The sequence below is a fragment of the Quercus robur genome, chromosome 11 (assembly GCF_932294415.1).
Source record: "Quercus robur chromosome 11, dhQueRobu3.1, whole genome shotgun sequence".
NCBI lineage: Eukaryota > Viridiplantae > Streptophyta > Magnoliopsida > Fagales > Fagaceae > Quercus > Quercus robur.
Window position 1 is genome coordinate 24,315,786 of NC_065544.1, and position 1,130,930 is coordinate 25,446,715.

General features: G+C 35.3%; 19 protein-coding genes, 5 long non-coding RNA genes and 2 pseudogenes across 93 annotated transcripts; 22 read left to right on the forward strand and 4 right to left on the reverse strand.

The window, feature by feature from the left end:
* The first annotated feature begins 254 nt into the window (after window positions 1-254).
* On the forward strand, window positions 255-1,143 carry LOC126704871 (uncharacterized). The gene is made up of 2 exons (XM_050403864.1): window positions 255-320; window positions 445-1,143. The coding sequence occupies exons 1-2, from the start codon at window positions 255-257 to the stop codon at window positions 1,141-1,143; spliced, it is 765 nt and encodes a 254-aa protein (XP_050259821.1).
* A 25,727-nt stretch (window positions 1,144-26,870) lies between these two features.
* On the reverse strand, window positions 26,871-28,635 carry LOC126705886 (uncharacterized). Its single transcript, XR_007648448.1, has 2 exons — window positions 28,471-28,635; window positions 26,871-27,274 (listed from the first exon to the last, which is right to left on the reverse strand). It is a non-coding gene; the product is annotated as an uncharacterized LOC126705886 (long non-coding RNA).
* Window positions 28,636-37,395: 8,760 nt separating this feature from the next.
* LOC126704872 (uncharacterized) lies at window positions 37,396-38,538 on the forward strand. The gene has a single exon (XM_050403865.1). The coding sequence runs from the start codon at window positions 37,396-37,398 to the stop codon at window positions 38,536-38,538; it is 1,143 nt and encodes a 380-aa protein (XP_050259822.1).
* Window positions 38,539-57,400: 18,862 nt separating this feature from the next.
* On the reverse strand, window positions 57,401-101,921 carry LOC126707346 (transcription initiation factor TFIID subunit 1). Of its 2 annotated transcripts, none has more exons than XM_050406953.1 (22): window positions 101,754-101,921; window positions 101,042-101,103; window positions 100,490-100,596; window positions 93,324-93,386; window positions 93,090-93,135; window positions 90,023-90,271; window positions 86,478-86,593; window positions 84,343-84,511; window positions 82,444-83,545; window positions 80,004-80,206; window positions 79,600-79,837; window positions 78,884-79,220; window positions 77,819-78,028; window positions 77,544-77,636; window positions 71,540-71,743; window positions 71,107-71,313; window positions 66,838-67,318; window positions 66,249-66,433; window positions 65,964-66,086; window positions 60,062-60,118; window positions 58,984-59,967; window positions 57,401-58,137 (listed from the first exon to the last, which is right to left on the reverse strand). In XM_050406953.1, exons 2-22 carry the CDS (start codon window positions 101,085-101,087, stop codon window positions 57,775-57,777), a joined length of 5,583 nt encoding a protein of 1,860 aa, XP_050262910.1. In that variant the 5' UTR covers window positions 101,088-101,103; window positions 101,754-101,921; the 3' UTR covers window positions 57,401-57,774. The 2 variants fall into 2 exon arrangements, with proteins under 2 accessions (XP_050262910.1, XP_050262909.1); XM_050406952.1 differs by having other exon boundaries at window positions 84,343-84,514.
* An 18,809-nt stretch (window positions 101,922-120,730) lies between these two features.
* On the reverse strand, window positions 120,731-135,614 carry LOC126707347 (5-oxoprolinase 1). Of its 7 annotated transcripts, none has more exons than XR_007648912.1 (7): window positions 134,926-135,611; window positions 130,608-134,479; window positions 129,322-129,384; window positions 129,088-129,133; window positions 127,446-127,693; window positions 124,510-124,625; window positions 120,731-121,582 (listed from the first exon to the last, which is right to left on the reverse strand). XR_007648912.1 is itself a non-coding variant. In XM_050406954.1 (2 exons), the coding sequence occupies exon 2, from the start codon at window positions 134,475-134,477 to the stop codon at window positions 130,671-130,673; it is 3,807 nt and encodes a 1,268-aa protein (XP_050262911.1). In that variant the 5' UTR covers window positions 134,478-134,479; window positions 134,926-135,611; the 3' UTR covers window positions 130,047-130,670. The 7 variants fall into 7 exon arrangements, 1 of the variants encoding a protein (XP_050262911.1); XR_007648913.1 differs by lacking the exon at window positions 120,731-121,582 and adding an exon at window positions 122,389-122,552 and having other exon boundaries at window positions 131,213-134,479; window positions 134,926-135,614; XR_007648911.1 differs by lacking the exon at window positions 120,731-121,582 and adding an exon at window positions 122,389-122,552 and having other exon boundaries at window positions 124,510-124,617.
* A 1,965-nt stretch (window positions 135,615-137,579) lies between these two features.
* On the reverse strand, window positions 137,580-145,099 carry LOC126706560 (uncharacterized). Its single transcript, XR_007648652.1, has 2 exons — window positions 144,811-145,099; window positions 137,580-137,823 (listed from the first exon to the last, which is right to left on the reverse strand). It is a non-coding gene; the product is annotated as an uncharacterized LOC126706560 (long non-coding RNA).
* Window positions 137,947-145,132, forward strand: LOC126706562 (uncharacterized). The gene is made up of 2 exons (XR_007648653.1): window positions 137,947-138,109; window positions 145,099-145,132. It is a non-coding gene; the product is annotated as an uncharacterized LOC126706562 (long non-coding RNA).
* Window positions 145,133-224,219: 79,087 nt separating this feature from the next.
* On the forward strand, window positions 224,220-226,314 carry LOC126705362 (uncharacterized). Its single transcript, XM_050404317.1, has one exon. It carries the CDS (start codon window positions 224,530-224,532, stop codon window positions 226,159-226,161), a length of 1,632 nt encoding a protein of 543 aa, XP_050260274.1. The 5' UTR covers window positions 224,220-224,529; the 3' UTR covers window positions 226,162-226,314.
* Window positions 226,315-249,110: 22,796 nt separating this feature from the next.
* On the forward strand, window positions 249,111-315,960 carry LOC126705328 (beta carbonic anhydrase 5, chloroplastic). Of its 4 annotated transcripts, XR_007648240.1 has the most exons (11): window positions 249,112-249,380; window positions 249,455-249,513; window positions 249,989-250,056; window positions 250,148-250,316; window positions 250,401-250,449; window positions 250,791-250,904; window positions 251,008-251,061; window positions 251,644-251,726; window positions 251,885-251,990; window positions 252,918-253,230; window positions 315,865-315,960. XR_007648240.1 is itself a non-coding variant. In XM_050404237.1 (10 exons), exons 1-10 carry the CDS (start codon window positions 249,297-249,299, stop codon window positions 253,116-253,118), a joined length of 984 nt encoding a protein of 327 aa, XP_050260194.1. In that variant the 5' UTR covers window positions 249,111-249,296; the 3' UTR covers window positions 253,119-253,326. The 4 variants fall into 4 exon arrangements, 3 of the variants coding, with proteins under 3 accessions (XP_050260194.1, XP_050260193.1, XP_050260195.1); XM_050404237.1 differs by lacking the exon at window positions 315,865-315,960 and having other exon boundaries at window positions 249,111-249,380; window positions 251,888-251,990; window positions 252,918-253,326; XM_050404236.1 differs by lacking the exon at window positions 315,865-315,960 and having other exon boundaries at window positions 252,918-253,326.
* Window positions 284,344-435,866, forward strand: LOC126705329 (MADS-box protein SVP-like). Of its 28 annotated transcripts, none has more exons than XR_007648243.1 (14): window positions 284,346-284,596; window positions 285,375-285,605; window positions 292,521-292,599; window positions 293,780-293,844; window positions 293,934-294,033; window positions 294,129-294,170; window positions 295,069-295,107; window positions 295,197-295,327; window positions 302,877-302,944; window positions 303,090-303,156; window positions 303,422-303,489; window positions 378,202-378,255; window positions 378,814-378,936; window positions 380,204-381,141. XR_007648243.1 is itself a non-coding variant. In XM_050404247.1 (13 exons), the coding sequence occupies exons 2-12, from the start codon at window positions 285,424-285,426 to the stop codon at window positions 378,252-378,254; spliced, it is 894 nt and encodes a 297-aa protein (XP_050260204.1). In that variant the 5' UTR covers window positions 284,344-284,884; window positions 285,412-285,423; the 3' UTR covers window position 378,255; window positions 378,814-379,421. The 28 variants fall into 28 exon arrangements, 14 of the variants coding, with proteins under 14 accessions (XP_050260204.1, XP_050260205.1, XP_050260198.1 ...); XR_007648241.1 differs by lacking the exons at window positions 378,202-378,255; window positions 378,814-378,936; window positions 380,204-381,141 and adding exons at window positions 303,635-303,688; window positions 304,249-304,347; window positions 378,937-379,421; XR_007648245.1 differs by lacking the exons at window positions 378,202-378,255; window positions 380,204-381,141 and adding exons at window positions 303,635-303,688; window positions 379,238-379,421.
* Window positions 355,859-451,074, forward strand: LOC126705325 (MADS-box protein SVP-like). 3 transcript variants are annotated; one of them, XM_050404234.1, is made up of 12 exons: window positions 355,859-356,145; window positions 356,628-356,834; window positions 363,995-364,073; window positions 369,107-369,171; window positions 369,261-369,360; window positions 369,454-369,495; window positions 370,421-370,459; window positions 370,547-370,677; window positions 434,804-434,871; window positions 435,017-435,070; window positions 435,628-435,750; window positions 450,830-451,074. In XM_050404234.1, the coding sequence occupies exons 2-10, from the start codon at window positions 356,653-356,655 to the stop codon at window positions 435,067-435,069; spliced, it is 759 nt and encodes a 252-aa protein (XP_050260191.1). In that variant the 5' UTR covers window positions 355,859-356,145; window positions 356,628-356,652; the 3' UTR covers window position 435,070; window positions 435,628-435,750; window positions 450,830-451,074. The 3 variants fall into 3 exon arrangements, with proteins under 3 accessions (XP_050260191.1, XP_050260189.1, XP_050260190.1); XM_050404233.1 differs by lacking the exons at window positions 355,859-356,145; window positions 356,628-356,834; window positions 363,995-364,073; ... (6 more) ...; window positions 435,017-435,070; window positions 450,830-451,074 and adding exons at window positions 436,665-436,807; window positions 444,979-446,326; XM_050404232.1 differs by lacking the exons at window positions 355,859-356,145; window positions 356,628-356,834; window positions 363,995-364,073; ... (6 more) ...; window positions 435,017-435,070; window positions 450,830-451,074 and adding an exon at window positions 444,979-446,326 and having other exon boundaries at window positions 435,626-435,750.
* LOC126705331 (MADS-box protein SVP-like) lies at window positions 409,974-422,732 on the forward strand. 4 transcript variants are annotated; one of them, XM_050404255.1, is made up of 10 exons: window positions 409,978-410,112; window positions 410,304-410,382; window positions 410,961-411,154; window positions 418,255-418,333; window positions 419,554-419,618; window positions 419,713-419,812; window positions 419,908-419,949; window positions 420,868-420,906; window positions 421,002-421,126; window positions 422,049-422,731. In XM_050404255.1, exons 3-10 carry the CDS (start codon window positions 410,973-410,975, stop codon window positions 422,242-422,244), a joined length of 828 nt encoding a protein of 275 aa, XP_050260212.1. In that variant the 5' UTR covers window positions 409,978-410,112; window positions 410,304-410,382; window positions 410,961-410,972; the 3' UTR covers window positions 422,245-422,731. The 4 variants fall into 4 exon arrangements, with proteins under 4 accessions (XP_050260214.1, XP_050260212.1, XP_050260213.1 ...); XM_050404257.1 differs by lacking the exon at window positions 410,304-410,382 and having other exon boundaries at window positions 409,974-410,112; window positions 422,049-422,732; XM_050404256.1 differs by lacking the exon at window positions 410,304-410,382 and having other exon boundaries at window positions 410,003-410,195; window positions 422,049-422,732.
* Window positions 446,772-448,372, forward strand: LOC126705327 (uncharacterized). The gene is made up of 3 exons (XM_050404235.1): window positions 446,772-447,160; window positions 447,255-447,884; window positions 447,971-448,372. Exons 1-3 carry the CDS (start codon window positions 446,774-446,776, stop codon window positions 448,178-448,180), a joined length of 1,227 nt encoding a protein of 408 aa, XP_050260192.1. The 5' UTR covers window positions 446,772-446,773; the 3' UTR covers window positions 448,181-448,372.
* A 6,326-nt stretch (window positions 451,075-457,400) lies between the features above and the next one.
* LOC126705335 (MADS-box protein JOINTLESS-like) lies at window positions 457,401-480,002 on the forward strand (annotated as a pseudogene).
* A 6,394-nt stretch (window positions 480,003-486,396) lies between these two features.
* LOC126705336 (MADS-box protein JOINTLESS-like) lies at window positions 486,397-561,828 on the forward strand. Of its 4 annotated transcripts, XR_007648255.1 has the most exons (10): window positions 486,397-486,698; window positions 487,460-487,665; window positions 532,308-532,386; window positions 535,777-535,841; window positions 535,933-536,032; window positions 536,131-536,172; window positions 536,988-537,029; window positions 537,110-537,239; window positions 537,675-537,906; window positions 561,717-561,828. XR_007648255.1 is itself a non-coding variant. In XM_050404277.1 (9 exons), the coding sequence occupies exons 1-9, from the start codon at window positions 486,681-486,683 to the stop codon at window positions 537,704-537,706; spliced, it is 714 nt and encodes a 237-aa protein (XP_050260234.1). In that variant the 5' UTR covers window positions 486,397-486,680; the 3' UTR covers window positions 537,707-538,040. The 4 variants fall into 4 exon arrangements, 3 of the variants coding, with proteins under 3 accessions (XP_050260234.1, XP_050260236.1, XP_050260235.1); XM_050404277.1 differs by lacking the exon at window positions 561,717-561,828 and having other exon boundaries at window positions 537,675-538,040; XM_050404278.1 differs by lacking the exon at window positions 561,717-561,828 and having other exon boundaries at window positions 486,404-486,698; window positions 536,988-537,026; window positions 537,112-537,239; window positions 537,675-538,040.
* On the forward strand, window positions 543,605-596,091 carry LOC126705339 (MADS-box protein JOINTLESS-like). 3 transcript variants are annotated; one of them, XM_050404284.1, is made up of 8 exons: window positions 543,605-543,975; window positions 550,021-550,099; window positions 559,620-559,684; window positions 559,777-559,876; window positions 559,972-560,013; window positions 560,813-560,851; window positions 560,936-561,063; window positions 595,750-596,091. In XM_050404284.1, the coding sequence occupies exons 1-8, from the start codon at window positions 543,794-543,796 to the stop codon at window positions 595,766-595,768; spliced, it is 654 nt and encodes a 217-aa protein (XP_050260241.1). In that variant the 5' UTR covers window positions 543,605-543,793; the 3' UTR covers window positions 595,769-596,091. The 3 variants fall into 3 exon arrangements, with proteins under 3 accessions (XP_050260241.1, XP_050260239.1, XP_050260240.1); XM_050404282.1 differs by lacking the exon at window positions 595,750-596,091 and adding an exon at window positions 562,117-562,246; XM_050404283.1 differs by lacking the exon at window positions 595,750-596,091 and adding an exon at window positions 561,499-561,828 and having other exon boundaries at window positions 543,609-543,975.
* Window positions 596,092-604,694: 8,603 nt separating this feature from the next.
* Window positions 604,695-876,819, forward strand: LOC126705333 (MADS-box protein JOINTLESS-like). Of its 19 annotated transcripts, none has more exons than XM_050404258.1 (13): window positions 802,577-802,640; window positions 802,736-802,777; window positions 803,575-803,613; window positions 803,692-803,734; window positions 804,887-804,942; window positions 858,675-858,887; window positions 870,328-870,406; window positions 874,579-874,643; window positions 874,736-874,835; window positions 874,931-874,972; window positions 875,770-875,808; window positions 875,888-876,015; window positions 876,308-876,819. In XM_050404258.1, exons 4-13 carry the CDS (start codon window positions 803,720-803,722, stop codon window positions 876,354-876,356), a joined length of 786 nt encoding a protein of 261 aa, XP_050260215.1. In that variant the 5' UTR covers window positions 802,577-802,640; window positions 802,736-802,777; window positions 803,575-803,613; window positions 803,692-803,719; the 3' UTR covers window positions 876,357-876,819. The 19 variants fall into 19 exon arrangements, with proteins under 19 accessions (XP_050260230.1, XP_050260226.1, XP_050260224.1 ...); XM_050404259.1 differs by having other exon boundaries at window positions 876,452-876,819; XM_050404275.1 differs by lacking the exons at window positions 874,579-874,643; window positions 874,736-874,835.
* LOC126705344 (uncharacterized) lies at window positions 618,449-632,216 on the forward strand. Its single transcript, XR_007648256.1, has 4 exons — window positions 618,449-619,309; window positions 630,997-631,051; window positions 631,339-631,380; window positions 632,178-632,216. It is a non-coding gene; the product is annotated as an uncharacterized LOC126705344 (long non-coding RNA).
* On the forward strand, window positions 636,683-676,846 carry LOC126705341 (MADS-box protein JOINTLESS-like). The gene is made up of 9 exons (XM_050404285.1): window positions 636,683-637,086; window positions 657,942-658,020; window positions 664,404-664,468; window positions 664,559-664,658; window positions 664,754-664,795; window positions 665,593-665,631; window positions 665,718-665,845; window positions 666,929-666,984; window positions 676,729-676,846. The coding sequence occupies exons 1-8, from the start codon at window positions 636,905-636,907 to the stop codon at window positions 666,948-666,950; spliced, it is 657 nt and encodes a 218-aa protein (XP_050260242.1). The 5' UTR covers window positions 636,683-636,904; the 3' UTR covers window positions 666,951-666,984; window positions 676,729-676,846.
* Window positions 691,754-695,201, forward strand: LOC126705345 (uncharacterized). Its single transcript, XR_007648257.1, has 5 exons — window positions 691,754-691,781; window positions 691,862-691,904; window positions 693,038-693,093; window positions 694,822-694,879; window positions 695,018-695,201. It is a non-coding gene; the product is annotated as an uncharacterized LOC126705345 (long non-coding RNA).
* Window positions 705,742-716,511, forward strand: LOC126705337 (MADS-box protein JOINTLESS-like). The gene is made up of 8 exons (XM_050404280.1): window positions 705,742-706,067; window positions 713,847-713,925; window positions 714,645-714,709; window positions 714,802-714,901; window positions 714,997-715,038; window positions 715,823-715,861; window positions 715,949-716,073; window positions 716,365-716,511. Exons 1-8 carry the CDS (start codon window positions 705,886-705,888, stop codon window positions 716,411-716,413), a joined length of 681 nt encoding a protein of 226 aa, XP_050260237.1. The 5' UTR covers window positions 705,742-705,885; the 3' UTR covers window positions 716,414-716,511.
* Window positions 876,820-949,096: 72,277 nt separating the features above from the next.
* Window positions 949,097-967,774, forward strand: LOC126705343 (MADS-box protein SVP-like; annotated as a pseudogene).
* Window positions 967,775-973,781: 6,007 nt separating this feature from the next.
* On the forward strand, window positions 973,782-991,136 carry LOC126705342 (MADS-box protein JOINTLESS-like). The gene is made up of 8 exons (XM_050404287.1): window positions 973,782-974,171; window positions 987,974-988,052; window positions 988,909-988,973; window positions 989,066-989,165; window positions 989,261-989,302; window positions 990,070-990,108; window positions 990,195-990,322; window positions 990,757-991,136. The coding sequence occupies exons 1-8, from the start codon at window positions 973,990-973,992 to the stop codon at window positions 990,773-990,775; spliced, it is 654 nt and encodes a 217-aa protein (XP_050260244.1). The 5' UTR covers window positions 973,782-973,989; the 3' UTR covers window positions 990,776-991,136.
* Window positions 991,137-997,535: 6,399 nt separating this feature from the next.
* Window positions 997,536-1,059,289, forward strand: LOC126705338 (MADS-box protein JOINTLESS-like). The gene is made up of 9 exons (XM_050404281.1): window positions 997,536-997,855; window positions 1,053,351-1,053,429; window positions 1,054,131-1,054,192; window positions 1,054,274-1,054,373; window positions 1,054,473-1,054,514; window positions 1,056,355-1,056,393; window positions 1,056,476-1,056,606; window positions 1,057,079-1,057,172; window positions 1,058,968-1,059,289. Exons 1-8 carry the CDS (start codon window positions 997,674-997,676, stop codon window positions 1,057,101-1,057,103), a joined length of 660 nt encoding a protein of 219 aa, XP_050260238.1. The 5' UTR covers window positions 997,536-997,673; the 3' UTR covers window positions 1,057,104-1,057,172; window positions 1,058,968-1,059,289.
* A 5,022-nt stretch (window positions 1,059,290-1,064,311) lies between these two features.
* Window positions 1,064,312-1,073,650, forward strand: LOC126705833 (guanosine nucleotide diphosphate dissociation inhibitor At5g09550). Its single transcript, XM_050405050.1, has 13 exons — window positions 1,064,312-1,064,590; window positions 1,066,013-1,066,075; window positions 1,066,217-1,066,300; window positions 1,066,754-1,066,861; window positions 1,067,036-1,067,208; window positions 1,068,064-1,068,175; window positions 1,069,556-1,069,636; window positions 1,069,718-1,069,780; window positions 1,070,580-1,070,681; window positions 1,070,835-1,070,959; window positions 1,071,676-1,071,886; window positions 1,072,569-1,072,643; window positions 1,073,473-1,073,650. Exons 1-13 carry the CDS (start codon window positions 1,064,504-1,064,506, stop codon window positions 1,073,524-1,073,526), a joined length of 1,338 nt encoding a protein of 445 aa, XP_050261007.1. The 5' UTR covers window positions 1,064,312-1,064,503; the 3' UTR covers window positions 1,073,527-1,073,650.
* A 14,554-nt stretch (window positions 1,073,651-1,088,204) lies between these two features.
* Window positions 1,088,205-1,108,631, forward strand: LOC126705640 (probable ubiquitin-like-specific protease 2A). 5 transcript variants are annotated; one of them, XM_050404745.1, is made up of 18 exons: window positions 1,088,205-1,088,538; window positions 1,089,864-1,089,929; window positions 1,090,036-1,090,101; window positions 1,090,202-1,090,407; window positions 1,090,626-1,090,781; window positions 1,092,144-1,092,341; window positions 1,092,409-1,092,484; window positions 1,096,786-1,096,894; window positions 1,097,568-1,097,642; window positions 1,098,621-1,098,752; window positions 1,101,197-1,101,397; window positions 1,101,498-1,101,553; window positions 1,101,630-1,101,723; window positions 1,102,410-1,102,500; window positions 1,104,764-1,104,883; window positions 1,106,912-1,107,174; window positions 1,107,274-1,107,343; window positions 1,107,855-1,108,631. In XM_050404745.1, the coding sequence occupies exons 1-18, from the start codon at window positions 1,088,373-1,088,375 to the stop codon at window positions 1,108,428-1,108,430; spliced, it is 2,721 nt and encodes a 906-aa protein (XP_050260702.1). In that variant the 5' UTR covers window positions 1,088,205-1,088,372; the 3' UTR covers window positions 1,108,431-1,108,631. The 5 variants fall into 5 exon arrangements, with proteins under 5 accessions (XP_050260702.1, XP_050260701.1, XP_050260699.1 ...); XM_050404742.1 differs by having other exon boundaries at window positions 1,088,207-1,088,538; window positions 1,106,912-1,107,343; XM_050404743.1 differs by having other exon boundaries at window positions 1,088,209-1,088,538; window positions 1,106,927-1,107,343.
* The last annotated feature ends 22,299 nt before the right edge of the window (window positions 1,108,632-1,130,930 follow it).

Sequence of the window (1,130,930 nt, forward strand, 5' to 3'; positions counted from 1 at the left end):
AATTGGAGGAGGGTGAGGTTGGCCCTGAAAAGGCTAAGCACCAGAAAAAGGGCAAAGAGCCCAACGAGAAAAGGACTAGATCCGTTGACAGCCGAGACGAGACAGCTATTTAGAGGGAGCAGCGGATCTGGTCCCCACGCCTCGAGTTGGATGGCGCCCCGATTTCATGGGACGCGACTTTGTGGGAGTCCCAACAAGGACAGGCTTCCTACTTGGCTGAGGCCCTGCAGCAGCCCCTTCTCTTGCCTCGCGATATGGAGGGTCTCCGGGCTACTCGGCAACTGGATCTTTTCATGTCACTGAAGAGAGACATGGTTATGGTAAGCGAAGACTTCCCTTATTTAGTTTTCTTATTCCGTATCTGTTTATTCGTTATTTTCTTTTAGTTAGACCTCCATTATTCCGGCGCAGGTCACTCAGCAAATTTTTGTTGCTGAGGAGTAGGCGAAGAAGGCTCGCGAAGATCTGAACAGTGAGGCTCAGTCCCGCCTCGCTACTGAGAAGGCTACCGACACCCTTAGGCTGGAAAAGGATCGCCTGGGTAGTGAAGTGAAGGAGGCACAAAAGGCTCGCGCTAGCGCCGAAGCCGGATTTAAGACCACTACCAAGCAAGCTGAGGATCTGCGCCAACAGCTCCATCTGTCCGAGATAAACCTCGCGACAGAGAAGCAGATGGTCTCAGATCTTAAGGCCGAGCTATCAAAGGCCAAGGAGGCGGCTCGCGTGGCCAGGGAGGCGGCCGAGGCAGCGGTGGCAACCTCATATGAACGTGGAGTTAGGGATACCGAGGTTAGGCTGATCGAGGAGGTGGCTACCGTATGTAGGGATTACATCACTATGTCTTGGGGGGTAGCCTTGGATCGAGCGGCAGTTCCAGCAGACTCCGATCTCAGGAAAGTTGAGAATATCTTCTTTCCAGAAGATATTCGTGAGATTCCGGACTTGGTTCCTCCTGAGGAGCCCCTCCCTGGGAAAGCCACAACCTCGGATTCCCATATACTTGAAGCTGAGGAGACGCAACCGGCTGCAAAGGACAAATCGCCCGAGGACAGTCTCACAATCAGGGATGTTGTCGCACAAGCAAAGGAGGCCGTTCTGGAACCCCAGGCAGGAAATGATCAACTTGAGCCTACTCAGGGCTAAGCCTTAGGACAATAGCGTAGGACTTTATTTGCAGCTACCTTCTTTACCTTTTACATTTTGTTCTACTAAAGTTTGTAAAAGAACGCTTTTGGATTTCAATGAATGATGTTATTTTCCTTTGAATTCTGTTGCATTGCTTCCTTTTTTGCTTTTACTATGAATGAATTTCTGTTATGCTACTAACTGTTGAGAACCAAGCGTTATTCGAGATTTACACAATGTGGTCAAGCATGAATGAATGTGTAAAAAATGATAGTCAATAATTAGATAAGACTGCTTCGAGGTTAATTTCCCCCAAGCCTGTGGTCCGAGGGGCCAGGCAGGACTTGGGTTCTGTTTAACACTTAGAGAAAATTATACAGTTGTTAATTTCCCCCAAGCTCGTGGTCCGAGAAGCCAGGCAGAACTTGAGTTCTGTTTAACACTTAGAGAAAATTGTACAATTGTTAATTTCCCCCAAGCCTGTGGTCTGAGGAGTCAGGCAGGACTTGGGTTCTGTTTAACACTTAGAGAAAATTGTACAGTTGTTAATTTCCCCCAAGCCTGTGGTCTGAGGAGCCAGGCAGGACTTGGGTTCTGTTTAACACTTAGAGAAAATTGTACAGTTGTTAATTTCCCCCAAGCCTGTGGTCTGAAGAGCCAGGCAGGACTTGGGTTCTGTTTAACACTTAGAGAAAATTGTACAGTTGTTAATTTCCCACAAGCTTGTGGTCCGAGGAGCCAGGCAGGACTTGGGTTCTGTTTAACACTTAGAGAAAATTGTACAGTTGTTAATTTCCCCCAAGCCTATGGTTCGAGGAGCCAGGCAGGATTTGGGTTCTGTTTAACACTTAGTTGCACAGTAGTGTAGCGTCAAGAATTACGTCTTTCATTAATAATAGTACATTTTCAGGTTATTTACATTCCAAGGACGGGGTACTACACGCTCATCCAAATCTTCTAAAAAGTAGGCCCCTATGCCGGCTATGGAGGTGATACGATATGGGCCTTCCTAATTTGGTCCGCGTTTTCCCCGCGCAGGATTTCTCGCAGTGCCTAGGACCTTCCTCAATACCAGATCCCCGGGTGTCAGGGGCCTTAGCTTCACCTTGGCATCGTAACCCTGCTTGAGCTTTTGCTGATAGTAGGCAAGCTGGACCATTACGCTCTCCCTTCTTTCCTCGAGGAGGTCCAAGCTCTTTTCCAGAAGTCCGTTGTTGGCACTGGGGCAGAATGCGATGGTCCTTTGTGTTGGGAAGTTTATCTCCAGAGGAATAACAACCTCGGCTCCATAGGTCATCGAAAAGAGGGTTTCTCCTATGGACCTGCGAGGTGTGGTGCGGTACGTCCACAAGACATGGGGCAACTCTTTTACCTACCTTCCCTTCGCGTTGTCTAACCTCTTTTTCAACCCATTCACTATGGTTTTGTTGATGGTTTCAGCCTGCCCATTACCTTGCGGGTAAGCCGGTGTGGAGTATCTATTGGCAATTCCCCACTTGCTACAATATCTTCTAAAAGCTTTACTATCAAATTGGAGTCCGTTGTCCGAGATTAGGGCGTGAGGAATTCCAAATCTAGTGACGATATTTTTCCAAACAAATTTCTTGGCATCAACGTCTTTAATGTTTGCTAGCGGCTCAGATTTGACCCATTTTGTGAAATAATCCGTGCCGACAAGAAGAAATCTTTTGTTCCCTGCTGCTTTAGGGAATGGTCCTAGGATGTCTAGGCCCCACTGTGCGAATGGCCAAGGGTTGGACAGAGGGTTAAGGGTTCCGCCTGGCTGATGTATATTCGGGGCGAACCTTTGGCACTGGTCGCACTTCTTTACAAATTCCTGCGCCTCTTTCTGCATGCTTGGCCACCAATAACCTTGCATTATGGTCCTATGGGACAAGGACCTACCCCCTGTATGACTTCCGCAAATCCCTTCGTGTAATTCCTCCAGGATGAGTTCAATGGCATCTGGGTGCACACACAGCAAGTACGGCCCTAAGAATGGGTGCCTGTACAGTTTGGAGTCCTCGGACAACCAGAATCGAGAAGCCTTTCTTCTAATCTTGTCGGCCTCGTTCTTATCTTCTGGTAAGGTGTCGTGCTTTAAGAACAGTACTAGAGGATCCATCCAGCTAGGTCCAGCCCTGACGTTGTGAACCCGAACTGGGTTGGTCCCTGCCGTCGTTGGGCGATAGAGATCTTCTATGAGAATAACCCGAGGAAGTGGCTGAGCTGAGGAGGTGGCGAGCGTTGCAAGAGAATCAGCATGGGTGTTCCCGCTCCTAGACACGTGCACCAGATTGAAGTGATAGAAATGGGTCTGCAGGCGCTTGACTTGGACTAGGTACTTTTGCATTCTTTCATCCCTCGCCTCTAATTCCCCATTTACTTGTCCCACAACGAGTCTTGAGTCCGAGAACATGTTCACGGATTTTCCACCCAGTTTTTGGATCATTGACATTCCTTGCAACAATGCCTCATACTCTGCTTCATTATTCGTGGCCAAGAAACCAAGCCTCAACGATTTTTCGATGGTGATCCCCTCGGGGGAGACCAAAACGAGCCCCACCCCTGAGCCCCTTTGGTTGGCGCGCCGTCGATGTGTGCTTTCTACTAATTGGGCTCTTGTTGAGAGATTGCGCTTATTAGTTTCCCGTCAGGGTTTAGTGTCCCTCCCCCTCCTTCTGGTGTGGGCTCTGCAAATTCAGCTACTAGATCCGCGAGAACCTGACCCTTCACAGCAGTGTGAGGCATGTACCTAATGTCGAAGGTGCCCAGAATCGTTCCCCATTTTGCTATTCTACCCGTCTAGTCGGCGCTTCGAAGTATGGATCTCAGCGGAAGTTGGGTTAGTACAACAACAGTATATGCCTGGAAATAGTGGGGGAGCTTTTGCGTGGCTTGTACGATTGCCAAGACGGCCTTTTCGAGGGGGAGGTAACGGATCTCTGCCTTGTGCAGCAATTTGCTTACGTAGTAGACAGGCCGTTGTGTGCCATTGTCTTCTCGGATTAGCACTAAGCTCACTGCATGAGAGGCTACAGCAATGTAGGCGAATAGCATCTCGTCGACCTCAGGACTGGACATAATTGGTGGCCGGGTGAGGTATTCCTTAAGCTGCTGGAAAGCTAAAACGCATTCTTCAGTCCATTCGAAGCCTTTCCACTTGTTTAATAGAAGGAAGAAAGGCCTGCATCTGTCCGTTGAGCTGGAAATGAAACGGTTTAAAGCGGCAATCATGCCAATGAGCTTTTGGACCTTTTTGGGATTCCAAGGAGGCTGCAGGCTATGGATAGCTCTAATTTAGTCAGGGCTAACTTCGATGCCTCTGTGGGTCACCATGTAACCTAAGAATTTCCCTGATCCCACCCCAAATGAACACTTGGACGTGTTTAGGCGCAACCTTTACTTTCTCAGAATTCGAAAGATATCGCCGAGGTCTCTAACATGGTTGGGCACTAATTTTCTTTTTACCACCATGTCGTCTATATAAACTTCGATGCTTTTACCCATTTGCTGCTCAAACATCCTGGTCATCATCCTTTGGTAGGTTGACCCAACATTCTTTAAGCCAAAGGGCATCACTTTATAGTGATAATTTCCAACGGGGGTGACAAAAGCCGTTTTTTCTTGGTCCTTAGCGGCCAGGGGTATCTGATGGTAGCCTTGGAAGGCAACCAAAAAACTCATTCGAGGGTGTCCGATGGTCGAATCCACCAATCGGTCTATCCACGGCATGGGGAAGGGATCCTTCGGGCAGGCCTTATTTAGGTCCGTGAAGTCTACGCAAATCCGCCATTTCTCACTCTTCTTTTTTACCACGACTGTGTTGGCCAACCATTCGGGGTAGAATACCTCCTTGATAGCCCCTGCTTTCTTCAATTTTGTGACCTCCTTTCTCACGGCGTCTGCATGCTCTTTCGACGGTCTCCGAGGAGGCTACTTCTTAGGCGTTATGGCCGGGCTAACATTAAGGTGATGGCAGATGAAATCTGGGTCAACCCCAGGGGCCTCGTAGGCGTCCCAAGCAAACATGTCCACATTCTGTCTAAGAAAATCAATTAGTATCACCTTCTCTTGGGGAGGTAATTCTAAGCCGACCTGAAAAAACCTCTCTGGGTCTCATCCGACAAGTACTTTCTCCAGATCCTCGCAACTCGCCTCCATGGGTGGTCCCCCACTACCCGAGGCTGGGGCTGGGGTCGTTAATTGCTATAAGCCGCTCTCGGCTGAGGTGGAGGGCACACTATTCGGTCGTCGTGAGATTGCTGACACTATGCATTGCCGGGCTATCGCCTGGTTCCCTATTACTTCTTTCACTCGACCTTCTGACGGATACTTCACCTTTTGGTATAAGGTTGATGACACAGCCCCTAGTGCATGAAGCCACGGTCGGGCCACGATGGCAGTGTAGGGGGAGTATGCATCTACCACAATGAAGTCCACCTCCACCACGTCCGAGTCTGTTTGTATAGGCAGCCTAATCATGCCTTTCGGGGTGACGGTTTTCCTTCAAAACTGACCAAAGGGGAGTCGTATGCCAACAGGTCCTCTGGCTTCAGGTTCAATCCCTTATACAAGTCGGGATACATTACCTCCATGGCGCTGCCCTGGTCAACTAGCACCCTCTTCACATCGTAACCCCCAATTCTGAGCGTGACGACTTGGGCATCGTCGTGGGGTTGAAGGGTTCCCAGTTTGTCCTCATCCGAGAATCCGATTAAGGGCGTGGCCAGCCCTCTAGCCCTCTTGGATTTCCTGTCGTTAGTTTCAGTAGGGAGCCTGCCCACTGACATTACTCTGAAAGGATTGGAACCGGTCCTTCCTGGTGCGGCGAGAATGACATTTATTGTGCCAATGGGTGGCCTCAATGCGCTTTTCCTAGTTTTGATGTTTAACTGCTCCTGCCATCCCATAGGGTGATGTAATAAATGCCTCAACTTCCCCTCTCGGACAAGCCGGTCCAAGTGGTTTTTCAGATTCCTGCAATCATCGGTGGTGTGACCCGGCTCTTGGTGATACGTGCAATACAGGTTCTGGTTACGTTTCGAGGGGTCATCTGCCATCTTGCTTGGCCATTGAAAGAACAGTTCGTTCTTCACCTTCTCTAGGATCTTATGTAATGGTTCTCGGAACACAGCATGAACTGCCTGTGCCCCAGTGGATCCAGACTGTTCCGAGTAATCTCTTCTCAGCCTATTACTGTTGTTAAAGTCCGACCTGAAGTCCCTCCTCTCCTAAGGGACAACCTTCGCTTTGCCCTTCCCCGTCTGCTGGTCTTCCTCGACCCTTTTGTACTTGTCAATTCTGTCCATGAGTTGGCGCACACTAGTGACCGGCTTCCTAGTCAGGGACTTTCTTAAACCATGCTCTGTCGGCAGGCCCCTCTTGAATGTGCTAATGGTGACGTCATCGTAATTTCCCTCTATCTTATTATACATTTCCCAGTACCTGTCTGAATAGGCCGTCAGTGTCTCTCCTTCTCGCATGGACAAAGATAGGAAGGAATCTAGGGGCTGAGGGACTCTGTTACTGGTAATGAAGCTGGAACCAAAAGCCTGTGTCAGCTGCTTAAAGGAATTTATAGAATTTGGCTTAAGGCCATCAAACCATCTCATTGCCATAGGTCCCAAGCTGGACGGAAACACTTTGCACATCAGCGCCTCGTCCCTGGAATGGATGGCCATCCTCTGGTTAAACTGGCTTACATGCTCCACTGGGTCCGTCTGACCATTATATATGGCAAAGGTTGGTTGGTGGAACTGCCAGGGAAGCTCAGCCCCCTCTATCCTACGCGTGAAAGGCGATTGGGAGATGCGGTCCAGGGCCTTACTCATGGCGTCGTTTGCCAGGCCTTGGTAAGATGGGCTTTTGTGGCCACGTTTACAAGGTTGCTCTTCCTCATAGGAAAAAGTTTCGCTTTGAGGGGTTCTTGATCTCCGCCTGTATTCATTGTCCTCCTCACCGCTAGTGTCCGAGCCGGGTGAAGGACGTTTTTATTGCGCTCGGCGTAACCTCTTCTTCAAGTCATCGATTTCTTGCTGTAAATCCCTGCGATCGTTTCGCTTATGGGATGCGTGACCTTTCCCTTTCAAGCGACTTCTACTCGTGTGGGAGGTGTTCACACTACCCTCTCGTTGCTTGTCTTGATCTTTCTCCCGTTCGAGATTCAAAAAGTTGTCTTGCCGTTGGGAGTATGCGTGTCCGGTTTAGCACGGACCTGATCCTTCCATTTCTAACGGCTTCACTTGTCGAGACACAGGTTCTCCCCACAGACGGCACTAATTGTAGGGTCAATTTTGGGGCTCAGGCCTAGTAGGTAGGTGATTATGGCCCAAAGAGCCCTAGACAATGAATTTGTAGAGAGCGGGTTACAGAACTAGGCCCTAACGAAGTGAGGGTTAGTTAATTTTGGGCCATACAACGATTGAACGTAAGAATATCTCCTTCATGTCCATTGGATGTTCGGTCCGAGGAGACGTGCGGGTGCACTTCTGTTCCTGATCAAAGGCTATGGTCTTTCTCTCTCTCTTCTGTTCTTCCTTTGCTCTTTTTTCCGATCCCCTCTTCATGGGGATGCCCTTCTCTTATATAGCCTCCTTAAAGTCATCAGAGCCTTACACTTGTTGATCATCTGGGCCTTCACTTGAGTGCCCTTCCCATCGGACATCTCCCCTATCTTTCTTTGAGTTGTTATGGCCAAGGTAACACTGTTCTCCTGTCTTCTCCACATTAATGCGGCCAGAAAAGTAACAGCCCTGCATTTAATGTGGTAGTTGTGGAGCGATTCTTTATTGTTGGTAGAATGCATGTCTGAGCCATATCTGGCATGTTCGAGGAGACACCCCTCCTCGAATTGTCTTTAAAACAAGCTTAGGCCCATAAGGATTGGGCCGGGGGCCCTTTCTGGCACCCACACTTTCTCCTCGGACTGGGTTGAACTCTATAGAGGGCTCGAGGCCCATTGTTTGATCTGGGGACTTTACCCCTACAATTATTATTTGAATTTGGGCTATTGCACCATGCAATTACCATCCCTATGTGATATTTAAGAGTTAATAGGGTAAAAAAATAAGGTTAAGAAAGATTTTTCCCTATCAATTTTAACATCTCACATGAGGTGATAATTAAATGGTGCATAGTTCTAGCTATTGTACCAGATTTCAATCCTTTTCTTTTTCTTCATTTAATAAACTACTTATTAAAAAAAAATCAAGTATCAATGAATTATAAAGAATATTTTGGCTACACAGCTTTGGTAGGCTCATAATTTTTTTTCTACAATGATAACCCAAGCAATGCACAGGAATTTTCAACAAAATATGATTTCTTTTGCCTTTTTATTTTTTTAATAAATATAAAATATGATAATTGTCAATAGACATTTATCATGATTGTGTTTATATATGGAACCATATATTCTATATATTCTTCCATAGTACCATTTAAAGAAAACATGATGTGTCAAAATTTTAATAGAGAGTTTAAATATAGAATAAAATTTAAATTCAATTATTTTTTAAAAATAACTCAATTAAAAATACATTAAAATAATGATATGTAGCCTATAGTCTCGTAACTCAATTGACAACTTTTAATATTTTCAATAAAGGCATCTAGGATTCCATTCCCCCAACACAAACTATTAATATATTAGAAACAAATACGTGTAAAATTGTGAGAATTCAAAAGTTTATGTGACATAACAATATGAAGCCAACCAAAATTCAAATTGCTTTGGTTTTATGTATATTTGTATTATATAAGATTATAAATTATAGATTTGTTGAATTGACAGGTTGTGAGTAATGGCACTTGTCGATGCCAGATTTCGGACAGTTACCCCCTCCAACACTTTGAGAGTTCCTTGAATGGTTATTTGGCGAGACATGTCGTGAATGTGTGTGATAAGTGGACGCTTGAGTGTACAGATGTGTATTTAGTGAGTCCATTTTATCTTTCCATTTTATTAGAGTTGCCATCAACCATTAGTTTTTTAGGTGTGATTAGACATTTATGTCTAATCCATTTATTACCTAATTAACTAAGAATTTCCCCAAGGGTTCTTAAGTTAAAGGGTACGGTAAATGTCTTGAACCAAAGATATGGACTAAGAAGTTTGATTATATGTGAGGAAGGTGTTAGACATTCCACAACGCCTATCTTAAGATAATAACTTGTTTTGATTGTATTATTAATTTTAATCATTTGAAATATAACTCTTATATTTGACTATTTGGCTTTTGGGAAAAAGGTGTGAATTCTAACAATTAATTTTATATTATATTTGGCTTTTGGGAAAAAAGATGTGAATTCAATTTTATATTATATACATGACATGTGAATCAAGATATATACACAACTAACATATAAGATAATATATACATAATTAGCACGTGAGATAGGTATCACAAATATGTACCTGGCATGTAAGAATGATATATAAGATCTAAGTACTAACATGTGGAATGAAAAGTACTAATATGTGATATGAAATGTACTAACATGTAATAATATATATATATATATATATATATATATTTTGGTTTCCCATAGTGTTTTCTCAAGGCTTTCAACTTGTAATAATATTTAACATGAGAGAATGCACGACATGACATGAGAGCAATATTTAAAACATGCATTTTTCAATTGAAGTACATGTACTATACCATGGAATCCAAGAGAAAAAGAGTTTCAAGAAGTTTACCTCATCATCCTTTTAGAGCAATTTATTTATTTTTCTTGTAAATTACATGTAAACAAGATAAAGGTAAAAAATGTAAGATAGTTTCAAGGGGAGGGGGAGTGTTGGCTTGATGTGACTCATGTACCCACTAACTCAATTGATTTAAGTTAAGGATAATTTCTCTTTTTAAGAAAACATTTTTGTAAATGATTTTGGAAAAGAGGGAATATTCCTTGAATATTTTGGAAGACATTTAGAAAAGTCTTTATTATATATTTCTGTAAAAAGAGATTTTTGACAAAGGAATATTCTCCTCAAATGTTTTTGAGAGATATTTTATTTGCAAACTAACATGAAAATCTCATGAGATTATGTAGAGAATGAAATGAAAATGGTGCAACTTCTCATGAGTTTTTAAGAAAAATAGATTTTGTGGAAAATGGCACAACCTTTCATGAATTTTTGAGGAAAAAAAAGATATTTTAGTAAAAAGAGTGCAACCTATAATGAGTTTTTAAGAAAAAAAAAAAGATTATACGGAAAATGGTGAAATCTCTTATGAGCTTTTGACGAAAGGACAAAGTTTAGTTACAAAATTGGTTGTAATCTTAAATTACAACCTTATTTAATTTCTTTTTATTAGAGGTAAATTTTGACAAATCTACAATTAGATTACATCTTCTTCTTATATCGTCTATACTTGCAAAATTTTAAGAAAATTAAAGATCACTAGCTATGTTATCAATAAATTTTTTAAATTGCAAGTTTTTGAAATTTAAAATTATGCATAAAATATAAACTTATAGATCATATAGTAAATAATATCTGATTGACACAAAATTTGACATGTGTATTAAGAGCGTAAAGAACATGCAATTCAACCGTTAGATTTTCAAAATATGTAAAGCGTAAAGAACATGCAATTCAACCGTTAGATTTTCAAAATATGTAATAATATTTATTTTATTGAGTGAATTTGTAGTTTTAAACTACAACTAATTTTGTAACTAAACTTTGTCCTTGGCGAAAATAGATATTATGGAAAATTTTGTAATTTCTCATGAGTTTTTATAGAGGATGAGATTTTATAAGGAAAAAAACCCCTTTAGGAAAAATATTTTTTATGGGAAAATAAAGTTCATGTGTCTTGAAAATCCATTTTGTTAAGAGTAATGCTATAGTCACAAACTATTTTACAATATTTTTACAAATTGTTGATGTGACCATTTTCTTATTGGTTTTCATTTAGACCTACCATTAACATCACTTTTTCATTTATTAATAATCACTCACCATATCAGCAGTTTGTAAAACTTTTTGTAAAAAAGTTTGTATTTCTAGCATTACTCTTTTTTCAATTCTTAAGAAAAACACTTTCCATGAAAAGCTTTTGAGAAAATGACTTCTTCATTAAAATGTCCAATGGCTTTTATGGAAAAATTGTTTTGAATGTAAATCTATGAGTTTTTCATTTATAACTCTTTGGAAAATATTTTCAAGTAACTTCATGGTTTTTTTTTTTTTTTTGTGTGTGTGTGAAAAAGCAGTGTTTGTACATGTAAAAATCTCATGATTTGAAAAAAGAAAAAGTTTCTATGCAAAATCTATTTTGAAGACACATAATTTGGATAAATTAATTGGTGAGAAAACAAGTTTCAAAGTTCATGGAAAGTAACTTTTAACAAATTTGTTCATTTAGAAAACCCACATTAAAGGGGAGACATGGTACTCCTGTATCCAATTCTCCTATTTTGTGGTGTGAAAATATTGGGGCTACTTATCTATCTTCAAATTCTGTTTTTCATGCTCGTACAAATTAATTCATTTAGAAAAATCACATTAAGGGTATGTTTGGCATCCGCTTCAGCTTTTAACTTTTAATTTTTATTTTTTATGTACATCTTTTTAAAACCTCACTTTTCCCCACTTTTTCTCACATTTTTTTTTCCACTTTTTTTAAGGTACAAGTATATTTTAGCACACTTTCAGCAAAAAAATTTCAGCAAAAGCTAAATAAGCTGTTTCCAAACGGATACTAAAAGAGAGATTTTTATATTTATTTTTTATAATTCAATAATTACAAAATGGAAGAAGGAGGATTTTCACAATGGATGACTTAAAATTACCAAAAAGTTCCAATTAGTTGAGCTAGAAGGTTTTTGGCAACTATATAAATTATTAAAAAAGAAAAGAAAAGGAAATAACGTATTTTAACCTCTTTCATGGTTAACTACTAGAGATATTAGTTATCATACCCCCAAAAAAAGGGGGAGGGGAGGGGGGGGGGGGGGTGTTGAGATTGGATATTATAGGGTTTTACCCCAAGTTTATAATTAGTGGAGGGGTTCAAATTTTACTCTAAACTGCCACCAATTCTATAAGAATCACGTTGAAGTTTTAATCTGTAGTTGGTAGTTGTAAACGGGAGAAAAACAAATGGTGGGTTCACAATTTCACAACTCACAAGCTACCATATTAGCAAGTTGTGGTAAAGTTATAGAAATAATTGTGGTAAAAACTTAATTGTAGTTGGTAATATGGGTGAGCTCATTTTTCAGGTGAATTAATTGAGTCTATTAGGAGAAATCCAAATTGACTCAATGTGTTTCAATATGTATTGATGTAAAGGGATTAATGGTTTGTCACGAGTATAGAAGAAAATTTACATATATTTTAAGAGATGAATAGATAAATGCACAAAATTTGGCTACAAACTTGGTTCTAGCCAATTACTACAAATTCCACTAAAACAATTATCATGATTACATATTTTAAAAATCTAACTATTGGATTGTATGTTCTTTATGTTCTTAACATATATATCAAATTTCATGCCAATCGGATTTACTATTCAATTTATAAACTTATTTTTTATGCATAATTTTAAATTACAAGAACTTGAAATTTAAATATTTGATTGATGACATAGCTATTAATATTTGATTTTCTAGAAATTTTGCAAGTATGAAGGATATAAGAAGAAAATGTAATCCAATGATGGATTTTTCAAAATTTAAATCTAATAAAAAAATATTGAGTGAAGTTGTAGTCATTAGCTACAACCAAATTTTTTTGCTAAATTTTATCCTAAATAAATACAAACTAACATTAGATTATGCCAAAGATGATGATAATTGATGTAAGTAGATACCCAGCTAGTTTCAACCCAGCTGGGTATCACGGTGTCACACAAGCTTGTTTAATAATAAAATTTAAAAATATCTTTTAGAATGTTTAGAAATGGTCCATGAGAGATCATCTTTATATTTCAATTGAAAAATGGTCATTTTTCCGGTTAGAAATTAGAAAGAAGTCATACAACTACAAGTGATTTAAAAAAAAAAAAAAAAAAGACTTCAAAAAGCTATACATAAGTAAATAAACTAAAAAATTAAAAGAAAAATCACTCACTAAACAGATACAAATTATTTAAATGTTTTTGTGAATGAACAAAATGGTTTTTATTGGACAGTCAAATTTTCATATTTTAAGAGATTCAAGCAATGGTGAGAGTAGTAGAGACTTTTTATTTTAGCTAATGTTCATGTGAATAAACAAGATTTGGAATTATGTTTAGTGTATTAGTGCACTAGACATGTTCCATATTTTAATGTGTCCAGTGCATTAATGCATTGAAGACAACTTGTGTCCAATGAACAAATAGGTTGAGTGGACAATCAAATTTTTTATAGTCAAAGAGATTGAAGTCATGGCGGTTGCGTTTTCCAAAATGCATTTTTTTTAACTGGAGATTAGGTAAAGAGGGGTTATAATGGGACCATTATCATTGCAAAAGCTATTTGATTTATAAGTTAAAGACTTCGAATTCCAAACTTCGCCTAAGTTTTAAGGAAGCAAGACATGTGTAATCATGTTGCAGAATATACTATACAAAAGTTTATAAAGTAGTTGTGGACGTTCATGCCAGGGGAATTGGATTCTATTGGGTCTTGTAAGAACGATCAAGAAGATCATAATTCACAACAAAATGTTCTCCAAAGATATAATAAAAATAAATAAATAAACAAATTTTGGCCAAAAGTCCACAGACACAAAAAGTTTAGCCAACCAACCGCGGAGTTAGATTTGAAAGTTGGAACATGTAAATATGAAAGGTAGGCATCTGCCGCCAGAGCCTAACTTGTCATCCCACATGCGTAGATCTTTTGAGGATTTGGTCTTTTTCTTCATTGAGAAAACATACGGTCAGGAGGTGGCGTAAAAGTGTTGATTTACGCCACCAATCAGTGTTTGCCATGTCACACATTTAAAGAAAAACCAATAGACTCTGATACACACAATTTAACTTACTCCGCACACACGTATTAGAGAGCAAAGCAAAGCAGGAGAAACAGCACCAACGCCTAACCCATTCCACCTCACCGTAGCGCCATTGTTAAACCCACCATCCATTTCCGTATACACCACTGAAAGCTCTCGCTCCCCAATTCTCCCTCTCGGCCCAGAAAACTCCCCACCGCAAACCCACTTCTGAAAAGCCTCCAAATCGTCAACGCAATATTCTCAGACCCATTCTGAACCGCCACCGCCGCCGCCGCAGTCGTAGACTCCACCGGAGCAGCCGCTATGGTTTCGGTATCAGTGGGAAGCTTGTGGCGACAAACTGGGCAAGAATTCCGAATCAAAAGCCAAGGGAGTATACAATCAGAGTGGCTTACACGACATTTCTCGAGCTTCGGATCCGAATTCGAATTGCTCTTTGATCCTTTTTTATTCTTTGTTTGATCAGTGGGTTTTGGGAATTTTGTGTGGCTTGTTTGGGTTTTGGGATTGTTTGATCAGTGGCGTTGATCTTCTGTGGTTTTGATCAGTAGGCTTCATTGATGGTGGCTGGGTTGTTTTGTGGTTGGGTTGGTTGTGTTGGGTCTGTGAGGGAGAGATGATAGTGTTAAAGAATGAATATTTGATTGAATAAAAAAGGAGCAGAACAAACCTTGAACTTTGGTGCGGTGGCGCCGCGGCGGGGTGGAGCTCCGGTGGTCAGATGAGAGCAGGAGGTGGAATGGGTTAGGCGTTGGTGCTGTTTCTCCAGCTTTGCTCTCTAATACGTGTGTGGAGTAAGTTAAAATTGTGTGTGATAGGGTGTATTGGTTTTTCTTTAAATATGTGGCGTGGCAAACACTGATTGGTGGCTTAAATCAACACTTTTACGCCACCACCTGACCGTATGTTTTCTCTTCTTCATAATAGGTGAAGTAGAGAGAAACTCAAATTGCAATTCCAAATTAGAACTCTAATTTTGTGCCATGTGTCTATATCTATGTGGCAATCAGTTCATAATTATCCTTCCAATTGTTCAATTAGAATCTGAAATTGAAGTTGAATTTTGCTCCATGTGGCTAGATGTTTGTGGGCTCATTCTCATTAAAACCACTTCTATGTATCGGGTCAAGTGAGTTATTGTGCTAATTAAGTTTTTTCTTGATTTTGTAGCCAAACGTGAAAACCAAAGAGGCTATTGGTTTGAGTTTGAATTGTGCTCTTGGTATATGTGTTTGTGGATTTGAAGCTATGGGCAATCCCACGTCCCAGAGGGTGGAGAAGGAGGTAATGGTCTTGGTGTTACCATGCGGAAACTAAAAAAGACTGACGCCTTAACCTATCTCAAGGCGGTGAAGGACACGTGAAGGTTTTGGAGTGAATGCAAATTTGGCTTCTTATGATGACAAAGATACCTTAAAGAGTGAGTCAACAGTTGAATTTCTAGGTCCTCCACAAAATAAGGTTGAATTTCAAGAAGCTATCAGCTTTGTGAACAAGATAAAGGTGAAGATATTGTTTTGCCTTGTTGAATTTCAACTGCAAATGTTGGTTCCTTGCAGTTTAATGTTGAATTTTTTTTTGGTACAGAAACGCTTTCAAAATGATGAACATGTTTATAAAGCATTCCAAGACATTATGAATGTGTGCCAGAAGGAGCACAAGGGCATAACAATTAAGGCCTACAATGAGGTTAGCGTGTTATGGCTCCTTTTTTATTTATTTATTTATTTTTTATTTTTTAAATTCTAAAGTTTTCTTATTCATGTAACTTTCAGTAGTCTTAGTGGGCTGGATTTTAATATTCTTAGTGGTTTTTGTTTTACAATTTTCAGGTTGCAACTCTTTTTGATGATCATCCAGATTTGCTTGATGATTTTTCAAGATTTTGGGTTGATTTTTATTAATTTAGGTATTTGGGTTATTGGTTTAGATTAAGCTTGAATGACGAAGAAATAAAGGGCATGATGAAAGACGTTTGAAACCCATTTAGCTTAGGGTTGACAGCCATTGAAGGTATTGCTGAGAAACAAGGAATTTTCTTTGCTTAAATGTGGTTTGGTTGTCATCCTATGTGATGTTTTTTTCGTCTTCTTCTTCTTCTTCTTATTTCAATTCATTCTTTGAATTTTATTTAGTTTTTTTTTTAATCATTTGTTTTTTAATTCCTTTTGATTTTGGTGTCTTTTTTTTTTTTTTTCCTTTTAATTTTCATATCTACTGGTTTGGGTGTCAATGTTAACTTTCTAATTTAATGAATACTCCAAACTGGATTGAGTATTGCATGCCAACTATTTGATTTGTATTACCCTTTTCTTATTATAATTATGATTGTTGTTTGGAATGTAAAATTTTATTATTTTATTTTTCTATTTGTCTACAAGGGACAAGAACGAGGCACTCCATACATATAGCAGAACTCTTGCAAATGTCTATTTCTACCCTCTTTTGTGAAACTTTATTTCTTTTGCCGTCGCACCGCCAGAGCCATTATTAGTTAGGTTCCTTTGACTCTCTGTTGATTCAATTTTAATATCATTTATCATTGATTTATTTCAAGTATAGATTCCCTATGAGATCTCGACTGCTATCTTTATTAATGTTTCTTTATTTATTTCTGGGTTTGTATGTGGAAAGGCCAAGCCTTTGTGGCAACCCAAAGTCCAAGAAGAATGGGTACGGTTAGGTCTATTTTTTCCTTTATTGAAATCCCTTTCAATTTGTGTTTCAAAGTTTGTAGTTTTAATGGATTGGTACTTTGGGTATCTATCTACGGATTACAATAACTTCATTTCTTTTGCATATAAAGTTTTCGGCTTTATTTAATATTTCAACTCTATCATATTATGTATCAATTATTTACACTTTCACAGAATCCTCATACATACGGTTAATACTTTAATATATTTTTTTCATTGTACTTTTTATTTTTGCATCTATATTCTACCACAATTGGTTCTCTCTTTTATGTAGAAAGATGTGGCGGGTGATGTTGAGGGCAAAGGCAAAGAAAATGAAGACCTAGACAATTCATTGCAAAATAGGTATGTTCCTAAATTCTTGGTAGTGTATTATAATGAAACTTGAGTTCTTTTAGCAAAAATAGTATCAACAGATTGGTAATTGACTTAAAAATTTGCATTCACGATTTATGTTAGAAAAGCATTAGATTTAATAGATGACTTGCTCAATTAGGAATCACACCAAAGCTCAAAGTGTTGCTACTCACACTAGGTGAATATTGAACATTATTCAAATTATTTATTTATCTTTGTGTGTGTGTGTGTTACATTGGTGTTTCAACATTTGTTAGCAGTACCATATGCTTACAACAAAGTTATTTTTTGTGTTTGATTTACTTAAAAGATATGTAACTATAAACCTCTATTATTATTATTATTTTTGATGAACTATAAACCTCTATCATAAAAGTTTAGTGGTTTGTCATGCACATTAAAATGTATAATTATCAAGAATTAGGTAGAGTGGGAAGAGTTAATCACCATGCAGTTTGCATTGCTCTATACTAGAAGAAGGATTTCAATTTGGTTATATACATGTTGCTTTAAAGAATATAAGTTGCATTTAAATTTTTGTTGAATGGTTATGTTATGATATGCATGATCACTTACTTTAATAATGATATCTTGATTGTGGATGCAAGCTAATGATAATCTGGTATTGCATGCTTTCTTGACATTTGGTTTTGATCGATACTAATTTCTATGTTCATTAATTCTTGAGCATATGGTGATTGTTTTAGTGAGGAATAATGGTTAATTATGCATTGAACTTAATTCACAACGATCTATACTAACAGAGATTAAGTACATTTCTATTGTGAATTGATGTGGACTTGTCGATCAGTTATGCATGGCATCATAATTCAGCTTCCAAATCGATTTGTAACAAAATTGCAATAGAACTTATAATACCTAGAGCAATTTTCACGTGAATTGGAATTACAGGAGAAGACATATTATATGAGTTTGTAATAATACTATTAATACTGAATAGAGATGAGTCGAAAGGGACAATTCTTTATAAAGGTTGCCTTTTAATATATTTTCTTGATGGTTTATATATTATCTAAATTACAGACCTATTATCTTGTCATTATGTAATCATTATGTTCATTTTTTGTGTTAGGTTTCATCAAACTCTTGACAAATTCGGAGCTATAACTATTTTTTATAGTGATATTTTGGATTCACTATATTTCAGATGGCTTATTAGAAATAGGCCCTCAAATATTAAGAACAAATGTCCCATCATAATTGTTGAGGGCCATTTGTGAGAAAGAAAGCCCAATAACAAGGGCAACAAAGAATTGACAAAGTAGACAGCAAAACCATTAGGCCCAAGCGGCAGGAATAATGGATCACAGGCCCAAGAAATAAACAAATGGGTCTTGAAGAGGCAAGTGGGCTCAAAGAAGCCTGGAAAGAAAGAAATAGCATCCCATGGACAGTGTATGAGGTAGAAAAACGAGAAAGGGCCACCGCAGGCCCAAGGTAATGCAAACTAAGAAAGTAAGGGGTTTATGGTAGGCCCATAAACCCCAAGGATGAGAATAAGGTTATTGGGTCAGGGAAGCCCAATGAAGTTAGTAAAAAGCCCATGAGAGTGTGGAATTAGCAAAAGGGTCGAGGAAGCCCAAAGAAAGCAAACGGGCCAAGGATGCCCAAAGGAAAGCCCAAAGGGACATAGGAGCCCATAAGTAAAAGCAAAACAGTGGTCATGCCAAGCCACTGAGAGAAGGAATAAACGGCTGGCCTAAAAGAGGTCCAGCAGGATTAAGTTGTTACGGTAGGAATAACAGAACGACATTACAAGAAATAAAGGAAACCAAGGAGTGGGCCAAAGAAATGTAAGACCCATCATCAAATAAAGCCCAGCTCGTGAGTGGAGCGCGGAAACAAAGAACGGCCCACGTAAAAGAACGAAGAAGTAAGGTAGACTATGCAAACAAAGCTCCAGACTGCGGCAAACGCATAAGCAGCAGGTAGATTTTTGGACATATCTGAAAGGAAAGCACGCGCACGGCCCAGGCACCACCAGCCTGTACCCAGCCAATATGGGACGTGGTGGGGTCATGGGTTAGAGGTAAGAGGTAAGGGGGGTATGGTTTGGCGGTGGGGAGAGGGGAAAAGACCTATTTTGCGGCTCCTGCCCAAGCCCTTTTTGGGAGGTACGTCCTGCTGGGATGATAGACCACCCAAAAGAGGCAAGGTTGAGGGGGGAACCGTTAGGTGCATGCCTTGAGGGAAAGAGAGAGAAAGCATTTACGCCGTGATAGGTAAGAGTTCTACGGTGGACTAACGAATGAAACAAACCTACCTTTGTCTGGCAAGGGTGAGTGGCACACAGACGAACCCTTTGGTGGTCGGCAAGTATGCCTAGACCAGACAAAGGCAATTAAAGGGCAAAGTGGTAAAATCTAGTCATGGCAGGCACTATAAAAGGACCCTTGCCGTGCCCTGAACTAGGGATCGAAAAACAGAGAGTGTTGCGGAGTAAAAGAAAAGAATAAAAAGAAAACAAGAGAAAGAAAAAAGATAAGAGAGAAAACAGAAGAAAAAAGAGGGATAATACAATGGGCATGCATCAGTAGGTCAATTTCCCTCTCTCCCCCTTTAAATCCTGCTCTCTTCCAAAACATAACAAGGATTCATTTTGGGCATTAACCATTCAAGTCCGACTCCCTTCAAAGCCATTAATCCCCACGGCAGGATCTTTTCCTAGGAGATTATTTGCATTGAGAGGAGGCGTTCTCCCCTCTTTAGTTTTGCTTCTGCGGACCAAACTTAAACTTGACTTTATGCTCATTTTTGATTAGTTCATATTACCTTCTTTCTCATTTACTTTCTTTGTAAATGACATTGTTATGACTGTAATTATGTCTTATAAGTAGGGATTACTTGGCCATTTTCCATTAAATAGTCAGAGTACTCTGTTTTGTTATTATTATTATATTTGTCTGCCGTAACTCATCTAAAACAGTTCTGTTTGCCGTAAGCACACTCCTGGCAAACGAGGCATAGTTTGTGTGCAAACCGGCCCAAGTTGAGTTACAGTTGGACCGGTCTCAACTCCCTTACTTAGAAACATTCGGGCCCATTACCGCGGGAGGCAGCCTAGCCCAACGCACAATACACAAAAAAAGCCCCTACAATAATATTATTTACAACAAACCCTTGATGAATATCCTCGTCAATGTACTGACTTGACTTTGAAGATTAGTCCCAAATGTTTAGACAATGATGTTATACCAACTCATTGGGATATATTTGCACTATTTCCTAAATGATTTCCACTGTAATAAATTGTTATTATTTGTTTTCCCTTATTTCTAAGTAAGTTATGATGTCAAAGTAAGTCAAGTTTTAATTGCTTTGAAGATATTGCATTTTTGCATGCAAAATAGAGAAGCATCCTAGAGAATTCCCTTCATTCAAACTCATTTGAACACAATGCAAGTAATAAAAGTGGTGGTTGCTCATTTCATATGTTCCTCCAAATGGTCCATTGGAGAATGGAAGTACATACGTGATGTGAAAACCGAATTAAGGTACAAGCCATTTCATATAAGGTTTGCTGGCCTGCTCGACTGAAATTGTGCTTAATTATCATCTCCTCTTCCCCTCCTCCTTTCATCTGCTCTATCTTACCCCGCCGCTCATTCTCATCAACAACTTCCATCTGCACATAAATATCATTTTCAAACCACAAAAATGTAACAAATAATATATATATATATATACTGCTAAGTTTTGTTAATGAAATTTTCTGGTTAATAATATGAATTTAGACTTAACTGAGCCTTTTAAACATGAATAAACTCATGATTAATAATATATCTATTCCTGTGCGGTAGCACAGGTTACATACTAGTTCTATTATATTACCAACAAAATTTGTGTATAGTTGTATTTTGACACGGTAGAATTCAAACCTATAACACGCACTTTATGATTATTGCTTTTATTATTTAGTTAAGACATTAATTGGTTATTAGTGTAAATAGGGTTTAATCCAAAATCTCTGATGCGACGATAAATTTTTTTACAAGTTGAGTTAACTGGAACCTATTTCTTATAGTTTTCTAATTTTTGTAACTTAACTTTTAATTAAACGTAACAACCTACGATATAAAATTTTTGTGAAAATATTGTGGATGTAACATTTTTCAAGGTGAAATTATTCTCTCAAAAGTATCGAGATTGGATGTAACAATTATAATACATGTCCATTCCATCTAGATTTGAAAGCATTAACACATATAATAACAAAATCCTGTTGTAAATTTGTCCATCTCTATAGCTAGTGTAAATCTTAATCCTGTTAGGCATGGCTTTGCGCAGCCACGTCAATTACTACTCCTTGTTCTTTTCTGGTATTTTAATTGATTGGGCTGATGAAATCACCTCCTCATAGGAGAGACGGCCCAACAATTGGGAAGGCTTTCGTTTTGATTATTGCTTGTTAATTGTCATGGAGATACTAATTAGTCATTTTCTTCTCTCTTTTTTCAAAACATTCCTTCTTTTCACACCCTGCACTTCAAATTATGTTTATCTGTACATCCTTTACACGATATTATTTTTCAATGTTCCAAAAAGCTTAAGGACAGCAAATGGAAAGAACCAACCAAATTTGGTTGGTTGTGATCATCAAATAAAAGAACTGAGCAGAGCCTGATTTGCGAAAGAAAGCACCTGAGTAAGATGGTTCAATTCGCTTGGTTAAGGCAAATTTATTAACTAACAACACCGAAATGAATTTTGTATTGGTAAGAAATATTGTATGATCTGACTTGTATTAAAATGCAGGAGTAGGTTATAAATTATGCATGCAACATGCATTTATAAGGAAATGGTCAAATCTTTGGGAAAAAAATTGGCAAATGCCCTTTTTGAGCAAAAATTGTAGCATTTTGCCTCATTTTCCAAACTAATTAGAGAAATGCCCCTCTTTTATAACTCGATTTGAGATAAATCGAGTTTTTTTTTTTAAAAAAAATTGGAGCCCTATAGTGGCGATTTAAGGAGCCTATAGTGACGTTTTAAGGACCTATAGTGGCGTTTTGTAACTCAACCTCCATGAACTCAAGTTATAGGCAAATTTTTTTATTTTTTTTATTTTTACCTATAACTCGAGTTCATGGAGGTCGAGTTACAAAACGCCACTATAAGTCCTTAAAACGTCACTATAAGCTCCTTAAAAACGCCACTATAGGGCCTAACTCGATTTATCTCAAATTGAGTTTCAAAAGAATGACATTTCCCTAATTAGTTTGGGAAAGATGGCAAAACGCTACATAATTTGCGCAAAAAGGGCATTTGCCATTTTCTCCCAAATCTTTGATTGCAATTTACATAAAATCACTTCTCAGAAATTAAGGCCTACTGTTTATCTCCAAGTTGCCTCTTAAAAAATATTGATTATGCCCACTCTTGCCATAGACAAAACAAGATCTATTAAATTGATATTGTGAAGGGGTCCTTAGTTCCTATTGTTATTTTTATTCGAGTTTCCCTTTCCTTGAGGTCTATTATTATTTTTGAAAACTCTCTTTTTAGACTTCAATTGACCATTTCTAGGAAAATGATTTTTGGGCATATTATTATTGGCTGAAATAAGGTCTACCTTTGGGGTGAAATTACCATTGCTCTCCTGTGTCATGAGTGCATCTTATCCTCTAACCTCCTCCTCCACACGGATGTGTGTGATCAATGTCTCTAAAGATGTCTACTCTTTTTGTTTGTACTGCAAAGTCTTTTGAAACTCACTCCAAGATTGTGGGAGTTTATCAATTATGCCAGCTACCACCATATTATCTCCAATCTTTATGCCTTCGGATTTCAATTCTACCATGAGCATCTAGAAGTCTTGTGTCTGATCTACCACCAATTTCTCATCTACCATTTGGTAACAAAAACATCTATTAGCAGCATAAGGGCTTGTTGAGATCTCCAACAGTCTCATTTAGTTTCTCGTGTAGGCTCCATGTGTGGAATCTCCTTAAAATTGTTGGTGTAAACATAATAATAATGGAAATAACACAAAGATGAACTGAATAATACTTCCGAATATTTTTTATTTATTGGCACTCGCTCTCTTTAAGGAGATTTAATCCCTTGGTTGGCTAAAATTTATAAAACAAAACACGTCCTCCCTTCACCTTCATTTGCGCACGTATCTAGCCCAATATCCGAATCAATACATATTAGCCCATTAATCACCATAATTAAAAAGAATAAAAGAGTCTCTCTCCTTTTCAATGTGGGATTAAACGTTCCACTAATTCCTTATCTTCCATATTAACTCCCATATCTTTATATTTATATTGTCATATAAATCCATTTTAATTAATTAATATTAAAATGCTCCAACATATAGTTTTATAGAAGGATCTTTTCTGCTTAGATTTCAGTCACTACTTATATTGATTTTTGTTACTTTTAATTAACAAACTTATTAAGGACAACAATTGAAATAATTTAAAGAATTTATAATTTTAATTTTTTAAAAAATTAATATATAACACCTTGAAAATTATAGGCATTATATAAATTACTCAAATCTTTAATTAATAATATTTGTGTGTAACACTTGCCACGTAGAGAAAATAATCATTTAGTTTAACTATAATTATGTGGGTGTTAATTAGCTCAACTAGTAAAGTATACTCTCATCAATAAAAATTTAAGGTTCAAACCCCACTTACACCCAAAAAGTGATTGGTGTCTTAACCTGATGATTAGAATAGTAATCTTATATTCACAATGGATTAAATCATTTACATTGGTAAATCATAAAATAAAACAATAATTTATGCATCATGTTTTGAAGTTCAAACCCAATAAACCACTGAGTAGTTATTCAGTATTCTAAGAATACAATAACATGATGTTCTCCTATAAATAAAAGAATAAAATAAAATATAAATAAAAAATACGGTGTTCTATTATTTGATATAATAGTAAATTTCATTACTTAAATTCATGATAGATCAGTCATTCATATGAGAGAAGAGAGTCACATCATTTCTGACAGACCTAATAATTTTTATAATCGAAGAGTTTTATAACTCGATAGTATTATATTATCTCCTTTACAATGAGATTCAAAGTTTAAATCCCTCTCTCACTAGTAATATCAATTATAAAAAATAAAAAATAAAAGATAGATAACAAACCCCAAAAGGCCGACAAACCCCCCACCGAGTTCCATTCCTAAAACGCAAGCAATGCCATGCGATACTTCATACTTGAATGGCAAGTACTTTCTCTATTACGTTTGTGTATTAAACTTCTAGAAGTGACAAAAAAAGTACATGAATATTGGCTAGAAAGTCAGCCATGTCTGCAATTATTCACGTAAAGAATCCAACTATTGGTTTATCACGTCTTTTTTTTACTTTTTTTTTTTTTTTTTCCTTTCCCTGGAAGATTGCTTGCTTGATGGCAGAAGGTGGAAATCACAATTCACGACATGCATAAACAAGTACAATAACACCAGAATAATGCTTCATCTTCACATATATAATAATTAGTTTCGTTATTTAAATTGAACTTAGTTTAGGTCCAATGCTTTAGTACATTGGACTCGTGTCTAATTTTGGTCTTACATATCCTATGTATTGGAGTAAGTGGACTCAAGTTTTGTCCAATTAAATTTAAATTAGCGGTGGAATCCATTATTTCTAATTGAAAATTTTTCGTGCATGAACTTTTGACAAATAATTGCGTACATGAAACACGTGGTACCAGATACCATTTGAAGAGTTTCCACCACACCATTAAGAAAGTCATCTATACTCTCCAGGTCAAGGCAAGGGCCAAGGGAGCCCTTCACATAAGTTTGTTGATTAGTGTCCCTCTAGTAGAAGTAGAATTAATAATTAAAGAAGCACAATATAAATCTAAGGCTTTTCAATTGTTTTAATAAGTAGTAAGTAGTACTATAGTATTTCAATATGCCAAGAAAAGGGATGGCCTGCATTAGTGTGTCTCCCACCTTATTGGTGTCTATCAATTATAAAATTATGAATGATTGTTTTCACTAAAACTAGTTCAAATTTAGTTAATTAATTGATTCTACAGTTTTCATAATAATACTTAATTTATTGATAAGTTTCTGCAACAACTATCACATAATTCTTCTTAAAAAAAACTAGTAGATAGTTTAAACAATTATGTGCTAGTTACTGATTTTCAATTAAAAAGGTAAGGGAGGCAAATAAAGTGAGATAAAGAGTACTCACTACGCTATCCCTTTTAGTTAATATAAAGGGTTAAATGGGCTCAAATCTTGGTTGACGAGTATGCAAAATCCCATCTTTTGTTTGTACTCAACAGTCATTACATAGTGACATATATTTTTTCTCTATTTATGTTGTAGAGTTTAGGCTTCCATCTATGCATCCTCAGAAGCGCAATATTCACAAAATGACTACATGGAGCTGCTTTCTCTTCCTTGCTCTTGCGTGGTCTTTCATTATTATTGCAATAGCATTTGAGAAGCATGACAATCATTTGGCCATCATTCATGTCATCAGCGCTTTGCCTAACAACTTTGAACTGATAATGATTCAATGCACCTCACCACGTATAGATACAAACCTCGGAGAGTACACGCTCTACGTCGGTGATGATTACCAAAATGTTACACATAAGTCATTACATTACAGTGAAGCTCTATGGGAAAGATGGTTTGCTTCCTAGCATGTATTTCAGCCCCGTAGAGATGTGAGCCATGGGACAGTCTATTGGCTAGTAAAGCACAATGGATTCTTTCTTAGCTAGGATAATTCTAGTTGGGTGAGAAAAGAATCATGGCAAACTAAGACCGATTCTTGTATTGTTTTTTTATTTTATTTTATTTTATTTTATTTTTTTATACAGATTCTTGTATTGTTTTAAGATCATTGACAATGCACCAATTTGATTTTTTTTTTTTTTTCTTTTTGTTTGCAAATGTTTAGGTGGTTATTATGTATCAAGGTTTTTTTTTTATATACAATATTTGGGATGGGAAGATTTGACTCATGGATATTCCGTTAGAAACACTTGGAGGTACCAATTAAGCTACATGTAATGTAATTGACATTATAATCAAGTTTTAATAACACTTGGAATGAATTTGGTTGTTTTACCAGTCTTCTTTATTTTTGGTCTAATATTTTCTCATACTATCTCATACCACAACTTGCTATTTGTATGACTATTTTCTTAAATTTGTAGAAAGATAGCATTGCTCTAAATTCAGTGACTTAGGCTCGTTCTTGGTCTCAAACTTCTCTAGGGTAACCTTCTCCCTTGTCATACTGTCTTGGAAACTGCACCTTTGTGAGGGAATCCAGGATCTTGTTTAGGCTTTCTGGTCTCATGCCAAAACTAATTGAAATAATGAATTACATTCTTTCATGTTGATTAGGCATGGAGGCTTCCATTTGCGGAATGATAAACTCATGCAATTCCCATCACATTTCATGCTACTATAGATCTCTTGATCACTTAATCTCAATTCTCATGCTACCCATGGAAGTACTTCAGTCAATAGCATTGCTTACCCGTTGTTCAGTTGGTAATGATAGCTGGAAATGGTGCGCATGTTTATGCGCATATTTGCCTGAGTAACTTGGAAGGACAGCTAAGAAAATTGATTTGGAAGGAAAGCTAAGATAACATCTAGTCAAGGCATGGATTCTAGAACTCTCGAGAGTCAAGCGTGATTTTAAGTAAACCATCCAAAAAATTAAAAATTTAGACGGGGATCCAGAGAACCCGTTGTAATAAGATATTAGCACTAAAATGAGAACATGTTCGGCTGCAATAACATTACTCTTGCTATATAATAAGAGCAATTCAACATATACAGCTGGTACAACTACGCCCAAAAATTCTATAAAAAAAGCGTCACTGATGCGGAAAAATGGGATCAGTGAGTAATCTTTGACATATCATATAGTTTGATGTTTATCAAAAAACATAAGCTGTTCACATAGCAGCAATGCAAGGCACATCATCCAGCATGCATTTCTAGGGGTGTAAACTTGACAAAGATATCAAGTGAACATGGATTCTCATTCGTAAACCATTCAAGACAGACCCCCCAGGCTGGCACCTCCTAAGTAGTACCAGCTACCAATTGCTGCACATCCCGTGAAGTGGCAAGCTCCTGCAACATAATACAATAATGCAGCAAGCTATTGCAGATAGCCAGAAGATAAGCAAAGCACCATCTTGCAGATAGCCAGAAGATAAGCAAAGCCCTAAATAGAAACCAAAACCCAATCTTTACATATTAAACTAACCAATCCTTAAACCTCCAAAATAAGGTTTCCTCAGCTTAGGTTAATTTTTCAAAATTATTTTACCTATGCTGGCCTGAACCCTGGAGGGCCTGGACTTTAAACAGGAAAGCCTGATTTAAGGTACCCAGAAATATATATTTCTAAAAAAACCAAACTCCTCACTTAATAACATTAAAAAAGTATTTCAAAATGCCCAAGCTTTACCACAACAAGGCTATTTTTTGGTCTCTTAAAGGCCCATTTTATGCATTGTTGGATAGCTTTAAAAGGGAATAAAAAAAACCATGTTTGTGTACCATAATGACAACCCTGATGACACTAAAAAACACTATAAAAAGGACCATAGGCCTCCTAACATCCAATAGTTAAAAGTGCAAGTGTGCAACTCACATCCAATTAAGAGTTACAGCTCAAACATGTATCTTACTATGGACTTTGTCCTCAACCAGCCCATGAAAAGTTAAAATCCTAATATTTCCAAAGACATTACAGCACCATAACTCAAGGGATCTGTCCACTTCCCTCTCTAGTTTGCTCAATAAACCCAAAGACAATACACATCCTCAAGGCAATTTCCCTATATTCACTCTCAAACTCAAAACAGGTTGTAGCTCAACTGGCAGCTGCTGGTGTTTCCTACAGAGCGATCCAAGGTTCAAATCCCCCTCCCCCAACAATCGAATTATCGAAAACAAAAACGAAAACTCAAAACAGTCCAATTAATGAATTGGACCCAACCCTCTTGCCCATTCGCTATGTTGTTCACATGCACATGCTCACCCATCCATTTATCAACACAACCATAACCTTCAATTTCACATTCCATAAACCCAAATTAACAAAACCCAGTTCCGTTAACAATTAAACGACCACAAAAATAATAATAATAAAATAAAAAAAATAAAAGTGAGATTTCCTTAACCCCGCAGTGGGGTTTTGGAAGAAACAAATTTTCCTCCTAATCGTACTCTTTATTTTATATATTCCTGATTTAAACTTATAACCTCAGCCCTTACATAAACCCCACCTTAGATTTGTACTAAAATTTGTTGGCAATTACCTCTAAATCCCTAGCTTCGCCGAAAGGGCGCGGTGGCGGTGAGGAGCTTCTCCAAAAATTTGATGCTAACCACGGAAACCGCTTGATTAGGGAGGGAAGACGAGAGCGGAGGAGTGGGCGAGTGTGGGAAGAAAAGCAGCAAAGTTACATGATGACATGGACAAAATTAGGCTGCAAATATTAAATAGTTGCTAACCCGATGCCCATGATAGTTCAACAAAAGTTATATATTTTCACTTTCCTTAGGTAAAATCACTTCAAAATAAATTAAAATTTAGAAATAATTACAGTAAATCCACCTAGTAAACCCATCTGTGGTATGACCCATTTTCACTTTGCCTACTTGTGATTTAAAACTTTATACTTTGCCCACCTAAGGTTAATTCCATTAGCCTTCCGTAACCCGTATCTCTGTTTGCCATTAGAAAAACACATTTTTAGGCAAAAACAAATATAACAAGAATCAAAAAGCTAGGGTTTGAATTTTTTTGAAAGAGCTTGGATTATGGGGTTTGAATGTTGGCATGTTCATGGACTCAACTTGATATATGTGGCCAACACCTTAATTGCCGATACAATATTTCCATGTGCAAAATGTTTGGAAACCATTGTAATCAAGAAAAGATACGATTCCCTAGAGAGGACGAAAATAACTTGGTACAAAATTATCTTGTAGATACATTGCATCCAAAGAGAAGAAGAACTCTTGAGTTCAAAGGCATGGGAAGTTGAATCAAAACAAGAAGAACATTCTCTTTCACTTTCCCAGCATTCATCTCCCTCACAATCTAATCAAGAATAAACCCCACTTAAGAAATCTGCTGATTCCATCTCAGGCTCAGATATTTTACATTCTATACAATCTCAAATATTTTACTATCTCTCTATGCAAACTCACTACTCTTTCATGATCACTCTCCCTCTCTTTGCTCAAATATTTTACATTTCTTCACGAAAATAAGATCAAAGCGACTACTCAAGCCTTTCCTGATGGGTCGATCTCTTTGCTCCAGACGAACCCAATGACGATCAAGCATGGCTCTGCAATCCAAGTCAAACTCACTTACTCCATGTTCGTTTCCCAAGAAAGCCAAATGGAAAACGAAAATTATGAATCTAAAATAGGTTGTGGGAAGAAGGGATGAGTGAGACAGAGAGAGAAATCAAAGATTGACAGAGAGATGCGAGTGAGATAGAGAAATGATGAACGAAATGTGTTGGCCTGTCCATTTGACCTTGTTTTGATACACATCTTGTTTCTCTACAAAATCCCCCTCTTTCATCTTGTTTTTTTGAGTTTTTTTTGTTTTTAGAGGAGAGAGACAAAAAGGTGAAGATAAAATACATTTTTACCCCTGATTTTAACAGAGGTGGGTAACAGATTGGAGTTTAGGTGGGCAAAGTGTAAAGTTTTAAACCACGGATAGGCAAAGTGAAAAAGGGTCATACCACAGGTGGATTTACTGTAATTATCCCTAAAATTAAAATTCAAAACTGTTAGAAATGGACCCAACTCATAAACTATGACCCATGGATCATTTACATAGGTGATAAGTGAGTTTAAACTTTAAATTTTCTCATTTAAATTTTAAATGGATAGTGGAGTAATTTAGACGTTTGTTTAGATACTATTTATTTTGTTGAAACTGAAAACTTATTGTTAAAAGTACTGTAAATAAATGTAAATGTTAGTTGAAACAGTATAGTGGGCCCATGAATAATACCAAAAAGTGCAGTAGGGCCCGTGAATAGTAGCAAAAATAAGTTGAAATCCTAGATTTAAGTTTTTTATTTAATATTTTGATATTATTTCTAGATTTTCTACAAGATTTCTTCCTTTAATAACTCTTTTTTTTTTCTTTGAAAAAATCCCTCCTATAACAATTCAGTATGTGTGTAATAAGGGGAAAATTATTAGGTACTCTCAGAGTACCATAAATACGTAGTCCTCCCTCTCACATGAATGGTGGGTTTCACCATAAATTTAATTAGTGGGACCCAGCATTCATATGTGTGGTAGGCATTTTGTGATTTTGGGTTGGACTGCCTCTTACTATGTTGGGCCCAAGTCTTCTGGATAAGGGAGTTGGGACCAGTCCAATTGCAGCTCACTTTGATCCGACTTGCGCACAAACTATGCCCTGTTTGCAGAAATTTTAGTCACATGCCTATGGCAAGCGGAGTTGCTACAGGAGAGTTATGGCAGATGAATGAAGTAAAACAATGATAAAAGAAACACAAAACTGTTAGGCAAAATAAGTAAGAGATCCTTAATTAAAACAGGGAAAAAGAACACATTAAAGGTGAAATTGCAAAGATGAAAGAAGAAACAATAGCAATAAGTGGTAAAATCAAAGAAGGAAAAGATCAGTTTACCGTGTTTAGTTGTGTTATGGGACCAAGGCCAAGGAGGAAACCACTTCCCGAATGTGGGTAACCTCATAGGAGGATTCTACCGTAGAAATTATCCACATTGAGGGAACGGACCTGAATGGCTTGTGCCCAGGCAAGTTCTTTATACTCAATAGAGGGTAGGCTTTTAGAGGGAGAGAAGGGATTAGCCTATTGGTGCATGTCTGCCATTCTACACTCCCTATTTCTTTTCTTTCTCTTTTCTCTCCGTTTTGTTACTTTGATTCTTTCCCACTCTTTTCTTTCTTTCTTAATGCTTGCTCATGTGGTGTTATGGTGATGGTGGTGCTGTGATTCTCTTTTAGAGGTTGCTCTTATTGTAGTCCTCTCACTGTGCACAGCAAGGACCCTTTATATATTGTCTGTCGTGACTGGTTTTTACCATTTTAGCCTTTAACTATTTTTGTCTAGTTTAGGGTGTTCTTCCTGACCACCCACTAATTTGTCAGCTGTCCAGCCACCACCACTTACTTGTATTGACTGTGCCACTCCTCATTACCAAACAAAGACTATTTTGTTTGCTTGCACACCAGGCATTCTCTCTTGCTATCCCTCATAGCATGCACTTAGTGATTCCAACTCATCCTTCCTTTTTTTGGGTGGCATGTCATCCCAATAGAACATCACCCCCAAAAGAATACGAGCGGGAACCCCAGAATAGGCTTTCCCTTCTCCCCACTGCTAACCATAACCTCTCTTACCCCTGACCCATGACCCAACACTCCTGTATCAGTTGGGTAAAAGTTGATAGTGCTTGGGCCTTACGCGTGCTCCACTTCCTGTGTACGCCAAAAGCTTGTCCGCTGCTCATGTATTTGCCATGGTTTAGAGGCTCATCTGTGCATTCTACTGCTCATCCTTGACCTCTTATGGCGTGAACTATTTTCTGATTTTCCATTCTTTATTGGCTTGCTCCTTTCAAGGGCTAAGCCTTACTTGATTGTGGGTTATCCCCCTTTCAGTCCATTCTTTATTCCTTTCGTAATCTTGTTGTCATTCTTACCATACCACTCTGTTGTTTCTACTGTGATATTATTTGACTCATGCTTGCTAGGCTTCTTTTGGGCCCGCTGCCTGTTCTTCTCTCAATGACCCAATATGGTCATTGGATTTATACTCATGCTACTTTGGGCTTTTCTTGATCCATTACATTGCTTGTGGGCTCCTTTGTCCCATTTCTTTCTTCTTAGGCATCCTTGACCCATTTGCTTTCCTTGGGCATCCTTGGCCCATTTTCTAATTTTGCATTCTCATGGGTTTTTACTAACTCTTTTGGGCTTCATTGGCCCAATTACATTATCTTTCATCCTTGGGACTCATGAGCTTTCCATCAACCCCTTACTTTCTTACTTCATTACTTCGGGCTTGCTATGGCCCATTCAAACTTTTCTACATCACATAATGTCCATGGGTTTACTACTTCTCTCTCTGGGCTCCTTTAGGCCCATTTGCTCCCATTTATTTACTTTATGGCTTATAATTCATTGTTGCTGTCATTCAGGCTTAATGTTTTTCTGTCAATCTACTAACTCTTCTCTACTCATATTGTTGGGCTTCTTCCTGCTACTGGGCTTCCAAAATGAGCATCAGGAATGTGAGATGAGAGAGTACTCATTTATGATACTCCGGGAGTACACAATAATTTCCCGTAATAAGGAAATCACACTCACCTAAAAGATCAAAATCTCTAATAACATTAACTACTTACTAGAACAAGTCTAGTTATATGCCCTTATAAAGCCATAGAAACATATGCAATCTATCTAACATGATCTTATATTGCTTAAACCTTTGCTCAATATTATATATATATATATATATATATATATATATAAAAGTAGGAGCTTTAGTTAAATATTCTACTGTAAACTTTTTTGATGTGAGGCATTCTTGGAAAAAGAAATAGAATTCTATTTATTTAGCCTTCCACCTCATCAAGACCTTGATAAAGTGTTAATCAAGTTCGAGTGTCATGTGTTAATGGTCTAAATACATTTATTTTCTTGTATTAAGTATGTGTGGGGGGCAAGGGTCAGGGTTCAAGTTTCCAGAAGGGAGTTTCACACACATATACACTTAAATTAGGTTAGAGTAGAAATTCTATCTTGTATATAAATAAATAAAAAATGTATCTATAGATAGTGCACTAATTATTATTTATATAAAATTGTTATTTTTATAAATTTTATATAATAAAATATTTATTTAGAATAATTATTATAAAGAAAAAGAATTTATTTGAAATATAAATATCTTTCTCATACTTTGGCAACAATTGAAATAAAAACCATCAAAATGAAATAACAAATGCAATCCAGAATACAAACATTAATTATTCACTTAAATTTGAAAATTTTGTGAACTTTCTAAAGTAATATGTTCATATTTTTATATATTAATGTTAAAAATTTACATTTTTGAACTCCTTTTAATATTATACATAGGGAAAAACTTAGATACAGTTACTTAGGTTCCTCTCTTATATTTTAAACACCAGTCTAATTAATAAATTCAGCAAACGGACGTTACCTTTCTCTATTTTCTTTCTTTTCTTTATGTTTTTCCTTCCTTACCTATGAGAAAACCAAATCCATTCAACTCTCCGACTAACCCATCAAAAGTATAAATCTCAATAGATGAAATTTAACTTTATTTAAAACTACAATCCCTCAACAATCTCAACTTCTCTTTGTTTCTTTCTTTTTTATTTTCCTCCATTCTCACGGGAACCAACCAAAATTCCAAACTAAATTTTCATTTGGAGATAAACTGGCCTGAGATGCAAGAAACTCAAAAGGAAAATCCCAAATTCATAAAAATCCAGAGAGATTGAAAGAGGTTAAGAGACCTTCAATGGTAACCAAATGACAAATATTTAAGGAGTGAGGAGCCAAACTTGCACTCAAAATTACCTATGCATGTATGATTTTTCTCGGAGAAAAAAGAAAAAGAAAGAAACAACAACTACAAGGAAAAAATTTTGAGAGAGAAAGTTGTAGAGGGAAAAAGTATGGATTGCTAGTAAGCCATAAAAAATGAGAGGATTTTGAAGAAAAAGAGAAGGCGAAAAAGGCTTAAGAATTATTAAACTGAAGCCTTCTCAGATTTAGTGTCAAATAGGTCTGAATTGAAGAAGCTTTCTTAGATCTGTAACTTGAAGAATTTGTTTCCTTTCTCGCGGGCTAGAAAAAGAAGGAGAAAAAAAAACAAAAGGAGATGGGTCTTGTAAGTTGTAACATCTGTTTGCTGAGTTAACTAATTAGATAGGTGTCTAAAACATAAGAGGGGAACCTAAGTAATTGTAGCTAAGGAAATGTACCTAAGTTTTTCCCTTATATATATATGTGTGTGTGTGTGTAATCAACACTTTTGTAACCTAAATTTATTCTATGTGTTCATTATTTAAAGGTGGTGCACCAGTTATTTATGAAAAATGAAAATTTATGGTCATTTTGATAAGAATTATATTAAAATACAACTAATTTGCAATATAACATTCTACAAAAGCAAAATTAATAACACTCAATAAAAAAAAGGCGAAAACCACATTTTCATCCCTACATTTTCACGCAATTCTCGCTTTGGTCCCTATCTTTTACTCCCTATCCTTAAAAACATGTCTCGTTTTAGTCCTTTCCGTTAGTGCCCTAATGGCAAAGTCCTAGTTGGCAGACAAAAGTATTAAAATAATAATAATAATTTTATTTTGGCATTAAAAAATGCCACGTCAGCATCTAAATTAAAATTTTTAATTTATTAATTTTAACTAAATAAAAAAATAAAAAACAAAATGATCTAAAGAACACAAACCCGAAATTTAAAAAAAAAATAAAAAAAATAAAAAAAACACTTAGATCTGAAAATGCGGAGGCACCAAATCCATGGATAAGAACAATGGGAAACCCTTCTCCTTGCACCACATAATGTAAAGCCCACAGTTTTCATGACCAAAAGATAATAGAAACATGAACAGGATTGAAAAACAAAAAATGGGTATGCAACAAAACAACCATTCTGACAAAGAAGTCTTAGAGACAATAAATCAAACACCTAAAATGCATAACAAAAAAAACAAAAAAAACAATCTCATAGATCAAAACCCAGAAACCAAAAACGAATAAAAAGCATGTAGAAAAGTGATGTGGGGTGAAAGGATAATTCTCGTCCATCCAATACTGGAGGTCTCTGATCTAGAGAGTGCAAACCTTGTCAGCACTAGTGGGCTGGGCTTGGGCTTGAGTCTGGTGGTGGAGGTGGTGCTATACCAGTGCCTGAAGGGCGCACATTTAAGGTGGGGCTTGAACCACCGCACAGGGCTGGGCTTGTGGTGGCATCATCATGTAGGGTTGTTGTGGGTATGGGTGTGGGTGTGGGTATTGTGGATTCCGGAGTGTTTTGTGGTGTGGGTTGTTGCTAGGTTGTGGGGGTGGTTTGGTGATGGTGGTGTGGTGGTGGGTCTGCCTCTCTCCAACTCTCTCAACTCTCACTGTGTCTCACCCTTTCTTTTGCTTTGATTTCTGAATCTCAGCTCTATTGGGGTTTGATATTTTGTTGATTTTGTTAGGGTGTTCATGTGTTGTTCTATAGGCTTAGATTCCTGTTAATAGTTCAGGAAAGATTGTTTTGAGCTTGGAATATTGATCTTGTTCTTATTTAATTCCTTGTTCATGTTTATTCTGATGTGGATTTTATGTTTAATTTTGTGATCTTATTTTTTGAGTTAATTGTGATTTTTGGTTTTCAATTTTGAGATCTTAAGTTTGGGTTGGTGTTCTTGTTCAAGATACTTTTGGATCTTACTTCATGTGAATTTTGATTTTGATTTTTTTTTTTTTGTTAAGTTAAAATTAATAAATTAATTTTTTAAATTTAGATGCTGATGTGGCATTTTTTTAATGCCAAATAACATTTTTTTTATTTTAATGGCCACGTCAGCTTTTAGTGTACCAACAGTGCACTTCGTTTGCCACGTGTGCATTTTTCATCTCTAATGTAACAACAAGAACAAAAACGAGACACGTTTTTCAAGATATGGAGTAAAAGCGGTGAAATTAAAAAATAGGGACCAAAGTGGGAATCACGTGGAAATGTAGGGACGAAAATGTGGTTTTTGCCTAAAAAATATACAACAAGATAATAATAATTGTACAATTTTTTTAAATAATTCGATAATAGGAGTGTGCATGACTCGGGTTAGGTTGGGTTGAGTTGAAGGGTTTTTTTTTTTTTTAATCCAACCCAAGTATGTCGGGTTGAAAATTTCCCAACTTGTCACATATTTAAAAATCCATCACATATATCGAGTTGGGTTAGTAGGTTGTGCTTAAAGGTTTCTTTCATTTTCTTTTAAATAATTGGACTTTCATCAACTATATAATTAATGTTTTAAATAATTTATTACAATTCATATACAAATTTCTACATTCTCAAAACACCAAAGTAAATCAAACCAAAAAAATATAATAATTAACATCAAAATATATATATATATATATATATAATAATTATATATGTGTGTGTGGGGTGAGTGGTGTCAAGTTAGGTTAAATGAGTTAAAAAACTATTAACTCAAATTTAATTTAACCCGAAACTTAAATAAAATTTCAACCCAACATAACCCACTAAAACCAAGCCGAGGGATCAATTTTGCCAAGTTGGTGGATTTTTATCAAAACCCCTAGTAAGGAGTAAGTGCCAACCATTTTAGTGGAAATGATTAAAAATCTTTCAACTCAAAAAATAATAAATGATGCAAATTTTTGATAAAACTAAATAGCTTATGACGTGCATTATACTTTTGAGTTGATTTCTCAAGTATTAAACTATCATACTTTCACCCAAAAAAAAAAAAAAAAAAAAAAAAAAGCCTCTTATCATACAAAAACATTATTGCATCACTTTATTCTCTAGCCAGGTGCCTCATCCTCATCCCCTCATCAATTTCTATGAACTGAAACACTGGTCCCACACGGCATTTCATACTATCTCAACAATTAGCGAACTCCCAAATAAGGAAAAGATACTAACAATTCCGACCCATTCCGATCATATATATCACTCTTAGATCTCCTTTTCTCTCAACCCCATCAAAATAGTAACACACACACACATATATCTTCCTCTCTTTCCATGAATCTCTTTCTCAATTCTCATTAATATCTCTCTCTTTCATATTGATGATTTATGCATAAGATGTAATTTGAGATGAGATGATCCGTTAGAACCAAAGCTTATGAAAGAGGCCATGGAGTTTGAGAGGATGAGGCAATTATTGCTCCTATGGTGTAGAATTCAAAGCATCCGTGTGGCCCTCGTGGGAGGCAACCACACTGCCGCCAGGTTTTGCACACGCTAGAATCCATTTCCCTCTTAACCGTTTTGTCTATCTCTCTCTCTTTGTTCTTTCTTTGCCCAATTAGCAAATCAAGTTGTTTTTTGTTCACAAAGATCCGATCTTGTGGTTTTATAAGAACACCCTTTTGTTTGTTTTTGGAGAATTCGAGCGCAAAAAAGATGAAGCATTTGCATGGTGGAAGAATGGGTTTGAATTCCAATACCCTTTGGGTCATTAGGCTTCCTCCTTCAATGGTTTTGTGCATTCTATCAAGGTCACTGTTTTTGGCTTTGGTTATTATTCTCACATTGCCTTGTATTTTCAGAGGTCCTGAATCTAACAATGGTTCAGAGGACTTGAATTTGCTTTTCCGAGATCTGGCTAGTGAAGACCTTTTAAGAAAGGGAGATAAAGCTCTCATTTTGAGCTCCGGAATTGTGAGAATGGTTCATCATTACAATGCGAGTTATGTGATGGATTCTGATTTGGAGGGACAAAGGTCCATCCCAGATGAGACATTTGATTTTGTGTTCACATTCACATCATCAAGTTTTGGGGACACTCTTAAAGTTGTGAATCGTGTTATGAAGATTGGAGGCATTTTGGCCATTCTATTGAACAATAAACCCCCCAGTCCAAATGGGTTTCGAAAACAATCTAATTATAGGATTTTGCACTCTTGGCGCTATAATAATTCAACCATCATGGTATTCAGGAAAGTTATTCCTTTCAATGAACAGCGGCAACTTTGCAAGTCAAATGCAATGAACTTCATACAAGGGGGGCTTGAAGGTGTGTTGCTAGAGCCACCTAGAAGGACTCGATGGAGATCAACTCGGTACAAGAAGAAAATCAAGTTCCTTCCTGACTTGTTGGGTGATAATTTGGAAAGTTATAAGCGGAGAGTTTTCATTGTTGTGGGTTTGCCTGAGAAGAATGTGGCTTTTATTGAATGGTTTCAGCAGAATTATCCTAAGAGGAACCAAGATTTTGAGGTTTACAATTTTGTGCTGGTGCCTAATAAAGAAGATCCTCGTCGGCTGCGTGTTGATTTTCCGGATTGGTTAATGAATAATGTGACGGAAGAAGTGTTTGTTGTGATGAAGGCAGACGCAGAAGTGGTGGAGAAGATGATAAAGAGAAGGACAATCTGTTTGGTGGATGAATTGTTTTTGGAGTGTAAGAACCACTGGTGGCGGCAGAATAGGGAGAGATATGAAAGCAAGAGGCCTTATTGGGAGTGTGTGGCTTTGTATGGAAGGCTTTTGGATGAGGGGGTTGCTGTACACCAATGGTGGGGGGTTAGAGACTTAAGAATTTAAGCGTGGGAGATGAGATTGATAGGCCTTAATAGCAAGGTCTGACAATGGTTTATTAGATAATATAAGAATAAGAGTTCATGGGTTATTGGGTTATTGTTCTTTATTGTGTTTGATATATCATATACGTATTAGTATATTTTATTCAGTGTCAAGTGTGAGTGAATCTGTGAGTTCGCATGAGGTTTCTATGGAGTGTTTTGACTCTTGTTGAGTTCTCTTTACTTTCTGGAATAACTTTCAGATATGTTATTTTTATGGCAGATTTGTCTTCTGTCCTTTGTTTAATCCGACAAGATATTTTAGGCCCACTGTGTCTTTTTTCCTGGCTTTCTCACTCTCTCCTTTCAAATCTATAAGAAAATGGGCTCATTGACATTGCCAGCAGACACGAAGAAAGTTATCTTGATCTTCATATATTTCATTTTTCCTTTACCTTCCTTTTGGAAAGTACTAAATTGGACGCTTTCTTAGCTTGTAAATTGATGAAAAATGCTTGCATGCCACAGCCATTAGAAATGATGATGATAATTTTGTCGTACTAAAACACAGTGAATTGAAGTTGCATGATACAATTAGAAACTTGGCATCCCTCCACTAAATCATGATGATTGACGATCTTTAGGCCAGCAAGAAGAGTCTTTGTTGCACTAGTAAATGTACCTAGTTTGTCATTGCCTCATTAGACTGGAGCTGGTACCATTTCTACTTTCTAGAAAGGGAAAAAAAGATCTCCCCAAAAATAATAATAATAAATCTATAAACTTCTCAAAAAATAATTAAGGAATTAAAGTTTTTTTTTTTTGGTGCATAAGCATTCGCCCATTAACAAGTAGTCCCCAACCAAGCCGCTTCCGCCATATTTTCAACTACTGCAGGATTTCAACTACCTTAATGCAGGGTGACTCAAAATGAATGGTCTAAGACCCCAAATACAAGAAAGCCCAAATATAATATATTATACTTATTTGTTTTATTGTATTGCAAAAAAATAATACTATAATAAAAAATAAAAGTCTCTCACTTAGAAATTTTTTTTTAAAAGACATTTTTTATTAGTTGATAGAATGTCTTATACATCTGTTTTGTGATGTAAAAATTTTAATTAAGACCTGACATGGCAAAATGGGCGGGGCAGGGCGGGGTCAGGTTGGGTCAAACGGGTCACAATTTAAAAACGGGTCATTTTGAGCTGGTTAAAAATAGGTTCGAGTCAATCGGGTTGCGGGTTGGGTCAAGTTGACCCATATTTTTCACATGAATTTTTTTTTTTTTTTTGAAAACAACATGTATTTGCCATTTAGAAAGTTATGTAATAAATTACTTGATGTAAAATGCATTACTTTGAATTCACCTCTTATATCAAGAATGAATTCAGTTAAACTTATTAATACTTATTCAATAATTTTAAAATTATACAAATCCTAACATTGCTATCTAAAACAAAATAACACAAAGATAAGTAAAACAAATATACAAGTTTTATTTCTACACAATATCAACATCCCAAAACATAAAACAAAATTACAAATGACCTATTGGATAACTCATTTGATAAAGAATAAAAACATATAAGAAATTTACCATCTTGAAAATTAATTTTATAATCTATTATCAATTGTGGTTGAAACTCTATTTCAATTTGAGATATACATTAAAGTTTGATTGCTTACTTATTTATACATGATCTTTTTTATGAATATCATATCAGTATTAAGTAACACATACTTTAGAAAATATCAAAATTTATTTTGAAAAGCCGTTTATTTTGGACATAAATTGTTAAAAAAATAGGTCTAAGCATTCATAATTTATGCTAATTTGATACTTTGACTTCACTATTTTCACACTTGTGAATGTTTCTCACACATGTCTACAATTTTAAATCTATGTTTTTAACTCTATAGATTATCTTGGTATGTACTTTGTTATTTGATATCTAAAAATCTTTACTCATTACAAAATGCTCAACCACATGCATTTATCTTTTAATTAATTTGCATGCAGTTATGTAAATATATCAACTGTTTCCTTAAAGCTCACAATAAACAATTAAGCCAATATTTTCTTAATTTTACTATTTTTTTACCCAAAAAAAAAAGTTTTTAAAAAATGGTTCGGGTTCGGTTCGGGTCAGGTCGACCCACAAAAAAACACAGTTTGGGTCACGGATCAACCCGTTTTTGCTTCGAATCAAAAAAATCGGGTTCAGGTCAAGTATTTTTTAGGTCAGGTCGGGTCGAGCCAGAAAATTCTGACCCGTTTTGCCATGTCTTAAGACCCAAAAATTTGATAAATAAAAATTATTTTTAAAATGCTATACTCTTTTTGAATTTTAATATGTTTATGGTAGTAGTAATTTTTTTAATTTTTCATAATTTTTACTATTTTTATCTCTCTCTATGAAAATTAAAATTAGAATTAATAATTTTTGAGACAAATTCTTATTAAAATTTATTGTTCAATAACTGAAGTCCAACATTGACAAGACAAATAGTGACCATCTACAATACGATATTTATTCAGATACTAATTGTTTCGAAATTTTTATAATTAAAAATTGTAAAATATATTTTATAAATATATGAAAATAATTCAATTAATGTATTAAATCATATAAAAAGGTGATTCTAAATACACACACACACACATATATATATATATATATATATAAAGGTTGATTCTTTTTTTTTTTCCTGATTCATGTATCATTTATAAAATATTAAGTAATAATGTATTTTACATTTGCATTTGACCCCAAAATGTGTTGAGATGGCCCTAGACTAGACACTTTTTTTCTTTTTTTTTGGCAGATTGTGAATTTGTGCAAGTTTTGAAAAGAATTTATTTGAAGTTGAATTGGGGTATTCAATAGAAATGACACATTTTAGAATTTTCAATTTTTAAAACTTTTTATTTTATATTTAAAATGCTTTACGCACATAAAAAGTCTTCATAGCGGTGTGACCATATTTTGCATGAAATGCATTTAGCATGTCAATATCATAGTTAGATCATGATCATAGTGATATTAATATAAAGAAACCAATTTAATCGATGCTAAAGTTGTTAAAAAAATAAATATCAAAATTAATAGTTTTGCAAAGAAGTGTTCAACAAGTACTACCATTGGGATATTGGAAAAAATTAATAACTTTTCATAAAATGCCTCAATTTAAATTTTTGTCTTAGATTTCAAAATGTGTTAAATGCTGGTAAGGTGCCAGATGTTTACTTTTTCATTGACTGTAATTTAGGACAATCCGAGGGACTTGGTTATATTAAGTTCTTTGATGATATGCCAGAAAAGAATTTGATCTAGTCATTTATAGTGGCTGGTACATCTATAAGCCCTTACTAAGCAAACAAAAGGATGATGGTGCTTGGGAATCTGCATAAAGACATAACCAAAGATGATCTTCATGAGGTTTTTTAAGTATTTGGTAAAATAGAGCTGGTACAATTGCGCAAAGATGAAAATGAAAGGCACATGATTTTTTCAGCTTTGAATCACCCGCCAGATCTAACGTGATTTTTAAATCAAAGAGGGCCTGGGTCTACTTCAAATGGTTTGCACGGACATATCTGTCAGCTGTTAACAATGTAATGATATTTGACTTCTTAACAAGTTTTAATCCCCCAATTTCTCAGTCTGATTAAGAGGATGAGATAAATTTGGAAACTGATTCTTATAATGTAAATCACTACTTGATACTACTAAATTATATGTTAAGAGGAGAATTTCTATCCGATTGTCCTTCAATTTTAATTTTTTATCATTAATTCCAACTTCAAATTTTACTTTTTATCATTTCGACTTTTTTTTTTTCTTTTTTTTTGCTCCTCTCAAGTAATCTCAGTCAGATTGCTAAGCCTATTTCATTTGTTTCTAGCTTATATCAATATTAAAGAAATTACGAAGCATACCAACTGACTGTTTGATTAATTGAAAATGAAAGTTTGAAAAGTGAGAAATAGTTCAATTAAATTACTAACTTTTTGCCCATTATTCCATTTTTACAAACTTATTTCTTACAAGGCCGCCTCAAACGAAACATATTAATTATGTTATTTATGTAGCCTTATTTGAAACCCAAGCCTTCGAGAGTCGAGTTTTAATGTAAAGAATTCAACTCTTTGAAAATTAAGTTCCACTAGGAACTTAAATAATAATAATAATAATCATCATCTTAACTTAGGTTTTTCTCCGAGGAAGTTGAGTCTCTGAAACTCGAGTTGCCTTTTGAAACTTTGAGAGTCAGAGTTCCAAATGAGGCTACATAATTAATATGCTTCATTTGAGGCCATATAAATAATTCTAAAAAAAAATTATCATTAAATATTAATCACAAAGAAATATCAATTGAATTCAACCAAACTCACTTAATTCCATCCATCCATTTGTCCAATAAGCATGCTAGGGAACTAGCTCCTTCCATCCCTTCGTCTCGCCACAACACAAGATGTGATATAAGCTGTCAATACCTCACTTGAATTAATCAAATTATTTATTTGATATTTAAAGCCTCACTTCACTAATTGAGGCCAGTTCCTCATGAACTTCGTTAGTTAGGCAAAGGTCCTTCCCCCTCCTAGTAGTCAATCTGTTTTCTTGGGGAGAAAGATTTAAAGCTTGTTTGGATTACATGGAAACTGAGTGATATCACTCAATTTCCATCATCCATCATCCAAATTTCGTGGGACCCACAACTAAGTGAGTGTTTGGCTTGATTTTCTAATCTTGTTTCCATCACTCAAAACTCAAATTTTGAGTTTTGAGTGATGGAAATTGAAAACAGGTTTGCGGTGTTTTCAAAATATGGAATATGAGTTACAGGGGCAAAGTTGTAAAAAAACCAATTTGGTGGGACCCATTCTCTTGAGTTGTCTCTATCAAGTCAGACCCACTCCACCAACGGCTTTTTTTTCTCTCTCTTCTTCTTCTTCTTTCTTTCTTCACATCTCTTTCTCTGAACTAGTGCTTCTTTCTTTTTTTGGGAACCTGAACATAACACACACTTAACTCAAATCTAAAGCCAATTGCACATATAGTATACAAAATTTACATCGGTACCAATGTCTCAAACCCATAAACACACGGGTACCAATCAAACACAGATCACAAACCCATAATCATGTTCATCATAAATCTACCCATAAACACAAACCCACAACCATGTTCATCATAAATCTACCCAGAAACACATCGATACTGATCAAACACAAAAGCACAGACCCATAAACATAAACCCACAAATTAAACACAAACCCACAACCATGTTCATCATAAATCTACCCAGAAACACATTAGTACCGATCAAACACAGAAACACAGACCCATAAACATAAACCCACAAATTAAACACAAACACAGACGCATAAGTCTACAAAAAATTTCCCCCAACACAAACAAAACCCAGAAGTAAGAAGTTTACCAAACCCTTAAACGAGAGAGCGCGAGGCCGCCGGTCTAGGGAGAGAGAAAGACTGAAAACAGGTCTTCAGTTCTTGTGGGTTGTTGCGGGTTTGTTTGCTATTTGTAGCCTATGGGTTTGATTGCTGTGGTGAGGAGAACTTAAGGAAAAATCAAGTTTCTTTCTCATTTCTTTGTTCATTCTGATTTAAGGAATGTGAGAGAGAGAAGTGGTGGATTTAGTGAGTGAAAGAGAGGAGAGGAGTAGAGAAGAGGGGCGAAATTTTTTGGTCTCAAGGGAGAGTAAAGGCAGAGAAGTGAAGAGAGGAAAAAAGAAAAAGAAGAGGAGAAGGAACTTATGCGGGTAGGTAACTATCCGTGACCTAGTACAGTAAATGGGTCCCACCATTATTGCAAAATTTTGAGTTACATAGAACAAGAAATGAAACCAAACAAGTTTTATTTTGAGTGAGTGAAAAAATAGAGTTTGAGTGATGAGTGATGAGTGATGGGTGATGAAAACTAAGTGATAAGTGATAAGTGATCATTTTTTTTAACCAAACAAGCCCTTACTCTTGTTTACTTCAAACGTAGCCCATAGGTGTCAAGGGGTTGTAGAGGCTACTTCCAGAGAGAATTATGGCGAGGAGACCTTATGAACAAAAAATGAGCATTCTAGTGGCTTTTGCCACTAATGATCAATGTTTACAAGAGCTACATATTTCAATGTCTTACAATGTTCAAGAAACATTCTTGTCAAAAGGATTTTGTAGGAGGCTCAGACACCTAAAAAACATCCCTGAAAGACAAATAAAAATTGGGGCAAAAGCAATTGTGCACGTGCACATTTTAAGCTAATTACTCATACTTCTTAAGGAGAAGTAAACTTTGTATACACTTCATATATTAATTTCTTAGAAAAATGGTTTATGATTATACATTAGTTAGCTCAAGTTTGTTGGGAATTACCATGTTTATAGTTATTAATTGAGTTATGGTTTAGTGAGAGTAGGCAACTGTTGGTATATGAATTGCATTTGGATGGTATTAGGGTTGTCCAAGACCTAACTAGAAATTGCCAAAGTAACAAAACTAAACTATCTGTCGCCCAATCCAAAGCTCTACTAGCTGACAATGGGTCTTTGCCTCCAAGAACCAATGCTAGCAAGTCTAGTTGTGGGTTTCCTTCTCCAAAACCAGAGCCACTCAACTCGACCAACGAGATACATAAATTTTGGCCATATCACAATCAAATCTAGTGAGTTCTAGCTAGATCCAGCAAGATCCCAACCAAATTTGGTGAGATCTTGATTAGATTCGGCAAGATCTAGCCAAATCCTAGCTAGATATGAGGAAATCTCACCCAGTTCTGACAAGATCTAGCCAAATTTGGCGACTCTCCACCACCGCATCTCTTTGTCAATTTCAATCGAACCGAAAAATGTCTCATCCGAGCCCGACCTAACTCGACTTATTGATGTTGGCGATCAGTAGCGAGTCTCTCCACTTGCTACCTAATGTGAGTGGGTTAGGTCCGGTTTGAGTCCAAAACCAACCCAACTTGTGGACACCCCTAGATTGTATCATGTTTGTATGGAGGAAGATGGACTTTCTCCATCCAAACTAGGGCTATCCAGAGACCTGGCCAACCTGACCCACCCGCCGTCGCTGATTGATCCGACTTCTCCGGCGGTCAGAGCTAGGTTTGTTCCTCCAAAACCCAAGTTTGGCGGGTCGGATGTCGGTTTTCCTTCTCAAGAATCCAATCAAACCGATCCAACCAACCCACAAGATTTCCGACGATATTTGGTAGATCTGGTGAGATCTAGACCATTTTCGTCAAGATCTCGGCGAGATTTCGCTAGATCTAGCCAAAATCTTTGGACGGATTTTCATTGTTTTCAAGCCGGATTTTCACCATTTTCACGCCAATTTTTGCCATTTTCTAGATTTTTGACCCCGACCGACCCGCTTGCTGCCTGTCGATGGTTTGATCCACCCGATTTGATTACTCCGACGGTCAACGGTAGGTGCATTTTTTGCCACCCAATTCTAGTGGGTCGGTTCTGGGTTAGGCACAAACCCAACCCATGGACAGCCCCTAATCCAAACATACAATAAATCTTTCTTTTTTTCTCTTAAAATATCTAGCACTTATCACTTCACTCGATATGTATTGATAAAAGATAAATTATGCACAAATGGTCTTCTACAAAATAGTAAAATGATCATTTTTCTCCCAGAAGTTAAAAGTTTGTGTTTGTCCAAGTTTCTAAACGTGAATTTTGTAGTAGTTTATTCAAATTATAGACACGCCCTTTCTTCAATAAAGCCAAGCATTCGTAAGAGGAAATAATCCTCTCAAGTCATTAACTCTATATTATCTAGAAGCCAATAGAGCATTACTTCCCACTTCTGGATTGCTTAATAAAAACATATTTAACAAAAATATTTTTCCTTCAGAAAAAGAAAAAAAAAAAAAAGAAAGAAAAAAGGATCTCAAGTTCTCAACACCACATCGCTAACCCAACATTGAGCTCGTAATTAGCCCAACCAAGGTTTATTGGAGGATAAAGAAACTAATAGAGAATATTTTGTTCTTGCTTCCTTAATTAATTCTAAGGAGCAGCAAATTATATTTATATTAAATCATATACAAAGAAGATCTGTTTTACAAGATGACACAACAAATAGCTATATTATAGTGACTGGATAACATAAGAACGCTTAAACATTATTATTTGATTCTTGGACTTTAGCTGGAGATACGTTAGCTAAAGTTTCACAATCTCAAGGGCAAGTCTTTGACATTGAAATTGTCTCACAGAAGTATAAATCGAGATGTTGGAAGAGGTTTGGTAAGGGTGTTTGCTAGTTGGTATTTGGATGAGAGAAACCGAACAGAGACAGACATGGAGGAAACAAGATCACGTACAAAATGTAAATCAATTTCAATATTTTTTGTTCGTGCATGAAAGAGTGGATTTGCATTAAAATACGTAGCTCCTATGTTGTCACACCACAAAATAGGAGGAGGATGGTGAGTAAGGCAAAGTTCAGGCAGTAGATATTGGAGCCAAACAATTTCAACAGTAGCATGGGCAATTGCTCCATATTCAGATTCGTTACTGAAACGAGAAACCATTCTTTACTTGCGAGAACCCCAAAAGATCAAGTTACGACCAAGGTAGAGACAGAATCCAGATATGGAGCTGCGATCATCTGGACAGCTATAGCCCAATCTGCGTCTAAGAATGCCTGTAAGCGGAAGCTTGTATCATGGTAGAGAAAAAGGCAGTGATTCAAAGTGTGCTTTAAATAGCCAAGGATCCGTTTAACAGCACTCCAATGTAAGTCCGTGGGATTATGCATAAATTGACAAAATTTATTTAATATGAAAGAGATGTCTGGACAGGTTAAGGCCAAGTATTGTAAGGAACCAACAACACTCCTGTAAGAGCTTGGGTTGGAGAGAGAGTGTCCACCAAATTTACTCAAGACCGTGTTGGATGCCATGGGAGAAAAGACCGGTTTGGCTTCATGCATGTTGTTTTTCTTGAGAAGACCAGCAATATATTTCTGTCGTGAAAGTTAGAGACCAATATCTGAGGAGATAACTTCAACACCCAAAAATTAATGGAGTGGTCCAAGATCTTTCAAGGCATAGTCAGATTGTAGCTTACTGATTAATCGAGATATGGAAGTAGGATTCAAACCAGTGACAAGAATATCATCAACAAAGATTAGAAACAAAATCAAATCAGAGCCGGACCAGTAAATAAAAAGAGATGTGTCAGACTTGCTGCCTCAGAAGCCAAGTTGAAGGAGACGAGAACTAAGACAAGAATACCATGCTCGAGGGGCATAGCAACCCGCCAATGAGAATCCTTGGAGGTAGCTGTAAAAGATGTTGGCTTCGGAGTATGTGAATCTAAGACAGCCAAGAGGGCTTTTGGTAAAGGATACCGAACCATACCTGGGAAAAACGATGTGGTCTTGACAATATTGTTATTTCCTCGGGTTTGCATTGAATGTGTCATAGGTTAAACATGAGCAAACAGTTCCTGCAATGATATATTAGTAAAAGAAGGAGAAGAAGACATTAGGGTAGATGTCGATGAGGAGGTGTGGTGAGACACAAACATGACAGGTTGCTGAATAGGTGTAGTTTGAGATTGAGGAGGAAAGTTATCTGGAAAGACGTGGAGTATGAGTGAGAATAGGATCACAATGCTTGAGATTAAAATTAGGTAGAGGCAGATTTGGAGAGACTTTTGAATGTTGAGATACGGATATGGATAGGTAAAAATGGTTTCATCAATACCACATTTCGAGCTATATAGATTCAGTTTCTTAAGGGATTAAGACACTTATAGCCTTAATGATTGAGACTGCATCCCAAGAAAACACAACGAGTAGATTGAAAATCAAATTTGTGAGTGTTCTAAGGACGAAGGTTAAGGCTAAAATGCACAACCAAAAAATTTTAGGAAATTATAATATGGTTTTCGATGACAAATTATTTCAAGGGATGATTTATTATTAGTGAGAGGAGAGGGGAGGAGATTATTTAAATAAATGGCAGTGAGAAAGGCTTCATCCCAATATTTCTTAGGTATGGAGGCAGAAGCAAGTAGAGTGAGACCAGTTTCAATAGATCCATTTTGTTGATGCGTATGTGGATAAGAGAGACGATGAGAAATACCAAGAGATTGAAAACGAGTATGAAGCTTGCGATATTCACACCCCCCCCCCCCCCCAATCAAATTGAATGCTTCTTATTTTTCGATCAAAGTAACGATCAACAAAAGATTGAAATTTAAGAAAAATATTATAAACATCAGATTTAGAGGCAATGGGAAACAACCAAACAAACTTGGAAAAATCATCCACAAAACAAACATAAAACGATTTCCATTATATTTCTGTAAAAATAAGTTCCAAGGGAAATTGAGATCTAAAGGGAGACAAATGAAAAGGAAGATGGTGAATTTTTCCAAGTTAACAAGCATGACAAACCGGTGGAGCCTTATTGTTGGGGTCAGTATGCTGATGAGAAGAGATAACTTGACAAACAATACGAAGTACAGGATGATCAAGTCTCGAGTGCCATTGATCAATGGAGACATGTTCACCCAAGAAGACAGAAGGTTTGGTAAGCTAACGGAGAGAATTGGGAAGATAGAGTTCATTTTTATTCTTGCCGCTGAGAGGTTGACTCTCGAGGATTGATCCTTAACACAGAAAAATGAAGGTGAACTCAAAGAAAACATTACTATCTTTTGCAAATTGATAAATAGAAAGGAGATTTTTGCTAATATGGGGAACATGAAGAACATTATCAAGTAAGAATTGCTTAGTATATTAACAAAGAATGGAGGAACCAATGTGGTGGATGTGCAAACCTTGACCATTACCAATGCAAAGCTGGTCCAGACCAGGATAGTCTTCAGTGTAAAGGTTTAAGTTGTCGAGGTCAGGCGTAAGCTGATTATTTGCACTAGCGTCAGGTTACCAGACTGGATCCACTTGAGTATTAGTAGTAGCAATAAATGATTGCAGTGGCGAGGGGGTGGTGATTTGAAAATTATGATCAAAACAATGCCAGTAGTTCTGTGCAGAATGATCAACCTTGAAACAAATTTGACCGAATGTCCTTAAGGATCCAAAGTTGTTGGTAGAGAAGGAGGGCATTGGGGGATGTCGACCTCTAGAGGAATTTTTTAGCCCATGACCTCGATGACCAGAATATGAGCCACGGTTTTGGGAGGGAGAAGATTGGCGGCCTCAAGATCCAGAAAGAGGGGGTCGTGCTGCAAAATTGGCTATGCGATGGCCCATATCTAGAGGAGAGGAAGCTTGCTTTATAACACGAGACTTATGGGTGAAAAGATTATCAAAAAGCTCGTCATCTGGTATTGACAGAGGCGATAAGGGAGTCATAATCAAAAGGAAGGCCAGTAAGGATATATGAAATAATTTTTGGATCACCAATTTGTTGACCAATGGAGGCGACAAGATTAGCAAATGATTTGGTATGCTGAAATAATCAGAGATGGCAAGGTTGCCTTCGTTTAAGGTAGAGAGCTGGTAACGAGTTTGCATGACTCGTGCTTAAGATTGAGAAGAGAAAAGTTTCTCTAGTGTTACCCAAACTGCATGTGCAGATGTTTGGCCAACTAGATGAGATATAAGATTTTCAGAAATTGTAGACATGAGAACACCCAGTATCAATTGATCATTTTCAAACCAAGATGCATTGGCAGAGTTTGGAACTAGAATGGTAGTAGAAGAAGATGAAGCAATAAATTGTGGAGAAGGGGTTACAATACCATTAATATGATGAGATATTTTATTGCCATTGATGTAGGGAATACCGGCAGTTTTCCAGAAAAGATAATTGGTGAGTTTGATCTGGAGATGATTTGAAGGAGCGAGTACAGTAGAATGTTGGGACATAGTAATTTGATCAGTTGTAGCGGATGAATTTGAAGAAGAAGAAGACATGGAAAGATGTGAGTCTAGAGCTTTGATACCATGTTAAATTACCAATTGTCCCAAAAATTTAAACTATTAGGATATAATAAATTTAATCATTTAACCAATACTTCTAACATTCCTCCTCACATGTAAGCTCAAACTTCCATTTAATAGGTGAAGTCCAACACATGAGATTTTAAATGAGAAGTAGAATGGAAGAATTAGGGATCGAACTCAGAACCTCCTACTTTAATACCATAAAGAAACTAATAGATAATATTTTGTTCTTGCTTCCTTAATTAATTCTAAGGAGCAGCAAATTATATTTATATTAAATCATATACAAAGAAGATCTATTTTACCAGATGACACAACAGATAGCTATACTGTAGTGATTTGTTAACATAAGAACTCTTAAACATTATTAGTTTGTAGTGATTGGATAACATATGAACTCTTAAACATTATTATCTAATTCCTGGACTTTAGTTGGAGAAACGTTAGCTGAAGTTGGTGTTGTCTCAATAGTGGAACAAGTGAAGTTTAATATGATACTGTATGGTTTGTACGAGTAAAGAACAGGAAACAGGTTCCAAAGCAAAGGCGTGCAGTTTTTACGCATAATACCTTATAAATAAAAGTAATACTCGCATACGAAAGGTAGACAACCAAGGGCATGCTTAGTTATTTAGAATTACCAATAGCTTTTGTATAAATGTGTCAACTTTTCCCTGTTTTGAGGAGGTTTAACTTTTTTTTTTTTTTTTTTTGGGTAAACTAAAGATTTATTAAATTAAAGAAACTGAGTTTGGACAAATCCTCTCAAAATACATGCTTGAAGCATAAAAATATAAAAGCATTAAAATTTCCGAAGGTAGATAATCAAAAACGGTAAAGTCTTCCTCTTGAGTAGCCCCATTCTTAGCTAACTTATTTGCACACTAATTAGCTTCCCAGAAACAATGACTAACCTTCACCCTTGGAATTAAATCCTAAAGGTACCTGCTATCAAATATAAGAAGAGAGTGTGCAGTGTTCATTACATGTTGCCCAGTCATTCATCCGACAACTACTTTAGCATCCAACTCTACCTCTACAACTTGGATATTATCCGCGATGCAAAGCTTCAAACCATCTCTCAATGCCCATAATTCTACCTCCACATTAGTTGTTATTCCTATAGATCTTAAAAAACTTGTAACCCACTTACCATTTTGATCCCATATGATGCCTCCACATCTTGCTTTGCCCGAATTGCCTAGTGCTGACTAGGGGTGTCAAATAGGTGGGTTTGAGTGGGTTTGGGGTGGGCATAATTGGGTTGGGTACATAAAACTCGTTTACCCATTTATTGCCTATTGAACTAATTACTTCTAACCCAAACTCAACCCAATCTAATTATTATGAGTAAAGCCCAATCCACCCAATTACCCAATAATCATAATCACCAAAATGCCCCTAAAACTTGAAAATGACCAAAGCACTCTTAAAATCCTTTAAAATTACCAAAATACCCCCTAAACCTAAAAAAAAACAAAATATGATATATAAAAAACACTAAAAATTACTAAAATACCCCCCATAAACCTAAAAAATGACCAAAATACCCCTCGAAACTTATAAAATGACTGAAATACCCCCAAAACCTAAAAAATGACCAAAATACTCTAAAAATTTAAAAATTACTAATGATGCAGAAAAAATCAATAGGCTGAATGCTCCAGGCTTCAATGGGCTAGTAGTTGCTTGGAATGCTTGAAAGGAAAAATGACAAAAGATCAAAGGAGACCGGGGTGAATCGGCCAAGAACCCTCCGATGCTTAAGTTAGTTTCTCTCTTAAACTCAAGAATTCCAACTTTTGGGGAATAGTGGGAACTTACCTTCATTTGATGAGGATGAGTGCTTATGTAGTGTGCTTTGAAGTGGTTACTTGTCTCGTAACTTCCCCAATATTTGTGAAAGCCCGAAGGTTCAGACTTAACTTCCATAACTGCTATAAAAGTTAGAATGTTTAATCTCATCTTCTACAACTGACATTGGAAGTTAAGTACTTTGTAGGAAGTTATAGTGATGAACCAAGATCTTGCTCATGTATCAAAATAATTACACGTGGTCCGACTCATAAGCTCTTGTAGATAAATCTTTCTTTATAATTTTTGCCAGTGTTGAGGATCGTCCAGGAGCTTTCCACATGGACGACCTTCATGCTTATGGACGACCGTCCTACAAGGGACATCTTTTTTACACTAGGATAATCTTTCTGATCTAGATGACTCTTATGGATGAATTGAAGTTGATTCAATTTTTAGTTCACCATCAATGACCAAAATACCCTCTAAACCTAAAAAATGACCAAAAAACCCCAAAACCTAAAAAATGACCAAAATACCCTCGAAACCTAAAAATTACCAAAATACCCCCTAAACCTAAAAAATGACAAAAATACCTTTGAAACCTAAAAATGACCAAAATAACCCCGAAACCTAAAAAATGACTGAAATACCCTCGAAACCTAAAAATAACCAAAATACCCAAAAACCTTAAAATTGACCAAAATACCCTGTAAAACCAAAAAATAACAAAAATACCCCCCTAAACCTAAAAAATGACCAAAATATATCCCCCAAACTTAAAAAATGAACAAAATACGCCCAAAACCTAAAAAATAACCAAAATACACGAAATTACCGAAATTACCCCAAAACCTAAAATGACCAAAATACCCCTAAAACCTAAAAATTAACTAAAATATCACCTAAACCAAAAAAAAAGACCAAAATACCCCTAAAACCTTAAAATGACCCAAATACCCCTTAAAACTTTAAAATGACCAAAATACCCTATAAACCTAAAAAATGACAAAAATACCCTTGAAACCTAAAAAAATGACCAAAATATCCTCAAACCTATAAAATGACAAAAATACCCCAAAGCCTTTAAAATGACCCAAATACACCCAAAACCTCTAAAATGACCACAAATAACCCAAAACCTCTAAAATTACAATAAATACCCTAAAACCTTTAAAACGGCCAAAATACCCCTCAAAATATCTAAAATGACGAAAATACTATCAATCCTATAAGATGAACAAAATACACCCGAAGCCTCTAAAATTACCAAAATGGAGTTTTCAGGTATTTTGGATGCTTCAAGGGTATTTTCTTCAAATTAAAGGTTCTAAGAGTATTTTAATCATTTTGTAGGTTTTGAGGGAATGTCACTAATTTTTTAGGTTTTAGGGGTGTTTTGTTAATTTTTATATTTTGGGGTTATTTCGGTAATTTTCTAGGTTTCAGAGGTCTTTCAGTCATTTTTAGGTTTTGGGGATATTTTGTTCATTTTAGGTTTTGAGGGTATTTTAGTCATTTTTTAGGTTTAGGGGGTATTTTGGTCATTTTTTTATGTTTAGGGGGGGTATTTTGTTCATTTTTTAGTTTTAGGGGGTTTTTTGGTAATTTTTAGTTTTAGTAGGGATTTTGGTCATCTTTTAGGTTTAAGGTGTATTTTTTATCATCTTATAGGTTTAAGGGGCATTTTTGTCATTTTATAGGTTTCGGGGTTTTTTGGTCATTTTTTAGGTTTTGCAGTTATTTTGGTCATTTTTTTAGTTTTAGGGGTTATTTTGGTTATTTTTAGGTTTCAGGGGTATTTCGGTCATTTTTTAGATTTCAAAGGTATTTTGGTTAATTTTTAGGTTTTGAGGATATTTCGATCATTTAAAAAAAAAAAAAAAAGTTTAGTGGGTATTTTGGTCATTTTTTAGGTTTAGGGGGGGTAATTTGGTCATTTTTTAGGATTAGGAGGGTATTTCAGTCATTTTTTAGGTTTAGGGGGGGTATTTTGGTTGTTTTTAGGTTTTAAGGGTATTTTGGTCATTTTTTAGGTTTAAGAGGTATTTTGGTCAATTTTTAGGTTTCGGGGTTATTTTGGTCATTTTTAGGTTTCGAGGGTATTTCGGTCAATTTTTAGATTTCAGAGGTATTTTGATCATTTTAAGGTTTAGGGGGTATTTTGGTCTTTTTTAGGTTTAGGGAAATTTGGGTCATTTTTTAGGTTTAGGGCGGTATTTTGGTAATTTTTAATTTTTGATGATATTTTGGTCAATTTTTAGGTTTCAGAGTTATTTTGATTATTTTTAGGTTTAGAGGGTATTTTGGTCATTTTTTAGGTTTAAAGGGGGTATTTTGGTAATTTTTAGGTTTCGAGGATATTTTGGTCATTTTTTAGGTTTAGGGGGTATTTTGGTCAACTTTTAGATTACCCAACAAAACAACTTCTCCTTAGGAGTTCCCCTACTCCCACTATTGTTATTCTCCTGTTGCTCTCTTGCTCCTATTCTCAGTTTTCTTTGGAACCTTTCAACAACCCCCTCTTCTCCTTTATCTTCTCATATTTATAGCCCAATAGTTAGTGGGGAGTTATGATTACTCTTGCGATTAGTGGTAGGAGAGATCCAATGTCGTTATTGCTTAATGGATGTTTAGTTGGGAGTGGGGTGTGATGAGAGTGGCATTGGAACTGGCTCCCCACTTCAGAAGGGATGTTCGGTAGAGGTTTTTCCCAGGGCTATACCGGTGTAACCGAGGTATAGTGTCCCCGAGCAATCATGCTCCGATCCGAGGTGTACCTTGCCGGGCAGATCCTAAGTTACGAGCTACTATGAACATGCATTATAGCAGTTCGCTCAACGGGTTTTGGGTCGAGCGTAATGTCATAAGGCCCGGGCCCATGGCCTTGGCAAGCCTAGGGTCCAGTTTTGGGCAAGAGGGTTGGGCCCGTGGGCCGTACCGTAAAGTTGGAGTTCAAGGCCCAAGGCCCAAATGGGTCTAGGGTCCCGTGCCATACAAATGATATTTTGGTCATTTTTTAGATTTATGGGGTATTTCAATTTTTTTTTTCTTTTTTTCTTTTTTCTTTTTTAGGTTTAGGGAGTATTTTGGTAATTTTAGGTTTCAAGGGTATTTTGGTCAATTTTTAGGTTTAGGAGATATTTTGGTATTTTTTAGGTTTAAGGGGTATTTGGGTCATTTTTTCGGTGTAAGGGGCATTTTCGTAATTTTAGTAGTTTTGGGATATTTTAGAGTTTGATGATTTATAGAAATGATACTTGAGCCATAATTGGGTCTAATTGGGTACCCAGTTAAAACCCAATAAATATTAATGTTAATTAGGTTTAATTGAGTTAATACTCATTTAACCCAATTAATAATTGGGTAAGTTTGAGTCTTATTTAAGTAGGTGGGTTTGGGTGGGCAAATAGATTTGGGTTAATTTTACCACCCCTAGTGCTAACCCATCGCTATTAAGCTTGTACCAATTCTAGTAAGGCTTTGTGCCACCTGACATTTACTATACTTTGGTTAGAGACTGTCTTGATACACCCAGCACAATGAAAATAGTTAAGAGTAAGATGTCTCACTTCTCTAACTAGCCTGTGATTTGGTTCCTCCTCTTTGAAAATTCTCTTATTGCGGTGAATCCGTACACTCAAAATTCCAAATGCAAAGAACCGGTTCCATGGCAAACACACTTCACTAGTACTCTATTTTGAACACAGGTTTCTCTTCAACCAGCTGCAAATATCAGAATTAAAAAACACACTATCACAACTAGTGTAACCCGAGTGTAACCAAAAATCTTTGGCAAAACTAAAATCACGCAAAACATGAATTGTGGTCTCACTCTCTCTACCACAAATTTCACAGATGCAATCTTCAGAAATACCTCTACTCATAAGCATATCTTTGACAGGGAGACTGTAAATAGCGCATTGCCACACAGATTTTAATTTTTGGAACTGTATCAAGTTTTCATATCCATTGCCCAAAAAAATTGATAGGACATTCCAACCCACCTTTTGCTAGTTTATAGGCCGACTTTCCATCAAAATCTCCTGATGGGGAATAAGCCCAGGTCAGAGCATTAGGGCACAAACAAGATAAAGGTATAGGGACAGCCTTAAAGATAAATCAAGACGAAGATCAAAGGAGAGACTGCTAGTGTTCCACGAAGCCTCACTAACCATAAGAGAATCTTCATCACAATTTAGAGGACCACAAATTAAAGATCTGAAAGCCCCATTAGAGAGCCATTTATCATGCCACAGACTAGAATTACCGTTTGAACCCATTTTCCATTTGGAACCTTGTAAGAAAATGTCATAACCTTTCTTCATACCTGCCTAAGTTGTAGAACAATTTTTATTAGGATTCTTATACTTACAACTCAATACTTTTGCCTATAGTTGTTCTCTCTCCGTGTGTGGCCTCCAATTTAATTTAGCTAACAGTGCCAAATTCTTTGGTTTAGCTGCAGAAATTCCCAATCCTCCCTCTCTCTTAGGAGTTAGGCCTCGGTAATCTTTTCCCAACTGATGGTGTGAAGCTTCCTCTTCTCCTCAGTTGTATCCCATATAAAATTCCTGCTGACTGTCTATCGCATTCAGTGTCTTCCCAAGGAGCATTGGTCCCTTGCATAACATATACTGGAATTGCAGACAGTAATGACTGGGTTAGAACAACTCGTCCTGCGAAGGACAATAGATGAGCCTTCCAACCAGCAAGCTTACTTTGGATTCTTTTGAAGACAAAATTAAAATCCTAATTGGTAGAACCTGGGAGCTTTAAAGGAAAGCCCAAATATTTCCCAAGGTTTGGGGTAGAGTGAAGATTTAGACAGGACCCAAGCTCACCTCTTCTATCTGCAGAGACGTTTGGAGAAAAATAAACCCAAGATTTTCCATGATTCACTTTTTGTCCAGATAGATCACAAAAGACATCCAATGCATCCTTTATGCTTTGACAATTTTTTTTCATTTGCCTTGCCAAAAAGAACAAGATCATCGGCGAAGAAAAGAAGAGAGAACTCTGGACCACCTCTAGAAGCTCTAACAGGATTCCAAAGTTTAGATTCACATTTATCTTTGATTAAGAAAACAAGCACTTCCATACACATAATATGTATAGAGATTTTGCAAAATTTATAATATTATTACTTGGCCAAAGATATGTAACCACAAACTAATTACCTTGGGTAGTTTGATGAATACCGCATACATTTCCTATTGCTATTATACAGGTTCGAAGTTCGTGTCGCTGATTAACTTATATACAAATATGTAGAAGGGAAGCAAATAAATTCCCCCCCCACCCTGACCTTCCCTCTCTCTCTCTCTCTCCAAATGATTTACCAAGGACGCAGTTGACATATAATGCGTTGCAGTGCAAACTTATCTCTTAATGTACAAGCCATGAAAAAACCCCTTAAACTTAAAAATTTGCTCCACCAAAGAGGGGCATTCAGGCAGAATTTTTCTAAGTTAACATCAATATATATCTAATTATTACTGTTCCCTATTCTCGATACCAGATTCAGCTTCAGTCAAATGTTCATCGTTCTCCACTAACAAATAATCACAAATCTCCAAAAGCTGATCTGCAAGAGGAGGAATTCCTGGATTGCGGCCATCGTTGTATCTGTGGGCATTAAAGGTGATCTGCCACACGTCATGCCTGAAATCTTCCCGGCTCTTGTATTCCATCTTCCTCACCTTCTCCTTGATTCTTGATAGATCCATAGGGCGCTTTATGATGTCATAGTAGTCAGGAGCTTCCTTTTTTGAGACTGGTTTTAAGAAAAGATAGGATACCTCATACCGGTCTTTAAGCGTCTCCACTATGCGCTCCAAGATGTTTGCCAAACCAACCTGTGGGGCAATTAATCAAGAATTTGATATAAATGGGAATTCATGCAGAAATTACAAAGTGAGTTGATATATGTGAACAGAAACTACAAATGTTAGCATCCCCGCTAACAGCCAATCTATAAAAGTAGACACTTCAACAAAAGTAAAAAAGAAAGAAAGAAAATTAAAGGCAAAGAAACAAGATGAATCTCTTCCCTAGATTTTGTTTTTAATAAAAAAATAAAAAAAATTGTATTACCAATAGGGGTGTATTTAAAGCAGCTTCACAAAAGAACAGGTTGGATAAAATAATCCAACCTCCCCTAGATTTTATTAAAAATGCATTAACCTCTCTTGTTTTTTTAAAAATTACTCAATTACTGCCCAAGTTTCATATTTATTATGCACTTTAGTCCAATCTATTACTGATACAAACAGAAACCTTTAACGCCAAAATTAATATTATGTGAAATAATAAAAGTAACCTCACCTAGTTAATCAAACTTTTGAATACATATGATAAGGGCTGTTAAACCCATTCTTCATCAATAATAAGAGAAACCTCTCTCTCTCTCTCTCTCTCTCTAACATATGATAGTTTAGGTATACTGCAACTCTTACTCCTTTCATTTTAAGTCCAACGGATAGGTAGATGTTCTTTGCAAGGCAAGATCGACGAAAAATTCATCTACAATCAATTGAATAGAGTTGTCTCTTGCAATTGATCTTTACCTAAAGTTTATCTATGAGGTGAGATATCATACCATACAAGATAAGACCACCATCAATGATAATAATGGAGCAGCACATGAGGAAGAAACCTACACAGAAGAAATTAAGATAACAAGGTAAGACTAAGCACAGTACCTCTCCCCCCTTACGACGCTTTGTTGGTGGGCCATAATCTGCACCAAACTTTCCAAGCTCAGCAACAGGCCTCCTTTTTGCACTTCGTTCTCTCTCTGGCACCCTTTTGTCATTTCTTCTTGTTCTGGGGTCCTCTACATACTCCTCTCTTATTTCAGGCCTCTTCTTCTTTTTCTTCTTCTTTGCCTTCTGTCTTTCTTCTTCCTCCCTCTCACTTCTGATTGCTGCTGCATATTTTTTTATCTCTACTAACTTTTCTTGCCCTTCAAACCATCTTCCATCCTCTCTAGGTTTCTTTTTTGCAGACTCCTCAGCCAAAGTCCTCCTCTCCTGCTTCCTGTGCTTTGCAATATTTGATAATTCAACTATTCTTTTAGTCTTCTGGAACTCAAAACTAGGACTTCCATCCTGACTGACCTGGTCCAGGTCAATAATTTCTTTGGGCCGTTTGATTATGATTTTCTTCTGAGGCTGTTCTCTATCTGTTTCTGTAGGTGGCCGTATCACGATAGAGCGTTTATGAGATTCCAGCTGATCTCTTACTGTATTTGCTGGTGGTCGTATTTTGATAGAGGGTTTAGGGGTCTCTGCATCTTCAGGTTTCATCTTGTTGGGAATTATTATTTTATTAACCTTAACAGCTGACTTCCCAGTTTCAGGATTGGGAGTGACTGGTTGGTCTGAACTTAGTGCTGCTTCAACAGCAAGATTATCAGAAAACTTATCGATGGAACCACACTTGAACTTCACTGGAAGAACTTTTGCCTTCAAACTAGATTTTTCAGCCTCAGGAGTTTCGACCACGGCAATTTTTGTAGCACTTTTTGGAATGGCCTTCTTTGTCTGAGTTTTCTGCTGGGTCTGACTAGAAGGATCCAGAGGTTTTATTTTTACAGGTGCCTTTTCTGGATCAGCAGTTTCAACGTGTGCTTCTAGATCTTCTCCATACTTAGGGCAGTTCTTGTTTGTCCTCATATGTCCAAGCTGGTCATCAAAAGGTGAACAGTCAATACTTAATCTCTCTCTCTTTTGTTAAAACATCATAGCATCTCTAAAGTAACAAGGTAATATTACACACCTGACCACATGCCCCACAAACAAAACTCTCTCTTGCAGATTTCTTCTCCTTAAAAACCTGGTTTCAGTCAGGAGAGTTAATTAATGCAGTCTTGGGCAGCAGATGTAAACACTATATGTTATGACAACCATTCACAAAAAAAGCATGTACTTTCAGATTACAACCATACAGCAGATTGGCTCTAGAACAGAAATGAACTCAAAATAAGTACAATTCAATACTCCCCTGTAAAATGAAGCAGTTTTCCAGACATTTGAAATTACATCCACCCAGAAAAATAAACATTTTTAGAGGGAACCACTGCATATAACACAGTTTAAAACCAGATCAAGGGAAAATCACTAGAGCCAAAATTTGTCTCCATTCTCAAAATTTTTTTTAAAAAGTAAAATTTCATTAAAAAAAGGTTAGAAGGGCGCCAACCATTTGTCTCTGCTCTCATGATAAGCTAATGGACAATAATATGTGCGCATTCAATAAAAATTCATGTTTTCCCAGTAAATACACTAAATTCTTCACGTGCTTTCTAATAATTCTTGTAAAATTGTCATTTTGGGGATGATTCCTGGTAGATCAAACAATTTCATCGAATTGAGTATTATTGTATATTATTGTATGTGCAATAAGAACACCATACCAGCAACATCAATGAACCTGACTACTTAAGTTGTTCATAATACATTTTTAGCTTTTAGAATCTATTTCTTGGTTCAAGATCCCCCTTCCTTGACTGAATAAAAAATAAATACATCTATTCCAGCCATATGGGAATGGGAATATGAACTTATATTCTATAGCATGACAATTGAGTCGATTTCATGAATATATGTTTACTCCATACTGGGAAAGACCACAATAGGGTTAGTCTATATACATTCTAATTATGAAAAGGGATTACCCAAGCATATTTAAATGAGCACTACATTTACATATGGATCCCTATCTTGTTACATTCCGCTTAGGCATTATAAAAAAAAGTATAGTAATTCTCAAACAATGAATGAACCAAAGATGCATTGGTATCAATAAGGCACTCCAACATTTGGCATTTAAGGGCCTCTGATAGTTACTGCTAGAGGAAAGTGTGGTTTCAGGCCATATCAGGTTTAAAGATAAATTTGGGGAAATCAGAATTGGTACTAGTAGGTCATGTGCCAAATGTTGAAGTACTAGCAGACATCTTGGGATGTAAAGTGTTTGTGCCACCACTTGGGCCTTCCTCCTTTAGGGGCAACTTTCAAACAAAGGCTGTATGGAATTCTGTTCTGAAAAATATAGATAAATGCCTAGCTGGGTAGAAAAGGATGTATCTTTCCAAGGGTTGTAGATTCATACTGACTAAATTCACTTTTTCTAACCTATCAACCTACTACCTATCTCTATTTCCCATTCTCATGGGGGTAGCTCATTCTATAGAGCAACGTTATGAATACCGTTTCGGTGCCAATTCCAGTTTGTTCATTGGAATGTAATATCTCGGTACCGGCCTATTTCAGCATACAATTTCCGGATTACCATATATAATAATAATAATAATAATAATAATAATAACAACAAATTTTATAAAAAAAAATTATTATTATTATTAAGCTAAATATTCAAATTGCAAAGAAAATACAAGTTTTGTAGAAAAAAAAAAAAAAAAAACCATTACATAAATGATACACCTTCCAATAAACTTCCCATTTACTTGCAAAAGTCTTCCCCCCCCCCCCCCCAAAAGCCCACATGAATATCATCTTTCCCTAGGAGCATTGATTAGTTTTACCACTCCTTAATTACCGTGAGTTCTCTTCCCAAAAAAGTTACTATCATCTTCATCTTCTATCTATTTTTCTCTCACGGACCATACACCCTCTCTGACTCCATTCTCATCTTTCTTTCTTTTTCCCCACCACACCAGCAGATCTGATCCACTGTTTTCCTTCTACAAACATCAACAAAGTAAGGATGTAAGGGACTTGTCTAGTCATCTTTTCCTTATACTCTGAAATCATATTTTGTTTTTGGTTTAAGGAGAAGAATACCCAACACTCCTTTACTTGCAAAAGTCTCCCCCCAGCCCACGTGAATATCATCTTTCCCTAGGAGCATTGATTAGTTTTACCACTCCTTAATTACTGTGAGTCCTCTTCTCAAAAAGTCACTATTATCTTCATCTTCTTTCTATTTTTCTCTCACAGACCATACACCCTCTGTGACTCTCCATTCTCATCTCTCTTCTTTTCTTTTCTTTTTCCTTTTCCCCCACCACACCAGCAGATCTGATCCACTGTTTTCCTTCTACAAACATCAACAAAGTAAGCATGTAAGGTGCTCGTCCAGTCATCTTTTCCTTATACTCTGAAATAATATTTTGTTTTTGGTTTAAGGAGAAGAATACCCAAATCTCATTCCGGCCGGCCAAATCTTCTGTTTCAGCCAGTATTGACCGAAACTCACCGGAACAGCCCAAAACTTTGTCCGAGATGGAACAGGGGGTTATCATTCTGCTTTGCATATCAGTACAATATTTTCCGGCCATTCCGGCCGGAACAAAACAAAATTCAAAACATTGGTATAGAGAAGTTGCAAAGGGATTTCTTGTGGGGTGGAATTGGAGATAAGTTTAAGTACCCTCAGGAGCTTTGGGCAAAATTCTAACTGTTGATAACTCACGAAGCGGCGAATAATCATTATAGATTGGTGTTGTATGTGTAAGATGGCTGGGGAAACAATGGATCTCCTAGCTTGAGAGCTTTGGAGTATGGTTTTTTCTCCTTTTCACTGGGCGGGTGATTCCAGAGCTTTTAGCTTGTTGGCAAGGCAAGTTTGCCAGATGTAGTAATATAGTAATTTGGAATGTGATACCGCATTTCTTACATGGTGCATTTGGAGAGAGAAATGCCAAAAATTTTGAGGGTTGGGAAAATTTTGTTCTGAATCTGAAACTTTTATTCCTCAAATCTATATTTGAGTGGGTGAATGCTTCTGGTCTCTTTTCTTTTGCCAGTATGCTTAAGATGCTTGATAGCTGTACTTTTAGTACTTACTGTTGGTGTATGTCTTGTATACATCCTAAGTACATGGGTTTTGCCCCTTTGCAGTTTTATTATTTATTTTTTTAAGATATATTTTTTCAGTAATAACAAATTTGGATTGCTTTAAGAACTCAAATAGATATGGAGTATATGAGAGATTCTCTTAAAGAACTAAAGTCTAAGATTTTAAAGATCCACAAAATCTACAATAAAGCATTTTTGATCTAGATAGTGGATAGATGAATCTTGCCAATAATTATAGAACATTCAAACAAAAAACGTATAAAAGCATATTTGATCTGGATAGATGAATCCTAAGGGTATGTTTGGATGGAGGGAAAGTAAGTGGCTGGAAATTCCAGCCACCTTCTAGCCACCTCTCCTCTACTCTCCCTCCATCAAATCATAGGGTAAATCCTTCAAAGTTCACAATAATTTCTCTATCTCCAAATTGTTCAAAAAGGCATTGAGGAGTCACATTCCAAATGAGGCTATATGTGTCTACCAAACAACCCTTGCCAATAGGAGTAGACATCTATCACCTTCTTTGAAATCATCCAATGAATTGCAAAAAGATGTAAGAGCACAAAGCAAAGCAATAGCAAACAATCGATGAAGTAGTAGTTGATACAATATAATATATATATATATATATATATATATCTTCTAGTGTTTGGAAGGGAACCCCAAACTATGGAGCCGGGGATTTTGAAGAAACTAAATGGGAACACACACTCTTCTCAGGCATTCTTTCCTATCCAAAATCATACTCTCTATCACCTCCATTTTTTTTTTATAAGCAAAAATAATTTATATAAAAAGAAAGAACGCTCAAAAGCAAGCATCTGCAAAGAATTACAACAGGCACTCATGATGTCCAAAAAATCAATAATAGAACTTCAGGATACCCCCTAATCAATGTACAATATTCAAACATAGTTCTCAAAAAGCTTTTTTGAATATCTTGCATGGATCTTCATTCTAAAAAGTCCAATGATTCCTCTCTCTCCATATGGTCTAAATAATGCAACATGTAGCTTGCCACACTACCCTATTACAGTGGCTTCCAAACACCCCTCTCTAAATAGTTAACAAATCAATTACTTGGCATGGCATTACCCAACGTACCCCAAAAACCACAAGTGCAAAAGACTAAAGCTCCCTAGTAATAGTACAGTGCAACAACAAATGCTCAAAACTGTTTCAACACTGCCCTTACACATGATACATCTATTAAAAATCACTAGCTTCCGTATAACAAGGTTATCTATCATCAATACAGAATTCAAAGATGCAGTCCATACAAAAAAAAAAAAAGCTAACTTACTTGGAACCTTACTGGCCCAAACACCTTTCCAAGGGAATACAGAATTGAGTGCACACTGCAAACATGCTTAAAAGGACTAACACTGAATTTCCCCTTCCCATCTGGCTTCCAAAATAAACAATCCTCATTACTTTCTACAACCTCTTTAGAGTGAACTACATCCATGAACTAATTCACCCCTTCTATTTCCCAACCCATGAGCTCATTCCTCTGTCACTGCCTTAATTCACATGTCATTTTTTACTTTTTTATTTTTTTACTATTTCTACTAGTATTTATTTTAGGCCTTCTGTTACCTCTTTTCATTCCCTTAACTTTTCTCACTGATGAATGTATTATTTTAGGCCTTCTGCTACCACTTTTCATTCACTTACCTTGAATCAAATCACTCTCCTTTAATGCTAGCTTGACGTATTCTCATTAGCTAATCAGGGTTGCCCACATCTACTTTCCACCATTCTACTTTATCATAAATCATATTCTCTGCTTCCTCCCAATTTGTAAAAATGGTCTAACAAAACCTATTTGTAATAGTCATACACTCTTCCTTACATTATTGATTCTCTTAGCATCACTATACTAGACCTAATGATCATATCAATTATAAAGACATTAGTATAGATGGGAAAATACATAGTTGGGGGACAGGGACGGACCCAGGTAGGGGCCCGGGCCCCCTGGCCCAATTTTTTTTTTTACTTATTTCATATATCATTTCTATAGTTGGTCCCCCTTCCAAAACCTTAGGGCCCCCCTCCAACTAGAAACTATCTAACACAAAAATTGAACAAAAACAATAAAAACATTCACAATGGTGATTGTATTTTAGCAAAAAAACTATTTTACCACCAAAGAACCATGTGTAATTGGAAAAGCTAAAGCTAAATTTTTTGCAACTACAGTAAACTGGTACAAATACCAATTGACTGTAGCAAGTTGTTAAAAATAAAATACAATATTTTATTAATATTATCTCTACCTTCAATTAAAAAACTCAAATTCTCTCTTCCTTTATTATTTTAATGAGTTGTTCATATTATTCTAAAATGATGTGGTAAAAAAATAGAAAATTTGATGTTGGGTGTATTGTAAAATGAGATGGTAAAATAGATAAAATAATTTTTTGAGGTGCTAAAAGTTAAATTTTTTAGCACCACTACTATGAATGCTCTAACTTCAACCAAAAAAAAAAAAAAAATCCTAGCCAACCTAGTATTAAAAATAAACATTATTATTTATTTTTTTGTCTTTGTTGGTAGATGATTGCATCTTAATGTATTAAGAAACAATAATTTTGTGTATTTATAATTTGTTAATACTATAAAGATGCCTATTTGGAGTTTTTTTTTTTTTTTTTTTTTTACTCCGGCCCCTCTAGTTTGAAATCTTAGGTCTGTCCCTGGCCGGGGATATGGGTATCCTCATGCGGCTTTTCTAGTGGTTGATGCATCTTTTAAAAAATTTCTAATGTAGTGAATTTCCAATAAGTACTGAAAGAATTTTAACGTGTGATGCCACCCAAGACAAAGAAACAAAGATGAATGAGGTCACTTGCCTTGACTTTATCTCCCGATATTTTGATTTTCTTACTGACTAGACCAACACTTGTGATATCATTCTTTTTCGTTAAAGCTTTCACCTTTCCATACTTGCCTTTTTTCGCAATAACATTTTCTACCTGCCACCAAAACACAGAGCGCATTCTATTATCCTCAATTCTACCAACTACCATCATTAGAGAGGAAGGGGGTACATGAAAGACAGAAACTCCATATGTATTTGAAACAGGTAAATAAAACCAATAAGCACGAGTGGAATATATAATGTAAATCATTCTTACCTCCTTCATGTCTTTATTAAATATCTCTTTGGAAGAATAGGACCCATCAGGTTGGGCAGTACTGACAATTTGCTTGATCCGATTTGTGTTCTCAAAACCAAAACTTGGTTGCAAGCCCAAAGCCAGCCCTGTTTCCTCCCTCACAACTTTAGTCTTTTTCTTCTTCCTCCTCTCAGCCTCATCATCTGCAGAAAAGTTTCAAGGTGAGATTTGATGACGTTACAACAATTACTACATGCCAAAAAGTTACAGATTTAGAATGGATTCTGCCCAAATATTAATATCCGTTTCATGCATTGACAAAAAAAAAGTATCCAACTATCTATAGAGACAATAATTTTATTTTTTGGCTGATAGTTACAATCACATGCAAAAAAGTGGCCTAATCAATTCCATGAGTTTTCCAAAACTTTTTGGCAAATTAGAAAAAAAAAAAAAAAGATATTCCCTCCATCTAATAGCATCTGTGTAGCAGAAATATAATTATCGCAAAGGCCCATAAATGTGAACAGATAGAAGTTTATAAAGCTCCCCCATATATAATACCACTGTGTTTGAAACTCCTTTAGTGAGACTAAAATATCAATACCTTCCATGAGTAACCTGCATAATTCGGCAGCTTCAGCGGCTTCATCTTCATTTTCCTCTTCCGCCTGAGCTATGGATGGGCGCCTTCTCATTTTGAGCCCCTTAACACCATCTGCTTTGTCATGCTTTGACTCATAGTTACCTACTTCTTCTTCACATTCCTCTGCATCAAGAAGATTCTCTAAATCCCCAGCAAATGAATCAAGATCACTATTTCCTTCAGAGTCACTCTCATTTTCACGATCTAAGGCAGAAAGACTCTGAACTTGTCGTTCCCAAATCTCCTGACACTTCTCTCTTGTCTGCTGTTGCAGTTGAAGAAATGACATCCGCTGGCCACGCGCATACTTGCTGATAGTTGTGGGATCAATCTGTATCCCCGATGCAGCTTGCTCGCTTGAAAGTTTGCGTATCATAGCAATACGGTGCCACCTAGTCAGTTTCGCAATCTCCTCCTCACAAACATCAAACTTCAGAAGAACCTGTAAATTCATATACAGTTAAGAGATTAAAAACATGAATTACAATAAATATAAAACAAATTTTAAAATGCAAAAAAGAAAAAAAAAAAAAAAAGTCATAAAATTTGGATATACTAGTAGGTTCCAATATCAATAGAAGAGCAAGAACTATTTTTCTCCACTGCTTAAAATGGTCGTACCCAGTGCGCAAAGCTCCCAGTTTTGTGGGGTAAGAGAGGTCATGGTAGGCAACCTTACTCTCAATTTTTCTCCTCTACTACTAAAGAAAAAATAAAAAATACAAAAAGTCATTCAAAGTACTGTGCCTTCCCCAAGGATGAGAAATGCTATAGTGATAGGAAACTATGACATGATTTTGCGAGAGAACAAGCAATACAAGTAGGATAGTAGAGATTCAAAGAAAAACCAGCAGTAAGGAAATAGAAATCAATTATTAGCTTCCAGTCAAATCTCCACATGCATATATATTGCAATCCATACATCAAACAAAATTAGTTTCTAGATTATTCTTGTTAAACCTGAATAACAAAAGGCTAGAAGCAAAACTCATGCATCAACTAATACATAAGGCTAGAAATAAAATAACTCCTGCAAAAGTAAGTTAACCCAGACACCTCTATAAACCATTAAAATGAATCTAATAAACCCCCTATGCATTGTTATCAACAATCACCTCTGGTGTTGCAAAAAATTGAGCTTTGAGCAGTTATAAGGTTTTTCTTTCTACTCACAGGGAAGTAAAAAGGTGAAGGCACTATGTGACCAAATTTTTGTTAAAGCATCCAATTGAAAAGCTAAAGTTCTTCTCTTAACACAAACTCTCACCTCCAAAACCAACAGAGAACACAATGGAAATAGAGAAAGGCCAATTTGACCCAACCCAAACAGAGACAAATGACCCACCCTGTGGACTCCAAGAAAAAACTCATAAACAAACAAAAGAAAACCAAAACCATAAGCTATCAGTTAGCAATTTTATCCAGCTTTCTAACACCAACTCTGTTACATAGACTCAGAACTTCACCCCAAAGTATCCATGTCAACAAAACTAATATGGATACACATATTGAAACTCACATCCCAGATTCTATTGGATTTACAGATACAGGTTCATCTCCCAACCCAGAGAGAGAAAACAAAAAAGCTTAAATTCCACACATTAGCACCGGGCATGCCTAGGTGTGAAGGAATGTACAGAATCTGACTGCATCAAGAATTAGCTTATAGCAGAACTTCAGCAATCAAAGGCAACCTTGCAAGAGCCCACTTAGTGTCCAAATAAGTTCTGATGATCAAGGTTAAGACTAAGAGAAAGCACGAAGAAATTTAAATAGGAAGGCAATTTGCCTTTTCTTTAGTTATTGGTAATTACCCATGCACCCATTAAATCTTGAAACTACTACCTCACCCTCCGCATCGCTCTTAAAAACAGATGTGCCAATTGAGTTAGACCTCATTTGTAATTTGCAAGTTTAGTTTGCAATTGTCATGTTCCTTTCTGCCTTCACAACTAACATTCTTATAAGTAATTGGGACATTTTAATCAAAAGAAGAGAAAAACAACTCAACCGCTTACACGAGTAGTGTACATGGGTTTTTAAAAAGTCAAATAAAAGTACACAAGTAGAAATGATCCAGCAAAAATAGAGATTGAATAAATACTTATAGCAGCCATCTAATCATATAGAGTATGAAATAATAATAGTTTTTAATTCAGAGGGCAAGCACTCTATGCCTTTCTTTCCAAATAAGCCACAACACAATGAGGTATAGCACCGCAAATATCTACATTGCGATACTAACCATGGACCATATATCATGAGCAAAGGGTAAATAGAGAAACAAATGATCAAGACTCACCACTTCGCTTACACATACAACACCAATTGACCACACACAACCTCCATTTACGAAGATTATCCATTGTTAGGATTCTCCCCATAGCAGCTGTCCATACAAAAAAGCTACCTTAGTAGGGACCTTTACATTCCAAATACTCTTCCATGAAAACTGTTGGGATAACTTAGGGGAAAGAACTTTATAAAAAGACTTTACCTCAAAATTGTAGTAAGGATCTATGATAAATAGAAAGTACATCCCAAAAAAATTATTTCCATTGTGAGTGTACCTATAATCTGCCACAGAACTACAGAAACTTCTTCATCTCAACCTGATTAGAAGAGATCAGGAAAGGTATCCTTAAGCATCACACCCCCGCACTAGCAATCATGTCAGAAGTGAACTGCAGACCCACTACCAACCTCAAAATTAATAAACCTTGCAAAGTTATTTCTCCCATTTCTAATATGTTTCCATAAGCTAACACCATGTGAATCCACCACCACCCTGAGTTCCATGCACACCAAACACTTCCATATTTCAGGTCAATCATTGTACACCACAGAACATCTTTTTCAGTTGCATAGCGCCAAAGCCAGTTTCTTAACAAAGTTTAAATAAAGTGAGCAAGCCATTCCCTTGTTGGACCAGTTTGCAAATCGTCTTCCAACTAACCAAATGGAATTTAAAAGCATCATGGAAACCACCCCCAGAGAAAGTCCCTAGGAAATTTTTTACGACAATGAGTGATACTAGCAAGAAGGGGAAACAAAGAAAGGAAATATGCTGTTAAGCTAGAAAGAGTACTCTTAATCAAAGTGATTTGTCCTCCCTTGGAAAAATAAACCTTCTTCCACCCTGCTAATATTCTTTCCCTCTTTTCTAGAATCGGGTCCCAGATCACCTTAGACTTAAATCTTGTGAACTTCCCCAACAAGAACCATATCAGAATTTCCTAGATTTATTTTGAAACCCAAGACAGCTTAAAAACAAAGCAAGACACATTTTAAATGGCCAAGCCGTTCCAGATCATTGCCACAGAGAATTAAAATGTCATCGCCAAACAAGAGGTTGGACACCATCATCAGAGAGTCATTCTTAGGCTGAGTGCAAATGTAGTAAGATTGGCAGGAGGCTCGAGATAAGATAATTCTTAGGCTCAGGGCAAAATTACATGTCCTTGTCAGATTACATTAGTGCTTTGCAAGAGGTTTAACACCCTAATATATTGAAGGGAGACTCAAGGAATGATGATTCTTAGGCTTAATGCAAATTTACATGTCCTTAAAGATAGCTATCTTTACTACAAGAAAAATATCTAGAAGTGCCTCTCCAAGCCTCACCAGGTCCCAAAAACAATCACTTGGTGGAAAAGAAGCGATGCCTCTGTAGGAGGCTCGAGAAAACAAATCAGGAGACCAGACAAATTTGAAACTTATATTCTTACCTGCATTAAGTATGTTACATGTTTTGTTTTACATGTTTTTTCTTTAACCGTACTTTTATAACATTAATCTGTAAAATGTTATTCAAAGATATTTTTGTAATTTCCAGATTGTCTAAATGTTGGCTTCATTCACTCTAGTGGTACACATGTCTTTGCCCAGACCTCTTTGTGCTATTGGACCAAGAGAATCTAAGGTTTCAGAATCCATAATAAAAGGATTGTGTAATTCCTACATTAGGAGTCCAAAGTCCTATGAGAATTAAGAGTACTCAAAAGTCTATATGTATGCATCATGTTACACAATAAACTTAATGGAGATCACTGTTCATGGATTGTGGTACAGTTCCAACCATGGGTATGACCTATAAAAATAAAGATGGATAATGGAATAGACACGTGATCAAAATATGTCTTAGCAATAAAATGTGAGCTGAGAGACTAATTGAACTTGATTTAAACTAATAAAGAAACAATTTTAATTTGCTCAGAAAAATTTACATACCTCCCGTGCTGCCTCCATGCTCAATCTACGAAGATCAGCATCTGTTCCAGTAACAGTGGCTCCTCCTCGACCAGTAACTGTTTTCTTCTTCATCATTGCACTTGACATTGGCGCCTTTGGAACAGTGCGGACATAGCTGAAACCTAGGCCCCGACCAGATGGATCACCAACACCAGTAATTTCCATACGCTCAATATTTTCTTTTCCCTACAAGAAAAAGGAAAATGCCTATCAGTAGCATGTTGGACATCATGTCAGCTTCAACTAAACAAATCTTAATATAGTTAGTCATGAAGATAAAGTGGCTTGAGACTAAAAAGCCAATATTCATGTACTATCAACGAATAATCATAAAAAGTAGCACTGCCAGCCTCCAACACATGATCAGCAGTACGCCATACAAATTTCTCAAAAGCAGGTTAACATATTTTACCTGAACTACACATGCAAAAAAATTGCTACTCAAGCTCCACGGAGTTATCTGCAGCTCCCTCTCGATGTGTGATGCAGCAGCCAGAACTATAGCTTCATCGGGTAGCCGACTCATTGCAGATGAAATGGAAGAAGGTAATACCCCAGAAATTCCCAAATGTTTGAGCCGGTAGATACCAGCTTGCATGCTTTCATAGGAACAAACCTAAGCCCAAAACAAGTAAAAAACAATCAGGAGCTTTATATGAAAAGAATAAGCAATTATCAACCAAAAGCTGTTCCTGTGTAAAATGTAGTGGATAAAACAAATGTAGCAACATGGATGAATATTTTAGGAATGCATAAGACCAATGTTGCACTTATCATCAACAAACTCTTCGACATATGTGACTATATGGTTTATTTAAAACTCATTAGATCCCAATATACCAGAACAATCGCATGACATGCTCACAGATGAACACGTTGGCCTACAAGCAACATACCACAACGGTTTTTCCCTATGTTCATCTTCCATTTATTTTAAAACTCAGGATTTATTATAAAAGAGTAGAGGAGCATAAACCAAATTCAAAGAAATTACAAAAGGTGGCCTCATAACAGGAGGCACACAAAAAAGAGGTGAAGAAGATGAAAGAAACAGCAGGCTTCAATCATCTTCGGACTCTTAGTTTACCTCAATCCTATATCAGCATCAACCATGCCTCAGACCTTGTGCAGCTCACAAAAGATGGTGCCCCAAAAACTTCAACTCTAAATATGCACTACAGTGTTCAAGTAAATAAACACTAATAGCATTGAACTATATGCCCATGGTTCTAGAACTTGGTTCTACAATCTTGATTGGTTTTCCATCTTTTCACTGTATGCTTTAGTGTTGATTTAGGAGCACTCTAAACACAAATCCAAGGGTAACGGGACTTCTTTTAAAGCATTTTACGAAATAGGTTTTTTTTTTTTTTTTTGTGGCTATTTGACATACTGAATAATATTTTCTTATATTTTATTGGAGGAGACCTGAATGGTAATGTTGAAAAAGATAGTGGGGGCTTTAAAAGAGTTCATGGAGTCCAGAGATATGGAGTAAAAAATGAATAAGGAGAGATACTATTCTAGACTTTTCAATAGAGTATGATTCGATATTAACTTAGTTCAAGAAGAGGGACTCAGCACCAAATTTCCCCCAAAAGTGGGACAAATGATAGTCAAATAGATTTCTTCCTAGCTCAAAAAGTTGATAGTAGATGCTGTAAAGAATGTAAGGTGATACTAGTAGTAAGTGTAACCACTCAACATAGGATGGTGGTACTAGATATTTGTCTTAGAAGATGGAAAGAAGAGATATTAGACAAAGTAACCCTAGAATCAGATGGTAGGGTTTAAAGGGAAATAAACAAGGTATGTTTAAAGATAAAATGGTTAAAGAAGAAAAGTGGAGATGAAGATGTTGATAAGATTTGGAATGAAATGGCTAGTTGTATTAAAAGAATGGCTAAAGAAGTATTTTGGAGAATCTAAAGGATGTGAGAGACCAACTAAGGGGACTTTGTAGGTGAATATGGGAATTAAAGCAACAATTAGATTAAAAAGAGAGAGCTACAAAAACCTGAAAAGATGTAAAGGCATTGCTTCTTATGAAAATTATGAAGCTATGAAGAGGGAAGCAAAAAAGGATGTCCAAGGACTAAATGCAAGGCTTATGAGGAATTTTATAGCAAGATGGGGGATGAAGGACGAAGAAAAGTATATTTATAAATTATAACCTTATCAAGACAAGGGAAATAAAACAAGACACTTGAATGGTGTTAAGTACATTAAAGATGAAGGTCAAAGAGTGCCAGTAACAGAAAAGGAGATTAAAGAGAGATCAAACGTTTATTTTGATATATTTTTTAATGGAAGTGATACAAAAAATTGGAGCAAATTAAGTAACCAAATTGAGGATAGCAATCATAGGCTTGTCCAAAGAATTATGACGACCAAAGTAAAGGACAAATTGAGGAGGATGAAAACAAGAAAAGCTGTGGGACCTGATGAAATTCTCATTGAAGTTTGTAAGTGCTTGAGCAATGTGGTTGTATGCTAGTAGACAAATCTATTCAGTAAGATCTTAAGAGTTAACAAAATGCCTAGTGAGTGGAGAAGTCCTCTAATACCTATTTACAAGAACAATAGGGATATTAAAAACACTACAAATTACCATGAAATTAAGCGTGTGAGTCACACTAGAGAAAAGCGAATATGAAGAATATGAATTTTCAAAGCAGAATATGAAACTGCAGGAGAGAGTGATTGAACATAGAACACAAAACAACAATATTGAAAAATAAATTTGGTTTTATGTCATAGCAATCTACCATTGAAGCTATTTCTTACTTAGACGTCAAATTGGGAAATATAGAGAAGACCATAAAAATCTCCATATGGTTTTTATTGACCAAGAAAAAGCTTGTGATAATGTCTCTAGAGAGGTTATGGGGTGGGTTTTAGAGAAGAAAGGAGTTCATATAAAGTATACTAAGTTAATTAAAGATATATATATCATGGAGTTTTAACTAGTGTAAAAATAAGTGAAGGCATCAAAAGTGAGTTTCCTATCACTATAGGTTTGCATCAAGGTTCAACATTAAGCCCAATCTCCTTGCACTAGAGATGGATGAGCTCACTAAATTGATTCAAGATGAAGTCCTTTGGGTGCAAGCTTTTTCGTGGATGATATATTTTTAGTGGATGAGCTTGAAAAGACTACACTTTTGGAGGAGAGTCGGAGGCAAAAGTCTATTACCAATCTTGTGGTGGATGCAGAGTTAACTACAGATTCAGCTTCCATCAGTGTTTGTATTACTCAGCTTTATAAACCTCATTACACTGAGGATGGCGTATGAAGACCTTGGTTGAATGGACTAGAGTTTTCAAGGATTTCAGAGGAGAATGCTGGTTGGCTATATAGACCCTTAAAGGAAGATGAAGTTCTTGGCATGACTAAAAATTTTAATAGCGGCAATCCCCCGGGCCGTACAGTTCTCCTATGTCTTTCTTTCAAATTTGTTGAAGTATTCACAAATATGATTTAATGCTAGTATTTCAGAATTTTTATATTCAAGGTAAGTTTGAGAAAAGCCTAAATGCGACATTCATTGCTCTAATCCCAAAAAACCAAATGTGGATGTGAGAGATTTTCGACCTATCAGCTTAGTGGGTGAGTTATATAAAATCATTGCCAAAGTTTTGGCTAATAGACTTTGGGTAGTGTTGCATGAAATTATTTTTGAGTCCCAGAATGCCTTTGTCATGGGAAAACAAATTTGAGACCTTTTCCTTATTACGAATGAGTGTCTGGATAGCATATCAAATTTTGGAAAGCTAGGGGCACTGTGCAATTAAATGTGGAAAAAGCAAATGATCACTTTTTTGATGAGTAAAAAAAGTATGCGCTCATGTTAAATGGGATTTCCTTCTTTATGTGCTTGGGAGAGGTGGGATTTCCAAAAGATGGAGGAGGTGGATTTTCTATTGTGTTTCCACTGTTAGTTCTATTTTCATTAATAGCAGCCCAAGTGGTTTTTTCGAAAGCTCAAGGTGCTTAAGGCAAGGGTATCCATTGTCACCGATGCTTTTTGTTATTGTTATGGAGGCCATAAGCTGAATGATTGATTGTGTCAATGGAGGTTGTATTTTAGGATTCTCACTAGGCACCTCTCAACACAATCCATTGATTGTGTCACATCTTCTCTTTGCAGATGACACAATATTGTGCGATGCCAATTTTGATCAGATTGTTCACCTATGTCATGTGTTGAAATGGTTTGAGGTTAGTTTTGGTTTGAATGTGAACTTAGGTAAGTCAGAGTTGGTCCCAGTGGGGATGTTCCTAATTTAGAAGAGTTGGTGAATATTTTGGGTTGTAAAGAGGCGAGGTTACCGATGAAATACTTGTGTCTTCCATTGGGTGCAAAATTCAAAGAGAAGACAACCTAAACCCAATTCTTGAGATGATGGAGAGGAGATTGGCAAAATGGAAGAGAATGTACCCATCTAAGGGTGGTCAAGTGACATTAATTAACAGCACTCTTTCCCATTTGCCAACCCTGGTTCTTCCTTTATTCAAAGAGAGGCGAGGTACCCATCTAAGGGTGGTCAAGTGACATTAATTAACTCATATTCCATCTGGTTGTTAGCTTTTGGGTCTCTCTCTATGTTCTTAATGGATATGCTTGATTCTTATACATTGAGATGATTTTTTTTTTTTTTTTTTTTTTTTAGAATAATTTTACCGAAAGAATACTACTTCATGCAAAAGGGGAAAAAAGTACATAAAAAAAATTACAAAAATTACAAAAGAATTATGTAAAAAAAGATAGACTCTATAAACACTGGAATGGAAACTCCAGTTGTAAATCCCAAAGCACAAGACCAATTAAACAAAATTCCTACAAATGAAGCTAGGAGCTAATCCCCTATACTCTCCATATCCTCAAATGTACGCCTATTACGCTCCCATAAAATAATCCACATCAAATATAATGAAACCAAATATCAAATATATGACAAATGTTTTCCCATCCAGTTCCTCCACCCAAACACAAGATCAATCACTCTCTCTAGTAAGACCTAGGAGACTCCAAAAGATCCCAAAAAAAAAAAAAAAAAAAAAAGCTCTACAACTGATGGGCTCCCTTGCAATGAAGCAAAAGGCGATCCACAACATCGGCACAAGCAACACCAATCCACTAGAGTATAGCCTCTTCTCCTAAGATTATCAAAAGTAGGTACCTTCCCCCACGTCACCGTCCAAACAAAAAATGACACTCTCCGTGGGGTCATCAAAAAATTGGGTCAAAAGATCCACTGTGTGTAGGTAATATGTAACTTCGAAGACTGTTTCTATCCCTGTTGAGAGATGCCAACCATCTCTCCCTTTGCAATGAGAATGTTTTTGGTCATGTGTACACTGCCTGTTTACTTGGGATCTTTTTTATCAATAAAGATTGTTATTTATCCACACACACAAAAAAAAAAAAAAAAACATTGATAGGGCCATAAGACTTGATGGTCAAGAGGTTCCAAAGAGCAAGAGGATTTGATATCTTCGATTAATATTTTATAAATATAGTTTATAAAGATAGAGAGATTGAAGAGGATGTGAATCATAAAATATGAGGATAGTGGATGAAGTAGAAAGCACATCAGAAAAATTGTGTGATTGTAGAATACCTATTAAGTCAAAGGGAAAATTTTTAATAAAAATGCTATAAGACCATGCACCATGGTATTGAATGTTGAGTTGTTAAGAAGCAATGTGTTCATAAAATGATTGTAGTTGAAATGAGAATCTTAAGATGAATAAGTGGCAATACAAAGAAAGATAGGATTCCCTTTTCCTTAACTAGCAACCTCTTCTCTCTATAATAAATTGGAAGGTCAAACCAATAACTGTAGCTGAAAGATTGGCAATTTAGGAAGGACTGAATTTAACATATGAACTCCAATACTGTCTGGATCAATAAAATATGTGGAAGATAAGATTTGAGTTAATAATGGCAGAGGGCTATCGAGGACTGTAAATGATGCATGGATGCTAGAGCTACTGTCAACATGAATAAGAAGAGCTCACCATCTTGGGAAGATGGTGAGGTCAGCTCATCTAAGAAAAAAAGCATTTACTACTACTATTACAAAAGCAACAAATAATTGAACTCTAGCAACATGAACTTTTTATTTTTTGGGACTCAAACAACTTTGATTGGCATATCCCTGTCATTTATGTTTCAGTATTGATGTTAAACTACAAAAACTCACCAGTCATAACATCAAATATCCACCAACAAGGAATATTTTTCAATATCATGCAAGGTCTGAGATTATCTTTTCACATAGTTCTAAAAAACCTCTTCAATCAATTCTTGCGAAGTTTTCATAGAGATAACAAACAAGATTCCAATAATCAGAAAGGTTTTAGTTCATTAACAAAGAAAAGAAGGCAAATGAGATAACAAATAACTCACATCTTCAGGTTTCACTTTCTCTCTCAACTCATCCTCTGACCAAATGCGGAAATTGCGCTTCTTAACCCAAATCCACTGACCATTTGGCCTCTTCTGGAATGGTGCATATGCATTTGAAGCATTTAGGTGAGTATAGAATACAATAGAACTATCATTGAGAACATAAGCCAAAAAACCAGAGCACTACAATTTATCTAATACCAAAGCAGCACAAAGATGTTAGTGTCAGAGCCTATTAAAGACTTAAATAACAAATCTATAAAATGCATGATGACCTGCAAATTAGCATGCTCCTTTAATTTCTTCCTAATAATGGCTTCAGAGAGGTAAGGAAACTGTCCAGGCAACTCATCTGCACGAATGCAAGGGAGCAAATGACGCTTTTCGAAAGCTCGGAACTCACGCGCCATGTACACCAATAGCCTGTTTGTCATATAAGTCTGAAGGGCCTTTGATCCAGGAGATATCACCTCCATGAGAGGCTCCTGCAAAGAAAAATCAACCAAACCAGATTGGCGCCACACCACAAAAGCTTTCCTTGACACAAATAAACCTCCAATAAAATGAAAGTGGTGTGCAGTCATAGTTCAAACAAAACATCAACTAACAACAGTTTATCCTGACCATGAATTTCCAACAGGACAAGTTCAGGGGTATATTCCACTCCCCCTCTCCAGGCCCTGCCCCTGCTCCACACCCAGGTGCAACAAAAACAGTCCCACCATCCATCAGTGATATAAAATCCCCAACCCACCCTGCCCCACATTGAGAAACAATTTTTTTTTTTTTTTGGAAGGGCTTGGGAAAAATGAGGTCATGTCAACCCATAACTAAATTTCACACAAAGGATTAAAGAAAATAAAAAAACCATGATCATCCATATACCCAAAAAATTTCCAAATTGCGCCAAGTATATCTAAGAATCTAAGATATTCCTCTTCCATTTGTTTAGCTACTCTCTCTCTCTCTCAATACTTCTGTTCTCACTTCTCCATCTCTCTCTGTTTTTCATTCACATCTCATTTCAGGATATTTCCCTGGTTTGCATATCATTTTTTCTTTTGCACATCACTTACAATTTCCTTAACAAAATAATATTTACTGTTAAGAATTTGTTAATATTATTTTCTTTATGTCATGCATAGGTAAGTCCAGCTGGTAATAATGATTTCCGTAGGAACTAGCTAGGAGCCAGAAGTGACACGACCAGTATCATTAGTAGAAATAATCACTTCAAGCACCAGCAAAGGGTAAAACAACATTATCAACAGATATTAAGAGAAATAGAGAAAAAGTATAACATAAAGGACATATCCAGGAAGACTACTACTACGGCAAACCTGTTGTCCAACAACATTAACCCTGTCAATGCGTCTAATGGAAAGTTTTCCCTTTGCCGAACGAACCAAGAGATAGTCAGTCAAGGGCACCTTATGGGGAAATACGGGTGCTCTATACATGTTTGTTTCAAGAGATGACTGACTGCATCCTGGTTTTATATCTCCAAGATAAGGGGATTTATCAGCAGGGTCCAGAACAATGACTTGCCCCAAGCTGCTGTTTCCATTTCGCAACTGGGAGCCAGTTTGATCATCTGGGGCAGATTTTTGATAATAAGTGCAAAGTCTTGCACCCATCCCAGCATTGCCCAACAGCAATGGTCTTTCCTCACAATACCTAAAGAGGAATTAAGACTTATTATGTGGGAATTGCCATAATACTGAACTTAAAAAATGAAAGTAATCTTGGCATCAAAAGAAAAACTAAGCAACAACAACATGCACACAATAGAGGTTCTTTGTGCTAAGATTATGAAATGTATACCAGTGAAATCCAAAAATTAATTGCTGCCAATAGCAGAATAGGAAACAGTTGTCACCCAATTTATGTTTCTCCTATGACTCACAAACTAAGAAGATTCGCAAGAAAGTATGAAGAACACTAAAAGAATAAAAGATAACACACAACAACCCAGAAAGCCCTCCTCATATGGTAGTGTTTAGGAGATAAGGTGACCTAAATTAAAGCTGTGAAACAAAACTTTTAACTCACTTACTCCATTAGGAAGACATGACCATCTTTCACTGAAAGTTCAGATTTCTTCTTGAATGCCCCAGGGGGACGCAGAGACTTTTTCTCTCCAGGCATCTTTTGTGCCCTTGGTGACAAGTGTATTTTTGAACGAACAAGATGAAGCAAGGAGTTTGGTTGAACATTTTGGGAAGCAAGAGATCCATGGTCTTCAAGTTCCTTCCCTAAGTAAAATAACTTTACCACTTCGGGCAGCTTGAAGTCTACCAAAAAAAAGTGCCATGTAAGCGCTCTGTCTTCAGAAAAGATTTAGATATAGGAGATGACGTCCTAAGACATGAAATAGTAAAATTATAAAGACAGTAAGCACAAGCAATTAATGAACTAAATAAATAGAGTGCATAACCACTCCATATGAGAAATGACAACCTAGCTTTTTAGAAGCTTTTACTTTGACAGAAGAGATGGTTTCCTCAGGATCCACTTGAATTTTGCTTCCTTTACCACCCAAGCTTTTCACAATAAGTTTCATGGGCCCTTGGGTAGGCAACTTCCCTTGTTCTTTGACAGCCACCGCATTGTCATGGGGATACCACAAAGCTTTTGGCCGATGAAAATTGGCTAGTTCTTTGCTGCAAAACAAAAGGTAAGACTCCAAAGGATGAGTGGAAGATATAGAGCAGAATATAGTAGAATTAACTGTAAGTCTACATGAAAAATACCATTGTGGATCACATGCAAGTACAAAAAAAAAACCTTTAGGTAAACCAGGAATACCCAATATATACACAATCATAACAAACTGCAGGAAAGTAATCATGATTAAGTATTATCATCACGACTATGACAATGACAACATACGTGAAGGGGCATGTCACATTCTGCCGCCAATAACAAAAAAAGCTCCTGGGCTTTGGGCAGTTTGGCTCATTAAAGCATAAAGTTATATTTATTCTAACATATAACATTTTCCTCTGTTTGTGCAGAATAAAATCCTACTCAAAGGAAACCTTTTCTACAGTCAATGGAAAATAACCCAAAAGTGGCATAAAATATTAAAATGTTTTATACTTCTAAGAAGTGTAAAACATTTACCACATTACACAAGTTACCTTCCCTGCGAGACAGGGAAAAAAAAAAAACCCTCAAGTCTCAACAGTATCTCTCTCTCTCTCTCTCTCTCTCACACACACACACACACACACAGAAACAATGGCATATCAATCATATGATCAACACAAACCACCACATCGCCATTGAGGAAAATCTACTCCAATAATTTCATCACCAACAGATTTGGTTCCAAATCCACACTCTCTGACCTTGCTGCGCTAGGCCCAGTGCATACGCAACACTCTTACACCATGCTCTTCCACACTCAATCCACTCTCATTTTCCCTGGCATGCCCAAAAAAAGAAACAGCCTAAGGGATTAGCCCATTGAGTGAGAATTCTTCCCATACAAGTTCCAAATTCTGTGGTCCTTGCACTCACTTCGTTTCAGGTTCAACAACGCTATTTGAGTTTAGTTTGGTGACTGCAGTTTGATTGGAATATTGTTTTTAAATATTGGTTAAATTTGACGATTTGGGTTGGTTTGGATTTGGATTTTTTGAATTGGATTTTCATTTATTTTCTACTTGCTCTACACTATATTCATTTTGTGAATGAAACTTGTTGATTATAAAATTATATTGAATTATTTAATACAATTCCGTTATTTATCAACAAAAAAAATTTATATTGAATTACATGATATATTAATGTTTCCATGCAAGCAAAATAGTGGAAATTTTTTTTGGAATAATTTTCTGAGTTGTAACCAAACAAAGGAGAACAAGTCGCTTCCACAGGAAAAAATGGGGCGTAAAAGTTGTGTTGGGCCATCATAACTGGGATGCATCCCAGGTTTGTTGAGGCACATCATCACCATCTACTGCCTACTTTTTGTTTTATGATGGGCCCAAGCTCAACAAACCCCAAACTTTCCATTAAATTCTTACCCCATTATCCATCAACAAACCCCAAACTTTCCATTAAATTCTTACCCCATTATCCATGAATGACCATTCCCCGAGTCTAGTTTATGAATCTTAATTATTCTGTCAAGATCAGACTAGAATTTGAAGAACGTATCTGCTGGATCCAACAAACAGTAAGTTATTTTTTATTTTTTTATTTTTTTTATAAGAACAGTAAGTTATTTCACGTCAACTCTTTTTATAGGCAGCTCTCTAATGGGGGCAGTATTTTCCCTTGGAAGTCTATTTGGAAGGTCAAAGCTGCTTCTTTTGCTTGGACTGCAGTCTGGGGCAAACTCTTACTCTAGATAATCTTCAAAGGCATGGGATTGTTGTGGTTGATTGGTGCTTCCTGTGCAAGCAGAGTGGAGAGAGTGTTGATCATATTTTGCTGCAGTGCGAGTATACTAGAGACTAGAGAGTAATGGTCTTTGGTTCTGTGCTTACTTGGAGAATATTGGGATATGCCCCGGTGTGTGGTGGATTTGTTGGTGTGTTGGATAGGGCGGTTTGGAAATTTAGGGGCAGCAAAAGTTGGAAGGCCATCCCTTTGTGTCTTATGTGAGCCATTTGGTGAGAATAGAACAGCCACGCTTTTGAAGGTTTGGAGCGATCGACAATGGAGCTAAATTGCTTGTTCTGTAGTCCTTGTTTGAATGGATGACTAAAACCCCAGGACACTTAAGTTCCCATTTTTTAGACTTTTTAGACTATTGCAATTTGTAACCTTTCTGCATCCCCAGTAGGCTTCTTGTGTATTGGAGGTGTAGTTTTCTTTAATAAAGTTTCTTATTTACTTCTCAAACCAAAAAGCACACAACAAGATGGAAATAATAGCTATAACTTACTTGCTCAACTTTAGCTTCATTGTCTGCAGCATAAGTGCAGGTTGTGAATGAAAAACTTTGACACCATGAACTGTACGTTTTTCGGAATTTGATTTAATTTTCTGAGAAGATTTTCTGTTTGAATAGTGTTTGTCATTAGCAACAGATCGCCAACCAGCTTGGCCTCCATGACCAGGTTGCTCAAAAGACTCCCCAGTCCTTGACTTCATGGAACGAGTTATAATCATAGCCCTTGCATGAAGCCCAAGATGTTTAGCATCCTTGCTATCCAAAATTTCAAAAAGCATTTGCTCATCTTGAAGATCAAGGATTAACTTTGGCTTTTCAATGGGCCTATTTGTCTCCCATATTATTTTGTCAAACCAAGACCCTTCCAGCAAGTCTTTATATTGTGATGTGAGTTTGTTATAATGCTTTAAACCATCACTTTGGTGAAAATCCTCACTAGCATTCTCCTTTCCACCATCTCCATGATCAGAAATATCCACTTCTAAGCAGGATTCTAACCTCAAAAGTTGCGGATGATATTGTCTTAATGAGAATGGAGGGGAAGAGTTTCTTGAGCCAAAGGGCTCCAGCAAATCAGGATAGCGGCGAAGAAAACTATTATGATCATTCTCATCTGGTTCTGTTTGGGGCTCTGACCCAGGATTTTGTCGCCCTGTCTCGAGTTCTGCTTCACTAACAACTGAAGTGTCCAAGTCAGGTCCAGAAATTTCACAACTTTCAACAGAATTTTCACTCGCTACAGGAGAATTGTCCCAAAGAATTCCCTTTTCCCAGTCTTGCTGATCAAGAGGATAAAACCCAGGACATCGTGGTGCCTGCAATCCAACAGAAAAATTTCCTATTACCCCATCTTTCATTGGTTCTGCACTGAGACAGGAGTCCTTTCTTTGCCCATCATCTTCTGAAGGCAATGAGGTAGCCTCTTGCAGAACACCATATGTTGTGACCTCTGGTTTGTCATCATCAAAAACTGAGCCTTCAAGTTCAATTGAATGTGCCTGCTTCATAAATGAATAACCTTGACCAGCATCCTTTAAAAATTCCTCCTCATCCTCTTCAACAATATCAGACATGTCCAAAGATTTATACCCATCTGAAAGAATGAAACAGAGGGGAATAGAAAATTAAACTAGAACCAGGCTAGCAAATAAAAGAACAGTTTTTCTTTACAGTCAAAATTTCAACTCTGACAAAGTAGTGAGGTTAACCTACTCAATTTTTTTATGAAGAGCAGTGATACAAATTTGCAAAAATGAACAAGTTCCAAATAAAATTCCCATCATGCTATTTCTAGACAAAATCAATGGATTATGCTGGTTTGAAACACTAAGTATGGACGAATAAATCAGATAGACAATTAGCAGAAGTGTTGAATAATAGATGTGGATTGGTATTGCATGTGTAAGAAAAGTGGAGAATATATGAATCACTTGCTTCTTAGTTGTGATGTTGCTAGAGACTTGTGGGCTATGATTTTGTGTCTTTTTAGGGTTCAATAGGTCATGCCTAGAAGAGTGGTTGATTTGTTGGCTTGTTGGAAACGACAATTTAGACAAAATCATAATGTACATTTTTGGCTTGCAATTCCTCTGTCTCATGAGGTGTATTTGGAGGGAAACACCACCTGAAGTTTCAAAGGGTGTGAGAATTCGGTTTTGGAAATGAAGTTTTCGCTCTTGAGATCATTATATGATGGAATAGCTTCCACCACATATTATTCTTTTTCAATTTTATTTGAGCTTATTGATCTTTCTAGTTTAACTGTTACTTTTTGTTTATCTCTGGTGTCCATCTCGTATAAATGGGTTGTGCCTCGTTTGTACTTTTTCAATAATTATTTCCTTATTTTTAAAAAACTGGAGGAAGATATCATATTATACGTCCAAATACCTTTGGGAATGGAGAACCTACGGTCTCTTTTCTCCCCCTTCTTCAAGGGCTCGTGAATACCAAAAATTTCAGAGAATCGTAAGATTACCATCCCATCCTCAATACACAAAACAGGCAGTGGTGTAGAGCCTTTCCCATCCAATGACTCTTCCTGACTTTGAGGTACTTCCTGCTGGAACTCATGAATTTTAAAAAATAAAAACAAAAAGTAAACATCAACATATTTATTAAAGAGTAAAATAGAATATACTGACCAGCAATGTAGACAATTCAGAGAGTAGTGCAAATGATATGTTACTTTTTTCTATGGTTGCCATTGAAAGCATATGGTGATTAAGATAATAATTAATACGCTGAAAATGATGATCATAACTAAGTCCATAATATTACATATACACTACATGACAATTAGTTTTAGCTTAAATGGCACTTCCCCTATATGAATGAGACAGAAGGTCAGGTCAAGAATTCAAGACCCAGTAATTGCATGTGTAACTTACCAATCAAAAATTACATGTACAAAAGTAGCATATATAATGCCAAAAGTACATCCAAAAAAATTTAGGGAAAAAAGAGTAAAAGAGCATAAAATTCATTGCGTTGTGTGTATTTAATGAGGTCGGTATGTCAAACCGAGTTCGTTTTTGGCAAGATTGTTGGTGTGGTGACCAATCCTTGAAAAGAGGCTTTCCTGCTTTGTATGAGAACTCCACAGATCAGGAAGCTTCCATGGAATCCTTGATGGTCAGGTAGGTCGAGGGAGAGAGGTGAAGTTGGGATGCATGGTTCTCTCGGGATTTTAATGATTTGGAGGTGGATTTGGTGGCTGCCTTTCTTCATCTTCTAGACTCTCATATTCCTTCGACTACGGGTGGAGATTGGGTGCGATGGAGGTTCGAGAAAAATGGGGAGTTTTGCATGTGCCGGTGTAGTGGGGGTGGATCACCTTCTAATACACTATAAGGAAGCTTATCAATTGTGGTGTCTTGTATTTAGATCATTTGGTATTTCTTGAGTCTTACTAGAGTGTGAAAGATCTTTTGTAAAACACTTGTTGAATATTTGGAATATGGTTTCGTTTGCTTGATGTGGATTATTTGACGAGAGCAAAATAAGCATATGTTTGGAGATATGGAGAGTACAAGGGACCAGCTTCCAGCTTATTTTGTTGGCACTTTGTTTGACTAGTCTTGTGCTTTGGGGATCATGAATAGAGATTCCATTCCAATGTTTATTAAGTCTCTATCTTTTTGTACAAATTTTTGTATTTTTTGTAATTCAAGCTACTTCATGCCTTTCTTTTAATGAAGTATTCTCTTTTCAATAACATATCCATACTGGTGCTTCGAAACTCAGGCCTTATAATCCTCGTTTTCAAATATCCCAATCCATACTTGGCCCTACATTAAATTCATTAAAGAAAAATAAAATTACCCGAAACATGGAAAGATTTATTTAAACAGTACACCAATTGCCTCTCGCAAGACATGGGCAAGCACGAATACAGAGACAAAACCATTTATTATTCCTTGGCTCAGCCATGAAGTATATACCTAGAATCAACTTCATAAATGTCACACAAAGTAAACTCATGAGCACGTCAACCATTCTATACACTCAATCTCATTGATGCTGATTCCATTTGCAATGTATATTGGGGAATGCCCAGTGACTTTCATTTTTTTAGTTAATATTTACAAACTATTTACTTACTAGAAAGAAAATAAAATATTAAAAGGAAAAACTTTACCTCCAAAGGAAAACTCCTCCAACCCACTACCATGGAAATTGATAAAACCATTGGTCTACTTTTTATCACTTGACCTATTTAATAAGTCATGTGACTTGTATAAATTATACATGTGGATGGTTTTATGAGTTGCCACCTAAAGGATTGGAGGAGGTTTTTCCAAACCAATTTGGAGAAAACTTTATCCAAATTAAAATTTGTGGTACACCACTTTCAATCATGCCACTCAAACTTAAAAAAGCTTTCAGCTTCATAATACCCATCAAAAAATTTGTCTTTCTAAAAATAAACATCTTAGAGGTAAAAGCAAAAATACTCTGGAACAGAAAATAAACACAAGAAAAAACAAATAACAACAAAAAAGGTAAAAAGATCACAAACTGACCTGGAATTCTTCTAAATCGACAGCCAACTTTTCAGCTTCTAGGGAGGCATGTTGTAAATCATCATCAAAAGACTTCTCACTTTCAGAAACCACACCAAGAATTTCACCCTGGTCACCTGAAATAAGCACGCTTAAAGAAGTCGAACATCAAAACAAAAGGCTAGGAAAGTAAAAGTTTTAAAAGTGAGAAACTACCAAATATTTGACAGCCACCATAATGATGGTAGTAGACATAATGATCTCAACCAAACCAATGATTCCACACAATTGGACCTAAACATCCCTTTCAATTAAATGACCTCTAATGAGCCCACTAATTGGACACTTTTTTGTCATACATACAAGACTTTAGAACATTATGCTTTGTGTTGAGAGACTCAAATACAAGAGAAAATGCATAGCTGTAATACAGTTTATGAAACAAGATGTTGTGAATTGCAAATTATTTTATCTTAGACTAAGCTTCAATTCAAGCCCTCCAACTTTAGGTTTGCAGACAATTAGGCCCCTATAGCTCTGATTTTAGCAATCCCAACCCTGAAGTTTCAGCTTGGTGCCAATTTGGTCCCTCCATCCATCTCCTTTAATATGATGCTGTTAGATATCATGAGTTTCATGTTACCATTGCCAAGAGCCTTGTAGCTCAACTAGTTGGCACCTCCTAGTGTTTCTAAAAAGATATCCAGGGTTTAAATCCCCCCATCCCCAACTATTGAATTATAAAAATAAATAAATAAATAAGGTTTCATGTGACCACTAATGACATCGTCTTGGGAGAAATATTCAAGAAAAAAAAATAGATGGAAATTAAATACAACCACCATTGAGGACTAGCAACTAGGATTGTTAAGATTCTGACCAAAACCAACAAAACCAGCCCAAGCCAAGCCAAACCAACTGACTCTAGATGCTTCCGATGGTAAAAAATTTGAATTTCAGTTTCTTTCTTTCTTTCTTCCTTTTTTTTTTTTTTTTTTTTTTACAATTACTGACTCGGGCTGATGCGGTCATCAGTTTCGATTTTAAGGTTATGACAAAACCACACTAAACCATATATATATATATATATAAAGCATATATTTTATTAAATACATATATATAAATATATATATATATTTTTTTTTTAATTTTACTAGTACAAAACACCACCCCACGCTAACCCCCACAACCCCCATGATTTTTCCTCACCCCCTTCATCTCTTTTCCTCAACAACTCAGATCTTGCCTGCCTTGGTCACCACCTTCACCTCCTCGAACTCCAGTCAACACCTACTCAGCCCAGACCACCGCACTCAAACTCAAAGAGAGCAAAGCTTTCAAAGTCCAAATCAAACACAGCAAAGCCAATCCATCAAAGCAAGAACAGAAAAGAAGAAAATGGGTTGTGTTATTCAAGAACAGAGAGGGAAGACTGGAAGAGCTTGTGAATGGATTGAAGAGCTCCTTAGCCCAACCCATCCCTCCATGCTCTAGATCAATGGTCAACGTTTTTCTTTTCTAGAAAACGAGATTATAAATGCTGTGATTATTTATTTTCTGTGGGGATAACTCTTTTGATTTGTTGTAGGTAAACTTGTTGGAACCGTGTTGTTTTCTCTTGCAACACCGACCAAACTGATCACATTGTACCCAAAAACTGAGACCAACGAAGTCCGGCTTCCTCCCTCCTAGCAATGTGGTTGGTGCAGTTCAAAATGGCCTCTAAAGGCCAACCACACCAGCAAGCAGAATTGAGAAATTGAAAAGAAATTTCCTTTGGGGTGACATGGGGGATGGGCTTAAGCATCATTTGGGGGGCTGGAATACAGTGTGTACTCCTATTGCTAATGGCAGATTGGATGCTAGAAGGTTAGTAACCTTTAACCAGGCCTTCCTGGGTAAATGGAAATGGTGTTTTGAAACAGAGGCATTGCAGTTGTGGAGGCGTATAGTAGCTGTGAAATATGGAGAGGGGCAGGGAGGTTTGTGCATGAAGAATGTTCATGGAACTCATGGCTGTCACTAATGGAAAGTTATTAGCTTAGGGTGGGACAAGTTCCTGCAGTGTATACACATTGAGGCAGGTTTGCGCGGTTAAGTTCAGATTTGGCGTGACAGTTGGTGTGGTGACCTACCATTGAGGATAGCCTTTTCTACTTATCAAAAAAAATAGAGGATAGCCTTTTCTGACTTGTACAGTTGTTCATTAGACCGAGATGCTTTGGTTGGCTCCTTGTCAAGAAAGGCTCCTTTACATACCTTTCTTTTCCTTAAATTGTCAATTGTCAAACATTTCCCCAAAAGGCTGCAGTCCATACAAAGAAAGCCACTCTAGAAGAAATCTTCTGCTTCCAAATGCTCTACCAAAGGAAACTTGATCACAATGGCCAGCAAGAAGATGGTAATGTACACTAACCATAAACCCCTTACTCTTATTAGGCAGCCAGCACCTCTTATCTTCCCCAATCCCCCTTACAGGTGTGCCATAAATGGTATCCATGGAACTCCAAAAACCTTCCAATTCCCAATCATGCACATCCTTGAAGAAATGCATATCCCAACGAAGGACTCCATTGGTGTACCTCAATAGATCAGCCACACTTGCCTCCTTGTTTCGAAAAATCCTAAATAATTCAAGATAGCAGTCAGCAAGAATAGTTGTTATACACCACCAGTCTAGCCAGAACTGCACTTTTGATCCATCTCCAATTTCAAACAAGATAAATTGAGACAAAGAGGGCCACCCCCATCTAATACTTTTCCACAAACTGACTCCATAGGGACCAGAGATTGAGCTAGAACACCAACCACCCCATTCACATCCATACTTTACCTCTATCACTTGACGTCACAAGGCATCCCTTTCTTGCCCAAATCTCCACAACCATTTCCCTAATAAAGCTACATTAAAAAGTCTCAGATTCCTAATCCCCAAGCCACCTGAAGAAAGTGGAGCACAAACAATAGCCCATTTAACAAGATGAAATTTGGGTTCTTTTTGTTCACTTTCATGAACCTTTTGTAATTCTTTAGACTTCTTTGTGTTCACTTTCATGTACCTTTTGTAATCAAGACTTCTTCGTTTTGACTTTCATGTACATGTAGTCTTGTTCAATAAAATATGCATTTACTTATTAAAAAAATAACAATAAAATTAGGTTTATCTTGAGACAAAATTATAGATCCACGAACTTGCAAATCATACACAAGTGATTCAATAGTATAAATTGATTGACAATAATAAGCCATTGCATGCAAGAGTGATTTATTTGCATGGAAAAATTAATCACAATTACAATGATAATATATATATGACACAAGACCAAAAGAAAGATAAATTTTTTACATCATGCCAATTTAACCCTAACTATATTAGATTGCCCATTTGCAATAAAAGATAACGTCTTATAAGGTTACTATTGAAGATTCAAAAGATGATACCAAGTGAAGTTATTCCCTCTACATAGTAGAGTGCACGTCTGCGTGTGAGTGTGAATGTGTATATGAATGCATCTATAAAGTGAATGAAGAGGAAATTGGGAAGTAAAAGATAATAGATACCACACCTGTTAAAGAGGTAGTTTGAACTTCCAAATTGTTATCCACCACCTCCTGTTCTTGTTCAAGTTCCTCATCATAATTTTCATCATCAAACACAGATGTAGGCTTCAATGAAGCAAGAGAAACTTCAGTAGAGAAGTACTCCTTTTTGGGTAACAAATGGTCCTCCTCACTAGCAGCTTGAATCTCTGGACCCTCATACTGCTCATCAAAATCTTCATAATCAACTGCATCTTCAGCCTTCTCATCATAATCTGACAGCAGAAGAAATCAAAAAAAGAAAAGAAAAAGAATCAGAAGATTGAAAAGAGTGAGGGACCAAATCTACAACAGCCACCCCTACCGCAACACCTTTATAGCTGCCTATGGTTAAAAACACTAATCTGACATTAATGATATAATCTCAAGCTCAAAATCACATTTGCAACCACAGTATGAATGACTGGCAGATTCAAATCCCATATATGATATATCACACTTCTTTCTATTTCTTATCTTTATGATAGAGAGAGGGAGAGAGGAGAAGATAAAAGCAAAATGTAAATCTAAGGTATCTGCATTATCTACATGGAAAGCCACTATGCAATCATTTCCAAGACAAACTACAGCTTGAAGTGCAAACCAGCACAAGGGTGCCTCCTGCACCAGTTCACATTCTAGTTGAAGTAAATTTAATGATTAGTTTCTAATTTGTCATTTACAATACCAAGTTCTTCAAACCTCAATAGTAGAAAACATTAGAGAAGCTGAATCTGGAAGAAGAAAATGACTTTAAGAGATAGAGAGAGATTAGGACTAGCGTCCAAGGTCACTCCAATAGAGATACCATGGCACCTACATCTTTATCTCTGTGATTGGTAAAGGGGATTTCATCACAGACAGACATTAAATGGTTTGGAACCTTTGGAACTACAGCTTTTGGGCCTTTCATAATGAACTTCACTTGGTATCTCCTAAGTTCACCCTTACATTTTGTTACCACAATTTAATTTCCCTACTAATGATTTTATTTTATCAAAATCAAATGCCTACACATTATTCATTCCTAACGCTCTGTTGGTTTCATTGGAAAACTTTCTATAAAGATAGTTTTCCACATTTTCCAGTGTTTGGTAGCACAAAAAAAACCTGGTCAATGGAAAACTATCTTTGGTCAACAAAAAACTCTAATAAAAATAAGGCTTATTTTCTATAGGTTGTTTTCCAAAAATTTCTTTTGGAAAACAATCTCTCTCATGTGTTGCATCTCCTATAAATATTATCTTCGTCTATAGCTATGGGAAACATAATTTTTTGGCGCCTTCTCTCTCTCATGGTAAGTTTTCTCACTTTTTCTCTCTTCCCTTTGCTTTTTCTCTCCTCACACCCTCACTGTCACCAACTCTGGTCTCTCCTCTTCCCATAGATCTCTCTCTCTGTCTCTCTTCTCTCTTTTCTCCATGTTTCTCTTCCCCTCTATAACGCAATTCTCTGATTAGATTTTTGTTTTTTCCTTCACTGATCAGTCAATTGCTCCAACTTGCAAAGGAGAACAAATTTGCAGTGGTAATTATTTCATTCCTCTCTACCAAAATCCCAATTCTTTGCTTTGAATTTCAAGCTCAATTTTCTTTTTTCTCTAAGAAATTTTCGGTTTGATAGATTCCAGGCAAAAGTTAATTCTTTTTCGTACATAAAGTGCAAAAAAATAAAAAATAAAAAATAGAAGAAGAAGAAGAAAGAAATAATGAAGTAAAAGATGAAAATTTTAAACATAGTACCTATATTGCTCTAAATTGCTTTTACATGGGACAATCTTTACTGTGGACTAATAATATTGTTATATAATGAATGATAATTGTTTAGGAGAATTGGATTTGTTGGCAAATACTTTTTTTGTTGGCAGATACTATGCAATGATGATATATTATACAGTACATTATGTAAATACATAATTTATAATAATATTAGAAACTTGTGGTTGACCATAGTAGACAATTAGAATACCAACAAAAAGAGTAGACAATTAAAAGTTATTGTTATTTATACTTATTAAAAATGTATTCCCCTGTCAAATTTATATATATATATATATAGATAAATGGTTGATATATGTGTGTGTACGTACGTTACTGTCTATATATATGAGCAAGATGAGTGGTAGAGATCATGAAAATTTGACAATTAATTAATTTTGATTATATCTATTGTCAAAATTTTAGTATGAAAACCAAATTCATTCTTGGTTTTTTATTTATAATGATTACATTAGTTAGATTACATAATATACATGTTTTAAATTATAAAAGAAATATTTTTTGAAAAATTGCATACCAAACACTAAAAAACATTCTCAAGCTCATTTTCAAGATTATTACCAAACACTGGAAAATGAGACAGTTTTCTAGAAAATGCTCTTTGGAAAATGAGCAATTGTCCAGAAAATGTTAATGTTGAAACAAACAGAACATAAGTGCATATAAAGCACAATGGCTCTTGAAAGAAACCCCCATCGAACTCTTTACACTTTCGAGGGAACCCAACTCCTAAGTCAACTTTTGAACTGTGCAACTCCAGATCTTACTGTATGTAATAAATTTTATTGAAAAAAATAATAATGATCTAATGCTCTTGCGTTTGCTTTTCACCCCAACACATGCATAAATACATTCTGTGCTGTAAAATTCTATCTTTTCAGGAGAAAATTTACAAAGGAACACAAATTATGATACAAAAATGATCTAGTTAATCGAGCTCTAAAATTCCAAAAGTAATCCACAGAGAATGTGCTCATATGGAATCTTTAAAACCCACATCCAACTTGTTGAAATTAGCCAGTTAAACATACAGAAGCCCAGAAACCACACTACTGCCGTTATAAATCACGACTATTAGAAAAATCCAACCAGATAAATGCCATATGCATTCACCAAAACTCAAAGAATTTCAACATACAAGTACTTGACCCACAACAGACTAGTCATGTCACTTAAAATAAATTAAAAGTTCAAATTTTACTTGATTGAAGAAAAAGAAATACTAACAGAACATCAAAAACTGCATGAGAAAGTTTTTCCGGGCATACAACATCACCTTGTTCAGTAGTATCAGCAGGTGTCCGTGGTGATCTTTCTGACAGCTGAAAATAAATTAAATAAATAAAACAATGATCAGTGTCAGAAATAAGGAAAAGAAGAAACTACAATTATACTTCCCCCAAATAATAAAGATGCAAAAGTGATAACCATAGGACACAAATAACCTAAATAAGAACCTATATTGCCATTTTTCCCTACAACCAAAAACACAGGATTGAGATTTCCATACATCTATATCTGTCAGAGAGGGACCCAGCTTGTCAGCCAGCGCAGCAAGATGCTCCTTTGCATCCTGAAAAGCATAGTGGTATAATTACTGTCAATGTCACAATAATATCGCAGAAAGATAATTATCCTAATCAAATCAACCTGCAAAACATGATAAATAAAAAAACCTCATTCCACACAGTAAAAGTAAAGGTTTTTGAGAAAGTGAAAAAGTAAACTAGTTGAGCGTAGACATTACTTGAAAGCTAGAATAGTATGGTCATAAACTCAGCAACAGTCAATAACTTTTTATTTGGGATAAGTAGCAAAATTCATCACAAGAAAAGGAGCAAAAGAGGCATGACCTAGTACACAGGGAGTATAGAATGGAAAGTCCAAACAATGAAATAAAAGGAGGAAAAATAAAGAAAAGAGGCACAAAAAAAAAAAAAAAAAAAAACTAAGTACAAATAACAATTAAAAGAAGTTCAGAATGTTGAAGAAATTTAGAAAGTACGTAGTAGAAAAAGTATGAGCGATCAAAGTCCAATCATATAAAGTCTTCAGAAATAAGAACTTCAGCTTTGCCCCAAGTTCAGCACTTTCCCCTCAAAAAAATGAGCTTTTCTTTCCCCAAATACAGCACATTAAACATATAGAAACAGCTTTCCATATCTCCCATTACTTAATTTTTCCAACACAACAACATTTCCAAGATGGGGTGAAGCATTGGGATCTTCATTTTTCCAGGTTGGTACAAGATTGGGAGCTGGAGTCCTTGGATAGGTTTATGGATTTAATTTATTCATCCTCTGTTTCTGGAAGAGGAGATGACAAGATGTGTTGGAAGCCTAATAATAGTAGGGGTTTTAAAGTGGGAGGATATTACCGGCTTTTATGTCCTTCTAATTCAGTTCATTTTCCATGGAAAATTATTTGGAGATCTAAGATCCTTCCTATAGTTGCTTTTTTTTCTTGGGAGTACTGCGTTAGGGAGAACCTTGACCACAGATAAACTATGGAAGAGAGGTATCAATGTGATTGATTGGTGCATCATGTGTAAATGGAATGGGGAAAATGTGGATCATCTGCTTTTACATTGTCCTTTAGCTTCTGAGATGTGGTCCTTGGTTTTTTGTTTGTTTGGTATCCATTGGATTATGCCACGGTGGGCTAAGTTGCACAGGTGCAATACGGGTATGGGTACGAAGGTACAACATTTCTTGAAAAAGTAGGGTAGGGCTATTATTAATTAATTAATATTATTTTTAGGTATATTTTGAATATTTTTAGATATAATTTAAGTTTATTTAAAATTTTAAAATATATCTAAAATTAATATAAAAGAAATTATAAAATATTTGAAAGCAATAATTGATAATTAACTACCAATTCAAGCAAATATATTATCAAGCAAATATATTAGGGGGAAAGATTCTAATGTCTGCTACTTTTTAAATTTTAATGCACAAACCTCTATAATAATAATAATAATAAAAGTAAAAAACCCACTAACCCACAGTAAAAGAAAGAGAACACATAAGCCAAGCCACTACCCCTTTGTACTAACAAAACATTAATCTTCTCCCACCCGCCCAGCCTGTTGTGAAAAAAAAAAAAAAAACAGCTGAGAAATTGATATCACGCTATGCAACCAGTGAAGAAGATCAGCAAGTGAAAGGAACAGGGGAAAAAAATACGAAGCAAACAAATTAAATAAGAAGAGAGCAAGCAACAGATGAGAGACGACGGAGAGAGGGAGATCAGAGATTTGACGAAAAGAAACCCTCAGATCTGAAGAAATCTGAAGATCTGAGAGTAACTTGAGAGTAAAACTTGTGTTGCCGGTTGCCAATCTATGATTTTTTCTTCTTCTTTTTTTCAAATTTTTTGCTCTTCCATGTCTGGGGTATGTCAAAACTGTGTCTAGGCCGTACCTAGATTAAAAGGAAAAAAAAAAAAAATTCTTTTGGGTACAATTCTGACACTTTTGTACCCGTGTCGGAGCAGTAACCATGTCCAACACTGGTACTATGCCAAAAATGGCATGTCCATGCAACATAGATTGTGGGTTATGGATCTGCTAGCCTCAAGGCAAGGCAATTTTGGTCAGTACCGTAATAATGCAATTTGGAAGATTATGCCACATTGTCTAATTTGGTGCATTTCACGGGAGAGAAACGCTAGAAGTTTTTGAGGGCTGTGAGTGGTCTATCATTGAGCTTAAATCTTTTTTCTTATTTTCATTGTTGGACCGAGCGCTTCAAGCCCTTTCTTGTGGTTCTTTTCAGATTTGTTAGAGCTTTGTTCAAAGTTTTGCTGATTCAATAAAGTTTGTTATTTATAAAAAAAATATAAAATTTATAAAATAAATAAAAATTAAATTTAATATAAAATAATAAAATAATAACAAAAAAAACCCATTTCCAAGATGAAAGAAGGGTATGGCTATGAGTGGGGAGGCTGGTGCACCAATTCAGTAACCAGTCCTCATGGATATGGAGTGAGTTTGTGGAACACTATAAGACAGGGATGGCCCACCTTTTCGCACTACATTCAGTATGAGGTTGGGGATGGGTCTAGAGTGAAGTGTTGCCAAAATTTGTGGTGTGGGGGAGAGCACTCCAAAAATGCGTTTTCCAAAGTTATTCAAGATCAGCCGGGATAAGGAGGCACATGGGGTAGATCTAAGGTTCTCCACCGGGGTCCTCCATTGGGATTTGAATTTCATGAGAGCTGTGCAAGATTGGGAATTGGAGTCATTGTCGAATTTTATGGACATTATTTATGGCGTTTTTGTGAGGTGAGGTGAGGAGGAAAAGATGTGTTGGAAGCCAACTAGGAGAAGCAGTTTTGAGGATAGTGGCTATTACCAGGTTTGTATTGTGCTAAGGATCATTCATTCCCTTCGAAAGCATATGGAAGCCAAAGATCCCTTTTAGAGTTGCTTTTTTTTGTCTGGACTACAGACTTAGGAAAAATTTTGATGATTAATAATTTACAGAAAGGGAAAGTTAGGATTTTGGATTGGTGTTATCTGTGCAAAAGTAACAGGGAAACAATAGACCATCTTAGGATCCATAGTCCTATTGCTACTAAGTTGTGGTCTATGGTGTTTGGTTTGTTTGGAGTTCATTGGGTGATGCCAAAGACTGTTGTTGATCTACTACCTTTTTATTTTTTCTTTTTTTTTTTCTTTTTTTTGAGAAGAAACTAACTTGCAGGCAAGGGAGATTTGCGCATTATCGCAATGGTGTTATTTGGATGGTTGTCCCCCATTATTTGATGTGGAATGTTTGGAGGGAGGGGTATAACCAAAGCTTTGAGGATTCTTAGAGGACTTTACCAGATCTTAAACTATTTTTCATTAAACTTTGTTGGCTTGGATGCAGTAGTCGGAAGTTATTCCCTGTTTAGTTTCTGATTTGATGGACCTTTGTGATTTGCAATTGATTGTATTGGTCCCCAAATGTATACATCTTGTATTCTTGTGTGACTCATTTTTTGGGTTCAATAAAAATCATTATTTATCAAAAAAGATGAAAGAAGGCATTATCCACATGACAAAACGCAAATAGAAAACCACATGGAACACCAAACTGACAAAAACCAAAGACCACAACTCCCAAGCCACCACACAATGTAAAAAAAACTGAGCCACATTCTCTCCTTGATTCTTGCACATAAAGTACCAATCCATTCCAAATGCTCTACCAAGGAAAAGTCTTCCTTTCTCCACTCAATACCTTGTAGTAGCACTACACTTGAATCCTTTAGATTTGAAACTTGCAGGGATCCAAACCAGATTATTTGTCAACCATTACATAACTACAAAGCATATCTGTCATCCAACAATCAATCCACTAAAAGCTAATGATCATGTGAATTGGAATTTTCTTATGTATCTGCTTAGGAGGTTAGGCTTCTCAGAAAAATGGAGGGTGGATTATGCGGTATATATCAACTGTCAAATTTTCTATTTTGATCAATGGTACTCCGGTTTGGAAGCACTAGGGGTGTTCGTCAAGGCGACCCATTATCTCTACTCCTTTTTTATATTGTCATGGAGGCTTTGAATCGTATGTTGGATGTGGCTGCTATTTTGGGACAGTTTTCGGGCTTCTTAGTAGGTAGTTCAGCTGGTACGCTGCTAACGGTATCTCATCTCTTATTTGCAAATGATACACTTATTTTTTGTGATGCTAACTCACATCATTTAGCTGCTTTGCATGGGATTCTTGCCAAATTTGAAGTGGTGTCAAGGTTAAAAATTAACTTGTTAAAGTCAAAATTGGTACCAATTGGTAACGTGCCTAATATGGAGGAATTAGTGGAGATTTTGGGTTGTAAGTAGTCTTCACTTCCTTTGAAATACTTGGGCCTTCTATTGGGTGCTACCCATAAAGAGGAGACAATTTGGAACCCAGTTTTGGAGAAGATTGAGCAGCGTCTAGCTGGGTGGAAGAGTTGTATTTATCTAAGGGGCGCAAAGTAACTATTATTAAGAGTACTCTCTCCAGTTTACCTACTTATTTCCTGTCTCCCCTTCCTGTTCTAGTAAAAGTGGCTAATAGTATGGAGAAAATACAAAGATACTTTCTTTGGAGTGGTACTAATGCTCCTAAGATACCTCTAGTGGAATAGTCTAAGGTTTGTATGCCAATGCAGAATGGAGATTTAGGGATTCGGTGGCTGAGAAGATTTAATTCTACTTTATTAGGCAAAGGATTGTAGAGATATGGAACAGAGAGAGATGCCCTTTGGAGGAAGGTCATTGAGGCGAAATATGGGATGAAGGGGGTGGTTGGTGTACCAAACTGGTGTCGGGGACCTGTGGTGTTAGTGTGTGGAAATCCATTAGAAGTGGTTGGTTGGACTTTTCTAAATTTCTTCGGTTTGATGTGGGTGATGGTACTAGGGTAAAGTTCTGGGAGGATGTATGGTGTAGGAATTGTTCTCTTAAGGAAGCATTTCCTAATTTGAATAGTATTAGTTGGACAAGGGAGTCTTCTGTATCGAAGGTTATGCACTTCTCTAATGGGAGACTACATTGGGACATTCAGTTCTATCATCCACCATAGGATTGGGAGTCAAAATCGTTGGATCTATTTTGGGATGTGATTTATTCCACGAAGGTGCGGGGTGCTAACAAACTTTGCTAGAAGCCAGCAATGAGTAGAGGTTTTGAGGTTCGAGTTTCTATCACTCTTTATGTCCTCCTTTTGTCATTGATTTTCCTTGGAAAATGGTGTGGCAATCAAAGGTTCCTCCTAGAGTAGTGTTTTTTTCTTGGAATGTTGCCTTAAGTAAGATCTTAACTTCGGATAATCTTTGGAAGAGGCATATTGCAGTACTAGGGTAGTGCTTTATGTGTAAAAGGTGTGGGGAATCAGTGGATCACCTTCTTCTTCATTGTCCTATAACATATGAGTTTGTGGTCTATGGTATTTTGTTTGTTTAGTATACATTAGGTTATGCCGTATAAAGTTAGTGAGTTGTTAGCTTCTAGGCAGGGCAAGTTTGGTAGACATCAAAATATAGAGTTATGGAGGTTTGTGCCGCATTGTTTGTTTTGGTGCTTATGGCGGAAGCGGAATGCTAGATGCTTTAAGGATTGTGAATGGTTTATTCTTAACATTAAGTCTTTCTTTTTCCGTATTGGAGTTTAGTTTTGCCTTCTTATTCTTGTTTTTCTCTCTCCGATCTTATTGATCGTTGTAATTTGCGTTCTTGATCGTTGTAATCTGGGTTCTTGAGTTGTGCCACTATAGTACACTTCCAATGTACTTGGTTTTATTAATAAAATTCTTACGTTACTTTTGGAGACTTCCTACCCTTCTATGTGGTTATGTGGGATAGAAGGGACACCCTAGTAGACAGGAAGTGTACAAGGGTCAAAGAAATCAAGTACAAAAATTGCAAAAATCTAGAAAATCAAGAAAGGAAGAGTAAGATTGGTTTCGCAAAGCAGATAGCCAATCGACTAAGGTTTTAAAGAAAAATAACTTGAGGTCTAAAATGGATCTCTCATTATCTTCAAAGAACCTACTATTTCTTTCCCTCCAAAGACACCACATGCGACAATGGAGAACGATTATCCATATATGATCGTTCCGATAAAGACCAAACCACCCTTGCCAACAAGCTAGGAGCCCAAAAAACAAGAATGTCAATGTTCGAGTACAATGAAACACACATATAAAGTCAATGAAACGCACATATAAAGTCAATCTAGAATGTTTCAAACAGGACCAAGACTTAAAAAACTAAGCCCTGATCTGACTAGTAAAAAAAACCAAAGCCCATACGTAAAAGCCCAATAACCAAATAAGACTAGCATGCTATGAAAATAAAGCCCATAGCAGACAATTATAGCCCATGTCTAGCAACCAGGGAAATTACTAAAATACCCTTCGCTCACAAACTAAGTAAAACTGAAATTAGAATATCATACAAATTACAATATTAACATTTTGAGAATCTACATAAACAGCTCTCTCCAGGCCAAAAGGGGCTTCTTAGATGTCATGCCACCCACGGTTTTAGTGTTTAGCTTCCAAAGAGAGTATTTCTTCCCTATCCATGCAACTACTGTGGTATGACCAAAAATGATACTGGAATATTGAAAGCTTTTTTTTTTTTTTTCTTTTTTGATAGGTAATAGAAGATTTATTGAAAAAGTACATCACGTTCACAGTGATGAATGCAATGTACTTGAAGCAAATACATATAACTCAAGAAGTAAAGCTAACAGATTGTAGAAAATCATAAATGGAAATACACTGCATAAAAACCCAGATAGGAGCCCACTGAAACAAAGTACCAAATAGTAGAGACTTTAAGAGATCTAAAGGTCTCTCATTATCTTCAAAGGTACAGTTTTTTTTTTATGAAAGGCAAGAGTGTTGCTTCTTCTTCTTATCTTGTCTAACCCGCGATCAACCTACAAATCCCAACTCTTTCGTCTAGAATTCTATGCCCTAAAACCACAAGTTTCAAACCCCAAAGCCCTTAACATGGTTAATTCTAGGCAGGTTTACAAATGTGTTCTACATCATAGGTATATTCATCATCCATATGTGTATATCCAAAGTAATTCAGCATGGATATACACATCATTTTTGTTTGTTTGTTTTTTATAGTAATAACTATAAACTATATATTACATCATGGGAAGAATAAGAATACCTCATCAAGGTAATCAACATCAAGATCGCCAGAATTATCAACGTTTCCAAACATGAACCCCAAAAACCGATTACCCCCACCACCCTCCTCGTATTCTTCCTCATCATCTGCCAAATTGTAATTCAAAACAATATTATATGAGAAGTACATAAAACTAAAATTCTTATTTACATGACAAGTGAACACAAAAACAATACTAAGTAAAAATTATAAACGCAATGCATGCATTATATCTATAGGCATCATATACATTAGGCAGACTTCAAATGCCATGATAAAAATTCTAGCACCTCTTGACAACAACAAGAAATATAATAAAACTGATGCACAGAGGAAAGATACGGAAAAATAACTATAATTGGCAATGGCAAGCCACTTTTGCACATAAGTATGCCTGTTCTAATTTCTTAGGCACTTTTTCTTCGCCTCCAAGCCTTATAATTTATATCACCGACAATAGCATAGTGTTATACTGTTATTTGTCATAATATAATGAAGTTACAACTAATGACTAAAATTGTAGTTTATTTGTGAGTTAAGCAACAAACTAACCTTCATCCCTTCCTTCTTGGGAAGGGCTACCCGACTCATAACCCATCGTGTATTGTACAGCCCTGCATTAGAGTCAGTGACAAGAATTCGGACATATAAGTATACTTGAAAAAAAGAAAATTCAACGAAGAAACACAAAGAAAAGTTGCATAGTATAGAGTAGCAAAAACATAGAATTCAAAATTATGATTCCAGCATTTTGAGAAACTAACCAAGCAAGAAGAATTTCGCCGGCCCAGATTTTCAGTCAAAATTCAGAATTTATTAAATAAAAATTAACCCTTAACCCTTAAAATCAGCATGTAAGAGATAAAGAGACAGAGAGAGATATATATTTTTCATGTTAGAATCCCCAATTAAAGTAGCACATGATGAAAAGATTGAAAAGAAGATCCCAAATCGGTTGAATACGAACCCTAGTCGATGAAAATAGTAAGAATCGTATGAATTAAAAAAAAAAAAACCAAAAAAAAAAAAAAAAGAGAAAGAAAACCAACTAAATTGTTGAAGCAGAAGAAATAGAATAATCGAAAACACACACAAAACTTAGCTTGGTTTTGAAAGCAGTCCACCATGAATTAAGAATTTCAAACTTGGTTATTCTACTTGTTGTTTTAGCAGAACAGAAAAGAGAGATTTTAGAGAGAGAGAGAGAGAGAGAGAAGGGCGGTTGTGATTGGTGAGGAATAGGATAATAGAGTGAGGTACTTACTTGAGGGTTGGAGGTTGTGATATGGCGGAATACGGTGGCCTCACGCGGCGGAGAAGCAGTCGCGGCGTCGATAGCAGACGAGAGAGAGAGAGAGAGCGAGAGCGAGCGAGCGAGCTAGAGAGAGAGAGGAGAAATGAAGAGAAGAAAGGGAGTCGGGTTAAGCTATGGGTATTTTAGTCATTATAGAAAGTTGGTGGGGGTATTTTGGTAGCTAGGTATTATCGGGATTCGGGTTATAGGAAAAACTGCCGTCCCAAAACCTCAGTTTTTAGTCCAAACTCCTCTTATTCTTCTTTTTCGGTTTTACCTTCTTTTTTTTTTTCCTTCTTTTTTTTCTTAAGAAGGAAAATAAAAAATAAAAACTTTAGAGTTTTTTATCTCAAGTTTAACCTTTTTCAATTTGAAAGTCTCTAAAAACATTTTATTTAAACCTTCTATTACAGTTTTGGGTTAAATCATTCAACTGATCTTCTAAAAAAAATCACATGATTGATTGATTGATTTAAATTAAAATTTTCGAATACTAAGGTTTAAATGAAACTTACACGAAACTTTCAGGTTGACTGAATGTGAGGGGTCCAATTTGCTAAAATGAATAATAGATATATCCAATACTAAGGTAATTCACCTTTTTAAAAATTATTAATGATAAAATTGAGTGTGAATGCCAAGAAAATCTTACTCTTTTACTTTAAATATTAATAATTTAATAAATTTTACTACATAATCTTTACAAACTCTATCCTATTTTCACTATAAAAAATAAAGTGAAATGCTGTTGAATTTTCATTGCAAAAGTTTGGCAATGATCATGTTATGTGTTGTGAAACTCCTGGTACAAAACTTTGCTAAATTTCTATTATGAAAATAATGTGAAATACTATCAAATTTTCATCATAGAAATCTAATAGGGCTTCGAGTCAATTAGCGAAGAATATGTAAAGGCCACAAGTCATTTTCAAAACAATTTCAAAAACCCTAAAAACATTTTGTCCCAAATTTCATGACTCATAGACATAATTTTTTACTCTAGTTTAGATTAGGGACACGGGACTTTCTTTTTTGACAAATAACATAAAAACTTCATTAAAACTCCGCCCAGTACATAGGGAATGTACGAAAAAGGCAAAAACATCAAGAAACCAAAGTACAATGATCAATCAACATAGGAAGGGAAAAAAAAAAAAAAAAAAAAAAGGTAAAACAAAACACCATTCGAGAAGAGTAAAAAAGAAAAAAGACTTAAACTCAAGAATGGACCGTTCGCGACCCTCAAAGCTTCTAGTGTTCCATTCCCGCTAGATACACCACATCAAGCAGTGCGGCACAAACCTCCAAATAACTATATTACGATGCCGCCTAAAATTGCATGACCAACAATCCAACAAATCCACTACCGTTTGTAGCATCACCCAACAAACACCAAACAAGCAAAAGATCATACTCCACATCTCAAATGCTATAGGGCAGTGAAGGAGGAGATGATCTACAGATTCCCCACACCTTTTGCACTTAAAACACCACTCAAGAACAACAAGATGCCTCTTCCGAAGATTATCTATAGTTAGAATCTTGCCTAAAGCCGCTGTCCAAGAGAAGAATGCTACCCAAGGAGGAACCTTCGATTGCCATACCATTTTCCAAGGGAAAGAAATGACTCTAGAAGGGGATAGAGACTGATAATACCCACTCACCTTGAGCCCTCAACTGCTAGCTGGCTTCCAACAAAATTTGTCAAAACCAACACCCCACACCTTAGTGGAATAGATCAAAACCAAAAACGAATCCAAAGAATGAGACTCTTGATCATTCACTAAACGACGAAACTGCAAGTCCTAAGAAATTCTCCCATTTGCACAACTCATAACCTTAGAGACCGAAGCATCCCTTGACCTACTAATATTATATAAATTTGGAAACGCCTCCTTAAGTGGACGATCCCTACACCACACATCATCCCAAAACTTCACACGAGTACCATCACCCACATCATACCGAAAGAACTTGGAAAAATTCAACCAGCCACTTCTAATGAACTTCCACAGACAAACACCATATGCCCCAGACACATATTTTGTGCACCAACCACCCCACTCATTCCTATACTTCGCCCCAATGACCCTTCTCCAAAGGGCATTGTAGGGGCAATTTTTGGGGCCCAGGCCCAACAAGTAAGTGGTTCTGGCCCAAAAAACTCTAGACAATGAATTTGTAGAGAGCGGGTTACAGAACTAGGGCTGGATGAAGTGAACGTTAATTAGTTGTATGCCATGCAACAATCTGAACGTAAGAATATTTCATTTATGTCCACAGGATACCGGTCCGAGGAGACGTATGAGTGCACCTCTTGCTCTGATTAAAGACTACAGAATTCTTTAATCTCTCTCTCTCTTTTTTCCCTCTAAATTTTCCGATCCTTTTTTCATGGGGATTTCCTTCTCTTATATAGCCTCCTTAGATTGATAAGAACCTTACACTTGTTAACCATCTGGACCCTCACTTGAGTGTCTGTCCCATCGGACATCCACCTTATCTTTCTATGAGTTGCATTGGCCAATGTAACACTGTTCACCTGTCTTCCCTACATTAATGCGGCTAGGAAAGTAGCTTCCTTGCATTTAATGCAGCAGTTGTGGCTGCCCCCTGGATGCCTTATCTTTTCTTCCTCCTTCCTGCTTTTTGGGACTTATCCTTATTACCAATATTTGTTTGGAATGACTCCTTATTATGGATAGGGTGCACGTTGGGCTTGTATTTGGCGCATCCGAGGAGACACTCCTCCTCGGACGTCTCCTTTAAATAAGTTTGGACTTATTAGGGTTGGGCTAACATTTGTTTTGGCGGCTCATTTCTCCCTTTGGTCGTAGTTGGACTTTGTATAGGGCCCAAGGCCCATTGTTTGACTTGGGAATTTTACCCTTACAGGCATCATTCTCCAAACCATAACGCCACAACCATTTAGCTAATAAGGCAAAATTAAACCTTCTCAAACACCTAATGCCTAACCCTCCATTCTTCACTAGGCTACAAATCTTAGACCAATTTATTAAATGAATTTTACAATCGTCTCCAATACTAGTCCAAAGAAAATCTCTTTGTAAATCCTCCATCCTCTTGGCCACCTTAACTGGAAAAGGGAAAAGCAAAAGAAAATATGTAGCTAAGCTAGAAAGAGTACTCTTAATAAAGGTAACCTTACCCCCCTTAGATAAATATAACCTCTTCCATCCAGCTAGCCTTTGCTCCATCTTCTCCAAAATAGGATTCCAAATTGTCTTATCTTTAAAAGTAGCACCCAACGGAAGACCTAAATATTTCAGCAGAAGAGCAAACTCCCTATAGCCTAAAATCTCCATTAACTCATGTAGATCAGGCACATCCCCAACTGGAACCAATTCAGACTTTCCTATTGAATGTTGTCAGCATCATAGAAAACAAGAGTATCATCCACAAACAGTAAATGGGGCATCGTCATCAAGGAACTAGTTGTGTTCCAAACTGTAAAGCCCAAAAACTGTCCTGCTACATTAGCTGCAACCAACATACGGCTCAAGGCCTCCATGACAATATCAAGGAGAAAATGGGATAAAGGATCACATTGCCGAAGACCTCTAGAACTCCCAGAAAAGTCAGAAGGGTAACCATTGATCAAAATGAAGAATTTAACAGATGATATACAACACCTAATCCACCTTCTCCGCTTATCGAAAAAACCACACTGTTGTAACAGAAACAAGAGAAACTCCCAATTCACATGGTTGTACGTTTTCTCAATATCTAGTTTGCAAAACACCCCCGGAACCCCTGCCTTCAATCGACTGTCTATACACTCAGAAGCAATAAGGACAGAATCTAGAATCTGTCTACCTTTCACAAAGGCATTCTAAGATTCAGAAATAAGACCATGAACCACCCTTCGCATACGATTGGCTAACACCTTAGCAATAATCTTGTACAACCCTCCTACCAAACTAATAGGCCGAAAGTCTTTGACATCCACTGCATCAATTTTCATAAGCATGAGAGTAAGAAATGTAGCATTAAAGCTCTTTTCAAACACAGCGCGGGCATGAAAAACATGAAACACATTCATAATATCTGTTTTCTCCATGCTCCAACAGGACTGAAAAAAAGCCATTGTAAAACCATCCGAACCTGACGCTTTATCACCATTGAAATCATGTACCACACCAAATACTTCATCCTCATCAAAAGGTTTGTCCAACCAAAAGGCATCTTCCTTAGAAATTCTAGAGAAAGCAACGTCATCCAAAAGAGGTCTGTAGGCCTCAATCTTCGAGTATGACTGCCTATAGAACTGAGTAATGCACCCCTCAATGAGCCCCTAATCCGTAGATATCTCTCCATCCACCATAAGCCTATCGATAGTATTGCATCTTCTATGAGAATTTGCAATACGATGAAAAAATTTTGTGTTCCTATCTCCCTGTTTAAGAAAAAAAGCCCTAGATTTCTGCCTCTAGCAGATTTCTTCCAACAAAGTTGTTTTCTCTAACTCTCCACGAATTCGATCCTTTTCCCTACTTTCCTCCACTGTAAGAACATGATCATCCTCGATAACTTCCAATTCATTAAAATCCTTCCACAAATTCTGCACCCTAAGACCTATATCACCGAACTCCTCCACATTCCATCTCTTCAAATCCAATTTCAACATCTTTAGTTTGTTAGCCAAAGAAAAACTTGGAGTTCCTTGGAAAAGATAGGACTCCCACCATGAACTTACCCTTTTCCAAAAAGCCCTCATCCTTTAACCACATGTTCTCAAACCTAAAATGTTTTTTTCCTCTATGTAAATTTCCACCCTCAAGAAGGATTGGGAAATGATCCGAAAGCAACCTAGAAAGAAGCTGTTGATAGACAGATAGAAAATTCTCCTCCCAATCTGCTGACAAAAGAAACTTATCCAATCTAGATCTAGAAGCAACCTCTCTAGAATTAGACCAAGTGAAATTCCCCCCAACCAAAGGCAGATCAACAAGGCTTTGCTTGGAAATAAAAGCTGAAAACCGACGCATAACTGTAGTGAAATACTTAGAACAAGAGCGTTTAGAAGGAAACTGCACCACATTAAAATCACCTCCATTCCTAACGTCTTAAAACATGAAATCTAAATAGGCTCTCTCGCGTGAAAATGCTCTCTCACGTGAAACCTCGCTCTTTCTCCCCGGAAGAAGAAGCCGAACTTGCCAGAAGTAACAAGAAGGTAAAGGAATCACACTCAACTCGCTCCGTGGAGGATGAACCTCCTGGTTTCGAGAAAATCTCCAAACACCCAAAGCTCTCCTTCAAGGAGAAACTTGTTGGGGAAATTCCTGGGGCTTTCACCCAGGCTTTCAATTTCACTGGGCAAATGGAATACGATTCAGAGTCAGACGATGATGTCTCGGAGTTAAGCGAGGGTATTGCGGCTGTTAAGTTATCTCGTGAAGACAAGATTCGCATCAGGGAGCCCTGGGCGAAAGCCCTGATTGTGAAAGTCTATGGAAAATATGTAGGATATCACTACATTCAAGCCAAGCTCCAATCCATGTGGAAACCAGTGGGAAGATTAGACTGCATCGATCTTGGTAAAGAATTTTTCCTTACTAGATTTTATGCTAAGGAAGACTATGACTTGGTGCTGCAGAAGGGCCCTTGGTTCGTCGGCGAAAACTTCCTGTCTATCAGACCGTGGGAACCAAATTTTAGACCCTCTTCAGCGAATGTTTCATCCATAGCGGTGTGGGTTCGTTTAAATGAACTCCCCATAGAATACTATGAATCGCATATCCTGAAGCATATTGGTTCATCCATCGGAAATGTACTCCGGGTTGACACTTATACTACGGTGGAAGCAAGGGGGAGATACGCGAGACTTTGTGTGCAAATAGACATTAACAAGCCACTGGTCTCTACAGTCCTGATTAGACTTAGAGCAACCCGTCCTCTACGAAGGCATTAGCAGGCTGTGCTTCTCGTGTGGGCGTGTCGGACACCGGAAAGAATCATGTCCGTACACAATTTGATCCCCCTCTTCTCCGGCAAAGGAAGACACCAATCCTAGTCCGATTATAGAGGACGATACATGCAATGTGCATGCCACTAGGCCCACTAGGCAGAAACAAGCAGACGTTGGTATAGTACAGGAGGACAATTACGGACCTTGGCTAGTAGTGACACGCAGGAAAAACAGTAAAAACATGCATAAGGCTGGCCCCACAAAACGTTCCCACTCTCCTGAGGAAGTTAGTAGTGGAGCAGGACCTTCAGGACACTTACCACCTAATGTAACGTCAGCAAAAGAAAATTCCTCAGTGCATTTTAATGCACCACGCGCTCCAGCGGGTGACTCTAATCCTTTCCAATTCGAATTGGGCCATCAGTTGGAAAACAAGCTAGGTAACATCAAGAACGGGCCATTGACAAATCCCATAACTTCGGGTAGCAAAAAGCTAGGCCCAAAGAAAGGCCCAGCAGGAACTAACTCAGGAAAGCATGTATCCAAGTCAGCGAGCATGAAACATCCTTCAAAGGGTAAACCTGACATTTCACGAGCTAGGGCCAACTCCAAGTCCAAACCTTGCGTCGTGGGAGATTGCTCCAATTCTTCTTATGGCTCCTTCAGCTCAACTTCTCCTTGGCAGAATCCTTCGTTTGGTTCTGTCACTCTTTTGAGGAATGATTCCAAGACGCTTCCTCATGGTCAATTCCATTTTTCAAGCCAATCTCTAGCCACGATGGGTTGTGAATCAGGATGGGATGACAATGGAGATGCCAGAGCTAGCCATGGCGGAAATTAGGGTCAACCCGACTCAAACCACGGGAGGAGCAAGGACGAAGTTGATGTCCCTGGCATATCCAACAACAGTCTTCCTCCTCCGTGTGATAAGGAGAGCAAAGGAGATGGGCCTGGTGACAATGTCGAGAAAGGGTTAATTCCGGGAGATGTTGAAGATGATGGAATGGAGTTTGATGGAGGAGGCAAAGCTCCTACCTCAGTATGATGAGTTTTCTGCTCCTTTCCAAAAATTAATAATGAACATTATTATCTGGAACTGCAGGGGCGCTCTGAAGCCCAATTTTCAAGATCATGTGAGGGAATTAGTTCAGTATCACAATCCGGTAATCTTTGTGGTAATGGAGACACGTATTGGTGGGGACCGTGCGAAGGAGATTATAGATAGGCTTCCATTTGACAGAGCTATCTGCACTGACACCATTGGCTATTCTGGGGGGCTCTGGTTGCTGTGGCATTCAGATAGAGTGGAGGTGTCTTTCTTATCTAAAACGGAGCAAGAAATCCATGTCTCAGTTAAGGTGCGTTCTCTTAACCTTACCTGGTTATTTTCTGCAATTTATGCTAGCCCCAGACTGGTTGAAAGGCGTATATTGTGGAATAATCTCTCTATTGTGGCCGAGCTTCAGAACCTACCATGGGTTATGGCCAGGGATTTTAACGAACCCCTTGAGGATAGTGATAAACTTGGGGGAAGGGCAGTAAGTATTAACCGCTCTTTGGAGTTTAAGGAGTATCTTGATAGGTGTAATATGATCGATTTGGGTTTTTCGGGGCCCCGATATACTTGGACAAATAAGAGAGATTTGACGGCCTTAATCCAGGAAAGGATTGATAGGCTCTTTGTAAATCCAGACTGGTGTTCTATTTTCCCGGATGTGAGAGTTTCACATTTAACTCTGTGCCATTCCGACCATTGTCCAGTGCTGCTTTGTCCAAAGCCTATATCTTTCACTCATCTTCCTTGCCCTTTCAGATTCCAAACTTACTGGCTCTCAGACCCTTCTTTTCCTAGGGTAGTTTCCCAAGCTTGGAACCAAGCTCAATGTCTTCCCGAAGCCATTGACAAATTCGGGAAAGATGTTCAAGTTTGGAAAAAAATCATTTTGGGAACGTCTTTGGAAAAAAGAGAAGACTACTGGCTAGACTTAATGGGATTCAAAAAGCCATGTCGGTAAGGCCATCTACATCTCTTTTAGAGCTGGAAAAGACACTGCTTAAGAGCCTTGACACAATCCTAGAGCAGGAACATGAGATTTAGGCGCTCAAATCTAGAGTGAACTGGATGATCCAGGGGGATAGGAATACTTCATTCTACCACATTTCTACATTGGTTCGAAGGAAAAGGAATTGTATTGAAGCAATAAAAAACCAGCACGGGGATTGGGTGCATGAAGAGAGGGCAGTTATGAATATCATCAGAGAGGGTTTTGCGGGGTTGTTTAGCACCTCTAAGAGCAACTCTCGATGGATCCCTGAGCCTCCCACCCAATGGCAAGCCACTATCCAAGACCCAGAAAGCCACAACCTGAATCTTCCTATCTCGGAGGATGAAGTAAAAGGGGCCCTTTGGTCTATGAAGGCTTTCAAAGCCCCGGGCCCTGATGGCCTACACGCCAGATTCTTTCAACGTTTTTGGCATACTATTAGCAATTCATTGATTGAAGAAGTGAGGAAATGTTTTGCCGAGAAGAACATCCCGGAATATTTGAATCGGACCCTGATGGTTTTGATCCCAAAAATCCATGGGCCGAAAACCCTTGGTAATTACCGCCCAATCAGCCTTTGTAACACAGCTTATAAGGTCATCACAAAAATTATTGTCAACTGGATCAAACCTGTGTTGAGTAGCATTATTTCCCCTTTACAGACTACTTTCGTCCCGGGTAGAAGAGGAACTGATAATGCTATCATTGTCCAAGAGCTCGTTCATACTATTGGCAAGGCCAAGGGTAAAGAGGGGTATATGGCCATCAAAATCGATCTTGAAAAAGCCTATGACAAGTTGGAGTGGGATTTCATTCGAGAAAGGCTCATTTGTGCAAACTTCCCAATGGACCTCATTCAAACCATTATGTGTTGTGTCATAACAGCCACAACCTCCATTTTGTTTAATGGGGGAACTTTAGACCCTCTTACTCCCACTAGAGGAATAAGACAAAGAGACCCACTGTCTCCTTACCTTTTTATTCTTTGCATTGACTTCCTTGGCCAGCTCATTGAAGGAAAGTGTGCAGAGAAGGCTTGGGACCCAGTTAAGTCTTCTAAGAGCGAACCATTCTTTTCTCACCTCTTTTTCGCGGATGACTTGGTGTTATTTGCCAAAGTCAATTCCAAAAATTGCTCTGCCATCAGAAGTGTTTTAGACATTTTCTACTCAAAATCGGGTGAAACTATTAGTGAAGCCAAATCAAAAGTTTATTTCTCCCTTAATGTGGACAGTGATATGAGGGATTCTCTTTGTGAAATTCTAGGCTTCCGCTCTACCAACTCCTTAGGGAAGTATTTGGGCATCCCCATAAGACAACAAGGGTCTTCTCCTCATGATTTCAATTTTATTTTGGATAAAATGAAACAAAAATTGGCTGGTTGGAAATCAAACTTGTTGTCCATGGCTGGTAGGGCAGTGCTGATTCAATCGTCACTCTCAACTATTCCGGCTTATGTCATGCAATGTGTCTCTCTTCCTAGCAAAATCCATAATGGGATTGACAGAATAAGCCGGAACTTCCTTTGGGGATCCACTGAGTCAGTAAGAAAGATGCATTGGGTTGGTTGGAGTAAGATTACCAAACCAAAAGAAGAGGGTGGTTTAGGCTTTCAAACAGCTAAGGGCAGGAACACAGCTCTTCTTGCAAAGCTGAACTGGAGATTCAATTCTAAGAAGGATAGCCTGTGGGCTCAGGTGCTTAGAAAGAAGTACTGCACTCATCAAAGACTGAATTCCAACAATTCCCACAAGCTTCCTTGCTCCCAAGTGTGGAAGGGAATAAAGGTTGGCCAGGAAACGTTCCGAAAAGGAGTAAGGTGGACTCTAGGCCATAACAGTAATCTCAGCCTGTGGTATGACAAATGGTCTTCTTCTTGTCCATTGAGGCTTGCTGTTCAAGGACCACTCTCAGGTGAAGGATGTTTTAAGCCTAACGGGTTGGAATTGGGAGAAGGTGTCTCTAGACATCCCTACTGAAATAAAACTAGAAATCCAAGCTACCCCATCGGCTCTATCTGTTGGAAGTATGGATAAAATGTGTTGGTCTGGAGATCCAAAAGGGAGTTTTGATCTTAAGAGTGCTTATCACCTAGCAGTGGGAAATGAGATCAATAATTTTGATGGGGGTTGGATTTGGCAAGCCAAAACTCTTCCTAGAAGTCAAAACCTGCCTTGATGCTAGAGGTCTATCTATAGACCCCCTTTGTCCGCTCTGCCAAAAACATCCTGAGACTATCATCCACAGCCTTCGCGATTGTGATCTTGTTAAGGAAATCTGGGCTAACTTGGGAGTGCAAGGTACAAGCTCGGGGTTCTATGGTTCTACCCTTAACCTTTGGTTGTCGGAGAATGCCAAAGCAGCTCACACAGTCAGCCAACACAACCTGCCTTGGAAATCAGTTTTTCTCTTTGCCATTTGGACTATATGGAAGAGAAGAAACCTGTTGGTTTTCCAAAGCAAACCTTTAAACTCCAACCTCCATTTAGAGATCCTTCACAAGGTGTTGGAATTCATTCATTGTGTCGTAAATATCCGAGAGGCAACCCACCATATATTGAAACCTGTCAAATGGGAAAAGTCAGCCATAGGGTGGAGAAAGCTTAATTCAGATGGATCCTCACTTGGAAATCCAGGCAGAGCTGGAGGGGGTGGTCTAATTCGGGATGAGGAAGGGAATTGGGTTCTTGGATACTCAAGGCAGATTGGCATTACCTCAAGCTTTATAGCTGAGCTATGGGCTTTGAGGGACGGTCTTATGATGTGTGTTGATAGAAACTTCCCTGCTGTTGTGGTTGAAATGGATGCCAAAGTTATTATTGAAGTTTTGAATAACCCCAACAACACTAATTTAATTATCTCCTCCATTGTGGATGACTGCAGGAAGCTGGCTTCCAAAATTCCTAGGATTCAATTTGAGCATTGTTATAGAGAAGCTAATAGGAGTGCAGACATGCTAGCAAGGATGGGCGCTAATCAATCCTCTTCTTTTAGTCTTCATTCTAGTCCCCTAGAGGATGTGAAACCTCTGTTAGAATTTGACAATTCTGAGTTGTATTTAAACAGGCGCTGTCCTGTATCTCTGGTAAATTTCTAGTTCAATGCAATTTTCCTGATTACCAAAAAAAAAAAAAAAAATCACCTCCCACACACCAAGGCACATCCCACCAACTACATACTCCAGATAACTCCTCCCAAAAGAAACTTTTGTCTTTATCACCATTGGGTCCATAAAACACCAGTGAAAGCCCAAACAAAATGGTCCACCACATTTTTGAATTTACAAGAGACAGAGAAACGACCCACCGCTTCCTCCACCTTATCCACAACCCTGTTGTCCCACATCAATAAAACCCCACCTGAAGTACCCACAGAGCCTAAGTAGAGCCAATCCACATGCTGACCTCCCCACAAACTACAAATGACCCCTTTATTAATTAACTCCATCTTAGTTTCTTGCAGGCAAACAATATCTGCTTTCCAATTTCGAATCAAATTTCTAACCCGAAGCTACTTATCTTGCTCATTTAGCCCTCTCACATTCCATGAAACAATTCTCAAATTCATTTATGCACTACAACAGCCCATTCCCTACTAGCACACATGTTCCTTTCTGACTCATTCTTGTCACCCCACAAACTCAATAAACTCTTTAATTCATGATGCCCTTTGTGCTAAGCCTTACCCATCTTTCTCTTAAAAGCTACATCAAGCATCCGCTTTTTCCTTCGCGCTTCTAAAGTTAAGAGCAAACATGTAACTTGTTCTTTGAATCCCTCAAGCGAGATCCCAACAGATTTCTGGAAAGCTTTAATTCTATTAGTTACCCACTGTGACAACTTGATGTTATCTACATCTACCTTAGCCCCTATCTCCTCAATTGTAGGAATCTCCATAACCACTGAATTATCCATCGCCAAAGGTGCCACTTCCAGTGGTTCACCTATGTGATCCCAATCTAACAACCCTTCATCAGAGTCCCAAGCCACACCTTCTGACCCAAAATCAGAGACAATAGAACCCCCAACACCATCACACTCAGAATCCCAACTAATAATTTGTCCCTCGTTAAAAGGAGAAACCAAACCTGGATTAGCTACCTCCTCCGATTCAGGCTGACCAGACACAGCTTTAGGAAACCGATAAGCGGAAAGCGGAATGACTATTTTCCTCCCATTCTGAAGTTCGAGCATCCAATCTTTAGAATTACCCCAAGTTTTGCTCAAATCTCCAACAAAATCATTGATTTTAGGACCAAACTCATGTGGCATTTTGGTGAAGATCGATTCTGTATTCTCCGATCCAACTGCATGCTGAGATGACACTACCAACTTGATATACCCCTCTTCCGACTCCACTCCTACCACATCACTCGTTAGATTGCAATTACCCATCTTTTGTGTGCAGAGAGGCGGCTGATTTGATAGCTTGCTTGAGAGCAATAGAGGAAGCCTAAAAGCTGTGTCGCATGCAATGGAAGGAGGAGACAGCAAAGACCCATACCCAAGAACCACTAGATTAGGCACTGAAAGAGAAGTGCCAGCTATTGCCGTGTTCTCACGACCGAGAATCGAAGACCCACATGGCAGAGAAGAAGCCACACACACCTGTACAGTATTGTTGCAAGTGAGGGAGGAGAGCACTTTCGAAGATGCAATCCCAGGAGCCTTAAGGGTGGATTTGGTACTGAAACACTGTGGACCAGACTTAAAAAGCAAAGCTTTATTAGGCCCAGCTTGGGCTTTGGGCTTCCATGCAGCCTGGGGCCTTAGCCCACTTCCTTTAGTCAACACAGTTTTAAAACTATGTGGCTTATCCTCTCCACTAGGCTTAACAGCCACCAAGCCCACCTCATTAACCTTAGAAGATAGCACAATCCAACTCCCTTCTTTCCCACGTTCCACACGCAAGGCAATATCCAAGGTCAGTGTTGTGTTCAAGCTTTTATCCATAGCTCCATTGAAGACCGACGTGACATTCGCCCCAACTTGCTCCTTGTCAGTCCCGGAATTATCTCCCCAAGAAATACACAATTTCAAATTTTGAAAACCTAAAGTAAACTCCTTTCCTTTGTTTCCAAAACCTCCAGGCATCTGCAGGATTTTCTCCGTCATCATCACCGGTTTTATGATGGCACTCTTGTGCTTAACACTGAAATTCTGATTAATCGAATGGATAGTCTTCCTCAAATGCATTCCAAAACCTCTCCAGCCACTCCCCGATTTCCCTTCCGGTATGACAATGGAACCCCTACGATGGCCATTTACGAGCTCAGAGAACAACAGAGTGACCAATCAAATAGACATAAGTTTGGTAATAAAATCAAATAGACATAAGTGACCAATCACACTTTAGAAATCCCAATAATTGTTGTCAACTCTTAAAAATTATGTAAACTACTCACAATTCTCACACACAATGCTTGCATAGGGTTCATAAAACCTTGCACTCATATTTCGAGAAAAGGATGTCATATTGTTCCTTTTCTCGCTCATCGCAATACAAGAGGTCGAACACTGATGGCAGGGTATCAACAATATGTATAGTGTATTTCAAAAAAAAATCTTTATGTTAAAAATAAAAAAATAATTTTTTTTAAAAAAGAGGGGGAAATTTGAAATGATAAAGGGTAACTTACTAATTTCCAATACTTCAGAGGGATATTACCAATATCACTAAAACCGAAACCTCATTTTTCTCTTAATTTCCCAAAAAACAAAATGGATAACTTCTTTGTGATCTAAAAACCCAATTAATTCAAACACCCCAATTGGGGTGTTTTAATAGTCACATACCCTAACATTACTTTAATTGTGGTTGTGGATCCCAAATCCCAAGATCTATATGATTTGAATTAATTGTATTTGGTTTATTGTAAAAGTTTGTCAAAATCTTACTAGAATAAATTGAAGAATAGATTTTCATCCAAACTAACTATAGTTTGCTCTAGCAAAATAACATCACATGTGCAAAACTAATATATTCAATTATTCTTGAGCAAAACAATAATTAAGACATAACATTCACAAGTATTTTGCCTAACATTCGCTAAAGCAAAATTGTCAAGATTTGCAAAATGAGTTTTGATATAAGAATGATTTGTGATCAACCTTTAACCTACTTATCAACCAACATAAACCACTTAAAACTCCATTTTTTTTTTAATATAGAGAAAGGTTACCATACAAACAGCAATATAGAGAGTAGTTTATTTAAGACCTTTTCTCCCCTCCTCGTGTGTGTGGTAAAAACCCCATTTATCCTGATCTGGCTTTTCAGACTTTCCTTTCTTATCTATGTCTAATAGAGGCAGGCAGTGTGGAGTCTCGCTTGCTTTCTGGGTTCCCCTTTAGTATTCTTAAAAAAAAAAAAAAAAAAAAAAAAAAAAAGCAATCCACAGAAATCCCTATGCCTTTTCTTTCTTGAGCCAAACTGAAAATACATAAATTGCATCCACTCATCTTCTGATTCCAAAGATAGTGTTTGTGATATTATTTTAAACCACATGGATTCTTTTCAGTAAATCACTACAACAAATCTTCAAGGAAATTCTTGTAGTGCCAAAGGTTTTGGTTCATGCAAACATGTTGTTTGTAGGGAGATACTGTAAAAGGATTGCAATGAATCTAGGACTATTTTGGTAGGAAGGTAAGCAAGCTAGGTATTTACATATGCTATATAGAGAGTCTAGAACTACAAAGGTTTTGTGAGTATAGACTATTGTATATGTTCATTTATATTGGATTTTCTAACAAGATTGGACTCCTAAAGTGCATTTCCTATTGAAAAGGGTTTTTTTTTAGTGGTTTTCCACTTTATAATCAAATCTTTGTGTTGAATGTTTACGATTTTATTATTATTGCTTTTGTTATTTGGTATTATTTGTGTGGCTGATATATATTACTTGAGATATTTATATGAATTTCATAATAAACTTGTGCCCTATGTCCATTAATTCTGCAACATAAATTGTTTAAGGGTCTAAACACTATGTTTGGCCAGAAAAAAAGGGGGAGGGAAGACAAAAGAAAGATAAGAGAAGTGATTGGAACATATTTTCAATAAGAATCTTTTTTTTTTGTTCCTTGAGTAATAAATTTTTTGTTTTAGATTCATAAAATAAATTAAAATACGATAAAAAGTAAATTCTTAAAAACCAAAAATGAAAAAAGAACGATGAATTGGGTTAAAAACTATTTTAAAACTATCTAGTTACAAAAACTCCACGTTAGGAGAGTATAAATTAGAAGAAGTCGAGTGTTAATGTAATGTTAAGTTAAAACCAAAATTTAGTGTATTTGGTTTTCAAGGGAGGAAAAAAAAAAAGGAAATTATGATGTGTGCCCCATGTACAACTCCCTCATCAATCTCTTTCATTAATTTCCTTTTAATTTGGAAGGAAAGAAAAATGATTGGTCTAAGGGAAAACCATTCTCCCATCAATTTCTCTCCAACCAAACAAAGCATTTGTCTTCACCTCCCTCCTTTTTCCTTCCCCTACTTTCCTTTCCATCCAATTTCCCTTCAAATAAACACAATATAGAAATTTCACTTTCAGTTGCTTAAGCTAGAATCCAACATTGGTTAACTAAAGCCTCATTCTTTAAACCCATTAATAATTTTTTATTCAAGTAAATATGGAACACCGCGAAATGTTACTTACAATCTCAAGAACGAGCTTCAATAATGTTAGGTTCTAAGGAATTAGGAACTAATGTATTAGAACTTCATTTTGTAATGTTGGCAAACCATAATTAAAACATTTTAGTCTTGTTTAGACTTGCTCAAAATATGTGTTTTTATGTAAAGTTGGTATTGAGTTACTGCAGGAATTACTGTGTAAATCTGCCTGGCTCGATCGATCAAGAATTAGACTCGATCGATCGAAAGTTGTGCAGACCGTAGGTTTTATGTTTTGCCTTAAGTATAAAAAAGAAAACCCTAGCCACATTTTAAAGTGGCTCTTTATGCTGTGTGTGCGAATCTATTGTGAGATCTATAGGTGTTTGCCTTCGCATATACTTAGGGTTTCCAATCTCAAGATTGATGTCAAGAGTTTGGTGATTGATTCAGTTGTTGATTCAAGAGCTTAAAGATACACAAGCGGGAGTGCTTGTACTTGCTAGGAATCCAAGAAAGAAGAAGTCTGTGGACTCAAAGCTGTCACGTGGTTGTGGTACTAAGTTTCCTACTCGAGGTAGCAATAGGATGTTAATGATCTAAGTCGCTATTGTGTAAACTTTAATTCTTTCATAGTGGATTCGTTTTACCTTGAGGATAGTTAGGTTAAATCCTCCCCAGGTTTTTTACTGATTTGGTTTTCCTAGGTTATCATATTGTTGTGTTCTTTATTTTTCACACTTTACAATGATATGATATATTTGTGTTAACCTAGATTTGATAACTTGACTAAGTAATCACTTGGCTAATTAACTAGATTAATTAGGTTGTGTTTTAAGGAGTCTAAAAACAAACAAATAAAATTTTCAACAATCATCAAAACCGTAGTTTCCTTAAAATTAACCGAAATTGTGAGCACAATGAAGCCATGAATAAAACAAAAAATAACAAGACACGCTTCAATAGTTTCAATATTAAAACTACAGAAAGAAACTTAATAAGGTCATGACACAAGGCCTAGAGAAACAAAAGATTCAATATCAGAATCCCTTTCCATGACAAGTTTTGATAACAGCATTGCCCCAGTCTTGGGATCCAGTCTCATGCGAACCATTCTTCATCCCAAAGACATCATTGAACACAAAAGATGAGTCATCCTTGAAAGTGAAACGACCATGCATCCTGTTACATGCAACTCTAGATAACTGTGGTAGTGCCATGAACTAGGAATATAACATTAAAGTTATTTAAGAATGCCTTGTGGTTGACTTTGGTGGGGAGTGGAAGTGGGAAATAGGTGATCCAACAGGAGGGATAATAGATGGCAATGGAGGTAACTTGGGCAATACGGGCTTAGTCAAAGGTGGTAACTCTAAGTGAGGCAATGGAGGCAATATGAGCTTTGGAAATGTTGGGTGAGGTGGTGCCACTGGTGATATTGTGGGTGTCAATGAAGTCGAAGTACTAGGCGGTACTTGTGGTGGCGATGTGGGTGTAGTTGAACTTGGGGCTGGAGCCAATTGTGATGTTGGAGGTGATGACAAGGCTTTTTTAGGCTTAGGCTTTTCTGGTGATGTGGGTGGAGTTGAACTTGGGGCTGGTGCCAATTGTGATGGTGGAGGTGATGACAAAGCTTTTTTAGGCTTAGGCAATTCCGGTGATGTGGGTGTATTTGAACTTGGAGCTGGTGGCAATTGTGATGGAGGTGATGACAAAGCCTTTTTGGGCTCTCGAGATTCTGGTGATGCGTGTGGTGGTGATGTAAGGATTGAAGGCAATGGAGGCAAAGGGGGCAATTTAGGCTTAGGCACAGGAGGCACGACCTGCAAGGTTGGTGCTTTAGATGAAGCCTTGGCAGTGTCCAAAAGATGACGAGCTCCTAGGGCCACATTGATGCTTGAAAACAACAAAGCAATGAAGAAAGCTAACATCAAACAATGAAAGTGAGCCATCATGAAGTGAAGATATGGCTTTACAATATCAGGCTGAAGCATTGTTTGAGCATAAATAAGCAACAAAAAGCAAGGGACTTTAGTAGGGAAATAAAGGCCTATTGAAGGGGATTTAATGTTATCCTTTTCTTGCATTCACTCATCTGGGACCTCGCCAATATGTTTGGTGAGATAGTCAGCATGGTTCAGATTCTGGAATGCACCAAATGCAAGCTATTGAATGAAGTGGTTTATCTGCATATGTCCTATATTTTAGTAGTGTCAAATGTTGTTGTAAATCAAAGAGTGTAATTGAACATCTCTTCGAGGAATGAATGGATCATTAGGCAAAAGAGGAAACACAAAATACACAGCTCAAGCCAAGTTCTTTTAGTTCTGCCAAGTGCAGAAATTGTACTCAAAATGGAAAAAATCCCGTGTCCAAGAAAAACCTATATTTTTTGTCTACAAGTTGCAGCCATAGAACAAGAACTAATTAAACAACTACTTTTTGTTGCCCATCAAGACGTTTCCAGCCGTAAAATTACTCAATATTATACTATCATTTATTAATTTACAGAACTACCAAGAAGGGTGGTTTCAATTAGCACTTTTGTCATCCACTCTTCCGGCTTTTATGTGTTTTAGAAAATTTATAATGAGAATTTTGTTGTAGTTTTTGTTTAGCCCCCCCGCCCCTTATCTTATAAATCCTCAAAAAACAAAAACTTAAAGTTGAACATGAAATTTTCCTTTTCGAAAAAGAGAAATATCACTAGCCTAAAAAATCATTGGTGGATTATTGATTTATTTGTAGAACCTATTGTAGATTTAACCATGAATAATTGAATATCATAGGCTTATTTGAAAAAGGTTTTCTGTCATTAAATTTAAAAAAAACCGACTTTAGTTTGTGGGTAAATGCTTGTCCGTTTAGCGGGGTCAGCTCAATAAAATTTTTAAGCATAAGGCAATTTAAGTTTTCATATTTAAATATCACTTAAATAATTGAGAAACAAACACATGCACATACAAGAGAGAGGGAAAGAGATTCTAATACAAAGACACACCACAACACCACCCAAAAGTCGTGGTAACTTTTAACGGAGGGTGTAGCAAATTATACTACATACAACACATTCTTTTAAATAATGTGGAACAATTACCCATTCTCAAAAAAAGAAAAATATCACTTGAATAATAAAAACAGTTAGTTAATGTTCTATATTATTATTTTTGTATAAAATAAATTATTTTTACTTTTTAATATGACTAATTCACCTAATTGTAAATGGATTGGATTCTTATTAATCCATATTTTTTGGGGCCTTGTTAGAAGTAGAAGAAAAATGCACAATTCACAAATTTTTTGTTAAAAAAAAAAAAAAAAAATCACTTATTACCCTACATTAGGAGGCATTTTTCTACTCTAGTAGGAGGCTCTAAGCCTAGGCCCACGACCAAACTTGCTATTTAGTTTCTTGAAGAATATAACTCAATATATATTGTGATTTTGACCAAGAGTTGTTGCTGACATTAGAGCAAGTGTTCTCAAGTGTTGTGATGTGAGTTTGTTAAAATGCTTTAAACCATCACTTTGGTGAACCCCTCACTAGCATTCTCCTTTCCACCATCTGCATGATCAGAATTATCCACTTCTAAGCAGGATTCTAACCTCAAAAGTTGCGGATGATATTGTCTTAATGAGAATGGAGGGGAGGAGTTTCTTGAGCCAAAGGGCTCCAGCAAATCAGGATAACTGCGAAGAAAACTGTAATGATCATTCTCATCTGGTTCTGTTTGGGGCTCTGATCCAGGATTTTGTCGCCCTGTCTAGAGTTCTGCTTCACTAACAACTGAAGCATCCAAGTCAGGTCCAGAAATTTCACAACTGTCAACAGAATTGTCACTCGCTACAGGAGAATTGTCCCAAAGAATTCCCTTTTCCCAGTGTTGCTGATCAAGAGGATAAAATCCAGGACATTGTGGTGCCTGCAATCTAACAGAAAAATTTCCTATTACCCCATTTTTTCATTGGTTCTGCACTGAGACAGGAGTCCTTTCTTTGCCCATCATCTTCTGAAGGCAATGAGGTAGCCTCTTGCAGATCACCAAATGCTGTGACCTCTGGTTTGTCATCATCAAAAACTGAGCCTTCAAGTTCAAGTGAATGTGCCTGTTTCATAAATGAAAAACCTTGACCAGCATCCTTTAAAAATTCCTCCTCATCCTCTTCAACAATATCAGACATGTCCATAGATTTATATCCATCTGAAAGAATGAAACAGAGAGGGAATAGAAAATCAAACTAGAACCAGGCTAGCAAATAAAAGAACAGTTTTTTTTTTACAGTCAAAATTTCAACTCTGACAAAGTAGTGAGGTTGACCTACTCAATTTTTTTATGAAGAGCAGTGATACAAATTTGCAAAAATGAACGAGCTCCAAATATAATTCCTATCATGCTATTTCTAGAAAAATCAATGGATTATGCTGGTTTGAAACACTAAGTGTGGATGAATAAATCAGATCAACAATTAGCAGAAGTGTTGAATAATAGTTGTAGAATGGTATTGCATGTGTAAGAAAAGTGGAGAATATATGAATCACTTGCTTCTTAGTTGTGATGTTGCTAGAGACTTGTGGGCTATGATTTTGTGTCTTTTCAGAGTTCAATAGGTCATGCCTAGAAGAGTGGTTGATTTGTTGGCTTGTTGGAAGGGACAATTTAGACAACATCCTAATGTACATATTTGGATTGCAATTCCTCTGTCTCATGAGGTGAATTTGGAGGGAAACACCACCTGAAGTTTCAAAGGGTGTGAGAATTTGGTTTTGGAAATGAAGCTTTCGCTCTTGAGATCCTTATATGATGGAATAGCTTCCACCACATATTATTCTTTTTCTATTTTATTTGAGCTTATTGATCTTTCTAGTTTTAATTGTTACATTTGTTTATCTCTTGTGTACATCTCGTATAAATGGGTTGTGCCTCTTCTGTGCTTTTTCAATAATTATTTCCTTATTTTTAAAAAACTGGAGGAAGATATCATATTATACATCCAAATACCTTTGGGAATGGAGAACCTACAGTCTCTCTTCTCCCCCTTCTTCAAGGGCTCGTGAATACCAAAAATTTCAGAGAATCGTAAGATTACCATCCCATCCTCAATACACAAAACAGGCAGTGGTGTAGAGCCTTTCCCATCCAATGACTCTTCCTGACTTTAAGGTTCTTGCTGCTGGAACTCATGAATTTTAAAAAATAAAAATAAAAAGCAAACATCAACATATTTATTAAAGAGTAAAATAGAATATACTGACCAGCAATGTAGACACAATTCAGAGAGTAGTGCAAATTATATGTTTCTTTTTTCTTTGGTTGCCATTGAAAGCATATGGTGATTAGGATAATAATTAATACACTGAAATGATGATCATAACTAAGTCTATAATATTACATACACACAACATGACAAATAGTTTTAGCTTAAATGGCACTTCCCCTATATGAATGAGACAGAAGGTCAGGTCAAGAATTCAAGACCCAGTAATTGTATGTGTAACTTACCAATCAAAAATTACATGTACTAAAGTAGCATATATAATGCCAAAGTACATCCAAAAAAATTTAGAGAAAAAAGAGAGTAAAAGAGCATAAAATTCATTGCATTGTGTCTTTTTAATGAGGTCGGTATGTCAAACTGAGTTCGTTTTTGGCATGATTGTTGGTGTGGTGACCAACCCTTGAAAAGAGGCTTTCCTGCTTTTGTATGAGAACTCTACAGATCAGGAAGCTTCTATGGAGGCCTTGATGGTCAGGTAGGTCGAGGGGGAGAGGTGAAGTTGGGATGTGTAGTTCTCTCGGGATTTCAATGATTTGGAGGTGGATTTGGTGGCTGCCTTTCTTCATCTTCTAGACTCTCATATTCCTTTGACTACGGGTGGAGATTGGGTGCGATGGAGGTTCGAGAAAAATGGGGAGTTTGCATGTGCCGGTGTAGTGGGGGTGGATCACCTTCTAATACACTATAAGGAAGCTTATCAATTGTGGTGTCTTGTATTTAGATCTTTTGGTATTTCTTGAGTCTTACTAGAGTGTGAAAGATCTTTTATTTGGTTGGAGGAATTGGCTGGGAAAACACTTGATGAATATTTGGAATTTGGTTTCGTATGCTTAATGTGGATTATTTGATGAGAGAAAAATAAGCGTATCGTATGTTTGAGGATATGGAGAGTACAAGGGACCAGCTTCCAGCTTATTTTGTTGGCACTTTGTTTGACTAGTCTTGTGCTTTGGGGATCATGAATGGAGATTCCATTCCAATGTTTATTGAGTCTCTATCTTTTTGTACATAATTGTTTGTATTTTTTGTAATTCAGGCTACTTTGTGCCTTTCTTTGCATGAAGTATTCTCTTTTCTATAACATATCCATACTGGTGCTTCAAAACTCAGGCCTTATAATCCTTGTTTTCAAATATCCCAATCCATACTTGGCCCTACATTAAATTCATTAAAGAAAAATAAAATTACCCGAAGCATGGAAAGATTTATTTAAACAGTACACCAATTGCCTCTCAAAAGACATGGGCGAGCACAAATACAAAGAAAAAACCATTTATTATTCTTTGGCTCAGCCATGAAGTATATACCTAGAATCAACTTCATAAATGTCACACAAAGTAAACTCATGAGTACCTCAACCATTCTATTCACTCAATCTCATTGATGCTGATTCCATTTTGCAATGTATATTGGGGAATGCCCAGTGACTTTCATTATTTTAGTTAATATTTACAAACTATTTACTTACTGGAAAGAAAATAAAATATTAAAAGGAAAAACTTTACCTCCATGGGAAAACTCCTCTAACTCACTACCATGGCGATTGATAAAACCATCAGTGACTTGTATAAATTATACATGTGGATGGTTCTATGAGTTGCCACCTAAAGGATTGGAGGAGGTTTTTCCAAACCAATTTGGAGGAAAACTTTTTCCAAATTAAAATGTGTGGTACACCACTTTCAATCATGCCACTCTAAAACTTAAAACAGCTTTCAGCTTCATAATACCCATCAAAATTTTTCTTCCTAAAAATAAACATCTTAGAGGTAAAAGCAAAAGTACTCTGGAACAGAAAATACACAACAAAAAACAAATAACAACAAAAAAGGTAAAAAGATCACAAACTGACCTGGAATTCTTCTATATCGACAGCCAACTTTTCAGCTTCTAGGGAGGCATGTTGTAAATCATCATCAAAAGATTTCTCACTTTCAGAAACCACACCAAGAATTTCACCCTGGTCACCTGAAATAAGCTCACTTAAATAAGTCGAACATCAAAACAAAAAGCTAGGAAAGTAAAAGTTTTTAAAGTGAGAAACTACTAAATATTTGACAGCCACCATAATGATGGTAGTAGACATAATGATCTCAACCAAACCAATGATTCCAATTGGACCTACACATCCCTTTTAACTAAATGACCTCTACTGAGCCCACTAATTGGACAAGTTTTTTGTCATACATACAAGACTTTAGAGCATTATGCTTTGTGTTGAGAAACTCAAATACAAGAGAAAATGCATAGCTGTAATACAATTTATGAAACAAGATGTTATGAATTGCAAATTATTTTATCTTAGACTAAGCTTCAATTCAAGCCCTCCAACTTTAGATTTGCGGACAATTAGGCCCCTAGAGCTCCGATTTTAGCAATCCCAACCCTGAAGTTTCAGTTTGGTGCCAATTTGGTCCCTCCATCCATATCTTTTAATATGGGAGCTGTTAGATATCATATGAGTTTCATGTTACCATTGCCAAGAGTCTTGTAGCTCAACTGGTTGGCACCTCCTAGTGTTTCTAAAAAAACATCTAGGGTTTAAATCCCCCTACCCCCAACTATTGAATTATTAAAAATAAATAAATAAAAAATAAAAAAGGTTTCATGTGACCATTAAATGACATCATCTTGGGAGAAACATTCAAGAAAAAAAAAAATAGAAGGAAATTAAATACAACCACCACTGAGGACTAGCAACTAGGATTGTTAAGATTCTGACCAGAACCAACAAAACCAGCCCAAGCCAAGCCAAACTGACTGACTCTAGATGCTTCCGATGGTAAAAAATTTGGATTTCAGTTTCTTTTTTTTATTTTCTTTTACAATTACTGATGTAGGCTGATGCGGTCATCGGTTTCAATTTTAATGTAACGACAAAACCACACTAAACCATATATACGATCAATTATATATATATAAGCATATATTTTATTAAATACATTTTTTAAAAAATTGTACTAGTACAAAACACCACCCCACACTAACCCCCAAGATTTTTCCTCACCCCCTTCATCTCTTTTCCTCAACAACTCAGATCTTGCCTGCCTTGGTCACCACCTTCGCCTTCCTCAAACTCCAGTCAACACCTACTCAGCCCAGACCACTGCACTCAAACTCAAAGAGAGCAAAGCTTTTAAAGTCCAAATCAAACACAGCAAAGCCAATCGATCAAAGCAAGAACATAAAAGAAGAAAATGGGTTGTGTTATTCAAGAACAGAGAAGGAAGACTGGAAGAGCTTGTGAATGGATTGAAGAGCTCCTTAGCCCAACCCATCCCTCCCTGCTCTAGATCAATGGTCAACATTTTTCTTTTCTTGAATATAAGATTCTAAATGCTGTGATTATTTATTTTCTGTGGGGATAACTCTTTTGATTTGTTGTAGGTAAACTTGTTGGAACCGTGTTGTTTTCTCTTGCAACACCGACCAAACTGATCACATTGTACCGAAAAACTGAGACCAATGCAGTCTGGCTTCCTCCCTCCTAGCAGTGTGGTTGGTACAGTTCAAAATGGCCTCCAAAGGCCAACCACACCAGCAAGCAGAATTGAGAAATTGAAAAGAAATTTCCTTTGGGGTGACATGGGGGATGAGCTTAAGCATCATTTGGGGGGTGGAATACAGTGTGTACTCCTATTGCTAATGGCAGATTGGATGCTAGAAGGTTAGTAACCTTTAACCAGGCCTTCCTGGGTAAATGGAAATGGTGTTCTGAAACAGAGGCATTGCGGTTGTGGAGGCATATAGTAGCTGTGAAATATGGAGAGGGGCGGGGAGGTTTGTGCGTGAAGAATGTTAATGGAACTCATGATTGTAGCTAATGGAAAGGTATTAGCTTAGGGTGGGACAAGTTCCTGCAATATATACGCATGGAGCCAAAATTGTACTTTTGATCCATCTCCAATTTCAAACAAGATAAACTGAGACAAAGAGGGCCACCCCCGTCTAATATTTTTCCACAAACTAACTCCATACAGACCAGAGATTGCTAGAACACCAACCACCCCATTCACATCCATACTTTATCACTTGACGCCACAAGGCATCCCTTTCTTGCCCAAATCTCCACAACCACTTCCCTAATAAAGCTATATTAAAAAGTCTCAAATTCCTAATCCCCAAGACACCTGAAGAAAGTGGAGCACAAACAATAGCCCATTTAACAAGATGAAATTTGGGTTCTTTGTGTTCACTTTCATGAACCTTTTGTAATTCTTTAGATTTCTTTGTGTTCACTTTCATGTAACTTTTGTAATCATTTAGACTTCTTCGTTTTGACTTTCATGTACATGAAGTAGTCTTGTTCAATAAAATATGCATTTACTTATTAAAAAAAATAACAATAACTGTAGGTTTAATCTTGAGACAAAATTATAGATCCAAACTTACAAATCATACGCAAGTGATTCAATAGTATAAATTGATTGACAATAATAGGCCATTGCATACAAGAGTGATTTATTTGCATGGAAAAATTAATCACAATTACAATCATAATATATATACACACACACATATATATATATGACACAAGACCAAAAGAAAGATAAATTTTTTACAGCATGCCAATTTAACCCTAACTATATTAGATTGCCGATTTGCAATAGAAGATAACGTCATATAAGGTTACTATTGAAGATTCAAAAGATGATACCAAGTAAAGTTATTCCCTCTACATAGCAGTGTGAATGTCTGTGTGTGAGTGTGAATGTGAATGTGTATATGAATGCATCTATAAAGTGAATGAAGAGGAAATTGGGCAGTAAAAGATAATAGATACCACACCTGTTAAAGAGGTAGTTTGAACTTCCAAATTGTTATCCACCACCTCGTGTTCTTGTTCAAGTTCCTCATCATAATTTTCATCATCAAACACTGATGTAGGCTTCAACGAAGCAAGAGAAACATCAGTAGAGAAGTACTCCTTTTTGGGTAACAATGGTCCTCCTCACTAGTAGCTTGAATCTCTGGACCCTCATACTGCTCATCAAAATCTTCATAATCAACTGCATCTCCAGCCTTCTCATCATAATCTGACAGCAGAAGAAATCCAAAAAAAAAAAAAAAATCAAAAGATTGAAACGAGTTAGAGGCCAAATCTACAACAGCCACCCCTACTGCAACACCTTTATAGCTGCCTATGGTTAAAAACACTAATCCGACATTAATGATATGATCTCAAGCTCAAAATCACATTTGCCACCACAGTATGAATGACTGGCAGATTCAAATCCCATATATGATATAGCACACTTCTTTCTATTTCTTATCTTTTTGATAGAGAGAGGGAGAGAGGAGAAGATAAAAGCAAAATGTAAATCTAAGGTACTGCATTATCTACAAGGAAAGCCACTATGCCAAGACAAACTACAGCTTGAAGTGCAAACCAGCACAAGGGAGGCTCCTGCACCAGTTCAGATTCTAGATGAAGTAAATTTACTGATTAGTTTCTAATTTGTCATTTACAATACCAAGTTCTTCAAACCTCAATAGTAGAAAACATTAGAAAAGCTGAATCTGGAAGAAGAAAATGACTTTAAGAGATAGAGAGCGATTAGGACTAACGTCCAAGGTCACTCCAATAGTGATACCATGGCACCTACATCTTTATTTCTGTAATTGGTGGGATTTCATCACAGACAGACATTAAATGGTTTAAAACCTTTGGGACTACAGGTTTTGGGACTTTCATAATGAACTTCACTAGGTATCTCCTATGTTCACCCTTATATTATTTTACCACAATTAAATTGCCCTAATAATGATTTTATTTTATCAAAATAAAATGCCTACACATTATTCATTCCTAAGTGCATATAAAGCACAATGGCTCTTGAAAGAAACCCCCATCAAACTCTTTACACTTTCGAGGGAACCCAACTCTTAAGTCAACTTTTGAACTGTGTGGCTCCAGATCTTATGGTATGTAATAAATTTTATTGAAAAAAAAATAATGCTCTTGCGTTTGCTTTTCACTCCCAACACAAGCATAAATACATTCTTTGCTGTAAAATTCTATCTTTTCAAGAGAAAATTTACAAAGGAACACAAATTATAATACAAAGATGATCTAGTTAATTGAGCTCTAAAATTCCAAAAGTAATCCATAGAGAATGTGCTCATATGGAATCTTTAAAACCCACATCCACCTTGTTGAAATTAGCCAGTAAAACATACAGAAGCCCAGAAACCACACTACTGCTGTAATAAATCACAACTATTAGAAAAATCCAACCAGATAAATGCCATATGCATTCACCAAAACTCAAAGAATTTCAACATACAAGTACTTGACCCACAACAGAATAATCATCAAATGTCACTTAAAATAAATTAAAAGTTTGAATTTTACTTGGTTGAAGAAAAAGAAATACTAACAGAACATCAAAAACAGCATAAAAAAGTTTTCCCAGGCATACAACATCACCTTGTTCAGTAGTATCAGCAGGTGTCCGTGGTGATCTTTCTGACAGCTGAAAATAAATTAAATAAATAAAACAATGATCAGTGGCAGAAATAAGGAAAAGAAGAAACTACAATTATACTTCCCCCAAATAATAAAGATGCAAAAGTGATAACCATAGGACACAAATAACCTAAATAAGAACCCACATTGCTATTTTTCCCTACAACCAAAAACACAGGATTGAGATTTCCATACATCTATATCTGTCAGAGAGGGACCCAGCTTATCAGCCAGTGCAGCAAGATGCTCCTTTGCATCCTGAAAAGCATAATGGTATAATTACCATCAATGTCACAATAATATCGCAGAAAGATAATTATCCTAGTCAAATCAACCTGCAAAACATGATTAAAAAAAAAAAAAAACCTCATTCCACACAGTAAAAGTAAAGGTTTTCGAGAAAGTGAAAAAGTAAACCAGTTGTGTGTAGACATTACTTGAAAGCTAGAATAGTATGTTCGTGAACTCAGCAATGGTCAATACCTTTTTATTTGGGATAAGTAGCAAAATTCATCACAAGAAAAGGAGAAAAAGAGGCATAACCTAGTACACAGGGAGTATACAATGGAAAGTCTAAACAAAGAAATAAAAGGAGGACATACCGCTCCTTATCCTCGTCGGTCCTCGGACTCTCCACATATATATTACATATTTTATATTACATGGAAGACATGTTAAAAGCTTTTTGAGATGTGTTGAAAATTCCTAAGTTACAATGTATTGAATTGTGACAGGTTTTATATTCCACTTTTTTGTAAACTAAATTGTTATGAGTTAAAATGGGTTTTATATTGAATCTTAACTGGTGCAAATAAGTAGAAAAAATAAGGACATCATTCTTGTCCTCAACATATAATTTTTATTTCTAGAACACATAACCAACTTATAATTATACATAATAACAGGGAGCTTACACAACATTAGCAACAAAAAAGATATAATTCTTTCATTAATTTTTTTTAGCAACATAATTTTTCATTGCTAATGCATGGAAGCAATATAAATTCAAACATACAAGGAGGTCACACAAGATTTGTAATAGACATGGATCCAGAAGTATATCACACGGAAATCACTATTGACCCTGCCTTTAATAGTATCGAGATTCTCATTCAAAGGGTTGTCCTTAATTGCATTCTTTTTCTTGGAAGTTCAGATTCATTCCATGAACATACAACAAAGGCAGGGTTCATTTTAACACCCTGCTCAACCACTCAAAAAATCTTTATTGTTTTGTCTTAATCTAAGAAGTGATCATGCTTGTAGTCTCTCCCTTGTTTGGTCTTGTCTCCTTTGAATCTTGTTCATTAGATTGGCTGGTGAGTTGTAGCAAAGTATAGAAGCCTATTTATTTATCTTAAAAACTAGAAACCCATTTATTTATCTTGCAAGTCTAGAAGCCTATTTACTTTTAAGACGCAAGTAAATTTCTATTTCATAATAGAATCCTTTGATTTTCAGTAATGAATAGATCAAAATACCATTTGCAGCAAATCCAGTACAAAAGTTGAACTCAACCAGAAGCAATTTGCTTCAGAGAAGAATCAAAGAGGAGAACCCCATCCCCCACCACCAGGAGTTAAAATTTGAAGAATTTCCCCTGCCTGCACCTCAACTGTATTTTTACCCCCAAGATAAACTCTCCGATTATCTTTTGTGACAAGGAAGTTAGCCCCACGAGCCCCATCTTTGCCACCTTTTAGGCCTCTTGGTGCATGAACACGCCTCTCCGATAGAATGCTCACCACAACAGGGCGCTTGAACTCTATCTCCCTGACAAGACCATCACCTCCTCTATGAAGTCCGGTTCCCCCGCTGTTCTCCCTAAGCCCAAATTTATGCAAAAGAACCGGATATCTCTGCTCAAAAATCTCCGGATCAGTCATTCTCGTGTTGGTCATGTGGCATTGGACTCCACTGGTTCCATGCCAGGTTGGACCAGCCCCACTCCCACCTCCAATTGTTTCATAATAACCAAAAGAATCATCCCCAAATGTGAGGTTATTCATACAACCCTGTGAACATGCACAAGCTTGAAATGCAGTTAGTACAACATCAGTTATTCTCTGTGATGTCAGAACGTTACCTCCCACCACCGCAGCTTTATCACTTGGAGAGAGGAATGACCCTGCTGGAATATGGATCTTAACAGGAGCCAAACAACCTTGATTGAGAGGAATATCGACATCCACCAAACAGCGAAGGCAGTAAATGACTGCTGCAGCTGTTACTGCTTCTGGTGCATTCCAATTCCCATAAACTTCAGGACTAGTCCCGTTAAAGTCAAAAATTGCTTCACCTTTATCAGAATCAATTGTCAGTTTCAAATGAATAATGGACCCGTCATCCATGTAATCCTCTTCCTCAATGGTTACTGAATTTCCATCTCCAAGCTCAGATGACTGAGATGAAACTGTAGTAGCAACTGACTTAAGCATTTCTCTCACTGCTTCTTCTGCATTTAACTGCACATACGTCATGTAAGCCTGAACAGTGTCCAAACCATACTGCTCAATAAGCTCTTTTATGAGGGAAATTCCTCTCTGATTTGCAGCTACTTGTGCTCGAAGATCTGATAGATTATCTTGAATCCTGCGTGTTCCAGGGATCTTATGCTCCACTTCACCAGAGCTGGGGAATTGGAGAAGTTTCATGATTCCTTCTTCCTGAAAAATCCCCTTTTCCACGAGCTTAAATGCTTTTATGGCAGCCCCTTCTTCCCATATGGACTTTGAAAAAGGTGGCATGCTTCCAGGAGTTATTCCACCAATCTCTGCATGATGCCCTCGGCTTGCCACAAAAAATACTAGCCTCCCCTTATCAAAAACAGGTGTAACAACAGTTATATCAGGAAGATGGCTACCACCAGCACAAGGATGATTGGCAACCAAAACATCACCTTCATTCAAATTATCACCCCAGTAGTTGAACTGCCACCGAACTGTGCTAGACATGGCTCCTAGGTGAACAGGAACGTGAGGGGCATTTGCAACTAGTCCCCCATCAGGACCAAAGAGAGCACAAGAGAAATCCAGCCGTTCCTTGATATTTGTTGATATAGAAGTCCTCTGTAGGGTCCTTCCCATCTGTTCAGCAATTCCCATAAACCTGTGATTAAAGATTGAAAGCTGCACAACATCTGCAACTTTTTCTGCTACTTTCATGGTGTTTATAGTAGACTCAACTTCAATTTTAATGTTGCCATATTTGGTTATAATAGCTCTACAGTTGGGCTCCACTATCACAGTACTATTCCCATTCATGATGATTGAAGGACCTGGTAAGACATGCCCATACCCCAAATTCTCAAGCTTGAACAGAGGTGTATCTTGCCACCCATTCCCAAAGTAAACCTTGTAGTTGTCTTCAACTTTAGGAGTACCAGAAACAAGTTCAAGGACCTGAGGCTTCAATATATTTGTGACTCCTATACCACGAACTCTTACATCACATATTAAGATGTTCCTGTTTTGTAGTTTAAATCCATACTCTTGCTGAAAGAGATTCACAAATTCCACTGCATAGTCACAAGCTGATCCATCTTCAGTTGTTTGCCTCTTAACCATGATGGCAGTGTCTGTACCTTCATATCTTAAATTTAAATATGTTTCTGCAGTAATGTTTTCCTCTCTAAAACCTTGCTCTTGCAACTTCTGTATTACTTGCTTCAGCAAAATAGTTTCTCTGTGAAAGGCCTCGAGGACAGATTCGGGACCATAAACAGCAGAATATGGCTCCTGTGCCTCTTCAATAACATCGGCTAATCCCATCCCATAAGCACTTAAGATCCCACAGAACCTGTGAACAAGTACTTCTTTCATACCCAAAGACCTAGCAATGGAGCACGCATGCTGAGGTCCAGCACCTCCAAAGCAAGCAAGAGCATGGTTCCTTGTTTCATGGCCCTTCATCTCAGTTAACTGCCGTATTGGACGACACATTGTCTCATTAGCAACATTCACAAATCCCAGAGCAATCTCCTCCACTGTCATGTCCTTGGCAGATGGATCCTGACTCTTTCTGTAGGAGTTTATTTCCCTTGCAAGCTTCTCAAATTCTTCTCTAGTTGCCTTGATATCTAGAGGCTGATCTTCCTTAGGGCCAAAGATGGATGGGAAATAATCAGGAATAACAAATCCTAGAATCAGGTTTGCATCTGTTACTGCCAATTCCCCACCTTTCCGGTAACACACAGGACCAGGGTGTGCACCCACTGATTCTGGTCCAACTCGGAAAGCTCCAAATTGGAATTTCAACTTTGATCCACCACCGGCAGCAACAGTGTTGATGTCAAGCTGAGGTGCTTGAATTATAGAACCAGCAATTTGAGTTTCGAGAACTTGTTCATAACTTCCAGCATAACGGCTCACATCAGTAGATGTACCACCCATGTCAAACCCAATAAGGGGCTTCTGTGTTTCAAGATTAAAAAGAGTCTGTGAGTAGCCTACAACCCCACCGGCCGGACCAGACAACACTGCCTTGTGCCCTGAAAATCTACTTTCTGGTGCAAGTCCTCCATCTGATTGCATAAACAGAACATTCAACTTCCCCAACCCTTCATCAAATTTGGATATGAATCCTGATAAGTACTCTTTAATAACTGGGGTCAAGTATGCATCAACACTAGCTGTTAGACCCCTCGGAACAGCTCTAACCATGGGAGTCAAAGCTGAAGATAAAGAAACATGTCTGAAACCCAAACTCACAGCTAACCTCTCTACAGCTGTTTCATGCTGTGGATAAGTGTAAGAATGCATCAACACGACAGCCAAACAGCTAATTCCCTTCTCCAACAACCCTTTCAGTAAAGGCTTGAGAGCTTCTTCATTGAGAGGCTTCACAACCCTGACAATCTCGCCTGAAATGCCCTTAATTAATGGTGCAGAAGAACCTTGATTCTCCTCCTTATCATGAACAAGCTCAATTCTCTCATCAACCTCTATAACCTCCTCGTAAAGATTAGATGGTTTTGATACAGTGAGGTCGAATATGCTGGGGCGAGCCTGGTTACCAATTTGGAGCAAATCCCGGAAGCCTCGAGTCACACACAAAGCAATCCTTTCTCCTTTTCTTTCCAAAAGTGCATTTGTCGCCACGGTTGTACCCATCCTAATCCACTCAATCTTATCCGTGGGAATTTTCAAAGTACGTGGGATTTTCTCCCCTGTAAACTCTTCGAGAATCCTCCGAATACCCTCAACTGGAGCATCATCATAGTTTGATGGGTCAACAGACAAAAGTTTCAAAACTTGACCATCAGTCCGACCCGGGATTTCAGCATAAACATCAGTGAAGGTCCCCCCTCTGTCAATGCAAAACCTGAGTTTCTCTTCATTGAAACTCCCCATTCCTACAATTTTAATTTCAAATTTAAAAACATAAAAAAAAAAAATAATTATATCATTCAATATAACTCCACATTGCTAATGAGACAGCATTCTATATCAAAACAATGGATAGAGTGAGAAATCAATCCAATCTCAACAGAAAAAAAAAAACGACTCAGTTTCTGGAAAATCAAAACCTACTGCCCAGAAATATAATAAAAAACCTGAGCCTCAACTTTCACGATCTCTAAAATTAAATGCAAGTCCTTGATCTCTAGCATATGATGAAAACATTGAAAAGAATAATCGAACACACACACACACAAAACTCAGCGTCGCTATTGAAATCAAACCACCATGGATTATGAATTATGAATTTCACACTTGGTTTTCTCTACTCTTGTTGTTTTAGCAGAACAGAAAAAGAGAGATTTTTTAGAGAGTTAGGAAAAGAGAGTGAGGTACTTACTTTGAGGCGTTTGGTAGTTGTGATACGGCGGAATACGTTGGGCCTCAGAGAGAGAGAGATAGAGAGAGAGAGAGAGAGAAATCAGCTCAGCTATCTCTTTTTTTGTATCGAACTTCCAGTTGCAGGTAATGAAATAGTAAAACGACTATAAACTGGACACAGGTTTTCCTTGGATGATTGATGATTCATTCACGCCTCTAAACTCTTACGTCTTACCACTTGTGTTATTTTTTGTCCTGCCTTTTGTGTTTGTGTAAGTGTAACTACTGACGGGACCAGCTCCCCCTCCCGTTTTAATTTAGATGACTGACACGTAGCACACATAATATCCAAGGGTTAAAAAACGTTCACCTCATATTAAGCTTTTTCTCTCACTAGTTTTTTCTCTTCGTTGCCTCTTTCTCTGACCAAGTTCATCATCCTCAACATCTCTTATGAGACTCTAACTTACAATCTCAACACAGCCATTAATCACACACAGCGCCCAACCCATATTCATTCAATCAGTGTCTGCAAATGCGAAAGAAACCAACTCATACCCATCTACCCAGCTGGAGGACCTCCCTGTTTAGTTTTGCACCGCCACCAAACCGAGTCTTGATGCTCTCAGCCATTAATCTCACCACCGTTTCAGTCCAAACTGCCACCGTCCACCAAAGGATGAGGGCGATGTTGCCGATCGGCGAAAGACGCAGATAAGAGAGAGTAAAAAAAAAAAAACCAGGAGAGAGAGAAATCTTAATATGTCATGAACGTTTTTTAACCCTTGGATTTTATGTGTGCTTCGTGTCAATCATCTAAATTGAAACGGGATAAAACGGGAGGGGAGCCTGTCCCACTATTGATTGAGAAAAATAAAAACTGCAAATCTCTATAAAAAAAAAAAAATAAATAAAATTTTCACTTTCATATCGTTCAAATAATATATATATATATATATATATTTTTAAATTAAGATATTTAAGGTTCATATCTTTTGTTACTCTTTATATTATTAATTTTAATTTTAATTATTTTATTTCTTTAAGTTAATATTTGCTGTTGACTCTTAAAAACAAAAGGTTTCATATTTGTTGTTAAAGATGATCCTTCTATTCTTCATGTGTTAAAAAAAAAATTAATGATGAACTCTTTAAAACAACACAATTTTAGAGGATTAGGACACATTATCTTATCTGCAAAATATTAGGACACATTATCCCTGGAAATTATAAAAAAATTTCAAAGAAAAATTAGAAACTCTTTTTATGGAATAAACAGTAAATTAGGTTGTTTTTGTATCTTTGTGGTATCTCAATCAAATTAGAACTAATTTTTACCCATAATTAAACATATCCAAGGGAATTTTTGCTCTTTAAGGTAGAAACACATTTACTTCTATTAAACGATTGGATTTTCAATCGAAGCTTAATGAAACTCGGTAAAACCATGTCAAACTTGTGGTTTGTACATAAATTTGGGAAATTTGTCACTTCGATGTCCACTTATGATAAATGGGCTAGGCTGAGAGCTTTGGTTTGTGAGGCCCATGTTGCATTAATAATAATTTGAAGCATGTGCAATCTTATGGAGGCACGAGCCCCAAAACTAAATCAGATGCTACATTTTAATAGAATATGTATCATCTTTTGGTGGGTGTTATGGGGTGGCTAGGCTAACATGTTGCACACATGTAATCGAATTTCTAGGTCTATGTTTCTAATTCAAGACATGTATTTCACTAAAAGGTTAGACGAGTTAGGATTCTTACAGCAAATACCTTGGATGTAAACCATTTTAAATAGATAACTTATCACACCATAATTACATTAATCAGTAAAAACTCATTTTTATACACTTATTATTCCCCCCACGTCATCACATGCTTTTGGGCACACATGCATGTCTCATTTTGGATGAAGTGAGATCCAAGGTCCCGTATTGATAGTTATTACTTTCCATTCTTCTTTAATTTTTTTTATTCATAAGATATATCTCTTACAACAAGTATGAGTCCCATGTGTTGTGAGAGAGGTTTTATGAGACTGTTTCATTAGATACCTCCTCATCTAATGCATAAGCCCTCACCTTAGTTTTCTATCTATCTCATTGGAAGGATGTAGCTCTGGCCTATGACACTGTAGCAGATTAATTTCCCATGCAACAGCTTCACCCAAGCCCCAACTGCCTCAACAACTCAATCTCTAGCACACCACAGCTCCTTCCTCCTCCGCCTTGGAGATTTGGAGCTTTGAAGTGTACGTAATGAATATTGAGGGAGAGAGAATACCTATGGTTTTGTTTTGTTTTTTTGGTTTAATATGATCTAGATCTGAGGTTTTTTGGTTGGGTTTGTTGTGAATGTCTGTTGTTGTTGTAAACCAAATTGGGTGTTTTATTATTGTTCATTTAAGCTGTATCATGGTCAACCATGAGATTTTCCATGTAAAATTTGCAGATTTTGAGTTGTTACGAGATATTTTGTAGATGAGAAAATGATGGAAAATTGAATAAAGGAGACTAATTCAAATATGTGAATGCATGAGATGCCAACTGATTTTTCCGTGTGCTTGTGTTCAAAGAAAATTTAAATTTAATGGAGCTTTGTTAATTATCGTGCCAATGATGCCCCAATTGCAAGATAGATCAAACACTTAAAATGATGAGACAAATGCTAGCTAAGAACAACCTCATAGCATTAAATCAATATATCACCAATTACATCAGAATTCTCAATCATATACATAGTTCCTACCAGTACAAATCTATACACGAAACAGAGAAAATTATTTTATAGTAATATATGGCACATTAAGTCCACAAACAACATAAGTCTCCAACAAGGAGTACATACAACGAGAGTGTTTATGATTATGAATGGACCTTTTTATTTAGGATAAAAGCTATTGCACAAAAGCACTTTTTTTTTTAATTGAAATCATGAGTTGAACACAGGTGTGTGTAACAAATACTACCCTTTTATTTAAGGGCATAGTAGTGCCACATATATAAACCAATAAAGGGAGGATAATCATCCTAAGGGGTGGTGGTTGTAACTGGTGGAGAGAAGATTGGCACTGTGGGAAAGTAAGGGACAATTGGAATTGTAGTAATTGGTGGTTGCAATCTGTACTCAGGGTATAGCGGTGTCCCTGGGGGCAAAGGAGGCAATGGCACGTAAGGAAAATTGGGCAAACTAGGAAAGGTTGGTGCCAAAAGTTTTCGAGTAGCTAGGGCTACATCAACACTAGAAATAGAGAAAGCAATGAAGAAAGCTAAGACCAAGATAGCAGGAGAAGATGCCATCACTATATGGAATCAAGCTAAGTCGGTAGAGGAATTAGTAGAGTGACTTTATATTGTAATGTGATAAAAGGGTTTTAGTGGGGGAGATGAGGACTTGCTCCTTATGTTTTATAGTTGTAAATGGGAGGTTGTATACTAATACCATACATCAGATACATGTAAGTAGGGGTGGCAAATGAGTGGGTTTGGGGTGGGCATAATTGGATTGGACATATAAAACCCATTTACCCATTTAAAAATCATTTTAACTAATTGCTTTTAACCCAAATCCAACTCAACCCAATTATTATGGGTAAACCCCAACCCACCTAATTACCCAATTATCAAAATTACCAAAATGCCACTAAGTGAAAATGACCAAAGTACTCTAAAATCTTCAAAAATGACCAAAATACCCCCAAAACCCAAAAATTACCAAAATCATTATTTGAAGTAATTTTTGGTTTATAGCTAATCAAGAAAAACATGGAACATGAATTAAAAAAATTCATGAATTAGTTTGACAATGGTAAAACACATTCATCAACTTAAAGGTTATGATGAATATATAACAACTTTAAATCAGCAAAGCGAAACTTTGCAAAAGTTTGGGATTTAGTCCTCTCGTGGTGAAAAATGACAAAAGATAAATACTTGTTTATTTAAAAGGAAAACAAGTAGGTAAACCACCATTTATACATACAGATTCTGTTATTTTTGTTGTCTTTTCACTTGAACACAATCTGTATCCAATAACACAAATTCCACATTATTTTTTTCCCAAGTACAACAGGGAATTCAATTTCTTTATCAAAAGAAAACGAAATCCTAAAACAATACTAAAAATTAAAAAATCTTTTTTTTTTTTTGTTGAGAAAATTAAAAGAAGGAAAAATCAAAGAGAGAGAGACAGAGGAACTTTACCGGAACCACGACCGGAATTGGTGGAGCGAAACACGATGGCTGCTAGCAGTAGCCATGGAGATTGAGCATCAACTTCTCTCTTTCCCAATTTTCTCCAAACTCAAACCCTAACCTTCTCTGATTTGGGTCTAAACCAAATCGGCAAGGCTGGCTCACCGCAACCACCACCTCCGATGGTGGCTTCTTCTCTCCTTCGACCAAAATCTCTTTCTCTGTCTCTCAATCTCATTTCCCTCCATAGATCAAACCTGAAAGATCATCAACTTCTCTCTTTCCCGATTTTCTCCAAACCCAAACCCTAACCTTCTCTGATTTGGGTCTGAAAAGCATCAATGTCTCTCTCTACACCCGATTCTCTCCAAACCCCAACCTTTACTCTCTCTCTGATCTGGGTCTAAAAAGGATGCGTGTATGGGTGTCGGGATCTCTGGTGAGCTAAGGTTTTTTCTTTGTTTTTGCTGATGGGTTTGAGTTGAGTATGCTAGAAGTGGAGGTTGAGAGAGTTTGAACTTTGAAATTTGAGAGAGAGAGTTTGAATGGCTGGTGAGAGTTAAGAGTTTAACTTGAGTTTTTTTTGTTCGGTTGAGTTAAACCCCAGTTAAGTGCTTTGAACTCCAGTTAAGTGTGGCGTTAACATTTTAAATGACGTGTCCAGTTTTTGAGCGTGGATCATTTTGGATGAAATCCCCACCGTGTACTGGAGCCTCTCCATTTCAAAGGGAAATGGAGAGGATCTGTATCCATGAGGAGAGATGCGTATTGATGTTGCCGAAATACAAGTAAAGGAAGAAAGAGAAACTGACAAATCTGACATATTTTTAATATTTCGGTATTCATGTTGCCGAAATTCAAGAAAAAGGTGGAGAGAGAAACTGACATCAATTTCGTTAGTTGGATTGCCGAAATTCAATTTCTGTTATATTCTTTTTTCGTTAGTTTTCAGTTTGGTTAGTTTCTTCGTAGTTTATTTTTATTTTTAAAAAAGGACAAGCCGCCCAGGAGGATTGAACCCTTGAGCAAGGATTGTTCCACATAAGAAGCAACCAGTAGACTACCACACAACACGTTTAATCTACATGGGAACTAAATTAATTTATTCTAAATCTGGTAGGGATTTCAAGTTTTCAAAAACACAATAAAACACACATTTTTTTTATATACTTTCCAAAAATTGATAGTTATGATAACAAGAATGGTAAATTCAAATTATAGTTCATCCACGATGATGTCAAAATTAATTAATATTAACTAAATAAAAATAACAATTGAAATTGATTTTTTTTTCTAAAGGTTAATGATCTACATTCATCATAATTCAGAATTTCTACAATTTTCAATTACAAAAATACCCAAGGTGTGATGAGATTTAGGCATTTATGGGTGAAATAATTTTTTTCGCATAATTCTCATCACACCTTAGTTATTTTTGTAATTGAAAAATGTAGAAATTCCAAATTATAATGAATGTAAATCATTAGCCTTTAGGAAAAATAAAATAAAAGGGTTTCTAAGTACATGCGTGATAAGTATTAATAATCCCAACTGTAGGGATAAGGATCCAAAAATTGATAGTTATGATAACAAGAATGGTAAATTCAAATTATAGTTCATCCATGATGATGTCAGAATTAATTAAATAAAAATAACAATTTTGTAGAAATTCTGAATTATGATGAATGTAAATCATTAACCTTCAAAAAAAAAAAAAAATCAATTTCAATTGTTATTTTTATTTAGTTAATATTAATTAATTTTGACATCATCGTGGATGAACTATAATTTGAATTTACCATTCTTGTTATCATAACTATCAATTTTTGGAAAGTATATAAAAAAATGTGTGTTTTATTGTGTTTTTGAAAACTTGAAATCCCATGTAGATTAACGTGTTGTGTGGTAGTTTACTGGTTGCTTCTTATGTGGAACAATCCTTGCTCAAGGGTTCAATCCTCCTAGGCGGCTTATCCATTTGTAAAAATAAAAATAAACTATGAAGAAACTAACCAAACAGAAAACTAACGAAAAAAAGAATCTAACAGGTTCCTCAAAAAAAAAAAAAAAAAAAAATCTAACAGAAATTGAATTTCGGCAATCCAATTGATGAAATTGATGTCAGTTTCTCTCTTCACCTTTTTCTTGAATTTCGGCAAACTTTGCACAGTATACATAAATCCAATAAACTCTAATTTTTACAATATTGAGCCAAAAGACTCGGAGGGGAGCCTGTCCCACTATTGACTATTATTGATTGAGAAAAATAAAAACTGCAAATCTTCTAACTTTTTTGTGAACCAAAAAAAAAATAAATAAATAAAATTTTCACTTTCATATCGTTCAAATAATATATATATATATATATATATAAATTAAGATATTTAGGGTTCATATCTTTTGTTGCTCTTTATATTATTAATTTTAATTTTAATTATTTTATTTCTTTAAGTTAATATTTGCTGTTGACTCTTAAAAACAAAAGGTTTCACATTTGTTGTTAAAGATGATCTTTCTATTCTTCATGTGTTAAAAAAATTAATGATAAACCCTTTAAAACAACACAATTTTAGAGGATTAGGGCACATCACTTATGAAAATTCAAAAACTAACTCTTATCTACAAAATATTAGGACACATTATCCCTGGAAATTATAAAAAAATTTCAAAGAAAAATTAGAAACTTTTTTAATGGAATAAACCGTAAATTAGGTTGTTTTTGTATCTTTGGGGTATCTCAATCAAATTAGAACTGATTTTTACCCATAATTAAACATATCCAAGGGAATTTTTGCTCTTTAAGGTAGAAACACATTTACTTCTATCAAACGATTGGATTTTCAAGCGAAACTTAATGAAACTCGGTAAAACCATGTCAAACTTGGGGTTTGTACATAAATTTGGGAAATTTGTCATTTTGATGTCCAGTTATGGTAAATGGGCTAGGCCGAGCCTTGGTTTGTGAGGTCCATGTTGCATCAATGATAATTTGAAGCATGTGCAATCTTATGGAGGCACGAGCCCCGAAACTAAATCAGATGCTACATTTTAATAGAATATGTATCATCTTTTGGTGGGTGTCATGGGGTGGCTAGGCTAACATGTTGCACACATGTAATCGAATTTCTAGATCTATGTTTCTAATTCAAGACATGTATTTCACTAAATTAGGTTAGACGAGTTAGGATTCTTTCAACAAATACCTTGGATGTAAATCATTTTAAATAGATAACTAATCACACCATACAGTCACATTATTCAGTAAAAACTCATTTTTATACACTTATTATTCCTCCCACGTCATCACACACTTTTGGGCACACATGCATGTCTCATTTTGGATGAAGTGAGATCCAAGGTCCCGTATTGATAGTTATTACTTTCCATTCTTCTTTAATATTTTTAATACTTTATGAGAAATGCTAACGAGTACCCTTAGGGCACTGGTTAATAATTCATTTAAAGAAAGTTTTTATAAGAAATGAAAAAAATTAATTAATATTTTAACAGCTTTTTTCATTTTCCATAAAAGTGGTATCAAAACTTTCCTAAAATGGTTTATTAATGAGTGCCCTAAGGGCACTCGTTAGCATGACCCATACTTTATTCAATGTCTAGATTGTGTGACTAGAATAGGGAACCACCTTATTTAGATCTTTCATTGATCATGGCCTCAAAATGTTAGCCAAGATTGATCCATTTGATTGCACGAGATTTAGTGCCTAACACATTCCAATACCATACCATAACCCCAAAACTATTCTTTGGTAATAATGTGTTAGACAACTAATTGAGGGTCATTGGTCAAGTAGTTAGTGGACCAAAACTAAGAGAACCAAAAAAAAAAAAAAAAAAACCAAAAATCTCTAGTCCCCTCTATTTTGTGTATGTGTTTGTTTTTCAAAAAACAAAAAAAAACAAAAATCTTTGATAATTTCTTACCATTTTTTTTTTCGGTTATACTCTATGCTCATGCACAAATTATTGTCTCAACCTTTTTTTAAATGCATGGATGTCTCCTCAAATCTCCCTACCAACACTATTAGCTAATTCTTAATAGATTTGGGATTCAATCCCCGCCTACACCAAAAATCGATTGATGTTTTGGTCGGATGATAAAAAGCTATCATCAGGAGTGGATACCATATGTTGAAACTCTCTCTAAAAAATAAGAAGAAGAAGAAGAAGAAGAAGAAGAAGAAGCAATTTCCACAATAATTTCTTACCATTTCTTCAGTTACGCTCTACCCATGTTGCCCAAATGTCTTCACCAAAATAACTTAAAGTATCCACTATTAGCTATTCTAAATTCTAATTCTGAATGCTTTACTCTTTTTTTTTTCTTCTTCTTTTTTTTTTTCGGTTGATTTTCTTTACATGTTGATTCTGTTTTACTAATTTTAAATTTTTTTTTTTAAAATCTATCCATTTTATGCCAATCATTTATAATAAATGTCTAGTGTTTGCTCCTTTAAATCTGTAAATGCTTACAAATGTTTTAAAATTTATTTTGGTGAATTTGCTTTACTAGTTGATTTTTTTTACTCATTTATAAATATATATATATATATATATATATATTCAAGTGTTATGGAAATTAACTATAAATAAGGATTGATTCTCAAAAAAAAAAAAAAAAAAAAAAGGATTGAAATGGTCCATTCACTTTTTACCTTTTTGTTTAGATACACTAGTTTACACTTGAAATTGTTTTCCTTATTTCAATCTTTTAATTTTTTTATTATTTGGTGGGCATTAAATTATATTTATTCATAAGATGTATCTCTCACAACAAGTATGAGGCCCATGTGTTGTGAATGAGAGGTCTTATGAGACTGTTTCATAAGATACCTCCTTGTCTAATGCACAAGCCTTCACCTCAGTTTTCTATCTATCTCATTGGAAGGATGCATCTCTAGCCTATGACATTGTAGCAGATTAATTTCCCATGCAATAGCTTCACCCAAGCCCCAACTACCTCAACAGCTCAATCTCTAGCACACCACAGCTCCTTCCTCCTCTGCCTTTAAGATTTGGAGCTTTGAAGTGTAATGAAGATTGAGGGAGAGAGAATACCTATGGTTTTGTTTTGTTTTTTTGGTTTAATATGATCTAGATCTGAAGTTTTTTGGTTGGGTTTGTTGTGAACGTCAGTTGTTGTTGTAAACCAAATTGGGTGTTTGATTATTGTTCATTTAAGCTGTATCATGGTCAACCATGAGATCTTCCATGTAAAATTTGCAAATTTTGAGTTGTTACAAGATATTTTTTAGATGGGAAAATGATGGAAAATTGAATGAAGGAGACTAACTCAAATATGTGAATGCGTGATATGCCAATTGAGTTTTCGGTGTGCTTGTGTTCAAAGAAAATTTCAATTTAATGGAGCTTTGTTAATTATCGTGCCAATGATGCCCCAATTGCAAGATAGATCAAACACTTAAAATGACGAGACAAATGCTAGCTAAGAACAACCTCATAGCATTAAATCAATATATCACCAATTACATTAGAATTCTCAATCATATACATGGTTTCTACTAGTACAAATCTATACATGCAACAGAGAAAATTATTTTATTGTAATATATGGCACATTAAGTCCACAAACAACATAAGTCTCCAACAAGGAGTACATACAAAGAGAGTGTTTACAATTATGAATGGACCTTTTTATTTAGGATAAAAGCTGTTGCACAAAAGCACAATTTTTTTAATTGAAATCATGAGTTGAACACACGTGGGTGTAACAAATACTACCCTTTTATTTAAGGGCATGGTAGTGCCACATATATAAACCAATAAAGGGAGGATAATCATCCTTAAGGGGTGGTGGTGGTCGTAACTGGTGGAGAGAAGATTGGCACTGAGGGAAAGTAAGGAACAATTGGAATTGTAGTAATTGGTGGTGGCAATCTGTACTCAGGGTATAGCGGTGTCCCTAGGGGCAAAGGAGGCAATGGCACGTAAGGAAAGTTGGGCAAACTAGGAAAGGTTGGTGGTGCCAAAAGTTTTCGAGTAGCTAGGGCTACATCAACACTAGAAATAGAGAAAGCAATGAAGAAAGCTAAGACCAAGATAGCAGGAGAAGATGCCATCACTATATGGAATCAAGCACGGTCTGTAGAGGAATTAGTAGAGTGACTTTATATTGTAATGCGATGAAAGGGTTTTAGTGGGGGAGACGAGGACTTGCTCCTTATGTTTTATAGTTGTAAATGGGAGGTTGTATACTAATACCATACATTAGATACATGTAAGAGATATATAATTGATAGGACGCATGGGGTCACATGCCTTACAGGTTTGGTGGGTTTTGGATGGCTGGGAATTCCCATTGAAAGGATGGTCGTTCATGAAGAGTGTACACTTCATTTATGTCTGGTTTTAAATGGCGTAAAAATTTGTTGTAGGTTGGTGACTGAGTGTAACAAATATGTCAGATTTGGTATTATGTCAATATCTCTATTTGGAACAATGACATGTTCTCCCAGTCAATACCACAAGAGTAATACTACATATTTAAACTATTTTATAATATTTTTATAAATTATTGATGTGATAAATTTTTACTAATTTTAATATGGGTCCATTATTAACATCATATTTTTACTTGTAATAATTATTTAGAAAATACTAAAATCATATCAATAATTTGTAAAAATATTATAAAATAATTTATATATGTAATATTACTAGTACAACAATTACACTTTACACATGTTTGGTACACTGTCAAATCTGTAATAGAACTTGTAGAAAAGTCATTACATAGGAGTTTTTATTACGTGAAATATTTATTCCTTATCAAAAGGTTATAGTAGTTCATGAAGAGTGTACACTTCATTTATGTTTGGTTTTAAATGGCGTAAAAATTTGTTGTAGGATGGTGACTGAGTGTAATAAATGTGTCAGATTTTGTTTTATGTCAAAATCTCTATTTAGAACAATGACATATTCTGCCGGTCAATATGACAATTACACTTTACACATGTTTGGTACACTGTCAAGTCTGTAATAGAACTTGTAGAAAAGTCATTACATTGGAGTTGTTATTACGAGAAATATTTATTCCTCATCAAAAAGGTTATATTAGAGAAATGCTTTGTGTGCGATATTTTTTTCATAATATTTTCACAATAAATTTTAAATTGTAAATTATTATTTGTTATTATAAGTGAGTAAAAATATAATTTAAATTGTAAATTTAAATTTAAACTAATAACAACTTACTATTTATAATTTATTGTAAAAATATTGTGAAAATATTATGAACATTGCACTTCTACCTTCCTTAACCTCTAAATAGTAAGAAATAAAAGAAAAATCCCAAAATGCCCAAAACTATTGTAACTCTCTTCTTCCCAGTTACTACTTACCAGCTAGGTACTCTCTCCTGTCGCTTCTCTAAATATTCTCTTTCTCCCCAAAGGAATTATTTTTTTTCCGTTTGATTTTGTAGTTCAGCCGACAAGTTTTTTTTTTTTGGTTGATAATCAGTTCTGCCGACAGAAGTAATCAAGTAAATGGATGAGTTTGTGTTTCTTTTAATTCTCTTTTTAAAAATATAAATAAAAAACAACAAGAAGAATAGCAAAGCACAATTCCTAGTAATTTTACTCTCTTATCTCTCTCTCTGGTGTGACATGGGCGTGAATGCCATGTTATTATTTTTTTACTATTTTAGTTTAAATATTTTTAAAATGAAAAGTGTCACTGCATTAGAAAATTCATATCAATTATATGATTTTTTTTTTAAGTTATACTTAATTTAATTGAATGTTAAGCAATACTCAGTAGTCAGTACTCACAAAAAGTGAAAACATGGAATACTTTTCTAAAAAATGGTTATTTTAGGAATGAGCAGTTTTTATTACACAAACTTTACATTGTTTGGCTGAAATATGATGTCATTCCACAATCCACACCTTATTATATGGTACAATCAGATGAATGAGAATAATTATTCCATTCTAATTTCTTGTATTCTTATGAGTTCTAGTTAGTTTAATTGGTAAAGTTTCTAATAGTTGTATAAGAGATCTGAGATTCTATCCCCGCCTACATAAAAAAACTAATTTGTGTCTTGATCTAATGATATAAAAAACTATTATTAGAAATAGACGTCATAGGTTGAAACTCTCTATTAAAAAAAAAATTATTGTATACTATTCTTTGTAATGCTTATTTCTATTACACTAAGTGTTCATTTAACATGATTAATTTTACCAACTTAATTTACTATTCAGCTTATTTTTACTACTATTCATGGGTCTTATTGTACTTTTTGGTACTATTCATGAGTTTCACTGTACTATTTCAGCTAATTTTTACCTTTATTTATAGTACTTTTAGCAAAAAAAATTTCAGTTTCAGTAAAATAAACGGATCCCCAATTGACCCTAAAATGACCATTATTTTCTCCAAAAAAAAAAAAAAAAAAAAAAAAGACCATTACAATGTATCAAACGTGACTTTAGCCCTCTAGTGCATATTGGTTGCTTGCAAGATTTTGTTTCCCAACGTTAATTCATTCAATCTTATTGTCATGATATAACTATTAAGAGGACCTCCAAATTTCAAAATCATGATTAATTAGATCTATGTACTAGAAAGGACTTGGAAACAACATCATGAAGACGAGTAAATCATATCAATTATCAAGCCATATGGCAATTGACAGCATAACCACTAGGATTAATTTATTTTCCCCTTTTTTTGAGACCTACTGTATGTGCACCGATTATTCCACCCATAAAAATCACACTCTCAGTCCTCGCACATTCATCTTATTGAGTCACTACAACACGAAAATAAAAGATATGCTATAGACTCCGAATATTTCATAGAAAAATTCACATATTTTCTCACAAACTCACCATACTAAGATCAATTCCTTTCAAAAAATATATATATATATATATATATTCCTTTTTTTTTTCTTCTTATCAATTTATTTTGGTTAAAATTCAAAATCAACCCTCTAAATTTTATCATAATTAATTTCAGCCCTCTAACTTTAACTTTGCTTTATTCATTTCAATCCTCTAAATTTCAAGTTAGTTCAATTAAGGTATTTTCATTAATTTCCATTAATTTTTTTAAAATCCAAAAAATTTGAACAACTAACAACAAAATTGAACAGAGATGGATATACCTTTAATTGAATATAAACTTGAAACTTTTAGAAGACTGCAATGAATTTTTGTGAAATTTAGATGGTGGTTTTTTTTTTTTTTTTTTTTTATAATTTTTTAATTTTTTTTTAATTTTAAATAACCAGGGTTATTCAAATGGCATTTAATAACTTTCTGGCACAGCCTGCAGACTTCATCACTAGTCACTACCTTGTTATAACTTCTGGTTGTGATTTTAATCGGAGGGAATTGTTATTTAAAGTTGAAACAAGTGAATTGCTATCCAAGATTTGGTGCATTGAGTGTTATAACTTATATGCATCTATGATGTATGGATGTTATTGACAAAGATTTTTGGACCATAGCCTTTGAAAGAGTTGGTTAATATGGAAAACCATTAGGAACCAAGGATGTTCTACACCAAATAAGATCATTGTCCCAAGTAACGTTTTCATATGCTAACAGCCTTGTGGTAAGTAATAATGAAATATCAAAATTACCTTTTTAGATTTCTAATTATCTTCATCAATTCTTTTCTTTTTAAGGGACTAACACTTAATATTTTATGGAAAAAAAAAAGAGGCTAGCTTTTTTTTTTGGAAAAAAGTGTTGTTTGATCTATTTGTAAACATATGTGGTGTTTGATCTATTTGTAAACATACATGGAACAATTATATTTGTAGGGTCACAATTCAGGGCTCAGGCCCAACAGGTATGGGGTTCTAGCCCAGAGAGTCTGAAACAATGAATTTATAGAGAGTGGGTTACAGAACTAGGCCTTAACGAAGTGTATACTAGCTAAAATTGGGCCATGCAACAATTGAAAGTAAGAAAATCCCCTTCATGTCCATTAGATATTCAGTCCGAGGAGACGTGTAGGATGTATATCGGTCCCTACTTAAAGGCTATGGTTCTAACACTGTTCTTCTGTTCTAAGTTCCCTTTTTCTCCGTCCCTCTTCATGGGGACTCTCCTCTCTTATATAGCCCTCTTGAAGTCATTAGAGCCTTACATTTGTTGATCATCTGGACCTTCACTTGAGTGCCTGTCCCATCGGACATCCCTCCCATCTTTCTATGAGTTGTGGTAGCCAAGGCAACACTGTTCACAAGTCCTCTCCACATTAATGCAGCCAAAAAAGTAGCTGACATGCATTTAATGTGGCAGCTACAGCCTCACCCTTGGCATCCTATGCTTTCTTCCTTCTTACGGGCTTGTGGGACTCATCCTTGTTACTAATGCTCGTTGGGGTGGATCCTTCTAGCGGGCAGAGTGCATGTTTGAGCCATATTTGGTACGTCCGAGGAGACATTTCTCCTCGGACCGCCTTTTAAACATCTTCAGGCCCAAAAGAATTGGGCCGGGAGCCCTTTTGGCACCCACGCCTTCTCCTCGGACGTGGTTGAATTTTCCATACGAGACCCAAGACCCATTGTATGATCTTGGGCCTTTGCCTCTACAATATTGGTACATAAATATTTAAAAATAAATAACCATATAAGATTTTGACTTATTAGCCAGACAAATGTGCTGTTGGGATAAACATAAATCTGCTTGGTTATCACATTTCTGACATGGATGAAAGAACGAAAAATTTCAAGCTTTTGAATTAGGTTTGATCCCTTCCAAAGTTTTTTAAGCCTCCTTACACTGCTATTTGATCCACCTTCCACGTGTTTCCGGGCTTATCATGCCTTTTATAGTTTTAATAAACCCTGTTTCTGGGCCTCTCACACCTTTTAAAGTTTCAATAAACCCTGGCTATTGTAAAGCTATGTGTAGGGGTGTGTAGCAAACCCACCGACCCACCAAAACCGACCCGACCCAACCCAACCCGTCAGTTTGGGTCGGTTTTTAGGGCTTGGTGGGTTGGGTTGGGTTACAAAAATTTTTTTTATAGCGGGTCAGGTTGGGTTTGGGTCATAAAATTCCAAACCCGACCCGACCCGCCAATATATTTAAAATATATTATATAATTAATATGTTTTTTAAATAACTAGCTCTTCCTCTTATCCTATATAAAAGCCAATATTAATGTATATTAGTTCATATATTAATGTATAACTGAGTTGGAATATTAGTTCATATATTACAGAAGTGCTGCCCCCTTCGGCTCGGCAATATGGAACCTCTCAACAGCTCCCATTCCTTTATGAGGTCCTATCGGGATGGGTAGGTCCAAGCCTTCCCCCTCCCTCCATAAGACCTTCTTTCTCTTTCTCGAGGGGGAAAGAGAAAGAAAGAATCAATCCTTTCTTCTCTTCTTTCATGACCGCTAATCTAAAGGAATCCTTTACCAAGTAAGCTAACCCTACAGGAGAAAGAGAAAAGTAAAAAGCAGTGAACAACCCAACCTAACCCGACCCATGTAGGTTGGCTTGGGTTGGGTTGGACTTATGTGATGAGTTGGGTTGGGTTGAATTTTTTTTAACCCACCATAGTGGGTTGGGTCAAAAAATTCCCTTAACCTCGACCCAACCCGACCCATGCACACCTTTAGCTATGTGTGCCATCCATTATATTTAAGACCAAGATATTGGGATAATTTGTTCTGGATTCACGGAAGAAAAAATGGTAGTATCAAGGTGTCAGTTATAAGAAATTTTAAAATCAAGGATTACATGGAAAGGATGAAGAAGCGATAGAGTGGTAAGCACATATAAAATATATCAAATCAAACTAGAATCGGGGTCATGTAGCTAGTCTAGCGAACAATTTGAGAATTAGATGTTTTATACTGTAAAGATGAGATGAAGCGTAACAATATGAGAATGTATAATTTATAGTAACTAGTTGCAAACCCACGTGATGCGTGTTCGAGGGAATATTAATTATTTTGAAATGTGGTATAATGTATAATTTATTTACTAAAAATTTAAAAATATCTCAAAGTAATTTTTATTTTTATATTTTTACAAATATATAATTTTATCATTTTGGTTTTTTTTTATTGATTCTTTTTGAAGTGGTCCCTATTCTTATAATTATTGTTATTATGCATAATATTCTCCTAATTTCTTTTGGTACAACTAAAATTTTTAAGTTCCAAATTTATTATTCAAATTTCTCATTCTTTTAAGGAGATTATCATGATAATCAAAACTTATTACGTAATTACAATTGATATTGATGAAGCACAAGTTCACCTCGTCAGTATGTTCCTCGTCGATACGATGGATGACCTGATATCTTGTGTAAGAGAAAGCACCAAATAGATAATGGCACCAGTTAGGGGCCTGCCAAGGACCCTTTGATGCTCAAGTTAGCTTCAACTATTTAGGAATCTCAATTTTGAAATGTGTAAATATTGTCCCTTTTACTTGTCCTTCTTGGCTTTATATAGCCTTATGTTGAATTAATGCTCGGTCTAACGTTACACTGTAGCTAGTGGATTTAATGCTCAATGATGGCCATTTAATCCCCACGTTTGCTGTCTGTAACCGACCTTTAACTGCACATTATTAGATAGAGATAACGGTTCCGTGCTCATTTATCACTCAATCATTGAATGTTGTCTAGAATTGATTCACTTACGCTCGTTCGCACTTTTATTCGTCATTGTTATAGATGGTTTGCGAGTTACAGACGACCATTCATGCGCTACTCGTCAGATATTACTCAAATAATTGATAGACACATTCTAATACATAGTCATGTACCTTGTGTTTTGATATAAACACAAATTCTTACTTTCAAACTAACTAAGGATTAGCTTAAACAAATATCAAACCAAAATAATAAGAGGGAGTAAGAGGACTAGTGATGGGGAACTTAAAAACAAAACACCAAAATGTTGGTACACAAATTATAATATTAAAAAACATAAAAATTCATCAACCTAAAGTTATGTTTACATCTATGATAACCAATCATGGGCCTTTTAGTGATATCTTCATTGGTGAAAATGGACTTAAGTCATAAGGAGTACAAAATGAAGTGTCTACATCGATGATCACCAAAACACATTTATCCAATCACAACAACTCCAATGTATATAAAACAACATGAAAGATCTTTATGACTTAATTTGGTATCCTCCACCATAAGTATCCATTTCCTCCTCGATTGCAACAATGAGATGGAGTCTAGGAGATTCATTGACATCAAAGGTCATTTTCTTCATCATCTTCTCCAATCATCTTTCTTGAGCACAATTTGACAAATTGGATGTTGGTTGCGACACTGGTTGCAAGTGTAGGGCGGTTTTGGGGTTGGAAGTGGGGAACCCATTGTAGACACGACATTTTGTACCCCTTATGACTCGGGCCCCTATTCCCTGTAAGGTTGAATTTATTCAACCATCTAATTGGCTTTATTCCGTGCCAAATTTGCTTGTAATTCAGCATTTAGTAACCCTGTATTTAGGTGGGATTGTTGTAAGGGTAGTGAGTGAGATAGTGTGAAGATTGCTCAAGAGTGTGCAAGAAAACAGAGAGTCGCGGCTGGGACTCGCGACTGGACTCGCGGCTTCAACCCGCCAGAATCTGCACACGTGTCAAGCATGCTAGAAGATGAACAGTCATGCTAGCTGGAGCACTACAGGACAAAACAGGACAACTGGCCATACGGTTAACTCGCGACTGGAACTCGCGACTTAGTCAAGCCGCGAGGTCAAGCCGCGAGCCACCCCTGTTTTGGAAAAACCTGACGTTTCGCATTCCACTCCTCTTCAGTATAAATACCCTTTTAACCCACGATTGAAAGAGAGCTTCCAGAGAGAATTTTGAGAGAGAAACCCTAAAGAAAAACCAGATTGTTTTACCCACAATCTCTACCTTAGAGTCTCATCAAAATCCCTCACTCTCTTCCTCTCCATTGTCAAATCCTTGAGAGGCCTTTATACCAAACCTGGTTCTCACCATTATCATCTCTGTGAGACAGTCGTTTGGAGTTCTGGGAAGCAGTTAGGAAGGAGCCAATCTTTATTGGTTGATGCTACGGTGAAGTAGCGGAATCCGGAAAGCTAGAAAAGAAAAAGGTTCGGCGCAACCTCGTTGGAGTAAGAAGCTTGGAGGGCTTAGGTGCATTGGGTAGATTAGGCTTGGAGGGTCTATTGCTGTCCTTGTATCCCAACTGTATTTTCTAGTGGATTGATTACCGCTTGGAGGGCGGCGGAGAGGTTTTTCGCCGAGGTCTTCGGTTTCCTCTTCGATAACATATCTGGTGTTATCGCTGTGTTTGCATCTTCCTTCCTCTCTATCTCTGCCTTTACATTATCTGTTGTGATTTATTTTGTTGTGGCTTAGATAGTTGTTTAATCAATACCATATTATAGCATATGTTAAGTTTCCGCACACTATTGTTTAACATATTGCGTGTGTTGATTAAATTGATTTTTGGGGGTCTAAACGTTCAAAAGTGTTTTTGTACACGTTTTTGAACTTTCAATTGGTATCAGAGCAGGTACACATCTGTTTGGTTTTATTACCATTGTGTGATCCTTGACTCCCTTTCTTTTTGAGATGGATAGGTCTCAATCCCTTAATGCACCTCCATATTTTGATGGAAGTAACTATGCATTTTGGAAGGTTCGTATGAGAGCCTTTTTATGCTCTATTGATGAATCCGTGTGGGATGCTGTTGAGATAGGTTGGACCAAACCTGAAGCAGCCAAATCCACATGGGATAAGGCAGCACTTACTGCATCTAATGCTAACAATAAAGCACTAAATGCTATTTTCTGTGGTATGTCTCCAGATGAATTTCACAGGATTTCTCACATTATTATTGCCAAAGATGCATGGGAGATTCTGGAAACAACTTATGAAGGCACGAAGAAGGTGAAAGATACCAAGTTACAAATGCTGACCACTCGGTTTGAGGAGCTCAAGATGAGTGAGGATGAGTCTTTCGACTCGTTCTATGGGAAGTTAAATGAAGTAGTTGTCAGCAAGTTTAACTTGGGGGAGAAGATGGAGGATTCCAAGATTGTAAGGAAGATCCTTCGATCATTGCCGGAAAGCTTCCGTGCCAAAGTGACAGCCATTGAAGAGAGCAAGGATCTTGACGACATCAAGGTGCAGGAGCTGGTTGGTTCTTTACAGACCTATGAAATGTCGCTGCCAAATCAACGGAAGGGTAAATCCATTGCTCTAAAGACCGTTAATGAGAAGGTGGAAGATCAAGGCTCGTCAGGAGAAGATATGGTTGACAAGGATGTAGCCTATCTTGTTAAAAATTTCAAGAAGTTTTTGAAATTCAAAAACAATGGAAAATTTGATGATAAGAGAAATTTCCAAAATTCTGGAAGGGAGAAGAGGGATTTCAAGAGGAAAGATGGAAAAGAATCCCAATCCACACAAGGTGTTACTTGTTTTGAATGCAACGGGCATGGACACTTCAAGAGGGAATGTCCTAACTATTTGAAATCAAAAGGCAAGGTGTACGCCACGACTTTGAGTGATTCAGATTCGTCCGACTCAGAATCTGAGGAGAGCTGTGATGGAGAAGGGAACTACTCAGCTTTCATGACTATTGCTCATGTTGAGTCTTCGGATGAATTGAATTTGCTTGTTCAAGACCTTGGAGAACATAGTGAGGATGACTCACTAGGAATTGTTGAAGAATCAGAAGCTGAAGAAGAAGAAAGCACAGCTACTCTTCAAGAAAATTACAATTCACTGTTGGAGAAATCTGGTGAATACACAAGGGTGGCCAAGGCTGCAGTGAGAAAGATGAAGAAGGCTGAGGAGGACTACAAAAGTCTCCTAATCCGGTATAGGGAGGCCAAATGCGAGATTGAAACCCTTAATGGTGAGCTGTCCGAAGCCTACACTAAAGTGAGATTCCTTGAGAATGAGGTTGTTCAAGCAAATGCAAAAATAGAGAGGGTCACCACCAAGAAGCTTGATGATGTTATATCATCTCAAAAGAGCTTCTCAGACAAATCCGGACTGGGATATACCGGAGGAAGTAGCTCAACTGGAAATGTCACTAAAGAAGTGAAGTTTGTGAAGTCCAAAGATCCAGTTGTAGCTGACTCTACTAGTGTGAACCTCGAGGTGGAGGAGAAGAAGAATGTGGTGGACCATCGGATGCTGAATCATCATAATCAGTATGTGGGCAGGTCTGAGTCTCGTGCCAAGTCACGTCCTCGACCACAAAGAGGTCCTAGAGGAATGTATGTGTGCCATTACTGTGGACTTCAAGGGCACACTCGACCAAATTGCCAAAAGCTGAGAGCAAAGAACAGTGCTACTCCTCAAAGGTCAGGAGGACCAAGAGTTGATAGGAGAACGTGGGCAGGGGATCAACCTAGAGAGCAAAACGGAGATCCCGGAATGATGAACGTGATGAAGATGATTGGTGCATTCACCAACTGCTTGGAAAGCTTCTCACGAAGGTTTGAAAGCCCTAACTCCCGTACCCAATCCTCTTCTAAGGAAATCACCCCAAACGCAAGTGTCGTGTGGGTGAAAAGGGGTACTCATGCATAAGCATTACAACATATCCATGCATTAATACTTCCTATGCTTTGTGACTATGTTTGTTTGGTATGCTTGTTGTTTTTGATTTTGGTTGTTTGTTTGTGAATATCTCTTAATTGTGTTTTATCATTCTTTTTGTTTCTTATGTCAAAAATCCAAAAATTACATAAGCATTTGAAAATCAAAAGGGCTTGATTGACTTTGTTGAGTTTTTGTCTTAAAACTCGTTTTGCCGTGTACCTTTGTGCTAATGGCTTTGTGCATTTTCGAACATTACTTGTTTTCATGCACTCATATCACTATGGGAAAAATCTTGAAATCTATGTGATTGTTGTAAATAGATCTTCAAACTTGTCATGAATGATTGGTGAATGGTTATGTTGATCTTGAAACATGCATAGACTTGTGTCTATATCTCTTCCCATTTTTTATTTTTTTTGCTAAAAAGAGCTCACTAAATGTAAATCTCCAAATGAAAAGAGATATTGAGCTGCAAAAGCCTGTCGCACATTCTAGTATTTGACTAGGAAAAAGGGTAAGCGACCTTATATCAAAAGTGAAATTTCTTTCAAAAAGGCCAAAGGCCTGTTCTTCAAAGAAAAATGTTGTCTATACCTCTCACAATGAGAGATGATTGCCTCAAAAGATCAAATGTTATGGCTGAAAGTGGAGTCAAATGAAAGGCTCCAAGTTATGTTATCAAGTTGTGTGGGAAGTCATATATTCATATTTCTATAATTGAGATTGGTCACATGATCTAGTGCTAATTGTGTATGCCTTGGTTGAATTGATCATTGAAGTTTCACATTAGAAAAAGGACTATTTCATTGTTGATATCCACACACAACACACAAGTTTATGTTTGATAAATGCCATATTCATTTGTATGATTGTACTTGATAAAATGTGTTTTCACATACTCAATCTTTGTTAATTCAAGCACAAAAAGATTTCTGAGTGTTTTAGGTGTTTTTGGAAAGTGTTTTTGCTGAAAAATCTGAAAATTTCAAAAATACAGTTTTGCCCTGTTTTGGCGGCTCAGTCGCGGGTGTGTCAAGTCGCGTGCCTCAGTCGCATCTTCGCTGGTCAGTTTTGGCGACTTGTTCGCGAGTGGAAGGTCCAGTCGCGAGATTCACTCAGAGATTTTCGCGGCTCAGCTCGCGACTCACTCGCGGGTAGACCTTCCAGTCGCGAAAAACACTTAGAAAAATTTTTCAAAATTTTCCTCTTGAGTACTTTGGCGGCTTGAGCTGGCGACTGTGTGGCGACTTGAACCAGTCGCGAAAATCGCGTGTTTTGCAGAAACAGGAGCAGTTTTTAAACTTTTTCAGTGTTTCCCTCGAATTTTTGTGACTGTTCATCTTCTCTCTAAACACTCTCCCTCCCAAACTCTCCGTGCTCCCTTTTCCAATTTCTTGTGTTGCATCCTTACAGCCCAAAATCGTCGAGTTCCAGGTATGGGTTTTCTGATTTTCACTCTTTTCTACTTGATTTTGTGCTTTTACCCTTGATTTTTCACATTTGATTGTGTTTTTGAAATGGGTTTGTGTTTCGGTCTCTGCTTTTTGTTCTTGCTTAGCTTGTGGTTTCTGTTGTTATAGTTTGTGTTAATGATAGTCTTTGTCCTATTGCTCTTGTGCTTAGCTAAGTATTCCTTTCATTTCATTCTGAATTATGAGCTGTTGAGATGTTACTTTTGGTTCTGTTGAAATTGTGTGTTTTTTCCTTTTGCAAGATGTGCATGTGTGTTAATCTGTGGGACGATTCTGTTAGGCTCAATGTTTTGTGTGTATGTCATATCATTTTCCATAATCTGCCTCAATGTCATTTATTTGCCTTCAGGATAGCTTCACCATGTTGTACATGTGTTTCCTATCCTAGGATTAGTTTACCTATATGGTTGAACTAAATTGCTTGCTGGTTAAGTGTTTAAAGTTCACTTGTTTGATTGATATCTTTCTCTGTTAAATACATGGTACTGACTGATTGTGCACATATATTGTTATATGTTGTTGTGGCCTTTTCTGATTGTTCACAGATGGCTCCTTCACCTCAGAAGAAGAAATCTACTGCGAAGAAGGCTGACAAAAGACTTAAGATGGATCCTAGATTGTTTAGGTCAGTTCATCATTTTGAGAGATACAAGGATAACTTCTTGAATGCAGGAATCATTCAAGAGAGATTTGTGGATTTGGATGATTTAAGACAAACTTTTATTCCCAGTTGTTTTGAAGGAAGAGGATGGGACAAACTTTTAAGTGATTTCCCTTTGGTGTGTGAACCTCTGATTAGAGAATTTTATTCAAATGCTGTGATAAAGGAGAATGAGTTAAATTGCTGGGTTAGAGGGAAAGAATTCATCTTGGATGCACATGTCATAGATGATGTACTAGGGCTTGAGGGTTTGGAGGATGAGGAGTTTGTCAATTTCAAGGATAGGAGTGTCTCTATTGAAACAGTTCAACAGAGAATAGGTGGGCAGAGAGAAGGGAAGTGTTTGAATACCACTGCCTTTCCAGTGGACATGAGGGTTCTAACCATAATAATGATGTTTAACCTTTATCCTATTAGGAAGTTGACCACAATCAATTGTGCTAGAGCAATTTTTCTGATGGATCTCAAAGAGAAGAACTTCATAGATATCAGTTCCCACATCTTTGACATCATTGTGGATGAGACAAGAACAACATCTAGACCAAAACTGATCTTTCCCAGCCTCCTAATGAGGATATTTCGAAGGAAGGGTGTTCAAATTCCTCAAGACATCAGTCACATTTCCACACCCTCTGCAATCAACAAACTTACCTGCAAAAGGATCAGTGTTAGGCTTCCAGGAGAAGAAGATGAAGGTGATGAAGGAGAGGAAGTCCCAATGGAGACTGATGCAGAGGCAGCAGGGCATGCATCCACCTCAACACCAAGGAGGAGTGGGAAGAGGTCCAGAGCTTCAACTTCTGCAGCTGCACCTCCAGATGCTTTCCAGATCATTCTGGAAAGGCTTGATGGGATCAGGGCAGTACAGACTGAGCATTCTGACAGAATGAGAGCCATGCAAGACCAGATTGATGTTTTGGCTGCTACACTTGACAGCTTCACAACTCAGCATGACCAGTGACCCTTTGGCCATTCCATGTCAAAAAGGGGGAGAAAGTTCATTGATAATTGAAGCAGAAAAGCAGCTCTTGAGGGGGAGTAATTTGTTGAGGGGGAGTAATTAGTGTTTTTATGGTTTTTATGTTTTTAATACACTGGGTTTTGGTGTATAACTGTTTCTAACTCTCCTCATATACTCTTGGATAAACTTTTATATATGTTTGATGATGTTATTCAGGTATTTGTTGGTTTGTACCCATATGCTTTTGTAAGCTTTGAGGGTTTATGTTTTATGCATAGTTTGTAGGCCTTGTGGTATGTACCATGCTTAAGTGCAGCCTTTATGCTATGTGAAATCAGTATTTTAAATCTAAATGTTTCAGCATTGTGGTTTATGTACTGTCACTCTTGTGCCCTTGTAGGATTGTTCCTAGATGCATATGCCTTGTGTGCTATGCATTGGTTGAGTGTTGAGCATACAAGTGTCTTGCCTCGTGCTTGTTAACTTGTATGTCTTTGTGTTCATTCCAAGTGTGAATGAACACTGTGATCACTACCTTGTGGTGTTCACTTGGTTGATCAAGCCATGGTTTGTTCTTTAACTCCATCTTATGCTTGATCTCTTTTTGCCTGTTTCATATGCATTAATAATTTTCTGCTTACAATGATCATGGTGTATTGTTGTGTTTCAGGAGTTTATGTTCATATGTTTCAAGTGCTTCACAGCTTCTAGAATTAGGTGTGAGTGAGTTTTGATCAACTGTTCCCAACTCACATGTTAAGTCTAGAGTCTGTTTTAGGGTTTTGTCACGGAATAGCCAAAGGGGGAGATTGTAAGGTTGAATTTATTCAACCATCTAATTGGCTTTATTCCGTGCCAAATTTGCTTGTAATTCAGCATTTAGTAACCCTGTATTTAGGTGGGATTGTTGTAAGGGTAGTGAGTGAGATAGTGTGAAGATTGCTCAAGAGTGTGCAAGAAAACAGAGAGTCGCGGCTGGGACTCGCGACTGGACTCGCGGCTTCAACCCGCCAGAATCTGCACACGTGCCAAGCATGCTGGAAGATGAACAGTCATGCTAGCTGGAGCACTACAGGACAAAACAGGACAACTGGCCATACGGTTAACTCGCGACTGGATCTCGCGACTTGGTCAAGCCGCGAGGTCAAGCCGCGAGCCACCCCTGTTTTGGAAAAACCTGACGTTTCGCATTCCACTCCTCTTCAGTATAAATACCCTTTTAACCCACGATTGAAAGAGAGCTTCCAGAGAGAATTTTGAGAGAGAAACCCTAAAGAAAAACCAGATTGTTTTACCCACAATCTCTACCTTAGAGTCTCATCAAAATCCCTCACTCTCTTCCTCTCCATTGTCAAATCCTTGAGAGGCCTTTATACCAAACCTGGTTCTCACCATTATCATCTCTGTGAGACAGTCGTTTGGAGTTCTGGGAAGCAGTTAGGAAGGAGCCAATCTTTATTGGTTGATGCTACGGTGAAGTAGCGGAATCCGGAAAGCTAGAAAAGAAAAAGGTTCGGCGCAACCTCGTTGGAGTAAGAAGCTTGGAGGGCTTAGGTGCATTGGGTAGATTAGACTTGGAGGGTCTATTGCTGTCCTTGTATCCCAACTGTATTTTCTAGTGGATTGATTACCGCTTGGAGGGCGGCGGAGAGGTTTTTCGCCGAGGTCTTCGGTTTCCTCTTCGATAACATATCTGGTGTTATCGCTGTGTTTGCATCTTCCTTCCTCTCTATCTCTGCCTTTACATTATCTGTTGTGATTTATTTTGTTGTGGCTTAGATAGTTGTTTAATCAATACCATGTTATAGCATATGTTAAGTTTCCGCACACTATTGTTTAACATATTGCGTGTGTTGATTAAATTGATTTTTGGGGGTCTAAACGTTCAAAAGTGTTTTTGTACACGTTTTTGAACTTTCATTCCCCAATGATGCTAAAATTCTAAGACCCAAGGTTGGTTTAAGGCCCAATCAAATGTTAAATTGACTTGAGAAATGTTAAAATTAAAAATATAACTTTCAATAAGCAAATAAATCAATTTTTGGAAAAGTAAAGCTAAGGAAGCCCTCGGTATACGCACGCAGGAATTAACCTGTGTGCGTAGCCCTTATGCATGCACACACAGGCCTGATCCTGCGAGCACATGTAGAGTTCCAGAAACATAAATAAGACAATTTTTCTGCATTAATGCTGAGGTTTGGAACAAGTCCCATATCGTCTAGCAGCCGTTCCAAAGCCCTATTTTCACAATATAAATAGCCACACATGGTACCTTTCCAAAATAGACAGAAATCCTAAGGGAAAACACTAAGATTCACTAGAAATAGTGAATCAAAGAGGGAGTTTTTCACAAAACATCTTTAAATAAATTTTCTTTTGATTGGGGCCTTGATCTTTGAGTTTAATATTACTAATCACTCTTTTTATTGATTGTGAATATATTTAACTAAGGGGAACGGTAAAAAATGAAGCCTAGGAGCTTTTGTTTTGAGGTATAGAGTTCTAAACTCTTTTATCTCTTTCTTTTTTTAATCTTGCTTTTAATCTTGTTTCTTGGCTTGTTTTATATTTTAATATGTTTATGTAGTTTAGGTTTATGTAGTTTTTATGTTTTAAAGCATGTTAGGATGTTAGATTTACTGTTTTGAAGTCTTGCCCTATTTTCTGTGTTGCTGTGTTCTTGGCTAGGGTTTCTGTGGCCAAACCCACGTGCGCATAATTCTGCATGCGTACACAGGCTAGATTATGCGCACGCAGGCTTGTTCATGCGTACGCGTGATCCTACCCAGAAACCCTTACCCCAGTTTTTCTAATTTTGTTTCTTATTTCCTTGCATAAATATGCTTTTATTTTGATCCCCCTTTGTATGTATGAGTCTCTGTTTCATTGTTCGTTTGTTTGTTTGCTTTTCTCATGTTAAATTAGGGTTTATCTTGTGTTTTCTTGTTTTGATGCCATGAACACGCATTCACATGTTCATGCATTAATACCATGGGTGCTAAGATGTAGCAAGGTAAGTAAGGTAAGTCATGCATTTATATGTACATGCATTTTGTTTGTAATCTTGTTTAGGATTGATGAACATGATATGGTGGTTTGAATAAGCATGATTGTGTTCTTAATATTTTCCAATAATCTCTTGATGATACCATGATTATTTTCCAATACCTTGATTTATTATTTATATGCTTCTGCCTTGGATATGATATGTTTACATGATGTTAGATGAATGCTAGGTTGATATGGGATGCCATGCTAGATGAATGTTAGGTGGATGATATAGTAACATGTTAGGGTTTATGTCATGAGATGCCATGATAGATGCATGCTAGACTTGGGTTGTGATATGCCATGATAGATGTATGATTAGGTTTTTGGGATGATTGATGCTACGTTGTATGCTTAGATGTATGCTAGTGTGTGTGAGTTAGAATGCAACATTGAGTATGTCTTTAATAGGGTTAAGACATAAGACACAATGAGAGGAAGCCAACCCTAGGGTTGGGAGGTTTTGGGTGCCTAACACCTTCCCAAAACTGTACCAAAACTCTGACCCATATCTCTAGTAGTAGCATAAAAAAGGTTCTTCCTTGAGAGGATGCTATATATATGATTCTTAGACTATCGCAAAAACTAGGTGGCAACTCCCCGTTGTGTCCACAGTGGTGACTCCCCTAGGGATTGTGAGTTCAATTCTTATTTGTCCTATGTCTTAACCTTAATAAAGGCTTATTCAATACTTGTTTGCACACACATCACTTGGTTCTATTGTCCCTTTTACCTCGGTTGGGGATGAGTGGGAAGATGGAAGACTCCATTGGGCCCAAGTCTTTTGAAGTTCATCCCACCAACTCACAATGTGTGCCATTGCCTATGATGGGCTTTGAGTACGTTGACAGTTTGCCATCAATCCCAAAGGTCCACTTAGGTCCTCTATTGGAATCATGGCCCACCTAGTTGTGAGTGACCTACTTATCTATTCTTTTAGCTTTAAGGAGCCTACCCACATTTAGAAAGATCCTAGATCCTATCAAAAGAGGGTATCTTTTTATATCTCTTGTTTGTTCAACCATATATCTTGTGATCACTTAATTCTAAAGGACAAATAAATGATGTAAAAAATGGAAGCATGACCCTAAAATTATGGCATACCCTAAGACAATTGGGATAAAACAAAAGAAGTTCTCACATATAAGAGGCTTATCCCTAAATCCAAAGGTATATGTTAGCTTGAAAGGTTCATAAGATCATAGCCTAATTGCTATCATAAGCCCAAATTAAAAAGCCCTTTTGAAAAAGAGGACTTTGGGTCTAAGATAACAAGTATGCTATGGACTTAGTATCCAAAATCCTACAAAGTCAATATGAATTTCCCTAATCTTGGGTCTCTTTGTTGTATGCCTAGGCCCAAAATGATGAGAACTTCATGGACTTTGAGAGGAATGCTACAATATATTCTAACTAAAGGGCTACTTCAAAAAAAAAAAAAAAAAAAAGATGATAATGAAATGAAAAAAGAGAAAAGCCCAAAGGTAATGAATACATTGTAAGCCTATTTTTGGGACAAAGGGTTGAAAATATCTATGTACATCCTAATAAAATCCCATGAGAGTAAGATGAGAGCTTCATTGTAAATGAACCAAAGCCCAATAAAACAAGGGGCAAAGTTCATGAGAGGAAAATGAGTGATTTTGTAATTGGGCCTTCATTAAAATGGACTTAACATCTAAAAGGAACCTTTTAAATGGGACATGGACTTAATAAAAATGGGACTCTTTTTCTAGCATCATTGTACCACCAAGGTCAAGAAAACACATCCCCACTCCAATTTGGGTTTGAGAAAAGCATGGAAGGTGTTTTGGTCAAGGTTGAGGACACACATCAAGAGGAAGTATTATTTCAAGAAGGGGGACCATCTCAAGTAACCATGGCCGCTCCAATGAGCGATGAAATCGCATAAAAAATATTCAAGGCAATGGAAGAACAAAGCGACGTTCTCAAGAAGATGGGGAGTCGCCTCACCAAACTAGAAGAAGCCAAGTTGAAAAAGGTTGCACGTGTAGAGAAGGTGCCCATAAAAGCTACACCACACAAAGTACTATCTCTCATGGGAGTTGAAGCCCTATCTCATCCTCTTCTTGCTTTTTCTGACAAGGAGCTACCTCCTGAGGGAGCAACTCACACTAGGCCTTTATAAATCACCATTAAATGCATGGTCCCCAAGGTTCCTGTGGTGTTAATTGATAATAGATCCACACTGAATGTATGCCCTTTTAGGACTGCCCTTACCATTGGCCTAGATGTGGAGACAATCATACTCTCTCCTTTGACCATTGGGGCATATTGCAATACTTCAAGGAAGATTATGAGAACTTTCAAAGCTCCTCACAAGATTGGTCCAATGGATACAATTATGGAATTCCATGTCATGGACATCACTCCTAACTACAACCTTCTCTTAGGAGGGGCATGGCTTCATCCTATTGGGATTATTCCCTCTTCTCTACACCAAAAGATGAAGATCCTATGGAAAGGGGGGATTGCCGTAGTACTTGGTGATGGTGAAATCCTAGCAACGGTTTGTGGACTTAAGGAAGGAGGAAGTGAGCTCCAAATGAGTGGCTTCAAGTTTGTGAACATGACTGATTATGGATTGAAGGATGAAAGGTATACTATGGATTTGCTCCCATATTGTAGCCATGAGGTGATTGCAATGATGAAGAACATGGGGTATATGCCTGGTATGGGTTTTGGGAGAGAAGGAAAAGGGGTGGCTGAATTCTCCAATTTCAAGACTCAACTGACTAAGGAAGATTTGGGATTCTTTAAAGGTTGCGATAGAATGAAGAAGAACCTTGGTACTCTTAATAAAAACTTTGTGAAAGAAGGGGGAGACTTCCCTTTTTGTGGCTTTCCTGACCTTTGGGTAGGTAAGGATGGAAAGGTGTATCCTGGTTAGGAGATATTCTTCAACGTGAAGCTCACTTTCTAGGAGAAGCTTGTTGTGGTGATCAAGGAAGTTCAAGAGGAAGTCGACTAGGTGGACTACATGGATGTTGAAGTAATGGAGACTATGCTAAAGATGGAGGGGGACATGTTCGCCATCACCAATGAGGAACTAAATGATCCTTCTACCTTTATCGTGCCTACTGTGAGGGAACTTAATAATTGGACTTGGGTTGAATTTTCTGAGAATGTGGGAAAGAAAGTTTGTAATGCAAGTCCCAATGTATTTTTCAAAATTTTTAATAAGGTGAATTATGATTTGGTTTATTTTAATGTGTCCCATAATATTGAAATTCTGAACTTAAATTATTCTAATGAATTTGAAAATGAAATTAATAAACAATTGGAAAAGAAAATTGAACCTATGGAACTAACTTTTGAAACTCTTAATTTGGGCAATGATGAGAATCCACGATTAATTAAAATTGGCTCAACCCTAAATGAAAAAAAAAAAAGAGAAGATCTCAAAGAGCTGCTCATAGAATTTCAAGTAGGGATGGCAATTTCTGCCTAACCTGCGGGTACTCAGCCTGGCCCAACCCTAATGGGTCGGGTTTTACCCGACCTGGTAAAGAATAGGGTCGGGTTTGGGTTTAAAAAAAAAAACCAGAAGCGGGTTCGGGTTTTGCAAAAACCCGGCCTGAACCCAGACTCGACCCGACCTGGTTATATCCTAATTACTAAAACACCCTTATATATATATATATATATATATAGTTATAAACCCTAAAATCCAGTCCTAATTCCTTTCATTTCAACTCAGTCTCACACCTTACACTCATAGCCGCATGCTCATTTCAACTCACCACTCTCACTTACTCTTAATCTCATTGCTGGCCCAACTGCCTAACCTCTCACCGCCGGCCCAATCATTCTCTGCCGGTCCAAGTTCTCGTCGCCAACTAGTCTAAGGTCTGTCACTCGCTGCCCAAGCTCTGTCAATGTCACCGCCGGTCTCGGTCTGTTCTGTTCTGTTCTCTACTTCTCTTCAATTTTTTTTTTTTTTTATATTGATATATTCGGTTTGTTCTGTTATGTTCTTGATAAATCAAACATCTTTGATTTCTCTTTGCATTTTCCAAAGTCTTTGAGAGGGTTTTGTGAGTTAACTGGCAAGTTTTGTATTTGGTAGGGGTTTTGTTGATTTCATGAATTTGCCGAGTCCCATTTGCCGAGCAAAGGTATGTTTTCTTTTTCTTTTTTTCCAAAACTCATCAATTTCTATTTTGTTGATTCATATTACTTTTGTGCCCAAACCGAGGCCCTATATTAATCAAAAAGGGGTTTTTTTGATTCATATTATTGATTTATATTATTTAAAAAAAAAGATTAAATTCCCTATATTTTATTTTGTTGATTCATATTATTTAAATTTTGGGTGTATGGTTTGGTTTGTCAATATATGTTAAAGCCTTGTTATGTTAGCTATAAAAAAGTGAGTGAGACATTTCATTTTTGATGAGTGAATAATTGAGTGTAGTTTAATGGAAAAATAAATTCTATGGGAAAATATTTTTAAAAGAAAGTGTAATTTTTTAATGAAAGAAATTGTGTTTGTTGTGAATGCAATGCCTAAAACAGAGATGGGAGACTTCTGGTTCTCCCTCGCCAAGCGGCTCTCCCTTGAGAACCGGACGTTGTCCCTTGCTAGCTATGCGGTCTCCTTCGCCATTTTCACAATCACTCTCGCCATTGTCACCTTCTGGCAGCTCACCCTCAAGATCACCTTCACCTTCAAGCCCATTAAACAATGGGTAAGTGTTTGAATTTGTAGTTAATCGTGTTTAATTATTATTGGATTGATAGAATTTGTGAATATTTGTGAATCGGTATAATTATGAATTTGTGCCCATTAATCAATGAGTATGTGTAATAATGAATTTGTAAATATTTGTTTTGATTGATAGAATTTTTAACTCCCAAACTTCTGAACCAATTAGGAGTTCGAAATCCCCAATGGTGGACTTAGTGGGAGAGGACTTAGAGGTAGAGGAACAAGAAGGGACAAATAAAGAGGGAGAGCAAGAGGGTACAAATGAGGACGTTGATGCAAGTAGAAAAAGAAAGACTACCTTAGATGTTTGGGAGCATTTTACAAGGAAGAAAGCTTATGGGAAATTTAAAGTCCAATGCCATCATTGTGGCAAGCTTTACTTGGGTGAGTCTAGCCAAGGTACATCCTATTTGCGTAATCATTTAGCAAGATGTCCACGGTTAAAGTTTAAAGATATAAGGGATATGCGACAACAAGTGTTAATTAGATAACAAAATAAGGTGCATGGAACGATGGGTTTAAATGTTACCAATTTGATCAAGTCAAAGTAAGGAATAATCTTGCTCGTATGGTCATCCTACATGAATACCCACTTTCAATGGTTGACCACATTGGATTTAGAGAATTTGTGAGTTCTCTTCAACCTTAGTTTAAGCTTATCTCAAGAAACACTTTGAAGAATGACATTCTTAAAATTTATGATAATGAAAGGGAGAAAGCTTTGAAAATGACAGACAAGAATGGAAGTAAGATGACAATTACAACTGATATGTGGACTTTGAGTAACAAAAAAAGAGGATTCATGGTCATTACCGCTCACTTTATCGATCAAATTTGGACATTGCAAAGCCTAGTTCTAAGGTAATTTTTTGATCTATAAATGTTAAATCTATTAAACCATATGAATTGAATTTATGATATTGGGTTAAATTGAATGTTAAAAACTTTATATTTAGAATGCTTATTAAGTTATGCTAAATTGAATGTTTATTGATTTATGTTATAATTATTCCTATTGTTCTTCTAGGTTTCTTTATGTTCCTTCTCCACACACGAAAGATGTCCTTGCTGAAGTCCTTGTTGATTTTTTTTAGATTGGAACATTGATAGGAAGTTGTCCACAATAACTGTTGATAATTGTAGTACTAATGATGTCATGATAAGACTTCTCTTGAACAAATTTGATACTAGTTCTCTTATATTAAGTGGGTCTATATTGCATATGAGATGTGCTGCACATATTTTGAATTTGATTATTCAAGATGGGTTGTCTCTTATTGGTGATGGTATTGAAAGGATTCGTGATAGTATGATTTATTGGACTGGATCACCAAAAAGGAGGCAGAAATATGATGAAAATGCATGTCAATTGCGTGTTCAATGCACCAAAGAGTTGGTCTTAGATTGCAAGACATGTTGGAATTCAACTTACTTAATGCTTTCTACTGCATTGATTTATAAAGATGTTTTCTCTCGTTTGGCTAAATGTGAAGCATCTTATACTTGTTTGCCACATGACTGTGATTGGGAGGTAGCCAAAGATATTTGTGGAAGGTTGAAGTTGTTTCATAATGTGACTGAGTTTTTCTCTAGTCATAAGTACCCCACAACTAATATGTATTTTACTTTGGTGTGTGAGTTGAAAATTGCATTGAATGAATGAAGTTTGTCTTCAAATGAGATGATAAGTACGATGACGGAAAGCATGCTAGCTAAATTTAATTCTTATCGGGCTAATGTTAATGCTGTTATGGCTGTTGTTGCTATCTTGGATCCAAGATATAAGATGGAGTTATAGGAGTTTTATTATCCTAACATTTATGGTGATAATTCTGATTTGGAGATTGAAAATATTAAGAATCTTTATTAATAGGCCACAAACTGAATGACCCCTTGTGATAGTAATTTATTAATTAATTAGCCAAGTTATTAATTAATCAATTTATCATGCAAACGCGTGGTAGCACAAACAAATCACCAAAAAACTAAATATGCAGTGAAAATAAATAACACGGTGATTTGTTTACGAATGGGGAAAACCTAACGACAAAAACCCCACCGGGTGATTTTCAAGTCACCACTCCCAAAACTCCACTATTATCACAACAAGCGGTTACAAGTAAAGGAATTCAAGTACCTTACCAACCTACAGTTGAACCCTTACCCCAATACCCAATTGGACTTATTTTGTAGTGACAGTTCCCCTTTCTGATGCACGACTCCCAGTACGTGACTAACCAATTACGCGGATCCCAGTACGCGACTTCAATCACCAACTAAGAAGGTTGTTGGTTGCAAAGTTCTTCAGTTCATCCAAACGATGAAGATCAAGAAGATGCTCGGTCATAAAACCCTACGGTGCACATACACAGCAACTTCTTCAAGAGAAGGAGATGAACTAGGGCAAGAACTTCGTCTCCGGTCACAATTTGCTTGAACAGAGTTTGCTCAATACTTGTGCAACTTGTGAACCCCTTGACGGCCCTTAAACTGATCCTTTTATATGTCTAGGGTTAGGAGAAAAGAAGGCCCAAAGACACATTCATGGATCCCAAGAAAATCATATTGAAATTCTGAAAATCTTAAACCTCGACAGATAGCAGGTGTCGAAAAGCTATCGAGCAGGTGTCGAGCACACCGAATGAAGAACAACTTCCTTAAGCTCGATAGATGCAGCTGTCGACCAGCTGTCGAGCTTTAATGATTTTGCACTTTGAACTTGTTTTCTTGAACAGACTTGAAAGCTTCAATATGTGATCTTGAAACAAGGTTTCTTGAAGTATTTAAAACATCCTAAATCTACCCAAATACAAGTAAAGTGCATTTTGTCAAAGGATAAACCAATTACATAAAATCAAGACATATGTTCTTAACATGTGAAACACATATGTCCTAACAATCTCCCCCTTTGGCAATCCATGACAAAACCACAACAAACAAATGAACATATGAGAGAAGTCATAAATCACTCAACTCATATTCACTTGTTGAATACAATAAAATATATCCTAACATAAACTCTTGAAAAACTTTGCAAGAAGAGAGTTTATGGCAAGTAGACTTTGACAAACTGTACTTCTGAAACATTTTAAACAAAACTCATTAAGGCATCTTTGTGTGAAATAGAAATAATAGATTACATACAAGTATAAGAAACATGTGTATAAAGAGCTAAAAGAAACAACACATGAAGGGGTAGGTGAAAGAAAAACATACATCAATATAAATAAGGAAATAAGTACAATGTATGTCTAGAAATGGTCACAAGACCTCATGTACAAGAGTAATGTATCTAAAAAGAAAGAAAAGAAAAAATACATACAATCCTTACTACATCCCTCAAAAATGTATCAACACTCCCCTTAACAAAATGATCCTGTACTAACTCTCCCCCTAAGATAGACTACACTTATACCAAAACTACTCCCCCTTTTTGTCATGAATGACAAAGGGTAAGAGTGTCAAGTAGACATCTCATCGGTAAAGCTAGCATCTCCATCATCATCATCTAAAGCATCATCGTCATCACCATCATCATCATCCTCATCCTCAGAAGCAGAAGCCACAGGAGAAGGCGGTGAAGGAGTAGCCTCAGGAGCAAAGCTACCCATAGACACCTGTCGTCGAGCAATACGACCAACACGAACGTTCACCTAATACAACTCCGTAGAGAGTGTATCAAGGCGAGCATCCATGTGTTGCAGCTGCGCCATAATATCTCCTAGAGACACATCGCTCGAAGAGGAAGGAGGAGTCGATGTGGATGGAGCCGAACGGGATGGAGCGGAATGAGAGGAAGGAGCCGCTAAATCCGACTGTTGCGACTGAAGCTGGGCCTTGCTACGTTTAACGGTAACGTAATCTATGGCACACATGATGGTGAAGTGGTCGAATGAGGGAAAAGGAACAGAAAAGTGGTGTAGAATCCTCATGATAGCAGAAGGAAAGATGAGCTTATTACGGGTCGCCGAATCTAGATGAACATCTATGATAGACAGAATGAAATGAGAAGGGAAGTCTATGGTGAGATGCTCAAGAAGAGACAACAAAAACCGAGCACGAGGCTCTGTGATAGAGTTATAGTGAGAGAGGAGATGCAAAACAAAAGTCATCACCATGTTCATGAATCTAGGACCTTTAGCAAAAGGTTGACATGGTGTAAAAAGACGCTCACCCCAAGAGGTACTGACCGATCAATCTCGCGCATGTTGGACTAGAACTCCTGAATCAACACGAGAGGACAGGTCACCGAGGCATCATACAGTGACTCCCATCCCCTACTGTGAATGACAGAAGGAGGGTCGGTGTCAGCAAAATCTGACAAGATGACTTGGCGTTCCGAATGAATGCCTCGTCGAGAAAAGTTCTTCGAAAATGCCTTAAAGGCATCATCATCACGGAACTGGATATGAGATAAAGTAGGATCAGACGAAGAAGAAGCACCGGAACGAAGAGGGTTCCAGGATGGAGTGGATTTATGCTTAGGTGCCATAGTCACGACAAACGTAAACAACAGAGAGGAAGGAAAAAAAAAACAATCAGAAAAGACCCAAACATTTTCAAATATATCAAATATATTGAAAAGAAATACGTATACATGGGAAATGCATGAACATGTGACATGCAAAAGAAATTTCACCATGGGCACAGCCCAATCCAAACCTACCAGCACACATCTAAATGCATGGCAAGACCATTATAATGCTAATGTGATGCAATGTATGAGGTTTTAAACACATTTAAGTGAAAACCCAACCCAAAATTTCAATGAAATCTTATCAATTTTGAAAAACCCCAAAAATTTCCAAAAACCCCAAATCCTAGGTTTCAAAACATGAAATGCATGAATGAGAAAGGATTAGAATCTTACCAAGTGAGGAAAAACGTGAAAAACCTTGGAAAATCCTTGAGAACCAAGATAGTAGTGAGATTGGAGAGTTTTTGGGAGAGAAACAGAGAAGTGTCGAGAGAGAGATCGATGGAAATGAAGACCGGATCGCGTATGGGCTTTATATTGGAAAGCCTATAATTCTCGACAGATGAGGGTATCGATAGGTATCGAGATATCTGTCGAGGAGGTGTCGAGAAAATACGTGTCGACAGCTGAGGAATCGAGAAGGTATTGAGGATCAACTTATTAGATTTAAGAACAGAAGCTCAATTAATCCACCCGGTATCGAGAAGCTATCGAGCATACAGATCCAATCTCGATAGATCCACCAGGTATCGAGGTGCAAGCGAGATTACGATAAGAAAAAGCTTAAGGAAGCTCGACAGATAGCCAGCTATCAAGGAGGTGTCGAGGAGGTGTCGAGCCAGCTTTTAAAAGCAGTTTTTCGAGATGTGAAAAACACAAACATGAATGCAATCCAACATGCAACTCAACCAACGATCCAATCAATATATTAAGCTATTAAAATCATCTCTCAAATGAAAATTTAAGCACATGGATCTCCACAAACACACACACTAAACAAGTCTAACCAATTTTATATTTCAAAAACGAGTTTAGACAGTTTAGTGAGCATACATTAATACATGTAAAATATCGTGACGGCCAAATCACATTGTATCTGAACATGTATCAAGAATAGCAAAGAATATTGCGTGTTGTGTGTGAAAAACATTGCAAGCTTGCATAAGTGTATGCGTGTTATGACGATTTGAGATATGAGGAAATCACTTAACTCACACACAATCGTAACTACTTGATGGGGACTATCACCTTTGAGGTATATCCTATAACTCCCACATCTCCTAGAATACACGCTTGCAATCATATTTAAAGCATTTTTGATCTTTTTACTTTTAATTTTCTTTGCATATTTTTCTTTTAAACATATCATGCATGGGCTTATTAGAGAGAGAAAAGAATTTCCCAATGATAATTGACATTCAAATTTTGCTATACCTAAGCACATAAATGTCATTGACGCTGCACTTTTGCTATGCCGAAGCATACAGGTGTCTTATTATGATTGGCGGGTAACAGTGGTGAGATGGTTATTTATGCCTTTCTCTCAGGATTTTTTAGTCCTTCCTGTCAAAAAAAGTGATATGCATGTTAAGTTTAAGAGACAACTTAATCGTACTCATCACAAACACGAGCCACAAAGCTCACTTGCTTAGTTGTGCATAGAGATGCTTATCTAAGCTACAAATGATACAAAGTTTAGAAGACTTTGTTTCAATGGCCATCCAAGGTACACAAGTACCAATATACAAAACACACACTGTTTTTGTATTTTTCTGATTTTTTAATTTTTTTTTAAATTTTTATAAAGAAAAACAAAATAAAGCAAAAACTAAAAAATAACCAAACAAAAACATGTTAAACAAACAAAGCATAAAAACTAGACTGACTCAAAACATGAAAGCAAAACACAAGTAATGCACACAAAAAAAAAAAAAACATGAACAGAGAGAGAAAAGTGATAGAATCACTTGGAGCCCTTTTCCTTCCACACCTTGGAAGAATCTTTCCATCTAGTAAACCCTTGAACCGGAGGTGAAGGGGAAGAATTAAACTCATTCAAGTTCAAAAGGAACATGAGGGTTTTGAGAAGATCTCCAAAAGGAGCAAGAGAGGATTGAAGCTGATTCTAGTTCCCAGATGCTATCATGTCGTTGCTCTGTTGAGTGGCAAGCCACTTGTAGCAATTTGGTCGAGTATGACCGGCAGCTCCACAATGATGACAGAGTTGCTGCTTCTTTTGTTTAGGCTTTTGAGAGTTAGCCTTCTTAGCCCTAGGGTTTTTAACATCTTTCTTCTCAAACTTAGGGGGTGCTCCTAAGATAGATATTCCCTTGTCTAAGTTCTCACTAGCTAATTCAATTTTAATCTCATTGTTCTCAGTTTTAACAGTATTAGCAGGAGGAACAAAAACAGTGGTACTAGAAGAAGCAGTATTAGAGGAAGAAAGACAATACCCTAAACCTGTTCGATCTGAAGCAGATTTCTGAATACTCAGTATCTCATCCAGCTTTGCGCTTGAAGTCCTCTCTAATTGAGCTCTGACTTGAAACAGCTCCGCTTCAAGCTTCTTGGTCTTCTCAGCCAAGAAATTATTCTCGAATCTCAGTGCTCCAATAGTCTGATTGGCTTCATCAAATTTTGTGGAAAGCTCCTCACAATCAAGTTCCACATCACTGAGCTTCTTGGTGGTTAGCCTATATAATTTCTCATGTTTCTCGGAAAGCTTATACAGCTTCTCATAGGTTGTATGGATATCATCTTGGTCATCCATCTTCTCAAACTTAGATTCCACCAGTTCCTCTTCTTCAACCACATCTTCAACAATCCCATCAGTAGGATTGACTGTGGCTGTGAAGGCATTTAAGATTTCGTCATCCTCATTGTCAGAATCATCCTCAGGCTCAGTGTCGCTCAAGGTAACAGCAAGTGCCTTACTCTTCCCAATGCTCTTGAGGTATATGGGACACTCATGCTTCATGTGACCGAAGCCTTGACACCCAAAGCACTTAGGTCCTGAGGGAATAGTGTACTGACCACCTTCCTTAGCATCTTTCTTCCCTTTGTTTTGGCCTTTAAATTGAGAAGAACTGGATTGCCTGCGGTCCTTGTCGAAACCCTTTCCATTGACGTTTTTCATGAACTTCTTGAACTGCCTGGTGATGTAGGACTTCATCTTGGAATCTTCATCATCAGAAGATTCATCTGTTTCATTGCTCTTGGCCTTCAATGCCATACTCTTGCTTTTACTCGACTTGCCTATTCTTGTCAACCCTAGCTCGTAGGTCTGCAAGTTTTCAATCAGCTCCGTCAGAGGAATCTTGTCAATATCCTTTGATTCCTCTATTGCCGTAATCTTGGCGTGAAATTTCTCGGGCAGAGATCTGAGCACTTTCCTCACAATCTTGGGTTCAGGAATGGTTTCCCCAAGATTGAAGGCTGAGTTCACTATGTCCTTTAGCTTGGCATAGAACTCATCAAAAGACTCATCCTCCTCCATCTTTATCTCTTCAAAGCTTGTAGTGAGCCTCTGAAGCTTTGAATCTTTGACAGCCTTAGTACCCTCATAGGTTGTCTGGAGAATGGTCCAAGCCTTCTTGGCAGTTTCAGTGGAGGATATCTTCTTGAACTCCTCATTGGTGACAGCACTGAACAATGCATTCAAAGCTCTGTTGTTGAAGTTTGCCGCCTTAATCTTGGCATCATCCCAGTCTGCTGGCGCTTCTGTAGGCTTAGTCCAGCCTAACTCCACAGCTTGCCACACTTTCTCATCTAAAGACTGCAAAAAAGCTCTCATGCGTACTTTCCAGTATGCATAGTTAGTGTCATCAAATAAAGGAGGTATGATTAATGACTGTCCTCTATCCATGACAAACAGGGGTCAATGGATCAACACAGCAAAGATTAAACCCTAATCAGAGTGTGCCTACTCTGATACCACTTGATAGGCCACAAACTGAATGACCCCTTGTGATAGTAATTAATTAATTAATTAGCCAAATTATTAATTAATCAATTTATCATGCAAATGCGTGGTAGCACAAACAAATCACCAAAAAACTAAATATGCAACGGAAAATAAATAACACGATGATTTGTTTACGAATGGGGAAAACCTAACGGCAAAAACCCCACCGGGTGATTTTCAGGTCACCACTCCCGAAACTCCACTATTATCACAACAAGCAGTTACAAGTAAATGAATCCAAGTACCTTACCAACCTACAGTTGAACCCTTACCCCAATACCCAATTGGACTTGTTCTGTAGTGACAGTTCCCCTTTCTGATGCATGACTCCCAGTACATGACTAACCAATTGCGCGGATCCCAGTACGCGACTTCAATCACCAACTAAGAAGGTTGTTGGTTGCAAAGTTCTTCAGTTCATCCAAACGATGAAGATCAAGAAGATGCTTGGTCACAAAACCCTACGGTGCACATACACAGCAACTTCTTCAAGAGAAGGAGATGAACTAGGGTAAGAACTTCATCTCCGGTCACAATTTGCTTGAACAGAGTTTGCTCAATGCTCGTGCAACTTGTGAACCCTTTGACAGCCCTTAAACTGATCCTTTTATATGTCTAAGGTTAGGAGAAAAGAAGGCCCAAAGACACATTCACGGATCCCAAGAAAATCATATTGAAATTCTGAAAATCTTAAACCTCAATAGATAGCAAGTGTCGAGCACACCGAATGAAAAACAGCTTCCTTAAGCTCGATAGATGCAGCTGTCGAGCTTTAATGATTTTGCACTTTGAACTTGTTTTCTTGAATAGACTTGAAAGCTTCAATACGTGATCTTGAAACAAGGTTTCTTGAAATATTTAAAATATCCTAAATCTACCCAAATACAAGTAAAGTGTGTTTTGTCAAAGGATAAGCCAATTACATAAAATCAAGACATATGTTCTTAACATGTAAAACACATATGTCCTAACATTTATTATGATTTGCTTGATGAGTATGGAGATGTAGATGAGTCCCCTATAGATAATGAATGAAGTTTTCATATGCCTGCAACTACTTCAAATTATGTGGCACAAATGAAATTTAGGTTGAGTGGGGCAATGTCAACTTTTGATTTGTTTGTGAACAATAGTTCAAGTAGTTCAAAGTAACATGGGAGTGCTAGAATGAAATTTGATTATTTCATTGATGAAGGAGTGTTGAAGAGGAATGAAGAATTTGATATTTTGACATGGTGGAAAGGTAATGGTCTCAAGTATCTTACTTTACAAAAGATTGTAAGAGATATTTTAGCCATTCTTGTCACAATTGTTGCTTCAGAATCTGCCTTTAGTACTAGTGGGAGATTGTTAAGCCCACACCATAGTAGACTTCATCCCAAGACTATAGAAGTAATGATGTGTGATCAAAATTGGTTATGAAGTAAAATCAACGGTTAGCAATTGACTAATTTGTATTTATAAAATAAAAATTGTATTTTTATATTTGCTAGTCATAATTTGATGAAGTTTATTCCATTTTTTAATTCATTGTTGTTGTAGGTTCTTCAACTATGTCTGGAGATTGTATACTTCAATCAATTCTTGATGATGGGGAGCCTAATGAAGAGGATGCAAGTTGTGTCACAGCTGTGGAGGATTAGACTTTTTGTATTAATTTAGTAGCATTTTTAATTTCATAGACTTGTTGAATTAATTTGTTGGTTTGTAATTATTCTAAACTTGTCACTTGTGGGATTTATTTTGTTGCTTTTTAATTTCTTGGACTTGTTGGACTTGTGATACTTATTTCTTGGACTCGTTGGATTTATTTTATTTTTATGTTTAGCAAGTGATTTTAGCTATGATTTATTGATTTATGATTAATTGGTTATCTTAGTTAGGTGATTTATTGATTTATAATCTTAGCTATGATATAATGATTTATAGATTTATAATTAACAGGTGATTTATATTGATTTATAATATTAGCTATGGTTTATTGATTTATAATTAACAAGTGATTTATTGATTTGTGATTAATAGCCTATGATTTGGACTGATTTGGCATTTGGGCCACGTTATATGGGCTTGAATCTGCACCTTATAGGGCTTGAATCTAAGCAAAAATGAATTTGGGCTTCAATTCTTTTTTTTTTTTCTTCTTGGTTGGGCCACGATTTGGGCCGCGGATTAGGCCCTAATTTGGTAGGGCTAAACAAGGCCCACGGGGCGAGTTTAGGTCCCACATAAAAAACCCGTTTATTAAATGGGCTGCGTTCGGGTAACGAGTCTGGGCTCGCGGGATGAGTCCGGTTATGAAAAAACCCGGCCCGAACCCGTCCCATTGCCATTCCTAATTTCAAGAAGTGTTTGCACGGTCCTATGAAAATATGATTGGTATTGATCCCGAGATAGCTCAACACCACATTGATACTTATGCTCACATGGTACCCGTCAAGCAAAAGTTGAGACATGTGAGAATCGAATAGCTTCTAAATATCAAAGAAGAGGTCACCAAGCAATTGAAAGTAGGGTTTATTAAACCCGTACACTAAGCCGAATGGATAGCCAATGTTGTGCCCATACCCAAGAAAGACGAGAAGGTAAGAATATGCGTGGATTTTAGGGACTTGAACAAAGCTTGACCTAAAGATGACTTCCCTCTTCCACACATAGATGTTTTAGTGGATAACATAGCTGGTAGTGCCTCGATGTCTTTCATGGATGGTTTCTCGAGATATAACCAAATCAAGGTGGCCCCTAGGGATATGACCAAGATTACTTTCACCACAGAATGGGAAATTTATTGTTACACCGTGATACCGTTTGGGCTCAAGAATGCAACTGAAACTTATCAAAGAATGGCCACAACCCTGTTACATGATATGATGCACAATGCGGTAAAGGTGTATGTTGATGATATGATTGTGAAATCCAAGGAGAGAGAGGGTCACATCATTAACTTGAGGAAGTTCTTCAAGAGGATCAAGGAGTATAGACTGAGATTGAATCCACAAAAATGCACATTTGGGGTAACCGCAGGGAAGTTGTTGGGCATCCTGGTAAGTGATAGAGGGATAGAGATTGACCCATCAAAGATCAAAGTTATATTAGAAATGCCTCCACCCAAGAGTGAGAAAGAGATAAGGTGATTCCTAGGTCGATTACAATACATCAGTTGGTTCGTTGCCATTCACTTCCACTTATGAGCCCATCTTCAAGCTCCTATAAAAGAATGAACCTCATGAATGGAATGATGAATGTCAGAAAGCTTTTGAGCTCATTAAGGAATATCTTGATACCCCTGATGCACGGAAAGCCATTACTCTTATATCTCTCTATCATAGAAGATGAGGTTGGAAGTATGCTTGCACAAGAAGACGATGATAAGAATGAGAGAGCCGTGTACTATTTGAGCAAAATATTCCATGATTATGAGACTAGTTACACCCATAGAAAAATCATGTTTTGCTCTTGTATGGGCCGTATAGAAGTTAAGACACATTATCCTACCTTTCCAAATATAAGTAGTAGACCGAATGGATCTATTGAAGTACTTGTTTGAGAGACCCACATTGAGTGGAAGACTATCAAGATGGTTGATCCTATTAGCGAAATTCGATTTGAAGTACGTAACAAGGAAAACCATCAAAGGAAGCATCGTGTCAGATTTTTGTGCCAAGAACCCAGTGGAAAGAGAAGATGGTAGAGAATATTTTCTGGATGAGGACATAAACCATTCAGGCCCGTTCCCTCAAAGTGGATAATTTCTACAGTAGGATTCTCCTACGAGGTTGTCCACGTTGAGGAAGTGTTTCCCTTCTTGGTCTTAGTCTTGTAGCACAACTGAACGCGACAGACTAATCTTTTTTCTTTGATCTCATTATTATTTCTTTTCTTGTCCATGCAATTTTACTTATGATGTAGATCTTGTTGTTGTGTTGTCCTTTTCATTAAGGATCCTTTATTTGTCTTTCTTGGTAGTAAGCACATCTCTTTTATTATTGTTTTATTATATTTATCTGCTGTAACTCTTTTGCAATAGTTTCATATTGTCTAACAGTAAGTGTGTCGCCTTTATTATTGCCCCATTGTATCTGCCTGCCATAACTCTGTTGTAACAGCTACGCCTGCCATGGGCATGTGAGCAAAGTTTCAACAAAAAAAGGGCATAGTTTGTGCATAAGTCGGACTAAGATAAGTTGCAATTGGACCGGTCCTGACTCTCCTACCTAGAACACTTGGGCCTCAGTGTAGCAGGAGGCAGCCTAACCCAACATCTCAGAAAGGCCCACCACATTTAAATTGGCACCACATTTAAATTGGTGACTTCGCTGGGGAGTTGGGAAACAGATAGGGACAGAAGACAGAAGCCCTTGCAAGCAAATGCCCCCAAAATCTAGAAAAACACAAAACATGAGTGTCGTGCCCTCGCAGGCAAAGTCGAGGCTAACAACGCCTCACCAACAGCAGCCTAACCAGGCAAAAGGTATCAACAAAGTGGGGGCTGAACCCCAATTGCAACCAAGGTTCCCCGCTGACAATGCCAACATTTTTATTAAGGTGTTGCAATCATTGCAACACTCACAGCAGCAAATGATGGAAGAAATCTGTCAGCTAAAAATAGACAAGACGAAGGAGAAAGGGAGCTAGTATGACTCGGAGCATGCGGCAAACAAAGAGGAAACACCAGTTGGAGGTGCTTCACAGAATGCAGAATAACATTTCATCACTATGGCTGAAGTAGCAGCTCTCCTAGAGTAAGAGAGAGCCAGAGCACAGAAGGAGAGATTCTATGCATGAAGACCTCCTTACCCATTGAGGATACTCAGCAAACCATACCCTGAAAGGTATGAACCACGAGTTTTTTTAAACGATGGCAGGAAAGGAAATGCTGTCGAGCACGTAAGCAAGTTTATTGACACTCTTAGCCCTTATACGATAAACGAGGACTTATGTCTTCGGGAATTTTCTAAATCACTATGTGACCGTGCGTATACTTGGTACATCGGTCTAAAGTCAGGATCAATCCCAACTTAGGATGACATGGTGGATGCATTTTCCACTAAATACTTCCATGGAAAGGAAACAGTAATGTTTACGACCTTGCAAGCAACCAAGCAAAGAAATGGTGAGGATTTAATGGAATACATCAAAAGGTTCAAGGACATAGCACTTGACTACTATGATCATTGTGAAGAAAAGACATTGGTGGAAATGTGTATGACAAATATGATCAGGAAGTATAGAGCCGCCTTGGAAAGCTTGGAAATCTCCCAGTTTGCATAGTTGTTGCAAAAGGCCAAGAAGACTGCTCAGTCAGTGAGGCTAAGTTCTAACAAAAGAAATGCTCCACAAGCTATGGCAGTATCCACTAGTGAAAGAAAGAGGAAGACTGACAGAAGGGAGTACGATACCCATCCACCACTAACATGCACCCTAAAGGAGCTAGATGTGATCCTAGACAAATGGATAGCAGACAGAGTCTTTCAGCCTAATCAAGTTTCTAGAGAGCCCATAGAGAAAGAGCGGAGGGACCCACGCTTCTGCCGCCTACACAACTACGTGCAACATCTTACCGTAGAATGTTGGGCGCTCCGCAGATTGGTACATTGCAAAATCAAGGAAGGGACTTTGGAACTGTCCAAACCGGAAGTTCAAAGAAACCCACTCCCAAACCAAAAAGGGAAGGGTGTAGTAGCAGTTTTGATTTGTGCAGATCTAGGGGAGGACGAAGAAGAGAGTCCAACCCTGCTTGCCGTAGTAATTACCACCTTATAGAAGAGTTCCAAGTTCAAGAATTCGTTCAAACTATTGGGGCTCATAGTGAAAGAGCGAAGGATAGCAATAGAGGCCCTGGTAAGCATCGCCTCCGGAGCAGGAATAGAATGTTTAACAGTAGAAGTCACAGATGATAGAGCCCTCTTGCAGGAATCAAGTGAGATCACTTTTAGTGATGAGGATATGGAAGTGGGGTACTCAGATCACAAGAGACCCCTTTACTTAGCAGCATCTATAAATCAAATCCCCATCAAGAGAGCCTTGGTGGATACGGGCGCTTCTGTAAACCTCATCCCACTAAGCACTTTACAAGCAGCGGGAATCTCATAAAGGAAGATTCAGGGATGCCCAATGGAAGTGACAGGGTTTGGGAGAAGAGGCGAATACACCGCAAGCCACATCCAGTTGTGGTTGAAGGTGGGCCCCATAGCCTCTCTAGCTCGCTTCCATATGGTGAAAACATAAGTTTTATATCATGTGCTTCTAGGAAGGCCATGGTTGCACAAGCACCGATTAGTCCCATCCATCTATCATCAGTGCGTGAAAGGAATGTTAAATGGCATAATGATACGCATAGCAGCAAATCCATCACCATTTGAGCAAGCAGAGGCTCATTTAGTAGAAACTATGTTCTACAACTAATGGGCGTCGTTTGGGGAAAGCTTGATATCGAAACCACAAGATACCTTCATGCCTAGGTGGGAGGATATCCAAAATGACTCAGAGCCCGATCTAAGGAAGCTGTTATCATAGAAGAAGAAGAGGAAAGAAGCGCCCACTTCAAAATCAGATGACACACCGCAATGTGTCAGGGTTCAAGGCCTTGATAGCAGGATTGTCTACAAATTATAAAGGTGCACGGGGCCCACCCGTGGTATGCTGCATGGAAGGTTCGAAGGAAGAAATTAATAAAGAGGAAGAGGAGAAAATTGCGATAGAAAAGGATGTATAGGTTATGGTAGAAGAAAAGTTAGAGGAAATTAACCTAGGGTCAAACCCATAGGAACAAAGACCCATCTCAATTAGTTCAAGACTGTCAGAAAAGGAGAAATCAGAATTAATATTGTTGCTGAAAGAGTTCAAAGATGTTTTTGCATGGGATTACAGTGAAATGCCAGGATTGGATCCTGGGCTAGTGATGCATTCATTGAACGTGGACCCCGAGGCCAAGCTAGTGGCTCAGCCTGCCAAGATTTTTGACACTGAGATAGAGGAATAGATAGTCAAGGAGGTGCAGAAATTTCTAGCCGCAGGATTCATTAAGTCCATCCAACTCCCGCGCTGTTATCTAACATAGTGCCAGTAAAGAAGAAGAACGGGTAGATAAGGTGTTGCGTAAACTTCAGAAATCTCAACAAAGTCTGTCCAAAGGACGAGTTCCCATTGCCAAACATGGATTTGCTGATAGATTCTGTAGTAAGGAATGCCATGTTTTCATTCATGGACGGATTTAGTGGGTACAATCATATCAGAATGGCGCCAAAAGTTGCGGAGAAAACTGCCTTCAGAACACCCATAGGCAACCTCTACTATATTGTAATGCCTTTTGGGTTGAAAAACGCAAGCCCAACTTACCAACGGACTATGACAGCTATATTCCATGACATGATACACCGAGAATTTGAGGACTACGTAGATGACATAGTCGTGAAGTCAAAGAAGTGAGAAAAGTATGTCCAAGTATTGAGAAGAGTATTTGAAAGATGTAGAGCTTTTAAACTGAGGATGAATCCCCTCAAGTGTGCATTTGAGGTATCCTCTAAGAAATTTCTGGGTTTATTGGTTCACAGTAGAGGGATAGATGTGGACCCGATCAAAGCTATGGCCATAGTAACCATGAAACCGCCGGCCACGGTGAAAGAATTGAAGAGTTTCTTGGGAAAAGTCTCATACATTCAGAGATTCATCCCTGGTTTAGCATCAATTACTTCAGCCTTTGCCAGATTACTCAAGAAGGGGCAAAACTTTGAGTGGGGAAAAGCACAGCAGACGACCTTCAAAAGGCTATAACAGATTATGATGAACCTCCCTACTATGTAAGCCCCAATCCGCAAAAAGCCATTACTACTTTACGTAGCCACCAACTCGTATGCTATAGGTGCGTTAATTGCCCAAGAGGATGGAGGTGGTGTGGAGCAACCAGTTTATTACATCAGTCGTGCCCTGAAGGACGTAGAGACTCGCTACCCAAGAGCAGAAAGAGTATGCTTGGCCATAGTATATGCTTCACAAAGGCTATGCCATTATTTCTTGGCCTAAAAGGTGTGGCTGATAACTAAGTCTTACACAATCAAGGCTTTGTTGCGGCAGCCAATTCTTTCAGGCAGAATATCCCAGTGGTTACTACAATTGTCACAATATGACTTGAAAGAGGGAACGCACAAAGCAATGAAAATCCAAGCTATAGTAGACTAGTTGGCGCAATTCCTAGGAGAAGAAGAATTCCCGCTGGATGATGAGGTCCCAAAAGAGGTAGCCATGGCAGAAGAAGTCAGAGAGCAGTGGGTGATAAAGTTTGATGGGTCTTCTACCACACAATCAGGAGGCGTAGGAATAGTCTTGTACCATGAAGAAGACAAGGCTGTGGCACTCTTATTCAAATTAGAGTTCCCCTATTCAAACAATACGGCAGAATATGAGGCCTATCTCACTGGGCTAGCTACGACCCTTGAAATGGGGGTCAAGCATTTAAAAGTGACGGGTGATTCAAACTTGGTGGTCTGCTAAACCAAGGGGAGCTTCTCCTTGAAGGAACCCAGCCTAGCCCCGTACAGAACGATGGCCCAAAAGATTGAAGAAAAATTTTCAACATTTAAGACAGAGCATGCTCCAAGGAACAAAAATCAGTATGCGGACGCATTGGCTGCATTAGGCTTGCAAATAATTTTTAAAGGAGATAGCACCAAGATAGAAGTTAGCAAGAGGAAGGAGTCTATTGTCGAGCTGTTGAAGGAAAGGTTCCAAGAGGAACAATGTGAAGAAGATTTGAGGATTCTTATAAAGGAATCTTTGACGAGGGAAGAAGACATGGCAGAATTGAAGGCGCTAAAAGACTATGCCCTAATAGAAGGAGAGTTGTATCGCAAGATGTCAGGTGGAGTCCTATCCAAATGTGTGGGGTAGGAGGAGGCCCAAAGAAAGTTGAAAGAAGTGCATGATAAGACCTGCGGATTTTGAGGAGAGGTCAATCGTTACCACAGACTCCAAAGGGCTGGTTTTTATTGGCCAAGAATGGGTAAGGATGTAGATCAAGTCCAAACCCAATGCGAGGCCTGCCAACTTGCAGCAGATAGAGGAAAGTTACACTGTATTCGTCAGCGAATACTAGAGGAGTCCATTCAAGCAGTATTTGATAGAGGATATCCTACCATAAAAACATAATGAAAGATACAAGCTTAAGAGATTGGTGACACATTACTTTTTGCATAACAAAGTTCTTTTCAAGAAAGGGTATGATGGAGACCATTACGATGTTTGGGTCCCGAGGAAGCAAGTGAGATAATAAAAGAAGTACATGCAAGAGAATGTGGGGAACACTAGGGGAAGAAAAAGTTGTACAGATGCCTGCTACAAATGAGTTACTACTGGCCCACCATGAAAAGAGATGCAGTAGAATTTATGAAGAAATGCCATAGTTGCCAAGTACAAGCCAACCTAATTCACACTCATCCGTAGAACTTGCACAGCATGGTCACCTCATGGCCCTTCTACACTTGGGGGCTTGATTTGGTAGGATCAATTAATCCACCATCACGCGGATACATATGGATCCTAGTGGCTATGGAGTATTTTATCAAATAGGCAGAGGCAGTGCCACTCCGTAAAGCCACGAGAGGAGCAAGTAGCAAATTTCATCAAGGAGAACATAATTGTCAGGTTTCGAGTAGCTCATAGGATTATTAGTGATAATGGCACACCCTTTATCAATAATGACGTAAGGAAGATGCTAGAGTTCTACCAAGTTAAGCACCATCAGTCATCGCCCTATTACCCTCAAGGGAATAGGCAGACAGAGGCGACAAACAACACCCTCATAAAGATCATTAGTAAAATGAGCCAAGAATATACGGGAGGATGAGAGACGCATCTGCCAAGCGCTCTTTGGTCTTACAAAAATTCACCAAAGTCAGCCATAGGGTTTTCACTCTTTTCTTTAGTCTACAGAATAAAGGTAATGAGCCTGGCAGAAGTGATGACTCCCTCTTTAAGAGTTATGCAAATGCGTAAGAAAGAAAAGGAGAAGGAAGCCTTTACAACAAAAAGATGGGAGGACCTAGAAGGGCTTGACGAAAAAAGAGAGGAAGCTCAAGAGCGCAGCCACATATATAGACAAAGGATGACTGAAGCCTATGGCAGAATGACTAAAGAAAGAGTGTTTGCAAAACGATAGCTCGTGTTAAAGGAAGCAAACCACGTCAGGCAAGTATGGCAGACCATCTAAGTTTTCACCAAAATGGGAGGGACCCCTTATGATAAGAGAAGCACATGCAAGTGGGTATTATCGTTTGACCCAGATGGATGGCAAAGATCTTATGGATCCCATCAATGGCAAGTGGCTAAAACATTATTATGCTTAAAAGAAAAAGTTATGTAGTTATCCCTTTTGTTTAATGTGTTCTATGTTTCCTTTTCCTTCAAGTAACTATGTCACAAGACAAAATTGTAACATGCTTTTATCAGTATGTAATAAATAAATAAATAAAGTATGAAGTATTATAAAAGCATATCATAGTCATAGTCATAGCAAAAGCAGTAACAAAGTGTAGCATCATAGTTACAAACCCAAACTAGGGCAGTCATATTAGACTTGCCAGATAAGTACTATAGAAAACAAAAAGTGTACTAGGTAAGGGAATAAGGGAAGAAAAATAAAGGGGAAACTACATAATCAATGAAGCTCGGAAATAAAAGGATAATCTCCAAAGCGACTGGATCCACCAATGCTAGAAAGAAGGCACTCACGACAACCCTCCAACTCTGCCGCCTCTTTCCTCAAAGCCTCAATGTGTGTATCAATGGCATCAACAGCAGGCTAAACTTTCTTCATGAAGAAGGCTCGGGCAATCTCACGAAGATGGTCAAAAATGAACTCCACAGCAAAGCTCATGCTAACAAGCTCCTGTACAGTAGCCCTCAACTGCAGGATCCTTTCGGTAGAAATAGTGTCAACGAAGTTGTGCTCGATGTCGTTCATCACACTCCCCAACAACTTCAAAAAGTGCTCCCTAGCAGAACGACCAAGACAGAATCCCTACATGAAGTCACCACGGCTACTATAGATTGCCTCCAAGAGAGAAACACAATCCTTAAGAACTCTGATGCCATGGAAGTTAACATAGGGAGGCCCAAAACCCCAAAACTCCATAGGATTGAGGCCATTAACCTCAAGCTGATCGAAACGAGTAAAGAAGGCCGCAGCCTCACTCACATGGTCTAGAACTGTGGCAGAACTGCTGCCCACCTCAAACTGAGAAGGGGCAGCGAGAATTGGACTTGAAAGGAACATGAAACGCGGTATGAGAAACCATGAAGTGAAAAGGATGAACTCATAATGAAGAAATGAAGAAGGGGATGAGAGGAAGAAAACATACCAGGACCTGTGAGAATAGGGGTTGAGGATGGCAGGAACTGGTGCTGGTACTATAGGAATGGTAGAAACTGGTGTTGAAGGTGTGGTAGAAACGGGTGCTGTAGGTGTGGCAAGAGGCGTGGCTGTAGGCATTAGTGTGTCTGTTGCAACCTCTGGCTCCTCAAAAGTCTCTACAATCAGAAGAACAGACATACAAAATGAATGGAGATTGCATCAGAAGGTTATACATATATATATATAAAAGGGTGAAGGGAAAACTTAACAAATATGAGAGATACGTACCCATGGCCTCGGCCTCATGGTCATCACCCTCCTCCTCGTTAGAATCAGAAATTTTCTTCTTTATGGTAGGTTCGTCATCAAAATTCTCAAGAACCTCCTCAAATCCCTTAGAAGACAAGTCTGCATCAGGCCCACGTGTGGCAGAGCTAGGGATGGAAGAAGGGGTAACCGACAAAGAGGAGCCGTCCTTTACAGCCTGAGATAAAGCTGCAAAAGGATCGCTGGTAGAGATAACAAAAGATATGGCAGGAGAGGCAACCTCAGTCTAGGAAGTAGCCGGAGGAGTAGCTCCTTTTTGGGGAGTAAAAGCCTCGGTAGGAATGAGAGCAGGCTCACTAACCCTCTCAATATAAATACCTTAATCTACAGGTACTGGCTCGGCGGAAGGGATAGGAGTCTGAGAAAGAATTCCCTGTGCAGCAGCAGGAGAAGTAGTAGCCATGGCCTCAGCCACCACATCAGTCCTATCAAAGAAACCTTCCATGGGTGTGCCCATGGCGGAAGAAATCTCCTCGATCGTGGGGTGATATATGGAGATAGGCTTGGTCTTGGCCTAAGGAACACGAAAAAGAAAATGAAAAAGAGAGGAATGCATAATCATTGATGATGTGAAAAGAAGAGGAGAGGGAGAGATGGGGCAACCAGTGACACGTGGCAAGGGAAATATATGCAAAAGAGAAAAAGAGGAAAAAAGGGAAGGAGGGAGACATACCACAAACTCGGGCTCATCAAGCAATATAGGACGAGTGACAGATGCGTCCTCCTTGTGCTTAGATTGCAAAAGAAAAGAAAAGACAGGAAGAAGGAAATGAGTCAACAAGTATATGAAGTTAGCTGCACACAAAAAAAAAAAAAAAAAAAAAAACTGTACAAAAAATAATGAAGATGAAGAAAAATTAGAGATAACATACTCTCCTCTCAGTAGTGGTGGAAGCAGGAGGAGGGGATGTCTTCCTCTTGCTGTCTTGGGTCCTGCTAGAAGGAGAAGCATCAGTAGATGGTTGCAGAGCAGTAGGCTTAGATTTGCCTGCAATAGGGCACCTACTGGAACAAGTACGAGCAAAAGGAGGAGGAGAGCTCTCTAAAACTATGTTACATACGGGAAAGTCTGGGGTAAACGATAGAAACAAAGGCTAAACAGCAAGTCTGAGTAGAAACTACAAGTAGTTTAGCATTAGTATTTATGTACACACTTAACATGCACATGCCTTATGTTCACACGTACTGTAACTGTTTTGGTAGAGTTAGTTTATTTGTTTCTCAGGGATTAGTGTCTGATAGGCCAAGAATGTATTGACCCATTGTGATAAATTAATCAATTAATTAGCCAAGTTAATTAATTAATTCAATTAACATGCAATACGTGTGATAGTACAAACAAATCACCAACTAATTTAATATGCAGTGGAAAATAAAGTTGACACAGTGATTTTTTTACGAATGGGAAAAACCTCCAAGGAAAAAACTTCACCAGGTGATTTTAAGGTCACTACTCTCAAGAATCCACTATTATCACAACAAGCGGTTACAAGTAAAGGAATCTGATTACCTTATACCAACCTATAGTTGAACCCTTACCCCAATATCCAATTGGACTTGTTCTGTAGTGACAATCTCTCATTTTCAATGCATGGCTCCTAGTACGTGACTAACCAATCGATGCATGGATCCAAGTACGTGACTAACCACCAACTTAAGAAGGATGTTGGCTACAAAGTTCTTCAGGTCATCAACATGATGAAGATCATGAAACTCCTTGGTTATAAAACCCTACGGTGTACAAACGCACCAGCTTCTTCAAGAGAAAGATGAACTAGGGCATATGTCTCTGGTCACAATATGCTTGTGAAAAACTTTTACATTAAGTAGCATCAGCTGTGACGGCTCTTAAAATAATCCTTATATAAGTTTAGGGTTGTGAGAAAAGAAATCCTAAACAAATATACATGGATTGGTGTGAAATCAGATCTGAAAAACTGATTTTCGTAAATCTCGATAGATAGGTTATCTATTAAGTAGCTATCGAGCATCGAGCTAAACAAGCCTTTTAAACCTCAATAAATGCTATCTGTCGAGCTTTAAAATCTAGCACTTCTTCACTTATTTCTTGGACAGATTTGCATGGCTTTAACACTTGGACTTGAGCTCTTGTTCCTTGAAGTATTAAGCACATTCTAGATCTACCCAATTACAAGTAAAGTGCGTTTTGTCATAGGATTAGCCAATTCTAAATGACATATGTTCCTAACATGATTCACATATGTCCTAACAGTGTATATAAACGAGCAATTCATTCTAAAGATTAATTAATGAGAATTCGAGATATTTTCCAAAACTCCTTCTATATTTTTCTCTCATTTCTTGTTAATATTCTGTTATCGTATCAGAGCAAGAGCTATAGAGCTCTAGTGGTGTCGAATTCAAATTCGGTTGCAAACGGAAATGTAGTTCTTCTCATCGTGTTCTCACACTAATGAAGGATCCTAGCAATCCTTTCTTCCTTCATCACGGTGAAACTCCTGGAGCAATACTCGTTTCACAACCTCTGACTAAAGACAATTATCCTACTTGAGCAAGAGCCATGAAAATGGTGTTGGATGCTAAAAGTAAGCTTGGATTTATTGATAGTAGCATCACTGCTTCAATGGTTGCCACTCCAATTCATAAACAAGCTTGGTCAAGAAACAACAATATGATTTCTTCTTGGATCTTGAACTCTGTCTCACCTCACATCACAGCTAGTGTTATCTATAGGGACACAACTTTTGAGGTTAGGAGAACACACAAGAATAGCTTTTCTCAAGCAAATGGACCATGGATTTCACAATTGTAGAAGTAGATCTCTAATGTTGTTCAAGGTGACCTATTTGTTACAAATTACTTCACTAATTTGCAAGCATTGTGGGATCAATTGTTGAATTTTAGGCCATTACCTTATTGTTCTTGTGGTAAAGGTTCCTATGGAGTGAATGATAAGATCATTGATTTTCATCATCAACACTATTATGTAGTTTCTGAATGGCGTCAATGAGTCTTACTTCCAAGTACGAACTCATATTCTAATGATGGAACCTATTCCATCAATCGACAATTCTTTAATTATACAAGAAGAAAGGAAAAGGGCTTTAGGTTTAAATTCTAATCCATCTATGGAGACTACTACCTTATCTGTCAAGACTCAAAATTGAAGCTATGAGGAATGTTATAGGTTGGTTGGATTTCCACCTAGTTACAAGCAGAGAGGAAGGCCTACAATGGCAAATCAGGTCTCAACTAATCAAGTTGCTTCTATTGAAGGTGATCAATACTATCCATCTAAAGCTTCCAGTTATTCCTTCCCTTACAACAACAATACAAGTGCTTTCCCTTTTACTTAAAAGCAATGTCATTAACTATTGTCTTTGTTGAGCTCTATTTGCCTCTACAAATGGCAAATTCTACTATGAATGCTTTTGCACTTTCAAGTACATCTTATGATTCTCTTCAAGATTCACATTGCCTAAACATGCAACATTTCATATTTGCTAATCCTATTAAGAGGACCACCTGTGGTAATGAAACTTGGGTTTCAGACACTGGAGCTACATGTCACATTGTACATTCCATCACTTTGTTTACCTTAATTACTAGTTCAACTTCTACTTTTATTCAATTGCCAAATGGAAAAAGACCCACAATTACCCATATAGGCACTATTCAAGTCACAACCACTTTAAAACTTGAAAATGTGCTCTATGTACCTTCCTTTTCTTTCAATCTTATTTCTGTTACCAAATTGACCAAGACACTCTCTTGATGTTTTGTCTTGCTTTCCACTTGCTGCTTTATCAGGGACCTCACTTGTTGGAAAACGATTGGAGTGGGTAAATTGCGCAATGATCTCTACTTGATGCAAGCTTCAACTAGTTGTAATTCCATTTTATACGCTTCTTCTATTCTGAAGTCTGTTTTTACTTCATTTGTCAATTCTGTATCAAGTACTCCTGTTGTCTCTAAGCCATTTCTATGGCATCTTAGGCTAGGACGTGTCTGACAACAAGCTTTAAGCTTTACAATCTATCATTTCAGATGTACATGATTTCCATAGTAATAAAGATTGTGTTGTTTTTCCTATATCTAAAAAGAGAAGGCTTCCTTTTCCTTCCTTTAATCACTTGTCTCAACATGCTTTTGACTTTATCCATTGTGATGTATGGGGACCTTTTACTTAGTCCACTCAAGAAGGTTTTAGATACATTATTACTATTGTTGATGATGCCACTAGATCCACATGGCTATATCTTATGAAATCTAAAACTGAATCTAAACCATTCCTTCAATCTTTTCATAACATGATTTACACTCAGTTTGATACAAAAATAAAGGCTATTAGGACTGATAATGCTCAAGAATTTTTTATGAAAGACTTCAATTCTGCTTATGGTATTACTTATCAGCACTCATGTGTTGCCACTCCATAACAAAATTCTATTATGGAGAGAAAACATTAGCATATTTTGAGTATAGCAAGAGCTCTTAAATTTCAATCTAATATTCCTTTATATTTGTGGGGTGACAGTGTTCTCACTACTGTGTATATTATAAATAGACTACCTACTTCAGTTTTACAAAGCCAAACTCCTTTTGAAATGCTTAATCATGTTCCTTCTTATTCTCACCTCAAAGAGTTTGACTGTCTTTGTTTTGCATCCACTTTGAGTCATGCCAGGTCCAAATTTGCTCCTAGATCCACTCCTTGTGTTTTTATTGGTTACCCTTTTAGAGTGAAGGGCTATAAACTTTTGGATCTTGTTGCTAAAAGAACTTTCATTTCCAGTGGTTTTTCATGAAATCACATTTCCTTTCATCTCATCCAATTATACTAATCCTCATTCCACCCTTACTTTTCCTAAACTTTTCCCTTCTATTACTTCTAACACTAATCCATTTAATTCCCTCTTTCCTTCCTCATTGTAAACACCACATTTTGTACCCCTTACGACTTGAGTCCCCGTTCCCCAATGATACTGAAATTCTAAGACTCAAAGTTGGTTTAGGCCTAATCAGATGTTAAATTGACTTGAGAAATATTAAAATGAAAAATATAACTTTTAATGAGCAAATAAATCTATTTTTGGAAAAGTAAAGCCAAGGAAGCTCTCGGCCTTTCCTTTCATCTCATCCAATTATACTGATCCTCATTCCACCCTTACTTTTCCTCATCTTTTCCCTCCTGTTACTTCTAACACTGATTCATTTGATTCCCTTTTACCTTCCCCATTGTAGACTTCGCATTTGGTACCCTTTACAACTCAGGCCCCCATTCCCCAATGATACTGAAATTCTAAGACCCAAAGTTGGTTTAGGGCCCAATCAAATGTTAAATTGACTTGAGAATTGTTAAAATGAAAAACATAACTTTTAATGAGCAAATAAATCTATTTTTGGAAAAGTAAAGCCAAAGAAGCCCTTGACCTGCGCATGCAAGAATCAACCTGCATGCATAGCCATGATGTATGCGCATACATGCCCAATCCTGAGCATGCATGTAGGGTTCCAGAAACATAAAAAAATGCAAGTTTTCTACATTAATGCTGAGGTTTGGAACGAATCCCATATCATTTAGGAGTCGTTCCAAACCCCCATTTTCACAACATAAATACCTATACGTGATACCTTTTCAAAACACACAGAAATCCTAAGGGAAAACTCTAAGAGTCACTAGAAATAGTGAATCAAAGAGGGAGTTTTTCATAAAATATCCTCAAGTCAATTTTCTTTTGATTTAGGCCTTTTCTGGCCTTGATCTCTGAGTTTAAGATTACTAATCACTATTGTTTTCAATTGTGAATAGATTTGACTTAGGGGAATGTTCAAAATCAAGCCTAGCAGCTTTTGTTTTGAGGTATTGAAGTCAAAATTAAGTCTAGGGGAACAGTCAAAATCAAGCCTAGGAGCTTTTGTTTTGATGTCATGCTCTGTTTTCTGTGTTGCTAGGGTTTCTGTGGCCAAACCCACATGCGCATAATTCAGTTCAATATGTCATAACTCTTAAAATATATCAACATATCAATTAGAAGTCTCTACTTCCATGATCAAGACAAATCATCTTAATTGATATGTTATAGTTTTCGCATATGAAATGCCCAATTCCATCACTGATTACGAACTAAAATTTTGAGTTTACAAAGAACTTATGATTTATATCTTCTGTGACTAAATCACATAAATCACATACTATACATTTCATAGACTAAGATAATGTCTCATTAGTTCATTTATAAATAGTCTCATATAATCAAGCAATTTAATTATTTATGACATGCTAATAAATTGGATTTTAGGGCATAAACCCCAACAATCTCCCACTTGCTCTCAGAGACAATTTACCATATATCTGACACTTATCTCCCTTAAAAGTAATTCATAGTCACTCTAAGGCAAAGTTTGGAAGCAAGTTTCAGCCAGATTTATTGCATAAATTATCCTTTCTACTACTACTTCTCACGTACTCATATCTCTCTAATGAGATAATACTTACGCTTAATGCGTATCTTCACCACCTAGGATGAACGCATATCTTGAAGTCCAACTTCGTGAATCACAATCAAACTACAAGTCAGTATTTGTACATCCAGTAACCATCAAAGCCCCACTTTGGTGAACAAGCATATAATCCCTCATTCTCCTAAGATATTTGAGTATATGCTTTACTCCCACTAAATTAAGTGATCTTTGATTCAATTGATATTTGCTTACCATGCCCACCACAAAATAGATATTTAGCCTAGTATTTAGCATAGTATAAAGACTTCCTATTGATTTGGTATAAGGAACCATCTTAATATGCTCTTCCTTTTATATGTCTTAGGACTATAGTCTTTTATAAAGGAACTTCAAACTTAAAAGGAAAGAATCCTTTCTTGAAGTATTACATGCTATACTTAGCTAAAATCTAATCTATTTAAGACGTTTGAGATAGACCCAACATTCTAATTTTTGAATTTTAACAAAGTTTAATTCTTAGGATGTAACCAGTCTTTCCAAGTACTTTATATCAAGCTGGACTAGACAACAAAAACTCTATTGATGACAATAACGCTACATCATTCTAAATGATTAGAATGTCATCAACATACATTAAGAAATTTATTATTCTTTATAGCTTTTACACACATAAGGCCTTTTAATGCTTGATCAAAATCAAACAATTTGATTGCTTGATCAAAGATGATATTTTATGATTCAAATACTTGCTTTAGTCCATAAATAGAATTTAAGCAACTTGCATACTAAATGCTACTAATTCTTTGCTATGTACAAGTCTAGTTACATCATATAGATGTCTTCCTCAAGATTGCTACTAAAAGAAACTTTCTTGATATCCATTGCCATATTTCATCCAAATGAAATATAATGGATAAGAGAATCTAGATAGAGTCAAACTTGACTATTGGTGAAAAAATCTTTTCATAGTCGAACCATTTCTTTTTGAATACATCTTTTCGCCACTAGTCTTGACTTTGAAGGTTTGCACCTTTAAATCTATCAATCTCATTTTCTTGTAGACCTATTTGAGAACAATAGGCATAATGCCACTAGGCGTCTCTACAAGTTCTAGACTTTAAATAGAATTTAATTCTATTCACATAACCTTGATCCAGTAATCCATATTCATATCATCTATTACCTCTACATAGGACCGAGGATCAAATTCATATCCTTGTGGAATGACTTCAAAAGTTTATCCCAAAAGTATGAATTTATTTGGTAATTGATAATCCTCCCACTACGATATCGTACCGATGTACTAGCTATATATATATAGAATAATGCCTTGTGTGGTATTTAATACGACTATCTCATTTCTAAATGTATTTTATAGTTGTCTTACAAAAAATTCCGACATTTTTCTTCTAGAACAATTCTATGTTTCGCTTTAAGATTATTCACATAGTCATTATCTAAAAACTTTGTATTTGTATTTTACAAACACCTTGTCCACTTTATGACTACTAAAATAATCTTCCACAATTCCTTTTGGATACCCAGCATAAATACACATTTTTCTACCTTTTGATTCCAATTTGTCAGACTTCCTTTCTAGCACAAGTGTTGGACATCTCCAAAATGGAAGTATCATATACTAGGTTTTCACCCAATCCACAAATTGACAAATGTCCTAGGAACAAACTTTTGAAATCAATTTTAGAAAATATATAGTAATAATTAGAGTATATCTCCAAAATAAATAAGCAAATGGAAATACTTATCATGTACTTTACTATTTCTAAAAGAGTCTTATTCCTCCTTCATTTATACACTGACTTAAAGAAGTCATTGAAACTACATTCCTTTACAATAAAGGAGCCTTAGATCATATTATCCTCTAAAGAGAATTCATAGGCTAGGAATATAACAAAATAATGGTTCTAAAAGCCCATCTTTCACCAATCTTGAATATCATTTAGATTAATAAGATCTAGACATAAGTGTCAAAACATACAATATTAAAGGACGGAAACTTTCTCTTTAAAAAGTAAAACATGTAAATTCCCATTTAGAAAATAATCATGGACAATGCTTAGCTTTACCAAAATGGAAACACTTTCCTTTTGGTCATACTTTTGAGTCTAATTTCCTTTTGGCAACTACTAGGGCAACTAGCTTGTCCAATTGTTTGGTATTATAATTCCTTTTCTTACCACCCTTACCTTTTGGTTCAAGCTAAGAATTCGAATTAAATCATATTGATCTTAACCATAGCTTTTAGGATGTATTCCATTGCGTAGAACTCACTCATCGATTCAAATAATATAAAATAAAAAAAAATTACTTATTTTCAAAACAATCTGAATTGATCAAATGATTCTAACAAGAACTTATGGATCATATCCATATGAGATTAACATTTAATCTCTACATCCAAGAATTCCAATTCATTTAAAAATAAAATATTTTCATAAAATGAAATAGAATTGGAACTCCTTAAACCTTTCTTAGCACTCAATATGATTCATACCAAACATCTCATTTGGACTTAATATAAAGTCTAAGTCTAGTACTAACTCTTGCATTTCATGTTGTAGCACAATTGAGATAGAAGCTAATGAAACATTTTAGCATTTCAATGGAGACTATGATCATATCATAAGCTATCTTCCATCAATGCATCATGCATAGGAAATTATGACAATGCTGAATTGAAACATATTTATGTACTTCAACTCCTTTATGTACCATGTCCAAAATTATTTCTTAGTTAATGTGATTCAATTAAAATAGTAGCTAGAGAAAAAAAATTATGACAACTTTATTTTAAGACTAAGAACATAATTACAGGGACATTATATTTTGCATCGATAACCATATAATATGGAACCCGAAAACCATACTATACTAGGTGCAACGACAACCTAATCCCGCAATTAATATTCCTTGGTAGCAAGGTCATACCAATCACTATGATCAAGCGGAATTATTCTTATTAAATGCTATCATGGTAACTCTTACCAACCAAAAATAATTTGCCACTCTTCCTTTAGCCTCTAAGTAATAATGACATAGCTCCTTTGGGAGGTTAACATTACACTTAGTCTAGTGTACACCATTATCTAGACCCATGTGTAGCCACACAACTCTACCCTTGTAAGGTTTAATCTTGCAGTACCATGATGCAAAACACCCTCCACATGGAATGCAAGGCTCGAGGCCAAGACAAGGTGCTTGCCCACACCACTATAAACCGGGAAGTTCAATCTTGTAGTACCATGAAATAAACACCCTCCGCATGGAACGCAAGGCTTGAGGCCAAGACGAGATGTTTACCCCATACCACTATGAACCGACAATGGAAGCCGTGAGATCCAACCCTTATATCTCTCTCCCACTAGAAATTTTAAAACAAGTGGATTGTCTTGAAATCATTATGATCTCATCACAATTTTAACCCTACACATCAGATGTGTTTAATTGTTTAAATTTGATGTGATCTAACTAAGTCATGTCACAATAACGTAACAAACATTCGCGTAATCACAAAGAAGTTTAACCTTGTAATCTGTGAAGTAAATACCCTCCGCATGGAATGCAGGGCTCGAGGCCAAGATGAGGTACCTATTCACATTATAATAAACTTAACAAAAGGGTTATTTCAACACTCTCACTCGTTATTTGGGTTTTTTCTTTAAATAATTGTGATCCCATCACAACCAATAACCTTGCACTTGTTGAAGACTCTAATGAGACTCTAATCTTATTAGAGTCACTAACTAAAATGGAAGTCCTAAACTATTTAGGATTCCTTAAACTCTAATGGATCAAAAATTCGTTATAAAGAACTCTATCCTTAATTTACTAAATAAAATATTCTAATCTCATTAGAAACTATATACCTTTTAATTAAAGCTTTAATCTCATTAAAACTTCTAATTAAAATAGATAAAGGACTTTTAATCATACAAAAATTCTAATCTCATTAGAATGTTTCTTAAAAGACAAGTCTCAAACTATTTAGGACTAAGAGTTCTATTTAACTAATATCTTTGATCTCATTAGGTCTTTTAGTTAGATAATGATTAATAAATGTCCTTAAATTTTAAGGACCATAAAATTAATCATTTAATATAGAACAAAGTGTAATCCTATCACACATAACCTTACACTTCATCTATGTTTTAATAATTAGTGAAATTTCAAAAACAGTTCATTTCGATCAGTCAAATCTATTGCTCGATCTATCGAAATCTTCATCAAAAAATTTCCAAGTTTTTCGATGACTCAATTGGTACCCGATTCCTATTCGATCGATCGAAAGGAATTCTCGATCGATCGAAAAATTGAAAAATTCCTCACAAAGTCTCGGGTTGACTTGATCGATTCTCGATCGCTACTCGATCGATCGAAAGTGATTCTCGATCGATCGAAACTCGTGAAAACTGAATTTTTCAAAGTTTCTGTCAACCATTTTTTACGTTTCACTTGAACAAAACATAGTTTCTTGATCACATCAGAAAGAGATTGAGATCAAAACTAAGTTCCATTGATGCTATAGCCTTAAAGTTCAATATAACATACTTAAAATCAAACTTAAACAACATCATAACATCAATATCAATTTTCATCAAACAATAATTTCAATAACCATGCAAAAAATTGATTGTAGAATCTTCTAACATCATGAAATTACCATCTTTAATTCCAAAACTCACAAAACATGTTATACAAATTCAAAATTGAAGACCACTCTAATACCAATTGTTGGAAAAATACATGTTTGTATCACATACAAAACATACACAACAGAAAATTAACGAATACTTCATTCGCAATTAATAACATGCACTATATAAATTTTAGAATATAAGAACAAGAGAGTGTATCTTGGTGTGGTGAAATTCAAAATCAAAGATTAGAAGTACTTGGGAACACTTTTAATCTTCACTCCAATTCCACTTGTGCCCAAGAAATGTGGTCTCTCAATCAGTTTCCAATGGAAGAATATGAGAGTGGCTTACACTCACATACACACCATTTCATTCCTTATGAAAACTCTTATGAAATTCTGTATGTTTCTCTCCTTATATTTAACTGGCTATCTAATTGGACTAACCTTTTGGGTCATTCCAATTGGACTTTAGTATGTGGCTTGGAGTGGGACCAAAATGGAACAAATAAAACTCTAGGTCCAATGGGCCTTGGACTTTTCTGTCAACTTTTAACAAGTCCAAAGTTACCATTAATTATATTTAATTCCATTATATAAATATAATTGCACTCTAGGTCTTATTAATAAATTATATCCCAAGATTTTACTATATATGCAACCCCTTCATTAAAATATTCGAAATAATACAAAGTCATAAATGTTGACTGCCACTTTGAAAATTACTACATCTTAATCCTTGAGTACTCAGTTTAATCCTTTAAATTATTCATCATATATTTATGAAATCCAATTTCATAAATATATACTTTAGTAACTCCTTACTAAAGTAGTTGGGACCAGCACTCTGAATAACCAAACTCATTAAACTTATTTCAAGAGAATATTTTATATCTCCGTTAAGAGATTATGAATTCCATCTTGAGAATATATATTCCATCAACATTAAATGTGGCTGCCCAACATACTGAGGTTTTGATCATGACTTTAGATCTCACTCCTGATATATCAAAGCAATCTACACCTCATGATCAAATTCATTATTCTCTCAGGATTTAGAGTTGATGTAAATAGAAGTCGTGAGATTTATTATTCATTTGACAGTCATTAGGAGAATAATAAATTTCATAGCAGGAGAATAATAAATTTCATAGCAGTCCAGTTCGATATATCTTAACTCTTAAAACATATTAACATATCAACATATCAACTAGAAGTCTCCACTTCCATGATCAAGACAAATTATCTTAGTTGATATGTTATAATCTTCACAGATGAAATGCTCAATTTCATCACCGACTACGAACTAAAATTCTAAGTTTACAAAGAATTTGTGATTTATATCTTCAGTGACTAAATCACATAAATCACATACTATGCATCTCATGGAGTAAGATAATGTTCCATTAGTTCATTTACAAATAGTATCATATAATTAAACAATTTAATTATTTATGGCATGCCAATAAATTGGATTTTAGGGCATAAACCCCAACAAAAGGAATCCTAGGTCATCCTCTTCTGGTTCAGCCTTAGTAGATAGAGTCAGTTTCCTATCTGCCAAATGTGAGGAGATTTATGAAACCTTGACTAAATATAGGTCCATATGAGTGAAAGGGAGATTGTCTTGAGTGAGTTAGATCCCTCCATCTGTAGAAACTTTGTATCTAGGAACTGGGTGTCTCTGTGTGAGGTGTCTGATCCTCCTCCTGCAGCTTTGATTAGAGAGTTTTACCTTAACCTCTCTGTTTATTTGAGGTTATAGGTGGTCATTACTTCACTTCCTGGATTCTAGGTCAAGCGTTTACGATCACTAAACAAACTATTTTTGAAGCTTTAGGACTGCCTTTAGTTCGTAAACCCACATACCCATACACTGAGTATCCTTCTGTTGATGACATTATGTCACTTCTTTGTTGTAGACCTGTTTCTTGGGATATTGAACCAAGAATTAATCCTTGTGAATTTACTGAGCTTAATTCTTTATATTTGAGGATTTCCTGTCATAACATCTATCCTATATCTCATGTTCATACCATTCCCATAGATAGATGTGCTTTTCTTTATGCTCTAGTTATTGATGGTTTTATCTGTTTTCCATCTTTATTTATCCAAACCATTGTTGATATTTGTAAGAGTAAGAGTAAAGGTTAGAGATTGTTCTTTCCCATGTACATTTATAGAATTTTGAGGTTTTTAGGATTGTTGAGTTTCCACCCTTAGAGTTAGTTCACATCACTACTCCCATAGAAGCCACCTTTCTTAGATAGCGATAGGAATAAATGAAGAGGGTTGAACCAAGCACTGGGATGTCAAAGAGATCACGAGGAGAAGCTTCTACTATAGCTCCTGCCTCTGGTATTATGCCTACTGCTGAGGAGACTTTTGTGGATTCAACTGCAGCTATGGATCCTTCAGGTGGTGCTGATGATGTAGACCCTACTATTACCCCTCCTTTCTCACTCTGTGTCATGATGGAGTCTTTCATGACTACTCAGGCAGCTCATGGACAGCTTATGGATGAGTTGTTGACGAAGGTTACTTCCTTAAGAGCTTATTTTGCCGAGTATATGAGTGCTTTTCCACCTCCTTCACCCTCTGATGCCACCTCCTTCACCCTCTGATGACTGATCACCAAATTGTTTAACCTAATATATTAATCAAGTGATTACTTAGATTAATTATTCAAATCTAGGTTAAACACAAATAAATCATATCATGCAAAGTAGTGGAAGATAAAGAACACCACGATATGATGATCTAGGAAAACCGATGAAATGAATCGTTTCAAGGTAAAAACCTGGGGAAGATTTGACCTAACTATCGTCAAGATAAAGTAAATCCACTATAAGAGAATTGAAGTTTTTACAATCAGATTTAACCCTAAATCTATTGCTACCTCATGTAGTAACTTACGGACACGACCACATGCAAGCTCCAAATCTACGGACTCTTTCTCTTCTCAGATTTACACCAACATAAGCACCCTTGCTTGTGACTTTGAGATCTCACTCAAAGGTTTCAGATCGCCATCAGTACCAACGCTTAATTGTAGATCTTGCTCTGGCAGATTCTTGTGTAGTTAGAAGATACAAAACCTCTCAGATCTCACAAAAAGTAACACATAAGTCTTCCAAAATTTTGAAAAACGTAGCTAGGGTTTCCCTTTTATATGTGAAGAAGTTGGAATGAAACCCTAAACATTTTCGCAGGCTTGGGCTTGATTTAAAAATCTGCAGAATTACTGTTCCTGTGATTTTCGATCAGTCAAGCCTATTTTCTCGATCGGTCAAGCAAGGTAGAAATTGTCTTCTTTTTTTTGTAGTCAGCTAGACTTGAACCTTGAAACCAACACTTTTAAGCATTGCCTAACACCTAGACTAGACATGTTTTGTTCTCAGTTTGCCAACACAATAAAAATATGATTCTAAACATTTAAACCTAAATCTTTAGAACCTAACATGTTCACATGGGCTAAAACCGTTTTGGTAGAGTTAGTTAGTTTGTTTCTCAGGCATTAGTGTATATAACAAAGCAATTCATTGTAAAGATTAATTAATGAGAATTCCAAGTATTTTCCAAACTCCTTCTAGATTTTTCTCTCATTTCTTGTTAAGATTTTGTTAACGTGTCTCATCTAATCTAGGTTTTAAATTTCTTGTTAAGAAGTCTAATATAAATTGTTAAGGACATATTTTGTGTAATTGACTAATCCTTTGACAAAACACACTTTACTTATAATTGGGTAGATCTTGGATGTATTTAATACTTCAAGGAACAAGAGTTCAAGTCTAGTATTGAAGCCATGCAAATCTGTCCAAGAAACAAGTGAAGAAGTGCTGATTTTTTAAAGCTCGATAGCTGCTTGACACCTCTCGACAGCTAGGTTATCTGTCGAGCTCTTCAGTTGATTGTTATCGCAATCTCGACACCTTTAGATAGCTGGTAGATTGATCGAGAAAGCTCCTGTCTCCTCGACAGCTCCTCAATAGCTTCTCGATAGCTGTATTTGTCGAAGTTTAAAGCTCGACACCTCCCGATCGATTGAGGTTACGGGAATTCAGATTTTCAGATCTGATTTTCGGCCCATGCTGACATGTATGTGTAGGGTTTCTTTCTCACAACCCTAGACCTATACAAGGCTTATTTTAGAGGCTGTCACATAAGAGAATACAAGGAGAACATATGCAAAAGGTGACTGATGCCTTATTCTCTCTGAAAAAAGCTACTGCGTCTTTGCGCCTTAGGGTTTTGTAACCAAGTGCTTCTTGATCTTCATTGTTGATGAAGTGAAGAACATTGCAACCAACATCTTCTTCTAACTGGTGTGTTAGTCACATACTAGGAGCCGTGCATCTTTGGTTAGTCACGTACTAGGATCCGTGCAACAAAAAGGGTGGCGTTCATATATTGAAGAGTTCAGAGGTTCTGAAGCGGTAGAAAATTTCTACTGTGAGTTCATCTATAGGGATTGTAGAGTCTAGGGACAAAGATTTTGTACTAGATCTGAAACTTCTCTTTACTATAGTGGATTGCTTTTCGGGAAGGTTTCCCCCCCAGGTTTTTTACTATGAAACTAGTTTGTTTCATTGGTTTTCCTGGGTCATCATATCTTGTCTTATTTATTTTTCCGCTACATGATTTTGACATGATATTGATGTTTGTTTGTTTTAACAAGTTTTATTCATAATAAATCTAATTAACAACTTGGGTTTAAAACTTGTTAATTCTATCAACCAGGGTCTAAATTTCCCAACATAAATAAACCATAAAAAACCTAATCATATATCTAACTCTATATATAAAATTTGAGGAAGAGAGATTTTGAATGATTTTATATTTATGAGCTTTTTTTTTTCTATAACTAAAAAAAATTCAAATTTATTAGTCATTTATGTAATATATCATAACTACGTACAGTCCATTACTAATGTAATATATATATATATATATATATATATGCTTTTTTAAACCAAAGTTTAGAAAATTCAATTAGAATCAAAACTGGATTTTGCTTTTGTTAGCTTTCCAATTAAATTAAACTGTTTAGATTTTTGCTGTTGTTTTTTTATTTTTTTTTGAACTAATGAGCATATTTTTTATATTGTTTCTATTAAGATATTTTGTACCCAAAGATATTGAACATAATAAACTGTAATTGAGTTGAACAATCTCATGCACGAACTATCATCATTCAATTTAGAAGATACTATTTGACCAATTTATTATTTTATTTTATGTTGTATTTAGTAGACTTTCACATAAAATAATTGTGAATTGATATTGTATATATAATATCTAATAGTGATTTTCAAGATTATATACATAATAACAATGTGATGAGAAACTTGACGTAACCAATATCATGAAAATTGCAAGAAAAAATTATTTTAATACCTCCATGTATCTTGGTCGAACTATGTCCTAATGTTTAATAACCCAAACTAATATCAATAGCACCACTACAATTTATCATTTTCGTGAGTAAGCACAAGTTACATACTAGTTACTTTCAAAGAGTAATGCATCATATCCATTAATTTAAATCAATGTAGATTTTTTTAGTTTCTTTTTAAATTATTTTACTCAGTTCTAGTTGTAATGTCTATACATGTATATGTAAAAACTTATTGGATAGTCTATATAAGTCTCACAAAGTGTATGAAATATGGGAGAAAGAAGAGTTGGATCAATTGTGATGCTTTGTTTGATCTTAGCGATGCTTGTAGAGCAATCCACTGCAATTGGTTTCAACTCTCAAGCTATGCTATTTAGGTTGCATGCCTTTTTTGTGTCGATCCAGAAAATGTCACAGAATGTGATTTTAAATTTTAATTGCTTTAACGAATGCTAGCCCCCTTCTACAGACTTCCAATACTTCTATAAGCTTCGTTGTGATATGATTTCATGCATCAATATTAGCAATAAAGAAAATCTCCATCACAATATCTTTTATTTCCAATAAATTAATTCTATTACAATTTTTTTTTCAATAATAAAATTATCATTCCTAATGTAATCTCTATTCAGTATACTAAACATACTCTAAATTCAACAAACATTTAATGAACTAGTACCATTTATATTTTAAGAACAATAGCTCATTGATTTAATTATTAAAGTCTTTAAGCAAGAAAAGAAACATAGCTTAAAAATTTAATTAGTAAGCTCTATTTATGAAGGAATAAACTTAAATAGAGCTCAAAACTTTTAACCTCTTTTTACATTTCCTTACTATCAAAACATTAGATTACATTATGGGAATTTTTGAAGCCAAAGTTGGTAAGTCATGCGAACTATTTAATTTAGCTTTTTACGAAAATAAATCAAATTATACAGTGCCAAAATTTAGAAATTGACCTCAATTATTGAGGTCCTCTATTATTCTGATTTCTGACAAGAATTCTACCGGAGTTTGGAAGTCCTTAGTCCTTACCGTTCATGGTTATAAGAATGGTTCAATTTTTTTTTAGTCATCTGTCATCAATTTTTAAACCAATATCGTCTAGCATTTTTCCTTTTTATTTTTTTGATTGTCTAAAACTATTGTAGACAAAGTAAAATTTGAACAATTTATTAAAATGAATTTTTAGGATTTTAACATTTCTATGGCCAAGTTACCGTAGGAACGCTGGAGGCCTAAACCTAATACTAGGCATCTTCTAAAAATTCAATACAAATACCTTAAGAACATCTGTTAATCGAATTCTATAAATAAATAGTCTGCAATATGTGCAATACACAAGAAAGTATAATAGAATATAATTATTTTCTTAAAAAAAATGATTTTCTTACTCTTTTATTTTGTATCTAAATATGAAATTTGATATTATGATAGTTATTAATAGATATTTATTATATTTTTGTTCATATATGAAATTTGATCATTATGATAGTTATTAATGAGTATTTATTATGCTTGTGCTATTAATAAACATTTATGATATTTATTAATAATTATTTATTAAGGTTTTGTTTGTATATGAAACTATCTATTCTAATATGAGAAATGTTATATCCATATCATTTTCACAACACTTTCAAAATAAATCATAGGTAAAAAAATGATTGTCTCACTCTTTTATTTTGTATCTAAATATGAAATTTGATCATTATGATAGTTATTAATAGATATTTATTATATTTTTGTTCATATATGAAATATTATTAAATATGAAATTTGATCATTATGATAGTTATTAATGAGTATTTATTATGCTTGTGCTATTAATGAACATTTATGATATTTATTAATAATTATTTATTAAGGTTTTGTTTGTATTGAAACTATCTATTCTAGTATAAGAAATGTTACGTCCATAACATTTTCACAACACTTTCAAAATAAATCATAGGTAGTAAGTTATTATTAGTTTTAATTTGACTCTACAACTTAAATTATTTTTTTGCCTACCAATAACAACCTGTCACTTAAGGTTAATTTATTGTGAAAATATTATGGACATAACATTTCTCATTCTAACGGGACATAACATTTCTCATTCTAATGGGACCCAACTTATTATATGTTCTTCTATGAATTAAGTCGTTAATGAAGTCTACAAATACTAAGGGTATGTTTGGTAACTATTTTTTCTCTTAATTTTCTGTTTCCAAAAACAATTTTTTATTTTTGAAACTGAAAAACTTGCTTAGCATCCCAAAATGAACAAAAACAAAAACTGTTCTCAAAACTCAATCTGTAAAGGAAACTGAAAACATGCAAAAAGCTGTTTTCAATTCCTAATTTTCAAAAGTCAATGAAAGTATGCATTTAATTTAATGAATTTGTCTCATTTAATGAGTTAGTATTAGAATCAAATCCTTAGTAACAACATATTTTAGTATTTTATATTTTTTCTTCAAAAAACTATCTCTTTAATTTCAACTAACCAAACATATTTTTTATTTCAAAAATAAAAGAATTTTTTTTTTCTTTATATTCCCAAAAACATGTTTTTTAAAATAGAAAACAAAAACAGCTATCAAACATAACCTAATCTTTTCTTTTCTTTTTTGGACAGATGGGGAGAAAGTAGATAAATCTGTTGATTTATGCTCAAAGGCTCAAAGCCATGTACCAAGAATTTAGTCCAATAAATAGCTTTATTTGCATGTAATTAACGCAAATATAATTTTAAGTAATGGCTGAATAAGTAATGCAGATATTTTTACAAATGAATGAGTTGAGATATTGGTCGTGACTCGTGATTGATAATGTCAATATTTCAGTTTACAGATTAACCCTAAGCATTCTCAAAAAATAAAAATAAAAATAAAAATAAAAGAGAGAGAATTAACCCTAAGCAATGTATGTCCCTTTCACATGCTCTCATGACATTAGTAGGAACGTGGGGAATTGGATAATGTAAATCCTTTGTACCACTTTTTATGTACCACTCTATGTTCTACCAATTATTACTTATTATGTGTATGATTGTTTTCCATTTCAAACTTCAGTTATTTTATAAGGAAAGTAAAATCAAAACATAGCATGTAGTGATTGGTGAAACATAGGATGGTACATAAAAAATAGTACAAAGAATTTGTATTTGTATAATATTGGGTCAAATTATTATTGCATTAATCACCTATATCTATTTTGAATAACGTCTACTCAAAAACAAAAACAAAATTTGAATAACCTTTACTTCCCCCGAAGTATCTCTTATATAACAAACCTACTCTTCATCCCATTTATCCCAAAACTTATCACCAAATTCATATTTGAATGACGAATAGCACTCAATAGGTAAATTTCAATGATCAATAGTGTAGTTTGCCGGAAAAATACTATTACACACATAGTACATATTAGGAGTGTGCACGGGTTGGGTTAGGCAGATGGAGGGCAATATTTTTAACCAACCCGCCAATGATGGGTTGGGAAATTTTCAATCTGCCATTGACCTACCGAATCTATAAATCTAGCGAGTCGGTTGAAAATCTTAATTGTTTCAACTCGGCAGCTTGAGCAAGTGGGGTGGGTAGGTAAATTCAATTGACTTGAATTTTTTTTGAGAGAGACTAAATGTAATATTTCAATTAAATTGGATAATTGTTTGCTCCCTCAAATAAAAAAGTAAAGAAAAAATTGTAATTTTTATAAAAAATAATTGCAAATACTACATTATTTTTTATTTGAATGACTGAAATTTAATTACACTAAAAAGAAAAACAACTCGGAAATTGAAATTAGACATGTGCATAGAGAAGAATAATAACAAAATTTTAAAGAGAGTGGCTAGAGTTTATTAGAGAAGAGAAATGTGAAAATGGAAAAAGAAAGAGAAAGAGAAAGAGAAAGAGAAAGAGATGAGAGAAATAAAGTGGAAGCGTATGTGAGGAAATATATATATATATATAGGTGGGCGGGTCGGTTGTTGCGAGTTAGAAATCTCTCAACCTATTATTCAACCCAACCCACTAAATTATATATCTAACCTACCCAACCCAATCCACCTCACTTAATGGACCCGCATGGATTAACAAGTTAGGTGATTTTTTTTGCTCAGCTCTGGTACACATACTCAAAAAAAAAAAAAAAAAAAAAAAAAGGGAGGTGATTACCCTAATTTTTCACTTTCTCTTTGTCATAGTTTTGTTTATTGTATACAACTGCACCTGACAATAAAACTTTTTTTTTTTTTTTTTTCCAAAAAATCGTCCTTCAGTTTTCTCCTACGTACTGTACTGAGTTCAAAATTGCCAACTCATTCACCAGTCCCAACGTCGCCAACTATTGGATGTTTCATGAGCATATTTTTACAAATAAATTGAATGTAAAGGTTTACAAAAATATGTGTATATATATATATATATATATATATATAGAAAACTAAAAAGAGGTACGTTTAGTAGGGCATAGTGGCAAAGCAGATTAGTCTAAGTTGTCTAAGCTAAGCATAACAATAGCTTAAAACCTCAGTGACAAGTGACAACCACCCTTAATTTCAGCAACTGGCTTAGAGAGATACAAATGAACCAACATTAATTAAATCTCGTTGAATATTTATTGGAAGCCAAGATTATTTGTGTTGATTCAGCAGGTTTTTTATGCTCTCCATGAGTGAATGATTTTGCACAGGTTAATTTTTTATGTTCTAGTTGAATCTTGTCTTACTTATAGACAAACAAGATAGTGGGTGCTTAGCTAGGCCGAAACATTTGTAGGCTCTCGTTATGGCCATCTTGTGAACTGACTTGATCAATCGAATGGGCTTGAATTTGGTGGCATTTTCATTCAATTCCATGAGCTAATTTACATGGGCCTTTGTCCATGATCTGGGATCGTCTATATGGGACTTGGGGCATTTCCTCAGCAATGATATACAAATGCCTCTGACAGATAATTTTGTTTTTCTTTCAAGTTAATAAGGAAGTTAAATATAGTGAAACTCAAAACAATGTCTTTTAGCTTTCTGATTCCCAACCCAATTCACCAAGCCCCACGTCACAGCGACACCAATTATATTTTGTTATAGTGAGCATATTTTTACAAATAAACTGAATTTAACGGTATACAAAAATATGCGTAGAAAACTAAAATAAATAAACAAACTACTAAGGAGTACCTTTAGTAAGGGACTTGGTTTAATAAGATACACTAAGTTTACACGAGTTTAAAAAGTGTAATAAATATGAAACAAAATCTAAAAAGTTGTAACTCACAAAGATTTACAAGTTTACAACACAAAATAGTGCAAATCAACATTTATGTAACTAAGTACATATTAAAGCATTTGTCACTTTCCTTCCATGTTCATATTCAATAAATGAGTAGAGATTATAAGTTACATATTTTTTATTACAATACCCCCAATACATAAGTCATTCCGTTAACCCACTTGAACAATAACCTCCTTTCATACTATAAGATGTACCATCTTGTTCTAATCTTGTAACACTAGCAAGGACAACTTTCAAATGCTTCATCGTAGCTTTATTCATTGCAATGTTCATTTCGAACATTGATGCCAGCTTAGCAGCTAATCATCTTTTAACATCTGCTTAACCCACTATACCAATATTGCTGGTCATATCTACATTGCCAACCCGAAATTGTCATCCCTGCCTTCTTTACCACCATTGCCAAAGCCCACAATTCCACCTATTCCCAGTATCCCAACTCTACCAAAGTTACCATCTTTTTTGTCATGGCCAACATTGCCAAAACCCACAATTCCACCTATTCCTACTATCCCAAATCTCCCAAAGCCCACACTGATCATAACCATTTTGCCAAAGCCAACACTGTGCCACCTTTGCCATCATCGCTAATATTGTGAAAGCCCACAATTAAACCTATTCTCACTATCCCAACACTTCCAAAACCAACAAGTTTGATTACACCCACTCTACCAAAGCCAACACTACCACCTTTAGCATTATTGCCAAAGCCCATAATTCCATCTATTCCCCTTATTCCAACTTTGCCGAAGCCTATTCCCTTAGTTAATCCCCAAAATCCCCGCTACAATTCCCTCAATCCCAAATCCGTCAGCCAATTGCTAATCCTTGATTATTTTAGTGTATACTCCACAATAATTTGGTTGAATTACAAGGTTTGCAATACTAAAAATAAAAAGAAATGACTATCATGTTGTGTTTCAAATTGAGGGCCTTCTATTTTTCTAGGATCTTAGTTATGTGAGGATTTACATTTGGGTTTGATTTGTTGTTTATTATATATCATGTTCCTTGGAGTTTCATGTTCATGTTATCATCCTTAGAAATCTATTGTTGCAATAAACTTTAAAATGTTATGATCACAAATCACTATTTCTTCTAATTTGTTGTTATTATTCTTATTATCATTGTTAAGAAATGAGAAAGATGGCTATTTATCAAGGATGGCTTCAAAATGAGAGCTAGGTATTTTCAATCCAAAACCCCATAAATCTCACAAGATCCTAGAAACCACTAGAACAATCCCCAAATTATAAGAAACCTTGTATATAAAGTAACAAATTTAGAGAACAAAATAAGAGCCTTCATGAGAAAAAAAGAAATGGCTCAAAGGGGATATTCTTATATTCATAAGCTAATTAAAAACAATAATAATAGTCAAGAGTTTTATAGTTCAATTGGTTGACACCTCTTAGTATTTTAAATGAAGAAATTCAGAATTCAAATCTTCATTTTCCAACTATCGAAGAAAAGAAATGGGTCAAAGGGGACAATATTCTTATATTCATAAGCCAATTAAAAACAATAATAATTGTCAAAAGTCTTGTAGTTCAATTGGTTGACACCTCCTAGTATTTTAAATTGAGAATTTCAGAATACAAATCTTCCCTTTCCAACTATCGAACAAAAGAAATGGGTCAAAGGGCACAATATTCTTATATTCATAAGCCAATTAAAAACAATAATAATAATCAAGAGTCTTGTAGTTCAATTGGTTGACACCTCCTAGTATTTTAATTAGAGAAATTCAGAATTCAAATCTTCTCTTCCCAACTATCAAATAATAAGAAGAAGAAGAAGAACATATGGTATGCATCCTATTATGATTGTTATAAAGAATAGAGAAAGAAAGAAAATAAAGACGAGAAAGGAATGACAACCCGTATAGTTGTTAGAGGATAGTTCTCAGAACCGGACCGGACTGGGAGGTCGGACCGTGAAAACCGAAAACCGGGATGAAAACCGGTTTTTTAAGCATAAAGAACCGGGCATATGTGGCAATTCCGTGAACCCCTAAAACCGGGGTTGGACCGTACGAATTGGTGGCAAGAATCGTGCGGTCCAACCCCTTAGCAATTTTTTTTTTTTTTAATAAAAACAACTTAACACAATTTTATTCTACTTAATTAAATTATCCATCTCTTACAAGGAATAAAAAAAATGTAATTAAAATCTTTCAAAGATATTCAACTTTACTTCAAAAATTAATTATAAATTTTAATGTTTTCATGGTTATTATTTTATTTTATTAACTTTCTTATTTAATTATTAAATATATGCTTCAAATCATTAAATTTCCCTCACATATATAGATATATTAGTCAATTTTGCTAGTTTTATAAATTTAATATCTATATTTAGGCTTTAATTAATTATTAAATTAATTATGACGTCATCACGGTTCGACCCCGGTTCGACCTCAGTTCGACTTCAAAAACCTTGAACCTCTCTCTTGTACGGTTCAATGAACGGTCCTGGTCTGAAAACCTACTTAGAGCAAAAAATATTTTAGAAAGAAAATTAAAATAAACTTAAACATGTTAAGCAGTGTCTCTTCCCAAATGACAAAGTAAACAATTAAAGAAATCAAATTTTTCTTACCATTGATAGAGACCTTCTGACCAATTCATTGAGGGTTACTTTGATAACTTTTGTAATTCATGCCTTCTAATTTATCTCATAAACCACACCATATATAGAGTTGGCTACAATTTATATTTTTGTGATTCGGACCTATCACAATTTAATTCACCACTCCCAATGGTTATATTTGAATTTCTTAAGGTTTGGTCTAAAACGAATTCGTTAAGATTTGTCAAGAGGTCCTTTAACAATTTCCTTTTAATTCATTTTTAGGGGGTAAAAACGTAGCAATTGAAAGCTCATGGTATTAAATTGTGATAAAAACAAATAACACCAAAATAAGTTGGGATTGAAACATTTTTCACAAAATGAAAAATCTATTATTTTGGATAAATTGTTGCAATTTCATTTTAGTCCAAACCCTAGGTTTGTGCTTGTTGAGTTTTGCGTCATGGATATGTGCTTGTTTTGTTTGTCTGTTTATCTTGGGTGTGTGCTTGAAGATTCAACTTTGTTCTTTTGAGAAAACATTTTTGTAAGGTTGAATTTAATCAACCATCTTGTTGGCTTTATTCCGTGCCAAATTTGCTTATAATTCAGCAACTAGTAACCCTGTATTTAGGTGGGATTGTTGTAAGGGTAGTGAGTGAGATAGTGTGATGAAATGCTCAAGAGTGTGCAAAAAAACAGAGACTCGCAACTGGATCTCGCGGGTGGCTCGCGGCTGCAAGCCGTCAGAAGATGCACACGTACCAGGCATGCCAGAAGTTGAAGCGTCATGCTAGCTGAAGCGTCATGCTAGCTGAAGCACTACAGGACAAAATAGAACAACTGGCCGTTCTGTTATCTCGCGACTCAGTCAAGCCGCGAGCCAGCCCTGTTTTGAAAAACCTGATTCTTCACATTCCATTCTCACCCCAGTATAAATACCCCTTATACCCACGAAAGAAAGAGAGCTTCCAGAGAGAATTTTGAGAGAGAAACCCTAGTGTTATACAAGATTGATTCATCCACAATCTTCACATAAGAGACTCTTCAAATTCCTCAACTCTCTTCCTCTCCATTGTTAAACCCTTGAGAGGTCTTTTTACCAAAACATTTTCTCACCATATCCATTAATGTGAGAGGGCTGTTTGGTATTCTGGGAAACAATTAGGAAGGAACCAATCTACATTGGTTGATACTATGGTCAAGTAGATCCGGGAAGCTATAAAAGAAATAGGTTCGGCGCAACCTCGTTGGAGCAAGAAGCTTGGAGGACTTAGGTACACTGGGTAGATTAGGCTTGGAGGTCTATTGTTGTTCATGTATCCCAATTACATTTTCTAGTAGATTACTTACTGCTTGGAGGGCGGCGGAGAGGTTTTACGCCGAGGGCTTCGGTTTCCTCTTCAATAACACATCGTGTGTTGTCCCTATGTTTGCATCTTCCTTCTCTTAATCTTTGTCTTTTATTTTCTACTGTGGATGTGTTTTTAATTGGTTTAGATTGTTTACCAATTCTGTTTATAGCTTGTGTTTATTTTCAGCACACTAGTTGCTTGTCATAAAGCTTGAATTGGTTATTTTGTTCTTGGGGGTCTAAACGTTCAAGGGTGTTTTATACACTATTTGAACTTTCAATTGGTATCAAAGCAGGTGCACTTGTTGTGGTTTAATTACCTAAGTACGATCCTAGACCCCTTTGTTATGGATGTTGTTATGGAAAAGGCCATACTGAATTGTGGTTTAAGTGTTTGTGATAATGACTCTATGAGTATGTTTGAAAGGTGTCCTAACAATGAACTCTTAGAGTTGTTAAAAACAAAGAAACATGCTAGGATATTTGTTCACATGCTGAAATATTTTGAAAATAAGAATCACATCTTACACAATAGCATATCTGAATCTAAATCTTTAATTAAGAAGTACAAAAGAAAAAATAGAATGTTGTATGAGAAGATTGATAATCTGAAAATGAAATATCAGTCTAACAAAAGCATGAAAACTAAAGATAAAATTATGTTTGAAGGTCAAGAATGTTTGTCTCATGTGAGCTTATTTGTGCATACCTCATTGAAGGTATTTAATTCATGCTTATGGTATCTTGACAGCGGGTGTTCTCGTCACATGACAGGAGATAAATCACTGTTTAAGATACTCAAAGAGAAGGTTGGTGACTATGTGACTTTTGGTGATGGAAGTCATGCTCAAGTTCTCGGTAAAGGGACTATCGAGATACCTGGATTACCTCTATTGAAAGATGTATTATACATCAAAGGGCTGATGTGATGAGCATCACTCAAATATGTGATGAGGATTTCCTTGTCCAATTCTCTAAGAATGGATGCTTAATCATCAATGAAGAAGGGATTCAAGTCTTGGAGGGAAATCGGACTACAAACAACTGCTATGGAGTAGTTCCTATGGCACCCATTTCGTGTAGAAGTGCTCGTGTTGACATGTTGGAACTTTGGCATCACAGATTTGGGCATGCGAATTTCAAACAAGTAGCTAAAGTATCTAAACTTGAAGCAGTTGAGGGACTTCCAAAGTTTGGAAAGGTGAAGAAGACTATTTGTGGTGCATGTCAAATGGGAAAGCAAACAAAGGTAAGCCATCACAAGGTGAATGTGATTGCTACTTCACGGTGTTTAGAGTTACTTCATGTTGATCTAATGGGGCCTACAAGAACTGAAAGTCTAGGAGGAAAGAGGTACATTATGGTCATTGTGGATGATTATTCAAGATACACTTGGGTTGAATTTCTTAGAGAAAAATTAGAAGTATGTGAAAGGTTGGAAATTCTTTGCAAGAAACTACAAAACGAGAAAGGGGTTCCTATTGCCAAGATAAGAAGTGATCATGGGAAGGAATTTGAGAATGCAAGATTTGAGTCTTTCTATGAAAAGAATGGAATCAAAAGGGAATTTTCAGCCCCCAAAACTCCTCAACAAAATGGAGTGGTAGAGAGAAAGAATCGGGTGATTCAGGAAATGGCAAGAGTCATGCTACTAAACAAGCAAATACCTCAAAAGCTTTGGGGAGAAGTCGTGAGCATCTCGTGTCACATTGGTAATAGAATATTCTTCCGAGTGGGAAGAAAGAAGACCGTTTATGAGATTTGGAATGAAAAGAAGCCCATAGTAAAGTATTTCCAAGTGTTTGGAAGCAAGTGTTATATCCTAAATGATCGGGAGAATCTTGGGAAATTTGATGCAAAAAGTGATGAAGGTATTTTCCTTGGGTACTTTACTACTAGCCGGGCGTATAGAGTTTTTAACAAGAGAACTAAGACAGTGATGGAGTCCATCAATGTCAAGATTGATGATGCCTTAACAAAGGTAGAGATGATTGATGATGGTAAAAGGCCGAGCACCAAAGAACCCGATGTTGAGGTCGAAGCTCTTGATATAGAAGTTGAAGGATCTACACCGGAAGAAGAATCAACTCCCATGATCCCAAGAATGGAAACAAGATCGATGTCTAAAACATCAAGTCGTCTCACTCCTCCGGAAGTTTATCCTCCCATCTCACGGAATGATGAAGTCTCCACATCAAAGAAGTCATCATCAAGAGTGATTAAGAACCATCCGGAAAGCAACATTATAGGGTCTCTAGATGAAGGTCTTCACCTCAAAAAAGGAAACATCCTTTTGGCTAATCATGTAACATATCATTGCTACCTTGCTCAATTTAAGCCAAAAAGGGTAGAAGAAGCTCTTCAAGATGAGAATTAGGTTGAGTCAATGCATGAAGAACTGAATCAATTTGTGAGGAATGATGTGTGGGAACTTGCTCCAAGGCCTGAAAATGTTCATGCCATAGGCACCAAATGGATATTCAAAAACAAAACCGATGAAGATGGAGAGATAATACGGAATAAATCTCGGTTAGTGGCTCAAGGATACACTCAAGTAGAAGGAGTAGACTTTGATGAATCCTTTGCTCCTGTGGCAAGACTTAAGTCTATTCGAATTCTCATGTCCATTGCATGCACTATGAACTTCAAACTCTATCAAATGGATGTAAAATGTGCATTTCTAAATGGATACCTGAATGAAGAAGTGTCTGTTGAGCAACCAAAAAGCTTTGAGGATCCTCACTTTCCTGATCATGTGTTGAGATTGAAGAAAGCCCTTTATAGCTTAAAACAAGCTCCTAGAGCTTGGTATGATCAGCTTACACATTACCTCCTGGATAAAGGATTCAAAAGGGGATATGCCGACCGGACTTTGTTTGTAAAAAATTATGAAGATTATCTCCTTGTGGCACAAGTATATGTTGATGACATAGTGTTTAGGGCTACCATTGAAGATCGGGCTATTGAATTCTCTAAGGAGATGAAGAAAGAATTTGAGATGAGTATGGTGGGGGAACTCACATTTTTCTTGGGCCTTCAAGTCAAACAACAAAAGGAAGTTATATTCGTTTCACAGGAAAAGTATGCTAGAAACATTGTCAAGAAGTCTGGACTAGACTCCAAAAAACATGCCTCCACTCCCATGAGCTCGTCTACTAAACTGAATGTTGATTCTTCTGGAGTGGAAGTAAGTCCTACCTTGTATAGGAGTATCATTAGGAGTTTACTCTATCTTACAGCTAGTAGACCGGACATTGCATTCAGCGTTGGTGTTTGTGCCAGATATCAAGCTGCTCCAAAGGAATCACACTTGACTGCAGTTAAGTGAATTATTCGATATATCAATGGAACTTCAGACTATGGTCTGTGGTATTCAAAAGACTCAAATGCTTACCTTACCGGATATTCAGATGCTGACTGGGCTGGTAGTGTGGACGATCAGAAGAGTACTTCAAGAGGCTACTTCTACCTTGGTAACAATCTTGTTTCGTGGATGAGCAAGAAACAAAATTTTTGTCTCTCTCTACTGCTGAAGCAAAGTACATAGCCACAAGAAGTTGCTGCACCCAGCTTCTTTGGATGAAGAAATTACTCCATGACTATGGAATTCCTCAAGAGACGATGTGTGTCTTCTGTGACAACACCAGTGCTGTCAATCTTTCTAAGAACCCTGTCCAGCATTCAAAATCTAAACACATAGAGATACGTTACCATTTCATCGAGATTTGGTAGAAGAAAGAGTTGTGTGTCTTGAATTCATACACACCGACAATCAAAAGGCGGACATCTTTACCAAGTCTCTTGATGGTCCACAGTTTGAATCCCTCCATAAGACCAATGGTGTTGGTACAATTCCTTGAATCTCTTATGTGATGTGTGCTTCACATATTTACATTGTGTTATTTTTGTTTGTTGGGGCACACACTACTTTGTTGGCTATTTATATAGCATGATTCTGTTGGTTGTTAATTGTTTTGTCTGTTTTTGTTGTTTTTACATTGTTGCTTTTGATCAAACTTTTCCTTCTTATGTGTCAAAAATCCAAAAACCACATAAAAAGTAGAAAATCAAAAATTTGATCGACATTGTTGAGTTTTGTCTTAAAACTTGTTTTGTCTTGTACCTTTGTGTTAATGGCTTTGTGCATTTACGAGCGTAGCTTGTTCCTTTGCACTCTTATCACTGTGGAATAAATCTTGAAATCTGTGTGACTGTTGTAAATAGATCTTCAAACTTGTCATGAATGATTGGTGAATGGTTATGTTGATCTTGAGACATGCATAGACTTGTGCCTATATATCTTCCCACTCTTTATTTTTGTTTTTGCTAAAAAGAGCTCACCAAATGTAAATCTCCAAATGAAAAGAGATATTGAGCTGCAAAAGCCTGTCGCACATACTAGTATTCGACTAGGAAAAAGAGAAAGCGACCAAAAATTATAGTGAATGATTATTCAAAAAGCCAAAGGCTATCTCATCAAGGTGAAATATCAAATATCACTCTCACAATGAGAGGTGATTGTCTCAAAAGGATCAAAAAGAACATATATTATGATTGAAAGTGGAGCCAAATGTAAAGTTCCAAAGTATGTAATCAAGTCTTGTGGGAGGTCATATATGCATACTTCTATAATTGAGATGGGTCACATGATCTAGTGCTAATTGTGTATGACTTGATTGAATTGATCATTGAAGCTTCACATTAGACTAAGGACTATCTCATTGTTGATACCCACACACAACACACAAGTTTATGTTCAATGAATGCCATATTCATTTGTGTGATTGTACTTGTTAAAATGTGTTTTCACATGCTCAATCTTTGTTGATTCAAACACAAAAAGATTTTTGAGTGTTTTAGTTGTTTTTGGAAAGTATTTTGATCTTCAAAAACTAAAAAATTTCAAAAACAGTGTTGCCCTGTTTTGGCAACTTAGTCGCGGGTAAGTCAAGTCGCTTGCCACAGTCGCAAGCTCACAGGTCAGTTTTGGCGACTTGTTCGCAAGTGGAAGGTCCAGTCGCGAGGGGTACATAGAGATTTTCACGGCTCAGCTCGCGACTCCCTCGCGAGTGAGACTTCCAGTCGCAAAAAACACTTAGCAATTTTTCAAAACTTTTGGCTTAATGTGTTTTGGTGGGTGAAACTGGCGACTTACCTCAGTCGCAAAAATCGCGTGGTTTGCAAAAGGTAGCTCATTTTCAACACTATTCTCAAAAAGGGTCTTAATTTGCTTTTCTTGCATCCTGTGACTGTTCATTTTCTGATCTCACTTACAATATTTCAACACCACCGTGGTAAACTCCAAAATCTTCCACTATCTTGTCACCATTTTCTCAATCTTTAAGGAAAGGTATGGGTTTTGTTCTCTACTCTTCTTTTTTCACAGTTATTGTATTTTTCCTCATGGATTTTGTGTTTTCTATGATATTTGTTTATCTCTTGACTGTGTTTGGATATTTGATTGTCTGGTGTCTTCATTGTATGTTTTTTCGGAGATTATTCTCTGATCTACTCTATGACAACATTGGGTAATTATTGTCTCTCATTGTCATTTTCTGGACATTTCCATCTAGTTCTTAGGGTTTTCTTCATTATCCATATTTTGAAACTAACCCACTGCTAATAATGTCTCTTGGATTGTGTTCCTTCTTTTCCTATATTACATGATGAAGACTAGAAATGTCTCCATTCAAGAAAGCAACTGTGAAAGGAGGTAGTTCCAACAGAAAGGAGCATGTCATTGATGTCGATAACTACTCACCTCAAACAAAAAGGACTCGTTCTTCATTAGGAGTGTTCGATTCCAACAAGTTCAGATCCTATGTTGCCTTTCAGACTCATGAGAATTATTTCCGTAATGCTACACCATTACTGGAAAGACCTGTTGACCAATCATCACTTCATGACACTGACATTCCAAAATGGTTTGCTCACAAAGATTGGAATTACCTTTTCTCCGATCTGGATGAAGCTTATGAGAATTTGGTAAAGGAATTTTATGCCAATGCAATTGTGGAAGGAGAAGAACTCAAGTGCTGGGTTAGGAGAAAGAGTTTTTCAGTCTCTCCTGCATATTTGGCAGAGATCCTTCACATCAACCGACCAATGCTTAAACACTCACCGGTTTATGATGATCTTTGTCCAGATGAGGAACTTCTTAAGGATGGTCTTGGACAAGACTTGGAATTCTCATCCAATGGAAACTCAGTCAGCGTTTCCTCTCTTCCTCCGAAACTGAGAGTGCTTACAATAGTGATGTTTCACAACTTGTACCCCCTATCCAGCACTGGGTATATGAACCTCAGACGTGCCTTGTTTCTTCATGACCTAATCTCTGATGTAGAGATTGACATCTATGCTTATATCTTTCATGTTCTGCGCAAAATAGTTTTACGAACTAAGTCCTAAATATGTGTTCCTTTTTGCTGTCTTATTTCAAGGATCTTGAAGCTTAAAGGAATTTACCCAATAGCAGATGAATCTCCTTGCCCAAAATCGAGTCCAATCAACATGCATACATTCAACGCAAGCATTGGTCATACTCGGAAGAGAGTCAAACCGGAAACTTCCACATCTCACAGTGGTTCGCATTTCAGCACTTTCTCCCTTGACAAAAAACTCGACCACATTGTGACATCTGTCCACGAGTTGAGTACCAAGATGTCTGGACTCACATCTACTCTACACCATCACAACACTCGATGGGATATGAATTTTACCTCCCTACAAACTCAGTTGGATCAGATTCAGAGGAAGCTAGAAGAGGATATGTAGCTATTCCATGACAAAAAAATGGAGATAATGTCATAAGAGGAATACAATGAAAGAGGGAGTGATAGCTTGATCAGAGGGGGAGAAAATTACCTAAGGGGGAGTGTTTCTGCAAGCAATTTCAATACTTTACTTTAAGTTGTTTTTCAGTATATAATGTGTTTTGTACCCATGTTGCTTTTATAAGCTTTTAGGGTTTTTTTCTTTATCTGTAGGCTTTATGGTTTGTACCATGTTTTATGAAGCCTTTATACTTTGTTTAAATCAGTACTTCTAACTAAATGTCATGCATTTTCTTGTTAAGTACTGTTACTCTTATGCCCTTGTAGGATTGTTCCTAGATTCATATACTTAGTGTATTGTGCATTGGTTGAGTGTTGGACATGCAAGTGACTTGCATTGAGCTTGTTAGCTTGTTTGTTCAAGTGTTCATTCCAAGTGTGAATGAGCATTGTGGTCACTACCTTGTAGTGTTTGCTTGGTTGATCAAGTCATGGTTTGTTTATTAACTTCATTTTTGTTTAATCACATATTGCTTACTTCATATGAATTTCATGCTTTTCTGCATACAATGATCATGATGTATTGTTGTGTTTTAGGAGTTTCATGTTCATATGATTCAAGAGCTTCACAGTTTCTAGAGTTAAATGTGAGTGAGTTTTGTTCAACTGTTTCCAACTCACATGTTAAGTCTAGAGTCTGTTTTAGGGTTTTGTCACGGAATAGCCAAAGGGGGAGATTGTAAGGTTGAATTTAATCAACCATCTTGTTGACTTTATTCCGTACCAAATTTCCTTGTAATTCAGCAACTAGTAACCCTGTATTTAGGTGAGATTGTTGTAAGGGTAGTGAGTGAGATAGTGTGATGAAATGCTCAAGAGTGTACAAGAAAATAGAGACTCGCGACTGGATCTCGCGGGTGACTCACGGCTGCAAGCCGCTAGAAGATGCACACGTGCCAGGTATGCTAGAAGTTAAAGCGTCATGCTAACTGGAGCACAATATGACAAAATAGGACAACTGGCCGTTCTGTTATCTCATGGCTAGATCTCGCGACTCAGTCAAGCCGCGAGCCAGCCCTGTTTTGAAAAACCTGACTCTTCACATTCCATTCTCACCCTAGTATAAATACCCATTATACCCCTAGTGTTATACAAGATTGATTCATCCACAATCTTCACATAAGAGACTCTTCAAATTCCTCAACTCTCTTCCTCTCCATTGTTAAACCCTTGAGAGGTCTTTTTACCAAAATCTTTTCTCACCATATCCATTACTGTGAGAGGGCTGTTTGGTGTTCTGGAAAGCAGTTAGGAAGGAACCAATCTACATTGGTTGATGCTATGGTCAAGTAGCGGAATCCAGGAAGTTAGAAAAGAAATAGGTTCGGCGCAACCTCGTTGGAACAAAAAGCTTAGAGGGCTTAGGTACACTTGATAGATTAGGCTTAGAGGGTCTATTGCTGTTCATGTATCCCAACTACATTTTCTAGTGAATTACTTACCGCTTGGAGGGCGGCGAAGAGGTTTTACGCTGAAAGCTTCGGTTTCCTCTTCGATAACACATCGTGTGTTGTCCCTGTGTTTGCATCTTCCTTCCCTTAATCTTTGCCTTTTATTTTCTGCTGTGGATGTGTTTTTAATTGGCTTAGATTGTTTACCAATTCTGTTTATAGCTTGTGTTCATTTTCCGCACACTAGTTGTTTGTCATAAAGCTTGAATTGGTTATTTTGTTCTTGGGGGTCTAAACGTTCAAGGGTGTTTTATACACTATTTGAACTTTCAATTTTTGTTTTTGATTTTTATAAAACCCAAACTTTTGAATATTCATTTTTTTAACGAACTAATTACAAGAAGATAAATTGTAACTAACACTTTTTTATTATAAAGGTAAATTATTTTTTGAATAAAATTAAAAAGCAAATTAAGGAAATATAAAATTACATCATTTTGATTGGACTAAATGATGTGGACTATTGCATCCTTTTTCATGAAATGGATGGACATATTAAATTGACAAAAAAAATGTGAAGTTACAAAATGAAAATAACATTGACCAAATTTAAATGGTGTAATTTGTATTTTTCCTTATTTTATATACCAAATATTGTATATATAAAAATCCAATCCAAAGGTTGTATGTATGTATATATGAGCACATATATTAAGATCAACTTCAATCGCAATGGTCTATTTAAAGTCATTATTCATACCTATTTAAGATAAGGTTATGTAGAGTTAGGAAAATTAGACTCAGGCTCAATAACTCGCCCTAAATCCAAACGTAATAAGGTATGGGTAATAGGAATAACACCCAATTTTATCCCAATAAGCTTTTTACTTGTACCCAGTTTTGACCCGACATAGTAGGATCAAACTCGTACCCGACCCAATCCACACATCAAGCCTTTATTATTAAAATTTTAATTTAATTTTTTATCAACTCATTTTCAATATACATATGAATGATAAAGTTATATTAAATTTTCTAAATTGTAGATGAAAATAGTAATGACATTACTTGTCAACAAAACAAGCAATTCTAAATATAAAATGTTTTCAATGTCCAATTTACTACCAACATTAACTAATTTTTTCTTGAATTCATTATAGATTTTCTTCCCAATTATTTACATTTTTCTTTACATAACATATTATATTATTTTTTACTATCAAACAACTCAAAATTATAGAGCACCTTGGCCCAAACACCATCCAAACCTGATGAACATTTCCTAACTAAAGGATTCCTGAACATAGCCATGAAAAATCATAGTATCTACACCTAAGTTTGACCTTGATACTTGGGAAATCTTTCAATCTGTTAAGAATTTAGTGTTTCCTAAAAGAATTTATTGGAAATTAACTTGATTTGAGGTAGTCACCTTTCAAAGAATTAATAAATAGAAAATACATTGACTTTTTTTAAGGTAGTCATCTTTCAAGAGAAATATTAAGAGAGAAAAAAGAAAAAAGAAAAAAAAGCCAAATGCAACAAATTGCTTTATTATTCAAGATATCCCAAATGGTGGTTACATGTCACTATGTATTCAATTCAAGCTCTAATCTAATTGGCCACACACCTATGCCAAGATCTCTAACTAACACTATCCAAATCCCACCATAAGAATAACAATGACACTAGAATTACACATTTATTATAAGATTACAAAGAGGTTCCTACCATGGTTCCATTAAACAATGGGTAGTGTACCCATCATCCAGAAAAAATTCAAAAATACAAAGGAAAGGATACATCTCCCCTCATGGGAATCTCAAATAATAAGGAAGTTTCCTAAGTAGGTTGTGGACTTAAATTCACAGCCTAAGAATTAGTGTAAGTAGATCAAACGTAATAATTTCACATGAATTACAGAGATATCAAATCCCTAAAATGCATAAACAAGGACGGATAACACTAGAGCAGGCATGAAACAATAACCCCTAAATACTACTTTTATAGGCCTCAATTTCTAAAATCGATTCATTGATTTTAGCATCGAAAAGTCCACTGTTTGTCAAATCCCGAAGAGTATCTATTATCCTTACTCCATTTTGCAATTGTTTGCGAACCAAATTAGAGCATTGATTGCATTATCAAATTTATTTGGAGAATTTAGTTTTAACTTTTTTTTTTTGGGGGAAAATACATGAAAAGTCACAAAGTTTATACCATATTTCACATTACGTATCAAGTTTTTTATTTTGTCAATTAGAGCCCTATGTTTATTAAATCATTTCAGTTTAAATCTTCTATCCTTCTTTGTTTCTCATTTTCGTTATTTTAGATAATAATAGAGCAGAGAAAAAGGAAACCCATAAATTAAACTCTACATTCCACTTAGTGCTTATTTAGAAATCAATTTGACAACTATTAAATAGAGAGATTAGAGAAAGAAAGTTGTGTTTATGGTTCGTTTGGATACTGCTTATTTTGCTGAAAACTGAAAATTGAAAACAATAAAATAATAATGAAAAGTTGCTGTTCATACTACAGTTACTGTTCATTAGCCTAAATACACTGTTCATGGACATGAATAGTGTGATAGACGCTGGTTTAAAAAAAAAAAAAAAAAAAAAAAAAAACAGAACAAAAAATGGAGAGAGACACGCAAACCAAACACTCACTTAAAGTTATTATGTGATTGTTAGAAAAACAAAACAAGTTACCAAGGTAGAACAAAAATATTTATAAATGATTTTTTTTTGTTTTTCTTTACTCCATTATTGCTCAAAACAATGGAAATGAATAACAAAAATTGACAACAATTTCAAATTAAATTGATTTTATAAGTATAAGACTTTTTTTTTATTTGTTTGTTATAAGTATAAGACTTAAATTGACAAATTAAAACCTTAAAACCTCTAATTTGAAACAAAGTATAAATCATGGACATTTTAATGTAAGTTCCCTCTCTCCCTCTCCTTTTTTGTTACCATCATTGTGGAATACTCTCTCCGTCTCACTTTTTTGTTCTCTATTCCATTTTGAAATGTCTTAAAATATTGTCCTGTTTCTAAAAATGAAAGTCATTAATTTACTAATATTCCTATTATATCCCTATTAATTTACTAATTCAATTTTTCGATAAATTTTTTTAAGGGTAATTTTGGAAATTTATACTTCTTTAAAAAAATAAACAAGACAATAAATAATGTTTCCTTAAAAAGTTTGACTTTTTAAACATGATAAAAAAATGTGAGGAAGGAGTATAATTTTGGCAAAACTTAAATATAATTCCTTATCCAGAACCCTTAGACTTCCCAACTAAGCACATGATTGAATTTATTAGAAAATCCAAAAAATTTCACTTCCCAACTAAGCACATGATTGAATTTATTAGAAAATCTAAAAAATTTCAGAAAAATTTATCATAGTACTACGTTTGTTTAGCAAAAGTCAAAGCTCAAGAAGACCGACCTCTGTCCCTCTCTCTCTCTCTCTCTTACTTTCCAATCTTTTTTTTTTTTTTTTTTTTTGATAAGTCTCTCTTACTTTCCAATCACCAATAAAAGTACTCAAAACTTCTATAAAGCCTTAAAGGCCCTTCCAATTTCTAACACAGACTACACACTTATTGCAGCAGCAATTCTACAACTACGAAGTTACGTTTACCCATATCAGTTCTACAAAATGACCAAAACACCCTCCTATCTAATATGCAAATCCACTCATTCCCTACCAAACTTAAGCCCATTTCCGTCCATCTAAAAGTTCACCTCACACTCCCCAATTCCTCTCTCACTCATTTCCACTCACTGTCCAAAACCAAACCAAAAAAACAAAGAGAGAGTTTCGAATTTTAGAGAGAGAGAAAGAGAGAGTGAGAGAAAGAGAGAACGTTTGGTTTAGAGAGAGAGAATGGACGGTAGTCCTTATAGAGCAGAGGCGGAGCGGTGGCTAAGCATAGCAGAGAGGCTCTTAACGGCGCGTGATCTACACGCGGCTAAAAGCTTTGCGATCAGAGCGCGTGACACTGAGCCCAGGTTCAGGATCGAGTTGGCTGAGCAAATTATTGCCGTGGCCGACACGGTCTTAGCCGGCGAGTCACGGATCGCTAATGGTCTGTACGATTGCTACGGGATACTTCAACTCGCTCGCTTGACTCAGAACCTCGAGCTCATCGCCGCTCGGTATCGGCAGCTCGCTTTGCTGCTCAACCCTGACCGGAACCGCCTTGCCTTCGCCGATCATGCTTTTAGGCTCGTCTCCGAGGCTTGGTCTGTGCTTTCGAACTCGTCGAAGAAAGCTGAGTACGATCACGCGCTCATTATCATCTCTCACTCCGCCGCGTCGGCCTCCGGCTCGACTCAGCAACTCCATTTCCACCCTCAGCCGCAACAACCGCCGCCTCCGCCGCCGCTTCAGCCGCAAGCGGTGAGGAGAAGCCCTAGAACGAAAGACGGAAGGTTGATAGTTGACGAAGAAAGACCGATTTTCCACAATGTCCCCGAGTCAACTCGGCATAGTGAACCGACTCGGGCGCAACCTCCTCCGCCTCAGCCGCCACGTCAGCCTTCTCCTTCCCCACCTCCGCCTCCGCCTCAGCCTCAGGCTCCGGCTCGGGCCGAGTCGGAAACGGAATCGGAATCGGGGAGTTTCTGGACGGCGTGTCCGTACTGTTACTTGCTCTTCGAGTACCCTAGGGTTTACGAAGAGTGTAGCCTTCGGTGCCAGAACTGTAAGAGAGCTTTCCAAGCGGTGGTGATACCGTCACCGCCTGTGACGAGTGACATTGATAAAGACAAAGAGAATTACTACTACTGTTGGGGTTTTTTCCCATTGGGTTTCTCTGATAAAGGCACAGGCGGGTCAGGTAAGTGGTCACCGATTACTCCTATGTTCACTTGTTCTTTAGAAGAAGCAACTGGTATTAAGACCCCAGCGAAACGGAAGCAGCCTACTAAGACTGGGCCATGGGTTTATTACGACGACCAGGAAGGTTTCGTTGCGATATCTGATTCGAGTGATGATAATCAGGATGATGATGATGATGATGATGATGATGAGTGGCAGACTAGTAGGAGGAAGAGGAGATCAAAAAGAAGAGCCTCGGCTGCGGCCGCGAGGGCCATTAGAACTTCGAAAAAAGTGCAGCATGAGAGAGTAAAGAAGGCGAGTGGTGGTGGGGAGGTTTCGAATAATGTGAGTGTCACAGCGGATGGTGGTAGTGGAGGTAGTGGAGGTGGAGGTGGTGGTGGTGGTGTTGGTGGTGGTGGTGGTGGCGGGGGCGGCGGTGGGTTGAAGGGGGAGTCGAGTAAAGGGAAGAAGACAGCCGTAGTGGGTAGTGGTACGAGGAGGAGGGCGGGGGCCACAGAGTTGGGAAAGTTGGATTTGAATGTGGAGTTTAGTAATGAGGTGGAGGAGCCGGCTGCAGCCGGGGTTAGTGAAGGGAATGGGGCAGGGCATGGAGTGGAGGATAACATTGAAGGGATTGGATTTTTCGAGGGTCTCGATGAGTTTTTGAGTAGCTTGCCTATTCTTAAAGGTTAAGGCGTACTAGGTACTCGGTGAAGTAAGACTCGATCCTTTCCTTGTTGTGGTTGTTAATGTTAATGTTGCTGCTGTTGTAGCTTCTTGTTGTTGTTGTGCTTTATTATGCTATGTAAAAGTATATTATGTAGATGTTCTCTGCATTTTGTTCAATGCTCCTCGCTTAAGTTAGTATTTTATATAATCTGCACCAATTTGCTGGTAGTTTAGTCTTTTAACTGATGAAAAGAGGATTGATTTCTCCTATGGAAGACTAAATGATTTAGTTTTTAGTTTAAATTTGGCTGCATGCTTAATCATATAAGGATCTGGTTTCGATTGCTTTCTCCAAAAGTTATACATGCTCCCAAAGTTGTTGCCATTTAATATGAGTGATACTAGGATACTATAAATTTTTTATTTTTTTAAATTTTTTTTTTTTATGTTAGCCTTACAAATTGATGTGTCAAGTTTCAAACACAAGACAAAAAGAAATTAAGAAATTTATTTATCATGTTGTTGATATGGCACCAATCGCAATCATTGCTATTGTCCTATCAATTTGTGAGCATTTTGTAGTAACTAATAGCACTTTTTGCATTTTCTTATATAAAGATGGGTTTTCCTAATGGGATGTCCATATGTTGAGTTGAATTTAATGCTTTTGTTGTTTGATAAAAGAGTACACTTGTGGATATGCATCTATTGGTTTTCTTTTGTGTTCTGTATCACTTTCTTAATATGTACTGGGATAGGTAGAGAGGATTGAATGCTCCTTAATGGCTGTTCTTAGCATACCCATTAGGAAAACCTTATGTGGTTCATTTTGATGGAAATATTTGATAGGAAGATTTGGATTTCAGTTTTTAGTTTAAATGATTTGAATAAAGTATAGAGCTAAAAAAAATTCTATTAATGAAATTCTTGAATAGATTTAACCATGGAATTGAAATGATTAGTTATAATAATTTATTCCAAATTCATAACATAAGTATGGAGTAAAATTGTCAATGCTCAAAGTCATCAACCATTATGTGTTATTAAATTTCCTTTTAGGAAATTTACATTGGAATTGTCTTTTAAATCCTTAAATTTAAATGCTTTGCATAAGGAAATATAATTTATTACGAACCCTAATGTCCAGACAAATTTAATAAAGTACACAGTCAATGAACTCTAGCTCAAATGGTATTTCCCTGTTTCTCCACAAAAAAAAAAAAAAAAAAAAAAAATGGTATTTCCTTCTTCCATAAGAATATGGGCAGAGGGTGAGCTTGTCAGTCAAAACTCACTAAGTGCATGTCTAACTTAACAAATAAAAGGAAAGGTTGTCACAGGAAGACAAAAGGCACAGTTTTTCAATTATGGGGTTGATATTAATATCAATTCCACATGAATTTTGCTATTATTAGTTGTTCTTTACTACGAAATGATTGAAGACATGAAGCCAGAAGCAAGGTGGGTATTCCCTAGAACTTGGTCCTGATTATTGATGCTTTTGTGTAGAAGAGTAGCTTGGGCCTGGTACAACTAATTTCTTAAGTTCAGTAAACAGGATTGTTTTGTGTGCTTGAGGCTGTGAGAGAGATTGTAGAGTTTACAACAAAGTAATATCTGTTGGACAATGACATTGAAGCAGAGGTCACTGGTTCGCATCTCCCACTCCCACCCTCCCTGCCCTCCCACGCCTCCTAGGGCCGAAACTCACTCGTCAAAACAAAAACAAAAAAACCCTAAACTCCAGAGTACTCTGTTTTGTTATGTACAATTGCAAGAATTGGAATAGGCGGTACAAAATTGTGACTCAAAAGGTATCATATCTTAAGCTAGTGGGAACAGAAGCTATTCTTTCTTGGAGGAATTTCTAATGACATGCAAAGCCGTCATGAATTAGACTGCTAATTAAACCTTATGCTTCGAGTTTATTTCAATTTTGCAGTTCACTTGCCATTCTCCAGAGCCTGTATACCATCATCCTGAAGAAAAATTTCATTTAATCCTGATTCGGGCATATTTCAAAAATCTGACTCATCATCCCATTTGCTTGTGTTCTGATTTGGTTATCTTGCAGGCTTTATGTTCTTGAAAAGTGAAATGTTCAGCAAGCAGAGAAGCAAATATTAGTCATCAAAGGATCTTGTGAATCCTATTCTCCCCCAGATTAGGTGACAATTGGAGTTCTTATATTCTTTATCTTGAGGCATTTTTCATTTGATTTTTCTTATCAATAATAAAATTTAGAGCTGGTGTTGGTCATATATATAATGGTTTATTTATTTTTATATTTATTTTAAGTTCCCTGTTTTGATGGTATATCCTTATGTTTCAAGCTGGAATTATGTGTAGAAGCCATTTGATCATTCTTTAAGTTTTGGTTCTATTGGCTTTTGATATCTTGAGAAACAGTGTAAAAATGTAAAGGTGCATTGGTGGGATTGAGGTCACTAAAAGTTGATTGTTAGAAGGGTCTTCCCCTTGCTTCAAAGTTGGCTTCTTATTATGTGCACTATGCGGAACAAAACAAGCAGTCATAACTCCTCCTATATCCAACTTTTCTTTTTTCCCCCCTATTTGAGTCTTCCTCTCTCAAAGGGGGGGGGGGGGGGGGGGGGGGGGGGGGTGGTGTTGGTTTCTTCATTGTACTGGTTATTCTGCTTGATCAACCTAATTGTAAAAAGGGTGAAACTCTTATAATATGTTTGATTGTTTAGATCATCCTCTTTGATATATTTTAAGATGAGGGAAAATTTTGGAAAATCAGTTTAAAAGAGGGGATGGCAGGCTGGGGATAGAATCACGCTCAAAACAGAAAACAAATGAAATGAAAGGTGACTCTCTTGGTTTGTTTGTTAAGCTGTTTCTCATTATTTGTCACCTCATACAGGGTAGTCATTTTAGAATGGATATCTGTATAGAACTTACCAAAGGTGCTTTCTGTCTTTTGAATGTTATGGATCAGCTCTGTCATATAGAATGCATTTTTGGTTTGGACGGCAGGGATATGAATTCTGCATGCCACATTCTTTGTACTGTGGTATGAGAGGCATTGGTTTGTATTATTACTCTATTGTAAAATGTTATGAGCTTGTTTTGGAATGTGAGTTGACTGTATAATTTAGAGCAATAAATTTATTTGATGAAAATTTTCATCAAAATGCTCTGGTTTGTTATTTAATTTTGAAAACATGGTTGTAAGAGTTAATGGTGTAAAATAATACAATTTATTAAACCAGTTTTCTATTTTGTGTGTAATTTTTTGTAATTCTTTTAGTTACAGAGTGCTCATCATCGTGAGGATGAAGTAATCTATTCTATTACTTGTCAAAAAAAAAAAAAAAAAGGATTTCTTTTGACAAACTTAATATTTGTAGGACCAAATTGAATGTTACCCAATAGTTGGAGGACTAAATTCGTACTTTTTACAAAAAATATCTGTGTGCTGAAGTATACCATGGTTTTTTTGCGCATATCTTAGTGTCAATTAAAGCTGTATGAGTGCTCTCAGGCGAATACAGGCCAAATGCATTGAGGTTGATATCTTTAAGGGCATGAAGTAGGTCGGGCAATGGTGTTGTTATCAATAATACATGTTTAAGTTGTGTTCAACAATCACCTCAATGGGTTTGACCCAGTAAATTGATGTAATTTTCTAATTTTCTGGATTCATCATTGGTACTGGCAACACTGCCAAATATTTCTCTTCCCTTGGTCGGCTCAAATGTACTTAATTTTGTGATGGCTTCTGTATGTTATTTTACTCTAATCGGTGGTTCCATTTTCTGTTTCATGTAGAAGCAGACTAGCTGTATATAAATTTTCTCTCTGATTAGAAGCCCAAAAGTTGTTAACCAGTTCTAAGCCAACTGAGGAACTAGTTGTGCAATAAGATACTACTCTAGGGTTGTCCACGGGTCGATTCGGGTCGGGTTTGTGCCCAACCCAAAACCGACCCGCCGGAATCGGGTGACAAAGAAATGCACCCGTCGCCGACCGCCGGAGTAATCGGATCGGGCGAATTAGACCATCAACGGGCAGCGGGCGAGTAGATCGGGGTCGAAAATCCAAAAAACAGCGAAAACCGGTGTGAAAACAGTGAAAATAAACACGTGAAAACAGTGAAAATAAACAGTGAAAACGGCGAAAATCCGGCCAAAATCTTCGAGGTTTCTCCAGATCCGACCTAATCTAGGCCATTTTCGACAAGATCTTGGCTAGATTCGGCGAAATCTCGCCGAGATCTTGACGAAAATGGTCTAAATCTCATCGGATCTACCAAATAGCGCCGGAAATCTTGTGGGTCGGTCGGGTCGGTTTGATAGGATTCTGGAGAGGGAAAACCGACCTCCGACCCGCCAAACTCGGGTTTTGGAGAAACAAACCCGTCGCCGACCGTTGGAGAAGTTAGATCGGTCGGCGGCGGGTCGGGTTCGGTCGGCGGCGGTGGGTGGGTCGGGTTGGCCGGGTCTCTGAACAGCCCTAAGATACTGACAAAATACTTGGACCTTTAATTTTGAACTCTTCATGTCCATGATTCTTTTTTACTAAGACTAATGATTGGATTCAAGAATATAATTGGAGAACTTTTTGTTTTGCAACTCGTATTTAACATCACATAGAGGGTAAATGGTAATTTTACTTTGGAAATAGGCATATTAATTCTAATCATTAGATCTTTAATCTCATTTCATCAAAATGATTTTGATGTTGTGATTAAATTGGCTGGTCATAAGTCTTAATTGGACTATCAGATTGAAAGTTATCATCAAATCAAGTTTTAATGGTCAAGATGCACTATCACAAATTAAGTCTGACTATATGTGATTATGAGCAATTAATTCTAATTGGTTATAATTATAATCAATTTGAGATTAATGATATGTCATAATTTGATTAGCTAAGATTACATCTTATGGTAAGATAGCACACACTTAATTAATTAAATAGTCAAACATTAATTATTTAACGAGTAATTTGTGTAATTGGCTTTTTAATTAGGGTAAATTTTGAACTAATTAAGTTTGAAATGGAAGTAATTGGAACTTATTAATGTTAATTAGAAACTAATTTGGAACCTTTTAATGTTAATTGTGCCAAAATTATTTTCTAACAAATAACATCTGCTCACCATTTCGTTGATATCCCTCAGAATATTTTGAATCTATGAGTGAGGTTATTTTTTCCAAAAACTAGACATTCAAGGCTTCAATTTAAGCACAAGAATGAGACAATTCCAATTAGAATTGAGTAAGATATGATTTTTTAAACTTGGCTCTGCAGGCTGTTACAATAGTCTATATATATATATATAAAACCGAAGCCTTTGCTGGCACCACAATTTTCCACGTCAGCACAATATTTAAAAAATAAAAAATTTTCCACGTCAACACAATATTTAAAAAATAAATAATAAAAATAAAAACATTATAACTCCTCAAAACTCTAGCAACCTTATCCCTCTCTCAAGTTAAGAAATATAAAACCACGGTTTCTACAAACTCTCAAAATAAAAATATTATAACTCCTCAAAACCCTAATAACCTTACCCCTCTCTCAAGTTAAGAAATATAATGACTATTCTATTTTCTCTCATGCTCTCTAACGATCTTGACATATATCAGTAAACTTTTGTTGATTCTTATGTAGAAAGTATAGTTTTACCAGACAAAGCCAACAATGCAGGTACTAAGGAACAACCGAACAAGCAAGTGATAAGCAGGTAAGATGCATTTGGCTCTTTATTTTTTATTTTTTTTATTTTATATATATATATATATATATATATAATTCGTTCTTCTTATGTATTTGGCATTCATTATAAGTTGGATATGAGTATGAATATTTATCATTCTTTATAATCTTATTATTGACTGATTTACCATAACGGAGTGGTTTTATATTATAGCATTCAAGATCTACAACGCACGGTATAGATTTTAGCTTATAAAGTTTAGCTTTTGTAAGGTTAGTTTTGTTTATATATTAATTAATACATAGTACTTTGTTCACCATTGAATACTCATATAATCAATTTCCAATTCAGTGTTCAAGAATTAAACCAAAATTCTAACTGCACTATCATAAAATATTATTATTAGTATGAATTTTATGGAGTTGTGGTGTTTAGGAATTAAATTTTAAGACTCAGTTGCACAATATGTGTAAATTCTTCAGAAGACTACTTTAAATAGTAAGTCAATGTGTCTCTTACATTTGGTTATTAGTTAGAATTGTTTTCAAATGATTGTACCAATAAAGGTGAATGTGTATAAATTTTGTTTAACTATCCCGTGCATCGCATGGGTTAACGACTATTATAAGAAAAACCGAATTTTGCTTACTCATCACTCCCACCAATCTCTACATTTAATGCACCAGCTTTCTCCAAAGTCTGAAATAGGATCTAGGTTCATGATTCATTTTGATCATTTGTCAACCCTCATTAAATGACATTCTATTCATATTTTTTTTACTACAACTATATAACCCACCCTCTCCTTCATTTCAAAGCACACAAAACCCCCATTCTCTTCTCCTTTCTTGAGTTCTAGTGAAGTAGAGTAATTTTGTCATATCTTGATCTTCCTAAGACTCAAGATATTGAGTGAGACTCACTCTCTCTCTCCTAGTTCTTCTTTCTACTTCACCCTTAGAACCTCCATCAAAAGTCTCCTCATCCACCATGTAGATCTTGCATGCAGGTATAATCCATTTCTCTAACTTGTTTTTTATATTATTATTATGAGATTAAAAAAATATTATTAGAGCACGCTAGTGTTTATTTAAATTCCTTGAATATGTTTTACTGTTCTTAAATGTTCATATGAGTTCTTCACATGTTCTTGGTTTTTCATCACATGTTCATGCATAACACTAGTTTTGATATTAAATCCCCATAAAAAAATATGAAAAACATGTTTGTTTCATAATTTTCTCAAATCTTTGAATCTAGGATATCACCATCCACACACATTTACTAGAATTTATTTTTCAATCCAAATGCAATACTTAATAATTGAATTAGAGTTTATCACATGCACACACATTAAATTCAATATGCAAATTGATTGATAACATATTCGGTAAAATGATATGAATGTTGGCCATCATAGTCTAGAATATCGGTTTTACTGAGCAAAATGAATGTCTAACACCTTCCTATTTTGTAACATAGCCTTCAAACTTAGATCAAGGGTTGATAGATCAATGTTTATCCATGTAATTTTCAATTTCTAAATTGTAACTAAGAAACAAAGTCATGTACTTTATCTTAGATTGTATCTAGGACCAAAGTCATGTAATTTCATATGATTAATGTAAATTCATTTGCAAATCAATAAAATGAGGAATTTTTCAATTTTGGTTTTCTTATTTATTTCAATAATTAAATAAGTAGTGACTCATTGTAAACCCTTAATTTAAAGAGAAAAATATAATCAGTCGAACCTCCATTTTGAGAGACAATAACATGACTCCACTCATTCACATAGGTTTAACCCAACACCAAAAAAGGGCCAGGGGCGCGGTCTCTCACAGTTTTGAGCTTGAAACTGTTAATTATCAAATTTTATGTTACTTGATACATAAGTAATAAGCACTACAAGTTTCATTTCCCTTTATTGACTCAACCTTTGTATCCGCTTCACATTGTTGTAGATGTGAAAGAAAGCAATTTCTATAGAAAGCTCTAGAGAGAATATATGAGAAACTAATAGAATTGTTGTGTATTGATTAACTGAATAGATTACAAGAAGATTAGGATATTTATACAAGAGATTTACAATTAACTATCTCTAACAGATAGCACCAATTACTCCAACTTCTAACAAAATTCCTAATGACCAATAGATTAGGAACACATGTCCCATTATGTAACTAATTGAGTCACTAACATAATCTTATTAGCTACATATAGTTTTGTGTCTTGATACCTAAACTACTAGTCGTTTTGGTCTTCTTTTTAACAGATTGAACTTTCTCTTCTGCAGCTATTTTTACATCCCCCTCAAATGAAAGGGAGGAAGTCCCATGAGTTTGAATGAAAGATCATGAAACCGAGGAGAAGGAAGACACTTAGTGAAAATGTATGCTAATTGATATGTAGTACAAATGTATTTAATAACCATGTCTCTGTTAAGAACCTTCTCTCTAACAAAGTGGAAATCAACCTCTATGTGCTTACTTCTGGCATGGAAAATCGAATTAGAAGCTAAAGCAAGTGCTGAAACATTATCACACCACAATATAGGAGGATGATACAAATAAACCCCCAAATCCTTAAGTAACATCCTCAACCAATACAACTCAACAATAGTGATAGCCGGAGACCTTTATTCAGCTTCTATAAAGGATCTATAAACAATTGGTTTGCTTCTTTGTAGACCAGGTGACAGGAGAACCACCCAAGAAAACCACCATGCTAGTAATGGACCTTCTATGAATTGGATCCCTAGCCCAATCTGCATCACAGTAGGTTGAGAAAGCAAGAGGACCACGTTAGAAATGTATACCCAGGTGTAAGGAACCCCTCAAATATCTCAAGATTCGACTGGCAACAACAAGATGATGTTGAGTAAGTTTACTCATGAACTGACATGCTTGTTGAACAGCATAAGACAAGCCTGGTCTGGTGAAGGTCAAATACTACAATGCCCCAACAAGACTCCTATAGGCAATGGGATTAGACAACAAAGGACTGGTAGGTGGCACATGGATTGGAACAAGGCTTACAATCTAGCATATGAAACTTAGATAACAAGTCCTTGGCATACTTGAACTGATGCACAAAAATACAATTAGTAGTGTACTTAATCTGAAGGCCCAAAAAATAATTCAAGGTACCAAGATCTTTAAGAGCAAAAGAATTACCAAGCTGCTTAATGATCTCAACAACAAAGGCAGGATGGTTGCCAGTGATGATAATATCATCCACATAGAGAAGCAAGTAAACTATATGAGCAGAGTGTATGAGAATTAAAAAGGTACTGTCAACACAAGAAGCATGAAATTCCAAATGGAACAATTGAGTAGTAAAACTATCAAACCATGCTCTAGGGCCTGATTAAGTCCATAGATAGCTTTGTGTAACAAACACACATGATTTGGTCTGGCATGATCCCTATACCCAGGTGGCTAACTCATATACACCTCTTCTTGCAAAATGCCATGAAGAAAAGTATTTGAGACATTCAATTGCCTCAAAGACCAACCATGATGAACTGCCAAAGCCAAGATAATCCTCACAGTAGTTGGTTTAACAACAAGGTTGAAGGTTTCGGCATAATCTAAGCCATACTACTACAAATAGCCTATGGCTACCAACCTAGCTTTGTACCTAGCAATGCTGCCATCACTATGCCATTTAATCTTGAACACCCACTTGCAGCCCACTACATTTTTATTAGGAGGTAAGGGAACAAGAGACCAAGTGTGCTGTTGTTGTAAACTAAAGAACTCTGAGTCCATTGCTTCAATCCATTGAGGAAACTTAGATGTCACGGAGTAAGATGGGGGCTTAGTACAAGTGTAATCAAACTGAACAACATAGGCCTTAGGCTTGAAAATACCATTCTTGGATCTGGTAAGCATAGTGTGTGTATTTGTGGGAGGACAAGTGGACACAAGAACAATAGCAATAGAAAAATTAGTTAGGACATCAGGAGAAATAGTTTGGTCAGAAGCAGTAGAAGGAACAACAGTGACCAAAGCAGGCGTATCAATTGAGGAAAAAGAAGTAAAGAGAGAAGGAGGAGAGGGCATAAGGGAAGTAGGCAACAAAGTTGACAAGCAGATATTAAAAAAATGAGAAGATGAAAGTGAAGATGAAGAAGATGACATAGAAACAGGTTCAGGAATAGGATAGGTAGGAAAAACAGATTCATTGAATAAACAATAACAAGAAATATAAATTTTCCCTGTTTGAACATCTAAGCAGATATATCCCTTAGATTGAGAGGGATAACCAAGAAAAGCACATTGTCTAGACTTAGGTTCAAGCTTATGAGAATTGTAAGGCTTTAAAAGAGGAAAGCAAGCACAGCCAAAAGTTCTCAAAGTCTGAAGAGGGGGCTTTTGATGATACAACTTTTGCCATGGAGAAAGAAAGTTCAAAATAGAAGATGAGATTCTATTAATAAGAAACACAACAATATTAAATGCATAAAACCAATAAGAAAGAGGGAGATTAGACTGATGAAGCATAGCCAAACCACTCTCCACAATCTATCTATGCTTCCTTTTAGCAATGCCATTTTGTTGAGGAGTATGAGGACAAGAAACTTGATATTGAATCCCATTTTCCAAACAAAAATATTTGAAATGATGACTCACAAATTCACCACCCCCATCAGACCTTAAGGTCTTAATTTTGGCAGTAAATTGATTCTCAACCAAAGACTTAAAATGCACAAACACTTTTGAACACGTCAGATTTATGTTTCAACAAAAATAACCAAGTAAAACGAGTAAAATCATCAACAAAAATCACATAACACTTGTGTTCAAGTATAGATACAATAGGAGCGGGGCCCCATACATCAGAATGTATCAATTGCAATGGATATTCAAATTTTGATAATTGTTTTGGAAAAGGAAGTTTGTGCATTTTAGCACTTATACAAGAAGTACACTGTGAAGAAATGTCACTAGCAGTTGAAAAATGAACAGAAAATATATCAGAAACAACAAAATGCAAAACCTTGGAACAAGGGTGACCAAGTCTGTTATGCCAAAGTAAAGCCTAAGCAGACACAGCAGCAACACAATTGGAACTGACATTAGAGGTGTACGAAGAAGAAAGAGAAGCAAGGGGAGGAATGAGATAAACACCATCTTTACTCAACCTTTTGTAAAGGACCTTCCTCATAGGCAAATCCTTAATTGAGAACTGATGAGCATCAAAATAACAAAATACAATATTTTGAAGACACAATTTATGCACAGAGAGCAAATTAGAAGCAATTTGAGGGACTTTAAGTATATTATTTAGGTTAAAATTGTGGAAAGGAGTGACTAACTTACCATTACCAATTTGAGTGACAGGTAATTCTTGCCCATTGCCCACTGTTATAGTCTTACCAGCTACGGGTTGTTGATGAAGAGAAAGCTGAGATAGATTTGGTGTAATATGATCAGAAGCACTAGTATCTATTAGCTAATTTGGATTCTGATTAGCACCAGTAGCAGTAGCCATGGAAGCAAGCTTGGCTAGAGCATGCCTCCCTTGATAAGCAAAATTCATACAGTGGTAACAATCCAAAGTAGTCTAGCCATTCTTACCACAAATCTGACAAGCAACTCTCTGTCCTTGAGAATGTGGAGAATTAGTCCTAGACTATGATGGAGATGAAAATTGACCATTACCATTAAATTGACCATTAGTCCATTACCATTGTAAAATTGGCCACCACTAGGAAATTGACCATTGTGACCACCAGAAAATTGACCACCACCACCATTGTTACCTCCTCTACCTTTACCGCAACCTCAATGATTACCATTTCTACTTCTACCTTTATTGAAGCTTTGAGTGAAATGGTTGACTACCATGGCTAGTAAGGAAGAATCCCTAAGATCAAATCTTTTCTATTTGATCGTTCTTCAGCATTCAACAATATATTCAACTCTTCAAGAGTAAGTATATCATTTCTAGTTCTGATTTCAGAGCAGAAAGCATCATATTCAGATGCTAAAGCTTCAAGAGCCAAGTGAATAAGCTCCTCTTCATCAACACAAACAGCTACAGCTCCAAGCTTATCTCTGATTTCCTTGATCCTTTGGAAGAAAGAATCCATAGACTCTGAGCTCTTCTTGAGACTCATCAACTCATTTCTCAAGCTGAGAATATGAGATCGAGAAATGGAAGCAAAACGCTTCTCAAGTACTTTCCAAACTCCTTTACCAGACTTCTGACCTATAGTGAGAGCCAAGATCAATGGAGAGAGAGTTGAAGTGATGAAAGTAAACAATGCTTGTTCATGGTTCCTCCATTGAAGAAACTCAAGATTAGCTTTAGTTGTAAAATTCCCTGAGCTATCCTTTAGAAAAGGATTTGGAGCATGATCATTATCTTCAATGAAATTGATCATTGAATAAGTTTCCAAGATCGCCTCTATTTGGTGCCTCTATACCAAATAGTTGCTATAGTCCAGTTTGATAGTCATCAAGCTCGCCATGTTTGACAAGAGCAGTAAAGGAGGATTAACACCATGAGTAACCACAACATTTGTGGTAGAGCTTATTGTTGCAAAGGATGATGAACTCGCAGAAAATGCCATTAATAAAGCTCTGATAACATGTAAAGAAAGCGATTTCTAAAGAAAGTTCTAGAGATTTACAACTAACTACCTCTAACAGATTAGCACCAATTACTCCAGCTTCTAACAAAATTCCTAATGACCAATTGATTAGGAACATGTGTCCCATTATGTAACTAACTGAGTCACTAACAGAATCTTATAAGCTACATATAGTTTTGTCTTGATACCTAAACTACAAGTCGTTTTGGTCTTCTTTTTAACAAATTGAACTTTCTCTTCTGTAGCTATCTTTACAGTGGGAAGTAGAGGTTTAATTGAAGAGTTTTAGTAAAAGCTCTTTTAATATAGAGCTCTAATTGAAAAGTTCTTTATTCTTTCGAAATGATTACAAAAGAGCTTTAAGAGGCTTCCAATCTCTGAGGCTATCATGGTTTTTTTTTTTTCCTCCCAAAATGAGCTTTTAGAACTCTTAAAGCTACTCTTCTTTTCGATTTCGTATATACCAAATCATTTAGTACAATGATGAAGACCATTTTTTTTTTTTGGTAATTGTCAATATATTATATGTTACTAGTCGCAAACCCACATGTTGCGCGTGATAATTTTTTAGATAAAATATTATTTTAGTCCCTAGACTTTATAGAGTTTTTTTTAATAAAAAATAGTTTTATCGTATTTTTCATAATCTTGTCTATTCGTTAAATTTTTGAAGTCATGGTATATGAAGATTACGATTATATATATATATATATATATAATTTCCCTAGTTAGAGTTTGATTAGTTTTAAGTTTAAATTTTGTATTATTATATTTAATTGTTGATTTTATTGTACTATAAAGTTTTCAATGTCCTCTGTATAGCTATCTTTATTTTATTTCTTACTCCTCTTGACCACTATTTTATTTTTCCAAATACGGTTATTAATTGACGTTTGATTCCATTTATTTTTTATTACTTTGTATGTTCCCTTGCTAGTTGTAAATTTTATGGTTATCAATAAGAAATAGATATTATGGATGGCTTAAATAGTTATAGATGTAGTTACGTTAGTGGTATGTTAAAAGGGTTTTTTTTTTTTTTTTTTTCTTCTGAATTTTCAAGAAAATATGAAAGACATTTCTCTAGTTTGGTCTCAATCAATTAAGATCCATAATATATTAAAGGAAGTAATAATGAGCCTTAAATTTTTTTTAATGTATGAAGTGGTTAGGTTAGCAGTATGCTAAAGGTTTTATACAAAAATTTTAAAAAATAATTCCTAGGAAATGTAAATGGCCTTTTTTTGAAAAAAGAAATTGTGACATTTTGAATTGTAGAAATATGATTGTTTTAATTACCTTATGTAGGGACACGATTCTCAAACGGCCCAACAGTGACGTTGGGCTCGCACGTGAAGGATCCCTCACAATAAGATTTGTAGAGAGTGGGCTTGAAAGGCTAGCGTTTGGTCACAGGGCGTTGGTCCAAACCGGACTTTAGGGAAACTCAGATAGGAAAAAGGCTTCAGCCTGGATATCCAAGCCCTACAGCTTTGTAACTTGAGGGATTGGACTCCTCGGATCATGTCCGAGGAGCACTAATGTCTTTCTCCGATTACCTGGCGATGGGTTTTTCGTGGTGGTGTACATATATTGTCCGGGCATTCTCATCCCTGGAGTTTTTTCCAGGAAGTGAGATGGGGATCCCCTTCTGATTAGTTTATCTTCTCTTTTATACTAGCCTACGTTCGCTGTCCCTCGTCCACGTGTAGGGTCAACTTTTTTTAGGACTGCTATTTGTCCCGTCAGTCTAATCCCAGAATTGTTGGGGATGGTTTGATAAAGCCTAAGAATCTGGTTCTGTTAGGTACAGAGTCTTATCTGGGGAGGGTAATAAGGGTAACTTACCTAAGATATTTTAGATATTCTTACCAATTTTCCTTTACCTCTTTTTTACCCCTCTTCTTAAGGGAGCTTTGGGTCGGCCGAGGATTAAACCGTCCTCGGCTGCGTCTCTGGGCCATCTTTGGCCTTATATTTTTTAAGCTTTGGGCCATAACTTTTTTTCGGCTTGGGCCTGTGGACTCTCCATGAGCAAGTGGGCATGGCCCATAAATTATTGGGCCCCACAGTAATATTAATTAATTAATTAATAATAGTATGGAGGATGTGATTGGATTTAAATGTTGAATAAAATAAGATGAGAGGAAAAAAGAGTATATATATATATAACAATAAACATCAAATTATCAAAGTCATTCTATGTAATATAATAATATTATTTTGTTATATACTATATGTATAATGCTGTAGGATAATATTTGATTAAAGAGAATATAAAAGATAACAACATAAAATACAAAACTAAATTGCATCAACCCAAAGTAGAATTCTAATTAACAAAAAAATTCATCAACCTAAAGAACTGATGCAATAAAAATAAAAAAATCAAAAACAAATTGAGAGAGAGAGAGAGAGAGAGAGAGAGAGAGAGAGAGAAATAACATTTTTGTGTGAGAAAACTATGCATAGAATGAAAAAGAAAATGTCAAATTAATAGTAAGATGTTGAAAATAAGAAGAGTCAAAATAAAGAAAGATAAAAAGATAGAGAAAAAATGATATTAAGGTAGAAAGTAGTGGGGAGATGAATAGGAAAAAGGGAGGGGAGTTTTGGGAAATTAATAATAAAAATAATGGTTAAAAGATATTTTAATTTTTAAATAGTAGAGCTTTTAAGTCACCTTAAATGAGAAAATTTTAAAATATATATATAAGAAAAATTAGAAATAAAAAATGATGTTATGACTGCTGATGTGACTCAACATGAATGTAGAAAAATTAAATGCTATGCTTCAATTTTTAGTAATATATAGATATAGATATAGATTTGGGTAAGTTATTTAAGGAATTATTTACCTAATTATTTCTGAAATATTGCTTTTCTCTTTCTAGGCCATGTGCTGAGTACATAGTATTTTGATTCGATTGTCTTGTTCCACTATAGTGTGATGGTATTTCTCAATCTTTGTCTTTTCTCTCTGAAGATAAGACTCATTCGACGAACACATTGACATGAGACAAGATAATCATAATTAATGGACTACACAAGGGGGACGTCATCTGGTGCGAGGGTAAAGGTATCGGCCAAACTTTAAGTCTTGTGAGCGGTCAATTCTTCCAAAAGATTGTGGAAAATTGTTTTGGCCAATGTATGATCAAACTGGTTTCTTGGATTCTTGTGGAATTTAAGAATGTCCAGGAATTGCTTCAAGAAAGAAAAGAAAAGAAAAAAGATAGAAGGAGAAGAAGAAAAGAAAGAGATAAAAAAGAGTGTCCAGGAATTGACTAATTTGAAAATGAGACAATGAGACATGAGAGTGAAGGATGCCTGTGATTGATTTTCTTATGCATGTCCCATCGTGTATTATCAATTTACAAATATTAATACGACCCTTTCTCTTAAGTCAATAAGCTCTCTAACTCATTCTATAAAATAAAATAAAATAAAAAAGCTCTCTAACTGATTATATCAAACTAAATTCACTTACTAAGAGCATCCGTAGTAGCTGTCTTATAAAAAATGCTATTTTGACACGCTAAAAACCTACTTTATTATTTTATCACATCATTTTACAATAATTGTTGCGGCCACAATCACCAGAAAAACCAGAAAAATTGTTGCAGCCACAACCACTAGAAAAACAAAAAAAAAACAAAAAAAAAAACCAATTTGCCCACCACCGATTCGCCATCACTGATTCGCCCACCACCAATTCGCCCACCACCAACTGATCCACCCACTACTACTAATCCGCCCATCACTATCTCAACCCACCCACCACCGATCTACCCATCCGAACCCACCCATTGCCCAACCCACCCATTAAACCACAGCCAAAAAACGTGAACGGAAAAAAAGAAAAAAGGGGAAAAAAAAAAAAAGAACCCGAAGCAGAATAGAGAAGATAGATGATCGGCAGCGTCGAGTGGTGATCTTTGGTGAGATCGGTGACGTCGAGTGGTGGCCTTTGGTGATCGGCATGTTGTGGAAGATGAATAGAGAAGACAGAGATGAGAAGACGGAGAGAGAGAGATATCTATGATGAGGAGAGAGAAAACGAGAATAAAATAACAATATATATTTTGCAATTGTTGTCCATACCGTCTCAAATTTGAGACGGTACTGTAGCATATTGCAAACATTTGACACATTTAACACATCTGATAATGCTCTGTTTTTGGTGTTTGATGTGCCAAATGTGCCAAATATTTAACATTTGACACATTTGCTGTAGATGCTCTGAGGGTCCTTTTGGATACCACTTATTTTGCTAAAAACTGAAATTGAAAACTGAAAACACTGTAACAAAATAATTTTTAAATGTGTGAGTTGTGTTGTGGAACCCATTTTTAATGTTTTTTTTTTCTGAATAAAGTACTTGTGAGTCCTATGAACAGTGCACGGGACCCACTGAACAGTGCATAGTGTCTCCTAAAACAAGTACATAAAAAAAAAAAATAATAAATAAATAAAAAAGCCCAAATGCAAGTGCAATCCAAACGCACAATAAGAGTCTAAGACTGCGTTTGGTAACTCTACTTGAGAAATGCATTTTGAATATATTTGACAATAGGTTTTTTATTTTATACTTTTTTATTTTTAAATTGTGTTTGATATTATGGTGTAACTTTTATTAAAAAGTAATATTATTTAATAAAATTGTGATTGGTTTAAGTGTAGAATCCATTTTTTTTTATATTTAAACCAAATTTTAATAGGATGGTTATAGTAATCTATTTTCGTAAATTTTACACCAAAAAATTTAAATTTATTTAAATTCACATGCATTACATAACACAACATCAATGTTATTTTGGATTTTAGGGATATTTTAATTATATTAAAAGTTTTGAAGGTATTTTGCTCCTTGGAGAGGCTTCAAGAATATCTAGTCATTTTGTAGGTTTTGGAAAATGAATAAATAAACAAATAACATACAAACTAATAAGGGTAAAAATATAGCTTGACGGACCTCCTTTAAATGGGCCTGACGGATCCATGTCTGTGGGCCGATAGAAGGCAAACCCAACTTGTGCAAAGGCCCATTATGGATAGATACAGCAGAAACCCCAGATGGAAAATACTTGCGACACACGCCTAATCACTATAGAATCCCTAGGTAGATGGAATCCTAGCGTGTAAAGGATTCCAGAAGATACGCGCGTAAATAAAGATCTTCTCTACAAGGAAATGTCTTGTCCATCACGTTTGGGACTATTCAAGAGGATTCCTATAAGGAAAAGACTTCTACGCCAAGGAAGAGAAGCCAACCTTCTACTACTATAAAAGCCTCAATACTCTCACAAATTAAGGTACGCATAATTTACCCTTCTTTAGCACTCTAGAGTTGTGAGAATAGTTCTAACTTGACATTCAGAGGGTATTTGGCCGGCACCACACCAGTGCTCTCTGTTAGGTCTTCTCTCTTTTCTGTGCAGATATCGTTACGAGCGTGCAAGAATTGTGTAGCTCACTGATGATATTTACGGCATCATCACAAACAAATATACTGGTGCTCCATCGATCTAGCCAACCAACTCACCCACCTTCTTCTCCCTATGAATCTTCCCAAACCATTCACTGCTCCCTTCATTCCACACTCTCACGATCCCCAGTCCCAACCCTTCCTAACTCTCCAATGGAAACTCCTTCAACACTCTCACGATCCCCAGTCCCAACCCTTCCTAACTCTCCAATGGAAACTCCTTCAACAACCTCTTTTACAGAGAACTTTTATTCCTTAATGGATTTTCCCAAAACTTCATTCATGACCTTTACAGTAAGTACTCTTGCTTGCTCTCTCTTTCACTCTCTTTTCTCTTAAAATTTGGATTTTTAGTTTAAGATCAAAATTTCTTTCCTTATTTCGCATCATTTCCAGGCAAATTGTACTTTCGCAAGACAATTTGTTTCAATCATGTTGTAGAAAATATTCCCTAGTTTCCTAAAGTGGGTGCCTTTTGGGTCACCCGTATACAATTTGCGGCATATTTGTGTGCAAAGAATGCATTCCACATTGATTTTTGCATTACCAACTTAATTTTGTGTTTTCTTCCCATTTTTCGTGTGACATTTATGGCAATGTAAAGTTATGTAGGAAAAATTAGCTTTACCAAGTTGTAAAGAATTCTCTCTAATTTAAGAAAGTATGTGTTTTTGTTTGAGACCGTGTCTCTTGCCCAACCTTTTAGATGGTTTGGCATAATCCACGTGAATGGCTGGAGTTGCATTGGTGCCTCTCAAGAGTGGAGATTTTACTAATTTTATTCCCCCTAAATTAAGGGTTTTACATGGAGTCGTCACTTATTTAATTGAAAAAAAAAAACCAAAATAAAAAAGTGCATCTTTATTGATAAATTGAAATTGTACATCTCTTTAAAATAATTATGAAAAAACATAGCTTTGGTCCTAGATACAATTTAAGAAAAAAAGTATATACCTTTGGTTCCTAGTTACAATCTAGAATTTGAAAATTATAAGGAAAAACATAGTTTACTAACCCTTGATCTAAATTTGAATGCTAAGTTACAAGATGGGAAGGTGTTAAGCTCCTATCTTGCCTAGTGAAACCGATCTTCTATACTTTGGTAACCAATGATTATATCACATAATTAAAAAAAATTATATGATCCAATAACATGTGATTAAAAATTAAAATAAACATTTATAAAGCTTGATGAAAACCCTATGCTAGGCATGGAAAACATCAAAGCTATGAGGGATTTCACAATTTGCTCCAATACCAATAGGCTTGGTCTGCGATCGAATGCTATAAAAGATTTATGCCCCCTCATCCTTCACCAATTGGTCGTTGGATGGATCAGTAAGGCACACGGTCTGACAAGTGGTATCAGAGCTCGGTCATAGGTTCGAGTCGTTGGAGCCGCATTGTGAGGGAGGGATTGTGAGGGATTTCACAATTTGCTCCAATACCAATAGACTTGGTCTGCGATCGAATGCTATAAAAGATTTGTGTCCCTTCATCCTTCACCAATTGGTTGTTGGATGGATCGATAAGGCACACGATCCGACAAAAGCAATTGTGAATATTTGTGTGCTATGTGATAAATCCTAATCTAAGAGCATATAATCATGTTATTTGAATTGAAACTCTAGAAACATGTTTGATATGAAAAGTTAATGACAACTTAGATCTAACATGCTAATAATCAAGAACATGTGAAGAACTCGAAATAAAACATGCTTGAATCTAAAAGAACTAGGGTATAATTAAAGAGAGGTTTAGAAACTTTACCTACATGCACTAGCACTCCCAAATACTCCAAGCAAGAAAGGTTCTCTAGAATGTGATTCGCTAATAGGAAGTTAATAACTTGAGACCAAGAGGACCGTCCAGGCTACCCCTTCGAGTGAGTTGGGACCAAGAGGACTAGAACACCAAAGAAGCCTTCCAACTACTAACTCTAGAGAATAAGAACAAAGAGAGAAGTGAAGAAATTTTCGAGTGCTTTGAACTAATGCTAGAGGAAGGTATTTATACTGAATGCTGGGGGGTGGGGGTCAAAGACGAGTCTCTAGGCAATGTGAGACTCAAGGAAATTCATATTTTCTAAGTAAAAATGTAGGGCACTAGATTAAATTGGGTGGAAAACAAGCCAGAACAAAAAATGAATGAAATCTAGAGTTTCTTGTCCAAGTGTCGATCGACACTAGCTCTAGGAACCCTCCAAATTTTTTCTTCCCCATTTCAATAGTGGTCTGATTTTTTCTAAATTTTGACATCTTTTTCAATCTTCCTTGGTCCTTAAACATAGCAAATCAATTCCATATATCAAATTAATTAATTATTTATTTAATCAATTAATTTTTTACCAATTTTGCTTGAAATCAATTAATGCTTTGTCTCCGAATTGAATTAGGTGCATGCAATCTTATTAGAAACCATATCCTTAGCATTTTATTTTGTTTTTTTTTTTTATTATTTTTTTTATGGTTGTGTTTATGCAAATAGTAATTTATTCTACATTTTGTGTTTTTTTGCTAAAATTTCCCAGATATTGTTAGGATTAGTGCCCTTAAATCCTATTGTGTGATGCTATGTAAGACATTATGTATGACTTAATATTGTGATTAATAATTCTTTTTTATTATTATCTAAAATAATGGCAACATGAATATTTGGACATTATCATATAGTCCATGAGATGCATAGTATGTGATTTATGTGAAAAGTCACAAAGGATATAAATCACAAGTTCTTTGTAAACTCAGAATTTTAGTTCGTAGTCGATGAGGAAATTGGGCATTTCATCTGCGAAGACTATAACTCATCTGCGAAGACTATAACATATCAACTAAGATAATTTGTCTTAATCATAGAAGTGGAGACTTCTAGTTGATATGTTGATATGTTTTAAGAGTTAAGACATATTGAACTGGACCGCTGTAAAATTTATTATTCTCCTAACAACAGTCAAATGAATAATAAATCTCACAACTTTTATTTACATTAACTCTTAATCCTGAGAGAATAACAGACATGATCATGAAGTGTAGGTTTCTTTGATATATCAGGAGTGAGATCTAAAGTCACGGTCAAAATCTCAGTATGTTGGGCAGCCATATTTAGTGTTGATGAAACATATATTCTCAAAATGGAATTCATAATCTCATAACAGAGATATAAAATATTTCATTGAAATAAGTTTAATGGCTTTAATTATTCAGAATGTTAGGCCTAACTACTTTAGTAAAGAGTTACTAAAGTATATATATTTATGAAATTGGATTTCATAAATATATGATGAATAACTTAAAGGATTAAATCGGGTACTCAAGGATTAAGATGTAGTAATCTTCAAAGTGGCAATCTACATTCATGACTTTATATTACTACGAATATTTTATGAAGTGGTTGCATATATAATAAGGTCTTGGGATATAATTTATTAATAAGGCCTAGAGTGCAATTATATTTATATAGTAGTATTAAGTATAATTAATGGTAACTTTGGATTTGTCAAGAGTTGACAGAAAAGTTCAAGGCCCATTGAAGCTAGAGTCTTATTTGTTCTCTTTTGGTCCCACTCCAAACTACATACTAAAACCCAATTAGAAAGACCCAAAAGGTTAGCCCCATTAGATAATCAGTTATAAGGAGAGAAACATACAAAATTGTGAAATAGAATGAAATGGTTTTGTATGTGAGTGTTGGACACTCTCTAATTCTCCCTTGAACAACATTCATAAAAACTGATTGAGAGACCACATTTCTTGGGCATTAGTGGAATTGGAGTGAAGATTAAAAGTGTTCCCAAGTACTTCTAATCTTTGTTTTGAAATTCACCACACCAATATACACTCTCTTATTCTTATATTTTGAAATTTACACAGTATATGTTATCGATTGCGAATGAAGTGGATTCGTTAATTTTCCACTGCGTATATTTTGTATGCAATACAAACATGTATTATTCCATAACGTATAGCATAGATTTGTGACTAATTTATTATGGGATGGCAATTTGTAATCACGTGTCAGGTCCATGTTGTGTCAACTCATGAGTATTAAACTATATTGGTCAACAGTAATCCGACATATTTATTAAATGAGTCAAAATTTCTCAACCCTAACATGACTTATTTATTAAATGAACTAGTCATGTTGACCCATTTATCAGATTTTATCAACAATATATATATATATTTTTATTTATTTATACAAATTTTAGTAATGTTGACCCATTTATCAGATTTTATCAACAAAAAAAAAAAAAAAATACAAATTTTAGTATTAATTCAAATGATGTGAATTATGAAAAACCAAACAAATATTTTTTTTTAATATAAAATTCAAAACTAACAGAGTAACTGCATCACAAATAATCATTCAAAATTAAAGTATATCTCAATATTATAAATAATCAATCACAATATGCCAACACAAAATAAACTGCAATAGCTAATGTCAAATCCCAACAATCAATTTAAGGAAAATAGAAAAAGGTAAAGATAAAAGTAAAGGACGACAACGATGATGTGATGGTGGCAAAGAGTTCAAAGATAAAGTAAAGGACGATGCCAACTAGGGTTTCGAGTGATAGAGAGAAGTGAAGGGTGAAGGTGACGGTGGCTTGGCACCGCAATGACAAAAGGGTGAAAATGACTAAGAAAATAAGGTGAGATTGGGGTTTAAGAGTGAGAGGCGACCATGAGGCTTTGGAGAATGCAACTAGAAAAGAAAATAAGTTTATATACCTAAGTTTTAAAGGGTAAATTGGTAAAATAACATTTAGTTAAACATGTCTAACAAGTTTTTTGAGTTGGATACGAACACGATTCATTTATTAAACAGATCTGTTGTATCAACTCGAATATGATATAAACTCGTTAAGCCTCCACAAATTAATTTTTGTAATGTAATTTCATTAAAATAAATAAATGAACAAACAACTTCCAAATAAAATCTATATACTAATATGCCAAGTTACCAACTCAAGAAAAATCAATACAAAAATAAAAAGACAAAAAAAGAGACAAGAAGCACAAAAATTAGAACCCGGTTAAAGAGGCACGTACTGTAGTGCCTTACACCACAGATTCACAGCTCAAAGTGGAAAGTCCAAACATCGTGCTACAACTTTCTTTTTTTCATTTTTCTTTTTTTTTATGGACCACAACAACTTTTTAGCTGTCCATTAACTTTAAATGAAATCAAATGTCTTTTGAACTTTGGTTTCTCCGTCTTTCTTGGAGACCAACATTAAAAATAACAAACGTCTCTTGATCCATCCAACCAACTCACCCAACTTCTTCTTCCTATGTATACTCCCAAACCACTCACTGCTCCATTCATTTCACACTCTCACGATCCAAGCCCCTCACCTTGACACCTCTCCAATGGCAACTCTTTCTCCAACCTCTTTTACAAAGAACTTCAATTCCTCAGTTGATTTCCCAATAACTTCATTCCAGACATTTGCAGTAAGTCCTATTGCTTGCTCTCTCTTTTCTGAGTTTTATCTGGTTTTGATAATTTATTGTCATTTTCTTTGCAGATCTTTGGTCCTAAGCTGAAAACTGAGCAGACCCATTTCAGATTATCGACTTCTTTCAAGTAACTAGCCCTTTTGACCAGCATTTCTTTTGTCAAACTTGTTTAATTTCCATGTTGTTACGCAGTTTTTGTAATAGGCTTATGAGCACCAGTTATGTTCTTTCTAATTGTAGTTTGAAATTGATTCCAATACCAGTTCTGATAGAATTGAGAATGTTTGAAATTTCTTTATTTTTTTCAATGCCTTTTTGTTTTAATGTCGAAGTTTACCTCTTTATACACCAATAAAAGTTTTAGAAATTTGTTCTTTCCCATAGTTATTCATTTTGAACTAAAAATTAGGATCTGGGTATGAAATTTTCACCTAGAAGGGTGATGATTTCATTGCTTTTTGTACAAATAAACTTTCTTTTGTTTGAGCCTGGGTATAGAACTATAGATCCATGGACTGTTTCTCTTGTAATAATACTGATGTTATGGGTTACCGTGTGGTGTCATAAGCTTTTAATTCTTATTGTTTGTGATTTTCTTATAGGGGAAACAGGAGAGTTGTAGATTTTGAGAATACAACTACTGTGCAAACTTCACTATTTACCCTGACAGATAAAAATACTTCTCTATTTTAATTAAAAAGCAACAGCTTTATAATTCATTGAACTCAAATTTACACAAACCTCTTTATATTCTGCTACAAGTGTCAGGACCGGTTCACATTTAGAATTGAAGGCTATGAAGGAGCCTCCAGGACTGACTCAGAAACTTGACAAGAACAGGCTGGATAGATTAACTGAATCTGAAAATGGATGTGATTTGTTTCAAGATCTGAAACATCGATTTCTAAGATTCAAAAAGCATAAATTCGAGTAAGCAGCAGATAACTCTGGCCTAAGGTTGTTGGGCTCTATAGCAGTTAGTTTCTTCTAGATTGACTTATATTATTTGCACAGGGAGAACTTGGGACATTTTCAAAATCTTGCTGAGGGTCAAGCACCAAAGGTGATACTTTTTTTCTGCTTTGGTCTTTACCAATTAGGGATAAGATCCCCTCCCATTAAATCCTCCAATTCCCTCCGATCTTTAGACATATGGAATTTATTTGAATTTGTATAGTTTACATGTGTTTTTTTAAGATCATTGGATTTTTTAAATGCCATGTGTTTTACATTTGGATTAAAATTGGAGAAATTGGATGATTTAAATGGGTCCCAATTATGTATTCCTTGTGTTATACAAATGTTGAGAACATCTTGGATGGATAAGCTATGGCTCTTTTGCTCTTTTTTTTTTTCTGAAAGTCAGAATAAATAGCCTATTAAAACTGACAAGTTCCAGAACAGTTCATGATTATTGCCTGTGCAGACTCAAGGGTTTGCCCCTCAGTCATCCTGGGGTTTCAACCAGGAGAAGCATTCATGGTCCGAAATGTAGCTAATTTGGTTCCCCCATTTGAGGTGCACATAACACTGCATTTCATTTATTTTGAATGTCTACTTCTCGGCAGATAAAATTGAGGCCACAGTCTTTCTTCCCTTCCTTTTTCTTTTGTTTTTGCAGAGTGGACCCTCAGAAACAAATGCGGCATTAGAATTTGCTGTAAATTCTCTTAAGGTAATTGTTTTGTGCCCAGAATTCTAGTTCATAGGCTTCTTTGTTTCAGGACATATGCATCCTAGATGCCATTTTATGTATGATATTATATTGATGGTGGTCAAGGTGACAATAATTTACCAAGCACTTGGAGATATGCCATATGGCCAGTATGGGATTGATCAATAAAATGCTTTGATAAAAATAGGGTGCTAGAGTCACATAATGATTATGGAGAAGTACAGTCCAAAGTCCTACAAAAACTATTTATGTATAAATCCAAGTAAGATAATGAACTTGTGTTTGGGAAAAAAAGTCCTGAAATCAAAGTGTATCTTTCCTTCGCAAAGTTAATAGAAATAATTTAGGAATTAGAATATAGACATAAAATATTTATCAAATCATGACTATAACCTTATGTCAATTTCCTGCATGTAAAGTTTCTTTAAATTTAAAGAATATTAATTCAATGACTTAATACCTCTATGTATAGCATCTTAAATATAAAGCAAAATGGGCAGCTATTCAGCAACAAATCTAGAGGTTTGTTATTTATTTATCTATTTATTTATTTTAATGGTGAAATGATAATTTCTTTTGCAGGTTGAGAACATTTTAGTCATTGGCCACAGTCGCTGTGGAGGCATTCGTGCCCTTATGAGCATGCAAGATGAAGTAGATTCAAGGTTTAGTTAAGACAACACCACTCCTTTTTTTCCTAGTCTTTTGCTTGTATCATTTAATACATGTCTAAAGGAGCATATTAGCCATTTGCATGTGTCATATCTTTGGGGTAAATAACAATGCAAAAATGCTTCTCACTTGGCTAAACTCTTCTATACAGTAGCTTCATTAGAAGTTGGGTAATTGTTGGAAAGAATGCAAGGTTAAACACAAAGTCTGCAGCTTCCCACCTAGGCTTTGACCAGCAGTGCAAGCACTGTGAGAAGGTAATCACTTTCATCCTTAATTCAGAATATCAAATCCCTTCCTAGGAAAATGTCTGATCCAACATAAATATTCATGTCTTTATTTGGGTGACAACATAAATATGTTATCCAATATTGGATCCAGAAAATGATTACTAGGTTTGGTGCCCACTATATCTGATGAAATGGACACCCTTCTGGTGGAAATATTATTCTCTCTATGAAGTCAAATCAGCACTTGGATATTGGGTTCATGTTTGAATCTTGTGGGTGGAGGTGTCAGAAGCACAATAGAGAAAAGTTTCTTAAAATAAGGGCAAATTATTACACCCTTTGGATATTGGGTTTAGTTAGATGTCTCCTTTCTGCCTTCCTGATTATACATAACCAAAGTGCAATTTATGATTCACAAATTTAAGATTATTGACTATAACCAATATTCTTTTATAAACAGGACTGCCACTCTTCTAAAACTTGTCTTCCTTTAATTTCTCTGTTTCTACCCAATAAACAGAAGTATAGGGCTTTTATGACTTGTTATAAAATTTCCCTTTTAGACTGGGTTAGAATGCCTGCTATTTCCTTAAATCAACTTTGCACAAAATTTACATATGCTGGGGGTTAGAAATACAAGGCAGTTCCTCAAAAGTGAGGCTAATTCTGCTTGAATGAAGGATGTGGACAGAAGTATGCAGATCTTACTAGGTGTGAGTCTCCATTTGTCAGAGGTTTGTGCAAATCGAACAGCTCATTCAACTAATGAAAGTTTCTCTGAAAATACGACAATATGTCAGATTTATGGCTCAAAAAAAAAAAAAAAAACTGTTAGATTTATAAAAAGTTCTTGCAACTAATGAAAGTTGCTCTGAAAATATAAGAATATGTCAGATTTATAAGAAGTTCTTGTATGTTTGAATGTCTTAAGACTCTTACACGTTACTATTACAGGAATCAGTCGACCATTCCTTGTTGAACCTGCTCACTTACCCATGGATAGAACAAAAAGTGGCTAAAGGAGAACTCTCTGTGCATGGTGGGTACTATGACTTCGTTGACTGTACATTTGAGAAGTGGACACTGGATTACAAGGGTAGCAATTTGGGGAAAAATAGCAGACTTCCAGTCAAAAACAGATTTTATTGGTGCTGAATTTTGCTACAAGTGTTGTTTTTGTTGATATTATTTTTTTTTTAATTTCTGAAACTTACATTGAGTGTGACAGCGTATAGTCTTAATTTATAGAATTCAACACAACCATAACCTACTGTTGATCGGTATCATTTTACTGAACAGTAATATGATATAATATATACACCCTGTTGTATTTGTGTTTTAATGAAATGTTCTTCTTATACAATTGTTTAGAGTGTGCTGTGCTTTGCAACTCAATTCTGTTTCTGATTGGAAATTGAAACCATAAATATGGCAAATTCGGCTACCCTCAGTATGTGTGGGTAGCTATCAAAATGACCTTTATGCCTGCTTGACTGAAGGGTTAAGCTGCTATTCTTCTTTTTGGGTTGTGGGAATTTTATTTATTTATTTAAAATTTTATTATTATTTTTTTTTGTTAAAATGCAAAACTTACCTTCTAAGTTTCTTTATAATTCATTTCAATCATCTAATTTTGCTTTCGTTCATTTTATTTCTTTAAGTTTCAAATTTATTCAATTAAGGCATTTCTGTCAACTTTTGTTAATTTTTTTTGAAAAAAAAAATTGGAAAATATTTTTCAATCATTAATTGAATTTTTTTAATTTAAAAAATTGGAAAATTAACCACAATATATAACAAAAGTTGATGGAAAAACCCTCATTGAATAAATCTGAAATTTAGAGGAATGAAATGATGAAAGCAAAATTAGAAGACTGAAATGAATTTTGGTAAAACATAAAGGATGAGTTTTGAATTTTAGCCTCTTTTTTTTATTTATTTATTTTTTTTATAAAAGAAACCTACAATTCAATCAAGAAACAAAAAGTGAAAATAGAACTCAGAAGAAAGAACATCACTAATATTGGAGGTGTAAAAAACCCCCAGTTCCTATTTTAGCAAACCACCCGCTCAAATTGAGCTTTATCCAGGTGTGGGTGAGTTGTAAAGAAAAAATATATATTTTAATCTCTCTTCCTCTCACACTCTCTTTCTCTTTATAATTAGTTTTTTATATTATTTGATGGTGTAGTTTATATTATTTTAATAACTTGTATGTAAAAATGGCAACTGTTGTGATGTTGAGTGAGTTATAAAATAAAATGTTAAAATAGATAAAGTAAATTTTAAGAGTATAAAATAGATGTTTTTTTACATACTCAGATGCTAGTGCTTAATGCCTCTTGCAAACCTAAAATTTTTTTTTTTGAGAAACAAACACACACGAACAAAAAAATAAAAAATAAATAAATAAAAAAACGGGTTCTAAAATTTAAAAGCTCAGCAAGTCCTTGCTATTCCCCGAATCTAGGAGCACGATGCTCTAGGTGGATTGTCTCATGTAAATATGATCTGCCTTGCCTTCTGAACTAGTTTCAGGTAAAAGTTGCAACTATTATAGTAACACAAACAAAATAGCCCATGTTTTTTCCAGGCCAAGGCCCAAGTTAATCCTCAAGTAAGACTGGCAGATGCCTTTCCAGCTTCCAATAGTATCCTTGAAAAACATCTCTTTCCAAATCCAAAGCTAGTAACATCACAGACTCAGTGTAGCTTTACCCACTTTGAATTCTTTGAAAGATTGCTGACAAGTAGCTTGAGCTTAATGGCAATGAGATTGGCTGTAGTGGGGAGTTACCAGCACGTATAGTGTCACTGTCATCTTAACTCACCGGCAACAGGCATAGTAGTTGCACATTAAACACCATTGAAGCAGTTACACAATTATGTGTGGAGCTTAATTAGTCAAACATGTTTTTTTTTTTTTTGCTACAAAATTAGTCAAACATGTTAAAAGCTTGGGAAGTGTCACACTTTCGTTCTTAAGATTTTTGTAAGGTATTCATGCAAGCACGTAGATTATTTGTACTTGTTACTCTATGATATTTTATGAAATTAATTCCTTTAGATTCATAAGCAAGTTCTTAGTTATTGTCATGATAGGTTTTTAATGTTTTGTTAACGATGTTAATTGATTTCTACTGTTTTCATCGATCTGTTGTGTTGGGTTATTTGTGTTTTAATCTTAAACTCTCCTCCAAATTGAAAATCTCATAGACTTTTAGGAATGAGTATTTGCTTTCTATTGATAGCGGTTGCAAGTATGCTCTTTATAGGGCCAGCCCTAGGCCTAGACCATTTAGGCCATGGCCGAAGGCCCCCTAGCATGGAAAGGCCCCTAAATATGGGGCAAGTTTTTTTTTATTTTTTTTATTTTTTTTAATTAATTTATTTATTTATAATTAAAGAAAAATGTGAGTTAGGTGTTCATTTTTTTTTCCAAGTCTGAAATATTAGAGTTATGCTAGTATGTTACAAATTTTATTACATAAGTCCTATAAATTGACATGTCATCAATCATAAGAAATAATTCAATACTCATTTATTCTTTTGTTGAAGTGCCACCTCATTGTCATATCAATTTGTAAGCTTTTTGTAATAAAATTTATAATAAATTTAGCATTTTCTTCACAAAAAAAAATTAATAGAATGCAACCTAATCTCCATTAAATGAATGAAAAATGATAAAGCTAATATAAATATTACAACAAAAAACTTACAAATTGATGTGACAGTAATAAAATCAATATTACTTAAACGATATAATAAATGAATGTTTGAATAACTTTTTATTTATTGGTGATATGCTTGTTTGTAAAACCTATATAATAAGTATCATTAACTCACTCTGGGTGAATTAGTCATATTAATAAATATGAATTAATAACATATTTGAAATAAAAAAATATAATAAAAAATAAACTAAATATTATTTAAGTGATATTTAGATATAAAAAGTCACTTTAAAATTTTATTCTTAGGCCTCAAATTATCTTGGGTCGGCCCTATTCTTTAATATTCAACATAGTATAATTCTCATCAATGGATAAAAAGTCATCTTGTTAAGGCAGCACAAAACAAAGAAATCAATGCCTGAGATTTCTCATCAACACAGCGTTCATATCGATAATGCAAAATAAAAATCATATCAAACACTTTTTTTAATAAGTTTCTTTTACCCCTGGGTCTACTTTCAGGGTGGTACATTCATTATCAACCATGACCAAAATAATTTAAGGTTGTCTAACCTATAAGAGCACCAAACAAAAAGAGATCATGATGACCATTAATTTTTTTTTTTTTTTTTGGCTATGTAAATTTGAATAATTTAAGAACATGAAAAAGTAAATTACAGAAAAAACAAATGAAACCCTTCTTTTTCCAAGTTCCCAAGGTAAAAATATCAGATGAAAGAGATGGGAAATATTTCCACAAGATCACACAAAAGAGCCCATTTAGTTACATTAATAGCCCCAAAATTAGTCTTCTTATAGGTATGATTTACAATATATATATATATATTCTGAGAAGTTGTTTCTAGGGAACTCATACCTTTAATTATTAATTTTTTTTTTTTTTGAGATAAACTGATAGAATTTTATTTGATATTATAAGACACGTATACAATAAAGATCCTGGGCCATTACATAACTTCCCCCACAAAAATATCAACAGCAAAAGGACTACAAAAAAGAAATCTCCCTAGTGACTCCCCTGTTTCCCACTACTACAAACAGAGGGTGACATACATACATTCATGCCGAATCTGTGTGTCCCACCACACCTTGAGTAGTAGACATATTTTGGTAAGTCTCTAATGTCGCTAATGCTCCATCCATGATTACCTTGGGGTGTGTCTGAGTTTTCTCAAAATATACCTTGTTTCTTGCATTCCAAATTGCCCACGACAGGGTCGCCCATATCTCCATCTCTTCCTTTGACAGTTTCGTCCCCAACATCCGAAACAAGTGGAAAAAATCCTGGACCTCATTGCTGCACTTTTGCACCCTTCCTCTCACCATTGCCCATACATTTCTAGCAAAGGGGCATTCCCACAACAAGTGGGCACATGTTTCTGTTTGTTGACAACACAGCTCACACCTCGAATCCACCTGTACCTTCCTTCGCCTAAGATTTTCCCGTGTAGGTAATATGTTTGAGCACGCCCTCCACATGAAGGATTTCACCTTTGGTGGAACGTTCATTGCCCAAATCATCTTCCACCACTTTCTATCTTCTTGTGCCCGTGAGTGCTCTATTTCTGTTTGTTGGCGAAGTCGCATAGCCACCTTGTACGCTGATTTCACCGTGAATTCATGCTTGCTATTTTCCTTCCAAATGAGGCTGTCCCTGGACCGGTTACGACATAGAGGGATTGCCAGGATATTTAGTCTAGTCATTGGTGCAAACTTTTCCTCAATCTTCCTTCTATCCCACTGCCAGGTATCTCTGTTAATAAGGTCAGCCACTCTTAGCGTGTGGTCCACCTCCCCATCGAAGACAGGTCTGTGTGGTAGCCAGTTTGATGATGCAACCCGAATCTAGCTTCCATCCCCCACTCTCCACCTTGAACCCCTTACAATAACTTCTCTAGCACCCATTAGGCTCCTCCAAACAAAGGATGGTTTATGACCCAATTTAGCGTCCATGAATGAGCAGTTCGGAAAATACCTTGCCTTATAGACACGGTAAAATAGGGAGTGTGTGTGGTGCAGCAAACGCCATGCTTGCTTAGCAAGCATAGCTAAATTAAAAGCATGTATATCACGGAACCCCATACCTCCCTTTTCTTTTTGTGTACATAGCTTCTTTCAATTTACCCAGTGTATTTTCCTTTCATCCTTTGTTTGTCCCCAATAATATTTTGCCAAAATTGAATTTATTGAGTCCCCCACTGCCTTTGGAATCTTGAACATGCTCATTGAGTAGGTTGGAATGGCTTGAGCAATTGTCTTGATCAAAACCTCCCTTCCGGCTTTTGAGATGAATTTTTCCTTCCACCTCATAACCTTCTTGGTTATTCGTTCCTGCAACTCTTTGAATGTAGCTACCTTTGATTGTCCCCCCACCATTGGTAGCCCAAGATACTTCTCACAATCATTCATAATCCTTGCACCCAACATATTCTTTATAGCATCCTTCACCTTCGGTTTAGTATTTTTGCTAAAAAATAAGGATGTCTTCTGCCTATTAATTGCTTGACCTGAGGCTGCCTCATATCTCCCCAATATGTCTAGGAGGCGCTGACACTCCTCCATTGATGCTTCACAGAATAGCAAGCAGTCATTTGCAAAGAGAAGATGAGATACACAGACCCCACCTGTACAAGATAGCACTCCATGTATATGTCTGGTTTCTGATGCCTTCCTCATCATTCCTGATAACCCTTCTGCACACAATAGGAATAAGTATGGTGAGAGCGGATCTCCTTGCTTTATACCCCTTGATGGTTGAACAAAACCCTTCGGCTCCCCATTAATCAAAATTGAGTACGTGGCTGTCCTCACTGTTTCCATGGCCAGTTCAACCCACCTTTCATCAAATCCCAACCTAACCATCATTTGACGAAGAAAGTTCCACTCCACCCTGTCATATGCTTTACTGATGTCTAGCTTGACCGCCATCTGTCCCTTTTTTCCAGTTCTTTTATTTCGCATCATGTGTAAGATCTCAAAAGCTACAGATGTATTATCAGTAATTTGCCTTCCAGGCACAAAGGCACTTTGATTGTCAGATATTACATTAGGCAAAATAAATTTTAGCCTATTTGCCATGACCTTTGAGACAATCCTAGATATTACATTTTCCAAACTTATAGGACGAAAATCAGCCATATACATGGGTTCATTCTTTTTTGGGATAAGAACAATGTGGGTATAATTCATTTTACGCAACAAGTGACCCGAATGTAAAACAGACAACACTGCATTTGAAACATCACCCCCCACCACATGCCAAAATTTTTGGAAAAAGAAAGGGGACATACTATCAGGTCCTGGGGACTTTGACGGGTGCATCTAAAATAGTGCTTTCTTTACCTCTTCTGCTGTATAAGGTTGAAGCAATTGCTGGTTCATCAATGGTGTGACCACCCTATCCACATTTTCCACCACGGGTTCAATTGTGGTTGGGTTTGATGTTGTGAATAGTTCCTGGAAATAGTCCTCAGCCACTCTTGCTATACCCTCTTCAGTTTCATGCCACTGCCCCCCTCCATCAAAAACTCCAACAATATTATTTTTTCGTCTTCTTTGGTTAGCTCTTTGATGAAAGAACTTAGTGTTTTTGTCCCCCGCCTTCAACCATATGGATCTTGATCTTTGGCGCCAATGCAATTCCTCATTGTATAGTATGGAATTTATCTCCTCCTTCACTCTTTGAATCTCATGCCAATTTTCGGTCCCATTGCTCCTTGTAAGCTCTTGTAATAATTGATGTTTCTCCCTTATTAAGCTTGTGGAGTAGCCAAATGTACTTTTGCTCCAATCCACCAATACCCTTCGGCAATGCTTTATTTTCTCAAACAAGATATACATGGGGCTACCCGTGACTTGCATATTTGTCCAAGCTTGTTGTACTATCTCCTCACACTGTGGATGGGTCACCCACTTCTCTTCAAAGCGCTTCGGGATCCTCCTCTTCCTCCCTGTGTGTCTCTCTACCTGGGTATTGAGCAAGATTGGTACATGGTCTGAGTATGAGGAGGTGAGGTGTGTTACCTTGCTATGAGGAAACAATTCACGCCACTCCAATGTTGCACATGCTCGGTCTAGCCTTTCTTGGACAAATGCTTCTCCCTGGCGTCCATTTTCCCATGTGAACATATTTCCTGTAAAACCCATATCAATTAAACCACAATGCAACAATGTACTTCTAAAATTCTGCATAAGATGCTCCGATCTAGGTAGGCGGCCTTCTTTTTCCTCCGATGACAAAATCTCATTATAATCTCCAATGCACACCCATGGTGATGAAATTTGTGTACTTAGATGTTTCAATAAATTCCACGATTCATGCCTTAGGTGTTCTTCTGGTTTCCCATAAAACCCCGTGATACGCCATGGAGATGTTGCATTATTAAGGATTAGTGCATCAATGTGATTCTGGGTATATGTTTGTATATGCAAGTCCACCTCCGCCTTCCATAACATCGCCAATCCACCCCTTCTACCCAGACATGGAACAGCCAACATAGAATCAAAGTGTAAGTCATTCTGAAAACGTCTCATTTCATCAACGGTTTGTATTGTCTCCATAAGGAACAAAACTTTGGGAGCTTTTTCCTTTACTAGGTAAGTGAAGGCATTCACTACACGTTGGTTCCCAAGCCCCCGGCAGTTCCAGCTTATGATAATCATTGTCCTCGGCGGGGCTGGGAAGCAGCCTCCGCCGTTGTAAACGTGTTTTGAATTGCATCCCGAATTTTTTTTCTTCTTATTTTCCTTCTTCCCCGTGGCTTCTGTGTCTTGGTTCAAGTTTGAATATTCCCTTTTCCCTCCCACTTTTGCTACACTCCTTTCCTCCCTTTTTCCCGTATCTGCCTCCTTCCTCTCCACTCTTTTCCACGTTGCTGTATTAGGTTTAGTTTCAGCCCTTTTCTTTTCCTTTGTTCCCGTTACTGCATCACGTGCCTGGTTAATGGGCTGCATGTCACGTGGTTTTGGGCATTGACTGTTCCCCACTTCAATAATCGGTACACAAAATAAATGCTCCCCCAAAATCTTGGTTTTTTTTATCATTATGTCCTCTTTGAATTTCCGCCCCTTCCTTATTTGTCTCCTTAATTAATGCCTCATGCGTTTGCAGCTGTGTAATGTGCCCCTCTGTAACGTCTCTCCCCCATTCAAGTGGCTGAATTAATTCCATATCCGTCCCTTGATTTTCGGGCTCTCCCGACCTGCTACCCGAGTTCCTTTGTTGCTGCATTGATTGCGGCGTTTCCCTACTCTCACGGCCTTCTTTGTGCGCCTCCTCCCTCCTTGGTTGCTGGTTGTTTCTGGTTCTCTGAGTCTCTTCCGGCTTCCGAAAATCGGCCTTCAACCACTCCCCATATTGATACTCCTGCCCCTCTTCGTCCCATGGCATCTCAAAAAGTTTTGCTTCATGCTCGATCCTTCCACACTTGAAGCAAAAACTGACCATTCGTTCATACTTGAAAGCCACCCACACTACGTCTCCCTCGGGGTTCATAATCTGACTACCACGTCGGAGCGGCTTATCCAGTGCGATTTCGACGCGAATTCGAAGGAACCGAGCTTGATCGAAGTTTGAACCTTTCCAATCTACTTCCACTACCCTTCCCAGCCCCCTCCCAATCTCTTGCCCTACCTCCTCACTGAAAAGATCAAAAGGCAATCCCCATACCTGCACCCACAGAGGGCAGTGAGTGAAAGTAACCTTGTTCACCGTCATTCCACACTCCCATCGCCTCAGTAATAGAAGCGAGTTATCGAAGCTCCATGGCCCATTGTTTAACACCCACTGCACTTGACTTTCCATAGTAAACTTGAATTGGACAAGGTCGTTGCCAACATCAACAATCCTTAGGTCCGAACCAAACTTCCAAGTATTCCGTAGTAGATTTTTTGCCGCTCTCCAGTTGATCGGTTTTGTAGTTAGGAATCTCCCAAAGAGACTAAGTGAGCATTCCTCAATGATTTTTTCCCTTTGGCTGGGCCTAACCTTGATGATTTCACCTTCCTCTGTTGTTAGTTTAATCCGTTGCAGTTTTTCAATGAATTCAGAATCCATATTAATTATGTTTTAATTCATTTGCTCAAAAAAAAGTTATGTTTTAATTCAGATTAAAGTATATCGAATAAAACGAGTAAACTAGCTAGTAGGCCAAACAGACCTCTCTTTTCTATTTCGATCAAAATTCCAATATATTTGGCTCTACCTCTATTCCACCCAATTTAGCCTTTTTATGAATTTAATTTTATTATTATTATTTTTTTAATTAAGTTTTGTCAAAGTAAGACCTTGGCCATTTGATTTGTGATTAACCAGAAAATAATAATATATTACGCAAGTCCCCTATAATTTGGAAGTGGTTTCAGCGTAACCTATTAAGACATGAAAAATGTTTCCATGTGAATCACATTTAGCATTTTAAGACCAAAAAAAAAAAAGGCTATAATAAGATAACTTTAAAAGTAAAAATCTAGGAACAAATATTGTTTTCATCCCTAAAATTTGTATGAGTCTTGATTTTTGTCCCTAAACTATTTTAAAAGTTACACTTTTTGTCCTTAGATTTTAAAATTTATATTTTTTATCCCTAAATTCTTTTTTTTCTTTTTAAATTCTTTTTTGTCCTTATTTTCTCCCCTAAATATTGAAAAAGATTCTTAAAAAAGTTTAAAAATGAAATTTTTTTATATTTTATATTTAAATTTAGGAATGAAAATTGAAATTCATGCAAATAGTAAGAATAGAAACAATATTATAGTAAGAAACCTAAATAGATAAATTAATGCGGGTTTAAAGATGATGCAATCATATATATATAAGACAAAATTTAGTTACAAAATTGATTGTAGCCTTAGGTTACAAACTTACTCATTATCTTTTTATTGAAGATGAATTTTGACAAATCCACCATTGGATTATATATTCTTTTTATATTTTCCATACTTGCAAAATTTCTAGAAAGTTAAAATTTAATAGTTATGCTATCAATTAATTGTTTAAATTACAAGTTTTTATAGTTTAAAATTATGCATAAAATATAAGTTTACAGATCATATAGTAAATAATATTCGATTGACACAAAACTTTACGTGTGTACTAAGAGCGTAAAAAAGATACAATTCAACGGTTAGATTTTCAAAATATGTAGTAATATTTATTTTATTGAGTAAGGTTATAACCTTAAACTACAACCAATTTTGTAATTAAACTTTGTCTATATATATATATATATATATATATATTCCTAATGAAATATCTCTTGATGTTCATGCGAGTTATTTTAGTGACCAAATGAGTCTCATATGCAATTAACTTAGTTTCTCATCACTTTTAGTTAACGATTATTCTTTGGTTGTATTGAAATCTTTTAGAATCTAATATTTAATTGAAATTTTTTAAGATTTGGGGTATAGTTAGAACTTAGAAACAACCTCCAAACTATAGAGAAAATAATATAATTTGTATAAAATAAAATTTTAGTGAAAAAAGGGGATTCTAAGAAGTATAAACTTATTGTATTGTGTGTATAAAGGAGTTAAATGAATTTGTTTTGTATTACTCTGTGTATATATATATATCAGAAGAATGTATATGCTTATATTGGTAAACTTAAAAAGGTTTATTGTATTGCATATATTGAGGCCAATATTTTCTGTTTCAATAGCTGATCCAAAGTGGCAATAACAAAAAATAAAATAAATGAAACTCTTCAACAAATTGATAACTTTTTTTCTAAGTAACAAATTGATAACTATGCTCATACCCCTTCACACGTATTTGATATTTACTCGATTTATCATCAATCGCCTCTGAGATGTTGTGGGGAACCTTTTTCCTTTTTCTTGCTCTCGAGTTGAATTGGTCAGGCAAAATGTACGGTGAGAATGGGTTAGAGTGTATCTGGGCTTGGCTCATGGAGCATTATATGTACTTGTACACTTTGTACAGTATCTGAATCAGCTAGATAGTAGAACATTGGAGCATTTGCATAATACAACACAAATTAGAAAAAGACACCATTAACAAAATCCTTCTTAAAATTAGCCCCGCCTATACGGAGCACATATATAGAGAGAGAGAGAGAGAGAGAGGGTTCAAATTACTTGTTGTATAAGATAATGCTAGTATTACAACAAAATCTAGAACTTTGCCACAATTTGCTCATGTGACTAGTTGTAAGTGGTGAAGTTATGAACTCATGTGAATCCACCACTTTTACTTTACTATTCACAACTTGCCCACGTAAGTAAGTTATAGCAAAAATTGTGAGTTTTGTTGTACTCATAGCATTTTTGTTTGTATAATTTCTAATAGGGTAAAATTTATATATAGTTCTTGAGGTGCAGTATTTTAGATTTTTCAATTAAATTGACCCACATGGTTGGCCAATACAACAAAAACAATATTATTTTTAAAGGAAAATTAGATCCAACTACATTGGTCAATTTAATCACATAGTTAAATTTAATTGGGGTATCTAAAATATTGTACTTAAGGAATTGTACCTAACTTTAACTCTTTTTGTTTATTCCCTCATTGTTTGTAAAACTTCATCACAAAACTTGTGGAATGAGAGTCAATTCTTATCATCATGGTTGAGACACTTAATGGCTTGGATGTTGTGTATTGAGAGACTTCTTAAAATTTATGTGGCATCCCTCCTCTTCTTTAGGTAATTATCCATAACTTTTGCATAAATTGTCCTTTCAGGTTTTCAATTCATCAAATCACCTTATTATGTCTTCTCTCTCTCTTAGTTCCAATTTTTTTCATTTCTTTCTCTCCTTGCAGATATGGCTGTTTTGAGAAATTGATGTTGATTAAGCCAAATAGTCCTTTCTGAAAGCTTAATTAATATGAAACGCTAATACTTGTGTAGACCCCCAATTTTAAAAATTACGGCTTAATTGCTTTTACTCTAACTTATCTAAATGCGGAACAAAAGTAAATGAAACGCAATAAACCATAATTACTCTAGTGCATAAACATGAACAATAAATAATAAATGTAAAGCACAAGAGTAAGAGAAGAGAGATGCAAACACAAGATAACACCAAAATGTGTTATCGAAGAGGAAATTGAAAAAAACTCAGCAAAAAACCTCTTTGCAATCCTCCAAGTCGAAATCGATCCACTAGTGAATAAGTTGGAGTACACGAATAACAAAAGATCCTCCAAGCGTAGTCTACCCAATGTACTTGAGCCCTCCAAGCTCTTGCTACCAACGAACTTCTCAGAATCTTGTCTTCACTGACTTTCCGGATCTCGCAATACCTCCTGATTGCATCTGCCAAGCCTCATCGACTTCTTTTGACAAATCCCAAATGCTTCCTAAGCTCCAAAACACTCTCTACACTTTGAATAGGTGTGAGTTATGTTTGGGTATAAATCTCCTTTCGAGGTATGACTATGGGAGAGCAAAAGGAGAATAGACTACAGAGATTTCTCACTAAAGGATGGGTAGTTCTCTTTCTATCTAAAAATTGGGTGTGTTGTAGAAACTTCTCTAGAGTTTTCTCTCAATAGCCTCCTTTACTTTTGTGGGTAATGAGGGTATATATAGTATGGGTGAAGGGTAAGAAAGTCACACTTAAAATCCTCCAAGTAGAGAGTTTCGCGGGTACCTCGCGAGATGGCCTGTCTTGCAAAGTACTCACGAAATGCAGCCTAGCACTTGACTTTTCAGCTTCCAGTATGTGCTTCTCATGTGACCTTTTCGCGGAAACCTTTACTCGCGAACTTCTTGCAAGCTAGTCACGAAATTGCACCGATCTTCATTGCATGCTTGATTTTTCACAAACTTAATACTAAACCCAATACAATAAAATCCCAAAAAATACAAGGAAATAAATTAATGCAATTACAACAGTTTTTGTCATGGAATAAAACCAACATAAAACATAGTTGTAAATCACAACTTTACACTTTCTATTGGATCAATAAGACACTAATGATCACTATAAGTGTGAGTTGGTAGATTCGGGTTTGGAGCCAAGATTCATGAGAAAGCTCTTTTGGAATTGGGAGCTAAGGATGTCTGGTAGATAGTGTGTTGGTGTGGTATCACCACCATGGTGGAATGGAACTTTAAGAGGATGTGTCATTTTGGTTGATATTCATCATTACAACTGAAAACTCGAAAATGTGTGAAAACACAAAAGCTTGTTTAGACTCCCAATTAAAAATTATGGCTCGGTTGTTTTTACTCTAATTTTAAGTGCGAAAACAAGAGTAAATGAAGCGCAACCAACCGATTCTACTCTAGTGCATAAACATGAACAACAAACAATAAAAGTAAAGCATAAAAGTAAGGGAAGAGAGATGCAAATACAAGTTAACACAGCGATGTGTTATCAAAGAGGAAATCGAAGAATTCAGCGAAAAATCTCTTCGCCGCCCTCCAAGTGGTAAATTGATTCACTAGACAACAAGTTGGGATACACAAATAGCAAGAGACCCTCCAAGCCTAATCTACCCAATGTACCTAAACCCTCTAAACTCCTACTCCAACAAGACTTCTCAGAATCGTGTCCTGTCTAGCTTTCTGAATCTCGCAATACACCTGATTGCATTTGCCAAGCCTCATCGGCTTCTTTTGGCAAATCCCCAAAACTTCCCAAGTTCCAAAACACTCTTTACACTCTGAAAAGGTGTAGGTTGTGTTTGGATACAAATCTCCTCTCAAGGTATGTCAATGGGAGAGAGAAGGAGAAGATGCTACAATAATTTTTCACTAAGGATAAGTAACTCTCTCTCTAAAAGATGGGTGTATATGTTGTAGAAAATCTATCTAAGGGTTTTCTCTCTAAATGGCCTCCTTACAATTTATGTGTGTGATAAGGATATATATAGTAGGAGTGAAGGGTAAAAAAGTCACACTTAAAAATCCTCCAGGCAGAATGTTTCGCGACTACCTCGCGGGAAGGCCTTACCCGCGAGATACTCGTGAAATTAACAATCTGGCACGACTCTTCAGTTTCTAGTTATGTGCTTCTCACATGCCTTTTTCGCCGGAACCCTTCTCGCGAGCTAGTCGCCAAATCCACTGATTCTTCAATTAAGCCTAAGTCTTCACCAACTTAATACTAAACCCAATACAATAAAATCTCACAAAATACAAGAAAATAAATTAAAACAATTACAACACTTTTTGTCATGGAATAAAGCCAACATAAAATATAATTGTAAATCACAATTTTACAACAACATTAATGGATTGACTTGCCAACTAAGGAACTCAAACCTTGAGTGGAGCTAGAGTCTGTAACCTAACACCATCAGGAGTTTCAATATGCAAGTGTATGTGCGCAAAAGGAAAAAAGTTGCACTTTTTAAGAAGGACCTTATTAATTAGATTATGACTATAGAATAATAGAGTCTCACTCTCTATCTTCAACGAAGTTGTCACTATGAGCGGCCTCATTGTTGCCAATGACTGTAACTTGGTATGGAGCAACTTAGATATGGGTTGGGAGTATGCCACCAAGCAAGTGGATCAAGCAAAGAAAATGGCAGTCGCCACCTAGTTTAAGTCCAAGAACCAATCATGACCCCTATATAGAGGCCCAATGAATCAAGCATTGAGTTTGAAGTTAGAGAATAAGCCTAAGAATGTGCCAGGCACCTAAGCCCGACCATCGAGGTAGTTAAGCTCCACTTACATATTCAATGACTTCATTTTAAGAAGGACCCCTCTAATGGATCTATCCTAATCATACAACAACTCTCTCTCTCTCTCTCTCTCTCTCTCTCTCACACACACACACACACAAAGCAATTAGAATTTTGAAAACCAAGCAAGCATGTTCTTCAACTAATCCTAATCACGTCTCTATTCAGTTCAATCTTCCCAACGTGTTTCTAATTAATCATGTTGGGTTATAGATTGACCCTAGTTAATTAATTCAATTACCCAAGTTGATTAATTAGGTCAAATTACATGTAAATCCTGAAGGCATGAACAAATCACCAAATAATCTAGAGTATAACAGAAATTAAATTGACACAGTGATTTATTGACTAATAGAGAAAACCTCTCACAAGACAAAAACTCCACCGAGTGATTTTCAAGTCACCACTCCCAAGAATCACTAATCAAAATCAAGAAATTACAAGTACAAGGAATCTTACCCTAAACCTGGTCTATCCCAAAATACTAATCTACGATTGAATCATTACGCCAATCCTCAATTGGTCTTGATTTTGTAGAGACTTCTTCTTTTTGCATGAATCTCAGTACATGACTAACTCTTTTGCATGGATCCTAGTATATGACTAACTTCATAATAACCCTTTTGAATGTTGTAGTTGATTTGCCGCAGCTTCACATAAAAACACCAATAAGATCTTCAATTGTTGGTGCTAGAGACTTTGCTTGGTATAGAACCCAAAGACACACAAAAATTGCAACAAGATCTCTTTCTTTTGTTGGAAGATCTAGGATTTCAAAAAGGAAAACCTTATGAAGCTCTCTAGGGTTAGGGTTTTCTTTCTCTACCACCTTACTTATATAGGAGCTTAATGGACCTTTTGAATTGGCTCTCTTATTCCTATTAGGTCTATATAAGCTCTCCTATTCCAATTAGGTTTGCTCTCTTATTCCTATTAGGTTTACACAAACCCATAAACAATAGCCAATTAGAATCCAAATGTTGTAGGCTATATTTCAAAATCAGTCAGCTTGATAGATCGAGGTATCAAGCTTCATTAAATCTTGATAGATCAACAAGTATCGAGGAGGTATTGAGATCTACAGATTCATCTTTCTTGACTTAGGTATCTCCAATTACAAGTAAAGTGCGTTTTGTCATAAGATATGTCAATTACATAAAAATATATCCTTAACAAATCAAACATCCTAATCATGTTAATAAAGAATGATTGAACCCTAGGCATGTTACTAGCATTTTATTAAAAGTTAACAATCAAACAAATAGCAAACATGGCAAACAAATAAGGAAATATAGGTTCCTGGTTGAGGCTATGTGCATATGACCAAGGTTGATTATGCAAGCTCCTCATGATTCATATGTATGATTGAGCCTATGTGCATACCCTAAGGTAGAAACCATTCTCTATATTTAATATCACCTAAGGAATTTAAACCTAGAAAGCAAATAAATAAAACTACTAAATAAATAATATACTTAAATTAATAGCAAAATTAAAAAAAGAAAAGAAAAGAAAGGACCTACATACTAGGTAAGAAGTCAAAGCTTGATTTTGACCTTTCCTATCGTCGATGGTAGGTTAGTAAACCTTATAATTGAAGCACCAAATACCTAGGAGAAGCCTTGGCTAAGCAAAAATGAAATGAACTTAAAGAATTTTGAGAAGAACTCCCTCTAGAATCATTTTTTTAGCGATTCTAGTTCATATTTCTTGGGAATACTTGCTTGTGTTTTGAAAAGTGTGTTTGTGGGGGCTATTTATAACTGAAATTTGGGGTGCATAACCATTTCCTACCAATGTGGGATTAGTTTTGCGTCCTATTTTGCAAGAAATTGTTTTCATAAGTAGTTCCACGAACTTAGGCCTACATATGTAGGCTTCATACCATATTCACACAGTCTTGAGGTTGCACATGAAGATTGAAGATATCAATACCTATGACGCAAAGCTAGGGTTTTTGCTAGTTTGTTTTTTTTTTAATAAATAATTTGAGTTCTCTTGCTTCTTACTTGACTACAGCCTCTTGGCAATAAATCCCTAAAATTTTGTAATTGGGGAATGAGGCCTTAAGTTTCATGGGGTACAAAATGGGGTGGATACTCTCCCAATGGAACATCCAAAAATATAGTGAGAGAAGACACAAAGGAAAGATATCCCGCTAAAGAAGAGTGTGCTATTTAATTATTAAGTTGGGTGAATGATTATCAAAAGAAGGAGGAAAAATTTTTTCTTAGTAATTAGGAAAATATTCCTATTTAGTTAATCCAAGGATATTAAATTAGAGATATAATTGTCATTTAAAAAAAATATTTTCCCAAATTTTGGGAACATGGATACCCATATTTTAAAAAAGGTAATCCAAATTCCCATAAAATTGAGGTAGGTATCGAAATACCTTTGTTATTTGGATTCCTTTAAGTATTTGAAGTTAAACATGGAACTGCTCATTAATCCTCTAATCAAACGATAAATAAGTGTTTTCACCTTGCAAGGTTTTTATATGTATTTTTCTTTAATACTTGAAGTTTATAAGACATTTTTTAAGAAAGATTGTGAAACATTTACTAGTGAAATTATTCAGTGTACCTAGTGAGCTGGTATCTTATGTGTCTGGCGCATGAGAGATTTTTCCATTCCTTGTATACTATATTTCTCTCTAACATAAAAGTGAGGCGTAGTGCAATGAGTATATGAAATAATTTCTCCATCCACTTGTTGGTTCTGGCCCTTTTAATTATTCACTTCATTTTACAAAGACGGATTCTTATGCTTAATTTGTTGTTGGTTTTGCTTACAACAAGTGGAGGAAGGAGAGTTTGAATCCAAGTGCCCTTTATAAGAGAGTTGGATAATACAACTAAGCACAAGGCTCGCGTGTATACTGAAATGGTTAAACCTTCTTAGTGTGCGTTTGGTTTTAGCTTAAAAAAACAAGTTTATTTTACTATATAGCTTATTTTTGTTACTATTCATGGGTTCCATTGCACTTTTTGGTACTATTCATAGATCTCACTGTACTATTTCAGCTAACATTTATCTTTATGTACAGTACTTTCAGCAAAAAGTTTTCAATTTCAGCAAAATAAACGGATCCCAAATAGACCTTTACTAAGGAAAAAAAAGGTAAATAAGTAAAATTAAATTTAATTTTTGGAGGAGTTTTAGAAAGACTAGGGCCCCGTTTGGGAGTGTTGTTAAACAACTCATTTTTAGTTTTTAAACAACATTACACACATTTCCACATACTTTTTCACCCACACATATTTCAAAAAACTACAAACAATATTACTCAAACTCCTCTACCAAACTGGCCTTAGATCAATAATAGCTAGGTTTATCAAACTAACGTACTTTTACTAAGACTTTTAACACTATATTTGAGAATTTGTCAAAGAACGAAATAGGGAATGAATGAATATATAAATAAAACTTTTTTTTTTTTTAAAGAAGAAGGATGAAATGAAATTGAAAGATTTATTTATTTTTGATAATTTAATAGTTACAATAAGGGAAGGAAAATTTGAACTCATGATTTCTTGGAGATGCTCTTAATTGGCTTAGACCATCCCAAATTGGCAAACCCACCATATTTTCAAAACCCTAAATTATGTCTTGAAAGATTAGAAAATTTAATTTGGGAGGAAATCTTATCTTAAGGGATAAGATATTGATTAATTTTAGCAGAAATCGATCTTCAATCTTCTCCCCTTTGAAATTCTTTAAAAAATCTCCCTCTAGAATCCTTTACGATAGTACATGTAGGCTGAGGGTCTAAACCTTAGGCCCTGTTTGGTAGAGTTGTTTAACAACTTATTTTCAGTTTTTAAACAATATTACACACATTTTCACACATTTTTTCACCTACACGTATTTCAAAAAAATACAAACAACATTACTCAAACTCCTCTACCAAACGGGCCCTTAATCGCTACAAGTTATACTTTCTACAATAATTTATGTTTTCTCTTAGCTCCACATTAATGCATATGTCCACAAGGACCATGCTTGATTTACCATTTGTGAATTTCTAATTCTTTTGTTTTTTTCATTGGCCAAAAAGGAAAATTTATACTTTTCATCTAACATCAAGGTTGGGAAAAGATTCATTCTTGAAACATACTTAATTTTTTTTTGTGGAGAAGATCATTTTAAAGAATTTGAATTACTTGGATTTCATATGTAATTTAATATAAGTTGTTTTTATTTTTTATTTTTACAAGATAGGTAGATAATGAAGGATGGGGAGGTGGGGATCAAATTACAAACATGAACATCACAAAGAATATCATTAGGATTGAATTATTATAATCAAATCCCATGATTTTTAATATATTTATTGTGATTTATCGTTTGTAAATTTTAGCACCTAATTAAAAGAAGAAAAAAGAAATCAATTATGGATTAAAGAGTAATGAGTTGACAAGAATACGTGGCTTACCTCGTAAAATTGGTATAACCTCCTGTTTAATTGTTGAATTATGGGTAGTTTGTGATGGTTTATCATTGGCTTGGAAGTTGGGGTATGGAACTTTAGAAATAGATTCTTTACAATTACGAGTTTGTTTACTAAATGGGACTTTTCATGTTCTTCCCTCTCTCAATGCTCTAATTTTTTATTTTTGTTGTTGTTGTTGATAAACTGCAATAAAAATTGGAAGACCATTCAAATACAATAGTACATGCATGTATGAAGAAGTAAGCCTATCTCACTGCTCTAATTTCTAATTGCAGGACCATTCCAGTACATATGTGTATAAGAAGCAAATAAATGTGCTAACATTTTGGCAAATTAGGGAACCACACTTTTCTAAGAGTTGTGCTAGGACCACCGAAAATGGCACAACTTTCCCTTTTCCAAACTTTTTGTTTGCACCAAACTTATTGCCCTCCTCTATGTAATTTGTATATTTATGGGAAGTCCTGGTTACCTTTTAGGCAAGTAGACTTCACCTAGAATTGTTTAATGGGGTGTTTGGTAGAAGAGTTTGAGTAATGTTGTTTGAGTGTTTTTGATATACGTGTAGGTGAAAAAGTATGTAATGTTGTTTAAAATGTTAAAATGTGCTCAAAATGAGCTACCAAACGGGCTATTAAAGGAGTATTAATGTATTCTTACGATACTTCTCTTTGTATGCTCGTGATTCATTTACTCTTTTGTTGATTCAGTTGTTGCCAGTTGCCACTAGTCTACAAAGTGGTCCTGTTGGCATGTGTCTTTAATTGGTTGATTGCAATTTTAGTGTGCTTTTCTTGACTATATCCCACCCCAAACCCAAAGCCCGTATGGTAATCAACTAGAAGAGATTTAACGAACAATTAGAGTTTGATGGATATTTTATTCCTAGAAAAGATGTATTGATTAGTCAAAATAAAGATCAAAAATATTCTTTAGTAATTACGAGAAACTCCTTGTCGAGTGCCTATGCACCCACATGATTAGTTGGTGCTTTGCTCTGGACACCTAGTGCCAATCAATATATATTCTTTAGTAAATTTGATTGTAAGTCAGGATTTTGGCAAATATAGTAACAAGTGCCAACATATTTTTTGTAGTGCCAGAACATGTAAACAAAGATGTTGTTTTTATTCTAATCCTAATTGTGTTTTCTAAATTAGGATCATTAATTGAAATAAAGTAATTTGGCTTGATGTTAAACCAAACTAATCCATTAACAAGACTAGATTGAATTCCTCCTATCATAGCTTTAAGAGGATCAGTATACCTTTTATCAAGTACCATTGCTAGGATGGGGAGTACCACTGTTAGTGAACTTCAACTCTACAAGTCTACATGGGCGAAAGCCATTGGCAATAATCGCATTCTAAACTAGTATCCTTATTAAGAGCCATCAAGCTTATATCTAAGAGCAACCTTTTTTTTTTTGAGAAACAAACACACACAGGGGAGAGGGAAATAGAATTCTAACACAAAAGCACACCACAACTCCACTAAAAAGCCATGGTAACTTTTAAGGGAGGGTGGGATAAGTTATATTTCACACTACACACTCTCTTGAGTAATGTGGAACAATTACTCATTCTTTTTTTTCTAAGAGCAACCTTACTAAATAGAAAAGGGATATATTTCGTACCAATTTTTCTAATAGATCCTTATATAATAATTTTTTTTGATGAACGATCCTTATATAATAATTATACATGAAGAACATGGATTATAAATCTCATGCATGACTACTAGAAAAATTAACCTAATAAGTGACTTTCCTTTTTCCTTAAAAAAAATAAAAATAATGGTGTAAATTAAGGGCAAAAATGGCCCATTACCATCAATTTTGGAAATAATTTGCCCAGAAACACTGTTTCTGAACTATATAGCAATGTACCACTTTTTCTGGTACTTGAGCTTGGTGAGCTCGAGTACCATGTTTTTTTAATCCACTGTCGCCCCATATTCAATGAGCCCTATAATGGCGTTTTTAAGCCCTATAGTGACGTTTTCGGACCCTATAGCGGCGTTTTTAAGCCCCCATACCGGGTAAGGGGCCCTATAGTGACGTTTTCGGGCCCTACAGCGGCGTTTTCCTGCAAAAATTTTTTTATAAGTCCCCATAACAGGTTCAAGGGGCCCTATAGTGGCGTTTTTAAGCCCTATAGTGACGTTTTTGGGCCCTATAGCGGCGTTTTCCTGCAAAATTTTTTATAAGTCCCCATAACAGGTTCAAGGGGCCCTATAATGGCGTTTTTAAGCCCTACAGTGACGTTTTTGGGCCCTATAGCGGCGTTTTTTTTTTTTTTTTTTAGAAGATGTTTGACCAATGAAAAGATGGTACTCAAGCTCACCAAGCTCGAGTACCAGAAAAAGTGGTACATTGCTATATAGTTCAGAAACAGTGTTTCTGGGCAAATTATTTCCAAAATTGATGGTAATGGGCCATTTTTGCCGTAAATTAAGAATCAGCAATTTTATTATTCTAGTTTTTTTTTTTAATTTTTTTATTGATAATCTATATATATATAGGTAAAGTTGAAAGAAAATCCAATTAGATTTTAAAAAATTGGATTCCAATTGTTGTCTAATTTTGCACCACGTGTCCTATTTAAGTTTTTAAAATTTTTGTTCTAAGTGAGTTAATGAGGTGCAAAAGACGAAGGGTTTAATATAAATAAATCATCAAAAACTCAATAAACAATAAAGAAAAAAAAAAGATTAAACTCGTGTATATCCAAAATAAATTTTTAAAAAAAAAACTAAAAGAAAGAGAGAGAGAGTATAATTTGAATCTATATATGTGTGTAATTGAAAATTTTTTTAATTGTACTGTGCATATACACGGGTTATACGCTAGTTTCAAGTAAAAGAAAAATAAAAGATCTAGTGTGTGTCATACTAATAATGGTTCTATAGGAGCATTCTCATTAGCCGTTTTATAAGAAATGTCATTTTGACACACCAAAAATCTATTTTATTATTTTACCACATCATTTTACAATATCCCATTTATCAGATATTTTATCCTTCAATTATATACATTAAAATAATATTTACTACACATTAAAATTATATATTAACTCCTCCCTATCATCATCATCGTCAACAACAACAACAATGTCATAACCACCACTACAGCAACAACAGCCACCAACAACCACTGCCGCAACAACACCGACAGCCACCACGGGCACAAACCCACATCCACCAAATCAAACAAACCCAAAAGCAAAAACCACCACAGTAGGCCGATTGAGAGAGATCCGATGGTGGGAGGTTCTGATGACGTGGTGGACGGTATGAAACTTGACGGTGTGGCGTGGCATGGTGACGGTACAAAGCTCGGTGGCGTGGCATGGCATGGTGATGGTACGAAGCTCGGCAACATGGCATGGTGGGATCAGCGTGGTGAGATCGATGATGGCAAGATCGGCGTGGCGAGAGGGCGATGAGAGAACCAGAGAGAGAGAGAGAGATGTGTTGCAGACGGAGAGAGAGATATGTGATGGGAGGAGAGAGAAAAGTAAATAAAATAAGCCAAAATATTTTTGGCATTGATGTCCATACCGTCTCATATTTGAGACGGTACTGTAGCGGTGTGGCAAAATTTTTGAGATTTGGAATACCTAATGAGAATTGGTTTGTGTTTGGTGTGCCAAATGCCAAATATTTGGCATTTGGTACACTTGATGGTAGTGCTTTAAGAAAAGTAAATTTTCAAATAGCTTTTGTAACTCTGTTTTTGGGTACTCCAAAAGAAAGTAACAAAGGAGAGAAGAATATTTAAAACAGTACAAGGTTATGTTTTCGAATCATGAATTTGTATTTGAATTTGATTTCAAATCCACCACTGCGCACCCTTGGCGCGATAGCTACTTTACAAGTATTAAGTGTTCATGGGGTGTAGAGGGTAAGGGTCAGGGTTCGAGTCTCCAAGATAGAGTTTCACACACATATACACTTAGATTATGTTAGAGTATAATTTATATCTTTTATATATATATATATATATATATAAATTTGTTTCAAATCCAATCTTTAGTGGAGTTTTCAAATCCAATTTATTGATCTTTTAAAACCATTCAAATAAGGTATTCAAATTTTAATCACTTAAAACCAAATCTACATGCTCAAGTCTTGTCATTTAAAACACACCACAAAAGAAATTCATTTGAACCAAAAAAACTCATGAATGAACCAAGCTTCAGAGAATTTATATCAAATGTGCTAAAATAACTACATCAATGGTGTCAAAAGTCAAATTTTTTAGTGCCTAACTACAGTAAAGTGCCAAAGTATTAATGAGAGAGAGAGAGAGAGAGAGAGAGAGGTAAAAGAAAGAATTAAAAAATAAAGAAAGAATATTTCAATAAAGTGGTAAAAAATAGGGTATTTAATGTTGGGTATATTGTAAAATGTAGTGTTAAAATAGATAAAGTAAAATTTGTCATATTTACACTTTTTTCTTCAAAAACTGTCTATATCAGTCTATTTAAAACATTGTAGATTTTAATTTTTGCTATAGTAATTGTGTAAATATACACGGTTATTGCAACTTTGTATTTTATTTTTTTAATAATTTATTCTCTCACTTCTCACATCAGATTCTCTCTCTTCTCCCCTAGCTCTCTACCTTATCTATCTTCTCTTAAATCCTAGCAAAATGCTCTGCAAATTCATCAAATCCACTAAACAAATCCTAGATCTAGATCTCAAACTCATCAAACCCATATGGTTTTCCTAAATCTAGATCTCAAATTCACTAAACTCATATACAAAACCATATCATCAAATCCATATACAAATCCATGTGAATCATCAAAGAAGAAGAAGAAGAAGAAGATGATGATGAGAGGTCTAGCCATTGAGGTTTTGTGGGGTCAAGAGAGAAGAGAGCTAAGAGATGAGGGAGAACATGATGGTCAAGAGAGATGAGAGAGAATGTGAGAACAAATAAAGGTAAAAATAGTAATAATAAATGAATAAAATGATTATTTAAATAAAATGGGGTGTATAATAGATAATCAAATGTTGGTATTTGTAAAAGTGATTGTACGAAATAGAAAATATAGGTTCTTATACTAAAATAAACAAAAATATTTAGACAAATCGATGTGAATGCTCTTAATCATCGAAATACTAATGCTTTAACAACAACTACTAAATAAAATTCCAAGACCAGAATTTTGTAGTTTTCTCCTCCCCCATTCTACCTTGGGGTGTTTTGTAATAGATAATTCCACGACTACTATTTCTTACCTTGTTTCGCTTTCTTAGTTTTATTATAATTCCATGTTTTGTAATGGCACTACAAAAAGTTTCTTAATTTATTTTACCACATCACTTTACACTCAATATCAATTGTTTTTTTTTAGCATTCAACACATTAAAATAATATAAACAATACAATAAAATAATATATCCACTACAATAAACAATCATAATCACAACCAAGAGGACAAATAAAAAATATTTTTTTTAGTATAACAATTGGCTGTGCATTATAACTCAAGAGCCAAAAATTATCCCTTTAGCTCCACTAATGCAGCCCTATTTTTATTTTTTATTTTTTTTATATTAGTTGTTAAATTTGGCAATATGACAATTTGACACCACCAATATTAATGCTATAAATAAAATTGCAATCCTCAAAATAGAGCAATAATTATTAGCAGTAATTAATCGAGTTATGTTTGTGTTATACAAAGTGGCACAACTTGTGACACTACATAACGAGTTGTGAATGGTAAAAAAGTATTATGTATGAGGGAGTTATGAGTGATAAATGGATGTGCAGTACAACTTGGGCCACAGTGTAAGTTGTGCCACAAATTGTGCAACTTTAGGGGGTGTTTGGATTTTTGATTTTCATAACTCATAATTCTGTTTTCATAACTCATAACTCAAAAATGGTGGGACCCATGACTCAAAGCTTGTTTGGATTTTGTTTTCAGTTTTTGTTTCCATCACTCAATTTTTTGATTTTTAAGTGATGAGTTATGGAAACTGAAAACACATTTTAGCTGTTTTCAATTTTCATAACTCTGTTTTCAATGGCATTTCCATAAATAAACACACATGAGTGGGACCTACAATCAGAGTAAAGTCACACCAGCGCGTCTTTTGAGGCTCTCTTCAACGGACACCCTTCACACTTCACACACTTCACACTACCAGATCACAACTCCATTTTCATACCACCACAAGTCCGAGCTTGCCTCTGCCCTGCCCTCACCTCCTCACACACGCAGTCACTAATCGTAGCTCAACCAACCCACACCGCCTTGACCTTGGAAACACCCTTCTCGCGCCGCTGCACCGATCTTCCTCCCCGACCTCTTTCTTAGCTTTTTCACCACTTTGAAGGTATTTTATACATTTGAGCTTGATTTATACATCTGATTTGTTGGTAATATGGTGCTATTTCGCATGGTTTAGATCTATTTCAACCCATAATGGGTGATTGATGGTCGGGTGTTTGCTTCTTTGTTTAATTTTTTTTTCTTTTTTTGATGTTTGGGTTTTCGTTTCTTCAGGTTGGGGGTTTTCGTTTCATCAACGACATCTAGGATCGGAGTCCATCTTTGATGGCGAGTCGTTTCGGCGAGACAATCGTAGGTCCATGCGGTTAAGGAGCATCCGGAGAGTCTTGTGTCGACGGAGATGGATGACTAGACTCGCCGATGGGCTTCGAGTGGGACTTCCAGCGACTACCGCGCATTGAGTTGCAAGGAAGAAAAAACAGTGAATGAGAATTGCTGGGTCTTGCTGGAAAATAAAAAAGACATAAATTTGATAATATATTCACATGGGTCTTGCTAGGTTTGTGTTTTGATTATAATAGTAAATGAGAATTGCTGGTGTGGGGTCATGGGCCCAGATCATACAATTGGGCTTTGGGCCAAGGGTTCTAGCCGAGGATAAGGGGCCGTCCGAGGATGGGTAAGTATAGTCAAGGAAACCCATGCTAGTGGATAAGGAAGACAATATTGAATATAATGGCCTAGGAGTTTGTGCCGAGGATGAATTTGTCCTCGGCTAGTCAAGGCCGAGGTCCGTAAATGATGCCTGCCATCTAGAGGTGCGATCCATGAAATTCTAGAAATATGGATAAGTCTTGTAGGAACAAAAGACAGAGAAGAATCCCAAAATATCTTGGGAAAAGCTGCTGTCACCGCATTGAATGCACCCCAGCTAGCTCCTTGGCCGCATTAATGAGGAAGTGACCACTACACAGTATTATTGCAGCCTTACAACCACCCCAGAAGACTTCTAGAGGGGGCTGATGGGACAAGTATCGGGAGAAACTATCATCTATCCATGTGTAGGGTAGAGATGAAGGAAAATATGTAGTATAAATAAGAGTAGAGACCCTAGAGATGAAGGGGGAGAAAGGAGAAGAGAAAGCACTGTAGCAATCTCAAGAACTCCTGGAACCATTCTCATTCAATATTTACTAAAACAAAACTCCTCGGATTGGGCCAAGAACAAACTTTCTTTGGTAAACTCAGTTCATCTCTGTTTGATTGTCATGAACACCATATTAACTGTTATCCATGCACTAAAACCTAGCTCTTTGACCCACTCTCTACAAATTTATTGTACTGGGCTCACTGATCCAAGATCCCATACACCTTGGGCTTAGGTTGCTCGACGTGTCCCTACAATTGGCGCCGTCTGTGGGGAGAGCTTGTGTGATAGTGAGTGCAACAGTCAACTATGGTGGGTTCAGGTCCTCACTAGGCAGAGTCCACGGTGTCCCAACGTGAAAATCCTTTCGCCAACCTTGAGCGTATGAGGAATCGAAAGGGCAGCGTGCATACTACGCATACAAGCAAAAGCCACTCTCGAGTTGGGAGTCACATCTCTCAGGAGTGACGTAGAGTCTGGGACCCGTGGCGGTGAGATGGTTCGACAGCCTAAGAGCAAATTCCATAGACTCCTTCAAGGGGCTCCCCTCGGGGCTGAGCCTTATAAGGCACCCGGGGAAAGTGGTTAAACAGAACCTTAGTCATGCCTGTAGTCCTCGGACCAGATGCTAAGGGGAAATTAACACGCACTGATATCTTTAGAAGCAGTTAAGAAGAACCTTAGCTATGTCGGATCCCCTCGGATCTCCTGCTAAGCGTTATACAGAGCCTTAGCTATGTCGGGTCCCTCAGACCTCCTGCTAAGAAGAGCCTTAGCTATGTCGGATCCCCTCAGATCTCCTGCTAAGTGTTATACAGAGCCTTAGCTATGTCGGGTCCCTCAGACCTCCTGCTAAGAAGAACCTTAGCTATGTCGGATCCTCTCGGATCTCCTGCTAAGCGTTATACAGAGCCTTAGCTATGTCGGGTCCCTCAGACCTCCTGCTAAGAAGAACCTTAGCTATGTCGGATCCCCTCAGATCTCCTGCTAAGCGTTATACAGAGCCTTAGCTATGTCGGGTTCCTCAAACCTCCTGCTAAGAAGAACCTTAGCTATGTCGGATCCCCTCGGATCTCCTGCTAAGCGTTATACAGAGCCTTAGCTATGTCGGGTCCCCCAGACCTCCTGCTAAGAAGAGCCTTAGCTATGTCGGGTCCCTCAGACCTCCTGCTAAGAAGAACCTTAGCTATGTCGGATCCCCTCGGATCTCCTGCTAAGCGTTATACAGAACCTTAGCTATGTCGGGTCCCTCAGACCTCCTGCTAAGAAGAGCCTTAGCTATGTCGGATCCCCTCGGATCTCCTGCTAAGCGTTATACAGAGCCTTAGCTATGTCGGGTCCCTCAGACCTCCTGCTAAGAAGAACCTTAGCTATGTCGGATCCCCTCAGATCTCCTGCTAAGCGTTATACAGAGCCTTAGCTATGTCGGGTTCCTCAAACCTCCTGCTAAGAAGAACCTTAGCTATGTCGGATCCCCTCGGATCTCCTGCTAAGCATTATATAGAGCCTTAGCTATGTCGGGTCCCCCAGACCTCCTGCTAAGAAGAGCCTTAGCTATGTCGGGTCCCTCAGACCTCCTGCTAAGAAGAGCCTTAGCTATGTCGGATCCCCTCAGATCTCCTGCTAAGCGTTATACAGAGCCTTAGCTATGTCGGGTCCCTCAAACCTCCTGCTAAGAAGAGCCTTAGCTATGTCGGATCCCCTCGGATCTCCTGCTAAGCGTTATACAGAGCCTTAACTATGTCGGGTCCCCCAGACCTCCTGCTAAGAAGAGCCTTAGCTATGTCGGATCCCCTTAGATCTCCTGCTAAGCGTTATACAGAGCCTTAGCTATGTCGGGTTCCTCAAACCTCCTGCTAAGAAGAACCTTAGCTATGTCGGATCCCCTCGGATCTCCTGCTAAGCGTTATACAGAGCCTTAACTATGTCGGGTCCCCCAGACCTCCTGCTAAGAAGAGCCTTAGCTATGTCGGATCCCCTCAGATCTCCTGCTAAGCGTTATACAGAGCCTTAGCTATGTCGGGTCCCTCAGACCTCCTGCTAAGAAGAACCTTAGCTATGTCGGATCTCCTCGGATCTCCTGCTAAGCGTTATACAGAGCCTTAGCTATGTCGGGTCCCTCAGACCTCCTGCTAAGAAGAACCTTAGCTATGTCGGATCCCCTCGGATCTCCTGCTAAGCGTTATACAGAGCCTTAACTATGTCGGGTCCCCCAGACCTCCTGCTAAGAAGAGCCTTAGCTATGTCGGATCCCCTCAGATCTCCTGCTAAGCGTTATATAGAGCCTTAGCTATGTCGGGTCCCTCAGACCTCCTGCTAAGAAGAACCTTAGCTATGTCGGATCTCCTCGGATCTCCTGCTAAGCGTTATACAGAGCCTTAGCTATGTCGGGTCCCTCAGACCTCCTGCTAAGAAGAACCTTAGCTATGTCGGATCTCCTCGGATCTCCTGCTAAGCGTTATACAGAGCCTTAGCTATGTCGGGTCCCTCAGACCTCCTGCTAAGAAGAACCTTAGCTATGTCGGATCCCCTCGGATCTCCTGCTAAGCGTTATACAGAGCCTTAGCTATGTCGGGTCCCTCAGACCTCCTGCTAAGAAGAGCCTTAGCTATGTCGGATTCCCTCAGACCTCCTGCTAAGAAGAGCCTTAGCTATGTCGGATCCCTTCAGATCTCCTGCTAAGCGTTATACAGAGTCTTAGCTATGTCGGATCCCCTCAGATCTCCTGCTAAGCGTTATACAGAGCCTTATCTATGTCGGGTCCCTCAGACCTCTTGCCAAGAAGAACCTTAGCTATGTCGGATCCTCTCGGATCTCCTGCTAAATGTTGTACAGAGCCTTAGCTATGTCGGGTCTCTCAGACCTCCTGCTAAGAAGAACCTTAGCTATGTCGGGTCCTTCAGACCTCCTGCTAAGAAGAGCCCTAGCTACGTCGGGTCCTTCAGACCTCCTGCTAAGAAGAGCCTTAGCTATGTCGGATCCCCTCAGATCTCCTGCTAAGCGTTATACAGAGCCTTAGCTATGTTGGGTTTCTCAGACCTCCTGCTAAGAAGAACCTTAGCTATGTCGGGTCCTTCAGACCTCCTGCTAAGAAGAACCTTAGCTATGTCGGATCCCCTCGGATTTCCTGCTAAGCGTTATACAGAGCCTTAACTATGTCGGGTCCCTCAGACCTCCTGCTAAGAAGAGCCTCAGCTATATCGGGTCCTTCAGACCTCCTGCTAAGTGTTAAGCAGAACCTTAGCCATGCATGAGTCCTCGGACCACATGCTTTGGGAAAATTAACACACATAGCATCTTTCTATAAGTGTCAAGACAGACCCAAATTTATAACCAACTCCTCAGATTGGTAGCTCTGATAGGAGCAATTTACAGTACAAATATGGGGCGCGTGAAACGGCACTCCCCCGGGTGTAAATCAAAGGATCAAAGCAGAATTAACTATTAAGAATTCAAAACCCCACCTTTTTCCTCAGATGAGAGGAAAAAACCGGAGTTTTGAGGGGCTATTGTGGGGTCATGGGCCCAGATCATACAATTGGGCTTTGGGCCAAGGGTTTTAGCCTAGGATAAGGGGCCATCCGAGGATGGGTAAGTATAGTCAAGGAAACTCATGCTAGTGGATAAGGAAGACAATATTGAATATAATGGCCTAGGAGTTTGTGCCGAGGATGAATTTGTCCTCGGCTAGTCAAGGCCGAGGTCCGTAAATGATGCCTGCCATCTAGAGGTGCGATCCATGAAATTCTAGAAATATGGATAAGTCTTGTAGGAACAAAAGACAGAGAAGAATTCCAAAATATCTTGGGAAAAGCTGCTGTCACCGCATTGAATGCACCCCAGCTAGCTCCTTGGCCGCATTAATGAGGAAGTGACCACTACACAGTATTATTGCAGCCTTACAACCACCCCAGAAGACTTCTAGAGGGGGCTGATGGGACAAGTATCGGGAGAAACCATCATCTATCCATGTGTAGGGTAGAGATGAAGGAAAATATGTAGTATAAATAAGAGTAGAGACCCTAGAGATGAAGGGGGAGAAAGGAGAAGAGAAAGCACTGTAGCAATCTCAAGAACTCCTGGAACCATTCTCATTCAATATTTACTAAAACAAAACTCCTCGGATTGGGCCAAGAACAAACTTTCTTTGGTAAACTCAGTTCATCTCTGTTTGATTGTCATGAACACCATATTAACTGTTATTCATGCACTAAAACCTAGCTCTTTGACCCACTCTCTACAAATTTATTGTACTGGGCTCACTGATCCAAGATCCCATACACCTTGGGCTTAGGTTGCTCGACGTGTCCCTACAGCTGGGTTTGTGTTTCTTCACACTTCGTCGGTGTCACTGGGCTTTGACGGAGGAGATCGCGTTGCCGGACCAACGTCGAAGAGCTTAAGAAATTTTTATGGGTTTGGGTTTATGCTTTGGGAGAGTGACAGGGCTGAAGGGGGAAGGGGAAATGAGAAAAGGGAAAAAGATGGGGATAAAAACCTTCCGCAGGTAACAAAACAGACTTGCTTTGAGCGAGTGACAGGAATGAGGCTCACAAATAATGTGAAAAATATTGAGTGATGACAAGTAAGTAATAGTACCAAACAAGGTGGGGTATTTTAAGTGATAAATGATGAGTGACGGAAATTAAGCAGGAAGTGATGAGTAGTAAAAAAAAAAATCCAAACAAGGCCTTATGTGTCACAAGTTGTACCGCTTTTACGTGATCCAGCATAGCTCTAATAAATCAGGTAAGAATTGGAGGGGGTGGGAGACATGACAAGTGCGAGCGTACAAATATGTCATAATTTCTTTCCAGTGAAGCGGCATGGCAATTTGTACGGAAAGCAATCCTCACCATATAAAATAATATATATCCACTTTAATTTATTTTTTATCAGAAAATATCCACTTGATTATTTATTGATAAGTTATTTTTGTGTATGTACTATGTAAGCCACTCATCCACAAATACTCATTAAATTCCCTTTACCATTTTTCTCCAAACTTTGAACGGCCAATTTCTGAAATTGCAGACAACTCCTTTATTTGGCCATAAAAGGAATCTAAATTTTCTTGAACTAGAATAAAAGTCAATAATGGTCCCCCATAAAAAATACCCTTAAAAAAAAAAAAAAAAAAACCAAAAAACTAGATCATACTGTATCTCTCTAAAAAGCATTGGTCTCACTCTTTCTCTCTCTTAAAAGCATTGGTGGCTTCGTATCTGGTTTTGTGAGACATGTCAATAGCAGCACTAAAAACGACAACAACCTTGAAACAAAGAAAGGGGGTATTACTACATGAAAATAGGAAATCTGGCCAATTCCTTTATCTCCCACCATCCGTTAAAATTTGCAAATTCAATGAGCTATAGCAGCTAGCTTGGATATACTAGGAATACTTTTATAGGTAGGGTTCACTGTTGTTGTTGTTATTCTTCTTCTTCTTCTTCCTCTTCTTTTACCTCATAGTGCTTCTACAGTTCTGCTTACTTTCCTTCTTTGAGGTGGGTTGGTTTCAGATTCTTGGCTAAATTTGGCAAAGTTCCGCTTTTTTTATTCTTCTATACAAAACCCATCTTTCCCTTCTTTTCCTTTGTCTTTTCTCTACACAGTACAAACCTTCTCTCTCTCTCTCCCCATTATCACTGCAAGACTTGTTGAAGATCTGCTAAATTAATCGACATTTTGTGGGAAGGTTTGCTTCGATTTTTTTTTTTTTTTCCTTCGTTTTTTGGATGAGCAAGTGCAATTTGATTTCTCATATTTTTATAAGATCTTTTTATTTATTTATTTCTAGTTTAATCTGATACATTGAGTTCGAGTTTGCGTTTGTGTACAGGGCCTACAGGCTAATTGTTGTTTTCTGTCTTTTTTTTTTTTTTTGATGAATGCTTTCTGTCTTTTTTTGTTTTTTGTTATTGTTATTTTGTTCATGATTTACATTCCAGCTTAATTCCCCATTCTCTATCTTCGATCTGATACTTAATTATTCCGTACAAGTATAAATAGATTTTATTTTGATCTTTTACCATCTGAAACCCATAACATTGAGTCATTTATTTTCGTACTATATATTCTCGATCTACATATCACATTTGGTACCTCTCTGCATGAATTTTATTCTTTAAAGAGAGTTTCTATTTCTATAATACTAGTTTAGACTGATAATTTGGTTTGATGTAAAGGGTGTGTGATCAGTTATCAGGGAAAATGTGTGATCAGTTATCAGGGAAAATGACGAGGAAGAAAATTCAGATTAAGAAGATCGACAACACGACGGCAAGGCAGGTGACTTTCTCAAAGAGGAGGAGGGGGCTTTTTAAGAAAGCTTTTGAGCTCTCTACTCTCTGCGATGCTGATATTGCTCTCATAGTCTTTTCTGCAACTGGAAAGCTCTTTGAGTACGCCAGCTCAAGGTTTCAATCTCTTGTCTCATACATATTTCTACTTATAGAAAAACCCTTTTCCTATTTATAGAATAATATGTCATTGTCCATTCCTTGATCGATTTTTTTCATGCATTCACTATGATTTTATCATTTCTAAGGTGAGAGAGAGAGAAGATGAGAGACCCAGCTGCTCAAAATAATGAGATTCTAAGAAAAAGGCTGAACAAATCAGAAGTGATTGAAAAATTGTACCATGTAACATCAAATAAAGAAAAAAAAAGTACTATAAAATCTTATGGTTACTGCCGAAGAAGAAAAAATATGAATTCTTTTGGAAAAAAGAAAGAGAAGTGATTGAAAATTGTACTATGTAGCATCAAATAAAGAAAAAAAAAAACTATAAAATCTTATGTTACTGCCAAAAGAAAAAAAATATGAATTCTTTTGGCAAAAAAAAAAAAAAGAGACTTTAATATCACCTAGAAGGGTTTAACGTATTTGCTGCTACCTATTTTGAAGGTTTTTTTTTTTTTTTTTTTTTGGGGGGTGGAACTTGTTTTGAAGTTCTACTAGCCAGTTATTGTGTCTTGTAATATTGCTAATCTAACATTTTATTTTTCTTGAGTTTTAGAGTTGCATCTACTTAGTGTAAATCCTCAATTAGCTGCCTCAACTCTTCCTTTAATGCCTAATGGTCTTTGTGCTTTTGCACTTCCACCTCATTGAATCCTCTTTTGTTATCCTGACTAATCTATTCACAGCATTTCTGTAATGATTTCTTCATAAAATATCAAGCAAACTTATATGACTCAAACTTAGGAGCAAAGTTTGGGATTATAATTTTTTATGTAGAGTAACATATGCCAATTTGAACACTTTTTTTTTATGTTGTCTTATCAATATACTTAATTTATGCAATTTCTTTATTATTGGCCTCTTCAATAGGTCTGATCTCGTTAAATAACCCTTCTCACTATCTTCTATAGTCATATGTACATATTAATATCAACTTAGTTGTATTGTTATTCTACTTACAAACAACATCATTAGCCTTGCATTTTGAGTGTACGACGAAAGTTCAAAGGGTGTGCAATTTATTATATTGAGATTGTCAAGTTTTCTTTTTTGAGAAGAACGAAACAAATTATTCTACTCTATGTGAAATATATAAGCAATACTATGACGACAACAACAACAATAGCTAAGCCTTACACTCAAATTTTTAGGATCAGACAACAACAACAACATTAGCTAAGCCTTACTCTCAAAATTTTAGGGTCAGTTAATAAACTAGTTAAGGCTAACAACATATATTCTTTTCCATAATACTATTTATTTGAAGTCATAATCTTCATTACTTCTTTAAGTGACATGTTCTGTTTTTACTACTTTTATTAATGTTATTTTTGTTTCCTTTATCTTTTTTTATCTCCTAAACTTGTATCATACTCTTTCTTACCAATTCATTAATCGTTTTTCTTTGAATATGATAAAACTATCTCAAGTGACTCTCTCTTATCTTTTCAACAATAGGGGCTATCGTTATCTTAAAGAAAATTTTCTCATTTCGAATCCTATGTTTCCTTGTATTTTCATATATCCTTATTAATATTCTCATTTCAATTATACTCATTTTTTGAATATATATTTTTTTAGCAGCCTAATTTTAGAACTATAGAGTATAGTTAGTCTTATAGGTGAAGTAAATTATTATAATAAATTTGCAATATTAAAATTTGGAAATGTGTCCAATAGTCGTAAATGCAAAATAGAGACCTTCCAAATTATGTTTTAGAATCTGATTGTCCAAAAGAGACATTATTTTAGCTGTTTGCATATTTCTTTGTCCACGTGGCATACATATTACATGTCTCCTAAATCAAAAACACTGATTACCCTCCCAATGAGCCTCCTAGAGCAGAAACATTAATCTCCCTCAAAATAAGCGTCTAGTGCTACCCTTAGTAATGCGATTTCTAATATGTACTGCATCATTACCATAGGAAAACTCCTTATACTCTAATAGACCACATCATCACTATATCTAAAGGGGATAAGGGAAAAAAATAATCTTTATAAACCCTAGCACACTCGATTACACTAGAATCAAGTTGAGTTTGTCACCCACATTGAAGGAAATTAGAAGGCACTCCGAGAGAGGATGTTCCATGCACATGAATTTTGCCATAACTATTTGTAAAACTTGCTTAGCAACTAATGAGTGATAAGCTTTTTTTTTGGTGGCTAACGAGGATGTCTAGAGATCTACGAGCAGCTGATTGTTCCTTGAGTGTGTATAGTTTCTATATCCCATACATACCAAGTTATTATAGGGAAGAATTTCTTGTGGGTAACCCAAAAATGCTGGTTAGGAGTCTTTAACTCAAAACCTCATGGATCTCAAGACATCGTAAGAATCACTAGACCAATCCCATGAAGTGACACATGTAAGTTATAAGTTGAAACATTTAACCCAAAGATTCTGGGTAGGAGTTTTAAACTCAGAATCTCACGGATCTCATGACATCCTAGGAATCACTAGACCAACCCCTTGTACTTACATTTAAGTTATAAGCTATAACATTTAATTGTATATAATGCATGAACTATGGAGAATTGTATTTTTTGTTAAAAGTAGTGACTTAGTCTTTCTCTCCCATTTTTAATTTCCTCAAATTTGAATAAATTCATTCTTTCTCATAGGTGAATTAATCACTCTCTTTTGAACATGATCAAACTATCTCAAGTGATTCTTCTCATCATTTTTCATCAATAGGGGCCACCACTACCTTAAATCGAATTTCCTCATTTCTAATACTATTTTTTTTTTTTTTTGGGTATTTTCACTTATCCATCTTAACATCTCATTTAAGCTGCACTCATTTTATGAATATGTTGCTTCTTAACAGCTTCACATTTAGTATCATACAGCATGGTTGGTCTTATAGCAGTCTTATAAAATTCTCTCTTTAACTTGATATATATTATATGATCACACAATATTCTTGATGCACTTCTCCTTTTCATCAACTTTTCTCTTATCTTATAATTCACATTCTCTTCAATCTATCTATCTTTATGAATTACTGATTCAAATATCAAAAGCTTCTTCTATTTAATATCACTTGACTATTGAATTTACCACCCCTTCATCCTTATTTCTACTTTTGCTAAAATTATATTCCATGTACTCTATTTTAGTCCTATTTAATCTTAAAGCCTTTGGATTCTAGAGTGTCTTGCTAAATTTCTTACTTGGCATTACTCCCCTTCTAATTTCATCTATTAAAATTATGTAATAAAGTAGAAATCAAGGGACTCCCTCATTATTCCATTTAGTTAACTCATCCATCACTAGTCTAAAAAGATATGGATTTAATATTGATTCTTGACTTAAACCTATAGTGATAATAAACTCACTTGTGATGCTTTAACTTGTTTACACACTAGTATTAAATTAGTTCTCCAATCACTAGTCATTTTGTTAACAATTAACACTCAAGATCTTATGGAAAAGTTTTGTCTACCAGCATACATCCACACCGCCCGTGCATTCCCAAACTTCAATGGAAATTTCATCCAGTCCCACTGTTTTTCCTATTTTCATCCTCCTTAATGTGTCCTTTACCTAGGTCATCCTAATTCTTTGAAAAAATCTACAGTATCTATCCTTCATTGGGTTATTTAATTTGCTCCAATCTGTTAGAGATATATATTAAATATATATCTCTAACACAATCTTTTATATGGTTAACATTAGAAAGTTTATCAAAATAACTTTTACGTCTTTCTTTTAGGGTACTTTTTTTTACCAACACTCTTTGATCTTCATCTTTAATGCATCAAATATCATTCTAGTCATGTTTTCATTTCTCATTGTCTTAGTTTATAAATATTCTTCTCCCTCCTTTGTCCCCAACTTGCTATAAAATTTTACATTTAGCCTCTTGAACAGCCCTTTTTGCTTCCCTCTTCGCCACTTTTAATTTTCATTAGCATCATCGACTCAACATCTAGGTAGGTTTCTATATTTCTCTCTCTTTTATTGCTTGAGCCTCCTTATTCCCCCGCCAAGTCTCCTTGTTCGGTCACCCATGTCCTATAGATTTTCCAAGTCAGTCTTTAGCCACTCTATTAATAACATTAGTCTTTTCATTCTACATCTTATCAACATTTTCATCTAAATTCCATGTGCTATCTATGATTATTTTTAAACAAATCTTGTTTCTTCCCCTTCAAACCCTACCACCTATTACTTGTATTTTTATTTTTTGGGTCTAATTCCTCTTCTTTTCTAGTTTCTCATACAAATATCTAGTACCACCGCCTTACACTGAGTTGTTATACTCTTTCCCGGCATAACATTACAATTTTTACAGCATGTCATCAATTCTTAAAATATAGCACTAATATTTGATAATAATTTGGTTACTGGTGCGGTTATCAACACACACCCATGAAGTGCCATCCTCCTTTGGCATGAGTAAGGTTGATACTACGTAAGGAATCATGTTTTCTCTAAAATGTTCATTCTTCAAAATCTCCATGACTTCTGTATTCAATTCTTCATGCTCATTCAGATTCATTAAATAGTGCACTTTGTTAGATAGGTTATCAATACACTAATAAGCTTCCTTTTTCCTTTAGCCACCAATATGTACACCACCCTAGTATTTTTACCTTATATTACAATTGGACAAAGTTAGAAAATCACTACTCTCCTCTTTGGAAGATGTTGGAGTTATTTATTTATTTAATTTTTTTTAACTTTCTAATTTTAAAGGTATATGTATTTCTATGGCTGTCATATGGATATCATATAGCCAAAGCCGCACCCAAAAAGGGAATGACTAACATCCATGGGGATGGTTTCACACCAAACTTCATCTTTATAATTCTTTCCCATTTCAACATAAACAGGATATCTTCTAGTTACCTTTACCTCTTTACCTTTCTTCAACCATGCTTTTCATTAAGGCTTTAAGATAGGGTTCCATATTTAACTTAAATGATGTCCACCATTTCTTGTGCAACAATGTTCTCACAAAATTTTCCATAAATGATAATGGAACACACCTTTCCATGGGAGTTGCATTTGCATTTGAAGATGCTATGACTAAGTCAATCCTTGTTTGAGTCATTTTAGGAATTACAAATGTCCAATGGATCATCTAATATTCACCTTATTCAATTCAATCTCCTCACATTGCATCACCCCCATTATCTTCGTCCAAAAGTCACATACACATATACCATTTTCTTTGGACATTGGTTTGCAAGATAACCAATTTGCCCACACCTAAAAACAAGAAGATTGTCAACCATCTCGACTCGTTTGTTCACCAGCACAACCTTTTAGAGCTATCTTAGGTTGCTATTTAGAATAAATTTTAGGTTTTGAGCTACCTTCTCCATTCTTAGAGCTTTCACCTTTGAACATTACCAATTGTCGACCAACGCAACCTTTTTGTTGATCACTTTGAGCAAGCTTAGCATCAGCCTTCAAAGCTAATAGCTAAGCATTGTGCAATTTCCAAATTTGATTCATCTCTAATTCATCTCAAATTGGCATATCCAATCAGTCAATGTATCTTGATGCAAAACTCATCCAATCCAAATCACATAGTCTAGGGTATCAAAATTTCTCCCATCCAAATTCTTAATGTCCTTATTAGAGTCTTGTTGCAATGTACGTAGTATCCTTAAGCTACATGGCATTACTAGGTTGGCTCTGATATCATTTGTTACAACTCGAAGAGACCTCTAGTAACATATGTTCTATACTAAAAAAAAACCCTAGCCAAGTTATAATTAATGTTTCTTGTAATTGATTATATAACTAAGATAGAGCTAAACCACCGTGCATTCTTAGCGCGATGGTCACTCCACAAGTATAAGTGCTTGTGGGGTGTGGGGAGAAAGGGCCAGGGTTCAAGTCTGTAGAAGGGAGCTTCACATGCATATGCACTTAAATTAAGCTCGCATATAATTTCTATCTTGTATATAAAAAAAAGGAAAGAAGAAGAAGAAAAAGAAGAAGATAGAACTAATAAATGTCCAATATTAAATTCAACCTGCGTCCGTACAAAACACACTAACCCAATCCAATCTGGATAATCCGGGGTATTAGTATCACACTAATTCTATTACATTACTCCTTGCACAACTAATACTACCCTTTTTTTCAAATATAATATTTTTGAAATTATTTTGACACACTATCTTCATTATATTTTTAGTAATTCTTGTAGAGAATTTTTATTCAACGTATTATACTTACCTTTGTTAAAACACTCAAATAGATAGTAGTCAATGTCTTCATTATATAATATTAAAATGCTACAATATGTTATTTATTATCATTCATATCGATTCTGTAACCATATCAAACAAAATGGAGATTGTACAAACTAACACTTTCTGCATACCTTTTTCATTCCTGTAATAGTGCAAAGCTCTTCCTTATGGACGTAGATTTTATTCTTCTATGAGATTTTACCTGCAAGCTGTAATTTTTAATTGTTGTAACATTTAAATGCAATAGCTAGAACCAAATCAAAAATGTTTTAAGTCATTTTATTTGATGTTTGTAAATAAGTAAGAAATTAATGTACCCCTTGTGTCAATCAATATAAATAGTTTGTGGGTTCATATAAATGTTCACCTTTTATGGTTTGCAATTAGAAGTTTGCGTATAGTTTGTGTCAATATCATTTGTGGTTCACATTTTAATTGAGAACGCAGTTAGCCTAGATACAACGGCAGATATGCAAACATGAGATAAATAATTCTTCAGTCACCAGCTCAAATTTCCTTTTCTTAGATTTGAGTAAGAAATAGTAGTATATTATAGTAGTTTATAAGTTCATCCTCATATTCATTTTATTAAAATTAGAGAGAGAGAGAGAATAATTGAATGGGCTATCCTTTTGTTGTATGAAGTATGCAGCAGGTAATTGAAAGACATAATCTACACTCAGATAATCTTGGAAAAATGGACCAACCGTCTCTTGAGTTGCAGGTATGATGTTTTGAACTTTTTTAGTTGGTGAATAAGTCATGTAGGTAAAAGGTCATAAGAAACAGAACAATATTTCAATATAATCTTTTTTGAATCTACAAGAAGTTCCTTTAATTCTCGAGGATAAATTTGAAGTCCACTAGAAAAAAAAAATTGAAAAAAACCATAGAAATTTTATTAATGAAATTTTGAATTACCTTGATGGTGGCATATAAATAGGCAAGTAGACCCTAAAATACCCTAATTGGTTTCAAGCAAAAAACTAGGCTAGAAATATTAAAAATTTCCAAAAAAAGTCAAAATTATAAATAAAATCCTACAAACTCTAGGAAATGTCCCAAAATAGAGGAGATCTTATTCTGAATATTAAATTACAAGTTATATAAAAAAGAAATAATTATCATAAACAACAAAAATTAATGACTAACGAATGCCTAAATGAAATAATTTAACCAAAAAGTGGCATAGGCCATAGCCATATCTTAAAACTACCATCCAACAACAACAAATCTTTAGTCCCAAATTTTTTGCAGTCAATTATGGATCCTTAACAATATATTAGGGTTTACCACGTGTTTTTCCTTCATTCTATTCCATCTGGATATGTAGTGTCTATTACTTACTTACATTACTAGTCCTTTTTAACTAATTCTACCAATGTTATTCTTGGTTTTCATCTACTATTTTTCCATTACCTTAACTTAAATTAACTTCTTCTTTTATGCTGGTGCATTAATCACTCTCCCTCGTCTTTTCCTCCACTCCTAACTTTAAGTGGATTATCTCATTTTGAAGCTTATCTTTACGTGTATTTCCATTTATCCATCTTTGTATTCCAGTTGTTTCATTTAAAATTGATGCATTTAAATTTTAACATTATCATAAGCAAAAATTATCTAGATTATTTTTTAATCCATTCTCATTAAAATTTCATAACAATTTTGAAACTTACATTTTATTGAAATTTTACCACCATAAGAAAAGATAGGAACATTTTTTTGAAACACGTAGACTACTTGTGGCACTCCCAAAATGATGACCCTAACATTTAGGGCAGCATTAAATTTTCTTATTGAAAGCTGGATTGGAATTGTGTACATATTTTAGAACAATTGATATATTAAAAGCGCTCACATCACATGACAAAAAAGTGTTCATGAACGGAAATTCTTTATGTTAGCTTGAGAACAGTACCTCCTACACCATGTTGAGCAAGGAAATTGAGGAGAAAACACGTGAACTGAGGTATGCAACTACCTTGCTATCAACTTGTTACTGTAAAGACATGCACATACCACACTAAATTAATGTTGAGAAATGTGTACACCTAACAGGAAAATTAAGGGAGAAGAGCTCCATGGAATGGATATAGAAGAATTACGGAAACTAGAGAAAGTGCTTGAAGTAGGCTTGAGCCGTGTCGTAGAAACAAAGGCTTGTCTCTGTGTTATCTCTGTTTGCTGTAATTCCTGTGGAGTGTTGAAATTTATGTATATTCTCTTAATATCAGAAACCTTTTTGTCTTTCAGGGTGAAAGATTTCTGGAAGAGATCACTGTCCTTCAGCGAAAGGTGATGTTCCAAACTTTAAATTTGTGCAAGACATTTTATAGAATTATTATAATTTTGGGAATGGGTTTACGGAATAGATCAGTGCCCTTAAGCAAAAGATCATATAGTTTCGACGAAAAATATCTTTGCTTTAGTGATGAGCTGCTCCATAATCAATGTTATCATGGTAAAATATTGAAATAGTAGGTGGAAAGAAAGAGACAAAGAGAAGGTAAGAGAGAAAGAACACAAGGATTTTATTTTATTATTATTATTATTATTATTATTATTATTATTTTTTTGCAGAGGAACACAAGAAATTAAAGTGGTTTGATCTTAGAGGCCTACATTAGCAGTAGAAAGTCTTAACCACATCTTTACCATTGAATTATGTGTATTACAATGTATTTATTGAAGGGAATTAGTAGTAGACTAACTCTATGTTAACCCTAGGAATACATTAATATAGTTAGGACTGTGTTAGGACTACAATAATATAATATAAGCTTCTGCACTAAATCCATATTGTTAGTAAATGTGAGTAAATAGTTTTAAATTATGATGCAAGTTGGTACATTTCATAAAAAATATAGCTGAGAAGTCTTGGATTTGTAAAACTTTTTCAGCCTTTTGCCAAGGTCTTTGTATGTGCATTGCGTAGAGAAAGGAATTCACATGGCAAGCAACCACCATTGAACCTTTATTTGAAACTATTGTCCTAATAATTTCAGAACTGAATGTTAAATTGTTTAGCCTATAACCTGACTTAAAACAATTTTGATTGCCCCATAAAAGGGTATCAATTTCTTATGATGGACCTTTATAAGAAGTTTGTTACATATAGCATACTATATTGTATTTTGTGTTTAAGGCTAAGATGTTTTAATAATTTTCTGTGCATCTTATTCTTTTAATGCAGGGAGCCCAACTGATGGCAGAAAACCAACGATTTAAACAGGTAATAGGTCTCTCTCTTTCTTTTTTCGTTATTTTGTTTTCTATTTTTTCCCCTTTCTATTTCAGTCATAAAAAATGTCTCTTCCACAGATGGAGAATATGTTTAGCACTCAAACACATGTACTTGAACAAGGTCGGTCATCTGAGTCAATCAGCAATATTTGCAACTCATCTGATCCTCCTCAAGACAATGACAGTTCAGACACTTCTCTCAAGTTGGGGTAAGTTTGTAAAATTCCATTGATTTCAATTGTTTTCTCTTCTTCCCTCTCTTTTTTTTTTTTTTTTTTTTTTTTGGGGGGGGGGGGTGGTGTTGGGGTTTTGGATGAAGTATGAAATAAGATTTAGGATTCAATCCAAGCATATTTACATCAAACCTCAATATTTAGGGGCCTTATATTTACTAAAGCATGTAGTTGTGGTTCAATAGAGGAACTTGACCAAACTGAGAAATCTGTCCTGAGGTTTAATTATTTCTCTGGATTTAGCATTGCATTAAGTTCTAACATACTATATGTTGGAAATAAAACAAAAATATTGATGGGCCATTCCTCTCTTACTCTCACAAATACTCAACACACTACTTAGTGTATAGAAGAGAGACTCACACTCACAAATTAAATAAAGGGAGAGAAAGTGGAGTGGGAAGAGTTATAACACTTTAATATTTTGTATTTCTCTTCAACTCTTGCATAGAACTTGATGGATGAATAGGTTTATATAGTACACCATCCAACCTCTAACTCCCACAACATTTATTTTTTTGACTCTTACTTTCGTAAATCCCACACATAACTTCAATAAACCTCCCACTACATTTCAATTATGAAACTTCCACTTATTTATGAAAGGTTAATTAAAAAGAAGTTTAACTTCTAACATTCCCTCTTAAATTTATTTTCTTGATTACTCCAAGTAAGGCTCGTAGCTTGTTGAATGTGTCATACTTGAGTGGTTTAGTGAGTATATCTGCAACCTGATCATGTGACTTCACAAACTCAAGATGAACTTCCTTTCTTGCAATACATTCTTGAATAAAATGATACCTTGTGTCAATTTGTTTGCTTCGGTCATGAAAGACTGGATTCTTTGCAAGAGTTAGTGTTGACTTATTGTCCACAAATATCTTCGTAGCTTCATCTTGCAACATCTGCAACTCCTTTAACAAATTTCTAAGCCAAATTGCATGACAAACACTGGAGGTAGCAACAACGTACTCAGCTTCACAAGTGGAAAGTGTCACGATTGGCTGCTTCTTAGACGTCCATGTAAATGTAGTATCACCCATATAGAATACAAAACCAGTAATACTCTTTCTGTCATTAGTGTCTCCAGCCCAATCACTATCACTATAGCCAACAAATTTAAAATCTTTAGAGGGTGAATACAATAGTCCATAATCCAGTGTACCTTTTAATTAGCAAAGAATTCTCTTGGCAGTCTTCAAATGAGTCATCGTCGGTGCTTCCATGCAACGATTAACTAGTACAACGCCAAAAAGAATGTTTGCTCTTGTGCATGTTAGATACCTGAGACTTCCAACCAAACTCTTGAAGAATGTTGGATTAACCTTCTTTTCATCGTCATGCTTTGATAACTTCACTCCACATTTTACAGGGTTGCTAACTAGATTGGAATTTAACATCTCAAACTTCTTGACAATATCCTCTGCATAACCTTCTTGGGAAATAAAAATCCCATCCTCCATCTGCTTTACTTCAATGCCTAGATAATAGGCCATAAGTCCAATATCTGTCATTTCAAACTCCTTTGTCATTGCTTTCGTGAAGTCTTCAAACATACTTGGATTGTTGCTTGTAAAAATCAAATCACCTACATACAAACAAAAAATTAAGATATCTCCATTTTTATGCATCTTACAATAAAACGCATGTTCACGTTGGCATTTAGAAAACCCATTAACTTGGAAATATTTTTCAATTCTACTATTCCAAGCTCTTGGTGCATGTTTTAGGCCAAATAGAGCTTTCTTCAACTTCAAAACTTTATCTTCCTGCCCCTCTACAACATTGCCAATAGGCTGCTCAACATAAATTTCTTCCTCAAGGTAGCCATTTAGAAATGCGGATTTTACATCCATTTGGAAAATTCTCCATTGATTTTGAGCTACGAAAGAAATTAGCAATCGTATAGTTTCCAAACGAGCAACTGGGGCAAATACCTCATCATAATCAATACCTTGTCGTTGACTACAACCTTTCACCACCGATCTTGCTTCTTATCTCTCCACCTCTCCTTTTGCATTCTTCTTCAACTTGTACACCCATTTTACAATAGTTGTCTTCTTTCTAGTTGGAAGAGTTGCAAGCTCCCATGTATCATTCTTCTTTATTGCCTTGATCTCTTCGTCCATAGCATCTCTCCATTTTTTGTCTGGCACCGCTTCTTCAAATCTTGTAGGTTCACAATCAGCAAATAGACAAAAAAGTGTTAAACCATCTATAATCTCTGTTGAATCATAAAGATCCTGGAGACTTCTCATTTTTCTTGGTCTTTCACTAGAACTTCCTTCTAGTAATGACGATGATGGACTTTCATGAATGGGAGATGATGCTGCAGGTGATGGAGGTGGAGTGATAGGCTCTTCTTGAACTTCATTCCCTTGATCTTCCTCTTCAAATAGAGGAAAGAAATCATACTTCTCTTCTTCTTGGGTGCTCCATTCTCATGTGTCTTCTTCATTGAATTCCACATCTCGACTAACAATGACTTTTCCAGTGCTCAAGCTTATAGCCCTTAGAGCTTGGATCATAGCCAATGAACGCATACTTCTTCCTTTTATCATCTAGCTTGGATCTCTCTTAATCTGGTACATGTGCATACGCAATGCTCCCAAATACACAAAGATGGGAAACTGTAGGCTTCTTCCTACTCCAAGCTTGTTGTGAGGTTTTTTCTTGTACACTTCTTGTGGGGCAACGACTGGACAAATAGATTGCACAATCTATAGCTTCAGCCCAAAATTCTTTAGGCATTTTCTTGCTCTTCTACATGCTTTTGGCCATATTAAGAATTGAATGATTCTTTCTTTCTGCTACACCATTCTGTTGTGGTGACCTTGGAATTGTTAGAGGGTAGCGAATCCCATTTGCTTCACAAAATTCTTTGAATTCATTTGATGTGAATTTACCTCCTCTATCAGATCTTAAGGCCTTAATTTCATGGCCACTACTTTTCTACAAATGCCTTAAATTTCTTAAATGCACCAAATGCTTCAGATTTTTTATTCAAAAATTAAACCCACGTTTTTCTACTAAAATCATCAATAAAGAGAAGAAAGTAGTTACTTTTACCAAGTGATGATGGCTTGATAGGTCCACACACATCAGTATGAACAAGTTGCAATGACTTGGTTGCTCTTGTACTAGCTTCTTTTGGAAAGCTCTTCCTTGATTGCTTGCCATGGAGACATCCTTTACAAAGCTGGTTAGGATGCTCAATGTAAGGCAATCCTCTCACCATCATCGTCTTTGCCAACAACTGTAGTCCTCCAAAGTTTAAGTGCCCAAATCTTAGATGTCAAAGCCAAGAAGAATCTTTAAAACAAGCCTTCAAACATCTAATAACATCATGTTGAATATTTAACAAGAACATTCTATTTCTTGTCATAGGCACATTAGCCATCACATTATTTTTATGATCCCTTATTAAGCAATTGCGATCTTTCAACTGGATATCATAGTTTTTCTCAAGGAGTTGTCCCATAATCAAAATATTAGTTTTCATGCTTGGCACACAATATACATCAAAAACAAATTGATGATCTTCATTCTTTAAACGGATAAGAATTTTACTGATCCTCTTCACTGAAACTTTGGATGAGTCACCAAAGGTAACATTCCTGACCACCGATTCATCAATCTCCATAAACATCCTTTTATTCCCACACATATGGTTGCTAGCACCAGAGTCAAGATACCACGCACCATTTTCTTCTCTGTCTTCTTCTTTGTATGCCAACTATAAAGTCGGCTCCACTTCTTCATTCTTATCTTCAATATAGTTAGCTTTCTCCTCAACAGTGTCAGCGGCATTTTTACATTTAGAAGCATAATGTCCATATTTTTGACAATTATAACATTTAATGTTAGACTTATCATACCTTCTTTTGTATGTTCTTGAGAAACCTCATCTTCCATGATCTCTTGTGGATTGTGAACTTTGACCCCTCTCTTCATAATTGGGAGAGTTTTGACCATTCCTTCCCCCAGATCCTTTCCCTCTACCACGTCCACGTCCTCGGCCTCTTTGGCTACTTCCACGCCACCCTCTCTCATTCAAGGCGAGCTTTGCTTGTAGGACTTGCTCCAAAAGTTCTTGCTTCTTCTTATTAAGCCTTTCTTCATGGGCTTGTAATGATCCCATGAGCTGGTTAATGGTCACTGACTCCAAGTCTTTTGATTCCTTAATCACCACAACGATATAGTCAAACTTAGAAGTTAATGACCGTAGGAATTTTTCTACCACACGGACATCATCCAAGTTTTCACCATATCTCTTCAATTGATTTATAATTGCCAACACCCTTGAAAAATAATCTTAGATAGATTCAGGACCCGTTTGTTAGTGTTGTTTAAACAACAGTTTTTAGTATTTAAACAATATTATACGTATTTTCACACTTTTTCACCCACACGTATTTCCAAAAAATACAAACAACGGTACTAAAAATCTCTTACCAAACGGGCCCTTGGATTCTTTCATGGGCAAACCTTCAAACTCGCCTCTCAATGTTTGAAGGAAAACTTTCTTCACTTTATCAACTCCTGTTAGAGAGTTTTTAAGAAACTCCCATGCTTGCTTAGATGAAGTTGCATTTGCAACTTTCTCGAACATGATTTCATCCAAACCTTGATAAATCAACGTAAGAGCTTGTTGATCTTTCTTTCGAGCCTTTTGCAAGGCTTCCTTTTAGTTTAGAGTCAAAGATTCTTCATCTTGTGACTCCGCATAACCTTTCTCCACAATCTCCCACGCATCTTGGGATCCGAGCAACGCCTTCATTCGGATACTCTAATTTTCAAAGTTTTGTTTGGTAAGTTGAGCAAATTGGAACGACACCATCCCATTGGCAATAACCATTCTCACCATGAACCGATTGGCTCTGATACCACTTTGTTGGAAATAAAACAAAAAATATTGATGGGCCTTTCCTCTCTTACTCTCACAAACACTCACACACTACTTAGTGTATAGAAGTGACTCACACTCACAAATTCAATTGAGGAAGCGAGTGGAGAGGGAAGAGTTAGAACACTTTAATGTTTTGTATTTCTCTTCAAGTCTTGCATAGAACCTGACGGATGAATAGGTTTATATAGTATACCATCCAATCTCTAACTCCCACTACATTTATTTTTCTAACTCTTACATTTATAAATCCCACACATAACGTCAATAAACCTCCCCGCTACATTTAACTTATGAAACTCCCACTTATTTATGAAAGGTTAATTAAAAACAAGTTAAACTTCTAACAATATATTCTTAAATCCATTTTAAAGTAAATCTGGTATTGAAAGATAAATTTAGTGGCGAAATTAATGGTTGCAACCACAAGGTGATGTCACTTTCAACTCATCATTGAACAATTTGTTTGTTTGTGTAGCAACTTAACTATCATCATTGGCACTACCGCGTACCCTTGGTGCGATGGTCACTTCATAAGTATAAGTGCTTGTAAGGTGTAGGGGGGTAAGGACCGGGGTTCAGGACCGGGGTTCAAATCTTCAAGAGGGAGCTTCATACATATATACATTTAGATTAGGCTAGAGTAGAATTTCTATCTTGTATAAAATTTAAAAAAAAAAAAAAAAAAATCTCATCATTGACTGCATGCCAAGAAATGCATGCTGCTACTATAGAGAAACCGTTTGCCTTAGTGCATGTTTCTATGTCTTGCAGGCTACCTTTCCCTAAATGAATTTGAAGTATAGTGAAGATGAAGAAGCATACACGGATTCCCTTTTCTCAAATACAAAAGAAAAAAAAAAAGCCATGTCGAAGTAAATATAAATCCTAGCTCAGAGTTGTAATTAAGTTTCTGTAAGACCAATTTATTTCCATCAGTTGATTCAAAGAGAGTATGTATGTGGTAAATTTTGGATGCTAAATCATGTTTATGGATAAATCAAATTTGTTTCAATGGAAAATAAAGTAGAAGGTGATGGGAAAGTTTGCTTGTACAGTAGAGACTGATCTTGGCAAGACATACTATTGATAATTTGCATAAGATGAACTGGAACTCAGATGCTTGAAGAGCAGCAAAAGTATTAGTAATTCCAGTAATTTCTTCCAATATCGATGACATGGTAATCCTTAAACAACATATATATTTATACTTTGACAATTATGCTTATGTTTGTAGGGTTTGCTCCGTTCCTTAAGTTGCATAGTTCGAGTTCTTGATGACAATTCAGGGCATGAAATTGAATCACAATTCTGCAATAGGTTTGTTTATCTATGTGTGATTGCCTTTGAAGTATTACATGTCCGCCTTCACATTTCTTTATCAAGAATGGGGCTTTTGAGTACACTTGGTTTAAGGTCTAAATTTGTTAGTGTATACTTTCAAGTAAATCTTGCTCCATCAAATAACACTTGTGTGCTTCCTATAATTTTGGAATACAGATTCTTGCTACAAATTGGGAAAAATGATATCATAATTCATAATATAATATGATCCCACTGTGCTTTTATTATTTCTTTTTATTGAATTTTTCTAGGGTAAATTGTTCTTCTATTTCATAGTCTTCCTTGACCTATAAAATGCATGTATTATCTTAACCATCGCCGCCAAAGAAAATTCAAGACATGTACTTCCAAATTTCAGCCATTTTCACCAGTAGTTGTCTTGGCTCTCTCTCTCTCTCTCTCTCTATATATATATATATATATGTATGAAAAAAATGAAAGTAAATTAATATAGCTACATTTTAAATTATATGCTTACATATCAAACCTGCATCATATGTATGTAGTTTGGTATTCACTCTCAAATAACTCATCAAAATTTTCGTTTAACATGTTAGGGCTAGCTAAGACCTATAAATCAAACGTCAATGACTTTTTTAAGTCCCTTTTTTTAAAGTTCTTCGTGAAATAGAGAAAAATGGGTTTTTTTTTTTTTTTTTTCCCCTCACTTTTGGGACATAGAAAATTGAATTCAAATCACTAAAAATAGAAACACAAACTTGATCCATGAAGGGTTTACACTAGTTCCTAGTACTTTGGAATGAGAAAGGCTATTAACACCTCTTGGAAATGATGACATTACATAAAGATTAGGGCACAATTGCAACATCTCTGATTCTTCGAATTCTGCATGTGAACTATGAAATTTTTAGACTCTTGGGGGGGGGGGGGGGGGGGTGGTGGTGTTCTGTGGCTTTGGAGTTTTACTATTTGACACAAACACAAAAACACATTGTGGATCAGCTTCAGTTATATTAAAGTTAGAACCAGCTCAGCTAGAAGCCTAGAACAGTTGAGTCAGATGTGAGACTAATAGCATGCTTATTAATTTCCATGAATTTCTAGTGAAGTGATATTCTGTTTAGAGAAATTGGACGATTTAAATGGGAGGGAATCCTTTCCCAAATAATTTATTCCACTTGTTACACAAATGTTGAGAACATCTTGGATGGATAAGCTATGGCTTTTTTGCTCAATTTATTTCTGAAAATCAGAATAGATATTCAGCCTATTAAAACTGAGTTCCAGTACAGTTCGTGATAATTGCTTGTGCAGACTCAAGGGTTTGCCCCTGATCAGTCATCCTGGGGTTTCAACCAGGAGAAGCATTCATGGTCCGAAAGGTAGCTAATTTGGTTCCCCCATTTGAGGTGCATATCACATTGCATTTCATTTATTTTGAATGTCTACTTCTCAGTAGACAAAATTGAGGCCACGAAGTATTTCTAGTTTTCCACCCTTCCTTTTTTTCCTTCTTTGCTTTTGCAGGGTGGACCCTCAGAAATAAATGTGGCATTAAAGTTAGAACCAGCTCAGCTAGAAGCCTAGAACAGTTGTAAGAGTCAGATGTGAGACTAATAGCATGCTTATTAATTTCCATGAATTTCTAGTGAAGTGATATTCTGTTTAGAGAAATTGGACGATTTAAATGGGAGGGAATCCTTTCCCAAATAATTTATTCCACTTGTTACACAAATGTTGAGAACATCTTGGATGGATAAACTATGGCTTTTTTGCTCAATTTATTTCTGAAAATCAGAAAAGATATACAGCCTATTAAAACTGAGTTCCAGTACAGTTCATGATAATTGCTTGTGCAGACTCAAGGGTTTGCCCCTGATCATTCATCCTGGGGTTTCAACCAGGAGAAGCATTCATGGTCCGGAAGGTAGCTAATTTGGTTCCCCCATTTGAGGTGCATGTCACATTGCATTTCATTTATTTTGAATGTCTACTTCTCAGTAGAAAAAATTGAGGCCACGAAGTATTTCTAGTTTTCTACCCTTCCTTTTTTTCCTTCTTTGCTTTTGCAGGGTGGACCCTCAGAAATAAATGTGGCATTAGAATTTGCTGTAAATTCTCTTGAGGTATGTATTTTGTGCCTAGAATTCTAGTACATAGGCTTCTTAATTTGTTTCATAACTTATGTATCCTAGATGCCGTTTCATGTATGTTGTTTTATTGATGGTGGCCAAGGTGACATAATAATTCGCTAAGCACTTGGAAATAAAATGTCATCATAAAAATAGGGTGCCAGGGCCAAATAATGATTATGGAGAAGTACAGTCCAAAGTCCTACAAAAACTATAAAGTATAAATTCGAGTAAGAGAATGAAATTGTGTTTTGGAAAACAAGTTTCAGAAATGAAAGTATATCTCTCCTTCAAAAATTTATTAGAAATAGTTTAAGAATCTGAATTTAAACATAAAGTATTTATCAAATCATAACCATACCGATTTTTCAATTTCCTGAACGATAAGTTTCTTGAAAAGTTAAAGAATATAAATTCAATGACTTGATAATTCTACGTTTAGCATCTAAAATATAAAACAAAATGGGCAGCTATTCGGCAACAAATCTTGAGGAGGGTTTGCTTCTTCTTCTTTTTTTTTTTTTTTTTTTGTGAAAGGATAATTTCTTTTGCAGGTTGTGAACATTTAAGTCATCGGCCACAGTCGTTGTGGAGGCATTCGTGCCCCTATGAGCATGCAAGATGAAGTACATGCCTACAGGAGCATATTTGAGGTAATTAAATAACAATATTAATGCAGAAATGTTTATCGCTTGGCTAACACAGTGCATTTTTTGCTTCACACGTTGAATGGATTATTGAAGATGCCCAGCATTCTTTTATAAACAGGACTGCCACTCTTCTGAAACTTTTTTTCCTTTAAATTTCTCTTTTCCTTACCCAATAAACAAAAGTTGAGGGCTTTTATGACTATTATTAAAATTTCCCTTTAGACATGGTTAGAATGCCTGCTAATTCCTTAGAAATGAGGCTAAATCAGCTTTGCACAAAGGTTATGCACGAGATTCACATATGCAGGGGGTTAGAAATACCAGGCAGTTTCTACTTGAATGAAGGTCGTAGACAGAATGGTGCTGATCTTGGTAAGGGTGGGTCTTCATTTGTGAGAAGTTTGTGTAAACCAAACAGCTCGTGCAGCTAATGAATGTTGCTCTGGAAAAGACAATACGCAGATTTATAAAAAGTTCTTGCATGTCGTGTCTAAGTCTCTTACACGATCCTATTACAGGAATCAGTTAACCATTCCCTGTTGAAACTGCTCACATACCCATAAATAGAACAAAATCTGGCTAAAGGAGAACTCTGTGCATGGTGGCTGCTATGACTTTGTTGACTTCATTTGAGAAGTGGACACTGGATTACTCTGGAATAATTAGTGGCCCTTTTCTCACTTGCACTCCCAAACACTCACGCTACTCAAAGAAAGTAACTCAATCACAAAGCACACACAAGGCCACAAGGGGAGGGAGTGTGGAGAGGGAAGTGTAAGAGAGCTCTTTAACACTTGTATTTCTCTTCTTTCACTCTTGCTTTGAAATTTTCTGATGCATCGGTTATATATACTATTCCATCTATCCTCTCAATTCCAACTACATTTATTTTCTAAACTTTTATATTTATAAAATCCCAGACATAACTTCAAGAAACCCCCCACATGCATTTGTTGCAATATATTTAACTTATTAAACTCACAGTTATTAATGAAATTTTAATTAAAAACAAGTTTAATTTCTAACGTCCCTCCTTAAACTTATTTTCATTATCACTCCAAGTAAGGCTTGTAGCTTGTAGTTTGTAGAAGGTGTCATACTTTAGTGGCTTAGTGAAGATATTTGCAATATGATCATGTGATTTCATGAACTCAAGTTGAACTTCATTTCTAGCAATACATTCTCGAATAAAATGACACCCTTGTATTGATTTGCTTGCTTTGGTAGTGAAAGACTAGATTCTTGGCAAGAGTTAGTGTTGATTTATTGTTTACAAATATCTTTGTAGCTTCTTCTTGTAGCTTTTGCAACTCCTTCAACAAACTTCTAAGCCAAGTTGCATGACAAACACTAGAGGTAGCAGCGACGTACTTAGGTTTACTTCTTAGAAGTCGATGTAAACACAGTATCACCCAAATAGAATACAAAACCACTAGTACTCTTTTTTTATCGTCCATGTCTCTAGCTCAATCACTATCATTATCGCCAATAAGGTGAATTCTCTTCTCTATCTTCTCCTTAGGAATGGAATTGCAATGAATCTCTTGTTGTGCGCTTGTTAGAGATTTCTCATTCTTCATGTAATTTGAATGTTCTTCGTCTTTGAAGATTTGTGGTGGAATTTTCTGGAGGCATTAAAGCTTAAATCCAATAAAACTTTGATGGAATAGAGTACTTGAAGTCTCTAGGGCTTTGAGTTGACTCCAGTAGAACTTTGATAGTTGGAAGGATGATTTGGATGAATGTCTATCAAATTCAAATATCTAGATGTAGAAGTTCTTTAGGGCTTTGGAGCTTGATTTGATAGAGCTTCGAAACTTGAAATTATTGAAATTCTTGGAGGCTTCAGAACTCGATTTTAGTAGAACTTTAAGGCTTGGAGGGATTAATGTTCTTCGTATTTGAAGATTTTGATGTAGAAATTGTTCGTGGCATTGGAGCTGGAATTTGACAGACCTTCAATAGTTGAAATTCTTGAAGTTCTTACAAGCTTTAGAGCTTGATTCTAGCAGAGTTTTGAGACTTACGAATGTCATCCTACAAGATCAATGGGAGTCTCTATTTATAAGAATTTTGAGAAGGTTTAATGGCATATGATTGACTCTGATTGATGACATGTTTCATAATTTAAATGGAGGGAGTTCTCAAAGAGACACATGTACATCGCCATTTGATTAGGCAAATTGTCTTAATTTAAAATAACACATGGTAGCATTTAATTAGACTACTTATGACACTTTAAATTAAAATATTAACATGCGTTGGCATGTGATTGGCTTTCAGGTATTCTTTGTAATTTTTATTCAATGACATTTGGAATATTTCATTGGTTTTGAATAATGATAGTGAGACCCATTAAGTAGTATGTGACACATTGTAATTCACCATTTTGAACATATTATAGTGTACATTTGACAATAGATTAAAAACTAGTTTTATTATTATTATTAAATTATGTATTTTTTTGCCGATTTTACACTACTTTTTATTTTAACTTTATTTCAAATAATCTTATTTTTAGTTTTTTGAAAATTAAGCTAGTTCTTAGCTTTTTACCCCACACTAAGTAAATAAGTTACATAAATAAGCAATTCTCGAACATGCGTGATGGTACACGGGAATTTGCAATTGATTGAAAATTTCCCAATCTACAATGATGTAATATATACACCACTTTTTATTTGTGTCTCGATGGAATATTCTTGTTATCTAAATGTTTTGAGTGTGCTGTGCCCTGCACTCAACTGAATTATGTTTCTGATTGGAAATTGAAACCATAAATATGTAAATGTCGGCTACCCTCCGTGTGTGATGGACTGATGTCTGATGGGTAGCTATCAAAATGACCTATACCTGCTTGGCTAAAGAGCTAGATGCATTGCTCTTTTTTTTTTTTTCTTTTTTCTGTTTTTGGGGGTAAGGGAATGATTTTTAATTTATTTTTTAATTCTTTTCTAAAGTGGCGTTTGACTTTGACCGAAAAATGCAGGTTTTTTTTTTTTTTTTTTTAATACAGTTTGGCTTACTTTTCTTACTATTCGTTTTATTCTAGCTACTATTCGTGGGTCTCATTATACTATTTTAACTAGTTTTTTGTTTTATCAACATTAATTTCAATAAAAAATTTTCAATTTCAACTAAATAAGCTATTTTTGTATTCTGAAAAGGGTTTTACTAACGTATGCCTTAAGTGTATATGTTAGTTAATTATTTTAGGAAATTTTTTATGAAAAAATGAAAAAGTAACTAACTGATTGAAAATTTTTTAAATTTTTTATAAAAAGTTTCTTATTATGAATGGTTAATACAGGCGCTAAGGCATACATTAATCAGATACTATTTAAAAAAACTATAATTTGATAAAGAAGCAGTAAGTGCAAAAAGTGAGATTGCATTGGGAAATAATTAATTGAAGCTGACCGTGCTACCCCTTAACCTTTAAAACGCAGAAAGTCCAGGTAGTTCTCCCAATCTAGGAGCACGATGCTCTAGGTGGATTGTGGTAATGGCGGGCAAATAGCATCGTATAAGTTATAACAATTAGTCAAACGTCTCCAAAATTTGCACAAAATATTTTATAAATTATAACCGTGAAGATGACTAGTTAATAGTAATTATAAAATGAAATTTTTTTAGATTTTCTTATAATACGAAAAAATTGTGCTCGTTCTTTTCATATTCATGATGGATTTCATTATAAATTTAATGATTAGGTCTTACTAAGAGTACGAAAGGAGAAAGCATCATTTTTTTTTTTTTTTTTTTTTGAGAATATCTAAGAATTACTCTAATAAAATGATGCTAATGATAAATTTAGATTAGAATCATTTAAAATTTGTCAACTACTTAACTTTTATAAAAAATGTTATGAATCTATCCGGAGCATTACTCATCTTATAGTAGTTAACAAACACTAACATAATATCCCATAAAAAAAATTAAAAAAAAAAAAAAAAAACCCTAACATAATAGCCCATGTTTTCTGGACTCTTTCCCAAGCCAAGGCCACGTTAACCCTACTAAGACTGGCAAACGCCTTAATAGTTTTCAACAATTACCTTACAAACTCTCTGTCCAAAGCTTGTAATATCACAGATAAGCATGTCTGTCACAATCGGTGGCATTTTTAGCCCAAGCGCCAAGACATGGACTAACACTTGGGCTTTATGGCAATGCCGTTGCCTATAATGGGGAGCTCTCAATACACATGCAGTGCCATCTAATTAACTCACTGCGAGCAACAGACATAGTTGCTCCAAACACCATTACAGCCATTACACAATCATGTTTGGAATTGCAGATCTTAAAAAGTATGATGAAATTTGAATACTCCCAACAAAGGCCTTAGTTACATGGTTAAAAACCACGCGGAATGGAGCTAACCCGTTCCTGGGGCTTATAAATTATCCTTTTCATTTCCCGGAGCTTAGATGTGGCTAAGATTCTTGGCCTCCCTGCAGCTATGCTTTGGGTCCTTTATCTTGCCCATACACTTCGAGCTTACTACTACTGAGTACTAATATGGGCTTAGTTCCTACACCATCCGAAGCTGAGCGTAAGAATGAATATATGTGGTTAAAAGAAAGTATATTTGATCATATGAATCTCATGAAGCAAGACATGAGCACAGAAATTTATACATGAATTAGTGGTTGAACTGTATTAACTTTCTCACTATCTCATGCAAATAAGGTAACAGGGCTTCCTTTCAAAAAAGAAAGAAAGAAGGAGATGGTAACAAGACTTATAGCTGAGCAGTAGGAGAGTAGCATGGGGATGTTCGATCTCATCTACAAAGCATGGCTTCTGTGTTGGAAGTGGTAAACCAAAAGGTGCCTTTTGATGTTCCATAACAATTTGTGTCTCTTGTTTTTCCATAACTGTTTGTGTCTATTGTCATTGCATAACATTTGTGTCTTTGAGTTTTCTACATTTCTAAAATTTTCTATTATGAAATGGAGTGTCATTACATTAATGACAGCTCTTGTAACTTCACCCCCTAAAATAAGGAAGTGGTGTGGTGTGAAAGTGTTCAAGAGAAAAAGTTGTAGAGAGTGCTCAAGGTAGTATCTTGATCTCTTTATTTGTGAGTTTGAAATTTTGTCTAATAAAATTTTCATTTCCTCTCTTTTTTATGAATATTTTGTTAAACTTTCTGACAAGGCTTTGTAAAGCCAACATTCCGCACAACCTCATAAACCAACTAGTAAATGAGACGAATTCTCCTCTTGATTCAATTTAGGTTTGCCTAGAGAAAACGAAAACAAGGGATGCTATAGATTAAAACACTCATAGATCTCAGAGTTGGTGTTTTGTTGACAATTGAGCATTTGTGCTTATAAGGCCTAACAACTAGACATGCCTAGAAAATTCTCATCTAGACTCTTATATGAGTTGCGACCCATGCTCGCCAACTTTTCCCACTTATTTGAGGGCTTCAGTTAGTAGCAATCATGTTTGGTTTTATTTAAAGCAAAAGTATTATTTTAAAGTCACTGTCAATTTGATCACTATAATTTGATAGTAGTAAATTTAATATACGTTATATTCAACTTGCTGTTAATTTATATGATAAGACTATTATGAATCTCATGCATAAAACTAACCTAACAAGACTATTAGAAAAATCTAGTTTTTTTTTCTATGATAATATCAAACAAAAGAAAGAAGAAATAAGAAATTAACCTATTTTTCTTACCTGCCATATTATAGTGGGGTTCAAAAATAGAAGTTAAATTTCAAATAACCCTTTTGTGTTTTTTTGTGCTCCCGAAAAAAAAGAGGGAAGAATATTGAAAGTAATATTTGGACCAGAAAAATCATTAAGAGTCTATTTGAGATCTATTTATTTTGTTGAAACTTAATTTTTTTTTTTTTTGGCTGAAAATACTGTAAATAAAGCTAAAAGTTAGCTGAAAGAGTACAATGAGACTCATGAATAGTAGCAAAAATAAGCTGACAACTTTTATCAATGCCAAATGCAAACTGAAAGAAACTTAGTGTGCGTTTGGGTTATGATTAAAAATTAAAATTATTTCACTATTCAGCTTATTTTTACTACTATTTATGGGCCTCACAACATTTTTTTGGTACTATTCATGAGTCTCACTGTACTATTTCAACTAACTTTTACCTTTATCTACAGTACTTTCAGTAATAATTTTTCAATTTCAGCAAAATAAACGGTATCCAAATACACCCTTAGGGTCTGTTTAGGATTCGCTTATTTTGTTGAAACTGAAAACTTTTTACTGAAAATACTGTAAATAAATGTAAATGTTAATTGAAATAATACAGTGAAACCCATGAATATAATCAAAAAGTACAGTGGGACCTATAAATAGTAGCAAAAATAAGCTGAATAGTAAAATAAGTTGACAAAAAATAAACTAGTCCAACAAACACTTAGCATGTGTTTGGATCCGCATCACGTCTACTGCGTTTGCGTTTTCTACTTCTCCTTTTTTTTTTTTACTCATTTTGCTTTAGGCTAGGGGACAATTATCATTATTCACATACTGTAGCAGCACTGTTCACACACTGTAGCGGCACTGTTCATGAGACTCACAACCACTTTATTCAGAAAAAAATATTAAAAATGGGTCACACGGTACTATTTACACATTTAAAAATTATTTTGCTACAATGTTTTCAGTTTTCAGTTTCAGCAAAAATAAGTTGTATTCAAACGGACCCTTAGTGTGGGTTTGGATCCACGTTTCCAAACCCAAGTTTGCGTTTTCTGCCATTTTTTTTTTCTAGCGCATGAACAATAACATCACATGTGAGCACTGTGCAAGGGATAAAAGACACTGTTCACGGGTCCTACGGTACTATTCACCCATTTAAAAATTATTTTACTACAATATTTTCAGTTTTCAGTTTGAACAAAAATAAGTTATATCTAAACAACCCCTTAAAAGAACATTGATAAGAGAGAGAGAAAAAATCAAAAGACAAATTGAAATGAAATTGAATCGTACAGTCTTTTTAATTTTTTGGTAATAAGAATCGTACAGTCAGTGCATACGTATAGTATTTAACTATTTATCTTTAAAAAAGCAACAGAGTAACTACAAAATTAAAATCATGAAATGGGAAATCCTAAAAAAAGCAATAAACGAGTGGTAAATAAGGCGAGAATTAGAGGGGTGGGAGACATGATGCGTACTCGTACAAGCATGTCATGATTTCTGTCGGCATGGCATTTGTACGGAAAGCAATCCTCAACATAGAAAATAAAACTTTTAACGTTTCACTGTTATACATATAAGTTAAAATATTATTTTCATCTTTAAACTATATTAAAAATTTATTTTTTATTTTTCATTTTTAAATTATTAAAATGTTCTTTTTGTCCTAAAATTATTAAAAATACTTCGGTTCTTGTCATTAAACTTTAAAAAGTTTTTTTTTATTTTATTCTAAACTATTGAAAATTTTTTTCCTCTATTTTTTATTCTAAACTATTGAAAAATATTTTTTTATAAAGTTTAGAAAATTTGAATTAATGGTGCAAAAATTTCTATTATTTTAACGTAAGAACCTATATTTTCTATTTTATTTGTTTACTTTTCAAAATACTTATATCAAATTATCTATTTTATAATATTTTAAATTAAAATATCAATTATTCTTGATTTTTTAAATTGTTTTTTTTTTCTTCACATACAATGACTACCATCCACTCTTTTTCTTCATCCTCAAAATACATATAAAAAAAAATGTAAAATAAATAGTGATAGTGTAAATTTATATGGTTACTATAGTAATTATGTATTTTTACATAACGTTACATGAACTGATATTGGTGAATTTTGATGACGAAAAATAAATTTTTAGTAAAGTTTGAGGAATGAAAAACAAAAATTTGATAAAATTTGCAGATCAAAATAATATTTCACCTTTATTTATATTAATATATATATATATATATATATATATTGGATCTGAAATAGAAATTCAACTCTAATATAATCTAAGTGTATGGTTATGAATCTCCTTTTTGAAAACTTGAATTCCAGTCCTTATCTTCCATCGCACAAAAGCTTGTATGTATAGATTGACTATCACACACTAAAGTGTCCATTTAGAAACAACCTATTTAATTTTTTATTAAAAATTTTTGCTAAAAATGTGCTAATATTATAAGCTGGTGCCAAAAACAGGTAATATTTAAATTAATAATTGAGTATAGTTTTTTTTTTTTTTTTTTTGCGAAGCAATTGAGTATAGGTTATATAAGGGCAGGCATTAGTAAAATCCTTGTAGGGGCCTTTTTTGTGTGTTGTGTGTTGGACTGGGTTGCCTCCTGCGGTGATGGGCCCTAATGTTTTCTGAGTAAAGGAGTTGGGGCCGGTCCAATTGTAACTCAATTTGGGCCGGTTTGTGCACAAACTTATGCCTTGTCTGCTAGGAGTAGGCTTACGGCATGCAGAACTATTTCAGACGAGTTACGGCAGACAGATATAATAATAATAACCAAAACAGAGTATTCTGACTATTTAAATAAATGATTATGTAATCCCTACTTATAAAGCATGATTACAGTCATGATAATGTCAATCACAGAGAAAGTGAAGAAAATAATACGAACTAATCAAATGGGCATAAATCAAGTTTTTAATTTAGTCTGCCAAAACAAAACCAAAGAAGCGAGAACGCCTCTTCTCAATGCAAATAATCTCCCAAGAAAGGATCTTGCCGTGGGAATTAATGACTTTGAGGGAGTCGGACCTGAATGGTTATTGCCTAAAAAAAAAAGAGTCATTGTTTACGTTTTGGAAGAGAGCAAGATTTGAAGGGGGAGAAAGGGAAACCGATCTATCGGTGCATGCCCACTGTATTACCTCTCATTCTTCCTTAATTTTCTCTCTTTTATTCTTTGTTTTCTTTCTTATTTTTTTTCTCTTCTTTTTACTCTGTTTTTCTTTCTACTCTGTAAAAATGCTATGTTTTTCGATCCTCTTTTTCAGGGTACGGCAAGGGCCCTTTTATAGTGCCTGCCGTGACCAATCTTTTACCATTTTGCCCCTTAACCGCCTCTGTCTGGTCTGAGCGTACTTGCCGACCACCAAGTCTGTGCGACATTCACCCTTGCCAGACAGAGGCAGGTTTGTTTCGTTCCCCAATTTACCGTAACACTTCTTTCCTGCCACGATATAAATGCTTTCTCTCTCTACTCTCAAAGCATGCACCCAACGGTTTCCCCTCAAACTTGTCTCTTTTGGGTGGTCTGCCATCTCAGCAGGACGTACCTCCCAAAAGGGCTTGGGCAGGAGCCGCAAAATAGATCTTTTCCCCTCTCCCCACCACTAAACCATACCCCCTTTACCTCTTACGTTTGGCCCATGGCCCCACCACGTCCTATATTGGCTGGGTACAGGCTGGTAGTGCCTGGGTTTTGCGCGTACTTTCCTTTCAGATATGTCCAAGAGTCTGCCTGCTGCTCATGCGTTTGCCGTGATCTGGAGACTCTTCGTCTGTGTTTTCTGACCTTTCATGTGGGCTTTTCTTTGGTTTCTCACTCCATTCAGGAGCTAGGCTTTGTATGATGATGGACCTTACATTTCTTTAGTCCACTCTTGATTTTCTTTATTTCCTGCAATATTGAATTGTTATTCCTACCGTAATAACTTAATCATGCTGTACCTCTTTTTGGGCCAGCCGTTTATCCATTTTCTCAATGGCCTGTCATAGGCACTGTTTTGCTTTTACTCATGAGCTCCTATGTCCCTTTGGGCATCCACGGTCTGATTGCTTTCTTTGGGCTTCCTCAGTCCGTTTGCTAATTCCACACTCCCATAGACTTTTTACTAACTTCATTAGGCTTTCCCGGCCCAATAACCTTATTCTTATATTTGGGGTTCATGGGCCTGCCAGAAACCCCTTACTCTCTTAGTTTGTATTGTCTTGGGCCTGCGGTGGCCCTTTCTCACTTTTCTATCTCATACACTGCCCATGGGATGCTATTTATTTCTTTCTTTCCTGGCTTCTTTGAGTCCGCTTGCCTCTTCAAGATCCATTTATTTATTTGTTGAGCCTATGATCCATTATTCCTACCACTTGGGCCTAATGGGTTTTTGCTATCTATTTTGTCAATTCTTTGTTGCCCTCATTATTAGGCTTTCTTTCTGTTTGCCTGGGCTTCCACAAATGGCCCTCAACAATCCTATATATATATATATATATATATATATATATATATATATATATGCCTAGAATGCTCCACAAATGTTCCTTAGATTCCCTTTACCAAAATTTCACCATATATGACCAAATTCTGAAATTGCACCACAAATGTTCATTAGATTCCCTTTACCAAAATTTCACCATTTATGACCAAATTCTGAAATTGCAGACAGTCCCTTTGCTCGGCCATAAATGGAATCTTAATTTTCTTGAACTTATAGTAATGGTCCCCCCCAAAATATAAACCTAGTTCATTCTGTCTCAGTCACTTTCTCTCTCTCTCTCTCTCTAAAAGCTATTGGTCTCAGTCATTCCCTCTTTCTCTCTCTTCAAACCATTGGTGGATTCGTTTCTGGTTTTGTGGGAGATGACAACAGCAGCGTTACAAACGACAATAACTTTGAAACAAAGAAAGGCAAAAGATGAAAATAGGAAATCTGGCCAATCCCTTTATTTCCTACCATCCGTTGCAATTAATTTGCTAACTCAATGAGCTTGGATGTACTATATAGCTAAGGTAGGGTTCACTGTTCTTCTTCTTCCTAAAATCTTCTTTACCGTACCCATTCACAGTGCTTTTAACACTTCTTCTTTTCTTCTTCGTGGGTTGGTTTCACTCTTTTAGATTCTTGGCTAAATTTGGCAAAGTGCCACTCTTTTTGCACAAAATTTACATATGCTGGGGGTTAGAAATACAAGGCAGTTCCTCAAAAGTGAGGCTAATTCTGCTTGAATGAAGGTTGTGGACAGAAGTATGCAGATCTTACTTGGGGTGGGTCTCCATTTGTCAGAGGTTTGTGCAAATCGAACAGCTCATTCAACTAATGAAAGTTGCTCTGAAAATATGACAATATGTCAGATTTATGGCTTCAAAAAAAAAAAAAAAAAAAACTGTAAGATTTATAAAAAGTTTTTGCAACTAATGAAAGTTGCTCTGAAAATATAAGAATATGTCAGATTTATAAGAAGTTCTTGCATGTTTGAATGTCTTAAGACTCTTACACGTTACTATTACAGGAATCAGTCGACCATTCCTTGTTGAACCTGCTCACTTACCCATGGATAGAACAAAAAGTGGCTAAAGGAGAACTCTCTCTGCATGGTGGGTACTATGACTTTGTTGACTGTACATTTGAGAAGTGGACACTGGATTACAAGGGTAGCAATTTGGGGAAAAATAGCAGACTTCCAGTCAAAAACAGATTTTATTGGTGCTGAATTTTGCTACAAGTGTTGTTTTTGTTGATATTATTATTTTCTTATTTCTGAAACTTACATTGAGTGTGACAGCGTATAGGCTTAATTTATAGAATTCAACACAACCATAACCTACTGTTGATCTGTATCATTTTACTGAACAATAATATGATATAATATATACACCCTGTTGTATTTGTGTCTCAATGAAATGTTCTTGTTATACAATTGTTTAGAGTGTGCTGTGCTTTGCAACTCAATTCTGTTTCTGATTGGAAATTGAAACCATAAATATGGCAAATTCGGCTACCCTCAGTATGTGTGGGTAGCTATCAAAATGACCTTTATGCCTGCTTGGCTGAAGGGTTAAGCTGCTATTCTTCTTTTTGGGTTATGGGAATTTTATTTATTTATTTAAAATTTCATTATTATTATTTTTTTTTTGTTAAAATGCAAAACATACCCTCTAAGATTCTTTAGAATTCATTTCAGTCATCTGTCTAACTTTGCTTTCGTTCATTTCACTTCTTTAAGTTTCAGATTTATTCAATTAAGGCATTTCTGTCAACTTTTGTTAATTTTTTTTGAAAAAAAAAATTGGAAAATATTTTTCAATCATTAATTAATTTTTTTTTAATTTAAAAAATTGGAAAATTAATTACAATATATAACAAAAGTTTATGGAAAAATCTTCACTGAATAAATCTGAAATTTAGAGGAATGAAATGGATGAAAGCAAAGTTAGAGGACTGAAATGAATTTTGGTAAAACATAAAGGATAGGTTTTAAATTTTAGCCCTTTTTTTTTTTATATAGAAGAAACATACAATTCAATCAAGAAACAAAAAGTGAGATTAGAACTCAGAATAAAAAACATCACTAGTATTGGGGTTGTAAAAAACCCCTAGTTCTTATTTTAGCAAACCACCCGCTCAAATTGAGCTTTATCCAAGTGTGGGTGAGTTGTAAAGAAAAAATATATATTTTAATCTCTCATACTCTCTCTTCCTCTCACTCTCTCTCTTTCTCTTTATAATTAGTTTTTTATATTACTTGATGGTGTAATTTATATTATTTTAATAACTTGTATGTAAAAATAGCAACTATGATGTTGAGTGAGTTATAAAATAAAATGTTAAAAATAGATAAAGTAAATTTTAAGAATATAAAATAGATTTTTTTCACATACTCAGATGCTAGTGCTTAATGCCTCTTGCAGACCCAAATTTTTTTTTTTTTTTTGAAGAAACCAACACATAGGTAAAAAAAAAAAAAAAAAAAAAAAAAAAAAAAAAAAAAAAAGAGGAAAACGGGTTCTAAAATTTAAAAGCTCAGCAAGTCCTTGCTATTCCCCGAATCTAGGAGCACGATGCTCTAGGTGGATTGTCTCATGTAAATATGATCTACCTTGCCTTTTGAACTAGTTTCAGGTAAAAGTTGCAACTATTATAGTAACACAAACAAAATAGCCCATGTTTTTTCCAGGCCAAGGCCCAAGTTAATCCTCAACTAAGACTGGCAGATGCCTTTCCAGCTTCCAATAGCATCCTTGAAAAACATCTCTTTCCAAATCCAAAGCTAGTAACATCACAGACTCGGTGTAGCTTTACCCACTTTGAATTCTTTGAAAGATTGCTGACAAGTAGCTTGAGCTTAATGGCAATGAGATTGGCTGTAGTGGGAAGTTACCGGTACGTATAGTGTCACTGTCATCTGTAAAGTTGTGATTTACAACTATGTTTTATGATGATTTTATTTCATGATAAAAAGTGTTGTAATTGCTTTAATTTTGTTTATTGTATTTTGTGGGATTTTATTGTATTGGGTTTAGTATTAAGTTGGTGAAGACTCAAGCTTAACTGAAGATCAGTGCATTTCGCGACTAGCTCACGAGAAGTTCGCGAGAAGAGTTCCCGCGAAGAGGCATGTGAGAAGCACATGACTAGAAGCTGAAGAGTCGTGCCAGACTGTTGTTTTCACAAGTGTCTCGCAGGTAAGGCTTTCTCACGAGATAGTCGCAAAACTTTCTACCTGAAGTTTTTTTTTTTTTTTTTTGGTGACTTGCTTACCCTTCACCCATGCTATATATACCCTCATTACTCACAAATGTAAAATAGACCATTCAGAGAGAAAAACCCTAGATAGGTTTTCTACAACACACACCTATATTTTTTAGAGAGAGTTACTCATTCTTAGTGAGAAATCATTATAGCCTCTTCTCCATCCCTCTCCCATTGTCATACCTTGAGAGGAGATTTGTACCCAAATACAACCCACACCTATTCAAAGTGTAAAAAGTGTTTTAGAGTTTTGGAAGCTTTGGGGAATTGCCAAAAGAAGCCTTGAGGCTTGGCGGATGCAATCGAGTGGATTGCGGGATCTGGAGAGCTAGACAAGACACGGTTCCGAGAAGCCTTATTGGAGTAGGAGCTTTGAGGGCTTAGGTACATCGGATAGATTAGGCTTGGAGGGTCTCTTGCTAACCCATGTATCCTAACTGATTGTCTAGTGAATCGATTACCGTTTGGAGGGCGGCGGAGAAGTTTTTCGTCAAGTTCTTTGGTTTCCTCTTCGATAACACATTGGCGTGTTATCTTGTGTTTGCATCTCTCTTCCCTTACTCTTGTGCTTCACTTTTAATGTTTGTTGTTCATGTTTATGCACTTGAGTAGTATCGGTTTATTGCGCTTTATTTACTCTTGTTTCCGCACTTAGATAAGTTAGAGTAAAAGCAATCTAGCCGTAATTTTAATTGGGGGTCTTAACAACTCTTGTGTTATTAACACATTTTTGAGCTTTCAATTGGTATCAGAACGGATACACTTGTTTTGGTTTCATTATCTAAGTGTGATCCTTGACCCCGTGTGTGTTTTGCCATGGATAATGTTTTGTATGCTTCTATGGATATTGTTGATTGTAACATGCCATGTATTTGTGAAAATGCTTCTATGAGTATTAATCCTCATAATTGTGATGACGTGTTACTTGAATCTATGGGTGTTGTTGACAAACTCTTGAAGAAATGAGCTAAGAAGTTTCATAAGAATTTGAGCAAGTTTCGTTGTGAAAATGATGATTTGATTGCTAAGCTCAATGAATCCAATAAATTGGTTGAAAAATATAAGAAGCTTGCTGAAAATTCTCTTGAAAAGCTGAAAGAGTTTGAATGTCTGAATATGAACTTGGATGCTAAACTTGTTTTGTTTAACAAACTAGTTGATAATCTTAAATGTGAAAATGAATCTCTTAAGATGCATGCCAAGTGTTTGATTGCTGAACCTGTTGATAAAAATGATGAAAATATCTGTTGCAATCATGTTGTGGTACCTGATTTTGTGCCTATTGTGTGTTCTACCTCAAAGGACAAATTCGTATACATTCCTCCACACAAAAGAAATCAAAAAGTGAAGAGAAAGGCTCTTAAGCCTAAACTTCTGTCTAGGTCCCATCCTAGGGAATTGAATGGATCTAAGTTTGTTCCTACTTACCACCATTGCGGTGTGATTGGTCACATAAGACCTTAATGTCCCATGTTGAAGAAAGAACAAAACCATGGTGCTAGATCCCTTCCTAAAAAGCCTAGTGAATCTAAACCCATTGTTTGTCACCATTGTGGTGCCTTTGGTCATCTAAGACCTCATTGCTTTAAGTTTCAAGCTCTTAAAAGAATAAAAAGAAAAGAGAAACTTGAGTTGTTTGGAAAGTGTGCTATGAAAGCTAAACCGGTTTTGGGGGAAAATGGTAAGTTTCTGGAAAAAGTCTTTGATGTTCTTACATCCTTGTTGATGTGCATCTCCGGTTCTTATTCTTCCAGCTTTCGTCTCACTTCTCATGAGACACTCATTCCAAACAATCGTTCCGTTTGGATGAAGAAGGGTTCCTATGGTTGAGCTTTTGCTCTTTTGGTCATTGATCTAATTCTTTCGATCTCTGTAGGACTCTTCATGCATTAGATGCTTCATTATCATGCATTTTTTGCATTTATTTTATGCATTGCTTTTGTTTTAATCTTACTTTTTCTGTTTTAGTTTTGTGTGAGTAAAAAATCAAAAACCACATAAAAAGTGAAAAATTGAAAAAGTTTGATCGTATATGTTTAAGCACATATATCATGTGAGTTTGGCCTAGTACCTTCGTACTAATGGTGTAGTGCATTTATGAACTTAACTTGTTATGTATGCACATATATCTTTGTGGGAGAAATCTTGAAAACTATGTGTGATTGTTGTAAATAGATCTTCAAGCTTATTATGAATAATTGGTCAATAGTCTTGATGGTCTTGATACTTGCATAGACTTGTGCCTATATATCTTCCCATCTTTATTTTTATGTTTTTTGCAATAGAGCTCACCAAATGTAAATCTCAAAATGAAAAAGAGATTATGAGCTGCAAAAGCCTGTCGCACATACTAGTATTTGACTAGGAAAAAGGGAAAGCGACTTTTGTATTGAAATGTATGGTGCTCAAAAAGCCAAAGGCTAACTCTCAATGTTGAAATATAAAAAATTTCAAGCACCGATCTCAAAAATGAGATGTATTGTTCAAAAAATGATCAAATATTATGATTTGCAAAGAAGGCAAATGAAAAGTTTCAAAGATTTTGTAATCATTTTTGTGGGAGGTCATATATGTTCATTTCTATAATTGAGATAGACCACTTGACTTAATACTAGTTAACTTGATTGAATTGATCATTGAAGCTTCACTCTAGTCTAAGGAATATTCCACACTTGATTCACACACACAACACGCAAGTTTAATGTTCAATGAATATCTATTTCATTTATGTAATTGTACATGTTCAAATGTGATGTGTGTGTGCTCAACCATATGTGGATCAAACCAAAAAGATTTTTTGTTTGCTTTTGGAAGTGATTTGTATCACCCATGTTTTTCAAAGTTTTTTCAAGTTGTTTTTGTGTGAAAAACATGTTTTCTGGGTGTTTTCATGACCCATTTCATGTGTAAACTCAATTGGGAGTTTAAAGGTCAAAATCTCAAGTTTTTCAACTTTGAATAGAGAGTTTCATGACTGTTTCGCAAGTAGCTCGCGAGTAAGGCTTACCCGCGAAAACTTTTGCGAGTACTTTCGCAAGTACTTTCGCGAGTAAGCTTCCCACGAAAATTTCTAGATCAGCTTTTTAAAGGGCATTTTATGGGTCATTTGTTTTAAACGTCTGCCATCATTTTCCAAACCCCTGTTTTAATGTTTCTACATCAAAACCCAACTAAATTCAAGTGTTTTTCATTCCATTAACATCTATAAAAATCTTTAACTCTTTTCATTGATTTTGATCCTTAGATTATGTTTTTGGGGGTTTTATGTTCATGGTTGAGATTTTCTCAAATGGGAGTTGGAAAACTTATTTTTTTGTCAATCTTTTTAATTGGACTTTGTTTTAAATGATGATTTACTTTTGATGTTGGCCCCTTGTGACAAAAATAACATGTATTTAGGCAAGATTTTCATATATTCATGCATTGTTGACATACATGTGTAGTGTGTGCATTCTAAGTGTTCGATAAAATACCCAAATGGCATTTTCTCGTTGTTTTGGACTCCAATGAGTACCAAATTTTGGGGATCACCATAATTATTCATGTTTATCATGTTTTAATCATTGGTGGTGTGTTTTATACACCTTGCCCCGTGAGTGCTTATTCATACATTGGTCATGTATCTCATATGCATACTAGATGCACCTTTGCTGCACACACTCTAACACTTAACATGTTTTGCACTTCTCTCATGCTAGTTAAGTCTTTTTAGACCTTTTAGCACTTAACATGTTCTTGTGTCTATGTCATACCTAGGTTTACATCATGTTCCATCATCCTTAGCATGTCATGTTCTTTATGCTTTATAGCATTTTTTTAGATGTTTTTATCTTTCATTTGAGCTTCATTTTCTCATTCATCTTGCACCCCTCATGCATCATCTTTCACCCTTGCTCATATCTTCTTTTCTTTCCCTCCTTCCTCTTATCTTATTTGTCTATTTGTGACAAAAAAGGGGAGAGTATACCGGAGAGTATACAGGTTTGTATCATCATTTCTATATGACTCATGTGCACACTCTTAAGGAGAGTAATTCTACCTCATGCACATTCGTAGGGGGAGAAAGTCATAGGGGAGATGCATATACCAAGGGGGAGAAGACATTCTTTTATGAGAAAACCTTGTTTTACTTTATGCTTGTTTTCCTGTTTTACTTTATGCTTGTTTTCTCGTTGCTTTATGGTGTTTTGAGTTATGTTTAGTATCATTTATGCTTTACTGCTCTCATCGCATCATGCTTCTGTGTTGGACATGCTTTTATCCTTATGCTATTGTGCTTTATTGGTTGCATGTTCGGATGATCATTTGCTTTGCTACATAATCATTGTAGTCATTTCTATATGACCGTTTTAGTGTATGGTCAAGATACTCATATGTTTCACATGATATTTACTTGATCGCAATTTACTTGTTACGTTATACCTGTCCTTTTATCACTTGATTTACCTTGAGGGTCTAATGTGTTTTGGGCAAATATTTCAACTTACAGGTATACATATTTCAAGTTCATCACAGTTTTTAGATTTAGGTGTGAGTGAGTTTTGCCATTGTTTCCAAACTCACGTTTAAGTCTAGAGTCTATTATAGGGTGTTTTGTCACGGAATAGCCAAAAGGGGAGATTGTAAATTGTGATTTACAACTATGTTTTATGTTGGCTTTATTCCATGACAAAAATTTTTGTAATTGCTTTAATTTTGTTCCTTGTATTTTGTGAGATTTTATTGTATTGAGTTTAATATTAAGTTGGTGAAGACTCAAGCTTAACTGAAGATCAGTGCATTTCGCGAGAAGCTCGTGAGAAGTTCACGAGAAGGGTTCCCGCGAAAAGGCATGTGAGAAGCACATGATTGGAAGCTAAAGAGTCGTGCCAAGCTGTCGTTTTCGTGAGTATCTCACGAGTAAGGCCTTTCCGCGAGATAGTCGCGAAACTTTCTGCCTAGAGTTTTTTTTTTTTTGTGTGACTTGCTTACCCTTCACCCATGTTATATATACCCTTATTACCCACAAATGTAAAAGAGACCATTCAGAGAGAAAAACCCTAAATAGGTTTTCTACAACACACACCCATCTTTTTGAGAGAAAGTTACTCATTCTTAGTGAGAAATCATTGTAGCCTTTTCTCCATCCCTCTCTCATTGACATACCTTGAGAGGAGATTTGTACCCAAACACAACCCACACCTATTCAGAGTGTAGAGAGTGTTTTGGAGCTTGGGAAACTTTGGGGAATTGCCAAAAGAAGCCGGTGAGGCTTGGCAGATGCAATCGAGTGGATTGCGAGATCCGGAGAGCTAGACAAGACACAGTTCCGAGAAGCCTTGTTGAAGTAGGAGCTTGGAGGGTTTAGGTACATCGGGTAAATTAGGCTTGGAAGGTCTCTTGCTAACCCATGTATCCCAAGTGATTGTCTAGTGGATCGATTACCGCTTGGAGGGCGGCAGAGAGGTTTTTCGCCGAGTTCTTCGGTTTCCTCTTCGATAACACATCGGCATGTTATCTTGTGTTTGCATTTCTCTTCCCTTACTCTTGTGCTTTACTTTTAATATTTGTTGTTAATGTTTATGCACTAGAGTAGTATCGGTTTATTGCGCTTCATTTACTCTTGTTTCCGCACTTAGATAAGTTAGTAAAAGCAATCTAGCAGTAATTTTAATTAGGGATCTAAACAGCTCTTGTGTTATTAACACATTTTCAAGCTTTCATCATCTTAACTCACTAGCAACAGGCATAGTAGTTGCACATTAAACACCATTGAAGCAGTTACACAATTATGTGTGGAGCTTAATTAGTCAAACATGTTAAAAGCTTGGGAAGTGTCACACTTTCGTTCTTAGGAATTTTGTAAGGTATTCATGCAAGCACGTAGATTATTTGTACTTGTTACTCTATGATATTTTATGAAATTAATTCCTTTAGATTCATAAGGAAGTTCTTAGTTATTGTCATGATAGGTTTTTAATGTTTTGTTATCGATGTTAATTAATTTCTACTGTTTTCATCGATCTGCTGTATTGGGTTATTTGTGTTTTAATCTTAAACTCTCCTGCAAATTGAAAATCTCATAGACTTTTAGGAATGATCATTTGCTTTCTATTGATAGCTGTTGCAAGTATGCTCTTTATAGGGCCGGCCCTAGGCCTAGGCCATGGCCTTAAGCCAAGCATCTCCAATAGAGTATGTATAGCCAAAAGATAGAGAATGAAACTAGAAAAAAAAGGAAAAGAGTGCTCCAACAATCTCTCTAAAACTCAAAATTTTTTTTGCTCATGAACAATAGCTCATCAAGTCTGATGGGCTACTGTAGATTAGCAATTGATTTTTTTGTTCATTAAAAAATTCCAGCACTTAATATTTTATCACATCTTTCTCTTTCTTCTTTGATTTGTTTTTGGGTCTTACACTCTCTCTCTTTGTTTCTTCTCACAAAACAATTCTTGCTCTCACAAAACAAGGCGGACCACTGCCGTCCCATTCTTGAGTGAGCTGGAGCGCAGCCATCTTATCCACTGAACTAGCTAGAAGCTATTGCTTCGGGTCGAAGCACTAAAAGAAAAGGACCGGGAAACGCGGCGGCATAGGAACCACGGGACCCCCTACTAGTAAAGGGAAAACGGAAGTGCGCTCCTGCGGACCAGCTGAAAAAGCCCTTTCCCTTTTTCAAAATAATAAGGTTCATAGCTCATTCTTGCTCTCATAAAACTGATTTAATTTAAACAAAAAATCTAAAATCAAAACAATAACAACAACAACAGATCAAGAACAGAAAAAAAAAATTAGAACAACAATAAAAAATCAAGAAAAAAAATAGAGACGTATGTGTGTGGTGGAGCAGCAGCGGTGGCGGTGTGGTGGAGCAAGGGCGATTTCTCCTTTCACTCCATCCGTGTCTGTGTGTGTTTGAAGATAATGACACTAAAAGGCAAGCAAGATTATGTGAGACGTACCATAGAGAAAGCTAGATTATGGTAGAAAAAGAAAAGAAAAAGAGTAGAAAATGAGAGAGCTGGAGAAAGAAATAGAGAAGGAGGTTTTGGAATCAAGTGGAAAGTAGAGAAAAAAAAAAAAGGAGAGGATGAGATATATGGGTATACGTGTGTGGTGCAGAAAAAACAAGAGAAAATAAAAAGGAAACATATGGATGAAAGAATGGAAATACTACTATAATATTTTTATAATATTTTCACAATAAATCTTAAGTAAAATATTGTTATTAGCTAATATTGGTGAGTAAAAATATAATTTCAATGGTGGGTTCAAATTAGAATTAGTAACAACTTTTCATATAAGATTTTATTATAATTCTGGTGAAAGTATTGCGAAAAATGTTGTAAATATAACACTTTTCATTAAAAAAATATAATTGTTGAGAATAAATATAGAAAGAATAAATGATGATAAAAAAAGAATAAAGAATTGATAAAAAAAATAATATTAAATGAGATAGAGAATGGGATAGAGAATCTGTTGGAAAGTGTATTTGAAAAAGTGGGTAGTTAAAAGGTAAAAATCACTGTTCATTCTTGAAACAGTACAAAAATTTGGAGAATCTGCAGGAGATGCTCTAACATGGAAAGGCCCCCAAATATGGGGCAAGTAAGTTTCTTTTTTTAATTAAAGAAAAATGTGAGTTAGGTGTTCATTTTTTTTCCAAGTCTAAAATATTAGAGTTATGCTAGTATATTACAAATTTTATTACATAAGTCCTATAAATTGACATGTCACCAATCGTAAGAAATAATTCAATACTCATTTATTCTTTTGTTGAAGTGTCACCTCATTGTTACGTCAATTTGTAAGTTTTTTGTAATAAAATTTATAATAAATTTAGCATTTTCTCAAAAAAAAAAAAAATATATATATATATATATATATATATATGAATTAATAGAAATGCAACCTAATCTCCATTAAATGAATGAAAATGATAAAGCTAGCATAAATTTTTACAATAAAAAACTAACAAATAGATGTGATAGTAATATAATCAGTATCACTTAAACAGTATAATAAATGAATGTTTGAATAATTTTTTTTTATTGGTGATATGCTAGTTTGTAAAACTTATATAGTAAGTATCATTAACTCACTTTGGGTGAATTAGTCATATTAATAAGTATGAATAAATAATAGATTTGAAATAAAAAAAATATATAATAAAAAATAAATTAAATATTATTTAAGTGATATTTAGATGTAAAAGGTCCCGTTAAGGCCTCAAATTATCTTGGGCCCACCCTGCTCTTTAATGGTCAACTTAGTATAATTCTCATCCATGGATAAAAAATCATCTTGTCAAGGCATCACAAAACAAAGAAATCAATGCCTGAGATTTCTCATCAATACAGCATTCATATCGATAATGCAAAATAAAAATCATATCAAACACTTTTTTGTAATAAGTTTCTTTTACCCCGGGGTCTACTTTCAGGGTGGTACATTCATTATCAACCATGACCAAAATAATTTAAGGTTGTCTAACCTATAAGAGCATCAAACAAAAAGAGATCATGATGACCATTAAATTTTTTTTTTTATTAATTTTTTTTTGCTGTGTAAATTTGAATAATTTAAGAACATGAAAAAGTAAATTACAGAAAAAAGGGATGAAACCCTTCTTTTTCCAAGTTCCCAAGGCAAAAATATCAGATGAAAGAGATGGGAAATATTTCCACAAGATCACACAAAAGAGCCCATTTAGTTACATTATGAGCCCCAAAATTAGTCTTCTTATAGGTATGATTTACAAAATATATATTCTGAGAAGTTGTTTCTAGGGAACTCATACCTTTAATTATTAATTATGTTTTAATTCATTTGCTCAAAAAAAAGTTATGTTTTAATTCAGATTAAAGTATTTCGAATAAAACGAGTAAACTAGCTAGTAGGCCAAACTGACCTCTCTTTTCTATTTCGATCAAAATTCCAATATATTTGGCTCTACCTCTATTCCACCCAATTTAGCCTTTTTATGAATTTAATTTAATTATTTTTTAATTAAGTTTTGTCAAAGTAAGACCTTGGCCATTTGATTTGTGATTAACCAGAAAATAATAACATATTACGCAAGTCCCCTATAATTTGTAAGTGGTTTCAGCGTAACCTATTAAGACATGAAAAATGTTTTCATGTGAATCACATTTAGCATTTTTAGACAAAAAAAAAAGGCTATAATAAGATAACTTTAAAAGTAAAAATCTAGGAACAAATATTGTTTTCATCCCTAAAATTTGTATGAGTCATGATTTTTGTCCCTAAACTATTTTAAAAGTTACACTTTTTGTCCTTAGATTTTAAATTTTATATTTTTTTTTTATCCCTAAATTATTATTTTTTTAAAAATTCTTTTTTGTCCTTATTTTCTCCCCTAAATATTGAAAAAGATTCTTAAAAAAGTTTAAGAATGAAAATTTTTTATATTTTATATTTAAATTTAGGAATGAAAATTGAAATTCATGCAAATAGTAAGAATAGAAACAATATTATAGTAAAAAACCTAAATAGATAAATTAATTCGGGTTTAATGATGATGTAATCATATATATATATATATAAGACAAAATTTAGTTACAAAATTGGTTGTAACCTTACTGTAGGGACTGAGTTTGAGCACTATACCTAGGGGATAAGTGAATTCAAGTCCAGCAAGCCCAATATAATAAATTTGTAGAGAGTACATAGAAGAGCTGGGCTTAAATGAGTGTAGCAACAATTGAAGATGATTTAGAGAATGAATAAGCAAAACAAATATGGACTTGAGCAAGCAATTCAATCCTCGGCACTAGTCCGAGGAGCTTCAACTTATTATTTCTTGAGTGACAGTGATAATGGTTACAAAGTTAGTTCATATTGCTACAGTGTTTTCTCTAGTAAAATCTCCGATCCCTTTTCTCATAGTTCCTTCTTCCTTATATACTACTTTCCTCATTCATCTCCACCATACATGTGCAGGTCAGATCTGCTGTTGTTGGTCTTTGTCAGATCAACCTTCTCCCAAAGCTCTTAGGTAGTAGCTGTGAGTCTGAAAAGCCACTGCTCAGGTATCATTTCCACATTAATGAGGCCAGAGTGTTAGTTGTGGAGCATTTAATGTGGAGGCAGCAACTTTTCCTGGAATTGCTCTACCGCCATGCTTTAGTGTGCTTACTTGCTGTACTTATCTTTTTCCTTGGAGTGCTTTGGAAGATTGTCTTTGTTGGAAAATCACTTTTCTTCTACCTCGACTTTGGCTAGTTGAGGACAGAGTTGTCCTCAACATGGTTTCCTGGGTTGCCATGATCACCACTGTTTTCTTCATATGCAATTATGGGCCTCAGCATGGGCCTCAGGCCCAGTACAAAAGGTGGATGTATATCACTGGGCTCTATGACCCCACAATAGCTCCTCAAAATTCTGCTGTCTGGCACCTCGAACAGAAAGGAGGATTTTGATGTCCTCGGGCGTACCTTAGGCTTATCACGTCTTGTCTTCTGCCGGCGTTAGTGCCTTTTTAACTGCCCAAGGCATGTTCCTGACACTTCAATATCTAGAGCGTACCCTTATTAAATTCCTGCGGCTGGTTGCCCCCCACGTTCTACGTCGCGATGGCAATCCAACGATGGAGATTTTTTCCAACTCATGAGCAGGAAAACTCCCGCTGCTACTTCGATTTGGGTATAAATACCCATTTAAATCAATTTGCCCAAATTACCTTTGCATTCAAGAGCTCCTGCATGCATACGTTGAATCTGCCAACCTTTCTTACTCACTCGTGTCTCTTCAAAAGCCTGTCCGAGGACACTTTCCTCATCCTTGTAAGTTTTTTCCAAACTTTTTAAATTTTCTTTACTTTCCTTTCTCTATGTCTTTCTTCCTTTGCCTCTTTTTCCCAACTTTCTTTAGCTTCTCTAAACCTAAGGATGGGTAGATTTAAGAGTTTGGTAGAGTCTGAGGAAGGGATGGAAAAATTTAAGGCTGACTACAGGATTTCACCCAACGTGGGCCTGAGATATTGTGAGGAGGGCGAATGGCATTTTCTAAGGCGAGAGGGTGAGGTGGTGATTCCCATGATCGCCTTTATAAAAGGTGGCGTGAGAATCCCTATGGGGCCGGTGATGAGGGATTACCTTAGGTTTGTTAGACTAGCCCCCACTTAGTGCGTCCCAAATGTCTTTAGAATATTAGGGTGTGTAGACGCCTTAAACGAGAAAATGGGGCTATGGTTGACCCATTATGATGTGAATTGGGTCTACAATCTTCACCACCTGAAGGGGAAGGGGTACTACCTGAAAACAAGGTAGCCTGAAATCAGGCTCATACAGTGCCTTCCTGAATCTTGCAAGGGGCTAAACAAAGATTTTCTGATCATGTCCGGGGAGTGGCATGATGGCGTCCCTTGCCCGACGGAAGAGGGGCAACCAAGTGGGGCTCTAGAGATAGGAGTAGGACTTGTTCACTGCCTTATCGTGATTTGTGTTGTTTAGCTTCTAACCCTTTGCTTTTCATGGTTCTATAGACAGATGCGCCATTGAACCAAACTTCAGTTTGGTTAACAGGGAGAGCTTGGACAAATTCCTCAAGGCTAAGGTGTTTATGAACGAGGATGAAAATTAGCTCAAGGCGGCTCACCTGATACTGGGATATATGCCACTCTCTCGTGCTTTCCAAGTGCCAAAGTGTGTCATCAAGACCCGCGATCCACGTCTCCATAGGATCAGCGTCGTAGTTGAGGGTTTCCTGCTCCCTAAGACGAATTTGAGGTGTTCAACCGAGCTTAGTCTTTTGAGGACCCTTTTGGTGATCTCGACGACCCAAACTATACTGAAGCAAACTTCCCCTCAACAGAAACTCCTTTTGAAGAAGATATGGGTATACAAAGGAGACAAAAAAAAAAAAAAAAAAAAAAAAAAAAACTTGCTGGATTTGATAGAGTCCCAGCCAGGGAGGGAGACACAAGGGAAAGCAGCTCAAAACAAACCACTTTCCCCTTCTCAGAGCAAGCTCCCTCCTGCTCCATCCAAAATTCCTCCTCCTCCTCCTAAGCCAACCCTACCACCGAGACTCGAGCTTTTTGACCCCAAACGAAAAAGGGAGTCAAAGGGCAAGGAGGTGATGGAGGTTAAGAAGTCTCGCCCCACACCGAAAGAGGAGGTTCAACGAGCCACCAAGCAACAAAAAGTTAGGCACAGGGGATCTGAGAAGAGGGTCGATCCTCTACCTGAGCCCCAAGCCTGGCTCCTGGCTCCAATGCTGAATGGGGCCTCCCTGATGGACAATGCTTCCATCAGGGACTTCTAGGGAGCACCAACAGTCATGTGGCCGATGCTTTAGAGAGGGCATTGTTGCTACCCTTGGACATGGCCGAGCTACAATCCTTTAGGAGGCAGGAGGTCTTCCTCAGCCTCAAGAGGTACTTGGGCATGTTAAGGTTTCCAACTTACTTAGTTTAGTTAGTTAGCACCTTTTATTTTTTTATTTTTTTTTTAGCCTTTGTTCTCTGTTTACCTTACATTTGTTCTCTTTTTTAGGCTGTTCAGGCCATGTTTAGGGCAGAGGAGATGGCCAACAGGTGCAGCAGACAACTAGAAGATGAGAGGAATAGGTGTGTTGCGGTTGTAGAAGCCTTTAACATTGCCGACCAGTCTACCTAGGACCTGAGAAACAAGCTAAAGGACGAGGAGAAGGCGAGGAGGAGTGCAGATTTGGCTTTAGAAGGCGCTCAAAAGCAAGCTAAAGACCAAAGGCTACTCCTTCGCAAGGCCGATGACCAATTGGCTGCTGCCAAAGGGCAGATTGAGTCCTTGAAGAAAAAATTAGAAGGTGCAGTGAAAGCCAAGGACACTATGGAGAAGGCCAGGGACGAGGCAGTGAAAGCTCGAGTTGAGGCAGAAAAAGCTAGGGAGCAGGTGGAGGAGACTAAAGAGCGGACTGAGCAGGAAACTTATGAGATAGGGGCGACTGAGACTGAGACCAATCTTAAAGCCTAAGTTCCAGGGGTATGCAGGCTTTACTGCTCCCAAGTTTGGGTCGAAGCCCTCAACCAAGCTGGGGTTGAGGCTTCATCTGAACTTAGGAGAGCAGAGAACGTGTATTACCCCCTGCTCTCCGAGAGTCTGCTCTTGCTAGTTCTAAAGCCGATACTGCCCCCGAAGTGGCAGAGGCAGGTCAAGACAGTGCCACCAACGCTCCTACTCCTCTTGACAAGCTTGCCGAGGAGACTGAGCATCCTTGGGTGTCAGAAAAAGAAAAAATCATTAACCAGGAAGTACCCCAGGATGTGATGAAGCCTCCAGCTGACCCTCAAGCTCCTCCTGCCGAGAAGGAGGCCCCTGAGAAAATGGAGTTAGTCTTGGCCTCCCTTGCTGTGCCCCTCAAAGTCGTTCCTCCAAGCCAGGATTAGGAAACCTCTGACACAGCCTCTCAGCAGCCTTCCAAGGACAAGTTAACTATAAAGTTGAAGAAATAGGCTGTTTCTGTTTATTTGTGTTACTATTGTTGTTTTTTCTTCTTTTTTTATTTTATTTATTTTTTAAGTGTACTTGAATTTTTTGTAATGAAACTGCCTTTTTTGGTAATGAAATGTGTGCACTTCTTTCAATGATAAGGCCCTTTGCTTATATGATTCGTGTTTTTACTAACATTTGAGTAATCCTAGTAGTGTGACTCATCTTTCATTGAACGGACAATCAAAAAATACTAAGTCCGCAATGTAAATTTCAACTTAGGCTTTAATTGATAATTGAGTAATCTCAATAATGCAATTTGCCTTCTATTGGGTGGACCACAAAAGAATTTAAGTTTATAATGTAGATCCCATACCTTCTGAATTGGTTACCGCAATGGGCTAAAGATGCTAAGTTCACAGTACTTATAAAAATAAACCTCCAAATTCTAGGTTCATACATTATGGCAGGACGTGCAAAGGTACATTTTTTATAAACTTACTGACCTCAAGGAGACACTATAGTATTGACTATAAAGGAAAGATAAGCCCGGTGTACCTTGAAATGCTTTAAGTGATTCTCATGGACGGACATTTGTTTACATCTTTGTTGAATAAGGACAGGGCAGGTGATTCGAGGAGCCAGGCTCCATTTAGGGCCCTGTTTATCACTTAGATAAATGTCTAAAGTAGTTAATTTCCTCAAGGCTTGTGGTCTGAGGATCCATGCAATACCTTGGTTCTGTTTAACACTTAGATAGTTGCCAGAAGTTATTAGTTTCCCTAAGATTTGTGGTCCGAGGAGCCATGCAAGACCTTGGTTCTGTCTAAGACTTAGATAGTTGCCAGAAGTTATTAGTTTCCCCAAGGTTTGTGGTCCGAGGATCCATGCAAGACCTTGGTTCTGTCTAATACTTAGATAGTTGCCAGAAGTTATTAGTTTCCCCAAGGTTTGTGGTCCGAGGAGCCATGCAAGACCTTGGTTCTGTCTAATACTTAGATAGTTTCCAGAAGTTATTAGTTTCCCCAAGGTTTGTGGTCCGAGGATCCATGCAAGATCTTATTTCTGTCTAATACTTAGATTGTTGCCAGAAGTTATTAGTTTCCCCAAAGTTTATGGTCCGAGGATCTATGCAAGACCTTGGTTCTGTCTAATACTTAGATAGTTGCTAGAAGTTATTAATTTCCCCAAGGTTTGTGGTCTAAGGATCCATGCAAGACCTTGGTTCTGTCTAATACTTAGATTGTTGCCATAAGTTATTAGTTTCCCCAAGGTTTGTAGTCCGAGGATCCATGCAAGACCTTGGTTCTGTCTAATACTTAGATAGTTTCCAGAAGTTATTAGTTTCCCCAAGGTTTGTGGTCTGAGAATACATGCAAGACCTTGGTTCTGTCTAATACTTAGATAGTTGCCATAAGTTATTAGTTTCCCCAAGGTTTGTGATCCGAGGATCCATGTAAGACCTTGGTTCTGTCTAATATTTAGATAGTTGACAGAAGTTATTAGTTTCCCCAAGGTTTGTGGTCCGAGGATCCATGCAAGACCTTGGTTCTGTCTAATACTTAGATAGTAGTGAACCGCATGACATGCAATTAAAAAAAATTAAAGTGCAAACAAAACTGCTTTCATTAATAATAATACCTTCTTAGGTTATTTACATTCCATGGGCGGAGTACAGCTTTCTCATCTAAGTCTTCTAAATAATATGCATCTATTCCTGTCACGAAAGTGATGCGATATGGTCCTTTCCAGTTGGGCCCCAGCTTTCCCCAAGACGGGTTCTTGGCACTACCCAAAACTTTTCTCAGCACCAAGTCTCTTGGTGCTAGTGGCCGTAGCTTCACATTGGCATCATACCCTTACTTGAGTTTCTGGTGGTAATAGGCTAGTTGGATCATTGCCTTTTCTCTTCTCTTTTCAATTAAATCCAAACTCTTTCCTAGCAGTTCATCGTTGTTGCTCGGAGTGAAGGTACTCGTTCTCAGCGTTGGGAAGCTAGTCTTTAGGGGGATGACAGTTTTGGCCCTATAAGTCATGGAAAAGGGAGTTTCTCCTGTTGACCGACGTGGTGTAGTCCGATATGTCCATAGGACGTGTGGCAGTTCTTCCATCCATCTTCCTTTTGCATCATCCAATCTTTTTTTCAGCCCATTAACTATGACCTTATTAACAGCCTCGGCTTGTCCATTTCCTTGGGGGTAGGCCAGAGTGGAATACCTATTTGTAATTCCCAGGTCACAACAGTATCTCCTGAAGGCTTTGCTATCAAATTGAAGGTCGTCATCTGAGATGAGGGACCCCAAATTGAGTAACGATGTTCTTCCAAATAAACTTCTTAGCATCCACATCCCTGATGTTGGCTAGGGGCTCGGCTTCGACCTATTTGGTGAAATAGTCTGTGCCAACCAATAGGTATCTCTTATTTCTTGCCGCTTTAGGAAAGGGCCTATAATATCCAAGCCCCACTGAGTAAACGGCCAAGGACTGGAGAGAGGATTGAGGACCCCTCCCGGTTGATGGATGTTTGGAGCAAACCTCTGGCATTGATCACACTTCTTGACGTATTTTTGGGCTTCCTTCTACATACCCGGCCACTAATATCCTTTAGTGATGGCTTTGTGGGACAGAGATCTTCCTCCTATGTGACTCCCACAAATTCCTTCATGCAACTCCTCGAGTAGTAACTCTGATGCTTCAGGATGTATACATAGCAAATACGGCCCAGAATAGGAGCGCTTGTACAACTTGTGATCCTCGGACAGCCAAAACCGAGGAGCTTTTCTTCATATTTTCTCAGCTTTTGATTTCTCTTCAGGTAGTGTATTATCTTTAAGAAAGCTCACTATAGGATCCATCCAGCTCGGACCCACTCTGACTTGATGGATCCGAACCATGTCCTTCTTGACTTTATCTGCTCTGCATAAGTCCTCAACAAGGATGACTCGAGGTAGACCCTGCGCCGAGGAGGTGGCAAGAGTGGCCAATGAATCTGCGCGCGTGTTTCCATTCCTAGAGGCGTGTGACAAGTCGAAGAATTCAAAATCCGATTGCAAGCGCCTGACCTAACTCAAGTACTCCTGCATTCTCACATCTTTAGCCTCTAGCTCACCCTTCACTTGGCCCACAACCAATCTCGAGTCCGAGAACACTTCCACTGCCTTTCCCCCCATTTTCTGTACCATGGCCATTCCTTGCAATAAAGCCTCATATTTGGCTTCATTGTTTGTGGTCGAGAACCCTAGTCTCAATGATTTCTCTATGGTAATCTTCTTAGGGGATATTAGAACTAGCCCTACCCCAGACCCCCTTTAGTTTGTTGTGCGATCAACGTATACTTTCCAGCGTGAGGGTCCTTGCACGGAGATTGTGCCAACCGATTTTCCATCCATGTTTTGCTCCTCTACTATTATTTCTATCGGGGGTTCAGCAAATTCGGCTATTAAATCAGCGAGGACCTGGTCCTTGACAGAGGTTCGAGGCATGTATTTGATATCGAAAGCCCCTAGAACTGTGCTCCACATGGCAATTCTTCCTGTGTAATTGGCATTTCAGAGTACAGACTTAAGTGGAAGCTGAGTTAGAACAACAACTGTGTGCACTTGAAAGTAATGAGGGAGCTTTCGTGTGGCATGCACTACTGCCAAAATTGCCTTCTCCAATGGTAAATAACACACCTCGATCTCATGTAATGATTTACTCACATAATAGATTAGCCGTTGTATGCCACCGTCAATTCGTATCAACACCAAGCTTACAGCATGAGTGGCCACCGCAATGTAGGCAAACAAAACCTCGTCGGCCTCAGGGCTGGACATAATAGGTAGCTGGGATAGGTATTCCTTAAGTTGTTGGAAGGCCAAAGCGCAGTCCTCAGACCACTCAAATCCTTTCCATTTGTTTTTCAGGAGGTAAAAAGGGCGGCACCTATCCGTAGATCTGGAAATAAACTGATTCAAGACTGCGATCATTCTAGTGAGTTTCTGGACTTCTTTGGGGTTCTGAGGAGGTTGCAGATTGTGAATTGCTTTGATCTAATCTGGGCTCACCTCAATTCCCCTATGAGTTACCATATAGCCCAAAAATTTTCCCGACCCGACACCAAATGAGCACTTAAAGGCATTGAAACGCAGTTTGTGTTTCCTTAAGATGTCAAAAATGACTCCAAGGTCTCCCACGTGCTCGAACACCACTTTACTATTTACCACCATGTTGTCTATGTAGACTTCAATACTCTTGCCCAACTGTGGCTTAAACATTCTAGTCATCATCCTTTGGTAGGTAGACCCCGCATTCTTCAAACCAAAATGCATCACTTTGTAGTAGTAATTTCCAATAGGAATCACGAATGTAGTTTTTTCTTAATCACCCAGGGCTAGTGGTATTTGATGATAGCTTTGAAAGGCATCCAAAAAGCTCATCCGAGGCTGGCCTACAATTGCATCCACTAACTGGTCTATCCGAGGCATGGGGAACGGGTCTTTTGGACACGCCTTGTTTAAGTCCGTGAAGTCCACACAAACTCATCATTTCCCACTCTTCTTCTTTACCGCTACAGTATTGGCCAACCACTCGGGATAGAAAACTTCCTTGATAGCTCCTGCTTTTTTGAGCTTCATCACTTCGTCCCTAACAGCGTTGGCATGCTCTTTCGACGGGCGCCAGGGTGGTTGCTTCTTGGGAGTAACGGATGGGTTAACATTTAGGTGGTGGCAGATGAAGCTCGGATCAACCCCTGGGGCCTCATAGGCATCCCATGCAAACACGTCCACGTTTTCTCTAAGAAACCCAATCAGTTTTTCTTTCTCTTGGGGAGGTAGTTTCGAGCTGACTTGAAAGAACTTTTCTAGATCAACGCCAATGGCTACCTTTTCTAGATCTTCGCATTTTACCTCCTTGGCTGACTTATTATCGGGCAATGCCGGGGTGGCTGCTTTCTATAAGCCTTTTCTAGTAGAGGCCGAGGGCTCAGCACTAGGTTGGCGTGAGATGGCAGCCACCATGCACTATCTGGCCATGGTCTGATTCCCCACAATCTCTTTGACCTAGCCCTCCGACAGGTATTTCATCTTTTGGTGTAGTGTAGAAGAGACAGCCCCTAAGGCATGAAGCCAAGGTCTAGCCACTATAGCTGTGTAGGGTGAATAATTGTCAACTACAATGAAATCCATCTCTACCACATTCGTATCGGTCTGTATGGGCAGTTTGATCTAGCCCCTTGGAGTAACAGTCTTCCTCTCGAAACTTACCAAAGGGGAATCATACGCCGTTAGGTCTTCGTGTTTTAAGTTTAGCCCTCTGTACAGGTCGAGATACATTATTTTCACAGCACTGCCCTGATCTACCAGCACTCTCTTCACATCAAATCCCCCAATCCTGAGTGTGACTACTAGAGCATCGTCGTGGGATTTGATGGTTTCAATCTTATCTTCGTCCAAGAATCCCAACATAGGTGAGGCTCCCTTCTTGGCCTTTTTGGACTCTCGATCGTTATCCTTGGTGGAGAGCCGAGCCACAGACATTACTCTAGAAGGACAAGAGCCGGTCCTTCCTGGAGCAGTAAGGATGACATTTATCATGCCTATGGGAGGTCTTAAGGATGTGTCTCTCCGGGGCTCCTGGTTTGCCTGGCCTTGATGACCACTGGAAGGATGTAAAAAGTGCCTCAATTTCCCTTCTTAGACCAGCTGATCCAGGTGGTTCCAAAGGTTCCTATAGTCTTCTGTAGTATGTCCGTGGTCTTGCTGGTACTGACAATACAGACTTTGATTGCACTTCATGGAGTCTCTAGCCATCTTAATCGGCCACTTGAAGAATGACTCATTCTTGATTTTCTCCAAAACCTGATGTACCAATTCTCTGAATACGGCGTTAACCATCTGCATGTTGGTTGATCCGGATTGCCCTGTGAAATCTCTCCTTGGATGGTTATTGTTGTATCGATCCGACCTGAAATCACTCCTCTTTTGAGAGATAACCTTCTCCTTTCCTTTCCCTTGCATCTGGTCCTCTTCCACTCTTTTGTATTTGTCAATTCGGTCTATAAGTTGACGTACACTGGTGACAGGCTTGCCAATCAAGGATTTCCTCAAGCCGTGCTCGGTTGGGAGACCGCTTTTAAAAGTGCTGATGGTGACGTCATCAAAGTTACCGTCCGTCTCATTATACATTTCCTAATATTTGTCTGAGTATGCTTTTAGAGTTTCTCCCTCACACATGGATAATGACAACAACGAACTCAGAGGCCGAGGAACCTTGCTATTCGTAATGAAGCGAGAGCCAAAGGCTTGGATGAGCTGCTTATAGGAATCTATGGAGTTCGTCTTCAAGCCGTTGAACCACCTCATCACTACAGGTCCTAGGCTGGACAGGAAAACCTTGCACATCAAAGCTTCGTTCTGGGAGTGGATGGCCATTCTTTGATTAAACTGGCTCACATGCTCTACGGGGTCTGTTCGACCATTATAAACGGTGAACGTAGGCTGATGGAACCGCCGAGGTAGCCTAGCCCTTTCTATCTTGCGCGTGAAGGGTGATTTAGAGATCTGATCCAGAGCTTTACTCATGGCATCATTACCCAGGCCCCTACTAGATGAGCTCTGGTGTTTTCGTCTATGACGGTGCTCGTCTTCATAAGAGAAGGTCTCACTTGGAGGAGTTCTAGGTCTCGCTTGGAGGAGTTCTTGATCTCTGCCTGTAATTATCGTCCTCTTCATCATTAAAGGATATGTCAGAACTGGAAGGAGACTGCCTCCGTTGTGCATAGCGCAGTTTCTTTTTCAAGTCATCTATCTTCCTGCTGCATGGCTTAGTTGTTGTTTTGTCTTTGGGATATGTGACTGCCCACTTGGGAGTGGCTTTTGCTCGTCTGGGTGGTATGTACACTCCCCTCTCGATTCCTTTTATTCTCTTGATTTTGTTCATGTTCAGGGCCAGGAAAATTACCCTATCGCTGGCATGGGTTTTCTTGGTGTGGACTTGATCCTACCATGTCTAACTGTTGCACTCACTAACACACAAGTTTTTCCCACAAACGGCGCCAATTGTAGGGACTGAGCACTATACCTAAGGGATAAGTGAATTCAAGCCCAGCAAGCCTAATACAATAAATTTGTATAGAGTACATAGAAGAATTGGGCTTTAATGAGTGTAGCAACAGTTGAAGATGATTTAGAGAATGAATAAGCAAAACAAATATGGACTTGAGCAAGCAATTCAATCCTCGACACTAGTCCGAGGAGCTTAAACTTATTATTTCTTGAGTGACAGTGACAATGGTTACAAAGTTAGTTCAGATTGCTACAGTGTTTTCTCTGGTAAAATCTTCGATCCCTTTTCTCAGAGCTCCTTCTCCCTTATATACTACTTTCCTTATTCATCTCCACTATACACGTGCAGGTCAGATCTGCTATTGTTGGTCTTTGTCACATCAACCTTCTCCCAAAACTCTTAGGTAGTAGCTGTGAGTCTGAAAAGCCACTGCTCAGGTATCATTTCCACATTAATGCGGCCAGAGTGTTAGTTGTGGAGCATTTAATGTGGAGGCAGCAGCTTTTCCTGGAATTGCTCTACTGCCATGCTCTAGTGTGCTTACTTGCTGTACTTATCTTTTTCCTTGGAGTGCTTTGGAAGATTGTCTTTTCCGGTAAATCACTTTTCTTCTACCTCAGCTTTGGCTAGCCGAGGATAGAGTTGTTCTCGGCGTGGTTTCCTGAGTTGCCATGATCACCACTGTCTGCTTCATATGCGATTATGGGCCTCAGCATGGGCCTCAGGCCCAGTACAAAAGGTGGATGTATATCACTGGGCTCTATGACCCCACACTTAGGTTACAAACTTACTTATTATCTTTTTATTGGAGATGAATTTTGACAAATCCACCATTGGATTGCATATTTTTCTTATATTTTCCATACTTGCAAAATTTCTAGAAAATTAAAAGTTAATAGCTATGCTATCAATAAATTGTTAAATTACAAGTTTTTATAGTTTAAAATTATGCATAAAATATAACTTTACAGATCATATAGTAGATAATATTCGATTGACACAAAATTTTACGTGTGTACTAAGAGCATAAAGAATATGCAATTCAACGGTTAGATTTTCAAAATATATAGTAATATTTATTTTATTGAGAAATGTTATAACTTTAAACTACAACCAATTTTGTAGTTAAATTTTGTCCATATATATATATATATATATATTCCTAATAAAACATCTCTTGATGTTCATGCGAGTCTTTTTAGTGACCAAATGAGTCTCATATGCAATTAACTTAGTTTCTCATCACTTTTAGTTAACGATTATTCTTTGGTTGTATTGAAATCTTTTAGAATCTAATATTTAATTGAATTTTTTTAAGATTTAGGGCATAGTTAGAACTTAGAAACAACCTCCAAACTATAGAGAAAATAATATAATTTGTCTAAAATAAAATTTTAGTGAAAAAAGGGGATTCTAAGAAGTATAAACTTATTGTATTGTGTGTATAAAGGAGTTAAATGAATTTGTTTTGTATTACTATGTGTATATATATTAGAAGAATGTATATGCTTATATTGGTAAACTTAAAAAGGTTTATTGTATTGCATATATTGAGGCCAATATTTTCTGCTTCAATAGCTGATCCAAAGAGGGAATAACAAAAAATAAATAAATAAATAAAACTGTTCAACAAATTGATAATTTTTTTTTCTAAGTAACAAATTGATAACTATGCCCATACCCCTTCACACGTATTTGATATTTACTCGATTTATCATCAATCGCCTCTGAGATGTTGTGGGGAACCATTTTCCTTTTTCTTGCTTTCAGGTTGAATTGGTCAGGCAAAATTTACGGTGAGAATGGGTTAGAGTGTATCTGAGCTTGGCTCATGGAGCATTATATGTACTTGTACACTTTGTACAGTATCTGAATCAGCTAGATAGTAGAACATTGGAGCATTTGCATAATACAATACAAATTAGAAAAAGACACCATTAACAAAATCCTTCCTAAAATTAGCCCCGCCTATACGGAGCACACACACACACATATATATATATAAAGAGAGAGAGAGAGAGGATTCAAATTACATGTTGTATAAGATAATGCTAGTATTACAACAAAATCTATAACTTTGCCACAAGTTGTTCATGTGACGAGTTGTAAGTGGTAGAGTTATGAACTCACATGAATCCACCACTTTTACTTCACTATTCACAACTTGGCCAAGTAAGTAAGTTATAGCAAAAATTGTGAGTTTTGTTGTACTCATAGCATTTTTGTTTGCATAATTTCTAATAGGGTAAAATTTATATATGGTTCTTGAGGTGAAGTATTTTAGATTCTTCAATTAAATTTACCCACATGGTTAGCCAATACAGCAAAAACAATATTATTTTTAAAGGAAAATTAGATCCAACTACATTGGTCAATTTAATCACATAGTTAAATTTAATTGGGGTATCTAAAATATTGTACTTAAGGAATTGTACCTAACTTTTACTCTTTTTGTTTATTCCCTCATTGTTTGTAAAACTTCATCACAAAACTTGTGGAATGAGAGTCAGTTCTTATCATCATGGTTGAGACACTTAATGGCTTGGATGTTGTGTATTAAGAGACTTCTTAAAATTTATGTGGCATCCCTCCTCTTCTTTAGGTAATTATCCATAACTTTTGCATAAATTGTCCTTTCTGGTTTTCAATTCATCAAATCACCTTATTATGTCTTCTCTCTCTCTCTTAGTTCCATTTTTTTTCATTTCTTTCTCTCCTTGCAGATATGGCTGTTTTGAGAAATTGATGTTGATTAAGCCAAATAGTCCTTTCTGAAAGCTCAATTAGTATGAAACACTAATACTTGTGTAGACCCCCAATTTTAAAAATTACGGCTTAATTGCTTTTACTCTAACTTATTTAAGTGCAAAACAAGAGTAAATGAAACGCAATAAACCGGAATTACTCTAGTGTATAAACATGAACAATAAACAATAAATGTAAAACACAAGAATAAAAGAAGAGAGATGCAAATACAAGATAACACCAAGATGTGTTATCAAAGAGGAAATCGAAGAACTTGGCAAAAAACCTCTTTGCGATCCTCCAAGTCGAAATCGATCCACTAGTGAATAAGTTGGAGTACATGAATAACAAAAGATCCTCCAAGCCTAGTCTACCCAATGTACTTGAGCACTCTAAGCTCCTGCTACCAACGGACTTCTCGGAGTCTTATTTTCACTGACTTTTCAGATCTCACAATACTGCCCAATTGCATCCGCCAAGCCTCATCAGTCTTTTTTGACAAATCCCAAATGCTTCCTAAACTCCAAAACACTCTCTACACTTTGAATAGGTGTAGATTGTGTTTGGGTACAAATCTCCTCTCAAGGTATGACAATGGGAGAGCAGAAGAAGAAGAGACTACAGGGATTTCTCACTAAAGAATGAGTAGTTCTCTCTCTATCTAAAAAGTGGGTGTGTTGTAGAAACCTTTCTAGGGTTTTCTTTCAATAGTCTCTTTTACTTTTGTGGGTAATGAGGGTATATATAGTATGGGTGAAGGGTAAGAAAGTCACACTTAAAATCCTCTAGGTAGAGAGTTTCACAGGTACCTTGCAAGATGGCCTGTCTTGCGAAGTACTCGCAAAACGTAGCCTAGCACTTGACTCTTCAGCTTCCAGTATGTGCTTCTCTCGTAGCCTTTTCACGGAAACCTTTACTCGCGAACTTCTTGCAAGCTAGTCGTGAAATTGCACTAATCTTCATTGCATGCTTGATTCTTCACCAACTTAATACTAAACCCAATACAATAAAATCCCACAAAATACAAGGAAATAAATTAATGCAATTACAACATTTTTTGTCATGAAATAAAACTAACATAAAATAGAGTTGTAAATCACAACTTTACACTTTCTATTGGATCAATAAGGCACTAATGATCACTGTAAGTGTGACTTGGTGGATCTGGGTTTGGAGCCAAGATTCATGAGAGGGTTCTTTTGGAATTGGGAGCTAAGGATGTCTGGTAGATAGTGTGTTGGTGTGGTATCACCACCATGGTGGAATGGAACTTTAAGAGGATGTGTCATTTTGGTTGATCTTCATCATTATATCATTAATGGATTGACCTGCCAACTAAGGAACTCAAAGCTTGAGTGGAGCTAGAGTCTGTAACCTAACACCATCAAGAGTTTCAATATGCAAGTATGTGTGCGCAAAAGGAAAAAAGTTGCGCTTCTTAAGGAGGGCCTTATTAATTAGATTATGACTATAGAATAATAGAGTCTCACTCTCTATCTTCAATGAAGTTGTCACTATGAGTGGCCTCATTGTTGCCAATGATTGCAACTTGGTATGGAGCACCTTAGATATGGGTTGGGAGTACACCACCAAGCAAGTGGATCAGGCAGAGAAAATGGTAGTCGCCACCTAGTTTAAGTCCAAGAACCAATCATAACCCCTATATAGAGGCCCAATGAATCAAGCATAGAGTTTGAAGTTAGAGAATGGGCCTAAGAATGTGCCAGGCACCTAAGCCCGACCATTGAGGTAGTTGAGCTCCTCTTACATATTCAATGACTTCATTTTAAGAAGGACCCCTCTAATGGATCTATCCTAATCATACAACAACTCTCTCTCTCTCTCTCTCTCTCTCTCTCTCTCTCTCACACACACACACACACACACACACACACACACACAAACACACACGGAAAGCAATTAGAATTTTGAAAACCAAGCAAGCATATTCTTCAAATAATCCTAATCACGTCTCTATTCAATTCAATCTTCCCAACGTGTTTCTAATTAATCATGTTGGGTTATAGATTGACCCTAGTTAATTAATTCAATTATCGAAGTTGATTAATTAGGTCAAATTATATGCAAATCCTGAAGGCATGAACAAATCACCAAATAATCTAGAGTATACCGGAAATTAAATTGACACAGTGATTTGTTGACTAATGGGGAAAACCTCTCACAAGACAAAAACTCCACTGGGTGATTTTCAAGTCATCACTCCCAAGAATCACTAATCAAAATCAAGAAATTACAAGTACAAGGAATCTTACCCCAAAATATTAATCTACAGTTGAATCATTACGCCAATCCTAAATTGGTCTTGATTTTGTAGAGACTTCTTCTCTTTGCATGAATCTCAATACATAACTAACTCTTTTGTGTGGATCCTAGTATGTGACTAATTTCATAGTAACCCTTTTGAATGTTGTAGTTGATTTGCAGCAGCTTCATATAAAAAACACCAATAAGATCTTCAATTGTTGGTGCTAGAGACTTTGCTTGGTATTGAACCCAAAGACACACAAGAATTGCAACAAGATCTCTTTCTTTTGTTGGAAGATCTAGGATTTCAAAAAGAAAACCTTATGAAGCTCTCTAGGGTTAGGGTTTTCTTTCTCTACCACCTTACTTATAAAGGAGCTTAATGGACCTTTTAAATTGGCTATCTTATTCCTATTAGGTTTATATAAGCTCTCCTATTCCAATTAGGTTTGCTCTCTTATTCCTATTAGGTTTACACAAACCCATAAACAATAGCCAATTAGAATCCAAACGTTGTAGGCTATATTTCGAAATCCGTCAGCTTGATAGATCGAGGTATCGAGCTTCATTAAATCTCGATAGATCAACAAGTATTGAGGAGGTATTGAGATCTGCAGATTCATCTTTCTTGACTTAGGTATCTTCAATTACAAGTAAATTATGTTTTGTCATAGGATATGCCAATTACATAAAAATATATCCTTAACAAATCAAACATCCTAATCATATTACTAAAGAATTATTAAACCCTAGGCATGTTACTAGCATTTTATTAAAAGTTAACAATCAAACAAATAGCAAACATGGCAAACAAATAAGGAAATATAGGTTTCTGGTTGAGGTTATGTGCATATGACCAAGGTTGATTATGCAGGCTCTGTTGGAAAATCACATGTTTGTATCGCATACAAAACATACGCAGCGGAAAATTAACGGATCTACTTCATTTAGAATTGATAACATGCACTATGTAAGTTTCAGAATATAGAACAAGAGAGTATACCTTGGTGCAGTGAATTTCAAAACCAAAGATTAGAAGTTCTCAGGAACACTTTCAATCTTCACTCCAATTCCACTAACGCCCAAGATGTGTGATCTCTCAATCAGTTATATGTGTATGTTCTAGAGAGCATGGGAAAGTGTCCAACACTCACATACATACCATTTCATGAACTTGTTGTTTCATATAAAATTCTGTATGTTTCTCTCCTAATAACTGATTATCTAATTAGGTTAGCCTTTTGGGCCTTTCCAATTGGGCTCTAGTATGTGGCTTGGAGTGGGACCAAAAGGGAATAAATAAGACACTAGCTCCAATGGGCCTTGGGCTTTTCTGTCAACTCTTGACAAGTCCAAAATTACCATTAATTATATTTAATACTACTATATAAATATAATTGCACTCTAGACCTTACTAATAAATTATATCCCAAGACTTTATTGTACATGCAACCCCTTTATAAAATATTTGTAGTAATACAAAATTATGAATGTAGACTGCCACTTTTTGAATTACTACATCTTAATCCTTGAGTACCCGGTTTAATCCTTTTAAGTTATTCACCATATATTTATGAAATTCAATTTCATAAATATATATTTTACTAAAGTGAATAAGCCTAACTCTCTGAATAACTGAACCCATTAAACTTATCTCAAGAGAATATTTTATATCTCCGTTAAGAGACTATGAATTCCATTTTGAGAATATATGTTCCATCAACACTAAATGTGGCTGTCCAACATATTGAGATTTTGACCGTAACTTTAGATCTCACTTCTGATATATCAAAGCAACCTACACTTCATGATCAGGTTCATTATTCTCTCAGGATTAAGAGTTCATGCAAATATAAGTCGTGAGATTTATTATTCAATTGACAGTCGTTAGGAGAATAATAAATCTCACAGCGGTTCAGTCAATATATTTTAACTTTTAAAACATATCAACATATCAACTAGAAGTCACCACTTCCATGATCAAGAAAAATCATCTTAGTTAATATGTTATAGTCTTCACAGATGAAATGCCAAATTTCATCACCGACTACGAACTAAAATTCTGAGTTTACAAAGAACCTGTAATTTATATCTTTTGTGACTTTTCACATAAATCACATACTATGCATCTCATGGACTATATGATAATGTCCGAATATTCATGTTACCAATATTTCAGATAATAATAAAACAACTTTATTAATCAGAATATTAAGTCATACATCATGTCATACATAATATCATATATAACATCATCCAATAGGATTTAAGGGCACTAATCCTAACAGGCTCCTCATGATTCATATGTATGATTAAGCCTATGTGCACACCCTGAGGTAGAAACCATTCTCTATATTTAATCTCACCTAAGGAATTTAAACCTAGAAAGCAAATAAATAATATACTTAAATTAATAGCAAAATTAAAAAAAGAAAAGAAAAGAGAGGACCTACGTACTAGGTAAGAAGTCAAAGCTTGATTTTGACATTTCCTATCGTCGATGGTAGGTTAGTAAACCTTATAATTGAAGCACCAAATACCTAGGAGAAGCCTTGGCCAAGCAAGAATTAAATGAACTTAAAGAATTTTGAGAAGAACTCCCTCTAGAATAATTTTTTAGCAATTCTAGTTCATATTTCTTGGGAATACTTGCTTGTGTTTTAAAAAGTGTGTTCATGGGGGCTATTTATAACTGAAATTTGGGGTGCATAACCATTTCCTACCAATGTGGGATCAGTTTTGCGTCCTATTTTTCAAGAAATTGATTTCATAAGTAGTTCCACAAACTTAGGCCTGCATATGTAGGCTTCATACCTTGTTCACACAGCCTTGAGGTTACAAATGAAGATATCAATACCTATGGCGCAAAGCTAGGGTTTTTGCTATTTTTTTTTTAATAAATAATTTGAGTTCTCTTGCTTCTTACTTGACTGCAACCTCTTGGCAATAGATCCCTAAAATTTTGTAATTGTGGAATGAGGCCTTAAGTTTTATTGGGTACAAAATGGGGTGGATACTCTCTCAATGGAACATCTAAAAATATAGTGAGAGAAGACACAGAGGAAAGATATCCTGTTAAAGGAGAGTGTGCTACTTAATTATTAAGTTGGGTGAATGATTATCAAAAGAAGGAGGAAAAATTTCTTAGTGATTAGGAAAATATTCCTATTTAGTTAATCCAAGGATATTAAATTAGAGATATAATTGTCATTTAAAAAGAAAAATTCCCAAATTTTGGGAACATGGATACCCATATTTTAAAAAAAGGGAATCCAAATTCCCATAAAATTGAGGTAGGCATCAAAATACCTTTGTTATTTGGATTCCTTTAAGTATTTGAAGTTAAACATGGAAATGCTTATTAATCCTCTAATCAAACGATAAATAAGTGTTTTCACCTTGCAAGGTTTTTTATATGTATTTTTCTTTAATACTTGAAGTTTATAAGACATTTTTTAAGAAAGATTGTGAAAGATTTACTAGTAAAATTATTTAGTGTACCTAGTGAGCTGGTATCTTATGTGCCTGGCGCATGAGAGATTTTTCCATACCTAGTATACTATATTTCTCTCTAACATAAATGTGAATCCTATTTATAGATCCTACTTTTATGTAAAAGTGAGGCGTAGTGCAATGAGTATACAGAATAATTTCTTCATCCACTTGTTGGTTCTGGCCCTTTTAATTATTCTCTTCATTTTACAAAGACGGATTCTTATGCTTAATTTGTTGTTTGGTTTTGCTTACAACAAGTGGAGGAAAGGGAGTTTGAATCCAAGTGCCCTTTATAAGAGAGTTGGATAATACAACTAAGCACAAGGCTTGGGTGTATACCGAAATGGTTAAACATTTTTAGTGTGCGTTTGGCTCCAACTTAAAAAATCAGTTTATTTTACTATTTATTTTATTTTTGTTACTATTCATGGGTCTCATTGCACTTTTTGGTACTATTTATGGATCTTACTATACTATTTCAGCAAACTTTTACCTTTATGTACAATACTTTCAATAAAAAGTTTTCGGTTTCAGCAAAATAAGCGGATCCCAAACAGATCCTTACTAAGAAAAAAAAGGTAAATAAGTAAAATTAAATTACCTTGGTTTAATAATTAATTTTTTTTAAAAAAATTTTGGAGGAGTTTTAGAAAGACAGCCCCGTTTGGTAGAGTTGTTAAACAATTTATTTTCAGTTTTTAAACAACATTACATACATTTTCACATATTTTCATTTACACGTATTTCAAAAAATTACAAACAACATTACTCAAACTCTTCTACCAAACTGACCCTAGATCAATAATATCTAGGTTTATCAAACTAATGTACTTTTACTAAGACTTTTAACACTATATTTGAGAATTTGTCAAAGAATGCAATAGGGAATGAATGAATATATAAATAAAACTTCTTCTTTTTTTAAGAAGAAGGATGAAATGAAATTGAAAGATTTATTTATTTTTGATAATTTAATAGTTACAATAAGGGAAGGAAAATTTGAACTCTTGATTTCTTGGAGATGCTCTCAATTGGCTTAGACCATCCCAAATTGGCAAAACCCCCCATCTTTTTAAAACCCTAAATTATGTCTTGAAAGATTAGAAAATTTAATTTGGGAGGAAATCTTATCTTAAGGGATAAGATATTGATTAATTTTAGCAGAAATCGATCTTCAATCTTCTCCCCTTTGAAATCCTTTAAAAAATCTCCCTCTAGAATCCTCTACGATAGTACATGTAGGCTGAGGGCCTAAACCTTAGGCCCTGTTTGGTAGAACTGTTTAACAACTCATTTTCAGTTTTTAAAACAATATTACACGTATTTCTACACATTTTTTTACTCACACATTTTTCCAAAAAATACAAACAATATTATTCAAACTCCTCTACCAAACAGGCCCTTAATGGCTGTGGGTTATACTTTCTGCAATAATTTATGTTTTCACTGAGCTCCACATTAATGCATATGTCCACAAGGACCATGCTTGATTTACCATTTGTGAATTTCTAATTCTTTTGTTTTTTTCATTGGCCAAAAAGGAATTTATACTTTTCATCTGACATCGAGGTTGGGAAAAGATTCATTCTTGAAACATACTTATTTTTTTTATTTTTTTTTGGAGAAGATCATTTTAAAGAATTTGAATTACTTGGATTTCACTCTAATTCTGCTATAATATGGTGGAAAGGGGAGTTTATCATGGGACAAATTCATATGTAATTTAATATAAGTTGTTTTTATTTTTTATTTTTACAAGATAGGTAGATAATGAAGGATGGGGAGGTGGGGATCAAATTACAAACATGAACATCACAAAGAATATCATTAGGATTGAATTATTATATTTAAATCCCATGATTTTTAATATATTTATTGTGATTTATCGTTTGTAAGTTTTAGGACCTAATTAAAAGAAGAAAAAAGAAATCAATTATGGATTAAAGAGTAATGAGTTGACAAGAATACTTGGCTTACCTCGTAAAATTGGTATAACCTCCAGTTTAATTGTTGAATTATGGGTAGTTTGTGATGGTTTATCATTGGCTTGGAAATTGGGGTATGGAACTTTAGAAATAGATTCTTTACAATTACAAGTTTGTTTACTAAATGGGTCTTTTCATGTTCTTCCCTCTCTCAATGCTCTAATTTTTAATTTTTCTTGTTGTTGTTGTTGATAAACTGCAATAAAAATTGGAAGACCATTCAAGTACAATAGTACATGCATGTATATGAAGAAGCAAGCCTATCTCATTGCTCTAATTTATAATTGCAGGACCATTCCAGTACATATATGTATAAGAAGCAAATAAATGTAACGTTTTGGCAAATTAGGGAGCCACACTTTTCTAAGAGTTGTGCTAGGACCACCAAAAATGGCACAACTTTTCCTTTTCCAAACTTTATGTTTGCACCAAACTTATTGCCCTCCTCTATGTAATTTGTGTATTTATGGGAAGTTTACCTTCTAGGCGAGTGGACTTCACCTAGAGTTGTTTAATATGTATTAAAGGAGTTGTGGTAAAGTCTCTGATGGTTATATAAGAGATCTGAGGTTTAATCTCTGCCTAGTTTTTGGTGTCTTGGTCTGATGATAAAGAGCTATCATCAGGAGTGGATGTCATAGGTTAGAACTCTTTCCAAAAAAAAAAAAGAAAAAAAGAAAGAAAGAAAGAAGTAGTATTAATGTACTCTTACGATACTTCGCTTTGTATGCTCGTGATTCATTTACTCTTTTGTTGTTTCAGTTGTTGCCAGTTGCCACTAGTCTTCAGAGTGGTCCTGTTGGGATGTGTCTTTAATTGGTTGATTGCAATTTTAGTGTGCTTTTCTTGACTATATCCCACCCCAAACCCAAAGCCCGTATGGTAATCAACTAGAAGAGATTTAACGAACAATTAGAGTGATGGATATTTTATTCCTAGAAAAGATGTATTGATTAGTCAAAATAAAGATCAAAATTATTCTTTAGTAATTGTGGAAAACTCCTTACCGAGGGCCTATGCATCCCCACGATTAGTTGGTGCTTTGCTCTGGCCACCTGGTGCCAATCAATATATATTCTTTAGTAAATTTGATTGTAAGTCAGGATTTTGGCAAATACAGTAACAAGTGCCAACATATTTTTTTGTAGTGCCAGAACATGTAAACAAAGATGTTGTTTTTATTCTAATCCTAATTGTGTTTTCTAAATTAGGATCATTAATTGAAATAAAGTAATTTGGCTTAATGTCAAACCAAACTAATCCATTAACAAGATTAGATTGAATTCCTCCTATCATAGCTTTAAGAGGGTCAATATACCTTTTATCCAGTACCATTGCTAGGATGGGAAGTACCACTGTTAGTGAACTTCAACTCTACAAGTCTACATGGGCGAAAGTCATTGGCAATAATCGCATTCTAAACTGGTATCCTTATTAAGAGCCATCAAGCCTATATCTAAGAGCAACCTTTTTTTTTTTTGAGAAACAAACACACACAGGGGAGAGGGAAAGGGGTTCTAACACAAAAATACATCATAACTCCACTAAAAAACCATGGTAACTTTTAAGGGAGAGTAAAACAAGTTATATTACACACTACACACTCTCTTAAGTAATGTGAGACAATTACCCATTCTTTTTTTTTTCCTAAGAGCAACCTAGCTAAATAGAAAAGGAATATATTTCGTACCAATTTTTCTAATAGATCCTTATATACTAATTTTTTTTGATGAACGATCCTTATATAATAATTATACATGAAGAACATGGATTACAAATCTCATGCATGACTACTAGAAAAATTAACCTAATAAGCGACTTTCCTTTTTCCTTAAAAAAAAATAAAAAAAATAATGGTGTAAATTAAGAATCAGCAATTTTATTATTCTAGTTTTTTTTTTAATTGATAATCTATATATATATATATATATATATATATATATATATATATATATTTATATTAATAGGTTGTAGGGACACAAAATCTTTAACGGCCCAGCAACGATGTCGGGCTCGCACACGGAAAGTCCCTCACAATAATATTTGTAGAGAGTGGGCTTGAAAGGCCAGCGTTGGGTCACAGGGCGACACTTCGGGCCGGACTATAGTTGAACCAGTATGAGAACGAGCTTTGGGCTGGATATTCAGGCCCATCAATCTTGTATCCAGGAGGATTTGGCTCCTCGGATCATGTACGAGGAGCGATGGTGCTGTCCCCGGTTACCCGTCGGAGGGTTTTTATGTGGTGTCCGGCGTGTATTATCCAGATATTCTCTTTCATCAAGTCTTTCTCCAGAAGCTAGATGGGAGCCCCCTTTTTTTTGGTCACATAACATTCTCTTTTATACTAGCCTACGTTCGTCGTCCTTCGTCCACGTGTAGGGTTGATCTTTCCAGGGCAGATATCTGTCCCATCAGTCTAATCCCTGAATTGTGGGAGATGGTCCATAAAGCCTAAAAATCCGGCTTTGTTTGGGGCGGTGTCATGTCAATGAAGGGTATTAAGGACTATTTCCGTGGGATATTTTCTGATCTTTCAAGTTTGCCTGTATCCCATTCTCGTCAATGGGGTTCTGGGCTTTCCGAGGACTGAGCGGTCCTCGGACGTATCTTTGAACCACATTGGGCTCACTATTTTTGGGCTTGGGCCCTGGCCTCCTTTAGTTTGGGGGCCTGTGGACTCCCTATTAGCGAGCGAGCCGGGCCCATAGACTATTGGGCCCCACATAGGTAAAGTTGAGAGAAAATCCAATTAGATTTAAAAAAATTGGATTCCAATTGTTGTCTAATTTTGTACCACATGTCCTATTTAAGTTTTTAAAATTTTTGTTCTAGGTGAGTTAATGAGGTGCAAAAGACGTAGGGTTTAATATAAATAAATCATCAAAAACTCAATAAACAATAAAGAAAAAAAGAAAGAAAGAGTAAACTCATGTGTATATCCAAAATAAATTAAAATAAAAACTAAGAGAGGGAGAGAGAGAGAGAGAATATAATTTGAATCCATATATGTGTGTAATTGTAATTTTTTTTAATTGTACCGTGCATATACACGGGTTATACACTAGTTTCAAGTAAAAGATAAATAAAAGATCTAGTATGTGTCATACTAATAGTGGTTCTATAAAAGCATTCTCATCAGCTGTTTTATAAAAAATGTCATTTTGACACACCAAGAGTTTACTTTATTATTTTACCGCATCATTTTACAATATTCCTTCAATTCTATACATTAAAATAATATTTACTACACATTAAAATAATATATTAACTCTTCCCTATCATCATCATCATCATCATCATCAACAACAACAACAACAACAATGGCACAACCACCACTGCAGCAACAACGGCCACCAACAACCATTGCTGCAACAACACTGACAACCATTGCTGCAACAACACCGACAACCACCACCAGCACAAACCCACATCCACCAACGCCACCTTAAAAAAAAAAAACACACACACACACACACGCGCACACACACACAAACAAAAAAAAAAAAATCCACAACAACCTGCCACATTCACAAACCTCAAAACCCATTCCAAATCAAACATACCCACAACCACCATTGCCGCAACAACGGCCACCAACAACTACTGTTGCAACAACACTGACAGCCACCACCGACACAAATCCACATTCACCAAATCAAACAAACCCACATCCCCAGCACAAACCCACATCCTAAATCCAATAAACTCAAAAGCAAAACCCACGACTGTAGGCCAATTGAGAGAGATCCGATGGTGGGAGGTTCCGATGACGTGGTGGACGGTACGAAACTCGGCGGTGTGGCGTGGCATGGTGACGGTATGAAGCTCGGTGGAGTGGTGTGGCGTGGTATGAAGCTCAGCAGCATGGTGTGGCGAGAGGGCGATGAGAGAACCAGACAGAGAGAGAGATGTGTTGCAGACGGAGAGAGAGATATGTGATGGGAGGAGAGAGAAAAGTAAATAAAATAAGCCAAAATATTTTTGGCATTGATGTCCATATCGTCTCATATTTGAGACGGTATTGTAGCAATGTGGCAAATTTTTTGAGATTTGGAATACCTAATGAGGATTAGTTTTTGGTGTTTGGTGTGCCAAATGCCAAATATTTGGCATTTGGTACACCTGATAGTGCTCTAAGAAAAGTAAATTTTCAAATAGCTTCAGTAACTCTGTTTTTGGGTACTCCAAAAGAAAGTAACAAAGGAGAGAAGAATATTTAAAGCAGTACAAGGTTATGTTTTTGAATCATGAATTTGTATTTGAATTTGATTTCAAATCAATTGATTTTAAATATCATTTCAAATCCACCACTGCGCACCCTTGGCGCGATCGTTACTTTACAAGTATTAAGTGTTGTGGGGTGTGGATGGTAAGGGCCAAAGTTCAAATCTCTAAGAGGGAGTTTCACACACATATACACTTAGATCATGCCAGAGTAGAATTTCTATCTTATATATATATATATATATATATATATATATAGAATATTGTTTCAAATCCAATCTTTAGTGGAGTTTTCAAATCCAATTTATTGATCTTTTAAAACTATTCAAATAAGGTATTCAAATTTTAATCACTTAAAACCAAATCTACATGCTCAAGTCCTGTCATTTTTTGCTCTGAAGTCCTGTCATTTAAAACACACTACGAAAGAAATTCATTTGAACCAGAAAAACTCATGAATGAACCAAGCTTCAGAGAATTTATATCAAATGTGCTAAAATAACTACATCAATGGTGTCAAAAGTAAAAAATTTTAATGCCTAGCTATAGTAAAGTGCCAAAGTATTAATGAGAGAGAGAGAGAGAGAGAGAGAGAGAGAGAGAGAGAGAGAGAGAGAGAGAGAGAGAGAGAGAGAGAGAGAGAGAGAGAGAGAGAGTGGTAAAAGAGAGAATTAAAAAATAAAGAAAGAATATTTCAATATAGTGGTAAAAAATAGGGTATTTAATATTGGGTATATTGTAAAATGTGATGTTAAAATAGATAAAGTAAAATTTGTCATATTTACACTTTTTTCTTCAAAAACTGTCTACATCAGTCTATTTAAAACACTGTAGATTTAATTTTTGCTACAGTAATTGTGTAAATATACACCGTTACTGCAACTTTGTATTTTATTTTTTTAATAATTTTTTCTCTCACTTCTCACATCATATTCTCTCTCTTCTCCCCTAGCTCTCTTCCTTATCTATCTTCTCTTAAATACTAGCAAAATGCTCTGCAAATTCATCAAATCCATTAAACAAATCCTAGATCTAGATCTTAAACTCATCAAACCCATATGGTTTTCCTAAATCTAGATCTCAAACTCACTAAACTCATATACAAAACCATATCATCAAATCCATATACAAATCCATGTGAATCATCAAAGAAGAAGAAGAAGATGATGATGATGAGAGGTCTAGCCATTGAGGTTTTGTGGGGTCAAGAGAGAAGAGAGCTAAGAGATGAGGGAGAACATGATGGTCAAGAGAGATTAAAGAGAATGTGAGAACAAATAAAGGTAAAAATAGTAATAATAAATGAATAAAATGATTATTTAAATAAAATGGGGCGTATAATAGATAATCAAATGTTGGTATTTGTAAAAGTGATTGTATAAAATAAAAAATGTAGGTTCTTATACTAAAATAAACAAAAATATTTAGACAAATCGATGTGAATGCTCTTAACCATCAAATACTAATGCTTTAACAGTAACTATTAAATGAAATTTCAAGACTAGAATTTTGTAGTTTTCTCCTCCCCCATTCTACCTTGGGGTGTTTTGTAATGGATAATTCCACGATGACTAGTTCTTGCCTTGTTTCGCTTTCTTATTTTTATTATAATTCTGTGTTTTGTAATGGCACTACAAAAAGTTACTTAATTTATTTTACCACATCACTTTACAAAACACTTAATATCAATGATTTTTTTTTTTTAGCATTCAACACATTAATATAATATAAATAATACAATAAAATAATATATTCATTACAATAAATAACAACCATAATCACAACCAAAAGGAAATAATCATTATAATAATAAAAGGACAAATAAAAAATATTTTTTTAGTATAACAATTAGTTTTGCGTTGTAACTCAAGAGCCAAAAATTATACCTTTAGCTCCACTAATGCAGCCCTATTTATTTATTTATTTATATTAGTTGTTAAATTTGGCAATATGACAATTTGACACCACCAATATTAATGCTATAAATAAAATTGCAATCCTCAAAATAGAGCAATAATTATTAGTAGTAATTAATGGAGTCATACTTGTGTTATACAAAGTGGTACAACTTGTGACACAACTCATCATGTGACGAGTTATGAGTGATAAAAAAGTGTTATCTGTGAATAAATTGTGAATGATAAAAGGGTGTTATGTAACATAGCTTGTGTCATATCGAATTGCGACACAAATTGTGAAACTTTATGCGGCACAAGTTGTGCTTTTACGTGATCTAGCATAGCTCTAATAAATCAGGCAAGAATTGGAGGGGGTGGGAGACATGACGAGTGCGAGCGTACAAATAGGTCATAATTTCTTTCCAGTGAAGCGGCATGGCAATTTGTACGGAAAGCAATCCACACCATATAAAATAATATATATCCACTTTAATTTATTTTTTATCAGAAAATATCCACTTGATTATTTATTGATATGTTATTTTTGTGTATGTATTATGTAAGCCACTCATCCACAAATACTCATTAATGACCAATTTCTGAAATTGCAGACAACTCCTTTATTTGGCCATAAAAGGAATCTTAAATTTTCTTGAACTAGAATAAAAGTCAATAATGGTCCCCATAAAAAGACCCTTAGAAAAAAAAAAAAAAAAAAAACCAAAAAACTAGTTTATACTGTATCTCTCTAAATAGTATTGGTCTCACTCTTTCTCTCTCTTAAAAGCATTGGTGGCTTCGTATCTGGTTTTGTGAGACACGTCAATAGCAGCACTAAAAACGACAACAACCTTGAAACAAAGAAAGGAGGTATTGCTACATGAAAATAGGAAATCTGGCCAATCCCTTTATCTCCCACCATCCGTTAAAATTTGCAAATTCAATGAGCTACAGCAGCTAGTTTGGAATATACTAGGAGTGCTTTTATAGGTAGGGTTCACTGTTGTTGTTATTCTTCTTCTTCTTCCTCTTCTCTTACCTCATAGTGCTTCTACAGTTCTGTTTACTTTTCCTTCTATGAGGTGGGTTGGTTTCAGATTCTTGGCTAAATTTGGCAAAGTTCCGCTTTTTTTATTCTTCTATACAAAACCCATCTTTCCCTTCTTTTCCTTTGTCTTTTCTCTACACAGTACAAACCTTCTCTCTCTCTCTCTCCATTATCACTGCAAGACTTGTTGAAGATCTGCTAAATTAATCGACATTTTGTGGGAAGGTTTGCTTCGATTTCATTTTATTTTTCCTTCGTTTTTTGGATGAGCAAGCGCAATTTGATTTCTCATATTTTTATAAGATCTTTTTATTTATTTATAATCTGATACATTGAGTTCGAGTTTGCGTTTGTGTACAGGGCCTACAGGCTAATTGTTGTTTTCTGTCTTTTTTCTTTTTTTTTTGATGAATGCTTTCTGTCTTTTTTTGTTTTTTGTTATTGTTATTTTGTTCATGATTTACATTCCAGCTTAATTCCCCATTCTCTATCTTCGATCTGATACTTAATTATTCCGTACAAGTATAAATAGATTTTATTTTGATCTTTACCATCTGAAACCAATAACATTGAGTCATTTATTTTCGTACTATATATTCTCGATCTACATATCACATTTGGTACCTCTCTGCATGAAGTTTTCTATTTAAAGAGAGTTTCTATTTCTATAATACTAGTTTAGACTGATAATTTGGTTTGATGTAAAGGGTGTGTGATCAGTTATCAGGGAAAATGACAAGGAAGAAAATTCAGATTAAGAAGATCGACAACACGACGGCAAGGCAGGTGACTTTCTCAAAGAGGAGGAGGGGGCTTTTTAAGAAAGCTTTTGAGCTCTCTACTCTCTGCGATGCTGATATTGCTCTCATAGTCTTTTCTGCAACTGGAAAGCTCTTTGAGTACGCCAGCTCAAGGTTTCAATCTCTTGTCTCATACATATTTCTACTTATAGAAAAACCCTTTTCCTATTTATAGAATAATATGTCATTGTCCATTCCTTGATCGATTTTTTTCATGCATTCCCTATGATTTTATCATTTCTAAGGTGAGAGAGAGAGAAGATGAGAGACCCAGCTGCTCAAAATAATGAGATTCTAAGAAAAAGGCTGAACAAATCAGAAGTGATTGAAAAATTGTACCATGTAACATCAAATAAAGAAAAAAAAAAGTACTATAAAATCTTATGGTTACTGCCGAAGAAGAAAAAATATGAATTCTTTTGGCAAAAAAAAAAGAGAGACTTTAATATCACCTAGAAGGGTTTAACGAATGTTGCTGCTACCTATTTTGAAGGTTTTTTTTTTTTTTTTTTTTTTTTTGGGGGGGGAGGGGGTGGGGGGGGTGTTGTGGGACTTGTTTTGAAGTTCTACTAGCCAGTTATTGTGTCTTGTAATATTGCTAATCTAACATTTTATTTTTCTTAAGTTTTAGAGTTGCATCTACTTAGTGTAAAGCCTCAATTAGCTGCCTCAACTCTTCCTGTAATGCCTAATCGTCTTTGTGCTTTTGCACTTCCACCTCTTTGAATCCTCTTTTGTTATCCTGACTAATCTATTCACAGCATTTCTGTAATGATTTCTTCATAAAATATCAAGCAAAGTTATATGACTCAAACTTAGGAGCAAAGTTTGGGATTATAATTTTTTATGTAGAGTAACATATGCCAATTTGAACACTTTTTTTAATGTATATATAAAACCTAATGCTAGAGATTCCAACACAAAAATGAGGGATGTTATTATATATTAATTTAAACTAGGTACGTAACAAGCCCCAACCTCACCATCCAATCTCTTTTGATAAACAATTTTCAGTAAACAAACTTCAGAAGAAGTAGATAAAGAGCTTTGAGCAACTTTATGAGGATGGAAATGCGAAGTGGACTGTACATGCTTTAAAAGACAAATCTTTATCGTGAAACACCAAAAAAAAATGTTGTCTTATCAATATCCTTAATTTATGCAATTTCTTTATTATTGGCCTCTTCAATAGGTCTGATCTCGTTAAATAACCCTTCTCACTATCTTCTATAGTCATATGTACATATTAATATCAACTTAGTTGTATTGTTATTCTTACAAGCAACATCATTAGCCTTGCATTTTGAGTGTACGACGAAAGTTCAAAGGGTGTGCAATTTATTATATTGAGATTGTATAGTTTTCCTTTTTGAGAAGAAAGAAACAAATTATTCTACTCTATGTGAAATATATAAGCAATACTATGACGACAACAACAGTAGCTAAGCCTTACGCTCAAATTTTTAGGATCAGACAACAACAACAACATTAGCTAAGCCTTACTCTCAAAATTTTAGGGTCAGTTAATAAACTAGTTAAGGCTAACAACATATGTTCTATTCCGTAATACTATTTATTTGAAGTCATAATCTTCATTACTTCTTTAAGTGACATGTTCTGTTTTTACTACTTTTATTAATGTTATTTTTGTTTCCTATATCTTTTTTTATCTCCTAAACTTGTATCATACTCTTTCTTACCAATTCATTAATCGTTTTTCTTTGAATATGATAAAACTATCTCAAGTGACTCTCTCTTATCTTTTCAACAATAGGGGCCATCGTTATCTTAAAGAAAATTTTCTCATTTCGAATCCTATGTTTCCTTGTATTTTCATATATCCTTATTAATATTCTCATTTCAATTGTACTCATTTTTTGAATATATATATATTTTTAGCAGCCTAATTTTAGAACCATAGAGTATGGTTAGTCTTATAGGTGAAGTAAATTATTATAATAAATTTGCAATATTAAAATTTGGAAATGTGTCCAATAGTCGTAAATGCAAAATAGAGACCTTCCAAATTATGTTTTAAAATCTGATTGTCCAAAAGAGACATTATTTTAGCTGTTTGCATATTTCTTTGTCCACGTGGCATACATATTACATGTCTCCTAAATCAAAAACACTGATTTCCCTCCCAATGAGCCTCCTAGAGCAGAAACATTAATCTCCCTCAAAATAAGCGTCTAGTGCTACCCTTAGTAATGCGATTTCTAATATGTACTGCATCATTACCATAGGAAAACTCCTTATACTCTAATAGACCACATCATCACTATATCTAAAGGGGATAAGGGAAAAAAATAATCTTTATAAACCCTAGCACACTCGATTACACTAGAATCAAGTTGAGTTTGTCACCCACATTGAAGGAAATTAGAAGGCACTCCGAGAGAGGATGTTCCATGCACATGAATTTTTCCATAAGTATTTGTAAAACTTGCTTAGCAACTAATGAGTGATAAGCTTTTTTTATTTTTTATTTTATTTATATTTTGGGTGGCTAACGAGGATGTCTAGAGATCTACGAGCAGCTGATTGTTCCTTGAGTGTGTATAGTTTCTATATCCCATACATACCAAGTTATTATAGGGAAGAATTTCTTGTGGGTAACCCAAAAATGCTGGTTAGGAGTCTATAACTCAAAACCTCATGGATCTCAAGACATTGTAAGAATCACTAGACCAATCCCATGAATTGACACATGTAAGTTATAAGTTGAAACATTTAACCCAAAGATTTTGGGTAGGAGTTTTAAACTCAGAATCTCACGGATCTCATGACATCCTAGGAATCACTAGACCAACCCCTTGTACTTACATTTAATTTGTAAGCTATAACATTTAATTGTATATAATGCATGATCTATGGAGAACTGTATTTTTTGTTAAAAGTAGTGACTCAGTTTTTCTCTCCCATTTTTAATTTCCTCAAATTTGAATAAATTCATTCTTTCTCTTAGGTGAATTAATCACTCTCTTTTGAACATGATCAAACTATCTCAAGTGATTCTTCTCATCATTTTTCATCAATAGGGGCCACCACTACCTTAAATCGAATTTCCTCATTTCTAATACTATTTTTTTTTTTTTGGTATTTTCACTTATCCATCCTAACATCTCATTTAAGTGCACTCATTTTATGAATATGTTGCTTCTTAACAGCTTCACATTCAGTATCATAGAGCATGGTTGGTCTTATAGCAGTCTTATAAAATTCTCTCTTTAACTTGATATATATTATATGATCACACAATATTCTTGATGCACTTCTCCTTTTCATCAACTTTTCTCTTATCTTATAATTCACATTCTCTTAAATCTATCTATCTTTATGAATTACTGATTCAAATATCAAAAGGTTCTTCTATTTAATATCACTTGACTATTGAATTTACCACCCCTTCATCCTTATTTCTACTTTTGCTAAAATTATATTCCACGTACTCTATTTTAGTTTTATGAATTACTGATTCAAATATCAAAAGGTTCTTCTATTTAATATCACTTGACTATTGAATTTACCACCCCTTCATCCTTATTTCTACTTTTGCTAAAATTATATTCCACGTACTCTATTTTAGTCCTATTTAATCTTAAAGCCTTTGGATTCTAGAGTGTCTTGCTAAATTTCTTACTTGGCATTACTCCCCTTCTAATTTCATCTATTAAAATTATGTAATAAATTAAGTAGAAATATCCATCACTAGTCTAAAGAGATATGGATTTAATATTGATTCTTGACTTAAACCTATAGTGATAATAAACTCACTTGTGATGCTTTAACTTGTTTACACACTAGTATTAAATTAGTTCTTTAATCACTAGTCATTTTGTTAACAATTAACACTCAAGATCTTATGGAAAAGTTTTGTCTACCAGCAAACATCCACACCGCCCAAGCATTCCCAAACTTCAATGGAAATTTCATCCAGTCCCACGGTTTTTCCTATTTTCATCCTCCTTAATGTGTCCTTTACCTAGGTCATCCTAATTCTTTGAAAAAATCTACAGTATCTATCCTTCGTTGGGTTATTTAATTTGCTCCAATCTTTTATATTGTTAACGTTAGAAAGTTTATCAAAATAACTTTTACATCTTTCTTTTAAGGTACTTTTTTTTACCAACACTCTTTGATCTTCATCTTTAATGCATCAAATATCATTCAAGTCATGTTTTCATTTCTCATTGTCTTAGTAAGTTTATAAATATTCTTCTCCCTCCTTTGTCCCCAACTTGCTATAAAATTTTACATTTAGCCTCTCGAACAGCCCTTTTTGCTTCCCTCTTCGCCACTTTTAATTTTCATTAGCATCATTGACTCAACATCTAGGTAGGTTTCTATATTTCTCTCTCTTTTATTGCTTGAGCCTCCTTATTCCCCCACCAAGTCTCCTTGTTCGGTCGCCCATGTCCTATAGATTTTCCAAGTCAGTCTTTAGCCACTCTATTAATAACATTAGTCTTTTCATTCTACATCTTATCAACATTTTCATCTAAATTCCATGTGCTATCTATGATTATTTTTAAACAAATCTTGTTTCTTCCCCTTCAAACCCTACCACCTATTACTTGTATTTTTATTTTTTGGGTCTAATTCCTCTTCTTTTCTAGTTTCTCATACAAATATCTAGTACCACCGCCTTACACTGAGTTGTTACACTCTCTCCCGGCATAACCTTACAATTTTTACAACATGTCATCAATTCTTAAAATATAGCACTAATATTTGATAATAATTTGGTTACTGGTGCGGTTATCAACACACATCCATGAAGTGCCATCCTCCTTTGGCATGAGTAAGATTGATACTACGTAAGGAATCATGTTTTCTCTAAAATGTTCATTCTTCAAAATCTCCATGACTTCTGTATTCAATTCTTCATGCTCCTTCAGATTCATTAAATAGTGCACTTTGTTAGATAGGTTATCAGTACACTAATAAGCTTCCTTTTTCCTTTAGCCACCAATATGTACACCACCCTAGTATTTTTTACCTTATATTACAATTGGACAAAGTTAGAAAATCACTACTCTCCTCTTTGGAAGATGTAGGAGCTTTTTATTTATTTGTTTTTTTTAAATTATTTTTTAAACTTTCTAATTTTAAAGGTATATGTATTTCTATGGCTGTCATATGGATATCATATTGCCAAAGCCACACCCAAAAAGGGAATGACTAACATCCATGGGGATGGTTTCACACCAAACTTCATCTTTATAATTCTTTCCCATTTCAACATAAACAAGATATCTTCTAGTTACCTTTACCTCTGTACCTTTCTTCAACCATGCTTTTCATTAAGGCTTTAAGATAGGGTTCCATATTCAACTTAAATCATGTCCACCATTTCTTGTGCAACAATGTTCTCACAAAATTTTCCATAAATGATAATGGAACACACCTTTCCATGGGAGTTGCATGTGCATTTGAAGATGCTATGACTAAGTCAATCCTTGTTTGAGTCATTTTAGGAATTACAAATGTCCGATGGATCACCTAATATTCACCTTATTCAATTCAATCTCCTCACATTGCATCACCCCCACTATCTTCGTCCAAAAGTCTCATACACATATACCATTTTCTTTGGACATTGGTTTGCAAGATAACCAATTTGCCCACACCTAAAAACAAGAAGATTGTCAACCATCTCGACTCGTTTGTTCACCAGCACAACCTTTTAGAGCTATCTTAGGTTGATATTTAGAATAAATTTTAGGTTTTGAGCTACCTTCTCCATTCTTAGAGCTTTCACCTTTGAACATTACCAATTGTCGACCAACGCAACCTTTTTGTTGATCACTTTGAGCAAGCTTAGCATCAGCCTTCAAAAATAGCTAAGCATCGTGCAATTTCCAAATTTGATTCATCTCTATTTCATCTCAAATTGGCATATCCAATCAGTCAATGTATCTTGATGCAAAACTCATCCAATCCAAATCACATAATCTGGGGTATCACAATTTCTCCCATCCAAATTCTTAATGTCCTTATTAGAGTCTTGTTGCAATGTACGTAGTGTCCTTAAGCTACATGGCATTACTAGGTTGGCTTTGATATCATTTGTTACAACTCGAAGAGACCTCTAGTAACATATGTTCTATACTAAAAAAAAACCCTAGTTAAGTTATAATTAATGTTTCTTGTAATTGATTATATAACTAAGATAGAGTTAAACCGTCGTGCATCCTTGGTGTGATAGTCACTTCACAAGTATAAGTGCTTGTAGGTGTAGGGAGTAAGAGCCGGAGTTCAAGTCTGTAGAGGGGAGCTTCACATGCATATGCACTTAGATTAAGCTAGCATATAATTTCTATCTTGTATATAAAAAAAAGGAAAAAGAAGAAGAAGAAGAAGAAGAAGAAGATAGAACTAATAAATGTCCAGTATTAAATTCAACATGCATCCGTACAAAACACACTAACCCAATCCAATCTGGATAATCCGGGGTATTAGTATCACACTAATTCTATTACATTACTCCTTGCACAACTAATACTACCCTTTTTTTCAAATATAATATTTTTGAAATTATTTTGACACACTATCTTCATTATATTTTTAGTAATTCTTGTAGAGAATTTTTATTCAACGTATTATACTTACCTTTGTTAAAACACTCAAATAGATAGTAGTCAATGTCTTCATTATATAATATTAAAATGCTACAATATGTTATTTATTATCATTCATATCGATTCTGTAACCATATCAAACAAAATGGAGATTGTACAAACTAACACTTTCTGCATACCTTTTTCATTGCTGTAATAGTGCAAAGCTCTTCCTTATGGATGTAGATTTTATTCTTCTATGAGATTTTACCTGCAAGCTGTAATTTTTAATTGTTGTAACATTTAAATGCAATAGCTAGAACCAAATCAAAAAAGTTTTTAAGTCATTTTATTTGATGTTTGTAAATAAGTAAGAAATTAATGTAACCCTTGTGTCAATCAATATAAATAGTTTGTGCGTTCATATAAATGTTCACCTTTTATGGTTTGCAATTAGAAGTTTGCGTATAGTTTGTGTCAATATCATTTGTGGTTCACATTTTAATTGAGAACGCAGTTAGCCTGGATACAACAGCAGATATGCAAACGTAAGATAAATAATTCTTCAGTCACCAGCTCAAATTTCCTTTTCTTAGATTTTAGTCAGAAATAGTAGTATATTATAGTAGTTTATAAGTTCATCCTCATATTCATTTTATTTAAATTAGAGAGAGAGAATAATTGAATGGGCTATCCTTTTGTTGTATAAAGTATGCAGCAGGTAATTGAAAGACATAATCTACACTCAGATAATCTTGGAAAAATGGACCAACCGTCTCTTGAGTTGCAGGTATGATGTTTTGAACTTTTTTAGTTGGTGAATAAGTAATGCAAGTAAAAGGTCGTAAGAAACAGAACAGTATTTCAATATAATCTTTTTTGAATCTACAAGATGTTCCTTTAATTCCCGAGGATAAATTTGAAGTCCGTTAGAAAAAAAAAATTTTTGAAAAAAACCATAGAAATTTTATTAATGAAATTTTGAATTACCTTGATGGTGGCATATAAATAGGCAAGTAGACCCTAAAATACCCTAATGGTTTCAAGCAAAAAACTAGGCTAGAAATATTAAAAATTTCCAAAAAAGTCAAAATTATAAATAAAGTCCTACAAACTCTAGGAAACGTCCCAAAATAGAGGAGATCTTATTCTGAATTTTAAATTACAAGTTATATAAAAAGAAATAATTATCATAAACAACAAAAATTAATGACTAACGAATGCCTAAATGAAATAATTTAACCAAAAAGTGGCATAGGCCATAGCCATATCTTAAAACTACCATCTAACAACAACAAATCTTTAGTCCCAAATTTTTTGCGGTCAATTATGGATCCTTAACAATATATTAGGGTTTGCCACGTGTTTTTCCTTCATTCTATTCCATCCGGATATGTGGTTGGCTGCTGAGCTTCTTTTCAGCCGGGGACTTCATGTTTTTATGCATTTAAAAATTCTCTCTTGGAATGTTAGGGGGCTGAATGACTGTCAGAAATGTTTGATAGTGAAGAATTGTTTGCATGAGTGGAAGTGTGATGTTATATGCCTTCAAGAAACTAAACTTACTGGTATGGACAGACAGATGGTAGGTAATTTGTGGAGCTGTCCTTATGTGGATTGGGTGGCTTTGGATGCTGTCCAGACGGCCGGAGGGGTTGTGATGATATGGGATAGAAGGGTTTTAGAGAGGACGGAGGTTTTGGTGGGCTCTTTCTCTGTGTCTATTCGGTGGCAAGGGGTGGGGGACGGCTTCAGTTGGGCGTGTTCGGGGGTTTATGGCCCAATTGATAACAATGCGAGGGGGTTAATGTGGGACGAGTTGGTTGGTGTTCAGCATTACTGGAATGTCCCTTGGTGTTGCATTGGGGATTTCAATATTGTCCGCTTCCCTAGTGAACGGTTGGGTAATTCTCGTCTTACTCCGGCTATGGAACTTTTTTCGGAGTTCATTGAGGATCTTAATTTGATAGATTTGCCTTTGGAGGGAGGGAGCTTTACTTGGTCTAGCGGGTCAGAGAGGCCTTCGATGTCCAGGATAGACAGAGTTTTGGTGTTTCATGATTGGGAGGAGCAATATCCGGATGTGACCCAACGGATTCTCCCTCGTCCTGTTTCAGACCATTTTCCAATTCTAGTGGAGGTAGGGGGAATGGCGAGGGGGAAAAGTCCGTTTAGGTTTGAGAATATGTGTCTTAAGACGGATGGGTTTACTGATAGAGTTCAGTCTTGGTGAAGTCGGCATTCTTTCTCTGGCACTCCTAGTTTTTGTTTGCCAAAAAGTTGAAGGCTTTGAAAGAGGACATCGTTCAGTGGAACCGTTTGGAGTTTGGTCATGTTGGTCGCAAAAAGACTCATTTATTAGAGACTTTGAAATTGTTAGATGTCAAGGAAGGGGAGATTGGCCTCTCAGAGGCAGAGATTTGTGAGAGAGCTGGGGTGAGATCTGAAGTGGAAAATCTTCTCTCTCTGGAAGAAATCTCTTGGAGACAGAAATCAAGGATGCTATGGATTAAGGAAAGAGATAATAATACTAAATTCTTCCATAAGGTGGCTAATTCCCGTAGAAGGTTTAATCATCTGAGTTTTTTGGAGGTGGACGGGGTGATTTATGAGGAGGATTCCGAGGTGGCTGCTCAGGTAGTAAATTTTTATAAAAATTTGTACCAGGAGTCAGAGGAGTGGAGGCCTTTTGTGGAAGGTTTGGAGTTTGATTAGCTAGATGGGTTGGAGAGGGGTTGGCTTGAAAGGAGGTTTGAGCAGGAGGAGATTCTTCTAGCTGTTAATGAGCTGGCTGGAGATAAAGCTCCAGGTCCTGATGGTTTCTCTATGGCTTTTTTCCACCATTGCTGGAGAGTGGTGGAAAGGGATGTTCTAGCAGTTTTTGAGGAATTTTATCAGCACAGTTAGTTTGAGAGATCTTTGAACGCTACCTTTATAGCTCTTATTCCCAAGAAAAACGATGCTTCTAATATTCGAGATTTCCGGCCTATCAGCCTGGTGGGGAGCTTGTACAAGATCTTGTCTAAGGTTTTGGCAAATCGAATGAAACGGGTCCTAGATCAATTAATTTCTGAGTCTCAGAATAGTTTTGTGGGAGGCAGATAGATTCTTGACTCAGTTCTTATTGCTAATGAGTGTGTTGATAGTCGTGTGAAGAGTAAGATCCCGGGGGTTATTTGTAAGCTAGACATTGAGAAATCTTACGATCATGTGAATTGGGAGGCTCTTCTAGATCTTTTAAAGAGAATGGGCTTTGGGGAGAAGTGGTGTAGTTGGATTCGCACTTGTATTTCAACTGTCCAGTTTTCTATTTTGATTAATGGGGCTCCAACTGACTTTTTTGGGAGCACGAGGGGCCTAAGACAAGGGGATCCGCTATCTCCTATGTTGTTTTTAGTTATGATGGAGGTCTTAAGTAGGATGATGAAAAGAGTTGAAGGTGCTGGCTTGATCAGGGGTTTTCAGGCTATAGGCAGACGAGGTGTAGGGGAGTGTGTCTCGCATCTTTTGTTTGCGGATGATACTATTCTTTTCTATGATGCGGATGTGGAGCAGATCCTTCATGTACGAATGCTTCTCCTTTGTTTCCAGGCTGTCACAGGTTTGAAGGTTAATGTCTTGAAGAGCGAGTTGGTTCCTATAGGAGAGGTTAACAATATTCATGCCTTGGCAGAGATTCTAGGCTGCCGGATTGGGTCTTTGCCTATGACCTATCTTGGTATGCCGTTGGGGGCTTCCCATAAGTCCCCTTCTATTTGGAATCCTATATTGGAAAAAATTAGTCGGAAGTTGGCTGGGTGGAAGAAGTTGTATTTGTCAAAAGGTGGTAGACTGACGCTGATTAAGAGTACGCTTTCCAACCTTCCTACTTACTATTTATCCCTTTTTACCATCCCTTCGCATGTGGCTAATAAGATTGAGAAGATTCAGAGGGACTTCTTGTGGGGGGATTCCAAGCTTCATTTGGTGGGGTGGGATAAGGTGTGTGCTCCTAAGGCTAATGGTGGTTTGGGAATAAGGAAGTTAACTACGTTTAACAAAGCTTTACTAGGAAAATGGCTATGGCGGTTTGGGGTTGAGGAGACTCGTCTTTGGAGGAGGGTGGTGGCTCTGAAGTTTGGGGAAGAGTGGGGGGGGTTGGTCTTCCAAACTGGGCAGGGGTGTTCATGGGTGTGGTTTATGGAGAAGTATCCGAAAAGGTTGGGCGGTGTTTAGCAAACACATCCGGTTTGAGGTAGGGGTGGGGGATAGAGTGAAGCTTTGGATGGACCAGTGGTGTGGGGACTCACCACTCCATCTATCTTTCCCGGTAGTGTACGGGATTGCTTCTAATAGAGAGGCATCGGTGGCCTCGTCTCTTGAACGTTTGGGGACCGAGGCTCGGAGAAGTTGGAAGGTTCTTTTACTTAGAAATCCAAATGATTGGGAGACGGGTGTGGTGGATGATTTCCTTCAAACCCTAGGTTCTAACTTACCTCAATTTGAGCAAGGAGACCGCATGATTTGGAAATTGTCGAAGAAAGGGGTTTTTGGCATCCGCTCGTTCTACAATAAGCTCCGAAGCTCCCTGCCTATTACCTTTCCTTGGAAAGGTATTTGGAAGGCTAAGGCTCCTACTCATGCCTCCTTCTTTGTTTGGACTGTGGCGTGGGAGAAGATTCTTACAGGGGATATTTTGCGGTGTAGAGGATTTGATTTTGTTGATTGGTGCATTTTGTGCCGTTGTAATGGGAGTCGGCGAATCATTTGCTTCTCCATTGTGACAAAGCTTATCTGTTGTGGAGCTTGGTTTTTAGATCCTTTGGGATTTCTTGGGTCTTGCCAAGATCGGTTGCAGATATGCTTTTCGGTTGGTGGAATTGGTTTGGAAAGCACTCTTCTAGCGTTTGGAATCTAGCTCCATTGTGCCTAATGTGGTGTATTTGGAGGGAGTGTAATTGGCATACTTTTGAGGATAGGGACAAGTCTGATGACCAGTTGCTCGCATACTTTAGTGGCTCTCTTTTTGATTGGTCTAGGGCTTGGGGACTCACCTCTAGTGATTCTATCCCTATGTTCCTTAGTTCTCTTCTCTGTAATTAATTTGCTCTTTGTTGTCTCCGTTTGTTTTCTTCTTTTTTTTCTTTTTCTTCACTCTTTTTGTTTGTTTCCTTCTCTGTATTCTCTGTTCTGCCTTGTGTTTTCATGAGGTAGCTTTTAATATATATCTTTCTTACTTATCAAAAAAAAATTACTAGTCCTTTTTAACTAATTGTACCAATGTTATTCTTGGTTTTCATCTACCGTTTTTCCATTACCTTAACTTAAATTAACTTCTTCTTTTATGCTGGTGCATTAATCACTCTCATTTGAACATGACCAAATCTCAAGTCACTATCCCTCGTCTTTTCATCAATAGGGCCACTCCTAACTTTAAGTGGATTATCTCATTTTGAAGCTTATCTTTACGTGTATTTCCATTTATCCATCTTTGTATTCCAGTTGTTTCAATTTAATATTGATGCAGTTAAATTTTAACATTGTCATAAGCAAAAATTATCTAGATTATTTTTTAATCCATTCTCATTAAAATTTGATAACAATTTTGAAACTTACATTTTATTGAAATTTTACCACCATAAGAAAAGATAGGAACATTTTTTTGAAACACGTAGACTACTTGTGGCACTCCCAAAATAATGACCCTAACATTTAGGGCAGCATTAAATTTTCTTATTGAAAGCTGGATTGGAAATGTGTACATATTTTAGAACAATTGATATATTAAAAGTGCTCACATCACATGACAAAAAAGTGTTCATGAATGGAAATTCTTTATGTTAGCTTGAGAACAGTACCTCCTACACCATGTTGAGCAAGGAAATTGAGGAGAAAACACGTGAACTGAGGTATGCAACTACCTTGCTATCAACTTGTTACTGTAAAGACATGCACATACCACACTAAATTAATGTTGAGAAATGTGTACACCTAACAGGAAAATTAAGGGAGAAGAGCTCCATGGAATGGATATAGAAGAATTACGGAAACTAGAGAAAATGCTTGAAGTAGGCCTGAGCCGTGTTCTAGAAACAAAGGCTTGTCTCTGTGTTATCTCTGTTTGCTGTAATTCTTGTGGACTGTTGAAATTTATGTATATTCTCTTAATATCAGAAACCTTTGTCTTTTAGGGTGAAAGATTTCTGGAAGAGATCACTGTCCTTCAGCGAAGGGTGATGTTCCAAACTTTAAATTTGTGCAAGACATTTTATAGAATTATTATAATTTTGGGAATGGGTTTACGGAATAGATCAGTGCCCTTAAGCAAAAGATCATAGAGTTTCAACGAAAAATATCTTTGCTTTAGTGATGAGCCGCTCCATAATCAATGTTATCATGGTAAAATATTGAAATAGTAGGTGGAAAGAAAGAGACAAAGAGAAGGTAAGAGAGAAAGAACAGAAGGATTTTATTTTATTATTATTTTTTTTTTGCAGAGGAACACAAGAAATTAAAGTGGTTTGATCTTAGAGGCCTAAATTAGTAGTAGAAAGTCTTAACCACATCTTTACCATTGAATTATGTGTATTACAATGTATTTATTGAAGGGAATTAGTAGTAGACTAACTCTATGTTAACCCTAGGAATACATTAATATAGTTAGAACTGTGTTAGGACTACAATAATATAATATAAGCTTCTGCACTAAATCCATATTGTTAGTAAATATGAGTAAATAGTTTTAAATTATGAGTCAGTTGTAGAACAAACTATTTTATCATCCAAAATGAATAGTGTTGATGCAAGTTGGTACATTTCATAAAAAATATAGCTGAGGAGTCTTGGATTTGTAAAACTTTTTCAGCCTTTTGCCAAGGTCTTTGTATGTGCATTGCGTAGAGAAAGGAATTCACATGGCAAGCAACCACCATTGAACCTTTAGTTGAAACTATTGTCCTAATAATTTCAGAACTGGATGTTAAATTGTTTAGCCTATAACCTGACTTAAAACAATTGTGACTGCCCCATAAAAGGGTATCAATTTCTTATGATGGACCTTTATAAGAAGTTTGTTACATATAGCATACTATATTGTATTTTGTGTTTAAGGTTAAGATGTCTTAATAATTTTCTGTGCATCATATTCTTTTAATGCAGGAAGCCCAACTGATGGCAGAAAACCAACGATTTAAACAGGTAATAGGTCTCTCTCTTTCTTTTTTCGTTATTTTGTTTTCTATTTTTTCCTTTCTATTTCAGTCATAAAAAATGTCTCTTCCACAGATGGAGAATATGTTTAGCACTCAAACACATATACTTGAACAAGGTCTGTCATCTGAGTCAATCAGCAATATTTGCAACTCATCTGATCCTCCTCAAGACAATGACAGTTCAGACACTTCTCTCAAGTTGGGGTAAGTTTGTAAAATTCCATTGATTTCAATTGTTTTCTCTTTTTCTCTTTTTTTTTTTTTTTTTTTTTGGGGGGGGGGGGGGTGTTTTTGGATGAAGTATGAAATAAGATTTAGGATTCAATCCAAGCATATTTACATCAAACCTCAATATTTATGGGCCTTATATTTACTAAAGCATGTAGTTGTGGTTCAATAGAGGAACTTGACCAAACTAAGAAATCTGTCCAGAGGTTTAATTATTTCTCTGGATTTAGCATTACATTAAGTACTAACATACTATATGTTAAAAATAAAACAAAAATATTGATGGGCCATTCCTCTCTTACTCTCACAAACACTCACACACTACTTAGTGTATAGAAGAGACTCACACTCACAAATTAAATAAAGGGAGAGAGAGTGGAGTGGGAAGAGTTATAACACTTTAATATTTTGTATTCCTCTTCAACTCTTGCATAGAACTTGACGGATGAATAGGTTTATATAATACACCATCCAACCTCGAACTCCCACTACATTTATTTTTTTAACTCTTACTTTCGTAAATCCCACACATAACTTCAATAAACCTCCCACTACATTTCACTTATGAAACTTCCACTTATTTATAAAAGGTTAATTAAAAAGAAGTTTAACTTCTAACATTCCCTCTTAAATTTGTTTTCTTGATTACTCGAAGTAAGGCTCGTAGCTTGTTGAATGTGTCATACTTGAGTGATTTAGTGAGTATATCTGCAACTTGATCATGTGACTTCACAAACTCAAGATGAACTTCCTTTCTTGCAATACATTCTTGAATAAAATGATACCTTGTGTCGATGTGTTTGCTTCAGTCATGAAAGACTAGATTCTTTGCAAGAGCTAGTGTTGACTTATTGTCCACAAATATCTTCGTAGCTTCATCTTGCAACATCTGCAACTCCTTTAGCAAATTTCTTAGCCAAATTGCATGACAAACACTGGAGGTAGCAACAATGTACTCAACTTCACAAGTGGAAAGTGTCACGATTGGCTGCTTCTTAGACATCCATGTAAATGTAGTATCACCCATATAGAATACAAAACCAGTAATACTCTTTCTATCATTAGTGTCTCCAGCCCAATCACTATCACTATAGCCAACAAGTTTAAAATCTTTAGAGGGTTAATACAATAGTCCATAATCCAGTGTACCTTTTAATTAGTAAAGAATTCTCTTGGCAGTCTTCAAATGAGTCATCGTCAGTGCTTCCATGCAACGATTAACTAGTACAACGCCAAAAAGAATGTTTGGTCTTGTGCATGTTAGATACCTGAGACTTCCAACCAAACTCTTGAAGAATGTTGGATTAACCTTCTTTTCATCGTCATGCTTTGATAACTTCACTCCACATTCTACAAGGGTGCTAACTAGATTGGAATTTAACATCTCAAACTTCTTGAGAATATCCTCTGCATAACCTCTTGGGAAATAAAAATCCCATCCTCCATTTGCTTTACTTCAATGCCTAGATAATAGGCCATATGTCCAATATCTGTCATTTCAAACTCCTTAGTCATTGTTTTCTTGAAGTCTTCAAACATACTTGGATTGTTGCTTGTAAAAATCAAATCATCTACATACAAACAAAAAATTAAGATATCTCCATTTTTATGTACTTTACAATAAAGCGCATGTTCATGTGGGCATTTAGAAAACCCATTAACTTGGAAATATTTTTCAATTCTACTATTCCAAGCTCTTGGTGCATGTTTTAGGCCAAATAGAGCTTTCTTCAACTTCAAAACTTTATCTTCCTGCCCCTCTACAACATTGCCAATAGGCTGCTCAACATAAAGTTCTTCCGCAAGTTAGCCATTCAGAAATGTGGATCTTACATCCATTTGGAAAATTCTCCATTGATTCTGAGCTACTAAAGAAATTAGCAATCGTATAGTTTCCAAACGAGCAACTGGGGCAAATACCTCATCATAATCAATACCTTGTCGTTGACTACAGCCTTTCACCACCAATCTTGCTTTTTATCTCTCTACCTCTCCTTTTGCATTCTTCAACTTGTACACCCATTTTACACCAGTTGTCTTCTTTCTAGTTGGAAGAGTTGCAAGCTCCCATGTATCATTCTTCTTTATTGCCTTGATCTCTTCGTCCATAGCATCTCTCCATTTTTTGTCTTGCACCGCTTCTTCAAATCCTGTAGGTTCACAATCAGCAAATAGACAAAAAAGTGTTAAACCATCTATAATCTCTGTTGAATCATAAAGATCGTGGAGACTTCTCATTTTTCTTGGTCTTTCACTAGAACTTCCTTCTAGTAATGACGATGATGGACTTTCATGAGTGGGAGATGATGCTGCTGGTGATGGAGGTGGAGTGATAGGCTCTTCTTGAACTTCATTCCCTTGATCTTCCTCTTCAAATAGAGGAAAGAAATCATACTTCTCTTCTTCTTGGCTGCTCCATTCTCATGTGTCTTCTTTATTGAATTCCACATCTCGACTAACAATGACTTTTCTAGTGCTCAAGCTTATAGCCCTTAGAGCTTGGATCATAGCCAATGAACACATACTTCTTCCTTTTATTATCTAGCTTGGATCTCTCTTAATCTGGTACATGTGCATATGCAATGCTCCCAAATACACAAAGATGGGAAACTGTAGGCTTCTTCCTACTCCAAGCTTGTTGTGGGGTTTTTTCTTGTACACTTCTTGTGGGGCAACGACTAGACAAATAGATTGCACAATCTATAGCTTTAGCCCAAAATTCTTTAGGCATTTTCTTGCTCTTCTACATGCTTTTGGCCATATTAAGAATTGAATGATTCTTTCTTTCTGCTACACCATTCTGTTGTGGTGACCTTGGAACTGTTAAGAGGGCAGCGAATCCCATTTGCTTCACAAAATTCTTTGAATTCATTTGATGTGAATCTGCCTCCTCTATCAGATCTTAAGGCCTTAATTTCATGGCCACTACTTTTCTACAAATGCCTTAAATTTCTTAAATGCACCAAATGCTTCAAATTTCTGATTCAAAAATTAAACCCACGTTTTTCTACTAAAATCATCAATAAAGAGAAGAAAGTATTTACTTTTACCAAGTGATGAAGGCTTGATAGGTCCACACACATCAGTATGAACAAGTTGCAATGACTTGGTTGCTCTTGTACTAGCTTCTTTTGGAAAGCTCTTCCTTGATTGCTTGCCATGGAGACATCCTTTACGAAGCTGGTTAGGATGCTCAATGTCAGGCAATCCTCTCACCATCATCGTCTTTGCCAACAATTGTAGTCCTCCAAAGTTTAAGTGCCCAAATCTTAGATGCCAAAGCCAAGAAGAATCTTTAAAACAAGCCTTCAAACATCTAATAACATCATGTTGAATATTTAACAAGAACATTCTATTTCTTGTCATAGGCACATTAGCCATCACATTATTTTTATGATCCCTTATTAAGCAACTGCGATCTTTCAATTGGATATCATAGTCTTTCTCAAGGAGTTGTCCCATAATCAAAATATTAGTTTTCATGCTTGGCACACAATATACACCAAAAACAATTGATGATCTTCATTCTTTAAACGGATAAGAATTTTACCGATCCTCTTCACTGAAACTTTGGATGAGTCACCAAAGGTAACATTCCTGACCACCGATTCATCAATCTCCATAAACATCCTTTTATTCCCACACATATGGTTGCTAGCACCAGAGTCAAGATACCACGCACCATTTTCTTCTCTGTCTTCTTCTTTGTATGCCAACAATAAAGTCGGCTCCACTTCTTCATTCTTATCTTCAATATAGTTAGCTTTCTCCTCAACAGTGTCAGCGGCATTTTTACATTTAGAAGCATAATGTCCATATTTTTGACAATTATAACATTTAATGTTAGACTTATCATACCTTCTTCTGTATGTTCTTGAGAAACTTCATCTTCCATGATCTCTTGTGGATTGTGAACTTTGACCCCTCTCTTCATAATTGGGAGAGTTTTGACCATTCCTTTCTCCAGATCCTCTCCCTCTACCATGTCCACGTCCTCGGCCTCTTTGGCTACTTCCACGCAACCCTTTCTCATTCAAGGTGAGCTTTGCTTGTAGGACTTGCTCCAAAGGTTCTTGCTTCTTCTTATTAAGCCTTTCTTCATGGGCTTGTAATGATCCCATGAGCTGGTTAATGGCCACTGACTCCAAGTCTTTTGATTCCTTAATCACCACAATGATATAGTCAAACTTAGAAGTTAATGACCGTAGGAATTTTTCTACCACACGGACATCATCCAAGTTCTCACCGTATCTCTTCAATTGATTTATAATTGCCAACACCCTTGAAAAATAATCTTAGATAGATTTAGGACCCGTTTGTTATTGTTGTTTAAACAACAGTTTTTAGTGTTTAAACAATATTATACGTATATTCACACTTTTTCACCCACACGTATTTCCAAAAAATACAAACAACGGTACTAGAAATCTCTTACCAAACGGGCCCTTAGATTCTTTCATGGGCAAACCTTCAAACTCGCCTCTCAATGTTTGAAGGCGAACTTTCTTCACTTTATCAACTCCAGTTAGAGATTTTTTAAGAATCTCCCATGCTTGCTTAGATGAAGTTGCATTTGCAACTTTCTCGAACATGATTTCATCCAAACCTTGATAAATCAACGTAAGAGCTTGTTGATCTTTCTTTCGAGCCTTTTGCAAGGCTTCCTTTTAGTTTAGAGTCAAAGATTCTTCATCTTGTGACTCCACATAACCTTTCTCCACAATCTCCCACGCATCTTGGGATCCGAGCAACGCCTTCATTCGGATACTCTAATTTTCAAAGTTTTGTTTGGTAAGTCGAGCAAATTGGAATGACACCATCCTATTGGCAATAGCCATTCTCACCATGAACTGATTGGCTCTGATACCCACTTTGTTGGAAATAAAACAAAAAATATTGATGGGCCTTTCCTCTCTTACTCTCACAAACACTCACACGCTACTTAGTGTATAGAAGAGACTCACACTCACAAATTCAATTGAGGAAGCGAGTGGAGAGGGAAGAGTTAGAACACTTTAATGTTTTGTATTTCTCTTCAAGTCTTGCATAGAACTTGACGGGTGAATAGGTTTATATAGTATACCATCCAACCTCTAACTCCCACTACATTATTTTTCTAACTCTTACATTTATAAATCCCACACATAACATCAATAAACCTCCCACTACATTTAACTTATGAAACTCCCACTTATTTATGAAAGGTTAATTAAAAACAAGTTAAACTTCTAACAATATATTCTTAAATCCATTTTAAAGTAAATCTGGTATTGAAAGATAAATTTAGTGCCGAAATTAATGGTTGCAACCACAAGGTGATGTCACTTTCAACTCATCATTGAACAATTTGTTTGTTTGTGTAACAACTTAACTATCATCATTAACACCACCGCATACCCTTGTTGCGATGGTTACTCCACAAGTATAAGTGCTTGTGAGGTGTAGGGGGATAAGGACCGGGGTTCAAGTTTCCAAGAGGGAGCTTCATATACATATACACTTAGATTAGACTAGAGTAGAATTTCTATCTTGTATAAAAAAATAAAAAATAAAAAAAATCTCATCATTGACTGCATGCCAAGAAATGCATGCTGCTACTATAGAGAAACCGTTTGCCTTAGTGCATGTTTCTATGTCTTGCAGGCTACCTTTCCGTAAATGAATTTGAAGTATAGTGAAGATGAAGAAGCATACATGGATTCCCTTTTCTCAAATATAAAAGAAAAAAAAAGTCATGTCGAAGTAAATATAAATCCTAGCTCAGAGTTGTAATTAAGTTTCTGTAAGACCAATTTATTTCCATCAGTTGATTCAAAGAAAGTATGTATGTGGTAAATTTTGGATGCTAAATCATGTTTATGGATAAATCAAATTTGTTTCAATGGAAAGTAAAGTAGAAGGTGATGGGAAAGGTTGCTTGTACAGTAGAGACTGATCTTGGCAAGACATACTATTGATAATTTGCATAAGATGAACTGGAACTCAGATGCTTGAAGAGCAGCAAAAGTATTAGTAATTCCAGTAATTTCTTCCAATATCGATGACATGGTAATCCTTAAACAACATATATATTTATACTTTGACAAGTGTGCTTATGTTTGTAGGGTTTGCTCCGTTCCTTAAGTTGCATAGTTCTAGTTCTTGATGACAATTCAGGGCATGAAATTGAATCACAATTCTGCAATAGGTTTGTTTATCTATGTGTGATTGCCTTTGAAGTATTACATGTCCGCCTTCACATTTCTTTATCAAGAATGGGGCTTTTGAGTACACTTGGTTTAAGGTCTAAATTTGTTAATGTATACTTTCAAGTAAATCTTGCTCCATCATATAACACTCGTGTGCTTCCTATAATTTTGGAATACAGATTCTTGCTATAAATTGGGAAAAATAATATCATAATTCATAATATAATATGGTCCCACTGTGTTTTTATTATTTCTTTTTATTGAATTTTTCTAGGGTAAATTGTTCTTCTATTTCATAGTCTTCCTTGACCTATAAAATGCATGTATTATCTTAACCATCGCCGCTAAAGAAAATTCAAGACCTGTACTTCACAAATTTCAGCCATTTTCACCAGTAGTTGTCTGGGCTCTCTCTCTCTCTCTCTCTCTATATATATATATATATATATATATATATGTATGAAAAAAATGAAAGTAAATTAATATAGCTACATTTTAAATTATATGCTTACATATCAAAACTGCGTCATATGTATGTAGTTTGGTATTCACTCTCAAGTAACTCATCAAAATTTTCGTTTAACATGTTAGGGCTAGCTATAAGACTTATAAATCAAATGTCAATGACTTTTTTAAGTCCCTTTTTTTTAAAGTTCTTCGTGAAATAGAGAAAAATGGGTTTTTTTTTTTTTTTCCCCCTCACTTTTGGGACATAGAAAATTGAATTCAAATCACTAAAAATAGAAACAAAAACTTGATCCATGAAGGGTTTTCACTAGTTCTTAGTACTTTGGAATGAGAAAGGCTATTAACACCTCTTGGAAATGATGACATTACATAAAGATTAGGGCACAATTGCAACATCTCTGATTCTTCGAATTCTGCATGTGAACTATGAAATTTTTAGACTCTTGGGGGATGGGGGGGGGGGGGGTGGTTCTGTGGCTTTGGAGTTTTATTATTTGACACAAACACAAAAACACAATGTGGATCAGCTTCAGTTATATTAAAGTTAGAACCAGCTCAGCTAGAAGCCTAGAACAGTTGTAAGAGTCAGATGTGAGACTAATAGCATGCTTATTAATTTCCATGAATTTCTAGAGAAGTGATATTCTGTTTAGAGAAATTGGACGATTTAAACCAGGAGAAGCATTCATGGTCCGAAAGGTAGCTAATTTGGTTCTCCCATTTGAGGTGCATATCACATTGCATTTCATTTATTTTGAATGTCTGCTTCTCAGTAGAAAAAATTGAGGCCACGAAGTATTTCAAGTTTTCTACCCTTCCTTTTATTCCTTCTTTGCTTTTGCAGGGTGGACCCTCAGAAATAAATGTGGCATTAGAATTTGCTGTAAATTCTCTTGAGGTATGTATTTTGTGCCTAGAATTCTAGTACATAGGCTTCTTAATTTGTTTCATAACTTATGTATCCTAGATGCCGTTTCATGTATGTTGTTTTATTGATGGTGGCCAAGGTGACATAATAATTCGCTAAGCACTTGGAAATAAAATGTCATCATAAAAATAGGGTGCCAGGGCCAAATAATGATTATGGAGAAGTACAGTCCAAAGTCCTACAAAAACTATAAAGTATAAATTCGAGTAAGAGAATGAAATTGTGTTTTGGAAAACAAGTTTCAGAAATGAAAGTATATCTCTCCTTCAAAAATTCATTAGAAATCGTTTAAGAATCTGAATTTAAACATAAAGTATTTATCAAATCATAACCATACCAATTTTTCAATTTCCTGAACGATAAGTTTCTTGAAAAGTTAAAGAATATAAATTCAATGACTTGATAATTCTACGTTTAGCATCTAAAATATAAAACAAAATGGGCAGCTATTCGGCAACAAATCTTGAGGAGGGTTTGCTTCTTTTTTTCTTTTTCTTTTTTTTTGTGAAAGGATAATTTCTTTTGCAGGTTGTGAACATTTAAGTCATCGGCCACAGTCGTTGTGGAGGCATTCGTGCCCCTATGAGCATGCAAGATGAAGTACATGCCTACAGGAGCATATTAGCCTTTTGCATGTGTCATATATTTGAGGTAAATAACAATATTAATGCAGAAATGTTTATCGCTTGGCTAACACAAAGTGCATTTTATGCTTCACACGTTGAATGGATTATTGAAGATGCCCAGCATTCTTTTATAAACAGGACTGCCACTCTTCTGAAACTTTTTTTCCTTTAAATTTCTCTTTTCCTTACCCAATAAACAAAAGTTGAGGGCTTTATGGCTATTATTAAAATTTCCCTTTAGACATGGTTAGAATGCCTGCTAATTCCTTAGAAATGAGGCTAAATCAACTTTGCACAAGGGTTATGCACGAGATTCACATATGCAGGGGGTTAGAAATACCAGGCAGTTTCTACTTGAATGAAGGTCGTGGACATAATGGTGCTGATCTTGGTAAGGGTGGGTCTCCATTTGTGAGAAGTTTGTGTAAACTAAACAGCTCATGCAGCTAATGAATGTTGCTCTGGAAATAAGACAATACGTCAGATTTATAAAAAGTTCTTGCATGTCGAGTGTCTAAGTCTCTTACACGATCCTATTACAGGAATCAGTTAACTCTATTCCTTGTTGAAACTGCTCACATACCCATAAATAGAACAAAATCTGGCTAAAGGAGAACTCTGTGCATGGTGGCTGCTATGACTTTATTGACTACATTTGAGAAGTGGACACTGGATTACTCTGGAATAATCAGTGGCCCTTTTCTCACTTGCACTCCCAAATACTCACGCTACTCAATCACAAAGCACACACAAGGCCACAAGGGGTGAGAGTGTGGAGAGGGAAGTGTAAGAGAACTCTTTAACACTTGTATTTCTCTTCTTTCACTCTTGCTTTGAAATTTTCTGATGCATCGGTTATATATACTATACCATCTATCCTCTTAATTCCAACTACATTTATTTTCTAAACTTTTATATTTATAAAATCCCAGACATAACTTCTAGAAACCCCCCACATGCATTTGTTGCAATTTATTTAACTTATTAAACTCACAGTTAGTAATGAAATTTTAATTAAAAACGAGTTTAATTTCTAACGTCCCTCCTTAAACTTGTTTTCATTATCACTCCAAGTAAGGCTTGTAGCTTGTAGAAGGTGTCATACTTTAGTGGTTTAGTGAAGATATTTGCAACATGATCATGTGATTTCACGAACTCAAGTTGAACTTCCTTTCTAGCAATACATTCTCGAATAAAATGATACCTTGTATTGATGTGCTTGCTTTGTTAGTGAAAGACCAGATTCTTTGCAAGAGTTAGTGTTGATTTATTGTTTACAAATATCTTTGTAGCTTCTTCTTGTAGCTTTTGCAACTCCTTCAACAAACTTCTAAGCCAAATTGCATTTGAAACACTAGAGGTAGCAGCAACATACTCAGCTTTACTTTTTAGAAGTCGATGTAAATATAGTATCACCCAAATAGAATACAAAACCACTGGTACTCTTTTTTTTATCATCCATGTCTCTAGCTCGATCACTGTCATTATAGCCAATAAGGTGAATTCTCTTCTCTATCTTCTCCTTTGGGATGGAATTGCAATAAATATCTTGTTGTGCGCTTGTTAGAGATTTCTCATTCTTCATGTAATTTGAATGTTCTTTGTCTTTGAAGATTTGTGGTGGAATTTTCTAGAGGCATTAAAGCTTAAATCCAATAAAACTTTGATGGAATAGAGTACTTGAAGTCTCTAGAGGCTTTGAGTTGACTCCAGTAGAACTTTGATAGTTGGAAGGATGATTTGGATGAATGTCCATCAAATTTGAATATCTAGATGTAGAAGTTCTTTAGGGCTTTGGAGCTTGATCTGATAGAGCTTCGAAACTTGAAATTATTGAAATTCTTGGAGGCTTCAAAACTCAATTTTAGTAGAACTTTAAGGCTTGGAGGGATTAATGTTCTTCGTATTCGAAGATTTTGATGTAGAAATTCTTTGTGGCATTGGAGTTGGAATTTGATGGACCTTCAGCAATTGAAATTCTTGAAGTTCTTACAAGCTTTAGAGATTGATTCTAGCAGAGTTTTGAGACTTATGAATGTCATCCTACAAGATCAATGGGAGTCTCTATTTATAAGAATTTTGAGAAGGTTTAATGGCATATGATTGACTCTGATTGATGACATGTTTCATAATTTAAATGGAGGGAGTTCTCAAAGAGACACATGGACATCGCCATTTGATTAGGCAAATTGTCTTAATTTAAAATAACACATGGTAGCATTTAATTAGACCACTCATGACACTTTAAGTGAAAATATTAACATGTGATCGGCATGTGATTGGCTTTCAGGTATACTTTGTAATTTTTATTCGATGACATTTGGAATATTTTATTGGTTTTGAATAATGATAGTGGGATCCACTAAGTAGTACGTGACACATTATAATTAACCATTTTGAACATATTATAGTGTATGTTTGACAATCGATTAAAAACTAGTTTTTTTTTTTATATTAAATTATGTATTTTTTTGCTGATTTTACACTACTTTTTATTTTAATTTTATTTCAAATAATCTTATTTTTAGTTTTTTGAAAATTAAGCTAGCTTTTAATTTTTTACCTCACTAAGTAAATAAGCTACATAAATAAGCAATTCTCAAGTATACATAAGATGGTACATGGGAATTTGCAATTGATTGAAAATTTCCCAATCCACAATGATGTAATATATACACCACTTTTTATTTGTCTCAATGGAATATTCTTGTTATCTAAATGTTTAGAGAGTGCTGTGGCCTGCGCTCAACTGAATTATGTTTCTGATTGGAAATTGAAACCATAAATATGTAAATGTCGGCTACCGTCAGTGTGTGATAGACTGATGTCTGATGGGTAGCTATCAAAAAAAACGACCTATACCTGCTTGGCTAAAGAGCTAGCTGCATTGCTCTTTTTTTTCTTTTTCTGTTTTTGGTGGTAAGGGAATGATTTTTAATTTTGTTTTAAAATTCTTTTCTAAAGTTGCGTTTGACTTTGATTAAAAATAGTTTTTTTTTTTTTTTTACAAGTTTAGCTTATTATTAGTTTATTACTACTATTTATGGTTTCATTGTACTGTTTCAACTAATTTTTTGTTTTATATATAATAGTTTCATTAAAAAGTTTTCAATTTTAGTTAAATAAATTATTTTTGTATTCTAAAAAAGGTTTTACTAACATATGTTTAAAGTGCATATGTTAACACTAACAAACCATTTTAGGAAATTTTTTATGAAAAAATAAAAAAAGTAACTAATTGATTGACAGCTTTTTATCTAATATTTCATAAAAAATTTGATATTACATGCGCTTAAGGGCATAAATTAACCGAAAACTTTAAAAAAAATCTATAATTTGATAAAGAAACAGAACGTGCAAAAAGTGAGATTGCATTGAGAAATAATTAATTAAAGCTGAGGAGGACCGTGCTGCCCCTTAACCTTTAAAACGCAAAAAGTTCATGTAGTTCTCCGAATCTAGGAGCACGATGCTCTAGGTGGATTGCGGTAATGGCGGGCAAATAGCATCGTATAAGTTATAACAATTAGTCAAACGTCTCCAAGATTTGTACAAAATATTTTATAAATTATAACCGTTAAGATGACAAGTAGTTAATAGTAATAATAAAATGAAAAAAAATTATATTTTTTCAAAATACAGAAAAATTATGCTTATTTTTCACATATTTATGGTGAATCTCATTATAAATTTAATGAGTGGATTTTACTATGAATATGAAAAGAGAAATCATTATTTTTTTGTGTTTCGAGAGTACCTAAGAATTACTTTAATAAAATGATGCCAATGATAAATTTAGATTAGAATCATTAAAAATTTATCAACTACTCAACTTTTATAAAAAAAAAATGTTATGAATCTATCCGGAGCAGTACTCGTCTTATAATAGTTAACAAACGCTAACATAATATCCCATAAAAAAAATTAAATAAAAAAACCCTAACGTAATAGCCATGTTTTCTGGACTCTTTCCCAAGCCAAGGCCACGTTAACCCTACTAAGACTCGCAAACGCGGTAATAGTTTTCAACAATTTCCTTATAAACTGTCAAAAGCTTGTAATATCACAGATGAGCATGTCTGTCACAATCGGTGGCATTTATAGCCCAAGCGCCAAGACATGGACTAACACTTGGGCTTTATGGCAATGCCGTTGCCTATAATGGGGAGCTCTCAATACACATGCAGTGCCATCTAATTAACTCACTGCAAGCAACAGACATGATTGCTCCAAACACCATTACAGCCATTACACAATCATGTTTGGAATTGCAGATCTTAAAAAGTATGATGAAATTTGAATATTAGATATCTCTATTATAAACATTAAAAAATAAATATCAATTAAGGTTGCGTTTGGTTGAATGTAAAATATTTTCTAAGTGTAAAATATTTTCAGGTGAAAATATTTTCCGAAAAGAAAAATATTTTTTTAGTGTTTGGTTGCATTTTGAAAATTGTATTAGAAAATATTTTCAGGTGTTTGGTAACATCCTGAAAAATACAAATTTTCTATTGGTTTCTCACATTTTCTCAACCATTTTCTCAGCTTCCAAATAAATTTATAATAGAAATTTGCAAGGTGTAAACTTTTTAAAGAAACAAAAATCAAAATAAAACTATTAAACTTTCAAACTCGGTCAAATAGAGAGGGGGAGGAGGAAAGAGTGAGAGATTGAGGGAAAGAGCGTGGTAGATCGAGAGAGGTTGAAATCGGGTCAAGGCTCTGATCTGTGTTTGGCGTTGACAACGAGCTTCAGTGGTGACGAGAACGAGATGACAAGGTTCCGATCTGTGTTTGGCGATGACTTTTCAATCTGTAAAACTTGATTTGAAGGTATGGGTTGGTTCGAACGAGGGATGGGTCGATGGAGGTAGGTCGGTGAAGACGAGGATGAGGGATGGGTCGGCGGAGGACAAGGACAAGGGATGGGTCAGCGGAGTGGCTTGCATGCGACAGCGGGGCCGTGTGTCGAGGGGTGGTTCTGGGCATCACCAGCAAGGATGGGTTTGAACAAGGACGGCGATCTTACCAACGAGGATGTGCTTAGGTTCTTCAGGTGGAGTGTGCTTGAGCTCTCTCTCTTCGGGTGTGTATTTTCCGAAAATTCGTTGAAGGTAAAATAAGAATGGAAATGGTTTTACAGGTGAGAGGGGTTATTTTACGGTCAACATGTATTTGAATTTCCGATTGATTGAATTTTCTGTAGCTACTAAACACACAAAAGGTTGTAAAACCATTTCCTAAAAGTGTTTTCACCTGAAACAAACACAGCGTAAAGTACAAGCCTTTTAGTTATAAATGTTATAAAGTGCAACGATTAAAAACCTTGGGAAGAGTCACACTTTGTGACAATTTAATATAATCCTATATGAGACCATCATCATATTTAAAAACTGTGAGCAATTTTATATTAACTTGTCGTTTTTGTCACTGCTACCATTAATCACACCACTTACACATAAATACTCCCAACAAAGGCCTTAGTTACATGGTTAAAAACCAAGCGGAATGGAGCTAACTCGTTCCGAGGCTTATAAATTTTCCTTTTCATTTCCTGGAGCTTGTTCCCATCCTTCGCTTCAGGGCCTGTCCCTCGGTGTGGTCAGTACTTCGTACTGTTGGGTAGCGAAGCTTACACTTGTTCACTAATTATGACGGTTCGCCAGGGCCTCTTTCCTCCTCCCTTTTCTGCTCACTCGTAGGGGTCCGGACCCCCACAAAGGGGGAGGGAGTCTACTGAACATCTCAGCCATTGGCGGGAATTTCGCCCGCATCCGATCCCTGGCTAAGATTCTTGGCCTCCCTGCAGCTATGCTTTGGGTCCATTATCTTGCCCATACACTTCGCACTTACTACTACTGAGTACTAATATGTGAATCTCATGAAGCAAGACGTACGTGAGCATATAAATTTATACATGAATTAGTGGTTGAAGTGTATTAACTTTCTCACTATCTCATGCAAATAAGGTAACAAGGCTTCCTTTCAAAAAAAGAGAGAAGGAGACGGTAACAATACTTATAGCTGAGCAGTAGGAGAGTAGCATGGGGATGTTCGATCTCATCTACAAAGCATGGCTTCCGTGTTGGAAGTGGTAAACCAAAAGGTGCCTTTTGATGTTCCATAACAATTTGTGTCTCTTGTTTTTCCATAACTGTTTGTGTCTATTGTCATTGCATAACATTTGTGTCTTTGAGTTTTCTACATTTCTAAAATTTTCTATTATGAAATGGAGAGTCATTACATTAATGACAGCTCTTGTAACTTCACCCCCTAAAATGAGGTAGCAGTGTGGTGTGAAAGTGTTCAAGAGAAAAAGTTGTAGAGAGTGCTCAAGGTAGTATCTTGATCTCTTTATTTGTGAGTTTGAAATTTTGTCTATAAAATTTTCATTTCCTTTCTTTCTTATGAATATTTTGTTAAACTTTTTGTCGAGGCTTTGTAAAGCCAACATTCCGCACGACCTCATAACCAACTAGTAAATGAGACAAAATCTCCTCTTGATTCAATTTAGGTTTGCTTAGAGAAAACAAAAACAAGGGATGCTATAGATTAAAACACTCAGAGATCTCAAAGTTGGTGTTTTGTTGACAATTGAGCATTTGTGCTTATAAGGCCTAACAACTAGACATGCCTAGAAAATACTCATCTAGACTCTTATATGAGTTGCGACCCATGCTCGCCAACTTTTCCCACTTATTTGAGGGCTTCAGTTAGTACCAATCATGTTTGGTTTTATTTAAAGTAAAAGTATTATTTTAAGGTCATTGTCAATTTGATCATTATAATTTAGTAGTAGTAAATTTGATATACGTTATACTCAACTTGCTATTAATTTATATAATAAGACTATTATGAATCTCATGCATAAAACTAACCTAACAAGACTATTAGAAAAATCTAGTTTTTTTCTATGATAATATCAAACAAAAGAAGAAGAAATTAGAAATTAACCTAATTTTTCTTACCTGCCATATTATAGTGGGGTTTAAAAACAGAAGTTAAATTTCAAATAACCCTTTTTTTTTGGTGCTCCTGAAAAAAAGAGGGAAGAATATTGAAAGTAGTATTTGGACCAAAAAAATCACTGAGGGTCTATTTGAGACCCACTTATTTTGCTGAAACTGAAAATTTTTTGTTGAAAGTACTGTAAATAAAAGTAAAAATTAGCTAAAAAAGTATAGTGGGACCCATGAATAGTATCAAAAAGTGCAATGGGGTCCATGAATAGTAGCAAAAATAAGCTAAATAGTAAAATAAATTGGCAACTTTAATCAATGCCAAATGCAAACTAAAAGAAACTTAGTATGCGTTTGGGTTAGGATTAAAAATTAAAATTATTTAACTATTTAGTTCATTTTTGCTATTATTCATGAGTCCTATTGCACTTTTTTGCACTATTCATGAGTCTCACTATACTATTCGCTTATTTTGCAGGAACTGAAAAATTATTACTGAAAGTACTGTAGATAAATGTAAAAGTTAGTTGAAATAGTATAGTAGGGCCTATGAATAATGCCAAAAAGTACAGTAGGGTCATGAATAGTAGTAAAAATAAGTTAAATAGTAAAATAAGTTGACAAAAAATAAACTAGTCAAACAAACACTTAAAAAAAACATTGATGAGAGAGAGAATGAGAGAAGAATCAAAAGACAAAATGAAATGAGTTGAGTCGTACGGTCTTTTTATTTTTTTGGTAATAAGAATCGTACCGTCAGTGCATACGTATAGTATTTAACTATTTATCTTAAAAAAAAAAAAAAAAAAAAAAAAACAGAAGAAGAAGTAACAGAGTAACTACAAAATTAAAATCATGAAATGGGAAATCCTAAAAAAAGCAATAAACGAGTAGTAAATAAGGCAAGTATTAGAGGGGTGGGAGACATGACGCGTACGAGGGTACAAACATGTCACGATTTCTCATTTCTGTCGGCATGGCAATCCTCAACATATAATTTTTTTTTTTTTTCCTGAATATCCTCAACATATAAAATAATGCTTAGAAATAAAACTTTTTAACGTTTCCCTGTTATATATATAAGTTAAAATATTATTTTAATCTTTAAACTATATTAAAAAGTTGTTTTTTATTTTTAAATTTAAAAAGATTTTATTTTTCATTCTGAAATTATTAAAATGTTCTTTTTGTCCTAAAATTATTAAAAATACTTCAGTTTTTGTCATTAAACTTCAAAAAGTTTTTCTTTTTTTATTCTAAACTATTGAAAATTTTTTTCCTCTATTTTTGATTCTAAACTATTGAAAAATATTCTTTATAAAGTTTAGAAAATTTGCATTAATTGTGCAAAAATTTATGTTATTTTAACATAAGAACCTACATTTTCTATTTTATTTGTTCACTTTTCAAAATACCTATATCAGATTATTTATTTTACAATATTTTTAATTAAAATATCAATTATTCTTGATTTTTAATATCAATTATTCTTGATTTTTTACAATATTTTTAATTAAAATATCTATTTGTTCACTTTTCAAAATAGCATCAACTCTTTTTCTTCATCCTTGAAATATGTAAAAAAAATGCAAAATAAATAGTGATAGTATAAATTTACATAGTTTCTATAGTAATCATGTATTTTTACATAACGTTGCATGAACCGATATTGGTGAATTTTGGGGACGAAAAATAAATTTTTAGTAAAGTTTGAGGAATGAAAAACAAAAATTTGATAAAATTTGCGGATCAAAATAATATTTTACCTTTATATATATATATATTGAGATAAAAATTCAACTCTAATATAATCTAAGTGTATGGTTATGAATCTCCTTTTTGAAAACTTGAATTCCAGTCTTTATCCTCTACCGCACAAAAACTTGTACGTATAGATTGACTATCACACACTAAAGTGTCCATTTAGGAACAACCTATTTAATTTTTTATTAAATTTTTTTGCTAAAAATGTGCTAATATTATAAGCTAGTGCCAAACATAGGTAATATTTAAATTAATGATTGAGTATAGTTTTTTTTTTTTTTGCTAAGCAATTGAGTATAGGTTATATATATATATATATATATATATATATATATATGCCTAGAATGCCCCACAAATGTTCATTAGATTCCCTTTACCAAAATTTCACCATATATGACCAAATTCTGAAATTGCAGACAGCCCCTTTGCTCGGCCATAAATGGAATCTTAATTTTCTTGAACTTATGGTAATGGTCCCCCCCAAAATATAAACCTAGTTCATTCTGTCTCAGTCACTTTCTCTCTCTCTCTCTCTCTCTAAAAGCTATTGGTCTCTGTCATTCCCTCTTTCTCTCTCTTCAAACCATTGGTGGCTTCATTTCTGGTTTTGTGGGAGATGACAACAGCAGCATTAAAAACGACAATAACTTTGAAACAAAGAAAGGCAAAAGATGAAAATAGGAAATCTGGCCAATCCCTTTATCTCCCACCATCCGTTGCAATTAATTTGCGAACTCAATGAGCTTGGATGTACTATATGGCTAAGGTAGGGTTCACTGTTCTTCTTCTTCCTAAAATCTTCTTTACCGTACACATTCACAGTGCTTTTAACACTTCTTCTTACTTTCTTCTTCGTGGGTTGGTTTTACTCTTTTAGATTCTTGGCTAAATTTGTAGTGTTATTCTACTAACAAATAACATCATTAATTAGACTTGCATTGTGAGTGCATGATGAAAGTTCAAACAGTGCAATTTGTAAATTGAGATTGTCAAGTAGTCCTGATTAAGAAGAAAGAAACAAATTATTCTGCTCTATATAAAATATATAACAATACAATGATAACAACAATAACAATAACCAAGCCTTACTCTCAAAATTTTAAGGTCGATTATGGATTCTCAATAGACTAGTTAGCGTCAACAACATGTATTCTTTTTTATTATTCTATTCTATTTGAAGTCATACTATCTATTACTTCCTTAATTGACATATTCATTTTTACCACTCTTATTAACGATTTTTTTTTTTGTTTTCTATATCTTTTTTCATCCACTCAACTTATATCAACTTACTTCTTCTCACTGGAGCATTAATCATTTTTCTTTGAATATGACCAAATCATCTATACTCTCTCTCATCTTTTCAACAATAGGGGCCACACTTATTTTTAATAAAATTTCCTCATTTCAAATTCTATATTTCCTTGTATTTGGACATATCCATCCTAATATTCTTATTTCAATTACACCCATTTTATAAATATATTACTTTTTAACAACCCAACATGCAATACTATAGAGTATAGCTAGTGTCATAGTTGAATAAATTATTATAGCAAATGAGCAATATTACAGTTTTGAAATGTGTCCAATAGTACATAAAGAATAGAAAACTTTTAAATTATGTGTTTAGAATTTGATTGCCCTTTTTGGGAGAGACTTGTTTTGGAATTTGTTGTTGTTTGTTGTAGGTTTCTTGTTTTTGTTTGGGAGAGACATCGGTAAGCATACCAGGTTCGATGACTTTAGGAGGAAGAGATGTGGGTCCTCGGCACAGTGATGTGGAATTTAATTTGGGAGAGACAAATCCGGTTGGAATTAAAAGGAATTTTTAGTTGAATTTCAAATCAAAGGTGAATGATTCTGTTTATGGAAAAGAATTTGAACTAAGGAATTCTCACTAGATAGGAGAAGGCTTGACCATAGAGGTGAATGAGGAAGGTAAAAGGCATGTAACATGGAATTCTTATAAAGGTGGACTGGGGACTTCTGAATGGGTCACAAGGAGTCAGAGGGAGCACGTGGTGGGTCCTCCTAATGGGTCACGGGTGCATAAAATTCCTGTGATAGGCTTAGCCTAATTTAGGGGTGTTGCAAGGATTTCTAATAAAGGAGGTTGGAGGAATTCTAAATGGGTCATTAGGAGTCAGAGGAAGTTTGTGGGGGGTCCCTCCAATGGGTCACGGGGTCAAAGTTTGTGTCCCACGTTGGCCCAAACTAGTTTGGGCTTTTTTCAGTCAAATGAAGCTTGCTTCTCGAGCCCAAGTATTCATGAAATGGGCGAGCCCTCTTCTTTGACTAGCCCAACACCCCTGGCCTACTCGGTGATACCTTTAATATCTCCTTCAGACAAGCCCGAGTCATTGAGGCTCGTTAGTTGTAGCGGGTCTGATGGTATCAACTCTAATAGCCTCATGGTGGCTGGGATTGAAGCTGGGTTCAACTTAAATGGTCTCACGATGAGGCCAATGGTGGGTATTAGCAGCTGTCTTGATAGGATAAACTCTGACAGCATCGCGGTGGATGGGTTGGAGTTTGGAACAAGCTCTGACGGTCTGGAGGTGGCTCCAATGGAGATTAATAGCTTTTTCTCTACTAGGTTTAACTCTAACGGTCACGAGGTGGCTCAGATGGATTTATATGGTACCTCTCCTGATGGGTTCAACTTCGATGACTTCACGATGGTTCTGGGAAAGACCGACATGGTAATTTCGCAACTCTCGAAGGGTATTTTTTTGGCAGATATCCTTAAGAGACTATCGGTTATGGGTTTTGTGAATTTTGGTGTCAATAGAGTGGATAATGTTGGAAGTGAGTGTAGTGTGCTATTGTTTCAAGGGGCGAACAACAAGGGCACCAGGTTGTTAGATATGGGTGAGATTAGCCAACCCAATTTAGCGTTGATGGAACCAAAGTCAGATTGTGGCCTAACTATTTTGGGTGAGGAGGAGAGTTTGGCAAATTGTAATCCGCTGTTGACTGTTATCCCTCCGGGGATGGCTTTGTCAATGGAAGTGCACAACAATTCTGAGGTGTTAGATATTGGTGGCACGCTGGATGTCTCTAAATGAGTGAAGAACAGAATCCCAGGTTTTAGTAGAGTGATTGTGCTTTCTGTTAATCATCATGAAAAGTTATGTATTGCTTATCTTCAAAGGCTAGAAAGGGAGATGGTGGTCATTAACCAGCAGCGGAAGAAAGCAGCTGCTAACTAAAAAGTAGCATCCTCCATGGGTAAAGGGAAAAGAGAGTTGAGGGATTTAATCACAATGGTTAACTATAATGGGAGATAGTGTGTTGGAAGTGTGGTAGTGACATTGCGGGGCCATAAAAGTCTTTATGAAGCTGAAAATGGTTTCATGGAATGTTAGAGGTTTGAATGACTCCCAGAAACGTCTGCTAGTGAGAAACTTGTTATGGGAGTGGCAGTGTGATGTTGTATGCCTGCAAAAAACAAAACTTGCCAGTATAAATAGACAACTGGTTTACAGCATTTGGGGCTGTCTGTATGTGGATTGGGTGGCTCTTGATGCTAATCAGACGGCTGGTGGGGTCTTGATTATGTGGGATAAGAGGGTTTTAGAATAGTTGGAGGTTTTGGTGGGCTTATTTTCGGTGTCGGTTTAGTAGAAAGGTGTGGAGGACAGTTTTATTTGGGCATGCTCAGGGGTGTATGGCCTGAACAATAATAATTTGAGGGGTGATTTGTGGGATGAGTTGGTTGCTATTCAGCATTATTGGAATATTTCATGGTGTTGTTTTGGGGATTTTAACGTTGTTTGTTTTCCTAGTGAACGAAGGGGTGGGTCTAGGCTTACTCCAACTATGGAAAAGTTTTCTGAATTTATTGAAGATTTAAACTTGATAGATTTGTCGTTGGAGGAAGGGAATTTTACATGGTCTAGTGGTACTGAACAGTCATCCATGTCTAGGATCGATAGGGTTCTAGTGTCATAGGATTGGGAGCAACACTTTCTAGATGTGATCCAACGGATTCTACCATGACCTGTTTCAGATCATTTCCCAATTCTTTTGGATGCAGGGGGTATGGCGAGGGGGAAAAACCCCTTCCGGTTTGAGAATATGTGGCTGAAATTGGATGGGTTTGTGGATAGTGTAGATTCATGGTGGAATCACCATTCTTTTTCGGGTACTCCTAGTTATGTGTTTGCTAAAAAATTGAAAGCTTTGAAAGAAAACATTATTCAGTGGAATCGCCAAGAGTTTGGCAATGTTGGGCGCAGGAAGAAAGAATTATTAGGGGCTTTATAGTTACCAGACGCTAAGGAAAGGGTTCTTGGACTCACTAAGACGGAGAGAAATGAGAAGTTTGAAGTGAGATCGCAAGTAGAGCATCTTCTTTCTCTAAAGGAGATTTCATTGAGACAAAAATCAAGGATGCTATGCATTAAGGAGGGAGATAATAATACAAAGTTCTTCCACAAGATGGCCAATTATCATAGAAGGTATAACCATCTAAGTGTCTTAGAAGTGGATGGGGTGATTTATGAGGATGAAGCGGAAGTTGCTGCTCAGGTAGTTCAATTTTATAAATCCCTTTATCAAGAGTTTGAGGAGTGGAGAAATTTTGTGGAAGGATTGGAGTTTGATCAAATAGGGAAGGTGGAGAGGGGCTGGTTAGAGAGGAGTTTTGAGAAGGATGAGATTCTATTAGTGGTCAGAGATATGGAAAGGGATAAAGCTCCAAGTCCAAATGGCTTTTCTATGGCCTTTTTCCATCATCGATGGAGAGTTGTAGAAAGAGATGTTTTAGCGATCTTTGAAGAGTTCTATCAACACTGTAAGTTCGAGAAATTTCTTAATGCTACCTTTATAGCTTTGATTCCTAAGAAGAATGATGCCTCAAACATTCGTGATTTCAGACCTATCACTTTAGTGGGGAGTTTATATAAAATCTTGGCCAAGGTTCTGGCAAATAGATTGAAAGTGGTATTAGATCAACTAATATCTGAATCTCAGAATAGTTTCGTGGGAGGTAGGCAGATCCTCAATTCAGTTCTCATTGCCAATGAGTGTGTTGATAGCAGAACGAAGAGTAAGATTGCGGGGGTGATTTGTAAATTAGATATTGAGAAAGTTTATGACAATGTGAATTGGGAGGCACTTTTGAAGTTGTTGAAGAAAATAGGCTTTGGGGAGAAATGGCGTAGCTAGATTCGAACCTGTATCTCTACAGTGCAGTTTTCTGTGTTGGTCAATGGGTCCCCAGCTGACTTCTTTGGTAGCTCTAGAGGTTTGAGACAAGGGATCCATTGTCTCCCTTACTATTTTAAGTTATGATGGAGGTGTTTAGTAGGATAATGAAGAGTATGGAGGGGCCAGGTTTACTTAGTGGCTTTAGGGCGGATGGTAGGAGGGGTAGAGGGGAATGTGTTTTACATCTGCTATTTGCGGATGATACTATCTTGTTTTGTGATGCAGAGGTGGAGCAAGTCCTTCATGTTCAACTACTATTGCTTTGTTTTCAGGCTGTGACTGGCCTGAAGGTTAACGCAGCTAAAAGCGAAATGGTGCCTATAAGGGAGGTAAATAAAGCGCATGCTTTGGCAGAGATTTTGGGTTGTAGAGTTGGGGCCTTGCCAATGACTTATCTTGGTATGCCGTTGGGGGCGTCCCATAAGTCCCTTTATTTGGAATCCTATTCTAGAAAAAATTGAATGGAAGCTAGCAGGGTGGAAGAAATTGTATTTATCGAAAGGTGGTAGGCTGACATTGCTTAAAAGCACATTATCTAGCCTCCCCACTTATTTTTTTTTATCTCTTTTCACCATCCCTACACATGTGGCAAACAAAATTAAGAAGTTGCAAAGGGACTTCCTGTGGGGAGACCCTAAGACACATTTACTGGTTTGGGATAAAGTGTGCATGTCTATGGCTAAAGGAGGCTTGGGTATTAGGAAATTGACCATTTTCAATAAAGCATTACTAGAAAAGTGGCTTTGGCATTTTGGGGTTGAGGAGAATAGGTTTTGGGTATTAGGAAATTGTTTATTCCCTCAATGTTTGTAAAACTTCATCACAAAACTTGTGGAATGAGAGTCAGTTCTTATCATCATGGTTAAAACACTTAATGGCTTGGATGTTGTGTATTAAGAGACTTCTTAAAATTTTTGTGGCATCCCTCCGCTTCTTTAGGTAATTATTCATAACTTTTGCTTAAATTGTCCTTTCTGGTTTTCAATTCATCAAATCACCTTATTATGTCTTCTCTCTCTCTTAGTTCCAATTTTTTTCATTTTTTTCTCTCCTTGCAGATATGGCTATTTTGAGAAATTGATGTTGATTAAGCCAATAGTCCTTTCTGAAAGCTCAATTAGTGTGAAACACTAATGCTTGTTTAGACCCCCAATTTTAAAAATTACAATTTAATTGTTTTTACTCTAACTTATCTAAGTGCGGAACAAGAGTAAATGAAACGCAATAAACCGGAATTACCCTAGTGCATAAACATAAACAATAAACAATAAATGTAAAGCAGAAGAATAAAGAAAGAGAGATGCAAACAAAAAATAACACCAAGATGTGTTATTGAAGAAGAAATCGAAGAACTCAGCGAAAAATCTCTCTGCGACCCTCCAAGTCGAAATCGATCCACTAGTGAATAAGTTAGAGTACACGAATAACAAAAGACCCTCCAAACCTAGTCTACCCAATGTACTTGAGCCCTTCAAGCTCCTGTTACCAACGGACTTCTCGAAGTCTTGTCTTCACTAGCTTTCCGGATCCCGCAATACCGCCCGATTGCATCTGCCAAACCTCACTGGCTTCTTTTGGCAAATCTCAAAGGCTTCCCTAGCTCCAAAACACTCTCTACACTCTGAATAGGTGTGGGTTGTGTTTGGGTACAGATCTCCTCTCAAGGTATGACAATGGGAGAAGGAAAGGAGAAGAGACTACAGGGATTTCTCATAAAGGATGAGTAGTTCTCTCTCTCTAAAAGGTGGGTGTGTTGTAGAAACCTCTCTAGGATTTTATCTCAATAGCCTTCTTTATTTTTGTGGGTAATAAGGGTATATAGAGTATGGGTGAAGGGTAAGAAAGTCACACTTAAAATCCTCTAGGTAGAGAGTTTCGCGAGTATCTTGCGAGATGGACTGTCTCGCAAAGTACTCGCGAAATGCAGCCTAGAACTTGACTCTTCAACTTCCAGTATGTGCTTCTCTCGTGACCTTTTCGCGGAAACCTTTACTTGCAAACTTCTTGTAAGCTAGTCGCGAAATTTCACTGATCTTCATTGCATGTTTGATTCTTCACCAACTTAATACTTAACCCAATACAATAAAATCCCACAAAATACAAGGAAATAAATTAATGCAATTACAACCTTTTTTGTCATGGAATAAAGCCAACATAAAACATAGTTGTAAATCACAACTTTACACTTTCTATTGGATCAATAAGGCACTAATGATCATTGTAAGTGTGACTTGGTGGATCCGGGTTTGGAGCCAAGATTCATGAGAGGGTTCTTTTGGAATTGGGAGTTAAGGATGTATGGTAGATAGTGTGTTGGTGTGGTATCACCACCATGGTGGAATGGAACTTTAAGAGGATGTGTCATTTTGGTTGATCTTCATCATTGCAAAATTAATGGATTGACCTGCCAACTAAGGAACTCAAAGCTTGAGTGGAGCTAGAGTCTGTAACCTAACACCATCAAGAGTTTCAATATGCAAGTGTGTGTGTGCAAAAGGAAGAAAGTCGCTTAAGGAGGGCCTTATTAATTAGATTATGACCATAGAATAATAGAGTCTCACTCTCTATCTTCAACAAAGTTGTCACTATGAGCGGCCTCAATGTTGCAAATGATTGCAACTTGGTATGGAGCACCTTAGATATGGGTTGGGAGTACGACACCAAGCAAGTGGATCATGCAAAGAAAATGGTAGTCGCCACCTAGTTTAAGTCCAAGAACCAATCATGACCCCTATATAGGCTCCCAATGAATCAAGCATTGAGTTTGAAGTTAGAGAATGGGCTTAAGAATGTGCCAGGCACCTAAGCTTGACCATCGAGGTAGTTGAGCTCCACTTACATATTCAATGACTTCATTTTAAGAAGGACCCCTCTAATGGACCTATCCTAATCATACAACAACTCTCTCTCTCTCTCTCTCTCTCTCACACACACACACACACACACACACACACACACACACACACACATATCAATTAGAATTATGAAAACCAATTAAGCATGTTCTTCAACTAATCCTAATGACATCTCTATTCAATTCAATCTTCCCAACGTGTTTCTAATTAATCATGTTGGGTTATAGATTAACCTTTGTTAATTAATTCAATTACCCTGGTTGATTAATTATGTCAAATTACATGCAAATCGTGAAGGCATGAACAAATCACCAAATAATCTAGAGTATAGCGGAAATTAAATTGACACAGTGATTTGTTGACTAATGGGGAAAACCTCTCACAAGACAAAAACTCCATCGGGTGATTTTCAAGTCACCACTCCCAAGAATCACTAATGAAAATCAAGAAATTACAAGTACAAGGAATCTTACCCCAAACCTGGTCTATCCCAAAATACTAACCTACAGTTGAATCATTACGCCAATCCTCAATTGGTCTTGAATTTGTAGAGACTTCTTCTCTTTGCACGAATCTCAGTACATGACTAACTCTTTTGCATAGGTCCTAGTATGTGACTAACTTCATAGCAACCCTTTTGAATGTTGCAGTTGATTTGCAGCAACTTCACATAAAAACACCAATAAGATCTTCAATTGTTGGTGCTAGAGACTTTGCTTGGTATAGAACCTAAAGACACATAAGAATTGCAACAAGATCTCTTTCTTTTGTTGGAAGATCTAGGATTTCAAAAAGAAAACCTTATGAAACTCTTTAGGGTTAGGGTTTTCTTTCTCTACCACCTTACTTATATAGGAGCTTAATGGGCCTTTTAAATGGGCTCTCTTATTCCTATTAGGTTTAGATAATCTCTCCTATTCCAATTAGGTTTGCTCTCTTATTCCTATTAGGTTTACACAAACCCATAAACAATAGCCAATTAGAATCCAAACATATAGGCTATATTTTGAAATTCGTCAGCTTGATAGATCGAGGTATTGAGCTTCATTAAATCTCGATAGATCAACAAGTATCAAGAAGGTATTAAGATCTGCAGATTCATCTTTCTTGACTTAGGTATCTCCAATTACACGCAAAGTGTGTTTTGTCATAGGATATGCCAATTACATAAAAATATAACCCTAACAAATCAAACATCCTAATCATGTTACTAAAGAATTATTGAACCCTAGGCATATTACTAGCATTTTATTGAAAGTTAACAATCAAACAAATAGCAAACATGGAAAACAAATATGGAAATATAGGTTTCTCGTTGAGGCTATGTGCATATGACCAATGTTGATTATGCAGGTTCCTCATGATTCATATTGTTAGGACATATGTGTTTCACATATTAAGAACATATGTCATTATTTTATGTAATTAGCTTATTCTTTAACAAAACGCACTTTACTTGTATTTGGGTAGATTTATGATGTGTTTAAATACTTCAAGAAACAATGTTTCAAGATCAAGTTTAAAGCCTTCAAGTCTATCCAAGGAAACAAGCTGAAAGTGCAGAACTAAAGCTCGACAGCTAGCATGTGTTGAGGTTTAAGGAAGCTGTTCAGCCCGTGTGCTCGACAGCTGCTCGACACCTCCTATTTGTCGAGGTTTAAGAATTTCAGAATTCTAATATGATTTTCTTGAAATCCGTGAATGTGTCTTTGCGCCATCTTTTCTCCTAACCCTAGACATATAAAAGGATTGTTTTAAGGGTTGTCAAACAGTTCATAAGTTGCACAAGCATTGAGCAAACTCTGTTCAAGCAAATTGTGACCGAAGACGAAGTTCATGCCCTAGTTCATCTCTTTCTCTTGAAGAAGTTGCTGTGTATGTACACCGTAGGGTTTTGTGACCAAGTATCTTCTTGATCTTCATCGTGTGGATGAACTGAAGAACTTTATAGCCAACAACCTTCTTAGTTGGTAATTGAAATCGCGTACTAAGATCCGCGCAATTGGTTAGTCACGTACTTGGGAGCCGTGCATCAAAAGGAGGAACTGTCACTATAGAACAAGTCCAATTGGGTATAGGGGTAAGGGTTCAACTGTAAGTTGGTAAGGTACTTGAGATTCCTTTACTTGTAACCGCTTGTTGTGATAATACTGGAGTTTCGGGAGTGGTAATCTGAAAATCACCCGGTGGGGTTTTTGCCGTTAGGTTTTCCCCATTCGTAAACAAATCACCGTGTTATTTATTTTTCGCTGCATAATTAGTTTATTGGTGATTTGTTTGTACTATCACGCATTCGCATGTTAATTTGATTAATTAATAAACTTGACTAATTAATCAATTAATTCATCACAAGGGGTCAATTCGTTTTTAGCCTATCACATATGTATGATTAAGTCTGTGTGCACACCCTGAGGTAGAAACCATTCTCTATACTTAGTATCCGTTTGGATACTGAGTTTCATGTTTGTGTTTTGCATTTCACGCTTTTATTTTTTTTAATATTATTGAGAAGCGCGTTTCAGTGCTTCCTAGTGGGTTCTGTGAACTGTTCACAGGACCCACAAACCTCTTTTTTCAACAAAACTTTCATTAAAAATGGGTCTCACGGTACTATTCACACATTTAAAAATTATTTTACTACAGTGTTTTCAGTTTCCAGTTTTCAGCAAAATAAGCGGTATCCAAACACACCCATAATCTCACCTACCTAGAAAGCAAATAAATTAAACTACTAAATAAATAATATACTTAAATTAATAGAAAAATTAAAAAAAGAAAAGAAAAGAGAGCACCTACGTACTAGGTAAGAAGTCAAAGCTTGGTTTTGACATTTCCTATCATCGATGGTGTACCAATTTGGCCAAACATAAAAAGAGATTAGTAAACCTTATAATTGAACCACCAAATACCTAGGAGAAGCCTTGGCCAAGCAAAAATGAAATGAACTTAAAGAATTTTGAGAAGAACTCCCTCTAGAATCATTTTTTAGCGATTCTAGTTCATATTTCTTGGGAATACTTTCATGTGTTTTGAAAATTGTGTTCGTGGGGGCTATTTATAACTGAAATTTGTTGTGTATAACCATTTCCTACCAATGTGGGATCAGTTTTGGGTCCTATTTTTCAAGAAATTGTTTTCATAAGTAGTTCCACGAACTTAGGCCTGCTTATGTAGGCTTCATACCCTGTTCACACAGCCTTGAGGTTGCACATGGATATATCAATACCTACGGCGCAAAGCTAGGGTTTTTGCTAGTTTTTTTTTTTTTAATAAATAATTTGAGTTCTCTTGCTTCTTACTTGACTGTAGCCTCTTGGCAATAGATCCCTAAAATTTTGTAATTGGGAAATGAGGCCTTAAGTTTTATGAGGTACAAAATGGGGTGGATAATCTCCCAATGGAACATCCAAAAATATAGTGAGAGAAGACATAGAGGAAAGATATCCCGTTAAAGAAGAGTGTGCTATTTAATTATTAAGTTGGGTGAATGATTATCAAAAGAAGGAGGAAATTTTTTTTCTTAGTGATTAGGAAAATATTACTATTTAGTTAATCCAAGGATATTAAATTAGAGATATAATTGTCATTTAAAAAATATATATATTTTCCCAAATTTTGGGAACATGGATACCCATATTTTAAAAAAGGGAATCCAAATTCCCTTAAAATTGAGGTAGGCATCGAAATACCTTTGTTATTTGGACTCCTTTAAGTATTTGAACTCAAACATGGAAATGCTCATTAATCCTCTAATCAAACGATAAATAAGTGTTTTCACCTTGCAAGGTTTTTTATATGTATTTTTCTTTAATACTTGAAGTTTATAAGACATTTTTTAAGAAAGATTGTGAAACATTTACTAGTGAAATTATTCAGTGTACCTAGTGCACCGGTATCTTATGCGCCTAGCGTATAAGAGATCTTTCCATACCTAGTATACTATATTTCTCTCTCACATTAATGTGGATCCTATTTATGGATCCTACATTTATGTAAAAGTGAGGCGTAGTGCAATGAGTATATAGAATAATTTCTCCATCCACATGTTGGTTCCAACCCTTTTAATTATTCTCTTCATTTCACAAAGACGGATTATTATGCTTAATTTGTTGTTTGGTTTTGCTTACAACAAGTGGAGGAAGGGGAGTTTGAATCCAAGTGCCCTTTATAAGAGAGTTGGATAATACAACTAAGCACAAGGCTCGGGTGTATATCGAAATGGTTAAACCTTCTTAGTGTGCGTTTGGCTCCAGCTTAAAAAAACCAACTTATTTTACTATTAAGCTTATTTTTGCTACTATTCATGGGCCCTATTGCACTTTTTAGTACTATTTATAGGTCACATTGTACTATTTTAGCTAACTTTTACCTTTATGTACAGTACTTTCAGTAAAAAGTTTTCAGTTTCAGCAAAATAAACGAATCTCAAATAGACTCTTAATAAGAAAAAAAAAAAGGTAAATAAGTAAAATTAAATTACCTTGGTTTAATTATTAAATTTTTTTTTTTTTAAATTTTTGGAGGAGTTTTAGAAAGACTAGATCAATAATATCTAGGTTTATCAAACTAACGTACTTTTACTAAGACTTGTAACACTATATTTTAGAATTTGTCAAAGAACGAAATAGGGAATTAATGAATATATAAATAAAACTTATTTTTTTTCTTATATCTAAAAGCGCCAATGTCCTTATAGTGTTTTCGTACTGTTCATACAACGTTTTTCACTGTTCATCTACAGTGCCCTTTTGGTGAGGCACTTTGTCTTTTTCTTTTTTTTTTTGAACATTAGCTACAGTACCAAGCGGCACTATAGCTACAATTTTTTTTTTTTTAATTCTTCCGTTTGTACTTTTTTTCTTTATATATATATATATATATATATATATATATATTGTTATAATAACACAATAAATTTCACAATATTTTCACAATTATTGAGGTGTCAATTTCTTATAAGTCAAAATAAAATAATAAAATATGAAATTGTGATCAACCACAATTGAAGGAGATTTGGAAGTAGTGATTAACTCCCTTCGAAGCAAAGAAGCCTCGTTCTCTTCGTTTGGCCACTCTCTGGTGTCAGCAAAATCCATGCTTGGTTCAAGAACTTGCATTAATTTCTCCCATGTGCGTAGAAGTGGTAATAAAATAGCTCATAACCTAGCTAGACATGCAAAAAATGTCAGAGGTTTGTCAGTGTGGGTGGAGGATGTTCCACCACACTTAGTTGATGTACTCTTTGCCGAACCTGGCTGATTTTATAATAGCAGTGGTATTCATTCTCAAAATAAATAAATAAATAAATGAAAATTAATGTTTTGTGAAAATGTTGTGACACTTGTTAGGCGAATGTGTAAAAGTTACAGTTTGTTCAATATGTACCTTTTTTTTTTTTTTTTTTTTTTTTTTCAATCATCGATTTGTGCTCTTTTTTCTACTAACTATATAAGAAGAGGCAATGCCTCTACAGTACCCCTTTTGGTGTAATGAACCATTTTTTTTCCCCAAGTTTTGAACAGTTGCTATAGTGCCACTTTGGTTTGTTCAAGTGGCACTGTAGCTACAACTTTTTTTTTTTTTTAGTCTTCCGTTTGTACTTTTATTTTCCTTTTAAATATTTATAAGAACTCGCATATATATATTGTTATACGGACACAAAAAATTTCTCAATATTTTCACAATTATTGAGGTGTCAATTTCTTATAAATCAAAATAAAATAATAAAATATAAAACTGTGACCAACTACAATTGAAAATAATTTTTTTGTGAAAATGTTGTGACACTTGTTGGGTGAATGTGTAAAAGTTACAGTACTTTTGGTTTGTTCAATATGTATGTTCATCACTTCTTTTTTTTTACTTTTTCCCAGTCATCGATTTGTGCTAATTTTTTTTTTCTATATATAAAAAGAGCGAATAAGCTCATGAATAGTGTTATGAATAGTATTTTTGGTTTAGTGACTTGCCTTTTTCCTCCTTTTTTTTCCTTCAAGTTCACCAACTCGGTTTGAGCTTGTTTTTTTTCTTTTAGAAGATTTTTATATGTTTACTTTCTACTTGTGATGTAAGTTTACATTGTATACACACAAAAAGTAGCAAAAATTATATTCATTTGCAAAAAAAAAAAAAAAAAAAAAAAATTGTAAAATTTTTGCAAATGTGTACAACATTTGTCAATTTGTATGTGTTTACAATATAAATTTACATTGTAAGTGTAATGTATATTTCTATATATATATATATATATATATATATATATAAAAAGAGTGAATGGGAAAAGTTACAGTAATTTTGCTAAAGTAGTTATGGTTTGTTTAACTTTTTGACTTTTTTTTTTTTTTTTTTTTTTTTTTAAATGCATAAAGTTGTAGTATATTTGCTATATTATTTTTGGTTTATCCACAATAATTTTCATAACACTTTCATAACAAATCAAATACAGTAAATTGTTATTGATTCTAATTTAAACTTACCAATGAAACTATTTTTTTGCCCACCAATAACAACTTGTATTAACCTACTACTTATGATTTGTTGTGAAAATGTTATAGACATAATGTTTTTTTTTGTGTGAAAAATGTTAAGATATCTTGATGTTGTCACAATATTTTCAAAACTACTGAACTGTCAATTCTTTACAAGTTAAAATAAAATATAACAAAGTTATAAAGGTATTATGAAAATGTTGCATCATTCTGTTGTGTTTTTAGAAATTTTTTGTTGGTTTAATCAACTTTGTTAAGCCAAAATTCACTATTCCACATACAATTTTTTTAAGTTGATTTTTTGTATTTTTTTTCTTTACACATTATTTTAAGTAAAAACACATAATTTTGTACGCAAAAACAAAAACAAAAATTTAGGAAAAAAACATTTTTCATCCTTTATGTTTGGGGTAGTTTACAATTCTTCCTTAAACTTTAAAATCATGCAATTTTTCCCTTAATATTTTGAAAAACAACAAATATGTCATATTGTTATTCTCTCAGTTAAACCCTAATGAAAGCTTATGATTCTTAAAATATTTTATTGTGTAATGTCTAAATTACTCTTGCTAAATTTTAACATCCTAGAAATTTTCTTTACATATTTTGAGTTTTAAATGATAAAAATTCTTAGAAAGTTAGAATGATAATATTCAATGACACAAGTCTTTTGTTATCTTTTTTATTTATTTTTTATTTTAAAATTCCTAGCAAAACTCAATTGTTTATTGTTGGAAGATGATGATATTCGTTATCATTCTTAGAAGTTTTTAGAGAATAGATATATTGTCTTTAGCAAGTAGGTACTAAAAAACTATTATAGTTAAATAAATATTTATATGTTAAATAGCTACCCTAACTTTGTGGTTGATCAAAATTCTTAAACGAATGAGATTGACTTTTTTCGATATAATTATCAAAATTCTTAAAATTAAAGTCTCTTTTGATTAATGTAAATCTCTATATACTTTAAAAATCAAATGATTTATATCTTTGTTTTATAATACAAATAAAATCTAGAATTGACCTTAATTACTACAGTACTTTTTTTCCACAGCAAGCACGTACCTTGCACGTGCTGCCCTGACTAGTATAAAGAAGAAGGATGAAATGAAAATGAAAGATTTATTTATTTTTGATAATTTAATAGTTATATAATAAGGGAAGGAAAATTTGAACTCTTGATTTCTTGGAGATGCTCTCAATTGGCTTAGACCATCCCAAATTGGCAAACCCTCCATATTTTCAAAACCCTAAATTATGTCTTGAAAGATTAGAAAATTTAATTTGGGAGGAAATCTTATCTTGAGGGATAAGATATTGATTAATTTTAGCAGAAATCGATCTTCAATCTTCTCCCCTTTGAAATCCTTTAAAAAGTCTCCCTCTAGAATCCTCTACGATAGTACATGTAGGCTGAGGGACTAAACCTTAATGGCTGCGGGTTATACTTTCTACAATAATTTATGTTTTCTCTGAGCTCCACATTAATGCATATGTCCACAAGGACCATGCTTGATTTACCAACTGTGAATTTCTAATTCTTTTGTATTTTTCATTGGCCAAAAAGGAATTTATACTTTTCATCTGACATCGAGGTTGGGAAAAGATTCATTCTTGAAACATACTTAATTTTTTTTTTTTTTTTTGAGAAGATCATTTTGAAGAATTTGTTACTTGGATTTCACTTTAATTCTACTATAATATGGTGGAAAGGGGTGTTTATCATGGGACAAATTCATATGTAATTTAATGTAAGTTGTTCTATTTTTTATTTTTACAAGATAGGTAGATAATGAAAGATGGGGAGGTGGGGATCAAATTACAAACATGAACATCACAAAGAATATCATTAGGATTGAATTATTATAATTAAATCCCATGATTTTTAATATATTTATTGTGATTTATCGTTTGTAAATTTTAGCACCTAATTAAAAGAAGAAGAAAAAAATCAGTTATGGATTAAAGAGTGTTAAGGACTCTTTTTTTGGCCCATATGGCATTACTTCATTGGCAACCCATGCCACATCAACATATTATTGATTTTTTGGGTAAATCTCTTTAAAGCCCAAAATAAGCTCATATCTCATTCAACTATATGAATTGGGCTCATATGACCCGTGAGATCCTTACTTCAAGAGGTGGATTCATGATCCAATTTCCTTTTTGTCAATTGGGATCATAACCTATGATATCATCAACATCAACATATGGATTTGTCTTAAGCAATGAATCAAAACTCATGGCCTATATTACCTCTCTTACACTCATGGCAAGCGGCTTCTTCAACAAGAACTCATATTTACACAAAATGACAACAAAACCCAAGGTACATTATATCATCTTTGGCTTATGATCCAAGCTCATAAGTCTCTTTGAGGAAACTTTGGGAGTCGTGGTTTGGAGGGCCAAGAGGTATGTTCAGTAAAGCTCCAGCGGTTTAAAATTGATAAAAGAGACATGTTGCTTGGCATGTCTTCTCCAACTCCCTGAACTCTCACGAGTCCGTGTGTAGCGGGTAACATATGGTAAGCATCTCTTATCACATAACACTTAAAATGATAAAATTTCCCATTGCCCTTTTCCTAAAACTTAATATTCATCATGTGACAAATACTCAATATCTTTAACCATCTAACTACTGAGAAAATAATTGTTCATTCAATCCCTAGCTGTTGCTATACAAATTTAGAAACTTCATTATTTTATTCTACATAAACTACATTACTTCTTTTAGCTAAAATCCAACTCAACACATGGCCTAATCTGATTGGCAATCTTTAATATCCAACTATATACAAAATATACATGATATCATTGATACCCAGCTGTTGTTTGCCACAATCAGACCATATATTTCTCTATACCAGTTGCCAGAGCAGAGCATTAAATACTCTACTTGCTTACCAAGATTATGTCACAACACAATGAGACCTTAACTAGATCTCTAAAGTTTCATTAACTTTCAACCAACCATTCTATTACTTACTAAAAATGTGTTGTAATGGAACCTTGCACAAAAAACACAAACACCTGAAAAAGGAAACATTTCCAACAGAACCCTAGCAGTGTATTCAGTACTTGACACCTGGCTGGGAGTGATATCATCAGCCATTTAATGCTGAAATCCCAGTAGTCAACTGCTATACCCAAAATAGCAAGATACCCATGAAAGAGATCTTACCATTTTCAGCCAAATCCATGAAATGACCTCTCCAGCAGTCTGAAATCACCCAATTGACTTCATCTGCTTCTGCCCAAAGCAACAGCTGTCTTATGATAGCTGTCACAGCTTTTTCTAACAGCTGGGACAGCTTTTTCAGAACAGATATAACAGCTAACCCAACAACCTGAGCATAACTGATTTTTTCACATTTGGCTAAAACCAAAACCAACTAAAGAAACTACATTTTTCTTGCTAAAATACCTTCCTTTTCTGCTACTCTTTCCCCAACAACTCTTACCTAAAATAACAAGAACACCTTAAAGCTAAACATACCATTTTTGGCCAAATCTTAAGATGGATTTTCTGAAAATTCATTGCTATTTGGGACAGATTTTGGCTGATATTTTTTACTAAGTACCCCTTTAAACTCTCTAAAGGGGACCCTTCATCAACACCTAAAAGGGGGGACATGGATGGAGAAGAAGAACTCCCTCATAAACTTCTCTCTCCCTCTAATGATCTTAAAAAGGTCTTAATCAAGTTCTAAGCTTCTGAGTTTTTTTAGTTTCTAAATTAGAAACTAAACTCTCCAGCCCTTAACCCATAAATGCCCTTCATAAGCCCTCATACATCCTCCAGCAGAAAATTCCAGCAACTTTGCTAAACACACTACAACACTATTACTCTCTTATTCTCATTATCTCACTCTCCATATTCTGAAAATACGTATATCTTGCTGCCCATATCTCTAAACATCTCTTTCTTCATTTCTATTACACAATCTCATATACACTTACTACACCATTACATTTAACACACCACAACTCTTCTAAACTCCACTCTTATACTCTCTCACTCTGAAATCCTACTGTTTCGCTGCCCATAAACACATCTCTATACTTTTTTCTTACAAAATATTTCCTCTTGGAAAGCGATCTCTACTACTTCTCCAGCAAAAGATCCTAGAAGTAAATCCCAGCAACATGGCTAAACACACTACAACACTATTACCGCTCTTATACTCATTCTTTCACTCTCCATATTCAAAAAATACACCTATCTTGTTGCTCTTATCTCCAAATACCTAAACACATCTCCATACTCTTCTCTTACAAGATCTTTCCTCTTTACAACTTCTCCAGCGGTTGTAATCTCACATTTTTACTATCTTTAATCTCCATATCTCTCATACTTCCATATATCATATATATCACAAATACTATATCTCACAAAGCATCTATATCTTTTACCATCTACACACTTCTCAAGAGATATCAAACACTCATACTAAAAGCCTTTCTCATAGAAGACATGAACTTCTATTACTAAAACCCTTCTCCTAGAAGACACCAAGATCTTATATCAAAGCCCTTCTCTTAGAAGGCACAACTACTTATTACAAAAGCCCTTCTCTTAGAAGGCACAAATTACATCTTACAAAAACTCTTCCCATGGAAGGCAACACTATTCATAACTTCACAACAATTAAAAAAGCATTGTCAAAGGGGAAACTCATTCAAGTGTATGATAAGAGGGACAAGCTTAACCAGCTCCTACACACAGCTGGATATACTCTCTCTCCCTCCAGTTGCACCCATTTTTTCTCTTCAATCACGAAGTTATCATTGCAAATTGTCTCTCTACTGTTGGAGTCATTCTGCTGGAATTCTATTAGCTCACTGATGCTGCACAGCTGAGGTTGCAAACCATCAGAAATAAGTGATTATGCTTTCATATCTTTAAATTTGCTTCATTGAGTACATAATTACTTCACGTTTAAATACATATTACTTTATTTCCACTACTATTACAATTATTAACCAAGGCTTAAACTCATTTAAATGCATGATAAGAGGGGCAAGCTTAACTAGCCTCTACTGTTGGCATTCTGTTGGAATCCTATCAGCTCACTGATGCTACACAGCTGGAGCTATAAACCATACAAAGATAAGTGACTTTGCTTCCGTATCTTTAAATTTACATCATTGAATACATGATTACTTTACCTCTAAATAAATACTACTTTGTTTTAACTGTTGTTACAACTACTAATCAAAACTATCATATCAAACGCATATTGTATATTTATTCGACTATTATCATGATTCTTAGACTTTGGATTTAATGGTTTTGTAGGTTTAAAAATACACCGGTAACCATTGGACCATGTGGCCCAATGTTGAGTTCCGAATGCAACTCCCCGAGCAGAACCCGGGCCTAGTAAGGTCATCCCTCCAATGGACCACAAGTGGCTAGGCAACCGAAAAAGCCCCCAAACAAAGAGTAATGAGTTGACAAGAATACTGGGCTTATCTCGTAAAATTGGTATAACTTCCAGTTTAATTGTTGAATTATGGGTAGTTTGTGATGGTTTATCATTGGCTTGGAAATTGGGGTATGGAACTTTAGAAATAGATTCTTTACAATTACGAGTTTGTTTACTAAATGGGACTTTTCATGTGCTTCCCTCTCTCAATGCCCTAATTTTTAATTTTTTTTGTTGTTGTTGTTGATAAACTGCAATAAAAATTGGAAGACCATTCAAGTACAATAGTACGTGTATGTATGAAGAAGCAAGCCTATCTCACTGCTCTAATTTCTAATTGCAGGACCATTCCAGTACATATATGTATAAGAAGCAAATAAATGTGCTAACGTTTTGGCAAATTAGGGAACCACACTTTTCCAAGAGTTGTGCTAGGACTACCGAAAATGGCACAACTTTGTGCCATAACTCATCATGTGGCGAGTTGTGGCACAAAGTTGTGCCATTTTCGGTGATCCCAGTATTTTCCCTTTTCCAAACTTTTTGTTTGCACCAAACTTAGGCAAGTTGTGGCACAAAGTTGTGCAATTTTCGGTGGTCTCAGTATTTTTCCCTTTTCCAAACTTTTTGTTTGCACCAAACTTATTGCCCTCCCCTATGTAATTTGTGTATATATGGGAAGTCCTGGTTACCTTCTAGGCTAGTAGACTTCACCTAGAGTTGTTTAATATGTATTAAAGGAGTATTAATGTACTCTTACGAGAGAGAGTGGTAAAAGAAAGAATTAAAAAATAAAGAAAGAATATTTCAATAAAGTGGTAAAAAATAGGGTATTTAATGTTGGGTATATTGTAAAATGTGGTGTTAAAATAGATAAAGTAAATTTTGTCATATTTACACTTTTTTCTTCAAAAACTGTCTACATCAGTCTATTTAAAACACTGTAGATTTTAATTTTTGCTACAGTAACTGTGTAAATATACACGGTTATTGCAACTTTGTATTTTATTTTTTTAATAATTTTTTCTCTCACTTCTCACATCAGATTCTCTCTCTTCTCCTGGAGCTCTCTTCCTTATCTATCTTCTCTTAAATCCCAGCAAAATGCTCTACAAATTCATCAAATCCATTAAACAAATCCTAGATCTAGATCTCAAACTCATTAAACCCATATGGCTTTCCTAAATCTAGATCTCAAGCTCACTAAACTCATATACAAAACCATATCATCAAATCCATATACAAATCCATGTGCATCATCAAAGAAGAAGAAGAAGAAGAAGATGATGATGATGAGAGGTCAAGCCATTGAGGTTTTGTGGGGTCAAGAGAGAAGAGAGCTAAGAGATGAGGGAGAACATGATGGTCAAGAGAGATGAGAGAGAATGTGAGAACAAATAAAGGTAAAAATAGTAATAATAAATGAATAAAATGATTATTTAAATAAAATGGGGTGTATAATAGATAATCAAACGTTGGTATTTATAAAAGTGATTGTATAAAATAGAAAATGTAGGTTTTTATACTAAAATAAACAAAAGTATTTAGACAAATCGATGTGAATACTCTTAACCATCGAAATACTAATGCTTTAACAGTAACTACTAAATGAAATTCCAAGACCAGAATTTTGTAGTTTTCTCCTCCCCCATTCTACCTTTGGGTGTTTTGTAATGGATAATTCCACGATGACTGGTTCTTGCCTTGTTTCGCTTTCTTAGTTTTATTATAATTCCTTGTTTTGTAGTGGTATTACAAAAAGTTAATTTATTTTACCACATCACTTTACAAAACACTCAATATCAATGATTTTTTTTTTTTTAGCATTCAACACATTAAAATTATATAAATAATATAATAAAATAATATATCCACTACAATAAACAACAACCATAATCACAACCAAAAGGAAATAATCATTATAATAATAAGAGGACAAATAAAAAATATTTTTTTAGTATAACAATTGGCTGTGCATTGTAACTCGAGCAAAAATTATACCTTTAGCTCCACTAATGCAGCCCTATTACTTATATTTTTTTTATATTAGTTGTTAAATCTGGCAATATGACAATTTGACACCACCAATATTAATGCTATAATTAAAATTGCAATTAATCCTCAAAATAGAGTAATAATTAGAAATTACAATCCTCAAAATAGAGCAATAATTATTAGTAGTAATTAACCAAGTTATGCTTGTGCTATACAAAATGGCACAACTTGTGACATCACGTGACCAATTGTGAATGATAAAAGAGTATTATGTAAAAGCGAGATGGGAGATAAATGGATGCTACGCCGTACAACTTGTGCCACAGTGTAAGTTGTGCCACAAATTGTGCAACTTTTTACGTGGCACAATGCTACATGAAAATAGGAAATCTGGCCAATCCCTTTATCTCCCACCATCCGTTAAAATTTGCAAATTCAATGAGCTACAGCAGCTAGTTTGGAATATACTAGGAGTGCTTTTATAGGTAGGGTTCACTGTTGTTGTTATTCTTCCTCTTCTCTTACCTCATAGTGCTTCTACAGTTCTGCTTACTTTTCCTTCTATGAGGTGGGTTGGTTTCAGATTCCTGGCTAAATTTGGCGATGTTCCGCTTTTTTTATTCTTCTATACAAAACCCATCTTTCCCTTCTTTTCCTTTGTCTTTTCTCTTCACAGTACAAACCTTCTCTCTCTCTCCATTATCACTGCAAGACTTGTTGAAGATCTGCTAAATTAATCGAAATTTTGTGTGAAGGTTTGCTTCGATTTTATTTTATTTTTCCTTCGTTTTTTAGATGAGCAAGTGCAGTTTGATTTCTCATATTTTTATAAGATCTTTTTTTTTTATGAAGTTTTTATAAAATCTTTTTATTTATTTATTTATTTCTAGTTTAATCTGATACATTGAGTTCGAGTTTGCGTTTGTGTACAGGGCCTACAGGCTAATTGTTATTTTGTTATTTATTTATTTTTTTGATGAATGCTTTCTTCTTCTTCTTTTTTTTTTTTTTTTTTTTTGTTTTTTTTTGTTTTTGTTTTTGTTTTTGTTATTTTGTTCATGATTTACATTCCAGCTTAATTAATTCCCCATTCTCTATCTTTGATCTGATACTTAATTATTCCCTACAAGTATAAATAGATTTCATTTTTATTTTTACCATCTGAAACCCATAACATTGAGTCATTTATTTTCGTACTATATATTCTCGATCTACATATATATATCACATTTGGTACCTCTCTGCATGAAGTTTTCTATTTAAAGAGAGTTTCTATTTCTATAATACTAGTTTAGACTGATAATTTGGTTCGATGTAACGGGTGTGTGATCAGTTATCAGGGAAAATGACGAGGAGGAAAATTCAGATTAAGAAGATCGACAACGCGACGGCAAGGCTGGTGACTTTCTCAAAGAGGAGGAGGGGGCTTTTTAAGAAAGCTTTTGAGCTCTCAACTCTCTGCGATGCTGATATTGCTCTCATGGTCTTTTCTGCAACTGGAAAGCTCTTTGAGTACGCCAGCTCAAGGTTTCAATCTCTTGTCTCATACATATTTCTACTTATAGAAAAACCCTTTTCCTATTTATAGAATAATATGTCATTGTCCATTCCTTGATCGATTTTTTTCATGCATTCACTATGATTTTATCATTTCTAAGGCGAGAGAGAGAGAAGATGAGAGACCCAGCTGCTCAAAATAATGAGATTCTAAGAAAAAGGCTGAACAAATCAGAAGTGATTGAAAAATTGTACCATGTAACATCAAATAAAGAAAAAAAAAGTACTATAAAATCTTATGGTTACTGCCGAAGAAGAAAAAATATGAATTCTTTTGGAAAAAAGAAAGTGAAGTGATTGAAAAATTGTACTATGTAGCATCAAATAAAGAAAAAAAAAGAACTATAAAATCTTATGTTACTGCCAAAAGAAAAAAAAAAAAAAAGAAGAGAGAGAGACTTTAATATCACCTAGAAGGGTTTAACGTATGTTGCTGCTACTTATTTATTTATTTTTTTTTTTGGGGGGGGGTGGGAGACTTGTTTTGAAGTTCTACTAGCCGGTTATTGTGTCTTGTAATATTGCTAATCTAACATTTTATTTTTCTTAAGTTTTAGAGTTGCATCTACTTAGTGTAAAGCCTCAATTAGCTGCCTCAACTCTTCCTTTAATGCCTAATGGTCTTTGTGCTTTTGCACTTCCACCTCTTTGAATCCTCTTTTGTTATCCTGACTAATCTATTCACAGCATTTCTGTAATGATTTCTTCATAAAATATCAAGCAAAATTATATGACTCAAACTTAGGAGCAAAGTTTGGGATTATAATTTTTTATGTAGAGTAACATATGCCAATTTGAACACTTTTTTTTTTATGTATATATAAAACCTAATGCTAGAGATTCCAACACAAAAATGAGGGATGTTATTATATATTAATTTAAACTAGGTACGTAACAAGCCCAACCTCACCATCCAATCTCTTTTGATAAACAATTTTCAGTAAACAAACTTCAAAAGAAGTAGACAAAGAGCTTCGAGCAACTTTATAAGGATGGAAATGCGAAGTGGACTGTACATGCTTTAAAAGACAAATCTTTATCGTGAAACACCAAAAAAAAATGTTGTCTTATCAATATCCTTAATTTATGCAATTTCTTTATTATTGACCTCTTCAATAGGTCTGATCTCGTTAAATAACCCTTCTCACTATCTTCTATAGTCATATGTACATATTAATATCAACTTAGTTGTATTGTTATTCTACTTACAAACAACATCATTAGCCTTGCATTTTGAGTGTACGACGAAAGTTCAAAGGGTGTGCAATTTATTATATTGAGATTGTCAAGTTTTCTTGATTGAGAAGAAAGAAACAAATTATTCTACTCTATGTGAAATATATAAGCAATACTGTGATGACAACAACAACAATAGCTAAGCCTTACTCTCAAAATTTTAGGGTCAGTTAATAAACTAGTTAGGGCTAACAACATATATTCTCTTCTGTAATACTATTTATTTGAAGCCATGATCTTCATTACTTCTTTAAGTGACATGTTCTGTTTTTACTACTTTTATTAATGTTATTTTTGTTTCCTATATCTTTTTTTATCTCCTAAACTTGTATCATACTCTTTCTTATCAGTTCATTAATCGTTTTTCTTTGAATATGATGAAACTATCTCAAGTGACTCTCTCTTATCTTTTCAACAACAAGGGCCACCCTTATCTTTAAGAAGATATTCTCATTTCGAATCCTATGTTTCCTTGTATTGTCATATATCCTTATTAATATTCTCATATCAATTATACTCATTTTTTGAATATATTTTTTTTTAGCAGCCTAATTTTAGAACTATAGAGTATAGTTAGTCTTATAGGTGAAGTAAATTATTATAATAAATTTGCAATATTAAAATTTGGAAATGTGTCCAATAGTCGTAAATGCAAAATAGAGACCTTCCAAATTATGTTTTAGAATCTGATTGTCCAAAAGAGACATTATTTTAGCTGTTTGCATATTTCTTTGTCCACGTGGCATACATATTACATGTCTCCTAAATCAAAAACACTGATCTCCCTCCCAATGAGCCTCCTAGAGCGGAAACATTAATCTCCAATAAGCGTCTAGTGCTGTCACGCCCCAAACCCAAAATGGTCCAAAGCGTGAGGGAAGAACCATTAAAGGCGAGAACGTAGGAGAATTTTTTATTCTTTTTTTCCTTCTATTCCTCTCCTCAACACATGATAAGAATAAATAACCATACTAAATTCTTCATATTACAAGTCAAAGCTCTATAATACAATGACAAACAATAACTCAAGTCAGTGCCTCCAAAATGCATGAATATATTTCAAAGCTCCAAATGGATAACATAAAACCACAATCCCTTTTAGAATACACAACCTCAACATTGAAATTAGGCCTACAAAGCCTAAGGCTAACAGATCTCAAGTATCTAACCTCCAATAGAATTGATTATGATCTCGTTGAAATTTGCAAGATTGAGTCATTAACCATTAATGGCCCAAGTCTCCCAATTTAATATAGCACGCCAATCACCACCAATAAATTAAGCTCCATGCTCGACGTGTAGCTAATTTATCTGAAAAACTGTTGGAGATTGGAATGAGCTAAAGCCTAGTAAGTAGCATAATTAATGGGGGTGGGGGAAATGCAAGTTTCATGATTATAAACAGTTTGCAAAACATGTTTTAGTTTGGGAAATTGCTAACTGAATACTGCAAGATCATTTTTTAGTAATAATGTAACAAGAATGATTAAATGGTGAAACACAATTTCTCAAAGTAAATACCATGAAACCATATATTATAATCTGTGAGCACTAACAATACAATTTCCAAAGCCATAAAATTTAACATACGGTAATTTTATCACAAATATACCATACTACCACATAGACCGGTCAGGGGATCTACCTATTTACAACTGGCATGATATTGTCCTCTCTGGTATGCAAACTCTTGGTTCTATGGACAGCAACCTCACCCATACCCTCAAGGTTTTTCTCTCCCCCCATGGGCAGCAGAGAGAGCGCGTCAAATAGGGCCTCTCTTGCATGTGGTCTCTTGGCCCCATGGGCAGCAGCTTCACCGACACACAATTAAGAAACCTCTTCCCCCCATGGGCAACAGGGAAGAACACGTCATCCAAAGTAAAAGGGCACTGACTTGGATTTGATTCCATTCTCACAAAAAATACGGAGACCAAATTGGGTGATCACCGGGAAATCACACATGGCATGGTGTTAAAACCACATAAACTCACAGGTTACATTACTTTGAAATACATAGTTCATATCCAAGTAGTTTCAGAAAACCTTAAATAATCTAACTTCTACAAAGTTTGTAAGGTTTTTAACTTTATTCTTGTCAAAATATTTTCTAACAATTTCCCACATAACAAGACAAGATAAGCATCTTTAAATTTTCTAATATACCATAACATCCAAGATTTCCTTATCAAAGATTAAATAAAATATGCTCATTTTTCTATATCAACAACTCATGTATTTCTCCAAATGCAATACCAAATATGATGTACTTTTCATATATAATAATATATAATAGGGTCACGACACAATAATTTTAAGAAAACATATATCCATATATAATTTTCCAAAATGTGTTTGACCCAAAAACAACATTTATAAAACATGGTTATTTTCCAAAAATCCCATTAAAAGCTACTTACCTCGGAAGGCCAACCAATTTTACCTCAATCGGGCACCACAAAATCAACTAATCCAGTCACTAGGTCCACCACCAAGAATATCGGAACCTAGAAACACAATGATCAAACCTATCAATAACAAGGCCTTTCACAAAGTACCATCACACTTACCTCCATAAATCGTAACAATACCCTAAAATCAAACCAAAGGCCCTAAAGTCTAGCTTGCCCATCCTAAGACAAGTACCCTTCCCAAGTAAGAACCAAACAAGCATCCAAGAAACTCATAGTGCTGATACAACCAAAACATTTTAAATTCATTTCCGCAATAACGTGCATCATAAGATAATATGGCATACTCATGAATCTCTTTGGGTACTAAGTAATACATATAAGCTAAAGATAAGATCAACCAAGGTTTGGGATTAATTCCACAATTTCTCAGCGTTTTAGTCTTACTTTCAGATTCAGTACATAACAAGGCAGCCATTTGTAAAAATTGTTTGGTCAATGAAAAGTTATCCGATTAATTCAAAACTTTAAGGGAACATTCCCCTATATGTATACAATGTACCACAAAAATTCAGCCCAAAACGATTTTTTTGTAATTTATAAAAAATAATGCATTGCGGCTGACTCAAATCTGTCATGACAGCTTTAGAAAATTGCTATAGTTGTAAGACTAGCCCAAATTATTTGAGAATTCACTCACATTAAAACCACCAGATTTAAAGCATATTAAGAACAAGGAATCAAACCCAAAATCTCATATAAACAACTTATCAAACAATAGTTATGCAAAAAAAAGAAAGCACATGCTCACACTCCAATTTCAGAAATCCAAAGTTAACACTCTTCCAAAAATAAACCTCAAACTTCCACAAAATCAACTCATACGGTTTGCTCAAGGAAACCCAAGTTTTTAACCATGGAGAAACCCCAATTGATCATCATTTGTAAGAGCCCTTAACCATTTAACAAATAAATCCACCAAATCAAAAACCCACGTACTCAATCACATGTATACCACTCATGTAGTTTAGATTAGAAAGAAATCTCAGAAAAACTTGAAAAGCTACCAAACAATTAAGAGTTTTACCTTTAAAGCTTTGAGAGAATGGAGCGTATGGGGTTTCTAATGGGGTTCTCCGGTGAAATGCGCCAAAAGTGGTGGTGGATGGCTGGTTTACCAGTGAGGGAGTGAGAGAACTAGAGGGTGTATGTGTGTGGGCTTCGGTGGCTGAGTGAGATAGGAAAATAGAGAAATGAAAGAAGGGGCATACGTATGGTGATAAGAGAAGGGTCATGCTAACGAGTGCTTTTAGGACACTGGTTAAGAATCCAGTTAAAGAAAGTTTTGACATCACTTTTATGGGAAATGAAAAAAGCTGTCAAAACATTAATTACTTTTTTTTCTTTTCCCATAAAAACTTTCTTTAATTGAATTATTAACCAGTGTCCTAAGGGCACTCATTAGCATTTCCCATAAGAGAAAGGGGCTGTGTTGATGGGAGCATTGTGGACCACTTGTTCCAAAATATCTTGGGATCAAAATTACAACTTTACCCTTAAAGTTTCTCCCATATTTAAATTGGCCCATTCCAAACTTAACTAAATACTATCACATGCCCAAATATTCAAAACTCCTCCATAAAATAGTTAACCACACTGATTAAAAAAAAGACCAATTTAGATATTATTCTCATTGGAAAAATTTCTTTAAAAAAATATTTGGGGTGTTACAAGTGCTACCCTTAGTAATGCGATTTCTAATATGTACTGCATCATTACCATAGGAAAACTCCTTATACACTAATAGACCTCATCATCACTATATCTAAAGGGGATCAGGGAAAAAAATAATCTTTTTGAACACTAGCACACTCGATTACACTAGAATCAAGTTCAGTTTGTCACCCACATTGAAGGAAATGCTTGTTGATTGATAATTTGAGAAAAAGGAAGGTGTGGATTTTGGATTGGTGCTACATGTGCAAGAGTAATGGTGAATCGATTGACCATCTCTTCCTTCACTGTCCTGTTGCTATGGATCTATGGTCTATGGTTTTGGGTTTATTTGGAGTATCTTGGGTTATGCCTCATACTGTTTTGGGGTTGTTAGGGTGTTAGCAAGGTAGCTTTGATCGTCATCGAAATGGTTATATATGGTCCATTGTTCCTTATGGCTGAATCTGGTGTCTTTGGAGGGAGAGAAATAGTCGTTGTTATGAAGATATTGAGCGATCTATTCCGGACCTCAAGCTTTTCTTTTTCGAACATTCCTTATGGCTTAATGTTTCTTGTAATTGATTATATAACTAAGATAGAGCTAAACTACCGTGCACTCTTGGCGCAATGGTTACTCCACAAACATAAGTGTTTGTGGGGTGTGGGGAGCAAGGTTCGGAGTTCAAGTCTGTAGAAGGAAACTTCATACACATATACACTTAGATTAAACTAGAATATAATTTCTATCTTATATATAAAAAATAAATAAAAAAAAAAAAGGAAGAAGAAGAAGAAGAAGAAGAAGAAGAAGATAGAGCTAATAAACGTCCAATATTTAATTCAACATGCGTCCGTACAAAACACACTAACCCAATCCAATCTAGATAATCCGGGGTATTAGTATCACACTAATTCTATTACATTACTCCTTGCACAACTAATACTACCCTTTTTTTCAACTATAATATTTTTGAAATTATTTTGACGCACTATCTTCATTATATTTTTAGCAATTCTTGTAGAGAATTTTTATTCAACGTATTATACCTACCTTTGTTAAAACACTCAAATAGATAGCAGTCAATGTCTTCATTACATAATATTAAAATGCTACAATATGTTATTTATTATCACTCACATCGATTCTGTAACCATATCAAACAAAATGGAGATTGTACAAACTAACACTTTCTGCATACGTTTTTCATTGCTGTAATAGTGCAAAGCTCTTCCTTATGGATGTAGATTTTATTCTTCTATGAGATTTTACCTGCAAGCTGTAATTTTTAATTGTTGTAACATCTAAATGCAATAGCTAGAACCAAATCAAAAAAGTTTTAAGTCATTTTATTTGATGTTTGTAAATAAGAAATTAATGTACCCCTTGTGTCAATCAATATAAATAATTTGTGGGTTCATATAAATGTTCACCTTTTATAGTTTGCAATTAGAAGTTTGTGTATAGTTTGTGTCAATATCATTTGTGGTTCACATTTTAATTGAGAACGCAGTTAGCCTGGATACAACAGCAAATATGCAAACATGAGATAAATAATTCTTCAGTCACCAGCTCAAATTTCCTTTTCTTAGATTTGAGTCAGAAATAGCAGTATTTTATAGTAGTTTATAAGTTCATCCTCATATTCATTTTATTAAAATTAGAGAGAGAGAAAATAATTGAATGGGCTATCCTTTTGTTGTATGAAGTATGCAGCAGGTAATTGAAAGACATAATCTACACTCGGATAATCTTGGAAAAATGGACCAACCATCTCCTGAGTTGCAGGTATGATGTTTTGAACTTTTTAAGTTGGTGAATAAGTCATGCAGGTAAAAGGTCATAAGAAACAGATCAGTATTTCAATATAATCTTTTTTGAATCTACAAGAAGTTCCTTTAATTCCTAAGGATAAATTTGAAGTCCGCTAGAAAAAAAAAATTTGAAAAAAACCATAGAAATTTTATTAATGAAATTTTGAATTACCTTGATGGTTGCATATAAATAGGCAAGTAGATCCTAAAATACCCTAATTGGTTTCAAGCAAAAAACTAGGCTAGAAATATTAAAAATTTCCAAAAAAGTCAAAATTATAAATAAAATCCTAAAAACTCTAGGAAACGTCCCAAAATAGAGGAGATCTTATTCTGAATTTTAAATTACGAGTTATATAAAAAAGTAATAATTATCATAAACAACAAAAATTAATGACTAACGAATGCCTAAATGAAAGAATTTGACCAAAGAGTGGCATAGGCCATAGCCATATCTTAAAACTACCATCCAACAACAAAAAATCTTTAGTCCCAAATTTTTTGCAGTCAATTATGGATCCTTAACAATATATTAGGATTTGCCACGTGTTTTTCCTTCATTCTATTCCATCCGAATATGTAGTGTCTATTACTTACTTACATTACTAGTCCTTTTTAACTAATTGTACCAATGTTATTCTTGGTTTTCATTTACCGTTTTTCCATTACCTTAACTTAAATTAACTTCCTCTTTTATGCTGGTGCATTAATTGCTCTCATTTGAACATGACCAAATCTCAAGTCACTCTCCCTCGGCTTTTCATCAATAGGGCCACTCCTAACTTTAAGCGGATTATCTCATTTTGAAACTTATCTTTACATATATTTCCATGTATCCATCTTTGTATTCCAATTGTTTCAATTTAATATTGATGCAGTAAAATTTTATCATTGTCATAAGCAAAAATTATCTAGATTATTTCTTAATCCATTCTCATTAAAATTTCATAACAATTTTGAAACTTACATTTTATTGAAATTTTACCACCATAAGAAAAGATAGGAACATTTTTTTGAAACACGTAGACTACTTGTGGCACTCCCAAAATGATGGCCCTAACATTTAGGGCAGCATTAAATTTCTTATTGAAAGCTGGATTGGAATTGTGTACATATTTTAGAACAATAGATATATTAAAAGTGCTCACATCACATGATAAAAAAGTGTTCATGAACGGAAATTCTTTATGTTAGCTTGAGAACAGTACCTCCTACACCATGTTGAGCAAGGAAATTGAGGAGAAAACACGTGAACTGAGGTATGCAACTTGCATACCTTGCTATCAACTTGTTACTGTAAAGACATGCACATACCACACTAAATTAATGTTGAGAAATGTGTACACCTAACAGGACGATTAAGGGAGAAAAGCTCCATGGAATGGATATAGAAGAATTACAGAAACTAGAGAAAGTGCTTGAAGTAGGCCTGAGCCGTGTTCTAGAAACAAAGGTTTGTCTTTGTGTTATCTCTGTTTGCTATAATGCTTGTGGAGTGTTGAAATTTATCTATATTCTCTTAATATCAGAAACCTTTTTGTCTTTCAGGGTGAAAGATTTCTGGAAGAGATCACTGTCCTTCAGCGAAAGGTAATGTTCCGAACTTTAAATTTGTGCAAGACATTTCACAGAATTATTATAATTTTGGGAATGGGTTTCCGGAATAGATCAGTGCCCTTAAGCAAAAGGTCATATAGTTTCAACGAAAAATATCTTTGCTTTAGTGATGAGCCGCTCCATAATCAATGCTATCATGGTAAAATATTGAAATAGTAGGTGAAAAGAAAGAGACAAAGAGAAGGTAAGAGAGAAAGAACCCAAGGATTTTATTATTATTATTATTATTATTTTTTGCAGAGGAACACAAGAAATTAAAGTGGTTTGATCTTAGAGGCCTACATTAGCAGTAGAAAGTCTTAAGCACATCTTTACCATTGAATTATGTGTATTACAATGTTTTTATTGAAGGGAATTAATAGTAGACTAACTCCATGTTAACCCTAGGAATACATTAATATAGTTAGGACTGTGTTAGGACTACAATAATATAATATAAGCTTCTGCACTAAATCCATATTGTTAGTAAATGTGAGTAAATAGTTTTAAATTATGAGTTAGTTGTAGAACAAACTATTTTATCATCCAAAATGAATTGTGTTGATGCAATTTGGTACATTTCATAAAAAATATAGCTGAGAAGTCTTGGATTTGTAAAACTTTTTCAGCCTTTTGCCAAGGTCTTTGTATGTACACTCCGTAGAGAAAGGAATTCACATGGCAAGCAACCACCATTGAACCTTTAGTTGAAATTATTGTCCTCATAATTTCAGAACTGAATGTTAAATTGTTTATCCTATATAACCTGACTTAAAACAATTTTGATTGCCCCATAAAAGGGTATCAATTTCTTATGATGGACCTTTATAAGAAGTTTGGTACATATTGTATTTTGTGTTTAAGGCTAAGATGTCTTAATAATTTTCTGTGCATCTTATTCTTTTAATGCAGGGAGCCCAATTGATGGCAGAAAACCAACGATTAAAACAGGTAATAGGTCTCTCTCTTTCTTTTTTCGTTATTTTGTTTTCTATTTTTCCCCCTTTCTATTTCAGTCATAAACAATGTCTCTTCCACATATGGAGAATATGTTTAGCACTCAAACACATGTACTTGAACAAGGTCAGTCATCTGAGTCAATCAGTAATATTTGCAACTCATCTGATCCTCCTCAAGACAATGACAGTTTAGACACTTCTCTCAAGTTGGGGTAAGTTTGTAAAATTCCATTGTTTTCTCTTCTTCTCTTTGTTTTTTTTTTTTTTTTTTTTGGGGGGGGGGTCGTTTCTGGATGAAGTATGAAATAAGATTCGGGATTCAATCCAAGTATATTTACATCAAACCTCAATATTTAGGGGCCTTATATTTACTAAAGCATGTAGTTGTGGTTCAATAGAGGAACTTGACCAAACTAAGAAATCTGTCCTGAGGTTTAATTATTTCTCAGGATTTAGCATTACAATAAGTACTAACGTACTATATGTTGGAAATAAAACAAAAAATTGATGGGCCTTTCCTCTCTTACTCTTATAGACACTCACACACTACTTAGCATCACAAATTAAATAAAGGGAGAGAGAGTGGAGAGGGAAGAGTTAGAACACTTTAATATTTTGTATTTCTCTTCAACTCTTGCATAGAACTTGACGGATGAATAGGTATATATAGTACACCATCCAACTTCTAACTTCCACTACATTTGTTTTTTTTACTCTTACATTCATAAATCCCACACATAACTTCAATAAACCTCCCACTACATTTCACTTATGAAACTTCCACTTATTTATGAAAGGTTAATTAAAAAGAAGTTTAACTTCTAACATTCCCCCTGAAACTTGTTTTCTTGATTACTCCAAGTAAGGCTTGTAGCTTGTTGAATGTGTCATACTTGAGTGGTTAAGTTAGTATATCTGCAACTTGATCATGTGACTTCACAAACTCAAGATGAACTTCCTTTCTTGCAATACATTCTCGAATAAAATGATACCTTGTGTCGATGTGTTTGTTTCGGTCATGAAAGACTGGATTCTTTGCAAGAGCTAGTGTTGATTTATTGTCCACAAATATCTTCATAGCTTCATCTTGCAACATCTGCAACTCCTTTAACAAATTTCTAAGCCAAATTGCAGGACAAACACTGGAGTTAGCAACAACATACTCAACTTCACAAGTGGAAAGCATCACAATTGGCTGCTTCTTGGACGTCCACGTAAATGCAATATCACCCATATAGAATACAAAACCAGTAGTACTCTTTCTATCATTGGTGTCTTCGGCCCAATCACTATCACTATAGCCAACAAGTTTAAAATCTTTAGAGGGTGAATACAATAGTCCATAATCCAGTGTACCTTTTAAATAGCGAAGAATTCTCTTGGCATTCTTCAAATGAGTCATCGTCAGTGCTTCCATGTAACGATTAACTAGTACAACGCCAAAAAGAATGTTTGGTCTTGTGCATGTTAGATACCTGAGACTTTCAACCAAACTCTTGAAGAATGTTAGATTAACCTTCTCTTTATCGTCGTGCTTTGATAACTTCACTCCACATTCTACAGGGGTGCTAACTGGATTGGAAATTAACATCTCAAACTTCTTGAGAATATCCTCTGCATAACCTTCTTGGGAAATAAAAATCCCATCCTCCATCTGCTTCACTTCAATGCCTAGATAATAGGCCATAAGTCCAATATCTATCATTTCAAACTCCTAAGTCATTGCTTTCTTGAAGTCTTCAAACATACTTGGATTGTTGCCTGTAAAAATCAAATCATCTACATACAAACAAATAATTAAAATATCTCCATTTTTATGCACCTTACAATAAAGCGCATGTTCATGTGGGCATTTAGAAAACCCATTAACTTGGAAATATTTTTCAATTCTACTATTCCAAGCTCTTGGTACCTGTTTTAGGCCATATAGAGCTTTCTTAAACTTCAAAACTTTATCTTCTTGCCCCTCTACAACATAGCCAATAGGCTGCTCAACATAAAGTTCTTCCTCAAGGTAGCCATTCAAAAATGCGGATTTTACATCCATTTGGAAAATTCTCCATTGATTATGAGCTACTAAAGAAATTAGCAATCTTATAGTTTCCAAACGAGCAACTGGGGCAAATACCTCATCATAATCAATACTTTGTCATTGACTACAACCTTTCACAAACAATCTTGCTTTGTATCTCTCTACCTCTCCTTTTGCATTCTTCTTCAACTTGTACACCCATTTTACACCAGTTGTATTCTTTCCAATTGGAAGAGTTGCAAGTTCCCATGTATAATTCTTCTTTATTGCCTTGATCTCTTCATCCATAGCATCTCTCCATTTTTTGTCTCGCACCGCTTCTTCAAAAAATCCTGTAGGTTCACAATCAGCAAATAGATAAAAAAGTGTTACACCATCTGTAATCTTTGTTGAATTGTAAAGATCCTGGAGACTTCTCATTTTTTCTTGGTCTTTCACTAAAACTTCCTTCTAGTAATGACGATGATGATGGACTTTCATGAATGGGAGACGATGCTGCTGGTAATGGAGGTGGAGTGATAGGCTTTTCGTGAACTTCATTCCCTTGATCTTCCTCTTCAGATAGAGGAAAGAAATCATACTTCTCTTCTTCTTGGGTGCTCCAATCTCATGTGCCTTCTTCATTGAATTCCACATCTCGACTAACAATGACTTTTCCAGTGCTCGGATTATAGAGCTTATAGCCCTTAGAGCTTGGATCATAGCCAATGAACACATACTTCTTCCTTTTATCATCTAGCTTTGATCTCTCTTAATTTGGTACATGTGCATATGCAATGCTCCCAAACACACGAAGATGGGAAAGTGTAGGCTTCTTCCTACTCCAAGCTTGTTGTGGGGTTTTTTCTTGTACACTTCTTGTGGGGAAACGATTGGACAAATAGATTGCACAATCTATAGCTCCAGCCCAAAATTCTTTAGGCATTTTCCTGCTATTCTACATGCTTTTGGCCATATTAAGAATTGAACGATTCTTTCTTTCTGTGACACCATTTTGTTGTGGTGACCTTGGAACTGTTAGAGGGCGGCAAATCCCATTTGCTTCACAAAATTCTTTGAATTCATTTGATGTGATTTTGCCTCCTCTATCAAATCTTAAGGCCTTAATTTCATGGCCACTACTTTTCTACAAATGCCTTAAATTTCTTAAATGCACCAAATGCTTCAGATTTCTACTTCAAAAAATAAACCCATGTTTTTCTACTAAAATCATCAATAAAGAAAAGAAAGTAGTTACTTTTACTAAGTGATGATGGCTTGATAGGTCCACACACATCAGTATGAACAAGTTGCAATGACTTGGTTGCTCTTGTACTAGCTTCTTTTGGAAAGCTCTTCCTTGATTGCTTGCCAAGGAGACATCCTTCACAAAACTGGTTAGGATGCTCAATGGAAGGCAATCCTCTCACCATCATCGTCTTTGCCAACAACTGTAGTCCTCCAAAGTTTAAGTGCCCAAATCTTAGATATCAAGCCAAGTAGAATCTTTAAAACAAGCCTTCAGACATCTAATAACATCATGTTGAATATTTAACAAGAACATTCTATTTCTTGTCATAGGCATATTAGCCATCTCATTATTTTTATGATCCCTTATTAAGCAACTACGATCTTTCAACTGGATATCATAGTTTTTCTCAAGGAGTTGTCCCATAATCAAAATATTAGTTTTCATGCTTGGCACATAATATACATCAAAAACAAATTGATGATCTTCATTCTTTAAACGGAAGAATTTTACCTATCCTCTTCACTGAAACTTTGGATGAGTCACCAAAGGTAACATTCCCGACCACCGATTCATCAATCTCCATAAACATCCTTTTATTCCCACACATATGGTTGCTAGCACCAGAGTCAAGATATCACGCACCATTTTCTTCTCTGTCTTCTTCTTTGTATGCCAACAATAAAGTCGGCTCCACTTCTTCATTCTTATCTTCAATATTGTTAGCTTTCTCCTCAACAGTGTCAGCAACATTTTTACATTCAGAAGCATAATGTCCATATTTTTGACAATTATAACATTTAATGTTAGAGTTATCATACCTTCTTCTGTATGGTCTTGAGAAACTTCATCTTCCATGATCTCTTGTGGATTGTGAACTTTGACCCGTGAACTTTGACCCCTCTTCATAATTGGGAGAGTTTTGACCATTCCTTCCTCCAGATCCTCTCCCTCTACCACGTCCATGTCCTCGACCTCTTTGGCTACTTTCACGCCACCCTTTCTCATTCAAGGTGAGCTTTGCTTGTAGGACTTGCTCCAAAGGTTCATGCTTCTTCTTATTGAGCCTTTCTTCATGGGCTTGTAATGATCCCATGAGCTGGTTAATGGTCACTGGCTCCAAGTCTTTTGATTCCTTAATCACCACAATGATATAGTCAAACTTAGAAGTTAATGACCGTAGGAATTTTTCTACCACACGGACATCATCCAAGTTCTCACCATATCTCTTCAATTGATTTATAATTGCCAACACCCATGAAAAATAATCTGAGATTGATTTAGGACCCGTTTGTTACTGTTATTTAAACAACAGTTTTTAGTGTTTAAACAACGTTATACGTATTTTCACACTTTTTCACCCACATGTATTTCCAACAAATACAAACAACGTTACTAGAAATCTCTTACCAAACAGGCCTTTAGATTCTTTCATGTGCAAACCTTAAAATTTGCCTTTCAATGTTAGAAGACGAACTTTCTTCACTTTATCAACTCCTGTTAGAGAGTTTTTAAGAATCTCCCATGCTTGCTTAGATGAAGTTGCATTTGCAACTCTCTCGAACATGATTTCATCCAAACCTTGATAAATCAACATACGAGCTTGTTGATCTTTCTTCCAAGCCTTTTGCAAGGCTTCCTTTTAGTTTAGAGTCAAAGATTCTTCATCTTGTGACTCCACATAACCTTTCTCCACAATCTCCCACACATCTTGGGATCTGAGCAACGCCTTCATTCGGATACTCCAATTTCCAAAGTTTTGTTTGGTAAGTCGAGGAAATTTGAATGATACCATCCCATTGGCAATAGCCATTCTCACCACGAACCAATTGGCTCTAATACCACTTTGTTGGAAATAAAACAAAAATATTGATGGGCCTTTCGTTTCTTACTCTCACAAACACTCACACACTAATTAGTGTATAGAATAGACTCACACTCACAAATTAAATAAAGGGAGAGAGTGGGGAGGGAAGAGTTAGAACACTTTAATGTTTTGTATTTCTCTTCAAATCTTGCATAGAACTTGACGGATGAATAGCTTTATATGGTACACCATCCAACCTCTTAAATCCCACTACATTTATTTTTCTAACTCTTACATTCATAAATCCCACACATAACTTAAATAAACCTCCCACTACATTTAACTTATGAAACTCCCACTTATTTATGTAAGGTTAATTAAAAACAAGTTAAACTTCTAACAATATATTCTTAAATCCATTTTAAAGTAAATTTGGGCTTATCTAGTACTGAAAGATAAATTTGGTGGTGAAATTAATGGTTGTAACCACAAGGTGATGTCATTTTCAACTCATCTTTGAACAATTTGTCTGTTTGTGTAGCAACTTAACTATCATCATTGACATCATTGCATACCCTTGGTGCGATAGTCACTCCACAAGTATAAGTGCTTGTGAGGTGTGGGGGGGGGGGTAAGAATCGAGGTTCAAGTCTCTAGGAGGGAGTTTCACACACATATATACTTAGATTAGGCTAAAGTAGAATTTCTATCTTGTAAAAAAAAAAAAAAATCTCATCATTGACTGCATGCCAAGAAATGCATGCTGCTACTATAGAGAAACCATTTGCCTTAGTGCATGTTTCTATGTCTTGCAGGCTACCTTTTCCTAAATGAATTTGAAGTATAGTGAAGATGAAGAAGCATACATAGATTCCCTTTTCTCAAATACAAAAGAAAAAAAAACCATGTCGAAGTAAAATATAAATCCTAGCTAAGAGTTGTAATTAAGTTTCTGTAAGACCAATTTATTTCCATTAGTTGATTCAAAGAGAGTATGTATGTGGTATATTTTGGATGCTAAATCATGTTTATGGATAAATCAAATTTGTTTCAATGGAAACTAAAGTAGAAGGTGATGGGAAAGGTTGCTTGTACAGTAGAGATTGATCTTGGCAAGACATACTATTGATAATTTGCATAAGATGAACTGGAACTCAGATGCTTGAAGAGCAGAAAAAGTATTAGTAATTCCCGTAATTTCTTCCAATATCGATGACATGGTAATCCTTAAACAACATATATATTTATACTTTGACAATTGTGCTTATGTTTGTAGGGTTTGCTCCGTTCCTTAAGTTGCATAGTTTGAGTTCTTGATGACAATTCAGAGCATGAAATTGAATCACAATTCTGCAATAGGTTTGTTTATCTATGTGTGATTGCCTTTTGTACGTTTTTAGACTCCTTAAAAACACAACTGAATTAACCTATGTAATTAGCCAAGTAATTACTTAGTCAAATTAACAAATCTAGGTTAACACAAATATATCATATCAATATATAGCAGCGGAAAATAAAAAATACAACGATATGATAACCCAGGAAAACTAAAGTAGTAAAAAACCTAGGGAGGATTTAACCTAGCTATCCTCAAGATAAAAAGCAAATCCACTAGAAAGAATCGAAGTTTTACAATTGCGACTTAGATCACAACATCCTATTGCTACCCACCAGTGGAAACTTACTGACACGACCACGTATAAGCTCCGAGACCACGAACTCCTTTCTTTGGCCTTTGCAAAACACAAACACCAACGTTTGTGACTTTGAGATCCCATTCAAAGTTTTAGCAACACAAACTTTCCTGTTTGTGACTCCAAGATCACCCTTGAAGGTTTAGATCGTCAGCATATTTGATGACTAGAGAAGGCAGCAACTTCTACAATACCGGATCTTGGGATTCCTCAAGTAATAACACCGGTAGATGATATGAGAGAGCTTTTTAGGAGCAAAACCCTAAAAACAAAAGAGGCACACTCTTCTCTCTCTGAAAAGCCTCATAAAAATGTGCTTCGAGTTTCTTTTATATACTGGGAGAAGTAGATTAAAAACCCTAATCTTTAATGGGCTTGAACTGCTGTTTGGGTTTAATTAAAATTCTGCAGATAAGACTTTCGATTGATCGAGCCTGTCTTTCGATCGATCGAACCAGATAAATTATGAAGTCTTCTTCTTGCAGCTTGTATGTTCTTGAATCTTGACTTGGATCACCTTGAACATTGTCTAATAATACCTATAGACTTTAAGATCTATATCTAAACAAGTTTGTGTTCACGATTTGTCAATTGTTCTAAATTTTTAGAACCTAACACCTTTGAAGTAGTACATGTCTGCCTTCGCATTTCTTTTTCAAGAATGGGGCTTTTGAGTACACTTTGTTTGTTTAAGGTCTAAATTTGTTAATGTATACTTTCAAGTAAATCTTGCTCCATCAAACAGGATTCCCACATATTCTCACATTTCATCAAAATCTCCCCCCTTTTGTCACGTATTGACAAAGACAACTCAATAAAGAGTAAACATATGCAATAAAGGATAAGAGAAAATAGAAAATCAAGGGAACACAAAACAATTCAACTCTATAGAAAATAAAGACAACTCCCCCTATGAACAACAAAGGTTGAAAACAAGCTTCTATTCCTATAAAAATAGGAAACACAAAACAAGCGTAGGGAAAAACAGTTTTTCGGAAAATAGGAGGTGGCAAAAAATAAAAACACACAAACCAAACTTAAGAAAACTAAGTTGAGGATACACATGAAGAAAAAATATTCTCTTTCAATAAATGCAAACATGACACTATGTGACTCATAGACAGTTGCATGAGTAGAGAAAATATTTGCACATTGATTATCCATCATATCTCTTAAGAAAAATATTTTCTACAGTTCACACGTAAAAATAGCATATACTAAAATGTACAAAGGACTCAAAAATTAATCAATCAATTTTTAAATCAAATTGAGTACCCAATTTAGTAAAGTGTATGCATGTTATATGTGAAAACAATTAGAGATATGACTGCAAAACTGCAAGATGGATTCAAAAAAATCAATGCAATGCATGTGAATCCTAAACATAAATGATGCATGAAAAAAAATTCGGTCAAATACTTAAAAACTGAAAATTTTTCAGTTTCGATCGGTCGAGCATCAATCGAGCACCGATCGAGCTAGGTAGATTCAAACCAAAATTTTTATCGCAATTTCGATCGGTCGAGCAACAGATTCGATTGATCAAAAATCTTGAAAAATCAATTTTTTGAAAAACAAAGCGTTTTAATGCAGAAACTCCTAAAAGCATAGTATTTCATGAATGAAATGCATGAGTATGAGATAAAAGTTTTTCAAAAACACTTAAATTATCTTCCAAAAATAATTTTCAATCAATTTGACCTCAAGTCTCAAACTTTAAACACATTTTATATTAAAATCAAGGAACTTTAATCTTGGATGGCTACAACAAGATCACACACAATATAATGTACCAAGTTTAATAAAGAGTAACTTGTGTAGTGTGTGCAACTAGCAAAAATTTGAGATACATGTGAGGTGATATATAAATAGAAATCAATCACAATTTCTACAAAATTCATCATATAGAATTTGAAAGAGACTATCACCAAAAGAGTTACATCACATAACTCCTACATCTCCTAGAATAAAAGCTTGCAATCATGTAAGTTTCTTGATTTGCCTCATAATGTACACACCAATTTTATTTGATCAGAAACTTATTAAATTAGTCAGGATAATGTACACACCAATTTTATTTGATTGTGAAGATATTAAAGCCCAATAATGTACACACCAATTTTAGCATTTAAACCGAGGCTACACCTTATGTTCTTTTTGTGCATGTGCTACACTTTCTCGAGTATAAAATCTTACGATATGCACTAAGGTGTTCATGATTTGCTAATAAATAGTTGTGAGATGGTTATTTATGTCTTTCTCAAAAGGTTCAAGTCCGACAATCAAAGACATGTGACTTCAAGATCAAGACAAAGTGATCAAAAACTATAAACATCTCCTACACAATATGCACTACAAAACTCAAACTAGTAAGGTACAATAAAAGAAACTCATCCAAGCTAAACAAGGTACATAAACATGTTATATAAAAATAATATAGCCAATCCTTAATTTTAAATCCAAGATGTGAAATACAAAACACATAAATCTTTTTGGTTTTAAAAAATTTATGACTAAAAAAAACACACATTATGCTAAATGAACAATGTAAATGCAATGCATGACAGTGCTTAACTAAGCTATAGAGGATACATAAATAAGAAATATCAATTTCTTAATTAACCCATGAGTACATGTATAAACTAGTTCATACTCACACAAAATAAAAAATAGCTTAGCACTTATATAACACATACTATCCGAGTTTCTCCACAATGTCAAACATGTTCTAAATTAAGAGAGAGATATCATAATTCATGTAATCTTCAAGAAAAATAAAACAACCAAAAACAAAAACAAAACATGTCCACAAATAATTGAAATAATTAAATCAGGGGCAAGTCAGCAACACTCACCTTAGAGAATCTTTTCTCACCCATCTAGCACGAGTCTTCGGCTTTTGTAGGTGAAAATCCATGTGAAGCAGAGTGTATTTGAGGGATTACACCAATTTTTTGAGAAAGACTGAAATTCTGCAAATTCCTTTCACAAGCCAACAAGCTTAAATTTTTCAAAATAATATGAAACTGAAAATTCAAACAGTGTATAAAACACTATGAACGTTTAGACCCCCAATGTACAAATTATCAATTCAAGCTTAATGTCAAACAATTAATGTGCTGAATATGAACATAAGCTTAAAATAGAATTGATAAACAATCTAAATTAAGTAAAATCACATCCACAGCAGAAATTAAATAAAAGAAATTAAGGAAAGAGAGATGCAAACACAAGGACAACACACGATGTGTTATCGAAGAGGAAACTGAAGCCCTCGGCGTAAAACCTCTCCGCCGCCCTCCAAGCGATAAACAATCCACTAAAGAATGTAGTTGGGATACATGAACAGCAGAAGACCCTTCAAGCCTAATCTACCCAATGTACCTAAACCCTCTAAAGCTCCTACTCAAACGAGGATACGCCGAACCTATTTCTTCTTTAGCTTACTGGATTCCGCTACTTGACCATAGCATCAACCAATATGAAATTGGTCTCTTCTTAACTACTTTCTAAACACCAAGTGGCCTTCTCACAGATATGGGTATGGTGAGAAAAGGTTTTGGTAATGTACCTCTCAAGGATTTGACAATGGAGAGGAAGAGAGTAGAGGAATTTGAAGAGTCTCTATGTGAAGATTGTGGATGAATCAATCTTGTTTTTCTCTAGGGTTTCTCTCTCAAAATTCTCTCTAGAAGCTCTCTAAATATCATGGGTATAAGGGTCTATATATAGTAGGGTGAGAAGGAATGTGAAAAGTCAGTTTTTCCCAAACAGGATGGTCTGGCGACTTAGCCTCGCGACTAGGTTGAGTCGCAAGTTCAAGCCGCGACCTAACGGCCTGGCCAGCCTGGGACTTTTGTCCTGTAGTGCAACAGCTGGCATGACTTTTCAGCTCCCCTGCATGTTTCACACATGTGCAAACTTTGGCGGCTTGCCCGTCGCGAGTCACCCGCGAGTTCCAGCTGCGAGTCTCTGCATCCTTACACAATCTTGAGCATTTCTTCACACACTCTCACTCACTACCTTTACATGATTCCCACCTAAATACAGGGTTACTAATTACTAAAATACAAACAAATTTGACACGGAATAAAGCCAACAAGATGGTTGATAAAATTCAACCTAACAGAAACAATTTATATGGATTTATTGTAGGAGAAATATCATCACATATCCTAGATTAAAACACTGAATGCTTAAATTTCAATTTATGACAATTAAGACGAATGTGACCGGAGACACCACAAAAGTGACAAACAGGAACAAATTTAGGAATATCAGTATTCCTAACAACAAATCTAGTCTCGGATTTTGGTTTTTGCCTCAACAAAGAACAATTTGGTCTAATACGACCAACAACACCACAAAGGTGACAGGTAGGCACAAAAACAGATTTATTATGCTCTCTAATAGTAGGTTTAGATTTAGGTTTAGAAATTTCAGCGTCTACGTCAGAACTTTTACCTTTGTCTAACCTAGCAAAATAAACATTTTCTTTATTATTCCTCTTAAAATGAGGGATATAAACTTTCTCAGTTTTAAGTTTAAGAGAAATAGAAACACTTCTGTTATCAGCAGACTTGGTACTAGTCAAATTTTCAATTTTAGCTTTAGATTCAACTAACTTTTGTTCCAAGCTTTTCATCTTTTCATCTTAAGAGGAAATTTGATTTCTCAAAAATTCATTCTTTTTATTAGATTCATCTAATCTAACAATTAATTCATCTTTTTCAAGATTAGCTAATTTTAACTCTTCCTTGAATTTCTTAGCAATTTTCATAGATTTCAATAATTCATTACGAAGAGTTTCACAGGCATCAATAAAATCAACAGAAGCATGACCAGAAACATGATCAGAAATACACTTCAAATTATCCATGACAACAGGGGTCAAGGATCAGCTCTTAGATCAAAAGATCTAAAACAAAAGAGCTACCCGCTCTGATATCACTTGTACGTTTTTAGACCCCTTAAAAACACAACTGAATTAACCTAGGTAATTAGTCAAGTGATTACTTAGTCAAATTAACAAATCTAGGTTAACACAAATATATCATATCAATGTATAGCAGCGGAAAATAAAAAACACAACAATATGATAATCCAGGAAAACCAAACCGGTAAAAAACCTGGGGAGGATTTAACCTAACTATCCTCAAGGTAAAAAGCAAATCCACTAGAAAGAATCGAAGTTTTACAATAGCGACTTAGACCACTAACATCCTATTGCTATCCACCAGTAGAAACTTACTGACACAACCATGTGCAAACTCCGAGACCACGGACTCCTTCTTTCTTTGGCATTTGCAAAACACAAACACCCACTTTTGTGACTTTGAGATCTCACTCAAAGGTTTAGCAACACAAACTCTCCTGTTTGTGACTCCAAGACCACCCTTGAAGGTTTAGATCATCAGCACCTTTGATGACTAGAGAAGGCAGAAACTTCTACAATACCAGATCTTGAGATTCCTCAAGTAATAACACCAGTAGAAGATATGAGAGAGCTTTTTAAGAACAAAACCCTAAAAAAAAAAGAGGCACACTCTTCTCTCTCTGAAAAGCCTCATAAAAACGTGCTTAGGGTTTCCTTTATATACTGAGAGAAGTAGACTAGAAACCCTAATCCTTAATGGGCTAGAACTGCTGTTTGGGCTTAATTAAAATTCTGCAGATACGACTTTCGATCGATCGAGCCTGTCTTTCGATCGATCGAACCAGACAGATTATGAAATCTTCTTCCTGCAGCTTGTATGTTCTTGAATCACCTTGAGTATTGTCTAATAATACCTATAAGCTTTTAAGATCTATATCTAGACAAGTTTGTGTTTACGATTTACCAATTGTTCTAAACTTTTAGAACCTAACACCTTTGAAGCAGTACATGTCTGCCTTCGCATTTCTTTTTCAAGAATGGGGCTTTTGAGTACACTTTGTTTGTTTAAGGTCTAAATTTGTTAATGTATACTTTCAAGTAAATCTTGCTCCATCAAATAATACCTGTGTGCTTCCTATAATTTTGGAATATAAAGTCTTGCTACAGATTGGGAAAAATGATATCGTAATTCATAATATAATATGATCCCACTGTGCTTTTATTATTTATTTTTATTGAATTTTTCTAGGGTAAATTGTTCTTCTATTTCATAGTCTTCCTTGACCTATAAAATGCATGTATTATCTTAACCATCACCGCCAAAGAAAATTCAAGACTTGTACTTCACAAATTTCAGCCATTTTCACTAGTTGTTGTCTTGGCTCTCTCTCTCTCTCTCTCTCTCTCTATATATATATATGTATGTATGAAAAAAATGAAAGTAAATTAATATAGCTACATTTTAAATTATATGCTTACATGTCAAACCTGCATCATATGTATGTAGTTTGGTATTCACAATCAAGTAAACTCATCAAAATTTTCATTTAACATGTTAGGGCTAGCTAAGACTTATAAATCAAATGTCAATGACTTTTTTAAGTCCCTTTTTTTAAAGTTCTTCATGAAATAGAGAAAAATGGGTTTTTTTTCCCCTCACTTTTGGGACATAGAAAATTGAATTCAAATCACTAAAAATAGAACAAAAACTTGATCCATGAAGAGTTTTCACTAGTTCTTAGTACTTTGGAATGGGAAAGGTTTTTAACACCTCTTTGAAATAATGACATTACATAAAGATTAGGGCACAATTGCAACATCTCTGATTCTTCGAATTCTGCATGTGAACTATGAAATTCTTAAGACGCCGGGGGGGGGGGTGGTCTGTGGCTTTGGAGTTTTATTATTTGACACAAAACACAAAAACACAATGTGGATCAGCTTCAGTTATATTAAAGTTAGAACCAGCTAGAAGCCTAGAACAGTTGTAAGAGTCAGATGTGAGACTAATAGCATGCTTATTAATTTCCATGAATTTCTAGAGAAGTGATATTCTGTTTAGAGAAATTGGACGATTTAAATGGGAGGGAATCCTTTCCCAAATAATTTATTCCACTTGTTGCACAAATGTTGAGAACATCTTGGATGGATAAGCTATGGCTTTTTTGCTCAATTTATTTCTGAAAATCAGAATAGATATACAGCCTATTAAAACTGAGTTCCAGTACAGTTCATGATAATTGCTTGTGCAGACTCAAGGGTTTACCCCTGATCAGTCATCCTGGCGTTTCAACCAGGAGAAGCATTCATGGTCCGAAAGGTAACTAATTTGGTTCCCCCATTTGAGGTGCATATCACATTGCATTTCATTTATTTTGAATGTCTACTTCTCAGTAGACAAAATTGAGGCCACGAAGTATTTCTAGTTTTCTACCCTTCCTTTTTTTCCTTCTTTGCTTTTGCAGGGTGGACCCTCAGAAATAAATGTGGCATTAGAATTTGCTGTAAATTCTCTTGAGGTATGTATTTTGTGTCTAGAATTCTAGTACATAGGCTTCTTAATTTGTTTCATAACTTATGTATCCTAGATGCCGTTTCATGTATGATGTTTTATTGATGGTGGCCAAGGTGACATAATAATCAGCACTTGGAAATAAAATGTCATCATAAAAATAGGGTGCCAGGGCCAAATAATGATTATGTAGAAGTACAGTCCAAAGTCCTACAAAAACTATTAAGTATAAATTCGAGTAAGAGAATGAAATTGTGTTTTGGAAAACAAGTTTCAGAAGTGAAAGTATATCTCTCCTTCGAAAATTTATTAGAAATAGTTTAAGAATCTGAATTTAAACATAAAGTATTTATCAAATTATAACCATACCAATATTTCAATTTCCTGAACGATAAGTTTCTTGAAAAGTTAAAGAATATAAATTCAATGACTTGATAATTCTACGTTTAGCATCTAAAATATAAAACAAAATGGGCAGCTATTCGGCAACAAATCTTGAGGAGGGTTTGCTTCTTTTTTTTTTTCTTTTTTTTTTTAATGGTGAAAGGATAATTTCTTTTGCAGGTTGTGAACATTTAAGTCATCGGCCACAGTCGTTGTGGAGGCATTCGTGCCCCTATGAGCATGCAAGATGAAGTACATGCCTACAGGAGCATATTAGCCTTTTGCATGTCTCATATTTTTGAGGTAATTAAATAACAATATTAATGCAGAAATGTTTATCGCTTGGCTAACACGAAGTGTATTTTATGCTTCACACGTTGAATGGATTATTGAAGATGCCCAGCATTCTTTTATAAACAGGACTGCCACTCTTGTGAAACTTTTTTTCCTTTAAATTTCTCTTTTCCTTACCCAATAAACAAAAGTTGAGGGCTTTTATGACTATTATTAAAATTTCCCTTTAGACATGGTTAGAATGCCTGCTAATTCCTTAGAAATGAGGCTAAATTAGCTAGATAGTAGAACATTGGAGCATTTGCATAATACAATACAAATTAGAAAAAGACACCATTAAGAAAATCCTTCTTAAAATTAGCCCTGCCTATACGGAGCATATATATATATATATATATATATATATATATAGAGAGAGAGAGAGAGAGAGAGAGAGAGAGAGAGAGAGGGTTCAAATTACATGTTGTAATCACAACAAAATCTATAACTTTGCCACAATTTATTCATGTGACGAGTTGTAAGCAAGGCTGACCCTTCCACTAGGCCAATTAGGCAATTGCCTAAGGCCCCCAAGTGGAAGGGAGGCCCCAAAATTTTAGAAAAGAAGGGGTACTGGGGGCCAAAAAAAAAAAAAATTAGTTTAAGATGAATTAAAAATATCCGGCACATCCTTTTAACAAAAAAACAAAAATTTTGGTAGATTCGGTTACACATTGGTTCTAAACAAAATCATTACCCAAAAATAAACAAGATAAACTACAAATCCGGTCTAAGAGATTAACCACAAAACAATTACAAATCAAAACAAATAAAACAACTTAAATCCCTAAAATTTTTACTGTTCCCTGTGCTTCTTCCTCTCTGCTCTCCGCCTCTCTTATTCTTTCTCTGATTCTCTCCACTGTTGTTGGCTGCCTGGCTAGCATAACTACTGAAGCAAGCTTCCTCCGTGGCTCCACCTCTCTCAACTGCTCAAGCAAGCTTTCTCCGCCTCTCTCATTCTTTCTCTGATTCCCTGCTCTCTGCCTCTCTCAACTGCTCAAGGTTTTGAGTTTTGAGGACTGAGGTATCTATAATTTATTTGGCCGCTTGGCTTTCTATTGGGCCTGTTTTATTTATATTGAGTTGAGTTTTGTGGCTGCCTAGATGTTTCGGTGTTTCATGTTTGTTTGGGCCTTCAATTTTTTTTTTTTAATAAAGGCTGCGTTTTTTGTTTTTGGATTATAGATAGGATTTGTTTTGTGTTTTTTTGTGGATGGGTCTTATTAATAAGCCTTGTGTTATGGTTGTGCTTAAATTTTGTTATGGTTGTGCTTAAATTTTTTTTTTTTTTAAATTTTAATCTTGTGTTTTTATAAATATATTTTAGTTAGTGGTAATATATTGAATAAGTCTTTATTTAAGCAGGTTGAGATTGCTAAAAACTTGTTATTGTTCGGTGAAACTACAACAATACTTTTTTATATAAATCATGTTCTATTTCTCATTTGCTCTACACTTGAAAGTTTTTTTTTTTTTTAGTCTTTATAAATATATTGTTTGATTAGAAATGACTATTAGAAAATATGCACCTGAATATGAAAAACTTAAAAAAAAAAAAAAAAATTAATTGAGTCTCAAAAAGGATCAATGGATAAATTTATTATTAGTAATAAACAAAATATAACACAAAATTTAGATGAAAATATCACAAATGAGCAAGAAATTCACCAAAAAGAGTTAGAAGATAATGAAATGATACAATTGCAAAATAACAATGATGTTCAATTTTGCAATACAACAAATCTTGATAATGAACTTCAAAATAATTTAGAAGAAAATGAAAATAATGATGAAAATGTCACAAATGAACAAGTTCACCATACTGATGTTCAACTAGAAGAAAATGAAAATAATAATGATATGTTGAATTATATTCCTTCAAAATGTCATTATTCTTGATAAAAATCCTAGAGCACTTTACACACCATGTGGTTGTCATAGTCTTAACCTTATACTATAGATATGACCAATTCTTGTCCAAAAGCTATATCATTTTTTGGAGTTATACAACGCATATATACATTGTTTTCTTCTTCTACAAAAGATGAAAAATTTTACAAGATAATATGTCAGGTTTAACTCTTAAGTCATTATCACAAACACGCTGAGAAAGTCGCATTGAAAGTGCAAAAGCAATAAAATTCCAAGCTCCACAAATAAGAGATGCTTTGTTACAATTAGCACAAACAAGTGAAGATCCTAAAATAAAAAGTGAAGCTGATTGTTTAACAACATATGAAATTGAAAACGTTAAGTTCTTATTGGGTATGACTATTTGGTATGACATATTATTTGCTGTTAACTCTATTAGTAAAAACTTACAATCAAAAGACATGCAGATTGATATTGCTATAAATTAATTAAAATGTCTCATTTCTTATTTTAAAGGATATAGAGAAAATGGATTTACATCTGTAATGAATTCATCTAAAAAAATTGTATTGGAAATGGAAATAAAACTTGTATTTCGTGAGAAACGTATAATTCATAGAAAGAAACAATTTAATGAAAATGTTCATAATGAGACAACACATTCTGCTAAAGAATCTTTTAGAATTGATTATTTCTTATATATAGTAGATAAAGCAATTAGTTCAATTGAGAATAGAATTGAACAATTTCAAATATATGAAGATATTTTTGGTTTTCTATTTAACTTCACAAAATTGAAGTCACTAGATGATGATAGTTTACAAAAATACTGTCTTAAACTTGAAGATTTTCTCAAACATGATGTTTATTATGATATTGATAGTTTAGATTTATTTTCAGAGTTAAACGTTTTAAAAGAAATTTTACAAATAAAATATTATACTCCAATTGACATACTAATTATATAAAAATATTAGATTCATTTCCAAATACATGCATTGTTGATAGGATTTTACTAACAATACCTGTTACAGTAGTTTCTGCAGAAAGAAGTTTTTCAAAATTAAAATTAATAAAATCATATCTAAGATCGACAATGTCCCAAGAAAGATTAAGTGGATTAGCTATATAATCGATTGAAAATGAGATGTTAGAAGAACTTGAATATAAAAATTTAATTCGTCAATTTGCATCTCGAAAAGTAAGAAAAATAGATTTTAAATGAAATATATTATAATTCAAAAATATTAAATAAACATTAATTTAATTAATATATAAGTATAAAAAATGCCCAATTTTTAGTTCTCGCCTTAATCCCCAAAATTTCTAGGACTGGCTCTAGTTGTAAGTGGTGGAGTTATGAACTCACATGAATCTACGACTTTTAATTCACTATTCACAACTTGCCCACGTGAGTAAGTTATAACAAAAATTGTGAGTTTTGTTGTACTCATAGCATTTTTGTTTGTATAATTTCTAATAGGGTAAAATTTATATATAAATTTACCCACATGGTTGGCCAATACAGCAAAAACAATATTATTTTTTCAAGGAAAATTAGATCCAACTACATTGGCCATTTTAATCACATAGTTAAATTTAATTGGGGTATCTAAAATATTGTACTTAAGGAATTGTACCTAACTTTTACCATTTTTGTTTATTCCCTCAATGTTTGTAAAACTTCATCACAAAACTTGTGGAATGAGAGTCAGTTCTTATCATCATGGTTGAGACACTTAATGGCTTGGATGTTGTGTATTGAGAGACTTAAAATTTCTGTGGCATCCCTTCGCTTCTTTAGGTAATTATTCATAACTTTTGCTTAAATTGTCCTTTCCGGTTTTCAATTCATCAAATCACCTTATTATGTCTTCTCTCTCTCTTAGTTCCAATTTTTATCATTTTTTTTCTCTCCTTGCAGATATGGCTATTTTGAGAAATTGATGTTGATTAAGCCAATAGTCCTTTCTGAAAGCTCAATTAGTGTGAAACACTAATGCTTGTTTAGACTCCCAATTTTAAAAATTACAGTTTAATTGCTTTTACTCTAACTTATCTAAATGCGGAACAAAAGTAAATGAAATGCAATAAACCAGAATTACTTTAGTGCATAAACATAAACAATAAACAATAAATGTAAAGTATAAGAGTAAGGAAAGAGGGATGCAAACAAAAGATCACACCAAGATGTGTTATCGAAGAGGAAATCGAAGAACTCGGCGAAAAACTTCTCCGCAACCCTCCAAGTCGAAATCGATCCACTAATGAATAAGTTGGAGTACACGAATAACAAAAGACCATCCAAACCTAGTCTACCCAATGTACTCGAGCCCTCCAAGCTCCTGCTACCAAAGGACTTCTCGGAGTCTTGTCTTCACTAGCTTTTCAGATCCCGTAATACCGCCCGATTGCATTCGCCAAGCCTCACTAGTTTCTTTTGGCAAATCCCAAAGGCTTCCCAAGTTCCAAAACACTCTCTACACTCTGAATAGGTGTGGGTTGTGTTTGGGTACAGATCTCCTCTCAAGATATGACAATGGGAGAGGGAAAGGAGAAGAGACTACAGAGATTTCTCACTAAAGGATGAGTAGTTCTCTCTCTCTAAAAGGTGGGTGTGTTGTAGAAACCTCTCTACGGTTTTATCTCAATAGCGTTCTTTATTTTTGTGGGTAATGAGGGTATACAGAGTATGGGTGAAGGGTAAGAAAGCCACACTTAAAATCCTCTAGGTAGAGAGTTTCGTGGGTATCTTGCAAGATGGCTTGTCTCGCAAAGTACTCGCAAAATGCAGCCTAGCACTTGACTCTTCAACTTCCAGTATGTGCTTCTCTCGTGGCCTTTTCGCAGAAACCTTTACTCGCGAACTTCTTGCAAGCTAGTCGCGAAATTGCACTAATCTTCATTGCATGTTTGATTCTTCGCCAACTTAATACTTAACCCAATACAATAATCAAAAAATACAAGGAAATAAATTAATGCAATTACAATACTTTTTGTCATGGAATAAAGCCAACATAAAACATAGTTGTAAATCACAACTTTACACTTTCTATTGGATCAATAAGGCACTAATGATCATTGTAGGTGTGACTTGGTGGATTTAGGTTTGGAGCCAAGATTCATGAGAGGGTTCTTTTGGAATTGGGAGCTAAGGATGTATGGTAGATAGTGTGTTGGTGTGGTATCACCACCATGGTGGAATGGAACTTTAAAAGGATGTGTTATTTTGGTTGATCTTCATCATTGCAACATTAATGGATTGACCTGCCAACTAAGGAACTTAAAGCTTGAGTGGAGCTAGAGTCCGTAACCTAACACCATCAGGAGTTTCAATATGCAAGTGTGTGTGTGCAAAAGGAAAAAAAGTTGCGCTTCCTAAGGAGGGCCTTATTAATTAGATTATGACTATAGAATAATAGAGTCTCACTCTCTATCTTTAACAAAGTTGTCAATATAAGTGGCCTCAATGTTGCAAATGATTGCAACTTGGTATGGAGCAACTTAGATATGGGTTGGGAGTACGCCACCAAGCAAGTGGATCAGGCAAAGAAAATGGTAGTCACCACCTAGTTGAAGTCCAAGAACCAATCATGACCCCTATATAGACTCCCAATGAATCAAGCATTGAGTTTGAAGTTAGAGAATGGGCCTAAGAATGTGCCAGGCACCAAAGCCTAACCATCGAGGTAGTTGAGCTCCACTTACATATTCAATGACTTCATTTTAAGAAGGACCCCTCTAATGGACCTATCCTAATCATACAACAACTCTCTCTCTCTCTCTCTCTCTCTCTCTCTCTCTCTCTCTCCCCCCCCCTCTCTATCTCACACACACACACACACACACACAGAGCAATTAGAATTTTGAAAACCAAGCAAGCATGTTCTTCAACGACGTCTCTATTCAATTCAATTTTCCCAACGTGTTTCTAATTAATCATGTTGGGTTATAGATTGACTCTGGTTAATTAATTCAATTACCCTGGTTGATTAATTATGTCAAATTACATGAAAATCATGAAGGCATGAACAAATCACCAAATAATCTAGAGTATAGCGGAAATTAAATTGACACGGTAATTTATTGACTAATGGGGAAAGCCTCTCACAAGACAAAAACTCCACCAGGTGATTTTCAAGTCACCACTCCCAAGAATCACTAATCAAAATCAAGAAATTACAAGTACAAGGAATCTTACCCCAAACCTGGTCTATCCCAAAATACTAACCTACAGTTGAATCATTATGCCAATCCTCAATTGGTCTTGATTTTGTAGAGATTTCTTCTCTTTGCACGAATCTCAGTACATGACTAACTCTTTTACATGGATCCTAGTATGTGACTAACTTCATTGCAACCATTTTGAATGTTGCAGTTGATTTGCAGCAACTTCACATAAAAACACCAATAAGATCTTCAATTGTTGGTGCTAGAGACTTTACTTGGTATAGAACCTAAAGACACACAAGAATTGCAACAAGATCTCTTTCTTTTGTTGGAAGATCTAAGATTTCAAAAAGAAAACCTTATGAACTCTTTAGGGTTAGGGTTTTCTTTCTCTACCACCTTACTTATATAGGAGCTTAATGGGCCTTTTAAATGGGCTCTCTTATTCCTATTAGGTTTAGATAAGCTCTCCTATTCCAATTAGGTTTGCTCTCTTATTCCTCTCTTATTCCTATTAGGTTTAGATAATCTCTCCTATTCCAATTAAGTTTGCTCTCTTATTCCTATTAGGTTTACACAAACCCATAAACAATAGCCAATTAGAACCCAAACGTTGTAGGCTATATTTTGAAATCCGTCAGCTTGATAGATCGAGGTATTGAGCTTCATTAAATCTCAATAGATCAACAAGTATCAAGAAGGTATTGAGATCTGCAGCTTCATCTTTCTTGACTTAGGTATCTCCAATTACACGTAAAGTGTGTTTTGTCATAGGATATGCCAATTACATAAAAATATAACCCTAACAAATCAAACGTCCTAATCATGTTACTAAAGAATTATTGAACCCTAGGCATATTACTAGCATTTTATTGAAAGTTAACAATCAAACAAATAGCAAACATGGCAAACAAATATGGAAATATAGGTTTCTGGTTGAGGCTATGTGCATATGACCAAGGTTGATTATGCAGGCTCCTCATGATTCATATGTATGATTAAGCCTGTGTGCACACCCTGAGGTAGAAACCATTCTCAATATTTAGTATCCGTTTGGATACTGAGTTTCACGTTTGTGTTTTGCATTTCATGCTTTTTTTTTTATATTATTGAGAAGCGTGTTTCAGTGCATCCCAGTGGGTTCTGTGCACTGTTCACAAGACTCACAAACCTCTTTTTTAACAAAACTTTCATTAAAAATAGGTCTCATGGTACTATTCACACTTTTAAAAATTATTTTACTACAGTGTTTTCAGTTTTCAGTTTTCAGCAAAATAAGAAGTATCCAAACACACCCTTAATCTCACCTACCTAGAAAGCAAATAAATTAAACTACTAAATAAATAATATACTTAAATTAATAGCAAAATTAAAAAAAGAAAAGAAAGAGAGCACCTACGTACTAGGTAAGAAGTCAAAGCTTGATTTTGACCTTTCCTATCGTCGATGGTGTACCAATTATGCCAAACATAAAAAGAGGTTAGTAAACCTTATAATTGAAGCACCAAATACCTAGGAGAAGCCTTGGCCAAGCAAAAATGAAATGAACTTAAAGAATTTTGAGAAGAACTCCCTCTAGAATCATTTTTTTAACGATTCTAGTTCATATTTCTTGGGAATACTTGCTTGTGTTTTGAAAAGTGTGTTCGTGGGGGCTATTTATAACTAAAATTTGTTGTGCATAACCATTTCCTACCAATGTGGGATCAGTTTTGCGTCTTATTTTTCAAGAAATTGTTTTCATAAGTAGTTCCACAAACTTAGGCCTGCTTATGTAGGCTTCATACCCTGTTCACACAGCCTTGAGGTTGCACATGGAGATATCAATACCTACGGCGCAAAGCTAGGGTTTTTGCTAGTTTTTTTTTTTAATAAATAATTTGAGTTCTCTTGCTTCTTACTTGACTGCAGCCTCTTGGTAATAGATCCCTAAAATTTTGTAATTGGGGAATGAGGCCTTAAGTTTTATGGGGTACAAAATGGGGTGGATACTCTCCCAATGGAACATCCAAAAATATGGTGAGAGAAGACACAGAGGAAAGATATCCCGTTAAAGAAGTGTGCTATTTAATTATTGGCGAAAATCACATTTTGGTCCCTACATTTTGACCCGATTCCCGTTTTAGTCCCTAAGTTTTTTTTTTACCGCTTTTAGTCCCTCTCCAGAAAAGCGGTTCCATTTTAGTCCCTACCGTTACTTCATAAACGGATAAGGCTGATGTGGCAAACGGCATTGGTAGTCAATAATAAAATAATATCTACAGTACCACTGTTAGTTACTCCCGCCCATTCCTAGTCACTTGCCACTCACGTGACAGTCCCTAACCAAGCAAAACCCCAAATCAGTCAGATGAGATCTAACGGCGAACTTGCTGAAAATCCCTAATCTCTTACCTTACCTTACTCGTTGCTCATCACAAGATCACAAGACCGATCAAAGAACCCACAAATCGGCAAGCACAAAAATCCCACAAATCGGCAAGCTTCAGTGTGTTTGTGTGTGTTGAGCAGATTGCGAAGGTCGTATTTCTCTCCAACTCTCTCTCTCTTATGTTATGAATGCCATTTTAAGTGCTGGGTAATCGTTCTGGGTTTGAATCGCAGTTGTTGGGTTTTGAGAATTTGGGAATTTTGAGATGTTGTGTTTTGTTATTGCTCTGGAATTTCAATCTATCTTTGTTTCTCTCTCTCTCGTTGTGTCTCACTTTCACTCGCTCTCTTCCTCTCTCCCTTTATAGCTTTTGTAGTGGACATAATACTGACCATGATAGTGGAATATTGTTTGGCTGTTGTGTGTTGCTTTTGTTATTTGTGTCTCCCTTTATAGCTTTTGTTTTACTTTTGTTTATCAGGGACCACATTATCAGGGACCACATTACTGACTGTAATTTTGTTGGCAATTGCATTGTTTGTCTGTACTATGTGTCATTGTTTATCAGGGACCACTATATTGACCTTTGATAAACCATGGAATCTTTGTGTTGGTATTTGCACTGATTGTCTGTATTGTGTCTTGCTTTTCAAGAAGTGGCTAGGTCCCTGTGATCCCTTTGTTGGTATTATATGCTTTTTTATTTGTTTATTAGCCTAACAAAGTATTATTAATATCTGTTTTCATTTTCATTCTGTTTTCTTCCCGTGACTTGCATGCAGGATGAATGAGCTTTTTACTCTGCATGTCCACCATGGTGGGCATTTCATGTGGAACCCTCAAGCGTATGTGGGAGGGACAGTTGATATAGTGGATAACTGTGACCCAGATAGGTGGTCAAAAGTAGAGATTGAGAGTATATGTAGGGATTTTGGCTACTCTGAAGTAGATAAGCTATGGTATAAAATGCCTGGTGTGGACCCAGAGCGGTCAAATTTCCATCAGGTGGTTGATGATGATGCTGCTATGTTCATGACTGACTTGGTGAAGGGATATGGGGAGATTCATGTCTTTGTGGAGCATCCAGTGCATGAACCAGTTGAGTTACCAGTGGAGGATTTTGATCCCTTAGCTGCTGCAGTACCTGGTAGTGAAGTAGAAGGTGTAGGTGTAGAGGTTTTTGCTAGTGACAGAGTGCTTCAAAATGATAATGAAGAGTACAGACCTGATTTTTCACAATTTGGAGGCCATGATGATGCTGAATTTGTTAATGAGGAAGTTTGTGCTAGGAGGGCTGGCAAAGCACCAGTTGTTGATGACCAAGTTGAGGAGAGTAGTGAGGGCAGTGATGGTGCATACTTGGGCAGTGAGGGTAGTGAAGGCAGTGAGGATGAGAGGAGTGACTTAGAAGAAGAGGCAGAGGCAGAGGCAGAGCCAGAAGTGCAACCAATGAATATTGGTGAAGATAGTCCTGATAGTTGGGACAATCAAGCTGAAAATGCTGAGGTTGAAGCAGGACAAATGGGTGGTGGTGTCATGAATTCTGACTATGAGAGTGAGGAGTTGCTTAGCCTTGATGAATCATCATCAGGCAGTGAGGGTGGTGATGATTCAAGTGATGATGACATCCCTGTTGCTGAGGTTGACAATTCTATTAGGAGCAGCAAATATCCAATCTTTAGGCCAGTAGCCAAAGCTGAGAACCTTAGGTTTGAAAAGGATATGTTGTTCATCTCAGCTAAACAATTTAAAGATGCTATAACTGATTATGCAGTCCATGGTGGTTGGGGTATAAAATTTGTAAAAAATGACTTGGTGAAAGTGAGAGCCCGATGCCAGCCAGGGTGCAATTTTGTTGCCTACCTTGCAAAGGTGCCAAGGGAGAAGAGTTTTAGATTGAAAACACTGAACATGGAACACACATGCAGCAGAAGCTATAGAAATCCAAGGTGCACAGCATCATACATTGGGAAGAAGTTAGTGAAGAGGGTTAGGAGACAGCCTGGCATAAAGCTTAAGGATATTCAGGAGGCTGTGCATGAGAAGTATGTGGTTGACATAAGTGCAGGCAAGGCAAGTAGGGCTAGAGAGAGAGCTCAAGATGCTGTTGATGGGACCCACACTGCATAGTTCAACCAACTATGGGAGTACTGTGATGAGTTGAGAAGGTGCAGTCCTGGGAGCACAATATTGATGAAGGTGCATACTTATGAGGATGGTGATTTGGCAGCTGAGCATGGATTGGCAACTGGGCTGCCATATTTTGAAAGAATGTACATCTGCCTTGAAGGTTGCAAGAAGGGCTTTTTGGCAGGGTGCAGGCCAATCATTGGTCTAGATGCATGCCATCTGAAGACCAAGACAGGTGGTCAGCTGATGTGTGCTGTTGGCAGAGATCCCAATGATGAATACTTCCCATTCGCATATGCAGTAGTAGAGGCTGAAACAAAGGAGAGTTGGACCTGGTTTCTTAATTTATTGCTTGCTGACATAGGAGATGACAAGCAATGGGTGTTCATATCTGACCAGCAGAAGGTATGATGGTAGCTTTATTGCTTGTTGAATTATTTGTAGTTAATGGTAGCTTCATTGCTTGCTGAATTAAATGATTGTGCTTTGCAAGGGTTGGTGAACACCTTTGTTGACAATTGGCCACAGTACGAGCACAGGATCTGCTGCAGACATTTATATCAAAATTTGAGGAAAAATCATCCTGGTGTCATTATTAGAGACCTTTTTTGGAAAGCAGCCAAGGCTACCTATCGGCAAGCATTTGAGAGGGCAATGAATGAGCTAAAAGAGGTGGATGAAGATGCATTCAAATGGCTGCAATCTCAGTCAACAACTATCTGGGCTAGGCACATGTTCAAAAGTGATGGGCAGAGTGACATGGTCTTGAACAACATGTGTGAAAGCTTCAACAGCACGATAGTTAAGTTCAGGAGCAAACCTATAATCACCATGGTATGCATAATTCTCCCTTTCATGTGCATTATGATCCATAGACCTATGTAATTCATGAATGATTAATTCTCCCTTTCTCTCTATGTGCTTGCAGCTTGAGTGTATTAGGCTATATCTGATTACTAGATTTCAAGCAAACAGAGAAATGATTACGAAGGTGGAATCTGAGTTGTGTCCTAAGATAAGGAAGAGGCTGTACAAGGAGAAGTTGGCATGCAGCAAGTGGATAGCATGTTGGGCTGGTCATATGAAGTTTGAAGTGAAGAATGGGCTTGAGAGTTTCATTGTGGACTTGGAAGAGAAGAAATGCAGCTGTAGGAGGTGGGACATAGTTGGCATACCATGTTGCCATGCCATTTCTTGCATATTTTTCAACAGAGAAGATGCTGAAAAGTATGTCAATGCTTGCTACAAAAGGACTACCTACATTGATTGCTATGAACCCATTATAGAGCCCATCAATGGCCAGAATATGTGCGGTCCTACTGGACTGCCACCTGTGCAACCCCCTATCAAGAGGAGACCTCCTGGCAGGCCTAAGAAGAAGAGGGCACTGGAGCCTGATGAACCTAGAAGTCACAGGAAAAAAAGAGGCCTAGGCATCTCAAAACAATGCAAGTTATGTGGGAAATTAGGACACAACAAGAAGAGCTGCAAGGGAGAAGTAGGAGGGAACTCCTCCTTGCCTGGGAGTGCATCCCAAGCCAGTGGGACCACTAGAAGGGTAAGTATACACTTTGACTTAAATATCCTCATTGTTTTGTTTTTCAATTGGCAAACTATTAATTGTTATTGTGTTTATGCTTGCAGGCAGCCAAGGATGCTCAGCCAACAGTACACAGGGCACAACCAAGCTCTAATGATGATGTGACCACAAGTGCACCTCCAACCCCCACTGATAACCAGTCCAATCGAAGACCAAAAAAACAGAGGAAGAGAAGTGCAGTCACTACTGAAACCTTGAATGCAACTGGGAATGCAGCAAGATATATGGCAGCAATGAGATCTGCTAAAAGATAGCAAACTGAAGCAGGACCTTTTTTTTTGTTGTGCTATATGTTGAAGCACTCTACATATATTTATGTAACTGCTAGAACAATTGGCATATGTTTATGGGCTGACCAAATCATTTTTTGTATGAATGTGCTTTGTCACATATTTTGTAATTGTTGTGGTACACCAAAAACTACCATTGGTGTTAAATATTTTGTAATTATTCTCCCATTGTTATGATGATTCAGCTTCCATTATTCAGATTTGCTTTGCTGGTTTTTAGTTTTGGTTTTTAAAATGCTTAAACTCAAATTTGCTGGTTTTTAGCTTTGTTGGGCAGTTTGGTGATTATGCAGACTTGGTGAGCATTGGAGTTTAATGTGCTGGGAGTAGCCACTTTAATGTGTAATGATGTATGAATAAATGTGTAATGATGTATGAATAAAGAGCTGCTGGTTTGGTAAGTTATGCAGAAACTATGCAGGTTTGGTAAATTATGCAGGCTGCTGGTGATGCATGCAGGTTTGGTAAATTTTGCAGCCAGCTCCTTTAATACATAAAGAGAATTTTGCAGCCATTCAAAATTGCAGGCTGCTGCTGGTTTCCATTCAAAATTGCAGTGTCAAATTGACAGTTGATGCACAGTTAATATCACAAGCACAAACACTTAACAATAATGTAATAAATTGGTACACAAATCATAGATTAATTAAAAATACCATATTCCATTGCTAAAGTCTTGGATTGCAAAGAGAATTACACCAAAAAATCAGGCCTTTTCCCACTACTACAAACAACACATTCCAACACAAATTATGGCCTTTTTCCACTAGTACATACACCAAAATTCAGGCCATTTGCCACTAATACATACAACAAAATTCAGGCCTTTTTCCACTAACACCTACCCACCTAATGACCCATTCCCCCCCACCTATTTAGCCAACCAGAAGAAGCATCAAACAAAATAGCATCCCACTTATCACCAGAGACAGCCCCAGGCAAATGAGCAGCCTCTTCTCTCTCTTCCTGTAGCCTACAATTTGAGCTTCAAGGGTCAAAATCCGTTGCCTCTGCTCCGGAATCAACACCTTCCCATGCTCGCAGATTTCATCATCAAGCCACTGAAAAAATTTACACTTGCGTCCAACCTGACACCCAAGGACCAGATAAATGATGTTAAATGAACAACCAAAATCATGAAAAACAGTAACAAATAGTATTAGCAAATACTACCTTACTAGAAACTAAAATAGTATTAGCACAATGTTCTTGTATTAGCACAATTTATATTGTCAGCAACAAGCTGAGTTTTTTTTTTTTTCCTTAAATTTTTTAAAATTTTTATTTATTTAAGAAAAGAAATTCTGGGTTAGACTTAGACTAAAGGGGTGCAAGATTGAAGCAAGATTGAAACGAAAATGAACCTGAAGTGCTTCCAAAGTTAAAAACCCAGAAATTTAAAAACATTACAAAGAGAGATACTACCTTACCCAGTAATTTGGACAACCGTAGAACCTTCTTCCAGGGTTGTCAGATGTCCACGAAACGACCACAACGGGTCTCTCCGAGCAGAAGCATCAGGCTGGGCCCCTTTTCCTCAAGCTTCTACTCGATGACATCGAGCTTGAATCCATGGAAAGCAGTTGATTTGAAGGTGTTTTTGAGTTCGTGACTGGTGAGTGACTTCAATCTGTGTGGTGACTGATGAGCGAGGAGCTGAGGAAATTTGGGGGTTAGGGATTTCTATTTGGGTGATTTGGGGTTTTGCTTGGTTAGGGACTGTCACGTGAGTGGCAAGTGACTAGGAATGGGCGGGAGTAACTAACAGTGGTACTGTAGAGATTATTTTATTATTGACTACCAATGCCGTTTGCCACATCAGCCTTATCCGTTTATGAAGTAACGGTAGGGACTAAAATGGAACCGCTTTTCTGGAGAGGGACTAAAAGCGGTAAAAAAAAAACTTAGGGACTAAAACGGGAATCGGGTCAAAATGTAGGGACCAAAATGTGATTTTCGCCTTAATTATTAAGTTGGGTGAATGATTATCAAAAGGAGGAAAATTTTTTTCTTAGTGATTAGGAAAATATTCCTATTTAGTTAATCCAAGGATATTAAATTAGAGATATAATTGTCATTTAAAAAAATATATTTTCCCAAATTTTGGGAACATGGATACCCATATTTTAAAAAAGGGAATCCAAATTCCCATAAAATTGAGGTAGGCATCGAAATACCTTTGTTATTTGGATTCCATTAAGTATTTGAAGTCAAACATGGAAATCCTCATTAATCCTCTAATCAAACGATAAATAAGTGTTTTCACCTTGCAAGGTTTTTTATATGTATTTTTCTTTAATACTTGAAGTTTATAAGACATTTTTTAAGAAAGATTGTGAAACATTTACTAGTGAAATTATTTAGTGTACCTAGTGTGCTGGTATCTTATGTGCCTGGCGCATGAGAGATTTTTCCATACCTAGTATACTATATTTCTCTCTAACATTAATGTGGATCCTATTTTTGGATCCTACTTTTATGTAAAAGTGAGGTGTAGTGCAATGAGTATACAAAATAATTTCTCTATCCACATGTTGGTTTCGGCCCTTTTAATTATTCTCTTCATTTTACAAAGACGGATTCTTATGCTTAATTTGTTGTTTGGTTTTGCAGTTTTGCTTACAACAAGTGGAGGAAGGGGAGATTGAATCCAAGTGCCCTTTATAAGAGAGTTGGATAATACAACTAAGCATAAGGCTCGGGTGTATATCAAAATGGTTAAACCTTCTTAGTGTGCGTTTGGCTCCACCTTAAAAAAACCAACTTATTTTACTATTTAGTTTATTTTTGTTACTATTTATAGATCTCATTGCACTTTTTGGTACTATTTATAAGTCATATTGTACTATTTTAACTAACTTTTACCGTTATGTACAGTACTTTCAGCGAAAAATTTTCAATTTCAGCAAAATAAACGAATCCCAAACAGACCCTTAATAAAAAAAAAAAAGGTAAATAAGTAAAATTAAATTACCTTGGTTTAATTATTATTATTATTATTTTTAATTTTTGGAGGAGTTTTAGAAAGACTAGATCAATAATATCTAGGTTTATCAAACTAACATACTTTTACTAAGACTTTTAACACTATATTTTAGAATTTGTCAAAAAACGAAATAGGGAATGAATGAATATATAAATAAAACTTATTTTTTTTCTTATATCTAAAAGTGCCAATGCCCCTATAGTGTTTTGGCACTGTTCATATGGTGTTTTTCACTATTCATCTACCGTGCCATTTTGGTGAGGCACTTTATCTTCTTCTTCTTCTTTTTTTTTTTTTTTTTTTTTTTTTTTTTATTTTTAAGTTTTGAACAATAGCTACAGTACCAAGTGGTACTGTAGCTACATTTTTTTTTTTTTTTAGTCTTCCGTTTGTACTCTTTTTTCTTTTATATATATATTGTTATATTAACATAACAAATTTTACAATATTTTCATAATTATTGAGGTGTTAATTTCTTATAAGTCAAAATAAAATAATAAAATATGAAATTGTGACCAACCACAACTGAAGGAGATTCAAAAGTAGTGATTAACTCTCTCCAAAGCAAAGAAGCCTCGTTCTCTTCATTTGGCCACATTATGGAGTCAGCAAAATCCATGCTTGGTTCAAGTACTTGCATTAATTTCTCCCATGTACGTAGAAGTAGTAATAAAATAGCCCATAACCTAACTAAACATGCAAGAAATGTCAGAGGTTTGTCATTGTGGGTAGAGGATGTTCCACCACACTTAGTTGATGTACTCTTTACCGAACCTGGCTGATTTTATAATAGCAGTAGTATTCATTCTCAAAAAAAAAAAAAAAAAAAAAAAAACCTGAAAATAAATGTTTTGTGAAAATGTTGTGACACTTATATAATAATTATATATAATTTTTTTTTTTTTTTTTTATGAACAATCCTTATATAATAATTATACATGAAGAACATGGATTACAAATCTCATGCATGACTACTAGAAAAGTTAACCTAATAAGTGACTTTCCTTTTTCCTTTAAAAAAAAAAATAATGGTGTAAATTAAGAATCAGCAATTTTATTATTCTAGTTTTTTTTTTAATTTATTTATTGATAATCTATATACATATATATATATATATATATATAGGTAAAGTTGAGAGAAAATCCAATTAGAATTTAAAAAATTGGATTCCAATTGTTGTCTAATTTTGTACCACGTGTCCTATTTAAGTTTTTAAAATTTTTGTTTTAGATGAGTTAATGAGGTGCAAAAGACGAAGGGTTTAATATAAATAAATCATCAAAAACTCAATAAACATTAAAGAAAAAAGAATGAAAGAGTAAACTCATGTGTATATCCAAAATAAATTAAAATAAAAACCAAAAGAGAGAGAGATAGTATAATTTGAATCCATATATGTGTGTAATTGTAATTTTTTTTAATTGTACCGTGCGTATACACAGGTTATACACTAGTTTCAAGTAAAAGAAAAATTAAAAGATCTAGTATGTGTCATACTAATAATTGTTCTATAAGAGCATTCTCATTAGCTGTTTTATAAAAAAAAAGTCATTTTGACACATCAAAAACTTACTTTATTATTTTACCACATCATTTTACAATATACCATTCATCAGATATTTTATCCTTCAATTTTATACATTAAAATAATATTTACTACATATTAAAATAATATATTAACTCCTCCCTATCATCATCACTGTCATCAACAACAACAACAACGGCACAACCGCCACAACAGCAACAATAGCCACCAACAACCACTGTCACAACAACACCAACAGCCACCACCGATACAAACCCACATCCACCAACGCGACCTTAAAAAAAAAAAAAAAATCCACAACAACCTACCACATTCACAAACCTCAAAACCCATCCCAAATCAAACAAACCCACAACCACCACTGCCGCAACAACGGCCACCAACAACCACTACTGCAACAACACTGATAGTGGCAGCAGCTTTTTCTTAAATATTTACATGCCTCTCTTTGTCCTTTTATTTCTTAATACTTATTCTCTTTCGTTGACTAGTATGATGCGTCCCCTTTAGATGGCTGACCGTCCCCTTTCTCCTCGGCCTGACCTATTCGAGGAGGAGTTCTTCCTTGGGTTGGGCCCCTGGCCCAACACATACATTGGTCTGGGCTTCCCGGTTTATCACCCCCACAATAGCCCCTCGGGATTCTTCTTTTCTTCTTCCAGGGAGGAAATGAGGATCTCGATGTTATAAAAACTCCTTCGGGCCCATGTTGCCCCAGGTCACGTTCTTGATGTTTCGATACACGAGGCGCGCCTCCATTAAGATCCTTACGAAGTGATGCAGATCCAATGGTTTAAAGACTTCTTTGGAGATTATGCGGGATTTATTTTCACCCATAACTTTCTCTTTGAAACTTGGGCGAATTAATTTCTACCAAATTTCGCCTCCTATATAAGACACTTTTGGGAGAATCATTATTCCTCATTCACAGATCCTTGAGTTCTGCAGGAACCTCAAGTTCTTATTCCTTTAGGCATTTCCAGGGACCCTGCCATGATGGTGATCAAAGTTTAGGGAATGAGGTGGCTAAGGATAAAGGTGAGGGCAAGGAAGACAAGCCCTCCTCGGAAATCAAGGATGTCGCCAAAACCCAGAATAACGCAGTTAAGGCAAGGGAAGCAAAGGCCGAAGGCGTTCCTTCCTCTCAACTGAGCAAGAAGGAAATCACTCTTCCTTCAGTTAAGACCCGAAGCAGATGTAGATCGCATCAGATTTTTGGTGCGATAAGGTTTGAGTCCCACCCATTTCTCAGCCTTGATAGCAGAACATCCTGTAACTAGGAGAAAAGGGGTCCATTAAGCGTTCCCACTTCTTCTTCTTTCTCATCGCCGGTACCATCTACGCTTCCTCTTCTTTCTCAGCGCCGGTACCATCCATACTGGCTCGATTGTTGCTAGAACAAGATTGTGGACCTACCATTCCTATGAGTTTTCCCCCTTCTTTTTATAGTTAGCCTTTGAAACAGGCTTGCCTAAGCTATTTTGTATATGGTGTACTTTCCCTCTATTTAATAAATGAAAACTACATTTTTACTTTATGAGTCTTCCCTTTTTGCAATAATCATTTCATGAATGAGTGTGTTGGTATTTTTATTTCAAATAGGGCTTAGAATTGATACTGTTGTTTGTAATGAAAAGTTGTCACCCTACCTTAATAAAAATTGACAGTGGTACCCGACTGCTAACTTTAAATAAGTTAACTATGTAGGATTAATCAGGAAAATAACCATATGCTCTATACTGCGAATAGTGCAACCATTAAAAAGTGTAGAATTTGAAGTAAGTGATCCGAGGGGACCATCGTGTACTAGGGTTCTATTTGACGTTTACGATGATGTTATACTCTTAATTTCCCCCAAGCATCTAGTCTGAGGACTCAGGCATGCGTTAGGTTTTGTTTGAGCACTTTATAGATACGTCATAGTGTTAATTTCCCCCATGCATCTGGTCTGAGGACTCAGGTATGCGTTAGGTTCTGTTCAAGCACTTCATAGATACCTCATAGTGCTAATTTCCTCCAAACATCTGGCCCGAGGATTCAGGCATATGTTAGGTTCTATTTAAGCACTTTATAGATACATCATAGTGTCAATTTCCCTTAAACATCTGGTCCGAGGACTTAGGCATGCGTTAGGTTCGGTTTAAGCACTTCATAGATACATCAGACATGCGTTAGGTTCTGTTTAAGCACTTCATAGATACATCATAGTGTTAATTTCCCCCAAGCATCCGGTCTGAGGACTCAGGCATGCATTAGGTTCTGTTTAAGCACTTCATAGATACATCATAGTGTTAATTTCCCCCAAGCGTCTAGTTCGAGGACTCAGGCATGCCTTAGGTTCTGTTTAATTTTCCCCAAGCGTCTGGTTCGAGGACTCAGGCATGCCTTAGGTTCTGTTTAAGCACTTCATAGATACATCATAGTGTTAATTTCCCCCAAGCGTCTGGTCCGAAGACTCAAGCATGCGTTAGGTTCTGTTTAAGCACTTCATAGATACATCATAGTGTTAATTTCCCCCAAGTGTCTGGTCCGAGGACTCAGGCATGCGTTAGGTTTTGTTTAAGCACTTCATAGATACATCACAGTGTTAATTTCCCCCAAGCGTCTGGTCCGAGGACTCAGGCATGCGTTAGGTTCTGTTTAAGCACTTCATAGATACATCACAATGTTAATTTCCCCCAAGCATCTGGTCCGAGGACTCAGGCATGCGTTGGGTTCTGTTTAAGCACTCCATAGATACATCAGAGTGTTAATCTCCCCCAAGCATCTGGTCTGAGGGCTTAGGCATGTGTTAGGTTCTGTTTAAGCACTTTATAGATACATCACAGTGTTAATTTCCCCCAAGTATCTGGTCCGAGTACTTAGGCATGCGTTAGGTTCTGTTTGAGCACTTCATAGCAAGGTCTTAGTCAACCCCACTTCGGATCGTCTTTGATTCGTAGTGCCATCAATATGCACTATTCTGGACAAAGGATTCCATGTAGCGAGATCGTACTAACCATTTTCCATATACATCCTGTGCTTCTATCATTTCATCTGGCAGGGGTTTAGTGGTCTTGGCCGCCAGGTTCGTGAGAAACTGGCCCTTAACGGAGGCACAGGATGTATATTTAATGTTGAAAGCCCCCAATATTGTTCCGCACGGAGCAATTCTCCGCATAGCATGCACCAAGGCCAAAATGATCTCTTCCATCAATGGTCGATACATCGTTGCATTGCCTCGGTATGTTGAGCGTTCAACTCGCTAAAACACCGAGTTTCCCACAGACGGTGCCAATTGTAAAGTCACAATTTGGGGTCCAAGCCCAAAATGTATGGAGTCTTGGTCCAATGAGCCCGATACAATGAATTTGTAGAGAATAGGTTGGAAACTCAAGCCTTAGCGAGTCAGACAAGCAACCAACATGTCCAAATGATAAAGAAAGAAAAGATAACATCCGTTTACTAGGGAGTGTCGTCCTCGAATTTTATCCAAGGAGGAGGTTGATTCTCCATATGTCCCCCCCCCCTTTGTTACTAGTCCCCTCCATTTTATACTATCCTCCTCCCATCTCCACTGTCCACATGTAGATTTAGATTTATGGTGCTGATACTTGTCCCATCAGCCTCTCCCCAAAGTCGTTGGGATTGGTTGTAAAGGCTGGAAAGCAGGGTTCAGTTAGTTGCAGAACACTTAATGCATTTGCAGTAACTTTCTCTTAGATATTTCCATGCCTCTCTTTGTCCTTTTCTTTCTTAATACTTATTCTCTTTCGCGGACTGGTTTGATGCGTCCCCTTCAGATGGCTGACCGTCCCCTTTCTCCTCGGCTTGACCTATCCGAGGAAGAGTTCTTCCTTGGGTTGGGCCCCTGACCTAACACATACATTGGTTTGGGCTTCCCGGTTTATCACCCCCACATATACCTTTAGCTTCACTAATGCAGTCCTATTTTTTTTTTTTTTAAATATTAGTTGTTAAATTTGGCAATATGACAATTTGACACCACCAATATTAATGCTATAAATAAAATTGCAATCCTCAAAATAGAGTAATAATTAGAAATTGCAATCCTCAAAATAGAGCAATAATTATTAGTAGTAATTAATCAAGTTATGCTTGTGCTATACAAAGTGGTACAACTTGTGACACCACATGACCAATTGTGAATGGTAAATAGATGCTATGTAGTACAACTTGTGCCACAAATTGTGCAACTTCATGTGGCACAATGCAAGTTGTACTGCTTTTACGTGATCTAGCATAGCTCTAATAAATCAGGCAAGAATTGGAGGGGGTGGGAGACATGACGAGTGCGAGGGTACAAATATGTCATAATTTCTTTCCAGTGAAGCGGCATGGCAATTTGTACGGAAAGCAATCCTCATCATATAAAATAATATATATCCACTTTAATTTATTTTTTATCAGAAAATATCCACTTGATTATTTATTGGTATGTTATTTTTGTGTATGTATTATGTAAGCCACTCATCCACAAATACTCATTAAATTCCCTTTACCATTTTTCTCCAAACTTTGAATGACCAATTTCTGAAATTGCAGACAACTCCTTTATTTGGCCATAAAAGGAATCTTAAATTTTCTTGAACTAGAGTAAAAGTCAATAATGGTCCCCATAAAAAGACCCTTAAAAAAACAAAAACAAAAACTAGTTTATACTGTATCTCTCTAAATAGTATTGGTCTCACTCTTTCTCTCTCTTAAAAGCATTGGTGGCTTCGTATCTGGTTTTGTGAGACATGTCAATAGCAGCACTAAAAACGACAACAACCTTGAAACAAAGAAAGGAGGTATTACTACATGAAAATAGGAAATCTGGCCAATCCCTTTATCTCCCACCATCCGTTAAAATTTGCAAATTCAATGAGCTACAGCAGCTAGTACTTGGAGTGCTTTTATAGGTAGGGTTCTTCTTCTTCTTCCTCTTCTCTTACCTCAGAGTGCTTCTACAGTTCTGCTTACTTTTCCTTCTATGAGGTGGGTTGGTTTCGGATTCTTGGCTAAATTTGGCAAAGTTCCGCTTTTTTTATTCTTCTATACAAAACCCATCTTTCCCTTCTTTTCCTTTGTCTTTTCTCTTCACAGTACAAACCTTCTCTCTCTCTCTCTATTTTCACTGCAAGACTTGTTGAAGATCTGCTAAATTAATCGAAATTTTGTGTGAAGGTTTGCTTCGATTTTATTTTATTTTTCCTTCGTTTTTTGGATGAGCAAGTGCAGTTTGATTTCTCATATTTTTATAAGATCTTTTTATTTTTATTTTTATTTTTTATTTTTTATTTTTTTTATTTCTAGTTTAATCTGATACATTGAGTTCGAGTTTGCGTTTGTGTACAGGGCCTACAGGCTAATTGTTATTTTGTCTTCTTTTTTTTTTAATTTTTTTTTGATGAATGCTTTCTGTCTTTTTTTTTTGTTTTTTGTTTTTTGTTTTTGTTATTTTGTTCATGTTTTACATTCCAGCTTAATTAATTCTCCATTCTCTATCTTTGATCTGATACTTAATTATTCCGTACAAGTATAATAGATTTTATTTTGATCTTTACCATCTGAAACCCATAACATTGAGTCATTTATTTTCGTACTATATATTCTCGATCTACATATCACATTTGGTGCCTCTCTGCATGAATTTTTCTATTCAAAGAGAGTTTCTATTTCTATAGTACTAGTTTAGACTGATAATTTGGTTTGATGTAAAGGGAAAATGACAAAGAAGAAAATTCAGATTAAGAAAATCGACAACACGACGGCAAGGCAGGTGACTTTCTCAAATTGAGCTCTCTACTCTCTGCAATGCTGATATTGCTCTCATAGTCTTTTCTGCAACTGGAAAGCTCTTTGAGTACGCCAGCTCAAGGTTTCAATCTCTTGTCTCATACATATTTCTACTTATAGAAAAACCCTTTTCCTATTTATAGAATAATATGTCATTGTCCATTCCTTGATCGATTTTTTTCATGCATTCACTATGGTTTTATCATTTCTAAGGTGAGAGAGAGAGGGAAGATGAGAGACCCAGCTGCTCAAAATAATGAGATTCTAAGAAAAAGGCTGAACAAATCAGAAGTGATTGAAAAATTGTACCATGTAACATCAAATAAAGAAAAAAAAAGTACTATAAAATTTTATGGTTACTGCCAAAGAAGAAAAAAATATGAATTCTTTTGGAAAAAAGAAAGAGAAGTGATTGAAAAATTGTACTATGTAGCATCAAATAAAGAAAAAAAAATACTATAAAATCTTATGTTATTGCCAAATGAAAAAAAATATGAATTCTTTTGGCAAAAAAAAAAGAGAGACTTTAATATCACCTGGAAGGGTTTAACGTATGTTGCTGCTACTTATTTTGAAGGTTTTTTTTTTTTTCTTTGGGGGGCGCGGGGGGACTTGTTTTGAAGTTCTACTAGCCGGTTATTGTGTCTTGTAATATTGCTAATCTAACATTTTATTTTTCTTAAGTTTTAGAGTTGCATCTACTTAGTGTAAAGCCTCAATTAGCCTGATCAAAAAAAAAAAAAAAAGCCTCAATTAGCTGCCTCAACTCTTCCTTTAATGCCTAATGGTCTTTGTGCTTTTGCACTTCCACCTCATTGAATCCTCTTTTGTTATCCTGACTAATCTATTCACAGCATTTCTGTCAAAAAATATCAAGCAAAATTATATGACTCAAACTTAGGAGCAAAGCTTGGGATTATAATTTTTTATGTAGAGTACATATGCCAATTTGAACACTTTTTTTTATGTATATATAAAACCTAATGCTAGAGATTCCAACACAAAAATGAGGGATGTTATTATAAATTAATTTAAACTAGGTACGTAACAAGCCCAACCTCACCATCCAATCTCTTTTGATAAACAATTTTCAGTAAACAAACTTCAAAAGAAGTAGACAAAGAGCCTTGAGAACTTTATAAGGATGGAAATGCGAAGTGGACTGTACATGATTTAAAAGACAAATCTTTATCGTGAAACACCAAAAAAAATGTTGTCTTATCAATATCCTTAATTTATAAATTTCTTTATTATTGGCCTCTTCAATAGGCCTGATCTCGTTAAATAACCCTTCTCACTATCTTCTATAGTCATTTGTACATATTAATATCAACTTAGTTGTATTGTTATTCTACTTACAAACAACATCATTAGCCTTGCATTTTGAGTGTACGACGAAAGTTCAAAGGGTGTGCAATTTATTATATTGAGATTGTCAAGTTTTCTTGATTGAGAAGAAAGAAACAAATTATTCTACTCTATGTGAAATATATAAGCAATACTATGATGACAACAACAACAATAGCTAAGCCTTACTCTCAAATTTTTAGGGTCAGACAACAACAACAACATTAGCTAAGCTTACTCTCAAAATTTTAGGATCAGTTAATAAACTAGTTAAGGCTAACAACATATATTCTTTTCCGTAATACTATTTATTTGAAGTCATAATCTTCATTACTTCTTTAAGTGACATGTTCTGTTTTTACTACTTTTAATAATGTTATTTTTGTTTCCTATATCTTTTTTTATCTCCTAAACTTGTATCATACTCTTTCTTACCAATTCATTAATCGTTTTTCTTTGAATATGATGAAACTATCTCAAGTGACTCTCTCTTATCTTTTCATCAATAGGGGCCACCATTATCTTAAAGAAAATTTTCTCATTTCGAATCCTATGTTTCCTTGTATTTTCATATATCCTTATTAATATTCTCATTTCAATTATACTCATTTTTTGAATATATATTTTTTTAGCAGCCTAATTTTAGAACTATAGAGTATAGTTAGTCTTATAGGTGAAGTAAATTATTATAATAAATTTGCAATATTAAAATTTGGAAATGTGTCCAATAGTCGTAAATGCAAAATAGAGACCTTCCAAATTATGTTTTAGAATCTGATTGTCCAAAGAGACATTATTTTAGCTGTTTGCATATTTCTTTGTCCACGTGGCATACATATTACATGTCTCCTAAATCAAAAACACTGATTTCCCTCCCAATGAGCCTCCTAGAGCAGAAACATTAATCTCCCTCAAAATAAGCGCCTAGTGCTACCCTTAGTAATGCGATTTCTAATATGTACTGCATCATTACCATAGGAAAGCTCCTTATACTCTAATAGACCACATCATCACTATATCTAAAGGGGATAAGGGAAAAAAATAATCTTTATAAACCCTAGCACACTCGATTACACTAGAATCAAGTTGAGTTTGTCACCCACATTGAAGGAAATTAGAAGGCACTCCGAGAGAGGATGTTCCATGCACATGAATTTTGCCAGAAGTATTTGTAAAACTTGCTTAGCAACTAATGAGTGATAAGCTGTTTTTTTTGGTTGCTAACGAGGATGTCTAGAGATCTACGAGCAGCTGATTGTTCCTTGAGTGTGTATAGTTTCTATATCCCATACATACCAAGTTATTATAGGGAAGAATTTCTTGTGGGTAACCCAAAAATGCTGGTTAGGAGTCTTTAACTCAAAATTTCATGGATCTCAAGACATCGTAAGAATCACTAGACCAATCCCATGAAGTGACACATGTAAGTTATAAGTTGAAACATTTAACCCAAAGATTTTGGGTAGTAGTTTTAAACTCAGAATCTCACGGATCTCATGACATCCTAGGAATCACTAGACCAACCCCTTGTACTCACATTTAAGTTATAAGCTATAACATTTAATTGTATATAATGCATGAACTATGGAGAATTGTATTTTTTGTTAAAAGTAGTGACTCGGTCTTTCTCTCCCATTTTTAATTTCCTCAAATTTGAATAAATTCATACTTTCTCATAGGTGAATTAATCACTCTCTTTTGAACATGATCAAACTATCTCAAGTGATTCTTCTCATCATTTTTCATCAATAGTGGCCACCACTACCTTAAATCAAATTTCCTCGTTTCTAATACTATTTTTTTTTTTTTTTTGGTATTTTCACTTATCCATCTTAACATCTCATTTAAGTTGCACTCATTTTATGAATATGTTGCTTCTTAACAGCTTCACATTCAGTATCATGGAGCATGGTTGGTCTTATAGCAGTCTTATAAAATTCTCTCTTTAACTTGATATATATTATATGATCGCACAATATTCTTGATGCACTTCTCCATTTTATCAACTTTTCTCTTATCTTATAATTCACATTCTCTTCAATCTATCTATCTTTATGAATTACTAATTCAAATATCAAAAGCTTCTTCTATTTAATATCACTTGACTATTGAATTTACCACCCCTTCATCCTTATTTCTACTTTTGCTAAAATTATATTCCACGTACTCTATTTTAGTCCTATTTAATCTCAAAGCCTTTGGATTCTAGAGTGTCTTGCTAAATTTTTTACTTAGCATTACTCCCCTTCTAATTTCATCTATTAAAATTATGTAATAAAGTAGAAATCAAGGGACTCCCTCATTATTCCATTTAGTTAACTCATCCATTACTAGTCTAAAGAGATATGGATTTAATATTGATTCTTGACTTAAACCTATAGTGATAATAAACTCACTTGTGATGCTTTAACTTGTTTACACACTAGTATTAAATTAGTTCTTCAATCACTAGTCATTTTGTTAACAATTAACACTTAAGATCTTATGGAAAAGTTGTGTCTACCAGCATACATCCACACTGCCCAAGCTGATGCAGCCACCCTCTATCCTTAGGACTGACAACCAGCCAGCCAACCTCTCTGGCCTCTTAGGGCTGCCAGCAGCCCCTTATTTTGACTTCTCGTATCTGCCATGTACCCCTCCTCTACCATTAGGACTGACAACCAGCCAGCCAACCTTTCTGACCTCTTAGGACTGCCAGCAGCCCCTTATTTTGACTTCTCATATCTGCTATGTATCCTGACGCAGGACAACCAGAACAAAATTGAAATAACGGAAAAATAAAAGATATGACCTAGGAGTCAGCACCTAGGCCTTACTTGGAGTCAGCACCAAGCGGGGAAACCACTAGGAGTCAGCACCTAGGGTAGACCTGGAGTCAGCACCAGACCAAAGAAAGACCAAACGGCCATTGTTTTCATTCATCAAAATATCAACTATCCCCTTAAGGAGTACAATAGGTTGCTTATAAAGGATTACTAAACCCTAGTTCTAATTGACTAGGAAACCCTAATTGCCTTATTACAAAAATACCTTTGCTGGCTAGGAAACCTTAATTGCCTTATTACAAAAATAACCTTACTTCTAAATTAAAATACTAAAAGCCCAATAAACTACTAGGACCTAAAACATAAAAATACAATTGACTTGCAAACATAAATAATATTAAATAATAATTCTCTTTCATCTCCCGCATCATATCCTCATTAATTACAACTTTGACTTATGTAACTATTAGCTACTTTATTTCCTAATAGTTAAAGATTATAAATAGGCTAGCTATGTAAGAGTAAAATCAATTTTTGATGTGAATATAATTCAGTTTCAGACCTGGACAGAAACTTGTTTCTCCAGTTTCTCTGTAATTCCAGCTTTAATTCTTAATTTTAATGCAATTCTAGTTCAAGTTCTCAATCAATTGATCTTGATTTCCATCACAAGCACTCCCAAACTTCAATGGAAATTTCATCCAATCCCACTGTTTTTCCTATTTTCATCCTCCTTAATGTGTCCTTTACCTAGGTCATCCTAATTCTTTGAAAAAATCTACAGTATCTATCCTTCGTTGGGTTATTTATTTTGCTCCAATCTTTTATATTGTTAACATTAGAAAGTTTATCAAAATAACTTTTGCATCTTTCTTTTAAGGTACTTTTTTTTTACCAACACTCTTAGATCTTCATCTTTAATGCATCAAATATCATTCAAGTCATGTTTTCATTTCTCAGTGTCTTAGTTAATTTATAAATATTCTTCTCCCTCCTTTGTCCCCAACTTGTTATAAAATTTTACATTTAGCCTCTTGAACAGCCCTTTTTGGTTCCCTCTTCGCCACTTTTAATTTTCATTAGCATCATTGACTCAACATCTAGGTAGGTTTCTATATTTCTCTCTCTTTAATTGCTTGAGCCTCCTTAGTCCCCCGCCAAGTCTCCTTGTTCGGTCGCCCATATCCTATACATTTTCCAAGTCAGTCTTTAGCTACTCTATTAATAACATTAGTCTTTTCATTCTACATCTTATCAACATTTTCATCTAAATTCCACGAGCTATCTATGATCATTTTATTTTTAAACAAATCTTGTTTCTTCCCCTTCAAACCCTACCACCTATTACTTGTATTTTTATTTTTGGGTCTAATTCCTCTTCTTTTCTAGTTTCTCATACAAATATCTAGTTCCACCGCCTTACACAATTTTTACAACATGTCATCAATGAAGTGCCATCCTCCTTTGGCATGAGTAAGGTTGATACTACATAAGGAATCAAGTTTTCTCTAAAATGTTCCTTCTACAAAATCTCCATGACTTCTATATTCAATTCTTCATGCCCCTTCAGATTCATTAAATAGTGCACTTTGTTAGATAGGTTATCAGTACACTAATAAGCTTCCTTTTTTCTTTAGCCACCAATATGTACACCACCCTAGTATTTTTACCTTATATTACAATTGGACAAAGTTAGAAAATCACTACTCTCCTCTTTGGAAGATGTAGGAGCTTTTTATTTATTTATATATTTTTTTTAACTTTCTAATTTTAAAGGTATATGTATTTCTATGGCCATCATATGGATATCATATTGCCAAAGCCACACCCAAAAAGGGAATGACTAACATCCATGGGGATGGTTTCACACCAAACTTCATCTTTATAATTCTTTCCCATTTCAACATAAACAGGATATCTTCTAGTTACCTTTACCTCTTTACCTTTCTTCAACCATGCTTTTCATTAAGGCTTTAAGATAGGGTTCCATATTCAACTTAAATCATGTCCACCATTTCTTGTGCAACGATGTTCTCACAAAATTTTCCATTAATGATAATGGAACACACCTTTCCATGGGAGTTGCATGTGCATTTGAAGATGCTATAACTAAGTCAATCCTTGTTTGAGTCATTTTAGGAATTACAAATGTTCGATGGATCACCTAATATTCACCTTATTCAATTCAATCTCCTTACATTGCATCACCCCCATTATCTTCGTCCAAAAGTCACATACACATGTACCATTTTCCTTGGACATTGGTTTGCAAGATAACCAATTTGCCCACACCTAAAAACAAGAAGATTGTCAACCATCTCGACTCGTTTGTTCACCAGCACAACCTTTTAGAGCTATCTTAGGTTGATATTTAGAATAAAGTTTAGGTTTTGAGCTACCTTCTCCACTCTTAGAGCTTTCACCTTTGAACATCACCAATTGTTGACCAACACAACCTTTTTGTTGATCACTTTGAGCAAGCTTAGCATCAGCGTTCAAAGCTAATAGCTAAGCATCGTGCAATCCCGAAATTTGATTCATCTCTAATTCATCTCAAATTGGCATATCCAATTAGTCAATGTATCTTGATGCAACACTCATCGAATCCAAATCACATAATTTGGGGTATCACAATTTCTCCCTTTCAAATTCTTAATGTCCTTATTAGAGTCTTGTTGCAATGTACGTAGTATCCTTAGGCTACATGGCATTACTAGGTTGGCTTTGATATCATTTGTTACAACTTGAAGAGACCTCTAGTCACATATGTTCTATACTAAAAAAAAACCCTAGTCAAGTTATAATTAATGTTTCTTGCAATTGATTATATAACTAAGATAGAGCTAAACCACTACGCACCCTTGGCGCGATGGTCACTCTACAAGCATAAGTGCTTGTGAGTTGTGGGGAGCAAGGGCCGGGGTTCAAGTCTATAAAAGGGAGCTTTACACACATATACACTTAGATTAAGCTAGAATATAATTTTTATCTTGTATATAAAAAAAAAAAAAAAAAAAAAGAAGAAGAAGAAGAAGAAGAGCTAATAAATGTCCAATATTAAATTTAACATGCGTCTGTACAAAACACACTAACCCAATCCAATCTAGATAATCCGGGGTATTAGTATCACACTAATTCTATTACATTACTCCTTGCACAACTAATACTACCTTTTTTTCAAATATAATATTTTTGAAATTATTTTGACACACTATCTTCATTATATTTTTAGTAATTCTTGTAGAGAATTTTTATTCAACGTATTATACTTACCTTTGTTAAAACACTCAAATAGATAGTAGTCAATGTCTTCATTACATAATATTAAAATGCTACAATATGTTATTTATTATCATTCATATCGATTCTGTAACCATATCAAACAAAATGGAGATTGTACAAACTAACACTTTCTGCATACCTTTTTCATCGCTGTAATAGTGCAAAGCTCTTCCTTATGGATGTAGATTTTATTCTTCTATGAGATTTTACCTGCAAGCTGTAATTTTTAATTGTTGTAACATTTAAATGCAATAGCTAGAACCAAATCAAAAAAGTTTTAAGTCATTTTATTTGATGTTTGTAAATAAGTAAGAAATTAATGTACCCCTTGTGTCAATCAATATAAATAGTTTGTGGGTTCATATAAATGTTCACCTTTTATGGTTTGCAATTAGAAGTTTGCGTATAGTTTGTGTCAATATCATTTGTGGTTCACATTTTAATTGAGAACGCAGTAAGCCTGGATACAACAATAGATATGCAAACATGAGATAAATAATTCTTCAGTCACCAGCTCAAATTTCCTTTTCTTAGATTTGAGTCAGAAATAGTAGTATATTATAGTAATTTATAAGTTCATCCTCATATTCATCTTATTAAAATTAGAGAGAGAGAAAATAATTGAGTGAGCTATCCTTTTGTTGTATGAAGTATGCAGCAGGTAATTGAAAGACATAATCTACACTCAGATAATCTACGAAAAATGGACCACTTGTCTCTTGAGTTGCAGGTATGATGTTTTGAACTTTTTTAGTTGGTGAATAAGTCATGCAGGTAAAAGGTCATAAGAAACAGAACAGTATTTCAATATAATCTTTTTTGAATCTACAAGAAGTTCCTTTAATTCCCTAGGATAAATTTGAAGTCCGCTAGAAAAAAGAAATTTGAAAAAAACCATAGAAATTTGATTAATGAAATTTTGAATTACCTTGATGGTTGCATATAAATAGGCAAGTAGACCCTAAAATACCCTAATTTGGTTTCAAGCAAAAAACTAGGCTAGAAATATTAAAAATTTCCAAAAAAGTAAAAAATTATAAATAAAATCCTACAAACTCTAGGAAACGTCCCAAAATAGAGGAGATCTTATTCTGAATTTTAAATTACAAGTTATATAAAAAAAGAAATAATTATCATAAACAACAAAAATTAATGACTAACGAATGCCTAAATGAAAGAATTTGACCAAAATGTGGCATAGGCCATAGCCATTTCTTAAAACTACCATCCAACAATAGCAAATCTTTAGTCCCAAATTTTTTGCAGTCAATTATGGATCCTTAACAATATATTTGGGTTTGCCATGTGTTTTTCCTTCATTCTATTCCTTCTGAATATGTAGTTTCTATTACTTACTTACATTACTAGTCCTTTTTAACTAATTGTACCAATGTTATTCTTGGTTTTCATCTACCGTTTTTCCATTACCTTAACTTAAATTAACTTCCTCTTTTATGTTGGTGCATAAATCGCTCTCATTTGAACATAACCAAATCTCAAGTCACCCTCCCTCGTCTTTTCATCAATAGGGCCACTCCTTACTTTAAGCGGATTATTTCATTTTGAAGCTTATCTTTATGTGTATTTCCATTTATCCATCTTTGTATTCCAATTGTTTCAATTTAATATTGATGCAGTAAAATTTTATCATTGTCATAAGCAAAAATTATCTAGATTATTTTTTAATCCATTCTCATTAAAATTTCATAACAATTTTGAAACTTACATTTTATTGAAATTTTACCACCATAAGAAAAGATAGGAACTTTTTTTTGAAACACGTAGACTACTTGTGGCACTCCCAAAATGATGACCCTAACATTTTGGGCAGCATTAAATTTTCTTATTGAAAGCTGGATTGGAATTGTGTACATATTTTAGAACAATTGATATATTAAAAGTGCTCACATCACATGACAAAAAAGTGTTCATGAACGGAAATTCTTTATGTTAGCTTGAGAACAGTACCTCCTACACCATGTTGAGCAAGGAAATTGAGGAGAAAACACGTGAATTGAGGTATGCAACTACCTTGCTATCAACTTGTTACTGTAAAGACATGCACATATCACACTAAATTAATGTTGAGAAATGTGTACACCTAACAGGAAAATTAAGGGAGAAGAGCTCCATGGAATGGATATAGAACAATTACGGAAACTAGAGAAAGTGCTTGAAGTAGGCCTGAGCCGTGTTCTAGAAACAAAGGCTTGTCTCTGTGTTATCTCTGTTTACTGTAATTCTTGTGGAGTGTTGAAATTTATGTATATTCTCTTAATATCAGAAACCTTTTTGTCTTTCAGGGTGAAAGATTTCTGGAAGAGATCACTGTCCTTCAGCGATAGGTAATGTTCCAAACTTTAAATTTGTGCAAGACATTTCATAGAATTATTATAATTTTGGGAATGGGTTTTCGGAATAGATCAGTGCCCTTAAGCAAAAGGTCATATAGTTTCAACGAAAAATATCTTTGCTTTAGTGATTAGCCGCTCCATAATCAATGTTATCATGGTAAAATATTGAAATAGTAGGTGGAAAGAAAGAGACAAAGAGAAGGTAAGAGAGAAAGAACACAAGGATTTTATTTTATTTTATTATTATTATTTTTTTTTGCAGAGGAACACAAGAAATTAAAGTGGTTTGATCTTAGAGGCCTACATTAGCAGTAGAAAGTCTTAACCACATCTTTACCATTGAATTATGTGTATTACAATGTATTTATTGAAGGGAATTAGTAGTAGACTAACTCTATGTTAACCCTAGGAATACATTAATATAGTTAGGACTTTGTTAGGACTACAATAATATAATATAAGCTTCTGCACTAAATCCATATTGTTGGTAAATGTGAGTAAATAGTTTTAAATTATGAGTAGTTGTAGAACAAACTATTTTATCATCCAAAATGAATGGTGTTGATGCAAGTTGGTACATTTCATAAAAAATATAGCTGAGCAGTCTTGGATTTGTAAAACTTTTTCAGCCTTTTGCCAAGGTCTTTATGTGCACTGCGTAGAGAAGGAATTCACATGGCAAGCAACCACCATTGAACCTTTAGTTGAAATATTGTCCTCATAATTTCAGAACTGAATGTTAAATTGTTTATCCTATAACCTGACTTAAAACAATTTTGATTGCCCCATAAAAGGGTATCAATTTCTTAAGATGGGCCTCTATAAGAAGTTTGGTACATATAGGCATACTATATTGTATTTTGTGTTTAAGGCTAAGATGTCTTAATAATTTTCTGTGCATCTTATTCTTTTAATGCAGGGAGCCCAACTGATGGCAGAAAACCAACGATTAAAACAGGTAATAAGTCTCTCTCTTTCGTTTTTCGTTATTTTGTTTTCTATTTTTTCCCCTTTCTATTTCAGTCATAAAAAATGTCTCTTCCACAGATGGAGAATATGTTTAGCACTCAAACACATGTACTTGAACAAGGTCGGTCATCTGAGTCAATCAGCAATATTTGCAACTCATCTGATCCTCCTCAAGACAATGACAGTTCAGACACTTCTCTCAAGTTGGGGTAAGTTTGTAAAATTTCATTGACTTCAATTGTTTTCTCTTCTTCTCTTTTTTTTTTTTTTTTTTTTTTGGTGTGGGGGGGGGTGGGGTTTGGATGAAGTATGAAATAAGATTTAGGATTCAATCCAAGTATATTTACATCAAACCTCAATATTTAGGGGCCTTATATTTACTAAAGCATGTAGTTGTAGTTCAATTGAGGAACTTGACCAAACTGAGAAATTTGTCCTTAGGTTTAATTATTTCTCTGGATTTAGCATTACAATAAGTACTAACATACTATATGTTGGAAATAAAACAAATATATTGATGAGTCTTTCCTCTCTTACTCTCATAAACACTCACACACTACTTAGTGTATAGAAGAGACTCACACTCACAAATTAAATAAAGAGAGAGAGAGAGTGGAGAGGGAAGATTATAACACTTTAATATTTTGTATTTCTCTTCAACTCTTGCATAGAACTTGACGGATTAATAGGTTTATATAGTACACCATCCAACCTCTAACTCCCACTACATTTATTTTTTTGACTCTTACATTCATAAATACCACACATAACTTCAATAAACCTCCCACTACATTTCACTTATGAAACTTCCACTTATTTATGAAAGGTTAATTAAAAAGAAGTTTAACTTCTAACATTCCCCCTTAAACTTGTTTTCTTGATTACTCCAAGTAAGGCTCGTAGCTTGTTGAATGTGCCATACTTGAGTGGTTTAGTGAGTATGTCTGCAACCTGATCATGTGACTTCACAAACTCAAGATGAACTTCCTTTCTTGCAATACATTCTCGAATAAAATGATACCTTGTGTCGATGTGTTTGCTTCGGTCATGAAAGACTAGATTCTTTGCAAGAGCTATTGTTGACTTATTGTCCACAAATATCTTCGTAGCTTCATCTTGCAACATCTGCAACTCCTTTAACGAATTTCTAAGCCAAATTGCATGACAAACACTGGAGGTAGCAACAACGTACTCAGCTTCACAAGTGGAAAGTATCACGATTGGCTGCTTCTTGAACTTCCATGTAAATGCAGTATCACCCATATAGAATACAATACCAGTAGCGATTAACTAGTACAACGCCAAAAAGAATGTTTGGTCTTGTGCATGTTAGATACCTGAGACTTCCAACCAAACTCTTGAAGAATGTTGGATTAACCTTCTCTTCATCGTCATGTTTTGATAACTTCACTCCACATTCTACAAGGGTGCTAACTGGATTGGAATTTAACATCTCAAACTTCTTGAGAATATCCTCTACATAACCTTCTTGGGAAAAAAAAAATCCCATCCTCCATTTGTTTCACTTCAATGCTTAGATGATAGGCCATAAGTCCAATATCTGTCATTTCAAACTCCTTAGTCATTGCTTTCTTGAAGTCTTCAAACATACTTGGATTGTTGCCTGTAAAAATCAAATCATCTACATACAAACAAACAATTAAGATATCTCCATTTTTATGCACCTTACAATAAAGCGCATGTTCACGTGGGCATTTAGAAAACCCATTAACTTGGAAATATTTTTCAATTCTACTATTCCAAGCTCTTCGTGCCTGTTTCAGGCCAAATAAAGCTTTTTTCAACTTCAAAACTTTATCTTCCTGCCCCTCTACAACATTGCGAATAGGCTACTCAACCTAAAGTTCTTCCTAAAGGTAGCCATTCAAAAATGCGGATTTTACATCCATTTGGAAAATTCTCTATTGATTCTGAGCTACTAAAGAAATTAGCAATCGTATAGTTTCCAAACGAGCAACTGGGGCAAATACCTCATCATAATCAATACCTTGTTGTTGACTACAACATTTCACCACCAATCTTGCTTTGTATCTCTCTACCTCTCCTTTTGCATTCTTCTTCAACTTGTACACCCATTTTACACCTATTGTCTTCTTTCCATTAGGAAGAGTTTCAAGCTCCCATGTATCATTCTTCTTTATTTCCTTGATCTCTTTGTCCATAGCATCTCTCCATTTTTTGTCTCGCACTGCTTCTTCAAATCCTTTAGGTTCACAATTAGCAAATAGACAAAAAAGTGTTACACCATCTGTAATCTCTGTTGAATTATAAAGATCCTGGAGACTTCTCATTTTTCTTGGTCTTTCACTAGAACTTCCTTCTAGTAATGACGATGATGATGGACTTTCATGAATGGGAGATGATGCTGCTGGTGATGGAGGTGGAGTGATAGGCTCTTCATGAACTTCATTCCCTTGATCTTTCTCTTCAGATAAAGGGAAGAAATCATACTTCTCTTCTTCTTGGGTGCTCCATTCTCATGTGTCTTCTTCATTGAATTCCACATCTCATCTAACAATGACTTTTCCAGTGCTCGAGCTTATAGCCCTTAGAGCTTGGATTATAGCCTATGAACACATACTTCTTCCTTTTATCATCTAGCTTGGATCTCTCTTAATCTGGTACATGTGCATATGCAATGCTCCCAAACACACAAAGATGGGAAACTGTAGGCTTCTTCCTACTCCAAGCTTGTTGTGGGGTTTTTTCTTGTACGCTTCTTGTGGGGCAACAATTGGACAAATAGATTGCACAATCTATAGCTTCAGCCCAAAATTCTTTAGGCATTTTCTTACTCTTCTACATGTTTTTGGCCATATAAAGAATTGAACGATTCTTTCTTTTTGCTACACCATTCTATTGTGGTGACCTTGGAACTGTTAGAGGGTGGCGAATCCTATTTGCTTCACAAAATTCTTTGTATTCATTTGATGTGAATTCGTCGCCTCTATCAGATCTTAAGGACTTAATTTCACGGCCACTACTTTTCTACAAATGCCTTAAATTTCTTAAATGTACCAAATGCTTCAGATTTCTGCTACAAAAATAAACCCACGTTTTTCTACTAAAATCATCAATAAAGAGAAGAAAGTAGTTACTTTTACCTAGTGATGATGGCTTGATAGGTCCACACACATCAGTATGAACAAGTTGCAATGACTTGGTTGCTCTTGTAGTAGCTTATTTTGGAAAGCTCTTCCTTGATTGCTTGCCATGGAGACATCCTTCACAAAGCTGGTTAGAATGCTCAATGGAAGGCAATCCTCTCACCATCATCGTCTTTGCCAACAACTGTAGTCCTTCAAAGTTTAAGTGCCCAAATCTTAGATGCCAAAGCCAAGAAGAATCTTTAAAACAAGCCTTCAAACATCTAATAACATCATGTTGAATATTTAACAAGAACATTCTATTTTTGTCATAGGCACATTAGCCATCACATTATTTTTATGATCTCTTATTAAGCAACTACTATCTTTCAACTGGATATCATAGTTCATCTCAAGGAGTTGTCCCATAATCAAAATATTAGTTTTCATGCTTGGCACACAATATACATCAAAAAACAAATTGATGATCTTCATTCTTTAAACGGATAAGAATTTTACCGATCCTCTTCACTGAAACTTTGGATGAGTCACCAAAGGTAACATTCCCGACCACCGATTCATCAATCTCTTTAAACATCCTTTTATTCCCACACATATGGTTGCTAGCACCAGAGTCAAGATACCACACACCATTTTCTTCTCTGTCTTCTTCTTTGTATGCCAACAATAAAGTCTGACTCCACTTCTTCATTCTTATCTTCAATATAGTTAGCTTTCTCCTTAACAGTGTCAGCGGCATTTTTACATTCAGAAGCATAATGTCCATATTTTTTACAATTATAACATTTAATGTTAGATTTATCATACCTTCTTTTGTATGGTCTTGAGAAACTTCATCTTCCATGATCTCTTGCAGATTGTGAACTTTAACCCCTCTCTTCATAATTGGGAGAGTTTTGACCATTCCTTTGTCCAGATCCTCTATCTCTACCACATCCACGTCCTCGGCTTCTTTGGCTACTTTCACGCCACCCTTTCTCATTCAAGGTGAGCTTTGCTTGTAGGACTTGCTCCAAAGGTTCTTGCTTCTTCTTATTAAGCCTTTCTTCATGGGCTTGTAATGATCCCATGAGCTGGTTAATGGTCACTGACTCCAAGTCTTTTGATTCCTTAATCACCACAACGATATAGTCAAACTTAGAAGTTAATGACCGTAGGAATTTTTCTACCACACAGACATCATCCAAGTTCTCACCATATCTCTTCAATTGATTTATAATTGCCAACACCCTTGAAAAATAATCTTAGATAGATTCAGGACCCATTTGTTACTGTTGTTTATACAACAGTTTTTAGTGTTTAAATAATATTATATGTATTTTCACACTTTTTCACTCACACGTATTTTCAAAAAATATAAACAACGTTACTAGAAATCTCTTACCAAACGGGCCCTTAGATTCTTTCGTGGGCAAACCTTCAAACTCGCCTCTCAATGTTTGAAGGCGAACTTTCTTCATTTTATCAACTCCCGTTAGAGAGTTTTTAAGAATCTCCCATGCTTGCTTAGATGAAGTTGCATTTGCAACTTTCTCAAACATGATTTCATCCAAACCTTGATAAATCAATGTAAGAGCTTGTTTATCTTTCTTCCAAGCCTTTTGCAAGGCTTCCTTTTAGTTTAGAGTCAAAGATTCTTCATCTTGTGACTCCACATAACCTTTCTCCACAATTTCCCATGCATCTTGGGATCCGAGCAATGCCTTCATTCAAATACTCCAATTTTCAAAGTTTTGTTTGGTAAGTCGAGGAATTTGGAATGACACCATCCCATTGGCAATAGCCATTCTCACCATGAACCGATTGGCTCTAATACCACTTTTTTGGAAATAAAACAAAAATATTGATGGGCCTTTCCTCTCTTACTCTCACAAGCACTCACATACTACTTAGTGTATAGAAGAGACTCACACTCACAAATTAAATAAAGGGAGAGAGTGGAGAGGGAAGAGTTAGAACACTTTAATGTTTTGTATTTCTCTTCAACTCTTGCATAGAACTTGACGGATGAATAGGTTTATATAGTACATCATCCAACCTCTAACTCCCACTACATTTATTTTCTAACTCTTACATTTATAAATCCCACACATAACTTCAATAAACCTCCCACTACATTTAACTTATGAAACTCCCACTTATTTATGAAAGGTTAATTAAAAACAAGTTAAACTTCTAACAATATATTCTTAAATCCATTTTAAAGTAAATCTGGGCTTATCTGGTACTAAAAGATAAATTTGGTGGCGAAATTAATGGTTGCAACCACAAGGTGATGTCACTTTCAACTTATCATTGAACAATTTGTCTGTTTGTGTAGCAACTTAACTATCATCATTGACACCACCGCATACCCTTGGTGCGATGGTCACTCCACAAGTATAAGTGCTTGTTAGATGTGGGGGGTAAGGACCGGGGTTCAAGTTTTCAAGAGGGAGTTTCACACACATATACACTTAGATTAGGTTAGAGTAGAATTTCTATATTGTATAAAAATAAATAAATAAATAAAAATCTCATCATTGACTGCATGCCAAGAAATGCATGCTGCTACTATAGAGAAACCATTTGCCTTAGTGCATGTTTCTATGTCTTGCAGGCTACCTCTCCCTAAATGAAATTGAAGTATAGTGAAGATGAAGAAGCATACACAGATTCCCTTTTCTCAAATACAAAAGAAAAAAAAAAGCCATGTCAAAGTAAATATAAATCCTAGCTCAGAGTTGTAATTAAGTTTCTGTAAGACCAATTTATTTCCATCAGTTGATTCAGAGTATGTATGTGGTAAATTTTGGATGCTAAATCATGTTTATGGATAAATCAAATTTGTTTCAATAGAAAATAAAGTAGAAGGTGATGGGAAAGGTTGCTTGTACAGTAGAGACTGATCTTGGCAAGACATACTATTGATAATTTGCATAAGATGAACTGGAACTCAGATGCTTGGAGAGCAGCAAAAGTATTAGTAATTCCAGTAATTTCTTCCAATATCGATGACATGGTAATCCTTAAACAACATATATATTTATACTTTGACAATTGTGCTTATGTTTGTAGGGTTTGCTCCGTTCCTTAAGTTACATAGTTCGAGTTCTTGATGACAATTCAGGGCATGAAATTGAATCACAATTCTGCGATAGGTTTGTTGTACATGTGCGATTGCCTTTGAAGTATTACATGTCCGCCTTCACATTTCTTTATCAAGAATGGGGCTTTTGTGTACATTTGGTTTAAGGTCTATATTTGTTAATGTATACTTTCAAGTAAATCTTGCTCCATCAAATAAGACTTGTGTGCTTCCTATAATTTTGGAACACAGATTCTTGCTACAAATTGGGAAAAATGATATCATAATTCATAATATAATATGATCCCACTGTGCATTTATTATTTCTTTTTATTGAATTTTTCTAGGGTAAATTGTTCTTCTATTTTTCTAGGGTAAATGATATCATATTTCTTTTATTATTTCTTTTCAAGTATCTCTCTCTCTCTCTCTCTCTATATATATATATATATGTACGTATGAGAAAAATGAAAGTAAATTAATATAGCTACATTTTAAATTATATGCTTACATATCAAACCTGCATCATATGTATGTAGTTTGGTATTCACTATCAAGTAAACTCATCAAAATTTTTGTTTAACATGTTAGGGCTAGCTAAGACTTATAAATCAAATGTCAATCACTTTTTTTAAGTCCTTTTTTTTAAAGTTCTTCGTGAAATAGAGAAAAATGGGTTTTTTCCCCCTCACTTTTGGGACATAGAAAATTGAATTCAAATCACTAAAAATAGAAACAAAAACTTGATCCATGAAGGGTTTTCACTAGTTCTTAGTACTTTGGAATAAGAAAGGTTATTAACACCTCTTGGAAATGATGACATTACATAAAGATTAGGGCACAATTGCAACATCTATGATTCTTCAAATTCTGCATGTGAACTATGAAATTTTTAGACTCTTGGGGGGGGGGGGGGGGGGGGGGGGGGGGGGTGGGTTCTGTGGCTTTGGAGTTTTATTATTTGACACAAACACAAAAACACAATGTGGATCAGCTTCAGTTATATTAAAGTTAGAACCGGCTCAGCTAGAAGCCTAGAATAGTTGTAAGAGTCAAATGTGAGAATAATAGCACGCTTATTAATTTCCAAGAATTTCTAGAGAAGTGATATTCTGTTTAGAGAAATTGGACGATTTAAACGGGAGGGAATCCTTTCCCAAATAATTTATTCCACTTGTTACACAAATGTTGAGAACATCTTGGATGGATAAGCTATGGCTTTTTTGCTCAATTTATTTCTGAAAATCAGAATAGATATACAGCCTATTAAAACTGAGTTCCAGTACAGTTCATGATAATTGCTTTGTGCAGACTCAAGGGTTTGCCCCTGATCAGTCATCCTGGGGTTTCAACCAGGAGAAGCATTCATGGTCCGAAAGGTAGCTAATTTGGTTCCCCCATTTGAGGTGCATATCACATTGCATTTCATTTATTTTGAATGTCTACTTCTCAGTAGACAAAATTGAGGCCACGAAGTATTTCTAGTTTTCTACCCTTCCTTTTTTTCCTTCTTTGCTTTTGCAGGGTGGACCCTCAGAAATAAATGTGGCATTAGAATTTGCTGTAAATTCTCTTGAGGTATGTATTTTGTGCCTAGAATTCTAGTACATAGGCTTCTTAATTTGTTTCATAACTTATGTATCCTAGATGCCGTTTCATGTATGATGTTTTATTGATGGTGGCCAAGGTGACATAATAATCAGCACTTGGAAATAAAATGTCATCATGAAAATAGGGTGCCAGGGCCAAATAATGATTAAGTATAAATTCGAGTAAGAGAATGAAATCGTGTTTTGGAAAACAAGTTTCAGAAGTGAAAGTATATCTCTCCTTCGAAAATTTATTAGAAATAGTTTAAGAATCTGAATTTAAACATAAAGTATTTATCAAATCATAACCTTACCAATATGTCAATTTCCTGAACGATAAGTTTCTTGAAAAGTTAAAGAATATAAGTTCAATGACTTGATAATTCTACGTAACAAAATGGGCAGCTATTCGGCAACAAATCTTGAGGAGGGTTTCCCCCCCTTTATTTTTTATTTTTTATTTTTAATGGTGAAAGGATAATTTCTTTTGCAGGTTGTGAACATTTAAGTCATCGGCCACAGTCGTTGTGGAGACATTCGTGCCCTATGAGCATGCAAGATGAAGTACATGCCTACAGGAGCATATTAGCCTTTTGCATGTCTCATATTTTTGAGGTAATTAAATAACAATATTAATGCAGAAATGTTTATCGCTTGGCTAACACATGTGCATTTTATGCTTCACACGTTGAATGGATTATTGAAGATGCCCAGCATTCTTTTATAAACAGGACTGCCACTCTTCTGAAACTTTTTTTCCTTTAAATTTCTCTTTTCCTTACCCAATAAACAAAAGTTGAGGGCTTTTATGACTATTATTAAAATTTCCCTTTAGACATGGTTAGAATGCCTGCTAATTCCTTAGAAATGAGGCTGAATCAACTTTGCACAAAGGTTATGCACGAGATTCACATATGCAGGGGGTTAGAAATACCAGGCAGTTTCTACTTGAATGAAGGTCGTGGACAGAATGGTGCTGATCTTGGTAAGGGTGGGTCTCCATTTGTGAGAAGTTTGTGTAAACCAAACAGCTCATGCAGCTAATGAATGTTGCTCTGGAAAAGACAATACGCAGATTTATAAAAAGTTCTTGCATGTCGTGTGTCTAAGTCTCTTACACGATCCTATTACAGGAATCAGTTAACCATTCCCTTTTGAAACTGCTCACATACCCATAAATAGAACAAAATCTGGCTAAAGGAGAACTCTGTGCATGGTGGCTGCTATGACTTTGTTGACTACATTTGAGAAGTGGACACTGGATTACTCTGGAATAATTAGTGGCCCTTTTCTCACTTGCACTCCCAAACACTCACGCTACTCAAAGAAAGTAACTCAATCACAAAGCACACACAAGGCCACAAGGGGAGAGAGTGTGGAGAGGGAAGTGTAAGAGAGCTCTTTAACACTTGTATTTCTCTTCTTTCACTCCTGCTTTGAAATTTTCTGATGCATCGGTTATATATACTATTCCATCTATCCTCTTAATTCCAACTACATTTATTTTCTAAACTTTTATATTTATAAAATCCCAGACATAACTTCAAGAAACCCCCCACATGCATTTGTTGCAATTTATTTAACTTATTAAACTCACAGTTATTAATGAAATTTTAATTAAAAACAAGTTTAATTTCTAACGTCCCTCCTTAAACTTATTTTCATTATCACTCCAAGTAAGGCTTGTAGCTTGCAGAAGGTGTCATACTTTAGTGGCTTAGTGAAGATATTTGCAACATGATCATGTGATTTCATGAACTCAAGTTGAACTTCATTTCTAGCAATACATTCTTGAATAAAATGACACCCTTGTATTGATGTGCTTGCTTTGGTAGTGAAAGACTAGATTCTTGGCAAGAGTTAGTGTTGATTTATTGTTTACAAATATCTTTGTAGCTTCTTCTTGTAGCTTTTGCAACTCCTTCAACAAACTTCTAAGCCAAGTTGCATGACAAACACTAGAGGTAGCAGCAACGTACTCAGCTTTACTTCTTAGAAGTCGATGTAAACACAGTATCACCCAAATAGAATACAAAACCACTACTACTCTTTTTTTATTGTCCATTTCTCTAGCTCAATCACTATCATTATAGCCAATAAGGTGAATTCTCTTCTCTATCTTCTCCTTTGGAATGGAATTGCAATGAATCTCTTGTTGTGCGCTTGTTAGAGATTTCTCATTCTTCATGTAATTTGAATGTTCTTCGTCTTTGAAGATTTGTGGTGGAATTTTCTGGAGGCATTAAAGCTTAAATCCAATAAAACTTTGATGGAATAGAGTACTTGAAGTCTCTAGGGCTTTGAGTTGACTCCAGTAGAACTTTGATAGTTGATGATTTGGATGAATGTCCATCAAATTCGAATATCTAGATGTAGAAGTTCTTTAGGGCTTTGGAGCTTGATTTGATAGAGCTTCGAAACTTGAAATTATTCTTGCAAGCTTCAGAACTCGATTTTAGTTGAACTTTAAGGCTTGGAGGGATTAATGTTCTTTGTATTTGAAGATTTTGATGTAGAAATTGTTCGTGGCATTGGAGCCGGAATTTGACAGACCTTCAATAGTTGAAATTCTTGAAGTTCTTACAAGCTTTAGAGCTTGATTCTAGCAGAGTTTTGAGACTTATGAATGTCATCCTACAAGATCAATGGGAGCCTCTATTTATAAGAATTTTGAGAAGGTTTAATGGCATATGATTGACTCTGATTGATGACATGTTTCATAATTTAAATGGAGGGAGTTCTCAAAGAGACACATGTACATCGCCATTTGATTAGGCAAATTGTCTTAATTTAAAATAACACATGGTAGCATTTAATTAGACTACTTATGAGTTATGACACTTTAAATTAAAATATTAACATGTGTTGGCATGTGATTGGCTTTCAGTATTCTTTGTAATTTTTATTCAATGACATTTGGAATATTTCATTGGTTTTGAATAACGATAGTGAGACGCATTAAGTAGTACGTGACACATTGTAATTGACCATTTTGAACATATTATAGTGTACATTTGACAATAGATTAAAAACTAGTTTTATTATTATTATTAAATTATGTATTTTTTGCCGGTTTTACACTACTTTTTATTTTGACTTTATTTCAAATAGTCTTATTTTTAGTTTTTTGAAAATTAAGCTAGTTCTTAGCTTTTTACCTCACACTAAGTAAATAAGTTACATAAATAAGCAATTCTCGAACGTGCGTGATGGTACACGGGAATTTGCAATTGATTGAAAATTTCCCAATCTACAATGATGTAATATATACACCACTTTTTATTTGTGTCTCGATGGAATATTCTTGTTATCTAAATGTTTTGAGTGTGCTGTGCCCTGCACTCAACTGAATTATGTTTCTGATTGGAAATTGAAACCATAAATATGTAAATGTCGGCTACCCTCCGTGTGTGATGGACTGATGTCTGATGGGTAGCTATCAAAATGACCTATACCTGCTTGGCTAAAGAGCTAGCTGCATTGCTCTTTTTTTTCTTTTTTCTGTTTTTGGGGTTAAGGGAATGATTTTTAATTTATTTTTTAATTCTTTTCTAAAGTTGTGTTTGACTTTGACCAAAAAATGCAGGTTTTTTTTTTTTTTTTTAACAGTTTGGCTTACTCTTCGACTTATTCTAGTTACTATTCATGGGTCTCATTATACTATTTCAACTAGTTTTTTGTTTTATCTACAATAATTTCAATAAAAAATTTTCAATTTCAGCTAAATAAGCTATTTTTGCATTCTAAAAAGGGTTCTACTAACGTATGCCTTAAGTGCATATGTTCCTAAATTATTTTAGGAAACTTTTTATAGAAAAATGAAAAAGTAACTAACTGATTGACAATTTTTTCAATTTTTCATAAAAAGTTTCTTATTATGAATGGTTAATACAGGCACTAAGGCATACATTAACCGGACACTATTTAAAAAAATTTTTTTTTTTTTTTTTATAAGAAAAAAAAAAAACTATAATTTGATAAAGAAGCAGAAAGTGCAAAAAGTGAGATTGCATTGGGAAATAATTAATTGAAGCTGACCGTGCTGCCCCTTAACCTTTAAAACGCAGAAAGTCCATGCAGTTCTCCGAATCTAGGAGTACGATGCTCTGGGTGGATTGTGGTAATGGCAGGCAAATAGCATCTCATAACAATTAGATTAGAATCATTTAAAATTTGTCAACTACTTAACTTTTATAAAAAATGTTATGAATCTATCCGGAGCATTACTCATCTTATAATAGTTAACAAACACTAACATAATATCCCATAAAAAAAATTAAATAAAAAAACCCTAACATAATAGCCCATGTTTTCTGGACTCTTTCCCAAGCCAAGGCCACGTTAACCCTACTAAGACTGGCAAACGCCTTAATAGTTTTCAACAATTTCCTTACAGACTTTCCGTCCAAAGCTTGTAATATCACAGATGAGCATGTCTGTCACAATCGGTGGCATTTTTAATTAGCCCAAGCGCCAAGACATGGACTAACACTTGGGCTTTATGGCAATGCCGTTGCCTATAATGGGGAGCTCTCAATACACATGCAGTGCCATCTAATTAACTCACTGCGAGCAACAGACATAGTAGCTCCAAACACCATTACACAATCATGTTTGGAATTGCAGATCTTAAAAAGTATGATGAAATTTGAATACTCCCAACAAAGGCCTTAGTTACATGGTTAAAAACCACGCGGAATGGAGCTAACCCGTTCATGGGGCTTTTAAATTATCCTTTTCATTTCCTGGAGCTTAGATGTGGCTAAGATTCTTGGCCTCCCTGCAGCTATGCTTTGGGTCCATTATCTTGCCCATACACTTCGCGCTTACTACTACTGAGTATGGGCTTAGTTCCTACACCATCCGAAGCCGAGCGTAAGAATGAATATATGTGGTTAAAAGAACGTATATTTGATCATATGAATCTCATGAAGCAAGACATGAGCACAGAAATTTATACATGAATTAGTGGTTGAACTGTATTAACTTTCTCACTATCTCATGCAAATAAGGTAACAGGGCTTCCTTTCAAAAAAACAGAAAGAAGGAGATGGTAACAAGACTTATAACTGAGCAGTAGGAGAGTAGCATGGGGATGTTCGATCTCATCTACAAAGCATGGCTTCTGTGTTGGAAGTGGTAAACCAAAAGGTGCCTTTTGATGTTCCATAACAATTTGTGTCTCTTGTTTTTCCATATCTGTTTGTGTTTATTGTCATTGCATAACATTTGTGTTTTTGAGTTTTCTACATTTCTAAAATTTTCTATTATGAAATGGAGTGTCATTACATTAATGACGGCTCTTGTAACTTTACCCCCTAGAATGAGGTAGCGGTGTGATGTGAAAGTGTTCAAGAGAAAAATTTGTAAAGAGTGCTCAAGGTAGTATCTTGATCTCTTTATTTGTGAGTTTGAAATTTTGTCTAATAAAATTTTCATTTCCTCTCTTTCTTATGAATATTTTGTTAAACTTTCTGACAAGGCTTTGTAAAGCCAACATTCCGCACGACCTCATAAACCAACTAGTAAATGAGACGAATTCTCCTCTTGATTCAATTTAGGTTTGCCCAGAGAAAACGAAAACAAGGGATGCTATATATTAAAACACTCATAGATCTCAGAGTTGGTGTTTTGATGACAATTGAGCATTTGTGCTTATAAGGCCTAACAACTAGACATGCCTAGAAAATACTCATCTAGACTCTTCTATGAGTTGCGACCCATCCTCGCCAACTTTTCCCACTTATTTAAGGGCTTCAGTTAGTAGCAATCATGTTTGGTTTTATTTAAAACAAAAGTATTATTTTAAGGTCACTGTCAATTTGATCACTATAATTTGATAACAGTAAATTTAATATATGTTATATTCAACTTGCTGTTACTTTATATGATAAGACTATTATGAATCTCATGCATAAAACTAACCTAACAAGACTATTAGAAAAATCTAGTTTTTTTCTATGATAATATCAAACAAAAGAAGAATAAATTAGAAATTAACCTATTTTTCTTACCTGCCATATTATAGTGGGGGTTTAAAAATAGAAGTTAAATTTCAAACAACCCTTTTTTTTGTGCTCCCGACAAAAAGAGGGAAGAATATTGAAAGTAGTATTTGGACAAAAAAAAATCATTGAGGGTCTATTTGGGATCAGTTTATTTTGCTGAAACTGAAATTTTTTTATTGAAAGTACTGTAAATAAAAGTAAAAGTTAGCTAAAAGAGTATAGTGAGACCTATGAATAGTATCAAAAAGTGTAGTGGGGTCCATAAATAATACAAAAATAAGTTGGCAACTTTTATTAATGCCAAATGCAAACTGAAAGAAACTTAATGTGCGTTTGGATTAGGATTAAAAATTAAAATTATTTCACTATTCAGCTTATTTTTGCTACTATTTATGAGTTCCACTGTACTTTTTGGTATTATTCATGGATCTCACTGTATTATTTTAGCTAACTTTTACCTTTATCTACAATATTTTTAGTAATAATTTTTCAGTTTTACCAAAATAAGCGGTATCCAAATACACCCTTAGGGTCTGTTTGTGATCCACTTATTTTGCTGAAACTGAAAACTTTTTATTGAAAGTACTGTAGGTAAATGTAAATGTTAATTGAAATAGTATAGTGAGACCTATAAATAGTATCAAAAAGTACAATAAGATCTATAAATAGTAACAAAAATAAATTAAATAGTAAAATAAATTGACAAAAAAAACCAGTCAAACAAACCCCTTAAAAGAACATTGATAAGAGAGAGAGAAAAGAATCAAAAGATAAAATGAAACGAAATTGAATCGTACAGTCTTTTTATTTTTTTGGTAATAAGAATCGTACAGTCAGTGCATACGTATAGTATTTAACTCTTTATCTAAAAAAAAAAAAAAAATGAAGAAGAAGAAGAAGTAACAGAGTAACTACAAAATTAAAATCATGAAATGGGAATTCCTAAAAAAAGCAATAAACGAGTAGTAAATAAGGCAAGTATTAGAGGGGTGGGAGACATGACGCGTACGAGGGTACAAACATGTCACGATTTCTCATTTCTGTCGGCATGGCAATCCTCAACACATAAATTTTATTTTTTATTTTATTTTTATTTTTTTTTCTGAATATCCTCAACATATAAAATAATGCTTAGAAATAAAACTTTTTAACGTTTCCCTGTTATATATATAAGTTAAAATATTATTTTGATCTTTAAACTATATTAAAAAGTTGTTTTTTATTTTTAAATTTAAAAAGATTTTATTTTTCAGTCTGAAATTATTAAAATGTTCTTTTTGTCCTAAAATTATTAAAAATACTTCAGTTTTTGTCATTAAACTTCAAAAAGTTTTTCTTTTTTTATTCTAAACTATTGAAAATTTTTTTCCTCTATTTTTGATTCTAAACTATTGAAAAATATTCTTTATAAAGTTTAGAAAATTTGCATTAATTGTGCAAAAATTTATGTTATTTTTAACATAAGAACCTACATTTTCTATTTTATTTGTTCACTTTTCAAAATACCTATATCAGATTATTTATTTTACAATATTTTTAATTAAAATATCAATTATTCTTGATTTTTTACAATATTTTTAATTAAAATATCTATTTGTTCACTTTTCAAAATAGCATCAACTCTTTTTCTTCATCCTTGAAATACGTAAAAAAAAATGCAAAATAAATAGTGATAGTATAAATTTACATAGTTTCTATAGTAATCATGTATTTTTACATAACGTTGCATGAATCGATATTGGTGAATTTTGGGGACGAAAAATAAATTTTTAGTAAAGTTTGAGGAATGAAAAACAAAAATTTGATAAAATTTGCGGATCAAAATAATATTTTACCTTTATATATATATTTAGATAAAAATTCAACTCTAATATAATCTAAGTGTATGGTTATGAATCTCCTTTTTGAAAACTTGAATTTCAATCTTTATTCTCTACCGCACAAAAACTTGTACGTATAGATTGACTATCACACACTAAAGTGTCCATTTATGAACAACCTATTTAATTTTTTATTAAATTTTTTTGCTAAAAATGTGCTAATATTATAAGCTAGTGCCAAACATAGGTAATATTTAAATTAATAATTGAGTATAGTAAATAAGGCAAGAATTAGTGGGGTGGCAGACATGACGCGTACGAGGGTACAAACATGTCATGATTTCTGTTGGCATGGCATTTGTACGGAAAGCTACCCTCAACAAATAAAATAATTCATAAAAATAAAACTTTTTAATGTTTCCCTATTATATATATAAGTTAAAATATTATTTTAATCTTTAAACTATATTAAAAATTTATTTTTCATTTTTAAATTATTAAAATGTTCTTTTTGTCCTAAAATTATTAAAAATACTTCAATTTTTGTCATTAAACTTCAAAAAGTTTTTCTTTTTTTATTCTAAACTACTGAAAATTTTTTTCCTCTATTTTTTATTCTAAACTATTGAAAAATATTCTTTATAAAGTTTAGAAAATTTGCACTAATTGTGCAAAAATTTATGTTATTTTATCATAAGAACTTATATTTTCTATTTTATTCGATCATTTTTCAAAATACTTATATTAGATTGTCTATTTTACAATATTTTTAATTAAAATATCAATTATTCTTGATTTTTTAAATTGTTTTTTTCTTCACTTACAATGACTACTATCCGCTCTTTTTTTCATCCTTGAAATACGTAAAAAAATGCAAAATAAATAGTGATAGTGTAAATTTACATGGTTACTATAGTAATCATGTATTTTTACATAACGTTGCATGAACTAATATTGGTGAATTTTGAGGACGAAAAATAAATTTTTAGTAAAGTTTGAGGAATGAAAAACAAAAATTTGATAAAATTTGCATATCAAAATAATATTTCACCTTTATTAATATTAATATATATATATATATATATTGGATTTGAGATAAAAATTCAACTCTAATATAATCTAAGTGTATGGTTATGAATCTCCTTTTTGAAAACTTGAATTTCAATCTTTATCTTCTACCGCACAAAAACTTGTATGTATAGATTGACTATTACACACTAAAGTGTTCATTTAGGAACAACCTATTTAATTTTTTATTAAATTTTTTTACTAAAAATGTGCTAATATTATAAGCTAGTGCCAAACATAGGTAATATTTAAATTAATAATTGAGTATAGTTTTTTTTTTTTTTTTTTTGCTAAGCAATTGAGTATAGGTTATATATATGTGTGTGTATATTCCTAGAATGCCCCACAAATGTTCATTAGATTCCCTTTACCAAAATTTCACCATATATGACCAAATTCTGAAATTGCAGACAGCCCCTTTGCTCGGCCATAAATGGAGTCTTAATTTTCTTGAACTTATGGTAATGGTCCCCCCCCAAAATATAAACCTAGTTCATTCTGTCTCAGTCACTCTCTCTCTCTCTCTCTCTCTCTCTCTCTAAAAGCTATTGGTCTCAGTCATTCCCTCTTTCTCTCTCTTCAAACCATTGGTGGATTCGTTTCTGGTTTTGTGGGAGATGACAACCAGCAGCATTAAAAACGACAATAACTTTGAAACAAAAAAAGGCAAAAGATGAAAATAGGAAAGCTGGCCAATCCCTTTATTTCCTGCCATCCGTTGCAATTAATTTGCTAACTCAATGAGCTTGGATGTACTATATAGCTAAGGTAGGGTTCACTGTTCTTCTTCTTCCTAAAATCTTCTTTACCGTACCCATTCACAGTGCTTTTAACACTTCTTCTTACTTTTCTTCTTCGTGAGTTGGTTTCACTCTTTTAGATTCTTGGCTAAATTTGGCAAAGTGCCACTCTTTTTTCTCTTTTACGCAAAACCCATCTTTTCCTTTTGCTTTTTTCCTTTCTTGTTCATAGTACATACCCCTCTCTCTGTTTTATAACCACAAGACTTGTAAAAGATCTGCTCTATTGATTGACATTTTGTGTGAAGCTTTGCTTAGATTTTGTTTTCTTTTTTTACTTCTTTTTTTGGGTAAGCAAGTGCAGTTTTTTTATTTCTTTAAGTTTTAAAGAATCTTTTATTTATTTTTTTAAATTTTAGTCCCTATTCTTCTGTCTATAATTTATCCTAATTCTCTTTCTCTTTTTGGTAAAAAAAAAAACTAGTTTAACTGTTGCTTTCATTTTTCTTCTTTTGTCTTTTGTCTTTTGTTTTTCGTGTTTAATTTTGTTCATGATTTACAATCATGAACAAAATAGATTTGTAATCTAGGACACGATTTTGATCTGATACTTTGATTGAGATTCTATCAAAGGTAATTATTCCTCTTCCGTACAGTTTTATTTATTTTTATTTCTAACATTTATTTTCGAACTATTCTCTAAATATACTAATACTATCTGTACTATAAATCATGCTATTTATAAATACTAGTTTGTTCTGATATAATTTGGTTTGATTTGATGCAAAGGGTCTGATCACTTACCCGGGAAAAATGACGAGAAAGAAAATTGAGATTAAGAAGATTGACAACACAACAGCAAGGCAGGTGACTTTCTCAAAGAGGAGGAGGGGGCTTTTTAAGAAGGCTTGCGAGCTCTCAACTCTCTGCGATGCTGAAATTGCTCTCATGGTCTTTTCTGCCACAGGAAAGCTCTTTGATTACGCCAGCTCCAGGTTTCTCTCTTTTTCTTTCTCAGACATCTTTCTACTTATAGAAAAACCCTTTTTCTATTTATAGAATAATATGTCATTGTCCATTCCTTTTTCGTTTAGTTCATGCAATCACTAGGATTTTATCATTTCTAAGGAAAAAAACTGAACAAACCCAAAAAGTGATTAAAAAATTGTACTACGTAATATTTAATAAAGAAAAAAAGTACTAAGAAATCTTATACCTACTGCCAAAAGAAATAAAAAAATGAATTCTTATGTCAGAGAGAAAGAGAGACTTTAATATCACCTTCAAGGGTTTAGCGTATGTTGCTGCTACTTTTTTTAAACTTCTATAAGCCGGTTATTGTGTCTTGTAATATTGCTAATTAGTGCGTATTAGCTTATATATAATCTAAATATATTATTTCCCCCAAGTTTTATAATTGCATTTGCTTATTGTAAAACTTCAATTAGCTGCTTCAACTCTTCCTTTAATGCCTAGTGGTCTTTATGCTTTTGCACTTCCACCTGATTGAATCCACTTTTGTTATCCTGAGTAATCTATTCATAGCATTACTGTTAAGGATTTCTTCATAAAATATCAAGCAAATCTAAATGAATTATGACTTTAATTTAGAGTAACATATGCCAATTGAAACACTATTGGTTATGTATACATTAAACCCAATGCTAGGTATTCCAAACACAAAAATGTGTGATTAACAATTTTCAGTAAACAAACTTCAAAAGAAGTAGACAAAGAGCTCTGAACAACTTTAAAAAGATGGAAATGCAAAGTGGACAATACTACATGCTTTAGAAGACAAATCTTTATCGTGAAACACCAAATTAAATATATATTGTCTTATCAATATCCTTAAGTTAAACAACTTCCTTATTATTAGCCTCTTCAATAGGTCTGATCTCGATGAATAACCTCTTCATATCTTCTACAGTCTTACGTACATGTCAATATCAGCTTAGTTGTAGTGTTATTCTACTAACAAATAACATCATTAATTAGACTTGCATTGTGAGTGCATGATGAAAGTTCAAACAGTGCAATTTGTAAATTGAGATTGTCAAGTAGTCCTGATTAAGAAGAAAGAAACAAATTATTCTGCTCTATATAAAATATATAACAATACAATGATAATAACAATAACAATAACCAAGCCTTACTCTCAAAATTTTAAGGTTGATTATGGATCCTCAATAGACTAGTTAGCGTCAACAACATGTATTCTTTTTTATTATTCTATTCTATCTGAAGTCACACTATCTATTACTTCCTTAATTGATATATTCTTTTTTACTACTCTTATTAGTGATTTTTTTTTTTTTTTGTTTTCTATATCTTTTTTCATCCACTCAACTTATATCAACTTACTTCTTCTCACTAGAGCATTAATCATTTTTCTTTGAATATGACCAAACCATCTATACTCTCTCATCTTTTCAACAATAGGGACCACACTTATTTTTAATAAATTTCCTCATTTCAAATTCTATCTTTCCTTGTATTTGGACATATCCATCATAATATTCTTATTTCAATTACACCCATTTTATAAATATATTACTTTTTAACAACCCAACATTCAATACTATATAGTATAGCTAGTGTCATAGTTGAATAAATTATTATAGCAAATGAGCAATATTACAGTTTTGAAATGTGTCCAATAGTACATAAAGATAGAGAACTTCTAAATTATGTGTTTAGAATTTAATTGCCCTTTTTGGGAGAGACTTGTTTTGGAATCTGTTGTTGTTTGTTGTAGGTTTCTTGTTTTTGTTTGGGAGAGACATTATTTTATATGCTTGCATATTTCTTTGTCCATATGGGCTACATATTACATGTCTCCTATATCAAAAACACTAATCTCTCTCCCAATTAGCCTCCTAGAGCAGAAACATTAATCGCCCTCAAAATTAGTGTTTAGTGCTACCCTTAGCAATGCCATTTCTAACTTCTACTGTATCATTACCATAGAGAAAACTCCTCCTACTCTAATGGACCAAATCATCACTATATCTAAATGGGAGAAGGGGGAAAAAATATCCTTAAACACACTCGATTGCACTAGAATCAAGCTGTATTTGTCTCCTACACTGAAGGGAATTGACGGCAGTCCGAGATGGGATGCTCCAGGTACAAGAATTTTTTCCAAAAAAGTACTTGTAAAACTTGCTTAGCAGCATGAGTAAAAAGCCTTTTATTTTTATTTTATTTTTTTGGTTTGCTAATCACCTTATAGAGATCTATGGCTGTTTGACTATTCTGCCGTATATAGTTTATACATCTCATACACACTAGGTAATTATAGGGCGGAATTTCTTGGAGGTTCCAAGATGTTGGTTAGGAACTTTAAACTTAAAAGCTCATGGATCTCTTGACACTTAGGAATTACTAGGCCAACCCTTAGGATTTCATGTGAGTGATAAGTTGGAACATTTAATGTAATATAATGCATGAACTAAGTAACTTATAAAAAAAAAATTAATAATAATGCATGAACTAAGTATGTAGAATTGTATCTTTTGGTTAAAGGTAGTGAGGCTAATATTAAATTGGGGGTGGAGGACATCAACTATAGCAGCCACTAAGCCTTTATCCCAAAATTTTTGGCATTCGCTATGGATTCTCTTTAGATTAGTTAGAGTAGATACACGTATTTTTTTCCTCATTCTTATCCGTCTAAAGTCATGTCTCTGATACTTCTTTAATTGGTATTTCCCCTTCTCTAAAAAAAACTACTCTACTTATATTAATTTTGGTCTTCCTTTCCCTTTTTTCGTTCCCTTAACTTGAAACAACTCATTCTTTTTTACCGGTGTATTAACCATTCTCCTCTAAACATGATCAAACCATCTCAACCAATTATCCTCATCATTTCATCAATAAGGGCTACCCTACCTTTAATCGAATTTCCTTATTTCCAATCCTATCTTTTTGTGTATCCACTTATCCATCATAACATCTCATTTGAGTTACACTCATTTTATGAATATGTTGCTTCTTAACAGTATAACTTTTAGTAACATAGAGCATAATTGGTCTTATAGTTGTCTTATCAAATTTTCATTTTTACTTGGTAAATATTCTATGATCATACAATACTCCTAATGCATTTATCCATTTCATCTACTCTTCTCTTAACCTATAATTTACATCATCTTCAAATTTCCCATCTTAATGAATTATTGATTCAAGATATAGATAGTTTCATTTCTTTAATATCTCTTGACCACTGAGTCATACCGCCCCTTCATCTTTTTTTAATTTTATTTTAAACTTTTGCTAATATTATATTCCATGTACTTTGTTATAATTCTACTTAATCGAAAACCTTCAGATTCTAGAGTGTCTTGCCAAATTTCTATTTTTTCATTAACTCATCATCTAGTTTCATCCACTAAAATTATATAATAAAGTAGATACCAACCAATTTCTCTTGAATCCATTTAGTGAACTCATTCTTGATGCAAACCCATAGTGATATATAAGAAACTCACTTGTAATGCCTCCACTTGTTCTCACACTAGTTACAACTATATTATATATATATATATATATATACATAATCAACTTAATATACTCTAAAGAAACTCATTTCATTTTTAAAAACCACCACATTCCCATTTTAGAGACCTATCATATATTTTCTCTAGGTTGATAAAAATCATATTAAAATCTTTGCAGACTTTCTAAATTTTTACATTAGATGTCTTAGTAAGAAAATAGGTTACTTTGATAGATCATTATGGCATATAACCAAATTGATTATCTGATATTGTTGTTTCATGTTTTAATCAATGTTTAGTCACTCTCTACCAATTTTTTATAGTGTGACTCATAAGTTTAATTTCATAGTAATTTGTATAGTTTTGAATATCCCCCTTGTTCTGGTAAGTTGGTATTAAAGTAATTATCCTTCACTCACTAGGCATTTGTTAACACTTAAGATCTTATTGACAAATTTTGTCAACCAGAATACAACCACTTCACCCAAACACATCTAAACTTCAATAGCAACTTCACCCAATCCCACGGCTTTCCCATTTTCATCATTCTAAATGCATCCCTAATTATTTGAAGAAATCCACGGTTTCTATTCTCCTTTGGGTTACTCAATTTTCTCTAATATTTTATATTGTTATCATTAAAATATTAATCAAATTAACTTATACATCTCTCTTAATTGTACTTATTCTTTCTAACACTCTTTGATCTCCATATTTAATGCACCATACATCAATCATGTCTCTTTTTTTCATTTCTTCTCGTCTTAGAGTTTTTAAATATTTTTCTTTATCCATATTCTGTTGCCAACTTGCTATGTAATTTATCATAAGCCTTACATTTAACCTCTTGGACAACATTTTTTGCTTCCCTCTTTCATCACTTTATAATTTTCATAAGCAGCATTGTCTACATCTAGGTAGGCTTGTATATCTCTATCGCTCTACCCTGATTGCTACTTGAACCTCCTTATTCCACCACCAAGTCTTCTTAGTCAATCACCCATATCCTTTCGATTTTTCAATTATGTCTTTAATCACTCTTTTAACACAATTAGTCATTTCATTCTACATTTCATCAACATATTCGTCTAAGTTCCACTTGCCTTCTTTGATCATTTTATCTTTAAATACATATTGTTTTCCCCATTCAAACACCACCACCTAATACTTGTATTTCTTTGTCTAATACCTTTTATTTTCCAACATATAATACAAATATCTAGCACCACCTCCCTATGTTGAGTACTTACGTATGTTCTTTATATTTTTTGGAAAACTTTGTTGAAGAGATGATACAGAGAAAACAATTATCTCTTCTTTTAATCGTATGTAAATTTTTATTTCCTAGGCAGTTATTTTATTTAATAACTCTTATTAAATAAACAACTAATTATCTAATTGGGTTAGCCTTTTGGGATAAGACCAAAGGGACAAATAAGACTCTAGCTCCAATGAGCTTCGAGTTTCCATCAACTCTTGATAGACTCAAAGTTACCATTAATTATATAACGTGTACCATTATGGAAATATAATTGTACTTTAGGTCTTATTAATAAATTATAACTCAATGCTCTAATATAATATCATTTGAACCCTCCAAGAAACATCCATAATGAACAAAGTCATAATAAACTATCACTTTGTAAATCACAATTTCATTCCTTAAGTCTCTAGTTTAATCTTTTAGTTATTCATATATTTTATGAAATATAATTTCATTAAATATAAACTTTAGTAACTCTTTACTAAAGTGGCTGGGCCCAGTACTTTGAATAACTGGTTTCCATTAAACTTATCTCAAAGGGATAATTTGTGTCTCTATAGAAAGAGATTGTGGATTCCATCCTGGGATATGTGTTTCCTCAACACTATGTGTAGTTACCCAATATATTGAGATTTTGATTGTTAGATTAGATCTCACTCTTGATATATCAAAGCAGCCTACATTTTATGATTGGGTTCACAATCCTCTCGGGATTGAGAGTTTATGAAAATAGAAATCGTGAGATTTATTATTCAAGTGACAGTTTTTAATTGAATAATCAATCTCATAATGGTCCAATTCAATGTGTCTTACACACTTAAGACCCACCAACACATCAACTAAAGGTCTCAACTTCCATGATCAAGACAAATCATCGTAGATGACATGTTATAGTATTCGCAGATGAAACGCTCAATTTCATCACTGACTACAAACTATGTTTTTGAGTTTAATAAAATATTATTATAAATAAAAGAGTCATAAACCATGTTTGAGCTAATACAATGGGTTAATATACTTAGATTAATAATTAGAGTTATAAAATATGTGAATTTCAAATCTTATATATGTATAGCGATAAACTTGAAACAATACATTAGTATTAACCGGTACCGAAGTATTTAGTCTCTTTAGCCAAACTAAAATGGCATTAGGTACAAAATTGACTCTCTTTCTCAAAGAGTTTTGGTTCTTATCAAGTTCTCTTTCTTTGGAGGTAGAGTCTCCCTAGAAGAAGTCTCAAGAATTGGAGATAGTGACTCGCTCAATGTTGTTGAATTCCCATGCAATCATCAACCACTCATTCAATCCACCATCCATCTAAAACCCTAGATCAGTCCTAAATACCTCCTTAATTATCTTTAACCCTAAAACCCTAAACCCTAAGGCCTTAGACACCAATTAATAGCTTCTCAATCATCAAGGAACCCTAACCCTTTGTGTTCCTTACAAAAGAGAAGAGGCAACTTGGTTTCACTATCCACTAATGTTTCAAATTTAAACACAAAGTTTATTGCTGGTAAGGAAGCTACCCAATTGGCATAACGCAGATTTAAACTTGCTTAAATATTAATATACTTAAGTATTTCAGGATCCAAATTTAAAAGCTACCCAATTGGCATAACGCAGATTTAAACTTGCTTAACTATTAATATACTTAAGTATTTCATGATCCAAATTTAAAATAAATTCCTTTTGAACATGTCATCAATTCTTGTAATATGACTGGATAATTTGATAATAATTTGGATAATGGTGATTAACACACATCTATCAAGTGCCATATCCTCCTTTGGCATGAGTAAGGTCAGTACTACACAAGGGGCCATGTTTCCTCTAATATATCCCTTCTTCAAAATCTCCACGAGGACCATAACTTGCCTATTCAATTCTTCATGCTCCTTTAGATTAATTAGATAATGCACTTTGTTAGGCAGGCTATACAGTACACTAACAAGCTTCCACTTTTCTTTAGCCACCAACATGTACACCACCCTAGTACTTTTATCTTATATTAAAATTGAAAAAAATAAGAAAATTACTACCCTCCTCTTTGAAAGATTTAGGAGCTCTTTCCTTCTTGATTGGCAAAAGGACAGATTCAAACTTTCTAATTTTAAAGGTATAAGTATTTCTAAGGCCATCATGGATAGCATGCCTATCATATTGCCAAGGCTACACCAAAGGAGGAAATGACTAACATCCATGGCAACAATATCACACCAAACTTCATCTTTACAATTATTATTATTATTTTTTGATAAGTAAGAAAGAAGTATATTCAAAAGGCTACCTCATGAAAACAGAGGCAGAACAGAAAATACAGAGAAAGAAAAGAGAACAAGAAAACAAACGGAAAACAATAAAGAACTAATTACAAAGGAGAGAGCAAAGGAACAAAGGGAGAGAATCAGTAGAGGTGAGTCCCCAAGCCCTAGACCAATCAAAGAGAGAACCACTAAAATAAGCGAGCAACTGGTCATTGGATTTGTCCCTGTCCTCAAAAGTTTGCCAATTCCGCTCCCTCCAAATACACCACATTAGGCACAATGGAGCTAAATTCCAAATGCTAGAAGAGCGCTTTCCAAACCAGTTCCACCAACTGAAGAGCGTTTCTGCAACCGATCTTGGCAAGACCCATGAAATCCCAAAAGATCTGAAAATCAAGCTCCACAACTTATAAGCTTTTTCACAATGGAGAAGCAAATGATTCACCGTCTCCCCATTGCAACGACACATAATACACTAGTCAACAAGATCAAAGCCTCTACACCGCAAAATGTCCCCTGTAAGAATCTTCTCCCAAGTTGCAGTCCAAACAAAGAAAGAGACGTGCGTAGGGGCCTTAACCTTCCAAATGCCTTTCCAAGGAAAAGTAAAAGGCAAGGGACTTCGAAGCTTGTCATAGAACGAGCGAATGTCGAAATCCCCCTTCTTCGAAAATTTCCAAATCATGTGGTCTCCTTGCTCAGAATGAGGTAAATAAGAACCCAAGGTATGAAGAAATTCATCCACATCTCCCATCTCCCAATCATTAGGATCCCTAAGTAAAAGAACCTTCCAGCTTCTCCGAGCCTCGGTCCCCAATCTTTCGAGAGACGAGGCCACAGAAGCCTCTCTATTAGTAGCAATCTCATACACTACCGGTAAGGATAGATGGAGTGGTGAGTCCCCACCATTGATCTGTCCAAAACTTCACTCTATCCCCCACCCCTACCTCAAACCGGATAAACTTGCTAAAAACCTCCCAACCTTTTCGGATACTTCTCCATAAACCACACCCATGAACACCCCTACCCAGCTTGGAAGACCAACCCCCCCATTCTTCCCCAAACTTCAAAGCCACAACCCTCCTCCAAAGACGAGTCTCCTCAACCCCAAACCGCCATAACCACTTTCCTAGTAAGGCTTTATTAAAAGTAGTTAATTTCCTAATACCCAAACCACCATTTGCCTTAGGAGCACACACCTTATCCCACCCCACCAAATGAACCTTCGACTCCCTCCACAGGAAGTCCCTCTGAATCTTCTCAATTTTATTAGCCACATGCGACGGGATGGTGAAAAGAGATAAATAGTAAGTAGGAAGGCTAGAAAGCGTACTCTTGAGCAGCGTCAGTGCATACCAAGATAGGTCATAGGCAAAGACCCAATCCGACAACCCAGAATCTCTGCCAAGCAAGAATATTATGAACCTCCCCTATTGGAACCATCTCACTCTTCAAGACATTAACCTTCAAACCTGTCACAGCCTGAAAACAAAGGAGAAGCATCCGCACATGAAGGATCTGCTCCACTTCCGCATCACAGAACAGAATAGTATCATCCGCAAATAGAAGATGCGAGACACATTCCCCTTCAACCCGTCTTCCATCAGCCTTGAAACCCCTGATCAAGCCAGCACCTTCAACTCTTTTCAACATTCTACTTAAGACCTCCATCATGACTAAAAACAACATTGGAGATAGCGGATCCCCTTGTCTCAGACCCCTCGTGCTCCCAAAAAAATCAACTAGAGCCCCCATTAATCAAAATAGAAAACTGGACCGTTGAGATACAAGTGCGAATCCATCTACACCACTTCTCCCCGAAGCCCATTCTCTTCAAAAGATCTAGAAGAGCCTCCCAATTCACATGATCGTAAGCTTTCTCAATGTCTAGCTTACAAATAACCCCCGGGATCTTACTCTTCACTCGACTATCAACACACTCATTGGCAATAAGAACTGAGTCAAGAATTTGTCTTCCTCCCACAAAACTATTCTGAGACTCAGAAATCAGTTGATCTAAAACCAGTTTCAAACGATTCGCCAAAACCTTAGACAGGATCTTGTACAAGCTCCCCACCAAACTAATAGGCCTGAAATCTCGAATATTGGAAGCATCATTCTTCTTAGAAATAAGAGCTATAAAGGTAGCGTTCAAAGATTTCTCAAACTTACTATGTTGATAGAACTCCTCAAAAACTGCTAGGACATCACTTTCCACCACTCTCCAACAATGGTGGAAAAAGGCCATGGAGAAACCGTTTGGACCTAGAGCTTTATCTCCAGCCAGCTCTTTAACAGCTAGAAGAATCTCCTCCTTCTCAAACCTCCTTTCAAGCCAACCCCTCTCCGACCCATCTATCTGATCAAACTCCAAACTTTCCACAAAAGGCCTCCACTCCTCTATCTCCTGATACAAATTTTTATAAAAATTTACTACCTGGGCAGCCACCTCAGATTCCTCCTCATAAATCACCCCATCCACCTCCAAAATACTCAGATTATTAAACCTTCTACGGGAATTAGCCACCCTATGGAAAAATTTAGTATTATTATCTCATTCCTTAATCCATAATATCCTTTATTTCTGTCTCCATGAGATTTCTTCCAAAGAGAGAAGATTCTTTACTTCAGTTCTCACCACATCTCTCTCACAAGTCTCAGCATCAGAGAGGCCAAATTCCCCTTCCTTGGCATCAAAGGATTTCAAAGCCTCTAATAATTGCGTCTTTTTGCGCCCAACATGACCAAACTCCAAACGATTCCACTGAACGATATCTTCTTTCAAAGCCTTTAGCTTTTTGGCAAACACAAAACTAGGAGTACCAGAGAAAGAATGTCGATTCCACCAAGAATGAACTCTATCAGTAAACCCATCCGTCTTTAGCCACATATTCTCAAACCTAAACGGACTTTTACTCTTCGCCATTCCCCCTACCTCCACTAGAATTGGGAAATGGTCTGAAACAGGGCGAGGTAAAATCCGTTGGGTCATATCTGGAAAATGCCCCTCCCAATCATGAGACACCAAAACTCTGTCTATCCTAGACATCGAAGGTTGATCTAACCCGCTAGACCAAGTATATCTCCCTCCCTCCAGAGGCAAGTCTATCAAATTAAGATCCCCAATGAACTCCGAAAAGAGTTCCATGGCCGGAGTAAGACGAGAATTACCCAACCGTTCACTAGGGAAACGAACAATATTAAAATCCCCGATGCAACACCAAGGGACGATCCAGTAATGCTGAACACCAACCAACTCGTCCCACATTAGACCCCTCTCATTGTTATCAATTGGGCCATAAACCCCAGATCACGCCCAAGTGATACCATCCCCCACCCCTCACCACCGAACAGACACAGAGAAAGAACCCACCAAAAACTCCGACCTCTCTAAAACCCTCCTATCCCACATCATCAAAACCCCACCAGCCGTCTAGACAGCATCTAAAGCCACCCAATCCATAAAAGGACAACTCCATAAGCTACCAACCATCTGACCGTCCAGTTACAATTATTTCCCATTTCAAAAGAAACAAAGATATATTCTAGTTACCTTTACTTCTTTACCTTTTTCTTAAACCATACTATTCATTAAGGCTTTACATGGGGTTCAATCCTCAACTTAATCTTGTCCCCCATTTCTTGTGAACTATGTTCTGAAAAAAATTTCCATCAATGTTAATGGAATATACCTTTCCATGGGACTTGCATATGCACTTGAAGATGCTATGACTAAGTCAATCCTCGTTTGAGTCATTTTTAGGAATTACAAGTATTCGATGGATCACTTAGCAATCACCTTCTTCAATTCAATCTCCTAACTTTGCATCACCCCATCATCATTAAATACAGGTTGAATGATATCATCAATAAACTCTTTTTGCCATTATCTTCGTCCAGAAGACACATACACGTCTACCATTTTCTTTGGACATTAGTTAGCAAGATGACCAATTTGGCCATACATAAAAACAAAAAGATTGTCGACTCTTGACAATCTGTCCACCAGCACAACCTTTTAGAGCTAACTTGGGTTGATATTTAGAATACATTTTAGGTTTTAAGTTACTTTCTCCGCTTTGAGAGCTTTTGCCTTCAAACATCAACATTTGTTTTCCACCACTTTGAGCAAGGTTAGCGTCAGCTTTCAAAGCTAATAGATAAGCATCGTCCAACCCAATTTGATGCATCTCTACTTCATATAAAATTGCAAATTCAATCAGTCAATGCATCTTGATGCAACACTCTCATCCCATCCAATCCACATAATTTGGGGTATCACAATCTCTCCCGCTTAAATTCTTACTTGTTGCAATGTCGCATCCCTAAACCACATGGTATTACTAGGTTGGCTTTGATACCAATTGTTACAACCCAAATAGATCTCTAGTCACATCTGTGCTATACTTAAAAAAATGTAATCAAGTTACAATTAAAGTTCCTTGTAATCACTTACATAGCTTAGATTGAGCCAGTAAACATCCAATATGGAATTCAACACAGGCCCATACAATACACATCAAATCGAATCTAGAGAATCTTGGGTATCAGTATCACCCTAATATTATTACCTTCCTCCTTGCACAACTAATACTACTCTTTCTTCTTTCTTCAAATACACTTTTTAAATTAATTTAAAAAAAAAAAAAAAAAAATTTTGACATACTATCTTCTTTGTATTTTTTCATAATTCTTGTTGAGAATTTTCATTCAAAACATTATACTTACCTTTGGTACAAACTCAAATAAATAGTAGTAAATGTCTTCATTTCAAATTCTTTTGTTTATCACCAGCCATGGTGATAGATTTCTTTAATCTTCTATATAGCCCCCTAATCAATTTTTGTTGCAACAAGGTTTCTTTGACAGTGTAACAAAATCAATTTTGTTAATTAATGGACTCTACCTTGAACTTTGCATTCACGTCTCAAAGATCCCAATTACCAATGACTCCAATACTAATTTCCTGTAAAAAGCACACGAAATAATAAAATAACAAGTACCATAAAATTTTAACACTGTTCAATTCAAATTGCTTAAATCCATATTAAATCCACTATTAATGATATTGATTACAAACTTTCGAGTCCAACTCTTAAAATCCCAAGACTGCAATACATTCTAATGCGGGTGAGGCTTTCTATTGGTGCACTCGCATTTACTCTCATATTTTCTTTACCAACTCTCAAACTACACAAAAAGGCTAGTGTGACCATCCTTATTCATAGAGAATATCACACCTCCCTACTTACCTTCATTTTAATTTGGAAAAATCACTTTTATATGAAATTAATTATGACCTTACTATTATTCTTAACAAGGAAACCTTTAAGCATAACAACTCATAGGTGAGACTTAACATCTGCAGCTGCACATAATAGGAGGTAGCATAACAGGACTGAGATCACTTTTAGACTAAGAGTAAGATACGTCCAAGTATGATCTAATTGTACATGATTAGAGTGATAAATTGATACATCATCCTATAACTTATGATGAGACATCTCACCTAGGAAATGTGATCAAAGCCTATTAAATTCATACATAAAATATTAGTAACATGTATTGGTAATTTTGAATTTCAACAATTTTTCGGGCAACACTTATTTTTTTTTCTACTTTATTTTCCAATTTCGTTTTCTATTAATATTTTAAAGTAAACCTTCCCTTTCCTTTATAATGTCCTTAAGAAATCTTTTATTTTTTCAGTAACTATTACTAATGAAATCTAACTACATATGTCTCCTTTATTTTTCTGCATCCTTTCCCCCTAATTTACTATTTGATAGAATTTGATAAATTAATCTCAATGAGGAAAAAATCTTAATTTGGATTGCTTGAGTTAAATTTCCAAGGTAATCTCATATATACAATCTAATCAACAACTTATTTCAAAGTTATAAGATGTAAAATGATTTTCATTGGAGTACCCATCTACTTTCATCAAAAGCTTTGAATGGGACTCCTAGCTTGAACTTTATATGTCATTTTATTTATTATCATTCAGATCGTTTCTGTAGCCATATCAAATGATATGGAGATTGTGCAAACTAACACTTTCTTCATACCTTTTTCATTGCTGCATAAGTGTTCCCCTCTTCCTTATGAATGTAGATTTTATTCTTCTAATTAAATGAATGTAAGTTAAGAGAAATAGAGGAAGTTACTTAATTAAATGTTTTTAGTCTTTGCAAGAAAAATGGTTTTCCTTTTTTTTTTTTTTTTTTTTTATAGATTTTTTTACTAGAATTAGTAAGGATGGAAATTTTTTCTCAATAAAAAAAGAAAAAAGAATACAGTTTGAAATTAAAAGGAGATACAGAGAGTTAAACATGGAAGATTACAAATCTATAATATAATATAATATAAAATTGAAAACTTTTGACTTTTAATTAACATCTTATAATTTGGTTACAGAAGCTTTTGAGACATCATTATTCTAACATATTTGTCAATTGATTTTTAAATTCTATGATATATTTAAAATTTTAAACCTTCCTTTAGAACCTTTTCATATTGTATTTTCTTTATATTGTAGAGTAGATAATTTTATATACTAACACGATAATATTAAATGCTTATTAATAATTATCATAATTGTCAAATTTATATTTATATTAAAAAAAAGGAAGAAAAAAATATTTTGTTAAAATTTTCCGCGCATTCCATGACTAATCTATAATCTACTATGTATATAAAACCAAAGTTTGACTTTTGGCTGACTTCGTAATGTTGTATCACATAAGTTTTGAGCCTTTCAGTTTTATATGTTATCATTTTAATTAAATTTTGTAATCTTATTCTCTTTAGGAAAAAGTTTGGCTATAAACTTAGTTGCAAACTTAAGCTTCAACTTCTTCTAAGAAGCCAACATGTGCAATGCACATGACAAGTATTGGTTGGGTTAAGTGTTGTTAAGTGAGTCATGTGCAAATAATAACACATGTCAGTGTCTTGGAGGAAGTTGAAACTTTAGGCTGCAATCATGTTTGTAGCCAAACTTTGTCATTCTCTTTAAATGATAGAATATTTAGTTCCTATACAAATAGGATCATAATAAATATATAATTCTAGAATATAGTTCTATACAAACAAAATCATAATAAATGCTAGTTAATAACTATCATAATATTCAAATTTCATATTTACACAATAAATAGAAAATAAAAGAGAGAAGAAAGATTATATTTTCATGTGCATTTCAGAGGAGTTTAACTTTTGGTTGACCTCATAAATTTTACTGCATAAGTTTTTGAGTCCTTACAATTTTAACGTTGTTATTGTAATATACATTTTTAATTGATTTAAAATTCTATTTTACATTAAAATTCTTAGAATCTTGCCACATTATATTATCTTTAAATAATAGAATAAATAGTTCCATATAAAAACATGATCATAACAAATTCTTATTAATAATTATCTAGATTAATAAATTTCATATTCGAAAAAAAAAATCATATTTTTTAAAAAAATATGATAAAGAAAGATTTGCATTTATTACCTGAAAAATTTACTGAAATCCAAAGTCACTAAAAGTTCGGTTAGTGGTATATAGGCAACCCACAAATTTTCCTCTCAAAAAGAAAAAAAGTTACCCACAATTTTAAGAGCCTATAGCATAATTTTGGTCTGAGGCTCGGCTACCTCAAATTAGCCAGATAATTTGCGGTTTTCTTCTTTCGATCTTTCTATTATGGGTGGTTCCCGCTGTTTTTGTAGTGAATCCAAATTTTTTCAACTGGTGGTAGAGGAAGGGGGATGGTATTTTTTTGTTAGGATTTTTGAGTGGAGTAGGTACTTCATGAAGTCGGTCTTCATGGGTAAGAATGCTGCACAATGGCTATTGAAGAGTACAGAACAGATTGTTGTTGGGATTAGTCCGAAGTATTTTTATACGTTTAGGGAAGGTGATGTAGCTTTCACCCTCCAACGAAGCTTCAACTCTTTTAGCTTGTTCCTTCTATTGACTGAACTTAAAGTTGGCGGCTCTAGGAGGTCCATTATTATTCCAGAAGGTAGAGCTAAGAATGGATGGAAGGTTTTTGGGTTAGAGTTAAAGAAGATGTTGGAACCCGAAAACTGTGAATGGTGGCTCTGGTCAGTTGAAATTTGTAGCTCAGCTTCATAAGGATAAATCAGGGGTTCAACCTTTTAAAACTTTTGCTGATACGGTGCGTGGGCATCAAGTGCAGGTCAGGGGCAGAAATCAGTCAAATCTGTTAAGCGCCCATGATGAAAGGAAAATGCAACTAGGGGATAATAGGGGGGAGAAGTAGAACCCAGTCATTGAACAGAGGAGGTTGAGCGAAACGCCGGTGAGCATACCAGGTCCGATGACTCTAGGAGGAAGAGATGTGGGTCCTCGGCACAGTGATGTGGAATTTAATTTGGGAGAGACAAATTCGGTTGGAATTAAAAGGAGCTTTCAGTTGAATTTCAAATCAAAGGTGAATGATTTTGTTTATGGAAAAGAATTTGAACTGAGGAATTCTCACTAGATAAGAGAAGGCTTGACCATAGAGGTGAATGAGGAAGGTAAAAGGCGTGTAACATGGAATCTTATAAAGGTGGACTAAGGACTTCTAAATGGGTCACAAGGAGTCAGAGGGAGCATGTGGTGGGTCCTCCTAGTGGGTCACGGGTGCATAAAATTCCTATGATAGGCTCAGCCCAATTTAGGGGTGTTGCAGGGGTTTCTAATAAAGCAGGTTGGAGGAATTCTAAATGGGTCATTAGGAGTCAGAGGAAGTTTGTGGGGGGTCTCTCCAGTGGGTCAGGGGGTCAAAGTTTGTGTCCCACATTGGCCCAAACTAATTTGGGCTCTTTTCAGTCAAATGAAGCTTGCTTCTCGGGCCCAAGTATTCATGAAATGGGCGAGCCCTCTTCTTTGACTAGCCCAACACCCCTGACCTATTTGGTGATACCTTTAATATCTCGTTCAGACAAGCCCGAGTCATTGAGGCTCGTTAGTTGCAGTGGGTCTGATGGTATCAGCTCCGATAGCCTCACGGTGGCTGGGATTGAAGTTGGGTTCAACTCAGATGGTCTCATGGTGAGGCCGATGGTGGGTATTAGCAGTAGTCTTGATAGGACAAACTCCGACAGCATCACGGTGGATGGGCTGGAGTTTGGAGCAAGCTCCGATGGTCTGGAGGTGGCTTCAATGGAGATTAATAGCTTTTTCTCTGCTGGGTTTAACTCTAACGGTCACGAGGTGGCTCAGATGGTACCTTTCCTGATGGGTTCAACTTCGATGACTTCACGATGGTTCTGGGCAAGAACGACATGGTAATTTCACAACTCTCGAAGGGTATTTTCTTGGCAGATATCCTTAAGAGACTATCGGTTGCGGGTTTTGTGGATTTTGGTGTCAATAGAGTGGATAATGTTGGAAGTTAGTGTAGTGTGCTATTGTTTCAAGGGGCAGACAACAAGGGCACCAGGCTGTTAGATATGGGTGAGATTGGCCAACCCAATTCAGCGCTGATGGAACCAAAGTCAGATTGTGGCCTAATTGTTTTGGGTGAGGAGGAGAGTTTGGCAGATTGTAATCCGCTGTTGACTATTATCCCTCCGGGGATGGCTTTGTCAATGGAAGTGCACAATGATTCTAAGGTGTTAGATATTGGTGGCACGCTAGATGTCTCTAAATGGGTGAAGAATAGAATCCCAAGTTTTAATAGAGTGATTGGGTTTTCTGTTAATCGTCATGAAAAGTTGTGTATTGCTTATCTTCAAAGGCTAGAAAGGGAGATGGTGGTCATTAACCAGCAGCGGAAGAAAGCAACTGCTAACCAAAAAGTAGCATCCTCCATGGGTAAAGGGAAAAGAGAGTTGAGGAATTTAATCTCAACGGTTAACTATAATGGGAGGTGGTGTGTTGGAAGTGTGGTAGTGACATTGCGGGGCCATAAAAGTCTTTATGAAGCTGAAAATGGTTTCATGGAATGTTAGGTTTGAATGACTCCCAGAAACATCTGGTAGTGAAAAACTTGTTATGGGAGTGGTAGTGTGATGTTGTATGCCTGCAAGAAACAAAGCTTGCCAGCATAGATAGACAGCTGGTTTGCAGCATTTGAGGCTATCTGTATGTGGATTGGGTGGCTCTAGATGCTGATTAGACGGCTGGTGGGGTCTTGATTATGTGGGATAGGAGGGTTTTAGAAAAGTTGGAGGTTCTGGTGGGCTTGTTTTTGGTGTCGGTTTAGTGGAAAGGTGTGGAGGACAGTTTTATTTGGGCATGCTCAGGGGTGTATGGCCCAAACAATAATAATTTGAGGGGTGATTTGTGGGATGAGTTGGTATTTAGCATTATTGGAATGTTCCGTGGTGTTGTTTTGGGGATTTTAACGTTGTTCATTTTCCTAGTGAACGGAGGAGTGGGTCTAGGCTTACTCCAGCTATAGAAAAGTATTCTGAATTTATTGAAGATTTAAACTTGATAGATTTGTCGTTGGAGGGAGAGAGTTTTACATGGTCTAGTGGTACTGAACAGCCATCCATGTCTAGTATCGATAGGGTTCTAGTGTCATAGGACTGGGAGCAACACTTTCTAGATGTGATCCCACAGATTCTACCACGACCTGTTTCAGATCATTTCCCAATTCTTTTGGAGGCAGGGGTTATGGCAAGGGGGAAAAGCCCCTTTTGGTTTGAGAATATGTGGCTGAAATCGGATGGGTTTGTGGATAGAGTAGATTCATGGTGGAATCATCATTCTTTTTTGGGTATTCCTAGTTATGTGTTTGCTAAAAAATTGAAAGATTTGAAAGAAGACATTATTCAATGGAATCGCCAAGAGTTTGGCAATGTTGGGCATAGGAAGAAAGAATTATTGGGGGCTCTAGAGTTACTAGACGCTAAGGAAAGGGCTCTTGGACTCATTGAGATGGAGAGAAATGAGAAGTTTGAAGTGAGATTGCAAGTAGAGCATCTTCTTTCCCTAGAGGAGATTTCATGGAGACAAAAATCAAGGATGCTATGCATTAAGGAGGGAGACAATAATACGAAGTTCTTCCACAAGATGGCCAATTCTCATAGAAGGTATAACTATCTGAGTGTCTTAGAAGCAGATTGGGTGATTTATGAGGATGAAGCGGAAGTGGCTGCTCAGGTAGTTCAATTTTATAAAACCCTTTATCAGGAGTCTAGGGAGTGTAGACCTTTTGTGGAAGGATTGGAGTTTGATCAAATAGGGGAGGTGGAGAGGGGCTGGTTGGAGAGGAGTTTTGAGGAGGATGAGATTCTATCAGTGGTCAGAGATATGGAAGGGGATAAAGCTCTAGGTCTAGATGGCTTTTCTATGGTCTTTTTCCATCATTGCTGGAGAGTTGTAGAAAGAGATGTTTTAGCGGTCTTTGAAGAGTTCTATCAACACTGTAAGTTTGAGAAATCTCTTAATGCTACCTTTATAGCTTTGATTCCTAAGAAGAATGATGCCTCCACATTCGTGATTTCAGACTTATCAGTTTGGTGGGGAGTTTATATAAAATCTTGGCCAAGGTTCTGGCAAATAGATTGAAAGTGGTGTTAGATCAACTGATATCTGAATCTTAGAATAGTTTCGTGGGAGGTAGGCAGATCCTCGATTCAGTTCTCATTACCAATGAGTGTATTGATAGCAGAACGAAGAGTAAGATTGCGGGGTGATTTGTAAGTTAGATATTGAGAAAATTTATGACAATGTGAATTGGGAGGCACTTCTGAAATTGTTGAAGAAAATGGGCTTTGGGGAGAAATGGTGTAGCTGGATTCAAACCTGTATCTCTACAGTGCAATTTTTTGTGTTGGTCAATGGGTCCCCAGTTGACTTCTTTGGTAGCTCTAGAGGTTTGAGACAAGGGGATCCATTGTCTCCCTTACTATTTTTAGTTATGATGAAGGTGTTTAGTAGGATGGTGAAGAGTATGGAGGTGGTAGGTTTACTTAGTGGCTTTAGGGCGGATGGTAGGAGGGGTAGAGGGGAATATGTTTCACATCTGCTATTTGCGGATGATACTATCTTGTTTTGTGATGCAGAGGTGGAGCAAGTCCTTCATGTTCGACTGCAGCTACTTTGTTTTTAAGCTGTGACTGGCTTGAAGGTTAACGCAACCAAAAGCGAAATGGTGCCTATAAGGGAGGTAAATAATGTGCATGCTTTGGCAGAGATTTTGGCTTGTAGAGTTGGGGCCTTGCCAATGACTTATCTTGGTATGCCGTTGGGGGCGTCCCATAAGTCTCCCTCTATTTGGAACCCTATTCTGGAAAATATTGAATCGAAGCTAGCAGGGTGGAAGAAATTGTATTTATCAAAAGGTGGTAGGTTGACATTGCTTAAAAGCACACTATCTAGCCTCCCCACTTATTTTTTATCTCTTTTCACCATCCCTACATATGTGGCAAACAAAATTGAGAAGCTACAAAGGGACTTCCTGTGGGGAGACCCTAAGACACATTTATTGGGTTGGGATAAGGTGTGCATGTCAATGGCTAAAGGAGGCTTGGGTATTAGGAAATTGACCACTTTTAATAAAGCATTACTAGGAAAGTGGCTTTGGCGTTTTGGGGTTGAGGAGAATAGGTTTTGGAGGAGGGTGATTGCTTTGAGATTTGGGGAAGATTGAGGGGGAGGGGGGGGGGGGTGGACCTCTAAGTTGGGAAGGGGTGGCCATGGTTGTGGTTTGTGAATAAGTATTCGGATGGGCTGGGAGTTTTTAACAAAAATGTCCAATATAAGGTTGGAGTGGGTGATAGAATGAAATTTTGGAAAGGCAAGTGGTGTGGAGATCTTCCTCTCAAATTGGCTTTTCTAGTCTTGTACAATTTTGCCGTGAATAGAGAGGCTTCCGTAGAGTCATCTTTGATTTGTCAAGGGGCAGGGTATAGGAGAATTTGGGATGTCGCTTCAATTGTGGTCCTAATGATTGGGAGGCAGATGTGGTGGACGAGTTCCTATGTCTTTTGGCATCCAATTTACCTTCAAGGACTAATGGTGGTCATTTGAAATGGAAGTTGACAAAAAACGGGGATTTTACTATCCGTTCATATTATCATAAGTTACATGGTTCTTCTTCTGCTGTTTTTCCTTGGAAAGGCATTTGGAAGTTTAAGGCACCCTGCCATGTCTCTTTCTTTGTTTGGACAGCTACATGGGATAGAATCCTCATGGGAGATAACCTGCGGCTTAGGGATTTTGACTTTGTCGACTGGTGCAGTATGTGTCGTTGCTGTGGTGAGACAGTGGATCATTTGTTGTTACATTGTGGGAAGGCTCATCGGCTGTGGTGCTTTGTCTTTAGGATTTTTGAGATTTCGGGTTCCCTCATATACGGTGTCAAATTTTCTATTTAGTTGGTGGAATTGGTTGGGGAAGCATTCTTTTTACATCTAGAACTTAGTTCTGTTGTGTTTGATGTGGTGTATTTGGAGAGAACGCAATCGGCGGACGTTTGAGGATTTGGATAGATCCGAGGACCAAAGGCTTGCTCTCTTTTCTGGTTCCCTTTTTGATTGGGCTAGGGCTAGGGGACTCACATTTAGTGACTCTCTCTCTTTTCCTTAGCTCTCTTTCTTTGTAATTTATGTTTTTTTATGTTTTTTGTTTTCCCATCTTTTTTGTACTTCTGATATTCTGATGCTATTTTGCATCTAGCAGTTTTCTTGAATATATTTTTTCTTACCTATCAAATTTTTTTTAAAGAGCCTATATTAATAGTGTTGGGTTCTAGATTGACCCAATTAATTAATTCAATTACCCAAGTTGATTAATTAGGTCAAATTACATGCAAAATCATGGAGGCACGAACAAATTACCAAATGGTCTAAAGTGTAACGGAAAGTAAATTGACACGGTGATTTGTTGACTAATGGGGAAAACTTCTCACAAGGCAAAAGTCTTATCGGTTGATTTTCAGGTCATCGCTTTTAAGAATCATTAATCAAAATCAAAAGATTACAAGTACAAGGAATCTTACCCCAAAACCTGGCCTATCCTAAAGTACTAACCTGCTGTTGAATCCTTACAATTATCCCCAATTGGTCTTGATTTTTTAATGACTTCTATCCTTGGCACGGATTCCCAGTAAGTGACTAACTCCTAGCAACTTGAAGCTTGTCGTTGGATGCAAAGTACTTCAATACACTTGTAGAGAAGGAAGCACTTGGTCACAAAATCCTGAGGCGCATAAGAACGCAAGAGCTTCATAATAAGTTTATAGATTCTCTAATTGAGTCTTTGTGTATTATGATGACTTTAAAATAGACATTTTATATCCCCTAGTAGTTTAGTGAATGAAACCTTAGAAGTCCAAATCATCATGGGTTGAAAAACAAATCTGAAAATACTAGATCTGCGAAGCTCGATAAATCAAGAGGTATCGAGGTTCTTCATTAATTCTTGATAGAAGCCTTGTATTGAGCTTGTGTCAAGGTTCACTATTTTAAGCTTTTCTCACTTGTTTCTTTGTGCAGTCTTCATGTCTTCAATAATACCACTTGTTTAGCTAAGAGACAAACTTCATGATATTCTAGAATCTACTGAGAACTACCCAATTACAAGTAAAATACGTTTTGTCAAAGGATGTGCCAACACATGAAAAATATGACCCTAACAATCTTCTCTTTTGGCAATCTGTGACAAAACTACAAGAGTACATTGAATGTCCTAGAATATATTATACTCATGATTTACACATAAAAATAAACTCTACTCTAATACTTGTTCTCTTGAAAAACTTTGCAAGAAGAGAGATCAATGTATGAATAAGACTTTGCAACATATCTTAAAACTGAAAAACTAAACAAGATCCATCAAGGCATCATGCTTGAAAAATAGACAAGTTATTTAAATCAGGACACGTGTAAGAGGTGAGAAAAGAGACAACACATGTGAGAAGATAGAGAAGAAAAGAACCATAAAATTTTGTATGAAATCTCTTAAAGTTTGTACAAAATTTAAGGCTAAAATAGAGAAGAAAGGAAATATACATCATCATTATATATATTATCAATAAGCATAATGTATGTAAAATGGTTACAAAACCAAAAGATACAAGTAGGGAGATAACACCTCTACTATACATCAAAATCCTCACTACATCCCTCAAAACTACCTAACTATCCCCCTATCAACTATGTTTAACTACTCATAGCTACTTCCCCTTTTTGTCATGATGGACAAAGCGTAAATCACTCTGAGGTAGTCATCTTATCATCATCTCCACTATCTGAAGGAGCATTCGAAGACTCACGCTTTGGAGAGAGAGCAAACCCACCAAGTCAATACTGACGGTGAGCTATACATCCAATCCTAGTGTTCATCTGACTCATCTCATCTGAGATCTAGTTAAGATGATCACCATGAGCAGCTTAAGTATTTCAAATCTCTCCAATGGCATCACGAACGAGCTGGAGCTAATCAAGGATGGCAAGTAAGGTAGCCTCTACTCTTGAAGAGGAAGAAGAAGATCGAGTAGATGAGGTAGAGGGACAATGAGTATAGGCAACATCCTCTGCAGCACGAAACTCTGCTTCCTCCTGCTGAGCAGGAGTAGTATCAACTTGTGGACACTTGGTCTTAGTGACTAGCTGAGAAAGCTCCTAACTATAGATTTCTTACCTATATGACCCATAATAGAGAAGTGGAAAGAGGAAGGAATAGAAACACTTGCGTGTATAAGAATGCACTTGATAAAGGAAGGAAAGATGAATTTATCATGACTTTCACTGTCACGAAACGTATCCAAAAAGGATAGAGTCATGCAAGAGGGAAAGTCTATGGATAGACCCTCCAGTTAGGGCTATCCAGATCAACCCGCCACCCGCCTGGACCCGACCCGGAACCACTTGATCCGATTGCTCTGGCAATTGGACTTTGGTCTTGACTTTAAAAACCTGATGCCAGCGGGTCAGTTTTGGATCTCTTCCTCTAAAACCCGTGAAACTCGACTTGCCCGAAGACCATAAAATCCGGCCACTTTTTCCAGATTCCGACCACTTTTTCACCTAAATCCATTGATTTATGGCACAATAAACACCGGATCTAGCCCGACCAATGATTTCTCATCAAGATTTGGCAGAAATCTCGCCGGATCCGACGAGATCTCATCGGATCTTGGATGGATCTGGCAAGATCTCGCCGGACCTGGCGAGATCTCGCCGCGTTTCGCTAGACACCGGTGAATATCGGGTTCACCCGAAATCGACGACCTCCATCCAACGACCCGAATCAACGAACCTGTTATTGTAACGGGTCGATTGCGGGTTGAAAAATAGCCCACTCGAAATGTAACGGGTCGGTTGCAGGTTGGGCAAAAACCCAACCCGCCCGACTCGTGGACAACCCTACCTCCAGTAGAGAATAAAGAAAACGAGCAAGAGGCTTATTGATAGTGTTATAGTGAGAACGTGGAGTAAGAATCATTGCCATGTTAGAGATCTGTGGATTTTTAGCAAAGTCATGGGTAACAAAACTATGTTTGTGTCCCTAGGACGTAGAACACTCACAAAAGCAAGAAGCTAAAACATCTGTAGAGAGAGCTCTAAGCACAGGAGAGGCTAGGTAGTTAGGACTGTCTACTCTAGGAACTTGCGAGTACATCGGAGATAAGCTCCGGTGTAACAACTATACATGTACCATGAAATTGTGTAAAGAACCTAGGTATAGAAGTATCGACATTGTATATATTGGAGTAAAACTCCTTTATAAACACGCTAGGATAGGTAACTGGTCATTCACATAGGAACTCCCATCCACGTGATCTAAATGTTCAGGATACCATAGTATTTGAAAAATCAGATAGGATGACCTAACAATCTGAGTGAATAGCCCAGCCAAAAAACTTCTCTTCAAATTCCTTAAGGCTGTTAGAGTCATAGAACCAGAGTTAAGGAGGAATAGAAGAAGAAGTATAAGCAAAATGCGAGATGAGATTTTTAGAAGGAACGGATTTCTATGCTTTGGGTGCCATAGTTAAGAAAACTAAAGTAGAGAGAGATGCACATACTCAGAAGAGTAAGAGAAAGGAGAAGAACAATGCTTGGGAATGCATGAACATGTGTTGTATAAAAAAAATTGCATCATGGATAAAACCCAATCCAAACTACAGCATTTAGCATAATCAAGCCCATAACTTATAAAAAATGCATGAGAATAAGTTTAAATGTGCTTAGAATGCAATGCATAACAATATAATCAACTATATTGAACACCCACACCCATAATTTCAAAAAAAAAAAAAAAAAAAAAAAAACCCAAAAATTCCCAATGATTTGAAGAAGCTAGGAGGTTGAAAATTGGATTAGAAGGCTTGATGTGATGAAAAGAGGTGAGAGGAATCAAGAGCTATCAAGGAGAGATTGAAATATTTGTGTGAGAAATGAATTGGGTTGACCCTCTACTTTATATAGAACCTATCTTGTTGATAGATTGAGCTTCTATTGAGAGGTATCGAGGAGGTGTCGATGGCAAAAATTTTTCGATGTATCGAGGAGGTATCTAGTGAATAGAGAGTTGAGAAAATTGGCTTGATGGATCGGGGTAGTGTCAAGAGGTATCGAAATAAACCCAGAAAAAGTTCGATAGAAGTGGCATGTATTGAGGAGGTATTGAGAGGTGTCGAAAGGTATCGAGGCTGCTATCAAGCTTCTATTGAGATGCACAAAAACATGAATTTTCAAGAGAGAAAGCATGAAGAGTAAGCAAACAAGATAAAAGCAATACCAACCATACATCAAAAGCTCTAAAAGCATGATTAATCACTCAAACATCAAACTCAAAAGGGAATGCATTCACAATCCCAAAGCACTAAATTGTCTAACTTATTTTATTTACAAAAACAAGTCAAGATAGTTTAGTAAGCTTCTACTAATACATGTATTTCTTGTGATAGCCAAATCATATTGTACTTATACATTTGTATCAAGAGTAGCAAAGAATTGCGTTGTAGTGTGTTAAACTTTTGTAAGTAAGCATAAATATCTCAACATGCAAAAATAATGATATAAGAGAATCATAAAAACTAACACAATCATAACCGTTTGATGGGGACTTTCACCTTTGAATTTACATCATATAACTTCCACATTTTTTAGAAACACGCTTGCAATCATATTTCAAAGCATTTAATTCTTTTTGCTTTTTCTTTTTCTTTTGATCACATCTTTGCTTATTTTTCTTTTAAGCACAACTTAGCATATCATGCATGAGTATATAAGAGAGAGAAGAGAAAATACCCTTTGATTTTTTATTCAAACATCCTTTTTCTTGCTATGCAAGTGCTATACTTTACAGAGCACGGCTTTTATGAATTGCACACAGACGTTTATGATTGACGAGTTTAGTGGTGAAATGATTATTTATGTCTTTCTCTTAGAATTTTTTTAGTTATTCCCGTCAAAATGAGTGACATAGTTATGAGTAAGAATGATTAACTCATACTTTCTAATCACACAGAGCCATAAAGCTCACAATGTTAAGTTGTGCATAAAGATGCTTATGTTTTTTTTGATAGGTAATCAGAGAACTATTATTAATGAAAAAAAATGAAAAGTACAAGTTGTTCATGATGATGAACAACAAGAAACAGAAGAAACAAACAGCAAAACAAAAGAAAAGGAAATCAGAAAGATAAACTAAGGGAAAAGTGGAAAACATTAACTTTGAAAGAGATAAAGAATCAGTAAAGCCCCAACAACGAGCCCACTCAAAAAGACTGCGCTGGCATGAAACCTTTAACTCATCCAACGTCTTCTCCATGTTCTCGAAGGAGCGATGATTTCTTTCGAACCAAACAATCCACATTAAGCACCCTAGAATCAAATTCCAAATATTTGAGTTATGCTTCCCAAGCCACTGATACCAGCAAGATAACAATCCCACCACCGATCTTGGCATAACCCAATGAATACCAAAAGCTTGAAGCATGAAGGACCATAAGGTATGTGTAACAGGACAATGAAGTAGAAGATGGTTTACCAACTCCCCATCACCACAACACATACAACACCGATTTACCAAAGGGCAGCCCCTAAGCATGAGATTATCTAAAGTGAGAATCTGATCGTGAGCAGCTGACCACAAGAAGAAGGCCACTTGCTTAGGAATCTTTGGTTTCCAAACACCCTTCCAAGGAAACAAAAAATTCAGAGTACCCTGAATTGCTTGGTAATAAGATCGGGTATCAAACTTACCATCCCCTTTGAGCCGCCAACAAAGAGTATCCCTCCTCACCCCCCAAGGAATACGAGGATGGATAAGCTGAAGTAGAGAGTAAGATGCAGCTAACTCCCAATCTTCAAAAGCTCTATAAAACCTTAAGTCCCACACTCTAAAAGTACCTCCTTCCGGAGTCCATAAAACCTCAGAGATGCATGCATCCTTAGCAGCTGAACACACATAGAGCTCAAGATAGAGATCTTTTAGGGTATTATCCCCAATCCACCTATCATGCCAGAAGCGGATACGAGTGCCTTCACCCACTACAAAAGGCAAATGCTTAGAAAAACTCTCCCACCTTTCATGAATGCTTCTCCAAAGACCACATCCATGAGTCATCCTGCACACTTTCGTACACCACCCCCTTGACCCTCACCATTTTTTGTGGAGATAACCCTCTGCCAAAGGTGGGTAACTTCATGCCCAAAACACCACAACCATTTCCCTAATAAAGCTTGATTAAACAACGCCACACTTCTTATCCCCAAACCACCCAATTTAACAGGTAAACACACTCTTTCCTAAGCCACCAAAGGATATTTGAAACTCTTCACAGAAGACCCCTAAAGGAAATTCCTCTGAATATGTTCCATTCTAGCAACCACAGCTTTAGGAATAGTGAAGAGAGATAGAAAGTTTGTTGGAAGACTTGAAAGAGTACTCCTTGGTAATGTGAGCCTATCACCCTTAGATAAATAGAGACGCTTCCACCCTGAAAGTTTCTTTTCCATCTTCTCCAAAATAGGATTCCAAATTGAAGCTGTCTTGAAAGAAGTTCCCAACAGCATTCCCAAATATTTCATAGGCAAACTCCCCGATCTACATTGAAGAATACTAGCCAATTCAACAAGATTATTCACCTCCCTAATAGGGACAATCTCACTTTTCCCGATCCCTAGAGGCATCACAAAATAAGATAGTGTCATCCGCATACAACAAATGAGAAGTCCACACACTTATAGAATTCACTACTCCCACATGAAAACCCCGAATAAGGTTATTCTCCTTTGTCTTCTTCAAAATTCTGCTTAAAACCTCCACAATCAAGAGAAACAAAAGAAGGGATAGTGGGTCTCCTTGTCTCAACCCATGAGAACTTCCAAAGAAACCTTTAGGGAATCCATTTATTAGGACTGAAAAACGGACAGGAGTAACACAAGCCTTAATCCACCCCCTCTATTTCAACCCAAAACCCATCTGGTCCAATAGATAAAACAAGGCCTCCTAGTTAACATGGTCATATGCTTTTTTAATATCAAGCTTGCAAACCACCCCCAGTAACCCGCTCTTCAACCTACTATCCAAGCATTCGTTTGCAATGAGCATTGAATCTAGAATCTGCCTTTCACCAACAAAAGAATTTTGAGTATCAGAGATGAGATCATCCAAAACTACCCTCAACCTATTTGCCAACACCTTGGACAACAACTTGTACACATTGCCCACCAAATTGATAGGGCAGAAGTCCTTAATGTTAACAGCATTACTCTTCTTAGGGATTAAAGTGAGAAACGAAGCATTCAAGGACCGTTCAAACATAGAGTGCCAATGAAAATAAACAAAAAAAATCCATGACATCCTTTTCTACAACACTCCAACAATTATGAAAGAAAGCCATGGTGAAACCATCAGGACCAGGTGCTTTATCACCCTCCATCTCCCTTAAGACCAGGAAAACTTCCTCCTTCGTGAACTCCTTTTCTAAGGACAACCTCTCCTCCCCCACAATACAAGCAAAATCTAAACCATCCATAGTAGGGCGCCCCAATTCAGTTTCCTTATACAGCCCCTGATAGAAGAGAACTAATTGAGAGCACACCTTTGTCTCATCCTCATAAAGAACACCATCCACCTCAATCCTCTTAATTTGATTAGCATTTCTATGAGAGTTTACTAATCTATGAAAGAAACGAGTATTATTATCTCCCTCCTTCACATACAAAGCCCGAGATTTTTGTCTCCAGGAAATTTCCCGAGGGAAGCCAACTGTTCTATATCTCCTTTGAGTTGAATACGATGGAGTTGATCCTTATCCGAAGGCCCCAGCAACTCCTCTCTTGCATCTAAACCCATCAGTTAAGTCAGCAAATTTTCTTTCCTAAGAGCCAAGTCACCAGACTCCTCCTTATTCCATTTTTTTAAGTCAGCTTTCAAAGCCCTCAGTTTTTGAGCCAAAATAAAACCTGGTGAACCCATAAAATTGTACCCATTCCACCAATGCTGAACTCTATCAGCAAAACCCTCAGCTTTCAACCACATATTTTCAAATTTAAAAGCACTCCGACCATGTCGAATAGCACCAGCTTCCAACAAAAGTAGGCGGTGGTCTGAAGTAACACGAGAAAGCACCCTTTGGGGTACATTCTCAAAATGTTCCTCCCAATCTAGAGAAACCAAAGCCCTGTCAATTCTTGACATAGAGGGAAGACTAGAGTTTCTAAACCAAGTGAAGGAAGCACCCTCTAAAGGTAGATCAACTAAAGAATTGCTCTTTATAAAGTCCGAGAAAGCAAACATAGTAGGACTAAACGATCACAGCCAAGCCTGTCACTTGGGTACCTAATGATATTGAAATCACCAACTAAGCACCATGCCATGGGCCATCTGGCACGCACCTAAGACAACTCCTCCCACAAAGTAGCCCGCTGTCCATCATCATTGGGGCCATACACACCTATACAAGCCCAAACAAAGTCATCCACCAATCCTCTCAGTAAGACACTGATAGAAAACTATCAAGCAATAATATCCAATTTTTCAAAAACCCTCATATCCCAAATATCCCAAATCAACAAGACCCCACCCGAAGTCTGCACCTTATCCAAAATAGCCCAGTCTATGAAAGGACTATCCCATAAACTACGAACAAAACCAACATCAGTAGAAGATACTTTCGTTTCTTGAAAACAAACAATATCACACTTCTAATCTTTTAGAAGATTCTTACAAACCTCTCTTCCGGAGATTGTTAAGCCCCCTTAAATTCCAAGAAAGTAGTCGTAGAGTCATTTACAACTACCAACAACCCCTACAGTAGTCGAAGAAACTCTGCTCCTACTCTTAGAAGAGACACCCTTGTAATTAACATTAGAGATAAGCCCCTTAAGCTCCCTGAGACCTTGTGACCCTGAATTAGCCAGTCCCTTGGGCACCCCAATATCAATCACCTTGAGGGTTCACGATAGGGAACCCCACCATGTTGTAGAAATTTTTCATCAATTGGGACACCCAGTTCGACGGTGGTCCTGACTCCGTCACCTAAGTTCCTTCTATAGAGTCCTGAACCACCACCAACTCTTTGAGATCATTGGGTTCCCACCGAGATAGATGGTCACGCTCCAACACACAAAAATCTCTCTCCACTTCCACAACTATGGTCAAACCCTTCACTGGACTCCCACGGAAAGAGGTGAAGCCCAGAAACTGATTGAAATTCACCAATAGAACCCGCTAACCTTTGTCTCGTCATAGGACCATGGTGGTGACACCTCTGATCTTTACCATGATCTTCCCCTTCCACAAACTCATCTTCGACCCCATTACCCAGGTCAGAGAGAGGAGAAAAACGATTTTGAACCACAACCGCCATCGTCGTTGAGCTACCCACCATAATACCGTTGGACCCAGAGTCACAATTGCCTAGTCCAAGAGTTACCTCGACATCGGAGACTGAGCCCATAGAGAAACCTGCCTTAACGGAGGCGAGAACCACCGCGTCGAAGCTACTACAACACGTCACAGCTTTTCCGGCCACTGGGTATCCTATAACTCTCGACGGGATGGGTGCGAGAAGCTCCAAAGCTTGATCGGAGCTGGGTATCGACGACCCACCTGCCGTTGGAGCCTCAGGCATCGTCAATGTCACCGTTGACTCCATTGGTGGCTTTGAGCTCTCACTCACCACACTCACACTCTGAGTACCAGACCCACTTACGCCCAAAACAAAAGGAAAAGAAACCTCTCCTTGGGCCTTACTACTTGGGATAGCTAAATGGGCTTTTTCATGCCAAGGTGCCATATTTAACAACACAGGCCCACTGTTAATGGACTTGTGTTGAGGATATGGATTCAGCCACTTAACCACTCTTTTTTTCCCATTAGATATAGACACCCTCAGTGCCAAAGAAGCAGAAGTCACCTCAAACTTAACTCACGCATGGGTCTGCCATTTTTAGAAGAAACTGAGGCACCAGAGACACCCTTCAACACGTTATGTCCTGAAACAGCTTTAGAAAATTCAAATTTCCTTAACTTCTGCTGGTTACTGATGTTGACAGATTGCTTCCCATTTTGACCACCACCATTTGTTGGACCACCACCAACAGCTTCATCAGAAGTCCTCTCTTCCACCCACTTAGAGTTTGAACTTGATTGGAATCTATCTAATTCTTTGGAAAACAAACACCAACTAGATTGGTTTGAGCTCGTAGGTACCAAAACCCAACCACGACGAGCTCCACCATAATACACAGCTATCTCCATAAAAATACCAGCCTTATTCGACCTTCCCCGGAATTTGAACAACTTATTATTTGCTCTGAAACGTTTGCACAAGTAATCCTTTCTTGGAACCCAGTCTCGAATATCGGCAAAACATGCAAGAATCCATTCCAATCCCTTACGACCCATCCACACAAAACTATTAATATTTTGACGACATTCGTGAATAGCATAAGAATCAGCTCGCCCACCGTCAAAAGAGAAAGAAAAGGTTTTGGAATCTATGCAAAAAGGACCATAATTGCCCCCTCTGCCCTAAGGAGAAGGTTTAAGAGCTTTGAAAGGGGGAGGCACATTGTTGGGAGGGGGTGAGGGTGAAATTTTAGTGGTTGGTCTAGGCCATAACGGTGGTTGTAAAGGCAGGTTTGAAGGTGGTGGGGTGTTCAAAGATGAAGAAAGAGGAGGACGAGCGAAGAAAAGGAAAAAAACCAAAAGAGGATGGGAATGGGAACGGTGATGGGAAGAAACCAGGGAAAGGATGAAGTGGCTGGTTGAAAGGCAGAGGTAGAGGGGGGATCAAAGGAGGGAAAGGTGTTGGCTGTGTGGTAGGGAGAGAGGGGGAGGGGTGGGGGGGGGGGGGGTGGAAGAAACCATATCAGGAAGCTATTTTACACATAAAAGAGCATGCTTACAAGATCGTAAATAATACTTTCAATAAATTCTCTTTTTCTCTTGAAGCATCATTAGGTTCCTCTGCTCCAAACGAACTCACAAATGTGGCTAATTGGTATGATTGGGCATATCAAAAGGTAGCCTCATAAGCTATTCAGGAAGTTAAGAATATAAAGATGCTTATTCAAGCTACAAAAGATACAAAGTTATGAAATCTTGTTTCAATGGTCATTCAAGGTACACAAGTACCAATATAAACAAATACACTGTTTTTGTATTTTTCCATTTTTTTTTCTTGATAGCAATAAACAAACAAACAACCTAATGCAATTAGAAGCTAGATGCAATGCATGTAGGAAAGAAGAAGAAGAAGAAGAAGAAGAAGAGAGTCCCTCAAGTGAGATTACACCAATACATTGGTGTAGGAATTTAAAACAATGACCATCCAATGGTTTAGTAAAGAGATCCGCCTTTTGGTCATCAGTGGTAATGAATTCAAGTGTTAGGATGCCATTCTCAACCAACTCACGTATGAAGTGACGTCTTATCTTTATGTGTTTAGTGCAAGAGTGTTGGAACATGATTTTTAGAGATGTTAATGGCATTGGTATTGTCATAGTAAATGGTGAGATGTTTTTGACAAATACCATAGTTAAGAAGAATTTTTGCATCCAAAGGAGTTGGATATAACAACTACCAATAGTAATGTACTCGACCTCAACAGTAGAGAGGGATTGAATTTTGCTTCTTGCTCATCCAAGAGACGAGATTGTTCCCTAGATAGAAACTTCCACTAGATGTACTCTTTCTGTCATCAGCATTACCAACCCAATCGACATCAGAATAACTTGCTAGAACATCATTACTATCCTTATCTACCAAATACCATAATTACTAGTTGATGTAACATATTTTATAGTGCGTTTAACAGCAATAATATGGGATTCTTTTGGGTTAGCTTGAAACTTAGCACACACACACCAACACTAAAGCTAAAATCAGGTCTACTAGCAGTTATATAGAGGAGGCTTCCTATCATGCTTCTATATGAAGTGGGATCAACACTCTTACCCAACAAATCAACAGTAAGTTTAACATTAGGACTCATGGGTGTTCTAATAGAGCTAGTAGATTCTAATCCAAACTTTTAAATAAGATTATTGGCATATTAAGATTGAGAGATAAAATTACCTAACTTAGTTTGACGAATCTAAAGTCCAAGAAAGTATGTTAGTTCACCAATCATGCTCATTTCAAATTCTTTCTGCATTATGTTGGAAGAGTGTGCAAGATCATCTCCTGTGGAGCCAAATGATGTCATCTAGATATTCTTGAGCCACAACTAACTCTCCATCCTCTTTCCTGATGATCAATGTTCTGTTTGCTTGCCCTCTTGAAAACCGTTAGCTATAAGATAGTTTGTGAGCCTATCATACCATGCCTTTGGTGCTTGCTTCAATCCATATTTTTTTTGATAGGTAATTAGAGAACTGTTATTAATGAGAAAAAAATGAAAAGTACAAGTTGTTCACGATGATGAACAACAAGAAACAGATGTAACAAACAACAAAACAAAAGAAAGGGAAATCAGAAAGATAATGTAAGCCCCTTAAGCTCCCTGAGACCTCGTGACCCTGGATTAGTGTGTTGCTTAGGCACCCCAATTTCAATCACCTTGAGGGTTCACGATAGGAAACCCCACCATGTTGCAAAATTTTTTCATCAACTGGGACACCCAGTTCGAAGGTGGCCTTGACTCCGTCACCTGAGTTCCTTCTATCGAGTCCTGAACCAACACCAACTCTCTGAGATCATTGGGTTCCCACCGAGATAGAGGGTCACACTCCAACACACAAATATCTGTCTCCACTTCCACAACTATGGTCAAACACTTCACTAGACTCCCTCGGAAAAAGGTGAAGCCCAGAAATTGACTGAAATTCCCCAACAGAAACCACTGTCCTTTGTCGCATCATATCAACATGGTGGTGACTCCCCTGATCTTCAACATGATCTTCTCCTTCCACAAACTCATCTTCAACCCCATTACCCAGGTCTGAGAGAGGAGAAAATCGATTTTGAACCACAATCGCCGCCGTTGCCGAGGTACCCACCAGATCACCGGTGGACCTAGAGTCACGATTGCCTAGTCCATGAGTTACCTCGGCATCGGAGATTGAGCCCATAGAGAAAGCCGCCTTAATAGAGTTGAGAACCACCGCGTCGGAGCTACTACTAGACGTCAAGGCTTTTTCGGCCACTAGGTATCCTAGAACTCTCGATGGGATGGGTGCGAGAAGCTCTAAAGCTTGATCGAAGCTGCATATCACCGATATACCTGCTGTCGGAGCCTCAGGCATCACCAATGTCACCATTGACTCCATCGGTGGCTTTAAGCTCTCTCCCACCAGACTCACACTCTAATTACAAAACCCACACGCCCAAACCAATAGGAAAAGTAACCTCCCCTTGGGCGTTATTGGGTCAGCTAAATGGGCTTTTTCATGCCCAGGTGCAATACTTAACAACACAGGCCCACTATTAATGGACTTGTGAGGAGTATATGGGTTCATCCACTTAACCACTATTTTTTTCCCAGCAGATTTAGACACCCTCAGTGCCAAAGTAGCAGAAGTAACCTCAAACGTAAACTCACGCATGGTTCTGCCATTTTTAGAAGAAACTGAAGCGCCAAAGACACCCTTCAACACGTTATGTCCTGAAATAGCTCTAGAAAATTCAAATTTCCTTAACTTCCGCTGGTTACTGATGTTGACAGATTGCTTCCCATATTGTCCAACACCATCTGTTGGACCACCACCAACAGCTTCATCAGAAGTCCTCACTTCCACCCACTCAATGTTTGAACCTGATAGGAATCTATCTAATTCTTTGGAAAACAAGTGCCACCCAGATCGGTTTGAGCTTGTAGGTACCAAAACCCAACCACGACAAGCTCCACCATAATACACAGCTATATCCACAAACATACTAGCCTTATTCGACCTTCCTCGGAATTCGAATAACTTATTATTTGCTCTATATCATTTGCACAAGTAATCCTTTCCTAGAACCCAGTCTCAAATATCGACAAAACATGCGAGAACCCATTCCAATCCCTTATGACCCATCCACATGGAACTTTTAATATTCCGACGACATTTGTGAATAGCATAAGAATCAGCCCGCCCACTGTCAAATGAGAAAGAAAAGGTTTTGGAATCTATGTGGAAAGGACCTTTACTGCCCCCTCTGCCCTGAGGAGAAGGTTTAGGACCTGAGAAATGGGGAGGCACTTTGTTGGGAAGAGGTGTGGGTGATATTTTAGTGGTTGGTCTAGGCCATAACAGTGGTTGTAAAGGCAAGTTTGAAGGTGGTGGGGTGTTCAGAGATGAAGAATGAGGAGGACAAGAGGGATAAAAAGGAAAAAGGCCAAAAGAGGATGGGAATGGGAATGGTGATGGGAAGAATCCAGGGAAAGGATGAAGTGGCTGGTTGAAAGGCAAAGATAAAGAGGGGATCAGAGGAGGGAAAGGTGTTGGCTGTGTGGTAGGGAGGGAGGGGGGCGGGAAGGGAAGGCTCTCTTTTTGATAAGTGATTGAAGACTACATCCTAAAATACAAAAATGTGGAAGAGAGATTCCAAAGTAATTTGTGTCTTGAAGATTAATATAGATGATAGTGCACAAGAATCAGGTCAAGAATGGGAATTTGAAATAAGTATGCAAGCAATTGAAGATGATATTGGAAGTACAAAAGCCAATGAACATACCTGATATGCAACAATTGGCAAAGAAGAGTTATCTCGGAGAAGCCTTATAATATCCAAATGCTTCAATCCATACAAAGCCTTCTTTAGAAAAAGCACATGATTAGGATAGTGTGGGTCCACAAATCCTTTGGGTTGAGAAACATAGATTTTTTCCTTGAGAAACCCATTCGAGAAGGCACTGTTGAGATCTGTTTGATACAACTTGAACTTAGTGTTTGTTTGGGATATGATGAAAAACCCAGCTTATTTGAGTTTTTAGCTTCTTTTCGGTACTAATTATGGATCCTATTGTATTATTCAGCTAGTTTTTAACTCTTTTTTCTACACATTCAGCAAAAAAATTTCAGTTTTAACTAAATAAGCTGTTCCCAAACTGATCCTTAAGATGATAGGCAAGTGCAAGTAGTGTCCTTATGGATTCAATCCTAGCAACCGGGGCAAATGTTTTATCAAAGTCAACTCCTTCAAGTTGTGTATAACCTTAAGCAACAAGTTTGGCCTTGTTCCTAACAACATTCTCTTCTTCATCTGTCTTGTTACGGAAGATCCACTTTGTGTCGATGTTGACATCTTCTGGGTGTGGTACAAGTGACCACACATCATTTCTCTCAAACTGGTATAGCTCATCATGCATAGCTTTTACCTAGCTTTCATCTTGTAAAGCTTCCTCAACCTTTGTGTGCTCTATTTGTGATAGGTAGCAAGAGTAAGAGACAAAATTCACAACATATTTGTTATATCTCTTTTTCCTCAAGTTCAACTCATTCATACCACTAACTATTGTATCAGGAATTTTACTCAAGAATGCTCTCTTTCCATAGGAGCCATATATGGTGGAGTCACTCGATTAGGTGTGGCAAATGAGGAAGTGTTGTGAGATGGTTGAGCTACACTCGGTGGAGAGGGATCATCTACCCTTTTATTAGCATCAGATGATTGAATGAGAGAAGACTTGGGCAACTGTTCAAGTTCTTCTTGGGAAATTGGAGTTGAGGTCTCATCAATCACCACATTAACTATCTCCATTACTTTTCTTGTTCTTTTGTTAAAAACCTTGTAAGCCTTACTTGATGAAGAGTAACTAAGAAATATTCCTTCATCACTTCGAGAGTCAAACTTGCCCACATTTTCCCTATCTTTCAAGATGAAGCATGTGCTACCAATGATCCTAAATTACTTCACATTAGGCTTTCTACCTTTCCACAATTCATATAGTATCTTCTTTGTTCCCAGCCTAAAGTAGACTCTATTCACAATATGACATGCAGTATTTATAGCTTCTCCACACAAATTCTTGGCAACATACTTATTGTGAATAATGGCTCTGGCCATCTCCTAAATAATCCTATTTTTCCTTTCAACTACTCCATTTTGTTGAGGAGTGATTGGAGCAAAAAATTCTTGAGCCATTCCTGTCTCATCACAAAATTGTTCCAATTGAGAGTTCTCAACTCTCTTCCATGATCACTTTGAAGACAATTTATGATTAGTCCTTTCTCATTTTGTAGTCTTCTACACAAGGTTTCTAATTGGGAAGGAGCTTTAGATTTAAACCGAAGTAGAATTGCCCAAGTAAATCTAGTGAAGTCATCAACCACGATCATAATGTACATTTTTCCTCCTAGAGATTTTGTTCTTGTAGGACCCATTAGATCAATGTGTAAGAGTTCAAGGGGTCTTGTAGTAGCAGTGGTTAATGTAGCAGGATGTTATGCTCTTGATTTTTTTTTTTCAAAGTTGGCAAGGTCCACACACAACGTTATCAACCTTTGTAAGTTTAGGAAGTCCCAAAACTGCTTTTGTCCTTAACACAACGACAAGTTGCTTATACCTTGCATGACCCATTCTTTGATGCCATAAATCTTCATTTGGTATGCTAACACTGTTGCACGCAATTTCAACATCTAGAACAAGGCCATAACAATTATCTAAAGTTCTAACTCCACCGATGATTTGTTTACCTAGTCCATCCAGTACTAGACATTTTCCTTTAGAAAATAGGACCATGAAGTCTTGATCACAGATTTGACTTATGCTAAGCAGATTTACTCTTAATCCTTCAACATATAGAACATTAACTATGTCAAGTAGACTTGGTAGAGAGATGATCGATTTTCCTTTCATCAGAGACTTACTTCCATCTCCAAATGTGATATTGCCACCTCTTCTAGGTTCAAATGTCTTAAAAAAAGATTGATCTCCAGTCATGTGTCTAGAGCATCCACTATCAAGATACCATAGACAAGTATTCATCACTTTGAAGGCTGTATGCATCATGAAGCAAACTGCTTGCTTTTCAGACTAGTCCGAAGGTATAGTCTTCATTTTATAACTTCTCTTATGTAATTTTAAACGAACCCTATTTTTTCTTCTTATTGCTACAGCGAAAAGGCTCTTTTTGAGACTGTCTAGCTTTCTCTGAAGTTGATAGTTTTCTTTAAATAAGCAATCTTTCAATTGTACCGTTTTCAACAACTCAGCCCAATACAAATCTTTTTCAAATCTCAAATTTGTCAAATACAAATTATAATGATATATCCTGAGAAACTGAAGAAATTCAAGGTTAGAACAACCAGTGACTATAGAGAAAATAGATTTGTTTCTGGGAAATGTATCTATGACAACAAGGGTCAATGGATTACACAACAAATATTAAAAACCTAATTAAAGTGTGCCTACTCTGATACCACTTGTTGGGTTATAGATTGACCTAGTTAATTAATTCAATTATCCATGTTGATTAATTAAGTCTAATTACATGCAAAATCATGGAGGCATGAACAAATCACCAAATAATCCAAAGTATAACGGAAAATAAATTGACACGGTGATTTGTTAACTAATGGGGAAAACATCTAATGAGGCAAAAGCCCTACTAGGTGATTTTCAGATCACCACTCCTAAGAATTACTAATCAAAATCAAGATATTACAAGTACAAGGAATCTTACCTCAAACTTGGCCTATCCCAAAGTACCAACTTATAGTTGAATTTTTATGCCAATCTTTAATTGGTCTTGATTTTGTAGAGACTTCTTTCCTTTGCATGGATCCCAATACGTGACTAATTTCTAGCAACTTGAAGCTTGCTTATGGATGCAAAGTTCTTCAATACACTTGTAGAGAAGGAAGCACTTGGTCATGCATAAGAACGCAATAGCTTCACAATAAGTGTATAGATTCTCTAATTGAGTCTCTATGTATTATGATGACTTTAAAATAGACCTTTTATATCCCCTAGAAGTTTAGTGAATGAAACCCTAGAAGTCCAAGTCATCATGGGCCGAAAAACAGATTTGAAAATTCTAGTTCTGCGAAACTCAATAGATCGAGAGGTATTGAGAGGTATCAAGGTTCTTCATTAATTCTTGATAGAAGCCTTGTGTCGAGCTTGTGTCAAGGTTCGCTATTTTCAGCTTTTCTCACTTGTTTTGTTGTGCAATCTTCATGTCTTCAATAAAACAACTTGTTGTAGCTAAGAGACATACTTCATGATATTCTATAGTCCACTTAGAACTACCCAAATACAAGTAAAGTACGTTTTTTCAAAGGATATGTCAACACATGAAAAATATGACCCTAACAAATAGCATTAGATATGCCTAAACATCATACTTGAAAGGATGACCTGATGAAAGTATCTCTATTTTTTTAATTTCATTTGAATTTTATTTAGGCTCTAATTATTATTTTTAATAGTCTTTTAGGGTTTAATGATAAAATTAAATTATTATATTTTGCTTGAAATCAAATTAAAGTTTTGGTGCCACATAAATTTCAAGTCATCTTATATGAAACCATACAGGGGTGCTCCGATATTTTATAAATTGGCATGATATAAGGGTGTTCCATCACGCTCTAATGTGTGCGTTACCTGTCATGTAATGTACAACATTAGGTAGTTAGAAACTTTGGTATAACTTGTTAGTATTGTTCACTCAAATTTGGGGAAATAGAATAAACTTTAAACTCCATTTTAGAATTTCCATTGCTTAATACCCATAAAGAAGGAAAAAAAAAACTCATTTGGAAAATAGCAAGCAATGTGTGAAGAGATCAATAGATTTTGATTTTAGAGGAAAAGGATGGGAATATAAAAAATTATATGTCATAGAAAATTATAAAATTTGGTTCACAATCTTAAAGTTTTCCCTTCATTCATTAAATCTTGTGAAAAATTTGGATATTTATTTGATTGTTTACTGAAAAAATAGTTTTGGGTATTGATTGTTCATACAGAGAAATTTTATCAATGATGCAATTTATTTGGTAAACAATGAGCAGGAAGGACTTTGTTTATCCTGTGTTGTTAGGTTTTTTCGGATAAGTTATCTACAAAAAATTTCTTAGGTAGAAGGTTTGCTGCAAAGAGATACAAGAAAAGCCACAGGCCAAGTTTCAATTCAAAATAATACTTTCTTTTAATTTCATACATGACCTAGGACTTAAACAGGATTTACTTGGAACAACTCGCCATGTGTAAGAAATAACTTACATTTCAAGACAAAATATACAAAGTAAAGGTATGACCAAATATTTAAAAAACAGCTAACAAGACCTATTCACTAGACTTTACATAGTTTGTATATATTTTTGCTAAAACATTGAAGTACTTTGAAAGGACTATCAACTCTAGGCAAAAGTTAGCTAGATATCCAACTAGAAAGAATTCTTCTAAAGATTAATCCACACCAAATCACCTTCCTTTCTTCTAAAGATGATACCACACCAAATCACCTTCCTTACAAGTAGCTGGTTTTCTATGTTTGTTGGCTTACTATTTTGGTACTTTTAAATTTGTTTGAGAAATCAGTCTTGAACATTTTCATGCAACTTCTTTATATATTTTTCTCTGTCCTCAATGTCTCCACTAAAATTATGAGCAGCAATTTTAAATACTTAACTCTTTCCTCATTATCTCCACTAAAATGATTAGTAGTAAGCAGTAATTCCATGTCAAAAGCATTAATAGGATTTTTGTTTTGAAGGGTAATATGATTTTGACTATACACAACTTTAAATGGACTATAATTGGTAGTTTGGTTAGCAAACCGATTGTATGCAAATTATACTTGAGTTAGAAGGATAACTCTAAGAAAATCACTTAAACTTTAATTAGCAACCTATGCTTGTCCAATTTGAGGATGACAAGTTGAACTATGTTGAAGGTTAGTTGCAAACATCAACTAAAGGCTGTGCCCAAAATGGATTTTGAACTTCAGTATTTTGATCTAATGTCATAGTCTTTAAAATACAATGAAGTTTTGCTATCTCTCAAAGGTAAAAATCTGTCACATGATAAGCATCTAGACTCTTGCTATAATCCTTTTTGTCTTTGGAAAACTCACAACAAAACTCACAGAGACATCTTCCCCGGAGTGCCTTAGGAATTGGAAATGACATGTACATCCCAGTATTTTGGCAATTGCTCTTGGCAACGTGACAAGTTTGAAAATTTTGGGAAAGAGAAAATAGGAGCTTTAGTCACCTTCTTTTCAATGAATTCCAACTTTTTTCAATTTCAAATGTCCATGCCTGAACCTTTGTTTAATCCCCAATAAAATGATGCCATTTTTTTGTGTCACCTTTTATATTTTTTATGTTATTGCGAGCTTGTCAAGAATAGCCTTTTCCTCCTTGGTTGGATAGTGTGGTTAAATGTCTCTCTCCCTCAAGGTTAAACCCTTCATAAGCTAACCATGCCAAACCCTTCCTCAAAAAATGCAATTTGAGACTTCTAAAAGAAAGTTCTAAGATATGGATGAAACATGTATTTATAAGGAGAGTAAATTAACCAAATTCTTGGAAATGAGGCTGCACAAGCAGTGGACTAGTCAGGATCTCATAGAAAATATATTATCACGAGCTTGGTATGCCTGCTTGAAATCTCAATGGGGTACCGTATCTGTGTATGTTCAAAACATGACCTAATTAAGTAGGACATCATAGGGAAAGATATAGAGTACTCTAGTTTACCCTTTTGAGATACTGTACCTTAAATGAACTGAAATTACCAGTCAAAGCGATACAAAACTACAAACTAGCAAATTGGAGATAATACCCCAAGTACACATCATATTTTGTCAAGAACATAAAAGGTGACACAGAATTCTACCATTCTAACAAGCATCACAAGTAGGAAAATGGTAACATCAAGGGAGGACAAAAGTGTTTTCTCTTTTATTTAAAAAAGAAAAGAAAAGAATTACATGTTCCTAAACATTAGAAACTTCACCATCTAACCAAGGCTAGTCACACAATTCTTAATCAAGGACTACAGACAGACAGGTCAACCACTTCAGTTTCAATTGAAGATAATTCCATGACTCGAGAATTCTTATTGATGATAATAACATGGTCTTTTCCATCATAATTGTGCTCTTTACAGTGTGTTTGTGGGACTTATCAACTTATTTTTTATTGTGGTTGTTAAGCATTGCAATCAACCAAATAAAGCATTTTCAAAAGCAATTTCAATGTAGTTAATGATAAAATTTTCAGCAACATTAATTTAAATAACAATAAGCGCATATCTAGATGTCTAGGATTTTGTAGGGCTTCATGATGAACTGTCATGGAAAACTAATATCACGAGATTTGTGAAGTCTTACTTTGAATTATAGAGAATCTTTTCAATCTTGAATATTTCCAAAACTAGAACAAATAGTATCAACTCTATGATATTTAACCTGCAAGCAGTGATTATTTAACATTTTAATGCAATAGCTAGAACCAAATCCAAAAGTCTAAGTCATGTTATTTGATATATGCAAAATTAGAAATTTACTAAATAAGTAAGAAATTAATGTGATGTAGAATACAGTAGAAAAATAAGGATAAAAAAAGAATAAAAGAATAAATAGGACAAACACTAAGCTTTACCACCTAGAATCTGCCTGTAAGCCTTAGGCATTACCACCTAAGGGTGTTTGGCATCGCCACCAAACAAAAAGAAAGCCATCATTCTCAAATCATCAAATTAATCTTGTTCAAATTGTATTGCCTTTCATGACTACAAAAAACACTAGTTTAATAGGGTTTAGGGATTACACCAATATAGAAAATGCTTAATCAAATCCCTTAAAACTCTCAACATTAAAACAAAATTCAAAATTTAAATTTAAAAAAAAAATCATTTTGACATTAAAAAAATAAAATTGTAGATGGTTTTAATGCTCCATGCATCATACTCCCTGGTTAGAGAAAACTCGACCTTGAATTTTGAAGTAGAGAAGGATCAGATCTCTAGCAGGTAGTACTTGCCTTAATATAGGAACCACCTCTAGGAGCACGTAGAATAGCAAAGTTTTGCATTCCATCACATCATGAAACTCTTTGGAAATGAAAAAGTCAATGTTTAAAATCAACACAATCTGATTTTGAACCACAATAGTATCCACTTTCTTCACTTCATCAAGCTGTTTATCTTCATGCACCATAGAGGGCTGATTATAGCACATTTAGTAAATCTACCATCACATCATTTGCACCTTCAAAATTTTTGCTCTCTTGTTGAACTTTCACCTCATCAAGCATTGACTCACCAAGAAGTTGAATTAGGTCTACTACACATGGTTGAGGATGTACTAATTGGATAGTTGTTGGCACATGCATCTCCTTTGCATAACCAATTTTTGGTGCCACAACTCTCTCATGTGTGAAGCTTTACCCTCAAGCTTGTGGTGTAGTTTTTGAGTGGATGCCATTATTTTGTCTTATTAGGCATTAATCCTTTTTTTTTTTTTTTTTTTTTTTTAGAGAAAGACTTAGGCTAAACACACACACAGAGGGGAGTGGGAACCAAGGTTTAATATCACACAACTCACAACATACAAAAGCCGGTAACTCTTGAATGCTGTGTGAAGGCTTTAAACTTGTATAGGGACACACAACTAGGCGATGTGGGATAACCCACTTCTTTTTGCTTTTTTTGATTAGGCATTAATCCTAGTGATTACTTGCCCCCCCCCCCCCCCCCCCCCCCAATTTTTATGAAATAGGTGAAACATTTTGATTTTCCATTTTTACACTAGTTAAAAGTGGACTAAGAAGATCCAAGGAAATTTCTTTATCTTCATATATGACCAGAGACATAATTGTTTCCATGGTCAAAACTACAACAGATGAATAGTTGGACCTAATTATTTTTTAGAAAATTTGAAACTTCTCAACAACCAATGCATCACACTCAATGTCCAGCATCACCAAGCATGACCTGACCTTTGCAGCAGTATCAAGAATTGAAACCTCTGTACAACAGCAATTGGATACATGAGAAAAATTTTCAAATGCTGTTAGAATTAGCTGAAATATTTCCTTCATTTGCTCATCATCATATGGGGTATCTGGTGCTATTATCCTTGTAATCGCAATAATGCAAGATGCAATTGAAACCTTCATATCCATTTCAGCATGTCTCAAAAGTTCATTAGTGACCAATGCCTTCATTGAGGGTAAAAGTGCATCTTGCATTGATTTGGATGGTGCTTGATCCACATTTGCTAACAAATTTATAACTTTATCAATAAGAGGGAGGAGGTCATCAATGGAGGAATGAGGGTTAAGGAGGCTTTTCCCATCCTCCTTAAGATTGATGCTCCTCAAAATCTCTATCAAAGGAAGTCATTTTTAGCTCAAAGAGACACAAAATACAAAGACTAAAACTTTACTTGCTGCTAAAAGCCAAACAACACTAGATGTGCATGGATTGGCTTCTGGGTTTAATGGGCTAATCTCACGTCTTCTTTTGGAAATTGGGCTAATGGGTGGACATTTTTTTTAGACTAATTTGGATTGGGTGGAGCGTATTGAATGTCCTGATATCAAGTTGATAACAATTTAATGTGGAATGTAATAGGAAAATAAGGATAAAAGAAGAATAAAAGGATAAACAGGAAAAACCAGAGGCTTCAACTCCTAGAATCTGCATGCAAACCCTAGGCATCACAAACTAAGGGTATTTGGCATCACTACCAAACAAAGTGAAAGTCATCATTCTTAAATCATTGAATTATTCTTATTCAAATTGTATTGCAATTCACCATTACAAGAGCACTAGTTTAATATGGTTTAGGGATAACACCAATCCCAAATTTAAAATTTAAATTCAGAAACAAAATAATTTTTAGATTTAAAAATAAAATCTTAGATAATTTTAATGCTCCCTGCATCATAATGTATCCCTTGAGTCAATCAATATAAATAGTTTGGGGGGTTCATCATATAGATGTTCACCTTTTATAGTTTGACCAAATTAGAAGTTTGTACATTGCTTGTGTCAATCAATATAAATATCATCTGTGGTTCACATTTTAATTGGGAACACAATTGGTCTGTAGACAATGGTAGATATGCCAACACTAGATAAATAATTAATTCTTCAGTCATTAGCTCAAATTTCTTTTCCTTAGATATGAGTTAGAAATACATATTAGTAGTTTATAAGTTCATTCGTACTTTCGTTTTATTAAAATGAGAGATAGATAAAAGAATTGAATGTGCTATCCTTTTGTTGTATGAAGCATGCAGCAGGTAATTGAAAGGCACAATCTACATCCAGATAATCTTGGCAAAATGGACCAACTCTCTCTTGAGCTACAGGTATGATGTTTTAAAGTTTTTTAGTTGGTGAATAAGTGACATAGTTGGAAAGTCACAAGTCAAAGATTACGTATACTTTATGTGATGTCCCAATTTAATTGATTGTGTGATGTGTATGGGTGTGTGATGAGTCTCATATCGGGTATTTGAACTGGACTTTATTAATAACTGTAAGGAGCCTCAATTGTGAATAGTCCTTTTGAGGTATAGCACAGATGTGGCAAGCGCAGATGTGGCTAGCGTTTTGGGTCATTACATTTGGTATCAGAGCCGGCCCGGTAATCCCATGTGGGCTCGGAGACATTACCACACAAAATGGGCCCTAACGAGGACGTTAGAGATTTGAGTGGAGAAGATTGTGATGCCCCAATTTGATTGATTTTGTGATGTATGTGGACGTGTGATGAGTCCCACATCGGGTATTTACTAGGTTAAACTGGACTTTATTAACAACTACAAGGAGCCTCAATTGTGACTAGTTCTTTTGAGGTATAGCGCAGATGTGGCTAGTGCTTTTCCTTGGGTCGTTACACTTTAAGATAATAACTCTTGAATCCATAAAAAGTCCCTTTAAATCACAAGGAGGAATTTGAAGTTCACCAAAATGAATGGAGAAAAAACTTTTTGAAATTTTTATTAATAAAATTCTGAATTACCTTGGAGGCTACCATGCATATAAATAGGAAAATAAATCATAGGGAGGCTAGTAGACCCTAAAACACCCAAATTTGTGTCAAGCAGAAAATGAGGCTAGAAATATGAAAAATCGCCAAAATTATAAAATCAAATCCTACATACCCTAAAAAACTTTCCAAAACAAATGGGATGTTATTCTGAATTCTTAATTGAAAGTTTTTAACCCAAAAAAAAAAAAAAAAACCAACTAGCCATAAATAGCAAAAATGACTAAATGAATGCCTAAATGGATGAATTTTTTTGAAAAGTGGCATAGGTCATGGCCATAACTTAAAATTACCATACAACTACAACAAAGTCTTAGTCCCAAAAATTTTTAGGTTCAATTATGGATTCTTAACAGTTTAGTCAACCACATGTATTTTCCCTTCATTCTATTTTGTCTGAATCCATACTTTGTTACTTCCTTACTTAATAAGTATACTTCTATTAATGTGTTTTTTTTGTCTTCCTCTACCTTTTCTTCATTACCTTAACTTGAATCAACTTGTTCTTTCTTATAGGTGCATTAATTGCTCTCCTCTAAATATGATCACCCCTAACTTTAAGCAAATATCCTTATTTTTAATTTTATCTTTACATGTATTTTCTTCTATACATATTAAAATTCTATCATAATCATAATGAAATGTGACATGATTACTTCTTAATCTGATATCTCATGAAATTTTCATGAAAATTTTGAAACTTACATTTTATTGAAAATTGTACCACCATAAGAAAAGCTAAGTATATTTTTTTGGAACACTTAGAGCATTAGCATCTGGGGATGCATACAAGTCTCTATTTTACATCCTCAAACACCACTTTATCTATTTTACCAACTCATTTAACAACTCACCCAACATCTCAGTTCTTACTTTTACATACAACCCAATAAAATAATATAAACTACAAAACAAATACTATAAAAAACTATTGATTTGTCTCCCATCTGTTCATCTTTGTCTCTCTTCAACAACCAAACTCATTGAAACACTAGCACCACTGAACCAACCACCAAGAAACACCAAACCAACCAAACAACAACACCACCACCACCATCACCTCTGAAACACTATTGAAACATCAAACCAAACCCCCAAACCCACCATTGGAACACCAAACTAAAATCCTAACCCAGCCAAATCCGAACCCACAGAACAAATCACAACCAAAATACCCATCACTTGCAGCCAATCTCAAATACCCACCGCCACCACAGCCTTACCTGCAACCAATTCAACCTAGGCCTCAATCGATTCAGCCCAACCGATTCCAGCCTTATCCACCGAAGCCTTAGCCATTGAAACCTCTAATCAACCACCCAAGCCCCAATCTGATCTCCACAGCTCCACGACTCCACCACTCTCCACATCGACCACCACCGGAACTGAAACCTAAACGATCGAAGAGGGAGAGACAAAACTGAAACCCAAACCAAATCTCCAACGTGACCTATACCCAATAGCAAAATGCATACCCAAGAACAAATGACCGAAACAAAACATGATCCATACCCAAGAACAAAACCCACGGCTCAAACCCGATCTCCACCGTGACCCATACTCAAGAACAAAACGCATACCCAAGAACAAATGACCAGAACTGAAACTCAAACACGATTCAACCCAACCAAAAACAGCCGAGAAAGAGATAGAGGAGAGGGGGAAAAAAAATCAAATATAGAGAAAAGAGGGAGAGACAGAGAAAGAGATAGATAGATAGAGGAGTGGAGATAGACAAAAAAGAGGGAGAGTCAGAGGAGAGAAGAGAGGGAGAGAGAGAATAAAATATTATATTTTTAAGTTTACGACTGTGAACAGTGGGTTGTATATGTAGAAACTTACTGTTCACAGATGGTATAATTTTTTACATATACCAACCTGGATGGAGCATGTTTTTAGTGGTTTTGGTTGTAAAATAGCAATTGGGGGGGTGTTTACACCCCAAATGCTAGTGCTTTTAGAGGACTACTTGTAGCACTCTCAGAATGATGACCCTAACATTTTGGCCAACCCTAAAAATTACTTATAGAAGGCAGGATTGGAACTGCTTACATGTTGATAATATAAATGGCGCTCACATCTTATAACACAAATCTTCATGAACGGCAGTCCTTTATGTTAGCTTGAGAAAAGTACCTTCCCTACACCATGTTGAGAAAGGAAATTGAAGAGAAGACGCATGAACTAGGGTATTATAACTACTTTGCTATCAACTTGTTACAGTAAAGACATGCACATAGCCACATACCATAAATACCAAAAATGATTAAATAATTTCTTAAACAAAGGAATTTACCGTAAAAGTAGTGTAGATCTGGTCATAACTTAAAATTACCATAAATAGCAAAAATGATTTAAACCTCTCAAGTTTCTTCCAATGTTTTCATCTTAACGTTAATGCAGGTGATTTTATCATTGTCATAAGGAAACATGACTCTGAATCTTTCTCATGAAATTTTCATGAATACTTTGAAAATTACATTTGATTGAAAATCCTACCACCATAAGAAATGCTATGTTTTTTGGAACTACTTAGAAGACTACTTGTAGCACTCCGAGAATGATGACCCTAAAATTTGGGTCTGCTCTAAAAATTTCTTATTTAAGGCACGAAATGCTTACAAATTTTAGAACCATTGTTATATTAAAAGTGCTCTGTACAAATCACATTACAAAAATCTTCATAAACGGCAATTAATTATGTTAGCTTGAGAACGGTGCCTCCTACGCCATGTTGAGCAAGGAAATTGAGGACAAGACACATGAACTGAGGTATTATAATTAGGTCACTATCATCTTGTTACTTTAAAGACATGTATATACCACAAGAAAATTAATGTTGAGAAATGTTTACACCTAACAGGAAGATGAAGGGAGAAGAGCTTCATGGAATGGATATAGAAGAATTACAGAAACTAGAGAAAGTGCTTGAAGTAGGCCTGAGCCGTGTTACAGAAACAAAGGCACATCTCTCTTTTTTATCTCTGTTTGCCGGCATTATAATGGAGTGTTGAAATTTATGTACTCTCTCTAAATATAAAAAAACTCTTTTGCCTTTCAGGATGAAAGATTTCTGGAGGAGATCACTGCACTTCAGCAAAAGGTCATGTTCCAAACTTTAAATCCTTGCAAGACATTTCATACAATTGTTATAATGTTTGCAAGACAGTTCCAGAACAGATCAGTGCCCTTAAGCAAAAGGTCATATGGTTTCAATGAAAAGCATCTTCGTACTTTAGTGATGATCCGCTCCATAATGATATCATGGTAAAATATTGAAATATTAGGTGGCAAGAAGAAACTAAGAGAAGTTGAAAGAACACAAGGAATTAAGGTGGTTTTGTCTTAGAGGTCTACGTTAACAGCAGAAAGTCTTAAACAAATCTTTATTATTGAATTATGTGAATAATAGTGTAATTATTTAAGGGAATATGTAGTAGACTAACTCTGTGTTAACCCTAGGATTACAGTAATATATTTAGGACTGTACAATTAGGACTACTATAATGTAATAAGCTTAAACTCTAAATCCATATCTTTAGCAAATGTTAGAAAATAACTGTAAAACTTTGTCATAATGTTAATGCAAGTTGGTGCAAATTAATAAAAATCGTGGTCTTTTTGTGCACTGGCTAGCTCAATGGGTAGAGAAAGGAGTTCACATGGCTAACAAGAAGTAACAAGTAACAATCACCGTTGAACCTTTTGTTGAAACCATTGTCAACATAAATTCAGAACTGAATGTTGTATTGTTTATCCTATCACCTGTCCTAAATCAATTTTGTCCCCCCAAAAAAACGTATCGATTTCTTACATAAGAAGTTAGGTAAATATGCCATAGTAATTAAATTATATTTTGTATTTAAGGCTAAGAAGTCTTAGTAGTGGCTCTCTGCTCATCTTATTCTTTTAATGCAGGGAGCCCAACTAATGGAAGAAAACCAACGATTAAAACAGGTGATAGGTATTTTTTTAAAGAAAAAAAATCTTCCTCCTCTGTCCTCTCTTCCTATCTCAATTATAAAAAATGTCTCTTCCACAGATGGAGAATCTGTTTAGCACTCAAACGCATGTACTTGAACAAGGTCAGTCATCTGAGTCAATTACCAATATTTGCAGCTCATTTGATCCTCAAGACAATGAAAGTTCAGACATATCTCTCAAGTTGGGGTAAGTTTGTGAAATTCTTAAATTTTTATAGTTTTCTGGATGAAGTATGAAATAATATTCAGGATTCAATCAAAGGAAATTTGCATCAAACCTCAATATTTAGGGGCCATATAGCATATAGTTGTAGTTTCAATAGAGGAACTTGACCAAGCAAATAAATTTGTCCTTAGGTTTAGTTATTTCTCTGGATTTAGCATTACAATATGTACTATATTCTAATTTACAGTTCTATATGGGCTTATCTGGTATTGAAGGATAAATTTGTTGGTGAAATTAATGATTGCAACCACAGGTTGATGTCACTTTCAACTCATCAATAAGCAATGTTTCTGTTTGTGTAGCAACTTAACTATCATCATTGACTGCATGCCTAGGAATGCATGCCGCTACTATAGAGAAACTCTTTACCTTAGTGCATCTTTCTATGTCTTGCAGGATACCTTTTCCTAAATGAATCTGAAGTATAGTGAAGATCAAGAAGCATACATGGATTCTCTTTTCTCAAATACAAAAGAAAAAGGGCCATGGCTAAGTAAATACAAATCCTAGCTCAGAGTTGTAATTAATTTTTTGTAAGACCAATTTGTTTCCTCCAACTGATTCTAAGAGTCTACATGTGTATATGGTAAATTTTGGATGCTTAATCATTTTTATGGATGAATCAAAGGTCAATTTGTTACAATGGAAAATGAAGTAAAGGGTGTTGGAAAAGGTCAAGTGTAGGTTTGAGACTGATGGCAAGTCATACTATTGATAAATTGATTCACAATTCTGCAATAGGTTTTGTTTATCTTTGCATGATTGCCAGTATTACATATTTGCTGCAACATTTCTTTATCAAGAATGGTGCTTTTGAGTACGCTTGTTTTAAGCCTTAAGGTCTAAAAATGTTTTCAAGTAAATCTTGCTTGCAATAAGACTTCTATGAGCTTCCTTTGATTTTGCAATCCAGATTCTTGCATCAACTTGAGAAAAGTGATATCATAATTCATAATATTAATTTGCTCCCATTGTTTTCTTTTTTCTTTTTTTGTTTTGTTTTTTATTTTGAATTTTGAATTTTTCTAGGTTGGATTGTTCTATTTCCTAGTCTTCCTTGGCAACTCAAGATTAGCACTTCACAGGTTTCATCCATATTTAACTAGATCTTGTCTTGGCTCTCTCTCTCTCTCTCTCTCTCTCTCTCTCTCTCTCTCTCTCTCTCTCTATATATATATATATATAAATATAATAAAGCAAGATTTTAAATTATATGTTTTTTGTTGTTGTCAAAACTGCATCATATGAATATAAATTTGGTATTCACCGCTCACCATGAAGCAAAATCATCAAAAAACTTTTAAAATCTTAGGGCTAGTTAAGATGAATATATCAGATGTCATTCCTTTCTTTTCTTTTCTTTTTAGGTTTTTTTATTTTTTTTTATCGTTTTGTTTTTTTATTTTTTTTGCAAATTTTATCGTTTTGTTTTGGGGGTGCTAGAACTCTTCTAGTAATTGATTATCTCCTAGATGTGTGTATGACTCTTCAAGCGAGCAATTGATTAATCAATTGTGAATGATTCTTTTTAGTCCCTTTTTCTCACTTTACTAAAAATAGCAACCAATAGCATACTCAATAATTTTCATGTGTTTCTACTTTCTTTTTCACATGTTTCTACTTTTTGGAGAAGTGATTTTTATTTTTAGTGTTTTAATGCTGGTAAGTTTACAACTGTAAATCTCACCAAACATATTTATTTTTTGGTATAACAAGAAAACATGAACATATTTAACATCAAATTAGTTTTTTTTTTTTTTTTTTTTTTGATAATCTTAACATCAAATTAGTTGAGTGGGACCTCTTAAAACTAAAGGTCAACAAATTTTCTACTTTTTGGAGAAGTGATATTTATTTTTAGTGTTTTAATGCTAGTAAGTTTACAATTGTAAATCTCACCAAACTTTTTTTTTTTTTTTTTGGTATAACAAGAAAACATGAACATATTTAACATCAAATTAGTTTTATTTTTTATTTTTTTGATAATTGTAACATCAAATTAGTTGAGTGAGACCTCTTAAAACTAAAGGTCAACAATTTCAGGAACTTGATCAAGACCAGACTTGAATAAAATAAAAATTTTCCCAATATCCAATATTGGACTTTAAGCTAAATTAATCAAAGTAGGTATTAAACTTAAAATATTTTTATAAAATCATCAGGACTCTAAGCAAAATTAATCAAAGTAGGTATTGAACTTAAAAGATTTTTATAGAAATTGTACTCTTGAGTAGAACAAGTGAAAAGAGTGTTGGGCCAATTTATCCCACGTATAAGGACAACATATGTGGAACATGTCACTTTGTACCATTTTTGTGTCTGAAAAAGTACCTGGACCATTTTGTTGTCCATTTTTATTTAAGTCATGGGCCCGCTTCATCAAAAGATAAGAAAAGTCACGGCCTCAAAAATCCAGTTCCTTTACCTCTTCTCTTGTTGAAAAAGTTTAGATGTTGACCTCTTCATTTGTCTTTTACTGGAACTAAATCTAATATTTTACTAATTTGATTCCAATTTATTTATTACACCCGTTTCAACATTTTCGTTATTTTTTCACTCTTTCGATTTGGAAAATGTATCATTTTACTCTCTTGGTCTGGGTTTTCTCCGTTATTATTATTATTTTATAAATGTGTTTTCTCCATTATATTATATTATATATAATGAAGAAAATAAATTAACACCTTCCAAAACATAGGGTTACAAAGTAAATTCTACCGAACAGAAGTAAAGTAGAGTTTTCTCTTTTTCTATTTCTCTCTTTGTAAGTTTTAGATGATATAAATGAAATTTCCATTTTAATATATTTAGTAGTTTGTTGGTTTTCTTTTTACATTTTTTGGGCCTAAAACTTAAGTAATTTTTTTTTTTAACATATCAAAGGATATTATCAAACGTTTAAATCTCCTCATTTTTACAAGATGTGCCATTAAATTATAAAACCTTTTGCCTAGAGCATTGTAGCTCAATTGACAAATACTCTTCTTCCAACTATCGAATTATGAAAATAAAAATAAAATGATAAAACCATTTGTCTAAACCTATTATGGTCAAATAATTAGCATCAACACATTAAAAAAAAAAAAAAAGGAACAATACATTTTAAGTTTTCATTAGTAATGATTCAAGGATATTAACAAAAGAGTGAGCAAATGTCATTTTAATCAAATCACATTTATTAGGGCCTTAAAATCCCTTAATTTTACCTAATTGCCCTTTTTAAAGGATAATTACAACAATAATTGAGAAATCATTAATATTTGATTATCGAATTAATCAAGTGCATGGAACCTTCCAATTATTTATAGTTCAATTGAATAGGATTATGACATGTCCCCGATTTTAAATTGAATACTCATGGTACCAATTAAAATCAATTGTTAATAATCACACGTGATCAGACTCAACTTTGTGGATATATCTTAGTTGTTAAAACTTTATTTCATGATATCTTTTAATCTAATGGTTTCGATCGGAGCCTGTGACCCATAGTTTTGATTATTAAGATTTTAAGATTTGTTTTAAATGAAGTAAATGAAATTACAGTCAAAAGTTACGATTACCTTCAGGATGTAAAATTACCCTTTTGTCTCCAGATGAGGTTAAATACAGGTTGTAAAATTAGGTGTCTACAAAAGTATAAGAACAAAACCATTTTTTTTTTCATTATTACTTGAGATAATTGCTAGCATAAACATGTTCATTAAAGCATTCATAGCAGTGGAGCTAAAAATTTAACTTTTTAGCTCCACCAAAAGTTACTTACCAAAAGTTACTTTATTTATTTTACTTACACATATGCTGTAGCAGTAGATCTATTTTAGCTTTCAACACAATAAAATAATATATCCACTACAATAAACAACCATCACAACCACACACACAACCACAGTTGCCGCCGCCGCCACCACCACAACAAAGAAAAAAAAAATCAATCAGCCCACACCCACCCGACTCACCAGGCAACACCCACACCCACCACCACGAAATCCACCCGAGCCACCACAGCACACCAACCACACCACAACCCATCGACGCCGATGAACCCAACCGACATCGATCTACCCAACACAGCCCAACGACGCCAATCTACCCACCATAGCCCAGTGACTATTCAACCACACCACAGCCCACCAATGCTGACAAACCCAGCCACCCACCGACGCCGATCTACCCACATAACCACCACCACCATTGGTGAGACAGAGAGGTCTAAGGCGTGGGTCTGAGGCGATCGGCAGCTTGGGACGGCTGTGTTAGGCCAGCGGTGGTGAATGAGGGAGCTTGAGAGAGTGATGGTGAGAGAGGAGAGTGACTGAGAGAGGATGAGAGCTTGAGAGAGTTTTGGGAGAGGGTGAGAGCTTCAAATGGAGTGACTGAGAGAGAGAGAGGCACGAAGTGAGAGAGAGAATGAAATAATATTTTAATCAATTGGTAGAATAAAATAATTTTTTTTTAGCTCTCATGAACAGTGCACATCTATTTATAGATATGCACTGTAGCAATGGAGTTAAAAAAAAATAGATTTAGCTCCACTGCTGCAGCTTGATTTTGGTGTTTAAGGAGTTAAAATATAGCAATATAGCAATATAGCACCACTGCTGTGAGTGCTCTTATAATTTATAAATGTCCAGCCCTAATGAAATTGTGATTCTATTTAAATAAATATAAATAACCTTATACTTTATTAAATAAATTTATACTTTAAAATAATAATTTTATTTATAGATATGTAAAAATTTTAACTAAGATTTAGGATGTTATAAATCATGCTACTTTGCCATTTCATATATATAAGATTTTTTTGATAAAATTTGTATGGATTAAAAAAAAAGAAAGAAAGAAATATTCAACATTTAAAAAAAAAATTTGGGTTACCCTCCCCACCCCTACCCCGGATCCTTTGATGCTCTGCCACTATATCCACCTATGATATTGTCCAATTACAATTTCTTTTTACAATCTTTCAATTATTACATTTTACCCATAAGATGACTAAAATGAAATCAATTGATTCCCAACCAAATTAGAGTTTTAGAGTATATAATTAAACAACAGTTTTTCAATTTCTTTTGAACTCTCTAGTCTCATGCCTTTGTAAAGCAATTTCATGAAAATGAAAATCACTCTATGTTCAATTTTTAAAAGGAATGTGGAACAAAGGTAACATTGAATTAAATGCTATTATTGTTTTGTTTTGGTTTTTTTTTTTTTTTTTTTTTCCTTAAGAAACAACATTGAATAATTAAGTTAACACAAGCATTGGTTCACGGATGAAACTAAAACCTACAAATTATTTAGAAACAATATTAATTTGTTCTTAACTTTATTTAGCCTCCTTTTCATATAAAATAAAAAAGAAAAACTTTTCTTTTTATCTCTATCTTTAAATAGCCTTGTCTTGAACTTTATTTTAGTCTAGTTTTCAAATTTAACCACACACCACCTAAGTAGATTTTATTTCTTTTTTTTTTCATACATGATTTGATCTCAAATTCTCCTCTACGAAAGAATTGGGTAATATTACCTATTCACAAGGCTCTTGGCCTAGCTTTTTAGAAGACTAAATACAAAATGCGTCATCTAATCTTAACTAGTTTTAAATTTTGTTCCAATAGTTTTAATTTTTCTTTTTCAATTCAGTCATTTAAATTATATATGTTTTCAATGTAATCCTTACAAAAAATGACATAATTTTGCTGTTGGAGAGAGATAGGACTTAATGGTGCAATCAGATGGGGATAGATGGAAAAACTAGATTCAAATGTAAATAAAGGAACTTATAATTTAACTATTATAATGGTTGTGTTCATCTTGAAATTACGATGTAACTTTAAAAAGAATTAAGAAAATATCTTTAATACATAATTTATGATAATAATAAATTCAGTGTTAAAATTAAGCTAGTGTGGTTCCATGCTACACAACAGTTTTTTTTTTTGGTTGAGAAACAACAGTTTTGTTAGTTATGTGGGCTCTGTAAGGGTACACCCCTATTTACCAACAAAAAAAAGGGTACACCCCTTGCTCAGATTTTATTTTATTTTTCCATCTTTTATTGGTTGAGTAAGTGCAGTTTTATTCACAAAAAGGGAAAAAAAAAATGAAAAAAAGCAAGTGCAGTTTGATTTTTTGTATTTTTGATCTGATACTTTGGCTAAACTTCTATGAAAGACAATATTCCTCTTCCGTAAAATAATACATAGCATTCATTTTATTTTTCTTTACCATTCCGAAATCCGTAACAATTATTTTATTTATTTATTTATTATTTACCAAAAAAAAACAATTATTTTATTGGAATACTGATGAGTAATTTACTTTTATACTATTCTCTACATGTCTCTTTTCTTCTCTCTCTCTCAACTTTCTATGCAAATAGTTTCTATATATCTGGAATACTAGGTTGGGCTAATAACTTGGATAGAAGTAGAACTTTGAAGTAAAGGGTCTGATAACCTACTCAGCAAAAAAAGAAAAAGAAAAAAGGATCTGATAACCTAATATCTGGGAAAATGACGAGGCGGAAAATTCAGATTAAGAAGATTGACAACACGACGGCAAGGCTGGTGACATTCTCAAAGAGGAGGAGAGGACTTTTTAAGAAAGCTTTTGAGCTCTCTACTCTCTGCGATGCTGAAATTGGTCTCATGGTCTTTTCTGCGACAGGAAAGCTCTTTGAATACGCCAGCTCAAGGTTTCAATCTCTTTCTAACACTTCTTTCTACTTATAGAAAAACCCTTTTTATTTTCTCATTTTTTTTGACTAGAGAGAGAAACCCTTTTTTCTATCTATAGAAAAATATGTCATTGTCCATTCCTTGATCGTTTTGTTCATGCATTCACTATGATTTTATGATTTCTAAGGTGTGTGTGTGTGAGAGTGAGAGACCCAACTGCTCAAAATAAAGATCCTTTACTGAACAAACCAAATAAGTGATTTAAAAAATAGTACTATGTAGCATAAAATAAGGAGAAAATAATTTTAAAAATAGTACTATGTAACATCAAATAAAGAAATGAAAAAGTACTGCAAAATCTTATGGTTTCTGTCTAATGAATTAAAAGGGAACGGAAAAAGAAAAAAGAAAAAAAAGAAAGACAAATAAACAGTTTTTTTTTTTTTTTTTTTTTTGGGTAAACCAAATAAACAGTTTTCAATTCTTACCTTGAAGGGTTTAACGTATATGTGTAGCTGCTACTTGTTTTGAAGTTCTATAAGCGGGTTATTTTGTCTTTGAATATTGCCTATTAATTAGCGTATGATCTAATTTTTTATTTTCCCTGAATTTTAGATTTGCACTTGCATATTGTATAGCTTCAATTAGCTGCTTCAACTCTGCCTTTAATGTTTGCTTTCTTAAAAAAAAAAAAAAAAAAAAAAAAAAAAAAAAAAAAAAAAAACTCTTCCTTTAAGAAGAGGAAGAAAACTCTTAAATAATTGTATTTCTCTTCTTTCACACTTTTTTTAAAATGAGGGATGCATGAGGTATATAAACTCCATTTCCAACCATAACTTTCCTTATGTTTATTATATAACTCCAAAACAAACTCTCTATAAATTCATTAAGTAAACTTGCCTCATTATTTTATGTATCATAACTATTCAACTAACTCATTTCATAAATAAAATAGATTTTCATAACATAAATTAAGTTTAACTTTCAACACCTCCTCTTAAACTTAATTTTTAATCACCACAAATTAGGCTTGCATATTGTAGAAGGTGTCACAGTTTAGTGGCTTTGTGAAGATATTTGCGCCCCAATCATGTGACTTCACAAACTCAAGTGGAATTTTTTTTCTAGCAATACATCCTCAAATAAAATGATACTAGTTATCAATGTGCTTGCTTCGGTCATGAAAGACTAGGTTCTTTACAAGAGCCAGTGTTAACTTATTGTCCACAAATTCGTAGCTTTTTCTTGCAACATTTGCAACTCCTTCAACAAATTTCCAAGCCATATTGCATGACAAACACTAGAGGTAGTAGCAACATACAGTCACAGTTGGTTGCTTATTGGATGTCCATGCAAATGCAATATCACCCAGATAGAATACAAACCCACTATCACTCTTTCTATCATTGGTGTCACCAGCCCAATCACTATGGCTATAGCCAACAAGTTTAAACTCTTTCGAGGGTGAATATAATAATCCAAAATTTAGTGTACCTTTCATATAGTGAAGAATTCTCTTGGCTGTCATCAAATGATTCATGGTTGGTACTTCTATGTTGCGACTTAGAAGTCCAACGCCAAAGAGAATGTTCGGTCTTGTGCATATTAGGTACCTCAGACTTCCAACCAAACTCTTGAAGAATGTTTGATATACCCTCTCTCTATCATCATGCTTTGACAACTTCATTCCACATTCCACATTCCACAGGAGTACTAACTTGTTTGTAATTTGACATCTAAAATTTCTTGAGGATCTCCTATTAGGAATCTCATATTTGTTCTAATATCCTAATATTTCTTATATTTCCATCCCTTCAATTAGTATGTAGTCCCAAGATAGGATTAAGTTAGTCCTAAGAAACTAACATGCATGTCTGCAATGCACATGACAAGAATTGATTGGGTTAAGTGTGATTATGTGAGTCATGTGTAAACAATAACACATGTCAGTGTCTTGGAGGAAGTTGAAGCTTAAGGATGCAACTAAGATTGTAGCCAAACTTGGTCATTCTCTTTAAATGATAGAATATTTAGTTCCTATACAAATATAATGACAATAAATATCTAATGCTAAAATATAGTTTTATACACAAACACTATCATAATAAATGCTAGTTAATAGCTATGATAATTTTCATATTTCATATTTACATTATAAATAGAAAATAAGATAGAGAAAAAATATCATATATATTTTCATGTGCATTTTAGAGAAGTTTAACTTTTGGTTGACCTAATAAAATTTTATCACATAAGTTTTTGAGTCCTTACAATTCTAACATCATTATTGTAATTTATATTTTTATTTGATTTTAAATTGTACTCTACATTAAAATCTTTCCTTAGAATCTTGCCACATTATATTTTCTTTAAATGATAGAATAAATAGTTCCATATACAAACGTGATCATAGCAAATTCCTATTATTAATTGTCTAGATTATTAAATTTTGTATTTGGAAAAAAAAAAAAAAAAAGATAAAAGAAAATCATATTTTTTTTAAAAGATGATAAAGGAAGATTTGCATTTATTACCCAAAATATATACTGAAATCCAAAGTCACTAAAAGTTGGGTTACTGGTATATAGGCAACCCACAAATTTTCCTTTCAAAAAAAAAAAAAAAATTATCCACAATTTTAAGAGCCTATATTAATAGCATTAGATATGCCTAAACATCGTACCTGAAAGGATATCCTAATGAAACTATCTCAAATTTTTTTTTTTAAATTTCATTTTAATTTTTTTTGCTTTAATTATTATATTGAAGAGACATTTAGGGTTTAATGATAAAATAAAATTATCATTTTTTGCTTGAAATCAAATTAAGTTTTTTGTGCCACATAAGTTTGAAGTCATCTTATATGAAATCATACAGGGTGCTCCATTATTTTGTAAATTGGCATGATATCATATATCATATAAGGGTGCTCCATCACGTTCTAATGTGTGCATTACCTGTCATGTGAAGTACAACATTAGGGAGTAAGAAACTTTAGTTTGTTAGGTTCTCAAAAAAAAAAAAAAATAAATAAATAAAAAGAAAAAAAAAATTTGTTAGTATTGTTCACTCAAATTTGGGGAAATAGAATTAACTTTAAACTCCATTTTAGAATTTCCATGCTTAATACCCATAAAGAAGGAAAAAATAACACATTTAGAAAATAGCAAGAAATGTGAGAAGAGATCAATAGATGTTGATTTTAGGGGGGAAAAAAAGGAAGAGAGAATATAAAAAATTATATGTAATAGAAAATTAGAAGATTTGGTTCACAATCTTAAAGTTTTCCCTTCATTCATTAAATCTTATGAAAAATTTGGATATTTATTTGATTGTTTACTGAAAAAATAGTTTTGGGTATTGATTGTTCATATAGAGAAATTTTATCAATAATGCAATTTTTTTGGTAAACAATGAGCAGGAAGGACTTCGTTTATCCTGTGTTGTTAGGTATTTCCGGATAAGTTGTCTACAAAAATTTTCTTAGGTAGAAGGTTTGATGCTAAGAGATATAAGAAAAGCCAAAGGCCAATTTTCAATTCAAAATAGTACTCTCTTTTAATTTCATTCATGATCTAGGACTTAAACAGGATTTACTTGGAACAACTCTCCACGCATAAGAAATTAACTTACATTTCAATACAAACTATACAAAGTAAAGGTTTAACCAAATATTTAAAAAACAGCTAACAAGACCTAATCACTTGACTTTATATAGTTTGTATATATTTTTGCTAAAACATTGAACTACTTTGAGAGGACTATCAACTCTTGTCAAAAGTCAAGATATCCGACTAGAAAGCATTCTCTTCAATATGAATCCCCACCAAATCACCTTCCTTACAAGCTGCTGGTTTTCTATGTTTGTTGGCTTACTTTTTTGGTACTTTTGAATTTGTTTGAGAAATCAGTCTTGAACATTTTCATGCAACTTCTTTATATATTTTACTCTGTCCTCAATGTCTCCACTAAAATTATGAGTAGCAATTTTATACAGTTAACTCTTTCCTCACTATCTCCACTACAATGATTAGTAGTAAGTAGTAATTTCATGCAATGGCATTAATAGGATTTTTGTTTTGAAGGGTAATAGGATTTTGACTATAGAAGGTAGTTTTTCTGTGTCACCTTTTATATTTTTCATGTTATTGCGAGCTTGTTAGGAATAACCTTTTCCTCCTTGGTTGGATAGTGTGGTCAAATGTCTCTCTCCTCCAAGGTTAAACCCTTCATAAGCTAACCACGCCAAACCCTCCCTCAAAGATTGCAGCTTGAGACTTCAAAAAGAAAGTTCTAGGATATGGATGAAGCATGTATTTATACGGAGAGTGCATAACCAAATTCTTTGAAATGAGGCTGCACAAGCAGTGGACAAGTCAGGATCTCATAGAAAATATTTGTTCACGAGCATGGTATGTCTGCTTGAAATCTCAATGGGGTACTGTAGCTGTGTATGTTCAAAACAAGACCTATGTAGGACACATAGGGAAAGATATAGAGTACTCTAGTTTAGCCTTTTGAGATACGGTACTTAAATTGAACTGAAATTACCATTCAGTGATACAAAACCACAAATTGGAAAATTGGAGATCTTACCCCTAGTATCACATCAAAGGTGACACAGAATTCTACCATTCTAACAAGCATTACAGATAGGAAAATGGTAACATCAAGAGAGGACAAAAGTGTTTTCTCGTTTATTTTAAAAATGAAAAAAAGAATTACGCTTACATGTTCCTAAATATAAGAGACTTTACCATCTAAGCAAGGCTAGTTACACAATTCTTAATGAAGGACTACAGACAGACAGGATAACCACTTAAGTTTCAATTGATGATAATTCCATGACTGGAATGATGAACACGATCAAATGTTGGAATAACCTAGTTGTGAAGATATCTGATTGGCAAGACTAGCTTTAGTAAGCCAACAAGTAGAAAGAATAAGATTAGGAAGACATACTCATGCGAAATGCTGTCATGACTGACTTGACTTTGAATAAGAATCTCTAATTACTAATTAAACCACAGTGAAAATAAGTAGCATAACCTAGTCAATTAACTAGATTTTTTTCAAATTTGATAAGTACTATGTTAGTTTTAGTATTGATCTTATAGTCACATTAATCAGGATCATGATAATAACATGGTCTTTTCCATCATAATTGTGCTCTTTACAGTGCATTAGTGGGACTTGTCAACTTGTCTTTGATTGTGGTTGTTAAGAATTGCAATTAACCAGATAAAGCATTTTCAAAAGGAATTTCAATGTAGTTAATGATCAAATTTTCAGCAACATTAATTTAAATAACAAGAATTGCATACCTATATGTCTAGGATTTTGTAGGGTTTCATGATGAACTGTCATGGAAAACTAATATGACGAGTTTTGTGAAGTCTAACTTTGAATTTTAGAGTATTTTTCAATCTTTAAACTTTCCAAAACTGAAACAGTATTTACTGTATGATATTTATCCTGCAAGCAGTAATTATGTAACATTTTAATGCAATAGCTTGAACCAAATCCAAAAGTCTTAAGTCATTTTATTTTATGCCTGCAAAAATTAGAAATTTACTAAATAAGTGAGAAATTAATATGATGTAGAACACAGTAGGAAAATAAGAATGAGAGAATTAACAAGACAAATACTAGGCTTCACCACCTAGAATTTGCCTGCAAGCCCTAGACATCACCATTCACCACCAAACAAAGAGAAATCTATCATTCTCAAATTATTCTTATTCATATTGGGGTTCATATAGATGTTCACCTTTATAGTTTGACCAAATTAGAAGTTTGCACATAGTTTGTGCCAATCAATATAAATATCACTTGTGCTTCACATTTTAATTGAGAACACAATTGGCTTGCAAACAATGGTAGATATGTGGAATGCTAGCATGAGATAAATAATTAATTCTTTAGTCACCAACTCAATTTTATTTCATTAGATATGAGTCAGAAATACATACTAGTAGTTAATAAGTTCGTCCGCACTTTCAATTTAATAAAATGTGAGACAGGTAAAAGAATTGAATGTGTTATCCTTTTGTTGTCTGAAGTATGCAGCAAGTAATTGAAAGGCATAATCTACGTCCAGCGAATCTTGGCAAAATGAACCGACTATCTCTTGAGTTACAGGTATGATGTTTTGAAGTTTTTTAGTTTGGTAAATAAGTGAGGTGGAAAGTCATAAGAAACAAATTACATCTACTTTGAGGTAATAACTCTTGAATCCATAAGAGATTCCATTAATTCACAAGGAGAAATTCAATGTCCACTAAATGGAACGGAGAAAAAACTTTTAGAAATTTATATTAACGAAATTCTGAATTTTTTCTTGGAGGCTACTATGCATATAAATGGGAAAAGAAATCATAGAGAGGCTAGTAGACCATAAAACACCCGTTAAGCAAAAAATGAGGCTAGAGATATGAAAAATCGCCAAAAACATCAAAATTATAAAATTTACAAAATCAAATCCTACAAACCTTAGGAAACATTTCAAAACAAATGGGATCTTATTTTGAATTCTAAATTGAAATTTAAAAAAACTTTCCGTAAATAGAAAGAATTACTAAACGAATGCCTAAATGGAGGAATTTGTCCAAAAAGTGGCATAGGTCATGGCCATAACTTAAAATTACCATACAACAGCAATGAAGTCTTAGTCCCAAAAATTTTTAGTGTCAATTATGAATTCTCAATAGTTTAGTCAGCCACATGTATTTTTACTTAATTCTATTCTCTCCGAATTCATAGTCTTCGTTACTTCCTTACTTGACAAGTCCTTTTAATTACTTCTACTAATGTTTTTTTGTTTTTTTTTTTTTTTTTTTTTCGTCGTCCTCTACCCTTTTTCATTAGCTCAACTTGAATCGACTTGTTCTTTCTTACTGGTGTATTAATCGCTCTCTTCTAAACATGACCACCTCTAACTTTATCAATAAGGTCACCCCTAACTTCAAGCAGATTTCCTTATTTTAAATTATATCTTTACGTGTATTTTCATCTATCCATCTAAATATTCTTATTTCCAATGTTTTCATTTTAGTGTTGATACACAATTTTATCATTGTCATAAGGAAACATGACAGGATTATTTCTTAATCTGATAGCTCATGAAATTTTCACGGAAATTTTGAGACTTACATTTTATTGAAAATCGTACCACCATAAGAAAAGCTAAGTATCATTTTTTGGAACACTTAGAGGACTTGTTGTGGCCTTAACATTTTGGCAACCTAAAAATTTCTTATTGAAGGCAGGATTGGAATTGCTTAAATATGTTAGAACCATTGATAAAATAAAAGGTGCTCAGATCTTATAGTCATTGCTATCAACTTGTTTACAGTAAAGCACATACCATAAATACCAAAAATGATTAAATATTAAATGATTGCCTAAATGAAGGAATTTACCTCAAAAGTAGTGTAAATCTTGGTCATAACTTAAACTTACCATAAATAATAAAAATGATATATAACTCTCAAAGTTTTTTCCAATGTTTCCAATGTTTTCATCTTAAAGTTAATGGAGTTAATGGAGGTAATTTTCTTGAAAACTTTGAAATTTGCATTTTATTGAAAATCCTGCTGCCGTAAAAAAGTAGAAATTAAATAACATGTACACACAAAAAATACAAGAATTTACGTGGTTTGAGAAATTACCTACCTCCACGGCAATGACGAAGAAATTTCACTATAAAAATAGGGAGATACAATAGTGCATAATAACACTCTCTAGAAACCCAAATCCCAATATACCCTAACTCTCTTTCATCCACTAGACAAGAAAACTCTATTCTTCTTCTTATGCGGCTGCTGCTAGGTTTTAGGAATTGTCTCTTGTAATTGCCACACACTGGCACTTATATATTGCTATGCTTAAGTTGGCAATGTAGGATTCCTTGTATCAATTGTATTTGGTCAACTACTATGACCGACTTCGACTTGTGTTTTCCTATTACAAGTTGTATTTGGTTTACTTGTAATTGACTTAGGCTTGTGGCAATTCGAGCCACACACGTTGGCCCGCTTCAACAAATCTCCACCTTGGCTTGAATTGATCAAGCTACACTAGCAAATTCCTCCATCGCCTCCGTCTTAGACCTTAAGGGCTCAAAAGTTGCAAACACCAATCATGTTGAAGCAGCTCTTGAACTTTTCTATTGAAATTGGCTTTGTTAACATACTTGGTGCATTCTCTTTCTCTTTTTGTGAGTAATCCTTAGCCACTAACTGTGCCTTGAATTATTCACCTTCAATTTCTGATAATGCTTCTTTCTTGCGGTATACCCACTTGCAACCAATAGCCTTCTTTCCTTTGGACAATTTCAATGATTCCCAAGTCTTATTCTTCTGTAGTGACCCCATCTCTTCTACGTTCCTATAGGACAATGGATCTCCACTACTGGTTATGAGAGCAAAGCTAACCATATCTTCAATGCCATATCTATGTGGTGCTTTGTGAACCTGCTTCTCTCTACCTTTAGCAATTGAATATGGCTCTTCTTGTTGTTGTTGTGGATCAATATCATTATCATTACCCTTATCACTGGGTGAACTATTCTTGTCAAACTCCACCTCAACAGTTAATTTCTCCTATGAACTTTTATCATGTCTTTGCTTCATTCTGTCTCAACATAAAGGCTTCATCAAATATGACATCTCTATTGGTCACCATTTTCTTTGAGATTGGATCCCAAAGCTTGTAGCCTTTAACACCTTTTTCAAAACCAAGAAATAAGCATTTTCTCGACTTCAAATCCAATTAAGAACGCTTCCCACTCTGCACATGCACATAAGTTAGACAACTAAAGATTTTTAGACTCAAATAATCAACTGGTCTACCTGACCAAACCTCTTCTAAAATCTTGAAATCAATGGCTGATGATGGAGAATTATTAATAATGAAGCTTGCTTTGTTTACCGTCTCTGCTAAGAACACCTTAGGCAACCGTATTCAATCTCATGCATTTGGCTCTTTCTGCTAAGGTTTTGTTCATTCTCTCTGCAACCCCATTCCGCTGTGGAGTTTCTTTAACTGTGAAGTGACGAGTAATACCTTCTAATTCACAAAATCTTATAATTTTTTTTATCTTTGTACTATAGTCCATTATCTATTCTAAAGTATTTAATTTTCCTGCTAGTCTAATTTTCAACTTGCGCTTTCCACTTTTTAAATATGCCAAACACATCAGACTTATGCCTCATAAAATAAATCCATACTCTTCTAGAGTGGTCATCATAGAAATTGACAAAGTACTGAGCATCGCTATGAGAAGAAACTGAAATTGGACTCCAAACATCTGAATGAACATAGTGATGGGAATCAAGATCAATTGATTTAGAACTTGAACTAGAATTGCATTAAAATTAAGAATTAAAGCTGGAATTACAGAGAAACTGGAGAAACAAGTTTCTATCCAGGTCTAAAACTAAATTATATTTACATAAAAAAATTGATTGTACTCTTACAATACTAGCCTATTTATAATCTTTAACTATTAGGAAATAAAGTAGCTAATAGTTACATAAGTCAAAGCTGTAATTAAAGAGGATACATGGCAGATATGGGAAGTCAAAATAAGGGGCTGCTGGTTGCCCTAAGAGGTCAGAAAGGTTGGCTGGCTGTTTGGCTTGTAGAGAGTGGCTGGTTGTCAGTCCTAATGGTAGAGGGGGGGTTGGTTGGTTGGCCTAAGGATAGAGGGTGGCTGCATCATACTCCCCTCCATAAAGGAAACTTGCCCTCAAGTTTCAGTTGGAAAATAACGCTTTAAATGTTTGGTAACTCTCCTTGAAAACTTTAAAACCAGCGACCTTAGCTTGCATTTCCACCAAGAAATTAGTCCTCCTACTCAACCCATCAACCACTTTGTTGAAAATTCCCGACTGATGTTTCAATGAGAAAGTGAATTGCTGCAAAAAGCTTACCCACTTAGCATGCCTCTTGTTCACATTAGATTGGCTATTGAGATATTACAAAGCCTCATGATCGATTTGTAGAATAAACTCCTTGTAGGCCAAATAGTAACTCCAATGCTTGATGGCTTGAATAATAGCATAAAATTCCTTGTCATAGGTAGAATACCTAAGTTTTGCTTCATTCAACTTCTCACTAAAGAATGATATGGGCTGCCCTTCTTCGCTAAGGACACCACCAATTCCCACTCCTGAGGCATCACAATTAAGCTCAAATATCTTTTCAAAATTGGGCAAGGCAAGGATAGGAGCTTCAATTAACTTCCTCTTCAAAAGTTGGAAGCTTTCTTGGGCTTCATCAGTCTAAACAAAGGACTTTTGTTTGAGACAATTGGTGAGAGGTGCTGCAATGGTGCTAAAATTGCTAATAAACCTTCCATAAAAGGTAGCAAGACCATGGAAACTCCTCACCTCATGCACACTAGAAGGTGTAGGCCAATCAACAATTGCCTTAAGCTTGTTTTCATCCATGAACACTCCTTTGGAAGACACAACATACCCCAAGAACATCACTTGATCCATCCCAAAGCTACACTTTTTCATGTTACCATAAAACTCTTCTCTCATCAAAATGTCAAGCACAAGCTGTAAATGCACCAAGTTATCCTCCAAATAGCGGCTATACACCAAAATATCATCAAAATACACCACAACACAAACCCCCAATAGTGGTTGCAACATTTGTGTCATCACCCTCATGAAAGTGCTAGGTGCATTTGTCAAACCAAATAGCATAACAAGCCATTCAAATAATCCATGATGTGTCTTGAAGGCCGTCTTCCATTCATCTCCTGAGCAAATTCTAATTTGATGATACCCACTTCGCAAATCAATCTTAGAAAACACCTTTGCACCCGCCAAGCAATCTAGCATGTCATCCAATGTAGGAATTGGAAAACGATACTTGATTGTGATCTTGTTGATAGCTCTACTATCCACACACATCCTCCAAGAGCCATCCTTCTTAGGAGTCAAGAGAGCGGGTACCGCACAAGGGCTAATACTAGCCTCAATGTAGCCTCTATCAAGAAGCTCTTGAACTTGCTTTTACAACTCTTCATTTTCCTTTGGAGCCATACGATATGCTGCCTTGTTTGGAAGGGGTCCACCCGGTACCAAATCAATGGCATGTTGAATGTCTCGCATAGGAGGCAAGTTAGGAGGTAACTCATGGGGAAGAACATCACCATATTGCTGTAATAACTCAGTGACAGCACTAGGAACATCAGTTCTAGCCATTGTGTTGACTGGAATTAATGCCAAAATGTAGCCACTATCTTGACTTTCTTGAATGAAGCTTTTAGAAGTGAGTAAAGAGGTTGTAGAGGATTTAGAAGTCACCTTTTCCTTCATTGGCAGCAAAGTAAATTGCTGATTGTCTTTGCTTAAGGTATAGGTATTCTTCTTCCCATCATGCATCGTTTGGCGATCATATTGCCAAGGTCTTCCAAGAAGGATATGGCATGGATCCATTGGTACTACATCACACCAAACTTCATCAAAATATTTCTTCCGGATAGAAAATGGCACCAAGCAATGTTTTGTTACTTTCACCTCATTACCCTTCTTGAACCAATAAATTTTGTAGGGATGTGGGTGATCTTGAGTGGCAAGCCTCAACTTATCAACCACCTCCTGAGAGACCACATTTTCACAACTTCCCCCATCGATGATCATACTACAAACACTTCCTCCAATGCTGCAAGTTGTATAAAAAATATTGGTTCTCAAACCAATCTTCTTCGGAATTGAATTTAGGAGCAAGAAGAGTCTTTCTCATCACAAGTGTCAAGCCCTCTTCTTCTTCAAAATCACCACCAACCTCGTTTGAAGGTTGATCAAAAATGGGTTCTCCATCTTCATGTTCAAGCTCTTTTACTTCCTTCAACATAAGAGCCTCCTTCCTACAATCCGAAGATCGATGCCCCGGCTCTCCACACTTGAAACATTTGAAAGTACCCACCTGTTGCTGTCTACCCTCGCCAACAGCGGCTGTTTGGAACTGTTTTGGGGCTGTGATAGCAGATTTAGAACCTGCTGGTTGCTGTTCAACCCCAGAAGTTTCTCCTCTCCCATTTATACTTGTATTCCCAACCTTATATTGGCTAGAGATCCCCTGACCAAACCTGGAACCCCACTGTCCAGACCTTAAAGTTGGCCTAGTTTGTTGCTTCTCTACCAGTAAAGCCTAGTTGTAGGCTTCTGACACGTTCCACAATGATTGAAGACTAAGGACATCTTGGATGGATGGCTTCAATCCAGTCAAGTACCTTGCAACCATTTTTTCTTCACTTTCATTCAAATCTACCCTTACTACAAGTTGGTGAAACGCCTCTGTATACTCCTCTACAGTTCCCTCTTGCTTAAGGTTGTGTAGGTCTTTGTAGAGTGATTGGGTATAGTTGAAAGGAGGAAATTGCTCACAGAGCTTCTTCTTCATCTTCTCCCAACTCTTGATCTTGACTTTACCACATCTTTGGCGAGAAATTTGCAATTGTTCCCACCAAGCGGAAGCTCTCCCTTCAAGGTGAATAGCGACTAGCTTCACTTTCTTTTCATCCATAACTTCATAATAATCAAACACCCTTTCAACGGTGTTAAACCAATCTACAAAGTCTTTCGTTTTAAGACTCCCTTGAAATTCTGGAATTTCAACCTTGAAGTTGTAGTCAAGCCTTCGCTCACTTCTTTCCACTTAAGGTCTACCCCTTGGGGGAACTCCAAAAGGGTTCTCAAAATGAGAATGAGAGTCATCGAACTCATCAGTATTCTCATGAGGAGGCTGCCTACGCTACACCACCTCCGTGAGTGTCGCAACTTGTCTCCTTAATTTAGCAATTGTGTCTTCTCTCTCTATATTTTGATTCCGTCCAACATTCCTCCCCACCGGAGGGTTGGCTTCAACTCCTTCCCCAACCTCCATTTGATTCCCCCTTATTCCACCTCTCCTTCCTCTCCTTCTTTGAGCCATTTGAAGCTTCACAATCTTTGAAAAAAATTGTAAATAGAAGCAATAGCACAAGTGATCAAATTTGTGGTATCTGCAACAACCAATGATTTGACTGGCACAAGGAACCTAGATCTAAATTCTAGGATCTTGAATGGAGGGAGAAAAAAAGAAACACAAGGAAATTTAGGGCTCAAATGATCAAAGTGGTACGGAAAAAGAGGACCAGATCTGTGCTCTGATACCAAATGATGGGAATCAAGATCAATTGATTAAGAACTTGAACTAGAATTGCGTTAAAATTAAGAATTAAAGCTGGAATTACAGAGAAATTGGAGAAACAAGTTTCTGTCAAGGTCTGAAACTAAATTATATTCACATCAAAAATTGATTGTACTCTTACATAGCAAGCCTATTTATAATCTTTAACTTTTAGGAAATAAAGTAGCTAATAGTTACATAAGTCAAAGCTGTAATTAAAGAGGATACATGGCAGATATGAGAAGTCAAAATAAGAGGCTGCTAGCTACCCTAAGAGGTCAGAAAGGTTGGCTGACTATTTGGCTTGTAGAGGGTGGTTGGTTGTCAGTTCCAATGGTAGAGGGGGGGTTGGTTGGCTGGCCTAAGGATAAAGGGTGGCTGCATCACATAGTCAAGAACACCTTTACTTGTTTGAGAGCCTATCTTGAAATTGACTCTATGCTACTTCTAATACACACAATACTCGCAGAAGTCTAGCTTGCATGTCTTCACCCCCTTCAATAAATTCCTCGTGTAGCTCTAACACACCACGTTCACCAATATGGCCAAGTTGCATTTGCCATAATTTTGTGTCATCAGTGTTGGACTCTATCAGAGTGGTGATTGCAACTCTTCCTACAACTGTGTTCCCAATCAATTTGTAAAGCGTGCTTACTTTCTGTCTCTTCATAACCATCAAAGTACCTTTGGTAATCTTCATGATTCCACCCTTTGATGTGTATGAGTATCCCAAATCATCCAATACTCCTAAAGAAATTAAATTCTTCCTAAGATCTAGAATATGTCTGATATTACTAAGAACTCTTTCAACTTTATCAAACATCTTGATCTTCACAGTACCAATCCCAATAATCGGGCATATAGCATCATTACCCATTTGGACCATACCACCATTGTAAGGCTTATACATGTCAATCCAATCTTTCTTTGGAGTCATATGATATGAGAATGCTGAATCTAAAACCCAAGATTCTAGTAGAACATTATTACTTGAATGAGACTGAAAGTAAACCTGCACCAACCTCACTTTCATCTGATATTTCTTCAACACCACTAGTTGATTTTAGGGGCTTCTTTCCATTCCTCTTCTCCTCTAAATGCTCTTTCAGCTTTTTATACTAATTCTTGTAGTGCCCTTTCTTGTGACAATAAAAGCACTCTACATCTTTCTTTATACGTGATCTAGACCGAGATCTCTTCCCATTGGATTTTGGCTCACTTCTACGCTGATTACTCGACTTTGACTTTACAATAAGTCCATTAGCATGAGAACCATTGTCATCTAGGTTCATCTTTACGTGTGACAATAGAGCAGTAGTCACCTTATCAAGTACTACAGTCTTTTTCCAGTACATCAACGTAGTCACTAGATGATCAAAATGTGTAGGCAGCGATGCTAATAAGATTAACGCTTTATCTTTGTCCTCATAATTCACCCCAAAACCTGACAATTGGGTGTTCAACATGTTAAACGTGTTGAGATGCTCCAACAGATTTGAACCCTCCTTCATATGCAAATTGTAAAGTTGCTTCTTCACATACAACTTGTTCATCAGATTCTTTCTCATATAAAGACCTTTTAGTTTGACCCAAACTTCTTTTGTGGTCTTTGCTTCTAGGATGTTGTGAATAACCTCATCACTTAAGTTGAGACGAATAGCGCTAGCTGCTTTCTCATCCATCTCTACCCAATTTTTATCCTTCATTATTTTCGGTTTTTTCTCCTTCCCAAGCAAGGCTTTATGAACCCCTTGTTGAATTAGGAGATCCTTCATCCGCCTTTGCCAAAGGGAAAATTTTCCTTTACCATAAAACTTCTCTATGTCATACTCCGTGCTTGACATCTTTACTGAATTCAAAAGGTTGAATCCTAACATGGCTCTAATACCACTTGTTGTGCAAATAACACCCTAGGACTCAAATTAATAATAGTAAATAAGCAGAAATTGAATAACAAGCTCACACAAAGAACATAAGAATTTACGTGGTTCGGCAAACTTCTATCTCTACGGCGACGATGGAGAAATTTCACTATAAAAATAGGGAGATACAATAGTGCATAATAACACTTTCTAGAAACCTAAATCTCAATACACTCTAACTCTCTCACTCTCACCCACAAGACAACAAAACTCTATTCTTCTTCTTCTTATGTGGCTGCTCCTTGGTTTTAGAAATTGTCTCTTATAATTGCCGCACACTAGCACTTATATATTGCTATGCTTAAGTCGACAATATAGGATTCTTTGTATCAATTGTATTGGTCAACTGCTGTGATCGACTTGGACTTGTGGTTTCCTATTACAAGTTGTATTTGGTTTACTTGTAATTGACTTGGGCTTGTGGCAATTCAAGCCACACACGCGGGCCCACTTCAACACTTACATATTTTAGAACCGTCGTTATATTTAAGTGCTCGGTTACACATCACATTTCAAAAATCTTCATGAACGGCAATTGTTTATATTAGCTTGAGAATGGTACCTCCTACGCCATGTTGAGCAAGGAAATTGAGGAGAAGACACATGAACTGAGGTATTATAGCTACATCACTATCATCTTGTTACCGTAAAGACATATACATACCACAATAAATTAATGTTGAGAAATGTTCACACCTAACACAGGAAGATTAGAGGAGAAGAGCTCCCTGGAATGGATATAGAAGAATTACAGAAACTAGAGAAAGAGCTTGAAATAGGCCTGAGACGTGTTATAGTAACAAAGGCTTGTCTCTCTTTTTTATCTCTGTTTGCCGGCATTATAATGGAGTGTTGAAATTTATGTACATTATCTTAATATAAGAAACATTTGTCTTGCAGGGTGAAAGATTTCTGGAAGAGATCACTGCCCTTCAGCAAAAGGTCATTTTTCAAACTTTAAATCTTTGCAGGACATTTCATACAATTATTATAATGTTTTGCAAGACATTTCCGGAACAGACCAGTGCCCTTGAGCTAAAGTTCATATGGTTTCAATGTATAACAGTTTCGTACTTTAGCAATGATCCGCTCCATAATGATATCATGGTAAAATCTTGAAATATTAGGTGGAAGGAAGAAACTAAGAGAAGTTGAAAAAACACAAGGAATTAAGGAGGTTTTGTCTTTGTGTCCTACGTGAACAGTAGAAATTTTTAAACAACTACTTATTTATTATTGAATTTTGTGTATAATAGTGTACTTATTTAAGGGAATAGGTAGTAGACTAACTCTGCGTTAACCCTAGGATTGCAGTAATATAGTTAGTACTGTGTACAATTAGGACTACTATAATGTTATATGCTTAAACCCTAAATCCATCTTTAGCAAATGTCAGCTGTAAAACTTTGTCATAATGTTAATGCAAGTTGGTGCAAGTTCATAAAAATAGTGGTCTTTGTGTGCATTGGCTAGCTTAATGGGTGGAGAAAGGAAAAGTTTACATGGCTAAAAACAAGTAACAACCACCATTGAATATTTAGTTGAAACCATTGTCAACATAAATTCAAAACTGAATGTCATATTGTTTATCCTATCACCTGACCTATATCAATTCATAAAGCATCGATTTCATATATAAGAAGTTAGGTAAATATACCATATTAATTATATATTATATTTTGTATTTAAGGCTAAGAATTCTTAGTAATGGCTCTCTGTTCATCTTATTCTTTTAATACAGGGAGCCCAACTGATGGAAGAAAACCAACGACTAAAACAGGTATAGGTCTTTTTTATTTTTTTAATAGAAAAATTTCTTCCTCCTCTCTTCCTATCTCAGTTATAAAAAATGTCTCTTCCACAGATGGAGAATTTGTTTAGCACTCAAACACATGTACTTGAACAAGGTCAGTCATCTGAGTCAATCACCAACATTTGCAGCTCATCTGATCCTCAAGACAATGATAGTTCAGACATATCTCTCAAGTTGGGGTAAGTTTGTGAAATTCTTAAAATTTTTTAGTTTTCTGGATGAAGTATGAAATAATATTCAGGATTCAATCAAAGGATATTTGCATCAAACCTCAATATTTAGGGGCCATATAGCATATAGTTGTAGTTTCAATAGAGGAACTTGACCAAATTGATAAATTTGTCCTTAGGTTTAGTCATTTCTCTGGATTTAGCATTACAATATGTACTATATTCTAATTTATAGTTCTATATGGGCTTATATGGTACTGAAAGATAAATTTGTTGGTGAAATTAATGGTTGCAACCACAAGTTGATGTCACTTTCAACTTGTCAATGAGCAATTCTTCTGTTTGTATAGCAACTTAACTAGCATCATTGACTGCATGCCTAGAAATGCATGCCGCTACTATAGAGAAACTGTTTGCCTTAGTGCATCGTTCTATGTCTTGCAGGCTACCTTTTCCTAAATGAATTTGAAGTATAGTGAAGATCAAGAAGCATACATGGATTCTCTTTTAAAAAAGGCCATGGCTAAGTAAATACAAATCCTAGCTCGGAGTTGTAATTAATTTTTTGTAAGACCAATTTGTTTCCACCAGCTGATTCTAAGAGTCTGCATGTGTATTTGGTAAATTTTGGATGCTCAATCATTTTTATGGATGAATCAAAGGTTAATTTATTACAATGGAAAATGAAGTAGAGGGTGTTGGAAAAGGTCGAGTGTAGGTTTGAGACTGATGGCAAGTCAAACTATTGATAAATTGATTCACAATTCTGCAATAGGTTTTGTTTGTCTTGGTGTGATTGCCAGTATTACATATTTGCCACAACATTTCTTTATCGTGAATGGTGCTTTTGAGTACACTTGTTTTAAGCCTTAAGGTCTAAAAATGTTTTCAAGTCAATCTTGCTTGCAATAAGACTTCTGTGAGCTTCCTTTGATTTTGCAATCCAGATTCTTGCACCAACTTGAGAAAAGTGACATCATAATTCATAATATTAATTTGCTCCCACTGTTTTCTTTTTTCTTTTTTTGTTTTGTTTTTTATTTTGAATTTTGAATTTTTTAGGTTGGATTGTTCTATTTCCTAGTCTTCCTTGGCAACTCAAGATTAGCACTTCACAGGTTTCATCCATATTTAACTAGATCTTGTCTTGGCTCTCTCTCTCTCTCTCTCTCTCTATATATATATATATATATATAAAATAAAGCAAGATTTTAAATTATATGTTTTTTGTTGTTGTCAAAACTGCATTGTATGAATATAATTTGGTATTCATCGATCACCATGAAGCAAAATCATCAAAAAACTTTTAAAATCTTAGGACTAGTTAAGACGAATAAATCAAATGTCATTCCTTTCTTTTCTTTTCCTTTTAGCTTCGTTTTTTTTTTTTATCGATTTGTTTTGGGGGTGCTAGAACTCTTCTAGTAATTGACTCTACTTTTTGGAGAAGTGATATTTATTTTTAGTGTTTTAATGCTAGTAAGTTTACAACCGGCAATCTCACCAAACATATTCATTTTTTGGTATAACAAGAAAACATGAACATATTTAACATCAAATTAGTGTTTTTTTTTTTTTTTTTTTTTTTTTTTTTTTAATAATCTTAACATCAAATTAGTTGAGTTTGACCTCTTAAAACTAAGGTTGTGTTTGGGTATTGTGTTTCTTACGTTGCGTTTTCTGCCTTTTTTTTTTTCCTGGACACGTGTCTGGCACTGTTCATTGTCCATGAGTGATTTTAGGCTTATGAACAGTGTCAAATGCGTGAACAGTAATTTTTTTATTATTTTTAATTTTCAACAAAATAAGCGGTATCTAAACGGACCTTAAAGGTCAACAATTATAGGAACTTGATCAAGACCACACTTGAATAAAATAAAAATTTTCCCAATATCCAATATTGGACTTTAAGCTAAATTAATCAAGGTAGGTATTAAACTTAAAAAGATTTTTATAAAATCATCAAGACTCTGAGCTAAATTAATCAAAGTAGGTATTTGACTTAAAAGATTTTTATAGAAATTGTACTCGAGTAGAACAAGTGAAAAGAGTGCTGGGCTAATTTTTCCCAGGCGTGAGGAGCAACATATGTGGAGCATAGCACTTTGTACTATTTTTGTGGTCCATTTTTATATTTAAGTCGTGGGCCCGCTTCTTCAAAAAATAAGAAAAGTCACAGCCTCAAAAATGCAGTCCCTTTTATCTCTTCTCTTGTTGAAAAAGTTTAGATGTTGACCTCTCCATTTGTCTTTTACTGGAACTAAATCTATTATTTTACTACTTTGATTCCAATATTATATATTACACCCGTTTCAACATTTTCGTTATTTTTTCACTCTTTCGATTTGGAAAATGTATCATTTTACTCTCTTGGCCTGGGTTTTCTCTGTTATTATTATTATTTTATAAATGGGTTTTCTCCATTATATTATATTATATTATATATAATGAAGAAAACAAATTGAAACCTTCCAAAACATGTTACAAAGTAAATTCTACCAAACAGAAATAAAATATAGCTTTCTCTTTTTCTATTTATCTCTTTGTAAGTTTTAAATGATATAAATGAAATTTCCATTTTGATATATTTAGTAGTTTGTTGGTTTTCTTTTTACATTTTTTGGGCCTAAAACTTAAGTAATTTTTTTTAGCATATCAAAGGATATTATCAAACATTTAAGTCTCCTCATTTTTACAAGATGTGCCATTAAATTATAAAACCTTTTGCCAAGAGTATTGTTGCTCAATTGATAAATACTCTTCTTCCAACTATCGAATTATGAAAATAAAAATAAAATGATAAAACCATTTGTCTAAACCTATTATGGTCATATAATTAGCATCAACACATTAAAAAAAAAAAAAAGAGCAATACATTTTAAGTTTTCATTGGTAATGATTCAAGGATATTGACAAAAGAGTGAGCAAATGTCATTTTAACCCAAGTACATTTATTAGGGCCTTAAAATCCCTTAATTTTGCCTAATTGCCCCTTTTAAAGGATAATTACAACAATAATTGAGAAGTCATTAATATTTGATAATCGAATTAATCAAGTGCATGCAACCTTACAATTATTTATGTTTCAATCGAATAGGAATATGACACGCCCCCCATTTTAAATTGAATACTCGTGGTACCAATTAAAATCAATTGTTAATAATCACACGTGATTGGACTCAACTTTGTGGATATATCCTAGTAGTTAAAATTTGATTTCATGATATCTTTTAATCCAATGGTTTCAATAGGAGCTTGTGACCCATAGTTTTGATTATTAAGATTTTAAGATTTGTTTTAAATGAAGTAAATGAAATTAAGGTCAAAAGTTACGATTACCTTTAGGATGTAAAATTGTCTCCAGATGATATTAAATACAGGTTGTAAAATTAGGTGTCTACAAAAGTGTAAGAACAAAACCCTTGTTTGTTTTCTCATTATTACTTGAGAAAATTGCTAGCATAAACATGTTCATTATAATTTATAAATGTCCAACCCTAATGAAATTGCGATTCTATTTAAATAAATATAAATAACCTTGTACTTTCTTAAATAAATTATGTACTTTAAAATAATAATTTTATTTATAGATATCTAAAAATTTTAACTAAGATTTAGGATGTTAGAAGTCACGCTACTTTGCCATTTCATATATATAATAATTTTTTGATAAAATTTGTAAGGATTAAAAAAAATAAAGAAAGAAATATTCAAGATTTAAAAAAAAAAAAAAAATTTGGGTTACCTTCCCCACCCCCACCCTGGCTCCTTTAATCCTCTGCCACTATATCCACCTATGATATTGTCCAATTACAATTTAATTTTACAATCTTTCAGTTATTACATTTTACCCATAAGATGACTAAAATGAAATCAACTGAATCCCAACCAAATTAGAGTTTTAGAGTATATAATTAAATGACAGTTTTCTAATTTCTTTTGAACTCTCTAGTCTCATGCCTTTGTAAATCAATTTCGTGAAAATGAAATTCACTCTACATTCAATTTTTAAAAGGAACGTGGAACAAGTCTAACATTGAATTAATTGTTATTATTGTTTTTGTTTTAGGAAACAATATTGAATAATTAAGTTAACACAAGCATTGGTTCAAGGATGAAACTAAAACCTACAAATTATTTAGAAACAATATTAATTTGTTCTTAACTTTAGTTAGCCTCTTTTTCATATATATATATATATATATATATAAACTTTTCTTTTTATCTCTATCTTTAAATAGCCTTGTCTTGAACTTTATTTTAGTCTAGTTTTCAAATTTAAACGCACACCACCTAAGAAGAGTTTTTTTTTTTACATGATTTGAATTCAAGTTCTCCTCTATGAAAGAATTGGGTAATATTACCCATTCACAAGGCTCTTGGCCTAGCTTTTTAGAAGACTAAATACAAAATGCATCATCTAGTATGCGTTTGGATACCACTTATTTTGCTGAAAATATAAAACAATAAAAAAATATATTCTGGTTACTGTATACATGAATAGTGCACTGTTCATTTGCCTTGATGCATTGTTCATGTCCCATGAACAGTGCACCAGGCACCGATAAACAAAGGGAAAAGAAAAAGAAGAAGCCAAATGCAGACGCTGAGCTCCAAAACGCAAAACAAACGCACCCCTAATCATAACTAGTTTTAAATTTTGTTCCAATAGTTTTAATTTTTCTTTTTCAATTCAGTCATTTTAATTATATATGTTTTCAATGTAATCCTTGCAAAAAAATGACGTAATTTTGCTTTTGAAGAGAGGTAGGACTTAATAGTGCATGCTACACAACAGTTTTTTTTTTTTTTTTTTGTTGAGAAACAACAATTTTGTTAGTTATGTGGGCTATATAAGGGAACACCCCTATTTACCAACAAAAAAAAAGGGTACACCCCATGCTCAGATTTTATTTTATTTTATTTTTCCATCTTTTATTGGTTGAGTAAGTGCAGTTTTTTTCACAAAAAAGGGAAAAGAAAAAGAAAAAGCAAGTGCAGTTTGTTTTGTTATATTTTTGATCTGATACTTTGGTTAAACTTCTATCAAAGACAATATTCCTCTTCCGTACAATAATACGCAGCTTTCATTTTATTTCTCTTTACCATTCCGAAATCCGTAACATTTACTTTATTCGTTGAGTAATTTATTTTTGTACTATTAGACATGTCTATTTTCTTCTCTCTCTCTCTCTCTCTCTCTCTCAACTTTCTATGCAAATAGTTTCTATATCTGGAATTCTAGGTTGGGCTAATAATTTGGATAGAAGTAGAAATTTGAAGGGTCTGATAACCTACGCAGCAAAAAAAAGAAAAGAAAAAAAGGATCTGATAACCTAATATCTGGGAAAATGACGAGGAGGAAAATTCAGATTAAGAAGATTGACAACACGACGGCAAGGCAGGTGACATTCTCAAAGAGGAGGAGAGGACTTTTTAAGAAAGCTTTTGAGCTCTCTACTCTCTGCGATGCTGAAATTGGTCTCATGGTCTTTTCTGCGACAGGAAAGCTCTTTGAATACGCCAGTTCAAGGTTTCAATCTCTTTCTCACACTTCTTTCTACTTGTAGAAAAATCCTTTTTATTTTCTCATTTTTTTGACTAGAGAAAAAAACCCTTTTTTCTATCTATAGAAAAATATGTCATTGTCCATTCCTTGATCGCTTTGTTCATGCATTCACTATGATTTTATGATTTCTAAGGTGTGTGTGAGAGAGAGTGAGAGACCCAACTGCTCAAAATAAAGATCCTTTACTGAACAAACCAAATAAGTGATTTAAAAAATAGTACTATGTAGCATAAAATAGAGAGAAAATAATTTTAAAAATAGTACTATGTAACATCAAATAAAGAAATGAAAAAGTACTGCAAAATCTTATGGTTTCTGTCTAAAGAAAAGGGAAAGGAAAAAGGAAAAAAAGAAAGACAAATAAACAGTTTTTTTTTTTTTTTGGTAAACCAACTAAACAGTTTTCAATTCTTACCTTGAAGGGTTTAACGTATATGTGTAGCTGCTACTTGTTTTGAAGTTCTATAAGCGGGTTATTTTGTCTTTGAATATTGCTAATTATTGCCTATTAATTAGCGTATAATCTAATTTTTTTATTTCCCCTGAATTTTAGAGTTGCACTTGCATATTGTATAGCTTCAATTAGCTGCTTCAAATCTGCCTTTAATGTTTGCTTTCTTAAAAAAAAAAAAAAAAACTCTTAAATAAAAAAAAAAAAAACTCTTCCTTTAAGAAGGGTAAGAAAACTCTTAAATAATTGTATTTCTCTTCTTTCACACTTTTTTTAAATTGAGGGATGCATGAGGTATATAAACTCCATGTCCAACCATAACTTTCCTTATGTTTATTAACTCCAAAAAAATCTCTCTATACATTCATTACGTAAACTTGCCTCATTATTTTATGTATCATAACTATTCAACTAACTCATTTCATAAATAAAATAGATTTTCATAACATAAATTAAGTTTAACTTTCAACACCTCCTCTTAAACTTAATTTTTGATCACCACAAATTAGGCATGCATATTGTAGAAGGTATCACAATTTAGTGGCTTGGTGAAGATATCTGCACCCTAATCATGTGACTTCACAAACTCAAGTGGATTTTTTTTTTTTTTTTTTTTTTTTTTTTCTAGCAATACATCCTCAAATAAAATGATACTAGGTATCAATGTGCTTGCTTCGGTCATGAAAGACTAGGTTCTTTACAAGAGCCAGTGTTAACTTATTGTCCACAAATTCGTAGCTTTTTCTTGCAACATTTGCAACACCATCAACAAATTTCTAAGCCAAATTGCATGACAAACACTAGAGGTAGTAGCAACATACAGTCACAATTGGTTGCCTCTTGGATGTCCATGCAAATGTAATATCACCCATATAGAATACAAACCCACTATCACTCTTTCTATCATTGGTGTCCCCAGCCCAATCATTATCGCTATAGCCAACAAGTTTAAACTCTTTCGAGGGTGAATATAATAGTCCAATATTTAGTGTACCTTTCATATAGCGAAAAATTCTCTTGGCTGTCATCAAATGATTCATGGTTGGGACTTCAATGTTGCGACTAAGAAGTCCAATGCCAAAGAGAATGTTCGGTCTTATGCATATCAGGTACCTCAGACTTCTAACCAAACTCTTGAAGAATGTTTGATATACCCTCTCTCTATCATCATGCTTTGACAACTTCATTCCACATTCCACAGGAGTACTAACTAGTTTGTAATTTGACATCTAAAATTTCTTGAGGATCTCTTGTTAGGAATCTCATATTTGTTCTAATATCCTAATACTTCTTATATTTCCATCCCTTCAATTAGAATTTAGTCCCAAGATAGGATTGAGTTAGTTAGTTACACATGTTGGGATTAGAATAGAGTTAGTTAGATCTCTTGGCTTATGTAACACTATAATCATATGGATTAATTGGTGAGAGCACTTGCTATATTAATAAGCCAATAGGATTAAGCCATGTGTGGCCAACAAGATAAGAACTTAGGTTTTATATATACTTGCATGTGACCTTAATCTGTAACATTTTAAAGAATAAACCAATTTCTTGCTTAGTGCATTTTCTTTCTCTCTTAATATTTCTTTATGGAGGGACGCTAACTCGAATTAAGTAAACTCATCGACATTTCGTATCCATTTCCGTACACTTCCCACCAATCCCCCTTAGGAACCATCGGGTTCCTAACAAATGGTATCAGAGCTGTCTATCTTGAAATGACGAAATCTGTTGCAACTCATCAAAGGTGGAGATCCTTTTTGGCGGCTTCTCAAGCTCTATGAATTCTTTTCTTTAGAAAACACGCCACCACATCTCATGTTTTTCATTGCCTCTTATTAAATGTAAGGAGAGGCGTGGGAATATTTTCAAGATGTGCAAGTATCGGGGTTATGCACAAATTGTTTGGATTTCAAATGCACTACAAGACCGGTTTTGAACACCGATCCTTGATGCATCAATGGAGATTATCAACCAAGCATCCAAGATGCAAAATCCCATGAATTTCATGCTGGAGGTCTAAGAACCAATTCTTAATGCACCAATATAGGCTGCCACTCAAGAGTTCACGATTCAAGAATTCAAAATCCAAGTGTTAGTGATTCAAGAATCAAAGATGCAAGAGCCAACAATTCCAATGGTTCAAGAATCAAATGAGGGCTCGAGGATCCAAGAACATTCCAAGGTCCAAGAATTTAAGCGGGTTTGAAAGTACACGAGACCACTAATCAAAGAGAAGTTTATGAATATGGTGATCAAGATGTCACTAAGATACTGGTCCTTTGGAAGATTTCTTTTGATGATGATGCCAACTATAACAACATCTTGTGGGAATGGGAGGGGAATGTTAGGAATCTCATATATGTTGTAATATGCTAATACTTCTTTAAGTTCCATCCATTCAATTAAAAGTTTGTCCCAAGATAGGATAGAGTTAGTTAGTTAGTTACACATGTTGGGATTAGGATAGAGTTGGTTAGAGCTATTGGCACTTGTAACAATCACATAGTTGGTGAGAGCACATGCTTAATTAGTAAGCAAAAGGATAAAGCGATGGGTTATGATAAAGCCATGCATGAAAATGGATGTGAATTGTAAGCACTTAACTCTTCCTTATTGCATTTCCTTTCTCTCTTAATATTTCTCTATGCCTTTAAGTCTATTCACTTACAATCCACATCAATTTTCAAATGCTTCCCACCCATCCCCTTTAGCAACCAACAAGTTCCTAACATCTCCTTAGCATATCCTTCTTAGGAAATGAATATCTCATCTTCCATTTTCTTCTTCCCAATGCCCAGATAATAGGCCATAAGCCAAATATTTGTCATTTCGAACTCCTTAGTCATTGCTTTCTTGAAGTCTTCAAACTTACCTGGATTGTTTCTTATAAAAATCAAAACATTTATATACAAATAAAAAATCAAGATACCTACATTTTTTCTGCACCTTACAATATAGTTCATGTTCATGTGCATATTTATAGAATCTTTCTCTTGAAAATATTTGTCAATTAGGTTGTTTCAAGCTCTAGGTGCCTGTTTCAAGCTATATAGAGATTTCTTAAACTACAAAGCTTCGTTTTCCTTCTTTTTGACAACATAGCCTATAGGCTGCTCAATATAAACTTATTCTTCAATTTAAACATTCAAAAAAGAAGATTTTATATCCATTTGATAAATTCTCCATTTGTTTTGAGCTGCTAAAGAAATTAGCAAATATATAGTTTCCAATTGAGCAATTGGGGCAAATACTTCATCATATTCAATACCTTCTTGACTATCCTTTTTGCATTATTCCTCATCTTGTACATCCATTTTACACAAATTGCCTTCTTTCCATGTGGAAGAGTTGCTAGCTCTCATGTATCATTCTTCTTTATTACCTTGATCTCTTCATCCATTGAATTTATCCATTTCTTATCTCGCACAAGTTCTTTAATTCTTGTAGGTTCACAATCAGCAAACAGATAAAAGAGCATTAGATCATCTATATTCTCCATTGAATCATAGAGATCTTGTAGACTTCTCATTCTTCTTGGTTACTTCCTTCTAGTGATGATTACAAGGATGGACTTTCATAAATGGGAGATTTTGGTGATGGAGGTGGAGCGTCAGGCTCTTCTTGGATTTTATTCAAATGCTATTCCTATTCAAGTAAAGGAAAGAAATCATACTTCTCTTCTTCTTGGGTGCTCCAATTTCTCATAACTTCTTCATCGAATTCCACATCTTGACTGACAATTAATTTTCCAATGCTCGGATTTTTAAGCTAATAGCCTTTAGAGCTAGGATCATAGCCAATGAAGACATAATTTTCGCTCTTGTTATCTAGCTTGGACCTCTCTTGATCTAGTACATGTGGATATGCTATACTCCCAAATACACGAAGGTGGAAAACGATTGCAAAAATAGACTGCATAATTTATAGCTTCAGTCTAAAGTTCTTTAGGAATTCTCTTGCTCTTCAATATGTTTTTAGTCATCAATTCTTGTAATATGACCAGATAATTTGATAATAATTTGGTTCATGGTGTGTCTATTAGCAAACATCTATCAAGTGCCATCCTTCTTTTGCATGAGTAAGGTTGGTACTACACAAGGAGTCATGTTTTCTCTAATATATCCCTTCATCAAAATCTCCACGAGGACCATAACTTGCTATTCAATTCTTCATGCTCCTTTAGATTGATTAGATAGTGCACTTTGTTGAGTAGGCTATAGAATACACTAACAAGCTTCCTTTTTTTCTTTAGCCACCAACATGTACACCACTCTAGTAATTTTATCTTATATTACAATTGGGAAAAATAAGAAAATTACTGCCCTCCTCTTTGAAAGATTTAGAATTTCATTCCTTCAAAATTGGCAAACGGACAAATTCAAACTTTCTAATTTTAAGGATATATGTATTTCTATGGCCATCATGGATAGCATGCTCATTATATTGCCAAGGCTACACCAAAGGAGGAAAGACTAACGTCCATGGCAACAATATCACACCAAATTTCCCCATGGCAACAATATCACACCAAATTTCCCCATGGCAACAATATCACACCAAATTTCATGTTTACAATTATTTCCCATTTCAAAAGAAACAAGATATCTTCTAGTTCATTTTTTCTTCTTCTTTCAATGAAGTTCGTATGACTGCATGGTTAGATAGCTAGGCTTGTGTTATCAATCTCTTTCTTTGTGATCTTCTGTATTTGAGTTCTGAAACTATGGGTGGTTCCATTTTCTTTTTTCTCGAATCCAAATCGTTTGAATTTTCTGTGGAAGAGGGTGGTTCTTTCTTCTTGTTACGCATTTTTGAAAGATATAAGGATTCTCTCCGATCGGTTTTCATGGGAAAAGAGAGTGCTTTTCGGTTGCTTACGTATATTGAGGATCACTTGTCAAATACCCGTCCTGATAACTTTGCTAGAACCTTCAGGGATGGTAATAAGGTTTTGATTTTGCAAATGGGATTCAATGCACATGGAAGCTTTCTTATGATCTCTGAGCTTCTGCATGGTCGTCGGAAGGGCCTCATCATTGTACCAGAAGGAAAGCTGGGTAGTGGGTGGAGAGGTTTTGGCTTTCATCTTCGCAAGGCCATTGCTCCCGTCTCTCCTGGCGTCAAGTTGCCACCTCTTTCTGCCCCGTTTCCGTCATTGCAAAAGTCCAGAAAGCATAAGTCTTTTCTGGCGGCAGCGGTGGAAGGTGATCGGAAATCCTTTGGTGGTAGTAGAACTGGAAAGCTTGCAATGCCCAATATTCAAAATTCTATCAAATCAAATCTAGCTCACAAGTCTAGATTGAGCAGTCAGAAGTCTCAGAGCTTGGATTTGCGTGATAGGGGTGCTGGGCAGGTAAGCACAGTTCCTGAGGATGAAGTCACGCTTAATCTTCAGGATGACGCTCTTACAATGGCTGACTCTCCTCTCTCGCTAGAAGTTTCTTTACTTTTGGTACGTGGGCTGAATGGCAAGTGGGACATTAAGAGTTCAAACATTAAGGAAGTGGGCTGTTCTGGTGTTGGGCCCTTGAAAGATGTCTTTAAGCCCAATGCTCTTGCTGAAGCCCCCCCACTTAACCCACCTCATGTTCCCAAACTTAAGCCCAAGACTTCGTTGGTCTGGCAGCCCAGAAGAACTGCTTGTAAAGAACTTCTGACTACCATGTCCTGCCCGTCGCGAGAGACCCATTCTCCTGATTGGTTAAGTCCTGGCGCGAGATCCTTCCAGTCGTCGCCGTGCCCTTCGACTTTGCCTCTGAGGTCGTCGGTGGTCTCCGATGTCGCCGCTGCCCATTCTCTCATATCCGACATGTCCGTCGAAGCCAGGTTTGAGCCACCGGCGACGACGGACTCGAATCTTGTTTCCGATGTAGCCGAGTCTGTGCTTCTCGGCTCCGACGAGTCCGAGGAGGCCAGGAATGGGGTCTCCGATGTCGCCGCTGCCCATTCTCTCAGAACCGACAAGTCCGTCGAAGCCAGGTTTGAGCCACCGGCGACGACGGACTCGAATCTTGTTTCCGATGTAGCCGAGTCTGTGCTTCTCGGCTCCGTCGAGTCCGAGGAGTTCAGGAATGGGTCGGTTTGCTCCACAGTTCACGATGAGAGCCTAATGCTTGATCCCCGACTGTTTCTCCAGGAGCATTCCGGCATTTTTGACAAGAAATGGGGAAACTCGGAGCAGTGGTTTCTTGAATTACGCGATGGGAGGAGGGTTGAGGTTCCGGTGCAGATTGCTTTGCCTCCTTGTGAAGCTACAGAGGTTTTGGAAAAGCAACAACAGCTTGTTACGTTGGAATTTTCTGAAGTCACGAACATGTCTTTGGCTCTATTCGAAGAAGATGATGTTTTGGTGGAGGATTGGGCTTCGGATTCCTTCTCAGAGGAAGCTAATCAGCCCCTAGTGGTTGATCCAATTGCTTTTTCTCTACCCTTGGCCAAGGAGAAGCAGTCTCTTGTAGATGGGGATAGTGTTGTGGGTGTGGACACTTCAAGGAGTCAGGAACCTTACTCCGATTGGTTTCAAAAGAGATTCAATAACTTTGATAGCTTCCTTGGCACGTCACTTGTGGGTTTAGAAGATCAAGCAACAGAATTTTTATTGGCTGTTGAAACTGAATTATATCGGAGGGCTGAGGTGAAAAAGAATTCATGTGGTTCAAAAGGTTCGGGGGTGAAAGGTTTAAGAGAGTTGAAAGGGTTGTTTAGTTCTATTAATTATGGCTCTTCATCTTCTAGGCGATGTGGTATTAATAGGAATCGGGTTCTTTCCGTTGCTCAATGAATTTAAAGCTTATTTCCTGGAATGTCAGAGGTCTGAACGAAGTTGACAAGAGGCTTCAAATTCGTAACTTGTTGCGATCCTGGAAGGCTGATATTGTGTGTTTGCAAGAGACCAAACTAGAGTGGATTACTAGAGGTACTGTTCGAAGTATTTGGAGTTGTCCTTATGTCAATTGGTTGTACCTGGGCTCTGAAGGTGCTTCGGGAGGAATTTTATTGATGTGGGATAGCCGGGTTGTGGAAAAGGTGGAGGAAGCGGTGGGGCATTTTTCAGTTTCTTGCAAGTTTAAAAATGTAGGCGACCAATTTGAGTGGGCTTTCACAGGTGTATATGGGCCTAATTTGAACATTAGGCGTAGGTTGATGTGGGAGGAACTAACCGGGCTGATCAGTTGGTGGGATTTGCCTTGGTGCCTTGGAGGGGACTTTAATATTATCCGCTTTCCTTCTGAGCGTTTGGGGGCTGCCAGCTTCTCCAGGTCTATGTTTGGTTTTTCTGACTTTGTTTCTTTGCATGGGTTGTTGGATATTCATATGGAAGGGGGCCTTTATACCTGGTCTAATACTTCCTCAGCTTCTAGGCTAGACCGGTTCCTTTTCTCCCCTCTTTTGGCTGATCACTTCTCTCAGTTCACCCAAAAAAGGATGCCTAGAGTTCTTTCTGACCATTTTCCTATTTCGTTGGAGGGTGGGTGTCAGCGAAGAGGCAGAATTCCCTTCCGTTTTGAAAATATGTGGTTAAGGGTGGATAACTTTGTAGACAAAGTGAAGGAGTGGTGGGCTTCCTATTTGTTCCATGGTACCCCTAGTTTTATTCTTGCTAAGAAGTTGGCTGCATTGAAGTCGGACTTAAAAAAGTGGAATGAAACTGAGTTTGGCAATGTCACTTTTAAGAAACAGGCCCTTTGGAGTAAGTTGATTGATTTGGATGCTAAAGAGGAGATTCATAGTCTATCTGCTGAGGAGAAGTTAGCTCAATCTAACCTTCGTTCAGATATTGAAAAGTTGACTCTTATGGAAGAGACTAGTTGGAGACAAAAGTCTAGGGTGTTGCATTTGAAAGAAGGGGATGCCAATACCAAATTCTTTCATAGAATGGCTAATTCCAACAGGAAAAATAATGCCATCGAAAGCCTTATGGTTAATGGTACTTTGTCGTCGGATCAGGGTATAATTGCAGACTACGTTTCTCATTTCTTCATGAATTTGTACTCTGAGCAGCAGGTTGAGCGAACGTTTCCGGATTCGTTGGTTTTTCCAATGATATCTGGGGAGAATGCGGATTGGTTAAAGAGGCCTTTTGAAGAGGCAGAAATCTTTGATGTTATTCAAAGTTTTCATGGTGATAAATCCCCTGGTCCTGATGGCTTCCCTATGGCTTTTTTCCAAGCTTGCTGGGGGATTGTTAAGCCGGATCTCATGGCTGTTTTTCATCATTTTTTTGCCAATGGTCAGTTTGAGAAAAGCTTAAACACAACTTTTGTTACTCTTATTCCTAAAAAACATGCAGCTAATGAGATTGGAGATTTTCGGCCCATTAGCTTGGTTGGGGGGGTTTACAAAATTATTGCTAAAGTTTTGGCTAATCGTCTCCGCTTGGTGATGGGGGATATAATCTCTGCATCTCAGAATGCTTTTGTGAGGGGCAGACAAATCCTTGATCCTGTTCTTATTGCTAATGAATGCCTTGACAGTAGATTGAAGTCTGGGTTGCCGGGGCTGATTTGTAAGCTGGATGTTGAGAAGGCTTTTGACCATGTAAACTGGAATTTTCTGCTTCAGATGTTAGAAAGAAGTGGTTTCTCTGCCAAATGGAGACAATGGATTCGCTTTTGTCTTTCTACTGTCCGCTTCTCCATCTTGATCAATGGCTCTCCTTGTGGTTTTTTTGGTAGCACCAGAGGCTTGAGGCAAGGTGATCCGTTGTCTCCTTTGTTGTTTGTTTTGGTGATGGAAGCTCTTGGTCGTATGTTGGACAAAGCAGTGCTTGAAGGTCGCATGTCGGGCTTTAGTGTAGGTAACTTGGAGGGAAGATCCATGGCGGTGTCCCATCTCCTCTTTGCAGATGACACGCTTATTTTCTGTAAGGCTGATTTAGATCAGATTTTGTTCCTTCGCATGATTCTTATTTGGTTTGAGGCGGTGTCTGGCCTTAAGATCAACCTGGGCAAGTCAGAATTGGTTCCGGTTGGGGTAGTCAATGATTTTGACCTTTTCTTGGTTGTTCTTGGCTGCAAGCAGGGCTCTCTCCCTTTGAAATACCTAGGTCTTCCTTTGGGAGCTAAATTCAAGGATAAGTCTATATGGAATCCTATTCTAGAGAAAATGGAGAGGAGATTGGCGGGTTGGAAACGTTTATACTTATCCAAGGGAGGTAGAGTCACCCTTATCAAAAGCACCCTATCTAATCTACCCACTTATTTTCTTTCTTTATTTCCTATTCCTGCTAGTGTGGCTAACCGTATTGAGAAGCTCCAGCGGAACTTCTTGTGGGGCAGTCTTGGAGAGGATCCTAAAATCCATTTGGTTAAATGGGCTACCGTTTGTTCTCCTATTTCTGCGGGTGGCTTAGGGATAAGGAAGATTAGACTTTTCAATGAAGCTTTACTTGGAAAGTGGCTTTGGCGATTTGGGGTTGAGGTAGATGCCCTTTGGAGGCAAGTGATAGAGACAAAGTATGGTTGTATGTGGGGGGGCTGGTTCTCCAGAGCTGTGATTGGCCCTTATGGTGTTGGTTTATGGAAACATATCAGTCAGGGATGGCCTTCTTTCTCTCACCATATTATGTATGATATTGGCGCTGGATCTAGAGTGAAGTTTTGGCAAGACCGGTGGTGTGGAGAGACTTCTCTTGCTGTTAGATTTCCAGACTTGTTCAGATTTTGTAGGAATAAGGATGCTAGTGTGGCTGAGCTTATGATGTTCGCTCATGGTGTCCTCTTTTGGGATGTGAGATTCATTAGGAGTGTGCATGCTCGGGATCTAGAGTCTATGTCCGACTTCATGGCTTCTATTTATGGTTCGCATATAAGGGGGCGAGGTGAGGATAAAATATGTTGGATTCCTAACAAAGTTAAGGGTTTCTTGGTTAGTGGTTATTATAGAATTTTAGCTGGCACCGCTTCCATTGGGTTTCCTTGGATAAGTATATGGAAGCAAAAGATTCCCTCTAGAGTAGCTTTCTTTGTTTGGACTGCTGCTTTAGGGAAATGCTTGACGATTGATAATTTACGTAAAAGGAAGGTGTGGATTCTAGATTGGTGCTACATGTGTAAGAGAAATGGTGAATCGGTTGACCATCTATTTCTTCATTGTCCTTTTGCTTCGGATCTATGGTCTATGGTTTTGGGCCTTTTTGGAGTTTCTTGGGTTATGCCGCACTCTGTTCTGGGGCTGTTATGGTGTTGGCAAGGCAGCTTTGGTCGTCATCGAAATGGTTATATTTGGTCCATCATTCCTCATTGCTTATTGTGGTGTCTTTGGAGGGAGAGGAATAGTAGATGTTTTGAAGATACTGAGAATTCTATTCCTGCCCTCAAGCTTCTCTTTTTTAGGACTTTAAGGGATTGGTTGTTTGCTTTGCAAGATAAATCTTTCCCCTCTTTTATTGATTTCCTAGACTCTTGTAATTTTTGCATTTGATTTCTTTTCCCTTGTTCACTTCCTGTGCACTAGGGTGTTCCCTTTTTTATCAATATATCTTTTACTTATCAAAAAAAAAAAAAGATATCTTCTAGTTACCTCTTTACCTTTCTTAAACCATTCTTTTTGTTAAGGCTTTACATGGGGTCAATCTTTAACTTAATCTTGTCCACCATTTCTTGTGAAACGATGTTCTCAAAAACTTTTCCATCAATGTTAATGGAATATACCTTAACATTGGACTTGCATGTGCACTTGAAAGTATTCGGTGGATCACTTAACAATCACCTTCTTCAATTCAATCTCCCAACTTTGCATAACCCCATTATCATTAAATACATTAAATACAGTTTGAATGACATCATCAACAAACTCTTTGCCATTATCTTCACATACACATCCACCCTTTTCTTTGGACATTAGTTAGATGCTTATTAATAATTACCATAATTCTCAAATTTTATATTTATAAAAAAAATAAGAGAAAGAAAAAAAAAACATATTTTGTTAATGTTTCCTATTATCTATTATATATATAAATCCAAAATTTGACTTTTGGTTGACTTTGTAATATTGTGCCATAAGTTTTTGAGGCCATACAATTTTATATGTTATTATTTTAATATATATTTTTAATTAAATTTGAATTATATTTTGTAATCATATTCTCTTTTGGAAAAAGTTTGGCTACAAATTTAGTTGCAACCTTAGGCTTCAACTTCTTCTAAGAAACTAACATGCATGTGTGCAATGCACATGACAAGTATTGGTTGGGTTAAGTCTGATTAAGTGAGTCATGTGTAAAGAATAACACATGTCAATGTCTTGGAGGAAGTTGAAGCATAAGGATGCATCTAAGATTGTAGCCAAACTCGGTCATTCTCTTTAAATGATAGAATATTTAGTTCCTATACAAATATAATCACAAGAAATATCTAATGCTAAAATATAGTTCTATACACAAACAAAATCATAATAAATGCTAGTTAATAACTATCATAATTTTCATATTTCATATTTACATTATAAATTGAAAATAAGATAGAGGAAAAATATCATATATATTTTCATGTGCATTTTAGAGGAGTTTAACTTTTGGTTGACCACATAAAATATTATCACATAAGTTTTTGAGTCCTTACAATTCTAATGTCATTATTGTAATTTATATTTTAATTGATTTTAAATTCTATTCTACATTAAAATCCTTCATTAGAATCTTGCCACATTATATTTTCTTTAAATGATAGAATAAATAGTTCCATATACAAATGTGATTATTGCAAATTCCTATTAATAATTGTCTAGATTATTAAATTTTTATTTGGAAAAAAAAAATCATATTTTTTTTAAAAGATGATAAAGGAAGATTTGCACTTCTTACCTAAAATATATACTGAAATCCAAAGTCACTAAAAGTTGGGTTACTGGTATATAGGCAACCCACAAATTTTCCTTTCACCAAAAAAAAAAAAAAAAAAAAAAAAAAAAATTTACCCACAATTTTAAGAGCCTATATATATATATATATATATATATTTTTTTTTTTTTTGACATCAACGATAGAAGTATATTAAACAAATGGGAAAAGAAATAGTATACAGATATAGACTAGGCTATATTAATAGCATTAGATATGCCTAAACATCGTACTTGAAAGGATGTCCTAATGAAAGTATCTCAATTATTTTTTTTAATTTCATTTTAATTTTTTTCGGCTTTAATTATTATATTGAAGAGACTTTTAGGGTTTAATGATAAAATAAAATTATCATTTTTTGCTTGAAATCAAATTAAATTTTTTGTGCCACATAAGTTTGAAGTCATCTTATATGAAATCATACAGGGGTGCTCCATTATTTTGTAAATTGGCATGATATATCATATATCATATAAGGGTGCTTCATCACGTTCTAATGTGTGCATTACCTGTCATGTGAAGTACAACCTTAGGGAGTAAGAAACTTTAGTTTGTTAGGTCCTCAAAAAAATAAAAAACAAAGAATACTTTTTTAGTATTGTTCACTCAAATTTGGGGAAATAGAATTAACTTTAAACTCCATTTTAGAATTTCCATGCGTAATACCCATAAAGAAGGAAAAAATAACACATTTAAAAAATAGCAAGAAATGTGAGAAGAGATCAATAAATTTTGATTTTAGGGGGGGGGGGGGGGGGAAGGAAGAGAGAATATAAAAAATTATATGTAATAGAAAATTAGAAGATTTGGTTCACAATCTTAAAGTTTCCCCTTCATTCATTAAATCTTATGAAAAATTTGGATATTTATTTGATTGTTTACTGAAAAAATAGTTTTGGGTATTGATTGTTCATAGAGAGAAATTTTATCAATAATGCAATTTTTTTGGTAAACAATGGGCAGGAAGGACTTCGTTTATCCTGTGTTGTTTGGCATTTTCGGATAAGTTGTCTACAAAAATTTTCTTAGGTAGAAGGTTTGATGCAAAGAGATATAAGAAAAGCCAAAGGCCAATTTTCAATTCAAAATAATACTCTCTTTTAATTTCATTCATAATCTAGGACTTAAACAGGATTTACTTGGAACAACTCTCCATGCATAAGAAATAACTTACATTTCAATACAAACTATACAAAGTAAAGGTTTAACCAAATATTTAAAAAACAGATAACAAGACCTATTCACTTCACTTTATATAGTTTGTATATATTTTTGCTAAAACATTGAAGTACTTTGAAAGGACTATCAACTCTAGGCAAAAGTCAAGATATCCGACTAGAAAACATTCTCCTCAAGATGAATCCCCACCAAATCACCTTCCATACAAGCTGCTGGTTTTCTATGTTTGTTGGCTTACTTTTTTGGTTCTTTTGAATTTGTTTGAGAAATCAGTCTTGAACATTTTCATGCAACTTCTTTATATATTTTACTCTGTCCTCAATGTCTCCACTAAAATTATGAGTAGCAATTTTATATACTTTACTCTTTCCTCATTATCTCCACTACAGCGATTAGTAGTAAGCAGTAATTTCATGTCAATAGCATTAATAGGATTTTTGTTTTTAAGGGTAATAGGATTTTGACTATACACAACTTTAAATGGATTGTAATTGGTAGTTTGGCTAGCAAACCGATTGTAAGCAATTCAACTTGAGTTAGAAGGATAACTCTCAGAAAATCACTTAAACTTTAATTGGTAGATGGAAGGTAGTTTTTCTGTGTCACCTTTTATATTTTTCATGTTATTGTGAGCTTGTCAGGAATAACCTTTTCCTCCTTGGTTGGATAGTGTGGTCAAATGTCTCTCTCCTCCTTGGTTAAACCCTTCATAAGCTAACCACGCCAAGCCCTCCCTCAAAGATTGCAATTTGAGAATTCAAAAAGAAAGTTCTACGATATGGATGAAGCATTTATTTATAAGGAGAGTACATAGCCAAATTGTTTGAAATGAGGCTGCATAAGCAGTGGACAAGTCAGGATCTCATAGAAAATATACATTCACGAGCACTGTATGTCTGCTTGAAATCTCAATGGGGGTACTGTAGCTGTGTATGTTCAAAACAAGACCTATGTAGGACATCATAGGGAAAGATATAGAGTACTCTAGTTTAGCCTTTTGAGATACGGTACTTAAAATGAACTGAAATTACCATTCAGTGATACAAAACCACAAACTGGCAAATTGGAGATCTTACCCCTAGTATCACATCAAAGGTGACACAGAATTCTACCATTCTAACAAGCATTACAGATAGGAAAATGGTAACATCAAGAGAGGACAAAAGTGTTTTCTTGTTTATTTTAAAAATGAAAAAAACAATTACGTTTACATGTTCCTAAATATAAGAGACTTTACCATCTAAGGAAGGCTAGTTACACAATTCTTAATGAAGGACTACAGACAGACAGGATAACCACTTAAGTTTCAATTGATGATAATTCCATGACTAGAATGATGAACACGATCAAATGTTGGAATAACCTAGCTGTGAAGATATATGACTGGCAGGACTGGCTTTAGTAAGCCAACAAGTAGAAAGAATAAGATTAGGAAGACATACTCATGCGAAATGATGTCATGACTGACTTGACTTTGAATAAGAATCTCTAATTACTAATTAAACCACAGTGAAGATAAGTAGCATAACTTAGTCAATTAACTAGATTTCTTTCAAATTTGATAAGTACTATGTTAGTTTTAGTATTGATTTTATAGTCACATTAATCAGGATCATGATAATAACATGGCCTTTTTCATCATAATTGTGCTTTGTACAGTGCATTAGTGGGACTTATCAACTTGTCTTTGATTGTGGTTGTTAAGAATTGCAATTAACCAGATAAAGCATTTTCAAAAGGAATTTCAATGTAGTTAATGATAAAATTTTCAGCAACATTAATTTGAATAATAAGAATTGTATACCTAGATGTCTAGGATTTTGTAGGTTTTCATGATGAACTGTCCTGGAAAACTAATATGACGAGTTTTGTGAAGTCTAACTTTGAATTTTAGGGTATCTTTTCAATCTTTAAACTTTCCAAAACTAAAACAGTATTTACTGTATGATATTTATGCTGCAAGTAGTAATAATGTAACATTTTAATGCAATAGCTTGAACCAAATCCAAAAGTCTTAAGTCATTTTATTTGATGCCTGCAAAAATTAGAAATTTACCAAATAAGTAAGAAATTAATATGATGTAGAACACAGTAGGAAAATAAGAATGAGAGAATAAACAAGACAAATACTAGACTTCACCACCTAGAATTTGCCAGCAAGCCCTAGACATCACCATTCACCACCAAACAAAGAGAAATCTATCATTCTCAAATTATCAAATTATTCTTATTCATATTGTACAACCTTTCACGGCTACAAAAGTACTAGTTTAATAGGGTTTAGGTATTACACCAATATGGAAAATGCCTAATCAAATCTCTTAAAACCCTCCACATTAAAACCAAATTCAAAATTTAAAGTCAAAAACAATATTATTTTCACGTTCAAAAATAATTTTGGTGCCTCAACGTGCATCTCCTTTGCATAACCAATTTTTGGTGCCTCAATGTTACTATCTCTCATGTGTAAAGCTTTACCTTCAAGTTTGTTGGGTAGTTTTTGAGTGGATGCCATTATTTTGTCTTGTTAGGCATTAATTTTAGTGATTACTTGCTACCCCAATTTTTACAAAATAGGTGAAACTTTTTGAATTTCCTTTCTTACACTAGCTAAAAGTGGACTGAGAAGATTCAAGGAAATTTCTTTATATATGTCCAGAGACCTAATTGTTTCCATGGCCAAAAATACAACAAGTGAATAGATGGACCTAATTATTTTAAAGAAAATTTGAAACAACAATCAATGCATCACACTCAAGGTCCAGCATCACCAAGCATGATCGAACCTTTGCAATAGTGTTAAGATTTGAAGCCTCCTTCATATAGTAACAATTGAGCACATGAGACAAATGGACAAATTTTCAAATGTAGCTACAATCAGCTGAAATATTTCCTTCATTTGCTCATCATCATATGGGGCATCCAGTGTTGTTATCCTTGTAATCTCAGTGATGCAAGATGCAACTGAAAAGTTCATTAGTGACCAATGCCTTCATTGAGGGTTAAAGTGCATCGTGCATTGATTTGTTTGATGCAAGATCCACATTTTCTAACAAATTTTTGACTTTATCAATAATAGTGAGGAGGTTATCAATTGAGGAAAGAGAGTTAAGGAGGCTTTTCCCAATTCCCATCCTCCTTAAGCTGCTTCTCAAAGTCTCTATCAAAGGAAGTCATTTTTAGCCACAAAATACAAAGACTGAAACTCTACTCGTTGCTAAATGCTAAAGAACTTGATATGCACGGGTTGGCTTTTGGGTTTAATGGGCTAATCTCACTTCTTCTTCTTTTGAAAATTGGGCTAATGCGTGTAATTGTTTTTTTTTTTTTTTTGGGCGGATTTGTATTGGGTGGAGGGGATCAAACTTTCTTATACCAAGTTGATGTAGAATAAAATAGGAAAATAAAGATAAACAGTGAATAAAAGGATAAACAGGACAAACATTAGGCTTCACCTTCTAAAATCTGCTTGTAAGCCCTAGGCATCACCACCTAAGGGTATTCAGCACCACTACCAAACAAAGAGAAAGTCATAACTCTCAAATCATCAAATTATTCTCATTCGAATTGTATTGCCTTTCATGATTATAAGAGCACTAATTTAATAGGGTTTAGGGATTGCACCAATATAGAAAATTGCCTAGTCAAATCATTTAAAACCCTCAACATTAAAACTAAATTTAAAATTTAAAGTTAAAAGAAAAAATTACACTCAAAAATAAAATCTTAGATAATTTTAATGCTCCCTTCGTCATAATGTATCCCTTGTGTCAATCAATATAACAAATTTAGGGGTTCATATAGATGTTCATCCTTATAGTTTGACAAAATTAGAAGTTTGCACATAGTTTGTGCCAATCAACATAAATATCACTTGTGCTTCACATTTTAATTGAGAACACAATTGGCTTGTAGACAATGGTAGATATGCGGTATGCTAGCATGAGATAAATAATTAATTCTTTAGTCACCAGCTCAAGTTTTATTTCCTTAGATATGAGTCAGAAATACATACTAGAAGTTTATAAGTTCGTCCGCACTTTCAATTTACTAAAATGAGAGTCAGATAAAAGAATTGAATGTGTTATCCTTTTGTTGTCTGAAGTATGCAGCAAGTAATTGAAAGGCATAATCTACATCCAGCAAATCTTGGCAAAATGAACCAACTGTCTCTTGAGTTACAGGTATGATGTTTTGAAGTTTTTTAGTTAGGTAAATAAGTGAGGTGGAAAGTCATAAGAAACAGATTACATCTACTTTGAGATGATAACTCTTGAATCCATAAGAGGTTCCTTTAATTCACAAGGAGAAATTCAACGTCCACCAAATGGAATGGAGAAAAAACTTTTAGAAATTTTTATTAACGAAATTCTGAATTTCCTTGGAGGCTACTATCCATATAAATGGGAAAAGAAATCATAGAGAGGCTAGTAGACCATAAAACACCCGTTAAGCAAAAAATGAGGCTAGGAGATATGAAAAATTGCCAAAAACATCAAAATTATAAAATTTACAAAATCAAATCCTACAAACCTTAGGAAACATTTCAAAACAAATGGGATCTTATTTTGAATTCTAAATTGAAAGTTAAAAAAACTTTCCGTAAATAGCAAAAATTACTAAACGAATGCCTAAATGGAGGAATTTGTCCAAAAAGTGGCATAGGTCATAACTTAAAATTACCAAACAACAGCAATGAAGTCTTAGTCCCAAAAATTTTTATTGTCAATTATGAATTCTCAATAGCTTAGTCAGCCACATGTATTTTTCCTTAATTCTGTTCTCTCCGAATTCATCGTCTTTGTTACTTCCTTACTTGACAAGTCCTTTTAATTACTTTTACTAATGTTTTTTTGTTTTTTGTTTTTTTTTTTTTTCGTCGTCCTCTACCCTTTTTCAGTACCTTAACTTGAATCAACTTGTTCTTTCTTGTTGGTGTATTAATCGCTCTCTTCGAAACATGACCACCTCTAACTTTATCAATAGGGTCACCCCTAACTTCAAGTAGATTTCCTTATTTCAAATTATATCTTTACGTGTATTTTCATCTATCCATCTAAATATTCTTATTTCCAATGTTTTCATTTTAATGTTGATACACAATTTTATCATTGTCAGAAGGAAACATGACAGGATTATTTCTTAATCTGATAGCTAATGAAATTTTCATGGAAATTTTGAGACTTACATTTTATTGAAAATCGTACCACCATAAGAAAAGCTAGGTATCATTTTTTGGAACACCTAGAGGACTTGTTGTGGCCCTAACATTTCGGCAACCTAAAAATTTCCTATTAAAGGCAGGATTGGAATTGCTTACATATTTTAGAACCATTGATAAAATAAAAGGTGCTCACATCTTATAGTCATTGCTATCAACTTGTTTACAGTAAAGCATGTACCATAAATACCAAAAATGATTAAATAATTAAATGATTGCCTAAATGAAGGAATTTACCTGAAAAGTAGTGTAGATCTTGGTCATAACTTAAACTTACCGTAAATAATAAAAATGATATATAACTCTCAAAGTTTTTTCCAATGTTTTCATCTTAAAGTTAATGCAGGTAATTTTATCATTGTCAGAAGGAAACATGACTCTGGATTATTTCTTGATGCACTTTCTCATGAAATTTTCATGAAAACTTTGAAATTTGCATTTTATTGAAAATCTTACTGCCGTAAATAAACAGAAATTAAATAACAAGTACACACAAAGAACACAAGAATTTATATGGTTTGACAAACTACCTACCTCCACGGCAACGACGGAGAAATTTCACTATAAAAATAGGGAGATACAATAGTGCACAATAACACTCTAGAAACCCAAATCCCAATACACTCTAACTCTCTCTCACCCACAATACAAGAAAACTCTATTCTTCTTCTTATGTGGCTGCTGCTAGGTTTTAGGAATTGTCTCTTGTAATTGCCGCACACTAGCACTTATATATTGCTATGCTTAAGTCGGCAATGTAGGATTCCTTGTATCAATTGTATTCGGTCAACTATTGTGACCGACTTAGACTTGTGGTTTCCTATTACAAGTTGTATTTGGTTTACTTGTAATTGACTTGGGCTTGTGGCAATTCAAGCCACACACGCAGGCCCACTTCAACATATGTTCACCTTGGCTTGAATTGATTAAGCTACACTAGCAAATTCCTCCATCACTTCCATCTTAGAGCTTAAGGGCTCAAAAGTTGCAAACACCAATCATGTTCAAGCAGCTCTCGAACTTTTTTGTTGAAACTGGCTTTGTTAACATACTAGGTGCATTCTCTTCCTCTTTTTGTGAGTAATCCTTAGCCACTAACTGTGCCTTGAATTATTCACCTTCAATTTCTGATAATGCTTCTTTCTAGCGGTATACCCACTTGCAACCAATAGCCTTCTTTTTCTTGGACAATTTCAATGATTCCTAAGTCTTATTTTTCTGTAATGACCCCATCTCTTCTACATCCCTATAAGACGATGGATCTCCACTATTGGTTATGAGAGCAAAGCTAACCATATCTTCAAAGCCATATCTATGTGGTGCTTTGTGAACCCGCTTCTCTCTACATTTAGCAAATGAATATGGCTCTTCTTGTTGTTGTTGTAGATCAATATCATTATCATTACCCTTATCACTGGGTGAACTATTCTCATCAAACTCCACCTCAATAGTTAATTTCTCCCGTGAACTATTATCACGTCTTTGCTTCATTTTGTCTCAACATAAAGGCTTCATCAAATATGAAATCTTTGTTGGTCACCATTTTCTTTGAGATTGGATCCCAAAGCCTTTAGCCTTTAACACATTTTTCAAAACCAAGAAATATGCATTTTCTCGAATTCGAATCTAATTAAGAATGCTCTCCACTCTGCACATGCACATAAGTTGGACAACCAAAGATTTTTAGACTCAAATAATCAATTGGTCTACCTGTCCAAACCTCTTCTAGAATCTTTAAATCAATGGCTAATGATGGAGATCTATAAATAATGAAGCTTGCTTTGTTTACCATCTTTGCTAAGAACACCTTTGGCAACCGTATTCAATCTCATGCATTTGGCTCTTTCTACTAAGGTTTTGTTCATTCTCTCTGCAACTCCATTCCACTGTGGAGTTCCTTTAACTGTGAAGTGACGAGTAATACCTTCTAATTCACAAAATCTTATAATTTTTTTATCTCTGTACTCTAGTCCATTATCTATTCTAAAGTATTTAATTTTCCTACTAGTCTGATTTTCAACTTGTGCTTTCCACTTTTTAAATATGCGAAACACATCAAACTTATGCCTCATAAAATAAATCCATACCCTTCTAGAGTGGTCATCATAGAAATTGACAAAGTACTGATCATCACTATGAGAATAAATTGAAACTGGACTCCAAACATCTAAATGAACATAGTGATGGGAATCAAGATCAATTGATTAAGAACTTAACTAGAATTGCATTAAAATTAAGAATTAAAGCTGGAATTACAGAGAAACTGGAGAAACAAGTTTTTGTCCAGGTCTGAAACTAAATTATATTCACATCAAAAACTAATTGTTCTCTTACATAACTAGCCTATTTATAATCTTTAACTATTAGGAAATAAAGTAGCTAATAGTTACATAAGTCAAAGCTGTAATTAAAGAGGATACATGGCAAATATGAGAAGTCAAAATAAGGAGCTATTGGCTGCCCTAAGAGGTCAGAAAGGTTGGCTGGCTGTTTGGCTTGTAGAGGGTGGCTGGTTATTAGTCCTAATGGTAGAGGGGGGGTTGGTTGGCTGGTCTAAGGATAGAGGGTGGCTGCATCATACTCCCCTCCATAAAGGAAACTTGCCCTCAAGTTTCAGTTGGAAAATAAGGCTTTAAATGTTTGGTAACTCTCCTTGAAAACTTCAAAACCAGCGACCTTAGCTTGCATTTCAACCAAGAAATTAGTCCTCCTACTCAACCCATCAGCCACTTTGTTGAGAATTCCCGACTGATGTTTCAATGAGAAAGTGAATTGCTGCAAAAAGCTTACCCACTAAGCATGCCTCTTGTTCACATTAGATTGGCTATTGAGATATTTCAAAGCCTCATGATTAGTGTGTAGAATAAACTCCTTGTAGGCCAAATAGTAACTCCAATGCTTGATGGCTTCAACAATAGCATAGAATTCCTTGTTATAGGTAGAATACCTAAGTTTTGCTTCATTCAACTTCTCACTAAAGAATGCTATGGGCTGCCCTTCTTGGCTAAGGACACCCCCAATTCCCACTCCTGATGCATCATAATTAGGCTCAAATATTTTGTCAAAATTGGGCAAGGCAAGGATAGGAGCTTCAATTAACTTCCTCTTCAAAAGTTGGAAGCTTCAGTCCAAACAAAGGACTTTTGTTTGAGACAATTGGTGAGAGGTGCTGCAATGGTGCTAAAATTGCTAATAAACCTTGTATAAAAGGTAGCAAGACCATGGAAACTCCTCACCTCATGCACACTAGAAGGTGTAGGCAAATCAACGATTGCCTTAACCTTGTTTTCATCCATGAACACTCCTTTGGAAGACACAACATACCCCAAGAACACCACTTGATCCATCCCAAAGCTACACTTTTTCATGTTACCATAAAACTCTTCTCTCCTCAAAATGTCAAGCACAAGTTGTAAATGCACCAAGCATTCCTCCAAACAGCGGCTATACACCAAAATATCATCAAAATACACCACAACACAAACCCCCAATAGTGGTTGCAACATTTGTGTCATCGCCCTCATGAAAGTGCTAGGTGCATTTGTCAAACCAAATGGCATAACAAGCCATTCAAATAATCCATGATGTGTCTTGAAGGCCGTCTTCCATTCATCTCCTGGGCGAATTCTAATTTGATGATACCCACTTCACAAATTAATCATAGAAAACACCTTTGCACCCACCAAGCAATTTAGCATGTCATCCAATCTAGGAATTGGAAAACTATAGGTGATTGTGATCTTGTTGATAGCTCTACTATCCACACACATCCTCCAGGAGCCATCCTTCTTAGGAGTCAAGAGAGCGGGTACCACACAAGGGCTAATACTAGCCCGAATGTAGCCTCTATCAAGAATCTCTTGAACTTGTTTTTGCAACTCTTCCTTTTCTTTTGGAGCCATACGATATTCTACCTTGTTTGGAAGGGGCGCACCCGGTACCAAATCAATGGCATGTTGAATGTCTCGCATAGAAGGAAAGTCAGGAGGTAACTCATGGGGAAAAACATCACCATATTGCTGTAATAACTCAGTGACAGCAATAGGAACATCAATTCCAGCCATTGTGTTGACTGGAATTAATGCCAAAATATAGCCATTATCTTGACTTTCTTGAATGAAGCTTTTAGAAGGGAGTAAAGAGGTTGTAGAGGATTTAGAAGTCACCTTTTCCTTCATTCGCAGCAAAGTAAATTGCTGATTGTCTTTGTTTAAGGTATAGACGTTCTTCTTCCCATCATGCATTGTTTGACGATCATATTGCCAAGGTCTCCCAAGAAGGATATGGCACGCAACCATTGGGACTACATCACACCAAACTTCATCAAAATATTTCTTCTAGATAGAAAATGGCACCAAGCAACGCTTCGTTACTTTCACCTCATTACCCTTCTTGAACCAGAAAGTTTGTAGGGATGTGGGTGATCTTGAGTGGCAAGTCTCAACTTATCAACCACCTCCTGAGAGACCACATTTTCACAACTTCCCCCATCGATGATCATACTATAAAGTTTACAAACTCTTCCTCCAATTCTGCAAGTTGTATAAAAAATATTGGTTCTCAACCAATCTTCTTCGGAATTGAATTTAGGAGCAAGAAGAGTCTTTCTCATCACAAGTGTCAAGCCCTCTTCTTCTTCAAAATCACCTCCAACCTCGTTTGAAGGTTGATCAAAAATGGGTTCTCCATCTTCATGTTCAAGCTCTTTTACTTCCTCCAACATAAGAGCCTTCTTCCTACAATCCGAAGATCGATGCCCTGGCTCTGCACACTTGAAACATTTGAAAGTACCTACCTGTTGTTGTCTACCCCCGCCAACAACGGATGTTTGGGACTGTTTTGGGGCTGTAATAGCAGATTTAGAACCTGCTGGTTGCTGTTCAACCCCGGAAGTTTCTCCTCTCCCGTTTGTACTTGAATTACCAACCTTATATTGGCTAGAAATCCCTTGCCCAGACCTGGAACCCCACTGTCCAGACCTTAAAGCTGGCCTAGTTTGTTGCTTCTCTACCAGTAAAGCCCGGTTGTAGGCTTCCAACACGTTCCACAATGATTGAAAACTAAGGACATCTTGGATGGATGGCTTCAATCCACTCAAGTACCTTGCAACCATTTGTTCTTCACTTTCATTCAAATCTACCCTTACTACAAGTTGGTGAAACGCCTCCGTATACTCCTCTACACTTCCCTCTTGCTTAAGGTTGTGCAGGTCTTTGTAGAGTGATTGGGTGTAGTTAAAAGGAAGAAATTGCTCACGGAGCTTTTTCTTCATCTTCTCCCAACTCTTGATCTTGACTTTACCACTTCTTTGGCGTGAAATTTGCAATTGCTCCCACCAAGCAAAAGCTCTCCCTTTAAGGCGAATAGCGACTAGCTTCACTTTCTTTTCATCCATAACTTCATAATAATCAAACACCCTTTCAATGGTGTTAAGCCAATCTACAAAGTCTTCCGGTTTGAGACTCCCTTGAAATTCTGGAACTTCAACCTTGAAGTTGTAGTCAAGCCTTGGCTCACTTCTTTCCGCATAAGGTCTACCCCTTGGGGGAACTCCAAAGGGGTTCTCAAAATGAGAATGAGAGTCATCGGACTCATCGGTATTCTCATAAGGAGGCTACATACGCTGCACCACCTCTGTAAGTGCCACAACTTGTCTCCTTAATTCAGCAATTGTGTCTTCTCTCTCTATATTTTGATTCCGTCCAACATTTCTCCCCACTAGAGGGTTGGCTTCAACTCCTTCCCCAACATCCATTTGATTCCCCCTTATTCCACCTCTCCTTCCTCTCCTTCTTTGAGCCATTAGAAGCTTCACAATTTGTGATAAAATTGTAAATAGAAGCAACAACATAAGTGATCAAATCTGTGATATCTGCAACAGCCACAAATTAGACTGGCACAAGGAACCTAGATCTAAATTCTAGGATCTCGAATGGAGGGAGAAAAAAAGAAACACAAGGAAATCTAGGGCTCAAATGATCAAAGTGGTATGGAAAAAGAGGACCAGATCTGTGCTCTGATACCAAATGATAGGAATCAAGATCAATTGATTAAGAACTTGAACTAGAATTGCATTAAAATTAAGAATTAAAGCTGGAATTACAGAGAAACTAGAGAAATAAAGTTTCTGTCCAAGTCTGAAACTAAATTATATTCACATAAAAAACTGATTGTACTCTTACATAGCTAGCCTATTTATAATCTTTAACTATTAGGAAATAAAGTAGCTAATAGTTACATAAGTCAAAATAAGGGGCTGCTGGCTGTCCTAAGAGGTCAGAAAGGTTGGCTAGCTGTTTGGCTTATAGAGGGTGGCTGGTTGTCAATCCTAATGGTAAAGGGGGTTGGTTGGCTAGCCTAAGGATAGAGGGTGGCTGCATCACATGGTCAAGAACACCTTTACTTGTATGAGAGCCTATCTTGAAACTGACTCTATGCTGCTTCCAATACACACAATACTCACAGAAGTCTAGCTTGCATGTCTTCACCCCCTTTAATAAATTTCTCTTGTGTAGCCCTAACACACCACATTCACCAATATGGCCAAGTCGCGTATGCCATAATTTTGTGTCGTCAGTGCTGGACTCTATCAAAGTGGTGACTGCAACTCTTCCTACAATTGTGTTCCTTATCAATTTGTAAAGCATGCTTACTTTCTGTCCCTTCATCACCATCAAAGCAACTTTGGTAATCTTCATGACTCCACCCTTTAATGTGTATGAGTACCCCAAATCATCTAATACTTCTAAAGAAATTAAATTCTTCCTAAGATCTAGAATATGTCTGACATTATTAAGAACTCTTACAACTCCATCAAACATCTTGATCTTCATAGTACCAATCCCAATAACCAGACATGTAGCATCATTACCCATTTTGACCATACTACCATTGTAAGGCTTATACATGTCAAACCAATCTTTCTGTGGAGTCATATGATATGAGCATGTTGAATCTAAAACCCAAGATTCCAGTAGAACATTATTACTTGAATGAGACTGAAATTAAATCTGCACCAAGCTCACTTTCATTTTATGTTTCTTCAAGAACACCAGCTGATTCTAAGGGCTTCTTTCCATTCCTCTTATCCTCTAAATGCTCTGTCAACTCTTTACATTTCTTCTTGTAGTGCCCTTTCTTGTGACAATAAAAGCACTCTACATCTTTCTTTGTACGTGATCTAGAATGAGATCTCTTCCCGTTGGTTTTTGACTCTCTTCTACGCTGATTACTCGATTTTGACCTTACAATAAGTCCATCAGCCTGAGAACCATTGTCATCTAGCTTCATCTTTACGTGTGACAACAAAGAACTAGTCACCTTATCAAGTACTACAGTCTCTTTCTAGTACATCAACGTAGTCACTAGATGATCAAAATGTGTAGGCAATGATGCTAATAAGATTAATGCTTTATCTTCGTCCTCATAATTCACCCCAAAACTTGACAATTGGGTGTTTAACATGTTAAACGTGTTGAGCTGCTCCAATAGATCTGAACCCTCCTTCATATGCAAACTGTAAAGTTGTTTCTTCACGTACAATTTGTTCGTCAGATTCTTTCTCATATAAAGACCTTTTAGTTTGACCCAAACTTCTTTTGTGGTCTTTGCTTCTAGGATGTTGTGAATAACCTCATCACCTAGGTTGAGATGAATAGTGCTACCTGCTTTCTCATCCATCTCTACCCATTTTTCATCCTTCATTGTTTTCGGTTTTTTCTCCTTCCCAAGCAAGGCTTTATGAACTCCTTGTTGAATTAAGAGATCCTTCATCCGCCTTTGCCAAGGGGAAAATTTTCTTTTACCATAAAACTTCACTACATCATACTCCGTGCTTGACATCTTTCTGAATTCAAAAGATTGAATCCTAACATGGCTCTGATACCACTTGTTGTGCAAATAACACCTTAGGACTCAAATCAATAACAGTAAATAAGTAGAAATTAAATAACAAGCACACAAAGAACATAAGAATTTACGTGGTTCGGCAAACTGCCTACCTTTATGGCGACGACGGAGAAATTTCACTATAAAAATAGGGAGATACAATAGTGCACAATAACATTCTCTAGAAACCCAAATCCCAATACACCCTAACTCTCTCTCTCACACCCACAAGACAACAAAACTCTATTCTTCTTCTTATGCGGCTGCTCCTTGGTTTTAGAAATTGTCTCTTATAATTGCCGCACACTAGCACTTATATATATATATATATATATATATATATATATATATTGATAAGTAAGAAAGATGTATATTCAAGAAGCTATCTCATGAAAAAACATAACGCAGAACAAAGAGCACTTATATGTTGCTATGCTTAAGTCAGCAATATAGGATTCTTTGTATCAATTGTATTGCTCAACTGCTGTGACAAACTTGGACTTGTGGTTTCCTATTAGAAGTTGTATTTGGTTTACTTGTAATTGACTTGGGCTTGTGGCAATTCAAGCCACACACGCGGGCCCACTTCAACACTTACATATTTTAGAACCATTGTTATATTAAAGTGCTCGGTAACACATCACATTTCAAAAATCTTCATGAACGGTAATTGTTTATATTAGCTTGAGAACAGTACGTCCTACGCCATGTTGAGCAAGGAAATAGAGGAGAAGACACATGAACTGAGGTATTATAGCTACATCACTATCATCTTGTTACTGTAAAGACATATACATACCACAATAAATTAATGCTGAGAAATGTTCACACCTAACACAGGAAAATTAGAGGAGAAGAGCTCCCGGGAATGGATATAGAAGAATTACAGAAACTAGAGAAAGAGCTTGAAGTAGGCCTGAGCCGTGTTATAGTAACAAAGGCTTGTCTCTCTTTTTTATCTCTGTTTGCCGACATTATAATGGAGTGTTGAAATTTATGTACTTTATCTTAATATAAGAAACTTTTGTCTTGCAGGGTGAAAGATTTCTGGAAGAGATCACTGCCCTTAAGCAAAAGGTCATGTTCCAAACTTTAAATCTTTGCAAGACATTTCATACAATTATTATAATGTTTGCAAGACATTTTCGGAACAGATCAGTGCCCTTGAGCTGAAGTTCATATGGTTTCAATGTATAACAGTTTCGTACTTTAGTGATGATCCGCTCCATAATGATATCATGGTAAAATCTTGAAATATTAGGTGGAAAGAAGAAACTAAGAGAGGATGAAAGAACACAAGGAATTAAGGTGGTTTTGTCTTAGAGTCCTACGTGAACAGTGGAAAGTTTTAAACAACTACATATTTATTATTGAATTTTGTGTATAATAGTGTACTTATTTAAGGGAATATGTAGTAGACTAACTCTGCGTTAACCCTAGGATTGTAGTAATATAGTTAGTACTATGTACAATTAGGACTACTATAATGTTATATGGTTAAACCCTAAATCCATCTTTAGCAAATGTCAGCTGTAAAACTTTGTCATAATGTTAATGCAAGTTGGTGCAAGTTCATAAAAATAGTGGTCTTTGTGTGCACTGGCTAGCTCAATGGGTGGAGAAAGGAAAAGTTAACATGGCTAACAAGAAGTAACAACCACCATTGAATATTTAGTTGAAACCATTGTCATCATAAATTCAGAACTGAATGTCATATTGTTTATCCTATCACCTGACCTATACCAATTCATAATGCATCGATTTCATATATAAGAAGTTAGGTAAATATACCATATTAATTAAATTATATTTTGTATTTAAGGCTAAGAATTCTTAGTAATGCCTCTCTGTTCATCTTATTCTTTTAATACAGGGAGCCCAACTGATGGAAGAAAACCAACGACTAAAACAGGTTGTAGGTTTTTTTTTTTTTTTTTAATAGAAAAAGTTCTTCCTCCTCTCTTCCTATCTCAGTTATAAAAAATGTCTCTTCCACAGATGGAGAATTTGTTTAGCACTCAAACACATGTAATTGAACAAGGTCAGTCATTTGAGTCAATCACCAACATTTACAACTCATCTGATCCTCAAGACAATGACAGTTCAGACATATCTCTCAAGTTGGGGTAAGTTTGTGAAATTCTTAAAATTTTTTAGTTTTCTTGATGAAGTATGAAATAATATTCAGGATTCAATCAAAGGATATTTGCATCAAACCTCAATATTTAAGGGCCATATAGCATATAGTTGTAGTTTCAGTAGAATTTGTCCTTAGGTTTAGTCATTTCTCTGGATTTAGCATTACAATATGTACTATATTCTAATTTACAGTTCTATATGGGCTTATATGGTACTGAAAGATAAATTTGTTGGTGAAATTAATGGTTGCAACCACAGGTTGATGTCACTTTTAACTCGTCAATGAGCAATTCTTTTGTTTGTATAGCAACTTAACTAGCATCATTGACTGCATGCCTAGAAATGCATGCTGCTACTATAGAGAAACTGTTTGCCTTAGTGCATCATTCTATGTCTTGCAGGCTACCTTTTCCTAAATGAATTTGAAGTATAGTGAAGATCAAGAAGCATACATGGATTCTCTTTTCTCAAATACAAAAGAAAAAAGGCCATGGCTAAGTAATTACAAATCCTAGCTCAGAGTTGTAATTAATTTTTTGTAAGACCAATTCATTTCCACTAGCTGATTCTAAGAGTCTGCATGTGTATATGGTAAATTTTGGATGCTTAATCATTTTTATGGATGAATCAAAGGTTAATTTGTTACAATGGAAAATGAAGTAGTGGGTGTTGGAAAAGGTCGAGTGTAGGTTTGAGACTGATGGCAAGTCATACTATTGATAAATTGATTCACAATTCTGCAATAGGTTTTGTCTTTGCGTGATTGCAAGTTATCACATATTTGTTGCAACATTTCTTTATCATGAATGGTGGTTTTGAGTACACTCGTTTTAAGCCTTAAGGTCTAAAAATGTTTTCAAGTCAATCTGCTTGCAATAAGACTTCTGTGAGCTTCCTTTGATTTTGCAATCTAGATTCTTGCACCAACTTGAGAAAAGTGACATCATAATTCATAATATTAATTTGCTCCCACTGTTTTCTTTTTTCTTTTTCTCTTCTGTTTTTTATTTTGAATTTTGAATTTTTTTAGGTTGGATTGTTCTATTTCCTTGGCAACTCAAGATTAGCACTTCACAGGTTTCATCCATATTTAACTAGATCTTGTCTTGGCTCTCTCTCTCTCTCTCTCTCTATATATATATATATATATATAAAATAAAGCAAGATTTTAAATTATATGTTTTTTTGTTGTTGTCAAAACTGCATCATATGAATATAATTTGGTATTCACCGATCACCATGAAGCAAAATCATAAAAAAACTATTAAAATCTTAGGGGTAGTTAAGACAAATAAATCAAATGACATTCCTTTCTTTTCTTTTCTTTTTAGCTTTTTTTTTTTTTATTCGTTTTGTTTTGGGGTTGCTAGAACTCTTCTAGTAATTGACTCTACTTTTTGGAGAAGTGATATTTTTTTTTAGTTTTTTAATGCTAGTAAGTTTACAACTAGAAATCTCACCAAACATATTTATTTTTTGGTATAATAGGAAAACATGAACATATTTAACATCAAATTAGTTTTTTTTTTTTTTTTTTTTGATAATCATAATATCAAATTAGTTGAGTTTGACCTCTTAAAACTAAAGGTTAACAATTATAGGAACTTGATCAAGACCACACTTGAATAAAATAAAATTTTTCCCAATATCCAATATTGGACTTTAAGCTAAATTAATCAAAGTAGGTATTAAATTTAAAAGATTTTTTTAAAATCATCAAGACTCTAAGCTAAATTAATCAAAGTAGGTATTGAACTTAAAAGATTTTTATAGAAATTATACTCTTGAGTAGAACAAGTGAAAAGAGTGCTAGGCCAATTTTTCCCAGGCGTTAAGGAGCAACATATGTGGAGCATATCACTTCGTACTATTTTTGTGGTCCATTTTTATATTTAAGTCATGGGCCCGCTTCTGCAAAAAATAAGAACAGTCACGGCCTCAAAAATCCAGCCCCCTTATCATTTTACCATCTTGGCCTGGGTTTTCTCCGTTATTATTATTATTTTATAAATGGGTTTTCTCCGTTACATTATACTAGTCGCTAACTCGTGTTATGCGCGGAAAGTTTTTACATAAATGTGAAATGTATATAACATATACAAAATCATCTTGATTTATTTTTCTTCTTTTGTTGAATGCATTTTTCATTTGTAGTTTAAGATGTTACTTTTAAGTTTAAAAATATTCCAATCAAATAATGGTGTCTTGTGCTAATCCAAAATAAAATTAATTTTGCCAAATTCAACATTAGCTTCTTTTTGGCAAATCCCAATCGTTGAGCAAAAGAAAATTGCCAAAATCCCATTTCTTAATTCCTTAACCTTCTTGAACTTCCACACTAACCAAGCAAAGAGGACAAAAATAGAAATATGAAATTTAGGAGTATGGACCATCTAACCAAATTATGTGCAATTTAAAAAAATAATTGACTTAAATTTTGAATAACATCCCATCAACCAAACAAAGAAAAAAGAGTAGAGTAATAATATTATTATTTAAAAGAGTTGAAAGAAAGGCATGTGAAATTTGCATGAGACTCCAATCTAAATGGGAAAAAAAATCAGCAATATAAAAATACATTCACTCTACTAATTCAAAAACATTCATCCAACCAAATCAAGACATCTATTCCTCAATTTTCATACACTGCCAAGTCTGCCTTAGGCTTGAACTCAAAATGATAATTTGATTGAGTGTTGCATAGAATTAAATTTGTTTGTCTCAATATGTAGTAGCACTTAATTGATGCAACTTTAATGCAGCAGTAGCTCTTGAACAATGCAGTCCAGTATGAAATACTTGTTACCAAGTAATATTCCCTCTTGGCCTCCCCTGCTTGACGTTCTATTCAGCCTCTTTTGCAAGCTTCTCCCTAATGAGCTTTTTATGTGCCAACAACACCAAACCATACAAAGAAAGCAAACATTTTTATACAAATCCAAGATATCAATACCTTAAAGAAATTAAAAAATAAAACATATGGAGACCTTTTTTTGGATCTTAAATAACAAAATTTTAAAATACAACCCTAGGTCCATTCATTTACAACAAAAGTAGCAAAAGCTACAATGAACAATATGTCAAGCACAAATTATTCTCATATAGACACAAATCTTACGCTAACACATCACTCTGCACATCCCCATCATATTTTTTGCAAGCCCCATACACAACCTCCTTCACTCTTTAGAGCATAAGGAAGCATGTCATCAAAGTACATAAACTAATAAGAATGATACTGCTTGAAATGGAGTTGTTTAAATAAATCTATTTTAAATTAAATCATTAAAATAATAACAAATGATTGAAAAAGATAATGACTTTGTAAAAAAAAATCGAACTCAAACTTTTGCACTCACCAGGGGCCATCAAATCATTATGTTTTGGCTCAGCATGTAACGCCTTTACTGAGCACTGTCTTTGTGAAGAACTCAAACCATGAGTCAGAGGTTGAGGTCGATTTTTTTTTACAAAAAGAGGTATCAATTTCATTCAAATGAATAAACAGCCTTTTGAAATTTCAGTAGATGAAGAAGAGTAAGTCTAAATCAAAACCTTAATTAAAACAAAATCTAACCCAATCACGTAATTCAAAACCAACTGATCAAAATACCAAAAACTAAATCCTTTTGAATCCCCAAATTTAAAATGGAATTTTACTTTTTAAGCCTCCGTATATTTGGATAAAGATTCAATTTTTCAAACACGGAAAACTCATAGCTTGTCTAAAATTATCTTATGGGTAACATCTAATATAACAAAATAGTAACTAACTGACATTGACACCCAAAAATTTATAATACATCATTTAGAACCTTATTCAAAAGTTTTGAATTAAAATAACACAATTTAAAGAGATTAGTAAACCAAAGTGCTCCACGGTTTCACTCCCACTAACAAATATAGATAACAGCACACATAAATATCTACATAGTTTCCAAAGGGTGGACTTGAAACAACACACATAAAAATAATCTAGCATACTAACAGAAATAACCTAGCCTTCAAAAAAGGTCAAGTCAATGCACCCCATTTTGCATATAACTACACCCCGGTCAGGTAACAATGTCTAAGATATTAACCATCATTGTCATAAATATAAATTACAAAACAGATTCTGCATCAACTATCTAACATATCATGATGGCAAACTCATTTCACATTAGAACCATCTAATTTTTTTTTGCATAGAAGCTTCCTAATCAAAAGCCAAACACATTCAAGAGACGAGTGTTTTGTACAAACCAAAACTGGGTTCTTGGAGTACCAAATACATTTTTACGGATAAATTGATAAACTAAACATGGATCATCAAAACATTTCCCCCAAGAATCAGTAACACAATTAAAAGACAAAGGATTTACAACTATTTAATAAATACAACCATTAGTAAGTCAAAACCTACCAAAAGGCATTTACCTTTGAGATCTCACTTTATCATCTTTTTCTACAATAAGAAGTGCATTTTAATATATCTCACCCTAATGGAAGTATATTGGGTACCGTAGTTGTGCTTAAGTACAGCATTATATAAGGCAAACAAAACTGCACAAATAGACATGGAAGGAGGTGCCATGTAGATGTTGCCAAACATTGACCTGTTACACAAAAGCCAAATTTGTGAGATACATATTGGCAAAAATGATTTGGTAAAAGTAACCTTGTGAAAGAGATACATTCTAAAACTTTCCTCTACATATAAATTTTGAGTTTCCATTTTAAAGAAATACATTCAACTGTTTTCTTATTTCAATTGACAACCCATGTACATAGTTACTCTTGTAGGCCTTTTGTCGAACACCTAACAAATATGGCCAAGAAATAGAACTTAGTTGATGTATAGGTGCTGAAACAAAAGAACTCGAAAAAAAAAATTAGAATAATCCAATCTAGAAATTAAAAACTTATTGATAGAAAATTGATATACCACCAATTTCAGGCTTCAACCAGAAAATCCAATTTATATTCAATACATAAAACAAAAGAATTGGGCATGAGGATAACCTTATTGCAACCTATGAACACCACTGTTAGTATGTTACCCCGCCCAGCATATCTGTCTCAAAAAAAAAAAAAAAAAAAACTTTTTTAATGCTGGCAAACCAAAGGCCAACCATTCAGCCATAGCAACCCAAAACACCAAAGTAGATCACCCACAACCACAAACAAAATTCCATGAACAATTGAAGTGGAGAAAGAACAGTATATTGGAAGAATAACTGGGCAGGTAGGCTTTCAATTGAAGAGCAAATCAAAATTCTTACCTCGGGTTTGGACTTCCTTTACAAAGTAGACTGGCTTCAGTTGCAGTTGACGGCCAAAACCCAACACACCCGAGGTTTAGGAAGTGAAATCCCTAAAATGATAGAAAAACCTAATTAAAGATAAAATCCCTAAATTGATAGAAAAACCTAATTAAAGACAATAGGAAAAGATATTATTCATAGATTAATTGAGAAATACAGAGAGAATGGTCTGATACGGAGAAGGGGTTTGGCCGACTTGTATCTGCGATTGGAGTGAATCACTTCAGAGGCGTTTTGGACGACGGAGAAGGGGAATGGGATCGGGTTTTGTTGGATCTAATACGGGTTTGCGTTTTGGATGATGGAGAAGGGCTTTGGCCGTAGGGTCTATTTTGGACGACGGCGAAGGTTTGATCGTGAGGCATGTATTGGATGACAGAGAAGTGGAACGGGGAAGGAGAAGGGAACGGGATAAATAGAAAATCAGAATTTAGTTTTTTGTATTATTGGGTATTATGTATTATCGGGTTTTTTTTTTTAAATCAAAATTTTTTTAAAAAAATAATGCTGACGTGGAAAATTGTGGGAGTTTCAAAGGTTTTGATTATATATATATATATATATATATATATATATATATATATAGATTATATTATATATAATGAAGAAAACAAATTGACACCTTCCAAAACATAGGGTTACAAGGTAAATTCTGCCAAACAGAAATAGAGTAGAGCTTTCTCTTTTTCTATTTCTCTCTTTGTAAGTTTTAGATGATATAAATGAAATTTCCATTTTGATATATTTAGTAGTTTGTTGGTTTTCTTTTTACATTTTTTGGGCCTTAAACTTAAGTAATTTTTTTAACATATCAAAGGATATTATCAAACATTTAAATCTCCTCATTTTTACAAGATGTGCCATTAAATTGTAAAACCTTTTGCCAAGAGCATTGTAGCTCCATTGACAAATACTCTTCTTCCAACTATCGAATTATAAAAATTAAAATAAAATGATAAAACCATTTGTCTAAACCTATTATGGTCATATAATTAATATCAACACATTAAAAAAAAAAGGAACAATACATTTTAAGTTTTCATTAGTAATGATTCAAGGATATTGACAAAAGAGTGAGCAAATGTCATTTTAACCCAATCACATTTATTAGGGCCTTAAAATCCCTTAATTTTGCCTAATTGCCCCCTTTAAAGGATAATTACAACAATAATTGATAAATCATTAATATTTGATAATCGATTAATCAAGTGCATGCAACCTTGCAATTATTTATAGTTCAATCGAATAGGATTATGTCACGTCCCCGATTTTAAATTGAATACTCATGGTACCAATTAAAATTAATTGTTAATAATCACACGTGATCGAACTTAACTTTGTGGATACATCTTAGTAGTTAAAATTTGATTTCATGATATCTTTTAATCCAATGGTTTCGATCGGAGCCTGTGACCCATAGTTTTGATTTTAAGATTTGTTTTAAATGAAGTAAATGAAATTACTATCAAAAGTTACGATTACCTTTAGGATGTAAAATTACCCTTTTGTCTCCAGATGAGGTTAAATACAAGTTGTAAAATTAGGTGTTTGCCAAAGTGTAAGAACAAAACTCTTGTTTGTTTTCTCATTATTGCTTGAGATAATTGCTAGCATAAACATGTTCATTATTGTAGGGTCATGATTTGGGGCCCAAGCCTAAGAGGTATGGGGTCTTGGTCTAATGAGCCCAAAACAATGAATTTATAGAGAATAGGTCGAAGAACTAGGTCCTAGCGAATTGGGAAACGGTTAGTATTAGACTGAACTACGATTAAACACAAATAAAACACGTTGATGTTCATAGACTTTCGGTCCGAGGAGGCCAAATGATAATGTATTAATCACCGTTGGACAATATAACAATTTAGATCACTACAGTGTTCTCTTTCTACTCTCCGTTTTTCTCCCTCTTTTCTCATGGGGACTCCCCATATTATATAGCCTTCTTGGAGCCATTTTGGTCCTACACTTGTTGGGATCCCTACTTGAGTGTTTGTCCCATCGGACACCCTTTTCAGCCTTTTGTGAGTTGTGGTGGCTAAGACAGCACTGTTCACAGGTCCTCTTCACATAAATGTGGCCAAAAAAATAGCTGCAATGCATTTAATGCGGTAGCAGTAGCCTTTCCTTGGATATTTTGTGTTTCCTTCTTCCCTGCGAGTTTATGAGGCACACTCTTATTGCTAGTGCCTATTGGAGGGTCCCTCTAATTCCTCCTCGGATCGTCCTCCATATGTTCCTTGTTTATGAGAGTTTAACTAGGAATCCCTTAGACAACCATTTGCCTCTCCTTGGACTTGCCAATTGTCCTGGGTAAAGCCCTGAAGCCCACTATACGAGTTTGAGTCTTTGTCCCCACAATTATAATTTATAAATGTCCAACCCTAATGAAATTATGATTCTATTTAAATAAATATAAATAACCTTATACTTTCTTAAATTACTTTAAAATAATAATTTTATTTATAGATATCTAAAAATTTTAACTAAGATTTATGATGTTAGAAGTCATGCTACTTTGCCATTTCATAGATATAAGATTTTTTGTGATAAAATTTGTAAGGATTAAAAAAAAAATAAAGAAGGAAATATTCAAGATTTAAAAAAAAAAAAAAAATTGGGTTACCTCCCCATTCCCACCCTAGCTCCTTTGATCCTCTGCCACTATATCCACCTATGATATTGTCCAATTACAATTTAATTTTACAATCTTTCAATTATTATATTTTACCCATAAGATGACTAAAATGAAATCAATTGAATCCCAACCAAATTAGAGTTTTAGAGTATATAATTAAACAACAGTTTTCCAATTTCTTTTGAACTCTCTAGTCTCATGCCTTTGTAAAGCAATTTCATGAAAATGAAAATCACTATATATTCAATTTTTAAAAGGAATGTGGAACAAGTGTAACATTCAATTAATTGTTATTATTGTTTTTTTTAGGAAACAACATTGAATAATTAAGTGAACACAAGCATTGGTTCAAGGATGAAACTAAAACCTACAAATTATTTAGAAACAATACTAATTTGTTCTTAACTTTATTTAGCCTCCTTTTCATAATAAAAAAAAAAAAAACTTTTCTTTTTATCTCTATCTTTAAAGAGCCTTGTCTTGAACTTTATTTTAGTCTAGTTTTCAAATTTAACCGCACACCACCTAAGTAGTGTTTTTTTTTTTTTTTAGAATTCAAGTTCTCCTCTATGAAAGAATTGGGTAATATTACCTATTCACAAGGCTCTTGGCCTAGCTTTTTAGAAGGCTAAATACAAAATGCATCATCTAATCTCAACTAGTTTTAAATTTTGTTCCAATAGTTTTAATTTTTCTTTTTCAATTCAGTCATTTAAATTATGTATATTTTCAATGTAATCCTTGCAAAAAAATAACGTAATTTTGCTTTTGGAGAGAGATAGGACTTAACGGTGCAATTGGATGGGGATAGATGGAAAGACTAGATTCAAATGTAAATAAAAAAACTTATAATTTAACTTTTATAATGGTTGTGTTCATCTTGAAATTACGATTTAACATTAAAAAGAATTAAGAAAATATCTTTAATACATAATTTATGATAATAATAAATTCAATGTTAAAATTAAGCTAGTGTGGTTCCATGCTACACAAAAGTTTTTTTTTGTCTATTCTTTTTTTGGTTGAGAAACAACAGTTTTGTTAGTTATGTGGGCTATGTAAAGGTACACCCCTATTTACCAACAAAAAAAAGGGTGCACCCCATGCTTAGATTTTATTTTATTTTTCCATCTTTTATTGGTTGAGTAAGTGCAGTTTTTTTCACAAAAAAGGGAAAAAAAGAAAAAAAGAAAAAAAAAAAGAGCAAGTGCAGTTTGATTTGTTATATTTTTTATCTGATACTTGGTTAAACTTCTATCAAAGACAATATTCCTCTTCCGTACAATAATACGCAGCTTTCATTTTATTTCTCTTTACCATTCCGAAATCCGTAACATTTACTTTATTGGTTGAGTAATTTATTTTTGTACTATTCTCTACATGTCTATTTTCTTCTCTCTCTCTCTCTCTCTCTCTCTCTCTCTCAACTTTCTATGCAAATGGTTTCTATATCTGGAATACTAGGTTGGGCTAATAATTTGGATAGAAGTAGAAATTTGAAGTAAAGGGTCTGATAACCTACTCAGCAAAAAAAGAAAAAGAAAAAAAGGATCTGATAACCTAATATCTGGGAAAATGACGAGGAGGAAAATTCAGATTAAGAAGATTGACAACACGACGGCAAGGCAGGTGACATTCTCAAAGAGGAGGAGAGGACTTTTTAAGAAAGCTTTTGAGCTCTCTACTCTCTGCGATGCTGAAATTGGTCTCATGGTCTTTTCTGCGACAGGAAAGCTCTTTGAATACGCCAGCTCAAGGTTTCAATCTCTTTCTCACACTTCTTTCTACTTATAGAAAAACCCTTTTTATTTTCTCATTTTTTTGACTAGAGAGAGAAACCCTTTTTTCTATCTATAGAAAAATATGTCATTGTCCATTCCTTGATCGCTTTGTTCATGCATTCACTATGATTTTATGATTTCTAAGGTGTGTGTGAGAGAGAGTGAGAGATCCAACTGCTCAAAATAAAGATCCTTTACTGAAAAAACCAAATAAGTGATTTAAAAAATAGTACTATGTAGCATAAAATAGAGAGAAAATAATTTTAAAAATTATGTAACATCAAATAAAGAAATGAAAAAGTACTGCAAAATCTTATGGTTTCTGTCTAAAGAACAGGGAAAGGAAAAAGGAAAAAGGAAAAAAAGAAAGACAAATAAACAGTTTTTTTTTTTTGGTAAACCAAATGAACTGTTTTCAATTCTTAGCTTGAAGGGTTTAACGTATAGTTGTAGCTGCTACTTGTTTTGAAGTTCTATAAGCGGGTTATTTTGTCTTTGAATATTGCTAATTATTGCCTATTAATTAGTGTATAATATAATTTTTTTTATTTTCCCTGAATTTTAGAGTTGCACTTGCATATTGTATAGCTTCAATTAGCTGCTTCAAATCTGCCTTTAATGTTTGCTTTCTTAAATTAATTAAAAAAAAAAAAAAAAACTCTTCCTTTAAGAAGGGTAAGAAAACTCTTAAATAATTATATTTCTCTTCTTTCACTTTTTTATTTATTTATTTATTTTTTTTTAAATTGAGGGATGCATGAGGTATATAAACTCCATGTCCAACCATAACTTTCCTTATGTTTATTATATAACTCCAAAAAAAACTCTCTATACATTCATTACGTAGACTTGCCTCATTATTTTATGTATCATAACTATTCAACTAACTCATTTCATAAATAAAATAGATTTTCATAACATAAATTAAGTTTAACTTTCAAACCTCCTCTTAAACTTAATTTTTGATCACCACAAATTAGGCTTGCATATTTTAGAAGGTGTCACAGTTTAGTGGCTTGGTGAAGATATCTACGCCCTAATCATGAGACTTCACAAACTCAAGTGGAATATTTTTTCTATTAATACATCCTCAAATAAAATGATACTAGGTATCAATGTGCTTGCTTCGGTCATGAAAGACTAGGTTCTTTACAAGAGCCAGTGTTAACTTATTGTCCACAAATTCGTAGCTTTTTCTTGCAACATTTGCAACACCATCAACAAATTTCTAAGCCAAATTGCATGACAAACACTAGAGGTAGTAGCAACATACAGTCACAATTGGTTGCCTCTTGGATGTCCATGCAAATGCAATATCACCCATATAGAATACAAACCCACTATCACTCTTTCTATCATTGGTGTCCCCAGCCCAATCATTATCGCTATAGCCAACAAGTTTAAACTCTTTCGAGGGTGAATATAATAGTCCAAAATTTAGTGTACCTTTCATATAGCGAAAAATTCTCTTGGCTGTCATCAAATGATTCATGGTTGGGACTTCAATGTTGCGACTAAGAAGTCCAATGCCAAAGAGAATGTTCGGTCTTATGCATATCAGGTACCTCAGACTTCTAACCAAACTCTTGAAGAATGTTTGATATACCCTCTCTCTATCGTCATGCTTTGACAACTTCACTCCACATTCCACAGGAGTACTAACTAGTTTGTAATTTAACATCTAAAATTTCTTGAGTATCTCTTGTTAGGAGTCTCATATTTGTTCTAATATCCTAATACTTCTTATATTTCCATCCCTTCAATTAGAACTTAGTCCCAAGATAGGATTGAGTTAGTTAGTTAGTTACACATGTTGGGATTAAAATAGAGTTAGTTAGATCTCTTGGCATATGTAACACTATAATCATATGGATTAATTGGTGAGAGAACATGCTATATTAATAAGCCAATAGGATTAAGCCATGTGTGGCCAACAAGATAAGAACTTGGGTTTTATAAATACTTGCATGTAACCTTAATCTGTAACATTTTAAAGAATAAACCAATTTCTTGCTTAGTGCATTTTCTTTCTCTCTTAATATTTCTTTATGGAGGGAGGCTAACTTGAATTAAGTAAACTCATCAACATTTCGTATCCATTTCCATACACTTCCCACCAATCCCCCATAGGAACCATCGGGTTTCTAACAAATGGTATCAGAGCTGTCGATCTTGAAATAACCGAATCTGTTGCAACTCATCAAGCTTTCATTGAGTTTACATTCAAAGGTGGAGATCCTTTTTGGCGGCTTCTCAAGCTCTATGAATTCTTTTCTCTAGAAAACACGCCACTACATATCATGTTTTTTTTTTTATATAAGTAAAAAATAAAAAATAAAAAAAGATGTGGTGGTGTGGGAATATTTTCAAGATGTGCCAGTATCGGGGTTACGCACATATTGTTTGGATTTCATATGCACTACAAGACCGGCTTTGAACACCGATCCTTGATGCATCAATGGAGATTATCAGCCAAGAATCCAAGATGCAAAATCCCATGAATTTCATGTCAGAGGTCTAAGAACCAATTCTTAATGAACCAATATAGGCTGCCACTCAAGAGTTTACAATTCAAGAATTCGAAATCCAAGTGTCAGTGATTCAAGAATCAAAGATGCAAGAGCCAACAATTCCAATGGTTCAAGAATCAAATGAGGGCTCGAGGATCCAAGAACATTCCAAGGTCCAAGAATTTAAGTGGGTTTTGAAAGTACATGAGACCACTAATCAAAGAGAAGTTTATGAATATGGTGATCAAGATGTCACTAAGATACTGGTCCTTTAGAAGATTTCCTTTGATGATGATGCCAACTATAACAACACCTTGTGGGCTATTTTGAAAGGAAGGGGAATGTTAGGAATCTCATATCTGTTGTAATATGCTAATACTTCTTGAAGTTCCATCTATTCAATTAAAAGTTAGTCCCAAGATAGGATATAGTTAGTTAGTTAGTTACACATGTTGGGATTATGATAGAGTTGGTTAGATCTATTGGCACATGTAACACTATAATCACATGGTTGGTGAGAGCACATGCTTAATTAGTAAGCAAAAGGATAGAGCCATGGGTTATGATAAAGCCATGTATGAAAATGGATGTGAATTGTAAGCACTTAACTCTTCCTTATTGCATTTCCTTTCTTTCTTAATATTTCTCTATGCCTTTAAGTCTATTCACTTACAATCCACATCCATTTTCAAACACTTCCCACCCATTCCCTTTAGCAACCAACAAGTTCCTTACATCTCCTTAGCATATCCTTCTTAGGAAATGAATATCTCATCTTCCATTTTCTTCTTCCCAATGCCCAAATAATAGGCCATAAGCCAAATATCTGTCATTTCGAACTCCTTAGTCATTGCTTTCTTGAAGTCTTTAAACTTACTTGGATTGTTTTATAAAAAAATCAAATCATTTATATACAAATAAAAAATCAAGATACCTCCATTTTTTCTACACCTTACAATGTAGTTCATGTTCATGTGCGTATTTATAGAATCTTTTTTTTTTTTGATAAGTACGTATTTATAGAATCTTTCTCTTGAAAGTATTTGTCAATTAGGTTGTTTCAAGCTCTAGGTGCTTGTTTCAAGCTATATAGAGATTTCTTAAACTACAAACCTTTGTTTTCCTTCTTTTTGACAACATAGCCTATTGGCTGCTCAATATAAACTTATTCTTCAATTTAAACATTCAAAAAAGAAGAATTTACATCCATTTGATAAATTCTCCATTTGTTTTGAGCTGCTAAAGAAATTAGCAAATATGTAGTTTCCAAATGAGCAATTGGGGCAAATACTTCATCATAATCAATACCTTCTCGACTATCCTTTTTGCATTATTCTTCATCTTGTACTTCCATTTTACACAAAGTGCCTTCTTTCCATTTGGAAGAGTTGCTAGCTCTCATGTATCATTCTTCTTTATTACCCTAATCTCTTCATCCATTGAATTTATCCATTTCTTATCTTGCACAAGTTCTTTAATTCTTGTAGGTTCACATCCGAAAATGGATAAAAGAGAATTAGATCGTCTATATTCTCTGTTGAATCATAGAGATCTTGTAGACTTCTCATTCTTCTTGGTTACTTCCTTCTAGTGATGATTATGAGGATGGACTTTCATAAGTGGGAGATTTTGGTGATGGAGGTGGAGTGTCAGGCTCTTCATGAATTTGATTCAAATGCTATTCCTATTCAAGTAAAGGAAAGAAATCATACTTCTCTTCTTCTTGGGTGCTCCAATTTCTCATAACTTCTTCATCGAATTCCACATCTTGACTGACAATTAATTTTCCAGTGCTTGGATTTTTAAGCTTATAGCCTTTAGAGCTAGGATCATAGCCAATGAAGACATAATTTTCACTCTTGTTATCTAGCTTGGACCTCTCTTGATCTAGTACATGTGGATATGCTATGCTCCCATGCACACGAAGGTGGAAAATGATTGGAAAAATAGACTGCATAATTTATAGCTTCACTCTAAAGTTCTTTAGGCATTCTCTTGCTCTTCAATATGTTTTTAGTCATCAATTCTTGGAATATGACCAGATAATTTGATAATAATTTGGTTCATGGCGTGTCTATTAACAAACATCTATCAAGTGCCATCCTTCTTTTGCATGAGTAAGGTCAGTACTACACAAGGAGTCATGTTTTCTCTGATATATCCCTTCTTCAAAATCTCCACAATCTCCACGAGGACCATAACTTGCCTATTCAATTCTTCATGCTCCTTTAGATTGATTAGATAGTGCACTTTGTTAGGTAGGCTATAGAATACACTAACAAGCTTCCTTTTTTTCTTTAGCCACCAACATGTACACCACTCTAGTAATTTTATCTTATATTACAATTGGGAAAAATAAGAAAATTACTTCCCTCTTCTTTGCAAGATTTAGGAGTTCTTTCCTTCAAAATTGGCAAACGGACAAATTCAAACTTTCTAATTTTAATGGTATATGTATTTCTATGGCCATCATGGATAGCATGCCCATCATATTGCCAAGGCTACACCAAAGGAGGAACGACTAACATCCATGGCAAAAATACCACGCCAAATTTCATGTTTACAATTATTTCCCAATTCAAAAGAAACAAGATATCTTCTAGTTACATTTACCTCTTTACCTTTCTTAAACCATTCTTTTCGTTAAGGCTTTACATGGGGTCAAGTCTTTAACTTAATCTTGTCCACCATTTCTTGTGAAACGATGTTCTCAAAAACTTTTCCATCAGTGTTAATGGAATAAACCTTAACATTGGACTTGCATGTGCACTTGAAAGTATTCGATGGATCACTTAGCAATCGCCTTCTTCAATTCAATCTCCCAACTTTGCATAACCCCATTATCATTAAATACAGGTTGAACAACATCATCAACAAACTCTTTGCCATTATCTTCACATACACATCCACCCTTTTCTTTGGACATTAGTTAGATGCTTTTTAATAATTACCATAATTCTCAAATTTTATATTTATTAAAAAAAAATAAAAGAAAGAAAAAAAAAATCATATTTAGTTTATGTTTTCAGTAATCTATTATATATATAAAACCAAAATTTGACTTTTGGTTGACTTTGTAATATTGTGCCATAAGTTTTTGAGGCCATACAATTTTATATGTTATTATTTTAATATATATTTTTAATTAAATTTGAATTATATTTTGTAATCATATTCTCTTTTGGAAAAAGTTTGGCTACGAATTTAGTTGCGACCTTAGGCTTCAATTTCTTCTAAGAAACTAACATGCATGTGTGCAATGCACATGACAAGTATTGGTTGGGTTAAGTGTGATTAAGTGAGTCATGTGTAAACAATAACACATGTCAATGTCTTGGAGGAAGTTGAAGCATAAGGACGCATCTAAGATTGTAGCCAAATTTGGTCATTCTCTTTAAATGATAGAATATTTAGTTCCTATACAAATATAATCACAAGAAATATCTAGTGCTAAAATATAGTTCTATACACAAACAAAATCATAATAAATGCTTGTTAATTAACTATCATAATTTTCATATTTACATTATAAATAGAAAATAAGATGGTGAAAAAATATCATATATATTTTCATGTGCATTTTAGAGGAGTTTAACTTTTGGTTGACCTCATAAATCACATAAGTTTTTGAGTCCGTACAATTCTAATGTCATTATTGTAATTTATATTTTTAATTGATTTTAAATTCTATTCTACATTAAAATCCTTCATTAGAATCTTGCCACATTATATTTTCTTTAAATGATAGAATAAATAGTTTCATATACAAATGTGATCATAGCAAATTCCTATTAATAATTGTCTAGATTATTAAATTTTGTATTTGGAAAAAAAAATCATATTTTTTTTAAAAAGACATTAAAGGAAGTTTTGCATTTATTACCTAAAATATATACTGAAATCCAAAGTCACTAAAAGTTGGGTTACTGGTATATAGACAACCCACAAATTTTCCTTTCAAAAAAAAAAAAAAAAAATTACCCACAATTTTAAGAGCCTATATATATATATTTTTTGACATCAACGATAGAAGTATATTAAACAAATGAAAAAAGAAACAGTATACAGATATAGACTAGGCTATATTAATAGCGTTAGATATGCGCCTAAACATCGTACCTGAAAGGATGTCCTAATGAAAGTATCTCAATTTTTTTCGGCTTTAATTATTATATTGAAGAGACTTTTAGGGTTTAATGATAAAATAAAATTATCGTGTTTTGCTTGAAATCAAATTAAATTTGTTGTGCCACGTAAGTTTGAAGTCATCTTATATGAAATCATACAGGGGCGCTCCATTATTTCGTAAATTGGCATGATATATCATATATCATATAAGGGTGCTCCATCACGTTCTAATGTGTGCATTACCTGTCATGTGAAGTACAGCATTAGGGAGTAAGAAACTTTAGTTTGTTAGGTTCTCAAAAAGATAAAAAACAAAAAATAATTTGTTAGTATTGTTCACTCAAATTTGGGGAAATAGATTTAACTTTAGACTCCATTTTAGAATTTCCATGCTTAATACCCAGAAAGAAGGGAAAAATAACACATTTAAAAAATAGCAAGAAATGTGAGAAGAGATCAATAAATTTTGATTTTAGGTGGGAAAAAAGGAAGAGAGAATATAAAAAATTATATGTAATAGAAAATTAGAAGATTTGGTTCACAATCTTAAAGTTTCCCCTTCATTCATTAAATCTTATAAAAAATTTGGATATTTATTTGATTGTTTAATGAAAAAATAGTTTTGGGTATTGATTGTTCATATAGAGAAATTTTATCAATAATGCAATTTTTTTGGTAAACAATGAGCAGGAAGGACTTCGTTTATCCTGTGTTGTTAGGTATTTTCGGATAAGTTGTCTACAAAAATTTTCTTAGGTAGAAGGTTTGATGCAAAGAGATATAAGAAAAGCCAAAGGCCAATTTTCAATTCAAAATAATACTCTATTAATTTCATTCATGACCTAGGACTTAAACAGGATTTACTTGGAACAACTCTCCATGCATAAGAAATAACTTACATTTCAATACAAACTATACAAAGTAAAGGTTTAACCAAATATTTAAAACAGCTAACAAGACCTATTCACTTGACTTTATATAGTTTGTATATATTTTTGCTAAAACATTGAAGTACTTTGAAAGGACTATCAACTCTAGGCAAAAGTCAAGATATCCGACTAGAAAGCATTCTCCTCAAGATGAATCCCCACCAAATCACCTTCCCTACAAGCTGCTGGTTTTCTATGTTTGTTGGCTTACTTTTTTTTTTTACTTTTGAATTTGTTTGAGAAATCAGTCTTGAACATTTTCATGCAACTTCTTTATATATTTTACTCTGTCCTCAATGTCTCCACTAAAATTATGAGTAGCAATTTTATATACTTAACTCTTTCCTCATTATCTCCACTACAATGATTAGTAGTAAGCAGTAATTTCATGTCAATAGCATTAATAGGATTTTTGTTTTGAAGGGTAATAGTATTTCGACTATACACAACTTTAAATGGACTGTAATTGGTAGTTTGGCTAGCAAACCGATTGTAAGCAATTCAACTTGAGTTAGAAGGATAACTCTCAGAAAATCACTTAACCTTTAATTGGTAGATAGAAGTTAGTTTTTCTGTGTCACCTTTTATATTTTTCATGTTATTGCGAGCTTGTTAGGAATAACCTTTTCCTCCTTGGTTGGATAGTGTGGTCAAATGTCTGTCTTCTCCCAGGTTAAACCCTTCATAAGCTAACCACGCCAAACCCTCCCTCAAAGATTGCAATTTGAGAATTCAAAAAGAAAGTTCTACGATATGGATGAAGCATTTATTTATAAGGAGAGTACATAACCAAATTCTTTGAAATGAGGCAGCACAAGCAGTGGACAAGTCAGGATCTCATAGAAAATATATGTTCACGAGCATGGTATGTCTGCTTGAAGTCTCAATGGGGGTACTGTAGCTGTGTATGTTCAAAACAAGACCTATGTAGGACATCATAGGGAAAGATATAGAGTACTCTAGTTTGGCCTTTTGAGATACGGTACTTAAAATGAACTGAAATTACCATTCAGTGATAAAAAACCACAAATTGGCAAATTGGATATCTTACCCCTAGTATCACATCAAAGGTGACACAGAATTCTACCATTCCAACAAGCATTACAAATAGGGAAATGGTAACATCAAGGGAGGACAAAATTGTTTTCTCGTTTATTTTAAAAATGAAAAAAAGAAGTACGTTTACATGTTCCTAAATATAAGAGACTTTACCATCTAAGCAAGGCTAGTTACACAATTCTTAATGAAGGAATACAGACAGACAGGATAACCACTTAAGTTTCAATTGATGATAATTCCATGACTGGAATGATGAACACGATCAAATGTTGGAATAACCTAGCTGTGAAGATATCTGATTGGCAGGATTAGCTTTAGTAAGCCAACAAGTAGAAAGAATAAGATTTGGAAGACATACTCATGCGAAATGATGTCATGACTGACTTGACTTTGAATAAGAATCTCTAATTACTAATTAAACCACAGTGAAAATAAGTAGCATAACTTAGTCAATTAACTAGATTTCTTTCAAATTTGATAAGTACTATGTTAGTTTTAGTATTGATTTTATAGTCACATTAATCAGGATCATGATAATAACATGGCCTTTTCCATCATAATTGTGCTCTTTACAGTGCATTAGTGGGACTTATCAACTTGTCTTTGATTGTGGTTGTTAAGAATTGCAATTAACAGATAAAGCATTTTCAAAAGGAATTTCAATGTAGTTATTGATAAAATTTTCAGCAACATTAATTTAAATAACAAGAATTGCATACCTAGATGTCTAGGATTTTGTAGGGTTTCATGATGAACTATCGTGGAAAACTAATATGACGAGTTTTGTGATGTCTTACTTTGAATTTTAGAGTATCTTTTCAATCTTTAAACTTTCCAAAACTAAAACAGTATTTACTCTATGATATTTATCTTGCAAGCAGCAATTATGTAACATTTTAATGTAATAGCTTGAACCAAATCCAAAAGTCTTAAGTCAGTTTATTTGATGCCTGCAAAAATTAGAAATTTACTAAATAAGTAAGAAATTAATATGATGTTGAACACAGTAGGAAAATAAGAAGAGAGATGCTACGTCCACAACATTTTTATAAAATTTTCACAATAAATCATAGGTGGTTATTTGTTATTGGTTCAAATTTGAACCTAATACCAAGATTACCTTTTCGCCCTAACAATAACAACCTGTAACAACCTGCTAGTTAGGATTTATTGTAAAAATGTTGTGAAAATATTGTGGACATATCATTTCTCAATTAAAAATGAGAGAATAAACAAGACAAATACTAGGCTTCACCACCTAGAATTTGCCTGCAAGCCCTAGACATCACCATTCACCACCAAACAAAGAGAAATCTATCATTCTCAAATTATCAAATTATTCTAATTCATATTGTACTACCTTTCATGGCTACAAAGGTACTAGTTTAATAGGGTTTAGGTATTACACCAATATGGAAAATGCCTAATAAAATCTCTTAAAACCCTCCACCTTAAAACCAAATGCAAAATTTAAAGTCAAAAACAATATTATTTTCACATTCAAAAATAATTTTGGGGCCTCAACGTGCATCTCCTTTTCATAACCAATTTTTGGTGCCTCAATGTTACTATCTCTCATGTGTAAAGCTTTACCCTCAAGTTTGTTGGGTAGTTTTTGAGTGGATGCCATTATTTTGTCTTGTTAGGCATTAATTTTAGTGATTACTTGCTACCCCAATTTTTACAAAATAGGTGAAACTTTTTGAATTTCCTTTCTTACACTAGCTAAAAGTGGACTGAGAAGATTCAAGGAAATTTCTTTATATATGTCCAGAGACAATTGTTTCCATGGCCAATACAACAAGTGAATAGATAGACCTAATTATTTTAAAGAAAATTTGAAACAGCAATCAATGCATCACACTCAAGGTCCAGCATCACCAAGAATGATCAGACCTTTACAACAGTGTCAAGATTTGAAGCCTCCTTCGTATAGTAACAATTGAGCACATGAGACAAATAGACAAATTTTCAAACGTAGCTACAATCAGCTGGAATATTTCCTTCATTTGCTCATCATCATATGGGGCAACCGGTGTTATTATCCTCGTAATCTCAGTGATGCAAGATGCAACTGAAAAGTTCATTAGTGACCAACGCCTTCATTGAGGGTTAAAGTGCATCATGCATTGATTTGTTCGATGCAAGATCCACATTTTCTAACAAATTTTTGACTTTATCAATAAGAGTGAGAAGGTTATCAATTGAGGAATAAGAGTTAAGATGGCTTTTCTCAATTCCCATCCTCCTTAAGCTGCTTCTCAAAGTCTCTATCAAAGGAAGTCATTTTTAGCCACAAAATACAAAAACTGAAACTTCACTCGTTGCTAAAATCTAAAGAACTTGATATGCACGGGTTGGCTTTTGGGTTTAATGGGCTAATCTCACTTCTTCTTCTTTTGAAAATTGGGCTAATGGGTGTAGGGTTTTTCTTTTTTTTTTGGCGGATTTTGAATTTGGTGGAGGGGATCAAACATTCTTATACCAAGTTTATGTAGAATAAAATAGGAAAATAAAGATAAAAGGTGAATAAAAGGATAAACAGGACAAACATTAGGCTCCACCTTCTAAAATCTGCTTGCAAGCCCTAGGCATCACCACCTAAGGGTATTCGGCACCACTACTAAACAAAGAGAAAGTCATCACTCTCAAATCATCAAATTATTCTAATTCTTATTGTATTGCCTTTCTTGATTATAAGAGCACTAGTTTAATAGGGTTTAGGGATTGCACCAATATAGAAAAATGCCTAGTCAAATCAGTTAAAACCCTCAACGTTAAAACTCAATTTAAAATTTAAAGTTAAAAAAAAAAAATTTACACTCAAAAATAAAATCTTAGATAATTTTAATGCTCCCTGTGTCATAATGTACCCCTTGTGTTAATCAATATAAATAATTTAGGGGTTCATATAGATGTTCACCCTTATAGTTTGACCAAATTAGAAGTTTGCACATAGTTTGTGCCAATCAATATAAATATCACTTGTGCTTCACATTTTAATTGAGAACACAATTGGCTTGCAGACAATGGTAGATATGCGGTATGCTAGCATGAGATAAATAATTAATTCTTTAGTCACCAGCTCAAGTTTTATTTCCTTAGATATGAGTCAGAAATACATACTAGTAGTTTATAAGTTCGTCTGCACTTTCAATTTACTAAAATGAGAGACAGATAAAAGAATTTAATGTGTTATCCTTTTGTTGTCTGAAGTATGCAGCAAGTAATTGAAAGGCATAATCTACGTCCAACGAATCTTGGCAAAATGAACCAACTGTCTCTTGAGTTACAAGTATGATGTTTTGAAGTATTTTAGTTAGGAAAATAAGTGAGGTGGAAAATCATAAGAAACAGATTACATCTACTTTGAGATGATAACTCTTGAATCCATAAGCGGTTCCTTTAATTCACAAGGAGAAATTCAACGTCCACCAAATGGAATGGAGAAAAAACTTTTCGAAATTTATATTAACGAAATTTTAAATTTCCTTGGAGGCTACTATGCATATAAGTGGGAAAAGAAATCATAGAGAGGCTAGTAGACCATAAAACACCCGTTAAGCAAAAAATGAGGCTAGAGATATTAAAAATCGCCAAAAACATGAAAATTATAAAATTTACAAAATCAAATCCTACAAACCTTAGGATGCATTTCAAAACAAATGGGATCTTATTTTGAATTCTAAATTGAAAGTTAAAAAAACTTTCCGTAAATAGCAAAAATTACTAAACGAATGCCTAAATAGAGGAATTTGTCCAAAAAGTGGCATAGGTCATGGCCATAACTTAAAATTACCATACAATAGCAATGAAGTCTTAGTCCAAAAAGTTTTTAGTGTCAATTATGAATTCTCAATAGTTTAGTCAGCCACATGTATTTTTCCTTAATTCTATTCTCTCCCGAATTCATAGTCTTCGTTACTTCCTTACTTGACAAGTCCTTTTAATTACTTCTTCTAATTTTTTATTTTTTTATTTTTTCGTCGTCCTCTACCCTTTTTCATTACCTTAACTTGAATCAACTTGTTCTTTCTTATTGGTGTATTAATCACTCTCTTCTAAACATGACCACCTCTAACTTTATCAATAGGGTCACCCCTAACTTCAAGCAGATTTTCTTATTTTAAATTATATCTTTACGTGTATTTTCATCTATCCATCTAAATATTCTTTTTTCCAATGTTTTCATTTTAGTGTTGATACACAATTTTATCATAGTCATAAGGAAACATGACAGGATTATTTCTTAATCTGATAGCTCATGAAATTTTCATGGACTTTTTGAGACATACATTTTATTGAAAATCATACCACCATAAGAAAAGCTAGGTATCATTTTTTGGAACACTTAAGAGGACTTGTTGTGGCCCTAACATTTCGGCAACCTAAAAATTTCTTATTGAAGGCAGGATTGGAATTGCTTACATATTTTAGAATCATTGATAAAATAAAAGGTGCTCACATCTTACAGTCATTGCCATCAACTTGTTTACAGTAAAGCACATACCATAAATACCAAAAATGATTAAATAATTAAATGATGGCCTAAATGAAGGAATTTACCTGAAAAGTAGTGTAGATCTTGGTCATAACTTAAACTTACCATAAATAATAAAAATGATATATAACTCTCAAAGTTAATGCTGGTAATTTTATCATTGTCAGTAGGAAACATGACTGTGGATTATTTCTTGATGCACTTTCTCATGAAATTTTCATGAAAACTTTGAAATTTGCATTTTATTGAAAATCTTACTGCCATAAATAAGCAGAAATTAAATAACAAGTACACACAAAGAACATAAGAATTTACGTGGTTTGACAAACTACCTACCTCCACGACAACGACGAAGAAATTTCACTATAAAAATAGGGAGATACAATAGTGCACAATAACATTCTCTAGAAACCCAAATCCTAATACACCCTAACTCTCTCTCACCCACAAGACAAGAAATCTCTATTCTTCTTCTTATGCTGCTGTTGCTAGGTTTTAGGGATTGTCTCTTGTAATTGCCGCACACTAGCACTTATATATTGCTATGCTTAAGTCGGCAATGTAGGATTCCTTGTATGAATTGTATTCGGTCAACTACTGTGATCGACTTAGACTTGTGGTTTTCTATTACAAGTTGTATTTGGTTTACTTGTAATTGACTTGGGCTTGTGGCAATTCAAGCCACACACGAGGGCCCACTTCAACATATCTCCACCTTGGCTTGAATTGATCAAGCCCTCCATCGCCTCCATCTTAGACCTTAAGGGCTCAAAATTTTCAAACACCAATCATGTTCAAGCAGCTCTTGAACTTTTTTGTTGAAATTGGCTTTGTTAACATACTAGGTGCATTCTATTCCTCTTTTTGTGAGTAATCCTTAGCCACTAACTGTGCCTTGAATTATTCACCTTCAACTTCTGATAATGCTTCTTTCTTGCAGTATACCCACTTGCAACCAATAGCCTTCTTTCCCTTGGACAATTTCAATGATTCCCAAGTCTTATTCTTCTGTAGTGACCCCATCTCTTCTACATCCCTATAAGACGATGGATCTCCACTACTGGTTATGAGAGCAAGGCTAACCATATTTTCAAAGCCATATCTTTGTGGTGCGTTGTGAACCTGCTTCTTTCTACCTTTAGCAATTGAATATGGCTATTCTTGTTGTTGTTGTGGATCAATATCATTATGATTACCCTTATCACTTGGTGAACTATTCTCGTCAAACTCGACCTAAACAGTTAATTTCTCCTATGAACTATTATCACGTCTTTGCTTCATTTTGTCTCAACATAAAGCTTCATCAAATATGACATCTTTGTTGGTCACCATTTTCTTTGAGATTGGATCCCAAAGCCTGTAGCCTTTAACACCTTTTTCAAAACCAAGAAATATGCATTTTCTTGATTTCGAATCCAATTTAGAACGCTCTCCACTTTGTACATGCACGTAAGTTGGTCAACCAAAGATTTTGAGACTCAAATAATCTACTGGTCTACCTGACCAAACCTCTTCTGGAATCTTTAAATCAATGGCTGATGATGGAGATCTATTAATAATGAAGCTTGCTTTGTTTACCGTCTCTGCTGAGAACACCTTTGGCAACCATATTCAATCTCATGCATCTAGCTCTTTTTGCTAAGGTTTTGTTCATTCTCTCTGCAACCCCATTCCGCTGTGGAGTTCCTTTAACAGTAAAGTGACGAGTAATACCTTCTAATTCACAAAATCTTATAATTTTTTTTTATCTCTGTACTCTAGTCCATTATCTATTCTAAAGTATTTAATTTTCCTGCTAGTCTGATTTTCAACTTGTTCTTTCCACTTTTTAAATATGCCAAACACATTAGACTTATGCCTCATAAAATAAATCCATACCTTTCTAGAGTGGTCATCATAGAAATTGACAAAGTACTGAGCATCGCTATCAGAAGAAACTGAAACTGGACTCCAAACATCTGAATGAACATTGTGATGGGAATCAAGATCAATTGATTAAGAACTTGAACTAGAATTGCATTAAAATTAAAAATTAAAGCTGGAATTACAAAGAAACTAGAGAAACAAGTTTCTGTCCAGGTCTGAAACTAAATTATATTCACATCAAAAACTGATTGTACTCTTACATAGCTAGCCTATCTATAATCTTTAACTATTAGGAAATAAAGTAGCTAATAGTAAGTCAAAGCTGTAATTAAAGAGGATACATGGCAGATATGAGAAATCAAAATAAGGGGCTGCTGGTTGCTCTAAGAGGTCAGAAAGGTTGGCTGGCTGTTTGGCTTGTAGAGGGTGGCTGGGTGTCAGTCCTAATGGTAGAGGGGGGTTGGTTGGCTGGCCTAAGGATAGAGGGTGGCTGCATCATACTCCCCTCCATAAAGGATACTTGCCCTCCATTTGGTAACTCTCCTAGAAAACTTCAAATCCTTGAAAACTTCAAAACCAGCGACCTTAGCTTCCACCAAGAAATTAGTCCTCCTACTCAACCCATCAGCCACTTTGTTGAGAATTCCCGACTGATGTTTCAATGAGAAAGTGAATTGCTTCAAAAAGCTTACCCACTTAGCATGCCTCTTGTTCACATTAGATTGACTATTGAGATATTTCAAAGCCTCATGATCGGTGTGTAGAATAAACTCCTTGTAGGCCAAATAGTAACTCTAATGCTTAATGGCTTGAACAGTAGCATAGAATTCCTTGTCATAGGTAGAATACCTTCATTCAAGTTCTCACTAAAGAATGCTATGGGCTGCCCTTATTGGCTAAGGACACCCCCAATTCCCACTCCTGACGCATCACAATTAAGCTCAAATATCTTGTCAAAATTGAGCAAGGCAAGGATAGGAGCTCCAGTTAACTTCCTCTTCAAAAGTTGGAAGCTTTCTTGGGCTTCATCAGTCCAAACAAAGGACTTTTGTTTGAGACAATTGGTGAGAGGTGCTGCAATGGTGCTAAAATTGCTAATAAACCTTCTATAAAAGGTAGCAAGACCATGGAAACTCCTCACCTCATGCACACTACAAGGTGTAGGCCAATCAACAATTGCCTTAACCTTGTTTTCATCCATGAACACTCCTTTGGAAGACACAACATACCCCAAGAATACCACTTGATCCATCCCAAAGCTACACTTTTTCGTGTTACCATAAAACTCTTCTCTCCTCAAAATGTCAAGCACAAGCTGTAAATGCACCAAGTGATCCTCCAAACAGCAGCTATACACCAAAATATCATCAAAATACACCACAACACAAACCCCCAATAGAGGTTGCAACATTTGTGTCATCGCTCTCATGAAAATGCTAGGTGCATTTGTCAAACCAAATGGCATAACAAGCCATTCAAATAATCCATGATGTGTCTTGAAGGCTGTCTTCCATTCATCTCCTGGGCGAATTCTAATTTGATGATACCTACTTCACAAATCAATCTTAGAAAACACCTTTGCACCCGCCAAGCAATCTAGCATGTCATCCAATCTAGGAATTGGAAAACGGTACTTGATTGTGATTTTGTTGATAGCTCTACTATCCACACACATCCTCCAAGAACCATCCTTCTTAGGAGTCGAGAGCGAGTACCACACAAATGCTAATACTAGCCCGAATGTAGCCTCTATCAAGAAGCTCTTGAACTTGTTTTCGCAATCCTTCCTTTTCCTTTGGAGCCATACGATATGCTGCCTTGTTTGGAAGGGGTGCACCCGGTACCAAATCAATGGCATGTTGAATGTCTCACATAGGAGGCAAGTCAGGAGGTAACTCATGGGAAAAAACATCACCATATTGCTGTAATAACTCAGTGATAGCACTAGGAACATCAGTTCCAGCCATTGTGTTGACTGGAATTAATGCCAAAATGTAGCCACTATCTTGACTTTATTGAATGAAGCTTTTAGAAGCGAGTAAAGAGGTTGTAGAGGATTTAGAAGTCACATTTTCCTTCATTGGCAGAAAAGTAAATTGCTGATTGTCTTTGCTTAAGGTATAGGTGTTTTTCTTCCCATCATGCATCGTTTGGCGATCATATTGCCAAGGTCTTCCAAGAAGGATATGGCACGCATCCATTGGTACTACATCACACCAAACTTCATCAAAATATTTCTTCCAAGTAGAAAATGGCACCAAGTAACGCTTTGTTACTTTCACCTCATTACTCTTCTTGAACCAAGAAAGTTTGTAGGGATGTGGGTGATCTTGAGTGGCAAGCCTCAACTTATCAACCACCTCCTAAGAGACCACATTTTCACAACTTCCCCCATCAATGATCATACTACAAACTCTTCCTCCAATGCTGCAAGTTGTATAAAAAATATTGGTTCTCAACCAATCTTCTTTGGAATTGAATTTAGGAGCAAGAAGAGTCTTTCTCATCACAAGTGTCAAGCCCTCTTCTTCTTCAAAATCACCACCAACCTCATTTGAAGGTTGATCAAACATGGGTTCTCCATCTTCATGTTCAAGCTCTTTTACTTCCTCCAACATAAGAGCCTTCTTCCTAAAATCCGAAGATCGATGCCCCGGCTCTCCACACTTTAAACATTTGAAAGTACCCACCTGTTGCTGTCTACCCCCACCAACAGCGGCTGTTTGGGACTGTTTTGGGGCTGTAATAGCAGATTTAGAACCTGCTGGTTGCTGTTCAACCCCAGAAGTTTCTCCTCTCCCATTTGTACTTGAAATCCCAACCTTATATTGGCTAGAAATCCCCTGCCCAGACCTGGAACCCCACTGTCCAGACCTTAAAGCTGGCCTAGTTTGTTGCTTCTCTACCAGTAAAGCCCGGTTGTAGGCTTCTGACACGTTCCACAATGATTGAAGACTAAGGACATCTTGGATGGATGGCTTCAATCCACTTAAGTACCTTGCACCCATTTGTTCTTCACTTTCATTCAAATCTACCCTTACTACAAGTTGGTGAAACGCCTCCGTATACTCCTCTACACTTCCCTCTTGCTTACGGTTGTGTAGGTCTTTGTAGAGTGATTGGGTGTAGTTGAAAGGAAGAAATTGCTCACGGAGCTTTTTCTTTATCTTCTCCCAACTCTTGATCTTGACTTTGCCACTTCTTTGGCGAGAAATTTGCAATTGTTCCCACCAAGCTAAGGCGAATAGCGATTAGCTTCACTTTCTTTTCATCCATAACTTCATAATAATCAAACACCCTTTCAACAGTGTTAAGCCAATCTACAAAGTCTTCCGGTTTGAGACTCCCTTGAAATTCTGGAATTTCAACCTTGAAGTTGTAGTCAAGCCTTGGCTCACTTCTTTCCACATAAGGTCTACCCCTTGGGGGTACTCCAAAAGGGTTCTCAAAATGAGAATGAGAATCATCGGACTCATTGGTATTCTCATGAGGAGGCTGCATACGCTGCACCACCTCTGTAAGTGCTGCAACTTGTCTCCTTAATTCGGCAATTGTTCTCTCTCTATATTTTGATTCGTCCAACATTCCTCCCCACTGGAGGGTTGGCTTCAACCCCTTCCCCAACATCCATTTGATTCCCCCTTATTCCACCTCTTCTTCCTCTCCTTATTTGAGCCATTAAAAGTTTCACAATCTTTGAAAAAATTGTAAATAGAAGCAACAACACAAGTAATCAAATTCGTGATATCTGCAACAGCCACAGATTTGACTGGCACAAGGAACCTGGATCTAAATTCTAGGATCTTGAATGGAGGGATAAAAAAAGTAACACAAGGAAATCTAGGGCTCAAATGATCAAAGTGGTAGGGAAAAAGAGGACCAGATCTGTGCTCTGATACCAAATGATGGGAATCAAGATCAATTAATTAAGAACTTGAACTAGAATTGCATTAAAATTAAGAATTAAAGCTGGAATTACAGAGAAACTGGAGAAACAAGTTTCTGTCCAGGTCAGAAACTAAATTATATTCACATCAAAAACTGATTGTACTCTTACATAGCTAGCCTATTTATAATCTTTAATTATTAGGAAATAAAGTAGCTAATAGTTACATAAATCAAAGCTGTAATTAAAGAGGATATATGACAGATATGAGAAGTCAAAATAAGGGGTTGTTGGCTGTCCTAAGAGGTCAGAAAGGTTGGCTGGCTGTTTGGCTTGTAGAGGGTGGCTGGTTGTCAGTCCTAATGGTAGAAGGGGGGTTGGTTGGCTGGCCTAAGGATAGAGGGTGGCTGCATCAGATAGTCAAGAACACCCTTACTCGTATGAGAGCCTATCTTGAAATTAACTCTATGCTGCTTCCAATACACACAATACTCGTAGAAGTCTAGCTTGCATGTCTGCAGCCCCTTCAATAAATTTCTCGTGTAGCTCTAACACACCACATTCACCAATATGGCCAAGTCGCATATGCCATAATTTTGTGTCGTCAGTGCTGGACTCTATCAGAGTGGTGACTGTCCCTTCATCACCAAATCTTCATGATTCCACCCTTTTATGTGTATGAGTACCCCAAATCATCCAATACTCCTAAAGAAATTAAATTCTTCCTAAGATCTAGAATATGTCTGACATTACTAAGAACTCTTACAACTCCATGAAATATCTTGATCTTCATAGTACCAATCCCAATAACCAGGCATGTAGCATCATTACCCATTTGGACCATACCACCATTATAAGGCTTATACATGTCAAACCAATCTTTCTTTGGAGTCATATGATATGATCATGCTGAATCTAAAACCCAAGATTCCAGTAGAACATTATTACTTGAATGAGACTGAAAGTAAATCTGCACCAACCTCACTTTCATCTGATATTTCTTCAACAACACTACTTGATTCTAGGGGCTTCTTTCCATTCCTCTTCTCCTCTAAATTCTCTTTCAACTCTTTACACTGATTCTTGTAGTGCCCTTTCTTGTGACAATAAAAGCACTCTACATCTTTCTTTGTACGTGATCTAGACTGAGATCTCTTCCTGTTGGATTTTGACTCACTTCTACGCCAATTACTCGACTCTGACTTTACAATAAGTCCATCAGCCTGAGAACCATTGTCATCTAGCTTCATCTTTACGTGTGACAACAGAGCACTAGTCACCTTATCGAGTACTATAGTCTCTTTCCAGTATATCAACGTAGTCACTAGATGATCAAAATGTGTAGGCAGGGATGTTAATAAGATTAATGCTTTACCTTCGTCCTCATAATTCACCTCAAAACTTGACAATTGGGTGTTCAACATGTTAAACGTGTTGAGATGCTCCAACAGATCTGAACCCTCCTTCATATGCAAACTGTAAAGTTACTTCTTCACGTACAACTTGTTCGTCAGATTCTTTCTCAGATAAAGACCTTTTAGTTTGACCCAAACTTCTTTTGTGGTCTTTGCTTCTAGGATGTTGTGAATAACCTCATCACCTAGGTTGAGACGAATAGCGCTAGCTGCTTTCTCATCCATCTCTACCCATTTTTCATCCTTTATTGTTTTCGGTTTCTTCTCCTTCCCAAGCAAGGCTTTATGAACTCCTTGTTGAATTAGGAGACCGTTCATCCGCCTTTGCCAAAGGGAAAAATTTCCTTTACCATAAAACTTCTCTATGTCATACCTCGTGCTTGACATCTTTACTAAATTCAAAAGATTGAATCCTAACATGGCTCTGATACCACTTGTTGTGCAAATAACACCCTAGGACTCAAATCCATAACAGTAAATAAGCAAAAATTAAATAACAAGTACATACAAAGAACATAAGATTTTACGTGGTTCGGTAAACTGCCTACCTCTACGGCAATGATGGAGAAATTTCACTATAAAAATAAGGAAATACAATAGTGCACAATAACACTCTTTAGAAACCTAAATCCCAATACACCCTAACTCTCTCACTCTCACCCACAAGACAACAAAACTCTATTCTTCTTCTTATACGGCTGCTCCTTGGTTTTAGAAATTGTCTCTTATAATTGCCGCACACTAGCACTTATCTATTGCCATGCTTAAGTCGGCAATATAGGATTCTTTTTATCAATTGTATTGGTCAACTGTTGTGACCGACTTGGACTTGTGGTTTCCTATTACAAGTTGTATTTGGTTTACTTGTAATTGACTTTGGCTTGTGGCAATTCAAGCCACACACGCGGGCCCACTTCAACATTTACATATTTTAGAACCGTTGTTATATTTAAGTGCTCGGTAACACATCACATTTCAAAAATCTTCATGAACGACAATTGTTTATATTAGCTTGAGAACGGTACTGATGCAGCCACCCTCTATCCTTAGGACTGACAACCAGCCAGCCAACCTTTTTGGCCTCTTAGGACTGCCAGCAGCCCCTTATTTTGACTTCTCATATCTGCCATGTACCCCTCCTCTACCATTAGGACCGACAACCAGCCAGCCAACCTTTCTGACCTCTTAGGACTGCCAGCAGACCCTTATTTTGACTTCTCATATCTGCTATGTATCCTCATTAATTACAGCTTTGACTTATGTAACTATTAGCTACTTTATTTCCTAATAGTTAAAGATTATAAATAGGCTAGCTATGTAAGAGTAAAATCATTTTTTGATGTGAATATAATTTAGTTTCAGACCTGGACAGAAACTTGTTTCTCTAGTTTCTCTGTAATTCCAGCTTTAATTCTTAATTTTAATGCAATTCTAGTTCAAGTTCTCGATCAATTGATCTTGATTTCCATCATTTGGTATCAGAGCACAGATCTGGTCCTCTTTTTTCCCTACCACTTTGATCATTTGAGCCCTAGATTTCCTTGTGTTTCTTTTTTTCTCCCTTCATTCAAGATCCTAGAATTTAGATCTAGGTTCCTTGTGACAATCAAATCTGTGGCTGTTGCAAATATCACAGATTTGATCACTTGTGTTGTTACTTCTATTTACAATTTTTTTCAAAGATTGTGAAGCTTCTAATGGCTCAAGGAAGGAGAGGAAGGAGAGGCAGAATAAGGGGGAATCAAATGAATGTTGGGGAAGGAGTTAAAGCCAACCCTCCAGTGGGGAGGCATGTTGGGCGGAATCAAAACATAGAGAGAGAAGACATGATTGCTGAATTAAGGAGACAAGTTGCGGCACTAACGGAGGTGGTGCTGCGTATGCAGCCTCCTCATGAGACTACCGATGAGTCCGATGACTCTCATTCTCATTTTGAGAACCCTTTTGGAGCTCCTCCAAGGGGTAGGCCTTATGTGGAAAGAAATGAGCCAAGGCTTGACTACAACTTCAAGGTTGAAATTCCAGAATTTCAAGGGAGTCTGAAACTGGAAGACTTTGTAGATTGGCTTAACACCGTTGAAAGGGTGTTTGATTATTATGAAGTTATAGATGAAAAGAAAGTGAAGCTAGTCACTATTCGCCTTAAAGGGAGAGCTTCCGCTTGGTGGGAACAATTACAAATTTCTCGCCAAAGAAGTGGTAAAGTCAAGATCAAGAGTTGGGAGAAGATGAAGAAAAAGCTCCGTGAGCAATTTCTTCCTTTCAACTACACCCAATCACTCTACAAAGACCTACACAACCTTAAGCAAGAGGGAAGTGTAGAGGAGTATACGGAGGCGTTTCACCAACTTGTAGTAAGGGTAGATTTGAATGAAAGTGAAGAACAAATGGTTGGAAGGTACTTGAGTGGATTGAAGCCATCCATCCAAGATGTCCTTAGTCTTCAATCATTGTGGAACGTGTCGGAAGCCTACAACCGGGCTTTACTGGTAGAGAAGCAACAAACTAGGCCAGCTTTAAGGTCTGGACAGTGGGGTTCCAGGTCTGGGCAGGGGATTTCTAGCCAATATAAGGTTGGGAATTCAAGTACAAATAGGAGAGGAGAAACTTCTGGGGTTGAACAGCAACCAGCAGGTTCTAAATCTGCTATTACAGCCCCAAAACAGTCCCAAACAGCCACTGTTGGCGGGGGTAGACAGCAACAGGTGGGTACTTTCAAATGTTTCAAGTGTGGAGAGCCGGGGCATCGATCTTCGGATTGTAGGAAGAAGGCTCTTATGTTGGAGGAAGTAAAAGGGCTTGAACATGAAGATGGAGAACCCATCTTTGATCAACCTTCAAATGAGGTTGGTGGTGATTTTGAAGAAGATGAGGGCTTGACACTTGTGATGAGAAAGACTCTTCTTGCTCCTAAATTCAATTCCGAAGAAGATTGGTTGAGAACCAATGTTTTTTATACAACTTGCAGCATTGGAGGAAGAGTTTGTAATATGATCATCGATGGGGGAAGTTGAGGCTTGCCACTCAAGATCACCCACATCCCTACAAACTTTCTTGGTTCAAGAAGGGTAATGAGGTGAACGTAACGAAGCGTTGCTTGATGCCATTTTCTATCCGGAAGAAATATTTTGATGAAGTTTGGTGTGATGTAGTACCAATGGATGCATGCCATATCCTTCTTGGAAGACCTTGGCATATGATCGCCAAACGATGCATGATGGGAAGAAGAACACCTATACCTTAAGCAAAGACAATCAGCCATTTACTTTGCTGCCAATGAAGGAAAATGTGACTTCTAAATCCTCTACAACCTCTTTACTCGCTTCTAAAAGCTTCATTCAAGAAAGTCAAGATAGTGGCTACATTTTTGCATTAATTCCAGTCAACACAGTGGCTGGAACTGATGTTCCTAGTGCTGTCACTGAGTTATTACAGCAATATGGTGATGTTTTTCCCCATGAGTTACCTCCTAACTTGCCTCCTATGCGAAACATTCAACATACCATTGATTTGGTACCGGCACCCCTTCCAAACAGGGCAGCATATCGTATGGCTCCAAAGGAAAAGGAAGAATTGCGAAAACAGGTTCAAGAGCTTCTTGATAGAGGCTACATTCGGGCTAGTATTAGCCCTTGTGCGGTACCCGCTCTCTTGACTCCTAAGAAGGATGGCACACATCATGGATTAATTGAATGGCATGTTATGTCATTTGGTTTGACAAATGCACCTAGCACTTTCATGAGGGTGATGACACAAATGTTGCAACCACTATTGGGGGTTTGTGTTGTGGTGTATTTTGATGATATTTTGGTGTATAGCTGCTGTTTGGAGGATCACTTGGTGCATTTACAGCTTGTGCTTGACATTTTGAGGAGAGAAAAGTTTTATGGTAACATGAAAAAGTGTAGCTTTGGGATGGATTAAGTGGTGTTATTGGGGTATGTTGTGTCTTCCAAAGGAGTTTTCATGGATGAAAACAAGGTTAAGGCAATTGTTGATTGGCCTACACCTTCTAGTGTGCATGAGGTGAGGAGTTTCCATGGTCTTCCTACCTTTTATAGAAGGTTTATTAGCAATTTTAGAACCATTGCAGCACCTCTCACCAATTGTCTCAAACAAAAGTCCTTTGTTTGGACTGATGAAGCCCAAGAAAGCTTCCAACTTTTGAAGAGGAAGTTAACCGAAGCTCCTATCCTTGCCTTGCCAAATTTTGACCAGATATTTGAGCTTAATTGTGATGCATCAGGAGTGGGAATTGGGGGTGTCCTTAGCCAAGAAGGGCAGCCCATAGCATTCTTTAGTGAGAAGTTGAATGAAGCAAAACTTAGGTATTCTACTTATGACAAGGAATTCTATGCTATTGTTCAAGCCATCAAGCATTGGAGTTACTATTTGGCCTACGAGTTTATTCTACACACCGATCATGAGGCTTTGAAATATCTCAATAGCCAATCTAATGTGAACAAGAGACATGCTAAGTGGGTAAGCTTTTTGCGGCAATTCACTTTCTTATTGAAACATCAGTAAGGAATTCTCAACCAAGTGGCTGATGGGTTGAGTAGGAGGACTAATTTCTTGGTGGAAATGCAAGCTAAGGTTGCTGGTTTTGAAGTTTTCAAGGAGAATTACCAAGATGACCCACATTTTGGTGATTTATACCAACAATTGCAGCAGGGACAGCAACCTACCAAGTCTGACTTTTGGTTGAAGGATGGATTTCTTCTCAAAGGACTGAAATTATGTGTGCCTAAATGTTCTCTAAGGGAGTTGATGATTGTTGAACAATATAATTTGGGGCATTTTGGCAAATCAAAGACCCTAGAATTCCTTAAACAAGACTACCTTTGGCCGGGAATGACTAAAGATGTTGAGCGGCATGTTCAAAGGTGCCAAGTTTGTCAAAAAGGAAAGGGTACAACCACTAATGCAGGTCTGTATTTACCCCTTCTAGTGCCTAATAAACCATAGGAATATGTTAGTATGGATTTTGTTCATGGCTCCTATTCCAAGTTGGGAGCAAGGAAAGTAAGTCCATGCAAAGTATTGACTAAAATCAATGACAATGCCTACACAGTCCAACTACCCCCTCACTTAAACATCTCTAATGCCTTCAATGTGAAGCATTTGAAGCCTTATTTTCCAACTAAAACTTGAGGGCAAGTTTCCTTTATGGAGGGGAGTATGATGCAGCCACCCTCTATCCTTAGGACTGACAACCAGCCAGCCAACCTTTCTGGCCTCTTAGGACTGCTAGCAGCTCCTTATTTTGACTTCTCATATCTGCCATGTACCCCTCCTCTACCATTAGGACCGACAACTAGCCAGCCAACCTTTCTGACCTCTTAGGACTGCCAGCAGCCCCTTACTTTGACTTCTCATATCTGCTATGTATCTTCATTAATTACAGCTTTGACTTTTGTAACTATTAGCTACTTTATTTTCTAATAGTTAAAGATTATAAATAGGCTAGCTATGTAAGAGTAAAATCAATTTTTGATGTGAATATAATTCAGTTTCAGACCTGGACAGAAACTTGTTTCTCCAGTTTCTCTGTAATTCCAGCTTTAATTCTTAATTTTAATGCAATTCTAGTTCAAGTTCTCAATCAATTGATCTTGATTTCCATCAGGTACCTCCTACGCCATGTTGAGCAAGGAAATTGAGGAGAAGACACATGAACTGAGGTATTATAGCTACAACACTATCATCTTGTTACTGTAAAGACATTTACATACCACAATAAATTAATGTTGAGAAATGTTCACACCTAACACAGGAAGATTAGAGGAGAAAAGCTCCCTAGAATGGATATAGAAGAATTACAAAAACTAGAGAAAGAGCTTGAAGTAGGCCTGAGCCATGTTATAGTAACAAAGGCTTGTCTCTCTTTTTTATCTCTGTTTGCCAGCATTATAATGGAATGTTGAAGTTTATGTACTTTATCTTAATATAAGAAACTTTTGTCTTGCAGGGTGAAAGATTTCTGGAAGAGATCACTGCCCTTAAGCAAAAGGTCATGTTCCAAACTTTAAATCTTTGCAGGACATTTCATACAATTATTATAATGTTTGCAAGACATTTCCGGAACAGATCAGTGCCCTTGAGCTAAAGTTCATATGGTTTGAATGTATAACAGTTTCGTACTTTACTGATGATCCGCTCCATAATGATATCATGGTAAAATCTTGAAATATTAGGTGGAAAGAAGAAACTAAGAGAAGTTGAAAGAACACAAGGAATTAAGGTGGTTTTGTCTTGAGAGTCCTACGTGAACAGTAGAAAGTTTTAAACATCTATATATTTATTATTGAATTTTGTCTATAATAGTGTACTTATTTAAGGGAATTTGTAGTAGACTAACTCTGCGTTAACCCTAGGATTGCAGTAATATAGTTAGTACTGTGTACAATTAGGACTACTATAATGTTATATGCTTAAACCCTAAATCCATCTTTAGCAAATGACAGCTGTAAAACTTTGTCATAATGTTAATGCAAGTTGGTGCAAGTTCATAAAAATAGTGGTCTTTGTGTGCACTGGCTAGCTCAATGGGTGGAGAAAGGAAAAGTTTACATGGCTAACAACAAGTAACAACCACCATTGAATATTTAGTTGAAATCATTGTCAACATAAATTCAGAACTGAATGTCATATTGTTTATCCTATCACCTGACCTATACCAATTCATAATGCATCGATTTCATATATAAGAAGTTAGGTAAATATACCATATTAATTAAATTATATTTTGTATTTAAGGCTAAGAATTCTTAGTAATGGCTCTCTGTTCATCTTATTCTTTTAATACAGGGAGCCGAACTGTTGGAAGAAAACCAACGACTAAAACAGGTTATAGGTCTTTTTTTTTTTTAATAGAAAAAGTTCTTCCTCCTCTCTTCCTATCTCAGTTATAAAAAATGTCTCTTCCACAGATGGAGAATTTGTTTAGCACTTAAACACATGTACTTGAACAAGGTCAATCATTTGAGTCAATCACCAACATTTGCAGCTCATCTGATCCTTAAGACAATGACAGTTCAGACATATCTCTCAAGTTGGGGTAAGTTTGTGAAATTTTTAATATTTTTTAGTTTTCTAGATGAAGTATGAAATAATATTCAGGATTCAATCAAAGGATATTTGCATCAAACCGCAATATTTAGGGGCCATATAGCATATAGTTGTAGTTTAGTCATTTCTCTGGATTTAGCATTATAATATGTACTATATTCTAATTTACAGTTCTATATGGGCTTATATGGTACTGAAAGATAAATTTGTTGGTGAAATTAATGGTTGCAACCATAGGTTAATGTCACTTTCAACTCGTCAATGAGCAATTCTTTTGTTTGTATAGCAACTTAACTTGTATCATTGATTGCATGCCTAGAAATGCATGCTGCTCCTATAGAGAAACTGTTTGCCTTAGTGCATCGTTCTATGTCTTGCAGGCTACCTTTTCCTAAATGAATTTGAAGTATAGTGAAGATCAAGAAGCATACATGGATTCTCTTTTCTCAAATACAAAAGAAAAAAGGCCATGGCTAAGTAAATACAAATCCTAGCTCAGAGTTGTAATTAATTTTTTGTAAGACCAATTTGTTTCCACCTGCTGATTCTAAGAGTCTACATGTGTATATGGTAAATTTTGGATGCTTAATCATTTTTATGGATGAATCAAAGGTTAATTTGTTACAATGGAAAATGAAGTAGAGGGTGTTGGAAAAGGTCGAGTGTAGGTTTGAGATTGATTGCAAGTCATACTATTGATAAATTAATTCACAATTCTGCAATTGGTTTTGTTTGTCTTTGCGTGATTGCCAGTATTACATATTTGCCGCAACATTTCTTTTTGAATGGTGCTTTTGAATACACTTGTTTCAAGCCTTAAGGTCTAAAAATGTTTTCAAGTCAATCTTGCTTGCAATAAGGCTTCTGTGAGCTTCCTTTGATTTTGCAATCCAGATTCTTGCACCAATTTGAGAAAAGTGACATCATAATTCATAATATAAATTTGCTCCCACTGTTTTCTTTTTTTGTTTTGTTTTTTATTTTGAATTTTGAATTTTTCTAGGTTGGATTGTTCTATTTCCTAGACTTCCTTGGCAACTCAAGATTAGCACTTCACAGGTTTCATCCATATTTAACTAGATCTTGTCTTGGCTCTCTCTCTCTCTCTCTCTCTCTCTCTCTCTCTCTCTCTCTATATATATATATATATATATAATAAAGCAAGATTTTAAATTATATGTTTTTTGTTGTTGTCAAAACTGCATCATATGAATATAATTTGGTATTCACCGATCACCATGAAGCAAAATCATCAAAAAACTTTTAAAATCTTAGGGCTAGTTAAGACCAATAAATCAAATGTCATTCCTTTTTCTTTTCTTTTTAGCTTCTTTTTTTATCGTTTTGTTTTGGGGGTGCTAGAACTCTTCTAGTAATTGACTCTACTTTTTGGAGAAGTGATATTTATTTTTAGTATTTTAATGCTTGTAAGTTTATAACTGGAAATCTCACCAAACATATTTATTTTTTGGTATAATAAGAAAACATGAACATATTTAACATCAAATTAGTGTTTTTTTTTTTTTTTGATAATCTTAACATCAAATTAGTTGAGTTTGACTTTTTAAAACTAAGGTGGCATTTGGGTATTGCGTTTCGGCCTTTTTTTTTTCTTTTCTTGGGCACGCATCTAGCATTGTTTACTGTCCATGAACAGTGATTTTAGGCTTATGAACAGTGCCAAATGCGTGAACAGTAACTTTTTTATTATTATTATTATTATTTTTTTTTTCAATTTTCAGTTTTCAGCAAAATAAACGGTATCCAAACGGACATTAAAGGTCAATGATTATAGGAACTTGATCTAGACCACACTTGAATAAAATAAAAATTTTCCCAATATCCAATATTGAACTTTAAGCTAAATTAATCAAAGTAGGTATTAAACTTAAAAGATTTTTATAAAATCATCAAGACTCTAAGCTAAATTAATCAAAGTAGGTATTGAACTAAAAGATTTTTATAGAAATTGTACTCTTGAGTAGAACAAGTGAAAAGAGTGCTGGGCCAATTTTTCCCAGGCGTGAGGAGCAACATATGTGGAGCATATCACTTTGTACTATTTTTGTGGTCCAGTTTTACATTTAAGTCATGGGCCCGCTTCTTCAAAAAATAAGAAAAGTCACTGCCTCAAAAATCCAGTCCCTTTATCTCTTCTCTTGTTGAAAAAATTTAGATGTTGACCTCTCCATTTGTCTTTTACCGGAACTAAATCTATTATTTTACTAATTTGATTCCAATATTATTATTACACCCGTTTCAACATTTTCGTTATTTTTTCACTCTTTCGATTTGGAAAATGTATCATTTTACTCTCTTGGCCTGGGTTTTCTCTGTTATTATTATTATTTTATAAATGGGTTTTCTCCATTATATTATATTATATATAATGAAGAAAACAAATTGACACCTTCCAAAACGTAGGGTTTCAAAGTAAATTCTACCAAACAAAAATAAAGTAGAGCTTTCTCTTTTTCTATTTTTCTCTTTGTAAGTTTTAGATGATATAAATGAAATTTCCATTTTGATATATTAAGTAGTTTGTTGGTTTTCTTTTTACATTTTTTGGGCCTAAAACTTAAGTAATTTTTTTAACATATCAAAGGATATTATCAAACATTTAAATCTCCTCATTTTTACAAGATGTGCCAGTGCCATTAAATTATAAAATCTTTTGCCAAGAGCATCGTAGCTCCACTGACAAATACTCTTCTTCCAACTATCAAATTATAAAAATAAAAATAAAATGATAAAACCATTTGTCTAAACCTATTATGGTCATAAAATTAGCATCAACACATTAAAAAAAAAAAAAAAAAGGGAACAATACATTTTAAGTTTTCATTAGTAATGATTCAAGGATATTGACAAAAGAGTGAGCAAATGTAATTTTAACCCAATCACATTTATTAGGGCCTTAAAATCCCTTAATTTTGCCTAATTGCCCCTTTTAAAGGATAATTAAAACAATAATTGAGAAATCATTAATATTTGATAATTGAATTAATCAAGTGCATGCAACCTTGCAATTATTTGTAGTTCAATCGAATAGGATTATGACACAACCCTGATTTTAAATCGAATACTCATGGTACCAATTAAAATCAATTGTTAATAATCACACGTGATCGGACTCAACTTTGTGGATATATTTTAGTAGTTAAAACTTGATTTCATGATATCTTTTAATCCAATGGTTTCGATCGAAGCCTATGACCCATAGTTTTGATTTTAAGATTTGTTTTAAATGAAGTAAATGAAATTACAGTCAAAAGTTATGATTACCTTTAGGATGTAAAATTACCCTTTTGTCTCCCGATGTGGTTAAATATAGGTTGTAAAATTAGGTGTGTACAAAAGTGTAAGAACAAAACCCTTGTTTGTTTTCTCATTATTACTTGAGATAACTGCTAGCATAAACATGTTCATTATAATTTATAAATGTCCAACCCTAACGAAATTGTGATTCTATTTAAATAAATATAAATAACCTTATACTTTCTTAAATTACTTTAAAATAATAATTTTATTTATAGATATCTAAAAATTTTAACTAAGATTTAGGATGTTAGAAGTCATGCTACTTTGCCATTTCATATATATAAGATTTTTAGTGATAAAATTTGTAAGGATTAAAAAAAATAAAGAAGGAAATATTCAAGATTAAAAAAAAAAAATTGGGTTACCTTCCCCATCCCCACCCCGGCTCCTTTGATCCTCTGCCACCACTATATCCACCTATGATATTGTCCAATTACAATTTAATTTTACAATCTTTCAATTATTAGATTTTACCCACAAGAGAGCAGTTTTCCAAATTCTTTTGAACTCTCTAGTGTGGTTCCATGCTACACAATAGTTTTTTTTTTTTTTTTTTTGAAAAACAAACACACACACAAGGAAGAGGGAAAAAGATTCTAATATAAAGGCACATCATAACAGTTTTGTTAGTTATGTGGGATATGTAAGGGTACACCCCTATTTACCAACAAAAAAAAGGGTACACCCCTTGCTCAGATTTTATTTTATTTATTTTTTCATATATATATATATATATTTTATTGGTTGAGTAAGTGCAGTTTTTTTCACAAAAAAGGGTAGAAACAAAAAAAAGCAAGTGCAGTTTGATTTGATATATTTTTGATCTGATACTTTGTTTAAACTTCTATCAAAGATAATATTCCGCTTCCGTACAATAATACACAGCTTTCATTTTATTTCTCTCTACCATTCCGAAATCGGTAACATTTACTTTATTGGTTGAGTAATTTATTCTTGTACTATTCTCTACATGTCTCTTTTCCTCTCTCTCTCTCTCTCTCTCTCTCTCGACTTTGTATGCAAATAGTTTCTATATCTGGAATACTAGCTTGGCCAATAATTTGGATAGAAGTAGAAATTTGAAGTAAAGGGTCTGAAACCCACGCAGCCAAAAAAAAGGATCTGATAACCTAATATCTGGGAAAATGACGAGGAGGAAAATTCAGATTAAGAAGATTGACAACACGACGGCAAGGCAGGTGACATTCTCAAAGAGGAGGAAAGGACTTTTTAAGAAAGCTTTTGAGCTCTCTACTCTCTGCGATGCTGAAATTGGTCTCATGGTCTTTTCTGAAACAGGAAAGCTCTTTGAATACGCCAGCTCAAGGTTTCAATCTCTTTCTCACACTTCTTTCTACTTATAGAAAAACCCTTTTTATTTTCTCATTTTTTTTGACAAGAGAGAAAAACCCTTTTTTCTATCTATAGAAAAATATGTCATTGTCCATTCCTTGACTGCTTTGTTCATGCATTCACTATGATTTTATGATTTCTAAGGTGTGTGTGTGAGAGAGTGAGAGACCCAACTGCTCAAAATAAAGATCCTTTACTGAACAAACCAAATAAGTGATTTAAAAAATAGTACTATGTAGCATAAAATAAAGAGAAAATAATTTTAAAAATAGTACCATGTAGCATCAAATAAAGAAATGAAAAAGTACTGCAAAATCTTATGGTTTCTGTCTAAAGAAAAGGGAAAGGAAAAAGGAAAAAAAGAAACACAAATAAACAGTTTTTTTTTTTTGGTAAACCAAATAAACAGTTTTCAGTTCTTACCTTGAAGGGTTTAACGTATGTGTGTAGCTGCTACTTGTTTTGAAGTTCTATAAGCGGGTTATTTTGTCTTTGAATATTGCTAATTATTGCCTATTAATTAGCGTATAATCTAATTTTTTATTTTCCCTGAATTTTAGAGTTGCTCTTGCATATTGTATAGCTTCAATTAGCTGCTTCAAATCTGCCTTTAATGATTGCTTTCTTAAATTTTAAAAAAATAAATAAAAAATAAAAAATCTTCCCTTAAGAAGAGTAAGAAAACTCTAAAATAATTGTATTTCTCTTCTTTCACACTTTTTTTAAATTGAGGGATGCATGAGGTATATAAACTCCATGTCCAACCATAACTTTCCTTATGTTTATTATATAACTCCAAAAAAAACTCTCTATGCATTCATTATGTAAACTTGCCTCATTATTTTATGTATCATAACTATTCAACTAACTCATTTCATGAATAAAATAGATTTTCACAACATAAATTAAGTTTAACTTTCAACACCTTCTCTTAAACTTAATTTTTGATCACCACAAATTAGGCTTGCATATTGTAGAAGGTGTCAAAATTTAGTGGCTTGGTGAAGATATCTGCACCCTAATCATGTGACTTCATAAACTCAAGTGGAATTTTTTTTCTAGCAATACGTCCTCAAATAAAATGATACTAGGTATCAATGTGCTTGCTTTTGTCATGAAAGACTAGGTTCTTTACAAGAGCCAGTGTTAACTTATTGTCCACAAATTCATAGCTTTTTCTTGCAACATTTGCAACTCCATCAACAAATTTATAAGCCAAATTGCATGACAAACATTGGAGGTAGTAGCAACATACAGTCACAATTGGTTGCTTCTTGGATGTCCATGCAAATGCATTATCACCCATATAGAATACAAACCCACTATCACTCTTTCTATCATCGGTGTCCCCAGCCCAATCATTATCGCTATAGCCAACAAGTTTAAACTCTTTTGAGGGTGAATATAATAGTCCAAAATTTAGCGTACCTTTCATATAGCGAAAAATTCTCTTGGCTGTCATCAAATGATTCATGGTTGGTACTTCTATGTTGCGACTAAGAAGTACAACGCCAAAGAGAATGTTCGGTCTTGTGCATATTAGGTACCTCAAACTTCCAACCAAACTCTTGAAGAATGTTTGATTTACCCTCTCTCTATCGTCATGCTTTGACAACTTCACTCCACATTCCATAGGAGTACTAACTAGTTTTAATTTGACATCTAAAATTTCTTGAGGATCTCCTGTTAGGAATCTCATATTTGTTCTAATATCCTAATACTTCTTATATTTCCATCCCTTCAATTAGAATTTAGTCCCAAGATAGGATTGAGTTAGCTAGTTACACATGTTGGGATTAGAATAGAGTTAATTAGATCTCTTGGCATATGTAACACTATAATCATATGGATTAATTAGTGAGAGCACATGCTATATTAATAAGCCAATAGGATTAAGCCATGTGTGGCCAACAAGATAAGAACTTGGGTTTTATAAATACTTGCATGTAACCTTAATCTGTAACATTTTAAAGAATAAACCAATTTCTTGCTTAGTGCATTTTCTTTCTCTCTTAATATTTCTTTATGGAGGGAGGCTAACACGAATTAAGTAAACTCATTGACATTTTGTATCCATTTCCATACACTTCCCACCAATCCCCCTTAGGAACCATTGGGTTCCTAACAAATGGTACCAGAGCTGTCGATCTTGAAATGACCGAATCTGTTGCAACTCATCAAGCTTTCATTGAGTTTACATTCAATGGTGGAGATCCTTATTGGTGGCTTCTCAAGCTCTATGAATTCTTTTCTCTAGAAAACATGCCACCACATCTCATGTTTTTCATTGCCTCTTATTAAATGTAAGGAGAGGCGTGGGAATATTTTCAAGATGTGCAAGCATCGGGGTTATGCACAAATTGTTTGGATTTCATATGCACTACAAGACCGGTTTTGAACACCAATCCTTGATGCATCAATGGAGATTATCACCCAAGAATCCAAGATGCAAAATCCCATGAATTTCATGCCAGAGGTCTAAGAACCAATTCTTAATGCACCAATATAGGCTGCCACTCAAGAGTTCACGATTCAGAATTCTAAATCCAAGTGTCAGTGATTCAAGAATCAAAGATGCAAGAGCCAACAATTCCCATGGTTCAAGAATCAAATGAAGGCTCGAGGATCCAAGAACATTCCAAGGTCCAAGAATTTAAGCGGGTTTTGAAAGTACACGAGACCCCTAATCAAAGAGAAGTTTATGAATATGGTGATCAAGATGTCATTAAGATATTGGTCCTTTGGAAGATTTCCTTTGATGATGATGCCAACCATAACAACACCTTGTGGGCTATTCTGAAGGGAGGGGAATGTTAGGAATCTCATATTTGTTGTAATATGCTAATATTTCTCGATGTTCCATCCATTCAACTAAAAGTTAGTCCCAAGGTAGGATAGAGTTAGTTAGTTAGTTACACATGTTGGGATTAGGATAGAGTTGGTTAGAGCTATTGGCACATGTAACACTATAATCACATAGTTGGTGAGAGCACAGGCTTAACTAGTAAGCAAAAGGATAAAGCCATGGGTTATGATAAAGCCATGTATGAAAATGGATGTGAATTGTAAACACTTAACTCTTCCTTATTGCATTTCCTTTCTCTCCTATATTTCTCTATGCCTTTAAGTCTATTCACTTACAATCCACACCCATTCTCAAACACTTCCCACCCATCCCCTTTAGCAACCAACAAGTTCCTAGCATCTCCTTAGTCATTTCGAACTCCTTAGTCATCGCTTTCTTGAAGTCTTCAAACTTACTTGGATTGTTTCTTATAAAAATCAAATCATTTTTATACAAATAAAAAAATCAAGATACCTCCATTTTTTCTGTACCTTACAATATGGTTCATGTTCATGTGCGTATTTATAGAATCTTTCTCTTGAAAATATTTGTCAATTAGGTTGTTTCAAGCTCTAGGTGCCTGTTTAGAGCAATATAGAGATTTCTTAAACTACAAAGCTTTGTTTTCATTCTTTTTGACAACATAGCCTATAGGCTGCTCAATGTAAACTTATTCTTCAATTTAAACATTCAAAAAGGAAGATTTTAGATCCATTTGATAAATTCTCCATTTTTTTTGAGCTGCTAAAGAAATTAGCAAATATATAGTTTCCAAATGAGCAATTGATCTTCCAAATACTTCATCATAATCAATACCTTCTTGACTATCCTTTTTGCATTATTCTTCAACTTGTACAGCCATTTTAAATTGCCTTCTTTCCATGTGGAAGAGTTGCTAGCTTTCATGTATCATTCTTCTTTATTACCTTGATCTCTTCATCCATTGAATTTATCCATTTCTTATCTCGCACAACTTCTTTAATTCTTGTAGGTTCACAATCAGCAAATAGATAAAAGAGCATTAGATCATCTATATTCTCCATTGAATCATAGAGATCCTGTAGACTTCTCATTCTTCTTGGTTACTTCCTTCTAGTGATGATTACGAGGATGGACTTTCATAAATGGGAGATTTTGGTGATGGAGGTGGAGCGTCAGGCTCTTCTTGAACTTTATTCAAATGCTATTCCTATTCAAGTAAAGGAAAGAAATCATACTTCTCTTCTTCTTGGGTGCTCCAATTTCTCATAACTTCTTCATCGAATTCCACATCTCGACTGACAATTAATCTTCCAGTGCTCGGATTTTTAAGTAGATAGCCTTTAGAGCTAGGATCATAGCCAATGAAGACATAATTTTCGCTCTTGTTATCTAGCTTGGACCTCTCTTGATCTAGGACATGTGGATATGCTATGCTCCCAAACACACGAAGGTGGAAAACAATTGGAAAAATAGACTGCATAATTTATAGCTTCAGTCTAAAGTTCTTTAGTTCTCTTTCTTTTCAATATGTTTTGAGTCATCAATTCTTGGAATATGACTAGATAATTTGATAATAATTTGGTTCATGGCGTGTCTATTAACAAGCATCTATCATGTGTCAACCTTCTTTTGCATGAGTAAGGTCGGTACTACACAAGGAGTCATGTTTTCTCTAATATATCCCTTCTTCAAAATCTCCACGAAGACCATAACTTGCCTATTCAATTCTTCATGCTCCTTTAGATTGATTATATAGTGCGCTTTGTTCGGTAGGCTATAGAATGCACTAACAAGCTTCCTTTTTTTCTTTAGCCACCAACATGTACACCACTCTAGTAACTTTATCTTATATTACAGTTGGGAAAAATAAGAAAATTATTGCCCTCCTCTTTGAAAGATTTAGGAGTTCTTTCCTTCAAAATTGGCAAACAGACAAATTCAAATTTTCTAATTTTAAAGGTATATGTATTTCTATGGCCATCATGGATTGCATGGCCATCATATTGCCAAGGCTACACCAAAGGAGGAAAGACTAATATCCATGGCAACAATATCACGTCAAATTTCATGTTCACAATTATTTCCCTTTTCAAAAGAAACAAGATATCTTCTAGTTACCTTTACCTCTTTACCTTTCTTAAACCATTCTTTTCGTTAAGGCTTTACATGGGGTCAATTTTTAACTTAATCTTGTCCACCATTTATTGTGAAATGATGTTCTCAAAAACTTTTCCATCAATGTTAATGGAATATACCTTAACATTAGACTTGCATGTGCACTTGAAAGTATTCAATGGATCACTTAGCAATCACCTTCTTCAATTCAATCTCCCAACTTTGCATAACCCCATTATCATTAAATACATTAAATACAGGTTGAACGACATCATCAACAAACTCTTTGCCATTATCTTCACATACACATCCACCCTTTTCTTTGGACATTAGTTAGATGCTTATTAATAATTACCATAATTCTCAAATTTTATATTTATAAAAAAAATAAAAGAAAGAAAAAAAAAACATATTTAGTTAATGTTTTCAATAATCTATTATATATATAAAACCAAAATTTGACTTTTGGTTGACTTTGTAATATTGTGCCATAAGTTTTTGAGGCCATACAATTTTATATGTTATTATTTTAATATATATATATATATTTAATTAAATTTGAATTATATTTTGTAATCATATTCTCTTTTGGAAAAAGTTTGGCTACAAATTTAGTTGCAACTTTAGGCTTCAACTTCTTCTAAGAAACTAACATGCATGTGTGAAATGCACATGACAAGTATTGGTTGGGTTAAGTGTGATTAAGTGAAACACATGTCAATGTCTTGGAGGAAGTTGAAGCATAAGGATGCAACTAAGATTGTAGCCAAACTTGGTCATTCTCTTTAAATGATAGAATATTTAGTTCCTATACAAATATAATCACAATAAATATCTAATGCTAAAATATAGTTCTATACACAAACAAAATCATAATAAATGCTAGTTAATAACTATCATAATTTTCATATTTCATATTTACATTATAAATAGAAAATAAGATAGAGAAAAAATATCACATATATTTTCATGTGCATTTTAGGGAGTTTAACTTTTGGTTGACCTCATAAAATTTTATCACATAAGTTTTTGAGTCCTTACAATTCTAACGTCATTATTGTAATTTATATTTTTAATTGATTTTAAATTCTATTCTACATTAAAATCCATCATTAGAATCTTTCCACATTATATTTTCTTTAAATGATAGAATAAATAGTTCCATATACAAATGTGATCATAGCAAATTCCTATTAATAATTGTCTAGATTATTAAATTTCGTATTTGGAAAAAAAAAAAAAAAAGATAAAAGAAAATCATATTTTTTTTAAAAGATGATAAAGGAAGATTTGCATTTATTATCTAAAATATATACTGAAATCCAAAGTCACTAAAAGTTGGGTTACTGGTATATAGGCAATTGACAAATTTTCCTTTAAAAAAAAAAAATTACGCACAATTTAAAATTTTTTTTTTTAGTTTCATTTTAATTTTTTTCAGCTTTAATTATTATATTGAAGAGACTTTTAGGGTTTAATGATAAAATAAAATTATCATTTTTTGCTTGAAATCAAATTAAATTTTTTGTGCCACATAAGTTTGAAGTCATCTTATATGAAATCATACAGGGGTGCTCCATTATTTTGTAAATTGGCATGATATATCATATATCATATATCATATAAGGGTGCTCCATCACGTTCTAAGGTGTGCATTACCTGTCATGTGAAGTACAACATTAGGGAGTAAGAAACTTTAGTTTGTTAGGTTCTCAAAAAAGTAAAAAACAAAAAATAATTTGTTAGTATTGTTCACTCAAATTTGGGGAAATAGAATTAACTTTAAACTCCATTTTAGAATTTCCATGCTTGATAGCCATAAAGAAAGAAAAAATAACACATTTAAAAAATAGCAAGAAATGTGAGAAGAGATCAATAGATTTTGATTTTAGGGGGAAAAAAAAAGGAAGAGAGAATATAAAAAATTATATGTAATAGAAAATTAGAAGATTTGGTTCGCAATCTTAAAGTTTACCCTTCATTCATTAAATCTTATGAAAAATTTGGATATTTATTTGATTGTTTACTGAAAAAATAGTTTTGGGTATTGATTGTTCATATAGAGAAATTTTATCAATAATGCAATTTTTTTGGTAAATAATGAGTAGGAAGGACTTCGTTTATCCTGTGTTGTTAGGTATTTTCAGATAAGTTGTCTACAAAAATTTTCTTAGGCAGAAGGTTTGCTGCAAAGAGATATAAGAAAAGCCAAAGGCCAATTTTCAATTCAAAATGATACCCTCTTTTAATTTCCTTCATGATCTAGGACTTAAACAGGATTTACCTGAAACAACTTTCCACGCGTAAGAAATAACTTACATTTCAATACAAACTATACAAAGTAAAGGTTTAACCAAATATTTAAAAAGCAGCTAACAAGACCTATTCACTTGACTTTGTATAGTTTGTATGTATTTTTGCTAAAACATTGAAGTACTTTGAAAGGACTATCAACTCTAGGCAAAAGTTAGCAAGATATCCGACTAGAAAGCATTCTCCTCAAGATGAATCCCCACCAAATCACCTTCCTTACAAGTTGCTGGTTTTCTATGTTGGCTTACTTTTTTGGTACTTTTGAATTTGTTTGAGAAATCAGTCTTGAACATTTTCATGCAACTTCTTTATATATTTTACTCTGTCCTCAATGTCTCCACTAAAATCATGAGTAGCAATTTTATATATCCTCAATCAGGATTTTTGTTTTGAAGGGTAATAGGATTTTGACTATACACAACTTTAAATGGACTGTAATTGGTAGTTTGGCTAGCAAACCGATTGTAAGCAATTCAGCTTGAGTTAGAAGGATAACTCTCAGAAAATCACTTAAACCCTTCATAGTGTGGTCAAATGTCTCTCTCCTCCAAGGTTAAACCCTTCATAAGCTAACCACGCCAAACCCTCCCTCAAAGATTGCAATTTGAGAATTCAAAAAGAAAGTTCTACGATATGGATGAAGCATTTATTTATAAGGAGAGTACATGACCAAATTCTTTGAAATGAGGCTGCACAAGCAGCGGACAAGTCAGGATCTCATAGAAAATATATGTTCACGAGCATGGTATTTGAAAGCTCGAAAATGTGTTAAAAACACAAGAGCTGTTTAGACCCCAAATAAAAGTTACAGCTCAATAGATTTTACACTAACTTAATTCTAAGTGCGGAATAGTGTAAATGCAAGCGGATAAACAAACAAGCTACTCTAACACATATTCATATAATCACAGCAATAAAATGAAATATAAAAGAGTAGGGAAGAAGAATGCAAACACAGATAACACGCCGATGTGTTATCGAAGAGGAAACCGAAAAACTTGGCGAAAAATCTCTCCGCCGCCCTCCAAGCGGTATTCGATTCACTAGACAATCAGTTGGGATACATGGGTTAGTAAGAGACCCTCCAAGCCTAATTTACCTGCTGTACCTAAGCCTTCCAAGCTCCTACTCCAACAAAGTTTCACGGAACCGTGTCTTGTTTAGCTTTCCGGATCTCGCAACAAGCTCCATGTTGCATTTGCCATCCTTGGCTTCTTCCAATGCTTCTCAGCAGCACCAAACGATCACTTGACACTCTGAAAGGGTGTGTTAAGTGTTTGGGCTATTAACCTCTCAATGGTATGGAAATGAAGAGGTAGGAGTTGAGGAAAATCTACAAGCTTATGTGTAGAGATATATAGGTATGATAATCTCTAACTCTCAAGGTTTTAGATTAGGGTTTTCTCTCAGAAGCACTCCTTAACATTTGTGGGTAATGTGAGTATATATAGTGTGGGTACAAAAAGTGTGTATCAGATAGTACAATTTGGCAGAACAGAATGTTTCGCGGGTGTCTTGCGGGAAGGCCTTACCCGCGAGCTACTCGCGAAACAAAGTTGTCTCCATCTGTACTGACTCTTCGCATTCCAGTCATGTGCAAGGCACATGCTTCTCTTCGCAGGATGCTTAGTCTCGAGCTACCCACGAGAACTCTTCAGGCTTCAATTGCTTGAGTCTTTACACTCTTTCTCTCTATCACACAACCCTTACAATCAAATCTCACAATAAATACAGGGTACAAAAGATTGAATAAAATTACAATCAAATTTGGCACGGAATAAAAACCAACTAAAACCATAGTGTAAATCACAACTTTACAATCTTTCCCTTTGGCTATTCCGTGACAAAACCCCTATAACAGACTCTAGACTTAAACGTGAGTTTGGGAATAGCGGCAAAACTCACTAACACCTAATCTAGAAGCTGTGAAGCACTTGTACTTATATACCTGTAACCTGAAACACTTGCACACAAACAAAACTTCCATTAAGCTTATGACAAGTTGAATACATCATACGTATATGAGCATGTAAAAAGTGATCAAGTTAGTAAACACACTAGAGCATGTAAGCAAAACTTGATCAAATAGAATTAGTCATTGAAGAATGACTACAATGAACATTTAGCAAGTAAATGCTCATTCGAACATGCAATACAATAAAGAGCAATCCCACGGATCAATTGCATGTCCAACACTCGACCAATGCAAAATACATGAAGTATATGCATCTAGGAACAAGATCCTACTAGGGCACAAGAGTGAGGTACTCAAGACATATTGGCAATATCTTAAGAGTACAAATAGATGCTACAAAGCAATAAGGTAAACAAAACATACTGAATATAAACTGAAATTAAAAATAGAGTATTAAAGCTTTAAATAAAAGAATAAAAGTAGTAAACACAGTAAACCAAACAGTCAAACATTATTTACTATCTTCTCCTCCCCTTTTCACTGCACTCCCCCTATCACTACACTCCCCCTAACAGCGACACCATCTCCCCCTTTTTGTCATGGAATAGCTAGTCTTCATGTTCCTCTAGCTTCCTCTGTATTTGGTCCAGTTGAGTCTGAAGAGTTGTGAACTTGGTGTCGAAATGAATGTGTTGGGAGTGCATGATGGTAGCTAGTCCGGATATCTTGGTAGTAATCTCTTGGAGAGTAGCCATGATGCTGTCTAGCTGATCATCATAAACATGGGATGTAGCACTTGAGCTTCCTTGAGCAGCATGACTTTCTTTCTGGGTATTCTTCTTAGTGTGACTCATGCTTGCATGGAGAGTTCGGATATTAATTGGACTTGGCCTTGGATATGGACGCTTATCTTCCAAAGGATGCACACCTTTGAGCTTCAATATCCTTAAGATAAGGCGACAGAAAGGAATACAATTCCTTGAAGCAGTCCTGTCAACCGTTTTTGCCACAATGTGGAAAATATGAGAGCACACATCAATCTCTACATCAGTGATCAAACCATGCAAGAATAGTGCTCGACCAAGATTCATGTAACCGGTGCTGGACAGAGGGTAGATGTTGCAAAACATGATCATCGTGAGTAGCCTTAATTCAGGAGAAAGAGATGCGACACTTATTCAATTAGCTCCTAAAGCTCCTAAAGCTTCCCAAAGAACCTCCTCATCCGGATTCAATTCTTCATATACCACTGGGATAGATAATATTGGCCTGTTGATGTGTAGAATATTGGCCAAGTAGACGGGTGTAACTGAGAACTGCTTTCCTCTCACCCAGCACTTGATTTCCTCTCGTTTAACAACGGCATTTGCATAGAATTCTTTCACTAAGTTTTCGTATGCATCCTCAAGATTTGAAAGAAGAAAATTCCAATCTTTGGTGGCAAACCATATTGGAATATTTGTGTCTAGGAGAGAATGTTGATCAATGGCCCTTTCAACCAGCAATGGAGCATCTCCAAACTGGCTCTTGTAGGTCTGGAATGCAGCATAAGATCGGAACAAGTCAGATCATACACTCTTGTTGAAAAACGAGTTCTTTTTGACTTCAGTGAAGGGTCATCAACATCAATCACCAGCTCTTTCCCTTTGTTGTATCCTCCTTTCATAGCCGAGCTTTTAAATGAAGACATCTGCATAAGAGAACACAAAATAGAAAGGAAAGAAGTGCAAAAACACAAACATAGAACACAACTTGATTAGATTCAAGTTAGTTCAAAACAGCGGTAAAACAACTTAAACACAGAGCAAAAGCAACTCAAAACAGAGATGCATAAACATAATGCATGAATTAAGTAACTATGCATGTGTGTTTGTGCTGAGCATGTGCTGATGCATGTGTGTGCAACATGGCATTGAGGCAAAAATTGGACCTAGTATGAAAACACCACAAACACTAACCAAAACATGATTAGCATGATCAGTCATGACAAAATCCAAGCATTGGAACTCACTTGAGTCCAATTCAACACAAAAATGTCACTAGGACATTTTGTCAAACACCTAACATGCAACAAAGTACATAGATGATGTAAACTGCATGAACATAATGAACTTTGCCTCAATACATCCTCAAACTGCCATAAAGGGCCAACACAAGAACAATTACAGCAAATGGGACTCAGCCCAATCAAAGATTTTGAAAAAATTTCACAAAAACTAAGAACTCCAACCCATTTTCGAAAAATCCCCAATTTTTGAACCCTAACTTAAAATCTGTATAAACTAAGAAAAACATGAAGAAGATGTTTAGGAAAACATACATTGAAGTAAGTTTGCAGAGATTTTAGCTTGAAAAAGATGGGGTTTGAGTGAAAAATGAGTTTTGGGTTGAAGGGGGTTCGAGAGAGTCTAAGCGAGGGAAGTGAAGAATTTTTGAAAAACATGTCACATCTGCTACATAAAAACTGAGAACACGCTTTTTTCGTGGGTTAGAAAGTAGCAAAATAGTCGCAAGAAAGTCGCGAAATGGGCCACTAAAGCTCAAAAGCTCTCGCGAGAAGCTTTTAGTTGCGAACTAGTAGCGAGATAGTCGCGATAGCTTTTGTATGAACTAGAAAATTTTTAGTTTTTGCCAAAAAACATTTTGCGAGAAGAGTTTAGTTGCAAAATATTCACGAGGCAGTAGTGAGACTTTCTGTATGAAAATGTGACTTTTTAATTTCTTTTAAGCACATTTTGCGGGAAGCTCTCAGTCACGAGCTTCTCGCGAAAAGACCTCTGAACCAGTTTTTGAAGAAAAACACAAAAATGCATTTTGAACAAAAACTAAAAGCACGAAAGTATAAAATCACTTTCAAAAACATATAAAACACTCAAAAATCTTTTTAGGTTTGATCAGCAAATACTTGAGCATACACATCACATTTGAACATGTACAATCACACAAATGAGATAAGCATTAATTGAATCGAAGTCTTGCGTGTTGTGGGTGAGTATCAAATGTGGAATAATTCTTAAACTAGAGTGAAACTTCAATGATCAATTTAATCAAGTCATACACAACTGGTACGAAATCAAGAGGACTATCTCAATTATAGAAATGAACATATATGACCTCTCACAAGAAAATAATTACAAAACTTAGAAGCTTTTCATTTGGCTTTTGCATAAATCATAACAATTGATCCTTTTTGGATAATACATCTCTTTTTGAGATCGGTGCTTGAAATTTTGATATTTCAACATGTAGAGTTAGCCTTTGGCTTTTTGAGCACCATACATTTCAATACATAAGTCGCTTTTTCTTTTTCCTAGTCAAATACTAGTATGTGCGACAGGCTTTTGCAGCTCATTATCTCTTTTCATTTGAAGATTTACATTTGGAGAGCTCTATAACAAAAACATAAAAATAGAGTGGGAAGAGATATAAGCACAAGTCTATGCAAATATCAAGACCATCAAGACTATTGACCAATCATTCATGACAAGCTTGAAGATTTATTTACAACAATCACACATAGATTTCTAGATTTCTCTCACATAGATAAATGTGCATACAGAACAAGCTAGGCTTATAAATGCACTACTCCATTAGTACGAAGGTACTAGGCCAAACTCATATGTGAAATACACAACAAAAACGATCAAACTTTTTGAAGATTTTTCAATTTTTATGGGTTTTTGAATTTTTTGAACACACTCAAAAACAGAACAGGATAAGTAAGATCAACAAAAACAGGTATAAACCAAAACCAAAAAAATGCTAAAAACTAAACATGTGAGACCTAAACACTTGATGTGTAACAATGAACAGAATAGGTTCACAGAAAAGACAGAGTTCAAGGAATGGATACCGACACCAATGGTCTTACGCAAAGACTCAAACCTTAGACCATCAAGAGGTTTAGTAAAGATGTCTGCCTTCTGGTTGTTAGTGTTGATGAACTCCAAATACACAGTCTTTTCCTCCACCAAATCTCGATATGCTTTGATTTTGAGTGTTGAACTGGGTTTTCGGACAAATTTATGGCATTGGTATTGTCACAGAACACACACAGTGTCTTGAGTGATTCCATAATCATGTAGAAGCTTCTTCATCGATAATAATTATGCACAACAACTCGCCGCTGCAATGTACTTAGCTTCAGCCATTGATAGAGAAACTGAATTTTGCTTTTTGCTCATCCAAGACACTAGGTTATTTCCAAGATAGAAGCAACCACTGGAAGTGCTTTTCCTGTCATTAATGCACTCGGCCCAATCAGCATCAGAATATCCAGCTAGGCACTCATTCGAGTCTCTTGAATACCAGATTCCATAATCAGATGTGCCATTTATGTTACGGATAATTCGCTTGACTGCTGTCAAGTGTGACTCTTTGGGTGCTGCTTGAAACCGAGCACATACTCCTACACTAAAAGCGATGTCTGGTCTGTTAGCAGTGAGATAGAGAAGACTACCGATCATGCTTCGATAAAGTGTTGGATCCACTTCTACACCTGCTGCATCATGACTCAGTTTTGCTAAGAAACTCATGGGAGTGGAAGTGTGTTTCTTAAAGTCTAGGCCAAATCTCTTTACAAGATTTTTGGCATATTTCTCTTGAGAGATAAATATCCCATATTCTCATTGTTTCACTTGAAGCCCTAGGAAGTAGTTTAGCTCTCCCACCATGCTTATCTCAAACTCCCTTTTCATTTCTTCTGAGAATTCATGAGCTAGGTGATCGATTATGGATCCAAAGACAATGTCATCCACATATACTTGAGCAACAAGGAGAGATTTCTCCTCTTTTTTGACAAACAAAGTTCGATCGGCTTGACCTCTCTTGAAACCATGATCCAAGAGGTATGTGGTGAGGCGATCATACCAAGCTCTTGGTGCTTGTTTCAGCCCATATAATGCCTTCTTTATCCTTAACACATGATCCGGAAAGTGAGGGTCTTGAAACCCCTTTGGTTGCTCAACAAACACTTCTTTGTTTAAAGAACCGTTCAAGAAAGCACTTTTACATCCATTCGATATAGCTTGAAGTTCAAAATGCATGCTATAGAGAGAAGAATTCGGATTGACTCTAGTCTTACAACTGGAGCAAAAGATTCATCAAAGTCTATGCCTTCAACTTAGGTATATCCTTGAGCCACCAATCTAGACTTGTTTCAGACAATTTCACCATCTTCATTAGTCTTGTTCTTGAAGATCCACTTGGTGCCAATTCCATGTGTATCCTTGGGCCTTGGTACCAACTCCCATACATCATTTCTAACAAATTGATGCAACTGTTGGTGCATAGACTCTACCAAATTCTCATCCTTCAAAGTTTCCTCCACTTTCTTTGGTTCAAATTGAGCAAGATAGCAGTTGTATGTCACATGATTCGCACTATAGGCTGGTTCTTTTCTCAACCAAATTCCTTCATCTAAATCACCAATGATATTGCTTGAGGGATGATTGGTCTCTTGGAAGTGGAAGGTTCCTCATCACGAAAGATTGGAGGTTGAACTTCAGAAGGGGTGAGTGGACCAGAAGATCCTTGAGTTGATCTAGTCTCTCTTCTTGATATAGGAGGTGTAAGCTCCTTTTCCGGTAATTCTATCTCAGCATCCTCACCTTGAGATATATTGTCGTTACCCTCATTCTTCTTAAAATTCGATTCTTCACCATCATCATCTATATCCTTTTCAGAGATAGTGTCATCGATGACCACATTTATTGATTCTATCACTGTCTTAGTGCGCTTATTGTACACTCTATATGCACGGCTATTTGTTGAATATCCTAGGAATATCCCTTCATCACTCTTAGCATCAAATTTTCTAGGATTCTCCCTATCATTGAGAATATAACACTTGCTACCAAATGCTCGGAAGTATTTCACCTTCGGCTTCTTTTTTCTCCAAATTTCATACGATGTCTTCTTTGTTCCTGCTCGGAAGTAAATCCTATTCCCAATGTAACACGAAGTATTCATTGCTTCAACCCAAAACTTCTGTGGAATGCTTTTGTTTAGTAACATTACTCTTGCCATTCCTTGGATCACCCGGTTCTTTCTTTCAACCACCCCATTTTGTTGTGGAGTTTTTGGAGCTAAAAATTCCTTCTTGATGCCGTGTTCATTGCAGAATGCTTTAAACTTTGCATTTTCAAATTCCTTCCCATGATCACTTCTGATTTTAACTATGAGAACTCCCTTCTCATTCTGCAGCCTCTTGCATAGCCTTTCCATCTTATCACATGCTTCCAACTTCTCTCTAAGAAATTCCACCCAAGAATATCTTGAGAAATCGTCAACAACCACCATAATATAGCGCCTTCCACCCATGCTTTCTGTTCTTGTTGGACCCATTAGATCCACATGTAGTAACGTAGCAACCACATTTACTTTCGGATGGCTTGACTTTGTTTGTTTTCCTAATTGACATGGACCACACATATTCTTCTCAATTTTTCCAAACTTTGGTAAACCAATCACAGCTTCAAGCTTTGAGACTTTTGCCACTTGTTTGTAATTAGCATGTCCAAGTCTTTGATGCCACAACTCCAAAAGATTCACTCGAGCACTTCGACATGCTATGCTTGGTTTGGGAATGACCCCATAACAATTGTTGGTGGTCCTAAGCCCCTTCAAAACTTGAACACCTTCTTAATTTAGGATTAGACATCCTTTATTTGAAAATTGGACTAAGAAGTCTTTATCACAAATCTGAGTGATACTTAGCAAGTTCACTTTCAATCCCTTAATGTACAGCACATCTGTTAACAAAGGCAATCCTGGAATATCCACGGTTCCCTTTCCAAGAACTTGTGAGTGACTACCATCTCCAAATGTCACAAAGCCATCTTCCTTCTCTTTAAGAGTTTTGAACATAGACTAATCTCCAGTCATATGTCTTAAACAACCGCTATCAAGATACCATAAACATGAATTAAATACTTTCAATGCGATATGAACAAAAAGACAAGCATGAGATAGGCATTCTTGACCATCAAAGCAGGACTCATCTTTCTTTACTTCATTCATAGATGAGTGAATCTTTCTTTTCAGACAGTCTAGTTTGTCACACAAACGTCTATTCCTTTTCTTATATTTGTCAATTAGGAATTTGACTCACGCAAGCTATTGTGAATATCATGATTCCTATGAACTAGAGAATTCAGCATGTGTATAAAGATTCTAGCATGTTTCTTTTATTTGAATAACTCTAAAAATTCATTACTAGAACAATCCAAAACTGCTCATAGAGTCATTTTCACAAACACCTTGACTATGCTTTATGTTGGCCTTTACCAAATCACTTTCCATGGCAAACCAAGAGGGTCTAGGATCACACTTAGGTATTTAAACCACAGTGAGTGTACCTATTCTGATACCAATTGAAAGCTCAAAAATGTGTTAAAAATACAAGAGCTGTTTAGACCTTCAAATAAAAGTTACGACTCGATAGATTTTATACTAACTTAATTCTAAATGCGGAATAGTATAAATACGAGCGAATAAACAAACAAGCTATTCTAACACATATTTATATAATCAAAGCAATAAAATGAAATGCAAAAGAGTAGGGAGGAAGAATGCAAACATGGATAACACACCGATGTGTTATCGAAGAGGAAACCGAAGAACTTGGCGAAAAACCTCTCCGCCGCCCTCCAAGCGGTAATCGATCCACTAGACAATCAGTTGGGATACATGGGTTAGCAAGAGACCCTCCAAGCCTAATCTACCCGCTGTACCTAAGCCCTCCAAGCTCTTATTCAAACAAGGCTTCTCGGAACCAAGTCTTCTCTAACTCTCCGAATCCCACAACAAGCTCCATGTTGTATCTGCCATCCTTGACTTCTTCCAATGCTTCCCAGCAGTACCAAACGATCACTTGACACTCTGAAAAGGTGTGTTAAGTGTTTGGACTATCAACCTCTCAATGGTATGGAAATAGAGAGGTAGGAGTTGAGGAAAATCCACAAGCTTATGTGTAGAGATATGAGTATGATAATCTCTAACTCTCAAGGTTTTAAGCTAGGGTTTTCTCTTAGAAGCACTCCTTAACATTTGTGGGTAATGTGGGTATATATAGTATGGGTACAGAAAGTGTGTATCAGATAGTACAGTCTGGTAGAATAGAATGTTTCGCTGGTGTCTCGTGGGATGGCATTACCCGCGAGCTATTCGCGAAACACAGCTGTCTCCATCTGTACTGACTCTTCACATTCCAGTTATGTGTAAGACACATGCTTCACTTCGCAGAATGCTTAGTCGCGAGCTACCCGTGAGAACTCTTTAGGCTTCAATTGCTTGAGTCTTCACACTCTCTTTATCACACAACCCTTACAATCAAATCCCACAATAAATACAAGGTACAAAAGATTGAATAAAATTACAATCAAATTTGGCACGGAATAAAAGCTAACTAAAACCATAGTTGTAAATCACAACTTTACAGTATGTCTGCTTGAAATCTCAGTGGGGGTACTGTAGCTGTGTATGTTCAAAACAAGACCTATGCAAGACATCATAGGGAAAGATATAGAGAGTACTCTAGTTTAGCCCTTTGAGATACGGTACTTAAAATGAACTGAAATTACCATTCAATGATACAAAACCACAAACTGACAAATTGGAGATCTTACCCCTAGTATCACATCAAAGGTGACACAGAATTCTACCATTCTAACAAGCATTACAAATAGGAAAATGGTAACATCAAGAGAGGACAAAAGTGTTTTCTCATTTATTTTAAAAATGAAAAAAAGAATTGCGTCTACATGTTCCTAAATATAAGAGACTTTACCATCTAAGCAAGGCTAGTTACACAATTCTTAATGAAGGACTACAGACAGACAGGATAACCACTTAAGTTCCAATTGATAATAATTCCATGACTGGAATGATGAACACGATCAAATGTTGGAATAACCTAGTTGTGAAGATATGTGATTGGCAAGACTAGCTTTAGTAAGCCAACAAGTCGAAAGAATAAGATTAGGAAGACATACTCATGCGAAATGATGTCATGACTGACTTGACTTTGAATAAGAATCTCTAATTACTAATTAAACCACAGTGAAAATAAGTAGCATAACTAAGTCAATTAACTAGATTTCTTTCAAATTTGATAAGCACTATGTTTGTTTTAGTATTCATCTTATAGTCACATTAATCAGGATCATGATAATAACATGGTCTTTTCCATCATAATTGTGCTCTTTATAGTGCATTAGTAGGACTTATCAACTTGTCTTTGATTGTGGTTGTGAAGAATTGCAATTAACCAGATAAAGCATTTTCAAAAGGAATTTCAATGTAGTTAATGATAAAATTTTCAGCAACATTAATTTAAATAACAAGAATTGCATACCAAGATATCTAGGATTTTGTAGGGTTTCATAATGAACTGTCATGGAAAACTAATATGACGAGTTTTGTGAAGTCTAACTTTGAATTTTAGAGTATCTTTTCAATCTTTAAACTTTCCAAAACTAAAACAATATTTACTCTATGATATTTATCCCGCGAGCAGTAATTATGTAACATTTTAATGCAATAGCTTGAACCAAATCCAAAAGTCTTAAGTCATTTTATTTGATGCCTACAAAAATTAGAAATTTACTAAATAAGTGAGAAATTAATATGATGTAGAACACAGTAGGAAAATAAGAATGAGAGAATAAACAAGACAAATACTAGGCTTCACCACCTAGACTTTGCCTGCAAGCCCTAGACATCACCATTCACCACCAAACAAAGAGAAATATATCATTCTCAAATTATCAAATTATTCTTATTCATATTGTACTACCTTTCACGGCTACAAAGTACTAGTTTAATAGGGTTTGGGTATTGCACCAATATGGAAAATGACTAATCAAATCTCTTAAAACCCTTCACATTAAAACCAAGTTCAAAATTTAAAGTCAAAAACAATATTATTTTCACAATCAAAAATAATTTTGGTGCCTCAACGTGCATCTCCTTTGCATAACCAATTTTTGGTGCCTCAATGTTACTATCTGTCATGTGTAAAGCTTTACCCTCAAGTTTGTTGGGTTGTTTTTGAGTGGATGCCATTATTTTGTCTTATTTGGCATTAATTTTAGTGATTACCTGCTACCCCAATTTTTACAAAATAGGTGAAACTTTTTGAATTTCCTTTCTTACACTAGCTAAAAGTGGACTGAGAAGATTCAAGGAAATTTCTTTATATATGTCCAGAGACAATTGTTTCCTTGGCCAAAAATACAACAAGTGAATAGATGGACCCAATTATTTTAAAGAAAATTTGAAACAGCAATCAATGCATCACACTCAAGGTCTAGCATCACCAAGCATGATCAGACCTTTGCAACAGTGTCAAGATTTGAAGCCTCCTTCGTATAGTAACAATTGAGCACATGAGACAAATAGACAAATTTTCAAATGTGGCTACAATCAGCTAAAATATTTCCTTCATTTGCTCATCATCATATGGGGCATCTGGCGTTGTTATCCTCGTAATCTCAATGATGCAAGATGCAATTGAAAAATTCATTAGTGACCGATGCCTTCATTGAGGGTTAAAGTGCATCATGCATTGATTTGTTTGATGCAAGATCCACATTTTCTAACAAATTTTTGACTTTATCAATAAGTGTGAGGAGGTTATCAATTGAGGAATAAGAGTTAAGGAGGCTTTTCCCAATTCCCATCCTCCTTAAGCTGCTTCTCAAAGTCTCTATTGAAGGAGTCATTTTTAGCCACAAAATACAAATATTGAAACTCTACTCGTTGCTAAAAGCTAAAGAACTTGATATGCACGGGTTGGCTTTTGGGTTTAATGGGCTAATCTCACTTCTTTTGAAAATTGGGCTAATGGGTGTAGGTTTTTTTTTTTTTTTTTTTTTTTTTTTTTTTTTGGGGACTGATTTGAATTGGGCGGAGGTCAAACATTCTTATACCAAGTTGATGTAGAATAAAATAGGAAAATAAAGTTAAAAGTAGAATAAAAGGATAAACAGGACAAAGATTAGGCTCCACCTTCTAAAATCTGCTTGCAAGCCCTAGGCATCACCCTAAGGGTATTCGGCACCACTACCAAACAAAGAGAAATTCATCACTCTGAAATCATCAAATTATTCTAATTCAAATTGTATTGCCTTTCATGATTACAGGAGCACTAGTTTAATAGGGTTTAGGGATTGCACCAATATAGAAAAATGCCTAGTCAAATCACTTAAAACCTTCAACATTAAAACTCAATTTAAAATTTAAAGTAAAAAAAATAAAAATTAGGTTGAAAAATAAAATCTTTGATAATTTTAATGCTCCTTGCATCATAATATACCCCTTGTGTCAATCAATATAAATAATTTTGGGGTTCATATAGATGTTCACCTTTATAGTTTGACCAAATTAGAAGTTTGCACAAAGTTTGTGCCAATCAATATAAATATCACTTGTGCTTCACATTTTAATTTGGAACACAATTGGCTTGCAAACATTGGAAGATATGTGGTATGCCACGTGAGATAAATTATTAATTCTTTAGTCACTAGCTCAAGTTTTATTTCCTTAGATATGTGTCAGAAATACATACTAGTACTTTATAAGTTCGTCTGCACTTTCAATTTACTAAAATGAGAGAGAGATAGAAGAATTGAATGTGTTATCCTTTTGTTGTTTGAAGTATGCAGCAAGTAATTGAAAGGCATAATCTACGTCCAAAGAATCTTGGCAAAATGGACCAACTATCTCTTGAGCTACAGGTATGATGTTTTAAAGTTTTTTAGTTAGGTAAATAAATGAGGTGGAAAGTCATAAGAAACAGATTACATCTACTTTGAGATAATAACTCTTGAATCCATAAGAGGTGCCTTTAATTCACAAGATGAAATTTGACGTCCACCAAAAGGAATGGAGAAAAAACTTTTAGAAATTTATATTAATGAAATTCTGAATTACGTTGGAGGCTACTATGCATATAAATGGGAAAAGAAATAATAGAGAGGCTAGTAGACCATAAAACACCCGTTAAGCAAAAAATGAGGCTAGAGTTATGAAAAATCGCCAAAAACATGAAAATTATAAAATTTACAAAATGAAATCCTACAAACCTTAGGAAACATTTCAAAAAAAATGGGATCTTATTTTGAATTCTAAATTGAAAGTTAAAAAAAACTTTCCGTAAATAGCAAAAATTACCAAATGAATGCCTAAATGCAGGAATTTGTCCAAAAAGTGGCATAGGTCATGGCCATAACTTAAAATTACCATACAACTACAATGAAGTGTTAGTCCCAAAAATTTTTAGTGTCAATTATGAATTCTCAATAGTTTAGTATGCCAGATGTATTTTTCCTTAATTCTATTCTATCTGAATTCATAGTCTTTGTTACTTCCTTACTTGACAAGTCCTTTTGATTACTTCTACTATTTTTTTTTTTTTGGTCATCCTCTACCCTTTTTCATTACCTCAACTTGAATCAACTTTTTCTTTCTTATTGGTGCATTAATCACTCTCTTCTAAACATGACCAACTCTAACTTTATCAATAGAGTCACCCCTAACTTCAAGCAGATTTCCTTATTTTAAATTCTATCTTTATGTGTATTTTCATCTATCCATTTTAATATTCTTATCTCCAATGTTTTCATTTAATGTTGATACACAATTTTATCATTGTCATAAGGAAACATGACAGGATTATTTCTTAATCAGATAGCTCATGAAATTTTCAGGGAAATTTTTAGACTCATATTTTATTGAAAATCGTACTACCATAAGAAAAGCTAGGTATCATTTTTTGGAACACTTAGAGGACTTGTTGTGGCCCTAACATTTCGGCAACCTAAAATTTTTTTATTGAAGGCAGGATTGGAATTGCTTACATATTTTAGAATCATTGATAAAATAAAAGGTGCTCTCATCTTATAGTCATTGCTATCAACTTGTTTACAGTAAAGCACGTACCATAAATACCAAAAATGATTAAATAATTAAATGATTGCCTAAATGAAGTAATTTACCTGAAAAGTAGTGTAGATCTTGGTCATAACTTAAAATTACCATAAATAATGAAAATGATATATAACTCTCAAAGTTTTTTCCAATGTTTTCATCTTAAAGTTAATGCAGGTAATTTTATCATTGTCAAAAGGAAACATGACTCTGGATTATTTCTTGATGCACTTTCTCATGAAATTTGCATTTTATTGAAAATCCTACTACCGTAAATAAGCAGAAATTAAATAACAAGTACACACAAAGAGCACAAGAATTTACGTGGTTTGACAAACTACCTACCTCCACGGCAACAATGAAGAAATTTCACTTTAAAAATAGGGAGATATAATAGTGCACAATAACACTCTCTAGAAACCCAAATTCCAATACACCCTAACTCTCTCTCACCCACAAGACAAAACAAGAAAACTCTATTCTTCTTACGCGGCTGTTGTTAGGTTTTAGGAATTGTCTCTTGTAATTGCCGCACACTAGCACTTATATATTGCTATGCTTAAGTCGGCAATGTAGGATTCCTTGTATCAATGTATTCGGTCAATTACTGTGACCGACTTAGACTTGTGGTTTCTTATTACAAGTTGTATTTGGTTTACTTGTAATTGACTTGGGCTTGTGGCAATTCAAGCCACACACGTGGGCCCATTTCAACAAATCTCTACCTTGACTTGAATTGATTAAGCTACACTAGCAAATTCCTCCATCGCCGCCATCTTAGACCTTAAGGGCTCAAAAGTTGCAAACACCAATCAAGTTCAAGCAGCTCTTGAACTTTTCTGTTGAAACTGGCTTTGTTAACATACTAGATGATTTCTCTTTCTCTTTCTGTGAGTAATCCTTAGCCACTAACTGTGTCTTGAATTATTCACCTTCAATTTTTGATAATGCTTCTTTCTTGCGGTATACCCACTTGCAACCAATAGCCTTCTTTTCCTTGGACAATTTCAATGATTCCTAAGTCTTATTCTTCTGTAGTGACCCCATCTCTTCTACATTCCTATAAGACAATGCATCTCCACTGCTAGTTATGAGAGCAAAGCTAATCATATCTTCAAAGCCATATCTCTGTGGTGCTTTGTGAACCCGCTTCTCTCTACCTTTAGCAATTGAATATGGCTCTTTTGTGTTGTTGTGGATCAATATCATTATCATTACCCTTATCACTAGCTGAACTATTCTTGTCAAACTCCACCTCAACAGTTAATTTCTCCTGTGAACTATTATCACATATCTTTGCTTCATTCTGTCTCAACATAAAGGCTTCATCAAATATGACATCTCTGTTGGTCACCATTTTCTTTGAGATTGGATCCCAAAGGCTGTAGCCTTTAGAGAATCTCCAACAGTCTCTCTAAATTTTTGTATTGTTTGGAAATGAATAGTAACTTTTACCTATTCACTTTTTCAAATACACTTTTCAATAAACTCTCTATCTTTTTCTCTATTCCATTAAAATATTATTTCTTTATTCTTTTTTTAATATTTCTTAATTCATCTATATTTTTCAAATTCCAAACAACATTAACAATCATATATATATTTTTTTTTAAAGAGAAATGTTGCGTCTATAACATTTTTTTTGCAATATTTTCACAATAAAATCTTATATGGTAAGTTGTTACTAGTTCTAATTTGAACCCACCATTTAAATTATTTTTTTACTCACCAATATCAATTAATAACAATCTGTCACTTAAAATTTATTGTAAAAGTATTGTGAAAATATCGTAGTAATGTTACTCAATTTTGATTTCTTATTTTTTATATTATTTTTCCTTTCTTTCTTTTGTTTTTTTTTTTTTCATCCATACGTTTTTTCTTTCCTTTTTTCTCTTGTTTTTTCTCCTCCACACACGTACACCTACCCCTATATCTATCTTCACTCTTTTTTTGACTTTTTGTTTTTCTAGTTCTTGATCTCCAGACTCCAGAACATATCTCCATTTCTCCCTCTCTTTTTTTCTCTCTTACACACACAAATTTCTCTCCCTCTATCTCACACAAACAAATATTCTCTCTCATACACACATAAATCATCGGCAGAGAAGTGGAGATCAGCGTTCTACACAGATCAACGTTCTACATTTTTTTTTATTAGTTTTATTTTATTGTTCAGATTTCATTATGCTTATGAGAAAGATTGTTTTTGTGTTTCAAATCTGTCAAATGGGTTTTGTGTTTTTGTTTTGATTGTGGTATGTTTTAGTTTGTAACCGTTGAGATAGAGAAGCACGAGAGAGTGAAGAACGAAAGAGAAAAGGAATGAGAGAGAAAGAATTATTTTTTTATTCAGGTTGGTATTATTTTAAGGGAGAATATTGTTTAGAGGTGCTACAGTAATTGTTACAGTGCTCTCCATGTTAATAGAGCTACTGTAGCAAATCTGAAAAAAAAAAATTTGGAGATGGAGAGGTTGTTGGAGGGGTTTTTTTGTGTGTTTGCTCTCCATATTTGGCTTTAGAGAGCCTATTGGAGATGCTCTTAACACCTTTTTCAAAACCAAGAAATATGCATTTTCTTGACTTCAAATCCAATTTAGAATGCTCTCCACTTTGCACATGCACAAAAGTTGGACAACCAAAGATTTTTGGACTCAAATACTTGGCCAAACCTCTTCTGGAATCTTGAAATCAATGGCTGATGATGGAGATCTATTAATAATGAAGCTTGTTGTGTTAGCCGTCTCTGCTGAGAACACCTTAGCCAACCGTATTCAATCTCATGCATTTGGCTCTTTCTACAAAGGTTCTGTTCATTCTCTCTGCATCCCCATTCCGTTGTGGAGTTCCTTTAACTATGAAGTGACGAGTAATATCTTCTAATTTTTTATCTCTATACTCTAGTCCATTATCTATTCTAAAGTATTTTATTTTCATGCCAGTCTGATTTTCAACTTATGCTTTCCACTTTTTAAATATGCCAAGCACATCAGACTTATGCCTCATAAAATAAATCCATACCTTTCTAGAGTGGTGTTCAATGAAACTGACAGAGTACTGAGCATCGCTATGAGAAGAGACTGAAATTGGACTCCATACATCTGAATGAACATAGTCAAGAACACCTTTACTTGTATGAGAGCCTATCTTGAAAATGACTCTATGCTGCTTCTCATACACACAATACTCACAAAAGTCTAGCTGGCATGTCTTCACCCCTTTCAATAAATTTTTCTTGTGCAGCTCTAACACACCACGTTCACTAATATGGTCAAGTCACATATGCCATAAATTTGTGTCGTCAGTGCTGGACTCTATCAAAGTGGTGACTGCAACTCTTCCTATAACTATGTTCCCAATCAATCTGTAAAGCGTGCTTACTTTCTGTCCCTTCATCACCGTCAAAGCACCTTTGGTAATCTTCATGATTCCACCCTTTAATGAGTATGAATACCCCAAATCATCCAATACTCCTAAAGAAATTAAATTCTTCCTAAGATCTGGAATATGTCTAACATTACTAAGAACTCTTACAACTCCATCAAACTTCTTGATCTTCATAGTACCAATCCCAATTACCGGGCATGTAGCATCATTACCCACTTGGACCATGCCACCATTGTAAGGCTTATACATGTCAAGCCAATCTTTCTTTGGAGTCATATGAAATGAGCATACTGAATCTAAAACTCAAGATTCCAGTAGAACATTATTACTTGAATGAGACTGAAAGTAAATCTGCACCAACCTCACTTTCATTTGATGTTTCTTCAACAACATTAGCTGATTCTAGGGGCTTCTTTCCATTCCTCTTCTCCTCTAAATGCTCTTTCTACTCTTTACACTAATTCTTGTAATGCCCTTTCTTGTGACAATAAAAGCACTCTACTTCTTTCTTTGTATGTGATCTAGACTGAGATCTCTTCCCGTTGGATTTTGATTCACTTCTACGCCGATTACTCGACTCTGACTTTACAATAAGTCGATCAGCCTGAGAACCATCGTCATCTAGCTTCATCTTTACGTGTGACAACAGAGCACTAGTCATCTTATCGAGTACTACAGTCTCTTTCTTGCACATCAACGTAGGCACTAGATCATCAAAATGTGTAGGCAGCGATGCTAATAAGATTAACGCTTTATCTTCGTCTTCATAATTAACCCCAAAACTTGACAATTGGGTGTTCAACATGTTAAACGTGTTGAGATGCTCCAACAGATCTGAACCCTCCTTCATATGCAATCTGTAAAGTTGCTTCTTCACGTAGAACTTGTTCGTCAGATTCTTTCTCATATAAAGACCTTTTAGTTTGACCCAAATTTCTTTTGTGGTTTTTGCTTCTAGGATGTTGTGAATGACCTTATCACCTAGGTTGAGACGAATAACGCTAGCTGCTTTCTCATTCATCTCTACCCATTCTTCATCCTTCATCATTTCCCGTTTCTTCTCCTTCCCAAGTAAGGCCTTATGAACTCCTTTTTGAATTAGGAGATCCTTCATCCGCCTTTGCCAAAGGGAAAAATTTTCCTTACCACAAAACTTCTCTACGTCATACTCTGTGCTTGACATCTTTATTGAATTCAAAAGATTGAATCCTAACCTAGCTCTGATACCACTTGTTGTGCAAATAACACCCCAGGACTCAAATCAATAATAGTAAATAAGTAGAAATTAAATAACAAGCACACACAAAGAGCATAAGAATTTACGTGGTTCGGCAAACTGCCTACCTCCACGGTGACGACGGAGAGATTTCATTATAAAAATAGGGAGATACAATAGTGCACAATAACACTCTAAAAACCCGAATCCCAATACACCCTAACTCTCTCTCACACCCACAAGACAACAAAACTCTATTCTTCTTCTTATGCGGCTGCTCCTTGGTTTTAGAAATTGTCTCTTATAATTGCCGCACACTAGCACTTATATATTGCTATGCTTAAGTTGGCAATATAGGATTCTTTATATCAATTGTATTGGTCAACTACTGTGACCGACTTGGACTTGTGGTTTCCTGTTACAAGTTGTATTTGGTTTACTTGTAATTGACTTGGGCTTGCGGCAATTTAAGCCACACACGCGGGCCACTTCAACACTTACATATTTTAGAACCATTGTTATATTAAAGTTCTCGGTAACACATCACATTTCAAAAATCTTCATGAACGGCAATTGTTTATATTAGCTTGACAACGGTACCTCCTACACCATGTTGAGCAAGGAAATTGAGGAGAAGACACATGAATTGAGGTATTATAGCTACATCACTATCATCTTGTTACTGTAAAGACATATATACCGCAATAAATTAATGTTGAGAAATATTCACACCTAACACAGGAAGATTAGAGGAGAAGAGCTCCCTGGAATGGATATAGAGGAATTACAGAAACTAGAGAAAGAGCTTGAAGTAGGCCTGAGCCGTGTTATAGAAACAAAGGCTTGTCTCTCTTTTTTATCTCTGTTTGCCGGCATTATAATGGAGTGTTGAAATTTATGTACTTTATCTTAGTATAAGAAACTTTTGTCTTGCAGTGTGAAAGATTTCTGGAAGAGATCACTGCCCTTCAGCAAAAGGTCATGTTCCAAACTTTAAATCTTTGCAGGACATTTCATACAGTTATTATAATGTTTGCAAGACATTTCCGGAACAGATCAGTGCCCTTGAGCTAAAGTTCATATGGTTTCAATGTATAACAGTTTCGTACTTTAGTGATGATCCGCTCCATAATGATATCATGGTAAAATCTGGAAATATTAGGTGGAAAGAAGAAACTAAGAGAAGTTGAAAGAACAAAAGGAATTAAGGTGGTTTTGTCTTAGTGTCCTACGTGAACAATAGAAAGTTTTAAACAACTACATATTTATTATTGAATTTTGTGTATAATAGTGTACTTATTTAAGGGAATATGTAGTAGACTAACTCTGTGTTAACCCTAGGATTGCAGTAATATGGTTAGTACTGTGTACAATTAGGACTATTATAATGTTATATGCTTAACCCCTAAATCCATCTTTAGCAAATGTCAGCTGTAAAACATTGTCATAATGTTCATGCTAGTTGGTGCAAGTTCATAAAAATAGTGGTCTTTGTGTGCACTGGCTAGCTCAATGTGTAGAGAAAGGAAAAGTTCACATGGCTAACAACAAGTAACAACCACCATTGAATATTTAGTTGAAACAATTGTCTAACATAAATTCAGAACTGAATGTTCTATTGTTTATCCTATCACCTGACCTATACCAATTCATAATGCATCGATTTCTTATATATGAAGTTAGGTAAATATACCATATTAATTAAATTATATTTTCTATTTAAGGCTAAGAATTCTTAGTAATGGCTCTCTGTTCATCTTATTCTTTTACCGCAGGGAGCCCAACTGATGGAAGAAAACCAACGACTAAAACAGGTAATAGGTCTTTTTTTTCTTTTTTTATTGAAAAAGTTCTTCCTCCTCTCTTCCTATCTCAATTATAAAAAATGTCTCTTCCACAGATGGAGAATCTGTTTAGCACTCAAACACATGTACTTGAACAAGGTCAGTCATCTGAGTCAATCACCAACATTTGCAGCTCATCTGATCCTCAAGACAATGACAGTTCAGACACATCTCTCAAGTTGGGGTAAGTTTGTAAAATTCTTAAAAATTTTAGATTTCTAGATGAAGTATGAAATAATATTCAGGATTCAATCAAAGGATATTTGCATCAAACCTCAATATTTAAGGGCCATATAGGATATAGTTGTAGTTTCAGTGGAGGAACTTGACCAAACTAATAAATTTGTCCTTAGGTTTAGTTATTTCTCTGGATTTAGCATTACAATATGTACTATATTCTAATTTACAGTTCTATATGGGCTTATCTGGTACTTAAAGATAAATTCGTTGGTGAAATTAATGGTTGCAACCATAGGTTGATGTCACTTTCAACTCGTCAATGAGCAATTCTTCTGTTTGTGTAGCAACTTAACTATCATCATTGACTGCATGCCTAGAAATGCGTGCTGCTACTATAGAGAAACTATTTGCCTTAGTGCATCGTTCTATGTCTTGCAGGCTACCTTTTCCTAAATGAATTTGAAGTATAGTGAAGATCAAGAAGCAATACATGGATTCTCTTTTCTCAAATACAAAAGAAAGAAGGCCATGTTTAAGTAAATACAAATCCTAGCTCAGAGAAGTAATTAACTTTCTGGAAGACCAATTTGTTTCCACCAACTGATTCTAAGAGAGTTTGCTTGTGTATACGGTAGATTTTGGATGCTTAGTCATTTTTATGGATGAATAAAGGGTCAATTTGTTACAATGGAAAATGAAGTACATGATGTCGGAAAAGGTTGAGTGTAGCATTGAGACTGATGGCAAGTCATACTATTAATTAATTGATTCACAATTCTGCAATAGGTTTTGTTTATCTTTGCGTGATTGCTGGTATTACATATTTTCCGCAACATTTCTTTATCAAGAATGGTGCTTTTGAGTACACTTTGTTTTTAGCCTTAAGGTCTAAAAATGGTTTCAAGTCAATCTTGCTTGCAATAAGACTTTTGTTAGCTTCCTATGATTTTGCAATCCAGATACTTGCACCAACTTGAGAAAAGTGATATCATAATTCATAATATTAATTTGCTCCCAGTGTTTTCTTTTTAGTTTTTTTTTTCCCCTTCTTTTTTGGTTTTTAATTTTGAATTTTGAATTTTTCTAGGTTGGATTGTTCTAGTTCCTAGTCTTCCTTGGCAACTCAAGATTAGCACTTCACAGGTTTCGTCAATATATAACTAGATCTTGTCTTGGTTCTCTTTCTCTCTCTCTCTCTTTCTATATATATATAAAGTAAATAAAATAAAGCAAGATTTTAAATTATGTGTTGTTTGGGTCAAAATTGCATCAGTATATAATTTGGTATTCACCAATCACCATGAAGTAAACTCATCAAAAAAAAAAAATATATATATATATATATATATATTTAACATGTTAGGGCTAGTTAAGATGAATAAAAAAAAATGTCATTCTTCTTTTCTTTCTTTCTTTTTTTTTTTTTTTTTTTGTTTGTTTGTTTGTTTGTTTGTTATTTTGGGGGTGCTAATGCGAATATCTAAAAGTAGAACTCCTCAAGTAATTGATTATCTCCTTAATGCGTGTATGACTTCTAGTAATTGATTATCTCCTCAAGTAATGCTAGTAGGTTTACAACTGGAAATTTCACCAAACTTATTTATTTTTGGTATTACAAAAAAACATGAATATATTAAACATTCTGAAATTAATAATTACACTTACCACTTCTATCTTTGTATAGTTTGATTTATTAATCATATATAGTACATGTGGTCACATCCTTTAATTTATATATTTTTCAATCCCAATCCCAAAACTGTTAAATTGAGATATATATCTAAAGCAGGTACTTTAAAAACAATTTGAATTAAATTAAACTGATGAATCAAAAAAGAAATAAAACTACTTCAAACATCTAGTCTCTTAACACGAGTGATATGTACAGTGGTACCCCATTTACTGTTACCCAAAAAAAAAAAAAAAATCTTAACTTCAAATTAGTTGAGTGTGACCTTTTATACTAAAGGTTAACAATTATTGATACTTGATGTAGACCACACTTGAATAAAATAAAAATTTTCCCAATATAAATGAGTTGTGTTAACGGGTACCGTAAACAGTTTTTTGTGCTTTACAATGTCTTTTTGTCCTTTTTTTTGCAGCTTAATGTCAATTTTTTGCAGCTTTATAGGCTATGGAGCGTTCATAAAGAAAAAAAAATTAAATAGATTATAGAGCCAGTTTTTTTTTATTTTTTCAATTATCCAATTTATTTATTAAATGGAATCTACATTAGTCTAACCTTAACAAGCACCGCACAATACTTGTTAATATTTGCCCTTTATAAAATCATCTAGAACAAGTGACAAGAGTGCTTGGCCAGTTTATTCGCTTGAGCAAAGACTGGACCATTTTTGTTCCTTCTTCTCAATCAAATTATCTTATTCAGGAAAAATAAAATAAAATAGTTCCATTTTTGTATCTGAAAAGGTTCCTGGACCATCTTGTGGTCCATTTTTGTATTTAAGTCAAGGGCCCACTTTTGCAAAAAACTAAAAAAGTCATAGCCTCAAAAGTCTAGCCCCTTTATCTCTTGTTGAAAAAGTTTAAATGTTGACCTCTCCATTGGTCCCTACTTTTTATTATTGGAAGTCTGGAACTAAATCTAGTAGCATTTTATTGATTTGATTCCAATATTATATATTATATACCCGTTTCAACATTTTCATTATTTTTTTCACTCTTTCTATGTGAATACGTATCATTTTACTCTCTCGGTGATTTCTCCATTATTATTATTATTATTTTATAAACATGTTTTCTCCATTATATTATATTTTATATATAATAAAGAAAATTGTTAGGTTTTTAAACCCCTTAACACAATATGTTTAAACTAATATTAATCCAAGTTGATTAACAGGTTTGTTATTCAAGTCTAGGTTAAACTATTGTGATCAAAATAGATATAATGCGGAAAATAAATAACACAAAAATCTGATGACCCAGGAAAACCAAACTAGTAGTGTTAACGTGTATAGTGTTGTAGGCTTTAGGCCCAACTAGATTACTTGTATAGCACACATTCTTATACTACACTCTTACTTGTACTGCACTCATATATCTCATATATAAAGACACTCGTGTATATTCTTTCACTGAGAAATACAATACTATTGTATTCAATATTTCTAACATGGAATCAGAGCCACCTTCCTACGGCTATGGTTTTCTGTCCTTGCAGTATATTTAAAAGCAATCTTTGTCTTCCTCGGTGTTTTTTTTATCGCTGCGTTCATCTTCTTTGGCTTCCTATTGTTGCCGTCAAAACTCTCCGATATAGTCATGCCACCGTTAGAAGTCGCATCAACACTGCAAGACCATTGCCTTCCTCAAACTATCGTCATAAAGCCAAACTTCATTCAAGGAATCTTCTCAACTTTATCAAATCTCAAGATTTCATTAAGCTTTCATCTTGAGTTTGAGAGGGGGTGTTAGAGATATATTAGCCCATTAGCATAGGCTCAAGCCTAATTCTACTTTGTACGCGTGCAAGTCAAGTCTTTTACTTGTACTAGAAGTTTATTAATCTAGGATTTAGTCTACTATATATACACATGTTATGATTCATTGTAACATAGGAGTTGTACTACACTACAATATATTATTGATGTAGCCCTTTAGGGTTTCCTCCGTGGATGTAAGCCGTTAGGCTGAACCACGTAACCCTCATGTATTTTGTGTTCTGCAGTAATTTCCGCTGCCTCAACTTCTCCGGTCAGTAAGCCTCTTTAGTGCCTCTCCAGACTACCTCACCGCGATCAGAGGTCTCAGGGTTGAATCTCCACCGCCAGAAGCTCAATCTTTGCCGCCAAGACTACTGCCTTTGTCGGATTTGTCGTTTTTAACCTCTGACTAAGACACAAATCATACAAGCGTGTAGGTTGTCAAACAATCTACTTAGCAACGCTGAACCGATCACCATCCAACATTCCACGCACTCTCATGCGTCAGTAACATTTTCGGTGAGTTCTGCCACACGCCGCCCTACGCGCTCACGCGTTTTCACTCACTGTCAAGAGCAGCATTCTTTCCAGGATGTATTGGATTTTCCAAGGATTTCAGGGGATAATGTGGACTGGTTAGAGAGACCTTTTGAGGAATCTGAGATTTTGGAAGTCATCAAGGAGTTTAATGGAGACAAATCCTCTGGGCCTGAAGGTTTTTCAATGGCTTTCTTTCAAGCCTGCTGGGGGATTCTCAAATCAGACCTCATGGCTGTGTTTCACCATTTCCATGTTACAGGTCAGTTTGAAAAAAGCTTGAATGCAACCTTTATTGCTCTCATTCCAAAAAAAGCTACAGCAGTGGAGGTAAAGGACTTTCAACCTATCAGCCTTGTTGGGGGGGTTTATAAAATTCTTACTAAAGTTTTGGCTACTCGTCTTTGCATGGTTTTAGGAGAGATCATCTCAGCTCCCCAGAACGCCTTTATTCTAAATAGGCAGATTCTTGATTCCGTTTTTATTGCTAATGAATGTCTTGATAGTAAATTGAAGTCTGGTCAACCAGGGTTGTTATGTAAATTGGATATTGAAAAAGCCTTTGATCATGTGAACTGGGGATTTCTTTCTAACTTGCTTGAGCGTTGTGGTTTTTCTAATAAGTGGAGGCGATGGATTTCTTTCTGTTTATCAACGGTTCGTTTTTCTATCCTTATTAATGGTACTCCCTATGGGTTTTTTGGAAGTCTAGGGGGTTGCGACAAGGTGATCCTTTGTCCCCCTTGTTTTTTGTGTTGGTTATGGAAGCCGCCAGTAGAATGTTGAATAAGGCTGTCCATGAAGGTTGTTTGTCTAGTTTTAGTGTAGGTGCTTCTACTGGAAGATCTTTGATGGTTTCCCATCTCCTTTTCACTGATGATACTCTGATTTTTTGTGATGCTAATATTGATCAAATTCTGATTCTCCGTATGTTGCTAATTTGGTTTGAGGCTATGTCTGGTCTGAAGGTAAATTTGGGTAAGTCTGAACTAGTGGCTGTGGGGGCAGTTCATAACATGGATCTTTTGGTGGTTGTCTTAGGCTGCAAGCAAGGGTCTCTCCCAATGAAATATTTGGGTCTTCCTTTGGGGGAAAAATTTAAGGACAAGTCTATTTGGAATCCTATTCTGGAGAAGATGGAAAGAAAATTAGCAAGTTGGAAAAAATTATATTTATCCAAGGGAGGTAGAGTCACTTTAATTAAAAGCACTCTCTCTAATCTTCCTACTTATTTTCTTTCTTTATTTCCCTATTCCTGCTTCTGTGGCCAACTAAATCGCTAGACTTCAGCGGGACTTTCTGTGGGGTGGCCTAGGAGACGAGCCTAAATTTCATTTGGTTAATTGGTCTATAGTGTGTACTCCACTTTCTTCAGGTGGGTTGGGGATTAGGAACCTGAGAACCTTCAATGTAGCTTTATTAGGGAAGTGGTTATGGAGATTTGGGCAAGAAAGGGATGCTCTATGGCGTCAAGTGATAGAGGTGAAGTATGGTTGTGAGTGGGGTGGTTGGTGTTCTAGCTCTTTCTCTGGTCCATATGGAGTTAGTTTGTGGAAAAATATTAGAAGAGGATGGCACTCTTTATCTCGGTTTATCCTATATGAAATTGGAGATGGATCAAAAGTGCAGTTTTGGCTAGATCGTTGGTGTGGATCTTCTCCTCTCGCAGATCACTACCCTGATTTATATAGGATTTGTTGTAACAAAGAGGCTAGTGTGGCGGATCTAATGAGGTTCACCTATGGAGTCCTCCATTGGGATTTTCAGTTTTGTAGAGTGGTGCATAATCGTGAATTGGAAGCTTTCAGAAGCTTCATCAATTCCATTTATTGCACTCCTGTAAAGGGGAACGAGGAGGATAAGAGATGTTGGCTGCCTTGTAAGAGTAAGGGGTTCACGGTCAGCGCTTACTACCATCTTCTAGTTGGCCATAGTGAGCAGTTTTTCCCTTGGAAAAGCATTTGGAAGCAGAAGATTCCCTCTAGAGTGGCTTTCTTTGTATGAACCGCAGCCTTGGGGAAATGTCTGACAATTGACAACATAAGGAAAAGAAAGATTTGCATTTTGGATTGGTGTTATATGTGCAAGTGTAATAGTGAAACTATTGACCATCTTTCCCTTCTTGGCCCGGTTGCTTTGGAGTTGTGGGATATGGTTTTTGGGTTATTTGGAGTTTGCTGGGTTATGCCATTCTTTGTTGTTGGGCTTTTGGCTTGCTGGCAAGGTCGTTTTGGTCGCTATCATAATGGAGATATATGGATGGTTGTTCCTCACTATTTGATGTGGTGTATTTGGAAGGAGAGAAATAGTAGGTGTTTTGAAGACAAGGAGCGTTTAATGCCTGATCTCAAGCTTCTTTCTTTTAGAACCTTACTTGATTGGTTCTCTGTGTGGAGAAACCATCCTTTTTCTTCTATTTTGGATTTACTTGATTTTTGTAATGTACGTTTTTGATTTGTTCACCCCTGTATACTCCCTGTGTACTTGGATGTCTCTCTCTTTTTGATATCAATGAATCTTTATTACTTATCAAAAAAAAAAAAGATTCCAAGGTCCAAAGAACCATTGAAGGCTCAAGAATTTAAGCGGATTTTGAAAGTACACGAGACCACTAGTCAAAGAGAAGTGTATGAATATGGTGATCAAGATGTCACTAAGATACTAGTCCTTTGGAAAATTTCCTTTGATGATGATGCCAACCATAACAACACCTTGTGGGCTGGTTTGAAAGGGAAGGGAATGTTAGGAATCTCATATCTGTTGTAATATCCTAATATTTCTTGAAGTTCCATCCATTCAATTAAAAGTTAGTTCCAAGATAGTATAGAGTTAGTTAGTTACACATGTTGGGATTAGGATAGAGTTAGTTAGAACTATTGGCACATGTAACACTATAATCACACAGTTGGTGAGAGCCCATGCTTAATTAGTAAGCAAAAGGATAAAGCCATGGGTTATGATAAAGCCATGTATGACAATGGATGTGAATTGTAAGCACTTAACTCTTCCTTATTGCATTTCCTTTTTCTCTTAATATTTCTCTATGCCTTCAAGTCAATTCACCTACAATCCACATCCATTTTCAAACACTTCCGACCCATCCCCTTAAGGAACCAACAAGTTCCTAACATCTCCTTAGCATATCCTTCTTGGGAAATGAATATCTCATCTTCCATTTGCTTCATCCCAATGCCTAGATAATAGGCCATAAGCCAAATATTTGTCATTTCGAACTCCTTAATCATTGCTTTCTTGAAGTCCTCAAACTTACTTGGATGGTTTCTTATAAAAATCAAATCACTTACATACAAACAAACAATCAAGATACCTCCATTTTTTATGCACCTTACAATATAGTGCATGTTCATGTGCGCATTTAGAGAATCTTTCTCTCGAGAATATTTGTCAATTAGGTTGTTCCAAGGTCTAGGTGCCTATTTCAAGCTATATAGAGATTTCGTAAACTACAAAGTTTTCTTTTCCTACCCTTTGACAACATAGCCTATAGGCTGCTCAATATAAACATTCAAAAAAGAAGATTTTACATCCATTTGATAAATTCTCCATTTATTTTGAGATGCTAAAGAAATTAGCAAACGTATAGTTTCCAAACTAGCAACTAGGGCAAATACTTCATCATAATCAATACCTTCTTGGCTATAGCCTTTCACCACCCGTCTTGCTTTGTATCTCTCCACCTCTTAGTTTTGCATTATTCTTCATCTTTTACATCCATTTTACACCAATTGCCTTCTTTCCACGTGGAAGAGGTTCTAGCTCTCATGTATCATTCTTCTTTATTACCTTGATCTCTTCATCCATAGAATTTAACCAATTCTTATCTTGCATAACTTCTTTAATTCTTGTAGGTTCCCAATTAGCAAACAGATAAAAGAGCGTTAGATAATCTATATTCTTCGTTGAATCATAGAGATCATGAAGACTTCTCATTCTTCTCGGTCACTTCTTGCTAGTAATGATTACGAGGATGGACTTTCATAAATGGGAGATTTTGGTGATGGAGGTGGAGCGTCAGGCTCTTCTTGAACTTTATTCAAAGCTCTTCCTCCTCAAGTAACGGAAAGAAATCATGCTTCTCTTCTTCTTGGGTGGTCCCATTTCTCATACCTTCTTCATCGAATTCCACATCTCGACTAACAGTTAATTTTCCAGTGCTCGGATTTTTAAGCTTGTAACCTTTAGAGCATGGATTATAGCCAATGAAGACTTAATTTTCGCTCTTGTTATCTAGCTTGGACCTCTCCTAATCTAGTACATATGGATATGCTATGCTCCTAAACACACGAAGTTGAGAAACGATTGGACAAATAGATTGCATAATTAATAGCTTCAGTCTAACGTTCTTTAGGCATTCTCTTGCTCTTCAATATGTTTTTAGTCATCAATTCTTGGAATATGACTAGATAATTTGATAATAATTTGGTTCATGGTGTGGCGATTAACACACATCTATCAAGTGCCATCCTCCTTTGGCATGAGTAAGGTCGGTACTACACAAGGAGTCATGTTTTCTCTAACATATCCCTTCTTCAAAATCTCCACATGGACTGTAATTTGCTTATTCAATTCTTCATGCTCCTTTAGATTTATTAGATAGTGCACTTTGTTAGGTAGGCTATAGAGTACACTAAGAAGCTTCCTTTGTTTCTTTAGCGACCAACATGTACACCAATCCTGTACTTTTATCTTATATTACAATTGGAAAAAATAAGAAAATTACTACCCCTCCTCTTTGAAAGATTTAGGAGCTCTTTCCTTCTTAATTGGCAAAAGGACAAATTCAAATTTTCTAATTTTAAAGGTATATGTATTTCTATGGCCATCATGGATAGCATGCCCATCATATTGCCAAGGCTACCCCAAAGGAGGTAATGACTAACATCCATGGAAACAATATCACACCAAATTTTATCTTTACAATTATTTCCCACTTCAAAAGAAACAAGATATCTTTTAGTTACCTTTACCTCTTTACCTTTCTTAAACCATACTATTTGTTAAGGCTTTACATGGGGTTCAATCTTCAACTTAATCTTGTCCACCATTTCTTGTGAAACGATGTTCTCAAAAACTTTTCCATCAATGCTAATGGAATATACCCTAACACTGGACTTGCATGTGCACTTGAAGATGCTATGACCAGGTGAACCCTTGTTTGAGTCATTTTTTGGAATGACAAGTATTCGATGGATCACTCACCTTCTTGAATTCAATCTCCCAACTTTGCATAACCCCAGTATCGTTATATACGGGTTAACCGACATTATCAACAAACTCTTTTCCATTATCTTCGTCCCGAAGTCACATACACATCTACCCTTTTATATGGACATTAACCGACAAGTTTTTTTTTTTTAATTGTTGGATCTACTTAAATTCAATAGTTTAGAAAATTTGTAATTCTAAGCAATGTTACACCAATCAATTTTTTTTAATTGAATGTGAATTTTGACAAATCGATCATTGGATTACATTATTTTTGTATATTCTTCTTGCTTGGAAAATATTAAGGTGATCAATGATCAATAGTCATGTCATCTATCGATTGTATAAATTCAAATTTTTGTAGTTCAAAATAATACATAAAAGATGAGTTTATGGATCGAATGGTAAATAACATCCAATTGGTATGAAAATTGGTGTGCATGTTTAGAACTTATAGAACATGCAATCCGAATGTGGAATTTTCAAAATATAAATTCATTAACAAGTTATTGAATAGTATAATATTACTTAGAATTACACCGGGTGTAACTTAAACCTAACTATATATATATAATTTGAATTTAAATTCTCCTCTATGAAAGAATTGGTTAATATTACTTATAAGACTCTTGACCTAACTTTTTAAAAGACTAAATACAAATTGCATCATCTAACCTTAACTAGTTTTCAATTTTGTTCTTATAGTTTTAATTTTTTTTATAATTCAATAATTTAAATTATATATGTTTTCAATGTAATTCTTCAGGAAAATGACGTAATTTTTCTGTTGAAGAGAAATATGACTTAACGGTACAATCAGATGGAGATAGATGGAAAAACTAGATTCAAATCTAAATAAAGGAACCTTTTTTTTTTTTTAAGAGTAAATAAAGTAACTTAAATAATATATATAGAAACAAAAATAAGAATATATAAAAATTATAATTTAACTTTTATTTTGGTTGTGTTCATCTTCAAATTACGATGTAACATTAAAAAGAATTAAGAAAATATCTTTAATATATAATTTATGATAATAATAAAAAATTCAATGTTAAAATTAAGCTAGTGTGCTTCCATGCCACAGAACAGGTTTTTTTTTTTTTTTTTTTTTAAGAAACAACAGTTTTGTTAGTTATGTGGGCTGTGTAGGCCTGTAGGGTACACCCCTGCTCAGATTTTATTTTATTTTATTTTTCCTTCTTTTATAGGTAGAGTAAGTACGGTTTTTTTCATGAAAAAGGAAAAGAAAAGAAAAAGCAAGTGCAGCTTGATTTGTTATATTTTATATATAATATTTTTGGTAAATATTATATTTTTCATCTTTTATTGCTTGAATAAGTGCAGTTCTTTTCATAAAAAAAGGGGGAAAGAAAGAAGCAAGTGCAGTTTTTTTTTTTTTTTGATAGGAAAAAGCAAGTGCAGTTTGATTTGTTATATTTTTGATCTGATACTTTGGTTAAACTTCTATCAAGGACAATATTCCTCTTCCGTAAAATAATACATAGCTTTCATTTTATGATGTTATGTTATGTTTGAAGAGAGTACATAGCTTTCATTTTATTTCTCTATAGTCTTTACCATTCTGAAACCCAATAATACATAGCTTTGTATGCAAATAGTTTCTATTTCTGGAATACAAGGTTGGGCTAATAATTTGGTTTGAACTTTAAAGTAAAGGGTCTGATAAGCTGTTATCTGGGAAAATGACACGGAGGAGAATTCAGATTAAGAAGATTGACAACACGATGGCAAGGCAGGTGACATTCTCAAAGTGGAGGAGAGGACTTTTTAAGCAAGCTTTTGAGCTCTCAACTCTCTGCGATGCTGAAATTGGTCTCATGGTCTTTTCTGCTGCAGGAAAGCTCTTTGAATACGCCAGCTCAAGGTTTCAATCTCTTTCTCACACTTCTTTCTACTTATAGAAAAACCCTTTTTATTTTCTCATTTTTTTTACTAGAGAAAAACCCTTTGTCATTGTCCATTCCTTGATCGTTTTGTTTATGCATTCACTATGATTTTATGATTTCTAAAGACCCAACTGCTCTAAATAAAGATCCTTCACTGAACAAACCAAATAAGTGATTTAAAAAATATTACTATGTAGCATTAAATAAAGAGAAAATAATTCAAATAAGTACTATGTAGCATCAAATCAAGAAAAGAAAAAGTACTGCAAAATCTTATGGCTTCTGTCTATATAAAAGGTAAAGTAAAAAAAAAAAACTGTTTTTTTTTTTTTTTTTTCGTAAACCAAATAAACAGTTTTCAATTCTTACCTCGAAGGGTATAACGTATATATGTAGCTGCTACTTGTTTTGAAGTTCTATAAGCGGGTTATTTTGTCTTTTTTTTTTCCCTCAAAAAAAAAAAAAAAAAAAAATATTCCTTTAAGAAGAGTAATAAAACTCTTAAATAATTGTATTTCTCTTTATTCACTCTTTTTCTAAATTGACGGATGCATGAGGTATATATACTCCATATCCAACCATAACTTTTCTTATGTTTATTATATAACTCCGAAAAAAACTCTCTATACATTCATTACGTAAACTGGCCTCATTATTTTGTGTATCTATAACTATTCAACTTACTCATTTCATGAATAAAATAGATTTTCATAACATAATTCAAGTTTAACTTTCAGTACCTCCTTTTAAACTTAATTTTTTATCACCACAAATTAGGCTCGCATCTTGTAGAAGGTGTCATAGTTTAGTGGCTTGGTGAAGATATCTACACCCTAATCATGTGACTTCACAAATTCAAGTGGAATTTCCTTTCTAGCAATACATCCTCAAATAAAATGATACTAGGTATCGATGTGCTTGCTTCAGTCATGAAAGACTAGGTTCTTTACAAGAGCCAATGTTAACTTATTGTCCACAAATATCTTCATAGCTTTTTCTTGTAACATTTGGAACTCTTTAAACAAATTTCTAAGCCACATTGCATGACAAACACTAGAGGTAATAGCAACATATAGTCACAATTGGTTGCTTCTTGGATGTCCATTCAAATGCAATATGACCCATATAGAATACAAACCCACTATCACTCTTTCTATCATCGGTGTCCCCCGCCCAATCACTATCACTATAGCCAACAAGTTTAAACTCTTTCGAGGGTGAATACAATAGTCCAAAATCTAGTGTACCTTTCATATGGCAAAGAATTCTCTTGGCCGTTATCAAATGAGTCACATGTTGTGACTAAGAAGTCCAACGCCAAAGAGAATGTTTGGTCTTATGCATAATAGGTACCCCAGACTTCCAACCAAACTCTTGAAGAATGTTTGATTTACCCTCTCTCTATCGTCATGCTTTGACAACTTCACTCCACATTCCACAGAGTACTAACTAGTTTGTAATTTGACATCTAAAATTTCTTGAGCATCTCCTGATAGGAATCTCACATTTGTTCTAATATCCTAATACTTCTTATAGATCCATCCCTTTAATTAGTATTTAGTCCTAAGATAGGATTGAGTTAGTTAGTTAGTTACACATGTTAAGATTAGAATAGAGTTAAATCTCTTGGCATATGTAACACTATAATCATATGGGTTAATTAGTGAGAGCAAGTGCTATATTAATAAGCCATGTGTGGCCAACAAGATAAAAGCTTGGGTTTTATAAATACTTGCATGTAACCTTAATCTGTAACATTTTAAAGAATAAACAAATTTCTTACTTAGTGCATTTTCTTTCTCTCTTTGTAATGATGCAACCACCCTCTATCCTTAGGACTGACAACTAGCCAGCCAATCTTTCTGGCCTCTTAGGACTGCCAGCAGCCCCTTATTTTGACTTCTCATATCTGCCATGTACCCCTCCTCTACCATTAGGACTGACAACCAGCCAGCCAAACTTTCTGACCTCTTAGGAATGCCAGTAGCCCCTTATTTTGACTTCTCATATCTGCCATGTACCCCTCCTCTACCATTAGGACTGACAACCAGCCAGCCAAACTTTCTGACCTCTTAGGACTGCCAACAACCCCTTATTTTGACTTCTCATATCTGCTATGTATGCTCATTAATTACAGCTTTGACTTATGTAACTATTAGCTACTTTATTTCCTAATAGTTAAAGATTATAAATAGGCTAGCTATGTAAGAGTAAAATCAGTTTTTGATGTGAATATAATTCAGTTTCAGACCTAGACAGAAACTTGTTTCTCCAGTTTCTCTGTAATTCCAGCTTTAATTCTTAATTTTAATGCAATTCTAGTTCAAGTTCTCAATCAATTGATCTTGATTTCTATCATTTGGTATCAGAGCACAGATCTGGTCCTCTTTTTTCTCTACCACTTTGATCATTTGAGCCCTAGATTTCCTTGTGTTTCTTTTTTCTCCCTTCATTCAAGATCCTAGAATTTAGATCTAGGTTCCTTGTGACAATCAAATCTGTGGCTGTTGCAAATATCACAGATTTGATCACTTGTGTTGTTACTTCTATTCACAATTTTTTTTCAAAGATTGTGAAGCTTCTAATGGCTCAAGGAAGGAGAGGAAGGAGAGGCGGAATAAGGGGGAATCAAATGAATGTTGGGGAAGGAGTTGAAGCCAACCCTCCAGTGGGGAGGAATGTTGGACGGAATCAAAACATCGAGAGAGAAGACATGATTGCTGAATTAAGGAGACAAGTTGTGGCACTTACGGAGGTGGTGCAGCATATGCAGCCTCCTCATGAGACTACCGATGAGTCCGATGACTCTCATTCTCATTTTGAGAACCCTTTTGGAGCTCCTCCAAGGGGTAGGCCTTATGTGGAAAGAAATGAGCCAAGGCTTGACTACAACTTCAAGGTTGAAATTCCAGAATTTCAAGGGAGTCTCAAACCGGAAGACTTTGTAGATTGGCTGAACACCGTTGAAAGGGTGTTTGATTATTATGAAGTTATAGATGAAAAGAAAGTGAAGCTAGTCGCTATTCGCCTTAAAGGGAGAGCTTCCGCTTGGTGGGAACAATTGCAAATTTCTCGCCAAAGAAGTGGTAAAGTCAAGATCAAGAGTTGGGAGAAGATGAAGAAAAAGCTCCATGAGCAATTTCTTCCTTTCAACTACACCCAATCACTCTACAAAGACCTACACAACCTTAAGCAAGAGGGAAGTGTAGAGGAGTATACGGAGGCGTTTCAACAACTTGTAGTAAGGGTAGATTTGAATGAAAGTGAAGAACAAATGGTTGCAAGGTACTTGAGTGGATTGAATCCATCCATCCAAGATGTCCTTAGTCTTCAATCATTGTGGAACGTGTCGGAAGCCTACAACCGGGCTTTACTGGTAGAGAAGCAACAAACTAGGCCAGCTTTAAGGTCTGGACAGTGGGGTTCCAGGTCTGGGCAGGGGATTTCTAGCCAATATAAGGTTAGGAATTCAAGTACAAATGAGAGAGGAGAAACTTCTGGGGTTGAACAGCAACCAGCAGGTTCTAAATCTGCTATTACAGCCCCAAAACAGTCCCAAACAGCCACTATTGGCGGGGGTAGACAGCAACAGGTGGGTACTTTCAAATGTTTCAAGTGTGGAGAGCCGGGTCATCGATCTTCGGATTGTAGGAAGAAGGCTCTTATGTTGGAGGAAGTAAAAGAGCTTGAACATGAAGATGGAGAACCCATCTTTGATCAACCTTCAAATGAGGTTGGTGGTGATTTTGAAGAAGAAGAGGGCTTGACACTTGTGATGAGAAAGACTCTTCTTGCTCCTAAATTCAATTCCGAAGAAGATTGGTTGAGAACCAATATTTTTTATACAACTTGCAGTATTGGAGGAAGAGTTTGTAATATGATCATCGATGGGGGAAGTTGTGAAAATGTGGTCTCTCAGGAGGTGGTTGATAAGTTGAGGCTTGCCACTCAAGATCACCCTCATCCCTACAAACTTTCTTGGTTCAAGAAGGGCAATGAGGTGAAAGTAACGAAGCGTTGCTTGGTGCCATTTTCTATCCGGAAGAAATATTTTGATGAAGTTTGGTGTGACGTAGTACCAATGGATGCATGCCATATCCTTCTTGGAAGACCTTGGCAATATGATCGCCAAACGATGCATGATAGGAAGAAGAAAACCTATACCTTAAGCAAAGACAATCAGCAATTTACTTTGCTGCCAATGAAGGAAAAGGTGACTTCTAAATCCTCTACAACCTCTTTACTCACTTCTAAAAGCTTCATTCAAGAAAGTCAAGATAGTGGCTACATTTTCGCATTAATTCCAGTCAACACAGTGGCTGGAACTGATGTTCCTAGTGCTGTCACTGAGTTATTACAGCAATATGGTGATGTTTTTCCCCATGAGTTACCTCCTAACTTGCCTCCTATGCGAGACATTCAACATGCCATTGATTTGGTACCAGGTGCACCCCTTCTAAACAAGGCAGCATATCGTATGGCTCCAAAGGAGAAGGAAGAATTGCAAAAACAGGTTCAAGAGCTTCTTGATAGAGGCTACATTCGGGCTAGTATTAGCCCTTGTGCGGTACCCGCTCTCTTGACTCCTAAGAAGGATGGCTCTTGGAGGATGTGTGTGGATAGTAGAGCTATCAACAAGATCACAATCAAGTATCGTTTTCCAATTCCTAGATTGGATGACATGCTAGATTGCTTGGCGGGTGCAAAGGTGTTTTCCAAGATTGATTTGCAAAGTGGGTATCATCAAATTAGAATTCGCCCAGGAGATGAATGGAAGACGGCCTTCAAGACACATCATGGGTTATTTGAATGGCATGTTATGCCATTTGGTTTGACAAATGCACCTAGCACTTTCATGAGGGTGATGACACAAATGTTGCAACCACTATTGGGGGTTTGTGTTGTGGTGTATTTTGATGATATTTTGGTGTATAGCCGCTGTTTGGAGGATCACTTGGTGCATTTACAGCTTGTGCTTGACATTTTGAGGAGAGAAAAGTTTTATGGTAACATGAAAAAGGGTAGCTTTGGGATGGATCAAGTGGTGTTCTTGGGGTATGTTGTGTCTTCCAAAGGAGTGTTCATGGATGAAAACAAGGTTAAGGCTATTGTTGATTGGCCTACACCTTCTAGTGTGCATGAGGTGAGGAGTTTCCATGGTCTTGCTACCTTTAGGCATTCTCTTGCTCTTCAATATGTTTTTAGTCATCAATTCTTGGAATATGACTAGATAATTTGATAATAATTTGGTTCATGGTGTGGCTATTAACACACATCTATCAAGTGCCATCCTCCTTTGGCATGAGTAAGGTTGGTGCTACACAAGGAGTCATGTTTTCTCTAATATATCCCTTCTTCAATATCTCCACGAGGACCATAACTTGCACATTCAATTCTTCATGCTCCTTTAGATTTATTAGATAGTGCACTTTGTTAGGTAGGCTATAGAGTAAACTAAGAAGCTTCCTTTTTTTCTTTAGCCACCAACATGTACACCACTCTAGTACTTTACCTTATATTACAATTGGAAAAAATAAGAAAATTACTACCCTCCTCTTTGAAAGATTTAGGAGTTCTTTCCTTCTTAATTGGCAAAAGGACAAATTCAAATTTTCTAATTTTAAAGGTATATGTATTTCTATGGCCATCTTCGATAGCATGCCCATTATTTTGCCACGGCTACACCAAAGGAGGTAATGACTAACATCCCTGGAAACAATATCACACCAAATTTCATCTTTACAATTATTTCCCATTTCAAAAGGAACAAGGTATCTTTTAGTTACCTTTACCTCTTAAACCATACTATTTGTTAAGGCTTTACATGGGGTTCAATCTTCAACTTAATTTTGTCCACCATTTCTTGTAAAACGATGTTCTCAAAAACTTTTCCGTCAATGTTAATGGAATATACCCTAACATTGGACTTGCATGTGCACTTGAAGATGCTATGACCAGGTCAACCCTCGTTTGAAACATTTTTTGGAATGACAAGTATTCGATGGATCACTCACCTTCTTCAATTCAATCTCCCAACTTTGCATAACTCCAGTATCATTAGATACGGGTTAACCGACATTATCAACAAACTCTTTGCCATTATCTTCATCCCGAACTAACATACACATCTACCCTTTTCTATGGACATTAGTTAGCTAGATGACCAATTAGGCCATACATAAAAACAAAAAGATTGTCAGCCGTGCTTATTAATAATTACTTACATTTCAAGGAAAAATATACAAAGTAAAGGTTTGACCAAATATTTTGAAAAACAGCTAACAAGATCTATTCACTAGACTTTATATGGTTTGTATATATTTTTGCTAAAACATTGAAGTACTTTGAAAGGACTATCAACTCTAGGCAAAAGTTCCCAAGATATCCAACTGGAAAGCATTCTTCTAAAGATGAATCTACACCAAATCACCTTCCTTAAAAGTTGCTGGTTTTCTATCTTCGTTGGCTTACTTTTTTGATACTTTTGAATTTGTTTGAGAAATCAGTCTTGAACATTTTCATGCAACTTCTTTATATATTTCACTCTGTCCTTAATATCTCCACTACAATGATTAGTAGTAAGCAATAATATCATGTCAATAGCATTAATAGGATTTTTGTTTCGAAGGGTAATAGGATTTTAACTATACACAACTTTAAATGGACTATAATTGGTAGTTTGGCTGGCAAACCGATTGTAAGCAATTCAACTTGAGTTCGATGGATAACTCTCAGAAAATCGCCTAAACTTTGATTAGCAACCTTTGCTTGATCAATTTGAGGATAACAAGTTGAACTATGTTGAAGGTTAGTTGCGAACATTAACTAAAGGTTGTGCCCAATGGATTTTGAACTTATATTTCTTGATCTAATGACATAGTCTTTAAAATACAATGAAGTTTTACAATCTCTCAAGGGTAAAAATCAGTCACATGATAAGCATCTAGACTCTTGTTATAATCCTTTTTGTCTTTGGAAAACCCACCACAATATTCATAGAGACATCTTCCCAGAGTGCCTTAGGAATTGGAAATGACATGTACAACCCAGTAATTTGGCAATTGCTCTTGGGAAAGAGAGAAGTCACCTTCTTTTCAATGATTTCCAACTCTTTTCAATTTCAAATGTCCATGCCTAAACCTTTGTTTAATCCCCATTAAAATGATGCCATTTTTCTGTGTCACCTTTAATATTTTTCATGTTATTGCAAGCTTGTTAGGAATAACCTTTTCCTCCTCGGAGGATAGTGTGGCTAAAGCTCTCTCTCCCCCAAGGTTAAACCCTTCATAAGCAAACCATGCCAAACCCTCCCTCAAAGATTGCAATTTGAGACTTCAAAAAGAAATTTCTAGGATATGGATGAAGCATATATTTATAAGGAGAGTACATAACCAAATTCTTTGAAAGGAGGCTGCACAAGCAGCGGACAAGTCAGGATCTCATAGAAAATATATGATCACGAGCTTGGTATTTCTGCTTGAAATCTCAATGGGGTACTGTAGTTGTGTATGTTCAAAACCAGACCTATGTAGGACATCATAGAGAAAGATATAGAGTACTCTAGTTTAACCTGTTCAGATACGATACTTAAATTGACACAGAATTCTACCATTCTAACAGGCATTACAGATAGGAAAATGGTAACATGAAGAGAGGACAAAAGTGTCCTCTCTTTTATTTTGAAAAATAAAAAAAAGAATTACATTTACATGTTCCTAAATTTAAGAGACTTTACCATCTAAGCAAGGCTAGTTACACAATTCTTAATGAAGGATTACAGACAGATAGGATAACCACTTACGCTTTAATTGATGATAATTCCATGATTGGAATGATGAAATTGATCAAATGTTGGAATATCCTAGCTGTGAATTTCTATGTTAGTTTCAGTATTGATCTTATAGTCACATTAATCAGGATCATGATAATAACATGGTCTTTTCCATCGTAATTGTGCTCTTTACAGTACATTAGTGGGACTTATCCACTTGTCTTTGATTGTGGTTGTTAAAAATTGCAATTAACCAGATAAAGCATTTTCAAAAGGAATTTCAATTTAGTTAATGATAAAATTTCAGCAACATTAATTTAAATAACAAGAAGTGCATACCTAGATGTCTAGGATTTTGTAGGGCTTCATGATGAACTGTCATGGAAAACTAATATGTCGAGTTTTGTGAAGTCTTACTTTGAATTTTAGAGTATCTTTTCAATCTTTAAAATTTCCAAAACTAAAACAGTATTAACTCTATGATATTTATCTTGCAAGCAGTAATTATGTAACATTTTATGAAATAGCTTGAACCAAATCCAAAAGTCTAAGTCATTTAATTTGATGCCTGCAAAAATTAGAAATTTACTAAATATTTAAGAATTTTATATGACGTAGAACATAGTAGGAAAATAAGAATAAGAGAATAAACAAGACAAATACTAGACTTCACCACTTAGAATTTTCCTGTAAGCCCTTGACATCATTCACCACCAAACAAAGAGAAAGCAATCATTCTCAAATTTTCAAATTATTCTTATTCAAATTGTACTACCTTTCACGATTACAAATGTACTAGTTTAATAGGGTTTAGGTATTACACCAATATGAAAAATGCCTAATCAAATCCCTTAAAACCCTCAACATTGAAACCAAATTCAAAATTTAAAGTCAAAAACAAAATTATTTTCACATTCAAAAATAATTTTGGTGCCTCAACTTGCATCTCCTTTGCATAACCAAATTTCAGTGCCTCAACGTTACTATCTCTCATGTTTAAAGCTTTACCCTCAAGCTTGTTGGGTAGTTTTTGAGTGGATGCCATTGTTTTGTCTTGTTAGGCATTAATCTTAGTGATTACTTGCTCCCCCAATTTTTACAAAACAGGTGAAACTTTTTGGATTTCCTTTCTTACACTAGCTAAAAGTGGGTTGAGAAGATTCAAGGAAATTTCTTTATATATGTCCAAAGACAATTGTTTCCATGGCTGAAAATACAACAAGTGAATAGATGGACCCAATTAATTTAAAGAAAATTTGAAACATCTCAACAATCAATGCATCACACTCAAGGTCCAACATCACCAAGCATGACCAGACCTTTGCAACAGAGTCAAGAATTGAAACCTCCTTCATATAGTAACAATTGGGCACAGGAGACAAATAGACAAATCTTCAAATGTCGCTACAATCAGCTGAAATATTTCCTTCATTTGCTCATCATCATATAGGGCATCCGGTGTTGTTATCCTTGTAATCTCAATAATGCAAGATGCAACTGAAAAGTTCATTTGTGACGAATGCCTTCATTGAGGGCTAAAGTGCATCTTGCATTGATTTGGATGGTGCAAGATCCGCATTTGCTAACAAATTTTTGACTTTATCAATAAGTGTGAGGAGGTTATTAATGGAGGAATAAGAGTTAAGGGGGCTTTTCCCAATTCCCATCCTCCTTAAGCTGCTCCTCAAAGTCTCTATCAAAGGAAGTCATTTTTAGCCACAAAATACAACGACTGAAACTTTAGTCGTTGCTAAGAACTTGATATGCAGGGGTTGGCTTTTGGGTTTAATGGGCTAATCTCACATCTTCTTTTGAAAATTGGGCTAATGGGTGAAGTTTTTTTTTTGGACTGATTTGAATTGGGTGGAGGGGATCAAACATTCTTATACCAAGTTGATATAGAATAAAATAGGAAAATAAGGATAAAAGGGGAATAAAAGGTTAAACAAGACAAACATTAGGCTCCACCTTCTAAAATCTGCTTGCAAGCCCTAGGCATCACCACCTAAGGGTATTTGGCATCAATACCAAACAAACAAAAAGTCATCACTCTCAAATCATCAAATTATTCTAATTCAAATTGTATTGCCTTTCACGATTACGAGAGCACTAGTCTAATGGGGTTTATTATCTCTATTAAAAAAAAAAAAAAAAAGGTTTAATAGGGTTTAGGGATTACACCAATATAGAAATAGGCCTAGTCAAATCACTTAAAACCCTCAACATTAAAACTCAATTTAAAATTTAAAGTCAAAAACAAAATAATTTTTACATTTGAAAATAAAATCTTAGATAATTTTGCTCCCTGCATCATAATGTACCCCTTGTGTCAATCAATATAAATAATTTAGGGGTTCATATAGATGTTCACCTTATATAGTTTGACCAAATTAGGGGTTTGCACATAGTTTGTTTCAATCAATATAAATATCACTTGTGCTTCACATTTTAATTGGGAACACAATTGGCCTGCAGACAATGGCAGATATGCAATATGCCAACATGAGATAAATAATTAATTCTTCAGTCACCAGCTCAAGTTTTATTTCCTTAGATAAGAGTCAAAAATACATACTAGTAGTTTATAAGTTCATCCGCACTTTCAATTTATTAAAATGAGAGAGAGATAAAAGAATTGAATGTGTTATCCTTTTGTTGTCTGAAGTATGCAGCAAGTAATTGAAAGGCATAATCTACGTCCAGAGAATCTTGGCAAAATGGACCAACTGTCTCTTGAGCTACAAGTTTAATATTTTAAAGTTTTTTAGTTAGGTAAATAAGTGAGGTGGAAAGTCATAAGAAACAGATTACGTCTACTTTGAGATAATAACTCTTGAATCCATAAGAGGTTCCTTTAATTCACAAGGAGAAATTTGAAGTCCACCAAAAGGAATTGAAAAAAAACTTTTAGAAATTTATATTAATGAAATTTTGAATTACCTTGGAGGCTACTACGCATATAAATAGGAAAATAAATCATAGAGAGGCTAGTAGACCATAAAACACCCTAATTTGTGTTACTAGAGGCATTCTATTCCTCTTTCTGTGAGTAATCCTTAGCCACTAACTGTGCCTTGAATTTTTCAACTTCATTTTCTGATAATGCTTTTTTCTTGCAGTATACCCACTTGAAACCAATAGCCTTCTTTCCCTTGGAAAATTTCATTGATTCCTAAGTCTTATTCTTCTGTAGTGACCCATCTCTTCTTCATCCCTATAAGACAATGGATCTCCACTGCTGGTTATTCAAAGCTAACCATATCTTCAAAGCCATATCTTTGTGGTGCTTTGAGAACCCACTTCTCTCTACCTTTAGCAATTGAATAAGGCTCTTATTGTTGCTGTTGTGGATCAATATCATTATCATTACCCCTATCACTGAGTGAACTATTCTCGTCAAACTCCACCTTAATAGTTAATTTCTCATGTGAACTGTCATCACTTGTCTTTGCTTCGTTCTGTCTCAACATAAAGGCTTCATCGAATATGACATCTCTACTAGTCACCATTTTCTTTGAGATTGGATCCCAAAGCCTATAGCCTTTAAAACCTTTTTCATGACCAAGAAATATTCATTTTCTTGACTTCGAATCTAATTTAGAACGCTCTCCACTCTGCACATGCACATAAGTTGGACAACTAAAGATTTTTAAACTCGAATAATGAATTGGTCTACCTGACCAAGCCTCTTTTGGAATCTTGATCAATGGCTGATGATGGAGATTTATTAAAAATGAAGCTTACTGTGTTAACTATCTCTGCTAAGAACACCTTAGGCAACTGTATTCAATCTCATGCATTGATGTAGGACACGGTCAACAATTAAAATTTTATAATTATTTAATTTTAGTATTATTAAGTATTTTTGTTATTTTAGGTTTAGGTTTAGGTTATTTATTTCCTTGTTTTAGGTGTTTTTAATCTTGTTTAGTCAAATTAGGGTTTTATATACTTTCATAGCCGCCTTAAGGTTTCTAGCCACCTTAAGTTTTCTTTTTACTATTTAAATGCATTGCAGCCTCCAAAGGTAAGGCAGTTTTCATATTTATAAAGATACAGATTTTTTGTCAAATTCTTTCTCTGGTGGATTCCAGTTTATCACTTTGTGGATTTAAGGAACCTCTCGTGGATTCGAAGTTCACTACCTAGAAGCTAACAATTTAGTTTCTGTTCTATCAAGAGAGCATCATCTGTGCTTTCCTTAGGCTTCCGCAACATCAAGCATCTGGCTCTTTCTGCTAAGGTTCTGTTCATTCTCTCTAAAACCCCATTTTGCTATGGAGTTCCTTTAACTGTGAAGTGATAAATAATACCTTCTAATTTACAAAATCTTATGAATTATTTATCTCTATACTCTAGTCCATTATTTATTCTAAAGTATTTTATTTTCTTGCCAGTTTGATTTTCAACTTGTGCTTTCCACTTTTTAAATATGCCAAACACATCAGACTTATGTTTCATAAAATAAATCCATACTCTTCTAGAGTAGTCATCAATGAAACTGACAAAGTACTGAGCACCGCTATGAGAAGAAACTAAAATTGGATTCCAAACATCTAAATGAACATAGTCAAGAACACCTTTACTTATATGAGAGCTTGTTTTGGAACTGACTCTATGCTGCTTCCCATACACATAATACTCATAGAAGTCTAGCTTGCATGTCTTCACCCCCTTTAATAAATTTCTCATGAGTAGCTCTAACACGCCACGTTCACCAATATGGCCAAGTCACATATGCCATAATTTTGTGTTGTCAATGTTGGACTATATCGAAGTGATGACTACAACTCTTCTTACAACTGTGTTCCCAATCAATCTGTAAAGCGTGCTTACTTTCTGTCCCTTCATCATCATTAAAGCACCTTTGGTAATCTTTATGATTCCGCCTTTTGATGAGTATGAATACCCCAAATCATCCAATACTCCTAAAGAAATTAAAATCTTCCTAAGATCTGAAACGTTTCTGACAATACTAAGAACTCTTACAACTCCATCAAACATCTTGATCTTCATGCTACCAATCCCAATAACTAGGCATGTAGTATCATTACCCATTTGGACCATACCACCATTGTAAGGCTTATATGTGTCAAACCAATCTTTCTTTGGAGTCATATGATATGAGCATGTTGAATCTAAAACCCAAGATTCCTATAGAACATTATTACTTGCATGAGACAGAAAGTAAAACTTCACTAACCTCACTTTCATCTGATGTTTCTTCAATAACACTAGCTGATTCTAGGGGCTTCTTTCCATTCATCTTCTCCTCTAAATGCTCTTTTAACTCTTTACACTGATTCTTGTTGTGCCCTTTCTTGTGACAATAAAAGCACACTACATCTTTCTTTGTACGTGATCTAGACTAAGATCTGTTTCCGTTGGATTTTGACTCATTTCTACACCAATAACTCGACTCTGACTTTACAATAAGTCCATTAGCCTGAGAACCATCATTTTGCTTCATCTTTACATGTGACAAGAGAGCACTAGTCACCTCATCGAGTACTACAATCTCTTTCTCGTACATCATCATAGTCACTAGATGATCAAAATGTGTAGGCAATGATGCTAAAAAGAGTAATGCTTTATCTTCATCCTTATAATGCACACCCCAAAACTTGACAATTGGGTGTTCAACATGTTAAACATGTTGAAATGCTCCAATAGATCTGAACCCTCCTTCATATGCAAACTGTAAAGTTGCTTCTTCACGTACAACTTGTTCGTCAAATTCTTTCTCATATAAAGACCTTCACGGTAACACATCACATTTCAAAATTCTTCATGAACAGAAATTGTTTATATTAGCTTGAGAACGATACCTCCTCCGCCATGTTGAGCAAGGAAATTGAGGAGAAGACACATAAATTGAGGTATTATAGCTACATCACTATCATCTTGTTACTGTAGAAACATGTACATACCACAATAAATTAATGTTGAGAAATGTTCGCACCTAACACAGGAAGATTAGGGGAGAAGAACTCCCTGGAATGGATATAGAAGAATTACAGAAACTAGAGAAAGAGCTTGAAGTAGGCTTGAGCCGTGTTATAGAAACAAAGGCTTGTCTCTCTTTTTTTATCTCTGTTTGCCGGCATTATAATGGAGTGTTGAAATTTATGCACTTTCTCTTAATATAAGAAACTTTTGTCTTGCAGGGTGAAAGATTTCTGGAAGAGATCACTGCCCTTCAGCAAAAGGTCATGTTCCAAACTTTAAATCTTTGCAGGACATTTCATACAATTATCATAATGTTTGCAAGACATTTCCGGAACAGATCAGTGCCCTTGAGCTAAAGTTCATATGGCTTCAATGTATAACAGTTTCTTACTTTAGTGATGATCCGCTCCATAATAATATCATGGTAAAATATTGAAGTATTAGGTGGAAAGAAGAAACTAAGAGAAGTTGAAAGAACACAAGGTATTAAGGTGGTTTTGTCTTAGATGCCTACGTGAACAGTAGAAAGTTTTAAACAACTACATATTTATTATTGAATTTTGGGTATAATAGTATACTTTTTTAAGGGAATATGTAGTAGACTAACTCTGTGTTAACCCTAGGATTGCAGTAATATAGTTTAATACTGTGTACAATTAGGACTACTATAATGTAATAAGCTTAAACCCTAAATCCATATCTTTAGCAAATGTCAACTGTAAAACTTTGTCATAATGTGAATGCAAGTTGGTGCAAGTTCATAAAAATAGTGGTTTTTGCGTGCATTGGCTAGCTCAATGGGTAGAGAAAGGAAAAGTTCACATGGCTAACAACAAATAACAAGCACCATTGAATATTTAGTTGAAACCATTGTTAACATAAATTCAAAACTGAATGTTATATTGTTTATCCTATCACCTAACCTATACCAATTCATAACGCATCTATTTCTTATATAAGAAGTTAGGTAAATATACCATATTAATTAAATCATATTTTGTATTTAAGCCTAAGAAGTCTTAGTAATGGCTCTCTGTTCATCTTATTCTTTTAATGCAGGGAGCCGAACTGATGGAAGAAAACCAACAATTAATACAGGTAATAGGTCTGTTTTTTTTTAAGAAAAAATTCTTCCTCATCTCTTCCTTTCTCAGTTATAAAAAATGTCTCTTCAACAGATGGAGAATTTGTTTAGCACTCAAAAACATGTACTTAAACAAGGTCAGTCATTTGAGTTAATCAACAATATTTGCAGCTCTTCTGATCCTCAAGACAATGATACTTTAGACATATCTCTCAAGTTGGGGTAAGTTTATGAAATTCTTAAAATTTCGAGTTTTTTGGATGAAGTATGAAATAATATTCAGGATTCAATAAAAGGATATTAACATCGAACCTCAATATTTAGGGGCCTTATAGCAAATAGATAAATTTGTCCTTAGGTTTAGTTATTTCTCTGGATTTAGAATTACAATATATTCTAATTTTCAATTCTATATGGGCTTATCTGGTACTGAAAGATAAATTTGTTGGTGAAATTAATGGTTGCAACCACAAGTTGATGTCACTTTCAACTCATCAATGAGCAATTTTTCTGGTTGTGTAGCAACTTAACTATCATCAATGACTACGTGCCTAGAAATGCATGCTGCTACTATAGAGAAACTCTTTGCGTTAGTGCATCTTTCTCTGTCTTGCAGGTTACCTTTTCCTAAATAAATTTGAAGTATAGTGAAGATCAAGAAGCATACATGGATTCTCTTTTCTCTAATACAAAAGAAAAAAGGACCATGTTTAAGTAAATACAAATCCTAGCTCAGAGCTGTAATTAACTTTCTGTAGACCAATTTGTTTCCACCAATTGATTCTAAGAGAGTCTACTCGTGTATACGGTAGATTTTGGATGCTTAGTCATTTTTATGGATGAATCAAGGGTCAATTTGTTACAATGGAAAATGAAGTAGAGGGTGTTGGAAAAGGTTGAGTGTAGGTTTAAGACTGATGTCAAGTCATACTATTGATAAATTGATTCACAATTCTGCAATAGGTTTTGTTTATCTTTGCATGATTGCCAGTATTACATATTTTCCGCAACATTTCTTTATAAAAAATGGTGCTTTTGAGTACACATTGGTTTAAGCCTTTAGGTCTAAAATTGTTTTCAAGTCAATCTTGCTTGCAATAAGACTTCTATTAGCTTCCTATTATTTTGCATTCCAAATTCTTGCACCAACTTGAGAAGAGTGATATCATAATTCGTAATATTAATTTGTTCCCACTGTTTTCTTTTTTGTTTTTTTTGTTTTTTGTTTTTTGTTTTTTTTTTTTTAATTTTGAATTTTGAATTTTTCTAGGTTGGATTGTTCTATTTCCTAGTCTTCCTTGGCAACTCAAGATTAGCACTTCACAGGTTTCATCCATATTTAATTAGATCTTGTCTTGGTTCTCTCTCTCTCTCTCTCTTCATATATATATATATATATATATAAGTAAATAAAATGAAGCAAGTTTTTAAATTATATGTTTTTTTTTTGGGTCAAAATTGCATCAGTATATAATTTGGTATTCACTAATCACCACTAAGTAAACTCATAAATAAAAAATAAAATAAAAAAACAAACAAACGTTTAACATGTTAGGGCTAGTGCTAACAAAAATCAAATGTCATTCTTTTCTTTCTTTTTCTTTTTTTCTCGTTTTGTTTTGGGGGTGCTAATGTGAATATCTAGAACTCCTCAAATAATTGATTATCTACCTGATGTGTGTATTACTCTTCAAGTAATAGACTAATCAATTGTGAATGACTCTTTTTAGTCCTTTTTCTCACTTTACTCAAAATAACAACCAAAATGTGAAGTGAATCATGAATAGTACATGAGGTCACTTATAATGCTAGTAGGTTTACACCTGGAAATCTCACCAAACATATATTTTTTTGTTGGTATAACAAGAAAACATGAACATATTAAACATTTTAAAATTAATAATTACACTTACCACTTCTATCTTTGTATAATTTGATTTATTAATCATATATAGTACATGCGGTCACATCCTTTGATTTATATTTTTTTTTCAATCCCAATTCTCGAATTGCTGAATTGAGATATGTATCTAAAGCATGTACTTTATTATATTACAGTTTGAATTAATTAAACTCATGAATCAAAAAACAAATAAAACTACTTCAAACATCTAGTCTCTTAGGTCGGGAGATATGTAATGCGGTACCCCATTTACTGATACCAAACAAAAAAATTCTTAACTTCAAATTAGTTGAGTGTGACCTTATATACCAAAGGTTAACAAATATTGGAACTTGATGTAGACCACACTTAAATAAAATAAAAAATTTCCCAATCTCCAAATATTGCACTTTAAGCTAAATGGGTTGTGTTGACAGGCACCGTAAGCAACTTTTTGTGCTTCACAACATCTTTTTTTTTTTTTTTTTTTTTTTGCAGCTTTATGTCCTTTTTTTGCAGCTTTATAGACTGTGAAGCTAGCTTCATAGAGAGAAAAAAATATATTAAAATAGATTGTGGGGCCAGTTTTATATATTTTTTTTTCTTTCAGTTATCCAATTTTTTATTAAATAAGATTTACATTAGTCTAACCTTAACAAGCACTACATAGGTTGTGGAGCCAGCTTCATATAGAGAAAAAAAATATATTAAAATAGATTGTGGGGCCATTTTTATATATATTTTTTTTTTCTTTCCGTTATCCAATTTTTTATTAAATGGGATTTACATTACTCTAACCTTAACAAGAACTACACGATACTTGTTAACATTTGCCTTTATAAAATCATGTAATAGAACTCATGAATCAAAAAACAAATAAAACTACTTCAAACATCTAGTCTCTTAGCACAAGTGATATGCATAGTGGTACCCCATTTACCGTTACCAAAAAAAAAATCTTAACTTCAAATTAGTTGAGTGTGACCCTTTATACTAAAGGTTAACAATTATTGGAACTTGATGTAGACCACAATCGAATAAAATAAAAATTTTCCCAATATAAATGGGTTGTGTTGTTAACGGATATCATAAGCAGCTTTTTATGCTTTACAGCATCTTTTTGTCCTTTTTTTTTGCAGCTTTATGCCTTTTTTTTTTTTTTTTTTTTGCAGCATTATAAGTTGTGGAACCAGCTTCATAGAGAGAAAAAATGTTAAAATAGATTGTGGGGTCAGTTTTATGTTTTTTTTTTTTCTTATAATAAATCTAATTTTTTTTTATTAAATAAGATTTGCATTAGTCTAATCCTAACAAGCAGTGTACGGTACTTATTAATATTTACCTATATAAAATCATCTACTAGAACAGGTGACAAGAGTGCTTGGCCAGTTTATCCCAGTCATATGGAACAATATATGTGGAGCATATCGCTTGAGCTAAGACGGACCATTTTCGTTCCTTCTTCTCAATCAAATTATCTTATTCAGGAAAAATAAAATAAAAAAGTTCCATTTTTGTATCTGAAAAGGTAACTGGACCATCTTGTGGTCCATTTTTGTATTTAAGTCATGGGCCCGCTTCTGCAAAAAAATTAGAAAAAAAAGTCGTGGCCTCAAAAATCTAGTACGTTTATATTTTGTTGAAAAAGTTTAGATGTTGACCTCTCCATTGGTCCCTATTTTTTATTACTGGCAGTCTGCAACTAGATCCGGTAGTATTTTAAGACCTGTTTGGTAGGGGGTATTTTCATATTATTTTTCAATATAATATGAGAATTATGGTTTAAAAAATGATGTGAAAATATGTATTTAAAGTATTCACTAGTCTCATCACACGCGTTTCGCACATGTGATGAGGCTTTTTTTTTAGCAAAAAAAAACTTTGTTTTTATTTTATATATATAATTTTTATTATGAAAATTTAATTTATAAGTAGATAAAACAACTTCAAAATTAACAGGAGAGTAGTCATTTTTTTTAGGCAATATTTTAGTGGGAGTTAAAATTGCATTTTTATCAAATTGTCCTTTAATTTTGTCTCTACTTAAACATAGGGGTGTAGAGGCATTTTTGAACTAAAAAAATAAGGAATCTAAACAAGGAAAGTCCCTTAAATAGTAGTATAGATAATGCAAAAAATGTGTTTGGTACTATATCTTTAATAGCCTCATTTTAAAAGTGAAAAAACATAATTGTGTGTTTGGTATGTATGTGTATTTTTTATTTTTTTTTTTAAGTGATGACATGTAATCTAATTAGTGGGACATACAGTTTTTAAAATATTTACAAAAGTGTCATTGAATAATGTTATTTCAAAATTGAAAATTGGTAAGAGGAGTTTTCTAAATTCAATGTTTAAACACCCTAAAATGATAAACGTAACTTAATCACTCCTAAAATAACACTCCTACCAAACATGTTTTTTTTTTTTGGGCCCACATTTTTGTGTTTATTAATTTGATTCCAATATTATATATTATATATGTTTCAACATTTACATTATTTCTTCACTCTTTCAATCTAAATATGTATCATTTTTACTCTCTCATTGTTTTCTCCATTATTATTATTATTATTTTATAAACATTTTTTCTCTATTATATTATATTATTTATAATGAAGAAAACAAATTGACACCTTCCAAAACATAGGGTTACAAAGTAAATTCTGCCAAACAGGAATAAAGTAGAACTTTCTCTTTTTCTACTTCTCTCTTTGTAAGTTTAGATGATATAAATTAAATTTCCATTTTTATATATTTAGCAGTATTGTTGGTTTTATTTTTACATTTTTTGGGCCTAAAACTTAAGTAATTTTTTTTAACATATCAAAGAATATTATCAAACATTTAAATCTCCTTGTTTTTACAAAATGTGCCATTAAATTATAAAAACTTTTGCCAAGAGCATTGTAGCTCAATTGACAAATACGCTTCTTCCAATTATTGAATTATAAAAATAAAAATAAAATGGTAAAACCATTTTTCTAAACCTATTATGGTTAAATAATTAGCAACAATACATTTAAAAAAAAAAAAAAAAAGATACATTTTAACTTTTCATTAGTAATTAATCCCCCCCCCCCCCAAAAAAAAATAGTAATGATTCAAGGATATTGACAAAAGAGTGAACAAATTTCATTTTAACCCAATCACATTTATTAGGGACCTAAAAACACTTAATTTTTCCTAATTGCCCTTTTTAAAGGATAATTACAACAATAATTGAGAAATCATTAATATTTGATAATTGAATTAATCAAGTATGTGCAACCTTGCAATTATTTTTAGTTCAATCAATTGGATTATGACATGTCTCCAATTTTATATTGAATACTCATGGTACCAATTAAAATCAATTGTTCACAATCACACCTGATCGGACTCAACCTTGTGTATACATTTTAGTAGTTAAAACTTGATTTCATGATATCTTTTAATCCAATGGTTTCGATCGAAACCTGTGAGCCGTAATTTGATTATTAAGATTTCAATATTTGTTTTATATGAAACGAATGAAATTACGGTCAAAAGTTATGATTTTACCTTCTGGATGTAAAATTACCCTTTTGTCTCCAGATGAGGTTAAATACAGGTGATAAAATTAGGTGTCTACAAAAGTGTAAGAATAAAAGCCTTTTTTTTTTTTTCTTTTCTCATTATTACTTGAGATAATTGTTAGCATAACCATGTTCACTATAATTTATAAATGTCCAACCCTAATGAAATTTTGATTCTATTTAAATAAATATGAATAACCTTATAAATTCTTAAATAAATTATATACTGTGGGAGGGTTTCTTGTTTCAGCCCCCAATTAGCAGGTATTGTCCGCTTTGGTTGTGCCTCACGGTTTTACTCAATCCCACATCGGGGAGAGACGCCTCCCACATGTGCCTTATAAGCTTGAGCCCAAGACATGTGTAGTAGTGGTACACGTGTCTTGGGCTCAAGCTTATAAGGCACATATGGGAGGCGTCTCTCCCCGATGTGGGATTGAGCAAAACCGTGAGGCACAACCAAAGCAGATAATACCTGCTAATTGGGGGCTAAGACAAGAAACCCTCCCACATTAAAAGGTGTCTTTTAATGTTGGAGGGTTTCTTGTCTCAGCCCCCAATTAGCAGGAATTGTCCGCTTTGGCTCATGCCTCACGGATTTGCTCAATCCCACATCGAGGAGAGACGCCTCCCACATGTGTCTTATAAGCTTGAACTCAAGACACGTGTACCACTACTACACATGTGGGGGCCAACTATTTAGAAGGTAATATTAAAATTGTATGAATTGGGCCTATGGCCCAATCCAAGGATATCAACCTGTCCAAGGATGGTTAAATAAGGTTATAATGGGAATGGTATAAGAAAAAGATTGTATGTGACAGTAAAAAATACGCCCGAAGATAAAATAATGTGGAGGTGGTACCTGAAGAGTGATACAGCAGCCTTACAGCTACTAGTTAATGGATTTGAGAGGTGTTATGAGCTCCTAGAATCCAATCTACACGTGTATGGTAGGGATAACACCAAGATTGTAATATATAGCACAGGAAGGTGACCTAAAAGGGGGATCGGAAAAAACTCAAGAAATCTTGGTAATAACATTGTGAACTCTTGGAACTTTGTTCATAAACAAGATATTATAACATAAACTCCTTCGGCCGTGCTGAGGACAGATTTTCCTATTTTACTTATGTTTAACAATCTTAATTCAGCAACTTTTATTGTCTTTTTTCTGGAATAAAACTAGTTCTTTCACCCACACTCTATAAATTCATTGTTTGGGCTTATTGGGCTAAAACCCAATTTTGTATTAGGTCCAATCCAAACTTAGTCCTTACATATACTTAAAAAATAACAATTTTATTTATAGATATCTAAAAAATTTAACTAAGATTTAGGATGTTAGAAGTCAAGCTACTTTGCCATTTCATTTATATATATATATATAGATATGGGTTCGGTTCAAGTTACACCTAATATAATTCTAAGTAATGTTACACCACCCAATAACTTGTTTTAGAATTCATATTTTGAGAATCTCACATGGTAAATAACATCTGATTGGCATAAAAATTGGCATGCATATTCAGCACATATAGAACGTGTAATTCAATGGTGGGATTCTTTAAGTATGAATTTAATAACAAGTTATTGGGTAGTGTAACACTATTTAGAGTTACATTAGGTATACTTGAACACAACTCATATATATATATATATAAAAGATTTTTTTTTGTATAAAATTTTTAAGGATTAAAAAAAAAAATTTCAAGATTTTTAAAAAATTTTGGGTTACCCTCCTCTCCCCCACCCCAGTCTCTTTGATCCTCTGCTGCTATATCCACCTATGATATTGTCCAATTACAATTTAATTTTACAATCTTTCAATTTTTACATTTTACCCAAAAGATGAATAAAATGAAATCAATAGAATTCCATTCAAATTAGAGTTTTAGATTTTATTTTAAAAATTTTAGGGGTGAAAATGCAGTAATTGAAAAGTTTGTGAGACTAAGTTGTAATACACGCAAACAAAAATGGAATAAATAATTTGTTCACAAAATGCAAATTGGTTGCATTTTAGTCCAAATTATAGGGTGTTAAATATAACAAAAGAAAGTTTATGACCTAGGTTATAATAAGGCCAAACCATAGATAAATAAATGGCAGTTTTTTAATTTCTTTTGAACTCTTTAGTCTCATGCCTTTGTAAAGCAATATCATGAAAATGAAAGTCACTCTACATTCAATTTTTAAAAGGAATGTGGAATAAGTGTAACATTGGATTAATTGTTATTATTGTTTTTTTGGAAACAAAATTGAATAATTAAGTTAACACAAGCATTGGTTCAAGGATGAAACTAAAAGCTACAAATTATTTAGAAACAATATTTAATTTGTTCTTAACTTTATTTAGCCTCTTCTTCATATATATATATAAAACTTACCTTGTTGTGTCTAGTTTTAAATAACCTTGTATTGAACCTTATTTTAGTCTCTCTAGTTTTCAAATTCAACCGCACACCACCTCTCTAGAGTTATGTGTGTGTGTGTGTGTGTGTGTGTGTGTGTGTGTGTGTGTGTGTGGGGGGGGGGGGGGGGGGGGGGAGTACTTATTATACCACCCAAGAACTTGTTAATGAATTTATAATTTGAAAATTCCATTGTTGGATTACATGTTTTATATTTTCTTAACATGTATGCCAATTTTCATACCAATTGGATGTTATTTACCATTCGATCAAAAAGCTCATCTTTTATGTATTATTTTAAACTATAAAAACTTGAGCTTATATAATTGATAAATAACATTACTATTGATCTTTGATCGCCTTGAAATTTTACAAGCATGGAGAATATACAAAGATCGTGTAATCTAGCGATTGATTTGTCAAAATTCACATATAATTAAAAAATATCGATTGGTGTAATATTACTTAGAGTTACACCAAGTGTAACTTAAACTCAACCCTATATGAGACTATAGTTTATTTTGAATTATTTAAATATAGACTATAATTTTTTTTTAATACTTTTGACATAAAACCTGTATATACAAAACATGCATATACAGAAATCCCAAGCATTATTGGACTACAATTTATTCCCTGTCTTGTTTTTCCTCTGTTGTCAACACAGTAAAATAAAAACTCATTCACATGATCACCATGACCACTTTATGCAACAGTGCAACACTATACACCCTCGGGAAGATCATTTTGGTATCCATCAATTTAGCGCCCTTCTATATGATCACCATGACCACTTTATGCATTAGTGCAGCACTATACACCCTTAGGATGATCATTTTGGTATACATCAATTTAGTGCCCTTCTATATATCATGCAGTGGAGGAGAAGGGAGAGAAAATTATTTTAAGAATAGAGATAAATATGGAATGTCATAAATAAAGAATAACAAATGAGATTCTAATCAAAATATTAGCATTAATAAGTATATTTTTTACTATTGAATCTACTTAAATCCAAAGGTTTAAAAAATGTGTAATTTTTTAAAGTTACGTCAAATGTAACTTGAACCCACCTCATATATATATATATATATATATATATATATATATATATATATATATATAATTCTAATTTAAATTCTCCTCTATGAAAGAATTGGATAATATTACTTAGAGCATTATCAAGGAGCTAAAATTTTTAACATTTAACATATTAAAACACTATTTTATTTATTTTATCACATTATTTTACCATATATCTAAAATTAAATGTTTTATTTTTTTACAAATTCATTTAAATATTATTATTTTTATTCTCTCACTGTTTCTTTCTCTCTCTTCTTATCTATCTCACCCTTTCCTTGTACAAAGCCACCACTTTCTTCTCTATCGAAGCAAACCTACAGCCATAGCCATACCCACGGCTAGCCACTGCCAGCCGCCATCACCAAAAAAAAAAAAAACCATCCAGTAGCCACCACAACTACAACAACAGCCACTGCCACCACCTCCCACAACCACAATCCCCAACCACCAAAATCACAAACCCAAACCCACAACCTCATCACCACCAACAATCGAAAGAAGAAAAATAACCCACCAAAATCACAAATCCGTAATCCTTTCACAATCACCGCCGGAAACCATCAACAACCGCCAAAAATTACCGCAACTCTAATTAAAAACCCACCAAAACCCATTGCGAGACCCACGAGCTGAGCCACCCATGAACCACGAAGTCAACCCACAAAAAAAAAAAAGAAAAAAAAAAGAGAAGAATTGGAGAAGACGGAGTGACAGAAATGGTGAAGATTGAAGTCACTGAACAAAAAAAGAAAAAGAAAAAGAAAGAGGAGTGACAGAGATATGATGAAAGAAAGAAAGAGAAATATTATCTATATATATATATATATAAAACCGAAGTCTCTGTCGGCACCACAATTTTCCACGTCAGCACAATATTTAAAAAATAAAAAATAAAAATAAAAACATTATAACTCCTCAAAACCCTAGCAATCTTACCCCTCTCTCAAGTTAAGAAATATAAAGCCACGGTTTTTACAAACTCTCTCTCTCCAGACACAGGAAGCCCTAAACGCACGGTATAGCATTCAAGGTTAGTTTTGTTTATATATTAATTAATACATAGTACTTTGTTCACCATTGAATACTCATATAATCAATTTCCAATTCAGTGTTCAAGAACCAAAATTCTAACTATGCTATCATAAAATATTATTATTAGTATGAATTTTATGGAGTTGCAGTGTTCAGGAATTAAACCAAAATTCTTTTAAATTATCTAAAATATTTTGTCCTCCAAAAATTTTCTCTCTTTAATTTTAGTATATTGTGTTTCTTGAGCTATAGAAAGATTTTCTTTGGTTTCTGCAAACTCTCTATCTCCAGATGTAGGAAGCCTTAAACGTACGATATAACATTCAAGATCTACAACGCATGGTATAGATTTTAGCTTATAAAGTTCAGCTTTTGTAAGGTTAATTTGTTTATATATTTTGATAGAGAAACATGTTCAATGTGGTACGGCTTAATAATCGCATTAATAGCCAATAGTTAATACCATTTGCAAATTCAATTCATGGAGTTGTAATTTTCATTAAATCGTTCTATGGCTTGAAGCACTTGCATTTTAACAAATTGGATATGTCTTTAAAGTCCTTTTATTTCTTTGGGGAAAAAAAAGGAGAGGATATGTTAAAACTTGGCATCATTAACTTATAAGAGAGGATATGTTCTTAGATGGTAGGAATAGGACAAAATGATTACACGTTTGTTACGCCTGACTTGCAAAAATTGCTCATAAAGATGTATGCACATGATCTACTTCCCTTTGCTTTTAGTGAAACATCAAATGCACACCAATGTTGAGATCAACCACTCTAAAAAAATAGTCTGTGCAATCATAAAATATTATTATTAGTATGAATTTTATGGAATTGCGGTGTTCAGGAATTAAACCAAAATTCTTTTAAATTATCTATAATATTTTGTCCTCCGAAAATTTTCTCTCTTTAATTTTATTATCTATTATATTTTGTCCACTCTTATGGACTAAATCAACTTATTCTTCAGTCACAATCATTGATAAATGAGAAATCAAATCAAGGTTATAGTTTTTCTATTTGATTGCTAGGGTTTTTGTTCATGAAATTGCTATTTTCTATTTAAAAATTGCACCTGTAGATCAATATTTATATTTCTTAACTTGGCATTTTGCACCTATGGCTAAAATTTGTGTGGATCTTTGGAAGTTCAAAAATCTTTTCTCCATTCACCATGGTTTTTCATTGAGTAATTTCTCTCTCTTACTCCTCATGACAAGTTTTGTTTTTGACTAGAAGAAAGCTTTTTTGCTTTGAAGGTCATGCATCACCTGTCTCATTTTATTTGTCCTCACCACAAGGAAAACATCTAGGTAAGGCAAATAATCTATTTTAAAGTTTGAATGGAAATTACCAAGTACAAGAGGTAAATCTTTAAGGGATGAGCTTAATTGTTTCTTATTTTCAATAATAAATCATTTTATTGCAATACCGGTAATTGTTTGAGAAATCCAATATGTTCATATCTCTATAGAATAGAGATAGTAGAAGCCAATTTTATTACAACTACTTAAATTGAGTTGACTTAATTCCGTATAATTACAAAGTATAGCATGAAAGATAATGGAATTAATTGTTGTAATTTTTATTTTCTTTCCATGTTTTGAATTTCCTCTATATTATTATTACAACTGAGCAAAGATTGAGAAAGTAACATTACTACTTTAATTTGAAGTTTAATGCGTCCTTCTCAAGTCATGGTCTTTATTTATATATTTGCAGTTTATATTTCTAACCGTTGATGAGAAATTAAGGCTCAGTTCCACAATATGTGTAAATTCTTCAGAAGGTTACTTTAAATAGTAAGTCAATGTGTCTCTTACATTTGGGTATTAGTTAGAATTGTTTTCAAATAATTGTACCAATAAAAGTGAATGTGTATAAATTTTGTTTAACCATCCTATGCATCGCACGGGTTAGCGACTAGTTTTAATGAAAAGGAGAGTGGATGATCTAAAATATTATTATCATCTATAACTTTAAAGCTACCGTAGGGTTTTTAAGATACACTATTGTAGCTTGGATGCTAAATATTATAGCAATAGCAGGAGACTAATTTTATGGTGTGAGCTGTTAAAAAATAACCTTTTTAGCATTTGACAGTTTTGTCGTGAATGCTCTTAAAGCACTAACATTATTTTACCATCTGAGCTATTCGAAACTATACTCTATCTGGATTTGTAAACTTAAAAAATTTGCAACCTATGAGTAGTAAGGTTGCATATATGTGGTTGTGTGAAGAGAGAAAGTGAGTGAGGGAAAAAGAGAGAGAATAATACTTTTTATTATTTTATTAGATAGTTTATATTATTTTATTGGGTTGTATGTAAAAATAAAAATTTGGATATATGATGAGTTATAAAATGAGTTGATAAAATAGATAAAGTAGTATTTGAGAATATAATATAAGTTGTTTTTTTTTTTTTTTGCATTCCTGGATGCTAATGCTCACTCATAAGGCTCTGACCTAACTTTTTAAAAGACTAAATACAAATTGCTTCATCTAACCATAACTAGTTTTCAATTTTGTTCTTATAGTTTTAATTCTTTTTATAATTTAGTCATTTAAATTATGTATGTTTTCAATGTAATCCTTCCAGAAAATGACATAATTTTCTGTTGGAGAGAAATATGACTTAAAGGTACAATCAGATGGACATAGATGGATAAACTAGATTCAAATGTAAATAAAGGAACTTAAATAATATATATAGAAACAAAAATAAGAATAGATAAAAATTATAATTTAACTTTTATTATGGTTTTGTTCATCTTCAAATTAAGATGTAACATTAAAAAGGATTAAGAAAATATCTTTAATAGATAATTTATGAATAATAAATTCAATGTTAAAATTAAGCTAGTGTACTTCCATGCACACAATAGATTTTTTTTTTTTTTTTTTTTTTTTTTTTTTGGAGAAACAGCAGTTTTGTTAGTTATGTGGGGCCGGCTGTATAGGCCTGTAGGATACACCCTTGCCCAGATTTTATTTTTCCATCTTTTATAGGTAAAGTACAGTTTTTTTCATGAAAAAGGAAAAGAAAAGGCAAGCGCAGCATGATTTGTTATATTTTATATATAATATTTTTGGTAAATATTATATTTTCCATCTTTTATTGGTTGAGTAAGGGCAGTTTTTTTCATGAAAAAAAGAAAAGAAAAAAAGCAGGTGCAGTTCGATTTGTTATATTTTGATCTGATACTTGTTCAAACTTCTATCAAAGGCAACATTCCTCTTCCGTACAATAATACATAGGTGGGGTTTGGATACATGTTTTGAGTTTTGTGTTTTATTCTCTTTCTTTTTTTATTTTATTTTATTTTTAAGCCGCATTTAAGTAGAACTTGAGTAGTTACTACTACTGTTTATATACTGTTCATAAACAGTAATCATAACATTTGAATATTGTTCTGTAAACAGTGATCCGTGCACTGTTCACAGGTCCCATAACTTCACATTTCAGCCACTTTTCATTAAAAGTGGGTTCACGATACTATTCACACGTTTAAAAATTATTTTGTTGCATTATTTTTAGTTTTCAGTTTCAGTTTCACTAAAATAAGTTTTATCCAAACGGACCCATAGATTTCATTTTATTTCTCTCAGTCTTTTACCATTCGATAATCCGTAACTTTTACTTTATTGAAAACTGAAAATTAAAAATACTGTAGTAAAATAATTTTTAAATGTATAAATAGTACTGTAAGACACAAATTTAAAGAAAAATTTGCTAAAATTCGTATTTACGAGTCCTATAAACAATACATGAGACTTACATAAAAAATTAACACACATTTTTTTCCTTTTTAGGGCAATCCAAATCGATCCTTGGTGATTTAGGGCCTGTTTGATAAAGGAGTTTGAGAAGTGTTATTTATAGTTTTTTGAAATACATGTAGATAAAAAAGTGTGTAAAAATGTATGTATTGTTGGTTAAAAATTGAAAATGGGTGTTTAAAATGTCCTACCAAACGGGGCCTTATCTCTTTACTCTTTACTATTCTCTACCAAATTTTCTTCTCTCCCTCTCTCTCGCAGCTTTGTATGCACAAATAGCTTCTATTTCTGAAATACAAGGTTGGGCTAATAATTTGGTTCGAACTTTGAAGTAAAGGAGAATAAGCTATTATCTAGGAAAATGACACGGAGGAGAATTCAGATTAAGAAGATTGACAACACGACGGCAAGGCAGGTGACATTCTCAAAGAGGAGGAGAGGACTTTTCAAGAAAGCTTTTGAGCTCTCTACTCTCTGCGATGCTGAAATTGGTCTCATGGTCTTTTCTGCTACAGGAAAGCTCTTTGAATTCGCCAGCTCAAGGTTTCAATCTCTTTCTCACACTTCTTTCTACTTACAGAAAAACCCTTTTTATTTTCTCCTCTTTTTGCCTAGAGAGAAAAACCCTTTTTTCTATCTATAGAAAAATATGTCATTGTCCATTCCTTGATCGTTTTGTTCATGCATTCACTATGATTTTATGATTTCTAAGGTGTGTGTGAGAGAGAGTGAGAGACTCAACTGCTCAAAATAAAGATCCTTTACTGAACAAACCAAATAAGTGATTTAAAAAATATTACTATGTAGCATTAAAAAAGGAAAAAATAATTTCAAAAATTGTACTATGTAGCATCAAATCAAGAAATGAAAAAGTACTGCAAAATCTTATGGTTTCTGTCTAAAGAAAAAAAGAAAAAAAAAAAAGAAGAGACAAATAAACACTTTTCTTTTTTGGGTAAACCAACTAAACAATTTGCAATTCTTACCTTGAAGGGTTTAACGTCTTGTTTTGAAGTTCTATAATAAGCGGGTTATTTTGTCTTTGAATATTGCTAATTATTGCCTATTAATTAGCTTATAATCTAATGTTTTATTTACCCTGAGTTTTAGAGTTGCACTTGCTTATTGCAAAACTTCAATTAGCCGCTTCAACTCTGCCTTTAATGTTTGTTTTCTCTTCCCCCACCCCCCCCCCCCCCCTCCCAAAAAAAGAACTCTTCATTTAATGCCTGATGGTCTTTGTACTTTTGCACTTCTACCTGATTAAATCCACTTTTGTTATCCTGACTAATCTATTCACAGCATTACCGTAAGAATTTCTTCATAAAACATCATGCGAATCTCAATGAATTATATGACTCTAACTTAGGAGCAACGTTACAGATTATCATTTTTTGTTTAGAGTAACGTATATCAATTGAAACACTTTTGGTTATGTATACATAAAATCTAATGCTAAAGATTCCAACACAAAAGTGAGCTCTGATCTCGTTAAATGAATTTTCTTCCTATCTTTTATAGTAATATCACATATGTACATGTTAAATCCACTTAGTTGTAGTATTCTTCCACTAGCAAATAACACCATTAGGCTTACATTGCAAGTGTATGATGAAAGTTCAAAGAGTGTGCAATATACAAATTGAAATTGTCAAATAGTCTTGATTGAGAAAAATGAAAGAAATTACTACTATACATGAAATATATAAGCATTACAAGAACTACGACAACAACAAAAATAACTAAACCTTACTTTAAAATTTAGAATCGGTTATGGATCCTCAGAAGTAACTAAGCCTTATTCTCAAAATTTAAGGATCGGTTATGGATTCGCAATAAACTAGTTAGGGTTGTTGGAAAAACATTGGTGGGTCTTTCTCCCCCTGCACTCTCAAACACTCATGCACCACTCAAAGAAAGTGATTCACACTCACAAAACACACACACACACACATACACATAGAGAGAGAGAGAGAGAGAGAGTAAAAAAACTCTTATATAATTGTATTTCTCTTTTTTCACACTTTTAAAAATTGACGGATGCATAAGGTATATATACTCCATGTCCAACCATAACTTTCCTTGTGTTTATTATATAACTCCAAAAAAAAAAAAATCTCTATACATTCATTACGTAAACTTGCCTTATTATTTTATGTGTCTTTAACTCTTCAACTAATTCATTTTCATAAATAAAATAGATTTTCATAAAAAAAATTATGTTTAACTTTCAACACCTCCTCTTAAATTAGGCTCTCATCTTGTAGAAGGTGTCATAGTTTAGTGGCTTGGTGAAGATATTTGCACCCTAATCATGTGACTTCACAAACTCAAGTGGAATTTCCTTTCTAGCAATACATCCTCAAATAAAATGATACTAGGTATCCATGTGCTAGCTTTGGTCATGAAAGACTAGGTTCTTTACACGAGCTAGTGTTAACTTATTGTCCACAAATATCTTCGTAGCTTTTGCTTGCAACATTTGCAACTCCTTCAACAAATTTCTAAGCCAAATTGCATGACAAACACTAGAGGTAGTAGCAACATACAGTCACAATTGGTTGCTTCTTGGATGTCCATGCAATGCAATATCACCCATATAGAATACAAACCCACTATCACTCTTTCTATCATCAATGTCCCCAGCCTAATCATTATTGCTATAGCCAACAAGTTTAAAGTCTTTAGAGGGTGAATACAATAGTCCAAAATCTAGTGTACCTTTTATATAGTGAAGAATTCTCTTGGTTGTCTTCAAATGAGTCATAGTTGGTACTTCTATGTTGCAACTAAGAAGTCCAGCGCCAAAGAGAATGTTTGATCTTGTGCATATTAGCTACCTTAGACTTCCAACCAAACTCTTGAAGAATGTTTGATTTATCCTCTCTCTATTGTCATGTTTTAACAAGTTCACTCCACATTCGACAAGAGCACTAACTAGTTTGTAATTTGACATCTAAAATTTCTTGAGGATCTCATGTTAGGAATCTCATATTTTTTCTAATATCCTAATACTTCTTATAGCTCCATCCCTTCAATTAGTACTTAGTCCCAAGATAGGATTGAGTTAGTTAGTTAATTACACACGTTGGGATTAGAATAGAGTTAGTTAGAGGTCTTGGCATATGTAACACTATAATCATATGGGTTAATTGGTGAGAGCACATGCTATATTAATAAGCCAATAGGATTAAGCCATGTGTGGCCAACAAGATAAGAGCTTGGATTTTATAAATACTTGCATGTTACCTTAATATGAAACATTTAAAAAAAAAAATTAATTTTGTTGCTTAATGCATTTCCTTTCTCTCTTAATATTTCTTTATGGAGAGAGACTACCTCGAATTAATTAAACTCACTTGCATTTCCTATTCATTTCCATACACTTCCCACCCATCTCCCTTAGGAACCATCAGGGTCTTAACAAATGGTATCAGAGCCATTGATCTTGAAATGACCAAATTTGTTGCAACTCATCAAGCTTTCATTGAGTTTACATTCAAAGGTGGAGATCCTTTTTGGCGGCTAATTCTTTGCTCTAGAAAACACGCCACCATATCTCATATTTTCATTGCCTCTTATTACATGTAAGGAGAGGTGTGGGAATATTTTCAAGATGTGCAGGCATCGGGATTATGTACAAATTGTGTGGATTTCATATGTGCTACAAGACAAGTTTTGAACACCAATCCTTGATGAATCAAAGGAGATTATCACCCAAGAATCCAAGATGCAAAAGCCCGTGAATTTCATGCTGGAGGACTCAAAACCAATTCTTAATGCACCAATAAAGGTTGCCACTCAAGAGTTCACGATTCAAGAATCAAAAATTCAAGTGTCAATGATTCAATAATCAAAGATGCAAGAGCCAACAATTCCAATGGTTCAAGAATCAAATGAGGGCTCAAGGATTCAAGAACATTTCAAGGTCTAAAGAAACTATATGACCTTTAAGATCGAAGAACCATTGAAGGCTCAAGAATTTGAGCGGATTTTTAAAGTACGTGAGACCACTAGTCAAATAGAATTGTATAAATATGGTGATCAAGATGTCACTAAGATTCTGGTCCATTGGAAGATTTCCTTTGATGATGATGAAGAACATAACAACACCTTGTGGGTTATTTTGGAAGGGAGGGGAATGTTAGGAATCTCATATTTGTTGTAATATCCTAATACTTCTTGAAGTTCCATCCATTCAATTAAAAGTTATTCCCAAGATAGGATAGAGTTAGTTAGTTACACATGTTGGGATTAGGATAGAGTTAGTTAGAGCTATTGGCACATGTAACACTATAATCACATAGTCGGTGAGAGCACATGCTTAATTAGTAATCAAAAGGATAAAGCCATGGGTTATGGTAAAGCCATGTATGAAAATGGATGTGAATTGTAAGCACTTAACTCTTCCTTATTACATTTCCTTTCGCTCTTAATATTTCTCTATGCCTTTAAGTCAATTCACCTACAATTCACATCCATTTTCAAACACTTCCCACCCATCCCCTTTAGGAACCAACGTGTTTCTAACATCTCCTTAGCACATCCTTCTTGGAAAATGAATATCACATCTTCCATTTGCTTCATAAGCCAAATATCTGTCATTTCAAACTCCTTAGTCGTTGCTTTCTTGAAGTCCTCAAACTTACTTGGATTGTTTCTTATAAAAATCAAATCATTTATATACAAACAAACAATCAAGATACCTCCATTTATCACTCTTCTTTATTACCTTGATCTCTTCATCCATTTCTTATCTTGCACAACTTCTTTAATTCTTGTAGGTTCACAATCAGCAAACAGATGAAAGAGCATTAGATCATCTATATTCTCCATTGAATCATAGAGATCATGTAGACTTCTCTTTCTTCTTGGTCACTTGCTTTAAGTGATGATTACGGTACTTAAAATGAACTGAAATTATCATTCAGTGATACAAAATCACAAACTGGAAAATTGGAGATCTTACCCCTAGTATCACATAAAAGGTGACACAGAATTCTACCATTCTAACAAGCATTACAGATAGGAAAATGGTAACATCAAGAGAGGACAAAAGTGTTTTCTCGTTTTTTTTAAAAAATAATTACATTTACATATTCCTAAATATAAGAGACTTTACCATCTAAACAAGGCTAGTTACATAATTCTTAATCAAGGACTTCAAACAAACAGGAGAACCACTTAAGTTTCAATTGATGATAATTCCATGACTGGAATGATGAACATGATCAAATGTTGGAATAACCTAGCTGTGAAGATATCTAATGGGCAAGACTAGCATTAGCAAGCCAACAAGTGATGTCATGAGTGACTTGACTTTGAATAAGAATCTCTAATTACTAATTAAACCACAGTGAAAATAAGTAGCATAACTTAGTCAATTAACTAGATTTCTTTCAAATTTGATAAGTACTATGTTAGTTTTAGTATTGATCTTATAGTCACATTAATCAGATCATGATAATAACATGGTCTTTGCCATCATAATTGTGCTCTTTACAGTGCATTAGTGGGACTTATCAACTTGTCTTTGATTGTGGTTATTAACAATTGCAATTAACCAGATAAAGCATTTTCAAAAGGAATTTCAACGTAGTTAATGATAAAATTTTTAGCAACATTAATTTAAATAACAAGAAGTGCATACCTAGATGTCTAGGATTTTGTAGGGTTTCATGATGAACTGTCATGGAATACTAATATGACGAGTTTTGTGAAGTCTTACTTTGAATTTTAGAGTATCTTTTCAATCTTTAAACTTTCCAAAACTAAAACAGTATTTACTCTTGGATATTTATCCTACAAGCAGTAATTATGTAACATTTTAATGCAATAGCTTGAACCAAATCCAAAAGTCTTTAAGTAATTTTATTTGATGCCTGAAAAAATTAAAAATTTCCTAAATAAGTAAGAAATTAATATGATGTAGAACACGGTAGGAAAATAAGAATAAGAGAATAAACAAGACAAATACTAGGCTTCACCACCTTGAATTTGTGTGCAAGCCCTAAACATCACCATTCACCACCAAACAAAGAGAAAGCCATCATTATCAAATTATTCTTATTCAAATTGGACTACCTTTCATGACTACAAAAGTATTAGTTTAATAGGGTTTAGGTATTACACCAATATGGAAAAAGCCTAAACAAATCCCTTAAAACTAAATTCAAAATTTAAAGTCGAAAACAAAATTATTTTCACATTCGGAAATAAAATCTTAGATGGCTTTAATGCTCCCTCTATCATACTTTCGTGTTTGAAGAAAACTCGACCTTGAGTTTTGAAGAAGAAAAGGATTAGAACTCTAGCACGCAATGCTTGCCACAATATAGGAACCACATCTGGCAGCACGTAGAATAAGAAAGCTTTGCATTCCATCACATCATGATACTCTTCGAAAATGAGAAAACCAATGTTTAAAAACAACACAATCTTCCCTTGAATCACCGTAGCATCCACTTTCTCCACTTCATCAAGTTATTTATCTCCATGCACCATAGAGGACTGATTATAGCATATGCAACAAATTCCACTACACATCATGCCCACCCTCAAAATTTTTCTTTTCTTGCTGAACTTTCGCCTCATCAAGTATTGACTCACCAACAACTTGAATTTGGTCTACTACAAATGGTTGATGATGTACTAACTGGATAGTTGTTGGCACGTTCATCTCCTTTGCATAACAATTTTTGGTGCCTCAACGTTACTATCTCTCATGTGTAAAGCTTTACCCTCAAGTTTGTTGGGTAGTTTTTGAGTGGATGTCATTATTTTGTCTTGTTAGGCATTAATCTTAGTGATTACTTGCTCCCCCAATTTTTACAAAATAGTTGAAACTTTTTGAATTTCCTTTCTTACACTAGCTAAAAGTGGATTGAGAAGAATCAAGGAAATTTCTTTATATTTTTCCAGAGACATAATTGTTTCCATGGCCAAAAATACAACAAGTGAATAGATGGACCTAATTATTTTAAAGAAAATTTGAAATATCTCAACAATCAATGCATCACACTCAAGGTCTAGCATTACCAAGCATGACCGGACCTTTGCTATAGTGTCAAGAATTGAAACCTCCTTCGTATGGTAACAATTGGGAACATGAGACAAATAGACAAATTTTCAAATGTTGCTACAATCAGCTGAAATTTTTCCTTCATTTGCTCATCATCATATAGGGCATCCAGTGTTGTTATCCTCATAATCTCAGTAATGCAAGATGCAGCTGAAAAGTTCATTAGTGACCAATGCCTTCTTTGAGGGTAAAAGTGCATCTTGCATTGATTTGGATGGTGCTTGACCCACATTAGCTAACAAATTTTTGACTTTATCAATAAGAGTGAGGAGGTTATCAATGGAGGAATAAGAGTTAAGGAGGATTTTCACATCCTCGTTAAGCTGCTCCTCAAAGTCTCTATCAAAGGAAGTCATTTTTAGCCACAAAATACAAAGACTGAAACTTTACTTGTTGCTAAAAGCTAAAGAACTTGATCACTTCTAGGTTTAATGGGTTAATCTCACATCTTTCGAAAATTGGGCTAATGGGTGGAGGTTTTTTTTTTTGGTACTGATTTGAATTGAGTGGAGGAGATTAGATGTTCTGATACCAAGTTGATGTAGAATAAAATAGGAAAATAAGGATAAAAGAAGAATAAAAGGATAAACAAGACAAAATTTAGGCTCGACCTCCTAAAATCTGCTTGCAAGCCCTAGGCATCACTACCAAACAAAGAGAAAGTCATCATTCTCAAATGATCAACTTATTCTAATTCAAATTGTATTGCCTTTCACAATTACAAGAGCACTAGTTTAATAGGGTCTAGGGATTACACCAATATAGAAAAATGCCTAGTCAAATCACCTAAAACCCTCAACAGTAAAGCTCATTTTAAAATTTAAAGTAAAAAAAAAAAAAAAAAAAATCATTCAAAAATAAAGATAATTTCAATGCTTCTTGCGTCATAATGTACCCCTTGTGTCAATCAATATAAATAATTTAGGAGGTCGTATAGATGTTCACCTTTTATAGTTTGACCAAATTAAAAGTTTGCACATACGCACATAGTTTGTGTCAATCAATATAAATATCACTTGTGCTTCACATTTTAATTGGGAAAACACAATTGGCCTGCAGACAATGGCTAATATGTCAACATGAGATAATAATTAGTTCTTCAGTCACCAGCTCAAGTTTTATTTCCTTAGATATGAGTGAGAAATACATAGTAGTAATTTATAAGTTCATCCGCACTTTCATTTTATTAAAATGAGAGAGAGGTAAAAGAATTGAATGTGCTATCCTTATGTTGTATGAAGTATGCAGCAGGTAATTGAAAGGCATAATCTACATCCAGATAATCTTGGCAAAATGGACCAATTGTCTCTTGAGCTACAGGTATGATGTTTTAAAGTTTTTTAGTTGGTAAATAAGTGAGGTGGAAAGTCATAAGAAACAGATTACGTCTCCTTTGATATAATAACTCTTGAATCTATAAGAGGTTCCTTTAATTCCCAAGGAAAATTGAAGTCCACCAAAAGGAATGGAGAAAAAACATTTTAAAATTTATATTAATGAAATTCTGAAATACCTTGGAGGCTACTATGCATATAAATAGGAAAAGAAATCATAGGGAGGCTAGTAGACCATAAAACACCCTAATTCGTGTTAAGCAAAAAATGAGGCTAGAAATATGAAAAATCACCAAAAAAATCAAAATTAGAAAATTTATAAAATCAAATCCTACAAACCTTAGGAGACATCCCAAAACAAATGGGATCATGTTCTGAATTCTAAATTGAAAGTCAGAAGGAAACATGACTCTGGATTTTTTCTTTATCCACTTTCTCATGAAATTTTCATTAAAACTTTGAAATTTGCATTTTATTGAAAATCCTACCACCATAAGAAAAGCTAGGTATTTTTTAAAAAAAAACAACTTAGAAGACTACTTGTTGCACTACCAGAATGATGACCCTGACATTTACGGCAGCCCTAAAAATTTCTTATTTAAGGCAGGTAATGCTTACATATTTTAGAACCATTGTTATATTAAAAGTGCTCGGTAACACATCACATTTCAAAAATCTTCATGAACGGCATGTTGTTTAAATTAGCTTGAGAACGGTACCTCCTACGCCATGTTGAGCAAGGAAATTGAGGAGAAGACACATGAACTGAGGTATTATAGCTACATCACTATCATCTTGTTACTGTAAAGACATATACATACCACAATAAATTAATGTTGAGAAATGTTCACACCTAACACAGGAAGATTAGGGGAGAAGAGCTCCTTGGAATGGATATAGAAGAATTACAGAAACTAGAGAAAGAGCTTGAAGTAGGCCTGAGCCGTGTTATAGAAACAAAGGCTTGTCTCTATTTTTTATCTCTGTTTGCTGGCATTATAATGGAGTGTTGAAATTTATGTACTTTATCTTAATATAAGAAACTTTTGCCTTGCAGGGTGAAAGATTTCAGGAAGAGATCACTGCCCTTCAGCAAAAGGTCATGTTCCAAACTTTAAATCTTTTTAGGACATTTCATACATTTATTATAATGTTTGCAAGACATTTCCGGAACAAATCAGTGCCCTTGAGCTAAAGTTCATATGGTTTCAATGTATAACAGTTTGGTACTTTAGTGATGATCCGCTCCATAATGATACCATGGTAAAATATTGAAATATTAGGTGGAAAGAAGAAACTAAGAGAAGTTTTAAGAACACAAGGAATTAAGGTGGTTTTCTCTTAGAGACCTACGTGAACAGTAGAAAATTTTAAACAACTATATATTTATTATTGAATTTTGTGTATAATAGTGTACTTATTTAAGGGAATGTGTAGTAGACTAACTCTTTGTTAACCCTAGGATTGCAGTAATATAGCTAGTACCGTGTACAATTAGGACTACTATAATGTAATAAGCTTAAACCCTAAATCCATATATTTAGCAAACGTCAGCTGTAAAACTTTGTCATAATGTTAATGGAAGTCACCAAGTTTATAAAAATAGTGGTCTTTGTGTGCATTGGCTAGCTCAATGGGTAGAGAAAGGAAAAGTTCACATGGCTAACAACAAGTTACAACCACCATTGAAACCATTGTCAACATAAATTCAGAACTGATTGTTATATTGTTTATCCTATCACTTGACCTATACCAATTCATAATGTATCGATTTCTTATATAAGAAGTTAGGTAAATATACCATATTAATTAATTTATATTTTGTATTTAAGGCTAAGAAGTCTTAGTAATGGCTCTCTATTCATCTTATTCTTTTAATGCAGGGAGCCCAACTGATGGAAGAATACCAACGGTTAAAACAGGTAATAGGTTTTTTTTTTTTTTTTTTAATAGAAAAAACTCTTCCTCCTCTCTTTCTATCTCAATTATAAAAAATGTCTCTTCAACAGATGGAGATGTTTAGCACTCAAACACATGCACTTGAACAAGGTCTGTCATCTGAGTCAATCACCAATATTTGCAGCTCATCCGATCCTCAAGACAATGACAGTTCAGACATATCTCTCAAGATGGGGTAAGTTTGTAAAATCCTTAAAAATTTTGAGTTTTCTAGATGAAGTATGAAATAATATTCAGGATTCAATCAATGGACATTTACATCAAACCTCAATATTTAGGGGTCTTATAGCATATAGTTTTAGTTTCAATGGAGGAACTTGACCAAACAGATAAATTTGTTCTTAGGTTTAATTATTTCTCTGGATTTAGTATTACAATATGTACTATATTCTAATTTACAGTTCTAATTGGTTTATCTAGTACTGAAAGATAAATTTGGTGGTGAAATTAATGGTTGCTATCACAGGGTGTTGTCACTTGCAACTCATCATCGAGCAATTTGTCTGTTTCCGTAGCAACTTAACCATCATCATTGATTGCATGGCAAGAAATGCATACTACTATAGAGAAACTCTTTGCCTTAGTGCATCTTTCTATGTCTTGCAGGCTACCGTTTCCTAAATGAATTTGAAGTATAGTGAAGATCAAGAAGCATGTATCTCAAATACAAAAGAAGAAAGGCCATGCTTAAGTAAATACAAATCCTAGCTCAGATTTGTAATTAATTTTCTGTATGGTCAATTTGTTTCCACCAGCTGATTCTAAGAGAGTCTGCATGTGTATACGATAGATTTTGGATGCTTAATCATTTTTATGGATGAATCAAGGGTTAATTTGTTACAATGGAAAATAAATTATAGGGTGTTGGAAAAGGTCGAGTGTAGGGTTGAGACTAATGGCAAGTCATACTATTGATAAATTGATTCACAATTTTGCAATAGGTTTTGTTTGTCTTTGCGTGATTGCCAGTATTACATATTTTCCGCAACATTTCTTTATCAAGAATCGTGCTTTTGAGTACACTTTGGTTTAAGCCTTAAGGTCTTAAAATGTTTTCAAGTCAATCTTGCTTGCAATAAGACTTGTGTGAGCTTCCTATGATTTTGCAACCCAGATTCTTGCACCAACTTGAGAAAAGTGATATCATAATTCATAATATTAATTTGCTTCCACTGCTTTCTTTTTTGTTTTTTTTTCTTTTTTTTTTTTGTTTTTAATTTTGAATTTTGAATTTTTCTAGGTTGGATTGTTCTATTTCCTAGTCTTCCTTGGCAACTCAAGATTAGCACTTCACAGGTTTCATCCATATTTAACTAGATCTTGTCTTGGCTCTCTCTCTCTCTCTCTCTCTCTCTAAAAGTAAATAAAATAAAGCAAGATTTTAAATTATATATATATATATATTGTCAAAACTGCATCATATATATATAATTTGGTATTCACCAATCACCATGAAGCAAACTCATCAAAAAACGTTTAACATGTTAAGGCTAGTTAAGATGAATAAAAATCTTTTTTTTTTGATAAGTAACTTAAAGGTATATTGAAAAAACACTGCCCCATACATAGGAAATGTACTAAAAAGGCAAAGACATCAAGAAATCAAAGTACAATGCTCAAGCAACCCAAAAAAGGAAATACAAGAAAGAGAAGGTAAAACCAAACACCATTCGAGAAGAGTAGAAAAGAAAAAAAAACTTAAACTCAAGAATGGACCGTTCACGATCCTCAAAACTTCTCGAATTCCGTTTTCGCTAGATACACCACATCAAACAGTGCGACACAATCCTCCAAACAACTATATTACGATGCCGTCTGAAATTGCAAGACCAGCAATCCAACAAATCCACAACCCTTTGTGGCATCACCCAACAAATACCAAACAAACAAAAGATCATACTCCAAATCTCATATGCAATAGGACAGTGAAGGAGGAGATGATATACAGATTCCCCACACCCTTTGCACTTATAACACCACTTAAGAACAACAAAGTGCCTCTTCCGAAGATTATCAATAGTTAGAATCTTGCCTAAAGCCGCAGTCCAAGAGAAAAAAGCAACCTGAGGAGGAACCTTCGATTGCCACACCATTTTCCAAGGGAAGGGAATGACAGTAGAATGGGATAGAGAATGGTAATACCCACCTTAAAACCTCGACTGCAGGCTGGCTTTCAACAAAGTTTGTCAACACCAACACCCCGAACCTTTGTGGAATAAATTAGGACCAAAAACGAATCCAAAGAAAGCGACTCTTGGTCATTCACTAAGCGACGAAACTGAATGTCCCAAGTAACTCTCTCATTAGCATAGCTCATAAACCTCAGAGACCGAAGCCTCTCTTGTCCTACTAATATTATACAAATCTGGAAACTCCTCTTTAAGAGGACGATCCCTACACCACACATCATCCCAAAACTTCACACGAGAACCATCACCCACATCATATCGAAGGCACTTGGAAAATTTCAACTACCCACTTCTAATGTACTTCCACAAGCAAACACCATAAGCCCCCGACACAGATTTTGTGTACCAACCACCCCACTCATTCCCATACTTTGCCCCAATGACCCTTCTCCAAAAGGCATCATTCTCCCAACCATAACGCCATAACCATTTGGCTAATAAGGCATTATTAAACCTTCTCAAGCACCGAATGCCTAACCCTCCATTCTTCACTGGCCTACAAACCTTAGACCAATTCACTAAGTGAATTTTACGATCATCCCCAATACCAGACCAAAGAAAATCCCTTTGTAACTTCTCTATCCTCTTAGCCACCTTAGCTGGAATAGGGAAAAGAGAAAGAAAATAAGTAGGTAGGCTAGAAAGAGTACTCTTAATAAGGATAACTTTACTCCCCTTGGATAAATACAACCTCTTCCAACTAGCTAGCCTTCCCTCCATCTTCTCCAAGATAGGATTCCAAATAGACTTATCTTTAAAAGAAGCACCCAATGGGAGACCTAAATATTTCAATGGAAGAGCAAACTCCCTACAGCCCAGAATTTCCACTAACTCATGAAAATTAGGCACATCCTCGACTGGAACCAATTCAAACTTTCCTAAATTAATTCTTAGCCTTGACATCTCCTCGAATCTAGAGAGAATCCCACGCAGAGCTGTAATATGAGTGCTGTCAGCGTCACAGAAAACAAGAGTATCATCTGCGAACAATAAATGAGACACCGACATCAAGAAACTAGCTTCATTTCCAACTGTGAAACCCAAAAACTGGCCAGTTGCAGTAGCCGCACCCAACATACGGCTCAAGGCCTCCATGACAATATCAAAGAGAAAATGGGATAAAGGATCACCTTGCCGAAGTCCTCTAGAACTCCCAAAAAAATCAGAAGGATAGCCATTAATCAAAATGGAGAATTTTACAGTTGAAATACAGCACCTGATCCACCTTCTCCACTTTTCACCACACTGTTGTAACAAAAACATGAGAAACTCCCAATTCACATGGTCGTACGCTTTCTCAATGTCCAGCTTGCACAACACCCCCGGAACCTCCGCCTTCGATCGATTGTCTAAACACTTAGAAGCAATAAGGACAGAGTCTAAAATCTGACGACCTTTCACAAAGGCATTCTGAGATTCAAAAATAAGACCGTGAACCACCTTTCGCATTCGATTGGCTAACACCTTAGCAATAATCTTGTACATCCCACCCATCAAGCTAATAGGACGATAGTCTTGTACATCCATAGCATCAAATTTCTTAGGAATGAGACCAAGAAAAGTAGCATTAAGGCTCTTTTCAAATACAGCATGGGCATGGAAAACATGAAACACATTCATAACGTCAGTTTTCACTGTGCTCCAACAAGACTGAAAAAATGCCAATGTAAAGCCATCCGGACCTGGCGCTTTATCCCCTTTGAACTCATTTACCACTCCAAAAACTTCATCCTCATCGAACGATCTGTCCAACCAAGTGGCATCTTCCTCATAAATACTAGAAAAAACAACCTCATCCAAAATAGGTCGGTGAACCACATTCTCCGAGTAAAGCTGCCTATAGAATTGAGTAATACACCCCCAATGATCCCCTGATCCGTAGATAACTCACCATCCACCATAAGTCTATCGATAGTGTTGCTTCTTCTATGTGAATTTGCAATACGATGAAAGAACTTTGTGTTCCTGTCTCCCTCTTTAAGAAAAAGAGCTCTAGATTTCTGCATCCAGCAAATCTCTTCCAACAAAATAGATTTTTCTAACTCTCCATGAATTCGATCATTTTCGCTCCTTTCCTCCACTGTAAGAGCATGAACTTCCTCGATAACTTCCAACACTTTAAGATCCTTCCATAAGTTTTGCACCCTAAGGCCTATATTACCAAACTCCTCCACATTCCATCTCTTCAAATCCAATTTCAGCATCTTTAACTTGTTGGCCAAAGAAAAACTAGGAGTTCCTTGGAAATGATAAGACTCCCAAGATGAACTCACCCTTTCCAAAAAACCCTCATCCTTTAACCACATGTTCTCAAACCTAAAAGGTTTTTTGCCTCCGTGTAAATTCCCGCCCTCAAGAAGGATAGGAAAATGATCCGACATCAACCTAGGAAGACGGCGTTGACAAACAGATGGAAATTTCTCCTCCCAATCTACGGACAAAAGAAACCTGTCCAACCTGAAACTAGCAACAACCTTTCTAGAGTTAGACCAAGTGAAATTCCCCCCAACCAAAGGAAGATCAACAAGGCTTTGCTCGGAAATAAAATCTGAAAACCGAAGCATAGCTGAAGAGAAGTTAGCAATACCAGAACGTTCAGAAGGAAAACGCACTACATTAAAATCACCACCCACACACCAAGGCACATCCCACCAACTATGTAAGCCAGATAACTCTTCCTAAAGAAACCTCCTGTCTCTATAACTATTGGGTCCATAAACACCAGTGAAAGCCCAAACGAAATGATCCGCCACATTTTTGAATTTACACGAGACGGAGAAACAACCCACCACTTCGTCCACCTTATCCACAACCCTGTTGTCCCACATCAGCAAAATCCCACCAGAGGCGCCCATCGAACCTAAATAGAGCCAATCCACATGTTGACACCCCCACAAACTACAAATGGTGCCTCTATTAATTAGCTCCATCTTTGTTTCTTGTAGACAAACAATATCTGCTCTCCACTTTCGGATCAAATTTCTAACCCAAAGCCTTTTATCCTGCTCATTCAACCCTCTCACATTCCAAGAAACAATTCTTAAATTCATTGATGCACAACAACAACCCAATCCCTGCTATCACTCCTGCTCCTTTCTGAATCCTTCTCCTCACCCCACGAGCTCATTAAGCTCTTCAACTCACGATGCCCTTTGAGCCCAGCCTTACCCAACTTCCTCTTAGAATCTACAACAATCATCTGTTGTTTTCTTTGCTCTTCTAAAGCTAGAAGCAGTCCTGTAACTTGTTCTTCGAAACCCTCAAGTGAGGTCCTGACAGATTTTTGGAAAATTTTAATTCTATTAGTTACCCAAAGTGACAGCTTGGTGTTATCAACATCAACCTTGCCCCCAATCTTCTCAGCTGTAGGAAACTTCTTGCCCACAGAATTATCCATCGCCAGAGGTGCCACTTCAAGTGAATCACCGAAAAGATTCCAATCCAATAACTCCTCATCAGAGTTCCACACCTCCTTCTCTGACCCAAAATCAAAAACAACAGAGCCCCCAACACCCTCACCCTCAGCCTTAGAGTCCCAACAAACAATATGTCCCTCATTAACAAGATGAGCCAAACCTGGATTAGGTACACCCTTCGGTGTGAGCTGATCCGACACAGAATCAGGGGAGTGATAAGCGGAGAGCGGGATAACTATTTTCCTCCCATCCCAAAGTTCGAGCATCCAATCCTTAGAATTACCCTAGGTTTTGCTCAAATCCCCAGCAAAGTCATTGATTCTAGGACTAAGATTGTGAGGCGCTATGGTGAACATCAGTTCTGAAATCTCTAAACCCTCTGCATGCTGAACTGACACTACCGATATATTCTCCAAGTTCCCCTCTTCTGACCCCACTCCAATTGCAATCCTCACTGGGTTACTAGAACCCACCTTAAGAGTGGAGGGTGGCGGCTAAAATTCCAAATACCCAAACCCAGGCAACACCTGAAGCGGCACCGAGCGAGAATTTGGAGCCTCAGAAACATTCGCACCAGAAAGAGGCGAAGACCCAAGCCCCGACTCATGACAACTTGAGACATCAGACTGAGAAGAAGCCATACACGGTGGCGGCTGAGAATCCAAAAGCCCAAACCCAGGCAGCACCTGAATTGGCACCGAGCGAGAATTTGGAGCTTCAGAAACATTCATACCAGAAAGAGGCGAAGACCCAAGCCCCAACTCATGAACACCCGAGACATCAAACTGAGAAGAATCCACGCAAGACTATACCGCGAAGTTGCAAGCGAAGGAGGAGATCGCATGTGAAGACCCAATCCCAGGTAGCCGTAACGCTGTATCGGAAGAAGCTGAAGCTCCTGTCTAAGTTACACCAGGAACGATTTTGGAATTAAAATGTTGAGACCCAAACTTGTAACCCAAAGTTTTAAGAGACCCATCATGGGCTTTTGGTTTCCAAGTAGCAAAAGACCGAGGCCCACTACCATTAAGCAGCACAACTTTAAAACTATATGGCTTATTAACTCCAATGGGCTTCACAGCAACTGGGCCCACCTCCTTAATCTCAGAGGATTAACAACTCACTTCGCTACATTCCCATGTTCCACATGCAAGGAGATATCCAGGGACAGAGAAGTATTAACGCTAGGATTTTCAACTTCATTTATGGCCGACGTGACTTCCGCCCCAACATAATGCTTGTCAGTCCCATAAATCCCTCCCCAAGAAATACACGATTTCAAATTTTGAAAACTCAAAGCAGACTCCTTACCTTTTTTCCCCAAACCTCTAGGTGCCTGTCAGATTTTCTCCATCATCCTCACTGGTCTTAAGGTGGCACTCCTGTGCTTCGCACCATTGTTCTGAATTTGTGGAAGGATAGTCTTCCTCAACTGAACTCCAAAACTTTTCCAGCCACTCCCCTGTTTTCCTTCCAGTATGACAATGGAACCCTTCCGACGGCCTTTATCTAACTCAGATACCAACAGAAAAGAGCCATGGGCATTGGACCCCAGCTGCATAATAAGAACGCTATTACCCTCCCTAACCGTTCTCGCAAACTGACCCGGATTTGGCTTAGACAGCAACTCCTCAACGTGAAACAGAATCCTTTTAGCGCACTCCTTACTCAAACACACAGAACAAAGAGAACTCCTACCTCACTCAAGAATATGTAAAGGGAAAAAAGACCCCCCTTCCTCAATAGCAAACTCAAAGGTTTTTGCTTCAATGAAAACAAAAGTAGAACCTCCCACTATAATTTTTTCACTTAAAAAAGCCTATACTAGCATAAAATTAAATTTACAATTCATTTTGAATAAAAATCAAATGTCAATCTTTCTCTTTTTTTTGTTTTGTTTTGTTTTTTTTTTTTTTTTTTTTTTTTTTTTTTTTTTTTTGGGGGTGCTAATGTGAATATCTAGAAGTAGAACTCCTCAAATAATTAATTATCTCCTAGATGTGTGTATGACTCTTCAAGTAATTGATTAATCAATTCTGAATGACTCTTTTTAGTTCCTTTTTCTCACTTTACTCAAAATAGCAACCAAAATATAAATCATGAATAGTACATGAGGTCACTCATATAGCATACTCAAAAATTTTCATGTGTTTCTACTTTCTAGAGAAGTGATCTATTTTTAGTGTTTTAATGCTAGCAGGTTTACGACTGGAAATCTCACCAAACATATTTATTTTTGGTATAACAAGAAAATATGAACATATTATATATTCTGAAATTAATAATTACACTTTCCACTTCTATCTTTGTATAGTTTGATTTATTAATCATATATAGTATATGCGGTAGCATCCTTTGATTTATATTTTTTTCAATCCCAATTCTCAAATTGTTAAATCAAGATATATATCTAAAGCATGTACTTTATTATATTACAGTTTGAATTAATTAAACTCATGAATCAAAAAAAATATAACACTACTTCAAACCTTAGTCTCTTAGCTCAAGTGATATGTATAGTGGTACCCCATTTACTATTACCCCCCCCCCCAAAAAAAAAATAAAATCTTAACTTCAAATTAGTTGAGTGTGACCTTTTATACTAAATGTTAACAATTATTGAAACTTGATGTAAACCACGCTTGAATAAAATAAAAATTTTCCCAATATCTTAAGCTAAATGGATTGTGTTAATGGGTATCGTAAGCAACTTTATGTGCTTCACAACATCTTTTTGTCCTTTTTTTTTTTTTTGGCAGCTTTATAGATTGTGGAGTGAGCTTCATAGAGAGAAAAAAAATATATTAAAATAGATTGTGAGGCCAATTATATAGATATATATATATAATTTTTTTTTTCAATTATCCAATTTTTTTATTGAATGAAATTTACATTAGTCTAACCTTAATAAGCATTGGAACAATATATGTGAAGCATATTGCTTGAGCTAAGACTGGACCATTTTTGTTCCTTTTCTCATTGAAGTCAAAATATCTTATTCGGGGAAAATAAAATAAAATAGTACCTTTTTTTTTATTGTATCTGAAAAGGTACCTGGACCCTTTTGTGGTCCATTTTTATATTTAAGTCATGGGCCCGGTTCTGCAAAAAATGAAAAAAAGTGATGGCCTCAAAAATCTAGGCCCTTTGTGCCCTTTTATTGAGAAAGTTGAGATGTTGACCTCTCCATTGGCCATTCGGCCCCCTACCTATTATTACTGGAACTAAATCTAATATTTGACTAATTTGATTCCAATATTATATATTAGAATAATGTTAGTGATACAGATTATTTTACAAAAAATTTTATAAACTGTTTATATGGTTAGTGATTATTAGCAAATAAAAAAATGATATTAATAGTGAGTCTAAATAAAAACCAATAAGAGGTTGGCCATATCAATATTTTATTAAAATTTTGTAAAATATTTTGTAAAAATACCTGTTTCATATTTTGTAAAAATACCCGTTTCAACATTTTCATTATTTTTTCCTTATTTTGATTTGAAAATGTATCATTTTACTCCCTTGGCATCATCATCATCATTATCATTATTATTATTATTATTATTATTATTATATAAAGGGGTATTCTCCATTTAACACCTTCCAAAACATAGGGTTACAAAGTAAATTCTACGAAAGAGGAAAAAAGTATAGCTTTCTCTTTTTCTGTTTCTCTCTTTGAAAGTTTTAGATGATATAAATGAAATTTCCATTTTGATATATTTAGTAGTATTGTTGGTTTTCTTATAATATTTTTTGGGCCTAAAACTTAGGTAGGTTTTTTTTTTTTTTTGAACATGTCAAAGGATATTATCAAACAGTTAAATCTCCTCATTTTTATAAGAAGTGACATTAAATTATAAAACCTTTTGCCAAGAGCATTGTAGCTCTCAATTGGCAAATACTCTTTTTCCAACTATCAAATTATAAAAATAAAAACAAAAACAAAATGATAAAACCATTTATCTAAACCTATAATGGTTAAATAATTAGCAAAAATACATTAAAAAAAGGAACAATACATTTTAACTTTTCATTAGTAATGATTCAAGGAAATTGACAAAAGACTGAGCAAATATCATTTTAACCCAATCACATTTATGGGGGCCTTAAAACCCTTAATTTTGCCTAATTGTCCCTTTTAAAGGATAATTACAAGAACAATTGAGGAATCATTAGTATTTAATAATCGGATTAATCAAGTGCATGCAACCTTGCAATTATTTTTAGTTCAATTAAATAGGATTATGACGTGTCCTTGATTTTAAATTGAATCCTCATGGTACCAAATAAATCAATTGTTCATACTCACATATGATCAGACTCAACCTTGTGGATGCATCTTAATAGTTAAAACTTGATTTCATGATATCTTTTAGTCCAATGGTTTCGATTGTAGCCTGTGACCTGTAGTTTTGATTATTAAGATTTAAAGATTTATGTTATATGAAGCGAATGAAATTATGGTCAAACGTTACGATTTTACCTCTAAGATGTAAAATTACCCTTTTGTCTCCAAACAAGGTTAAATACAAGTTGTAAAATTAGATGTCTACAAAAGTGTAAGAACAAAACCTTTGTTTGTTTTCTCATTATTACTTGAGATAATTGTTAGCATAACCATGTTCAATATAATTTATAAATGTCCAACCCTAATGAAATTGTGATTCTATTTAAATAAATACAAATAACCTTATAGTTTATTAAATAAATTATTTACTTTAAAAATAATAATTTTATTTATAGATATTTAAAAAATTTAACTAAGATTTAAGATGTAAGAAGTCAAGCAACTTTGCCATTTCATATATATAAGATCGTTTTTTATAAAATTTTTAAGGATTAAAAAAATATAGTAAGAAATATTCAAGATTTTTTTAAAATTTTGGGTTGCCCTCCCCACCCTGGCCCCTTTGATCCTCTGCCACTATATCCACCTATGATATTGTCCAATTACAATTTCATTTTACAACCTTTCAATTATTACATTTTACCCATAAGATGACTAAGATGAAATCAATAGAATCCCATACAAATTAGAGTTTTAGATTTTATTTTAAAAATTTTAGGGGTGAAAATGTAGTAATTGAAAAGTTTGTGAGACTAAGTTGTGATACATGCAAACCAAAAGGGAATAAATAATTTGTTCACAAAATGCAAATTGGTTTCATTTTAGTCCAAATTATAGGGCGTTAAAATATGATAATAAAAACTTTATGACCTAAATTATAATAAGGCCAAACCATATATAAATAAACGGCAGTTTTCCAATTTCTGTTGAACCCTTTAGTCTCATGCCTTTGTAAAGCAATTTCATCAAAAATGAAAATCACGCTGCATCCAATTTTTAAAAGGAAAGTGGAACAGTTGTAACATTGAATTAAGTTTTATTATTATTTTTTTAGAAACATCATTGAATTATTAAGTTAATACCAGCCTTGGTTCAAGGATGAAACTAAAACCTAAAAATTATTTAGAAACAATATTAATTTGTTCTTAACTTTATTTAGCATCTTCATATAAAATAAATAAATAAATAAATAACTTTTCTCTTTATGTTTAGCTGTAAATAACCTTGTCTTGAACTTTATTTTAGTCTCTCTAGTTTTCAAATTCAACTGCACACCACCTAACTAGAGTTTTTTATTTTTATATATACAGGATTTGAATTCAAGCTCTCTTCTATGTAAGAATTGGGTAATATTACCTATTAATAAATATCTTTAATATATAATTCATAATAATAATAAATTCAATGTTAAAATTAAATTGGTGTGGTTTCATGCTACACAACAGTTTTTTTTTTTTTTTTTTTTTGGTTGTGGTTGTTGTTGAGAAACAACAGTTTTGTTTGTCAAAGCACTAACATTGGGGGTGTAAATCCCTTCGATTACTATTTTAGCAACAAACAAGGTAAAAAACAGCTACATCTGGGTTTTTTTTTTTTTTTTTTTTTTACCAATAATAGCTCACAATGTAAAAAAAACAAAGAAGATTATTTTATTTGCAAATATCTAATGGTGTGTTAGAGAGATGAGAGATTTATAATATTTTATAGTGTAATTATATTATTTAATTGTGTTGGTTGTAAAAATAAAAATCAGAATATTGCGTAAGTTGTAAAATAGGATAGAAAAAAGATAAAATAAGGTTTTATAGTGTAAAATAGAAATTAGTATGTATCTCCGAATACCGATGCTCTTATTTGGACTGTTTAGACCTATAGGGTACACCCCTTGCTCAGATTTTATTTTATTTTTCCATCATTGGTAAAGTAAGTGCAGCTATTTTTTTATGAAAAAAAAAAAAAAAAAAAAAAAAAAAAAAAAAAAAAAAAACAAGTGCAGTTTGATTAAACTTCTATGCGAGACAAGATTCCTCTTCCGTACAATAATACAGAGCTTTCATTTTATTTCTCTTTACCAACCCGTAATCCGTAACATTTATTTTATTTATTGTGTAATTTATTTTTGTACTATTCTCTACCTGTCTCTTTTGTTCTCTCTCTCTCTGAGCTTTGTATGCAAATAGTTTCTATTTCTGGAATACAAAGTTGGGCTAATAATTTGGTTTGAACTTTGAAGTAAAGGGTCTGATAACCTAATATCTGGGAAAATGACGAGGAGGAAAATTCAGATTAAGAAGGTTGACAACACGACGGCAAGGCAGGTGACATTCTCAAAGAGGAGGAGAGGACTTTTTAAGAAAGCTTTTGAGCTCTCTACTCTCTGCGATGCTGAAATTGGTCTCATGGTCTTTTCTGCGACAGGAAAGCTCTTTGAATTCGCCAGCTCAAGGTTTCAATCTCTTTCTCACACTTCTTTCTACTTATAGAAAAACCCTTTTATTTTCTCATTTTTTTGACTAAGAGAAAAACCCTTTTTTCTATCTATAGAAAAATATGTCGTCCATTCCTTGATCGCTTTGTTCATGCATTCACTATGATTTTATGATTTCTAAGGTGTGTGTGTGAGAGAGTGAGAGACCCAACTGCTCAAAATAAAGATCCTTTAAACAAAAATACTGAACAAACCGAATAAGTGATTTAAAAAATAGTACTATGTAACATCTAATCAAGAAAAGATAAAGTACTGCAAAATCTTATGGTTTATGTCTAAAGAAAAGGGAAAGGAAAAAGAAAAAAAGAAAGAAAAAAAAAAAAAAAAAAAAAAAAAGGAAAGAAAAATAAACAGTTTTTTTTTTGGTAAACCAAATAATAACAGCTTTCAATTCTTACCCTGAAGGGTTTAACGTATATATGTAGCTGCTGCTTGTTTTGCAGTTCTATAAGCGGGTTATTTTGTCTTTGAATATTGCTAGTTATTGCCTATTAATTAGCTTATAATCTAATGTTTTATTTACCCTGAGTTTTAGAGTTGCACTTGCTTATTGTAAAACTTCAATAGTTCAATTAGCCGCTTCAACTCTGCCTTTAGTGTTTGTTTTCTCAACTCTGACTAATCTATTCACAGCATTACTGTAAGAATTTCTTCATAAAATATCATGCAAATCTCAATGAAATTATATGACTCTAGCTTAGGAGCAATGTTAGAGATTATAATTTTTTGTTTAGAGTAACGTATATCAGTTGAAACACTTTTGGTTATGCATACATAAAATCGAATGCTAAAGATTCCAACACAAAAGTGAGCCCTGATCTCGTTAAATAAATTATCTTCCTATCTTCTATAGTAATATCACATATGTACGTGTTAAATCCACTTAGTTGTAGTGTTCTTCCACTAGCAAATAACACCATTAGGCTTACATTGCAAGTGTATGATGAAAGTTCAAAGAGTGTGCAATATACAAATTGAAATGGTCAAGTAGTCTTGATTGAGAAAAATGAAAGAAATTACTTTACTATAAATGAAATATATAAGCATTACAAGAACTATGACAACAACAAAAATAACTAAGCCTTACTTTAAAGTTTAGAATCGGTTATGGATCCTCAAAAGTAACTAAGCCTTATTCTCAAAATTTAAACCTAGTTAGGGTTGTTGGAAAAATATTGGTGGGTGTTTCATCACCTGCACTCTCAAACACTCATGCACTACTCAAAGAAAGTGATTCACACTCACAAAACACACACACACACACACACACATAGAGAGAGAGAGAGAGAGAGAGAGAGAGAGTAAAAAAACTCTTAAATAATTGTATTTCTCTTTTTTCACACTTTTTAAAAATTGACGGATGCATGAGGTATATATACTCCATGTCCAACCATAACTTTCCCTGTGTTTACGCAAACTTGCCTTATTATTTTATGTATCTTTAAGTCTTCAACTAACTCATTTTCATAAATAAAATAGATTTTCATAACATAAATTATGTCTAACTTTCAACACCTCCTCTTAAACTTAATTTTTGATCCCCACAAATTAGGCTCTCATCTTGTAGAAGGTGTCATAGTTTAGTGGCTTGGTGAAGATATTTGCCCCCTAATCATGTGACTTCACAAACTCAGGTGGAATTTCCTTTCTAGCAATACATCCTCAAATAAAATGATACTAGGTATCCATGTGCTAGCTTTGGTCATGAAAGACTAGGTTCTTTACAAGAGCTAGTGTTAACTTATTGTCCACAAATATCCACATAGCTTTTGCTTGCAACATTTGCAACTCCTTCAACAAATTTCTAAGCCAATTGCATGACAAATACTAGAGGTAGTAGCAACATACAGTCACAATTGGTTGCTTCTTGGATGTCCATGCAAATGCAATATCATCCATATAGAATACAAACCTACTATCACTCTTTCTATCATCAATGTCCCCAGCCTAATCATTATTGTTGTAGCCAACAAGTTTAAACTCTTTAGAGGGTGAATACAATAGTCCAAAATCTAGTGTATCTTTTATATAGCGAAGAATTCTCTTGGTTGTCTTCAAATGAGTCATAGTTGGTACTTCTATGTTGCAACTAAGAAGTCCAGTGCCAAAGAGAATGTTTGGTCTTGTGCATATTAGCTACCTTAGACTTCCAACCAAACTCTTGAAGAATGTTTGATTTACCCTCTCTTTATTGTCGTGCTTTAACAACTTCACTCCACATTCCACAAGAGCACTAACTAGTTTGTAATTTGACATCTAAAATTTCTTGAGGATCTCATGTTAAGAGTCTCATATTTGTTCTAATATCCTAATACTTCTTATAGCTCCATCCCTTCAATTAGTACTTAGTCCCAAGATAGGATTGAGTTAGTTAGTTAATTACACACGTTGGGATTAGAACAGAGTTAGTTAGAGGTCTTGGCATATGTAACACTATAATCATATGGGTTAATTGGTGAGAGCACATGCTATATTAATAAGTCAATAGGATTAAGCCATGTGTGGCCAACAAGATAAGAGCTTGGATTTTATAAATACTTGCATGTTACCTTAATCTGAAACAATAAAATAAAATTAAAAAAAAAAAAAAAAAAACCAATTTCTTGCTTAGTGCATTTCCTTTCTCTCTTAATATTTCTTTACGGAGAGAGACTACCTCAAATTAATTAAACTAACTCGCATTTCCTATCCATTTCCATACACTTCCCACCCATCTCCTGTAGGAACCATCAGGGTCCTAACAAATGGTATCAGAGTCGTTGATCTTGAAATGACCAAATTTGTTGCAACTTATCAAGCTTTCATTGAGTTTACATTCAAAGGTGGAGATTCTTTTTGGTGGCTTCTCAAGCTCTATGAATTCTTTGCTCTAGAAAACACGCCACCACATCTTATATTTTTCACTGCCTCTTATTACATGTAAGGAGAGGTGTGGGAATATTTTCAAGATGTGCAGGCATCAGGATTGTGTACAAACTGGGTGGATTTCATATACGCTACAAGACAGGTTTTGAACACCGATCCTTGATGCATCAAAGGAGATTATCAACCAAGAATCCAAGATGCAAAAGCCTATGAATTTCATGCTGGAGGACTCAGAACCAATTCTTAATACACCAATAAAGGTTGCCACTCAAGACTTTACGATTTAAGAATCAGAAATCCAAGTGTCAGTGATTCAATAATCAAAGATGCAAGAGCCAACAATTCCAATGGTTCAAGAATCAAATGAGGGCTCAAGGATTCAAGAACATCCCAAGGTCTAAAGAAACAATAAGACCTTGAAGATCGAAGAACCATTGAAGGCTCAAGAATTTGAGCAGATTTTGAAAGTACATGAGTCCACTAGTCAAAGAGAAGTGTATGAATATGTTGATCAAGATGTCACTAAGATATTGGTCCATTGTAAGATTTCCTTTGATGATGATGAAGAACATAACAACACCTTGTGGGTTGTTTTGAAAGGGAGGGGAATGTTAGGAATCTCATATCTGTTGTTGATGCAGCCACCCTCTATCCTTAGGACTGACAACCAGCTAGCCAACCTTTCTGGCCTCTTAGGACTGCCAGCAGCCCTTTATTTTGACTTCTCATATTTGCCATGTACCCCTCCTCTACCATTAGGACTGACAACCAGCCAGCCAATCTTTCTAACCTCTTAGGACTGCCAGCAGCTCCTTATTTTGACTTCTCATATCTGCTATGTATCCTCATTAATTACAGCTTTGACTTATGTAACTATTAGCTACTTTATTTCCTAATAGTTAAAGATTATAAATAGGCTAGTTATGTAAGAGTAAAATCAGTTTTTGATGTGAATATAATTCAGTTTCAGACCTGGACAGAAACTTGTTTCTCCAGCTTCTCTGTAATTCCAGCTTTAATTCTTAATTTTAATGCAATTCTAGTTCAAGTTCTCAATCAATTGATCTTGATTTCCATCATTTGGTATCAGAGCACAGATCTGGTCCTCTTTTTTTCCTACCACTTTGATCATTTGAGCCCTAGATTTCCTTGTGTTTCTTTTTTTTCTCCCCTCATTCAAGATCCTAGAATTTAGATCTAGGTTCCTTGTGACAATCAAATCTGTGGCTGTTGCAAATATCACAGATTTGATCACTTGTGTTGTTACTTCTATTTACAATTTTTTTCAAAGATTGTGAAGCTTCTAATGGCTCAAGGAAGGAGAAGAAGGAGAGGCGGAATAAGGGGAAATCAAATGAATGTTGGGGAAGGAGTTGAAGCTAACCCTCCAATTTTTTCAAAGATTGTGAAGCTTCTAATGGCTCAAGGAAGGAGAGGAAGGAGAGGCGGAATAAGGGGGAATCAAATGAATGTTGGGGAAGGAGTTGAAGCCAACCCTCCAGTGGGGAGGAATGTTGGACGGAATCAAAACATAGAGAGAGAAGACACGATTGCTGAATTAAGGAGACAAGTTGCAGCACTTACGGAGGTGGTGCAGTGTATGCAGCCTCCTCATGAGACTACCGATGAGTCCGATGACTCTCATTCTCATTTTGAGAACCCTTTTGGAGCTCCTCCAAGGGGTAGGCCTTATGTGGAAAGAAATGAGCCAAGGCTTGACTACAACTTCAAGGTTGAAATTCCAGAATTTCAAGGGAGTCTCAAACCAGGAGACTTTGTAGATTGGCTTAACACTGTTGAAAGGGTGTTTGATTATTATGAAGTTATAGATGAAAAGAAAGTGAAGCTAGTCGCTATTCGCCTTAAAGGGAGAGCTTCCGCTTGGTGGGAACAATTGCAAATTTCTCGCCAAAGAAGTGGTAAAATCAAGATCAAGAGTTGGGAGAAGATGAAGAAAAATCTCCGTGAGCAATTTCTTCCTTTCAACTACACCCAATCACTCTACAAAGACCTACACAACCTTAAGCAAGAGGGAAGTGTAGAGGAGTATACGGAGGCGTTTCACCAACTTGTAGTAAGGGTAGATTTGAATGAAAGTGAAGAACAAATGGTTGCAAGGTACTTGAGTGGATTGAAGCCATCCATCCAAGATGTCCTTAGTCTTCAATCATTGTGGAACGTGTCAGAAGCCTACAACCAGGCTTTACTGGTAGAGAAGCAACAAACTAGGCCAGCTTTAAGGTCTGGACAGTGGGGTTCCAGGTCTGGGCAGGGGATTTCTAGCCAATATAAGGTTGGGAATTCAAGTACAAATGGGGGAGGAGAAACTTCTGGGGTTGAACAGCGACCAGCAGGTTCTAAATCTGCTATTACAGCCCCAAAACAGTCCCAAACAGCCACTGTTGGCGGGGCTAGACAGCAACAGGTGGGTACTTTCAAATGTTTCAAGTGTGGAGAGCCGGGGCATCGATCTTCGGATTGTAGGAAGAAGGCTCTTATGTTGGAGGAAGTAAAAGAGCTTGAACATGAAGATGGAGAACCCATCTTTGATCAACCTTGAAATGAGTTTGGTGGTGATTTTGAAGAAGAAGAGGGCTTGACACTTGTGATGAGAAAGACTCTTCTTGCTCCTAAATTCAATTCCGAAGAAGATTGGTTGAGAACCAATATTTTTTATACAACTTGCAGCATTGGAGGAAGAGTTTGTAATATAATCATCGATGGGGGAAGTTGTGAAAATATGGTCTCTCTGGAGGTGGTTGATAAGTTGAGGCTTGCCACTCAAGATCACCCACATCCCTTCAAACTTTCTTGGTTCAAGAAGGGTAATGAGGTGAAAGTAACGAAGCGTTGCTTGATGCCATTTTCTATCCGGAAGAAATATTTTGATGAAGTTTGGTGTGATGTAGTACCAATGGATGCATGCCATATCCTTCTTGGAAGACCTTGGCAATATGATCGCCAAACGATGCATGATGGGAAGCAAAGACAATCAGCAATTTACTTTGCTGCCAATGAAGGAAAAGGTGACTTCTAAATCCTCTACAACCTCTTTACTCGCTTCTAAAAGCTTCATTCAAGAAAGTCAAGATAGTGGCTACATTTTCGCATTAATTCTAGTCAACACAGTGGCTGGAACTGATGTTCCTAGTGCTGTCACTAAGTTATTACAGCAATATGGTGATGTTTTTCCCCATGAGTTACCTCCTAACTTGCCTCCTATGCGAGACATTCAACATGCCATTGATTTGGTACCGGGTGCACCCCTTCCAAAGAAGGCAGCATATCGTATGGCTCCAAAGGAGAAGGAAGAATTGCAAAAACAGGTTCAAGAGCTTCTTGATAGAGGCTACATTCGGGCTAGTATTAGCCCTTGTGCAGTACCCGCTCTCTTGACACCTAAGAAGGATGGCTCTTGGAGGATGTGTGTGGATAGTAGAGCTATCAACAAGATCACAATCAAGTATCGTTTTCCAATTCCTAGATTGGATGACATGCTAGATTGCTTGGCAGGTGCAAAGGTGTTTTCCAAGATTGATTTGCGAAGTGGGTATCATCAAATTAGAATTCGCCCAGGAGATGAATGGAAGACGGCCTTCAAGACACATCATGGATTATTTTAATGGCATGTTATGCCATTTGGTTTGACAAAAGCAGGAGATGAATGGAAGACGGCCTTCAAGACACATCATGGATTATTTTAATGGCATGTTATGCCATTTGGTTTGACAAATGCACCTAGCACTTTCATGAGGGTGATGACACAAATGTTGCAACCACTATTGGGGGTTTGTGTTGTGGTGTATTTTGATGATATTTTGGTGTATAGCCGCTGTTTGGAGGATCACTTGGTGCATTTACAGCTTGTGCTTGACATTTTGAGGAGAGAAGTTTTATGGTAACATGAAAAAGTGTTGCTTTGGAATGGATCAAGTGGTGTTCTTGGGGTATGTTGTCTCTTCCAGAGAAGTGTTCATGGATGAAAACAAGGTTAAGGCAATTGTTGATTTGCATACACCTTCTAGTGTGCATGAGGTGAGAAGTTTCCATGGTCTTGCTACCTTTTATAGAAGGTTTATTAGCAATTTTAGCACCATTGCAGCACCTCTCACCAATTGTCTCAAACAAAAGTCCTTTGTTTGGACTGATGAAGCCCAAGAAAGCTTCCAACTTTTGAAGAGGAAGTTAACCGAAGCTCCTATCCTTGCCTTGCCCAATTTTGACAAGATATTTGAGCTTAATTGTGATGCATCAGGAGTGGGAATTGGGGGTGTCCTTAGCCAAGAAGGGCAGCCCATAGCATTCTTTAGTGAGAAGTTGAATGAAGCAAAACTTGGGTATTCTACCTATGACAAGGAATTCTATGCTATTGTTCAAGCCATCAAGCATTGGAGTTACTATTTGGCTTACAAGGAGTTTATTCTACACACCGATCATGAGGCTTTGAAATATCTCAATAGCCAATCTAATGTGAACAAGAGACATGCTAAGTGGGTAAGCTTTTTGCAGCAACTCACTTTCTTATTGAAACATCAGTCAAGAATTCTCAACAAAGTGGCTGATGGGTTGTGTAGGAGGACTAATTTCTTGGTGGAAATGCAAGCTAAGGTTTCTGGTTTTGAAGTTTTCAAGGAGAATTACCAAGATGACCCACATTTTGGTGATTTATACCAACAATTGCAGCAGGGATAGCAACCTACCACGTCTGACTTTTGGTTGAAGGATGGATTTCTTTTCAAAGGACTAAAATTATGTGTGCCTAAATGTTCTCTAAGGGAGTTGATGATTGTTGAACAACATAATTTGGGGCATTTTGGCAAATCAAAGACTCTAGAATTCCTTAAACAAGACTACTTTTGGCCGGGAATGACTAAAGATGTTGAGCGGCATGTTCAAAGGTGCCAAGTTTGTCAAAAAGGAAAGGGTACAACCACTAATGCAGGTCTGTATTTACCCCTTCCAGTGCCTAATAAACCATGGGAATATATTAGTATGGATTTTGTTCTTGGCCTTCCACCTACACAACGAAAGAGTGATTCAATCATGGTGGTAGTGGATCGTTTCTCCAAGATGGCTCACTTTATCCCATGCAAGAAGACTTCGGATGCTTCCATTGTGGCTGCTTTATTTTTCAAAGAAGTCTACAAGCTTCATGGTGTACCCCTATGTTTCCGACAAGGATGCTAAATTTCTTGCTCATTTTTGGCGAACTCTATGGCGCAAGATAGGAACTGAATTGAGCTTTAGCACTTCTTTCCACCCTCAAACAGATGGTCAAACTGAAGTTGTCAACCAAAGTCTTGGAAATCTCTTGAGATGCTTGATTGGAGAAAATCCTAGAAATTGGGAAAGTATCCTTCCCTTGGCTGAATTTGCTTACAACTCTTCTCTTAATCGAACTATTAACACATATCCTTTTGAAGTTGTGTATGGGAATAAACCTTTGAGTGTCTTAGATTTGGCACTCTTGCCACTTTCAAAGAAGGAGAATGTAAGAGCAACAGAAATGACAGATTTTATGCAATCTGTCCATGCACAAGTCAAGGAGAGAATTGAACATTCCAATGCAAACTACAAGGTTGCTCCTGATATTCACCGAAGGAGACTAATTTTCAAGGAAGGGGATCTTGTATGGGTGATTTTGACTAAAGAAAGGTGTCCTCATGGCTCCTATTCCAAGTTGGGAGCAAGGAAAGTAGGTCCATGCAAAGTATTGACTAAAATCAATGACAATGCCTACACAGTCCAACTACCCCCTCACTTAAACATCTCTAATGTCTTCAATGTGAAGCATTTGAAGCCTTATTTTCCAACTGAAACTTGAGGGCAAGTTTCCTTTATGGAGGGGAGTATGATGCAGCCACCCTCTATCCTTAGGACTGACAACCAGCCAGCCAACCTTTCTGGCCTCTTAGGACTGCCAGCAGCCCCTTATTTTGACTTCTCATATTTTCCATGTACCCCTCCTCTACCATTAGGACTGACAACCAGCCAGCCAACCTTTTTGACCTCTTAGGACTGCCAGCAGCCCCTTATTTTGACTTCTCATATCTGCTATGTATCCTCATTAATTACAGCTTTGACTTATGTAACTATTAGCTACTTTATTTCCTAATAGTTAAAGATTATAAATAGGCTAGTTATGTAAGAGTAAAATCAGTTTTTGATATGAATATAATTCAATTTCAGACCTGGACAAAAACTTGTTTCTCCAGTTTCTTTGTAATTCCAGCTTTAATTCTTAATTTTAATGCAATTCTAGTTCAAGTTCTCAATCAATTGATCTTGATTTCCATCAATTGTAATATCCTAATACTTCTTGAAGTTCCATCCATTCAATTAAAAGTTAGTCCCAAGATAGGATGGAGTTAGTTAGTTACACATGTTGGGATTAGGATAGAGTTAGTTAGAGCTATTGGCACATGTAACACTATAATCACACAGTCGGTGAGAGCACATGCTTAATTAGTAATCAAAAGTTCGCGCCAAGTATCATAGGGGGCCCGGATTCGAATACTCTTCTTTCTTTTGAGATCTTATCACAATTTTTTTGGCTAATGGCCTCTTGCCACATGGCAAGTTGGTCTCTCAAGCCGTCGAATTCACATCAGAAATCACCAACATGAACACAAACGAAATCTTGAATTGCGTATAGAAACAAAACGAACCACTTCTATTCTCGGAGCTGAGGTATATGAAGAATGGCTTTTTGGTCCCTTTTGTCCAGTGGTTAGGACATCGTCTTTACATGTCGAAGACACGAGTTCGATTCCCGTAAGGGATAGGTACTCATTCCCGGCCGCTTTCAGTTAGTGTTCATTGCTGAGTGATCGCTCGCTATCTGGCTGGAAAGATAAAGCCATGGGTTATGATAAAGCCATGTATGAAAATGGATGTGAATTGTAAGCACTTAATTGTTCCTTATTGCATTTCCTTTCGCTCTTAGTATTTCTCTATGCCTTTAAGTCAATTCACCTACAATTCACAGCCATTTTCAAACACTTCCCACCCATCCCTTTAGGAACCCCTTCTTGGAAAATGAATATCACATCTTCCATTTGCTTCATAAGCCAAATATCTGTCATTTTGAACTCCTTAGTCGTTGCTTTCTTGAAGTCCTCAAACTTACTTGGATTGTTTCTTATAAAAATCAAATCATTTATATACAAACAAACAATCAAGATACCTCCATTTATCACTCTTCTTTATTACCTTGATCTCTTCATCCATTTCTTATCTTGCACAACTTCTTTAATTCTTGTAGGCTCACAATAAGCAAACAAATGAAAGAGCATTAGATCATCTATATTCTCTGTTGATTCAGAGAGATCCTGTAGACTTCTCATTCTTCTTGGTTACTTGCTTTTAGTGATGATTACGAGGATGGACTTTCATAAATGGGAGATTTTGGTGATGGAGGTGGAGCATCGGCTCGTCTTGAACTTTATTCAAATGCTCTTCCTCTTCAAGTAATGGAAAGAAATGATATTTCTCTTCTTCTTGGGTGCTCCGATTTCACATACCTTCTTCGTTTTATTCCACATCTCAATTGACAATTAATTTTCCAATGCTCGGATTTTTAAGCTTATAGCCTTTAGAGCTTGGATCATAGTGAATGAAGATGTTTGTTTTTAGACCCCTTAAAACACAACCGGATTAACCTAGGTAATTAGCCAAGTGATTACTTAGTCAAATTATCAAGTCTAGGTTAACACACATATATCATATTATTGTAAAGTGCAGAAAATAAAGAACACAACAATACGATAATCCAAGAAAACCAAACCGGTAAAAAACTTGGAGAGGATTTAATCTAACTATCCTCAAGGTAAAACTGAATCCACTATGAAAAAATTGAAGTTTACAAAATAGCAACTTAGACCACTAACATCCTATTGCTATCTTGAGTAGGAAACTTACTACCACAACCCCATGATAGCTCCGAGTCCACGGACTACTTCTTTCTTGAATTCCCAGCAAGTACAAGTACTCCCGCTTGTGTATCTTTAAGCTCTTAATGCAGCAACTGAATCGATCACTAAGTTCTTGACATAATCTTAAATCTTGAAAACCCTAAGTATATGTGAAGGCAACCACCTCTTAATCTCACAAAAGATTCACACACACAGCATAAGGAGCAACAAAAAACGCGGCTAGAGTTTTCCCTTTTAGACTTAAGACAAAACATAAAACCCTACACATCAAACGGGCTTGGGCTGAGTTGGAAAATTCTGCAGAAAAACAATCTACACGAGCTTCGATTGATCGAGCCAGGCAGATTTACGTAGTAAATCCTGCAGAACACTCAATTCCAATTTTAAATATAAACACAATTTGAGCAAGTCTAAAACATAAACTAAAACGTTTTGATCATGGTTTGCCAACATTACAAATTGAAGTTCTAATACATTTAAACTTAAAGTCTTAGAACCAAACAGAAGACACAGTTTTGCTCTCGTTATCTAGCTTGGACCTCTCTTGATCTAGTACATGTGGATATGCTATGCTCCTAAACACAAGAAGGTGGAAAACAATTAGACAAATAGATTGCATATTCAATAGCTTCATTCTAAAGTTCTTTAGGCATTCTCTTGCTCTTCAATATGTCTTTAGTCATCAATTCTAGGAATATGACCAGATAATTTGATAATAATTTGGTTCATGGTGTGGCTATTAACGTAGATCTATCAAGTGCCATCCTCCTTTGGCATGAGTAAGGTCAGTACTACACAAGGAGTCATGTTTTCTCTAATACATCCCTTCTTCAAAATCTCTACGAGGACCATAACTTGCCTACTCAATTCTTCATGCTCCTTTAGATTGATTAGATAGTGCACTTTGTTAGGTAGGCTATAGAGCACACTAACAAGCTTCCTTTTTTTCTTTAGCCACCAACATTTACACCACTCTAGTACTTTTATCTTATATTACAATTGGGAGAAATAAGAAAATAACTGCCCTCTTCTTTGAAAGATTTAGGAGCTCTTTCCTTCTTAATTGGCAAAAGGACAAATTCAAACTTTCTAATTTTAAAGGAATATATATTTCTATGGCCATCATGGATAGCATGCCCATCATATCACCAAGGCTACACCAAAGGAGGAAATGACTAACATCCATGGCAACAATATCACACCAAATTTCATACTTACAATAATTTCCCATTTCAAAAGAAACAAGATATCTTTAGTTACCTTTACCTCTTTACCTTTCTTAAACCATACTATTCGTTTAAGCTTTAATCTTCAACTTACAAGAATCTCTAATTACTAATAAAACCACAGTGAAAATAAGTAGCATAACTTAGTCAATTAACTAGATTTCTTTCAAATTTGATAAGTACTATGTTAGTTTTAGTATTGATCTTATAGTCACATTAATCAGGATCATGATAATAACATGGCCTTTGCCATCATAATTGTGCTCTTTACAGTGCATTAGTGGGACTTATCAACTTGTATTTGATTGTGGCTATTAACAATTGCAATTAACGAGATAAAGCATTTTCAAAAGGAATTTCAATGTAGTTAATGATAAAAAAATTTAGCAACATTAATTTAAATAACAAGAAGTGCATACCTAGATGTCTAGGATTTTGTAGGGTTTCATGATGAACTGTCATGGAAAACTAATATGACGAGTTTTGTGAAGTCTTACTTTGAATTTTAGAGTATCTTTTCAATCTTTAAACTTTCCGAAACTAAAACAGTATTTACTCTATGATATTTATCCTGCAAGCAATAATTATGTAACATTTTAATGCAATAGCTTGAACTAAATCCAAAAGTCTTTAAGTAATTTTATTTGATGCCTGAAAAAATTGGAAATTTACTAGATAAGTAAGAAATTAATATGATGTAGAACACTGTAGGAAAATAAGAGAATAAACAAGACAAATACTAGGCTTCACCACCTTGAATTTGCGTGCAAGCCCTAGACATCACCATTCACCACCAAACAAAGAAAAAGCCATCATTATCAAATTATTCTTATTCAAATTGGACTACCTTTCACGACTACAAAAGTACTAGTTTAATAGGGTTTAGGTATTACACCAATATGGAAAATGCCTAAACAAATCCCTTAAAACTAAATTCAAAATTTAAAGTCGAAAACAAAATTATTTTTTCATTCGGAAATAAAATCTTAGATGGTTTTAATGCTCCCTCTATCATACTTTCGTGTTTGAAGAAAACTCGACCTTGAGTTTTGAAGAAGAGAAGGATTAGAACTCTAGCACACAATGCTTGCCACAATATAGCAACCACATCTAGAAGCACGTAGAATAACAAAGCTTTGCATTCCATCACATCATGATACTCTATGGAAATGAGAAGACCAATGTTTAAAATCAACACAATCTTCACTTGAATTACCATAGTATCCACTTTCTCCACTTCATCAAGTTGTTTATCTCCATGCACCATAGAGGACTGATTGTAGCATATTCAGCAGATTCCACTACACATCATGCACACCCTCAAAATTTTTCTTCTCTTGCTGAACTTTCGCCTAATCAAGTATTGACTCATCAACAACTTGAATTTGGTCTACTACACATGGTTGAGGATGTACTAACTGGATAGTTGTTGGCACGTTCATCTCCTTTGCATAACAAATTTTTGGTGCCTCGACATTACTATCTCTCATGTGTAAAGCTTTACCCTCAAGCTTGTTGGGTAGTTTTTGAGTGGATGTCATTATTTTGTCTTGTTAGGCATTAATCTTAGTGATTACTTGCTCCCCCAATTTTTACAAAATAGTTGAAACTTTTTGAATTTCCTTTCTTACACTAGCTAAAAGTGGACTGAGAAGAATCAAGGAAATTTCTTTATATTTGTCTAGAGACATAATTGTTTCCATGGCCGAAAATACAACAAGTGAATAGATGGACCTAATTATTTTGAAGAAAATTTGAAACATCTCAACAATCAATGCATCACACTCAAGGTCTAGCATCACCAAGCATGACCAATCCTTTGCTATAGTGTCAAGAATTGAAACCTCCTTGGTATGGTAACAATTGGGCACATGAGACAAATAGACAAATTTTCAAATGTTGCTACAATCAGCTGAAATATTTCCTTCATTTGCTCATCATCATATGGGGCATCCGGTGTTGTTATCCTCGTAATCTTAGTAATGCAAGATGCAACTGAAAAGTTCATTAGTGACCAATGCCTTCTTTGAGGGTAAAAGTGCATTTTGCATTGATTTGGATGGTGCTTGATCCACATTTGCTAACAAATTTTTGACTTTATCAATAAGAGTGAGGAGGTTATCAATGGAGGAATAAGAGTTAAGGAGGATTTTCACATCCTCCTTAAGCTACTCCCCAAAGTCTCTATCAAAGGAAGTAATTTTTAGCCACAAAATACAAAGACTGAAACTTTACTTGTTGCTAAAAGCTAAAGAACTTGATTGCTTCTAGGTTTAATGGGCTAATCTCACTTCTTCTTTCGAAAATTGGGCTAATGGGTGGAGTATTTTTTTTTATTTTTTTTTATTATTATTTTTTTTTTTTTGTACTGATTTGAATTGAGTGGAGGAGATCAGATATTCTGATACCAAGTTGATGTCGAATAAAATAGGAAAATAAGGATAAAAGAAGAATAAAAGGGTAAACAAGACAAAATTTAGGCTCCACCTCCTAAAATCTGCTTTCAAGCCCTAGGCATCACCACCTAAGGGTATTTGGCATCACTACCAAACAAAGAGAAAGTCATCATTCTCAAATCATCAAATTATTCTAATTCAAATTGTATTGTCTTTCACAATTACAAGAGCACTAGTTTAATAGGGTCCAGGGATTACGCCAATATAGAAAAATGCCTAGTCAAATCACCTAAAACCCTCAACAGTAAAGCTCATTGTAAAAATTAAAGTAAAAAAAAAAAAAAAAAAAAGTTACATTCAAAAATAAAATCCTAGATAATTTTACTGCTTCTTGCATCATAATGTACCCCTTGTGTCAATCAATATAAATAATTTAGGAGTTTGTATAGATGTTCACCTTTTAGAGTTTGACCAGACTAGAAGTTTGCACATAGTTTGTGTCAATCAATATAAATATTACTTGTATTTCACATTTTAATTTGGAAAACACAATTGGCCTGCAGACAATGGCAGATATGCCAACATGAGATAATAATTAGTTCTTCAGTCACCAGTTCAAGTTTTATTTCCTTAGATATGAGTTAGAAATACATAGTGGTAGTTTATAAGTTCATCCGCACTTTCATTTTATTAAAATGAGAGAGAGATAAAAGAATTGAATGTGCTATCCTTATGTTGTATGAAGTGTGCAGCAGGTAATTGAAAGGCATAATCTACATCCAGAGAATCTTGGCAAAATGGACCAACTGTCTCTTGAGCTACCGGTATGATGTTTTAAATTTTTTTAGTTCGTAAATAAGTGAGGTGGAAAGTCATAAGAAATAGATTACGTCTCCTTTGAGATAATAACTCTTGAATCCATTCGAGGCTCCTTTAATTCCCAAGGAAAATTGAAGTCCACCAAAAGGAATGGAGAAAAAACATTTTAAAATTTATATTAATGAAATTGTGAAATACCTTGGAGGCTACTATGCATATAAATAGGAAAAGAAATCATAGGAAGGCTAGTAGACCATAAAACACCCTAATTCGTGTGAAGCAAAAAATGAGGCTAGAAATATGAAATATCACCAAAAAGATCAAAATTAGAAAATTTACAAAATCAAATCCTACAAACCTTAGGAGACATCCCAAAACAAATGGGATCGTGTTCTGAATTCTAAATTGAAAGTCAGAAGGAAACATGACTCTGGATTATTTCTTTATCCACTTTCTCATGAAATTTTCATTAAAACTTTGAAATTTGCATTTTAATGAAAATCCTACCACCATAAGAAAAGCTAGGTATTTTTAAAAAAACAACTTAGAAGACTACTTGTTGCACTACCAGAATGATGACCCTGACATTTACGGCAACCCTAAAAATCTCTTATTTAAGGCAGGTAATGCTTACATATTTTAGAACCATTGTTATATTAAAAGTGCTCGGTAACACATCACATTTCAAAAATCTTCATGAACGGCAATTGTTTATATTAGCTTGAGAACGGTACCTCCTACGCCATGTGGAGCAAGGAAATTGAGGAGAAGACACATGAACTGAGGTATTATAGCTACATCACTATCATCTTGTTACTGTAAAGACATATATACCACAATAAATTAATGTTGAGAAATGTTCACACCTAACACAGGAAGATTAGAGGAGAAGAGCTCCCTGGAATGGATATAGAAGAATTACAGAGACTAGAGAAAGAGCTTAAAGTAGGCCTGAGCCGTGTTATAGAAACAAAGGCTTGTCTCTCTTTTTTATCTCTGTTTGCCGGCATTATAATGGAGTGTTGAAATTTATGTACTTTATCTTAATATAAGAAACTTTTGTCTTGTAGGGTGAAAGATTTCTGGAAGAGATCACTGCCCTTCAGCAAAAGGTCAAATTCCAAACTTTAAATCTTTGCAAGACATTTCATAAAGTTATTATAATGTTTGCAAGACATTTCCGGAACAGATCAGTGGCCTTGAGCTAAAGTTCATATGGTTTCAATGTATAACAGTTTCGTACTTTAGTGATGATCCGCTCCATAATGATATCATGGTAAAATGTTGAAATATTAGGTGGAAAGAAGAAACTAAGAGAAGTTGAAAGAACACAAGGAATTAAGGTGGTTTTGTCTTAAGTGTCCTACGTGAACAGTAGAAAGTTTTAAACAACTACATATTTATTATTGAGTTTTATGTATAATAGTGTACTTATTTAAGGGAATATGTAGTAGACTAACTCTGTGTTAACCCTAAGATTGCAGTAATATAGTTAGTACTGTGTAAAATTTGGACTACTATAATGTTATATGCTTAACCCTTAATTCCATCTTTAGCAAATGTCAGTTGTAAAACTTTGTCATAATGTTAATGCTAGTTGGTGCAAGTTCATAAAAATAGTGGTCTTTGTGTGCACTGGCTAGCTCAATGGGTAGAGAAAGGAAAAGTTCACATGGCTAACAACAAGTAACAACCTCCATTGAATATTTAGTTGAAACAATTGCCAACGTAAATTCAGAACTGAATGTTACATTGTTTATCCTATCACCTGACCTATACCAATTCATAATGCATCGATTTCTTATATATGAAGTTAGGTAAATAAACCATATTAATTAAATTATATTTGTATTTAAGGCTAAGAATTCTTAGTAATGGCTCTCAGTTCATCTTATTCTTTTAATGCAGGGAGCCCAACTAATGGAAGAAAACCAATGACTAAAACAGGTAATAGGTCTTTTTCTATAGAAAAAGTTCTTTCTCCTCTCTTCCTATCTCAGTTATAAAAAATGTATCTTCCACAAATGGAGAATCTGTTTAGCACTCAAACGCATGTACTTGAACAAGGTCAGTCATCTGAGTCAATCACCAACCTTTGCAACTTATCTGATCCTCATGACAATGGCAATTCAGACATATCTCTCAAGTTGGGGTAAGTTTGTGAAATTCTTAAAAAATTTTAGTTTTTTGGATGAAGTATGAAATAATAATCAGGATTCAATCAAAGGATATTTGCATCAAACCTCAATATTTAGGGGCCATATGGTATATAGTTGTAGTTTCAGTAGAGGAACTTGACCAAACTAATAATTTTGTCCTTAGGTTTAGTTATTTCTCTGGATTTAGCATTACAGTATGTACTATATTCTAATTTATAGTTCTATATGGGCTTATCTGGTACTGAAAGATAAATTTGTTGGTGAAATTAATGGTTGCAACCACAGGTTGATATCACTTTCAACTCGTCAATGAGCAATTCTTTTGTTTGTGTAGCAACTTAACTATCATCATTGATTGCATGCCTAGAAATGCGTGCTGTTACTATAGAGAAACTGTTTGCCTTAGTGCATCATTCTATGTCTTGCAGGCTACATTTTCCTAAATGAATTTGAAGTATTGTGAAGATCAAGAAGCAATACATGGATTCTCTTTTCTCAAATACAAAAGAAAGAAGGCCATGTTTAAGTAAATACAAATCCTAGCTCAGAGCTGTAATTAACTTTCTGTACGTAGGACCAATTTGTTTCCACCAGCTGATTCTAAGAGAGTCTGCTTGTGTATACGGTAGATTTTGGATGCTTAGTCATTTTTATGGATGAATAAAGGGTCTATTTGTTACAATGGAAAATGAAGTAGAGGATGTTGGAAAAGGTTGAGTGTAGGGTTGAGACTGATGGCAAGTCATACTATTGATAAATTGATTCAAAATTTTGCAATAGGTTTTGTTTATCTTTGCGTGATTGCTAGTATTATGTATTTTCCGCAACATTTCTTTATCAAGAATGGTGCTTTTGAGTACACTTTAGTTTAATCCTTAAGGTCTAAAAATGTTTTCAAGTCAATCTTGCTAGCAATAAGACTTCTGTGAGCTTCCTACGATTTTGCAATCCAGATTCTTGCACCAACTTGAGAAAAGTGTTATCATAATTCATAATATTAATTTGCTCCCAGTGTTTTCTTTTTTGCTTTTTTCTTCTTCTTTTTTTGTTTTTAATTTTGAATTATGAATTTTTCTAGGTTGGATTGTTCTAGTTCCTAGTCTTCCTTGGCAACTCAAGATTAGCACTTCACAGGTTTCGTCAATATATAACTAGATCTTGTCTTGGTTCTCTCTCTCTCTCTCTCTCTCTCTCTCTCTCTCTCTCTCTCTCTCTCTCTCTCTCTCTATATATATATATATATATATATAAAGTAAATAAAATAAAGCAAGATTTTAAATTATGTGTTTTTTGGGTCAAAATTGCATTAGTATATAATTTGGTATTCACCAATCACCATGAAGTAAACTCATCCAAAAAAAAAAAAAACGTTTAACATGTTAGGGCTAGTTAAGATTAATAAAAATCAAATGTCATTCTTCTTTTCTTTCTTTCTTTTTATTTTTTTATTTTTTTTTTTTTGGTTTGTTATTTTGGGGCTACTAATGTGAATATCTAAAAGTAGCACTCCTCAAGTAATTGATTATCTCCTTGATGTGTGTATGACTCTTCAAGTAATTGATTATCTCCTCAAGTAATGCTAGTAGGTTTACAACTGGAAATCTCACCAAACTTATTTATTTTTGGTATTACAAAAAAACATGAATATATTAAACATTTTGAAATTAATAATTACACTTACCACTTTTTTTTTTTTTAAAGAGATTACACTTACCACTTTTATCTTTATATAGTTTGATTTATTAATCATATATAGTACATGTGGTCACATCCTTTAATTTATATATTTTTCAATCCCAATTCCAAAACTGTTAAATTGAGATATATATCTAAAGCAGGTACTTTAAAAACAATTTGAATTAATTAAATTTATGAATCAAAAAAGAAATAAAACTACTTCAAACATCTAGGGTCCATTTGGATACAACTGAAAATTGAAAAACACTGTAACAAAATAATTTTTAAATGTGTGAATAGTACCGTGGGATCCATTTTTAAAGAAAAAACTGCTGAAAAGTGAAGTTTGTGGGTCCTGTGACTGAAAAGTTGTTAAAAAAATTACTATGTGTGCACTGTTCACACCCCAAAGTCAACAATCATGGCTTAAAAAAAAAAAGTTTAAAACACAAACGTGAACGATTCTGCGCTTCCCAAACGCACACCTAGTCTCTTAACTCGAGTGATATGTATAGTGGTACCCCCATTTACAGTTACTAAAAAAAAAAATCTCAACTTTAAATTAGTTGAGTGTGACCTTTTAAACTAAGGGTCCTTTTGGATACAGCTGAAAACTGAAAAATACTGTAGCAAAATAATTTTTAAATGTGTAAATTGTACCGTGGGACCCATTTTTAATGAAAAAGTTGCTGAAAAGTAAGGTTTGTGGGTCCTGTGAACAGTGGACAGGACCCACTGGTGTGCTAAAAAGGGGTTGAAAAGTCAAATATTATGGCTACTGTTCATGAATAGGGCATCAACAATAGTCGTAACAGTAAAATTTGTCTCTTAAACGTGTGCCAAAAAAAAAAAAAAAAAAGCGCCAGACGCAGACACGCTGGCTTTTTCAGCCAAATCCAAACATAACCTAAAGATTAACAATTATTGAAACTTGATGTAGACCATACTTAAATAAAATAAAAATTTTCCCAATATAAATGGGTTGTGTTGATGGGTACCGTATGCAGTTTTTTGTGCTTCACAACATCTTTTTGTCCTTTTTTTTTTTTTTTTTGTAGCTTTATAGGCTACGGAGCTAGGTTCATAAAGAAAAAAAAAAATTTAAAATAGATTATAGAGCCAGTTTTATGTTTTTTTTTTTTTTTTCTTCTTTCAGTTATCCAATTTATTTATTAAATGGAATCTACATTAGTTTAACCTTAACAACCACCACATGATACTTGTTAATATTTGCCCTTTATAAAATCATCTAATAGAACAAGTGACAAGAGTGCTTCGCCAGTTTATTCGCTTAAGCGAAGACTAGACCATTTTTGTTCCTTCTTCTCAATCAAATTATCTTTTTCAGGAAAAATTAAGTAAAATAGTTCCATTTTTGTATCTGAAAAGGTTCCTGGACCATCTTGTGGTCCATTTTTGTATTTAAGTCATGGGCCCGCTTCTGCAAAAAATTAAAAAAGTCATGGGCTCAAAAGCCTAGTCCCTTTATCTCTTGTTGAAAAAGTTTAAATGTTGTTTACCAAAAAAAAGTTTAAATGTTGACCTCCATTAGTCCCTACTTTTATTACTGGAAGTCTGGAACAAAATCTAATAGTATTTTACTGATTTGATTCCAATATTATATATTATACCCGTTTCAACATTTTCATTATTTTTTTCATTCTTTCTATGTGAATACGTATCATTTTACTCTCTCGGTGATTTCTCCATTATTATTATATAAACATATTTTCTCCATTATATTATATTTTATATATAATAAAGAAAATTGTTAGGTTTTTAGACCCCTTAAAACAATATGTTTAACCTAATATTAATCCAAGTTAATTAACAAGTTTGTTATTCAAGTCTAGGTTAAACTATTGTGAACAACACAAATATAATGCGGAAAATTAATGACACAAAAATCTAATGACCTAGGAAAACCAAACTGGTAAAAACTTGAGGAAGATTTAACCTAGCTATCCTCAAGGTAAAAACAAATCCACTATAAAATAATTGAAGTTTGTACAATAGGACTTAGACCATTAACATCCTAATGCTACCTCGTGTAAAAAACTTACTACTACGACCACGTGACAGCTCCGAGTCCACAGATTATTTCTTTCCTTGAATCTGCACCAACATAAGTTCTCCTACTTGTGACTTTGAGACACCTCTCAAAGGTTTTGTTGTTCTTTGAAAGTTCTTTATACAGCAATTGAATCACCTACCAATTCTTGATGTGAATCTTGATCTTGGTAGAACTATGCGTGTGTTCTAAGGTAAACACTTCTCAGATCTCACAAAAGATTAAACACACAACACAAAAAAGACATCTAAAACGTAGTTAGAGTTTTTCCTTTTATACTAGGAGTGAAACACTTAACCCTACACGTCATATGGGCTTGGGTTGCGTTTGAAAATACTGTAGAAAATTTCTAATCTGCGATTTTCGATCGATCGAGCCTTGTAGAATTGAATAGTAATTTCCTGCAATTACTCGATTCCAAACTTACATTAAAATAAACTTTGAGCAAGTCTAAACTTAGACTAAATGTTTTGATCATGGTTTGCCAACATATATAAAATGAAGTTCTAATGCATTTAGTTCCTAAAATTTTAGAACCTAACAAAAATAAATTGACACCTTCCAAGACATAGGGTTACAAAGTAAAGTCTACCAAACAGGAATAAAGTAGAACTTTCTCTTTTTCTACTTCTTTCTTTGTAAGTTTAGATGATATAAATGAAATTTCCATTTTTATATATTTAGTAGTATTGGGTTTTCTTTTTACATTTTTTGGGCCTAAAACTTAGGTAATTTATTTTTTAAAACATATCAAAGAATATTATACATTTAAATCTCCTTATTTTTACAAGATGTGACGTTAAATTATAAAACCTTTTGCCAAGAGCATTGTAGATTAATTGACAAATACTCTTCTTCCAATTATCGAATTATAAAAATAAAAATAAAACAGTAAAACCATTTTTCTAAACCTATTATGGTTAAATAATTAGCAATAATACATTTAAAAAAAATAAGGAACAATACATTTTAACTTTTCATTAGTAATTGTTCCTCAAAAAAAAAAAAAAAATCATTAGTAATGATTCAAGGATATTGACAAAAGAGTGAGCAAATTTCATTTTAACCTGATCACATTTATTAGGGCCCTAAAAACACTTAATTTTGCCTAATTGCTGTTTTTCAGGATAATTACAACAATAATTGAGAAATCCTTAATATTTGATAATCGATTAATCAAGTGTGTGCAACCTTGCAATTATTTTTAGTTCAATCGATTAGGATTATGACATGTCTCCGATTTTAAATTGAATACTCACGATACCAATTAAAATCAGTTGTTCATAATCATACCTAATCATATTCAACCTTGTGTATACATTTTAGTAGTTAAAACTTGATTTCATGATATCTTTTAATCCAATGGTTTCGATCGAAGTCTGTGAGTCGTAGCTTTGATTATAAAGATTAGTTTTGATTATTAAGATTTCAAGATTTGTTTTATATGAAGTGAATGAAATTATGGTTAAAAGTTTCGATTTTACCTTCGAGATGTAAAATTACCCTTTTGTCTCCTGATGAGGTTAAATACAGGTTATAAAATTTGGTGTCTACAAAAGTGTAAGAACAAAACCCTTGTTTGTTTTCTCATTATTACTTGAGATAATTGTTCTCATAACCATGTTCACTATAATTTATAAATGTCCAACCCTAATGAAATTGTGATTCTATTTAAATATTGAGTGGTGTAACATTGCTTCAAATTATACCTGGTATAACTCTAAACGATATTACACTAATCAAAATTTTTTAATTGGATGTGAATTTTGACGAATCGACTATTGGATTACATTATCTTTGTATATTCTCCATGCTTGCAAAATTTCAGGTGATTAAAGATCAATAGTCATGTCTCTATCAATTGTATAAATTCAAGTTTTTGTAGTTTAAAATAATGTATAAAAGACGAGTTTATGGATCGAATGGTAAATAGCATCCAATTGGTATGAAAATTGGCATTCATGCATGTTTAGAACATGTAATCCAATAATGGAATTTTCAAAATATAAATTCCTTAACAAGTTATTGAATGGTGTAACATTACTTAAAATTACACCAACTGTAACTTGAACCCAACCCTATATATATATGTGTGTGTGTGTGAGAGAGAGATTTGAATTTAAATTCTTCTCTATTAAAGAATTGGGTAATATTACTTACTCAAAGGCTCTTGAAGACTTAACCTAACTTTTTAAAAGACTAAATACAAATTGCATCATCGAAACTTAACTAGTTTTCAATTTTTCAATTTTGTTCTGATAGTTTTTTTTTTTTTTTTTTTTTTTTTTTTTTTTTTTTTTTTTTTTTGATGACAGGAAAAACTAGATTCAAAAGTAAATGAAGGATTTTTTTTTTTTTGAAAAGAGTAAATAAAGGAACTTAAATCATATATATAGTCTTTCTAAATATATATATAAACAAAAATAAGAATAGATAAAAATTATAATTTAACTTTTATTATGGTTTTGATCATCTTCAAATTACGATGTAACATTAAAAACAATTAAGAAAATATCTTTAATATATAATTTATGAGAATATAAATTCAATGTTAAATTTAAGCTAGTGTGCTTCCATGCCATACAACAGTTTAAAAAAAAAAAAAAAAGAAACAACACTTTTGTTAGTTATGTGGGCTGTGTAGGCCTGTAGGGTACACCCTTGCTCAGATTTTATTTTATTTTATTTTTTATAGTTAGAGTAAGTACAGTTTTTTTCATGAAAAAAGAAAAAGCAAGTGCAGCTTGATTTGTTATATTTTATATATAATATTTTTGGTAAATATTATATTTTTCCATATTTTATTGGTTGAGTAAGTGCAGTTTTTTTCAAAAAAAAGGAAAAAAAAAAGAAAGAAAAAAAAAAAAAAAGCAAGTGCAGTTCGATTTGTTATATTTTTTATCTGATACTTTGGTTCAGTGGCGGAGCCAGGAATTTAGGTCAAGGGGGGCAAGATCAAAAGACAAAATTGAAAGTCAAAAACTAATCTAAAAAAATTTAAACGTGAATATTAAGAGTATGCAATATACCTGTGACTATATAAACGTGAGTCAATGACTTGAATTCTTTAAAAAACTCAACTTGAATGCTTTTAAAAACTCAACAGAAACTCTAATAGCTTGTTTGAATAGATGGGAGTAAAGTAAAGCGAGGGAAAGTAAGATAAATTACCTTATTTGGATTTTTTTTTAAGAAATGAAATGGAGAGATTTGGAGGGGTTCTAATTACTTCTAACTTCTCATTTTTAATTTCTCTAAATTAGAGAGATATGGAGAAAGAGTAGAGCATAGAAATATTTGACCAAATGAATTACCAAATTTAAAATTTCTTTTTCTTAAAAGCAAATTATTTTCCTCCCTTTACTTAATTTTAAAAACATTCAAAAACTTTTTTTTTTTTGTTAAATATGGGAGGCATGCTTTACACTGTATCATATATACACTTTTTTTTTTTAGAGTTCTATTAGTATTAGGATGCTGTGATTCCTATTCCGTATAGGCATATATCAGTAGCATAGGTTTTTTTTTTTTAATGGTTACTAGGTGGGACGCATAGTTCTATATTAGAGTTATGGTAGTCTCAAGAGTTCTAGTTAAGGAAAAGTTTTTTGGCTTTTGTGTAGAGGGGCAAATAATACATTTTAATGCAATATACTGCCATTATTAGTAAAAAATTTGGAAGTTCAGGGGGGCACCTGCCCCCCCTCGCCCCCCCCCCCCTCCCTCCGCCCCTGCTTTGGTTAAACTTCTATCAAAGACAATATTCCGCTTCCGTACAATAATACATAGATTTCATTTTATTTCTCTATAGTCTTTACCATTCCGAAACCCATAACATTTAGTAATTTATTTTTTTACTATTCTCTACATATCTCTTTTCTTCTCTCTCTCACAGCTTTGTATGCAAATAGTTTCTATTTCTGGAATACAAAGTTGGGCTAATAATTTGGTTTGAACTTTGAAGTAAAGGGTCTGATAAATAATCTGGGAAAATGACGAAGAGGAAAATTCAGATTAAGAAGATTGACAACTTGCCGGCAAGGCAGGTGACATTCTCAAAGAGGAGGAGAGGACTTTTTAAGAAAGCTTTTGAGCTCTCTACTCTCTGCGATGTTGAAATTGGTCTCATGGTCTTTTCTGCTACGGGAAAGCTCTTTGAATACGCCAGCTCAAGGTTTCAATCTCTTTCTCACACTTCTTTCTACTTATAGAAAAACCTTTTTTATTTTTTCATTTTTTTTAGAGAGAAAAACCCTTTTTTCTATCTATAGAAAAGTATGTCATTGTCCATTCCTTGATCGCTTTGTTCATGCATTCACTATGATTTTATGATTTCTAAGGGGTGTGTGTGTGAGAGAGTGAGAGACCCAACTGCTCAAAATAGAGATCCTTTACTGAACAAACCAAATAAGTGATTTAAAAAATATTACTATATAGCATTATAAAGAGAAAATAATTTAAATAAGTGCCATGTAGCATCAAATCAAGAAATGAAAAAGTACTGCAAAATCTTATGGTTTCTGTCTAAAGAAAAGGGAAAGCAAAAAGAAAAAAGAAAAAAAAAGAAACAGTTTTTCTTTTTTTGGTAAACCAAATAAACAGTTTTCAATTCTTACCTTGAAGGGTTTAACGAATATATGTAGCTGCTACTTGTTTTGAAGTTCTATAAGCGGGATATTTTGTCTTTGAATATTGCTAATTATTGCCTATTAATTAGCTTATAATCTAATTTTTTATTTTCCCTGAATTTTAGAGTTGCACTTGCTTATTGTATAGCTTCAATTAGCTGCTTCAACTCTGCCTTCAATGTTGTTGTTTTTTTTTTTTTTTTCTCAAAAAAAAGAAAGAAAAAAACTCTTCCTTTAAGAAGAGTAAGAAAACTCTTAAACAATTGTATTTCTCTTTATTCACACTTTTTCTAAATTGACGGATGCATGAGGTATATATACTCCATGTCCAACCATAACTTTCCTTATGTTTATTATATAACTCCAAAAAAAACTCTCTATACATTCATTATGTAAACTTGCCTCATTATTTTATGTATCTATAACTATTCAACTAACTCATTTCATGAATAAAATAGATTTTCATAACATAAATCAAGTTTAACTTTCAACACCTCCTTTTAAACTTAATTTTTGAACACCGCAATTTAGGCTCGCATCTTGTAGAAGGTGTAATAGTTTAGTGGCTTGGTGAAGATATCTGCACCCTAATCATGTGATTTCACAAACTCAAGTGGAATTTCCTTTCTAGCAATACATCCTCAAATAAAACGATACTAGGTATCAATGTGCTTGCTTCAGTCATGAAAGACTAGGTTCTTTACAAGATCCAGTGTAAACTTATTGTCCACAAATATCTTCGTATCTTTTTCTTGCAACATTTGCAACTCTTTCGACAAATTTCTAAGCCACATTGCATGACAAACACTAGAGGTAATAGCAACATACAGTCACAATTGGTTGTTTTTTGGACATCCATGCGAATGCATATCACCCATATAGAATACAAACCCATTATCACTCTTTCTATCATCGGTGTCCCCAGCCCAATCACTATCGCTATAGCCAAAAGTTTAAACTCTTTATAGAGGGTAAATACAATAGTCCAAAATCTAGTGTACCTTTCATATGGTGAAGAATTCTCTTGGCCGTTATCAAATGAGTCATAGTTGGTACTTCTATGTTGCGACTAAGAAGTCCAACGCCAAAGAGAATGTTCAGTCGTGTGCATATTAGGTACCTCTGACTTCCAACCAAACTCTTGAGGAATGTTTGATTTACCCTCTCTCTATCGTCATGCTTTGACAGCTTCACTCCACATTCCACAAAGTACTAACTAGTTTATAATTTAACATTTAAAATTTTTTAAGGATCTCCTATTAGGAATCTCATATTTGTTCTAATATCCTAATACTTCTCATAGATCCATCCCTTCAATTAGTATTTAGTCCCAAGATATTATTGAGTGAGTTAGTTAGTTACACATGTTAAGATTAGAGTAGAGTTAGTTAGATCTCTTGGCATATGTAACACTATAATCATATGGGTTAATTAGTGAGAGCACATGCTATATAAATAAGCCATGTGTGGCCAACAAGATAAGAGCTTGGGTTTTATAAATACTTGCATGTAACCTTAATCTGTAACATTTTTAAGAATAAACCAATTTCTTGTTTAGTGCAATTTAATTCTCTCTTAGTATTTCTTTATGGAGGGAGACTACCTCGAATTAAGTAAACTCACCAACATTTCGTATCCATTTCCATAAACTTCCCACCCATCCCCCTTAAGAACCATTGGATTCCTAACAAATGGTATCAGAGCCGTTGATCTTGAAATGACCGAATCTATTGCAACTCATCAAGCTTTTGTTGATTTTACATTCAAAGGTGGAAATCCTTTTTGGCGGCTTCTCAAGCTCTATGAATTCTTTGCTCTAAAAAACACGCCACCACATCTCATGTTTTTCATTGCCTCTTATTACATGTAAGGAGAGCCGTGGGAATATTTTCAAGATGTACATGCATCGGGATTATGCACAAATTGGATGGATATCATATGCGCTACAAGACCAGTTTTGAACACCAATCCTTGATGTATCAATGGAGATTATCACCCACAAATCCAAGATGCAAAATCCTGTGAATTTCATGCTGGAGGACTAAGAACCAATTCTTAATTTACCAATAGAGGCTGCCACTCAAGAGTTCACCATTCAAGAACCGAAAATCCAAGTGTTAGTGATTCAAGAATCAAAGATGCAAGAGCCAACAATTCCAATGGTTCAAGAATCAAATGAGGGCTCGAGGATCCAAGAAGATTCCAAGGTCCAAAGAACCAATAAGATCTTAAAGATCAAAGAACCATTGAAGGCTCAAGAATTTAAGTGGATTTTAAAAGTACACGAGACCACTAGTCAAAGAGAAGTGTATGAATATGGTGATTAGGATGTCACTAAGATACTAGTCCTTTGGAAAATTTCCTTTGATGATGATGCCAACCATAACAACACCTTGTGGGCTGTTTTGAAAGGGAGGGGAATGTTAGGAATCTCATATCTATTGTAATATCCTAATATTTCTTGAAGTTCCATCCATTCAATTAAAAGTTAGTCCCAAGATAGTATAGAGTTAGTTAGTTACACATGTTGGGATTAGGATAGAGTTAGAACTATTGGCACATGTAACATTATAATCACACAGTTGGTGAGAGCCCATGCTTAATTAGTAAGCAAAAGGATAAAGTCATGGGTTATGATAAAGCCGTGTATGAAAATGGATGTGAATTGTAAGTACTTAACTCTTCCTTATTGCATTTCCTTTTTCTCTTAATATTTCTCTATGCCTTTAAGTCAATTCATCTACAATTCACATCCATTTTCAAACATTTCTGTTTGTTTTTAGACCCCTTAAAACACAACTGAATTAATCTAGTAAATTAGCTAAGTGATTATTTAGTCCAAATTTCAGATCTAGGTTAACACAATCATATAATCATATCAATGTAAAGTGCGGAATATAAAAAATACAAAGATATGATGACCCGAGAAACCACACCGGTAAAAACCTGAGGAGAATTTAACCTAACTATCCTCAAGGTAAACCTGAATCTACTATGAAAGAATCGAAGTTTTACAATAGCGACTTAGACCACGAACATCCTATTGCTACCCACTAGTAGAAACTTACTGACACGACCACGTGCGAACTCTGAGACCACGGACTCCTTCTTTCTTAGATTTTCCAGCAAATACAAGCACACTCGCTTGTGTTTCTTTAAGCTCTTTAGTGCAGCAACTGAATGATCATCAAGCTCTTAATGAAATCTCCTTCTTGATAATCTTAAGCATGTGTGAAGGCAACCACCTCTCAAATCTCACAAGAGATTCACACACACAGCAAATAGAGCTACCTCAAAAACGTGGTTAGGGTTTCCCTTTTATATCTAGGGCAAAACATAAAACCCTACACGTCATATGGGCTTAGGGCTGAGTTGGAAAATTCTGTAGAAAAACATTCTACCCTACTTTCGATCGATCAAGTCTAATTCTCGATCGATCTAGCCAGACCGAATTGCACAATGAATTTTGCAACAGCTCGATTCCAACTTTACACAAAAGACCTATACTTTGAGCAAGTCTAAACAAGACTAAAAACTTGTTTTGATCGTGGTTTGCCAACAATACAAATTAGAGTTCTAATACATAAGTTCCTAAGTACTTAGAACCTAACAACTTCCGACCCATCCCCTTTAGGAACCAACAAGTTCCTAACATCTCCTTAGCATATCCTTCTTAGGAAATGAATATCTCTTCTTCCATTTGCTCCCAATGCTTAGATAATAAGCCATAAGCCAAATATTTGTCATTTTGAACTCCTTAATCATTGCTTTCTTCAAGTCCTCAAACTTACTTGGATGATTTCTTATAAAAATCAAATCACTTACATACAAACAAACAATCAAGATACCTCTATTTTTTATGCACCTTACAATATAGTGCATGTTCATGTGTGCATTTAGAGAATCTTTCTCTTGAGAATATTTGTCAATTAGGTTGGTGCCTATTTCAAGCTATATAGAGATTTAGTAAACTACAAAGTTTTCTTTTCCTACCCTTTGACAACATAGCCTATAGGCTGATCAATATAAACTTCTTCTTCAATATAAACATTCAAAAAAGAAGATTTTACATCCATTTGATAAATTCTCCATTTATTTTGAGATGCTAAAGAAATTAGAACATGTATAGTTTCCAAATTAGCAACTAGGGCAAATACTTCATCATAATCAATACATTCTTGGCTATAGCCTTTCACCTCCAGTCTTGCTTTGTATCTCTCCACCTCTTAGTTTTGCATTATTCTTCATCTTTTACATCCATTTTACACCAATTTCCTTCTTTCCACGTGGAAGAGGTTCTAGCTCTCATGTATCATTCTTCTTTATTACCTTGATCTCTTCATCTATAGAATTTATCCATTTCTTATCTTGCATAACTTCTTTAATTCTTGTAGGTTCACAATTAGCAAACAGATAAAAGAGCGTTAGATAATCTATATTCTTCGTTGAATCATAGAGATCATGTAGACTTCTCATTCTTCTTGGTCACTTCTTTCTACTGATGATTAAGAGGATGGACTTTCATAAATGGGAGATTTTGGTGATGGAGGTGGAGCGTCAGGCTCTTCTTGAACTTTATTCAAAGCTCTTCCTCCTCAAGTAAAGGAAAGAAATCATGCTTCTCTTCTTCTTGGGTGCTCCCATTTCTCATACCTTCTTCATCAAATTCCACATCTCGACTAACAGTTAATTTTCCAGTGCTCGGATTTTTAAGCTTGTAACCTTTAGAGCATGGATCATAGCCAATGAAGACTTAATTTTTGCTCTTGTTATCTACCTTGGACCTCTCCTAATCTAGTACATGTGGATATGCTATGCTCCCACACACACGAAGTTGAGAAACGATTGGACAAATAGATTGCATAATCAATAGCTTCAGTCTAACATTCTTTAGGCATTCTCTTGCTCTTCAATATGTTTTTAGTCATCAATTCTTGGAATATGACTAGATAATTTGATAATAATTTGGCTCATGGTGTGGCTATTAACACACATCTATCAAGTGCCATCCTCCTTTGGCATGAGTAAGGTCGGTACTACACAAGGAGTCAAGTTTTCTCTAATATATACCTTCTTCAAAATCTCCACCGGGACCGTAATTTGCTTATTCAATTCTTCATGCTTCTTTAGATTTATTAGATAGTGCACTTTGTTAGGTAGGCTATAGAGTACACTAAGAAGCTTCCTTTGTTTCTTTAGCGACCAACATGTACACCACTCTTGTACTTTTATCTTATATTACAATTGGAAAAAATAAGAAAATTACTACCCCTCGTCTTTGAAAGATTTAGGAGCTCTTTCCTTCTTAATTGGCAAAAGGACAAATTCAAATTTTCTAATTTTAAAGGTATATGTATTTCTATGGCCATCATGGATAGCATGCCCATCATATTGCCAAGGCTACCCCAAAGGAAGTAATGACTAACATCCATGGAAACAATATCACACCAAATTTTATCTTTACAATTATTTCCCACTTCAAAAGAAACAAGATATCTCTTAGTTACCTTTACCTCTTTACCTTTCTTAAACCATACTATTTGTTAAGGCTTTACATGGGGTTCAATCTTCAACTTAATCTTGTCCACCATTTCTTGTGAAACGATGTTCTCAAAAACTTTTCCATCAATGCTAATGGAATATACCCTAACATTGGACTTGCATGTGCATTTGAAGATGGTATGACCAAGTCAACCCTTGTTTGAGTCATTTTTTCGAATGACAAGTATTCGATGGATCACTCACCTTTTTGAATTCAATCTCCCAACTTTGCATAACCCCATTATCATTATATACGGGTTAACCGACATTATCAACAAACTCTTTTCCATTATCTTCATCCCGAAGTCACATACACATCTACCCTTTTATATGGACATTAGTTAGCTAGATGACCAATTTGGCCATACATAAAAACAAAAGGATTGTGTGCCATGCTTATTAATGATTACCATAATTGTAATATTGTGCCATAAGTTTTTGAGGCCATACAATTTTATATGTTATTATTTTAATATATATTTTTTAATCATATTCTCTTTAAGACAAAGTTTGGTTCCAAATTTAGTTGCACCTTTAGGCTTCAACTTCTTCTAAGAAACTAACATGCATGTGTGCAATGCACATGACAAGTATTGGTTGGGTTAAGTGTGGTTAAGTGAGTCATGTGTAAACAATAACACATGTTAGCGTCTTGGAGGAAGTTGAAGCATAAGGATGCAACTAAGTTCGTAACCAAAGTTTGTCATTCTTTTTAAATGATAGAATATTTAGTTCCAATACAAATATTATTATAATAAATATCTAGTGCTAGAAAATAGTTCCATACACAAACAAAATCATAATAATTGCATGTTAATAACAATCATAATTTTCAAATTTCATATTTACACTATAAATAGAAAATAAAAGAGAGGAAAAAATATCATATTTTGATGTGCATTTTAGAGGAATTTAACTTTTGGTTGACCTCATAAAATTTTATCAATATGTTTTTGAGTCCTTCCAATTTTAATGTCATTATTTTAATTTATATTTTTAATTGATTTTAAATTCTATTCTACCTTAAAATCCTTCATTAGAATCTTGCCACATTATATTTTCTTTAAATGATAGAATAAATTGTTCTATATACAAACATGATCATAACAAATTCTTATTAATAATTATCTAGATTATTAAATTTCATATTGGGAAAAAAAAAAAAAAAAAAGAAAGATAATTTTTTTTTTTAAAAGATAATAAAGGAAGATTTGCATTTATTACTTAAAACATATGCTGAAATCCAAAGTCACTAAAAGTTAGGTTACTGGTATATAGGCAACCCACAAATTTTCCTCTCAAAAAAAAAAAAAAAAAAAAAAGAATAAAAGTTACCTACAATTTTAATAGCCTATAACAATAGCATTAGATATGCCTAAACATCATACTTGAAAGGATGTCCTAATGAAAGTGTCTCTTTTTTTAATTTCATTTTAATTTTATTGATTCTTTAATTATTATTTTTGAGTCTTTTAGGGCTTAATGATAAAATAAAATAATTATTTTTTGCTTGAAATCAATTCAAATTTTTTGTGCCACATAAATTTCAAGTCATCTAATATGAAATCATACAGGGGTGCTCCATTATTTTGTAAATTGAAGCTCCATCACGCTCTAATGTGTGCATTACCAATTATGAAACGTGCAACATTAGGGAGTAAGAAACTTTAGTTTGTTAGGTTCTCAAAAAAAAAAAAAAAAAAGTTTGTTAGTACTGTTCATTCAAATAGGGGGAAATAGAATTAACTTTAAACTCCACTTTAGAATTCCATTGCTTAATACCCATAAAGAAGGAAAAAATAACACAGTTAGAAAATAGCAAGAAATGTGAGAAGAGATCAATAGATTTTGATTTTTCGGGGAAAAAAGGGAAGAGAGAATATAAAAAATTAGAAGATTTGGTTCAGCAACAGAGCCAAGCTTTTGACGTGGGGGCAATCCCCCCCCCCCCCCCCCCCCCAATTTTTTTATTTAAATATTAGTATACACTCGGGTACTAATTTTAGTAATTTTGTTCTATAAAATTACACTTTGCCCTCCTTTAATAATACTATTAATTCTTTTAAGGGTAATGCTATTGTCACAGACTTTTCTACAACATTTTTACAAATTGTTGAGGTAAAAAATTCATATTAGTTCGCACTTGGCCCACCGCTTATACCCTTGTTTGACTTATCAATAACCACTCACTACATCAGAAATTTGTAAACAAGTTTGTATCTCTAGCATTACTCCTCGTAAAAATCATAAAGAAATCAATAGATCTAAAATCTAAAACAATATATATAAGCCCAAAAAATTAGCACAATAACAAAAATTACCAATAGTAAAAAAACAAAATAAGTCCAGTTAACCAATTTTATCCAACACAAAAAACCCAGCCCTTTAAAAAATTTTAAATAAAATTATTTTGTCCTTATCCAGTAGCAAGATCAAAGTCACACACACCAAAAAAAAAAAAAAAATCCCTCATATGGCTATTTAGTAGTAGAGCTAGAGGTCGAAGCCGCTGCATATAGCCAACGACAGACCCGCCCCCTAACTTTAAGTCTTGGTTCTGTCCATGATTTGGTTCACAATCTTAAAGTTTCCCCTTCATTCATTAAATCTTATGAAAATTTTGGATATTTATTTGAACGTTTACTGAAACAATAGTTTTGGGTATTGATTGTTCTTATAGAGATATTTTGTAAGTGATGCAATTTTTTTGGTAAATAATGAGCAGGAAGGACTTTGTTTATCCTGTGTTGTTAGGTATTTTCAGATAAGTTGTCTACAAAAATTTTCTCAGGTAGAAGGCTTGCTGCAAAGAGATATAAGAAAAGCCAAAGGCCAATTTTCAATTCAAAATAATACTCTCTTTTAATTTCACACATGATCTAGAACTTAAACAGGATTTACTTGGAAAAACACTCCATGCATAAGAAATAACTTACATTTCAAGGAAAAATATACAAAGTAAAGGTTTGACCAAATATTTTAAAAACAGCTAACAAGACCTATTCACTAGACTTTATATGATTTGCATATATTTTTGCTAAAACATTGAAGTACTTTGAAAGGACTATCAACTCTAGGAAAAAGTTCCCAAGATATCCAACTAGGAAAGCATTCTTCTAAAGATGAATCCACACCAAATCGCCTTCCTTAAAAGTTGCTGGCTTTCTATGTTTGTTGGCTTACTTTTTTGGTATTTTTGAATTTGTTTGAGAAATCAGTCTTGAACATTTTCATGCAACTTCTTTATATATTTCACTCTGTCCTCAAAGTCTCCACTAAAATTATGAGTAGCAATTTTATATACTTAAATCTTTCCTCATTATCTCCACTATAATGATTAGTAGGAAGCAGTATTTTCATGTCAATAGCATTAATAGGATTTTTGTTTCGAAGGGTAATAGGATTTTGACTATACATAACTTTAAATGGACTATAATTGGTAGTTTGGCTAGCAAACCGATTGTAAGCAATTCAACTTGAGTAGTTGAGTTAGAAGGATAACTCTCAGAGAATCTTAAACTTTGATTAGCAACCTATGCTTGATCAATTTGAAGATGACAAGCTGAACTATGTTGAAGGTTAAATGCGAACATCAACTAAAGGTTGTGTCCAATGGATTTTGAACTTATATTTCTTGACCTAATGACATAGTCTTTAAAATACAATGAAGTTTTACAATCTCTCAAAGGTAAAAATCAGTTACATGATAAGCATCTAGACTCTTGTTATAATCCTTTTTGTCTTTGGAAAACTCACAACAATATTCATAGAGACATCTTCCCAGGGTGCCTTAGGAATTGGAAATGGCATGTACAACCCAGTACTTTGGCAATTGCTCTCGGGAAAGAGAGAAGTCACCTTCTTTTCAATGAGTTCCAACTCTTTTCAATTTCAAATGTCCATGCGTGAACCTTTGTTTAATCCCCATTAAAATGATGCCATTTTTCTATGTCACCTTTTATATTTTTCATGTTATTGCAAGCTTGTTAGGAATAACCTTTTCCTCCTTGGTTGGATAGTGTGGTTAAAGGTCTCTCTCCCCCAAGGTTAAACCCTTCATAAGTTAACCATGCCAAACCCTCCCTCAAAGATTGCAATTTGAGCCTTCGAAAAGAAATTTCTAGGATATGGATGAGGCATGTATTTATAAGGAGAGTACATAACCAAATTCTTTGAAATGAAGCTGCACAAGCAGTGGACAAGTCAGGATCTCATACAAAATATATGATCACGAGCATGGTATGTCTGCTTGAAATCTCAATGGGGTATTGTAGCTGTGTATGTTCAAAACAAGACCTATGTAGGACATCATAGGGAAAGATGAGTACTCTAGTTTAACCTTTTGAGATACGGTACTTAAAATGAACTGAAATTACCATTTAGTGATACAAAACCACAAACTAGCAAATTGGAGATCTAACCCCTAGTATCACATCAAAGGTGACACAGAATTCTACCATTCTAACAAGCATTACAGATAGGAAAATGGTAACCTCAAGAGAGGACAAAAGTGTTTTCTCTTTTATTTAAAAAAAGAAAAAATAAATTACATTTACATGTTCCTAAATATAAGAGACTTTACCATCTAAGCAAGGCTAGTTACACAATTTTTAATGTAGGACTACAAGCAGACGAGATAACCACTTAAGTTTCAATTGATGATAATTCCATGACTGGAATGATGAAGTTGATCAAATGTGGAATTAACCTAGCTCTGAAGATATTTGATGGGCAAGACTAGCAATAGCGAGCCAACAAGTAGAAAGAATAAGATTAGGAAGACATACTCTTGCGAAATAATGTCATCAGTGACTTGACTTTGAATAAGAATCTCTAATTACTAATTAAACCACAGTGAAAATAAGTAGCATAACTTAGTCAAGTAACTAGATTTCTTTCAAATTTGGTAAGTACTATGTTAGTTTCAGTATTGATCTTATAGTCATATTAATCAGGATCATGATAATGACATGGTCCTTTCCATCATAGTTGTGCTCTTTATAGTGCATTAGTGGGACTTACCAACTTGTCTTTGATTGTGGTTGTTAAGAATTGCAATTAACCAGATAAAACATTTTCGAAAGGAATTTCAATGTGGTTAATGATAAAATTTTCAGCAACATTAATTTAAATAACAAGAAGTGCATACCTAGATGTCTATGATTTTGTAGGGTTTCATGATGAACTGTCATAGAAAAATAATATCACTAGTTTTGTGAAGTCTTACTTTGAATTTTAGAGTATCTTTACAATCTTTAAAATTTCCAAAACTAAAACAGTATTTACTCTATGATAATTATCCCGCAAGTAGTAATTATGTAACATTTTAATGCAATAGCTTGAACCATATCCAAAAGTCTAAGTCATTTAATTTGATGCCTGCAAAAATTAGAAATTTACTAATATGATGTAGAACACAGCAGGAAAATAAGAATAAGAGAATAGACAACACAAATACTAGACTTCACTGCCTAGAATTTTCCTGCAAGCCCTAGACATCACCATTCACCACCAAACAAAGAGAAAGCCATCATTCTCAAATTATCAAATTATTCTTATTAAAATTGTACTACCTTTCATGATTACAAAAGTACTAGTTTAATAGGGTTTAGGTATTACACCAATATGGAGAATGCCTAATCAAATCCCTTAAAACCCTCAACATTAAAACCATATTCAAAATTTAAAGTCAAAAACAAAATTATTTTCACATTCAAAAATAATTTTGGTGCCTCAACGTGCATCTCCTTTGCATAACCAAATTTTGGTGCCTCAACGTTATTATCGCTCATGTGTAAGGCTTTACCCTCATGCTTGTACGGTAGTTTTTGAGTAGATGCCATTATTTTTTCTTGTTAGGCATTAATCTTAGTGATTACTTGCTCATCCAAGTTTTACAAAACAGGTGAAACTTCTGGAGTTTCCTTTCTTACACTAGTTAAAAGTGGACTAAGAAGATTCAAGGAAATTTCTTTATATATGTCCAGAGACATAATTGTTTCCATGGCCGAAAATACAACAAGTGAATAGATGGACCTAATTATTTTAAAGGAAATTTGAAACATCTCAACCGTCAATTCATCACACTCAAGGTCCAATATCACCAAGCATGACCGGACCTTTGCAACAGTGTCAAGAATTGAAACCTCCTTCGTATAGTAACAACTGGGCACATGAGACAAATAGAAAAATTTTCATATGTTGCTACAATCAGCTGAAATATTTTCTTCATTTGTTCATCATCATATGGGGCATTCGGTGTTGTTATCCTCGTAATCTCAATAATGCAAGATGCAACTAAAAAGTTCATTAGTGACCAATGCCTTCATTGAGGGTTAAAGTGCATCTTGCATTGATTTGGATGATGCAAGATCCACATTTGCTAACAAATTTTTGACTTTATCAATAAGAGTGAGGAGGTTATCAATGGAGGAATAAGAGTTAAGGAGGCTTTTCCCAATTCCCATCCTCCTTAAGCTGCTCCTCAAAGTCCCTATCAAAGAAAGTCATTTTTAGCCACAAAATACAAAGACTAAAACTTTGCTTGTTGCTAAAAGCTAAAGCACTTGATATGCATGGGTTGGCTTCTAGGTTTAATGGGCTAATTTCACTTTTTCTACTGAAAATTTGGATAGTGGGTGTAGTTTTTTTTTTTTTTTCCTATCTGGACTGATTTGAATTGGGTGGAGGGGATCAAACATTCTTATACCAAGTTGATGTAGAATAAAATAGGAAAATAAGGACAAAAGAAGAATAAAAGGATAAACAAGACAAACATTAGGCTTCACCTTCTAAAATCTACTTGCAAGCCCTAGGCATCACCACCTAAGGGTATTTGGCATCACTACCAAACAAAGAGAAAGTCATCACTCTCAAATCATCAAATTATTCTAATTCAAATTGTATTGCCTTTCATGATTACAAGAGCACTAATTTAATAGGGTTTATTATCTAAAAAAAAAAAAAGTTTAATAGGGGTTAGGGATTACACCAATATAGAAAAATGCCACTAGTCAAATCACTTAAAACCCTCAACATTAAAACTCAATTTAAAATTTAAAGCCAAAAACAAAATAATATTTACATTCAAAAATAATATCTTTGATAATTTTAATGCTCCCTGCATCATAATGTTTCCCTTGTGTCAATCAATATAAATAATTTAGGGTTTCATATATATTTTCACCTTTTATAGTTTGACCAAATTAGGAGTTTGCACATAGTTTGTGTCAATCAATATAAATATCACTTGTGCTTCACATTTTAATTGGGAACACAATTGGCCTGCAAACAATGGCAGATATGCGGTATGCCAGCATGAGATAAATAATTAATTCTTCAGTCACCAGCTCAAGTTTTATTTCCTTAGATACGAGTCAGAAATACATACTAGTAGTTTATAAGTTCATCCGCACTTTCAATTTATTAAAATGAGAGAGAGATAAAAGAGTTTAACGTGTTATCCTTTTGTTGTTTGAAGTGTGCAGCAAGTAATTGAAAGGCATAATTTTCATCTAGAGAATCTTGGCAAAATGGACCAATTGTCTCTTGAGCTACAGGTATGATGTTTTAAAGTTTTTTAGTTAGGTAAATAAGTGAGGTGGAAAGTCATGAGAAACAGATTACGTCTACTTTGAGATAATAACTCTTAAATCCATAAGAGGTTCTTTTAATTCACAAGGAGAAATTTGAAGTCCACCAAAAGGAATGGAGAAAAAACTTTTTAAATTTATATTAATGAAAATCTGAATTACCTTGGAGGCTACTATGCATATAAGTAGGAAAAAAAAATCATAGAAAGGCTAGTAGACCATAAAATACCCTAATTCATGTTAAGCAAAAAATGAGGCAAGAGATATGAAAAATCGCCAAAACATCAAAATTATAAAATTTACAAAATCAAATCCTACAAACCATAGGAAACATATCAAAACAAATGGGATCTTATTTTGAATTCTAAATTGAAAGTAATAAAAAAAGAAAAAATCTTACCGCAAATAGAAAAAATTACTAAACAAATGCCTAAATGGAGGAATTTGTCCAAAAAGTGGCATAGGTCATGGCCATAACTTCAAATTACCATACAATAGCAATGAAGTCTTAGTCCCAAAAATTTTTAGGGTCAATTATGAATTTTCAATAATTTAGTCAGCCACATGTATTTTTCCTTAATGCTATTCTATCTGAATTCGTAGTCTTTGTTACTTCCTTACTTGACAAGTCCTTTTAATTACTTCTACTAATGTTGGTTTTTTTTTTTTTTTTCCTCTACCCTTTTTCATTACCTCAACTTGAATCAACTCGTTCTTTTTTACTGGTGCATTAATCGTTCTCTTCTATACATGACCACCTTTAACTTAATCAATAGGGCCACCCCTAACTTCAAGCAGATTTCCTTATTTTGAATTCAATCTTTACATGTATTTTCATCTATCTATCTTAATATTCTTATTTCCAATGTTTTCATTTTAATGTTGATACACAATTTTATCATTTTCATAAGGATGCATGACGAGATTATATCTTAATCTGATAGCTCATGAAAATCTGATAGCTCATGAAGTTTTCATGGAAATTTTGAGACTTACATTTTATTGACTTGGGCTTGTGGCAATTCAAGCCAAACACGTGGGCCCACTTCAACAAATCTCCACCTTGGCTTGAATTGATCAAGCCACACTAGCAAATTCCTCCATTGCCTCTATCTTAGCCCTTAAGGGCTAAGAAGTTGCAAACACCAAACAAGTCCAAGCAGCTCTTGAACTTGTCTGTTGAAACTAGCTTTGTCAGCATATTAGAGGCATTCTCTTCCTCTTTATGTGAGTAATCCTTAGCCACTAACTGTGCCTTGAATTTTTCACCTTCATTTTCTGATAATGCTTCTTTCTTGCGGTATACCCACTTGCAACCAATAGCCTTCTTTCCCTTGGACAATTTAACCGATTCCCAAGTCTTATTCTTTTGTAGTGACCCCGTCTCTTCTACATCCCCATAAGACGATGGATCTCCATTGGCCGTTATGAGAGCAAAGCTAACCATATCTTCAAAGCCATATCTCTGTAGTACTTTGTGAACCTGCTTCTCTCTACCTTTAGCAATTGAATAACGCTCTTCTTGTTGTTGTTGTGGATCAATATCGTTATTATTACCCTATCACCGAGTGAACTATTCTCGTCAAACTCCACCTCAACAGTTAATTTCTCCTATGAACTATAATCACATGTCTCTGCTTCATTCTTTCTTAACATAAAGCCTTCATCAAATATGACATCTCTTCTAGTCACCGTTTTCTTTGAGATTGAATCCCAAAACCTATAGCCTTTAACACCTTTTTTCAAAACCAAGAAATAAGCATTTTCTTGACTTCGAATCTAATCTAGAACACTCTCCGCTCTGCACATGCACATAAGCTAGACAACCAAAGATTTTTAGACTCGAATAACCAATTGGTGTACCTGACCAAACCTCTTTTGGAATCTTGAAATCAATGGCTGATGATGGAGATCTATTAATAATGAAGTTTGTTGTGTTAACTGTCTCTCCTAAGAACACCTTAAGCAACCATATTCAATCTCATGCATCTGGATCTTTCTGTTAAGGTTCTGTTCATTCTCTTTGCAACCCCATTTTGCTGTGGAGTTCCTTTAACTGTGAAGTGATGAGTAATACCTTCTAATTCACAAAATCTTATGAATTCTTTATCTCTATACTCTAGTCCATTATCTATTCTAAAGTATTTTATTTTCCTGCTAGTCTGATTTTCAACTTGTGCTTTCCGCTTTTTAAATATGCCAAACACATCAGACTTATGCTTCATAAAATAAATCCAGACCTTTCTAGAGTAGTCATCAATGAAATTGACAAAGTACTGAGCACCGCTATGAGAAGAAATTGAAACTGGGCTCCAAATATCTGAATGAACATAGTCAAGAACACCTTTACTTGTATGAAAGCCTGTCTTGAAACTAATTCCATGCTACTTTCCATACACACAATACTCACAGAAGTCTAGCTTGCATGTCTTCACCCCCTTCATTAAATTTCTCTTGTGCAGCTCTAACATACCATGTTCACCAATATGGCCAAGTTGCATATGCCATAATTTTGTGTCGTCACTGCTGGACTCTATCGAAGTGGTGACTGCAACTCTTCCTACAACTGAGTTCCCAATCAATCTGTAAAGCGTGCTTACTTTTTGTCTCTTTATCACAATCAAAGCACCTTTGGTAATATTCATGATTCCACCCTTTGATGAGTATGAATACCCCAAATCATCCAATACTCCTAAAGAAATTAAATTCTTCCTAAGATCTAGACATGTTTGGCAATACTAAGAACTCTTACAACTCCATCAAACATCTTGATCTTCACATTACCAATCCCAATAATTGGGCATGTAGCATCTTTACCCATTTGGATCATACTACCATTGTAAGGCTTATACGTGTCAAACCAATCTTTCTTTGGAGTCATATAATATAAGCATGCTGAATCTAAAACCCAAGATTCCCACAGAACATTATTACTAAAATGAGACTGAAAGTAAATCTGCACCAACCTCACCTTCATTTGATGTTTCTTCAATAACACTAGCTGATTCTAGGGGGTTCTTTCCATTCCTCTTGTCCTCCGAATGCTTTTTCAACTCTTTACACAGATTCTTGTAGTGCCCTTTCTTGTGACAATAAAGGCACTCTACATCTTTCTTTGTACGTGATCTAGACTGAGATCTATTCCCACTAGATTTTGACTCACTTCTACGCCGATTACTTGACTTTGACTTTACAATAAGTCCATCAACTTGAGAACCATCATCATCTTTCTTCATCAACGTAGTCACTAGATGATCAAAATGTGTTGGCAGCGATGCTAATAAGACTAACGCTTTTTCTTTGTCCTCATAATTCGCCCTAGAACTTGACAATTAGGTGTTCAACATGTTAAACGTGTTGAGATGCTTCAACAGATCTGAACTATCCTTCATATGCAAACTGTAAAGTTGCTTCTTCACGTACAACTTGTTCATCAGATTCTTTCTCATATAAAGACCTTCTAGTTTTTTCCAAACTTCCTTTGCGGTCTTTGCTTCTAGGATGTTGTGAATAACCTCATCACCTAGGCTGAGACGAATAATGCTAGTTGCTTTTTTATCAATCTCTACCCATTCTTCATCCTTCATCATTTCTGTTTCTTCTTCTTTTTAAGTAAGGCCTTATGAACTCCTTGTTGAATTAGGAGATCCTTCATCCGCCTTTGCCAAAGGGAAAAATTTCTCTTACCACAAAACTTCTCTATGTCATACTTTATGCTTGACATCTTTACTGTATTCAAAGGATTGAATCCTAACCTAGCTCTAATACCACTTGTTGTGCTAATAGCACCCCAAAACTTAAATCAATAACAGTAAATAAGTGGACATTAAATAACAAGCACACACAAAGAACACAAAAATTTACTTGGTTCGGTAAACTGCTTATCTCCACTGCGATGACGGAGAATTTCACTATAAAAATAGGGAGATACAATAGTGCACAATAATACTCTCTAAAAACTTAAATCCCAATACACCCTAACTTTCTCTCACCCACAAGAGAAGAAAACTCTTTTCTTCTTCTTATGCGGTTGCTGCTAGGTTTTAGGAATTGTTATAATTGCCGCACACTTAAGTTGTCAATATAGGATTCCTTGTATCAATTGTATTGCTCAACTGCTGTGACCGACTTGGACTTGTGGTTTGCCGCACACTAGCACTTATATATTGCTATGCTTAAGTCAGCAATATAGGATTCCTTGTATCAATTGTATTGCTCAACTGATGTGACCGACTTGGACTTGTGGTTTCCTATTACAAGTTGTATTTGGTCTACCTGTAATTGACTTGGGCTTTGGGCAATTCAAGCCACACACGCGGGCCCACTTCAACACTTACATATTTTAGAACCATTAGTATACAAAAAGTTCTCAGTAACACATCACATTTCAAAAATCTTCACGAATGGCAATTGTTTATATTAGCTTGAGAACGATACCTCCTACGCCATGTTGAGCAAGGAAATTGAGGAGAAGACACATGAACTGAGGTATTATGGCTACATCACTGTCATCTTGCCACTGTAAAGACATATACATAACTACAATAAAATAATGTTGAGAAATGTTCACACCTAACACAGGAAGATTAGGGGAGAAGAGCTCCCTGGAATGGATATAGAAGAATTACAGAAACTAGAGAAAGAGCTTGAAGTTGGCCTGAGCCGTGTTGGAGAAACAAAGGCTTGTCTCTCTTTTTTTATCTCTGTTTGCCGGCACTATGATGGAGTGTTAAAATTTATGTACTTTATCTGAATATAAGAAACTTTTGTCTTGCAGGGTGAAAGATTTCTAGGAGAGATCATTGCCCTTCAGCAAAAGGTCCTGTTCCAAACTTTAAATCTTTTCAAGACATTTCATACAGTTATTATAATGTTTGCAAGACATTTCCGGAACAGATCAGTGCCCTTGAGCTAAAGTTCATATGGTTTTAATGTATAACAGTTTCGTACTTTAGTGATGATCCGCTCCATAATGATATCATGGTAAAGTATTGAAATATTAGGTGGAAAGATGAAACTAAGAGAAGTTGAAAGAACACAACGAATTAAAGTGGTTTTGTCTTAGAGGCCTACTTGAACAGTAGAAAGTTTTAAACAACTACATATTTATTAATGAATTTTGTGTATAATAGTGTACTTATTTAAGGGAAAATGTAGTAGACTAACTCTGTGTTAACCCTAAGATTGAAGTAATATAGTTGGTACTGTGTACAATTAGGACTACTATAATGTAATAAGCCTAAACCCTAAATCCATATCTTTAGCAAATGTCAGCTGTAAAACTTTGTCATAATGTTAATGCAAGTTGGTGCAAGTTCATAAAAATAGTGGTCTTTGTGTGTACTGGCTAGCTCAATGGGTAGAGAAAGGAAAAGTTCACATGGCTAACAACAAGTAACATGCACCATTGAATATTTAGTAACAAGTTTAGAATTGAATGTTATCTTGTTTATCCTATCACCTGACCTATACCAATTCATAGTGCATCTATTTCTTATATAAGAAGTTAGGTAAATATACCACATTAATTAAATTATATTTTGTATTTAAGGCTAAGAAGTCTTAGTAATGCCTCTCTGTTCATCTTATTCTTTTAATGTAGGGAGCCCAACTGATGGGAGAAAACCAACAATTAAAACAGGTAATAGGTCTTTATTTTTATAGAAAAAATTCTTCCTCCTCTCTTCCTATCTCAGTTATAAAAAATGTCTTTTCCACAGATGGAGAATCTATTTAGCACTCAAACACATGTACTTGAACAAGGTCAGTCATCTGAGTCAATCACCAATATTTGCAGCTCATCTTATCCTAAGGACAATGATAGTTAAGACATATCTCAAGTTAGGGTAAGTTTGTAAATTCTTATAATTTTTTAGTTTTCTGGATGAAGTATTAAATAATATTCAGGATTCAATCAAAAGATATTTACATCAAACCTCAATATTTAGGAGCCTTATAGCATATTGTTGTAGTTTCAATAGAGGAACTTGACCAAACAGATAAATTTTTCCTTAGGCTTACTTATTTCTCTTGATTTAGCATTACAATATGTACTACATTCTAATTTACAGTTCTATATAGGCTTATCTGGTATTGAAAGATAAATTTGTTGGTGAAATTAATGGTTGCAACCACAGGTTGATGTCACTTTCAACTTGTCAATGAGCAATTCTTCTGTTTGTGTAGCAACTTAACTATCATCATTGACTGCATGCCTAGAAATGCGTGCTGCTACTATAGAGAAACTGTTTGCCTTAGTGCATCGTTCTATGTCTTGCAGGCTACCTTTTCCTAAATGAATTTGAAGTATAGTGAAGATCAAGAAGCAATACATGGATTCTCTTTTCTCAAATACTAATTAGAGCAGCACGTGCAAGGCACATGCTTGCCGTGGAAAAAAAGTACTGTAGTAATTAAGGTCAATTCTAGATTTTATTTGTATTATAAAACAAAGATATGAATCATTTGATTTTTAAAGTATATAGAGATTTACATTAATCAAAATAGACATTAATTTTAAGAATTTTGATAATTATGTTGAAAAAAGTTAATCTCATTCGTTTAAGAATTTTAATCAACCACAAAGTTAGGGTAGTTATTTAACATATAAATATTTATTTAATTATAATAGTTTTTTAGTACCTAATTGCTAAAAACTTTTAAAAATGATAACGAATATCATCATCTTCCAACAATAAACAACTGAGTTTTGCTAAGAAATTTTTAAAAAATAAATAAAAAAGAAGATAACAAAAGGCTTGTGTCATTGAATATCATCATTCTATCGTTTTAAGAATTTTATCATTTAAAACTCAAAATACGTAAAGAAAATTTTTAGGATGTTAAAATTTAGTAGGAGTAATTTAGGCATTACACAATAAAATATTTTAAGAATGATAAGTTTTCATTAGGGTTTAACTGAGAGAATAACAATATGATATATGGAAAAATTGCATGATTTTAAAATTTAAGGAAGAATTGTAAACTACTCCAAACATAAAGGATGAAAAATGTTTTTTTTTTCTAATTTTTTGTTTTTGTGTGCAAAACTATGTGTTTTTACTTAAAATAGTGTGTAAAGAAAAAAATATACAAAAAGGCAACCCAAAAAAATTGTATGTAGGATAGTGAATTTTGGCTCAACAAAGTTGAGTAAACCAACTTGGTACTGTAGCTACTGTTCAAAACTTAAAAAAAAAAAAAAAAATGACAAAGTGGCTCAACAAAATGACACTGTAGATGTATAGCGCAAAAACACTGGATGTACAGTGATATATATAATAGGAAAAAAAAAGTACAAACGAAAGACTGAAAAAAAAAAAAAAAAAAAAAAAACAAAAAACAAAAAAACAAAAATGTAGCTACTATAGCTATAATGCAGCTTGGTACTGTAACTACTGTTCAAAAAAAAAAAGACAAAGTGGCTAACCAAAATGGAACTGTAGATGAACAGTGAAAAACACTGTATGAATAGTGCAAAAATACTGTAGAAAAAAGAACACAAATCGATGACTTAGAAAAAATAAAAATAAAAAATAAATAAAAAACAATGAACAATATATATTGAACAAACCAAAAGTACTGTAGTTTTTACACATTCACCGAACAAGTGTCACAACATTTTCACTAAACATTTATTTTCAGTTGTAGTTGGTCACAGTTTCATATTTTATTATTTTATTTTGACTTATAAGAAATTAACACCTTAAAAATTGTAAAAATATTGTGAAATTTGTTGTGTCAGTATAATAATATATATTCGGGTTCTTATAAATATTTAAAAGAAAAAAAAAAGTACAAACGGAAGATTGAAGAAAAAAAAAATGTTGTAGCTACTGTAGCTACAGTGCCACTTGAACAAACCAAAAGTATTATAACTTTTACGCATTCACCTTACAAGTGTCACAACATTTTCACAAAACATTTATTTTTAGTTGTAGTTGGTTACAGTTTCATATTTTATTATTTTATTTTGACTTATAAGAAATTAACACCTCAATAATTGTAAAAATATTATGAAATTTGTTGTGTCACTATAACTATATATATATATATATATAGAAGAAGAAAAAAGTACAAATGGAAGACAAAAAAAAAAAAAAAAAACTGTAACAACTGTAGCTACAGTGCCGCCTAGTACTATAGCTACTATTCGAAAAAAAAAAAAAAAAAAAAAAAAAAAAAAAAAAAAAAAAAAAAAAGAGGCAAAGTGCCTCACCAAATTTCCATTGTGGATGAATAGTGGGATATGTTGAATGAACAGTGCGTAAATACTGTAGCGGCATAGCTGCTTTTTATATAATCAATAGACAAGAAAGAAGGTCATGTTTAACTAAATACAAATCCTAGCTCAGAGCTGTAATTAACTTTCTGTAAGACTAATTTGTTTCCACCAATTGATTCGAAGAGAGTCTACTTGTATATATGGTAGAATTTGGATGCTTAGTCATTTTTATGGATGAATCAAGGGTCAATTTGTTACAATGCAAAATGAAGTAGAGGGTGTTGGAAAAGGTTGAGTGTAGGTTTGAGACTGATGTCAAGTCATACTATTGATAAATTGATTCACAATTCTGCAATAGGTTTTGTTTATCTTTGCGTGATTGCCAATATTACATATTTTCCGCAACATTTCTTTATCAAAAATGGTGCCTTTGAGTACACTTTGGTTTAAGCCTTCAGGTCTAAAATTGTTTTCAAGTCAATCTTGCTTGCAATAAGACTTCTATTAGCTTCCTATGATTTTGCATTCCAGATTCTTGCACCAACTTGAGAAGACTGATATCATAATTCATAATATTAATTTGTTCCCACTGTTTTTTTTTTTTTTTTTAATTTTGAATTTTGAATTTTTCTAGGTTGGATTGTTCTATTTCCTAGTCTTCCTTGGCAACTCAAGATTAGCACTTCACAGGTTTCATCCATATTTAATTAGATCTTGTCTTGGTTCTCTCTCTCTCTCTCTCTCTCTCTCTCTCTTCACACACACACACACACATATATATATATATAAGTAAATAAAATGAAGCAAGATTTTAAATTAAATGTTTTTTTTTTGGGTCAAAATTGCATCAGTATATAATTTGGTATTCACCAATCACCACGAAGTAAACTCATTAAAAAAAAAAACATAAAAAAAAAAAGGTTTAACATGTTAGGGCTAGTGCTAACAAAAATCAAATGCCATTCTTTTCTTTCTTTTTCTTTTTTTCTCGTTTTGTTTTGGGGGTGCTAATGTGAATATCTAGAACTCCTCAAATAATTGATTATCTACCTGATGTGTGTATTACTCTTCAAGTAATAGACTAATCAATTGTGAATGACTCTTTTTAGTCCTTTTTCTCACTTTACTCAAAATAACAACCAAAATGTGAAGTGAATCACTTATAATGCTAGTAGGTTTACACCTGGAAATCTCATCAAACATATATTTTTTTTGTTGGTATAACAAGAAAACATGAACATATTAAACATTTTAAAATTAATAATTACCCTTACCACTTCTATCTTTGTATAATTTGATTTATTAATCATATATAGTACATGCAGTCACATCCTTTGATTTATATTTTTTTCCAATCCCAATTCTCGAATTGCTAAATTGAGATATGTATCTAAAGCATGTACTTTATTATATTACAGTTTGAATTAATTAAACTCATGAATTAAAAAACAAATAAAACTACTTCAAACATCTAGTCTCTTAGGTCGAGAGATATGTAATGTGGTACCCCATTTATTGATACCAAACAAAAAAATTCTTAACTTCAAATTAGTTGAGTGTGACCTTTTATACTAAAGGTTAACAATTATTGGAACTTGATGTAGACCACACTGGAATAAAATAAAAAATTTCCCAATATCCAAATATTGCACTTTAAGCTAAATGGGTAGTGTTGACAGGTACCATAAGCAGCTTTTAGTGCTTCACAACATCCTTTTTTTTTTTTTTTTTTTTAATTTTATTGCAGCTTTATGTCCTTTTTTTGCAGCTTTATAGACTGTGAAACTAGCTTCATAGAGAGAGAAAAAAAATTAAAATAGATTGTGGGGCTAGTTTTATATATATATATATATATATATATATATATATTTTTTTTTTTTTTTTTTCCTTTCAGTTATCCATTTTTTTATTAAATAGGATTTACATTAGTCTAACCTTAACAAGCACTACATAGGTTGTGGAGCCAGCTTCATAAAGAGAAAAAAAAATATTAAAATAGATTGTGGGGCCAATTTTATATTTTTTTTTCTTTATGTTATCCAATTTTTTATTAAATGGGATTTACATTACTCTAACCTTAACAAGAACTACACGGTGTTTGTTAACATTTGCCTTTATAAAATCATCTAGTAGAACTCATGAATCAAAAAACAAATAAAACTACTTCAAACATCTAGTCTCTTAGCACAAGTGATATGCATAGTGGTACCCCATTTACCATTACCCAAAAAAAAAAAATCTTAACTTCAAATTAGTCGAGTGTGACCCTTTATACTAAAGGTTAACAATTATTGGAACTTTATGTAGACCACAATTGAATAAAATAAAAATTTTCCCAATATAAATGGGTTGTGTTGTTAATGGGTACCATAAGCAACTTTTTATGCTTTACAGCATCTTTTGTCCTTTTTTTTGCAACTTTATGCCATTTTTATTTTTGCAGCATTATAGGTTGTGGAACCAGCTTCATAGAGAGAAAAAATGTTAAAATAGATTGTATGGTCAGTTTTATGTTTTTTTTTTCTTACAATAAATCTAATTTTTTAATTACATAAGATCTGCATCAGTCTAATCTTAACAAGCAGTGCATGGTACTTATTAATATTTACCTATATAAAATCATCTACTAGAACAAGTGACAAGAGTGCTTGGCCAGTTTATCCCAGGCATATAGAACAATATATGTGGAGCATATCGCTTGAGCTAAGACTGGACCATTTTTGTTCCTTCTTCTCAAACAAATTATCTTATTCAGGAAAAATAAAATAAAAAATTTCCATTTTTGTATCTGAAAAGGTACCTAGACCATCTTGTGGTCCATTTTTGTATTTAAGTCATGGGCCCGCTTCTACAAAAAAAAATTTAAAAAAAAGTCGTGGCCTCAAAAATCTAGTCCGTTTATATTTTGTTGAAAAAGTTTAGATGTTGACCTCTCCATTGTTGACCCATCAATGGAAGCTTTATTCAACACAAGATTCCAAAGGAAATCAAATCCAGCAAATCAGATCCAATACCTCTCTTCTCTAGATCTTTAACCCAGAAAGACAAGAATTAAAAAAAAAAAAGAAAAAAACCAACTCAAGAATTAGAAAAACGCCAATTCAATTTCTCAATTTTTCTCATCTTAATTTCATTCTTTGACTGTCCTCTTTCTCTCTACAACATTACTGCCGTCACTGGGCAACTGTAAACGCAACCCACACTCCAAGCTATGATTCAAAACCAGATTTCAAAGCAAATCAAACTATGGCTCGTCGGTGTGGATGGGTCTGCAGTTGGAAATAAGAGGCATCAAAATCCTAATTGGGACTGTTTGCCGTTGGAGGTTGGGCATAGTGCTTCTGCTATTCCCTCTTTTGTGATCCATATTATGTCTATATGATTCAAATAAATTGATAATGGTATTGTCTTCGGATTTTTATATTTTTATATTTAACAATGATTTTCGCAGCAGTTTTTTTTTTTTTTTTCTTCTTTTTAATTCTTGTCTTTTTGGGTAAAGATCTAGAGAAGAGAGGTACTGGATTTGTTTTTCTGGATTTGATTTCCTTTGGAATCCTGTGTTGAATAAAGCTTCCATTGATGGGTCTCTCACGCTCAGGTGATGACGGTAATTTGCAGAGAGAAGAGGAGAGGTGGGGGAAAGAAGATTAGAAAAATAGAGAGATTGTGTGGGCGTTTTTCTAATAGTTAGATTACTTCTTTGCCACGTGTCATTCATCAAAATAAAAAATGGAGAAAACGGGAGGGTTTTAGACGGGAGGGAGCTGGACCCGTATTTTAAAGCCTGTTTGGTAGGGGTATTTTCATATTATTTTTCAATATAATATGAAAATTATGGTTTAAAAATTGTTGTGAAAATCTGTATATATTAAGAGGATTTAAAAAGTTGGCTATTACTTTTTATTTTATTTTTCTGTAAAAAATACTCTTAAATTAATTAATTAACAACTTAAAAATGAAGTTAAAATAGTAAATTAGAAAAAGAATGTTAGTTATTGTTTTTTTTACTGTAAAAAAATACCCCCTACTTAAAACTTAAAAATGGGGTTAAAATAGTAAATTGACAAAAATAATAAATTCTTACTTCCAAGTTGAAATGCTTTTATCTGTATATATTAAGAAGATTCAGAAAGTTAGTTATTATTTTTTTTCCTATCAAAAATATTCCTAAATTAATTAATCAACAACTTAAAAATGGGGTTAAAATAGTAAATTGGCAAAAAAAAGTTAGTTATTGTATTTTTTTACTGTAAAAAATACCTCTACCTAAAACTTAAAAATTGGGTTAAAATAGTAAATTGACAAAAATAATAAATTCCTACTTCTACATTGAAAATCTGTATATATTAAAAGAATTCAGAAAGTTAGTTATTACTTTTTTTTCCTGTCAAAAAATACCCCTAAATTAATTATGCAACAACTTAAAAATGTGGTTAAAAACAACTTAAAAATGTGGTTAAAATAGTAAATTGGCAAAAGAAAGTTAATTATTGCTTTTTTTACTGTAAAAAATACCCCTATCTAAAACTTAAAAATGGGGTTAAAATAATAAATTGACAAAAATAGTAAATTCTTACTTTTACATTAATTTAAATTCCTACTTTTACTCTCTAACTCTCTACAAAATAGGATCACTCTTTTGTTAGTTTTAAAGCTCCTTCAATCTACAAAACTCACCCCACGTATTCTTTTTTTTTTTTTTTTTTTTTTTTTTTTTGTGATTAGAAAAAGTAGAAATCTCAAATTATAATAAATGCAAATTATTAATTTTTACCTAAAAATAGAAGAGTCTCTGAGCACACACGTGATTAGAAATCTCAAATTATAATAAATGCAAATTATTAATTTTTACCCAAAAAATAGAAGAGCCAGAAAGTTAGTTATTTCTTTTTTTACTGTCAAAAATACCCCAATCTAAATTTTAAAAATAGGGTTAAAATAGTAAATTGACAAAAATAATAAATTCCTACTTCTACGTTGAAATGTTTTCTTACTTCTAATAAATTCCTACTTTTACGTTGATTTAAATTCCTACTTCTACTCACTAACTCTCTACAAAATAGGATTATTATTTTGTTAGTTTTAAAACTCCTCTAATTTACAAAACTCATCCCACGTATTCTTCTTTTTCTTTTTTTTACTTCATCACAATGTATTTATTTCTTCTGTCCTCCTTTTTTTTCAATTTTTTTAAAAACAATTTCATTACACCCTTAGGGTTTTTTTTTTTTTTTTTTTTTGGGTGATTGGAAAAAGTAGAAATCTCAAATTATAATAAATGCAAATTATTAATCTTTATCCAAAAAATAGAAGAGCCGCTGAGCATGCCCGTGAGCGCGTGCTCAGAGGCTAGTATGTATTTAAAGTACTCACTAGCCTCATCATACGCGTTTCGCGCATGTGATGAGGTTTTTTTTTTTTTTTAGCAAAAAAAAAAAAAAAAAAAACTCTTTGTTTTTATTTTATATATATAATTTTTATTTTGAAAATCTAATTTATAAGTGGATAAAACAACTTCAAAATTAACAGGAGAGTGGTCCTATTTTTTAGACAATATTTTAGTGGGAGTTAGAATTGCACTTTTATCAAATTATCCTTTAATTTTGTCTCTACTTAAACATAGAGGTGTAGGGGTATTTTTGAACTAAAAAAATAAGGAATCCAAACAAGGAAAGCCCCTTAAATAGTAGTATAGATAATGCAAAAAATGTGTTTGGTACTATATTTCTAATAACATCATTTCAAAAGTGAAAAAACATAATTCTGTGTTTGGTATGTGTGTGTATTTTTTTTTTTTAAAGTGATGACATGTAGTCTAATTAGTGGGACCTACAGTTTTTAAAATACTTACAAAAGTGCCATTGAATAATGTTATTTCAAAACTGAAAATTGGTAAGAGAAGTTTTATAAATTCAGTGTTTAAACACCCTAAAATGATAAATGTAACTTAATAACTCCTAAAATAACACTCCCACCAAACATGTTTTTTTTTTTTGGGGCCCACAGTTTTGTGTTTACTAATTTGATTCCAATATTATATATTATATATGTTTCAACATTTTCATTATTTTTTCACTCTTTCAATCTGAATATGTATCATTTTTACTCTCTCGTTGTTTTCTCCATTATTATTATTATTATTTTATAAACATTTTTTCTCCATTATATTATATTATTTATAATGAAGAAAATAAATTGACACCTTCCAAAACATAGGGTTACAAAGTAAATTCTGCCAAACAGGAATAAAGTAGAACTTTCTCTTCTTCTACTTCTCTCTTTGTATGTTTAGATCATATATAAATGAAATTTCCATTTTTATATATTTAGTAGTATTGTTGGTTTTCTTTTTACATTTTTTGGGCCTAAAACTTAAGTAATTTTTTTTAACATATCAAAGAATATTATCAAACATTTAAATCTCCTCATTTTTACAAAATGTGCCATTAAAGTATAAAACCTTTTGCCAAGAGCATTGTAACTCAATTGACAAATACGCTTCTTCCAATTATTGAATTATAAAAATAAAAATAAAACGGCAAAACCATTTTTCTAAACCTATTATGGTTAAATAATTAGCAACAATACATTTTAAAAAAAAAAAGGAACAATACATTTTAACTTTTAATTAGTAATTATTCCTCAAAAAAAAAAAAAATAGTAATGATTCAAGGATATTGACAAAAGAGTGAGCAAATTTCATTTTAATCCAATCACATTTATTAGGGCCCTAAAAACACTTAATTTTGCCTAATTGCCCTTTTTAAAGGATAATTACAACAATAATTGAGAAATCATTAATATTTGATAATCAAATTAATCAAGTATGTGCAACCTTGCAATTATTTTTTGTTCAATCGATTAGGATTATGACATGTCTCCAATTTTAAATTGAATACTCATGGTACCAATTAAAATCAATTGTTCACAATCACACCTGATCGGACTCAACCTTGTGTATACATTTTAGTAGTTAAAACTTGATTTCATGATATCTTTTAATCCAATGGTTTCAATCGAAGCCTGTGAGCTGTAATTTTGATTATTAAGATTTCAAGATTTGTTTTATATGAAATGAATGAAATTATGGTCAAAAGTTACGATTTTACCTTTTGGATGTAAAAATTACCCTTTTGTCTCCAGATGAGGTTAAATACAGGTTATAAAATTAGGTGTCTACAAAAGTGTAAGAATTAAAGCCTTTTTTTTTTTTTTTCTCATTATTACTTGAGATAATTATTAGCATAACCATGTTCACTATAATTTATAAATGTCCAACCCTAATGAAATTTTGATTCTATTTAAATAAATATGAATAACCTTATAAATTCTTAAATAAATTATATACTTAAAAAATAACATTTTTATTTATAGATATCTAAAAAATTTAACTTAGATTTAGGAGGTTAGAAGTCAAGCTACTTTGCCATTTCATTTATATATATATATATATATATATATATATATATGGATTCGGTTCAAGTTACACCTAGTGTAATTCTAAGTAATGTTACACTACCCAATAACTTGTTTTAAAATTCATATTTTGAGAATCTCACATGGTAAATAACATCCGATTGACATAAAAATTGGCATGCATATTCAGCACATATAGAACATGTAATTCAATGGTGGGATTCTTTAAATATGAATTTAATAACAAGTTATTGGGTAATGTAATACTATTTAGAGTTACACCAAGTATACTTGAACTCAACTCATATATATAAATAAAAGATTTTTTTTTGGATAAAATTTTTAAGGATTAAAAAAAAAAAAAATATTCAAGATTTTTTAAAAATTTTGGGTTACCCTCCCCTCCCCCACCCCAGTCTCTTTGATCCTCTGTCGCTATATCCACCTATGATATTGTCCAATTACAATTTAATTTTACAATCTTTCAATTTTTACATTTTACCCATAAGATGAATAAAATGAAATCAATAGAATTCCATTCAAATTAGAGTTTTAGATTTTATTTTAAAAATTTTAGGGGGTGAAAATGCAATAATTGAAAATTTTGTGAGACTAAGTTGTAATACACGCAAGTATGGAGAATATACAAAGATCATGTAATCCAACGGTTGATTTGTCAAAATTCACATATAATTAAAAAATATCGATTGGTGTAATATTGCTTAGAGTTACACCAGGTGTGCTTAGAATTATACTAAGTGTAACTTAAACCCAACCCTATATGAGACTATAGTTTATTTTGAATTATTTAAATATAGACTCTTTTTTCTTTTTTTTTCTTTTTTTTTTTACTTTTGACAAAAAACTTGTATATACAGAACATGTATATACAGAAGTCCCAAGCGTTATTGGACTACAATGAATTCCGTATCTTGTTTTTCCTTTGTTGTCAACACAGTAAAATAAAAACTCATTCACATGATCACCATGACCACTTTATGCACCAGTGCAGCACTATACACCCTCGAGATGATCATTTTGGTATCCATTAATTTAGTGCCCTTCTAAATGATCACCATGACCACTTTATGCACCAGTGCAACAATATACACCCTTGGGATGATCATTTTGGTATTTATCAATTTAGCGCCCTTCTATATGATCACCATGACCACTTTATGCACCAGTGCAACACTATACACCCTCAGGATGGAGAAATTATATGGTCCTTTGGTGAACCACGTCATTTGTCTACTATTCCACTAAAAAACTTCCACTTGTTTAAAATTGTTGAGTTAGAAAAAATTTTAAAATAGAAACTAATTATTAACTCAGCAATTTTAAATAAGTGGGAGTCTTTTAGTGGAATGGTGGACAAATGACATGGTCCACCATAGGACTCTATAATTTCTCCTCGGGATGATCATTTTGGTATCCATCAATTTAGTGCCCTTCTATATGATCACCATGACCACTTTATGCACTAGTGCAGCACTATACAACCTCGAGATGATCATTTTGGTATACGTCAATTTAGCGCTCTTCTATATGATCACCATGACCACTTTATGCACCAGTGCAGCACTATACAACCTCGAGATGATCATTTTGGCATACATCAATTTAGCGCCCTTCTATATGATCACCATGACCACTTTATGCACCAGTGCAACACTATACACTCTCAGGATGATCATTTTGGTATCCATCAATTTAACGCCCTTGTATATGATCACCATGACCACTTTATGCACCAGTGCAGCACTATACACCCTCAAGATAATCATTTTGGTATCCATCAATTTAATGCCCTTCTATATGATCACCATGACCACTTTATACACCAGTGCAACACTATACACCCTTAGGATGATCATTTTGGTATCCATCAATTTAGTGCCCTTCTATATATCATGCGTCGGAGGAGAAGAGAGAGAAAATTATTTTGAGAATAGAGATAAATATGAAATGTCATAAATAAAGAATAATAAATGAGATTTTAATCAAAATATTAGCATTAATAAGTATTTTTTTTACTATTAAATTTACTTAAATCAAAAGATTTAGAAAATATGTAATTTTTTAAAGTTACATCAAACGTAATTTGAATCCACCTCATATATATTTATATATATATATATATATATATATATATATATATATATATATTTCGAATTTAAATTCTCCTCCGAAAGAATTGGGTAATATTAATTAGAGCATTATCAAGAAGCTAAAATTTTTAGCATTTAACATATTAAAACACTACTTTATTTATTTTAACACATTATTTTACCATATATCTGAAATTAAATGTTTTATTTTTTTTACAAATTCATTTGAATATTTTTATTTTTATTCTCTCACTGTGTTTCTTTCTCTCTCTTCTTATCTGTCTCTTCCTTTCTCTGAACAAAGCCACCACTTTCTTCTCTATCCAAGCAAACCCACAGCCATAGCCATAACCACGGCTAGCCACTGCCAGCCGCCACCACCAAAAAAAAAAAAAAAAACCATCCAGCAGCCACCACAGCTACAACAACTGCCACTGCCACCACCTCCCACAACCACAATCCCCAACCACCAAAATCACAAACCCAAACCCACAACCTCATCACCACCAACAAGCAGAAAAAGAAATAACCCACCAAATCACAACCACAAACCCCAACCACCAAAATCACAAACCCAAACCCACAACCTCATCACCACCAACAATCGGAAAAAGAAAAACAACCCACCAAAATCACAAACCCGTAATCCTTTCACAATCACCGCCGGAAACCATCAACACCGCCAGAAAGCACCGCAACTCTAATTAAAAACCCACCAAAACCCATTGCGAGACCCACGAGCTGAGCCACCCATGAACCACAAAGTCAACCCACAAAAAAAAAAAAAAAAAAAAAAAGAGAAGAAAGGGAGAAGACGGAGTGACAGAAATGGTGAAGATTGAAATCACTGAACAGAAAAAGAAAAAGAAAAAGAAAGAGGAGTGACAGAGATACACTAGGGTGTTATTTTGATGAAAGAAAGAGAAATATTATTTTAATGAAAAGGAGAGAGGATGATATAAAATATTATTATTATCTATAACTTTGAAGCTGCAGTAGGCTGTTAAATACACTATTGTAACTTGGATGCTAAATATTATAGCAATACCAGTAGACCTATTTTATGGTGTGAGCTGTTAAAAAATAACTTTTTTTTAGCATTTGACAGTTTTGTCGTGAATGCTCTTAAAGTACTAGCATTATTTTACAATCTAAGCTACCCAAAACTTACTCCATCTAAATCTGTAAATTTAAAAAATTTTCAACCTATGAATAGTAAGGTTGTTTATATGTGGTTGTGTGAAGGGAGAAAGTGAGTGAGGGAAAAAGAGAGAGTATAATACTTTTTACTATTTTATTAGATAGTTTATATTATTTTATTGGGTTATATGTAAAAATAAAAATTGGGATATATGGTGAGTTGTAAAATGGATTGATAAAATAGATAAAGTAGTGTTTGAGAATACAAAATAAATTTTTTTTTTTTTTTGCATCCCTGGAAGCTAATGCTCACTCATAAGGCTCTGACCTAACTTTTTAAAAGACTAAATACAAATTGCATCATCTAACCATAACAAGTTTTCAATTTTGTTCTTATAGTTTTAATTTTTTTTATAATTTAGTCATTTAAATTATGTATGTTTTCAATGTAATTCTTCTGGAAAATGACGCAATTTTCTGTTCGTGAGAAATATGACTTAAAGGTACAATCAGATGGAGATAGATGGAAAAACTAGATTCAAATGTAAATAAAGGAACTTAAATAATATATATAGAAACAAAAATAAGAATAGATAAAAATTATAATTTAACTTTTATTATGGTTTTGTTCATCTTTAAATTGAATCCAAATCTTCTGTCCCACTTTTCCTACTCCACTTTATACTCCACCAATAAAAGGTTGTCACGTGTTAACATAATTAATTAAATACTATCATTAAAGTATTTAATTAATTATGTTAACACGTGGCAAACTTTTATTGGTGAAATATAAAATGTAGCAGGAAAAGTGAGACAAAAGATTTGGATTCCTTCAAATTAAGATGTAACATTAAAAAGGATTAAGAAAATATCTTTAATAAATAATTTATGAATAATAAATACAATGTTAAAATTAAGCTAGTGTACTTCCATGCCACACAACAGTTTTTTTTTTTTTTGGGGAGAAACAACAGTTTTGTTAGTTGTGTGGGGCCGGCTGTATAGGCCTGTAGCTGTAGGATACACCCCTGCTCAGATTTTATTTTATTTTATTTTTCCATTTTTATATGTAAAGTACAGTTTTTTTCATGAAAAAGGAAAAGAAAAGGCAAGCGCAGCATGATTTGTTATATTTTATATATAATATTTTTGGTAAATATTATATTTTCCATCTTTTATTGGTTGAGTAAGTGCAGTTTTTTTCATGAAAAAAGAAAAAAGAAAAAAAGCAGGTGCAGTTCGATTTGTTATATTTTGATCCGATACTTGGTTAAACTTCTATTTCTATCAAAGACAATATTCCTCTTTCGTACAATAATACATAGATTTCATTTTATTTCTCTCCGTTTTTTACCATTCGAAAATCCGTAACTTTTTATCTTATTGAAAATTAAAAATTAAAAATACTGTAACAAAATAATTTTTAAATGTATAAATAGTATTGTGAGACTCAATTTTAAAGAAAAATTTGCGTGTGAGAGTTAGAGGACAAAGAAGAAGAAAAAGAAAAATTTGCTAAAATTCGTATTTATGAGTTCTATAAACAGTACATGAGACCCACATAAAAAAAAAACACACATCTTTTTCCTTTTAAGTGCAATCCAAACCAATCCTTGGTGATTTAGGGCCTGTTTGATAGAGGAATTTGAATAATATTATTTGTAGTATTTTGAAATACATATGAATAAAAAAATGTGTAAAAAAATGTGTATTGTTGTTTAAAAACTGAAAATACACGTTTGAAATGTCCTACCAAACCAAACGAGCCTTATCTTTTTACTATTCTCTACCTAATTTTCTTCTCTCTCTCTCGCAGCTTTGTATGCAAAAAGTTTCTATTTCTGGAATACAAGGTTGGGCTAATAATTTGGTTCGAACTTTGAAGTAGAGGGTCTGATAAGCTATTATCTGGGAAAATGACACGGAGGAGAATTCAGATTAAGAAGATTGACAACACGACGGCAAGGCTGGTGGCATTCTCAAAGAGGAGGAAAGGACTTTTTAAGAAAGCTTTTGAGCTCTCTACTCTCTGCGATGCTGAAATTGGTCTCATGGTCTTTTCTGCAACAGGAAAGCTCTTTGAATACGCCAGCTCAAGGTTTCAATCTCTCTCGCACTTCTTTCTACTTATAGAAAAACCCTTTTTAGTTTCTCATTTTTTGACTAGAGAAAAACCCTTTTTTCTATCTATAGAAAAATATGTCATTGTCCATTCCTTGATCGCTTTGTTCATGCATTCTTTTATGATTTCTAAGGTGTGTGTGTGAGAGAGTGAGAGACCCAACTGCTCAAAATAAAGATCCTTTACTGAACAAACCAAATAAGTGATTTAAATGTAGCATTAAAAAAGGAAAAAATAATTTAAAAAATTGTACTATGTAGCATCAAATCAAGAAATGAAAAAGTACTGCAAAATCTTATGGTTTCTGTCTAAAGAAAAGGGAAAGGAAAAAAGGAAAAAAAAGAAAGACAAATAAACACTTTTCTTTTTTGGGTAAACCAACTAAACAATTTGCAATTCTTACCTTGAAGGGTTTAACGTCTTGTTTTGAAGTTCTATAATAAGCGGGTTATTTTGTCTTTGAATATTGCTAATTATTGCCTATTAATTAGCTTATAATCTAATGTTTTACTTTCCCTGAGTTTTAAAGTTGCACTTGCTTATTGCAAAACTTCAATTAGCCGCTTCAATTAGTCAACCCCCCCCCCCCCCCCCCACACACAAAAAAAAGAACTCTTCCTTTAATGCCTGATGCTCTTTGTACTTTTGCACTTCTACCTGATTAAATCCACTTTTGTTATCCTGACTAATCCATTCACAGCATTACTATAAGAATTTCTTCATAAAACATCATGCGAATCTCAATGAATTATATGACTCTAACTTAGGAGCAACGTTATAGATTATAATTTTTTGTTTAGAGTAGCATATATCAATTGAAACACTTTTGGTTATGCATGCATAAAATCTACTGCTAAAGATTCCAACACAAAAGTGAGCTCTGATCTCGTTAAATAAATTCTCTTCCTATCTTTTATAGTAATATCACATATGTACATGTTAAAATCCACTTAGTTGTAGTGTTCTTCCACTAGCAAATAACACCATTAGGCTTACATTGCAAGTGTATGATGAAAGTTCAAAGAGTGTGCAATATACAAATTGAAATTGTCAAGTAGTCTTGATTGAGAAAAATGAAAGAAATTACTTTACTATACATGAAATATATAAGCATTACAAGAACTATGACAACAACAAAAATAACTAAGCCTTACTTTAAAGTTTAGAATTGGTTATGGATCCTCAAAAGTAACTAAGCCTTATTCTCAAAATTTAAGGATCGGTTATAGATTCGCAATAAACTAGTTAGGGTTGTTGGAAAAAAGAAAGTGATTCACACACACACACACACACACACACACACACACACACACACACACACACACACACACACACACACACACACACACACAGAGAGAGAGAGAGAGAGAGAGAGAGAGAGAGAGAGAGAGAGAGAGAGAGAGAGAGAGAGAGAGAGAGAGAGAGAGAGAGAGAGAGAGAGAGAGAGAGTAAAAAAACTATTAAATAATTGTATTTCTCTTTTTTCACACTTTTTAAAAATTGACGGATGCATGAGGTATATATACTCCATGTCCAACCATAACTTTCCTTGTGTTTATTATATAACTCCAAAAAAAAAAAAAAAAAAAAAAAAACTCTATACATTCATTACGCAAACTTGCCTTATTATTTTATGTATCTTTAACTCTTCAATTAACCCATTTTCATAAATAAAATAGATATTCATAACAAAAATTATGTTTAACTTTCAACACCTCCTCTTAAACTTAATTTTTGATCCCCACAAATTAGGCTCTCATCTTGTAGAAGGTGTCATAGTTTAGTGGCTTGGTGAAGATATTTGCACCCTAATCATGTGACTTCACAAACTCAAGTGGAATTTCCTTTCTAGCAATACATCCTCAAATAAAATGATACTAGGTATCCATGTGCTAGCTTTGGTCATGAAAGACTAGGTTCTTTACAAGAGCTAGTGTTAACTTATTGTCCACAAATATCTTCATAGCTTTTGCTTGCAACATTTGCAACTCCTTCAACAAATTTCTAAGCCAAATTGCATGACAAATACTAGAGGTAGTAGCAACATACAATCACAATTGGTTGCTTCTTGGATGTCCATGCAAATGCAATATCATCCATATAGAATACAAACCCACTATCACTCTTTCTATCATCAATGTCCCCAGCCTAATCATTATTGTTGTAGCCAACAAGTTTAAACTCTTTAGAGGGTGAATACAATAGTCTAAAATCTAGTGTACCTTTTATATAGCGAAGAATTCTCTTGGTTGTCTTCAAATGAGTCATAGTTGGTACTTCTATGTTGCAACTAAGAAGTCCAGTGCCAAAGAGAATGTTTGGTCTTGTGCATATTAGCTACCTCAGACTTCCAACCAAACTCTTGAAGAATGTTTGATTTACCCTCTCTTTATTGTCATGCTTTAACAACTTCACTCCACATTCGACGAGAGCACTAACTAGTTTGTAATTTGACATCTAAAATTTCTTGAGGATCTCATGTTAGGAGTCTCATATTTGTTCTAATATCCTAATACTTCTTATAGCTCCATCCCTTCAATTAGTACTTAGTCCCAAGATAGGATTGAGTTAGTTAGTTAATTACACATGTTGGGATTAGAATAGAGTTAGTTAGAGGTCTTGGCATATGTAACACTATAATCATATGGGTTAATTGGTGAGAGCACATGCTATATTAATAAGCCAATAGGATTAAGCCATGTGTGGCCAACAAGATAAAAGCTTGGATTTTATAAATACTTGCATGTTACCTTAATATGAAACACTAAAAAAGAAAAAAAAAACAATTTCTTGCTTAGTGCATTTCCTTTCTCTCTTAATATTTCTTTATGGAGAGAGACTACCTCAAATTAATTAAACTCACTTGCATTTCCTATCCATTTCCATACACTTCCCACCCATCTCCTTTAGGAACCATCAGGGTCCTAACAAATAGTATCAGAGCCGTTGATCTTGAAATGACCAAATTTGTTGTAACTCATCAAGCTTTCATTGAGTTTACATTCAAAGGTGGAGATCCTTTTTGGTGGCTTCTCAAGCTCTATGAATTCTTTGCTCTAGAAAACACACCACATCTCATATTTTTCATTGCCTCTTATTACATGTAAGGAGAGGTGTGGGAATATTTTCAAGATGTGCAGGCATCGGGATTATGTACAAACTGGGTGGATTTCATATGCGCTACAATACAGGTTTTGAACACCAATCCTTGATGCATCAAAGGAGATTATCAATCGAGAATCCAAGATGCAGAAGCCTATGAATTTCATGCTGGAGGACTCAGAACCAATTCTTAATGCACCAATAAAGGTTGCCACTCAAGAGTTCACAATTTAAGAATCAGAAATCCAAGTGTCAATGATTCAATAATCAAAGATGCAAGAGCCAACAATTCCAATGGTTCAAGAATCAAATGAGGGCTCAAGGATTCAAGAACATCCCAAGGTCTAAAGAAACAATAAGACCTTGAAGATCGAAGAACCATTGAAGGCTCAAGAATTTGAGCGGATTTTGAAAGTACATGAGACCACTAGTCAAAGAGAAGTGTATGAATATGGTGATCAAGATGTCAATAAGATACTGGTCCATTGGAAGATTTCCTTTGATGATGATGATGAACAAAACAACACCTTGTCGGTTTTTTTGAAAGGGAGGGGAATGTTAGGAATCTCATATCTGTTGTAATATCCTAATACTTCTTGAAGTTCCATCCATTCAATTAAAAGTTAGTCCAAAGATAGGATGGAGTTAGTTAGTTACACATGTTGGGATTAGGATAGAGTTAGTTAGAACTATTGGCACATGTAATACTATAATCACACAGTTGGTGAGAGCACATGCTTAATTAGTAATCAAAAGGATAAAGCCATGGGTTATGATAAAGCCATGTATGAAAATGGATGTGAATTGTAAGCACTTAACTGTTCCTTATTGCATTTCCTTTCGCTCTTAATATTTCTCTGTGCCTTTAAGTCAATTCACCTACAATTCACATCCATTTTCAAACACTTCCCACCCATCCCCTTTAGGAACCAACGGGTTTCTAACATCTCCTTAGCACATCCTTCTTGGAAAATGAATATCACATCTTCCATTTGCTTCATAAGCCAAATATCTGTCATTTTGAACTCCTTAGTCGTTGCTTTCTTGAAGTCCTCAAACTTACTTGGATTGTTTGTTATAAAAATCAAATCATTTATATACAAACAAACAATCAAGATACCTCCATTTATCACTCTTCTTTATTACCTTGATCTCTTCATCCATTTCTTATCTTGCACAACTTCTTTAATTCTTGTAGGTTCACAATCAACAAACAAATGAAAGAGCGTTAGATCATCTATATTCTCCGTTGATTCATAGAGATCCTGTAGACTTCTCATTCTTCTTGGTCACTTGCTTTTAGTGATGATTACGAGGATGGACTTTCATAAATGGGAGATTTTGGTGATGGAGGTGGAGCATCGGCTCTTCTTGAACTTTATTCAAATGCTCTTCCTCTTCAAGTAATGGAAAGAAATGATATTTCTCTTCTTCTTGGGTGCCCCAATTTCACATACCTTCTTCGTTGTATTCCACATCTCGATTGACAATTAATTTTCCAGTGCTCGGATTTTTAAGCTTATAGCCTTTAGAGCTTGGATCATAGCGAATGAAGATGTTTGTTTTTAGACCCCTTAAAACACAACCGGATTAACCTAGGTAATTAGCCAAGTGATTACTTAGTCAAATTATCAAGTCTAGGTTAACACACTTATATTATATTATTGTAAAGTGCGGAAACTAAAGAACACAACAATATGATAACCTAGGAAAACCAAACCGATAAAAAATCTGGGGAGGATTTAACCTAGTTATCCTCAACGTAAAACTGAATCCACTATGAAATAATTGAAGTTTACACAATAACGACTTAGACCACTAACATCCTATTGCTACCTTGAGTAGGAAACTTACTACCACGACCCCATGATAGCTCCTAGTCCACGGATTACTTATTTCTTGAATTCTCAGCAACTACAAGCACTCCCGCTTGTGTATCTTTAAGCTCTTAATGCAACAACTGAATCGATCACCAAGTTCTTGACATAATCTTGAATCTTGGAAACCCTAAGTATGTGTGAAGGCAACCATTTCTTGATTTCACAAAAGATTCACACACACAGCATAAGGAGTAACAAAAAATGTGGTTAGGGTTTTTCCTTTTATACTTAAGACAAAACATAAAACCCTATACGTCAAACGGGCTTGGGCTGAGTTGGAAAATTCTGCAGAAAAACAATCTGCACGAGCTTCGATCGATCGAGCCTAATTTTCGATTGATCGAGTTAGGCAGATTTACGCAGTAAATCTTGCAGAACACTCGATTCCAACTTTCAATATAAACACACTTTGAGCAAGTTTAAAACAAAGATTAAAACATTTTGATCATGGTTTGCCAACATTACAAATTGAAGTTCTAAGACATTTAAACTTAAAGTCTTAGGACCCAACAGAAGACATAGTTTTGCTCTCGTCATCTAGCTTGGACCTCTCTTGATCTAGTACATGTGGATATGCTATGCACCAAACACAAGAAGGTGGGAAACAATTAGACAAATAGATTGCATATTCAATAGCTTCATTCTAAAGTTCTTTAGGCATTCTCCTGCTCTTCAATGTCTTTAGTCATCAATTCTAGGAATATGACCAGATAATTTGATAATAATTTGGTTCATGGTGTGGCTATTAACACAGATCTATCAAGTGCCATCCTCGTTTGGCATGAGTAAGGTCAATACTACACAAGGAGTCATGTTTTCTTGAATACACCCCTTCTTCAAAATCTCCATGAGGACCATAACTTGCCTATTCAATTCTTCATGCTCCTTTAGATTGATTAGATAGTGCACTTTGTTAGGTAGGCTATAGAGTACACTAACAAGCTTCCTTTTTTTCTTTAGCCACCAACATGTACACCACTCTAGTACTTTTATCTTATATTACAATTGGGAGAAATAAGAAAATAACTACCCTCTTCTTTGAAAGATTTAGGAGCTCTTTCCTTCTTAATTGGCAAAAGGACAAATTCAAACTTTTCTAATTTTAAAGGAATATATATTTCTATGGCCATCATGGATAGCATGCCCATCATATCTCCAAGGCTACACCAAAGGAGGAAATGACTAACATCCATGGCAACAATATCGCACCAAATTTCATACTTACAATAATTTCCCATTTCAAAAGAAACAAGATATCTTTAGTTACCTTTACCTCTTTACCTTTCTTAAACCATACTATTCGTTAAGGCTTTAATCTTCAACTTAATCTTGTCCACCATTTCTTGTGAAACGATGTTCTTAAAACTTTCTATCAATGTTAATGGAATATACCTTAACATTGGACTTGCATGTTCACTTGAAGATGCTATGACTAAATCAACCCTCATTTGAGTAAATTTTAGGAATTACAAGTATTCGATGGATCACTTAGCAATCACCTTCTTCAATTCAATCTCCCAACTTTGCATAACCCCATTATTATTAAATACAGGTTGAACGACATCATCAACAAACTCTTTGCCATTATCTTCGTCTAGAAGTCACATACACATCTACCCTTTTCTTTGGACATTGCTTAGCTAGATGACCAATTTGTCCATACATAAAAACAAAAAGATTGTTGTCCATTCTTATCAATAATTACCATAATTGTCAAATTTTATATTTATAAAAAAAAATAAAAAAAAGAATGGAAAAAAAACATATTTTGTTAAAGTTTTCTAAATTCTATTATATATATATATATAAACCAAAATTTGACTTTTGGTTGACTTCGTAATATTGTGCCATAAGTCTTTGAGGCCTTACAATTTTATATGTTATATTTTAGTATATATTTTTAATTAAATTTAAATTATATTTTGTAATCATATTCTCTTTAGGACAAAGTTTGGCTACAAATTTAGTTGCAACCTTAGGCTTCAACTTCTTCTTAGAAATTAACATGCATGTGTGCAATGCACATGACAAGTATTGGTTGGGTTAAGTGTGATTAAGTGAGTCATGTGTAAACAATAACACATGTTAGTGTCTTGAAGGAAGTTGAAGCATAAGGATGCAATTGAGATTGTAGCCAAACTTGGTCATTCTCTCTGAATGATAGAATATTTAGTTCATATACAATAATAATCACAATAAATATCTAATGCTAGAATATAGTTCTATACACAAATAAAATCATAATAAATGCTAGTTAATAACTATCATCATTTTCATATTTCATATTTACATTGTAAATAGAGAAAAAATATCATATATATTTTCATGTGCATTTTAGCAGAATTTAACTTTTGGTTGACCTCATAAAATTTTATCACATAAGTTTTTGAGTCCTTACAATTTGAACGTCATAATTGTAATTTATATTTTTAATTTATTTTAAATTCTATTTTGCATTAAAATCCTTCATTAGGATTCCTATTCATAATTATCTAGATTATTAAATTTCATATTTGGAAAAAAAGATGATAAAAGAAAATCATATTTTTTTAAAGATGATAAAGGAAGATTTGCATTTATTACCTAAAAAATATACTGAAATCCAAAGTCACTAAAAGTTGGGTTACTGGTATATAGGCAACCCACAAATTTTCCTCTAAAAAAAAAGAGAAAAAAAAAGTACCCACAATTTTAAGAGCCTATATTCATAGCATTAGATATGCCTAAACATCATACTTGAAAGGATGTCCTAATGAAAGTATCTCTTTTTTTTTTTTTTTTTTTTTTCATTTTAATTTTATTTCGGCTTTAATTATTATTTTTAAGAGTCTTTTAGGGTTTAATGATAAAATAAAATTATTATTTTTTGCTTGAAATCAAATTAAATTTTTTGTGCCACATAAGTTTCAAGTCATCTTATATGAAATCATACAGGGGTGCTCCATTATTTTGTAAATTGGCATGATATATTATATAAGGGTGTTGCATCACGTTCTAATGTGTGCATTACCTGTCATAAAATTTAGTTTGCTAGGTTCTCAAAAAAAAAACAAAAAATAAAAAACAAAAAATAATTTGTTAGTATTGTTCACTCAAATTTGGGGAAATAGAACTTACTTTAAACTCCATTTTAGAATTTCCATTGCTTGATACCCATAAAGAAGGAAAAAATAATACATTTATAAAATAGCAAGAAATGTTAGAAAAGATCAATAGATTTTGATTTTAGGGAGAAAAAAAGGAAGAGAGAATATAAAAAATTATATGTAATACAAAATTAGAAGATTTGGTTCACAATCTTAAAGTTTCCCCTTCATTCATTAAGTCTTATGAAAAATTTGGATATTTATTTGATTGCTTTCTGAAAAAATTGTTTTGGGTATTGATTGTTCATAGAGAGAAATTTTATTAATGATGCAATTTTTTTGGTAAACAATAAGCAAGAAGGACTTTGTTTATCCTTGTTGTTAGGTATTTTTGGATAAGTTGTTTACAAAAATTTTCTTAGGTAGAAGGTTTGCTGCTAAGAGATATAAGAAAAGCCAAAGGCCAATTTTCAATTCAAAATAATACTCTCTTTTAATTTCATGCATGATCTAGGACATAAACAGGATTTACTTGGAACAACTCTCCATGCATAAGAAATAACTTACATTTCAAGAAAAAATATACATAGTAATGGTTTAACCAAATATTTTAAAAACAGCTAACAAGACCTATTCACTAGACTTTATATGGTTTGTATATATTTTTGTTAAAACATTGAAGTACCTCGAAAGGACTATTAACTCTAGGCAAAAGTTATCAAGATATCCAACTAGAAAGCATTCTCCTAAAGATGAATCCACACCAAATCACCTTCCTTACAAGTTGCTGGTTTTCCATGTTTGTTGGCTTACTTTTTTGGTACTTTTGAATTTGTTTGAGAAATCAGTCTTGAACATTTTCATGCAACTTCTTTATATATTTTACTCTGTCCTCAATGTCTTCACTAATTTATGAGTTGCAATTTCATGTCAATAGCATTAATAGGATTTTTGTTTCGAAGGGTAATGGGATTTTGACTATACACAACTTTAAATGGACTATAATTGGTAGTTTGGCTGGCAAACCGATTGTAAGCAATTCAACTTGAGTTAGATGGATAACTCTCAGAAAATCACTAAAACTTTGATTAGCAACCTATGCTTGATCAATTTGAGGATGAAAAGTTGAACTATGTTGAAGGTTAGTTGCGAACATCAACTAAAGGTTGTGCCCAAAATGGATTTTGAACTTAAGTTTCTTGATTTAATGACATACATAGTCTTTAAAATACAATGAAGTTTTACAATCTCTCAAAGGTAAAAATCAGTCACATGATAAGCATCTAGACTCTTGCTATAATCCTTTTCGTCTTTGGAAAACCCACAACAATATTCATAGAGACATCTTCCCAGAGTGCCTTAGGAATTGGAAATGGCATGTACAACCCAGTATTTTGGCAATTGCTCTTGGGAAGAGAGAAGTCACCTTTTGGGAGAGAGAGAAGTCACCTTCTTTTCAATGAGTTCCAACTCTTTTCAATTTCAAATGTCCATGCCTAACCTTTGTTTAATCCCCATTAAAACTATGCCATTTTTCTGTGTCACCTTTTATATTTTTCATGTTATTGCGAGCTTGTTAGGAATAACCTTTTCCTCCTTGGTTAGATAATGTGGTTAAATGTCTCTCTCCTCCAAGGTTAAACCCTTCATAAGCTAACCATGCCAAACCCTCCCTCAAAGATTGCAATCTGAGACTTCAAAAAGAGAGTTCTAGGATATGGTTGAAGCATGTACTTATAAGGAGAGTACATAACCAAATTCTTGGAAATCTCAATGGGGTACTGTAGCTATGTATGTTCAAAACAAGACCTATGTAGGACATCATAGGGAAAGATATAGAGTACTCTAGTTTAGCCTTTTGAGATACGGTACTTAAAATGAACTGAAATTATCATTCAGTGATACAAAACCACAAACTGGAAAATTGGAGATCCTACCCCTTGTATCATATCAAAGGTGACATAGAATTCTACCATTCTAACAAGCATTACAGATAGGAAAATGGTAACATCAAGAGAGGACAAAAGTGTTTTCTCATTTTTTTAAGAAAAGAATTACATTTACATGTTCCTAAATATAAGAGACTTTACCATCTAAGTAAGGCTAGTTACATAATTCTTAATCAAGGACTACAGACAAACAGGATAGCCACTTAAGTTTCAATTGATGATAATTCCATGACTGGAATGATGAACATGATCAAATGTTGGAATAACCTAGCTATGAAGATATCTGATGGGCAAGACTAGCATTAGCAAGCCAACAAGTGATGTCATGAGTGACTTGACTTTGAATAAGAATCTCTAATTACTAATAAAACCACAGCGAAAATAAGTAGCATAACTTAGTCAATTAACTAGATTTCTTTCAAATTTGATAAGTACTATGTTAGTTTTAGTATTGATCTTATAGTCACATTAATCAGGATCATGATAATAACATGGCCTTTGCCATCATAATTGTGCTCTTTACAGTGCATTAGTGGGACTTATCAACTTGTATTTGATTGTGGTTTTTAACAATTGCAATTAACCAGATAAAGCATTTTCAAAAGGAATTTCAATGTAGTTAATGATAAAATTTTTAGCAACATTAATTTAAATAACAAGAAGTGCATACCTAGATGTCTAGGATTTTGTAGGGTTTCATGATGAACTGTCATGGAAAACTAATATGACGAGTTTTGTGAAGTCTTACTTTGAATTTTAGAGTATCTTTTCAATCTTTAAACTTTCCAAAACTAAAACAGTATTTACTCTCTGATATTTATCCTGCAAGCAGTAATTATGTAACATTTTAATGCAATAGCTTGAACTAAATCCAAAAGTCTTTAAGTAATTTTATTTGATGCTTGACAAAATTAGAAATTTACTAAATAAGTAAGAAATTAATATGATGTAGAACACGGTAGGAAAATAAGAGAATAAACAAGACAAATACTAGGCTTCATCACCTTGAATTTGTGTGCAAGCCCTAGACATCACCATTCACCACCAAACAAAGAGAAAGCCATCATTATCAAATTATCAAATTATTCTTATTCAAATTGGACTACCTTTCACGACTACAAAAGTACTAGTTTAATAGGGTTTAGGTATTACACCAATATGGAAAATGCCTAAACAAATCCCTTAAAACTAAATTCAAAATTTAAAGTCGAAAACAAAATTATTTTTTCATTTGGAAATAAAATCTTAGATGGTTTTAATGCTCCCTCTATCATACTTTCGTTTTTGAAGAAAACTCGACCTTGAGTTTTGAAGAAGAGAAGGATTAGAACTCTAGCACGCAATGCTTGCCACAATATAGGAACCACATCTGGAAGCACGTTGAATAACAAAGCTTTGCATTCCATCACATCATGATACTCTTCAGAAATGAGAAAACCAATGTTTAAAATCAACACAATCTTCACTTGAATCACCATAGTATCCACTTTCTCCACTTCATCAAGTTGTTGATCTCCATGCACCATAGAGGACTGATTATAGCATATTCAGCAAATTCCACTACACATCATGCGAACCCTCAAAATTTTTCTTCTCTTGCTAAACTTTCGCCTCATCAAGTATTGACTCACCAACAACTTGAATTTGGTCTACTACACATGGTTGAGGATGTACTAACTGGATAGTTGTTGGCACGTTCATCTCCTTTGCATAACAAATTTTTGGTGCCTCGACGTTACTATCTCTCATGTGTAAAGCTTTACCCTCAAGCTTGTTGGGTAGTTTTTGAGTGGATGTCATTATTTTGTCTTGTTAGGCATTAATCTTAGTGATTACTTGCTCCCCCAATTTTTACAAAATAGTTGAAACTTTTTGAATTTCCTTTCTTACACTAGCTAAAAGTGGACTGAGAAGAATCAAGGAAATTTCTTTATATTTGTCTAGAGACATAATTCCATGGCCGAAAATACAACAAGTGAATAGATGGACCTAATTATTTTGAAGAAAATTTGAAACATCTCAACAATCAATGCATCACACTCAAGGTCTAGCATCACCAAGCATGACCGATCCTTTGCTATAGTGTCAAGAATTGAAACCTCCTTGGTATAGTAACAATTGGGCACGAGACAAATAGAACAATTTTCAAATGTTGCTACAATCAGCTGAAATATTTCCTTCATTTGCTCATCATCATATGGGGCATCTGGTGTTGTTATCCTCGTAATCTCAGTAATGCAAGATGCAACTGAAAAGTTCATTAGTGACCAATGCCTTCTTTAAGGGTAAAAGTGCATCTTGCATTGATTTGGATGGTGCTTGATCCACATTTGCTAACAAATTTTTGACTTTATCAATAAGAGTGAGGAGGTTATCAATGGAGGGATAAGAATTAAGGAGGATTTTCACATCCTCCTTAAGCTGCTCCTCAAAGTCTCTATCAAAGGAAGTCATTTTTAGCCACAAAATACAAAGACTGAAACTTTACTTGTTGCTAAAAGCTAAAGAACTTGATCGCTTCTAGGTTTAATGGGCTAATCTCACTTCTTCTTTTGAAAATTGGGCTAATGGGTGGATTTTTTATTTTTTTTTATTATTTTTTTTTCTACTGATTTGAATTGAGTGGAGGAGATTAGATGTTTTGATACCAAGTTGATGTAGAATAAAATAGGAAAATAAGGATAAAAGAAGAATAAAAGGGTAAACAAGACAAAATTTAGGCTTCACCTCACTTTCTCAAATCATCAAATTATTCTAATTCAAATTGTATTGCCTTTCACAATTACAAGAGCACTAGTTTAATAGGGTCTAGGGATTACGCCAATATAGAAAAATGCCTAGTCAAATCACCTAAAACCCTCAACAGTAAAGCTCATTTTAAAATTTAAAGTAAAAAAAAAAAAAAATTACATTCAAAAATAAAATCCTAGATAATTTTACTACTTCTTGCATCATAATGTACCCCTTGTGTCAATCAATATAAATAATTTAGGAGTTCGTATGGATGTTCACCTTTTATAGTTTGACCAAATTAAAAGTTTGCACATAGTTTGTGTCAATCAATATAAATATCATTTGTGCTTCACATTTTAATTGGGAAAACACAATTGGCTTGCAGACAATGGCAGATATGCCAACATGAGATAATAATTAGTTCTTCAATCACCAGTTCAAGTTTTATTTCCTTAGATATGAGTTAGAAATACATAGTGGTAGTTTATAAGTTCATCCGCACTTTCATTTTATTAAAATGAGAGAGATAAAAGAATTGAATGTGCTATCCTTATGTTGTATGAAGTGTGCAGCAGGTAATTGAAAGGCATGATCTACATCCAGAGAATCTTGGCAAAATGGAGCAACTGTTTCTTGAGCTACCGGTATGATGTTTTAAATTTTTTTAGTTGGTAAATAAGTGAGGTGGAAAGTCATAAGAAACAGATTATGTCTCCTTTGAGATAATAACTCTTGAATCCATTCGAGGTTCCTTTAATTCCCAAGGAAAATTGAAGTCCACCAAAAGGAATGGAGAAAAAACATTTTAAAATTTATATTAATGAAATTGTGAAATACCTTGGAGGCTACTATGCATATAAATAGGAAAAGAAATCATAGGAAGGCTAGTAGACCATAAAACACCCTAATTCGTGTGAAGCAAAAAATGAGGCTAGAAATATGAAAAATCACCAAAAAGATCAAAATTAGAAAATTTACAAAATCAAGTCCTACAAACCTTAGGAGACATCCCAAAACAAATGGGATCGTGTTCTGAATTCTAAATTGAAACTCAGAAGGTAACACGACTCTGGATTATTTCTTTATCCACTTTCTCATGAAATTTTCATTAAAACTTTGAAATTTGAATTTTATTGAAAATCCTACCACCATAAGAAAAGCTAGGTATTTTTAAAAAAAACAACTTAGAAGACTACTTGTTGCACTACCAGAATGATGACCCTGACATTTACGGCAGCCCTAAAAATTTCTTATTTAAGGCAGGTAATGCTTACATATTTTAGAACCATTGTTATATTAATAGTGCTCGGTAACACATCACATTTCAAAAATCTTCATGAACGGCATGTTGTTTAAATTAGCTTGAGAACGGTACCTCCTGCGCCATGTTGAGTAAGGAAATTGAGGAGAAGACACATGAACTAAGGTATTATAGCTACATCACTATCATCTTGTTACTGTAAAGATATATACATACCACAATAAATTAATGTTGAGAAATGTTCACACCTAATACAGGAAGATTAGGGGAGAAAAGCTCCCTGGAATGGATATAGAAGAATTACAGAAACTAGAGAAAGAGCTTGAAGTAGGCCTGAGCCGTGTTATAGAAACAAAGGCTTGTCTCTCTTTTTTATCTCTGTTTGCCGGCATTACAATGGAGTGTTGAAATTTATGTACTTTATCTGAATATAAGAAACTTTTGTCTTGCAGGGTGAAAGATTTCTGGAAGAGATCATTGCCCTTCAGCAAAAGGTCCTGTTCCAAACTTTAAATCTTTTCAGGACATTTCATACAGTTATTATAATGTTTGCAAAACATTTCCGGAACAGATCAGTGCCCTTGAGCTAAAGTTCATATGGTTTCAATGTATAACAGTTTCGTACTTTAGTGATGATCCGCTCCATAATGATACCATGGTAAAATATTGAAATATTAGGTGAAAGAAGAAACTAAGAGAAGTTTTAAGAACACAAGGAATTAAGGTGGTTTTGTCTTAGAGGCCTACGTGAACAGTAGAAAATTTTAAACAACTATATATTTTTTATTGAATTTTGTGTATAATAGTGTACTTATTTAAGGGAATGTGTAGTAGACTAACTCTGTGTTAACCGTAGGATTGCAGTAATATAGTTAGTACAGTGTACAATTAGGACTACTATAATGTAATAAGCTTAAACCCTAAATCCATATCTTTAGCAAATGTCAGCTGTAAAACTCTGTCATAATGTTAATGCAAGTTGGTGCAAGTTCATAAAAATAGTGGTCTTTGAGTGCATTGGCTAGCTCAATGGGTAGAGAAAGGAAAAGTTCACATGGCTAACCACAAGTAACAACCACCATTGAATATTTAGTTGAAACCATTGTCAACATAAATTCAGAACTGATTGTTATATTGTTTATCCTATCACCTGACCTATACCAATTCATAATGTATCGATTTCTTATATAAGAAGTTAGGTAAATATACCATATTAATTAAATTATATTTTGTATTTAAGGCTAAGAAGTCTTAGTAATGGTTCTCTGTTCATCTTATTCTTTTAATGCAGGGAGCCCAACTGATGGAAGAAAACCAACGATTAAAACAGGTAATTGGTCTATTTTTTATAGAAAAAACTCTTTCTCCTCTCTTTCTATCTCAGTTATAAAAAATGTCTCTTCCACAGATGGAGAATCTGTTTAGCACTCAAACACATGTACTTGAACAAGGTCAGTCATCTGAGGCAACCACCAATATTTGTAGCTCATCTGATCCTCAAGACAATGACAGTTCAAACATATCTCTCAAGTTGGGGTAAATTTGTAAAATCCTTAAAAATATTGAGTTTTTTGGATGAACTATGAAATAATATTCAGGATTCAATCAATGGATATTTACATCAAACCTCAATATTTAGGGGTCGTATAGCATATAGTTTTAGTTTCAATAGAGGAAATAATATTTGTTCTTAGGTTTAATTATTTCTTTGGATTTAGTATTACATTATGTACTATATTCTAATTTATAGTTCTAATGGGTTTATCTGGTATTGAAAGATAAATTTGGTGGTGAAATTAATGGTTGCTACCACATGGTGCTGTCACTTGCAACTCATCATCAAGCAATTTGTCTGTTTCCGTAGCAACTTAACCATCATCATTGATTGCATGGCATGAAATGCATACTGCTACTATAGAGAAACTCTTTGCATTAGGGCATCTTTCTATGTCTTGCAGGCTACCTTTTCCTAAATGTATTTGAAGTATAGTGAAGATCAAGAAGCATGCATGGATTCTCTTTTCTCAAATACAAAAGAAAATAGGCCATGCTTAAGTAAATACTAATCCTAGCTCAGAGTTGTAATTAATTTTCTATAAGGCCAATTTGTTTCCACTAGCTGATTCTAAGAGAGTCTGCATGTGTATACGATAGATTTTGGATGCTTAATCATTTTTATCGATGAATCAAGGTTCAATTTGTTACAAGGGAAAATAAATTATAGGGTGTTGGAAAAGGTCGAGTGTAGGGTTGAGACTTATAGGAAGTCACACTGTTGATAAATTGATTCGCAATTCTGCAATAGGTTTTGTTTATCTTTGCGTGATTGCCAATATTACATATTTTCCGCAACATTTCTTTATCAAGAATGGTGCTTTTGAGTACACTTTGGTTTAAGCCTTAATGTCTTAAAATGTTTTCAAGTCAATCTTGCTTGCAATAAGACTTCTGTGAGCTTCCTATGATTTTGCAACCCAGATTCTAGCACCAACTTAAGAAAAGTGATATCATAATTCATAATATTAATTTGCTCCCACTACTTTTTTTTTTCTTCTTTTCTTGTTTTTTTTTTTGTTTTAATTTTTAATTTTGAATTTTTCTAGGTTGGATTGTTCTATTTCCTAGTCTTCCTTGGCAACTCAAGATTAGCACTTCACAGGTTTCATCCATATTTAACTAGATCTTGTCTTGGCTCTCTCTCTCTCTCTCTCTCTCTCTAAAAAGTAAATAAATTAAAGCAAGATTTTAAATTTTATATATATATATATATATTGTCAAAATTGCATCATACCTATATAATTTGGTATTCGCCAATCACCATGAAGCAAACTCATCAAAAAACGTTTAACATGTTAGGGCTAGTTAAGATGAATAAAAATCAAATGTCAATCTTTTCTTCTTCTTTTTTTTCGTTTTGTTTTGGGGTGCTAATGTGAATATCTAGAAGTAGAACCCCTCAAGTAATTAATTATCTCCTAGATGTGTGTATGACTCTTCAAGTAATTGATTAATCATTTTTTTTTTTGAGTAAAATTGATTAATCAATCCTGAATGACTCTTTTTAGTTCCTTTTTCTCACTTTACTCAAAATAGCAACCAAAATATAAATCATGAATAGTGCATGAGGTCACTTATATTGCATACTCAATAATTTTCATGTGTTTCTACTTTCTAGAGAAGTGATATCTATTTTTAGTGTTTTAATGCTAGTAGGTTTACAGCTGGAAATCTCACCAAACATATTTATTTTTGGTATAACAAGAAAACATGAACATATTAAACATTCTGAGATTAATAATTACACTTACCACTTCTATCTTTGTATAGTTTGATTTATTAATCATATATAGTACATGCGGTCACATCCTTTGATTTATATTTTTTTCAATCCCAATTCCCAAATTGTTAAATCGAGATATATATCTAAAGCATGTACTTTATTATATTACAGTTTGAATTAATTAAACTCATGAATCAAAAAACAAATAAAACTACTTCAAACATCTAGTCTAGCTCAAGTCATATGTACAGTGGTATCTCATTTACTGTTACACCAAAAAAAAAAAAAAAAAAAAAAACCCTAACTTAATATTAGTTGAGTGTGACCTTTTATACTAAAGGTTAACAATTATTGGAACTTGATGTAGACCACGCTTGAATAAAATAAAAATTTTCCCAATATCCAATTATTGTACTTTAATTAAAATGGGTTGTATTAACAGATAACGTAAGCAACTTTTTGTGCTTCACAACATTTTTTTGTCTTTTTTTTTTTTTTTTACAATTTTTTTTTTTTTTGCAGCTTTATAGGTTATGGAGCGAGCTTCATAGAGGGAACAAATATATATTAAAATAGATTGTGAGACCAATTTTATATATATATATATATATTTTAATTATCCAATTTTTTTGTTAAATGAAATTTACATTAGTCTAACCTTAATAAACACTGCAGAGTACTCATTAACATTTGCCTTTATAAAATCATCTAGTAGAAGTGTAGAACAAGTGACAAGAGTGCTTGGCTAGTTTATCCTAGGCACATGGAACAATATATGTGGAGCATATCGCTTGAGCTAAGACTCGACCATTTTTGTTCTTTTTCTCATTGAAGTCAAAATATCTTATTCAAGAAAAATAAAATAAAATAAAATAAAATAAAATAGTACATTTTTTTTGTATCTGAAAAGGTACCAAGACCCTTTTGTGGTCCATTTTTATATTTAAGTCATGGGCCCAGTTCTGCAAAAATTGAAAAAAGAAATGGCCTCAAAAATCTAGCCCCTCTGTCCCCTTTTATTACTGGAACTAAATCTAATATTTGACTAATTTGATTCCAATATTATATATTAGAATAATGTTAGAGATACAAATTATTTTACAAATTTTTTTACAAACTACTCATCTAGTGAGTGATTATTGGTAAATAAAAAAGTATTTACTTTTAGACCCCTTAAAACATAACCAGATTAACCTAGTTAATTAGCCAAGTGATTACTTAGTCAAATTATCAAATCTAGGTTAACACAAATATATCATATCACTGATAAGTGTGGAAAATAAAGAATACAACGATATAATAACTCAGGAAAACCAGACCGGTTAAAAACCTAGGGTGGATTTAACCTAGCTATCCTCATGGTAAATCGAATCCACTATGAAAGAATTGAAGTTTATACAATAGCAACTTAGACCATTAATATCCTATTGCTACCTCAAGTAGGAAACTTACTACCACGACCACGTGACAGTTCCAAGTCCACGAACTACTTCTTTCTTGGATTCCCAGCAAGTACAAGCACTCCCGCTTGTGTATCATTAAGCTCTTGAATTTGCAACTAAATTGATCACCAAGCTCTCGACACCAATCTTGAGATTAGAAATCGTAAGTGTATGTGAAGACAAACACTTCTAGATCTCACAGAAGTTTACACACACAGAATAAAGAGCAACTTCGAAACGTGGCTAGGGTTTTCCCTTTTATACTTAAGACAAAACATAAAACCCTACACGTCAAACGGGCTTGGGCTGAGTTGGAAATTCTGTAGAAAAAACAATTTGCACGACTTTTGATCGATCGAGTCTAATTATCTATCGATCGAGCCAGGTAGATTTACACAGTAAATCCTGCAGTAACTCGATTCCAACTTTACATAATAACACATGCTTTGAGCAAGTCTCAATAAGACAAACGTTTTGATCATGGTTTGAGCAAGTCTCAACATAACAAAATGAAATTCTAATACATTAGTTCCTAATTCCTTAAAACCTAACAAAAAATGATATTAATGATGTGTTTAGATGAAAACCAATAAGAGGTTGGTCACATCCATATTTTGTAAAAATATTGTAAAATATTTTGTAAAAATACCGGTTTCAACATTTTCATTATTTTTTCCTTATTTCGATTTGAAAATGTATCATTTTACTCTTGAGGCATTATTATTATTATTATTATATAAACGGGTTTTCTCTATTTAACACCTTCCAAAACATAGGGTTACAAAGTAAATTCTACCAAACAAGAAAAAAGTAGAGCTTTCTCTTTTTCTGTTTCTCTCTTTGAAAGTTTTAGATGATATAAATGTAATTTCCATTTTGATATATTTAGTAGTATTGTTGGTTTTCTTATAACATTTTTGGGCCTAAAACTTAGGTAGTTTTTTTTTTGAACATGTCAAAGGATATTATCAAACATTTAAATCTCCTTATTTTTATAAGATGTGAAATTAAATTATAAAACCTTTTGCCAAGAGCATTGTAGCTCTCAATTGGCAAATACTCTTTTTCCAACTATCAAATTATGAAAAAAAAAAAAAAATGATAAAACCATTTATCTAAACCTATAATGGTTAAATAATTAGCAAAAATACATTAAAAAAAAGGAACAAAATACATTTTAACTTTTCATTAGTAATGATTCATGGAAATTGACAAAAGAGTGAGCAAATATCATTTTAACCCAATCACATTTATGGGGGGCCTTAAAACCCTTAATTTTGCCTAATAAGGATAATTACAAGAATAATTGAGGAATCATTAGTATTTAATAATCGGATTAAGCAAGTGCGTGCAACCTTGCAATTATTTTTAGTTCAATTAAATAGGATTATGACATGTCCTTGATTTTAAATTGAATCCTCATGGTACCAATTAAAATCAATTATTCATACTTTCATATGATTAGACTCAACCTTATGGATACATCTTAGTAGTTAAAACTTGATTTCATGATATCTTTTAGTCCAATGGTTTCGATTGTAGCCTGTGACCTGTAGTTTTGATTATTAAGACTTAAAGATTTGTTTTATATGAAGCGAATGAAATTACGATCAAACGTTACGATTTTACCTTTAAGATGTAAAATTACCCTTTTGTCTCCAAACGAGGTTAAATATAGGTTGTAAAATTAGGTGTCCACAAAAGTGTAAGAACAAAACCCTTGTTTGTTTTCTCATTATTACTTGAGATAATTGTTAGCATAATCATGTTCAATATAATTTATAAATGTCCAACCCTAATGAAATTTTGATTCTATTTAAATAAATATAAATAACTTTATACTTTCTTAAATAAATTATTTACTTTAAAAATAATAATTTTATTTATAGATATTTAAAAATTTTAACTAAGATTTAGGATGTAAGAAGTTGTTGAGATCCAAAATATCACGATATTGTATCAAAGCCCAAAACAATACAAAGGATTGAAATCTAGAAAACATTCTAGCTTTCAATAAAAAAAGGGAAGGCCCAAATCCATTAAGAGCCCCTAGGAAGGGACCCAAGCCCATGAATGGGCAACCTTTGGATCTCATGAAACAAAGGAAAGAAAAAGTCTAGCCCAGCCCTCAAAGGTAAGAAAATCACTGAGGAGCCCGGGGAGAAAATTGAACCAGGATACCTGGGGATTCCCAGGAGCCTGCGATCCTCGGGATGTGCGGCAAGGTTAAGTTAGGACTGAGACAGTTCTAGAGGGCATGCCTAGAAACACAAAGAACGAGGGAAGATATGTCCCATCAGCCACCCAATGATGCAAAAAAGGATCAGAAGGCTTGAGAACCAACAACTCATGAATAAGGGTTTGGTACCTTGGGGAACCCAGGAAGATGGACCATGAAGGAAGGTGGCTGGGGATCTTTCAGCCTGATAGAAAGGAATCAGCCCATTTGCGAAAATTGACAAAAGGGAAAGTAGCCAAAAGGTGGGTCTGAAAATGTGAAATCTAGAAGCCTTGGAAAAGAAAGATCAAAGATCAGCCCTCTAGAACCCCTCAGAACTAGAAAGTCAGCTAGGGGCTTTTGAAGAGGGAACCTTAAAAGAGGGAAATAGTGAAGAATGAGGAAAGGACCCGCCACCAATGCTGCTGACTCAACATTGGTTTTGGTATCCACGAGAGCAAATAGAGGGAATCAATGGCACCCTATAAACCCTAGGATGACACTATAAAAGGAAGGGCACCTAACAATGAAGGGCATTCAGCAACAATGAATTAGAGGGAAAGATCCTTGAGAAAACCCTATGAGAATTCAAAAAGAGAAAAAGGAGGGAAAACACCGTCCATGATCCTCAAGCAGCCACTAGAGAATACACTTGGATTCAAAGGGATTCAAACTTCGCAAGTCTTAGAGGACCTGAGGAGTCATCTAAGTCTGTGATTTTTGAACTTATTTGGACATTGTAACACATCCTAGTGAGCATGATGTATTAAAACTTAAGAAAATAATGAAACATCCCATATTATCCTAAGGATCTCTAATGTTTTACTTTTCTTCCTCATTATTTTGTTCTTTACTGTTCTTTGTTGTTCAATACGAATATGTTTTCTGTATATTAGTATGTATGTGTTGTAGGATCTGCGCTTTGTGCAGCACTTGGTTTGAAATTGGCCCAATTTAGCTGCGATGAACCAAGCCCAGTCCCTTAAAGCATAAAGCATTAGGCCCAGGATCCTTGCTTCTTTACTTGGGCCTGTGTGCTATTTTACCACAAAAAAAAAAAAAAAAAAAAAAAGAACCCACACATTAAGGCGACTCCACTAGGGACTAGGCAAAGGAGAAGGAAGAAGTAATCCCTTCGCAAGGCATGGCTCTAAGACCAAGGAACAATAAGAGTACCAATGTGCCACCCGCAGGCATCTAAGCCCGTGGGAGAGAATGAAGTAGCTTCCAAGCAGAGGAATGAAGTACCTCTGGTGGAGCATGAGGTTATCTTAAGACAGAGGCGTGAGGTGCAAGAGCTAGACCCCATGGCTCGGATGGCAAAAATGATGAAGGACCTTCAGCAGGAGATCCGTCTCCTTAAAGAGGGAAGAACCCAAGAAATTAGGGATAATGCTCCTCCTATGGTCAACCAAGAGAGGGCCCAGCCGGAGGGAGGGTCCGTAGTAGGAGGAGGAGCCAACCCCCAGTATCTTACAATGACAAATGTCAATGCCCTTCTTGAATAAGAAAGGGAGAAGCTCTTAGGGATCTCCAAGCAGTTCTCTCAGGATCCCCCATTCCCACCAGAACTCCTTGGCGAGCCCTAACCCAAAGGATATGAACCTCCAAAGTTCCACCCTTTTGATGGAAGGAACAGAAGTGCTATGGAACACGTGAGCAGATTCATTCACACCATGGGCCCTTACGCAGCAGACAAGGAGTTATGTCTAAGAGAGTTTGCTAAGTCCCTAATGGACAAAGCATATACATAGTACACCACCTTAAGACTTGGGTCCATTAAGACCTGGGATGAGATGATGGAAAGATTCTGTGCAGATTATTATCCAGGCGAAGATAAAGTCACTTTCCAGAGCCCTCAGATGGTAAAACAAAGGCCTGGAGAAGATCCTGTCCAGTTCATCAAAAGATTTGAGGATGTTTCTCTGGACTGTTATGGAGATCATGAAGAATAAGATTTCGTGAAGACCTGCATATCCGACATGCTCTTTGACTACAGGCTTAATCTCAAAAATTTATGCATAACCTAGTTTGCTGACTTATTACAAAGGAATAAGAGAACAACGTTAACCATGAAGATGAAGAGAGTGCCAGTATCCCAGGCTATGACAGCTTCCGTAGGAGAAAAAAGAAAAAAACCTGAAGGAAAAGTGACTGAGGAACCACCTGTAATCCTGTGTTCTACAGTAGAATTGAACCATGTTTTGTATAAATGAATTGGAGACAGAATTGTTAGGCCATTCACTGTATCTAGGCCACCTACTAAGGAAGAAAGAAAGAATCCATTGTTTTGTAGGATTCATAACTATGTCAAGCACTATACTAAGGATTGTTGGATCCTCTGAAGGTTTTTTCACAAAAAGCTTAGGAAGGGGACCCTGGAGCTCACCCAACGAGAACCTAAGGTGCAGTGGTTGTGGTGATTCATGGGAACCCGATAGAAGCAGAAGGGTTTGAAGGATCCTTCCATCCAAGCATAGTCAAAACTCTTCAAAAAAGCCCTAAGTTCAGATCACTATTCAACCAACTGGGATTTGGGCCAGAAGCAAGAAGGATTGCCACAGAATCCCTCATGAGTATAGCAGTAGATTCAGGGGTAGTGTTTCACAATGGAATCCCATGCCAGCTGAGCTTACTTGGAGACAACCAATGCAATAATTTCACGGAAGAAGATATGGAAGTTGAGTACCTGGACCATTATAGACCCCTTTATTTAATAGCTACCATAAATGGTGTCCAAATTAGGAGAGCATTAATGGACACTGGGGCATCACTTAACCTCATCGCCTTAAGTACCCTAAAGGCTGTGGGCATGACTGGCAGAAGGATCCTGGGAGCTCCTGTAGAGATAACAGGATTTAGAGGGGCGGTGGAATCAACTGAAGGTATGTGCAGCCGACCTTGAGAATAGGCCTAATAGTAGCCCTAAACAGATTCCATGGTATCAACTCAGAAGTTTCCTACCATGTTTTGTTTGGCTTCATAAGCATCGCCTCATTTCCTCCACAAACCATCAATGTGTCAAAGGGAGATTGAATGGGAGGCCTATAAGAATCCTTGCCAACCCAAACCCATTCAACCAAGGAGAAGTGAACTTTGTAGAAATGATGTTTTATGACAAGTTGAGGCCAGATGACAAGAGTCCTACACCAAGTACACGTGGAGCACCTGTCTTAGAAGAAGAAGAAGGGGGGTACCCATGATCTAAGGAACCTCCTGGACAGAAAAGGCAAAAGAAGGAGACCAGATCCTCAGGATCCCAGGAGTGCGTGGTAGTACAGGAACCCGGAGGAAGGTTAATATATCATTTATGAAGGTGCACGGGACCCAAATGCGTTGTGTCGGAAGGTCTTGGACCACTAGATTGCATGATGGCTCAAGAAGAAATCCTGAAGGACCCAAACAAGGAAGCACAGATCCAACCCGAAGAGGAATTGGAAGAAGTAAATTTGGGGGCTAGTCTGGGATCCCTAAAGCCTTTTTTATCAGTAGTCAGTTAACAACACAAGAAAAAGAACAGTTAGTAGCATTACTTAAGAGGTACATGGGTGTATTCGCATGGACATATGATGAAATGCCTGACCTAGATCCAGGGATGGTAGTATTCTTTTAATGAGGACCTGGGAGTCAAACCGGTAGTTCAACCAGCCAGGGTCTTTAACACCGAGATAGAGGCACAAATAACTCATGAAGTTAGGAAATTATTGGTAGCTGGGTTCATCAAGCCAATCCAACATCCCAAATGGCTCTCCAACATAGTACTTGTGAAGAAAAAGAATGGCCAAATCCGATGTTGTGTGGATTTTCACAATCTAAACAAGGCATGTCCAAAGGATGAGTTCCCCCTGCCCAATATTGATCTCTTTGTAGATTCAGTTGCGGGAAACTCCATATTTTCTTTTATGGATGGATATAGTGGGTATAACCAAATTCAGATGGTTGCTAAAGATGCAGAAAAGACAACGTTTAGGACCCCGATTGGAAACTTTTATTACACTATGATGCCCTTTGGCCTTAAAAATGCAGGGGCCACATACCAGCGAACCATGACAGCCATCTTCCATGATATGATGCACAAGGAAATGGAAGATTATGTAGATGACATCGTGGTAAAGTCAAAAATTAGGGCAGGACACTTCCAGGTACTTGAACGAGTTTTTGAGAGGTGCAAGATGTACAAATTGCGCATGAACCCCAAGAAGTGCGCCTTTTGAGTGTCTGCTAGGAAACTTCTTGGGTTCCTAGTACATCACAGAGGCATAAGTGTGGATCCAACTAAGGCCATAGCTATCGCAACAATGAAAAGGCCTACGACAATTAAAGAGCTCAATAGTTTCTTGGGGAGAGTCTCCTACATCAGGAGGTTTGTGCCAAGATTAGTTTCGGTCATAAGTGAATTATCCAAACTATTGAAAAAGGGAGCTGAGTTCACTTGGGGAACTAAGCAGCAGGAAGCCTTTCAGAGGATCCAACAGATCATGAATCATTTGCTTACCTTGTAAGCACCAGTACGTGGATAACCTCTGTTGTTATATTTAGCATTAAATTCCCAGGCTATAGGAGCCCTACAAACGCAAGAAGATGATGAAGGGAATGAGCAACCCATTTATTATATGAGCAGGACACTATAAGATATAGAGACTAGGTACCCCAAGATAAAAAGAGTGTCTCTAGTGGTTAACTATGTATCCCAAAGGCTAAAACAATACTTTTTAGCCCATTAGATCCTCCTGGTGACCAAGTCTCATCCCATAAAGGCACTTCTCCATTAGCTTCTCTTGACGGGAAGAATAGCACAATAGCTGGTCTTGCTCTCTCAATATGACATCGGTTTGAGGACCCTTAAGGCTGTCAAAAGCCAAGCCATAGCGGATCTACTAGCCTAGTTCCCAAGAGAAGAAAAGTGTTCACTAAGTGAGGAGATCCCAAGAGAATTAGCAGCAGCAGAGCTCCCATGAAAGAAGTGGATCATGAGGTTTGATGGGTCAGTAATAGCAACTTCAAATGGCCTAAGAATTGTGCTAAGTTGCGAAGATGGGGATACCGTGCCATTATCCTTCAAGCTCAAGTTCCCCTGCTCAAATAATGCTGCTGAATATGAGACGTACCTGACTGGATTGGCCGTAGTACTCAGCATGAGAGTAAAGCATATGAGGGTTTTGGGAAACTCCAACCTCGTGGTTTCTCACGTAAAGGGAGATTTTGCATTAAGAGAGCAGTGTTTGGCAGCTTATAGAACCTGGGCACAGAAGGTGGAACAGAAATTCCAAACCTTAAGTGTGGAGTATGCCCAAAGGAGTGAAAACTGGTTCGCTGACACACTAGCCACCCTGGGATCCCAAATACCCTTTAAAGGAAAGAGCACCTTGATAAGGATAAGCAAGCAAGAAAATTCCATCATAGGGATCCTTAAGAGGATGTTCCCTGAAGAATCAGAGCAGAAAGATTGGAGAGAGAGAGATAAAAGGGAAGATGGGAAAGTTGGAGCACGGAGGAAATATCAAAGAATTGAAAGACTACACCTTAATAAAGGGAAAATTGTACAGGAGGCTACCTGGGGGGATCCTGTCCAGATGTATTAGTGAAAAAGAAGGAAAGATGAGGCTAGAAGAATTACATAACCAGGCCTGTGGGATTGTAGAAAAGATCAGTCTATACAGAAGAATACAGCGCATGGGGTACTATTGGCCAGATAAGAACAGTGATGCTGCAATTGTGCAGGAAGAATGTCAAAAGTGTCAGCTTTCGGTGGACAAAGAAGAAAGTTATGCTATGTTTATAACAGAAGATTGGAGGACCCCGTTCATGGAATATTTGGCTCAAGGGATCTTGCCAACTGACAGGACACTGGCCCATTAGCTTAGGAAGCTTGCTGTTAGGTACTTCCTGCAGAACGAGATCCTGTTCAAAAAAAGGTACAGTGGGGATCCCTTAAGATGCTTGGGACTTAGGGAAGCCAGAGAAGTAGCAAGAGAAGTCTACTCCAGTGACTGCGGAAGCTACCTAGGGAAGAGGAAGCTTTACAGGCAGCTATTGCAGCTAGGGTACTACTAACCCACAATGAAAAGAGACTTCGAAGAGCTGGTTAAAACATGTCATGCATGCCAAGTACTCGGAGACACAATTCATACTCATCCAAATGTGTTGCAAGATATGACTACACCATGGCCTTTCCACACTTGGGGGCTTTATCTTATAGGACCCATAAACCCTTCCTCCAATGGCCACATATGGATCTTGGCAGCCACCGAGTATTTTACAAAATGGGTAGAGGCCATTCCCTTGAAGAAGGCCACTGGAGCAGCTGTTGCAAACTTCATTCGAGAATACATCATTACATGGTTTGGGATACCCAGGAGATTGATTAGCGACAATGGTACCCTGTTCATAAATAGGGACATGAAAAACCTAACCGAGACATATCACATCAAGCACGGGAGGTCCACACCATATTACTCAAAAGGAAATGGCCAGGCCAAAGCTCCCTGAAAACAGCCACCGGATTTTCACCATTTTCTCTTGTTTATGGGATAGAAGTCATTAGTTCAGTAGAGTTAGTCATCTCCACACCAAGAGTAGTACTTGAAGGAATCCAAGGGGACACAGATAGCATAAATAATGAGGGAAGATTGGCCGATCTGGAGGGGTTAGAAGAAGAGTGAGAAGTGGCTAGAAGAAGGAGCCAAAGGTACCAACAGAGAATGACTAAGGTATATGGGCAAACAGTACACCCAAGAACCTTTATAGAAGGGCAGTTGGTGTTAAAAGCAGTGGAATATGTAAGAAAAAATGTCCTAGGACCCTCCAAATTTGCCTCAAAATGAGAAGGGCCTTACATCATCGAGGAAGCCCATGATAGTGGATATTATTACCTTGTGAAGGAAGATGAGACTGCCTTAACGGATCCCATAAACGGAAAATGGCTGAAGCAGTACAATGCATGAAAAGAGAAAGGTTCCAGTACACCAAGAATCCCTTTTGTCACTCTCCAATCTGCTAAGTGTCCCGTCACTTTTTATATTTTTTTCTACCATGTTATTTTTCGTTGCCAAGAACTTTATTTAGATTTTTCTCTTAAGAATCTATAATAGGAGGTCATTCTATGTTGAGACCCTTGCTATCTTTTGTCATCAGCCTATGTTCTTTCTAGTGGTTATGATTTATTTCAATGGAATCTTTTTTAAAGGGAGCCTCCAGTAAGATGTACAACTATATTTAGATAATATTACATGACACAGCCCAAATTTGGCCAAATCTAGGTTGGGTACCTAGGCCAGCACTAAAAAAAAAAAAAGAGAAAGAGAGATGAAATCTTAGCACATGACGTAGGACTCACACCACGATCAGTCCAAGTACATGGTCTGGGACTTTGGGCAAGAATAAGTACCTCGAGGTACCCAGCCCAATACTTGCCCCAAAATAGGTCTGCCTGATTCATGACCTAGGACATGGAAAAAATAAAAATAAAAATAAAAAGAAAAAAAGAAGAAGAGGAAAACAACATCCATTGTACCTAGCTCAGTACTTGTGTAGGGACACAATCACTAGGGTACCTGGTCCAAGACCTACCACAAGAATTTGTAGGAGCCATGGTCAAGGACTTAGTTAAAAAAAAAAAAAAACATAATGCACAGATCCATGTATCACGCTAAGGTAGTCAAAAGTAGTTCCAAATAAGAGAGAGATAAAACTTATACATCTTAAATTGTCTGAAAAAAAAAAAAAAAAAAAGAAATAAACTTATAAACCTTGTATTGCCAAAAGATTAAAAAAAAAGAAAAAAAGAAAAAAGAAAAGAAGCTAAGATATAAGGCCAGCCAACAGAAAGCCTTTTGAGGGAATCGCAAGAACAATTGATTAAGAAAGAACTAGTTGCTTCTTGACTTTCAAATCTTGCAATGCCTTGTAAGAACAAGCCAGAACTTCCTCAGTAGCTACAATTTCAGTGTCAAGATCCTTAGAAGCCTTCTTCTGGAATAGTGTGTGGGCTAAAGATCGTAGGTACTCCAGCAAAAAGGACAAATTGAACTTGGTCTTTATGTGGTCTTACACCACTCGCCTCCATTTTAAAAGCCTCTCCTCGGATAAGGAGTCAAGAGAGGAGTCCCTTAAAGAAATCAACACGGCACAAAGTAGCTCCATCAGGATGTTGCCCAGAAACACGCCTCCCTTGAACCCACTAGTGAAGTCCCCATGAGCTTTGAACAGTCCCTCCAAGAGTGGCAAGCCCTCAATAGGCACAGAGAATCGCAAGAAGCTACCAAAGGGAGGCCTAAAACGGTGAAAGCGGCTCGCAGGGAGGTTGTTGAACTCTAAAGAATCAAAACGGGCTAGGAAAGCAGGGAGCCCTGAACTAGGATCTAAGACAACCATCTCTGGGGCTTCCTCCATTGTTGTGTCTCCGCCTTTAGGAACTGGAGGACTTTCAAGTCTTTGGATGGTCTGGGGGATCCCTGTCTGAGCTTCAGTAGTCTGGGCTCTAGGATCAAGTCCCTTAGCTTCTTCAGCAATCGCAGGCTCAAGTTCCCTGGTACCTATGTCAGCACCTACAAGAACAGATAGAGTCATGGTAAAAAAAAAAAAAAAAAAAGAGACAGAGAGGAGAGAAAGGGAAAGGCAAAGAACAGGTACCAGCCCCTTGTGGTAGAGCTTCCTTCTGAGCCTGGGTAGCCACTTCAATCATCATGGGAGGTTCATCCTCTTGTCCCTTTGACCTTTCAGAAGACTCTGTGAAAGAACATAATGTACGTTAAAAGAAGGGCGAAGAAATCTTGGCAAAATTGCTAAAGGAGAGGAGGGACGTCGAGGGCTTCCCCATAAAAAAAAGAGACAAGGAAGAAGGATGGGAAGAGAGAAAGGGAAGAAAATCGCTGAGGAGCCCGGGGAGAAAATTGAACCAAGATACCTGGGGATTCCCAGGAGCCTGGGATTCTTGGGATATGCGGCAAGGCTAGGTTGGGACTGAGATAGTTCAAGGGGGCATGCCCAGAAACACGTAGAATGAGGGTAGATATGTCCCATCAGCCATCCAATGATGCAAAAAAGGATTAGAAGGCTTGGGAACCAACAACTCATGAATAAAGGTCTGGTACCTCGGGGAGCCCAAGAAGATGGACCATGAAGGAAGGTGGCTGGAGATCTTTCAGCCTGATAAAAAAGAATCAACTTGTTTGGGAAAAATGACAAAAGGGAAAGCAGCCAAAAGGTGGGTCTGAAAAGGTGGAATCTAGAAGTTTTGGAAAAAAAACAAAGATCAAAGGTCAACCCTCTAAGACCCCCCAAAACGAGGAGGTCAACTAGGGGCTTTTGAAGTGGGAACCTCAAAAGAGGGAAGTAGTGAAGAATGAGGAAGGGACTAGCCACGAATGTTGTTGACACAACATTGGTTCTAGTACCCAGATGAGCAAATAGAGGGAATTAATGGTACCCTAGAAACCCTAGGATGGCACTATAAAAGGAGGGGCAGCCAATAATGAAAGACATTCAGCAACAGTGAATTAGAGAGAAGATTCTTGGGAAACCCCGTGAGAATTCAAAAAGAGAAAAAATAGGGAAAACACCGTCCAAAATTCTCAAGCAGCCACTAGAGAATACACTTGGATTCAAAGGGATTCAAACTTCGCAAGTCTTAAAGGCCTGAGGAGTCATCTAAGTTTGTGATTTTTGAACTTATTTGGACCTTGTAACACATCCTAGTGAGCATGATGTATTAAAACTTAAGAAAATAATGAAACATCGCATATTATCCTAAGGATCTCTAATGTTTTACTTTGCTTTTCTTACGCATTATTTCATTCTTTATTGTTCCTTGCTGTTCAATGCATATATGTTTTCTGTATGTTAGTATGTATGTGTTGTAGGATCCGCGCTTTGTGCACCACTTGGTTCAAAATCAGCCTAATTTAGTTGCGACGAACCAAGCCCAGTCCTTTAAAGCATAAAGTATCAGGCCCAGGATCCTTGCTTCTTTATTTGGGCCTGTGTGTTGTTTTTTTTTTTTTAAAAGAACCCACACAAAAGTCAAGCAAATTTGCCATTTCATATATATAAGATTGTTTTTTATAAAAAATTTTAAGGATTAAAAAAAAAAATAAAGTAAGAAATATTCAAGATTTTTTTAAAATTTTGGGTTGCCCTCCCCACCCTGGCCCCTTTGATCCTCTGCTACTATATCCACTTATGATATTATCCAATTACAATTTAATTTTACAACCTTTCAATTATTACATTTTACCCATAAGATGACTAAGATGAAATCAATAAAATCCCATCCAAATTAGAGTTTTAGATTTTATTTTAAAAATTTTAGGGTTTAAAATGTAGTAATTGAAAAGTTTGTGAGACTAAGTTGTGATACATGCAAACCAAAAGGGAATAAATAATTTGTTCACAAAATGCAAATTAGTTTCATTTTAGTCCAAATTAGAGGGTGTTAAATATAATAATAAAAACTTTATGACCTAAATTATTATATGGCCAAACCATATATATATATATATATATATATATAAACGGCATTTTTCCAATTTCTTTTGAACTTTTTAGTCTAGCGCTGTCCAAGGTCGGTTCAGGTCGGGTTTATGTCCAACCTGGAACTGACCCGACGGAATCAGGTATTGGAAAAACTCAACCGCCACCGACTGCCGGAGTAAACGGGTCAGGCGGATCAGACTTCAACGGGTGGCGGATGGGTCGGTCGGCATCAAAGATCTGAGAAAATGATGAGGAAACTGCAAGAAAATGTGAGAAAAACCTAGATCCGGTGAAAATCTCATCGGAATCTATGAGATTTCTCCTGATCCGGCAGCAATCTCACTGGATTCGATGAGATTTCGTTAGATTCGATCAAAGTCTCGTCGGATCTACGTGAAATAGTGCCTGAATCCAGGTTTTTTCACCAAGATCTGGGTTTTTTTATCGCCGAAATTTGGGTTTTTCTCACTGGAATTTGGGTTTCTTGTCGGAATCTGGGTTTTTCGCTGGATTATGGGTTTTCTGCTAGTCGGTTCGGGTTTGTTGGGTTTTTGGGGAAGAGAAACTGAAACCGACCTGCTGGAGTCGGTTTTTGGTGGATAAAATCTGCTGTCGACCGTTGGAGTAGGTCGAATCGGCCTGTTTCGGATCAGTTTTGGTTGGGTCTCTGGGTGGGTTAGGTCACCGGATATGTTTGGACAACCCTACTTTAGTCTCATGCTTTTGTAAAGCAATTTCATGAAAATGAAAATCACTCTACATTCAATTTTTAAAAGGAATGTGGAACAATTGTAACATTGAATTAAGTGTTATTATTATTTTTTTAGAAACATCATTGAATTATTAAGTTAATACAAGCATTGGTTCAAGGATGAAACTAAAACCTACAAGTTATTTAGAAACAATATTAATTTGTTCTTAACTTTATTTAGCATCTTCATATAAAATAAAATAAATAAATAACTTTTCTCTTTTATGTTTAGCTGTAAATGACCTTGTCTTGAACTTTATTTTTGTCTCTCTAGTTTTCAAATTCAACCGCACACCACCTAACTAGAGATTTTTATTTTTATTTTATTTTTTTTATATATACAGGATTTGAATTCAAGCTCTCTTCTCTGTAATAATTGGGTAAAATTACTTACTCACAAGGCTCTTGGCCTAACTATTTGAAAGACTAAATAAAAAACTGCATAATCTAACCTTATCTAGTTTTCAATTTTGTTCCTACAGTTTTAATTTTTCCTTTTCACTTCAGTCATTTAAATTATATATTTTTTCAATGTAATTCTTCTGAAAAATGACGTAATTTTTCTGTTGGAGAGAAATAGGGCTTAACGGTAGAATTGGATAGAGATCGACGGAAAAACTAGATTCAAATGTAAATAAAGGTGCTTTTTTTTTTTGAGGAGTAAATAAAGGAACTTAAATAATATATATATATATATATAGAAACAAAAATAAGAATAGATAAAAATTATAATTTAACTTTTATTATGGTTGTATTCATCTTCAAATTACGATGTAACATTAAAAAGAATTAAGAAAATATCTTTAATATATAATTCATAATAATAATAAATTCAATGTTAAAATTAAATTGGTGTGGTTCCATGCTACACAACAGGTTTTTTGTTGTTGTTGTTGTTGTGGTTGTTGTTGTTAATTTGTCAGAGCACTAACATTGGGGTTGCAAATCCCCTCAATTACTATTTTGGCAACCAAAAAGGTAAAAAGTAGCTACATCTGGCGTGGGTTTATTTATTTATTTATTTTTACCAATTGTAGCTTAGGATGTAAAAAAGAAAAAAGATTATTTTATTTGCAAATATCTAATGGTGTGCTAGAGAGAGGAGAGATTTATAATATTTTATAGTGTAATTATATTATTTAATTGTGTTGGTTGATATTATTTAATTGTGTTGTATGTAAAAATAAAAACCAGAATGTTGTGTGAATTGTAAAATAGGATAGTAAGAAAAGACAAAATAGGTTTTAAGAGTGTAAAATAAAGATTTGTATGTATCTCCGAGTATTGGTGCTCTTATGTGGACAGTGTAGCATAGGGTACACCCCTTGCTCAGATTTTACTTTTTTTTTCCATCATTTACTGGTAGAGTATGTGCAGCTATTTTTCATAAAAAAAAAAAAAAAAAAAAGGAAAAGAAAAAAAAGCAAGTGCAGTTTGATTAAGGGCCCATTTGGTACGTATGTTTAAACAATAGTTTTCAGTTTTTTTGGAAATATGTATGGGTGAAAAATTGTGTAAAAATATGTGTAATGTTGTTTAAAAACTGAAAATATGTGTTTGAACTCGCGTATCAAATGGGCCTAACTTCTATGAAAGACAATATTTCTCTTCCGTACAATAATACATCGCTTTCATTTTATTTCTCTCTACCATTCCGTAATCCATAACATTTATTTTATTTATTGTGTAATTTATTTTTGTACTATTCTCTACCTATCTCTTTTCTTATCTCTCTCTCAGCTTTGTATGCAAATAGTTTCTATTTCTGCGACAGGAATGCTCTTTGAATACGCCAGCTCAAGGTTTCAATCTCTTTCTAACACTTCTTTCTACTTATAGAAAAACCCTCTTTATTTTCTCATTTTTTTGACTAGAGAGAGACCCTTTTTTCTATCTATGGAAAAATATGTCATTGTCCATTCCTTGATCGCTTTGTTCATGCATTCACTATGATTTTATGATTTCTAAGGTGTGTGTGTGAGAGAGTGAGAGATCCAACTGCTCAAAATAAAGATCCTTTTTAGAAAAATACTGAACAAACCGAATAAGTGATTTAAAAAATAATACTATGTAACATCTAATCAAGAAAAGATAAAGTACTGCAAAATCTTATGGTTTCTGTCTAAAGAAAAGGGAAAGGAAAAAGAAAAAAAGAAAGAAAAATAAAGGAAAAAAAATAAATAAATAAAGGAAAGGAAAGAAAAATAAACAGTTTTTTTTTGGTAAACCAAATAATAACAGCTTTCAATTCTTACCCTGAAGGGTTTAACGTATATATGTAGCTGCTGCTTGTTTTGCAGTTCTATAAGCGGGTTATTTTGTCTTTGAATATTGCTAGTTGTTGCCTATTAATTAGCTTATAATCTAATGTTTTATTTACCCTGAGTTTTAGAGTTGCACTTGCTTATTGTAAAACTTCAATAGTTCAATTAGCCGCTTCAACTCTGCCTTTAGTGTTTGTTTTCTCAAAAAAAAAAAAAAAAAAACTCTTCATTTAATGCCTGATGGTCTTTGTACTTTTGCAGTTCTACCTGAATTAATCCACTTTTGTTATCCTGACTAATCTATTCACAGCATTACTGTAAGAATTTCTTCATAAAATATCATGCAAATCTCAATGAAATTCTATGACTCTAGCTTAGGAGCAACGTTAGAGATTATAATTTTTTGCTTAGAGTAACATATATCAATTGAAACACTTTTGGTTATGCATACATAAAATCTAATGCTAAAGATTCCAACACAAAAGTGAGCTCTGATCTCGTTAAATAAATTCTCTTCCTATCTTCTATAGTAATATCACATATGTATATGTTAAATCCACTTAGTTGTAGTGTTCTTCCACTAGCAAATAACACCATTAGGCTTAAATTGCAAGTGTGTGATGAAAGTTCAAAGAGGGTGCAATATACAAATTGAAATTGTCAAGTAGTCTTGATTGAGAAAAATGAAACAAATTACTTTACTCTACATGAAATATATAAGCATTACAAGAACTACGGCAACAACAAAAATAACTAAGCCTTACTCTAAAGTTTAGAATCGGTTATGGATTCTAAACAATAACTAAGCCTTATTCTCAAAATTTAAGGATTGGTTATGGATTCTCAATAAACTAGTTAGGGTTGTTGGAAAAACATTGGTGGGTCTTTCCCCACCTGCACTCTCAAACACTCATGCACCACTCAAAGAAAGTGATTCACACTTTTTTCACACTTTTTAAAAATTGACGGATGCATGAGGTATATATACTCCATGTCCAACCATAATTTTCTTTGTGTTTATTATACAACTCCAAAAAAAATCTCTATACATTCATTACGTAAACTTGCCTCGTTTCTTTATGTATCTTCAACTAACTCATTTTCATAAATAAAATAGATTTTCATAACATGAATTCAGTTTAACTTTCAACACCTCCTCTTAAACTTAATTTTTGACCACCACAAATTAGGCTCCCATCTTGTAGAAGGTGCCATAGTTTAGTTGCTTGGTGAAGATATTTGCACCCTAATTGTGTGACTTCACAAACTCAAGTGGAATTTCGTGTCTAGCAAAACATCCTCAAATAAAATGATACTAGGTATCCATGTGCTTGCTTTGGTCATGAAAGACTAGGTTCTTTACAGGAGCTAGTGTTAACTTATCGTCCACTAATATCTTCGTAGTTTTTGCTTGCAACATTTGCAACTCCTTCAACAAATTTCTAAGCCAAATTGCATGAAAAACACTAGAGGTAGTAGCAACATACAGTCACAATTGGTTGCTTCTTGGATGTCCATGCAAATGCAATATCACCCATATAGAATACAAACCCACTATCACTCTTTCTATCATTGGTGTCCCCAGCCTAATCACTATTGCTGTAGCCAACAAGTTTAAACACATTCGAAGGTGAATACAATAGTCCAAAATCTAGTGTACCTTTCATATAACGAAGAATTCTCTTGGTTGTCTTCAAATGAGTCATAGTTGGTACTTCTATGTTGCGACTAAGAAGTCCAACGCCAAAGAGAATGTTTGGTCTTGTGCATATTAGCTACCTCAGACTTCCAACCAAACTCTTGAAGAATGTTTGATTTACCCTCTCTCTATTGTCATGCTATGACAACTTCACTCCACATTCCACAAGAGTACTAACTAGTTTGTAATTTGACATCTAAAATTTCTTGAGGATTTCATGTTAGAAATCTCATATTTATTCTAATATCCTAATACTTCTTATAGTTCCATCCCTTCAATTAGTACTTAGTCCCAAGATAGGATTGAGTTAGTTAGTTAGTTACACATGTTGGGATTAGAATAGAGTTAGTTAGAGCTCCTAATAGGCCAATAGGATTAAGCCATGTGTGGCCAACAAGATAAGAGCTTGGATTTTATAAATAGTTGCATGTTACCTTAATCTGTAACATTTTAAAAAACAAACCAATTTCTTGCTTAGTGCATTTCCTTTCTCACTTAATATTTCTTTATGGAGAAAGGCGACCTCGAATTAAGTAAACTCACCTGCATTTCGTATCCATTTCCATACACTTTCCACCCATCTCCCTTAGGAACCATCAAGGTCCTAACAAATGGTATCAGAGCTATTTATTTGAAATGACCAAATCTGTTGCAACTCATCAAGCTTTCATTGAGTTTACATTCAAAGGTGGAGATCCTTTTTGGCGGCTTCTCAAGCTCTATGAATTCTTTGCTCTAGAAAACACCACCACACCTTATGTTTTTTATTGCCTCTCATTACATGTGAGAGGCGTGGGAATATTTTCAAGATGTGTAGGCATAAGAATTTTGCACAAATTGGGTGGATTTCATATGCTCTACATGCCAGGTTTTGAACACTAATCCTTGATGCATCAAAGGAGATTATCACCCAAGAATCCAAGATGCATAAGCTTGTGAATTTCATGTCAGGAGACTCAGAACCAATTCTTAACGCACCAATAAAGGCTGCCACTCAAGAGTTCAAGATTCAAGAATCAAAAATCCAAGTGTCAGTGATTCAACAATCAAAGATGCAAGAGCCAACAATTCCAATGGTTCAAGAATCAAATGAGGGCTTAAGGATCCAAGAACATTTCAAGGTCTAAAGAAACAATAAGACCTTGAAGATCGAAGAACCATTGAAGGCTCAAGAATTTAAGTGGATTTTGAAAGTACATGAGACCATTAGTGAAAGAAGTGTATGAATATGGTGATCAGGATGTCACTAAGATACTGGTCCATTGGAAGATTATCTTTGATGATGATACCAACCATAACAACACCTTGTGGGAAGTAATATCCTAATACTTTTTGAAGTTCCATCCATTCTATTAAAAGTTAGTCCCAAGATTGGATAGAGTTAGTTAGTTAGTTAGTTACACATGTTGGGATTAGGATAGAGTTAGTTAGAGCTATTGGCACATGTAACACTATAATCACATAGTTGGTGAGAACACATGCTTAATTAGTAATTAGAAGGATAAAGCCATGTTTGAAAATGGATGTGAATTGTAAGCACTTAACTCTTACTTATTGCATTTCCTTTCACTCTTAATATTTCTCTATGCCTTTAAGCCAATTCACCTACAATTCACATCAATTTTCAAACACTTCCCACCCATCCCCTTTAGGAACTAACAAGTTCCTAACATCTCCTTAGCATACCCTTTTTGGGAAATGAATATGACATCCTCCATTTGCTTCATAAGCCAAATATCTGTCATTTCGATCTCCTTAGTCATTACTTTCTTGAAGTCCTCAAACTTACTTGGATTGTTTCTTATAAAAATCAAATCATTTATATACAAACAAACAATCAAGATACCTCCGTTTATCATTTCTTTATTACCTTGACCTCTTCATCCATTTCTTATCTTGCACAACTTCTTTAATTCTTTTAGGTTCACAATTAGCAAACAGATAAAAGAGCGTTAGATCATCTATATTCTCCGTTGAATCATAGAGATCTTGTAGACTTCTCATTCTTCTTGGTCACTTCCTTTTAGTGATGATTACGAGGATGGACTTTCACAAATGGGAGATTTTGGTGGAGGTGGAGCGTCAAGCTCTTCTTGAACTTTATTCAAATTCTCTTCCTCTTCAAGTAATGGAAAGAAATCATATTTTTCTTCTTCTTGGGTGCTCCAATCTCATATACCTTCTTCATCGAATTCCACATCTCGATTGACAATTAATTTTCCAGTGTTCGGATTTTTAAGCTTATAGCCTTTAGAGCTTGGATCATAACGAATGAAGACATAATTTTTGCTCTCATTATTTAGCTTGGACCTTTCTTGATCTAGTACATGTGGATATGCCATGCTCCCAAACACAAGAAGGTGGGAAACGATTGGACAAATAGATTGCATAATCAATAGCTTCAATCTAAAGTTCTTTAGGCATTCTCTTGCTCTTCAATGTGTTTTTAGTCATCAATTCTTGGAATATGACCAGATAATTTAATAATAATTTGGTTCATGGTGCAGCTATTAATGCAAATCTATCAAGTGCCATCCTCCTTTGGCATGAGTAAGGTCGGTACTACACAAGGAGTCATAACTTGCCTATTCAATTCTTCATGCTCCTTTAGATTGATTTGACAGTGCCCTTTGTTAGGTAGGCTATACAGTACACTAACAAGCTTCCTTTTTTTCTTTAGCCACCAACATGTACACCACCTTAGTTCTTTTATCTTATATTACAATTGGAAAAAATAAGAAAATTACTGCCCTCCTCTTCGGAAGATTTAGGAGCTCTTTCATTCTTAGTTGACAAAAGGACACATTCAAACTTTCTAATTTTAAAGGTATATGTATTTCTATGGCCATCATGGATAGCATGCCTATCATATTGCCAAGGCTACACCAAAGGAGGAAATGACTAACATCCATGACAACAATATCACACCAAACTTCATATTTACAATTATTTTGCATTTCAAAAGAAACAAGATATCTTCTAGTGATGTAGAATAGACAACACATGCCTTCTTGATCTTATAGTCAAATTAATCAGGATCGTGATAATAACATGGTCTTTGCCATCATAATTGTGCTCTTTACAGTGCATTTGTGGGACTTATCAACTTGTCTTTGATTGTGGTTGTTAAGAATTGCAATAAACCAAATAAAGCATTTTCAACAGGAATTTCAATGTAGTTAATGTTAAAAATTTTAGCAACATTAATTTAAATAACAAGAAGTGCATACCTAGATGTCTAGGATTTTGTAGGGTTTCATGATGAACTGTCATGGAAAACTAATATCACGAGTCTTGTGAAGTCTTACTTTGAATTTAGAGTATCTTTTCAATCTTTAAAATTTCCAAAACTAAAACAGTATTTACTCTATGATATTTATCCTGCAAGCAGTTTTTATGTAACATTTTCATGCAATAGCTTGAACCAAATCCAAAAGTCTAAGTAATTTTATTTGATGCCTGAAAAAATTAGAAATTTACTAAATAAGTAAGAAATTAATATGATGTAGAACACGGTAGGAAAATAAGAATAAGAGAACAAACAAGACAAATACTTGGCTTCACCACCTTGAATTTGCGTGCAAGCCCTAGACATCACCATTCACCACCAAACAAAGAGAAAGCCATCATTCTCAAATTCTCAAATTATTCTTATTCAAATTGTACTACCTTTCACGACTACAAAAGTACTAGTTCAATAGGGTTTAGGTATTACACCAATATGGAAAATGCCTAATCAAATCCCTTAAAACTAAATTCAAAATTTAAAGTCGAAAACAAAATTATTTTCACATTCGGAAATAAAATCTTAGATGGTTTTAATGCTCCCTCTATCATACTTTCGTGTTTGAAGTAAACTCGACCTTGAGTTTTGAAGAAGAGAAGGATAAAGAACTCTAGCACGCAGTGCTTGCCACAATATAGGAACCACATCTAGGAGCACGTAGAATAACAAAGCTTTGCATCCATCACATCATGCTACTCTTCGGAAATGTGAAAATCAATGTTTAAAATCAACACAATCTTCTCTTGAATCACCATAGTATCCACTTTCTCCACTTCATCAAGTTGTTTATCTCCATGCACCATACAGGGCTAATTATAGCATATTCAATAAATTCCACAACACATCATGCGCACCCTCAAAATTTTTCTTCTCTTGCTGAACTTTCGCCTCATCAAGTATTGACTCACCAACAACTTGAATTTGGTCTACTACATATGGTTGAGGATGTACTAACTGAATAGTTGTTGGCATGTGCATCTCCTTTGCATAACAAATTTTTGGTGCCTCAACGTTACTTCTCTCATGTGTAAAGCTTTACCCTCAATCTTTTTGGGTAGTTTTTGAGTGGATGTCATTATTTTGCCTTGTTAGGTATTAATCTTTGTGATTACTTGCTCCCCCAATTTGTACAAAATAGGTGAAACTTTTTGAATTTCTTTTTTTACACTAGCTCAAAGTGGACTGAGAAGAATCAAGAAAATTTCTTTATATTTTTCCAGAGACATAATTGTTTCCATGGCTGAAATTAGTGAATAGATGGACCTAATTATTTTAAAGAAAATTTGAAACATCTCAACAATCAATGCATCACACTCAAGGTCCAGCATCACCAAGCATGACCGGACCTTTGCTACAATGTCAAGAATTGAAACCTCCTTCATATAGTAACAATTGGGCACATGAGACAAATAGACAAATTTTCAAATGTTGCTACAATCAGCTGAAATATTTCCTTCATTTTCTCATCATCATATGGGGCATCCGATGTTGTTATCCTCGTAATCTCAGTAATGCAAGATGCAACTGAAAAGTTCATTAGTGACCAATGCCTTCATTGAGGGTAAAAGTGCATCTTGCATTGATTTGGATGGTGCTTGATCCACATTTGCTAACAAATTTTTGACTTTATCAATAAGAGTGAGGAGGTTATCAATGATGGAATAGGAGTTAAGGAGGATTTTCACATCCTCCTTAAGCTGCTCCTCAAAGTCTTTATCAAAGGAAGTCATTTTTAGCCACAAAATAAAAGACTGAAACTTTACTTGTTGCTAAAAGCTAAAGAACTTGATCGCTTCTAGGTTTAATGGGCTAATCTCACTTCTTCTTTCGAAAATTGGGCTAATGGGTGGAGTTTTTTATTTTTTTAATTTTCTTTTTTCTTTTTCTTTTTGTACTGATTTGAATTGAGTGGAGGAGATTAGATGTTCTAATACCAAGTTGATGTAGAATAAAATAGGAAAATAAGGATAAAAGAAGAATAAAAGGATAAACAAGACAAAATTTAGGCTTGACCTCCTAAAATCTGCTTGCAAGCCCTAGGCATCACCACCTAAGGGTATTTGGCATCACTACCAAACAAAGAGAAAGTCATCATTCTCAAGTCATCAAATTATTCTAATTCAAATTGTATTGCCTTTCACAATTACAAGAGCACTAGTTTAATAGGGTCTAGGGATTACACCAATATAGAAAAATGCCTAGTCAAATCACCTAAAACCCTCAACAATAAAGCTCAATTTAAAATTTAAAGTAAAAAAAAAAAAATTACATTCAAAAATAAAATCCCAGATAATTTTAATGCTTCTTGCATCATAATGTACCCTTTGTGTCAATCAATATAAATAATTTAGGAGTTCGTACAGATGTTAACCTTTTATAATTTGACCAAATTAGAAGTTTGCACATAGTTTGTGTAAATCAATATAAATAATATTTGTGCTTCACATTTTAATTGGGAAAACGCAATTGGCCCTACAAACAATGGCAAATATGCCAACATGAGATAATAATTAGTTCTTCAGTCACTAGCTCAAGTTTTATTTCCTTAGATATGAGTCAGAAATACATACTAGTAGTTTATAAGTTCTTCCACAGTTTCATTTTATTAAAATAAGAGAGAGATTAAAGAATTGAATGTGCTATCCTTATGTTGTATGAAGTATGCAGCAGGTAATTGAAAGGCATAGTCTACATCCACAGAATCTTGGCAAAATGGACCAACTGTCTCTTGAGCTACAGGTATGATGTTTTAAAGTTTTTTAGTTGGTAAATAAGTGAGGTGGAAAGTCATAAGAAATAGATTACGTCTACTTTGAGATAATAACTCTTGAATCCATAAGAGGTTCCTTTAATTCCCAAGGAGAAATTTGAAGTCCACCGAAAGGAATGGAGAAAAAACATTTTAAAGTTTATATTAATGAGATTTTGAATTACCTCGGAGGCTACCATGCATATAAATAGGAAAATAAATCATAGGGAGGCTAGTAGACCATAAAACACCCTATTTCGTGTTAAGCAAAAAATGAGGCTAGAAATATGAAAAATCACCAAAAAGATCAAAATTAGAAAATTTGCAAAATCAAATCGTACAAACCTTAGGAGACAACCCAAAACAAATGGGATCTTATTCTGAATTCTAAATTGAAAGAAGGAAACATGACTCTTGATTATTTCTTTATCCACTTTCTCATGAAATTTTCATGAAAACTTCGAAATTTGCATTTTATTGAAAATCCTACCACCATAAGAAAAGCTAGGTATTTTTTTTTTTTTTAACAACTTAGAAGACTACTTCTTGCACTCCCAGAATGATGACCCTGACATTTATGGCAACCCTAAAAATTTCTTATTTAAGGCAGGAAATGCTTACATATTTTAGAACCATTGTTACATTAAAAGTGCTCGGTAACACATCACATTTCAAAAATCTTCATGAACGGCATGTTGTATAAATTAGCTTAAGAACGTTACCTCCTATGCCATGTTGAGCAAGGAAATTGAGGAGAAGACACATGAACTAAGGTATTATAGCTACATCACTATCATCTTGTTACTGTAAAGACATATACATACCACAATAAATTAATGTTGAGAAATGTTCACACCTAACACAAGAAGATTAGGGGAGAAGAGCTCAGTGGAATGGATATGGAAGAATTACAGAAACTAGAGAAAGAGCTTGAAGTAGGCCTGAGCCGTGTTATAGAAATGAAGGCTTGTCTCTCTTTTTTTTTATCTCTGTTTGCAGGCATTATAATGGAGTGTTGAAATTTATGTACTGTCTCTTAATATAAAAAACTTTTGTCTTTCAGGGTGAAAGATTTCTGGAAGAGATCACAGCCCTTCAGCAAGGGTCATGTTCCAAACTTTAAATCTTTTTTTGCAAGACATTTCATACAATTATTATAATGTTTGCAAGACATTTCCTGAACAGATCAGTGCCCTTGAGCTAAAGTTCATATGGTTTCAATGTATAACAGTTTCGTACTTTAGTGATGATCCGCTCCATAATGATATCATGGTAAAATATTGAAATATTAGGTGGAAAGAAGAAACTAAGAGAAGTTGAAAGAACACAAGGAATTAAGGTGGTTTTGTCTTAGAGGCCTCCGTGAACAGTAGAAAATTTTAAACAACTATATATTTATTACTGAATTTTGTGTATAACAGTGTACTTATTTAAGGGAATTTGTAGTAGACTAACTCTGTGTTAACCCTAGGATTGCAGTAATATAGTTAGTACTGTAATGTAGTAAGCTTAAACCCTAAATCCATATCTTTAGCAAATGTCAGCTGTAAAACTTTGTCATAATGTTAATGCAAGTTCATAAAAATAGTGGTCATTGTGTGCATAGGCTAGCTCAATGGGTAGAGAAAGGAAAAGTTCACATGGCTAACAACAACTAACAAGCACCATTGAATATTTAGTTGAAACCATTGTCAACATAAATTCAGAAATGATTGTCATATTTTTTATCCTATCACCTGACCTATACCAATTCATAACGTATCGATTTCTTATATAAGAAGTTAGGTAAATATACCATATTAATTAAATTATATTTTGTATTTAAGGCTAAGAAGTCTTAGTAATGGCTCTCTGTTCATCTTATTCTTTTAATGCAGGGAGCCCAACTGATGGAAGAAAACCAACGATTAAAACAAGTAATAGGTCTTTTTTTTAGAGAAAAAATTCTTCCTCCTCTCTTTCTATCTCAGTTATAAAAAAATGTCTCTTCCATAGATGGAGAATCTATTTAGCACTCAAACACATGTACTTGAACAAGGTCAGTCATCTGAGTCAATCACCAATATTTGCAGCTCATCTGATCCTCAAGATAATGACAGTTCAGACATATCTCTCAAGTTGGGGTAAGTTTGTAAAATCCTTAAAAAAATTGAGTTTTCTGGATGAATTATGAAATAATATTCAGGATTCAATCAATGGATATTTACACAAACCTCAATATTTAGGGGTCTTATAGCATATAGTTCTAGTTTCAATATAGGAACTTGACCAAAGAGATAAATTTGTTCTTAGTTTTAATTATTTCTCTGGATTTAGTATTACAATATGTACTATATTCTAATTTACAGTTCTAATGGGTTTATCTGGTACTAAAAGATAAATTTGGTGGTGAAATTAATGGTTGCTACCGCAGGGTGCTGTCACTTGCAACTCCTCATCGAGCAAATTGTCTGTTTTCGTAACAACTTAACCATCATCATTGACTGCATGGCAAGAAATGCATACTACTACTATAGAGAAACTCTTTCCCTTAGTGCATCTTTCTATGTCTTGCAGGCTACCTTTTCCTAAATGAATTTGAAGTATAGTGAAGATCAAGAAGCATGTATCTCAAATACAAAAGAAGAAAGGCCATGCTTAAGTAAATACAAATCCTAGCTCAGAGTTGTAATTAATTTTCTGTGAGGCCAATTTGTTTCCACTAGTTGATTCTAAGTGAGTCTGCATGTGTATTCGATGTATTTTGGATGCTTAATCTTTTTTATGGATGAATCAAGGGTCAATTTGTTACAATGGAAAATAAAGTATAGGGTGTTGGAAAAGGTCGAGTGTAGGGTTGAGACTAATGGCAAGTCATACTATTGATAAATTGATTCACAATTCTGCAATAGGTTTTGTTTATCTTTGCGTGATTGCTAGTATTACATATTTTTCGCAACATTTCTTTATCAAGAATGGTGCTTTTGAGTACACTTAGGTTTAAGCCTTAAGATCTAAAAACGTTTTCAAGTCAATCTTTCTTGCAATAAGACTTCTGTGAGCTTCCTATGATTTTGCAACCCAGATTCTTGCTCCAACTTGAGAAAAGTGATATCATAATTCATAATATTAATTTGCTCCCACTGCTTTCTTTTTTGTTTTTTGTTTTTTTGTTTTTTGTTTTTTTGTTTTTAATTTTGAATTTTGAATTTTTCTAGGTTGGATTGTTCTATTTCCTAGTCTTCCTTGGCAACTCAAGATTAGCACTTCACAGGTTTCATCCATATTTAACTAGGTCTTGTCTTGGCTCTCTCTCTCTCTCTCTCTCAAAAAGTAAATAAAATAATGCAAGATTTTAAATTATATATATATATATATATATATATATTTATATATATTTGTCAAAACTGCATCATATCTATATAATTTGGTATTCACCAATCACCATGAAGCAAACTCATTAAAAAATGTCTAACATGTTAGGGCTAGTTAAGACGAATAAAAATCAAATGTCAATCTTTTTTTTTTTTTTTTTTTGGGTGCTAATGTGAATATCTAGAAGTAGAACTCCTCAAATAATTAATTATCTCCTAAATGTGTGTATGACTCTTCAAGTAATTGATTAATCAATTGTTTTTTTTTTTTTTTTTTTTTTTTTTTTTGTGAAAATTGATTAATCAATTTTGAATGACTCTTTAGTTCCTTTTTCTCACTTTACTCAAAATAGCAACCAAAACATAAATCATGAATAGTACATGAGGTCACTTATATAGCATACTCAATAATTTTCATGTGTTTCTACTTTCTAGAGAAGTGATATCTATTTTTAGTATTTTAATGCTAGTAGGTTTACAACTGAAAATCTCACCAAACATATTTATTTTTGGTATAACAAGAAAACATGAACATATTAAACATTTTGAAATTAATAATTACACTTACTACTCCTATCTTTGTATAGTTTGATTTATTAATCATATATAGTACATGTGGTCACATCCTTTGATTTATATTTTTTTCAATCCCAATTCCCAAATTGCTAAATCGAGATATATATCTAAAACATGTACTTTATTATATTACAGTTTGAATTAATTAAACTCATGAATCAAAAAACAAATAAAACTACCTTAAACATCTAGTCTCTTAGAGCATTCACATCCCAAAATTCTATTCCATCCTATTTTACCATCCCAAAAAGCTACTTTATTAATTATACTATACCATTTTACAATACTCTCAACATCCCAACTTTTATTTTATAATACAACACATTAAAATAATATTTCTACACAATCAAATAAAATATCCCAAAATCCAAAAACCCGGTGAAAGAGAGAGAGAGAGAGAGAGAGAGAGAGAGGAATTGATAAAAGTAAGTGAATAATTTTTTTTAAAAAAATTTTTTTAAGAATTGAGCTACAATGCAATTCTACTATAGGATTGCATTGTAGTACTATTGCAATTTTTTTTTGCAATAGTTGGTTTTTACAAGTCCGGATGTGTGTGTGTGTGTGTGTGTGTGTGTGTGTGTGTGTGTGGGGGGGGGGGGGGGTTTGGGCTTTTATGCTAAATTTTTCCTATATATGGCATATGTCATTCCCAATGCGATTGCTCTTTAGCTCGATTGATATGTATAGTGGTACCCCATTTACTGTTACCCAAAAAAAAAAAAAAAATCTTAACTTCAAATTAGTTGAGTGTGACTTTTTATACTAAAGGTTATCAATTATTGAAACTTAATGTAGACCACACTTAAATAAAATAAAAATTTTCCCAATATCCAAATATTGTAGTTCAAGCTAAATGGGTTGTGTTAACTGGTACCGTAAGCAACTTTTTGTGCTTCACAACATCTTTTTGTCCTTTTTTTTTTTTACATTTTTTTATTTTTTTTTGCAGCTTTATAGGCTGTGGAACAAGTTTCATAGAGAGAAAAATTATATATTAAAATAGATTGTGAAGCCAGTTTTATATATATATATATATATTTTTTTTTTCAAGTATCCAATTTTTTTATTAAATAGGATTTACATTAGTCTAACTTTAATAAGTACTGCACAGTACTCATTAACATTTGCCTTTATAAAATCATCTAGTAGAACAAGTGACAAGAGTGCTTGGCCAGTTTATCCCAGGCACATGGAACAATATATGTGGAGCATATCGCTTGAGCTAAGACTGGACCATTTTTGCTCCTTTTCTCATTGAAGTCAAAATATCTTTTTCAGGAAAAATAAAATAAAATAGTACCTTTGTTTTTTTGTATTTGAGAAGGTACCTGGACCCTTTTGTGGTCCATTTTTATATTTAAGTCATGGGCCCGGTTCTGCAAAAATGAAAAAAGAAATGGCCTAAAAAATCTAGCCCCTTTATCCCCTCTTATTTATAAAGTTTAGATGTTGACCTCTCCATTGGCCATCGGCCCCCTACCTATTATTACAGGAACTAAATTTTATATTTGACTAATTTGATTCCAATATAATATTTTAGAATAATGCTAGAAGTATAAGTTATTTTATAAATTTTTTTACAAATTGCTTATGTAGTGCGTGATTATTGGTAAATGAAAAAGTAATATTAATGATAGGCCTAGATGAAAACCAATAAGAAGTTGACCACATTAATATTTTGTAAAAATATTGTAAAATAGTTTGTGGTTATAGTATTACTCTATGTATTATACCTGTTTCAACATTTTCCTTACTTTTTCCTTATTTTGATTTGAAAATGTATCATTTTACTCTCTTGGCATCATTATCATCATCATCATTATTATTATTATATAAACGGGTTTTCTCCATTTAACACCTTCCAAAACATAAGGTTACAAAGTTAATTCTACCAAACAGGAAAAAAGTAGAGCTTTCTCTTTTTCTGTTTCTCTCTTTGAAAGTTTCAGATGATATAAATGATATTTCCATTTTGATATATTTAGTAGTATTGTTGGTTTTCTTATAACATTTTTTGGGCCTAAAACTTAAGTAGTTTTTTTTTTTTGGAACATGTCAAAGGATATTATCAAACATTTAAATCTCCTCATTTTTATAAGATGTGACATTAAATTATAAAACCTTTTGCCAAGAGCATTGTAGCTCTCAATTGGCAAATTCTCTTTTTCCAACTATCAAATTATAAAAATAAAAACAAAAACAAAATGATAAAACCATTTATCTAAACCTATAATGGTTAAATAATTAATAAAAATACATTAAAAAAAGGAACAATACATTTTAACTTTTCATTAGTAATGATTCAAGGAAATTGACAAAAGAGTGAGCAAATATCGTTTTAACCCAATCACATTTATGGGGAGCCTTAAAACTCTTAATTTTGCCTAATTGCCCATGTAAAGACTTAGGAATCAAACAGCCCAAGCCCACTTAGAACAATGAGGTTTGCATAGTTCAACCAGGCCCAGATCAATGTATTTGTGAGAGAGTGGGTCAAACAAAAAGGGAGGGCTCAGCTCGAGGACAAAAACAGGGAAGAAAAGCTAATGGCCATGAATTAATATATGAAATAGGCTTATTACAAACTTGCATGAGGAGACAAATAATACTCAAAATGAAACATTGTTCACTTTCTTCTCTCAATGTTCATATTCAAACTCTTATCTTTCTGAGAATTGTGCTTCGATCCCCTTTTTTGGAAATTTTCTCTCTCATATATACTCACTTCCTTTTTACATCTTGACCTCCCATCTCTATCTAACCAAATTCTTATCATGACACCTGTCCCCTTAAACATCTGCTGAAGGTGGTAGAAGGAGCTGCTTAGCTTTGAATTACACTGTTTAGGTTACTTCCTCATCAATGTAGTTGATAAAGCTATTGCCCACCATTTAATGCAGAGGCAACATGCTACTTCTCGCTGGAAACTTCCCCTACTCCCTATGACTCTCTCTCCTCTGCCTATCCTTCTCACCTAGAGCTCCCAAGAGACTTTTGTCTCTTCTCCTCCTCTCCTCAAGTGAATTCCCTCCTCGGGTATGTGATGCCTCAATAACAAGACTAACAGCTCAGCAATCCCTTCCTTGGTCCTCGGGCCCCCACAATAGCCCCCTAAAAATTTGCTATCAACTTTGAGATAGAAGCAAGGTTTTAGTTTATACAATCTAGCCTGATATGTGCCACATGCATTCCATTGTGGTAACGTCCCCTCACCTGTCTCCAACACGCTCCTGACGCTTCGCTATCTACGATTTCACATTTATGGTGTCAGGCGGCTGCTTGTCCCCTCATGTTTTACGGTGTGATGATGATCCTACAGTCCTTTTTTTATCTCATTTATGGGTGGGAAATTTACTGCTCATTTTTCACCCCTATATAAGGAGGGGCTATGGCTGGCTTTCTCTCATTTTACTCATTTGGCAATTTTTGTTGAAGCAGCTACCCAAGGAGAAATTCTTCTACTACGCATAGGTGTGTTCAAATTCATATTCTTTTGCACATATTTGTATTTCTTATACTATAAAACTCCATGGGTAGATTAGCTAGGCTAGTAGACCCACCCAAAGGCATGGCCACCTTTAGGGCTAAGTATAGGATCCCTAATGGTGTTAAACTCCAACACTACTTGCTGGGCGAATGGCTAGTCATGAACAGACCCCACGGATTTGTAGTTATTCTAATGAATACTTTCATAGAAGGTGGGATGAAAATCATCATAGGAAGGGTCACTAGAGACTTCCTAATTATAAGCTGACCCCCACCCAATGCCCCCCAAACTTTTTTAGGGTCCTCGGGAGCGTGGACATGATAAATAAAAAAATGGGGACCAACCTCACATAGCACGATGTGAACTGAGTGTACAACTGCCAAAAGGAGAAGGAGACTAAATACTACATCAAATGTAGGGTCCCTTCTGTTAGGTTAATCTCTAGTTTTCCTGATTCAAGCAAAGGTATGGACGAGGGCTTCCTCATTGTCTCGGAAGACTGGCATGATGGACTGCATTGTCCCACCCAAGAAAGGGAATCGGGTAGGGTTCCCTCAAATCATAGACGTGCATAGGATCTTTCCTAATTTTTATAAGGTTTTAATTTTTTTAATTTTTTAATTTACTGGCTTATAACTTTTATTGTTTCTTCATTGGCAAACGAATACCATACCACCCCGTCCAAGCATCTCGTGAACTTTACTAACCTAAACTAGATCCTCAAGTTAGAGATTTTTTTGCACAAGGACGGTCAACTTCGGGCGGTACAAATCATCCTCAGGTTTGAACCCCTTTCAAAATGCTTCCAAAAAGCTAAGGACTTACGATTGGCTTTAATTGACGTTGTAGTCCCAGGCTTTTTGTTAACTGAAGCTCCTCCAACGGGAACCCAAACGCTCAACTCCCAGCCCTACTCCCAGCCAAACTCCTCTACTCACAAGAGCCTCTCATACCTTCAAACGAAGAAGCTAAGGAGCCCACTCTTGAACTTGTCTATGAAGTAATAGACAAAGATTTCGAGGTCTTCTACCAATAAGGAGACCCCGAGGACACTCCCAGTACCTCACACCGCCCTCTACTTCCTACCCAAGTTAGCACCAACTAAAAGGGAACCAATATTCCGGAAGGGATGGAGTTCGAGGAAAAAACTCCAGACCTCTTAGCTTTACTAATAGCCTATGTTAAGGGCATTTCCCTAGCCATCCCGGTGGTGCCCCGACCACCAACTCCTGCTTCAGTGCGTGCATCCTCTAGTGATGCCGCTAAAAAGAAAAGGAAAAGGGGCCAGGGTGGTAAAGGCCCTGAAGGTGTGAAGGAAGGAGAGATCACCCACTCCTCTCAGCAGCCCCCATCTAAAAAGGCCCAAACAACCAGGGCCCAACAGAAGAAAAGTGCTTCTTCTGGAACTTCAAAAGAGTCTCAAGGTTTGCAACCCCCAAAGCCTTCTGTGTGGAGACCCTTCTTTACGCTGAGCTCGGGGGGTCCTGTCATGGATGATGCCAACTTAAGAGACCCCTAAATAGGCAGGTCAGGCCTTGTGGTTGAGTGTCTGGAGAAAGCTCTGTGCCTGCCCAAAGACATGCAAGAGCTCAGGTCCTTTAGGAAGCGAGGTCTTCTTATCTCTGAAGAGAGACCTTGCCAAGGTATGTAATTGCTTCTCTCTTTTTATGAATAAAAATTATACTTATATAAACACTAACTTGTATCAATCGTACAGTTTGTCCAAGCAGCCTTCGTGGTCGAAGAATGGGTAGACCATGCTTTGGACAAGGCTCAAAAAGCTGAGGGTAAGCTAGACATAGCTGAGAAAGCCCACACCGAGGTTGACAAGAAGCTCAAGGGGACTCTTGCCAAACTAACCAAGGTGGAAAATGCTCAAAAGAATGCTGAAGCTGCCTTTAACAGCTTTGAAAGACAAGCTACAAAGTCCCTAGAGGCTTAGAGGAAGGCCGAAAACAAGCTGGCCTTAAATATGGTGGAGCTTAAACAGCTGCAAAAGCAGCTGAAGGCTAAGGATGCTGAGAAAGCTAAGGCCGAGCAGGCGGCCTATGACGCAGGCATGACCAAGATTGCCTAAAGTCTAATTGCCCAGCTTAGGGACGTTGCTCGGGCTTTTTGCCTGGAGGTGTGGGGTCAAGCTTTCACCGCAGTTGATGTCAGCATTAAGTCAGAACTCAGGGCTCCTAACAGGGTGTATTACCCTTTAGCCCTACGCTTGGCCCTCAGCCCCTACTAGCCTTCAACGAACCCTAACTCTGCCCCTACCTCCTCCTCGGCCCAGTCTGTCACTACTCCATCTACCACACCAGCTGCAGAGAAAGGGTCAAAATAACCAGCCCTAGCAAATGTGGTGGATATGGAGACCGAAGAAGTAGCTGAAGTGGCTCAGCTGAAGAGGAAGAAAAAAGAGAAGGAGCAAGACAAGAAAGGAGGGAAAGAGAAAGAAACGTCAGCATAACTTGGCTTAAGATTTAGGAGCAATTACTTGATTTTGTAATTGGGCTTAGGTTCAGCTGATGCCCCCTTTTCCTTCTATTGTAATCTAACTTCCAAATTTCAATGAAAAAAGTTGAACTTTATTTTATAGAATTTCCTCTATCTAAGTCTTACTTGTCTGATTGTATTTCATGCTATTTTCTTTTCTTTATAACAGCTGTAACATACTAACTTTTGATTAACTTAATCAACTCCTCTTGCTATACCATTCAATCTCAATTTGGACTTAGAGCTCCAAAAGAACAATCTGCATTGTACCTGTAACCCGAGGAAGCAAGCAAGCTTCATAATTTTACTCCATACTTAGACAATTCCACACTAAGGCTAACTTGTCCATAGTTTGTGACCCAAGGGGCCAAACCTAACCCAGATCTTGGCAAACACTTAGAAGCTTTTGTACAAATGTTAATTTTCCCATGGCTTATGACTCGAGGAGTTGAACAAGACCGAGACTTTGTTTAACACTTAGAGATTTTTTACATTAAGGTTAATTCACCCAAGGCTTGTGACCCAAGGAGTTGAACAAGACCGAGGTTCTGTTTAATACTTAAAGGTTTTTCAAACTAAGGTTAATTTACCCAAGACTTATGACCCGAGGAGTCAAACAAGACCAAGGTTCTCTTTAACAATTAGACAATTTCCACACAAAGGTTAATTTACCCAAGGTTTGTAACCCAAGGAATCGAACAAGATCGAGATTCTATTTAACACTTAAAGGTTTTCCAAACTAAAGTTAATTTACCTAAGGCTTGTGACCCGATGAGACGAACAAGATCGAGGTTCTGTTTAACACTTAGACAATTTCCACACAAATGTTAATTTACCCAAGACTTGTGACCTGAGGAGTCAAACAAGACCGAGGTTCTGTTTAACATTTAAAGGTTTTCCAAACTAAGGTTAATTTACCCAAGGCTTGTGACCCGAGGAGTCGAACATGACCGAGATTCTGTTTAACACTTAGACAATTTCCACACAAAGGTTGATTTACCTAAGGCTTGTGACCTTTAAAGGTCGAACAAGACCGAGGCTCTATTTAACACTTAGACAATTTCCATACAAAATGATTACACCACCCATTGCATCCACAGTAAAGCGCAAATAGACCAAACATGAATAATAAAGAAGTTCATATCATTAATAATAATAACGTTGCAAATTATTTACATTCCAAGGACGTGGAATAGCACTTTCATCTAGGTCTTCCAAGTGATAAGCCCCAATACGAGCCACTGACGTTATCCTGTATGGGCCTTCCCAGTTGGGACCCAGTTTTCCCTAAGCTGGGTTCTTTGCTGTCCCCACCATCTTTCTCAAAACTAGATCTCCAGGAACTAAAGGCCTTAACTTCACTCCTTTGGCATATCCCTGTTTAAGCCTTTGCTAATAATGTGTCATCTTCACTACAGCTACTTCCCTTCTTTCCTCAACCACATCCAAGCTATCTGAGAGCGAGCAGTTATTTTCCTCAACGCTGAACTAATCAATTCTTAGGGTCGAGAACCCTAACTCAAGAGGAATTACTGCTTCTGCCCTATAGGTCATTAAAAAAGGAGTCTCTCCAATTGATCTTCGGGACATAGTACAATACGTCCACAACACATGGGGCAACTCATCCACCCATTTCCTTTTCGCATCATCTAACATTTTCTTTAACTCAGACACTATGACTTTATTTGTTGCCTCAGCCTGGCCATTCCCTTAAGGATAAGTAGGTGTAGAATACATGTTCCATGGGGCAACTCATCCACCCATTTCCTTTTCGCATCATCTAACCTTTTCTTTAACTCAGACACTATGACCTTATTTGTTGCCTCGGCCTGGCCATTCCTTTAAGGATAAGCAGGTGTAGAATACCTGTTCTTGATCCCTTACTCCCCACAATATCTTTGGAAGGCTTTACTATCGAACTAAAGACCATTATCCGAGATCAGTGTGTGGGACTCCAAACTTGGTGATAATATTCCTCCAGATAAACCTCTTAGCATCCATATCCCTGATGTTAGCAAGTGGCTCAGTTTCTACCCATTTGGTAAAATAGTCCGTCCCGATAAGGAGCCACCTTCGGTTCCCTATAGCTCGGGGAAATGGCCCTACTATATCCAAACCCCATTGAGCAAGTGGCCAAGGGCTGGAAAGTGGATTCAGGACTCCCCCTGGTTGATGAATATTTGGGGCATATCTTTAACACTGGTCACACTTCCTCATATAGTCCTGAGAAGCTTTTTGCATGCTCGGCCACCAATATCCTTAGGTGAGGGCTCTATGGGCCAAAGACCTCCCTCTTGTATGACTCCCACATATCCCCTCCTGCAATTCCTCTAATAAAGGCCTCATTGCTTCTGGATGCACACACAATAAATATGGCCCCGTATAAGAACGTTTGTATAACTTCTGTTCTTCGGATAACCAATAATGGGGAGGCACCTTTTCTGCCTCCCCCTTGTCTTCAGGTAACAAACCTTGTTTTAAAAAAGTTACTAAGGGGTCCATCCAACTCGGCTTAACTTAAATGCTATGTACCCTGACCAAGGGCTTCTTCGTAAGACTGGAACTAGCCATATCTTCAACAATAACAATCCGAGGTAGATTTGACCCTAGAGAAGTTGCCAACATAGCTAAAGAGTCCGCATGAGAGTTCTGTCCTTTTGGGATCTGCTTTAAAGTAAAGCTCCTAAAATGGACCCGAGCTTGTTTTACTTTAGCAAGATACCCCTGCATTCTTTCATCCCGGGCCTCAAACTCCCCATTGACTTGGCCTACCACCAATCGAGAATCAAAATATAACTCTATCATTTCCCCTCTTAACTGACTAACAATTTCCATTCCAGCTAGCAAAGCTTCATACTCAGCCTCGTTGTTGGTAGTGAGAAAACCCAACCGCAGTGATTTTTCCATTACCATTTTCTCGGGGGTTACCAGCACAATCCCTACCCTTGCTCTTTTTTGGTTAGTTGTGCCATCAGTGTAAACTTCCCAAGGGGGAATAACACAGGCCGAGGTGGTCACAACACTGATTGTTTCTTTTCCCCCATTTACCGCATCTTCAGTAAACTCTACCACGAAGTCTGTTAGGACTTGCCCTTTTATGGCAGTGCAAGGCATCTACCTGACATCATAAGCACCTAGCATAGTTCCCCACTTTGCAATTCTGTTTGTGTAGTCAAATTTTCGTAAGAGGGCTTGCAAAGGAAACGGGGTGAGCACCACCATAGTATGTGCCTAAAAATAATGAGGAAGCTTCCTAGTGGTGTGCATAATAACCAATACTGCCTTTTCCAGGGGTAAGTAGCATGTCTTAGCCTCCTTCAGAGACTTGCTGACATAATAAACAAGTCTTTGGACCCCATTCTCATTTCTAACCAGGACCAAACTAACAGCATAATCTGTGACTAACAGATACGCATACAACACTTCCTCTTTCTTGGGCTTAGAAAGGATTAGGGGGCTTGACAGATACAGCTTGAGTTTCTCAAAGGCCACCACACACTCCTCAGTCCATTGAAAATCCTTCCACTTATAGATGAGCTGGAAAAATGGACGACAACTATCTGCTGACCGAGAGATAAACCTATTCAAAGCTGCTACCATCCTTGTTAACTTTTGCACTTCCTTGGGGTTCTGAGGAGGATGCAAGCTATCAATGGCCTTAATCTAATTGGAATTAACCTCAATTCCTCGATGTGTTATCATGTAGCCTAGGAACTTTCTCGAGCTGATCCCAAAAGAACACTTAGATGCATTCAAATGTAGCTTATGTTCCTTCAACACCGAGAATATCTCCCCCAAATTTGCTAAGTGCTCTTCGACCTACCTACTCTTTATCACTAAATCATCGATGTACGCCTCCACATTCTTACCAATTTGTGACTCAAACATCCATGTCACTATTCTCTGATATGTGGACCCTGCATTCCTAAGGCCAAAGGGCATCACACGATAGTGATAATTCCTAGTGGGAGGCTGAAAAGTAGTTTTCTCCTGATCAGATAATGGTAAAGGTATCTGATGATACCCTTGAGAGGCATCCAAGAAACTTATCTAGGGATGCCCAACCGTTGCATCCACCAATTGATTAATCCGAGGAACAAGGAAAGGATCCTTCGGACAAACTTTATTCAAATCCGTGAAGTCCACGCACAGACGCCACTTCCCGTTTTTCTTTTTTACTACCACGGTATTAGCCAACCACTCGGGGTAAAAGACCTTTTTGATTGCCCTCGCTTGCTTAAGCTTGTTTACTTCTACCCTTACTGCTTCAGCATGCTCTTTTGATGAACACCGAGGTGGCTGCCTTCATGGGGTCACCTCTGGATTCACGTTTAGCTGATGGCATATAAATTCGGGGTCAATCCCAGGTACGTCATAGGTACTCCAGGCAAACACATCTATGTTGTCCTCCAAGAACTTCACGAAGGCTACCTTTTCTAAGGAGGGCAACTGAGACCCCACTCAAAAGAACTTTTCTTCATCTAGCCCAATTATGATCCTTTCCAACTCCTCGGATAGCACCAACTGAGACTCGGTACCAAGTCCTACTTTGGGACCCTTTGATTGCTATGGGATTTGCTCCTTTTCCACTACTGCTTGACTTGCGGGTTTCCATGTAATGGCTGCTATCAGACATTGCCTAGCCATTACTTTACTTCCTATTAGTTCCCCAACTCTTCCTTGTGTGGGGTACTTAACTTTCAAGTGTAAGGTTGACGAGATTGCTCCCATAGCATGAAGCCAGAGTCTGGCTAAGATAGCTGTGTAAGGGGAATAGGCCTCCATAACAATGAAACTGACTTGCACTTCCTCATCCCCAGCTTGCACAAGTAACCTTATCATCTTACGGGGGACTATCATCCTCCCATTAAAGCTTATCAACGGCATGTCATACTTTTCCAGGTCCTTGGGCTTTAAATTCAATCTTTTATACAAGTCAGGGTATATGATCTTCACTCCACTTCCCTGGTCTACCAAGACCCTTTTTACATTATAGCCACCAATCCTAATGGTTACTACCAAGGCAGTATCGTGTGGCTAGAATGTTCCCTCCTTATCCTCCTCTGAAAAACCCAAAATGGGTATGGCCACCACCTTGGCCTTTTTGAGTGTCCGATCCCTATCTCCCGAATTAGGGCCCATAGCCATAGACATGACCCCCGAACAGGTCCTTGCGTTGCCCCGGGGCTTAGCGAAAATCACATTAATTGTACCTAGTGCTAGCTGAGGAACTCCATCCCTCTGATACCCAACTCTAGAATACACGAACTGACTCGTTGACTGATGTAAGAACTGGTTTAGCTTCCCTGCCCTTACTAGCTGGTTCAAGTGATCTCGCAAAAGTGCTGCAGTCCTCTGTCGTATGCCCTTTGTCCTGATGATAATGGCAATAAGGGCTCTAGTTCCTTCTGGACACATCCCCACCTATCTTATTGGGCCATTTAAAGTACGGCTCATTTTTTATCTTTTCCAATATCTAATAAATTGGCTCTTTGAACAAAGAATTGACTACCTGAGCCCCCGAGGATGACGTCTGGTTGGGAAAGTCTCTTCTGGGATGATTATTCTAATATCCACCTCCCCGAGGATACCTTTTCTCCGGGAAGACCTTAGCCTTTCCCTTCCCTTGGGCTTGATCTTCTTCTACTCTCTTATACTTACCAATATGATCCATGAGCTGGCGCATGCTAAGGGCAGACTTCATGGTTAGTGACTTTCGCAATTCATGGTCCGTTAGGAGCCCCACCTTAAATGTTCTAACTGTCACATCTTCAAAATCTCTGTCTATTTCATTATACATTTCCCAGTATCTATCAGAGTAGGTCTTGAAAGTCTTACCCTCCCTCATAGCCATGGACAAAAGAGAGTCCAACAACTTAGGGACTCTACTACATGTGACAAATCTTGCTCCAAATGTTCTTGTCAACTCCTCAAAGGACCTTATTGACCCCTTATCTAGGGCATGAAACCACCTTATAGCCACAGGCCCGAGGCTAGAAGGGAAAACTTTGCACATGAAGGCTTCATTGCTAGAATGGACTGCCATCTTTTGATTAAAGTGGTTCACATGCTTTATAGGGTTAGACCTTCCATTGTATATAGTAAAAGTAGGCTGTGAAAACCGATGGGGAAGCCTAGCATTATTGATTCTCCTAACAAAAGGTGACTTGGAGATTTGTAGGAGTGCTTTGCTCATCACATCATTCCCCATGTCGAGGTGGGATGACCCTTTCTCACGCTTGTACTTGTCCTTTTCTAGCTTGTCCTAGCACGAAGACATTGAGAAGGATTTGTAGGATGGAGTTCTAGACCTATGGTGGAATGAGCGATCCCTGCTTTCCCCTGATCCACCACTTGATGGGGGCAAAGGACTCCACCTAACATGCTTTCTACTCCACAGCTTCCTACACAGGTGAGCTATCTCTAGTTGTAATTTCCGTGTCTCTTGTTCATGGGAAACATGGCTCCTTGTCCTTAAGGGACTCCTCTCTGTGCGTTCTATGTGGTAAGACTCCACCATAACACCTCGTGTATGTTGCCTATCTCTCATTCACTCCAAGTTGACAAATTGGTTTTCCCTTTATGAACCTACGGATTCCTCCCTATCTTGTCCTACGTTAGCCATAACTAATCAGGACAATCCCACAACACCTTGATGTTCCCATAAATGGCGCCAATTGTAAGGACTTAGGAATCAAATAGCCCAAGCCCACTTAGAATAGTAAGGTTTGCACAGTTCAACTAGGCCCAGATCAATGTATTTGTGAGAGAGTGGGTCAAACAAAAAGGGAGGGCTTAGCCCGAGGACAAAAACAGGGAAGAAAAACTAATGGCCATGAATTAATATATGAAATAGGCTTATTACAAACTTGCCTAAGGAGGCAAATAATACTCAAAACGAAACACTATTCACTCTCTTCCTTTAATTTTCTTATTCCAACTCTTATCTTTCTGAGAATTCTGCTTTGATCCTCTTTTCTAGAAATTTCCTCTCCCTATATACTCACTTTCTTTTTACAGCTTGACCCCTCATCTCTACCTAACCAAATTCTCATCATGACACCTGTCCCCTTAAACATTTGCTAAAGGTGGTAGAAGGAGCTGCTTAGCTGTGAATTACACTGTTCATGTCACTTCCTCATTAATGTGGCTGATAAAGCTGTTGCCCACCATTTAATGTGGAGGCAACATGCTACTTCTCATTGGAAACTTCCCCTACTTTCGATGACTCTCTCTCCTCCACCTATCCTTCCCACTTAGAGCTCCCAAGAGACTTTTGTCTCTTCTCCTCCTCTCCTCGGGTGAATTCCCTCCTTGGGCACGTGATGTCTCAATAACAAGATTAACAGCTTAGCAATCCCTTCCTCAGTCGTCAGACCCCCACAGCCCCTTTTAAAGGATAATTACAAGAATAATTGAGGAATCATTAGTATTTAATAATTGGATTAATCAAGTGCGTGCAACCTTGCAATTATTTTTAGTTCAATTAAATAGGATTATGACATGTCCTTGATTTTAAATTGAATCCTCATGGTACTAATTAAAATCAATTGTTCATACTCACATATGATCAGACTCAACCTTGTGGATACATCTTAGTAGTTAAAAATTGATTTCATGATATCTTTTAGTCCAATGGTTTCGTTTGTAGCCTGTGACCTGTAGTTTTAATTATTAAGATTTAAAGATTTGTTTTATATGGAACAAATGAAATTACGGTCAAATGTTATGATTTTACCTTTAAGATATAAAATTACCCTTTTGCTTTCTCATTATTACTTGAGATAATTGTTAGCATAATCATGTTCAATATAATTTATAAATGTCCAACCCTAATGAAATTGTGATTCTATTTAAATAAATATAAATAACCTTATACTTTCTTAAATAAATTATTTACTTTAAAAATAATAATTTTATTTATAGATATTTAAAAATTTTAACTAAGATTTAGGATGTAAGAAGTCAAGCAACTTTGCCATTTCATATATATAAGATCGTTTTTTATAAAATTTTTAAGGATTAAAAAAAATAAAGTAAGAAATATTCAAGATTTTTTTTTTTTTAAATTTTGGGTTGCCCTCCCCAACCTGGCCCCTTTGATCCTCTGCCACTATATCCACCTATGATATTGTCCAATTACAATTTAGTTTTACAACCATTCGTTTATTACATTTTACCCATAAGATGACTAAGATGAAATCAATAAAATCCCATTCAAATTAAAGTTTTAGATTTTATTTTAAAAATTTTAGGGGTGAAAATGTAGTAATTGAAAAGTTTGTGAGACTAAGTTCTGATACACGCAAAGCAAAAGGGAATAAATGATTTGTTCACAAAATGCAACTTAGTTTCATTTTAGTCCAAATTATAGGGTGTTAAATATAACAATAAAAACTTTATGACCTAAATTATAAAAAGGCCAAACCATATATAAATAAACAGCAGTTTTCTAATTTCGTTTGAACTCTTTAGTCTCATGCTTTTGTAAAGCAATTTCATGAAAATGAAAATCACTCTGCATTCAAATTTTAAAAGGAATGTGGAACAATTGTAACATTGAAATAAGTTTTATTTTATTTTTTTTAGAAACATCATTGAATTATTAAGTTAGAACAAGCATTGGTTCAAGGATGAAACTAAAACCTACAAATTATTTAGAAACAATATTAATTTGTTCTTAACTTTATTTAACATTGTAAGGTTGAATTTATTCAACCATCTAATTGGCTTTATTCCGTGCCAAATTTGCTTGTAATTCAGCATTTAGTAACCATGTATTTAGGTGGGTTTGTTGTAAGGGTAGTGAGTGAGATAGAGTGAAGATTGCTCAAGAGTGTGCAAGAAAACAGAGACTCGCGGCTGGGACTCGCGGGTGACTCGCGGGTGACTCGCGGCTGCAAGCCGCCAGAAGCAGCACACATGCCAAGCATGCTGGAAGATGAACAGTCATGCTAGCTGGAGCACTACAGGACAAAACAGGACAACTGGCCATACGGTTAACTCGCGACTAGATCTCGCGACTTAGTCAAGCCGCGAGGTCAAGCCGCGAGCCACCCCTGTTTTGTAAAACCTGACGTTTCACATTCCTCTCCCACTCCAGTATAAATACCCCTTTTACCCACGATTGAAAGAGAGCTTCCAGAGAGAATTTTGAGAGAGAAACCCTCAAGAAAAACAAGATTGTTTCACCCACAATCTATACCTTAGAGTCTCTTCAAATTCCTCTACTCTCTTCCTCTCCATTGTCAAATCCTTGAGAGGCATTATACCAAACCTGGTTCTCATCATCATCATCACTGTGAGACAGTTGTTTGGATTTCTGGGAAGCAGTTAGGAAGGAACCAATCTTCATTGGTTGATGCTACGGTCTAGTAGCGGAATCCGGGAAGCTAGAAAAGAAAAAGGTTCGGCGCAACCTCGTTGGAGCAAGAAGCTTGGAGGGCTTAGGTGCACTGGGTAGATTAGGCTTGGAGGGTCTATTGTTGTCCTTGTATCCCAACTGTATTTTCTAGTGGATTGTTTACTGCTTGGAGGGCGGCGGAGAGGTTTTTCGCCGAGGACTTCGGTTTCCTCTTCGATAACACATCGCGTGTTGTCTTTGTGTTTGCATCTTCCTTCCTCTCTATCTTTGCCTTTTTATTATCTGCTGTGGTTTTATTTTGTTATGGCTTAGATATTCTTTAACCAATTTCGTATTATAGCATGTGTTAAGTTTCCGCACACTAGTTGTTTGACATATTGCTTGTATTGGTTAAGTTGTAATTTGGGGGTCTAAACGTTCAAAGGTGTTTTGTACACGTTTTTGAACTTTTAATTGGTATCAGAGCGGGTACACTGCTATTGGTTTCATTACCATTGTGTGATCCTTGACTCCCTTTTGAGATGGACAGGTCTCAATCCCTAAATGCACCTCCATATTTTGATGGTAGTAATTATGCTTTTTGGAAGGTTCGCATGAGAGCTTTTCTATGTTCTATTGATGAATCCGTTTGGGATGCTGTTGAGATTGGTTGGACCAAACCTGAGGCAGCCAAATCCACATGGGATAAGGCAGCACTTGCTGCATCTAATGCTAACAGTAAAGCACTCAATGCTATTTTCTGTGGTGTGTCTCCAGATGAATTTCACAGGATTTCTCATATTACCGTTGCCAAAGAAGCATGGGAGATTTTGGAAACCACCTATGAAGGCACGAAGAAAGTGAAAGACACTAAGTTGCAAATGCTGACCACTCGGTTTGAGGAGCTCAAAATGAGTGAGGATGAGTCTTTTGACTCTTTCTATGGGAAGCTAAATGAGGTGGTGGTCAGTAAGTTCAACTTGGGGGAGAAAACGGAGGACTCAAAGATTGTAAGGAAGATCCTTCGATCATTGTCGGAAAGTTTTCGTGCTAAAGTGACAGCAATTGCAGAGAGCAAGGACCTTGATGACATCAAAGTACAGGAGCTGGTTGGTTCTCTGCAGACTTATGAGATGTCGCTGCCCAATCAACGGAAGAGTAAATCTCTTGCTCTAAAGACCATTAATGAGAAGGTGGAAGATCAAGACTCATCGGGAGAAGATGCGGTTGACAAAGATGTTGCATACCTTGTCAAAAATTTCAGAAAGTTCTTGAAATTCAAAAATAATGGCAAATTTGATGATAAAAGAAAATTCCAAAGTTCTGGAAGGGAGAAGAGGGAATTCAAAAAGAAAGATGGAAAATAATCCCAACCCACACAAGGTGTCACTTGTTTCGAATGTAACGGGCATGGACACTTTAAGAAGGAATGTCCGAATTATCTGAAATCGAAAGGTAAAGTGTATGCCACGACCTTGAGTGACTCGGATTCGTCTGACTCAGAATCTGAAGAGAGCTGTGATGGAGAGGGGAACTATTCGGCTTTTATGACTATTGCTCATATTGAGTCTTTAGATGAGTTGAATCTGCTTGTACGAGACCTTGGAGAACATAGTGATGATGAATCACTAGGAATTGTTGAAGAATCAGATGCTGAAGAAGATGAAAGCACAGCAAATCTTCAAGAGAATTATAACTCACTCTTGGAGAAGTCGGGTGAGTACACAAGGGTGGCCAAGGCTGCTGTGAGAAAAATGAAGAAGGCTGAGGAGGACTACAAAAGTCTCCTAATTCGATATAGGGAGGCCAAATGTGAGATAGAAACACTGAATGGTGAGTTGTCCGAAACTTACACAAAAGTGAGATTTCTTGAGAATGAGGTTGTGCAAGAGAATGCTAAAATAGAGAGGGTCACCACCAAGAAGCTAGATGATGTTATATCATCTCAAAAGAGCTTTTCAGACAAATCCGGATTGGGATATACCGGAGGAAGTAGTTCATCTGGAAATGTCACTAAAGAAGTGAAGTTTGTAAAGGCCAAAGATCCAGTTGTAGCTGACCTTACTGGTGAGAAGCTCAAGGTGGAGGAGAAGAAGAATGTGGTGAACCAACGGATGCTGAATCCCCGTAATCAGTCTGTGGGCAGGTCTGAATCTCGTGCCAAGTCACGTCCACGACCACAAAGAGGTCCTAGAGGAACTTATGTGTGCCATTATTGCGGACTTCAAGGGCATACTCGACCAAATTGCCAAAAGCTGAGAGCAAAGAACAGTGCAACTCCTCAAAGGTCAGGAGGACCCAGAAATGATAGGAGAATTTGGGCAGGTGATCAATCTAGAGATCAAAATGGAGATCCCGGAATGATGAACGTGATGAAGATGATTGGTGCATTCACCAACTGCTTGGAAAGCTTCTCACGAAGGTTTGAAAGCCCTAACTCCCGTACCCAATCCTATAAGGAAATCACCCCAAACGCTTGTGACGTGTGGGTAAAAAAGGGTACTCATGCATAAGCATTACAACATGTCCATGCATTAATACTTCCTATGCTTTGTGACAATGTTTGTTTGGTTTGCTTACTGTTTTTGATGTTGGTTGTTTGCCTGTCTACTTGTGAATTATTTTAATTTTGTTTTATCAATTTTTTTGTTTCTTGTGTCAAAAATCCAAAAATCACATAAAAAAAATTAGAAAATCAAAAAGCTTGATTGACTTTGTTGAGTTTTGTCTCAAAACTTGTTTTGTCTTGTACCTTTGTGCTAATGGCTTTGTGCATTTTCGAGCATTGCTTGTTTTCATGCACTTATATCACTGTGGGAAAAATCTTGAAATCTATGTGATTGTTGTAAATAGATCTTCAAACTTGTCATGAATGATTAGTGAATGGTTATGTTGATCTTGAGACATGCATAGACTTGTGTCTATATATCTTCCCACTCTTTATTTTTGTTTTGCTAAAAAGAGCTCACCAAATGTAAATCTCCAAATGAAAAGAGATATTGAGCTGCAAAAGCCTGTCGCACATTCTAGTATTCGACTAGGAAAAAGGGTAAGCGACCTTATATTAAAGTGAATGTTTATTCAAAAAGCCAAAGGCTTGTTCATTAAAGTGAAATGTCAAATATCACTCTCACAATGAGAGGTGATTGCCTCAAAAGATCAAAAGATCAAATGTTATGATTAAAAGTTGAGTAAAATGTAAAGCTCCAAGTCATGTTATCAAGTTTTGTGGGAGGTCATATATACATATTTTTATAATTGAGATAGGTCACATGATCTAGTGCTAATTGTGTATGCCTTGGTTGAATCGATTATGGAAGCTTCACATTAGACGAAGGACTATCTCATTGTTGATATCCACACACAACACACAAGTTTATGTTCAATAAATGCCATATTCATTTGTGTGATTGTACTTGATGAAATGTGTTTTCACATGCTCAATCTTTGTTAATTCAAGCACAAAAAGATTTTTGAGTGTTTTAGGTGTTTTTGGAAAGTATTTTGTTTGAAAAATCTGAAAATTTCAAAAATCCTGTTTTGCCCTATTTTGGCGGCTCAGTCGCGGGTATGTCAAGTTGCGAGCCTCAGTCGCATCTTCGCTGGTCATTTTTGGCGACTTGTTCGCGAGTGGAAGGTCCAGTCGCGAGATTCACTCAGAGATTTTCGCGGCTCAGCTCGCGACTCACTCGCGGGTAGACTTTCCAGTCGCGAAAAACACTTAGAAAAATTTTCAAATTTTTGTTCTTGAGTGCTTTGGCGGCTTGAGCTGGCGACTGTGTGGCGACTTAATCAAGTCGCGAAAATCGCGTGTTTGGCAGAAACAGGAGCAGTTTTTAAACCTCTTTTCAGTTTTCCCTCGAACTTTTGTGACTGTTCATCTTCTCTCTAAACTATCTTCCTTCCAAACACTTCGTGAATCCATTTTTAAACCTCATTGGTGCTTCATTTCTTATCCAAATCATCAAGAAAAGGTATGGGTTTTGCTTTCTCAATCTCATTTTCCTTTTTCCTGCATATTTTTGTTACCGTTTGGACTGATATTATGTTCGAAATACTTCTCTCTTTGTGTAATGGGTATGGCGTGTCTTGTTTGATATTGTTCTCACCTGTTTTCATGCTGAGCGGTCACAATGTGTTTTTCATTGTTCTGATATTTGCCTATTATTGAGTCTGAAAATCTTTTCTTAAATGGGTTTGGTGTCTATTTGACTTACTCATTTCACTTGCTTATGTATTGATGTTGGTGTTCGGTATTGGTTACTGAGTTTTTATGATAACATAATGTATGTCTCTCAACCATGTGCTCTAGTGTGGATGATTGGTTTCTTCATGTTGAAATATTTTCCCCTTGTTCATATCTCTGGTGGAGTGATTTATGTTATCTGCTCTAAATGTTCGAATGCTGTATCTGTTTTCATATCATGGTCATGATAACCTGTCTCATTGACAGTTTTGTCAGTTGTGTTGTCTATCTATGTCTTGGTGCACTATCACCATTTTGCTGCACCTGTTATTTTGTGCTTCTTTGTATTGTTGGAAGTTTGGTTGGGTCTGCACTATCTTCAGTTTGTGTTTATATATTGAAATTTTGTTTACACTGAATCTTGTTAACAATTATCTTGTGTGGTATTATTGTTTGGTTCTTTGCTGTGGGCCTGTTCTCTTGCAGATGTCTCGTCGATCTTCCAGGGGTAAAGACATTGTTGCTGAAGAACCAGCAACACCAGTTGCTAAAAGGACTCGACTATCATCTCAGGCATCTCAAGATCCCAATGAGGATAGGTTCAGACTTCCGCTTAACTCACATGTCTACTCAAACGTGTTTGACAAGTCAACCACTATAGTGGAACGGGTGGTAGAGTTCAACACCTTAGGGACCACTTTCATCCCTCGAATCTTTGAGAAACGAGATTGGGCAAACTTGTTCGGGAACTTTGATGATCCAATGGATGAGCTGGTCAAAGAATGCTTCTCCAATGCAACTGATCTTGGACCTGAACTCATTTTCTAGGTCAGAGGAACAGAGTTTAGTGTTACCCCAGACTTCATTGCAGATCTTCTCGACATCACCAGACCTCAGAATGTGAATATAACTCCTTACGATAAACGAAATCCAGAAGTTGGAGAAATTTTACAAATCCTAGGATACGATCATGAAGTATCCAGTGCAGGAACATCCATCAGCACCGCAAAGTTTGCACCTGAGCTGACCACACTGAAGTTGATCATGTTCACCAATCTCTACCCACTGTCCAACACTACATTCATCAATCTTGGGAGAGCTCTATTTCTTTGTGACCTTATTACAGGAGCCCCCATTGATATATGTGCTCACATCTACTACACCTTGAGGAAGACCGCGTGTCGATCTGCAGCTCGAGGAGTTATTCCATTTTGCAGTCTCATCATGAAGCTCATTCTTCGTGAAGGCATTATTCCTCCTGCAGATGGAAAAATGTTGACTCGTCAACGTCCCATTTCTTTGTTCACTCTTCAAGCTAGCAGAAGTCACTCCTCTAAATCACCAAGGAGTGCTCACATCTCTCCGGTTACTCCATCTGCCCCTGACTCAGAGACACCTGCACATACCACATCTACATCACGTGCTGTTCCTGAAACTTCACCGGCTAGTATTCCGCAAGCACAGACTGCTCCTCATACTGATAGAGTCGGTAGTGTACTTGAGCATATTCAGAAACGCGTTGATGAGCTTGTGGCACTTCTCTACTCCACAAACAACCATGTCCAAATGCGTCTCGAGACTATGGAGAATCAGCTAGATGATATTCAACGAAAGTTGGACGAGAGCCTTTAGCTATTCGTGACAAAAAGGGGGAGAGCATTCAGTAAGGGGGAGAAAAGTTCAAAGGGAAGTGTGCATAGTGATAGGGGGAGTACACACATACTTTTGTCATACTTTTGTTTTTAGTCTTATCCTCTAAACTTATGGTTTTAGGTTTATGTTTGTTGGGTACTATTTAATGTTTTTATGGGTTTGATACACTGTGTTTTGGTGTATAGCTGTTTCTAACTCTTAACCTATACTCTTGGTTTAAACTTTAATATATTTTGATGATGTTATTCAGGATGTTTTTGTGTTTGTACCCATGTGCTTTTGTAAGCTTTTAGGGTTAATGTTTTATGCATAGTTTGTAGGCTTTATGGTATGTACCTTGCTTAATGCAGCCTTTATGTTATGTTGAAATCAGTATTTTAATCTAAATGTTCTGCATTTTGGTTTATGTACTGTCACTCTTGTGCCCTTGTAGGATTGTTCCTAGATGCATATGCCTTGTGTGTTTTGCATTGGTTGAGTGTTGAGCATACAAGTGTCTTGCCTTGTGCTTGTTAACTTGTATGTCCTTGTGTTCATTCCAAGTGTGAATGAGCACTGTGATCACTACCTTGTGGTGTTCACTTGGTTGATCAAGCCATGGTTTGTTTCTTAACTCCATCTTTGCTTGATCACATATTGCCTGTTTCATATGCATTTATAATTTTCTGCTTACAATGATCATGGTGTATTGTTGTGTTTCAGGAGTATTATGTTCATATGATTCAAGTGCTTCACAGCTTCTAGAGTTAGGTGTAAGTGAGTTTTGTTCAACTGTTCCCAACTCACATGTTAAGTCTAGAGTCTGTTTTAGGGTTTTGTCACGGAATAGCCAAAGGGGGAGATTGTAAGGTTGAATTTATTCAACCATCTAATTGGCTTTATTCCGTGCCAAATTTGCTTGTAATTCAGCATTTAGTAACCCTGTATTTAGGTGGGTTTGTTGTAAGGGTAGTGAGTGAGATAGAGTGAAGATTGCTCAAGAGTGTGCAAGAAAACAGAGACTCGCGGCTGGGACTCGCGGGTGACTCGCGGCTGCAAGCCGCCAGAAGCAGCACACGTGCCAAGCATGCTGGAAGATGAACAGTCATGCTAGCTGGAGCACTACAGGACAAAACAGGACAACTGGCCATACGGTTAACTCGCGACTGGATCTCGCGACTTAGTCAAGCCGCGAGGTCAAGCCGCGAGCCACCCCTGTTTTGTAAAACCTGACGTTTCACATTCCTCTCCCACTCCAGTATAAATACCCCTTTTACCCACGATTGAAAGAGAGCTTCCAGAGAGAATTTTGAGAGAGAAACCCTAAAGAAAAACAAGATTGTTTCACCCACAATCTATACCTTAGAGTCTCTTCAAATTCCTCTACTCTCTTCCTCTCCATTGTCAAATCCTTGAGAGGCATTATACCAAACCTGGTTCTCATCATCATCATCACTGTGAGACAGTTGTTTGGATTTCTGGGAAGCAGTTAGGAAGAAACCAATCTTCATTGGTTGATGCTACGGTCTAGTAGCGGAATCCAGGAAGCTAGAAAAGAAAAAGGTTCGACGCAACCTCGTTGGAGCAAGAAGTTTGGAGGGTTTAGGTGCACTGGGTAGATTAGGCTTGGAGGGTCTATTGCTGTCCTTGTATCCCAACTGTATTTTCTAGTGGATTGTTTACCGCTTGGAGGGCGGCGGAGAGGTTTTTCGCCGAGGACTTCGGTTTCCTCTTCGATAACATATCGCGTGTTGTCTTTGTGTTTGCATCTTCCTTCCTCTCTATCTTTGCCTTTTTATTATCTGCTGTGGTTTTATTTTGTTATGGCTTAGATAGTCTTTAACCAATTTCGTATTATAGCATGTGTTAAGTTTCCGCACACTAGTTGTTTGACATATTGCTTGTATTGGTTAAGTTGTAATTTGGGGGTCTAAACGTTCAAAGGTGTTTTGTACACGTTTTTGAACTTTAAAGCATCTTCATACAAAATAACTAAATATCTTTTCTCTTTATGTTTAGCTGTAAATAACCCTGTCTTGAACTTTATTTTAGTCTCTCTAGTTTTCAAATTCAACTGCACACCACCTAACTAGAGTTTTTTATTTTATTTTATTTTATTTCATTTTTATATATTCAGGATTTGAATTCAAGCTCTATTCTATGTAAGAATTGGGTAATATTACTTACTCACAAGGCTCTTGGCCTAACTTTTTGAAAGACTAAATACAAAACTGCATCATCTAACCTTATCTAGTTTTCAATTTGTTCCTATAGTTTTAATTTTTCTTTATCAATTCAGTCATTTAAATTATAGATTTTTTTCAATGTAATTCTTCTGAAAAATGACTTAATTTTGCTGTTGGAGAGAAATAGGACTTAACGGTAGAATTGGATAGAGATTGACGGAAAAACTAGATTCAAATGTAAATAAAGGAACTTAAATAATATATATATATATATATATATATATATATAAACAAAAATAAGAATAGATAAAAATTATAATTTAACTTTTATTATGGTTGTGTTTATCTTCAAATTACGAGGTAACATTAAACAAATTAAGAAAATATCTTTAATATATAATTCATAATAATAATAAATTTAATGTTAAAATTAAATTGGTGTGGTTCCATGCTACACAACAGTTTTTTTTTGTTGTTGTGGTTGTTGTTAAGAAACAACAGTTTTGTTTGTCATAGCACTAACATTGGGGGTGCAAATCTCCTCAATTACTATTTTAGCAACCAACAAGGTAAAAAGCAGCAACATCTGGGGTGGGTTTATTTATTTTTTTTAATTTTTTTTATTTTTTACCAACTGTAGCTTAGGATGAAAAAAGAAAAAAGATTATTTTATTTGCAAATATCTAATGGTGTGGTAGAGAGAGGAGAGATTTATAATATTTTATAGTGTAGTTATATTATTTAATTGTGTTGGTTGTAAAAATAAAAATTAAGATGTTTCGCCAGTCGTAAAATAGGATAGTAAAAAAGATAAAATAAGTTTTTAGAGAATAAAATAGAAATTAGGATGTATCTCCGAATTCTGATGCGTGGACCGTGTAGGCTATCTCTTTTCTTCTCTCTCTCACACCTTTGTATGCAAATAGTTTCTATTTCTGGAATACAAGGTTGGGCTGATAATTTGGTTTGAACTTTGAAGTAAAGGGTCTGATAACCTAATATCTGGGAAAATGACGAGGAGGAAAATTCAGATTAAGAAGATTGACAACACGACGGCAAGGCAGGTGACATTCTCAAAGAGGAGGAGAGGACTTTTTAAGAAAGCTTTTGAGCTCTCTACTCTCTGCGATGCTGAAATTGGTCTCATGGTCTTTTCTGAAACAGGAAAGCTCTTTGAATACGCCAGCTCAAGGTTTCAATCTCTTTCTCACACTTCTTTCTACTTATAGAAAAACCCTTTTTATTTTCTCATTGTTTTTGACTAGAGAGAAAAACCCTTTTTTCTATCTATAGAAAAATATGTCATTGTCCATTCCTTGATCGCTTTGTTCATGCATTCACTATGATTTTATGATTTCTAAGGTGTGTGTGTGTGAGAGAGTGAGAGATCCAACTGCTCAAAATAAAGATCCTTTTAAGAAAAATACTGAACAAACCTAATAAGTGATTTAAAAAATAGTACCATGTAACATCTAATCAAGAAAAGATAAAGTACTGCAAAATCTTATGGTTTCTGTCTTAAGAAAAGGGAAAGGAAACAGAAAGAAAGAAAAAAAAAAAAAAAAAAAAGGAAAGAAAAATAAACAGTTTCTTTTGGTAAACCAAATAATAACAGCTTTCAATTCTTACCCTGAAGGGTTTAACGTATATATGTAGCTGCTACTTGTTTTGCAGTTCTATAAGCGGGTTATTTTGTATTTGAATATTGCTAATTATTGCCTATTAATTAGCTTATAATCTAATGTTTTATTTACCCTGAGTTTTAGAGTTGCACTTGCTTATTGTAAAACTTCAATTAGCCGCTTCAACTCTGCTTTTAGTGTTTGTTTTCTCAAAAAAAAAAAAAAAAAAAAAAAAAAAAACTCTTCATTTAATGCCTGATGGTCTTTGTACTTTTGCATTTCTACCTGATTAAATCCACTTTTGTTATCCTGACTAATCTATTCACAGCATTACTGTAAGAATTTCTTCATAAAATATCATGCAAATCTCAATGAAATTATATGACTAGCTTAGGAGCAACGTTAGAGATTATAATTTTTTGTTTAGAGTAACATATATCAATTGAAACACTTTTGTTTATGCATACATAAAATCTAATGCTAAAGATTCCAACACAAAAGTGAGCTCTGATCTCGTTAAATAAATTCTCTTCCTATCTTCTATAGTAATATCACATATGTAAATGTTAAATCTACTTAGTTGTAGTGTTCTTCCACTAGCAAATAACACCATTAGGCTTACATTGCAAGTGTATGATGAAAGTTCAAAGAGTGTGCAATATACAAATTGAAATTGTCAAGTAGTCTTGATTGAGAAAAATGAAACAAATTACTTTACTCTACATGAAATATATAAGCATTACAAGAACAACGTCTACATGAAATTATCTCCCTCCTTCACAAACAAAGCACGAGACTTTTGTCTTCAGGAAATTTCCTCAAGAGAAGCCAAATGTTCTATGTCCCCTTTGAGCTAAATGCATCGATTTTGATCCTCATTCGATAGATCCACCGACTCCTCTCTAGCATCTGAACCCATAAGTTCAGTCAGCAAATTCTTCTTTCTAAAAGCCAAATCACCAAACACCTCCCTGTTCCACTTTTTTAAATTAGCTTTCAAAGCCTTCAACTTTTGTGCCAAAATAAAACTTGGACGGCCTGTAAAATTGTAACCAACCCACCATTGCTGCACTCTATCAACAAAACCCTCAGCTTGCAGCCACATGTTTTCAAATTTAAAGGCACTGCGGCCTCGTCGAACAACACCAGCTTCCAACCAAAGCGGACAGTGATCTGAAATAACACGTGAAAGCACCCTTTGGGATATATTCTCAAAATGTTCCTCCCAATCTAGAGAAACCAAAGCTCTGTCAATTCTTGACATAGAGGGGATACCAGAATCTCTAAACCAAGTAAAGGAAGCCCCCTAACGGTAAATCTACTAAAGAATTACTCTTTATAAAGTTTGAGAAGGCAAACATAGCAGGGCTGAACGACTCACAACCAAGTCTTTCACTTGGGTACCTGATAATATTAAAATCCCCTACTAAACACCATGCCATGGGCCACCTGGCTCGCACCTGTAATAACTTCTCCCACAAAAAAGACCGCTGACCGTCATCATTGGGGCCATATACACCTGTACAAGCCCAAACAAAGTCATCCACTACCCCTCTCAATAAGACACTGACAAAAAAATGTCCAACAATAACATCCATCTTTTCAAAAACCCTCTTGTCCCAAACCAGTAAGATCCCTCCCGAAGTTTGGACAGCATCCAAAGCAACCCAATCAATGAAAGGACTTCCCCATAAACTTCGAACAAAAGCAGTGTTGAGAGAAGCTACTTTCGTTTCTTGAAAACAAACAATATCACATTTCCACTCTTTTAGAAGATTTTACAAACCTGTCTCTTTCGAGGATTGTTAAGCCCCCTTACGTTCCAAGAAAGTAGGTGTAAATTCATTAAAAACTACTAACAACACCCACAGCATTCGAAAGAGCTCTGCTCCTACTCCTACTCCTAGAAGAGACACTTTCATAAGGGAAAAACGATTCCATCTCATTACCCATCTCATTCCCCTTCCTCAAACTCAGTACCCATCTCATTACCCAGCTTAGCCAAAAGGGAAAAACAATTCCATTTCACCCATTGTTGCCGACGATGTGCCTGTGACCCATTTTGTAGAGCTAGAGACACCATCGCCATACTTGCCAAAGTAGAACCTACCTTGCCAGCGCCAGAATCCACCATATCAGCCCCCAGTGCATCAGAATCCTCCATCGGCGTGCACCCATCAAGCTCTAGCTCATAAATTGAAGCTCCAAAATGGCAGACGAAGAAGTCATCGAGGCACCATGGATTGGGTCAACGTTGAGGGCAGAGGCACTGAGAACTAGATCCGGCACCGCTACGCTCTCCGGCGCCTCGGAATCACCAAACAAAACACCTCTCAAGCTCTCGCTGATTACCCACGTCGACTAAGCATTTGACTTCACTTGAAAAAAACTGGGCTAGACCAAACTGCCCTACTTAAGTGAAGACATTTGCACAACGGGTTGGGCTTCAACAAGCCCACCTGTTTGTTTTGAGACTTCTGGCCCACCACTAAAATTCTTGGTCCAACTGATCTCCTTAACATCCAGATAACTTACAACAACACGTCTCCCTCCCTCAGGCTTGCACACCCTCAAAGCCAACAAAGCAGGAGTCAACTTAAACTTAAATGCCCTCGTGGGTCTGCCATATAAAGCTAAACCATTGCCATTTCTAGCTGAACCATTTTCTAAAAAATCTCCATGAATCACGTTCTACCCCCATTTAGTTCCTTTTTTTTTTTCAAAATTCCTGATTTTCTACATATTACCATAAATAGACATACTCTTCCCACTCCGGCCATCACTAGCAAGCCGACCACCTCCACTACCATTAAAAACAGAAACTTTGGCCAAATAGACCGATTTAGCACTAGAGCAAAAATTCCCAAGCTCATTCTGAAACAAAGACCAACCAGCTCTATTAGAGCTTGCCGGTATCATAATTCAACCTCTCCTAGACCCTTCAAAATATACTACAATAACAACAAACAGACTAGCTTTGTTAGATCTCCCACAGAACTCTAACAACTTCCCATTTTCCCTGAATCTCTTACAAAGTAAAACATGGCCAGGCACCCAATCTCGTATATCTTCGAGACAAGTAAGTAACCACTCTATGCCCCTACGTCTAACCCAAATAGAGCTCTTAGTATTCCGACGTGTCTCATGTATAGCATACGAATCTGACCGCCCCCCATCAAAAGAAAAAGAAAACAGTTTTGCATCTAGGAATGGCAACGGGTCGGGTTCGGGCCGGGTCATTTCATACCCGAACCCGACCCGCAGGTTTAGACCTGCGACCCGAACTCGGCCTGATTACTAAACGAGTTTTTTTTTCCGGAGCCCAGACCCGCCCCACCGGGCTTCGCGGGCCCCGTTTAGTCCAACCAAAAAAAAAAAAAAAGAATTGAACTCAACGGCGTACACATACAAAATATGGTTGTGTTTGTCATAGTTTGTGTTTATGTAATGAGATTTTCAGATATACATATAAAAGCATAACGAAATATTGAAAAAGTTTCTGGCATTCTCTTTTTTTTACTTTGAATTTGACATGTACACATAAAATCCACCATATATTGTCTGAAGAGAGGTTGAATGCCACGAGACCTGAAGAAGAACTCAACGGCATCGTTGTGTCCGCCACTGTTGTGCCATACAATCTTTAAAAAAAAAAAAAAAAAAAAGTTTCCCTTTCAAACACAGATTCATAAACACAGATCCACAAACATAGATTCACAGAATCACAAACACAAACTCAGATTTGAGAGAGGACGTGAACCCAAAAAAAAAAAAAAAAAGAACCCAAAAAAAATATTGGAGAACTCGGTCCACCAAGGCTCTATCTTCGATCTTGGACTCCTACTCGACCTCTCTCTATCTCAAACCACCAAGATCTCCGATGATCGGCGGTGGGCCTCTCTACCTGTCACGGCTTAAACCTCGCACATCTCTCTCCGATTTAACCTCCGTGCTTCTCCTTGGCAAATAGCAACCACCAAGTGATGAGAGTGAAGGTGAGGGTGGGACGGTGAGTGAATGAGGGTGAGGGTGAGGGTGACTGCCAGACTGGGTGAGATTGTGTGGGGTGGCTTGAGAGAAAATGAGACAAAGAGTTATTGAGGGTGAGGTGAGAGCACTGAGAGAGGCGGCTAGAGCTAAGAGATATCAGAGAAATGAGTTAGGGTTTGACATAAGTGATATATATATATATATATATATATATATATATATATAGGTAGGTATTTTAGTAATTTTACTTAAGTTGTAAACGGGTCGAGTCGGGTCTGGGTTCGGGTCGGGTTTTTGCTAAAACCCGGACCCGACCCTATTTTTTATCGGATCGGGTAAAATTCGACCCATTTCCACCAATGGGACTAAGTTCCAAATCTGAGACGAATGCTTCCCTAGCCATTTCCACCAACCAAAATGCAAGTCTGGAATCAATCTAGGTATAAACCAAGACAAGCCAAAAGTTATAAAAACAAAGCTCCATAACCAATACGCCATCTCGCAATGAAGAAGTAAGTGATCTACCGTTTCTCCACAATGATGGCACATAATGCACCAATCCAAAAATCCAGTCTCCTCAATCTCAAGTTATCTCCCGTAAGGATTTTATTCCAAGCTAGACACCAAACAAAAAAAGAAACTCACCTAGGGGCCTTTGTTCTCCAAATAGCTTTCCAAGGAACGATAGTTGAGGGAGAATTCCTTAATTTGTTATAATACGTTCGGATGTCAAAAACCCCATTAGGCTTCAATTTCCATCTCATCCAGTCTCCAGCATTAATAGGAGTATTGGCTCCCAAAATACGAAGAGAATGCAGCCCTTCATCCATCTCCCAATCATTAAAATCTCTAATAAAACGAACATCCCAACTTCTTTTCTCCTCCACCCCCTGCCTTGGCAAAGAAGCTTCTACAGAAACCTCCTTATCAATGGTGATACCATACAACCTTGGAAAGGCCAATTGAAAAGGTTGATCCCCATACCACCCATCCTGCCAAAACCTCACTCTATTCCCTAACCCAACAACAAACTGACAATTTTTGCTGAAATCCTCCCAACCCATGCGAATACCTCTCCACAAACCACACCCATGAACTCCCCTACCCAGGTTAGAGGTCCAACCCCCCATTCTTCCCCATATTTTGAAGCTACCACCCTACTCCATAACCGATCCTCTTCCTTCCCAAACCGCCACAACCATTTCCCCAATAAGGCCTTATTGAAGGTAGTAAGTTTCCTTATCCCCAAACCACCTTTGGCTATAGGCGCACAAACTTTATCCCAACCTACCAAATAAATCTTGCTATCACCCCAAAGAAAATCCCTTTGCAACTTTTCAATTTTATTAGGCACATGAGTAGGAATTGTGAATAGCGATAGAAAGTAAGTTGGAAGGATATATAGCGTACTCTTGAGTAACATCAAACGACACCCCGTATACAAATATAGCTTCTTCCACCCGGCTAACTTCCACTCAATTTTTTCCAAAATTGGATTCCAAATTGAAGGGGAATTATGTGAAGCCCCCAACAGCATGCCAAGATACGACATAGGCAAAGTTCCAACACTGAAGCCCAAGATTTTAGCCAGGGCATGCACATCAACAACCTCCCTTATTGGAACCATATCACTCTTATGCACATTGACCTTCAATCCTGTTACCGCCTGAAAACTAAGTAACAACAACCGAATATGAAGAATTTGCTCCACATCTGCATCACAAAATAGGATAGTATCGTCTGCAAACAATAGATGAGAAACACGTTCCCCACCATCCCTCCTACCCTCAAGATTAAAACCACGGATTAAACCAGCTCCTTCCACTCTTCTCAACATCCTACTAAACACCTCCATCATGATCAAAAATAGCATGGAAGATAGCAGATCTCCTTGTCTTAAACCCCTTGAACTACCAAAGAAATCAGCTGGAGATCCATTAATCAAAACAAAGAACTGAATTGTGGATATGCAAGAACGGATCCACTTACACCACTTCACTCCAAAACCCATCCTATTCCACAAATACAGCAAAGCCTCTTAGTTCACATGATCGTAGGCTTTCTCCATATCAAGCTTACAAATGACACCAGGAACCCTGCTCTTCCCTTTGCTATCCACACACTGATTCGCAATAAGGACCAAGTCAAGGATTTGTCTCCCACCCATAAAGCTATTCTGATTCTCAAAGATCAACTGATCTAAAACCACTCTCAAATGGTTTGCCAAGACCCTAGCCAAGATTTTATACATACTCCCCACCAAACTAATAGGACGGAAATCACTAATATTAGAGGCACCGTTCTTTTTAGGAATTAATGCGATGAAGGTAGCATTAAGGGATTTCTCGAACTTGCAATGATGGAAAACTCTTCAAAAATCGCTAAAACATCTTTCTCCACTACCCTCCAACAATGATGATAGAACGCCATCGTAAACCCATCCGGACCTAGAGCTTTCTCCCCATCCAAGTCAGTTACAACTTGAAGAATCTCCTCTCTCTCAAACTTCCTTTGAAGCCAAACCCTTTCCATGTTCCCAATATGATCAAATTCCAAATCCTCCATAAAAGGCCTCCACCCCTTAGTCTCCTTGTACAAATTTTTATAAAATTGTACTACTTGATTAGATACCTCAGAATTCTCCTCAAAAACTAGCCCATCCACCTCCAAGATCCTCAGATAATTAAACCTTCTATGGGAGTTAGCCATTTCGTGGAAAAACTTGGTGTTGTTATTCCCTTCCTTGATACATAACATCCTAGATTTTTGTCTCCATGAAATTTCTTCCAAGGAAAGAAGATGCTCCACCTGGGACCTCAAATCTACCCTATGACATATCTCCCCATCAAAGAGACCAAAATCCCCTTCCTTAGCATCTAATGTTTACAACTCCTCCAGTAATTGCTTCTTTTGATGCACTACATTGCCAAACTCTTGGCGATTCCATTGCACAATGTCCTCTTTCAGAGCCATTAGTTTTTTTGCAAGCATGAAACTAGGCGTACCTACAAAGGAGTGCCGATTCCACCAGGTATGAACTCTATCCACAAATCCCCCTGACCTTAACCACATATTTTCAAATCTAAACAGACTTTTCCCCCTTGCCATTCCCTCAGCCTCCAAGAGAATTGGTCTATGATCTGAGATAGGATGGGGTAAAATCCTTTGAATAACATCTAGGAAATGGTCCTCCCAATCTGGAGTGACCAAAGCTCTGTCAATCCTAGACATCGCTGGTTGATCAGAACCACTTGACCATGTAAAGCTACCTCCTTCCAAAGGCAAATCAACCAAGTTAAGATCCTCAACAAATTCAGAGAATTTTTCCATAGCCAGGGTCAAGCGGGACTCGCCCTTACGCTCGCTAGAAAAGCAAACAATATTAAAGTTCCTAAAGAAACACCATTATATCCTCCAATACTGATGAATACCCACCAACTCATCTCACATGTGGCCCCTCTCATCATTCTCATTGGGGCTATAAACGCTTGAGCAATCCCATATAAACTTGTCCCCCAACCCTTGCCACTTTACCGACACTGAGAAATTACCAACCATAACCTCCATCTTATCCAAAACCTTTTTATCCCACATAAGCAAAGTACCACCAATAGTCTGATTAGCCTCCAAAACAGCCCAATCCACATAAGGACGGCTCCACAATCTTCGCCTCTTGTAAACAAATAACATCACACTTCCACTCCCGCAACAAATTCTTTACCACAAAACGTTTCCGAGGATCATTTAAACCTCTAACATTCCACGAAATCATCTTTATCTTCATAAACACTAAAATATCCCCAACTACCGACAGTAGCACAAGACCACCCTCTATCTCCTATCATAATTCACCGAAGAGATCAAGTTTTGCAGCTCTCTATGTCCCTTGTTTTTTGACTTAGCCCATTTTTTGCTACCCGGTGCTTTCCTATGTAACACATTGGTTGCCTCCATCATTGATTCAAGACACTATAAGAGAGCAATGCACAACTTCTTATGTTGAGACATTGACAACCCAACCAATTTACTGAAACCAAGAATTCTGTGTTTCACCCACCTAGAAGTCTAACTTAGTTAGTCTCAATACTCAATACCTCATCGACCTCCTCCAACTCTGCCAAATTCGTCGACACACTCGGAGCAATGATTTGCAGAGGAAGGCCAACTGAGAAATCTGTTTCACCAAAACCCACAGAAAAATTAGCTGCTTCCTCCACAAGCATGACCTCCCTAGGAAGGCTAAAAAGTTCCTTACTATAGGAAGAATTAACCTCCTGACCTAAAACCCCAAAACCCAGTGCTCCAGCTTGCACCACCTCCAGAAAGGGAACGGGAAAAGAAGGTCCAACCAATCTTGACACAAAAACGAGAGTCACCGTCCTCTTACCTTTAGAAATCAACCCACCCAACAACGAATTGGAGCCCAAAATGCTGTTCCGATCAGAGTTGAGCCTGAAAACCATCATCGGAGGAGACTCGATCCACCCCGACACTCCTACCGGCGACACGCCACCCTGATGTGGCGAAACCACCAGTACACCGGTGTGATGCACCTCTTGTATCGGTAAAGCAAGGCTCGTTGGTGGCATCGGACACACCGGTAAGCACGATCCACCATTTACGGCTTGAACTCGTACCTTCGATGACCACCCAGGACCTCTAGCCACCTGCATCGGCATCTCGAAGCTCATCAGACTCGCCCATAGACTCTCCCCAGCTTTCTTGTAAATATTGACTGAGAATAAGGGCTCAACAAAATTAACGAAACATTCCCCAAACTCAATGGTTATTGGGCTTATGACATTTAGGCCTGAACATGACACACTAATAGGAAGTTGGGCTGCCAGCTAGTTAGGGCCCAAACCCAGCTTACCCTTACACAATTCCTTACCAGCTCGTGATACCCATCTGTACTTCTGAGCTCTTCCATTCTTTCTATCCCAGGAAACCCATCTCCTCCCTATCACCTCAACCTTCTCGATAAGACCACTCCCTGTCCAGCATAGTCTCCCTACAAAACTCTTCTTCCTATTTTCATAGGCTTTTGAATTCAAATTAAAACTTGGGAAACGTATCCTACTTTTTGCCTGATTTTGCTCACCTACCTCTGTCTTCTCATTAATGCACTGCTCCCTCCTATCCCCTTCTTCCACCACCATCTTATCAGGCTTGCCCACCAGAAAATCCCCCACCTTGGCACCTGTAAGTCTCGGATTCACCACCATCTTCTCCTCTCCTAACTATGTCATCTTCCTCTTGACAGTGGTACCTAATTGCTTTAGCTGCTTTCTATCCTCTACTTTTCCATGAAAGCCTTGCACAGCTTTAGCAAAAGTTCTAGAGTTTTGAGCCTCTAAATAATGCCTATGCACCTAAGTAATAAATTTTGGAAGACCAGTTCCACCCACCGCATATTGGGAAGGATTCAACATCTTTCTAAGTTCAAGGCCAAAAGCCCTCCAACCATTTTTCTCCTTGCCTGTAGGGATAATAATCGATCTCCTAGACCCGCCAGCTTTGAATCCTTTCATACACTAGCTAAAAGTGGACTGAGAAGAATCAAGGAAATTTCTTTATATATGTCCAGAGACATAATTGTTAAAATGGCCGAAAATACAACAAGTGAATAGATGGACCTAATTATTTTAAAGAAAATTTGAAACATCTCAACAATCAATGCATCACACTCAAGGTCCAACATCACCAAGCATGACCGGACCTTTGCAACAGTGTCAAGAATTGAAACCGCCTTCGTATGGTAACAATTGGGCACATGAGACAAATAGAAAAGTTTTCAAATGTTGCTACAATCAGCTAAAATTTTTCCTTCATTTGCTCATCATCATATGGGGCATCTAGTGTTGTTATCCTCGTGATCTAAGTAATGCAAGATGCAACTGAAAAGTTCATTAGTGACCAATGCCTTCATTGAGGGTAAAAGTGCATCTTGCATTGATTTGGATGGTGCTTGATCCACATTTGCTAACAAATTTTTGTCTATATCAATAAGAGTGAGGTGGTTATCAATGGAGGAATAGGAGTTAAGGAGGATTTTCACATCCTCCTTAAGCTGCGCCTCAAAGTCTCTATCAAAGGAAGTCATTTTTAGCCACAAAATACAAAGACTAAAACTTTACTTGTTGCTGCTAAAGAACTTGATCGTTTCTAGGTTTAATTGGCTAATCTCACTTCTTCTTTCGAAAATTGGGCTAATGGATGGAGTTTTTTTTTTTTTTTTTTTTTTTTACCCCTTTTTGTACTGATTTGAATTGGGTGGAGGGGATAAGATGTTCTAATACCAAGTTGATGTAGAATAAAATAGGAAAACAAGGATAAAAGAAGAATAAAAGGATAAACTGGACAAACTTTACGCTCCACCTCCTAAAATTTGCTTGCAAGCCCTAGGCATCACCACCTAAGTGTATTTGGCATCACTACCAAACAAAGAAAAAGTCATCATTCTCAAATATTCATATTATTCTAATTCAAATTGTCTTGCCTTTCACAATTACAGGAGTACTAGTTTAATAGGGTCTAGGGATTACACCAATATAGAAAAACGCCTAGTCAAATCACCTAAAACCCTTAACAATAAAGCTCAATTTAAAATTTAAAGTTAAAAAAAAATTACATTCAAAAATAAATCTTAAATAATTTTAATGCTCCTTGCATCATAATGTACCCCTTGTGTCAATCAATATAAATAATTTAGGAGTTCATATAGATGTTCACCTTTTATAGTTTGACCAAATTAGAAGTTTGCACATAGTTTTTGTTAATCAATATAAATATCACTTGTGCTTCACATTTTAATTAGGAAAACACAATTGGCCTGCAGACAATGGCAGAGATGCCAACTTGAGATAATAATAAATTCTTCAGTCACCAACTCAAGTTTTATTTCCTTAGATATGAGTCAGAAATATGTACTAGTAGTTTGTAAGTTCATCCGCACTTTCATTTTATTAAAATGAGAGAGAGATAAAAGAATTGAATGTGCTATCCTTATGTTGTATGAAGTATGCAGCAGGTAATTGAAAGGCAAAATCTACATCCAGATAATCTTGGCAAAATGGACCAACTGTCTCTTGAGCTACAGGTATGACGTTTTAAAGTTTTTTAGTTGGTAAATAAATGAGGTGGAAAGTCATAAGAAATAGATTATGTCTACTTTGAGATAATAACTCTTGAATCCATAAGAGGTTCCTTTAATTCACAAGGAGAAGTTTGAAGTCCACCAAAAGGATTGGAGGAAAAAAAAATTTTGATAGGTAATAAGGATATATATTCAAAAACATTGCCTTATGCAAAAAAACATGAGGCAGAGAAAAAATACAGATAAAGAAAATTATGAAGAGAGAAAAGAAAGGAAAAGATACTAAATACAAAGGAGAGAGCTAACGAACATAGGGAGAGAGTCACTAGAGGTGATTCCCCAAGCCCTAGACCAGTCAAATTGGGAGCCACTGAAAGAAGCCAATAATTGGTCATCCGAGATTTCCAAGTTCTCAAACGTCCTCCAATTTTTCTCCCTCAAAAGACACCACATTAAGCACAAAAGAGCTAAATTCCAAATGCTAGATGAATGTTTTCTAGGCCAATTCCACCAACCAAAGAGAGTATCTGCAACCGTTCTTAGCAAGACCCATGAAAACCCAAAGGATCTAAACACCAAACTCTACAACCTATGAGCCTTACCACAATGAAGAAGCAAATGATCCACTGTCTCTCCATTACAACGGCACATAATGCACCAATCAACAAAATCCATCTCTCTACCCCTCAAATTATCACCTGTAAGGATCTTATCCCACATAGCAGTCCACACAAAGAAGGAGACACGCCGAGGAGCCTTAACCTTCCATACACCTTTCGAAGGAAAAATAACGTGCAAAGGTCTTCTTAACTTATTGTAAAACGATCGGACATCAAAATCTTCATTCTTTGTCAACTTCCATTGCATACGATCTCCATTTTTAGTGGGAGGTAGATTTGAACCCAAGGTGCGGAGAAAATCATCCACTCCACCCATTTCCCAATCATTTGGTCTCCGAATAAAATGAACATCCCAGCTTCTCCGTGCCTTTATCCCTAACCGATCAAGAGAAGAGGACACCGATGCCTCTTTATTGGAAGCCATCCCATACACATTCAGAAAAGTCAATTGAAGTGGAGACTCCCCACACCATAGATCTGTCCATAGCTTAACTTTATCTCCCACCCCTACCTCAAACCAAATATTTTTTGCTAAATTCCTTCCCACCCATACGGATACGTCTCCACAAGCCACACTCGTGTACCCCTCTACCTAGCTTGGATGTCCATCCCCCCCCCCCCCCCAATCTTCCCCAAACTTTAGTGCTACAACCCTTCTCCAAAACCTTGTCTCCTCGATCCCAAACTGCCATAACCACTTCCCTAGTAAGGCTTTATTAAAAGTAGTTAATTTCCTTACCCCTAACCCACCATATTCCAAAGGTGCACACACCTTGTTCCATCCCACCAAATGTGTCTTGGCATCCCCCCACAATAAATCCCTTTGCAAGCTCTCAATTTTATTGGCCACATGCATAGGGATGGTAAAAAGAGATAAAAAAATATATGTAGGAAGACTAGATAGAGTGCTCTTAAGGAACGTTAGTCTTCCACCTTTTGACAAATACATCTTCTTCCATCCAGGCAACTTACACTCAACTTTCTCCAAGATAGGATTCCAAACGGTAGGGGACTTGTAGGATGCCCCCAATGGCATACCAAGATAGGTCACAGGCAAAGACCCAATCCGGCAGCCCAAAATCTCAACCAAAACATGAACATTAGGCACCTACCTAATGGGAACCATCTCACTCTTCAGCGCATTAACCTTTAAACCTATCACTGCCTGGAAACAAAGAAGAAGCATCCAAACACGTAGAGTCTGCTCCTCATCTGCATCACAAAACAGAATCGTATCATCTGCAAACAAAAGATGTGAGATACAAACCCCTCCACCCCGACTACCATCAGCTCTAAAACCTTGAAGCAAACTAGCCCTTTCAGCTCTTTTCATCATCTTACTGAAAACCTCCATTATAACCAGAAACAACAAGGGAGATGGCGGATCCCCTTGTCTCAATCCCCTCAAACTCCCAAAGAAATTGGCAGGAGACCCATTAAACAAGATAGAGAATTGGACTGTAGATATGCAAGTGTGGATCCACCTACACCACCTCATCCCAAATCCCATTCTCTTCAATAAATCTAGAAGAGTCTCCTAGTTCACATGATCATACGCATTATCCATATCTAATTTGTAAATAACCCCCGGAGTCTTACTCTTCACCCTGCTATCAATGCACTCATTAGCAATAAGAACTAAGTCAAGTATCTGTCTACCACCCACAAAATTGTTCTGAGACTCAGATATCAGCTTATCTAACACCTCTTTTAGGCGGTTTGCCAAAACCTTAGCCAAAATCTTGTAAACACTCCCCACCAAACTAATAGGTCTAAAATCTCGAATATTGGAGGCACCATTCTTTTTAGGGATTAAGGCTATGAACGTTGCATTGAGAGATTTTTCAAACTTACTGTGTTGATAAAACTCTTCAAACACAGCTAAGACATCTCTTTCCACAACTCCCCAACAATGGTGATAGAAAACCATAGAGAAACCATCGGGACCAGGAGCTTTATCTCTTTCCAACTCTTTGACAACTCGAAGAACCTCCTCCTTTTCAAACCTCCGTTCAAGCCAATCCCTCTCCAACCCCTCTAACTGATCAAACTCCAGGCCTTCCACAAAAGGCCTCCATACCTCAGTCTCCTTGTACAAGTTTTTATAAAACTGTACATCTTGGTCTGCCATCTCAGATTCGTCTTCATAAATAACCCCATTCACCTCCAACATACTAATATGATTATACCATTTCCAAGAATTGGCCACCTTGTGAACAAATTTTGGTATTGTTATCTCCTTCCTTGATGCAAAGCATCCGCGACTTCTATCTCCACGAGACTTCTTCCAAAGAGAGAAGGTTCTGTGTTTAAGATCTCAACATAGCCCTCTCACCAATCTCCACTTCAGAAAGGCCATACTCCCCTTCCTTAGCATCCAATAATTTCAAAGTCTCCAACAAATCTTTTTTCTGACGCTCTACATTTCCAAAATCCCTGCGGTTCCACTAAATAATATCTTCCTTCAATGCCTTCAACTTCTTGGCAAGTACAAAACTGGGAGTACCTGAGAAGGAGTATCGATTCCACCAAGAGTAGACCCTATCTTTGAATCCATTCGTCTTTAGCCACATGTTCTCGAAGCTAAAAGGATTTTTCCCCCTTAATATCCCTCCTACCTCCACTAAAATGGGGAAGTGGTCTAAAATAGGCCAAGGTAAAACGTGTTAGATCACATCTGGAAAGTGATCCTCCCAGTCATGAGAAACCAGGGCCCTGTTTGTCCTAGACATCAAAGGCTGATTTAAACCACTAGACCATGTATAAATCCCTCCTTCCAACGACAAATCTATCAAACTAAGCTCCTCAATGAACTCAGAAAACATCTCCATAGCCGGGGTAAGGCGAGATCCCCCCAACCGTTTACTAGGAAAACGAACAATGTTAAAATCCCCTATGGATCAATGGAGAAAAAACATTTTGAAATTTATATTAATGAAATTCTTAATTTCCTTGGAGGCTACTATGCATATAAATAGGAAAAGAAATCATAGGGAGGCTAGAAATATGAAAAATCACCAAAAAGATCAAAACTAGAAAATTTACAAAATCAAATCCTACAAACCTTATGAGACATCTCAAAACAAATTGGATCTTATTCTAAATTCTAAATTGAAAGTTAAAAAAATAAAAATAAAAACCTTACCATAAATAGCAAAAATTACTAAATGAATGCCTAAATGGAGGAATTTGTCCAAAAAGTGGCATAGGTCATGGCCATAACTTAATGCAGGTAATTTTATTATTGTCAGAAGGAAATATGACTTTGTATTATTTCTTTATCCACTCTCTTGAAATTTTCATGAAAGCTTTGAAATTTGCGTTTTATTGAAAATCCTACCACCATAAGAAAAGCTAGGTATTTTCTTTTTTAACAACTTTGAAGACTACTTGCTGCACTCCCAGAATGATGACTCTGACTTTTACGGCAGCCCCAAGAATTTCTTATTTAAGGCAGGAAATGCTTACATATTTTAGAACCATTGTTATATTAAAAGTGCTCGGTAACACTTCACATTTCAAAAATCTTCATAAACGGCATGTTGTTTATATTAGCTTGAGAACGGTACCTCCTATGCCATGTTGAGCAAGGAAATTGAGGAGAAGACACATGAACTGAGGTATTATAGATACGTCACTAACCTCTTGTTATTGTAAAGACATATACATACGACAATAAATTAATGTTGAGAAATGTTCACACCTAACACAGGAAGATTAGGGGAGAAGAGCTCCCTGGAATGGATATAGAAGAATTACAGAAACTAGAGAAAGAGCTTGAAGTAGGCCTGAGCCGTGTTATAGAAACAAAGGCTTGTCTCTCTTTTTTATCTCTGTTTGCCGGCATTATAATGGAGTGTTGAAATTTATGTACTTTCTCTTAATATAAGAAACTTTTGTCTTGCAGGGTGAAAGATTTCTGGAAGAGATCACTGCCCTTCAGCAAAAGGTCATGTTCCAAACTTTAAATCTTTGCAGGACATTTGATACAATTATTAAAATGTTTGCAAGACATTTCCGGAACAGATCAGCGCCCTTGAGCTAAAGTTCATATGGTTTCAATGTATAACAGTTTCGTACTTTAGTGATGATCCACTCCATAAAGATATCATGGTAAAATATTGAAATATTAGGTGGAAAGAAGAAACTAAGAGAAGTTGAAAGAACACAAGGAATTAAGGTGGTTTTGTCTTAGAGGCCAACGTGAACAGTAGAAAATTTTAAACAACTATATATTCATTATTGAATTTTGTGTATAATAGTGTACTTATTTAAGGGAATGTGCAGTAGACTAACTCTGTGTTAACCCTAGGATTGCAGTAATATAGTTAGTACTGTGTACAATTAAGACTACTATAATGTAATAAGCTTAAACCCTAATCCATATCTTTAGCAAATGTCAGCTGTAAAACTTTGTCATAACGTTAATGCAAGTTGGTGCAAGTTCATATAAATAGTGGTCTTTGCGTGCATTGGCTAGCTCAATGGGTAGAGAAAGGAAAAGTTCACATGGCTAACAACAAGTAACAAGCACCATTGAGTATTTAGTTGAAACAATTGTCAACGTAAATTCAGAACTGATTGTTATATTGTTTATCCTATCACCTGACCTATACCAATTCATAACGTATTGATTTCTTATATAAGAAGTTAGGTAAATCTACCATATTAATTAAATTATATTTTGTATTTAAGGCTAAGAAGTCTTAGTAATGGCTCTCTGTTCATCTTATTCTTTTAATGCAGGGAGCCCAACTGATGGAAGAAAACCAACGATTAAAACAGGTAATAGGTCTTTTTTTTTTATAGAAAAAATTTTCCGTCTCTCTTTCTATCTCAATTATAAAAAATGTCTCTTCCACAGATGGAGAATCTGTTTAGCACTCAAACATATGTACTTGAACAAGGTCAATCATCTGAGTCAATCACCAATATTTGCAGCTCATCTGATCCTCAAAACAATGACGATTCAGACATATCTCTCAAGTTGGGGTAAGTTTTGTAAAATCCTAAAAAATTTTGAGTTTTTTGGATGAAGTAAAAAATAATATTCAGGATTCAATCAAATGATATTTACATCAAACCTCAATATTTAGGGGTCTTATAGCATATTGTTTTAGTTTCAATAGAGTAACTTGACCAAACAGATAAATTTGTTCTTAGGTTTAATTATTTCTCTGGATTTAGTATTACAATATGTACTATATTCTAATTTACAGTTCTAATGGGTTTATTTGGTACTGAAAGATAAATTTGGTGTTGAAATTAATGGTTGCTACCACAGGGTGCTGTCACTTGCAACTCATCATCGAGCAATTTGTCTGTTTCAGTAGCAACTAAACCATCATCATTGATTGCATGGCAAGAAATGCATACTGCTACTATAGGGAAACTCTTTGCCTTAGTGCAATCTTTCTATGTCTTGCAGGCTACCTTTCCTTAAATGAATTTGAAGTATAGTGAAGATCAAGAAGCATGCATGGATTCTCTTTTCTCAAATACAAAAGAAAAAAGGCCATGCTTAAGTAAATACAAATCCTAGCTCAGAGTTGTAATTAATTTTCTCTAAGGCCAATTTGTTTCCACCAGCTGATTCTAAGAGAGTCTGCATGTGTATACGATAGATTTTGGATTCTTAATCATTTTTATGGATGAATCAAGGGTCAATTTGTTACATTGGAAAATAAAGTAGAGGGTGTTGGAAAAGGTCTAGTGTAGGGTTGAGACTAATGGCAAGTCATACTATTGATAAATTGATTCACAATTCTGCAATAGGTTTTGTTTATCTTTGCGTGATTGCTAGTATTACATATTTTCCGTAACATTTCTTTATCAAGAATGGTGCTTTTGAGTACACTTTGGTTTAAGCCTTAAGGTCTAAAAATGTTTTCAAGTCAATCTTGCTTGCAATATCTGCGAGCTTCCTATGTTTTTGCAACCTAGATTCTTGCACCAACTTGAGAAAAGTGATATCATAATTCATAATATTAACTTGCTTGCGGATTTAGGGTTGATGGTAGTCGGGGTGGAGGGGTATGTGTCTCGCATCTTTTGTTCGCGGATGATACGATTCTATTTTGCGACGCTAATGAGGAGCAGATTCTACATGTTAGACTGCTTCTTCTTTGTTTCCAGGCTATGACGGGTTTAAAGGTTAATGTGCTAAAGAGTGAGATGGTTCCCATTGGGGAGGTTCCTAATGTCTATGTCCTGGCAGAGATTTTGGGATGCCGGATTGGGTCTTTGCCTATGACCTATCTTGGTATGCCTTTGGGGGCATCCCACAAATCCCCTACCATTTGGAATCCTATCTTGGAGAAAATTGAGCATAAGTTGTCCGGTTGGAAGAAGATGTATTTGTCAAAAGGTGGTAGACTAATGTTGCTTAAAAACACATTATCTAGTCTCCCCACTTATTATTTGTCTCTTTTCACCATCCCTACGCATGTGGCCAATAAAATTGAGAGGTTGCAAAGCGATTTCTTGTGGGGGGACTCCAAGTTACACTTGGTAGGATGGGACAAGGTGTGTGCACCTTTGCAAAATGGTGGGTCAGGAGTAAGGAAATTAACTACTTTTAATAAAGTCTTACTTGGGAAGTGGTTATGGAGGTTTGGTAATTAGGAGACAAGGCTTTGGAGAAGGGTTGTAGCTCTCAAGTTTGGGGAAGAATGGGGGGGATGGACTTCCAAACTAGGTAGAGGGGTACATGGGTATGGCTTGTGGAGAAGTATCCGCATGGGGTGGGAGGATTTTAGCAAGAATATTCGCTTTGAGGTGGGGTTGGGGGATAGAGTGAAGTTTTGGACAGATCAATGGTGTGAGGATTCTCCACTTCAATTGACTTTTACGAGTGTGTATGGGATTGCCTCCAATAAAGGGGCATTGGTGGCCTCTTCTCTTGAACGGCTGGGGATTGAGGAGTGGAGAAGCTGGGATGTTCATTTTACTCGAAGACCAAATGATTGGGAAATGGGTGGGGTGGATGATTTTCTCCGTACCTTGGGCTCAAATCTACCTCCCACTGAAAACGGAGACTGTATACGATGGAAGTTGACAAAGAAGGGGGACTTTGATATTCGATCGTTCTACAATAAGTTAAGAAGCCCCTTGCCCATTATTTTCCCTTGGAAAGGTGTTTGGAAGGTTAAGGCTCCTCGGCGTGTTTCCTTCTTTGTGTGGACTGCTGTATGGGATAGGATCCTTACAAGTGATAATTTGAGGGGTAGATGGGATTTTGTCAACTGGTGTATCATGTGCTGCAGTAATGGGGAGATGGTGGATCATTTGTTTCTACATTGTGGAAATGCTTATTGGTTGTGGAGTTTGGTGTTTAGATCTTTTGGGTTTTCTTGGGTCTTGCCAAGATCAGTTGCGGATACTCTATTCGGCTGGTGGAATTGGCCTAAAAAGCATTCGTCTAGCATTTGGAATTTAGCTCCATTATGCTTGATGTGGTGTCTTTGGAGGGAGCAAAATATAAATCATGAATAGTACATGAGGTCACTTATATAGCATACACAATAATTTTCATGTGTTTCTACTTTCTGGAGAAGTGATATCTTTTTTTAGTGTTTTAATGCTAGTCGGTTTCCAATTGGAAATCTCACCAAACATATTTATTTTTGGTATAACAAGAAAACATGAACATATTAAACATTCTAAAATTAATAATTACACTTACCACTTCTATCTTTGTATAGTTTGATTTATTAATCATAAATAGTACATGCGGTCACATCCTTTGATTTATTTTTTTTTCAATCCCAATTCCCAAATTGTTAAATCAAGATATATATCTAAAACATGTACTTTATTATATTACACTTTGAATTAATTAAACCCATGAATCAAAAAACAAATAAAACTACTTCAAACATCCAGTCTCTTAGCTCGAGTGATATGTACAGTGGTACCCCAATCATTGTTATCCTAAAAAAAAAAAAAAGAACTTCAAAGTAGTTGAGTGTGACCTTTTAGACTAAAGGTTAACAATTATTGGAACATGATGTAGACCACACTTGAATAAAATAAAAATTTTCCCAATATCCAAATATTGCACTTTAAGCTAAATGAGTTGTGTTAACGAGTTCCATAAGCAACTCTTTGTGCTTCGCAACATTTTTTATGCTTTTAACACCTTCCAAAACATAGGGTTACAAAGTAAATTCCATCAAACAGGAAAAAAGTAGAGCTTTCTCTTTTTTTGTTTCTCTTTGAAAGTTTTAGGTGATATAAATGAAATTTCCATTTTGATATATTTAGTAGTCTTGTTGGTTTTCCTATAACATTTTTTGGGCCTAAAACTTTAGTAGTTTTTTTTTGGTGAACATGTCAAAGGATTTTATCAAACATTTAAATCTCCTCATTTTTATAAGATGTGACATTAAATTATAAACCTTTTGTCAAGAGCATTGTAGCTCTCAGTTGGCAAATACTATTTCTCCAACCATCAAATTATTAAAAAAAAAAAAAAAAAAATTATAAAACCATTTATCTAAACCTATAATGGTTAAATAATTAGCAAAAATACATAAAAAAAGGAACAATACATTTTAACTTTTCATTAGTAATGATTCAAGGAAATTGCAAATCTCATTTTAACCTAATCACATTTATTGGGGGGGGGGGGGGGGGGGGGGGGAGGGGGGAGGACCTTAAAACCCTTAGTTTTGCCTAATTGTACCTTTTAAAGGATAATTACAAGAACAATTGAGGAATCATTAGTATTTAATAATCGGATGAATCAAGTGCAACCTTGCAATTATTTTTAGTTCAATTAAATAGGATTATGACATGTCCTTGATTTTAAATTGAATCCTCATGGTACCAATTAAAATCAATTGTTCATACTCACATATGATCAGACACAACCTTGTGGATACATCTTAGTAGTTAAAACTTGATTTCATGATATCTTTTAGTCCAATGGTTTAAATTGTAGCCTGTGACCTGTAGTTTTGATTATTAAGATTTAAAGATTTGTTTTATATGAAGCGAATGAAATTACAGTCAAACGTTACGATTTTACCTTTAAGATGTAAAATTACCATTTTTCTCCAAACGAGGTTAAATACAAGTTGTAAAATTAGGTGTCTACAAAAGTGCAAGAACAAAACCCTTGTTTGTTTTCTCATTATTACTTGAGATAATTGTTAGCATAACCATGTTCAATATAATTTATAAATGTCCAACCCTAATGAAATTTTGATTCTATTTAAATAAATATAAATAACCTTATACTTTATATACTTTAAAAATAATAATTTTATTTATAGATATTTAAAAATTTTAACTAAGATATAGGATGTAAGAAGTTGTTGAGGTCCAAAATATGACGATGTTGTATCAAAGTCCAAAACAATACAAATGATTGAAATCTAGAAAACATTCGGGCTTTCAATAAAAAAAGGGAAGACCCAAATCCATTAAGAGCCCATAGGAAGGGACCCAAGCCTATGAATGGGCAAGCTTTGGACCTCACGAAACAAAGGAAAGAAGTCCAGCCCAACCCTCAAAGGTAAGAAAATCACTGAGGAGCCCGGGGAGAAAATTGAAGTAGAATATCTGGTGATTCCAGGACCCTAGGATTCTCAGGATGTGCTGCAAGGCTAGGTTGGGACTGAGAAAGTTCAACGGGGCATGCCCAGAAACACAGAGAACGAGGGCAGATATGTCCCATCAGCCACCCAATGATGCAGAAAAGGATTAGAAGGCTTAGGAACCAACAACTCATGAATAAGAGTCCAGTACCTCGGGGAACCTAGGAAGATGGACTATGAAGGAAGGTGGCTAAGGATCTTTTAGCCTAATAAAAGGGAATTGGCCCATTTGGGGAAACTGACAAAAGAGAAAGCAACCAAAAGGTGGGTTTGAAAATGTGAAATCTAGAAGTCTTGGAAAAAGAAAGATCTAAGGCCAGCCTTCTAAGACTCCCAAGAATGGGAAAGTCAGCTAAGGGCTTTTGAAGAGAGAACCTCAAAAGAGGGAAATAGTGAAGAATAAGGAAGGAATCAGCCACTAGTGCCGCTGACACAACATTGGTTCTGGTACCCTAGGGAGCAAATAGAGGGAATCAATGGTTTGATGTATGTTAGTATGTATGTGTTGTAGGATCCGTGCTTTGCATACCACTTGGTTTAAAATCAGCAAATTTAGTTGTGGTTAACCAAGCCCAGTCCCTTAAAGCATAAAGCATCAGGCCCAGGATCTTTGCTTCTTTACTTAGGCTTGTGTGCTATTTTACCAAAAAAAAAAAAAAAAAAAAAGAGCCCACACATTAAGGCGACTCCACTAGGCACTGGGCAAAGGAGAAGGAAAAAGTAGTCTCTTCGCAAAGCATGGCTCCAAGACCAAGGAACAGTAAGGGTACCAACGTGCCAACCGCAGCATCTAAGCCCGTGGAAGAGGATGAAGTAGCTTCCAGGCAGAGGAATGAAGTACCTTTGATGGAGCATGAGGTGCAAGAGCTAGACACCCTGGCTCGGATGGCAGAAATGATGAAGCACCTTTAGCAGGAAATTCGTCTCCTCAAAGAGGGGAGAACCCAAGAAATCAAGGATAACGCTCCACCTATGGTCAACCAAGAAAGGGCTCAGCCAGAAGGAGGGTCAGCAGTAGAAGAAGGAGCCAACCCCCAGTATCTCACATTGGCAACTGTCAATGCCCTTCTTGAACAAGAAAGGGAGAAGCTCTCTGGGATCCCCAAGTAGTTCTCTCAGGATCCCCCATTCCAATAAGAACTCCTTGACAAGCCCTACTCCAAGGGATATGAACCTCCAAAGTTCCATCCTTTTAATGGAAGGAACGGAAGCATTGTGGAACACGTGAGTAGATTCATTCACACCAAGGGCCCTTATGCAACAGACAAGGAGTTATGTCTAAGAGAGTTTGCTAAGTCCCCGACAGACAGAGCATACACATGATACGCCACCTTGAGGCCTGGGTCCATTAAGACCTAGGATGCGATGCTGGAAAGATTTTTTGCAAAGTATTATCCAAGCGAAGATAAAGTCACTTTCTGGACCCATCAGATGTTAAAGAAAGGCCTGGAGAAGATCCTGTCCAGTTCATCAAAAGATTTGAGGATGTTTCTCTTGACTGTTATGGAGATCACGAAGAAAAAGAGCTCGTGGAGACCTGCATATCCAACATGCTCTTTGATTACAGACTTAATCTCGAAAATTTATGCATAACCTAGTTTTCTAACTTACTACAAAGGACCAAAAGAATAGCGTTAACCATAAAGACGAAGAGAGTACCAGTATCCTAATCCATGACAGCCTCCATAGGAGAAAAAAGAAAGAGACCTTAAGGAAAAGTGACTAAGGAAACACCTGTAATCCTGTGTACTGCAGAAGAGTTGAACCATGTTTTGAATAAATGGATTGGAGACGGAATTGTTAGGCCATTCATTGTATCTAGGCCACCTACCAAGAAAGAAAGAAAGAATCCCTTGTTTTGTAGGATTCATAACTATGTCAAGCACTCTACTAAGGATTGTTCGACCCTCTGAAGGCTTTTTCACAAAAAGCTTAGGGAGGGGACTCACCCAATGGGAACCTGAGATGTAGAGGAGAATGAAGGATCCTTTCATCCAAGCACAATCAGGACCCTTCAAAAGAGCCCTAAGTTCAGATCACTATTCAACCAACTGGGATTTGGGCCAAAAACAAGAAGGATTGCCACAAAATCCCTTATAAGTATAGCAGCAGATTCAGGGGTAGAGTGTTTCACAGAGGAATCCCATACCAGCGGAGCTTACATGGAGACAACCAATGTAATAACCTTCACGAATGAAGATATGAGGGTTGAGCACCAGGACCATCGTGGACCCCTTTATTTGATGGCTACCATAAATGGTGTCCAAATCACGAGAGCATTGGTGGACATATGGGCATCACTCAACCTCATCACTCTAAGTACCCTAGAGGCTGTGGGCATGATTGGCAGAAGGTTCTTGTGGGCTCCTGTGGAGATAACAGGATTTGGAGGGGCAACAGAATCAACTGAAGGATATGTGCAGCTGGCCTTGAGAGTAGGCCCAATAGTAGCCCTGACCAGATTCCATGTGATCAACTCAGAAGTTTCCCATCATGTTTTGTTTGGGAGCCTTTGGCTTCATAAGCATTGCCTCATTCCTTCCACATACCATCAATTTGTCAAAGGGAGATTGAATGGGAGACCCATAAGAATCCCTGCCAACCCAAACCCATTCAGCCAAGGAGAAGTAAACTTTGTAGAAACGATGTTTTATGACGAATTGGGGCCAGATGACGAGAGTCCCATACTAGGAACACCTAGAGCACCTCTCTTAGAAGAAGAAGGGGGTACCCATAATCTAAGGAACCTCTTAGACAGAAAAAGGTAAAAGAAGGAGACCAGCTCCTTAGGATCCTGAGAGTGTGTGGTAGTACAGGAACCCGGAGGAAGGTTAATATATCATTTATGAAGGTGCGCGGGACCCGAATGCGTTGTGCAGGAAAGTCTCGAACCACCAAATTGCATGATGGCTTAAGAAGAAATCTTGGAGGACCTAGACAAGGAAGCACAGATCTAGCCTAAAGAGGAATTGGAAGAAATAAACTTGGGGGCTGGTTTGGGATCACCAAAGCCTATTTTTATCAGCAGTCAGTTAATAGCACAAGAAATAGAACGGTTTGTAGCATTACTCAAGAGGTACGTGGATGTATTCGCATGGGCATATGATGAGATGCTTGGCCTAGATCCAGGACTGGTAGTCCATTCTCTTAATGTGGACTTGGGAGTCAAACTGGTAGTTCAACCAGCGAGGGTCTTTCACACCGAGGTAGAGGCTCAAATAACTCAGGAAGTTAGGAAATTACTGGCAGCTGGGTTCATCAAGCTAATCCAGCATCCCAAATAAGACTCCAACTAGTACCTGTGAAGAAAAAGAATGGCCAAATCCGATGTTGTGTGGATTTTCATAATCTAAACAAGGCATGTCCAAAGGATAAGTTCTCCCTGCCCAATATTGATTCTCTTGTAGATTCAGTTGCGGGAAACTTCATGTTTTCGTTTATGGATGGATATAGTAGGTCTAACCAAATTCGGATGGTTGCCAAAGATGAAGAAAAGACAGCGTTTAGGACCCCGATTAGAAACTTTTACTAGACTATGATGCCCTTTGGCCTTAAAAATGCAGGGGCCACGTACCAACAAACCATGATAGCCATCTTCCATGATATGATGCACAAGGAAATGGAAGATTATGTAGATGACATCATGGTAAAGTCAAAAACCAGGGCAGGACACTTCCAGGTACTTGAACGAGTTTTTGAGAGATGCAGGATGTACAAATTGTGCATGAATCCCAAGAAGTGTTCCTTTGGAGTGTCTACTGAGAAATTCCTTGGGTTCCTAGTACATCACAGAGGCATAAGGGTGGATCCAGCTAAGGCCACAGCCATCGCAACAATGGAAAGGCCTACGACAGTTAAAGAGCTCAAAAGTTTCTTGGGGAGGGTCTCCTACATCAAGAGGTTTATGCTAGGATTAGTTTCAGTCGCAAGTGAATTATCCAAACTGTTGAAAAAGGGTGCTGAGTTCACTTGGGGAACTGAGCACCAGGAAGCCTTTCAGAGAATCCAGCAAATCATGAATCATCTGCCTATACTGGAAGTACCAGTACATGGGTGACCTCTGTTGCTATATTTAGTATCAAATTCCCAGGCTATAGGAGCCCTACTAGCACAGGAAAATGATGAATGGAATGAGCAACCCATTTATTATGTGAGTTGGACACTAAAAGATACAGAGACCTGGTACCCTAAGATAGAAAGAGCGTGTCTAGTGGCTATCTACACATCCCAAAGGCTAAAACGGTACTTTTCAGCCCATCAGATCCTCCTGGTGACTAAGTTTCATCCTATAAAGGCACCTCTTCTCCATCAGCCTCTCCTGACGGGAAGAATAGCATAGTGGCTGGTCTTGCTCTCTCAATATGACATTAGTTTAAGGACCCCCAAGGCTGTCAAAAGCTAAGCCATAGCGGATCTACTAGCCCAATTCCCAAGGGAAGAAGAGTGTTCACTAAGTAAGGAGATCCTAAGAGAAGTAGTAGTAGCAGAGCTCCCAAGAAATAAGTGGACCATGAGGTTTGATGGGTCAGCAACAGCAACTTCAAATGGCCTAGGAATTGTGCTAAGTTGCGAAAATGGGGATACCGTGCCATTATCCTTCAGGCTCGAGTTCCCCTGCACAAATAATGGTGTTGAATATGAGGCGTACCTAACTAGGCTAGTTGTAGCACTCAACATGGGAGTAAAGCATATGAGGGTTTTAGGAGACACTAACCTTGTGGTTTCTAAAGTAAAAGGGGATTTTGCATTAAGAGAGTAGAGTCTGGCAGCTTATAGAACCTGGGCACAGAAGGTGGAACATAAATTCCAAACCTTTAATATGGAGTACACCCAAATGAGTGAAAACTGGTTCTCTGATGCACTAGCCACTCTGGGATCCCAGATACCCTTTAAAGGAAAGAGCACCTTGATAAGGATAAGCAAGCAAGAAAATTCCATCATAGTGATTCTCAAGAGGATGTTCCATGAAGAATCAGAGTAGAAAGATTGGAGAGATGAGATAAAAGGGAAGATAGGAAAGTTGAAGCATGGACGAAGTATCAAAGAATTGAAAGACTACACCTTGATAGCGGGAGAACTATATAGGAGGCTATTCAGGGGGATCCTGTCCAGATGTATCAGTGAAAAAAAAGGGAAGATGAGGTTAGAAGAATTACATAGCCAGGCTTGTGGGATCGCAGAAAAGATCAGTCTATACAAAAGAATGCAGTGTATGGGGTACTACTAGCCAGATGTGAATAGAGATGCTACAACTGGACAGGAAGAATGTCAAAAGTGTCGGCTTCTGGTGGACAAAGAAGAAAGTTATGCTATGTTCGTAACAGAAGATTGGAGGACCCCATTCATGGAATACTTGGCTCAAGGGATCCTGCCAATTGATAGGACACTAGCCCATCAACTTAGGAAGCTCGTTGTTAGGTACTTCCTGTAGAACGGGATCCTATTCAAAAAAGGGTATAGTAGGGATCCCTTAATATGCCTGAGACCCATGGAAGCCAGAGAAGCAGTAAGATAAGTTCACTCCGGTGATTGCGGAAGCCACCCAGGGAAGAGGAGTCTCTACAGGCAGCTATTACAGTTGGGGTACTACTGGATCACAATGAAAAGAGACTCTAAGAAGCTGGTTAAAACGTGTCATGCATGCCAAGTACTCGGAGACACAATTCATACTCATTCAAATGTGTTGCAAGATATGACTACACCATGGCTTTTCCACACTTGGGGGCTTGATCTTATAGGACCCATAATCCCTCCCTCCAATGGCCATATATGGATTCTGACAGTCACAGAGTATTTTACAAAATGAGTAGAAGGCATTCCCTTGAAGAAGGCCAATGGAGCAGCTGTTGTAAACTTCATTCGAGAACACATCATTACACGGTTTGGGATACCTAGGAGATTGATCAGAGACAATGGTACCCCGTTCATAAATAGGGACATGAAAAACCTAACTGAGGCATATCACATTAAGCATGGGAGGTCCACACCATATTACCCGCAAAGAAATGGCCAGGCCAAAGCTACCAACTGGGTGATACTAATAATCCTCAAGAAGATGGAGCATGAGTATGGGGGGAAATGGAGTGCCCATCTGATGGATGTATTTTAGGCATGCAGAAGTTCCCTGAAAACAGCTACAGGATTTTCACTATTTTTCTTTATTTATGGGATAGAAGCCATTAGTCCAGTGGACAGGGGTGGAGCTATGTTTTACAATTGAGGGGCCATGGGCCCCCCAAAAATGCTCAAAAATTTATTACAGTTGCTAAAAAATAGGCTATACAGAATTGTTGTAAGAGTTGGCCCTTCCAAATGAAACTAACTGGCCCCCCCATGTGTTCTTAACTACTTGTTTCATTCATATTTACTTAATTACTTTGAATTTTTTTCAGTCTTCCCTCCATCTCTCCTCCCCCCAACACATCAACAAGCCCACAACTTTTATAAGTTTTACAGTTTTACTCACTTTTACTATGAGCTTCTCTTTTTAATATGTATTTTCCAATGTTCTACTTTCTAGTACCTTCCCAAAGAACTCATCACTCAATGCAAATGTTCTCATACTCTTTACACTAAATCACTTCAATCTCTTTACAAAAATTCATTAGAGCATTGATGAGTGGGTCATATATACATAAATAGATGCATATATTTTTTGTGAATCAATATGATTATTTAGTCTTGACTGGCCCCCCCAAAGATAAATTTCTAGCTCCACCCCTGCTAGTAAAGTTAGTCATCCCCACACCAAGAGTAGTACTTGAAGGAATCCAAGAGGACACAGATAGCATAAATAATGAGGGAAGATTAGCAGATCTAGAGGGTTTAGAAGAAGAGCGAGAAGTGGCAAGAAGGAGGTGCCAGAGGTACCAGCAGAGAATGACTAAGGCATATAGGCAGACAGTAACCCAAGAACCTTCACAGAAGGGCAGCTGGTGTTAAGAGCAGCGGAGCGTGTAAGGAAGAATGTCCCAGAACCCTCCAAATTTGCCCTAAAATGGGAAGGGTCCTACATCATCAGGGAAGCCCACAATAGTGGATATTATTACCTCGCGAAGAAAGATGGGACTGCCTTAGCGGATCCCATAAAGTGAAAATGGTTGAAGCAGAACTATGCATGAAAAGAGAAAGGTTCCAATACACCGAGAATCCCTTTTGTCACTCTCCAATCTACTAAATGTCCCGTCACTCTTTATGTTTTTTTTTGCCATGTTATTTTTCTTTGCCAAGAACTTTATTTAGTTGTTTCCCTTAGGAATCTATGATAGGAGGTCATTCTATGTTGAGACCCTTAATATCTTTTGTCATCAGCCTATGTTCTTTCTAGTGATTATGATGTATTTCAATGGAATCTTTTTTAAAGGGAGCCTCAAGTAAGATGTACAATTTTATTTAGATAATATTACATGACACAACCCAAATTTGGCCAAATTTGGGTTAGGTACCTAGGCCAGCACTAAAAAAAATAAAGAGAAAGAGAGACGAAATCTTAGCACATGACCCAGGACTCACACCACGATCAATCCAAGTACATGGTCTGGGACTTTGGGTAGGAATAAGTACCCCGAGGTACCTAGCCCAATACTTGCCCCAAAATAGGTCCACCTGATTCATGACCTAGGACTTGAAAAAAAAAAAAAAAAGAAGAAGAGGAAAACAGCATCCAATGTACCTAGCTCAGTACTTGTGTAGGGACACAATCACTAGGGTACCTGGTCCAAGACCTACCACAAGAATTTGTAGGAGCCATGGTCAAGGACTTAGTTAAAATAAATAAATCAATAAATAAAAAAAAAAAAACATAAAGCATAGATCCATGTATCACGCAAAGGCAGTCAAAAGTAGTTCCAAATAAGAGAGAGATAAAACTTATACATCTTAAATTGTCTGGAAAAAAAATGAAATAAACTTATACACCTTGTATTGCCAAAAGATTATATAAAAATAAAAATAAAAATAAAAAGAAAAGAAAAGAAAAGAAAAGAAGCTAAGATATAAGGCTAGCCAACAGAAAGCCTTCTGAGGGAATCGTAAGAACAATTGATTAAGAAAGAACCAGTTGCTTCTTGACTTTCAAATCTTACAATGCCTTGTAAGCACGTGCCAGAACTTTCTCAGTAGCTACAATTTCAACATCAAGATCTTTAGAAGTCCTCTTCTGGAATAGTGTGTGGGCTAAAGACCGGAGGTACTCTAGCAAAAAGGACAAATTGAACTTGGTATTTATGAGATCCTACACGACTCCCCTCCATTCCAAAAGCCTTTCCTCAGATAAGGAGTCAAGAAAGGAGGCCCATAAAGAAATCCACACGGCAGAAAGGAGCTCCATCAGGATGTTGCCCAGAAACACGCCTCCTTTGAACCCATTAGTGAAGTCCCCATGAGCTTTGAACAGTCCCTCCAAGAGTGGCAAGCCCTCAACAGGCACAGAGAATCACAGGAAGCTACCAAAGGGAGACCCAAAACGGTGAAAGCGGCTCGCAGGGAGGCTGTTGAACTCCAAAGAATCAAAACGAGCTAGGAAAGCAGGGAGCCCTGAACTAGAATCTAAGACAACCATCTCTAGGGCTTCCTCCATTGTTGTGTCTTCGCCTTCAGGAATTGGAGGACTTTCAAGTCTTTGGATGGTCTGGGGGATCCCTGTCTGAGCTTTAGTAGTCTGGGCTCTAGGAGCAAGTCCCTTAGCTTCTTCAGCAATAGCAAGCTCAAGTTCCTTGGTACCTGCGTCAGCACCTGCTAGAATAGATAGAGTCATGGTAAAAAAAAAAAAAAAAAAAAAGAGAGACAAAGAGAGGAGAGAAAGGGAAAGGCAAAGAACAGGTACCAGCCCCTTGTGGTAGAGATTCCTTCTGAGCCTGGGCAACCACTTCAGTCATCATGGGAGGTTCGTCCTCTTGTCCCTCTGACCTCTCAGAAGACTCTATGAAAGAACATAATGTACGTTAACAGAAGGGCGAAGAAATCTTGGCAAAATTGCTAAAGGAGGGGAGGGATGTCAAGGGCTTCCCCATCCAAAAAAGAGACAAGGAAGAAGGATGGGAAGAGAGAAAGGGAAGAAAATCGCTGAGGAGCCCGGGGAGAAAATTGAACCAGGATACCTAGGGATTCCCAGGAGTCTGGGATTCTCGGGATGTGCGGCAAGGCTAGGTTGGGACTGAGACAGTTCAAGGGGGCATGCCCAGAAACATGTAGAACGAGGGTAGATATGTCCTTTCAGCCATCCAATGATGCAAAAAAGGATTAGAAGGCTTGGGAACCAACAACTCATGAATAAGGGTCTGGTACCTCGGGGAACCCAAGAAGATAGACCTTGAAGGAAGGTGGCTGGAGATCTTTCAGCCTAATAAAAAAGAATCATCCTATTTGGGAAAAATGACAAAAGGGAAAGCAGCCAAAAGGTGGGTCTGAAAAGGTGGAATCTAGAAGTTTTGGAAAAAAAAAAAAAAAAAAATCAAAGGTCAACCCTCTAAGACCCCCTAGAACGAGAAAGTCAACTAGGGGCTTTTGAAGTGGGAACCTCAAAGGAGGGAAATAGTGAAGAATGAGGAAAGGACCAGCCACCAATGCTGCTGACATAACATTGGTTCTGGTACCCAGATGAGCAAATAGAGGGAATCAATGGTACCCTAGAAACCCTAGGATGGCATTATAAAAGGAGGGGCAGCCAATAGTGAAAGACATTCAGCAACAGTGAATTAGAGAGAAAAGATTCTTGAGAAAACCCCGTGAGAATTCAAAAAGAGAAAAAATAGGGAAAACACTGTCCAAAATCCTCAGCCACTAGAGAATACACTTGGATTCAAAGGGATTCAAATTTCACAAGTTTTAAAGGCCTGAGGAGTCATCCAAGTTTGTGATTTTTGAACTTATTTGGACCTTGTAATACATCCTAGTGAGCATGATGTATTAAAACTTAAGAAAATAATGAAACATCACATATTATCCTAAGGATCTCTAATGTTTTACTTTGCTTTTCTTACTCATTATTTCATTCTTTACTATTCCTTGCTGTTCAATGCGTATATGTTTTCTGTATGTTAGTATATATGTATGTGTTGTAAGATTCGCGCTTTGTGCACCACTTGGTTAGAAATCAGCCTAATTTAGCTACGACGAACCAAGCTCAATCCCTTAAAGCATAAAGTATCAAGCCGAGGATCCTTGCTTCTTTACTTGGGCCTGTGTGCTGTTTCACAAAAAAAAAAAGAACCCACACAAAAGTCAAGCAACTTTTCCATTTCATATATATAAGATCGTTTTTATAAAAATTTTAAGGATTAAAAAAAATAAAGTAAGAAATATTCAAGATTTTTTTAAAAATTTTGGGTTGCCCTCCCCACCCTGGCCCCTTTGATCCTCTGCCACTATATCCACCTATGATATTATCCAATTACAATTTAATTTTACAACCTTTCAATTATTACATTTTACCCATAAGATGACTAAGATGAAATCAATAAAATCCCATCCAAATTAGAGTTTTAGATTTTATTTTAAAAATTTTAGGGTTGAAAATGTAGTAATTGAAAAGTTTGTGAGACTAAGTTGTGATACATGCAAACCAAAAGGGAATAAATAATTTGTTCACAAAATGCAAATTAGTTTAATTTTAGTCCAAATTACAGGGTGTTAAATATAATAATAAAAACTTTATGACCTAAATTATTATAAGGCCAAACCATATATAAATAAACAGCAGTTTTCCAATTTCTTTTGAACTTTTTAGTCTAGCACTGTCCATGGGTCGGTTCGGGTCGGGTTTGTGCCTAACCTGGAATCGACCCGACGAAATCAGGTATTAGAAAAAGTCACCCGTCGCCGATTGCCGGAGTAAACAGGTCGGACGGATCAGACTTCAACGGGTGGCGGACAAGTCGGTCGGCATCAAAGATCTGAGAAAACGATGAGGAAACTGCAAGAAAATGTGAGAAAAACCTAGATCCGGTGAAAATCTGATCGGAATCTATGAGATTTCGCCAGGTCCGGCAGCAATCTCACTGGATTCGATGAGATTTCGTTAGATTTGATCAAAGTCTCGCCGAATCTATGTGAAATATTGCCTGAATCCGGGTTTCTTCACCAAGATCTGAGTTTTTTTATCGCCGAAATCTGGGTTTTTCACTGGATTATGGGTTTTTTGCTGGTTTGTTCGGGTTTTTCGAGTTTTTGGGGGAGAGAAACTGAAACCAACCTGCCGGAGTTGATTTTTGGTGGATGAAATCTACTGTCGACCGCCGTAGTAGGTCGGGTCGGCCGGTTTCGGATTAGTTCCGATCGGGTCTCCGGGTGGGTCGGGTCACCAGGTATGTTTGGACAGCCCTACTTTAGTCTCATGCTTTTGTAAAGCAATTTCATGAAACTGAAAATCACTCTGCATTCAATTTTTGAAAGGAATGCGGAACAATTGTAACATTGAATTAAGTGTTATTATTATTTTTTTAGAAACATCATTGAATTATTAAGTTAATACAAGCATTGCTTCAAGGATGAAACTAAAACCTACAAGTTATTTAGAAACAATATTAATTTGTTTTTAACTTTATTTAGCATCTTCATATAAAATAAAATAAATAAATAACTTTTCTCTTTTATGCTTAGCTGTAAATAACCTTGTCTTGAACTTTATTTTTGTCTCTCTAGTTTTCAAATTCAACCGCACACCACCTAACTAGAGATTTTTATTTTTATTTTATTTTTTTATATATATAGGATTTGAATTCAAGCTCTCTTCTATGTAATAATTGGGTAAAATTACTTACTCACAAGGCTCTTGGCCTAACTATTTGAAAGACTAAATAAAAAACTGCATAATCTAACCTTATCTAGTTTTCAATTTTGTTCCTACAGTTTTAATTTTTCCTTTTCAATTCAGTCATTTAAATTATATATTTTTTCAATGTAATTCTTTTGAAAAATGACGTAATTTTGCTGTTGGAGAGAAATAGGACTTAGCGGTAGAATATGATAGAGATCAACGGAAAAACTAAATTCAAATGTAAATAAAGGAACTTTTTTATTTTTTGAGGAGTAAATAAAGGAACTTGAATAATATATATATAGAAACAAAAATAAGAATAGATAAAAATTATAATTTAACTTTTATTATGGTTGTGTTCATCTTCAAATTACGATGTTACATTAAAAAGAATTAAGAAAATATCTTTAATATATAATTCATAATAATAATAAATTGAATGTTAAAATTAAATTGGTGTGGTTCCATGCTACACAACAGGTTTTTTGTTGTATTTGTTGTTGTGGTTGTTGTTGATTTGTCAAAGCACTAACATTGGGGTTGCAAATCCCCTCAATTACTATTTTAGCAACCAACAAGGTAAAAAGTAGCTGCATCTGGGGTGGGTTTATTTTTATTTATTTTTATTTTTACCAACTGTAAAAAAGAAAAAAGATTATTTTATTTGCAAATATCTAATGGTGTGCTAGAGAGAGGAGAGATTTATAATATTTTATAGTGTAGTTATATTATTTAATTGTGTTGGTTGATATTATTTAATTGTGTTGTATGTAAAAATAAAAACCGGAATGTTGTGTGAGTTGTAAAATAGTAAAAAAGACAAAATAGGTTTTAAGAGTATAAAATAAAAATTGGTATGTATCTCTGAGTATTGGTGCTCTTATGTGGACAGTGTAGCATAGGGTACACCCCTTGCTCAGATTTTATTTTATTTTTCCATCATTTACTGGTAGAGTTTGTGCAGCTATTTTTCATTTTAAAAAAAAAAAGAAAAAGGAAAAGAAAAAAAAGCAAGTGCAGTTTGATTAAGGGTTGGTACGTATGTTTAAACAACAGTTTTCAGTTTTTTTGGAAATATGTGTGGCTGAAAAATTGTATAAAAATACATGTAATATTGTTTAAAAACTGAAAATATGTGTTTGAACTCATGTATCAAATGAGCCTAACTTCTATGAAAGACAATATTTCTCTTCCTTACAATAATACATAGCTTTCATTTTATTTCTCTCTACCATTCCGTAATCCGTAACATTTATTTTATTTATTGTGTAATTTATTTTTGTACTATTCTCTACCTATCTCTTTTCTTCTCTCTCTCTCAGCTTTGTATGCAAATAGTTTCTATTTCTGCGACAGGAAAGCTCTTTGAATACGCCAGCTCAAGGTTTCAATCTCTTTCTAACACTTCTTTCTACTTATAGAAAAACCCTTTTTATTTTCTAATTTTTTTGACTAGAGAGAGAAACCCTTTTTTGTATCTATAGAAAAATATGTCATTGTCCATTCCTTGATCGCTTTGTTCATGCATTCACTATGATTTTATGATTTCTAAGGTGTGTGTGAGAGAGTAAGAGATCCAACTGCTCAAAATAAAGATCCTTTTAAGAAAAATACTGAACAAACCGAATAAGTGATTTAAAAAATAGTACTATGTAACATCTAATCAAGAAAAGATAAAGTACTGCAAAATCTTATGGTTTCTGTCTAAAGAAAAGGGAAAGGAAAAAGAAAAAAAGAAATAAAAAAAGGAAAAAAAAAAAAAAAAAGGAAAGAAAAATAAACAGTTTTTTTTTGGTAAACCAAATAATAACAGCTTTCAATTCTTACCCTGAAGGGTTTAACGTATATATGTAGCTGCTGCTTGTTTTGCAGTTCTATAAGCGGGTTATTTTGTCTTTGAATATTGCTAATTATTGCCTATTAATTAGCTTATAATCTAATGTTTTATTTACCCTGAGTTTTAGAGTTGCACTTGCTTATTGTAAAACTTCAATTAGCCGCTTCAACTCTGCCTTTAGTGTTTGTTTTCTCAAGAAAAAAAAAAACTCTTCATTTAATGCCTGATGGTCTTTGTACTTTTGCACTTCTACCTGATTAAATCCACTTTTGTTACCTGACTAATCTATTCACAGCATTACTGTAAGAATTTCTTCATAAAATATCATGCAAATCTCAATGAAATTATATGACTCTAGCTTAGGAGCAACGTTAGAGATTATAATTTTTTGTTTAGAGTAACATATATCAATTGAAACACTTTTAGTTATGCATACATAAAATCTAATGCTAAAGATTCCAACACAAAAGTGAGCTCTGATCTCGTTAAATAAATTCTCTTCCTATCTTCTATAGTAATATCACATATGTACATGTTAAATCTACTTAGTTGTAGTGTTCTTCCACTAGCAAATAACACCATTAGGCTTACATTGCAAGTGTATGATGAAAGTTGAAATAGACAAATTGAAATTGTCAAGTAGTCTTGATTGAGAAAAATGAAACAAATTACTTTACTCTACATGAAATATATAAGCATTACAAGAACTATGACAACAACAAAAATAACTAAGCCTTACTCTTAGTTTAGAATCGGTATCCTAAAAAATAACTAAGCCTTATTCTCAAAACCTTTTGTTTACAGTCTTTTTTCCATTTGGGGGGGGGGGGGGGGGGGGGGGGGGGGGTTCGTAGTTTCTTCATTGAGTCCAAATTCTTTCAATTAGTTGTAGAGGAAGGAGGTCGTTATTTCTTGTTAAGGATTTTTGAGAGGGGCGAATTCTTTATGAGATCAGTTTTTATGGGCAAGAATGCAGCACAACGGCTGATGTTTAACATTGAACACCTTGTTGTTGGGGAGAGTTCCAAACAGTTCTTTACTTTTAGAGAAGGTGACACTGCTTTTACCCTCCAATGGAGCTCCAACTCTTCTAGTCAGTTCTTGCTGTTGACTGAACTCAAAGCTAGTGGGTCTAGGAGGTCGCTTATTATACCGGAAGGCAAAGAGAGATTGCGTTGGAGGGCTTTTGGCCTTGAACTAAGAAAATTGCTGAACCCTTCTCAATATGTGGTGGTTGGAAATGGTCTTCCTAAATTCATTCCTCAGGTGCGGAGGTATAACTTGGAGGCTCAAAATTCTAGAACTTTTGCTGAAGTTGTGCAAGGCTTTCACGGAAGAACAGAGGATAGAAAGCAGCTAAAGCAACTAGGATTCAAAGCCAAGGGGAAGATAACACAGTTAGGAGAGAAGATGGGGGTGAATCTGAGACTTATAGGTGCAAAAGTGGGGGATTTTCCGGTGGGTTAGTCTGATAAGATGGAGGTGGTGGGAGGGGTTAGGAAGGAGTAACGCATTAATGAGGTGGCAGAGGTAGGTGAGCAAAATCTGGCAGATACTAGGATATGTTTCCCAAGCCTTAGTTTGAATTCAAAAGCTTATGTAAAGGGGAAGAGGAGTGGATTTAGGAGATCTTGCTGGACAGGGAGAGGACTTGTCGTGGAGGTTGATGTGATTGGGAGGAGACGGGTTTCCTGAGATAGAAAGAAAGGAGGAGATACGAAGATCAGAGGGGATCCATGGGCAGTGGAATGGGAAGGCAATAAAGAAGCATTAAAGGCTCTTAAATGGGTTCCACGGGGAACCAAACAGGCTGTAGTTAAGCCAATTATGGGCCTAGGAACAAGCCCAGTGTTGGCTGACACAGGTGTGGGTCATTTTAATTAAGTTTTTTCAGGCCCAAGTCTATTTGAAGTGGGCGAGAGTTCTCTGGCTGGAGAAGGAAAATCAGCCCAAGCTTCGTTGACAGTCGTGTGCCCCAAGGCCCTTCCCCAGTCCTTTGATCTTGAGCTAGGAGTGTCGGACCAGTGCACAAAGCCTCCGTTGGAGGCCGACAACCCTTTCTCCGCCGGAACCAGCTCCGATGAGCCCATGTTGCCTTCGGGCAAGGCTGATGGCCCCTCCTCCGCCAGAACTAGCTACGTTGAGCCTCCGTTACCATCGGGTAAGGCCGTCGGTCCCTTCTCCGACGGAACTAGCTCCGATGAGCCCATGTTGCCACCGGGTAAGTCAGATAAGGTGTTTTCGAGGTCATCGGTTGAATGTTTTTTATCTGATTTCTTTTTGAGCTTATCTCGGGCCGGGCTTGTGGTTTTGGGTGACAATGATAGGAAGGTGGCTGGGACAGTTATGCCAACTTTAGGCCGAAAGATGTCCTTGAACTTAAGCAACCCAGTTTAGCGGTGTTACCCACGAAGGCACTATTTGTTGTCCTTGGGGCGAGTGCTTTGGCGGAGGAAGGATTGAATATTCCAGATATGGGTTTGGGTGGAGAGGATAGTTTATCAATACCTCTGTTGTCTATCACTCCCTTTGGGTTACCTTTGTCAACTAAGTTGAATTGTGGTAATGAGGCAGTGGAGTGTGAATATGTTGGATATTTCTAGATGGGTGAAGAACAGACTTCCTGGTTTTAGTAAACTGGTAGGGCTGCCTTTGAGTCGACATAAGAAGTTATGTATTGCTTTGTTACAAAAGATTGAAAGGGAGATGGAGGCTGCCAAAGTGTTGAACAGGAAAGTTACAGTTTCTAGAAAAGTTGTCATCTATAAGGATAAAGGGAAGAGAGAGCTGAGGAATTTGCAATCTTCGGTTAATTATGATGGTAGGTAGTGTGTTGGCTACTGAGCTAATTTATCAGTTGGGGATTTCATGTCTTTATGAATTTAAAAATTCTTTCTTGAAATGTTAGGGGTTTGAATGGCTGTCGGAAACGTTCGATAGTGAAAAATTTATTGCATGAGTGGAAGTGTGATGTAATCTGCCTTCAAGAAACTAAGCTTATTGGCCTGGACAGACAGATGGTTAGCAGCCTGTGGAGTTGTCCTTTTGTGGATTGGGTGGCTTTAGATGCTGTCCAGACGGCCGGTGGGGTTTTGATGATGTGGGATAGTAGGGTTTTAGAGAGGTTGGAGTTTTTGGTGGGTTCTTTTTCTGTGTCTGTTTGGTGGCAAGGGGTGGGGGACGGCTTCAGTTGGGCGTGCTCTGGGGTTTATGGCCCAATTGATAACAATGCGAGGGGGCTAATGTGGGACGAGTTGGTTGGTGTTCAGCAATATTGGAACGTCCCTTGGTGTTGCATCGGGGATTTTAATATTATTCATTTTTCTAGTGAACGGTTGGGTAATTCTCATCTTACTCCGGCTATGGAGCTTTCTTCGGAGTTCATTGAGGATCTTAATTTGATAGACTTGCCTTTGGAGGGAGGGAGCTATACTTGGTCTAGCGAGTTAGATCAGCCTTCGATGTCTAGGATAGACAGAGTTTTGGTCTCTCCTGATTGGGAGGAGCATTATCTGGATGTGATCCAACGGATTTTACCTCGCCCTGTTTCAGACCATTTCCCAATTCTAGTGGACGTAGGGGGAATGGCGAGGGGGAAAAGTCCGTTTAGGTTTGAGAATATGTGGCTAAAGACGGATGGGTTTACTGATAGAGTTCATTCTTGGTGGAATCGACATTCTTTCTCTGGTACTCCTAGTTTTGTGTTTGCCAAAAAGCTGAAGGCTTTGAAAGAAGATATCGTTCAGTGGAATCGTTTGGAGTTTGGCCATGTCGAATGCAAAAAGACTTAATTATTAGAGGCTTTGAAATTCTTAGATGCCAAGGAAGGGGAGTTTGGCCTCTCTGATGCAGAGACATGTGAGAGAGCTATGGTGAGATCTGAAGTAGAGAATCTTCTCTCCTTGGAAGAAATCTCTTGGAGACAGAAATCAAGGATGCTATGGATTAAGGAAGGAGATAATAATACTAAATTCTTCCATAAGATGGCTAATTCCCGTAGAAGGTTTAATCATCTGAGTATTTTGGAGGTGGGTGGGGTGATTTATGAGGAGGAATCTGAGGTGGCTGCTCAGGTAGTAAAATTTTATAAAAATTTGTATCAGGAGATAGAGGAGTGGAGTCCTTTTGTGGAAGGTTTGGAGTTTGATCAGATAGATGGGTCAGAGAGGGGTTGGCTTGAAAGGATATTTGAGAAGGAGGAGATCCTTCTAGCTGTTAATGAGTTGGCTAGAGATAAAGCTCCAAGTCCAGATGGTTTCTCTATGGCTTTTTTCCATCATTGTTGGAGAGTGGTGGAAAGTGATGTTCTAGCAGTTTTTGAGGAGTTTTATCATCATAGTAAGTTTGATAAATCTTTAAACGCTACCTTTATTGCCCTTATTCCTAAGAAGAATGATGCTTCCAATATTAGAGATTTCAGGCCTATTAGCTTGGTGGGGAGCTTGTACAAGATCTTGTCTAAGGTTTTGGAAAATCGTTTAAAACTGGTCTTAGATCAATTGATTTTTGAGTCTTAGAATAGTTTTGTGGGAGGTAGACAGATTCTTGACTCAGTTCTTATTGCCAATGAGTGTGTTGATAGTCGAACGAAGAGTAAGATCCCGGGGGTTATTTGTAAGCTAGACATTGAGAAAGCTTACGATCATGTGAATTGGGAGGCCCTTCTAGATCTTTTGAAGAGAATGGGCTTTGGGGAGAAGTGGTGTAGATGGATTCGCACTTGTATTTCTACTGTCCAGTTTTCTATTTTGATTAATGGGGCTCCAGCTGATTTTTTTGGGAGCACGAGGGGTCTGAGACAAGGGGACCTGCTATTTCCAATGTTGTTTTTGGTCATGATGGAGGTTTTAAGTAGGATGTTGAGAAGAGTTGAAGGTGCTGGCTTGATCAGGGGTTTTAAGGCTGATGGAAGATGGGGTGAAGGGGAATGTGTCTCGCATCTTCTGTTTGCGGATGATACTATTCTATTCTGTGATGCGGAAGTGGAGCAGATCCTTCATGTGCGGATACTTCTCCTTTGTTTTCAGGCTGTGACAGGTTTGAAGGTTAATGTCTTGAAGAGTGAGATGGTTCCAATAGGGGAGGTTAATAATGTTCATACTTTGGCAGAGATTTTGGGTTGTTGGATTGGGTCTTTGCCTATGACCTATCTTGGTATGCCATTGGGGGCTTCCCATAAGTCCCCTTCTATTTGGAATCCTATCTTGGAGAACATTAATCGGAAGTTGGTCGGGTGGAAGAAGTTGTATTTGTCTAAAGGTGGAAGACTGACGCTACTTAAGAGTATGCTTTCTAGCCTTCCTACTTACTATTTATCTCTTTTTACCATCCCTTCGCATGTGGCTAATAAGATTAAGAAGATTCAGAGGGACTTCCTGTGGGGGGATTCGAAGGTTCATTTGGTGGGGTGGGATAAGGTGTGTGCTCCTAAGGCTAATGGTGGTTTGGGGATAAGGAAATTAACTACTTTTAATAGAGCCTTACTAGGAAAATGGTTATGGCGGTTTGGGGTTGAGGAGAATTGTCTTTGGAGGAGGGTTGTAGCTTTGAAGTTTGGGGAAGAATTGGGGGGGGGGGGGGGGATGGTCTTCCAAGCTGGGTAGGGGTGTTCATGGGTGTGGTTTATGGAGAAGTATCTGAAAAGGTTGGGAGGTTTTTAGCAACTATATTCGGTTTGAGGTAGGGGTGGGGAATAGAGTGAATTTTTGGACAGATCAGTGGTGTGGGGACTTACCACTCCATCTATCCTTCCTGGTAGTGTATGGGATTGCCACTAATAAAGAGGCATCTGTGGCCTCGTCTCTCGAATGGTTGGGGACCGAGGCTCGGAGAAGCTGGAAGGTTCTTTTACTTAGGGATCCAAATGATTGGGAGGTAGGAGATGTGGATGAATTCCTTCATACCTTGGGTTCTAATTTACCTCAATCTGAGCAAGGAGACCGTATGATATGGAAATTGTCGAAGTAGGGGGATTTTGACATCCATTCGTTCTACGATAAGCTCCGAAGTCCCTTGCCTATTATCTTTCCTTGGAAAGGTATTTGGAAGGTTAAGGCTCCTATGCACGTCTCTTTCTTTGTTTGGACTGCAACTTGGGAGAAGATTCTTACAGGGGACATTTTGCGGTGTAGAGGCTTTGATTTTGTTGATTGGTGCATTATGTGTCGTTGTAATGGGGAGACGGTGAATCATTTGCTTCTCCATTGTGAAAAAGCTTATCAGTTGTGGAGCTTGGTTTTTAGATCTTTTGGGATTTCTTGGGTCTTGCCAAGATCGGTTGCAGATACGCTTTTCGGTTGGTGGAATTGGTTTGGAAAGCACTCTTCTAGCATTTGGAATTTAGCTCCGTTGTGCCTAATGTGGTGTATTTGGAGGGAGCGAAATTGGCAAACTTTTGAGGACAGGGACAAATCCGATGACCAGTTGCTCGTTTATTTTAGTGGTTCTCTCTTTGATTGGGCTAGGGCTTGGGGACTCACCTCTAGTGATTTTCTCCCTTTGTTCCTTAGTTCTCTCCTTTGTAATTAGTTCTTTGTTGTTTTCCGTTTGTTTTCTTGTTTTTTTCTTTTTTTTCTGTTTGTTTCTTTCTCTGTTTTCTCTGTTCTGCCTTATGTTTTCATGAGGTAGTTTCTTGAATATACATCTTTCTTACTTATCAAAAAAAAAAAATTTAAGGATCGGTTATAGATTCTCAATGAACTAGTTAGGGTTGTTGGAAAAACATTGGTGGGTCTTTCCTCACCTGCACTCTCAAACACTCATGCACCACTCAAAGAAAGTGATTCACAGTTTTTTCACACTTTTTAAAAATTGACAGATGCATGAGGTCTATATACTCCATGTCCAACCATAACTTTCTTTGTGTTTATTATATAACTCCAAAAAAAATCTCTATACATTCATTACGTAAACTTGCCTCATTATTTTATGTATCTTCAACTAACTCATTTTCATAAATAAAATAGATTTTCATAACATAAATTAAGTTTAACTTTCAACACCTCCTCTTAAACTTAATTTTTGATCACCACAAATTAGGCTCGCATCTTGTAGAATGTGTCATAATTTAGTGGCTTGGTGAAGATATTTGCACCCTAATCATGTGACTTCACAAACTCAAGTGGAATTTCGTTTCTAGCAAAACATCCTAAAATAAAATGATACTAGGTATCCATGTGCTTGCTTTGGTCATGCAAGACTAGGTTCTTTACAAGAGCTAGTGTTAACTTATCGTCCACAAATATCTTCGTAGTTTTTGCTTGCAACATTTGCAACTCCTTCAACAAATTTCTAAGCCAAATTGCATGACAAACACTAGAGGTAGTAGCAACATAGAGTTACAATTGGTTGCTTCTTGGATGTCCATGCAAATGCAATATCACCCATATAGAATACAAACCCACTATCACTCTTTCTATCATTGGTGTCCCCAGCCTAGTCACTATTGCTGCAGCCAACAAGTTTAAACACTTTAGAGGGTGAATACAATAGTCCAAAATCTAGTGTACCTTTCATATAATGAAGAATTCTCTTGTTGTCTTCAAATGAGTCATAGTTGGTACTTCTATGTTGCGACTAAGAAGTCTAGCACCAAAGAGAATGTTTGGTCTTGTGCATATTAGCTACCTCAGACTTCCAACCAAACTCTTGAAGAATGTTTGATTTACCCTCTCTTTATTGTCATGCTTTGACAACTTCACTCCACATTCCACAAGAGTACAAACTAGTTTGTAATTTGACATCTAAAATTTCTTTAGGATCTCATGTTAGGAATCTCATATTTGTTCTAATATCCTAATACTTCTTATAGTTCCATCCCTTCAATTAGTACTTAGTCCCAAGATAGGATTGGGTTAGTTAGTTAGTTACACATGTTGGGATTAGGATAGAGTTAGTTAGAGCTCTTAATAAGCCAATAGGATTAAGCCATGTGTGGCCAACAAGATAAGAGCTTGGATTTTATAAATAGTTGCATGTTACCTTAATCTGTAACATTTTAAAAAACAAACCAACTTCTTGCTTAGTGCATTTTCTTTCTCTCTTAATATTTCTTTATGTAGAGAGACTACCTCGAATTAAGTAAACTCACCTGCATTTCATATCCATTTCCATACACTTCCCATCCATCTCCTTTAGGAACCATTGAGGTCCTAAGAAATGGTATCAGAGCTATTGATCTTGAAATGACCAAATCAAGTTGCAACTCATCAAGCTTTCATTGAATTTACATTCAAAGGTGGAGATCCTTTTTGGCGACTTCTCAACCTCTATGAATTCTTTGCTCTAGAAAACACGCCACCACATCTCATGTTTTTTATTGCCTCTTATTACATGTAAGGAGAGGTGTGGGTATATTTTCAAGATGTGCAGGCATCAGAATTATGCACAAATTGGGTGGATTTCATATACGCTACAAGACAGGTTTTGAACACCAATCCTTGATGCATCAAAGGAGATTATCACCCAAGAATCCAAGATGCAAAAGCCCGTGAATTTCATTTCGGTGGACTCAGAACCAATTCTTAATACACCAATAAAGGCTGCCACTCAAGAGTTTACGATTCAAGAATCAGAAATCCAAGTGTTAGTGATTCAAAAATCAAAGATGCAAGAGCCAACAATTCCAATGGTTCAAGAATCAAATGAGGGCTCAAGGATCCAAGAACATTCCAAGGTCTAAAGAAACAATAAGACCTTGAAGATCGAAGAACCATTGAGGGCTCAAGAATTTAAGTGGATTTTGAAAGTACATGAGACCACTAGTCAAAGCGAAGTGTATGAATATGGTAATCAAGATGTCACTAAGATATTGGTTCATTGGAAGATTTCCTTTGTTGATGATGCCAACAATAACAACACTTTGTGGGCTATTTTGAATGGGAGGGGAGTGTTAGGAATCTCATTCTGTTGTAATATCCTAATACTTCTTGAAGTTCCATCCATTCAATTAAAAGTTAGTCCCAAAATTGGATAGAGTTAGTTAGTTAGTTACACATGTTATGATTTGGATAGAGTTAGTTAGAGCTATTGGCACATGTAACACTATAATCACATAGTCGGTGAGAACACATGCTTAATTAGTAATCAAAAGGATAAAGCCATGGGTTGTGATAAAGCCATGGATGAAAATGGATGTGAATTGTAAGCACTTAACTCTTCCTTATTGCAATTCCTTTCGCTCTTAATATTTCTCTATGCCTTTAAGTCAATTCACCTACAATTCACATCCGTTTTCAAACACTTCCCACCCATCCCCTTTAAGAACCAACAAGTTCCTAACATCTCCTTAGCATATCCTTCTTGGGAAATGAATATCACAACTTCCATTTGCTTCATAAGCCAAATATCTGTCATTTCGAACTCCTTAATCATTGCTTTCTTAAAGTCCTCAAACTTACTTGGATTGTTTCTTATAAAAATCAAATCATTTATATACAAACAAACAATCAAGATACCTTCATTTATCATTCTTCTTTATTACCTTGATCTCTTCTTCCATTTCTTACCTTGCACAACTTCTTTAATTCTTGTAGGTTCACAATTAGCAAACAGATAAAAGAGCATTAGATCATCTATATTCTCCGTTGAATCATAGAGATTCTGTAGACTTCTCATTCTTCTTCGTCACTTCCTTTTAGTGATGATTACAAGGATGGACTTTCATAAATGGGAGATTTTGGTGATGGAGGTGGAGTGTCGAGCTCTTCTTAAACTTTATTCAAATGATCTTCCTCTTCAAGCAATGGAAAGAAATCATGTTTTTCTTCTTCTTGGGTGCTCCAATCTCACATACCTTCTTCTTCGCATTCCACATCTCGATTGACAATTAATTTTCCAGTGTTTAGATTTTTAAGCTTATAGCCTTTAGAGCTTGGATCATAGCGAATGAAGACATAATTTTTGCTCTCATTATCTAGCTTGGACCTCTCGTGATCTAGTACGTGTGGATATGTTATGCTCCTAAACACAAGAAGGTGGGAAATGATTGGACAAATAGATTACATAATCAATAGCTTCAGTCTAAAGTTTTTAGGCATTCTCTTGCTCTTCAATGTGTTTTTAGTCATCAATTCTTGGAATATGACCAGATAATTTAATAATAATTTGTTTCATGGTGCGGCTATTAACGCAGATCTATCAAGTGCCATCCTCCTTTGTCATGAGTAAGGTCGGTACTACCCAAGGAGTCATAACTTACCTTTTCAATTCTTCATGCTCCTTTAGATTGATTCGATAGTGCACTTTGTTTGGTAGGCTACATAGTACACTAACAAGCTTCCTTTTTTTCTTTAGCCACCAACATGTACTTTTATCTTATATTACAATTGGAAAAAATAAGAAAATTACTGCCCTGCTCTTTGAAAGATTTAGGAGCTCTTTCATTCTTAGTTGGCAAAAGGACACATTCAAACTTTCTAATTTTAAAGGTAAATGTATTTCTATGGCCATCATGGATAGCAAGCCTATGATATTCCCAAGGCTACACCAAAGGTGGAAATGATTAACATCCTTGACAACAATATCACAACAAACTTCACATTTACAATAATTTTGCATTTCAAAAGAAACAAGATATCTTTTAGTGATGTAAAATAGACAGTACATGCCTTCTTGGAGTAGCAAGGGCATCGGAATTCACAACACAAGATCAAGGGAGGGTGCTAGTTTAGGCCATCGAGGAAATAGTGTCGAAATTGCATGAAATTTGGTAGGTTGAAGGGAAACGACATTCTGATCTGGACTCAACTATGAGCGTAGCCTAAATTTAGGGAAATTCCTTCGTTAATGGCCCGAAAATAGAGTTTTTGCTATTTATAGTAATTTTTTTTTTCCTTAATAACTTTTAGTTTAAAAGTCAGAATAAGGTCTCGTCTATTTTGAGACATCTCTTAAAGAGTATTTTCAATTTCCGCAATTATCTAAATTTTGCTATTTTTGGAAAAAATCACTATTTTGCCACCTAATTATGGGATTAGCGCAGATTAGGGTTTTTGGGTGTTTTCTTAGCTGCCCTAGGGTTTTTTTTACTATTTAAACATATTGTAGCCTTCAGGTAATTCAATTTTCAGATTTATTAAAATTTTTTTTTTATAGGTAAGAAAAAGTATATTAAAAAACTACTAGATGCAAAAAAGCACCAGCAGAACAGAATTACAAAGGAGAAGAAAAAGCAAAAACATAAAAAGTAAAAAAAAAAAAAAAAAATGAAGAAGAAGAGAGCTAAGGAATAAAGGAATAGAGTCACTAGTTGTGAGTCCCCAAGCCCTAGCCCAATCAAAAAAGGAATCAGAGAAGAGAGCAAGCAATTGGTCCTCAGATCTATCTAAATCCTCAGACGTCCGCCGATTGCATTCCCTTAAAATACACCACATCAAACATAGCGGAACTAGGTTCCAAATGGAGGATGAATGCTTCCCAGCCAATTCCACCAACTAAATAGAAAATCTCTCACCGTACAAGAGGGAACCCAAGAGATCCCAAAAATACTAAAAACAAAACACCACAGCTGATAAGCCTTCCCACAATGTAACAACAGATGATCCACTGTCTCACCACAGCAACGACACATAATGCACCAGTTAACAAAATCAAAACCCCTAAGTCTCAAGATATCTCCTGTGAGCATCCTATCCTATGCGGCTGACCAAACGAAGAAAGAGACACGCCGGGGTGCCTTAACTTTCCAAATGCCTTTCCATGGAAAAGCAACGGAATAAGAGCCATGTAACTTACGGTAGAAAAAGCGGATTGTAAAATCCTTGTTATTTGTCAACCTCCATTTCAAATGATCACCATCAGTCATGGAAGGTAAATTGGAAGCCAAGAAATGAAAGAAATCATCCACCACATCTGCCTCCCAATCATTAGGACCCCAAATGAAACGAATCTCCCAAGTTCTCCTATCCCCTGCTCCTTGACAAATTAAAGATGATTCTACGGATGCCTTTCTATTTGTAGCAAAATTGTACAAGGCTGGAAAAGCCAACTGGTGAGGAAGATCTCCGCACTATCTGTCTGTCCAAAATTTCACTCTATCCCCCACCCCAACCTTATACTGGACATATTTGTTAAAAACTTCCCAACCCATCCAAATACTTCTCCACAAACCACACCCATGACCACCCCTTCCCAACTTAGAGGTCCACACCCCCCCCCCCACATTCTTCCCCAAATTTCAAGCTACCACCCTCCTCCAAAGCCTATTCTCCTCAATCTCAAAACGCCAAAGCCATTTTCCTAGTACGGCTTTATTGAAAGTGGTCAATTTCCTAATACCCAAACCATCTTTAGCAATAGGCAAACACACCTTATCCCAGCCCAATAAATGTATCTTAGAGTCAGCCCACAAGAAGTCCCTTTGTAGCTTCTCAATTTTGTTTGCTACATGTGTAGGAATGGTGAACAAAGATAAAAAAAAAAAAAAATAGATGAGAAGACTAGATAGCGTACTTTTCAGCAAAGTCAACCTACCACCTTTTGATAAATACAACTTCTTCCACCCTGCCAACTTCCGTTCAAATTTCTCCAAAAATAGGGTTCCAAATAGAAAGGGACTTACGAGGCGCCCCCAAAGGCATACCAAGATACATCATTGGTAAGGCCCCAACCCTACAACCCAAAATCTCTACCAAAGCTTGCACATTATTTATCTCCACTATAGGAACCATCTCACTTTTAGCTACGTTAACCTTCAAACCAGTCACAGCCTGAAAACAAAGTAGCAACAGTCGAACATAAAGGACTTGCTCCACCTCTACATCACTAAACAAAATAGTATCATCTGCAAACAACAAATGAGAAACACATTCCCCTCTACCCCTCCTACCTTCCACCCTGAAGCCGCTAAGAAAACCTACCTCCTCTATTCTCTTTACCATCCTACTAAATACCTCTCTCACAACTAAAAATAACAAGGGAGACAACGGATCTCCTTGTCTCAAACCTCTAGAACTATCAAAGAAGTCAACTGGAGACCCATTGACCAACACAGAGAATTGCATTGTAGAGATACAAGTTCGGATCCAGCTACACCATTTCTCCCCAAAGCCCATTTTCTTCAACAACTTCAGTGCCTCCCAATTCACATTGTCATAAGCTTTCTCAATATCTAACTTACAAATCACCCCCGGAATCTTACACTTCTCTCTGCTATCAACACATTCATTGGCAATGAGAACAAAATCAAGGATCTGCCTACCTCCCACAAAGCTATTCTGAGATTCAGATATCAGTTGATCTAACACCATTTTCAATCTATTAGCCAAAACTTTGGCCAAGATTTTATATATACTCCCCACCAAACTAATAGGTCTAAAATCACGAATGTTTGAGGCATCATTCTTCTTGGGAATCAAAGCTATAAAGGAAGCATTAAGAGATTTCTCAAACTTACATTGCTGATGGAACTCTTCAAAGACTGCCAAAACATCTCTTTCAACTACTCTCCAGCACTGATGGAAAAAGGCCATAGAAAAGCCATCTGGACCTGGAGCTTTATCCCCTTCAATATCTCTGACCACTGATAGAATCTCATCTTTCTCAAACCTCCTCTCTAACCAGCCCCTCTCCAACTCCCCTATTTGGTCAAACTCCAAACCTTCCACAAAAGGTCTCCACTCCTCAGGCTTTTGATACAGAGTTTTATAAAATTGAACTACTTGAGCAGCAATTTCTGCTCCATCGTCATAAATCACCCCATCCACTTCTAAGAAACTTAGATGGTTATACCTTCTATGAGAATTGGCTATCTTGTGAAAGAACTTAGTATTATTATCTCACTCCTTAATGCATAACATCCTCGATTTTTGTCTCCACAAGATCTCCTATAGAGAAAGAAGATGCTCAACTTGCGATCTCACTTCAGATCTCTCATCTCTCTCCGTCTCAGAGAGTCCAAGAACCCCTTCCTTAGCATCTAGTAACTCTAAAGCCCCCAATAATTCTTTCTTCCTGCACCCAACATTGCCAAACTCTTGGCGATTCCACTGAATAATGTCTTCTTTCAAAGCTTTCAATTTTTTAGCAAACACATAACTAGGAGTACCCGAAAAAGAATGGCGATTCCACCATGAATCAACCCTATCAACAAACCCATCCGTCTTCAACCACATATTCTCAAACCGGAAAGGACTTTTCCCCCTCGCCATACCCCCTGCCTCCAAAAGAATTGGGAAATGATCTGAGACAGTACATGGTAGAATCCGTTGGATCACATCCGGAAAGTGCTGCCGAACAGAAAGTAACGTGTTTAAACCACTTGCCATACCCACTTGTCTATTTCTCTTTAGTGGATTCCAGGACCTTATTACCTTGTAGTTTCAAGGGACCCCTCGCCAATCCGAGGTTCTCATTCAGAAGCTAACATGGGTTTTTTTTTTTTTTTTTCATTCAGAAAGTAACGTGTTTATTTTCTTGTAGCTTATGCGACATCATCTAATTACCTTTACCTCTTTACCTTGTTTAAACCATACTATTCTCTAAGGCTTTACATGGGGTTCAATCTTCAACTTAATCTTGTCCACCATTTCTTGTGAAACAATGTTCTCAAAAACTGTTCCATCAATGTTAATGGAATATTCCTTAACACGGGACTTGCATGTGCACTTGAAGATGTTGTAACCAAGTCAACCCTAATTTGAGTCATTTTTAGGAATTACAAGTATTCGATGGATCAGTTAGCAATCACCTTCTTCAATTAAATCTTTACTTTGCATAACCGCATTATCATTAAATACCGGTTGAACGACATCATCAACAAACTCTTTGCCATTATCTTTGTCCAGAAGTCACATACACATCAACCCTTTTCTTTGGACATTAGTTAGCTAGATGACCAATTAGGCCATTGACCATGCTTATTAATAATTACCATAATTGTCAAATTTTATATTTATTAAAAAAAAAAAAAAACTTATTCTGTTAAAGTTTTCTATAATCTATTATATATATATATATATATATAACCGAAATTTGACTTTTGGTTGACTTTGTAATACTGTGCCACAAGTTTTTGAGCCCTTACAATTTTATATGTTATTATTTTTATATATATATTTGATTAAATTTAAATTTTTTTTGTAATCATATTTTCTTTAGAACAAAGTTTGGCTACAAATTTAGTTGCAGCCTTAGGCTAAAACTTCTTCTAAGAAACTAACATGCATGTGTGCAATGCACATGACAAGTATTGGTTGGGTTAAGTGTGATTAAGTGAGTCATGTGTAAACAATAACACATGTTAGTGTCTTGGAGGAAGTTGAAGCAAAAGGATACAACTAAGATTGTAGCCAAACTTGGCCATTCTATTTAAATAATAGAATATTTAGTTCCTATACAAATATAATCACAATAAATATCTAATGCTAGAATAAAGCTCTATACACAAACAAAATCATAATAAATGCTAGTTAATAACTATCATAATTTTCATATTTCATATTTATATTATAAATAGAAAATAAAATAGAGAAAAAATATCATATATATTTTCATGTGCATTTTAGAGGAGTTTAACTTTTGGTTGACCTCATAAAATTTTATCACATAAGTTTTTGAGTCCTTACAATTCGAACGTCATTATTGTAATTTATATTTTTAATTTATTTTAAATTCTATTCTACATTAAAATCCTTCATTAGAATCTTGCCACATTATATAGGCAACCCACAAATTTTCCTCTCAAAAAAAGAAAAATAAAAGAAAAAAAATTACCCACAATTTTAGGAGCCTATGTTAAAAGCATTAGATATGCCTAGACATCATACTTGAAAGGATGCCCTAACGAAAGTATAACTATTTTTTTTAATTTCATTTTAATTTAATTTCATCTTTAATTATTTTTTTTAAGAGTTTTTTAGGGTTTAATGATAAAATAAAATTATTATTTTTTGCTTGAAATCAAATTAAATTTTCTGTGCCACATAAGTTTCAAGTCATCTTATATTAAATCATACAGGGGTGTTCCATTATTTTGTAAATTGGCATGATATATCATTTAAGGGCGCTCCATCACATTCTAATGTGTGCATTACCTGTCATGTAACGTACAACATTAGGGAGTAAGAAAATTTAGTTTGTTAAGTTCTCAAATAAAAATAGAAAATAAAAAACAAAAAATCATTTGTTAGTATTGTTCACTCAAATTTGGGGAAATAGAATTAACTTTAAACACCATTTTAGAATTTCCATTGCTTAATAACCATAACGAAGGAAAAATAATACATTTAGAAAATAGCAAGAAATGTGAGAAAAGATCAATAGATTTTGATTTAGGGAGAAAAAAGGAAGAGAGAATAAAAAAAAAATTATATGTAAAACAAAATTAGAAGATTTGGTTCACAATCTTAAAGTTTCCCCTTCATTCATTGAATCTTATGAAAAATTTGGATATTTATTTGATTGTTTACTGAAAAATAGTTTTGGGTATTGATTGTTCATATAGAGAAATTTTATCAATAATGCAATTTTTTTGGTAAACAATGAGCAGGAAGGACTTTGTTTATCCTGTGTTGTTAGGTATTTTCGGAGAAGTTGTCTACAAAAAATTTCTTAGTTAGAAGGTTTGTTGCGAAGAGATATAAGAAAAGCCAAAGGCCAATTTTCAATTCAAAATAATACTCTGTTTTAATTTCATGCATGATCTAGGACATAAACATGATTTACTAGGAACAACTCTCCAAGCATAAGAAATGACTTACATTTCAAGATAAAATATACAAAGTAAAGGTTTAACCAAATATTTTAAAAACAGCTAGCAAGATCAATTCACTAGACTTTATATGGTTTGTATATATTTTGGGGAAATTATACTTTACCACCCTAAACTATCCACTAGATTACACTTTGCATCCTAAACTATCTGACTGCACACTTTATACCCTAAACTACCACACTTATCACGCTTTGCACCCTGGTGTTATTTTTACTGTTATATTTAACAAAATCTTGCTGCATGTAACAGTGTATAATACCACACTTTCTACACCTTTATGACAGTCAACCATCTTCAACACATCTGGATCTATTTTTATCTGCACAAGCCCTTCATCCAAATTCATGCCAACTTGTTTGTAATAAACTAAATCCCTCCTTTTATATCCATATGACTTCAAAATACTCTCAACCTCAATAAAAGACATACAGTCCCTATCATATCCCTCACCATGAATTGATGTCACCACCAACATAAATTAACCCATTCAAATTCTTGAACCATCCCCCGTGGTGAATCTCAAATATTAAATCACCTTCTTCCATGTTTTGGCTGTATTTTTTTCTGCATTAAAATATTCTAGTCCAAAACATGCTTTCAATTTTACGAGTGGGACAAAAATTATTCTATACAGTGTGGGGACCAATTGAAGACACCACCTAAGTCAATACAAACACATAATAATATTCTATAACAGTGTTAAAAAAAAAAAAAAAAAAAAAAAACACACACACACACACATGATAAGCGAGAGAGTGAGGAAGTGCGAGGTTCAAACACAAAACCTTCCACAAATCCGCTTAGACAGATGCTCAATCATATGAAACTTAACACAAAACCATATATATATATATATATATATATCAATCCGAACCCAAAGCAACATCACACATAAAATAAATCACCGATTTAAAAGAGGCAATTAGGAAGCGAAATTGAAATTTTAGAACAATAATCTCATAAACTGAATGCATTTTGATTTTGCTAACCTGTAATAGAAGATTTAAACTTTGTCAATGGCCAAGAAAGATACGAGAGAAACTCTAAGATTTTGTGTTCTTTTAGAGAGATGGAGAGTGCAGATGAAGCAGCAGGAAACCAAAATTTGGGTTCTGTTTTAATTGATTTTGAGGAAGGATGTTTCAGTCTTTTAACTTTGCTCCACTTAAGTAAGAAGCATGTGCTTGTCACATGCATTAAGATTCTATTAAATATAACAGTAAAAATAACACCGGGGTGCAAAGCGTGATATATATGATAGTTTAGGGTGCAAAGTGTAATCTAGTGGATAGTTTAGCGTGGTAAAGTGTAATTTCCCCATATATTTTTGTTAAAACATTGAAGTACCTTGAAAGGACGATCAACTCTAGGCAAAAGTTAGCAAGATATCCGACTAGAAAGCATTCTCCTAAAGATGAATCCACACCAAATCACCTTCCTTACGAGTTGCTGGTTTTCTATGTTTGTTGGCTTACGTTTTTGGTACTTTTGAATTTGTTTGAGAAATCAGTATTGAACATTTTCATTCAACTTCCTTATATATTTTACTCTGTCCTCAATGTCTCCACTAAAATTATGAGTAGCAATTTTATATACTTAACTCTTTCCTCATTATCTCCACTACAATGATTAGTGATAAGCAGTAATTTCATGTCAATAGCATTAATAGGTTATTTGTTTTGAAGGGTAATAGGATTTTGACTATACACAACTTTAAATGGACTATAATTTGTAGTTTGGCTAGCAAACCGATTGTAAGCAATTCAACTTGAGTTGGAAGGATAACTCTCAGAAAATCACTAAAACTTTGATTAGCAACCTATGCTTGATCAATTTGAGGATGACAAGTTGAACTATGTTGAAGGCTAGTTGCGAACATCAACAAAAGGTTATGCCCAAAATGGATTTTGAACTTAAGTTTCTTGATTTAATGAGAGTCTTTAAGATACAATGATGTTTTACAGTCTCTCAAAGGTAAAAATCAGTCACATGATAAGCATCTAGACTCTTGATATAATCCTTTTCGTCTTTGGAAAACCCACAACAATATTCATAGAGACATCTTCCCAGAGTGCCTTAGGAATTGGAAATGGCACGTACAACCCAGTATTTTGGTAATTGCTTTTGGGAAAGAGAGAAGTCACCTTCTTTTCAATGAGTTCCAACTCTTTTCAATTTCAAATGTCCATGCCTGAAGCTTTGTTTAATCCCCATTAAAATGATGCCATTTTTCTGTGTCATCTTTTATATTTTTCATGTTATTGCGAGCTTCTTAGGAATAACCTTTTCCTCCTTGGTTGGATGGTGTTGTTAAATGTCTCTCTCCTCCAAGGTTAAACCCTTCATAAGCTAACCATGCCAAACCCGCCCTCAAAGATTGCAATTTGAGACTTCAAAAAGAAAGTTCTAGGATATGGATGAAGCATGTATTTATAAGGAGAGTACATAACCAAATTCTTTGAAATGAGGCTGCACAGTTGGGAAGATAAACACATTGGGGAGTTTCCTTGAGTAATTAATATAACATATAGAGACACACTCTAACTCAAAAGGCCTAGGCGCAAAGGGTATGTGCTCAATTATGTTATATTAATTACTCATCCTTCTAATCTTTATTCAATGTGGAACTTCACTCATATGTGTAACCTAACAATCTCTCCCTCGTGTGTGAGTCATTGCCTCTCTGTGGGCCATGAACAAGTCCTACTCACTCCCCCTTGCCTAATGGGCTTATTACTTCATCAACGCGTCATCCATGGGTCTTTTGTACACCATCCATGGGAACCACGTGTCAACCTCACATGCACATCCATAGGAACCCCGCATGTCCATGTCCATGGGAACCTCACGTCACACCATTATTTAGCACCATTACTAATTAAACCACAGTGAAAATAAGTAGCATAACTTAGTCAATTAACTAGATTTCTTTCAAATTTGAAAAGTACTATGTTAGTTTCAGTATTGATCTTATAGTCACATTAATTAGGATCATGATAATAACATGGTCTTTTCCATCATAATTGTGCTCTTACAGTGCATTAGTGGGACTTATCAACTTGTCTTTGATTGTGGTTGTTAAGAATTGCAATTAACGAGATAAAGCATTTTCAAAAGGAATTTCAATGTAGTTAATGATAAAATTTTCAGCACATTAATTTAAATAACAAGAAGTGCGTACGTAGATGTCTAGGATTTTGTTGGGTTTCATGATGAACTGTCATGGAAAACTAATATTACGAGTCTTGTGAAGTCTTGCTTTGAACTTCAGAGTATCTTTTCAATCTTTAAAATTTCCAAAACTAAAACAGTATTTACTCTATGATATTTATCCTAGAAGCCGTAATTATGTAACATTTTAATGCAATAGCTTGAACCAAATCCGAAAGTCTAAGTAATTTTATTTGATGCCTAAAAAAATTAGAAATTTACAAAATAAGTTAGAAATTAATATGATGTAGAACATAGTAGGAAAGTAAGAATAAGAGAATAAACAAGACAAATACTGGGCTTCACCACCTTGAATTTGCTTGCGAGCCCTAGACAACACCATTCACCACCAAACAAAGAGAAAGCCATCGTTCTCAAATTATCAAATTATTCTTATTCATATTGCACTACCTTTCACAACTATAAAAGTACAAGTTTAATAGGGTTTAGGTATTACACCAATATGGAATATGCCTAATCAAATACCTTAAAACCAAATTCAAAATTTAAAGTCGAAAACAAAATTATTTTCACATTCAAAATAAAATCTTAGATGGTTTTAATGCTCCCTCTATCATACTTTTGTGTTTGAAGAAAACTCGACCTTGAGTTTTGAGGAAGAGAAGGATTAGAACTCTAGCATGCAATGCTTGCCACAAGCAGTAAGGATCTGATCATCGGAACTATTCAAATGAAGAAGTAAGTGATCTACTGTCTCTCCACAATGACGGCACATAATGCACCAATCCACAAAATCCAGTCTCCTAAATCTCAAGTTATCTCCTGTAAGGATTTTATTCCAAGCTACACATTAAACAAAAAAAAAAAACTCGCCTAGGGGCCTTTGCTCTCCAAATAGCTTTCCAAGGAAAGACAGTTGAGGGAGAATTCCTTAATTTGTTATAATACGACCGGATGTCAAGAACCCCATTAGGCTTCAATTTCCATCTCATCCGGTCTCTAGCATCCATAGGAGGAGTATCTGCTCCCAAAATATGAAGAAAATGCGGCCCTTCATCCATCTCCCAATCATTAAAATCTCTAATAAAACAAACATCCCAACTTCTTCTCTCCTCCACCCCCTGCCTTGGCAAAGAAGCTTCTACAGAAACCTCCTTATCAATGGTGATACCATATAACCTTGGAAAGGCCAATTGAAAAGGCCAATTGAAAAGGTTAATCCCCATACCACCCATCCTGCCAAAACCTCACTCTATTCCCTAACCCTACAACAAACTAACAATTTTTTTTTGAAATCCTCCCAACCCATGTGAATACCTCTCCACAAACCACACCTATGAACTCCCCTACCCAGCTTAGAGGTCCAACACCCCCCCCCCAAATTCTTCCCCATATTTTGAAGCTACCACCCTCCTCCATAACCAATCATCTTCCTTCCCAAACCGCCATAACCATTTCCCTAATAAGGCCTTATTGAAGGTAGTAAGTTTCCTTATCCCCAAACCACCATTGGCTATAGGTGCACAAACTTTATCCTAACCTACCAGATGAATCTTGCTATCACCCCAAAGAAAATCCATTTGCAACTTTTCAATTTTATTAGCCACATGAGTAGGAATTGTGAATAGCGATAGAAAGTAAGTCGGAAGGCTAGATAGCGTACTCTTGAGTAACATCAAACGACCCCCCTTAGACAAATACAACTTTTTCCACCCGGCTAACATCCGCTCAATTTTTTCCAAAATTGGATTCCAAATTGAAGGGGAATTATGTGAAGCCCCCAACGGTATGCCAAGATACGACATAGGCAAAGTTCCAATACTACGCCCAAGATTTCAGCCAGGGCATGCACATCAGCAACCTCCCTTATTGGAACCATTTCACTCTTACGCACATTGACCTTCAATCCTGTTACCGCCTGAAAACTAAGCAACAACAACCGAATATGAAGAATTTGCTCCACATCTGCATCACAAAATAAGATAGTATCATCTGTAAACAATAGCTGAGAAACACGTTCCCCACCATCCCTCCTACCCTCAAGATTAAAACCACAGATCAAACCAGCTCCTCCACTCTTCTCAACATCCTACTAAACACCTCCATCATGATCAAAAATAGCATGGGAGATAGCGGATCTCCTTGTCTTAAACCCCTTGAACTACCAAGGAAATCAGCTGGAGACCTATTAATCAAAACAGAGAACTAAATTGTGGATATGCAAGAACGGATCCACTTATAGCACTTCACTCCAAAACCCATCCTATTCGACAAATACAGCAAAGCCTCCCAGTTCACATGATCGTAGGTGTTAGTTTTTAGACCCCTTAAAACCACAATTAGATTAACCTAGATAATTAGCCAAGTGATTACTTAGTCAAATTAACAAATCTAGGTTAACACAAATATATCATATCAATGTATAGCAGCAGAAAATAAAAACACAACGATATGATAACCCAGGAAAAACAAATCGGTAAAAAACCTGGGGAGGATTTAACCTAGCTATCCTCAAGGTAAAAAGCAAATCCACTAGAAATAATCGAAGTTCATACAATAAGACTTACAAGCCCCCACGCTCGACTTCTTATTGCTACCAACTAGTAGAACTTACTGACACGACCACGTGCAAGCTCCGAATCCACGGACTCCTTCTTTCTTTGGCCTTTACAAAACACAAACACCCCCGTTTGTAACTTTGAGATCCCACTCAAAAGGTTTAGCAACTCAAACTCTCCTGTTTGTGACTCCAAGACCACCCTTGAAGGTTTAGATCATCAACACCTTTGATGACAAGAGAAGGCAGCAACTTTTACAACACCGGATCTTGAGATTCTTCAAGGAATAACACCGGTAGAAGACATAAAAGAGCTTTTGGGAACAAAACCCTAAATACAAAAGAAGCACACTCTTCTCTCTCTGAAAAGCCATATAAAAACGTGCTTAGGGTTTCCTTTATATACTGGGAGAAGTAGATTAGAAACCCTAATCCTTAATGGGCTTGAATTGCTGTTTGGGTTTAATTAAAATTCTACAAATACGACTTTCAATCGATCGAGCCTGTCTTTCGATCGATCGAACCCGACAGATTATGAAATCTTCTTCCTGCAACTTGTATGTTCTTGAATCTTGACTTGAATCACCTTGAGCATTGTCTAATAATACCTATAGACTCTAAGATCTATATCTAGACAAGTTTGTGTTCACGATTTGTCAATTGTTCTAAACATTTAGAACCTAACAGTAGGCTTTCTCCATATCAAGCTTACAAATGACACCAGGAACCCTGCTCTTCCCTTGGCTATCCACACACTCATTCGCAATAAGAACCAAGTCAAGGATTTGTCTCCCACCCACAAAGCTATTCTGATTCTCAGAGATCAACTGATGTAAAACCACTCTCAAACGGTTTGCCAAGATTTTATACACACTCCCCACCAAGCTAATAGGACAGAAATCACTAATATTAGAGGCAACGTTCTTTTTAAGAATTAATGCGATGAAGGTAGCATTAAGGGATTTCTCGAACTTGCAATGATGGAAAAACTCTTCAAAGACCACTAAAATGTCTTTCTCCATTACTCTCCTACAATGATGATAGAACGCCATCGTAAACCCATCCGGACCTGGAGCTTTGTCCCCATCCAAGTCACTTACAACTTGAAGAATCTCCTCTCTCTCAAACTTCCTTTCAAGCCAAACCCACTCCATATCCCCAATACGATCAAATTCCAATCCCTCCACAAAAGGCCTCCACCCCTCAGTCTCCTTGTATAATTTTTAATAAAATTGTACTACTTGATTAGATACCTTAGAATCCTCCTCAAAAACCACCCCATCCACCTCCAAGGTCTTCAGGTAATTAAACATTCTATGGGAGTTAGCCATTTTGTGGAAAATCTTGGTGTTGTTATCCCCTTCCTTGATACAAAACATCCTAGATTTTTGTCTCCATGAAATTTCTTCCAGGGAAAGAAGATACTCCACCTGGGACCTCAAATCAGCCCTATGACATATCTCCCCATCAGAGAGACCAAAATGCCCTTCCTTAGCATCTAATGTTTTCAACTCCTCCAGTAATTGCATCTTTGGACACACTACATTGCCAAACTCTTGGCAATTCCATTGCACAATGTCCTCTTTCAGAGCCTTTAGTTTTTTTTTTGCAAGTATGAAACTAGGCGTACCTACAAAGGAGTGCCGATTCCACCAGGTATGAACTTTATCCACGAATCCCTCCGACCTTAACCACATATTTTCAAATCTGAACAGACTTTTCCTCCTTGCCATTCCCCCAGCCTCTAAGAGAATTGGGTTGTGATCTGAGATAGGATAGGGTAAAATCCTTTGAATAACATCTGGGAAATGGTCCTCCCAATCTGGAGTGACCAAAGCTCTATCAATCCTAGACATCGCTGGTTGATCAGAACCACTTGACCGTGTAAAGCTACCTCCTTCCAAAGGCAAATCAACCAAGTTATGATCCTCAACAAATTTAGAGAATTTTTCCACAGCCAGGGTCAAGCAGGACTCCCCCCTATGCTCGCTAGGAAAGCAAACAATATTAAAGTCCCCAAAGCAACACCACAGTATCCTCCAATACTGATGAATACCCACCAACTCATCCCACATGTGGCCCCTCTCATCATTCTCATTGGGGCCATAAACGCCTGAGCAAGCCCATATAAACTCGTCCCCCACCCCTTGCCACTTTACCGACATTGAGAAAGTACCAACCATAACCTCCATCTTATCCAAAACCCTTTTATCCCACATAAGCAAAATACCACCAACAGTTTGATCAGCCTCCAAAACAGCCCAATCCACATAAGGATAGCTCCACAAACTACAAACTAGCTGTCTATTTATGCTAGCAATCTTCGTCTCTTGTAAACAAACAACATCACACTTCCACTCCTGCAACAAATTTTTCACCACAAGATGTTTCCAAGGATCATTTAAACCTCTAACATTCCACAAAATCATCTTTATCTTCATAAACACTAAAATATCCCCAACTATCGACACCAACACAAGACCACCCTCTATCTACGTCCCTTGGTTTTTGACTTAGCCCATTTTTTGCTACTCGGTGCTTTCCTATGTAACACATTGGCTGCCTCCATCATTGATTCAAGCCTCTGTAAGAGAGCAATGCACAACTTCTCATGCCGAGACATCGACAACCCAACCAATTTACTACAACTAGGAATTCTGTGTTTCACCCACCCAGAAATATCTAACTTAGTCTCAATACTCAATACCTCATTGACCTCCTCCAACTCTGCCAAATTTGTCGATGCGCTCGAAGCAATGATTTGCAGAGGAAGGCTAACTGAGAAATCTGTTTCACCAAAACCCACAGAAAAATCAGCTGCTTCCTCCACAAGCATGACCACCCCTAGGAAGGCTAAAGAGTTCCTTACTATAGGAAGAATTAACCTTCTAACCCAAAACCCAGCGCTCCAGCTTGCACCACCTTCAAAAAGGGAATGGGAAAAGAAGGTCCAACCAATCTTGGTACAAAAACGAGAGTCACCGTCCTCTTACCTTTAGAAATCAACCCACCCGACAACGAATTGGAGCCCAAAATGCTGTTCCGATCAGAACTGAGCCTGAAAACCATCACCGGAGGAGACTCGGTCCACCCCGCCACCATGATGAGGCAAAACCACCAGCACCCCGGTGCGACACACCTTTTTGTATCAGCAAAGTAAGGCTCGTTGGAGGCACTGGAGACACCGATAAGCACGATCCACCATTCGTGGCCTGAACCCGTACCTTTGATGACCACCCAGGACCTCCGGCCACCTGCGTCGACATCTCGAAGCTCATCGGACTCGCCCATGGATTCTCCCCAGCCTTCTCGTAAATATCGGCAGAGAATAAGGGCTCAACACAATTAACGGAACATTCCCCAAACTTAAGGCTTATGACATTTAGGCCTGAACATGACACACTAACTGGAAGTTGGGCTGCCAGCTAGTTAAGGCCCAAACCTAACTTACCCTTACACAATTCCTTACCAGCCCGTGATACCCATCTGCACTTCTGAGCTCTTGCTTTCTTTCTATCCCAGGAAACTCATCTCCTCCCTATCACCTCAACCTCCACGATAAGACCACTCCCTGTCCAGCATGGTCTCTCTACAACACTCTTCTTCCTATTTTCATAGGCTTTTGAATTCAAATTGAGACTTGGGAAACGTATCCTACTTTCTGCCTGATTTTGCTCACCTACCTTAGTCTCCTCATTAATGCACTGCTCCCTCCTATCCCCTCCTCCCACCACCATCTTATTAGGCTTGCCTACCGAAAAATCCCCCACCTTGGCACCTGTAAGTCTCGGATTCACCACCATCTTCTCCTCTCCTAATTGTGTCATCTTCCCCTTGACAATGGTACCTAACTGCTTTAGCTACTTTCTATCCTCTACTTTTCCATGAAAGCCTTGCACAGTTTCAGCAAAAGTTCTAGAGTTTTGAGCCTCCAAATAATGCCTATGCACCTGACGAATAAATTTTGGAAGACCAGTTCCACTCACCACATATTGGGAAGGATTCAACATCTTTTTAAGTTCAAGGCCAAAAGCCCTCCAACCATTTTTCTCTTTGCCTTCAGGGATAATAATCGATCTCCTAGACCCACCAGCTTTGAGTCCTTTCATACACTAGCTAAAAGTGGACTGAGAAGAATCAAGGAAACTTCTTTATATATGTCCAGAGACATAATTGTTAAAATGGCCGAAAATACAACAAATGAATAGATGAACCTAATTATTTTAAAGAAAATTCGAAACATCTCAAAAATCAATGCATCACACTCAAGGTCCAGCATCACCAAGCATGACCGGACCTTTGCAACAGTGTCAAGAATTGAAACCTCCTTCGTATGGTAACAATTGGGCACGTGAGACAAATAGAAAATTTTTCAAATGTTGCTACTATCAGCTGAAATTTTTCCTTCATTTGCTCATCATCATATAGGGCATCCGGTGTTGTTATCCTGGTAATCTTAGTAATGCAAAATGCAACTGAAAAGTTCATTAGTGACCAATGCCTTCATTGAGGGTAAAAGTGCATCTTGCATTGATTTGGATGGTGCTTGATCCACATTTGCTAACAAATTTTTGTCTATATCAATAAGAGTGAGGTGGTTATCAATGGAGGAATAGGAGTTAAGGAGGATTTTCACATCCTCCTTAAGCTGCGCCTCAAAGTCTCTATCAAAGGAAGTCATTTTTAGCCACAAAATGCAAAGACTGAAACTTTACTTGTTGCTGCTAAAGAACTTGATCGTTTCTAGGTTTAATGGGCTAATCTCACTTCTTCTTTTGAAAATTGGGCTAATGGGTGGAGTTTTTTTCATTTTTCTTCTTCTTTTTCTTTTTGTGCTGATTTGAATTGGGTGGAGGGCATAAGATGTTCTGATACCAAGTTGATGTAGAATAAAATAGGAAAACAAGGATAAAAGAAGAATAAACAGGATAAACTTTAGGCTCCACCTCCTAAAATTTGCTTGCAAGCCCTAGGCATCACCACCTAAGCGTATTTGGCATCACTACCAAACAAAGAGAAAGTCATCATTCTCAAATATTCATATTATTCTAATTCAAATTGTATTGCCTTTCACAATTACAAGAGTACTAGTTTAATAGGGTCTAGGGATTACACTAATATAGAAAAATTCCTAGTCAAATCACCTAAAACCCTTAACAATAAAGCTCAATTTAAAATTTAAAGTAAAAAAAAAAAAAATTACATTCAAAAATAAATCTTAGATAATTTTAATGCTCCTTGCATCATAATGTACCCCTTGTGTCAATCAATATAAATAATTTAGGAGTTCATATAGATGTTCACCTTTTATAGTTTGACCAAATTAGAAGGTTTCACATAGTTTGTGTCAATCAATATAAATATCACTTGTGCTTCACGTTTTAATTGGGAAAACACAATTGGCATGCAAACAATGGCAGATATGCCAACATGAGATAATAATAAATTCTTCAGTCACCAGCTCAAGTTTTATTTCCTTTATCTGAGTTAGAAATACGTACTAGTAGTTTATAAGTTCATCCGCACTTTCATTTTATTAAAATGAGAAAGAGATAAATGAATTGAATGTGCTATCCTTATGTTGTATGAAGTATGCAGCAGGTAATTGAAAGGCATAATCTACATCTAGATAATCTTGGCAAAATGGACCAACTGTCTCTTGAGCTACAGGTATGACGTTTTAAATTTTTTTAGTTGGTAAATAAATGAGGTGGAAAGTCATAAGAAACAAATTACGTCTACTTTGAGATAATAACTCTTGAATCCATAAAAGGTTCCTTTGATTCACAAGGAAAAGTTTGAAGTCCACCAAAAGGAATGGAGAATTTTTTTTTTGATAAGTAATAAGGATATATATTCAAGAACACTTGCATAAGGTAAAGAGAAAAAATACAGATAAAGAAAATTCAGAAGAGAGAAAAAAGAAAGGAAAAGATACTAAATACAAAGGAGAGAGCTAAGGAACATAGGGAGAGAGTCACTAGAGGTGATTCCCCAAGCCCTAAACCAGTCAAACAGGGAGCCACTGAAAGAAGCCAATAATTGGTCATCTGAGCTTTCCAAGTCCTCAAACATCCTCCAACTTCGCTCCCTCCAAAGACACTACATTAAGCATAAAGGAGTTAAATTCCAAATGCTAGACGAATGTTTTCCAAGCCAATTCCACCAACCAAAGACAGTATCTGCAACCGTTCTTAGCAAGACCCATGAAAACCCAAAAGATCTAAACACCAAACTCCACAACCTATGAGCCTTACCATATTGAAGAAGCAAATGATCCACCGTCTCCCCATTACAACGGCACATAATGTACCAATCAACAAAATCCATCCCTTTACCCCTCAAATTATCACCTATAGGGATCTTATCCCACAAAGCAGTCCACACAAAGAAGGAGACATGCCGAGGAGCCTTAACATTCCATAGACCTTTCCAAGGAAAAATAACAAGCAAAGGTCTTCTTAACTTATTGTAAAACAATTGGACATCAAAATCCCCATTCTTTGTTAACTTCCGTCGCATATGATCTCCATTTTCAGTGGGAGGTAGATTTGAACCCAAGGTGCGGAGAAAATCATCCACACCACCCATTTCCCAATCATTTGGTCTCCGAATAAAATGAACATCCCAGCTTCTCCATGCCTCTATCCCCAACTGATCAAGAGAAGAGGCCACCGATGCCTCTTTATTGGAAGCCATCCCATACACCTTCGGAAAAGTCAATTGAAGTGGACTCCCCACACCATAGATCTGTCCCAAGCTTAACTCTATCTCCCACCCCTACCTCAAACCAAATATTTTTGCTAAATTCCTCCCCACCCATACAGATACTTCTCCACAAGCCACAACCGTGTACCCCCTCTACCTAGCTTGGATGTCCATCCCCACCCCCCCATTCTTCCCCAAACTTTAGAGCTACAACCCTTCTCTAAAGCCTTGTCTCCTCGATCCCAAACTGCCATAACCACTTCCCTAGTAAGGCTTTATTAAAAGTAGTTAATTTCCTTACTCCTAACCCACCATATTCCAAAGGTGCACACCTTGTCCCATCACACCAAATGTGTCTTGGCATCACCTCATAAGATATCCCTTTGTAACCTCTCAATTTTATTGACCACATGCGTAGGAATGGTAAAAAGAGATAAAAAAATATGTAGGAAGACTAGATAGAGTGCTCTTAAGCAACGTTAGTCTTCCACCTTTTGACAAATACATCTTCTTCCATCTAGCCAACTTAAGCTCAACTTTTTCCAAGATAGGATTCCAAACAGTAGGGGACTTGTAGGATGCCCCCAATGGCATACCAAGATAGGTCATAGGCAAAGACCCAATCCGGCAGCCCAAAATCTCAGCCAAAACATGGACGTTAGGCACCTCCCCAATGGGAATCATCTCACTCTTCAGCGCATTAACCTTTAAACCTGTCACTGCCTGGAAACAAAGAAGAAGCTTCCGAACATGTAGAATCTGCTCCTCATCTGCATCGTAAAACAGAATCGTATCATCCGCAAACAAAAGATGCGAGATACAAACCCCTTCACCCCGACTACCATTAGCTTTAAAACCTCGAAGCAAACCAACCCCTACAGCTCTTTTCATCATCTTGCTGAAAACTTCCATCATAACCAGAAACAACAAGGGGATAGCAGGTCCTCTTGTCTCAATCCCTTCAAACTCCCAAAGAAATCGACAGGAGACCCATTAAACAAGAGAGAGAATTGGACTGTAGATATGCAAGTGCGGATCCACCTACACCACCTCATCCCAAATCCCAGTTCACATGATTATAGGCTTTCTCTATATCTAATTTGCAAATAACCTCCGGAGTCTTACTCTTCACCCTGCTATCAACGCACTCATTAGCAACTAGAACTGAGTCAAGTATCTGTCTACCTCCCACAAAACTGTTCTGAGACTCAGATATCAGCTAATCCAACACCTCTTTCAGGTGGTTTGCCAAAACCTTAGCCAAAATCTTGTAAACACTCCCCACCAAACTAATAGGTCTAAAATCTCGAATATTGGAGGCACCATTCTTTTTAGGGATTAAGGCTATGAACATTGCATTGAGAGATTTTTCAAACTTACTGTGTTGATAAAACTCTTCAAACACAGCTAAGACATCTCTTTCCACAACTCCCCAACAATGGTGATAGAAAGCCATAGAGAAATCATCAAGATTGGGAGCTTTATCTCCTTCAACTCTTTGACAACTTGAAGAACCTCCTCCTTTTCAAACCTCCGTTCAAGCCAATCCCTCTCCAACCCCTCTAATTGATCAAACTCCAGGCCTTCCACAAAAGGCCTCCATACCTCAGTCTCCTTGTACAAGTTTTTATAAAACTGTACAGCTTGGTCTGCCATCTCAGATTCGTCTTCATAAATAACTCCATTCACCTCCAACATACTAATATGATTATACCTTTTTTGAGAATTGGCCGCCTTGTGAAAGAATTTGGTATTGTTTTCTCCTTCCTTGATGCAAAGCATCCGCGACTTCTGTCTCCACGAGAATTCTTCCAAAGAGAGAAGGTTCTGCGTTTGAGATCTCAACATAGCCCTCTCACCAATCTCCACTTCAGAAAGGCCATACTCCCCTTCCTTAGCATCCAATAATTTCAAAGCCTCCAACAAATCTTTTTTCCGACGCTTTACATTTCCAAAATCCCTACGGTTTCACTGAATAATATCTTCCTTCAATGCCTTCAGCTTCTTGGCAAGTACAAAACTGGGAGTACTTGAGAAGGAGTATCGATTCCACCAAGAGTGGACCCTATCTTTGAACCCATCCGTCTTTAGCCACATGTTCTTGAACCTAAAATGACTTTTCCCCCTTAATATCCCTCCTGCCTCCACTAAAATGGGGAAGTGGTCTAAAATAGGCCGAGGTAAAACCTGCTAGATCACATCCAGAAAGTGATCCTCCCAGTCATGAGAAAGGCCCTGTCTATTCTAGACATCGAAGGCTGATTTGAACCACTAGACCATATATAACTCCCTCCTTCCAATGGCAAATCTATCAAACTAAGCTCCTCAATGAACTCAGAAAACATCTCCATAGCCGGGGTAAGGCAAGATCCCCCCAACTGTTCACTAGGAAAACAAACAATGTTAAAATCCCCTATGGATCAATGGAGAAAAAACATTTTGAAATTTATATTAATGAAATTCTGAATTTCCTTGGAGGCTACTATGCATATAAAAAGGAAAAGAAATCATAGGGAGGCTAGAAATATGAAAAATCACCAAAAAGATCAAAATTAGAAAATTTACAAAATCAAATCCACAAACCTTATGAGACATCCCAAAACAAATTGAATCTTATTCTAAATTCTAAATTGAAAATCATAAAATAAAAATAAAAAATAAAAAATAAAAAAATAAAAACTTACCATAAATAGCAAAAATTACTAAATGAATGCCTAAATGGAGGAATTTGTCCAAAAAGTGGCATAGGTCATGGCCATAACTTAATGCAGGTAATTTTATCATTGTCAGAAGGAAACATGACTTTGGATTATTTCTTTATCCACTTTCTCATGAAATTTTCATGACAACTCTGAAATTTGCGTTTTACGGAAAATCCTACCACCATAAGAAAAGCTAGGTATTTTCTTTTTTAACAACTTTGAAGACTACTTGTTGCACTCCCAGAATGATGACTCTAACATTTAAGGCAGCCCCAAAATTTTTTTATTTGAGGCAGGAAATGCTTACATATTTTAGAACCATTGTTATATTAAAAGTGCTTGGTAACACTTCACATTTCAAAAATATTCATGAACGGCATGTTTATATTAGCTTGAGAACGGTACTTCCTATGCCATGTTGAGCAAGGAAATTGAGGAGAAGACACATGAACTGAGGTATTATAGCTACATCACTAACATCTTGTTACTGTAAAGACAAATACATACAACAATAAATTAATGTTGAGAAATTTTCACACCTAACACAGGAAGATTAGGGGAGAAGGGCTCCCTGGAATGGATATAGAAGAATTACAGAAACTAGAGAAAGAGCTTGAAGTAGGCCTGAGCCGTGTTATTGAAACAAAGGCTTGTCCCTCTTTTTTATCTCTGTTTGCCGGCATTATAATGGAGTGTTGAAATTTATGTACTCTCTCTTAATATAAGAAACTTTTTTCTTGCAGGTGAAAGATTTCTGGAAGAGATCACTGCCCTTCAACAAAAGGTCATGTTCCAAACTTTAAATCTTTGCAAGACATTTGATACAATTATTAAAATGTTTACAAGACATTTCTGGGACAGATCAGTGCCCTTGAGCTAAAGTTCATATGGTTTCAATGTATAACAGTTTCGTACTTCAGTGATGATCCGCTCCATAATGATATCATTGTAAAATATTGAAATATTAGGTGGAAAGAAGAAACTAAGAGAAGTTGAAAGAACACAAGGAATTAAGGTGGTTTTGTCTTAGATGCCAACGTGAACAGTAGAAAATTTTAAACAACTATATATTCATTATTGAATTTTGTGTATAATAGTGTACATATTTAAGGGAATGTGTAGTAGACTAACTCTGTGTTAACCCTAGGATTGCAGTAATATAGTTAGTACTGTGTACAATTAAGACTACTATAATGTAATAAACTTAAACCCTAAATCCATATCTTTAGCAAATGTCGGCTGTAAAACTTTGTCATAATGCTAATGCAAGTTGGTGCAATTCATATAAATAGTGGTCTTTGTGTGCATTGGCTAGCTCAATGGGCAGAGAAAGGAAAAGTTCACATGGCTAACAACAAGTAACAAGCACCATTGAGTATTTAGTTGAAACCATTGTCAACGTAAATTCAGAACTGATTGTTATATTGTTTATCCTATCACCTGACCTATACCAATTCATAACGTATTGATTTCTTATATAAGAAGTTAGGTAAATATACCATATTAATTAAATTATATTTTGTATTTAAGGCTAAGAAGTCTTAGTAATGGCTCTCTGTTCATCTTATTCTTTTAATGCAGGGAGCCGAACTGATGGAAGAAAACCAACGATTAAAACAGGTAATAGGTCTTTATTTTTATAGAAAAATTTTCCTTCTCTCTTTCTATCTCAATTATAAAAAATCTCTCTTCCACAAATGGAGAATCTGTTTAGCACTGAAACATATGTATTTGAACAAGGTCAGTCATCTGAGTCAATCACCAATATTTGCAGCTCATCAGATCCTCAAAACAATGATAGTTCAGACATATCTCTCAAGTTGGGGTAAGTTTTGTAAAATCCTTAAAAATTTTGAGTTTTCTGGATGAAGTAAGAAATAATATTCAGGATTCAATCAAATGATATTTACATCAAACCTCAATATTTAGGGGTCTTATAGCATATTGTTTTAGTTTCAATAGAGGAACTTGACCAAACAGATAAATTTGTTCTTAGGTTTAATTATTTCTCTGGATTTAGTATTACAATATGTACTTTATTCTAATTTACTGTTCTAATGGGTTTATCTGGTACTAAAAGATAAATTTGGTGTTGAAATAAATGCTTGCTACCACAGGGTGCTGTCACTTGCAATTCATCATCGAGCAATTTGACTGTTTCAATAGCAACTTGACCATCATCATTGACTGCATGGCAAGAAATGCATACTGCTACTATAGGGAAACTCTTTGCCTTAGTGCATCTTTCTATGTCTTGCAGGCTACCTTTTCCTAAATGAATTTGAAGTATAGTGAAGATCAAGAAGCATGCATGGATTCTCTTTTATCAAATACAAAAGAAAAATGGTCGTGCTAAAGTAAATACAAATCCTAGCTCAGAGTTGTAATTAATTTTCTTTAAGGCCAATTTGTTTCTACCAGTTGATTCTAAGAGAGTTTGCATGTGTATACGATAGATTTTGGGTGCTTAATCATTTTTATGGATGAATCAAGGGTCAATTTGTTACAATGGAAAATAAAGTAGAGGGTGTTGGAAAAGGTCGAGTGTAGGGTTGAGACTAATGGCAAGTCATACTATTGATAAATTGATTCACAATTCTGCAATAGGTTTTGTTTATCTTTGCGTGATTGCTAGTATTACATATTTTCCGCAACATTTCTTTATCAAGAATGGTGCTTTTGAGTACACTTTGGTTTAAGCCTTAAGGTCTAAAAATGTTTTCAAGTCAATCTTGCTTGCAATATCTGCAAGCTTCCTATGTTTTTACAACCCAGATTCTTGCAGCAACTTGAGAAAAGTGATATCATAATTCATAATATTAACTTGCTCCCACTGCTTTCTTTTTTGTTTTTTTCTTCTTTTTTTGTTTTTTTCTTCTTTTTTTGTTTTTCTGTTTTTTGTTTTTAATTTTGAATTTTGAATCTTTCTAGGTTGGATTGTTCTATTTCCTAGTCTTCCTTGGCAACTCAAGATTAGCACTTCACAGGTTTCATCCATATTTAACTAGATCTTGTCTTGGCTCTCTCTCTCTAAAAAAGTAAATAAAATAAAGCAAGATTTTAAATTATATATATATTGTCAAAACTGTATCATATCTATATAATTTGGTATTCACCAATCACTATGAAGCAAACTCATCAAAAAACGTTTAACATGTTAGGGCTAGTTAAGACGAATGAAAATCAAATGTCATTCTTTTCTTTCTTTTCTTTTTCGTTTTGTTTTGGGGGTGCTAATGTGAATATGTAGAAGTAGAACTCCTCAAGTAACTAATTATCTCCTAGATGTGTGTATGACTCTTCAAGTAATTGATTAATCAATTGTTTTTTTTTTTTTTTGAGTAAATTTGATTAATCAATTCTGAATGACTCTTTTTAGTTCCTTTTTCTCACTTTACTCAAAATAGCAACCAAAATATAAATCATGAATAGTACGTGAGGTCACTTATATAGCATACACAATAATTTTCATGTGTTTCTACTCTCTAGAGAAGTGGTATCTTTTTTTAGTGTTTTAATGCTAGTAGGTTTCCAACTGGAAATCTCACCAAACATATTTATTTTTAGTATAACAAGAAAACATGAACATATTAAACATTCTGAAATTAATAATTACACTTACCACTTTTATCTTTGTATAGTTTGATTTATTAATCATATATAGTACATGCGGTCACATCCTTTGATTTATATTTTTTTCAATCCCAATTCCCAAATTGTTAAATCGAGATATATATCTAAAACATGTGCTTTATTATATTACAATTTGAATTAATTAAACCCATGAATCAACCAAATAAAACTACTTCAAACATCTAGTCTCTTAGCTCGAGTGATATGTACAATGGTACTCACTGTTACCAAAAAAAAAAAAAAAAGAATCTTAACTTCAAAGTAGTTGAGTGTGACCTTTTAGACTAAAGGTTAACAATTATTAGAACTTGATGTAGACCACACTTGAATAAAATAAAAATTTTCCCAATATCCAAATATTGCACTTTAAGCTATATTGCACTTTAAGCTAAATGAGTTGTGTTAACAAGTACCGTAAGCAACTTTTTGTGCTTCACAACATCTTTTATCCTTTTGTTTTTGCAAGTTTATGTTTTTTTTTTTTTTCCCAGCTTTATAGGCTATGAAGCCAGCTTCATAGAGAGAAAAAAAATTAAATAAATTGTGAGACCAATTTTATATATATATTTTTTTCAATTAACCAATTTCACTTTACCATTTTTTCTCCAAACGAGGTTAAATACAAGTTGTAAAATTAGGTGTCTACAAAAGTGCAAGAACAAAACCCTTGTTTATTTTCTCATTATTACTTGAGATAATTGTTAGCATAACCATGTTCAATATAATTTATAAATGTCCAACCCTAATGAAATTTTGATTCTTTTTAAATAAATATAAATAACCTTATACTTTCTTAAATAAATTATTTACTTTAAAAATAATAATTTTATTCATAGATATTTAAAAATTTTAACTAAGATTTAGGATGTAAGAAGTTGTTGAGGTCCAAAATATCACGATGTTGTATCAAAGCCCAAAATAATACAAAGGATTGAAATCTAGAAAACATTCGGGCCTTCAATAAAAAAAAAAAAGGGAAGACCCAAATCCATTAAGAGCCCATAGAAAGGGACCCAAGCCCATGAATGGGCAAGCTTTAGACCTCACGAAATAAAGGAAATAAGAAGTTTAGCCCAACCCTTAAAGATAGGAAAATCATTGAGGAGCCCGGGGAGAAAATTGAACTAGGATACCTGGTGATTCCCAGGACCCTGGGATCCTCAGGATGTGTGACAAGGCCAAGTTGGGACTGAGATAGTTCAAGGGGGCATACCCAGAAACACAAAGAACGAGGGAAGATATGTCCCATCAGCCACCCAATGATGCAGAAAAGGATTACAAGGCTTAGGAACCAACAACTCATGAAAAAGGGTCTGGTACCTCGGGGAACCCAGGAAGATGGACCATGAAGGAAGGTGGCTAGGGATCTTTCAGCCTGATAGAAAGCAATTAGCCCATTTGGGAAAAATGACAAAAGGGAAAGCAGCCAAAAGGTGGGTCTGAAAATGTGAAATCTAGAAGCCTTAGAAAAAGAAAGATCAAAGGTCAGTCCTCTAGGACCCCTAAGAACGGGAAAGTCAACTAAGGGCTTTTGAAGAGGGAGCCTCAAAAGAGGGAAATAGTGAAGAATTGGTTCTGGTACCCAAGGGAGTAAATAGAGGGAATCAATGGTTCTCCAGAAGCCCTAGAATGTCACAATAAAAAGAGGGACAGCCAACAATAAAGGGCATTTAGCAATAGTGAACTAAAGGGAAAAGATCCTTGAGAAAACCCTGTGAGAATTCAAAAAGGGAAAAAGGAGGGAAAAAACCATCCAGGATCCTCAAGCAGCCACTAGAGAATACACTTGGATTCAAAGGAATTCAAACTTCACAAGTCTTAGAGGCCTGAGGAGTCATCTAAGTCTGCGATTTTTGAACTTGTTTGGACTTTGTAACACATCCTAGTGAGCATGATGTATTAAAACGTAAGAATATAATGAAACATCTCATATTATCCTAAGGATCTCTAATGTTTTACTTTACTTTCTTCCTCATTATTTTGGTCTTTACTGTTTCTTGCTGTTTAATGAGTATATGTTTTATGTATGTTAGTATGTATGTGTTGTAGGATTCGTGTTTTGTGCACCACTTGGTTTAAAATCAGCCCAATTTAGATGCGGTTAACCAAGCCCAGTCCCTTAAAGTATAAAGCATCAGGCCTAGGATCCTTGCTTCTTTACTTGGGCCTGTGTGTTGTTTTTTTTTTTTTTTTTTTTTTTTTTTTTTTTTTTTTTTTTTAAAGAAGAACCTACACATTAAGGCGACTCCACTGGGGACCGAGCAAAGGAGAGGGAAGAAGCAGTCCCTTCGTAAAACATGGCTCCAATACCAAGGAACAGTAAAGGTATCAACATGCCACCTGCAGCATCTGAGCCCGTGGAAGAGAATGAAGTAGCTTCTAGGCAGAGGAATGAAGTACCTCTAGTGGAGCATAAGGTTATCTTAGGACAGAGGTGTGAGGTGCAAAAGCTAGACACCAAGGCTCGGATGGCAGAAATGATGAAGCACCTTCAGCAAGAGATTCGTCCCCTCAAAGAGGGAAGAACCCAAGAAATTAGGGATAACGCTCCTCCTATGGTCAACCAAGAGAGGGCCCAGCCAAAAGGAGGGCCAGCAGTAGAAAGAGAAACCAACCCCCAGTATCTCACATTGGCAGATGTCAATGCCCTTCTTGAACAAGAAAGGAGAAGCTCTCCGGGATCCCCAAGCAGTTCTCTCCTATGGTCAACCAAGAAAGGGCCCAGCCAGAAGAAGGGTCAGCAGTAGAAGGAGAAACCAACCCCCAGTATCTCACATTGGCAGATGTCAATGCCCTTCTTGAACAAGAAAGGGAGAAACTCTCCGAGATCCCCAAGCAGTTCTCTCGGGATCCCCCATTCCCACCAGAACTCCTTGGCAAGCTCTACCCCAAGGGATATGAACCTCCAAAGTTCCACCCTTTTAAAGGAAGGAATGGAAGCATTGTGGAACATGTGAGTAGATTCGTTCACACTATGAGCCCTTACGCAACAGATAAAGAGTTATGTCTAAGAGAGTAGTGGATAGAGCATACACATGGTACACCACCTTGAGGCCTAGGTCCATTAAGACCTGGGATGAGATGATGGAAAGATTCTGTGCAAAGTATTATCCAAGCGAAGATAAAGTCATTTTCTAGAGCCTTCAAATGGTAAAGCAAAGGCCTGGAGAAGATCCTATCCAATTCATCAAAAGATTTGAGGATGTTTCTCTAGACTGTTATGGAGATCACGAAGAAAAACAACTCATGGAGACCTGCATATCCAACATGCTCTTTGATTACAAACTTAATCTCAAAAATTTATGCATAACCTAGTTTGCTGACTTACTACAAAGGACTAGGAGAACAGCGTTAACCATAAAGACAAAGAGAGTTCCAGTATCCCAAGCCATGACAACTTCCATATGAGAAAAAAGAAAGAGACCTGAAGGAAAAGTGACTGAGGAACCACCTATAATCCCATGTACTGTAGAAGAGTTGAACCATGTTTTGAATAAATGGATTGGAGACAGAATTGTTAGACCATTCGCTGTATCTAGGCCACCTACTAAGAAAGAAATAAAGAATCCATTGCTTTGTAGGATTCATAACTATATCAAGCACTCTACTAAGGATTGTTTGACCCTTCGAAGGCTTTTTCACAAAAAGCTTAGGGAGGGGACCTTAGAGCTCACCCAAACGGGAACTTAAGGTGCAGAGGAACCCTTTACCCAACCACAAAGGAAAAGGAGTAGTGGTTGTGGTAATCCATGGGAAGCCGACAGAAGCAGACGAGTATGAAGGATCCTTTCATCCAAGCACAGTTAGGACCCTTCAAAAGAGCCCTAAGTTCAGATCACTATTCAACCAATTGGGATTTAGGCCAAAAGCAAGAAGGATTGCCACAGAATCCCTCATAAGTATAGCAGCAGATTTAGGGGTATAGTGTTTCACAACGGAATCTCATGCCAACTGAGCTTACATGGAGACAACCAATGTAATAACCTTCACGAATAAATATATGAGGGTTGAGCACCTGGACCATCGTAGACCCCTTTATTCAATGGCTACCATAAATGGTATCCAGATCAAAAGAGCATTAGTGGACATAGGGGCATCACTCAACCTCATCACCCTAAGTACCCTAGAGGCTGTGGGCATGACTGGCAGAACGTTCTTGGGGGCTCCTGTGAAGATAACAGGATTTGGAGGAGCGGCAGAATCAACTGAAGGATATGTGTAGCTAGCCTTGAAAGTAGGCCCAATAGTAGCCCTGACTAAATTCCATGTGATCAACTTAGAAGTTTCCTACCATGTTTTGCTGGGGCGCCCTTGACTTCATAAGCATTGCCTCATTCCTTTCACATACCATCAATGTGTCAAAGGAAGATTGAATGAGAGGCCCATAAGAATCCCTACCAACCTAAACCTATTCAGCCAAGGAGAAGTGAATTTTGTAGAAACGATGTTTTATGACGAGTTGGGGCTAGATAACGAGAGTCCCACACCAGGGACACCTAGAGCACTTGTCTTAGAAGAAGAAGAAGAAAGGGGTACCCATGATCTAAGGAACCTCCTGGACAGAAAAAAGGTAAAAGAAGGAAACCAGCTCCTTAGGATCCTGGGAGTGCGTGGTAGTACAGGAACTCGGAGGAAGGTTAATATATCGTTTATGAAGGTGCACGGGACCCGAATGCGTTGTGCAAGAAAGTCCCAAACCGCCAGATTGCATGATGGCTCAAGTAGAAATCTTGAAGGACCTATACAAGGAAGCACAAATCTAGCCTAAAGAGGAATTGGAAGAAGTAAACTTGGGGGCTGGTTTGGGATCACCAAAGCCTGTTTTTATCAGCAGTCAGTTAACAGCACAAGAAAAAGAACAGTTAGTAGCATTACTCAAGAGGTACATGGATGTATTCGCATGGACATATAATAAAATGCCTGGCCTGGATCTAGGACTAGTAGTCCATTCTCCTAATGTGGACCCAGGAGTCAAACCAGTAGTTCAACCAGCCAAGGTCTTTCACATCGAGGTAGAGGCTCAAATAACTCAGGAAGTTAGGAAATTACTAGCAGCTGGGTTCATTAAACTAATCCAGCATCCCAAATGACTCTCCAACATAGTACCTGTGAAGAAAAAGAATGGCCAAATCCGATGTTGTGTGGATTTTCATAATCTAAACAAGGCATGTCCAAAGGATAAGTTCCCCCTGCCCAATATTGATCTCCTTGTAGATTCAATTGCGGGAAACTCTATGTTTTCGTTTATGGATGGATATAGTGGTTATAACCAAATTCGGATGGCTGCCAAAGATGCAGAAAAGGCAATGTTTAGGACCTCGATTGGAAACTTTTATTACACTATGATGCCCTTTGACCTTAAAAATGTAGGGGCCACCTACCAATGAACCATGACAGCCATCTTCCATGATATGATGCACAAGGAAATGAAAGATTATGTAGATGACATAATGGTAAAGTCAAAAACCAGGGTAGGACACTTCCAGGTACTTGAACGAGTTTTTGAGAGGTGCATGATGTACAAATTGTGCATGAATCCCATGAAGTGCGCCTTTGGAGTGTCTACTGGGAAATTCCTTGGGTTCCAGTATATCACAGAGACCTGGTACCCCAAGATAGAAAAAGCGTGTCTAGTGGTTATCTACACATCCCAAAAGCTAAAACGGTACTTTTCAGCCCATCAAATCCTCCTAGTGACCAAGTCTCATCCCATAAAGGCACTTCTTCTCCATCAGCCTCTCCTGACGGGAAGAATAACACAGTGGCTGGGCTTACTCACTCAATATGAAATTGGTTTAAAGACCCCTAAGGCTGTCAAAAGCTAAGCCATAGCGGATCTACTAGCCCAATTCCTAGGAGAAGAAGAGTGTTCACTAAGTGAGGCGATCCCAAGAGAAGTAGCAGTAACAAAGCTTCCAAGAAATAAGTGGACTATGAGGTTTGATGGGTCGGCAACAGTAACTTCAAATGGCCTAGGAATTGTGCTAAGTTGCAAAAATGGGGATACTGTGCCATTATCCTTTAGGCTCGAGTTCCCCTACTCAAATAATGGTGCTGAATATGAGGCATACCTAACTAGGCTAGCCGTGTAGCACTCAACATGGGAGTAAAGCATATGAGGGTTTTGGGAAACTCTAACCTCGTGGTTTCAAAAGTAAAGGGGGATTTTGCATTAAGAGAGCAGAGTCTGGCAGCTTATAGAACCTAGGCACAGAAGGTGGAACATAAATTCCAAACCTTTAGTGTGGAGTATGCTTAAAGGAGTGAAAACTGGTTCTCTAAAGCACTAGCTACTCTAGGATCCCAAATACCCTTTAAAGGAAAAAGCACCTTGATAAGGATAAGCAAGCAAGAAATTTCCATCATAGGGATGCTCAAGAGGATGTTCCCTGAAGAATCAAGGCAGAAAGATTGGAGAGATGAGATAAAAGGGAAGATAGGAAAGTTGGAGCATGGAGGAAGTATCAAAGAATTGAAAGACTACACCTTGATAGAGGGAGAACTATACAAATGGCTATTCGGGGGGATCCTGTCCAGATGTATTAGTGAAAAAGAAGGGAAGATGAGGTTAGAAGAATTACACAGCCAAGCCTGTGGGATCGCAAAAAAGATCAGTCTATACAAAAGAATGCAGCGCATGGGGTACTACTAGCCAGATATGAATAGAGATGCTGTAACTGTACAGGAAGAATGTCAAAAGTGTCGGCTTTCGGTGGACAAAGAAGAAAGTTATGTTGTGTTCATAACAGAAGATTGAAGGACCCCATTCATGGAATAATTGGCTCAAGGGATCCTGCCTACTGACAAGACGCTGGCCCATCAACTCAGGAAGCTCGCTATTAGGTACTTCGTGCAGAACAGGATCCTATTCAAAAAGGGGTATAGAGGGGATCCCTTAATATGCCGGGGACCTAAGGAAGCCAAAGAAGCAGTAAGAGAAGTCCACTTTGGTGACTGCAAAAGCCACCCAGGGAAAAGGAGGCTCTACAGGCAGCTATTGCACTTGAGGTACTACTAGCCCACAATGAAAAGAAACTCTAAGGAGCTGGTTAAATTGTGTCATGCATGCCAAGTACTCGGAGGTGCAATTCATACTCATCCAAATGTGTTGCAAGATATGACTATACCATGGCCTTTCCACACTTGGGGGCTTGATCTTATAGGACCTATAAACCTTCCCTCCGATGGCCAGATATGGACCATGACAGCCACTAAGTATTTTACAAAATGGGTAGAAGCCATTCCCTTGAAGAAGGCCAATGGAGCAGCTGTTGCAAACTTCATTCGAGAACACATCATTACACGGTTTGGGATACCCAGGAGACTGATCAGAGACAATGGTACCCCGTTCATAAATAGGGACATGAAAAACCTAACCGAGGCATATCACATCTAGCATGGGAGGTCCACACCATATTACCCGCAAGGAAATGGCTTGGCTGAAACCACTAACAAGGTGATACTAAAAATCCTCAAGAAGATGAAGCAAAAGTATGGGGGGAAATGAAGTGCCCATTTGATGGATGTACTTTGGGCATGTAGAAGCCCCCTAAAAACAACCACAGGATTTTCACAATTTTTCCTCATTTATGGGACAGAAGCCATCAGTCTAGTTGATAGGGGCAGAGCTACGTTTTACAATAGAAGGGCCATGGTCCCCCCAAAAATGCTCAAAAATTTATTATAGCTGCTAAAAAATAGGTTATACAGAATTGTTGTAAGAGTTGACCCCTCCAAATGAAACTAACTATCCCCCCTATGTGTCCTTAACTACTTGTTTCATTCATATTTACTTAATTACTTTGACTTTTTTCAGTCTTTCCTCCATCTCTCCTCCCACCAACACATCAACAAGCCCACAACTTTTATAAGTTTTACAGTGTTACTCACTTTTACCATGAGCTTCTCTTTTTAATATGTATTTTCCAATGTTCTACTTTCTAGTACCTTCTAAAAGAACTCATCACTCAGGGCAGATGTTCTCATAGTCATACACTAACTCTCTTCAATCTCTTTACAAAAATTCATTAAAGCATTGATGAGTGGGTTATACATACATAAATAGATACATATATATTTTTTGTGAATCAATATGATTATTTAGTCTTGATCAGCCCCCCCAAAGATAAATTTCTAGCTCCACCCCTACCAGTAAAGTTAGTCATCCCCACACCAAGAGTAGTACTTGAAGGAATCCAAGAGGACACAGATAGCATAAATAATGAGGGAAGATTAGCAGATCTAGAGGGGTTAGAAGAAGAGCGATAAATGGCAAGAAGGAGGAGCCAAAGGTACCAATAGAGAATGGCTAAGGCATATAGGCAAATAGTACACCCAAGAACCTTCATAGAAGGGCAGCTGGTGTTAAGAGCAGCGGAGCATGTAAGGAAGAATGTCCCAGAACCCTCCAAATTTGCCCCAAAATGGGAAGGGCCCTACATCATCAAGGAAGCCCACGATAGTGGATATTATTACCTTGCAAAGAAAGATGGGACTGCCTTAGCGGATCCCATAAAGAGAAAATGGCTGAAGTAGAATTATGCGTGAAAAGAGAAAGGTTCCAATACACCGAGAATCCCTTTTGTCACTCTCCAATTTGCTAAGTGTCCCATCACTCTTTATGTTTTTTTTTGCCATGTTACTTTTCTTTGCCATTAACTTTATTTAGCTATTTCCCTTAGGAATCTATGATAGGAGGTCATTCTATGTTGAGACCTTTACTATCTTTTGTCATCAACCTATGTTCTTTCTAGTGATTATGATGTATTTCAATGGAATATTTTTTAAAAGGAGCCTCAAGTAAGATGTACAACTGTATTTAGATAATATTACATGACACAACCCAAATTTGGCTAAATCTAGGTTGGGTACCTAGGCCAACGCTAAAATAAAAAAAGAGAAAGAGAGATGAAATCTTAGCACATGACCCAAGATTCACACCATGATTAGTCCAAGTACATGGTCTGGGACTTTGGGAAGGAATAAGTACTCGAGGTACCCAGCCCAGTACTTGCCCCAAAATAGGTCTGCCTGGTTCATGAATAAGGACTTGGGGGAAAAAAAAAAAAAAAAGGAAAACAACATCCAATGTACCTAGCTCAGTATCTACGTAGGGACACAATCACTAGGGTACCTGATCTAGGACCTACCACAAGAATTTGTAGGAGCCATGGTCAAGGACTCAGTTTTTTTAAAAAAAATAGAAGGAAAAGATGAAAAAAAAAATACATAAAACACAGATCCATGTATCATGCAAAGGTAGTCAAAAGTAGTTCCAAAAAAGAGAGAAATAAAACTTATACATCTTAAATTGTCTGAAAAAAAAAATGAAATAAACTTATACACCTTTTATTACCAAAAGATTAAAAAAAGAAGAAAAAAAAAAGCTAAGATATAAGGCCAGCCAACAAAAAGCCTTCTAAGGGAATCGTAGGAACAATTGATTAAGAAAGAACCAGTTGCTTCTTGACTTTCAAATCTTGCAATGCCTTGTGAGCACAAGCCAGAATTTCCTCAGTAGCTACAATTTCAGTGTCAAGATCCTTAGAAGCCTTCCTCTGGAATAGTGTGTGGGCTAAAGACCGCAGGTACTCCAACAAAAAGGACAAATTGAACTTGGCCTTTATGAGATCCTGCACCACTCCCCTCCACTCCGAAAGCCTCTCCTTGGATAAGGAGTCAAGAAAGGAGTCTCTTAGAGAATCAACACAACACAAGGGAGCTCCATCAGGATGTTGCCCAGAAACATGCCTCCCTTGAACCCACTAGTGAAGTCCCTATGAGGTTTGAACAGTCCCTTCAAGAGTGGCAAGCCCTTAGCAAGCATAAAGAATCACAGGAAGCTACCAAAGAAAGGCCCAAAACGGTGAAAGCGGCTCACAGGGAGGCTGTTGAAATCCAAAGAGTCAAAACGGGCCAGGAAAGCAGGGAGCCCTAAGCTAGGATCTGAGACAACCATCTTTAGGGCTTCCTCCATTGTTATGTCTCTGCCTTCGGGAACTGGAGGACTTTCAACTCTTTGGATGGTTTGGGGGATCCCTATCTGAGCTTCAGTAGTCTGGACTCTGGAAGCAAGTCCCTTAGCTTCTTCAGCAATCGTAGGCTCAAGTTCCTTGGTACCTGCGTCAACACCTGCAAGAATAGATAGAGTCATGGTAAAAAAAAAAAAAAATAAGAGAAAGAGACAAAGAAAGGAGAAAAAGGGAAAGGCAAAGAATAGGTACCAGCCCATTGTGGTAGAGCTTCCTTCTGAGCCTAGGCAGCCACTTTAGTCATTATGGGAGGTTCGTCCTCCTGTCCCTTTGACCTCTCAGAAGACTCTATGAAAGAACATAATGTACATTGAAAGAAGGGGGAAGAAATCTTGGCAAAATTGCTAAAAGAGGGGAGGGACGTCGAGGGCTTCCCCATCAAAAAAAGAGACAAGGAAGAAGGATGGGAAGAGAGAAAGGGAAGAAAATCGTTGAGGAGCCCGGGAAGAAAATTGAACCAGGATACTTGGGGATTCCCAGGAGTCTGGAATCCTCGGGATGTGCGGCAAGGCTAGGTTGGGACTGAGACAATTCAAGGGGGCATGCCCAGAAACACGAAGAACGAGAGTAGATATGTCCTATCAACCATCCAATGATGCAAAAAAGGATTAGAAGGCTTGGGAACCAACAACTCATGAATAAGGGTCTGGTACCTCGAGGAACTCAAGAAGATGGACCATGAAGGAAGGTGGTTGGAGATCTTTTTGCCTGATAAAAAAGAATTAGCCTATTTGGAAAAAATGACAAAAGGGAAAGCAGCCAAAAGGTGGGTCTAAAAAGGTGGAATTTAGAAGTTTTGGAAAAAAAAAAGATCAAAGGTCAACCCTCTAAGAGCCCCAAAATGGGAAAGTTAACTAAGGGCTTTTGAAGAGGGAACCTCAAAAGAGGGAAATAGTGAAGAATGAGGAAGGGACCAGCCACCAATGTTGCTGACACAACATTGGTTCTAGTACCCAGATGAGCAAATAAAGGGAATCAATTGTACCCAAGAAACCCTAGGATGGCACTATAAAAGAAGGGGCAACCAACAATGAAGGACATTCAGCAACAGTGAATTAAAGGAAAAAGATTCTTGAGAAAACCTTGTGAGAATTCAAAAAGAGAAAAAATAAGGAAAAAACCATCTGAAATCCTTAAGCAACCACTAGAGAATACACTTGGATTCAAAGGGATTCAAATTTCGTAAGTCTTAGAGGCCTGAGGAGTCATCCAAGTTTGTGATTTTTAAACTTATTTGGACCTTGTAACACATCCTAGTGAGCATGATGTGTTAAAACTTAAAAAAATAATGAAACATCGCATATTATCCTAAGGATCTCTAATGTTTTACTTTGCTTTTCTTCCTCATTATTTCATTCTTTACTTTTCCTTGTTATTCAATGCATATATGTTTTATGTATGTTAGTATGTATGTGTTGTAGGATCCGTGCTTTGTGCACCACTTGGTTCGAAATCAGCGTAATTTAGTTGTGACGAACCAAGCCCAGTCCCTTAAAGCATAAAGTATCAGGCCTAGGATCCTTGCTTCTTTACTTGGGCCTATGTGCTGTTTTACAAAAAAAAGAACCCACACAGACAAGCAACTTTGCCATTTCATATATATAAGATCGTTTTTTATAAAAATTTTAATGATTAAAAAAAATAAAGTAAGAAATATTCAAGATTTTTTTAAAATTTTGGGTTGCCCTCCCCACCCTGGCCCCTTTGACCCTCTGCCACTCTATCCACCTATGATATTATCCAATTACAATTTAATTTTACAACCTTTCAATTATTACATTTTACCCATAAGATGACTAAGATGAAATCAATAAAATCCCATCCAAATTAGAGTTTTAGATTTTATTTTAAAAATTTTAGGGTTGAAAATGTAGTAATTGAAAAGTTTGTGAGACTAAGTTGTGATACATGCAAACCAAAAGGGAATAAATAATTTGTTCACAAAATGCAAATTAGTTTCATTTTAGTCCAAATTATAGGGTGTTAAATATAATAATAAAAACTTTTTGACCTAAATTATTATAAGGCCAAACCATATATAAATAAACAGCAGTTTTCCAATTTCTTTTGAACTCTTTAGTCTCATGCTTTTGTAAACCAATTTCATGAAAATGAAAATCACTCTGCATTCAATTTTTAAAAGGAATGTGGAACAATTGTAACATTGAATTATGTGTTATTATTATTTTTTTAGAAGCATCATTGAATTATTAAGTTAATACAAGCATTGCTTCAAGGATGAAACTAAAACCTACAAGTTATTTAGAAACAATATTAATTTGTTCTTAACTTTATTTAGCATCTTCATATAAAATAAAATAAATAAATAAATAACTTTTCTCTTTTATGTTTAGCTGTAAATAACCTTGTCTTGAACTTTATTTTAGTCTCTCTAGTTTTCAAATTCAACCGCACACCACCTAACTAGAGATTTTTATTTTTATTTTATTATTTTTTATATATACAAGATTTGAATTCAAGCTCTCTTCTATGTAAGAATTGGGTAAAATTACTTACTCACAAGGCTCTTGGCCTAACTATTTGAAAGACTAAATAAAAAACTGCATAATCTAACCTTACTAGTTTTCAACTTTGTTCCTATAGTTTTCAACTTTGTTCCTACAGTTTTAATTTTTCCTTTTCAATTTAGTCATTTACATTGTGTTTGGTTGGGGTGAAAATAGGGAGAATGGAAAATAGAGAGAGGAAAATAGGATGGAAAACAATGTTTTCCACTATTTGGCAAAAGAAGGAAAATGGGAAGGAAGGAAAACCAAGGAGAAAGTTTTCTCTCTCGGGCCCACAATTTTCATCCTCCCAAATCAGGAGGAAAAAGGATAGAGAGAAAAGTGCTCGCACAGCACTTTTACACAAATACCCTGTTCTGGAATCAAGTAAAAAGAGAGAGAGAGAGAGAGAGCGCGCTGGAGAAAAAAAAAAAAAAGAGAATGAGAGCTACGCCTGCTAGTGCTGGAATGTTCTCGAATGAGGAAGAAAAGGAAAATAAAATAAGGGGGATAGAGATAAGGACAATGTGTGTGGAGGAGAAAAAGAAGAAAACAAAAAAGACAAAAAAAAGTATGGATGAAATGAAAGCTGAGCAAGGAGAAATAATATAATGAATAAAAAATCTTAATTGAGAAATGTTATCACAATATATTTACAATAATTTTTAAGTAACAGATTGTTATTAGTTAATATTGGTGAGTAAAAAAATAATTTCAGTGGTGGGTTTAAATTAGAACTAATAACAACTTTCCACATAAATTTTGTTGTAAAAGTATTGCGAAAAATGTTGTGTACAAAACACTTCTTACTGAAAAATATAATTGTTGGTAAATTTTGTATTATTTAATGAGTACAAATAAATCTATTTCTTACCTATTATGTAACAAGGGTATAATAATTCATTTATATAAACTATATTTTCTATCTTCTCACTTTTCTTTTCAACTAAACAAAAGAGTTTTCCACTCTCCCACTTTTTCATCCCTCCAACCAAACGCACACGAGAGAAAACTAAATATTTTATATCCTTCCACTTTTCCATCCTCCCACTTTTCCACTCCTCCAACCAAACATACCCTTAAATTATATATTTTTTCAATGTAATTCTTCTGAAAAATGACGTAATTTTGTTGTTGGAGAGAAATAGGACTTAACAATAGAATTGGATAGCGATCGACGAAAAAACTAGATTCAAATGTAAATAAAGGAACTTTTTTTTTTTTTTGAGGAGTAAATAAAGGAACTTAAATAATATATATAGAAACGAAAATAAGAATAGATAAAAATTATAGTTTAACTTTTATTATGGTTTTGTTCATCTTCAAATTGCGATGTAACGTTAAAAAGAATTAAGAAAATATCTTTAATATATAATTCATAATAATAATAAATTCAATGTTAAAATTAAATTGGTGTGGTTCCATGTTACACAACAGGTTTTTTTTTTGGTTGTTGTTGTTGTTGTTGTTGTTGAGTTGTCAGAGCACTAACATTGGGGGTGCAAATCCCCTTAATTACTATTTTAGCAACCAACAAGGTAAAAAGCAGCTACATTTGGGGTGGGTTTATTTACTATTTTTTTTTTTTTTTTTTTTTTACCAACTATAGCTTAGGATGTAAAAAAGAAAAAAGATTATTTTATTTGCAAATATCTAATGGTGTGTTAAAGAGAGGAGAGATTTATAAAATTTTATAGTGTAGTTATATTATTTAATTGTGTTGGTTGATATTATTTAATTGTGTTGTATGTAAAAATAAAAACCAGGATGTTGCGTGAGTTGTAAAATAGGATAGTAAAAAAGACAAAATAGGTTTTAAGAGTGAAAAATAGAAATTGGTATGTATCTCTGAGTATTGGTGTTCTTAGAGCATCCACAGCAGTGGAGCTAAAAATTTAGCTTTTTGACTCCACCAAAAGTTACTTTATCTATTTTACCTACACATATGCTGCAACAGTGGATCTATTTTAACTTTCAATATAATAAAATAATATAAATATCATAATAAAATAATATATCCACTACAATAAAATAATATATTCACTACAATAAACAATAATCATAACCACCTACAACCGCCATCGCCGCCACTGCCACCACCGCCGCCACTGTTGCCGACTCTTCTGTCGCCGCATGATAGCAAATAATCGTCTAGTGTTAACAAGTGATTTTTTTAACCCCAAATTATACTTATACACTTTTTTATTAAAACAATTTCTCAATCATCATGATAGCCTATTATCGTCTCAGTTGTCCAGAAGCAATATTGGAACAGTGTGAACTATGAAATGGAGGAACTTTATAAGAAAACATATAAAATAGAACACATATTATAGCAGGAACAATGTAGTCCATAAATTACTCACATACATAACTCAAACCAAATTACAATAAAACTCACACACTCGCACAAGTTCCTATGACTCATGCTTCTCAACATACAAAAAAGAAAGTTCCTACAACTCGCCTTGCAATTGCCATAAATGTTCAATAAGGTTAGACTGGACTTGAAAATGAATTTCTAGGTCTCTAATGCATCCATACCTCTTAATGTATGACAAAAATTCATCACTTTGTTTACGTAACACTTGTAGAGGAGGATTATCCACTCCATCAATTTGTTCATAATCCAAGTCTACCACTTCATTATCATCCCGCTCATCTTCAACAATCATGTTATGGAGAATTATGCATGCTTTCATGATCTTTTGGAGTGTTTCAAGATGGAAATATTGTGTAGGTCCACGGACAATTGCGAAATGTGCTTGAAGCACTCCAAATGCTCACTTAACATCCTTCCTACACGCCTCTTGGGCTGCTGCAAATAATTTATACTTCTGTCCTTGTAGAGCTGGGATTGTTTTCATAAATGTTGTCCACTTTGGATATATGCTATCAGCAATGTAATATCTCATTGTGTAGTCACGACCATTGATTGAGTAATGTACTGCGGGAGCACGTCCTTCAGCAAGTTCATTAATTACATGAGACCGCTCTAACATATTAATGTCATTATTTGACTCAAGTAACCTAAAAATGCATGCCATATCCAAAAATCATATGATGCTACTGCCTCCAAAATAATAGTAGGCTCACGAATATGACCACAATATTAACCTTTCCATACAGATGGACAATTTTTTCACTTCCAATGCATGCAATCAATTGAACCTAACATACTTGGAAAACCTCAACGTTCGCCATGAGCTAATAGTCTAGCAATGTCTTCATTGTTTGGTTTTCTCAAGTATTCCTCAAAGAAAACATCAATTACCGCAGTAACAAATTTTTTCAAACTTTCTAATGTAGTAGTTTCTCCAATCTGCACATATTCATCTATCAAATCACTCGATACTCCATACGCAAGCATTCTAAGTACAACAGTTATCTTTTGTAATGAAGATAAACCAAGTTTTTTGGCACTATTTCTTTTTTGGACAAAGTAAGAGTCATGAGCTTCTACCTTAGATTGAATACGGAGAAAAAGAGAACGCTTCATCCGAAATCTTCTACAAAATAAAGCAGGTGGATATATAGGTGTGAGAGCAAAATAATCAAGAAAAAGCCTCTCATAACCTATCAAATGATTACATCGGATAGAATGACGATGTTTAGGTTGTGATGTTTTCATAACAAGTTTTTCGATTATCTCATCTTCATCTTAGTCAACAAGAAGGAACTTGCGAAACAAATAGTGATTCATGGATGCAACCTTCAAGACAATTGGAAAACAATTATTACTATAGATGCAAGATTAAAGTCAAGTGACATAAGCCACAACAAAATGAATATAACCAATTCACGCACAAGTCACAACACAAACATATACATCTAAAAAAAACAACTTGGAAAAGAAAATTTAGTAAATTGATGTGTTCAGAAGAAAGGGTTCTTGGTTTAAAAAGAAATTTTGTGAAAAAACAAATAGATTCACTTTAAAAAGATAAGTAAAATAAGAAATACTATGAATGCTCATTATTCATAGATTTATTCTAAGACCTGTCATCTCAAAACCAAGCATATGATACTAGGAATGTTCAATGAATAGAAATGACTGGATCAAAGACACTCATAGTGGCTGTAATAGCAAGATATATAATAGTTTCATTTTTCAGTCTACAAAGAATTATATCAATGCCTATCACAAGACCAAATGGAACTTAACAAAAGATAAAAAAGATTGCACTTTAAAATCTTTGTTAGATTTTACTTCAAGTCACTACACAAACACATACATCTAGTTTAAGATTAAAGTCAAGTAACATAAGCCACTACAAAATACATAAGTTACTACCAAAATACATAAAGGCCTACATAAGCCACTATAAAATACATAAAAGCCTAAGCTACATCCAAAATGCAATCAAACCCATTAATTACGTGAACTTCGTCTTACCATGATTTTCTCTTGGAGTTGTTCATAAAAAGCTTTTTGTGCTCTGGTCAAGCCACTTGTATCTTTCATCATGATTCTCTTCTCCTTTAACCTTTCTGTCATCTCAAATTTTTTCTTCTCAATCATGATTCTTTCCTTCTCAATCTTAAGTTTTTCTTCACTTCTTTCCTTCTCAATTGCAAGTTTTTCCCTCTCAATAAACATTTTTTCCTCTTCCAATCGAGTTACATCCTTAATCAATTTCAATTTCTTGGTCAAATATTCCCCTACATCTTTTCCGGTGGCTTTGTTCTTTCGGATGGCCTTTTCAGCCTTCCTACCAATAGGTCTTTCAAAATTGGAAGTGTCACCAAATCCGAACCCACAATCCCCTTTGCCAATAGATATTGACTCCGGAGTTGGAGGCACGGATGATCTCGATTTAGCATTGTTAGGATCGTCAAACTTTGGTTGGTCCTTTGACATAGGCCAACAATGGTCAAGAAGAAAGAGTTTCTTGTGCTTCTCTAAATACAAAGCCTTCGCATTGGTAATCTAAAAAAATTAAAAAAAATATAACGTGATTAATATCTTCAAACTATTGGTGAATGGACACGTTAACACTATTGCAATATAATTTATACCTTATCTTCTTTGGTTATACCACTTTGATGATGTGTGTTAACTTGAGCCATACACCCGGCAAACTTATTTGTCTTTTCACTAATCGCTCCCCAATGACTTAGCAAGGAGATAACAGTATGTGTGGTACCGGATGTATTGTACTGCATGAAGTATTCTCAAACTTTTTGACGAAATGTATTTTGTGTTTGTTCATTACTGTTTATGGCATAAACACTAGTATTGAGCCATGCTGACACTAGGCGTTTATCTTCCTCTACACTAAAGTTAGAGCCCTGTTTTCCTTTTGTAGAAGAGGCATTTTCAACTTGAGGTGGAGGTGGAGGTGAAGAATCAGAAACTGACATAGGAGCATTTTGAGACGTTCCCAAAAATTGAGTCAATTTCTATATCCCTATTCATGATACCCGTAAAATATGTTAGGCCTCTGTGTAACTCTGTGTCTCTATGTGACTCCATAAAATTAGAAAAAAAAAAATGTAAACTTCCTTGCACACAAAAAATTCCCAAACTAATATTTATATCAAAACTTAAAATACTTAAAATTATAACAATAGTACATGATTATGCATAAATACTTAATTTGACATGTAACTTAATCTCATTTAAATGACCACAAGAAATCCTTTTTGTATGCTTCTGTTTATGATTTTGTACAACAGAACATAAAATTAGGACAAGAACTTCTATTACAAGAAAACCACACAACAAATTCCTGCAAACAGAAAATTCCCAATACATTCCAATACAAATACATTTTGTCCATTCATGGAAGCTTTGAATCAAAACAAATGGATGCTCTAAGATCAAATGACAAAACTTTTCATTGAGCAAGAACAGCAAAAAAATTATTGCATCAAAAATAATAAACCGAAAGAACAAGAAAAAGAAATCATTGAACACATTCTTTGATGTTATACCCAAATCAAAAATCCCACATTCTTTGATCATATACCCATTCTTTGATGTTATACCCAAATAAAAATTCCCAAGCATCCACTACAAAATGACAGAAACAACTGACTTGAAGTGGATCGGTAGAAGAGAAGTGGGTCTAAGGCGATCGGCGGCGTGGGTCTGAGATGGATGGCGGCATGGGTCTAAGGCTGATCGGCGGCTTGGGATGACTAGTGGGTTGGTGACGTCGAGCTTCGGTGGGAGTTGAGAGAGTGAATTGAGAGACCGGAGTTTAATCACCGGAGTTGAGAGAGTGAATTAAGAGAGATGAGCTTCAGAGTCAGAGATGAGATGAGAGTGAATGAGAGAGAGAGAGAGAGAGGCACGTATAAAAGAATGAAAAAAAAAAGGTGAAAGTGGAATTATTTTAATCACCGGTAGAATAAAATATTTTTTTTTTTGTTTTAGCTCTCATGATAGATGTGCACTGTAGCAATGGAGTCAAAAAAATATATTTAGCTCCACTGTTGGAGCATCATTTTGGTGTTTAAGGAGCTAAAATATAGTAATATACTAATATAACACCACTGCTTTGAGTGCTCTTATGTGGATAGTGTAGCATGGGGTACACCCTTGCTCAGATTTTATTTTATTTTTCCATCATTTATTGGTAGAGTATGTGCAGCTATTTTTCATTAAAAAAATAAAAAAAGATAAAAAAGAAAAAGCAAGTGCAGTTTGATTAAGGTTCTGTTTGGTACGTATGTTTAAATAATAGTTTTTTGTTTTTTTGAAAATACATATGGATGAAAAAGTGAGTAAAAATATGTATAATAATTGTTTAAAAACAGAAAAAAAAAATGTGTTTGAACTTGCGAATCAATCGGGCCTAACTATTATGAAAGACAATATTCCTCCTCCGTACAATAATACATAGCTTTCATTTTATTTCTCTTCACCATTCCGTAATCCGTAACATTTATTTTATTTATTGTGTAATTTATTTTTGTACTATTCTCTACCTATCTCTTTTCTTCTCTCTCTCTCTGAGCTTTGTATGCAAATAGTTTCTATTTCTGGAATACAAAGTTGGGCTAATAATTTGGTTTGAACTTTGAAGTAAAGGGTCTGATAACCTAATATCTGGGAAAATGACGAGGAGGAAAATTCAGATTAAGAAGATTGACAACACGACGGCAAGGCAGGTGACATTCTCAAAGAGGAGGAGAGGACTTTTTAAGAAAGCTTTTGAGCTCTCTACTCTCTGCGATGCTGATATTGGTCTCATGGTCTTTTCTGCTACAGGAAAGCTCTTTGAATTCGCCAGCTCAAGGTTTCAATCTCTTTCTCACACTTCTTTCTACTTATAGAAAAACCCTTTTTATTTTCTCATTTTTTTGACTAGAGAGAGAAACCCTTTTTTCTATCTATAGAAAAATATGTCATTGTCCATTCCTTGATCGCTTTGTTCATGCATTCACTATGATTTTATGATTTCTAAGGTGTGTGTGAGAGAGTGAGAGATCCAACTGCTCAAAATAAAGATCCTTTTAAGAAAAATACTGAACAAACCTAATAAGTGATTTAAAAAATAGTACCATGTAACATCTAATCAAGAAAAGATAAAGTACTGCAAAATCTTATGGTTCAAATAATAACAGCTTTCAATTCTTACCCTGAAGGGTTTAACGTTATATATGTAGCTACTGCTTGTTTTGCAGTTCTATAAGCGGGTTATTTTGTCTTTGAATATTGCTAATTATTGCCTATTAATTTTTTGTTTAGAGTAACATATATCAATTGAAACACTTTTGGTTATGCATAGGTAAAATCTAAAGCTAAAGATTCCAACACAAAAGTGAGCTCTGATCTCGTTAAATAAATTCTCTTCCTATCTTCTATAGTAATATCACATATGTACATGTTAAATCTACTTAGTTGTAGTGTTCTTCCACTAGCAAATAACACCATTAGGCTTACATTGCAAGTGTATGATGAAAGTTCAAAGAGTGTGCAATATACAAATTGAAATTGTCAAGTAGTCTTGATTGAGAAAAATGAAACAAATTACTTTACTCTACATGAAATGTATAAGCATTACAAGAACTACGACAACAACGAAAACAACTAAGCCTTAATCTAAAGTTTAGAATCAGTTATGTATCCTAAAAAATAACAAAGCCTTATTCTCAAAATTTAAGGATCGGTTATGGATTCTCAATAAACTAGTTAGAGTTGTTGGAAAAACATTGGTGGGTCTTTCCCCACCTGCACTCTCAAACACTCATGCACCACTCAAAGAAAGTGATTCAGAGAGAGAGAGAGAGCTCTTAAATAATTGTTTTTCTCTTTTTTCACACTTTTTAAAATTGATGGATGCATGAGGTATATATACATGTCCAACCATAACTTTTCTTGTGTTTATTATATAACTCAAAAAAAATCTCGATACATTCATTACGTAAACTTGCCTCTTTATTTTATGTATCTTTAACTAACTCATTTTCATAAATAAAATAGATTTTCATAACATAAATTAAGTTTAACTTTCAACACCTCCACGTAAACTTAATTTTTGATCACCACAAATTAGGCTCGCATCTTGTAGAAGGTGTCATAGTTTAGTGGCTTGGTGAAGATATTTGCACCCTAATCATGTGACTTCACAAACTCAAGTGAAATTTTGTCTCTAGCAAAACATCCTCAAATAAAATGATACTAGGTATCCATGTGCTTGCTTTGGTCATGAAAGACTAGGTTCTTTACAAGAGCTAGTGTTAACTTATCGTCCACAAATATCTTCATAACTTCTACTTGCAACATTTGCAACTCCTTCAACAAAATTTCTAAGCCGAATTGCATGACAAACACTATAGGTAGTAGCAACATACAGTCACAATTGGTTGCTTCTTGGATGTCCATGCAAATGCAATATCACCCATATAGAATACAAATCCACTATCACTCTTTCTATCATCGGTGTCCCTAGCGTAATCACTATTACTGTACCCAACAAGTTTAAACACTTTAGAGGGTGAATACAATAGTCCAAAATCTAGTTTACCTTTCATATAATGAAGAATTCTCTTGGTTGTCTTCAAATGAGTCATAGTTGGTACTTCTATGTTGCAACAAAGAATTCCAACGCCAAAGAGAATGTTTGGTCTTGTGCATATTAGCTACCTCAGACTCCCAACCAAACTCTTGAAGAATGTTTGATTTACCCTCTCTCTATTGTCACGCTTTGACAACTTCACTCCACATTCCACAAGAGTACTAACTAGTTTGTAATTTGACATCTAAAATTTCTTTAGGATCTCATGTTAGGAATCTCATATTTGTTCTAATATCCTAATACTTCTTATAGTTCCATCCCTTCAATTAGTACTTAGTCCCAAGATAGGATTGAGTTAGTTACACATGTTGGGATTAGAATAGAGTTAGTTAGAGCTCCTAATAAGCCAATAGGATTAAGCCATGTGTGGCCAACAAGATAAGAGCTTGGATTTTATAAATAGTTGCATGTTACCTTTATCTGTAACATTTTAAAAAACAAACCAATTTCTTGCTTAGTGCATTTTCTTTCTCTCTTAATATTTCTTTATGCAGAGAGACTACCTCGAATTAAGTAAACTCACCTGCATTTCGTATCCATTTCCATACACTTCCCACCCATCTCCTTAGGAACCGTTGAGGTCTTAACAAATGGTATTAGAGCTATTGATCTTGAAATGACCAAATTTGTTGCAACTCATCAAGCTTTCATTGAGTTTACATTCAAAGGTGGAGATCCTTTTTGGCGGCTTCTCAACCTCTATGAAGTCTTTGCTCTAGAAAACACGCCACCACAACTCATGTTTTTTATTGCCTCTTATTACATGTAAGGAGAGGTGTGGGAATATTTTCAAGATGTGCAGGCATCGGAATGATGCACAAATTGGGTGGATTTCATATGCGCTACAAGACAGGTTTTGAACACCAATCCTTGATGCATCAAAGGAGATTATCACCCAAGAATCCAAGATGCAAAAGCCCGTGAATTTCATGTCAATGGACTCAGAACCAATTCTTAATGCACCAATAAAGGCTGCCACTCAAGAGTTCACAATTCAAGAATAAAAAATCCAAGTGTCAGTGATTCAATAATCAAAGATGCAAGAGCCAACAATTCCAATGGTTCAAGAATCAAATGAGGGCTCAAGGATCCAAGAACATTCCAAGGTCTAAAGAAATAACAAGACCTTGATGATCCAAGAACCATTGAGGGCTCAAGAATTTAAGTGGATTTTGAAAGTACATGAGACCACTAGTCAAAGAGAAGTGTAAGGGGAATCGAGGAGGATAAGAGATTTTGGCTGCCTTGTAAGAGTAAGGGGTTCACGGTTAGTTCTTACTACCATCTTCTTGTTGGCCATAGTGAACATTTCTTCCCTTGGAAAAGTATTTGGAAGCAGAAGATCCCCTCTAGAGTGGCTTTTTTTGTCTGGACCGCAGCCTTGGGGAAATGTTTGACTATTGACAATCTTAGGAAAAGAAAGGTTTGTATTTTGGATTGGTGTTATATGTGCAAGCGTAGTAGTGAAAGTGTTGACCATCTTTTCCTTCATTGCCCGGTTGCTTCGGAGTTATGGGATATGGTTTTTGGTTTATTTGGAGTGTGTTGGATCATGCCCTCGTCTGTTGTTGGTCTCTTAGCTTGCTGGCAAGGTCACTTTGGTCGCCTCCGCAATGGAGTTATTTGGAAGGTCATTCCTCTTTGTTTGATGTGGTGTATTTGGAAGGAGAGGAATAGTAGATGCTTTGAAGACTCTGAGCGTGCTATGCCTGACCTCAAGCTTCTTTTCTTCCGAACCTTACTTGATTGGTTCTCTGTGTGGAGAAACCATCCTTTTTCTATTTTGGATTTACTTGACTTTTGTAATTTTCGTTCTTGACTTGCTCCCCCTTGTATACTTCCTGTGTGCTTGGGTGTATCTTTTTATTATCAATGAATTCTTATTACTTATCAAAAAAAACTAGTCAAAGAGAAGTGTGAATATGGTGATAAAGATGTCTCTAAGATATTGGTCCATTGGAAGATTTCCTTTGATGATGATGCCAACATTGGATAGAGTTAGTTAGTTAGTTACACATGTTGGGATTAGGATAGAGTTAGTTAGAGCTATTGACACGTGTAACACTATAATCACACAGTCGGTGAGAACACATGCTTAATTAGTAATCAAAAGGATAAAGCCATGTATGAAAATGGATGTGAATTGTAAGCACTTAACTCTTACTTATTGCATTTCCTTTTGCTCTTAATATTTCTCTATGCCTTTAAGTCAATTCACCTACAATTCACATCCATTATCAAACACTTCTCATCCATCCCCTTTAGGAACCAACAAATTCCTAACATCTCCTTAGCATATCCTTCTTGGGAAATGAATATCACAACTTCCATTTGCTTCATAAGCCAAATATCTATCATTTCGAACTCCTTATTCATTGCATTCTTGAAGTCCTCAAACTTACTTGGATTGTTTCTTATAAAAATCAAATCATTTATATACAAACAAACAATCAAGATACCTCCATTTATCATTCTTCTTTATTACCTTGATCTTTTCATCCATATCTTATCTTGCACAACTTCTTTAATTCTTGTAGGTTCACAATTAGGAAACAGATAAAAGAGCATTAGATCATCTATATTCTCTATTGAATCATAGAGATCTTGTAGACTTCTCATTCTTCTTGATCACTTCCATTTAGTGATGATTATGAGGATGGACTTTCATAAATGGGAGATTCTGGTGATGGAGGTGGAGTGTCAAGCTCTTCTTGAACTTTATTCAAATGCTCTTCCTCTTCAAGCAATGGAAAGAAATCATATTTTTCTTCTTCTTGGGTGTTCCAATCTCACATACCTTCTTCTTCGAATTCCACATCTCGATTGACAATTAATTTTCCAATGTTCGGATTTTTAAGCTTATAGCCTTTAGAGCTTGGATCATAGCGAATGAAGACATAATTTTCTCTCTAGTTATCTAGCTTGGACCTCTCTTGATCTAGTACGTCTGGATATGCTATGCTCCCAAACACAAGAAAGTGGGAAACGATTGGACAAATAGATTGCATAATCAATAGCTTCAATCTAAAGTTTTTTAGGCATTCTCTTGCCTTCAATGTGTTTTTAGTCATCAATTCTTGGAATATGACCAGATAATTTAATAATAATTTGGTTCATGGTGCGGCTATTAACGCAGATCTATCAAGTGCCATACTCCTTTGGCATGAGTAAGGTCAGTACTACACAAGGAGTCATAACTTGCCTATTCAATTCTTCATGCTCCTTTAGATTGATTCAATAGTGCACTTTGTTAGGTAGGCTATACAGTACACTAACAAGCTTCCTTTTTTTCTTTAGCCACCAACATGTACACCACCCCAGTACTTTCATCTTATATTACAATTGGAAAAAATAAGAAAATTACTGCCCTACTCTTTGAAAGATTTAGGAGCTCTTTCATTCTTAGTTGGCAAAATGACACATTCAAACTTTCTAATTTTAAAGGTATATGTATTTCTATGGCCATCATAGATAGAATGCCAAGGCTACACCAAAGGAGGAAATGACTAACATCCTTGACAACAATATCACACCAAACTTCATATTTACAATTATTTTGCATTTCAAAAGAAACAAGATATCTTCTAGTGATGTAGAACAGACAGCCTTCCTGGAGCAGTAAGGGCACCGAAAGTCACAACGTAAGATCAAAGGGGGGTGCCAGTAGAGGCCATTAAGGAAACAGTGTCAAAATTGCATGAAATTTGGCAGGTTGAAGGGAAATGACATTCTGATCCAGACTCAAACGTAAGCATCGCCTAAATTTAGGCAAATTCCTTCGTTAAGGCCTCGAAATAGTGTTTTTGCTATTTATAGTAATATTTGTTTTTCCTTAATAACTTTTAGAGGCATCTCTTAGAGAGTATTTTCAATTTCTGCAATTATCTAAATTTTGCTATTTTTGGCAAAAACCACTATTTTGCCACCTAATTACGTGATTAGCACGGATTAGGGTTTTTGGGCGTTTTCTTAGCCGCCTTTGGGTTTCTTTTACTATTTAAACATATTGTAGCCTTCAGGTAATTCAATTTTCAGATTTATAAAAATACAGACTTTGTCTATTTCTCCTTGGTGGATTCCAGGCCCTTATTACCTTGTGGATTCAAGGGATCCCTCGTCGATTCGAGGTTCTCATTTAACGTGTTTAGTCTTTTTTTTTTTTTTTTTCATTCAGAAAGCAACATTTTTATTTTCTTGTAGCTTTCACGACATCATATAATTACCTTTACCTCTTTACCTTGCTTAAACCATACTATTTTCTAAGGCTTTACATGGGGTTCAATCTTCAACTTAATCTTATCCACCATTTCTTGTGAAACGATGTTCTCAAAAACTTTTCCATCAATGTTAATGGAATATTCCTTAACATGGGACTTGCATGTGCACTTGAAGATGCTGTAACCAAGTCAACCGTTGTTTGAGTCATTTTTAGGAATTCCAAGTATTCGACGGATCAGTTAGCAATCACCTTCTTCAATTAAATCTTTACTTTGCATAACCGCATTATCATTAAATACCGGTTGAACGACATCATCAACAAACTCTTTGCCATTATCTTCATCCAGAAGTCACATACTCATCTACCCTTTTCTTTGGACATTAGTTAGCTAGATGACCAATTTGGTCATTGACCATGCTTATTAATAATTACCATAATTGTCAAATTTTATATTTATTAAAAAAAATATTCTGTTAAAGTTTTCTATAATCTATTTTATATATATATATATATATAACCAAAATTTGACTTTTGGTTGACTTTGTAATATTGTGCCATAAGTTTTTGAGTCCTTACAATTTTATATGTTATTATTTTTATATATATATTTTTAATTAAATTTAAATTTTTTTTGTTATCATATTTTCTTTAGAACAAAGTTTGGCTACAAATTTAATTGCAGCCTTAGGCTAAAACTTCTTCTAAGAAACTAACATGGATGTGTGCAATGCACATGACAAGTATTGGTTGGGTTGGGTTAAGTGTGATTAAGTGAGTCATGTGTAAACAATAACACATGTCAGTGTGGAGAGACGGTAGACCACTTACCTCTTCATTGTGAGATGGCTCATTGGTTGTGGAGCTTTGCCTTAATAACTTTTGGTTTGTCTTAGGTTATACCTAGATCGATCTCAGATTTGCTTTTTGGTTGGTGGAATTGGTTGGGGAAGCATTCGTCTCAGATTTGGAACTTAGTTCCGTTGTGCATCCTATGGTGTATTTGGAAGGAGCGGAATCAGTGAACTTTTGAGGATTTGAATAGTTCTGGTGATTAGATGCTTGCTTCTTTTAGTGGGACTCTTTTTGATTGGTCTTGGGCATGGGGACTCACGACTAGTGATTCTCTCCCTTCTTTTCTTAGTTCTCTTTCTCTTTTGTAATTAATATGTTGTTTGATTTTCTTTTATTTTTTTTGATAGGTAATCAGAAAACTATTATTAATGAGCAAATAAGGAAAAATACAAGTTGTTCATGATGATGAACAACAAGAAAAAATAGAACAAATAGCACAACAAAAAGAGTAATTAGGAAACTAAGCTAAGGGAAGAAATAAACACAGAGAGAGAAGAACAATCAGTAAAACCCCAACAACGAGACCACTCCAAAAGACTACGTTGGCATAAAACCTTTAACTCATCCAATGTTTTCTCATTATCCTCGAAAGAGTGACGATTTCATTCCAACCACACAATCCACATTAAGCACCCTAGAACCAAATTCCAAATGTTCGCATTATGATTTCCAAGCCACTGATGCCAACAAGTTAACAAACCCGCCACTGATCCTAGCATAACCCAATGAATACCAAAAGCCTAAAGCATAAAAGTCCATAGGGAATGAGTAACATGACAATGAAGAAGAAGGTGGTCTACCGACTCCCCATCACAATAACACATATAATACCAAGTAGCCAACAGGCGACCCCTAAGCATTAGATTATCCAAAGTGAGGATCCGACCATGTGCAGCTGTCCACAAAAAGAACGCCACTTGCCTAGGAATCTTTGGTTTCCAAACACCCTTCCAAGGAAACAAAGAATTCGAAGCACCCCAAATTGCATGGTAATAAGACGGGTGTCAAACTTACCATCACCTTTTAGCCACCAACAAAGAGTATCACTCCTATCACCCCGAGGAATACGAGTTTGGATAAGCCAGAATAGAGAATAAGATGCAGCTAGCTCCCAATCTTCAAAAACTCTATAAAACCTTAAATCCCATACTCTAACAGTAACCCCTTCTGAAATTCACAAAACCTCAAAGATAGAAGCATCCTTGACCGCTGAACACACATAGAGCTCAAGATAGAGATCTTTTAGAGTATTATCACTAATCCACCTATCATGCCAAAAGCAGATACGAGTGCCTTCACCCACTACAAAAGACAGATGCTTAGAAAAGCTCTCCCACTCTCCATTAATGCTTCTCCATAGGTCACACCCATGAGTCCTCCTGCACACTTCAGTACACCACCCCCCTTGACCCTCACCATATTTTGTGGAGATAACTCGCCGCCAAAGATGGGTAACTTCATAACCATATCTCCACAATCATTTCCCTAATAAAGCTTGATTAAATGACACCACGCTTCTTATCCCTAAATCACCCATCTCGACGGGTAAACACACCTTTCCCAAGCCACCAAAGGATATTTGAAACTCACCTTAGAAGACCCCCAAAGAAAGTTCCTCTGAATACTTTCCAATCTAGCAGCCACAGATTTAGGAATAGTAAAAGGAGATAAAAAGTACATTGGGAGGCTTGAGAGAGTACTCTTTAGTAAGATGAGCCTACCACCCTTAGATAAATAAAGACGCTTCCACCTAGATAGCTTCTTCTCCATTTTCTCCAAAATAGGATTCCAAATCGAAGTTGTCTTAAAAGAAGTCACCAATGGCATCCCCAAATATTTCATAGGCAAACTACCCACTCTACATTGAAGAATATTAGCCAGTGCATCTAGATTATTCACCTCCCCAACAGGGACAATCTCACTTTTCCCAACATTGGCCTTCAAACCTGTAAAAGCCTAAAAACAAGACAACACCAACCTTATGGACAATATGTTTTCTCTTTGTTTTGTTCTTCTTGTATTTTCTGGATTTGCTCTCTATTTTTCATGCATAGAGTAGCCGTTCGTTTATATAACATTCTTACTTATCAAAAAATAACACATATTAGTGTCTTGGGGGATGTTGAAGCAAAAGGATGCAACTAAGATTGTAGCCAAACTTGGTCATTCTCTTTAAATAATAGAATATTTAGTTCCTACACAAATATAATCACAATAAATATCTAATGCTAGAATATAATTCTATACCCAAACAAAATCATAATAAATGCTAGTTAATAACTATCATAATTTTCATATTTCATATTTACATTATAAATAGAAAATAAATATCATATATATTTTCATGTGCATTTTAGAGGAGTTTAACTTTTGGTTGACCTCATAAAATTTTATCACATAAGTTTTTGAGTCCTTACAATTTGAACGTCATTATTGTAATTTATATTTTTAATTTATTTTAAATTCTATTCTACATTAAAATCCTTCATTAGAATCTTGCCACATTATATTTTCTTTAAATGATAGAATAAATAGTTCCATATACAAACAAGATCATAACAGGTTCCTATTAATAATTATCTAAATCATTAAATTTCGTATTTAGAAAAAAAAAAAAAAAGATAAAAGAAAAATCATATTTTTTTTAAAAGATGATAAAGGAAGATTTGCATTTATTAGCTAAAAATATATTGAAATCCAAAGTCACTAAAAGTTGGGTTACTGGTATATAGGTAACCCACAAATTTTCCTCTCAAATTACCCACAATTTTAGGAGCCTATATTAATAGCATTAGATATGCCTAAACATCATACTTGAAAGGATGTCCTAATGAAAGTATCTCTATTTTTTTTTTTAATTTCACTTTAATTTTATGTCGGCTTTAATTTTTTTTTTTTTAAGAGTCTTTTAGGGTTTAATGATAAAATAAAATTATTATTTTTTGCTTGAAATCAAATTAAATTTTCTGTGACACATAAGTTTCAAGTCATCTTATATGAAATCATACAGGGGCGCTCCATTATTTTGTAAATTGGCATGATATATCATATAAGGGCGCTCCATCACGTTCTAATGTGTGCATTACCTGTCATGTAACGTACAACAATAGGGAGTAAGAAAATTTAGTTTGTTAGGTTCTCAAATAAAAATAAATTGTTAGTATTGTTCACTCAAATCTGGGGAAATAGAATTAACTTTAAACACCATGTTAGAATTTCCATTGCTTAATACCCATAACCAAGGAAAAATAATACATTTAGAAAATAGCAAGAAATGTGAGAAAAGATCAATAGATTTTGATTTTAGGGAGAAAAAAAGGAAGAGAGAATATAAAAAAAAATTATATGTAAAACAAAATTAGAAGATTTGGTTCACAATCTTAAAGTTTCCCCTTCATTCATTGAATCTTATGAAAAATTTGGATATTTATTTGATTGTTTACTGAAAAATAGTTTTGGGTATTGATTGTTCATATAGAGAAATTTTATCAATGATGCAATTTTTTTGGTAAACAATGAGCAGGAAGGACTTTGTTTATCCTGTGTTGTTAGGTATTATCGGATAAGTTGTCTACAAAAATTTTCTTAGTTTGAAGGTTTGCTGCAAAGAGATATAAGAAAAGCCAAAGGCCAATTTCATGCATGATCTAGGACATAAACATGATTTACTTGGAACAACTCTCCATGCATAAGAAATTACTTACATTTCAAGATAAAATATACAAAGTAAAGGTTTAACCAAATATTTTAAAAACAGCTAACAAGATCTATTCACTAGACTTTATATGGTTTGTATATATTTTTGTTAAAACATTGAAGTACCTTGAGAGGACTATCAACTCTAGGCAAAAGTTAGCAAGATATCCGACTAGAAAGCATTCTCCTAAATATGAATCCACACCAAATCACCTTCTTTACAAGTTGCTGGTTTTCTATGTTTGTTGGCTTACTTTTTTGGTACTTTTGAATTTGTTTGAGAAATCAGTCTTGAACATTTTCATCCAACTTCCTTATATATTTTACTCTGTCCTCAATGTCTCCACTAAAATTATGAGTAGCAATTTTATATACTTAACTCTTTCCTCATTATGTCGACTACAATGATTAGTAGTAAGCAGTAATTTCATGTCAATAGCATTAATAGGATTTTTGTTTTGAAGGGTAATAGGATTTTGACTATACACAACTTTAAATGGACTATAATTTGTAGTTTGGCTAGCAAACCGATTGTAAGCAATTCAACTTGAGTTGGAAGGGTAACTCTCAGAAAATCCCTTAAACTTTGATTAGCAACCTATGCTTGATCAATTTGAGGATGACAAGTTGAACTATGTTGAAGGTTAGTTGCGAACATCAACTAAAGGTTGTGCCCAAAATGGATTTTGAACTTAAGTTTCTTGATTTAATGACATGGTCTTTAAAATACAATGATGTTTTACAGCCTCTCAAAGGTAAAAATCAGTCACATGATAAGCATCTGGACTCTTGCTATAATCCTTTTCGTCTTTGGAAAACCCACAACAATATTCATAGAGACATCTTCCCAGAGTGCCTTAGGAATTGGAAATGGCATGTACAACCTACTATTTTGGTAATTGCTCTTGGGAAAGAGAGAAGTCACCTTCTTTTCAATGAGTTCCAACTCTTTTCAATTTCAAATGTCCATGCCTGAAGCTTTGTTTAATCCCCATTAAAATGATGCCATTTTTCTGTGTCACCTTTTATATTTTTCTTGTTATTGCGAGCTTGTTAGGAATAACCTTTTCCTCCTTGGTTGGATAGTGTTGTTAAATGTCTCTCTCCTCCAAGGTTAATCCCTTCATAAGCTAAACATGCCAAACCCTCCCTCAAAGATTGCAATTTGAGACTTCAAAAAGAAAGTTCTAGGATATGGATGAAGCATGTATTTATAAGGAGAGTACATAACCAAATTCTTTGAAATGAGGCTGCACTGTGGGGAAGATAAACACATTGGGGAGTTTCCTTGAATAATTAATATAACAAACCCAAAAGGCCTAAGCCCAAAGGGTATGTGTTCAATTATATTATATTAACTACTCATCTTTTTAATCTTTATCCAATGTGGGATTTCACTCACACGTGTAACCTAACAATCTCCCCCTCGTGTGTGAGTCGCTGCTTCTTTGTGGGCTTCCCGACCTCTCTGTGGGCCATGAACAAGTCTTACTCACTCCCCCTTGCCTAATGGGCTTATCACTTTATCAGCACGTCATCAATGGGCCTCTCGTACACCATCCATGGGAACCATGTGTCTACCTCGTACACACATCCATGGAAACCCCGCATGTCCATGTCCATGGGAACCTCACGTCACACCATTATTTAGCACCATTACTAATTAATCCATAGTGAAAATAAGTAGCATAACTTAGTCAATTAACTAGATTTCTTTCAAATTTGAAAAGTACCATGTTCGTTTCAGTATTGATCTTATAGTCACATTAATTAGGATCATGATAATAACATGGTCTTTTACATCATAATTGTGCTCTTACAGTGCATTAGTGGGACTTAGCAACTTGTCTTTGATTGTGGTTGTTAAGAATTGCAATTAACCAGATAAAGCATTTTCAAAAGGAATTTCAATGTAGTTAATGATAGAATTTTCAGCAACATTAATTTAAATAACAAGAAGTGCATACCTAGATGTCTAGGATTTTGTAGGGCTTCATGATGAACTGTCATGGAAAACTAATATGACGAGTTTTGTGAAGTCTTACTTTGAATTTTAGAGTATCTTTTCAATCTTTAAAATTTCCAAAACTAAAACAGTATTTACTCTATGATATTTATCCTGCAAGCAGTAACATTTTAATGCAATAGCTTGAACCAAATCCAAAAGTCTAAGTAATTTTATTTGATGCCTGAAAAAATTAGAAATTTACAAAATAAGTAAGAAATTAATATGATGTAGAACACAATAGGAAAGTAAGAATAAGAGAATAAACAAGACAAATACTAGGCTTTACCACCTTGAATTTGCCTACAAGCCCTAGACATCACCATTCACCACCAAACAAAGAGAGCCATCATTCTCAAATTATCAAATTATTCTTATTCAAATTGTACTACCTTTCACCAACTATAAAAGACTAGTTTAATAGGGTTTAGGTATTATACCAATATGGAAAATGCCTAATCAAATCCCTTAAAACCAAATTCAAAATTTAAAGTAAAAAAAAAAAATTATTTTCACATTCAAAAATAAATTCTTAGATGGTTTTAATGCTCCCTCTATCATACTTTTGTGTTTGAGGAAAACTCGACCTTGAGTTTTGAAGAAGAGAAGGATTAGAACTCTAGTACGCAATGCTTGCCACAATATAGGAACTACATCTGGGAGCACGTAGAATAACAAAGCTTTGCATTCCATCACATCATAATTCTCTTCCGAAATGAGAAAATCAATGTTTAAAATCAACACAATCTTTTCTTGAATCACCATAGTATCCACTTTCTCCACTTCATCAAGTTGTTTATTTCCATGCACCATAGAGGACTGATTATAGCATATTTAGTAAATTCCACTACACATCATGCGCACCCTCAAAATTTTTCTTCTCTTGCTAAACTTTCGCCTCATCAAGTATTGACTCACCAACAACTTGAATTTGGTCTACTAGACATGGTTGAGGATGTACTAACTAGATAGTTTTTGGCACGTGCATCTCCTTTGCAAAACAAATTTTTGGTGCCTCAACGTTACTATCTCTCATGTGTAAAGCTTTACCCTCAAGCTTGTTGGGTAGTTTTTGAGTGGATGTCACTATTTTGTCTTGTTAGGCATTAATCTTATTGATTACTTGCTCCCCCAATTTTTACAAAATAGGTAAACTTTTTGAATTTCCTTTCTTACACTAGCTAAAAGTGGATTGAGAAGAATCAAGGAAATTTCTTTATATATGTCCAAAGACATAATTGTTAAAATGGTCGAAAATACAACAAGTGAATAGATGGACCTTTGCATTGCACTCAAGGTCCAGCATCACCAAGCATGACCGGACCTTTGCAACAGTGTCAAGAATTGAAACCTCCTTCATATGGTAACAATTCGGCACATGAGACAAATAGACAAATTTTCAAATGTTGCTACAATCAACTGAAATTCTTCCTTCATTTGCTCATCATCATATGGGGCATCCAGTGTTGTTATCCTCGTAATCTCAGTAATGCAAGATATAACTGAAAAGTTCATTAGTGACCAATGCCTTCATTGAGGGTAAAAGTGCATCTTGCATTGATTTAGATGGTGCTTGATCCACATTTGCTAACAAATTTTTGTCTATATCAATAAAGTGAGGTGGTTATCAATGGAGGAATAGGAGTTAAGGAGGATTTTCACATCCTCCTTAAGCTGCGCAACAAAGTCTCTATCGAAGGAAGTCATTTTTAGCCACAAAATACAAAGACTGAAACTTTTCTTGTTGCTGCTAAAGAACTTGATCGTTTCTAGGTTTAATAGGCTAATCTCACTTCTTCTTCTTTCAAAAATTAGGCTAATGGGTGGAGTTTTTTTCTTTTTTTCTTTTTCTTTTTGTACAAATTTGAATTGGGTGGAGGGGATTAGATGTTCTAATACCAAGTTGATGTAGAATAAAATAGGAAAACAAGGATAAAAGAAGAATAAAAGGATAAACAGGACAAACTTTAGGCTCCACCTCCTAAAATTTGCTTGCAAGCCCTAGGCATCACCACCTAGGTGTATTTGGCATTACTACCAAACAAAGAGAAAGTCATCATTCTCAAATCATCAAATTATTTTAATTCAAATTGTATTTCCTTTCACAATTACAGGAGTACTAGTTTAATAGGGTCTAGGGATTGCACCAATATAGAAAAATGCCTAGTCAAATCACCTAAAACCCTCAACAATAAAACTCAATTTAAAATTTAAAGTAAAAAAAAAAAAAAATACATTCAAAAATAAATCTTAGATAATTTTAATGCTCCTTGCATCATAATGTACCCCTTGAGTCAATCAATATAAATAATTTAGGAATTCATATAGATGTTCACCTTTTATAGTTTGACCAAATTAGAAGTTTGCACATAGTTTGTGTCAATCAATATAGATATCACTTGTGCTTCACATTTTAATTGGGAAAACACAATTGGCCTGCAGACAATGGCAGATATGCCAACCATGAATATAATTAATTCTTTAGTCACTAGCTCAAGTTTTATTTCGTTAGATATGAATCAGAAATACATACTAGTAGTTTATAAGTTCATCCGCACTTTCATTTTATTAAAATGAGAGAGAGATAAAATAATTGAATGTGCTATCCTTATGTTGTATGAAGTATGCAACAGGTAATTGAAAGGCATAATCTACATCCAGAGAATCTTGGCAAAATGGACCAACTATCTCTTGAGCTACAGGTATGATGTTTTAAAGTTTTTTAGTTGGTAAATAAGTGCGGTGGAAAGTCATAAGAAACAGATTACGTCTACTTTAAGATCATAACTCTTGAATCCATAAGAGGTTCCTTTAATTCCTAAGGAGAAATTTCAAGTCCCCCAAAAGGAATGGAGAAAAAAACATTTTAAAATTTATATTAATGAAATTCTGAATTTCCTTGGAGGCTACCATGCATATAAATAGGAAAAGAAGTCATAGGGATGCTAGTAGACCATTAAACACCCTAATTCGTGTTAAGCAAAAATGAGGCTAGAAATATGAAAAATCTCCAAAAAGATCAAAATTAGAAAATTTACAAAATCAAATCCTACAAACCTTAGGAGACATCCCAAAAAAAATGGGATCTTATTCTGAATTCTAAATTGAAAGTTATAAAAAAAAGGATGAAAAAAAAAAACGTACCATAAATAGCAAAAATTACTAAATGAATGCCTAAATGGAGGAATTTGGCCAAAAAGTGGCATAGGTCATGGCCATAACTTAATGCAGGTAATTTTATCATTGTCAGAAGGAAACATGACTTCGGATTATTTCTTTATCCACTTTCTCATGAAATTTTCATGAAAACTTTGAAATTTGCGTTTTATTGAAAATTCTACCACCATAAGAAAAGCTAGGTATTTTCTTTTTTAACAACTTTGAAGACTACTTGTTGCACTCCCAGAATGATGACTCTGACATTTACGGCAGCCCCAAAAATTTCTTATTTAAGACAGGAAATGCTTACATATTTTAGAACCATTGTTATATTAAAAGTGCTCGATAACACTTTACATTTCTAAAATCTTCATGAACGGCATGTTGTTTATATTAGCTTGAGAACGGTACCTCCTATGCCAAGTTGAGCAAGGAAATTGAGGAGAAGACACATGAATTGAGGTATTATAGCTACATCACTATCATCTTGTTACTTTAAAGACACACATACGACAAGAAATTAATGTTGAGAAATGTTCACACCTAACACAGGAAGATTAGGGGAGAATAGCTCCCTGGAATGGATATAGAAGAATTACAGAAACTAGAGAAAGTGCTTGAAGTAGGCCAGAGCCGTGTTATAGAAACAAAGGCTTGTCTCTCTTTTTTATCTCTGTTTGCCGGCATTATAATGGAGTGTTGAAATTTATGTACTTTCTCTTCATATAAAAAACTTTTGTCTTGCAGGGTGAGGGATTTCTGGAAGAGATCACTACCCTTCAGCAAAAGGTCATGTTCCAAACTTTTAAATCTTTGCAAGACATTTCATACAATTATTATACTGTTTGCAAGACATTTCCTGAACAGATCAGTGCCCTTGAGCTAAACTTCATATGGTTTCAATGTATAACAATTTCGTACTTTAGTGATAAGCCGCTCCATAATGATATCATGGTAAAATATTGAAATATTAGGTGGAAAGAAGAAACTAAGAGAAGTTGAAAGAACACAAGAAATTAAGGTGGTTTTGTCTTAGAGGCCTTCATGAACAGTAGAAAGTTTTAAACAACTACACCTTTATTATTGAATTTTGTATATAATAGTGTACTGACTCTGTGTTAACCCTAGGATTGCAGTAATATAGTTAGTAATGTGTACAATTAGGATTACTATAATGTAATAAGCTTAAACCCTAAATCCATATCTTTAGCAAATGTCAGCTGTAAAACTTTTGTCAAAATGCTAATGCAAGTTGGTACAAGTTCATAAAAATAGAGGTCTTTGTGTGCACTGGCTAGCTCAATGGGTAGAGAAAGGTGGAGTTCACATGGCTAACAAGTAACAAGTAACAACCACCATTGAACCTTTAGTTGAAACCATGCTCAACATAAATTCAGAACTGAATGTTATATTGTTTATCCTATCGCCTGACCTATACCAATTCATAACGCATCAATTTCTTATATAAGAAGTTAGGTAAATATACCATATTAATTAAATTTTATTTTGTATTTAAGTCTAAGAAGTCTTAGTAATAGCTCTCTATTCATCTTATTCTTTTAATGCAGGGAGCCCAACTGATGGAAGAAAACCAACGATTAAAACATGTAATAGGTCTTTTTTTTTTTTTTTTTATAGAAAAAAATCTTCCTCCTCTCTTTCTATCTCAGTTATAAAAAATGTCTCTTCTATAGATGGAGAATCTGCCTAGCACTCAAACACAAGTACTTGAACAAGTTCAGTCATCTGAGTCAATCACCAATATTTACAGCTCCTCTGATCCTCAAGACAATGACAGTTCAGACATATCTCTCAAGTTGGGGTAAGTTTGTAAAATCCTTAAAAATTTTGAGTTTTCTGAATGAAGCATGAAATAATATTCAGGATTCAATCAAAGGATATTTACATCAAACCTCAATATTTAGGGGTCTTATAGCATATAGTTTTAGTTTCAATAGAGGAAATTGACCAAACAAATAAATTTGTCCTTAGGTTTAATTATTTCTTTGGATTTAGTTTTACAATATGCACTATATTCTAATTTACTGTTCTAATAGGTTTATCTGGTATTGAAAGAAAATTTGGTGGTGAAATTAATGGTTGCAACCACAAGGTGCTGTCACTTGCAACTCATCATCGAGCAATTTGTCTGTTTTTGTAGCAACTTAACCATCATCATTGACTGCATGGCATGAAATGCATACTGCTACTATAGAGAAACTCTTTGCCTTAGTGCATCTTTCTATGTCTTGCAGGCTACCTTTTCCTAAATGAATTTGAAGTCGAGTGAAGATTGAGAAGCGTGCATGGATTCTCTTTTCTCAAATACAAAAGAAAAATGGTCATGCTTAAGTAAATACAAATCCTAGCTCAGAGTTGTAATTAATTTTCAGTAAGGCCAATTTGTTTCCACCAGCTGATTCTAAGAGAGTCTGCATGTGTATACGCTAGATTTTGGATGCTTAATCATTTTTATGGATGAATCAAGGGTTAATTTGTTACAATGGAAAATAAAGTAGAGGGTGTTGGAAAAGGTCAAGTGTAGGGTTGAGACTGATGGCAAGTCATACTATTAATAAATTGATTCAAAATTTTGCAATAGGTTTTGTTTATCTTTGCGTGATTGCTAGTATTACATATTTTCCTCAACATTTCTTTATCAAGAATGGTGCTTTTGAGTACACTTTGGTTTAAGCCTTAAGGTCTAAAAATGTTTTCAAGTCAATCTTGCTTGTAATGAGACTTCTGCGAGCTTCCTATGATTTTGCAACCCAGATTCTTACACCAAATTGAGAAAAGTGATATCATAATTCATAATATTAATTTTCTCCCACTGTTTTCTTTTCTGTTTTTTTCTTCTTCTTTTTTATTTTTATTTTTTTTGTTTTTAATTTTGAATTTTGAATTTTTCTAGGTTGGATTGTTCTATTTCCTAATCTTCCTTGGCAACTCAAGATTAGCACTTAACAGGTTTCATCCATATTTGACTAGATCTTGTCTTGGCTCTCTCTCTCTCTCTCTCTAAAAGTAAATAAAATAAAGCAAGATTTTAAATTATATATATATATATATATATATATATATATATATATTGTGGTCAAAACTACATCATATCTATATAATTTGGTATTCACCAATCACCATGAAGCAAAATCATCAAAAAAATGTTTAACATGTTAGGGCTAGTTAACACGAATAAAAATCAAATGTCATTCTTTTTTCATTTTTTTTTTTTTTTGGTTTTGTTTTGGGGGTGCTAATGTGAATATCTAGAACTCCTCAAGTAATTAATTATCTCCTAGATGTGTGTATGACTCTTCAAGTAATCGATTAATCAATTGTGAATGACTCTTTTTAGTCCCTTTTTCTCACTTTACTAAAAATAACAACCAAAATGTGAATCATGAATAGTACATGAGGTCACATATAAGAGCCAGATAGCATACTCAATAATTTTGATGTGTTTCTACTTTCTAGAGAAGTGATATTTATTTATAGTGTTTTAATGCTAGTAGGTTTACAACCGGAAATCTCACCAAACATATTTATTTTTGGTATAACAAGAAAACATGAACATAATAAACATTTTGAAATTTATAATTACACTTACCTCTTCTATCTTTGTATAGTTTGATTTATTAATTATATATAGTACATGCGGTCACATCCTTTGATTTATATGTTTTTTCAATCCCAATTCCCGAATTGTTAAATCGAGATATATATCTAAAGTATGTACCTTATTATATTACAGTTTGAATTAATTAAACTCATGAATAAAAAAACAAATAAAACTACTTCAAACATTTAGTTTGTTAGCTGGAGTGATATGTACAGTGGTACCCCATTTACTATTACCAAAAACAAAAAAAAAAACAAAAAATCTTAACTTTAAATTAGTTGAGTGTGACCTTTTATACTAAAGGTTAACAATTATTGGAACTTAGTGACTGTTTGGATCCGGTTGAAAAAGCCAGCGCGTCTGCGTCTAGCATTTTCAATTTTTTTTTTTTTTGATGCACGCATTTCTAGGTAGGAGACAAAGTTACTGTTCACGCATACACAAGTTACTATTCTTACACTATTCATGGGACCCACAACCACTTTATTTAAAAAAATATTAAAAATGAGTCCCACGGCACTATTCACATATTTAAAAATTATTTTGCTATAGTGTTTTCAGTTTTCAGTAAAATAAATTGTATCCAAACGGATCCTTAATGTAGACCACACTTGAATAGAATAAATTTTTTCCTAATATCTAATATTGCACTTTAAGCTAAATGGGTTGTGTTAATGGATACCATAAACAGCTTTTTGTGCTGCATAGCATCTTTTTGTCCCTTTTTTTTCTTATAGCTTTTTGTCCTTTTTGTGCTTCAAAGCATCTTTTTGTCTTTTTTTTTTTTTTTTTGCAGTTTATAAATTGTGGAGCCAGCTTAATAGAGAAAAAAAAAATATATATATATATATATATATATATATTAAAATATATTGTGGGGTCAGTTTGATATTTTTTTCTTTTAATTATCTAATTTTTTTATTAAATAGGATCTACATTAATCTAATATTAACAAGCATTACACAGTACTTGTTAACATTTATCTCTATAAAATCATTTACCTTTATAAAATCATCGAGCTGAACAAGGGACAAGAGTGCTTGGCCAGTTTATCCCAGGCAGGAGCAATATATGCGGTGCATATCGCTTGAGGACTGGACCATTTTTGTTCCTTCTTCTCATTGAAGTAAACTCATCTTATTTAGGAAAAAAAAAAAATATATATATATATATATATATATATAGTACCAATTTTGTATCTGAAAAGGTACCTGGACCCTTTTGTGGTCCATTTTTATATTTAAGTCATGGGCCCGCTTCTGCAAAACATGAAAAAAGTAATGGCCTCAAAAATCTAGCCTCTGTTTTTTTACTGAAGAAAGTTTGGATGTTGACCTCTCCATTGGCCCCCTACCTATTATTACCGGAATTAAAATCTAATATTTGACTAATTTGATTCCAATATTATATATTATACCTGTTTCAACATTTTTATGAGTATTTTTTACTTCTTTCCATTTGAAAAATGTATCATTTTCATCATTATTATTATATAAACGGGTTTTCTCCTTTTAACACCTTCCAAAACATAGGGTTATAAAGTAAATTCTACCAAACATGAATAAAGTAGAGTTTTCTCAAAAAAAAAAGTAGAGTTTTCTCTTTTTCTATTTTTCTCTTTGTAAGTTTTAGATGATATATGAAATTTCCATTTTGATATACAGTATTTAGTAGTATTGTTGGTTTTCTTTTCACATTTTTTGGGCCTAAAACTTAGGTATTTAAAAAAAAAAAAAAAAATGTCAAAGCATATATTCAAACATTTAAACAGTGTTGCACACTCTTTAGCTAGGCATGCAAGTTTGATTGCTGAATGCTGAGGATATTTGTTGGTTAGAGGAGTCTCCACCTCCAGCTGTTGAGGCGTTGTATATAGAGTCAGTTTCTTTCAATATTTAATAATATGATTGGTCCGATTTCCAAAAAAAAAAAAAATTTAAATCTCCTTGTGCCATTAAATTATAAAACCTTTTGCCAAGAGCATTGTAGCTCTCAATTGCCAAATAATCTTCTTCCAACTATCAAACTATAAAAATAAAAACAAAAACAAAATGATAAAACCATTTATCTAAACCTATAATGGTTAAATAATTAGCAAAAATACATTAAAAAAAAAGGAACAATGCATTTTAACTTTTCATTAGTAATGATTCAAGGATATTGACAAAAGAACGAGCAAATGTCATTTTAACCCAATCACATTTATGGGGGGCCTGAAAACCCTTAATTTTGCCTAACTGCCCTTTTTAAAGGATAATTACAAGAATAATCGTGGAATCATTAGTATTTGATAATCAGATTAATCAAGTGTGTGCAACCTTACAATTATTTTTAGTTCAATTAAATAGGATTATGACATGTCCTTGATTTTAAATTGAATCCTCATTGTACCAATTAAAATCAATTGTTCATACTCACATATAATCAAACTCAACCTTGTGGATACATCTTAGTAGTTAAAACTTGATTTCGAGATATCTTTTAGTCCAATGGTTTTGATTGGAGCCTGTGACCTGTAGTTTTAATTATTAAGATTTAAAGATTTGTTTTATATGAAGCGAATGAAATTACGGTCAAACATTACGATTTTACCTTTAGGATGTAAAATTACCCTTTTGTCTCCAAATGAGGTTAAATATAGGTTGTAAAATTAGGCATCTACAAAAGTGTAAGAACAAAACCCTTTTCTTTTTTTTTTCTTATTATTACTTGAGATAATTGTTAGCATAATAATGTTCATTATAATTTATAAATGTCCAACCCTAATAAAATTGTGATTCTATTAAAATAAATATAAGTAACCTTATACTTTCTTAAATAAATTACATACTTTAAAAATAATTATTTTATTTATAGATATTTAAAAATTTTAACTAAGATTTAGGATGTTAGAAGTCAAGCAACTTTGCCGTTTCATATATAAGATTTTTTTTTTTAATAAAATTTTTAAGGATTTAAAAAAAAAAACCAAAGTAATAAATATTCAAGATTAAAAAAAATAAAAATAAAAATTGGGTTGCCCTCCCCACCCCGGCCCCTTTGATCCTTTGCCACTATAGCCACCTATGATATTGTCCAATTATAATTTATTTTTACAACCTTCCAATTATTTCATTTTGCCCATAAGATGACTAAGATGAAGTCAATAGAATTCCATCCAAACTAGAGTTTTAGATTTTATTTTAAAAATTTTAGGGGTGAAAATGTAGTAATTGAAAAGTTTGTGAGACTAAGTTGTGATACACACAAACCAAAAGGGAATAAATAATCTGTTCACAAAATGAAAATTGGTTTGATTTTATTCCAAATTATAGGGTGTTAAATATAATAATAAATACTTTATGACCTAAATTATAATAAGGCCAAACCATAGATAAATAAACGGCAGTTTTCCAATTTCTTTTGAACTCTTTAGTCTCATGCCTTTGTAAAGCAATTTCATGAAAATGAAAATCATTCTGCATTCAATTTTTAAAAGGAATGTGGAACAAGTATAACATTGAACTATTTTTTTTTTTTTTAGAAACATCATTGAATTATTAAGTTAACACAAGCATTGGTTCAAGGATGAAACTAAAACCTACAAATTATTTAGAAACAATATTAATTTGTTCTTAAATTTATTTAGCCTCCTCTTCGTATAAAATAATAAATAAATTTTCTCTCTATGTATAGCTTTAAATAACCTTGTCTTGAACTTATTTTAGTCTCTCTAGTTTTCAAATTCAACTGCACACCACGTCACCACCTAACTAGAGTTTTTTATTTTTTATTTTTTTTATAAATACAGGATTTGAATTCAAGCTCTCCTCTATGAAAGAATTGGGTAATATTACTTAATCACAAGGATCCGCACTTTTTAAAAGACTAAATACAAAATTGCATCATCTAAACTTATCTAGTTTTCAATTTTGTTCCTATAGTTTTAATTTTTCCTTTTCAATTTAGTCATTTAAATTATATATCTTTTCAATGTAATTCTCCCGAAAAATGACGTAATTTTGCTGTTGGAGAAAAAGAGGACTTAATGGTAGAATCGAATAGAGATCGACGGAAAAACTAGATTCAAATGTAAATAAAGGAACTTAAATAATATATATAACAAAAATAAGAATAGAAAAAAATTATAATTTAACTTTTATTATGGTCGTGTTCATCTTCAAATTACGATGTAACATTAAAAAGAATTAAGAAAATATCTTTAATATATAATTCATAATAATAATGAATTCAATGTTAAAATTAAACTGGTGAGGTTCCATGCTACACAACAGTTTTTTTTTTTTTTTTTGTTTGTCATAATAATAAGTTCAATGTTAACTTTTTATTGTTGTTGTTGTTGAAAAACATCAGTTTTGTTTTTTAGAGCACTAGCATTGGAATGTGTAAATTCCCTCAATTGCTATTTTAGCGACCAACATGGCAAAAGGTGGCTATATCCAGGGTGGGTTTCTTTTTTCTTTTTCTTTTTTACAAACTGTAGCTTAGGATGTAAAAAAAAAAGAATATATTATTTTATTCACAAATATCTTATGGTGTGTTAGAGAGAGGAAAGATTTATAATATTTTATGGTGTAGTTATATTATTTAATTGTGTTGGTTTATATTATTTTATTTTGCTGTATGTAAAAATAAAAACTGGGATGTTATGTAAGTTGTTAAATAAGATGGTAAAATAAATAAAGTAGGTTTTAGGGTGTAAAATAGAAACTAGTAGATATCTCCAGATGCTAATGCTCTTAGGTGGGTTGTGTAGGCCTGTAGGGTATACCCCTTGCTCAGATTTTATTTTATTTTTCCATCATTTATTGGTAGAGTAAGTGCAGTTATTTTTCAAAAAAAAAAAAAAGAGGAAGTGCAGTTTTATTTGTTATATTTTTTATCTGATTCTTAGATTAAACTTCTATCAAAAACAATATTCCTCTTCCGTACAAATAGTTTTCAAAAATAATGCATAGCTTTCATTTTATTTCTCTTTACCATTCCGTAATCCGTAACATTTATTTTATTTATTGTGTAATTTATTTTTGTACTATTCTCTACCTATCTCTTTTCTTCTCTCTCCCTCAGCTTTGTATGCAAATAGTTTCTATTTCTGGAATACAAAGTTGGGCTAATAATTTGGTTTGAACTTTGAAGTAAAGGGTCTGATAACCTAATATCTGGGAAAATGACGAGGAGGAAAATTCAGATTAAGAAGATTGACAACACGACGGCAAGGCAGGTGACGTTCTCAAAGAGGAGGAGTGGGCTTTTTAAGAAAGCTTTTGAGCTCTCTACTCTCTGCGATGCTGAAATTGGTCTCATGGTCTTTTCTGCTACGGGAAGGCTCTTTGAATACGCCAGCTCAAGGTTTCAATCTCTTTCTCACACTTCCTTCTACTTACAGAAAAACCCTTTTTATTTTCTCATTTTTTTTACTAGAGAAAAATATGTCATTGTCCATTCCTTGATCGTTTTGTTCATGCATTCACTATGATTTGATGATTTCTAAGGTGTGTGTGTGTGAGAGTGAGAGACCCAACTGCTCAAAATAAAGATCCTTTTAAGAAAAATACTGAACAAACCGAATAAGTGATTTAAAAAATAGTAACATCTAATCAAGAAAAGATAAAGTACTGCAAAATCTTATGGTTTCTGTCTAAAGAAAAGGGAAAAAAAATATAAAAAAAATAAACAGGTTTTTTTTTGGTAAACCAAATAATAACAGCTTTCAATTCTTACCCTGAAGGGTTTAACGTATATATGTAGCTGCTGCTTGTTTTGCAGTTCTATAAGCGGGTTATTTTGTCTTTGAATATTGCTTATTATTGCCTATTAATTAGCTTATAATCTAATGTTTTATTTACCCTGAGTTTTAGAGTTGCACTTGCTTATTGTAAAACTTCAATTAGCCGCTTCAACTCTGCCTTTAGTGTTTGTTTTCTCAAAAAAAAAAAAAAAAAAAAAACTTTTCATATAATGCCTGATGGTCTTTGTACTGATTAAATCCACTTTTGTTATCCTGACTAATCTATTCACAGCATTACTGTAAGAATTTCTTCATAAAATATCATGCAAATCTCAATGAAATTATATGACTCTAGCTTAGGAGCAACGTTAGAGATTATAATTTTTTGTTTAGAGTAACATATATCAATTGAAACACTTTTGGTTATGCATACATAAAATCTAATGCTAAAGATTCCAACACAAAAGTGAGCCCTGATCTCGTTAAATAAATTCTCTTCCTATCTTCTATAGTAATATCACATATGTACATGTTAAATCTACTTAGCTGTAGTGTTCTTCCACTAGCAAATAACACCATTAGGCTTGCATTGCTAGTGTATGATGAAAGTTCAAAGAGTGTGCAATATACAAATTGCAATTGTCATGTAGTCTTGATTGAGAAAAATGAAACAAATTACTTTACTCTACATGTAATATATAAGCATTACAAGAACTATGACAACAACAAAAATAACTATGCCTTACACTAATGTTTAGAATCGGTTATGGATCTTAAAAAATAACAAAGCCTTATTCTCAAAATTTAAGGATCAGGTATGGATTCTCAATAAACTAGTTAGGGTTGTTGGAAAAACATTGGTGGGTCTTTCCCCACCTGCACTCTTAAACACTCATGCACCACTAAACTAGTTAGGGTTGTTGGAAAAACATTGGTGGGTCTTTCCCCACCTACACTCTCAAACACTCATGCACCACTCAAAGAAAGTGATTCAGAGAGAGAGCTCTTAAATAATTGTATTTCTCCTTTTTCACACTTTTTAAAATTGACGGATGGATGAGGTATATATACATGTCCAACCATAACTTTTCTTGTGTTTATTATATAACTCCAAAAAAAAAAAAATCTCGATACATTCATTACGTAAACTTGCCTCGTTATTTTATGTATCTTCAACTAACTCATTTTCATAAATAAAATAGATTTTCAGAACATAAATTAAGTTTAACTTTCAACACCTCCTCTTAAACTTAATTTTTGATCACCACAAATTAGGCTCGCATCTTGTAGAAGGTGTCATAGTTTAGTGGCTTGGTGAAGATATTTGCACCCTAATCATGTGACTTCACAAACTCAAGTGGAATTTTGTTTCTAGCAAACATCCTCAAATAAAATTATACTAGGTATCCATGTGCTTGCTTTGGTCATGAAAGACTAGGTTCTTTACAAGAGCTAGTGTTAACTTATTGTCCACAAATATCTTCATAACTTTTGCTTGCAACATTTGCAACTCCTTCAACAAATTTCTAAGCCGAATTGCATGACAAATACTAGAGGTAGTAGCAACATACAGTCACAATTGGTTGCTTCTTGGATGTCCATGCAAATGCAATATCACCCATATAGAATACAAACCCACTATCACTCTTTCTATCATCGGTGTCCCCAGCCTAATCACTATTACTGTACCCAACAAGTTTAAACACTTTAGAGGGTGAATACAATAGTCCAAAATCTAGTGTACCTGTCATATAATGAAGAATTCTCTTGGTTGTCTTCAAATGAGTCATAGTTGGTACCTTTATGTTGCGACTAAGAAGTCCAGCACCAAAGAGAATGTTTGGTCTTGTGCATATTAGCTACCTCAGACTTCCAACCAAACTCTTGAAGAATGTTTGATTTACCCTCTCTCTATATTCATGCTTTGACAACTTCACTCCACATTCCACAAGAGTACTAACTAGCTTGTAATTTGACATCTAAAATTTCTTTAGGATCTCATGTTAGGAATCTCATATTTGTTCTAATATCCTAATACTTCATATAGTTCCATCCCTTCAATTAGTACTTAGTCCCAAGATAGGATTGAGTTAGTTACACATGTTGGGATTAGAACAGAGTTAGTTAGAGCTCTTAATAAGCCAATAGGTTTAAGCCATGTGTGGCCAACAAGATAAGAGCTTGGATTTTATAAATAGTTGCATGTTACCTTAATCTGTAACATTTAAAAAAAAAAACCAATTTCTTGCTTAGTGCATTTTCGCTCTCTTTTAATATTTCTTTATGGAGAGAGATTATCTCGAATTAAGTAAACTCACCTGCATTTTGTATCCATTTCCATACACTTCCCACCCATCTCCCTTAGGAACCATTGAGGTCCTAACAAATGGTATCAGAGCTATTGATCTTGAAATGACCAAATTTGTTGCAACTCATCAAGCTTTCATTGAGTTTACATTCAAAGGTGGAGATCTTTTTTGGCGGCTTCTCAACCTCTATGAATTCTTTGCTCCAAAAAACACTCCACCACATCTCATGTTTTTTATTGCCTCTTATTACATGTAAGGAGAGGTGTGGGAATATTTTCAAGATGTGCAGGCATCGGAATTATGCACAAATTGGGTGGATTTCATATGCACTAGAAGTCAGGTTTTGAACACCAATCCTTGATGCATCAAAGGAGATTATCACCCAAGAATCCAAGATGCAAAAGCCCGTGAATTTCATGTCTGTGGACTCAGAACCAATTCTTAATTCACCAATAAAGGTTGCCACTCAAGAGTTCACAATTCAAGAATAAAAAATCCAAGTGTCAGTGATTCAATAATAAAAAATGCAAGAGCCAACAGTTCCAATGGTTCAAGAATCAAATGAGGGCACAAGGATCCAAGAACATTCCATGGTCTAAAGAAATAAAAAGATCTTGAAGATTGAAGAACCATTGAGAGCTCAAGAATTTAAGTGGATTTTGAAAGTACATGAGACCACTAGTCAAAGAGAAGTGTGAATATAGTGATCAAGATGTCACTAAGATATTGATCCATTGGAAGATTTCTTTTGATGATGATGCCAACAATAACAACACCTTGTTAGCTATTTTGAAAGGGAGGGGAATGTTAGGAATCTCATATTTGTTGTAATATCCTAATACTTCTTGAAGTTCCATCCATTCAATTAAAAGTTAGTCCCAAAATTGGATAGAGTTAGTTAGTTAGTTACACATGTTGGGATTAGGATAGAGTTAGTTAGAGCTATTGACACATGTAACACTATAATCACACAGTCAGTGAGAACACATGCTTAATTAGTAATCAAAAGGATAAAGCCATGGGTTAAGATAAAGCCATGTATGAAAATGGATGTGAATTGTAAGCACTTAACTCTTCCTTATTGCATTTCCTTTCGCTATTAATATTTCTCTATGCCTCTAAGTCAATTCACCTACAATTCACATCCATTTTCAAACACTTCCCGCACATCCCCTTTAGGAACCAACAAATTCCTAACATCTCCTTAGCATATCCTTCTTGGGAAATGAATATCACAACTTCCATTTGCTTCATAAGCCAAATATCTGTCATTTCGAACTCCTTATTCATTGCTTTCTTGAAGTCCTCAAACTTACTTGGATTTTTTCTTATAAAAATCAAATCATTTATATACAAACAAACAATCAAAATACCTCCATTTATCATTCTTCTTTATTACCTTGATCTTTTCATCCATTTCTTATCTTGCACAACTTCTTTAATTCTTGTAGGTTACAATTAGCAAACAGATAAAAGAGCATTAGATCATCTATATTCTCTGTTGAATCATAGAGATCTTGTAGACTTCTCATTCTTCTTGATCACTTCCTTTTAGTGATGATTATGAGGATGGACTTTCATAAATGGGAGATTTTGGTGATGGAGGTGGTGTGTGAAGCTCTTCTTGAACTTTATTCAAATGCTCTTCCTCTTCAAGCAATGAAGAAATCATATTTTTCTTCTTCTTGGGTGCTCCAATCTCACATACCTTCTTCTTCGAATTCCACATCTTGATTGACAATTAATTTTCCAGTGTTCGGATTTTTAAGCTTATAGCCTTTAGAGCTTGGATCATTGCGAATGAAGACATAATTTTTGCTCTCGTTATCTAGTTTGGACCTCTCTTGATCTAGTATGTGTGGATATGCTATGCTCCCAAACACAAGAAAGTGGGAAACAATTGGACAAATAGATTGCATATAATCAATAGCTTCAATCTAAAGTTTTTTAGGCATTCTCTTGCTCTTCAATGTGTTTTTAGTCATCAATTCTTGGAATATGACCACATAATTTAATAATAATTTGCTTCATGGTGCGGCTATTAACGTAGATCTATTAAGTGCCATCCTCCTTTGGCATGAGTAAGGTCGGTACTACACAAGGAGTCATAACTTGCCTATTCAATTCTTCATGCTCCTTTAGATTGATCTGATAGTGCACTTTGTTAGGTAGGCTATACAATACACTAACAAGCTTCCTTTTTTTCTTTAGCCACCAATATGTTCACCACCCCAGTACTTTTATCTTATATTACAATTGGAAAAAATAAGAAAATTACGGCCCTGCTCTTTGAAAGATTTCGGAGCTCTTTCATTCTTAGTTGGCAAAATGACACATTCAAACTTTCTAATTTTAAAGGTATATGTATTTCTATGGCCATCATGGATAGCATGCCTATCATATTGCCAAGGCTACACCAAATGAGGAAATGACTAAGGCTACACCAAATGAGGAAATGACTAACATCCTTGACAACAGTATCACACCAAACTTCATATTTACAATTATTTTGCATTACAAAAGAAACAAGATATCTTCTAGTAATGTAGAACAGACAGTACATGCCTTCTTGGAGCAGCAAGGGCATCGAAAGTCACAACGTAAGATCAAAGGGGGGTGCCAGTAGAGGCCATTGGGGAAACAGTGTCAAAATTGCATGAAATTTGGCAAGTTGAAGGGAAATGGCATTCTAATCCAGACTCAACCGTGAGCGTCACCTAAATTTAGGCAAATTCCTTCGTTAAGGCCTCAAAAATAGTGTTTTTGCTATTTATAGTAATGTTTGTTTTTCCTTAATAACTTTTAGAGACATCTCTTATAGAGTATTTTCAATTTCCACAATTATCTAAATTTTGCTATTTTTGGCAAAAACCACTATTTTGCCACATAATTACATGATTAGCACGGATTAGGGTTTTTGGGAGTTTTCTTAGCCGCCCTAGGGTTTCTTTTACTATTTAAACATATTGTAGCCTTCAAGTAATTCAATTTTCAGATTTATAAAAATACAAACTTTGTCTATTTCTCTTTAGTGGATTCTAGGACCTTATTACCTTTTGGATTCAAGGGACCCCTCGTCGATTCGAGGTTCTCATTTAGAAGCTAACGTGTTTAGGTTTTTTTTTTTTTTTTTTTTTTTTTTCATCATTCAGAAAGCAACGTGTTTATTTTCTTGTAGCTTTCGCAACATCATCTAATTACCTTTACCTCTTTACCTTGCTTAAACCATGCTATTCTCTGAGGCTTTACATGGGGTTCAATCTTCAATTTAATCTTGTCCACCATTTCTTGTGAAACGATGTTCTCAAAAACTTTTCCATCAATGTTAATGGAATATTCCTTAACATGGGACTTGCATGTGCACTTGAAGATGCTATAACCAAGTCAACCGTCGTTTGAGTCATTTTTAGGAATTACGAGTATTCGATGGATCAGTTAGCAATCACCTTCTTCAATTAAATCTTTACTTTGCATAACCGCATTATCATTAAATTGCGGTTGAACGACATCATCAACAAACTCTTGGCCATTATCTTCGTCCAAAAGTCACATACACATCTACCCTTTTCTTTGGTATTAGTTAGCTAGATGACCAATTTGGCCATTGACCATGCTTATTAATAATTACCATAATTGTCAAATTTTATATTTATTAAAAAAATATATATTTTTTGTTAAAGTTTTCTATAATCTATTATATATATATAACCAAAATTTGACTTTTTGTTGACTTTGTAATATTGTGCCATAAGTTTTTGAGGCCTTACAATTTTATATGTTATTATTTTTATATATATTTTTAATTAAATTTAAATTATTTTTTGTAATCATATTTTCTTTAGAACAAAGTTTGGCTACAAATTTAGTTTTTTTTTTTTTATAATTAAGAAAGATGTATATTCAAGAAACTACCCCATGAAAACATAAGGTAGGACAAAGAGTACAGAGAAAGAAACAAAAAGAAGAAAGAAAAAAGACAAGAAAACAACAAAGAGCTAATTACAAAGGAGAGAACTAAGGAACAAAGGGAGAGAGTCACTAGAGGTGAGTCCCCAAGCCCTAGACCAATTAAAGAGAGAACCACAAAAATAAGCCCTAGACCAATCAAGGAGAGAACCACAAATTTAGTTGCAGACTTAGGCTAAAACTTCTTCTAAGAAACTAACATGCATTTGTGCAATGCACATGACAAGTATTGGTTGGGTTAAGTGTGATTAAGTGAGTCATATGTAAACAATAACACATGTTAGTGAGGAGAGACGGTAGACCACTTACCTCTTCATTGTGAGATGGCTCATCGATTGTGGAGCTTTGCCTTAATAACTTTTGGTTTGTCTTAGGTTATACCTAGATCGATCCTAGATTTACTTTTTGGCTGGTGGAATTGGTTGGGGAAGCATTAGTCTTAGATTTGGAACTTAGTTCCGTTATGCATCCTATGGTGTATTTGGAAGGAATGGAATCGGCGAACTTTTGAGGATTTGAATAGTTCTGGTGATCAGATGCTTGTTTCTTTTAGTGGGACTCTTTTTGATTGGTCTCGGGCATGGGGACTCACGACTAGTGATTCTCTCCCTTCTTTTCTTAGTTCTCTTTCTCTTTTGTAATTAATATGTTGTCTGGTTTTCTTTTTTCTTTTTCTTTTTTTGATAGGTAATCAGAAAACTATTATTAATGAGCAAATAAGGAAAAGTACAAGTTGTTCATGATGATGAACAACAAGAAAAAATAGAACAAACAGCACAACAAAAAGAATAATTAGGAAACTAAGCTAAGGGAAGACATAAACACAGAGAGAGAAGAACAATAAGTAAAACCCCAACAACGAGACCACTCCAAAAGACTATGTTGGCATAAAACCTTTAACTCATCCAACGTCTTCTCATTATCCTCAAAGGAGTGACGATTTCGTTCCAACCACACAATCCACATTAAGCACCATAGAACCAAATTCCAAATGTCCGAATTATGATTCCCAAGCCACTAATGCCATCAAGATAACAAACCTGTCACTGATCCTGGCATAACCTAATGAATACCAAAAGCCTCAAGCATAAAAGTCCATAGGGAATGAGTAACAGGACAATAAAGAAGAAGGTGGTCTACCGACTCCCCATCACAACAACACATTCAACACCAAGTAGCCAACGGACGACCCCTAAGCATTAGATTATCCAAAGTGAGGATCCGACCATGTGCAGTTGTCCATAAAAAGAATGCCACTTGCCTAGGAATCTTTGGTTTCCAAACACCCTTCCAAGGAAACAAAGAATTCAAAGCACCCCGAATCGCATGGTAATAAGATCGGGTGTCAAACTTACCATCACCTTTTAGCCGCCAACAAAGAGTATCACTCCTATCACCCCGAGGAATACGAGTTTGGATAAGCTAGAATAGAGAATAAGATGCAGCTAGCTCCCAATCTTCAAAAGCTTTATAAAACCTTAAATCCCATACTCTAACAGTACCTCCTTCTGGAATCCACAAAATCTCAGAGATACAAGCATCCTTGACCGTTGAACACACATAGAGCTCAGGATAGAGATCTTTTAGAATATTATCACCAATCCACCTATCATGCCAAAAGCAGATATGAGTGCCTTCACCCACTACAAAAGACAGATGCTTAGAGAAGTTCTCCCACCCTCCATTATGCTACTCCATAGGCCACACCCATGAGTCCTTCTGCACACTTCACTACACCACCCCCCTTGACCCTCACCATATTTTGTAGAGATAACTCGCTGCCAAAGATGGGTAACTTCATGACCATATCTCCACAACCATTTCCCTAATAAAGCTTGATTAAATTACACCACACTTCTTATCCCTAAACCACCCATCTCGACGGGTAAACACACTTTTTCCCAAGTCACCAAAGGATATTTGATACTCCCCTCAAAAGACCCCCAAAGAAAGTTTCTCTAAATACTTTCCAATCTAGCAGCCACAAATTTAGGAATAGTTAAAAGAGATAAAAAGTACGTTGGGAGGCTAGAGAGAGTACTCTTTAGTAACATGAGCCTACCACCCTTAGATAAATAGAGACGCTTCCACCTAGATAGCTTCTTCTCCATTTTTTCCAACATAGGATTCCAAATCGAAGTTGTCTTAAAAGAAGTCCCCAACGGCATCTCCAAATATTTCATAGGTAAACTGCCCACTCTACATTGAAGAATATTAGTCAGTGCATCTAGATTATTCACCTCCTCAACAGGGACAATCTCACTTTTCCCAACATTGACCTTCAAACCCGTAAAAGCCTGAAAACAAGACAACACCAACCTTATGGACAGTATGTTTTCTCTTTGTTTTGTTCTTCTTGCATTTTCTGGGTTTGCTCTATGTTTTTCATGCATAGAGTAGTCATTCGTTTATATAACATTCTTACTTATCCAAAAAAAAAAACACATGTCAGTGTCTTGGAGGAAGTTGAAGCAAAATGATGCAACTAAGATTGTAGCCAAACTTGGCCATTCTCTTTAAATAATAGAAATATTTAGTTCCTATACAAATATAATCACAATAAATGCTAGTTAATAACTATCATAATTTTCATATTTCATATTTACATTATAAATAGAAAATAAATATCATATATATTTTAATGTGCATTTTAGAGGAGTTTAACTTTTGGTTGACCTCATAAAATTTTATCACATAAGTTTTTGAGTCCTTACAATTTGAACGTCATTATTGTAATTTATATTTTTAATTTATTTTAAATTCTATTCTACATTAAAATCCTTCATTAGAATCTTGCCACATTATATTTTCTTTAAATGATAGAATAAATAGTTCCATATACAAACATGATCATAACAAATTCCTATTAATAATTATCTAAATTATTAAATTTCGTATTTGGAAAAGAAAAAAAAAAGATAAAAGAAAAATCATATTTTTTTTAAAAGATGATAAAGGAAGATTTGCATTTATTAGCCAAAAAATATACTGAAATCCAAAGTCACTAAAAGTTGGGTTACTGGTATATAGGCAACCCACAAATTTTCCTATCAAAAAAAGAAAAATAAAAGAAAAAAAATTACCCATAATTTTAGGAGCCTATATTAATAGCATTAGATATGCCTAAACATCATACTTGAAAGGATGTCCTAATGAAAGTATCTCTATTTTTTTTTAATTTCATTTTAATTTTATTTCGGCTTTAATTATTTTGTTTAAGAGTCTTTTAGGGTTTAATGATAAAATAAAATTATTATTTTTTCCTTGAAATCAAATTAAATTTTCTGTGCCACATAGGTTTCAAGTCATCTTATATGAAATCATACAGGGGCGCTCCATTATTTTGTAAATTGGCATGATATATCATATAAGGGCGCTCCATCACGTTCTAATGTGTGCATTACCTATCATGTAACGTACAACAGTAGGGAGTAAGAAAATTTAGTTTGTTAGGTTCTCAAATAAAAATAAAAATTAAAAAACAAAAAATAATTTTTTAGTATTGTTCACTCAAATTTGGGGAAATAGAATTAACTTTAAACACCATGATAGAATTTCCATTGCTTAATACCCATAACCAAGGAAAAATAATACATTTAGAAAATAGCAAGAAATGTGAGAAAAGATCAATAGATTTTGATTTTAGGGAGAAAAAAAGGAAGAGAGAATATAAAAAAATTATATTTAAAACAAAATTAGAAGATTTGGTTCACAATCTTCAAGTTTCCCCTTCATTCATTGAATCTTATGAAAAATTTGGATATTTATTTGATTGTTTACTGAAAAATAGTTTTGGGTATTGATTGTTCATATTGAGAAATTTTATCAATGATGCAAAGAGATGAATCCACACCAAATCACCTTCCTTACAAGTTGCTGGTTTTCTGTGTTTGTTGGCTTACTTTTTTGGTACTTTTGAATTTGTTTGAGAAATCAGTCTTGAACATTTTCATCCAACTTCCTTATATATTTTACTCTGTCCTCAATGTCTCCACTAAAATTATGAGTAGCAATTTTATATACTTAACTCTTTCCTCATTATCTCCACTACAATGATTAGTAGTAAGCAGTAATTTCATGTCAATAGCATTAATAGGATTTTTGTTTTGAAGGGTAATAGGATTTTGACTATACACAACTTTAAATGGACTATAATTTGTAGTTTGGCTAGCAAACCGATTGTAAGCAATTCAACTTGATTTGGAAGGATAAATCTCAGAAAATCACTTAAACTTTGATTAGCAACCTATGCTTGATCAATTTGAGGATGATAAGTTGAACTATGTTGAAGGTTAGTTGCGAACATCAACTAAAGGTTGTGTCCAAAATGGATTTTGAACTTAAGTTTCTTGATTTAATGACATGGTCTTTAAAATACAATAATGTTTTACAGTCTCTCAAAGGTAAAAATCAGTCACGTGATAAGCATCTAGACTCTTGCTGTAATCCTTTTCGTCTTTGGAAAACCCACAACAATATTCATAGAGACATCTTCCCAGAGTGCCTTAGGAATTGGAAATGGCATGTACAACCCAGTATTTTGGTAATTGCTCTTGGGAAAGAGAGAAGTCACCTTCTTTTCAATGAGTTCCAACTCTTTTCAATTTCAAATGTCCATGCCTGAAGCTTTGTTTAATCCCCATTAAAATGATGCCATTTTTCTATGTCACCTTTTATATTTTTCATGTTATTGCGAGCTTGTTAGGAATAACCTTTTCCTACTTGGTTGGATAGTGTTGTTAAATGTCTCTCTCCTCCAAGGTTAAACCCTTCATAAGCTAACCATGCCAAAGTCAAACCCTCCCTCAAAGATTGCAATTTGAGACTTCAAAAAGAAAGTTTTAGGATATGGATGAAGCATGTATTTATAAGGAGAGTACATAACCAAATTCTTTGAAATGAGGCTGCACTGTTGGGTACGTAAACACATTAGGGAGTTTCCTTAAGTAATTAATATAACATATAGAGATACACTCTAACCCAAAAGGCCTAAGTCCAAAGGGTATGTACTCAATTATGTTATATTAACTACTGATCTTTCTAATCTTTATTCAATGTAGGACTTCACTCACACGTGTAACCTAACAATCTCCCCCTCGAGTGTGAGTTGCTGCCTCTCTGTGGGCTTCCCGTCCACTCTGTGGGCCATGAACAAGTCCTACCCACTCCCCTTTGCCGAATGGGCTTATCACTTAATCAACGCATCATCAATGGGCCTCTCGTACACCATCCATGGGAATCACGTGTCTACCTCGCACGCACATCCATGGAAACCCCGCATGTCCATGTCTATGGGAACCTCACGTCACACCATTATTTAGCACCATTACTAATTAAACCATAGTGAAAATAAGTAGCATAACTTAGGTAATTAACTAGATTTCTTTCAAATTTGAAAAGTACTATGTTCGTTTCAGTATTGATCTTATAGTCACATTAATCAGGATCATGATAATAACATGGTCTTTTCCATCATAATTGTGGTCTTTACAGTGCATTAGTGGGACTTATCAACTTGTTTTTGATTGTGGTTGTTAAGAATTGCAATTAACCAGATAAAGCATTTTCAAAAGGAATTTCAATGTAGTTAATGATAAAATTTTCAGCAACATTAATTTAAATAACAAGAAGTGCATACCTAGATGTCTAGGATTTTGTAAGGCTTCACGATGAACTGTCATGGAAAACTAATATGACGAGTTTTGTGAAGTCTTACTTTGAATTTTAGAGTATCTTTTCAATCTTTAAAATTTCCAAAACTAAAACAAGTATTTACTCTATGATATTTATCCTGCAAGCACTCAAGGTCCAGCATCACCAAGCATGACCGGACCTTTGCAACAGTGTCAAGAATTGAAACCTCCTTCGTATGGTAACAATTGGGCACATGAAACAAATAGACAAATTCTCAAATGTTGCTACAATCAGCTAAAATTCTTCCTTCATTTGCTCATCATCATATGGGGCATCCGGTGTTGTTATCCTCGTAATCTCAGTAATACAAGATGCAACTGAAAAGTTCATTAGTGACCAATGCCTTCATTGAGGGTAAAAGTGCATCTTGCATTGATTTAGATGGTGCTTGATCCACATTTTCTAACAAATTTTTGTCTATATCAATAAGAGTGAGGTGGTTATCAATGGAGGAATAGGAGTTAAGGAGGATTTTCACATCCTCCTTAAGCTGCACCTCAAAGTCTCTATCAAAGGAAGTCATTTTTAGCCACAAAATACAAAGACTGAAACTAAACTTGTTGCTGCTAAAGAACTTGATCGTTTCTAGGTTTAATAGGCTAATCTCACTTCTTCTTCTTTCAAAAATTGGGCTAATGGGTGGAGTTTTTTTCTTTTTTCTTTTTCTTTTTGTACTAATTTGAATTGGGTGGAGAGGATCAGACGTTCTGATACCAAGTTGATGTAGAATAAAATAGGAAAACAAGGATAAAAAAAGAATAAAAGGATAAACAGGACAAACTTTAGGCTCCACCTCCTAAAATTTGCTTGCAAGCCCTAGGCATCGCCACCTAGGTGTATTTGGCATCACTACCAAACAAAGAGAAAGTCATCATTCTCAAATCATCAAATTATTCTAATTCAAATTGTATTGCCTTTCACAATTACATGAGTACTAGTTTAATAGGGTCTAGGGATTACACCAATATAGAAAAATGCCTAGTCAAATCACCTAAAACCCTCAACAATAAAGCTCAATTTAAAATTTAAAGTAAAAAAAAAAAATATATATATATATATATATACATTCAAAAATAAATCTTAGATAATTTTAATGCTTCTTGCATTATAATGTACCCCTTGAGTCAATCAATATAAATAATTTAGGAGTTCATATAGATGTTCACCTTTTATAGTTTGACCAAATTAGAAGTTTGCACATAGTTTGTGTCAATCAATATAAATATCTCTTGTGCCTCACATTTTAATTGGGAAAACACAATTGGCCTGCAGACAATGGCAGATATGCCAATATGAGATAATAATTAATTCTTCAGTCACTAGCTCAAGTTTTATTTCCTTAGATATGAATCAGAAATACATACTAGTAGTTTATAAGTTCATCCACACTCACATTTTATTAAAATGAGAGAGAGATAAAAGAATTGAATGTGCTTTCCTTATGTTGTATGAAGTATGCAGCAGGTAATTGAAAGGCATAATCTACATCCAGAGAATCTTGGCAAAATGGACCAACTATCTCTTGAGCTACAGGTATGATGTTTTAAATTTTTTTAGTTGGTAAATAAGTGAGGTGGAAAGTCATAAGAAACAAATTACGTCTACTTTGAGATGATAACTCTTGAATCCATAAGAGGTTCCTTTAATTCCCAAGGAGAAATTTGAAGTCCACCAAAAGGAATGGAGAAAAAACATTTTAAAATTTATATTAATGAAATTCTGAATTTCCTTGGTGGCTACTATGCATATAAATAGGAAAAGAAGTCATAGGGATGCTAGTAGACCATTAAAAACCCTAACTCGTGTTAAGCAAAAAATGAGGCTAGAAATATGAAAAATCTCCAAAAAGATCAAATTAGAAAATTTACAAAATCAAATCCTACAAACCTTACGAGACATCCCAAAACAAATGGGATCTTATTCTGAATTCTAAATTGAAAGTTATAAAAAAAAAAAAGGAAGAAAAAAAAACCTTACCATAAATAGCAAAAATTACTAAATGAATGCCTAAATGGAGGAATTTGTCCAAAAAGTGGCATAGGTCATGGCCATAACTTAATGCAGGTAATTTTATCATTGTCAAAAGGAAACATGACTTTGGATTATTTCTTTATCCACTTTCTCATGAAATTTTCATGAAAACTTTGAAATTTGCGTTTTATTGAAAATCCTACCACCATAAGAAAAGCTGGGTATTTTCTTTTTTAACAACTTTGAAGACTACTTGTTGCACTCCCAGAATGATAACTCTGACATTTACAGCAGCCCCAAAAATTTCTAATTTAAGGCAGGAAAGGCTTACATATTTTAGAACCATTGTTATATTAAAAGTGCTCGGTAACACTTCACATTTCAAAAATCTTCATGAACGGCATGTTGTTTATATTAGCTTGAGAAAGGTACCTCCTATGCCATGTTGAGCAAGGAAATTGAGGAGAAGACACATGAACTGAGGTATTATAGCTACATCACTAACATCTTGTTACTGTAAAGACATATACATACGACAATAAATTAATGTTGAGAAATGTTCACACCTAACACAGGAAGATTAGGGGAGAAGAGCTCCCTGGAATGGATATAGAAGAATTACAGAAACTAGAGAAAGAGCTTGAAGTAGGCCTGAGCCGTGTTATAGAAACAAAGGCTTGTCTCTCTGTTTTATCTCTGTTTGCCGGCATTATAATGGAGTGTTGAAATTTATGTACTTTCTCTTAATATAAAAAACTTTTGTCTTGCAGGGTGAGGGATTTCTAGAAGAGATCACTACCCTTCAACAAAAGGTCATGTTCCAAACTTTTAAATCTTTGCAAGACATTTCATACAATTATTATAATGTTTGCAAGACATTTCCGGAACAGATCAATGCCCTTAAGCTGAAGTTCATATGGTTTCAATGTATAACAGTGTCGTACTTTAGTGATAATCCGCTCCATAATGATATCATGGTAAAATATTGAAATATTAGGTGGAAAGAAGAAACTAAGAGAAGTTGAAAGAACACAAGGAATTAAGGTGGTTTTGGCCTACGTGAACAGTAGAAATTTTTAAACAACTACACATTTATTATTGAATTTTGTATATAATAGTGTACTAACTCTGTGTTAACCCTAGGATTGCAGTAATATAGTTAGTACTGTGTACAATTAGGATTACTATAATGTAATAAGCTTAAACCCTAAATCCATATCTTTAGCAAATGTCAGCTGTAAAAATTTTGTCATAGTGCTAATGCAAGTTGGTACAAATTCATAAAAATAGAGGTCTTTGTGTGCACTGGCTAGCTCAATGGGTAGAGAAAGGTGGAGTTCACATGGCTAACAACAAGTAACAACCACCATTGAACCTTTAGTTGAAACCATTCTCAACATAAATTCAGAATTGAATGTTATATTGTTTATCCTACCACCTGACCTATAACAATTCATAACGCATCAATTTCTTATATAAGAAGTTAGGTAAATATACCATATTAATTAAATTATATTTTGTATTTAAGTCTAAGAAGTCTTAGTAATAGCTATCTATTCATCTTATTCTTTTAATGCAGGGAGCCCAACTGATGGAAGAAAACCAACGATTAAAACACGTAATAGGTCCTTTTTTTTTTTATATATAGATAAAATTCTTCCTCCTCTCTTTCTATCTCAATTATAAAAAATGTCTCTTCTACAGATGGAGAATCTGCTTAGCACTCAAACACATGTACTTGAACAAGGTCAGTCATCTAAGTCAATCACCAATATTTGTAGCTCCTCTGATCCTCAAGACAATGATAGTTCAAACATATCTCTCAAGTTGGGGTAAGTTTGTAAAATCCTTAAAAATTTTGAGTTTTCTGGATGAAGTATGAAATAATATTCAGGATTCAATCAAAGGATATTTACATCAAACCTCAATATTTAGGGGTCTTATAGCATATGGTTTTAGTTTCAATAGAGGAACTTGACCAAACAGATAATTTTGTCCTTAGGTTTAATTATTTCTCTGGATTTAGTTTTACAATATGCACTATATTCTAATTTACTGTTCTAATGGGTTCGTCTTGTATTGAAAGACAAATTTGGTGGTGAAATTAATGGTTGCAACCACAGGGTGCAATCACTTGCAACTCATCATCGAGCAATTTGTCTGTTTCTGTAGCAACTTAACCATCATCATTGATTGCATGGCATGAAATGCATACTACTACTATAGAGAAACTCTTTGCCTTAGTGCATCTTTCTATGTCTTGCAGGCTACCTTTTCCTAAATGAATTTGAAGTCGAGTGAAGATCGAGGAGCATGCATGGATTCCCTTTTCTCAAATACAAAAGAAAAATGGCCATGCTTAAGTAAATACAAATCCTAGCTCAGAGTTGTAATTAATTTTCTGTAAGGCCAATTTGTTTCCACCAGCTGATTCTAAGAGAGTCTACATGTGTATACGGTAGATTTTAGATGCTTAATCATTTTTATGGATGAATCAAGGGTCAATTTGTTACAATGGAAAATAAAGTAGAGGGTGTTGGAAAAGGTCGAGTGTAGGGTTGAGACTAATGGCAAGTCATACTATTGATAAATTGATTCAAAATTCTGCAATAAGTTTTGTTTATCTTTGCGTGATTGCTAGTATTACATATTTTCCGCAATATTTCTTTATCAAGAATGGTGCTTTGAGTACACTTTGGTTTAAGCCTTTAGGTCTAAAAATGTTTTCAAGTCAATCTTGCTTGTAATGAGACTTCTTCGAGCTTCCTATGATTTTGCAACCCAAATTCTTGCACCAACTTAAGAAAAGTGATATCATAATTCATAATATTAATTTGCTCCCACTGTTTTCTTTTATGTTTTTTTTTTTTCTTCTTCTTCTTTTTTTTTTTTTTTTTTTTTTTGGTTTTTAATTTTGAATTTTGAATTTTTCTAGGTTGGATAGTTCTATTTCCTAGTCTTCCTTGGAAACTCAAGATTAGCACTTAACAGGTTTCATCCATATTGACTAGATCTTGTCTTGGCTTTCTCTCTCTCTCTCTATCATAATTCATAATATTAATTTGCTCCCACTGTTTTCTTTTATGTTTTTTTTTTTTCTTCTTCTTTTTTTTTTTTTTTTTTTTTTTTTGGTTTTTAATTTTGAATTTTGAATTTTTCTAGGTTGGATAGTTCTATTTCCTAGTCTTCCTTGGAAACTCAAGATTAGCACTTAACAGGTTTCATCCATATTGACTAGATCTTGTCTTGGCTTTCTCTCTCTCTCTCTCTCTCTCTAAAAGTAAATAAGATAAAGCAAGATTTTAAATTATCTGTTTTTTCTTTTCTTTTCTTTTTTTTTTTTGGTGTGGTCAAAACTGCTTCATATCTATATAATTTGGTATTCACCAATCACCATGAAGTAAAATCATCAAAAAAATGTTTAACATGTTAGGGCTAGTTAAGACGAATAAAAATCAAATGTCATTCCTTTTTTCTTCTTCTTTTTTTTTTGGGGGGTGCTAATGTGAATATCTAGAAGTAGAACTCCTTGAGTAATTATTTATCTCCTAGATGTGTGTATGACTCTTCAAGTAATTGATTAATCAATTGTGAATGACTCTTTTTAGTCCCTTTTTCTCACTTTACTAAAAATAACAACCAAAATGTGAATCATGAATAGTACATGAGGTCACATATAAGAGCCAGATAGCATAATCAATAATTTTCATGTGTTTCTACTTTCTAGAGAAGTGATATTTATTTATAGTATTTTAATGCTAGTAGGTTTACAACTAGAAATCTCACCAAACATATTTATTTTTTGTATAACAAGAAAACATGAACATAATAAACATTCTGAAATTAATAATTACACTTACCACTTCTATCTTTGTATAGTTTGATTTATTAATTATATATAGTACCTGTGGTCACATCCTTTGATTTATATGTTTTTTCAATTCCAATTCCCAAATTGTTAAATCGAGATGTATATCTAAAGCATGTACTTTATTATATTACAGTTTGAATTAATTAAACTCATGAATCAAAAAATAAATAAAACTACTTCAAACATCTAGTCTCTTAGCTCGAGTGATATGTACAGTGGTATCCCATTTACTATTACCCCAAAAAAAAATCTTAACTTCAAATTAGTTGAGTGTGACCTTTTATACTAAAGATTAACAATTATTAGAACTTAATGTAGACCACACTTGAATAGAATAAATTTTTTTTCAACATCTAATATTGCACTTTAAGCTAAATGGGTTGTGTTAATGGATACCATAAACAGCTTTTTGTGCTGCATAGCATCTTTTTGTCCTTTTTTTTTTTTTTATAGCTTTGTGTCCTTTTTGTGCTTCAAAGCATCTTTTTGTCTTTTTTTTTTTTTTTTTTTTTTTTTTTTTTTTTTTTTTTTTTTTTTTTGCAGCTTTATAAATTGTGGAGCCAGCTTAATAGAGAAAAAAAAAAAATATATATATATATATATATATTAAAATATATTGTGGGGTCAGTTTTATATTTTTTTTATTAAATAGGATCTACATTAATCGAATATTAACAAGCATTACACAGTACTTGTTAACATTTATCTCTATAAAATCATTTACCTTCATAAAATCATCTAGCTGAACAAGGGACAAGAGTGCTTGGCCAGTTTATCCCAGGCAGGAGCAATATATGCGATGCATATCGCTTGAGGACTGGACCATTTTTGTTCCTTCTTCTCATTGAAGTAAAAGCATCTTATTCAGGAAAAATAAAATAAAATAGTACCAATTTTGTATCTGAAAAGGTAGCTGGACCCTTTTGTCATAATGGTCCATTTTTGTATTTAAGTCATGGGCCCGCTTCTGCAAACAATGAAGGCCTCAAAAATCTAGCCCCTTTTTTTGACTGAAGAAAGTTTGGATGTTGACCTCTAGTTTTGCCACCTACCTATTATTACCGGAATTAAAATTTAAAAATTTGACTAATTTGATTCCAATATCATATATTATACCCGTTTCAACATTTTTATTATTTTTTACTTCTTTCGATTTGAAAAATGTATCATTTTCATCATTATTATTTAACATCTTCCAAAACATAGGGTTACAAAGTAAATACTACCAAACATGAATAAAGTAGAGTTTTCTCTTTTCTATTTCTCTCTTTGTAAGTTTTAGATGATATAAATGAAATTTCCATTTTGATATACAGTATTTAGTAGTATTGTTGGTTTTCTTTTCACATTTTTTGGGCCTAAAACTTAGGTATTTAAAAAAAAAAAAAAAATGTCAAAGCATATATTAAACATTTAACTCTCCTCGTTTTTACAAGATGTGCCATTAAATTATAAAACATTTTGCCAAGAGCATTGTAGCTCTCAATTGCCAAATAATCTTCTTCCAACTATCAAGTTATAAAAATAAAAACAAAAACAAAATGATAAAACCATTTATCTAAACCTATAATGGTTAAATAATTAGTAAAAATACATTAAAAAAAAAAAGGAACAATGAATTTTAACTTTTCATTAGTAATGATTCAAGGATATTGACAAAAGAGTGAGCAAATGTCATTTTAACCCAATCACATTTATGAGGGGCCTTAAAACCCTTAATTTTGCCTAATTGCCCCTTTTAAAGGATAATTACAAGAATAATTGTGGAATCATTAGTATTTGATAATCGGATTAATCAAGTGCATGCAACCTTACAATTATTTTTAGTTCAATTAAATAGGATTATGACATGTCCTTGATTTTAAATTGAATCCTCATGGTACCAATTAAATTCAATTGTTCATACTCACATATGATCAAACTCAACCTTGTGGAAACATCTTAGTAGTTAAAACTTGATTTCGAGATATCTTTTAGTCCAATGGTTTTGATTGGAGCCTATGACTTGTAGTTTTAATTATTAAGATTTAAAGATTTGTTTTATATAAAGCGAATGAAATTACGGTCAAACATTACGATTTTAACTTCAAGATGTAAAATTACCCTTTTGTCTCCAAATGAGGTTAAATATAGGTTGTAAAATTAGGCATCTACAAAAGTGTAAGAACAAAACCCTTGGTTTTTTTTTTTTTTTTTTTTTTTTTTTTTTCTTATTATTACTTGAGATAATTGTTAGCATAATAATGTTCATTATAATTTATAAATGTCCAACCCTAATAAAATTGTGATTCTATTAAAATAAATATAAGTAACCTTATACTTTCTTAAATAAATTATATACTTTAAAAATAATAATTTTATTTATAGATATTTAAAAAATTTAACTAAGATTTAGGATGTTAGAAGTCAAGCAACTTTGCCATTTCATATATAAGATTTTTTTTTTAAATAAAATTTTTAAGGATTAAAAAAAACCAAAGTAATAAATATTCAAGATTTTTTTTAAAAAAAATTTGGGTTGCCCTCCCCACCCTGGCCCCTTTGATCCTCTGCCACTATATCCACCTATGATATTGTCCAATTATAATTTATTTTTACAACCTTTCAATTATTTCATTTTGCCCATAAGATGACTAAGATGAAGTCAATAGAATTCCATCCAAACTAGAGTTTTAGATTTTATTTTAAAAATTTTAGGGGTGAAAATGTAGTAATTGAAAAGTTTGTGAGACTAAGTTGTGATACACACAAACCAAAAGGGAATAAATAATATGTTCACAAGATGAAAATTGGTTTCATTTTAGTCCAAATTATAGAGCATTAAATATAATAATAAATACTTTATGACCTAAATTATAATAAGGCCAAACCATAGATAAATAAACGGCGGTTTTCCAATTTCTTTTGAACTCTTTAGTCTCATGCCTTTGTAAAGCAATTTCATGAAAATGAAAATCACTCTGCATTCAATTTTTAAAAGGAATGTGGAACAAGTATAACATTGAACTAATTTTTATTATTGTTTTTTTAGAAACATCATTGAATTATTAAGTTAACACAAGCATTGGTTCAAGGATGAAACTAAAACCTACAAATTATTTAGAAACAATATTAATTTGTTCTTAAATTTATTTAGCCTCCCCTTCATATAAAATAATAAATAAATAAATAAATTTTCTCTCTATGTATAGCTTTAAATAAGCTTGTCTTGAATTTATTTTAGCCTCTCTAGTTTTCAAATTCAACTGCACACCACGTCACCACCTAACTAGAGTTTTTTATTTTTATTTTATTTTTTTTATATATACAGGATTTGAATTCAAGCTCTCCTCTATGAAAGAATTAGGTAATATTACTTAATCACTTGCTTAATCACAAGGATCCGCATTTTTTAAAAGAATAAATACAAAACCGCATCATCTAACCTTATCTAGTTTTCAATTTTGTTCTTATAGTTTTAATTTTTCCTTTTCAATTTAGTCATTTAAATTATATATTTTTTCAATGTAATTCTTCCGCAAAATGACGTAATTTTGCTGTTGGAGAAAAAGAGGACTTAACGGTAGAATCGAATAGAGATCGACAGAAAAACTAGATTCAAATGTAAATAAAGGAACTTATATAATATATATATATATATATATAAAACAAAAATAAGAATAGATAAAAATTATAATTTAACTTTTATTATGGTCTTGTTCATCTTCAAATTACGTTGTAACATTAAAAAGAATTAAGAAAATATCTTTAATATATAATTCATAATAATAATAATAAATTCAATGTTAAAATTAAACTGGTGTGGTTCCATGCTACACAACAGTTTTTTATTTATTTTTATTTTTTCATAATAATAATAAGTTCAATGTTAACTTTTTATTGTTGTTGCTGTTGTTGTTGTTGTTGTTGAGAAACAACAGTTTTGTTTTTTAGAGCACTAGCATTGGAGGGTGTAAATTCCCCCAATTGCTATTTTAGCAACCAACATGGCAAAAGGTGGCTATATCCAGGGTGGGTTTCTTTTTTCTTTTTCTTTTTTTTACCAACTGTAGCTTAGGAAGTAAAAAAAAAAAGAATATATTATTTTGTTGACAAATATCTTATGGTGTGTTAGAGAGAGAAAAGATTTATAATATTTTATGGTGTAGTTATATTATTTAATTGTGTTGGTTTATATTATTTTATTGTGCTGTATGTAAAAATAAAAACTGAGATGTTATGTGAGTTGTTAAATAGGTCGGTAAAATAAATAAAGTATTATTTTGTTCACAAATATCTTATGGTGTGTTAGAGAGAGAAAAGATTTATAATATTTTATGGTGTAGTTATATTATTTAATTGTGTTGGTTTATATTATTTTATTGTGCTGTATGTAAAAATAAAAACTGAGATGTTATGTGAGTTGTTAAAGAGGTCGGTAAAATAAATAAAGTAAATTTTAGGGTATAAAATATAAACTAGTATGTATCTCCGGATGCTAATGTTATTAGGTGGGTTGTGTAGGCATGTATGGTATACCCCTTGCTCAGATTTTATTTTATTTTTCCATCATTTATTGGTAGAGTAAGTGCAGTTATTTTTCATAAAAAAAGGAAAAGCAAAAAAAAAAAAAAAAAGTGGAAGTGCAGTTTTATTTGTTATATTTTTTATCTGATACTTAGAGTGCGTTTGGATTCGGCTGAAAGTTCCCTGCGTTTGCGTTTTGTCTATTTTTTTTTTTTTTTTTTTTTCACGCGTTTTGGAGCGTTTTGGGTGTTGCGGCTACTGTTCATGCACTGTTCAATGAACAGTAGCCGCAAACTTTGACTTTTCAAATTTTTTTGGACCAATTACAGCACATCGTGTACTGTTCACAGACCCACAAATTTCACTTTTCAGCAACTTTTTCATTAAAAATGGGTCCCACGATACTATTCACACATTTAAAAATTATTTCGCTACAATGTTTTTCAGTTTTCAGTTTCAGTTTTCAGTTTTCAGCTGTATCCAAAGAGGAAGTGCAGTTTTATTTGTTATATTTTTTATCTGATTCTTAGATTAAACTTCTGTCAAAGACAATATTCCTCTTCCGTACAAATAGTTTGCAAAAATAATACATAGCTTTCATTTTATTTCTCTTTACCATTCCGAAATCCGTAACATTTATTTTACTCGTTGTGTAATTTATTTTTGTACTATTCTCTACCTATCACTTTTCTTCTCTCTCTCTCAGCTTTGTATGCAAATAGTTTCTATTTCTGGAATACAAAGTTGGGCTAATAATTTGGTTTGAACTTTGAAGTGAAGGGTCTGACAACCTATTATCTGGGAAAATGACGAGGAGAAAAATTCAGATTAAGAAGATTGACAACAGGACGGCAAGGCAGGTGACATTCTCAAAGAGGAGGAGAGGACTTTTTAAGAAAGCTTTTGAGCTCTCTACTCTCTGCGATGCTGAAATTGGTCTCATGGTCTTTTCTGCTACGGGAAGGCTCTTTGAATACGCCAGCTCAAGGTTTCAATCTCTTTCTCACACTTCCTTCTACTTACAGAAAAACCCTTTTTATTTTCTCATTTTTTTTACTAGAGAGAAAAACACTTTTTTCTATCTATAGAAAAATATGTCACTGTCCATTCCTTGATTGCTTTGTTCATGCATTCACTATGATTTTATGATTTCTAAGGTGTGTGTGTGAGAGTGAGAGACCCAACTGCTAAAAATAAAGATCCTTTTAAGAGAAATACTGAACAAACCGAATAACTGATTTCAAAAATAGTATACTATGTAGCATCAAATAAAGAAAAGATAAAGTACTGCAAAATTTTATGGTTTCTGTCTAAAGAAAAGGGAAAGGAAAAAGAAAAAAAGAAAGAAAAAAAGAAAAAAGAAAAAAAGACGAAAGAAAAATAAACAGTTTTTTTTTTTTAGGTAAACCAAATAATAACAGCTTTCAATTCTTACCCTGAAGGGTTTAACGTATATATGTAGCTGCTACTTGTTTTGAAGTTCTATTGGTGGGTTATTTTGCCTTTGAATATTGCTAATTATTGCCTATTAATTAGCTTATAATCTAATGTTTTATTTTCCCTGAGTTTTAGAGTTGCACTTGCTTATTGTATAGCTTCAATTAGCTGCTTCAACTCTCGTGCAAATCTCAATGAATTATATGACTCTAACTTAGGAGCAACGTTAGGGATTATATTTTTTTTATTTAGAGTGACATATATCAATTGAACACTTCTGGTTATGTATACATAAAATCTAATGCTAAAGATTCCCGCACAAAATTGAGCTCTGATCTCGTTAAATAAGTTCTCTTTCTATCTTCTATAATAATGTCACATATGTACATGTTAAATCAACTTAGTTGTAGTGTTCCTCCACTAGCAAATAACAACATTAGGTTTACATTGTAAGTGTATGATGAAAGTTCAAAGAGTGTGCAATATACAAATTGAAATTGTGAAGTAGTCTTAATTGAGAAAAATGAAACAAATTACTTTACTCTATATGAAATATATAAGCATTACATGAACAATGACAACAACAAAATAACTAAGCCTTACTCCAAAGTTTAGGATCGGTTATGGATCCTCAAAAATAGCAAAGCTTTAGTATCAAAATTTAAGGATCGGTTATGGATTCTCATAAACTAGTTAGGGTTTTTAGGAAAACATTGGTGGGTCTTTCCTCACTTGCACTCTCAAACACTCATAGAAAGTGATTCACACACACACACACACACACACACACACACACACACACACACACACACACACACACACACACACACACAGAGAGAGAGAGAGCTCTTAAATAATTGTATTACTCTTTTTCACACTTTCTTTTTATAAAGTTGACGGATGCATGCATGAGGTATATGTACTCCATGTGCAACCATAACTTTCCTTGTGTATATTACATAGCTCCAAAAAACTCTCTATACATTCATTACATAAACTTGCCTCGTTATTTTATGTATCTTTAACTCTTCAACTAACTAATTTCGTAAATAATATAGAATTTCATAACATAAATTAAGTTTAACTTTCAACAACTCCTTTTAAACTTAATTTTTGATCACCACAAATTAGGCTCACATCTTGTAGAAGGTGTAATACTTTAGTGGGTTGGTGAAGATATCTACACCCTAATAACCCAACTTCACAAACTCAAGTGGATCTTCCTTTCTTTGTAGCTTCGATTGTGAAAGATTAGATTATTTGCAAGAGCTAGTGTTGACTTATTGTCCACAAATATCTTTTAGCTTTTGCTTACAACATCTGCAACTCCTTCAACAAACTTTTAAGCCAAATTTCATGACAAACACTAGAGTTAGTAGCAACATACAATCACAATTGGTAGCTTCTTGGATGTCCATGTAAATGCAATATCACCCATATAGAATACAAACCCACTATTACTCTTTCTATCATCGGTGTCTCCAACCCAATCATTATCACTGTAGTCAACAAGTTTGAACTCTTTAGAGGGTGAATACAATAGTTTGAAATCTAGTGTACCTTTCACATAACGAAGAATTCTCTTGGTTGTCTTCAAATAAGTCATGGTCAGTACTCAGTATTTCTATGTTGCGACTAAGACGTCCAATGCCAAAGAGAATGTTTGGTTTTGTGCATGTTAGGTACCTCAGGCTTCCAACAAAACTCTTCAAGAATGTTTAATTTACCTTCTCTCCATCGTCATGCTTTGACAACTTCACTCCATATTCCACTGAGTACTAACTAGTTTGTAATTTGATATTTAAAATTTCTTGAGGATCTCTTTTTAGGAATCTCATATTTGTTCTAATATCCTAATACTTCTTACAGTTTCATCCCTTCAATTAGTATTTAGTCTCAAGTTAGGATTGATTTAGTTAGTTAGTTACATATGTTGGATTAGAATAAAGTTAGTTAGAGCCCTTGGCATCTGTAACACTATAATTACATGGGTTAATTGGTGAGAGCACATGCTTAACTAATAAACCAATGGGATTAAGCCATGTGTGGCAAATAAGATGAGAGCTTGGGTTTTATAAATACTTGTTAGTGATTCAAGAATCAAAGATGCAGGAGCCAACAATTCCAATGGTTTAGCAATCAAATGAGGTCTTAAGGATCCAAGAACATTTCAAGGTCCAAAGAACCAATAAGACCTTGAAGAGCAAAGAACCATTGAAGGCTTAAAAATTTAAGCAGCATTTGAAAGTCTACAAAGAAAGAACCTTCATGTATATGGGACCACTTGTCAAAGAGAAGTGCATGAATATGGTAATCAAGATGTCACTAAGATATTGGTCAATTGGAAGATTTCCTTTGATGAAGATGATGACCTCAACAACACCTTGTGGGCAAGGTGTTTTAAAGGGGAGGGGAATGTTAGAAGTTGGTCCTAAGATAGGATAGAGTTAATTATTTAGTTACACATGTTGGGATTAGGTTAGAATTAGTTAGAGCTATTAGCACATGTAACACTATAATAACACGGGTTAATTGGTGAGAGCACATGCTTAATTAGTAAGCAAAAGAATGAAGCCATCGGTTAATTAGTGAAAGCACACTATAATCCTTGCTTATTGCATTTCCTTTCTCTCTTCATATTTCTCTATGCCTTTAAGTCAATTCACCTACGATTCATATCCATTTTGATACACTTCCCACCCATCCTCCCAAAAAGGAATCTATTGATTCTCTCCCAATTGGTTGGACCGTAAGTGTGATGATTTACTTCACAAGCGAGGTCTCTGGTTCAAGTCCAGGATGGCCTAGCTACGCCAGGTAAAAGAATAGAAGAAGCATCTGACTCCTTCATGCATGCTCCACTTGGCTTGGGGGGGATATAGCTTAGTTGGTAGAGTTTTAGGAACCACTAGGTTCCTAACATCACTTTAGCATATAATTCTTGGGAAATGAATATCCCATCTTCCATTTGCTTCGACCCAATGACTAGATAATAGGCCATAAGCCCAATATCTATTATTCGAACTTCGTAGTAATTGCTTTCTTGAAGTCCTCAAACTTACTTGGATTGTTTCCTATAAAAATCAAATCATCTACATACAAACAATTAATCAAGATATCTCCATTTTTTATGCACCTTACAATTAAGTGCATGTTCATGTGCACATTAAGAGAATCCTTTCTCTCGTGTGCACATTAAGAGAATTTTTTCTCTAGAGAATATTTGTCAATTCTACAGTTCCAAACTCTAGGTGCCTGTTTCAAGCTATATAGAGATTTATTAAACTGCGAAACTTTGTTTTCCTGCCCTTTGACAACATAGCATATAGGCTGCTCAATATAAACTTATTCTTCAAGATAAAAAGTTAAAATAAAATAAAAAGATTTTACATCCATTTGATAAATTCCCCATTTATTTTGAGCGGCTAAAGAAATTAGCAAATGTATAGTTTTCAAATGAGCATCTGGGGCAAATACCTCATCATAATCAATACATTTTTTGCTATAACCTTTCACCACCAATCTTACTTTGTATATCTCCACCTCTCCTTTTTGCATTATTCTTCATCTTATGCACTCATTTTACACCAATTGCCCTCTTTCCATGTGGATTTTGCTAGTTCCCATGTATCATTTTGCTTTATTACCTTGATCTCTTCATCCATAGCATTTATCCATTTCTTATTTTGCACAACTTCTTTAATTCGTGTAGGTTCACAATCAACAAACAAACAAAATAACTTTAGATCTTCTATATTCTCCGTTGAATCATATATGTCGGACCGTGTGCCTTACCGATCCATCCAACGACCAATTGGTGAAGGATGAGGGGGCACAAATCTTTTATAGCATTCGATCGTAGACCAAGCCTATTGCTATTGGAGCAAATTGTGAAAATCCCTCACAATCCCTCCTTCACAATGCGGCTCCAACAACTTGAACCTATGACCGGGCTCTGATACCACTTGTCGGACCGTGTGCCTTACCGATCCATCCAACGATCAATTGGTGAAGGATGAGGGGGCACAAATCTTTTATAGCATTCGATCGCAGACCAAGCCTATTGCTATTGGAGCAAATTGTGAAAATCCCTCACAATGCGGCTCCAACAACTCGAACCTATGACCGAGCTCTGATACCACTTGTCAGACCGTGTGCCTTACTGATCCATCCAACGACCAATTGGTGAAGGATGAGGGGGCACAAATCTTTTATAGCATTCGATCGCAGACCAAGCCTATTGCTATTGGAGCAAATTGTGAAAATCCCTCACAATAGAGATCTTGGAGATTTCTCATTCTCCTTGGTTACTTCCTTCTAGTGATATTACAGGGATGGACTTTCATAAATGGGAGATGCTGGTAATGAAGGTGGAGCAGCGGGCTCTTCTTGAACTTTATTGACTTGCTCTTCCTCTTCAAGTAAAGGAAATAAATCATACTTCTCTTCTTCTTGGGTGCTCAAATTTCATATGCCTTCTCATCAAATTCCACATCTCAACTAACAATTAATTTTCCATTGCTCAGATTTTCAAGCTTATAGCCTTTAGACCTTGCATCATAGCCAAAGAGTACATAATTTTTGCTCTTGTCATCTAGCTTGGACCTCTCTTGACCTAGTTCATATGGATATGCTATGCTCCCAAACACACAATGGTGGGAGCCTATAGGTTTCTTTTTGCTCCAAGCTTCTTGTGGGATTTTCCCTTGTACACTGTTTGTGGGATAATGAAGGGACAAATAGACTACACAATCATTAGTTTCAGTCCAAAATTCATTAGGCATTCTCTTGCTCTTCAATATGCCTTTAGCCATGTTAAGAATTAAGCAATTATTTCTTTCTGCTACACCACTCTATTATGGTGACCTAGGAATTGTTAGAGGGCGGAAAATCTCATTTGTTCCACAAAATTCTTTAAATTCATTTTGATGTGAATTCGCATTCTCTCTAAGATGCTAGGACCATAATTTCATGGTCGCTCTAATTTTCTACAAATGCCTTAAATTTCTTAAATACACCAAAAACTTTAGATTTTTTGTTTCAAAAAATAAGCCCTCATTTTTTTGCTATAATTATCAATAAAGAGAAGAAGATGATTACTTTTATTGTGAAGGACCAAAGGGGGAAGCAATCTTGGAGTCCCACATCATTTAGGGAAGGAAAGGGGGAGGGCCTTATATGTGAGCTCACTATTTAAAATGTCATGAGGCTTTTCTCACAAGATTGTGTTATGTGAGAAAGAACAAAACCATGAGGTCTATGTGGCCAAAGATCATGACATGAGGATATAGGTCATTACATAATAATATCAGAGCCCTAACCCACTCAGAAAGTGTGTGCCCTACACATGAGAACGTGTGTGCCCATAAAATGGGTGGATTGTGAATGACCAAAGGAAGAAGTAATCTTGGACTTCGACATTGCTTGGGGAAGGAAAAGGGAAGGGCCTTATGCGTGGGCTCACTATTTAAAATGTCTTGAGACTTCTTCCCATGAGATTGTGTCACATGAAAAAGAACAAAATCATGTGACATGAGGATATGAGTTGTTCCAGAATGGTATCAAAGCACTGCCCCACCTAGAAAGTGTGGGCCCCACATGCATCCTCACATGCGCTTGTATGGGGTGGATTGTGAAGGAACAAAAGGAGAAGGAATCTTGGAGTCCTACATCGCCTAAGGAAGGAAAAGAATGAAAAGGGGAGGGGGTTATATGTGGGCTCACTATATAAAATGTCATAAGGTCTTTTGCCATGAGATTGTGTCTCGTGAGGAAGAACAAAACTATACTGCATGTGTGGACAATATCATGACATGAGGATATAGGTCATTACACAATGAAAAGCAATCTTGAAGTCTCACATCTCCTAGAGAAGGAAAAAGGGAGGTTCTTGTTGGGAAATTTAGACCTTGGTTGATAGAATTAACAAGTTTTAAACCTAAGTTATTAATTAGATTTATTATGAATAAAACTCGTTAAAACAAACAAACATCAATATCATGTCAAAATCATGCAGCGAAAAAAATAAATAAGACAAGATATGATGACCCAGGAAAACCAATGAAACAAACTAATTTCACAGTAAAAAACCTGGGGGGAAACCTTCCCGAAAAGCAATCCACTATAGAAAAGAGAAGTTTCAAATCTAGTACAAAACATTTGTCCCCAGACTCTACAATCCCCGTAGATGAACTTACAGCAGAAACCTTCTACCGCTTCAGAACCTCTGAACTCTTCAATATATGAACGCCACCCTTTTGATGCACGAATCTCAGTACATGACTAACCAATTGCACGGATCCCAGTATGTGACTTAATCACCAACTAGAAGAAGATGTTGACTACAAAGTTCTTCACTTCATCAACAATGAAGATCAAGAAGCACTTGGTTACAAAATACTAAGGTGCAAAGACACAAAAGCTTCTTTCAGAGAGAATAAGGCATCGGTCACCTTTTGCATTTGTTCTCCTTGTATTCTCTCATGTGACGGCCTCTAAAATAAGTCTTATATAGGTCTAGGGTTGTGAGAAAAGAAACCCTACACATACATGTCAGCATGGGCCGAAAATCAGACCTGAAAATTTGAATTCTCGTAACCTCGATCGATCGGGAGGTGTCGAGGAGGTGTCGAGCTTTAAACTTCGACAGATATAGCTATCAAGGAACTATCGAGGAGACAGGAGCTTTCTCGATCGATCCACCAGCTGTCGAGGAGCTGTCGAGATTGCGATAAGAAACAACTTAAGAGCTCGACAGATAACCTAGCGGTCGAGAGGTGTTAGGCAACTATCGAGCTTTAAAAATCAGCACTTTCTTACTTGATTCTTGGACAGACTTGCATGGCTTTAACACTTGAACTTGAAACAAGGTTTCTTGAAGTATTAATCACATCCTAGATCTACCCAAATACAAGTAAAGTGCGTTTTGTCAAAGAATTAGCCAATTACATAAAATATGTCCTTAACAGGTCTTATATATGGGCTCACTATCAAAAAATGTCATGAGACCCTTTCCTACAAGACTGTGTCATGTGAGGAAGAACAAAACTGTGCAACCTATGTGGCCAAAGTGGACAATATCATTACATGAGGATATGGGTCATTATAGAATGAGAAGCAATCTTGGAGTCTTATATTTCCTTAGAAACGAAAGGGAGAGGCCTTTATATATGGGTTCACTATCTAAAATGTCATGAAGCCTTTTCCCACTAGGCTGTGTGTCATGTAAGGGAGAATAAAACTATGCGGCATGTGTAGCCAAAGCGAACAATATCATGACATTAGGATATGAGTCACTACAAATTGGTATTAAAGCCCTTATCTAACCAAAAAGTGTGGGCCCTACACGTGAGGACGCGAGTGCTTGTAATGGGGTGGATTGTGAAAGAATAAAGGGAGAAGAAATCTTGGAGTCCCACATCTCCTAAGAAAGAAATGAGGAGGGCCTTATATGTGGGCTCACTATCTAAAATGTCATGAGGTCTTTTTCCATGAGGTTATGTCTTATGAGGAAGAATAAAACTGTGTGGCTTGTGTGGCAAAAGTGGAAAATATTATGACATGAGGATATATGTCATTGCATAATGGCATCAAGGCCCTAACCCAGTTGAAAAGGGTGGGCCTTAAATGCGAGGACCCGCATGCCCGTGAGGAGGGTGGATTATGAAGGATCAAAGAGAGAAGCAATCTTGGAGTCCTACATTGCCTAGTTAAGGGGATGTCCTAAGCCTTATGAAGGGCCTTGGAATCAAATTGGATTGAGGCCTTTTAAAACATTGAGAGAGAGGCTTTGTGTCACTCCTATAAAGGACAATATCTTCTCAATGAAGAGTTTGAGCATGACATAATGGTATCAAAGCCCTAATCTAGTCGTAAAGTGTGGGCCCTACACGTAAGGATGTACGTACCCCTAAAGGGGTGAATTGTAAAGGACCAAAGAGGGAAGCAATTCTAGAGTCCCACATCGCCTAGGGAAGGAAAGGGGAGCGCCTTATATTTGGGCTTACTATCTAAAATGTCATGAGTTCTTTTCCAACCAGGTTGTTTGTCTTGTGAGGAAGAACAAACCTGTGTGACCTGTATGGCCAAATCAAACAATATCATGACATGAGGATACAAGTGAAAATAGCTATCAAGAACTTAAGTAAAGGTTGGTCATTGCACCAGTTAGGGTTGTCCTCGAGTCAGGCCAGGTCGGGTTTGTGCCCAACCCAGACTTAACCCGAATGCATCAGGTGGGGAAAAGTTTAACCCACAATCGACTCGAATAGAGTTTCGGGTCTACCGGTTCGGGTTGTATCGGTTTTAGGTCCATATCGGTCGGTTTCGGGTTTGCCAGAGTGGAGCGAAATTTGGTCGGATTTTGGTCGAAATATTGCCAGATCTCATCAGATCTAGTCAGATGTAACGAGATATGGCCGATATTTCCCTATATCTATAAAGATCGGACCGAGATCTTAATGGATCTGGCCGAAATCTGCCTATATCATCGGACTTAAGAGTTTGGATTTATCGGTTTTTGGTCGAGTTTGTGATTTCTGACAAGGGAAGAACAGCTCATCGGGCGGGTCGGGTTCATTGGTTTCTCAAACAGCCAACCTGCAACTTGAATCGATGGTCTCGGGTCCTTGCGCCGGTGACCCGCGTCCGACCAAAACCAAGCTTTGATCAGGAAGTTTTGAGTGAAGATGATCGGGTTTCGAGCGGTTTATCAGGTCCAGGCGGGTCGTGGACAGCCCTAGCACTAGTGCTAACCATTCCTTGTAGCTCTAAGGGGTTTTGTTATTTATAGTGATTCTTTGAGAAAAGGGACTTGGTTGTGTGTTAATGTAGCATGGTAAATTTAAAGTTGCCCTATTTTCATGGCAAAAATCTAGCAGAGTTTCGCATTAGATGCGTCACTACACATTGGCAAGGTTTCATGTCAATGTATACAACGTGTACTGATATGTTCGGTCTAAGGCACACCGAAGCATACCCAAGTACCAAACATTTGGTACACGTCATATACATGGCGAAACGACATGTCACTAGCTGGCATGAATATGGGCAATCACACACGTGGTAGGTCATGCACCCAATATAGCATGAATATGCATCCACAGCATAAGCCTTAAATGCATACCCACACTCCAAGGTCAAAATGCATCCATGATTAAGGAGGGGTTGCCTTCCTAACTATGAACATCCATCATCAAAAGTGCATAACTACCTTTATAACATATAGCATGCATAATATATCAACACATAGAGTGGAAATGTAGACATATCCACACCAAGAAGGTGTGGCCCAAGCAAGGTACAAAAAAGGAAACCCTAGTCTAGGAAAGCTATAAACATGGTTCTAAAGGAAAGGGCTAGGATAGAGTGGACCTTACGGAGGGGCTAAACCCTTATATCTACTAATTAATGCCATTTTTCTTGCATCTTGGAAGTTGTGCATGTGTTCTATCCATCACATATAACCAAACACAACAAACAAGCATGGAAACAAACAAACAAATAGAACATGTGAACAAACACATAAACAAATAGAGCATGTGAAAAAGCAAACAAATGAAGAGAGTACTCTCTTCGCAAGGGACAGATGTAGGTTTGGATTCCATGTCCGTAGATCCATTGAATTGAATTACGGATGACACACGTGCCAACAAGCAAAGCTCCTAAAAGTGGGTCTCGGGATTTTGTGTATAAAAACCAGTGTGAACCCACACGAAATCAAATCTTGGAGCAATGCTTGGTTATACAGACAAGCAAGCAAATGCACATGTGTAAGCAAGAAAAACAAGCATGCAAGGGTGCAACCAACACATAAAGATCACACAAGAGGGCATAAAGCAAGCAAGGTATTAAGCACAAAAGAGGCAAAAACATGTTATCAACACATACAAGGATAAAAGCTAATCATGTCATAACGCACACTCAAGGCTAACATGAGAAAACCTAACGTGCAAAGCTAATCAAGATAGAAAGACAAGGTATAAGCATGCCAATATCATCAACACATGATCTCACACAAGCGGTTGCACCTATACAAGCAACAAAGGGAAAAGATGCAACAAAACATAGGCAAGAAAAAGCACAAAAGTGCAAACAAACATGCTAAGGAAAACACAAAAGGTGCAAGCAAACACATACTAAAAAGAGTGAATAAATAGCATCTGAAGCATGTTAGAGATGCAAGAAACTAGATCTAAGCATGCAAGCAAGGATCTACAAATGACCATGGATCTAAGAATGGAGCATCCAAACATGTCATCACAGTACAAAAGATCTAGGAATTAAACACATAAAAGCAGTAAAAATCCAAACAAGCACAAATATGTATTTAAGACTCTAATCCAAATCCTTTATTGAGCTTGGTTTTTTGGATGCAAACCTTGACTAAAGAATCAAGATCTATACCCTGCTCATGACACAAAACATAAAATCAAATCATAAACAAACTAATGATAGCAATAAGCACTCAAGCATGGCATCCAAACATGCAAATATGGCATAAGGAGCACAAACAAGGAATTCAGGCATATCTTAGCCAAGAAGACTAGGCTAACATCATCAAAGCAATAAAAACATACTAGGAAATTTAAATAAAACTATAAACAAGCTAGGAAATCTAAATAAATCAATAAAGAGCTAGAAATTAAATGGGTGTAAATTGTAGCTAAAAAGCTACATCTACGCCCTCTCACCTCAAAACCAAAGCCAAAAGACCAAAGAGGGAGAAAAATAGAGAATCAAAGATTTTGATGTGTGTGTGTTTGGGAGTGAATTATAGTGAAAAGAGAGAGAGAAATGCTCTAGAAAAGTGCTCCAAAGGACCCAATTTTTTTTTTTTGGCAATCTGGGAGCAAGGTATTTATATTTTTATTTGTGACCATTCGGCTTTTGGCATGAACAAATTGTACGCCCTTGAATTCCGAGCGCACACAAAGTGTGTGCCGGTTCCTCAATTCTCATGCCACTTCAATTTCTGACTTCGAATGCTCATTTGAATGCCTTCAAAAACTTTGATTGAACTGATTCTAGTGGCATTGGAAAGAAGTGGATGTCTAGTTTTCAGATTGACTGACTTTGTGAAAATCAATGGCAGACCATAAAGTTATCAACTCAGGAAGCGAGCTAATGCGTTTGGCACTATTTTCATGATATCTCAATCGTCTTGATTCCGATTTCAACCCATGAGCTATCATTTTGAAGGGAATTAAATATTCTCCACGATAGTGTTGGTTTTATCCCAATCATATGGTCATGTCAAAAGTCAACACTCAATTGCCGCCAAAAGTCAACCCTATGTCAAATTTGGTCAAAGTTGACAAAAGGCTCCGATATTCTCAAGTTTCATATAAAAACATAAAAAATATCATATTGGTGGATTTTTGACCAATTTTGATCTCTGGTCAACTCCTAGTTGACCAGGGGCATTTTGGTCATTTTGTCCTAAAATGGTACTTTGAACACTCTAATGCCTGAACGTGTTAAACCATGATGACCTAGGTGTTCCCACAGTCCCCTTAAGAAAAGAAGATCTTTTTTTTGTGTGGAATTTTTGGAGTCTGACATGCAAATCGAGGGTAGGCAAAATACAGTTTCAACAAATAACAGTCTTTCTCAAGGAATTGTCCCAAACTCAAAATATTATTTTTCATGCTTGGAAAATGATATACATTAGAACTAAATTAGTGATCTCCATTCTTTAAGAGTGTAAGAATTTTACATTTCTCCTTCGCTGGAACTTTGTATGCGTCACCAAAAGTAACATTCTTGGCCACTAATTCATCAAGCTCCATAAACATCATTTATACCTACACATATGATTGCTAATGCTAGTATCTAGATACCATGTACCTTTATATTCTTTGTCTTCTCTTTTTTTCTTCTTCAATATAGTTAGCTTTCTTCTCTACAATCTCAACGACATTTTTACATTCAGAAGCATATTGCCCAAACCTTTGACAATTATAACATTTAACATTAGAATTGCCATACCTTCTTTTGTATGGCCTTAAGAAACCTCCACATTCACGATCTCGTGGATTTTGAATTTTGACTTCTCTCTTCATAATTGGGAGAGTTATAACCATTCTTTCCTTCGAATTCTCTTCTTTGACCACATTCACATCCTCGACCTCTTTGGCTAATTTTACGCCACCCTTTCTCTTTCAAGGTGAGCTTAGATTGCAAGAATTCCTCCAAATGTTCTTGCTTCTTATTGAGCCTTTCTTCATAGGCTTGTAAAGATCCCATGAGTTGGTCAATTATCATTGACTTCAAGTCTTTTAATCCTTAATAACCACAAAGATATAGTTAAACTGGGAAGTTAATGATTGAATGATCTTTTCTACTACATAGACATCAACCAAGTTCTCACCATATCTTTTTAGTTGATTTATAATAACCAACACCCTTGAAAATTAATCCAAAATAGATTCGGATTCTTTCATGTGCAAGCATTCAAACTCGCCTCTCAATGTTTGAAGGAAAATCTTTTTCACCTTATCAACTCCTTTTAGGGATTTTTTAAGAATCACTCAAGCTTGCTTGGATGAAGTTGCATTTGCAACTTTCTCGAACATTGTTTTAAACCAAACCTTGATTTATTTAAAGGCTTGATCTTCCTTCCTAGCTTTCTGCAAGGCTTCCTTTTGATTTGGAGTCAAAGAGGCTTCATCTTGTGACACCTCATAACCTTTCTCCACTATCTCCCATGCATCTTAGGATCCAAGTAGACGAAAATATGGATGGAATTTTTGACAATAGAGTCATTGGAATAGAACTCCTGAACAAGTACAATGGGGCAAGTGGCAGGAGAACCACAAATACGATCCTAATCAAGAAAACAGAATCTTTAAGGGATGGTGGCATGGGAAAGCTGATCTAACATAACCTGATGCTCAGCATGAGGTTGGTGTTTGGAGAAGTCCTTTGTGAAGGCTTTAAAGCAAGAGAACGAAGCCTATGCTCACTATACTCGGCCGTAGAAAGAGTGGATCGAGAGAGTGTGAGTGGTCATAGTAGGGAATGAATATCTTGGGTGCCATAGGGAAAGACAAGACTAAATTGAGGAAAACAAACAAAGAATAACATAATAAGAATCACAATATTATAAAATGCATGACCAATGTATTAGCATATGACCCTCGACTTTACCAAACCCAAAAAATCAAAACCTCAATCCAATCACTATAGCGTGCAATCTTGTAGTACACGAAAGCCCTAAAAATTATATGCATATTACCCCAATTTTAAATGTACCTGAAAACCCATAATAATCCAAGTAAAACCTCCAAAGAAATTGAAAGAGACATGACCCACACACATTTAAAACCCCAGAACTCCATGAAAAATAATACATGAACATGAAGAAATGCATAAAAGAGAGATTAGAGGAGACATACCAAAATATTTGTGGATGAATGGACCGAAATTGAGATAAGGAGGCTTAATTTTGTTTTGGAGGGGAGAGGAATCGAAAGGAGTATCGGATAGTCCAAAAAGAGAAATAAAAACTAAATCATGAACTATCCTAGGTATAAAAAATACCCATGGCTCAAATGGTAGAGGAGGTATTGATAAGGCATGAAGCAGACAAAAAGGTCTTGATAAATTGAGTGATCATTTGTTTGAACTCCTTTTCCAGTCTCATCTTCTACCAAAGCCTCTATCATCTTGTCATCAACAACAACATCAATTAATTCCATAACCGTTTTTGTCCTTTTGTTGTAGACATGATAAGCTCTACTATTGGATGAGCACCCAAGGAAAATCCCTTCATCACTTTTTGCATTGAATTTTTCCACATTTTCTTTATCCTCAAGATGTAGCACTTACTTCCCAACACCTGGAAATACTACACTTTGGGCATCTTACCTTTGCATATCTTATAAGATTCATTCTTAGTTCTAGCTCTAAAATAGACTCTGTTAGCAATGTGGTAAGTAGTGTCGACAACTTCTCCCCAAAACTTCATTGGAATATCTTTGTTAAGAAGCATAGCTCTTGCCATCAATTGAATTACTCGATTTTTCATCCAGCCACCAAATTTTATTAAGGAGTTTTTGGTGTAGAGAACTCCCTTTGAATCTAGTTTTCATCACTAAACATCTCAATTTTTTCATCCTCAAACTCCTTGCCATGGTCACTCCTTATGTTAGGTTCAAGTATGACTCCAGTTTAATTAACCAATTATCTGAGTTGATTAATTAGATTCAATTTATGCAATAGTATAATTCAGTTAATTAAGGCACAACCACATCACCAATCTAGAGTTAAGTGCAATGGAAAATAAATTTCAAGACATAGGCAATGTGGTAGTGATGGGGAAAATCATAATGGGAAAAACACCAACAAGTGATATATAAAGGTCACCACTTCTTTGAAGAATCCAGTGTGAGGATTGAAGTTACAACAATAATGAATATCCCAAATCCCAAAATCATTACCTACCATAGAACTTATTGAACTATCAAGTGCAGTTTCAACCCAATTGGACTACTCTTCACGAGAATCTCTTTTATGCACAAATTTCCAATCTATAACTCTCTCCATAATCAAAGTTTGATTGATGAAGGTTGAAAGTGAAGCAATCTTCAACTGGAACGCATTAAACTTTGCAGCTTTGGAAACTCAACTTGGTGCAAAACCCTAGACGAACAAGTTTATAGCCAGTTCTTCGGTATAAAGTTCTTGGATCTCAAAATCTCTCATTATGAGGTCACATGTAAGTTCTCTTGGATCCCTAATTATGAAGACTCGGAAAAATACTATTAACGTCATCTTGGAACCCTAGTACATAGATCCCAAGGTTACCAAATGAAATTTAGAATTCAAGATTCTCAAAGCGTGATCAATCAATTGGTTTGGAGCTGGTGTTGAGGTATAAGCAACCTCAATCGATTAGTTGTTGGCAAGATAGCATATTTGGGACTATTTTCAGCAAAACTTTGAGCAACTTTCTTATGTCTTCAAATGGAATTCTTTGACAACTTCTAGACGCTAAAATCTAAGACTCAATTGCATTCAAAAGTTCACTTTGACTCAAATTTAGCAACATACAAATATACAGCCCAAATAATCTTCTCATTTTGGCAATCTGGTACAAAACCAAAAGAGTATCCAAAATCCACACCTTCCTTTCACGTAAATCATCAATCGTCAAGCATTTCCCTAAGGCAACAATCCAAACAAAGAAAGCTACTCTAGAGAGGATCTTCTGCTTCCAAATACCTTTCCAAGGAAAACCATAGAAAGTGGTGCCAGCTAAAATTCTATAATAATCACTAACCAAGAAACCCTTATCTTTGCTAGGAATTCAACACATTTTATCCTCACCTAGCCCCCTTATAGGAGAACCATAAATGGTTTCCATGAAGTCTGACATAGCCTTTAGATCCCGAGCATGCACACCCCTAACGAATCTCACATCCCAAAAGAGGACACCATTGGTGGACATCATAAGCTCAGCCACACTGGCATCTTTATTCCTACAAAATCTGAACAAGTCCGAATATCTAACAACAAGAGATGTCTCTCCACACCACCAGCCTTGCCAAAACTTCACTCTAGACCCATCACCAATATCATACAGAATATGGCGAGAGAAAGAAGGCCATCCCTAATTGATATTTTTCCATAAACCAACACCATAAGGGCCAATCACAGATCTAGTACACCAGCCCCCACACACATTCATATTTCATCTCTATCACTTGTCTCCAAAGGGTATCTTCCTCAATCCCAAATCTCCAAAGCCACTTCCCAAGTAAAGCTTCATTGAAAAGTCTTATCTTCCTTATCCCTAAGCCACTCGAAGAAATAGGAGAACAAATAGTAGCCCATTTAACCAAATGAATTTTAGGATCATCTCCAAAACTGCCCCACAAGAAATTCCGTTGGAGCCTCTCAATTCGATTAGCCACACTAGCAGAAATAGGAAATAAAGATAGAAAATAAGTGGCTAAATTAGATAGGGTGCTTTTGATTAGGGTGACTCTACCTCCCTTAGATAAATATAAGCATTTCCAACCTGCCAATCTCCTCTCCATTTTCTCCAGAATTGGATTCCATATAGTCTTATCCTTGAATTTAGCACCCAAAGGAAGACCTAGATATTTCATTGGGAGAGAGCCCTGCTTGCAGCGAAGAACAACCAAGAAAAGGTCAATATTATTGACTACCCCAACCGGAACCAATTTTGACTTAGTGAATCGGTTGACCATCTATTCCTTCATTGTCCTTTTGCAATGGATCTATTGTCTATGGTTTTGGGTCTTTTTGGAGTAACTTGGGTTATGCCGCACACTGTTTTGGGGCTGTTACGGTGTTGGCAAGGCAGCTTTGGTCATCATCGAAATGGTTATATTTGGTCCATCATTTCTCATTGCTTATTATGGTGTCTTTGGAGGGAGAGGAATAGTAGATGTTTTGAAGATATTGAGAGATCTATTCCGGACCTCAAGCTTCTCTTTTTTAGAACTTTAAGGGATTGGTTGTTTGCTTTGCAAAATAAATCATTCCCTTCTTTTATTGATTTCCTAGACTCTTGCAATTTTTGTATTTGATTTCTTTTTCCTTGTTCACTCCCTGTGCACTAGGGTGTTCCTTTTTTATCAATATATCTTATTACTTATCAAAAAAAAAAAAAATACATTCTACTTAAATTAAATAAAAAATAAAACCTAATATAAGCTTGAACTTTGAAAGACCTTTGTAAGAATAAAGTATAAGAATCATTAAGAACAAGCATGTGAAAAAGATACACAAACACCAACAAGAATAATCATTAGAAACTGGCGTGTCTACCAAAAAATGGTTGTAAAAACCAATGTACATGACAAGACCATAAAAGATATAAAAAAAAAAATACATGTAATGTCACAAAAACATCAAAATTATCCTCTATCTATTCACTCCCCTTAAATCCTACATATACGGTAACACTACTCCCCCTTTTTGTCGTAAGAGACAAAGTATCATGCTTCAAAGTCATCATCTTCATTAGTAGGATCATCAAAAGAAGCAGCATCCCCATCACTGTCAATAGGAGCAGGCTCATCATCCTCAACATTTGAAGGAATAATCTCTCTAATCTTGAAGGCCTTACGGGACATTTGACCAACTCTAGTGTTCAGTTAGGACATATCAATTGAGATAGCATCCAATCTCTCACTAAGTGTAGTCTAGATCTCACTTATTTGACTCATCTTCTCATGAAACGGGCTAATCTCATTAAGAAAGTGTGCAATAGGAGCAGGCTCATCATCCTCAACATTTGAAGGAATAATCTCTCTAATCTTGAAGGCCTTACGGGACATTTGACCAAATCTAGTGTTCAGTTAGGACATATCAATTGAGATAGCATCCAATCTCTCACTAAGTGTAGTCTAAATCTCACTTATTTGACTCATCTTCTCATAAAATGGGCTAATCTCATTAAGAAAGTGTGCAACAAGGCATGTATGACTGAAGTAATGGAGGGGCAGTAGAAGCATCCTCAATAGCATGGATCTCATCTCCTTCAGCCTATGCTAGTGTCCTCTTAGCTGTCTTTTGGTGCTTCTTACTAGTAAAGCCTTTTGATAGGCCAAAAACGAATTGACCCCTTGTGATAAATTAACCAATTAATTTAGCTAAGTGAATTAATTAAGTTAATTAACATGCAAACATGTAGTAGCACAAATAAATCACCAATAAACTAAGTATCCAGCGGAAAATAAATTTGACATGATGATTTGCTTACGAATGGGGAAAACCTAACGGCAAAAACCCCATCGGGTGATTTTTAGGTCACCAATCCCGAAATTCCACTATTATCACAACAAGCAGTTACAAGTAAAGGAATTCCAGTACCTTATACCAACCTACAGTTGAACCCTCACCCCAATACCCAATTGGACTTGTTCTGTAGTGACAATTTTTTCTTTTGATGCAAGGCTCCCAAGTATGTGACTAACCAATTATGCGGATCCCAGTACGCGATTTCAATCACCAATTAGAGAAGGTTGTTGGCTGCAAAGTTCTTCAGTTCATCCCAACGATGAATATCAAGAAGATGCTTGGTCACAAAACCCTAAGGTGCACATACATAGCAACTTCTTCAAGAACGATGAACTAGAGCAAATTCTGTCTCCGGTCACAATTTGCTTGAACAAACTTTACTTAACAATTGTGCAACTTGTGAACTCTTTGACGGCCCTTAAAATAATCCTTTTATATGTCTAAAGTTAGGAGAAAAGAAGGCCCAAAGACACATTCACGGATTCCAAGAAAACAGAACAGAAAATCTGTTTTTCTTAAACCTCGACAGATAGGAGATGTTGAGCAGCTGTCAAGAAGGTGTCAAGAACATGAGCTGAAACAGCTTTCTTAAGCTCGATAGATGCAGCTGTCGAGCCAGCTATCGAGCTTTAATGAATTTGCACTTCTCAGCTTGTTTCTTGGACAGACTTGATGACTTCAACACTTGATCTTGAAACCTTATTTCTTGAAGTATTAAAAACATCTAGATTTACCCAATTACAAGTAAAGTTCATTTTGTCAAAAGATTAGCCAATTATATAAAATAGCGACATATGTTCCTAACAAGTGAATCACATATGTCCTAACACCTTTTAGTTGTCCTTATACTTGGAAATGGTGTTCTTCCCAATAGAACCAATGGGTGCAAAGTGTGAAAGGTCTACAAGAATAGGTATATGATGGTAACAAAAAAATTTAGAGATGACAGAGGGGTAATTGAGTTTCTCGCGCTAAGTAGAATCATAGTGAATCTCAATCATAGAAGTGACTATGATTGTAGGGAGGTTAACGAAAATGTTCTCTAATAAGGCATAGAGCAAGGGAGCTCCAGACATGGAATGGTGTTGTAATGGGATGCATTGTACGAGGAGTAACACATGATCATGTTTAGGAGTTAAGTCTTATTGAGAAAATGATGTATGGGAATGTAGAGGTTAAAACCCTAAGTGGCATCCTCATTGCCACAAAATTGATCAACTAAGGAATTTGGCTTGGTGGTGGAGGAAGCATCAAAAGGGGGAAACTGGAAGTCCTTTACCCTAAGAATACCCAAGATATTAGGTTGATCTCTATCTTAACACCACACACAAATGAAATGAAGGAGGGGGTATCTCTTCCGAAGTGAATCTACTAAAGTCAACCACAACAATTATGATATATCTCTTCCTACCTAGGCTTTCCATCTTTGTGGAACTATTAGACCAACATGAAGAAGTTATAAAGGTCTTGTGGACACAACTATATTGATCTTTGGATGAGTGGCTCAAGTTTTATTTCCCAACTTGCAAGGCCCACACAAAATTCTCAATCCTTCCAAACTTTAGTAGACCAACCACTATTTCTCGTTTAGCTACTTTAGCCAATTAATTGTAGTTAGCATGACCAAGCCTTTGGTGCCACAATTCGACTTGATTCAACATTGCACCTTTGCATGAAAATTTAAAATTTGGAACAATGCCATAGCAATCAAATGTTCTAAGTTCTGACTCCTCCCATCACATGGACACCCTCTTTATTGAAAACAAGACACTCTTTCTTAGAGAATTGTACCACAAGGTTTGCATCACATGTTTGAATTATGCTCAAAAGATTTTCCTTCAACCCATCAGCATATAGAACATCCTCTAGAATAGGAAACTTGGGAATTTCAACGTTTCCTTTGCCAAAGACTTATGATCTAATTCCATCTCAAAAGGTCGCAAACTCGTTTTTTCCTTCCTTAAGCTCTTTGAAGAGATATTTATTACCTGTCATATGTCTAGAGCAACCACTATCCAGGTACTACAAACATGAATCAAGGACTTTCAAAGCAGTATGAACAACTAGACACACATGTGAAACACACTAATGGCATGTACGCATCTTATCAACATGAGCATGCTTCCTACTGGGTGATTTAGACAAACACTTAGCTTTCAATTTCCTTTTCAACCAAGCTACCTTATCACAAAGGTCTATATTTTTCTTTTATTTTTCTCCAACAACAAATTTGACTCACACAGCTTATCATGCAAGAGATTATTCTCATTTTCAATTTCTTTCAATATGTTGAAAATTGTTTAGCATGTTTCTTTGATTTGAATAAAAATAAAATAAAAATTGTTGGGTTAAAAAGAATTGACCTCTTACAAATTAATTAATTACCCAAGTTAATTAATTAGGTTCAATTACATGCAATGGCATGGCAGCATAAACAAATCACCAAATTATCTAAATATAACGGAAAATAAATTTGACATGGGTGATTTGTTTACGAATGGGGAAAACTATCGAGGCAAAACCCCACCGGGTGATTTTAAGGTCACCACTCCCAAGAATCCACTATTATCAATCACAAGCGGTTACAAGTATAAGGAATCTTATCAAACCCTTTGGCCTATCTCGAAATACCAACCTACAGTTGAACCCTTACTCCAATACCCGATTGGACTTGTATTGTAGCGGCAATCTTTCCCTTGATGCACGAATCCCAGTACGTGACTAACCAATGATGCATGGATCCAAGTACATGACTAACACCAGCAACTTGAAGTAGATGTTGGCTACAAAATTCTTCAGTTCATCAACGATAAAGATCAAAAAGCTCCTTGGTTACAAAACCTTATGGTGCAAAGACGTGGTAGCCTCTTCAAAGAGAATAATGAACTAGGTCACTTTCTGTATGCGTTCTCCTCGAATGACGGCCTTTAAAATAAGCCTTATATATGTCTAGGGTTGTGAGAAAAGAAACCCTATAAAATATTTCAGCATGGGCCGAAAATCAGATCTGGAAATTCTGATTTCGTGGATCTCGATAGATTCAACTTCTGTCGAGCTTCGTTCTTAAATCTCGATAGATACTGTTTCTGTCAAGGTATCTATTGAGCTTTAATGAACATCTCTTCTTTACTTGTTTCTTGGTCAGATCTTGATGACTTTAACACTTAATTTGAAAAACATGTTTCTTGAAGTCTTAAACCCATCTTAGATCTACCCAATTATAAGTAAAGTGCATCTTATCAAAGGATTAGCCAATTACATAAAATGTGTCCCTAACAAAAATCCTTAAGCATATCACATTGTATACCCCTAGATTCACACAGTCATTTTCACAAACATGTGAAGTGTCACATTCAACAATCTCCATGATAACGGGGGTCACATATCACATTAGAAATTTAATCCAAGCAAATTTTAACAAAGCTCTAATATCAATTGAGAATTACACAAAATCAAGTTATTTAGACCCCAAATTTTATGGCTAATGTCGATTTTAAGCTAATTACACAATTTAAGGCAATTGTTTAAGTGATTAGCCAATTATCAATAATATGCATGGATAGACATAGATATCAACACAACCACAGAAAAGTAATCACCCACAAGTTCATTGAAGTGATTACAAAGAGGAAAACACAAGTAATGGGCAGCAAAACCTCTTCGAGGCATCTCATCCCCAAATGATCCACTAGAGAAAATTATTACAGTACATCTTACATACAAAGCCCTCCAAGTTATGAAGTAAACAATGTACTCAAGCTTCCAGCTCTTGCTAGCAATTGATTCCTTGAATCCTTTCTCTAGTCATCGGATCCGCAATTGAGCCTTCAATTGAAATCTTAATGTCTCCTTGGCAATTTTGGATTGCTTTAATGATTCCTAAACTCCAATCAATACCAAAACTTTGAGGTTAGTAATAGGTGTGATGGTTTTTATCTCTTCTCATAGAATTTGGACAATTGGAGAGGGAGAAGATAGAGAGATTAGAACATAAGTGCCGAGAATCCAAAGTCAAAATAATCAACACAACCAATCATACATAGCCATAAATCAAGAATTATGTTCAAGGAAAAGCAAAAATCACATAAGCCAACAAAGATGTGCATCAATATCAATGACTATACAAACAAGCGTATGAGATGACAGTCAAGGCATACAAGAATGGCTCACACAAGCATGCACCAAGAACATAGTTTATCATGACACAACAATTGAACTCTAATGACAATGAACATCTTGAGGATCTCAATGAGACCAAGTAAGAAGCCACACATACTAGGAAGACCTTAAGGACAATGGCTAAGGCACAAATATACAACCATTTGCAAAATGAGCGAGTAAAGGTATGTTATGATCAATTTACCTAAAAATGCCTAACAGCAAACAATTTGCATTCTTTAGACACTATCATAATACAATAACACAACCAAAGCATTTTAATTCCTTATCTCAAACAATGTGCATTCGTTAGATACTATCATACACATCACTTTTAAAACGAGGTAGCTAGCCTCATGAATTTCTTTTGGGTACTAAAATGATAAATTTAAGTCAATATAAAAAACAACCAAGGTTTGGAATAAATTACACAAAATCTCAATGTTTTTGTCGTACTTTCAGATTCACTACACAATAGGTCAGCTCTTTTGTAAAACTTGTTTGGTCAATGAAAAGGTATCCAATTAATTCAAAATTTTAAGGCTTTCTATAATTTAAAATTCAGTCTAAAAATATTTTTCTATAATTTATTAAAAATCATGTACTGCAACTAGCTCAAATCTATCCTTGACAGATTTAGGGTCTTGAGAGAAAATTCATTGTAGTTTTAATACTAGTCCAATACTCTAAAACTTGGATTTGATTAAAAAATATATGTATTATCTTTTATGAAAACCATCTCATACTTCCAAATTAAATCTATAGAAATTTCCATAGATTTCTAACTATTGCATGCATAGAAACCTTTCTTTAACAACATCACATAGTTTTCATGTAAATTCACAAAGTATGATCAATCGACAGTATTTTGATATGAAATCCAGTATGTTTATTCTAGACATGTCATATATTAATCATAAACAAACCATTTTATCATTTGTATTAATATAAATACCAGAATTTTAGGGAAGTGGATAAACAGACAAATATGCAAAAACTAGAGTTTAGTTACACTCAACACTATACCACATATTTCATGGAGATAATTTATCACACTCTTAGTATCCAACAAGCATAATGCTCACATTCACATATGTCAAAACCATCTCAAATGCAAAGGAACACATTTTAAAATAAACTTATCTCAACAAAAGAAACAACAAAACCCATATGGTTGCCCTAGGAAACCAACCATCAAATACCCATTAGTAAAAATAGACAATCAAACCATCTTATCAAAGCAAAAACTCTCAAATGATTAAAATTTTCAGAATTTAGCAAAACCATTGCTACCCAAATCCTCATAACCCTCTAATATTTCATTATTCACCAAACTCATCAAGTATTTACCATAAACATCATAAAATAATAGATCCCAAAATATTTTATAGAAGAAATTGAGAGAAAACTTAGATTTTTAAATCCATCTATTTCAAAATCTCATGGAGTTTGGCTACTAGGAGGATTAATGGAGAGAACTCCTCACTACCTTTGAGGTCTTGACTTGAGAGTAGAAAAATGAGGAAGGAGACATGGGGGCATAAGGATTCGGTCATGAGGGAGAAGAAGAGGGATTAAGAGGAGAGAGGAAGGGAGAAAAAGGAGTGAGAATGAAGGGGGGGGGGTCTATGTATGGTGTAGAGGAGAGATTATGGACCATTCATCACAAATATCTTGTTGGCAATTTTACAAAAACAATTCCACTAAAAGAATATTATTATTATTATTATTATTAAAGAAAAACTTGGGGTGTTAAAATAACCACTTCACCTTCCAAACTCTCCACAATTGAATTTGTCTCTACATCCTCAATAGCAACAAATGCGGTGTAGTTTCCTTCACTATCACACTCTTCATCAGAGTCGAAACTTGAGTTTTTGGAATCACTATGGGTGGAATTCGCGGTCTTACTCTTACCCTTCATATAATTTGGAAATTATTTCCATGCATACTCGGTTCCATTGCACTAATAGCACTTGATAGTGATAGGCCAAAAACAAATTGACCCCTTGTGATAGATTAAATGATTAATTAGCCAAGTTTATTAATTAATCAAATTAACATGCAAACACGTGGTAGCACAAACAAATCACCAATAAACTAAGTATGCAGCGGAAAATAAATTGACACGGTGATTTGTTTACGAATAGGGAAAACCAACATGGCAAAAACCCCACCGAGTGAATTTAAGGTCACCACTTCCGAGAATCTACTATTATCACAACAAGTGGTTACAAGTAAAAGAATCTCAGTACCTTATACCAACCTACAATTGAACCCTTACCCCAATATTCAATTGGACTTTTTCTGTAGTGACAATCTCTCCTTGTAATGCACAGCTCCCAGTATGTGACTAACTAATTGCGCGGATCCCAGTATGCGGCTTACTCCTTTGCACAAATCCAAGTACGTGACCAACTCCACAGCAACCCTTTGATTGTTGTAGTTGATATGCATCAGTTTCACATAGAAACACCAATAAGATTTTCAATGTTGGTGCAAGAGACTTTGCTTGGTTACAGAACCCAACGGCATACAAGAAACGCAGCAATAACTCTTTCTTATGTAGGAGGAGGCTAGGGTTTCAAAAAGAAAATCTTATAAAACTCTCTAAGGTCAGGTTTTTCTTTTTCCACCTCCTTTAAATAGGAGCTTAATGGGCTTTCCTATTCCAAATAGGTTTATACAAACCTTGGGTTTTCCTAGTCCAATAAGGATTATACAAAGCCACAAACCTTGGGTTTTCCTAGTCCTATAAGGATTATACAAACCCATAAACAAATAGCCTTTTAAAATAAAAACGTTGCTGTCTATAATCTGAATCCCGTAAGCTCGATAGATCGAGACATGTGTCGAGCTTTAATAAATCTTGATAGATCGAGCTTCTGTCAAGGAGGTATCAAGACCTGCAGATTGCACTTTTCTTGAGCAGTTCTTGAGTAATCTTCATGTCTTCAATTTAACCACTTGTAATGATCATCTTGAACCTACTTAGATTTACTCAAATATAAGTAAAGTGTATTTTGTCAAAGGATATGCCAATTACATAAAAATATGTCCTTAACAGATGGTTTGTGATGAAGATGATTCCTTGGAATTCTTCCACTTTAAGTTCCTCTTGGCTTTGTCATCCTTGTTGAAGTTCTTCATTGATGATGATTTCCTTAACGGAAGGACTTATTGTTTCCTTTATTTCCATTCTTTTCAACTTGAGAAACTTTTGAAGTTCTTAGCAAAGGAACACAACTTCTTGTTCCACATCCTCAAAATCGTAATCATCTCCTTCAATCTCATCAACTAACTTGAGACCTATAGACTTTCTCGGCTTGTAGGAAGGCAATGTGAGCTCATATGGAGTTCACAATGTCATTCAACTTAAAATTGAAAGCATCAAAAGGTTCATCCTTGCTTATCCTCAATTCCTTGAATTTTGTGGTGAGAGCTTGTAGCTTGGTGTCCTTAACCTTTTTGGTGCCTTCACGAGTTGTCTCTAAGATTTCCAAAGCTTCATTGGTAAAAGATACCTTGTGAAACTCATCACTCGAAATCGCAAAGAATATTACATTAAGAGCTTTATTATTAGCATTAGAAAGTGCATGCATAATCTTGTCCCATTTGGCCAAAAGGTTATCCAATTTCACCCATCCATCCACAATGGACTTCCAAACATTATCATCAAGTGAATTAAGGAACGCACGCATAGGAACCTTCCATTATGCATAGTTGCTACTATACAGGTCCCACGTTCAGGCCTAATCCATTAGTCCTTGTGAGGTTGAGAGTCCAAGGCTGAAAGCCAGGTCAAGGCCCAGAGCCAGGCTGAGGCCCAATGCCAAGTATAGGCCTATATCAAATGGGAGCAATAATGCCTGAGGGGAAATCGCTTGTCGAGCACTATACACCGACGGTTGCAAGTTTCAAGAAAGTCACGTCAATCATGAGTAATAGGCCCTATCTAATCAAGAATATATCTCAGAAGGACCCACTAGTATGGAAAACCACCATTTCATCATGACGCTCCCACTAAGTAAAGTATATATATAAAGACTGATGGGTAAAGGGAAGGGGGTTGGCAATTTTTGGGGAAGAGATACACGAGAGAAAAGAGAGGAACGACCAAAAAGGGTAAGCTTTAACTCAACTAAGCTTAAGCCTTCTCGAGAAGCACATACACAGGGTAACGGAATACAAAGTGGGCCTAAAGCACCTTCATTTAGGCCATCGGGTTAGCTCTAGGAGGTTTTCCCATTGTAGGAAATTCCATACCCATAAAAAAAACAAGTACATTGGGAGTCTAACCCAAAAACTCATCAGGTACCTTGGGCCAAGCACCACAATTGGCGCCGTTTGTGAGAATCTCTTACTTAGCTGAAGACCCAGGGCCATTCTGTCATCGCCAAGGATGGCAAGGCCACATGCAGGTGAGGGGTCAGTGGGCTCCAAAGGTAATCGTTCAAGAGTCTCATCCTGGGGCCAAAGAAGGATGGAAAGGGAGCGGGATCATATGCAAGACGGGCACGAGACAAGGGTGGATTCAGATGAGGCTTCTTCACAAGGAGAAAGATTAGTCTCCTACGTTCCTGAGCATTCATATCGTAGTGAACAAGACCAGGAGATAGAAAACCTATGAAAGCAAGTTAAGGAGTTAAAGCTTGAAATAAGGGGCCAACGTTGAAAAAGGGATTGAGAGGAGCCATTTAGTGATCATGACTTTCTTGGAGGCTGTACAAGAGATTCGTCCCATTGAAGTCATTCACGGCGATCAATAGACAGATCTAATGAGACTATAAGACATCACTCTGAAACACAGAGAAAAGATAGACACAAACACCCTTGCGCTACCTTGGATGCCATGAGTCGGGCACTTCGGAAAGCCGCCCAATCACTATTTTCTGATGAGATAGAACATACTGAGATGCCCAAGTGTTTCAATGGTCCTCCATTTGTTTGCTATGATGGGAAAACTGACCTAGTGGAGCACGTCAGTCATTACATTCAGCTGATGTCCTTATACTCTCAAAATGATGGACTGATGTGTAAAGTGTTCCCATTCAGTCTCAGACCCACGGCGATGAGATGGTTCAATGGTTTAAGAAAGGGGTCCATACATAACTTCAGAGAGTTGATTCAAGCGTTTAGGGCCTATTTTATCACTTGTAGCTGGGTCCCCCAGCCCATCAACACATTGCTATCCATAGGGATGGGGAGTGGGGAGACTCTTCGATCATATGTGAATAGGTATTGGGAGCTATACAACGAGATAGGAAGGAGAAATGAGCAAGTTGCAATGAGCATGTTCAAGCTAGGGCTCCCCTAGAAGTCGGAGTTGAGAGATTCACTGACTATGCGACCACCCGAGAACATGCATCAACTCATGAGGAGGATTAATGAACATAAAAGGTTGGAAGATGACCAACAGCAGAGTAAGGGTAAAGCTCTATCCAATTCTCAATATAACAGGGATTCCCAGTTTAGGGGTTTTCAACAAAGACCCAGAAGGGAAGTTAGGGCCCCGAAGCCCAAGGTCCATATAGGGGGTGTTAATGAGGGGCTAGTGCACAAGATTTTGGAGTGAATAAAAAATGAACCTTACTTTAGGTGGCCAGGTAAGATGGGAGGAGACCCAACTAGGAGGAATCAAAGTCTGTATTGTACGTATCACTGGGAAAAGGGATATACCACCGAATAATGTAGATTGTTCAAGGATCACTTGGAGTAACTCGTTAAGGCCGGACATTTGAAGGAATTTGTGGACAAGGAGGGAATACAGTAGGGCAAACCTCAGGAAGCCGAGGAAATGCACTTCCTCCACCCCTTAGAATCATTGAGGTTATCCATGTGGCCTCCGTAGGCATAAGTGCAAGTTGCCAGAAAGGGGTTTTAGGCATTACCCTCCAACAAGAGCCAAAAGCAGCGAATCATCCAAAGAAAAGGTTGAGGCCGACTAGAGAACCGATTGCTTTTGGCGATGATGACCTCGAGGGAACGTCTCAACCACATGATGATGCCCTCGTCGTGACGTCAAGAATTTGAGGCTTTTTAGTCAAGAGATTAATGATAAACCAAGGTAATGGGGTTGAGATAATGTATCCCGACCTCTACAAGGGCCTAATTTTGAAGCTGGAAGACCTGGCGAAGTACGATACACCTCTGATGGGGTTCGATGGGAAGGTGGTGGTACCCAAGGGGCAAATTTCACTACATGTATTAATTGAGGGGAAGGAGGTGACGGTGAACTTCATAGTGGTTGATGCTTTTTCACCATACACAGCAATCCTTGGTCAACCCTAGATTCATGCAATGGGAGTGGTACTATCCACGCTACATATGAGGGTTAAATTCCCCACTGAAGGTGGAATTGCCATGGTCAGAGGGGATCAACGAGTAGTGCGACAATGCCTGGTGGCCACAATTAACCATAACATTAAACAGAAGGAGCAAGTAAAGCTAGAGTTATTATAGCAATTATAGGAGACAAAGGAGGACACCGAGGTTGACAGTGCTGAAGAGTTGGTCCATATCAGAATTCTACCATATGAAGATAGATACTTCTAGATTGGAAATAGCCTACGGACAAAGGATCGTGTTGAAATGTTATTGTCATTGGTGCAAAATTTGAACGTTTTTGCATGGAGCCTATATGAGGTGCCCGGCGTGGACCAGAACTTCATTACCCATAAGTTGAATGTGGATCCTCTGTTCCCCCCAAGAAGGCAAAAACCAAGGAGATTTGCCAAACAGCATGTGGAGGCTGTGAAGGAGGAAGTAGAGAGGTTAAAGCAGGCTAGAGCTATCAATGAAGTGTTCTTCCCAAAATGGTTATCAAATATAGTGGTGGTGAAAAAGAAGAACAGGAAGTGGAGGGTCTGTGTAGATTTTACTAACTTAAACTGAGCTTGCCCGAAGGACCCCTTTCCAATCTCGAAAATTGATCAACTAGTAGATGCCACTTCTGGGCACCCAAGGATGAGTTTCTTGGATGCTTTTCAAAGATATCATCAAATCGTCCTAGCTCCCGAGGATCAAGAGAAGACGTCCTTTATATCTCCCGAGGGCAACTATCATTATACCATGATGCCCTTCAAGCTAAAAAATGCAGGGGTTACCTACTAGCGAATGGTTACCAGAATGTTCAAGGATCAAATTGGAAGCACAGTAGAAGTTTATATTGACAATATGGTGGTCAAGATCAAGAAAGATGAGCGACATGTAGCAAACCTTACCGAAGCCTTTGAAATCCTGAGGCGACACAAATTACACCTCAACACCAACAAGTGTACATTTGGAGTGGGAGCCAGAAAGTTTTTAGAATACATGATTACGAATCGGGGCATTGAAGTGAATCCAGACCAAATCAGGGCAATACAACAGCTCAATCCGCCAAGCAATCCTAAAAATATGCAGATACTCACGAGTATGATTGTAGCCATGAACTGCTTTGTTTTGAGATTGGTAGACAGGTGCAAGCTGTTCTTCCAACTATTAAAGAAATGGAAAGGGTTCCAACGGACTGAAGAATGTGAAGAAGCATTTCAGGACTTGAAGCGTTATTTGGTTAGCTTGCCTATCTTGTCCAGTCCTAAGCCCGGGGAAGATTTGTACATGTATCTAGCAGTATCCGATCACCCTGTGAGTGCTGTGTTATTAAAGACTCAGGGTGGAGTGTAGAGGCCATTGTATTATATTAGTAAGACCCTTGTGGATTCAAAAATGCGATACCTACCGTTAGAGAAAATGGCTTTAGCATTGGTCCACACGACAAGAAAATTGCCCAATTACTTCTAAGCTCACACAATGTATATGTTAACCGAACTCCCTTTACAATTGTTGTTAAGAAGGTCCAATTTCACGAGAAGAATAGCCAAGTAGGGGACAAGGCTTAGATCATTTGACGTAAGGTACAAACCGAGTAATGCTATCAAGGGGTAGGTGTTGGGGGATTTTGTTGCGAAATTTACCCCCTCGACTAGTGGCACGGATAGGGTCTATCAAATCTCGGTCCAACCATGGCAAGTGTACATTGATGGGGCGTCTAATGCTCGGGGAGTAGGAATAGGGATCATACTTGTTTCGCTCGAGGGCATAAGGTTGGAGCACTAGCAAGGTTAAGCTTCCGAGCTTCCAATAATGAAGCCGAGTATGAAGCATTAATTATTGGGCTTAGAGCAGCTAAGAATCTGGATGCTGAAAAGGTAGAGATCTTCTTGAATTCACGCTTAGTAGTAGGTCAGATGGAGGGAAGTTTTAAAGCAAGAGACCCTTGGATGGCCGAATACTCAAAACTAGTTAGCACACTTCGAGCTTGCTTTCAAAGAATGAGGGTGTCCCAGATCTCCAGTGGACAAAACAGTCATGCGGACTCATTGGCCACTTTGGCTTCATCCATGGACGAGTGCTTCCCTTGTATAATTTCAATAGAGGCGCTAAATAATCCGTGCATAGAGCGTCAACAGTGTGTAGCCGTAGTGTCAACACATGGTCCAAGATGGATAAATCCTATTATCTCATTTATATCAAATGGTGTCCTTCCAAGTGAAGCAAAGGAGGTCGAAAAGATTCGAAGAAATTCAGTCCGGTTTTGGTTATCTAAGGACAAGAGGTTGTATCGACAGTCGTTTAGGGGATCCTATTTGTTATGTCTTCACCTCGAAGCAGTGGAGGGCCTCCTTGCCAAGTTGCATGAATGGGTTTGTGATAGTCACACGGGAGGAGGGTCATTAGCACACCGAGCCATGACGCAAGGATTTTGGTAGTTAAACATGCAAAGGGATGCCACCGAGTATGTGAAAAAGTATGATCAGTGTCAAAAGCATGCACTGAATATCCACCAACCGAGGGGAACCCTGAACTCGATCTCCAACCCATGGCCCTTCACCTAATGGGGATTAGACACTGTGGGGCCATTCCCTCGAGCAACTGGTAATAAGAGATCTGACATGGTAGCTACGAAATATTTCACAACATTTGAGATGTAGATGTGAAGAAGTTTGTTTGGAAGAATATTATCAAAAGGTTCGGGATCCCAATGACATTGATTTTGGATAACAAGTTGCAATTTGACAACAAGGCCTTCTGTAAGTATTGTAGTGAACTTAGAATCAAGAACAGATATTCATCTCCAGCATACCCTCAGTGTATTGGACAAGCAGAGGCAATGAACAAAGCAATCGTTGACGGGTTGAAGAAAATGCTTGAAGAGGTAAAGGGTAAATGGGCTGAGGAGCTGCCAAATGTGTTATGGGCTTACCGAACCACGCCCAGGAGATATATGGGTGAAACCCCTTTTTCCATGACTTTTGGGACTAAAACTATGATTCCTGTGGAAGTAGGCTTATCTAGTATGAGGGTCTCAAATTTCTCCCCGAACAATAATGATGCTTATATGACCGAGTAGTTGGACATCCTAGAAGAGCACCAAGAGATGGCTTTGATTAGATTGGCTGAATATTAATAGAAGTTGGCTTAAAGGTACGACAAAAATGTAAAGCCAAGAGAGTTCGTTGTAAAGGACTTGATCTTACAAAAGGTGGTAGGAAGTATGAAGGATCAAAGTTTGGGAAAGTTGGCTCCAAACTGGAAGGGTCCCTATCAAGTCACTACAGTGGCGGGAGTAGGGGCTTACTACTTGGAGGATATGGAGGAAAGACCATTTTCCCAACCTTATATGTGCAAGTGTAACAGTGAAACCATTGACCATCTATTCCTTCATTGTCCGGTTGCTCTAGAGTTGTGGGATATGGTTTTTGGTTTATTTGCAGTTTGTTGGGTTATGCCAATGTCTGTTGTTGAGCTTTTTGCTTGCTGGCAAGGTCGTTTTGGTCGCCATCGCAATGCAGATATATGGATGGTTGTCCCTCATTGTTTGATGTGGTGTATTTGGAAGGAAAGAAATAGTAGGTGTTTTGAAGACAATGAGCGTTCTATGCCTGATCTCAAGCTTCTTGTTTTCAGATTCTTACTAGAATGGTTCTCAGTATGGAGAAACCATCATTTTTCTTCTTTTTTGGATTTTCTTGATTTATGTAATCTATGTAATTGATTTGTACACCCATGTATACTTCCTGTGTACTTAGGTGTCTCTCTCTTTTCGTTATCAATGAATCTTTATTACTTATCAAAAAAAAAAAATTTAACTATTATGCTGAGATGTCCAAAACTGTAATTCTCTCTAAAAAAAAATGAAAAGAAAACAATCATTTTTATCAGAACTGAATTATGTCTGAAGAGACTAAGGACAGAAACCTAGTCTTGGCCTGACCCCGATCACCGACTAGGTGGAAATCTTAACGAAAGTATCTAAGGATAGAAACCTAGCCTCAGCTTGAACCCGGTCATCGACTAGGTGGAAACCTTAACGAAATTAACTAAGGACGGGGAGCTAATTTGGCCCAATTCCGATCAGCGAGTGAGATAAAAATCTGAATAAAGACTATCTAAGAACAGAAATCTCGCCCTGATCAACCATGGTTACCAAATTAGTGGGAAACCTTCATAAGGAATGACAGCTTGTCGCAGCATGGGAATTGTTTATAATGGTTCGGTTGATTATTGCAGTTCGGTTATCGAGATATTTCCCATTCATAAACACTTGTGAAAATTTGTGAAACTAAGCTTAAAATTACTCAAAACAAATTTAATCAGATATATATATATATATATATAATAAAAATAAATAAATAAAAAGGTTGTTCTACAATTCGATGGCCAAAACATGGCTTAATCCATAACATAGTAAAGGAGAGTATAAATTCATAACAAAGGAAAGCTAAAATGAAAAAAACAAAAATAAATACAAGTATAATAAAATGTTTAGGGGGAAGGGTCTTGGGTGGCATCAGGGAGGACGGGGGAAGCACCTCCAAAGGATGGGGCGGTCAGTGCAAGAGCAATCTCCGAGGTGCCTATACCTTCAAGGGCAATAGGAGAAGCCATGTTGTCCAAATCTACCACCCCTATGTGGGAATCGATTTGCTTAGCAAGCTATCTCATACTGGGGCTATCCTTCCTTCCCTCCTCTTCTTATTTTCCCCCTGTAGCAAGTCATCCCCTGATCTAGGCTTGGACAGGAGGGTCATCAGGCAGTGGCACTTGGGTAGGATCTTTGAAGGGAGAAGTCTCGGGTAGATTCATGGCTTCCACTTCGGCCATCCAACCCTACATGAACCCCATTTATCGGGCTTCAAAAATGACGAGGCCACTTGAGTTTTCAACATCGTTAAAACCCATATCATAGAACTACTGCTCAATTTGCTTTATTGTCCCCTTCAGATCGGTAAGTTCCTTGTCCTAGGCCAAAACCATGTTGATTGCCTCAGCCAGCTTAGAGTCCGAGTACTCTAGCTTGCCTTCCAGCACCCCAACCTTCCACTTTGCAGAGTCCCAAGCCCTCTCAGCAATTATGGCATTTTGCTTCATGTGGGCCAACTCCTAAACCTTCTTCTAGAGGGTGGATTCAGCCACTTGCTTAAGGGCTTTCTCCCCATCTACCTCCTCGGTGGTCAGCTTTAGCCGACCTTCAAGGATGTGTGTCATTTAATGGCCTAAAGCAAATGAAAAGAGAGAAGGATTAGGTAAGAGCCAATGAGGGATACATAAATAAAATATGGAACAGCAAGAAGGAAGGAAAGATCCCGATCAGGAGTACTTACAGCAATAGTGTACCACTTCAAGTTGAGGGTGATATCCTTATCCCTACCATCCAACCAATACTTCATATCCTCAAGGAGAAGCAAGGCCTGCCCAAGCTATCTGCGACCCGACTACCGAGCCCATTTTTCTAGGTCCACACGTAGGAATTTGAAGGGAGAGGCCCCTCCCTTAGCTTGAAAGAGCTTTGCCAACCCAAGGACAGGAAAGTGGAGGATAAAGCCACGTCGACACCAGTGATGGCCGGTCGTTCAGCAGCCCTCGATCTCGGAATAGTGTCCTAGGTTGGGGGAGGATTCATGATGATTGTGACTGGATGGGTAGGGGGAACGTCAGAATCCTGGAAGGGTTCATCGGTAGTTCTCGGTTATTTGTTGCAGCCTCGGGAGGTTGGAGAAGTAGTTTGTTAGGGGGTCGCCTAACCTTCAGCTGGCCGAGCATACGAGAAGTAGCGCTCGATGTCCATGTTACGCTATTGGACCATAATGGTGTTTAGCGCTGCAACAGTGGGCTCTTCTACTGGGGTGTGCTCTGCTCTGCCCTGGAAAATCGTTTCCCTAGAATCATTACTGATTGGTTCCAAAGAGTTTGCTCTCCTAAGGCAGGGCCCTCTTTCTCGAGTTTCACCTATGGTAACGCCCCTCGACAAGAATCCCAAGAGGTGGACGTCTATGTAAGACAGCAGAGGGCTACCGACCATCAGAGCGGGTCCTTAATCCTGGTAGCTTGTGTAGGACGGAATACAGCCAAGGATCAAATGTTGAGCTCTAAGCTACCCGTTGTAGTGGACGAAAATCTCCGAGCGCAGCACGAAGTTCAGATCCTGAACATGCACAACGCTGAGGTCTGGTTTAAAACGCTTAAAAATTGTGTTGAAGACAAATGGCCAAGTCAGTAGAGAACAAAAGTCAATAAAATAAAATATAAATAAAATACAAAATATGATGAAACATATGCAAAAATAAAATTTGGGTGGGGGGGGGGGGGGAGGAGGTAAAACAAAAGTGGTCAACTCTACACTACTCATGCTCGGGGAAATAAAGGTATCAACCGATTTGCCAAGGTGATGTTGGACATGTGAGTTCGTCGGCAAGCCAATTCTCGCTCACTTTTACAGACTCCCCCGCGGAGTTCCTATTGGAGTCGGGGAGGCATGAGATTAGTCTCACTGTAGGGTCTCGGATTTTTAGGTAGTAGCCATTTTTCAGAATACCATAAATACCGTACAAGAAGTTGATGCAATAGTGATTGAGCCCTAAGCTGTACAGTTCATTGAGGTGCCTCACACTATTCACTACTTTATAGAAGTTGGGGAGACACTAGTCCGGGTCAAGCCCGTAAAAACTAAGGATTCTAAGCAACAGAGGATCTACGAGGATTCTAACACCACCCTCAATGATTGCCATAAGGGGAAAGAAAATTACCCTAGGACGCCTATCCTTTTCTATATTCTCTTTAGGACAGTACTCAATACCTACATCTTAAGGAATATTGAACCTAGTCTTAAAGGCCGCTGTGGCGGCATCAAAACCAAGTAGATGTGCAAAACCCATTTTTGGGGAGTCTAAATATAAATTTTGAAGAGTAAGGGAGGGGTTAGAGAACTTATAGTGTTACCTTTTCGTTTAAAGGAATGATCTCAAGGGAAGGACTGTGGCATGGGAGGACGAAACAAATGAGGCTAAGAGAGAAAAATGAAATAAAGAAACTAATCAATGGAGGTTTGGCCTTATTTATAGGAGAAGTGGCTTTAAATGCTTTTGGAGGGAAATTTGATAACTTCTCCCTTTTAATCCGTTACACACGTGCCTCAGTATACGAAATGTCAGATGATCTTGGCCATTCAATATGACAGCTGCAGTCATGCATGCGAAACGTACAAACTGTCATGTCCATCACATTTAATGATTGACGGTGGGTTTTCCCGAGGGGAAACAGTATCCTGAATACCCTTCACTGACATATAGAAGTTAACCCCGACTCATCCTTTACTGATGTATAGAAGTTGACCCTGATCACATCCCCACACTATGGGAATGGAATTGTAGGGGGCTATTGTATGGGCCCTATGTTCAGGCCCAATCCATTAGTCCTCATGAGGTTGAAAGTCCAAGGCCCAAAGCTAGGTTGGGCCCCAGTGCCAAGTCGGGGCCTATATCAGATAGGAACGATAATGCCTTAGGGGAAATTGCTCGCCGAGCACCATTGGACGATGGTTGCAAGTTTCAAGAAAGTCACATTAGTCATGAGTAGTAAGCCCTATCTAATCAGGAATATATCTCAAAAGGACCCACCAGTATGGAAAACCACCCTTCTATCATGACACTTCCACTAAGGGAAGTCTATAAATAATGACTGACGGGTAAAGGGGAAGGGGTTGGCAATTTTTAGGGGAGAGATACACGAGAGAAAAGAGAGGAACAACCAAAAAAGGTAAGCTTCAGCTCAACTAAGCTTAAGCCTTCTCGAGAAGCACATACACAAGGTAACGGAATAAAGAGTGGGCCTAAAGCACATTCTCTTGGGCCATTGGGTTGGGTCTAGGAGGTTTTCCCATTGTAGGAAATTCTATACCCATCAAAAACAAGTAAATTGGGAGCATGACCCAAAAACTCATCAAGTGCCTTAGGCCAGGCACCACAACTACCATCAAAGAAAGGTGGAGCACTAAGCTGATAGTGGGAGAGGTCCATACAACAGGAGTTACAAATCATACTAAAGAACTAAATCCACAAAGTAGTGTACCAATGCTCTATTACAATTTCATTTTGATTGTTGGCCTTATGGGGTGTCAATGATCAACCTATTGGGTGTTGACCTCATAGGAGGTTATTACCCTGTATTCACTGTCACGTGCAAGCGTGACATCGATGCTTAATAGCCCAGCCAGTTGATGTAACGCATTGTGAAGCCCCAGCTCAAACAAACATGAGGCTTTGTGCTTTTTAAAGACTAAAGTGCACCTCTTCTTATCACCAATAGGTTTTAGGAGAAGTGGTTAGCATCGCAGTCCTAAAAAAAAGATGAAAGAAAATGGCATTGAAAAAAAGTTACAAATTACTACTACTTTTTCATCCTTCTATTTTTAATAATAATAAGAACATAGATAATAATTAATGCTCTATCTTTCTAATTTTCCATCCTCATTACCAAACACAATGGAAGCTCTCACGGTGGATAACTACAAGAGATCCTTTGAAGCTCTTGTCCCACCCATTCAAGAATAAGGATGTAAAAACGAACAAACCTTATTGGTAGCTAGCTATGTGTGAGTAGTTGTGTCAAGCATGCAATGTGGCAAATCCTAAGGTTAAGTCTCAGGTTTAGTTCAAGAAAGCAAGTTGTTATGATCAATTAGTTACTACCAAGTGTTTTATTTAGTAAACGTCATGTGCCTAATTCAATTAAGCATGTGATCCATTTAGAAGTGGTTAGTAATCGTTGAGGTTGAGTGCAAGCTGGCAATTAGTTAAGATTGTGGTTAGAACCACTCTTGAGCTTATAATCAATATGGTACTCGAGTAGAAATGCTATAATTGATTGCTAAGCATTGTAATAAGGCATTGTATGAAATAACAAGTCTCTTACTTTCTCAACTTCCCAATTTTGTTTTTTAATCTCGTAATTATTTCCCTCGAAGAATTCTGGTTCCCTCTAAGTAACCACTATTCAAGCAACTCTAACTTATAGGTTCTTCAGTTTCTCTCTAGTCTTTCTTTGGAGTCTTTCGTTGTAGGTAGAGAATCATTTGAAGAAGTCTTTAGTTGGAGATGGTGAGTCTCTCAAAGTATTTCTGGTTCCCATGCAATCATCAATCAATCATTTAAACTTCCATCCATCTTCTTTTTTTTTTTTGATAGGTAATCAGAAAACTTATATTAAAGAGGGAAAAAAAAATGAGAATTACAAGATGTTCATGATGATGAACATCAACACAACAGCAACACAATAGCAACATAGCACAACACAACACAACAACAAGAGAGTTGTCAGGAAACTAAGCTAAGGGAAGGCATAAACTCAGAGAGAGAAGAACACTCAGTAAAACCCCAACAACGAGACCACTCCATTAGACTGCATTGGCATAAAATCTTTAACTCCTCCAACGTTTTCTCTTTATCTTCAAAAGATCGACAATTTCTCTCCAACCACACAATCCACATTAAGCACCTTAGAACCAAATCCCAAATCTCCGAATTATGCTTCCCAAGCCACTAATGCCAACTAGATAACAAACCCACCACCGAACCCGACATAACCCAATGAATACCAAAAGCCTGAAGCATGAAAGCCCATAGGAAATGAGTAACAGGACAATGAAGAAGAAGGTGGTCTATCGACTTCCCATCACAGCAACACATACAACACCAATTAACCAAAGGACGACCCTTAAGCATTAGATTATCCAAAGTGAGGATCCAACCATGTGTAGCAGTCCACAGAAAGAACGCCACATGCTTAGGAATCTTTGGTTTCCAAACACCCTTCCAAGGAAATAAAGAATTCGAGGCACCCTGAATCTCATGGTAGTAAGACCGGGTGTCGAACTTTCCATCCCCTTTTAGCCTTCAGCAAAGAGTATCTCTCCTAACACCCCGAGGAATTCGAGGTTTGAGAAGCTGAAATAGAGAATAAGAAGCATCCAACTCCCAATCTTCAAACGCTCTATAAAAGCTTAAATTCCACACTCTAACAGTACCCCCTTCTGGAGCCCACAAAACCTCAAAGATGCAAGCATCCTTGACCGCTGAACATGCATAAAGCTTAGGATAGCGATCCTTTAAAGAATTCTCACCAATCCACCTATCATGCCAAAAGCGAATACGAGTTCCATCTCCCACTGCAAAGGATAGATGCTTAGAAAAGCTCTCCCACCCTTCATTAATGCTTCTCCAAAGACCACACCCATGAGCCCTCCTATAGACTTTAGTGCACCACCCCCCATGACCCTCACCATATTTTGTGGAGATAACTCTCCGCCAGAGATGCGTAGATTCATGACCAAATCTCCACAGCCAATTCCCTAAAAGCGCTTGATTAAATGAGACCACACTTCTTATCCCTAAACTGCCCCTCTCAACGGGAGAACACACATTATCCCAAGCCATCAACAGATACTTGAAACTCCCCTCAAAAGACCCCCACAAAAAATTTCTCTGAATACTTTCCAACCTAGCTGCCACAGTTTTAGGAATAGTAAAGAGAGATAAAAAGTACGTAGGGAGACTTGAGAGAGTACTCTTTATTAGCATGAGCCTACCACTTTTTGATAAATAGAGACGCTTCCACCCAGATAGATTCTTCTCCATTTTCTCCAAAATAGGATTCCAAATCATAGCTGACTTAAAAGAAGTTCCCAACGGCATCCCCAAATATTTCATAGGTAACCTGCCTACTCTACATTGAAGAATATTAGCTAGAGCAACTATATTATTCACCTCCCCAACGAGAACAATCTCACTTTTCCTGATATTGACCTTCAACCCCATAAAAGCCTGAAAACAACACCAACCTTATGGATAGCAACTGTTCCCTAGAGGCATCACAAAATAAGATAGTGTCATTAACAAATAACAGATGGGAGATACGCACACCAACAACGTTCACATCTCCCACATGGAATCCCCGAATAAGATTACACTCCTCTGTCTGAAACCCTAGATTAATCCTAAACATCCCTTTAATCATCTTTAACCCTAAAAACAACCACCAACCACCAAACCCACCCTAACTCTAAAGTCTACCCGTAACCCTAAGGGCTTAGACACCAATTTCTAGCTTCTCAATCATCGAAGATCGTCAAGGAACCTTGACCCTTAAGTGTGTTCCTTCAATAAGAGAGTAGACAACTTGGTTATACTATCCACTCTAGTGTTTTAAATTCTTGTAGGGAAAAGCTACCCAATTGGCATAACATTGATTCAAACTTGCTTCCCTGTTAATATACTTAAGTGTTTCATGATCCAAATTGAAAATGAATTCTTTTTGAATGAGATAGGGCTGCTAATATAAAATTGCTGGAATAATGGCGTAGAACTCAACATTTATATAGCATCTTCTCCTTCATTCATTGAGCTTTTCACTAAAGAAGGTGATAAGATGGCTTTCTTGGCTAAGCATCCTGTCCATGCCAACATGAGAGGCATCACAAAAAACTTCAAATGTCTTTCCAAATTCAAGTAAATCATTCACATGGGCGTTGGGGAGCTTATCTTTCACAAGTTGGAAACTCTTCTCAACTTTTAGTGTCAACTTTAACTTGCCTTCTTCATGCAACCAGTTAATGGTGCTACAATAGTACTGAAGTTCCTTACGAATCGATAATAGAATGAATTCAATTTATTAAAACTTCTTACTCTTGCAAGCTTTTTGGTCATGAACTTCTTGAATACCCTTGATCTTTTCATCATCCACTCTAATTCTTGTTAAATCCTAGACAATTAGTCATGAAAGAATACTTATTTAGGTTTACATAAAGCTTTTCAACTCTCAACGTGGTTAGAACAACTTTTAAATGTGAAACATGCTCAACTTATTTTTGGTTAAACATAAGAATAACATCAATGTCCACAATAACAAATTTGCCAATATAGTCGAAGGGCTTGGATTGTTACCCTCATAAATGTACTTGGCGTATCGGAAAGAACAACTGGCTTTGACAAGCCACTCATATAAGTCTTGAAAACAGTTTTCCATTCATTACCCAGATTGGTATGAATTTGGTGATATTTGCTTCTAAGATTAATCTTGGAAAAGACTTTGAGCCCTAGCAAGCATGTCAAACATGCCATCAATTATTGAAATAGGACACTTATATTTGATAAGAATTTGTTTAATGGTGCGGTTATCAACACGCATCTACCAAGTGCCATCCTCCGGCCTGAGTAAAGTCAATATTGCACAAGGAGCCATGCTTTCTCTAATATTTTCAAAATCTCCATGACTTTCCTATTCAATTCTTCATGCTCCTTTAGACTCATTAGATAGCGAACTTTTTTTGGTACGCTATACGGTACCGTGTATACCACTCAATACTTTTATCTTATATTAGAATTGGACAAAGTAAGAAAATTACTACCCCCCTCTTCTGAAGATTTAGGAGCTCTTTTGTCCTTGTAAACAGGACAATTTCAAACTTCCTTGTTTTAAAGGTGTATGTATTTCTATGGCCATCATGGACAAAATCCATAGGAATATTATCACACCAAGCTTCATCTCTATAATCCTTTCCCATTTCAAAAGAAACAAAATATCTTATAGTTACCTTTACCTTGTTACCTTTCTATAACCATGCTATTCATTAAGGCTTTACAAGGGGTTCGATCTTCAACTTAAGTTTGTCCACCATTTATTGTGCAACGATGTTCTCACAACTTTTCCATCAATGATAATGGAAAACACTTTTCCATGTGGGACTAGCACCTGCACTATGCAATGACTAAGTCAATCCTAGTGTAAGTCGTTGTTAGGAATTGCATGTGTTTAATGGATCATCTAGCAGTCACCGTTTTCAATTCAATCTCCTCATGTTGCATCTCCCTCATCATCATTAAATATAGGTTCAACGGCATCATCAACAAGCTCCTTGCCATTTTCTTCGTCCATAATTAAGAGTCACATACACATCTACCTTTTTCTTTGGACTTAGTCATTGTTAGGAATAAATATTAAAATTGATAGGAATTGCATGTGGACTTAGTCATTGCATAGTGCATAAAAGAGAATTTTTTATTTAAAAAAAAAAAAAAAAAAAAAAAAAGAGGATAAAATAAGATTACATTTATTACCTTAAAAATCTATTGAAATTCAAAGTCACTAATACTTTGATAATTGGTATTTAGGTACCCACAAATTTAAAACAGTCTAGATTAATAGCATTGGATATGCCTACACATCATACTTAATAGAAGACTTCATGTCACAGTATTCCTATTTTTTAATTTCATTTTAATTTTGTTAGTCTTCTATTTTATAAATTTCAAGAGATTTAGGGTTTTAGAATTAAAGAAGTTTGACTTTGGTTGACCTCATAAAATTTTTCCACATTAGCTTTTGATGCCTCACAATTTAATACATCATTATTCTAATGTATACTTTTCATAGATTTTTAAATTCTATTCTATATTGAAATATTTTATTAGAATCTTGCCACATTATACTATCTTTAAATTGTAGAATAGATAGTTCCATGTAAAAATATAATCATAATAAATTCATATTATTAATTATTCAATTTATATTTAGAGAAAAATTAAATGAGAAGAACATATATATGTGTGTGTGTTTTATCTCTCGAAAGAGGATAAAGGAAGATTTTCATTTATTACCTAAAAATATGTTGAACTCCAAAGTCACTAACTTTTTGATTTTGATAGGTAATAAGGAAATATTATTAAAAAGTACTCCCTCTGTCCCAATTTGTTTGTTCTCTATTTCATTTTGGGATGTCCCAAAATATTATCATGTTTCTAAAAGTAAAAGTTATTAATTTACTAATGTTCCTATTATACCTATACTTTATTTTCAAAACTATTTGAAAAGAAAAGTAACAAATATTTAAAAAATCAATCTAATTAGAGGCAACACCTTTTTGTTGCCTCATTAAGAATAACTCTTTAAAATGGTAGTTTTGTAAACTTATACATTTTTATAAGGTAGACAAAACAATAAATTATGTTTCCTTAAAAAGTTTGACTTTTCAAACAGGACAAACAAATTGGAACGAAGGGAGTAAAATATGAAAAGATACACAGAGTTCACGATAGTGAACAAAGAACAAATATAAACAAAGAAGAACAAAAAAAAACATTAAACTATTCTAATAGACAGAAGAAAATCAATAAGAGCAAATCCAAGAGACCCCAACACTTTGACCAATCAAAGAGAGTCTGTTGGCACAAATCTAACAACTGAGCCAGAGATTTTTCAGTATTCTCAAAAGAATGCCAATTACGTTCAGTCCGAACAGTCCACATCAAACAGCCTGGAACCAAATTTCAAATATCAGAATTATGTTTCCCAAACCAATGATGCCAACAAAATAATAAGTTTACAATAGAACCTAGCATGACCCAATCAATCCTAAACAATTGAAACATATACATCCATAGAGAATGAGTTGACAGGCAGAAAATTAGCAGGTGATTCATAGACTCCTCATTACAACAACACATACGACAACGATTCGCTAAAGGATGACCATGAAGTATAAGATTATCCAAAGTAAGAATCTGATCATGAACTATTGTTCACATAAAGAAAGCCACCATTTTAGGAACCTTTACTTTCCAAATGCCCTTCCAAGGGAAAATAGAAGGAGTACCATCTTGAATCTTATGATAAAAAGATCGAGTGTCAAACTTCCCACTTCCATTGAGGCTTCAACAAAGACTATCACAACCACCTCCCCTAGGAATCTGAGATTGGATCAAGTGAAGAAAGAAGCCGCTAACTCTCACAGTCATTGAATTTCCTATAAAATCTTAAGTTCCACACTCTATCATTTCCACCCACTAGAGGACTCTAAACATCAAAAATACAAACTTCCTTATTGTCTGAACACACAAATAACTGAGGATAAAAAGTTATAAGAAAATTATCCCCAATCCACTGGTCATGCCAAAAAGGAACATGCGAGCCATCACCCACCACAAAAGACAAGCTTAGAAAAGTCTCCCAACCTTTACTTATGCTTCGCCATAAACCACATCCATGAGCCCTTCTACAAACTCTAGTACTCCACCCCCTTTTCCCCTCCCCATATTTCATGGCAATGACCCTCCGCCACAGATGGGTAGTTTCATGGTCATACCTCCGAAGCCATTTCCCTAATAAAGCCTAATTAAAAGACACCAATTTTCGAATTCCCAAACCACCCAGCTCAAGCAGTAAGCAGACCTTTTCCCAAGCCACCAAGGGATATTTGAAACACTCCTCTGAGGAATCCCACAAAAAATTCTTCTGAATACGTTCTAATCTAATAGCCACGACTTTAGGAACAGTAAATAGAGAAAGATAATAAGTCAGTAGACTTGAAAGGGTACTTTTCAACAAAGTGAGCCTGCTACCCTTAGACAAATAAAGATGCTTCCAACCTGAAAGCTTCTTCTCCATGCTCTCCAAAATAGGGTTCCAGATAAAGGCTGTCTTATACGAAGTACCCAATGGCATTTCCAAGTAATTCATAGGCAAATTGCCCACCCTGCATTGAAGAATATTAGCCAAGTTTGAATGTTACTCACCTCCCCAATAGGGGACAATTTCACTTTTCCCCACATTCACCTTCAAACCGGTAAAGGCTTAAAAACAAGTCAAAGCTAACCTAATAGAGAGCAACTACTCCCTAGAAGCATCACATAAAAGAATGGTATCATCAGCAAAGTCGCTAACTTGGATAACTGTTATGTAAGTTACCCACAAATTTATGAGTCTAGATTAATAACATTATTGTGGATTTCAATTAGCTTAATAAGTAAAAAAATTTATTCGAACCCCACCTACATTGAAAACCAATTGATGTTTTAGCCTAATGATAATGAGTAATTATTAAGAAGTGAACGTTATAAGTTGAAATAATATGAAATCATCTCTGTTAATTTAATTTTAATTTTCTTTAGGCTTTTAATTTAGTTTATTATTTTTAAGAGTCTTATAGGGTATGAATGATTAAATTAAATTTCTTGTAGGATACCTTGTAATTAGGTTCAAACTTAAAAAGTTATTACTTAGGATTGAATAGGCTATAAAACAAAACAAAAAATCCAACAGATTCTTACAAAATGATTTGCACGCCAAAAATCAGTCACATGAGAAGATCTAGAGTCTTGCTATAATCCTTTGCGTCTTTGGCTAACTCACAACAAATTTCATACTAACATCTTCCCACAGTGCCTTAAGAAGTGGAAATGGCCTATACAACCCAGTATTTTGGCAAATGCTCTTGGCAATGGACAAGTTTGAAAAATCTCTACATGTTGCATAACATCTCACTCCAATTTTTCCATTTGAAAAGAGTAATTTTCTTATCCCATCAAATTTGACTAGAAAGTCCACTTTCATGAGGTTCAATAATAATGGTTTTCCTCAAAGAATTTTGTGGAACAAATAACTGATTTCATTTTGATAAGGACCCTTTGAGCACTCTTCCCATACCTTGGTATAGTAGGCATCCTCTTGGTACATCTTCAAAATTTCTTCTAATGAAATTTTGAAGATGTACAAAAGTATTAGCCACTTGATTTTGAACTCTTGTCTCATGCTTGAGGGTAAAAGAGAAAGATTACAAAAACTCGCTCCACTTGATGTGTTGACTATTGTGATATTGTTGGGTATGTACTTCAAAGTTTCATGATCTGAAGGTTAAAATATATAATATATGATGAATTCTTAGGAAGAATATAGTGACTCCAACAACTCAAAGTAATAGAATTTTTTGTGGCAGATTGATAGCGGAAATGGTTTAATTCTTTACTTATAATCCCAAATAAAATGATGTAAGACTATGAAAACTTCAATGTAATGGAGTGACTTTGGCTTAGTTAAGCTTGTGATTGTCTTAATCTTACTTGGATCCATTTTTATCCCTTTGCTAGAAACGACATAGTCCAAAAAAACAAGGCCATTGATAAGGAAATGGCTCTTGTTCAAGTTGGCGAGCAACTTTTTCTCTCTTGAAATTTCAATTACTTTTTGAATATGCTCCAAGTATTGTTCTATATGCTTACACCAAAATATACACCAACAAGACTCCTAATAAATGATACTAGCCTCTGAGCATGCACTTAGATGTTCTTCTATTTTTTTTTTTTTATTACTATATTTTTCAATCACAAAAAAACCTAGAAGCCTAATAAGAAAATAAGGTTGATAGTGCAAAGTATTTTTCTATTTTAGTGATTGAAGGAATATGGATAGTTGTAGCAATTTAAATATCTAAATAGAGAGTATTTCTATTTTATAGGCAATGTTTTAGTGAGAGTCAGAAATGTATTTTTACCAAATTATCCTTTAATTTTGTCTCTACTTAAACTTAGGAATGTAGGAGTATTTTTAAACCAACGAAATGTCCATCCCAAATAAAGAAAGTCGCTTAAATAGTAATATAGATAAACACATTATTCATAAGATGCATAAACGCACTAAGTACATTAGAAAGATCCAAAGGCATAACTATCCATTCATAATAACCATCTCTTATCTTAAAGGTGGTTTTATCTATTTAAGAAAAGATAGTGGCTCCACGAAGTTAGTTAAGAAGGTCAACAAGACGGAGAATCAGGAAGCAGTACTTGATGGTAATCTTATTAACCACTCTACTATCAATACACATTTTCCATATTTCATCTTTATTTAACACAAGCTTTTAGCCAAAAACTCATGATTTCCTACACCAAGCTTTTATCCAAACTCTTTCCTTGCCATCAGGAAGCAGTACTTGATGGTAATCTTATTAACCACTCTACCATCAATACACATTTGCCATATTTCATCTTTATTTAACACGAGCTTTTAGCCAAAAACTCATGATTTCCTACACCAAGCTATTAGCCAAAAACTCTTTCCTTGCCATTTTACACGAATTAGGAAGAAAATTGATTTCATTAGGCCAGTAAGTTTTAGTGCACTATATATATTGTACATGGGGTTGAGTTATGGAAGTTAGTGAATATGCTTTGGTGGTAATGAAAGGAGACATTTTTTCTCAAGAATTTGTACCAGTTGATTGGTAAGACTGTTAAAGGCACATGGTGGAGCAAAAGGTAGAGACATGCCTTTGGTCAAAATGCCAGAGAAAAGATATTTATGGATGAAAGAGAGTAAGATATGTAGAGAATGTGGTTGACATGGTTATAAAGCTAAGTGAGAATTTCAATCATTGCTCGATCTCAATTAATTGCATCATTTATTGAGAACGTGGTGGAGCACCCTTACAACTTTGATGCAAATAGAGTAGCCAAATCAGTATTACTAAGAGACCTTACTAGCTAGACGTGGAGCTTTGTTGAGTTCAGCTCATAAGAGGAAAAGTTTGGAGGTTTTTTTTGTTGATTTTGAAATCCACATTGCTTAGAGAATAACAAACGCAAGAATTCGTATCATGAGTGTTAGTCCCACATTGATAAGAAAATAGGTGGTCATTATAAATAGGGTGGTGGTTAATTTAACTAGTTTGGTTTATGAGATAGTAAGAAGCTAGGAAGCACAGATATGGACATAGGTACGGGTACATATACAGTGACATGAGCAATTTTTAAAAAATTATAACATAAAACGACCGATATGACACGAGTACGACACAGATACGATACAACTGCAGCACCCTAAATGAAATGTCCATACTTCCTAAGTTAGAAGACAAAGTTTTGTATAGTATATATGTTAGTGTATGAGCACTTATGGATATATCGGGTTAGGGTTAGTTTATGTCTATAAAATCTTGCAAGTGATTAAAATCCTTATCATTTGATAGTGGATTTTGATTTTATTGTTTTACATGCTTTTCACAACATAACTTCAACTCCTATAATTCTAATGTAATGGGTTGTCCTTGTAATTAGCACATATTGAGGACCATTTCATAAGGGTTTACAGCACAATTGGAACAATTAATTAGCATTTTAGATCAATTTCTAGTTTCAATCTTAGAGATTTAACTCCAATGTTGGATTTTTGGCTAAAAGTCACATTGCAAAGATTAAAGACAGCAAAAAATTAGATATTAAAAAGGCATGCTCTCATATGGCCGCCCAGTTTAACATTATGACCTTGCTAGATCCCCTAATAGGTTTCTATGCTAAAATCCCAAATGGCTAAGAAACACTAGGAAACCTTTTGAAGCACTCTACACCATTAAACAACTTCCCACTGTGTGAGTTAAAATGATATAATAGTTGTTGGAAATCAATATATATCTTACACAAATCATACTCAGGAAGAACAATCAAGACGTACTTCTATGTCATAAGAACAAGCGCTCTCTTTGAATTTTAAATTAGGGCTATTGGAAAACTTATCTGCAGTAAATCTCAAAATAAAATAGAATCTCTAGCACCTCTTGATATTGAGAATTCCATACTCTTCACTTCAATAACCACAAGAATCTCAAGAGATTGGGCTCTCTTCCTTGTCAAAAACCCTAGTCGTGTGCCTTGAGGAAGAAAGAACTTTTCTTCTCTTCCTTGTAGTGCAGGTGTGTAGATCCCTTAGAGGAGAGCTAGAGAATAAGGACAAAATTTAGCTACAAAATCGATTTTAGCCTTAACCTACAACTTTACTTAATATCTTTTTATTGGAGATGACAAATCCACCATTGGATTACATCTTATTCTTATATCCACCATGTTTGCAAAATTTTAAGAAAATTAAAAATCAATATCTATGTCATCAATAAATTGTTTAAATTGCAAGTTTTTGTAGTTTAAAATTATGCATAAAATATAAACTTATAGATTATATAATAAATAATATCTAACTGATACAAAATTTGACAATTGTATTAAGAGCATAAAGAACATGCAATTCAACAGTTAGATTTTCAAAATATATAGTAATGTTTATTTTATTGAGTAAGCTTGTAACCTTAAGCTACAACTAATTTTGTAGCTAAATTTTATCCAGAGAACAATTCTCTTTTCTCTTAAACGTGTAGTGCAATAGCAGTCTAGGGCTTTCTAACTTAAAGTAATTACTTTTATTCTTTTGGGCAAATGATAATTTACCTATCTGTGGTTTAATTGAAATTTAAGTTGCCTACCTATGGTTTGAAATTTGACATTTTACCTATCTGAGGTTAGCTCAGTTAAAATTCTATAACTCATCTCTGTTAAGAATAGGGCTAAATATGTAATTTTGTTCAACTTTTATATCTCTTTCTTCCCAAAACAAAAAACACATACAAAAACAAGACAAAACAAGATCAAAAAGGGAGGGTTTTGTAAAAATTAAGAACCATCATAGTTCTTTGCTACTTTTATGTAGCTGTTGCTACTTGCTATACTAATGGACCTGCTAGATGTCTTGTGCTACCATCAAATGAGAAGAGCAGGTAGTGTACAGTGGTAATTGGCCAATTAAATTTCTTCAAAATTCTTACTCTTCAACTTCTTCAAAGCCCAAGCTAACTCAAGAATCCAGTCTCCAATCTTCTTTTTTAATAAGGCATCTTCTCAGCACCCCTTCGCAAATTCTTCCAGAGAAAGAACACTTGAAAAATATATGATCCCTTGATTTCAGCTTGCTTCTACAAAATGAACAAGCAAATCACCTTGATATCCCAAATTTTTTTTTTTAATCAAAATTTGATTCAACAAATCGATATTTAGCGAGTTTAATCATCAGTCTTGATGATATGCATAAAAACATTTTACAAATAAGAAAAGAAAACAATGGAAGAATATTTTTGCAATGCTAGTTTATGGTCTAATTGCAGTAATATGTTTTCTTTAATGTTTTATTTTCCCATTATTATATTCACTGTTTTTGTACTTGACTTTAAAAAGTAGTTTGCATAAATGGTTTCTCTTCTGCTACATCCTTCCCCCCCCCCCCCCCCCCTCTTTTCGGCAGGACAATTGTGCTATACTATTAGGAGCTTTGAGTGAGGAATTTCTGCACAGAATGCTGTTGTCTTTGCATGGGAAATAGTTCTAAATATTAATTTTTACAAAACCCTCCCTTTTTGATATTGTTTTGTCTAGTTTTTGTATGTGTTTTTTGTTTTGGGAAGAGAGAGACATAAAAGTAGAGCAAAATTACATATTTAGCTATATTTTTAACAGAGATGGGTTACAAAACTCTAATTGAGCTAACCTCAGGTGGGTAAAATGTCAAATTTCAAACTAGGCAACTTAAATTACAGTCAAACCACAAGTGGATAAATTGTAATTTGCCCTATTCTTTTTGATAGGTTTAAGTAATCCCTATTGTTTTTGGATTAACTATTGGGCCAACCCAATTAGGTTTTAGTCATGTAGCTTGAATTGGAACCAAAGGTAAAATAAAAACTCAAACTCCAATGGGCCTTCAGCCTCCTGTTAACTCTTTTTTTTTTTATGTGACTCTTGATAAGCCCAAAGTTACCATTAACCATAATTTATTACACTAAAAATTCATGGTTGCACTCTAGGTTTTTATTAAATCAAAAATTTATCCCAAAAATCTATTGTATTAGCATTTGACCCCTCTATGAAATCATCCATAGTGAAAAAAATTAAATAGTTACTATTACTTTGTAAATCACTACATCTTAAATCCTTTAAGTCCACAGTTTCATTCTTTTTATTATTCTTATAGTTATGAAATTTAATTTCACAAAATATAAATTTTAACAACTCTTTACTAAAGTGGTCAAGCCCAACACTCTAAATAACCAATTCTCATTAAACCTATCTCAAGGGGAATGTTTTGTGTCTCTAAGAAAGATAATGGATCTCATCTTACGAAGGTGTGCTCCCATAACACTACATTGGATTGTCCAACGTACTAAGGTTTTGACCATACAAGATCTCACTCTGATGTACATTAAGCAAAGCACATTTCATGTTTGAGTTCACCATCTTCTCAAGATTGAGAATCAATACAAATAACAGTCGTGAGATTTATTTGTTTAGATGTAAGTTTTTGGATGTTGGTAGAACAATAAATTTTACAATGGTCTAGTTTAGTGTATCCCACACACTTGAGATATATCAATGAGGGCTTGTTTTGGGACAACCCTTAGGTCAATAATTTATGATTTTGCATTTAACTCAATTTCAACATTTTTTTGTAAAATTATGTATTTTGCTACCTAATCTTGTAGTTAATACAAATTAGAGTTTCAAACGTTTCCTAGTCGTCCTAGGGCTTTACTTTGTCAATATTTATATGTTTTGTAGCCTCCAAAGGCAAAGCAATTTATTATCAATAAAAATTCAAACTTTATCTGTTTCTTTCTCTAGTGGATTCCGAGAAATTATCACCTTATGGATTCAAGAAAACCCCTCGCGGATTCAAGGTTTACTACCAAAAATTAATAGTTTAGTTTCTGTTCCATCAAAGAGAGCATCGTGTACATGTTTTCTTCAAACTTCCGTAACATCAACTTCCTCAGACTCTCTTGTTAGTTCTTTGTGGAGCAAGAGCACCTAAAGAAGATGTGACCATATGAAGTAAATGAAGCGAGCTTGGCCTAATTCTTGAAAAACATCTTCAACTTGCTGTGTCATGAATGCTTTCGTATTCTTTGCTTTTAGGCTCGTGTGATGTTTTAGGCTAGACATGATCCAATAGCTATCAACTGATATGATGTTCCAAAAGTGCTAGAATTGTCTCATTTGTGCTAAAGATTGCATGAATTGATCTATACTTTGTAGACTTAATTTCTTGAATTGTTGAGTTTGCTATGCATACATTGAGGAATGCTTTTGGCACAATGGTATAAAAATAATTATACGTTGATACCTACTAGCATATTAGGTCCACCTTGGCCTGATAGCATTTCTGGAACAATGACTTTGATTTCAGTCTAATTAAGTCACTAGGATCTTTACACGGAAATTTAGTGCCATGAAATGGTTAAATATTTTTTGTTATTGCAAATTTGCCAGTTTTCTTTCACTCTACCATTCTTTCTTGGTTACCAAGTAATTTCATTTTCTTGATGAAATTCCTATATGTTAGGTATGGCCCTTTCCTCCTTGGTTGGACAGTGTGGTTGAATGTCTCTCTCCCCAAAGATTAAACGCCTCATAAGCCAACCATTCCAAGCCCTTCCTCAAAGATTGCAATTTTAGAGACTTTTAAAGGAAAAGTTTTAGGATATGGATGAAGCATGTATTTATGAGGAGAGTACATAACCAAATGCCTTAAAATGAGGTTGCTGAAGCAGTGGACAAGTCACGATCTCAGAGAATATATGGTAATGTAGCTGTGTATGTTCGAAACATGATCTAAGAGTGGTTGTAGGGAGTCAAATTGTGGTTCTCCTAACAATCCTTCCCTCACAATGACACTCCCGTGACTCGAACCCATAACCTTGGCTCTGATACCATTTGTCAGGCTGTGAGCTGTGCCATTCCACCTCAAAACCAATTGGTGATAAGGAAGACACGCTCAAATCTTTTATGGCATTCGATATCACACCACGCGGGCCTGTTTTTAGAGTGGTTGTAGGGAGTCAAATTATGGCCCCCCAACAATATATGGTATAGTTTAGCCATTTGACATACGGTACCTTAAATGAACTAAAATTACAAGTTAAAATGATGCAATACCACAAACTGTCAAATGGGAGTGTGCCCCAAGTTTCACATCATCTTAAGTTGAGAACACTAAAGGTAACACAGAATTTTACCAATCTAACAAGCATCACTGGTAGGAAAATGGGCACTTCAAGAGGGGGAGGGGGTGGTGTGGAAACAAACACAAACCATTTTCGTTTATCTTTTGAGATAGTCTTTTTTTTTTTTTTTTTTTTTTGGAAAAAGCATTGAAATAAGGATGACTGAAATGTCAATCGCAAGGATTTGAAATAATGCCACCTTTATGTGTGACTAAATTAAATAATTTCCAGTCATGGAATTATCCTCAATTGAACCTTAAGGGGTTATTCTGTCTGAATGTAGTCCTTGATTAAGGACAGTGTAATTAGCCTTGCTTAGATGGTACGGTTTCTTATGTTTAGGTTTTGTGTAAATAGAAGATAAAAACACTTTTGCATAATGAATTTAACAATCTTTACATAATAAGGATCATGACAATTGTACGATCTTCTCCATAATAATTGTGCTTTTTACAGTGCATTAGTGTCACTTATAAACTTTTCTTTAATTGTAATTGTTAAGCATGATTGCTATACACCAAATAAAGCACTTTCAAAAGGAAGTTCAATGTAGTTAATGATAAAAATTTTAGCAAAACTTGAATATCAAGAAGCACATACCTGGATGTCTACGGTTTCCTAGGGTTTCTTGATGAACTATCATGGAAAACTAATATCACGAGTTTTGTGAAGCCTGTCTTTGAACTTTGGAGAATCTTTTCAATAACATTTAACACTGCAGTATCCAGAGGACAGCTCTAACACATGGAGAATTTGGTGCATCATTGTTGGGATCCAAAACAAAAAGGTCCTAGAAGATCATTGACACAAGCAAAAAGCCACATGAAACGGAATAAGTCTATATCAAGAAAATATCCTTTGAATCCACAAGGCATTCCCTAAATCCACAAGAAGATTTCTTGGATTCCACTAGGAAGAAAAAGGAGAAACTTATTTGAGAGTCTATAGATCAAAATCCGAATTCTTAGAAGCTACAACCACAATGTATATAGTAAAGAAAATTCTAAGTGGCTAGGAGTTCCTTAAGAAACCTAATTCGTGTAAAGTACAATTAGGCTAGAAAATAAGAAAAACTGTAAAGAGAAGAAGATAAAATTGGGAAAAGTACAAACATAAATCCGATGGACTCTAGGAAACATCCTAGAACTAATGATACATGAATGAAAATCATTTATCCCACTCTGAGTTTTCATTTTATTTTCACCAACTACAGTATGTCATGTATATGACATTTTTTTTTTCCTATTTTAAACTTTGGTTATTATATTAGGAAAGAAAGAAGGGATGTGTAGCTAGCTAGCTTCAATTGATAGACCATAAAGTGTAGCACTCCATGTGAGACAAAGAATTTGTATTCATAAGACTTTATTCTAACTTTTAACTTAAAAAATAAAATAAAATAAAATAAAAATGATGTAAATTAAGAGGAGAGAAAATCAACACATACAATTTAAATGTTTCGGCGATGTACCTATGTCCATAAGAAAGAATGGCTAATAATCTACTCAAGGAGAAAATAGGTTTACAACAGTGTGTTTACATAATAACTCTACCAAATACAAATTTCTTAAAATGTCCCTATACCACTTTGCTCTTTTCTGCTGCACTCCACTCTGCTGCGCCCATAAGGCCCCCAACTCAATGGCCTAGTAACAAATATGAGCCAACTCCATTAAAAATTTACCATAAATATCAAATTTAACCAAAAAGATGTCTAAACAAATGAATTTGTAGGAAAAGCAACATGTGTCATGGCCAAAGTTGGTAAGTTTAGATCCTTATGACGATTCCCTTCAAGTGACCAAATTTCACTTGATCCTATGATTAGCTCTAATGTTTTTTACTAGTGCTTTTCGAACTTCTTACAAGTTGACTTATAATGGTCTCTCTTTTTAAAGAAAAGCCTATATTGTACGAGACTCCAATTAAGTAGTTAATATAACATATAGGGACACCACTTGACCCAAAAGGCTTAATCCTATGAATTTGGGTTTAGTTATGTTATATTAACCACTCCTTCTAATATGGGACTTCACTCACACATGTATTTCCAACAATCTCCCTCTCACGTGTAAGTCTCTACCTCTTTATTTCCTTTGACCAAGTTTCCCTTGCTCCCCCCTTCCCTTATAGGGCTTTTTTCCATCACCCAAACGTCACCCATGGGAATCATGTGTCAAATCCACACACTTATCCATGGAAACCAGCCCACACATTCACATCCATAGGAACCACATGTCTCACCGTGATCTAGCACCATTTGCTCTATTCCCACCATGGAAAGGACCCTAAACACCTCGCTTCATTCGCCGCATACCACTTGAACTCTAATACCACTTTTTAGAGAGATAACACTCTAGGAAAACTCCAATTGAGTAGTTAATATAACATATAAGAACACCACTTGAACTAAAAGATTTAAAAGCCTATGAGTTTGGGCCTAACTATATTATATTAACCACTCCCTCTTGAAATTCTTATTAAATGTGGTATTTTACTCACACGTGTATTCCCAACAGTTTTTACTTTGAGATTTAGCCTGCAGGAATGCTCTATGGGCCTGGTTTCCAACTCATCAAACAGTGTGTAATTTGTAATTTTTTTCGGATGCCATTGCTGTATGTTTTGTATATTGTTTTCAGATGACATTGTTGTATGTTTTGTATATATTGTAACACTTTAATACAATAACACCAAATCTAAAATTTTAAGTCATTATTTTTTATGTTTGCAAACTTAGATGTTTAAAAAATAAGTGAGAAGTTAATCCATCAATTGTGTCAATCAATGTAAATAGTTTGAGGGTTCATTTAGATGTTCACATTGCATAGTTTGCATATAGTTTGACAAAATTAGAAGTTTATATATAGTTTGTGTCTTTGTGTCAATCAATATAAATATCACTTGTGCTTCACATTTTGATTGAGTACACAGTTGGCCTGGACCCAACAGCAGATATGCCAATATGAGATATTTAGTTCTTCAATCACCAGCTCAAACTTTTCTTTGCATAGATTTGAGTCAGAAATAGACAAATAGTAGTTTGAATGTTCATCAGCACTATCATCTTATTCTAGTGAGAGAGAGAGAGAGAGAGAGAGAAAGAGAAAGAGAAGAACTAAATGTGCTATCTTTTTGTTGTTTGAAGCATGCAGCAGCTAATCGAAAAGCATAAGCTGCATCCAGATAACCTTGGTAAAATGGACCTACCGTGTCTTGAGCTGCAGGTAAGATGTTTTGAATTTTTTAGTTGGTGAATAATGTCCTTTTTGGAGTTAGATAGAACTGATCATGATAATGCTATCATGTTCTCAAGATATCTAAAAGAATAAACTAGTTTAAAGGTACAGAAATTTCAAACTTTTTATTATTATTAAATACAGTGATCCTTGGCCCACATTTACTCTATCTCATATTAATCTAATGCTGTTTAGACTTACAACTACAAACGCATGATGCAACAATATCAATTCCCTCTTTTAAAGATTTTATATTATCAAACAATTGGAGATTTAAAATTCTCCAAATCATTGATCTACATATAACAAAGTTATTTCTAGTGTTTTGTCATCTTAACATTAATGCAGGTAATTCTATCATTGTCATAAGGAATCATGACTCTGGATTATTTCTAAATCCATTTTCTCATGAAATTTTCATGAAAACTGTGAAACTTACATTTTATTGAAAATCATACCACTAAAAATATTAAATAAAAAGGCTAGGCATGATTTTTGGAACAACTTAGAAGACTACTTGTAGTAGTCCCAGAATGGCAGAATGATGACACTAGCATTTAGGGCAGCCCTACAAATTTCTTATTGAAGGCAGGAAATGCTTACATATTTTAGAACCATTTTTATATTAAAAGTGCTTGGTAACACATCACATCACAAAAATATTCATGAACGGCAATTCTTTATGTTAGCTTGAGCACAATACCTGCACCATATTGCGCAAGGAAATTGAGGAGCAGACACATGAACTGAGGTATCATAATTAACATTGCTATCAACTTGTTATTGTAAATACCACACTAAATTAATGTTGAGAAATGTTTACACCTAACAGGAAGATTAAGGGAGAAGAGCTCCATGGAATGGATATAGAAGAATTATATAAACTAGAGAAAGATCTTGAAGTAGGCCTAAGCCGTGTTATAGAAACAAAGGCACGTCTCTCTTTTTTATCTCTGTTTACCAGCATTATTATGGAGTGTTGAAATTTATGTACTTTCTCTTAATATAAGAAACCTTTTTTGGTCTTTCAGGGTGAAAAATTTATGGAAGAGATCACTGCCCTTCAGCAAAAGGTCATGTTCCAAACCTTAAATTTTTGCATGGCATTTCATACAATTACTATAATTTTTGCAAGACATTTCCAAACCATAATCAATGATATCGTGATAAATTATCAAAATAGTAATTGAAAGAAGAAATAATAAGAACTTGAGAGAGAGAGAGAGAGAGAGAGAGAACACAAGGAATTCAGGTGGTTTGGTCTTAGTGGTCTACATCAACAACAGAAAATCATAAACAACTACTGAAAAGTATTTTATTGTTGGCTTTATTCAGTGACAAAAGTTGTTTGTAATTTACTTTTAATGTTTAATGTATTTTTCCTGGACTTTATTGTATTTTGGATAGATGTACTTAAGCCTCTCCCTCAACATCAAAAGACTGCATCAACCAGAGATCTCACAACCTGGAGGTGACCTAAGTGGCCCACGTGCTCCATGTGTTAGGTGGTCTTGATGAGAGTGCAAGCTTGTAACTTGCGACCTCCACACAACCTTAGGGGGCAACATGGTTGCGAGCTGCGTGACCTATGTACTCTACATCCTGGACTACACCTGTCCAATGCATTTCTGCTAGCACACACCACATGGTTGTGAGGCGTGGCAAGAGGCTTCAGATAAGGTTTATACAAACCCTCAAAACCATAAGAGAGAAATCTAAGAGAACCAATCCTAGCATATGAAAAGAGAGATCTTTTTTGCTTTGAGAAAACCAATTCAACCTCTCTTTTCCATCTCCTTCATTGTATTGATTGAAATATTGTAAACACCTTCCTCGCCCATAAACATAGACCTTGTGAGTGAGAGAATGGCTATAGAAACTTGAGAAGCCACATTCAAATCCAATCTTCATTGGTGGTGTTTCCATTGGTGCTTCAATGGAGGGTCTCCGATAAGCTAGGAAGAGAAAGGACTCATAGAAATTGGTTATTAGCTAGAGCTTAGAGGGCTCAAGTACAGGTAGGCTTTTGGGCTTGGAGGGTTCGTAGTGTCCTAATGTACTGCAACTATATATCTTGCCTAATGAAGATTTCCGACAGATAGTCGGGGGAAAGGTTTTTACGCCCAAGGCTCGGGTTTTCCTCTTCCTAAACACTTCTTTGTGTTTAGTGTGGTTTGCTTGCTTTCCTCTTTACTTCCTTTTCTTTACTATATTGCCATGCTTTGTGTAGTGTAGTTTAGTTTGTATGGAAATTGGTTAAGCCATTTACAGTTGGACTATATTGTTTAGTTTATTAGTGTTAAAATCAACTTAGCCATAAAAGCATGTTTTAAGGGTTCTAAATACTTGCTAGGGTTAATAAGTATATTTAAACTACATATGTACTCACTTTTTTTTTTTATTTGATAATTCGATAAACAACATATTTAGTATTGAGTTAAGTTTATTAGTGTACATACTGAAGGAAATATGTAGTAGACAAAATCTATGTTACGCTAGGATTAGAGTAACATAGTTAGGACTATGTGTACAATTAGGACTACGATAATATAATAAGCTTACCCTAAATACATATCTTTAGAAAATGTGAGTAAATAGTTGTAAATTATAAGTTTTTTGTAGAACAAACTATTTATTATACAAAATGAATAATGCTAATGCAAGTTGGTGCAAATTCATAAAAATTGTGGTGACGAGTCTTGGAATTGTAAAACTTTGTCAGCCTTTTGCCAAGGTCTTTGTATGTGCACTGGTTAGCTCAATGTGTAGAGAAAGGAATGCAAGTTGGAACAAATTCATGTAAATTCAAAACTGAATGTTATATTGTTTATTCTATCACAAGACCTAAACTGATTTCGTCTCCCCCAAAAAAGGGTATCAATACAACATACTAAATTATATATTCTATTGCAGGAAGCCCAACTCATGGAAGAAAACCAACGACTAAAACAGGTAATAGGTCTCATTTTTTTTCTTTCTTCTGTTCTTTTCTCTTCATATATCTCTATTAATAAAAAAAAATTATCTTCCACAGATGCAGAATCTTTTTAGTGTTCAAACACAGGTACTTGAACAAGGTCAGTCATCTGAGTCAATCACCAATATTTGTAGTATATCTGATCCTCCTCAAGACAATGACAGCTCAAAGACTTCTCTCAAGCTAGGGTAAGTTTGTAAAATTCCATTAATTTAAATTGTTTTTTCTTCTATTTTTCTTTTTTTACTTTTGGGTTTTCTGGATGAAGTATGAAATATGATTAAGGATTCAATGATTCAATCCAAGGATATTTAATTCAAATATCAATATTTAGGAGCCTATTTTCTAAAGCATATAGTTGCAGTTTCAATTGAGGAACTTGACTAAACAGATAAATCTGTCCTGAGGCTTAATTATTTCCCTGGATTTAGCATTACAATATGTCCTCTATTCTTCAATCTAAAGTTAATTTTGCTTTTCTGGTACTGAAAGGTAAGTTTGGTGGGGAAATTAAGGGTTGCAACCACAGGTGATGTCACTTTCAACTCATTATTGAGTAATTTGTCTGTTAGTGAAGCAATTATGGACTGCATGCCAGGAAATGCAAGCTTCTACTATAGAGAAACTATTTGCCTTAGTGCATCTTTCTATGTCTTGCAGGCTACCTTTCCCTAACCAAATTTGAAGTGTAGAGAAGATCAAGAAGCATATATGGATACCCTTTTCTCAAGTTCAAGAAAAAGGCCATGTTTAAGTAAATACAAATCCTAGCTCATAATTGTAATTAAGTTTCTGTAAAACCAGTTTCTCAAAAAAAAAAAAAAAAAAAAGTTTCTGTAAGACCAATTTGTTTCCACCAGTTGATTCAACTAGAGTCTGCATATACATATGGTGGGTTCTGGATGCTTAATAATGCGTATGGGTCAATTTGTTCCAATCGAAAATAAAGTTGAAGGAGTTGGAAAGGTTGTGTGTAGGGTTGAGACTGATCTTGGCAAGACACACCATTAATAATTTGCATAGGATGAACTGGATGAAGCAAACCTCTCACATTTCTAGGAAACATATTGTTTTTTTGTTTAGACCCCTTAAAGTAGATTGTTTAACCTAATATATTAGCCAAGTGATTACTTAGGTTAATTATGAGATCTAGGTTAAAAAGAGAAAGATCATATCATGCAAACAGTAGAAAGTAAAGAACACACTGATATGATCACCCAGGAAAACCAATTAAACGGACTGTTTCAAGATAAAAACTTAGGAAGGATTTGACCTAACTATTCTCAAGGTAAAACAAATCCATTAAAAGAGATTTGAAATTTTTACAAAAGATTTAATCCTAAATCTATTGCTACCTCTAGTAATAACTTACTAACACGACCACGTGCAAGCTCTGAATCCATGAACTCTTTTTCTCTTAGATTTGCAGAACACAGACTCCCACATTTGTGACTTTGAGATCTCATTCAAAGGTTTCAGATCACACTTGTTGATCTTGCAGCAACTAGATTCCACCAACACTTGATTGTAAATCTTGTTCTAGTAGACACTTGTAGAGTTAGAAAGTACAGAACTTCTTAGATCTCACAGGAATAACTCACAAATCTTCCAAGAGTCTTCAAAACGTAGTTAGGTTAGGGTTTTCCTTTTATACTTAGGAGTGTTGGACTAAAAACCTAAACGTTTTCATGGGCTTAGGCCTGATTTAAAATTCTACAGAAATTATTTTTCTGCGATTTTCGATCGATCGAGCTTCACTGAAAAACACTTCTTTTTCCTGCAACTTGAATATTCTTAAGACTTGACTTGAAACACTTTGAGCAATGTCTAATACCTATTCTAGACACGTTTTTGTTCTCGATTTGCCAACATATACAAATTGAGACTCTAAACATTTAATCCTAAATCTTTAGAACCTAACACATATATAAAGGAAGACAAACTTAGATGGTTGAAGATCTGCAAAAGTATTAGTAATTCCAGTAATTTCTTCCAAACATCGACAGCATGGTAATCCTTGAAACACCCAAATATATATATATAGACTTTGACAACTGTTCTTGTGTATGTAGGGTTTGCTCCATTTAATTAGTTGCTTAAGATGCATAATCAATACTGACAATACATGGATTTTAGGAATAATGCAACACTGTCAGTGGGCAAAATAGGTTTTTGCTACCATAATCATCTGTTTATATATATGTTGGGGGGAAAAAAGCTCCAGTCCTTGATGACAATTCAGGTCCTGAAATTGAGTCGCAATTTTGCAATAGGTTTGTTTATCTTTGTGTGATTGCCTTTGAAGTATTATATGTCCGCCTTCACATTTCTTTATCTAGAATATTGCTTTTGAGTACACTAGTTTTAAGTTCTAAATATGTTAAATGTATAATTTCAAGTTAATCTTGCCCCTTGCAGTAAGGCTTTTTTGTGCTCTATGATTTTGGAATGCAAATTCTTGCACCAAATTGAGAAAAGTAGTATCATAATTCATAATATAATTTGCTCCCACTGATTTTTTTTTTCTTCTCTATATTGAATATTTCTAGGTGACATTGTTCTATTTCATAGTCTTCCTTGACCCATAAAATGCAAGCAACATCTTATCAATCACCGCCAAAGACAACTCAAGATTGGCACTTCACAAGTTTCTGCCATATTTCACCATTGCTTCTCTTGGCTGGCAATTGTTAAGCACACATCATATGTATGTAATTTGGTACTAACCAATTACCACCAAGCAAAAACTCACCAAAATGTTCGTTTAACATGTCATAGTTAGTTAAGAGACTCAGAAATCAAATATTTGTATTTTTTGTGCTAACAAGACTGTCCAAAACTCTTTAAGTAATTAACTATTCGTCATGTGTTATAAATCATCAACGGCATTTTTAGCCCCTTTTTCTCACTTTACTAAAAATAGCAACCCAAGCGTGAACCATGAAGGGTTTTCAGTTTTCACTAGTAGTTACTTTTGAACGAGAAAAGGCTAATTAACACTTCTTGAAAATAATGATATTACATAAGGATTAGGGCACAATTGCCACATCTCTGGTTCTTCAAATTCTGAATGTGATTCTATAAAGTTCTATTATTTAACACAAACAGGAAAACATAATATGGATCAGGTTTAGCAATATCAAAGCTAGAACTAGCTAAGCTAGAGCAGCTATAAGAGTCGCATGAGTTTATTTATTCTTTGAGTTTCTAGAGAAGTGATATTTTGCTTAGTGTTTTAATGCTAATAGGTTTACCACTGGAAATCACACCAAACATATTTATTTTTGTCATAAAATGGAATCATAAACATATTAAACTTGCTGAAGTTAATTACATTTTAACACTTCTATTTTGGTCTAGTTTGATTTGTTAATCATATGGTACATGATGTCACATCTTTCAATATATTTTTTTGGACAAAGTTTAGCTACAAAATTGATTGTAACCTAAACCTACAACTTTACTCAATATCTTTTTATTGGAGGTAAATTTTGACAAATCCACCATTGGGTTACATCTTCTTCTTATATTCTCTATACTTGTAAAATTTCTAGAAAATTAAAAATTAATAACTATGTCATTAATAAATTGTTTAAAATTGCAAGTTTTTGTAGTTTAAAATTATGCATAAAATATAAGCGTATAGATCACATAGTAAATAATATCATATTGACACAAAATTTGACATGTGTATTAAAAGTGTAAAGAACAAGTAATTTAATGGTTAGAATTCCAAAATATGTAGTAATATTTATTTTATTAAGTAGGGTTGTAGTCTTAGACTACAACTAATTTTGTAACTAAACTCTATCCTTTTTTTTTAAATCCAAATTGTTAAAATTGATATATGTAAATCATGTACTTTATTACAGTTTGCATTAATTAAACTCATGAACCAGAAACAAATAAAACTACTTCAAACACCTAGCTTCTTAGCTCAAGTGGGTACCCTTATTTACTATTACAAAAGATCTGAACATCAAATTAATTAGTAGAATGTGACCTTTTATAAAACAATTTGAACTTGATCTAAAACACACTTGAATAAAATAAAAGTTTCCGAATATTCAATATTTCACTTAAAGCTGAATTAATCAAAGTAGGTATTAACCTTAAAAGATCTTTATAAAAAAAAAAATCACCTAGACTCTAAAATCAATTAATATAGAAATTATACTCTTAGTAGAACAGGTGACAAGAGAGCTTGGGCCAGTTTAACCCAAATTAAACTTAGGCCATACTTCCACTCCAGGCATATGGATGAATATATGTGGAGCATTTAGCTTGAGCTGAGACTGGACCATTTTTGTTCCTTCTTCTCAATCAAATTACCCTATTCAGTATAGGAAAAATAATAATAATTGGACCATTTTTCTATATGGGAAAAAAGGCGCAAAAAGTCCGGACCATTTTTGTGGTTCGTTTTTATATTTAAGATATGAGCCCAGAAATCTAGCCCCTTGATTTCTTCTTGACAAAGTTTAGATGTTGACCCTTCTTTATAAAAAATTTTAAAAAGAAGAAGTAGTAGCTTTGATGTTGACCTCCCCACTTGTCCCCAACCTTTTATTACTGGAAGGAACTAAATATAATATTTTTATTAATTTGATTCAAATATTATATATTATGATGCGAGAGCGGTCAATTGCCTCCAGAGCTTCCCAACTTTTTTTTGTTATAATAGTACTGAAACATTTAAGAAGACCTCTGCAGATATAGGCTTTATCTCGACTTTTAGACTAAAACAAATAGTAATTTGTTACCTAGCCTTTGTTGTAAAATTATTGTGAAACTATTTTATCTATAATAATATTACAAAATTATTTACTTGTCACACGTCATTTTCGCTGCTCTCATGGTCCTGACAAGTATTGAAATAATGGGTCCCACTTTATAATAATCATACTTTTTGTTGAATAAGAAACCGTATAAAAAAAAAAATAAAATAAAAACTACTACTATTAAGTCTATGTACTGTATAAGACACTAAACACAGATTCGTAGACTCCCCTAAATTTTTCTTCCATCTTCAGATCTTCTTACTACTTTACAACTTCTTTATAGGTCTGTATAGTTTCATAGTTTATAAAACCAAAGTTTAACTACTAAAAAAAAGTTTTTCTTAAACCAAAAAATAATAATTTAAGAAAGGTTGAAATTTAACTATGAATTTGATTAATTTTTTATATATATATGAAATATATATTTATAAATTGATTGAGATTATGGAGAAGCCTTACCATAATTTGAGTTTAAATTGAATTCTAAGTATAAAAAAATAAATTAAATTGTACATGTATTTTAGTTTATGTATGAAAATTATATTACTATTTAATTGTTTATTTAGTTTGTTATTAATATCAATTAATATTTTTCACATTCATTTTACTTTCAGTTTTACCTTTTGATCTTGCCCTCTTATGTCGAAATCCTGACTCCGCCATTTGCTTGGGGTCATAACAATTCAATGTACCAACCCATTGAATTATTTCCTTGGAAATGTTTTACTAAACAATTTGGTTGCATTGTTTCTGTTTGCATTTTTGTGATTGTAATCGATATTAGTAGCGTTGTGCGGCTATGTGATTAGAAATTTTGTGATGAATGTGTTTGACAAAATGTAATGGGTGGACTGTTGACATGCCTTACACTATTTGCTTGTGCGGCCCATTAAATCCATGAAGAAGAATGGACTGCAAAGACAAATTCATTTTGTTCCTTAGGTGGGTTGGACTGCCTTTTTTTTTTTCAAAAATGGCCCAATGCAAAGCTGTATACCTACTTGCAGGTTCTAAAATATTTTACCATGAATAGAGCTATAGAACGTTACTAATCTCAATCACATGTCCAAAAATCAATTGGAAATATATATATATATATATATAATATTCATGAAGTCAAAAAGTAACAAAATAAATTCGCACACAATACACTTAAATTAGATTAAAGTATAAATTTTATTTTGTATAAAAAAACAAAAAACAAAACAAAATAAATTCGCAAAAAATAATAGATAGTTTTGATATTGAATAAAGAAATAGTTTGTAAGACAGTAGCCCAATTTAACTTTTTTTTTTTTTTTTTAATACAAGAAAGAAATTTTACTTTAATCTAATCTAAGTGTATATGTGTATGAAACTCCTTCGTTAACCTTTAGTACTTCTTCAGTAAATTGTGGTAGCATTGACAGAACATTCCAAAATGGAGCTTCACACACTATACCACGTTACCATTTAAGCTCGTCAATGCTACCAACCGTAGCTCTTTCTCTTTCATTTTTATCAAATTAATGCTTTTGAACCTAATATATCTTCATTTGATGTTATCTACTTACTTCCCTCTAATTTAACTTGATTTATCCAAATTGAATAGATTTATAAGATTATGGTTTGGAATGAATTTGATGAAAATGTTTAGGGTTTTTTTTTTTTTTTTTTTTTTTGGATAGAGTTGAAAATGTTAGTTGAAATGTGTAATTAGGAGATTTGATTGATAGTTTTCTCTTAACCTTTCTTGTAAAAAGAGATCAAACAATATTATTGAAATACAAAACTTTGGGGATTTGGAATTGATAACTCCAATTAGACCATATTTTTCCATAATTTTCCTTGTGAAAAAAGAGGTTTGAAATCAGGGTTCTTGGTTTTTTTATTTATTAAGATTTTTAGGGTTCTTTTTTTTTTTTTTTTTTTTTGAGAGAGAGTTTCAACCTATGGCGTCCGCTTTTGATGATTGCTCTTTATCATCAGACTAAAACACCAATCAGTTTTTGATATAAGCGGGGATTGAACCCCAGATTGGGACTATTAATTAAAATATGGCATCCTTGTTCTGAATCTTCTGATTATGGCTAGATTAGTTCTCAAAAAAAAAAAAAAAAAAAAAAAAAAGATAATGGCTAGATTATGGGTATATATGATTTAAATTATTTATTCTTGTCCGAGAACCAATCTGTTTTTTTTTTTTTTTTTTGAGGGAGAACCAATCTGTTTGATCACCAAGGTGGCACGCTATTGCCAATATGCCAATTTTTTTTATTTCAATAAGCAAGTTTTTTTTTTTTTTAGTCTATTAATAAACAACTTCGAAGGCTTTCTCAAAAAAAAAAAACTTACATTACATATAAAAAAATAAATAAATAAAGAAGAAGAAATAAGAAATGAATGAGAAAATTGTAGTAATAACATCAGAATCAACAATATGACAATACTGGATAAATGCAAATTAAACCCCTAAAATTTAAAGGTGTTTGGATTTTATACTATGAATTTCCAGAATTTAGTTTTACACCCTAAAGTTTGGGGGTGTTTAAATTTTACATCTTGAGATTTCAGAATTTGAATTTTATCCCCTAAATTTTAGGGGTGTTTGAATTTTACTTCTTAAAATTTGAGCATGTTTGTATTTTACACCGAACACTCCCAAACTTGAGGGGTGAAATTTAAATTCTGACACGCCAGGGTATAATTAAAATTTAAACACCTTCAAATTTTAAGAGGAAAAAATTTAATTTCTGAAACTTTAAAATATAAAATCCAAACACCCCTAGATTTTAGGAGTGTAATTTGTAATTTATCCTAATAATATATATTTAAAAAGAATGGAAAAGTTAACAAATACCTTAAAATCATTGGTTTATAAAATATTTTTATGAAAATTTTAAAAAGTAAATAATTTTTTTAAACGATTTTTTATATTTTTCATGAAACTAAAAAAAAAAGAAAAAAAAAAAAGAAAAGAAAAGAAAAGAAAAAGAAAAAGAAGGAAGAAGAAGAGGTAGATATACACAACCAGTTTTGTTTGTTTTTGTGGGCAGTGTGGGGGTAGTGTACGCCCCATGATATGTAGCGTGAGCGTAGCATTGGTCAATGTGCGTTATTATCGTTACATCCCGCTAAAGACTAGTTCCAAATCTCTCTCACATACACACAACATTAACAAACGATCTCTGTCTCTCCCTCCCTATATTCATCAAACCATTCTTGCATAGTTACACTTCCTTAATTATTGTGTTGTGTTTTTTTTTTTTTAACATTTGAATCTATCGAACTGTTTGTGTAATAATAATAATAATAATAATCAGCCATGGATGAAGAGTATGACGTGATTGTTCTTGGGACTGGTCTCAAGGAGTGCATTCTCAGTGGCCTTCTCTCTGTTGATGGACTCAAAGTAAGATGCTCCTCTCTCTCTCCCTACAGTTGTTTTGAATGATGGCTCTTTTGCTTTTATTTTTATTTTTTATATATGGAAGTAGTGTCTTAACGTTCCTCTTATTATTCTATTCATTGTCCATAAGATACCCCGAAAACCCTATTGACTTAAGATGTGATGGATGAAACTTGCGATCTCTAATAGCTTCATGTCTTTAAAAACTACTTATAGTGACAAATTAAAAGAAAAAACTACTAGACATGGTGTTTTCAATAGTTTTGTATTTTCCTTGTTAGAATAATTAATGCTCAGTTAATTAAATTCATCATTTTCTAATAAGTCATGATTATATAGCAAACGGTCAAGCTTGTCTCTATATTCCCTCTCATTTAAAAAGTTAAAAATCCCAAAATTTTTAATGTTTAAATTCATCATTCCCTATCTTCCTAAATTGAAAACAAGGAAAAAAAAATGCAATTTGGAAAAACATCATTTGGATGCTCTTTGAATAAATTGTCTTTGCACTATTCTCTTTTTTCGTGAACTTAAAACTTGTTTTATAAACATCCTATTGGTGATAATCAATGATGTAGTTTGTCCAAACATCCAGGCTTTTATGTACTGTGATTCTACAAATTTCACATAGTAATGTATATATACAGATACTAAGGAACCAGCTGGTAATTGTAATTTCTAAAAATGGCTTTGTTTCTCAATCTTTGAGCTTGGATTCCTATATTCCCATATTAGCTTGCTATGCTATGCCTTTTCCTAATCTCTTAGATGCTACGTAGCATCTGGAAGATTATAAAAGGGATCGAGGGCATTATAGTTGCTTGTGTAAAAGAGATGAATGTGGAGCAGCTACATCTTAGATTTGTTTGAAATAGTTATTTGAGTATCAATCTGACAGGCATTATTGGGGCTGGCTTACTACTATGTTAAAAAAAATCCTTCAAAGCTAAATTAGTTAAGTATGGTCTTTTTACACATATATCTTGGGAAGTAGAGCATATTCAAAGGGGTTAGGGGCACCTTTGTTGACAAGTTATATTATAGTCACATGGTGTGAAGCTGTGAGCTTTCCATTTCTCTAGCACAAGAAATCAATAGCATTGTATTGCATGTTCATGCTTTCTGGTTGATTTTATTAATTAACTTGCAAAAACTCCTTTCCTATTGTCTACTTCAAAGTGATCTCTGATTTTACCGAGTTTCATGAAGTTAGATTTATCTGTATTCTTAGATTGTGTGATTTCTATATCCCACTTCCGCTAAGGATACACCTGCACTTATAGCATCCTTGGATTTTCTGCTGAGTTTTGCTTTCTTGATAAATTACTGTTAGTAAGGCATTGCGTTAATTATCATGAAAATAACACCTCAGCATTGAGTATCCTCGGATTTTCTAATGGTTCACTGTGTATTCCTTTGGAACAGGTATTGCATATGGACAGAAATGACCATTATGGAGGAGCCTCGTCTTCTCTTAACCTAATGCAGGTTATTCTTGATATGCACATTCTCCATCTTCATTTTTATTTCAGAGAAATACTTCTATCCTCAAGTCATCTGATTTATATATTTTTTATTTTATTTTGTTTTTCGGTTTTTCTTGTCAAAACTTTATTTTTCTGCTTTAAGCTTTGGAAGCGTTTCAAGGGAAATGACCAGCCTAAAGAACAATTGGGGTCAAGCAGAGAGTACAATGTTGATATGATACCTAAGGTATTTAGAGTTTTATGCAATATTCTATTATCAGTGCGATATTCTGATGCTTTAATGCTCTCAAATTACACATTTCACCCAATGTTCCTCAAACATCATTAAGGTAGCGCTAAATCAGGAAGCTTTATCTGTTCAATGTGTTTGCAACAGAATATCTTTTTGTGTTAAATCTGTGTAATGTGCAAAACGAACAGATATTACTTTTTCAGTGAAACTTCTGCCATTAAGATTCTACAATAAATCAATTTCCCATGGCAATGCCTTATTTATTTTGAGGTAACCAAGTTAGGATGGCATTGCTTTGGGTCCTATTCCTTGCACCAAAATGGTACTAATGTGCAGTGTTTGCCTTTTTACTTTGCATTTTTGCCTTGGCAAATATTTCCCTTTGAATGTGCCATATTTTATACTCTATGTATTATGATCAAAACCTTTTCCCATTTGCTTTTGTAGTTCATGATGGCCAATGGTAAGTTGGTCCGTGTTCTCATCCACACTGATGTTACCAAATATCTACACTTCAAGGCCGTAGATGGTAGTTTTGTATACAATAAAGGAAAGGTATGAAGCATGTTGACAATTTAGTTCTCTCTCTCTCTCTCTCTCTCTCTCTCTCTCTATGGAATTTGGTTATTTATCTTGAACCCTTGTCCTTCATTCCCACGTTTCAGTACAACATATTACTATTCTAAATGAAAGCTTATAAGAAAATATATTTCCTGTAATTCTGTTTAGATTTACAAAGTTCCGGCAACTGATGTTGAAGCACTGAAATCACCTCTGATGGGACTGTTTGAGAAGCGTCGTGCTCGAAAGTTCTTCATTTATGTCCAAGACTATGAAGACAATGATCCAAAATCTCATGAGGGGCTGGATTTGAACAAAGTTACAGCAAGGGAGCTTATCGCGTATTATCTCATTTCCCTATTCGTTTAGATTACATTTTATAAGAATGCAAATGACTAGAGCTCATAAGGAGGAACTCACACTAGCTAAATGTTGAGAGTTCAGATTTAGCTCCTCTTTTAGTTGTGATGTCTCTGGTTATTTTCAGTAATCGAACAAGTTCCACCCCTGAACCCTAAAAAAAATCCCCCATTAACCCACTGTCTGATATGCCATGTGTACAGATATTATATGATAACAGCTTGTGGAAAGTCCTATAGTTATGTATTCTTACCTATCCCTAGTTGTGATTTGTGAATTTTCAGGTGTACAATGTCTGAGGTGCCTTCTTATTCTCAAAGCTTACCCTTTTTCTTTTTGAAGTTCTGATTCAGATGATCTGAATATGAACTCATAAGAATAAGAATCAGAAGAAATACTTGGAAAAATAATGATGGAAACTATTATTGTATTGGTAAGAAGAAAGGTATAAGTTAGTACAAAATAGTAATATAAACAAAAATTAGCAGGGAATAATAGCTTATTTGCACCATTGATTCTAATTAAAATTTCTAATGCTATAGAATTTGTATCTACTACTTTATGTATACTAATATAAGGTAGGAATGATTTTGCAACTGGTGCTTTCTTTTGGTGTTTGCATTCTGAGATGTCATCTCTGATCATGGCAATTTTGTATTTTTTATTTATTTATGTAAAATCAGCCATGACTCTGAAGTATTGCCTGCATGTAATGAATGAAGATGGAAAGAAGTCTTTGTTACTCCAATATTACTCTGCATTTGATTTCTTTGCTTATTCAGTAATGTCTACTAAAGTCATCATAATTTGATATATGATATTCTGTTTCCATGCAGAAAATATGGGTTAGAAGATGATACAATTGACTTTGTTGGTCATGCCTTGGCACTTCATATTGATGATAGTTACTTGGATCAGCCAGCTATGGGTTTTGTGAAAAAGATGAAGGTGCAATTATTTTTCCTGGACCATATGTATCATAACATGTGTTATTATTGGTTTTTACTGCATTCATAAACAATTATTTTCTATCTCAAAGCAATATCAAATGATAGCATAATTCACCCAACCTCTACCTCACCAATCCTGGCAGGCCCCAATCCCAAAAAAGTATAAAAAAAATTGGCATCTGATCATAAAGTTGTGCTATGGTAGTCATATGTGTGTAAGCGCACTGGGGTGTTTTGTGGTGTAAATTATTTTCATAGTTATCTCAAACTTCATGATACAATCATGTACATAATACATAGAACATTAAAAAATCTACTATAGTACATTTAATGATAATATTAAATAACTATTTCTGTTCATTTACAACCTATATAAATTTACAGACAATTTACTTAAAGCAGTTCTTAAATTTCAAAGGGGTTAATGCTAAAAATTACAGGAGCCATATGAATATGGCAAGTTCAGGAGACACTTAAAGCTTCTCATGAAATTTAAACTGAGATGTGGAGATATAAAAATTATGTTATATCATGGTTCAATTTGAGAATGTCACCAATGTCATGAAAGTTTTTGAAACTATGTGAAACCAATCATTCTTTTCTTTTCTTGATTTCCTTGATTCCTGTAATTTTTGTACTTGATTGTTGACCCCTTGTACACTCCCTGTGTACTAGGGTGTTCCATTTTTGATATCAATAAAACTTATTACTTATCAAAAAAAAAAGTTCATGAAATTGAATACCATGTTTACGGGCTTAGTGTGCAGTTTTTTAACACAAAAAACAATAATTTGGTGTTATTTCGATTGTCAAATGTCATCTTCATTTGCCATCATTTATATATGAAACTTAATGAATACATCCTCTTCCATTTACTAATATATTAATACTGAATCCTCAATCCTTACAGGACGTGAAAATTTTTTTCATTGCTAGTAGGATGAATATTTTTTTAGTATATTGACTTCATGCCAATGTCATACAAAATTCTAAAGTAGTGAAGGAGCTTCATATCCATGATATAAGCCAATGCTTTACAGTTGAACCTGCCCTTAAGTAACCAGAAGGAAGCTTAGCTAAAAAGGGTGGGGGGGAAGAAACTAGGCCAGTTTTTACCTTACAATCTAGTCCCTTGAAGAGGCCACTATATATAGAAGATTTACTTCTGATTACAGCATTTTTTTCAAGGGGGTTCTTGAGCTTTGACACCAACTGAAACAATTGTAGAATAATCACTTGTCTATGCTACTACTGGTATAAAAGTTGCTAGTACAGTTCTGAATAAGGATAATACACCTTTAGTTAATGTGTACTTGCATGAAAATGATTACTTTTAAGTTCCAACAATATTGACATTTTTTCTTTTCTTTTTGTAAAGCTCTATGCAGAGTCTTTGGCACGTTTTCAAGGCGGATCTCCTTATATCTATCCATTGTATGGTCTGGGAGAATTGCCTCAGGTTTGTTTTTCATTGGTAACATTGTGGAAATGTTCAGAGATAATATAACTTGCTATTATGATTTTTGTTCATTATTGGCAGGCTTTTGCACGCTTAAGTGCAGTTTATGGTGGAACTTACATGCTTAACAAGCCAGAATGTAAGGTAAAATATGTCAAACCATTGCTGTCCAAAATATTTTTCCTGTGTTTTTGTATGGTTTGCAAGCCTTTGGGACTCAACCTATGTGCTTTTATTGATGCAAACTCAACAAGAATGCCTTAAGGCTCATCCTTTGAGAAAAAAGGTATGGCCCCAAGGCACACCTACCTTAGGTATCGACCATAACCAATAACCCAAAGTTGCATAGTACCCATATGTTTTACCTTTTTTTAAGGATCAATCCACTCCTTTTTTTTCTTCAAATGTACTTGGATTTTTTTCCTCAAGGCTTTCTTTACAGCTAGTAATTCCTTGTGGCTGGTTTTTCTGGACTTAACAGTGATAGTGCACTCAGTGCTTCCCTATATATCTCCCTGCCTGCTTTGATTGTTGTAGTGTTAGGGGCAGTACTCTGACCTATCCTGGGTGCATGTTTCACATGTCTTATTTAAAAATAAATAAATAAATAAATAAAGAGATAGCATAGAATTTATAAAGTTCTAGGTAACACAACTTTTTAAAGCATTTTCTACGAATCTGATCCCGAGCTGTCCTCCATGTTACACAAGACTACCATCCATGATGGCCAATTTATGAGGCTTGGCACTTGCATGGAGTTGTTCACTGTTTAATAATTTTCACTTTTACTGCTATTCCTTATAAATCTTAAGAGTTGAATCTAAAGAAATTTAATTCTATAGATGTCCTTAAAGTGCTTTTACTTTTACTGGTTAACACAACAGAGAGAATTCATTTTATATATCACTTTTGCTAATTAATTTTTTATTTTACTGTATGATAGGTAGAATATGACACTAATGGGAAAGCCATTGGAGTGACTTCTGAGGGAGAAACTGCTAAATGCAAGAAAGTTGTTTGTGATCCATCATACTTACCTGATAAGGTAACTTGTAAACCAGCTTAAAATTATGTAATCTTCTCCTGAAAAACTAGTCTAGATGTAGAAATGTAACCTGTATTTCAAGCCTGAATTACCCTTTCTTTTTTTTATCACCTTATTTGGGCTTCATTTGCCAATCTTTTTAAAATGAAACAGGTCCAAAAGGTGGGAAAAGTTGCTCGTGCTATATGTATAATGAGCCATCCTATTCCAGACACCAATGACTCTCACTCAGTCCAGGTTATCCTACCACAGAAACAGCTCGGCCGCAAATCAGATATGTACGTGTGCTGAATTCTTTTCCTGTTTCCATTTATTCTTTTGGCAATAAAGTACAAATGTTTAACAGTCAGTGCACATTTGCAAAATGTAATAAAGTGTAGTTGATTCTAATATCTTAAATAATGAGTTGTATATTGGAGTCAAGATATCAAGCATGGGTTTCAAGCAATATTTGTCATAAGCATCTATTTCACATTGGCAATTCTAGTCAAAGTTGTTCTTTCTTTCTAAGAGGCTATTAAAGGTTCCTGCACCATTATTTTTTCACTTTTCCTCAAGAATCAACATATTGGAACATGCCTTGGGAATTTTGAAGGATTTTATAAAATGCAAAGCCCAATCTTTTTTTTTTCTTTCTAAAGAATTTTATTAATGAAAGGAAAGCTCAAATAGTAGAGCTTCCTTATGAGTTACAAGATACCACTACCCAGCATAGTGCACCATTAAAGCAAAGCCCAATCTGACAGCCGATAATAAAGGCTTATGTTCTTCAGCATGCCATGATGGGATACTTTAATGCTTTACTCTTACAATAAATAAGCCAAACATTTTTTTTGTCAAGAAAATCTAAATTAATCCATGCAGTATCATACCAAACGCACCCTTAGTTAATACACTTACTATTGCCTTAATGCTAGATGAAAAGTTAAATAGATAACAAATTTTATCCCAAGTCCCATCTAAATGTGTTGCTTAACTTTTATCATGGCTGCAGGTACCTCTTCTGTTGCTCATATGCTCACAATGTTGCTCCAAAAGAAAAATACATTGCTTTTGTTATAACAGAAGCAGAAACTGACAAACCAGAGGTGGAATTGAAGCCTGGTATTGAACTACTTGGACCTGTCGAAGAAATTTTCTATGACACTTATGACAGATTTGTTCCCACGAACAACCACGAAGTTGATAGTTGCTATATATCTACTGTAAGTACACATAAAATGCGTCTCTTATACTTTGCTTTTCCAGAAAGGATTAAGATTTTCCATTCTTTGCAACCTGCTAACAACACAAGTCATAAGAAACCCAAAACTATATGGCTCGTTACTGGTATTTCTTCTTAAACAGATAAGTTGTAACCTTAGTAGTTATTTTGCCTATTTATAAAGTAAGAAGGGAAAAAATCATCTGATTTTCAAAACGAAAATCCTGTAGTTGTTAGCCAGCAAAAAAGAGTAAAGTATTTAAAGTATAAATTACGAAGGTTTATTGTCTTTAATAAGTAATTGGTCCAAAAATTGTGACTTGTGTCTTAACCAAGAAAAGGAACTGCAGACCCCCAATCATGGGATTTTGGTGACATTTTGATGATTGGCATGTTTTGTTTGATATGAGTAATTAATATATATATTTAGAAATATATTTACTTTCACCTCCATTATTTTGAGGAAAACATCTACACCTTGTAAAATTGCTTCTCATGTAAGGATGTGTGAGAACCTAGATTGTTTTTGCCTAAAACTTGGTTAAGGATTTGCAAAAATATTGGTACTTTGTATGAAACAAAGTCAAGGATTAACTGCTTTCTTTCAATAACAATTCAGAGTTCTGGCTCCTTTTCTTTCTTTTCTTATATTGAGAACTGGTTGGGTGTTGCTTTTTTGGCAGAGCTATGATGCAACAACTCACTTTGAGTCCACTGTAGACGACGTGATTCAATTGTACAGTAAGATTACTGGAAAGGTAACCTTTTTATATCCACTGTAAATGATTTAGGTATATAAAAGAAATTCCTGTTTTCTAAAAAGAGATACAAAGGACCAACTGTCTCAGATAAAATTATTGCATGTGCATGGGTAGATTTATTCCTTCATGAATAACCATTTTTGAGATGTTATTGCATAAAAGGAGGAACATTTTTACAGTTGTTTTTGTTGTGCTGAACTGCAGCACAAGCATGTGTTGTAAACATTGAAAATAGACGTCTAGTGTGTTGTAAATATCTGCCATTAACTTTGTACCATTGTGAAGCAAAGGGAATTGTAAATGCTTCAATCCCATGGCACTTGTTGTTGGCTTCTGTATATTAAAGGCTCATCTGCATCAATTAGAGACATGATTAAAAAATGGGCTCCTTTACATGGAACTAAAGCTTTTCACTATAATTGTATAAAATAGCTGTCAGGAATTCAGAATAAAGTCTATGGTAACTGGTAAGGTAGTTCATATTCCTCAGACAATTTTGAGTCCAACACTTTAAAGAATGATTTGTTGAATACAAAAAAAATTTCTTCTGGATATGTTATTTTTAAAAATTCTTTTGTTGGACATACTATTGATGGGTGAGCAAGACAATGTGTGGCCATGAATTCGGGTTTATTCAGCTCAGAACAATAACCAAATCTGGCAACTGCCTCAATATTCTCGACCATCATTTTATATATTTGCGCAGGACCAAACTCTCTTGTCTAAATTACAATGTTACTATAGGGAAAAACAGATGAGTGAAGCATAATCTAGAGTTGCAAGTTTGACTCTTTGTATTTAGCATCTCACTTATTGTATGTTTCAGGATCTTGATCTTTCTGTGGACTTGAGTGCTGCAAGTGCTTCCACTGAGGGATGAAATTCTTCCGGCTCATCATATTATATGTATTTTGTTTGATGGATTTTGTGCTCCCAAAAGAGTGGTTGCTATTTAACAAACTTGTTTCTGAACTCAGATCACAATTTCAAAGATTATACTTTTGTCTTCATCTGGATTTCATAGGCCAGTATATAGCATGATCTTTAACCTATAAAATGTATCACGCTTATGCAAGCAAGGTGTAGTTAGGTTTCAAAGCTGCAGACTGGTTGCTTTTACTTCATTGTTAAAGAGAGAGAGGTGGAGAGAGAAACAAAAGCTACTTGCAAGAAAATTTTCCTTCATTACTAACATTTTACTTCAAAGTAATGCGTGTCCTTGTCATACAACAACCTTTCAGGACCAGAAAAAGACTATCTTTGTGGGGAAAAATAAAATAAAAATAAAAATTTAACAATGGGTTATACAAACATCATGATGCATGTATCCAAGGTCTGAATTTTCTATTATTCTACACATGCACGCTTCACTTATTAGAATCTACCGACTAAGGGTCTGTTTGGGATTCGCTTATTTTGCTGAAATTGAAAACTTTGTGCTGAAAGCACTGTAGATAAAGATAAAAGTTAGCTGAAATAGTATAGTGAGACCTATGAATAGTACCAAAAATAAGCTGAATAGTAAAATAAGTTAACAAAATTAATCATGCCAAATGGACACTAATACCATGAAAATTGGTCTTTCCTAATTCACTAATCAAATTGAAATTGAACCCAAAGTGACCAAAAGGAATTCAGAATGAAAAAGGAAGGACTAATTGAATTGAGTTATTGACCCAAAGTAAATGTCATTACTTAATATAACCATTACACAATGGCACTGGTTCACCTTATTAACTTTTCTATATTTAGGACACATTTGGATCAAAATTGTGATACCTTGAAATGGATTGGATTAGATAAATGTCTTGTGTAGGCGTGTACCAAGTTTCACATCAAATGTGTGCTAAGTCAATCTAGATTGCTCCGTTTTTCAGTTTATACCCTTAAGAATTATTTTGAATGGACTTGGTTTACTTCTTATTCTTATTCTTTGAATCTTTGTAAACAGGATATAGGTTGTCTATATGTTATCCATATATATCCTATTCTTTTAAATTTATATCAAATCTATCTAATCAAATATATCAAAGAAAAACCTCACAGAAAATTTAACTAAATAACCTAAAATGGCTTATATTCTTCCATGTTGAAAGTAACAACTTATTAAGAAGCCTATCATCATACTTCTCCTACTGCCAATCTACAAGCCTAAAGCTTTCAAGGACAACCCCGTTAACCAACAGGCACATACACTCATCTTTGAACTTCTTAAGATGCCTTAAACTCAAAAAGTCATTACAAAAGAAACACAAGATAGCAACATGAATTAATCACCCCCAATCACAGCACCAGTTTATTGCATCATCATCAGCCTCCAAGTTCAAATTTGTGTACTTGGAGAAAATAATTAACATGATCAAGAATAGAAAAGAGTACAATTCTTCCATGTCTTAAGATGTGACATTGTGTTTTTCTATAGATTCTTTAGCAAGAAGTATGATTCCAAATCTAAGTCCTAAAAATCCATAATTCTACAAAAAAAAAAAAAAAAACCTAGTGGCCAGTCCAGCTCACAATCAAGTCATAATATCTGAAAAATCAAGTCAAGATAATTGCTCCACTGGGTGCTCATTGTTGTTATTTGTGACAATTCAAAGATTTTTCCCCTTGTTGGAACTTTGAATTTTTACAGCCCAAGAGTAATTTAGATAGAAATATTGCCATAATCCAAACTTAAGCTTGACTATTTGTATTTATCAAAGGTTTGATAATTGCACAATCACATCCAAAATTCCAATTCCAGCTAATGGACACAAACTGGATATAAACTCAATTATAGACACCTGCCATAAGAATACCTACAGAACATAAGCTGAAGAAGACAGAGCAGCAGCAGCAATCACTACATCCTCATCAATGCTTCAGATGTTGACCAGTAACAATGCAATTAAACTCAATACGATATGATTAAAAGCTACATAATGTTAGCAGTACTTCAGAGCATATAGAAGATGGTTCTGGTAACAAGGCTTTCGCCCAACAAGGTCGATATATATAACTCACAAATTTGCATACTCTATGCATGTAGATTGTGCTTTTCTATTTTGTAACACCAACAATAACAAAGACAATATCAGCCAAAAAATGCATAACAAAGAGAAATACAGAAATACCCCATAATGAAAGTAATGATAATAAACCCTAAGGGAACGTTTGGTATACTGTAATGATTATTACATGGGAATAGGAATAAATATTACAAGGAATACATTAAATTAGAATGTAATAAGTATTACTATTCATTAGTTTGGTGACCATTTAGGAATAGAATCCTGAATATGTATCCACAATTTAGTAGAGTATAAAAAGAAAGTGTAATTAAATCATTTTTAAGTCAAATTTCCTAAAATACACTTATTTTAGGATGTTCAAAATAGTGCTAATAATTAACAAGAAGGAAAATTTATTTTCTTTCCTTTTGAAGATGTGACAACTAATGGCTTTTTAGGAAAAAAATTTTAAAAGTTATTACATAAGGTGAAGGAATAGATATTCAGTACTTTTGATAAGGAATAATTATTCCTCATTTTGAAGAATAGTTATTCATAAGGAATAACTATTCATTGTAATAAAAACATAACCAAACAACCGAATAGCTATGCCATAGAAATATCTATTACATTATAGTGTCTATTACAGTCTACCAAACATGCCCTAAGGAGTTGGCTTAGTAATTCCTAAGGTCTCATGATATCTATAAGATCCTGGAGATCAAAACCTCTTGTTAGCATCTTGGAGCTATGGGATTCCTTCCTGTAATAACCTGGTGCCTATGAAATGGGGGACTGCATATACTCAAGGAAATAATCATATACTCTAAGAAGTCTGAATACCATCATTTGTAATAATAATAAATATATATATATATATATATATATATATATAAAAAGAGGGAAAAAAAAGTAATGATAATAGTTTCAAAAAATGGGTAGGATAAAACGTGCCACAAATTTTAGTTTCTAAAATCACTTGATTTGAGCGATTACTATTGATAAAATTGAAAAAAAAAATTCTATTTTTCTAGCAATTGTAGGTTAAATCCTCACCCAAAAAAACACGAGGATGTCTCTATTAAAAAAAAAACAAAACCCCTTTTCCTAATTTCAACAAAAATGACTACAGTTTAAACCCTCCCATTGTAACTACTAAATTATATTATTTAGAAATAAAATAAAATAAAAAACTATGGTGTCCACACCAAATTACACAAGTATCTATATTTTCTAGCAATCGGAGGTCAAACCCTAAAAAGTAAAAAACCTACCAAAATATGTCTCTCTATCTATGAATCCAAAAAACAAAGTACGTTTAAACTATCAAGAAACCAAAACCCCCATGGTGTCAATGCACATCCTTACAAGAATATAAAAAACATTTTTTTGAATATTTGAACTTAGATTGGACATATGTAAGTGAATCATCAAACACATTAAAGAGAAATTAATGTGCAATTTGGTGTTGACTTGAGTTTTCACATAGTGTGCCTTTAGATATCGCTTATTTTGCTGAAAATTGAAAATAATAAAAAAATATTTTTCGGTTACTGTTCATTATTGTTCACTACTGTTTAGCACTGTTCATGTCCTATAAGCAGTGCAAGAGGCGTTGATCTAAAAAAAAAAAAAAGCAAACGCAGTAGATGCAGATGCCAATCCAAACAAACACATAATACAACTCAACTTAAATCTCACCACCACACACTCTTGACACGATGATCACTCTACAAGCGAATATAAGTGCTTGTGGAGTGTGGGGGTCAAGGATCGGAGTTTAAGTCTCTAGAAAAGAGTTTCACACACATGTACTCTTAGATTAGACTAAAGTATAATTTCTATATTGTCTAAAAATTAAAAATTAAAAAAAAATTCTTATATTCACTTTCCAAATAATATGACATGATGAACATTGTTATTGAGAAATTAAGGGGCCATTTGGTAACGTTGTTTGCATTTTTTGAAAATACATGTGGGTCAAAAAGTGTATGAAAATACGTGTAATATTGTTTAAAAACTGAAAACATGTGTTTAAACACATGTACCAAACAGCCCTTAATGAGTTGGTGAAAAATAGCTAGAATCATGAGTTGAAATCAAGTTTTCAACTTATTATTTCAGCTAATTTTCATCTGTGTCTAAGGGCGTGTGTGCAACAGGTTTTACCGTATTTATAAGAGTAATAAACATGTTTTGTTTTGTTTTGTGGGTCCACGACATAGCAGACTTGAGCTTGAGCATTAAGAGCAACCACACAAATCACTACCCCGATTTGCATGGAAAGTTTCCCTAAGAGGTCCAAGCCGCTTTCATGCACATTCGTCCAGGTTGACTTTGACAATGACATCGTCCATTACTCATCCACTTCCACTTTGTCACCAAACAGTCGAACAAAGTTCCGGCACAATTTTACGAGAAATGTTATGTTTACAACATTATCATAATAATTTCACAATAAATTTTCAATGGTATTTTGTTATTGACTATTACCAGTAATAAAAAAGTAATTTCAATGATGATCTCAAATTAGAACTCGTAATAGTTTGTCACTTAAAATTTATTGTAAAATATTTGTTGTGAAAATGTTATGTAAACATTGTCACATGGGTTGAAATTTTAGTTGAAATTGTGAAATGTTGTTTCCAAAACACATTTTCACCATTTTAAAATTTTAACTAAAATTGTGTTTTCAAAAGACAATTTCACAGTAAATGTGTAACAAGATTCTTCCTTCACAAAAAAACTCAGATGTCAGTGATTGACTCAAATAAGAACTAATAATAACTTAGGTTTATTGTGAAACTGTTGTGACTATTTACTACTAATTTAATTAAAAATAAATTAAAATATTATTAGAATTAAAGAGCTCACGTACTAGTTAGACAAGTAGAGGAGATGTATGATATGAGAATTAAACAGGGATGGATGAAATTATCGAGTATGTTACCATTGACAGAACCAAAGAAAGGTGGTGAGACTTACTAAGAGAAGAGTTCAGCCCTACCCCCTTACCTAGAATAATAAAAACAGAGTAATACACCAAACACTATTCTGATTAAGATTTCAAAGTTCATGCATAACTTTATCTCTATGAGCTTAAGTGTGTGTGTATAGATAATTCAATAATCATTAACGAATAGAGCCATTAATGAAATGCTTTTGTTTTATGTTTTTGTGGTTTGTGTTGCATTGTTTATTTTGCTTTGTGTTTCTTGAAAATCCTTGAATTCTCATTATTGTTTGTGGTTGTTTCAAATGACGACAATGATGGATATGTTGCTTGCTATTGTGGTGGAAGAGCTATATATTATGAATATGAAGATGAGCAAGTCAAATGAGAATGAGGTTTGTGCTTCACGGCATCGTTTCAAACCCTCCTCTTGGAATTGGGGTGATGCTTGTAGAAAGAGAACAAAGCGTGTAGATTGTGGGCAACCACAACCACCTAATCATATCAATGAAAACTCAATCACAGTTATTCCACACAAGCAACTCAATCACTCTGACTCTATCTTTATGCTATCAATACAAGTGAAATGCCAAGAATGTATTGACCCCTTTGGTAACTTAATCAATTAATTAGCCAAGTGAATTAATTAGATTCAATTACATGTAATAAGCGTGGTAGCACAAACAAATCACTAAGTTAAATGCAGCGGAAAATAAATTTGACATAGGTGATTTGTTTATGAATGAAAAAAACCACTGAGACAAGACCTTATTCGGTGAATTTAAGGTCACCACTCCCAAAAATCCACTATTATCAAAACAAGCTGTTATAAGTAAAAGGAATCCCAGTACGTAATACCAACCTACAGTTGAACCCTTACCCCAATACATAATTAGACTTGTAATGTAGTGACGATCTCTTCTTTCAATGCACAACTCTTAGTATGTGACTAACCAGTCAATGCACGGATCCAAGTACGTGACTAACATACCAACTTGAAAAAGATGTTGGCTGCAAAGTTCTTCAGCTCATCCAACAATGAAGATCAAGAAGTTCCTTGGTTACAAAACTCTTGGCGCAAAGACACAGTAACTTCTACAAGAGAAAGATGAACTAGGGCAATTGTCTCCGATCACAATTTGCATGCACAATGACTTTGCATCAAGTTGCATAACCTTGCATCACCTTTGAAAGCCCTTAAAATAATCCTTATATATATTTAGGGTTGTGACAAAAGAAATCCTACACAAATACACTTGGATATGCGTGAAAACAGATCTAGAAATCTGAATTTCGTAATTCTTGATAGATATTGTTTCTGTCGAGCACAAGCATTAAACCTCGATAGATATTATCTGTTGAATTATCTGTCAAGTTTTAATAAACAACACTTTTTCACTTGTTTTTTAGATAGATTTGCATGGCTTCAATTTTAGACTTGAACTCTTGTTCCTTGAAGTAATAAACCCATCGTATATCTTCCCAATTACAAGTAAAATACATTTTGTCAAAATATTAGCAAATTTTACATAATATATGTTTAAACAAGTTCCACATATGTCCTAACAACAAGAATCACCAAGCAAACCCAATAGGAAGAGTATCAAACACTCTGTCTCTATGCTATTTACACCCGATTTGCCCATCCAATTCAAAGACAAAATAAATGGGATGCATGGTCAGGATTTCAAAAGACAACTTCATAGTAAATGTGTAACAAGATTTTTCCTTCACAACAAAGCTCAAATATAAGTGATTGGCCCAAATAAGAACTAATAATAACTTAAGTTTGTTGTGAAACTGTTGTGACTATTTACTACTAATTTAATTAAAATATTATTAGAATTAAAGAGCTCACATACAACTTGTTAGACAAGAAGAGGAAACGTACGATATGAGAATTAAACATGAATGAAAAAAATTATCGAGTATGTTACCATTGGCAAAACCAAAGAAAGGCGATGAGACTCATTAAGAGAAGAGTCCAGCCCTACTCATTTACCTAAAATAATAAAAATAGTGTAATACATCAAACACTATTCTGATTAAGATTTTAAAGTTCATACGTAACTCTATCTCTACGAGCTTAAGTGTGTATGTGTGTGTATAATTCAATAGCCATTAACGAATAGAGCCATCAATGAAATGCTTTTGTTTTTCAGTTTTTGTGGTTTATGTTGCATTGTTTATCATGCTTTGTGTTTCTTGAAAATCCTTGAATTCCCATTATTGTTTGTGGTCGTTTCAAATGACGACAATGATGGATATGTTGCTTGCTATCGTGGTAAAAGAGTTATATATTATGAATATGAAGATGAGCAAGTCAAATAAGGATGATGTTTGTCCTTCAAGACATCATTTCAAACTCTCCTCTTGGGATTGGAGTGGTGCTTGTAGAAAGAGAACAAAGCATGTAGATTGTAGGCAACCACAACTTCCAGATCATATCAATGAAAACTCAGTCACAGCTATTCCACACAAGCAACCCAATCACTCTGACTTTATCTCTATGCTATCAAAACAAGAATCACCAAGCAAACCCAATAGGAAGAAGATCAAACACTCTATCTCTGTGCTGTTTACACTAGATTTGCCCATCCAACTCAAAAACAAAATAAATGGGATGTATGGTCAGGATTTGAAGCTTGTTATCTAGAAAAAGCTATTCCCAATCGATATGACTGAACAATTTGACCGACTTTCTCACACTAGAGAAACATGCCATTATGCTTCAGAAAAATGTAAATGGGCATCAGGGAGGGTTCAAAGTTTCATTGATAGAGCCAAACCTTGCAGAATCAATCGTCGTAGTAAAGAAGTGAAAGGTGGGTTGGAGCTATCCTTACATGTTGAACTCTGGATGGGAAGGGGTGGCAAAAAAGCATCAACTTAAGGATAACGATATCATACAGCTTTGATCCTTTAGAATCAACCAAAAATCCTACTTGGCCCTTGTTAAGCTTTAGATTTCTAGGTTACAATTTTATTTTAATTAATTAGAGGGGCATTTCTTAAGATAGCTAGGTTACAATTTTATTTTAGTTAATTAGTGGGGCTCTTCTTAAGCTTTAAATTTCTAAGTTATAATTTTATTTCAAGTTCTTGTTTCGATTGTTGTGAATTATTTATTTATTTTTTAGATAGTTACAATATGTTAATAACCTGTCAACATGAATCTTTTCCCTCTTTACTTCCAACATAGAAATATGTTATTTAATGTTGGCTACTAGTTGTCATGAACTTATTTTGTTTAATGTTGTAATTTGCTTTGAAACTATTGATTTGAATGTAGTACAATTCCTTTCAATGAAGACGGCCACCAAAGGATAATAGCAATTATATAGAATAACTATGGTGTCAACTTTTATCCTTGCTTATATTTTTTTGTAATTTCATTTTAAATAGATTGCACTCTTGTAAGTGGGTAATTCACTCTCTGTTGTTGAGAAGTGTATGTAAGACCAATCTTTTTATATCTATTTTTAGCTTTTCATTTGTTTTCATTTGCTAATTATTTGGTGCAACACATGAGTTAGCGACTAATTACCAATTTGCCAATCACTTTTTAATTAAAAAAATTAAAATTTTATTTGAATAAAAAAAAAACTCATGTGACAAGGAAGAGGAGGCCTAGGATAGTTATAAGAATTAAATACAAAAAAGAAAAAACTGTAATATGGGAGTCCCTTCCTTGAATAACACTATTACCAAGTTCAGATTAGAATTTGAATTCGTGCATGACTCTATATCTACATGCTTAAAGTATAAAAGTCTCACTATCTCACTCTCTCACTCTTTGCAACCCTCATATATTATTACATACCCCTTGCCAAATAGCCCTTGACTCTATATCTACGTCTGAAATTCTTGAATTTCCTATATATAGTTTGTGGTTGTTTCAAGGATGGACAAGTTGCTTCTCCAAAGCTTGGCCCTCGCTAATCTTTAGAGTTTTGGGTTACAATTTTATTTTACCTCCAGTTCTCATAAACTTTGTTTGTTCAATTTTATAATTTGCCGAATGGTTTGAATACATTATGTGTGCGTTTGGCATTGATGAAAGTTGCTAGTTTATTTTACTATTCAACTTATTTTTGCTACTATTCATGGACTCCATTGCACTTTTTGGTATTATTAATGAGCCCCACTGTACTGTTTCAACTCAACATAAATGGATCACAAACAGACCATGTACATTCTCTTTAAAAAAATAGTGTGTGTGTGTATATATATATGGTGCATTTATTTGGTCACTAGAGGATAATAGCAATTATATAAAATAACAATGCTATTGATCTTTTTTGCTTGCCTATGTTTTTTGTAATTCCATTTTAAATAGATTGATATTTTATGCCTGCTTATATTTCCCTCTCTGTTGTTGAGAAGCACTCTAATTGCTAATATTAATACTTACTAGACTTTAGTTGGAAGTTGCATCATGTTGTGTTTTTTTTTTTTTTTTGGTAGGGTTGTAAATGAATAAAACCTCTCATAAATAACTTGGGATTAGCTCAATAAAAAGCTCTTTATTTGTTTTATAAACAAGCTAAGTTTGAAGCCTTAATTTTAGGCTTGTTTGATAAACAAGACAAGTCCAAGAAAAAAAAAAAAAAAAAAAAACTTGCTAATGAATAGGCTCGTGAGCGATAGGGTTCAATAAAAAAACAAGCCAAGCTTAGGTTGGTTTTTGGGCTTGGTAATTAGCTTAATATGGGTTGAAAAATAAACTCATGCCTTATTAAGCCATTTATTAATTAGGAGTTGGGACCACTCATGAACCATAGAGTTCAATAAAATAAACAAGCAAAGATTAGGTTGGTTATGGGCTTCATAATAAACTTAATATGACTTGAAAAATAAACTCATACATTACTAAACCATTTATTAATTGACAATTGGAACCACTCATCCAAACCAAATGGGCTTGATGGTATGCTTAATATGAGCTTGATAATGCAATTGTATTGGATCTTGAGTTAAAGAGTTTGAGTTTGAGCTTGATATTAAGCTCAAACTTGGCTTGACTAATGAATCAAACCAAGCCATGTTGAGCTCAAACTTTTAGATTTTTCGATGAGGTCAAGCTCAAATATAGTTTGTATTATTGGTTTGAGCTTAATCCAATTTTGAACATTTTACATTTGTTGTCAAGTTAGGTTTGAACATTCAATACTCGAAAAAACTCGACTTATTTATAGCCTTATTTCTTCATATAGTGATGTTGACCGTTAGTTACAGCAACAACTACGTACCAATGTTATTAATTCCGTTTCGTTCCAGCCAGAATTTTTCGTGCCGGAGTGCAATTCAAAATGTTAGTACCATCCATTCCACCTCGAGTCAAATTTCGGTCTATTTTGGGATGTTTTGGCCGTTAAGGTCAATTTCGGCCAGTTTCGGGCGAAATGGGAATTTTGACTGTTACCAGTTTTCCCTTTATTAAAAAAAAAAAAAAAAAAAAAATCTATTCTACAACTACATCACTCTACATCTCAAATCAAATGTTCACAGATCCATTCATACATCTAAAACTTCTATTTTGACAGGATCTAAAGCTTTAAGTTCACTAGAAAATAATCACAACCCAAAAAGAAATTAAGAAGAGAGAAGGAAAATAACAAGTTAATAACAATGGCAGTTTCTTCAGCAACCTTCATCTGCATACTTGATCTATGCTTTTCCCTTTCATTTTTTTGCTTTATTTTCTTTCTTCACTGCATTGTTTCACTTGCTTGTCTTCACATTTAGTCAAACCTTCAAATTGCTTGTCTTCATGTCAAACCTTCAAAGTGCTTTAGAGTCTGAGACTTCATGTTATTTTTGAACAATGGATAGGGTTTGGTAAAGTTCTGAATGGTTCCTACTTCCGAGATATGATTATCTTTTAGTGAATTCGAAAATTATTATTTTATTTGGTTTTTGAATGGTTTGATGGGTTATTAATACTGCTGCCTACTAGAGTACATCGAATAGAGAGTCTACTTTGTGTAGGCATGGAGCTCTCCAGTCTCTTTAGTAGTTATCACACTGTGAGTCATTAATTTATTATAATAAATTAATAATAACTATGAAATGCTATAGAAATTAGCATAATTCATGCAAAAAAATTATAAAAGTATTCAGCAAAAAAAATTATAAAAGTGGGATATATATATGTATGTATGTATGTATATATATATATATATATATATATATTTTTTTTTTTTTTTTTTTAAACCCGAAACATCTTGAAACGATATGCTGAAATTGGCCGGTACCGAAATATTCCGTTCCACTGAACAAACCGAAACGGAATTAATAACATTGCTATGTACATGTTTTAAAGGTAGTTGATTAGTTGAGAAGGGTGTGTTTTTGTGTTCTTGGGTTGGTTGTCTTGATGTACAATTTGTAGTCAAAGTGTGTTGATACCCATTTTCGTGAAACATTTTCTACAGGCCCGATTCAACCGAACTTAACTTCCTTGTGGGCTCAATTTATATATTATATTATATTTTATTCTTTTAAGCATGGCCCAAGCCGATGCGACTTATTGGGGAAATCGAGAAAATGTGATTTGAAGGATTTGGGTTAGGTCCTTTCGGACATGCGTGCTATCAAGTGGGCAAAGGACACTGGTGGCACCTCAGGCTCATGGAGCAGGTTTTGTATCCAAAATTTCCACCTTAAAACAACTTTTTATACTCTGGATGACTATGGCCCAAATTTTTTGTCCGAACCCTTTTTTCCTTTAAAAATGGTTGGCTCTCATTGACCAACTTTAACTGCTAGCTCTCATCTAGGTGAGCCTCCCAATGGTCTAAAACAACTAAAAAGGGGGAGTCAATAAGAGTTTAGTAAAGTATTTCCCAAATCATGTTAAAAGCATGTCAAACTCTTCCCTAAACAAAAGCAACCCAAGCCAAGATACCAAATTAGTGTCATGAGAGATAAAAGCCTCTTCTACTACCAAAAACCTAGTCATTAGCAACACCCCAAATTCTATATAAAACTCTCTCTTCAGCTCAAAAATCAACTAATCACGTTTTCCCCATAAAGCTGAAACTTGAGAGCAAAAACCCACTGAGCTAGGAATCATTCTCATAATTTTGAACCTTAGGGGTGGAAATATGGGTATAGAGGAACCTTCCCTCTCTTCCTTACAACCACTCTCAATTTTCTCTTCTCGCTAATTGTAGGTCAAAGTTTTAAACCTGTTATGTTTTTATGCTTTTTCTTCACTTTTGTTAAGCCCATTCAGCCAGCTAACATTCTCGCAATTATGAAGCATAAGGGGGAAATATGGGTATAGGGGAACCTTTCCTTTCTTCCTCCTTCCCTCTCTTCCTCATAAACTCTCTCAATTTCATTTTCTCGCTGACTGTGGGTTGAAGTTTCAGGCCTGTTATGTTTTTATGTTTTTTTTGCACTTTTGTTATTAGCATTTTGATTCTCTCTTGTCAAAGCATTATTAGCCTTTTGTTCATTATACATTTGGAATTTTAGACTTGATTCTCCGCAATAAACACTTCTAAAGAACCCTAGGGGAGATTTGGGCCATTCTCACATTTTCGGCCCTTGTCGCAAAACGTCCCCGACAAAGTGGAAACACTTTATTAATTTGTTGTAGCAAAGGGCTTCTAGAGAGAGCTTCTACACGAGATTGATTATGGACACTGTTATAGTTTTAGAAAGACCTTAAAGCAAATAATAGCAACAGAACTTGAAAATAAAATAGACACAAAAACACAAAATATATTGAATACCAAGAATTTACGTGGTTTGGCTTTTGGCATACATCTACAAGTAATGACAAGAAGAAATTTTACTAACAAATTTAAATAATACAAAATGCTTTAGAGGCATTCTCACAAAACTCAAACCCCAATACGTCCAAAATTACTCTCCCACATAAATACAAATTTCTTTCTTACAAATACAAAGCTCTTTCTCACAAATACAAAGTTTATAGTTTAAACTAAAACAAAAAGAAGTTTTCTTTTCTTAGAAATTGCTGCACAACCTCCTCCACAAAGCCTCCTTCAAAGAGGTTTTTTACTCTCACATTTTCCTGCACTGCCACACCACTGTAGCTTGAAAATTGATCTAAGTCTTAGAGCATCAAAATTAGTTGTTGCAAAAAGTATGTTATTTTAACACATCAAAAATCATACTTTATTATTTTATCACATCATTTTACAATACACCTACATCACAAGTTCTATTACTCAATTTCATACTTTAAAATAATATATACAACACATTAAAATAATATATACTTAAAACTCATCCCAATACAATACAAAAATTGTACTTTTTGTGAATAGTTTGTTAGGAGAGGAGAGAGAGAGTATAATAATTTTTTTTTTTACAATTCTTGTACTTTTTGAAATGGTACTGTTCACCATTGCTAAAAGTTTTTGAATTTGAAACATCTGATGAAGAAGCTTTTTTGGTGTTTAGTGTGCCAAATGCCAAATATTTGGAATTTGGCACACCTAATACTACTGCTCTTACAAAACAAAAATCCTTTGTCACCCTGTCAAAGCTTGTAGGGCTAACTCAAATTGCAAACCCAAATAAAATCAACATAGGATTTTGAGACAAAATCTAAGATCATTTAGTTTCATTCTAATAATAATAATAAATTAAATGCAATTATATGTTTGAATTTAATTGAAAAACTTAATGTACTACATCTAAATTTTAAACTATTAATTAAGAAATTACCAATAAAATTATATGATTATCATTAAGATTTCCTTTCACATATGAGTGTACATGATTTAGTGCAACTAGTTTAGGAGGTCTTTCACTGTGCCAACTAGGTTAGTATCCCTTTAAGTCTAACTGTACCACACTTATACTGGAGAGGGAACCGATCTCTATTCGGTGTAGTTGATCAATTGCAAAAAAGAAAGAGAGATGTTACGTCCACACTATTTTTACAACATTTTCACAATAAATCACAGGTGGTTAGTTGTTATTGGTTCAAATTTGAACCTAACACTAAAATTACATTTTTACCCTAACAATAACAATCAGTAACAATCTTCCACTTAAGATTTGTTATGAAAATGTTGTAGATATATCATTTTTCATAGAAAAATAATATATCTACAACATTTTTACAATATTTTCACAACAAATTCTAAGTAGTAGGTTGTTATTGTTAGGGCAAAAAAGTAATTTCAGTAGTAAATTCAAATTTGAATGATTAACAATTAATCACATATGATTTGTTGCGAAAATGTTATAAAAATGTTATGAACATAGTACTTCTCATTATTAAAACAGAAATTCGAAAAAACCAATACACTCTTTGAATCTAGGCATTACTTTCTTTTCCTCTATTTTCTCAAAAACCAAATACATTGCCGTCAACACACGCAAATCGCGTAGGAAACTCATCAAACAATGCAAATATTCTTTAAAAAAAAAAAAAATCACAATACTTCAGTAAATCCATTTGAAAATGAAGGCCCAAAAACGTAACAAAAAATGTAGGCCCAGTTTGGGCCCATTAGAACAAGAGAGAAATCAAACCGAAGTCTCTTTATAACTTCCCCACTACACTATAGACTAGTGTCTGAAATTGGTTGACTAGGAAAGGAACCCGATTTCCATTTGACCCACCTTTTCCACTAAACTTTCAAAAGAAGGATTTTCACACACGCAAACAAAACAACGCAAAAGCAAATAAAACAAAACAAAATATAATAATTTTCCTGTCATTTGAATTCCCAGCACTTTTTATTTCATTTTCCTTTTGCCTCGGAAGTTGAAACTTGGAAGTACCCCATGAGTCGGTCTTCGTCAGGAAAGCGATTCGACGTGTTCGAGTTCGCCGAAGAGGACGAGCAAGTCGAGAAAGCCTCTCAAAGGTTCTTAGGCATGTTTGGAAACCCTAAGAAACCCAAACCCAAGCCTCCTTCTCCTCTCTCCAAGTACACTTTCCTTCAGTGCTGTAAGTCTTCACAACACACAAAACACTCTCTCTATCAAGTTTGTTTGTTTGCTTGTTTCTAATCACACTCTTTGTATTATTGTTGTTAATGTTGAAAAGCTATGTGCATTGAGGAGGGTTATGACTTAAGTACAATTTTGCTGAGTTTTGTGATCATGGTGGGAAATGTGATATAGAGTTTGTGTATATGTGTTGGGTTTGAACTTGTGTTAGACTTTTAGATTCATAGAAATGTGTACATTGCTGATTTTAATTTGTATTCAAAGGAAAACTCTATAGTGCTTCTGTGTTTCTGTTTTTTTTTGATAAGTAACGTAAGAAATTTTATTAGAAAAACCAAGCAAGTACACTGGAAGTGTAATATAGTGGCACAAATCAAGAACCCGGATTAGAACGATCAATAAGATCGGGGAGAGAAAAACAGGAACAAAAAGGCAAAATTAAACTTCAATCAAGGAGGACTAAAGTAAACTATTGGCCCTTAAAATTTGATATTGTTTTCATTTTGGTCCTTTACATTTTAAAAATGTCATTTCGGCCCCTCATGTTTGATTCCCTTTTCATATTCTGTTAGTGGCATCATATGGGCACCACTTATGTATCATTTAACAGTCAAATTACTAACAGAAATGCATGACAGGGCCAATATGAAAACAAAATCAAACATGGAGGGCCAAATTGTTAATTTTGAAATGTAAAGGATCAAGATGAAAACAAATCCAAATTTTAAGGGGCAAAAGTGTGCTTTAGTATTTTTTTCGAGGGTATATGGTAGTATGGTACTCACTATGATCATAACTGTGCATTTTCAAGTGTTTTAATATCCGTCATTCCTTCTTAAATATAAATAAAAGGCTCAGATTAAAACACTTGAAATAAATGATTTTGATTGTAGTGGATTTGATAACTCAGAGGCACTATAGAAAACCTTGCATACAGAAGTTGCTGCTCGCCTTCAATAAATTTAATTCAAAACTGGTGGGCATCTTAAGCTCATGCTAATTAATTGGATTTTTGAGTAATGCGGTGGATAGCTCTGAAGGTTATACAGTCACTGGTGTTGAGTTGGCTATGTCGAAACTGAAATCCAAATGGGACCAAATCTAGAATTTCTTTCCTTTCAGTTTTCTGTGGTTTTAGGCCTTGTGGGACAGGTGAGACTACATGCACCTAGGGGAATAGTCAAGTGCTTGACGAGCTTTAGACACCCATGTTTGCCACAAAAAAAAAAGTTTGTGTTCTTAGGCCATGTATCATTGTTTAAGTATTTATGCTGTGTTGTGAAATATTTTTGTATAATTTTCATTCCAATACTTCCTACATAGTTGCACAAGATACTGAGACTCCACCTAAGGAAATCAACAATGCACCAATTGACATTGATGCTGAAGGTACAGGTTATCAATGCTTTATTTTTGTTATGCAAATGTCAATGTATCTAATTTTCTTTGTGTGAAATATGTTTGTCTAATTTTATTTCCTATACTTCATACATAGTTTCACGAGATACCAAGACTCCACTGAAGGAAATCAGAAATGCACCAATTGACATTGATGCTGAAGGTATAAGTCATCAATGCTTTTTTTTTTTTTTTTTTTTTTCGTTATTTAAATGTCAATGTATCTAATTTCCTTTGTTATGTTTTCTCTGAGGCTGTGCTAGAAACCAAGAGTCCGCAAAAGGAATTTGATGTAGCTTCACAAAGATTTAAGACTCTGCGAAAGAAAGTTGGCACTGAATTGTTAGACATTGATGCTAGTGATACGGATCATCAATGTCCTATGGAATTGTCAATTGAAGATGGCACTGTAAGAGTGGAGACCCCTGGGTTGGATACCCTTCTGCTGTCTAGTTCTTCAAATTCTGAAGTAAATGCTTATGCCAATTCAGTTATCTTTCTTATCCTGTTATTTTGAGTCTTGAATTCTCTTTTTTGGAGCAAGTTGCTTTCCAACAAGAGACTTAAAATCTATGAGTATTTTAACTGCGAGAAATTATATAGACAACAAGTCTCTTTTTGAAGTGCAAGAAGTCAGATATAGATCTTGTATATCATCTGTAACTAATCAATTGGAAGTTGTTGCAGAACAAGGAAGTTGGTATGGCTTCAGATTATGAAGACAACATTGGAACTTGTTCATCAACTTCAGCCTCAAGTCCTGCAATTGATTTTAGCTCTAAACTCCGTACAGTTTCACTAGAAGAACAAGTGTCAGAGTATGGTTCTGGTGGATATGAAATTGTAAGTGTATTCACCACATATTTTTATGATTTAACAATTGATATTGTTATCTGACAGCTCTATGAAGAGACAGTTTATGAAAAATCATGGGGTTTGGAAAGGATTTTTTTTTAATGATTAAAAGTATGTGAATAGAAATTTTGTGCCACCTCCCTCCCCCGGGGGGGGGGGGGGGGACGTAAAATCTTAGCTTACTGAAGAAGCCAGCACTAAACTAAATGCTAAAAGAAAGACCCCTAAATATCTTCTTCTTCTTCCCCTTTTTTTTTTTTTTTTTGTGGATAGTCAACAGTGTGGTGGTATATCCTTTGTACAAGAGTACATGACAGAAACTTTGCCAACAATATGGTGTCTACTTTATGTTCGGACTTTGGAGACTTGAAACCATCACATTGCTTCTCTTACCCTCTGTGTAGTCCAATAGAATTACATTAGAGGGACAACTTGTTATGTAATCTTGAATTTTGTGCTTTGGGTACCAAAATACTTATAATTGTATTACCTCATTCACAGTTCTGGCAGGTGGGGGGCTGTGTATATGGGGTTTGCTCTCTAGGGGTGAGTCCAAATGGCCCTACCTTGGTGAGGTTCCACGTCATCAAAAAAAATTGTATCTTGTTCTTTGCATTACCAATGTGCCATTTCAAATGTGGATAGGGATTTTGTGTGCATAAGAAATTCATTATTTGGAAGTTTAAATTGAACTGAACTAGCTAGAAATCCTGGCACTTTTACCTGTGTTCACCTGGGAAGCCTTTTTGCGGCTATGACTTTCATTAGATTTGAAATAGATAGTAGATTTCTAAGAATCTAGTGGAAGCCCTTTCAAAATGAGGTTTTTGTGGAAGGACTATCCATATATGATTATTATAAAATCTGCTTACTGCAGAACCATTCATTTGCTAACATATCTAGTATTGTATCCCAAAGCTTAATCCAATTTTAGAAGCCTCTGTGGCCTGTTTAGTCTAGCCTTCTTACCTTCCTTAATCAACTGAGAAATGCTCGAGTACTTGGCTGTTTGGAGGGCCTGAAGAAGGCTATTGACTTGGCTCGGGAGGAGTATTTTTTTAATCGGCTAGCGTGGAAAAATGCAAATACTACTGCGCAAGATCCATATGGATCTAAAAATGGTATTTCTTTAGGATTGTAGGCTTGTAGCCCCAATTTATTCACAGTTCATAATCCTTTCTTTTGTTGGTTTATGAAGCATTTACCACTCCCACTGCATTTTATACTAGAATGAGTTACTTGCACATCTGAAAATTGTTTCATTTCACTCTTTTTCCAAAGTGCATCTTTCCTTGGTTTCTTTCGAGAGGTTGGATTTTTTATGGGACTTTGAATTTGGTGGATTTGCAGGACATTGTAAATATGACTGTTCATGTGTTCCCGGATTTTCTTATTTATGGGGATATATATTGCACGAAATGTCGGCTCACATTTTCAAACAGCAGCATCAAACTTGAGGGTTCAACTGTAAATGGGCTCAAGGAAATCTTTAGCTTTGAATGGGCTGTTGGTGCTATCACTAAAATTGAGTCAGAATGGTTTGGAAGGGTGAGTTACATTGACTTTTCCTCTCTGTTGCTTACATATAGTCCAACTTGGTACTTGTTGGGTGTAGGTTGAAACTGCTGTGGTTAACCTTCATCTTAAATCAAGGGGTTCTAAAGGAGCTGGAAATGCAAAAGAAACTTCAGGTTTGTGCATTTTTGGAAAGTAATTGTGTTGGAACTATTCTGTAATCTGTATGTATCACAATGGATCAAACTACTCAAGTTTTTGAAAGACTTTTAAGAAATTTAATTTGAGATGTCTACAAGACTTTGTTTTTTCTTGCTACATTCTTTTGGTTTAGTATTTAATACTAGTGGTTCACACATCAACGATTTTTTTCCCCCTGATAAGTAAAGAATTTTTTTTGGAAATGAGACTGCTTTATGCAAAATGGTATAAAGAAGCCTAAATAATTACAAACAAATACAGAAACTTATATACAATGAGAACATAGTAATAGAATCATTATTCATGAGTCCCCAAGCTCGAGACCAATCAAATAAAGTCCCAACAAAATGATCTAGAAGCCGATCCCTTGATCTCTCCAAATGCTCAAACGTTCTCCTATTCCATTCTTGCCAAAGAATCCAGATCAAACAAAGTGGAACCAAATTCCAAATATCCTACGAATTTTTTCCTAACCAATTCCTCCAACCAAAAAAAATACAAAGGTTTTGTTTAGGTTGTTTTATCAATAGGTTTGAAAATTCCTAGTTGTTAAATTGTGTATCTCATAGTTGAAACAATCATGAAATGCTTACAATGGTGGACAGACTGGTATACTCTTTACTAGGGGGTTATCCTAGTAAAAGCCTACTAACTTGTTTACCTACTCTTACCTTCTTAAGACATGTTGGAATGAGGTTCAAAAAGATTCAAGACATTTCCTTTTGTTAGGATTGTGTACAAAGAGAAAAGATATTGTGGATTTATGCATTTTCTTTAGTCGGGTTGTCCATCTAGAGAATTAATTTTCTTTATTCAGGTTGTGGATTTAGGGATTTTCTACTAATGAGCTTAACTTTGGCCAAGCAAAGTGCTTAGAACTTGGGGTTTTGTGATTTAAGTGTGGCTAAGCGCACTTTTAGCAGCACTGTTCCACACACTGCACAACACCTTCACAATCCAAATCCACACACAAATCCATATAATCTTTTTTTTTTTTGATAGGTAATGAAACAATTTTATTAATTAAGAAAAAAGTAGCCAACCTGAGTACATTGGGGATGTACTATGGGGACAAAAATCAAGAACTAAAATTACAATGATCAAGTAAAGCAGGAAGGGAAAAACAAGAAAAATGCGATAAAACCACACTCTAAAAAAGGAGATTATGCAAGAAAAAAGACTTGATCTCTAGCAAGGACCTCTCACATCCCTAAAAGCATCTAACATTCCTTTCCCTCCAAATACACCACATCAAGCAATGCGGCACCATTCTCCAAAAATCTATATTGTGATGTTGCTTGAATTTACCTTGCCAACACTCGAACAACTCAAACACCTTTAATGGCATAACCCAATGAATTCCAAACAAACAGAACACCAAGGACCACAGCTCAGAAGCTATGGGGCAATGAAGCAAAAGATGATCCACCGACTCCCCACACCTCTTACACAACAAATCCATATAGTCGAGGGTATTATAATCTTTCCCACTTAAATCCTAGCCATTCTCGTTTAGTCACACATTGTGTTGTATTGCTTTCGAGCCACACAACATCTACCAAGTTGGATTCGATACCATTTATCATGATTTTGAGGAAGTGTTAGCAACATATACATCATATATTAAAATGCAGAGTCACAATTTAGGTTTTTCTAATTTCTTATATAGCTTAAATTGACATATTAAATACTCGACATGGGACTTAGCACTTGCACTACACTTTAAGCACAATCCAAATCCACATACAAATTCAAACAATGTGGGGGAATTACAATGAATGGTTGAACATTACCAAAAATTTTGATACCTAATCTTCCATATTATGTAGGTTCAAAAATGTTTGTCCAACTACCGAGAGGGAATTTTAAGTCTAAAGGAAATTCTGTCACAACTTTTTGATTTGAGTAGCAATACCAAAAGGCATGGGAAAATGAGAAAGGAAAAAAGTTTATAAACTGGTTTCTCCCTTGGACGGGTAAATCTTCTTCCAACCTACCAATCTCATTTCCATTTTTCTAGTCCATTTTCCCAAACTTCTCTTCATTTGAAAGTAGAACCTTATGGAAAACGCAAACATATCATGGGTAATTTGACACCTTGCAACCAAGAATATTTGCTATATCTTCAAAACCCAGCATATCACCAATATGCATTAATTCATACTTTCCTAAATCATTTTCAAACCTGCTATAACTTCAAATTAGAGAGCAACACATTTCAAATAATGTAGTTTGATTTGGATTAGTCTTGCAAAAAATTAAAGTATCATCTACAATTAGAAGATGAGAGATCATCAACAAATTATTTTTTATGCTTCTCACCGTATATCCAAATAGATGGGATCATTAGCCCCTAACAATGTTCTACTCAAAATCTTGCTTATCAAAAAAAAAAAAAATGTTCTACTCAAAATCTCCATTACCATAACAAATAGAAGTGGGGACAATTCATCTTCTTGTCTAAGTTGTCTTCACCCATGGGAACTATTAAAAAATCCATCAAACTACCATTAACCAAAATTGAAAGTCAAAAAATTGATATACTTTAATAACCCATTTTCTCTTGTTTGCGAAATCCACATTACTCAATATATAAAAGAAAATTCTGATTTACATAATCATAAGCTATCTCTAAATCCAATTTGCACAGACAATTGTCCCAGAACTCTAGATTTTAATATTTAGAATAGATATTTGTTAGCAATAAGTATGGGTTAGATTTGTGCCTATCTCAGACTCAACTTGAACACTTCGGGTGGGGAAGATTGGAACTTGCTACTGACCGTGAAGGAACATTGGATCAGATGGATTGGGCCTCATTAGGTGGCAGGTGGGTGTTGGTCAAAGTTGAGTTTGGGTGGGGGGTTGAGATTTCGCCGGATTTGGCCAAGATCTCCTTATATCAGCGGAGAGAGAAAGCTTAAATTTTACCGGAATGGAGGCAAAATCAATGATATCTAATAGGAATATTAAGGAGGACGACAAAGGAACCTTCATACGGATGAGGAAAATGGAGTAAGAGAGGAGTTTCGGACAAGCCGGGTCTATTGAGTTCGACTCTCTCACCCGTCACTTGAACTTACTTCATCGGATCTGCATATTCAAGTACCGCCGCCGACTGCCATGCTTATTGGATAAGTTGGAGTCTGGATCAGTTGAAGGCGGGTCTGTTGAGTCCGGTCGGTATGTAGACACCCGTATTCCATACTGGTTAGTGTCCACAACAGACATAGGGAGGCTAGATTCTAAACTAAAAAAGTCTTTGTGAAACCAATTATTCCATTTAGTTAAAAGATCAATTACCCTCTTTGGCATCACCTGTTGAATTCCAAACACACAGAAGACAATGGTCCACAATGCATATGCTATGTCGCAATGCAGCAATAAAATGATCTCACTACTGCACCTACACATAGACCACCAATCTACTAACATGATTCCTCTCTTCGTGAGAATATTGCATGTCAAAATTGTTCCCTTGGCTGTTGTCCACACAAAGAATGCAGCCCTATTTGGAACCTTGGCACAGCAAATGCTTTTCCAAGGGAAATAAACCTCACTCGAGCCTTACTAAACAACATAGAATGAACGGACATCAAAGCTATCATTACCATTCAGCCAACACCTAATTCTTTCAGGGCCCTCTCTCTTGGTATATTGGAGTGCAGTATATTAAGAAATGAATCAACTAGCTCCAATTACCAGTCATTAAAATCTCTAATAGGCCTAACATTACAAGAGCTTGCATTCCCATCATTTTGACATTCCAAGAAAGAGTTAATTGAGGCATCTTTATTAGCTGTAAATGCATACGGTTCTGGGTACATGTTTAAAAATTGATTCTCCTGTCACTTGTCTTGCCATAACCTCACTAGGTTACCATCCCCTATCCTGAACTGCTCATAGCTTACAAATCTATCCCAATCCACGCTAATACTCCTCCATAAGCTACCATGGGTACTTCCAACTTGCTTTGATTTTTTTATCATTTTCAAATATCCCTGCCTTCAAATTATGTAATGGACTTTTCTTTTCTTTTTTCCTTTTATTTTTGTAATACATTTTGTGAATGATTGGAAGAAGTGTCTATGACTCTTTTTATACAAAGCAAGTAAAAATGTGTTGACTAATACTTATGTTACTGTAAGTTAGATTTCTACTTGATATGTCTCCACTTTTCACTAAAAATTGTTTTACCTTTGCTGAAACTGGATTTTTAAGTGAATATGTCTGAATAGATAATTTATCTACCTTTATGCTGCCCCAATGCATGCAGGAGTTGAGCTCTTGACATTTGCAACTAATGACCCTCATTGGTCCATTGGAGAGGAAGCAATCAAATCATTGGATGTGAGATACAAGAATATGTGGAATGTTATTTTTGAGTGAGTTTTTCTTTTTGGCTTAGTAATTTTGTGTTAATATGTTTTTGTTAGAATTGTGTGGTTAGATGATTAAATTTACCTTATCCTATTAGTTTTAGCATTTGGGATAATTGGTAATTTGATATAGTATCAAAGAAAGAGGTCCTAAGTTCGATTCTTATCTCTCTACCTCCCATTTAAATTCTCACATGTTGGGCCTCACCTATAAAGAATAATTTGTGCCCAAACATGAGGGAGAGTGTTAGAATTGCATGGTTAAATGGTTAAATTTACTATACCTCAATAACTTATTCTTTTGGGACAATCGGTAATTTATAGTTTTCTTTTTGAGTAACTGAAATGTTCATGTTTTTTATAAACTAGAACTGTTTCATTTCTTTAGTTGGTCCACTGTATAACAGAATAGGTTAGTTATAGATTTTGAAGTTGATTGTTATATGCCATTTGGTATCTTTTCATATCTTTCTTATGAAGATGAGACTTTGTTTTTCTGGTGAAAAGATGTGAGTTAGCTTCCATGGTTTTTTTTCCCCATGGGCTTTCATTCTGTTCGTACATCCATTTTCAAGCACATTTTCCTGTTCCTCAAAGAACTTCCACTTATCTATTAAAACAGCATTTCTTTAATAATTTTGATTCACATTGTTTAATAATTTGTGTTATTTGCTTGCAGTACTGATTCAGAAAGTAAAGAACGTACTTTCTTGGGGCAGAATAACTTGTTCATTTCAAAGAATTATCTTTCTCAGTAAGTCAAAGCAAGTCACATATGCTTGCACTATCATCTGCCAGTTTAGATGGTTTCTGGTGTTATGTAGTCTTCTACAATCTACTTACTATAATTCCCGAGTTTTATGAGTCAGCCTTCTTTCTCATCCTTCTGCTGCTGCTCATAAATCGCTGTAGTCATGTTAGAAGGTCAAAACATTTATAGCTCTCTTGACTAAACAATAAGTTAATTATCTTTAAATTATAATGTCAAATTGTCCTGGATTTATATTGACAAAGCTTGAGTTGTTCAAGTTACTAGTGAACTGTGGTTTTATAGGTTAGATGGTTTATTTCATTACATGTGCATATTCTGATTTGAACTTGGTTATTGAAAATATGAGAGGCTTAAAAAAAACAACAGAGCATGTGAATTACAGAGTGAGATGTGCAAAAAGTCATTGAATATCAGTAATGACTCAGAAATCTAGATCTACTGCAATAATATTGTAGCAGCAGTACAATAGTAAAAGTACAAAAACTGGAGCACTACCCACAAGTGAACAAATATTATCCCAGCCAATTTTTTTGACCTTTCCCTGCCTTAATTATTATTATTATTATTATGATATGTTTGGTTCTTCTATCACTCTGGAAAAATGGGAAATTATTCATTGATTAGGTGCATGATTTAACAAGTACACACACATGCTGATATATGGACATTCAGTGCTATGCAAACTGTGATTCCAAATGCGAATTAAGTCTCTTGATGTATATGTAATTAATTTTAATCACCTGTACATATGATGCTTTTTGGATGAAAGTTCATTCTTGCTCCTCTCTCTCCTCCACCACCCCAAACCGCACCACCCCCCACCCCCCCCCCCAACGCCCCCCTTTGATAATTGAAACTTTGTTCATGCTCATAAACTTGTTGATCATGATTATATGTTCAGTGTCAGCCTTCTTTTTCCCCCTCTTTTTCTATGCTCTGATTTAATTTTATAAATTTCAGTTTTGATGAGCCCTTCAAAGATGTTTTCTATCCAGAAGGGGATCCTGATGCTGTTTGTATCAGTAAGAGAGACATTGAGCTTCTCCAGCCAGAGAGGTTCATTAATGATACTATCATTGACTTTTATATTAAGTAAGTGAAAATGTTCCAAGGGTTTTGCTATGGTGAATGTGTCTGAATCACTATAGTTTTGTTTCATGAGGCCATGTTTTATTTATTTGTTTATTTTATTGGCCTTGATCAAATCGTATATGCTATTTAAAGTTATGAGAAGTGGTTTGTTCGTATGCATTCATGTGCAAGATCTCTACATAAACAAGAACAACAATCAAGCCATAGTCCCAAAACGTTGAGGTTGGCTATGGATCCTCAACAGACTAATCAAATTTGGATTCATGCATTCCGCCATTCTATCCTAGCCAAAGTCATATTCTCTGTCTCTTACTTGACACTCCTTTTTTACTACTTCTATTAAGGTTATTTTAGGTCTCCCTCTACCCTTTTTTTTTTTTGTGGTTCCCTTGACTTGAATCATTTCAAGCACTTCACCCTCATCTTTTCATCAATTATGCCCACCCCTATTTTGAAGCTAATTTCCTCATTTCAGATCCTATCTTTCTTTGTACTTTAGCCTATCCATCTTAATATTCTCATTTTATGAACATGCTTTTTAATACCCCAACAGTCAGTACCATATAGCATAGCTTTAAAAGATATTTCTTATCTATTTTTTGTTTGGGTTTTAAAATAGTAATATTTTTTTGCAATATTTTTGTCTCTTTAATGCTGCTTATAACTTATGATGAAGTTTTCATCTTGGAGCTGCGATTTAGGGTTACTAGTCAAGAAGTTGTAGCATTTTCAATTAAAATACTATGTAGGCACCTAGGAGTCTGATTAGGACTATCAACGGAGAGCATGACAATGAAATATTTAAAAGATATGGGAGCAAATGTAGGGGTCCTTGCTTAGCATTTGAAGCTATGAATCTAAGCAATAGCAAATATTTAACAGTGGTGGGGCTTTGACACCAGTTGATATTAGTATGCGAAACCTCCCCTGCTCTTGATTTAACCATCCCAATCTCTTTCACATCTCTTGTCCTTCACCCATGTTAGAATTTAAGGCATTTGAAAACAATTCAGGACAAGGAAAGGTGAATGCTTCTTAATTACAAAGGCAAAATTAAAGTTACCAAATAAGGCTTTCTTTTTTGTTTCATGATGAGTCTAAGCAAAAGCAATCACAAATTATGAACTCTGCTGATTTATGTATTGTCCTCTTTTGGAAGATTTTTCTTTGCACACCTCTATTATGACCTTAGGCTTTTGTCACCATTATATTTAGCCACCCCTAGTGAAAATTTTAAGCATTTCAATCTCTTATAATAATGCTGATTGATGTTCTATATAATAGCCCCTTAGTTCGTATGAATTATTCTGATTAATAAAAATGACAGAAAGCTAAATGCATGAGTGGTAAGATTTAGTTAAAGCAGTGTGCCTTGGGCCTAAGAAATGATTTTTGAATAGGTGTATTTTTTTCTTATCAAGTTGGAATGGGTAATGTTAGAGTTGAAAGCAAGGAAGCTAGTTTGAGGAAGTGCTGAAATGCCAAAATCTCTGCTGTGTCCATGTCCGACACATATTGGACACAGATCTGCTGGGGACACACACATATGCATGCCCAGATGAAACACACACACATATATATAAATATATCTTTGGACACAGTTGGAACACGCCAGAGACATGATCTTGACACAGTGAAGTGAAAATTTGAAAAGAGAGGCAAAAGATGGATTTTAATTACCCAGCAAAATTTTGAACCATTGATCAAGCTACTCAAATCAAATCAAGGAAGCACGGGTGCACCGTTTTGGCCGGTGCACTTGACTCGGATTTGTGTGGATGCGGCTGCACACGCGTCCATCGGCGATTTTTTGCGGCTCGATTTGGTCTGAAATAATCCGAAATAGGACTCAATATGGGTCCGATATGGTCAGAAATGGTCTAAAATTGTCATGTTATTGTTTTATACTTGTATCCTAGTTTTTCAATCATAATGTTTATATCGTGTCTCGCCCGTGTTCTGCGTCTGTGTTCATTCTTCCTAGGTGAGGCAGTATTTAATGAAATTGTCTGGTAGTATGGTCGGGAATTAGAAACTCAAACTTAATTAATTTGTTATGCATCAGTTTGTGAACCTTATGTCATCAACTACAAACTGCAAAGTATATAAACCATGTGAAAAGAAATTAAGTAAAGAAAATCAGCTTCAGTTTTGGTTGGAAGAAAAGATGAACATAGGCATTTTGTTTATAAGGAATGTCTTGTTATCTTATGACTAAGTAAATTGTTTCAATGGTTCACGTGTATACATTAACAAAGATTCTCCTTGGTATATTTATTTATTTGAAGCCTGATAAAATTTATGAATTGGCTATCTTGTGAGTTTAGTATAATGGTTCTTTCCCCCTTAAGGCACATACTAATACATTCAATAAATAGTTGTTTAATGTAGCTCTTTCTTCTAAATGCTAAACGATACCATCTACGAAATCTGACCTGTTTCAGACATTTGAAGAATAAAATTCAACCTGGGGAAGAGCATAGGTACCACTTTTTCAATAGCTTTTTCTTTCGGAAGCTTGCTGATCTTGACAAAGATCCTTCAAGTGCTTGTGAAGGCAGGGCAGCATTTCAACGTGTCCGTAAATGGACAAGGAAAGTGAATCTTTTTACAAAGGATTACATCTTTATTCCTGTAAACTACAGGTCAGACAGTGGCTGCGCAGATAACTTGCATGAACTGTTGAAGAATGACCTCTTATTGTATTGCTTTCTAATTTGAGTTGTTGATGCATCTATGTGGCAGTCTTCACTGGAGTTTGATTGTCATCTGTTACCCTGGTGAAGTGGATAATTTCAAAGGCAAGATCTTATGTGATTATCACTCTGTTATATTTTCTAGTCTTATCCCTATATTCAATTTAGAGCCATCTTGCAGATGAAGACATTGAAAACTTGCCCAAGGTACCTTGCATCTTGCACATGGATTCTATTAGAGGAAGTCACAGAGGCCTCAAAAATCTTTTTCAAAGGTAGCCTGCCTGCATTTCATGTTCATAACTATTTACCTTCGTTTATGCGAATGAGCTTTGGCTCAAATGGCACTCTATCTTCCCATAAGAATGGGGGGTTGTGGGTTGGTTTAAAACCCATTGGGTGTTATGCTACCTTTTTTTTTTTATTAGATTTCTCACCTTTGATTACCTGTTGTCATTATGTTTTTGGCTAGGTCCATGTTTACCATATAATTTCATTTTTGTATGGATGTTGCAACTGTAGTGCAGAAGTATACAAGATTGAATCCTCAAAGAAAAAAAGAAAATTAAAAGTGCAATGAATAAAAATAATCCTAAAGTGACAAGGAGAAATTAGAATCAATTTCTTTGCAGAATGTAAATTATGAATTTTCCAATTTAATATTTTGGCCTTTCTTTTGTGTGTGTATGTGTTTTTATTTATTTATAATTATTTTAAATTATTTATTATTATTATTATTTTAATTTTTAAAATTTTTTCAGTCCCAAGAGATTTTGTTGATGAGGCCAAAATTGGCTTGTGGGAAGGACCAATGCTATAGCATAGATTCGTAGTTTCTTTGAGAAGTTCAGAAACTATTTAGCTTCATGAGTCGTTTAGTCTCAAATATTTGAGAATAAGAGAACTAGATTATTTTAATACGGACAGTGACCGGCTTCATTTGTTTGTGATGAAATTCCAGCTACTTATGCGAAGAGTGGAAAGAGAGGCATGGTCAGACAGCAGCAGAGGTTTCTTCAAAATTCTTACATTTGCGATTTGTTTCACTTGAGGTATTGCCTTGCTTAATCTGTTATTTATATCTATAAATGCCATTTTCTGAAGAAGAGCATCACACTAATGGAGCTGTGCTCAAATATTCTTTTCTTCAGAATGGTTTATGCTGTTTGTATATCTAGAAATGATTAACAAAGTTGGTTTTTCTTCTCCTCCGCAGTCCCCCATATAATTTCAGAAGTGCATCCCATCCAACTTCTTAAAAAAAAAAAACTTTATTCAGCTCACACTCAAATCTTAATTTTTCCCCAGAAGAATACTCTACTGTGTCTCCAGTTCCATAAGCTGCGCTGGTGCTTTTGTGTCACTGCTCTAAAGCATGCTATGAATCATCCATGGTTGTCCATAGCACCCTTCATACTTTTACATCATGGTTGCTTTCCTAGTGAAATACTTTCTACAGATTAAGGAAACAAATATGAGTTTTGTGCTCAGAAGTGCATTTAGGTTGTCAACCTGTGAATTTCTTAAAATCCAGGTGTGGAAAATTATGTTCACCATTATATTTTTTGATTACTATATCATGCAATCACTAAGCCCTAGTGTATGGCTTTATGCATGGTCCACCAAATAACTTCCTAAGCCTGCACTATGCCTCAAAAGGTCAGATAGTTTAGTTATTTTATTTGCATAGAAACTCTAGGCCTGGTTAAGTATTCTAGAATTAGTGAGAGTTTAGGATGTGCTTGTTGCTTGGGAATCAAGTTATATCAATTCCTTCAGAACCAAGAAATTCTCTCCAAGCATTGTTTGATGGCTGCCTCGCATTGTTTGATGTTGTGTTTGTGGAGGGACAGGAATAACCGGAGTTTTGAAGATACTAAGAGAATTATGTTTGATCTCAAATTATTTTTCTTTAGAACTTTGTTGGATTGTACGTCAGTTTTGCAGTCATTCCTTATGGTCTGTTATTGAGTTGCTAGATTTATGTAATATATGTGATTGGTTGTAAGGTCCCCTTTTGTATACTTCCTGTATGGTTGGGCCTTCTTTTTGATATTAATAAAAATAATATCATTGCTTATCAAAAAAATAATAAAAATTCTCTCTTAGCAATGCTTCAATTGGTGAATGGAAAAGTGAGCGAACTCAATGCAGGTACCTTTGGTATGTACTGCTTTGTTTTGAAGCAGCACTAGGCCTAAAGGTTAATCTGAGTAAAAGTGAATTAGTGTCAGTGGGATTTGTGAGAAGGGTAATAGAGCCAGCTTGCATATTTTGAATTGCCATTGGGTTCCAAATTTAAGGTTAAGAGTTGTTTGGAATTCTATTATAGAAAGAATGGGCAAAGGCTTATAGGGTGGAAGAAGTTTTATCATTCAAAGGGAGGGAAGTTCACTTTGATTATTGAGAGTACGCTACCCTTGTTTGTTCTCCTTTGAAGAAGGGAGAGCTGAAGATTCGTAATCTTAGTACATCTAGACAAGTGCTGCTAGGTAAATGGCTATGTAGGTTTTAAGGAGAGAGGGATTAGGTTTTACTGTGTTTTTTTTTTTTTTTTGGGATAAGTTTATAATATAAATTATCAAAGGAAGTTTGACTGCGTAGCATTTGTTCCAAATATGATGAATTTTAGGGGGGGATACCTTTTCACAACATATAAAACTCTCAGTGAGGGATAGCACACTAATTTGGTTTTGGCATGATTGTGGTGGTGAAGGAACTCCTACCTGAAAGATACATTGCTTGAACTATTTTGGATGGCAACCAATAAGAATGCTTCAATTGCTGTCCAAACAAAATGCAAAATTAAAATAAATCATGCATTTTCTCTCTTCTTTGGATGTTCACAATTAAAGGCAAGTAACCTTATTTAAAAGGAGGGAGTGGTGACTGTTTGGATCAGCAGCCTATTATCACCCTCCTTAAATAATATGCATTATTTAATATTATGTTACATTATCAAAATTCCCTCCTTGATTCTGTTACCTCTGATTTTGCCCAATTTTGCATGGAACCAAAAGTTGACATTGTAAGGGAATGGAATAAAGTGGGGCATTCTCCCTTAAAGTTGCATTCCATTTATTTCCTTTCCCGTTTTCCCCCTTCCTGCATAAGCTATAATTATTTCTTCTTGTTAGTACATACATTGAATCACCTAAGCCCTTCTTAAAGGTTGTCTTGTAAAGCCAGTCCACTTGTAACATACAGAAGTTTAGCATCTGTTAAAATTATTCTCATTTTATCAATGATTCTTAGCTTTTATAGACTTTGTGAAAATTATTGTTTTTTCACTTTTTGTTCCATTTTTTTATTCAGCTACCGCAGCAGGAAAATTCATTTGATTGTGGTCTTTTTCTACTCCATTATGTGGAACTTTTTTTGGAGGAAGCACCTATTAACTTCAACCCTTTTAGGATAACAATGTCCACCAAATTTGTAAGTGATCTGATCTCATTTCCCAAACATTTGGTGAGAATATCATCATGTTATTATTGATTTTAATGTATTATCTTTAATAATTGTCAAGTTCACAAGACAATAGGATGTGACATCTTTTCTTTTATTGGTAAGTCGCTCATGCACCCGGTGAGTTTTTTTTTTTTGGTAAGTAAAAATAATTTAATTTGAAGCAGATTAAATAAAGTATACATAATAGAAAAATTTCCCACAATCGGAAATGACACGGTCAAATGCAAGCTACCTAAATACCCTAAAAAGGAACAGGAGGTGATGCTGCCTAAAACTACCGTCCATACAAGCAGATATCTAAACAATGACTGCTTGATGGCATGAATTGGATGCTCTTGAGTATAAACCATCAAATGTTCTGTTGTTTTGCTCTCTCCAAATTGTCCACAAGATGCATAATGGGGCAGCAATCCAAGCTTTGTAGCTTCAATGACTTGAAATCTCCCTTGCCAACAACTTAACAGTTGAACCAGAGTCTTTGGCATAGCCCAAGACAATCAAAATAGTGAAAATATAAGGGACCATATATTTCTTGCCACTTTACAATGAAAAAAAAAAGATGATCATTTCCCACTATTCTTGCACATGCAACATTAACCTATAATGATTATGTTGCGGTTCCAAAGATAATTGACTGTTAGGATTTTATCCAACACTACCCAAGCAATCAGAGGCACCTTAACACACTATAGAGACTATAGAAAGAATGAACAATAATCATTATATGGTGGTACCACCATTAGGATTTTATCCAACGCCGCTGCTCAACAAAGAATGAGATCTTCTGACGCACCTTAGCACACCATATTTTTCTTCAAGGATAATTAGCCCCCGTAGAACCGCTCAAGACACCTTAGAAATAATGGACATACATGCGCCCGGTGAGTTAACTCTATTACCGAACCCTTCATCCTATGTTGTAAGGAGAAATGAGGTGCCATCTGAAGTAAAACTCATTGTTAACAAAATTAACTTATTTTTCTTGAAGAGAATTACATTGCTAAGGACTTAGGAAGCTCACTGATGTAGGTAAAACCGAAATGATGTAATAAGAAAATTTATGATAATAATAATAATAGTAGAGAACCTAGGGGTCAAACACCTAGGATTGCCTAGAGTTAGCACCAAGCAAGAGAAAATCTCTTGGAGTCAACACCATTGGGATGATTTCAGTAGAAATTTTATTCTTCAAAATAAGCCCCTTTTAAAGGAGTATAATGCTTTGCTTATGTAGACTACTAAATCCAATTCTAAGCAATATAAGGAATCCTAATTCTCATAGATGTAGGGAACCTAATTCTATGACTTGGGAGATACCAATTATTGAATTTAAAAAATACTGTTGACTCTAGGAAATTAAATTAAAATACTAATAGCCCTATTAATACTAATACCCAAAATACAGTTGACCAATAAAAATACAATGGACTCCAAAATCAAGTAAGATTATAATAATAAAAAAAATCTTTCCTTGCACTTCCTGCATAACTAAGCATTTTGATGTTATTATACCTCTTTTCTCTGCCCACCAGCCAAAAAAAAAAGGCAGTACGAATCCATGACTTTCATACCCTGCTGTAAAGGTATCACATTATTTAAAAGCTTTTTTTTTTCATTGTGACAAGGAAGTTTTTGATGATGATTTCATTTTTTATTTTATTTTATCTACTTAAGAATAAATTTATTGAAAATGGACTACTTTATGCCAAAAAAAGGGGCATAAAGTGGCCAAATTACAAAAAAGCAAAAAAAGAATATGAAAAAGCAGAAAGCGATTCTATAAATATACATTCCGGAAGCTTGACTATTGCATCATAACCAAATAAGTGTTCGTTGATTTCTGTTTTTACATTTTTTAGCTTTGTTGCATACTTACATCCTTAGTACACTTCCTGTGTATATGAGGGATCATTTTCATTTCATTCTCAATAAAGCATTATATTACTTATTAAAAATAGAGAATCTTTTGTAAGTTTTAAGCAAGGTCACAAACAGTGTATATTTTTCCAGCTTAATGTCAAGTGGTTTCCACCAGAAGAGGCTTCTTTAAAACGTGCTTGTATCAGGAAGTTAATTTATGAAATCCTTGAAGATCATTCAAAGAAAGCTCCGCTAGCTGATTGTAATGACAAAAATCCTTGTCACTCCCAAGAAACTAACACAAACCTTCTCGAAATTGGAGTAGAATTTCTTGAGGGGACATGCATTTCAGCAAATTCATGTCATGGAGAATTCTTTGGTTCTGATGATAAGCAGAGGTTTGAAATATCTAATGCTGTTTCCCCTCCAAGAGTACAGAACTTTAAAGAATTAGGATTTTTTTTGAGGGAGGTTTTTGAGCCTGGAACTACTGGCAGGTCATTTTCTGATGGAAATTATCAGAAGACTGCAGATCATCATGGGAGGAGCATCATGTCACCAATAGAGGTAATAAAAAAATCATGTACTGACTAGAAGCAACTTCTTCTTATGTCCTCAAATATACCACTTGGTCTTGCTGGTTTTAGAGTGTATGGTTGTAATGAAAAGGTAGGAAACGTTACAAGACTACCTACAAACACACACGGCATGCTTACACATTCAAATGGAGTACTTTTATGGGACTTTGGCCAAATGTTGGGTGTTATGTAGTAGTATTGCAATATGTGCCACTCCAAAATTTCAGATGATTCTACACTTCTCTTATCATGTGATCTTCATTCTAAAATCCATGAAGGCCTTAACATACCATTCAATGAGCCAGTGTGCAGGGGCCCCCAAACCAATTTTTAGATTCATCAAGTTGTGTATTCTTTGACCATGAAATTTGTACCAAAATTACTAAGAGATCCGACATGCTTGGTAACAGGATCTAAGTTATTAATGGAATTATTTTCAGGTTTATTAGAGTACTGTCAGATCAACTAAATTACTTGTATTATGATTTGCTTGAAAGCAGGAAGGTGAAGAAATCTGTGAGCAAATTGCTGAGTCACTGTTAGATGTGGAAGATTGTCAGCGACAGGCTGTATTTGCTTCTGAATTACCTTCAACATCATGTTTTGGCAAAGATTTTAAAGAGTTGGAGACTTCTTGGAAGCAGGGATTCTCTAAGCATCTTGGAAAACCTGATGAAGGGAACTCACTTTCTGGAATGCTCATCGGTGGATCCCAGTATTTGCTTCCAGAAACTGAGGGAGTGAACCATCTGGAGAAAACAGATAAACCTCAATCTTCTTCAACCTCAAGTGAGGAACTCATGGCTTGTGTTGTTGAGGATTCTCTAGAGGCAAATGACATGTACGATCAAGATGAAAGTAAAAATTCTCCCTCCAATCAACGGAACATTATTTCCTTGTCTGATCAAGAGGTTGACTCAGTTGAAATCATTAATGTTAAAGAGAATATTTCACCATCAAGCGATGAAGATCCAGAGTGGCAATTAGAAGAAGAGCAAGTTGAAAAAAGACTGAAGCGTGTGCGACAATGTAAAAGACAGTTTGCAAGAAGTCTGTCAAAACAACTGCATTATTGATGGCCTTCAGTATAGTCTTACTGTTATTAGCTGAGAGTTTGTAGGATTAAGTATATAAAATAGGAAAATAGAGCCCTCCTCCACCTTAATTCACTCAATAGGATAAAATGAAGGGGTTTGTTTGTCATCCCAACACTTTGATTGATATCAAAGCTCTCATGTAATATATTAATAGCAAGTTTTTACAGCAGATAAAAAAAAAAAAAAAAAAAAAAGCAAGTTTTTATAAGATTGGCTGACTTTTGCCATCCTGACTATGAGAACTCAACTTTCCACTTCAATGTTTTTCTTTTTTCTTCTGGTTTAAATTGTTTCTAGGATTTTATGGATGACATGATCAGATTACTTGCCATACTTTATTTTAGATAAATAATTTTGCCTCCACCACTGTTGACTGATTGGGGCTCATTCGCGGCAACCACTTCTGAAGCCCAGGATATTGCCTCCAGCATCTCTCTGACGACACCAATAAAATAATCGCCTGACATTGTTGATGGCATTCTCGGCTTTTTTAGTCAGTGATTGTGAGAAATCAGTCACATAATTCCAGTGATTCTTGGCTCCCATAGTCTCTTTTGTAGAACTCAAACCCAGACAATGCTGCCCTGTACCTCTGTTTTGGTTGGTGACATTTCCTCTCACGTTGGACTAAGTGAGCTTAGAACACTACATACGGCTAGCTAGGACTAGTGGACTTGTAATTCAGTCTCATGCTCACGTTGGACTTTTGCACCTTTTAATATCAAACTCAAAGTTAGTTTTGTAGATTGCATTTTCCGAATTTATCTCGATGCTCCAAAGAAATGGTGTATCATTCCCAAAAAAAATCTTAGCTAGCCGTATAAAACAAAGTCTTGTTTTAGGAATAAAATTATATTCCTATTATTCTGAAACATAGCCTTAGTTTTAGGAATAAAACTCTTCCATCAATTGGAGTATCCGGATTTTCTCTCCAAAAAAAAAAAAAAAAAAAAAAAAAGAGTAAAGGAGTATCCGGATAGCTTTAAACTTTCTATTTTTTTATTCCAAGTTAGTAACCCTCTATAACATCATATATAAGCATCATGTAGAAGACAGCTGCTCATATTTTTGTGAAGGCCTCTTCGTTAGTTTCAAACCAAGACCAAAGAATTCTTCATCTCACGAGTTCTTTCACAATGTCGTCTCACATTCTCTTTCTCCTACAATTCTAAAGTTAATTAGAAATTCTAATTAACTTGATTATAATTCAAACTTCTTCATCTAATAGAAATTCCTCCAAATCTATAAAATTCTCAATTTTTCTTCACGAAGTGAAATTCAACGACCTCCTATTTACTTTCCAGGGAAACTTTTTATCCACCAGTCTAATTCCCATGTAAGTCTCTCTCCTGTTAACCTTGTTCTTTCTTAATTATTGAACTGGGGCTTCTATTCAGCACTACTTTATATAAATGCTTATCATTTTGGTTAGTTTATAATGATGCGGTGATTGCTTTGAGGTTTAAAGCATGCAATTAAACTCTTTTTATAATAGTTACTCATAGTTATAGGTAAAATTTAAATTAGATAGGATGTTAGATTTTTTTTTTTTTTTTTGGGGGAATTAAGTTAGAGTGTACATGCTGATACTATTCTTAGATATTACTTTGATACCTAGAAAGACTTGCAATCAGCTACTATATAATAAAAGTTGGATCTTGAAAATTGGTGAGCAATTATCTTGGCTTTGTGACAAACATATAGTTTTCCGAAATTAAACACCATTACCAATAATTTACTCTAAATAGAACTCTTTCTTAAATTTCAAAAAGTTTAAAATTCTACTTTAACTAAAATTCTACAAGTAATACATTCCTATTAATTATTAAAAAATTTTATTGTATATTAAATTTCTATTATCAATAGTTTATTCTACAGAAAACTTTACCACAAAATCGCAAGAAATTAAAAATTCTTCTTAAATTAAAATTATATTAACAAGAAATTTAATATTTGTATAAAGTGGCTGGCTATATACATATGAGTGTGTTTTATACAACCTAAAATCAATAGTTTTTTTTTTTTTTTTTTAATCATGTGAACCTTAAGAATTAATATAATTTTGATTTATTTACATATAATTCTTAATTAAACCATGCATCTCACAGTCATAATACTAACTAGATTTCAAATCCGCTTTAATTTTGTGCCAAATATTCCTCTATTTTAAAACAACTTTAAACTTATTAAAATGGGAATGTTAATTACACACACCAACTAACTCTTCTACCACAAACTAGCCAGAGAATGTGCTACCATGTTACCATGGACGGAGCCATTCATTGAATAGGGGCAGTAGGCCCCCCTAATTTTTTTTAAAATAATATAATAATATAATTATATATTTAGGTACTAATTTTAGCAACTTCGTTCAATAAAATTACATTTTGTCCCCTTTATTGATCATTATAGATCAATAAGAGAAATGCTACAGTTGCAAATTTTTTTACAACATTTTTACAGACTATTGAGGTTGCAAATTTTTACTAGTTTGCATCTAGATCCACCACTTACATCACTTTTCTACTTATTAATAACCACTAATCACAACAAAAATTTGTAGATCTAGTATTTTCCTCCTTTTAAAGTCCATGAAAAAAATTTATAGATCTAAAATCTAAAAAAAAATATACAAGCCCAAAATATTAGCCCAACAACAAAAATTACCAATAGACAATAGCAAAGCTAAAAAGAAAAATTGAGACTAATCAACCTATTTTACCAAAAACAAACAACTTAGCCCTTAAAAAAACCTTTAAACAAAATAATTTTGTCATTACCAACAAAAGACACACTCTACACACACATAATAATAATAATAATAATAATAATAAAAGAAAATCTTTGCCGACTAAGCTATAGAGCCAAAAGCCGAAGCCACTGCAAATAGCTAACAATAAAACCGCTCCCTAACTCCAAGTCTGCATGTTACCTTTGCATGGAGTTGCATGAGAAAGAACCATGCCTAAGATCAGCCATGTGACTTATTGTATTTCAAACAAAAAATACCCGAGTCTTGATCTATGAGGTCGTGGGAAATGCAAGCTTTGCATGACAGCAGCGTTATCACCTTCAATCATCAGCTCTCTAAACACAGCTTCTATAGCAATTTAATTTGTATTTCAAACAAATTGCCTTACCCATAATAATTTGTATTAGTACCCAAAAAAAAAAAAATCTGGCCCATGTTCCTTGGCCCGTGGACAGTCCTAATACAAAATAAATACATAAAAAATTTTCTGATTTCTAAAAGAAAATAAAATTTCCGAAATACCTATATAAGTATATAATCCCTTACCGGTTATTACTTCTTAAACCTCAGAAAAACCACGCCGCCTAGCCTCTGCATGGCGCATGCCTCGCCAGATTCACCACATCAAGTGGAGGAGATCCACTTAAGGCTCCAGCGACCACCGGTGGCTCCCAGCCTCTATGCAGACTGATTCAATTGGTGAGTGCTTGAGTGTTCTCCCTCTTTTGAATTATAATAAATTTATATTATAAGTCATATTTAGTCTGCTTATTATGTTGTGCTGTGTTTTATATACGTTAGATATTTACTTTATTGTATGGTTAAACTTGTTGCAAATAAACTGTTACACAATTTTATATTTTATAATTTTATTGTAAAATTTTCACATAGAAGATAGAAAATAGAAGTGCCTCTATGACCACCAATTCGTATATTATTTTCAGCAATTATGGACTACACAAATATGGCTTGCATATCGTAGAACATTGACTTTTTTTTTTTTTTTTTGGGGGGTGGGGGGTGGGGTTGGGGGGTTAGTAGTAGAACTGTAGAAGTAATAGAAATAAGAAAAATTGATTTAGTCTATTTATTTCACAAATTTGGATGATTCACAATCCTCTCACCCTGCAATTATATAACATGATAAGAAATCAATAAAGTGGAGTTTATCTAAATTTTATCATGTCCTAAAAGTGTGATTGTTAGTTTAGACTTCATGCAGTGGATTCCAATTAGCTCAACTGGTAAAGTCTTTGATGGTTGAATAAGAGATCTAGGGTTCAGTCCCCGTCTACACCAAAAACTGATTAGTGTTTTGGTCTGATGATAAAGAGCAGTCATCAAGAGCGGACGCCATAGGTTGAAACTCTCTAAAAAAAAAAAGGCTTAGATTTCGGGTGAGGTATCCTTTGCTGTAACCTTTGCTTAACCAGATTTCTTTCCTCTTTTTTTTTTTTTTTACTTTATCAGTTTTAAATTTATGTTTTATTATTTTTCCTTAATTTCTTTATTTGTTTTATATATATATATATATATATATATATATATATATATATATATATTGTCTTTTCTTGTTTATTTTTGCATTATATGTAATAAAACCCAAAACAATTAAAAGATCTCTCCTTTCTTTCTTCTACAGGAATCTAAAACCCTAAAGCACCTTCTCCTTCCTCTCTCATCCACTCTTTAATTCCAATTTGAACACCACAAGGTAATTAAAAGAATTAGAGATATTTAAGGAAGACTTCTAACTCATAAATGCTAATTATTTTTCTAAAACTCAATAAAGCCAATAGTCAATTAGTATCCCTTTTGGAAATTAGTTGACTAGTTAAACATAAGAAAAGTATCTTAACAAGTTTCAAGGTAATTAAGGTAATTAATTTGAACTTAAAGGATAACATAAAAGTCAAAAATCAATCCTTTCTCAATTAATCAAGATTCAAGTTGATCCTTCAAATTTGCAAGATCATTCATGATGAATCAAGACCACCTAAGTCTAATAAAGGAAAATACTCAAAAGTTAATGAAACTTTTCACTTCAATTAATAACATTTTCTCATAATACTTAATCACTCATCCCTTGGTTGGTATCCACATGAATGTGTCTTGTACACATGCATGATTGGGTATACACATACACACACTTAGATGTTTCTGATATGATGCTTCATATACATATGTTGATGTTGAGCTTGATGCCATTAGTTGTTTGCCTTTATTTGTACCTATCTCTCTATGTGCTTGCATGATCACATGTTTTACTCACTTTTCCTTACTTGTCTCACAAGACACGTAGATCGCTACCTAGGCTTTAGGATAGCTTATACTCCATCCAGTTACACAATGACATATGAAGGTTAGTTACGGTGAGGAAGGCTTGGAGTGCTTAACCTCTTCCTATCTTGTACCTTAACTCTGGATCTAGTCTAGTAGAAAAACCATCATAGAGTCATGTTTCGGTTCCTGGACCTATAACTTGGTGGCAACTCTTTCATCTCTTTTTAATAGACTCTGTGTACTCCTAAGCTCATGGTAGTGAAGCTAAAGCTTCTTTTAGAGATGTTAAATACCGTGTATCCTGCATTCATGAGAAGGAACTAACATGCCAATGTGTCATAAAAGAGGGTACGGTTTACAAAACTTACACACCCATTAGTAAAGGCAACCATTATTCCCCTATTTTTTGAGAGATTCCTGAAATTCTACACGAATTCTGATCTTCACTACATCAGATTTTTGTAGACTCTCCTCAAGTTTTTCTCATTTATTGGTACATTTCTCTAAGAAATTAGAGAGAACATAACTTCATTACTGATTTCATTAATCTAGCAGTTGATTTTATTTTCAAGATCTCTCACATTTCTAAGAGAATCCCCTTTGCTTTCATCACTATATGCAGGTATATAACATGCTTTTAATTACTAGATCTGAATTTCTCACATGCTTTCAATTGATGTATTTGAATTTCTCACATGCTTTTAATTGCTATATCTAAATTTCTATGCTAGATTTGAATTTCTCACATGTTTTAATTGTTAGATTTGAATTGTTCACATGATGAATTATTAGATCTATTGTCTCCTATGCTTTAGAATCAATATGTGTTAAATGTGATCTTAGATTTAGGGTTACTCTTTTAATCATTTATAGATCTACTATTTTCCATGTTAAAAATGTTTTTCCATATACAATATATCTAGATCTAGTATTTTTCATATCTAAAATGCTTTTTTGATTATACATTTAGACCTAATATTTTATGTATTACAAAACGTCTTTGCATGTATTAAATTTTTCATTTTCTTAAACAAAAATAAAATCTAATATTTTTTTTTCTTATAAAAACTCATTTCTTTCTTAAACAAAAACCAAATCTGATATTTTCATGTATTAAATTCTTCACTTCCTTAAACAAAAACCATATCTGATTTTTTCTTCTTATAAAAATCATTTCTTTGTTATAAAAAAACTAGATCTGATATTTTCTTCATAAAAATATCTTCTTCCACAAAATAATTCCAAGTTTACTATTTTATTAATAAAAATGCTTTCTTTGTATAGTATGAAACTAGATCTAGTATTTTCTTATTAAAAAATGATTTTTATATAATAAAAAAATATCTGATATTTTTCTGTCTATAAAAATATATTTTTTTCATGCATAAATCATAGATCTAATTTTCAATCCCTTAGATCTACTTTTCTATCAAATTAATCTCTAAATCTTTTAAAACTTTACTTTTAAAATAGATCTATGAATTTTAGTTGAAAGAATAACTCTAGATCCAATATCAACATGTATTTTTTGTGTTGTGTGTTGTATTTGGATATGTGAATGGCCATTCAAAGTCTAAAAGACTGGATTTTCCAGGCAAAGTGGGTGCTTAATATCTTCCCATTTTGTAACGTAGTCACCGAGCCTAAAATATTGGTTCAAATATCAGTGTTTAATCTCCTTTTTTTTTTTTTGGGTATGATGTATTTAAGACCAAAGCCTTGTGCTTTCTTAAGAATGTAATTAGGACCAAACCCTTGTAAACTACTATCGATTGTAAAAATTATCAATGTGATACAAAGTTTTTCATTTTACAGTTTTTTTTTATATAATAAAAATAAGGCGAAAATCACATTTTGGTCCCTACATTTTGACCCGATTCCCGTTTTAGTCCCTAAGTTTTTTTTTTACCGCTTTTAGTCCCTCTCCAGAAAAACGGTTCCATTTTGGTCCCCACCGTTACTTCATAAACGGATATTGCTGATGTGGCAAACGGCATTGGTAGTCAATAATAAAATAATGTCTACAGTACCACTATTAGTTACTCCCGCCCTTCCTAGTCACTTGCCGCTCACGTGACGCTCCCTAACCAAACAAAACCCCAAATCAGTCAGATGAGATCTAACGGCGAACTTGCTGAAAATCCCTAATCTCACTGAAAATCCCTAATCTCTTACCTTACCTTACCTGTTGCTCATCACAAGATCGATCAAAGAACCCACAAATCGGCAAGCACAAAAATCCCACAAATCGGCAAGCTTCAGTGTGTTTGTGCTGAGCAGATTGCGAAGGTTGTATTTCTCTCCAACTCTCTCTCTCTTTAGTTATGTTATGAATGCCATTTTAAGTGCTGGGTAATCGTTCTGGGTTTGAATCTCAGTTGTTGGGTTTTGAGAATTTGGGAATTTTGAGATGTTGTGTTTTGTTATTGCTCTGCCTATCTCTGTTTCTCTCTCGTTGTGTCTCACTTTCACTCTCTCTCTTCCTCTCTCCCTTTATAGCTTTTGTAGTGGACATAATACTGACCGTGATAGTGGAATATTGTTTGGCTGTTGTGTGTTGCTTTTGTTATTTGCGTCTCCCTTTATAGCTTTTGTTTTACTTTTGTTTATCAGGGACCACATTATCAGGGACCACATTACTGACTGTATTTTTGTTGGCAATTGCATTGTTTGTCTGTATTATGTGTCACTATTGTTTATCAGGGACCACTATATTGACCTTTGATAAACCATGGAATCTTTGTGTTGGTATTTGCACTGATTGTCTGTATTGTGTCTTGCTTTTCAAGAAGTGGTTGGGTCCATGTGATCCCTTTGTCGGTATTATATGCTTTTTTATTTGTTTATTAGCCTAACAAAGTATTATTAATATCTGTTTTCATTTTCATTCTATTTTCTTCCCGTGAATTGCATGCAGGATGAATGAGCTTTTTACTCTGCATGTCCACCATGGTGGGCATTTCATGTGGAACCCTCAAGCGTATGTGGGAGGGACAGTTGATATAGTGGATAACTGTGACCCAGATAGTTGGTCAAAAGTAGAGATTGAGAGTATATGTAGGGATTTTGGCTACTCTGAAGTAGATAAGCTATGGTATAAAATGCCTGGTGTGGACCCAGAGCGGTCAAATTTCCATCAGGTGGTTGATGATGATGCTACTATGTTCATGACTGACTTGGTGAAGGGATATGGGGAGATTCATGTCTTTGTGGAGCATCCAGTGCATGAACCAGTTGAGTTACCAATGGAGAATTTTGATCCCTTAGCTGCTGGAGTACCTGGTAGTGAAGTAGAAGGTGTAGGTGTAGAGGTTTTTGTTAGTGACAGAGTGCTTCAAAATGATAATGAAGAGTACAGACCTGATTTTTCACAATTTGGAGGCCATGATGATGCTGAATTTGTTAATGAGGAAGTTTGTGCTAGGAGGGCTGGCAAAGCACCAGTTGTTGATGACCAAGTTGAGGAGAGTAGTGAGGGCAGTGAGGGTAGTGAGGATGAGAGGAGTGAATTAGAAGAAGAGCCAGAGCCAGAACCAGAAGTGCAACCAATGAATATTGGTGAAGATAGTCCTGATAGTTGGGACAATCAAGCTGAAAATGCTGAGGTTGAAGCAGGACAAATGGGTGGTGGTGTCATGAATTCTGACTATGAGAGTGAGGAGTTGCTTAGCCTTGATGAATCATCATCGGGCAGTGAGGGTGGTGATGATTCAAGTGATGATGACATCCCTGTTGCTGAGGTTGACAATTCTATTAGGAGCAGCAAATATCCAATCTTTAGGCCAGTAGCCAAAGCTGAGAACCTTAGGTTTGAAAAGGATATGTTGTTCATCTCAGCTAAACAATTTAAAGATGCTATAACTGATTATGCAGTCCATGGTGGGTGGGGTATAAAATTTGTGAAAAATGACTTGGTGAGAGTGAGAGCCCGATGCCAGCCAGGGTGCAATTTTGTTGTCTACCTTGCAAAGGTGCCAAGGGAGAAGAGTTTTAGATTGAAAACACTGAACATGGAACACATATGCAGCAGAAGCTATAGAAATCCAAGGTGCACAGCATCATACATTGGGAAGAAGTTAGTGAAGAGGGTTAGGAGACAGTCTGGCATAAAGCTTAAGGATATTCAGGAGGCTGTGCATGAGAAGTATGTGGTTGACATAAGTGCAGGCAAGACAAGTAGGGCTAGAGAGAGAGCTCAAGATGCTGTTGATGGGACCCACACTGCACAGTTCAACCAACTATGGGAGTACTGTGATGAGTTGAGAAGGTGCAGTCCTGGGAGCACAATATTGATGAAGGTGCATACTTATGAGGATGGTGATTTGGCAGCTGAGCATGGATTGGCAACCGGGCTGCCATATTTTGAAAGAATGTACATCTGCCTTGAAGGTTGCAAGAAGGGCTTCTTGGCAGGATGCAGGCCAATCATTGGTCTAGATGCATGCCATCTGAAGACCAAGACAGGTGGTCAGCTGATGTGTGCTGTTGGCAGAGATCCCAATGATGAATATTTCCCATTCGCATATGCAGTAGTAGAGGCTGAAACAAAGGACAGTTAGACTTGGTTTCTTAATTTATTGCTTGCTGACATAGGAGATGACAAGTAATGGGTGTTCATATCTGACCAGCAGAAGGTATGATGGTAGCTTTATTGCTTGTTGAATTATTTGTAGTTAATGGTAGCTTCATTGCTTGCTGAATTAAATGATTGTGCTTTGCAGGGGTTGGTGAACACCTTTGTTGACAATTGGCCACAGTACGAGCACAGGATCTGCTGCAGACATTTATACCAAAATTTGAGGAAAAATCATCCTGGTGTCATTATTAGAGACCTTTTTTGGAAAGCAGCCAAGGCTACCTATCGGCAAGCATTTAAGAGGGCAATGAATGAGCTAAAGGAGGTGGATGAAGATGCATTCAAATGGCTGCAATCTCAGTCAACAACTATCTGGGCTAGGCACATGTTCAAAAGTGATGGGCAGAGTGACACGGTCTTGAACAACATGTGTGAAAGCTTCAACAGCACGATAGTTAAGTTCAGGAGCAAACCTATAATCACCATGGTATGCATAATTCTCCCTTTCATGTGCATTATGATCCATAGACCTATGTAATTCATGAATGATTAATTCTCCCTTTCTCTCTATGTGCTTGCAGCTTGAGTGTATTAGGCTATATCTAATGACTAGATTTCAAGCAAACAGAGAAATGATTACGAAGGTGGAATTTGAGTTGTGTCCTAAGATAAGGAAGAGGCTGTACAAGGAGAAGTTGGCATGCAGCAAGTGGATAGCATGTTGGGCTGGTCGTATGAAGTTTGAAGTGAAGAATGGGCTTGAGAGTTTCATTGTGGACTTGGAAGAGAAGAAATGCAGCTGTAGGAAGTGGGACATAGTTGGCATACCATGTTGCCATGCCATTTCTTGCATATTTTTCAACAAAGAAGATGCTGAAAAGTATGTCAATGCTTGCTACAAAAGGACTACCTACATTGATTGCTATGAACCCATTATAGAGCCCATCAATGGCCAGAATATGTGGGGTCCTAGTGGACTGCCACCTGTGCAACCCCTTATCAAGAGGAGACCTCCTGGCAGGCCTAAGAAGAAGAGGGCACTGGAGCCTGATGAACCTAGAAGTCACAGAAAAAAAAGAGGCCTAGGCATCTCAAAACAATGCAAGTTATGTGGGAAATTAGGACACAACAAGAGGAGCTGCAAGGGAGAAGTAGGAGGGAACTCCTCCTTGCCTGGGAGTGCATCCCAAGCCAGTAGGACCACTACAAGGGTAAGTATACACTTTGACTTAGATATCCTCATTGTTTTGTTTTTCAGTTGGCAAACTATTAATTGTTATTGTGCTTATGCTTGCAGGCAGCCAAGGATGCTCAGCCAACAGTACATAGGGCACAACCAAGCTCTAATGATGATGTGACCACTGATAACCAGTCCAATCGAAGACCAAAAAAACAGAGGAAGAGAAGTGCAGTCACTACTGAAACCTTGAATGCAACTGGGAATGCAGCAAGATATATGGCAGCAATGAGATCTGCTAAAAGATAGCAAACTGAAGCAGGACCTTTCTTTTTGTTGTGCTATATGTTGAAGCACTCTTCGTATATTTATGTAACTGCTAGAACAATTGGCATATGTTTATGGGCTGACCAAATCATTTTTTGTATGAATGTGCTTTGTCACATATTTTGTAATTATTGTGGTACACCAAAAACTACCATTGGTGTTAAATATTTTGTAATTATTGTGGTACACCAAAAACTACCATTGGTGTTAAATATTTTGTAATTATTCTCCCATTGTTATGATGATTCAGCTTCCATTATTCAGATTTGCTTTGCTGGTTTTAGCTTTGGTTTTTAAAATGCTTAAACTCAAATTTGCTGGTTTTTAGCTTTGCTGGGCAGTTTGGTGATTATGCAGATTTGGTGAGCATTGGAGTTTAATGTGCTTGGAGTAGCCACTTTAATGTGTAATGATGTATGATGTATGAATAAATGTGTAATGATGTATGAATAAAGAGCTGCTGGTTTGGTAAGTTATGCAGAAACTATGCAGGTTTGGTAAATTATGCAGGCTGCTGGTGATGCATGCAGGTTTGGTAAATTTTGCAGCCAGCTCCTTTAATACATAAAGAGAATTTTGCAGCCATGCCATTTCTTGCATATTTTGCAACCAGTTGCTCTCTAAATTGCAGTATCAATTTGCAGTATCAAATTGCTTTGTCAAATTGCTGTTTCCATTCAATTATGTTGTGTCAAATTGCTGTTTCCATTCATTCAAAATTGCAGTGTCAAATTGACAGTTGATGCACAAACACTTAACAAACACTTAACAATAATGCACAAACACTTAACAAACACTTAACAAATTGACAGTTGATGCACAAACTGCTTTGGCACAAACACTTAACAATAATGCACAAACACTTAACAAACACTTAACAAATTGACAGTTGATGCACAAACTGCTTTGGCACAAACACTTAACAATAATGTAATAAATTGGTACACAAATCATAGATTAATTAGAAAGATCATATTCCATTGCTAAAGTCTTGGATTGCAAAGAGAATTACACCAAAAAATCAGGCCTTTTCCCACTACTACAAACCAACACATTCCAACACAAATTATGGCCTTTTTCCACTAATACATACACCAAAATTCAGGCCTTTTGCCACTAATACATACAACAAAATTCAGGCCTTTTTCCACTAACACCTACCCACCTAATGACCCATTCCCCCCCACCTATTTAGCCAACCAGAAGAAGCATCAAACAAAGTAGCATCCCACTTATCACCAGAGACAGCCCCAGGCAAATGAGCAGCCTCTTCTCTCTCTTCCTGTAGCCTACAATGGTAGCTTCAAGGGTCAAAATCCGTTGCCTCTGCTTCGGAATCAACACCTTCCCACGCTCGCAGATTTCATCATCAAGCCACTGAAAAAATTTACACTTGCGTCCAACCTGACACCCAAGGACCAGATAAATGATGTTAAATGAACAACCAAAATCATGAAAAACAGTAACAAATAGTATTAGCAAATACTACCTTACCAGAAACTAAAATAGTATTAGCACAATGTTCTTGTATTAGCACAATGTTCTTGTATTAGCACAATTTATATTGTCAGCAACAAGCTGAGTTTTTTTTTTTTTTTTTTCCTTAAATTTTTTAAAATTTTTATTTATTTAAGAAAATAAATTCTGGGTTAGACTTAGACTAAAGGGGATTGCAAGATTGAAGCAAGATTGAAACGAAAATGAACCTGAAGTGCTTCCAAAGTTAAAAACCCAGAAATTTTAAAACATTACAAAGAGAGATACTACCTTACCCAGTAATTTGGACAACCGTAGAACCTTCTTCCAGGGTTGTCAGGTGTCCACGAAACGACCACAACGGGTCTCTCCGAGCAGAAGCATCGGGCTGGGCCCCTTTTCCTCAAGCTTCCACTCGATGACATCGAGCTTGAATCCATGGAAAGCAGTTGATTTGAAGATGGTTTTCGGCTGTGTGGTGAGCGAGGAGCAAGATTTGAAGGTGTTTTTGAGTTCATGACTGGTGAGGGACTTCAATCCGTGTGGTGACTGATGAGCGAGGAGCTGAAGAAATTTGGGGGTTAGGGATTTCTATTTGGGTGATTTGGGGTTTTGTTTGGTTAGGGAGCGTCACGTGAGCGGCAAGTGACTAGGAAGGGCGGGAGTAACTAATAGTGGTACTGTAGACATTATTTTATTATTGACTACCAATGCCGTTTGCCACATCAGCAATATCCGTTTATGAAGTAACGGTGGGGACCAAAATGGAACCGTTTTTCTGGAGAGGGACTAAAAGCGGTAAAAAAAAAACTTAGGGACTAAAACGGGAATCGGGTCAAAATGTAGGGACCAAAATGTGATTTTCGCCTAAAAATAATTGTTGACTCCACAAAATAATTAACCCCAAAAGAGATTCTACTAGTCTCTTTTGAGAGCATCTAGTTTTTCGGCCTCTCATAATGGCGACTCCACTTAGGATGTCGAGGATTAAACTTCATATTAGACTAAGGATGGCCAATCCATATCTTTGTTTGTTAAAGCTTTAAATACCATGTTTGTTTGTTTATAGCTTTTCCTAAATGTCATTGTATGTCATGATATAAACTTTACAACAATTGTTTGTGCAAACTCTTTCAAAATCCGGTAGTCTTCATTAGATTCAGGTACCCAATGATGAACTCACCAACCCATCATGCAAAATCACTTGATCATTTATTATTGATTACAAAGGATAGACCATGACATTTGGACCAACGCAACATTCATTATGTTACAAGTTGGGAGGTGTAACATCCTAGCCGTGAGAAACCTCAAAACAACAACCCACCCTAAAAATGTAATGACCAATAGAACATGTCCATAGGCCAGTCCATTCTAAAATTTCATTTGAATTTTGTGTGTGGTTGGTTTCAATTGCTCAATCATTAAATAGAAAGGTACAAGTAATGATTGGCCAAAAACCACACATATTTTCCTAAAAAGGGAAGACGGTCAAAATCAGAAGGTCGACTTGAAATACACCCCAAAAGTGAAAGCTCATCTCAAGCTAGTTCAAGCTCAAGGTTGATTGCAGTATTACAACCAGTTCAAGCAAAGGCAACTCCACAATTCCAACACAACAATCCGGAATATAACTCTCAAGGAAGCCTACATCCGTCTACCCCTTATACTTCAAAAAATTTCTATTATAATGGCTGAGGAAAATGAGAACCATAATGCTAAAGAGACCATGAATGTACAAGAGTTGCTAAATACTATGGTGGCGCGAGCCAAATTCAACTAAGGGAGGACATGAATGCTATAGTCCAATAGTTCCAGAGCTTAAAACATGGCCATGAGGAAGAAACGGTTAATTAATCCGCACTTATGACAGAACATGAAAAGAAGATGATGGAAAAGAAGGGAAAGATGGAAGAGATGATTAAGAAGTCTAGAAGGTTCAATGAAGCTATAGATTACTAGTTACTTTCTCTATTTCCAAATGTAAGGCTGCCACCTAAATTCAAGATATCAGCCTTAAACAAATTTGATGGAACAGGATGTCCAAAATCCCACCTCAAGATGGACATGAGGGCCATGCAACCTTTAGGAGCTACAGAGGAAATGTTGGCTTAGATGTTCCAAAACATCTTGACTGGGGCAGCCCTCTAGGTGGTTTTTGATTTTGGAAGACATGTGCACTCGAACTTGGGAAGACATTTGTAGGGAGTTTCATAAATAATACAAGTACAACACAGAGGTAGATATCACTTGAAGAGACCTTGAGACTACCAAACAAGATCCCAAAGAGTCTTTTTCAGCTTTAATTAATGACCAAATGGAAAGCCAAGGCCGCACAAATGATCAATCGGCCTAGTGAGGAGGGACAGTTAACTATGGTGGTGAAGAACCTATTGCCTGTATACCACCAGTATCTATTTGCATAGTACTTCTCTAGCTTTAAGGCTCTCATTGCAGTAGGGACTTAGATAGAAGATGAAGTTAATAATGGTACAATAAATGAAGAGGCGCCTAGGGCCAAGAAGAATTTTGGATCGTCAAAGTCCAAAATTGTTGAAGTATCCCATATACAAGACTGATTTGTATTAGCTCATTTTCCTTGTTCAAGCATTTCAAGATCAATTGCCAAAGTCTAGAAGACAATTTCATGAGCTATACATGTTACTAAGCCAAGTCTCTAACAAGTTAAAGGTAAAAGGGTTGCTCAAACCTGTTGAACCAAGGCCAATCCCTAACCCAATACCAGCAATGATGTGTTTTTTAGCATAAGGCACTCCAGAATGTCGTGGTTCAACTTAGTCAGATCTTTCTTCGTCATTGACTCATGTTGTGATTGAGTGATGGGTTGTTAGCCACATTTGGCCTTATGGGAGGCGTAATCACCATATTGTCTATCAAGTCTTGTATTGTATGTCTAAGGTTAAAACCTATGTAGCACGGGTGCGTTTTGGGATTCGGGTGCGGGTGCGGGTGTGGGTGCGGGTGCGGGACTCGGCAATTTTTGAAAAAGGTGGGTGCGGGTGCGGCGGGACTCGGCGATTAAAAAATTATTAAAAATATTTTTATTTATATTTTTAATATATTGCTAAGTATACTTTTTCACATTATACAAACATATACCAAATTTAAGAGCAATAGTAGATAATAACTAAAACATGATTTTCATAAATTAAACACAACTCACAAGATTGAAACTAAAACATTCCATGATGTTTGGAAATTAGAATACAACTCACAAGTTCGAAATTAAAACTAAATAAAAGACAATCAACAAGACAATCAAACACCAACTTCTTCATCATCAAGATCAATGTGAGGAGAGGAGCTTATGTTTTGGAGTTTGTGTGAAACTGGGCTGAAGTAGGGTTTAGAAATAAGTCAAATGGTGCGTTCTGCACCTTTTTTTTTTTTTTTTTTTTGGGTTGAATTTCGGCCTGAATCGGCCGATTCGGCCGATACGGCCGATACGGCCGATTCAGGCCGATTTAGGCCCGAGTCGGCCCGATTCTGGGCGAATCGGCCCCTGTCGGAGCCGCGTCGGCTCGCGTTGGCACGAGTCGGCGAAAAGCACATGGAATCCACGTGGCACGACGCGGCGGGACGCGGCCAGACGCGCGGGCAGCGGCGTCCCCTGCTCGTCGCCGCGTCCGGCCGCGTCGGACGCGGGTGCGGCACCTCTGGTGCCGCGTCCGTGCTTCATAGGTTAAAACACACATTGGTGTCATGACTTGAGCCTTGATGGTATGAGCATCTCTTATTCACATCAAATCTTGTCAGTAGCAGGTTAGGGACCAACTTTAGTTCAAGGGTCTTTGACAACCCTTTTGCTTTCAACTTATCAAAAACTTGCTTAGTGGCATATATAACTCATGGAACTGTCTTCTGGGCCTTTTGCAATGGGCCTTCCAAGGCCTGAATTGGGGCAATGAGTTAATATGGGCCGGCCTTATATATATGGGACACTTCAGCGATCTTGGAGTTTAAGGATCCAAAATTCTTCTTAGCCCTAGGGCTTCCTCATTTTTTATTGTCCCATTGTTAACTGCGTCTTCAATTTGTGTTCATGCTGCTGTAAGGGCTTTGAAGTTTGGAAAATATTGTGCAAACAAATATTTATGACATATTGGCAAGAGATTTTTTACAACCATAGTTAACTGTTCTTTCTCATTGGGCTTATTAATCATTTGGGTAGCCTTAGACTTCCATTTAGTTATAAAAGTTGAGAACGATTCCTTGGGGTCTTGCTTGGTGGTTTCAAGATCTCTTCGTGCTATGTTCACCTCTATATTATACTTGTATTGCTTATGATGTCTTCCCAATTTTGATTTTTGGTATCTTCCATATTGAGGAACCATCTAAGGGTTGCATGGCTCTCATGTACATTTTGAGATGTAACTTGGGACAACCAATACCAACAAACTTGTCTAGAGTTGGCATCTTGAACTTAGAAGGTAGTCTTACATCTGGAAACAAGGAGAGTAAATGGTAGTCTATGAGATCATCTAACCTTCTAGACTTCTTTATCAATTCCTCCATTTTGCTTAGTTTCTCATTGATCCTCTTCTCTTGTTCTGTTATTGATGGAGTTTGGTTAGTTTTTTCTTCTTCTCGGTCATTTGTCATACTTTGGAATTGTTGGACCATGAGGTTCATATCCTCGCTCAGCTAAACCTGACTGGCTACCATTGTGTTTAGAAGCTTTTGAGTGCTGATTGGCTCTTCTGTGTTCTAATGTTCATTCCCTTTGTCATGGTGATGGAATCTTCTAATCTTATGTCAATTGGGCTTTTTTGAGAGTTAAACACTAAATTATCATACTGGAACTATGGAGTAGCTTCTACGTGTAGGGTTTGTAAAATTGTGATGGGTCTTGAGCTTGAACTTGCTTGGATTTCACTTTTAGGTTCTACTAGTCGCAGACCCGCGCGCTGCGCGTGATAATTATTTTAGAGTTATTTCATAAATGAAGAGAAATATAGCATAGAAAAGATAATGAAAAAATTTATAATAAGATGATAAGAATAAGAAGAAACAAAATAAATGAAGAGAAATGGAAAGATGAAGAGTGATATTAAGGTAGATGGTAGTGAGGAGATGAAAATGTGAAAGGAATGAGAAATGTTGGAGAAAGTGTAAATGTTAAAAAAAATGGGTACGGTTTTATAAGGAATTTTATTTATTTATTTGTATTTAATTAAAACATTATATGTTTAATTTTAAAAAATTAAAAAAAAAATGAGAAAAAATATTAATAATTTAATGATATGGAGGATATGGCTGAATTAAAATGGTCGATTGTTATAGAGCTATTGATTTTAGCTTGAATATATATATATATATATATATATATATTGCAACATGAAAAATGATAAACCCTATCCATATAACTAAATTAAAGTTGCTTTATGATAATGAGTTAACAAAACGAATTGGTGGTTACCAGAGAGCTAAGCATTTTTTTTTTTTTTTGAAAGAATAAACCTAAAAGCTATACATGAATTTTCTTGTTTTACTGCTTGTCATTTGGTGAGATTGAAGCCTCGCATAAATTAATGGAGCCTCATTAGACTTATCAACCATTAGAGCTCTAAAGAATACCAAAAACAAAAAATTAGTATAAATCAGTACTTACCCTTTGCAAGTCAAGAGGTTATACATACAATCTAACGTACATCATTACCCAAAAATGTTTCAACTCACCACATAGCAAAGTAATCACGCAAATGAACTTTGAAATATCCATTTGGTGTTACGATCGATGGTATGTAGCTTTTAGGAAAAAATATGTAATAGTGGTAAATTAAACAATACTATTCAACTACTCAGATTTATCACGACATAAGGAGAACATGAATGCATTATGGACCCCTTTGTTCCTTATGGCCCATAAAAAATTTAAACTATTGGAATTAAGAAGAAATAGATTTCTAAATATATAAATAGAATAATTTTGGTTAGAAGCCAATCACTCTACACATGAGGAGAGAAAAAAAAAATCAAATGAAAAGATAAAGTATCAAGTCTAAAAGGAATTTCATAGAACAAATGTCATGTTGTACAAAAATAACATATATAGAACAACTACATAGGTGAATTCAAAGCAACCCAAACTAAAATTTAAAGAAAAACACATGTAATAAAATTAACAGTTAAAGAGAGAGAAAAAAAAAAAACTTAAATCACAAAACTAAATCATATCAGCTCAATATAAAGTTCTAAAGAACACAACAATTTATCAACCTAAAGCAAAGATGAAAGAAAAATAAAAAAAATCCACCACAAAATTGAGAGAGCGAGAGAGAGAGAACCCTTTTTTTTTTTTTTTTTTTTTTTTTTTTTTTTGTGAGGGAAAAGTATGTAAAGAATGGAAGAGAGTGATAAATTTATAGTAAAAGGTTGTGAATAAGAAAGAACAAAAAAAAAAAGGAAGATGAAGAGAAAGATGAATGGTGATATTATGGTAGAGGGTAGTATGGAGATGAAAAAGTAAGGGATATAGAAATGTTGAAGAAAGTGTAAATATTTTTAAAAAAATGAGTAAATGTTAAAAAAAATTATAGGAAAATTGAAAAGCAAAATGATAATGACGTGGACGCTGATGTGACTCAACTGGAGCATAACAACAATAAATGCTACGTTTTAACTTTTAGATATATATATATATATATATATATATATATATATATATATATATATATATATAGATGCTACATCTACAACATTTTTACAACAAATCACATGTGGTTAGTTGTTATTGGTTCAAATTTGAAACTAATACTAAGATTACTTTTTTGCTCTAACAATAACAACTAGTATCAACCTACTACTTAGAATTTGTTGTAAAAATGTTGTAGACATATCATTTATCATAGATATAGATGTATGTGCCAAATGTTATGGAGCTCATATATGGAATAAATAAATGCATTTATTAATATTGTATTTCTCCTTATTTGTGAGTATTAAATATTTATCCTTATGAATTTCTTTTGAATGGTTCAACAATCTTCTCTTGCTTAAGGCAAAGTTTTGTCTTTTCTTAGCTGGCTGTTCATTCACCTCCTTAAAGAGAAGTACCAATTTCATACAATATTGGAAATTTCAAGTAGAAAAATAGCAAGCATATCTTTGGAAGTCTAAATTCAATATCTAAAAAGGCTAGTGTCATTGATCTTTAAAATAGAACTACAAAACCTTATAAGAAAAACGTATTAGTCCAACAACAAATGGCAATTCACACTTTGATGCAATTTGCATTCCTCGTATGGCTAAAATAAAATAAAATAAAAAAACAGCTACTCAAAAAAAAAAAAAAAGCAGGATTGCAAGAGCATGTTTGCTACAATTATTGAATACATTACATTTTTTGTGCACAAAGCCATAAATAAGACTTTTTTTTTTGGATAAAATCACCCACCTATAATTTAAAGAGTTATGTTAACAGGTGCCCTTAGGGCAATTGTTAATAAACCATAATAGGAAAGTTTTGACATCATTTTCATGGGAATTATAAAAAGTTATCAACAACATTTATTGTTTTATCATTCTCCTAATAAAAGATTTCTAAAAATAGTTCCTAAACCAACGCCCTAAGGGCATTGAGTAACATTTCCCTAAATTAAATACATACAATATCATAAGTCCTCTGTTTGTCCTTTGTATAGTTATTTAATTATTAAAAGAAATACATAATTTTTCGTTGGGACAAGTTAAAAATGAATTCTGTAAAATTTGGGACCTTATCTCCTATAATTGGTGAATATATGCAATACCTACAACGTAACAACTGTTCCAATAACAAAGTGTGAAATAATTTAAATAAAACACACACATACGCGCGCACACACACACACACAAGTTCAAACTGTCAACTAACTTATTAAACCATAAAAACATTCTTGACCCATTTATCGTCAACAACCAAACAACTCCAACTCTCAATAATCCTTCCCAACCACAACCTACCAAATTTGGAAAAAAAAAAAACCATTTCCCATATACTTTTTTCATGAGAAACAAAGAAAAGAAAAGTTGTGAACTCTCTCCATAATTTGCTTTCTGATTTGTTATACCAATAACATATATGCAAGCAAAGACAATGTCTTGAGGGGCCAAATAAAATCCGTGACACCAAGTGGGTAGAGATTGTCTTTGATATTATCATTTACAAACATAATTTTGAAACCTGGATTGTTCAAAGGATTGTAAAAGGGAAATGTTCAAGATTTTTAAAGTCAGACTAAAGTTAAACTAAAGTCATACAGTGATAACATTATAATTAATTTAATAATTAATTAAAAATATATATTAAATTAGTAAAAATATAAAAATTGGCCAAAATAATTCAAATAAATATAAATGTTTATATTTCAAATGTACTTTTCATATCATAACATTCATAAGACAAATAAGTAATATTAAATCATAATCAAATATAAAAAAATATTGAGTTTCTCAATCAATGGATATATATATATATATATATATATATATATATATATTTATATATGAGAGAGAGAGAGAGAGAGAGAGAGAGAGAGAGAGAAATTAATATACTTAAACTTTTTTGTTAGAGTTCAATATTCTAGGCAAGTCTTCATCTAAATTATCTTAAATCATCCATTTGATTACCCAATACCATTTAGTATTTATGAAATTAAAAAATAAAAATACAAAAACTGGAAGAAGGGCTGACATTGGTTTGTCCGCCCATTAATTGATCAAGTACACTACATACAGAAGCCCAAGCCAATTTAAGAAAGAAATAACTAGTTAAAGCCTTAAAGGCTTGCAAGCATTTGGTACGAGTGGATGACAGCTAAGCTTGCCTAAGCATGGGTTTGTTCGTCCATCATCTACAACAACTTGATCTTCACTGTGACAATCAAGCAAAGAGACCTGCCGAAATGGTGAAAACACAGCGAAAGCGAGAGAGACAAAGACAGCGAAGAAGAATAAGAAGCAATAGCAATGCAACCTCATGGTTTGACAGCATCTCATGGTGTTTGAAGCTTCAACAATGGCTGTAAGTACCCAAAAAAAATATCTCTGATCTGAACCTGTGATAGGGCGATTTCACTGATTTTCTTGCATAGGGCAGTTTTATGGGTTAAAAGAATCGTTTTGGTGAACGGTTCACAGTTAACCCGGTCGGATTGTATGGTCAAATCCAGGTTTCAAAACCATGTTTACAGATTGTTCAAGCACTTTTTTAATGTTGACAATGTTTTGGTTTGGAGGTTCAAGGGCTTTGATTCTAAAAGCTTTTGTTTTTGTGTTTTTGTGTTTTTGTGTTTTTTTTTTTTTTTGGGTCTGTTTGCTTGCTAAGAACCCCACAACAAATATCCATGGCTTCAAATCTGATAATTTCGTGGGGACTCCTTGCTAGAAAGGATTGGATTCTGCAATGGCATAAGTTAGGCTGATAGGCTCTTTATCCATGGAGGAAGAGAGATTGTAGATATATATAGAAAAATTAAAGCAATGGGTCTTCTATTTCCAATAGGCAACAATTGAACATTTTGAAAAACCGCTTGATTGAGAATAGGAAGAATCACCACTAATCAAGATAGATTTGAAGAAGGTCCGAATTAATGCTCAATTAGTTGAAAGAATAGCAAAATATTAATTACAAAAGGAAGGGATAATGTGTACCTAATATGGACTCTGATTTTTTTTTTTTTTTTTTTTTTTTTAGTATAGTGGAAATTGAATAGGTATGAAGGAGTGATTCAGTTAAATGAGGAGAGGAAGAGACCAAGGAGGGAAGAGAGAGAGTTTGGCGTTAGAAAGCTGAAGTTATGAATTTTTGAAAGCATGAAAGACAGGGAGGCAGTTCGAAAGCTGAAGTTGTGAAGTTTTGTAAGCCTGAAAGACAGGAAGGTTGTG

Bases quoted from the DNA above. Each gene is read 5' to 3' on its own strand.
- LOC126705338 (XM_050404281.1), top strand. From the start codon at position 997,674: ATGACGAGGAGAAAAATTCAGATTAAGAAGATTGACAACAGGACGGCA. The intron at 1,054,374-1,054,472 runs GCACGTCTCTCT...TTGGTCTTTCAG, and splicing joins GCCGTGTTATAGAAACAAAG to GGTGAAAAATTTATGGAAGA. The intron at 1,056,607-1,057,078 runs GTAAGTTTGTAA...TATGTCTTGCAG, and splicing joins AAGACTTCTCTCAAGCTAGG to GCTACCTTTCCCTAACCAAA.
- LOC126707346 (XM_050406952.1), bottom strand. From the start codon at position 101,087: ATGGGTTATGAGTCGGGTAGCCCTTCCCAAGAAGGAAGGGATGAAG. The intron at 83,546-84,342 runs GTATTTGGACGT...TCATTCTTTCAG, and splicing joins TAGGTTCTCCATTCCCAAAG to ATGGGTATAAATCTTTGGAC. The intron at 77,637-77,818 runs GTCATCATGCAT...GCACCATTCCAG, and splicing joins AGGAGCATGCTAATTTGCAG to AAGAGGCCAAATGGTCAGTG.
- LOC126705362 (XM_050404317.1), top strand. From the start codon at position 224,530: ATGGACGGTAGTCCTTATAGAGCAGAGGCGGAGCGGTGGCTAAGCATA.
- LOC126705327 (XM_050404235.1), top strand. From the start codon at position 446,774: ATGGTAGCTTCATTGCTTGCTGAATTAAATGATTGTGCTTTGCAAGGG. The intron at 447,161-447,254 runs GTATGCATAATT...ATGTGCTTGCAG, and splicing joins GCAAACCTATAATCACCATG to CTTGAGTGTATTAGGCTATA. The intron at 447,885-447,970 runs GTAAGTATACAC...TTATGCTTGCAG, and splicing joins CCAGTGGGACCACTAGAAGG to GCAGCCAAGGATGCTCAGCC.
- LOC126705331 (XM_050404257.1), top strand. From the start codon at position 410,973: ATGACGAGGAGGAAAATTCAGATTAAGAAGATCGACAACGCGACGGCA. The intron at 411,155-418,254 runs GTTTCAATCTCT...TGTTGTATGAAG, and splicing joins TTTGAGTACGCCAGCTCAAG to TATGCAGCAGGTAATTGAAA. The intron at 420,907-421,001 runs GTAATAGGTCTC...CCACATATGGAG, and splicing joins AAAACCAACGATTAAAACAG to AATATGTTTAGCACTCAAAC.
- LOC126705333 (XM_050404258.1), top strand. The intron at 875,809-875,887 runs GTAATAGGTCTT...TCTCTTCCACAG, and splicing joins AAAACCAACGATTAAAACAG to ATGGAGAATCTGTTTAGCAC. The intron at 876,016-876,307 runs GTAAGTTTTGTA...TTGCTACCACAG, and splicing joins GACATATCTCTCAAGTTGGG to GGTGCTGTCACTTGCAACTC.
- LOC126705329 (XM_050404241.1), top strand. From the start codon at position 285,400: ATGTGTGATCAGTTATCAGGGAAAATGACGAGGAAGAAAATTCAGATT. The intron at 294,034-294,128 runs GCTTGTCTCTGT...TTTGTCTTTCAG, and splicing joins GCCGTGTCGTAGAAACAAAG to GGTGAAAGATTTCTGGAAGA. The intron at 303,490-378,201 runs GTAGCTAATTTG...TTGCTTTTGCAG, and splicing joins AAGCATTCATGGTCCGGAAG to GGTGGACCCTCAGAAATAAA.
- LOC126705337 (XM_050404280.1), top strand. From the start codon at position 705,886: ATGACACGGAGGAGAATTCAGATTAAGAAGATTGACAACACGACGGCA. The intron at 706,068-713,846 runs GTTTCAATCTCT...TGTTGTATGAAG, and splicing joins TTTGAATTCGCCAGCTCAAG to TATGCAGCAGGTAATTGAAA. The intron at 715,862-715,948 runs GTAATAGGTTTT...TCTCTTCAACAG, and splicing joins AATACCAACGGTTAAAACAG to ATGGAGATGTTTAGCACTCA.
- LOC126705339 (XM_050404282.1), top strand. From the start codon at position 543,794: ATGACGAGGCGGAAAATTCAGATTAAGAAGATTGACAACACGACGGCA. The intron at 550,100-559,619 runs GTATGATGTTTT...TGTTTATATTAG, and splicing joins GACTATCTCTTGAGTTACAG to CTTGAGAATGGTACCTCCTA. The intron at 559,877-559,971 runs GCTTGTCTCTCT...TTTGTCTTGCAG, and splicing joins GACGTGTTATAGTAACAAAG to GGTGAAAGATTTCTGGAAGA.
- LOC126704871 (XM_050403864.1), top strand. From the start codon at position 255: ATGGAGGGTCTCCGGGCTACTCGGCAACTGGATCTTTTCATGTCACTG. The intron at 321-444 runs GTAAGCGAAGAC...GCTGAGGAGTAG, and splicing joins TGAAGAGAGACATGGTTATG to GCGAAGAAGGCTCGCGAAGA.
- LOC126707347 (XM_050406954.1), bottom strand. From the start codon at position 134,477: ATGGGGAGTTTCAATGAAGAGAAACTCAGGTTTTGCATTGACAGAGGG.
- LOC126705336 (XM_050404277.1), top strand. The intron at 487,666-532,307 runs GTTTCTCTCTTT...TGTTGTATGAAG, and splicing joins TTTGATTACGCCAGCTCCAG to CATGCAGCAGGTAATTGAAA. The intron at 537,240-537,674 runs GTAAGTTTGTGA...TATGTCTTGCAG, and splicing joins GACATATCTCTCAAGTTGGG to GATACCTTTTCCTAAATGAA.
- LOC126705342 (XM_050404287.1), top strand. From the start codon at position 973,990: ATGACGAGGAGGAAAATTCAGATTAAGAAGATTGACAACACGACGGCA. The intron at 988,974-989,065 runs GTATTATAGCTA...CACCTAACACAG, and splicing joins GAGAAGACACATGAACTGAG to GAAGATTAGGGGAGAAGAGC. The intron at 989,303-990,069 runs GTCATGTTCCAA...CTTTTAATGCAG, and splicing joins TCACTACCCTTCAACAAAAG to GGAGCCCAACTGATGGAAGA.
- LOC126704872 (XM_050403865.1), top strand. From the start codon at position 37,396: ATGAAGCATTTGCATGGTGGAAGAATGGGTTTGAATTCCAATACCCTT.
- LOC126705640 (XM_050404742.1), top strand. From the start codon at position 1,088,373: ATGAGTCGGTCTTCGTCAGGAAAGCGATTCGACGTGTTCGAGTTCGCC. The intron at 1,090,782-1,092,143 runs GTAAGTGTATTC...GTGGATTTGCAG, and splicing joins GTTCTGGTGGATATGAAATT to GACATTGTAAATATGACTGT. The intron at 1,102,501-1,104,763 runs GTATTGCCTTGC...TTTTTTATTCAG, and splicing joins TGCGATTTGTTTCACTTGAG to CTACCGCAGCAGGAAAATTC.
- LOC126705328 (XM_050404236.1), top strand. From the start codon at position 249,297: ATGGCAACTCTTTCTCCAACCTCTTTTACAAAGAACTTCAATTCCTCA. The intron at 250,905-251,007 runs GTGCACATAACA...TTGTTTTTGCAG, and splicing joins ATTTGGTTCCCCCATTTGAG to AGTGGACCCTCAGAAACAAA. The intron at 251,062-251,643 runs GTAATTGTTTTG...TTTCTTTTGCAG, and splicing joins TTGCTGTAAATTCTCTTAAG to GTTGAGAACATTTTAGTCAT.
- LOC126705833 (XM_050405050.1), top strand. From the start codon at position 1,064,504: ATGGATGAAGAGTATGACGTGATTGTTCTTGGGACTGGTCTCAAGGAG. The intron at 1,068,176-1,069,555 runs GTGCAATTATTT...CTTTTTGTAAAG, and splicing joins GTTTTGTGAAAAAGATGAAG to CTCTATGCAGAGTCTTTGGC. The intron at 1,071,887-1,072,568 runs GTAAGTACACAT...CTTTTTTGGCAG, and splicing joins ATAGTTGCTATATATCTACT to AGCTATGATGCAACAACTCA.
- LOC126705325 (XM_050404232.1), top strand. From the start codon at position 444,980: ATGAATGAGCTTTTTACTCTGCATGTCCACCATGGTGGGCATTTCATG.
- LOC126705341 (XM_050404285.1), top strand. From the start codon at position 636,905: ATGACGAGGAGGAAAATTCAGATTAAGAAGATTGACAACACGACGGCA. The intron at 637,087-657,941 runs GTTTCAATCTCT...TGTTGTTTGAAG, and splicing joins TTTGAATACGCCAGCTCAAG to TATGCAGCAAGTAATTGAAA. The intron at 665,846-666,928 runs GTAAGTTTGTAA...GAATTTTTCTAG, and splicing joins GACACATCTCTCAAGTTGGG to GTTGGATTGTTCTAGTTCCT.